The sequence below is a fragment of the Mustela lutreola genome, chromosome X, assembly GCF_030435805.1.
Source record: "Mustela lutreola isolate mMusLut2 chromosome X, mMusLut2.pri, whole genome shotgun sequence".
NCBI lineage: Eukaryota > Metazoa > Chordata > Mammalia > Carnivora > Mustelidae > Mustela > Mustela lutreola.
This window is the reverse complement of record NC_081308.1, coordinates 95,728,081-96,853,727: the sequence shown is the minus strand read 5'-3', so window position 1 is coordinate 96,853,727 and position 1,125,647 is coordinate 95,728,081. Positions and strand designations below refer to the sequence as shown.

The following is a 1,125,647-nucleotide window of genomic DNA, read 5'->3' as shown; positions in this document are numbered from 1 at the left end:
GACCTGTGGAGGACAGGACTTAGTTTCCAAAAAGGAAATGACACCAAAATTTCATACCACGCCACAAATACTCAGATGCACCAGCTGGCCAAATCCAAGGTATTTATTTAGGCTCCCGTGGGTTTTTTGCTTGCTGAATACCTCTAATCAATGGTTTCAGGCACGTATGAGTTGTGGAATCTCACTGCAGATTAGATGTTGCCATTATGTAAAAGGCCCCAGAGTTTGAAAAAAAAAAAAAAAAAAAGAACAAAAACATAGCCCATGGTTCTAATTTACTAGAGAAAATGACACATATGCATGCGCATACCTACATTTACAATTCTTTCTGGCATATGAAATGAAAAAAGTTTGAACAAGATTCAGAACTAGTGCAAAGGACAGAATGATTGCTGGGATGGCACAGAGTATGTGTGTAGGGGCCGGGAGGTCTAAGGCGGGGGGGGGCGGTTTGAAGGATGTACTGGCATTAACCTGGTGAACTAGGGAATGGGGATGAACATTCCATGCAGAAGGAATAGCATGTGCAAAGGCAATGTTACTTTGTTGGACCTGTGATCAAAAGAAGACCACTGTTTCCAAGATGAAAGGCCTGAGAGAACTACGAATTCTAACACCTCTCAATGGAAATTTACAAGCTTCCCGGATTAGGTGGTAGAATGTAGTGAACTGGTCCAGTAGTTGAAATAACATGGGTGTCTAGTCCTAAATCTGCAGCTAAACAGTTGTTTACCTTTGGGTAAGTCCCTTAACAGGATCAGAGAGGTTTATCAGTAAAATGGGGATAAATACTCGTTTTTGTGGACCCCATGGAGAGGAAGTAAGAGAGCTTCATAAAATGAGAACATAAAAAGGTACTAGTCAGAAACAATGGGATGAATTTATAAGGATGAGGTTTCTGTAACGTCTATTAAGGAAAAATTCAAACATACATAGAACAGAATAAGACAAGGCCACTCCATGTGTCCATTACTGGGCTTTAGCATTATCAATGTGTAGTGAATCTTGCTTCATTTATCATCCGTGCCCATCAGCCCCATATTATTTGGAAGCACATCCCAGACATCCTAGTGTGCATCCATAAATATTTCAGTATTCATAAAAATGAAACTTTTAATAATGAAAAGTGTAAAGTGCTACTCCTGGAACCCAAACAAGATGACAGCCCGTCTGTGCTTTGCCATTGACAAAGCTTCTTTGTTTGATCTCACAACTCCTGCCTTAAACAGAAACCTACTTTCTCAAAAATAGAGGGGTTCATTCTCCCATAATCCGAATATCAAAGGGGAATATATTTTCTTTAAAGGCTCCCCAGTGCAGCTTCTAAGCTATTATTTCTCCTCCACTCATATAAAAAGCTCCAGCTTCTTTAAAGTCCCTGTCCTCCACCTGTTCTTTATTTATCTTCATCTACTGATTAGGGCACTATCCCAAGCTCAGATGATTTTGGCCCCTAAGTCACAGTTGTCCTCTCCAGGCCCAAACTACCCAATCAGCATCCTGCACTATTAGCTCACTGTCCTTTCCAACTCTACTGACCTCCACATCCACTCTGCCTCAGCCTGCTGTGCTCACGGCTAACACAGACCTGATCACCAGGGAGAACTGAACAGCCACGGAAATCACATACAGCAGTACCCCACACTCTGTCCACAGGCTCCCATCCTTCCAGTTCTTCTAGTCTGACTTTATCTGCCCTTTGACTTCCAGGAGACCTGAAATCCTTTGATGTCCCCCTTTTCTTCCTAGGGTTTAGCCCCAACCTACTTAATCTGGACATCATGCTCAATCACCTGAAATCATACATAACCCTTCAAATCTCAACCATTCTTTGAAAACCAGAATCTCATGGGTCATCCTTGACACCTCTCTCTTCCTCATAGCTGATATCCAATCCACCATCAATCCTAACAAAATGAAAACAATTCATCCACTATTTAATTATAGTCAACAACCTATTTTAAGCTACCATTATCTTTCACCTAGCTTAGTTCTTCTCTTCTTTTAAATTTATTGATTGATTTGAGAGAGAGAGAGAGAGATTGATTTGAAAGAGAGAGAGAGAAAGAGAGAGAGAGAGAATGGGCCAGGGGTGGAGGGAGAGGGAGAAGCAGACTCCCTACTGAGCAGGGAGCCCGATTCCGGGCTGGTCCCAGAACCCTGGGATCATGACCTGAGCTGAAGATAGACCCTTAACAGACTGAGCCATCCAGGCACCTCTTGCCTAGCCCATTTCAATAGCATATTAACTTATTGGCCATGTCCACTTTTGTTCTACTATACATATACATACATATGCATACTACATATACATATATGTGTTCCATATATACATATGTATATATACATATATAGAACATATATTCTACTTATAGAACATATATACAAATATATATTTATATTTACTCAGCAGCAAATATAAATCATATTGTGTTATTCTCCTGCTTAAAATCTTTTGAAAGCTTCTCATTGCAAAGTGAATAAAATGGGGCCACAAAAGGTAAAACAACTAACCGAAAGTTTTACTGTTGATGGATTTAAGACTAAAAACCCAGATATCTCAGACTTTTATTCCAGCAGGATCATCATCATGCTTTGTTTTGAATATCTTTTGTTCTCATGCTTATAGGACACTACTGCTATGATGTCATTATCTTCTCTGATGTTAACTTAAAACAGTACTTCTTGCAGTCATCTCCAAGCCATCTGTCTTGGAATCACCTCAAGTGTTTATTTATTGCACACCCCATGATATTCCCCCCAGAACAGTTTACCCTGTTGTTCCAGGGCAAGCCTCTGGAATTTGCACTGTAACAAGCTTCCTGGGAGATTTTGATGTAGCTCCTCCTGACAGCACATACTTGGACAAATACTGGCTGAGAATTTCCGGGCATTTATCTTATTTCCCTTCCACTCTTCCACCCTTCCACCCTGCTACATAACTGACACCCAAGTGCACATAGTTAAGTGAATAAATCCAGTTTGGACATTAGCTATTAACATACCCTTACTTCAATAGGCAGCCATTTTATTTTCTTCATTCACCCTTAGTACTGATGGCAAAATGGTTGTCTTTTCTTTTCAGATATGATCTTAAGTGTGTGGATTTACTGCTCTGATCAAACAAGACATGTCGTTGGTTACTTTTGTTATTGGTTTACATGGTTTATAGTCTTTGAAACAACCACAACCATATTTATCATCTTAGCCAGCTCATTTAGCCCCAGTGACCGTTCTGTAATATGAAGTCACAGGATTATGATCTCTAATATCCCTTCTGGCTCTTTCATTCCTTGATTCCACGAGACTAAATACTACCTCTGAGGTCATAAATTCTTTCACATGCATCCAAAATTGACTATGCAGCACAGATAAAAGACATTTTAAAATCTGAATAGACTGAAAGTATTCTACAGGCCTAAGATCTGTTCATCAAGCTTCAGTTCTTTTCCCCACTGGTTGTGCCCACACTTGATTTTTTATTTGGTCTTGGCTATACCTACTCTATTCTCCTATTAGGCCTGTCATTTTCCAACGAAGACATGTGCACAAGAATAAATTTCCCAGGAAAATCTGAGATCAAAACAGGAGGAAAGCAGGGTAGTTTACATTTCTTTTAAACCATGAGTCCATGGTAATTTGCATTTATCCGGTTGTAAGGGACTGGGTGGCTCAAACAAGGGAGAGTACAAGGGAAATAGTCAAGACATGTGTCATGTTGCAGTGGATGGCCAAGTAAATGATGACAGTTGCTGGGCCACCACTACACCCAAGGAACTAAGTGAAGCTGGGGAAAGGGGAAAGGGAAATAACTTTTTTTGGTAACCTGTTAGCTGTTAGAAACTAGTTGTGCAAAAAACACATGCAATAAATATTCTTCAGGGGCACCTGGGTGGCTCAGTGGTTGAGTGTCTGCCTTGGGCTCAGGTCATAATCTCAGGGTCCTAAGATAGAGCCCCGCATCAGGCTCCCCGCTCAGGGGGAGTCTGCTTTTTCCTCTGCCCCCTGTCCCCCTGGGGCTTGTGCCCTCTCTGGCTGTCTCTCTTTCAAATAAATAAACAAACAAACAAACAAACTAAAAAACATGTATTCTTCCCAATGACCAAAGTTAAAAGATCCAAAAAATTAAAAGCATGTATTTTTAAAAACTCTTTTCTTTCTCTCATGCCCAGGGGGAGAGCCACATCTTGTTATTCTTGAAGTTTAGACAATTTGGAAGACCCTCTTAATAAAAAAGACCTTAAAATGTTATGCATACACGAGATTCTAAAGTATTTATTTAGAATGAGAAATCACAGCTAATTATAATTTTTGAAAGCTGACAAATATCACAAACATGATAATAAATAAGAAAAAACACATTTTTTAAAAAGTTCTGATTTAAATTCCAGTTAGTTAATAGAGTATAATATTAGTTACAGGTATAGAATTTAGTGATTCAACACTTCCATACAACACCCAAAGGTCATCACAACAAGTGTGGTCCTTTATACCTATCGCATATTCACCTCCTCTCCCCCGGTAACCATCAGTTTGTTCCCTAGTTAAGAATCTGTTTCTTGGATTGCCTTTCTTTCCCCCTATGATCATTTTTTTTTTGTTTATTAAATTCCACATATAAGTGAAATCATATGGTATTTGTCTTTCTCTGAATTATTTTGCTTGGCATAATACTCTCCAGCTACATCCATGTCATTGCAGATGGCAAGAGGTCATTCCTTTTTATGGCTGAGTAATATTCCATCACATATACTACATCTTTATCTGTTCATCAGTCAATGGACACTATGGTTGATTTAATAATCTGGTTATTGCATATAATGTTGCAATAGACACGGGGGTGCATGTATCCCTTTGAATTAGTATTTTTGGAGGTTAAATAGCTAGTAGCTCTATTGCTGGATCATGGGGGTAGTTCTAGTTTTAACTTTTTGAGGAAACTCCATACTGTTTTGCACAGTGGCTGTGCCAGTTTGCATTCCAACCAACAGTGCAAGAGAGTTCTCCTTTCTCCACATCCTCTCCAATACCTGTTATTTCTTGTGATGTTGATTTTCACCATTATGACAGGTGTGAGGTGTTATCAACACATTATTTTTTATTAACTGTCCAACACACCTCGATAGTACTATTTTCCTATACTTTTGGCTTCATATTTTGTGTTTGCTTCTTCATATGCTAATGGTTTTACAATATCATTTTCTGTCAAGAGAACAGGAAGATAATTTAGTCTTTTCAATAGCATGGTTGATGAAAATGTATTGTTATTATCAATAGTTGACAAGCTAATGCACACAACTTTACACATTTGAAGCAGAACTGATGCTTATGGAACTGACCCAGGTTTGTACTCTACAAACATAAGAATTCTGATAAATTGTATTGCATGCAATTCCCATCACAGAATGAACAAAAGTATTATGCATAGCTGTATACACTACATTATTGAGTGTATTCCTAACAGAAGAAAACTTCCTCTTTCTTTATACATTAGTGAGAACTGAATACTCTGCATCCCATTTTGCAAATCAGGTGATCAAGGGCATTTTCTGTGGATCAGATTTTGGATCTATACATTTCAAACCTCACTTCAGTACCCACATATTTTCAGTGTCAAGGAACAAAAGACCCATTCATATAGTGATAAGACCTCTGGTTTTGAACCTTTCTACTACCGTGCTAGAGAAGTCAGCAGAGTGAGCAATTGGGGTATTTCTGGAAGCTATTCTTTTACCAGGATGTTTTAGCAATGATTTATCTATACACAGGACTGACTGCAAACCACACAAATACATGTCACTGAACACAAACTAAATCTATCTCCAACTGAACTTCCCCTTTCTTAGATCTCAAAAATGAGAGAGGATGTACTGTATGGGAGTCAGAGTGGAAAGAGACAGCAGTTATATTGGGGTTCTCCAGAGAAATGACAAGAGTATAAATGTATGTATATGTACTTGTATATGTATATGGAGAGAGAGATAGAGAGAGAGAGAGAGAGAGAGAGAGAGAGAGAAACTGGCAAGTCCAAAATATTGAGGCAGAATTGCTTTTACTCTGGAAAATTTCAGTATGTGCTGTTAAGTCCTTCAACTAATTGGGTGGAGCCCACCCATATTATGAAGCATAAATGGCTTTATACAGTCTATTGATTTAAATGTTAATTGCATCTAAGAAATATCTTCGTAGCAACACCTCCAGTGGTATTTGCCAAACAACTGGACCCAATAGCCTAGTAAAGTTGGCACACACAGTTACCGATCACTGCAGAGACCCTCCCACAGCATTGGAATGGGCCCATGAGATTCACATCCCATATCCAATCCATCAGCAAATCTCATTAGTTCCACCTTCAAAATATACCCAGAATCTGATCTTCCCACTGAGTTCTGCTAGTTTAATGTTCTGTTGCATCACCATCTCTTCCAGTTTCTTCATGTCTGCTTTGTGTTGTCAGCGAGTTGGTTACCTCACTAATTTTAAGGAGCAACATTTGCATACAATTTTCATCTACTCAGAGGTATAATTTTTATGGTGTTTTGTTTTTGTTGCACTTTTCCACTTTTTCTTCTTTTTTTTTAAAGGTTTTATTTATTTATTTGACAGACAGAGATCACAAGTAGGCAGAGAGGTAGACAGAAAGAGAGAGGGGGGAAGCAGGCTCACCGCCGAGCAGAGAGCCCGATGTGGGGCTCGATCCCAGAACCCTGGGATCACGACCTGAGCCGAAGGCAGAGGCTTTAACCCACTAAGCCACCCAGGTGCCCTGCACTTTTCCACTTTTTAAAAGATAGTATACTTTTGTCAGTACTGTGTCAGTTCCGTTTTTATTACTCATCCTTGAATGACTTGGATTATCTGGTCTCGGCTATTTGCAGAAGATTCTGGCTATGGAAAATGGGCCAGAGTAGCCTTCCATGCTTTACTATCCAAAAGCTCTATCCCCTACAGGCAAAAAGGCGGATATCTTACTGCAAATGTGGCTCCTCTGGGTGGTTCTTTGGCTTGTCCCTTGTCATCAGTCTCTCTGAGCTAAACCTAGTTCAGGAAGGCATCTACCCCTGCTCTATCCATCCCGATGCCTGGACATGTTGCTGCAAACTAGAGACAAAGCTTTTATAACTCAGGATGTACCAGTCAGTTACAGGAAGTATTTTTTTTTTAAGATTTTATTTATTTATTTGACAGAGAGAAATCACAAGTAGATGGAGAGGCAGGCAGAGAGAGAGAGAGGGAAGCAGGCTCCCTGCCGAGCAGAGAGCCCGATGTGGGCCTCGATCCCAGGACCCTGAGATCATGACCTGAGCCGAAGGCAGCAGCTTAACCCACTGAGCCACCCAGGTGCCCAGAAAGTATGTTTTTGTTGAAGCTTCCTAAGATCAGCTATACCCTTGCTGCACTCTCAGTTCTTCACTTCCCATCCCTTCTTCCCATTCCTCTCTTATCTCAGATACTTTTGGAAGATGCAATTTTATTTTTGAGTCTGTATATATCTGTCTTAGTGGATAGATGAAGCTCGTAAGTTTCTTTTGTTCTCCTTGTTACTTTTGCATGATTTCCCAGAGAGTGAATGGGGGAAATGCGCTGTTATGATATTGCAATACACTCCTTTGATATTGTAAATGACCTTATTTTTGCTCATTATTATATCCTTAGAGTATAGAATAGTGCCTCATTAAAAAGTAAGTGGGTGACTCAGTTGGTTGAGTGACTCTTGATCTCAGGATCCTGAGTTTGAACCACCCCACCCTCTGCCCCACGTTGGAAGTAAAGCCTACTTAATTTAAAAAAAAAAAAAGTAACTGCTTATTAACTCTTTTTTTTCAGTCCAGCAAACAATATTCTCCACTCCTGTAACTAAGTTACTGTAGTTTCTGGAGAAAGATGAAGAAACTGGTGCCACTACACATTTAGAGACCCCAGTTTCAGCTGGGAACTTCTGTATTTGCCCTAGGCCAGTTTCTTGTTCCTTTCAGAATGTATTCCACACATTTTTAACAATATTTGTTCTTTCAATCCATGAGTATGGAATTTTTTTTCCATTTATTTGTGTCTTCCTCAATTTCTTTCATAAGTGTTCTATAATTTTCAGAGTACAGATCCTTTACCTCTTTGGTTAGGATGATTCCTTGGTATCCCTTGGTTTCTGGTGCAGTTGTAAATGGGATCAATTCCTTTATTTCCCTTTCTTCTGTCTCATTGTTAGTATATGGAAATGCAACTTATTTATATGTATTGATTCTATATCCTGCCACTTTGCTCAATTCGTGTCTGAGTTCTAAAAATTTTGAGGTGGACTCTTTTGAGTTTTCAACAAAGAGTAAGTATCAAGTTATCCAGAGAAAATCTACACATTCAAAGCAATCCCTCTCAAAATACCGTCAGCATTTTTCACAGAGCTGGAATAAATAATCCTAAAATTTGTATGGAACAAGAAAAGACCCTGAATAGCAAAGGAATGTTGTAAAGGAAAACCAAAGCCAGCGGCGTCATGATTCAGGACTCCAAGCTCTATTACAAAGATGTCATCATTAAGACAGCATGGTACTGGCACCAAAACAGACACATAGATCAATGGAACAGAACAGAGAACCAAGAAATGGATCCTGACTCCATGGTCAACTAATCTTCAACAAAGCAGGAAAGGATGTCCAATGGAAAAAAAGACAGTCTCTTCAACAAATGGTGTTGGGAAAATTGGGTAGCCACACGCAGAAGAATGAAACTGAACCATTTTCTTACACCTTACACAAAGATAGACTAAAAAATGGATGAAAGACCTAAATGTGAGACAGGAATCCATCAAAATCCTTGAGGAGAACACAGATAGCAACCTCTTTGACCTTGGTCACAGCAACTTCTTGCTAGACACATCTTCAAAGGCAGAAGAACTAAGAGAACAAGGAGAGTGCCCTAATGTGGGAAGAGGGGTGGACAGTGATTGGAATGTGGAAGAGAGGAGACTAAGAGTGGCCCCTTGAGCACCTCGTACCTCAAGCTTCACTTGCTCGGGAAATGGGCTAGGCTCAGTCCTTGGCATAGATCAGTAGGCCAACCTGTGGGGAGCTGGGACAGGCAGAGGCAGAGACAGGGAAGCTGAAGAGGGGATGGCTGAAGAGGATAGTTGCCTTTGAATATTTGAAGGGCTGTCAAATGAAAAGGAAGATTTACATTCTGTGCCCTAAGGGCTAGGTCTAGGAGTGAGGAGTGGTAGCAAAAATGAGGAAGATTTACGCAAGGTTAAGAAAAATTTTCCGTCAGAACTATCTGAAAATGGAATGAGCTGCTTTAGAGGATGATTAGATCCTCATCATTGGAATAGTACAGTCCAGAGGCCAAATGATCACTTAACAGGCATTCATCAAACTGCATAATTATTCATAAGGCTCCTTCAGGGCAGGGACATATAAGATTTATGTCTGTATTCTCAGCATTTGGTACAATGCCTGGTTCAATGCCTGCTACATAGTAGGTGCTCAATCAGTGTTAATTACTAATGATAAAAATAATAGTGAGTTCTTAATGTCTCATAAAATGAGTGTATTGTAATAGAATGAAAATAAGCATCACAAGGATGAAGAGACAACATGACCTTCCCTAAAATGCTATTCTGGTGCTTGTCATAAAAATGGAATAAAATAATATATGTGAAAGCACTTTGAAAGCTCTTAAGTATTATACTAACATTTAAGCATTTTTAGGGATTTCATCCTCTTGGCCCCACCCTGACTAAACCTTATGGGCAATTCAATGATATAAAAACTCAGGTCCCTGATTTTGAGAAGCTGACAATCCAAGGAGGCTGAATAAATGTATGTGAGATAATAGGAGAAGACTTCAGTACTAAATGTGTGGTGCTGTCTACATAACAGCACCTCTGGGGCTCAGGGAGCCAGTGTGTCCCTATTACTTTATTGATGATTACTGACATTCCTTAAGACTCCAGTACTGTCTCTACCAGTACCTTGGTTTGTGATCTTGGACACTGTCATAGCTCATTTGCATCTTTATCCTCATCTATCAAATGGGAACAATAACTCCTGGTTAACTTTGAGGACCAAATGGGGTAATGGGCAAAAATGCATTTAGTCAAAGTAAGCCATGCTCTACAGATGCAACTGTAATCATCATTGTACAAGCATTTCACATCCTTGCTCTTGTGCTACATAGCTAGTATTCTTTTTTTTTTTTTAACTTAACATGCTGATGATCACTGATACCCAATTTATCCAACTTCCCTTACTCCTTCTCCTTGGAGGGAGGAAAACTGAGCTGTAGGGACCATAAATCTACTGTCTGGAGTAACTGTTGAAATGTGGGTTACAGTAGGCACTCCATGGCAGAGCATACACATCCAACCATTGAAGATGGAAACAGGGTTGCTTTGGGGTTGGAGGATGGGAGTTCGGGAGTGCTGATTGGCCCTTTGGGAGCTGACTTTTCCTTTGTCTGTGGTGTGCTGCTTTTTCCTGGGTTGGTCTTTCCAGAAGCTGTTTGCAAGCTGGGCTAAGTGTCTGTTTGCTGTCTTCCCACATTGCCTTCTTGCTATTGACTGATTTGTGGCCCCCCCAGAATTCATATGGTGAAGCCCTCACCCCCAGTGTGACTGTAGTTGGAGATGGGGCTAAAAGGAAGTAATTGTGGTAGAATGAAGTCATAAGGGTGGAGTTCTAACCTGATGGGATTTGTGGTTTTGCAAGAAGAGGAAAAGAGATCTCTCTCCATGAGCACCAGCACGCCAAGGAGGAAAAGCCATGCAAAACACAAAAAAAAGAAGATGGCTGTCTGCAAGCCAGGATGTCAGAGGCCAAACCCTGGCAGACCTTGATTTTAGACTTCCCAGCCTCCAGAATATGAGAAAATAAGTATCTGTCGTTTAAGCCAGGCAGTTGACAGTATTTGTATGAGCCGACAAAGACAGATCTCATCACACTTTGGGCACATGCAGACTTATAACACAGAAGCAGGGGAAGAAAAGGCTACAAATCAAGAGGAATGGAAACTCCACCCTGATCTGAGGTCCCTAAACATGGGGAGCAGTGGTGTGTGGTGTGTGAATGAGTGGTGCCATTATTCCCAGACAAGTATCACTGAAAGTCAGTGGTAGGTTTGTGGAATCAACAACTGTTTTCCAGCAGGGGGTCATTTGTGTTTTAAACTAATGCCACATTTCTGAGCAAATTGCTGAAACCTTCTGTAGTAAGGCTGGCTCGATGGAACCATGAGAAGCTGAGTTGCTGAAGCAAGAAACAGTCTGTTTCTTTTTTTAGTGGTCAAGTTCTGTAGAGGCATTCTGTAGCAGATGGGATTATTTCTGTACCTTCTTCTGCTATGGTTTTTTCCTGTTTCTTTAGAACTAAAAGTAAATTCAAAATTGAAGTCCATGTAGAAAGTAAACTATTTTTCTTTTTCTTTTGTTTTGTTTTTAAAGTATTGCTATTGCTGCTTCTGATTCTGTGCTCAGATCTATTTATTTCCAGGTATCCAAAGCCAACAGTGGCTCCTTCAGACTGTATCATCTTAGCAGTCAATGCATCAAGATGAAACAAAAAACAAAACAAACAAACAAACCCACAGGTTTGAGGATTGCTTCCTGTACAGGCTGTATGAAGTTTACTTCACCAAGATGCATTTCTTTAAGATTTTATTTATTTATTTATTTATTTATTTATTTATTTATTTATTTGATGGGATGGTGGAAAGAAGAGAGATCCCAAGGAGGGGGAGCTGGGGGCAGAGGGAGAGGGAGAAGCAGACTCCCCACTGAGCAGAAAGCCTGATGCAGGGCTCCATCCCAAGACCTCTGGATCATTATCTAAGTCAATGAAAGATGCTTAACTGACCGAGCCACCCAGATTACCTTAGAGCCCATAGTCTGAACTGCTATACTATATTGCCTTTCCACAAAGTGGTAATACAGTTAATGTGACATTAACAACAAGAGACCTGGAGTTAAGAGCACACAACCTAGAGTCAGAATGCCTGGGTTTAAATTTGCTCTACAGCTTTCAAGCTGTTGTGAACGTGAATCATTGGTTTCAATTATAAAATGAGGATGCTAGTGGTAACCTATCTCATAGAGCTGTGATCAGGATTAAATACATTAATATAAGAAAATACTCAGAAGAACATCTGTTACATAATGAGCACCACATAAGTATTGTCTGTAACTAGCATTATTCTCTGACAAGAAGTCGCCACCAGCCATTTCAGTATGAGCGTCTATGAAATGTTAGCTAGCTTGTCAGCCAGCAAAGCTCAGATAAGCTGTACTATCAGATTTGAAAGGGATAGAGGTGGCATGGAGAAGGGTATCCCAGGCAAAGGCATGAAGGTCAGAAATAGCATGGTGTGTTTGGGACTGAGGACGACCAGGTTTTCAAGATAACTGGTCAAGGGCGTATTTGACGTAGAGTGTCCAAACGGAAGTCACATTATATAAAGTCTCACATGCCACACTCAAGGATTTAGACTTGACCTTAAGCAGGAAAGGGACATGACCAGTTTTGCATTTGGAAGATCATCACTCCGGCAGCACTCTGGTGGATGGATTGAAAGGGGACAGTCTCGAGACACATTGTTCCTATAGCTTTCTCCCCCCCTTTTTCTATAGGTAATAATTAATGCTTGAACTAGGGCAACCAGAAACAATGAGAATGGAGAAGAGGAATGGATGTCAGAGATAATTAGGAGGTGGCATTTACAGGACATAGTGAGTGCTTGAATGTGGTAGGGGAAGGTAGAGAGAGGAATTTAAGATAGCTCCCAGGTTTCTGGCCTGGGTATCTTGGTGAATAGTGGGGCGATTCACTAAGAGTATACAGGAAGAGAAGAAGGTTTGACAGGAGGGAGTACAGACAGATGATTTAGTTTGGGACATGTTGAATTTGAGATGCTTTTGGGACATCTGAGATGAGATGACCAGTAGACAGATGAATATATGGGTCTGAAGCTCAGGAGAGAGATATAGATTAAAGATGAAGACTTTAGAATCATCAATTTGTATGTTGGAACGGCTGAGATTGTGTAGGAAGGGTATACAGAGTGCAAAAAGAAAGGGGCATGAAGAGAACCCTGGCTTACAGTGACATATAAGGGGTGAACACAAGAAGAGTGGTTAGTAATGGATCCTGGGGTAGAACAGCCAGAGAGGAAAGAAGAGAACAAAGAGGGAAGATTTCTGTTGGGATCTGGGCTGAAATTTTACGAGTTTGTCCACAGATGACATGGGCAAGTTCAAATCCTTCACTGCCAATCAAGTCTTTGTTCTTATGAGATTCCTTAGGGAAAGATTTGCAAAGAACAGTATCCCAATGGGGGACAAAGTATCACTTAATAGAAAAGCTAAAAACTTGTTGCATGGCTCTTTAGGAAAGTTGGGTTGGTGTACATAGCTTAGGTCACAGGCCTAAATAGGGCTTCCACCTTCTAGAGCCTATCACTTTCTGGGTAGTTCTGGAGGAAGCTGTAAGAACAACAGAGCCAAGGGCAAATTCTATTATCCCTTGTCTACCCAGGTGCCTGAAAGAGTGGCAATTTGAGAGAGAGAACCCAAGTTTAATCAAAGAGAGAAAATAGATGAGAGCAGAAGAGGAGACAGAGAAACAAAAGCAGAAGAGGAGCCAGAGAAACAAAGAGTAAAAAAGTTAGAGAGGGAAGAGAAAAATCCCAGAGTGGTCACTTACGTGAAAAGCCACCAGAGAAGTCACATAGCTAAGGCAGCAGAAGAAATTGATGGGCTTCTCTCCTGATTTTCGTTTCCAGTCCATACCCCTGAACACTGCGGCACCTGCAGTAGAACAGACTATCATAACGAGCTTAATTGTCTTTTGCTTGCACTCTTGGTTTGCAAAGCTGGTGCAGTGTGGGGCTCTGACTTACAACCAGAACAGGCTCATCACATGTTGGAAGCTGTAGAGGAGGAGTTCGTAAACTGGTAGTTGGCAAATATGATTTATTTGACCTGAGCAGTGTTTGCCAACATAAAAACTCAAGAAAGGTCACCTAAAAATCTGGATTTCTGTCCTCTCTTGGAAAAATAAGAAAAGCTGGCAAAGCTGAGCCTGCACCATGAATGGTCCCAAGTCATGGTTGTCATCTTTAGATAGAGATGTGCTCCTTATTTTGCCACTTCCTTCCCTATTGCTTTATATCCAGGCTGCTTCCCTCATCTGTGTCAACAGACTGACACTCTCCAAGTACAAGACTCCAGGAGAATGCTAGCAATCAATAGATGAGCATGTGCTGGAAGAGGGGTTGGCAAACTTTTTCTGTAAAGGGACAGATAGTAAATACTATTTGCCTTGTGGGACATGTAGTCTGTGAATCACCTCCTGAGCTCTGGCATGGTATTGGAGAAGCAGACATAGACATATTTGTAAATGAATGGGCTTGGCATAAAACTTTATATATGGGAATGTCATATAATTTCCATGGTCATGACAAATTATTCTTTTCATTTTTAAACATTAAAAAAAAGTAAAAACTGAAAACATTCTTGGCTCATAGGCCGCCCCAGGTAGGCGGCTTGAGCAGATTTGAGAGATAGGCTCTCATTGGCCAATTCTTGGCCTAGAGAATTCATATGTTTAATGTGGTAGGTAACATGTAGATCAGAGGCTCCCTTCCCCCAGTTAGGACATATGATCATGTGTATAAGTTGGGAAAAAATATGGTTATGACTATAATAAAGACAGGACTGGCTTGAGGATAAAATTTTGCTTGGATATAGGTAGGATACGACATAGATCTGGCTTTATAAACAGCCTCCACCCTCCATGCAAGTCCCAAAGACAAGGCAAGAATAAAGAACTCAGGAAAAAATACCCATCGAAACTAATCAGGCAGAAGAGAGCTGGTGCCAAATAGTGGTGCATATTGTGCAGACTGTCTCATTAGCCTCTTTGGATTTTGTCCTTCTGATGTATGGTATGACTATTCCCCAGGTCTTAGGGGACTTCAAGTAGGCAAGCTTCTGAAAGAGAAACCAGCCAACTTTTATGGAGACAATACCAAGAATGAAAAAAGCTGTTAAAATGATCAAGTAGTCAACCTGACCGATCTGAATTAGAATGGGTCTGAAACATTGGGGAGGGTATGTGATTTGGTGTGTGCTGTGAAGTGTGTAAACCTGGTGATTCACAGACCTGTACCCCTGGGGATAAAAATATATGTTTATAAAAAATAAAAATTTAAAAAAAAAAAAAAAAAAAAAAAAAAAGAATGGGTCTGAAAGATAGTTGTTTCTGGAGCTAGGGATGAGGAGAAAAAAGCTTTCTGAGGAAGGTATAGTTCAAGCTGGGCTGGAGTTTATGAAAAGGGTACATGACAGAACATATCTTATGGCCAGCAATGCATCCTGGGGAACTTGGCAGCATCCACTAGGGTACCAGGTTGGGGAAGGTATGAGGAAGTACCGAAAGATGTCCCCTTACCTCCATGTGGAGACGAAAAGAAGAATCTTTTCTGCCATAGACTGAATGCTCCTATCCCCCGCTCTCTGCCCAATTCATATGTTGAAATCCTAACCCCTAAGATGGTTGCATGAGGAGGTGAAGATTTTGTGAGGTGATTAGGTCATGAGGGTGGACCCTTCATGAACGGGGTTCCTGACTTATAAAAGAGGCCCCAAAGGGATTCCTCATCCCCTCCATTATGTGAGGACACGGAGAAAAGGTGCTGTCTGTGAACTGGGAAGTGGGCTTCCTCATACACTGACATCTGCTGATTCTTTGATCTTGGACTTCCCATCCTCCAGAACGGTGAGAAATAGATTTCTGTTGTTTATCCAATCTATGGTATTTTGTGAGAGCCACTCAGATAGACGGCACTTTCCTTTTGGCTAACTTAAAAAAAAAAAAAATCTTGGTCCCAATTATCAAAACAATACAAGTTGGTGTGGAAATGTAATAAGCATAGTATAGGAAGGTGTAAAACAGCAGAAAAAAGCGTTCCTTCTTACTCTCCACCTAGACGCAGTCACTGTTTCTGCTTTGGTCTGCTTTCCTTCCAGCGCCTTTAAAACACCTCTATGGAGGTGAGAATTGTGTATATTATTTTTAGCTCACTTGCCCCCTCCAACTTGATCTTAAAATTTTCCCCATATCATAAAAAAGTTTTGCAAACATGCACACTACACCCCAGCTGTGTTGAGCATAGAAGCATTCTCAAAGGTTTTGCTATTAGAAACACCGTTTCACCCGATCATTTTATTCATAAATTTCTACATTTAAAATGATTTTTTTTAGGAAAATAAAGCTAAAAGTGGAGCTACAGGATCAAATGCTATGATATTTTTAATCTCTTGGTATATCTTTTTGTTGACAGAATAGACAAAATTTGTGCTACATATTTTAAGATCTACATGAAGATCTTCATGAGGATTTTCATTATCTTCAAAATTTTCATAATCTTCATTATTAGTCATTTAACATTTACTACCACTTATTGTATGTCAAGACTCAGGTGGATACAAAGTATTTAAAGATACCAACTGTGCTCTTTGGAGCTTGCTGTCTATCCATAAAGCAAGACCCAAACACATAAACGTTACCAAATTCTACTGGTAAGAATTTCCCCTACAGGCAGACTTGCTAAGGCTCACCAGGAAGTTTGAAGAAATACTCAGTGCAACTTTTATAATAATAAAACAAGCCAAACCACATGCACAAACTAACAAAAACCACAATGAAAAACCTGGAAATTACCCAAATGTTCACCAGTAGGGGACTTAAGAAATAAATAAGTAAATAGGTAAATATTGGTACAGCCATACATTGGAATGTTAGGGGATAGCCTTGAAAAGAATAAGTTAGAGGTGCCGGGGTGGCTCAGTCGTTAAGCATCTGCCTTTGGCTCAGGTCATAATCCCTGGGTCCTGGGATCCACCCCCATATTGGGCTCCCTACTCAGCAGGGAGCTTGCTTCTCCCTCTCCTACTCCTCTTGCTTGTGTTCTCTCTCTCTCTCTCTGTCAAATAAATAAATAAAATCTTTAAATTAAAAAGAAAAGATTAAGTTAGAACTGTACAGGCTGATACAAAAACATATCTAATAGATGTTTTTCAGGGGAAAGAGAAGCAAGGGTAGAACTGTGGGTATTGTATGGGTATAGTGTGCATGCATGTGAGAGACAGAGAGAGAGAAAGAAAGAAAGAAAGAGAACATTAATATAAAGAAATCCCCTACCTACTTTTCCCTAATCTCAAAAGCTCTGAAAACAGAACAATTCCCATCCCCCCCAAATTTGGCCTAGATTCATTTGGGGAAAAACTTGGTATTAACTGACACATGGCTATTTGTAATCTTCGTTTATCCCAAGCAGTGTGAATTTTCACTTGGCTCCATAAATGTTAATGTGCTTGATTAATACTGAACATATATAATTTATGTCTTTGCTGTCCCAAACCCTGCTGAGGGAGTGACATACTAAATGTCAAAGGCACTGCATCATCATCTTAAATCTTAAAATCTTAAAAACATTGAATTCTAGCATATTTCTGCCCTCAAGGGTTTAGGATAAGCAATTATGCCCTGAATACAGATACACATATATGTTAATATATGTTACTTTCTTTTCTTTCCTGGAGGATGCCACACGAAATATTTTATAGTGATCTTTGAGAAAGGGACTTGGGATGGCTGGGAAAATCTTTTGCTCTTCATTTGTTACCTTTCCATAGTTTGAATTTGCTCCCCTTTAAATGTGTTATTACTTTAATGTATTAAAAAAAAAAAAAAAACCTCAACAGGAGGGAGAAAATTATGGCTCATTTTCATTTCCTTCTTTGTACCTTTCCATATGAAAACTAATATGAAAGTAAGTAAATTTTTAAAAGAAATGCATTTACGACAATAAAAATAAAAATATCCCAAATGGGAGAGCCGTCTGTGATCAAGAATTAGGAGGTGCACATCCCACACAACTTTGGAAGCGTGAATGATCCCTGTAGCGCGAGAGAGCTACAGAGAGCTTGCATGGGGGTCCTGGGACTTACACTAGACTCTACACACACGTTGGATTTGGTTGGTAGAACTGATAGAGAGTTCGGATGGGGAAATCTGTTCCTATAGAGGCCAGAAAGTGCACATGAGCTCCTGAAATCTGGGAACTTGGGAGGCCAAGTCAAGTGAGGGATACCACCTACCCAGTAGCTGCAAAGGACAGAAGAGTGAGGATGGCTCCATTTTCCACTTACATTTGACCCTGAGTGTTTTCCCACCAAACCGGACGGTATGATGTTACAGTTTGTCTCCTGCTCCTAGCCACCTCCAACCCCATTTATTTCCTTTTCCTCACTCCCTTCACAGGCTTTTCATTAAACAGCCTCTTTTTAAAATTCTCAGGATCCCGGTTGATGCTCTAGAAACAGTTACCAATGACACTTCTGTGCATGTTGAAGATATACACAAAATCTTGTGGGGGAGAGAAGAGCCCTTGGAAATCCGCGAGTCCACACCTGTTATATACTAGAAAGGGAATGTGAGATCAGGAGAGGTGAAGCATCTTGCTAACTTGCATAGCTCTGACGCAGAGCTGCAAGTAAAACCATCTTCCTCCTCACAGACCTGTTTCAGCCTCTTCTTCCTTTTGTATTTACTGGTGGTGTGATTGTTTCCCAGACTCGTCTGTGATCTGCTAAGACTCCAGCATGTTATTGATGTCCAGAAAAGAAGAAACAAACATAAAAGCTATGGAACTGGGTGGTCACTGGAGAAGCATCATGCCTGTGTGGATTGGAGCCTGATTACTAGTGAGTTGCCATGGCAACATTTGGGCATGCATTTCAGGCTCCAGGGAGAAGATAGAATTCTTACATACTGCCTGGCCTCTCATTCCTGTCAAGATGGGATTCATCACTCAAAGAGCCTGGACCGCCAACTGTCAAGGGGAGGGGGGCAGGAAGAGGGTGATGGGAAGGTGGACACTCTTTTCTTCCTGTTTGCAATGTCCTCATTTTTGAAGGTGAAGGGAGGGAGGGAAGGAAGGAAGAGACAGAGGGAGGGAGGTTTAGAGGGAGGTGTTTTGCTTGCAATATAAAACACTGCGCTGCCATTAACCCTTTCTAGCCTGGATAAAAATTGTTCTAGCTGAATGTCCTTCCTTGGAAATCCAGCTCTCCTTAACTCTTTTCTCTTGATTTCATATGCTGCAATAGGATTCCACCAACGGCACACAGATGAGAGATGCCCACGTTTTTGTGACAAAAATAAATATTTTTCTTAAAGGACTGTCTCCACCTGGAGCAAAACCCAAGGGTCAAGGTCAGCAGTGAAACAAGAAATTTAAATGAAGACTGGTCTGGGAGTGTGGCAAAGTTCTGTCTCCGATTTCAAGTGCTCTGAGATCCTAAGGTAGGGAATGGATCAATTTTAGCTCAAACCTCACGAGCCTCACTCTCCTGACCCAGCCCAAGCACCTTGCAGAATCTCCATGGGGTGCTAGGAAGGAAACTGAGGGTGTGCCAAATGGCCATTTTGGGGGGAGCCCAGAGGGATGATCTAGAAGGCATGATGATCTTAAGTGGATAGAGTAGGGCAGGAAAGCAAAAGTTTGCTGCAGGATCGGAGTGCTGAGTGCTGCTATTCTGCTAACAAGGCTCAGTTGTTCTAGCATGCTGTTCTCGTGCTGTTCTATCCATGAGGTTTGTGTTAGTCTTTTCTCCATCACTGACCTCAGGACAGTGTACGCCCTTACTCCACGCACACTAGGTTCATTTTTCACCTCCCATTTCCATGGTTTCCTCTACTTCCATTTCCCCCTCCTCTTCCCTTCTGCTTGGCCAAATTCTAGTATGTGATTCAAAATCAAAGTTCGGTTTTCTCCCTAGAGCATTTCTTTCTTGCCCCAGCCCACGATAAGTACCCCTTAGGCAAAGCTTACTTTGATTTTTCATTACATAGTTATTTAATCTCTCTGTGCCTTGATGGGGTAGATGAAGAAAACAACAGCATCCACCTTTTAGGTTTCCAGTGAGTATTCAATGAAAAATGCACTTTAGGAGCATTTAACAGGGAAGGTCCCAAAACAGAGTGAGTGCTCAAGAAGTCCTATCTGCTATTGTTATCATAGTGGGGCAGTGCATGGTCCCTAGTTAAAACCCCACATACTGCTCTAGGTAGTACATAGTAATAGCACTGAACGCAGCAGGTAAGCTATCCACTTGTGCTATGGATATGTGAGAGAATGTTTCCAGAATAGGCAAAAAAAAAAAAAAGTGTCCACTGAGTGCTAACTACAAGCCCGGCCAAGTTCAGGGCTATCATTCTTATCTCCCGTCTACTGAGGAGGAAAGAGGCCCAGAGAGGTTGGGTCACTGGCTACAGGCCACACAATCTAGCTAGCGAGCGGTAGTGGAGCTGGATACGAACCTAGACAGTGTGGCTCCAGAGCCTGGACTCTTCACCACTATGTTATGCCTTTGCAAATTCGAAGCAGAAACCCTGGGAGAGCCTCTGGGGAGTGAGGAGGCTATTTAGCCAAGTGAAGGGGATATAGCTGGAAAGTGTCCAGACCCTTAAGAGAACACAGGTTGGGGGGTGACCCCTATCTGTGGGGCATGACTCATTGAACTCTGTCCCGGAGGGGTTTCGGCTGCACTCGGGGAGTCCGGCCTGGGAGTCTGTGGTTGTCGTAAGGACTCACCGTGAGGAAGGGATGGGAGAAATGAGGAAAAGAAGAGTAGCATTCCAAGGCCGCGGGCACCAGAAGACCCTCAGCAAACTCCCGGGTGGCAGCCGCCAAGCTGGAAGGGAGGAATCTGCCCACTGCTGTCTGGCCACTGAAGGATAGGAGCAGCTTTCAGAAACTCAACTTCATAAATCAAGCCTCGAGGTCTTATCTCTTACTTCTTTCTTGGCTCCTTCTTGGCCACAGTCCTGTTGTTTATCTGGAAGGAATTTCAAGTGTTACACAAAGCTGCGAGGGAACATAAATACTTGGTTTCGATGAAATAGTGCTCAGAGGGGGATTGGAAAGCTCCTCAGAGCCAGCGCTGGGTGGGAGCTTTTGAAGGAAGGGAAACTGTTACAGCTCCTAGACCTTGAACCACAGGAGCTGGGTGGTTAGGAATCCTGACCTACCTCAAAGTTCCCAACTCTACTGTAAGCTTTTTGTCACTTGCTTTGCTTTAGGCTATTCTCAAATCTCTGGTGACTTCACAAATACTTGGAATATTAGGTTCCACTGAAGGAACTCCTACAGTGCCACAGGTCTTACCGTTTTTTCAGTCATAGAGAATATTAGAGAGAGCCTCCTCCCTAAAATCCTAGCTGCCACCATACCTGTCATCTTACTATTGGCATTTAAAGTGTTCGAGGCTTGGAGTTTTTTCTCCCCACCTTCAGGAATGCCCGTCTAAAAACTGGAAGGGTGTCTGAGATGCATCTGATCCAACCCAGCTAATCTCTATTAAAGTGCGAACACTCTTTGATGCAGGTAGTATATAAATTAATCTGAGGATTGTGGGTTCTCTGAATTACCTGCAGTTGTGTGCAAAGTTTCATGTGCCTGCGCACAGGTGCATTTTTCCAAGTTTTTACCCATTGTGAAGCTCTTGTTGGGCCGGAACATAGGCCTTTGTGTTAAAACTTGAGAGTTAGTGTGGTGTGGCGAAAGGAATAGGCTTTGGAGCCAGAAAGACCTAGCTTTGAATTGTGGCTACCCACTGTATAGCTATGTGATCTTGAACAGTGTATGTCACCACTCTGAGTATCATCTATCTATAAACTCGGGAAAATAATAGTGCCTAACTTGAGTTGGTATTGTGAGGTTGCAATGAAATGAGACAGATCTGATGCAGAACATAGTGCCTGGCACAAAGGTGCTTACTAAATATTCGTTTCTCCAGGGGCACCTGGGTGGCTCAGTCAGTTAAGCATCTGCCTTCGGTTCAGGTCTCAGGTCATGATGCCCGGGTTCCTGGGATCCAGCCCCGCCTCAGATTCCTTGCTCAGTCGGGAGTCTTTTATTCCCTCTGCCACTCCCCCTGCCTGTGCTGTCTCTGTGTCTCTCTGTCTCTCTCTTCCTCCCTTTCTCTAATAAATAAATAAATCTTTAAAAAGTGTTCATTTACTCATTCAACAAATATTTATTGAATGCTCACTCTGGATCAATCATCCTTCTGTGTTCCAGAACTACAATACTGAACAAAAGTCCTTGTTCTCATGGGGCTTATGTTAAAAAAAAAAAAAAGTCAAATAAGTAAAACAGCTAACAAGAGGATAGGTGCCAAAGGAAGGAAACAGTAGGGACTGAGAAGAAAAATAATGGCAGTGGCGAGAGGAGACTCATTTAGAGTAGGATGGTCAGCACCAGACCCTCTGACGTGGTGACATTTCAGTTGATATCCACAAGTTTTGGAGGAGATAATCATGAAAAGGGAAGGATGGTGTGTTAGTGCTTTATCGCTGTTAGAAGAAACTACCACAAACTTAGTCAATGAAAGCAACACTGATTTACTGTCTCACAGTTTCCATGGGTCAGTGGTCCTGGCACAGTGTGGCTCAGCTAGGTTCTCGGCTCAAGGTCTCCCGAGGCCAAAATTAAGGGGTAGGCCGGACTGCATTCCTTAGTGGAGACTCTGAGAAAGAATCCACTTCTGAGCTCTTCTCCTTTTCATGTTTTCCATGTGGCCCCTTTCATCTTTAAGCCAGGAAGAGTCACTCAAGTCCTTCTCATGCCTCCAGTCTCTCTGACTTCCTTTTTTCTTCATCTCAGCTTCTGCGGGGCTTCCTCTCAGCTTTCTGGGCCTACCTGGATCATCCAGGATAACCTTTCGGTCTTAAGGGGAGCTTTGCCAGTAGTCAGAATTACGTTTGAATAATTCCTTTTGCCGTATAATGTTATATAGCAATGAGTGTGACCCCAGGGGTGAAGGTCATGGGGTCCCAAATTCTGTCTTACCACACATCGAAAGGATATTCTATGCAAAGGGAACAACATGAACAAGTACAAGAAGATGGACTCCAACTTGCCATATCTGAGGAACTGAAAAAACCAACTTAGCCAGGACATTGTGAACAAGGTGGACAGTGGGGCAAGATGAGGATGGAGAGGTGGGCAGGAGACAGCTCACGCTGGGCTCGGAGGCCATGGTCAGGAGTCCGTGTTTTAGTCTGAGGCCGATGAGTAGCCAGGAAAGAGGTTAAAGCTGGGAAATGACATGATCTGGTGGCATGTGAGAAAGATCATTCTTGCCACTGTGTGGAGAATGAACAAACAAAGTAAAAATAAAAGGGAGAAAATCGTCATGCAGGATAAAGATTATGATCCCAGTCCTTGATTCTGGCACTTTTAATCCTGTTTCAGTGACAGCACTGGAAATCACAGCGCTCTTTGCTCAGTTTCATGAAATATTCATACTTGAACCATAAAATTTCTCTCTGTTTAATTCTGTGATAACTCAGACGCTAACTTTTATGTTCTAGTATGGGCCCTTGGAAGCAGGAAGTCCGCAGAATTTACGGGAATACTCAATCCATCGATGTTTTGCTTTCTTTGAAAAATTTTGGGGGAAAGACCGCCATTTCATTTCAAGTTCAGTTTGTTCCATTTTTAGTGAGCAAATACTCTTTTGTTTGCTTGTCTGGCTTTCAGAGGACACGGCCTTCTCTCAGAGGACAGTCTGAAAAACATTTAAGAGCAGAGCAGTTTCCTGGGGCATAGATACTGATATGAGCTAGACGCAAGAGCGGGCCCTCCCTGTGTCCCTTGGCCTCTTCTGGTGCTCTTGGCCAGGAGTTTTGGGTCTCCATTTGAAATGCGTTATTACAATGGGAAGAAATGCAAGGTGCAAAGGAAAAGAGAGCTAAGAAGAGTCCAGTTTTACAGTCTAGCTTGACTCCTCAGCGGGAAGCAAGATCCTTTCAGCCTCATTTCTCGGTGGGTCCTTTGGTCCCAGGTGGAAACAGCTCTAAATCTACCTGGAAGCCTGATTGTCCAGGCTCCCATGGCCTCGTGTCCTGTCGCCCTTTGAGCACAAAGCGCCCAGCTGAAGGCAGTTTCCCACCCAGGCTCCTCCTCTCCTGCTCCCTGGCTTTCAAGAATTCTCTTGATCTGTGCTCCTTGCAGACACTCAGACTTCTTTCTCCTACTTTCTCATGCTGTCCGTCCATTTACACACCTCTCACTGAGTCCTTCAAATGTCCCATTTTTCTAAATAACCCCTGTGTTTCCTTTCATCCTGTCCCGGTCCTCTCTTCCCAGCGTCGCACATCTGGGGCTCTGATGGCACTTGTCCATTCCTGCCTCTCACATCGACTTTGTTCAGCTCACCCATGCTCAGAACATACATTTGCATGTCTAAAGTCCCATTAACATTATGATTATGCCTTCCCCATTCATCCTGCGGTTTTCTCAACATCACATACATTGAGAAGAGGGAAAGCATTTCTATAGGAGCCAGGATGCAGGTGTCAGACTTGTGAGTGAGGCCTTAAAGGTGGCACTGTTGGATTCCTGAGAGCCTGGGCTGAAGTAGCTAGGAGTGGATTGAAGAGGCGCTGGAATGTCCACTTGAGGATTTGTGGGAGATTCTAGGATCTGAGAAACAAAAGCAATATTGTCATCCCTTTTGGACAAGTCTACCCCGCTTCAAATGAAGCGAGGCCTGTGTACCGCCACATCTTTATATCTGTTTAGAGCACTGGGGGCTTCTTTGGTGATGGCAGGGGAGGAGGGGTGAGGCTGAGAGCACAAGAGAGCGTGAGAGAGCTGGGGAGGGCACTAAGGCGAGAAAGACACTGATAAAAGAAAAACCTTCTCAGGATTTTGAGAAAGCCTTTCCAAGAGCCTGGAGGGTATGGGCTATTGTGGTTCTGGCAATCACGCTGAACGAAACAAGACGCTTCTGCAAAATATGGCTCGGGTGGCACCTGTTTTGGTACCAACTTATTAGAGTAATGTCAAACACTTGTGAAGTGCCTACAAATGGGTTTTGGGTCCAGGGCCAGGCCTTTTACTTGTCCTAACCCATTTAATTCTCACGGTTACATGAAAGAAGTTTGAGTTAGATTTACACTACCTGTGAGGAAAGAGAGGCACAGAAGTTGGAAGCAACTAGTTCAAGGACACACATCTGGTACATGGCAGAATCAGGATTCAAGCCCAGGTCTGGCTACCTTTGGTGCCCATATCCCAATGACTATACTCTACTGGCGTCCTAGGCCACTTGGGGAATCCATGCAGAGGCCAGGAAGCCCATCCTCATCCTGCTCACCTAGGTTCTGAATCCTTCTCTCCTCCTCTGCTCCCAACCCTAGTGCTTCCAGTTCTTTCTGAGAGGCCCAAAGCTTGGGTAATGGGAAAGACTTGGAGAAAGAGTATAGTCAGTTCATAGCAGAAACACCCTTTAGTGTCTGGGCTCAGGCAAGCATCGGTGACTCAAGAAATCACAAACTATCTTCATGTAAGCCAAAGGCTTCTTTTGTATTTTGTTTCACGGAGGAAATGAAAATCTGTATACCCTTCCCTGTCTGCTCCAGGGTCAAGCATCTGCTGGTTGTGTTTAAAGCCCAAGACTCCCATCTGGATTTCTTCAATTCTCTGTTCTTCACCCTGCCTTCCTCCCCTCTGCCTCCCGGCTCTGTCTCCTGCCTCTCTGTTCCTTTATCGGATTTTGTCTCCCACTTCTCTGACTCCCTTTTCATCTTTGCTGGCTAAGCCATAGCCAGAAAAGAGAGTTGTATTTTCTTCTCTCCAGGGTGATTTCCTGGCTGGTCACATTCTCCTCTACTCACTGCCTCTGATCATTGCATCCTCTCCTAGCCACCCATGTATAGGTTTAAGGTTTAGGAAGTAAAGGGGGTTGGGGGGCTGTTCCTGTTCAGTGTGGACAAAGATGAAATCTCGTCTCTTCATTGAAAAAATGGTGTGACATACCAATAAAAAACAATAGTGTCACTTTGCAAAAAGGCTGCTTTCACCATCTCAGAATGCTTTTTCAGTCTTTGATATTACAAGGCATAGTCATTACATGGTCTGTGGAACCAACTATAGAACTCTGTATTTGTATGACTCACTCTCTTTTAGGGTATAGCCCTGGGAGGCAGACTGGACAAGTGTGATTAACCCTCATATACCGACAGGCAAGTGACTTGCCCATGGTTATATTGTGAGAGAGAAACAAAGCTAGAGGTGGAACATCGTTATCTCGTCTTTAGCTCTGGAGAACTTTCCACAGTTCCATACCTAGTAGATATGCTCCTTCCCCGACGCGATCTGGATTTTAGGAGGGTGCAGCTGGAAGAAGCTCCCGGATGGTGCACTTGAGGGACAGGAGACATACAACAATAGCCCTAACATTTTCTAGAAGCTTTTTTGTGTCTCACAAAATCTGATGTGATAGGTACTATTATTGCCCCATTTTATAGATGAGAAAACAATTACAGAGAGTTTGGGGATTTCAGTACTTAGTGGAAGCATTCCCTGACCAGGTCAGAGTGACATTACTGAGTCTAGGATGCCTAATGCGGGGGCGGGGGGTGTCACTTGCTTCAGTTATAACTTTGGAATTTGGGTCGTGGCATCAAATGCCCTTCTCTGAACTCCCACTCTCCAGACAGAAGTATCTCCTGTCCTCATCTCTCAGAGTTCATTAAGAATACCCTATTCCGATTGCATCTCTTCTCCAGACAAAATATGGAAATGATGACGTGTACAATTTAGTGACAATACCCCAGATCTTAACCTTGTATGATCTAGGAGTTAAAAATTCTGAAGTCAGTCAGAGCTGGATTCAAATTCCTCTAATTAATGACTCTTTGACATTAACAAGTCGAACCTCAGTATAATCCAGTTTTCTCACCTATAAAGGGGGACAATAAGAATAACAATCATGCTGAGTTTTGTGGGAATCAAAGGAGATTGCAGGTCAAGCACAAGAAAGCTTCTAGAAAATGTTAGTGCCATTGTTACTGTGCTTTGTACCATGTTTTCTTCTGTTACTTCTTTTGGAAGTCTCACTACTCGTTCTGTGAGGTAGAAGCTGGGACGGAGAGCTAAGTGACTTCCTCAGGACCGCTCAGAATCCGGTCTCTCCACCTGGAAGGGTGGTGTTGGCTCTGGCCGCAACACGAGCTCCACTTTAGGGGCTCCAGCTCCCAGCTGCCTGTGTACGTTTTAAAGGGACTCCATTGAAAACACATGTGCTTTGGTCACCACCCCCACCCCCCACCGCCGACCGTTTTCTTTTCCTTTTTTTTTTTCCTTCGGGGAAGAGAAATGAAACCAGATGCTCTAAGACCTGGGGGGGGGGGGCGGGGGGGGAAATCCCAGGAAAGTCTTGTTTTCAGTTAATTTTGTATATTTTACTGGCATAGTTTCTCTTCAACCCCTCTGCACCCCCATTACCTTCACCCGTACTTGATATGGCCCCAGGTGAATAGAACAGTGCAGTCTAAAGGCAGTGGGGGAGGGAGGTCTCCTCTGGGTCTCCACGTCTGGACTGGGATAAATTCCGTGTCCTTGGAGAGCAGCTTCCTTTTCTGCAGGCTTGGAAATACTTGAGTCTCTTGGGCTTCACACAGTTTCAGGTTCTTTCCTTCAGATTCTCTGGGCCTCTCTTGGGAGCAAGGAATAGGCTGTCCCTGCCTGCCACCCCCCTCCCTGCTCTGGTCCCCTCTCCCTCTCCTCCAACACCTTCTTCCTTTATGGCAGCTGCAGCTGCTGGGTCAGCCTGGGGGCCCCAACCTCCTCCCCACACCCATTTACCCCAGGTAAAAATAAATAAAATGTCAGTGAGCTGATTGCTTTTTGGATTGCACCTCACCTCTTTCTTCCTGTTTTGAGCTTTCTTGGTTTCTTAGTGGGAACTACAAACCTTGCCTTGACTCTGGTGTGGGTGTGATTTCCTTCTTCTTGGCTCCTGGCCCACTTTCCCCCTACTCCCTCCTTTCCTGGCTTGATTCTCTTATCTTTCTAATTGGGACTTCTCACCAGCAAAGCGTCTCCATCTTCTCCCAAATTAGTAAGTCTGGAAAGGACAGTGAAACAAAGTTTTCAGGAACCCTGCACCCGGAGCTGAGAAGTAGAAACTTTTGCCTTTTACCTGAGACTTACTAGGTGACCATGAGCCATTCTCACGGACACTGTCATTTGGCTTGGGGAGGAGGATCTTAGTCACCCTTGAGTTACCCCAAATAGGCTTGCAAAAAGTGTGCTTACTTGCTCTACAAACGCGCTTTAAAGGCAAACCCCTTACTCCTCTGCAGCCTCCTCAAGCCCCTTCCCACATAAATACAGAGGATGAACACAATGTTTGGGGACAGATGCCCGTATAGACATTCTGGAGCTACTGCTCGCCATTCACTTCATAGGCTGCTGCCTTTTTCAAGACTGCTAAACAATACCAACTTTTACCATCTTTGAAATGGATGGCGATGTTTGTCGAATTTAGCTGGTGTGTATAGTTCCCAGATTGTAGCCTGGACGTATCAATCAGAATAGCAGCCTCTGTGGTGCATTTGCAGTTCTGTTGGTAATCACTGTAAAACTATACTCAATAAAACAGTTAATGAATGTTGACTGAAATCCTTATGTAGTGTAGAACCGTATTCTATTTATCAGAAGTGTACTCGGGTTCCTCAGGTAGATCTGGAATGTATTAAAGGCAATGAGGCAGTGTGAATGAGAAAAGCAGCAGTGGGAGACAGACTTAGAGATGTAAAATACTTAGAAATGTTTTAGGGCAATGGGACTGAGTACAGGGGCAAGTGAGGGAGCAGAGGCAAAGTGCTTGTTGTTTAAGCAGAGTTGAGGGCTGGCCACCAGCATCCGTAGGTCCTCTTGGGATCACATCAGAAAGAGAGATTGTGGGTCTGATTTTTGGATGGAGGCAAAAGTAATTTCTCTCCTAGAGGGGTTCCTTTCCTCTGAGGAGTCAGAATAAGAAGAGAATACTTGGAGGTATAATGGTTAAGAGTATGGTCCTGGTGCCAGGCCACATGAATTCAACTAGATTTCCTGCTAACCAGCCAGCCATGTGACCTTGGGCAAGTCATTTCCCTCTCTGAGTCACTGTATCCCCATTTGGAATGCAGAGGCAGTAATTATACGTATGTCATGAGGATGATGAAATGAGTTCATGCAGGTGTAGTATTTGGCGCAGACTGAAAGCTCAAACAATGTTAGCCACTATGAATTCAGTACTTATGATGTACCAGGCTCTGGGCTATGTGTTTGTGTGTCTCTCCTTTACTTACTACAACTACTTTGTGAAGTAGAAGTTATGGTAATCTTCCATTTTCCAGATGAGAAAGCTGAGGCCCAGAGAAGTTAAAATAATGATTATAATTGAGTGTAGAAGATGCTATAACAGATTCAACAGAATTACAAAGATGGACATGTCCAGTCCTGCCTTGGGAGATTTAGGGAAGGCATCACAGAGGGCAGCCCATCTGCGGTGGTCCATCAAGAGGGGTGAAAGTATGCAAAGGCGAATGCATGGTAGTTGGGGATAGCTGAACTACATACATGAGCAGGGTTATGTATTGCCAGGAAATAGACTTGGAGATTGGCCAAGACCCGTTGGTGTACGCCAAGCTAAGAATTTTGGATTTTACCCTCTAGAGAATCATCAAGGACATGAAAATGCTGCATACAGGGAGAGAGTTCAAGCCAGCAATGGTGATGGTCTGCACTAACATGGCAGCCATGCCAATGGTGAGATAAGCCCAATTGCTATGTAGCCTCTACTCTAACCTCAAGGAGCTGACAACACAGTGCAGAAGACAGAACCCAAATCAAAGGCAAACCTACAGTTAAAATGCAATGTGGTACATTCGGTGAGACACACACACATAAGGTGTTGGAGAAGCACAGAGAAAGAACATTGCTCTGGGGGCAGGGGGTTCAGGAAAGACTTCTCACAAGGGGACCTCTGAATTGAAGTCTTGAGGGGGTAAAAAGAGTTATCCAAGCAAAGAAAAGGTCAGAATAGGGTTGTTACTCTAGTTTCAGGAATAACACAAGCAAAGATGCAGAGGTAGGCAACAGCATGGAATGTTCACACTTATGATGAGGGCCTTGACTAAGGCCAGGCAGCAGTGACAGAGAGGAGGGGAGTGATGGGGGAGTTAGGGGATAAAGGTGGCAGGACTTGGTGAGTGGTTTGATATGCTGGTTGAAGGGAAAAGAGTTGAGAAAGATTCCCAGATTTATGGGCTAAATGAGGAGTGAACTTGGGTTTTGCCAGCCAAGACAAAGAATAGGGAATAGAATCTGGAATAAAATGATGAATTTAGCTTTGGTCCTCTTGAGTTTCAGGTGGTTTGGAGGCATCCAAGTGGAGATGATCACTGGACATTTTTCAGTATATGAGTCTAGAGCTCTAGGGAGATGTCAAGATGGAAGATTGAGATTTGGAAAGCATCAGCAGATGGATGATGGTAAAAGTCACCAAGAGAGGATGAGATCACCTAGAGAGAAGACATACAGTGAGAACAGAGGAGGGCCAAAGGTAAAAACTTGGAAGATTATCACCATTTGAGGGGAAGACAGAGGGGAGGGTCCAGGAAATGTTGGTACTTGTCTGGACTGTATATTTTAGGGACTGTGGGATTAAGTAAGAAACCCCAATATAGTAACCTCAATCTTTCCTTCTTGGAACTTTGTAAAACTTTTGTAGCTTATATAATTGAGGATATTAACAAACTTTAGGATGGCATATTTTCAGTTTCTAATACAGTACCTTTTTCTGAATATTGTTGCAGATTGCTTTGTGACAGTGTTCAGGATAAAGTTTTTTGAGCTCCTTACCCGAAAGCCTCTCTAAGCAGAAAATTGGATGTACTTTCTTTGTTTCATTGACCTAAAATACTTTGAAATGTCACGTCACTTTTGACCCAGTTAAAGTTTCCTCCTCTTAGTTTTAACCTATGTAAAATATTCAGCACCCGACCCAGTGCTTAGGAGCACAAGTGGCCAACACAGCTCATTACCTGAATTTACCATTTACCTTTATATGCTCACTCTGCCCTGTAGCTACAGACAAACATGCAAGTAAGTTAGGTCTTTCTGAAGTAGTGATGGCTGAATTTAAATCTTGCCTTACAGGGGCACCTGGGTGGCTCAGTCAGTTAAGCATCTGACTCCTGGTTTCAGCTCAGGTCATGATCTCAGGGTCCTGGGATCAAGTCCTGCATCAGGCTCCCTGCTCCGAATGGAATCTACTTGAGACTCTCTCTCTCTCCCTCTCCCTCTGCCCGCACCCTCTGCTTGTGGTCTTCATTTCTGTATCTTTCTCTAAAATAAATAAAATCTTAAAAAAAATCTTGCCTTTCAGGTTTTTGTTTTAATTTTTTGGTACTGAAAGGCAAATTAGTAAAAGAACAACAACAGCAACAACAAAAATGGTATAGATTCCAAGGGCTGTTTCCATTTAGATTATTACAGCATGTTAAAAATTGATCACAGTTGATATACAGCAGCTTGCCTGAGTCTATGCAACACGCCTCAAATGCAAAAATCCTTGGTGATGGACGACTGTGGGTAAAAACATACATGTATCAGATTTCTTCTCTGATAGCTTCCAGACCCCATTTTAGTGGGTTTGGCTCTCAAGGCAAACTCCATTCGACAGCACAGGAGTAGCACTCTGTCATTTCCACCACACTTGGCCTCCATTCAGCAGGCGGGCCTGACTAGCTGCTTACATCCTCTCCCTCCTAAGGGAGAAGGGAAGTTAGAGAACTCCCCGGTGAGTACTGAGTTGCCATCTGTGCATAGGGTTTTATAGGAGAGAACCAAACTACTCTGCTTTCTTTCAACATAATTGTAATAAATCTCTGAAGGTACTCTCTGGTCGGATTATGAGAGAGAGAGAGAGAGAGAGAGAGCGAGAGAGCGAGAGAGAGAAAGGGGGAGAGAGAAGAAAACAAAGAGAGGAAAGGGAAGGGGTAGGAGGAGGAGAGGGAGAGAGAAAAGGGGAAGGAATGAAGGGCGAGAGACAGGGAGACAGAGAGGAAAGACGCAGAGAGAGAAATTAAGAAACAGAAGGGAAGAGGAGGACGGAAGGGGAGACAGAAAGGAGGGAATATGCATTGCCCCTGACATGCGCTATTTTTCTCCGTGTGATTTGTACTTGCAATGGTTAATACCAGATGTGCCCTAAATCCCACAAAACTACTTCCTTCCCAATGACTAGTAGTAACAATCCAATCCAAATGTAACCCTGGATTCTTTTCATGAGAAGACGTTGGAATCCTTTGTTTCCTACATACCTTTTTTTTTTTCTTTTAGTACGGTTTTGAGTTTTAGAAGAAAAACAACTCTAGTCAATGTTCCAGCAGCCTACACCTCCCTGTCTCCCCTACAAAACTGCTGTTCTCTGCTCCTCCACAGGTCAGCTGTGCTCTCATCCAAGGTAAGACTTGCATTGATCAGTCGAAGTGGGTTTGCTAATCCCTTGCCAGGCTACAGCTACTACACCCAACACATCAGCCTTCACATCACCACATCCTTGTCACTGCTGTCACTCTATTGACCCCTGTCTCCAGGAGACGAGAGGAAGAGAGGTGTTTTTGCAGCCTTTGTTACAAAAAGGAAAGGCAAGGCAAGGTAAGATGAAGAAAGGAAAGAACAGGAAAGGAGAACGGAGTGAAAAGAAAGGAAATGAAAAAAGACCAAAGCTCTGAAACAACGGTTTCTCAGGCTTCACACCTAGCTCGTGTGGCTGTCCCTGCTTCTCTGCTCAGCACTTCATTACACAAAGAATATTTCTTTGAGCTATAGCTTTTTCAGTCTCTACTGTGGGGTTAAGCAAAGTATATGATATAGTGGAGGGAGGAAAGGCACAGGAATCAGATTGTCCTGGGTTCTCATTCCAGGACCTAGCACAGTGTCTGACTCAAATTCCCTTTCTTAAGAAGGTTCTATTGGATCTATTACGAAGTTCTATTTCTCTCACACCTCCTGCAGCATTGCCAACACTACTGGGATGTAGAGTTTTTTTCTATCATTGTGGGGTGCCAGTAATCTTTCACTGGGAATCCACTTTTCTCACCTGTGTTTGGCTATGAGGAAACCAGATTTCAACTGACAGACAAAGTAGGGAGTGGCTTAATGCATACACGGGAACATATACTTGTACCCACACAGTGTGTACATGGTAAACAATCCAAGCTTAACAAAAGGTATACAGCAAAAGCTCTACTCTTTGCACAGCAACCCTCGGTTCATCTTGCAAATGCAACCACTGCCAAAGTACTGTTAACTTGTCCAGTAAGTAAACGGCACTGTGGAGAGGAAGTTGGTCCAAAGTGCTCATGGTTTGCACAGGTGCTGAAATAGAGGGCCTTCGGGCCTTGGACTCTCATGCTGGGTAATAGTCCTGAAAATAGGTGAGACAGGAAGATAGGAAAAATCACCTGTTTATAATCCAGCCTCCCTTGAGGTGTGACTCTTAGACCACAGAATGAAAAAGTCCCATCAGAAGAGAATCTGAAGTCTGGTCCAAGAAAGAAAAGGCCAGCTCAAAGTCAGTCTCTCTCTCTCTCTTTCTCTCTCTCTCTCTCTCTCTCTCACACACACACACACACACACACAGCCATTTAGAGGCAGATTCATGATGTTAGCCCCCAGGCTTCCAACTCTCTAGGACAGTGTTTTTTCCTCAATTCCCCAGCACACCCACCAGTGGAACAAACCAGGCTAGGACCTCTGCTTCTGGCACCTTCCAGGGAGACTCTATTCCCTGTGTCTGGATTCTTGAGCTTTACAGATCTCCTGGGTCCCTAAAAGGGAGTTTTTTGCTCCTCTTTTCTCCTTTTATTGGAGACATGATAGTTTTGGTGCCCAGAGAGATAGCTTTCAAACTCCAAAGTGATATGGTTCACCTGAGCTGATTATTAAACATGTCAGTCTTTCCCAGATGTTACTGGATTTCAATGAACCCTCTACCTCCTTGAGAAAGGAATTTTTTGTGTTTACACTATCACTTTCTGTCCAATGCAGCTTTAAATCTAGATGAAAAACAGTCTTGTTTTTTTCTTTTTATCATAATATTTGTTTGATTATAACATTAATGCACATGGGTTGGCAAAAATGACTATTATGGAAGAATATTAGGAAAATAAATATAAGCCAACAGATGCTATTCTTAAAACCTTTTTGTGAGCTGACAAGGAAATCCCCATTCTAGACACAAGAGGGAGCTTTTAGCTAAAATGAAAATAAAGGTGATTTAATGTACGCTCTGTTATCTTTATTTTCTTTCTACTAAAAATTGAACTTGGTTATCTTTGAAAACATACTAGTTAACTGATCTTGGAATTGTAAAGTGGTAGAGCGGATAGACTCCTTAATCATGCTGACCTCTCTCCAGTTGTTGCTATGGTTATAAATGTTCTTCTTCCTTTGCTGCTGAGACACCACTCTATGCCTGGCTCTGCTTGTAACTTTTAGACCATTTCTCATCCTTTGCTCTTCCCTTCAGATGGGTGCTTTCTGGAGCCCCTCAGCCATCTTCTGTCATTCTGTCATATATACATTCTTTCCTTGGATGAACCTACTCATTCTCAAGGTTTCAACTACAATTCTATGCTGACGAATAAGTCACCTTGCATATCTCCTGCTATAAATCTAGTCTATGCTGAGGTACAGGTATAAACATTCGCTTAGTTACTGGAAAGCCCAAGAATACAAAGAATACAGGTCAGAACAGGTCGGTTAAGGGAGTCTCTGGGTTTTCAGGATCTACAGGGTATCACCTTGAAAGAACCTATGAACTGTGATAGTGTTGAAACAGAAGTAAAAACAAAGCAATACAAAAAAAAAAAAAAAACCTCTACACACTACAGCATAATAAAGAGAGCAACTTAGAGCATTTGCTAGTCACGAGTGGCTTCTGAACACCTGAGATGTGTCTGGTTTGAACTGAGATGTAAGCAGACATTAAATGCATATCAGATTTAAAAGAAAGCCAATATGTCATCAGTATTTTTATGTTGATTCCAGAATAGCTCCTCATCCATATGATGTGTTTAATACGTGTTAGATGCTACTATTATTAGACACTCAAGTGAGGTCATTCCAAATTTCTTGATGTTACTAAAACTGACCAGACACTTTGTTTCTTCTCGAGCTTTGTGAGGGCTGTTTCTCCTGCTTAGGGTGCTCTACCTTAAGTTCTTCACCTATTAAACTCCTCTTCATCCTTTAGGACCTAGGCTAAATATCATTTGCTGTTTGAAGCCTTCCTTATTACCAGGAGTCATTTTCTCTTCCATGGCACTGTGTACATATTATTGTTATTATTACACAAATTGTAGTATAATTACACTTGTAGCATACTTCATCTGTCTGTTTCCTCCATTAGACTCTTAAAGTCAATAGGGATAGGGGCTTGTCTGCTTCTTCTTCGTATCCCCAGAGTCTAGCACAACATTTGCCACATAATAGGCACTCAATAAATGTTTTCCGGACTGGAAACAATTTTCTAATCAAACGAGCCAATGACATTGAGGCTCAGGGAATTGATGGCACTTTTGGACAAGATCACACTTTGGATCTCAGTAGACCATTTTTTTTCCTCTTGAAAAGAACAGGCAAAAAGTGACCCCAGAATTCTACTATTAATTGAAGTACAACTTTTTAAAATTAACATATAATGTATTAGTAGCCCCAGGGGTAGAGGTCTGTGAATCGCCAGGTTTACACACTTCACAGCACTCACCATAGCACATACCCTCCCCAATGTCCATAACCCAACCATCATCTCCATACCTCCCTCCCCCCAGCAACCCTCAGTTTGTTTTGTGAGATTAAGAGTCTCTAATGGTTTGTCTCCCTCCCGATCCCATCTTGTTTCATTTATTCTTTTCCTACCCCCCCAAACCCCCCATGTTGCTTCTCGACTTCCTCATATCAGGGAGATCATATGATAGTTCTCTTTCTCGGATTGACTTATTTTGCTAAGCATAATACCCTCTAGTTCCATCCACATAATCACAAATGGCAAGATTTCATTTCTTTTGGTGGCTGCATAGTATTCCATTGTATAAATACACCATATCTTCTCTATCCATTCATCTGTTGATGGTATCTAGGTTCTTTCCATAGTTTGGCTATTGTGGACATTGCTGCTATAAACATTCGGGTGCATATGCCCCTTTGGATCACTACATTTGCATCTTTAGGGTAAATCCCGAGTAGTCCCAGTAGTGCTCTTGCTGGGTCAGAGGGTAGCTCTATTTTCTACAATTTGAGGAAACTCCATACTGTTTTCCAGAGTGGCTGTCCCAGCTTGTATTCCCACCAACAGTGTAGGACGATTCCCCTTTCTTCACATCTTCGTTAATACCTGTCATTTCCTGACTTGTTAATTTTAGCTATTCTAACTGGTGTCAGGTGGTATCTCACTGTGGTTTTGATCTATATTTCTCTGATGGTGAGTGACGAGCAATTTTTCAAGTGTCTGTTGGCCATTTGGATGTCTTCTTTGCAGAAATGTCTGTTCATGTCCTCTGCCCATTTCTTGATTGGATTATTTGTTCTTTGGGTGTTGAGTTTGCTAAGTTCTTTATGGATTTTGGATACTAGCCCTTAATTTGATATGTCATTTGCAAATATCTTCTCCCATTCTGTCAGTTGTCTTTTGGTTTTGTTAACTGTTGGAAGTACAACTTAGATTACACCAAATCCTTCAGTTTTTCCACCCTGTGTGAAAATGTCATGAGAGTAAATTCCCAACCTGGTACTGAATTAAACACATAACTGTATCAAAACTCCCAATAATTTCTGATCTCAAGAGTTAGTCAATTTTTTAAAAAATTATTATCCTTCTTTGGCTGGGAGACAGCAGGATCTACAAGTCTAATTGACCTCTGGAATCAGATTACCCTAGGTCTTCACTCCTAGACCTAGCATAGTGTCTGACTCAAATCAACTCTCTTTCTTAAGAAGTTCTTTTCCAAGAATGGGGGGAGGAGTCAAGATGGCGGAGAAGTAGCAAGCTGAGACTGCTTCAGCTAGCCGGAGATCAGCTAGATAGCTTATCTAAAGATTGCAAACACCTGAAAATCCATCGGCAGATCGAAGAGAAGAAGAACAGCAATTCTGGAAACAGAAAAACAACCACTTTCTGAAAGGTAGGACCGGCGGAGAAGTGAATCCAAAGCGACGGGAAGATAGACCCCGGGGGGAGGGGCCGGCTCCCGGCAAGCGGCGGAGCAACCGCGCACAAAATCAGGACTTTTAAAAGTCTGTTCCGCTGAGGGACATCGCTCCAGAGGCTAAACCGGGGCGAAGCCCATGCGGGGTCAGCGTGGCCTCAGGTCCCGCAGGGTCACAGAAGGATCGGGGGTGTCTGAGTGTCGCAGAGCTTGCGGGTATTGGAACGGGAAAGCCGGCTACAGAGACAGGGCCGACAGTAAGCTCGCAGCTCCGTGTTACCTTGAACCGGTCGCAGGCTCGGTGAGCTCGGAGCGCGGCCGGAGGTCAGGCAGACGGGAGTAACTGGGCGCTGTTCTCTGAGGGCGCACTGAGGAGTGGGGCCCTGGGCTCTCGGCTCCTCCGGGCCGGAGACCAGGAGGCCGCCATTTGTATTCCCGTCCTCTGGAACTCTACGGAAAGCGCTCAGGGAACAAAAGCTCCTGAAAGCAAACCCGAGCGGATTACTCACCCCGGCCCCGGGTAAGGGCGGTGTAATTCCGCCTGGGGCAAAGACACTTGAGAATCACTACAACAGGCCCCTCCCCCAGAAGATCAACAAGAAATCCAGCCGAGACCAAGTTCACCTACCAAGGAGTGCGGTTTCAATACCAAGGAGAGCAGCAGAATTCCAGAGGAGGAGAAAGCCAAGCACGGAACTCATGGCTTTTTTCATGTGATTTTTTTTAGTCTTGCAGTTAATTTAATTTTTTCTTTTTCATTTTTTTTTTTCTCGCCTTCGGGTAAAATTTTTTTTTTTTTTAACTGTTACCTTTTTCTTTTTTAACGATTTTTTACTAGTTTATCTAATATATATATATATTTTTTTACATTTTTCTTAGGTGTTTTCTTTTTTAAAAAAAATTCTTTTCTTTTCTTTTTTTTTTTTCTTTTTTCTTTCTTCCTTTTTGAACCTCTTTTTATCCCCTTTCTCCCCACTCACGATTTTGGATCTCTTCTAATTTGGCTAAAGCATATTTTCCTGGGGTTGTTGCCACCCTTTTAGTATTTTACTTGCCCCTTCATTTACTCTTATCTGGACAAAATGACAAGACGTAAAAATTCACCACAAAAAAAAGAACAAGAGGCAGTACCGAAGGCTAGGGACCTAATCAATACAGACATCGGTAATATGTCAGATCTAGAGTTCAGAATGAAAATTCTCAAGGTTCTAGCCGGGCTCGAAAAAGGCATGGAAGATATTAGAGAAACCCTCTCGAGAGATATAAAAGCCCTTTCTGGAGAAATAAAAGAACTAAAATCTAACCAAGTTGAAATCAAAAAAGCTATTAATGAGGTGCAATCAAAAATGGAGGCTCTCACTGCTAGGATAAATGAGGCAGAAGAAAGAATTAGTGATATAGAAGACCAAATGACAGAGAATAAAGAAGCTGATCAAAAGAGGGACAAACAGCTACTGGACCACGAGGGGAGAATTCGAGAAATAAGTGACACCATAAGACGAAACAACATTAGAATAATTGGGATTCCAGAAGAAGAAGAAAGTGAGAGGGGAGCAGAAGGTATACTGGAGAGAATTATTGGGGAGAATTTCCCCAATATGGCAAAGGGAACAAGCATCAAAATTCAGGAGGTTCAGAGAATGCCCCTCAAAATAAATAAGAATAGGCCCACACCCCGTCACATAATAGTAAAATTTACAAGTCTCAATGACAAAGAGAAAATCCTGAAAGCAGCCCGGGAAAAGAAGTCTGTAACATACAATGGTAAAAATATTAGATTGGCAGCTGACTTATCCACAGAGACCTGGCAGGCCAGAAAGAGCTGGCATGATATTTTCAGAGCACTAAACGAGAAAAACATGCAGCCAAGAATACTATATCCAGCTAGGCTATCATTGAAAATAGAAGGAGAGATTAAAAGCTTCCAGGACAAACAACAACTGAAAGAATTTGCAAATACCAAACCAGCTCTACAGGAAATATTGAAAGGGGTCCTCTAAGCAAAGAGAGAGCCTACAAGTGGTAGATCAGAAAGGAACAGAGACCATATACAGTAACAGTCACCTTACAGGCAATACAATGGCACTAAATTCATATCTCTCAATAGTTACCCTGAATGTGAATGGGCTAAATGCCCCTGTCAAAAGACACAGGGTATCAGAATGGATAAAAAAACAAAACCCATCTATATGTTGCCTCCAAGAAACACATTTTAAGCCCGAAGACACCTCCAGATTTAAAGTGAGGGGGTGGAAAAGAATTTACCATGCTAATGGACATCAGAGGAAAGCAGGAGTGGCAATCCTTATATCAGATCAATTAGATTTTAAGCCAAAGACTGTAATAAGAGATGAGGAAGGACACTATATCATACTCAAAGGGTCTGTCCAACAAGAAGATTTAACAATTTTAAATATCTATGCCCCCAACGTGGGAGCAGCCAACTATATAAACCAATTAATAACAAAATCAAAGAAACACATAAACAACAATACAATAATAGTAGGGGACTTTAACATTCCCCTCACTGAAATGGACAGGTCATCCAAGCAAAAGATCAGCAAGGAAATAAAGGCCTTAAATGACACACTGGACCAGATGGACATCACAGATATATTCAGAATATTTCATCCCAAAGCAACAGAATACACATTCTTCTCTAGTGCACATGGAACATTCTCCAGAATAGATCACATCCTCGGTCCTAAATCAGGACTCAACCGGTATCAAAAGATTGGGATCATTCCCTGCATATTTTCAGACCACAATGCTCTAAAGCTAGAACTCAACCACAAAAGGAAGTTTGGAAAGAACCCAAATACATGGAGACTAAACAGTATCCTTCTAAAGAATGAATGGGTCAACCGGGAAATTAAAGAAGAATTGAAAAAAATCATGGAAACAAATGATAATGAAAATACAACAGTTCAAAATCTGTGGGACACAACAAAGGCAGTCCTGAGAGGAAAATATATAGCGGTACAAGCCTTTCTCAAGAAACAAGAAAGGTCTCAGGTACACAACCTAACCCTACACCTAAAGGAGCTGGAGAAAGAACAAGAAAGAAACCCTAAGCCCAGCAGGAGAAGAGAAATCATAAAGATCAGAGCAGAAATCAATGAAATAGAAACCAAAAAAACAATAGAACAAATCAACGAAACTAGGAGCTGGTTCTTTGAAAGAATTAATAAAATTGATAAACCCCTGGCCCGACTTATCAAAAAGAAAAGAGAAAGGACCCAAATAAATAAAATCATGAATGAAAGAGGAGAGATCACAACTAACACCAAGGAAATACAAACTATTATAAGAACATACTATGAGCAACTCTACGGCAATAAATTTGACAATCTGGAAGAAATGGATGCATTCCTAGAAACATATAAACTACCACAACTGAACCATGAAGAAATAGAAAGCCTGAACAGACCCATAACCAGTAAGGAGATTGAAACAGTCATTAAAAATCTCCAAACAAACAAAAGCCCAGGGCCAGACGGCTTCCCGGGGGAATTCTACCAAACATTTAAAGAAGAACTAATTCCTATTCTCCTGAAACTGTTCCAAAAAATAGAAATGGAAGGAAAACTTCCAAACTCATTTTATGAGGCCAGCATCACCTTGATCCCAAAACCAGACAAGGATCCCACCAAAAAAGAGAGCTATAGACCGATATCCTTGATGAACACAGATGCGAAAATACTCAACAAAATACTAGCCAATCGGATTCAACAGTACATTAAAAAGATTATTCACCACGACCAAGTGGGATTTATTCCAGGGCTGCAAGGTTGGTTCAACATCCGCAAATCAGTCAATGTGATACAACACATCAATAAAAGTAAGAACAAGAACCATATGATACTCTCAATAGATGCTGAAAAAGCATTTGACAAAGTACAACATCCCTTCCTGATCAAAACTCTTCAAAGTGTAGGGATAGAGGGCACATACCTCAATATCATCAAAGCCATCTATGAAAAACCCACCGCAAATATCATTCTCAATGGAGAAAAACTGAAAGCTTTTCCGCTAAGGTCAGGAACACGGCAGGGATGTCCATTATCACCACTGCTATTCAACATAGTACTAGAGGTCCTAGCCTCAGCAATCAGACAACAAAAGGAAATTAAAGGCATCCAAATCGGCAAAGAAGAAGTCAAATTATCACTCTTCGCAGATGATATGATACTCTATGTGGAAAACCCAAAAGACTCCACTCCAAAACTGCTAGAACTTATACAGGAATTCAGTAAAGTGTCAGGATATAAAATCAATGCACAGAAATCAGTTGCATTTCTCTACACCAACAGCAAGACAGAAGAAAGAGATATTAAGGAGTCAATCCCATTTACAATTGCATCCAAAACCATAAGATACCTAGGAATAAACCTAACCAAAGAGACACAGAATCTATACTCAGAAAACTATAAAGTACTCATGAAAGAAATTGAGGAAGACACAAAGAAATGGAAAAATGTTCCATGCTCCTGGATTGGAAGAATAAATATTGTGAAAATGTCTATGCTACCTAAAGCAATCTACACATTTAATGCAATTCCTATCAAAGTACCATCCATCTTTTTCAAAGAAATGGAACAAATAATTCTAAAATTTATATGGAACCAGAAAAGACCTCGAATAGCCAAAGGGATATTGAAAAAGAAAGCCAACGTTGGTGGCATCACAATTCCGGACTTCAAGCTCTATTACAAAGCTGTCATCATCAAGACAGCATGGTACTGGCACAAAAACAGACACATAGATCAATGGAACAGAATAGAGAGCCCAGAAATAGACCCTCAACTCTATGGTCAACTAATCTTCGACAAAGCAGGAAAGAATGTCCAATGGAAAAAAGACAGCCTTTTCAATAAATGGTGCTGGGAAAATTGGACAGCCACATGCAGAAAAATGAAATTGGACCATTTCCTTACACCACACACAAAAATAGACTCAAAATGGATGAAGGACCTCAATGTACGAAAGGAATCCATCAAAATCCTTGAGGAGAACACGGGCAGCAACCTCTTCGACCTCTGCCGCAGCAACATCTTCCTAGGAACAACGCAAAAGGCAAGGGAAGCAAGGGAAAAAATGAACTACTGGGATTTCATCAAGATCAAAAGCTTTTGCACAGCAAAGGAAACAGTTAACAAAATCAAAAGACAACTGACAGAATGGGAGAAGATATTTGCAAACGACATATCAGATAAAGGACTAGTGTCCAGAATCTATAAAGAACTTAGCAAACTCAACACCCAAAGAACAAATAATCCAATCAAGAAATGGGCAGAAGACATGAACAGACATTTCTGCAAAGAAGACATCCAGATGGCGAACAGACACATGAAAAAGTGCTCCATATCACTCGGCATCAGGGAAATACAAATCAAAACCACAATGAGATATCACCTCACACCAGTCAGAATGGCTAAAATCAACAAGTCAGGAAATGACAGATGCTGGCGAGGATGCGGAGAAAGGGGAACCCTCCTACACTGTTGGTGGGAATGCAAGCTGGTGCAGCCACTCTGGAAAACAGCATGGAGGTTCCTCAAAATGTTGAAAATAGAACTGCCCTATGACCCAGCAATTGCACTATTGGGTATTTACCCTAAAGATACAAATGTAGTGATCCAAAGGGACACATGCACCCGAATGTTTATAGCAGCAATGTCCACAATAGCCAAACTATGGAAAGAACCTAGATGTCCATCAACAGATGAATGGATCAAGAAGATGTGGTATATATACACAATGGAATACTATGCAGCCATCAAAAGAAATGAAATCTTGCCATTTGCAACAACATGGATGGAACTAGAGCGTATCATGCTTAGCGAAATAAGTCAAGCAGAGAAAGACAACTATCATATGATCTCCCTGATATGAGGAAGTGGTGATGCAACATGGAGGCTTAAGTGGGTAGAAGAATAAATGAAACAAGATGGGATTGGGAGGGAGACAAACCATAAGTGACTCTTAATCTCACAAAACAAACTGAGGGTTGCCGGGGGGAGGGGGTTGGGGAGAAGGGGGTGGGATTATGGACATTGGGGAGGGTATGTGATTTGGTGAGTGCTGTGAAGTGTGTAAACCTGGTGATTCACAGACCTGGGGATAAAAATATATGTATATAAAAAATATATGTTTATAAAAAATAAAAAATTAAAAAAAAAAAAAAAGAAGTTCTTTTCCAAGAGGGTAAAATACTGATGTGCCCTTGGTGGCAAGAATATGGAGTCAAATGCCCCATATGCTAATTCTAATTCTGATGCTAACTCTTCATTAAGTTTCCTAAACTTTCAGCAACTATTTTCACCTCTATATGATCCAATGATCTCCAATGTCTAAGGAACTTGCCTGTGACTGTGACTATGACAGGATCCCTCATAGACGATGAGACTCTTAATTTTAGAGCTTTCTGGAGAACTCATGCATTTCCTTTAGGAATACCTTTAGCTTTCTTACATCTCTGAGGTCAGCAAATCATCATGGAAATGATTGGAATAGTGTTTGTAGAATACACATTATTTTCACATGCAATATTTCAGTTTGTAATACCTTTTAGAGAGGGAGGGGGATCTTAAGAGAATCTTAAGCTGGCTCCATGCCCAGCATGGAGCCCAATGTAGGGCTCAATCTCATGACCCTGAGACCATGAACTGAGCAGAAATCAAATTCAGAGATTAGTTGAATGAGCTACACAGGTGCCCCTGTAATACATTTTTAAGGAAAGCAGTCTGGTTGTTATACCAACTCCGCAAAAAAATGGTAATGATGGTGATATTGATAAGAGCTGATATTTTATTGAATGTGCCATATATTGTTCTTAGAATCCTGCTTGCATTACATTTTGAGTTATTCTAGATGAGGATTCTAAAGTTTCATAAGATAAACAGACCACATTTGTAATGACAGAACCAGGATTTGGATCCAAACTGGCTCTAACTTCTGTGTCCATATCAATTACTCATCTTCCTGCATAGACTGTTCCACTTGTTTTGTGCACCATTGAAGTAAAGAATGAATAAACACCATTTTTTTAAATGATAGCCTTTCACCACTGTAGAAGCCTCTGTTCTTTATCCTTTTAACTTGGTCTTCTCTTCTGGATGGATTATATTTTTGGTCACAGAACTGGAGCCAGCTCACACCATTTTATCAGAACTAATTCTGTGTAACTCTTACTTCACTGATTTAATGATTCAGTGATATCACCTTGCTACTTGATATAAACCATAGCTGGACCACTGAAATATGTAGATGCTACAAATCAAGACTCCTTTGCCCCTAGAAAGCTAGTTGTTACACATTTATCAATACGTATGAAGTTCCGGATGAAAAAGAGAAATGCCTGGTACCTTGTTCAGGAGTCTATTGAGTAAAGTGGTCATTTGTATTTGAGCAAACATAGCAGTGTAGACCACAGCATCTTTCTTAACCTGGAAAAAGAGAGGAGTTACTCCTTCTTTGAGATGCCTTTGCTAATCTGCAGGTACACCTAGACTTGAAGAGGGCCTATAAAGCCAAGAATTTATCGATCCAAATTGCTACTATTCTCCTTTCTGCGGGATCCTGAAAACTGAAAATGTCCAGACTCTGATCCATCATTGGCAAAGATTTTTAGGTAACCTGCTTCAAGCAACTTATACTGGCTTAAGGTAACAACCTAATGAATGGAATTGCCTGGTGTTCTGATGACTGGTTCATAGCTCTTGTCACCCATCAATGTACCTATAAAAGGTATTATTTGGAAATATTTGCAATATATATTGATTGTCAGTGGTATATAAACAAACTTACATCTAATAAATAATCACTCTGAGCATGTTTACTAGGTGTTCACACTGAACAACCATCAGAATCCCTGCAGATTCTGCTATTACACATGTTCACATTTAAGGAGAACCTTGTGCCCCTTCTAATATTTTGGAGCTTCTAATATTTTGGAACAATTTCTGTCATTCTCTTGAGGAAAGAAATGGTAGAGGGTCTGATATGATAGCACACAGCATTGACCACATGAGCACCTCATAAATTCCAGCTGACAGAGTTATGTTCATTTTAGTGAAGTGGACTTCAGATTCCTTTAAAAAAAAAAAAACTAGTCTATACCTACTCCCCAGGAAATGAAAGCTCTGGATCGACCCGAGGTAGCCTCAATTCCAAAACCTCTGACTGGCACTAAGTCCTTATGCCACAAGACGTGCCCTACTTTTTGCTTCATGAAAATACCATCACTGTACACACTGGGAATGGGACTATTTTGCTAAAACTGTTCATCATTATTTATAAATTTCATTAGGGTAGTATTTTTAAGAAGCTATTTTATGGTCTGGATGAGTGGGCAGAGCTCTTAAGCTGGACTGATAGGGAACTGAGGAAAAGCTGAAGAAAGTCACTAGAGCTCAGGCTTCAGGCATGACTCTTTTCAGCAGCTCCTCCTGAGGAGTTGTGTCCATGGCCCACTCCCCCGTACCTGCATGTCTAGCCACATATGTGTTCTGAGGAGCGGGCTGGGTGCATGCTAGAAGCAGGGCAGACAGTATCCATAAGACCCCTTGCTCCAAACCAGCCCTCTGTTGCCATTGCTACAGCCCCTGAGATAATTCACTTCGGGGCCTTGTCTGGGCACCAGGCTCTGAAGGAGAGGCCAGACAAATTGGACTATGGGACAAGGAAAAGACTGAGCAAGAGTGCCTGTGAGTGGTAGAGGAAAATATCACGGGTGGGCTCAGAACATGATTGATTAAAAGAGAGCTGAGTAGCACTCCTTCCCAAGGAATTTCTGTAAGGGCAGAGATCCGAAGACACACCATTCCGGAAGAAGCAAATTGTGGGCTGTGAGGTCAGATGTGTTTGGTTGAGGAACTGCCGCACTAACCTCCCCCTCCCCTGGGTATTTCCCTGAAGGTGGAAGAATGAGGAAAGAACTTTCTGGAAAGAGCTATATGATAAAAGGCAGAGCTTAGGAGACGCTGTTTTTGGATAGGGAGACTGATCATCATATATGATCATGAGTCTCAAGATTCTAAATAGACAGTGGACCAACTGCTTTTATTATGTGTATTTTCTTCCTTTTATCAAAGCTGGCACTCTTTAGCTCTTTCTAATTGTAAGTCACATTATGGGACCAACTTCTTTGTATTATCTTGATCTCCTTCTGCCCCTCCTTTCTCCTTCGTTATATCTTTAAACATGGACTCTGGCTATCCAAGTGAGTGTATCAGCCTTAGACACTCCTTAAACCATATAGACGAATTATTTAGAGGTGCCAAGTTGGAGATATCTTTCACTCTTATGGGGAAGAAAAGTGACATACAGTGCCAAATAAAGTGAAAACAATAGGAAGGGTACTAGAAAAAGGGCAAGACTTGAGGTTGGGACTGGGCAAAGAAGCTGACAAAACCGAGGGGGGACATCTTGGGCTCTAGGTGAACACTGAAATAAATTCCACTGCTATTTGAGGCTGGCTAGGATAGTTGCGGGGTCTGGAGAATGCATTTAAATGCTTATCAGAAGGAGGAGGGGTTAAAAAAGTCATTGACAAAATAACATCCAGCAATGTTTGTTTCTTTACTATGTTGTCTGGTCCACATAAGTAAATATTTATTTGAAGGAGGAGGGGCAAAACTGTCACCACCAAAATCAATCCAAATGACATAGGATTCTGGATAAATTAGTCATGGGGTCTAATCCAGGTAAGTAACCCCTTCTCTGAAGAGGGAGAAAGAAGAAAGCCACTCCCCAAATTATATGAAGCGATGTTTTTTTTCTAGACTCTATGTGTTGTCTAATCATTTTAAGTAAATGCTTATATGAAAGAGGAGGGGAAAAATGCTAATAGCGAAAAGGGTTCCAGTGATCTAGAATCCTGGGCAAATTAGTCAAAGTAGGGCCTGATCAATATAAGTAAATGCTGATTTGAAGAAAGGAGAGAAAAAGTGGCATCTCAAGTTAATTGCAGTGATGTTTGATTCTGGACTAGTTATTAGTTTTGCCTGATGCATACAAGTAAATCTTGCCTGAAGAACGAGAGGGACAAAAGAAGTGATCACCAAATACATGGCCAGATAAGTTAAATTATATGCCACTTGTTTATTGAAAAGATGTGAGTGGCACTGGTTTTTATCCCAGCAATTTTGCTGAAGAAAAATAGGTAGGAGCATGAAAGAGTCTCCTGGTAAGAAGAAAACACCAGAACATGGTAGAGGCAATCTATGATAGAAAGAAGTGTTAGAAGTCTTATCTCAGAGTGGGCAGGGAACTCTAGAATAGTGGCAACATTGTCCTGGGTCATGGTAGAAAAGGAAGTGGACATCTAACACGGGCAGGAAACTCCAGCTACCTGGCAGCCAATGAGAAATCTGTCAATGGACAGGAAATTCCAACTACAATGGAAAGCAAATCTGCTTTCTTAGTGGAAAGGAAAGTGGGCAACCACATTGCCAGGGAATCCTGATTGTGAATGAAGAGCCAGAAAGAAATCTTACAGTGAAAAGGAACATGGGCAAAGAGAAGAGGACAGAGAATCCTAGGTAGTCAGGAATCATTGATCAAATCTTGAAGTGGACAGAGATGTATGCCAGATAGTGGCCAATCAACCATGATCTGCTAGGTCAGCAGTATGGAAGCAGAGGTCTTGGAGACTGGACTGCTGGACTTTTGAGGAGCTCCAGTAAGTTGTTGAACCCTCCACCCCCACTCACAGTTAAGAGCAGCTGTAAAAGGATCAGAATTGAAATAGAAAACTGAAGCCTAAAAAAAAAAAAAAAGAAAGAAAAGAAAAGAAAACTGAAGCCTTTCTCTACATGGGTAAGATATCAAAAGGTAAATTGAGTTTTATTATAATGATTTTAGTGAGTCTTTGAAGGGGTTAGGAGTTGTGCCTCATTGCTCTGAGCAGCATGGTCCGAAGACATGGCAGTTGCAATGTGCTAAAGGACAGCACTAGAATGTGTTCGGTCATGCCACATTCTAGGCTTTCCTCGTGGTGGTAGGAGGAAAGGTTTGGAGCACTAATAATCTCAATTAATGGTGAACAAGCATTTTCAATCCAGAGATTACTTTTCCTATCAAGAAGTGTTATTCACGTTCAATATTTTTCTAGAAATGACAATGCTAACCATATTTTATCATTTCCAGAGGTTAAGATCAGGGTAAAAATTTGGCTCTGAGATTTATCTGAAGCAGAATCTTGCTTTAATGTACTTCTTATTTATTTCCACATACTTCTTCATTGAGTATTGCATTATATAGCCAGGCAATGGTTTTCCAGCTCATTAGAGAAAAGTATCTCTTTGTATTTCCAAAATTATGCTAGGAAAAAAGTCTCAGGAACAGCAGTTCCTCAGAATACCAGTGATTGTATATTTAGCTAAAACTTTTATTTAAAATATTCTTTAAATTGTTAATATATCCTAACCTAATTTTTCTTGAAGCATTTTTCAACTAGAGTTAACTCATTGGAAAGAGCTCTTAAGCATTGTTTTCTAACTCCATAGAAAGATAACACTACTCAAAACCAATTTGTTAAACACATAGAAATATAGAACTTCAAGGAAATTTTGGTATCACTCATCCTGTGAGGTGACAGGCTCAACATTTTAAGTGATTTCATCTAGAGCATAGCTGCGGCTAGCCCAAACCTTGCTTCCAGGTAAATTCTCCTTTGGTTATTCATATGGAGGGATTGAACTTTAAAGTACAACCTTTATAGTGCAAACTTAAAATTTAATAAGGTATTACAAAATGTCCAGAAAAAGTTGTTGAATGTGTTGGCTTCAATCTTCCATAAGCACTGGTGTTAACAGGCAGCATAATTACAACTGTCAAGTGGGAAATCTTAACTTTAGCAGAATATTAGTTTTCTAGGGCTTTTGTTGGCCTTGATCTTCTGTAGGCAATGGCATCAATTGCCAACATTTGATTAAGTCTTTGTGCATAACTGTTCTCTTAAACAATTCTCTTTTACTTTGTTGAAAGCACGAGGAAACACCACTTATAATAGAAATAATGGAAGTGATGATACTTCTCATGGACAAAAGCAGAGGAATGTATCTCATGATGTGTATCTTCTCTCCCTCCCTCCCTTTTCCTCTTCCCTTCCTCCCCTCCCCCTCCTCCTCCTCCTCCTCCTCCTTCTTCTTCTTCATCATCTTCTTCTGCTGCTACTACTACTACTACTACTACTTTTTCACTGCAAGAATCTGAATAAGCCCTGAGTTGTTCTTTATTTCCTAAGCTACTAGACCATTCCAGACTTGCCCTGTTTTGGGTATATTTTGTATATTTTGGGTTGGGTCTTAATACCTCACTGCTATAAAATAGAAGAATAAGCTATACAAAAGAACATATAGTGTTTTCTTTAAAAAAAAATACTGTTTTGGGGCACCTGCGTGACTGTCATTTAAGAGCCTGCCTTCGGCTCAGGTCAGGATCCCAGGGTCCTGGGATCAAGCCCCCGCATCGGGCTCTCTGCTCGGCAGGGAGCCTGCTTCCTCCTCTCTCTGCCTGCTTCCCTGCTTACTTGTGATTTCTGTATGTCAAATAAATGAATAAAATCTTTTTAAAAATACTGTTTTATTGTAAAATCTAACAGAAATAAGAACCCCCTTAAAACGAATGTATAGTGTAATTGGTTTTTATGAGGCAAATAGTTTTATAGCCACAATGTAGGCTAAAAGGTAGAATTTTGCAACCCATTTATCCTAATCACAAGGCCTTCTCTCTCCTCAAAAGTAATCACAGTTATGACCTTCATGGTAGTGCATTTTTAATTTTCTTTATAAATTTATCACTCAAATGTTCCTTCCTAAGCACTAGTTTAGCTATCCTTTCTCCTTTCCCATAAGTTTCTTTTAAGCTGGAGACTGTCCTGCTTGTCTTTGTGATTTATTTGTTGAAGAAATGTACCTTGAACTCTAGAGTTTCCCACAGTCGTGATTTTACTCGATGTTATACTCTGTTGCAGTTTAATATGTTGCTCTGTCCTGAATTTCCTAAAGATGGGTAGCTGGTTCTACAGACTGGACCAGATTTTTTTTTTCCTTTGACTTCATAGCATAGTAGTATTTTTTTTTTTTGCTATTAATGATCAATGCCAACAGTCTTTAGGTTGATGAAATTTCTCCAGGTGTTTTAGTTGTTAGAAGCTCATTCTCTAAAATAAGGAGGGACTTGTGGGAACAATGGTCCCTGAATTCTCAGATGTTGACAGATTTGTTTGTGGCTTTTTATGTGAAAATTAGCCTGAGTATAAAATTTTTGGTTCACATACTCTTTCCTTGAGTATTTTAAATATGTTATTCCATTTTCTGATGGCATAATGATTTGTTGTAACAGTCTGATGACAGTCTACTTTCCTCTCATTTATGAGTGATTTTGGTCCTTTTACTAAATTTTTTCTCTTTAAAGTCTACTAAGTTTACCAGAATATATCTCAGTGTTGGTTGCTTTGGCTAGGTCAATTTCCTTTTTTGATATGTAGCTTTAAATCCTATTTCAGGGACATTTTCATGAATTATACTTTTTAAAAGTTGTTGTTCTCTTCCTTTGATTTTCTTCTTTGAGGATTGAGAGCCTATGAAAAGTGAAATCATTTTGAACAGCTGTTTGAGGGGCATCAACATAGGGATGAATAAGGAATTGTCAATCAGTAATTAACTCTGAACTGAGATTAAATGGCATACATTTGTAGTGAAGCGAACTTTCTATTGCAGAATTCAGCAGATACAAAACAGATGTTTGGGTATGGTGTCAGGGTAAAGAGCTGGGAAAAGTGAGGAATTGAGGGATTCTAGGATGCTTGCTGAATATAGCTGAAATAGTTAGCAACATATTAATTGCACAAGTAAGTAAAAAGTACACACGGGTATTTCTGGAACAGTTCCAATTTTTTACTATTTAATTTAATTTATTTTATTATTTTTATTGACATATAATGTATTATTTGCCCCAGAGGTACAGGTCTGTGACTCCTCAGGCTGACACACTTTACAGCACTCACCATAGCACATACCCTCCTCAATGTCCATAACCCAACCACCCTCTCCCTACCTTCCTCCCCCCAGCAACCCTCAGTTTGTTTTGTGAGATTAAGAGTCTTTTATGGTGGGCACCTGGGTGGCTCAGTGGATTAAGCCTCTGCCTTCAGCTCAGGTCATGATCTCAGGGTCCTGGGATTGAGCCCCACATCAGGCTCTCTGCTCAGCAGGGAGCCTGCTTCCCCACCCCTTCTGCCTACTTGTGATCTCTCTCTCTCTGTTAAATGAATAAATAAAATCTTTTTTTTTTTTTAAAAAAAGAGTCTCTTATGGTTTGTCTCCTTCCCAATCCCATCTTGTTTCATTTTTTTCCTTCCCTACTCCCCAAACCCCCTCTCTGCCTCTCGAATTCCTCCTATCAGGGAGATCATATGATAATTGTCTTTCTCTGATTGACTTATTCCGGTTGGCATAATACCCTGTAGTGCAATCCATGTCATTGCAAATGGCAAGGTTTCATTTCTTTTGATGGCTGCATAGTTTTCCATTGTATATATATACCACATCTTCTTTATCCATTCATCTGTTGATGGCATCGAGGTTCTTTCCATAGTTTGGCTATTGTGGACATTGCTGCTATAAATATTCGGCACAAGCACCTTCAGATCACTACATTTGTATCTTTAGGGTAAATACTACTATTTAATTTTAAATAAAGAAGATGTAAATGTGTGACTAAATGTGATTTAATGCTTATTCACCTGCAGGAATGTTCTTAATACATTAGCAAATCAGAGAAGAAATTTTTGAAAAACCATTTGCCCCAATTTTTGGTTTAAAAAAATGTATTCCCTATCTGTATGTCATCATCCAGTCCATAAAAATAGTTACACATGGATTTCTGTTATGCAGTAATAATGTCAATTAAAACTTCCTGGGAGTAAAGACACTTTAATTGGAAACTACTTTTTATGGGTCATATTGGCAGGTTTCAGAGGTCTCAGTAACATGATTTCTGCTACATTTTAGGCCTGTGGAGCTGAAGGTACCGCCCACATAGAAAAGCTGATGTTTGTTTGCACACTTCCTTTCTGAAATGGAAATCCTTCAGTTTTGGGTATTTTTTATATTTACACTAAGCTTAAGGTAATACTAGATAAAATTGTATTGTTAAAAAAAGTATAAAGTTTTATTGCTCTTTATCTCATTCAAGTGGTAAATGTCCATGTTGGTCAAATCCTCTGTACTCTACTTGAATTTCCCACTATTCCTCTTGTCACATCAGACACCATTGATGCTGGTTTCCTTTACCACTTTCTCCTAGGTTCCTAATGTTAAGCAGGGTCAGTGCAAAGAGCTAAGTACTGATGTTAGCCTAGAAAAATGTTTTGTGTCCACATGGCCTTGTCTTGAATGGAGAAGGAGGGAGGGAGAAACTAGACACACATCAGATCTCATCCATAAAACTGAAGGAATTCTGTAGTCACCTTTGAGAATCTCATAGGAGTTTTATTCTTCTTACTTTTATTTTTGTTACTACAAAATCCATGCTTTTTTTAGCCTCCTTCCTTGCCATTGTCCAGTCAGTAGCCTTGACTAAGATAGTGAAATGGCGTTGGAAAGCACTGGGATTGGCCAAATAGAATCTGAACATAAGCTTCTTGATTAATTTAACCAGCTTACAGCCCTTGCAATAATCTCCTTCTAAAGAATCTCAGCCAATTTCTGTCCCTATCTACAATTATGATGTCTCTTGCTGCTACTCTCCACAGATGACTTCAGGATGCTGAGGCTTCACCAGAAACACTAATGCCTAAACTCTTTGTTGGACCAAGGCAACATTACTGATGCTGAATCCCTCCTTGTGACAATGCTGCAGATGCCTGCATTTAGAGTACTAACACTGCCTCAAAGATAGTACATTCTATTACTGCCAAAGCTGTTGGCACCAATGCTGCTGATTCTTTGGCTTTGGTGTCTTATGGAGATTTACTCTGTTTACTGCATCCTCTTTGCTAAGGGATTCAGACTTAAGTGTCTGAGGCCTGGCCTAAAATACATTCTGATCTACCATGCTATACTTAAATTCTACTTCCCCACTGTCTTCAAACACTTGTCTATTTCTGTTGAATCAAATTTGTTCACCTTGGTTCTTCCCATACGATTCTTTCCCAGAAGAATCCTTAGATCCTAGTATAATATCCTTCTTAGCTCCACCAAGTCTCCTGATAAGAATAATAATATGCCCTACTATATTCTTCCCCACCCCATTACCCTCAGTAAAAAGTTTGTTGTCTTATTAAGAATCTACCCCCATAAAATAATTAGGCTAAGTAATGGCTACTTCTTCAAGTGAGACCTTTTTTCAATATCAAAGCATTGGGAAGAGGGAAAGTTGGAGCCATCTTGTTCTTATCTATTCATTCACACAAGTTGCCTCATTGCCTTGTTGCTACTGTCCCTGTCTGATGACTCATTCAACCCAGCACAGAGCTGCTGTTCAATGCCTGCTCGGGACAAAGCAATTTTGCTATGGCTTCTCTTCCACATTTGGGACACTGATATATTTTATGAGGTTTCTTTTTGTCCTCTCTTAGATACACATCCCATAGTACTTTCTTTCTGGAGTCATGAGACCTCACACAACCACACTGCCAAAAACCAGGATACAGGACTTTGTTTTTGTTATCTGCATACGTCTTTCTTTCCATTTCCACTGTCTCTTACCTAAAGCAATATTCAGACTGTGGGAAACCCCTTAATCTCCCCACCAGTCACTGTCCCTATGAATTAATTTAATTCAACATACTTGTACCCTATAGCTCAACTGGAGTGGGGGTGGGGTGAGGTTCACAGGAACAGTTTAAATATGCTAGAAAGCCTTAGAGTGGGTGTCTAGCAGCTGTTTGATGCTTTTTTTAAGGATGTGTATGTGTGGCAAGGTAGTTCACTCTTACTATCTTCAGCTTTGGGATTTTTAACTGAAACTGTGACAAAAGTGTCCCACTTAAAAGTCTGCAAATCTTCATCAATAAATGTCAAAATAAATGAGGAAAATAAAATAAGGGGGTGTTTTAGTTATCGTTTAACAAGACGAATCAAGGCTATGTGCTTAAATTTCTCTTATGAACGTAGTCACCAGTTAGTGTAAATAAGTCAGACGTTTGCATAGAATTACAGGGGAGAAAGCAAGCTCCTGTGGCCCAGGGATAAAAAAAAACACCTTGATCTTGATAAGTATAGGTGAAAAGGGGCAGGAAACTGGCACTGTGAAGAACATAGGCAATAGAATGCTTGGAGAGTAGCCGGTTACCTTGCTCACTATAAGGCCAAGTTACTTGATAGAGACAATACTCGGTTCAACTTTCAGATGCTCTGAAGCACAAAGTTCATAGGAAATGTGGGAATTTAAAGATATGAAATGTATGGGACAGACTTTATAGGTAAGCTCCAGTGATTGGGGGCATTTGTTTATGTGGCATACTGCATATTTTTGAAGTTTTGCAAGAAGACAGGAGTGTCTGAAATACCACTCAGAGAGCAGGGAGTTCACAGAGTTGTATTTTTTCCAGTGTATGGTGACCATACCATTTTTCTTTCTTTATATATTTCTTTTCTTTTCTTTCTTTCTTTCTTTCTTTCTTTCTTTCTTTCTTTCTTTCTTTCCTCTTTGTGTAAACTTTTCTTTTTCCTAACACCATCTGAAGTCATGATTCCCTAACCAATGTCCACTTGTGATATAGCATTTTAATGAAAGTGTCCTGTGGTTCTTGGGCCCAGTTGTCTGATTCTACATTGGACAGCCTCCTCAGTTTTTTGTGCAAAGCCAGAGGGGTACAAAGTCCCAGGGTCTCAAGGGAGCATTTTGGGTACCATTCAGCTGGGAAACCCACACCTCCAGATGCCACACAATGTGATAATAGTCACACTACTCAGGGCAAGGCCAAGGCCCTGACAGTAGAATTTTTCGACTGTGCTGATTCCCAGATGCTGGACTCTGGACAATAGAAACTGATGGGTTGTCACCTAAGTTCAAACTTAGTAAAGAATAAACCTTAGATAATTTCAGTTGGAATCATTTAACTACAGAGGTTCTGACAGAGCTAACAGCTGGATCAACTGTCCTTTTTCACAATATATTTGATATATTTCACAATATATTAAATAAAGTCTAAATGAATTGTATGACAATAAAAGGAAACATCATTAGAATGTAGAATGGGGAGTTGGCAGAAGGAGCTCCAATGAGGTACCACACACAGTGAATAGTAGAACCAACAGGAAGAGACTTACATTCTAATTGGATACTGCTTTACTATGGGACCAGGAGGAAGAAAAATTTCTCCCACCTCCAGCAAAATCCCAGCCAATGAGAGACAGGTATAGCTCAGCCAATGAGAAGCCACTATATCTCCAGCTCTCAGTTTACCCCAACAGACTTTTTGTTTACAAGAGCCCCTTCCCAACTCTTCCCTTTTCACTGTAAGAAGAGTGTTCCTTTCTGGGAGGGTATGTGCTATGGTGAGTGCTGTGAAGTGTGTAAACCTGGCGATTCACAGACCTGTACCCCTGGGAATAAAAATATATTATATGTTTATAAAAAATAAAAAAAAAAAGAAGAGCATTCCTTTCCTTTGTTCTTTGTTCTTATCTGACCATTTTCTCTTTCATTCCAGATCACACCTGAAAATTTTCTATGTTCTATGCTGGTAACAGTAGCCTAGATTATAAAATCTGTATTGGATATGGGGCACATTACCTTTGCTTGGGAAGTGTTTCCTGTGGGAGAGTAGGTACCTAAATTAGGCTATTGTTGTGGTCACATTGGTTATGATTGTGTTTGCTCTCTTTTGTGGGTATAAGCACAGACATTGCTATCTCCTAATGTTTAGTTGCAGCTTCTGAAATGGAACTGTGAGAGATTTGATGTGGCAGTAACTCAACATCAGACCTGGTTTAAAAGGCTCATGAGCTTACCATAGACTTCAACATGTTACTATCCCTCATCCTTCTGGGACAATGGGTTCAGTAGAAAATGGTAGAGGATGACCATTCTTACACATTTCTTAGAAGGTATTCAGTTTGCTTTAGTAATTTATTTATTTACTTACTTAGTCAATTAGTTGTGCATTTTGATTATTAAGTTGACTTATCTTTGGGGAGGTTATGTTTTTAAATTAACATATAATATATTATTGGTTTCAGGAGTACAGCAGTGAAGCTCTGTGATTCATAAGTCTTACTCAGTTCACAGTGCTCATCATAGCACATACACTCCTCAACGTCCATCACCCAGGTACCCCATCCCTCCCATGTCCATCCACTCCAGCAACCCTCAGTTTGTTTCCTGAGATTAAGAGTCTCTCATGGTTTGTCTGGGGAGATTAATTTTGTTAGAGCTTTAAATTTCAAACAAAAGGTTGAGTTGACAAAAGGATAGACTTTGTAATCTTACATTTTACAGAAAAGTTAAAGTTTGAAGTAGCAAATGTCTGGCAATGTGTGTGTTTCTTGCACACGTTAAACACAGTACTCTGATAAGTCTGGACGACATAACTATGTATGATTTAAAATAGGAAATAGAATTGGGTTTGAGGTTAATTATTTCTTGTAGCTTCTAGAGGCAATAAAGTAATAGAAATATATGTATTCAGTAAAGTCCAATTGAGTTGAATCTAGGATTAATTATTCATTTTCCAGGTCGTCCTTTCAACACATTTGTTGAGCATGTGCTATGGGCCGGGCCTCTTGAGATCCATCTGTGAACAAAGGACAAACATTTCTGTTCTTGAGACATTTATATTCCAGGTTCTAGCAAGATACATAGAGCAAAAGCAAAGACTGCAAATTCAGCTTCAAAGTATACACAGGATTTTGATAATCCACTGTTCTCTCCTTGTTAGGAACAGCAACACCACTGTTTGAACATTGGATTGCTTATTGAGGCCTAAGATGTCAAGAAAGAAAATAAGAGATTTATTATGCTCCACAAATAAGTGAAACCATATGATAATTGACTCTCTCTGCTTGACTTATTTCACTCAGCATAATCTCTTCCAGTCCCGTCCATGTTGCTACATGTATTTTAAAAAATAAAAAAATTTTAAAAAAAAAGAAAACAAGATATTTAGAACAAATACCAGTTATATTCTCTAACCCCTGGAAGAAAATGTGGGGGGTGTCTCAGGGCCTAAACATTTTCCTTTGGCTGTCCCCTTAATGAATAAGAACTAAGTGCAAAATAATAGAATTCTTAAGGATAAAGTACCCAACTACAGAGTAGATGGTGGTATACGGAAAAAAGTTTGAAAAGGTTAAGATGCCTCCATTTAGTTCTCTTCAAATATCTTGGATCATCTAATTTAAGAGTAGTGAAGCAAGGTGACCTAGGGCTTTCTCTTGCTTCATAAGTGGAGTTTAAGGGATCAAAGCTGTGTGGTAGGCTGCTTGAGTGAAAGGAGCCCAGGCAAACATACACCCTTGTCCTTATAGGAGAAGGTGAGAATTAAAATTCTAATTCATAATAAAGTGCATGTCCTTCAAGTTTCTTCTGTGTATGCACCCTTTGTTACTTTCACATGTCAAATATGGATGGTAAGGACAATGGCAAAGTGGAAGATATGCATGATGCATGACAAACCACACCTGTAGGTCACGTTCAGCTCAAGGGACCGACAGGCCATGGCCCTTGTGGACACCTTTATACTACGATCTCGTTTATCCTCATCACAACTTGTAAAGTCGCCATTATAGCTACCTTTTACAGATGAGGGTGCTGGGGTTTAGAGGTGCTAAGTGCCTTGGGCTACCTGCTTTTGTGTGTCCAGATTGGGGGATTAAGCCTAGACCAGTGTCTAGGGGACCTTGTTCCTTGGAGATGCAGAAAATTCCCTTTTATTTTATAATAGCTGATAAGTGGAGGAAGGTCAAAGGGAAAGACTCAGTAAGACTAAGACTGTGGATAAATGTTATTTTGTTTTGCCATGTTCTGAATACACACCTCTGATTTTTTATTTAAGATATTAGAACAGAAAAAAAAATCTTTAAGACTTTTCAGTTCCATAATCTGTAAAATATCAGTCACCATCCTTACAGGACTGTAAAGTTGGTTTCATGAGTTACAACAAGTAATATTTTTTAAAATGGTAAATAGAACAAAAACTATCATAGACCCTCACCCACAAGTAATGGTAGGTACTAGTCAGTAATAAATGTTTAGTTCTCTACACACACACAAAAATCTGATCTCCTTGTAAAATCAATTTCTTTTGTGTAAGTCATACTCAGCAAAATTTAAGTCAATTCTCCAATCTAGGATCTTCACTGATGAGGAAACTAGGTGGGACAGTGACCTGCCCAAGTTTACACCATTAGTCATATTAAACAAATTAAGGTACAGAATATTTAGTCAGTAGGAGGGAATCTTTAAAATGAGAACTCATAAAGGCACATGCTTTAACTAACTACAAGACATTATTCATTAAAGATAGAAATTCATTATTGTCACTAAAAAAGGAAGGAAAAACAGGCAAGCAATCAAAGAAAAGCTTCCTCTTCATTTATACCTTCATTTGATGAACATTTTATTTAGTCCTCTAAGATCATGATTATTTTCTTTCTCTCAAAGTAGGGTATTTATAATTAGGAAGCCCAAGGTGTGAAGGTTGCACCTTCTACCTTGGACACACCAAGAAACACTTGTGGGGGCACACTAATTTCACTGTTTCTTCCCCTTGGTATGAAATTGATGGCCCACACGCTTTCTGCCTGGGAACTGGACAAAGAGTCTGAATCTAGTGCATGGCAGATAGTGTAAAATGGTGAACAGTGTATAATTGTCCAGTAAAAGGAGACTCTTGTCATTGAAATAAACCTAAGAAGGCCGAATTCATTCAGATCCAGCACCAGAGAGTGAGATTTGAGCAAGAAAAATAGGTCTTAAATGGAGGAATGAAGGTCGCTGGCCTTCTAAGAGCATACCTTGGTCCCAGACAACCTGTCCCCCCAGTGCATTTGTGTGTTTACCTTCACATCTAGCACACAGACATGGAGCATACGGGGTTTCCTAACATGAGGTATGATTATTCTGTCCCTTCTCATGGCCCAGGTGCCTCTTCCCCCAAGGACCATCCTTTTTTTTTTTTTAAATAAAGATTTTATTTATTCATTCGAAATGGATAGAGAGAGCATGAGCAGGGGAAGAGGCAGAGGGAGAGTGAGAGGGACAAGCAGACTTCCTGCTGAGTCAGGAGCCCAATGAGTGACTTGATCCCAGGACCCTGGGATCATGACCTGAGTTGAAGGCAGAGGCTTAACCATCTGAGTCACCCAGGTGCCCCAAGGTTCATCCTTTTCTACCCCTGTTAGGGATCAATTCCCTTCTAATTCTCCCACCTGTCTCTGCTGGGTCCATGAGAAAGGTGGGCCGCCTTAGTCAAAGAAGTGGGGCTCCAGGTCCCTGAGAGACACATCTCAGCAACACTGCCACTGGCTGCCTTTCCTGTGAGAACTGGTCCTCTTGACACATCATCTATCTCTGTATCAGGCTCTGCCACACTCTTGGGCATGCATGTCTTGGTGGCCAGCAGCCTCGCACATTTGATGTGACTCTTCAAACAAGATGGGGCTTCTTTAAGACCAGTACACAAGTCCTGCTGCCTTTTGAAGGATACCTCCCTCCTGTGTAGGCTTTCATCTCAGATCTGGTCACAGGGAGGGTCTGATCTGCTCATCCTTAATGAGGAGCTACTACACATTTGAGGAATGCAAGTGGAAGCAGCAGTGCATCTCTTAAAGGCCCAGAGAGGCTCCAGGTTCTGTTTCAGTTCAGAGGCAGCCAAGGGCTGGGCTTTGAACATTAGCATGTGTGTGGCACCTATAGACAGTCCTGGTGTGGGTTTTCTTGGTCAAATGGCACCCAGAGGGCCTCCTCTTGAGGCTCTGGGATTGTGCTCCCTTAGTCTTCCTCCAAAACCTGAGGAGTCTGTCCAGAGAAAGGTCAGTCAGCTGGACCAAAAGGCTGAAGTGCACAGTTATTAAAATATTGCAGCCCAGGTAGACATTGATTAAGGGGTCTCCACATGATGTCAAATGATTGTAGATAAAAGTCTACCAAGGAAAGCAAATCTAGTAGATCAATTTTTTAAATACTTCAACATACTACAGACCACCCTCAGTCATTTATAGGAGTTTTAGGAGGCTAGAGGCAGGTGGGGATGGCAAAGAAAGGGGTAAGGCAAAAAGCTCACATTTTGTGAATAGAAAACGGAAATGCTAACAACCTTCTGCAAAGATAGGTTTCCAGTTAAGAGGGTCTATAAATTTGACTCATGGTTTTGGGAGGCAGTGTTCTCAGATTAAATCATTTAAGGATGCAAAATTTGAATCCATCTGAAAAATGAATGCTTCCTATTTTTTCTACTTAACTGAAAAGTTATATTCTTCTTCTTTTTTTCTTTTATGAGAATTCCTTGCTTTTACCATTAAAAGGGTGCCATAAGGCACCAGCCCAGTAATTTATACTTCCTAAGGAAGGGTCACCACTGCTTGACCCAGAGAGCCAACATACACTTCTGTTAGAGGATATCTGTAAATAAATAAGCTAGGGGGAATAAAACAATCTCTCATTTTAAAAGAAAACAAGCATAACAAGAGGGGAAATGTTTGGGATTTATGACAGTCAGACTTGCCTGTCATTTTTACGACCATCTTAATGAATATTTGTTTTATTTGAAGATCTCTTAATGTTTTTGGGAAAAGCTTGAAATAAAAGCCTGGTATTGAGAAGAGAAAAAGTAAGAAGGTCTTGAGATACAGGAAGGTCAGTTTTGCTAGACTGAAGATGAGAGCATATGCTGTGGTTTAAGGATTATAGAAAATGGAGTTACCAGTGAGAATATTTCTAAAAAAGCAACAAAGAATAAAATGAATTTACAATGAAATAAAGCCAATAACCTCCCCCAACAACTATACATTTCACACGGAGGAGAAAACACCCTAAAGGGCTCTCAAATCAGTCCTTATATAGGGCATGTGAAAGACTTACAAATTTCTTGAGAACACATTGTGTGTGTGTGTGTGTGTGTGTGTGTGTGTGTGTGTACGTACACATGTATGCGTGCTTCTTTTGACATAAAGCTGCAAGCAGGATCCAAGAAGACAGCAAGAGAAATAGGAAGGAAAAAGAGAGGAGCCCATTGGCTAAAGGCTTACTCTGGAGACACTGAGTACAACCAATCATTGTTAATTAATTATGGAACTTCAAGACATTGGACCAGGACTCTTCAAGCTGATGTGATGACCACTCATTTTTTACCTTGGCTGACTACAAGACTTAGGGAGTTATTGTCTACATAAGAAAAAACAAACACAAATTTCCAAAAGTGAAGACAACCATGAAGTATTCCTTTAATGGATAATGCTTGAGAACCACCACTCTTTGCTTTGGTGCCAGGATATTTAACAGAATATTTTTTGGTTCAAGTAACTCAAGGAAGAAAGCCTTGTGGGTTCTTCAGGATTACGGATTCCTGTGGCAGTTGGTGAGAATGTAAGAAAGGTCAGTCAAGTAACTGGTTTCTAGTGACTCACCATGACTAATGCAAAGGGCTTTTTGGGAAGGCAAGCTCCCTGCTTAAGGGGTCCATTGACTTGACCCAAGGTCAAGGGAACAGTGAGCTCTGATTTAAGAAAGGGCAGAATAGGTACCCATGTTTTTCTCTAGCTAATTACCAGGAGTTATCCTCCATTAAAAGATACAAATTATTCCTTCTCGCCAGGAAAATAAGACTAAAATGAAAGTAAAGAAAAACAGGAGAGTACCACATCCAGCCTTATCAGTCATAGCTTCTTTCATTGACTGTTATAATTTCTGGAGGCTAAATTGATTTTTAGTTTTGTTCAAAAAGGGCAAAGCTCAGGGTAAGGTGCTGGCAATAGACAAACCCAAAAGGGATAAGGCTGGCCAGAGCAAGGTCAGCTTACACAGTGAACCACACTGAACAACTGCAGCATTTATATTGCAAAGAAAAAAATAAACAACAACAGAAGTAAACATAAAATAAATACAAAAGACAGAAAGAAGAAAACATCTAAAAATATACTCTAAAAGTTTTTTTTTCAGGCTGTGCAAAATAGTAGATGTCATTGAGAAGGATAACACATGAAGTGCACCAACCATGGGTGTGGTGAGGTGCCAGGGCATGCATTTATGGCTCAAGTGATTTAGAAGGCCTTGAAACAGGGTGTCAGTCAATATCACAAAGTTTCACACACCAGGTAGATGGGGAGCACATGGCATCTCCTAGCATGATGTATGAATATTCTTTCCTTTCTCCTTGCCTCCTGGGCTCCCTTCCTCGATGATTATTTTCTTCTGTATTTTTCAGCTATCATTCCTCCTCAAAATTCCACATTAGACAACGGCAGATTAGTTAGACCTGATTTGTATGAGTAAAATCAAGAAGATTATTATGTATCTGCTTCCTTCTATCAGAGGGTAAAAGGAAGTCAATAGTGAAGGGTGGGGGTGGAGTGCTTCCAAATCAGTTCTGACTGACCATACTTATGTCACATTCTTCCAGCAACTTGGAACCTAATAACTTCCCTGCCAAAGAGGTAGGGATTTCTTCACCAATCAGTGTTGCCCTAGCAAACTCCAGGCCTCCCTCTCAGGTTCCTCTCGGCCTGTGCTCAAGGAGAGGGACCTGATTTCCCATCTTCTGATAAAGGCTAGAGACTACTTCCTTTGAGATCTAGGGCTGGTGGAGGAAAGCCAGTACAAATTGCCACTGAAGTTCACAACCACCTCCTCTCTAATACATTAAACTGACCTTGGTCTTCCAAAGCACTCTTACTGCAGCCTGGTCCTCAAGTACGCCTCTTCTCAGCATCTCAACTGATAAACTGTGGCCATGGTTCCTCAAAGCTCCTTGTATACTAACTACCAAGGGCTTGCATGTCCATCCACATGTGTGCCCAGATGGAAGTAGTATCCAGAAACACTCAGAAGGCTGGATATAGGGGGTAGTAATGTGTTATTATTTAAAGGTAAAAGAACAGATAGACATTGACAAATGAGAAACTTTTAGAACAAATAGGGTTTCACCTTGACCAACCACATGACTGGGGTCCTGCTGTTGAAAGAGAAGTTAAAAGAACTATATATCTCAAAAAATATAGTAACTATTAGTGGTATTCCTTTGTGGGATAACACCTGAAGACTACCATTTCTTTGTGTGGTGTTAAGACATTTAGAATAAGATTTTAAGGCTTAACTGGATAATGGACTGAGAATACTGATTTTTATGGCTGGGCAAGGCAAGAGGGCTGTCAAAGGTCTGGCTTCTAGTCAATAATAATAGTTTTAAAAAGCCAAAATGTGGAGAACCTCCTGGAATGGCAAACCCCTAGTTTTGATCGTCTACCAGCTACACATGAAGGTAGGGTTCAAGAGGGAGAAGAATGCTCCGATTAAAACACTTAGGGTTCCAGAATATACAGTTGTCCACGAGGCAATCTCTAGGCCTTCATGAGGAAATCATTCATTCTAATGCATTCTGCACATTTGCTGTAATTAACTACATGGTACTATTCTTTTTATTAAAGATAAGAAATCCATTCTTTTGCCAAAAAGGGAAAAAATGAGAAAAGGGATGTCTACCACATTGAACTCTCCCAGTTGTTCATATTTTAAATTACAAAGCCCAAGGGTACCAAGTTTGCCCCAAGGAGAGTGTCTTGGTCTGGCCTGAGGTGGAGTGTGCTATTACTTAAAGATTGAAGAATAGATAGACACTGGTGAGAATGTCTTTAAGTTTTTAGGATCCACAGGAGTTAGTCTTGGCTGATGAAACAAGGGAGATTTTTTTTTTGAATAATAGAAGAACATAAACATTTTCAAAACCAACCAACCAAACAAAAAGCAACAAAAAGCATTGATTCTAGGGAACACACATGAAGGCCTCCAGTCATTTGTGTGATGCCAGATCTGTAAAAGAAAACTTTATGGCTTGAGTGTCTTACACGGTGAGGCCTGATGAGTCTCTCAGGATTCTTATGTGTATGTGGGGGTGGGGGTAGGGGATAAAAATTCAAGACACAGAAGGCCTCCTGGTAAGGCCAACTCCTATTAGAGGGTCTGTTTGCTAGACCCAAGGACAGAGTGAGCAGCAGACCCAGAATGGACAATCATTGGTGAGGAAATCTCTTAACCTTTCTGATCTGTCCTGAATGATTGCTTTAGCAAAGCCAAAGTGCTCATCTTCTATTAAAATATTATAATAGCTTCCTCTTGGTAAATAAGGAAAATAAAATAATTGAGAAAGAATGAGAAAAAAAATGCACACCAGTAAAAATTCACTAAAGTGGAAGCTACCGCACTGAAACCTACCAAGATGTTTTCATTTCCTGATGATGTATTTTGTTTGTTTGTCCCTTGTGGTAGGGGTACCAATAGTTTATTTTCAGTGATAGAATGTTTTTATTAAGGGCTTCCTTTATTCTGTAGGGGAAACACTAGAAAGCATTTTTCCTACCTTTGCCCAAAGGAAGAAAACAAAATAAATGACAGTAAGAAAAACTAGGGGGGAAACCAAGGGCTTAGACACAAGTGGTTCAATAAAACAATTTTAAAGCCAATTTTTATAGAAATTGTAGAAGAAAAAGCACCTAGAGATGGGACATTTGGGAATCCCACAAAGGGGAAAATCAGGTTATATGCATCAAGGATTAGCTGCCCTTTTAGGAAAGAAGAAAACAAACTGGTGCAACCTCAGTTAAAGGTACAGTCCATTTTTAAGTCAAAAATTTGATTGTCATTTCTTATTCTGGGCCAAAATGGAAGCTCAGAAGAGGCAGCTGTTGCTTTGAGTAACAACCCGCATTTTAATGATTTCTAGCCAAGCTCAGACCATATGACCTTCAGGACAATCAGCCCATTAATCAGCAGAATGCCTCATGATTATTTGATGTGATTCAGCTCTCTATTTTCACACAAAACTCTATTATTAGCCTTATTTCTATCAAAGAGCCACAGGCACAAAGCCAGCTATGGACAACCTGAATATTTGCATTTACAGGAAGATGGTGTTCTGCAAAGGTTGGAAGTCAGTGAGAACTGAAACTGGCTATGGTATGGGAAGGTGAAAATGGGAATGTGTGCCATTGGTAAAGTCATAGCTGCAGTGGCTAGAGTGTCTTCCCTGCAGGCATTGCTTTCAGAGATTGCTTTGAAAGGTCCCACTCAGTAGAAAGGTCCAAGAGTAGCTTTGGAACCCAAGCATACAGATAAGGACAAGGTTCACTTTAAAAGCAGACTTTTACGTTAGTTTAGAAAACCTGACTTGCACAGAAGTTGATTATAGATCTAGCATGAATCCTCATTTTATTCTTTCTCTTTTCTGACTTCACAGAAAAGACTTCAAAGGCCTCCATCAGCCTTGACCACAGCCAAGTCTGGATTTTAAGGTCACAGAACACTCTTGGCAAAAGACAAGATGAAGGAGGTTTAAAAGGTTAGAGTTCTTTAAGCTCCATTCCATTTCAGTGGGAGGCAATATCAGAGACCCTTAGAAAAGGATTCGAGTTGTTGAATCATTAACTCTTTGGTCAGAGGTGGTTACATAAAAGCAATGGAAGATTTTAAAGAAGTGGCCTCATGAATGTTTAGGCAAGAGTGTCGGATATTATACAGACCTTCTTCTCTGAGGGGGCCAGCTACATCCCTGGATGACCAAAGAACTTGCTCATTAGTCCACCCGATTTATAGGAAAAATAATAAAACATCCTAGTAGCATACACCTAACTTCTAGAAGGAACTCAAGGCACCCTCTCTCACTCCAGAGGGGGGAAGTATGAAACATCTTGAAAAGAGGCCATATAATATTGAGAACTAAAAGTAAGGACTGTGATGCAAACAGTAAATAAAAAAGAGCAGGGGTGGCTATACTAATATCTGATAAGATAAACTCTAAGTCAGAAACTGTTACAAGAGACAAAGAAGGGCATCATATAGTGAAAAAAGGGTCAGTTCACCAAGAAGATATAGTGGTTATAAATATTTATGCACCAAACCTCAGAGCTCCTAAATAAATAAGGCAAACTTTGACAGAACTCAGGGTAGAAAAGGGCAGCAACACAATAATAGTAGGAGATTTCAATACCCCACTTTCAAAAATTTATAGAAAAATCAGACAAAAGTTGAATAAGGAAATAGATGACTTGAACAACATCTCAAACCATTTGGGTCCAATAGACATATATAGAATACTTCACCCAACAATACCAGAATACACATTCTTCTTAAGCATACATGAAGCATTCTCCAAGACAGACCATATGTTAGGTCATGAAATAGGTCTTAACAACCAAGAAGCTTGAAATCATACAAAGTATCTTTTCTGATAACAATAGAATGAAATTAGAAATCAATAACAAAAGGAAAACTAGAAAAGCCACAAATATGTGGAAATTAAACAACACATTTTTAAACAACCAATGGATCAAAGAATAAGTCACAGGAAAATTAGGAAACACCTTGAGATAAATGAAATGGAAACACAACACACTAAAGCTTATGTGATGCAATGAAAGCAGGGAATTTTAAAGATCTGTGTGTGAAAAAAAAAAGAAAGAAAGAAAAAGGAAAAGAAAAAAGTAAAAAGATCTCAAATCAACAAAATAATTTTGCACAACAAGAAATTAGGGAAAGAAAAACAAATGAAACCCAAAGCTAATAGAAAGAAGAAAATAATAAAGATTAGAACAGAGGTAAATGAAACAGAAAATAGAAAAATATTGGGAAAAAGGTCAACAAAATGAAGGCATTGTTTTTGAAAATATCAACAACGTTGGCAAACCCTTGTCTAGATTAACTAAGAAAGAAAGAGAGAAGATTCAAAAACTAAAATCAGAAATGAAAAAGGGAAAACTATAAGTGATGCCAAAGAAATAATAAGGCTTGTAAGAGAATAATGTGAAATACTAAGTACCAAAAAATTAGCAAACATAGAAGAAATGAATAAATTCCTAGAAACATACAACCTATCAAGACTGAATCATGAAGAAGTAGAAAATTTTAACATGCCAATAACAAGTAAGGATGTGGAATCAGTAATGAAAAATTTCCTATCAAATTAAAGCTAGGACCAGACAACTTCAAGGCAGAATTCTACCAAAGATTTGAATAACAACACCCAGGCACCTGGGTTAAGCATCTGCCTTCAGCTCAGGTCCTGATTCCAGAGGCCTGGAATTGAGTCCCAAACCAGGTTCCCACTCAGCAGGGAGTCTGCTTCTTCCTCTCTCTCTGTCTCTCCCTCACTCATGCTCTCTTTCTCTCTCTCAAATAAATAAATAAAATATTTTTAAAAAACAATTAACATCAATCTTCCTGAAACTCTTCCAAAAAAATTGAAGAGAAAGGAACATTTCTAAGCTCATTCTGTGAGGCTAGGATACACTGATACGAAATGATGAATATTGATGCAGGAATTCTCAACAAAATAACAGCAAACTGAATTCAACAGCATGTTAAAAGGATTATACACCATAGTCAGGTGAAATATATTCCTAGAATATAAGGATGGTTCAACATAGACAAATCAACAAATGTAATATATCACATTAGCATTATAAGGGACAAAACTCACATGTTATTTCAAAGGACGCAGAAAAAAGCATTCAACAAAAATCAACACTCCTTTATAATAAAAACCCTCAACAACCCAGGAATAGAAGTAAACTACCCCAACATAATAAAAGTCGTATTCAAAAAGCTTATCACTAATGTTATAGTCAATGGTGAAAAATTGAAAGCTTTTACTCTAAGATCAGGAACAAGGTAAAGATGTCCACTCTCACTACTTCTACCTGACATAGTACTGAAAATCCTAGCCACAGCAATTAATCAATAAAAAAATAAAGACATCTAAATTAGAAGAAAAGTAAAATTATTCCTCTTTGCAGATGAAATGATTGTATACATAGTAAACCCAAAAGATTCCATACGAACTATCAAAACTAATAAATCCAGCAAAGTTTCAGGATACAAAAGCAAGAAGCAAAAATATATATTGCATTTCTATATGCTAACAAAATATCTGAAAAGGAAATTTAAAAAAAATTTCATTTGCATTAGCATCAAAATGAATAAAATACTTAATAAACTTTAGAGATGAAAGACCTACATACTGGGGGCCTGGATGGCTCAGTTGGTTGGGCAACTGCCTTCAGCTCAGGTCATGATCCTGGAGTCCCAGGATTGGGTCCTGCATCGGGCTACCTGCTCAGCGGGGAGTCTGCTTTTTCCTCTGACCCTCTCCCCTTTCATGCTCTCTCTCTCATTCTCTCTCAAATAAATAAATAGAATCTTTAAAAAAAAAAAAGAAAAACCTATATACTGAAAACAACAAAACATTGGTAAAAGAAATTTAAAATGGCAAAAATAAATGGGAAGATATGTGTGTTCATGAATTAGAAAACAATCATTGAGATTTCCATACTACTCAAAGCAACCTACAGATTTGATGAAATATCTTTCAAAATCCTAACAGCATTTATTTTCAGAAAAAGGATATCTTTTCTTAGATATATGACTTGCAAATATTTTCTCTCATTTTATAGGTTGCCTTTTCAGACCATTGATGTGTCCTTTGATGTACAACAATTGTTAAGTTTGATGTTAAGTTTGATGTTCCAATTTTCTATTTTTGCACTAAAAATTACCCTAAATTCATGTGGGATTTCAGGGGGTCCCACATAGCCAAAGCAATTTTGAAAAAGAAGAACAAAGTTGGAGGCCTCACACTTCCTGATTTCAAAATATATTACAAAGTTACAGCTATCAAAGTGGTGTGTTACTGGCATAAAGACAGGCATATATACAAATGGAGTAGAATAAAGAGCCTAGAAATAAATCATCACGTGTATGGTGAAATTATCTTTGAGAAGGGTACCAAGACTACTCCATGGGGAAAGAATAAACTCTTCAACAAGCTGTATTAGGAAAATTTGATATCCATATACAAAAGAATGAAGTTGGACCCTTATCTTACACTATACACAAAAATTAATTCAAAATGAATTAAAGACCTAAATACAAACCCTAAACTCTGAAACTCCTAGAATAAAACACAGGGGAAAATCATGACATTGCATGTGGTGGTGATATTTTGGAAATGACACTAAGAGCACAGACAATAAAATAAAAAATAGTGAACTGGGACTACATCAAACTTAACAGCTTTCTTTTTTACATCAAAGGACACAGTCAACATACCCATAATATATAATGAACTCCCACAACTCAACAACAAAAAAGTCAACCCAACTAAAAATGGGCAAAGGACCTGATGATGTTCCTCTAATGATGAGCTACAAATGGCCAACAAGCATATAAAAAGATGTTCAACATCTCTAATTTTCAAAGAAATGAAAATTAAATCACAGTGAGATATTACATCACACTTACTAGCATGACTACCATAAAAATAAAAACACAAAATAACAAGTGCTGGTGAAGATGTGGAGAAATATAAACCCTTGTTCACAGTTGGGGTTATAAAATGGTCCAACCCACTAAGAAAACATTATGAAGTTTCCTCAAAAAATTAAAAATAGAACTATCACAGTATTTAACCATCTCACTTTTGGGTATATATACAAAAGAATTAAAAGCAGAATCTTGAAGAGATATTTCTATACCCATGTCGATAGCACAGTTTGTAGCTAGGAGGTGTAAACAACCCAAATGTTTATTGACAGATAAATGGATACACAAATGTAGTATATACATTGTTACAGACTGAATGTTTCTGTCCCCTCAAAATTCATATGTTGGGGTGCCTGGGAGGTTCAGTTGGTTAAGCATCCAACTCTTGATTTTGGCTCAGGTTATAATCTCAAGGTCTTGAGATTAAGCCTGTGTCAGGTTTCATCCTGAGCAGGGAGTTAGCTGGAGATTCTCTCTTTCTTTCCCTCTCCCACTGCGCATCCCCCAGCTCTCTCTCTCTCTCTCTAAAATAAATAAGTAAATCTACTAACTCCCAACGTGATGGTATTTGGAGGTGGAGCTTTAAGAGGTGATTAAATCATGAGGGTGGAACCATTATGAATGGTATTGGGTCCTTATAAAAGAAAGCCTAAAGAATTTCCTTGACCTTTCTGCTGTGTGAGGATACATCAAGAAAATGGCCATCTGTGAACCAGAAAGAAGGCCCTGAGTTTGAGACTAAGTCTGGCAACACCTTAATCTCAGACTTCCGAGCCTCCAGAACTGTGAGAAATAAATTTCTGTTGTTTCAGCCACCCAGTCTATGGTATTTTGTCATAGCTGCCTGAACAGACTAAGACATGCATACAAGTGGAATATTACTCAGCCATTAGAAAAAAATCAGGAAATCCTATCACATGCTAAAACATGGATGAACCTTGAGGACATTATGTCATGTGAAATAAGCCAGTTACAAAAAAAGACAATTACTGTGTGATTCCACTTATACACGGTATCTAAAACTAGTCAATTCCTAGGAACAGAAAGTAGAGTGATGGTTAACAGGTGCTAGGTAGAGGAGGAAAAGGAAATTTTTGCGTAATTGGTATAGGACTTCAATTTTGTGAGATGAAAAGTTCTGGAGATGTCTTGCACACCAATGTGTGTATAATTAACACTGCCAAACTATACACCTAAAAATGGTTAAGGTGGTAAATTTTATGTGTTTTTTTAACCACAATAAAAAAAGTTTTAGAGAAACAAGGGATCTGAGATCTGATTGACTTGAAAGTGACCATTGCCTTCAGTATATTTATGAGCTAAGAGTTCTAGGACAAGCTTGTTATAGTTACGTTTCAATTCTTCTAATTACAAAAATAGGATGATAACATAGTACCGATTACACAGAGTTGTTGTCAGGCTCAAATGAAATAATTTATGTAAAAACACTTACCACAGTTCTTGCTACTTGGTAAGTGTTTAGTATTTATTAGCATGATTGCTAGCTAAGGACACCTTTAGGCTATAATTCTAGAGTAAAATTTTTCATACAATGAGGGAAACAAAGCTTGAACTCTGATGACCAACCAATTCTTCCTCTTTTTTCTCACAGTCCTCAGGTGGGTCAGAGAAGCAGCATCACGGAGGTGTATAGCCAGGACATTTCTGATGGCCTATTTATTTTAGTGTAGCCAGCTACATCCCTAATTGATCAAAGCTTTGTCTATTTAGACCACTAAATTTGCCGGAGAAAGAATAAAAACTGTAGAACCATACCCCTAACTCCAATAAGGATCTCAGAGCTTCCTTAACTCCACAGAAGAGGAGCACTCATGGGGGCCAAGGGGACAGAATAGTATAATGTGGAGCTCAAGAGCAAGTTTAGATTGACAGAACTTGGGTATGCCTTCTTATTACCTGGTAAGTCTTAGACAGGGTTTTTTTTTTTAAGATTTTATTTATTTTAGAGAGAAGGAAGAGAGAATGAGTGAGCAGGGGTAGAGCAGAGAAGGAGAGAGAGAATTTCAAGCAGACTCCATGCTGAGTGTGAGCCCAGTGTGCAGCTCAATCTCATGACCTGAGTTCATGACCTAACTGAAATCAAGAGTCAGCTACTTAACTAATTGAGCCACCCAAGGGCCCCTTAGACAAGGTTTTGACACAGAGGTACGTCAATTTTCTCAGTTGTAGAATTGGGGATACAAATGTGAAAAATCCTCACTGGGTTGTTGTGTGGATCAAATGAGATAATCAACAAAATCTCACCTAGCATAATGCCTGGCACAGAGTAATCATTTAATAAAATGTAATTGTTAAGGTTAGCCAAGGTGATCCTTGGGGTATAGTTTTGAAGGGTAGAGCTTTTGTTGTCATGCAAGGAGCCATTAAACCTTCATGTCCTTGGAACACACTTATTATATCTTCTCTCCATTGTTCCTTTGATTCAGTTGGTGTCTCTGGAGTCTTTCGTGGGGCTTGAGAGGAAGCTCCCACCCTGAAAAGGACAAGGGAAAGTAATTAGATTACCTCTGTTCTAGATACAGAGACAAATATCCTCGGTCTCCCCTACAGTTCTATGCTCTTTGATTTTAGAGTGCTAATTTTTGAAAGGAAAGAAAAAGCCTTTGGCCTAGCACAAAGAGGCCAAGGAACCTACTCAATGTATATATTTAGCATTATGAAACTTAGAACTGCATGGGGCCTTAGGAGGATGATATCCTTAGACAATTTACAACTCTTCCCCTTCTATCACTTTCTCTCACTATTCTTGGATAATATTAGCATGTTTTGTGAAAACATCTTTACCTAGATATAACTCAGATACCATTCATTCATCCATTTAAATTTATTCTTAGTATAATCAGAGTTGTGAAACCTTCACCATTATCTAGTTTCAGAATATTTTCATTACCCCAAAAGGGCATTTATTTCTTCATTTCCTCCCCAGAGCCCTTAGCAACCACTAAACTACTTTTAACCTCTATAAATTTACCTATTTTGCACATTTCATATAAATTAAATCATATAATATAGGATCATTTGTGTCAGGCTTGTTTCACTTAACATAATGTTTTCAAGATTCATTCATGATGTAGAATATGTCAGAATTTCCTTCCTTTGGATAAGGTGAAAGATAGCAGAATATGAGGACCCTAAGCTCACCTCATCTTACAGATAAAATTAGATCATACTCTCATTAGTGTAAATAACCCAGAAAATCACCTGAACACTGACAAACTCCACAATTAGAGGTAGAGAAAAGTCCTCACTGAAGAAAGTGGGAAGGGCAGAGACTGGATGGGAACTAAATGTACATGCAAGACAGTACTTGAGGGAGGGACCTAAGGCATAGAGGGGAAAGAGGGGAAAGAAACAGACCATCACACCAGGGATCCTGCATGGGGAAAATGAATTCCCATAATATTTGGCTTTGAAAACCAGAGGGACCAAGTTTTGTGAGTTTTTATACCAGCAGGATTAAAAACCAGGAATTTAAAAAATCAGTGTGCTTGGCTCTGGGAGAGTTGGGAGGGTGAGAGGAAACTGAGTCCCTGCCGTTTAGGGGGCAGCACAAAAAGCAGCCTGCAGAGATACAGCATAAAAGCAGTAGTTTGAACTACACCTGGGACATACAGGAGGGAGAGTTGTTTATTTATCTCAGAGCACGTCCCGGAGGGACAGAGACCACTGGGACACTCCTCCAGGAACAAAAGAGCTGGCAGGCTCCATTTCCTTTCCCTACCTGCCCCCCAGCATAAACACATGTCCACCTGCAGGAACCAGCACACCACTGACTCTCCCTACTGGACATGCTAACACCACTGTTCCACCCACCTCCCTCTGTGCTTTGGTAGATCGACCCCCTCCAGGTGGTACTGCCTCAGTCCTGTTACTGCAGGTATCCCCCTGCATAGGACCAGGATAAACCTTGCCAACACCATAACTCCTGCCCCCTGTGTACTTTGCAGGCACACCCCCTCCAACTTGGCCAGCCTCAGTTCTGTGGCAGGTCACCTCTCACAGAAAACTGGTGCACAAACCATGCAAACATTGCATCATCCTCTCCTGGTGCATATTGTAGATCTACCCCCTCCAATATGCTCTTAGCCATATCCCATCCAAAGCAATACCACAAGCCTTCCAGCGCTCAACCAGCCCTAACAAGGGCCAACACCATTCCAAAAAGACAGCTGCCCCAGGGAGAAAGAAAGTTAACCACATACACCAGTTAGACAGTGGCCTTAGCAGTGGGCTGGAGGAAGACAGCTGTTATAATTGTAGGCTCTCTTCACCAATGAAAGCTTCTCAGAGCACAATACAAGGAAAGTGCCTTATAGTTGGTGCTATTGCATGTTGCGAAAATAAGGTCTGACATAAATCAAGCCCAAAGTGGCCCTAGACTGTCCCACTAATAACACAGGGATGAAACACTGCCATAAAGAGACAAGGAAAGACACTGCAGATGACTGGACTGAAGGGAAAAGTGGCTCAGCCACAACAGTATGGCACACTCAACACACATAGGAGACATCCACAAAATGCCACATCCTGATGAACAGGGACATTATACTGCAAGGCACTACAAGACTTCTTCTTAATAAGGCCACTACTTTTAGGAATAGGAGATGTAACTGACTATCATAATACACAGAAACAAGAACAGAGAGACAAAATGAGGAGACAGAATGTGTCTCAAATGAAAGATCAGGACAAAATTATAATAAGATACCTAAGTGAAATGGAGATAAGTAATATGACTATTAGAGAATTTGAAATAATGATCATAAAGATACCCATTAGACTTGAGAAAAGAGCACAGGGCATCCGTGAGACCTTTAAGAAAGAGATAAAAAGAAGCCAATCAGAGATGAAGAAGACAATAAATGAAATTAAAAATACACTAGATGAAATAAATAGAAGAGAGGAATCAGAAGAATGAACCAGCGAGCTGAAGAACAGAGTAATGCCAAATAATCAAGCTGAGCATGTGGGAGAAAGAAAAGTTATACAAAATGAGAATAGACTTAGGGAACTCAACAATTCCATCAAGTATAATAAAATTCACATTATAGGGATCCCAGAAGGAGAAGAGGGAGAAAGGGGGATAGGAAATTTATTTGAAGAAATTATAGCTGAAAAATTCCTGAATCTGGGGAGGGAAACAGAAATCCAGATCCAGGAGGCACAGAAATCCCCCAGCAAAATCAATGCAATTAAGTCCACACCAAGACATGTAGTAATTAAAATGGAAAAAAGTAGTGTTAAAGAGAGTATTTTAAAAGCAGCAAGAGAGAGACACCCACCTGGCTTAGTCAGTTGAGTTGTTTAAGGCTTAGGTCATGATTGTGGGGTCCTGGAATTGAGCCCTGTATTGAGCTCTGTGCTCAGTGTGGAACGTGCTTGTCCATCTCCCTCTGCTCTTTCCCCAGCTCACTCGCTCTTTCTCTGTCTCTCTCTCTTTCTGGAATAAATAAATAAAATATATATTTTTTTTAAAAAGCAGCAAAAGAAGAGAAAGCCATTTCATACAAGGGTAACCCTATAAGGCTATCAGGTGATTTTCCAGAAGAATTTGGCAGGCCAGAAGAGAGTAACATAATATATTGAAAAAAAATGAAATGGAAAAAACCTGCAGCCAAGAATATGCTACCCAGCAATGCTGACATTCAGAAGAGAAGGAGAGATAAAAAGTTTCCTGGATGAAAAAAGTTACAGGAACATGACCACTAAACCAGCCTTACAAAAACTGCTAAAGGAGACTTTCTAACTGGAAAAGGAAGAGTAAGAAAAGTAGGAAGCACAAAAACAGCAAAAAAATAAGTACATCTGTAAAATCAGTCAAGAGACACACAAAATAAAAGGGCGCAAGGTAATGACTCTATGTACCTAAAATGTGAGGGGGAGAGGACTAAGAATGGGTTCAAAATTAGGGGTACCTGAGTGGCTCAGTTGGTTAAGCATCTACCTTCAGATCAGGTCATGATCCGGGAGACCTGAGATTGAGTCCCATGTTGGGCTCCCTGCTCAGTGATGAGCCTGCTTCTCTCTCTCTCTCTCTCTGACCCTCCCCACCCCTGCTCATCCTTTCTCTCCCTTTTTCTTTCTCTCTCTCTCTCAAATTAATAAATAAAAATCTTTAAAAAAAAAGAGTGGGTTCAAAATTAAGCTACCATCAACTTAATGTAGAGTACTATATGCAGAAAATGTTTTATATAAACCAAATGGTAACCATATATCAAAAACCAGTAATAGATATGTAAAATATAAAGAGAAAGGAATCCAAGTATATCACTAAAGAAAGCCAATTAATTCATCATGAGAAAGCAGAGCAAAGGAAGAAAGGAACAGAACTACAAAAACAACCATAAAACAAGTAACAAAGTGGCAATAAATATATATACTTACAAATAATTACTTTGAATGTAAATGGACTAAATGTTCCAATCAAAAGATATATGATAATGGAATGGATAAAAATAAAAGACCTAAGACACCTAGGTGGCTCAGTCAGCTTAGTGTTCAACTCTAGATTTTGGCTCAGGTTATGATCTCAGGGTTGTGAGATCAAGCCCCACAATGGGTTCCGTGCTGGTCATAAAGCCTGTTTGGGATTCTCTCTCTTCCTCTCCCTATACCCATTTCCCCCACTCTCTCTCGATCTCTCTCTTAAAAAACCAAACAACAAAAGAAAACAAGAAAACAAGATCCATTTATTCTATATGTTACCTATAAGAGACTCATTTCAGAACTAAAAGACACATGCAGATTGAAAGTGAAAAAATGGAAAAGCATGTACTGTGCAAATGAATGTGAAAAGAAATCTGGTATAATAATACTTACATCAGGCAAAATGCACTTTAAAACAAAAACTGAAACAGGACACAAAGGACAATATATAATTGTAAACTGAATAATCCAACAAGAAGACACAACAATTGTAAATATTTATGCATCCAGTATGAGAACACCTAAATATGTAAAGCACTTAATTACAAACAAAAAGTAGCTAATTGATATTAGTAAAAATAATATTAGTAGACATTAACATCATATTTATTTCAGTAGACATAATCAGCCAAACAAAAAAATTAATAAGGAAACAGTGGCTTTGAATGATATATTGGACAGATGGATTTAACAGATATATCCAGAACATCTCATCCTAAAACAGCAGAATAGGGGTGTCTGGGTGGCTCAGTTGGTTAAGGATCAGACTCTTGATTTCAGCTCAGCTCATGATCTCAAGATCATGGGATTGAGCCCCATGTTGGGTTCCATGCTCAGTGGGGAGTCTGCTTGAGATTCTCTCTCTCCCTCTCCCTCTGGCCTTCCATGCTGCTATTCTCTCTCTCTAAAAAAATAATAAATTAGTAAATCTTTAAAAAAATAAAACAGCAGAATACACATTCTTTTCAAGTGCGTATGGAACATTCTCCAACATAGATCACATATTGGCACACAAAACAAGTCTCCATAAATTCAAAAACAATACCATGCATTGTTTTTGATCACAGCACTGTGAAATAAGAAATCAACCACAAGAAAAAACCTGGAAACAGCACAAATATATGGAGGTTAAATAACATGCTACTAAACAATGAAAGGATCAACCAAGAAATCAAAGAGGAAATACAACAAACACATAGAGACAAATGAAAATGAAAACACAGCAGTCTAAAATATTTGGGATGCAGCAAAAGAGCTTCTAAGAGGGAAGTTTGTAACAATACGGGTGTACTTCAAGAAGCAAGAAAAATCTCAAATAAACAACTTAACTTTTCACTTAAATGAGCTAGAAAAAAAAAAAGAACAGACAAAACCCAGAACCAATAAAAGGAAGGGAATAATAAAGATTAGAGTAAAATAAACAAAATAGAATTAAAATAGGAGCACCTGAGTGGCTCAGTGGGTTAAAGCCTCTGCCTTTGGCACCGGTCATGATCTCAGGGTCCTGGGATCAAACCCCTCATCAGGCTTTCTGCTCAGCAAGGAGCCTGCATTCCCCCTGCCTCTCTGCATACTTGTGATCTCTCTCTCTGTCAAATAAATAAATAAAATCATTAAAAACAGAAAAACAAAAAAAATAGAACAGGGACGCCTGGGTGGCTCAGTTGGTTAAGCAGCTGCCTTCGGCTCAGGTCATGATCCCAGCGTCCTGGGATCGAGTCCCACATCGGGCTTCTTGCTCCGCAGGGAGCCTGCTTCTCCCTCTGACTCTGCCTTCCACTCTGTCTGCCTGCGCTCGCTCTCGCTCGCTCTCTCTCTGACAAATAAATAAATAAAATCTTTAAAAAAATAAAAATAGAACAGATAGATGAAATGAAGGGCTTGTTCTTTGAAAAAAAAAATCCATAAAATTGCTAAACCTTTAGCCAGACTCAACAAAAACAAAAACAAAAAAAAGGAGAAAGGACTCAAATAGACAAACTTACAAATGAAAGATGAAAAATGACAATCCAAACCACAGAAATACAAACAACTATGAGAATATTATGAAAAACTATACATCAAAAAATTGCACAACCTAGAAGTAAAGGGTAAATTCCTAGAAGCATATAAACCACGAAAACTGAAATAGGAGGAAATAAAAAATATGAACAGAGTGGTAACCAGCAAAGAAATTGAGTCAGTAATAAAAAAACTGCCAACAAACAAAAGTCCAGGACTAGATGGTTTTACGGATGAATTCTATCAAACATTTGAAAAAGACTTAATACATATTCTCAAACTATTCTATGAAAAAGAAAAGAAAGGAAAACTTCTAAATTCATTCCATGACACCAGCATTACCCTGAAACCAAAACCAGACAGAGACAGGACATAATAAAAGAGAATTACAGACTAATATCTCTCATGAAAATAGATGCAAAAATCCTCAAAGTAACATAACTAACCTGAATCCAACAATGCATTTAAAAAAATCATTCACCACAATCAAGTGGGATTTATTCCTGGATTGTAAAGATTGTTCAATATTTGCAAATAAATCAATGTGATACAACACATTTAAAAAAAAAAAAGAAAGGGTAAGAATCATAATTATTTCAATAGATGCAGCATTTGAAAAAGTACAACGTGCATTCATGACAAAACCCTCAGCAAAGTAGCTTTAGAATGAACACACCTCAACATAATAAAGGCCATTTATGAAAAACTCATAGTTAACATAACATGCAATGGTAAAACACTGAGAGTTTTTTCCCCAAGATCAAGAACAAGGCAAGGATGTCTACTCTTACCATTTTTATTTGACATAGTACTGGAAGTCCTAGACACAACAATCAGATAAGAAAAATAAAAGTCATCCACATTGTTAAGGGGGTAATGAAACTTTCACTATTTGCAGATGGTTTGATACTGTATACAGAAAAACCAAAAGACTCCACCAGAAAACTGCTAGAACTGGCAAATGAATTCGATTAGGTTGCAAGATACAAAATCTCTGTGCAGAAATCCATTGCATTTCTTTACTGTCTTTTTTCTAAGTTTTATTTATTTATTTATTTATTTGAGAGAAAGACTGAGTGCAAGTGAAAAAGAGAAGGGCAGAAGAAGAGGGAGAGGGAGATAATCTCAAGCAGACTCTCTCCTGAGTGTGGAACCTGATGTGGGCTTGATCCCATAACCCTGAGATCATGACCTGAGCCAAAATCAAGAATTGAATGCTTAACTGACTGAGCCACCCAGACAGCCTCATTACATTTTCATACACAAGTAATGAGGAAGCAGAAAGAGAAATTAAGAAAACAATCTCATTTCCAATTTCATCAAAAAATAATAAAATACCTACAAATAAGCTTAACTTAAGAAAAGACCTATATTCTGAGAACTAGAAAATATCAATGAAAGAAATTGAAGATGACACAAATAAATGAAAGGATATTCTATCCTCATGAATTGGAAGAACAATTATTGTTAAAATGTCCAATCCACCTTAAGTTATCTACAGATTTAATGCATTCCCTATCAAAATCCCAATAGCATTTTTCACAGAAATAGGACAAACATTTCTAAAATATATGTGGAAGCGAAAAAGACCCTGAATAGTCAAAGCAATCTTGAACAAGAAAAACAGAGCTGGAGGTATGACAATTCCAGATTTCAATTTATACTACAAAGTTGTAGCAATCAAAACAATATGGTACTGGCACAAAAATAGACGCATAGAACAATGGAACAGAATAGAAAACCTGAAATAAACCCAGAATTATATAGTCACTTAATCTTTGACAAAGGAGGCAAGAATATGCAACGGGAAAAAGATAGTTTCTTCAACAAATGGTGTTGGAGAACTGGACGGCTACATGCAACAGAGTGAAACTAGACCACTTTCTTACACCACATACAGAAATAAAATCCAAATGGGTTAAGGACCAAAATGTGAGACCTGAAACTATAAAAATCCTAGAGGAGAGCACAAGCAGTATTTTTTCTGACATTTTCTGTATCTACATATTTCTAAATATGTCTCCTGAGCAAAGGGAAACAAAACCAAAAATAAGCTATTGGGACTACATCAAAATAGAAAGCTCCTGCAGAGCAAAGAAAACTATCAACAAAACTAAAAGACAACCTACAGAATGGGAAAAGATATTTTCAAATGACCTATCCAATAAAGGGTTCATATCCAAAATATATAAAGAACTTATTGAACTCAACAGTCAAAAAATAAATAACCCAATTAAAAAATGGGCAAAAGGTATGAAAAGGCATTTCTCCAAAGAGGACATCCAGATGGCCAACAGACACATGAAAATATGCTAAAGATCACACTCATCATCAGGAAAATGCAAATTAAAACAGTGTAATATTATTCAACCATAACAAAGAATGAAATCTTGGAATTTGCAACAACATGGGTGGATCTAGAAAGTATAATGCTAAGGGTTTTTCCTCAGTCAGAGGAAGACAAATACCATATGATTTCATTCATATATGAAATTTAATAAACAAACAACAGAGTCTTAACTATTGAGAACTCTCAGATGGTTACTAGAGGCTAAGTGGGTGGGAGGATTGGAGAACTAGGTGAAGGGATGTGAGAGTAAACTTATCTTGATGATCACTGAATAATACATAAAATTGTTGAATCAGTATATTGTATACCTATAACTAATTTAACACTGTGTATCAATTAATTGGAGTTAAAATGAAAATATAAAATTAAAGTTAAAAGAAAAGAAAATTTACTTCTTTTTATGGATAACTAATAGTTCATTGTATGGATATGCCACAATTTATCTATTCATCCATTGATGGATATTTAAGTATTCTCAACCATTTGGCAATTGTGAAACATGCTGCTTTTGATATTCAAGCACAAATTTTTGTTTGAGTACCTGTTTTCAGGGGGTTATTTTTGGTATGTACCTAGGAGTAGAATTGCTGGATCATATGGTAACTATATGTTAACCTTTTCCAGGAACTGCCACGCTGCTTTTAATGGCAGTTGCATGATTTTACATTCCCACCAGCAAAACACAAGGGTTCCAAATTTTCCACTTCCTCTCCAACCTTAATATTTTCCATGTTTGTTATTGTCATTATTAATATTATAGCCATCCTACTAAATGCAAGATGGTTTTGCATTGTGGTTTTGGTTTGCAATTTCCTAATTACTACTTATGTTGAGCATCTTTCACATACTTATTGTCCATTTACATAACTTTGAAGAAATAGTTACTCAAATCCTTTGCTCATTTTAAAATTGGGTTGCTTGACTTTTTGTTTTTGAGTTGTAAGTATTTTTTTTAAAGATTTATTTATTTATCTTAGAGAGAGAGAAGAAGAGAGAGCATGGATGGATGGAGTAGGGAGAGAGGGAGAGAATTTCAAGCAGGCTCTCTGCTGAGCATGGAGCCTGATGTAGGGCTCCATCTCATGTCCCTGAGATCATGACCTGAGCTGAAACCAAGAGTTGGACACTTAACCAACTGAACAACTCAGGCACCCCTGAGTCATTCTTGCATATTCTGGATACTAGGTCCTTATCAGATATATAATTTCAGATTATCAGATATATAATTATCAACTCCCCCCATTCTGTAAGTTGTTTTTCACTCTCTTGATAGTATTGTTTGATACACAAATGTTTTTAATTTCAGTGAAGTCCAATTTATTGATTTCTATTTTGTTGCTTTTGCTTTTGGTATTGTATCTAAAACACTTTGCTGAATCCAAGGTCATGAAGATTTATGCTTGGATATTTTTCCATCAGTTTTACGGTTTTATCTCTTGTATTTAGGTATTTGATCCATTTGGTGTTCATTTTTGTATATGGTATGAGATGAGGTAGCAGTTCAGCTTCTCTTTTGCATGTGAACATCCAGTTGTCCTTAGTCTGGATTTAGTTTCTTATACACTCCATTCATTTTTAAGACTTGAGAACTCTTAATTTTATTTCTTCTGCCTGGAGGTTTCTTATCTTGGCTTTATGCATGGTTGGCTTCTGATCTTTCAGTTCTCACGTCAGATATCACCTCAGACTTTTCCTAACTACCCTATCTAATCTAAAGTTGCTTTTATTCCCATCCTAACATCTTATCTTACAACCAAATTTTATTTTGTTCTAGAATTCATTACTCTATTTTATTAGTTGCTCACTTGTTTATTGGCTTTCTTCCTTACAAGAATGTGAGTTGTGTGAGAGCAGGGAACTGGTTTATCTTGTTTTATCACTGTATCTTCAGTGCCTGACACATAATAGGCAGTTAACGAACATTGTAGAATGAACATAGAAGTCCCATCAGTAGTATAACACTGACAACAATGTCCTCCAAGTCATTTTTCAACTTAATGTATGATATGTCACCACACTATATAAGAATAGTTTTAAATTTTCTAAAATTTTTCTCTGGATAAGAAAATTAAGTTCTGGGAAGGGTAAAAGTGACTCTAAGGTCAAACAGGAAGACTTTAACTTGTGGAGTGATTCCCACGACATTAATTTAGCTTGTGGCATCCCACAAGAGTAAAGGAGAAAGACACCGGAGACTGTTCAAGGTCAAATCCAAGGAGCTTGAACCTGCTTTCAGCTTCCCTGCCCTTCCTTGAAATTTCTTTAAATTCAGGAAAGAAAACCAGGTAGTACTAGTGTTGACAGTACTTTGCCAACTGTAGCAAACATCATTTACTGAGTAGTCCTTTAAAATAGATTAAAAATGAAAGAGACTTGTTAAATAAGCTGGAAGTACAATTACATTTCTGAGTAAGACTGGTTTTTCACAGCTCATTCTTGGTTACCTCTGGACAATGGTTGATCGATAAAGCACTTAACACTGAAGGATTTTAAACCACTCTGCCCCCCTCAACCTTCATGTTCCCACATCCTTCCTGAGCCAATTCTTCCTGAGCCAGCTCTTATTCTTAAGAGGCTGTGGTGTGTGGGAAACGGGATGGCAAAAGGAGGACTGAGCAATCTTAGTCTCCTTCAAAGATCCTTGTCCCTTTTAACCTTTTAACCTGAACTTTTTGGTACTGAATATCTCACTGTGATGGTAAATTGGTTAAAAAAAATTATCTATATAAAAAAATGAACCAGAATAGTGAGAACAAATTAAAAATAAAACTTGTATCTATGAAAAAAAAAAAAAAAAAATCCTTGTCCCTTTACCTATCTTTTAAATGTGGATGTTCATAAGGGTTTTTTTTTTTCTTTCTGTCTTTGGTTCACATATTTGATAAGCACCTTGGTCACATCTTCTACTCTTAGGGCTTCTGACTTTCACATTGATCTTCCAGCCCAGAATTTTCCTCCAGACCCACATAACTATGTCTGTACTATACACTAGGATGTGCCAAAGATGCTTCTCACCTAATAACCAAGATGAAAACAATTATTTACTGCTCTTCAATGTCTGCCATTAAAGAGAAGGAGTGTGGGGACATCACACTACAATGTGCCTTTATTCTTATCTTAATGAAGCATATCTCCATGAATGGCGGTTCTTGAAGCAGAAATGTAGGAATCATACCAACATCTCTCCCTCTTCCTCAAACTCCTTTTGGCCCCACCCACTCTGTTTCCCATCCAGCCTGTCTTCTGTCTTCAAGTCCTTTTCTGAATCCATCATTTACTAGACCCATAAGCACTATGGCTTTGGGAAAGTCATATAACTTTTCTAAGTCTCAGTTTCTGCCCAGAAAATTGAGGTAATGCCTATTTCATAAGGTTGTTGTGAGGACCAAATTTACTATTCAAACTTAAGGGACAGTTACTTGGTAAAAGCAAGTCTTGCTAGCAAAATTTAAGCTATAAATATAAGTTCACAATTTCCAGAACATATCCATGATGACAGCCTCCTGCTCAGGTCTTCTAGACCGAAGGCATTTTAGAATCATTGATGGGTTTACTGTCACAAGAAAGTAGAATTATATCCCAGAAAGCAAGAGAACAAAGTTCTTTGGCTGTCAGTTGTATTTGACTCACAGCTGTCAAGAAAACATGGTGCATACTGCAGGTCATTAGGCACATGCCCAAATATGCCCTGGGGTGGTCTTGCCCCAGCACCCAAATACCCAGAGAACAAAGCTGAGGTTCATAGAACAGGGCCTTTCCTATTGTGTGATCCTTGCTTCCTGCAGCTGTTCCTTCATGGTATTTTGTGGGCGAGTAGTCTGGCTCATAGCACTGTCTCCACTGGCTAGCCACTGGCCCTATCAGATTGCGCCTGTGGAAAATGCTGTTGTATATTTCCTGAGCCTTACATCTCATTTCCTGAGCATATTTTGATTATCATATAATCCTCACATTTCCCTCAGCCTCTTAGCCAATAACAGAATGGCGAGAGACACAATCATCCTTTCAGCTCCTTTAATGTCCTTCTGCAGTGTAGTTGCTCAGGTCTTTTGGAGGAGCAGGACAGGCTACACCATTCAGCAAAGCCAGTAAAATGTAGTAATGCTGCAATAACCAACTGGATGCTTAGAAACCAGTCTTTGTGAATGAGGTTCCAAAACTGACAAATCTCCATGTCTTGCTTCAGGAAGCAGAAGCAAGGATAATAAGGATTTTTTGGTTCTGGAATGTTGCTTCTCTTGTTTCATGGAAACTCTTCGAACCCTCTAGGAAACGAATTAGGGTGGTTTAGAAAATTAGTTAGGCCACCAGTGGTCATTCTTCCAAATTGTTTGGCCGGCTGCAAAGACAGGGGTGTTAGTGCTAGAAAAGCTTCAAAAGACACTGAGGACTTTGTGGTGGGAGAGGAGGAATGGGGAAGAATGACAGAGGAAGTACTATTTTTTAAAAAGATTTTCTTTATTTATTTGACAGACGGAGATCACAAGTAGTCAGAGAGGCAGGCAGAGAGGGGGCGGGGTGGGGGGGAGGCAGGCTCCCCGCTGAGCAGAGAGCCTGACACGGGGCTCAATCCCAGGACCCTGGGATCATGACCTGAGCCGAAGGCAGATGTTCAGCTCACTGAGCCACCCAGGCGCCCCCAGAGGAGATACTACTGGGATACTTGGGACGAGACTGTTCTTTCAGCTGTCTGGACCATCATTTAGGACACTGCACTATGAATACAATTCTAGTCAAACCTTAGTTAACTTCTCTGTTCTTAGGCAAAGCATTCTCATAATTAGTTCAGCATCAGGGCATCTTGAATGCAGATGCTAAAAGGGAAAAGAAAAGTGAAGTTTGGAGGTTATAAATGGAAGGTAATTCCTGAAAGAATAAGAAAGATTTGAGAATAATGTGGGACCTGGAAATACCAATGTTACAAATTTCTATATTTTACGAGAAGGTAATTTTCAAATATGAAGCAAATAATGCTTTAAACCAGGCAGTGGCTTCCTATTGCTGTGACTTAGGCTGGACCAGAATGTAAACTTATAAGGGTAGTGACACTGTCTATCTTCTTAATTCTTGTGCTTCCAGTAACTAACACGGTGCCTGGTACATGTTGGTGATTTGTAATTGTTGGCAGGTTGTCTTTCTCCAATAGGGCAACAATCAGCATGGGTAATGAATCCTCCTCATCTGGTATATCAGACTTTTTAAGAGTTTCATTTAACGTCTTGATGAAAATGTTCTCTATTCTTTTTCAGAAGTTTATTCATACTCAATATAAATATGTTCACAGAAAGATATTCATAGTTGTTAATATAACGCAATTTAGCTTAACTTACACTGAAAGTATACTGAAAATTGGTAAATAACAAGGTAAAAAAAGGGTTTATTTTTCATCTTTTATATATAAACCTGGTTTATTTTTCATCTTTTATAAATATAATAAAAAACCTGTCTCAAAAGTTGTTAAAGCAGGCAGCAATGAATCTTTTAGGACACTGCCCTAGAAATGAATTCTAGTCATTCTATATCACAAGTAATTTATCTTTGGTTTACTTCTGTATAATACACAAATTATACTCTAAAAGCTTAAAAGTTGGTACAGCAAAAAAAAAAAAAAAAAAAAAAAAAGGAATATTTTAGTGCCAGCTAACAGTGTAGAGTGCGTAGACATCTATGTGTAACATACGAAACAACTATGAAAACTACCCTATTTTGGTTCATATTGTATGTAATTTTTAAAGATATACAAACTAAGACTGAAATAATTCTTTAAATCTGAGCTACAGCAATGTGATGGAACTGGCTTGTACCAGCTCAAGACAGTAGATTGCATGTATATTTTCCCAACTTCACTTTTATTGACTTCAAGTTGATAGCTTGCAGTTGGCCATGGTGGGAATATTTCCACCACGGAAATAAGCAAATGCTACAAATTAGGCCTTTCTTGGTCTCCTGCCAACTGAATCCAGTTACTAAATATTTATGAGCACATACATCGTTAGCTAACACTATCAGCTGATCTTCTGAGGACAATTAAAAAAAAACTCAACAAAATAGTTGTCAGTTTTGTTTTTTATAGAAACGTAAATATAAGTTTCATCTCTAGGTTTTCAGTCTAGAACTGATACTACAGCATAGGCAAGGTATACCTTCCGTATTCAATCTGACAGGCCATGGAGTATGCAGGGTTTCTTTTTATTGTGTTATGTTAGTCAGCATAAAATACATCATTAGTTTTTTTTTAATTAAATTTATTTATTTTCAGCATAACAGTATTCATTGTTTTTGCACCACACCCAGTGCTCCATGCAATCTGTGCCCTCTATTATACCCACCACCTGGTACCCCAACCTCCCACCGCCCCCCCCCCGCCACTTCAAATCCCTCAGATTGTTTTTCAGAGTCCATAGTCTCTCATGATTCACCTCCCCTTCCAATTTCCCCCAATTCCCTTCTCCTCTCTAACTCCCCATGTCCTCCATGCTATTTGTTAAGCTCCACATCATTAGTTTTTGATGTAGTGTTGCAGGATTCATTGTTTATTGCAAGCCCTTTTATGCAAACTCTCCAAAGTTCAAGGGTAATGGTGTTCTATAAATGCCTCTATAAAGAAATGGCCCTTTCTTATAGACTAGGAAAGAATACGCACCCCATAGTAAAAAGAAACTTTTTTGTTTAAAAAAAAACCAAGTAGAGGCACCTGGGTGGCTCAGTGATTAAGCCTCTGTGGGGATAAAAATATATGTTTATAAAAAATTAAAAAAAAATAAATAAAAATAAAGAGAAAAAAAAAAAGCCTCTGTCTTCGGCTCAGGTCATGATCTCAAGGTCCTGGAATGGAGCCCCCGCACTGGGTGCTCTGCTCAGCGGGGAGCCGGCTCCCCCCACCCTCTGCCTCCCTCTCTGCCTACTCATGATCTCTTTCTCTGTCAAATAAATAAATTGAATCTTAAAACAAAACAAAACAAAACCCAAGTAACCCCCCAAAAAGAAGCAACTCTGACAAAAGGGCAAAAATAAAGTATATGCTGATGAGTTGGGGTTAAGGAAAAAAATCTAGAATTAGATTGTAGTGATGGGTTGCACAATTTGGGGAACATACTTAAAAAACTGAATTCCACACTTTAAAAGGGTAAATCTTTTGGTATGTGACTTAGGACTCAATGAAGTTGTCAGTAAAAAAATAGTTAAGGTATATTGGCTAACGACATAAACACAGGTTCAAAGGATAGTTAACAGAGAAATACATTTTCATGAGCTTAAAGAATATTTAGCTTATACTGATCTGTAGTATATGGTTAACTTCAAGGATTCTAAAAACCTGGTGAGGGTTGATTGGCACCTTAACAAAGATGAAAGCAAGCAGCATTTAAAAAAAAAAAATTCCCTCCATTCCCCTTCTTTTTCAACCCCTTTCACTTAACAATTGACATAATGTCTCTATCAGCGTGGATTTAACCAGGGGTCAGCATCATTTTTTTTTTTTCTGTTAAGAGTCAGATAGTAAACATTCTAGACTTCGTGGACCATAAGATCCTTGTAACAACTATTTAAATCTACAATTGTAGCATGAAAACAGCCATAGATGATACATAAATGAGTAAGTTGTGGCTGTGTGACAATAAAACTATAAAACAGGCAGTCTATTGGATTTGGTGCATAACACAGCCTCTAGTTTGCTGACCTTTTGTCTAGACTGCAAAATGTTGTAGGGTGTTGATTTTGTTTGAGAAATTCTATTGCATAGAGCAATGGTTTACAAACTAGGGATAGGGGTAGGATATGTATCAGAATCATCTATCACTATACCTTATCTTAGCAGGAACTCTTATTCCACACTCACCAAAGGCAAAATTTAGGTGTTCCTTGGGTCCCTGACCAATATCCATTTTTACGTTATTAAAAATATTATGTACCATCCTATCCTCTAATAAATTACAAGATGTGTGCCCCTCTTAATCTTTCCCCCATGATCTTAGAAAAGTAGGGCTAAATAGCATATTTCACTTATTTTTAAAATTTTTATCCACCCCATTCCTCTACCTCCCTCCCCTCCAGCAACCCTCGGTTTGTTTCCTGTGATTAAGAGTTTCTTATGGTTTGTCTCCCTCTCTGATTTCGTGAAAAGCACATTTTAAATGAAAAATTATCTAGAGTCACAGGATACAATCATTTTTTTCCCCTGAGAGAATTATCAACTGTTAAACTAAGAACAGGAAACAGGCCTCTATCCAATAAATTAGATCATTATTTAGTAGACATTTAAGTTTTCATATTATTCCACTTAAGGGAACTAGGAACATAAGGAAAAAAGGATAAAAAGAGCTAAGTAAAAATGATCTCTACTTAGAGTTACAAATGATCAGTTCTCCAAATGATAGGTGTACCATTAAGCAAGGGGCAATATTTATTGATGCCTAGAGTGGAATAAACTATTTTTCTTATGTCAAAATTTTTAGCTCTTATACAGTTATTACATGTATGCTAATATTGACTTATTTTTAATGACAGAGGGTCTAACATTTCCCTTAATACAGCCCTGCATCTGAAGCAGTGATTCTTAAAGGGACACCACCTGGGAAATTTTAAAACTTATCTTAGGACTCACACTGCCAAAAATCTGACATTTCACCTACTAGGTCATCTGTCACTCCCCCAGAGACTGCCTTGTAAGACATTGTTACAGACAGGAATGTGGTTTATCAATGTGTTAGGGCAGGAAAAAAATGATAAAAAACTGCTGATGAAAAGTAAAAAGATAGACAAATGCATACATGAATATAAGGTTGTATCACTGATAAAAGACAGGATGCCCACTTGTATCCACAGCAGGCAGGAAAAACTTTCAACTTCGTTAAATAATTGGGGTACAATTAATCTGTCAAACTGCTAGTTCATTTATTCTCCTCTTTTAAATTGTTGTCACAAAATGCCAGAAAATAGGTCTGATAACCTTTATAGCATTCTAGGTGGGCAAATAGGACATAGAAGTAAAGACACTTTGGACCAGTCTAGTAGGCTCTATTAAGTTAGACTGGTTACCATTCTTCCTTCCAACTCATTTTGTTTAGCAAAGTTCCCTATTCACAAGGCATCCTGGAGGGGAAATGAAACATATGCGAAAAACTAACACAAGGTATAAGGTGATAAGTTTCTCAAAATAAATATGGAGTGCCAGGGACATTCACAGGTGGGAGAGATGACATCAGGTTGGAGCAAAGCATCTGGCCAAACTCCATTAATCTCCAGACTTCTCAGTTATCTCTCTAAGCACAAAAGCAGTTTTTGGTGCTTTGGGATAAGTTAGACACTGACTTTTGGTAGTGCTGTTATTTTCAAAGAGGCATTTTTAAGCTTTTTCAATGTGTGATTTCAAGTTTCTTAAATGTAAAGTCATTACATCTTGGAGCCATTGATTGCACTGTTGGAGCATCAGACAATGGAAATCAGTTGGAGAAAAAAGTCTATTCTGTCTTAGTTCATTCAGGCATGTGTTTTTTGTCATTTCCAGTCACTTAGGTCTGCTGCCTAATGTATATGGTGGAGATTATTTAGGGCTTTTTAGGAAAGTTAGGGAGAATCTCTATTCCTCCATAGACACGCGAGCAGCAGATGAGGAAGTGAGACAGAGATAAGTTGTAACATGGGAGCGTACGTGTGCGTACACACACACACACACACACACACACACACAGCTGAGTTGGCAGCTGTGAGGATGGAGGTGGGGAACTCTGTGCCAGCCAAGCTACTCAAGTGTCTGCATGTCTGAGGCTGGATTTCAAGCCTCCAGCGTGTTTGGAGTTAATTCCCATTAGGTTGGACTCCGCCCCTCTCTCCCAAAGGTAAAGCAAGGTTTTCAGGCATCACTGCAAAGAGCAGCTGGGATTCCCATCCCCTTCTGACAAGCTGTAAGGAGAAGTTGTTTCTCAGATCTGAGTCTGAAGAGAGGGAACAAGTCAATCGGCGTGGTCAGAAGGTAAATTTGCAACTTGAGCCAAATGCAATGGAAACAGCTGGATAAGAAACTGCTTTTGCTCTCCCCTCGCTCAGCCCCTCTTCTCCCTTTCCTTTCTCAGGCTTCCTGTACTTTCATCTCATAGCTCAGAGAAGCTGTTTTCTTCCCAAAGAGGGCCTTGTGCATTTTTACTCCCTCATAGCCTGTTGTTTGCATAGAGGGTATGAGGAATCTGGGCTGGATTCCTATTTCCTATTGACAGGGGTTGAGGACCTAAGGGTTAACTGTCAGCTGATTTTCCCAGGAGAGTTGGTAACTTGAGGAGAGGAAGTGCATGTCTCTGGGAGCAGAGGAAAGGATTTTGCTTGGGACAGCTATAGAAAGAAGAGAGGATCCGGTTTGCTGGTGCGCTGGGTTGGTCTCTTAGAATTGCCTAAATTGGGATTACGGGACCAAAATGGGGTGATGGGGTTAAACTGAAATGCAGATGTTGAAGTCATTCAGTTGGGCTGGAAACAAAAGATTGTATTCACTCCATAAATATTTATGAGTTCCTACTATGTGCCAAGCATGATGATTTACAGAAAAACCTGAAAGAGTTTGACTATAAATCCATTCTCGAAAAGAACATTGGGCTCAATAGTTCCATTTTGTGGTGATGTTCGGCTTCTTGGGAAACTTCAAGTCTTCTCTATTACTTATGGTGGAATGGAATCTTTTCCAGTAGAGGGAAGAATAATGAGCACCCAGCCTAGTGTTAGGTGTACCACAGATGTCATTTCACTTGAACTATGTTTAATCATCTCCATTTTATAGATGAAACTGAGACCATGAGGTTTTAAGTGATCCTCTCAAGTTCATGTAACCTGTAAAGGGAAGACTTCAGGACCCCATCTCAGATCTGAATCCAAAACCTGGATATTTTTCCACTAAAATGATATTTCTCAATCATCAGTTTCCAGTCAATTGAGAAATTTTTTAAATATGCAAATCTCATGAATTGTGATTCAGTGACTCTGAGAAGGAGAGTCATAGTGTGCATTTTAAACAGCACTGAGGGTGCTTCTATTGCAGAGGGGTTGGGGCCATTATTTTGAGAAATGCTCTTAATATACCACACTGCTTCTCATGTCTGCCAAAGTGGTTGGTGAAGTATCTAGCCCACCTTCTTCCTATACTGTCCAGGTTCACTGAATGGAGGTGGTTAGCTGTGGTGGCATTCTATTCCCTATTAAGGCAACAGGTAGAGGTTCTACTGGGCAACAGCAGCAAGGATGGGACCATGAAACTAAGGGTGTAGAGAGATACAGTACGAGTTAGCCCACTGTTGACAAGACTTAACAGTGTCTTGCCAGAGCAGGCTGGTAGGAATGGTTTCTAACTGATGAATGCGACTCCGAGCTGACCAACTGATCACTGATGGTAGTGGCATCTGTCTAGTCAGAATAAGAACTGGGACAAAGAGTTCTAATTGGCACCTCATCAAAACAGAAGACAAATGGGAAGCTCAGTAAGCACAACTTTTTTTGCAGGAAAGGGAGGTGTTCATATGAAATTTAGGGAAATCATTCCAATTCCCACCCTTTCAACCTCCAGCTCTAGAGAAAGGGAATAGCCCAGGACCTGACATGGAGGATCTTTGTAAGGTTCTCTCTCTGCATGGCCAAATTGATTATTCAGTAATAGCCTTCCAGGTTGTCAGTGATTCAGTTGGTTTTCTGTCTCCACGAACTCTCTAACTTCCTGCCTTCAACTGCCTTGCCTGTTTGTGAACATCTCAGATGAAAGTAAACAAATAAACCAAATAGTTAGTTTTGCTAATCTTTTTATTTCCAGAATAAAAGAGGAGGGAAGAAGAGAGAAGGCTTAGAAAGAGATCAGCAAGCATGACAGCTGAGGAATTTGAAAGATAAGGCTTAGGTCAAAAGGGAGACATTAAAAGCAGAGTAGAATAGTGGTGCCAGGGACTGGTGGGAGGGGGGAATAGGGACTTGTTGCTCAATGTGTGTCAAGTTTCAGATGCTAGATGAGTAAATTCTAGAGATCTTCCATATATCTTTGTGCCTGAAGTTAACAGTACAGTGTTGTGCGCACTTTGAAATAAATAAAGAGGATAGATCTCACCTTGTATTCTTTACAAAGACAAACCAATACAAGGAATTTTTGAAGGTTATGAGTATGTTTTATTAACTTGATTGTGATGATGGTGTTAAAAATATTAACATATGTCCAAACTCATTGAGATGTATGTGCTAAATGTGCGCATTTTTTTTTGATATATCAATTACACAAATGGGAAATAAAGCCCTTATAGTAACTGCATCATGTGATGCTTTCAGGCATAGGAGAACTTGGAGTCACTCCCATTGCAGAGATATACAGAGGAGGAATAATTCCTGAAGGACTCAGGTGGCAGGAAATAAGGAGAGAAATGCTTGGGGCTGTCTAAAGTAGAAAGATCTAGAATGTTCAGGTTCAGGGTACTTATATATACAACTCTATACAAAGAACTATGTTGGGCAAAGACATGACTCTAGAGTGTAGCCCTATTTACCACCAGAAGCATTTGCTGTGTATTGCTCATTTCCTACAAAAGTCTCAACGCTGCATATGATGTGTTTGTAACAGGGTTGGCAGGTAGGCAATGCACACCATCTGGGGGGCATGAGGAGAAAGGCCTGTTCATATTCCTTTGCCAACACCAGTGCCAACAAACCCACTCCTTACAGACCAGTCTGAAACCAATAGTCTTGCAACCATGTTTTCTTTAGCAGCTGCAAGTCAGAAACGCCCTTTCTGACCACTTCATATTCTGGTCATTAACTCACTGGGTGTTTTGCCTGGACCCTGTTACCTTTGGTAAGGTAGTGCTTTCCTTAACTCAAAAGTTGTATGACAAGCTCAAATGGGGACAAAAGTATTTGAGTCTTTGTCTATGAGGACTGGGGAGAAAATGAGGTCAAGGAAAGACTTGGTTTCTTTTCCTCCACCCAAAAAATAACAAGAGTTTTTCCAATTTCATTTGATAGTAAGTGCCTATGTATGAGTACATACACATGAGAGTGAAAAGGTGAAAATAAATAATCAAAGACATGACAACGAGACACCACAGAGAGAGGTAGAATGCTCATTTTAGGGGGAAGAGGGCTAAAGGTAAGCTCCCAGCAATCTGAGTTGATTAAGGGCTCTCATCTGGAAGACCAGCCAAGCTCTTCTCCATTCTCTCTGAGGATGCAACCAAAGAAATTATCCTTATGTTACAGCACAGAAGGTTTCAAATGAGACAAAATGAATGATTTATTGACAGGGAGAGTTGTTAACATACTGAGAAAAATCAGAGTTCCCTTCTCTGGAGTTCTTTAAAAGCAATATAGATAACCATTTGACATGTATGGCTTAGGTGGTTTTCCTGCCTCAAAATGTTGAAGTGATTCCTACCCATGAGTCTGAATTAGAATGATGAGCATCTCATCTCTCTAAAGATTAGTGAACATTAGCCTTCAGTAAGGACAGTAAATACAGAACACACTTCATGCTTCCACCCTGGTTGTCACAAATTTCTGGCCACATTCACTGCATTTCATACAGCTACTCTCAGAAACAGGCACATGACCCATTTAGGAGATGAAGAAACTAAGGGATGAGGGACCATGTGACACCTAAAGAGAGAGGATCAATAAGAATCCTATCAATATCTTGTTACTGGACAAATTAGCAGGAACACCAGGGTTGAGTTCTTGTTTTCTGAACTCCAGTGTAACTGTGTGGTTAGAATTCCAGGACAGGGAAACACAGCCATTGCATACGTGACATATACAGAAAGAATAAAGATAGAATGAAGTATAGCACTGTGCATGATTTTTATTTATGTGAGTGCAAAGAGACTTGGCTAGTTCCTGGGATTGAACTTGGATTGCTTTGGAAGAGTGTCATGGGTGGACATCCATTGCAAGCCATACAGGAACTAAAAGCGTTTTCCTGAATGTACCTCCTTGTCTGGCACATGTGAACATGTAGCAGTGTGCTTGCATAGACTCCACACGGCCCAATGCCTCCCTGAACAGCCACAGGTGAAGCTGGGTTGGGGCTTATTCTATGCTCAGAAAACATTGAGCAATTGGATCTCTGAGTTCTCTTCCTTGACTTCATGAGGTCACATCTATGATTCAGAGAGGTTTACATTCAGAATACATAGGCTTCATCTCTCCATTGTTTAATGCCATGGTCACTTTTAACTTCATATTGAGTCCTGGGAAGAGAACATTAGAGAATTATCTGTGGCAGTGATTCTCAGCTTGTTGTCCTCGAACAGTGCTGGCTCACCACACCTTTAGTCCTAAAGAGGGTGATTAACTTTCCTAGTTTTGTCACTGTGTAAGTCCCACATCCCAGGAAATCCTTTGGTTCCAGGAGAACTGGCATGATTGGTTGTCCTAGTCCTCAGTGAAATAAGGACAATGGGTCTTTCCTGAAATTAAAAGTATTTAAATTCTGAAAGCTGATGAGTTTCTCTAAAGCTAAGCATACGTAATTTAAACTGGATTTTGTGATTCTGCCTTCTTTCAACTTGGCTTCAAAATTCCATTTTAAAAATAAAATTATAGTGACAGTGGTTGGTAGTATTGTAGTTTTTTTAAAAACATCCTTATTTGTTACAGATTATGATCATCTTTTTTTAACAATTAAAAAAATAAATAAAAGATTTTATTTATTGGAGCATCCAGATGACTCAGTTGGTTAAGCATTTAACTTCTGGTTTCAGCTCAGGTCATGATCTCTATGTCGTGGGATCAAGCTCTGCATCCAGCTCCACACTCAGTGTGTAGTCTGCTTGAGATTCTCTCTCTCCCTTTTCCTCTGTATTAGAATGACGACCATATCTCTGAAGAGATATGGTCAGCCCCTCCTCGCCATGCCTGCACACTGTCCTCTCTCTCAAAATAATGATTTTATTTATTTACTTATTTGTGAGAGAGAGAACCTGCGTGTGCGCCTGTGCACACATGAGTTGGGGAAGGATAGGGGTGGGGAGAGAGAGAGAGAACCTCCAGCAGACTCTGCACTGAGCATGGAGCTGGGTACAGGGCTTGACCTCACAATCCTGAGATCATGACCTGAGCCAAAATCAAGAGTCAGACACTTAGCCGACTGAGCCACCTGGGTGCCCCCAGATGATGATAATCTAATGTCAGACCCCCACCTTTTATTTCTAGTATAGCCTAGGTACCACTCAGTGATAAAGTTTCTTTCTCCACCTTAAATTATCTGCCCTTCTACTGGTTGTCATACCGAGACTTTTGATCTCAAAGTGATGACGTTTATGGGCAACATATGGGGTTGGTTCTGACTAGAGTTGCTGAGCTTGAAACGGCTAATGCTCTTATTCTACTGGTTTACACACTGCTTAGAGAAAGTGGCCTTCCTCCTACCTTCCCAGTTTGCATTTCTAATTCTTTCCCCATTCTTAAACATTTTTTTCAAGTTCTGGTTGGGAAACCACAGAGGCTTTTAATTGTAATACTATTGGGGTGATAAAGGAGAACATGGGGGAAAGGTGGTGGGTGAATGAGAAGTGCGAAGTAATGGCTGTTCCATTAAATTACTGTGCAACCTTGGGCAAGTCACTTAGCTTTCTGACCCTCACTGTGCTCATTTGTAAATTGGAGGTGACTTTTTATTTTATTTTATTTTTTACCAAACAGAGAGGGTTGTTGAGCAGAGTTCATGAAATAATGACCTTTGTAAGGGGGTATGTTGATGCAGCCCTAAGTGTTTGTCAGCTGGTTTCCTCTCATCCTCCCGCCTGGGCTTCTTCACTGGGAAGTGAGACCATAATAGAGGGCTGCTTGCATTTCTCATAATATTACAAACTCTAAAATAACAAGCATAAGCATTATCTCATTGTGGCCAAGTGTACCTGTTTTCTAACAGCAATTACTTAAAACTAGTTCCTCTTCTCCCATTGGCTTTCAATCCCTCATCACATCTTCTCACCCTGCCCGCCTTGGGTACAAAACCTCATTCCCAGGGGCCCAGCTCAGGGCGCTTTCTTCCCAGGCCCTGGCATTCCAAAGTAAGCACCTGCAATTTATGATCCCTTCTCTCTTCCTGCACAAAACACATAGCAGACAATACATATGTTTCAGGAGGGGAATTGTGGTAGACTGAAAACAGAGCATTATGCTAAGAATCAAATAACTGGGCTCCAGTCTGGCCAGTGTACTCATAGCCCTTTACCCTTGGGTAAATCATTTCCTCTTTGGATTCCAGTCTGCAAAGTGTTGGGGGAGGGGTGTTAGTACTATGTAGTAGATAAGTACTCGCCCAGGAATCTGCAGATTAGGTTTCTTATTCCGGTTTTGCTGCTTGCTGACTTTTTCTATGACTTGGGGGAAATGATTTCCCCCTTTACTGGGCCATGTGCCCCATATGTAAAACAAGAAGGTTGAATTAGGTGATTCATTACAGTCCTTACCAGCCTGGAAATTGGCTGCTTCTATGAAATGGGTTTCATTAGACAAACATGAGTTGGAGTGTCTGCTCTGTGCCAGACGTGTTTGTGAAAATGTCCACAGCTGGGCACAGTCCCCAAGACCCTGAGTATAACTGCTGCTTGTTCCTGACAATGTCTTAGACGGGCAGTATGGTAGCCCCATACACCCAGTGCCTGTATTCCCCCTTACCTTGTGTCCCCACTGCTGAACCTTTCTCCCACCACCTGTAGCTTTAAGCAACGGTGATGAATCATGGAGAAGTTTCTGAAATATACTCCACCATCTGCCTGCTGGAGACATTCACGGTGCTGTCATCAAGCTGCAGTGTGGTCTCTGCCCTAATTGAGGCCAGAAAGCAATGGCAGATTAATGGAGTTGGGAGGGAAGTGGTTGATTTTTAACAGAGGGGTCTGTGAAAGCCATTTGTGAGCTGGGCTGAGATTAGATCTGAAAAAACTCAGCATCTTGAATCTGAGATTACTTGTTCCAGAAGGCACCTTGAAATGTCCTTACAGTTACAGATGTATGTTCCTACTGCCAGGCAGGGGGTACTTGATCCATTTCAGAGAGAGGAGAAGCTTTCCTGACTATATCGAGTAAAGGATGAGGCAGGTTTTCTTAGTAGCCCATCTAGAGTTAAACAACCCTCACTGCTTAGAAAGTTGCATCCCATATTGTTTTTGGGGAAAAAGTGACTGAACAGTGCTCACTCAGTGACAACGATGGGGTGTGAGACAGACACCCCTTGTTTTATTCTAAATGTTACAACCCTGTGAACAGTTCATACTGATGCACTACTGGATATCCTACATAGGTCCCATGGGCACATCCTTTAACTCCATAGTGAGCTCTCTTTCCCTCTTCTGTCTTGTAGGAGGGGCAGCCCTGTAAGTTGTCTTCCATCTTCTTCCTTCCTTCTTCCTTTATTCTCTGAAAACAACTTGGTTTCTGACCCCCTTGAGATACCATCTTCTTCCAGGTTCCCAGGACAGCAAGGCCATTCCACTGGAAGCTGACGATTCTCTGGGCTGCCTTGGTTTCATTCCAGTTTCAGCTCCTACCACTCATTTCATGCTAGGTAGATGTCAAGAGTTAGTTGAAAGCTCACTAATTAGGCTGCATTTGAGTTGGCCGAAGAGTCACTAATTCAGTTCTATGGTTCTTCTATTGCAGCCTAGAGACCCTAGAACTCTGAATCAGGTGGGAGGAAGGGAAGATGGGAAAAGTGCTGGAAAGCAGAATCCCAGAAGGACCTAAATGGGCCTCGAAAGAATGATCTTATCCAAAGGCAAAGACCAAGTTGTCTATAAACAAGTCCTAGGACTGGCTAGCCAGATGAAAAATAGGCCAATGGAGCCTACATGCTAACTTTCTGCATTTGGTGCTATGACCCAACTCATCTCCCCATCCCTGCAGAGAAACCTGGGACCATGAGGAGCAGCCTGACACTGGTGGGGACCCTCTGGGCCTTCCTGTCCCTTGTTACTGCTGTGGCCAGTTCTACCAGTTACTTCCTGCCTTACTGGCTCTTTGGATCCCAGCTGGGGAAGCCAGTGTCATTCAGCACATTCCGGAGGTGCAACTACCCTGTGCGGGGAGAGGGGCACAGTCTGATCATGGTGGAAGAGTGTGGGCGCTATGCCAGCTTCAGTGCCATCCCAAGCCTGGCCTGGCAGATGTGCACGGTGGTGACAGGTGCCGGCTGTGCTCTGCTGCTCCTCGTGGCACTGGCTGCTGTCCTGGGCTGCTGCATGGAGGAGCTCATCTCCAGAATGATGGGACGTTGCATGGGAGCAGCACAGTTCGTGGGAGGTAAGACTGTTGTGGGGCTTGGGTAGGTTGTGGAGCTTGGCAGTGGGGGTAGGGGTGGGAAGTGTTTATTTATGGAGAAATCCACTCTCAGCCCCTCCCCTTTACCCAACCCAAAGGCTATGAATGGGAACTCCTTTGAAACACCCAGCCTAGGACTCCCTAAACTGCCATTTACACCAAGACTTCATTCGCAGCAAAATTGACTAGCAGCAGAGTTGATATCTGGTTTGTTCACCCTCCATTTCATCACCTTCTTCTGCCTGAATAGTGCCCATTTAATGATATTATCCAGATCCACTTTTCAGGGATAACAATGTGTACTCTAAATATACTTGGTATCTAAAAGCCTTGATCTCTGATAGTTATCTCAGAGGACAGTGATCTGATAAACATGTAGACACAAGTGCTAATTACTAACAAGTTTGATGTATGATCCTCACCAAAGAAATACAGCTCTAAAAGTGAAATGCTAGATACCAGACAGACTGTAGTGACTGCTTATTTGGCCTATATCTCTCTATGGCTAGCCCTGTCTGGTAGCCTTTAGCACTCTACCACCCTGAGCCCTTTTCTGATTTGAGAGTGGCAACTTAGCTTCATTTGAATTTCTAGCAGAGAGTGAGGAGGGACTAACTGGCAGAAATCAGAAGGCCAGTAGCAACAGCTTCCATCAGACTCCAACCATTAACAGTGGCTTCTGTTCCCAGCTTGCTTGGGCTTGACTGAGACATTTATGAAACCCTTGCCATTCTCCATAGGATACATTTTAGTTTGTCCCACTTCCTAGGTCAGGAAAATCAAAGAAAATTCTTGAGGAGGTATGTGGGTAGGTCATGGAGCTTTAGATACTCATAGACTGAGTGGGGAGGTACTTTGGCTGAGTGATAGGTGTCATACAGAGGAAGTAAAAACATCAGCACCCTTTACATCTCATATGTTTCCCCTTATAGAATGATTCCCCATTGACTCGTGCTCATAGGAACATGGCCACAGTATTTACACTTAGAGGAGGGATTTTAAAGTTCAAGAATAAAACGCCATTTGACAGTAGTCATGGAAGGAGTCAACACCCAAGGCATGGTAGTACAAGGTTTATCCCTGGATATGTGAATGATATTGGGCAGGTTGCTAAATTCTAACAGCTTCCCCATCTGTAACATCAGCCAAATGAGTGTCATTCCTACTACCTTTTTAGAAACTCGTGCCTGTCACGTTTTTATCAGACGTAGGGAAATGGTGAAGACTGCTTGGACGTATCATATTTTCTAGAAGCCCCTTGGCACATGATCATATAACCCAAGGGTCTTCAAAGACTTTGGATCTGACCTCTTACAGATACACTCTGCCAGTGTCAGGAAGCTAAACCTGTTGAACAGCATGTTTAGCACCATGGATAAAAGACACAAGAGAAGGAACTGTGGGGGTTAAGTTTAAGCTTGTTCAGCTAAGGGGAATTGATTTTGTTGCTCCAGGTCTGGCAGCTTCTCGGCAGCTAGTGCATTAACTGAAATACATTAGTGGGTGGAGCCAATTTGTTTTAGGTCTGGTTTATCTCTGCCAGACCCCAAACCACTGAAGAGATGGAGTATCCATTAAGAACAACCTCCTCCCCCTCCTGACTCTTGTTCCCCAGTTTGGCAGCTGCCCACAGAGATGAACGGTGGGAAGTGAGAGAGACAGGAAGAAATAAAGAGCTGCTGGCCTGAGTCAGACTTAGCAAGGTGACCTGATGGGGCCCTTGGGTCCCATTTGCTCCACCTGCAGCTGATCCAGCTGGACAAGCCTAGGGTCCAGAGAGCCTTCCACTGGGACCTTCATGCCCTGCTCCAACCGGTGAAGGAAACATCTGGCCAGGAGATTATTTCAACCTTGGGGATGCTGAGGTTTCCAACCAGCTGGCCCCTAGTCCCTGAGAACAAGGTCATTATTCACATTCCCCTGTGTATACATATGCAAGATGCTTGTGAATTGTTCTCTATCTTCGGTAAGAGCTAAACAAAGAAGAAATAGTTGAGAAGTAAATATAAGGAACTTCTTGGCAGGAAAAAGTGTAAGATCTTGGATTGAGTTACTTGAGGGAGGCCAAGAAACTTTCTAGAGCATGGAATGTATCAGGATCACCTGGAGCGCTTAAAAAATGTGGACTCCCCATCTCTCCCATCCTCTTTCCCATTCTGATATACATAGGAACAGGTGGAAGTCTGGTGTTTTGAAAAATCTCCCCAGTGACTCTGATGTGTACACTGTGTTCCCTTTCTTCAACTCAAGTGAGAAACATCACCCTGGACATTTTTTTTTTCTTTAAGGAGATAGAATTCAACATACCCAGACAGGCACCAGTGTTTTTTTTTTTTTTCCATGCACGGTCCTAATGCTATATGCTTCAAGCTCAATGAAAATTGCCACTGGAGACAGATCACTGAGGACCTGAATCAAGGAAAGGGAACTATTTTTCTAAAAACCATTATCTTCTCTGGAAACCATGCATTTCCTGGACAATCCTTCAAAGTTTCACTGGCATCATTTCATTTATCCTTACCATGCTAAACAAGGATAAAAGTGGCTTTCTGTTTAGGAAAATAGTATTTAAAGTAGTAAATAGTATTTAAGTAGCAAATATTTGTGTAGCAAATTGGAACAGAGCAGAGAATATGGGTCAGGGCTCCTGAATCTCAGCCCAGAGCTTTATGCACTGGTACTATTGATTTTTCCTTACCCCCTTGAAGACGAAATGCTATCACAATGTTTTTCAGAGTGGTCCATGAAACACCTGTGTAAGAATTACCTGGGTGCTTGTTAGTGCCACTCTAAGCCTACTGAATCAGAACTGATGTCTTCCACTCTGTATTTTACACAGCCTTTCAGACTGATTTATTTTTTACAATATAGTATAAAATAGTTCAGAGGTATGTACCACTCAGCTTAAGAATATTACCAATACAGTTATAGTCGCCTTCATATCCTGATCACGGTCCCTTGTTCCTAGAGCAAAGGTAACTACTGTCTTTGATTTGTTATCATTCTCCAGCATGATTCCAGTACATGCTAAAATTTGAGAGCCTCTGCTCAGTTTCATTCACAGTGTTGCTTTTTTCTAGAATTCCCTTTTCTTCCATCTCTGTCTGTAAACATCTGCCTATTTCTCAAAGTTCATGTCAAATGCAGCCTCTGTGTGAAGACTCCCCTGATCTACTTCAAATATAGCTCACAGAAGTAAATTGTCTTGTAACTCCGAGAGAATATGGGGTCCAATGAAAGGGAGAGTGAATGGGGAGCTCCCTGGGCAAGAAAAGCCGAGATTATAGCTGGAGGGCAGACTTAAAAATTTTCTACTGTGTTTGAGTTGAAGTGCTCTAAGAGCAATAAATTGAGCAAATTAATAACAAATAAACCCATACTAGACTTTTGCTCAGGTAGTAAATTCAGACTACCTAATAATCATATTTAGACAGATATTTGGTGGAGAGTATAACAATGATTGCACACTCAGTATTTGTACTTATGAATGGCTGGCAGGGGGGGAAGTGAAGGGGGTCGATAGCACCCAGGGAGAGGGCTTTCTCTGCCCAGAGACAAAGATTTGTCATCTACCTAATGGAGAATGTGCAGTTTGGAGGAGTTTATACAACTGTTGGGATGTGGTGAAGTAGTTAATTGTGGCATCAGGGGAAGGTTGACTGTAGCTGAGAAGTAGCTTCAAAGAGGGTTCTGAGTTCATCCAAGAAGGTGAGTGTGAAGGTTTGAGCCGAAACAGAGTAAAGTGCTTAACTCCAGTCCTCTGCTTGGTCAGAGAAGTGAATACTAGCCATAGCAACCATGTTTGGGGAGGACATTTGGTACATTTTGCAATAGGGGATTCTTGTAGAAAGAAAACTTGAGGAAGGGAAGCAAGATGTCAGTCCAACTGGTCACTGTATAGTAGAGAAATAAGGATAATAAAATACCCTTTCTAGAAGCAGATGAGAATAAGAAAGTTCCTAGCGGAACCAGGGGACATATGTGGTTGGAGAGGTAATAAGTCCAGGAGTTAGCAACAGCACCTAGAGAGGTGGGAGTCAGGGCTATAGGTCATATGTGGCAGGGCTGGGATTTAAACTAGTTTTCTCTGCCATCAGAGCTGCTGTTCTTCATATTTTTAGTGGTGTTTATCTTAAGTGTTGGTACCAGAACCAGATGCATCAGCATCACTAGGGTGCTTTTGAAATGCATATTCCTAGGCTACAGTTGTTGAATCAAATATCTACGGCTGAGGCCCAAGAATCAACATTTTTTAATAATCCCCACTCTTCCAGAAGATGGCAAGGCCTGGCACTGGCAAATGACTTCTGCATTTCTATTTGAAGCTCATCTTCAGAATCCCAAATTGATGAGAACTTTTGGAAACAAACATAACTGAGGATAAATTACCTTGTGAGTTCATTTTTAGAATATGTCTCCCAGGACACATCTTTCTCCAGCTATGAGCAAATGTGATGGAATCAGCTATCAGTTACAAGTCAAACATCTCCATGAAGCCTGTGTACAAGCTACTGCACTCATCTATCCAAAAGGCAGGAGGGAGGATAGGGAATGGGAAGAGTAGGAGGCCTGGTTGGATAGAGCTTGGGGCCACACGCACTGGGGCAGAACACATGCCTGGCCAAGATTTCTAGTCTCTGGCTTGATGCCTGCAAAAAATTGCAAGATAACAACTCCAGCCAGGAAGCTTTTGAATCGAGCCCTGCTGAGCATTTGACTTTTCAGCTGTATTTTTTATGAGGACAAAGAGTTGAGGAAGAAATTAGCACGGAGAAAATAGGTGGAAAGTGAGAGAGGAGTCATAGGGAGAGGCTGCTGTTTAATGAAAATAATTTTTTTGTCGAACACTTTCTATATGCCAAGCACTTTCTAAGTATTATTTCTTGAAACAGCCCTATAAGATGGAGTACTATATTCTCATTTTAAAGTCAAGATAAATGAGGCACAGAGAGATTAAGTGACTTGCCAAAAGTCACATACAGACTCTAGGTGGCAGAATTGGAATTTGAACTTAAATCTAGACTGACTACAGAACCTGTTCTCTCTTTTTTCCCATCTTATTAAAATGTAATTGACATACAACACCCTGTAAGTCTAAGGTGTACAATGGGATAATTGGATACACATATATATTGTGAAATGATTACCATAATAAAGTTGGATGACACATCCATCACCTCACATCATGTTTGTGTATGTGTGTGGTGAGAACATTAAAGATCTATTCTTTTAATGACTTTCAAGTATAGAATACGATATTGTTCTCTGAAGTCATTGTGTTGTGTTGTCTCTCTGGATGGAACACCTATAAGATTCCTAGTGCTTGCTAGAGATATTGTTGTCAAAAAGTAGTCATTTCTGGATACCCATCTCCGGAACAGCAGAGCTTGTAAGGGTTGATGATCACTCTGATTAGTGGGAAAAACTGTTGTCAGTAACTGGCAATGTGACCATAGGTAAATCTCTTTCCCTCTCTGAGTCTCAATATCCACATCTGTAATGGGGACAAATTGGAGTAGGTAAACTCCAGAGGCCTTTCTCTCTTTAAGATTCTATGTCTGTATCTGGTGTCTAGGATGATCTCCCATCCCTGCTATGAAGATACCTTCAGAAGGCTTCCCCCTTGGGTAGCATGGGCAAAGGAAGCTGTCTGTCAGGTACACATAATATACTCTGAAACAGATGCATTTATTGGACACTTATTACATACCAGGTGCCAAGTGTTCCTCCCTTCCAGGAACACACACGTTAGTGAGGGAAGCAGACCTCAGTCAGTTGTAAAGCATATATATCTCGGGATATTTAAATCACAGGATTAAGCACAGGGTGCTATGGGAACAAAAAGAAGGAATATGTAACTTAGTCTGGAGGTGGGACCTTGAGGCTGGTGAGAAAGGCTTCCTGGAGGAGGTAATTCCTGACCTGAGCTCCTCAACCTGGTAAGGTCCGAGGAACAAGAGAGGGCTGAGGAAAGTAGAAGGTTCCCCTTGCCATGTTGAGGCAGACACTTAGCCAGCAGGAATACCTGCTTGAGAAATCAGAGTTCATGCCAGTGTCCCAGGGTTCTGAATGTGGAGGTTGGAAAGCAGAACTGCTGTACTTTTATGAACTTATGTTCTTTTCTTCCTAGTTTGTGTGGAAAAGCTCACTTTTTAGTAACTCTTCCCTCAAAGGATATATATACTAGAAGCAGGAAAAGGCTTAGATTTCATTTCCAATTTTGTCCTTAACCCACTGTGCATACTCTGGGTTCCATATTCTGGCTCATACCTCCTCATCTCTCAGGATTTCAGTTTATCTGTGGTACAAACAAGCAAACAAAGGAAGCCCTAAACAAATAGGAGTGCTGTTCCATTGTCAATGGATAAATTCCAGAGCCTAGAAAAGTCTTTGAGTGACCAGCTTCATTTCCTTTAAGACTATGAGACAGATAAGAATGCCTTCTAATTTTAAGCATTCCACTGAAGGGAATTTCTAGCCTTAATTGGTCATTCTTTTAGTTTCTAAACCCTCTCTCACTGTCAGAAAGTTATCACTATTATCCTATTTAAACCTTTCTTTTTTTAAAAAACATTTTTATTTATTTATTTGAGAGAGCGGGGAAGAGAGCACAAGCAGGGGGAGGGGCAGAGGGAGAGAGAGAAGCAGACTTCCTGTTCAGATGCAGGGCTCAATCCCAGGACCCTGGGAACATGACCTGAGCTAAAGGCAGACACTTAACTGACTGAGCCACACAGGCACCCCTAGATAAGCCTTTCTTGCTATTTCTTAAGGCCCTCATCTTTTTCTCTGGACTCATGGAATAGTGAGAAAAGCTGGTTGCCATGTTGCAGACAAGCTTAGAGTACTTTGTGATCTTCTTCCAAAAGGATTCATCTTAAGACAAAGAGGGCTTATTAGCTTCTCAGAGTGTATATGGAATCTTCCTCAGTGGGGAAAGAGAGGTGGAGGGGAGGCCAGCAGTCTCTGGAATATTCTGCCTTTCACTGTCCAGCTGAGCCCCAGAGCTCTAGAACCTCTAAATATGCCGTTCATTCATCATTGATCAAACACCTTCTCTGTGGAGGTTCTGTGTTATGTGCTAGTTTCTGCATTTATATTCGTGGCACATCACTTTCCCATAACCTTTGGTATAGCACCTGAGTATAGTGTTCTTGTTATTAGGCTCTCTTTGTTGCTAGTAGGAGAGGCTCACTTGAGTTCTTTCACTAAAAGGGAGTTTATTATAACACAAGGAAAGTGAAACTGGAAAGCCATTGGGAAGGACTGGATTTTCTGTAGCTCTTTCAGGGGGAGTATGGAGTTTTTCATCACGGTGTATCTGCTTCATACTACTGTATCCCTTTTCTCTAGCAATCAGTTCACTCAGCTTCCCCAGAATTGACATCTGTCCATAACTTTGAATTGAACTTGGCTTCAGCTTGACACAGACTTGATTCTACCTCTTGGTGTTTTTCCTCTAACTTCTACTCTATCTGCTAACTAGCTCAGCATTTCTGTTTCTTGATTAAAATTTCCAGAAAGAAGAATCTGGCCCAACTCTTCTCTTCATGCCAGGTTATGATGTCAGCTTTCACTGGCCAGCCAATGAATTTTGTCACTTTTTTTTTTTAAAGATTTTTAAATTTATTTATTTGGCAGACAGAGATCACAAGTGGGCAGAGAGGCAGGCAGAGAGAGAGAGAGAGAGGAGGAAGCAGGCTCCCCGCTGAGCAGAAAGCCTGATGTGGGGCTTGATCCCAGGACCCTGGGATCATGACCTGAGCTGAAGGCAGAGGCTTTAACCCACTGAGCCACCCAGGTGCCCCAATTTTGTCACTTTTGTTTCCAGGGTCAATGCTTAGTCCAACTCACTGTCACCAAAGGCATGGGGCAGGATTGGGGGTGTTGTAGGTTATAAAAGGTAAACCTAGGCAGTAAGCAAGAGCTGGGGATGACGCACTTGCCCTTGGAAGGCACTGTCAGCAAGCAGACCCAGACTTGTACCTTTTGTTGGAAGAGTAAGGTTATCACCAAGATCCCACAGTTTCTCTGCAGTGACCAAATAACCTAAACAAAATGGACAGGAAGACAAGGGGTATAGTGAAAAGCATTAGAATCCAAATAAAGGAGAAATGCTTAGCATAAAGCTGGAATGATTTCTCAGAATAAGAAATTATTTCTGGAAGAGGGAGTGTGGTGCCTTGCTCACCAGGAGAAGCCTACCCAATTTGTATGTTTTCTCTAGATCTCAGTCTGGCAGCTGAGATAGAAGTGATTCCAATTGATAGAAATCATGACGTACCTTCAACTAAGAGGGACCTATTTGACTCTTAGAAAAAGCTGAATTTTAGGAAAGAGTAGCAGTCTCTACATTGTTATTCTTTGAATATCAGACCAAGATAGAAGAGGAGTCGGACTGGGAAGTTCAACTTAGTGTTATAAGTTATTGTCAAGAACATTTGGGTTGTAAAAAGTACACTGGCCTGTCTCAATTCCCAACACTGCCCTTCCTTTATAAGTTGTGCCCTCTACTATCTACTTCAACTCACTGCTTATGGCATGGCAAAGAAATTCTGTTAAGTTGGTAGTGTCATAGACATTTAGTGTTAAAGGGGAAAGATAAACTTTGAACAGAAGAGGCAGAAGTTGAGCCAAGCTAATCCAGAGAGAAATTTTGGGTGACGGAAAATCTGTTATATTTTTTCTACCTATTTGTATGCTTTTCTTTCCAGGACTGCTGATAAGCTCGGGCTGTGCATTATACCCCTTAGGATGGAATAGCCCGGAGATAATGCAAACATGTGGGAATGTCTCCAATCAATTTCGGTTAGGTAAGGTGGCCTGGGCAGGATGGTAGTGATGGTTCTTTTGGGAATCTAGTTTTCAAAGTGCTTTACCTCTTGAAGGGGACTCTGCTGGCTAGTGGTGCTTATCTGAGTCTCTGTCATTATGTTGGCTTGTGGGAAGTGTTGGCTTGGCCAGATTCATTTGGCCTCACTAACTCACAAAGGACTTAAACTCCTCTTTTAAAATTATATCTCCCCACATTCTTTATGCACTTTCACCCAGAGTCCTGTGACCAGTTTGGGTAAACTCTATCTACAGGGGGATTTCAAATGCTTAGAGACTGATGATTTGTCATTCTCTGAAAAACTCCTAGTTCCTATTATTGTTTCTTTCCCAGGCACTGTTTTCCAACTATAAATCAATAGTATCTCTTCTCACTCTCTACCAAGGATGTAACATGAGGTCATTTGGTTTACACCAAGCATTATGAACTAGATTAAATATGGAGAATTGTTACTGGCATTGTTACATTGTTACTGGTATATTAATGGCCAGAGCTGTCAAGTATTAGAATGGACGACAGAAGTACCTCTGGACTCTTTTATGGTTGCCAGTCCTCACTGAGAATGGCTTAAGTTCACTAATGTGAACTGGGAATAGATTAGTCTCTAACTGAAAGTCTTAAAAATATTTTCCCAATCTACTGTGATGGAAGGGAGTAGAAGGGAGTAGAAGTAGAAATACAATTGATTATTCTCAATTGTAGGAGAGGATTTTGGAACAATGAGGACAACTATTCCTTATAGCTTATGCTCCAATACTTTCCTTTCTCTCTGTTGCCTCAGACTTTTTTGGGTCTCACATGACTCATTTTTGGAGAAAGGGGTTGTTCACTATACAAATATAACATGAGGGAAGGGCTCTATATAAGATGTGACAAATGTGGACCCCTGGAATGTCCAGTGTTACTGGATCAAGCCATAGCTCTCTGGCACCTTCTGCCATAGGTGAAGGAATCAGTAAATATTTGGGGGCAGGTTCTGAAGAAGAAGGAAGCAGACTACTGATCCAGCCAGTCAGGATAGATAAAATTGAAACTTAGCACATTTCTCCTACATGGTTGTTAGACACATAATTCTCCTCTTTAAAATAATAGCTTTATTGATACACAATTCATATACCATAAAATCTGCCCCTTTAAAGGCTATAATTAGTGGTTTTCAGTACAATCACAAAGTTGTGCAATCATCACTACTATGTAATCCCAGATTATTCCAGAGGAAAATTAATACCCATAAGCAGTCACTCCCCATTCCCCCCTATATCCCAGCAGCCACTGCCAATATAGATTTGCCTATTCTAGAAATTTCACATAAATGGAATCAAATAATATGTGGTTTTTAGGTCTGCTTCTTTTACTTAGCATATTGTTTTCAATGTTCATCCATTTGTACCATGTATCAATACTTCTGCTTTTTATGGCTGAATAGTATTCCATTGTATGGCTATAACACATTTTGTTTATCTGCTCACTAGTTGATGGATACTTGGGTTTTTCTACTTTTAGGCTATTATGAATAATACTGCTATGAATATTTGTGTACACATTCTTAGATGCACATATATTTTCATTTTTCTTGGGTGGATTTCTAGAAGCAGGATTGCTAGGTCAAGTGTGAATCTATGTTTAAGTCTTTTGAGGAACTGCCAGGCTGTCTTCCAATGTGACTGCATCATTTTAAATTTCAACCAGCAATGTGCAAGGGTTCCAATTTCCCAACATCTTCACCAATACTTATTTTTCATTTTTTAAAATTATAGCCATCCCCATGGGTATGAAGTGGCCTCTCAATGTGATTTTAACTTGCATTTCTCCGATAACTGATGATGTTGAACTTCTTTTCATTTACTTATTGGATATAACCTTCCTATATCTTCCTTGGAGAAATATATATTCAAATTCTTTACCTATTTTTAACTGGGTTATTTACCTTTTTTGTTATGGTTGTTGAGTTGAAAGAGTTCTTAATGTATTCTGGATACTAGACTCTTTTCAGATATATGATTTGCAAGTAGTTTTTTTTCCTATTTTGTGGGTCATATTTTACTTTCTTGATGATATCCCTTGAAATACTAAGTTATTTCATCTTGATGAAATCCAGTTTTGCTTATTTTGCTTTTGTTTCTTGTGCTTTTGGTGTCATATCTAAGACTATATTGCCAAACCCAAGGTCATGAAGACTGTTTTGGCTATCTCTTGCATTTCCATGTAAATTTTAGGTTCAACTTGTCAATTTCTGCACAAAAGCCAGCTGGGATTTTGATAGAGATTGTGTTGAATCTGTATATAAGTTTGGAAAGTATTGCTACTTTCACAATATTAAGTTTTCTAATCCAAGAACACAAGATGACATTCCACTGAGTTGGATTGACTTTAATTTCTTTCAATGATATTTTGTAGTTTTCGGTATATGAGTCTTACACTTCTTTTGTGAAATATCTTCCAAAGTATTGTTTTTTTAAGATTTATATATTTATGAGAGGGAGTGGAGGAGGGGCAGAGGGAGAAAATCTTCAAGCAGACTCTCCACTGATCATGGAGCCCAGTGTGGGTCTCAATCCCACAACCCATGAGATCATGACCTGAACCAAAATCAAGAGTCAGATGCTTAAATGACTGAGCCACCCAGGCCTCTGTATTGTTTTTTTATAGTATTATAAATGGAATTGTTTTCTTAATTTTATATTTTGATTGTTCATTGTTAGTGTATAGAAATACAAGTGTTTTTTCTATATTGACCTTGTATCCTGCAAACTTGCAGAACTCCTTTATTAATTCTAATGATACTTTGGAATAGATTAAGATTTTCCATATACAAGGTCATGTTATCTGAGAATAGAGAGTTTTACTTCTTCATTTTCAATTCAGGTATCTTTTATTTCTTTTTATTATCTCATTGCCTTGGCTAGAGCCTTCACAACAATGTTGACTAGAACTGGTGAGAGCAAACATCCTTATCTTATCCCTGATCTAAGGAGTAAAGAATCCAGTTTTTCACCATTAAGTATTGATGTTAATAATTTTTTTAAATGTGTGGCTTTCATTAGGTTGAGAATGTTCCTTTTTATCTCTTTCTAGTGTGTTAAGTGCATTCATTATGAAAGGGTGATGGGTTTTGTCAAATCCTTTTTCTTCACCTACTGAGATGATCACATGCATTTTATTGATTGCTCTTCATATGTTAAACCAATCTTGCATCTCAGAGATAAATCATAGTTGGCCATGGTATATAATCCACTTTATATGTTGCTTGGTTTGGTTTGTTAGCATTTTATTAAGGATTTCTGTATCTATATTAATTAGGAATATTGGCCTATAAATTTCTTTCTTATGATATGTTTGTTGGATTTTGGTATGCAGGCAACATTGGTCTCATAGAATGAGTTGCTATTTTGGTTAATATAAAATGCCAAAGTAAAAAATTGCAGGCATGATTTGTACATAGTCATTTGGCAGTTTTCTGCACTAGTCACCACCACCCCCCAAGGGACTAGTTCACAAATGGGCAATTTTGTGTGCAACTATCTTTGTTTCAAGTTGATGGTCATCAATCACATTTGCCATAGGATCATTATTTTTCTCTTTTCACTCAATATTTTTTATCGTTTCTTTCTCCATTACATTCTCCTCCCTGCACCATGTCTTCCCAAGGGCTCTGGCTCCCCTCTCTTCAGTGCCCTGAATACTGTTCTGTTAATCCTTAGGGATGAAGGGTTTGCTGAATCCTGCTTGAGTCAAACCCTCCCAGTTCCTTTTTTGAACTATTCTTTCAAATTCTTCCAACTGCATAAGCGTGTCTCATTCATGAGTCACATTTCCTGCCCATATTCTTCAATTACAGGCCTCCGTATTAGCACTTTTCTGGTTAATGCTGAAAAGAAGAGACATCCTGTGCCATCCTTGATCCTTTTCCAGTCAGCTGCCCAAACATACATGATAGTGCCAACCATATTAGCAGCTATTCCTTGTAATATAGAGGTGCCAGGAGCAGCAACAAAACATGTAATAAAATTTTAAAAAATAAATTTTATGAAATGTTGTGAACAGCAATATGAAATATTTGATTACTCTGCTGGAGGGACCAAATGGAAAGTCCCAGAGATGTTTGGAAATAGAGAAAGGCCCAGCTGAGTCCAAACTTTCAGCCATCCCTTCTAAAGCACCAGACGTGTGAGTAAAGCAGTCCTAGGCCCTCCGTTCAAGCCATCTGAATATCACTGAATGACTCTAGTTAAAGCCAATTGCAATGGAGCTAGCGCTCAGCTGAGTCCTGACTAAATTGTGACCAGCAGATTCATGAGATATGATAAAATGGATGTTGTTTTAAGCTACTATGTCCTGGAGTTAGTTTGTTTTACAATAATGGTTGTATAATAGATTAACCAAAAAATGCCAAATCGTATACATTTAAATTTATTATTTTTAATCAAAAGTAATTTTTGTATGTGATAAAATAGTACATAAATGTATAAAATGCAAAGTCAAAGTCTTTTTCCTAAACCTGACTCCCTTCCCCAAAGGGACCATTGAGTTTTTTTGTATCTCTCCAAAATTTTTAATAAATATAAAAATATGAGCATATCTTTATTTTATTCAATCAAGACCATATTATATATCTATCTATCTATATAACTAACTATACCATTCTGAACCTTGCATTTTTCATTCACCAGTATCTCTCGGAGAGCTATTAATGTTTATAGATCTCCCTTCTACATTTTAGGCATGCCATATTTTCCCATTGTAGGGATAGCATAAACTCTATGAAGGCAGGGATTTCTTTTTTTTTTTCTGTGAGATTAAGTAACTTGCCTAAGGACTCTCAGCTGATAAACTGGCACAGCTGGGATTCAAATTCTAGAAGTCTGGTTCTAGCTAGCACCATCCAATAGCAGTTCCTGCAATGATGGAAAATTTTTGCGTCTTGCTATCCAATGTGTTAGCCTTTAGCCACATGTTGTTATTGAACAATTGAAATGTTAGGTTGATGGGACTGAATGTATAATTTAATTTAATAAATATTTAATCATGTTAATTTAATTTAATTTATTAATTTAAATATAATAGCCACAGTGTGACTAGTGGTTACCATATTGGAAAGCACAGCCTGAAAATCTGGGTCCTTATCTGCTATGCTCCTCCACAAAGAAAGAGCCTACTAAGGAGACTCAGAAAGAAAAGCCAGAAAAGAAAAATAAGAATGCAGGGTCACAACATCCAAGAGAAAGAGGGTACATTGAAAAAGAGGGTGTAACCAATTGTGTTTAATGTTGATTCAAGTTGCTAGATGAGGATGGAGAAGTGACCATTGGAGTCAGCCAGACTCTAATGATGTCCTAGAGGAGCAGTTTTGCAGTTATAGATACTGGAGTCATTGTGAGGTGAAAAATGAAAACAGCATGTATAAACAATTCTTTCAAAAAGTTTTGCTACAGGGGAAAGCTGTGAAACTGAGCAGTAGCTGGAGGAGAATATAGGATTAAGAGAGGCTTTTTCTGGGGTGCTTGGGTGGGTCAATGGGTTAAAGCCTCTGCCTTCAGCTCAGGTCATCCTCGGGTCCTGCGATCAAGCCCCGAATCCGCATCCAGCTCTCTGCTCAGTGGGGAGCCTGCTTCCCCTCCTCTGCCTGCCTCTCTGCCTACTTGTGATCTCTCTCTTTCTGTCAAATAAATAAATAAAATCTTTAAAAAAAAAACAGAGGCTTTTTCTAAATTGGCCAAATACTTGACTCATGATGATAATGATTCTGTAATGGAGAGAGATTGATGCAGAAAAGCAATGTCCTTGAGAATGTGAAGGTACAATGAAAGGGAACCTTGAATGGAGACTTCATTTCAGCTGGGTTCCAAATACATATATTTTAGCTTCACTGTGATTTTCAAAATCCTCTCAGATCCACAAAACTACTAGGGAATTCCTTCATACCCAATGGCCTATCACCCAGATAAGCCCCACTGAAGATTTCAAGAAGCTAAATACTTTTAATGCGACATAGTTGTTTTCAGGCTAGCTTACAAAACTACTGTTATCAGTAGCACTTAATTCTAAGGTAAGGGCTATACCTTCTATCAAAGGATCACATTTACAACATGTTCTCATGAGTATTATTTAATCTGATTTTCAAAAGTGCATGGATAGCAGATGGTAATATGCCCATTTTATAATGAGGAAACCTGAAGGTAGGAATAGTAAAGTGATTTGTGTAAGGTCGTAGATCAAGTGAAAGGCAGAACTGTGATTGGTGCTTATCTCCTAATTCACCATTCTGTGTGTAAGTAACTACAATGACTTTTCCCCCTCTCCATTGGTGAGGGTGTGTGTCAAGTCATTTGTGAATTCTCCTCAAGATAAAATTTATCTCTATTGTTTCTCAACAAATGTCTGAAACATCATGGAAAGTACTGAGTTTTACATCTTGCTTCCTTCACTTCCAGCCTCAGTCTAAGTCCCCTGTTGATCTTTTAGTGTAACCAGGGTACAAATACAGAAGGGGGCAGCTAAACCTGATGGGATTCTGGAAGAGATTGTAAGTGGAATGGACATGTGTAGGAAATTATAAAGTGCCTCTAGATTTGACTTGCATTAATAAAGACACCTACACTGTTTTGCTAAACTTGGTCATAGGAGAAAGATATACAAAATTCTTGTTTCATATGCTCTTAGATCATATACAATCTTCCAGGGCCACTCTGGTTTTCTAGCATATCTACTCCCTACTGTACTACTTATCTTAGTCGCTCTTCTTGAAAGAAAGAGATTGGGTGGGGCAAGAAAGAAGAATAAAAGAACAGAGGGCGCTCTCCAGAAAAAAGCACAACTGTAAAAGGAATCCCCATACTCTGGCGCCCCAAAAGTTTGACTATCACCAGCAAGACCCCAACACCTTGCCTTTACTGCCTACCTGCTTGTATTCACAGACCTTTGTCCCGCATTTTCCTTGGGCTCTGCTTTCCAGCTTCTCTCCTAACTCAGGCAAATGGGAAGTGAAACTGTGCCTGGAGCAATAGTGGCTGCCCTGAAAAGATCTCCAGCCACCCCAACCATCAAGACCAGTTTTAAAATAGCCCCTGACTCCCATCTGCACAGATGGACCATAGCTTGACCTCTAGAATGAGAGATTAACTACCTTTATTATAATGCTAAAATCTCCACCCAAGGTGGAGACTCAGCCTCATTTACATAACACTCAATATATGTATAGGCATGGTTCCTTAAGGCACATTTGTGACCTTATGCCTGTCTCTACATCTAATAACAAGGCTTCCCTATCTAAATATTCATCCTCACCCTAAATAAAAGGAACCCATCCACCCTTGTTTGGGGACTCATGGCTTTGAAAGCTACTTCCCGTAGCCTCCTTATTTGCTGCAAATAAAGTTTACTTTGTGCAACAACTCAACCTAGTGCAGTTGCTGACTCACCAAGGAGCCAACGCAGGTTGGTTTGGTTACGTGACCACCTTCCTTCCACTGCCTCTCCTGTTTCTAGGCTCTTCTCTCATGTCTTGCAGACTGCTGTCCCTATCCTCCCTCAGTGCCTGCTCTAACACCCTGGAAACACACCTGGCTCTGACCCAGGAGAGTCATTAGTTGAGCCGTTTAAGGAATTGACTGCTTTTTTTCTTTTTTACCATTTAAAGAAGAAATCAACTTGTAAGATACCGTAAGAGACCCCTGAATAGTCAAAACAGTCCCGAGAAAGAACAAACCTGAAAGTATCTTGTGTCCTGATTTCAAATTATAATGTAAGTCTATAGTAGTCAAAACAGTATGGTATTGACATAAAAGCAGGCAAGTGGAATAATAGAACAGACTAGAGAGCTCAGAAATAAACCCACACAAATATGTCAATTAATTTGGGGGCACCTGGGTGCCTCAGTTGGTTAAAGCCTCTGCCTTCGGCTCAGGTCATGATCTCAGGGTCCTGGGATTGAGTCCCTCATTGGGCTCTCTGCTCAGCAGGGCACCTGTTTCCCTCTCTCTCTCTCTCTCTCTCTGCCTGCCTCTGCCTGTTTGTGATCTTTCTCTCTGCCAAATAAGTAAATAAAATCTTTTAAAAAATATGTCAATTAATCTATGACAAAGGAACCGAGAATATACAATAGGAAAAGGAAAGTCTTTTCAATAAATGGTGTTGAGAAAACTGAACAATCATATGCAAAAGAATGAGGCTGGACCACTATCTTATACCATACACAAAAATTTACTCAAAATGGATTAAAGACTTAAACATAAGGCTTGAAACCAAACAACTCCTAGAAGAAAATATAGGAAGTATGGAAGTAGCTCCTTTACATAGGTCTTGCCAATCACTTTTTGAATTTGACACCAAAAGCAAAGGCAACACAAGCAAAAATAAACAAGTGGGTCTGTGTAAAACTAAAAGCTTCTGCACAGCAAAGAAAACCAACAACAAAATGCAAAGGCAAACTACCAAATTGGAAAAAGTATATGCAAATCATATATTTGGTAAAGGGTTAATCTCCAAAGTATATAAAGAACATATACAACTCAATATCAAGCCCCCCCAAAACAATCCAATTTAAAAAATGGGCAGAGGATCTAAAGAGGCATTTTTTTCAAAGAAGACATACAGATGATCAACAAGTACATGAAAAGGTGCTCAATACCACCAATCACCAGGGAAATGCAAATCAAAATCACAACGAGACATTACCTCACACTTGTTAGAATGGACACTATCACAAAGACAACAAGTGAGGATGTGGCAAAAAGGGAACTCCTGTACTTTTGTTGGTGGGAGTGCACTATGTAAAACACTGTGGAAGTTCCTCAAAAAATTAAAAGCTGTATGATTCAGGAATTTCATTACTTGGTATTTATCTGAAGACAATGAAAACACTATCTCAAAAAGATATATTCACTTCCCTATTGATTGCAGCAGTATTTACAGTAACCAAGATGCAGAAGCAAACTATGTATTCATTAATGGATGAATGGATTTAAAAAATGTGGAATATGTACACAATGGAATATTACTCAAGCATAAAAAAAACCTTGATATTTTCAACAACATGGATGGACCTTGAGGATATTCTGCTCTGTGAAATAAGTCAGATAAAGACAAATACTCTATGACCTATAAAGCTAACCAAACCAACCAACCAACCTAACAACCCACCAAAGTCATGGATGTAGAGAACTGACTGGTTATTACCAGAGACAGGGGGTGGATGAAATAGATGAAGAGGGTCAAAAAGCTCAAATTTCCAATTATAAAATTAGTAAATCTTGGGGATATAATGTACAGCATGGTGACTATAATTAATAATAGTGTATTATATATTTGAAAGCTGCTGAGTAGATTTTAAATGTTTTCATAAAAATATTATAAATATATATGGTTATGGATGTTAACTAGGGTTATTTTGATGATTATTTCACAATATATGCAAATATTGAACCATTATGTAGTATGCTTGAAATGAATATAATATTATATGTCAATTATATCTCAATAAAAATAAAATAAGAAATTACAATCAGGTATATAAAACAGGGGGGAAAAACCCCAAACACTAATCAGGAGCTTGCACTGAAACCTACAATAGGCAGGACCTTGCAGATTAATCACTGGGGCTATTTATAGTTAGTGAGACTAATAGGGGTAGGTGACTTTTTCAAGGCCCACAATAAGGGACTTGGAACTAGCTTCCTGACTCTCAGGCATATTGTAGGTGCTGCTCAATGGCAACCCCATACCTGTTTGTTGAATGAATAATTCAATCAGTAATAAGGGGAAAGTCAGACAAAGTCTCCTAGCAACAGTCCTGTTAAGTGCAAACTTTCCCACACTTTAATTTGATTACGTAAATGAAAGATTTAAGCTGAGAAAGGTGTTTTTATGGTTGTTAATTAAACTCTGGCCATCAAATAGAGATTTCAACAACTTGATCCCACATAAATGAATCCTGAGTCCAACAGTAAATTAATGCATTTCACTCCACCTCCTAGTTGTCCTTCATCAAGCCTCTAATTGGCATCAAAGCAGTGGGAACCATGGTAGAAACCCAAGGGAAGATCGCCTAGTGTTAAGAGTGGGCTTTAGCACAGCTGCATCCTTAGCTCTGTGACCTTGGGCCAGTTTTCAGCATGTGGGAGCTTATTGCTACCTCATGGGGCTGCTGTAAGGATTAAATGAGATCACACATGCAAAACACGTAGTACAGTGTTTGGTATACAGTTACCTGTCAACAGTTGTTGTCCAGTTCCAGTATCATCATTGCCATTATAATAATACCAATTGTTGAAATGGAAATGTTCCCAGCACTTTTCAGTAGTTTTCAGAAAAGGGACCTATTACAGCAAGGAGCCATTATTTATTGCATGATGGCTTAAAAACACAGGTTAGCAGCAGAAATCTGAGCCCTGGCCACTTACTGGTTGTGCATCTTGGGGCATGCTGCTTAATCTCACTGTGTCTCCCTTAATAGGGATTGAAAAAATAGTTTTCCCTGTAAGGTTATTGAGAAAATTAAAGGAAGTAATACATGCATACAAAGCATTTAGCCCAATAGGCTGCACTAAATGTCACCTATGTTAGTAGGTAGTCAGCCCAGTTGTCAAGAGCCTCCTTAGTTAGGGAGGATGCCCCAGGTTTGGCTTCTGGGAAGGACCGAGAAACTCATTCCATCTGACAAAGGCCTGCAACAGAGGCTACCCAAAGGCCTTGTGTGTGCTCCCTGTGTTTCCTCTCTCAAAGGCCCATTTCCTTTGCTCTCTCATCATTTCCTCTCATTCTTGCCAGTTCAAAGCCTTTTACGGTGACTCGGGGTTTGGACTTTATGGGTTCAGTTTCCAGGCATTTCCTGTTACCTTTCCTCTCTATCAGTTTCCTTCTTTGTGGACCGTGTGTTTTCTTGTGCTCACGAGAACACACTGAAGCAGCTTAATATATTCTCATGTCCACAGAGGGGCAGCAGAGTGTGGTAGAAACAGTTTTGGCCTGGGTATCAGGACAGCTGTGTTTTAATTTTCTGAAATTTGCTTGGGCATGTCACTTCCCCACCTTGAGATTTGGTTTCCCTGTTATAGCAGAGAGAGCATTGAACTAGACTGATGAGCAATGGAGGCCCCAGATACCTACCTAGATCCCTGATGTTACCTGAGGTCTTTGACTAAATCTCATATTTATCTACTGTATTCTTAAAAAACCAGAAGGGTACGGGTGACTGGGTGGCTCAGTTGGTTAAATGTCTGCCTTTAGCGCAGGTCATGATCGCAGGGTCCTGGGATTAAACCCAAAGTTATCGGACTCCCTGCTCAGCTGGGAGTCTGCTTTTCCCATGCCCCTCCCTGTCCCACTCATACGCAGTCTCTATTTCTCTCTCCTTCTCAAGTAAACAAATACAAATTTAAAAAATTTAAAAAACCCCAGAAAGATAAACCTTAAGTATAAGGCAGCCATCCTAGAGGAGAGGAGGCTTTTAGTATCATTCACCCATGGGAGTGAGGGCCAGGGATTGACCCAGGGGATTGGGAAAAGCAACTCATTTGTTGGGCACCAACAGCTAGAATGTCCTGGGGAGACTGTCTTTCTGGAAAACTCATGGCTCAGGTGTTGCTTAAGATTTTTCAGTTGTCCTCCTGGCTCACACAAAGAGGAGTTCCCATCCAGAGAAGCTGGGATAGCTAAGCTGGAAAAGGCAGGAGGGAAACAGTGAGTGAGTCAGGGTGCAACGTAATTCAACAGCATATCCCTGGTGCCTGGCACATGCTTGGCGCTCTCTAAATGTTGCACTGAGTAGGTGGCTCTGTTGCTGTCTTACTGTGTGACCATACCCAAGTCATTTCAGATCCTTATATTTTTGTGGTTTTTACTGAAATATATTTGACCTATAACATTGTGTAATTTAAGGTATACAACATGTTAAAATGATACAGTTCTATATTGTAATGTGATTGCCATTATAATAATTATTGGCACCTTTGTCATATTACATCATTATTTCTTTGTAGTGTTTGGAATAATTAAGTTCTAGTCTCTTAGCAAGTTTAACGATTATAATACAATATTACTGTCTATACTCACTGTACTTTGCATTAGGCCCCTAGGGCTTATTGACTACCTATTGCACGTTTGTACCTTTAAACAACATCTGTCCTATCTCCCCACCTGCCTCCATCTCCTGGTAACCACCATTTGCTCTCTATTTTAGACCACTTTGGCTCCTTCAGATTTCTCATATACATTTCACTTTTTTAAGCCTATCTCCCAGCAACTACAGTGAGGATGATTTTATCTACCCTTAGGGATTGTTATGGCCATGAAATGACAAAGTGCATGTGAATGTGATTTATGAAAACAATGCCCTACAGGTTTAAGGAGTAGAAGTTGAGAAAGCATATCTACTGATTCCTCCTATCATTTTAATGACTAAACTTCAGTGCCAGTTTTCTCACTGACCATCCTCTATTAAAAATAGTCAAGAACTTCAAGTAATGAGACTCTATACATCCCATGGGATGCTAAGCTAGTTTCATTTTGATAGAAAAAAAAATGATGGTGCTTATAAACATTTCTGCCTTTCCTGAAAATAGCCTGCCTGAGAAAAAGGGTGTTTACTCCTGGAATAGTCAATCCTTAAGGTGACTTCCAGGATAGTGACTCCAGAGGACCTAGAAAAGACCGCAAAGGGCAGGTTCTCTGTTTTACTTGACCATATTTCCCCCACTTAGGGACTTGCAGAGGGTCTAGCAGGCTCTCTGTCTCTGTCCCTGTGACTGAAACAGTGAGCTGATTGTCTGTCCACCAGACCACCACCAGATGGCGGTAAAGTCAGGTGAATTCATTCTGTTCCTCTGCTACTTTCTGTCCCGCCTCTGATCTCTTGCTTCATCACCTACTTCTGTATCCTCCACTCAAATTTCCTTCTATAAACCTCAATAAAAGTCTTCTTTATCCCCCTCACTTTTAGTGAGTGTCTTTCCTTGGCTACTCTGGATGAGACAGTATCCTAAATTTTTGTTGAAAAACAGAAACCCATTTTAAATAGGGGTGTTAGTACCATGGTACCCATTTCACCGTAGTCTTGTGAGGATGGAATGAAGTGACATACTTAAAACTTCATACAGGGCCTGAACTGAATAAATGTCATAAAAACTGTCATTATTATTATTGCTGTTTTTATAGGTTAGACTGACCCATGTTATTTAATAAGTGAAATAGATTTCAAAGGCAAGAACCAAGAGGAAAACCAGGGACAGTTCTTGCACACCCTCAGGGAAATTCCCTGGCAAAGTCAGAATCACATATTAGGGGTTAACCTATATGTACATCTGCTATGATGCATGACTTTTTAAAATCTGAGTTTCACCCAGGTGAGTTGGGAGAAATTGCCTACAATGTATCTTTCAAGAGAAAGCCCATAGCATTGCATCAAGTTGACTGTAGGTTCTTTTTTTTTTTTAAATTAACATTCTTAAAATGTCTATGCTGCCCAGAGCAATCTATACTTTCAATGCTATCTCAATCAAAATACCAATGGCATTTTCAAAGCGCTGGAGCAAACAATCCTAAAATATGTATGGAACCAGAAAAGACCCTGAATCACCAAGGAAATGTTGAAAAATAAAAAGCAACGCTGGGGCATCAGGTTGCCTGATTTCAAGGTATATTACAAAGCTGTGATCACCAAGACAGCATGTTACTAGCACAGAAACAGACACATAGACCAATGGAACAGAATAGAGAGCCCAAATATGGATCCCTCAACTCTATGGTCAAATAATCTTTGACAAAGTAGGAAAAAATATCCATTGGAAGAAAGACAGTCTCTTTAATAAATGGTGCTGGAAAAATTGGGCAGCTATATACAGAAGAATGAAAGTCGACCATTCTCTTACACCATACACAAAGATAAACTCTAAATGGATGAAAGACCTCAATGTGAGACAGGAATCTATCAAAATCCCAGAGGACAACATAGGCAGTAACCTTTCAACATCAACCACAGCAGTGTTGAATACAGTATCTTCTTTCAAAACACATCTACAAAGGCAAAGGAGAAGATATTTGCAAATGACACTACAGATAAAGGGCTGATATCCAAGATCTCTAAAGAACTCCTCAAACTCAACACATGTAAAAGAGTTAATGATGTCAAAAAATGGGCAGAAGACATAAACAGACACTTCTCCAAAGAAGACATACAAATGGCTAACAGACACACGAAAAAATGTTAAAACATCATTAACCATCAGGGAAATTCAAATCAAAATCTCCTTGAGATACCACCTTACACCAGTTAGAATGGCAAAAATTGACAAGGCAAGAAACAACAAATGTTGGAGAGGCTGTGGAGAAAGGGGAACCCTCTTACACTGTTGGGAACACAAGCTGGTACAGCCACCTTGGAAAACAGTGTGGAGTTTCCTCAAAAAGTTAAAAATAGAGCTACCCTATGACCCAGCAATTGCATTACTGTGTATTTACCCAAAGACACATATGTAGTGAAAAGAAGGGCCATATGCACCCCTAGGTTCATAACAGCAATGTCCACAATAGCCAAACTATGGAAAGAGCTGAAATGCCCTTCAACAGACAGATGAATAAGAAGATGTTGTCCACATATACGATGGAATATTACTCAGTGATCAGAAAACATGAATACCCAACATTGGCATCAACATGAGTGAAGCTGGAGGAGATTATGTTAAGTGAAACAAGTCAAACAGAGAAAGTCAATTATCATTTGGTTTCATTTACTTGTGGGGCATAAAGAGTAACATGGAGGTCATTAGGAAAAGGAAAGGAAAAGTGAATTGGGGAAAATTGGAGAAGGAGATGAACCACGAAAGATTGTGGACTCTGAGAAAAAAAAAACTGAGGGTTTTGGAAGGGAGTGGGGTGATGGGTGAGCCTGGTGGTGGGTATTAAGGAGGGCATGTATTGCATGGAACACTGGGTGTGGTGCATAAGCAATGAATCTTGGAACACTGAAAAAGTAAAATTAAATTAAAAAATAGATTTCAAAAAAATTATCCTGACTGATACAATGGAAATATTTAAAATTTACATTGATAATGCTAAGTGAAATAAGTCAAGCAGAGAAAGACAATTATCATATGGTTTCACTTATTTGTGTAACATAAGGAATAGTATGGAGGACATTAGGAGAAGGAAAGGAAAAGTGAAGGGGGGTGGAGAATCAAAGGGGGAGACAAACCATGAGAGACTATGGACTCTGGGAATCAAACTGAGGGTTTTAGAGGGTAGGGAGTAGGGGGATGGGTGAGCCCGGTGATGGGTATTAAGGAGGGCACATATTGCATGGATCACTGGGTGTTATATGCAAACAATGAATCATGGAACACTACATCAAAAACTAATGATGTACTGTAGGGTGACTAACATAACATAATAAAAAATTATTTTAAAAAAACTATAAAAAAGAAAGATTTATTTATTTATTTATTTATTTATTTGAGAGAGAGAGAGCATAGAAGGCAGGGGCAGAGGGAAGAGAATCCTAAACAAATTCCACAATGAGTGCAGAGTCCTATGTGAGCTGGATCTCAAGACCACAACCTGAGCTGAAACCAATAGCTGGTCACTTAACCAACTGAGCCACCTAGGGCCCCTCTCCTTATAGGTTCTTAATTCAAGTTTGACTTTTCGTCTAAAGGCTGGATGAGTTTGAACTAATGATATGGTCTCATTCAGGTGATTCCCCACTGGACTGTGCGTTGCAATCATCTGGGCCCTCTCCCCAGAAATCACAGTTCTATGTATCTCTACCAGGGACTAGAAATCTGTATGCTAAAGCTTTCTCCAGACATTTTTTTCAAATTTCTTTTCAGCATAACAGAATTCATTGTTTATGCACTGCACCCAGTGCTCCATGCAATCCGTGCCCTCTCTAATGCCCACCACCTGGCTCCCCCAACCTCCCACCCCCCACCCCTTCAAAACCCTCAGATTGTTTTTCATAGCCCATAGTCTCTCATGGCTCATTTGTGGAAACTAGTGGATTAGCTGAAAAGTGTTTAGCTGAGAGGAGAATGGGCCCAGAGTACTGATCATTTTGGGTACTGTGCTGAGTGCTTTATATGTGTCATATCATTTGACCTTCACCACTGCTCTATGGTGTCACTTCCATTGTACCCATGGGAGAGTTGAAACTCAGAAATGTTAAATGACTTGCACATAGGTTCAGTTTGTAAATGACAGGTCATGGTTGCAAATAGCATTCTCTGTCATTCTCACTTAGGACCTTGTTTGTGTACCACATGATTTCTTGAGCACGTATGGGCCTGAGCTGGATTCTACTCTCTGGCTAAGTGGCAAACTTGATCAAATACTTATCTGTCTGCTCCATGGCTTTCTCTCTAATGACATTCCTGCCTCTACCTGGGACTTGATGAATGAATAAAACAAATACAAGAGGATTAAATGAAATAATGAATAGGAAAAGTGCCTTGTGAATTGTAAAGTGTTATACACATGTTCGATGGTATTATTTGTGGCATTGGTTGTTTCCCAGAGATACTGGGTCCAAGGAGAGCCTTTAGGGTCTATATCTATTGGCCAATTGAGCATGGATAGAAATAGCTGATGTTCAAACCTAACCTTGCAGGTATGGGGCTAAGTCAATGGCTGGAATGAGGGAGCACTTGCTTCTGAGTCCTGAGCTTTGTCGGCTTTCCTGTTCTGGCATTCTAGAATTCATAAGTGTTTGAAGATTCTGTCAAAAGTACATAACAGTAGAGCAGTGATGTGGCTTGCTGAGGGTGGTGAGGATGTATGTACCATTGCTCCTTCCTCTTTCTGGACTCCGTCTTTGGGGTAGAGGCTGCAGTGGCTACTGTTCAGTTTTGCTGGAGAGCATCACTGTAGAAGATCAAGTCTTGATCCTGGCAGGCACAGCCCTAGAGGATGAGGCTATCCTGGGTCAGCGTAGAGTGGAGGCTCTGATCGTCCCAGAAGTAGCCAGCCTCATGCTTGGAGGTAAAGTCCATGGTTCCTGCCCACTTTTGGCAAGAAGAAGGGCCTCAATGCCAACTCTTAAATCCATTGTAATCCTGGCTTTCCCCAATAAAGCCACTTAGTCCCATCAGAAAAAAAATAAGTATGTAACAGTCAATCAGTAAGCATATGATGGACACTTACTGTATATGAGATATCGAATGAGACCCTACATAATTTTAAAAGAATTCAAGAACATAGTCTTCAAGAAGCTTTGAGGAGACATTTTATATATGTCTATTTATCAAATACAACCATAATAATATCAATCCCAAATCATAATGATATCAGTCATCAGGAGGAATAAATGCTGCAATACTGCTAAGGCACATGAGAACTCTAGAACCTACCTTCTTTCTCTTAGCCTCAATTTTCATCTATATTATAGAAAACAACCTGCTAAGGCACATGAGAACTCTAGAACCAACCTTCTTTCTCTTAGCCTCAATTTTCATCTATATTATAGAAAACAACCCATGACTCTAGACTCTCTCTATATTCTTGAAGATACTGCACGCCATTCTCTTAGTATGTCTTTCATTCTGTGGCTAAAGTGATATTTCAAAAATGCAAATCTGACGTCATTCCCATTCTTTAACAATAGTTCCCCATTGCCTGCAGGAAAAAAATTCCTTAAGCATAGCCTGCAGGGACCTTGGCCATCATTTCCATCAGCACTCAAGTTCCTCCTCCTGCCCAGCCACACTGAAATACCATGTTCTTTCAAACCTTTACAACCTTGCATGTGTTCTTCCCATAGTTAGGAATACCCTTCTCCCCTTCCTCAGCTAGTTAACTCCCTACTTTTTATTGAAAACTCCCTGCCCTCTTTCATTTGCACTTGATGCCCCACATCTATATCGTCCTATTGCTCTATGTCATAGCACCTGTCACACTAATAGTCTGTTTACTTGTTCCATTTCAGTCTCTGGCTCCCTTTCACCCAGTCTAGCTTGTTGATCTTACCTATGCAAGAACAACGTATTTAAAGAGCTTACCACAGTGCCTTTATTAGCTGAAAAAGTTCAAGTGGATGCAATCAGAAATCTATCAAGCAGATGCTAGAGGACAGGGGCCAATTTCTTAGAGGCCAAGTATCTTACAGAGCTCATGCTGAGTCAGGCTGGTCCAGTACTTGGTTTTTGACTAGTCCTTTGGGGAGAGTACCTATCTTAGTCTATTTGGACAGCTGTGAAAGATGCTCAAGACCGGATGGCTTACAAAAAACAGAACTATATTTCTCAGAGTTCTGGAGGCTAAGAAGTCCAAGATCAGGGCGGCAGCAGATTTAGTGTCTGGTGAATTTTTTCTTCCTGATTCATATTTGTCAGTCTTCTCACTGTGTCCTCACATGGAAGAAGGGGGTAAGGGAGCTCATTGGGGTCCCTTTTATAAGGGCACTACTCCCATTTATTAAGGCTTCACCCTTGTGACCCAATCGTCTCTTAAAAGCTCCACCTCCAAATACCAATATATTGCATGTTAGAAGTTAACATGAGTTTTGGGGGACATGAATATTCAGTCTACAGCAATTCCCAAAGCTCTTCTGAAATGTTTCTTCAAGTCTAGTCTGATGGGCTATATAAAAAACAACACAGAGTGACATGAAAGTTTATTCAGGGGTAGGTGGGGGCCAATCTTGAGAAAGACACAGAAGCCCAATCTAAGCTGACCTGAGACTTAATTACTCCCTTTTATTACCCACTGAAGAAAAAGATGATCAGAGTAGTTAAACTCAGGATAGCTATGCAGGAAATAACATAAATAGGAAAAACTGGTTGGTAACATACAAGGTTGGGTCAGAAGCAAATGCTTACTTGTATCAGGAAAGATTTCAATGGAAGGACTCAATGTTTTTGGCAGAAGTGTATGAGAAAAAAAAAATTCAACCCTATCAGGGCATCTCTGTCACCATGAGGATTTGATTCTTGACTGAGTGCTACCTTGACTTTCTAGGAAGTGGCTAGAAATAGTGGCTACTAACAAAAAACACGTTTACCTAAATTGAATTACATTTCCAAAGGATTTTTTGTTTTGCCTTTTTATCTGGCAAGGGAGCCTGACAGGCTTATGGAATCTTTAATAGGTTCTGGGCCTCCAATCCGGGCTGCTGTTGAAATTCATGCCCAGCCTGGAGAGTGAGAAGAAAGCTGTCCTCATGGCTTTGGCTATCTTTTTGTTGGGGGCTATAGTGGGGTAGGGGATGGATAGGGTGTTTTGCAATTGCCCTTGAATTCATTGGCTTTGCTTTATTTTTTACAATTATTCATCTGTGCTGGACCTAGCAGAGAAAGTTCTCTCCTCATTTAGCTTGGCTGCATTGAAAATATTTTTATGCTGCTACCTATGGAGACCCTATAGTTAGCAGTATCTCTCTGAACAGATGGGACCACCAGCTTCTTCCAAACTCTTGCTGCCTGCTTAACACAAAATGCAGATCCCCATGGCAAAAATATGTTGAATAAGCAAATAACAACCCTATACTTCCCCCCACCATACACACCAAACAGCAGTTTGGGAGGTGGGTTGCAGTCCTGGTTTCATAAGCTCAGATGGTGCTGCAGTGATGGGAAGAGCAGCTGATTTTCCTGAGCTGGGTCTACTCTGGAAAAACCCCACCTTTATTAGGAAGAGGTCTGTTGAAGACCTCAGTCTCTCCACTCAGTCCTTATGTAACAGGTTCTCGGTGTTCTAATCTTATACTAATGTTTTCTAAATGAACTCCACCTGCCTTTCTTTTCTTCTTCTACCTACCCCCATTGACTCTCTTTTAGACTCTTTTCTTTGATCTCTCTCTAGATCTTCCCCTTTCCTTCCATAGAATTCTAAAGGAACTTAGGCATCTCTCTGTAGCTGAGGTGATTGCTCTGCAGGGCAAGTGCAGGCAACCTGGTCTGATATGACAAAGGCTGGGAAGGTCCCCCAGGTGGATCCTAGATGGACATCTCTGCATATCTATTCTATCTACTCTGGAAGGTGAGTTTGAGGGCAATATGCTGCTTCCCAATGCAGGTCCTCCTCCATCCTTGGAGTCACTTTCCCCTTTATTATGCCTATAAGACTAGAGCAGTATCTCTCAAGTTCCCTGGATATTAGAGTATATTAGATGATAAATATATTATTTTGTTAGATGATAAAACTGATGACAATATTGTTCCCTTGCGTTGTAACTTCTATACATTTACACAAATATATATTGACATGTATCCACCATCATACTATCATGCAGAGTATTTTCACTGCTCTACCAACCTCCATGCCCTGCCTATTCATCCCTTCCCAAACCTACCAACTCATGGCAACCATTGATTCTTTTATCCTCTCCATAGTTTTTTTTTTTCCTTTTTCAGATGTCATATAGTCAGAATCCTATAATATGCAGCCTTTTCAGATTGGCTTTTCACTTAGTAATATATATTTAAATTTTCTCCATGTTTTTCATGGCTTGATAGCTCACTTCTTTTTAGTGTTTAATAGTATTCCATTGTCTGGTTGTACTATTGTTAATTTATCCATACACCTATTGAAGGATATCTTGGTTGATTCCAAGTTTTGGCAATTATGAATAAAGTTGTTATAAACATCACTATGTAGGTTTTTGTGTGGACCTAAGTTTTCAACTCCTTTGAGTAAATACTAAAGAGCATGATTGCTGGATCATATGGTATATGTATCTTAAGTCTTATAAGAAATTGTCAAACTGTCTTCCAAAGTGGGTTTACTCTCTTTATGCCTTATCCCTCTTTCTCTAAGCAGGAATTCTTTCTTTGGATTAGTTCTCTAGCATTGTTGGCTTCTAAGCTGGCATTCTGCAAAGAGAGCATCTCTGTTAGACTCTTCCCTACTATGATTCCCAATCCTGATATCCACACCAGTACTAGACCCGACCAAAAACATCAGCCTGTGGCTTACGCCTTCCAGTAGTTCATAATGATCCATTTACAGATGGCCAGACACCAATATATTTGTCCCTAAGGACATAGGGCTGGTGCTCTATGGAGAGGGGGGTCAGTTTAAGTAGCAGCCAGTGACAATTTGTTCTCTAAACAGCGGAGATGTAATAATATAACTTAATGCTGAATCAAAGGAAATAGAGTCAAGCTCCAAACCATTTTGATTTGCAACTTGGAATAAAAGCAACATGTCTTGATTTAAATGTCAGGCCCACTGCTGAGTGATGATTTAATAACTTTTATGAGGGATCTTGTCACAGCAAATTCAGCACTGGAATAGAATGACTCACAGATAGAGTGTTAGAAATTATACAGAAGAGCACAAAAAGGAATAAGCTTCTCTTAGGGCTCCTCTAGAAATTTTTGCATGAAGCTAATTTGTAGTTAGGACCTCTTTTCTCCCCTTATCCTACTGCCCAGTCTTTCTCTTCACAGATACCTATGCATGTATGTAGAGACAATCCCCAGCTGTGATGTTAGCTCACTGAATTATTTTCTGAGGACATGAGAACAATTCTAGCATGGAGGCTCAGAACTGGTTCAGTCAGTCTGAAAGGTGAGGCAGAATTGAGCCTGGTTATTTCTGAAAGGGACCTCAAGAACACATCTGGTCTTTATTGCTTTGTCTTTAGACAGATACTTAACTACTTTCTCCCATTTTAAAGGTGAGATAGCTGAAGTCCTGTGGGGTTAAGAGATTTCTTCAAAGACTCCTATCTCCTGATTCTCAGGGAATCAGTACTTTCTCCTGAATATCTTGTGAGATCTCTCTCCTTGACCTTCCCCAGCATCCCTGGGCAAGCATACTAGAATGCTCAAAGCCGACCCTGTCTCAGTTCCAGTCAGCTTCCCAAGTCAATAGGAAACCATGCACAGCTGTTCTTTAAGAAAAAGATTCTTTTCCGTTGGCCTAATTGTTCAGTTATCAAGATTCATTTTGGAGGTAATTCAAACTGTAAATATCTGGTGTTTGCCTAGATGAAGGTTTCCTAACCTCAAAAATACTGACATTTTTGGCCAGTTTTTTTTTTTTTTTTGTTCTCTAGCATTATGTATTTTTGGATTATGTATTGTTGGATGTGTACTAGCATCCTTGTCTTCTGGTTAACTGGTCTCTTCCTACAGTATACAACTGTTTCCAATCCCTTTCATACAAAGATTTTAAGCTAACCTTCCCAAACTCTACCTCTAGCTCAGTCTTTCCTAATGGGAAGCAAGCCACTCCACTCCCATCCCCATGGATACTTGATAATATCTGTCAATATTTTCAGTTTCCACACTCAGGAGGGAGGGATAAGGTGCAGACATCTAGTAGGTAGAGGCCAGTGTGTTACAATGCACAAGACAAACCTCCCCCTCCACTCCCATACAACAAAGATTTTTTTGGCCCAAAATATCTTTAGTGCCAAGGCTGAGGAACCTTGTTCTATCATTTCATCCTCTGGTCAGAAAATTTCCATTGTTCCCCATTGTTTGTGGGAAAGATGCCAGATTTCACGAGTCCTCCTGGTCTATATTCAGCTTATTATTTGCCAACTACAGCTCCTTTTCTGAAGCAACTCTGAATGGGGTACTGTTTTTGAAATGTGTTGTCAGCTTTCTCGCTTACATAACTTTGGTCACACCAACCACTCCAACTGCATAGAATGCCCACTTCCCACTGCTAAAGTCAAGTTGAAATGCTTTCTTCTCTATGAAACACTACACCAAGCCTAAATTCTCTCAGATACAAATAATTCTTTTCCTAGATGTTCCTGTAGTATTTCCATGTTCTTAAGGCATTTATCATGTTCATAGTAGAATGGAAATTTTGAGTTGGAAGGGGCTTTTAAAAATCTGTCCAGCAATGGGGCACTTGGGTGGCTCAGTCAGTTAGACATTTGCCTTTGGCTCAGGTCACGATCTCAGGACCCTGGGATTGAGCCCCACATTGGACTCCCTGCTCAGTGTGGAGTTTGCTTCTACCTCTCCCTCTCTCCCTCTGCATTCTCTCTCTCTTTCTCTCTATATCCTCATTCTCTCTTAAGTAAATAAATAAATCTTTTTAAAAAATCTGTCCAGAAAAATTCCCTTCACTTAAAGAAAAGGAAACTGAGACCCAGAGAGCTGAAGTGATCAGTTGAAGGCATACTTTCCCATAAGTCTTGGACCATAGTAACTTGTATCCTTGGCTCCACTCTACTAGCATGGCTGAAATAGATGACCATGGACTTTCAGTCTTGGCACTCACATCTGAATTCTGACACTTGTAAGTCAACAGAGTGACTTTCCTTTCTGAGATTCTGTTTTCTCAGCTGTTAATGAAAATTAACTGTTGTGAGAATTGAATGAGATGGTGTATTCAAAATATCTGGCACGTGGTAGGTACTTAATAAAATATTTGTTACATGAATAGAATAATAAACAGTGCTTTAGGGAGTGGGACTTAGGGATTGGTGATGGTCCATGGGACTTCACTAAAAGGTGACTGGAGGTAAAGTGTGGTATCTCATTATCACTGCTCTCTATTTTGTACCTTTCCATTCGAAACACAAATTCCTCTGTAGGCCATCATACCAGTATCCACGCTTTCTGTGGAGTATGTGAATACTGACAGTTCCTTTCAACTTGAAGACATAGTTCTGGAAAATTTTGCTTTGTTCTACCCCTTTGCAATGCTACTGGTATAACCTCTCTATTCCCTCAAGCAAATAACAGGTAGGGTTGTGGGGAAGGGTTGGATAGAAGATATGTTTCCTCCATTTCTCTTTGGTTGCCTCTGTGGCAGTAGCCTGGAGCTTAGGTGCTGTTCAGTGGACTAATAGGAGTCTCTGTGAGAAGAAACTGATTGCATTTGGTATGGTCATGGAAGCATTTTGGTGCTGGCTCCTAACTCTGTGATACCTAGTTCTGACATGACTTCAATAAGATTGATTGAAGCCCTTCTAGCCAGCTCTTCACTCTGGAGCTACCCACTCTGTCAGCTTTCTTCCTGTCTGGGGCTTTGGGGTAATGTCATGCTATACATTTATTCCTTTCATTTACAGAAACAAGTCTTTCCCTGGTCCTAGGTTGCATGTATCTAATAAAAATATCCCTGCTACTCTAATAGGGGGATGACTTGACAAGTAACTGAAGAAACAGAGTGAGACTTCTGATACCTTGTCTAGATTAGACTGGGAGCATGCCAGAGAAAAGGAAATTGCCTGACAGTGGGTCCACTCCAGGGCTGGCTCCTTCTACTCTATCATGTGAGCACAGGAGATTTTGGTTAGGAGGGCTATGGGAGAAGCTCAGGTAAATGTATTACTAATTAACTTAGGAACCCCCTCTTTAGGGTTTATAGGTCAAGGGTCCTCTAAGAGGAAAAAATGGCTTTTGGGAGGGTGAGGAAACCAGTAGAGAGGACAGAGTACCACTTTGAGAGTAAAGAGATTTGGTCTGGATCCCTGCCTCTACCTCTCTGCTTCTGAGAGAGTTCCTAGGGCTATGAACTAAGCATCACATTCATATCTGTGAACTGGGTAAAATACAACCTTCAAGCTTCTTCCTGAGGATGGTGGAAGTTGAAGGTTTGCCCATATGTAGAGTTTTCACCTTGTGAAACTGAAAGCATTATATAAAATTCCCTTTTTTTAGTGAATAAGTATGTGTGTATGTTTAAAAGGAGGTGTGACAAGGTAGACAGAGGATACAAATTTATTGGCTGATTACCTCAGTATGGTATTCTTCAGTTTACCTTTTCCAGAGGCCCACCATTATTGTTCATGTTGAGGCCACTTTGTGGATAGTTGAATTATTTTCTCTAAGAAGGGTTCACTTTCAAATTCACTCTAAGGATTGCATTGTTTCCATATCTACTATAGTTTGGCTCTCAGTATAATTTTGGGTGGGACCATGGGATTTCAAGAGTTATATGACTGCCTCCATCTATTGGTAAAATATTGTCTCTTCTGAAGAACTAAACTTTGACATTATCATGGCAGGGGATAAGGGATTCAAGTACAGAAGGAAGTATACAGAGTACTAACAAGAACCTTTGATGAAGGAATCTGACTTAGGAGGTCAGTTATTAATGATTGGGCTGAGCTTTGAAGAATGACTGAAAACTGACTAGGCAAAGAGAGTGGTAGGAAGTATTTGTGCACATGTCCATATGCAGTAAGCAATTTAAGCAAGAAAGTAGGCATAGGTCTTATGATGGGAAGAGCTGTAGCACATTCCAGAAACAAATAGAATAATACTACAGCTGGTTTCATAACTTTAATAAAAAATTTAAGCCATAGATTTGTATGTTGAGGATTAAAAATGCAAGTGTATCCATATTTGGAGTATTGTTAGGCTAACACATGCACAGTAAGCACTCACTACTAATAGAGCTTAGGAGATACTATCAAGAAAAAAACAAATACATCTGCACTGTCGAGTCAACAGTCTAGAAGTGGGTAAAGGGCAGATGAAAAATATGTCACATGCAAAGTTTCCTCCCAACATTTTATCCAACAGGTACACCCATGTAAGGGATATAGATCAACTCCTAGAGGGCTACTTGGTTGAGGTGACTTGAGCCCACTGGGATTAATCTGGAAAAGTTTCCTGGAAGTCCTGGATAGTGTCCTGAGGAAGATATGAATTGATGAATAAGAGGGAAGAAGCTATTTCTGGCAGGAGAGACATTATGGATAATACCTTGGTGGTGGTAGGAACACTATTTCTGAGGTGAGAAATTTGGGATAAATTAGGCTGGCCTGAATGGAAGAGCGAAGAGCTTAGCTTGAGGCCATGCTATATTCTTTATGTGACATGCCAAATAGTCAATTAAAAGAAGGAAAATTAAAGCACCATGTGAACAAAAGCAATTGGTTATTAAAAAGTAAGTTATCGGGCACCTGGGTGGATCAGTGGGTTAAGCCTCTGGCTTCAGCTCAGGTCATGATCTCAGGGTCCAGGGATCCAGCCCTGCATGGGGCTCTCTGCTCAGTGGGGAGCCTGCTTTCCTGTTCTCTTTCTGCCTGTCTCTCTGCATACTTGTGATCCCTCTCTCTCTGTCAAATAAATAAATAAAATCTTTTAAAAAAGTAAGTTATCAACATCAGTCTTGACATCTCCAGGTAACTGACAATGGTCAGGACTAGCTTTCTGTAGGACTGTGAGGTAGGTGAAGGTCACTGTCTACCTCTTTTCTCAAGGCCCTTCTACAATTTTCTATCACTGCATCTTCTCCAGTTTCTGGCGTCTTGTTTGCTTAGACACTTTAACAATTAGTTGTTACTCTATTCCCTTATAAATTAATAGCTCTCCTTTCTTTGGGCATTGACATTTTCTGAGGGAAAATTCTCTGAGAAAACATAAATACTTCAAAGGACAGAATCTACCTCTGATAGAAAGGCAGGTGGTGGAGTGGATGTTTTTGATCAGGTGACCTTCCCTATTACCCTTTAAATTGAAACTACTGCTTTACAAGCTTGACCTTGATTCTAATATATTTCTTCCTTGGATACTGAAAGGGTAGGTTAAGATAGAGGCATGTAACAAGGGGAAATGGATTTTTATTTATTTTTGTGCCTGTCAAATCTCCTGATGGTGTAGAATACAATTCTTTGGAAATAAACTGTGCACGGCTGTACATCGATGTTGTGAAAAAGGTAAAGCTTTAGAGTCAAGATTAACCAGAGTTTATATTCTGACTCTATTGCTGTCTAGCTCTCTGATTTTTCACAATTAACTTAATCTGTGCCTCAGTTACCTCATCTTATATAAAACAGAGATAATAAGAGTGCATTTCTCATATAGTTACTGTAATGGTCAATGAGATGTATGTCTCAGGAGTTTAGCATAATTCTTGACACTTGATCAAATTGTTCTTGTCATCAGTTTCATTATGGCACCATCACCGCTACCACCCATACCACCTCCAGATTCCTACTATAACAGAACAAAATTCTATAACTTCTTGGTAAAGCAAATACCAACCATCAGCAAAAGAGGAAAGAGGGAAACAGGAGGCCCAGTTGCACTCACTGTTTCATATTCTCACATTAACTTTAATACCCCAAGGAAAATGTATGAGAAGACAACCCAACCCTCATGTCTCTGTCCCTATTTCTACAGGTACCTGTCGGCTTGGCTGGGCCTATTACTGTGCTGGAGGTGGAGCAGCTGCAGCCATGTTGATCTGCACTTGGCTCTCTTGCTTTGCTGGAAGAAACCCCAAGCCTGTCATGTTGGCAGAAAACATCATGAGGAACACCAATTCTTATGCCATGGAGCTTGACCATTGCCTCAAATCTTGAGGTGTGGCAGAAGATTGGAGAGGGTGGGAAAAAGAAAGGAAGATGGCCTTGAGAAGAGGCACTAAGACTGGGCCACTTGCTAACCACCTGCTAGTAGTGTAGCCTCATGTTTGCATGCTTTTTAAGTCACCAGTCACTCAATTTCACTTTCCCTTAAGCCAGTGGGTCAGTGCTTATTTACAAAATTCATCAAGAACAATGATTCTCTCAAATGTTTGCCTAACTGGTGAGTACCCACTAGCCCTCAAGTCCCAAAGTGTTCCTTTGTGCAAAATAAGGAGAAAACCTCACCTGGAAGGTAACTTCATGATCAAGCAGATCTTTAGAGTTCTACAGATCCTGTCTATCACTTAAAGGTTGTGTAAGAGCACATGTGCAGGGAAGGACCAGGAGATGAACAGGGCTGGCTCCTACCACTCCATGCATATGGCTCTCCCCCTGGTTTTTACTGCCATATCCAAACATCTATGGAGTGCCACTGCTCAATTTTTTGTGACTTTCTCTGGACTGTACCTTGACTCTTCCTACTCTCTCCTGCTTCTCTTCCTTTCCAGTTGTGGGGAAGCTTGTGGGGGAGGAGTACTCCCATTGGGGAAAATACTAATCAAGGATGACTGCATGTAGTCTAAGACCCCTTCCTTATTATGCTTTAGAATATTCATAAGAGTTCATTTTGTGTTCTGGCTGGGTGACTGGCAATAATTTAGTGGCAAGTATTGCCTAGTCCCTTATAGATACAGAGATGATGTTCATCCAATGTTCGGAGCAGAGACTAGCATTTGTTGTACATTCAATAAACATGAATTCACAATGATGATAAGGATATTTCTGCTGGCTCCTTATTAAAATTTCTATTAGAGTTCATTTTTATTGACTAAGAAATTCACAGTGGCCTTTTGTTCCAATAGTCATTCCTAACATAATATAAGTTTCTCTGCCTATTTCAGAGTCTGGTCATCAAATTCTTTCCCCTCCATCTGGGGTGAATTAGACATGAAAGAACACAGCTTTGGTGTTACCTCGGGTGGATGTATTTTTAGGGCTGGCCTCCATTCCATCTGTGCTCAAGTCTGATGGATGGTGTAGATGAACCTGGTGTCTCCCAGGAACAAAATTCGTCTATCTCACTCCAGTTAGTTCAGGCCAGCTCTATTGTTCCATAACTATAGCTTTAGGGATTAGGGAGAGCTAGGGCTCAAAACACCAACTCATCTCTTTCTATCCTTGATCACTCCAGAGTGGTTTGGGTACAGCCCCACATGGAAGGGAAGAAATGGCAAAAACTGGCCTCATTAGTTACATGCCATTTCAAGAAGGGTCAGGGTCCTGATATTGACCTTACATAGGTAAGTGACTTCAAGCATATATTTCATTCATGAGCTCATTCATTAATCTAGTAACTCATTCAGGACACATCTCTTGAGTATACTCCTAGATGCTGCATTCTGTGCTAATTGCTGTGGGTGAAGGAAGAAGAAACACTTTCTCACCCTAAAAGAGAGAGTGGTAGGCATTGACAGACATATAAATAAATAATGGCCAGTGTGTTAAGTGCTAGTAAGTGAAGAAGAGGGGGCTAAAGGATCATGCAGAGAAGTTATTAAATCAACTTGGAGTGAAGGGATTCATGAGAAAATTTTATAGAAAAGATGATGCTTAAAATAAGTCTGAGAGCTGAATAGGGGCAGTTAGCAAAAGCAAGAGTGTAGTAGAAAAAGGAGCAGGGGCATGAAGACATCAAAGAATATGGCATCATCATGAAAGCAATGAACAGGGTTGTAAAATGGGTGGTGACAAAAAAATGAAGCTGAAAAGGGAGATACTACCCAGATTCCATGAGGCTTTCTAGACCAGGATAAAGAATTTGGATTTTATCCTAAAGGAGCACCACAGAAAGGGAAGCAATATGAACATATTTGTGTTTTTTCAAAGATCAGTTTGATGACAGTAAGGAGAAAGAGAGCAGGGAGAAACTGGAGATATTTCAGTAACCCAAGCGTAAAATATCCAGTCCTGACTAAGGTAGTAACTGTGGGGCTTGAGCAGGTGGATGAATTTGAAAGAAGCTATATTAGGTTAGGTCCCATAGCACTTAGTCTAATGGATATGTATAGGTGAGGGTGCAAGTGAAAGTTTGGGATGACCACTTTGGGATACTGGTGGTTCTTATTACCAAGTTGAGGAATACTAGAGGAATAACGTAATAAGGAACTGATGATTAAATTCACATCGAAAATTATCTTCCTTGGGGCACCTGGGTGGCTCAGTGGGTTGAGCCTCTGCCTTTGACTCATGATCTCAGGGTCCTGGGATGGAGCCCCGCATTCAGGCTCTCTGCTTGGTGGGGAGCCTGCTTCCTCCTCTCTCTCTGCCTGTCTCTTGGCCAACTTGTGATCTCTGTCTGTTAAATACATAAATAAAATCTTTAAAAAAATTATCTTCCTCATGGAACTAGATTGTTTAAGATAAGGCAATTTGAACACACCTCATTGGAAGGGAAACATTGTTGTAGTTGGTTTTGCACGTATAAGAAAGATGACCAAGAAGACGACTAAGAACAGATAAAACAAAAATGGAACCAGTTCAAGCCTCATTTTTATTATATAGACAAAGTAATGCAACTTTAATTTAGGAAACCCCAAGATATGGATAAGAGCTCAAGTATCTGAGAAAAGGCAAACCACTCTCCTTAGAAAAGACAGATCAGGTGATATGTCTTCTTAGGATAGGGAACCTCCTGGAATTCTGTGGGATGGAATTTGTGGAAGTGTTATAAGTCTTTAAGCTACGGTTTTGGTGAGAAACAGATGGCATACTCAGTAAGGTATACTTAACTGGGATGAGCTTAATGCAAGGGCCATTTGTGGTGGTATGTGCAGGATTAAAGGAAACTGCCAGTGCTTGTGGGACATAAAAATACTATGAACAGTGGGGAGCTGTTATCACCTGTAAGCCTGAAAGGGTAAGGGGAAGAAACTGTTATTGGAACCCAGAAAGAGCTATACAGGTGCAAGAGCGGGGCTGGCTGATAAGAGCTTTGGTTTAGGTAGCACAATGTGGACTCAGCTTAAATGCAACACATCTGGGAGGGAGACGGGGGCATAAACTCTGCATATCTCACTCTCTTACCACTCTGATCTCCTGTCAGTGTCCACCATTATCCAGACCCAGCCAGATGCCAGCTGCTAAGGAAGCCTGTTGCTACAGTCCACTGAAGTCAGCTTTGGCACAGAACATGGCAGAGAAGGGTAGAGAATAGACCTGGGGGGGGGTGTGAAGGGCAAATGGAAAATAACAGTGCAGGGAGTGTACTTGGCCCTTGACAATGTCATTCCCTTACACAGTGCTCCCCAGGAAGCCTTTCCTTTGTTGCCCTCCATGGCACAGACACCCAAACACACTGCGAAGTAGTTATACCCTAGAGAGGAGACTGGTCAGGAAGGAGTTAATTCCAAAGAACCATTTTAAATGACTTTCACCTCTTATAAGGTACTAGTTAGTTGGAATGTTTCCTCTCCTTTTCCAGAGAAAGGAGATAGGATTTAAAAGGGATTTCTTTTTTTCCTGTAAGGAAGCTAGGCCTACAGGGTCTTCTACTTAAAAGGGATCCAGCCCCTTGTTCAATTTGAATTTCAATTCCTTTCTGTCTGTGTATGGTTTCTTTGCTGTCAAGCCTTGTTATTGTGTAGATGTCTGACTAGCCTGTTCCCCATCCCCACCCCCACTGTGGCCTGGAATAGGCTCTTGAAAGCTAAGCCTGCCTCCTCTGGCTGTTGTTGAACAGAGAGGAAGGAGAAATGACTCAAGTGAGAGACTGTGGCAGTGATGCTCCTTACCTGTGTACACAGGTGACTCCTGGAAACACAGAGATCTTCCTGAGAGGGGTGACAGGAGGGAGGCTATTCACCTAGACAAGCTCACAATCCACTGAGTATTTCATAAGAGCCCATTAGCAGGACTTTCTTTCAGGAAAAAATGCCAGATTGACAGTAACTGCCCCCATTCACATGCCTTCATGTCTGTAGAGTTACAGTTTCTCCACCTGGGTTGGCCCTTGGTATACTGCAAATGTTAAGTCACTCAGGTGTGTCTTAGGTGATCTTGTCCCTCATTATTCCTGGTCCCAGTGGAGTAGCTGCCTCCATTCACTTGCAGCTACTTGTGGTCCGGCACTGATATCCTGCCTTGCCGAGGTGGAAAGGAAATGAAGACGAAAAGACTCTGACCTCTGAGTAAGGGGTTTCTGGTTTCTGCAAGAATTGGTGACCATATGGGGTTTTTGCTAGATGAGGGGAAACCCTGAGAAGATGAGGGCATGAGGAAGCTCCTGAGAAGCACAGGCTTCAAGAATTGTCAAACAAGGTGCACAAAGAGGGAGGGCCTGGCCCCTTCATATGTGATAAAGACACTTTCTTTGGTCTGGCTTTCACTTTTGGTAGAAATACTAATGTGGAGAAACTTCAGGATGGTATTTGGTCCCAAGGCAGCCTGTTGGTGGGAAGGGGGGAGGAAGTTTCAAGAAGATAGTGAATGCGTTTTGTAAAAGATGGAAGGCATCCCCCTTGGTGGTTTGAAGGGAAAGGTGTGCTATTTCTAGAATGCATTATCAACCTCTTACCAGGCCCAGTAAATTTTCTTAGCAGACAGGAAGCAGGACCCTTTCAAGGACTCATCTCCACTCCATGCCCTTGGTTTAAAAGCATGAGCTTAAGATATTTATTACTGGCCTCTTTTTCAGATGTAGAGATATGTATTTTCAGCTTCAATTTTCATTTTGTCTACTTATGAGATTAGGCTCTCGCAGGGTTGATCTCTCCTCTGAATGCATTGAACCCCCACTGAGTCCTCAAAGCTAAAAGCAAAATAAACAGTTGCTATGTGTGCACACAAATGATTTAGATTTTCATTATACAGAGCTGCTGATATGTCAGGAGGCAGAAGTAGGGGGAGACAAAATGCTTGGTTTTGACTGCAGCACTGTATCCTATTCCTTCCTTCCTCTCTAGAAAGGAGGACCTAGAGAACAGTACTTGGGAAAGGGAGACATTGGAGTCAGCTGGCATCCATGAGGGCAGCCCACAATGCTGTCTTCTTTTGATGTACAGCCCCCACTTCCTGGAGAGATGGTGGCAACAACAGAAAGGAAACAAAGTTGGTAGAAAGGTCAAAGGGAATAAAAGGAGAATAGATAAATAGGTAAATATTGGAATTATTCCAGAGACATGTTGCTTCTTCCCAATGTGGCCTATTAGAATCTCACTTGGTGGCGGTGCCTGGGTGACTTAGTCATTTAAATGTCTGTCCTCTGCTCAGGTTATGATCCCAGAGTCCTGGGACCAAGCCCTGCATTGGAGTCCCTTCTCAATGGTGAGTCTGCTTCTTTCTGCCTGCCACTCCCCCTGCTTGTGCGAGATCTCTCTCTCTCTCTCTCTCTTTCTGTCAAATAAATAAATTCTTTTTTTTAAAAAAAGAATCTCATTTGGGGAATTTTGCAATTTTGCGCTTCTTTCCAAGACATCTCTTTGTACCTTCTGAGCTAAAATACTGACCCCTAGACAACATGGTAGAGTGAAGACTGTCCAGGTTTTGGAGTCAAGCAGCTCAAGGTTTCAATTCCAGCCCAAACATTTCCAAGCTTTGACAACTTGGGCAAGTTACTTAACTTCTCTTTGTTTACTAAACTTTCTAAGACACCATCTCCTATTTGTTGTTGGCCTTCACATTCCCAGGAGTTATGCTAGACATTTACCATTCAGTAGCTCCATACCTTCCACTTCTCATTGATGATTCTAACACAGTAATTTGTAATTCTGGTTCACATTAGAATCCTCTAAGAAGCTTTGAAAAAAGTTTGATGGCTAGGTACCACCCCAATTTAACTGAGTCACAACCTCTAGGGGCCACTAGACCATCCCATCCCATTTTCATTGTTAATATCGTCTGCTGGCTTCCCATTCATCTCTCATTTATTGAGTACTTCAGCACGTCACTTACTTCATGTCTACCATCCTTTCAGAAATTTCAACATTCATGTGAATTTCTGTGCCAATTTCTTGACCTCCAGGTTCTTTGGCTTCCATACCTCCAATTATATCTTCTTGTACCTAATCTCTGCTGTTCCCACTCTAGAAATCAGCAAGAAATGCAACCAGCACCAAAATCTTGGTTTTAAGCCTCCTATTCCTGATCAACACCTCTTATCCTTTTAGTTCACCCTCTTAATGTCTCCACTCTGTCAACTCTTTGATCTCATCTTACTAATCTAGAGTCCATAGTTCATTAATATAATCACCTCTTGGGTAAATGTTCCACTCTTTTGCTCCTGTCATATATTTTTTCCCACAAAGCCTTAATTCTGTTTAAATTTAGTAATCTTCCTGGCCTGTGCTTGTACCAATTTCCTAACCATTGAGAGAAAAAAAACCAGTAACTGTTCTTGCACCTTTATTCTGTCTATACCCACTCCCTTGATGAGTTCATCTAACCTCATGGCTTTAAATATCCTTACACTTGCTACTCAAAATTTGAGCTGTAGTTCAAAAACATAGGAGTGCATTAGAAATTTAGAATTTCAGGCACCACCCCAGACCTAATGAATCATGATCTGCATTTTAGCTAGATTCCAGGTGCATGAAAGACAATGATCTATACCAGTGGTTCTCAGCTCTGGTTGCAAACTGGAATCACATGGAGAGTTAAACCTCTATTGCCAGGTCCACTTTCAAAGGTTCTAATTTAAGTGGTCTAGGGTAGAGCCTGTACAAGCATAAATTTTATAAATCATTGTTATTTTTAATGTGCAGCCATGATTGAAAACCACTGACTTAAATATAGATATCTCTCAAATTAGTATCTTCCAGACCAAACTTCTCCCATGATTTCCAGGCTGGTAAGTCCAACTACATACTCCACATATCTACTTGGATGTCTAATAGGCTTTACAAATTATACACACCCACAACCAAGATCCATACCTTCATCCCTAAACCTGCTTTTTTATAACTATCCCCATCTTAGTAAGTAAGTGACACCTTACTTATTTGGTTACCCCCCTACCTCCTTTGGTGGCCCTTCTCATCCTTTACTGGCTCTCCTGTTTCTGTTCTACCTCTTAATGTTGAAATACTATAGGGCACATTGTTTCTCTCAAGATGAAGAATCTCCCTAGATGATCTTATCTATATGGTGATGATTTAAACATGATTAGGTTCTTCAAATCTAACATATGCAAAATAAAATTACTAGTTTTCTTTATCCCTTCTCTAACCATTGTTTCTGCCAAAAATTTAGAAGTAATCTCTGATTCCTTTGGTCCCTACATTCAATCCATGTGCAAGTTCTATCAATTATACCTACAAACAACATTCCTTATCTATTTACTTCCCATATCTTCACTGTACCATCCTAAGACATTAACGATAAAAAGTATTAGCAAACTGGTACTAAAAGTAGGGTATCCTAACCTGATAACAGATATTAAGCTTTCAACAAAAATCATACCAAATAGTGAATTTTAGAAACATTCTAATTTAAGTCAAGAAAAAGTCAACAAAAAATATTTCAGTCCACAACAGCAACCAAAAATAAAATGTACTTAAGACTAAACCTAACAGGAAATGCAGAGGAAGTTATAAAACATTACTAATGGACACAGGAAAAGACTAAAAGGAGAGATAAATATGTTTCATGAATTTAAAAAACTTGGTATTTCAGTTTGTCAGTTCTTTCTAAATGAATCTGTAAATTCTATGCATTCCAATAAATATTCCATCTGAGTTTTTTTTTTTTTTAGTGTAACTTTACTTGCTGAGTTTTACATTTGGATTCAAATATCAAGACTTCATGCAAAGCTATAATGATAAGTGTAATGTCGACACAGGGATCAACAAATAGACTGATGGAACAGAATAGAGAAATAGCTGTAGAGGAATAGAGGTTTGCTATAGACTGAACCGTGTTCCCCCCAAATTCATATGTCCAAGCTCTAACTGACAATATGGCAGTGTTTGGAGATGGAACTTTGGGAGGTAATTAGGTTTTGATGATGTAATGAAGGTAGGGCCCTCATGATAGGATTAGTGCTCTTATAAGAAAAGATACCAGAGAGTTTGCTCTTTCTGTCTCTCTCTGTCTTGTGAGAACACATCATGTTCCCTGAGATTACCCTGTCAGTGTCAGCCTCAGAGTGAAAAGGCATGGAGAAAAGCTGCCCCAGCTGGTACACAGACCAGGGCAGCAAGAGAAGCAAGCTTGTTGTATGATAGTAGATTTGATATACAGCAAAAAGTTAAAGGTACAATATTGTTTATGTACATATATAACATATATGTTATATATACACAATATGTTAGTGTGAACCCAGAGGAGGCAGACCCCAAAGAGTGTTGCTTCATCCAACATACATATACATTATATAAATACATATGCATATACATATATACACTATACATATCATCAAGTTTATGTATATATATAATAAGTGTGTATGTATAATAAAAACAGGAATAATAAACACTATGTTTAAGAGAGTGGTTATTTTCCAGGATAAGAACAAGGGATCCTATTTTCCTATATTCTGCTTCATTTTCCCTAATAGCATATGTTTGTTAATCATTTCCCTCTCCCTTCCATTAAAATGTAAATTCCACAAAGCAACTAACTTTTCTTACTTGTTGAATGTTGTGATCCAAGCATCCAGTGTATTGCCTAGCACACGGTAGGAACTCCATAAACACTTGTTGAAAAAATAGAGCTGTTTAAACATCCATAAGTAAGGACAATACTACTGGCCTTGCAGAGTTGTTAACTCTGGTTAAAGGGTGTGGGTCTCTGAGCATATGTAGTGTTGAGCCTATCATCAAGGTACTCGGTTACATCAATCTCCTTTCTTGTTCTATTCTGAATCTGCAGTTTTTCTGTTGAACTATCTCAATAATGTACTTAGCATTCAAGGTGTGGGTTCCACTTCTTCTTAGCTGTTCAGTCTTAAGTTGTTAACCACTCCATGTCATGGTTTTCTGATCTACAGAGTGGGGACAGTAATACCTACCTTGTAGGTTGCTTGGGAGTATTAAATTATATAAAGACATTAAACACTTAGCACAAGACATGACACACAGTAAATGTTCAGTAAATATCAGCTGTTTTACCACCACCACAACCACCACCACCTCTACTACAATATAGGCAATTGCTTGTGTGGTATAAGTTCAAGAGTATTTGGAATGTTTCCTTACTAAAATAATATCTTCTACAGCAGCCTGCCATTTAGATATTAAATTTCACCATATAGAATTATTTTTTTGGTTTATATTTTGTCCATTCCAGCTACCTCTTATAAACTTCATTGGAAATATGCTGCCAACAGTTTTGCATCATTAGCTTTATGTGATAGCTGGTTTTCCTCCGTTCCTGGGAAGATGGGGAACATGAGGGACTTGAGTACAAGCTTGGGAAGAGAAGTAAAAGGACAAATTCCAAAGGAAACCTTGGGTTAGTTGCACCTCCTTTTTAGGAATGGTCTTATTCAAAATTGCTCTAGTCATCATATTCTTTCTCAGCAAGAACCTACTCTCTAGTGTCTGTTACTTATAATGTGGGTGAGAGGTTGGAAATCTGTGAGGCATGTTTATTCTGTTAAGGTTTCCAAGTGTTCCATGTTCTGAAGACTATTGCTAGCTGTTTTATGCCCTATCATATCTTTAACTATTGTAGACCTGCCAACAGAAACCAACTCTAAACTCACTACACACGTGCTATTGGCCTGACTTCTTCCTGGTCCTGCGAATATTATCCTTAGCTCTTCTGATTATAAGGATACATTATTTTGCTCATATCTTATTTCATGTACATGTGATTAGGACTCTTTGAAGTGAATTCTGGAATTATTATAATTGGTGTGCAAATATTTGTGACGTTTTGTGCAAATACCTATACTTAGTTGACCTCTTTTTTAAAACAATCTTATTATTAATTTAAGCATCACAAAATTCTCCTGATTTAAGTATATGATTCAGCTATCCTTATTACATTTCTAAAGTTCTGCAACCATCACTATAATCCAATTTTAGAATATTTATGGTTGCCTTCTGGATGTATTCCTTGTACCATTACTTAGTATTCTTGATGGGAATCTTAAAGATATTTAAGCTTTAGCTACATTATTTTATGGAATAGATGTCTTCCAACGAAGTGGTACAAAACAGGTTTCTATAAATACAGTTTTAAGTGACCAAAATCTTTTATACTTATCATACAAGTAAAAATGTATTTAGTGACATGTGTGGGAAAAATATGGAAATCATGCAGAAGACTGATTTGGATATTTGTATGAGGGTAGGATTGCATTAGGACTAGTAATCAGTAATTGCCTCAAAAGACAAATGAAAATTGCAGTATCTCAATACAGCAAAAGTTTATTTCACCAGGTCTAATGCAAGTTGCTGGGGATTTTCCTCCAAGCAATGACTTAGGATTTAGGTTCCACCCATTTGTGACATCACCATCTCAACACATAGCTTGTGAGATCATAAGAGCAGAAGAAAAAGATGGAGAGAAACACTAGATCTTAATCCCGTGGACCTACAAGTGGTACATAGGACTTCTGTTTAGAGCCCATTTGTCAGAATTAGTTGCATGGCCCCAACCTGAGTGCAAAGGAGTTTAGGAAAGTAGGTTAAAATTTATATAATTATGTGATCAAGCTATAGTGCCCAACACTTTGGTGTTTTTTTTTCCTTCTCCTTCTGCCCCTTCCTCAAGCCCTCAGGATGGCTGATATTTCACAGACTTCTGAGACCACATTTTTTGCTTTGAGAAATTAGATTCACTCTTGGTCATTTAAACTGTGCAGTTCCATCTGGATTGCAATACGATCTTCACTAAGAAGTAGCACAAATGAACATACCTGTCTTCAGCCTGCAAAAGCCTCCTCTAAGATTGTCAGTTCTGTACAACAAACTGTTTTACTTCATCAATTCAGCAAGATTAATTCTTTGTAAAATTCATACATCTGTACCAATAAATATTCATGTTTTTATGAATCCTTATTTCCATAAGGATTTTTTATTGAGATTTGATTGAAAAATAAATATTGCACATATTTAGGTAATACATTTTAAGGTGTACTACGTGATGATTTAATATAAATATACATTATGAAATTATTATCACTATAAAGTTAATTAACACATCCATCACTTTACATTATTACCATTGTGTGTGTCTGTGTGTATTTAAGAACCTTTAGATTGCGCGCACCTGGGTGGGTCAGTCAGTGAAGTGACTGCCTTTGCCTCAGGTCATGATCCTGGAGTCCCAGGATGAAGTCTGGCATTGGGCTCCCTGCTCAGCAGGGAGTTTGCTTCTTCCTCTGACCCTACCCCCTCTCATGCTCTCTCTCTCTCCCATTGTCTTTCTCTCAAATAAATAAATAAAATCTTTAAAAAAAAATCTTTAGAGTACATCTATTACCTAACCAGCTCAAAAATCATCAATGATTTTGGTCACTGATTATACTTATTTAGTGTTTATGATAAATGTCATGAAGGGATTTCTTTCCGTATCTTTTAATTTCTGTTTCTACAATCCTTGTCATACTCAGTAACATCGTACAATGATGTACTCAAGGTCTGGAGCCTAAAAATGAAAGCTGCCAAAAAGGCCAGGAGACAGGGTATCTAGCTCTGGCTCCTGCTACTAATTAACTATACGACTTTGGGTGAGTCTCTTAACTTCTCTGAGTTGTCTTCCTTATATGAAAAAAAATTATAAGATCTGCCAATGATCAGTAACTTGTCAGGGTGACCTCCCAAAAAAGCAGCCTTGAAGTTGCTGTTGCTAGCTAATTCTCCCTGATTGCATTCTAGAGGTTTCTTCATCTCTGAGACCCTTGCTCCTGGAGTCCCAGTCCTTCTCTCACTTTTTGTGGTGCTTTTCTCCAATTATTATAGATTGAAATATAAATTGTGTTTTTATAGTTTTTGTTAAATTTCCTTATACTTCTATACTCCCAGTATAATGTCACATTTCTGTCTCAGCTCCCTCACTCCCCCAAAATGCAAAATCCTTTTTGACTGAACTTTATACACTTCATCTCTCCTTTCTAGGTCAGACATGCTCTCATTATTCATACAAAATTCTGACTCAGTAGCATTCCAGGATCCAGAACCAAACTCCAAACTCTTTGGCATACAACCTAGGAAAAATGACCTTTCTCATTGTTCTGCAAGTTTTCCCCTTCTCTAACACTACACATCCTACAGATCTCTAAGCTCCTTCACACTTCTGCTCTAGCAGCCAGGACCAGAACATCTCCAGACCATATTTTAAGGTCTGCGTCAAGGGTAATGTAGGACATTAATTCACTAACAACAAAATTGTTTTCAATTAGCAAATTGGGAGAGGGAGCGATTTTTCTGCCCCCCCTTTTTTTGCAGAGCCATTCTGTATACAGGGTAGTTGGGAAGTTCAAAGGAATCCATGTAAGTAGAAATGGCATATATTTATACAATTAGTATGGGGCAAACTCAGATACAGGGTGGAGGTATATGTGGGGACCATCCTCTATAATTTATCTTTCCCTGGTTGCTTTTAGAATGAAAAAATCTAGAATCTCCATACATCTTAAGTTTAAAGAACTTTTATTATTTGTTTGGCTAGCATACTACCATTCAAATATAATCATATCTATTTTTCATCCCTATTGGGTTCTGAAGAATAATACATATCTCTTTCCTTCTGTAAATCATAGCAATGCACGGACATTAACCTCTACCCAACCTGATTCCCAGTTGCAGCACTGACTGAAATATATCCTGCTTTCGTGTCCTCACTTATGCACTATTCTGTTTTTCAATTTATATTTTAGACTATCATATGTGACAGTAGTCAGAAACCTATTTAAATGATAAAATGATCATGAACATTCAGATAAATTTATGTATTTTAAAAACCAGCAGCTCAAAGACATTTAGGGTTCCATTATGAAATGTAAATGGCTACCATTCATTGCTGTTTACTATCTGAGCACTTTTATAAATTCAACAAAAAATGGTTTCCATTCTTCTGGACAACCATGAGGGAGAATTTTTTCTCAAAATGGTGTTCTATCACAACTGTAAGTTCATTCACTCTTTGTGGTAGAAACCCAAAGCTTACACTGGTATCTGAAATGATGAAAAGAGTAGGTTCTGTTTTATTTCCAGAATCATGACAAGAAGAAGAGAGGTTGGGAGAAAAGTCTGAGTATTGCTACCTCCTGGATGTATATTGATTTATGGACTCACAGCTCTGCAAACTTGTGCATGGGGAAGAAGGAGGGATAAAGAGTGTATGTGGGCATACACTTCAATAAAAGTGTCCTTTTATTGTTGTAGCGGGAAGAATTCTAAAAAATGCATCCTCCCTTCCTAACCAGGTTGCATCCCCTAACGTGATGATCACTGCTATATCATATTGTTATATGGCACAGTTGACCTTTAGAGAGGGAGATTATCTCAGTGGACATAATTTAGCCATATGAGTTCTTAAAGACAGAAAATTTTTTCTGGCTGGTGGCAGAAGGGAAAGGTAGAAAGGGAAGTCAGATTCAAAGCATGAGAAGGATGTGAAGTGCTACTGCAGATTAAAATATGGAGAGGACCATGTCAGAAAGAATGCAAGTGGCCGCTGGGAGCAGCTGGCCTCTGACTGCAGAATGTATGCCTGGCTATAGTCAGCAAACAGAGGTCCCCAGACCTTAGTCCTATAACGGCAAGGAGCTGAATTCTACCACAACCACATGATCTTGGAAGTGAGTCCTAGGCTTCCAGATGTGAACGCAGCTCAGCTGACAACTTGTTTTCAGGCTTGTAAGACCCTAGACAGAGATTCCAGTCACATCCGTCCTGTACTTTTGGCCTACAGAACAATGAACTAATAAATGGGTATTATTTTAAGCCACAAAGTTCATAGTAATTTGTTAGGCAGCAATCAAAAAATAATATATTACTGAATTAATCTTGTCCCAGGACCATGGAGCTCCTGAAGGCATGGATCATATCATCTCTACAGAAAAGCACACTACCCCTAATGCAGTCCTCTGTCCAGTGCATACTCCAGAACTAGAAAGCTCACTGGGCCAAGTACAATTGCTCAACGTGCTCATTGCACTTGGAGTGTCATTGAGCTGCTTCTGTGGTTCACTGCTACTATTAAGCTGCTGGCTGGAAAACAAGGGCAAGAGAGCCAAAGGGTTCAGCTTAGGTTCTCTCTTCTTGTACAACAGATTGGAAGGGTCCCTCAGGCACACACGAGTTTAACAGCAACATCGTGTGGTCTTAAATAAGCCAGACTGGGCTCCCTCTGGGACCAGGGAGATGATATCAGGGATAAAAATAAACCACTAGGCACTTGCTGCCCTCGTTCTTGGGCTGGTGAGCCAGATGATGAAGTTGCACTTTTAACGTGATCATGAGAATGGAAAGGGGCTCACTCCTCTTTGGTTTTCTTAGAGCCTCTGTCCAGAGAAAGGCTATATTTACATGTGCTTTGCAAATGTAATTCCCCTCCTTTTCTCAGCAGGGAGGGCAGAAGTGGCCATGGTAAAGTTGGCTTGCTTTCCCTTCTGCCTCCATCTCTTCTTTTTCTTCCTCCTTTCTTCCCTTCCCCTGCCCCCAATTTCTAATTTCATTTTCTTCCTATTGAGCTGTTTGGTTGGGAGAGTGAGAGCCCCAGAGCACTGGCAGAAAAAAACCTTAGCCTCTCTAAGTGAGATAAATGCCCTTTATTCTTATTTGAGTTTCTCACAGCCTAGAGTGTAAGGGTAGAAAATAGAACAGTTTAACAGAAGCAGAGAGCAAGACCTTTTCCATGGTGTTTGGAAAAGATTAAAATAGGGGGCAGAAAGGAAGATGAGGTGACCCTCTTCCTGTCTCTTAGCAGTTACTCAGTCAACATTTCTGGAGTGCAATGACATTTACTGTCATTTCATGTCATGTCACAAAATAGGGTACAAAGTGGTTTCAGTACAAGTCCCCACTGTGTGCCAAAACAGTTGCTGTCTGTTCTAGGTCTTCAAAGGAAACAGAAGATTTGGTCCCTGCTCTTAAGAACTAATAAGGTTGCCATGGAGCAGAGAGCCCATATATGAAAAAGACAGGCAGTCCCAGGATCATGCAGAAGAACAGAGGTGACAGGCTATTGCAGAGCTAGAGGAGAAGAGTGGAAGGAATATAACTTAGTAAAAGCAACAGTCATGGTTTTCAAGATGCAGAGAACGTTTCTTTGCAGTATGTGGTTAGGAAGGATAATTGAAATATAGTTTCATGGATGCAGGGTGAAGCAGGAATGAACATTATTGTGCCCAGTTGTCACAGAGTTTTCATATTGTTATGAGCTGAAGTGTGTCCCCCTAAAATTCCGCTGTTGAAGCCTTGACTGTTAATATGACTATATTTGGAGAAGGATCTTTAGAGAGGTAATTAAGGATAAATGAGGTCATAAGTTTGGGAAGTTAACCCAAAAGAACTAGTGTCCTTATAGTAACAAGAAGAGATACCAGGGATGTGTGTGCACAGAGGAAAAGGCCATGTAGGACATGGAAAGTTGGTAGCCATCCACCTGCTAAGGAGAAAAGTGTCAGGAGAAACTAATTCTGCTGCCACCTTGATCTTGGACTGTCAGCCTCTAGAAAGTATGAGAAAATAAGTTTTTTATTGTTTTAGCCACCTAATTTGTGGTATTTTGTGATGGTAACCCTAGCAGATTAACACATATGTGAAGGAGGATTGTTCTTAAGCCTCAAGCCCTGGTTCTCAATGCTAGATGAGGATCACCCTAAAGTCACTTTCTCTCATGTTGAAAGGTTTATGTGGGCTAACAGTGGTGGGTGTATCAGCACTAGAGGATACAGGAAGGTTCTGGCATCACTTTCAGCTAGTGACCTTTTGTAGATCATGTTACTTATCTGGGGCATTTTTTCCTCTTCAGTGAATTAGGAGATTAATAAGAATAACTTTCTAATGCATGAATATAAAGTTCAAGGTGAGGATCATAATAACCTTGGCATATTTTTCAAAACACTAATGTTTCACTACTTTGTTTCCTGTTCCTATTGAGAGTCCCCAGTGTTGATATTACAGATCATTTTGGGTCAGAAAGGTCTGCAGTCTTATAAACCCACTTCTTGCTCTTGATAAGACTTCTAGTCCTTAAAGAATCAGCACCTTCTGCCAAGAGGTAGAGGCAAGAATATAACTCAACCTATGGTACCATGATTAGGTGCTAAGTAAGAGGAAAATGCCTTCTCTGAGGTCAAAGTTGATGGGAACCATGAGACAGGTAAGTAAGGGCTCCTGGATCTCTTGGCTATCAGATCGCTCAATAGATGAGTCTCAATTTAGGAAACATTAATGTCTCCTCCTTTTGCTTTGTGTTCACTCTTAGAAAAAGTGCCCCCAGCTCTGGAGGAGGTGTGTGGAGTAGTATGATTTCTCATTGCCAAAGAGGACCCCCCATCTTAACTTCCTTTGCTTTTCATTAACTAGGCATATTTGGCTATAATTTTCCATTCAGACAGCCTGAATACAGGTCTGCTCATAGAGACTAGGGGCCTGTGTACAAGAATGGAATTTTGAGCTCGTGGACACAGACTTCCTGATCACCCTCTGATGTTAAGTCTAGTTACTTCTCCCAACCTCCCAACTTCCACTATGCAAAAGCACTCACCACCCACCTGAAATGGAGAGGCCAAGAACCCCAGAAGCCCATACTAGAAATTCTGAGTACATCTGAGTAAGTGGCAGGATGATTGAGCATCTCTTCCTTTGGCTTTGATGAGCTTCTAACCCAGGCAGGAGATTTATTTCTGTTGACAGTGTTATTTTAAGGTTCAGGGAGTAGTTGTCTACCTGGTTCTTCAGCCAATCATAGGCAATGGTAAAGAGAGGGTTGGCAGGCAACAAGGTCCCCTGGGGATAGTGCAGGTTATTTTGAGCTTATCTTATTGTTAGCCAACAGCCTGGGGCATTGGTGTCTGCACATGATTCAGTTTTGCCTGGTGGTGGTAGCAGCAGGACAGTTTTCTTCAGGTGCTTAGCATTCAGAATCATAGAAATGAATTATGGGAAAAGCAGTTTCCTGATGCCAGCTCAGTCTCCCAGTAGACCTGGAGGGTCAGGAGGAAGATTTCATGTAGGCAGCTTGCTATGTAAGCAGATGCAGATGCCAATGCCCACAGGGGAGCCTGGGACTTAAAAAAAAAAAACAAAAACAATCAACCCCAAACCATAACATGTCTGGTCTGATTTAGAGTTCTGAGAAACTAAGGCCTCCATTATTCTGATGTGACAAGACTGGCAAGGGACAGGGCAATGGGAGAGGGTCTGGTAAAATGCATTAGGGAACGGATGTCTTATTTTTTGTGCCCCTCCCTTAGAGATCAGCAAAGGAGAGCCAACACCTGCACCTTTAACGGGTTACACACTAGGGGAATAGTTAACTTAGGTTTCCAGAAAACCCTTCCCCATTGTCTCTACACTTTCAAATCCTTGGTGTGGAGAATTCTTTAATAATTCTGTTTTCTAACTTCCCAGAGAAGTGTTTAACACAGTGCTGACCACACTGTAAGTATTCATTAAGTGTTGAATTAATGGTCTACATTGGTGGCTTTCATACTTTAAAAAAATCAGCGGAACACTTTCTTTCAAACGTAATCTTACTCTGTATAACATTTTCTTTCAAATGTAATCTTACTCTAAATAGATAGAGGAAGAACCACTCTGATTACACGGTTTTCCAGGAGGATGGGAGTAGAAGAGCTGTGTCTCTCAGCTCTCCTTCACTATATCCTATGGGAAAGGTTTAACAATGTTAAGATTCCCTCAGCAAGGATTCATTAAATGTCTATGGTTTGCCCATTCCCATAAGCATTCTGAAGGGTTTCATAGGACTAGAAAACTTTATCATCAAGAGGACAGAGCTTAAGATGGACAATAAAATATATATATTAAATATATATGAGAGAACCAGGGAACCATGAGGAAAGAAAATACCACAATGGGCTGGATTCCACAGGAAAGGTTGGATTTAAGCTAGGTCTTAAAATAAATTCAAGATTTCAGTTTACAAAGAGTGGAAAGTGCTCCAATTTGAGGCTACAGCGTAAGCAAACACACAGAAGTAGAAATGAGCATAGCAGTTGGCACCAGCATGGAAGAAGGGGAGTGGTAGTGGAGCAGCCTGGCTATGAAAGTAGAAGAGGATGTGTGTGTGTGTGTGTGTGTGTGTGTGCGCGCGCGCGTGCGCGAGCACGCGCGCATGTTGGGAGGGGTGGGATTTACAAAGCACCAAGTTGGAGTCAGACAATGGTACTCTGCCAGAAGAATTTAGGAGCTGATATGCTGTGACCTAGAGAACACACATATGAAAATGATGAGAGTCTGAGTAAGAAGTTACTGCATTAATCCAGGTCAAGGAAGGGAAGAAACTAAAGATCCTGGAAAGGATTAACTCAGAGGATACCAGTTCCAGAATCATATATGTGAAATTACCTCTGTGCTATCTCCCTTGCTGGAGGGTGGGGTATGGAAATTTAAAGGTTTCAGCTCACCTTCTTACTGAGTGATTTTACCTTCACTGAGAGAAGAAAATCCTGTTCCAGGTCCATAGCACTTTTCATCCAACTCAAATTCTCTGTCGTAGGGAAGCAATTATGAGTTTCAAAACAAACCGAGTACTACGTGTTCCCTCTCTAGACAATTGGCTCACTTTTTTCCTCTACTTGAGGAAATCGTTATATGAATTTTGAATAATAAAACTTCTCTGTAACTCTTTAGACTGTGATTTATTAAATCTCAGATTTCCCATTAGATTATCAAGTAATTATTGATGTTTATCTCTAGTAATACTGTTCTTATGAAAAGAAAGGATGCTTTTCCCAGTGTATTAGGCTGCTATGATGTGTCCTCTAAGGTTGTTATAGTAAAACAAATGGATTATGTCAGTAAAAAAAAGAAAAGAAAAAACTACTTCTTTTTTTAAATTTTTTAGCAGTGAATTGATATTTTTTCTCTTTTTAAAAAAAAATTAATTTATTTATTTATTTTCAGCATAACAGTATTCATTGTTTTTGCACCACACCCAGTGCTCCATGCAATCCGTGCCCTCTCTAATACCCACCAGCTGGTTCCCCCAACCTCCCACCCCCCCGCCGCTTCAAACACCTCAGATTGTTTTTCAGAAAAACTACTTCTTAATGTGACTCAGGCCTTGTTGATTTGGACTAGGCCAAACCAATCTGGAAAATTACTATTTGCACTTTCTTGCAGGCTGTATGGCCTGTAACACTACAAGCAAGTTTCATTGTTAGTCTACAGGAACATAAGCCATCTGACTACCCCAGGCAGTCCAATGCACTTCCAATAAAGACAAACAGCCCAGGGAAGGCAGGTTCTAACTGAGTACTGGCTTGAGCCAGTACCGACCTGTTTAGAAGGAATCAGTTTAGTGTGACATCATGTTTGGTGGTGCTCAGATTGGATTATGCAATGAGGATTTGTTTTAAATATCGGAAGAAAATTATACAATACAATTGGATTATAAGGATCCCGGGAACATTTGCTAGAATTAAAAGCTTTAAACAAGAAATTTATTTTTATTTTTTAAAATCTTTTATTTATTTATTTAACAGACAGAGATCACAAGTAGGCAGAGAGGCAGGCAGAGAGAGAGGAGGAAGCAGGCTCCCCGCTGAGCAGAGAGCCTGATGCGGGGCTTGATCCTAGGACCTGGGATCATGACCTGAGCTGAAGGCAGAGGCTTTAACCCACTGAGCCACCCAGGTGCCCCTAAACAAGAAATTTAAGCAGCCTGGTCTGCATAAGCAGTGAGGCATTTGCCTCAAGAAATGTTGTCAAATCTGAAGTTAGTGCACGTATTCCTTCTTATATCTGTAGTGCTACAGGCAGCCTTTGCCAATTCACAAGCTGACCATGATTCAAATACCTCCATGGGGGGTCCAAATTTAGGTTTCCTCTCTAGGTTAGGATGTTAGACTGAAGAAGAGGGAGTGGTGGAAATCAAGGGGTCGCAAGTTTAGGCAAAGGAAGTTCAGAGAGAAGAACAGAGAAGAAAACATCAGTATAGGCAAATGTGACCACGTAAGAATGTTCTCTGTACCTTGGAGATATGATGGCTGTCATTATCATGAATGAATATAACTCTTTATGAGAGAAATAAGAAAGAATAAAACCGGGGATGGGAGGCTAGGGTGGGGCCTCCATGTGTCACTGTGAAAGCCATCTATTGAGAGGTATTTAATAAGAAACTTAAAACAACTAACTCTACATATTAAATATATTTTTAAATAAATGAAGTTGTAGGAACTAAAGAACTACAAGTGAATTGAAATATGTGCCCTTATGGAGTTTACATCCCAGTGTGGAGTAGGAGACAGGAAGAAACAAAAGAAACAGATTCTTTCCTTGAATGATATCATCCAGCTCCATGGCTCTATTTACCATTTTTATTCTAACTCATAAATTTAAATATCTTGTCCTGAGGTCTCCCTAGGACTCCAGACTCATTTATCCAATTACCAGTTTAATGACTCCACTTAGGTCTTATGGGACCTTCAAATTGAACATGACTAAGAGAGAATCCTTGATATTTTTTCTCAAAATCTGTTCCTCCTACAATGTATCCTATCTTGATAAATGGCCTCACCACTCCTCCAGTTGCTCAAATGAAGACCTAAGAGTCATCCTTGGTTCCTTTCTTTTCTTTACCCTCCTATCTCCAATCTGTCAGCAAATCTTGTCAATACTACCATCAAAATACCTGCTAGATCTGACCATCCTCACCACCTCCATGGCTATCGTCCCAATCTGCCTGTTATCATCTCTCACCTGAACAACTGCAAGAGACTCCTAAGAGATATCCCTGCCCCCACATTTTTACCATCTAATCCATTTTCCACAAAGCAGTCAAAATTATCTTACATACTATGAATTAGATCATATCACTCTTTCACTTAAAAACATGACTTCCCATGACCCTAAGAATTAAACGGGAACACTTTTTCAAGGCTTTCCACAAAGTCGGGTCAAGATCTGGCCATAGCTTATTTCTACAATCTCATCTATCAGCCTTTCTCTCTCTTCTGCTCACTAAGCCCAAGGCACACTGGTCTCCTCCCTATTGATTACACCTCCAGCCCAAGCCCTTTCCCTTGGCTTTGCCCTCTGCCTGTTGCTATTTTTCTCTGGATCCTCACATGGCTTGGTCCTTCCTAACTTACCAGATAACCACCTCAGAGCAACCTTCCCTGGCTATCTAAATTAGACGTAACTCTATTTTTCTGGCATGGCACCCTATTTGGGTTTTTTTATCATACTTTTGCAACTTAAAATTACTTCACCTGTGTGTGTGTGTGTGTGTGTTTGTGTGTGTGTGTGTTTCTGTGTGTGTCTGTGTGTGCACGCATTTATGGCTCTCCTGTTAGGCTGCAAGATCCAGGAATGCAGGGTCAATGACCATCTATTGTCCATGTCCAATTTAGTAAAAAAATGCTTTAAATGAACAAATGAGTGAAGAAAGATTCTGGAATATAGGCATCATGAAGATCTAGAGAGACTAAAAACTATGGGTTCTCTAGGCCTCAGGCCAAGGCCCCACCAAGGTCTGTTCAGGTTAGGTATAAACTTTCAGGGTAAGATCAGAACCAGAGATTACTATGGCCAGGGCACATGGTATGGAAGCCAGAGCAGTAATTTAATCTGTATTAGGTCAAAGAGAAAAGACTGAAACAATAAATTCAAGTCTAGCATGAAGTTGGCCCTGATAACAAATCACCAGGGAACACAGCACTTTTCTTTTATTGCAAGCAGAATACTACTTAACAGAAAGAAATAAATGTTTTAGCATTAGGAAGATCTTGGTTTGAATACCAGCTTTGCCACTGACAAGTTGAGGGACTTTGTGCAATTCATTTAGCCTATCTAAAAGCATCACTTTTCTCATCAGTAAAGTAGTTACAATGATACATCTACTGCATAGGGCTATTGCAAGAACTGATGAGGGTAAAATGTAAAACAGAATCTAGCACATAATACAAAGAGTTAATAAGAAGAATAAGAATGAGAAAGAGAAAAAGGAGAAATGACTTCTTACAAGTTTATCACAGTCCTTGGATTCTCTCTATATCATTACCTTGGTGTGGGTTCTCAAGAAGGTGACTGTGATGGCCTGTGACCACACCAAAACCCAGTCAGTTCATCAAGAAAAAAATAGAATCATTCAAGCTAATTAGGTGTTCCAAGACTCAGATCATGGGTCATCAGCTTACTAGTCCAGCAGTTCTATGCCACCAATATCCATGCGGGTCACTTGATACTAACTCCTCCTCATATTTTGAGGTGGAAATGTATTGGTGTAGCACAGAATCACAGATTGCCATGGAGTCAGGAGAAGCTTCAATATGGCTTCCTTCAAAAAATAATACAAATGCAGTACAGTCAAAAGAAGTCACTTAGCTCCAGAATGAGGGCATAAATTCTGAGAAGTAATCATACCTATAGTTGTTCTTGATGCACAAATAGAAGCAGCAATGAATTATCAATCCTAAAATTAGAAAGGAGTATTTTCTTTTTTTTATTTTCTTTTTATTTTTTTAAAGATTTTATTTATTTATTAGACATACAGAGAGAGATCACAAGTAGGCAGAGAGGTAGACAGAAAGAGAGGGGGAAGCAGACCCCCTGCTGAGCAGAGAGTCCGATGCCCTGCTCGATCCCAGGATCCTGAGATCATGACCTGAGCCAAAGGCAGAGGCTTAACCCATTGAGCCACCCAAGTACCCCTAGAAAGTAATATTTTCTATGAAAGTTGTAGTTCATTATTGACTTTTGAGGCTCATTAAACAAGTAAAATATGGAATTTTATGATTACTTTGTATAATTATATATAGACAAAGAGAGCCAAACTCCCTCTAAAACCAGTGGAAGATATGCATGAAGGATGAGAGATAAAACTGGCCTCTATGTATTTTTCAATTTTGCCTGATGTAGAATTCAATATTTCAAAATGACAAAAGACTCATCTTGTTTTCAAATAGACTATAAAGCATGATAATAATAATTTATTTACATAGCTGTGTCCTGGGAGCTCACAGTATTTTGCAGCTGTTCTCTTAGCTATTTTCATATTGGAACAGGTAAGAATTTTTATTCCCTGCTTTTTTTCCAGCTGTGGAAACTGAGGCACTGAGTGGTCAAGACATTTATTAACAATAGTGCAATACACTGTTAATACATTTGTCTTTTAAAATGAGATTAATAAGAATGTCTGCCTTATCTCAAACTGTTGCTATAAGGGCATGTGTGACTTCAAACTGTCTTAACCTTACCTCCCATTCTCACCACTACTGCATTGTTTATTTTCCTGAAGACTACTAACCTGACATTGCTTCCTCTTGGACCCAATATTGCTAGCTCTTGCTCCCTACCCTGTGGTTTTGAGGACATCTAGGATTTAGATGCCCTTGGGGCCAGCGTTTACCAATGGGAGCTAGAGCTAATGGATAAATGCTTCCCACATTTTCCCTCTGGTCTGTAATTTTAAGATGTACTCTTTTATACCTCAACTTCCCAACTACCCACAGAGATACCAAACTCAAGAAGGTCTGCTTGTATTATCTTTTCTATCCTTCCCTGTTTCACTTCCCCATCTTTCTCCCTGGAATAACTCCCCAAATATATTACCTGTACCCAAGCCACTCGCATGGCCTCTGCTTTCAGGATAACTAAGGCCAAGAAAGGATGACATGAAATAACATAAATGAGAAATTGAAACCCCAAAAATGATATGTAATATAAGCTATTAATATTACTTATGTAACATTAGCAGTATTCATACCAATTATAACCATCATAATTAATGCTCACATTGAAGCTATTGAAGGACTGAAACAAAAATTGACAGGTATTTTTACAACTCTGGAATCACCATAAATCTTCCAGAAGAACACAACAATTTCAAGAGGTATGTAGGCAAAGCGTTAAGGGAATCAATTTCCAGTGTCATCTCAACTTCTGTATGTATAATTCATAAAACTGATCTGCTTGAGAACATTCCTACAGTCAAGGTGTCCTACCAAGGCTTCTCTTTCTTATCTCTCCTTTCACAATCATACTTCTCTCCCTACACAAATGAGAAAACAGAAAATTCATCTTTACTCTTACCATAATGGATGCCATCTTCAGGAATATGAGAATCCTAAGAGAGTAAAGAGAGCACTGACAAAAAATACTTACATGAACCCCTCACTTCCTAATGGTCCTGTAGCGTCTCTTCAGAGAAGAGAACTGCTATTAACTTAAACACATAGATTAAAAATGCTTTCATAAAAGCAGAACATGTACCTATGTATAAGTGTAGGACAAAATGTTTCTAAAATGTTTTCTAGAATGTGATGCCCGAACTTTAGGAAACCAGTTTCATTTAATTAGGAAAAAAATCTTTCTCTGTAGCTGATACACTTTACTGATTTGGTAAGTGAATAATTATAAGCAACAATTTTCAGCAATAAAATTAAATTACTAATCTACCCGTATGTAATGATTCTTAGCATCTTCCTTTCTGTGTACTCTGACTTTTAAGGGCACTTTTAGAAAATTTAGATTAGAAAACTGAAATATAGCATATAACGTATGTATATGCATATATACATATGGGTGTGTGTTTATGTGTTTATAGCCCATGAAGCAAATTCTAAAATGCACAATTTCCAATTTTTTAGTTTGTTCATAACTTCTTATTTTGAAATTGTTTTGGATTTTGCTATTGTAATAAATGTATATCTTGGGGAAGATACTTTCAGACTGTGTGAATGTCCTGGTTCTCTGTAAAATTTGCTGGCTATATTTAGCATCTCTTCATGGATTTTATCTGCTACAATTTTTACTGTGATGTACTAATACTGTGGTGTTCCAGTTCCCTCATTTTTTCTACATTTGTTAATTGGAATTCTAATGGAATAGCTACCCCTTCTCTATTCATTCATTCATTCAATTATGTATTATATCAATATGGACTCATGGATATTTCTTGTATCTTGATGGGATATAATCCTGTGCTGTTGTTATTTATTTCATTTCTCAAATTATTCCAGCTTTGAAATTGGTATCTTTAATAATTTGGAAAGAAACTCCATTGCAAGTCAGATGGTTTAAATTATTGACTTTCAACAAAATGGAGGGACTAGTTGAATTATCAACTGATTGATCATTAAAAACAATGTCAGTGAGAGAACTCTGTAACTTTTTATATGTCATCCAGAAGATGCTAAAAAAATTAACTGACGTTGTAATAAGAAAACTTCAATTGCCATATGCTTATTTAGGTGGACAAGATTTTTTTCTTATTTAAATTTAATTAGCCAACATATAGTACACCATTAGTTTTTGATGTCGGGTTCAATGATTCATTAGTTGCATATAACACCCAAAGCTCATTACATCATGTACCCTCCTTAATACTTATTCTATAAAAAGCAAATATTAAAAGAAAGAAATTGAATCAGTATTAAAGTACCTAAATCTACAGTATATCCATAACATTTTCCTTTTTCATATTTAGCAATTTTTAAAAATGTGTAATATATTCATATAGCTTTATCAATTATGTACTACCCATAATTTTAATAATTACTCATAATTACTCCAAAAGAAAAAAAATAGTTATTATCGACTATGGTAACAAAAAAGATTTAAAAAATTAATACAGAGAAATCAAAGTATGTCAGGGTAATCAATAAAATGCTTTTAAGTATATTACTATAATATTCTGTAAGGTAAGTAGAAAAGAGGCACATGTTCAAGGAGAAAATGTGTTCTCATATTTTAAAACGGACAAGGTTGGGTATCAAACCTCTATGGTATTTTGATAACATTGGATATATTTATAGGGATAACATAACACTTTGTTTAACAAGTCAATATTTATAATATGCTAGAAAATATATCTTTTCTAACTGTTAAACTTATGATACAAGCTATATGTTAGTCTAAACATGTACCAGGAAGTACATGTTTTTCAAAAGTCTTTTGGGAGTTACATAAGAAAAAGGGAAAGAAAAAAACTGGTAGAAATGATTGGCAAAAGTTTGGCAACATTTTAACAAAGTGGTAAAATTGCTAATTATTGACCTAATACTAAACCTAAGTTCAGTAACATGTTTTGGACAGACTTGGGTTGTAAAAGTTCCCAGGAGCCACTGTGGTTACTTGGTGGTGGGCTTTCTGGACTACGTGGCTTTCTTGGGACAGGTGTCCAAGGAGCCATGCCCTTCAGCAGAAGGAAATTTTGCTGTAAGGTATGGGTAGCTTTGCAGGCTACAACCCTCTTCCTAGGACCTTTCCTTTCTCACTCCCTTCTCTCAACTACCTTTAGCTAAAAGCTGCTCAGGGAAGAGGAGCTGTATTCTTTTTTGCTAGTGTATAAAGGCCCATGAGTGGTCCTTGTCAGGGAGAGCTCATTTAAGATAGAGAAAGGACAGGGCTCTGCCCTCTAGGAAAGCAAGAGTTGACCTTAGCAAGAGTAAGTTGGGGAGATAGGTGGTAGAGCCTTTCTAAAAAGCAAAAAGCTGACCCCGCAATCTCCCAGCAGTTCTGCCTTACCTTCTACTTGAGAGGTCTGGTATTTTGGGGAAGGGACTAAGTGGATACATTTTGCAAGATTTGCTTTTCACTACAGCCAGTCTGCATATTAACCTGATCATCCAAACATGCAATGGCCATCCTTGCCCACTGTGCCAAGTTGTTACCAGCAAGGTTACCCAAATAACTGTCCAGAAAGGGATCTTAGATTTAAGGTTAAGTATGAAGTTCTGGATCAAGATGGTGGGGAAGTAAGAGACCCTGTTTCAACCAGTCCCCTAAAGTGAGCTAAATATCTGCCAGAACACTCTGAACAACCATGAATTCAGCCAGAGATGTAGGATTATACACTTCTGGATCTCTATGGAGGCAGAAGATACCAGTGGAGAGGTAAAGTGGAGTGGGAACACTCAGACTGATATCTGAGGATAAACAGAAGGGAGAGGGAGCCATCAGAAGTGACCTATTGGAAAGTAATACCCCACTAGGAAAGTGTCCTGTGATTGGGGACCAGCATTATCTTGGAGTCTGGTTAAAAGCACTCAAAAAAAGCAAAATGTCTTAAGGGACAACTGGTAGAATCAGGCGGTCATGGGCACAGGCCTAAGCCCATGGACCCAGGATGGCCACTGCCCGGCAACCACCCATGTCAGAGAGAGTGCTGCAGAGCCTCCAGTTCCTGATCCCTGAGCCCCTGGGGTTGCATGGCCTGCACCAATGCTTGGCTGGGGCACTCCTGCCCCCACATGAAGGAGTCTGGAGGACGCTTTCTAGAACCACAGCCTTTTGCACTCTGCACACTGCACAACCAGGTTCTGAACCACACTCCCCACCTGCACCTGAGAGAGATCATGCGGGTGCTAGTGGTGGTCTCTAGGACCAGCCAAGGGTTTGGAAGCTCCCAGCCTGTGCCTGAAGGAAAAGATCCCTCAGGGGTGGTGACCTGTGAAGCCTTGAGGTCTGGACCCCAGACAACAGTCCCAGCAAAGGCAGCCACTGGAAGCAGGCTCCCTGTGATGAAGTTCTAGAACCTAGGTAAGGTTCATTGGGCTGAGGTCCGGAGCCCATGACCAAGAAAGAATTCTTGAGACATCTTTGTTGCAAAATGGTGGTTTATTAAAGCATGGGGACAGGATCCGTGGGCAGGAAGAGCTGCTGCCCTGGGTTGTGAGGGATGGCAGGTTATGTACCCTGCAGTTGGGGGAAGGTGAGGGAAAGGGAGGTTTCAACGGAGTTTTCATATGCTAAAGAGGGCCTACAAGGTGCTGGAAGAGCAATCTTGTCTTTTAGCAAGCCATTAACATCAAGATAGTTGGGATCCCGATTCCTGTCTTGCAGGATTGTGATCTCTGCAAGTTAACTATTTGTTTCTCGCTTATGGCGTCAGGGGTGCCTGAGGAATGTTACACATATTACCGAGGGGACTGGGTGGAGAGGAGGTGCAGGTGCCAGCTTTTGCTTTGTCTTCAGCCGGGCTCCTGCTCCCTCATCACCTGCACCAATATCACTTGTGGCTTTAGTGGCAGAGACAAGCGGGTGCTTTGGGCAACCCCTGAGACAGTGGCTGGGGGCTTGCACTGCTTGTGGGAGGTTGCACAGTTCAGCAGAGTTTTCAGAGGGGGAGTCTGTGTGTTCTGGACCACCCAGAGGGGAGCAGACTGAGGCTTCTCTCTGAGGCAGAGGTCTGGTACAGTTCCCTTTCCACTAAACCTCCAAAAATCCACCAAAGAACAAAAACCTCCAGAGAACAAAAGCTTGAAAAACCAGTTTCCACAGAGCCCAGACCCTCAATAGGGGGCAGGAGGACTCAACCCAAGTAAGACTGACTGAAAAACAATGCAGCAGGCCCCTTCCCCAGAATGCAAGCCAAAAGAATGAGAGGACAACTACCTCAGGGTCCCCATAAAACTGAAAAACCCCAAGACCAGGGGAAAACAATATATTAAGCTCCCAGTATTGCCCTAAAACCTGTATATTTCATAGATACAACTTTTATTTTTAATTTGTTCTCATTATTCTTGTTCTTTTTAAAATTTTTAGCCTACTTACCATTACAACTAGAAGTTTAATACAACATATTCTATAATAACCTTTTAACTCGAGCAAAAATTTTTTCATACATATAGCGTTTTTCTTTTTCTTTTCTATTTTTTTTAATATATATATAGATACAAACTTCAAGGTAATCCTCTTTCCTTAATGAATACTACCCCTATATATATAAACCAGTTTTATTCTCCCTTTATCTCTGGAAAGTTGAGTCCTTTAACAAAGATATCAAGATACACTCAGGAAGAATCAAAATAGACTTCCTCGCCCACAACGAGGATTTATAACCACCCTCCCATCTCTTTCTTAGTGTTTCTGTGTATTTGTTTTTGTTCTGGTATTATATAAATCTTATCCTTGGGGTTCATTTTGGCTGGGTTCTTTTTTTTTTTCTTGGCATTTACTTTTGTTGGTCTTTTTGTTTGACCGTTCTTGTCTGTATACCTTACAAATCTTACTTTTGGGGCTCATTCTGACTGGGTCTTCTGTTGGCTTTTTTTTTCTCTCTCTCTTTTTCTTTTCTCTTTCTTTTTGGTGGTGACTTCTTATTGCTCTCAAGCCTTCCAGGGTGCACCTTGCCTGGATCATGGTTGATATATTCAGCTCTACATCCCCTCAACCACCTCTCACCAAAATGACTAGGAGGAGGAACACCCAACAGAGGAAAAATTCAGAGACTGGGCCCTTTCCATCAGAACTATTGGATATGGACATAAGCAGCATGTCAGAAAGGGAATTCAGGGTAGCAATAATCCAGGCAATGGCTAGGTTGGAGAAAACATGGAATCGATTGGGGTGGAAGTGAAAGCCACCCAGGAAGAAGTTAAAAATGCTATCAATGAGATCCAATCTAATCTAAATTCTCTAACAGCTAGGATAACCGAGGCAGAAGATAGAATTAGTGATCTAGAGGACAAACTGATAGAGAAAAAGGATCAGGAGGAAGCCTGGAAAAAATAGCATAGAAGCTATGAAAACAGAATTAGGGAAATAAATGAAGCCATGAAACGTTCCAACATTAGAATTATTGGAATTCCTGAGGGGATAAAAAAAGACAGAAGACTAGAAGATATATTTGAACAACTTCTCGTTGAAAATTTTCTCAGTCTTGGGAATGGAAGCAGTGTTCATGTCCTCGAGGCAGGAAGAACACCCCCCAAGATGAATGAATCTAGAAAGACCTAGAGACACTTCGCTATTAGACAGATGAATCATAATTTTAGACAAGAGCTTCTGAGGGCAACTAGGGGGAAGAGATTCCATATGTATAGAGGAAGGTCCATCAGAATAAAGTCAGACCTGTCCACAAAAACCTGGCAAGACAGAAAAGTCTGGCAAGACATCTGCAGTGCACTAAAGGAGAAGAACATGCAGCCAAGAATACTTTATCCAGCAAGGCTATAATGAACTCCTCAAACTCAACACACACAAAACAGATAATCCTATCAAAAAATGGGCAGAAGATATGGACAGACACTTCTCCAATAAAGACATACAAATGGCTATCAGACACATGAAAAAATGTTCATCATCACTAGCCATCAGGGAGATTCAAATTAAAACTACATTGAGATATCACCTTACACCAGTTAGAATGGCCAAAATTAGCAAGACAGGAAATAACATGTGTTGGAGGGGATGTGGAGAAAGGGGAACCCTCTTCCACTGTTGGTGGGAATGCAAGTTGGTGCAGCCTCTTTGGAGAACAGTGTTCTGTTCTCAGTGTTTAATTTCCTCAAGAAGAGTGTTTAATTTCCTCAAGAAATTAAAAATAGAACTTCCTTATGACCCTGCCATTGCACTCCTGGGTATTTACCCCAAAGATACAGATGTAGTGAAAAGAAGGGCCATCTGTATCTCAATGTTTATAGCAGCAAGGCTGACATTCAAAATGGATGGAGAGATAAAGAGCTTTCATGACTGGCAAGATTTAAAAGAGTATGTGACCTCCAAGCCAGCACTACAAGAAATATTAAGGGGGGGGGGTTCTACAGAAGAAGAAAGAACCCAAGGTGACATAGAACAGAAATTTACGGAGACATATATAGGAACAAGGACTCCATAGGCAACATAAAAACATCTTTCAATAATCACTTTCAATGTGAAAGGCCTAAATGCTTCCAGAAAACAGCACAGGGTTGCAGACTGGATAAAACAACAGGACCTATCCATATGCTGTCTACAAGAGACACATTTGGAACTTAAAGATACATCCAGATTGAACATGAATGGATGGAGAACCATCTTTCATGCCAAAGGGCCTCAAAAGAAAGCTAGGTAGTGATTCTCATATCTGATAAATTAGATTGTAAGCTAAAGACTGTAGTCAGAGATACAGAAGGACACTACATCATTCTTTTTTTTTTCCTTTTATTTGACAGACAGGATCATAAGCAGGCAGAGAGGCAAGCAGAGAGAAAGGGGGAAGCAGGCTCCCCACTGAGCAGAGAGCCCGATGCCGGGCTCAATCCCAGGATCCTGAGATCATGACCTGAGCCGAAGGCAGAGGCTTAACCCACTGAGCAACCCAGGTGCCCCCACTACATCATTCTTAAAGAGTCTATCCACTAAGAAGATCTAACAATTATAAGTATTAATGCCCCCAATACGGGAGCAGCCAACTACATCAAACAACTGTTAATCAAGATAAGGAGTGATATTGAAATGAATACATTAATAGTAGGGAATCTTAACATGCCACCCTCAGTAATAGATAGATCATCCAAGCAGAAAATCAATAAAGAAAGAAGAGCATTGAATGACACATTGGACCAGATGGACCTCATAGATATATACAGAACATTTCACCCTAAAACAACAGAATAGTCATTCTTCTTGAGCACACATGGAAATTTCTCCAGAATAGACCACATACTAGGTCACAAATCAGGGCTCAACTGATACCGAAAGACTGAGATTATTCCCTGCATATTCTCAGGCTACAATGCTTTGAAACTGGAACTCAACCACAAGAAAAAGTTTGGAAGGAATTCAAACACTTAGAAGGTAAAGACCGCCCTGCTTAAGAATGTTTGGATCAACTAGGAAATCAAAGAAGAACTTAAACAGTTCATGGAAACCAATGAAAATGAAGACACATTGGTCCAAAACCTATGGGATAGGACAAAGGTGATTCTAAGGAGGAAAAACATAACCATCCAAGCCTCACTCAAAAAAATTGAAAATCACAGAATACACCAGCTCTCTTTACACCTTAAAGAACTGGAAAATCAGCTATGTGTAGAAGAATGAAGCTCGACCATTCTCTTATACTGTACACAAAGATAAACTCGAAATGGAGAAAAGACCTCAACGTGAGACAGGAATCCATCAGAATCCTAGAGGAGACATAGGCAGTAACCTCTTCGATTTCAGCCACAGCAACTTCTTTCAAGATATGTCTCCAAAAGCAAAGGAAACAAAAGCAAAAATGAACTTTTGGGACTTCATCAAGATCAAAAGCTTCTGCACAGCAAAGGAAACAATCAACAACACAAAGAGGCAACCCAAGGAATGGGAGAAGATATTTGCAAATGACAGTACAGACAAAAGGTTGATATCCAGGATCTATAAAGAACTTCTCAAACTCAACACTCACAAAACAGATAATCATATAAAAAATGGGCAGAAGATATGAACAGACACTTCTCCAATGAAGACATACAAATGGCTATCAGTCACATGAAAAAATGTTCATCATCGCTAGCCATCAGGGAGATTCAAATTAAAACCACATTGAGATACCACCTTACACCAGTTAGAATGGCCAAAATTAACAAGACAGTAAACAACAAGTGTTGGAGAGGATGTGGAGAAAGGGGAACCCTCTTATACTGTTGGTGGGAATGCAAGTTGGTGCAGCCATTTTGGAAAACAGTATGGAGATTCCTTAAGAAATTAAAAATAGAGCTACCCTATGACTTAGCAATTACACTACTGGGTATTTGCCCCATAGATACTGATGTAGTGAAAAAAAGGGCCATCTGTACCCCAATGTTCATAGCAGCAATGGACACAGTCACCAAACTGTGGAAAGAGCCAAGACGCCCTTCAACAGACGAATGGATAAAGATACAGTCCACATATACAATGGAGTATTATGCCTCCATCAGAAAGGATGAATACCCAACTTTTGTATCAACATGGATGGGACCAGAAGAGATTATGCTGAGTGAAATAAGTCAAGCCGAAAGAGTCAATTATCATATGGTTTCACTTACTGGTGGAACATAAGGAATAGATGGAGGATATTAGGAGAAGGAAAAGAAGAATGAATTGAGGTAAATGGCGGGGGGAGCAAGCCATGAGAGACTGTGGATACTGAGAAACAAACTGAGTTTTTTGAAGGGAAAGGGGGTGGGGGTTTGGGTGAGTCTGGTGATGGTTACTATGGAGGGCACGTGTTGCATGGAGCACTGGGTGTGGTGCATAAACAATGAATCTTGGAACACTGAAAAAAGTTTAAAAATGCAACACACACACACACACACACACACACACACACACTTCTGGGTAAGAGAAACTCAGGCGAAACAAAATATATGCCATTTTCAGTTTCATAAAGATGTAAGTTTTCTCTCAACTAAATTTTAGTTTTAATGTAAAAAAAAAAAGGAAGAAATAAACCCTGTAGAAATCTTCCAAAGCAAAACAAAACAAAACAAAACAAAACAAGTTAAGTATGTTTCTCAGATGAGAGAAGGATATCCTCTGGAAAGTATAAACACTTATACAGAGTAATTCATTCCACAAATATTATGTAATGGTCATGCTCTATGCACTTGGGATATATCAGGGGAAAAGGAAGCCAAGATCCCTGCTTTCTTAAACTTTATATTCACTTTGATAATCATAGCTAATAAATATATGGTATCTGTATTAGTGCATTTGGGCTGCTATAACAAAATACTAAAAACCTAGTGCATTCTAAACAACAGAAATTATTTCTCACAGTTTTGGGGAGTGAAAGTCTGAGTTGGATACCAGCATGGCAATATGGCTGTATGAAGGCCCTCTCCTGGGTCTCAGAATTTTTGTTATATCCTCACTTGGTAGAAGAGGCTAAGGAACTCCCTGGACCCCATTTATAAGGCATTAATCCCATCATGGGAGTTCCATCCTCATGATTTAAGCATCTCCCAAATGCCCCACCTGCTAATACTGTCACTCTTGGAGGTAAGGATTTCAGCATATGAATTTTGGGGAGATGCAAATATTCAGACCATAGTAGCATCTCTGTACCAGACCCTGTTTCTAATGCTTACCACATTCCTGTGAGGTAGGAGACTTTATCATCTTCATTTTATGGAGGAGAAAAACTGAGACCTAGAAATCTTTAGTAATCTACTCAAGAATTTGTACAGAGACATTATTTTTTTAAAATATTTTATTTATTCATGGTGGGGGGGGATGAAGAAGCAGGCTCACTGCTGCGGGACTGGATCCCAGGACCCTGGGATCATGACCTGAGCCAAAGGCAGATGCTTAACTGACTAAGCCACTCAGGAGTTCGTATACAGACAATAACATTAGTAAAATATATTTTATCTATCCAATCATGCTATCTCTCTTAGACAGAGTCCAGGAAACTGAGTAACTGTTTTGTTTTCTTTTTTAATGTGGCCAAGTGCTCTGTGAGGATTTCTTTTGTATATCAGCTTGACTAGGCTATGGAGTGTCCAGATACTTGATCAAACATTATTCTAGGTGTGTCTGTGAAGGTGTTTTTGGATGAAATTAACATTTAAATACTTAGGCTGAGAAAAGCAGATTGCTTCCCTAACGTGTGTGGGCTTCATCCATCATTTGAAGACTCGAATAGAACAAAAAGAGGAGATTCACTTTTTACTTTATTACTTTTTAATTAAAAAGTAATTTGTGCTCATTATAATAAGTAATAAATCAAACAAAACAGACATTTATCTATCATCTACCGAGAGATTACACTTCCATTATTCTTCCAATACAATTAACCAGCTTGATACTGAAAGTAGGGTTTGAACTGTTGTGTTTTGTGTGGCATTAATCCTATCATTAGTGATATTTTTAATGGGCTTCTTAGTTATATACAACTTCTCTTGGGTCACTAACCTATTTCTCTTTTGCCCAGTTTTTCATCTGACTTGTTTTGGGCAGGACATTTTTATGTCCCATATATAAATCCTATATGTATCCTTTATATGTTGAACATTTTTTCTCAGTTGATTTTCTGATTTCAGAAAATCAGAAAAACCGATTTTTTCAGTTTATTTCCCACATCCTTTTGTTTTTATTGAGGCACAGTTTATATAAAGTGGAAAAATCCTAGGATGAGTTTTGAAAAGTGTGTACATCTCTGTAACCACTTCCTCAATCAGCTTCCAGCACCCTAGGATTTTCGTTTGGGGTTTTTCGCAGCCAATACTGCCTGCAAGGTGGCTCTCTAAATTGATTTTAACATGTCCTTGAATTTCTTACAAAAGGAATCATTGAGTGTGTACCCTTTGTGTGACTTCTTTTTTAAAGATTTTTAAATATGTTTATTTGAGAGAGAGAGAGAGAACACAAAAGGGGGGAAGAGACACAGGGGGAGGGAAAAGCAGACTCCCTGCTGAGCAAGGAGCCCAATGTGGAGCTCAATCTCAGGACCCCAAGATCATGACGGGACCTGAAGTGAGTGAGATGCTTAGCCAACTGAGCCAGCCAGGTCTCCCTTGTATGACTTATTTTACTTAACATAATGTTTTTGACATTCGTCAGTGTGTTGGGGGTGTATCAGCAGTTTGTTCTTAAAAACATACTGAGTTGTATTCCATCTTATGAATACACTATAATTTCATTATCTATTCTACTATTCATGAATATTTGGGTTGTTTATAGTTTTTGGCTCCTATGAATAAAATGACTGTTAACATTTGCTGCAAGTCTTTGGATATATACATGTGCTCCTTTATCTGAGATAAATACTAAGGACCAGACAGCTGAACCACAGGATAGGCATACATTAAGTTTTAACAGATAATACCAAGTTGTTTTCCAAAGTGGTTGAAGCAATTTATACTTCCAACAGCAACATATGATAATTTCATGTGTTCTACATCCTCCTCATCACTTAGTTTCATTAGTCCTCTTGATTTTAGCCATTTGGCAGGTGAATAGTGTTATCTCATTGTACTTTCAATTAATTTTAATTAATCTTTTGACTTTACATTTGTAGTTTCTCTTGTGGAATCATCACATTTTGGAGTTAGTGTCATTTTCCCCTTCCAAGGAAAACCAGGCTGTGAGAAACTTGGATAATGTAAATATGGATCCAGAGGAAGGAGGTCAGGAAGTTTACTCCCATGTTTAATAAACTGCATCATGGAATATATAACCACCAGTTATTAAGAGTTAGAATTGGGTCACAATTCTTGAATCCATATAGGGCACAAGACAGTCCGAGTTTTCTAAATCCAGACCTCTTACTGGGATTTTGACAGTGGGGTGGCTTCTACATGTAGATAAGTTATGTAACTTAGCTGAAAATTCTTTATACTGGCTTTGAAAGCAGAAAGTCAGCATGCAGACACACAAGGCTTCTTGGTAAGAGTTGGTTCAATGTACAGCAGAAATCCAGACTAGTAGATCCACGAGCTCATACATTTTGTTTGGCTTTCACAATGTGTTAGCTTTAATGGAAGCCAACATTTAAAGATTCAGGAAGTTCACATCAAAATCATTTACATTTATTTACAATCAGCTGGATCTGAGTAACAGCCAGCTCCCCTCAATTGATGACATGTTCTCCAGGTTGTCACTGTCTTCACCACTTCCCATCGCTCTATGACAGGCTGAGTGTGAAGTTTACTTATGCCAGTCCCACATTACTCATTTATGTTATTTATCATGTTCCTATAGGTAATTGAGTTTGTAACTTGATATAAAAATACCACGGAGAAAAGACAACAAAGTATAAATTTTAAAGACTAGCATTTATTAATAACGTACATGAGTGGGGACTGAGAGAGAATAAAGGGAATGAGAGAGAGAGACAGAGAGGGAGAGCAAAAGAGAGAGACAGAATAAAATCCTCAGATGGACTGCTTTACTTACACATCTCCTTAGTACCTTGAAGTTACAATGTCCTTCTATACAACTTTACGTAGAGCAAGTATACAGAATTATCTTTAGAAGCTTCAGTAAGTTGCTAAGAGACCCTTTTCTAATTAATTTTCTTCGGAATTGGTATTTTGACACAGAATTTTGAACAAGGATTTCTTGTAACATAGGGAGACTGTGGATGCTTCTGGCAGGGAAGAAGTGAGTACAGTCTTTTTTTTTTTTAAGTGCCTGGGGGGGCACCTGGGTGGCTCATTGGGTTAAGGCCTCTGCCTTCAGTTCGGGTCTTGATCCCGGAGTCCTGGGATCCAGCCCCGCATCAGGCTCTATGCTCAGTGGGGAGCCTGCTTCTCCTTCTCTCTCTGCCTGCATCTCTGCCTACATGTGATCTCTGTCTGTAAAATAAATAAATAAATAAATCTTAAAAAAAAAAAAGTGCCTGGGTTTTACTCTTGGGGGCCAACTCTCAAAGAGTTTCATTCCTTTCTTGACCCAGCTGAAAGTGGCTCACTTTCCCAGTTAACAGAGCAGTTGGCTGGGAGAGGCAGTAGCAGTGACTAAGCTGGTTAGTTTCTTAAGTATAGATCAGGGGATCAGTAGTTCAGTGCACCAGAAGCACGTGGAGGGCATATTATATCCAAGATAGAGGGGCCTCACTCCCAGTTTCCATTCAATAGGTCTGGGGAGGAGCCCAGATAATTTTCACCAACCATGCTGATGCTGCTGGTGAAACCTTAACCTCTGGTGAAGAGGGATAACTCACAGGAGACTGTATTAATGATTTATGCTTAGGAGGCTTAGACATAAAAATTATAATCCAGCTGATTTAATTGCATGTTCTTAATGCATGCTTTCTGTTACTAATTGCCCAGATTTTTTTTCTGCAAATAGTTCAAGAATTAGAAGTATTTAATTAGATGGGATTTTAATTGAGACACAAATGCAATCAATGGGAAATTGCCTCAGTTGAACCTGAGCTCTAAGTCCTTCATTTTTTCCCTATGGAGTCACTCTAATAGTCAGCAAAACATACTCTGCCTTGTGTTTTTTTGGTTTTTTGCTTTTGTTTTTGTTTTGGCTAAAGCTTGGGAAGTTTCTGTTGATCAGGAAGTGTTGGGCTCATGTGGCATCAGAAGAGACCAGTGTAAAACAAAAAGATCAGGCAAGCTCTAAAACTAGAATGGGGATGCTTGGTAAGTGACAAAGGTATTATTTTCTCCCTTGATGGGTTTAAGGGTAATATCTTAATGCTCCCTAGAACTAGTCAAAAGTCTTCCTGCTAAATTGCACTCTGTGTCTGTCTCTTATCTTTACTGCAGCCAACCATTCCAAGGTCAGCAATTCATATCTTTTTGATTGTATGTATTCTTGCAAAATCTATATAGGTTTTTAATTTACATAAACATCATTCTAAACCTCACTGCTGCTTTTCCCACTCAGCTCTAATATTTTATGATTCATCTATGTTGCCAGGTACACTTCTAACTTCAGCAAAAACCAAAATAATCAGGCGAGAGGTGCCTGGGTAGCTCGGTTAAGCATCTGCCTTTGGCTCAGTTCACGATCCTGGAGTCCCAGGATTGAGCCCTACATCGGGATTCCTGCTCAACAGGGAGTCTGCTTCTCCCTCTGCTCCTCACCCTGCTTATGTTCTCTCTCTCTCTTTATTCTTCTGTCTCTCTCTCAAATAAATAAATAAATAAAATCTTTAAAAAATCATCAAGGGAAGCTGTTAAAAATATCAATTTCTGGGTTCTACTCTAAGAGACTCTTGTTCAGTAGATATGAAGTGGTACCTAGAAATCTACATTTTAAACAACGTTATCAAGATACAGTTTATATATAATAAAACTCACTTGTTTTAAGTATACAACTTAAGGATCTTTAGTAAATTTGTGGAGTTGTGCAACAAAAACCAAGAATGGTTTTTGTGACTCTAATAACTCTGTCTCTTCTTACTAGATCTTTTCATGGCCCTCACCTGTCTCATGCTTTTATCCTTATCACTCATCAGGGCCCTCCATGGTTTCCTTTTATATGATAGGAGCTGTACTTTTTTTTTTAGATTTTTTAAAATTTATTTTATTTGACAGAGAGAGAGATCACAAGTAGGCAGAGAGGCAGACAGAGACAGAGGGGGAAGCAGGCTCCCTGCTGAGCAGAGAGCCCCATGTGGGGCTCGATCCCAGGACACTGAGATCATGACCTGAGCCAAAGGCAGTGGCTTAACCCACTGAGCCACCCAGGCGCCCCAGGAGCTGTGCTTATGGCAACCATGCCTCTCATTTATCTTTGCTCTTGCCCTTCTCACACATGTATCAATATTTTCCTGTTAGATGACCTCATCTGAAATGTGTATGCTAACTCAGGTAGTTGCCTATTCTTTCATTCATGTGGCTCTTATAACTCACTTAAATATAATCTTTTGAGCTGTGGATAGGGAGACTATATGAAGCTCATAGGGGCTTCGTGTCACAACAAAGCATATCAATCTGCCAATAAAAGTGATGTCGCTTAGTTTCTTCATGTGAAAAAATAAAACTGACCCAAGGAAAGTAGAGTAAGAAGCCAGCTATGGATCATAGTCCCCAACCATCTGTAGGGCTATGAGAACAATAGGATCAATAATTGTAATCTTATTAGTTCATGTGTAAAGTGCTGCTTTTCAAGACACAAACAACAGTACCTCAAGGTCTGTCAGCAGTCTTAATTGGGAACAAAACCCAAACATTGCTGCTTCTGGCTTTCAGGTAGATCCTGGGGATTGATATCCTTACAGGTGTATCAGACACAGGGTTTACATACAAAACCCAAAATTCTATATGATTATAAAATGGATTAGCAAACTACTAAAAATTATCTACAGTTTTCTATTCAAGTAAAAGTATTTATTGAGCAACTCTGATGTGCCAGGCACTTTAGTTTCTGTGTCACTGGTGTACTTAATTAAATTAACCAGTGAAGATGGAAAAAGATAGATATTTTGATCTTTGTCCTGAAGCTCTGATTCAGTAAATTTGAGGTAAGGCTACAGGCCTTGCTAAGGAGGAATAGGGTTGAAACTCATGGCTGTAGAGAAGGGTTTTCCAATCTTTTGTTTCTTCAATGTCAAAACCACAGTGCAGAAATGCTGTTGTTATTCACAGCTTAAACTTAATTCATGCCTGTAAAAACAGTAACCCAGGAAGCTGTTTTTATGCCTTTTCTTTCAAAACCTCTGTCATGGCATTACCACCACCCTACTCCCTAGAAGTAGATGCTGTCTGATTAGAATTCAGTATTCTGATATATATGAAGCCCCCAGAGGCTTCCTATAGGTTACATTGTTTTGGGTTCACTATTGTAATGTAAAACCGCAATACAAAACTGAGAGTATCTGTTTTTCAAAAAGATGTTGTTTCAGTGCTGTATGTGGAACTTTGTCTAAAAAATTAAAAAAAAATAGAAATTTAAAAAATGGTGATACATATGCCTAATATGGTAGGCAGAATTCTAAAGTGGTCCCTGTAGTGGGCTGAATTGTGTTCCCCCACAATTCATATGTTGAAGTCTCAACCTCTAGTCCCTCAGAATATAACAGTAGTTGGACATAAGATCTTTAAAAAGATCATTAAAATTAGGATGTTAGAGTAGGTCCCTAATCTAACAAGAGTGCTATCTTTGTAAGATAGTGCTTTGTAAGACAGTGCTATCTTACAAAAATAGCACTCAGGTTAGACACCAGGGATAGGTACACACACAAAAAATCTATATGAAGAGGCACCAAGAAGGGAGTCATCTGCAAGCCAAGGAGAGGGTCTTAGAGGAAATCAAACCTACTGACAACTTAATCCCTGGACTTCCAGGCTCCACAACTGTGAGAAAATAAGAATTTGTTGTTTAAGACATGTAATCTATAGCATTTTGTTATGGCAGGACTAAGAAAGTAATACAAGCCCTGAAGACTTCCATCCCCTGGTTTATACATACCTTCTCCCAATTATTCAATCAAACAGAAATCTAGATACTGTCATGATTTTGCTGATGTAATTAAAATCCCCAATCAGTTATCTTTAAGAACGAGATTATTCTCTGTGAGCCTGACCTTATCAGTGAGACTTTTAAAAGGACTGGGTACTTCCTGGCAAAAGCAATTTCAAGTGCAAGAAGGACTCAACATGAGGGAGATTATTGCTGAATGTGGTCATGCAGCAAGGAATGTGGGTGACCTGTAGTAGTTAAGAGCAGCCTCCAGCTAATAGCCAGCAAGAAAATGGGGGCTTCAGTCCTACAATCACTGAATTTTGGCACAATTACATAAACTTGGAAGAGGGCCTTACGGCCCAGATGAGGAAGCAGCCCACCTTGGTTTTGGTCTTGTGAAACCTTGAGCAGAAAACCCAATCACACCATGCCTAGACTTCTCATCTACAGAAATGTGAGCTAATAAATGGGTGTTGTTTTAAGCTGCTCAGTTTGTGGTAATTTGTTATGCAGCAATAAAATGTGAATTTACATTTTTATGAACAAAACCTACTAGGTAGTGTTTCTCAATCTCAAGTATGTATCAGAATCACCTGGAAGGTGATATTCTTGGGCTCCATCCCCAAAGAGTTTGATACAGTGTATCTGGGATGAGTCCCAGAAATCAGTCTCTTTAACAAACTCTTCAGGTGAAACCGATATGTTGGGTTGAAAAACATTTGAGAAACAAATGGATCCATTGGTTTTCTTGTACTGTTGAGATGTCTCATGGATTGCTTAGAGGCAGAAGAGATATTGTGGGGGAGGGATATTGTTAATAGAGCAGAGTTCTTGAACGTACTTCAAGATCAATCAGAAAAGTTCTCTTTATTTTGTTTTTTAGATTACTTTTTACATTCTTTCCCTACCCCCTTTCATTTATTTGCTATTTTAGGCTTACATGAAAGATACTATTTTAAAAAAAATTAGTGGGAGGGGGCCTTTCAGATTAAACCATGTCATTTGTTTACTAAGAGCTATCTTTGTGCCAGGTACTGTATTAGGTGATAAGTACTAAGGCACACGGATATGGGAAATGCCTCTTATCTTTCTTGCTTACCATTGTGTTCCCAGTACCTAGCATATAATAGGTGCTCAATAAATACTTCTGAACACATGAATCAACAAGTGAATGAATAATACTAGTTATACTGTGTTGTAATTATTCATTTATTTATTTGCTTTTTTACTGTTGGGTCCATGGTCAAAGGAATGAGACTGATACAAAGTGAAGGTCAAGCAAAGCTTTATTTCGCACCAAGCATCGAGAATCAAACCGACATGCTGGGGCCGTCTCTTACAAAGAGGTGACCCCTCCCTGCCTTACAGACTAACTTTTATAGAGCAAAGGCCATGTGGTTGAGCCTGGCCACACACAGGTGGCCAATGAGATTGTAACACACAGAGAAAGCTGCACAGTCATGCTAGGTCACACACGGGTGGCCAATTGAATTACAATTCACCCCATAGTAGCTATTTGAACTAGCCTATAACCTTGGTCAGAATTGGCACCCAAAAGGCGGGGCCCACACTGCTTGGTAGCTAGGGAGACCGTATGTGTGCCCCACTGATTGGATATCTCCACCTGGCCTGACTCATCCCTGCATCTGGGCTCTGTTATCTCTACCTGACCTGACCCACCCTCGTATTTGGACTCTGTTATCTGGGACTGGTCGACCATACTTTACTGGTTTCCTGGACTTCCTTTTAAGTAGGTTCCCCTGGAGGGGTGGGCAGGGTCAGTTTAAGTTTTACTGCTGCAATGCAACATAGATTAGGTATAATAGACCCAGAAGACAGAACTCAAAACATTGGGTTCCCTGTATGAAAAAATGAGACATTTTGTGTGCTTTGGAGCTAAGCTAGAGTGATAAGTTATAGCAGCTACCGTAAACAGTGACGTCATCTTTGCCTGTTCTGCCTCTTCAGCAGAATGGATTGCCAGGTCTCTAGAGGAATGTGCTGGGCTGCTGTTTCCTCCCTAGCAAGCAGTCAGATTAGCTGGATTGTAGCTGGAAACTGGAAGGGACACTGAAAATGCCCCATGGCTTCTTTCCAAATGCAAATAGCTCTGGGAGGGTGAAGGCTCAAATATCTATTTCCCCACTTGCAGTGAGTAACTTCACTTAGATAATCAGGACCCTTTCATCTGCTACCTGACTTTAACTTGCTTTCATTGGAGATCTGGGCTTGAACAAAAGGACACTGTGAATCTGTCACTTACCACAGTGGTAGATGGACAAGCAGAAGACGATAGGCAATGAGCAGAGTAAGGGTCCAGAGACAGTATGGATTTAGCAGAGGTTAGCATAAAAGGTGTTAGTCCTGAATTCAAGCTTAACATTTTATCAAGAATCTACTTGGACTACATCAATGAATCAACATGCCAGATTTGTCATCCAAGTTTTTACTGCCCCAGATTGGAACTACCATGTAGCTCCAATGTAGTAAAGCAAGGCTTTACTAAACATGTACTTTCTCATTTTCACCTACAGGGGATTTCTTCACTCTTCCCAGGTTTTTATGAATTTTGTGTCTAGCCCAGGAATCAATGAGCTAAACATTGTACTGAGTTGGCTCTGCTAAATTTATGCTGATTATTGGGTACAGTAGAGATGACCACATGTCTTAAATAATAAGGACAGCAAAACAGTTCAATTGGGAAAAGCACAAGACTTAAAAACAGGAATCTCAGTTCTACCACTTACTAGCTTTGGGAAAAAACCTCTTTTGACCTCAGTTTTCTCAACTGTTAATAGCACCTGCTGTACCTACCTTATAAAATTGTTTTAAATGTTAAGAAAAAAAAAGGAAAATAAAGCCTACTGAAAATTATAATGAGCTATAAATATGCACAGTGGTTATCTTTAAAGTAATGGACTCAGTAGAATGAACATACAATTTACCCTCTAAATCAAGACAAATTTGAAGTGAAATAATTATTAACTGTTGTTAATCTACAACAGGGATACAATGGGACTGTCCTCAGAAATTCAGGTTGTGGTCACCCTAACAGTGACCTTTATTTCATTCTGTCCAACCTGCCCACTTTTTTGCTTGGCTTCTTTCCCACTCCTCCACTCTAAAACATTCTGCTTCATCTTCTAGCCCAAGTTTCCTCTTCAGGAGGAGCAAGAAAATGTATGTGTATGAGAGTATGTGTATTCTTTGAAATATGTGACCTAGAAAAAAGCTGGGCCATGAATAATGTTGCTATTACAATCTAAAAATTCCCAAATAAATAGCTGCAATGCTGAGCTTTGACTGATGATTGATTACTCAAATGGGCCCCAGTTCTCCCCTGGGCTCTTTTTGTTTCCTCCCCTCTAATATTATAGTCTTCTTTTTGCCTCTGATATGTTACTTAGTGCAAGGCAGACCCACCAGGTCTGGTCTGGATAGCCTCCCCAGCTGAGCAGCCAGATATAATAACTTGAGGTACATGTCGGGTAGGTACCCAATGGAGTAACTGAGAAGTGGCTGACTTTGGTTCCTGCAACAGAATAAGCAGGTGGACAGCTTTGTTCAGGTTCTTTGCTTCGGAGGTGGCCTTGGCCTTATCACTTATCACTCTGTAACTTATCACTCTGGCTTAGTCCCAAACTGATGGAGTTTACCCCAAAATTTCTACCTAGAACAAAGGAGGGAACTCACCTCCCTTTTGGGAATTGAAAAGGCTACTCTCAAAAGAAAAAAAAAAAAGAAAGAAAAAGAAAAATAAAAGAAAAGCCTACACTCAAATGGAAATTGATGAGAAATGATAAAGCCAAAGGCCAAGTGGCTGGCCTAGTTTCTCTACTTTTCCTTTCTCATCATAATGAATGCCAAATTCAGAAGGTTGAATGAGAACTCATTAATAAAATTCAATGGCTAAAGTAAAATAAGATTATAGCATAATTAATCTGACACATATTTAATAGTAAATAGTAAATATTATGTAATAGTAAAAGACCAAAATGCTGCTGTTCCATCTATATATGTATGCATATTAAGCCATTCATGCAAATGAACATAATTGGAATTTCTTTTAGACAATAATATAAGTATTTTTGAGCTCTGTCATGAACATCTGTCCCTTATTTTTTTTTTATTAAAAAAAAAAACACCCATACTACATTAGTTTGGCACCATATTATGGCATACCTAACCTAGTGTAACAACTACCTAACTGGTCTCTCCATTGTCCCCATCTTCCATGGTATCTAAATCAGTCAAAGATTATGAATGGCTTCCTTTGCCTTCTAAAATATGACTCCAACTAATGTTTCCACCTGATCTCTTGCTATCCTCTTACTGATATTCTTTCGTCTAGCCACATAGATTACTATCTGATGAGCAATTTTTAAATTTTATGCCAAATTTTCTATGGTATATCTGTCCCTTCATCTAGAGTCTCAAACTGCACATACAAAATCCTTCGTATAAACTGGAAAGATTCCTGGGTCAGGACATAGTAGGTCTGGATATTGGTTGTGACTCTGCCATTAATTTTTCAGGTGAAGAATGTAAGCAAGCCATTTCACTCCTCTGAGTGTCCTCTTTTTAAATCTCTAAGGTTCTTTCCAATTTGAATAAGACAGAAAGGAAGGAAGGAAGGAAGGAAGGAAGGAAGGAAGGAAGGGGAAGTGCTTTTTTGCCCTCATGATTATAAGATGGCTTCTTTAGCTCCAGTCTCACTAATCCTGCCAAAAGAATGAAAGAGTAAAGTTTTCATGTCAGGATTCCTAGTAAAGTCCTGAGATTTGCTCTGATTATGCCAATCACCAAATCACTAACTGTGGTTGGGGCAATGTCATATACTTCTTGGCTAGGGTCACATGTTTTACCATCTAAGTTTAAGCATGGACTACATTTGGGAAGGACAGTTCAAATCTGTTACCTTGGGGAGGTAAATGCCCACAATATTTTCCCAATGCATTTGGTCTACACTGCATTGTACAGTGGTTATTTGCATGCATGCCTTATTATCTCATTCATTCATTCAAAACATATTTTTAAACAGTTACTCTGTACCAGGCAGAGTGCTGATTGATGAGGACTCAATGGTGAACACCATTCAGTGCCTACTCTCATGATATTTATATTATAGTAGAGAAGACAAACAAGATAAATAAATAAATGAAACATATAAATTGTAATAAGTTTTTGAAGAAAACAAACAAGTAAGGGAGATAATTACTTTAGGTAGAATCATCAGGGAAGATCCTTTTGAGCTGGTGATTATCAAGAGGAGCCATTTAGGGAAAGATTGGTATTGACGGCATTCTAGGCAATGGGAAGGGAAAACGCAAAGTCACTAGAACGCAGCTTAATGTATTCAATGAACAGAAAAAGTGGGAGTACCTGCTTCATAGTGAGAAAGCTAGTCCAAAATGAATTGGAAGAGGCAAACCAGATAATGTAGAGCCTTAAGAACCATGGGAAGTCTACTTTTCTGAAAACTTCTTGAGAAGAATATGACATTTATCTCTGTTGCTCCAACCACTTTTAAAGTGGTTGACATATATAAATGCTTTCTTAAATGCTTATTTTTTTTTAATATTTTATTTATTTATTTGTCAGAGAGAGAGGGAGAGAGAGCGAGCACAGGCGGACAGAATGGCAGACAGAGGCAGAGGGAGAAGCAGGCTCCCTGCCAAGCAAGGAGCCCGATGTGGGACTCGATCCCAGGACGCTGGGATCATGACCTGAGCTGAAGGCAGCGGCTTAACCCACTGAGCCACCCAGGTGTCCCTCTTAAATGCTTATTAAAGAATGGAATGAATGTTGTATTGTGGGATTTTTTTCTGTGTGTGGTTTATAGTAGGGCTTTTTAGATCCCACTATAATATCTTCAGGCAAAAAATGCTTCCAGTGGTTTATCTTGACTATTGCCTTGAAGGAAGCTGCTTTCCAGTCTACATCTCTATCATGGCCTCCATGCTCTTGGCTCTTCCAAAGACCTTCCTAGACAAGAAATTCCATTTCTGGGGATTCTGCTTTTCTCCTGGGCTGCATTTAAGATCTTTAATTATAAAAGTCTTTGCTAAAAACATGTATCATTGGCCTTTGGATGTTAAGAAGTAGCCAATGACACTATCAGACAAAAAATAATTTAGTAATTTAAAAAACACCAAGTAAAAATTTAAAGCAGAACATAAACTAATGTGTAGAGTTGGGTAGGCTTGAGAAAACAGGCTTGAACAAACTCCTACTAGCTTGAGTAGTGAGAGTGGCAGGGGTCCTTTTGTTCCAGTCCATCAGAAAAGTATACAAAATGCAGATAAGACCACATAATCAAAAAAGGCAAATTGATCTATACCCAGGGAAGTTTAGCTCTGGTTAGTACACATGGAAACAGGCAGGACAATTACTTACCATAGCTTTTGGTTGGTACCTAAATGAAATCAGGAAATTGAATTCCACAGTTTTTCAGGCACAGCCTAACTTATATTGTCTTCTATATCACTTCAAATTTAACTCTCTTTACCACCTCTTGCTGAGGCTATTTTATAATCTTTGTTAGGTGGAAAACACAGGATTTCCCCTTAACCTGGAAGTTAGATGTTGGCACATTTCTCCATGTTGTCATTCACACATTGGTAATTCTTTTTTAAAAGATTTTGTTTATCTATTTATTTATTTATTTGAGAACAAGAGTGAGAGAGAGAGAGAGAGCATGATCAAGGGGGAGGGGCAGAAGAAGAGGGAGAAGAAGACTCCCCACTGAGGAGGAAGCCCAATCCAGGGTCTATCCCAGGACCCTGAGATCATGACCTGAGCTGAAAGCAGACATTTAACTGACTGAGTCACCCAGGAGCCCCTACATTGGTAGTTCTAAAAAGAAGTTATTGGGTTTTGAGTGTTGAGTTTGATAAGTTCTTTATAGATTTTGGATACTAGCCCTTTATCTGATATGTCATCTGCAAATATCTTCTCCCATTCTGTCAGTTGTCTTTCGGTTTTGTTAACTCTTTCCTTTGCTGTGCAGAAGATTTTGATGATGAAGTCCCAATAGTTACTTTTTGCCCTTGCTTCCCTTGCCTTTGGCATTGTTTCTAGGAAGAATTTGCTGTGGCTGAGGTCAAAAAGGTTGCAGCATGTGTTCTCCTCAAAGATTTTGGTTGCTTCCATTCTCACATTGAATTCTTTCATTCATTTAGTGCCTACTTTCATGTGTGGTTTAAGGAAAAGGTCCAGTTTCATTCTTTGTAGGGTAGCTCTATTTTCAACTTTTTGAGGAACTTCCATAGTGTTTTCCAGAGTGGCTGCCCCATCTTGCATTCTCACTAACAGTGTAGGAGGGTTCCCCTTTCTCCACATCCTCACTGACTCCTGTCATTTCCTGACTTGTTAATTTTAGCCATCCTGACTGGTGTGAGTTGGTATCTCATTGTGGTTTTTATTTGTATTTCCCTGATGCCAAGTGATGTTGAGCACTTTTTCATGTCTCTATTGGCCATTTGGATGTCTTCCTTACAGAAATGTCTGTTCAGGTCTTCTGTCCATTTCTTGATCAGATTACTGGGAATTTATCCTAACGATACAAATGTAATGATCTGAAAGGGCACATGTAGCCAAATGCTTATAGCAGTAATGTCCACAGTAGCCAAACTATGGAAAGAACCTATATGTCCATCAACAGATGAATGGATAGAGAAGATGTGGCATATATCTATGATGGAATACTATACAGCCATCAAAAAGAAAAAACTGAAATCTTGCTTTTTGCAAGGATGTGGTTGGAACTAGAAAGTATTATGCTAGGTGAAACAAGTCAATCAGAGAATGACAATTACTACACAATCTCTCTGATATGAGGAATTTGAGAGGCAGAGTGGAGGTTCTTGTGTGGTAGGGAGAGAAAATATGAAAAAAGATGGGACCAGAGAGGGAGACAAACCATAAAATACTCTTAATCTCAGGAAACAAACTGAAGGCTGGGGGATGGGGAGGGAGGAATAGGGTGGCTGGGTTATGGACATTGGAGAGGGCATGTCCTATGGTGAGTGCTGTGAATTGTGTAAGACTGATGACTCAGAGACCTGTATCCCCAAAGCAAATAATATATTACATGTTAATTAAAAAAGCTATCCTCTTAATATTCAGGAGTCCAGCATTATCTGCAATAGCCAATTTATGGGAAGAACCCAAATGTCTATTGACTGGTGAGTGGATAAAGAAGTTGTGGTATATATACAATGCAATAATACTCATCAATCAAAAAATGAAATCTTGTCATTTGCAATGATGTTGGTGGAGCTAGTATTATACTAAGTGAAATAAGTCAGTCAGAGAAAGACAAATACCATATGATTTCATTCATATGTGGAATTTAAGAAAGAAAACAAGTGAGCAAAGGGAGAAGAGAGAGAGATGCAAATCAAGAATCACAGATTCTTAATGATAGAAAACAAATTTATAGTTACCAGAGGTGGGGGTGGTGGTGGAAGGATGAGTTAAGTAGGTGATGGGGATTAAGGAGTACACTTGTGATGAGCACCAGATGTTATATGCAAGTGCTGAATCACTAAATTGGATACCTGAAACTAATATTACACTATATGTTAACTAATTGGAATTTAAATAAAAATGTTAAAAAAAGAAAAATATATACAATACAAGAATCCCTACAACTTACACTGACCTTCTCTTGAATTGCAATCTGTTGGCTGTGCTCCCAAAACAGGAATCTGAAAATGTGGTATTTGTGATTTGTGGGTTTTTGGGGAAGGGAGAAATAAAGGTGGCAAGAGGGAGTTCATAGGAAGAGTTCCATTCTCTAGTCCCTTCTGCCACCTACATGTTCCTGAGGAGAAAGTATACAGCAAATGATGAAGTGGGGTGGAGGTTCCTTCTGAACATCTCCTCCAATCATCAAATGTTCACTCAGTGCCTACTCTGGGGTATCCATCTGAAAAGATAGAGGAGATTTGTATCAGCAGAGGGAAATATTTACCTATTGTGAGAAATCTGGCAATGTCAAGTGGGTAGTGTAGCTAAATAAAATGTGACACTCCAGCAATTGTGGTGATGAGCACTAAGTGATGTATGGAATCATTGAATCACTATATTGTGCCCCTGAAATTATTATTACACTGTATATTAACTAACTGGAATTAAAAAAATCTTTTTAAAAATCACAAACAGAAATTAGGAAAGGGTTCATTTTCAATAATAAAGAAAAGTGGCACTCCATTTGATTTAACTTAGAAGGTTCCTGTTTGTGATATATCCTTGACAGAGAATTCTCTCACCAGGTCATTCTGGAGTTACTGCTAGCCTTATTTCCACATTTACCATGCATCCATCCAGCTGTTCAAATACACTGTAATATTTCAGAAGGATTGCCAGTATACATGGGCCTCTATACTAAGCTCCACTCTAAGGGATTCCACCAGCCATGCATGTAATCATAGGTTGATGGGTACTAAAGACCCAGATGAAGTCAGGTGGACAAGGCTTTATCCAAAGCTCTGGAGATAGAGCTCTTCTAAGATTTGCAGTGTATCTGCTGTGGTAGGAATATAACCACAGCCAGCTACAGGAAGGTGGTAGCTTGACTGCATTATCTCATTCATTCATTGCACATTGATTACCTATTTTAAGCCAAGCACTGATCTAAATGCTAGGAACAGAGAGATAAATAAGACATACTACCAATCCCTGTCCTTGCAAAACTTGCAGATGCGCTTGGGGGAAGTGGTCACTTAAACATATTGCAACGAAATAGATCAAAAGTTCAATGTACAGTGACAAAAAGAGTGAGGAAAAGACACAAAGACAAGAGACCCTGGAAAATTAACTGATCATGTATGGTAGTAAATTGGCTTTGTGAGGAAAGAAAACAGTCCAGTTCTGTTTTATGTGCCATTGCATCTCTAACATTTTTCAGGAATGATGTTGGACTCCTCTGTAATTCATTCATTCATGCATTCATCTATCCATCTAGCATATTCTGTGCCAAACACTGTGCAAGGTACTGTTGATATAAAGTCAAATACAATATGCCCTATGCCCTTAAAGAACTCACAATATATTGAGAGAGAAAAACAAGTGAATAAATATTTAGATAGATCATTGAGGCAGTATTGTGGACAATGGACTAAAGGAATACCTCCTCCTGATATGATTGCAACAGATGAAAGATGTTAATGGTCTAAACTGAGGCAGTAATAGCAAGAATGAGTATAAGGAAAAGATAAACAAGATATTTAGAACACAGAGTTGATGAGATACAGCAAGTGATTAGAGTGGTGGTAGGAAATGGTGAGAAGGAAAAATAAAAATTGAGGTTGAATGAATCCTAGGTTTCTAGTTTAGGTAAATGGAGCCTGTCATTAATATATAGAGAAAATTTGAAAGGAAAAAAAAAAACCGATTTAGGGCAAGAGTTAGGAAAAAATATTGAGTTCGATTACTGAGATGTTGAGTTTGATGTTTTTGTAGGTATCTAGGTGCAATTGACCAATAAACTTTTAGATATTTGAATCCAGTGTTGAAGAAAAACATCTGAACTTGTGATAAAGATTTAGGAATCTCTACCCTACTTGTCACAGTTAAAGCTGTTGGAGTAAATGAGATCACCCAAGAAGACTATGTAGCATGAAAAGAAAACCTGAGGAAATAGCAATATATGAGTATTGAGGAGAAGGAAAGGGAGAATCAGTGGAAGACACTAAGAAATTCTCTATAGTCAGTATTCTTTGCAAAATGTTCTTCCACTCAGGAGGAAGAGATAGGGTAGTAGCTAGTGGGAGTCAGTGATTCTGTGAACAAATTAGAATCCAGCAATCTCTGTTCATTGGCAATTCATGGCTCAGACTACACCTCAATATTTCAGTCCTACCCTATAGATCTTCCACAATTGACCCTGATTCCCAGTATGTGTGAATATTTTGGGGAGACTGGTTGAACCCAGGGGACAACCCTGAGAAGATTTCTGATTAAAAGTCTTTTCTCTGTCATGAAAATTGTTTTCTTCTGGAAAAGAAGTCTCAAAAGTGAGAGAATGGGAAGAGAGAACCATTATGGTGGATTATGGTAGAAGAGGGATAGGGGTGGGTGGAACCATCTGGATATCTAGGGAAAAAACATTTCAATCATGCAAAGACTTAGTTACACAGATTTTAGTAACAAAACCTCTAGTGAACACGTAAACAATCAGATATTATACAATCACTTCATGCATTGTCATTCTCTCCTCTGAATAGTTCCTCTTTAGCAATATTGGGCCTTATCCAAGTCAAAAATTTTCATTAGAATTTCAGGAGAACATGGTTATGTTCACATCCTGTCCTTCACCAAAAAAGTACTATTGATTAAGGCAAATCATTTGAATAGTTGTTTTACCTTATTGAGGTATCATGTATACACAATAAAATGAACAGCCCTTAAATTTTAAGCTCCATGAATTTTGAAAGCTCTGTACTCTCAGGTCAGGTCAAGTTTACAAGCTGCTCCCGTTTCCCCCTGGGTATGTTTACACAGGGCTCTGGAGACCATTTCCACTGATTAAGGGCTTCCCTGTGGCTCAAGGCTTTGACTCAACTCTGCAAAATATGGAGGTCAGGGTGTTCCTGGTATTTGACTCACCCTCTTCTGTTCTGGATGCCTGGATTCCCTAATCCTGATGGACTCAGTGGTCAGTCTTGTCCCACTACAGCCTTTTCATTCTGCCCACAGCAACCAGAATTTTTTTTTAAAAAAGTATGTGGCTGACATATTTCTATCATCACTCTTCCATATAAACTATTTAGCCCTTCCTTTTTCTCTTTCACATCACCCTTGCTCTTTTCTTCATAGTACTTAACATGAGCTATAATTATATAATTTATCTTTGCAACTCCAAACACATTAACTCAATAACTATTTCACTAACAAGTTGATCTATCTACATTGAGTCTCGCCCTCCTCCATTTCATTCTTGACCCTGCAGTCAGAGTGATATTTGAAAAATGTGTAGTTGATCCCGTTACTCATCCTGTCAAAAATCCTTCAGTAGTTTTATGTTTGAATAAGATCCAAATTTCTTAATGTTACTGCTTTACTCTGGATAGGCTGTTGCACTGCGGTAAGAAGTTAATCCCCAAATCTCAACAGTAATTTATCTATGGATCACTATGTGTTTATGATGTAGATGGGAGAGAAGCAGAAGTAAGGGGAGTCTTCAGACTCAGGTCTGGCAGCTGGTGGACCCATCTTGTAGGTGAACTATCTACAGTGTAAATACATCATATTTCAGATGCTTTGTTCCTCACAAACTGTCTCTCTACAAGTAATCTTTAGCAACCACGAGAAAACTAAGCCCTAATGCCCTAAGGCACCATCGTATGTAATTCATTAACTTCTCTCCTATGAATCTATAATGGTATTATTTACGTATCATCTTTGGGAGGACTGAAAAAATAGTCATGAAAATCATTTTCAGTGGTTCAGATGAGGAACCTTTGTTGAAAAAGTCTGCAAGTCTGGCAGGCTTCCTGACACATAGTAGGTGGAGGATCTATGTCTATCTTTTAAAAATAGGAAACCTATAAATGTTAAGTCTAGAAGAGATCTTGTAAATCATCTAATCTAATGTTTTTCAACCCTGGCTATGCACCATAATCTCTTGAGGAACTTCTTAAGAATTTGGATTTTTCATTCCTCTTCTAGAAATTCTGATTCAATATATCTGGAAGGGGAGCCAGAAATGTGTATTTTTTTAAGATTTTATTTATTTATTTGACAGACAGAGACCATAAGTAGGCAGAGAGGCAGGCAGAGAGAGAGAGGAGGGAGCAGGATCCCTGCAGAGCAGAGAGCCCGACCTGGGGCTCGATATCAGGACCCTGGGATCATGACCTGAGCCGAAGGCAGAGGCTTTAACCCACTGAGCCACCCAGGCGCCCCAGAAATGTGTATTTTTAAATAAGACTCTCTGTGATTGTGACACAGCCATTTAATTACCACTTTGGGTTAATGAGCAGGCATTTGAGAATCATGTTTTATTTTCACAGTTGGAGAAATCTTTGTCCCTTTGGTGCAGAACACAATTCAGAGGAGGAAGTTCGTTCCCCCCCCACCCCCGCAATGCCAGCACTCTTATCCTTAAGTTTAAAAAAAAAAACAAAACGGTTTTTCCTTGGATTAAATTGAGCAATAGCAAGGCTAGATGCTTTTCAAGGTCTTCAGCTCTAATATTCTGGGAGATTTTACTCTTAAGACAGAACATCTCTTCTGGTGGGGAAAAGTAATTGGGGCACTTACTCTTAGGAATGAAACCCTCTTCTCAATAAGATGGGAATAAGAGTAAGAGTAAAGCCAGAAGTGTTGGAAAACACTGTATGATTTTGTTTGTTTGCAATCTCAGATGAGTCAAGAGTCCTGGTTCTGAAGAGCCCCTTTAGAAGTCTACAAAGACAGCATATACCTGTGCCTATCTTGTCAGTGTGGCAAAATCAACTGGAAAATTCTAGGGTTTTAGGGCTACATTACTTGGCCTAACACTGGTGTCTTTTTCATGGTTATGTCTTTCAAAACACATCAAGTCCAGAACCTTAGCTGTGCTATGAAGTTTTCTGGGCTATTTGATTGAATAATGGAGCATAAACTATAGTTGCTTAGGGGCTGCACACAGGGCTTGGAAAGCATGCTGAAGTAGTTAGGTGCCAGCTCAATGGAGGGTTTAAATGTTTGGCTCACTTTCTTAAACTTCACTCCATTTCATCAGTAGTGAGGGGAGGAAGGCTTTTCCTTGTTATTGGAAATAAAACATGTGTTTCTGACACATTTCCAGTGGGAAATTTCTTTCACCATTCCCAGCGAACCACAGCCTAGAAAAGTTTTATGTGTACTTGGTGAAATCTTTTCCCTTTGTGGTTTTCAAGACTGAAGACCTATGTTTTAATATAATAAATTTATAAAGCACATTTTATATAGTTCATTGACCAATATTTCACAAACTATATTCTGACATACTGTAGTTCCTTAAGACACTCTGAGAAAAATGAATTCCATCAAAAAATATATTCAGTAAGGCTGTGTATTTCAAATCTCATTATGTATATTTACTGTGAAAATAAAGGGTTACAGAATGTCAGTGTTCATTACTATAAGCATACTGGCCCTTTTAATAATGAAATGTCTGCTTTTCCTTTTAACCTAGGGAATGACAGAAATGGTTACTACTACACAATCCAAATAACCCCTAAATACAGGTTTGGCATTGCACTGGATGACTTTCAGAGGCCTCTTGACTAATATTTCTCAATATTTGAGAGCATTTTCCAAATAGTGATCCACAGTATATCATAAAATAATCTTTAGGAGAAGGTATCTGCTTATATGACTGGGATCTGATGGGTGTAACGAAGATAAACAGGTTTTATAACTGCAGCACTTAATAAAATTGTATGCATAGTAAATGTACAAAATGAGAATTGTGGGGAATCTCAGAAGGCTCCCTACCACAATTGTCCTACACTGGGTATGCTGAGAATTCCAGGATTTGGGGTTCTCTTCTTAGAATATCCCAATCTTAGGGTAATTTCTGCTTATTGTCTCATCTTTCACCAGGAATTTCCTCTTTAGGTCAATAATGTGACAACTTAATTCATCCCATCCTCAGATGTCTCTGACTCTTAAATCTGGCAGAATTATTTGTTCTTCTTTCCACAGCTTTTATTTTCTGGACTCCATTTCCCTCACAGGAGCCTTTATTCCCACTTTTGATTAGCTGCTCTCTGAGAATGTCCTTATTCCCTTACTATTTTTTTTTTATCCCTGTATGGCATGTATGTTCTTTGAAATAACCCAGATTCGTGTTATTGTTGTTTAACCACTAAGGGACATGGAATATAAAGTTTCCTTCATAGCTTCTAATCCCTTTTTCTTGATTAAAGAGAAAACATAAACCATCAGTCATCACACTGAGGAATTTTATGTCATTTATTCCAATTTCCTGCACTAGAGGTAGATATACTTTCTATTCTTTAATCATAACAGAATCACTGTTCTACCAGCCAGTGAAAAAACAATCTCCAAAGGGTAACATGACCATTCGACATGAGATGGGCCTAGCTTTGCATTTAATTAAGCCAAATTAAGTCTGTTTCCACAGGAAAGGAAGCATTTCTAGCATTCTGCAGGATTGATTTTATATCCACCATAAAGTAGACAATCAACTAATATTTACTAGACCCGGAACTATTTTAGGTTCTTAAAGTATCTAGAAGAGAAACATAAGACTTGGTGTTTGCCATAAAAGACCAGATAGTCTGTGGTTCCCCCAAAATAGCTCTCCTTTGGATTGGATGAGACATATGACACAAATTCCAACAATCTCATGGAAATCTGTGGAAATGTACCTTAGAATATGGAGAGGATTTCATCAGCAGAGGGAAGAAGGAGGAGAGAATAGTGTGAATGCAGATTTAGAACCAACCAAGGTGTTAAATAATGTTTTCATTTTCATTGTTTTTATCTTCATTAATGTCTTCCCATTAAAAAAAAACCCACAAACTTCTCAATAGTGGGTTACACTAGCAGCTTGAGTTTTCTTGTGATTCTTACTGATAAGGTCAGGCCACTTTTAAGTCATATGCTGTCCAAAGCTGCAGCCTACTTGTCCATATGCTTTTTTTGTTGCCATTTCCTCTAGTCTACCACCACTTTTGTCTGCTTCAGCTCAATTGCTGATACTTGGTATAGATTTAAAAGTTGCCCTTCACTTCCTCTTCTGTTCCTCATCTTTCTGCCAGTATTTTCTGCCAGTACTCTTATTCTTATAAGCATTTATAAAGTGCTTCCTCTAAACCAAGCCTTGTGATATGTGCTACAAGTAAATAACAGAGATGAATAGCATATGCTCCTACACTCAAGGAGTTCATAGTTCAGTGGAATATGGGAACAGATAAGATGACACCAATAACTCTCAATCAAAACAAACTGGCCAGTGCCATTGGGAACGCTAAAGCATATTATTAAGAGGAATGTGAATTCTGTCTTTCTCAGTTGGGCATAGAGTATTTGTTTCCACCTACGCAGTTGGTAGACCTCAATTATGCCACATTTTGCTATAAGAAAGTATATGTTTATATGTGTGGGTGCATGTGTGTTATCCCTGGCTGGTTATTACATGGTCTCCTTTCTGTTCTACCAGCAGCCAATTGATCTCTGGAATGGCTGAAAAGTCATTTTATAATGAGCTGAAGCTATGCACTCTGATCTATTATCCTTCAATGGAACGGCTTCTGGTGGTGCTGGGGGAGGAGAAGGAGGAAGCTAAGACAAAGCTGTTCTTGGCCAGGCAGCAACCCTTTGACATAACACTTGGGATTGGTGGGAAGAAATAGCAAATAAATTGAGTCACTGGCACTAGTGTTTAGTAAGGCACTCCCATGAAAAGACATTCCTTTCATACTTGCAGAACTGAGGAGAATTAGTCTCATCAAAACAGTTTCTTAATCCATCTGAAAGTAGGCTCTTCAATGCTGACTTTTGGTTTATAATGAAAATGTGAGAAGACAGCAGGCAGAAGATAGAGTCTGGCTGTACTGGCCTGATAACAGCCTGGGACAGTGGATGGTGTATGGCTTTGGAACAGAAGACCTGTAAACACAGCCCACATGACTTGATGGCAATAGGGAAACTTTCAGAATATATTGTATCAAGAAAACTGAGCCAAGTCTCTAAGTAGTAAGTGCCTACTAAGACTTTAGGAATAGCCATGATGAAAGAAATGGCCACAAAGGTGCAGAGGTTATAGAGTTGCTTATTATTTGTAAAAACTGAGAGAAGAACCTGTGGGACCAAGAAGGAAAAGGGCTGTATGGGTTGCAGTGACTCTGCTGAGTCAGTGTAGAGACAATAGACACATTTCATAATGACCTATCCTTCTGTTCTATTTGCAGGTTGAAGCTCTGTGATAGTAGTCCTCAATATGAAGGTAAAGGAGATCAGAATAGGCCATCCCAAAATATGCTACTTTGACGTAAAGATTATCTTGAGCCAAAGGTAATTAAGAAACAGCAAACAAAAGAAGAGCTCTTTACTCTCCCCATCTGCCTAAAAGAAAGATATAAATTTCCCATTGTGAAAATGTTTCTCATCCCCTCTTCCATACTATGAGACCAACACTTACAACTAAAGATAGGAAGTTGGCAGAAGATGGGTCTGCACAAAAGACATTACCAGTTTCTTCCACGTATTTATTTTCCTACAATTCACCAAACCTATAAACCCAACCCTTTTCCTTCTTGTTGTCTGTCATTTCTCCACAATTTGAAGTCTCCAGGTACAGAACCTGAAAGAATAGAGTGAAAATATCTTTCCTTCCCTATAGGGACAGAAAGTGGTATTGGAAATACTTGAGATGCTTTTTGAAAAAGTCACTCACCCCTGACTTCCAACCCATTGAGAATCATTGCTCTAGGAAAAACCCAGACCTTGAGACCAAGGTGAATGAAGTCAACATGACTCTGCCTGATGATTTACCCTGATTCTGCCCCAGTACTAGTGAACAAGGCACTTTTATTTCTCTTCGAGTAGTTCTCCACTCCATACTCCTGTTTGAATAACAAGGTTCTTCTGCAGTCCCTGACATAAGCTCTTAAAAAAACAGCTTCCCTAGAACCCACATTCTTCTAAATGAGTGGTCCTCTAATTTTAGAGTACACTGGAATTAGTTGTACTCTACCAGGTAAATAGAGGCTGCCTCATTAAATTTGAATTTCAGATAAACAGCAAATAATATTTAGTATAAATATGATGAATGCAATATTTGGATTGTCCAAATAGGGGAAATATTTGGATTGTCCAAATAGGGGCATATTTGTAATAAAAATAATTGTCAGAGTAAATTATGCTTGACAGTTCTTGCAAGCAAACAGGTTTGTCCCCATCAAAAAACTGGAGGTAGGATTATCAATTAACTAGAATCAAGCCTTATTCTATTAAACTGACCTATATGTATCTCCTCTTTGGTCCCTGAAAACAGTCCCTGACTCAGAGGAAACCTGCCCCGGTAGATGCAGAATTCTGGGTAGAATATTTCCTGTCTGTGTCCTAATTAATACCTCAATCCAGCTGAGTGTAATTGGCCTAGAATACAGAGGTGTGTTCGGTGTCTCTTGGGCTGGTTGCACAATAAGAGTTCAACTGAAGCTACAGAAGAACGTGTCAGTAGCCAGCTGAGACCCTAAGAAATGAAGTTATTCATGAAGAGTCGGGGAGCATTAGAATGTTTTTGGTAGAGACAGAGCAACAGGAAAAATAAATTGGTAAATCTAGCTAGCAGGTTTGTTTTTTGTTTTTATTTTTCTTGGCTTTGTTTTTTTTTGTTTGTTTGTTTTGTTTTGTTTTTTCTTTTTGGGTTTCTGTCTATGAGGAGAGAGCATTAGAAATGATTCATTTACTTATTCAGCCATTTATTCAGTCAACCATTCCTTCAACATTTAATGTGGGTCTACTATGTATCAACTACTATTTAAGGAGCTAGTGAAACAAAACAGGAAAAGGAAAAAAAGTTCCAGCTTTTATGAAGCTTATGTTCTAGGGAGGAAAGATCCAGTGCAGAAGTCTATAATGTGGATCAAGACCATGTCCTATTAACTCACTGAGGTCACTACAAACAATGAGTCTAGGGTCACTAGCAGCCAAAAGTCAAAACTAGAAGGCAGAGTTAAATTAAGTATTGCCATTTGGGTGTTCTCCTTCATTGCTTCTGGTTCAAAACCTACTTGTCCCTTAATCTCCCTTCTGTTCCACCATTCATAAAGCCTTTCCAACAACTTCCCATAATAAAATCTCCTTCGCTCATTATCTATGTCTATAGTCTTGCACTTAGTTATGCAGGGTCTCATTTCCTAGCCATTTTTACATCTGTTCTTACCTTGCTGGTGGTAGGGGTTAGCACAAGGGTCTGTAGCTAATAGAATAAAGGGTGAGTCTGATTCTTCCCTACAGAAATCCAGTATCCTTCAATATCTGGCTCTGTCAAATATGACAATACATCAACATCAAAGGAACTATGAAGACAATTCACACTTACAAAATATTTGGGAATTTCTCAGCCAATCTTGTTTCTTTTATGAGAATAGGAAGTGCCAACCTATGTAGTCCTGGAGGCTGGGTTATAAGGGTGGAGTCAATGTGTATCAATAAGATTTTTAGTTGTAAAGAATCAAAACCCAAATCTGTCTAGTTTTAGGCAGAAATAAACTATTTGAGGCTTGTTAGAAGCTGATACAATTGCTGAGAAAGCCAGAGAACCAACTTGAAGGCAAGGCAGTAAAGATAATACTCAAAATTGCAAAGCAAAAGTAGAGACACCACTGACACTACTGCTGGACACGAAGACCATAGCTTGAGCTATAAGAAAGATAAAAGCAGACCCTGACATGAAGGAGCTGGCCTGATGCTATCACCTAAGACTTGGTGTTGTTAGGAGTTAGTCTGGCACTCTGAGGTAGGCCTTAGCTGTTCTTCTGTTGAACATAAACATTTTCACAAAACAGCAACATCAGACAGGGTTACTCTGTAATGTGACACGTCAAGTCATTAATGCAAATGTTGTTTATATCATTAAAAAATGACCAGACATCCCCTTACCCTGGCTAATATGAATGACTACTGTTTCTTTACCGATTACAACTTCAGTTTGGGGTTAGCTACCCCTCTCCTAGATAAGATTTATTGAGATATCCTATCATAGCATTACCACTGCTTCCTGACAATGTACAATCCAGAACGAAGCTCCATTTCCTTAAACCCTCCACCAAATCACCTAACACAAGTCCAAATCCTATAATAAGTCCTCTCTAATATTCTGCCCGTGGTTTTCATTTTCCCTTATAGCAATGAGTGACAAATCCAACTTGTTCACCCACAAGATGTTTTCCTAATGGTCTTTGGCTAGACAGCACTGACAACTGCCAATGCCATTTTGTGTGGGCACCAGACAGTGCCCCTAGAAACTTTGCAACTACTTCCTCTAAAAATTAAATGGAACTTCCCCTGTTCTTGGCCAGAATGAAGTCCATATAATATGTGCTCTTCTGCATCATTAGATTCTGATTCCAGGTCTGAGTATGTACATGTGATTGAAGGAGCATAGGTCACGTATCTGTAACAGCAAAGAGGCTTCAAAAACAAATATCTGGTTTCTTTGAGGAGTCTGGGACTTCTAAAGTGAGGAATTCTCAAAATATAGGAATGATATTCAAAAGAACAGACTAGGGGCGCCTGCATGGCTCAGTTGGTTAAGCAGCTGCCTTCGGCTCAGGCCATGGTTCCAGGGTCCTGGGATCGAGCCCCACATCGGGCTTCCTGCTCAGCAGAGAGCCTGCTTCTCTTTCTCCCTCTGCCTGTTGCTCTGCTTACTTGTGCTCTCTATCTCTCTGTCAAATAAATAAATAAAATCTTAAAAAAAAAAAAAAAAAGAACAGACTAGTTGTTGATCCCAGATCCTCAGTGATCCCTTTTACTGGTCTGGTCTATTCATCCCTCAGTGGCTGTGAATACTGCTGCTAAAGGCTTACATCTATAACCTTCTCTGTAAGACTGCCTTTGAGCAACTGAAGCCACCTCATCTGAGGGTTAAATCTTCCTTCCGAGGCTGACCACAGCCAATGACTGATTGGGGTAGTAGTCCCAAATCTCCATCCTTCTGCCTCAAAACATAAAAGACTCTTTAGAGCCATTTGTATATGAGAGTTACCTATAGAATCAGGTTAAGGCAGATTTCATCTGAAAACACATCTTTGTTTAGCTTCTCCCCCTTCCCTATCTTGTTTTCCATACAGATTTCCCCTGAGAACATTCTCCGAATAAAACACTTACACAAGAATCCATTCTGGGGAACTAATTCTAAAACAAAGTCTAATGTCCATATCTTTAGCTGACCATTATCAACATATATCCTTTTTCCATACTTAAGCTTCACAACAAGAAATACCTCCATATAATATAAAGTAACTTTTCCTGATATAAATGAAAACATGCAAAATGGTGGCATCTCAAATTCTGATAAGTTACTATATCTAGCTCTCAGTCCAGGATCTTTGGGTGATGTGCATTTATCCTCTGGTTCCACCACAATTCCATATTGAACTAGAAACTACATATAAAGTTACCTATATATAAAATAGTAGAATGAAAGGGGAAATGGAATATGTCATAGCAAGGAAGAAATTATGCGTAGCTATTATAGTCTGTTCTACAATTTTCCCCCTACTACTCAGTCAATATTTCTTTTGGATCTTCCTTATATTCATATTTCTTTACTTCAGACATAACCTAACCCTTCACTCCTGAAGTGTCATGGTCCTTGGTGTCCCTGCTTATCTGTGATTGTCTGAATCTTCCCTTTTAATATTCACCACTGGAAAGGCAGCAGAAGGAGGTGCTTTGAAGGATCCTCTGGGTCCCAGATACAGTCTTCCCCTATTCACTCTACAGTGGCAACCCTGTCACATCATCCAGCTTTGAAATTCCTATTTTGGCTGTTGTTCTGGTGGCGTGAATAACCCAAAATAGCCAGGTAACTCTATTATCCTCTAGGTTGCAGATAAATTGTTGTATGTCTGTCCAGAAAAAGTATATCTCCCTTGAATACTGAAATTTCTAAATGAGTAGAACCATACCATTTTTGAGTGGGCTATTAGATATAATATTAAGAAAGGACACTTCAACTTCTACCCCTTGGTTACTGGAATACTGGTTATAACAGAAACAGCACTGTATGTTGGCCACTAGTTCAGAGCATGTGCCATGTCCTACAGGATAGCACCTCCAATTTCCTGATCTTGGTTCCTGGAGATTCCATGGTTGAGTTTTTAGTAGATGATTGCACTGCTCTGCCAGGATAACTGCTAGATAACTGGATAGCCCCATGATGTCTATGGTAAGATCAGTGGGTTTAGTGAGTATTAATCCATCACTTTCTTTCTTTCTAAAATAAGCTTCTTGTGAGGGATACAAGGCAGTGGAAGAGATATTCATTAAATTTATGGATGGTGGTGCTTGCAGAAGCAATGCAAGCTGGAAAAGCAAACCTATATCAGAGTAAATGTAATTCCCAGTGAGGACAAATGGGTTCCTCTTCCACAGTGGAGGGCATCCAAAGTAATCAATCTACTACCTGGTCACTATAGAGAATGAGGCCCTATTAGCAGCTTAGTATGCGCCTCTGGTGTTGGCATGTGGGCACCCAGCAGAGACAGTAGCCAAATCAGCCTGGTAAAGGGGAGTCCATGTGGTCGATGTCGTGCATATCCTCTGTTTCTGCCCCTCCCCTCCAAGGACACTTTATGTGTAAGTTCATTGAGTAAGCACTTGGAGAACTGGGAAAAGAGGCTATCTGACATCTATAACAGAGACATTTTGTTCACTTGAGAGTCCTCCAGAGTGGTGACCCTTTGGTGATCCATTATATAAGACAAAATATTCTCATGAAATGGTACGAATACTAGTCCTGTAAAGCTGAGATGATGTTGGGGGTCAGGTGGTGCAGAATGAAACAGTAAAGGAGCTACCACCAAATCAATTTTATTTTATTTTATTTCTTTTCAGTGGTCCAGCATTCATTATTAATTCAGCACACCCAGTGTTCCATGCAATATGTGCCCTCCATAATAACCACCACCAGGCTCACCCAACCCCCGACTCCCCATCCCCTCCAAAATCCTCATTTGTTTCTCAGTATCCACAATCTCTCATGGTTTGTCTCCCCCTCCAATCCCCCCCCACTTTTCCTTTCCATCTCCCAATATCTTCCATGTTATTCCTTATGCTCCACAATTACGTGAAACCATATGATAATTGACTCTCTCTGCTTGACTTATTTCACTCAGCATAATCTCTTCCAGTCCTGTCCATGTTGATACGAAAGTTGGGTATTCAACCTTTCTGATGGAGGAATAATACTCCACTGTATATATGGACCATATCTTCTTTTTTCATTCATTCGTTGAAGGGCATCTTGGTTCTTTCCTCAGTTTGGCGACTGTGGTCATTGCCGCTATGAACATTGGCAGGACAGATGGCCCTTCTTTTCACTACATCTGTATCTTTGGGGTAAATACCCACTAGTGCAATTGGAGGGTCCTAGAGTAGCTCTATTTTTAATTTATTAAGGAATCTCCACACTGTTTTCCAAAATGGCTGCACCAACTTGCATTCCCACCAACAGTGTAAGAGGGTTCCCATTTCTCCACATCCTCTCCAACACTTTTTGTTTACTGTCTTGTTAATTTTGGCCATTCTAACTGGTGTAAGCTGGTATCTCAATGTGGTTTTGACTTGAATCTCCCTGAGGGCTAATGATGATGAACATTTTTTCATGCGTCTATTAGCCATTTGTATGTCTTCTTTGGAGAAGTGTCTGTTCATGTCTTCTGCCCATTTTTTGACATGATTATCTCTTTTGTGGGTGTTGAATTTAAGAAGTTCTTTATAGATTTTGGATATCATCCCTTTGTCTGTAGTGTCATTTGCGAATATCTTCTCCCATTCTGTGGGTTGTCTTTTTGTTTTGTCGACTGTTTCCCTTGCTGTGCAGAAGCTTTTGATCTTGATGAAGTCCCAAAAGTTCATTTTTGCTTTTGTTTCCTTTGTCGCTGGAGACGTGTCTTGAAATAAGTTGCTGTGGCTGATGTTGAAGAGGTTACTACCTATGTTTTTCTCTAAGATTTTTAAAATATGGCTCAAATATCTATGCTCAACCTCTTGAGAATGGCCAAGCCAGAAAGTGTGTGAGTGGTGATTAAGGTTTGGCATCCAACCAATGAGGTTAGGCCTCTGAAGAGAGGAAGCTCTGAGAGGAATCTCATTGATAAAGAGGTAGATAGAGCCTTAGACTTAGAATCTGAAATCCTGAATATGACTTTCAGCACTGTCTTTTATGAGCTTTGTGAACATGAGAAACATGCTTTGTCTCTCTTGGTTTTATTTTCCTTATCCATAAAATAGGGTTAACAATATTATCTTTGCCGACCTCATGGAATTTGAAGGTCTAAAATGAAATAGTGCATTTGGGAGCACTTAATAAAGTTTGAAGTGTCATACAAATATAAAATGAATTATTGCCATAAATGAAAGAATTCCATGAACTCTCTTTAACTTGGTGGTGGTGGGGGGAGACCAGGTCAGATGCCATGACTTCCTTGGGGGTATGGTCTAGGTTGGTGGTCAGGGCCCATAATTTCAAATTATTTTAGCTCTCAGCTTTACACCAAGCAGCCCATGGACCTGGCAGAAGTGCCATGATCTGAAAGAGTCTAACAGAAATAAGGTTTGAAGTCTATTTCTGGATGTACCATTTAAATCTGTCTCAATTAATGGAGAAACCAACATGTGAGCACATGTTCTAGACTAATAACTCCCTGGATGGGTGACTCTGAAAACCATGGGAACAGATAATGAGGAAGCCACAGAGGGTTTTTATTGGCATTAGAGCCAAAGGAATTACTTTTATGAAAATGCAATGTTTTAAAACAACTCCCTTTTAATCCCTATCTCAAATATTAGAATATGTCTTATGACTACAGAGTGAGATGGATAAGTAATGAGTCTGCTTCTTTGGACTGTTGGGATGATCAGTTTAAATAACTCAGAAAAAGAGTCAACTCTAAGGTTGTGTGTGTGTGTGTGCATGTGTGTGCATGTGTGTGCATGTGTGCATGTGTGTGTTGTGTGTAATCTATCCATCCTTTGTCCCCCCTGCAAAATTTTTGAAAAGCACTGTGATGTCTTTATAGTGCAACATTAATAGGTAAATGAGAAAGCAGAAGACTCTGGAGAACAGTGAAAATGGATGATTCTGGAGAAGAAGGGAGGCTTGATCTGAGTTGTATAGACCATGGGATAAAATAAGGGATAAAATTACCTTTGGGTAAGACTTCAGGGATTCTATTACGCTGATTGCTATAGGTAATCTTCTTAATTAGGCAACATTACAAAGGTAAGAGGGAATACACTTGTTTTGGCTTTCTCAAGATCTTGGCTCCCTAGTAGCAGCACCTTACAGTGAGAACAGCAAGTGATATTACTACATCTCTGATAACCATGGGCCAACGCATTAGGGCTCTTGAGCAAAAGTCCTCTATGTTCCTAACTTCAACATCTGATTCTTTGCTTCTTCTTTCCAAAGAAAAAGGCCACATAGTTATCAAGTGGCAGAGCAAGGATTCACACGTAGGCTGTCTAGTTCCAGAGCCTGAGACTGAATTTAGATGATGGCACAATTTCTGCTTGCTGGGATTGGTGACCACTGTGTGGGTTGGCAGCCTCCTCCATTTTGCAAACCTCCACTCAAGCTTAATAAAAAAACAAAAACAAAAAACAAAAAAACAAAACAAAACAAAACAAAAAACCCTTGCAGGTTATTTTCCTAAAATAGATCATTCCCTATTACCCACTCCCTACCAACCCATTCCTCCCTACCCTATATACCTAAATCCTGAGGTGTTTCTATCATTTTTAGACCTTTCCTGAAATTACGTTGCAGGAAACCAGTATGAAGTACATCCTGCAAAGGGCCATTGGAGTCTAGCCCTGCAGGTTTTGTGTGCAGAAGATTGAATTCTCAATTACATTCTCTCTGCTTCTGTGCCCTCTGTCCTGGAGAATCATGAGGCACAGACCATGAAGCAAGCCACAGAGCTCCTGGGGATTTGGTCATTAGTTGTCAGGGCTGAAAGCTTTAATGTGGCTCTCTGTAGAGCAATGGGAGATGGTGAGGACATTAAGTTATTTTAAAATACACCAAAGAATCTTTCTGACTGTCCTTTGTCCTGAGGTTCATGTACAATTTCAATCCACAAGAATTTCTTCAGCAAATATGCTGTGCCCAGCACTGTGCCAGATGTTATGAGAGATTCAAAGCCCAAGAAAGGGTTTCTGCCTCTAGGAGTTTTCAATCTAGTTGAAAAGACACAATACACACCCAACAGATTAGCAGAAAGCACTTCATAGCTATGTAAGAAATTACATGTAAACTAGTACCAGTATAAAAGGTGCTATGGAAAGTCAGAAGAGAGAAATAATCACTAATAGTAATAATAATAAGACTTAGTGTTTATTGAGCACTGAATATGTGCCAGGTATTGTCAGTATTAACTTCTTTAATTCTCTCAACACTATTGAGTGTGGTACCAGTTTTACTCCACTTTTAAAGATAAGGAAATTGAGGCACAGAGCAGTCAGGGAACTCCCCCAAGGTCGAACATGTGGTGAGTGAAAGCACTTAGATTTAGACTTTGTCAGTGCAGAGCAACTATTGCCTAGCACTCTATTCTGCTTCCATTTCAGTGAATTAGTTGGAGGAGCCTTCATAAATGATGTAAGACTGTCTTCCAGCTCTGAAGTCTAAACTATGACAAGGCTTGAAAAATAGTGTAGGTTTAGAGGATCAGGAATATATTGCACTTTTAAAAATAGTAGAATCACATTGGTTATAACTAGCTATCTTTTTATTGAGCCCCTACTAAGCAGTTTTCTTTTGCAATGCAATGGATTGTTTGCATGTTAGATTGAAACAATATGATATGTAATAAGAAGAACCTGGGTTTTAGAGTCAGACAAATCTATGTTTAGTTTCTAGATCTGTCCTTAACTTGGTTCATGACTATGGTTTAGTTACTTAATCTGTCAGAGTTAAATACAAAAGCACATTGAGTATCAGCTCTCTCTCTCTCTCTTTTAAAGATTTTATTTATTTGACAGAGATCACAAGTAGGCAGAGAGGCAGGCAGAGAGAGAGAGGAGGAAGCAGGCTCCCTGCTGAGCAGAGAGCTCAGTGCAGGGCTCCATGCCAGGACCCTGGGATCATGACCTGAGCTGAAGGCAGAGGCTTTAACCAACTGAGCCACCCAGGCACCCCAATCAGCTCTTTTTTTATTGCACACTTGGTAGGTGCCATGATATTTACCTGAATTATCTCATTTAATGCTCATGGCAACTCTTGAGCTAGGAATTATTATTCTGATTTTACAGATGAGAAAACTGTCCAAAATAAAATGATTAGTAAGTAGTAGCATAGGGATTCTATGCTTGGTTTGTGAGTATGTTCTGCTACTGCCTCATATTCCCACTCAGCCACTACCAGACTGGGGGGCCATGATTTTAGCCAGATAGACAGAGTTAAGCCTCAGTTTAAATGTGCAGAATATTGAAAAAGATTCTTATCTGATGCCAAATGTTTGCCATTTGACTGCAATTTCACACAAATTAAAAGAGTAACAAAAAGAGGGGCACCCAGGTGGCTCAGTCAGTTAAGCATCTGACTCTTGACCTTGGCTCAGGTCATGATCAGGGGTCCTGAGATAGATCCCTGAGTAGAGCTCTGTGCTGGGTGTAGAGCTAAGACTCTCTCCCTCTCCCTCTGCCCCTCCCTCAATAAAGAATTTTATATTTATTAATGATTATGGACTCTGAGAAACAAACTGAGGGTTTTGGAGGGATGGGTGAGGGGGTTAGGAGGGCCTGGTAGTTGGTATTAAGGAGGGCACGTAATTCATGGAGCACTGGATGTGGTACATAAACAGTGAGTCTTGGAACACTAAAAAAAAAATTTTAAAAAGATTACTATGGTTAACGATTAACCTAAATTATTTATTTAGTTTATCGAATAACTTTATTTAATTATCAATTTACAAGAATAAACAAACAATGATACATTGATGGGGAAGAGAAGAAGAATGAGAAGGGACCAGTTCTGCCAGATATTAAGACAGATATTGTAAGGTGACAAGAGTTCAAACATGGTGGTATGTGAAAGAATAAAGCAAATCAACAACAACAAAAATTCATAGCACTCGATAGGTCCTTGCATAAAAATTACTAGATACATGATAAAAGATGCATGCTGAAGAGTAGAATAACAAAAATCCAACCAAATAAAATTTAAAGATGTAATTGGCTTTTTAAATTAATTCATGTATTGGGCAGCTTTCCATCTAGCAAGTAGCGAGGAGTTCCAAAGGGCTATGAAAAAGGAAAAAATTTTAAAGTAGAAAAGGAGTCAAAAAAAGGAAATTATTCGTAAAGAATCCATTGCTTTAAACAAGGTTGTACGCCTAAGGGGAATGGAAGGGGTCTATCAGTAAAATTCCTAGTGCTAAACAGGAAATTCCATGGTAACCAGTTAAAGGTTACATTCTGGGAGGCTGAAACAGCAGTTAGGTTATGTATTAAGTATTAGCTTACCGACATGGGGCCTGAACCTTAATGACGCCATACAGGGCCTGCAGTTTTCTTTTTAACATAGGAGAATTTCCTTTTATGTGCTGAGCATCTTTATATATGTTATTACCCATAAACTTTACAACAGTCCTATGAAGTAGACATTATTCACTTTCATGATGTGGATGAGGAAATAGAAGCCAAGAGAGATTAAGAAAGTAGGTCAAAATTGATATAGCTCATGAGTGAAACATCAAGACCTAAACACAGGTTATCTGACCCCACAGACCGTTTACCTCCTATTACATCACACTGTTTTAGCATGACAGCAACATACAATACAGTGCATAGCAAAATAAAGCAGCAGGAAGGACACAGTAAATTAGTGGTAGTGTTTGTGTTAGGAAGTTACCTTATGGATTTTAAGTTTTGGCTTTTCGGTATTGCCTATGTATATAATTTAAAAATCCCCTATTGTATACAAAATAATAATGAAGAGTGGAGAGAGTATAAGCTATAAAGAGAAAACCAAGGTGACAGAGAACACTTTCCCTCTAAGAGGAAAGTTCTAAGGGACCAAGACCATGCTTGATTAAGCAGCTATGTTAAGCTTCATTGGAATCTCAGTCTTACCTGAAATGGCAAAAGGGCTTGAATTACATACACTAAGTTCTTTCCAGAAAGAAATCTGGTATGTGCTTAAGGGAGCCTAACCTTACATGCCTGGGTTAGTTTGTCAATTGTCCAGAATGGAGTCTCTGAATCTTACTCAGAGACTAGAAGGCGAGACTATGTACCACAGCCAGCAGCCAGGGTATCTGGGAGCTAGTGAAGCCATTCTTTTCGACCATCCCATCAGATACACATTTAACAATGCCTCTTGACTATAATCCCTCCGAGGCAACCCCGAGAGATAACTTATCCTATATATGCACTCCAAAAGTTAGTTCAGGATTAATATGTGCTCATTTTGCATGGTAGAATAGTAGTCTAGTTGAAATGATAGACTTGTTGGTAATTCTCAGTATAAGACTGAGACAGTCCTTCTTCAAAGCAAGTTGTCTTAAAGCCATCATCATCAGCAGCAGCATTAACACTTGTTAATGTATACCAGGCCCTGTACTAATTGATTTACATGTCATTTAAGCTTCACAATAAATCTTGTCAAGTAGATACTATTATTATCATCCCACTGTACAGAAGAGGAAGTTAAAAGACTAACTTGCTCAAGAGAACATAACTGCCTAGTCAGGGTAGAGAAATTCCCTCTCCTGCCTTAACCACTGATTGAGATTGTTACCTCATTGCATTTGAATTATACTTAGGGGGAGGACACAAGCACAGGGTAATTTTCCTCCCCTTCCCTCCCCAATCCTCTGCTAGTAGGACTATGTTTTGTCTGCAAAGTGATGGCAGCAAAAAGTGTGAGGTTTTAGGATTTAGGCTGTTGAGCGCTAATTGGCCTCTCTTGTCTGATCCATGTCTGCACTGAAAATACCTGTGTACTCCCTGCTTGCCTCCCAGAGATGTTTTCCCACAAGTGGCTTTCTGTGTATATAGGAATCTATTTCATATGTTGGAAGATAAACCGTCAATCACAATTCCTGCCCTTGCGACACCTACCATCTAGACAAATGGTAATGTTTGTGGATAGCATAGCTGTTTGCATGGTGGAAAAAAATGTGGAAGAAGGACACAGATGCAAACCTAAATCCATTGAAGCAAAGAAAAAACATTTTGCATAAATTGAAGGCTTGTGGAGAGTGACTATGAAGGGGGTTTACCCGTTGGAAAAGACCGTACCCAAGGAGATTTTGCACTAAGTTTTGACTGTATGAAAGTCAATTGCAGAAGCCATTTGAAGAACAGGAAAGGATGGCATAAACATGACACAAAAAGGTGTGAGAGAAAATTCTGGTATTGACTATGTTGAGAGAAGGCTTGAAAAAAATTGGAAAGCCTGAGTATGAGAGAATTGAGGGGAGAATACATATAGCTCTGAATTCACTGGATAAGCAAGAACGTGTTCTTATGCAGGAGAGAATGTACATGGAAAGTGAGAGATAGTTAAGAAAGTTTTCCAACTCAGGTTGGGAGGAAAATGTGGATGTTAGATATTTTATGATAGAAGGAAACTAATGTGTCTCTCTGGACTCAATTGATCTGTTGGATTATGGCCTCTGAGTCCCTCTCCCTGCAGGTAAAGGCCAACTTCTTGCAGAGAAAAGAACTGACATTTACTGCCTACTTTCCATGTGCCAGAATCTGGCTTAGTCCTTCACATATATTGTATCATCTGCAAAACAATTCCACAAAGTACAATCCCTAACAAATGGGAGAATTGAGGTCTGTGAAGATTAAGTGACAAGTTCAAGCTCACACAGACTGTAAGTGGCTGAGCTCAGGGCTGTTTGACTCCAAAGCATTCATCTTGGGTAATGTACCAGTCTTTCTGTTCTTTACAATATGTGACAGACCTCAAAAAACTAGTATGACCAGCAGGCAGGCTAGTAGCTCTCTGGTGGGTCTTCTTGTATAGGATGTACACAATCATTAATGATTCCACCTGCCTTTATTATTGGAATTCACACATCATGTAAGGTAATCATAGTGTTGTCCTTAAGTCTTTGCAGTTAAATTTCTTACCAGGATAACCCATAAGGAACAATAGTGATCAGTTTTTGCTCATTGGTTCTCTTGGTTGAAGAACATCTGAGCATATCAGTCAACACATAGGAAACAGGAGGGAAGAGGAAGGGAAATAAAAGAGGCTTTTCAGCCATTAAAGCTCCAGTAGGCGGTTCACACATAAATTCACCCATAGCTTCTCATTAGTTACACAAAAATATAAACGTATATCAAGAAAATTCTGGGTACTGCCTGGTCCCAGGTGACATCAACAATATGGGGTGAGACAAGAAACTCTTATTCTGAAAGACTAGGCCACAAGGTTTTCTATAAATATCTTTTTTTTTTTTGTAGGAAACTCTAGTAGAGCCAGAATCCCTAAGATTCCAACCATGATTCTATTTATATATATTTCTCCTATTTTATTGTAATTTAATTTTTAAAATATTTTATTTATTCATCTGACAGAGAGAGAGAGCGAGAGAGAGTGAGCACACCAGCAGGGGGAGGGGCAGGCAGAGGGAGAGGGAGAAGCAGGCTGCCAGTTAAGCAAGGAGCTCAGAGTGGAACCCATGCAGGGCTAGATCCCAGGACTCTGGGATCATGAGCTGAGTCAAAGGCAGATATTTAACTGACTGAATCACCCAGGTGCCCCACCTATTTTTAAATTTTAAAGTATTCTAAATTATTTTAATTGTGGTAAAAAATACATGATATGAAATTTACCATCTTAACCATTTTAAGTGTACAGTTCAGTGTGTTAAGTATAGTCACATTGTTGTGCAACAGATCTCTAGAACTGTCTCATTTTGCAAAACTGAAACTCTATACCCACTAAACAACAACTTCCCATTTCTCCCCTCCCCCATCCCCATTCTTTTTTTGTTTTATTTGCTTTTGTTTTTGTTTTTCCTATTAGTTGGAGTACTTTAGATACTTTAGATAAGAGAATCATAAGGTTTTTGCCCTTTTGTGACTGGCTTATTTCATGTAGCATAACATCCTTAAGAACTCATTTAGATCTTATTTTTAAATCACTTAAAGTCCCTCTTTGTAGGTATAAGTGAGAGTTATGACTTTTTTTATGTATGGAAAAACACAATAACATAAAATTTACCATTAGTGACATTTAGTACATTGACAATGTAGTATAACCATCACACTCTCTACTTCCAGAACATTTTCGTTATTCCCAAAAGAAACCCCATATCCATTAATTAGCCAGTCTTCATTTCTCCCTCACTCTAGCCCCTGGTAACCAATAACAGTTTTCCGTCTCGATTCATCTCTTCAGTGTATTTCATATAAATGAAATCAAATAAATGCAGCCTTTGGGGATCTGGCTTCTTTCACTTGGTGTAAGTTTATCCATGTTGCAGGATGTGTCAGAATTTCATTCCTTTTATGGTTAAATAATATTTCATTGTATGGATATGCCACATTTTGTGTATCCACTCATTATTTGATGGACATCTATGTTGTTTCCACATGTTGGATATTTTGAATGGTGTTGCTATGAACATTTATATATATGTTTTTGTTTGCATATTTTTTCCAATTCTTTGGGCTATATACCTAAGAGTTAGGACATTTTATTAAGGGGAATTTTTCCTGTCTGCCTTGTCAGGAAGCTTTATAATGTTCTGCATCCTATCACCTTTGAGAAAGTTGCTACTGTCCCCCAGTAGGACATTCCAGCACACTGTTTTTAAGAGGTAAATCTATAAACCACAATCTAGAGAAACATTAAAACTGTGATTATCAATACCTACTACCTTCTTTAAAAAAAAAAACACTTTATTTATTTATTTAGTTAGTTAGTTAGTTAAAAGCAAGAGAATGAGATGGGAGAGGGACCAAAGGAGAGGGAGAAGCAGACCCCCTACTGAGCAGGGAGATTGACATGGGGCTCTATCCCAGGATCCTGAGATCCTGACCAGAGCTGAAGGCAGATGCTTAACTGACTGAGCCACCCAGGTACCCCAATACCTACTACCTTCTAAATAATAGTCTAGTCTACCAATTCCATGAATCCTCCTCTCATAATATTAACATAACTGTATATTCTTATCCCTAAACATAATGTATCATATTTTTATTTGAATATAACATACGTGGATGCCTAGCTTCTCAATTAGGAGCCAATTAATTTCTTCCAGGACCAGAACTATCTTCTCTCTTAGATGCTCTCAGATGCACATAAACTAGTGTCTGCACAAAATATTGGTAAGAAAATTAGTTCTAGTCCTGGTTTTATCACTTAGCAGCTGTGTGATCTTGGACAAGTTTTTTTGCTTAGCTTGTCTCGGTCTTGGCTTTTTCATCTATAAACTGAGGATAATAGTGGCACTTATCTGCAACTGGGTTTTGCGAGGATAATGACTTTAATGCATATGTGAGGTACTTAGAATAATACCTAGAACCTGGTATGTGCTCAGCAAATATTAGCTAGTAGTGGTAGTATTTAGGGTCAGGTAGATCTGAGTTCAAATTCCAGTTCCGTCAATGATTAAATATATATGTATGCTATGTCACTGTGAGCTTATTGCTTATAGTACACACACACACACACATACACACACACACACACACATGCACACACACACATGAGCAGGCCCCTTTGTTACAACTCTGTGACAGAGACGGGTGAAATTTTTACTACCAACTTCCATCTGTGTTCCCTCCTTTGGCATCCAATAAAACTGGACTTGTCCTCCTCTTCTGCTCCCTTTGTATGCTGGTTGGATGCAGAGGTTCTAGTAGAGAACATCAAGGCTCTAGAAGAAGATGGGAGGAGACTGGAACCTAGAAATACATTGTGGAAGGCAGCCTGTCTAACACCTTATGGTATGAAGAGGGTATGGAATGAGTGAGAAATAAACCTTTTATTATGACAAGTCCCTAAGATATCAGATTTTTTTGTCATAGCAATTAACCTTTAAGACTAATATAATAATTTGCTAATCTGGTATGCTCAATATTCAATTAGATTTAAATTATAGCAACCTCAACTGAAATACACAAATTCAGGTGTAAAATTCATTTCTAACCTAGGGCCTTTTGCTGCAGTTCTGTACAAACTGATCTATCCAAGCAGGGCTGGGACAATGGTCAGAGAGGTGAGGTGCCTGAAGGCTCTTCAGTAACTCCCTGTGTACATGAACTGCTTGGCTTCTTGTTCTTCTGGTCATCTCCTGGCATCTGAGTGTGCTAGGACACATATGTCCACAGATCCTTTAAATGGGTTATGGCCATATGTCAAAATAAACTTCATTTAGAAATGCAAGCCATTTTCAGGCCTGGCCCTTACTTGCTAAGCAGATAAGGGAAGACTGCATATACTCCTTCTCCAGCAGCTGTTTTCCTGTGCTGAGCTGGTTGACCTGCCCCAACCTCTCCATAAAGATTGTCTGCTCTGCCATGATTCCTTGGGGAATTAACTTGCCCTTTGCTTTGGCTTACTGGCTGTCTCTATCTCAGGGACATCTGTTCAATAGCCATATTTGGCCTTGGAATGGGCTCCAGATCCAGCATTTTGGGGCTGGTGATGAAGCAAACATAGGGAGCTCTACCAGTCCAGCACTCTCCACCCACAACATGGCCCCAACGCACACACCTACATACATGCTTAGTGTGCCTGTTGCTAAAATATAACCCTCTGAGGATTCCAGTAGAGGTAGCTCCTAGGCTGACTGTTTCAAATCTCCCACTGCATATTAGTAGTCTAGGGGATTGGGCTCCCTTCCATTTTAATTTTGAATAAGAGAAATTGGAAGAGGAATGGAAATATGGAGGATGGAGATGCTTTGCTGTTAAAAATAATGCTAACAGAGAGAGGGAGAGAAGAGGGAGGAGGAAAAGGAAGGGGAGGAAAGGGGAAGAGAAAAGAAGAGACAGAGAGATGCCAGGAGAGAGGAAATCAGAAATAGAAAGGAGTGGGGAATGCTATAGGGCATGGGAATAGAAATAAAGAAAAGAAAAGAAAATGAAAAAGAAAAAGAAGAAAAACCAGAAAAGAAAAAAAATCAGGACACAAAAAGAAGGAAAAATAGAGATGTGAGAAGGAAACACTTAAGACAGAGAAGTAGCAGTAGGGGAGAGAGAACGCCGGAGCCACTGAATAGGGGAAGGGGAAGTGGTGGCAGGGCTTGTGCCTCAGACATCTCAGATAGTGCTAAAGGAAAAAGGACAACCCTACTGTGGCAAGCCTTAAGGTAAGCCCACTAGATTGTGAGCCTTCTGTAAGGTTCTGTGGACTCACCTAGGACCATTTCCAGAAAGTTCTCAGATATCTTAAATGCCTCATCACAAAGTTGCTGCAGTTTTATCTCATTTGGTGTCTGTTATAAACACTATATCAAATGGGGAAATAAAGGTAACTGTCCCTGACCACTGCTTTGTCACAGCTTTTGTTTCAGAATCCTAGATTTAGGCTCTGTTCTCAGAACAATGATGAAGGAAAGAAAGGAACTATGACAAAAACTAATAGGTAGGTAAGAAGTATTGGGTCAAATTACCGTGTATCTCAAAGTCACCCTTGTTTCTCCAAGGGAAGCAGATAGTTGTCATCATTTGGGGAAAGTAGGAGCATGAAAGGAAGAGGAAAGGTAGAGCTGGGTTACCATGGGAAGCCATGTTGTTAAATACTTCTGGACCTCCTCTCGATGTTGGCAGCAAAAAGGAAGTACATGACAATTTGACAAGCCTGAGAGACCCACTCCTTCCTTAGCCTCCCAGACTTAATGAAAATCCTTCAGGGCATAAGGACCTCTCAGGGACATGAAGCCTGACTGAGCTTGATAATCCTACTCTTGGGGTGACTATATAGGTTGCTAGGGTTAATGAAGAGTTGTTGGAGGCCAAAGGTGAGTGGGGAATTTTGTATTTTAAATAATTCCTTCTCCTGGGGCACCTGGGTGGTTCAGTGGGTTAAAGCCTCTGCCTTCAGCTCAGGTCATGATCCCAGGGTCCTGGGATCAAGCCCCGCATTGGGCTCTCTGCTCAGCTGGGAGCCTGCTTCCCCCTCTCTCTCTCTGCCTGCCTCTCTGCCTACTTGTGATCTCTCTCTGTCAAGTAAAAAAAAAATAATAATAATTCCTCCTCTTAAATCTTCCCAATTCTCCAACATGACCTCTGTCTCTTTCCCTATTCCTCTCCTCCTCTTCTCTCTCCTCTCTTTTTTGCATCTGGTATACACAGTTGGATTATTTACATATTTATATGCATGATATAAATATGCCATGGTATCTAACATATATATTATGTCATAATATATATTATATCATTTATTGTTAGATATCATGATATATCGCCATCATTGGCCCACACATGGATTGATTGATTGATAAAGACAAAATGATGAACACTTGTGAACCTACTGCCCAGTGGAAAAAATACTAAGATATCAACCTAGAAACTTATATCTGCCTATGTGTTCCCAGTCTATCTTATTTCTTTGTTCCCTTTGTTGCCACCAGATAACAACTATATTGTATTCAGTGTTTATGGTTTTTGTGATTTACTTCCCATTTTATCACATTTGTATGTATACACTGGCACTTTGGCCACTCAGCCATTTACCTGTGTGACCAAAGGCAAATTTCTCACTGTTTTTAAGTCTTAGTTTCCTCTAAAAGAAAAAAATGACAATAATGCCTGCCTCAGAGAGTTTTTGTGACAATTCTGTGCCTTAATGTATATAAAGCACGTAGACAACAGCTTTGCAGATGAATATGGATAGTAATAGTAGTAGTAATAGTAATGTGCTGAGGTTGCCTGAACTGCCCTTTTCTCCCTTTGCTAACTCATGTGCCTTTTCCTCCAGGAAGACTAACCTGACTTCCTTGGTTGAAACAAGTTGTTTATTTTCCCTATATTCCCATGGAACCTGTTCACAACTTGATTCTGGCCCATGTTTCATACTAGGGCTAATAACAAGTCTGTTTTCCTTTAAAGCAGTAGTTCTTAATATTACCAGCACATGAAAATCATCTGGGACCTTTAAGAGTCCTGATCCAAGCCCTATGACAGAACAGTTAAATGAGAATCTTTAGGAGTGAGACTCAGACAACAGCATTTGTTACAGCTTTTCCAAGTGATTGTAATGTACAGCCAAGGTTAAAAACCATGTCTTAGAAGACAAGTTGGCAAATTCTGACCCACAAGCCAACTCTCACCCACTGCCTATTTTTGTAAATAAAATTCTATTGATCCATTTATTTATGCATTTTATATGACTCATTTCATACTATAATGGCAGAGTTGAGTAGTTGTAAGATACTACTGGGTCCCCAAAGTCTAAATCATTCACTATCTGAATCATTACATAAAATATTGACCTCTGCCTTAGGAAATAATTTGAGTATAGGGACCAAGTCTTACTCATCTCTACCTTTTCTAAATATAGCTAACACAATACTTTGCCCATAGTTGCTTTATAAGTGATTGTTCAAAGAGTGGCCAGAAATGAGGTGGAAGGTCCTGTCTGCCAAATTCAAATCTGAAGTTTACTTTTCTAGAAGTGCTGACGTCAGCCAGTATTTTGAAGTATGTGAATTCCAGTCTCCTTGTTGGTTGGGAGAAGCTAACCTAGACAGACTACTGGAAACAGAAAGTTAGGAAAGCTACCTTGCCTTGCTCCCTTGCATCAATTCTCAGAGCATAGTGTTGACCTCACCACTGCCATCCAGTGTTCTTTTAGGATCACTAACTGGCTTCCATCTCCCCCCAAGTCCTTCCAGTCTGGGAAATATTTGAGTCTGTGACTTTTGGAGTTCTCTTTCAGATTTATCTTATGGGCCATCTTATGGCTTAGTTATTTGTATTACAGTGGTTAAAAATTGATGTTGTTGAGTCAGGCAAACCCAGGGGTGAATTTTGGTTTTGTGACCCTTGTCTCATGGCTTGATGGCTCTACGTGTGTTTCTGAATCTGCAAAATGGACATAGTGGTGCATATACCTCATAGGGTTCTCGGAGTAAATGAGAAAATGTCTGTAAAACGCTAAGCAGATTAGTGGGAAAACAATAGCACTCAGTTCAATGTCACTCTGACCTTCATTATACCTATCATCACCATCAAAGGCCTCATAAACCCTGCCATGGTTGTAAACCCCGTAAAGGCAGAAAATTTGTCATAGACATTTCTGCCTCCCAGCCATAGTGGGCTCTCAGTGTGCACTAATTGCTTGAGTTGTAACCTGTTACCACAAATAAAGCTCATGGCAGAAATGCAGATGTCAGGCTCCACCTCACCTCTCACTTTCCACAGTCTGCATCCCTAGGCATCTGGGTGTTAATCAAGTCCATATATCAAAAATAGGCACTGACATATGTGGTAATTTTACCAGCCTTGGGCTGTCAAAAATTAATTTGTCTACATTTTCCAAATGAACAGTAAGTCTATTAAAATTCCCACCTGTGACAAATACATAGCACATTAATTTTTCCTGGGAAAGGAACTTCCACTGAGGTGGTATTTCTAAAACATTTTTCACGAGTCTAAATTACAAAGATAGTGCTTAGAGTCAAATCTAGAGGACATATAAAAGGCCAGGCTCCCAGTCTTTGCCAAGAAAATTATATATATAAGAGGCATTCTAAGGCTACTAACCATTACTCCTGCTTTAGCACTGAATTGGGCTCAGGGACTGCTATGCTAGCCTGGGAGTAATGCACTGTATTTTGGAAATCTAATCATTTGTAATAATAAAATGCTACTGTACAGAGGCTCCCAGGTCAGCATGTCTGGACTTAGCCACTTGCACTGATTTACTTAACACTGTCCTCAGGAGAATAAACGGGGTAAACACCTCAGCCAGTGAAAGATCACTATAAAGCAGTGTCAAAATCCTTGTCAGTTCAATAGCAATCAGTACAAGATTAAAGATCAGGTCTCCAACTACTTAAAGCCAATATAAAACCCCCCAGACGGGGAAGTATACTTTCCCTAGCTCTTGTTTCCTCTTTCTGTGCCCTTTGCCAGAAAGAAAAGAACTATCAACCATAAGTCCCACATCCAGGAGAAAATATCCTTCAGGAATTAAGCTGGGAATTTCTGTATTAGAGGGTTAAACATGGGGCACACTGCATAAGATTGCCCAATACCTTATCAATGCAATGTAAGAACTTTTCCCTTCTCTTGGTAGGCATTGATTACTCAAATTGATATATTAAGCTAAAATAGTTTAGTTTCAGTAGGTGAAATCATTTTGTCATGACTCTGGGATTCAAAACACAGAAAACCCTACCTAATGTACATCTATAAAAAGATTTTATTAGCTCACATGGCTAAACACCTTCAGGCACAGCTAGATTCAGTGATTCAAAAAACCATCATCAAGATTTTGTTTCTCCCTACCTCTCAGTTCTGCTTCCTCAGAATGTCTGTATTGTGTTTGTTTTTTGTTTGTTTGTTTAGAGGGAGATGGAGAGAGAGAGAGAGCAGGGAAAGGGCAGAGGGGACATGGAGAGAGAGAGAGAATATTAAACAGGCTCCATGCCCAGTGCACAGCCAACGTGGAGTTTGAACTCACGACCTTGAGATTATGACCAGAGCCAAAGTCAGAGTTGGACACTTAACTGAGTTACTCAGGAGCCCCCAGAATGTCTGTTTTCTTAAATGGGCTCTCCTCTTACTCAGAGATGGCTGTCAGCGGTAATTCAGATTATCTTTCCATATCCCATTCCACTAGGAAAAAATGAAAATACTTCTCCAGCATTTCCAAGAAAAACCATAAAATCTACTCTGAATTGATAAGTTTAGGACACAAGTCCACACCTGGAGTCACAGTGGCCAGACAAATGCTGTGTGACCATTGAGTTACACCTGGGTCTCAGGGCTGGAGGTGGAATTCCAACCAGGAAGGTGGACTAAAGTGGGAAAGAAGTTGGGTCTCTATATGAAAATTAGGGTCCATTAGGGTCCATTGGCAAAAGTAGAATGCTTGCTGGGAGGCGAACAGCAAATGGTCCCCACAACCACACCTAGATAATCTTTTGGAGTTGTCTGACACAGAAAGTTTGCATGTTGATAAAAGGGCACCAATGGAATTTATTTATTTAGATTACCCAAAGCATCCTATGCAAGCCTCTACAAAATCTCATTTTTTTTAAGTTTAAAAAAAATATTTCATTTATTTATTCCAGAGATGGAGAAATACACACACACACACACACACACACACACACATATATATATATATATATATATATATAGAGAGAGAGAGAGAGAGAGAGTTGGGGGAGAAGCAGAGGGAGAAGGACAAGCAGATTCCACACTGAGCACGGAGCCCTATGCAGGGAGGGATCCCACAACCCCAAGATCATGACTCCAGCCAAAATCCAAAGTCAGACACTCAACCAACTGAGCCACTCAGGCACCCCCCAAATCCCATTGTTTTATCATGAATATGGGATTAATTTAGAAGTGAGAAACAAAAAACTAGGGATAAATAGGACATTTGAAAGGAGATATAAATAAATGGTGAGATGCCCCAAAGGCCAGTCTAATTTAATACTTTAATATGTTGTGGATCAGGGATCAGGAAACCTTTTCTGTAAAGGACCAGATAATAAGTAATTTTGGTTTGATGGGCCATACACATACTAGCATGAAAGCACCCATGGACAATTTGTAAATAAATACACTTGGCTGGGTGCCAACAAAATTTTATTTTTAAAATGGACAGTAGGCTGGATTTGGCCTATAGGTGGTAGTTTGTTGAATCCTGTTAGAGATGAATAGGAATATACTATGTGGGAATATGGGCTCTGTTATTAGATGTATCTGGATTTGAGTCTTACCTCATACTCACTAGTTCTGTGTCTACGGATAATTTTCTTAACTACTTTAAACTTTGATTTCCTCATCTGCATAATAGAAATAATAACGAAAGATATATAAAGGACTCATTGTGAGAATTGAAGAGGAAAATACACAGAAATCAGAGTATAATAATGCCTGACATGTGTATAGTAAGTGGTCAGTAAATTGTAGCCATTATTATTATTAATATCATTGGGGGAAAACTGTAGGAAAACTGTAGGAAAATCTTGTGAGAGGGAAGAAAGATAAACTTCAGTGTTGTTTTAAGGATACATATTTATTAAAACATTCCAGCTATATTTTTAGAGTGGTGGGTTTTGTGTCATCAAATACAACTTAAGAAAGAGAAGTACAGCTTTCAGGGGAGAGTCCACAATGACTCTTCTCTCAAGATACTGATGAAATCCAAAAATTCCCCAGAATTACTGCATGCCATTTTAAAATCATCATTAATTTCAAAAAAAGTTATCTTGTTCAAATTTATTTTGAGTCCACACCTAGAATTCTGCATACATTTGTAATGATTGTCCTTCACTAAATACAGAGTAGAGCTGGAGAAGATTTAGAAAGGACATGCTGAAGAATGGGGTGAATGCATGAGGGCCCACTATCTTAAAATCAAATTTATAACACTGACCTTATAAGGGTGTGGTGAGCACTAAATGCCAGAAATGGATATTCTATTTTTAGTAATGTGAACTTAAGTGAGTATCATTAACAAATTAAAGCACTTAACACTGGGCCTGGCATAAAGTAGGCATTTACCAACTGTTTGTTCCCTTTCTTTAGATGTGCACAAAACTAGACTTTATGCCCAAAGGGATGAGTCTTCCATTCATAGGGAAAACAAATTTTACAAGGTTCTCTATTGGGTTACTATGAAGCAAATGGGGTTGATGAAATACAGTTACAACTAGGCTTTTCGCTGAACTGGACCAACAAGAGAACTACTGCCATGTTATATATGTACTAGAAATCAGTGTGCAGGAAGCAGGTTCAAGTAAACTCAAGAATCAAAACCAATACCAGGAAGTGGTACAGATAATTTAATACATAAATGCTCAAAGTTATAGTGGCAAACAATGGCTGGACAGCATGGTCTAGGCACCAAGATCTTTCTACTGACTCTACTAAATAGTGTAACTCACTTCTGGGACTTTTGTTTTTAAAATGTGATTAGTGAATCTTTCATGAAGATGATATTGAGGATCCATGACACTATAATCCTTTGAAGGTATTTCCATTCTCTTGGCTAAGTGAGACCTGAAATTTCATAGGGAGGCAATGAAACATACTCACCAATGTAGAAGGCTTTATGGATATGACTTAAGCTCCCAGAGCTTTCTCAAGGGCATGTGTGTTAGATTTTGCAAAAATGCTGGTATATCCTAAATGCTCTATTTTGTTTCAGGAATGACTAATGTGGTCATAGGCTCGCTAGTGCTGGGTAGAAAAGATTTTCCATCCATAAAGGGGTGATATCTGTTTTCCCATCCTGGATGGAGATAAAGGCAGTGACAGCATGGGCCCTATGTGCTGCCATCTGGAAGAGAAATGGTGAAATTTAGGACAATTATATACTCCTCCCTCTTTAGAGGTGCTTGTCCGGGGTTCAGGTCTATAATCATGTGTTATGCCTTCATCCACGATGATATATTCTAATGGTTTGACCGAACTGTGTAGTATTGTAAGTAATTAATTAGGGTTAACTTGGTGGTATTTCCTTGGTGTTACCCCAATGTTCACAGCAGCAATGTCCACAACAGCCAAACTGTGGAAAGAGCTGAAATGCCCCTCAACAGACAGATAAAGAAGATGTGGTCCATATATACAATGGTATATTACCAGCCATCAGAAAGGATGAATACCTAACTTTTGTGTCAACATGGGTGGGACTGGAGGAGATTACGCTGAGTGAAATAAGTTGAGCAGAGAAAGTCAATTATCCTATGGTTTCAATTACTTGTGGAACATAAGGAATAACATGGAGGACTTTAGGAGAAGGAAAGGAAAAATGAAGGGCAGAAATCAGAGGGGGAGACAGACCATGAGAGACAGCGGACTCTGAGAAACAAACTGAGGATTTTAGAGGGGAGAGGGGTGGGGGGATGGGTGAGCCTGGTGCTGGGTATTAGGGAGGGCATATATTGCATGGAGCACTGGTTGTTATACATAAAAAATGAATCTTGGAACACTACATCAAAAACTATTGATGTATATTGTATGGTGACTAACATAACACAATAAAAATTTAAAAAAGTAAGTAATTACTTATGGCAGGTACCATGGCTCTGGGTATGAACAGAGTTAACTGCAGTAGTTAAAAACCATAGACATTTTGGAATTTTATTACAGCTGTAGACAAATGAGGGAGATTTAAAAAAGGAGGATGACTGTTGATGTAAGGCTCCCAGAGAAGCCAATCTTCTGTGGACTCACTGTGGTTTACACTGTGGTACTGACTTTGCATCATGAGAATCTTCCCCCCCCCACCCAGGGCACTCATCAGTGATTGGGATCTGGAGGATTGATCCTATTAAAACCCACAAAAAAGTAATGTATAAGTCAAAACCAATTTATTTATTTATAATGAGAATTAACTGATAAATAGGCTAGAATATTCAGGTCAGCTGACTAACAAATTTTCTCCTCATAACAAAGTTTTTATGGGAATATAATTACAATCAAATTACTTCTCAGCACATAGGGTCACAGCAAGGGGAGTTAGGTGGCAATCTGAATGGCTAATAACATAAGTTGGGATGGCCTGGTGCCTCGACCCCACTGTATATAGACCTGCCAAATCATATATTGGTCAACATCCCCTCTCTGAGTCTGGAGAGATTACCCTATGGCTTTTTAATTGCCCCCTTTTCTAGACTCCCTAAAGACTATTTTCTTGTTAACAATTCCTTCTTCAGACTTAAAAAATGATTAGACCTTATCTTGCTGGATGGTCATCAATCATGTAGCAGATCTGCCTTCCTAAAACTACAATTTTGACTGGACTTGGGGACTCCCCAAGCCTTTGTAGTTGCAGACTACATGACCAAGTAGGTTACATCTCATCTGTTCTCAGTAGATTTTAGTTTCACTCTCAGAGAAGTTCACTTAGGTATAAGATCTGATATCTGTGTAGCTCTCTTTATGCTAAATAATGAGTTTGTTCTAGATGAAGTGGATGGCGTCATTATAACAAAAATTTTAAGTGATAAACACAATTCTGGCTAGCTAGTAGACAGTAAAGCATTATCTCAGTACCCTATCCCTATGCTCAGTATGATTGTTGGATTGTATCACATAGAACACAAGAATTCCTTGACTGGGAATTCCTCAACAAGGAGCTTCTAGAAATGGGAAGTTTAGTAGCCCAGAATTAATTATCTGTTCCAAGAGGCTATCAAATCTGAAGATTTCTTGGAGAAAAAGGTGATGTTGCTGCAGAGGGAAGGCCCAAACAGGAAATAAGGTGATGCATCTTTGTGAGAGAGCACATAATGACAAATTATGTCCCCAAGGTAAGGAAAGATTGGTGATGAAACATTCCAAGACCATACTGGAGTCAGTAAGGAAAGTGACTGAAGGCTGTTGGGTTACTCTCTTGTTACAGAATTGAGGGTGCTAGATCAGGATACCTCCAGGTAATCCCAGAGACATTTAAAGTTTAAATAAATCTACTTGTTAGAGGCTTTCCTACAATCCCAGTACTACAGTGAGAATTTCTTGGCATAAATGGAATATGAACATTCCAGTCTCCTTGTTGTGAGAACATATGGAGTAAGGTGGATGTATAGCAAGCCGTTAATAAAGGAGACCCCTTGTAAATGCAAATTAAAATTGGCACAGTGGTTAGTGAGGCACTGATGGGAAAAATGATCTACTTGTTAGTTATAGGATGAAAGTGGTAAGGTCCTAGGTGGGTTTAAGTATTGTCAAAGTTAGCATAATTCTTCAGGAACAAGGCCAAAGTACAATAACACTTCATGTTCTGAGAGGTCTCGATGGCTGCTAGGGAATATGGAGTTACTGATCTTTCTTCAGGAAATCAATTATTTATAGGGACATACATCAGCACCAAGAAACAAGGAACAGAGGACTGAATATTACTAGCAAGCATCAATTGTTACTGGATATCTTTAATAGTTTAGAAAATTGTGTCTCTCCAGCATGACACTACTTTTGTTCAGAAGCATTAGGAATCCATACAGAGCTGATGTGTGTGCCTGTGTGCGAAGAGCATAACACAAGCAATCAAACCCCTTCTTCTTAAGATTTATTTGTCAATGGTGTTGATGTCCATGCCCCAGGATTTTTCAGATGGGATGGTTCAGAAAGTTGTTTGTCATTATTTGCTTTTCAAGATTCTCAACTAAATGAGGATCCCCAGAGGTGATCCATAAGGGTACAGAGCTCAATATCAATGGTAGTGATCCTAAATGGTGACCACATTGAGACCTCTAGGGTCATAAACTACTACAAAACCTGACCCTAAGTCTTCAGTAGAGATTTATTTAACCAGGTTCCCTTACCTGCCAGGTAAGACAGCAAAGACATGCTGTAGACATAATAATTATGGTGAAGATTCCTTCCCCAACTTTCGTTAATATTTTTCAGAGGTCATTATCCTAGACCATTTAAACTTGGCCATTAGACATGCTATAACCTGAAGTAGGTTGTTGGGAAAGAGGAGAGTAATTTGGAATTAGTTGGGCTTGGCTAAAAACATGTATGTGCCTGAAGGGCTAGTTCTCAAGGAAATAGACCAACAATTCCAATCAGTCTTCAAATGGCCAAGCCATCTGCTTTGTCAGTAGTTAAGAGATCCAGGGTATTTTTCTTTTCTTTTCTTTTCTTTTCTTTTCTCTTCTTTTTTTTCTTTTCTTTTCCTTCTCTTTTCATTTCTTCTTTCTGTCTTTCTTTTCTTTTCTTTTTCTTTTTCTAGCAAGTAGAGGTCTTTAAATGGCAACAAAATACACAGCTGTATGAAATAGTAGTGGAGCTGTGTTTCCATGAAGATTGGTTTGTATTGAAGCTGGACTCTAGTCAATAGGTAGGAGCAGGTATCAGCTCCCAGTAGAAAAATGTTGGTAGGATATGGAATGCAATCAGGAATTCAAGGGTCCTAAACCAACAGGGAACTATAATACAGATGGATGAGGGTTAGGGTGAAAGTCTTGGGCCCAATCTTAGGCACAGAAGACTTAAGCCAACAAACTCAACCTAGATCTCACCCATTGGAAGGAATGGGGTTCTTAGTGCACGTCCAGGGTTGTTTTCATTTGTCTCAGACTGGCTAGACTTTCATCTACAGACTTTCAGTACTCTTGGGGAATTGGTTCCAATTGAAGAAAGTGCCTGTGATAAATCCCACTTGGTCGTGGTGAATAATCCTTTTAATGTACTGTTGAATCCTATTGGCTAGTATTTTGTTGAGTATTTTCGCATCTGTGTTCATCAAGGATATCTATGGAAAGAACCTAGATGTCCATCAACAGATGAATGGATCAAGAAGATGTGGTATATATACACAATGGAATACTATGCAGCCATCAAAAGAAATGAAATCTTGCCATTTGCAACAAAATGGATGGAACTAGAGCGTATCATGCTTAGCGAAATAAGTCAAGCAGAGAAAGACAACTATCATATGATCTCCCTGATATGAGGAAGTGGTGATACAACATGGAAGCTTAAGTGGGTAGAAGAAGAATAAATGAAACAAGATGGGATTGGGAGGGAGACAAACCATAAGTGACTCTTAATCTCACAAAACAAACTGAGGGTTGCCGGGGGGAGGGGGTTTGGGAGAAGGGGGTGGGATTATGGACATTGGGGAGGGTATGTGATTTGGTGAGTGCTGTGAAGTGTGTAAACCTGGTGATTCACAGACCTGTACCCCTGGGGATAAAAATATATGTTTATAAAAAATAAAAAATTAAAAAAAAAAAAGTGCCTGTGAGTTGTTTTCATCATTGTTGGGTTGGGTTTGGTTTGGTGATGGGTGACCAAATGAACAAAATCTAGTTATTTAAATTTCCAAAAGCACATGAGTTCATGACAGTCTATGAAGTGGTATCACAGTTCCTCACCTGTATTTTAAATGTTAGTGCAGGATATATATTTTTAAGGCTGGAGGTAAGAGGGAGATAAGTTTACAATGTGACCTGCTCTCTTACTGGTGAGTTGGGTTGTTTATCCTTGCTGGGGCTCGAGAACGTTTGGCAAGGCAATCTCTTGTGAAGTGACCAGCCTGGCTGCAGTAGAGGCACAACTGAGCTTCTTGCTGGCGGGCTCTTTTGGCCGGAGTGAGTGGTGGCTGGCTTCCACGCAACTGTATAGGTTCTTCCTTGGGTGGCAGATCTGTGGGGATGGAAAAGGCTTGATGGTGGATCATGCAATCCAACACTGGGAGCTGTGTCTCTGACTGAAGAAGCTCTGGCCTGTCACTACGTTTCTTGTCCAACTTAATACACTGAGTGATCAGGTCTGGAAGGTTATCCATCATATCTGTGCCACTCAAATCGTCCTGGATGGAGTCAGCTATTCCTTCTTGGAAGTGATCACTCTGACTGGTTTCATTATAGCTCATATTTTGAGCAAGGTGCTCGAAAGTAGAAGCATCTTTCTGAGAGGAGTTGTCCTCCTTGTTCAGAGTGTCTATTTCCTGTTTTGTAGGCACACCAAGTGATTGCTGGAATGCAAAAACAAAGTTCTCATATTGTTTCTGCTGAGAGCTCTGGTCAGGCCCAAATATGACTCCACAACTTTCCATCTGCTGAGATAGGTAGTCAAAAAAGAACTTGACTTGGATATCATCTGCAGGACTGGGGAACTTGAGAGTTGTCAACTGTGCAAGAAATATTGAGAGGTTGGCAGGGTCATGGTGAAACTGAGAGAGATGTTCAAGTGAGCGGGGTACAGACATCATCACGGTAGCCAGGGTAGGCATGACTTGGCCCCTCAGATCAGAGCCCTCTTCATTTAGACGCTGTATTTGTGGCTGTAGAATCAGATTCTCAGTCTGAAGGGAGGAATGCTCTACTTGCAAGGTAGGTGGTGATTCTGTGTACTTCTCCATTGGCTCTTCTGAAATCAAGTGAGACTAAGTAGAATTGAGTGGCAGTACTGGAAACCAATGGGCAGACAGTAGGTTTCCTCTGTTATCAGAAAAATAGTGTCATGAGCAAGTAGCCAAAACTGCTACTTATGAAGCAGTCACAAGGGGACACTAAGAGATGAATTGGAGAGATGCCAAAATTGTTGCCCACTATTCAATGTTGACTCTTCTCATGGAGAATGCCAATGTTCTGCACATTCAGAAGTGATAAATTACCCTAGGACACATAGAGAATTAGAATTAAGAAGACAAATGCAAAAGTAACATATTTCTCTCCCCATTCCCTTTCCATGTAATATAGGGGGAAATTTACCATCAAACTAAGCCTTTGATTCTAAAGTATCTCTTTTTTATCAGAGATTATTATTATTATTAAAAATTACCCAGGCCAAATTCATAATTTCATGAATGAGGAAACAGAGACCCAGAAAGGTAAAGATGTTTGCCCAAGGTCACACAACTACTTAATATCAGAGCTGGCATGCTCACCAGTACTACTGTCAGAAACAGCACTTCCTCCAAGACCACAAATATGTTAATTTGTACATGCTACTTGGGCATGATGATGGTTCATGGCCCTTGCTACTTAAAATGTAATCTGAGAGCCAGCACCATAAGCATCACCAGGGAGACTGTTAGAAATGCGGACTCTCAGGTCCCAACCCAGACCTACTGAATTAGTATTCCACTTAAACAGATTTGCCAGGTGATTCAAATGTGCACTGAAATTTGAGAAAAGCTTTTTTAGAGAGCAAGTAGCTTAACTGGAATAATCACTGGTTGGACTTGAACCTCAATGCCCCAACCCTAGCCTGCATTTCTGTAGTGATCTGATTACTATGGTGGTAGTTAATCCATGTTTTTTTAGATTCCTAGTCCTTATCTAAGGATACATTTGGCTGTAATGGAGGCTTAACATACCACCGGCAAGATGAAGAGGTGAAGTTGGGAACTTAGTAAACAAGAACAGAATATTCTTTAAAGTATAAAGATCAAAATGTTTAGTAATCATCCCTACATTGATAACGAGAGTAAAGGAATCTGTAAGTTAAAAAACAAATCCCAAACATACAGCATATCAGTTGAACTATTCTGCAGTATAATTCCTCTCATTGCTCTTTCCTTGTGTAGCATACCATTTAATTGTATATAAATTGGTCACTATTGGGCAAAAATGTGCATCATTGAGTGTAGGACTTGATTCTCTAGGTTTTGTTTGATGGCTCCTCCTCTCTGGACCTATGGAAGAGATTACTGGAGGATTGAAACTGTACAAGATTAGAGGCCAGAAACTTACCCAAACATGGCATTAATCAGTTGGATGACATTAAAGAACTCATTTGGGTCTCAATTTTCTCTCTTTTTTTTTTTTTTAAGATTTTATGTATTTATTTGACAGAGAAAAATCACAAGTAGATGGAGAGGCAAGCAGAGAGAGATTGGGAAGCAGGCTCCCTGCTGAGCAGAGAGCCTGATGCGGGACCCAATCCCAGGACCCTGAGATCATGACCTGAGCCGAAGGCAGCGGCTCAACCCACTGAGCCACCCAGGCGCCCCTCAATTTCCTCTTTAATGAGGTTGACTAACTTGTCCACATCAGAGGGCTGTGGTATCAATGAGATAGTAGATAGATGCTCTAAGTGGCAGAGAGATGCTCTCAAGATTGTTCCAGTGCAGCTAACAATATCACTGGTGAGGCTCTTTCGTTGTTGCATATTGCCAAAGAAGGCAGATATTGTCATACTCTTTCTTCCTTCCTTCCCATATCTCACCATTCTAGTTAGTCTACCTTTTCATTTTCCAGGTGGCCATTCACGAATTTATTTCTCTCAATCCAGCTAGGTGTCACTGAAAAGTAAGATGTTAATTAATTAATGTGGTTTAATGATTGGCCTTTCTCAAGTCATTTACCTTTTCCTCAGACTTTAATGTGCATAAGAAACAACTTGGTCCCAATCTCCAACAATTCCAATTCAATAGGTCTGGGTGGATGCCAGAAATCTGTACTTCTAGCAAGCTGCCCAGAGGATTTCTGATGTTGGTGGTCCCTGTGAAAAAGCCATCCAGATGAACCTCAAAGAATAAAGCCATATTATAACATCACAAGAAGTAAGAATGGGGAAGGGGACATATTTGGAAGTAGGAGGCCCTCAAATGACATTGAATAATAGGTGGCATATACTTCTGCATAAAGTCCACATAGAGCTCACACTGTTTTTCAGAACTGTTCTTCTCTCCCAGACAGTGGCGTATAAGAATTTAGCCTGTAGGTTCTACAGTCAGACTGACCTGGGTCCAAATCTTGGCTTGGCCAAAAGTCATGTGACTCTAGAAAGTTACTTAATCTCTCCAAGAACCAGTTTTCAACCTTTAAAATGGAGGTGATTTTAATACCTTCCTCATAGTGTTGTTGTGAGTATTAAATGAAATGACAAGAGATTAACACAGCTTCATGTAGATGGCAGATGATTCATAAATGTTAGCTATCATTTTTCTAGGTCCACAATCTGTTATCTGTGTTTTAGAATTCAGTTTTTTTTTTAAATTTTTGAAAGGTAACACAGAGTTTGTACAGTTTATTATATAACACTCCCAGTTGTTCCGGGAAAATATCCCATAATTGAGCCATTAATTATTCAGGAAAAATGTAGGAAAAAAAATGTCAGAATATTCATTCTAAAAGAGACAAAGACTAAGTTCATGTCAGTTTAGGTCAGATTTGATATCAAATTAATGAAAAAATACCTCTGCTATAGAGAGCTCTTTGATTTCAGAATCGAAAATAAGAGGTATAGACCTCTCTACCAAATTCTTCTTTTGGTTGGAAGAGTGTGATTATAACTTTTCTTTCTTTGTTCCTGCCTTCTGTCCTTTCCCTCCACTCTCAGCAATTCCAGAATATCTGTAGAGGTCTTCTGTTTCTTTATAGAATTGTATATTCAAGGTTGCAGAGCATTTAATTTTTCTAATTATGTAGCATTGGTGAAACATTTGCCAAAATTATAAGCATTTGCCCAAATGCAAATCATACAATGGCACTCTTGTCAATGGTAATTTCTCAATCTCTCAAAGAAAATCTATCTCACCTTATTGTTTTGGAAATTACTCTCCTTTTAGAAGTCAATGGCCTTTATCAGATTGTCCCAGAAGATCCTAGTGTAGAGCATGCCAGTCTGGAGGAGTTCCAGACCTCAGTCTTGAGGAGATAAAGCAGAAACTAAGCTGGAACCTCAAATGCACAGGTTTGGGGAATCAGACTAGTGAGCGTGGACAAGGTCTAACATAAAACTGCATATGTTAAGTTTTTACTTGATTGCCATGTGCTCAATTATAAAAACAACAAGGCAAAAATAAAATTTAGTAAACTCTTAAAGGCCATTTTGGTGTTTATGTTCAGTTTGACTTAAAGCCAAGATTGATAGTTTCCCTGCATGAAACTACTCCATGCTGGAGTCCTCAGAAACTCCATTTGGTGAAGGGCCTGAAGTACACTTCTGCTTATAAGAGAGCTTTATGACTTTACACTACTTTATTTCTGAACTGTTCTTCACTAAACTTTGGAGAAGTTTTCAACTACTGTCATCCAACTACCCAGAGCACTTGCATTTTTGCTCTTGAGCTCCAGACATTCTAAGGGTAGCTCTGGCCATGAAAGCTAAACTGAGACATAATCAACCCTCAAGAAGTAACCACAGGGGCATACCATTTAGATTTGTTTGGAGATTTGGGTATAACCCTAGCTCTGCCATCATCTGGACTGACAACATTGGGCAAGTTACTTCCTCTATCTTATCTGTATGATGAAGGGAGAGGGTTTCTCAAATTTTATCACATCTAAGAAATTATGATTCAGGAAAGCCAGAAGACCCAGAAATCTGAATTTTTTAATAGACACTCCAAATGATTCTGTGGTAAGAGGTCTTCAGATTTTACCTTAGGAATATTGGGCAACTGACCACACAGAGGTATGACATTTGTCAGAGGTTCTTAAGTTTCAGGGTACATAAGAATCTCTTGGAAGTTTAATATGCAGATTCTTGGGCTTGACCCCTAGAAGGTGAAACTCATTGGATCTGGGGTGGGACCAGATAATCTGCATTTTAATCAAGCTCTGCAGATGATGCTGATGCGGAAGTTTCTCTGACAGTATTTGAGAAACTCTAGGTTGAATACTCTAAAAAAATGGGCAGAAGACATGGACAGACATTTCTCCAAAGAAGACATACAAATGGCTAACAGACGCATGAAAAAATGTTCGTCATCATTAGCCATCAGGGAGATTCAAATCAAAACCACATTGAGATACCAGCTTACTTACACCAGTTAGAATGGCCAAAATTAACAAGACAGTATCCAATAAGTGTTGGAGAGGGTGTGGAGAAAGGAGAACTTTCTTACACTGTTGATGGGAATGCAAGTTGGTGCAGCCACTTTGGAAAACAGTGTGGAGATGCCTTAAGAAATTAAAAATAGAACTACCCTATGATCCTGCAATTGCACTAGTGGGTATTTACGCCAAAGATACAGATGTAGTGAAAAGAAGGGCCATCTGTACCTCCAATGTTCATAGCAGCAATGGCCACAGTCACCAAACTGTGGAAAGAACCAAGATGCCATTCAACGGACGAATGGATAAAGAAGATATGGTCCATATATATAGTGGAGTATTATGCCTTCATCAGAAAGGATGAATACCCAACTTTTGTATCAACATGAATGGGACTGGAAGAGATAATGATGAGTGAAATAAGTCAAGCAGAGAGAGTCAATTATCATATGGTCACTTACTTGTGGAGCATGAGGAATAACACGAAGGACATGGGGAGATGGAGTGGAGAAGTGAGTTGAGGGAAATTGGAGGGGGAGATAAACCATGAGAGACTGTGGACTCTGAGAAACAAACTGAGGGTTTTGGAGGGGAGGGGATAGAAGGTTGGGTGAGCCTGGTGGTGGGTATTATGGAGGGCTCGTATTGCATGGAGCACTGGGTGTGGTGCATAAACAATGAATCTTGGAACACTGAAAGGAAATAATAAAAGAAAAGAAAAGGAAATGGGGGGAAAAAGAATCTTTCTGCTTTAGCACTATCTATGTTTTTGAAAGTAGAAAATATTTGGCCCCTAAAGTGGCCTGTGAAGCATGTGATATGTGGATTGCTTCCTTCCGAGGCTCTGCCTGAGACTGTATGGTCATGTCTAAACAGTGGTCTAGTGCAGGCCTGGCTCAGGAATGTGAAATGTAGCTGGCTTGGGAATAACAGAGAGGGTGAAAATTGAGCTGACCCTGCTCTCAGGCTCTATGGTTCCTGTTGGGAGGTTTGTACTGCTCTTCTCTGCCTGTGAGTGAGGCAGAAATATCCCTATATTAGAGATAGAACAGCAGCAGCCCAGCTGGGGTCAATCTGGCTACCAGTATGATTCAGACTTCATACCTTCCTTTAACCTTCAACCTTTCTTCTGGCTCAGCTGGCCATGGCCAAGTGGCTTATGAAGTTAAACATGTCATGAACACTCTCTACAAGTGTTCCCTGACAGTTTCCCGGTTGACCTTTCTAATGTGCATAACATTAGTGGAGCCACACTTGCTCCATCAGCCTTCCTGTTCCATGCGCCTATTTAACATTCTAAGGTTGTATTTCCCTGTCTCCTCCTTCCCCTGCCTTCTCCCCCTTGCCTGCTGTCCCTGCTGGCAGCCATAACAAATGCCTGGATGTTCTTGCTCCTTCACCACCCGGAACCATGATTGATAACATTGTCCCAGCACTGCATGACCCATTTGCAGCTTTCTTTTCTCTGTCCTGCAGAGAAGTAGAATTGAAGGAATGGGTGAGTTTTTAGAGGAAGGCAAGAATCTGGAGTCTGGGCAGAGGGTAATACTGGCCACTGGGCAGGAATCATAACACAATAACAGAGTATTATGAATAAAATAGAGTCAATATATAAAAGAGCTCCATAGAATCAAAGAAAAACCCCAAAGACAAATTCCATTTTGTCTCTTCACTACACTTGCCTGCTTGGTTCAGTCCCTGAGGGGTACCAACATTATATGGGTGGTGAAATGATAATTTTAGTGGAAGTAGCTGTGTTCTGGAGGTTTGAAAACTCCTGAAGATCAAGGGTGCTAGTACTTAAAGCTTACAGGAGATATTACAACATATGGCAGATAAGCTCTGTAGCAGGATCAAGCCCAAGTCTCATTTCAATCCTGCAAGTGTTGAGGACATGGTGGGCCTCTGACACACTGGAAATGTAGAGGTTTGCATCTGTATTTGGTAAGAGTGGAATAGACAAGTTATTTTTGTCCAGTAATATCAGACATTGTGTGGGTCTTTGACGTAATAACACTTACGATTTCTTGAATGCCTAATTTATGTCAGTTTATACACTCTGATACTAGCTGTCTGGAGCCTTATTTAAAAGTATTCTGTACCTGCAGCTTGCCTCACTGATAGAATGCAGTGGAGAACTGTCAGTGTCTGCCACAGACTGGAGGAATAAATGCAATATGTGAAACATACCTCTGCCACCTCTCTACCAGACCACATAATCCTTTTAGCAGTCCTATGAAGTAGGTATAACGATTTGCATTTTACACATAAGGAAATCAAGCCCCTGCCTCCACTTCCAAACATGTAATCATGCCCACTTCTGCTTTTAATCTCTCTCTCCCCTCATCTGAAAGCCCATTTCTTTTCTCTTCCTATGCCCAGCTCACATTCAGCCTCTTTGATGCAACCTTCTCTGACTACTCAATTACTAATATCTCCATCCCCTGAGTTATGGAAGGACACGTGATTGTATGAGCTCTCCAGGGGGAAAACTCTTTTCTTTAAACCCACATAATACTTTGCACAGGGCTGGTCCCATAAGCTTTATATAAATCTGTGTTGACAGATAGGGCTAGCGGAAAGACAAACAAAAGAATCCCTGCTAGTAGTCTGACATTAAAATTATGATAAGAAAAAGAAGACCTGGAATCTAGTCATGAAAATCTTGTCAAAACAGGAGGAAGCTTATTAAGCAAGCAGGGAATAGAGTCTTAGTAGAAATGGCTGGGACTTGAGAAGGGCCAGCAAGCATTTGTATCACCAGTTCTTAGCTTTTCATTCCTTTATTTTTCCCTTCTTCCTTAAGCCTCATACATTCGATGATCTTGTTTTTTGCAATCAAAAACAAATGATGGGGTCTGATAAAGACTTCTGTATCACTTCTAGGTTCAAGAAAATAGTCTGAGGTGAAATAGGTGATGGAATTTAAGGAGTGCAATTTTTGTGATGAGCACTGGGTGATGTATAGAATTTTTGAATCACTATATGGTACGCCTGAAACTAATACAGCATTTTATGTTAACTATACTGGAATTAAAACTAAAAAATGAACATGTGTTTGCAGTGGTTCAGATTACTAAATATCACAAATATCACATAATATAGGAATAAAGCTGCCAGGAGTTCTGAAACTGAAATGCAGAAACATAGATATAACTTAAAAGTTAAGAAAAAAACGAAGTAGTCTGAGGGGATGTTTTGCATAACTGAATGTGCTCTTTGCTGTGTTTTACAAGAACAATGCAATGAAATATTTTAAATTGGGACCATCTCAGTGAAGCTGGGTTGAGCTATTGCCATAACAATCTAAGCACCATCTAATCAATATGTGAAGATATTAAAAAAGCAACCAAAAAGAAAAAATGAGTTTCCCACACCACTGAGCTTCACTGTCTATGTGAACACAGATTCAGATATCTTAAAAATCACTTTAATATGCATTACTTCATTTAATCCTAATTACAATTTTGCCATTTTCTAGGCCAGAAAACCAGGGCACTGAGATATTAAGTTAAATCAAGGGGCAAGGAGGAAGTGTGATACATGTATAACTGTCTCTGAAGGACTCATGCAGAATACTTGCTCTCAGGGCCAAGGGAAGAACTAACTGAAGATACCTTTGGGAAGGTGGGGTGGAAATGGGATGAGTATTTCCGCCAAGTCAACTATGAGTTCCACATCGTTGGAAAAATGTAAGCAAAGTTAGGATTACCACCTGGCAAGGACTTAGAGTAGGGACTCCCAAGAGTCAGGTAAGAAAGTATCATAAGGATGATCTAGTCCTTCCAAAACTATAGATTCTATAACTTGCTTGAGAACACAGGTGAAATGTGGGTGCTGACACTGACTGGGAGTTGTATGCAATTTGGAATCTGATCTTCAGATCCACAACGAATGTAACCTATCTTGTTCATGTACCTGCAAACCCCTATTTCTGTAGAGGACTCATTGGCTAAGATACAGCAGGCCTTGTTTATCAGTTTGAGGGCTTAGCTTGGCTTCTCCATCCGTTCCCAATGCTCCCAACGTTTCAAACAGTATATGCTGTTTTGAGTAAACAATTAGGGGAAGAGTGGAAAAATTCTGATCTGCAGATCTCAAATAGTCATAAAATTAGCCCTTTAAGTTTGAAATGAAAGGTCTTCTCCTGCATTCGGGCTCCCTGCTGTCTCTTTCATCTTTAATTCATTAAGTGCAATTCACTTAGTGCTGAATACCACTTACAACTGATGAGCTGACGGAGTTTAAACCACTTAGATTTAAACTTTTTTCATTTTCAGGTCCCTGTGGTGTGTGTACAAACTGTGGCCCTATTCAAGTTGGATAAAACTTAATATAAGCAACTTAGTATGTATCATGTTTTTCAATTACAAGAAGACTTGTTGTAGTCACAGTTTAGAGATGAAAAATTTGAGGCTCGAGAAATGGAAAATGATTTGGGTCATGTTTATGACTTTCTTTGCTAAGTTCCAATTCCAAACCCTTTCTTGTCAGCCCTTCTTTCCCCTCCCACCCTTGACTATGAGTAAACAAGCAATACAGGGATTATAGAGTATAGTGCAGAAGTAACCTTTTAACGTCATTCAATAATTGGTAACATCCCACAGGTATGCAGAGCATTTTATGTGATCTAAGTATTCTCCTCCCGTCTCATCATCATTTTGACAAACTATGAAGTATGCCAGGTACTCAACACTCCCTCCAACAGATAAAGAGTTGTCTAAGGACATATTACTGTTTAGTATTAGATCTTGGACTAGAATACTTAACTCTTGTTCATAACACTATGTCCTGGAAATAGTTTGAAGCAGTATCTGGCAAACTTGGAAAAAAAAACAAATGTGAAATAATCCACATAAGAGTTGTTTAAAGATATGGCATTTTCAACTTCTCTCAAGTGAAAACAGGAGAATTACTTAACCTCTTATGTGTTATGCTCCAAACAGAATCAGTCACAGTAGATTCTGGGAGATATGAAAAGATGAAATGAGAAGAGTTGGGATTCTTTAGTACCCCAAGCAGCAGCAGTAACCCTAATTCTGTGCTCTTATTGATAAAGTGCTCTATTTTCACTGGCTGACATTCTCCAACCCTTTGACACTGGGACAGACACAGAGTGGTATAGAGTTTTGGGCGCTGCCAGTTGAGAGTTGTGTAAACTTAGGCAAACTAATCTCTTTGAGTTTCATTTTCTTTTTTTTTTCTTTTGAACTTCATTTTCTTTATCATAAGATGGGACCAATAATATCTACCACAGAGGGCTATTCATTTACTCATATGATAAATTTTATTGAATGTCTATTATATGCCAGGCACTGTGTTGGGAACTGGGAAATAGTAATAAGCCCACATAGACTCATGGGCATTCTAGAATTACTAAAGTAATGTGTGCAAACTGCTTGTCACAGTACCTTCTCATAACAGCAATTTAGATCAATGATAGCTATTATTTTAATAGTATAAGACAGAAGGTTTTGGCAGTTAAGAGCCCAGACCTAGGTAGTAGTTACAGTTCAGACTATTAGCTCCATAGATTAGTTATTAGTACTTGGGCAAGTTTTTGAACCTCACATACCTCAATTTTCTCACCTGTAAAATAACTAATAATGATTGTAACTGTTTTTATAAGTTTGGGAAGATCAGATGAGGATGAATGAGAAAATTACAGCAAGTCTTCCTCCATCTAAAAGTTAATGACTCAAGACTGAAACAAGTCTAGTTGGATCAAAAATAAAAAGCCTTTCAAAGAGAGTGTTTCTTGAGCTGCTTGAAATTTGTCTAGAGCAAAAAGAAAAGTGAACGGAAAAACTATTGTTAGAAGGGCTGATAACTCTGATGACATTCTAAGTACAGATATGACAGGGAAATAGCTTATAGTTGACACACAAACAGTTCCCTTCCTCACATCCATCACAGGTGAGAAAATGCTGTCATTATATGTGTGGTCTTTGCTTTTAATATGCTCAAAATACCCCCTTTGCAAAGCCCTTCTGTCTTGAGCCCCAGATTTCAGCAAAGCCAAGGCTTCTTCTCTCATCTTGCTTGTAGATCATATTTCCAGTAAGGTTTAGTTTTTTCTACCTACTTGTGTTTCTGTGTTCTTGATGACCTATGTATCTAGGATGGTGCTGCCATTAGCATTTGGAGTCCCCAAAGGATAACTGGGGATACAAAGGGACCAAAAGCAACATGACCTTGCAAGAAGCTAGCCCCTGTCTGGCTTTTAAAAAAAAAATCTGTGGAAATATTGGGAGTATAACTTATACAAAATAAAATTCAATTTAAAATATACAGATTATGAGTTTTGATAAATATATACATATGTGTAACCACTCCTGTATTTGGCTTATAGAATATTTCCATAACCTCCAAAATTATGTCATGTTTCTTTGTAGTCAGTTCCCACGTCCCTGGTCCCAGGGAACTATGAATCTACTTTCTGCTTTTATAGATTTGTCTTTTCTGGACATTTCACATAAATGTGATCATACAATATGTGGTCTTTTGTGATGGGCTTCTTTCACTTAGCATAATTCTGAGGTTCATCCATGTCATGGATATATCAGAACTTCATATTTTTTTATTGCCAGAAAGAGTCTATTATGTTTTTACATTACATCTTGTTTCACCTTGTTGATGAACATCTGAGTTGTTTCCAGATTGGGGACATTACAAATAAAGCTGCTATGAACAATAGTGTAGAAGTCTGTGTGCATACATATATTTTAATTTTTTCTTGGGTTAAATACCTAGGAGTAAGTCATGTGGTAAGACTGTTTAACTTTATAAGATACTGAAAATTATTTCCTAAAGTGACTATACCATTTTGCATTCTCACCAGCAATATACGAGTATTCCCATCATACACTCTTGCTAACACTTGGCATTGTCAGTTTTTTACATTTTATTATTGTGTGTTTTTTTTATAACATTTTCTTTTCACTAGCTCACTTTATTGCAAGAATACAGTATAAAATATAGAAAATATGTTAGTTGACTATTTATGTTATTAATAAAGTTCTGGTCAACAGTAGACTGTTAGTAGTTACATTTTTGGGGAGTCAGAAATTATATGTGGATTTTTAAGCTAATGCTTATATTGTTCAAGGGTCAACTGTCTATCAATTTACACAATGTGCATTTCCAACATTTTTTTTCTTTTTTTTAATTAATTTTTTATTTTTTATAAACATATATTTTTATCCTCAGGGGTACAGGTCTGTGAATCACCAGGTTTACAAACCATAAGTGACTCTTAATCTCACAAAACAAACTGAGGGTTGCTGGGGGGAGGGGGTTTGGGAGAAGGGGGTGGGATTATGGACATTGGGGAGGGTATGTGCTTTGGTGAGTATTGTGTGTTTTTATAAAAGACCCTGAAGGGTCAGGGCACCTGGGTGGCTCAGTTTGTTAAGCATCTGCCTTTGGCTCAGGTCATGATCCCAGGGTCCTGGGATCAAGCCTTGCATCAGGCTCCTTGCTCAGAGGGGAACCTCCTTCTCCCTCTCCCTCTGCCTGCAACTCCCCCTGCTTGTGCTCTCGCTCTGTCAAACAAATAAACAAAATCTTAAAAAAAAAAAAAAAAAAGGGAGAGAGAGAGAAGATGCTGTAAGGCCATGAGTCATTTGTTTTTTCTCCTATTGGCTGTTCATTATTATCCCTATCCTTACATCCTTCAAAGAATATCGTATGAAATGGGAGAAGATGCATTAAGGGTAGGACATCAGGAAAGCTGCCTTTACCTATCCAAAGAGTCTTCATGGGGACAAGGAAGCAATCTAGGTCTATGAAGAAAAAATATCAATTGTATGGAAGCTACAAAGAGGCAGATTTGGGATTCCTACAGCATAGAACTTTCTAAAGTTTACAACTATCTAACAATAAAGTACACTTCATTAAGAAAGGGGTTTTCTATCACTGGAGGTATTTAAGTAATAATTGGATGAATACTTTAGGGGATTTTCTGAAATACATAAAGGTTGAATGAACATCCTCAAATGTTTCTATGAGCGTGTGAAGTAAACAATATTGAAATTTTGTGACTTCGGACTCTCTGTTCTCTGCTTTTTCACCTGGACTTCTGGCTAGCCCATAGTCCTTAAAGCCCTGAATGTCTGGAAATCAATCCTCACTAGAGTAAGCTGAAGGTCTCCCTTTTCCAGTATCTGAGTTATAGTACATTCCTCAAATAAGAAATTCTAATGGTAGAATTTCAGGCAAACTAACAACCAGTGAGTAATATATTTTGGCTAGAGTCTCTTACCTGTCACCACTCACATTAGACATAGCACCTCTGGATCATTATGCAGTATATCTACAGGCTAATAATGTGAGACTTGAAAGAAGTAAAAAAGAAAGGAAACAAAACTCCCAAATACGATTTTCAAAGCAGGGCAATGGATGAGGACTAACAAACTCGTTCTCAGCTTGGTTTTCACATCCGCATAGACCTATCCAAAATTGTCCATGTGCCAACTCTTTTTTTATTTCCAACACCCTCTTGCGCTGATATGGTACTGTATGTTTTTAGAATAGTGCTTACATCGACTGACAGCATACACACACACACACACACACACGCACACACCCATCAGGAATCATGTATCTTTTATTCATCTTCACACTTTAAATGTCTGTCAGACTGTTAAGTCATCCTCTCTTCTGTAAGGGTGTATCACTGTAAAGGAAACTGGTTGTGACTTGCCACCAGGCCTCAGGGATTCAGTCTGCAGGGAGACCTTGAAAATCTGTGCCAGAGTAAAATGTCACCAAGCCACATGATCCCCTTCTTCATAAAATAAACCAAGAAAGAAATAGGATGGAATTGCATCAAGGAAATGTTTATTTAGATCTGGAGATGAACTTGTGTACATGAGTAAACAAAAAATGGAATCAGTATACTCAGGGATGGCTAAAGCACCAGCTATGAAATGGATTTGTGTTGACTTATAGTGGAGGCAGGGCACTGCTCTAGGTGGCCTCAAGTGTATTTGTCATAGTGGCAGTGATATAGAGGACCCTTTGTGTTCCTCTTCCTTTCATTTTTTTTTCTGCCTATATGGCTTTTAATTGTTCTCATATGAAAATATCACTTAAAAGTGTATTGGCAGATTATTTTTCAAAATCCTGAGAGAAGCATCTATGGGTAGCATCATCTTGAAATATGAAATCCCCTCATCTAGGTCATTTCAGGAAGATAATGGAGACACAGAGAGGGAATATGATTGACTCTCAGTGATTGTAGGTGAAAGAAATGGAACTCTTAATTTTTTATCATATTCAACCCCATGCCCCAGAGTACTGAAAGTCTATGTATCGACAGTGGTGGAAGCCATGGTTTTGATTAATTCAGTCAACTTTGGCCATCTTTACAGAAGATAAATGAATGCTGAAAATTGGCCATTAACTTCACCATGGATGTAGAGTGTTTTAGACACAAGATTGCACACCAGCTCTCCATATCCCTATCTTTGATTTGGTGATGTAAATGAGGGGTTAATCTGCTCTAAGCCCTTATGAATCAGTGTGAGTTGAGGCCTACCAGTGAAGACTCTGAGGAGATAGAGCTATGAAAAACTAGGGAAAGCTAATAGTTTTACTTCCTGATTCTGGGTTCTCTATGGGCATTAGCTTCCCCAGTTATTATTAAATTAAAACTTGGTAGCTTCCATGATCTCCCAAGTGACTGAACTTTGCTGGGTTCAGAACCCACACTTCACACCACAGGTTTTACTACTTAATGGAGGAAGAGCAACATGAAACACAAACTCATTTTAATTGAACAGCTTCTCTGGCTTTATCAGCAGATTAGTTTGGAAAGAATCTTTGTTCAAAGTTCTGGGTAGTTAGTATGACAACTAGCTAATCCTGGCTTAAAATAAATATATTTATTGAATCTCTGGGAAATCCACAGGATCCAGGGTCATGAACCCAAGTACTTGTGTTCATAAAGATGAGTAAGAACCTTACAAAAACAAAAATCATCTTCGGGAAAAAAAAAAAAAAAAAAACAACAACAGGTGTTCAGTTCTGCAGACCCATAATCTTTTATACCAGCTTACACAATGGGCACTGGGCCCATCCCCAACAGCATTAAAAGAATCTAAACACCCGATGTATATGGGTTCCAATGAAAGACAACAAATAAACTCCATAACGACCACAACCACCACTTACAGAATACTTACCTGGGGACAAACACTGCATTCTCTTTATATCAGTAATTTAATTTAACCATAAAAATAAACTAATGAAGGCATTCTTAGCCTCATTTGAAGAAATTGAACCTGAAAGATTGGTTACTTGCCTGGTTCCACAGTAAGTTGAAGAGCTGAGATTCAGACCTAAGTCTATCTGACACAAAAGCCAATATTTTTAACTTATTATGCTGAACTGCTTGGTAGAGATGATCTGGTAACATATACACTGACTTTGAGATTAAGAATCAATTTTTAAGTTGGTGGAAGCCCTTGAGTTCCTAATTTGTTCTCTCTGCATCCTTCTATTCATTATCTACCATTCTACTGTTCCCTTGTTCTTTCCCCAGGAAAAGATACAGAAATTTGGGATGACTGAGATAGGAAAGCAGGCAGGAGCCAATGGTCAACATAGATATGGAGGAATTTTTGTGGAATTTGTTCATAATTTTCATGTATTATAATAATCTGAAAGACACTGATTATTTCTGCTTTATAGATGCTGAATCCAGAGGATAGAGTGTATACTATGGGACCCAAATGCCCTCAACACTAGTCCACATTTCTTTTTTTTATAATTTAAAAAAATTTTTTATAAACATATAATGTATTATTAGCCCCAGGGGTAAAGGTCTGTGAATCGCCAAGTTTACACACTTCGCAGCACTCACCATAACACATACCCTCCCCAATGTCCATAACCCCACCACCCTCTCCCTTCCCCCCTCCCCCCAGCAATCCTCAGTTTGTTTTGTGAGATTAAGAGTCTCATGGTTTGTCTCCCTCCGGATGCCATCTTGTTTCTTATTTAATAGGCTATCCTGTGACTGTCTTCCGGGTTTCCTGTTGACTGATGTGTTTTTCTCAGTGATGAGGAAAACCCATGTAGTACAATTAGTGTTTGGAGCCTCTTTTTGCTAGCGTAAAGGGACAGAATGAAAGTTATACTGAACAACAGAGGTTCACAGGTTTTATGTCTCACATATAGGGTGCTAGAGAAGCCAGGGGAAATTTACTCTGGCAGGTACATAATGGAAAAATATTCCTCCTTTCACAATTGAAGGAAAAGTGATTTAACAGGGGCCACAAAGGAATCCTCTGGGTATTCCATATCTCTGATCGATCTCTATAAATACAGATATAGAACAGAGAAACAAATCATATTTGCTTTCAGAAACACTGTTCTGTGTTCATAAGGAGACTGGTAATTTTATGAGACCTATTGATTTTTCCTAAAATAGTATGATTTAGTCTTGAACTCCCATGCTCACAGCTGAGGAGATGAGTGGTTGGCACTTTCAATTATGAAGATTTTTTTTTTTTCATTGAGAGACCCAGAGGAACTTTTTTTTTTTTTTTTTAATATCTATGACTTCTCCACTCAATCTTCACAATTCCTCATTAAATATCCACAGCAAATCAGCTTTGATACAGAGAAAATGAGCAAAGTCAATTGGAAGAAGAAAACTCTAGTATGGTATTTATAATAAAATAACAAAACTACAAAAAGATTTTTCACAGATATTAAATTTATTATGTAATTCAAAGCAAACATATATTTTAAATTAAGTTAGTATTTTCAAGAATTGGATGAGATGGCATTAAAAGTTTAAACTTGACCATTTGATAAATATCTTCCCTAAAGGGGTAAAGAGAGAAATATGGTGGGTATCTTTGGATTTAATAATCTAATACATTATCATATCCTTAAGAAATAAAGGGAGGTTGGGGGGAATGGATTAAACAGGTGGGGTATTAAGGAAGGCACTGTTGTGATGAGCACCAGGTGTTGCATGTAAGTGATGAATCACTAAATTCTACACCTGAAACTAATATTGCACTGTATGTTAATGCTGGAATTTAAGTAAAAACTTGGAAAAAAGAAAAGGTTTAAAAAAGAAATTTTCAAAATCTTTCTTTATGCTTTGTCAATAGTTCTCAAGACAACATTGCTTGGCTCATTTTAGATTCTTTCTAGCTTCCTCCTCACACTGGGTTTTCTTCAGCCTCCTCTCTGGCACCTCCTAAATCTTCTGCTTTCCTTCCACCTCCATCTTTCCTACCATAAATGAGCTCAAATCCAAAGGAAGCCAATTACTGGAGATGTGTCATGAGTGCATGGAGGGCTTGTTAGCAATCACTTCTTTCAAAATTGTTTCCTTTATGAACTATAATTTCCAAAAATGAAAAAAAAAATCTCGCAAAAGACTGTAATGTTATTTCATAAAACTCTCAAGGAGATCAGAATAGTAACTGCATAAAAGTTGGGCCATAAATTATAAACAATCACAGACGTGCCAAACACATGAAACTGTCTCCTTCAGAAAAAAGCAAATGGATACATAGCTGATATTCAAATCTGAGTATGCTTTGAAGAATAATTCAAACATGTATAAGAGACTATGAGTATTTCGAATGCTTGGTAGTGTTGATGGAGGATGAGTATTGGTGTGGCTTTACTTATGGATTCAGCTGGTAGAGAAGATACATGGTGGGCCTGGAGAGTCCAAAAGCCAACAGTAATTTTGTACCTAAAATTTCCAGCTTTACATTGTTTCTAGTCTGGCATTTAAGGAGTTTAGAAGTTGCCACTCTATTTTAACAACAAGTAAAAAGCTGAACAAACTAAAAAAAAAAAATATGATTAACTCTTCTTAGTTCTGGCAAAGAAGTGAGGTCATAGGGCAAACCACTGCCCCCCAAGATGAGAGATACATGGAGGATGCAGAGAATCAGCTTACTGGAGTAAAAACCTCCATGGGAATCACTACTGGGTAAAAAAATTTGGATTATAATTGAAAAATCGCTGGAAACTCAATGTAGATAACTGTAAGAGTTAAAAATTCCAGGGAAACCAACCATAGGAGAGCCCACATTTTTATGAGTTTTACCTCCAGAAGTTCAATTTGACTCTCACAGTGGATGAAGGAGGAAAATTCCCTTGTGCTTCTATCTGGAGAGGAAAAGAAATGACTATGAAATATGCCAGAGCATTCTATTCTTCTTAACAAGTCTTGCCCTCAGGAGAAACTATTTCACCAGATCCTAACCTCCTGGGGTTTTATCGAGATCTAACTTACCTGGGGAAAGTGAAATAACCAGTGTTACTCCCCTCTAGTTTTCCACACAGGGTAAAGGAAATATACAACTGCAGTCCCCTCCAGCCATCCCGTCCCACTTAAGGGGAGAAGAAAAGTCCTGGGAAGCACTGGAGAATTTCCCAGTCCAGAAGCATAGGTCTTCAAAAGACTGAAGCTTAATTATAGGACTATAGAACACTTCCTCTCTCCTGACAGTTTGCCACTACGTTATTAAAATCCTATTTACTGCAGTTTCTTTTAAGTAGTATAACATGTTTACCTCTAAACAAAAATTATGAAGCATACTAAAAGGTAAAAAAAAAAAAAAAAAAAACCAGTTTGAAGACACTGAACAAGCATCAGAACTAAAGTCAGATATGGCAGTAATGTTAAAGTTATCAGGACAAGAATTTTAAAAAAAAAGTCTATGGTCAATATGCTAAAGACTTTGATGGAAAATGTAGATAACATGCAAAAAATGGGTAATGTAGGCAGAGAAACAGAAATTCCAAGAGAGAATCAAATAGAAATGTTAGAGCTCAAAAGTACTGTAACAGAAATAAAGAATCCTTTTGATAGCCTCATTAATAGAGGAAATAGAGCTATGGGAGAATCTCTGAGATGGAGATCAAGGGATGACAATAGGGACTTTCAAACTTCCAAAACTGAAAAACAAAGAAAAAAACCTGAAAAAAACCCCGAACAGAATGTTCAAGAACTGTGTGACATTACAAACGGTGTAATTTATACACATTAATGGGAATACCAGAAGAAAGAAAGGAAAAGAACCAATATTTGTTGCAATAATGACTTAGGATTTACCCCAAATTAATGACACCAAACTAAAGATCCAGAAAGCTCAACAAACACTAATCAAGGTGAACACAATGCCTTGCACCAAAATGCCACACCTAGACATATCATTTTCAAATTTCAGAAGTCAAAGACAAAATATTTTGAAAGAAGCCAGAGGAAAAAACACTTTACCTATAGAGGAACAAGGATAAGAATTATGTCTGACTTCCCAGAAACCATGCAAACAACAAAAGAATAGAGTAAAATATTGAAGTATTGAAAGGAAAAAAAAAAAAACTTAGAATTTTGTATCCCATGAAATTATCCTCTAAAAGTAAAGGAGAAATAAAGACTTTTTCTAAGAAAAATTGAGGGAATTTATTGCCAGTAGAAATGCCTCGAAAGAATTTCTTTAAATAAGAGAATGATATAGGCAGAAACTGAGATCTGTATAAGGAAAGAATATGAAAGAATGAAGGCAAAATGAAAATTTTATTTTTTTATCTTTAATTGTTTTTAAAAAATAAGTTTGTTCAAAATAATAGCAACAATGTATTCAATTTTTTATGCTTATGTACATATATTTGCTTATGTATTATATATATATATAAGTGAAATGAATGACAACAATAATACAAGGGATGGGAGGAATGAATTGGGAATATATTTTTTTAAGGTACTTGTACTACCAATGAACTGGTATAGTTTTATTTGAAAGTGGACTTGGATTTATTATAACAGTATATTGTAAACTTTAGGACAACCACTAAATAAAGTTAAAAAAAATCTACAGTTGATATACTAAGGAAGAATAGAAAAGGGAGTCATATATAATATCCAAAACTGCGAAAGGCAGAAAAAGTGTGGAAAAAATAGTAGGAACAAAAAAAAGGGAAACAAGTAGAAAACAATAACAAATATGGTAGATATTAATCCAATGGTATCAATCAACACCTTAAATATCAATGGTCTAAATGTACCAATTGAAAGACAGAGAAGGTCATGGTGGATTAAAGAACAAGGCCCAACTATATGTTGTTTACAAGAAACCCAATTTAAATATAAAGACTCATAGATTAAAGGTAAATGGCTGTGAAGCAAATAATAACATTATATGTTTATAAAAAAAAAAAAAACCCACACACTTCATCCAGCCCCTAGGGGGGGAAAAAAGTAAATGGCTGGAGAAAGGTATACATGCTAACCTTAATCAAAAGAAAGTAGAAATAGCAATATATATTTCAAACAAAGCAGAAAATAATCAAGGATAAAAAGGGACATTATATAATGATAAAGAGGTTGATTCTCCAAGAAGACATGATAATACTTAACATGTATGTATCTAAAAAGTGAGCCAGCAAAAACTGTGAGGCAAAAACTGATAGAAATTTAAGAAAAAGCAGATTAATCGACTACAAAGTTTGAAGAGTTCAATGCCCCTCTGCTGGGCAGATCCAGTAGACAGACAGATCCAGAAGACAGAAAATCAAAAAGTCAGGATAGATCCAGCAGACAGAAAATCAAAAAGTCAGGATAACTCAACCATACTATCAGTCAAGTGGATATAATGGACATATATAAATTACTTTATTCAAAAACAGCCATGTACACATTCTTAAATGCACATGAAACATTAAACAAGATAGACCACATCCTGGGCAATAAAACACTAGCAAATCTAAAACTCAAACAATGTCTTCTTTCAGACCACACTGAAATTAAATAGAAATCAATAATAAAAAGATGGCTAGAAAATTCCCCAAGTACTTGGAAATTAAGGAACACACTTCTAAATAACACACAGATTAAATTTTAAAAATCTTAACTGAAGTTTAGACATATTTTTAAAAGATTTATTATCTATTTATTTATTTATTTGGCAGAGAGAACATGGCAGAGAGAAGCATAGAGAGAGGGAGAGAGAAACTTTAGCAAACTTCCATGCTGAGCATGGGGCCTGATGCAGGGCTTAATCCCAGCACCTGAGCCTAAACCAAGAGTTTGACACTTAAGTGAATACACAACCCAGGTGCCCCTATGAATATTTTTAATTGAGTGAAAATGAAAACACAATTTATCAAAATTTGTGGGATGCAGCAAAAGCAGCTCTTAGAGAGAAACTTACAACATTGAATGTATACATCAGAAAAGAAACATCTAAAATTAATCATCTAAGCTTCTGGTTTAGACAAATAGAAAAAGAAGAGCAAATTAAATCCAAAATGAGCAGGAGAAAAATAAGAAGTAGAAGAACAGAAATCAATAATATTAAAAACATGAAGTCAATACAAAAAATAAGTAAAAACAAAAGTTTTTTTGACAAGATTTGAAAACTGAATAACCCTTGAGGTAGGCTAACTAAGAAAAAAGATAGCAAATACTAACAGAAATAAAAGGAGAAATAAACAGAGATACAATAATAACTGGATACTTAAACACACTATTCAACAGTGGATAAGTCATCCAGACAGAAAATCAATGAGGAAACAGTGGATTTGAACAATACCATAGACCAAATGAACCTAACATATATACAGAACATTCCATTCAATAGAAGCTGAATACACATTATTTCCAAGTACGCATGGAACATTTTCCAGGTTAGAACATGTTGGCCAACAGAACAAATGTTAGCAAATTAGAGAGGGTTGAAATCATACCAGTTATCTTTTCTGACCACAATGATATAAAATTAGAAATTAATAACAGGAGTAAAATTTACATAGCAGTTAAACAACACACTCCTGAAACATCAATGAATCAAAGGAAAAAAAAAAAAAAGAAAATTTAAGAATACCTTGAGACAAACAAAAATGCAAATATAATATGCCAAAACTTAAGGGACATAGCAAAAGCAGTTCTAAGAAGGACTCTTATAGCAATAAATGCATATGTCAACAAAATAAAAAGATCTCAAATAAACAACCTGACTTTAAACCTTAAGGAACTAGAAGAAAAGGAGAAACTAAAGCTAAAGTTAGCAGAAGGAATGAAATAATAAAGATTAGAGCAAAATTGGATGAAACAGAGAACAACACAATAGAAAAGATTAATAAAACTAAAAATTGTTTTTTGAATAAATAAACAAAATTGACAAAACTTTAGCTAGACTAACTAAGGAAAAAAAGAGAACGGACACAAATAAATAACATTATAAATGAAAGAAGAAACACTACAACTGATAACACAGAAATAAACAAAGGATCTTAAGAGACTACTATGAACTATACATCAACAAATTGGACAACCTAGAAAACAGAATAGGTCCTAGAATCATATCACCTACCAAGATTAAAACAGCGATCAGACAACAAAAAGAAATAAATTATGAAGAAATAGAAAATCTTAACAGACCAATTATGAGTAAGGAGATTGAATTGGTAATCAAAAATCTCCCAGCAAAGAAAACCCCAAGGCCAGATGGTTTCACTCAAATTTTACCAAACATTTAGAGGATAATTAATGCCAACCCTCCTCAAACTCTTTTTAAAATTTGAAGAATTCATTTTACAAGGAGCATTACCCTGATACTAAAGGCAGATGAGGGCACTAGAAGAAAATTACAAAGCAATATCAGTGATAAGTATAGACAAAAAAATTCTTAACAGAATACCAGCAAAATGAATTCACATTAAAAAGACCATACACCACAATCAAGCAGGATTCAACACTAGGATGCAAGGATGATTCAAAATATGCAAATCAATAAATGTGGTACATCACATTGATAGAATGAAAGATAAAAATTATATCATCTCAATAGGTGCAGAGAAAGCATTTGACAAAATTCAACATCCTTTCATAATAAAAAAATCAACAAATTGAATATAGAAGAAACAAACCTGAAAGGAATAAAGGTCATAAGTAACAATCCCAAAGCTAATATTAGACTTCATAGTAAAAGACTAAAGGTTTTTCTTCTAAGATCAGAAGCCAAACAATGATGCCCACTCACACAGCTCCTATCCAACAGAATACTGGAAGTACTACCACAGAAATTAGGCAGAAAAAGGAAATAAACTGAATCAGAACAGAAAGAGGTGAAATTATTTGTAGGTGATATGATTTTAGATGCAGAAAATCCTAAAGACTCTACCTAAAAACTGTTAGATCTAATTTAAAAAATCAGTTATATTTCAGGATATAAAATGAATGTACAAAAATTAGTTACATTTCTATACTCTAACAATGAACTATTCTAAAAGAAAATTTTTAAAAATCCCATTTATAATAGTATGGAAAACAATAATATACTTAGGAATAAATCTAATCAACAAAGTTAGAGATCTGTATACTGAAAACTATACAATATTGATGAAAAAATTGAAGAAGACAAATAAATGAAAATATATCTTATGTTAATGGGCTGGATGAATTAATATTTCATAATGTCCATAATGATCAAACCCAACCTAGACTCAATGCAATCTCCATCAAGAATACAATGGCATTTTTTACATAAATAGAGGAAAAAAATCCTAAAATTGGTTTAGAACCACAAAAGATCCTGAAAAGTGAAATCAATCCTGAGGAAGAAAAACAAAACTGGAAGCATCGCATTTTTCGATTTCAAACTATATTACAAAGCTATAGTAATAAAATAGTATGGTACTCACATAAAAACACATGTAGACCAATGGAACAAAATTAAGAGGCCAAAAATAAACCCATACAAATATGGTCAACTAATATTTGACCATATTTGGGAGCCAAGAATGGGGAAAGGATAGTCTTTTCAATAAGTGCTGCTTGGAAAATTGGCATGTACATGCAAAAGAATGAAATTGGATCCCTATCTTATACCACTAACAAAACTTTACTCAAAATGGATTTAAAAATTAAATGTAGGGCCTGAAACCATAAAACTCCTAAAAGAAAATTTAGGGAAAAGAAACTTATTGACATTGGTCTTAGCAATAACATTTTGGATATGACCCCAAATGCACAGACAACAAAAGCAGAAATCAACAAGCAGAACTACATAAAGTTAGAAAGCTTCTGAACACCCCAATGTTTATTAGCAGCAATGTCCATAATTGCCAAAATATGAAAAAGTCTAGATGTCCATCAACAGATGGATAAAGAAGATGTGATAAAGAAGAAATGGATAAAGAAATGTGATAAAGAAATGGATAAGGAAGATATGTATGTATTATATAACATATTGTATATATACCATTTGTATGCATGTGTATACACATACATATACACATACCTATGTATGTATACATATATGTACATACATACATGAATACACACATACATACATGAATATTACTTGGCCATCAAAAAGAATGAACTCTTTCCATTTGCAATGGAGTGGATGGAACTAGTGGGCATTATGTTAAACAAAATAAGCCAGTCAGAGAAAGACAAATACTATATGACTTCACTCATATGTGGAATTTAAGAAAAAAAATAGATGAACATAGGGGAAGGGAAGGAAAAAAAAATAGGAGGGAAACAGAGGGAGGCAAACCACAAGAGACTCTTAACTATAGCAAAAAGACTGAAAGTTGCTGGAGGGGAAGATGGTGGGGGATGGGATAACTGTGTGATGGGCATTAAGGAGGGCACTTGAAGTAATGAGCTCGGTGCTGTATGCAACTGATTAATCACTGAATTCTACCTCTGAAACTAATAATAGAGTATATGTTAATTAAATTGAATTTAAATAAAAAAATTTTAAGAAGCTTCTGCACAGTAAAATAAGTTATACATAAATAATGAATCTTGGAACACTGAAAAAATAAAACTAAATTAAAAATAATAAAATTTTAAAAAAGAAGTTATCAACTAAATGAAAAGGCAACCTATGGAATGGGGGAAATATTTGCAAACCACATGTCTGATAAGTGGTTAATATCCAATATATAAAGAACTAATGTAACACAAGAACAAAAAAAACCAAATCATCCAAATAAAAAATGGACTAAGGATCTGCATAGACATTTTTCCAAAGAAGATATTCAAATAGCTAACAGGAATGTGAAAAGGTGATCCACATAATTAATCATCAATGAAATGCAAATCAAAATCACAATGCAATATCACTTCACACTTGTTACAATGGCTGTTCTCAAATAGATATAGATAAATGCTGAGGTTATGGAGGAGAGGAAACACTGGTGCACTGTTGGTGGAAATATAAATTGGTATAATCATTATGGAAAGCAGTAGAGTTTCCTCAAAAAAGTAAAACTAGAAGTGCCATATGTTCCAAATATCCTTCTTTTGGGACTATATCCAAATAAGATGAATTTATTAGCTCAATGAGATATCTGTGCTCCAATGTTCATTGCAGCATTATTCCAATAGCCAAGACATAGAAACAACATAAGCATCCATGACAGATGAATGGATAAAGAAGATGTGGTATGTATACCATAGATTATTATTCACCCATAAAACAGAAGGAAATCCCTGCCATTTGCAAAAACATGAATGGCCCTATGGGGCATTATTCTAAGTGAAATATATAAGACAAATAAAATCAAATGCTGTATGCACTCACTTATACGTGGAAACTAAAAACATCAAACTTATAGAAACAGAGAAAAATGGATGTTACTAGGGGCTTAGGGGTAGGAAAAATGGGAAGATGTTGTTTATAGGGTACAGACATTTAGTTATAAGTTCCAGGGATCTAATTTATAATGTTGCGTATCCTTATCAAAACTGTATTGCATACTTAGAAGTTTCTATGAATGTAGTTCTTTAATGTGCTCACCACCACCACCACCACAACAACAAAATGATAATTATGTGATGTAATGGATGTATTAACTAACTTTATTATGATAAATGTTTCACAATATATACATATATCAAATCATCACATCTTAAACTCGTACTGTGGGTTATATGTCAAGTATATCTCAATAAAACTGGAAGAATTTTGCATCCCAAAATGAAATAGGTATATATTTTATAAAATATGTGCAAGATATATGTGAAGAAAACCAGAAAACCCTGATGAACGATATCAAGAAATAAATAAATGGAAGTCATCCCATGTTCAAGGATAGGGAGACTAAATATTTTCAAGTTATCAGTTTTTCATATATATATATATATCCCAAATAAAATTCCAGCAAGTTATTTTGTGTATATTGACAAACTGATTCTAAAGCTTATATGGAGAGACAAAAGATCCAAAATAACCAACTAAATATTGAAAGAATAGAACAAAGTTGAAGTACTGGCACTATTCAACTACAAAACTTACTATAAAGCTACAGTAATCAAGATAGTGTGATATCAGTGAAAGAACAAACATATCAATGGAACAGAATAGAAAGCCCAAAAGTAGACACACATAACTATAGTCAACTGATCCCTGACAACAAGCAAAGACAATACAATGGAGCAGAGTCAGCCTCTTCATCAAATAGTGCTGGAATAACTAGACATCCATATCTAAAACAAATTAATATAAATACAGATATTTTACCCCTTACAAAATTTAACTTCAAATGGATCATAGACCTGAACATAAAACACAAAACCAGAAGACTCCTGGAAGATATCATAGGAGGAAAACTTAAATGACTTTGGGTACAGTGATGGTTTTTCAGATACAACACCAAAGGCATAAACCATTAAGGAAATAACTGATAAACTGGACTTTATTTAAACTAGAAATTTCTGCTCTTTGAAAGGCAATGTCAAGACAGTAAGAAGATGAACCTCAGATTGGGGAAAATATTTACAAAACACACATCTTATAAAGGATTCTTAACTAAAATATACAAAGAAACCTTAAGCTCAATAGTGAGAACACAAACATCATTTTTAAAAAGGCCGAAAGAGGGACGCCTGGGTGGCTCAGTTGGTTGGACGACTGCCTTTGGCTCAGGTCATGATCCCGGAGTCCCGGGATCGAGTCCCGCATTTTGGGCTCCCAGCTGTATGGGGAGTCTGCTTCTCCCTCTGACCTTCTCCTCGCTCATGCTCTCTCTCACTGTCTCTCTCTCTCAAATAAATAAATAAAATCTTAAAAAAAAAAAAAGGCTGAAAGACCTGAACAGGTATCTCCCTAGTGAAACCATATATGTGGCAAATAAGCATGAAAACATGTTCAACATCATACATTAGGGAATTATGAATCAAAACAAAAATTAGATACCACTCAGACACTTATCAGAATGGCCCAAAATCCAAAACACTGACAACACCAAGTCTTGGCAAGAATGTAGAGCAACAGAAATTTTCATTCATTGCTGATGGGAATGCCAAACGGTACACTTTGGAAAAGAGTTTGGCAAGTTCTTACAAAACTAAACATTATCTTACCATACAACCAAGCAAACATGCTGGTTGGTATTTACTCAAGTGAATTGAAAATTTATGTCCATAAAAAACTATACATGGATGTTTATAGCAGCTTTATTTATAATTCCCCAAACTTAGAAGTAACAAAGATATCCTTCAGTGGGTGAATGGATAAATAAACTGTGGTAAATCAGACAATTGAATATTACTCAGCACTAAAAGGAAATGACCTATCAAGCCAAGGAAAGACACAGAAGCAGCTTTAATGCATATTATTCAGAAAAAAAAGTCAATCTGTGGGGTGCCTGGGTGGCTCAGTTGGTTAAGCTTCCAACTCTTGATCTTGGCTCAGGTAATGATCCCAGGGTTGTGAGATCAAGCTCTGTCTCGGACTCCACACTGAGCATGAAGACTGCTTATGATTCTCTTTCTCTCTCTTCTCCCTCTGCCCCCACCCTGCTTGTGTGTGCATGCATTCTCTCTCTCTAAAAAAAAAAAAAAAAAACCAAAAAAACAGACAATCTGAAAAGGCAGCATATTATATGGTTGTAGCCATATGGAAAAAGGAAAACTATGGAGACAGTAAAAAGATTAGTGATCTCCAGGGGTTAAGAGGGCAAGAGAACTAAATAGGCAGAGTACAGTTATTTTTAAGACAGTGAAATTATTCTTTATGATACTCTAATGATGGGTACATGTCACTGTACATTTGTTACAACCCACAGAATGTATAACACCAAGAGTAATCTCTGATGTAAACTATGGACTTTGGGTGACAATAATGTATCAAGATATACTAGTCTGGTATTTGGTAGTGAAAGATGCCGTGTGTGTGTGTGTGTGTGTGTGTAGTGACAGGGGTTGTATGAAAAATTTCTGTATATCCCATTAAATTTTGTTTCAAACCTAAAGTTGCCCTAAAAATAAAGTTTATTGATTAAAAAGTCAGTAATATTTTTTTAATGACCAGCTTTGTTTTTTTTTTTTTTTCCCCTATCTGCCCCATACATAAGGGGAAAAAAACCAAGGCTGGTGAGAAGCTCTTCCCCAGATAGACATGATGACATTAATGCTTTTAAATGGTTTTTCATATTGGGCCATTTTATTCAATTGCTACCTTGCTTGCTTTGAACTGGTTGCAACCATAGCAATCGTGCACATGGAAGATCTGTGTCCTGGGCACTGATTCAGAAAGGTCATTAACTGCAAGCCCAAATGCAGCAGTTGCCAAAAGATTTATTTTCAACCTTCTCACACAATGGTAATCAACCTTTATGTTTTCAATGAGTGTTTTGCAATGCCTGTGAACTTTTCTATAACTCAAAGTGCAGAAGATAAATCAGATTGTGTGTAGCTAGACCAAAGATAATTTCTAAATGGAAATAATTCTGTCAAAGCCAGACTCTCCAAGGATATTAACCAAGTCTATGTATCTGCTGCCTTGTAAATAGTGCATTTATTAAATATTTTTTCAACACACTTCATAGCATGTCTTAGTGCTGTTATTAATGTACTTGAGCTAATTTGGGTATTTTCATTTACATAATTTACATTAAATCTTGAGATATCAAGACCCAACTGGAAAGAACTCTCCTTTTGGATTTACATGTCTGATTCTCCATAATCCATAAGTGTTCTTTGCAAAATCATACATTATGTTCATGAGCTAAAGACAGGTTTCAGCAATGGGTACCAAGCATCCATATTTGAAAAAGGAACCTGGGCAAAGAGAGAAAAGATGGGAAAGTCAAAGGCACATAAGTCAAGTCCTGGTTTTAGGTTTTAAGACATTTGTTAAGGGGAATATTAGATAACCCCACCCCAAGAGCCTGGACAGAGTATCAGTTAATGATTATACTAGTCTAAATCAAATAGGGATCTGAAGCCAAAGAAGGTAAACCATGTACTATATTTTTCCAAATTTTGTATTAATTAATTAATTCATTCATTCATAGCAAGACAGTTTTTAGAAAGATTTTATTTATTTATTGAAGAGAGAGCACGAGTCAGGGGAGGGGCAGAGAGCCAAGCAGACTCCTCACTGAGGAGGTAGCCCAACCTGGGGCTCGATCCCAGGACCCTGAGAGTATGACTAAGCCAGGTCAGATGCTTAACCAACTGAGCCACGCAGGCACCCTGTAAGATAGTTAAAAGCATATAAAGAAGCCCCTGAAGCATCCCTGTGCAGAACTAGGAAACTAAAAACTACAGTTTGAAAACCACTGGGTTAGATGACCAAGGCACTTTTGAGAGGTGGTGTTGAGCAGTAAATTCTAAGAATCTCTGCTTCTTTTTCTATCAAAGATTGAACACGTTTGAGCTAAAGACTTGGGCCAGTCAGTAAGTTGCTTTGTTTTTCTGTAAGTCCATGATTCACATCCATTGACCAAGTTCTAACCAATACAGACGCATGGCTGAGGAACAAGTCAAACCATTCTGTCACTTATGAAAATGGAGGTTTTAGCAAACAAGTAAGAGAAACAGCCTCCCTCACATGCACACATACAGCAAATGAAACAAGACAAAAACATGTTTGTAAAACTTTTACGCCGTCTATTTTTCTAAATATTCTTTTGAGTCAAATCCAGTCCTCTCCAACAATGTGAGGCAAAACACTTGAGGAATAATGATATAAAATGAAAGAATCAAAAAGAGGAAATGAATGGTTTAACACTTTCACAATAAGCCATTTGGTAGATAAGGCAGGTGTTACTATTTCCATTTTACAGATGGGGAAACTGAGGCTGAGGGAGGAAAACCCTAACTAAGGACGCAGAAGCAGGACTAGAAGCCAGGTCATCTTATTTATACTTCAGTGCTTTTAACTACATCTCAGCTTGCTCTATATGGGAAGGAACTAAAACTAAATGAGCATTTTGCAAGCAGAATCTAAACTCTTAGGGCTCTATATTTGACATCATATTCCTAAAGCTTTTGAGGGTTGGGATAGACAAGTAGGAAGGATTGGTCTTGATCATTAAGCTCCTCCTGAAGGTACCTCATGCCTAGCAAATTTATTTCTTTATCAAAAAAAAAAAAATGGTTGCTGATGGGTGAGGGTTGACTAAAGCAGCAGTGAAAGATAAAACCAGGGAAGGAAGCCTTCATTGCTTAGTACCACTGGGTTCTAAAGACATACTCATTATTAGTGTTTGCTGTGTATGACACCTGCTATCTCTCAGTTTGCAAATAATCTGTATACTCTGGGGCCTAGATGAAAAATAGGCTTCATTTCACATGCCAAATCAAATTGATTGGTAGTGACCATCTGCAGTGCTGTATCAAGAATGATTCTGAGGTTGGTTCCAGACAAGAAAGAGTTCTGTGGTTTATTTATAATATGTGCCATGGACATAGGAATGGGAAGGGCAGCATATGTGCTAAGCATTTGCAAGTTTTTCAGGAGCATGAGCCAATGCAAAAAGATCACATAATAAGGCAGTATTACAGAAGAGCCAACCCATTCATACTGTCAGGCTGAACTAAAAAAAATGGGGTTAAGAAAGAGTTCAATGCTATCACCTTAAAATGGCCCCTTTACCTCTAAGTAAAGCTCTCATTGCAATAATCATACAAATTTGTTTTATCAGTCCCATTCTAAACAACTACATATTGTGTTTTCTTGACTTCTTGTTTTGGTCATTTAAAAAATTCTTGCTTCAGGGGACTCATGTTTTTCTATAAAGTTATTCCCTTCAGTTCCATATAAAGACCCATCCTCTCTCTGTCTATCACATTCATAGAAAAATGCTTTCTGAGTGTGAGGCTGTTGCTTTGAATCCAATGTGTCATTTAAACTTCGAATTACTTTTTGTTAGCCAAGATGTTATTTATTATTCTGTTTATTTCACTGTGAGCTAGTAATGTTTTTCTCTTGACAAATTTTTTTCTAGATGCGAGGGCTATAAAGAGTCTTCTCAAACAGTTCTGTCTAGTTCCTCATATGGTAGAAGTTTCTTGCAAGTTCATTGACTCAGTCTTTTTGGTGGAGACTCATCTTCCATCAACTACTAGCTGTGTGATTTTGGGCAAACAAATTCATCTAAGCCTCAGTTTTTTCACCTATAAAATGGAAGTAATGACCATACTTCTTCTACAGGGCTGCTGAGAGAATTAAATAAGAGAATACACGGAAACCACTTACAATTATGCTTTTCTTATAGTAGTTGTTCTGTAAGTATTATTTTTTACTATCTTATTTTCTAGGAATAATATTTTTCACTAATTTTTTATTTGACAGCTAAACACCAGAGTATTTGTGTTTACTCAGATTTGCCATTTTGAGAGAAAGAGTACATGAGAGCACTTCATAAATGACAAATAATTATAAAAGTACTCCCAGTAATAAAATGTTTCTGTTACTACTGTACTTGATAAAACTGGTTCTGAGATTAATCCATCTATGTATTTAACATTTTTGTTGAGTCTAAAACTGTCTTAAAATTTATTTATTTTATGTACTAGCTTCTTTACATATTTTCTTACATTCAGTTAAGTTCAACATGATTTACAAGAATTCTCAATGCTTCCAGCAACTATGCTAAGCACTATTGTGGATAACATATAAATAGATCAAGTCCCTGAACTCAGAGAGCTTATGGAATCAAAGGCAAGATCAGACTCATGAATGAAAAATGAATGAGTGTATGGCAGCAAATCCCAAACTGAAGAACATCATCAAATATGTGTATTACAGACAGGAATTGCAGTATATGCTCTAGAAGGATCACCCTTGTGTCATTCAAAACATCACATCAGCCTTTATGTGGATGCCAATGGTAGTTAGGCTGTTAATTTTCCCACTCTTTCTTTTGTACATCAAAGATCCATTTCTCCAGAGTGGTTAGAGATTGTGGTATCTTGGTCTAATAAAACTATCTTCCCAGTTATATAAGAGAACTACAATTATGTTGTCCATAAATTCTCAAACACTATAGAATCAGAACACATCTTTTATAAAAGTTAGTGATAACTCAGGAGGCACTTCATGACCTGGAAATGCAGAATAATTCTCTTTATTTAAACTCTCCAGTTTGAATTCTGGATAATCAATTTGTATAAAACTTCACGTTTTTTGTACTTTCATGTATGTTTGTGCACTATTTCCTCATTATAATCTATATGAAATAGATGGAATAGATATTCATAAGCTCCTTCACAGACTCAGTTCTAGTCAATGAACTTTAATGACTACCTACTATGTGCCAGTTACTGCACAGGTGGTATACAAATATATACATTAAAGCCCTTGTTCTCACAAGGTCATAGGGATTACTAAAACATTCAAAGTTGTTGAAATGTCTGCATGGCACCTAACCCATGGAAATAGAAAATTTAATGGGAATACAAAGAAAGCAAGTGTTGATTCTGCCTAGATTAAAGGAAAGGGAAAACTTCATAAAAGTGGTGGAACACTGGGTCCTGATGGGAAAGTAAGATTTTTAACTGGGTAGACAAGAAAGAAATGTCATTCTAGGCCAAAAAATTAGCATGTGCAAAGAAGGGAAAATGTAAACATGTATGATGAAATCTGGGATCGCTGAACACTCTTGTGGTCCTTTGTGGCCAAACATGAAGGTATGTGGCAAAGAGTGATGGAAAATGAAGTTAGAAATATAGACTTGGGTTAAATTGGGAAGGAATTTGAATGCCATGCTGAAAAGCATATCATAATAACCACTTTTAATTTTAGCATTTCCCATGTGCCAGGTAATGTGTTACATGCCTTAAGTATACAAACTCATTTTCTCTCATAAGGCTTGAACATGACCAGTATTGTTCTCATCCTATTTTATATTTAGCTCAGAATATAAGTGGCAGAGCCAGGGTATAAATCAGGTGTTTCTGACACCATAGCCTATGCCCTTAACCACTCTGCAACACTGCCTGACATACTTATTTCTCTGTTATCAAGACACTCCTCCCTTCCAGTCAAATCCCAGGAATACTTCCACCTTATTCCCCATCTGTCATCTCCCTCCTTTGACTCTTTCATATTAAAATATCTCTTGACAACAAATTGAGTTAGAATGTGCTGCTGGAGGCTATTTCCTTAGTCTACCAGTTCCAACTACAAGAATATTTGGGGACATATTAGAGGTCAGCTAGTCCTTCAAACTTGGATAGGGATCTTGCCTTTGGTTCATCAGGGTGACCCATCAATTGCTACATTGGCAAAATGCTCCTGCTTATCCCATATCCACTGGGTGAATTATTGAAAGTTATCTGGACAGCTCTGTGTGTGGAGTGGGGGGAAGATATAACAGGGTTAATAAATTTTTAAATCTTTCTTAGAATTTTATGGAGAGTCATAAAGAACTTCAGAAGAAGAAAAAAAAAGTCACAGCCACCTACCCACTTTCCTAATGACAGCTTAGCTCTTCCCAGAGAAGAAATTTCCCATTTCTGGGTGTGAATAGAATTTTCTCTGCTTTGGAGCCATACCCTGTAATCTAAGGAAGTTGACATTTTCGATTCTGTAATAGGGTGAAGACATTGGTTTGACGATTTTTCTTTGCCAGAAGATCTTTTTCTTTTACGGCATACGGCGGCCCAAGCTGCATCTGTTCTGATTGCCCAGAGTTTCACCATCTTCTGGGGAATCTTTACAAAGACAATGGGTCTAAAATTTTAAAACCATCCTGAAGACCCTCTCTTATTACAACAAGAATCTCAGCCCCTTTAGCCTTCTTGTGGAAGTAAGCATGTCACCTGTTTAAAATCACTGATTTATATACACAAACATGCCTTACATTATATGTAATTTTGTATTCTTCCAAGTAGCTTCATTCTTTTCTTTAATGTGGTCTTATGTGGTAAAGCAAGCAGGGTAAATACCACTGTACTTCAATGTTTAAGGAAACTAAAGCCTAGAAAAATTTAGTATTCTTTAAAGGGAATTCAATTTGGAGTGGAAGTAAAAATTAGAATTCAAGTCTCCATACTGTCATCATTGTTAAGACTCTACTTCTATCTCATTGCCTGAATAAGGCACAACTAGGTTGACCCCACATCCTTAGGTACTTTAGTATTTGTATATTATATTTTCCATTATCACTTAAGAATCTCTGAGGCTCTTGAAGCTCTCGCTGAGGATCTGTAGCTACCTAGAACCAACTAGACGTTTGGAGAGGCTCCAGGAAAAGCTGCTCCAGGGTTCAGCATATTGGGTAGGTGTATAGTTTCAGTGTTGTTAGGCTAAGTGTTGGTAAGACTTTTCTGTGCCACAGTAGCCAATAATGCCTAATATTTATTTATTGTTTTCCACATACCAAGCAGAGTAATACATGCTTTGAAGGGAGTACCACATTTACTCCTCCTAACAACCCTATGAAGTATGTGTTATTTTTAATTCTTATTTTTCATGCTTTTAGACACAAGTCTGCTGCCACCCTAATATTGCAGTATTACAGACCTTCTAAAACTGATGACAAAGACTAGAATTGAGAAGTTAATTTATCATGTGTGTTCCTCTAATTCTCATCTGATTTATATTTTTAACAGCTTTATTGAGCTATAAGTCATACCATATAATTCAGCCATTTAATGTGTACGATTCAATGCTTTTTTAAAGTATATTCACAAAGTTTCACAACTGTCACCACAATTAATTTTAAAGTATTTCCATCACCTCCAATAGAACTGATCTCTCAATTTTGGTGATGCTTTGTCTTACTTTATCTTAATTCAGTAGAGAATTGAATGTGGTCTGATTCTAAATCTATCCTGGCCAAAGACCTAGCACAAACTTGAAGGTTACAGGAAACAAGAAGATAACATCAAAGAAGGACCCTGCATCAATACTGGAGGGGAGTATGGCAGATCAGGAGGAGCCTGCCTTCTAAAAGGGAGCAACTGCAAACTGAGTCATTTTGAAATGTGGACTCAATTACTTTGCAAAAAAAAGCCAGAAATATGGAATTTTATATAATAATCTCCAATTTGTTTTTGCATTACAGCAACTGAAATTTAAAAAAAAAAACAACTATGTAGGCAAAACAAAGAATACCTGTGGGCTGTATTTAAAACCTGAGTTACTGGTTTGTGATCTCTGCAATCTAGAAACAATGAAACTCTCCCCAAATTCAGTTTTCTTGACACTATCTTCCCCTACCACTTGCCCATTTATCAAACTGAAATTGGAGTTCTCTGGCCCTAAGGCTTTGATTTAGGTGCAGTTTTGCCCTAACATAAGGATATTGTACTAGAGAACTTCTTGAGATGCCACAACAATAATGCTGCCTTCGTATTGTTCCATCTTAGATCTGTGCTCATATCTCTGAAAAGAGACCTGCATAGTATATCACTTGTTATACTCAAGAAAGACAAATTTACTCTACTGGGGATCCAAGCCTGATGACCATACTCAAGATGTCCCCAGGAGTCATTCTGAAGTGAAGTGCTTCTGGTTCTCTCATCCTCTGATTATACCCCTAACATCAGGACAATCTGGTTTCCTACAGAGCATCCAGCACTGATACATGTCCTCCTTCTCTGGATCACACTGTCTACCAGGTACTATTGCCTGCCTTTCACTATCAGGGCTAATTCTAAATGTCGCACTTGTATGAATATCTACTTAAAGTTTGTGTTAAGAATTAGAAATAATGTGTACTAAATCCCTGGGATAGTGGGTAGCCCATGGCAGGTGCTCATTAAAAAACACAAGTACTGATTATGATTCTGCTGGGGTTTAAGAGCAAACAAGGATTGCTGGTGAGAGGGGAAAAACAGCAATTCTTGGCCAGCCCTTCTTGCCAACAATAGAAATGCAAGGTTTCTTAGATGTTGGAGCCCATCTGCAGAAATAAGTACGTAGGCATAGTCTTCCCTCAACCTAGGCCTCACCTTGACCATATTCCCTTTTTCCTAATGCACATAAGAATACATGGCACCAGTCAGAATACTATGTATTCTGTAGTACTATGGATGTTTATTTGGATTACCAAGCCCACCAGTAAAGGAAACATCAACCTGACACTGAACACTGCCAACCACTGCATCCATCCTCCTGGAAAGTCATATACAAGTGCAGTTCCTGAAGGTTCACACCTCACAGGCATCAGCTCTACAGTCATAAGAACTGTAATTTTAAACAACAACATCGTACCTTTTTATCCACTATGTTCAATGTTGAATGGCTTGAAATAAGACAAGAAGGAAGTTGTTGTGGGTTAAATTGTGTCCCCCCAAAAGATATATTGAAGTCATAACCTCTGATATCTATGAATGCAACCTTATTTTGAAATAGAGTCTTTGCAAATGTAATCAAGTTAAAATGAGGTCATATTGCACTGGGGTGGGCTCTTAATCCAATAAGACTGGTGTCCTTGTAAGAAAAGGAGGAAAGACACAGATACAGACACACACACAGGAGACTGCCATGTGACCAAATGGGCAGACACTGGTGTTATGCAACTGCAAGCCAAGAAATGTCAAAGACTTCCAGTAACAATCAGAAGCCAAGAGACGGAGCTTGGCCTTGCCAATGCCCTGATTTTGGACTTCTAACTTCCTGAACTGTAAGAGAATAAATTTCTGTTGTTTTAAATCATGCAGTTGTGGTGATTTGTTATGACGGCACTAGGAAACTAATATAAGGCATACTGCAAAAGGAGCATGCTCTTGGAAGCCAGACAAACATGAGTTCAAACCCTGGCCCTGCCATTTTCTAACTGGTTTTGGGAAGATTAACATCTCCATAAGTAGTTCTATCTATTCATCAATAGAAAATAATAACGCTAACTACTTCCTGGGTTATTATGAGCATTAAAAAAATCTGAAGTTGAAATCATTTATCAATTAACAAGAGGATTGTTTCCCATCATTATAAACACATTTCTGCAAAGCAACTTTGTACAAAGATACATAAAAGCTTCACATGTGTATACTCTATGATCCACTATTTTCAAAGGTAGATTCATAACAGTAATTTCTAAGGTATAAACCTACTTCTAAGTATATACCTAGCTGAAGTGAATATACTACAGTGTTTGTAGTAGTAGCATTCATAATGAGAAAAAAGTCATAAGCCCATTGAAAATAAAATAAATAAATAAATTATGGTATAGTCATACAATGAAATACTATATAGCAATTAAAATGAATGCCCTATATGGAGTGTCTGGATGGCTCAGTCCATTAAGAGTCAGACTTTGGCTCAGGTCATGATCCTGGAACGTTGGGATCAAGCCCTGCATTGGGCTCCCTGCTCAGCAGGGAGCCTGCTTCCCGCTCTCCTTCTGCATATCCCCTTGCTCATGCTCTCTCACTCTCACAACTAAATAAATAAAACCTTAAGAAAAGAATGCTTCAATTACAAATATTGTAAATGTGTTAAATGAGAGAGGTCAAAACAAAATAACTATATACTCTGTGATTTCAAACATATACAAAATTCAAAAATCTGGCTAAACTAGTATATACTATTTGAAGTCCTGATAGTGCTTACCCTTGGAAGTTGTGATTGTATGAGGTTTGAGGGCAGCTTCTGAGATACTGGAAACATCCTGTTTCTAGATACGAGTTCGTTATATGCGTGTGTTCACTTTGCGAAAATTTTTCAAGCTGTGCATTTATGTGCATTTTTCTGTACATAGAGTATATTTTAATAAAAACATTAAAAACTTCATACCATTTGACCTAGTAACTCCACATTTAAAAAGATGTCCTAAGAAGGTGCCTGGGTAGCTCAGTTGGTTAAGTGACTGCCTTTGGCTCAGGCCATGATCCCCAAGGCATGGGATTGAGTCCTGCATCGGGCTCCCAGCTCCATGGGGAGTCTGCTTCTCTGTCTGATCTTCTTCCCTCTCATGCTGTCTCTCATACTCACTCTCTCAAATAAATAAATAAAATCTTTAAAAAAAGATGTCCTAAGAGAAAACCAAATATATGTCTGAGAATAGTCATCATAGTAATATTTCTAATCGATAATACAAAGAAATGTATGCAAATATCCAACAGGAGAGACATGGTTTAAACATTTATGATATACTCATATAATAGAGTATTCGGTGACAAATGTTTTTTTATATCCAGTCTGTCAAATAGTGAGTTCTTGGTTTTTTAAACAACTCTAATAGACTGTTTGTTAAAGGGATCTTAGAGATAAGTGTAACCTCTTACTTTGTGCTTCTGTTCTGTTTGTTTTCATTTATAAGGAGGGAAAGTAACTTGCCTAAGAAATGTGTCTGTCCAAGTCAACTTGTATTCATATCAAAACCAGAAGAAAATGAAGGAGAAATGAATTGGGATTAGGCCACACGTTGTTTTAACTTGAAGAATAGTTAAACATCAAGTTATCTGAGAGATAAAAAGGGTTTTAATTAACATATAATATTCAATATATAGTGCTGAAATAACAGGCTAACCATTGGGAAGAGAAATAAAAGTAGATCACCATTTTATTTCTTACACCAGAATAAAGCCCAGATGAACAAAAGAGGGTAACTGCAAAAGCAGCAAAAGAGAACATGGGAGAATTTTTAAAGAAACAATTTTGGAATGTGGAAGTTTGCTCTAAATGATACTCAAACCCTTGAAACCCAAATACAAAAGACTGATAAATAGGACTGTAAAACATTGAAAAATTTTTCAGGGGAAAATTAATTTATGAGAAAAATTCATAGAAAAATTGAAAGCTGAAAGAAACGTCTTCAAAATATCGTAAAGGACAAATTTCCTTAATAGATAAAGAGCTTTCACCAAAAAAAAAAAAAAAAAAAAAAAAAAAAAGGAAAAACAAAACAAAACCCCACAACTCAACCAAAATAGAAAATGAAGAATGGAAATGTATGAGAAATTCACAGAAAAATACAAATGGCACATGAAAATAGCTGAACTTTTTTAGTACTTATAATGGGCCAAGTACTGTTCCAAATAATCTACATATTGTTTCTCTCAGCAACCCAAAAAGTAGGTACTGACAGGATTTTCATAGCTAAAGAAACTGAGACAGAGAGGTTAAGTGAACTGTCAAAGGCCATAGAATTGATAAATAATGGTGCTAGAGTTTTAACTTGTATTTCATTGTATATACCTTGTACTATTTGTATATTTTCACCACGTGCATATATATATATATATATATATATATATATATATATATATATTATTTTTGAAATAAAAATAATGCTAACTTTTAAATACAGAGATGGCCAGAGAGGGAGTGAGTGGGTGAGTGGATGGGTGAAATAGGTGAATGGGATTAACAGTACACTTATTGTGAAGAACACTGAGTAGTATATAGAACTGTTGAATCACTATATTGCACACCTGAAGCTAGCACAGCACTATTTTAATTGCACTAAAATTTGAAAAGTCAAAAATTTAAAAAATAATGCCAACGACAAAAATAATTACATGGAATGTTGAAATGTTCAATACAGACTGAATGAATGTGTCCAGATTCAGATTCAACTAATATTTATTAGGGCTTAATATGAACCAGATTTTATTCTAAACGCCATCACAAACATTTCTTCTATGAACCACTGGATAAACTGGGAAGACCGAGACTCAGTAAAGTGAATTTTTTTTGTTTTTTTCCTCAAGAACTATAGTAGAAAGCCCGCACTTACTCTCTTACCTGCTATTAGACTGCAGATGAGTAGGTGATAGTTTTGGCTGTTGACATAAACCTCTGTTTCTTTACTTTTCCTCAACAATTATAACTACCATTTATTAAGTTACTATTATTTATCAAATGCTGCAATTTATAATTCCTATTTCATTTCATACTAACAACCCTATGAAGTAGACACTATTCTAACTTTCACACATAGAAGAGGGGTCTAAACCTAAGAGAAATTAAATAACTTACTCAAGATTAAGTTACTTACGTAACTTACAGCCCGGGTCTGTTTGTCTATAAAGCTCTGATCATAACTAGTATATGATTTTACCTTCCTAATTTTAGGAAAAATAAATAGCTACCATTTAATGGGAATTTACTGTGTTCCTGGAAAGGCATTAAGCCTGTTACATGAATTATTGCATTTAATGCTCATTAGCATCCCTTGACGTAACTTAACAATTATTATTCCTTTTGAAGAATGAGTAAATTGATAGTGGGGGGGGGGTGGTATTTAACATGGCTAAGATTATTCAGCTAATAAGTGAAATAGTCAGAACTTGAACAGGGTTATCTCCATGGCTTCAGAGCCTTTGTTCTTTATTCTAAATCATACAGCCTAATAGAGTGGTTGAGTGAATTAAAAAAATATAAGGCCAAAATGTATGCTGCCTAAGGGACATTTCAGCTTCAAGGACTCACATAGGTTCAAAGTGAAGGCATGGAAAAAGACATTCCATGCATATGGAAACCAAAGAGAGCAAAGGTAGCTATACTTATATCAGACAAAATAGAATTTAAGTAAAAAACTCTAACAAGAAAAAAATTCTTAAAAGAGATAAAGGAGATCATTATGTAATAATAAAATGGTAAATTAATCAATAAGACATAATAATTATGAATATATATGCACCCAACATCGCAGAACTTAATATATTCAGCAAATAATAACAGATCTGCCAGGAGTAACAGACAACAATATAACATTAGGAGACTTCAATACCCCACTTTTAACAATGAATAGATTATCTAGACAGAAGATTAATATGAAACATTTGGACTTGAACTATATTTAAGCCAAATGGACCTAACAGATATAGAGAACATTCTATCCAATAATAGCAGAACACATTCTTCTCAAATGCATGTAGAACTTCTCAAGGAGAAACCAAATGTTAGTGACAATACAAATCTCAGCAAATTTAAGATAACTGAAATTATATCAAGTATCTTTTTCAACCATAATGTTATGAAACTAAAAATCAATAATAGGACAACTGAAAAATTCATAATTATGTATTAAACAACACACTTCTGAACAAGCAATAGGTCAAAAAGAAATCACAAGAGAATTTTTTAAAATATATTGCAATAAACAAAAATGGAAATATACCAAAACTCATGGGTTTCAGCAAAAGTAGTGCTAAGAAGGAAGTTTAAACAAATAAAAAGAGAAAAAAAGAAAGATTTCAAATTAATAACCTAACCTTACACCTCAAAGAACTAGCAAAATAAGGACAAACTAAGCCCACAGCTAGCAGAAGAAAAGAGATAACAAACATCAGAGCAGAAATAAATGAAATAGAAAAACAATGTAAAAGATCAGGAAAACTAAGAGTTGGGACTTTTTGAGATGAAAAACAAAACTGGCAAACCTCTAGCTAAACTCCCAATAAAGAAGGAAAGAGGACGCAAATAAAATAATAAATGAAAAAAAAAAAAACCATTACAGCTGGTATCACAGAAATACAAAAGATCATAAGGGACTACTATGAGCAGTTGTAAGCGAACAAATGGGACAAGCTAAAAGAAATGGGTAAATTCCTAGGAATATACAACCTACCAAGTGAGTGATGAAGAAATAGAAAATCTGAATTCACCAGTAACAAGGAAAAGAGTTTGAATCAGTAATCAAAATCCTCCCAACAAAGGAAAGATGAGGATCAGATGGCTTCATGGGTGAATGCTAACATTTAAAGAATTGATATAAAATCTACTGAAATTTTCCAAAAATATTGAAGAGGAGGGAATATCCCTAAACTCATTTTTATGAGGCCAGCATTACCCTGATACCAAAGATAAAGATAGTACAAGAAAATAAAACTACAAGCAAATATTCGTGATGGATATAGATTAAAAAATTCTCAACAAAATACCAGCAAACCAAATTCAATGACACGTTAAAAGGGTCATGTACCATGGTTAAGTGGAATTTATTCCTAGGATGCAAGGATTGTTCAACATATGTAAACCAATAAATGTGATACACAATAGAATGGATGACAAAAATCACATAATTATTTCCATAGATGTGGAAAGAGATGTGACAAAATTCAAAGTCCTTTCATGATAAAAACTCAACAAATTTGGTATAGAAGTAATGTACCTCAACATAATAGGAAGTATATATGACAAACCCATAGCTAACATAATACTCAATAGTAAAAGGCTGGAAGTGTTTTCTCTAAAATCAGAAACAAGAAAAGGGTGCCAATCTCACCAAACCTATTCAACATAGTACTGGAAGTCCTAGTCAGAGCAATTAGAAAAGAATAAAGAAAGAAGGAAGAAAGGAAGAGAGAGAGAAGGAAGGAAGGAAGGAAGGAAGGAAGGAAGGAAGGAAGGAAGAGGGGGAGAAAGAGAGGAATAAAGAAAGAGAGAGAGAAGGAGAGAGGAAGGAAGGGAGGAAGGAAAGAAGGAGGGAAGGAATGAAGGAAAGGAGGAAGGGAGGAAGGGAGGAAGGAAGGAAGGAAGGGGGAAGAGAGGTCATCCAAATAAAAAAAAAGTGGTTGTAAAATTTTCTGTTGGCTGATGGCATCATCTTATATGTAAGAAATCCTAGGCTCCACCCAAAAATTGTTAGATCTAATTAATGAATTCAGTACAGTTTCGGATACAAATGCAACATAACAAAAATCAGTTGCATTTCCATATACTAAGAATGAACTCTCTGAAAATGAAATAAAGTAATCCCATTTATAATAACATCAAAAATAATAAAATAATTAGAAATAGATTTAACTAAAGGCATCTCAGTGGCTCAGTCAGTTAAGCATCTGCCTCCAGCTCAGGTCATGATCCCAGGGGGTCCTAGGATCAAGTCCCATGCCAGGCTCCCTGCTCTGCAGGGAGTCTGTTTTACCCTCTTGCCCTCCCTCCACTTGTACTCTCAATCTCTCTTTTTCTCAGTCTCTTCTCAAAAAAATAAGTAAAATCTTTTTTAAAAAGTGGAAGAGCTATACACTGAAAACTAAAACATTGAAAAAAGAAATTGAAGAGGACACAAATAAATGGAAAGATATTTTGTGTTCAACAATCAGAAGAGTTAATATTGCTAAAATGTGTATACTACCAAGTCATATATACATTGAATGCAATTCCTACCAACGTTCCAATGGCATTTTAAAAAATTTTATTAACATATGTTATTTCCTTCAGCGGTACAAGTCTGTGAATCATCAGTCTTAGACAATTCACAGCACTCACCATAGCACATACCCTCTCCAATGTCCCAAACCCAGCCACCCCATCCCTCCCACCCTCTACCCCTCCAGCAACCCTTAGTTTATTTCCTGAGATTAATAGTCTTTTATTATTTGTCTCCCTCCCTGGTCCCATATTGTTTCAATTTTTCTCTCCCTTCCCCCTACAGCCCCCCACCCTGTCTCTCAAATTCCTCATATCAGAGAGATCATATGATAATTGTCTTTCTCTGACTGACTTATTTTGCTTAGCATAATACCCTCTACATCTATATCATTGTAAATGGCAAGATTGGGGGGGGTTATGGCTTCATAGTATTCCATTGTATATCTATACCACATCTTCTTTATCCATTCATCTGTTGATAAGACATCTAGGTTCTTTCCATAGTTTGGCTATTGTGGATATTGCTGCTATAAACATTGGGGTGTACTTGCCCCTTTGGATCACTACATTTTTATCTTTAGGGTAAATACCCAGTAGTGTGATTGCTGAGTTGTAGGGTAGCTCTATTTTCAACTTTGTGAGGAGCCTCCATACTGTTTTCCAGAGTGGCTGCACCATCCAATGGCATTTTTATCGAAATAGAAAAAATAATCCTAAAATTTGTATGAAATTACAAAAGACCATGAATAGCTAAAGCAGTCCTAAAAAAGAACAGAACCGGAGGCATCACACTACATTACAAAGCTATAGTAATCAAAATAATATAGTAATGACATAAAACAGACAGACCAATGAAACAGAATCAATAACCCAGAAATAAATCCAAGCATATACGGCTAATATTCAACAAGGAAGCCAAGTATATTCAATGGGGAAAGGATAGTGTCATCAATAAATGGGTATCCATATACAAAAGAATGACCCCTATTTTATACCACTTATGAAAATTTACTCAAAACGGATTAAGGACTTAAGCATAAGACCTGAAAACATGAAACTCCTAAAAGAAAACAGGGTGGAGTGGAGCCTGGGTGGCTCATTTGGTTAAGTATCTGACTCTTGGTTCCAGCTCAGGTCATGATGTCTGGGTTAGGAGATCAAGTCCCAAATCAGGCTCTGTGCTCAGCATGAAGCCTGCTTATCCCTCTCCCTCTGCTTCTCCTCTCTCTTTCTCTCAAAAAAAAATAAATAAATAAAATATTTTTTTTTAAAAAAAGAAAAGAAAACATAAGGTGGAAAATATCCTTTGTATTTGTCTTGGAAATCAATTTTTGGGTATGACACCAATTTTTGGGTATTGTAAAGTCACAATCAACAAAAGCCAAAAGTCAGTAAGTGGGACTACATTAAACTAAAAAGCTTTTGCACAGCAAAAGAAACTGTCAATATGATGAAAAGGCAACCTATGGAATGGAAGAAGATAAGGAACTCATAAAACTGAATAGTAAAAAAAACAAATAATCCAATTAAAAATGCGCAAAGGATGTGAATAAACATTTTCCCAAAGAAGATATTCACATGGCCAAGAGGTACATGAAAAGGTGCTCCACGTTACTAATCATCAGAGAAATGCAAATCAAAATCACAATGAGATATCACCTGACATCTGTTTGTGGGAATATAAATTAAAACCTGCAGTGTTTGTGGGAATATAAATTAATATAGCCACTATGGAAAACAGTATGGAGTATCCTCAAAAAATTAAAAATAGAAGTACCATATACTCCAGCAATCACACTTCTGAGTATATTGTCAAAGAAGTTGCAATCACTATCACAGAGATATCTGTGCTTGTGTGTTCATTGCAGTATTATTCATGATAGCCAAGACATGGACACAACCTAAGTGTTCACTGATAGAAGAATGCATGAAGAAAATGTGATGCACACATACATGTGTGTATAGATACATGATGTATATATATGCATATATGTGTGTATGTGTGTGTGTATATATATATATACATATACAGATATATGTATATATTTTTATAGCTGAATATTCCAGTGTGAATATTATAGTGTGTCCACACATATACATGTGTATGTATATACATATATATGTAGACATGTATATGTACATATTTATACACACACACACACACACACACATACACATGCTGGAATATTATTCAGCTGTAAAATAAAAGAAAGTCCTGCCATTTACAATAGCATGGGTAGATCTTGAGGGCATTATACTAAGTGAAATAAGTCAGAGAAAGACAAATATTGTCTATGATCTTACTTATATGTAAAAACTAAAAACATCAAATTCAGAAACAGAAAATAGAATAAAGGTTGCTGGAGCTGAGTGGTGGGGGAATGGGAAGATATTACTCATAGGGTACAAATGTTCAGTTATAGGATGAATAAGTTCTAAGGATTTAAAGCACAGTACATTGAGAATAGTTATGAATAGTGTATTGTATACTTGAAAGTTGTTATGAGAATAGAGCTTTAATTTTCTCATCATAAGAACAAAAGTAATGGGGGTGGAGTCAAGATGGCAGAGAAGTAGCAGGCTGAGACTACTTCAGGTAGCAGATCAGCTAGATAGCTTATCTAAAGATTGCAAACACCTACAAATCCAACGGCAGATCGAAGAGAAAAAGAAGAGCAATTCTAGAAACAGAAAATCAACCACTTTCTGAAAGGTAGGACTGGTGGAGAAGTGAATCCAAAATGTCAGGAAGACAGACTGTGGGGGGAGGGGCCGGCTCCCGGCAAGCCGCGGAGCAACGGAGCACAAAATCAGGACTTTTAAAAGTCTGTTCCGATGAGGGACATTGCTCCAGAGGCTAAACATGGGTGAAGCCCATGTGGGGTCAGCGTGGCCTCAGGTCTCACAGGGTCACAGAAGGATGGGGGGTGTTTGAGTCTCGTAGAGCTTGCAGGTATTAGAACGGGGAAGCCGGCTACAGAGACAGAGCCGAGGAGTGAGCTCTCAGCTCGGGGTTACCTTGAACCGGTCAAAGGCTCGGTGAGCTCAGAGCGCGACTGGAGGCCAGGGAGACGGGAGTAATTGGGTGCAATTCTCTGAGGGTGCACTGAGGAGTGGGGCCCCGAGCTCTCAGCTCCTACGGCCAGAGACTGGGAGGCCGCCATTTTCATTCGTGTCCTCCAGAACTCTACGGAAAGCGCTCAGGGAACAAAAGCTCCCGAAAGCAAACCCGAGTGGATGACTCAGCCCAGCTCCTGGTAAGGGCGGTGCAATTCCGCCTGGGGCAAAGACACTTGAGAATCACTACAACAGGCCCCTCCCACAGAAGATCAACAAGAAATCCAGCTAGGACCAAGTTCACCTACCAAGGAGTGCAGTTTCAATACCAAGGAGAGCAGCGGAATTCCAGAGGAGGAGAAAGCAAAGCATGGAACTCATGGCTTTCTTCTCATGATTCTTTAGTCTGGCAGTTAATTGAATTTTTTTTTCTTTTTCAATTTTTTTTTCTTCTTCTGCTAATTTTTTTTTAACTTTTACCCTTTTCTTTTTAAACGTTTTTAAGTAGTTTATCTAATATATATATATTTTTTCTTTCTCTTTTATATTTTTTCTTTATGTGTTTTCTTTTTTAATTGTTTCTTTTTTTTTCTGAACCTCTTTTTATCCCCTTCTCCCCCCCCCCCACGATTTGGGATCTCTTCTAATTTGGTTAAAGCTTATTTTCCTGTGGTCTTTGCCACCCTTTTAGTATTTTACTTGCTCCTTCATATACTCCTATCTGGACAAAATGACAAGGCAGAAAAATTCACCACAAAAAAAAGAACAAGAGGCAGTACTGAAGGTTAGGGACCTAATCAATACAGACATTGGTAATATATAAGATCTAGAGTTCAAAATGATGATTCTCAAGGTTCTAGCTGGGCTTGAAAAAGGCATGGAAGATATTAGAGAAACCCTCTTGGGAGATATAAAAGCCCTTTCTGGAGAAATAAAAGAACTAAAATATAACCAAGTTGAAATCAAAAAAGCTAGTAATGAGGTGCAATAAAAAATGGAGGCTCTCACTGCTAGGATAAATGAGGCAGAAGAAAGAATTAGCGATATAGAAGACCAAATGACAGAGAATAAAGAAGCTGAGCAAAAGAGAGACAAACAGCTACTGGACCACGATGGGAGAATTCGAGAGATAAGTGACACCATAAAACAAAACAACATTAGAATAATTGGGATTCCAGAAGAAGAAGAAAGAGAGAGGGGAGCAGAAGGTATATTGGAGAGAATTATTGGAGAGAATTTCCCTAATATAGCAAAGGGAACAAGCATCAAAATCCAGGAGGTACAGAGAACCCCCCTCAAAAACAATAAGAATAGGTCCACACCCCATCACCTAATAGTAAAATTTAGAAGTCTTAGTGACAAAGAGAAAATCCTAAAAGCAGCCCAGGAAAAGAAGTCTGTAACATGCAATGGTAAAAATATTAGATTGGCAGCAGACTTATCCACAGAGACCTGGAAGGCCAGAAGAGCTGGAATGATATATTCAGAGCACTAAACAAGAAAAACATGCAGCCAAGAATACTATATCCAGCTAGGCTATCATTGAAAATAGAAGGAGAGATTAAAAGCTTCCAGGACAATCAAAAACTGAAAGAATTTGCAAACACCAAACCAGCTCAACAGGAAATATGGAAAGGGATCCTCTAAGCAAAGAGAGAGCCTAAAAGTAGTAGATCAGAAAGGAACAGAGACAATAGACAGTAACGGTCACTTTACAGGCAATACAATGGCACTAAATTCATATCTTTGAACAGTTACCCTGAATGTTAATGGGCTAAATGCCCCAATCAAAAGACACAGGGTATCAGAATGGATAAAAAAATAAAACCCATCTATATGTTGCCTACAAGAAACTCATTTTTAACCCAAAGACAACTCCAGATTTAAAGTGAGGGGGTGGAAAGCAATTTACCATGCTAATGGACATCAGAAGAAAGCAGGAGTGGCAATCCTTATATCAGATCAATTAGATTGTAAGCCAAAGACTATAATAAGAGATGAAGAAGGACACTATATCATACTCAAAGGATCTCTCCAATAAGAAGATCTAACAATTTAAATATCTATGCCCCTAACGTGGGAGCAGCCAACTATATAAACCAATTAATAACAAAATCAAAGAAACACATCAACAATAATACAAAAATAGTAGGGGACTTTAACACTCCCCTCACTGAAATGGACAGATCATCCAAGCAAAGGATCAAAAAGGAAATAAAGGCCTTAAATGAAACACTGGACCAGATGGACATCACAGATATATTTAGAACATTTCATCCCAAAGCAACAGAATACACATTCTTCTCTAGTGCACATGGAACATTCTCCAGAATAGATCACATCCTGGGTCCTAAATCAGGTCTCAACTGGTATCAAAAGATTGGGATCATTCCCTGCATATTTTCATACCACAATGCTCTGAAGCCAGAACTCAATCACAAGAGGAAATTTAGAAAGAACCCAAATACATGGAGACTAAACAGCATCCTATTAAAGAATGAATGGGTCAACCAGGAAATTAAAGAAGAATTGAAAAAATTCATAGAAACAAATGATAATGAAAACACAACGGTTCAAAATCTGTGGGACACAATAAAGACAGTCCTGAGAGGAAAATATATAGTGGTACAACCCTTTCTCAAGAAACAAGAAAGGTCTCAGGTACACAACCTAACCCTACACCTAAAGGAGCTGGAGAAAGAACAAGAAAGAAACCCTAAACCCAGCAAGAGAAGAGAAATCATAAAGATCAGAACAGAAATCAGTGAAATAGAAAAAAAAAAAAACAACAAAAAAAACACAATAGAACAAATCAACAAAACTAAGAGCTGGTTCTTTGAAAGAATTAAAAAGATTGATAAACCCCTGGCCAGACTTATCAAAAAGAAAAGAGAAAGGACCCAAATAAATAAAATCATGAATGAAAGAGGAGAGATCACAACTAACACCAAAGAAATAAAGATAATTATAAGAACATACTATGAGCAACTCGACGCCAACAAATTTGACAATCTGGAAGAAATGGATGCATTCCTAGAGACATATAAATTACAACTGAACCAGGAAGAAATAGAAAACTTGAACAGACCCAGAACCAGTAAGGAGATTGAAACAGTCATCAAAAAATCTCCAAACAAAAAAAGCCCAGGGCCAGATGGCTTCCTGGGGGAATTCTACCAAGCATTTAAAGAAGAACTAATTCCTTTTCTCCTGAAACTGTTCCGAAAAATAGAAATGGAAGGAAAACTTCCAAACTCATTTGATGAGGCCTGCGTCACCTTGATCCCAAAGCCAGACAAGGATTCAAAAAAGGGAACTACAGACCAATATCCTTGATGAACACAGATGTGAAAATTCTCACCAAAATACTAGCCAATAGGATTCAACATTACATTAAAAGGATCATTCACCACCACCAAGTGGGATTTATTCCAGGGCTGCAAGGTTGGTTCAACATCTGCAAATCAATCAATGTGATACAACACATTAATAAAAGAAAGAACAAGAACCATAGGATACTCTCAATAGATGCTGAAAAAGCATTCGACAAAGTACAGCATCCCTTCCTGATCAAAACTCTTCAAAGTGTAAGAATAGAGGGCACATACCTCAATATTATCAAAGACATCTATGAAAAACCCACCGCAAATATCATTCTCAATGGAGAAAAACTGAAAGCTTTTCTGCTAAGGTCAGGAACACGGCAGGGATGTCCATTATCACCACTGCTATTCAACATAGTACTAGAAGTCTTAGCCTCAGCAATCAGACAACAAAAGGAAATTAAAGGCATCCAAATCGGCAAAGAAGAAGTCAAACTATCACTCTTCACAGATGACATGATACTATATGTGGAAAACCCAAAAGACTCCACTCCAAAACTGCTAGAACTTCTACAGGAATTCAGTAAAGTGTCAGGATATAAAATCAATGCACAGAAATCAGTTGCATTTCTCTACACCAACAACAAGACAGAAGAAAGAGAAATTAAGGAGTCAATCCCATTTACAATTGCACCCCAAACCATAAGATACCTAGGAATAAACCTAACCAAAGAGGCACAGAATCTATACTCAGAAAACTATAAAGTACTCATGAAAGAAATTGAGGAAGACACAAAGAAATGGAAAAATGTTCCATGCTCCTGGATTGGAAGAATAAATATTGTGAAAATGTCTATGCTACCTACACATTTAATGCAATTCCTATCAAAATACCATCCATTTTTTCAAAGAAATGGAACAAATAATTCTAAAATTTATATGGAACCAGAAAAGACCTCGAATAGTCAAAGGAATATTGAAAAAGAAATCCAAAGTTGGTGGCATCACAATTCCAGACCTCAAGCTCTATTACAAAGCTGTCATCATCAAAAGAGCATGGTACTGGCACAAAAACAGACACATAGATCAATGGAACAGAATAGAGAGCCCAGAAATAGACCCTCAACTCTATGGTCAACTAATCTTTGACAAAACAGGAAAGAATGTCTAATGGAAAAAAGACAGCCTGTTCAATAAATGGTGTTGGGAAAATTGGACAGCCACATGCAGAAAAATGAAATTGGACCATTTCCTTACACCACACACAAAAATAGACTCAAAATGGATGAAGGACCTCAATGTACGAAAGGAATCCATCAAAATCCTTGAGGAGAATGCAGGAAGCAACCTCTTCGACCTAAGCCACAGCAACATCTTCCTAGGAACATTGCCAAAGGCAAGGGAAGCAAGAGCAAAAAACTCTTGGGATTTCATCAAGATCAGAAGCTTTTGCACAGCAAAGGAAACAGTTAACAAAACCAAAAGAACTTAAAGAATGGGAGAAGATATTTCAAATGACATATCAGATAAAGGGCTAGGGTCCAAAATCTATAAAGAACTTAGCAAACTCAACACCCAAAGAACAAATATCTAATCAAGAAATGGGCAGAAGACATGAACAGACATTTCTGCAAAGAAGACATCCAGATGGCCAACAGACACATGAAAAAGTGCTCCATATCACTTGGCATCAGGGAAATACAAATCAAAACCACAATGAGATATCACCTCACACCAGTCAGAATGGCTAAAATCAACAAGTCAGGAAATGACAGATGCTGGCGAGGATGCGGAGAAAGGGGAACCCTCCTACACTGTTGGTGGGAATGCAAGCTGGTGCAACCACTCTGGAAAACAGCGTGGAGGTTCCTCAAAATGTTGAAAATAGAACTGCCCTGTGACCCAGCAATTGCACTACTGGGTATTTACCCTAAAGATACAAACGTAGTGATCCAAAGGGGCATGTGCACCCGAGTTTTTATAGCAGCAATGTCCACAATAGCCAAACTATGGAAAGAACCTAGATGTCCATCAACAGATGAATGGATCAAGAAGAAGTGGTATATATACACAATGGAATACTATGCAGCCATCAAAAGAAATGAAATCTTGCCATTTGCGACAACATGGATGGAACTAGAGTGTATCATGCTTAGCGAAATAAGTCAAGCAGAGAAAGAAAACTATCATATGATCTCCCTGATATGAGGAAGTGGTGGTGCAACATGGGGGCTTAAGTGGGTAGGAGAAGAATAAATGAAACAAGATGGGATTGGGAGGGAGACAAACCATAAGTGACTCTTAATCTCACAAAACAAACTGAGGGTTGCTGGGGGGAGGGGGGTTGGGAGAAGGGGGGTGGGGTTATGGACATTGGGGACGGTATGTGCTTTGGTGAGTGCTGTGAAGTGTGTAAACCTGGCGATTCACAGACCTGTACCCCTGGGGATAAAAATATATTATACGTTTATAAAAAATTTAAAAAAAGAAACAAAAGAAAAAAAGTAATAAAATGGTAATTATAGAGGTAATGGATGTGTTGACCAACCTTTCTCATCAGCATTTTGCAATATATATGTGTATCAAATTATCACACTGTACCCCTTAAACTTACACAATGTTACATGTTAATTATATCTCAATAAAGCTAGAAAAAATATATAGGCTATAGTTCAAGAGGAGGCCCTTTCAAACCAAATACTATTTTTCAACAAGATCTTTCCCAGTCCAGTGTTTGCACCTATAGGAAACAGAAGAAAAGAATAAGAGTTACTAGTCAATGAACCAGGTAAGGGGGCAGGATAAACACTCCATTGACAAAGCAATCCTACACAGTATGAACTGAATGCTTGAAAGGACTTCAGGGGACAGAGAGTGAGACCATCTCCAGCTTGTGTACTCCTTGGGTTGTCCACTACTTTGGAAAATAGTGTTGTAGGTGAGGGTCAGCAGTTTTTTTCTGTAAAAAAAGCCATATAGTGTCTTCGACTTTGTATGCTATATAGTCCTATCAAAAATACTTAAGTTTGTCATTGTAGTGCAAAAGCAGCCATGGATAATATGTAAACAAGTGGACATGGCTGCTATAATAAAACTATTTATAAAAACAAGTAGCAGGCTGGTTTGGCCTGTAGACTATAGTTTGCTACAGGCTATTAGCTGTGTTATTCCTCTGTGTCTTTTTTTTTTTTTTTTTTTTGTACTGAGAATTCATTTCTGCTATGACACTCCATTAGGGGGTGTATATTTTCCCAAGGCCCTAACCATGATCATGACTATGAGCCTTAAGAAGTGTCAGTTGAGACTGGGAATTGTAGTCCAAACACTGGTCCTAGCCCACTACACATCCATTTTGTTTCCCCTTCTTGACATCCCTCCTCTTTCTATAATCCTGTCCTAGATATTTGGATGCAAAGTCAAATAGACCAAAAAGCTGGTATAGCTCCTGGAGTTATTTCTTGAGTTTGAGCTAAAGAGAAATAACCATTTTTTTTATCCTACTGAAAATAATGGTTTTTTCACCTCTAAATATACCTATTTTCCTATAGTACAGATGTAATTACTAGAGGACAAGAGTCAATGAAGAAGAAAAATGAAAGGAATGATGGAATTTGTAATCACCATTTTAGAGCTTAACACATATTTTATAGAATATTGGTGAGATGCTGTTCTATTGTTTTCAATGAAGACTTTGCAATGGTTTCACTCTTAACCAAGAGAAATTTAAGATAAGCACTGACACTGAAAAAGTACAACAGTAGGCTCTTGGAAAGATGGGATCACTTATGTTCTTTGGTCTGGTGAGATCAAGAAACTCTCATCTCCAAAATGGACTACCTTCTTAGAGTCAAAGAGATCTTAGAATTTATTAATCCAGCTTCTTCCCTGTGGAAGAAATCACTTTGTCAACATCCATGACAGAAGTCTTTTAATATCTTCTATGATGAGGGACTCAAAACTTCATTAGGTATCCCATACTACTCTTCTCACAAAATTTTTCTTGCTTACCTTGAGCCAGAATATGCCTCCTGTAACCTCTCTACCCTCTGACAATTTGACCTGATTTTTTCTCATAGAACCACACAGACTAAGCAGACTAAGCATAATTCCTTTTCTTCAAGGAAAAAAGTGTCTTCAAAAAATTGTGTCATATCTTTCTTATTTTCTCTCCTCCAAAGCAAAGATTATATTTCTTCAATAATTCCTCATATGGAGTGGGTTTTAGTTTCTTTCCATCCCTGGCTGTGTTCACATTTGTTAGTGTCCCTCTTATGACTTGGTATATAGAATTAGTTATTGTATTTGAGATGGAATTAAATTACCAATAGCTGATATTTTTTGAGTGTTACTATGTGTCTGATATAGTGCTAAGCCCTATAAATGCATTATTTGATTTAATCTTCCAGCATTTCTATGTGACAGGTGCTGTTAGTATCTAACTTTACACATGAAGAAACTGAGGCCCAGAAGAAAAGTGAATTACCTATGATTACACAACTGGTAAATGCTACAACTGGGATGTGTACTCAAGTCCAGCTCCAAAGTCCATGCTCCACATCATAAATCTATGCATAACTGCTGTAGCCAGTGATGGGTTTTGCCCAGCCACATACTGTAATTAGCTCATACTAAGTTTGTAGGCAACTAATTAAAAAAATTAAATAAATCCAGAACTTTCGTCAACTGAACTGTTGGCAAGTTAGTTCTCCTTCATTCCTTATTTGAGTATAGTTTAATATAAATATTCAAATTTACATTTATCCTTATTAAGTTTCATTTTGTTAGCTTTGAGCAATCATTTTCACCTGTTATATTTTATACTAACTAGTCCTCCTTTGAAATTTCTACATTTGCCAAAAGTTCTTTCTATGGCATCAAAGAGATTTCATAAAAATATTGGTAACAACAGAGTTCCGTACATCTACAAAGGAAATAGCATGGAGCAGATATCTGGAGAACTTGGTTTTAGGACAGCACTTACCAGTTAGAGCCTGTGTACTAACAACTTAAGTTCTATGAGCTCAGTTTCTATTTTTCAAAAAGTGGTAATAATCTTTGTTCTATGCACTTAAAATCATTAAACATATTAGATAATAGATATGAGGATATACTACAAAGGATAAACTGCTATACAAATTAAAAATGAAAGTATGTGTGGAGGGTAAATGGCAATACCATCCTGTCTCTAGGCTGTTGTGAAGGAAACAGTCTATGGTCTCATAAGCACTATAAAAATATGTGGTAGCAGTTTGCCAAGAAGGACTCCAAGGAGTATATCCTATGACTATCATAGTTCAAATCCCTCTGCCACTAATTAGCTCCAAGAGCATAAGCAAATCATTTAACTCTTCTGAACATTAGTATTTTCATCTTTAAAATGGAGATAATAATATCCAGGGATCATTCTGTGTAATTTTTAAAGTATTCTAAGATCCTTGCATTGTCTGTTAAAAAAGAGAAGAGCTAATTAATATTAGATTTTGATAAGTCAAGAAAAAATGTAATTTCTAGGTGAACCATTAAAAAAATAACAGAGCTAGAGGGGAAAAAGAAGGAAAGAAGGGAACACAACAACTACAAAAAAAAAAAAAAGGTGCCTTGAAACAGATTAGACATAAGAAAGAAAACATGAGGTAATAGATTTATATCTAAATAATTATACCAAATATAAATAGACTAATTGGTTCACTAAAATAGAATAATCAAAATGGACTTGAAGGAAAACAACAAGTGTAACTTTCTTACAAGAAACCCATTGGAATAATACTGATACAGAAAGGTTTGAAGTTAAATGATAGAATAAGCTATAGCTTGCAAAATTAGCCAAACAAAAGTTGTTTAGCATATTAATGTTACAAAAATAAACTTTAAGGAAATAAAAATTATTAGAGATGTAGCTTCATTTCAAAATTATAGAAGGTTAATAAAAACTAATTTCACAATTAGAGTGAGTTTTAACACATCTCTCTTATAAAATGATAGAACAAGCAAAAAATCAGCAAAGATATGGAATATATTTTTTAAAATGAGCAAGACAGAAAGGGAGGTGGGTCGGGGAATAGAATAGCTCAGTACTGGGCATTAAGGAGGGCACATGATGTGATTAACACTGTGTGTTATATGCATCTAATGAATCATTGAACATTTTATCAAAAACGAATGATGTACTATATGTTGGTTAATTGAATTTAAGTAAAAATAAAATAAAAATCAGCGAAGATGTGGAATATTTGAATACCATTAATCAAACTAATCTAACTGACATTTATAGATGATTACCCAACAACTGCAGAATACACATTCTTTTCAAGTCCATGTGGACCATCTATCATGTGTTGGACCAAAAACCAAGTCTCGAATATTTCAAAGATTGAAATCATACAGGATAGGGTCTGACCACACTAGAAATAAGTAAGGAATAACAAAAAGATAACTAGAATCTCCCCATATGGTTAAGAAGTTAAAAATACACTTCTAAATAACCCATACATCAAAGAAAACATAGCAATGAAAATAAGAAAATATTTTGAAATGAATTTGAAAATTCTACATATCATAACTTCTGGGATATAGGTAAATTTATTTTTATAGGAAATTCTTAGCATCTTTAAAAAGGGGAAAGGTTGAGGGATGCCTGGGTGGCTCAATCAGTTAAGTGGCTGCCTTTGGCTTGGGTCATGATCCCAAGGTCCTGGGATCGAGTCCCTCATCAGACACCTTGCTCAGTGAGGAGCTCTTCTCCCTCTGCCTCTGCCTGCCACTCTGCCTTCTTGTGCTCTCTCTCTTTCTAACAAATAAATGAATAAAATCTTTTAAAAAATAAGAAGAGGAAAGGTTGAGAATCAGTGATCTAATTATTCTTGTCAGGAAGGTATAGACAGAATAGTTAATTAAGCCAAAGAAAAAAAGAAGGAAATAATAAAAATAAAAGCAGGTTAAGTGAATTAAAAATGTATAATTAAAAAGATAGATAACGCTGAAACTCGGTGGTATGCATTGGTAATACTGATCAAGAGAAAAGAGGGAATCCACAAATTACTAGGGTGATCAGATGTCCGGGCTTAGCATACACCTTCATTCTAAAAAAAAAAATTTGGCTCTAGATGATAAATTATGACCATCCTTCAAATCCTCAAACTCAGAAATCAAAACGTACATCACTATAGATCATCTTTCACAATGCCTTCTCCTTCCATCCCCATCTTTCACCAAGACATGCTAATTTTTTCTCTCCTTTGCTCTGTCTCCACCGCTACAACCTCAGCTCTGCTTATCAACTATGTCATCTGAATCAGTGCAATCCAACCTTACAAAAGGTTTCCTTGTTCTCTACTTGCAACCAAAGTGATCTTTTTTAAAATGACAGGGTTGTCAGGTTTAACAAATAAAAATACAGAATTTCCAGTTGAATTTGGATTTCACATAAACAATGAATAATGTTTTAGTATGTGTAGGCCCAAGCAACATTTGGGACATATTTATATTAAAATTATGTTGTTTTCTGAAATCCAAATATAACTGGTTGCATTTTATCTGGCTACCCTACCTTTTAACAAAAATTTATTTGAAAAATGCATTATTATTGACTATATATATATATATATATATATAATATTGTACAATATTAATATACAGTGTTCATCTGAACAAGTGCCCTCCTTAATGCCCATTACTCATTTAACTCACCTCCCTCCCTGCCACCCACCTCCCCTCTAACAACTCTCAGCTGGTTTTCTATAGTTAAGAGTCTGTTTTTAAATTTTTCTTCTCTCTTTTTTCCCTATATATTCATCTGTTTTGTTTCTTAAATTGCACATATGAGTGAAGTCATATGGTATTTGTCTTTCTCTGACTGACATATTTCTCTTAGCCTAATACACTCTAGCCTCATTCATGTTGTTGTAAATGGCAAGATTTCATTCTTTTCAATGGTTGAGTAATATTCCATTATATATACACACATATCACAACTTCTTTATCCATTCATCAGTCAATGGACATTTGGGCTCTTTCTATAATTCGGCTACTGTTGCTAGTGCACATATCCCTTTCAATCAGTATTTTTGTACCGTTTGAGTAAATACCTGGTAGTGCAACTGCTGGATCATAGAGTAGAATTGTTTCTTTATTTATTTCTGAGAGAGAGAGAGAGAGAGAGCGAGCTGGCGGGGAGGGGTACGGGGAAAGGGAGAAAGAGAATCTTAAGCTGGTTTCACACCCAGCATGGATCCTGGCATGGGGCTTTATTTCACAACCCTAAGATCATGACCTGAGCTGAAATCAAGAGTCTGAAGCTTAACTGTCTGAGCCACCCAGGCACCCAAGGGTAGTTTTATTTTTAACTTTTTGAGAAACCTCCATACTGATTTCCATAGTGGTGGCACCATTTTGCATTACCACAACATTGTGTAAATGTTCCAATTTCTCCACATCCTTGCCAACAGTTGTTCTTTCTTTCTTTCTTTTCTATCCTTCTTTTTTTTTTTTTTTTTTATAATGACCATCCTGATAGGTGTGAGGTGATATCTCATCGTGGCTTTGAGTTGAATTTTCCCAACAATTAGTGACATTAACCTTTTTTCATATTTTTGCCACTTATATGTTTTCTTTGAGAAATGTCTCTCCAAGTCCTTTCCACATTTTAAAATCGGCTATTAGTTTTCTTGCTATTGAGTTTTATTAGTTTCTTAAACATTTTAGAGATTAATCCCTCATTATTTATATGGTTTACAAATATTTTCTCCCATTTGTAGAGTACATTTTTACTCTGTTGATTATCTACTTTGCTGCACTGATTATTTTTCTTTTATTTGATGTTTTCCTTTGCAGAAGCTTTTTAGTTTGAGGTAGTCACAATGCTTTCATTTTTGTTTTTGCTGCCTGTGTTTTTGCTGTCATACCTGTAAAATCATTACCAAGACCAATATCATGAATATCTTTCCCTATGTTTTCTTGTAGGAGTTTTACAGTTCTGTCTTACATCTAAGTCTTTCACCCTTTTGGGTTGATTTTTATGTATGATATAAAGTAGTTGTCCACTTTTTTTTTTTTTTTGCTTATGGATACCCAGTTTTCATAACATCATGTGCTGAAGAAACTATCTTTTCCCCATTGTATATTCTTGGAACTCTTGTCAAAGACCAGTTGACCAAATATGCATGAATTTATTTCTAGGCTTTGTATTCTATTCCATTGGTCTTTGTATCTGTTTTTATGCCAGTACCATACTGTTCTTATTAGTAATGTTTTATAATATAGCTTGAAATAAAAAAAAGTATGATGTCTCTAGCTTTGTTCTGTTTCCTCAGGATTGATTTGGCTATTCATGGTCTTTTGTGGCAGATTTAGGTGAATTCAAACATTTTGCCTTCAAAAAATACCAGTATAGTACTTCCCTGTTTTACTATGGAAGTTTAAATCTGCTACCTTGTTTTTTTCTGTTGCAGGTGCCCAATGAACTCCACCAACTCTTCTATGCAGAACATAGGGGCTTAAGAAGTGACAAAGAAGAAATGTAGAGGTTTCTGAAATGAACACCTTTCATAAATGAGGACTATAATGACAATATATTCAACTTAGAACAGGGCTTAGAAACACAAAGCCCAACAGAATGTTAGTAAATTGGATGGGACAAATAAAACGCTTGGCTTTTTTGGTTTGATACGTTCTCTTATTTTGATAGAGATACAGATATAAAAATCTGCCTTTTAAATCTGGTACAGGAACAAAAGCAGTGCAAATGTGATAATAAATAGTAACTGACATTCAACCTCAGTACTATAGGAAGTGATGGGGATGCAGTAAATTGGGGAGTCAGTGCCACACATAAAGAGTAAATCAACAAAACAGACATGATAAAAAATGGCAACTACTCTTGGCCTCAGTGCCAGGGAGACAAAGGGAAAAAAGAATGAGGTGATGATAAATTGGAGAGCCCAGTTTAAAAGGGGATGTCACTTTTTCATGCCAGATTGTTGATCCCTTGTGGAAATGAGGACCTCTTGTTTCCTGATATTATGATTTTAAAAAGATTTATTTATTTATTTTAGAAAGAGACAGAAGGATCATACATGAGCAGGGGGAGGGCCAGAGGAAGAGAATCTTCCAGCAGACTACCTGTTGAGCGTGGAGCCCGATGCAGGGCTTGATCTGACACATGAGATCATGACCTCAGCTGAAACCAAGAGTCAGATGCTTAACTGACTGAGGCACCTGGATGCCCCTATTTTGATTTTTTTAAGAGAAGATAGAGCTCTAGATATGTGAGATCTCGTGACTTTTAAATGCTGATAATTAATTCAATTTTTCAAAACCCACAATTCAGAAAAACAAACAAAAAAAAATAAACACTGTGCTAGTTAGAGAGGTAAAATTATAAGCTGGATTGGCCCTTGAACTAACTATGTGAGGCCTCTAAATCTAGTTACATTTAACATATTTCTAACTTTCACCTTTCAAAAGAGACATAATAAACAAACAAACGATTCAGGAAAGAAAACTAAGGATTCATTAAGGAGATGAGAGAAGATTATTTCTCAGAATCCAAGAATGGATGGAGCACCAAGGAAAAGACTGTATCAGAAGCACTCATGCAACAGAGCAGTCACATATATGTCAAACATCATCCCTGAATTGTACCTCAGAACTTGTATAGTTTAACACCTTAATTTAACAGATGAGACAGCTAAAACACAGAGGTTAAGAGGGTTGCTCAAACTCAAACAGCCATTTAATATCTTGGTCTCATGATTCTTACTTAGTCCAGAACTCTTTCTACCAGACCACGCTCTCACTAGAGGGTCGGTCAGTGAACCTGTTAATAAAGCAGTCTTGGGAAAAAATGATAAATGTTTCCCACCAATTCAAATGGCATGCTTTTGTTTATTTTCCTCCTTGTAGATAGTAGTGAAATACCTGATTGTGACTAAAACTTTGTGGTTCCTGTGCACAACAGACAGCTATATGGATTGTAGTCTGTTTACTATATCCAACTTGGTGGGGCAAGTAAAAAAAAAAGTCAATAAAAGCAAGACTCTGAGCATTTAATTTTGGTAGAGAAAGGGGTAGGGATTGTGAAGGGGTGGTATGCATTTATTCCAACCACATCTATATGAAACCAAGAAGCTGAGTTGCTTCCACTTCAGTACTTTAGAAGCCCAGGAATGAGTTATGAGTTGAACAGGGCAAAGTGTGATTTCTGAAGTCTTAAAATACTGTTCATGCCGCATACTAAGTTACTCAAAACAAATTCAAGATGTTTGCTTCTGTGAAATTATTTCACAGTACGCTGCTTCCTTTCCCTTATTTAGCACACTTTTATTTCCAAGAAAGTCTGCTTTAAAACTCTTTTTTCCCACCCTTCCTTAAAGCTCTCTGGTTCTGCAGGTCCTTACCATTATCTGACTGCTTATGCTAGAGATACCATGACAGAATTTTGTCATCTTCTTTTTCCCCCCTAATACTGGATGTTTTTTCTTAAGCCATCAAGGTCTAGAGCTTTGAGCTTTTCTCACCCTCTTTGTCACAGTGATTCACTCACAGATTTCCCAAGAAAGAGCTGCCAAATTCACTAAGGAAAGGATGATATGATGCAAACACAGCTTCTGCCATCCAGACAGATCTGCATTCCAAAGTCCCAGCTCAGAGTCACTAATCAAGACTTGCTTCTGAAAACTTAGAGATGGACTGTGGTTAGAAAGTACATGCAGATGTCAATATATACACATGAGTTCAAACTGTCTTAGGAACCAGAATGTCTACACACACACACACAGATAACTTAAGAATGACATGAGCTAAACCTGAGATGAATAGCTTTTAATCAATCAATGAGGATTTCTTGATAAATATCATATGCTTGGACGATACCAAGAAAAGGAAAAAACATGGTTTGTTTCCAAGGATCTTAAGTTCTGTATGAGGAGACAAAATATTACCAGACATGAACTAATCAGATATTTGGCAGTTAGACTTTGAGATGTACTGAAGATGTACAATAAGGAACATACAAAGTAAAGAGATTGGTGTGTTCTGAAGCAATCGTCAAAAGGCTTCATGGAGTAAGAGGGTCTTGGGCTGGGTCTTGAGGGATAGTTGGGACTTGGCTGGATAGAAGAGAGCTTATACCAAGCTAGAAGGACTTTAGGAAAATGAGCAGGAACAGGAAGATGAAGAATAGAGAAAAGGTCATCCAGAATAAGTTTGAGAATTAATATCTGTGAGTTGTGATACATAAGAGTGTATTATAGAGATGGGATAAGTATTTTAAAAGTCAAGCAGAAGAGTTGTTATTTAATGAGGCAGGAAACAGAGAGCTATTCCAAGTTTTATACAGAGATATGAGTTGATCTAGCTGTAATGTCCAATAGGGTTATATGGAAGAAAGGAAGCTTGTTAGGAAACTATGGCATTAATGCAGATATGAGGTGAAGGCAGCTAGCTTTCAGAAAAAAGGCAGGCATGATAATGAAAGTTTAATGTTTTTGTTTTAAAAAAAGTTTACTTATTTATTTGAAAGAGAGGGCAGAAGCCAGGGGGCAGGGTAGAGGGAGGAGAAGCAGACTCCCTGCTGAAGGCTCAATCCCAGGACCTTGTGTGGGCCTTGATTTCAGGACCCCGAGATCATAACCTGAGCCAAAGGCAGAGGCTTAACCAACTGAGCCACCCAGGCATTCCAAAAGTTTAATATTTTTTAATCATATATACCTAGAGTAAAAAATATTAAAGCTAGGAAAAAAATAGAAATCATCTAATAAAGCTTCTTCACTTTATATAGGAAGAATTGAAGCTAAGAAAATGTAAGCAATTTTTCTAAGGTTACCTAGTTAAGTAGTTAGTGACAAAGCAGAGGCCAGATTCTAGGACTTTTGACACCTTAACAAGTGCGTTTTATAAAACGTTAAGCTGTGGAATATGAAATGGGAGAAAGATATCCATGTTAGATTCCCTGAAGGGAGCAGTAAGTATGGTACAGACATTCAAGTGAATGAATACTTAAGATTCTATTGGAAGGGAAGGTACCTGGACCCACAATCATAAATGAACTCTGAGACAAGAACAAAGATACTCAGATTAAAGGGTGAGTGAAAGAAGAGTAGTTTCAAAAAAAAATAAAAATAAAAATAAAAAATTGGAGGATAATCAAGTGGAAATCATATCACAGTAACCAAGAAAAAGTAAACTTTCAAAAATAAAGGATGGAAAACACACTTTTGGCCTACATGGAACAGCAGGAATTAGATATACTCTCCTTACTGAAACAACTAAAACAGTTGGAACAAGTATATAAAAAAATAGTTTTCCCAAAATATTAGATATTAGTCAATCTCCCTGAGAGATTGATAACAACCAAAGTGAGTTCTATGATTGCCCCCAGATTAATGCCTTTGGAGTGCTTCTACAGCACAAAATGTAGGAACCCAGGAAAACTTGGTAGTCTCCTTGATCTGAAGACACAAAGCTGTGGATCTGGGGACAACAAGGCAACCTAGGTTTTTAGGACAGAATACCAAAAAGGAGAGAGCTACATGAAAAGAGAATCATGCTGATCTGTAGAGGGTCTCCTCAAGTATTCAGCTGAGTACTGATCAACATATGTGTGTGCTATACCATCTGAAGTGATTAGACATAAGAGTATTCAGTGCTTACATAGGCTGGGAATTGTGCTTATTCCCACTAGTCAGACTACAAAAACTCAGTATTCACAGATCACTGGGTAGAGTGCACTAAAGAGTCTTACCTCCAAAATAAAAATAATTCCTCCTAGACTAAGCACCACCACAATCCCACCCATCAAATCTTCAAAGCAAACACAAAGTGATTAGTATGTTTTGAAGTACATGTCCCAAAAAAAGAGCTCAAGAATATTTATAGGAATACAAAAATATCCAGCACCTAGTAAAGTGAAATTTATAATACCTGTCTTCTAAACAAAAATTACCAGGCATGCAAAGAAGCAGTTAAATATAACCCTTAATGAAGGGGGGGGATCAATTAATCAAAATTACCACAGAAGAATACAGATAACAAAATCAGCAGACTAGGACATTTAAAGTTAACATAATTTTATTCCATATGTTCAAGAAACTAGAAGAAAAAGGGAACACGTTAAGAAGAGATCTAAAAAATAAGAAAGAAAAAATGAAGTTCTAGATGTGAAAACTGCAATGTCTAAGAAAAAACACTGTATAGGATTAATGACAAAGTAGACATTACAAAGGAAAAGATTAGTGAACTTGAACATAATACAATAGAAATAATAAAAGATGAAACATAAATAGAAAAAATACTGGAAAAAATAGAACATGAGAGACAGCTGTGGGACAGCTTCAAATATTCCCATATACATATAATTGGGGTCCTTGAAGGAGAAGAGAAAGGGGATGAACAAAAAATATATTTGAAGAAGTACTTTTTTCCAAATTTTTCCAAATTTGATGAAAACTATAAATTCATAGCTCTGGAGAAGTTCAAAACCTGTAAAAACAATAAGTATGAAGACAACTATATCAAGGCATATCAGAATTAACCTGCTTAAAACAAATGATAAAGATAAAATTTTACAAGCAGAAAAATAAGGAACACATCAGCTATAGAAGAACAAAGATGAGAATGACAGCAGATAGCTCCTCAAAAGAAAAAAGAAGAACACGGTGAAGTAAAATGTTTTTAATATTGGGGAAAAAAGCTGTCAAACTAAACTACTTTACCCAAAGAAAATATCCTTTAAAAACAAAGGAGAAATTGAGACTTTTTCAAACATGCAGAAGCTGAAAGAATTAATATCCAACAGACCTATACCACAAGAAGTGCAAGTTGGTCTTTGTTCAGGAGACACTAGATAACACTAGAAGGAAATATAAATTTACAAAAATTAATGAAGAGCTCCAAGAATAGTAACAATATGAATAAATAGAAAGACTTTTCCTATAAATTTAAAGCAACTATTAGAAGTAAAAATAAAAAACACGTGTTTTGGAGTTTATAACATATGAAGAAGTAAGATATATGATGAAAACAGCACAAACATTGAGAAGGAAAAAATAAAAGGATACTGTTTTAAGATTTCTGTATATACTATGTGTGAAGTAGTATTATAGCACTTGAAGTGAGACTGATAAGTTAAAATGTATATTATAAACAGAAAACGGCACAACAAAGAGCTATAGCTAGTAAAACAAGAAGGATATGAAACAGAATCATAAAAATTATCCAATTCATTGAAGGTAGAAAAAGTGGAAAGCAGATGGAGAAAATAGAAAATAAATAGATAATAGATTAAAACTCAAACATATCAATAACCACATTAGATGTTAATGGTCTAAACACCCAGAATAAAAAGCACAGATTATCAGATATGATTGTAAAAGGCAAAATCCAACTATATGTTGCCTACAATAAACCAACTTTAAGTATAAAGACACAAAATAAAAATAAAAGTATGGGAATAAACAGAATATGCAACACTAGTCAAAAGAAAGCTGGAGTGTCTATATCAGACAGTATATTTTAGCATAAAGAGTATAATCTGGGGTAAAGAGTGTAATTTAATGATGATAAAGGGTCAATGCATCAACAGAACATAAGAATCCTAAATGTTTATGCCTCCAGTAACAGAGCTTCAGAATACATAAAGAAAAAAACTGATAGCCTTTCAGGTAGAACAAACAAATCCACACTTATATCCAGAGGTTTCAACACACTTTCATCAATAATTGATAGAACAAGTAGACAGAAAATCAGTAAAGACTTGAATTACACTATTAACCAACTTTGCTAAATTAGCATTTATAAAAGACCCAACAACAGTAGAAGACACATTCATTCTGAGTGCTCATGGAATATTTACCAAAATAGACTATATTCAGGCTCATAAAGCAAGCTTCAAACATTTTAAAAGATTGAAGCCATACAAAGTATGCCACATGACCATAATGGAATTAAAATGAAAACCAATAACAAAAAGATCTCTGGGAATATGCAAATATTTGGAAACTAAATTTAAAAATTCTTCTTCTTTTTTTTTTAAATGTTTATATACTTAACTTAGAGCACACAGAAGCAGGGAGAGGGAGAAAGGAGAAGCAGAGAGAATCTTCAGCAGAATCTCCACTGAGGACAGAGCCCATTGTGGGGCTTGATCTCACAACACCAAGATCATGACCTGAGCCAAAAACAAGAGTCAGACACTTAACAAACTGTGTCACTCAGATGCATCTGAATTTAAAAATTCTAAAAAAAAAATAGGTTAAAAAATGACAATAGAAAGTATTTTGAGCTGAATGAAAATGAATACACAGTATATTAAAATTCAGGAATACAGCTAAAGTAGTACCTAGAAAAAAATTGTAGCATTAAAACACTTATATTAAAGAAGAAAGGAATCAAATCAATAATCTCAGTTTATATGATGTGATTTCACTTATGTGGAATCTAAAAAAACAAAACAATTGAATAAACAAACATAAAGCAGAATCAGACCTATAAACACAGAGAACAAACTAATGGTTGCCAGAGAGGAGGGTGGTGGGGAAAGAGAAATTGGGTGAAGGGAAGTAGGAGATACAGGTTTCCAGTTATGGAATAAGTAAGTCAGGGTAATAAAAGGTACATCATAGGGAATATAGACAATGATATTATAACAGCATTGCTTAGAGACAGATGCTCACTACAATTGTGGTGAGCATAATATAACATATAGAGTTGTTGAATCACTATGTTGTACACCAGAAACTAATGTTAACATTGTGTCAACTATACTTAATTAATGCATACATACATACATACATACATACTAGAAAATGAGCAAATGCAACCTAAAGCATAAAGAAAGGAAATCAAAGAGATCAGAGCAGACATCAATTAAATAGAAAACAGGAAAGACAATATTTATAAAGCCAAAAGCTTGTTAATTATAAATATAAATAAAATTGATAAATCTTTAACCAGACTCCTGAGAATTTTAGATAAAATGAGAAAGGGAAGGAGGAATAAAGGAAGGATAGGAAGGAGGAAGTGAGTGTGCACAGGAGAACACATATCAGAAATGAGAGGTGACATCACTAAAGATTCTATAGATATTAAAAAAAATAGTAAGGGAATATAATTAACAATTTAAGCCAAGAAATTAAAAAAACTTAGATTAAATGGGCAAATTCCTTGAAAGAAACCATTAAGGTTCAATGAAGACATAGAAAATCTGAACAGAATTACATCTTTTAAAGATATTATACAACTTTCCTCAAATAAATCTCCTGGTCCAAATGGCTTCATCAGGGAATTCTGCCAAATATTTAAAGAAGAAATAATATCTATTTTACAAAAACTTTTCTAGAAATGTTAAAAAAAATCATTCCCTGGGGCACCTGGGTGGCTCAGTGGGTTAAGCCGCTGCCTTCGGCTCAGGTCATGATCTCAGGGTCCTGGGATCGAGTCCCACATCGGGCTCTCTGCTCAGCAGGGGGCCTGCTTCCCTTCCTGCCTCTCTGCCTACTTGTGATTTCTCTCTGTCAAATAAATAAATAAAATCTTTAAAAAAAAAAAAAAAGAATCATTCCCTAATTAAAAACAAAGGCATCACAAGGTAAAAAATACAGACGATACTCTCATGAACATAGATGCAAAAGATTTTTAAACTTTTAGTAAATCTGATACAACAATATGTAAAAAGGACAATACAATGTGACAGAAGAGATTTGTCCCAAGAATAAAAGGTTGGTTTAAAATTCAAAAAGCAAACAATGTAATTCATCATCCTACTTAATTAAAAAGAGCAAAACTACATGACCATCTCAATAGATATATAAAAGACATTTGATAAAATCCAATATCTATTCCTAATAAAAAGTTCTAAGCAAACTAGGAGTTGAAGGAAATTTCCTCAAACTTAAAAAGATCATCTACAATAAAACTATAGCTAACATCATACTTTGGCAAAAGACTAAAGGATTTCCCCCTAAGATTACCCTAACAAGGTAAGGATGTCCACTCTCATCACTCCTCTTCAGCATCATATTGAAGACCTAGGGTTGCAATGTGGGTGGGCAGGGTGGGGAATGAATATAACTTACCTAGATTAGAAAGAAAGAAAGAAATCTGTTCCTATTAGCAGACAATATTATTTCCCATGTTAAAAAAATCCTAAGGAATCTATAAAAACCTACTATAAGTAAATTTAGCAAAGTTATAGAATATATGGTTCATGAGACAAAATTCATGGAAGACTTAAGTATAAACTTCCCCAAATATGTGCAAGATCTGTATGCTGAAAAACTATAAAACACTGACAAAGGATGCAATGAAGACTAAAATAAGTGGAGACATATTCTAATGTTTTCATGGATTGGAAGACTCAATACTTTTAAGATGTCAATTCTTCCCTAACTGATCTATAAATTCAAGTTGGCTTAGATCAAACTTTGTTTTTATACCCCTCCCACCCCCACCTCACCGCCATGGCTACCATATGTGGTAGCTTGTGGGAATGGCCAAGCTAGAATTATACTAAATTAAATTACTCCATTGCAAAAAATTATGTAATATGGAAAGGTACAGGAGCTATAGCCAAAACAACTTTGAAAAAGAATAAAGTAGATGGAATCAGTCTATCCAATAACATGACTTACTATCTAGCTACAATAATCAGGACTGTGGAGCATTAGTAGAAGAATAGACACATCAATCAAATGGACACAACAGCGTATCTAGAAATAGATCTACAATATATAGTCAATCAACTTGGACAGAAATGGAAAGGTAAATTAATGGAGAATGGATGGTCTTTCAACAAATGTTGCTGAAACTACTGAACTCAAGTAATACAAAAATATGATTGCAAAACAAAAAACCTTTTAGCATAACTTGAACTTTATAGAATGACTAATTTAAATGGATCAGAGACCTAAATGTAAAATCCAAAACCATTAAAACTTCTAGAAGAAAACATACAATAAAATCCTGGGGATCATGTATTAGACAACGATTCGTTAGACATATGCGAAGTGCATGATTCTTAAAAAAACAGATAAATTAGATTTGAGAGACAAGGTGGCGGGGGAGTAGGGGGAGGCACCGTTTCAACCTGTACTGTAAAGTGAGCTGATTACCTACCCAAGAACTCTGATCACCCATGAAATCAGCCTGAGATCAGAATTATACACATCTGGATCTCTACAAGGGTAGAAGATGCCAGTGGGCAGGTAAAGCAGAGTGGGAACGTTGGACTGATATTGAAAGATAAACAAAACAGGGAGGGATCCACCAGAGGCGACCGATTGGAAAGTAATACCCCAATACGAGAGTGCCCTGTGCCTTGGGACCAGCATTAACTTGGAGTTTGGTTGAAAGCACTCAAAAAGAGCAAAGGATCGTGGGGGGAAATTGTGGGAATTGGGGCAGTAGGGACAGGGGCTTAAGTCCCCAGACCCAGGATAGCCACCCCTGGTGCTGAACTAGAGAGAGTGCGGTGGAGAAACAAGGTCTTGGTCCCTGAGCCACCAGCGTGCCGAGAACGCGTGGGATCCAGCTCCCGTGAGGAGCTGGGAGCCTTGCCAGATGGCAGAACGCCTCGACTTGCTATCAGAGCCTGAGATGCGCACACCCTACACCCTCCCCTGGGAAAGGTGCCAGCCTGGTGCTCTCAGACTCAGAAAGACCAGGCACTCCTAGCCCTGGACAGTGGGAAAATCTCAGTGCTTGGAACTGCTTGGAACCTCTCTGGTGGTCTAGAGCTGCCCAGATAGACGCCGCTGCCGTGGCTTTGGGTAAAAGCAGGAGATCCTGCATCCCCAGGGACCGCGACTCGGAACCTGTTCTGCCAGCAGCTGAGGGGGAACTTATGTGCCCTGCGGCACCCACAGGGGAGCAGACTGAGGCTTTTCTCTGAGAGGGAGGTCGGGGTGCAGTTTGCTTTCCTCCAAATCTCCCAAAACCATCAAAAGCTGTCAAGGCGAGAGAAAACAAATGAAAAACATAAAAACCTCCAGAGAACAAAAGCCTGAAAAACCTGTTTCCTCAGAGTCCACCCCCTTGAGAGGGGCGGGAGGACTTAACTCAGGGAACATCATTGACTGAAAACCCAGAGGGCAGGCACCTCCCCCAGAAAACCAACCAGGAAAAAAAAAAAAAAAAAGGAAAAAAAAAAGACAACAAGAGAACAACCACCACTACTTCATAGATACAACTTTTATTTTTAACTCATTCTCACTATTCTGGTTCATCATTTTGCTTTATATAGATAATTTTTAAACCTATTTACCATCACAGGAGATGTACATCCAGTACATCAAATTCCATAATAACCTTTTAACCTGAACTTTTTGATACATATACCCGTGTTTTTCTTTTGCTTTTCTATTTTTTAATTTTTTTTAATTTTAGTTTAGTTTAGTCTAGTTTATTCTTTTTATTTTTATTTTCTAATATTCATATAGAGTTAAACTTCAAGGTAATCCTCTTTCCCCCAATGAATGCTACCCGTATAGGTAAACGAATTTTTAATCCCCTTTTATCTTAGGAAAGTTGAGTCCTTTAACAAAGATATCAAGATACATCCAGGAAGAATCAAAATAACCTTCCTCGTCCACACTGAGAACTTATAACCACTCTCCCATCTTTTTCTTCCACCAGTATTTCTGTGTATTTGTGTTGGTCCTGATAGTATATAAATCTTATACTTGGGGTTCTTTTTCATGAGGTTCTTCCTTTTTTTGCATATATATATATAATATATATAATATATATAATATTTATTGTATATATTTTATAATAATTTTTAAATATATATAATATATTTATTATATATTTTTATAAATATATATATTATATATATTTTATAAATATAAATATATATATAAAGATATATATATATACATCTTTATATATATCCTTCTCTTGTCATATATTTTTATCAGTCTTTTTCTTTGTCTGTTTTTGTTTGTACACTTCATAAATCTTACCTTGGGGCCCATTTGGGCTGAGCCTTCTCTTTTATCTTCCCTTTTTTTCCTTTCTCTCTCTCTCTCTCTTTTTATTTTCTTTTCTTTTTTCTCTCATTTGGGTGGGGAATCTTGATTGCTCAGAAGCGTTCCAGGGTGCACCTTGACTGCACCATGCTCGATACATCCAGCTACATCCTTTCAGTCATCTCTCACCAAAGTTATTAGGAGGAGGAATGCCCAACAGAAGAAAAATTCAGAGGATGGGCCTTTTGCAACAGAGCTAATGGCTATTGACATAGACAATATGTCAGAAAGGGAATTCAGGCTAACACTTATCCAGGCAATAGCTAGGTTGCAGAAAGCCATGGATGATGAAACGGAATAGATTAGGGCAGAACTGAAAGCCACCAGGGATGATGTTGAAAATGCTCTCAATGAGTTCCAATCTAATCTAAATTCTCTCAAAGTTAGGGTAACTGAGACAGAAGATAGAATTAGTGATCTGGAGGACAAACAGATAGAGAGAAAGTATCAGGAGGAAGCCTGAAACACACAGCTTAGAAGCCACAAAAACATAATCAGAGAAATAAATGATGCCATGAAACATTCCAATGTCAGAATTATTGGAATCCCTGAAGGGGAGGAGAAAGAAAGAAGTCCAGAAGATATAGTGGAATAAGTTCTCCATGAAAATTTTCCCACTCTCACCATTGGAACCAGCATTCATGTACTAGAGGCAGAATGGTCTCCCCCCAACATTATAGATTCTCGAAAGTCCTCGAGACACCTAATAGTAAGAATGAGGAATTATTATTGTAGGCTGACTCTCTTGAAAGCAGCTAGGACAAAGAAGCTCCTAACGTACAGAGGAAAGCCCATCAGAATAATGTCAGATCTGTCCACAGAGACCTGGCAAGCCAGAAAGGGCTGGCAAGATATATTCAGGGCACTAAATGAGAAGAACATGCAGCCAAGAATATTTTATCCAGCAAGACTGACATTCAAAATGGATAAAGAGATAAAGAGTTTCCAAGACTAGCAAGGCTTAAAAAACTATGCAACCACCAAACTGACACTGCAGGAAATATTAAGGGGGGTTCTATAGAAGAGAAAAAATCCAAGAATATCACAGAACAGAAATATAGAGACAATCTACAGAAAGACTTCAAAGGTAACACGATGTCACTAAAAACATATCTATCAATAATCATTCAACATGAATGGCCTAAATGTGCCCCCAAAATGACACAGGGTTGCAGATTGGATAAAAACGACAGGACCCATCCATATGTGGTCTATAAGAGACCCATTTTGAACCTAAAGATATACCCAGACTGAAAGTGAAGGGACGGAGAAACATCTTCCATGCCAATGGACCTCAAAAGAAGGCCAGGGTAGCGATTCTCATATCAGATAAATTAGATTTTAAACTAAAGACTGTAGTCAGAGATAGAGAAGGACACCACATAATTCTTAAAGGGACTATCCACCAAGATAATCTAACAATTGTAAATATCTACGCCCCCAAGATGGGAGCAGCCAATTGCATAAGAAAACTATTAATCAAAATAGAGAGTCATATCAATATGAATACATTAATAGTAGGAGATCTTAACACACCTTTCTCAGTAATAGATCATCAAAGCAGAAATGCAATAAAGAAACAAGAGCATTGAAGGCACATTGGACCAGATGGACCTCATATATATATATAGAACATTCCACCCTAAAACAACAGAATACTCATTCTTCTCAAGTGCACATGGAACCTTCTCCAGAATAGACCACATACTGGGTCACAAATCAGGACTCAACCAGGAGATCAAAGAAGAACTGAAACAATTCATGGAAACCAAGGAGAATGAAGACATTTCAGTCCAAAACCTATGGGATACAGCAAAGGTGGTCCTAAGAGGGAAATACATAGCCATCCAAGCCTCCCTCAAAAAAATGGAAAAATCCAGAATATACCAGCTGTATCTACACCTTAAAGAACTAGAGAATCAATAACAAATCAAACCAACTCACATAAGAAGGGAAATAATCAAGATTAGAGCAGAGATCAATGAGGTAGAATCCAGAGATACAGTAGAATGTGAAACTAGAAGATGGTTTTTTGAAAGAATCAATAAGATCGATAAACCATTGGCCACACTAATCCAAAGAAAAGAGAGAAAGCTCAAATTAATAAAATTATGAATGAAAAGGGAGAGATCACAACGAACACCAAGGAAGTAGAAACAATCATCAGAAGCTATTATCAACAGTTATATGCCAATAAGCTAAGCAACCTAGATGAAATGGATGCATTCCTGGAAAACTATAAATTCCCAAAATTGAACCAGGAAGAAATTGACTACCTGACTAGACTGATATCTAGTAACAAGATTGAAGCAGTGATCAAAAACCTCCCAAAAAACAAGAGCCCAGGACCTGACACGTTCCCTGTGGAATTCTACCAAACTTTCAAAAAAGAAATAACACCTATTCTCCTGAAGCTGCTTTAAAAAAAATGAAGCAAAAGGAAAACTTCCAGACTATTTTTATGAAGCCAGCATTACCCTGATCCCCAAACCAGGCAAAGACCCTACCAAAAAGGAGAATTTCAGACCAATATCACTAATAAATATGGATGCTAAGATTCTCAACAAGATCCTAGCCAACAGAATCCAACAGCATATTAAAAAGATTATCCACCATGACCAGGTGGGATTCATCCCTGGGTTACAAGGATGGTTCAACATTCACAAATCAATCAATGTGATAGAACAAATCAGTAAGGGAAGAGAGAAGAACCACATGGTCCTCTCAGTTGATGCAGAAAAAGCATTTGACAAAATCCAGCATCCTTTCCTGATTAAAATACTTCAAAGTTTAGGTATAGAGGGAACATTCCTGAACTTAATAAAATCTATCTATGAAAGACCCACAGCAAATATCATCCTCAATGAGAAAAACCTTGCAGCCTTCCCATTGAGATCAGGAACACGACAAGAATGCCCACTCTCACTGCTCTTTTTCAACATAGTATTAGAAGTCCTAGCAACAGCAATCAGACAACAAAGAGAAATAAAAGGTATCCAAATTGGCAGTGAAGAAGTCAAACTCTCTCTCTTTGCAGATGACATGATTCTTTATATGGAAAACTCAAAAGGCTCCACCCCCAAACTACTAGAACTCATACAGCAATTCAGTAAGGTGGCAGGATATAAAGTCAATGTACAGAAATCAGTGGCTTTCTTATACACTAACAATGAAAATACAGAAAGGGAAATTAGAGAATCGATTCCATTTAGTATAGCACCAAGAACCATAAGATACTGGGAATAAACCTAACCAAAGAGGTAAAGGAGCTGTACTCGAGGAACTACAGAACACTCATGAAAGAAACTGAAGAAGACACAAAAATATGGAAGACCATTCCAAGCTTTTGGATTGGAAGTATAAACATTGTTAAAATGTCTATACTGCCTAGAGCAATCTATACTCTTAATGCCATTCTGATCAAAATTCCAGCGGTATTTTTCAAAGAGCTGGAGCAAATAATCCTAAGATTTGTATGGAATCAGAAAAGACCCCGAATTGCTAAAGAAATGTTGAAAAACAAAAAATAAAACTGGCGGCATCACATTACCTGACTTCAAGCTTTACTACAAAGCTGTGATCACCAAGACAGCATGGTGCTGGCATAAAAACAGACACATAGAACATTGGAGCAGAGTAGGGAGCCCAGATATGGACCCTCAACTCTATGGGCAAATAATCTTCGACAAAGCATGAAAAAAATATGCAGTGGAAAAAAGACAGTCTCTTCAATAAATGGTGCTGGGAAAATTGGACAGCTATATGTAGAAGAATGAAGCTTGACCATTCTCTTACACCGTACACAAAGATAAACTCAAAATGGATAAAAGACCTCAACATGAGACAGGAATCCATCAGAATCCTAGAGGAGAACATAGGCAGTAACCTCTTCGATATCAGCCACAGCAACTTCTTTCAAGATATGTCTCCAAAGGCAAAGGATACAAAAGCGAAAATGAACTTTTGGGATTTCCTCAAGATCAAAAGCTTCTGCACAGCACAGGAAACAGTCAACAAAACAAAGAGCCAACCCATGGAATGGAAGAAGATATTTGCAAATGACAGTACAGACAAAAGATTGATATCCAGGAACTATAAAGAACTCCTCAAACTCAACACACACAAAACACATAATCATATCAAAAAATGGGCAGAAGATATGAACAGACACTTCTCCAATGAAGACATACAAATGGCTATCAGACACATGAAAAAATGTTCATCATCACTAGCCATCAGGGAGATTCAAATTAAAACCACATTGAGATACCACCTTACACCAGTTAGAATGGCCAAAATTAGCAAGGCAGGAAACAACGTGTGTTGGAGAGGATGTGGAGAAAGGGGAACCCTCTTACATGTTGGTGGGAATGCAAGTTGGTGCAGCCACTTTGGAGAACAGAGTGGAGATTCCTCAAGAAATTAAAAATAGAGCTTCCCTATGACCCTGCAATTGTACTACTGGGTATTGACCCAAAGATACAGATGTAGTGAAAAGAAGGGCCATCTGTACCCCAATGTTTATAGCAGCAATGGCCATGGTCACCAAACTGTGGAAAGAACCAAGATGCCCTTCAATGGACAAATGGATGAGGAAGATGTGGTCCATATACACTATGGAGTATTATGCCTCCATCATAAAGGACGAATACCCAACTTTTGTAGCAACATGGACAGGACTGGAAGAGATTATGCTGAGTGAAATAAGTCAAGCAGAGAGAGTCAAGTATCATATGGTTTCACTTATTTGTGGAGCATAACAAATAACATGGAGGACATGGGGAGATGGAGAGGAGAAGGAGTTGAAGGAAATTGGAAGGGGAGGTGAATCATGAGAGACTATGGACTCTGAAAAACAGTCTGAGGGTTTTGAAGGGGCGGGGGTGGGAGGTTGGGGGAACCAGGTGGTGGGTATTAAGGAGGGCACGTATTGCATGGAGCACTGGGTGCGGTGCAAAAACAATGAATACTGTTACACTGAAAAGAAATTTTAAAAAAAGAAAAGAAAAAAAGCAAAGAGAACTTATTAAAAAAATAGATAAATTATATTTCATCAAACATGAAAGTGTCTGTTCTGTGAAAGTTACTTCAAATAATGAAGTCACAGACTGAGAAAAAAAATATTCGCAAAACACATCCCTGCATATCTGACAAAGGACTTGTTTCCAGAATAAATAGAAACTGTCAAAATTCAGTAATAAGAAAACAAACAATTCAATTAAAAAGGGGGGGATATTTGAAAGACTGCTTTACCAAAGGAAATATATGAATTGCAAAAAGCACATGAATAGATAATCGCATCATTAGACATTGAGGAAATGCAAAGTAAGCCTGTAATGAGTTAATACTATGTATATTATAATAGCTAAAATAAAAAAATACTAACAATACCAAATGCTGACAAAGATGTGGAGAAACTAGAACTTTCATATGCTGATCGAAGAGATATAAACTCTCTCAGCCACATTGAAATAGTTTGGATATTTCTTATAAAGTTTATCATATCCTACCAGGTGACCCAGTAATCTCCCTTCAAAACATTCATGCAAATGACATAAAACATATGTCTATATAAAAACCCCATATAAAAATATTTAGAGTGCTTTTATTAATAATCACCCAAAACTGGAAATAATCCACACTTCTTTCAGTGACTATCTGGATAAACAAACTGCAGTTCATCCTTACAATGGAATACCAGTCTCAGATAAAAAACAAAAACTATTCCAGACATGGATGAATCTCGAATCCACTGCACTTCATGAAAGGATTCAGGTTCAAATGACTACATACTTTATGATTCCATTTATATGATATTCTAAAAAAGGCAAATATACAGGGACCAAGAACAGATCAATAATTGCCAGAGGTTGGGATTCAGTGAAGAGTTTAGTACAAAGAGGAGCATGAGGAACTATATTCCAAAATAGTAAAATTTACTGTATGTAAAGTAAAAGCTAGAATAAAAATAAACTCCTCTCTACTAAAAAAATCAGTCACATTAATAAAGTGTATAAAGAAAAAAAGCTTATGATCATATAAAAATGCATTAAAAGTGTTTGATAAGAGTCAACAAAAAGAATTATTAGAAAACTATAAGTAAAATGAAATGTTCTTGTTCTGATTAAAATATATACAAATTTAATTAAAATAGAAGCAAAACATGAATAGCAGGTATCATACTGAATGGTTACATGTTATAGCTTTCCTTTTGAGATTCCAAATAAGACAAAGATGCTTGCTATTATTACCTCTATTAAACGCTGTATTTGGATGTCCTATTCAGTAAAATTAGGCAAGGAAAAGCTAAAAAAGCAGAAGAATTGAAAAGGAACATATAAAAATGTCACTATTCATAAACTATAGACCTTGTATGTAGAAAATAGAAAAAAGAGCTCTAGAGAAACTACTAAAATTAATAGTGAATTTGGCAATGCTGATAGATACAAAGTCAATATACAAAAGTGAAATGCACTTATTTAAACCACCAACAGATATCTGTAGAATTAAAAAAAAATTAAATAACATCTTAGATCAATTTCCCTGATCAGCTTTGATGAGTGGGACTTCATTTTGCTTTAGCACATGCCTCCAACTCTGTCACCTTGAATATTCTATTTATGTTCTCATGTGCTAGTACTGGAGTTGTCAAAAATAGAGGTTAGGCAATGTAAACTGGCCAAATAATCCCGTTGACCTAGTTGTTAGTGCCTCTTCCGTGGCCAATAACTCCAATGGGCTTTAACATGCAATTTAAAGATCTTCATACCTAGGTGTCCTATCCTATAGGTCTATCCACACTCTCTAAGTCTATCACATGCCTCTTTCCCAGAACTTCTTTTTCCTTATCTTTCAATCTTTCACCATCATCCGTTCTCAAAATATTCTCAACTTAGACCACTTATTTTTCCACACAAATTAAATGACCAAGTGTATTCACTAAAGACCTGCCCACTGGGAGAATTTCCCCTCAAAGCTCTCTTTCAGACAGAATGTAAATGTTTAGGATCAGTTCTTTTCTGAGTAGGGCTGTAGTGGACCAGAAGTCCACTCTGGGTTTTGCACCTACATAATGAACTGACATGATAATGAACCACTCTTGGTCTTTTCCCTCATTCTTAAGCCAGTCATAAGAGATACCCCTGCACCACCACCATCACTCATGTGGCCATAAGTGTGAACTAAGAGAAAGGTACAAATATAATAGTGATGGATGATGTGAAAATCTGGTACATCTACTCATGCAGCTTTCTTGTGCCCTTTGGCCTTGCTCATGACTGACTCCAAATATATCATTTCCATCTTATAGTGAACTGCTGCTAAGTCCACTAAATCTTATAACTCAGTCCACAATCTCTTACAGCCCAACTCATGACAAGTAGTTCTGGCCACATAGCCACCTATTCTATATGATAAGTCTCTCTCCTATAATTTATAGCATGTCAGGGACTGGTTTTGAAATTTTATGTAACTTTCCACTGAAAGGGGCTTGGATTTGCTTCAGAACACATTGGTCTATACTGTAATCTTCCTATTGAAACTTGTGATAAATTCCATACGGCATCTTTTTTTATGCCCAATACCTTGAATACCATAAGGTTTGCTGAGTCATATGACCCAAGAAACAGGGCTACTTAAATGGCAGCCTGGACCTGCTATAGAGCTTTTTCGTATTCTGGGCCCTACTAACAGCTGTCAGCCTTTCATGTCATCAGGTAATATATTGAAATAATATTCCAAAATGTGGAATATGCTACCTCCAGCATTCCTATCAAATACTGTTCTCTCTTTTTAGTGAGGAGAGGTATGATTATTTATCCTTTGCTTTGAAGGGGTTATTTTGGAATACCCCAGATCTATCCCAAAATTTTTAATAATGTCATGAGCTTCTGAATCTTTACAGGCTTCTGATGCTCACATTTCTTACTAATGCCTTCAATTACTTCTTTTTCATCTTGTCTGGTTCACATGACATCATTGATGTAATGCACCAATATATGCTATGTGGAATGTTTAGAAAATTAACTATTTTTGGTGCTATTTAGAGAGAATAGTTGAATTAACAGTGCTAGTGACAAGAATATATAGGTGGTCTGTTATGCATTCCAAGTAAATGCAAACTGCTCCTGATCTTTCTTCTTGATAGGGATGGAAAAGAACTCATCTACCAGATCAATGACCACTTACCAACTATACGGGGCCTTGTTAATCAGCTCTAGCAAAGATAAATGTCTGTTGCAGCAGGTGCTATCAAGGCTACTGTTATCCTGCACTAAATGTGTAGTTTTTATAAGAACAAGACTGGTAAATTAGATGGAAATAGGATGGGTACCACTAGTCTTAAGATTTTCAGGAGGAAACTATTCAGTGCCATTTTACTTGGGTAGTAATATTACTTTTTTAAATTTACAATCTTAGCCTGGGATTTGGTGGGGGGGGGCAGTTCGAGAGGCTTCCACTGGGCCTTTCCCTATTATGATAGCTCATACCCTATAGGCCTAATAACCAGAGTGGAGTTCTGACAATTATGCATTCCAATTAGACATCTGAAGACTTGGGAAATAACTATGGGTTTGAACTATGGATTCCCTGTAAATTGATTTTGGGTGAGGACTCCATTTATCCCATACTTCCTGATTCAGAAGGGGCAGTCAGTGGTGATGATTCCAGTCCTTGAATATTAATGTCAACTCAAACTCAATAGTTTCTTAAATATTTGAGTATTTTCCCCCAGTATATAGTTATCAGAGTAAATGACCATAGGTAACTTTAGGGCAGCGTTTCTTAACCTTACACTATTAAAGTTTAGGGCTGGATAATTCTTTGTTGTACATCAGGTCCTGTGCATCATAAGATGTTTGGCAGCATTCTTGGCTTGTACTCACTAGATGAAAGTAGTATCCTCCCAAAATGACAATCAAAAATGTCTCCAAGTATTGCTAAATATACCCTAGAGGACAAAAGTCACTCCTAGTTGAGTCAGTGCTGCAGGAAAAGACTGAGGAAAAACATATATATACATTTGTTGTGGTGTTGCAAGTATTTGAGGCCTAAAATCTGATACATGTCCAGTCTCGAAATTGGGCAAGGTATTGTGAATCTTTATTGATGTAGTTGGGTTTAGCCTCCTGATTATCCATCTTTAATTTGTCTTGGTTATGTAAGTCTGAGGTTAGCAAATTTTTTATTCAAATATTGTACACTTGCAAGTCAGCTTGTCCATGTCACAACCACCCAGTTCTGTTACTGTAGAGTGAAAACAACCATAGACAATATGAAAATAATTAGGCATGACTGTATTACAATAAAAAACTTTATTTATAAAAAAAGGACTATTAGGCCATAGGTTATAGTTTATTGATTGTGGTATAGATTGGGAAATACCTTTTTGTTTCTTTTGTCTACAAATTTGTCTTGCCTCTAAGGATGCAATGTATTATTAATCATGTTTTCTGATAATAAAGTACCATTAGCTGACCCCCACTATATCAGGATTCTCGCCTCCCTCTGGCTATCAGTGACCCTAGTTTTGTAATAGCATTTTCAGCCATAATCTCTAGCCCAAAGACATCCCATCCTAAACTTTTCAACAATGCTAGTCCTCCTCCTCACCAGCACATTCCTTATTGCTTTGAGTGCCTCTGAGTCATCTCATAGTACATAATCAGTGAGTTTCCCAGCCTTATATAGTACACCCACTCTAACATACTCACTTCTCTGAGACTTATGATCTCTTCTTTCACTGGCACCTATGACAGTTCTTGTATGTCTACTTCACTTAGTGAAACCCATCATTTTCCCTAAGTTTGTAAGAGCCATCCTAGCAGCTTACTAGCACTGGTTCTCAAGGTCCTTTTCAGGGTGGTAAAGCCTGGATCAATGGAGAATCCTTCCACATCAATATACTATTTTTATTCAATCTTCTATTTCTCCTTCCCTTCCACCTTGATCCAATACCTTCATTAAACATTCCCACACATAACTTTCCTTTCTTCACCAGGTCCTTTATCTGTTTTGGGATATAGTTACTTTTCTTCTTCAGCAGCTTGTTTATGTTGTGACTTGGCACTAATTTCTAGTCTTGTGCTAGGAGAGGAGATAGGAGTAGACTATGAAGGAATTGCATGTTGCTCTGTAAGGCAGCGTCCTCTGCATCATCTTCAAATAAAGGAGGAATGTTCATCTTTAACAGGGAGAAGTAGACCACTTCCACAGGCCTAGAGGGCTCAAGGGAAGCTGGTGTCCCCAGGGTTTTTAGTTGTTGACCCTGTTGTCCTTGTTTCGGCTCCCAGGACTCCTACATAATTGGGCATCAAAATTTGACATAGATTTTCTGTGGCTGAGAAATCAACCTTCTCTGGCGCATGGCTACTTATATGGGTAAGTCCTGAGTCTGATCCTCAGTTTTTACCTTTCCATTGCAGGAGGTAATAGTGTTTTTATATGTCACCAAATATACCCTTCGACTTTCACACTTTATCTTTAGTTGGTGTTTAATCACTCTCAGCCATTCATTGTCCTTCTTCAATGCACTGATAGCTTTCAAGAAGAGCTATCTGATTCCATTTTCTTTAGAATTAGTATTTCTCTCAAAACTTAAAACTCGAAACTCTCTCAAAAAAAAAAAAAACTCTCAAAAAGCTTGAAATTATAACCACCAGTAACCACTGCACTCTCTTCAACTAGCATCCATCATTGTTCACCACATATGAAAGTTTTAAGCATTTCACAACTAGAAAATGGCTAAGAGCTCTACCAAGTACTAGTGTTGGGGTTCTTTTTATTTTTTCTGAGTTTAAGATGTTATTTACTTATTTTTTCTCACCATAGCACATACCCTCCCCAATGTCCATCACCCAGCCACCCCATCCTTCCCACCTCCGTCCACTCCAGCAACCTTCAGTTTGTTTCCTGAGATTAAGAGTCTCCTATGGTTTATCTCCCTCCTTGGTTTCATATTGTTTCATTTTCCCCTCCCTTCCCTATGATCCTCTGTTTGTTTCTCAAATTCCTCATATCAGTAAGATCATTTGATAATTGTCTTTCTCTGATTGACTTGTTTGACTTAGCATAATACCCTCTAGTTCCATGTATGTCATTGCAAATGGCAAAATTTAAAGCTTTTTTGATGACTGCATAGTATTCCATTGTATGTATATATATATATATATATATATATATATATATATATATATACCATATCTTCTTTATAGTGATGGGGTTCTAACTGCCAGATGCCAGTGGGTGATTCAGACCCAAATTCTATTTTTAGTCTGCATCCTCTGACCACCCCTGGTACTAATCAGCTTGGATAATAGATCCTGAAACAAAGATTTGTATGCTGTAAGATTATTAAAGTGTACATTTAGCATCAACACTTGTGGGGGAATGGAAGAAGTAGATTTATGCAAAGGAAGGAGTTGAAGTGCAATGCAATAGCAACACAGCCTCATTCAAAGCCATAGAACAAAGCACAGAGTTCTTGCATAGAACTCATAGAACAAAGCCATAGAACTAGAGCCTGGGTGGCTCATTTGGTTGGGTGTCTGCCTTTGGCTCAAGTCATGGTCTTGGGATCAAGGATTGCATTGGGGTCCCTGCTTCAGCCCCTCCCCCAGCTCATGCTCTCTCTTGCTACCTCTCTCTCAAATAAAGAATAAATAAAATCATTAGGAAAAAATAAACCAAAGGACTCTCTAAAACTGGAATGGAACTTCATTATCTACTCTTGAGTATTATTGACAGAATTACTTAAAAACAAAACAGGAATAAAACAAAATGAAAAATAAGCTGCTAAGTTAAATTTGAATTTTGGATAAAGAAGAGATGATTTTTAATATAGGTATGTTTAAACATTAATACAAGAATTCTCATTTATCCAAAATTCAAATTTAACTGGGTATCTGGTATTTTATTTGGCAATCCTACTGTTGTGTCAAAAAAACAAGGTATTTTAACTATTTTCCTATATCAACCAGTTACTAGGGGGCAGTGAGACTTATGGTGAAGGATTTCTTTTCAGCTGAGGGAAATTCATGGGGAAAGACTCAGCCAAAAGCCTTCAATCCTCAAGACTCCCAACAGCATTTGACTAGAGTGTTCTTTATTTCTGAAAGAGAAGATATGGGTAGTACACCACAGTTTACACTTCAGCTAGAAATAAATCTAGCAGAAAATATGAAAGTTGTCTATGTAGAAAATTTCAGAAAAATTTGGAGATAAAATCCAAACAACTTAGTAAATGGAGATATATACCATGTTTGTGGGTTGGAAAGCTCATTCTGTAAAAATATCAGCCATTCCCAAATTATAAGTCAATGAAAAGTACAGCAATATTTTGGGGGGAAAAATGACAAGCTAATTATAAAATGTATATAGAAGTACAAAGAATCAAGAACAACCAAGAAAATCTCAAAGAAGAACCAAATTGGATGACTTATTAACCTGATTTCAAAATTCACTATAAAACTATACTAACGAAGGCAGTGTGGTACTAATATAAAGATTGACAAACATATTTTAATAAAAGAAATTTCAGGGTGCTTGTAAAGAAGATTGGAGGCAGGCCAGGAGACTGAGAAACAAACTGAGGGTTGGGGGGGGGGTTGGGTAAGCCTGGTGGTGGGTATTAAGGAGGGTATGTACTCATGGAGCACTGGGTGTGTTGCATAAACAATGAATCTTGGAACACTGAAAAAATTAAATTAAATTTTAAAAAGAAAGAAAGAGCTTCCATGACTTGTTGGCTCAGTATGTGATTAGCTGCTTCTTGACAGGTTGAGTCTCAGTTGCTCCCCAGCATTCATCTTACCAGGAAGTGAGGATTAAGCCGATGTTGTGGAGCAACAAAAACTTTCTTCCTTAAGGTCCAGGCAAAAATTCATTGCTTTTAGAGCAGGAGTAGAAGAAATCATCTGCCTCTGGGAAGAGTAGAAAACCCTCTTACTCTCAAGACACAAGTGTAGTAGCATTGTTTATATAGCCCCAAACTGGAAACAACTCTAACATCCATCAGCAGTAGAAATTATTAATAAATTAGGTTATGTTCATGCAGTAGACTATTACATGGCAATGAAAATAATTGGATACTGCCACACTAAACAACATGGATGAACCTCTCAAAATTAACATTGAATAAAAGAAACCAGGCACACTAAAATATATGCTGTATAATTCAAATTAAAGAAATTTAAAAAAAGACAAATCTATGCTCTTAGGAGAGTGTTTACCTATATAGAAGAATGACACAGTGATTAGAAAGCTCAAGGACTCCTCCATAGTGGTGGAAATACTTTTAGTTTTTGACTGCTTACATAAGTCTATTTGCAATAATTTATAAAGATGTACATTTATTGTTTGCATACTTTGTGTATGTATTTCATCAACAAAAGCAATTTATTTATAAAATAATAAACATATTAGTTATATATGTAACTCCTTCACTTGTCTATGGACTTGAAAGTAGATAAAACTGGAGAAGAAAAAAATCATAAAATTTAAAAGTGCACATATTATGTTTTTTTTCCCATAGGCTGTGAATTAAGATCTAAATGTTTAATGCTAAATTTCAATTTCTAACATAGGTGGCTTCAAAGTGCCTTAAATCGTGTGACAGATGAATAGAGACATGGACATTTGAGAATTATTATACATAGATAGGTCAATAATTTCATTTCATGGTTGAAAACAATTTGACAGAAATAGCACATATCTCAGAGGGAGAAGTTAACCCTAATGAAATGACAGTGATATTCTAATGTTCTAGTTATAACTAGAATATATATATACATACATTAGAATATATATATACATATATATGTATATATATATTCAGTTTAGGGGCGTCTGGGTGGCTCGGTCATTAAGCGTCTGCCTTAGGCTCGGGTTATGATCCCAGAGTCCTGGGATTGAGCCCCACATCAGGCTCCCTGCTCAGCAGAAAGCTTGCTTCTCCCTCTCTCACTCACCCTGCTTGTGTTCCCTCTCTCGCTGTGTCTTTCTCTGTCAAATAAATAAATAAAATCTTTAAAAAATATTTCAGCTTAATGTACTTTGTAGAAATTAACAGCAAGAAGAAGATGCTGTATTTGGCTAATAGTAAATACAGAATTTATGAAAGACATTTCATACTAAGTTACTTTGTTTATATTACTCTGACTAGGCACTCTGTCCAGAATATTGCATTCTTTAGTCAGAGGATGGACTACATCATAATAATTCAGGATGGATGAGAGGTATACCTTTCTTTTGTAGAGCAGGAAAAGGGCTTGGAAAGAAGAGGTTCAAAGGAGAATTAACCTGGCAGTCCAATTACAGTCTATTTTTCAATTATTTATTTATTCATTGGAGAGAAAGAGCAAGGAAGAGGGGCAGAGGGAGAGGTAGAGAAAGAACCTTAAGCAGATGTCATGATGAATGCCAACATGGGGCTCACTCTCAGGTCCCTGAGTTCACACATAAGCCAAAACCAAGAGTCAAATGCTTAATGAACTGATCTGCCCAGGTGCCCTTACAGGTCTATTTCTTTAAATACACATAAAAATTGGGAATCTGGCCATTGATTTTCTTAAAACTGTGTCTAGGTGTCCTTTAGAAAGTCTTCATGCTCCCGCAAAGTCTGTACATATTGTTATAAGACTTTTATATTAGCATGTGTGCTTCTGCACCAAGAGTCTTTCTCTGAGAATTATCATTGTCACCAGAGCCATAAAACGTAAAAATGAAGATTGATTTACTCTGGTTATGATGTGAAATATCTGTTAGCAGTTTCAAGGAAATTAGGACCAATTCTGGGAGCAGTCCTATCTGAGAGGCAGAGCAGGGAACATGGTGACCTTGGAACAATGCTTTAGCCATTTACTGATTCTCTTTTTCCTGTTCCTCCTTTAGAAATCAACACTCCCATCTTTGACTCTGCAAACAAGAGTTAAGAGGAGCAAGGTGCCCTCAAAAGCAAGAGAAATATCTTTTAATATGATGACAAATACTGCAGAACAGCACTGGGAGTGACTCTTCTTCCTAAAGTAATATCTACTATGTGAGACTTTCGGTCTGTAAATAACAAACTGAAGATATGGGGAGCAAGGCAAAGGCTTGCTCTTCTCAGAATTCTGGACAATGGTGCCTTCCCTTCCCTTAAGTAAAGCAAAACAACAGGTGGCAGCTTGCATTTCAAACTGTTTTTCAAAATATTTGCATATGAATTATACCAGTAAGAATGGATTCTTATTCAGCTAAGATTAATAATCACTATATTAGCCAGGAGGAAATGATAAATATTTATGACCAAGTAACCTCTTGAGGTTTAAATATCACACAGAAAATATAGTTGTTGTTGCCATGAGCAGAATGCACAATAGGACACGGGCTAGAGAGTTAAGGTTCTAAAGACCCAAACCCTTTTCTCAAGGCTGATGGGGGCAGGTTAGTTGCTGCAATGCTTACTGCACAAAAAGCAGACAGGCAGAATTAGTCCTTGCTCAAGCTATAAACATCTATTATTACTAGATCCAGATATTGTTTGTTTCCTCTCTATCGCTACACCTTTTCTTGATACTCTAATCCAGTCTCATGGCTTTTATATCTTCATCCCACACCCTTCTCCAAACTTGATTATACAACCAATTGCCTTCCTGACATCTTTACTTGGCTGTTTCATTTGCATCTCAAATTTACTAGGTCCAGCACTGAATCTCAATCCATGTACACTACTCCTTATCACAACTGACAACTACATCCTTCTTATTGCTCAGGTTCAAAACTTTGGAGTCATCCTGAAGTCCTCTCTTCTCTTACAGCGACATCCAATTCATTAGGAAACCTTATTGGTTTTGCCTTCAGAATATATCCAGAATCCACCTATTTCTTACCACATTCACTGCAGCCCTGCTGGTTTTGCTTGCTTCTGATTGTTGCAAAAGACTTCTAGGTGGTCTTCCAGCTTCTAGCCAGAGGGATTATATTAAAGCATAAGTCAGTGTTTTAGTCTATTTGGACTGCTATGACAGAAATACCATAGACTAGAAACAGAAATTTATTTCTCACAGATCTGGAGCTTTAAAAGTCCAAGATGAAGGGCCCAGCAGATTCAGTGTCTGGTGAAAGCCTACATCTTGGTTCATAGCGAGTTGACTTTTTGCTGTATCCTAACATGGTAGAAGAGATTAGGGAGTTTTCTGGGGCTTCTTTAATAAGGGCACTAATCTCATTCATGAGGGCTCCATTCTCACAATCCAAACATTACCCAAAGACCCCACCTCTTAATACCATCAAATTGGGGATTAGGTTTCCACATACGAAATTTTTGTGAGGGTGGGGGACACAAAAGTCAGTCTATAAACATCAGATTTGAAAATTTCTAAGTACTTTGGACAGTGTTGCCACTTGGTGGGCACTCAGTAAATATTTATTAATAAAAAGTGGATTTGTCTTTCTCCTTTTTCCCTTGCAAGGAACTCAGGAGTTCTTCTTTGCTGCCCAAAATGCAAGGACCTCATTTATTCATTCAACAAGTATTTATTTATTGAATGCCTACTATGTGTTGTGAAGGCCTGATGTAAATACTCCATTACCTACATCTCTGTGGAAGACTCTGAATGGGAGCTCCATAGCCTTACATAGATGGCCTGAGTTACACTACCTTTCTATGAGGAAGCCCCTGAATAGTCCCGGCCTGACAGTGGGAGACATGCCTTCAGGAAGGGTGTCTCTTAACACAGAATGGGGGAAGAGCACCTGCTATCACATTTGGCCTAAAGTCAAAATCTTATAAAATATCTTGGCCTGGGTATAGGGCACAGGTTGCTTAGTAGGTTAAAAATCTGCCTTCGGCTTGGGTCATGATCCCAGGGTCCTGAGATTGAGTCCCGCATTGGGCTCCCTGCTCAGCTGGGAGTCAGCTTCGCCCTCTTCCTCTGGTGCTGCCCCTGCTTCTGCTCTCTCGCTCATGCTCTCTCTCAAATACATAAATAAATAAAGTCTTAAAAAAATATCTTGGTCTGGGGTAGATACTCTGTAGGGGCTCTGCTAGTGGTCCCACACATACGGCCTAATGCTGCACAAATAGCTCTTCTGGTCCCAAGGACAATTCTAGGAGATTCACAGTTTGGGCAGGAGCTACTGCAGCCCCATCATTTCTTTCTTGTTCCTTTGTCCTAAAGTGCAAGTTGGTATACTGCATGTTCAACAAAAAGAACATGGGTAAGAGGCCCTCTGGGTCTCTAAAAGATTAGAATAAGTTTGCAGGTACACACTAAGTGCCATGTGCACATATACTCTAAGTACTTGTAGCACATGATTCACCCCAAAACTCTTGGAAATTGGCTTAGGTTATTGAGACCACATTCACCAATGTCTGGTTATTAACAGTCCAATAATTTTAGTGATGCCTCATTTATCCAGCTGGTCCACAAAAGAGACTCTTCCAGGACACTAAAGTTGATCCCTTAAAGTATCAAAATAAGCATAACCAGTTTAGCTTGTAAACTCATAAGCTTTGGATAGACCTCTGAGTTTAATCCAAGTCCTTTATATTGTCTAGCCCAGGGTTTCACAACTTTGGCACTGTTGACTTTTTGAACATAACTCTTTGTTGAGGGGAAAGGCTCTCCTGTGCATTGTAGGATCTTTAGCAGTATCTTTAGCCTTTACCCACTAAACATCAGTAACACCCCTTCCCCTGAATGTGACAAGTGAAGTATGTCCAGACATTGCCAAATGTACCCTGGGTAAGAGACAAAGTCTCCCTTTTTGAGAATCAAAGATCTCAAAAAGATCTTTTTAGATCATTTTACAAATGAGGAAACTGAAATTTATTTAAAACCTAGTGTGTAGCAAAGTAAAGACTACTAAATGGAATGGCCTAGCCACCATCTTCCCTGTGGCACATGCTAGAAAATTCGGCATTATCCTTGATTCCTTTCTCTCTCTCATCAGGCATTCACAGTGTCCTATCAATGCCATTTCCAAATCTCTATCAAATCCATGTTCTCTCCATTGATATGGCCACTGTCTTAAACCCGGCTTTCATTTTCTTTCACCTGTGTCGCTAAAACAGCTTCCCAACTCTACTCCCTGTCTTCCATCTTGCTTCCTCCAATCTACTACCCACAGTGTAGCTAAGGTAAACCTTTAAAAATCTTTAAATTTATTCATGTAAAGTAACTTAAAACTCTTGGTATGGTGCATAAAAATGAATCTTGGAACACAGAAAAAATAAAATTAAAACAAAACAGAACAAAACTCTTCAGTGGCTTCCCATTGTTTTCATGAAAAATGTCAAACATCTAAACTTGTTATCTGTCACTCATATGACTTTCCCTCCCCTACTGAACTACTTGTATTTCCACAAATATGTTCCTTCTACATAGAACTACTCACCCTCACTTATTTTTGTCTGGTTAACTTATTAACTATGACATCATATTCTCCGGGAAACCTTCACTGAATGCTCATATCCAGTATTGCTGCTGTATGGTCTCTTAGCACCCTATTAATCCCCTTCTCACCCTGCATGTTAATCACTTGTTCCTTTGTTTCTCCCACTAGAATGTGATCTCCAAGGTGGCATGGGCAATATATCATTTACCATTCTATCCCGTGTCTGGCACATAGCAGAGTGCTCAATTCATATTTCACAAGTGAAAGAGTCAATGGGATTCTTTCAGTGCTTTTTTTCATTACAACATTCTTTAAAATTACACACAGAGGACTGTGCTTACTTAAAGACAAGATATCTAATATAATTTAGAGGTTTCTTTTCTTCCTAATGAGTCATTAAGCATTGTGGGGTGCTTTCATGTAATGATGCCTTTAGGGACTGTGAGGACAGTTGTTATTATTTGCATTGCCACTCAAAGATCCCACACAGCTGAAGTTTTCCATTCTTGGGTCTTTTTAGTTATCAGTTTCTACTCCTGTGTCATTTCTTGAAGTTATCAACATGACTGACACTAATAACCGAGCAATAGGAATGGGGGAGTTCTATGCTTTGTTCCCTTTCTATTTTGATGTTTCTAATCTACTATAGCCAGAAAGGAAATGGCCAATTATACTAGAGATGTATACAAAATAAAACTATTGGTATAGGGTGAGGATGAAGGGATTTTCTACCTGTATAAAAGATATGAATGTTAGGATATCTAGTAGCTATTTTGACTATTAGTAGTCCTTTGTACACCTTCCTTGAGTCTCAGCTTTGCTCCAGGCAGGACAGCTTGCCTAAAAGGTAACCACCTAGTCATCTCCATTACCCCCACAGCTGGGAGCCCATACTCTATTTATTGGAGTCAGAATGAGCCTCTCAGTATTCCATTTCAGAGTTGGTCAAAGCTGCCTCAGACCAGATCTCCAGCCTTACCAGTTGGCACTTTGGTTCCTTAACTAAGAAAGAAAAAGTTGTCATTTTTATTCTGTCCTTATCAAGTACACAGAGAAAAAATTATATATTATTTGTGAATACTACAAATATAAACATTTGAAGTTTGCACAAATTTATGGATTGTGAATACAAAAAAAAAAAAAAAGGGTTAGGGGGAGGGCTGTCTCCAGAAGAAGAATTTGGCAGGCATGCGTGCATGCGTGAAGAATGTATGTCAGACAGCCTAGGAAGGCAGCCTAACATATTGGTGAAATAAGCCCCTGAATAAACAGATACTTAACTCTGGATTGCAGAACAGTTATCCGGATAGAGAAACTTAGTTCCATGAACACACATCTTGCCATTATTCCAAAATCACACCTCATCTTTCCCTAGAGGCAGCTGCTGGGTGAGAAGGGCAGTGTGGTGTGTTTACACTTTGTGAGAAGTCATTTGCCAATGCATACACCTGAGTGTGTCATCTATGTAGCATATGTCAGGCCTGCATATGATGATGATGGTGGTGGTGATGGTGATTATACTAATTATTATTACTTTACCTTTTTCGAATATTCTACTCTTCAGAGCACTGTCACATCCATTATCACCTCTTTTTCAAAAGAAAACCAAGACACAGCAAAAACAAACAAACAAACAAACAAAAAAACTTACTCAAGATCCCACAGCCACAGCAGAACAGAGCTGAACTAAAACTCCAGTCTGCTGATGTTCATGTACTTTCTACCTAATTATATTTTCTCCACTGTCATAACATACTGGTATTGTCTAACAGCTGAACAAGCAAAGCCTCTCTCTCTCCTTGGGGTAGTTGAAAATGTCTGTGGTTTCCTGCAAGCCACAGCTCAAGCTGAATCTAAGTTTCCAGGAGGCCATCAGAAGTGAAAGAAAGAAGGAAGGTCTTGAAGTCAGTAAGTGCTCTACACGAGAGGAGATAGAGGCCTCCTGAACAACCAGACAAGCTTAGCCAGGAGTATAGGCTGGGATCAGAATATATCTAGCTTGAATAATCAGGGATGGAAGAATTTAACTTGGGTTCAGAGGCAGCCATGACTGAGAAGGCAGAGGAAGACCTTTTCCCAAGTTGGATAAAACTGGGCCTATGGCCTACGTGATTGTAGCTTGTACCTTCCTAATATCCTTACACTTAGGCAGTTAGCACAGGGTTACAGAAAGAGCACAGAAGTGAAAGACAGACTATCTAGGCTAATAGTCATGGAAATCCAAGATCCAGATCTCAACATCAACATTAAACATTAAACTCCATGGGTAGCTCTTTCTACCTTGGTCAAGTGACCATCCCAGGGAGTCTACAAACTTCTTATGAAGTAAGTCAAACAGGCAACAAAAAGAATTTCACATTGGTGATTTGACAGTCTTAATCTATGAAGATTAAGCTATGAAGATTAAACCCTTACATAGCTGAGTGTTTCCTAACCAGAGGAATGACAACCAGCAGAAATAAGCTGCAACTGTTTAATCCTGGTATAATAGCCTAAAAGTATTTTAAGTTGTTTATAGTTATTTAAAAGTATTTTCCTCTAAGAAGTCTTCCCCAACTCTACCTAAGGTGCCAACCCTGGATTAGGCACCTCCTCCATGTTCCTTTACATTGTCTTATATCCTATACATGGTTTGTAACTGCAGGTAATCTCTACCAGACTGTAGAGATTCTACCCATACCTAGCACAGTGTGTGATATACAATAAGTATATCACAATAAGTATATAAGGGGCTCTGTCACAGCTATATACCCATACCTAGCACAGTATGTGATATACAATAAGGATGTAGTAAATACTTCTTAAATTGAATTAATATTAGCAATAATTTGACCTCAGAAAATGCATCATTTCATAAAGCATCCATGACAATATGATACTAGTCTATACCAATAAATCCCAGACTTGGTTTAACCTAGTTCATTTTCTTTTATCCATTTGATTATTTATATTTCTTCTTGCTCTTACCTGTTTTTTTTTTTTTTTAACACTTTCTGCTCTGGTCCCATAGCAGCTCAGAGATGCATGCCTTTGTTATTCTTCCTGCCCTACCCAGGTATGATCCATTATCTGGAACTGTTCTTTATGCTTTATATTCCCACCGGCATTGCCCCGTCATCAAAAAAGATCTATTTTCCCAAGATCTCAGTGAGATTTTGTACTGGAATGCAATTCAAAGTTATAAAGTCATGTCAAGATGCTGATGCCCATAAAAACAGACACATAGAACATTGGAGCAGAGTAGGGAGCCCAGATATGGACCCTCAACTCTATGGGCAAATAATTTTCGACAAAGCAGGAAAAAAATATGCAGTGGAAAAAAGACAGTCTCTTCAATAAATGGTGCTGGGAAAATTGGACAGCTATATGTAGAAGAATGAAGCTCGACCATTCTCTTACACCGTACACAAAGATAAACTCAAAATGGATAAAAGACCTCAACATGAGACAGGAATCCATCAGAATCCTAGAGGAGAACATAGGCAGTAACCTCTTCGATATCAGCCACAGCAACTTCTTTCAAGATATGTCTCCAAAGGCAAAGGATACAAAAGTGAAAACGAACTTTTGGGACTTCCTCAAGATCAAAAGCTTCTGCACAGCACAGGAAACAGTCAACAAAACAAAGAGCCAACCCATGGAATGGGAGAAGATATTTGTAAATGACAGTACAGACAAAAGATTGATATCCAGGAACTATAAAGAACTCCTCAAACTCAACACACACAAAACACATAATCATATCAAAAAATGGGCAGAAGATATGAACAGACACTTCTCCAATGAAGACATACAAATGGCTATCAGACACATGAAAAAATGTTCATCATCACTAGCCATCAGGGAGATTCAAATTAAAACCACATTGAGATACCACCTTACACCAGTTAGAATGGCCAAAATTAGCAAGGCAGGAAACAACATGTGTTGGAGAGGATGTGGAGAAAGGGGAACCCTCTTACACTGTTGGTGGGAATGCAAGTTGGTGCAGCCACTTTGGAGAACAGAGTGGAGATTCCTCAAGAAATTAAAAATAGAGCTTCCTTATGACCCTGCAATTGTACTACTGGGTATTGACCCCAAAGATACAGATGTAGTGAAAAGAAGGGCCATCTGTACCCCAACGTTTATAGCAGCAATGACCACGGTCGCCAAACTGTGGAAAGAACCAAGATACCCTTCAATGGACAAATGGATAAGGAAGATGTGGTCCATATACACTATGGCGTATTATGCCTCCATCAGAAAGGATGAATACCCAACTTTTGTAGCAACATGGATGGAACTGGAAGAGATTATGCTGGTGAAATAAGTCAAGCAGAGAGAGTCAAGTATCATATGGTTTCACTTATTTGTGGAGCATAACAAATAACATGGAGGACAAGGGGAGATGGAGAGGAGAAGGGAGTTGAGGGAAATTGGAAGGGGAGGTCAACCATGAGAGACTATGGACTCTGAAAAACAACCTGATGGTTTTGAAGGGGCAGGGGTGGGAGGTTGGGGGTACCAGGTGGTGGGTATTAGAGAGGGAATGTATTGCATGGAGCACTGGGTGTGGTGCAAAAAACAATGAATTCTGTTATGCTGAAAAGAAATAAAAAAAAAAATTCTGATACCCAACCCAACAATTGCTTTAAGTCCTGCAAGTTCCAAAATTATTATGCATCAACAGCCCATTTCTGAAACCCCAGTGCTTTAAAGCCAAAGAAATAAATCTGTCATTTTGGAATTTCAGTTGGGCTTAATATTTGTGAATGGTTCCTAGTGAGGTTTGGTGGGTGTGTTTGGGAGGTGGTGCCCTCCAGACCACACAGTGGCCTAAGCAATAGTCTACATGATCTCACTGTGATTACAGTCTTGTGTTGGAGAAACCATGGAAGACAAAATCCAAGTCAATCACATTTACTTCTTTGGAAGGAAATTGGAAGATCTGTCAAAATTAACTTCGCAACTTTTAGATAAAGTAGATTGTTATTACTCATATTGTTCCTGTTCACATTCAACTCAACAAATCCTATGGAATGCCTGCCTGTAATATGCATGGTACTGAGGCTGTGGACGCTAGTGCTTCTAAACCAAAAATTACTCATGCTTCTATAATGGTTAGCTAAAGCAAAACCCCTTAATAATCAGAAATTATTTTGTTTCCCCTCCCTCTTCATCCATCTCCCCCAAAATATCCTCCATTAGTGCTTCTGGCTCCCCAGCTAACTGTGCATTTCACTGTGTTCACCTCTTGTATGTCCTGCTTGTGGGTCAGTCCTCAAACGGCTGAACAATTTGTCTTTAATATGGAGAGTACGTCTTATTTATGTCAATGGTGCTGAAGGTTAATGGTGCTTCAGATAATGAGATTTTATTTTTAAAAAAAGACAATAGCAAAAATAAGAGCATCTGAAATTAAAGGGCACTTCACAAAGTGCAACTGAACAAGAGCAGGTGTCTATTTCTGCAGTAAAATGGTGATTCAACTTCTCTCTCTTGTTTATCTACCAAATAGTTACACTTAAGATGCAAATATCAGAAACCTGTAACTAATTGGTCTGACTTTGGCTTAAGTGTGTGTGTAGGGCTCCCTGAATCTATTGGCAGTTTGCAAACTGCTGTGGACTCCTGGAGATGACACCAACAATAAGCAAGGAGTTTATATCACAGGTGACCCCATCATTTTCTAATGCATTTCCCTCTTGCCCTTGATTTAAAAGCAGTTGTCCTCTTGGGACTAATTTCAATGCAGATAGCACCTTGCCCTGGAGACTGTCCAAGCATTTAATGATGATGCATTTCTTGGTTTCCCTGCAGATAGGAAGGGCCACAAAACCTTGCAGAGCTGATCTATTTCCAAGTCATGCTTTCTGGCATCAAGTGGGCCTTTGCTGCCAACCTGCAAATCTTTTACTGTTTTTACTGACTTCCAAGTGTTCCCATCACAAAGTCTGTTTCAGAACTGATCTCTCAAGTCTCAAACTCACCTCTCTCCCACCTCCCCCCTTCCCTGAACAGATTAGTTTGCCTTCTCCCAGAGAAGAGAATAGGGGAGCTGAGGTTTGAGATAAAAGAAGGGAGATAAAGTAGGTTTCAGAGTACAATTTGCAAACTTAGGAGACATACAGCTCAGGCCTTGGAATGCTATTTGGACATATTAGAGACAAGGAATCTAAGATGTTACAGGATAACTATCCTGGTTTGCCTGGGACTAAGGGGGTTTCCTACAACTTGGACTTACAGTTTTAAATCAAGACAGTCCCAGGAAAATGAGGATCATTTGTTACCTCAGATGTAGTTAAGGGGCTGAGAGAGTCTACTGGGGAGGGCACTGTAAAAGTAAACCTTCTCTGTGTAGACCTTTAAGCCATGTGTATTATAGTAAATCTTTCCCAAAACTTTCTTTATCAGAAGCTTCCCTGTCTATCTTTATGATCTCATTTCTTACCATGCTGCCTTTGCTCATTCTGATCCCGCTACATTGATCTTTCTGCTTTTTAAACACTCTAAACTGAGTTCATGCTGGAGCTGTTCTCTGTACCTGAAAATGCTTTCTCTTTACTTGTTTTTTTTTCCCCTTCTCATCTTTCAAGTCTTAACTCAAATTTCACATCATCAAAGAGACCTTCCCTAACCATTCACTATAAAATGGCCCCTTCTCTCTGCCTAGTCTCTTGCATATTATTCTCTTTTTTTCATAGTGCTTAGCACTATTGCAAATTATTTTATCAATATTTTCACTTGTTTATTATGTGTCTCTCAATGAAATGTGTCACTAAATGAAAACCCCATGATGGCAAGAACTATGCTCTTTTTGTTCCATGCTCTACCACCAGCACCCAGGTGCTCATGCACTGCCATATGCACATCACTGATGGAGATGTTACAGAAGTAATAGCCAAGAGATAGCTTTATTTTCACAATCATATCTGAGTAACTTCTTAGAGGGACATTTATACAAAAGGGATCTGAATATGTATGTGTCTTACAAATATTCCCTGGATCTTTGGTAGTAGAAAATGAGGATTAAAAAAGGAATCTATAGTTACTTGCGAATGGCATACATTATTGAAAGAAGGTGGCTATCAAAGTTGGGAAATAGAGAAAGAGAATTTAACCTCCTTGGAGTCAATGACTCAGCAAAATTTTTGGCCCTACAGTTAGAATTAGCTGTTGTGATGAAAAAGTGTAAATTCACCAGAATTAAGGACAGAGCCTCTTGATAAAAAAAATTTTCATTAACCGAAGTGAGAATATAATTAAAGGAGAGAGAAGGGGAAGGGAGAGGGAAAGAGAGAAGGAAGGAAAGGGAAAGAAGAGGGAGGAGAGAAAGGAGGTTTAGGAAGGGAAGACAAAGGAAGGGAAGGGAAGGGAAGGGAAGAGAGATCAGGGACTTAACAGGAATATTTAGCACATTTATGAGGCCAGGACTGTTCTCATGAAAGATAGTCCATGAGACTGCCCAGACATAGCAGAAGAATCTCTCCCCTGTATGAAGAAGGTAGAGCATAAAGATCAGATTATAGGATAAAATAAGGAGTTTGTTTAATAAAAACTTTTAGAGTTTTCTTTGAAGAGGGAAGCTATCTGATCAAAATCACAAATAATGCAGCCCTAACACTCAGTCTTGAACAAAAAGAATAAAAAGCAAATTCTAAAGTTGTATTTTGAGCTTTTTGGAGATTGAAGTCAATAAGTAAATTCTAGGGGCACCTGGCTGGCTCAGTCAGTTAAGCATTCAACTCTTGACTTCCACTCAGGTCAAAATCTCAGGATCCTGAGATGGAGCCCTGCTTGGGGTTCCACACTGAGCATGGAGACTGTGTAAGATTCTCTCTCTCCCTCTTCCTTTGCCCCTCCCTTTCCTCCCTTTCTCTCTGAAAAAAAAAAGTAAATTGCAAAAGTTACCTATCACCATAGGGAAATGGCAGTGGGGGTGGGGGGAGGGGGGAGAGAGAAAGAAGCATGCAATGGCTAAAAACAGAGACCCTAGGGACAAGAATAGGAGCGTGGACAGTGTTGATTTTCTAAAACTATACACTAAAACCATTGCCAATGTGTGTGTGTGTGTGTGTGTGTGTGTGTGTGTGTGTGTGTGTGTTTGTGCGTGAGAGAGAGAGAGAGAGAGAGAGAGATACCATGCGTGACCTTTTTTTTCCAGTTGGAATAACAATTTATCTGGGGAAGAATTTTTTTCCCTAAAAAAAGAGCACTGCAATAGGGAAAATAGGCTTTCAGGCAAACTTTGGAGTGGTTTTGTGTGTGAAATTATGTGTGTACAATTCACCTCTGAACAACGTGGGAATTGACCCCCCCCCACTGTACAGGCAGAAACAGATATAACTTTTGACTCCTGCCAAACTTAACTACTAGTAGCTTACTCTTAACTGCAAGGCTTGCCAATAACATAAATAGCCAATTAACACAAATTTTCTATGTTACATGTATTATATGTTGTATAAAGGGAGCTAGAGAAAAGAAAATGTTATTAAGAAATCATAAAGAAGAGAAAATACACTTACAGTACTGTATGCTATTTATTGAAAAAAATCCATGAATAAACCCATGTTGTTCAAGGGTCAACTGTATGCATTTAAGTGACATGAATATTTTATTCCTTGTTACATGGTGGCTAATTCAAAGTTAATTCGATTTAGAACAACTAAAGCTTTTCTTCCTTTCTTTTTTTTTTTTTTTTTTCTGTTTCTCCTCTGGAATACAAAGAGTACTCTGCTTCCCTAGGCCATAAATAACTGCAGGGACATTGGAATAAGTCATACTATTATGAATTGGGTTTCGTAACTATCTTAAATGACTCATTGTGCCTATCAGGTTTAATGAAATGCGTCTTCTCCATTTTTTAATAAGCACAGAGTAGGGAAAATGACACAAAATTACCAAGAGAGGAATGGAATGAAGTAACTCACTTACCATAATATTTTTGTGAACAAAAGGCCAAAGACAAATGTTGAAATGTGTTTCGTAAAGGGAACCAAAGAACAGAAGGCAGACATATATAGTAACATAGTATGAGGATGGAGGAAGAAGGACTAAAATTTCAAAGACCTGTCAAATTAATACATATGAGAGTCAAAATAAATATTTAAACTGGGTATTTTATACCCTGAAAGAGTTCCTCTTGGCTTAGATCAGAATAGTTTCTGATCTAGGTCTTTTGGTAAGCAACAACAACAACAAAATGGTTGATTGGAGTCTGCATTGTTGTGGAATTTCTAATGTTTCTTCTCTGTATTCTATTATCTTACACCAGAATTTGATTTAAAATGGACCTGGAAGAAGGTGAGGTGAAGTCAGTATTAGAAGAGGCCAAAGGATAAAGAGGATCAGTATAAGAATTTTATCTGTCAAAAAATGAGCGGTGAGTAAGGGGTGAGAAATATGAAAGAAGAAAATAAATACTGTTCAGTGAGTGAGGCCCAGACAGAATAGACTTAATGCATACAACTCTTGTGAAAAAAAGGCTAAGACAGGATGCTTACATAACAAATATTTTTTACTTGCAATTGCTATTATTATGGTTATTTTGTGTTAGATGTGTAAGAACCTCTGGGTTTTTCCATGTTCCTGCAAGAATTTCACTCTGATCTAGTAAATTGCTGCCGCATCTAAAAAAATGTAGCTTTCAAAATGTGCATTAGTTCTGGTTACGGAGAGCTTATATTGCCTGCATCAGGAAACTGTACAGTTTTGTGGCATCTAGGGAAGCAGCTTCAGAAAACTACAAAACATGTTTCATTTAAAGAGCCTGACTTTCAATGCCAGTCATAATGGCCCTCAGTGTTAGCCAAGAGAGAACTGTCAGAACCACCAATTGCATAAAAACAGACTCTTGCTTATCTTTTTCTTTTGTCTCAGTAAACAGGGTTTGAAAGAATCAAAGTACAGGAGTTTAAGAGCCATTAGGAATAGAGGAAGAAAGATCGCCCTGCTTCCTTACTATAGATCCTTGAGCTAACTGAAAAGCTATACACTCTTCCCAGTAATCATTATGGGGCAAGAAAAGGAGTCCTTTTTTTAAAGAGTTTATTTATCAGAAAGAGAGAGAGAGAGAGCATAAGCAGGGGGAGGGGCAGGCAGAGGGAGAAGCAGGCTCCCTGCAGAGCAGAGAGCCCAATGTAGGACTTCATCCCAGAACGCTGGGATCATGCCCTGAGCTGAAGGCAGAAGTTTAATGTACTGGGCCATCCAAGCATCTCAAGAAAAGGAGTCTTAATAGAGTCATATGGAGTAAACAAATAAAACTATTTCCTTTTAAAACTCTTCAAGTTCCGGTTATTATTTATTAACTAACTGGTCATAGAATCTAATTATCTTCATAGAAAAATAATGCATTTCTGATATTTAACTAAATGGTATGGTTTTTTGGTTTGATGGATTGCAGACTTAATATTTTCATTCTAAACATTGACACTTGTTGTTTGTCTCTCCAGCAGCCATGCTTCTCTTTCAGCAATGATGTACTGATTGTCCCTTGAAGAATTCATTCTTCCTTGACTTTCAGTCATTATGGTTTGGATGGGGTGGATTCCATCCCCTAAATCCAGAGATGGGCACTGACTGGTCCAAACAAATAAGCAAATCTCATCCTCTGGCCAAAGTGATTAGTTCAAGGATGAATATTAGACTTAATTTATGCTAATTATGGAGAATGAATAAGACTAGTGCAGGAACTACTGCAAGAAATTCTATCTTCCCATATATCGTATAGGGAGAGTGAGAGGTCTGGAATTACAGCCATTGGTAGCAGCCATTTTGTTGCCATGAGGTGGGAAAGGTTACAACTGCCAAATATCTACCATGAGGATGAAGTCAGGACTGCAGAAATCAGAGTAGAAAGATATACAGAAGCTGGGTTGTCAGTGACACTGTTTGAGTTGTTGGATCAAGCTTTATTTAACTTCAGGATTTTAAGTTATATGAGTCTCCTCTACACATTCCCTTTATTATATAAATTACTTTGAGTTGGTTTTTAGTCACTTAAAACATAAAAAATTCTAACAGATAAACTAGTTTTATCTCGGTTTCTTCCTACAAAATGGGCCAGTTGGCTTTGACCATGTTTTATCTGCCACGTAAGTGTGATCAGCTGTTTCACAGATGCATCCTAGAATTGGTTGAAAGTGAGTTAAAAAAAAAAAAGAAAGTGAGTTTGGATGATTCAGTGGAAACTCATTCCTATGACTACAAAGAAAAATTTAAAGCACAAGGCACATGCTCAGGACATATGAATAATATTGGTAGTATAACAAAAGACCCTATTACTATCTATCATTTTGGGGCTCAGGACATAAGGGTCAGTTCATGTTTAAATACTTGTCCTAGAGTCTTTCAGTTGGTTGCTATCTGAGCACTTGAAGTTAAGTTGTATGTTTAAAAGGTTCTTGGCAAGCTTATCTAGTACAACTACTTTAATTTGTACATGGGTAAGCTGAGGTTCAGAGGGACAGTGACAAGTCCAGAGAATTAGTAGCCAAACAAACCTTGATTATATCAGTGTTGTTTATATTTGGACTTACAACCTCAATGTTATTTGTATAGCCTCATATAAGCTTCTTGCATATACAGATGGTTTCCTAAGAAAGTTGCCATCCATGCAGCATGCTTGATATTTTAACCTACATGCTGCCCTTGAAGCCAGGTGGCTATTGATTTGAGATGTGTTTAGATGAGATTAAGGGCATTGTCTTAATCCTCTATGTGCCAATGAGGTGGACATCAGTAATTTTTACTTGTCCAGCATCCATTTTTTCTAGTTAAGGAACCCACCCTTTCCTTTTGGCTTAATCACCCCTTCCAGATTTAAAAAGAGGCAAATGACTCAAGAACAGCCAATAAAAGGCCAATATCATCCTGGCTTGAGAGTGAGCAGATATCCAAACCAGTTGAATTAGAGAAAATGTCAGACACTTGTAGATATTATTGGAGATGAGGAGCTTATGAATTTTTTGTTTTGTTTTGTTTTATTTTTTATGTTTGTTTGTTTTTTTGCTTGTTTGTTTTTGGCCAAGGTTGTTACACCAGTAGAATATAAGTTTAGTGATGCTGACTTCATCACCTTGTTGTGGATAACTTCCAACACAAAGGAAAGGGGAGTAGAAAGGTGATAGAGACTTCTAAACATATCATTTGAATTCTCCACTATAGTCAGCCTTATTGATAAAACTTTCAGATATGTGACTTGGTATATTCTCTTTCATTTATGAAACCAGTTTGAACTGTGCTTTCTGTCACCAAAAGAGTCCCAAGGCAGATGTTTATTCCTCTGAAATCCACAGGTGGCATGTGTAGAAGATATGAGTTGTCACTTAGCCAAAGCCTCCCTATTTGAACTTGTCCACCTAATTTTAGCCTCTGATGAAAGGATAGGGGTCATGTTTTGGACTGGGGTGAACATCTGACCCTGAAGTTACCAATCCATAAACTATGCTGCTATCATTATTTGGCCATGGTACCTAAAGGAATTAGCTATAAGGTATTTTTCTAGTTCGGCCAGAGTTGGTGCCATGGCAACACAAAGTGATTTACAAACCATAGTTATGGAGTTATGGGAAAACAGATAACCATGAATAAATAGGGAAAGCTAATCTGTAAAGAGAGAACAGCAGTAAAAAGCACATAAAAACAAAGAGACCATGTAGCACCAAGTAAAAGAAGATATAGTTGCTTAGTGATTTTCTATACAAAACACAATGTTTCCTTCTCTTCATTCCTTCAAGAGCCATGCCTTACCTTCATCCTTCTAATGCAACTTCCCTTTGTAATTTAAACTAGCCCAGGTGGGCTTCTATTCTTTACAATCTGCTTCCCCTTTCACCCACAGATCCCAACACTATGCCAAAGGAGGAAAATTCATTACAAACCTACCTGGACTAGAGGAAATAGAGCTAATCGCAGAAGACGATGGAATGTCTGTAGCATGAATTTTGAACATAAAGGAGACCAACTGTTAAGCCTCAATTTCTTGACTCAATTTAAAGCCTAAAAATCTGTGGACTGGCTTCCTTGTCCATGGAAACTAGAGAAGATCTCCCCCACAAGTGTTTATAACAATGTTTATATTATCATCTTAATTACTTTCTGCATACACATCAATGAGCATTGTGCATATCAATAAATGAACTCTGTGTATTCAGAAGGCTACCGTGGTAACATCAAAATCTAGATACAGTTCACATTTGATGGGCACCCTCCCAGCTAGTTTTAAATGGTTTAAGGGATTATGTCTGAGATTTAAGGGAGGACAGATGATTCTCATTGTCCTACATGAGGTAAATTAAAACACTTTGAAAATGAGTGCCTTAAAACATGATATTATTCTGTTCCTGGTCTGTTCTATTGCTATACAGAAAAAGCAGGGCAAAATGTCCTGGGAAGAAAAAAAGTTCCAGAGTTGCTTCACAGGATGGGATCACATGGCCAAAGCAAGTGAACACCTTCTGTGGAATTCAGGTTCTCCCAGCTAACTTAAGGTCATCTTCCAGACTGTCAACCAATCCTTAGGATCCCACGCTGGGGTAGGGAAAATGAAACATAATGTAGCCCTGGTCCCATCTTGGCCAGTATCCCTCTTAAATTCTTCCCTGAAGTGGCTCGTGGGGCCAGTGAGAGATTTTTTAGAAGTAATGAAATGGTTTCATATATATAGGGTTTCCTGGAAGCTCAACTCTTGGAGAAGTAGCAAGGACCTTAAAACCGTAACTTTGGTTCGTATGAAAAGTCTAGTTTTTCTCTATGATTCCAGAGATTAATCAAAGACTCTCTTTTTAACTTCTTATTTTTTCCTAACTTAAAGTGAGGGGAGAAAAAGGGAAAGAGAGAAGAAGAGGGATCCTAGATATTGGTGATATTTTAAGCCTGTGATTCAAATGATTTGGGCAGAGTTGTTTTCCCTTCCTTAACACTCTTTCCTCCCTCCTTTTCTTTATTTTCTCTCTCTCCCTTTTTTAAGGCGGATGCTTTTTGTATCATTAAAATGAGCTTACTATTAAAAATGCCTAGCCTACCAAAGTTACATAAGGAATTAATAAACCAAAGCATTGTTAAAACAATTTGGAAACAGAGAAGGGGGAAGTGAATACTTCTTCCACATTGTCAGAAAAATTAAACCCAACTTGATTTCTCCTTGTGAAGTCTTAGTCTTTTCCTCCTAGCTGAGGAAAGGGAATAAACCAGTAATCAGAGACTCAAAGGCAGAAACAGCAGTACCAAACAGCATTTACATGAAATAATGCACATGAAGCATTAGCACAGTTCCTGGTACACTGTGAGGACTCAGTAAGTGTTAATTATTCATGTTAGTGTTATTGTTGCTATTACTATTTTATCATTAGTTTTAAATATTCACATTTGTTGTTCAAGATACCCTTAGAAACTGGCCATCCCAAAGATTCAACCTCAAAAATTTTAGCATCAGAATTTCAGGGTCTCTTCACATTAAAGTGCTTTCACATTTAAGACCTCACTTTTGTTCTGATAAAAGTTTGCATGTGTAACTGGAAGTTTTTTTTAAAGACAGTTTTCTAGCTAGAACAGTTGCTAGAGTAAAAGCCTACTATATTCAAGTCATCATTACCATTTCAGAAAGAAAATGCTGAGAGAGTGGGGGTTTCTCTTCATAAAAGCACTAAATAGCTTCATTTGCAATGTTGAAGACAGACAAAGATTTTCACTTTTATCACTGCATAAAGACAACTTTTTAAGTACTAAATAAAAATGAAGTAATAAACAGGTATGGAAACCAACTTTATGGGGCTCTATATATGAATAAACACTCTCATGGTGCTAGCAGTCATATAATAGTTTTATAAATATTAATCTAGTTGTCTTCATAATAAGCCAAAGCGGTAAGTTAGGTACCATTATGTGGCTATCACCATTTTACTTTTGAGAAACTCGGGGCAAAGTAGAACTAGCCAATAGCCCACCATCATGCAGCCAGTATGTAGTGGAGCCTGGATTCTCACTCCAGTCTGTGCTCCATACCATAATACTGCATTGCCTCCCTCTGCAAGTACATTCCCTTGAAAGACTATGGACTAATGCTTTCCCAGGTAATTCTCCTCTCAGTACCACCTTCTCAGCATCTGCAGACTTCTGAAAAGAAAGCTTCTGGCAGCAAAATTATGCATACCTTAGTCCACCACTCTATCTAGGGGATAAAACTACTGGCCAGAGAGAGGCATGGAATAATTGCAAAGTTGCACATGGGTACTGTAAAGGTAGTAGCCAGAACCATGCAAAAACTCTAGCTCTAACTCTAAGGCAGTATCTTCTATTCCTTTAACTGATGATTTAAAAAGAATCACTTGCTTTCTCTTTCTGGGAGATTCGCCCCACAATACACCAAACCTCTCTTTAAGTAGCCACATACTTTCTTGGCTTGAATAAAAGGAGGGGCGGAGCTCTTTTCTTTCTAAAGGCCATAATCTCTATTTTAATTGGTTAGACCACTTGATAACAAATCCTGAAGCAGAGAGAGGGCATCCCTCTGGAGTCAGAGGGAAGCAAGGATAACATCAGGCACAAAGAACAGATGGAGTCACACTCCTCTAAAGAGGGAAAATGACAAGTTGTTATCAGAACCCATTATGCATCCTTTATAGTTCATTGTATATAAATGTTTAAACCGAATGCAATTCCTTTTCTTAAAAATAGTATAGTATTTATACTCTGGATCCAGACTTCTTGTGTTCAAATCTAATTTCTTTAATTAATCTGTGTGTTACCTGTGTGTTGCCCAGCTGTTACCTTGGGCAAGTCACCTAACTACTTTGTGCCTCTGTCTCCTCATTTCTAAAATGGGGATAATAATAGGATTTACTAATAGAATTGTGAGGACGAGACAAGCAAATATATATAAAGGTATTATAAAAATGTCTGGTAAGCATTATATGTATCAGATAATACAGGGAGCTCTTATCTCCCCTTGTATCCTCAAATTTTCTACCATACTATTTACTCAGGCCACTGACTTCATTTCAATTCTAATCATCTTTAACCACTTTTTCCTTGGTTTCTGTCCATGATCAAACAGAAAAAAGGCAACAGCACATACAGTCAGGTTTTGGCACATGCGCAGACAGGAATTTGCCATATGGGACCTACTTTAAGACACAGTCTCTAGGAACACAGTACTGTACATTCAAATGCCGGGTCTGTCTGAAAAGTAGACAAGTGCCACTTTCTGATGGCAACAATCCAGTCATGTTAGGTTTATGTTACTATCAGGAGAGATACAGCTATGTGATCTGTTCTTTTTCTGTGTCTTTTTGGTTGTCTGCTTATTTGTTTGTTGAGTTTTGCTTTTTATCTTGTGTAGAGAGAGAGAGAGAGAAACTAAAAGAACAGCAAGGACACCCTAACTAATCTGGAACACTAAAAGCACAAGCGCAAGTTATCCCTTTAGTTAATTTTAACAATTAAAATGCAGTGATCATATTATTCATCAAAGAGAGAGGAAGAAAGGCCTTAACTACTTATAAAGGAATTGATCAGGAACCAGCCTAACAAAATCCTAGCACCTGAAGTAATTCTGGGACCATGTCCAATCACAAATGGAACATCTTAATAAAAACAAAAGACCAGGACTTTAAAAATACTGCTTAATTTCAACTAGTGAGATATATACAAAGTGTCCCTAGGTATTGACTATTTACACCTGCTCTGTAAGATTATATTTAGAATGCAGAAAAGTTATATCTTGTGAAAATGCAAAGATCTCAAAACATTTCCTGGTTCTTATCTGTATATTGCATAAAATATGGCTTGGAATTCAGTTCATGAAACCATATGAATCAATCGACATACTGCAAAAGTACTTTAGCTATAGGGAAATAATTAGGCAAGAAGGAGTCTTGGATGCTAAACTGGTAAACTCAAAAGTATAAAGTCATGACAGATAGTACAGCCATGATTTATACTTGAAGAAATAATTTGAAGATTGGTTAAGGGGCTTTCCAAAAAGTTCCACAGCTGGTCAGCAGAAAAAGTAGGAAACAGACCAGCCCTGTTACCTACCCTTCCATTAGGTAGGAAACCACTCAATGGAGGGCAGATTCTATGGCTTTTTATTTGGTGGGTAATGAACCATTCAGTTACATGGCACAGAATTTTACTTTCAGTCCTGCCTAAATAGTCTTATTGGTCCTAGAGATAATTTCCAGTTAAATGAATAGAATATCTCAGAATTCCTATTCCCCATCTTACCTCAGCTACAGATTTGCTTTGGGTTTTTCCTTGACTGTGTCTAGTTCTATCAGGAATGATATGATCTGCTTTTCTCCAGACTTGGACCTTGAAATAATTAGGGAGTAGGTGAAGTTTGACTTCTACCCTGTCTGTGTATCTTCTCTTTTCCCTACCTGGCCAAATCTTAACTTTTCAAGATAAGTTGCATCTTCCTGGTGAAGAGTCTTTTGACCATTCTGGAAGAAAGAAGTAATCTCTCACTACTTGCAACTCCTATAGCATATAATGTATTTGCCACCCTTTTGACAGTTAATGTACATCTTAATGATGATGGTGATAGTGGTGGTGGTTGTGGTAGCCAAAATTTGTTAAATGCATCTTTGTACTAGAAGATTTTTATGAATTATCTCGCCCTTCACCACTGCCCTCTGAGGTGGGTTGTCATCTCTATTTGAAGATGAAGCAACAGACTCAGAGTGTTTAGGTAGCTTGACCATGGTCACATAGCTAGTAAATGGCAGGGTCAGAATTCAAACACCTTTTTTTTTTATCTCTCTCCATATTCCAGGCTCTTAATCACTGTATTATAGTTTTTAGGGTGCAATCCATAGACAAAAGGCATCCAAATCACCCAACATAGGTTGTTAAGTTTTGCCTTAAATTTTCTGAAGGATGATTTCTGAAAAGGAAATCTGGGAACCTTAATGTTCTCTAGCCCCTTGAAGTTTAGCTATCTGTTGAAGTTTGTGACAACCACTACACTAAAAACTCTACTGATAGCAACGCCCTTGACTTTATATAGGTTTTCATGCTCACAGAGCTTGATATCCATTATTTCTTGCCAGCTAATTAATTAATTAATTAATTTTAAAGATTTTATTTATTTATTTGACAGACAGAGATCACAAGTAGGCAGAGAATCAGGCAGAGAGAGTTGGGGGTGCAGGCTCCCTGCTGAGCAGAGAGCTTGATGTGGGGCTCGATCCCAGGACCCTGAGATCATGACCTGAGCCGAAGGCAGAGGCTTAACCCCCTGAGCCACCCAGACTCCCCTGACATATTTTTTTAATATGGAATAATACTGTACACAAGATTTTGGATCTTGACTTTTATCATATCAATAATAAATGAACATTTTTTCCTATTTCATTAAATACCCTTATACAAAATATGATGTTTGAAAAGTTTGTAAAGTGGTTAAATTAAGTTCCTGTTTTGTTTTTTTAAAAAGTCTAATAGCTGCCATGTCTGCAACAAGGATACTTGAAAAATAAGACAAGCAAAGAAGGACCAGAAGTAGGGGCCAAGTTGGACCATTGGGCCTGTGTCTAATAATCTAACTAGAGTCTCACTGGGACTTGGTTCACACACCAAAGTAAGTCATAGGATGAAGCTGGGAACAGTATCCAAGGAATCAGGAGAGACAGAAAGAACAAAAGCAAAGTTTCAGATTATAATATGTAAGCTGAGAGTAATACTTAGAGAGGTCCAGATTAATTTGAGGCATAGCAGAGGTAGAGTCATAGGTCATGGATCAATGCTGAGAAGGTTAAATGTAAGCAGGAGGGCAGTGCAGAGTCTGAGTGTACAAACATAGGTGTGGATTAGGTATTCAAGATAGAGATAAACAACCAGTTGGGAAATTCAGGGGGACCAAGCACAAGAACTTAGGATCTTTGTCAGAAGCTATCAACACAACTGTGTGACAACCAGGTGTTGGAGAAGGGCTGTCTGCATATTAGCAGTCTTGGTGAAGGTATATAAGAGTTCAGTAAGAACTATACATAGTTCAGGGGTTGTACCCATGGAATTGTAGTCCAGAGTGCCATTACAGTTGCAACAGCAACCACCATAGAAACTCTACTTGTTGATTAAAGGCAAGAGGATTCAAATCATTGCTGGGACTGTCAGCAATCACTACCCAGCAATGGACATAGAGAAGGGTAGAAAGCTGGACTGACAATACAGAACATCTTCACAGGGGAACTTTCTAAAAACCATATGAAAATGGAAATTGCCATTTTTGTGCTAAAAAATGATCAAATACCACTTTTATACAGTTCAAATCACATAAATCCTTGCCAAACATGATGAGTATCAGGTTGAGGGGACATGAGGTTGGTGGAGTGCTGGAATATGGATTAACTGAAGAGTTTGGTCATGTGGACTACAAAGTCACATAGTTTGTTGTAAAAAAAAAAAAAAGCTAACTTTCAAGTCTGGCATATAGTAGATGTTCAGTAAGTATCAATTAATTTAAAAATTCTTCAGGGGAGCACCAGGGTAGTCACAGTGGTACATAAGACAGAAGAATGTACCACGTGTTCTAAAAGAGCTTATTCCTGGGCACCTGGGTGGCTCAGTGGGTTAAGCCACTGCCTTCGGCTCAGGTCATGATCTCGGGGTCCCAGGATCGAGTCCCGCATCGGGCTTCTCTGCTCAGCAGAGAGCCTGCTTCCTCCTCTCTCTCTCTCTGCCTGCCTCTCTGCCTACTTGAGATTTCTCTCTGTCCAATAAATTTTAAAAAATAATAAATAAAATTAAAAATTAAAAAAAAATAAAAGAGCTTATTCCTTTTGGAAGAAAAACAAAACAGAGAGGAAAAGATACTCATTTTCTTAGTGTGTAGAACTAGAGTACCATAGCCAGCGAATGTGTAGGAATTCAAAGAAGAGAAGCTGGAGATCATTATTTGCAAGAAAGACTGAAGAAGGTTTCCAGGTGGTGGGAAAAATAAAAACTAAGAAAGGTTTGGAAAAGCAAAGGGACAAGCTATTTCTCATCACCAAGTTTCCTACCAGTTCTAACCATGCTTTCCAAACTATTGTTCCTCAACCTAGATTACGATGATGACCAGTTTCTCCTACCTAAAGAATGTTCTGCAATACACTAGTCCAGAGATGCTTCATTTTCAAAGATTTTCATAGTCAAAATTGGGAAGTGCTGCAATTTCCCCTTGGAGATTCACAATGCGTATTAGCACAATAAACTCTCTGAAAAGTCCTGCAATAAATAAATAAGTCATTTATAATATTCTCATCCAATATTTCTGAAAACAATTTGATTAAGGAAATTTTTGTTTGAATAAATACTTATGAACACTCCATGCTGCTAGTGTACTACAGAACACACTGTAGAAGACACCACTACAGAAAAGTAAACAATTCAAAATTTTTTATCAAAACCCCCCAAAATGAGGGATAATAAACAGAGAAAACAGAGTAAGGGTCTTAGAAGTTAAATACCAATTTGCTGTCACTAAAGAGGGCAGGGGAGAAGAAATAGACACAAAACATTTTAAAAGCTCGTTCATCCACAGAGTCATGATTGGAAAACAGAGTTCTAAACCAGCACCCATTTCTAATTCCTTTAGCCTAGACTAAGATGCATATGGCATCTGAGTTTGTTAGATTTGATGAACAAATAACCATTTCAGCTTCAGGTTAGAGTAAGAGTAACATGAGTACTTATAAGAGTAAGAAGACATGAAAGCAACTTTTTTGTTGAACCTCCTGATGCTAAGTATCTCTCTCTGTTTCTCTTTCTCATCTATTTGTCTTTATCTCTAACTTTGTCTATCTCTAGCTCTGTCTGATAACTATGCTCTTTTGTTTTGTTTTGTTTTAAACTTGGTTCAGTCCCAGTTACTGAGAATTGGAGCATGTCATTGGCCTTAGAAAATAGAGACATTCCCATAGTTTCTCCTTCTTCCTAGTAGAGTGTCTTGGCTATAGCTGATGAGGAAATCATGTTAAGAAATGGAGGGCTTCCTGGAGGCATCCTTTCCCTGGAGATACACAAGCAGAATGTAGTAATCACTTGGCAAGACTGTCAGGAAATAGAGATTAGTCTTTATAACTTCCAAACCTAAGAATTTAGAATTAGGTTGATGGTTCTCAAATCTCTCTGCACATTAAAATCTCATGGGGAGCTTTTTGAAAATGCCAATGCCTATCTTTCCCTCCAGATGAATAAAATCAGAATCTGAAAGGTGGGTCCTTGGCATCTTATTGCTTAAAGGCCCAAAAGTGATTCTAATATGCATCTAAAGTTGAGAATAGCTGGCTTAGACATTTTTAATTCTTCATTAAAAGTGGTAATCCTAGTATGATAGATCTTGTGATTTCATTATTCCATGCCAGATTTCTATTCCGTCAGAGTAGGTTTCTGCCAACATGGGATGATTTGGGAGGGCACTGGGTAAATTTACCCTTCTTGAGTCCCTGGATTCTCTTTAGCCTAACCACTGTGCTAGAAATTCTCCCTATTCTCCCTATTCTCAATGTGCTCTTTTATGTTAGCCCCCCAGAGACCCCTCTTAAAATGCAAATACCCTTTGGAGACAGAGAACACTAAAGCTATGATTAGTCACTAGCAGGCACCATGTCATTTAATGGATCAGCCTGTCACCTAACAAGGTCAGAAAGGAGTAGGAAGAGTAGTAGTGAAAAACATTACTTATTCAGAGATAATGCCAAGAATTGCATCAAAAGTTTACTGCTTCCTTCTCTGCACTCCTCCATTGCCCTCCCTTTTCAGTTTTAAGATTACTCATCTGACCCCTCTACATTTGCTGCCTGTGAACTAACTGTGAGTCATTTTTATCTATTTTGTCCTGTCGGTGATAACATATTTGGTATCCTCTAAAGAACTGGGATAAGGGAGCTACTTTTTGATGTTAAGAATTTCTTTGTGTCTTTTCCTCTAAACAATATAGTCAGAATAGCAAGTAATGCAGGTTGTATCCATATAGGCCACTAAATTGATTTCAATCTGGTGAGCCAATTTAATAAAATTTTCCTCATGAATTTCAGCAAAAGCAACAACAAAAAAGTGATTTGACTCCCCAGCCCCACCGGGGACCAGTTGTTCTAGAGACTTAACAAAACTGACCTGAAGTCCTGCTACCATGTTGTCAATTTCACTGACATCTCCTCAACCCATCACTTGGCCACTGACTAAATCATTGGATTGGGATTCAACATTCTAACTTCTTAGTAGACACTTGTAGGTTTCCAATGGATACAGGTTAGATATAAGTGATCAATAAACCCCTTTTATTGCCAGAGTCTACTGTGTCACCCCTAACTCTCTTAGCCATACTTGGCTGTCATTGGGCGACTGAATATTTTTACAGATTCACATCTCAACGATAGTATCTCTTTCTGCTCTCTAAATACCTACATTTGCCCTTATCAAATATTTTTAAAAAATCAGTGTGCTTTTTGGTTCAATTCATGTAAGACAACACTCAATTAGTGCCATTTAAAATGCTCTTATTTGCTTTTTTACTAATGTCTTAAAAGTTCCATCTCCCTCTGATGAGGGAGCAGGAGGCTGGCTAAAGACAAAGCAAAAGCTGGCACCTTGCACCCCCTCTCCACCCGCTCCCCTCGGTCATGTGTGTGACATTCCTCAGGCACCCCTGACTGCCATAAGCTAGCAACAAATAGTTAACTTGCAGAGATCACATCCTGCAAGATAGAGTCTCCCTTGGTTTACAAATGTCCTAGAGAGCCACAAACAAAGAAGTTACCTTATCGATAGCACAATTTCCAGAGGCCAATAACTCAGTTCCTCAAGCCCTAAATAAAGTTAAATTTCTAAACCCAAATCTCACTAACAAAGACGCTTGATAGCAGAAAGCTGAATGGCCTGCCAAAAGACAACATTGATCAAGCCGCAAGGCCTCTGGTATCCCGGCACCTGGTAGGCCCTCTTTAGCATATAAAAGTTCCTTTGAAACCTCCCTTCCTCTCCCCTTCCCCCAACCGCAAGGTACATAACCTGCCATCCCTCACAACCCGGGGCAGCAGCAATTCCTGCCCACTGGTCCTGTCCCCGTGCTTTAATAAACCACCATTTTGCACCAAAGGTGTCTCAAGAATCCCTTCTTGGTCATCGTCTCCGGACCTCAGCCCACCGAACCTCACCTAGGTTCTAGAACTTCATCACCTCTAACAATATAGCATTACTATTCTCTTTGGTCTTCGTTTCAAAGGTGCTCTTAGCTTCTCAGATATTTCATTCACCTCCTCTGGCTAATTTTTGGTACCTGATAATCCCTCAGCATACAGATTCACTTGGTTTGTAGTCATGTCTATATAATCCTCACTGGAATCATAATTCAAGTTAGTGAAAATTTCAGTTACACTGATTATATGGTATCTGTTGAAGGGACTGAGTTAATTATTTGTTTTTATTCATTTTGGTCCCCTTTGTATGTGTACAGGCACAACTTTTTGGAAGACTAGGACTGTGTTTATGAACAGAAAGCAAAGGAAAGGAGCAACTGGATAATACAGGTAAAAATACTTCGTCTTCAATTATTTGTCTCTTTTAAACTGCTAAAGATGGATTTTTGCCCAAATTATCCAGACAATTATAACTAGTTAACATTTTTTTTTGAGATTCTCTCTCTCTCTCTCTCTCTCTCTCTCTCTCTCAGTATATATTGAGATCTCTTCTATTTTAAACCTAGCTAGAGTAAGGCCTGAAGTACTGTAATTGTCATTTAACCAGTCTCTCTACCTATAGTTTAGGCACTGGGAAATCTGGCCCACAGACCATTTACTTTTTGTAAATGAAATCTTATTAACACACAGTGACACTCATTTGTTTATATATTAGCAAAGGTTGATTTTATACTACAATGGTTGAGTTGAATGTTGCAACAGAGAACATATGGTCTAAAATACATACTACCTGTTTACAAAAAAACATTTGCTGGCCTTTGCTCTTATCTCATCCTCATTGATCCTCCAAATCAAACACTAATTTCATCCTGTCACTCTCCTGCACAAAAAATCTTGAAAGTATACATGATATTCAGCGGTATGCACTGTTATAGCCTTACTCTTTTAATTGTTAGTGCTCATGCCATGCTGGTTGTCAAGTATTTTGAAAATCATCTTTGCTTAAATATTTTTTATTTTCATGGAATAAAATAAAGCTCCTTAGCTTAGCATTCCAGGCCCTTTCAAGTCTTCTTTCTTACTTGTTCCCTGTAAGAATCATTTTTGCTTTGTCCAAAACACACCCAGCTCATCTTTAATGTTGCCTTTTCTTTAAACCATTTCCTTGTTTTGAAATGTCCTAAACTCTTCATTCTCTTTATGAATATAGAAATCATTTATCTACATTTACTTTAGACAATCTCAGTTTACAACTGTTATCCTGATGTAACAATATGATGTCTCCTTTCCCTCTCAAACATATCCTAGATTGGACAATAAATTATATGGTTATCTTAGCTATGAATCATATTGTTCCTTTGAGGATCACTTCCAACTCTATTGTTCCCATGAAAATTTTGATATTTTTTACCTACAGAGTTCTTTCCCTCTTTCTCAGTTTTCCCATCTGTTGAAGAAATAAGGTTGGATTGGATGACTTCTAAAAGCTAATATTCTATTATATTCAAAAAATAAATTAATCAACAGGTCATTAGTACAACATGGATTAGGATAAGTAATATATTCCCTAGAACTACCTGAATTCACCCTCAATTAAACTATCGACCTCAAACTGACTCTCTGCTAGCCATTTTCAGTTGAATTGCTCCAAACTGTTCTTCAAACTGAGAAAAAAATTTATTTACAGTGTGTGTGACTGTGTAAAATAAACACACATGTCCTGATAATGAAATGACCTTGTTAATTAAATTTTAGGAGAGAAAGATTCTGGGAACATGGTGAACTAAATATATAGCACCTTTCCCCTCAAATCCTAACTACAAACTATTTGCTTCTCCTGAGCGAACTGGGAACTAGTCCCCATGGCAACTGGAAACAAGTAAGACCTGGAGTTTTGTCAGGTCCTAGTGAGAAAATTGAGATTTTCCTCCTTTCTCCTTTCTCCTTTCCTGTATACTGTGTAAGTGTTTGAAAACCAGCATCAGCGATCTTCTAAGGTAAAGACTGTAAATTACTAGATCCTGACTTTTACAGACCCATGAGTCCTCATGAAGAGGGTTGATATTGGTCTTACGTGAGATTTCCAGGTCACACTGCCTCCTAAAATGTTCAAGAAGAAATGACAGAAGTGATTCAAATCCTTTCTTTCTAAAGATTTTATTTATTTATTTGACAGACAGAGATCACAAGTAGGCAGAGAGGCAGGCAGAGAGTGAGAGAGAGGAGGAAGCAGGCTCCCCACGGAGCAGAGAGCCCGATGTGGGGCTCGATCCTAGGACCCTGGGATCATGACCTGAGCCGAAGGCAGAGGCTTTAACCCACTGAGCCACCCAGGCGCCCCAAATCCTTTCTTTCTGAATCATAAAGAGTACAAGGAAAATAAGAGGTCAAGGAGACTTCTTTTAAGTGCCATAATAAGAAACTAGTACTCTAGCTACTTCTGTACTCTTGGTTTACAGGGATAAAAAGCACTTTGTATTTACCATAAGACATACATTTACTACATGACACATATGACATGCATACCAGACCTGAATCCCAAAGAGATGACAGTGGAAGGTACCCAGCAGCTAAAAAGAGAAAGATCAAGCAAAACAAACTGAATACATGCTCAGTGAAATAGAGCTGCGGGAAGAAACATATGAAACAGATGAAAACTTAAATAAAAAAATAAGAGTACTGAATGAGGTTCAAGTGCAGTAAGAAAAACATTTTTCTAGAATAATAAAACAATAATTTTCATCTATTTTGTTCTACAAATAAGTTGAAACAGAAGATGGTCATTATTAAGATGTGAATTCGTATACATACATTAGGATACATGGACTGGGAATCTGTTTAAAATGTTTGATAAGTACTTAACCAATAAGGGACATACTTTAAGAGAAACTCTATAACAGTCTAGAGCAGTGTCTAGCAAACTACAGCCCACTGATCAGATCTGATTTGCTGCCTATTTTTGTATGACTTGTGAGCTAAGAATGCTTTCTACATTCTTAAACTATTGAAAATACTTTTAAAAGAATATTTCATGATGTGTGCAAATTATATGAAATTAAAGTTTTAGTATTCATAAATAAAGTTTTGTTGGAACACAGCTATACTCATTCCTCTATGTATTATCCCTGATATATGCACAAAACAGAAATGTGTAGCTGCAAAAAAAGGCAATAAGGTCTGCAAGCCTAGCATGTTTATTATCTTGCCTTTTATGGAAATTTTGTCAATTCCTGGTTTAGAGAAGTGTTGTCAATAGAACTTTCTGTGATGATAGAAATGTTCCATAAATGTGCTGTCTAAAGCAATAGTCATTAGCTATGTGTAGCTACTGAGCATTTGATATGTGACAACAAATGAGTTATTGAATGCTGATTTTTATTTATTTTTAACTGTGGCAAATTTAAATAGTCATATGTAGTTTGTGGCCAGTGGCTATATATTAGGCAACACAAGTTTAAAAAAGAAAGTATTAATTTATGCAAAATCTAGGCATTATGGTGATAGTGGTGGTTGTGAGAAAATAAAAAAGCAGAACTGGAAATCATGATATCAGACAAAGTAAATTTAAGGTTTAATGCACAAATCATAATAAGAAGGATATTAAAATAATGGTAAAAATCACACACACGTATATACAAAACTACATAAAATAATAACTTTTATAAATAAAATAAAAACAAAATGAAAAGTATAGTGAGAGATCCTATGTACCATTCTGAGATCAGACTGCCCTAGTAAACAAAAAACAATATAAAGGAATAGAAGAAAACAATCAAACTTGATTTACTAACTATATATAGGAACTTATATCCTTCAAACGAAGAACATACATTCTTTGGTATGACCATGGAACATTAACAAAATTGATCAGATATTTGGCCACAAGGAAAACCATAAAATAATGAAAAAAAACTTTACTAGTTGAAGTCTTTGATCATAATCTAACAATACTGAAGGTGGAAAGTTGAACATAAAAATCTTAATGACTTGGAAACTAAATTAAAAAATATTTCTGGAAAACCCTTGGATCAAAGAGGATATAAAAGGAAATTATAAAATATCTAGATGGTATGGGAAAAAGAACACTTTATATTAAAATCTATAAGAAAATGAAAACTGTAGTCAGATGAAAATATGTAGCCTTGTCTTCAACATAGAGGAAGAATGAAACTAAAGAAATTTCCTCATTTTCAAAAAGTAGAAAAATAACAAAATAAAGCTTAAAAATAAAGATAAAAGCTAAAACTTAATGCAACAACAACAACAACAACAACAACAAAATGAAAAGGCAAATAAATCCCAAACTGATTTTTTTGAGGAAAATAAACTTCAAATGTTCTTGTTTCAGAAAGAGAAAAAGACAGTCAGAGAATGCCAAAATAGTTGCATAGGAATAAGAAACAAACATAATCATGAAAAGAGAAATAATGAAACTCCATGACAATAACATTGAAAATCTTTCCAAAATTAACCCAAAAAGAAGTGAAGAACTTGACTACGCCAAATATCAAAGGGAGAGATTGAAAAGATAAATGTGTTACCATTGAAAAAAACTTCATCTGAGACACAGGAGTTACCATCAAATTTTATATTACATTTAAAGATTAAATATTATTATGATATATAAATAATTCCAGGCCATAGAAAATAATGGGAGGCTCTCAGTACATTTTACATCTGCAAAACTCCTACTTTAAATTTGATAAAAATAAGATTTGAAAAGATTTTACATACAATTGAACCTAAGTTGACATTAATCCAAACAAGACTGTTAATGAATTACAATGTTAACTGGGGAGTCTCTAAAAAAATAATTCGAGAAATAGACTAAAATAAATGATAAGGGAATTAAAGTGATATATTTGAATATATCTATTCAACACAAAATAGGGCATTCATGGTGGTATGTAAAGACAAAAAATACACAAGCCATATAGAGAACAAATAATAAGGGATGCTTGGGTGGCTGAGTGAGCTGATGACCTCAGGGTGGTAAGATCAAGCCCGCAGTCTAAAATTCTAAGAATTCTCTCTCTCTCCCTCTGCTCCTCCCCCTGCTCACATACTTTCTCTTTCTCCAAAATATAAAATAAAATAATAAAATAAAATAAAATTTTTTAAAAAAAGAAAATAAATGAAAAAATTGCAAATATAAATCCTGCTTTATCAGCAATTATATCAAATGTTAATGATTAAACACTTCAACTGGAGGCAGAAATTAGGAGAATAAATAAAAATATGATCCAGCTATATGCTATCACAAGAGATACTTTAAATTCTAGGGCACAAATAGTTTGCAAATAGAAGGATGGATAAAAAGATATACCATTGAAACAGTAACCGAAAGAGAGGGAAAGGAGCTATACTAATATCAGACAAATAGACTTTAAGGCAGAATTTGTTACTATAGACAAAGAAGGACATTTTATAATGATAACGGGATTAATCCATCTAAAAGACATCACAATTTTAAACATACACATCTAACAGAGCACCAAAATGAATGTAGCAAAAGCTGACAGACTTGAAGGAAGAAATAAACAATTGAGCAATAACAGTTGGATTCTTCAATACCCCACTTTCAACAATGGACAGAACAACTAGATGGAATATCAACAAGGAAATAGAATATTAAACAACACAATAAACTAACTAGAATTAACAGACATCAGACATCTACAGAACACTCTACCTAACAACAACAGAATTCACCATCTTCTCAAGTGCACATGGAACATTCTCCAATATGGACCAAATGTTAAACAATGAAACAAACCTCAATAATTTAAAAGGATTGAAATTACACAAAGTATAAAGGCACCTGGGTGGTGCAGTCAGTTGAGTCCACCTCTTGGTTTTGGCTCAAGTCGTGATCTTAGGGTTGTGGAATTGAGCCCTGCATCAGGTTCCCCACTCAGCACAGAGGCTGCTTCTCTCTCCCTCTCTCTCTGCCCCTCCCAACTGATTTCTCTCTCTCTTTGTCTCAAATAAATAAATAATATCTTTTAGTAAAAGAAATTATACAAAGTACATTTTCTGACCACAATATGAGAAACACAAGAAAATCAGCAATTAATTTAAGATGAATGAAAATGAAAACACAACATACCAAAACTCTTGGGATGGAACTTAAAGTGTTCAGAGAGCTTCGCAGATGACACAATACTTTATATAGAAAAGCCAAAAGACTCCACACACAAAGTACTAGAACTCATACAGCAATTCAGTAATGTATCAGGATACAAAATCAATGGACAGAAATCAATTGCTTTCTTACACACTAGCAATGAAAATACAGAAAGGGAAATTAGAGAATTGAATCCATTTACTATAGCACCAAGAACCATAAGACACCTTGGAGTAAACCTAACCAAAGAGGTAAAAATTCTATACTTGAGTAACTATAGAACGCTCATGAAAGCAATTGAAGAAGACACAAAAAGATGGAAAAGCATTCCATGCTCGTGGATCATAAGAATAAACATTATTAAAATGTCTATATAGCAATCTATCTATCTATCTATCTATATAATATATTATATATATGCTGATATATATTATTATATATTATATAATATATATCTAATATATATTGTATAATATATTATATATTTTTATTTTATTTTAATTATATATATTATATATTATATATATATTATATATATAATATATATATAATCTTTCACTGCCATCCCAATCAAAATTCTACCAACATTCTTCAAAGTGCTGGAACAAACAATCCTAAAATTTGAATGGAACCAGAAAAGACCCTGACTCACTAAGGAAATGTTGAAAAAGGATAAACAAAGCTGGAAGCATCACATTGCCTGATTTCAAACTTTACTACAAAGCAGTGATCACCAAGACAGCATGGTACTGGCACAAAAACAGACGCAGACCAGTGGAACAGAGTAGAGAGCCCAGATATGGACCTGCAACTCTATGGTCAACTAATCTTCGACAAAACAGGAAAAAATATACAGTGGAAAAAAGACAGTCTCTTCAATAAATGGTGCTGGGAAAATTAGACAGCTATGTGTAGAAGAATGGAACTTGACCATTCTTTCACACTGTACAAAAAGATTAAATTGAAATGGATGAAAGACCTCAATGTGAGGCAGGAATCAAATACTAGAGGAGAACATAAGCAGTAACCTCTTTGACATCAGCCACAGCAACTTCTTTCAAGACATGTCTCCAAAGACAAAGGAAATAAAGGCAAAAATGAACTTTTCAGACTTTATCAAGATCAAAAGCTTCTACACAGCAAAGGAAACAGTCAACAAAACAAAGAGGCAACTCACAGAATGGGAGAAGATACTCACAAATGACAATACCGACAAAGGGCTGATATCCAAAATCTATAAAGAACTCCTCAAACTCAACACCCAAAAAAACAAATAATCATGTCAAAAAATGGGCAGAAGACATGAACAGACACTTCTCCAAAGAAGGCATACAAATGGCTAACTGACACATGAAAAAATGTTCATCATCACTAGCCATCAGGGAAATTCAAATCAAAATCACATTGAGATATCACCTTACACCAGTTAGAATGGTCAAAATCAATAGGAAGGGAAACAAGTGTTAGAAAGGATGTAAAGAAAGGGGACCACTCAATGCAAGTTGGTGCAGCCACTTTGGAAAACAGTGTGGAGATTTCTCAAAAAGTTAAAAATAGAGCTACCCTATGACCCTCTAATTGCACTACTGAGTATTTACCTCAAAGATACAGATGTGGTGAAAAGAAGGACCGGATACATGTAATTAGTAAATGCACTCCTACAAATGTAGTGATCCTAAGGGGCACATGCACCCCAATGTTCATAGCAGCAAAGGCTACAATCGCCAAACCATGGAAAGGCTGAGATGCCCTTCAACAGTTGAATGGATAAAGAAGATATGGTCCATATATACAATGGAATATTAAGCAGTCCTTAGAAAAGATGAATATCCAACGTTTGCATCAACATGGACAAGACTGGAGGATATTATGCTGAGTGAAATAAGTCAAGCAGAGAGAGTCAATTATCATATGGTTTCATTTACTTGTGGAACATAAGGAATAAAATGGAGGATATTAGGAGAAGGAAAGGAAAGTGAATTGGGGTAAATTGGAGGGAGAGACAAAAGATGAGAGACTGTGGATTCTGAGAAACAAAATGAGGGTTATGGAGGTAAGGGAGATGGGGGGAATGTGTGAGCCTGGTGGTGAGTATTAAGGAGGGCACATAATACATGGAGCACTGGATGTGGTGCATAAACAATGAATCTTTGAACACTGAAAGTAATAAAATAAAATTAAGATGTTACAAATAAAAGTGTTCAGAAGGAAATTTATAGCTATTGAGGCTTAACATTTAAAAAAAAATAAGACCACAAATCAATAACCTAATCCTCCATCTTAGAAGACTAAGAAAATAAAAACAAATTAAACCCAAGGCAAGCAGAAGGAAGTAAATAAAAAACAATAAGCAATGCATAAATAAGAAATAGAAAATAGAAACACAATAGAGAAAACCAACAGTTGTTTCCTTTAAAAGTTGAAAAATCGAAAAACTTTCAGCTAGACTGACTCAAAAAGAGAGAAGACTCAGACTAAATAGAAGACATGACTACCAACCTTGCAGGAATAAAAGAATTATGAGGAAAATCAATGAACAACTGTACGACAAAAAATTAGATAACCTCGATGAAATTAACAAATACCTAGAGACACAAACTACTGAAACTGTCGAAAGAAGAAATGGAATATATGAATAATCAATAATATGTAAAGAGATAGAAATAATAATCAATAACTTCCCCACAAAATACAGCCCAGGGCTGATGGCATTACTTTTAAATTTTACCAAAAATTTAAAGAATTAAAACAAGCTCTTTTTAAAAATAGAAGACAAAAAAATGACACATTCCAATATATTCTATGAGGCCAGACTTGCTCCAAAACACCATAACCAAGTAGGAGTTATCTCACGTATGCAAGCTTGGTCCAACATATGAAAATCAATGTAATACATCCTCTTATTACAATAAAGAAAAAATAACATAATCATAGAAAGACACTTGAAAAAATCCAACATCTTTTCATGATAGTAACATTCAACAATAGGAATAAGGAATAGAAGGGAACTCAACCTAAAAAAAGGCCATCTATAAAAAAACTATAGCTAACATCATACTTAATGGTTTAAGATTGAATACTTTGCCCAAGATGAGTACCAAAGCAAGGATGTCCACTTTCATGACTTCTGTTCTATCTTGTACTGGAGGATCTAGTCATGGTAATCAGACAAGTAAAAGAAACAAAGTGTATCTAGGTTGGAGATAAGTGAAATTATTCCTATCTGCAGATGATATTATCTTGTATATATAAAATTCTAAGGAATCACCAAAAATAATATTAAAGCTAATAATGAGTTCAGCAAAACTGTAACATATAAGACAATGAACAAAAATCAATTGTCTTTTTATGCACTAGAAATAGACAACCTGGAAATGAAATTAAGAAAAATAATTCCATTTAAAATGATATCAAATGTAATAAAATGTTCAGTAATAAATTTATCTAAAGAAGTACAAGATGTGTACACTGAAAATTACAAAACCTTAATCAATGAAATTTAATAAGATGTAAGTAAATGGAAAAATATCCCATGTTCATGGCTTGGAAGACTTACTATTAATAAGATAGCAATACTTTTGTACCAAATTTATCTAAAGATTTAACTCAATCTGTTTCAAAGATTTTTGGTTGTTTTTACAGAAATTCACAACTGATCCTAAAATTCATATGGAACCCAGAATAGCCACAGCAATATTGAAAAAGGACAAAGTTGTAGGACTCACTACAAAGCACATGTGTCTTTCCAAAACTTACTACAAAACTATAGTGATTACAACTGCACGTTTTGACATAGGATAGACACATAAGTGAATGCAATCTACTCAAAAGTCCAGAAATAAACCGTAACATTTAGCATCAGTTGATTTTTGGCATGAGTGCTAACACTGTTGAATGGGATAATAGTAGTTTTTTCAATAAACGGTGCTGAAACAACAAGATATCCACATATAACAGAATAAAGTTATAATAAACTACTATGCACCATTTATGAAAATTAACTGAAAATGCTTTAAAGACTTAAATGCAAATGCTATAATGATCAAACTCTTAGAGAAGAAAACATAGGTATAAATCTTTGTCACTTTGGATTTGGCAATGGTTTCTTTGATATGACACCTAAAGCGTGCAACAAAAGAAACAATAGATAAATTGGACTTCATCAAAATTAAAATTTCTGAAATTCAAAGAATGCTGTCAAAAAAGTGAAAAGAAAACCTACAGTACGGGAGAAGATAGTTGCAAATCATATATCCAGTAAGATTCTAGTATCCAGAATATATAAAGAACTCTTAAAATTGAATAGTAAAAAGAAAACATAAAAATGCCAACAGCAGTATTAAAAAAAAAATGCCAACAGGTACATGAAAAGGTACTCAACATCACTAGTCATCAGGAAAATGCAAAGCAAAACCACAATGAGGTATCACCTCATACCTGACAGAATGGCTGTCATCAAAAAGACAAGAATCAACAAGTGCTGGTGAAGATGTGAAGGTGAGAACGTTTTTACACTATTGGTGGGATCGTAAATTGGTGCAGCCACTATGGAAAACAATATGGAGATTTTTTAAGAAATTGAACATAGAACTACTATATGATTCAGCAATTCCACTTCTGGGTATATTTCTTTAAAAAAAAATGAAAACAAGATATCAAAGAGATATCTTCACTCCCGTGTTCATATAGCCAAGACATTGGAAATAACCTTAGTGCCCATCAATTGATGAATGGATAAAGGATATGTGGTATATTTATACAATGGTATATTATTTAACCATGGGAAAGAAGAAAATCCATTTACAACAACAGGGATAGACCTTGAAGGCATTATGTAAGTGAAATAAACCAGATAGAGAATGAAAAATATTATATGGTTTCAATTATATGTAGAATCTAAAAAAAAAAAAAAAAATTCAAGTTCATAGATACAGAATACAAAAGTGGTTGCCTGAGGCTAGGGAGTGTCAGGGAAAACAGCTCAATAATGAAAAGACAACAGAATTTTAAAATGATGAAAGAATTTCAATGGACAATTATACAAAAATATATAAAAATGGTTGATAAACACATCAAAAGATGCTCAACATCTTTTGTCATCAGGGAAATGCAAATCTAAATCACAGTGAGATACCACCTCACATCTACTAAGTGTGCTTGTCAAGAAGACAGAAAATAACAAGTGTCAGCAAGGATGTGGAAAAATTGGAATCCTCATACCCTACTGGTAGGTGGTAATGTACAAGGGTCCAGCTGATTTGGAAAAGTTTGGCAGTTCCTCAAACTGTTAACCATAGAGTTACCATATGGCCTAGCAATTTTACTTTTAGGTATATACTCAAAAGGACTGAAAACATATGTTCACAGAAAAACTTGTATACATATATTCATAGGAGCATTGTTCATAATAGCCAAAAATTAGATATAACACAAATATCCATCAGCTGATGAATGGATTAACAAATCCACACAGTGGAATATTAATTCACCCATAAGAAGGAATAAAGTATTGATAAACGCTACAATGTGGATAAACTTTGAAAACATTTTGTATGTACAGCTTAAAGGATGGAATTTTATATGTGAATTATATATCAATACAGTAGTAATAATATAATGAATATCTTCTGAGAAAGCCAGGGTACTACATGGTACAATCTAGAGAGTATACGAGAGATCTAGGAAAGCTAGAATCTTTAAGATCAAAAGACAGACATATTTGATCATTTGAAATTAAAAATTTCTATATGATAAAATACATCATACACAAAAATATTTAAACAAAAATTCATAATGCTGATGAAAGATTACTATCCATAAACAAAGAACTCTTTTAAACTGGGGTGAAAATGACAAATCACTCAATAGAAAAATGGGTAAAGGTAATGAAAAATCAATTCATAGAAGAGTAAAGACAAAAAGATTCACCAGCAGTCAGGGAAATGCAAAGCAAAGTAAAAATGAGGTAATACTTTAAACCCATCGTCCTGGCAAAGTTTAAAGACCAATAATACCCACATATTGCTGGTGTAAATGTGATGTATTACAGCCATTTTGGAAAGCAGTCTGGAAACATCTATTAAAATAAAATATTAATTTGCTTCTTAAGTCAGTAGTCCCATTTATTCTATTGTAATAAAGGCATATGTACAAGGATGTTTATTGCAGCATTGCTTGTACTGACAAACTGACAAAAGCAAAAGCAAATTAGAGAATAGGGAAGACTGAATAAATTATTGTTATCTACTCCATAGAATGTTACATAATGATTAAAATTAATGTAGTAATGCTACCTCAGATGACTAGGAGAGATTTCCAAAAGGTATCCTTGATTTAGAAAAACAATATGCAAAAGAATGTATAATATAATCCCAATAAATAATAACAAAATCCTATATACGTGTGTATATGAGCATGAGAAAATATGGAAGGATGCATCCTAAGAGTAACATGGGTTACTTGATGGAAAGAAATAAAACAGAAGAGAGAGCAAGCAAAAAGAAAAGGTAAAAGCAAACTTGCAGATTATGATCACAACTGTATAAAATTATATAGGCATCTATATATTTTTGTTTTAAATATTTGTTAATGTAAATCTTACTAAAATCTTTAAATATATCCTCCTGCCTTACTAAGCATTCAATATGTTTGGGTGCTATAATCCATCTCCCTGGTTTCAAATCCGAGCATTGCCACTTATTTGCCCTGTGATCATAATTAAGTTACCTATTCGCTCTGTGCTTTAGTTTTCACCTATAAAATAAGAAAGAGAACAGTACCTACATTATAGAATTGTTTGAGAATTAAACCTGATATTACACATAAATTACTAGGAAAAAGTGCATATAGTGAGCTCTCAATACACATTAGCTATCATCTACATAGACTTCATTTCGATGTGTGGCAGGAGAACTATACCAAAAGACTGATAATCAGGAAACCTGGCTGTTAGCTTGGACAAGCCACATATTTACCACAGCAGGCTTACGGGAAGGGTCAAGTGAGAAAACCGATGTGAATATACTTTGCTTTGTGAACTGAAAAGATCATAATTTTTTAAAAAAAAATTTTTATTATATAAGACTGTAAGACTCTAGTATTATAAAATGAGGAGACATATGCAATCATTCTAAGAAACCTCCTACAACAAAAAACTGAAAACAGCTTAACTTCAAGCAAGTCATTAGTAAAAATGCTATGTCCTTATTTTACTTTGATGTTATATGATATTGGAATTGGTTGGGGAGGAATGGTTTTGATTAGATGGGATTATAGAGATAATAAGAAGCTTCATATAGAACTTACCTAGCAAGTTTATACTTATTTAAGTCACTGCAATTGCTCCAAAGCTATTAGGTGGGAAAAGTTACAACTTTCAATATTTTGATTTCAAGGTGCTTGGCAGTCCCTCATAATTCTGAATATATCTATAAAATTAGAGTTGGAATAAGTATTATAGTCTATAGCCTGGAAGAAAAAACATGGTTGGATTAAATAGTCATTGAAAATGTAATTATTAATTTTCTGATTGTGCCTGGGAGTTTTTACTCATTTAAATAATGTTTTAAATGTTCAATCTATTGAGACAAATTGCTTAACACCAGAGTGTATAGGAAAGACAATGTCTGGGATTTAGACTCAAAATGCCTGGGTTCACTCCCAGGTCTGATATTACTTAGAGGTTTGATTTTGAGCAAGTTACTAATCTCTCTGTCCATGAGTTTCCTCATTCAAAAATGAGTTTAATGGTATCTTCTAGGGTTATTAGAGAATTAAATGAGATGACATATTTAAAGCAGTCAGCCCAATACCTTTGTCTTTGTAGGCATTCAAAAAGTGTTAGTTTCCTTTGATATTTTAATAAAAATGTTATAATGGAATCAGGAGGTTCAGAAGAGTCAGATGAGTTGCAAAGCATACTGATCATTTTTTTAAAATATACTTAAGGAAGCTTCCCTATTTAATTTGTGAGTCCATATCCCCAGAAAATACTATCCAGCAAATGGTCACCATGGGACACAGATGTGTTACACTCATGCCACTACTTCCCACCCTCTTTCAAAACAAAGCTACACTCTTTCCTCACAATTAAATACTTGGAGATGTTTAAAGACAAGCTAAACTACTACATGTGAGAAGATTTGACTTTTTGTTGATGCTAGGTTAAGAGGCAGGTAACTGGAATTTAAGACAATTGTGTAATTGTGAATTTGATGCCATAAACTGAAGTTTATAGTTAGTAAGTTTATTAGCTACAGTTAGAGTCAAGAAGATATTATTTCGAACTCCAGATACATTCCAACTAACAGCTTTGGGTAGCTTCTAACCCTCTAATCACTTCACTCTTTCTTTTTCTCAACTCCTACCATTAATCATACATGCTTTGTCTAAGATACCATTTTGTTACTCACAAAGCAAATTACTTAATGGTTTCCCTAAGGTTTTGTTGCCTGACCTTTATCGCCATGGAGAATGTTCTATACATAGAATATAGGACAGAGTGAACAAATATTTTAGTATGTCCATCAACCTTGTCTATGTCGTCAGTATGTGTGTGCTATTGAAAGTTTGAATGGGGGAGAGCCTGGGTGGCTCAGGCAGCCTTAGGCTCAGGTCATGATCCCACAGTCCTGGGATCAAGGCCCATGTCAGGTTCCTGGCTCGGCAGGGGTGTTTGCTTCTCCCTCTCTGTCTGCCTCTGCCCCTGCTCCTGCTTTCTTTCTCACTCTCAAATAAATAAATAAAATCTTAAAGAGAGTTTGAATGATCTTTCAATTGATGAATATAAGTAAGGGAAAAGGAAGAAAGGTAGGGAAGAAAGGAATCTATTACCTAAGTAGCAGGTACCTGCATTATGTATGAAGAGAGAACTAGACTTTATAAATTCTAAGGCTTTCATTATTTCTCACTCTTCATGGGGCCAGAAGAGACATACAAAGATTAAGTATCTTTATAATAAACTGTTAGTCTGCAAAGATTGGATCTGGCTGTAAAAGATGAATTTTGGATCCTTCCTTTCCCAGAAAAGCCCCACACATAATGCATGCCCAACTCCCTTCAAGCCCAGAGTAACTCTTTATTCAGCTCCCATGTAGAGGATCTCAGTGTTGGTCCATAGCCCTGACCTTTGGAAGAATTAGGAAGACTTTAGAATGTTCTCTCCCTCTCTCTTTCCTCTTACTTTTTGCTCTTAGGCTGACTATAGGCATATTAAGTTCATTCAGTTCCCTATTTATAGATTGTTATGAAATCTGGCTGTCAGTAATCAATAACCCAGGGTTTGAAACTCCTGAAAAAAAAGTATCTTTTGTAGATATTAAAAGGTGTGCTTTTTATAAAGAGTAATTAGGCACAGTGTCTGAATTTGGCGGGAGGGAGTGTGATGAGATCTCATCATCTATAATGAGTACACCATGTAATTCAAGTGTCTTACTTATAGAAGCTGGTAAAAGAGGAGCCATATAAAGAGTAAGAAGAAGCTAGAGTATAGGTATTTCAGTAAGGAAAAAAATAGCTCTTTAAAAAAAGCTATCTGACAGTATTACTAATGTGATATAATAACCCAATCACATATATTTTGTTTCACTCATTAGAATGATGATGGCTCATGTAATCTCCTTCAACTAGGAAAATTATTTGCTCATTCATTCAACAAACATTAAACATCTGTTATGTGTCAGGGATTGTTCTAGGTAGCTGGGAATATGTGTTGAACAAAATAGACATTGTACAAATCTGATGATGACAAGTGAAATGGGGAAAAATAAAGAAGAGTAGAAAAGAGGGGTTAACAGAGACTTCTATATTGGATTGAATGGCTAAGGAAAGCCTCTCTGATGAAGTAACATTTGGCCTGAAGGGAAGAATGTTTCAGAAGCTGGAAGAGAAAGTTCTAAGAACTGGAAAAGATTGTGACAGGTTCTGGTTGGTATACATGGCAGAAAGCCACCTGGGGGGACAGGGGCAAAATGAAAGCCAAGTCATAAAGGTATTTGTAAGTTAAGGTTGTTTGTACAAGTTTTGTTGGTGGTGTTTTGCTTGACATACATAGGTGCTTAAGAAATATTTGTAAAATAAGTGCTGTGTATAATTACAATAGGCAACAATTTCAGGTACAAGAGCTCTCACTTTTTATCAACTTTCTATGTCATTGTTGAAGCAATATCCACAAATATAGTTATTAGAAATTATTCAAGACTGTCATTAGAGGAAGAACACAGTGTTGGAAAGAGCATAAACTTTAGAGTCAGACAAATCTGAGTTTCAGTCCCATCTCTATCATGTACTTCCTAGCTGTGCAACTGTTAGCAAGTTATTTAACGTCTGCCCCAAACTCCTCATTTATAACATGAACATTAAAGTGACTTTCTCATACGTTTGCAAAGATTATAAGGGATGGGGCATGTGAAATGCCAAGCACTTCCATGGGGCACCTGGGTGGCTCAGTAGGTTAAACCTCTGCCTTCGGCTCAGGTCCTGATCTCAGGGTCCTGGGATTGAGCCCTGCATCAGGCTCTCTGCTCAGTGGGGAGCTTGCTTCCTCCTCTCTCTCTACCTGCCCCTCTGCCGACTTGTGATCTCCGTCTGTCCAATAAATAAATAAAAATCTTGAAAAAAAAATGCCAAGCACCACGTCTAACATATACTTAAATAGTAGCTCCTCCCCATTCCTTGTACATACCTGATGCCTTAAAACTAAGACCTTGAAGAGCTCTGTGAGATTATCTAGTCCAATCTTCCATTATAGAGGAGGAAATGGAGACGAAGTGAAGGAAGCAACTTTCCCAAGATCACACAGCAACCAACTGTGCTCCCCTAAATGATATGTGCCTAACTCAGGGAGCAGGTACTGGTGTGTGAGGGGAACCAGAAACAAAAAGATTAACTTGACCTTTCTTGACACATCAGCTTCCACAGGGATTAGTCATCTAATATAAACATGAATCAATAAACTAAATAAAACTAAATGAACAATTTTACCATCATTGCATTTAATTTACACAACACCTGGGGGGGGGGGCAGGCAGTGTCACAGTGAGGAGCATGGACTGCAAACATTCAAAAATATTCAAGGGAAGGGACAGCCCATGGTCAAGTGAGATGGGGGAGGGATGCCTTGCTCTATTTAAGTCCTGTTTACTGGACAAAGAGTATTCGTCAGTCCTATTTGGAAAGGTTTGAGGGTAGTATTAATGAAATCACTGATAATGATTCCTTGCGGATTTTTTTAAAATTTTTAAATTAACACATAATGTTTTATTAGCCCCAGGGGTACAGGTCTGTGAATCGCCAGGTTTACACACTTCACAGCACTCACCATAGCACCTACCTTCCCCAATGTCCATAACCCAACCATCCTCTCCTTACCCCCCAACCCCCGGCAATCCTCAGTTTGTTTTGTGAGATTAAGAGTCTCTTATGGTTTATCTCCCTCCCAATTCCATCTTGTTTCATTTATTCTTCTCCTACCCCCCAGTCCTCCCACGTTGCCTCTCAACTTCCTCATATCAGGGAGATCATATGGTAATTGTCTTTCTCTGATTGACTTATTTCGCTAAGCATAATACCTTCTAGTTCCATCCACGTCATCGCAAAGATTCCTTGGGGATTTTTAAGAGAGCTTTTAGTTATGCCACATGTACGAGATTGAACCATATGAACTTTCTGATATTTGGTTTTTGCCTACAAAAATTGCAATTTCACATAGTTCAACATAATAAATCATGACTGATTTTAAGGGACTTTAAAAAGTTTTCTTGCTTGCTTATTTTCTTTCCTAATGGCCTAAATGAGGGAAGGCTTAGAAATTACTTGTTCTTCCCTGTTCCCCTGCAAAATAAGGGCATAAATAATGCTTATTTGGTGCCAAGAATGATGAGTACCATGTGACTGTCAAATGATAATGTCATATTATTAGCCCTTTGTGCATTTCATATTTACAGCAGCATGTGGTTGAACTCAAGCTTGTCTTTTATCTTCCTCTTGTTCTGACTGGGGACAGCCAAGTTTGATAGGTCTGTAATTTAAACAAATGCTGTGAGGGAGACTAAAGAACAGCAGGAACAAATTGGTGCCATTCTGTTCACATGCTAGAGAGAGAGTGTAAAGAGGCAGTTTACTTCCCTGGTTGGGAGAAGTGGGAGGGAAAGATATGGACTGTTAGCAGAGAGTAAATTGCTACTATATAGAAAAATGAACTGAATGGATTTTTTCGATTGAGGGAGTGTTTCACACAGAAGGGCTAGTTAGCACAGTGTTTGATAGTGCAAGATGACATAATTGAATCACAAAATGTTAGACCTTGAAGAGCTCTGTGAGATTATCTAGTCCAATCTTCCATTATAGAGGAGGAAACGGAGACGAAGTGAAGGAAGCAACTTTCCCAAGATCACACAGCAACCAACTGTGCTCCCCTAAATGATATGTGCCTAACTCAGGGAGCAGGTACTGGTGTGTGAGGGGAACCAGAAACAAAAAGATTAACTTGACCTTTCTTGACACATCAGCTTCCACAGGGATTAGTCATCTAATATAAACATGAATCATTCATAATTGGAGATATGCAAATTAAAATATTCACTGGACTATCGCTTCACACTTCTCAGACTGATGAAAAACAGAAATTTGGATATTGCTAAGGATTGGAAGGGATGAGGGTAAAAAGGAACGAACTCTCCTTCACTGCTGGTGGGAGTCAAAGCTGGTGCAGTCATTCTGGAGAGCAATCTGGCACAACTTAATCTAATGATAAAAACACATATTTTATAGCCCAGCAATTCTCTTCCTGGTATATACTCCACATGAATTTTCACATGGGTCCATATGGGGACATGCACAAAGATGTTCCCTGCATCTATGCCCGGGGAGGGAGGGAACTGGCAGCTATCTGAATGTTCATTCCTGGGAAAGTAGAGAGGTAAAATATGATGGATGTATATTCTGGAGTGTAATGTCCTAGTGAGTAGCATCAGGTTAGAGGCATACGAAGAGCATGGATGGCTCTTACATACAAAATCTTAAGAGAAGAAAAAGTATAATAATGAAAAGAAGATATATAATAAATATCATTTACATAAATTAAAATGCATGCATGTAAAACAATACATTTGGAATAGTACATTCAAATAAAGAGATACCCAAAAACACATGAGTATGGTTACATATGTTGGGGGAAGAAAATGTGAAGGGGGGTAGGAGGCTAAAGGGGAATAAAATTAAAATGAAATAAACAAGACATAGAATGCCAGATTCACATAAATTTTAAAAGAAAACAGTAGATTTCAAATACATGTTCTATTTGAGACTCACTTTGGACTTAGTCTCCAATCTTATGGAACATAATGTTGGGGGTGGCATGGGGGAGGTTATTGGTTCTACCTATAGGGTTCCTTTGGGGGAAGAATTTGAGAGCCCTGAACCACTCATGGTAACCACGGGCTTCACTTATGGATCAAACTCTTCCACCTTGATCCCTTCACTAAAAACCTCCATTCAGCACTCCCTGAGGAGATGTCTAGGCCAAAGGAGCCTGCTGGACCTACTTTCTATCATTCCCACTTGAAATTCTGTCATTTGGTGCCTGAAAGGAGAGCTTTCTGCCCTAATCACCTCTGTTCCCACACTTGTTCCAATTTCTGGAATTTTCTCTCCTCAGTAGAATGAAGGCTTCTTCAGCTTCCTATTGGTTTCTCCCAGGAGGGTTTGCTATAATGGCTGCCACTCTGTATTCACTTCCCCGGCAACAGGATAATATTAATTACAGCTAATAATGGTCCATGATTATTTTACAATTTCCCACTTTTACAATAAAAAGGTAGGTTATTAAAGTTGCCAAGCCAGAATTTGGGGTTATGGAATTAAGAGTCTGAAGCTGCACAAAGAAGACAGAAGAAATAGGGATTTCTCTCCTTCAAGATCCTCCAAATGAGCTTGGTCAGATGTGGAGCATGCATGGAAAGGGAGAACTTGGTAAGGCCTAAAAATCTGTAGAAGAACTGGGACAGTGAGACATGTTCTTTAGTAATAATGTCCTGTATTTAGAAAGAGCACATTGATGAGGAAATCAACAGAACAATCTGTGAAGCTCTAATGAAGGAGCAGATGTGGGAATAGTGTAAAGTTCCAAGTTAATTGTATCATTTAAGTATTTTCATATTTACAATCTGTCTAGTCGCCAAAGCTCACAAAATTTCCCACAGGCATTGTATACCATTTTCTCAAAAATCCTTTATATACCCTTCATCTGTTTACCTCCCTCATCACTAATGAATCATCTACTTTCTCAGCCTTTTTGCTCATTTTATAGGGGTCCACATCTCTGTCATTCCATAATATTTATCCTAACCTCCAACAAAACAGTAAGGGAAATGAGTTCCTGTCAACCAGGGCCAAAAAATTCCCATCACTAGGATCACACTTGGTATTAGGGAGTTGTATGTGACTTCAGGAAAACTAGCACCAGGAATTGCTTGAATCCTATTTTCTAAACTTTAAAACTTCAGTAGATATTGAAAACTGGGTTCTAGATCCATTTAGACTTCGGTTCAAGGCTTGGCTCTGCCATATGTATGCCATACAGTAATAAGTAATCTCTCTGGGTCTCTCTGAATGTCAGTTTCTTCACACTAGCAAGTACTTGGCATGTAACTTTACAGATGGGGCCATGACTTAACTGGGCTTCAGACATTTTTATGTCTGAAGAATTGAATGAAAATCTATAAAATAATGATGAACATAGCTTTTTTGTAGGATTGTGAGATAAGCAATATGTGGATAAACTATTAGTAGAGTTGAAGTTTTATTTCTATATATTATAGTGTTTGAGGTATGGAGGCATTCAAACCTGGACTGCCTTCCTTTTTGTATCTCTCTTCCCTCTAAATTCCATGTTGAGGATACACGTCTACTCTACCTCTCTGCCCATTCTCTTTGGTATCCTTAAATTTCCCGTTGGCATCTATCTGGTTTTTGGCAGGGAGAAATGATTAAAAAGACAAATTCAGTACAGTGCTTATTTCTGAGATGGCAGCAGGGTTATATAGGGGCTTCAAAGCTATTGTTAATGTTTTATTTCTTACACTCGGTAGCAAGTACATAAATGGTTATAGAGTAGCATCCATCTTTATGATTTTGTCATTTGGACAAGTTTTGCTATTTCCTATGTTCCTTAATCACTCTCTTTCTTCCATTCTTTCCAGAGCAATGTTATCTTCAAGCTCTATAACTGTTTGGCCTTCATATAGCCATACCAATTTTCAGTCTACTTCTCTCAGATTGGACTGTACTTTCTAAAGCAGGAGGAGGAGAGGAAGAAGGGGAGGTGAGTAAAGGGAAGGGGGAGAAGGGAAGGAGAAAAGGGGAGGAGGAGAAGGGAAAGGAGTAGGAAAAGGGGGAGGGAAGGGGGGATGAAGAAGGGAGAGAGAGGGAGAAAAACTATATGGGCACCTTTGCTTTATTCCTCTTGTCACTCTGGAATTATACATCTCTGAGACCAAGCCACAAGTTCATCCCTTCTAAACTTAGTGATATTAGATAGCAGACTTCATTTCCAGAAGTCTTAGTTTCCTCACTTGCAGAATGGAGTTAACTACACCCACCTTACAGGGCATCAGGAGGACTGAATGAGATCATATGTAAGGTTGGAAGCACATCAGAGATTTCCAAACTTCTTACCATCTTATTATCTTCTTGTGAAGATAAATCTTATTATCTTCTGATTATAAAACCCATCTTAATATTTTCCCCAGCCACCATAACTCTGGAACCTAGGTTTTGAGATTTTTCTTTTTTTGGGGACTGAACTATATAAGGTAAATATGCTTTCCTAAAAAACATAAATACCTACCAACCAGAACAGTTCTAAAGGTCAGTATTCCATATCTGAATTGCTAAATTCCTATCCAAAAGAGAAAAAAAGTACTTTTTAGTCTGAGAAGCCATATTTTTAATAAATATTAATTTCAATAGACTTAAATTGTTCCAAATCTAGAAGCCATTAAATGAGAAGTGTTCACAATCTACCACCCAAACTATACTTCCCTCTGCACTCCCCATACAAATGCTTACACTCCCTAACTATGGTCAAGCCATTAAGAGCATGTTCTCAGCTCTTCTTTTTGATTCAGAAGTTTAGGTAAAAGAAAATATACAACAAAGAACTGATCTAGGGAAGAGGGGTGGGGGAGAACAGAAAGACAAGTGTCTCCGTGGGCTTCATTTGGGAGAAAGATTTAGGGAGTTAGAGCTGAGGAGAAATAAGACCTGGGGGCAGCTGTGGTGTGTGGAAAATGCAAGAGCAGGAAATGGCCAAAGAGATTTTGAAGAACTCTCTCTGTTCCTTATCAATGTACTCTGTTCTGGGCACTTTGACTTTAGAAAGAGCTTGCTGTGAAGATATCAACTGCTCTTTGATTAGTTTGATGTGAGACTTGTTTTCCTTTGATTATAACACTGGGAGAGATGGTACCATGACTCAACTGGGCTTTACTTAAATTATGCAGCAAGATCTCTTAAACCAAGTCAAATTATTTTCTAAACATATTGCCTCATTCCATAAGGAAAAGAACACAGTATTTAACTATGAAATCTTTTCAAAGTTCTCCCAGGAGTCCTGATGTTTTTTTCCAAAATGCATTAACTTTTTCTCTAGCTAGAAGTTAATCTCTGCTCTTTATTTGGCAGGATCTATATCATTTACAACCCAAATTTTAGATTTTAATGACAAGCTGTCATTTATTGAACACTTACTCTGTTAGCACTTTACAGATACCATTTTATTTAGTTCTTAGAATAACACTATTACATGGTAATTATTGTCCTTATTTTACAAAGATCGAGAGTTAAAGTGATTTTTCCAAGGTCACCCAACAGAGCCATGAATCAAACCCAAATCTGTCCAGTCCCATGACTTGTGCTTTCAATTACTACACTTTGCTGCCTGGAAAGAAACTAACCGGTTATTTATCTCAAGAATATAAACATTTTAATTATATACCCAAGGAATGACTCTGTACCAAGTTAACAACAGAGATGTTTTTGAGTATAGGACTATTTCTAGCAGAAACCATGAGCAAATCTCATCTCCCTGAGCCTTGATTTCATCAACTCTAAAATAAGAATATCAATACCTGACATAAAAGGTTGTTTGAATGATTGAATATGAAAAGAAATGTAATACCATAGGTGCTCAATGAATGGTGGCTGTCCTTGCTACTATTAATATTATTGCTAAGAGAATGAATCAATTTTTATTTATTTAATTTTATTTTTAATTGGTTTTTATGAAGGAAGGAGTTCATTCATAAACTAACGTAATATTTGTTGTGGACAAGGTACCATATATCTAGTTTTAATTATTTTTAGTGAATGAAACTTATAAGAAACTGGTTTGGGTTGGGAAGGTCACAGTAAACACTCTGAGGTGAGCAAGAAGTCTTCTTAAATGTACAGGGGTACTAAAGGGGAAGGTGTCTATGAAAGTACCAAAAGGGAGCTAAAGGACAGAAAGGAAGTGAATGTGAAAACGGGACAAATTAAGGAAGTAGAATGAGTTAGGAGACAGGCCAGAGTACCTACAAGGAAGATTTTAAAGCAAAACTCAGGAAATCCTATACACTAATGGATGGAGAAAGTTGTACTTAATTATGACTTACATGGTATAAAGGAAGGAATGTGAGCTCATTACATATTGCTTTCTAAATATGGAGGGGAGGAAGAAAAACTTCCCATGACGTTGACCACATGTGCCTTGTAGAAGGTTTAAACAAGGTTACTGAATCAGAATTCTTGTCCAATGCTTCCCATTCCTACTGTCAGAAACAAAAACTGTTGGGATCCAGTGATCAACCTATTTCCCTAAAACTCATCTGAGGACATCTTAGAAGTACAGCTAATAGTCTATGTTTCCATCAGGAAGTCAGCTGGGAAAGAGGTCACAGGAAGGCTAGCCTTCCCCTCAACAAACTAAAACTGAGGAAGAGGATCATCAAGGCACCCAGCTTCTCAGTTCTCAGTTCTGCCCCTTCCTTTTCTTCAGTGCTTTCCTGTTCTCAGCCTTATCACACTCATTTCTATTTCTTTAATTCACATGCACACATAGCCTACTCCTAATAACTTTGCAGACCTTAAGTCTTCTTCAGGGCACAACTTCAAGTGGTGCCATTCAGACCGGAGCAGCTTATGCATCCTTGGCAGTGCTTCCTAAACATCACTTTGATTACCCCTGGGCAGAGGAAAAAGAAAAAATATCCACAATGGGCAATGTCATAGCCCAAAGTGATATGTTTCAAGACTGAAATTATTTTGTTATCTCTGATTTTATTATAAAACAGAGGAAGTTATATAAATTTCAGTCTTTTCTACTAGATATTGCTATAGACTGAATAGCACCCCCCACAGAATTCATATGTTGAAGCCCTCATCCCCAATATGATAGTATTTGGAGATGGGTTTGAAGGGTTCTAAAGGCAGGAAGAAGTTTTGGTTTGCTAGAATCATACTAAACCTCCTGCATTTCCATACCACATGAAATGATTTACTCTACCTAGGGTTTGGGTGTACTGGCCCCAATGAGTCCCTGGTAAAAACAGCATAGCTAGCACATTGAATGATGAATCCAGAACAAGCAATCAACATACAACTGCTGCCCAAATCTGCTCATTCACTTAAACAACCACTGTTTACCAAATGTCTAGTATGTGTGAAGCAGTAGGCACATTGCACAGATATTGAACATACAGAGAGAATTTAAAGACCATCTGATATGGGAAAATCAGACCAGGAAGGTGTGATTGGTATCCAGGAAAAAAAGAAAGATGCTCTTTTTCCCTTATGCTCAACCTGTCCTCAAACTTCCTACTTACTAGCCCTTTATCCAGAGAACTAGAATAGTTACTTATAAAATATTGTGAAGCTATGTACTGAGGAAAAGTGGGACCTTGCCCACAATATAGCTCATTTTTCACAACATCAGTTTGTATATACTGTTAGTTATGTATTTGCCTTCAATATCCGCATTCATTATGGTATTGGGAATATCCAACCAAGGAATAAGAAGATCATTTAAAAAAAGTTACCAAGTCTTATCCTAACTTTGTCTCAGAGTAGCAGCTGATTTACTTTGCTATATTTGAATAATGTTCAAGTATCAAATTTACCTTCTCCCCATTAAATAGCAGATTTGAGATCTTTTAGAGGCTTCTAAACCAGCTCAGCCCATTCAAATCCTGGAGTTTTAGCAAAAAATGGTGTGATTTTAAGTCAAAATGTATTTTAGAGGCCCCTGCAGATCTCAGTCACTCCCCAAACCTACTTTCGCTTGTAGCTAAGAGTACTAGGGAAAACCTTCCACTGGAGGGGGAGACTATGATCACAAGGAAATATGGAACAAATGAATCCACCTCTGTGTGGCAATGAGGAAATAGAGAAGCCAGTAAGAGAATTGTAAGGGAAGATGGCATGCAGTTCTTGTTGATAGAACAATGATGAAAGAGCAACAGAAAAAATATCAGGGCAAGATTAAGAGACTTTTAACAGTTCTCAAAGTTTAAACTAACCAAGTTAGGGCACAGTGGGGATCATGTATGAATGTAAACTCAGGAGGCAGCTAGAAAAATGTGCTGAATTTGGGTGACATGAATTGAAGAGAGAAATGGAAAAGTGAGAGAATACTTTAAAAAAAGTCCTGAGGAATCTTAAATTGTGTGTATCCTATAGGGTCTGTGCAATAGAACAAAGACATTGAAAGGAGATTATTTGCAGTGTGATCCCCCTGTAAAGAAAAAATGTGTCATGAAGTTACTTCCTCAGATGGGAAAGCAACATCCAACCAGGAAGACTGGGGATGTAGGCTATTAACATGCTATTTCTGACGTAATATGGACTAGTGGACATCCATGAGCATGGATTTTTGTGTTACAAAAACCTGGGTGTGAGTTTTTCTCAGCAACTTACCAGTTGGGTGACTGACCTTAAACAAGTAAAACTCTGAACTTCAGCATCCTTCCTGTCAAGTGGACACAATATAAGTGCCTGCCAACAGGCTTGAATGACTTAAATGAGATACTGCATGTAAATGCTTGGAACAGAGCCCCACACATAGAAAATAATTAATAAATGTTGGCTATTATCAGGATCAGATTTCAACTGGAGGATGAGGATGAATAGATCCGGAGCACTGGAAACTGTTGAGTATGGCACTTTGAGGATGGTAGTGCCAATATGAAGGGACCTGGGATCCCAGAGGTGGTATATGCACACAAGATTTCTAATAGATGCTGAGGAAAGAAAGAAAAGGACCTTGAAAGGAGCACAAGTTCCTCATCTTTCAGGATTTAGCTCTTGGTCAGTTATGTGTACAGATAGTACTGCGACAAGCCTCCTGATGTGGCCACTGCAGAAGCCTTTCCACTTTTCTCCATCAGCCTCCCTGGGAGTACAGTTTCCAACAGAGGTAGAAGGGAGTGCTAAATGTTGTAGGGAGACTGGTCTTCACTGCATCCAATGCCTCTACACAAAGTTAGCATAAGACAGAAAATATTTGCCAAACCCAGGGCTCACCCAACCTAGGAAAGTGGTTCTGCTTCCCTTCTTCCATCCTTCCCTTCTTCGTAACTGATTATTTTCCAGGCCACCTGTTTTATCTAGTTAAAAGAAAAACATGCTAGTTAAGAGCTCTGTGATCGGTCTGGTAATGTTTAAAAGCTGCTCCTCCAATAACTTGTATGACCTTGGGAAAGTCATGGAATCTCTCCAAAGCTTAGTTTTCTAAGCTTTGTAATGTAAGATAAGAATAATTAGAATTGACTTTCCTTACAGGATTGTCGTGAGGCTTGAGTGAGATAATGCATGTTAGGTTCTTCTCCTGGAGCCCTGACTATGTCTAAGTTCTAGATAAGTGATTGCTATGGTTATTTAATTGTCACACATTGTTCTCTTGACTAGCACACTCCCAGAATGTAAATGAGAACTGAACAAATGTGCTTCAAATTCAAATATTCATTGAGCAGAACATTGTTGTAGTTTGGGGGAGGGTGAAAAGTATCAAGATGGACACACAAACACCCACCCACAATCAGCTCTCACTTACAAATCTATCTTTCTCTTCCTTCCCAAAGACATTTGGCCAGGGGCTTTTGAAAACCAGCAATAGGTTTTGAAGGGAAGTATCTCTGCTACATCCCCTACCTCTCTTCACCCAAAGCCACCACCAAGGGGGCAGCAATTTCGTCAGAGCAATCACAGAATTTCAGACCAGGAAGGGAAAGGCCACTCCAGGTCATCTAATGCAACCTTCTCTAAGGCCCAGATAAGCCAAGTGGCTTGTTTGAGTTCTCACAGCAAATATATGGCTGAGCTGGCAGTGGAAACCAAACTCCCTAATTCTTGTGCCGCTTTCCAAAGGAGGCCGCACGTGACAAAATCTGAAAATTGCACAATGTCCCTCTGAAAGTACAGCACTGGCTGTACAATGGCATATATTATACAGGGAATAACAATTGTGTTTCTTCTTCCCCTGCTGAGTTGTATTTGGCAAGTTGTTGGTACTGAAAAAGGTGTAGCTATAATTCACTATGTCTACTCCTCATCCCCTCTATGAACATGCCATGTGTTCAGCCATTTGCTTGCATATAGATTATTTATGTTATGCAGAATCTGTATATCCAGCCAACCCAGATATAGGATCTACTAACAGCTCTTGAGGGGAAGGGTATTTTTTTTTCACCTTTTGACAGCCCTTGGCATTGTTCCTGATACAAAAAATATTCTTGAAATGCTTTTGGTGACAGTCAAATTCCTTAGTAATGTGTCAGTGTGTGTGGAAGGGAAGTGAGGAGAGAGAGGCAAGGAGATTTGGAAGAGCATGAGGAGAGAGTGGGTGGAAGTAAGACAATAATGGGCAGATCAGGAAGTTTAACAGTTATTATATCTCATTCTAGAAAGACAAAGGACAGTGTTTCTAAAGCGTGTTGTGGGATATTGCTCAATGGGCTGCCACACAGGTGATAATTCTGTGAATCAAAATTATGTGGGAGAATTCTTGTAAGCAAAGAGTAATCAGGTTTCTTTACTGCAGGACGACTTGGGGTCTTTCATATGTTGACCACATCTCCATAAGATACTGTGTACAGTGTTTCGCCATACTTCTTTAACTAGGGGACATGTTTCTGGTCCTTTCATCAGGAATAGGTTCCTTTAAAACATTTTTAATCAGTAGTAAAACTAGAATTGTGGTCTACATCTATCCACTCAGGTGCTTATCAATGCCTTCCAAAACAATCACAGAACTTTACAGTACCCCAGGAGCTAACATCCTTATAAACACACACACACACACAGAGACAGAGAGAGAGAGAGAGAGAACAGGCTGGTAACTTGAAGAAGGACATCTCGGTCACCTTTCCATGTGAAGTTTCCTTCACCATTGCTAAATACCGTTGGCTCTGGGCATTGCTGTCTTCCTAGCACAGCCTCAGTGCCACAAAAATATATAGCCAGAGTTGTAAACATTATCTTTAGGCAGCCTTCCTTGGACATCAGCCATAACAAGGTCCAGATCCCTCACTTTGAGGACTAGGCTCCACACCAAACTGCATAACCATACTCAAATAAAAAAGAGAAAGAGAGCAGCATTAGCTTCTGTAAAGATCATAAATGTAATTCTGAGGTCAGTAGTTGGTGGAGGGTAGTAGGTAACAATTACTACTTTCTCAGCATTAGTTAGTGGGTGGAGGCAACATTGTAGTGGTGGTTGTAGTACAGATACCCCTGCATATTAAAATGTAAAACATTATTCAGACCATGTTATATAGTGAATTAACATTAAGTGCCACTTTATATTTCATTGCTTTGAATGAGAAAATAACAATACATTCCCAATTCATCCAAAGCACCAACCAATATTAAATATTTCTAAAACACTCCTAATTATTTACTTAAACACTCTTAAATAACCATATATTAATTCACAAATTATTTGTTAATAATATAAAGCATTTAAAATGTCAATATCTAACTAGGTAACACTTTATAAGCTCAATAAGTATTTTTATGTTTGGTATACAATAATTTACAATTATACAATGGTATAATTATACAGTGGTATAATTATACAATGGTATACAATAATTTACAATCTCAGAAACAAATTATATTTCCTTTTTAAGCTGCAATGAACATATACTGTAATTCAAATAAACAATGAAATGATATGTTCAAGACTATCAAGATGCTTCCCCATGGGCCCTGGTTGATAGTATCCTCCAGCACCTTACATAAGCAAATACTGGAACTCACAGAGGGGTAAATGGGAAAAATGTGGGGGAAATGATAGTGATATCTTTCATATAATGCTTTACATCAGTTGAAACACAAGATGCCATCTTATTCAGAGAGGGGTACATTCTATGTCCTTCAGATGGGACTTCCATATGGCTCAAATGTTTCATTTGAGGGCTTTCAATATGAATAGAGAATTTTAGGTAAACATTTTTGTAACTTGTTATAGTGATTGTCCGGATAGTGAAAGGTCAGATAGCAAGGAATATCTATATAGTAGTAGTAATGGTAGGCTCTCATTTACTGAAAACTTAAGAGAAACTTCCCCATTTGTCTCATTCAGCAATGTAGTCCCAGTGTCTAAGCACAAAGCTCAGCGCATCACAAATGCTTGACAAATATTTGTTCCATGAATGACTTGAGCATAAACTGAATAGCAGGCACTGAGCAATTTGCCTGTCTTATCTCAATGAATCTTAATATTAACAACCCTATGAGGTAGACAGTGTCATTAATCCCATTTTCAGATGAGGAAACTGAGGCCTACAATTAAAGAGGAACTTGGCCAACATCGCATGATTCATGTGTCAGAGCAGGGACTTGAACCTTCCTGAGTCCAAAGCCAATGTTTTCAACTACCATCCTATACATGATTCTCTTCTTTCATTTAAAACTTTGCCAGCTGTTATACACAACTAATGAATTGTTGAACACTACATCAAAAACTAATGATGTAGTATATGTTGGCTAATTGGAAAAAAAAAAAAAAAAACCCGAACTTCAGATAACTGTTTGGGTTCCATAGGCTATAGTGTTTTCTGACACCTCATGCCAGAGACCTTGGAAAACTATCTGCTTCTGAAAATTATGCACGTCCTGCACATGATTTCATCAATACTGTTAGGCCAAGCCTTTAAATGTTATGACGTATTTTTTACTAGAATCAATAATAATTATATCTACCAAATGTTGGACCTTCATTATGTGCCAATCAGGCACTGTGCTATATAGTATTATATTGTTGAAAAGAAAACCAAAGGCACAAAATGGTGTCACTTAAGTCAAATCATCAAACCAAAGCTTAAAACCCAATTAATTGTAGTTTCAACCTCTCCCAGAAATATAGTCTTAACCAGGTAGCCAGGAATTTTTTGATCCCTTCCAGTGAAATAATCTGCCAGATGGGCTCTCTCCATCCTCCAAAGAAAGATGAGGTAATCTGCATGATAAGACCTCCTGTTCTTCCTTCTAAGGGAAGTGACTTTGCCTGGGACAAACCTTTTCTTTTACTAATAACTTTCTTACTCCCCCCCCCCCACATCCTTCCTATTAAAAAAACTACCATTTTATACAACTTGGAGTTCCCCTCTACTTGCTAGATGGGATGCTGCCTGATTCATGATGGATTAACAAAGCCAATAAGATCTTCAAATTTACTTGTTTTCGGGGCACCTGGGTGGCTCAGTGGGTTAAGCCTCTGCTTTCAGCTCAGGTCATGATCCCGGGGTCCTGGGATAGAGCCCCGCATTAGGCTCTCTGCTTCAGCAGGGAGCCTGCTTCCTCATCTCTCTCTCTGCCTGCATCTCTCCTACTTATGATCTCTTTCTGTCAAATAAATAAAATCTTTAAAAAAATTTACTTGTTTTAATTTTGTTTTGTTTTGTTTTTTAAATATTTTATTTATTCATTTGACAGACAGAGATCACAAGCAGGCAGAGAAGCAGGCAGAGGGAGGGAGAGGAGGAAGCAGGCTCCCTGCTGAGCAGAGAGCCCAATGTGGGGCTCCATCCCAGGACCCTGGGATCATGACCTGAGCCAAAGGCAGAGGCTTTAACCCACTGAGCCACCCAGGTGCCCTAATTTTGTTTTGTTTTGTTTTGTTTTTTAAAGAATATTTATTTGAGAGACAGAGAGAGAGAGAGAGAATGTGAAGGAGTAGGGGAAGGGGCAGAGTTGGAGGGAGACAATCTCCAGCAGATGCCCTACTGAGCACAAAACCTGACACAAGGCTCTATCCCAAGACCCTCAGATCATGACCTGAGCCAAAATCAAGAGTAGAATACTCACCCAACTGAGGCACCCTGGCATTCTGAATTTTGGTTCTTATCAATATCTATCATTTCAATTAACCTTCACAGTGACCTGAGGAAGTATGCACTGTTATAATTCCCATTGTCCCGTGGACAAGGAAACTAAGAGCTGGAAAGGTTAACTATCTTACCTTGGCAAATATCCAGTAAATGATAGAGCTGAAATTTGAACTCAAGTGTGTCAGATTACAGAGTACATGATCTCAGTCACTTACCACACCACTGATGACTAGCTAATAAACCAGTCCATATGACAAAACAGTAGATCCTACTGCTGCTGCCTTATCAACTGTTGTCAGGACTTGAATAAGTCCTACCCTCCTCCTGTTGGCTTTTGTATAAATCCTACTGTTTTTCTTACTCAGCCCAATTTACTTAACTCCTTGAAGCTTTAGCCAACTTTTGTTTTACTCCTCAATGACTGTTCTCCCTGCTAGGTCCCCCTCAGCACTGTATGTGTGAGTTCTCAAAGAGCTGTCACTTCCTGCTTCCCCTGCACTGGTCTCTGGCTTCTCTGGTGTGGATGCCTTTTGTTCTCTCACTGCTTGGACTGGGAGCTCACATAGTGCAAAACCCAGGTTCATTGTGAGGGGGAGCAGAATATGCCACCACCACATATGCCTCTTTAGTGTAAGGATTATCTTGAGGTAATTATTTTTAAGAAACAGCAGTCACAGGAAAAGCTCTGAAAACTGAGGAAAAAAGTTGCTCTTTTGTAAGGGACATTTATATTAATTTTTAAAATCTCCCCCTTGTAAGGGTGTCTCTCTTTCTGTACCAGAAGGAGGAAGATGACCAAATCTCTAGAAACTCTTATCAGTGGGGAAAGCAATGAGTTAAATGTGCATAATAACCTTATCCTTGTTTACAGTGCTTTTCCTGGTAACCTCCCATAACCAGCTCTCCACTCCCTTCCTCAACATCTTTTGTCTTTGGCTGCAGATGGTATTTAAGGTGGTGGCTTGGGTCATTTGGCGAAGTTTTTCAGCTTTTCTGGGTCTCTTCTGTATGTAGGAGGTATACATGCTATTAAACTTCTGCTTGTTTTTCTCCTGTTAATCTTTTATTACAGGAGGGTCTCAGCCAAGAATCTGGAAGGGTAGAGGGAAAATTATTTTTCCTCCCCTACAGCTGGTTCTGGCTATCTATTTCTTCACCATAAGTAGAGTGACATGAGTACAGTAGGGACAGGAGAGTGTGGCTGCAGTACCACAGGGTACCGGTGAATCTTTTGTTGTTGTTACGAAGCAGTATACATCTAGTGTTAAGAACTTAGAAAATATGCTTATGCAAAATGGAGAAAAATACTTGAAACTCTGTCACTAACTACCTAGAAAGAACCTCTGTTAAGAGCTTAACAGTTTAGTGCACATTCTTTCATACCTGTTTTATGCATGCATGCTCATAGATTTTACACAGCACAGTAAAAACTATTCAAACTAACTTGTAACTTATTATTCCAGTAAAAAGACATAGTGAATACTTTGCCATGGCATTGAATGTGCTTTACATCCTCTTTAATAGACTACATCATACTATAGCATACATAAAGTTGAGTTAATGTATTTTCTAAATATTGAACATGTTTCAAATTCTTTGTTACTCAAACAAACTGGAAGCAACCTAAATGTTACTGCTGGAGGATTAATTAAATAAAATGGCACAACCATTCAGTGAAATACTATTCAGCTGCTACAAAGCCTGATGTAGAATACTGAGTGATGATATGGAGTGATTACCAAGATATGTTATTAAGTAAAAAGAGAAAACTGCAAGATCGCGTGTGTAAAATGGACTGTACCTTAGGTACATGGTTTTAATGTGCAGAGATTTTTCTGGAAAGACGTATAGATACAAAAAACACAACATTGTTATCAGTAGTTCTACCTGGGGAGGCATAGGACTAGAAATGGGCGGAAAGAGGCTTTTTTTTTCCCTTTAATTTTATACTCTTAAAAAAGATTGACTATTTTATCTTGTGCTATATATTATATATATATATATATATATATATATATATATATATCATATATATACCATCCTGCGTGTGTATGTATATATATACCATACTCTGTGTGTGTGTGTGTGTGTGTGTGTGTGTGTATACACACACCATACTGTATATATATGGTACATGGTAATGAAAAACCGTTTCACTAAATATTTATACATATTTATGATATGGATTTTTCTACATGTTGGGGAGGGAAAGGCAGGGATGAGTTATATTGGCACTGAGTGCTCAAGGAGGCTGATAGAGTACACACTGTCAGGAAGAGTAAACATGTCCACTGGGAAGGCACAGGAACCACTCTGCTCCATTGCAGAGTTGCTAAAGGCAGTCTTCCCGGATTGACCCACTATTGCAAACACCAGAGCCCAAAGGGAAAATGAGGCTTCCAATTCTTGCTCTAAAGCAATGCTTTCTCAGCTGTGTTCCCTGAAGTCCTCTGAGGGTGCTGAAAGAGATGCCAATTTTTCACTACCTGGCTGCCATATTGCTCAAAGCAGATTCACCTTTTAAAGAATTTTAAATTGTGGTAAAATGCACATAACATAAAATTTACCGTCTTAAATATTTTTAAGCTTGCAGTTCAGTGGTATTAAGAAAGGAGATTCACTTTTAACCTGATTCATACATTGCAGCTCCATAGTTAAAAGACATTTGATAACTATTTGTTATGCTCCACAAATAAGTGAAACCATATGATAATTGACTCTCTCTGCTTGACTTATTTCACTAAGCATAATCTCTTCCAGTCCCGTCCATGTTGCTACAAAAGTTGGGTATTCATCCTTTCTGATGGAGGCATAATACTCCATAGTGTATATGGAAAAAAAAAAGACATTTGATAACTAATGCTCTAAACACAATACTTCCTGGTTTTTCCAGGCCATGGCACAGGTGAAAAATGATACAGTTTGTATGCTGCATCTAAGTAGAATGGTAAGTTTGTTTATAACCAGAGGCAAAATCTACTGATGGACTCTGACTGCTTCGGTATCTACCAGACCACTTGGAAGGATGAATAGCTCAGCACACCTATAACTCACTCAGAGCATATTAGTATGCCTCAATTTACCAGTTGAAAAAGTAGTGTTTAAAGGACTGAGGGAAACAACTCTCAAAATCTGAAGTTAAAAAGCCGGTGGTGAGAGCCCTGCCTTGAATGTCCTGTGATTAGCAAGAACAGTCTGCAAAAAGGGAAAGGGCACAAAAGTACTGGGAATGCAGTGACTCAAAGACAGCTGAGCCCACTTACATGACTCAAAAAGACCAGAGTATCATGGGCATCAGCGAGTTCATTTCATAGAGGATTGGTTAATGCTGCCATCAGCTGAAGGTGTATTAAAGAGCTTCTTCTACTATTAGTACCATGCAGGAAGCTCAAATTGCTTCTGGGATCTAGCACAGTAAAGGGTTCCTGAAGAACCCTACTTCTCATTGAGTTGGGGTTTGCAGTCAGTCATGGGGGCTGCAGCAGTCATGCTCATCCAAGTCAGGCAAAGTCTGGGATCAAGAACACTAAGCCAGCCATTATGTAGAGGAACAATTATTGAGTCCCAGACCACAAATCCATCCATACAAACATTGCTTCCAGTTCCTGGGGTATAAAGAATATAGGAAGATCCTGTAGAAAGAAAACTCTTAAGAATAAGAACCTAAGACCTTAAAGTAAGTTGCCCAGATGATAAGGAATCCTGAGAAAAGGGGGCCTAATTTATAAAAATAGGAGAGGTAGAGCCAGGCTGAAACTCTAATGCTCTTCAGGCTGTGTTTTAGAGGTAGAACATCATAGCTGTGCCCAGGTTGTCTTTCTTTCATAATAAGTAACACTTATGAGCATTTTCTATATGCTACACAGTTTATATGCTTTATTCCATTTCATCCTCACAGGGAAGATTAGTCTATTTAATCCCCAGAAGGAGGATTAAATGAGTTAATCCATGTAAAGCAATGAGGACAGTGTCTAGTATATAGACACTCAATAAATGTGAGCTAAAACAAACAAAAAATAGTCGAAGGTGGATATAATATTATCCATGCTTAAAGTTTGGGGTAACTCATGCCCAGAGAAGTAAGATTATTTGCCCAAAGTCATGTGGAAAGTAAATGGCAAAGCTGAGATGCAAGCAGTTTGATTTTAAAGCACTATACTGTCTTATTTCATCTACCCAACCAGCCAACCAATCAACATGTTTCTAGACACCTACTCAATCTCACATAGTTCAGATACAGATGTGATAAAGTCTTGGGCCCAGTCCTCAAAAAATCCTACATCTAATATAGCATTTCCCAGCCAGGTCACAGTTATGAGAGAGATAGAGTTATAGCTAGAGTTGTCCTGACAGGAGTGTTCCAGAACCCACAGCTCATCTTTTCTATATTGTTTAAATGGAGTATGTACATGAAAAATCTAGGGTAGATGAACATATGTATTACATTTAAAAAAAAAAAAAAAAGCTTGAGATCCTCTGTCTGGTGCAAGACAGACCTAGAAACCAATAACTATAGTATGGTCTCTGTACCGCGCTATAGGCACACACAAGAGAAAACCATTAATTCCACCTGGGACTGAGGAAAGATAGAAAATAGGTGGTGGGTATTAAGGAGGGCACATATTGCACAGAAGACTGGGTGTGGTACATAATGAATCTTGGCACACTGGAGTAAAAACAAAATAAAATTAATATGTTAAATAAATAAAAACTAAAAAAATGGAAAATGGGTAACATGGAGGATATTATATTCTCTTCTAGAATTCTTATGACAGTGACAGTTCACTGGAATGCAAGACAAGGCAGTCAGCACTAGAAAAGGAACAAAGATGGACAAAATCAGTCTTTCCATTTCTTCAAATCCTGTTTTTTTAACCTAAGGATAACTTAGGGAGAAGAAAAGCTGAGGAAGAAAAGGCAAAGAAAAGGGATTCTTAAGCGGGGGAAACCCAGAAAGGAGAAGAAAGCAAGAAAATAGGGAAGGATACTCTGAGTTCATATTGAAAGCTGAGGGGAGGGGTAGGAGGAGTTCATAGTATCTCTAAAAGGTAAGAGGGGTAGTGAAATACAAAATGGAATAAAGCTAAAAGGGACTTATTTGATTCTGCCATAACTCCTGAGATGCAATGCACCCAGGAATTCTAGAGTGGAACCAAATTTCAAGCTGAGTCTTAAAATACACATAACTATTAACCTAGTAAAGGGGAAATGGGCCAGTAGCATGAATTAAGGCACTAAGGCAACTCAGGGAATAATAGGATTGGTGAACTTCAGGACCTTTGGTGTGGCCAGTTTTAGGGTACACAGGGAAGTGATGGAAGATGAGGCTGGATGGAAAGGAAGGCCAAAGGGTAAGATAGTCTTATACTATAAGGCAGGCCTTGGCAGCTGCCCCCACAGGGCCTTGACTTCTCTGAAGGAAAAGCACTTTTCATCCTCTACCCCTCTGCAGTGTGATAAAGGCTAAGCAAGGAAATAGCCACATAGTTCAGTCCAGTATAAAGAATATATTTCAGCAACATTTTTCAGTAATATATTCAGCAATGTAAAATTCAACGGATTATTGTCGCTTACCTGATTTCAGAATTGGGGCATTTGGGTACAATCTTTGTGTACTTCAATATAAAACACTCCATACAAATAACACGGTGATCCCAATGCGGGGAGGGGGAAGAAGGCAAATTTAATGGGCTATACTCTGAGTGCCTGATGAACTTGGCATTATAGACAATGAAGGCAGGAATGGAAATAGATCCATTAAACTCACTTTTTCTGGGATGCTGCCCATTAGTCACAGCTGAAAATGACTGGCCGTAAAACCTCAGAAGCTCAAGGTACTGACTTTGTCTCTGAGGCTTGGAGTTGTGGAAGGACAAGAGGAGAATGGGTACGATCTGTTGGGTGCCACTGGCATGGATGGACTGTCCCTGTGGCCCTTGATAGTCCTGTGTCCTGCCCGTAGAAGGCAGGCTTCTGCAGTAAGGTCAAAGATGCACTTGGTTTGACCCTTTGAAGATTAGGGCTTACTGAAACCATTTAAGAGCAACAGGTTGAAGAGAAGAGAAGCTGAGTGTCTATATTTCAAGTGGGCATGAAGAAAGGAACCTCTTGGGAAATACCAAAAATCATAATGCCCTGGAAGCCAGAGAGAAGATGGGAAGTTAGTAGGATGAAGAAGGCAACAATACCAAATGGAGAGCTTAAAGTCTCAGTAGTGGGATTGTATAAAAGTGAGATGAAAGAGCTCATCAGCTCTTGCCTCGAGAGGTTTACTTCAAAGTTTCTGTGAGCTCCCCAAATCATTTTGGATGAACTTAAAAATAATGAAGTAACTTTTGAGGAGCAAATAGCTCTTGTGTTGCTTCCATAAAATCTTCTATAGTGAAACATAGGCATACTGAAACTCATGGACATACTAAGATTTGAATGCCCTTAGCTTTAAGGTAGCGCTTAAAGACAAAAGAAAGTATGTTGTAAAGTTAAATTATAAAAAAGTATTTGTAGCAATATCTAATCACAGTAGATGAAACTTGTTCCGCTAGCAGACTGGCTGGTACACTGCTGGATATACTAGAATGTATATGAGCTCTCTCTAAAAGAGGTTCATCTAGTATTCAGCAGTCAGACCAGGTATTGAGCTTGCTAATACTAATTAATTGAACTTCCTAGGATGTTAGCCATGTAAAACACACCAGGGAAGCTACAATTAACATGGTATATATTCTCAGAAGACTAAGACTGAGTCAAAGTATCAGGGTTAAAAGTAGCATAAGATGTCAAACTATGTGACAGATATGCAAATTTCTGAGGGACAAACGGTTATTTTTGAGAAACCCTAGAACACACTGCAAATATTTGATCCACTGCCCTCTTTTCCCAAAGCTCTATTTTGTGGGTCCCAAGCCTGCTTGGGCTTATGTCATTAGTATAAGATTAATTAAACCAGCTCTCATAAGATTTGTGTACCCACCATAATTATCTACAAAATGTGTGCATATAGGTATTTCTCTGGAGAGAATTAGTAACTTTTACGTCATTCCCAAAGTGGTCAAAGACCCACCCACTGCTGAAACAAAGACTCACTTCTAAATTTATTTTATTTAGGAAGAACTATCCCAGTAAGCCTTCTTGAGTGTTAGTACTTGCTATTTGATACCTATCCATTAGTCCTAGACACTTAACCAATGGGGCAGCACATACGGAAACTGATTCTGGAATTTCTGCTCAAAACTAATAGAGTTAGGGAATTTGGCCAAGTCATTATTTACCTCACGTCTTAAATTCTGAACAACCACCAAGTCCCTGTGGGCACTATTTCCATGTCCAGAAACTGGGAAGCTGTTTTAAAAACAATATAACCATACAAACACTTCTATGACCAGCAAATATTATAGATTAGAAACTGGTATACTCTTAATTAATAAGATTGCTTTTAGCACCAGAAAGAAAATTAATTTTTACCAAGAACCATTTTGGTTCCACTCCAAGGTAGGCATAATTCCACCAAACACCTGCTGTTCACGTGACTGCATGGAGACTGTCACCTCATTCTTACTGATTAAGATTATAAAAGTTATGAGCAGATAGTATGCAGGTAATATTGGCAGGTAACCATATCATCCCTGAAATCTCACGAAAGTATATGATTCATTTTAACAAATTGAACAGATAATGGATGCCCCATTCTTTAGAGTTGGAAACTAAAGGGCAAGCATAAAGCAAAAGTTGGGGAAGATGAGGAACATGTCTATTAGTGGAATGCATGTTTTCAGAATTAGGTATATGACTATAGTTGGGGACCGTTAATGGAGACCCTCTGTGACTCCTATGGAAGGAAGATGAAAGCCCTCCTAACAGAAGACCAGCTTGTCATATCTATCTCTTTAGCCATCCTGCCCTCATAGACAATGACCATCCCTGACATTTCCTTTGAGTCACGGAAAACAAGAGTTATAAGAAGAAGAAAATCAGAGAGCTGCCAGAGGTCCAGACTGGCTTGTCCTTTGATTCTCTGCAGGCTGCCTGTGTTGCCATTAGCAATTCTTAGGAAAGAAGCTTTCACAAGCAGAGTAGGAAGAGCAAAGGTTCCCTCTTTACACTGTAGATGTGTTCTTGGGAAGTCAGATATAACTTGAGGACTGAAAGTCAGTGAGTTACTGAACAGTTGGTTCTGTTGAAAGAATGTTTGGCTTTCTAGTAAGGTTTTATTTTAAAAATTATATACATAATGCATATTAATATATTATGCATTTATTATATATTAATATATTATGTATATATTGATATATAATATATATTATAAAATTATATATTTAACTATATATACACACACACACACAGACATACACACACATATATCTAAATTATATAACATATATTCAGATTTTTTTTTCTTATTGAATGAACATATATTCTGGTTTGAGCTGTTTTGCTCCATATATTTCGGGGTAAAATCTTGAGGTCGGCTCATCGTCAAACAAAACGAAATACTGAGATGTAGTTTGATTTTGAGTTTAACAAACTAGCATTTTCCAAAATTTTCATTTTATGGAATTTTAATATAGTTGGTTTTATAAACTAGATCCTGTATAAATGCCCATTTAAAGGAAACCTCTGAGCAAGGAATCATCTTTTGATAATTGTGATGCTAAGCACCCACATTTCATAGTACTGTGCATTCAGATTTTTACTTATTGGGTGCTATTAGAAATGGAGATGCATGGGTATTCAATGTGGGGAAGAGGCTTCAGAGGCCCTTGCGTTGCTAGTTATTATCCAGAAAAATTGTCAGTTCTCCTAATTTTGGGAGAAGGAGTTATAGAGAGATACCAGATCACAGGTAGTTTTTCCTTCTCAAATAGAAAGAACAGGAAAAAAAAAAAAAAAAAGCAAAGGACAGCTAAAGGTCTTCTGTCTTATATCCCTTTCATTGGCCAAGAAAATAATTATGGTCTGGGCTCCTGGCTGGCTTTCAGTCTGGATGGGGTGGAAGCATCAGAAGCAAACACATCTGAATATTTTCAGAGACTTGAACAGAGGCAAGAAGCGTGGAGAATACAGAAAATGCACATTCACTCCTGAGGTTATTGACAAGATTAATTACCTCATAACTGCTTTAATAAAATGACTCCAAGCATATTGCAACTATAATTATCCATAAAAATCCTAATGAATTCAATTTCTCCAGAAATCACTCTGCTGCAACTGGTGAGTGTAGGAGAAGTAGGGGGAGGAGGCTGTCCAGCTCCTAGGGAGATAAAGCAGGAGTGAAAAGATAGAAAGAGGTGGTTGGTGAAACTAGTAGGTGTCTGATTAGGTCAAGTACTTTCTGGTGAATGGTGTTTATTCTGGCTTTTGCCTTATAATGTTTTGTAATGATCTATGGACCCCATTTTTACATGCCAATATTTCTGTTGAAAACAATCCCAAACATCACTCTTTCCTTTTTCTCCCTACCAGCTCACCATTTTGTGTTTGTCTATGTGTGTGTATGTGTGCATGTGTGCGCCATATACACATATTTATATTCATGAATTTGTCTCAAATCCTTTTTGCAAATGCACACTATAAAAGTGAGTGAACTCTCATCCTGGTCAAAATGAAAGGAAAGAAATTTGCTCAGTGGCATTCTCCACATTTTCTACATCCTGCAACCTGCTTGGGTACCTATCCCACCTCTTGGACCCTCATGCTGCCTCTGTACTACTTAGGGCCCTTTTCTGATACCCTTCTCCCATGCAAAGACCCACTCATAGCTGGTTTCACCCCACTCTTCCTCTTGTAAAATGTTGCTATCTTGGGTCCTCTTCCCATAAAATGGTGCTGTCACCCAGCTGTCTTACTGAAAATGTAATGAAAAAGAAATGTATTTTAGACGAGAAGTCAGAATTACCCTATACCACTAACTGGTCATGTAGTTTGTGGTTGAAATCACTTAATTTCTTTCTCTGAAAAAAATGGTTCAAAAATGAAACTTGCACTGCCTATTTGATAGGTCAGCTAAGTGCCAAGTCTATCCAGCTAGTATGTGACAGCAGAGGTATATGGGAATAGATTCACAGACTCTCAGTCCAGTGCTCTTTCTACCACACACTACTGAATGAAACAAACAGGAATGTGCAATACTCTTTAAAAAGTATTAATGCCACTGTCCTCATTTTATGATTGCATTACCAAATTTTAATGTGACTTCTTAAGATAATCCTTCCTCTTCATTCAAGACTATTTGTCATTGTCATCACCTCTCCATATGCCATGCCTTGGCTCATTTTTCTTTTTTTCTTTTTTAAGATTTATTTACTTTAGAGCAAGAGAAAGAGCAAGAGAGTACGCAGTGGGGAGGGGCAGAGGGAAAGAATCTCAAGCAAACTCCCTGTCAAGTGTGGAGCCCAGCATGGGCTCATCTCATGACCCTGAGATCATGACCTGAGCCAAAATCAAGAATTGGATGCTCAACAGACTGAGCCACCCAGGTACCCCGCTAGCTTGTTTTTCTATCTGAAAAATTCAAATCTTCAGATTCTACCTCTTTTATGAAGACCTCCCTCATAATTTGACTCTGTACTGACAGCTTCCTTTTTAAAAAAAAAAAAATTTGATTTATTATTTATTTTGACAGAGAGAGATCACAAGTAGGCAGAGAGGCAGGCAGAGAGAGGGGGAAGCAGGCTTCCCGCAGAGCAGAAAGCCCGATGCGGGGCTGGATCCCAGGACCCATAGACCATGACCCAAGCCAAAGACAGAGGCTTTAACCCACTGAGCCACCCAGGCACCCCACACACCTTCCTTTTTTGAAGACCCTAAAACCCCATCTCTGCCAAGAAATATAGCAGTTGTTTATAACTACTCTCAAATTGTTCTCTAGTTACTCATTACAATAATAGCTTGCATATTTTACTCTTCACTGAATTCTAAGACAATAACTTTAGTAATCATAGTATTTCTAATACTCCACCATATTTCCTGACCTAACTTCCAGTTCTATAGCCTACTATTCTCTGACATATACACTTATGCCATGTATAGTCTTAACTAGTAACTATTGTCTGCATGTTCCATGCTTACTTACAGCATAGTGTTGTGATTGAGAGTACAGCCCCGAAGATCATGATCAGGCTACCAGTTTAAAAGTGAGTTCCCACTTACTAGCTGTATATGTTGGGTGAGCTACATAATTTCTCTGTGCCTCAGCTTTCTCACTTATAAATGGAGATAAAAATAGTACCCATTTCACTTACCTCACAAAGTTGTGGTAAAGATTAAAGGAGTATATATATATCAGGTATCTATATAATATTCTTGGAATGAATATTGGAAGTGTGTATGTGTGTAGATATATACAAAGCATTTAGAACTGTATAATCACATAGTAAGTGTTCAGTAAATATTAGCTATTATTTCTTGTCTGCTAAATATGTGCTAGGCTGCGACATACATTATCCCATTTTATATGCACAACAACTCTGTGACACAGGCTCTGTTATCATCTATTTCACAGATGAGTGAAAAAAAACTTACAAAGGTTAAAACCTTTGTCCTAATCATACAAAACAAAGTAATAAATCCAAGTTTCAAACCCAGATTGATCTGGTTTTAAGTCAATGTTCTTTCCATTACACAGTACTTGTTTTTTTGTTTTTGTTTTTGTTTTTTTTTTTTTACTGTTTATGCTTTGTCTTTCCAGTAGGACTATGAACTTCCAAGGGCAAAATCTATGTTTCACAATACTTTTAGATCCACAGTATCTCCACTGTAATCCTCAGTTTTTGTTTGCCACAATGTTGGCTTTCAACTTTCAATGTTGGCTTTCACTTACTGACTTGGAGGACAATTTTTGAGTCAAGCCTAGAAACTGTAATCTTTCAGGCACATGAGTAGCACTTCCCTTATTGCCAAACTCATGAAAGGGTTTTCCTGCCTAGGACTTATCAACCTCCCTGATCATTCACTACCAATCCAGCTAGTTTCTTATACCTCTTTCCTTTTGTACTTTCAGGCTAGATAATCCCTATTTCAAGAGATGAAATGAGGAGATGCTAGGAATTTGAAAGGCCTCACAGGTTCAGGATTAAGTTCTAATCATTCATTCAATTATGTGTGCCAATTATGTGCCAGGTAACTTTCTAGGTAGCAGGGATATAGGCAAGACTGTCCAGACGAACTTCCAGACTCTACAGTAGTGTTCATTAACATAAGGATCACCTCCCGGCTGAAGTATAATACTTCCTTCTCCCTTGAAGTCAGGGCTTGGACATTTGTCTTGTTTGGGCAATGTAATGAGACATACGTCACTTCTGAGCAGAAGTTTTAAGACATACGGCATGCTATTTTCCCTTTGTAGCAATGAGCAGCAACATTATAGATGACGGCTATTCAATTAGCCTGGGTCCCAGAATAAGGATGGCATAGAGAAGAGCCCCAGCCAATTCACAAGGAGTGAGAAATAAACGTCTGCCAGTTCAAGCCATTGTAATTTTTCAGGTTACTTCTAGCTGCAGCATAATCTAGCATATCCTGTTTGATAGAGTTAAAGGAGGAAAATAAAGAAAACAGCAACTCACTCCCGTTTGCGTCCATTGCTATGGATTTACTAATAGCTGTCTAATTGACTGATGGGGTTTGGAAGGATGAATATGAGCACATTTGAGAGTAAACAATGCTCAGTATCAATCATAGCTACAGCAGTATCCTCAACAAAGTAGGTAGCACCGTCTTTAGAGATTGTCAGTAAAAATAGACACCAGTATAAAGAAATTATATACATGTATCTGCATAGACCCAGGAGAGCTAAGCTTGAGTGCTTCTTTCACTAGCAATCTGGTAATCAATTTTTTATATTGCACTATTTCTTTTGGTTGTCTTCCATAAAAGTTGACTTCTAACGTTATCCCTGGGAATCTATTCACTGTACATTTTCCAAGTAAATATTTGTGGTCTACCTACATCATCATAACTCCGTAGTGGGCTTTGGCAGCCATAACATGGAATCTACAATAAGCATAATTGACCAAGGACCCTAGGTGCTGCCCCCCAAAATCTATCACAGCATTTGTCCCAAGTCACACTCCCTACAGGCTACTCCCAACTAAGTATGGCAAGGAAATTAAGGCAGGTCCATCCCTGGGAGATACAGGACCCCTCTGATAGTTGACTCCCCAAGGCCTCATCAACCCTTCTTTAGAATGCTCAGAAGTCTAGGATACTGCATGGACTTTTCTTTCCCTGTCCCCTTTACTCAGGGTCAGACTTAAGTTGTGATCTAACAGCTCTCCTAGCCTTTAGTGGCCTTCTCCCCATTTTCTCTCACAGGTGATTTCCCCTAATGAAATCCTTGGACATTAAATAACATCTTGGTATCTGTTTCTCAAAGAACCTTGACAACTGTATGGGCCAATTTGTTGCCAGTCCTTAAGATGTCACACTTGGGACCTGCACCTGAAAGAAAGAAATCATGTCCACTTATACCATGCATATCTCTCAAATGAATGTCCTCACTGGTATGCAGGCCCCTTGAGAGTAGGGATTGTGAAACAATATTGATTCCACAAAGCCTAGCCTAGTGCCTAGTACAGAGTAGGTACTTAATATATTTTTATGAAATCAACAAGTCATTAATCCCTAGATTAATGGATTGTCAGTTATACTTCTCAGAATCCTATACTCCTAGAAGGGAGTTTAGAAACCATTTAGTCTGTGTAGGAACAAATCTATTTTGTACTAGTACCTGGAAATCTCTTGTTTGCTGACTGTAAGAAATGTGATATTACTACTCTTTGACTTATTCTAGGATTTAAGAATATTTTGGTCAAGATTTTTTTTATGTGTAATCTCATTCTTTGTCAGTACTCTAAATCACGTATTGAAGATTGTCAGCATTCTCTTTATAATCTTTTTTGCCCACTCATGTATTCTTTTCTCAAACACTGAGTATACTCGATAAGCCCGTTTCTGTGCTAGACACTAGAGATACAAGGTCAGACTTAGTCCTTGCATTCCACCTAGGCCTTTAGCTTAGTGAGGTAAACAAACATTAAATAAATAATCCAATGATTAGATATGTATCCACAATTTGTGATAAGGTTGTGAAGGAAAATGACAGGAACTATGCGAGGATGAAATGGGATTAACATAACTGAGGTTGAGAGAGGAGTTAGACATGGTCATTCTATGTAGTGGTATTTAATCTTAGATGCTATTTTTCAATTAGTTTCCTTGAGAAATAGTCTATGTTTTAATTGATCCTACTATACATTTTATTTCATTTTACATGCTTCTCTCTGCCAGGAATGCTCTTCTTCCCAGTCTTCACCTGAGGAGAATCAACAGACACTAACAATAGATTATACGTAGAGGTAAAGTAAAAGAAAAAAGTCAAGGGGGCGCCTGGGTGGCTCAGTGGGTTAAGCCACTGCCTTCGGCTCAGGTCATGATCTCAGGATCCTGGGATGGAGTCCTGCATCGGGCTCTCTGCTCAGCAGGGAGCCTGCTTCCCTCTCTCTCTCTCTCTGCCTGCCTCTCCATCTACTTGTGATCTCTGTCAAATAAATAAATAAAATCTTTAAAAAAAAAAAAGAAAAAAGTCAAGAATAAACCCTAGTTTACTGGCTTGCAGACTGCAAGGATGAAAGTGGTGCCATTCCCTTAGATAGGCAAGTCCATTGGCTCTACCTACAAAATGCAGAGTGTTTTTAAACACTTCTTACTATAGCCACTGCTATGGCTTTAATCTAAGCCACCATCATCTCTCCCTTGGACTTCCACAATAGCATCCTGACTGGACTCCCTGCTTCCACTCTGGCCCCCTACAGTCTATTCTCCCCACAGTGGGCTAGAGATCGTTCCAAAATCCAGATCAACTTATGCCTTAAAACTCTACAATGACTTTTTATCACACTTGGAATGAAAATCAAATTCTTTTTTTTTTAAAAGATTTTATTTATTTATTTGACAGAGAGATTACAAGTAGGCAGAGAGGCAGGCAGAGAGAGAGAGGAGGAAGCAGGATCCCTGCTGAGCAGAGAGCCCGATGCGGGACTTGATCCCAGGACCCTGAGATCATGACCTGAGCCGAAGGCAGCGGCTTAACCCACTGAGCCACCCAGGCGCCCCAAAAATCAAATTCTTTTTATCATGGCCTACAAGCCCATATATGATCAGGCTCCTGGCTACCTCTCTGATAGTTCTCACAACTATTCTTTTGGCTTCTTACTCCAGCTGTTGTGCTTTTTCTCAAACAAACCAAGTATATCCACATTCAGGGCATTTGCACTTCTGATTCATGTGAATATTCTCCCAGATATCTGCATGGTTTATTCCTTCTTTTTGTTCAAGTTTTTCTTAATTAACATCTTCTTCAAAATAAAACTTCTTCAAGAGACTTTCCTTGACATCCTATTAAGTACAGTATGCTCACCATCACTCTATATCTCCTTAGCCCACTTTGCTTCAATATACTTAATGTACACTTTATATATTTAAAAAAAAATTGGACTTACTTATTTCTTTGTGTTTTTGTTATCATTCCCTATCAATAAAATGTAAACCTCAGAAGTCAGAAACCTGTTTACTGTTATATCTCTGATACCTAATATTGTGTTTGTTACCTAATATGTAGGAACAGAGATGGGAGAAGACAATGAGTTTAGTTTGGGATGTGTTGATTTAGAAATGATTTGGAGACATTCAAGCTGGGCTGTTCAAGTAGGCAGTTGCATAGTAGAGTCTGGAGCTCAGATCAACTTAGAGATAGAAATTTGAGATCCATGAGCTTAAAATGGTATTTAAAGCCATGAGAATGGACGATGAGGTCAACTAGAAAGGACTGTACTGTGAAAAGAGGAGAGGACCCAGGACTGGGCCATGGCAATCAATAATATTAAAGACCAGTGTGATGGCTATCATTCTTCCTTAATCTTCTTCCTTCAGTCTCTCCCAATTCTTCCTTGGCTCTTAAATGTCTATTTCCAGAAGGTTTGTCCTAATTTGGCAGAATGCTGGGTTAAAAAGAGACAACTACTCCTACACATACAAAATAAAACCCACCCTCAGAGACTAGCATTTTGCTGGATCTTCTAAGGGATGAGCCAAATTTAGGAAAGATCCATCCATTGAAAATATGCCTGAACAATGTTTATTATGGTTTGTGGTTTAGAGTTACTTAAGTAATCTGTGAAGACACTATTATTAGGAATTCTATTAATATTAAAACCTAGGCATATATCACTGTAACTACTAGATCGTCCTTGGCCTTCATCTAATCTACTTTCTGTGCTTGTCCCTCCTTCTTTTTAACTATAGCCCATTTGAATAGTTTAGGAGAAGCTATACCAATATTCATTCTTCAGTGTCAGGAACCCAAGAGGAAGCAGGTACATAGTTATAAGCTCCCCAAAACGGATTTTCAATTTTGATAAGCAAATACATTGTGACCACTGGGCATGCACACTGAGACTTTGTTTTTAGAGAAACGAAAGCATCAATATTTGTCATTTAGCTTGTTGGGCTTAGGTTGGAGAAAAAAATGAAAAATCAGGAGACTTCAACTCCGTTGGATGCTTTAAGAAAATGTCCTTTAAATTATTCAAGGTCCATTTGTCTCCATCTAAGAGTGCACAAAGTGTCAGATTAATTTTCAGCAGTTAAGAATTAAGGCTCTGGAGTGACTCTGTGATCAGAGTAGACAACTGAAATATGCTAAATTGATGACGCCTGGGACAACATTTCTTTTTTGTGTCAGAGGCACAATAAGCAGTCAAGAATTAAGCAGTGTAAGCAGAGAAGTCATACAAGGCTGGATACCAGGTGTTAGTGAGTCATACCCTAAAGGAAAAAAAGAAGTGTGGCACCTTGCCATTAAATAATGATTACAGCCAGACCCAGGCAAAGATTCCTTTGGGCTACATACACAACCACTCAAGGCACTTTGGCCTCTCATAGTTTAGAGAACCTTGTCTGTTCACCCCTAAATTTGGCATGGGCAGAGGACAGAAGTTTTGTTGAAGGCTATGACCTTCTCACCTGAGATGCTAGGGTGAGAAGGTTCAAGGAGAATGTAAAAATAATGTTCCCTTACCTTTGGATCCTTCTTTTTCATAATATATATTGCATGATACAGTTGGTGAAAATGAGGCTCAGAGAGGGCTAAATAGCTTACCCATAATTAGATAATCACAATCAGTAAGTGAAAAAAACTGGGATTTGAGTCCAAGTAATATTTTTCCATATATTAGACATTTGCTTTTTAAAATTTAATTAAATTTAATTAAAACTTTTAAAGATGAACTTTTCATGCTGAAAAGTCATATATGGGCATTATATATTACATGTGTATATGTAAATATGTGTATATACGTGTGTGTGTGTGTGTGTGTGTGTGTGTGTGTATCTGATCCAGTTGAAAGAGAATGAAGCCTGGAGTTCTACGAACTAAACCTTAATTTTGCCTCCCACCTCACACCCCAGCCACTCTTTGGATCCTGAAACATCACTATGAACCTCTCGGATTTTCAAAAATATAAAAAACAAAATTTAAAAAATGGAATTGTTTCCATTGAGTATCTACTCATCCTTTTGAGATATATACTAGATTGGCAGAGAATTAAGATTAGAGATGAAGGCCAACTTCTGGAAAAGATATGGTCAGAGGAGCAGGTTATAAAATATCTGCTGGGCAGGGTGATGACAAGAAGATGAGCAATTGGGTCCCAGAACAAAAGCACAGTGGGAGAAAGGAATAAAGAAGCACAGAAAAACTAATTTGATGTAAAGCAAAAGGAAGATTTTATTTACTCAACTTGGAGCTAAGTTGTGGTCTGGAGAGCTCTGCTGTGGAGTGGAGCCTATATGATCTTAAAGGGCAGTAGGCTTGCTAGAGGAACTTCGTGTTTTTATTTTCAACAGCTATCCTTACCTATTCAAGAAGCTTCTGATCCTGTTGGGAATACTGCACCTCTAAGGGAAGGTTTGGGTCTCCTCTGAACATCTAAGATTCCATTCCAACTTAAAATGGACTATCCACAGGTATTCTTTGTTGCACCTTCATCAGTCTTTGTCTCAGAGAGTTCTAGATCTCCCTGGCATTGGAATCAAGGTTCTGGAAGAGAAGACTATTGACCCACTAGATGATAGTAGACATAACTTCTCTTAACATATCCATTTGAAAGCTGAGGAAACTAATGTCCAAAAAAAGGTGAATGGCTTGTTCATGCCATGGTACAGCATACAGTGGCAGAAGAGATATTCAGTAGTCTTTTCTTCCTAAGTGCTCATTATCTAAGAAAATGCTGCCTCAAAACATTTTTTTTTCACATATGATAAAAACCAAATGAAGCATTCCAGGAGCCAAAATAGATTTTATGAAAGACAAAACCATTTCTACAATGGTTCTTTTGAATTAAGCTCATGAACTAGAATCTCTTATCAAAATGTAAGCTTCAAAGCTGAAACCAAGTACTTAATTTTCCAAACTCTAGTATTGTTTCTAGAATTATGACCCAAACAAAATGATTATTCATTTCTTTAATCTTTTTAAAATTTTTTAAATCAGAGTTACACATGCACCCATTATAATAAATCAATGAATTCTACAAGGTTTGTTTGGCCAAACAACAGTCCCTATTCCCCTTCCCTTGTTCCTTTTTCCCTTCCCACTAAGAAACCACTTTCAAATACTTTCATTGATTCTTTTGATGCATATCTCAATATCTCTAAATTTACATGCTTGTATTGCTAGCTCCTGAGTTTTCTATATTAGGCTTATCTATTGATTTGCATGTTCAGAAGATGAAAATTTGCTATTTTTTCTTTTCTCTACCAACCACAAACACATCTCCCATCTCTCTGAACTCCCAATATAATTATATTTAGTTTAGATCAGTGTTTACATTACAACAAAATAATAACCTTTGTCTATTTTTATTTTGTTGCACAACTTCTTATTTTTCCCTAGTATTAATAATTGTCTGAGGTTTCTAAGTTAGAATTTTTTTTCTTCAGATTTTTTAAATGCATGGCTCCACTATCTTCTGGCTTGCTGTTTGGCCATTAAAAAGTCCAAGATCATTCTTGATGCGTTGTCTGTGACTTTCCTCTATCCCATCCCCAAAGCTGTGGAATCTTCTTTTTTTCGCCTAATAGTCTGAAATTTCACAATTAGGTGTCGTGCTGTGGGCTCATGTTTATTCATTGTCCTGGATACTAATTGAACCCTTTAAATAGGGAAATTCATGGTCTTCACTATGGGAAATTTTTCTTATATTATTTCACAGATGATTTCTTCTTTTCCATTTTCTCTGTTGTCACATCTGTCTCTTTCTGCATTTCCTATTATTTAGATGTTGGGCCTCTTTGGTCCTCGATTTTCTTAACCTCTCTCCTATAACCCACTTCTTGTTTGTTTTGCTCTACTTTCTTTTCTTTCTTTTTTTTTTTTGTGTGTGTGTGTGTTTCATTAATTTTTTATTTTTTATAAACATATATTTTTATCCCAGGGGTACAGGTCTGTGAATCACCAGGTTTACACACTTCACAGCACTCACCAAAGCACATACCCTCCCCAATGTCCATAATCCCACCCCCTTCTCCCAAACCCCCTCCCCTCAGCAACCCTCAGTTTGTTTTGTGAGATTAAGAGTCACTTATGGTTTGTCTCCCTCCCAATCCAATCTTGTTTCATTGATTCTTCTCCTACCCACTTAAGCCCCCATGTTGCATCACCACTTTCTATGAGATTTTCATACCTTATCATCTACCCTTTCCATTTATTTTTGTTTGTTTTTATTATTATGTTTTAAATTTCCAAGGTGTGTGTGTGTGTGTGTGTGTGTGTGTTCTCTGAATGTTCCTTTTCCTTTCTTTTTACATAACCCTCTTCTTATTTAATAAATTTCATACAAATTTTAGCTCTCTGATGATATTTATGGTAGTGTTTTCTGGGAACAAGGGATTTTATTCTCCCTGTATGTTTTCCATTTCTTTCCTGTTGCCTTTAACTACTTTTCTGTTTTGATCTTTATCTTTCAAAGTTAGAGGCTTTCATCAAATCATTGTAATGCTTGGCTCTCTGCTCATTTACTGATAGACAAAAGAGCTGACTGGAAATTTGGAGAGCATGAGTGAGATTGTTGACCAAGAACTTCACTATAAGTAGTATAAGTGATACATCCTGGTATCACCAGGAGAGTCCCAGGTTATGTCTGCTGCCCCAGGATAATTATTAATGAAGCCTCCTTTTACTCGCAAAAATGTCTTACTTTGTATAATAAAATAAGTGGTCATTGTAAACACAAGGTGATCTCCCTGGGCCATTTGTTGGGAAACTGAATGTTAGTAGATTTTTAGGTTTTCCTCTTTGTGGTTGGTCAAATTTCCCAAGAAATACTCTCATTTTCCTACCTAGAGCTGAAAGTCTGCCTGCCAACATTCAAGAAACTGCCAAAATAAAATGTTTTAAAAAATTAAAAACAAGGGTGCCTGGGTGGCTCAGTGAGGTTAAACGTTTGCCTTCAGCTCAGGTCATGATCCCAAGGTTAAGGGATCAAGTCCAGAATCTGGCTCCCTGCTCAGTGGGGAGCCTGCTTCTCCCTCTCCCTCTGCTGCTCTGCCTGCTTGTGCTCTCTCACACTCTCTGTCAAATAAATAAATAAAATTTTTTAAAAAATTAAAAACAAGATTTTCACACAAGTCTAGGGTCAGGCAGGTTCTAAGAACATTTTGAGGAACTAGACATGACCTTTAGTCATTTAAGAAACAATTTTAGAATAAGATTGCTTAATTAGGTATTCTAGTTAATGTCCAACAAGGCAATACAAACTATAACCTTTGAAGTTACCTTCTCTATTGCAAAAATTATTTGCACCCTGCAAGTTAACTTATAACTTCCCAGAGTCTGAGTCCTTAGTATAAAAATCAAAGTCAAATAAAGATATATTTCCCTATATAGGTAAATCATCCTTGGGTGGGCTTGTTAAACAGTGTTCCATATCACATCAAAATGACATGCTGTACTCTTTTAACCTTATTTCTAACTTTTGGATAATTTTTCCAAATAGCTCTAGAGACAGGAAAAGCCTGGGGTTTTAGCTTTCGGATTCATTTTACATAATCATGTGTTCTTTATTATATGCAAGCTGTGAGCTTGTCAAGGTATCTCACAGCTAGAGATCCTATGACTTACCATCTCTAGTTTTCTCCTGAGGTTGAGATGGGGCAGTATCCTAGAAGTGTGGAGTTGAGGGAAAACATCCAGGGACCTATTTCTTAAACAGCTTTCCATGAATCCTCCTCTAATAGCTTCCCCTTTATGCCCAGTTCAAGAGGTACATGGTACCTCTACCTGTGATCTTTTGATGATACTGCAGGGTAAACCAGGTTGGCTCTCAGCTTCCCCCACTGCTAGGCTAAAGAAATTCATGTTTCTCAGATTTGCTAATTTTGTTAACCTTGGGATGTCTAGGTGGCTCAGCTGGTTAAGCCTTCAGCTCAGGTCTTGATCCCAGGGTCCTGGGATAGAGTCCCCAGGTCCACACATGGAGCTCCTGGCTCAGTGGGAAGACTGTTTCTCTCTCTGCCTGCTGCTTCCCTTGCTTGCCCTCTCTCTTTCTCTCTCCTTTTCTTTCTGGCAAATAAATAAATAAAACCTTTTTAAAAATTCTGTTGACCTTGATCTATTTGCTTTCCATCTCCCAAAATATTGTTGTCTTTCCCCCATTTCTATTTGTGGGCTTTATGTCTTTAAAACAGAATCATTTTAATACAGTTTAGAGGCACTTCAGGAGGTTTGGTGAACTCTCTGATGTCAGAGATCTCTCTGATCTTTATTCCAAAACTGGTAAGATTTCCTAGCAAGATTCCAAGCTACCTGCAGAGTAAAGATCTGGCTGCCAGCATTTTAAGAGTTGAGTAGGGGAAGAAAATAAGAGGTTTCTGATTTCAGTATGCATAGATTCACTCACTTTCCCTGGTCTTACTTACAACACTCTTACCTTTTCCGGATTATACTCAAAGCTTTCACTGGACCTGAGAAATGAGGAGAACTCATGGAGTAAAATCAGATGCATGTATTCAATCTACCAGCAGGTTAATTTTTGTCTATTTCTTTCGTTTTTATTAAAATCTACAGAGATAACTATAAATAAAAAAATTAGCTACTCGAGTCATTAACCTAGGACAAAGCCAAGTGTGTATTTTGTGAACTGAACCTTTTATTCATTTCCCCACCACATACGCACAACTAAGGCTCTGTTGAGTATACATAAGAAGTGTAGAACAGTGCCTGGAACTCAAGAAGTATTATTTGTTACTATTATCTGAAAACAAATGACAAATTTAATAGGTAAATTTTAATGAACTGACAAGCTGTATCAACAGCCACATATCCCATGTGTTAATGCAACCATCTATTTCCTTTGCTTTTTCCTGTACATTTTATATTAATTCAATAAGCTATATGGTTCAAGCATCCTACCTTAGTCTGTAAGCCTTTCTGCTTAGTGACCTATAGGGTGGTCTGCTGGTACCGTACTTTGAGATGACCATTTCATGAAGATAATTTACCACTCCAAGAGGTTCTGAGGTCAAAATAATTTGTAAGTGTTGGGTAAGTCAGAGTTAAACTGATTTTCTTCCTGTAAAATTATTTAAAGTTTGTAATAGACTAGCATACAGTATGGCTTTCTAAAAAGGAAGTACAGTATGCTCTATTTCTCAAACTTTTTGACAAAATAACCCTTTTTTTTCCCCCTAGGAGGACCTCATGAGGCTAATGTTCCACAGACCATACTTTGAGAAAGACCTCATTAAGAAAATAGGTACTGCCATCTTGGTGCCTTTTCAACATCAATCTCGTGTTCATGTTTCCTTTCACTTCTGCCCCTGAGCAAAATGATTGGATTTACTGACACATTTTAGCAAAGAATATGGTTGAGGCTGTTGAAAGGTTGACTGCTTTGAATAAATGTCCACTTTAAATTGAAAGCCAAATGGAGGGGAAAGAAAATCCATAGAGACAAATGAATGAAAACCTTGGAGACCTTCTAAAAGATGACAGGAAAAGGAAAGAATGACTGGTGAATCAGACTCAGAAATGAACTACTGAGGCTCCCAAAAGCTCCGTGGAGAGAATAACAGTCAAATGAACTGAGTTCTAACTCTGCACTACTTTCTTTTCAAACTGATTATTTCATTTTTCTTTCCAACCATCCTGTGGGATTGGTCCTGGTTTTCTCACAATTTTTCCAGTGTTATCAATGCACAGAAAACTTACATAATTTACACAAGGTCACATGGTTAGCAAATTCCAGAGCCTGCATTTGAACCCATTTGGATGCCTCTAGAGGTGGTGCTTTTAAATATCATGTTAAATTCTCTCATTGAGGGGCACCTGGGTGGCTCAGTTGGTTAAGTGTCTGACTCTATTTCAGCACAGGTCATGATTGCAGGGTCGTGAGATTTAGCCCCACGTCAAGTACCACATTTAGTGAAGTCTGCTGGAGGTTCTCTCTCTCTCTCTGCCCTCCCCAACCCCTCCCCGCATACATGCTCTCTCTCTCTCTCTAAAATAAATAAATATTTGAAAAAAATCTCTCATTGGATAAGCTGTTAAAAGAATCTATTATGATAATTTCAGCAAAAGGACCACAGTTAACTCTGAAGCTAGTCCAGGTTGGCCTAACTGGCACACTCCCACATTTAACCACACCAACACTTCTTCCCCTGGAGGGAGGCATGGAACTTTATTTAGCTCTATGGCTGGTCCTACATATGATTTTGGTGGCTTCAAGATTTTTTCTACCCAGCTATTGGACAGCTATCATACTGGAAAAAAGCAGAAAAACTAGACCTAACTAATGTGTTAATAACAGATAATGTCCCAATAAAGCAGTATAATGTGATGTATAACATACAGATGCTGATGTCAGACTACTAGGGTTTGAATCTTGGCTCTGCCATTTATAAGCTGTATGATTTTCATAAATTCCTTGGTTTTTCTATGCCTCAGTTTTCTCATCTACAAAATGGGAATAATAATAAGATCTTTCTTTCCTTTTTATGGTTCTTTCTTTCTTTTTTTGTGTGGTTTTGGTTTTGGGTTTTTTGTTTTTTTTTTTTTTTTTTAGCATAACAGTATTCCTTGTTTTTGCATCATACCCAGTGCTCCATGCAATCTGTGCCCTCTCTAATACCCACCACCTGGTTCCCCCAACCTCCCACCCCCCGCCGCTTCAAAACCCTCAGATTGTTTTTCTCTCATGATTCACTTCCCCTTTCAATTTCCCCCAACTCCTGTCTCCTCTCCAACTCCCCTTGTCCTCCATGTTATTTGTTATGCTCCACAAATAAGTGAAACCATATGATAATTGCCTCTCTCTGCTTGACTTATTTCACTCAGCATAATATCTTCCAGTCCCGTCCATGTTGCTACAAAAGTTGGATATTCATTTTTTCTGATGGAGGCATAATACTCCATAGTGTATATGGACCACATCTTCCTTATCCATTCGTCCATTGAAGGGCATCTTAGTTCTTTCCACAGTTTGGCGACTGTGGCCATTGTTTCTATAAACATTGGGGTACATATGGCCCTTCTTTTCACTACATCTGTATCTTTGGGGTAAATACCTAGTAGTGCAATTGCAGGGTCATAGGGAAGCTCTATTTTTAATTTCTTGAGGAATCTCCACTCTGTTCTCCAAAGTGGCTGCACCAACTTGCATTCCCACCAACAGTGTAAGAGGATTCTCCTTTCTCCACATCCCCTCCAACACATGGTGTTTCCTGTCTTGCTAATTTTGGCCATTCTAACTGGTGTAAAGTGATATCTCAATGTAGTTTTAATTTGAATCTCCCTGATGGCTAGTGATGATGAACATTTTTTCATGTGTCTGACAGCCATGTGTATGTCTTCATTGGAGAAGTGTCCATATCTTCTGCCCATTTTTTGATATGATTATCTGTTTTGTGTGTGTTGAGTTTGAGGAGTTCTTTTTAGATCCTGGATATCAACCTTTTGTCTGTACTGTCATTTGCAAATATCTTTTCCCATTCCGTGGGTTGCCTCTTTGTTTTCTTGACTGTTTCCTTTGATCCCTACATCTTTCTTTTTAAAAAATATTTTATTTATTTATTTGACAGACAGAGATCACAAGTAGGCAGAGAGGCAGGCAGAGAGAGATGGGGAGGCAGGCTCCCCACCGAGCAGAGAGCACGATGTGGGGCTCAACCACAGGACCCTGAGATCACAACCCAAGCTGAAGGCAGAGGCTTTAACCCACTGAGCCACCCAGGCACCCCTAATAAGATCTTTCTTATAAGGCTGTTGTGAGGATTAAACGAGTTTGTATATGTAAAGCATGTAAAACAGGGTCTAGCTCATGATATGCATTCTATTTGCTCTAGTTATGGTTATAATCTCACTATTAGGACTATTACTATTTTATTATGGGAAGGTTTCTGGAGCTAAAGAAAGAAATCTCAAAAAGTAGAATTTCAGATTGCTTCCTGTTGGATATTGTATTTGTTTGGCATGATTGTCCTTTCTCAGTCAGGAGGTTTGCTCTTCATTTTACAACTTCTTCTCACTAGCTTTTTGCCCTTTAAAGAAGTTTGTGTTATTACTATTTTAAAATACTGCTGAAGTTTTCTAATTAAGCTCTGCAAATCCCCTGAAGTGTTTACAGCACAGACTAAGAACAGACGACTGACTTCTAAAGGAAACACATCTTTCCACCGAGAATAGAAGATATTCTCCTCTGAAAGTCCCCTCCAGCCTCATAACTTCAATATATCTGACATCAAATTTGCCTCTCCCTCCTTCCCTTCCCTCACCCCTTCCTTTCCATCAGCCCCTGGTGTACCACACCTAAACACCCCTTCTATGATAAGCAAGTCCTACCATGGAAAAGTGGCTCAGAGGCTTTGGAGTCAGACAGACCTGGATTTGAGTTATTTGTTACTGGTGTGACCTTAGACACACTAGTGTCTAAGACACATTACTAACTAGAATATATCTGAGATTAAATTCAAATTCAATTCAAATTCATTTTCTATGAAAGGAGGATAATAATATCTACCCCTCATAAGGCATCTAAGGAACAGATGAGAAAATCATGTAAAACCATCAGTCTAGTGCCTGACATGTAATAACAGCCAACACCTACTGAGGTTTTCTATGTGCCATGCAGTGTTCTAGCACTTTTTACTTGTATTTACTCATATAACCTTCATAATGCAATGCCATAATTACCATTATTATCCTTTTTTTGCAGACAAGAAGATTCAGGCATAGAAAGGTTAAGTTATTTGCTCAAGGTCACAAGGTGGAACTGGTATTGGGGTCAAGGCAGGTTAGCTCCAGAAGTCATACTTTTATCTTAACTACCCACTCTTCCACCTTCTATGCAGTATGCACTCAAAACTCTCACTATTTTCAATAAATGATGACACTTACTGAATGCTGAATGCTATATGCCAGAGACCACGCTGAAAGGTTTGCATACACGATGTTAATTAATCCTAAACTCTACGAAGTATGAACACTTCTCTCCATTCTATAGATAAAGAAACTGAAGTTCAGAGAGGCAAAAACACTTATGTAAGTGTCCCGAGTAGGAAGTGACAGAATTGGAGTCCAATCAGCCCAGAGCTATATGACTTTAAAAACCCATGCTTCTAGGCACTGAAAGTTCTTTCCTCATATGATGGGTGGGGGGAATGTTCCTGTTTTTAAGGTCACTGTGAAGTTGCTATAACCAGATGAGGACTGTCCATAGGCATTGCAAATCACTTTGTTAAATGGAAGAACTCTTTTGTCATGAGATTTCACCTGAGTATAGAACTGTTAAGGTGGCACACCTAGGGCAGGGAGAGTGTCACGCTTATTGCCTTCAACTGTGAATATTAATTTTAGGCTCTAAATGGCCACATGGACCTGGAAGACAAAAAAATCTAGAAAACAACCCTAAACACTTTACTTTTCCTTACTCTTATTTGTTTCAACTGAAAATGTAGTCTTTTCAAAGGCCCTGTGGTGTGTGTAATGGACATGCTATATATACTGTTAAGAGACCAATAAAAGTGATCATACCATTCTTCTACCCAAAAGCCCTATAGAATTAAAATCTGCACATTCAGGTTGACATTCGAGAGCCTTCACTTACTTCCTTAACATGAAACCTATATTCCAGTCAAACCTTTCTATTCACTGCTACCAAGTACACCTTTTGCATTTCCTGCCTCTGCATCTATCCCTATTGCTTTTCCCCTCCTCCATAACCATCCACGCAGTGGCCAGCTGAGGATTCACCTCCCAGATGATGAATCCTAACTCCCAATGACCCCTTTGCTTCTAAATTTACAATTCAATCCATTTCCTTGGAGAAAATAATATGAGACATGCTCATTCAGGGCCAACATACCAAAATGATAATTTAAGTCATGAAATTTTTAGTTTCTTCAATTTTTTCAAGAAAATTTCTGTGTCACCATGATTTTTAAATCGTATAATGACTGAAAATCTTGTCTCCAAATCAAAATCACAAACTCCTTGAGAGGAAGAAACATGCATGTCTTCATTTCTTTTTTTTTTTTAAGTGTTCCTAACTTCTACCCCAGTTTCAGGTGCATAAGGGTTTTTATTAAATAAAATGAATGAAACAGAGTAATGCAATATGCAAACGTCTAGAAAGCACAGACAGCAGCAATTAATTATATGGATGAGTATATCACAGAACAACCAGAATAAATTAAGCAGTTGGCTTGGGGGAAATTTGGTCTATACTGATTCCTGCCAACCCTTCAACATGTTCAAACTGTCAAGGATATATATATATATATATATATATATATATATATATATACATATATATGTATATATTTTATCTTACTCCTTTCAAAAGATTGATCTCAAAACGGTTCTGGCTTTCTGCTATTTCTGAGTCATTACTAATCTCATGCTCCCTTTTATATGTGAATCATTCAATTCTCCCGCTGCCACATCCTTTTGTCTCTGAAAGCCATGATTGTTCTCCTTAATTCTATCAGAGAGTATCAATTTAGTTCTCATTGTGATGTTTTTATCTCTTTCCTCCAAACCCAAACAGATGTGGACTACTGTTGTTCCCTTCCATTTTTTTCCTCTCTTTAGGACCAAATCTTTCACAGCACTTCATAGATTAAAGTGGGTGCCTCATCGATTCTTGACTGTGCTTTTTACCCCTGTGGGGCTATGATCGCTAATAGGCACAGCAGGCCTACATACATGGGTTACCTCTGTGTTACTGAAGGGCCTTTAAAAAAAAGTCCACCAGCCTTCAAATACTCCTTTACAGACGGTGATACAGTAAAGAAGTGGCATTTCACATTACTTCTCAGGGTTAAGACTCAAGAGAGCTTCCTTCTCTTCAGGTATACCCTCTTTCCTCCAAGCAGAAGGCATTTCTAAGCACCAATCATCATCCTGCCACCTCTTAATTGCCAATCCATTTCCCCTTTCAGTGAATGGTACAGGCCTATCTGCTAACTATCTAGAAAAGAAGGACCTAATCCTAGAAAGACAGAAAAAAAGAATGATATAATAGCCTAATTCAGTTATAGCAATTGAAACCAATGCCCAAACTCCATAACCTCTCCTCTTCTCACCAAAGTTTACCTGTTCTTTGCCTCCCTCCCTAGGAATTTTGCTGGGTAATGCCACTGAGAAAAGGCATTAATAAAGAGTATTGTCTTAAAATATCTTACTCCTATGTCAATCAAAACGGTTGTTACCAACAGAACTGGAAACCCAGAACTCCAGATATGTGACTACATTTCTAAACTAGTAAATGTTTCACAGTTCTACAGTGTTACAGAAATTGCTTTAACTAATGAATCGTTGAACACTAAAAGAGAGAGAGAGAGAGAAAGAGAGAGAGAGAGAGAAAGAAATAGCTTTAATTCATCATTGGTAATTTTTAAAAAATCATCCAAACCCAGTTGAGGCACCTGAGGAGATTCCAAGTGCCCAGTAAACAGGTTGATTGTTTTACCTTCCAACGGGTAGATGTGACCCTAATGGATATGATTAAACTTTCTCACCTAAAGGTAGGCTTTACCAACAGAATTATTCCAGGGGTCAGAGAAAAGGCACTGAATTATAGTTGAAGAGGGAAGGGAATGGGCCCTTTCTGAGGATGCTGCCAATACTCTGATTTGAATGATGTTATAAATGGTCTTACCTAAAATTCTAATTATCCTTCTACATAATTAATCCTGGTCATGCCACAAAGCTCTGCACAATTATGTTTTTCCCTGAAGGGAACACCGTACTTCAAGATTACTACAATATGTGGCTTGAAGTGAATTGGACAATAAGAGGAAAGGAAAAGTGAGTTCTGGTATTCAAATGATTATATATAATGGTTAGATGATTGGTTCAGTGCTCTTAGCTTGAAAATGAATTATTTTGTAACTTGGGACTGAAAAAATGCACCTAAGTGAAAAATCACAGGGACAAGTTCTACATCTTGATCTGGGGAACAGGCTTTCAAGGCAAAGGGACCTGGGATCAAGCCCAGTCTTATTAAGCATATGATCCTACATTTTTTATTTAACTTGGTTGAATCTCAGCTTCTTCAGCTATAAAACAGGCATCCCTTTCTTACCGAATTGTCGTAAGTATTAAGCTGCATAATGGGCATAATGAGTTTGGTACATGGGAGGTACTTAATAAGTGCTAGTTCCCCTCTCTTCTTTTTTCCTGATGTGAAGTGTGTGTTTGAGCAAAAGGCTTGGAACCCTGCACTGTCAGAGCAAGAGGAAGCTGAGAGTTCATCTTTTTGAATTACCTCTTCTTTATAGACAAGGAAACAAAAGTTCACAAGCGTTGGATGTGCCTTAGTGGACTTTTTATAAAATAGGAATGGGGCTACTGATCTAATCTCAACACTCTGGGGAAGTTTATAATTTGCTCTGCATTATTCATTCCTAGCCAGGTTCAGAACATGAATAGGAGGTGCTCTTCTCTAATCTTTTCATAGGGTTTCTACTTAAGTTAGCTTTGTAGTTTAAATGGACAATTACCCACCTGCATCCCACAACTTCCATGGCAATTTGCTGAGGGAATTTCCTAAGCAGCTCTCAAAATTATTTAGAACATGATTATAGTCAAGTGGATACAATGGGGCTCTAGGATTCCAGAGAAAAGAAATGACATGGAGATGGAACTGACAGAACCTGACAATCTGCATGAAAGTGGAAGAAGGTATGGGGAAAAGATATCTAAAGTTTGGAGCTTGGATAACTGGAAAAATGGTGATTTTATTAACAGACATTTGGAAGTCAAGAATAGGAATAGATTCACAGTGGTGATGGAAAAGAGATGAGTTCATTTTTGACATGTTGTGTTTGAGTTTCCAGTAGAATATTCAGTGATGCCCAGGAGGCAGAGGTACAGCTAGCGTTTTTGGAGTTTTTGTGTCAGTAGTTAACAGGATGCTTTCTCCAGGTAGCTAGCCCCAAGCATAAGACTTCGTCAGAGAACAGACAGCTATCACATTCCTGAGAAAAAATTGCCACCCCTTTATCCAGTCTGCATGGTGTAGCCTGATTCAGGGCTTGGTGAGCACCAGCCAGATTACAGCCCATCTATTTCCTCCAGGACCAGCTGCAGTTGCTCTGCCAGTAACCAGCTAGAATTAGGTAAGAGATGAAACTTCCCAAAGAGAGTTTATAGAAAGACATAGAAGAAGGGCTTTATTGGGCTTAGGTGTTATGAGGGTTTCAAGGGGTTGTTTATCATTTATTCATGGTTTTCATTCTTTTCATTCACTGAGAGAACAAGCTATATATGTATACATGGGAAAAAAATCCTTCCAGGCAGAGGTAACAGCAAGGAAAAAGGCCCTTAAGCAGGAATATGACTAGCATATTCTAGAAAGAGCCAGGAGACTACTATGGTAGAGCAAAGTAAGTGAAAGGGGAGAGTGGTTGGAGATCATCATCACAGGATGGGGATCCATGTCTGATTAGAGAGGATCTTGCAGGCCATTGTAAGGACTTTAATTTTCCTCTAAGTGAAATAGGAACAATGAGGGCTCTAAATAGAAGACTGACATAACTCACATTTCAAAAGGTCCACTCATGGCTCTGTGTGGAAATATAATGTAGGGGTATAGAGCAGAAACAGGGAGTCTAGTTAGAATTGGCTGAATCCTGGATACATTTTGAAGGTAATACCAACATGATTTCCTTACAAATTAGATGGACAGGGGGAGAAAGATTAAGAGAGAGAAAGAGGAAATTCAAGGATAGAATTGCCATTTCCCTAGATAAGAGAGAATATGGGGCAAGTAGGTTTGGAGGTGAAGATCAAGGATTTCATTTTGGAAGTAGGAGCCTACAAGTTAGAGAAGTCCATACTGGGAATAACAAATTGGGGGTCATCATTGTATAGTTAGTATTTAAAGCTATGAGGGGCACCTTAGTGGCTCAGTCAGTTAAGCAACCAACTCTTGATTTTGGCACAGGTCATTATCTCAGGGTCATGAGATAGAGCCCAGCCTTAACCCTGCATCTGCCTCCCTGATCTGGGGGGGGGGGTCTGCTTAAGATTCTCTCTCTCACTCTCCTGCTATCCCTCCCAGCCCTGGCTTGCGCTATCTCCCTCTCTTAAAAAAAAAAAAAAAAAAAAAAAGTATTTAAAGCCATGAGTCTGAAAAAAAAAAAAAAAGCCATGAGTCTGAATGAGAACACCAAGGGAATGAGTACAGATAACAACAAAAAAGTGTTGTGAGATGGAACCCCAGGGATCACAGAGATCAGAGAACACAGAGAGGAATCAGCAAAGGAAACCGAGGAGCAGCTAGTGAGGTAGGAGGACAACCAGAAGAGGGTCAAGTCCTGGAAACCAAGTGAAGAAAGTATTTTAGGAAGTATTATTAGTTGTGTTAATTGCTGCTGATAAGTCTAGCAAGATAAGGAATAAGAACTGAACACTTTACTAACAAAATGGAGGTCATTGGTGACTTTTACACAGAATGATTTTGGTGGAGTGATGGAGGAAGAAACCTGACTGGAGTGAGCACAAAAGACAACTGGGGACAGCAAGTAGAGACAAAGTTCTTTAAAGATTTATTTGTTTTAAAGAAAGAGCAAGAGAGACAGGACAAGCAGGGGGAGAGGCAGAATGAGAGAGAGAGAGAGAGAATCTCAAGCAGACTTTCCACTGAGCATGGAGCCCAATACTGGGCTCAATCATACAATCCTAAGATCATTACGTGAGCCAAAATCAAGAGTCAGATGCTTAACCAACTGAGTCACCCAGCCTCCCTGCAAGTAGAGACAATTTTTTGGAGAAGTTTTGCTAAGAAAATGAGCTGAGAACTGAAGCCATAGACAGAGCGCAGGTGGAGTTAAGAGGATTTTTTTTTAAATGTTAGCAGTTAACAGTATGTCTATATAGCAGTAGGAATGAACTACTAAAGAGTGAAAATCACAAATTCAGGAGATCAAGGGGAGAATTGCTGAAGTGATAGCCTTGAGCAACCTAGAGGTGTTGGGATATAGTGCACATAGGGAGGAGTTGGCCTCCGATAAGAGCAGAGATGGCTCTTTCACAGTAACAAGAGAGAAGAGAAAGAATATGGGTATATTTGCAGTGTAGATGTGAGAATCTGTGGAACTTCTATTCTGATTGCTTTAGAAGGTCAGCAGTTGTAAAGGGTCATGAGGGAGGAGGTGTTGAGGGTTTGAGGAAGAAAGAAAAGTATAGTAAGAGAGTGCATGAATGGACCAAGGAAAGGGAGTGGGAGGCAGCACCAAGGGTCCAGCTGAGATTAATGGTCATGAAAATAGTGAGAGTTAATGCAAGGCTTCATCTGTATTCCCTCCAGCTCCCTAGCCTTCACCCCTGCTCCTTTCTGTTCAGTTGCACATGAAAGGGTGTCTGGATTATGTCCTCAACTTCAAACCATCTCCCTTTTTGCCTCTGAGATGATCTCTTCTGCATAACTCAAGCTGCAGGAGAAGAAGCCAATTCAAAGTGGGAAGTTAGATTCTGGAAGGGTAAATCTGGGACATCTATAGGACTTCTGAATGGTTTCAGATCTAGGGCTTGGGTCAGAGTTGTGGGCTGTAGGCACAGATTTCAGAGTTGGTTCTCATGGCCAAGAGAATGGATGGTGTTATGCAAGGGAGGTAGGAAAGATAAAAGAAGGAGGAAGGTTCAGGATAGAGCTGTGGAGTCTGACTACACTGCCAGAGCAGGCAAGGGTAACAGAAGATTTGCTAGGGAAGCAGAGGGCGCGCCACCTGCATTTCACCTAACCACTGTTAGGCAATTTTGAAAATTCGCAAGTATGAACCCTGCCATATTTCATCTGTTTTTCACTATGCTATGAGCTGGTTGCTGCCTCACTGCTTTACAAATTCTCCTGTCCCTGAGGATCTCAAAGGACAGAGTGTTCCAATGCTGTACCACTTTGAATCACGGATGTTAGTTAAAAAGGGGGAAAACAAATTAAAACCCCCATATGTCCAGGTTACTCAGGGACTCTCCCTTCCTCTCTTCTTCTGAGTCAAGCCCTGGCCCTGGGAGCTAACATCCCTTCACATCTGTACACTTTTTACTTTGCAAAGAGCTTTTATGACTGTCAGCCAAACTGGATCCTTACAGAACCTTTATGAATTGTGTAGAGAAAGGATTGCAACCTTCGCTTCACAGGTGAGGACGCTAAAGCCCAGGCAAGCAGAGATTTGCAGTCACCTGGCTGGTTAGTGGCAGAGCTGCATGTGGAATGCAGGTCCTCAGGCTCCAGGCCCAGTGCCCCATCCCCAGCTGGGCACTGCCAAAAGTTCTGTTACTGGGTGGCTGCTCTTTGTGTTCCTGAGAACCTGCCAGTCATGGCTCCAACACTGGATCCTTAGCGCCTCAACCTTAGAGCTTATTTAGAGCCTGACACATGTCCACTACCATGCCAGTGCTTATGGGGACCTCAAACAAGGTAGAGCATGGCCCCTGTCCTCAAAGAAATGATGACTACTGTGTTCACCTCTCTCTTACCCCAGCCCTGGGTGGAGTGATAAGTATTGAGGACTAATTATGAAGGGTGGGAAGATGGGGAAAGAGAGGACAACCAGAGTTGCCATTAAGTGTCAGGCATGGTGTGGTGTACATAGGTTATATGTAGGAGTACAAAGGCTATATGTCATCTGTATGATGTTTGTAATACATATGTCTACACACATACATGCACACACACAATCAATTTCCATGGATTAACTTACTTAGCTAACTCTAATCCATATAAAGAGCTTAAAACAGTGTCTGGCACTTAGTAAACACTGAGTGGATGTTAACTATTCTTCCTCCTCTCCATCATTGTAATCAGCAGATTTATTTCAAAGTTTGCAGACCTGCATTGTGTATGAAGCTATTTACAGAGGAAAGTGGGAAGGCTCCAAACAGGAATTTCATTGACCTCAATAACCCATTAGAGGCCTGGAGCTAAAGAAACTGCTGACCTTGCTTGGCCATGGTGCATCTCTCTCCACACTAGCCTAAAAATACCCAACTGTTAGGGTTATTGAATTTCCAAATATCTACTAGTAGTAGTAGTAATAGTAGTAGTAGTCATCACCTTTGTTTTTTCCTATATTCTCTCCTGGACACCATGATTTCTGCCATACACCTAACTGTTCTAAATCTTATTCTGCCACCTCTCCCTTCACAGACTACATATGCTCAAGCCTCTTGCTTCACTGAGAAAAATCAAGGTCATCAAGGGAGACCTTCCTATCTAGCAACCACTCCCACTGTTGACTCCTTTTCTGCAGTCTCAAAGAGAAAGCTATCACTCCTATCCAAGGCCACCTTACCCACTTGGCTCCTATTGCCCGCTCTGTTCTCAGGGACACTAGTGTATAAGGCATCCCCTCCCTCTCATCCATAACCTCATTCCCTCCTGCTGACTCTTTTTCCACAGCATACTGACATGCTCAAGGCTCTTTCACATTAAACAAAATTCAAAACACTTCTTAACCTGCAACCCTTTCTAGCTAGTATCCTCTTGCTTTACTCTTTTCCCAGCAAAGCTCTTTGACATGATAGTTCATGCTTACCATTTTAACATTCTGATTTCTCATTAATATCTCAACTTATTGTAAATTTGCTTCATCCCTCACAATACCACTAACAGTGGTCTCCCTGAAGTCACCAATGATCTTCATAATTCCAAATTCAACTGATACTCGTCTGTCATTTTCTTAATTGATCTCTCTGTTCCATTTGACATTATTGTCTACTCCTTCAACGTCTCTCTCCTCTTCTGATTTCTTGAAACCGTTCTCTCATTGTCTCCTAGTCTCTCTCCCTTGCTGGCCATTTATCTTTGGTCTTCCATTCTAGATTCTCTTGCCCCACTCAAACCTAAAACATTGTTGTGCTCTAAGACTTCCACCTTAGCCTCCCTGAGTGATCAACTCTGAACCTGAGGCTTCAGAACCCTACGCTTCTCCCTACCACTGCACTTAGCCCCTTGTTTCATAATTGTCTTCCCATTTGTCTACAATCTCCTTGAGATCAGAGCCCATGCCTGGTGTTCATTCTTATATTGTCGGTGCTACACACAGTGCCTGTTATATTATGCACATTCCATCAATTTGTTTCACAAAGACTTCAAGCTAAGGTTTGGCCTTAGTTAGGCTTTACCAAATTGTGAATCCCCCGGAATCAATTGCTGGGTTTACAATTTATCAAGTAACCATTCAGTGTTCTAAATAAGGCTAGATAAGCCCCTTACTTTGCCTATGCCTCAAGGCAAAGTTGCTTCTTTAAAAGTAGATTTTCATGGGCTTCCTTATGATCCTGAGGTCCAAATCTGCATAAACTCTCTGCAATTGTGCTTAGACTTAGTATAATATAAGTAAGGTGATGAATATGTCTAGCTGGATTGAGGTAAGAAAGATGGGACTTAAATGAACGGGAAAAGAGAAGCCTGATGTCTATATGATCATTTACCTCATTCTTGCAGAGGGTCATTTGCCTGGCTATGTGGAAGACAGTAACACTGATAACAGGATATTAGAAGGATGGTGATTGTGTTAATTTGGCCATTTGTATATTCAAGTTTGTGTTTAAAAAATTTGCCTTTAGAAGACCTTCCCTTTGAGACCCATTATCAATACCCTGTTCTAACAGTTCCCCAATATAATACCCCCACCTACAGACATTCAAGGCCTTCCCCTTTGAAAACTTAGCCAGCTAACACAAGTCTTTCCTTCCGAATTAATTGCACATTACTGCCATCTTTTTCTTCTGTGCTTACTTCTCAAATGCAGAATCAAAGGCCTCCATGAGCTAACAGAGAAGAACTCTAAAGGGCAATGGGACTTCCTTGGACCTCCAAATATTAAGATGGACCAGTCTTTAAAGTTGTACTTGCTTCCAAGACCCAGATCCATTTCCTTCAGGGTCTCCTGTGACTTGGTGCTGATAAGCATAAATGAGTTAAATATTGCAGCCAACAGCCCTAGATAAATTGTTCTTCTTTCCAGCCAGCTAAGATTCTGTGCCCTACCATTAAAAATATCCTGGAGTTTTCCATCCAGGGGAGTCAGAAGATAGAATTGTCTCTACCTCAAATTTCAAAAATTGGCTTATCAGGATCGAAGCTCAGATCATGAGGAGTAACTGAAATAAGTCTTCCAAAGCAGAAGCATCTGTCTAGCCCACCAAAATTTCTTTTATAATAATCCAGGGCTAACCACCTTAGAAAATGTTTTCCAATCATAGCTAGAAATTCCACATTACTATCTTCTCAGAAATCAGGAAAGTCGTTGGTGGGACTGGAGAAAATATGAAATATTTTAGAAATATTATAGAAAATAAAATTATGGGGGTGCCTGGGTGGTTCAGTGGGTTAAGCCTCTGCCTTTGGCTCAGGTCATGATCTCAGGGTCCTTGGATCAAGCCACACATCAGGCTCTCTGCTCAACAGTGAGCCTGCATCCCCCTCTCTTTTTGCCTGCCTCTTTGCCTACTTGTGATCTCTCTGTCAAATAAATAAATAGACTCTTTTAAAAAAAAAGTACTTAAAAAAAGAAAAGAAAATTATGATCTGGTTAAGTACTCAGAACAGAAAGAAACAGAGGAAAGAGCTCCTGGGAACTGCCCTAGTTGGTGATGGTTAAACAATGAGTCATTCTCTCTTGACTACCACTTCTTGAAATGGAGATTGGAATTGCTAGCCCCATGTTCCAATGGGGATTCTAAAGCATACAGAGTCTAGATATTAGGGTGAAAAGACAAATATCTGGATGGCACTGTATTGTATACTCTTGGTAGGTTCATTACATAATGTCCAAGAATAAATTCTCCAATAATTATGAAATGGTTATTAGGTGCCAGGCACTGTGCCAAGTGCTTTAATACATTATTTCCTTCAATCCCTGAAACAGCCCTGGGAAGTAATAGTTATGATTACCATCATCAGTTTATAAATGAGGAAACCATTAACTTTCATATTATTAGAAACCTTAATGGAAGTAAAGATGCTATTTAGAAGAGGGCCAAACAAAAACACATAATATTTCTATGAAGAGAACTTTAAAGTATCATTGAGAGGTATAAAAGAAAACTTGCACATATAGAAAGATATACTACTCTTGAATGTGAAAGCTCAATATTGTAAGATAACAATTCACTTTTTATTAGTCTAAAATTTAGTCTATTCACTTGTGATCCAAATGAAAATACTAACAGTACTTTTTGGATTTAAACATGCAGCTATTAAGTTCATGGGGAAAAATAGACATGTAAGAATAGCCAGAAAAGTTTTAGAAAATAGACTATAAAGCTATGGTCATTAAAACACTTTATGACTGGCTAATAAGAAAACAAACTGGTCAGTGGAACAGAAAAAAGTATCCAATAGAGCACCTATAAAGAAAGGAGTTTTACACTGTATAGATGGTATTTAAAATCTGTCAGGAAATATTCAATAACTCATGTTATTGAATTGATTACTGATTGATAACTGGTGTTATCAATTGTTATTAAATTGGCTAATTCCCTAACCAAAAATACATCCCAGATAACAAAAGACTTAAACATAAAAATAAAATGATAAAAATGCTAAATGAAAGTATGACAGGACATTTATAAATTAATTTAATATTGAGGAAAGCCTTTCTAAGCAATATGCAAAACCTAAGAGTCATCCAGGAAAAGACTGATAAATTTCAATACAGAAATGATTTTAATTTCTAACTGCAAAAATTATTCTAAACATTTAAAGAAAAATGAAACAATATTTATAGCACAGGGTAATGACCTAATTTCATTTATATATAAATAGTTCTTAAAAACCTATAATAAATACTAAAAATTCAAATGAGAATGGATAAACAAGGACATGCAGTTCACAGAATAATTTTAAATAGCTTTTAAATTTATAGTTAACTTCACCCATAATTAAATGTATATTTTTAATTAATAGATTTCATTTCTAGAGCAGTTTTAAGGATCACAACAAAATTGAATGGAAGGTACAGAAAGTTCCTATATACCCCCTGTCTCCACATATGCACAGCATCCCCCATTATTGATATCCCTCCAAAGTGGTACATTTGTTACAATCAGTGAGACTACATGGACACATCATAATTATTCAAAGTTCAAAGTTTATGTTAGGGTTCACTCTTCGCTTGTACAACCTATGGATTTGGGCAAATATATCATGATATGTATCCATCATTATGTCACCATAGAGAGTATTTTCACTGCCCTAAAAATACTCTGTGCTCATTCTTTTCATCCTGTCTCCCCACCACCCAACTCCTGGCAAAGACTGATCTTTTTACTGTCTCTATACCTTTGTCTTTTCATTATACATATGCTTTTGCATTATACAGATGTGTAATGACATATACCCACCATTGTAATTAAATGAATTTTTTAGTGAGAATATTTTTAACCATCAAAAGAGAAGACTACAAAGCGCTTTACGCTAATTAAACTTAGGGAAAATTTCCTCCAAACCAACCCACAGAGAAACAGAAAACCAGAAAAACCCTACAATTATTGTTGAAAAATTGAATAAATAGTTAAAAATCTCCCTCAACCAAATTTCAAAAAACAAACTTTCAAAGAACATATAATATCTAATTTATATGAATATTCTAGAAAAAAATATTCAATTCTTTAATGAGTCTAGTTTTGTTTTGACATCAAAAGAGAAAAGGATAAAACAAAAATGAACAATTATAGGCCAAGCTCAATTATGAACATAAACACTAAAACACTAAATAAAATATCACAAAACCAATCCATCTATATATCATTTCATGACCAAGTTTGGCATCTGAAGATTACAATGATGGTTTAGCATTCAAGGGAAAAAAATATGTCTTTTAACATTATAAGATCAAACAGAAAAATAATTTGATGAAATGCAAGAAAAGTTTTTGATAAATATATACACCTTTTTCTGGATAAAAACTGAGAATAAAGTAAAATTTCTAGGGGCATCTGGGTGGCTCAGTCTGTTAAGCATCCAATTCCTGGTTTCAGCTCGGGTCATGATTTCTTGGTTGTGGGAACCAGCCCCGCATCAGGCTCCACGCTCAGTGTAGAATCTGCTTCAGATACTCTCTCCCTCTCTCTACCCCTCTACCTCCTTGCTCATGCTCTCCCTCTCTTTTTCTCTATCTCAAATAAATGAATTAATTAATTTTTAAAAAGTTAATTTTCTAAAAGGCAGAACCATGGAGACAGTGAAAAAAAAATTAGTGATTGCTAGTGTGCGTGTGGGTGATCTGAGAGGAAATGAATAGGCAGAGCACAGAGATTTTGAGGGGCAATGAAAATACACTGATATTATAATGATAGATATATGTCACTCGCTAAACATGTGTCCACAGCCATAGAATGTACAACACCAAGAGTGAATCCCAAGGTAAACTATGGACTTGAGTGATTATGATGTCTCTGTAGGGTCATCCTTTGTAAAAAGCTCTACCAGTCTGGTGAGGAATGTTAATAATGGGGGAGATTATGCAAGTGTGGATGCAGGGGTTATATCAGAAATCACTGTATCTCTCTCTCAATTCTGTTGTCAACCCAGGACTACTCTAAAACAACAAAGTCTGTTTAAAAAGTTGATGTCCTGGGGTGCCTTGGTGGCTAAGTCGGTTAAGGAGCTGTTCTGGTCATGATCCCAGGGTCCTAGGATAGAGCCCCACATTTGGCTCCTTGCTCAGCAGGGAGTTTGATTCTCCCCCCACAACCCTCGCCCCACTCGTTTGCTCCCCCTCCTCTTAAATAAATAAATAAAATCTCTTTTTAGAAGTTGATGTCTTTACCTTAATAAAGGCTACCTACTGGAAAATGTATAACAACTGTAACTGCTGATAAGGTTGAAATATATTATTTAAAGTCAAGAACACATGAAGAATGCCTACTGTCATTGTTTTTAGTCAGTATTATACTGCGAAATCTGGTCAATACAACTGAACAAGAAAATGAAATCAAATATTTCAATATGGGAAAGAAAAAAATAAAATTGACAATATTTGGACAATGTTTGTCTACACATAAAACCTAAGAAAAACTATAAGCTTTTAAAACTAATATATCATTGGATATACAGTTAATGTATAAAGACTGTTCTTATACACCAGCAATAAATAATTTAAAAGTAAAATAAATACCAAGTATAGATGTTATTTACAATAGAAAAAATACTATAAGTAGTAAAAAATAAATCTAATAACAGAAGTATAACACTTTTATGGAGAAAATTATAAAATATTATTAAAAGTATGAAAGAAGGGATGCCTGGGTGGCTCAGTTGGTTAGGCAGCTGCCTTCGGCTCAGGTCATGATCCCAGTGTCCTGGGATCGAGTCCCACATGGGGCTCCTTGCTCGGCAGGGAGCCTGCTTCTCCCTCTACCTCTGCCTGCCATTCTGTCTGCCTGTGCTCGCTCTCTCTCCCTCTCTCTCTCTGATAAATAAATAAAATCTTTTAAAAAAAAGAATGAAAGAAGATATAAATATATAAAGAAACATCAATGTTCGTGGGCCATATTCATGGATAGGAAAATCAGTAAGTATCACAAAGATTATAATTTCTTCCAAGTTATTTCATAAATCCAATACAATTCCGACAAAATTTTTCCGTCAAAAGCTGATCGTAGAATTTATACTAAAGAATAAAAGGCCAAGAGTATCCAGGAAAACACCAAATAATTAATAATAATAATAATAATAATAAATGCAGGATTCACCCTTCATGAAACCATGACTTATAAAACTATAATCATTTTCATTTTTTAAAAAAGATTTATTTGTTTATTTTAAAAAGAGAGTATGTGCATGTAAGTGGGAAGAGGAGCAGAAGGAGAGAATCTTCAAGCAGACTCCACTGAATACAGAACCCAACTTGGGCTCAATATCATCCATGAGATCATGGCCTAAGCTGAAATCAGTAGTCAGATGCTTAACCAACTAAGCCACCCAAGAGTCTTATTTTAAATTCTTTATTAAATAAATTTGACATAATATTGTATAAACTTATTTTTTATTTTATTTATATACTTTATTTCATTTTAAATCTCAGTGTAACTAACATGCAGTGTTATATTAGTTTCAGGTGTACCAAATAGTGACTCAGCAATTTCATATATCACCAGTGTTCATCACAAGTGCACTCCTTAATCCCCATCACCTATTTTCCCTATCCCTCACCTACCTTCCCCCTGATCACCATCAGTTTGTTCTCTATATTTAAGAGTCTATTTACTCATTTGTCTCTCTCTCTTTTCTCTTTGCTCATTTTTTTAAAAGATTTTTTTTTTAATTTGACAGAGAGAGAGAGAGATCACAAGTAGGCAGAGAGGCAGACAGAGGGGGAGGGGAAAGCAGGCTCCCCGATGAGCAGAGAACCCGATGTGGGGCTCCATCCCAGGACCCTGGGATCATGACCTGAGCCGAAGGCAGATGCTTAACCCACTGAGCCACCCAGGTGCCCCCTTTGCTCATTTTAAAAATTTCTTAAATTCCATATATGAATGAAATAACATATATGGTATTTGTCTCTGACTGACTTAAGTTGTTTAGCATTTTACTCTCTAGCTTCATCCATGTCATTGCGAAAGGCAAGATCTCATTCTTTTTAACAGTTGAATAATATTCCATTGCAAATTTTACACACACACACACAATACTTCTTACTTATCTATTCATCTATCAATGGACATTTGGGTTGTTTCCATAATTTGTTTATTGTGAATAATCCTGCAATAAACATAGGGGTTCACATATCCTTTCAAATTAATGTTTTTTGTGTTTGGGGGGTAAATACCCAGTAGTGTAATTACTGGTTCTCAGGGTAGTTCTATTTTTAACTTTTTGAGGAACCTCCATACTATTTTCCACAGTGGCTGCTCCAGTTTGCATTCCCACCAACAGCGGACAAGGGTTTTTTTTTTTCTCCACATCCTTACCAACATTTGTTTCTTGTGTTGTTAATCTTAGCCATTTTGACAAGTGTGAGGTGATATAGCTCACTTGGCTTTCCCTGATGAGTAATGTTGAGCATCTTTTCATGTGTCTCTTGGCTGACTGGATGTCTTCTTTGGAGTAATGTTTGTTCATTTCTTCTGTTCATTTTTAATTGGATTATTTGTTTTTTGGGGGGTTGTATCAGTTCTTTATGTATTTTGGATACGCCCTTTATTTGACATGTCATTTACAAATATATTCTCCCATTAATTAGGCTGCCTTTTAGTTTTGTTGATTGTTTCCTTCGATATATAAATTTAAAGTGCACAATTATTACTTTGATATATGTGTATATTATATTATGAGTGCTGTTATGGCATTATTTATCACATTACATAATTATAGTACAATATGGTTGTCTATATTCTTTGTACTATGCATTAGATCTCTTTGGCTTATTTGCCACTCTTTGCAAGTTTGTGCCTTTAAACAACACTAGTCCTATTCTCCTATCTCCTAATAACTATCATTTTACCCTTTATTTAGACTTTTTTTTTCTAAAGAGGACATCAAAATGGCCAAGAGGTATATGAAAAGATGATCAACATGACTAATCATCAGGAAAATGCAAATCAAACCATAATGAGATATCACCTGACATCTGTCAGAATTGCTCTGATCAAGAAGATAAGAGACAACAGGTGCTGGTGAGGATGTGGTGAAAGGGGACTTTTATACACTGTTAGTGAGAATGCACATTGCTCCAACCACTCTAAAAAATGACATGGATATGCCTCAAAAAGTGAAAAATAAGTCTACCACGTTATCCAACAATTCCACTTTGTCCTATACACCTGGAAATGAAAACAGGATTTTGAAGAGATATCTATACCCCCATAATTATTACTATATTATTTACAATAGACATAAATACAGAAACAACCTAAATACCCATCAACAGATGAACAGATACAAAAGATGTGGTATATATACACAATGGGATATTATTCGGCCATGAGGAAGCTATCATTTTTTGTGTATTATTAGTATAAGAATAGACAAATAGAACACTAGAATGCAATAGAAAACTCAGAAAAACACCCATTTTCATTTCTGAACTTTGTATAGTATGTAGGTTCCATTATAAATTGATTTTTAAAATATGGGATAAACTAGCCAATAAATTTTGTTGAGAAACCAGCTATCAGTATGAAAAAAGATGAAATTAGATTCCCGTTTTATCTTGCTGAATTAAAGGATTAAATATGAAAAGCAAAACCTCAAAATTTTTAAAAGGAAAGAAAGAAGAGCTTGGATATTGGGGTACAGAAAATATTTTAAAACTCACTGAAAAATGCAAGTCATAAATGAAAAGGTAGTCAAATAAACTTGACTATATTGAAATTAAAATTTTCTACATAACAAAAGATACCATAAACAAAATGAAGAGGCCAGACATAAACTGGGAGAAGATATTTGTAATGAATATAGCCAAAAAGTTTTTTTTAATGCAGAATATATAAATAGGTTCAATAAATTAATATAGAGAAGGCAAAGCACCCTAAAGAAAATAGCTAAAGGATATGTACATGTACTTCACAGAAGAAACTAGATGATTAGTAAATGTGGGAAAACAGACTTGATCGCACTAACAATCAGGCAAATGCAAATTAGGATAATGAAGGACCGTTTTATATTCTTCAGAATGACAAAAAGGCATAAATTTAATTAACATCTAGTGGGATTGGGACTAGGGAGAGGTAACTAAGGCACTCTACTCAGGCAGAAAATATAAAGGAGTACCAAAAAACTTACTAGTCAAGATAAACAACATTCTACAAACTCAAGTTAATGCAAAAAAAAAAAAAAAAAAGTAATGAACAAAGTATCAAACTTTTAAATAGACAGGATCTGACCATGTTCTTGCATGACATCTCATTTGCCTTAACCCTAATGTTGGTCTAGTGGATCAAAAGACTGCTAAGGATTTGGGAAAACTGGATATTTTATGTATTTCTGGTAGGAACATAAATTTGAACAGCTAATTTGGAGAATACTTTGATAATATGTAGATGCCAGACCCTACATCATAGTAATTCCAGTTCTAAGATTCTATCTTAAAGAAACTGACTCTAGTGTACAAGGGTATGCTGTACCACACTGTTAAAGAAAGGAAAAAATGGCAATCATTGAAAAGATTCTCTCCTTGGCCCAACTCTACTCAAGCTCCTCTGAGCCCCTTCTTGACTAGGCCTATAAGGACTAGAATAAAAACATTAACATGGTTTCTAACAGCTCAAAGCTACATGGCTAGGATGACCTAGCTCTTTCCCCCACCCTTAAAGTGCCTTCCTGAGAAAAACTCAAGTCTGCCCAAACAAAGAATTGACTGTTCCAGCCAATATCTGAAGATAGGGCCCCATCTCCCAGTCTCTATGGGAAGATAAGAGCCTAACTTCAGTAAGGGCCAGTAAGCAAATCCAGATGAATTTCACATGGACAAACCCCCATCCTACTTTTTAATCTTTCACCATCCTGACTCTTCTGAGTCTTTATACCCATCCTTCTTCCCTCATTCTTCTTTTAAAAATCTGTCATTTACATATAAATCCAAGTTGAGTTCACACTATTCTCTTTTTCCTGTGGTAATAGTACATTACTGATTATAATCCATCCCTACAAGTTTAATTAGTGTCCATCTTTGTTAATCTTTGACAACATCTAACTATTGCACAGGAAAAAAATGGATAAACTATGCTTTCTTCATACAAGGGAATACTCCATTACAGCTAAAATGAACTAGATGTGCATATATCCACAGAAACCTCAAACACAATTGTGAATAAATAAAAGGTACATAGGGGTGCCTGGGTGGCTCAGTGGGTTAAAGCCTCTGCTTCTGCTCGGGTCATGGTCCCAGGGTCCTGGAATTGAGCCCCACATCAGGCTCTCTGCTCAGCAGGGAGCTGCTTCCGCCTCTCTCTCTGCCTGCCTCTCTACCTACTTGTGATCTCTGTCAAATAAATAAATAAAATCTTTAAAAAAACGTGCATAAACCACAAAAATAATTTTGAACTAAAAAAACAAGTTGCAAACAATTTACTACTATATAAAGCTTAAAAACACACAGAGATACTACATATTAATGTGAGTGTATATATCATAAGTATGCATATATAAACATAAATAGAATGATATATATTATAAATTTGTTAAATATATTATTATAGATCATTAACCCATATGTATTTGTGATGTATATTATATATCGCTATATAATATATATATTATAATATATATGGGTAGTGATATATAATCAACTGGTTATCTCTGAGGATGAAGGGAGAGGAAAAGGATCAGAAGAGGGATTCTAGCTCAATCTCTTTAAAAAGAAAGAAGAGGGAGAGATGTGTAGCAAAGAAGTTAAAATAATAACATCTATTTAATTGTTATAATACTATTTCCTGTATTTTTGTGTTTGAATTTTTTAAAAATTAAAATAAAAATGGGTGATCACCTAGTTTTCACCTTCTAGATTAGCAGAAATGAAAATTTAATAATGCACAGCATTGAGAGGGTATGAAGAAGTAGGCAATATCTGTCACACATTGGGAGGTAAGAGCACAGATTAATGCAACCTTTTGAGATGGCAATTATATGATATCAGTTTAATTAAGAATGTCTGCTCTCTTTTACATGGCCAATACAATTTAGAATATATTTACAGACCAGCGCACAGAGAAAAAGTTTTCTCGCTGAAATATTGTTGCAGCATTGATTATAATAACAAAAGATCGTCAACCTAGAAGAACATAAAACAGGGGTCCCATTAAAGAATTTATAACTTACCCATGTGATAGACTAGTACACAACTATGAAAATAGGCCAGTTTGATTTGTATGTACCAAGGGTTGGCAAACTACAGCCCACAGAACATATCTGGCCTCGCATTGGTTTTTGTAAATAAAATGTTATTGGCACAGAGTCAAGCCTATTTGTTTTCATATTGTCTGTCTATGGCTGCTTTCATGCTACAGCAACAGGACTGAATAGTTGTGAGAGACCATATGGACTGTAATCTTAAAACAGTTACTATCTGGTCCTTTATAGAAAGTTTGTTGATCCTTGGAACATACTGATATGGAAAATTTTCAAATACATTGTTCAGCATTCATGGATATTTCTAGAGCCTCCAGTATGTGTCAGACATTTTTCTAGGTGCTAAAAAAAACAAACAAAAATCCCGCTTTCCTACAGCTTACATTCTACTGGAATTATTACATATAAAGGACAAAGTGCAGACAAGCATATATAGTATGATATCATTTGTATTTTTAGTTGTACATTTGCTTGTATAGAAATAGAATTTTTTGAAGGGATTCACAAGGAAATGGGAACAGTGAGTCCTTCAGGGTAAGGGTTATAAGACTGTATCAGTGGAGGGAAATTTACTGGTCACTGTTATAAAATGTTGTGATACTCGGATGAATATATACCACACACACACACACACACACACACTCGAAAGCTAGTCTGAAGCAACCAAAGCAAAACTTAGTAGGCAAAATGAAATCCTGTGTATAAGTTGAAATTGCCATTGTGTATGTTCTGAATGAAGGGAAATTCATTTAAAGAACTCATGCGAAAAATACTCGGGCACTTTCATTAGCCATAGGCTAAAAATAAACCAATCATATGACATGGTTGCCAAAAAGGCTAATATGATTTTAGGCAATAAAATACTTTTATTGTCCATATCAAGAGAACTGATTGTTCCACTTTACAGTATATTCTCTTAACCATACCTAGAGTATTATGCTCATTTCATCTTTGTATGCTGTAAGTCAGGAGAGATACTCCCTTCATCTAGGGGACAGTATCCAGGAGAGAGAGAAAAAAACTATGAAAGAGTTTCAATGATTAGTTTCAAAAAGGAGGACTTAAAGAAAATAATAGATCTATCTTTAAATATTAGAAGAAAAGAGAGAAGTCTTATTTTATATGTCCATATATATCCAAATAGCACTACTAGGACCTCCACAATCACACGAGTTAAGGGAAGCAAGTTTTGGCTCAATATGAAAATGTTCTAACAATTTGGTTGCAGAGTGAGAGCAGAGGGGAAAGAAATTAATAGTTGCTGTCTACAACATGCATACATAATACTAACCTTCACAACAATCTTCCAAGGAAGGTATTATTATCCATTTTCCAGAAAAGAAAATGGAATTTCAGAAATGTGGAACACAGACCATAAAAGTCCTCAGTGGTAAACCATTTGGGACCCCTCTCACTCTGGAAAGCTCTTTTTCTATCCTTTCTGTTCTTATCTTCACTTAACAAACTTTCATTTCACTTAAAAAAAAAAAAAGAAATGTTGAGTAACTTCATCTAAGACTCTACCGCTAGTAGCAGCAATGGAAGGATTTGAGTCCAGCTTACAACACACTCTTAACTTGGTCCATACATTTCATCTTGTTCCTCCAATAACAATGCAGCCAGAATGCTCTGTTTATTTTTTTTTTATTGTGTTATGTTAGTCACCATAAAATACATCATTAGTTTTTGATGCTGTGTTCCAAGATTCATTGTTTATGTACGACACCCAGTGCTCCATGCAATCCACCTCCAGGCTTATCCATCCTCCCACTACTCTCCCCTCTAAAACCCTCAGTTTGTTTCTCAGAGTCCACAGTCTCTCGTGGTTCACCACCCCTTCTTATATCCTCCCTTCACTTTCCCTTTCCTTCTCCCAATGTCCTCCATGTTATTCCTTATGTTCCACAAGTAAGTGAAACCATATGATAATTGATTTTATCTGCTTGACTTATTTCACTCAGCATAATCTCTTCCAGTTCCATCCATGTTGATGCGAAATTTGGGTGTTCATAATTTATGATGGCTGAGTAATATGAGATGCCCTTCAACAGATGAATGGATAAAGAAGATGTGGTCCATATATACAGAACGCTCTCTTTAAAACATAGATCTGATCATGTTACTTTCCTGCTGAAATTTCTTGGCCTAACTTAAAAAGCCCTTCATGATCTGGCCCTTGCTTACCACACTCTAATCACTTACTTCTTGGAAATGTACTTTAGCTGCAAAGAATATCTTTGAATTACTCAAACACACAGAGAAAAAAAAATGTATTTTAATGGAAAACTATGCATCCTCTGCAGTACACTTTTCTGGGCTACCAGATTCTATCCCTGTTCTTTGTCTTTGAGCCATTTTGCAAGTCATTCCAAGTTGCAGATAACTGAGAGACCTGTAAGTTATATCCTACCCCATAGTGATTTAGTTGACTATTCCCCACCCCTGTGAAAAAGCCAGTATTGTGTTTATTTGCGGTCCATCTCAATATTCCTTTACTCCATATAAATCTGTGCTGTTTTGACACCAGTTACAACATCTGCCTGGTTTGCTCATATCATTTAGTAAAATAAATTCTTTAATACATATTCTTTTTATATGTCTATAAGCATCATGATTTTACCTTTCTCTGAAAATTATTTTTGAATACATGCTGCTCTCTCCTTTCTTGCCTATTTCTTGCCTCATGGCCTTCACATAGTCTATTCCCTCTATCTAGAACAGATTCCTTATCCCATTTTCTCCTGTTGCTGGCAAAGGGTTCATAAAATATCTGTTGGATGGAAGCAACAAGAAGGTTAGAACAAAGAAACCAGCCAGCCACCTTGGCTGACTATCTGACCCCAAAGTTGTTTTTTCCAATAGGATGCTGCCTTTCACATCTTGCACATCATCTAAATAGTCCACCTCAAAGTAATGAACTCCTGTCCCTGGAAGTATTCAGCTTGAGCCTGAGTTATCACCTCATTAGGGATGCAGTATGGTGGAATTCTGGAACTGAGAATGTTAAGTAAGAAAATATTCTGACCCTTGTGAAAACAGAAAGGAAGACTTTATTCAAAGAATATTGCAATAGAGTTACTGCTCTGGGTTAGAATTCTGGCCACAGCAAAGACAGCGGGGTATTTATAGCCAATGGGCAGGGTGAGGGGATCAATGGATAGAAAATTACTGAGAAGAAATATCAATGGGTGGGAAGGGGTTCTTATGAAATTGGCCTAACAGGATTCTTTCTAAAGGCCGGTCAAGGGCTTAGACAGCAAGAATGAGGGATGAGGAAGTTGATCAGATAAGAAGGGTAATTAGATATCAGGAGTGGGGAGATTAGTTACGTAGCAGGATTCTTTTTTTTTTTTTTAAAGATTTTATTTATTTGACAGACAGAGATCACAAGTAGGCAGAGAGGCAGGCAGATAGAGAGTGAGAGAAGGAAGCAGGCTCCCTGCTGAGCAGAGAGCCCGATGCGGGACTCGATCCCAGGACCCTGAGATCATGACCTGAGCCGAAGGCAGCGGCCTAACCCACTGAGCCACCCAGGCGCCCCCCGTAGCAGGATTCTTTGCTAAGAATAAGCTAAGCAGGCCAAAGACAGGGTAGGGGCCAAAATCAAGGCCTAGTCAAGAAGGGGACTTATAGGATCCTTATTATGTATGTAACATCTTAGAGTCCAAACCTTATACAATATGCCTGTTGGACACTTCAAGAGACAGCAAGCCTAGGGCAAAAAGAATTCCACCTCTGTGAGTTTCTCATGGGACTCTGATACTAGCCTACATGGCCTTTTGGTTTTTGGTCTATTAAGTTCTTAGCAGAATCTAGCAAGGAAAGCATAAAGATGACTGTGATTTCTGAAATGTTTCTGGATAGCTTCCCACTGTAGAATTCTTAGGGAACAGCCCCTTACATTTTTTTCTTTAAGTGGAGCTGTTTTTTTTCTATTTATGTGGCAAGTCATATCAGTACTTTGCAAAAGAAAATGGAAATGAGCTCTATGAAAAGGTGAAAACACTTTGTAATAGACTCACCTCTTGCCTAGAAGCCACTTCTTTGACATCCATCAGAGAAGGTACCAGAGGTAGTTTCTGTGGCACACAGCGCAGGTGTAGCCAGCTAGGATGATATGCTCACTTAGCACAGGGCCCATGCTTTGCACAAGAGACAGAAGCCAATCAGTAGCAGAGAAGAAGGAATGACTTCCCTTTAAAAGCCTCAACATGGCTCCAAACCTTTTCATATCTATTATTCCACATCACGCATGAAGTAATTTCACTGTTATAGTCTCCTTTTGGCGGAAGCATTAACTCCAGAGGCTTATGTAACCAGCTGTATGACTTTGGTTGTTTCTGGGCTCTAGAACCATCAAGGTAAAAAATGAGGGTTTAAACCAAATCTCATCGAGCTCTGATTTTCTTTTCTTTTTTAAAAAATTTTTAACTTTTTTATTAACATATAATGTATTATTAGCCCCAGGGGTACAGGTCTGTGAATCACCAGGTTTACACACTTCACAGCACTCACCATAGTACATACCCTCCCCAATGTCCATAACCCAACCACCCTCTCCCTAACCCCCTCCCCCCCCCACCCCCCCACAACCCTCAGTTTGTTTTGTGAGATTAAGAGTCTCTCATGGTTTGGGACGCCTGGGTGGCTCAGTTGGTTAAGCAGCTGCCTTCGGCTCAGGTCATGATCCCAGCATCCTGGGATCGAGTCCCACATCGGGCTCCTTGCTCGGCAGGGAGCCTGCTTCTCCCTCTGTCTCTGCCTGCCATTCTGTCTGCCTGTGCTTGCTCTCGCTCCCTCTCTCTCTCTGACAAGTAAATAAAATCTTTAAAAAAAAAAAAAGAAAAAGAAAAAGTCTCTCATGGTTTGTCTCCCTCCCGATCCCATCTTGTTTCATTTATTCCTTTCCTACCCCCCAAACCCCCCACATTGCCTCTCAACTTCCTCATATCAGGGAGATCATATGATAATTGTCTTTTTTGATTGACTTATTTCCAAGCTCTGATTTTCTATGCTCTTATGTTTCTTTAGCTCAGGAGGGTACTTATTATCAACTAGAAAGAGATATCTAATTAAGAGAGTTCAGAATAGGTAAGTTGTGATAGAAGACAGGGAGAGAGAAATTTGCAAAGTGAGGACACTGCATGGAGCCAAGTCTGGCAGAGGCACTAGCCAGAGAACTCAGGCAGCAGGAAAATCTGGGCACCCACAGTTGCTGGAGCCTAGTGTATAATTTTGCAATGCACAGGCTCCATCCACTCTCCATGTTCACACACAGATCCATGCATGCACACAGTCTCTCTCTTATAGTCTCTGCCTCTCCAAATATAATAGTTTACAATAGATACTACCTTTTATTTCAGTAATCAACCTGACATTGGATGTTGTACAGCAAATACCTCCCAAGCTCATGTTATCAGAGCAGTACTTGTCATAAGATTGAGTGTAAAGATTAATGAGCTCACAGCTTAGGCGTAAGCTTTTTTTTAATTGCTTTTCCTTTTATTTAATAACATGGCTCTTTGTAGGATGCCTTGAATAATTTGGGCCAGGTAAAATGGTATGAAACAGTTTATTTTAAACCCAGTTCATTTTAGGTAGATTTCATGGCACCTAGCAATGTTGTTTATCTTTCATGACAAAGAGGGAAGCAGCTGATAGTATGGAAAAAGTTCCACTTAAATCATCTCCCAGAGCTCAGACGACAGAGAGCTCAGAGACTGATCTGTCTCTCTGGGTGTCCTTTGGTTGTTCCTCACTTTCCATGCTTCAGTGTATCTCATTTTCATAACCTTCAAAGACACATTTTTTTTTAAGAATGCTTACAACTTCACCAAGTAAATCCTTTGAAATCAAAGTGTACCTGTTTTTCTCTTAGGCACTGGGGCACTTTTTAAAATAAAGCTGTATATCTGCTGTAAAATGAAAAGCTATTTCACCCTAGCTTATTACTACCAGGTCTTTGAGGGATAGAGACTGAGAATTATGACTATAAATCTTTGAGAAGTGAATGCCAGCCTGCAAGGTCAATATGGAGTCATTTCTAATATTTTATCCTTGATTCTAACACATACACCCACACACACATTATATATGATTTATGTGAGTGTGCAAAATAGTCAAAGATGGTCAAAACTAACCTTATATAAAACTTGGTTGGATCAAGACTTAATTTGTTTACTTTAAACATTGTGAATATTGGAAAATTCCCTTAATAATCCAGAAGTTTTCAAATGGTCTGATGTGCAGTACTGTCTTTTGCAGGATATAAACAGGGCGCATGTCACAAAGAATGTCTTTCATCTTTCTACACATGGCCACTGAAGAAGGAAGAAGAAGAGCAGGAGGAAAGAAAAGGTAGGAATGAGCAGAGAGGAGGAGGCCAGGTCGGAAAAGAAGAAAGAGCTTGATGTTGGTCAAAGCACCAAGAAACAAATATCTAACACACTGACATTTTGAGGAAAACAACATGTACAATCCTTTATATTTTAACAGTAAGTAAAAATGGACAGAATTTAGTTTCTATTTAAAGTGCAGTGGGGCAGGCACTTCTAAAATACATCCTTTTTCTCATTCAAGGAGCATCCATAAGTGAAGCTCTGTGGCTAAAAGTAGTCTTTTTGAGGATTGAATGAGTTGTTATATGGTAAAGTGCCTAGAACAGTACCAGTAGAAATGTTGGGGTTCAGAGCAAATGGTCAAGAAAGAATTCTTGAGACGTCTTTGGTGAAAGAAGGTGGTTTCATTAAAGCAGGGGGCAGGACCCATGGGCAGAAAGACCTGCACTAGAATTGTAATGGATGACTGTTTATATACTTTCAAGCTGGGATAACGTAAGTCTCTAAGGAATTTTGGAAGCAAGGTTTCCAGGACCTTGAGGGGACTAGCTGTTGTTACGATAAGGTCATTTATTACCATCTAGTAAAATCTTAGTCATGAGACCCTTCAGATGTATATCAATGGTCCTTATGCTTGGAGGATGATTGCTAACACTTATTTGGGGAGGGGACAGTAGAGATAAAGAAAGATTCCAAAGGAATTTTTATATGTTAAAGTAGAATCACAGGATCCTGGAGGGTCAGGATAATGTTAAGATTGCCTTTTGCTTTTAACAAAGTATTAACATCGAGGCAGTGAGTTCCTAGAGGAAGGTCACTGCATATTTCAAGGACTTGTCAATGGGCTGGAAGTAGTAGGGAAATTTAATTTTTTCTTTTACCTTTCCCACATTGAGTTAAAAAATATTTTATATACAGTAGCTACTATTACTACATCATCATAGTCAACATCACAGTTATCATCATCATTATTGTTACATTTTGCCCAGATAAAGATCTTAAATGGGAAACCATTCCTCTCATTGTTTTTTAAATAAATCCACAAAATACTTAAAACATTATGTTTGTGTTCCCAGCTACACACGTAAATAGGACAGTCTTCAAGAGTATGATCTGTGGGCTAAATATAAAATAAGCTGCCAATGTGATCTTTCCTCTCAGGGGGCTAAATGTTCCCCACTACTGATAACAACCAAACATTTGATGATTAACTGCAATTTTCCTTTGCAGCTTTAAATATGGCTTGCCATGTAGCCATAACAAAGCTTTTGTTTAATCTTTTTTCTCCTGAGAGATCTGCATATAGAGAGTAAATAATATTTTATTATCACTTAACTCCACTGAAGCCCCTATATGCATGTGACGTTAGCCTAGCTGCTGTAAACACAATAAAACAATGCAATCTCTGCACTGTGAACATTTAAAGCAGTGACACCCACAAACATAAAGGATGCACAGTCTGGGTCTACATAACATTTCCACTCATCTGTTGGCCAGTCAATTCAGCCAGAAGAGCTGATTCTAGTCCTGTGCAGTTATAGCAACATACAAGCAAGCACAAGGCTAAATAAGTCAACAACCACACAACTTCAATTCTCAAAATCTTAAGCCCACACATGGGTCTCTGTGATTATATGAAAGAAGGCAGTCGTGGATTTAAGTAGAAGACAATTATTTCTTCCTCTCACAGGAGCAGTGCAAGAACATTTCACTCTATTATTCCAAGAAGTTCACTTGGAGGGAGAATTGGACTGATCAAGAGACAAACAATGGGAATTTTGGTAGTGTGTTAGGGCACCCCAGAGAAACAGAAATAGAATGTGTATGTGTGCGTGGGTATGTGTGTGTGTGTGTGTGTATGAGAGAGAGAGAGAGAGAGAGATCACAAAAATTGGCTCACATGATTATGGATGTTGAGAAGTCCAGACCCAGGTGTCTGAAGGCAGGAAAAGACCAACATCCTGCTTGAACACAAAAAGGCAGAGAGGAAGTATTTTTTCTTACTTAGTCTACCAACATTAGGAGGGGCAATCTGCTTTACTTGGTCTACCAATTCAAGTGTTAATCTCATCAAAAACACCCTGATAGACACAACCAGGAATAAGGTTTAACCAAATATCTAAGCACCCATAGTTCAGTCAAGTTGACACAAAATTAACCATCACAGAATCTAAGGGTTGCTCAAGATGAATGGCCAAATAAACTAGCAAGGTGTTCACATGCCCATATATTGGCCTTCACTTGCCATCCCCCCAAATCTTTATTCATTGGCAACAGTATCACCCAAGGTTTGTCACCCATCAGCACTTTCTGTTTATCCCAGCAAGAGCCCATAAAGGGATTATTTGAGTTAAGGAGAATAACCCAAGACTGTTTCCTTAACCCACTCACTAACCTCACTCTGGCCACATTGAAAACACTTGAATATCCCACCTTTGTTTGTCTCCCCAGTCACTTTACAGTGCTGGGCTCTGGTTGACTCAGTAAAGACAGAGCAATCCCCTAGGAAGGATGTCCCCAGGACTTTAAATTAAGCTTGTACTAGCAATACGCTATCACTCAGGATAAGCTGGACTGCTTGTATCTCGTTTTTCAGGACCATTCTATTGCTATCTTATTGCTAACCTACGTTCTCATTCATGATTCTACCTCCAATATTAGATCTGCATAGCTAAACATACCCTCCTGACCCCCAAAGGATTGTTTTGAAGAGAAAATAATCACCCAATGAGTACTCCTTGGTTTTTGACCTTTAAACTCTGTGCTTGAATCGGATCTGGCTTTGACTACACCTAAACCCATTTTTGACTTGGTATCACTCCCCACATTAAAAGGGTGGACCACAATGGGATATTTATCCTGCTATAGAAGAGAAACTTCCTAGAAATATATTGAGAACTCCTGTTCTACCTTTTTACTTCCTCTTCTTTTTCTCAATGCCGTAATTCCTTCTCCAAACAGCCTGGCTCCTCCAGGAGCTATAAGAATGATAGGGTGCATGAGACACTGTGTTCAAAATAGGCACTCTCTAACAGATGGTGCAGAATGGTGAGTTAAAGAGAGAAAGCCATTGTTAGGCAACATTTCAAACAACAAAACTAAGTTGTGGGGGCTTGGGGAGGCAATTGTGTTTTGGTTCAAAACAGCAAATTACCTGGATGCCTTACAGTATCTGACAATCTAAGAATATCAAATTATCCACTGAAAATCTGGCTACTTAAGCTGCTTTTCCCAACTGCACATTATTTGCTCAACAAATTTTCTGCTTGCAAGTCTCTGAGAGGAAATTTCAAAATGCTCTTTTCACCAGTAAAGAAAAATAGATATTTTTAAAAGAGACTATAGAAAGAATCTACAGAATGAAACACCAAATTTCCCTAAAACTTTCCAGTTTCCCCTGGAAATAATTATAGCTCTCTGTAGCAAATTATGCCTTCCACTTACATTAATTAAGCATGATAGCCTAGATAAATTGCCACCAACTACAATATAAAATAAATATATATTCCTTTCATCTAAAACCTCAAATGTTTGAAGATGCTTAACCTCTTTGTCATAGATGAGGAAGAATATTCACCAATTGACATGAAAGCAGAATTGGTCACAAATGAAAGATGTGGGAGGCCCAGTTCTGCAAGACCAGCTTTCATGGTTGGAGAAAACCAGTCCTTTCTGTTCTCAAGGGGACCAAGTCAAGCCAAGGCCAACAGAATCCTCCAATGTTGTTACTATGGCCAAATAATAATCATCACTAGTCATCAGGCAAATTCCAAGTTATCTTCTGAAACAGGTCTACTTTGTCTTAAATGGAGAAGTGGCATTGCATAGGGGAACAAACATGAGCTTTGGTATCAAACCTGGGCTTAATACCTGGCTCAGCCATTTACTAGCTCAAAGACATTGAGCAAATAATTTAACCTTTGAGTTTCATTTTCCTCATCTATAATCAAGATGATCTTATTTGCTAATTTCAAAGGATTTTTTTGAAGAGCAAACAAAATAAAGCACCTCAATGAGCCCATAATTGTACCTGGTACCATGTTTTGTACCCAATTAAGTGAGAAATTTAAAAAATGAAGGGCCATGCTACAACATGGAGGAACTTTGAAAACATAGTGTGAAGTAAAAGTAGCCAGTCACAAAAGACCATACATTGTATGATTCCATTTATGTGAAATGTCCAGAATAAGCAAATCTGTAGAGACAGAAAATCAATTAGTGGTTGCCTAAGGCTAGGAATGGGGAGTGGGGCATTGGTAATGACTGTTAATGGGTACCAGTTTCTTTCTGAGGTGATGACAATCTCAGTCATTTAAATGATATATTTAGACCACTATAAGTATTCATATGTCTGCTATTTTATTATCTGTATTCTATTTGTTTTATTTCTTATTCCTCTGTTTCCCTTTAAAAGCCTTCTTTTGGGTCACTTGAACATTGAATAGAAATCCATTTTGATTTATGTTTAGTGTAATTAAATTCTACAATTTATAATGTATTTATATATGTTTTTGTTGGTTGCTCTTCGTATTACAACCTCTAGGAGGTTGCTCTAGATAAACATATATATATATATTTCATATATATATCAATTAAAATATTATATAGACTAAACATAATAAGGCTACTTGGACTAATATTTTACAACTTCAAATGAAATAAGGAAACCTTATGTCCATTTAAGTCCCTTTACAATATGCTCACTTTTTAAAATATAAATCTCTGAAGTATTTTCTCATCATGCATTGGGCAGGTAATATTATAATTTTAAAATTATTTATTTATTATTTATTATTCATTTATTTAATTTATATTTATTTTTATTTTTATTATAATTTTTATTTATTTTTTAAATTTCTTTTCAGTGTTCCAGAATTCATTGTTTATGCACCACACCCAGTGCTCCATGCAATACGTGCCCTCCATAATACGCACCACCAGGCTCACCCAACCTCCCACCCACCTCCCCTCCAAAACCCTCAGTGTTTTTTCTCAGAATCCGCAGTCTCTCATGGTTTGTCTCCCCTTCCAACTTCCCCCAACTCACTTCTATCTCCCCATGTCCTCCATGTTATTCCTTATGCTCTACAAAAAAGTGAAACCATATGATAATTGACTTTCTCTGCTTGACTTATTTCATTCAGCATAATCTCTTCCAGTCCTGTCCATGTTGATACAAAATTTGGGTATTCATCCTTTCTTATGGAGGCATAATACTCCATAGTATATATGGACCGTATCTTCTTTTTTTTTTTTTTTTAAGATTTTATTTATTTATTTGACAGAGAGAAATCACAAGTAGATGGAGAGGCAGGCAGAGAGAGAGAGAGGGAAGCAGGCTCTCTGCTGAGCAGAGAGCCCGATGCGGGACTCGATCCCAGGACTCTGAGATCATGACCTGAGCCGAAGGCAGCGGCTTAACCCACTGAGCCACCCAGGCGCCCGGACCGTATCTTCTTTATCCATTTGTCTGTTGAAGGGCATCCTCATTCTTTCCACAGTTTGGTGACTGTGGCCATTGCAGCTACCAACAGACCATTCAAAATCTGATGAAGAGACCAGTCTGTTGTATTTACCCATTACATTGTGGTTTGGGGGTCTTTGTGGTTGTTTGTTGTTTTATTTTTTTACTTTCTGAAATCACAACCTTCTGCTCTGATCATTTTATTTCTCTTTAGGAAACTTCCTTTAGCTGTTCTTTAAGGGTAGGTCTGCTGGTAACAAATTCTCTTAGTTTTGTTTTTCTTTTTCTTTTCTTTTTTTTTTTTTTTAAATTTGAGACTGTTTTCCTTATCCTTTCATGACAGAAAGATATTTTTGCTGCATATAGTATTTGGTGTCAACAGTTCTTTCAGTGCCACTTCCTTCTGGCTTCAATGACTTCAGATGATAAATTCACTGACATTTGAATCACTGGGCCCCTATAGGTAACTTATTGTTTCTCTTTAGCCTCTTTCAAGATTTTTTCTTGTCTTTCGTTTTCAATGTTTTGATTATTATGAGATCTTGACATGGGTTTATTTGGATTTATCCTTCCTGTGATTTACTTAGCTTCTTGAATCAGGAGGTTTGTGGTTTTTGCCAAATTTGTGAAGTCTTTAGCTACTATTTCTTCAAGTATTTTTTTTTCAATCCACAGTATTTCTTCTCTCCTTCCAGGACTCTGATAACACAAATATTAGACCTTTTGTTATTGCTCACTGGCACTGATGCTTTTCTCATAGCTTTTTTGGCCTATTATCTCTCTGTTGTTCAGATTAGGTAATTTCCATTGACATTTCTTCAAGTTCACTGATTCTTTTCTCTGTTATCTCCAATCTACTATTGAGCCAGTCTGGGAAGTTTCTTTTTTTTTCCCCCTTAGTTTCTTAGTTTCAGTTATTATGTTTTTCAATTCTATAACATTCTTTTGGTTTTTTAAATATTTTTAAAATTTCTTTATTATTTAATTTTTCCTTTCTTTCAAGAGTGTTTTTTATTGCCCAATGAAGCGTTTTTATGATTGCTACTTTATTTATTTTATTTTTTTGCTGCTTTAAAATCATTGTCAGATAACTCTAAAATCTGAGTCCTCACATTGTTGATTATCTTTTCTCATTTGAGTTCTGGTTTTCCTGATCCTTGATTTTCAAATATATCTTAGAAAATGTAGCTGTTATGTTGTGAGACTCTGGACCACTTTAACCTTCTTTATAGCAGGCAATCACCATATTTAAGCATAATACGTAGGTATGAGTGGAGTTGATGTTCAGCATCTGTGTGGACCTGTTAATAGCACCTTAACAAAAGTAGAAGCTAAATCAAACCACCTCACTGTGAATGGTGAGGTGAAAGTTCAGCTCCCCTCGTCACCCTACTCATACCTTTTCAGGGAATATGGGGCATAAACCCACATCAAGAGTGTGTGTAAGTTCAGCACACCTGTGGGCTAGCTAATGCCAGTCATAGAGGAGGAGACATAGACACTTTGCACAACCATGTTCTGCCTCGTTGCTGCCATGTGTGAGTGGAAGATCAGCTACCCTGTGGCCCAAGCTGACACCAAGAAGGGGAAAAACAGAATGTTCATTTGCCCAGCCCTATACAACATCATTCAGTTTCATTGTTGTGTGAATAGCAACTCAGCTCCCCACTGATCTCTCTACTAGACCCTGATAACATAATCTTGCTCCTCCTCATCCTACCTTGTTGATGTTGGGCGGGGTGGAATCTCACTTCCCACTGGGCCCCGCTGTCTCTGCCAGGTGTAGGGATGGAAAGTTAAATCCTTCCTGTTCAGCTCTACCAACACCACTCCAGAGAGAGAATCAGAATATCATCTACTTCCACAGAGCAAGATGGGGTGAAGGGATGAGAATAGATCAGCTCCCTACTCTGTACATTGATGCCACCTAGGTGGGGAACTCAGATGTTTTCAACTGTTTTCCAGGTGGGAATATGGCAGAAGCTGTGCTTCCCAGCAGGAGAATTGGAGCATAGCCACTTCTTTTTGCAAGATGGGAGGGTGGGGTGGAAAGTTAGCTTCTGTTTGGCCAACTGAAACTACAGGGGAGGATGGGATATAGTTTTTTCATTGGTGTTTAGTTGGAGTAGGACAGGTATTGCCAAAAAATTTCTTGTTAGGTCACCCTTTCCCTAGTGCTTTGGCTGGGAGTGACAAGCTTTTCTTGGAGATTTTTTTGGCTGTGCCTGTTGGTTCCAGGTTAGAGGCTACTTCAGTATGCTATCTGGGATATATGGAAGGTAAAAAGGGAACACAGCAAAATCACGGCTGTGTTGTTTCTTAAGTCCTGGAGTCCCTAAGGCAGTCTGCATTTTTTTCTCCTTTTGGAGACTTCTTGTTTGTTTGATGTGTTAAGTCTATGATTTATTGGTAAGAGAGAGAATACGAAAGGAATGAGACTGCTCCACCTTGTCTGCAAAAAGTACATTCTAGTGCTCTTCGTATAGCACTAAGAGTGAAAACATCCTAGTTGTCCATCAGGAGGGAAATAGAATAATTACATCTGATGTACTTTTTTAATGTAAATTCAGTTAGCCAACATACAGTAGATCATTAGTTTCAAATGTAGAGTCCAATTAATCATCAGTTGTATATAACACTCAATGCTCATCACATCACATGTCCTCCTTAAATCCTATCACCCTGTTACCCCATCCCCCCCACCTCCCCTCCAGCAACTCTCAGTTTGTTTCTTAGAGTTAAGAGTCTCTCAAGGAATCATAGGGGAAGAGAAGGAAAACATAATAGGAAGAAATCAAAGAGGGAGACATATGGTGTAGCCTTAAGGCAAACTACTACAGCAATTATAAGGCATTGCCTAGAACTCTATATATCATCATGGACATATCTTAGAAAACAATGATGACCTAAAAAAGTAATAATGGAATAATAAATAAAATATGATGCCAATTATATAAGTAAAATATTATATACATAAAAACAATATCCACTGTTTATGGTGATACACATAAGAGTATAAAATTTATTATACTGTTTATCTCTAATGTGAAGAGAAATGAGACTGGGGTGCTGGTTAAAGGGGACTTTAGCTTACTTTTAATGTCTTAGTGCCTAAAACAGACTAGAAGGAAGTAGGACAAAATGCTCAGAGTTAATTATAGTGCTGGGGGGATATGGGTGTTATTATTCTTTATAATTTTCTGTACTTTACATCTCAGTGGAAGTCAAAAGACACATTTGCTTTGTAGTAGGAGCCATGTTAGTGAAATCTTCTCTGAAGAAATGGTCATTATGCAGTCTCTAGTGAGCTACCTTTTTAATTCTAGAAAAGGATGACATGTTCCTTTAGTAGATCATGGTTTTTCGCTTTCTTCATGTACCAATGTTATTAAGACTCACTCAGCATTTGACTCTCAGAACAAACTGCTCCTCATTCATCCACAAAGAATGTATAGTAAGTGCACTGTCTCCATGCTCAGTGCTGAGCATATATTGGTGAATAAGACACAGGCAATATTTAGTAATAAAATGTATCATACAGATATACTGTGGATTGTATGAGTGAAACAGCTATATGGTAAACCATAGGCCGATGTCTAACTGTCCCACTTCCTCAATGAACTGTGCAAGTCTTCCCTCTATTATTCTAATGTGTATTTTTATGAGCAATTCAGCGCTTTATGATGCCCCTAAAATAAAACCATCCTGGCAGCTGACCTAGCACTACATAATGTTAGTCCTGATGAAGAAAAGAGGCAACTTGCCTGAAATCTTGGATTATTTACTAAAGACCACTTAATTCTAGGGCTCTTTGGTTCTTTTCTGAAACCTCTATGGGAGAAAACTTTTCCTTGCTTTTCCAGCTTTTTGGAGCTGCTCATTTCTCTTGGATTATCACATCCTTCCATCTTCAAAGCCAGCAATGGCACCACTCGAACCTCTGCTTCTGTTGTTATATTGTCTTCTGCCTTTGACCCTCTGGCTCACTCTTACTGGGACCCCTGCAATTACACTGGCCCCACCCAGATAATCCAGGATAATCTCCCCAATCTAAAAATCCTTAATTTAATCACATGCGCAAGGCCCCCTTTGCTATGTAAGGTAACATATTTACAAAGTCTAGAGATCAGGATGCGGGCATCTTTGGCTGGGGTGAGGCATTATTCTACTTTGCTGTTTTATCCACCTCATAGTCTCAGCTCCTGATCCAATACTTGTCTCTGGTGTCTCTACTAATTCTTGGTATTAACCCTGGTTTGAGTCTAGACAGGATGCATTTCTCTACCTTTTGGTTATTCTGACAGGATAATGTATTTAGGAGTGTACCTAGAGAGTGAAGAGCAGGCATTGCCCCATGAATAGGAGAAGAAAAGGACATTTAATCCTTACAGTGAACTTGTGAGGTAGATACTATTATCCTTCTTTTGTAAATGGGTAAACCGAAGCTCATAGAGTCACATCACTTATTTAGATCACAAAGACAGGAAGGGGCAAACCATAGTTGAGAGAATGCTGTTGTGATAGTGGGTTCTCAGAACCAATTCATCAAAAGTAGATAAAAATAACCAGAGAGGTGAATTGCTAGGTTCATTCAAACCATTCATTTCCCCTCCTTGGCACTTGGGCCAGCCTTGCAGTCTAAATTATTTCACATTTTCTCTTCCCTTTCATCATTTTCCCACCCAACCTCCAAAGCAATGACTTTCTCTATTGCCAAAAACATTTGGTGCAGTCTGGGGTGCATGACTCTATATGAGTACTTGTAAGAAGCTATTTCCACAAACATTTACAGCTCTAAAATGGATCATTTCCTCAGCCTTACTTGTGAGTAGACACTTGGAAGCTGAGATTTCCCTATATGCTGGTTGTAATATTTCCCAGATTTAAACAGCCAAGGACAGAGTGGGAGCAAGTCAGAATCCTTGCTCAGGAATGGCTTCTTCCTTGATGCATCAGTAAAGGCAGTCCACTGACCTTCTGAGAAGGGTGCTAGGTCCAACTTCTAAATAAAACCTTGACTATCCGTTAAAGAGTTCTAAATTGCCTTGGCGTTTTTATTGGCTACAACTAATATTTACATTTTTGCTTATGTCACAATAACTAAAATGATCATGCCCAATAACTTGGGTAGAAATATTTTAGAGTTCTGGGAGGGGCTCAATTCTATGCCAGGCCATATGGTCAAACCCTGCCTTCACTAAGACACAATCAGGTACACTGCTTCTAAGGCAAACAACAGCCCTGGCATTGAAGCCAATTATGGGGGTTGCTTTGGGCCCAAATCAAAGGAATATAGCTGTTATGAAGCACTAAGGCATTCTGGGAACTTATCAGAGTCATTCTACAGCTTTAGACCTATAGGCTGAAATCCACTCAGCTTTAGACCTATAGGCTGCAGGCTCAGGTTTGACTCACATTTAGGATGTGTTCATGTCAGTTGCTGCTAAGGAGACTGTATTCTAGTCTAGGATAGCTATTTGTCATTTGTCCTTGACTGAGGCCACTAATATAAGTTGGCTGTGGTAAGTGGTAGGTTGTAAAGAAGCTAAAACAGAAATGTCTATTCATTTGAGTTTGATATTATCTGTGGCAAATAATTCTATGAGCAGGCCTTGATAATATCTCTTAGTTTTGTTGTCAGAAACAACTGGAACTTAAAAAATAAAAAAGGCAATGTACCTGAATCCTGAAAACAGCCAAGTCTGAATCATAAGTTCCAAGAGCAGAATCCCTGAACACATCTAAAAAGCCAAGCCTACCCTCCCACTTGATACATATTAGCCAAACCTCAAAGCCAGGGTGAATATAAGCAGTCACCAGACCAATATCATAAAGCTCTACTGCACACTCCCTCTCTTTTTTGCTCTATTAAACATAATGTGTTCATAATGATATTGTTTGAGAGAGATAAATTAAGTCACACAGGTTTGCATTTTACTGGGTAGAGTCATGTTGATCCCACTTGCCTGAAGTAGAAATTCAAAATCAGCTTTTACAGAGTACAAAAAGGAACCCATCAACCTGGCTCCTCTTCAGCCACTAATTTCTCTGGCAAAGGCAGAGGAAAAGGAGGAAGGAGGACAGGTGGATAGGTGGGACTCAAAGGTCTTACAGCCTCAATGGCTTACAGCCCTTGACCCAAGTGCAGCCTGTGGAAATCACAGATCTTTGCAAGTTAACCACTAGTCCTGGAGCTGATCATAATTATGGAGATAGAACTCCTATATTTAAATTAAAAACCTAGAGGGTTCCCTGTCCCCACTGCAGTGGAGGGCCCCAGGAAATTCAATTATTTCACATGAATCCAAGTTAGATTTTTATACCTGCTGGTTCCATTTTTCCATGGTTATGTCCTACTTGTTAGGGATGGTGACCCAACAGAAGGAACAAAGGGATAAGACTACATAAGGTGATACTCTGGCCCTTAAGTTCCAGAAGAGACAGGACTGGTTAACAAGTCAACCATTTACTATTTGTGGCAGAAAGTTTTTGGTTTTGTTTTTAAGGCAAATCAATATCCATGTCATCTTGCCAAATAATGTCAAAACAGTAGGGGCCAGGGAATTGGTACTTGTTGACCATGTCTTCTATGGCAGGGCACTATGCTGGTGGCTTTACAGTCTCTCACTTAATCCTCACTACATCTCTGTGAGGAGTATATTATTAATCCTAGGCGCCCGGCTAGCTCAGTCGGTAGAGCATGAGACTCTTAATCCTGTTGGATGGGGAAAAACAACACTGTAGCTCAGAAAGATAAGGTGAGTTGCCTGATGTCACACAGCCAGTAAGGGACCTAGCTAACTTTAAAACCAAAATCAATATATCATTGTTGAGAAAAATCTTCCAGTAAGTAAAAGCAAAGCTCTAGAGTGATAATGGAACAATTTAGATAGTCCAACAACATTCCTTTTGCTGTTAATTTTTCAGTAACAAATGGTTGACTCTCATTTCTAGATATTTCTAAAAGCAACTGTTAGGTCCATTCAGGTCACTTAATCACCAGGAGTCAGATACGATCAGGGGGTACCTATGCCATACGAATACATATAGAAAATGGATCTAATTACTCCAAAAATGAGTTTAATAGAAATGAAAACATTTCAATAGCACTTTGATATCTATTATTTTCTTTTACCCTCATAATACCTCTGTCAGATAGAGCAGAGACTGTAATTTGGATCATACTGATGGAAAAGCTGAGGATCACAGAGATCTAACTTGCTTACTATTACCCCAGGAGGAGATGGTAAGGCTCAAAGTAGGCTTGAAATTACCTGCTTTCTATTGCTTGTAACATTTCTGTCATTGCACTGGTCCACCTGAATTACAATACCTGCCTATTTCAAGTTCATCTACCTGGGCTTCTAGTTCTAGTTTGCCCTGTTGTATTACTAGTGATATGCCTTTTTGACCTCTTTGCTCTCATGTAATAATCAAAGATTGATTTCACAAAAAGGAAAATAGCAGTTAAAAGCATGTGCTCTGGAGTCTGACTCCCAGGGTTTAAATCCTGTCCCTACCACTTTTTCCTCATATGGCCTCAGGCAAGTCACATAATTTCTCTCAGCTTCCTGATCTCTAAAATGTGAATATTAATAATATTTACCATATAGGGATTTTATATCACATGACAGAAGGCAAAGTCTTTATCACGGTAATATACATGATTGAGCAAAAATGTTGAATCTTGAACTAGAAAAAAAAAAAACGGGCTTAAAGTCATACTTCTACCACTTGTGGCCATTAGAAAGTTGCTGAACCTCTCTGCACACCAATTTGTTCATCTGCAGGATAGGGATGATAATAGTTATCTACACTTACCTGTGTAGAGTTGTTGGAAGGATTTAAGTGAAAATACATCTAAAGTATCTGGTACATATTTAATAATCAATCCATAGTAACTACAATAATTATATTTTTAGCCTCAATGCTTGGCATGGTACCTGGCACATAATAAATGCTCAGTAAATATTTATGGAGTGGAAATGAACAGCCTAACACCTGCAGCAAGGACGAACCCTTCAAAAGACTGGATGGGAGTAGACAAGATAATTAGTGGGCTGAATGAGTATTAATAATGTCAAATCCTTGTGGAGGTACTTTTTTTCCCTAGAGGGGACACCTTTTTTTGGAATAAATGTCAAGCTTCACTCATCTCATAGAGGGTTTGAGTATCTGGCATTTTGTTTTTATCAGGGAGTCAGTGAGGGAAGACTGGAAGCAGTTGCTTCATTTTAATAAACTGATTTGAAATTTTCTTCTGAGATAATTCCCAGCTAATCAGATCCTATTGAAACAAAATTAGAATTTTATGGAGGAAAAAAACCCTCACAGATTTCACTGTTACAGTTAAAATAAGAATAATTTGAGGCACCTGGGTGGCTCAATCGGTTGAGTGTCCAACTTTTAATTTCAGCTCAGGTCATGGTCTCAGGGTCATGAGATCAAGCCCTGCATTGTGCTCCATGCTGGGCATGCAGCCTTCTTGAGATTCTCTTCTTCTCTTTCTGCCCCTCTCCCCAACTGCTCACCCTCTCTCTCTCAAATAAACAAATAAATCTTTTTAAAAAAGTAAAAGAAATAGTTTCTTTGAACTTGTGGCTATGGCAGAAGAGAAATCAAAGCAGAGTCTATCATGTTTCTGGGGCCCTGTCCTCACCACCTACCACTATGGCACTTCCAAGAAATGTAATCAGCACTTATTTCCCTTATTTAAATCCTTACTTCTGACTCAGTGATATCCTCACAATCCCTGCATCCACAAGCGGGAGATCAAGCACTGAAAAAGGCTGTTGAAATACAGCTCTGCAACCCTCTAGTCCCTGGGCTGTCAGCAAGTGCATACAAGTATGTCCAAATATTGTCACACCATTATCTGCTGCTTCTCAGTGCAGACCAACAGCAAGCGAAGTCACTTGCTGCTTGGCAATTCAGGGAGCTGCTCTGAACCTGGGCCTCAGAATCAGCCTGAGGCAAAATGGTAAAGTCTGGAAAGTTTGTCTCCTGAGCCACCCAGTTCCCATTTCTGAACAGCCAAGTTTATTTAAATATACTCTAATATTCTCCCCCTTCTCACATGCTACTATTCAAGTGCTCTATTAACCCCTACCCAGTTCTGATACCTAGGCAGCCCATCCTGGCCACAGCATTAAGCCTCATCTGCCTGAAACTCAATGAGCATTACCAAATGCTTGGTGAAAGCCACTTCATTCATTTCTGCATGGGTGTTAACAGCAGCTAGTGGCTCTACTCACAATGATCACATATTGAAAGCAGCCTTCAATAATAACTGAGTTTACAAAAGAGCATTCCAGAAAGACTTTAGGTATCACAGAGTTATGTAGAGTTGGTTAATCTCCAGCACAAAAGCCCAGCAGCAAGCATCCTGGAGGATCCGGGCCTAGGCTTCTGAACTCTAGACACATCTGGCTCTCTCCAACCTGTAGGCCAAAGGCTGAGTTGATGGACTGGTATTTGTTGTTTTTTTGAAAACCTCTTCATCACTTCATCAGCCCACTGAGGCTGGTTGCCACTCAAGCCCACCACAGTGCATGGGAAGCGAGTTTTGTTACATTGGAACTTTAGTATATAGCCAGGTAATACATCTCAATTCCAACTTTATCTCTTCTGATTTACTCGTAGCCCTGGAAATCACAAACAACATGAGGGAGGAGGGGCAAATGGATATCAGGCAAGTCAGCCATTTAAGGCCATAGCTCCTGCATGGGTCAGGAGCCCTGACCAAGCCATGGGGCGAGGCTGAAAGTGACCAAAGGCAAACTCAAATCCTGCTTTTCTGTTGGGTAGGTAGGAGAAAGGCATTCAAGGTTGGTAAAGGAGAACTGTGCTTATAGATGGTGACTTTGATATCAAATAATTCAAGATGCAAAGCCATGGATGACATTTGTCAGCATAGGGCAAATGCATGAATAATAATAACCACCATTTATAAGTTCCTGGCACTTCCCATAAGTTACTATTAATCTTTATTTACAATGATCCCACGGGGTTGCTCTTATTCCCACTTTACATCTCTGAAACCAAGGCTTAAAAAGATAACTACTTCTCTACACAGATGATCAATAGTGGACTTGGGGTTTGAGTCATGTATGTCTGGCTCTGAAATCCGTGCTCTTATCACTGTATTCCATTGATTTCATTGCTATCCTGTTTTAAGCAGATTGGCTCTGCTTAGAGCAGGCCTCTGGCAACAATGACTTTCCATAACCAATCCCATACTAATGAGAGTGGGGAAATGATACAGGGAAGGCTTCAAGGAGGAGGATGCTGCTGAGGCAAGTGCTGGAAGATGGGCAGAATTTTCACAGAGAGAGCTAGAGGGAAAGTATCTTCCAGAAACTAGCAGCATAGTGTGAACAAAGGGATAGACAATATAGGGATTAAAGGCGTGGGTTTGGGAGTGAGAAAGGGTTGGGTTTAAATCCCAGCTCTGTCACCTACTCCCCGCATTCGATGTCCTTCCCCTTCCTATGTGACTGCCAACTTCCCACGCACACCCTCTCATATTCACCCCTTCAAGTGTGCAGGTGCCAGTTTGTACAGGCTTGCAAGAATCAACTGTGCATGTGGCTTCCCAACTCAGAGTTCAAGGACCTCACATATGTAGCTGGAAATAAATCTTGGTGGAAATATGTACCCCACTAAATTGGCAAATGCTATACATCAGATTTTTTTTTTCTTTTAGAGACATGGTACTAGCATACCACCACGCAAACCCTCCAAAGGTGGAACCAGGCTACCTGTGTTCTTTTAAAACCTCCACATTAATTCTGCAGACAGGCCATTCACAAAGCTTCTTGGGGCAGCAATCTCAAACTTCTTGTATAAGAATCGCTGGAGGGGAGCCTGCTAATATGTGTGCTAATATGTGTTATTCCTGGATCTCTCTTGGAGGTGATCTAGGGTATTTGGTCTCATCTCAAGTATACAGGCACTGCAGGCAATGCAGGCAGAGCAAAATGCAGGGCTCTCAGTTCACACCAATCACGGACATCTGAGAAATTTAAAAAGAAATCACTCAAACTTCTCACCAGGTTTTCTGTTTTTAGCTTTGGGAAAGCAATTGATTAAGCATCTAGAAAGAAATCTTTCCTCATAATTAAGTTGGCAAAAAAAAAAAGAAAAAAAAAAAAAAAAAAAGCATGTGGGTTGCCTGGGTGGCTCAGCTGGTTAAGTGTTTGCCTTCACCTTCCGGGCATGATCTCAGGGTGCTGGGATCCAGCCCCACGTCGGGCTCCCTGCTCAGCAGAGACTCTGTTTCTCCCTCTCCTTGTGCCCCTCAACCCCACTCATTCTCTCTCTCTCTCTCTCTCTCTCTCTCTCAGATAAATAAATAAAATCTTAAACAAAAACACAAGAGCAAAATGCACAAAGTGAAGAAAAGCTTACCATTTAGGCATGGCGATTCTCCCAGACATCTCTCTGCCCAAATCATGCACTACATACTTGTATAATGTACTAGAGAAAATTACTGGAAAAATGAATTTAGGAGAGCCCAATGTCTAGTCTTGGAAAAAAGGTAGACTTGGAGGGTGGGATGGAGAAAAGAGTAAAAAAGGCAGAGAAGTATTGTAGATAAGCAGGCGGCTTTTGAAATCAGACTGCCTAGCTTTTCAATCTTCGGACTGCCCCTCATCGGCGGTATGACTTCAGACAAGTTATTTATTAACTCTGTGTCACATATTCCTTATCTGTAAAATAAGGGTGTTATGAGTAACTACCTCGTGTGACTGTCATGGAGATTGCATGACTTAATATTTGTGAAGTACTTAAAATAGTGCCTGGCACATCAGAAGCCCTATATGTGTTTGTTACATAAACAAATAAATGGTCAGTTAGAAGCAAAAGCATTCCTGAGGGCTGTGGGCCAGACATTGTGTTCATGGCTGAATTAGAGTCTGACCACTTGTTTAATGAAAATCAAATTGGTGGGGAATGCAGCATGGATCCCCTCCAGTAAACTCTCACCTGTGTGGGAATGAAACCACTATGATTGTTTTATGTGACCAATGGGAGAACTTTTCTGCCATTAAGGTGACATATGAGCGAGTGGGAAGTGAAAACTTACCTGCCCGTGGGTGGCTGGACTATTTTTCTGAAAGAACCTGGAAGGTTTGTAATTATTTTTATTTTTCATAGTACAAATAATGCAATTAAGCTCATTTGCAGAGTTGCACTATTCACTCTGTGGGCCGTGTCTTTTCTGGCATGAGTCTCCATCAGACTGCCTATCCCTAACTGCCCAAGCAGTCCCAAGCTGAACCTATTCTGGCTATACCCATAGGGAGCAATTCTGGGCTCCAGTAATTCAGAACACATGGAAAATCAGGTAAGGGCCAGGGTGAACAGATATTCAGAACTGAGGCCTAAAAGGGAAAAATGAAGGAAATAGAAAAGTTTTACCAGGGAAGACCAAGGAGTGAGTTGACTGTGATTTCCAGGAACAGCTTTACCAGGGAAGACCAAGGAGTGAGTTGTCTGTGATTTCCAGGAATTCTAATGCATCACTACATAAATCTCCATTAAGGAAAAATGAGCACTGGGATATTCTATCAGTAACTTAGGTTAGATATAAAGAAGAACTTCCTGAGAAAAAAGGGGAATAGACACTCCTGTGGATTGTTGGACAGGGCAGAGAGAGGCTGAAGGTCCTCATTCAAGTGGAGTTTTGAACTTGCAACAAGTCCTTCGGGAATAGTCCCAATGTAATTCCTTGTAGAGGGAGGGAAATGAACTAAAAAGTCACCTCAAGATCTCTTCCTATGAGTATAGTAACTGGAAACATTCATGGCAATAGCCTGAAGGAAGCGAAAATGTCCCTAGGGACAGGAAGATGCAGAACAGAGGGCTGGGGCCCTTTCATTGACCCAGATTACCCAGAAGATGCTGTCTCACAGGAGAGGCAAAGGCAGCAAGCACCTTACCCCATCCCCAGCTTATTCTTTGTCTTTAAACTATCTGTCTCATTTAAGATAGTCAGGTCCAAGTTAGATTAGATTACAGCAAGGAAATAGGATTCTTTTAAGTAGATAATATAAAACATGTCTAAGGAAACTCAATGATAATTGCATTATCTCTGGCATGCTGTCAGGGAATTATCTGTATTGTATTAGGTGCTGGAAAGATGCCAAAAAAGCTATTTAAAATGCAAACCCAGTTGTGCTAGTCAATCAGTCATTGGTTACAAATGAATTAAAAAGCTGGAAATTTTCATATTCATAATTCCAGTCACCCTCCTATACCGACAGTGATGAGAGCTGAATACAATTAACAAGTGACAGCTTGAACAGGCAGAAAAAAAAGCTTGTGATGTTAATCTCATCTCCTGACCCTCTCCCTTTCCTGCACCCAGTTCAGGCTGCTTGCAAAATGTCAGCCAGAGCAGTGTTCAACATCCCATGCACGCCTCGGTCACTGCTGGGAATTGCCAATAGTTCTCTTTTCATGATACATTAACACTTGTATCATAATACATTCAATCTGTACTAAATAAGGGTGAAAACATTGGTAATGATTTCCTCCGTCCAACCCCCACTTTTTTCACTGGTGACTGGAAGGAAAGTACAAGACAGTTGTCAGCGGTAAGCCAGGGCCAAGGGACATTCTTGCCAATTACATGGCATCATCCCCATTCAGTATTTCTTTCACTGGATCCTAATGAATGACAGAAAGATCTTTTCTGTTAAAAACAATACAAAAAGAGTGCTTCACTGGCTGGCTGTAGCTATGAAAGGCAGGCCTATTTCTGATTCTAGAAATCTGCAGTCCTAGTCATTCTTCCAGGCTTTAGAATGCATTTCCTGTCCCAAGTGATAAGAGGACTCACTGTAATGGACAGGGTGGGAGGAGAGAGTGGAATTTCTGGAGACAACATACGGAGAGTGTTGTCTTCCCATCATGTCCCCCCCCCCCCCCCCGGCCATGACTACAGATCTTACAGATCTGGTGAGCCTCCATATATGCAAGATAATCATTTAAGATATTGACTTCTTAAGATACTATACAGTTACAGTGCTATCTTAAAACTGACTCTCCATTCTAAGAAATGAGCTCTTTTTAGAGTGAACGAATAAGGAGCGCAGAAGGAATACAAGACGAGCTCAAGATTTTTATTGTTTCATACTCATTATTTCTCTTGTCTAGGACACAATGAAAACAATTGAAGTGAGGCCATATTTTCAATAAAAGCTCAGAATCTCACAGGAAACAGATCCATCTTGAACAATGAAAGCAACTGAGCAATCCCAAATAAGTTCCATTCAGCCCAAGGGATGCCGTAATAAGGAAGTTCAATCTTTGCTTTTGATAGTCCATTACTCCTTCCTTTGGTAATACCCTGAATTTCCTTTGGAAAACAACTCTTGATGTGATTTGGATGAGACTAACCTCATGACTTCACAGAAGAGCAGGTGACCCAGGCCTGGTCAGTAAGAGTAAACCTCAAGATATTAACTTAAATTACTGGAAAAGAGGGTTGTCTTGCTAGAGTTCCTAAGCTGGTAGGATGTAAGTCTAGAGCTTTAGTGCCCATCTTTCTCAGCATTTGGGAAAACTTGGCTGAGACCAACAACATACAAAAAAGCAGAACAAAAAGATAGAAACATATTCCTTATGACCTGGCTGGAATACCTTGATCAAGCCATGCCTGATGTCAAGTACCTCCACTGGACTGTTTGGTTACATGAATCAATTTTTCGTTCAGAACCACTTTAGGTTTTTTTCTTATACAGCTGAAAAAATACTGATAGTTATATGACCAAATAATTATATCTGTTATTTAGAGAGTACTTTGCTGTTCTTTTCAATCCAATTAATCGAATGATTACTGGCTATACTGCTAATAGTGTCACTAATGCCTCAATTTTACCATTGCTTCAACTTGACTAGAGTTTTTTGAAAAATATTATGAGCCCACAAAAAACGAGCAATTTCCAATTTATCAAATACAATCAATCTAGATTAGCAAAACAATTTGACATTATTCTTAGTTTAAGAAGTCATTATTTTGCCATATACTTAACATCTTTAAGAATTAAGGAATTTATTTTCCCCATTTTTTCATGCCTTTATCTTTATTCATACATAGGCAATATATAATTGTATAAATGCTTTGCATTGCTGCAATCACTGAAATTCTGCTTATTTATTTCACTTATTAATAATGTTCCACGGGTGCCTGGGTAGCTCAGTTGTTAAGAGTCTGCCTTTGGCTCAGGTCATGATCCCAGGGTCCTGGGATTGAGCCCTGCATCAGGCTTCTTTCTCAGCAGGACCCTGCTTCTCCTTCTCCCACCCTTCCTGCCTGTGTTCCCTTTCTCTCCGTCTCTCTTTCTATCAAATAAACAAATTAAAAATCCTTTTTTAAAAAAAAAAGTTCCTTGTTTCTACCTGTTAAAAAAAGATAAATCCCTGTTTCATAAGTTTATTTAAAAATACAATTATGTTCTAGAAGAGGGCAGAGTCCCTTTGAGGAAAAATAGTAGTGTCAAGAGTCAGCTATAAAACTGCTATGAGAAGTTTTTAATGAGTAAACATAACTGAGAATATAGAGAGGGAACTACTGGTTTGACAGTGCAGATGGAGGCAGGGATAAAAATATTAGGATGATTTGAATCTAAGAGACGGGGGAAACAAACAGAGAAGGAGGAAGTAGAATAAAGGCTGAGAAATACAGGGAGAATGTATGGAAGAAGAAGGATTTTTCTATCCTAAGCAATCCTATTCTATCCTAAGCAATGAAGTCACCAATAGTCACCAATAGTCTAACCAGAGCTATACACAGCATAAGAGCAGATCATGTTCCACATTACAAAATATTCTGGAAAACATCTCCAAATATATGTAAAACTATTTATCTATAAATGATGTACATAATCTATCATGAGTCACTAATACCTCAAGGCAAATATATATTTGGGATGAGATATGATCATTAATGATAATATAAATAGGGATTTTTTTTCAAATAATCTTCTCAATAATTTTGTTTTGTTCTGCTTTTGGAAAACTGTTTTTCCAAAATAATTAGCTCACCACTCTCTTTACCTCATAAACCAATAGCTGATGACAATCTCATGCCACAAATAGGAGAGGTGCCAGCTCTGCCATCTTATTGTTGTTCATTTGTGCTTACCTTATGAGTATGATCTTGAATCCACAGTTTTCTTGAAAAAATATTTTTGAAGACATATATCCATTTTATGTTAGTTTAAAATCAGATAATATAATTCATAAATTCACTGAGGTAGACATACAAAAACTGCAATGAGGTTCAATGTTCTGAAAGCAAATCAATGAGTTTCTGCCTTCCTTCAGTACATCTTTTAAATCTTAGATGGAATGAGTCCCTCTTAACATAGGTAATGAATAAGGGTACCAATGACAATTTGAGTTTTAAATATAAGCACATTCTTTCATATAATTAAAGTTAATAAATCAGTAGAATTTCTAATTATTTCCTTCAAGCACACCATTCTGGAGACCACTAATCTATAACTCTCCTCAGCACAACACATAGACAGGCATCTTCCTAAAAGGCCTAAGTCATGCTTCATTTATTATCCACCTGATCAGTTTAATGAGATATTAGGATCTCCTCTGCCTACTTCTTTATTTTTATTGAAGTATAATTGACATACAATATTATATTAGTTTCAGGTGTACATTTGACATTTATATATCTTATAAGATGATCACAATAAGTCTAGTTACCATCTATCATCATACAAAGTAATAATAATATTCCTGACCATAGTCCCTAGGCTCTACTATACATCTATACATCCTTGTGACTTACTTTTTGTTATAACTGGAATTTTGTTCTTCTTAATCCTCTTCACCTATTTTGCCCATCTTCCACCCCTCCTCCCTCTGGCAATGACCAATTTGTCTTATATTTATCAGTACGTTTCTGTTTTGTTTTATTTGCTCATTTGTTTTTTAGATTTCACATGTGAAGTCATATGGTATTTGTCTTTCTCTGTCTGATTTATTTCACTTAGCATAACACCCTCTATGTCCATTCATGTTATTGCAAATGGCAAGACTGTGTTGTTTTTATTGCTCAGTAATATTCCATTAGATTCTTTATCCATTCATCTATCAATGGATACCTGGGTTGTTTCCACATCTTGGCCATTCTAAATAATGCTGTAATAAACAAAGGAGTTCTTATATCTTTTCAAAATAGCATTTTAATCTACTTTGGATAAATACCCAGAAGAGGAATTACTGCATCATATGGAAGTTTTATTTTTAATTTTCTAAAGAACCTTTATAATGTTTTCCATAATATCTACAACAAATTACATTTTGTCCAACAGTGCACAGTGTTGGACACTGTGTTGGAATATGTTTCTCCACATATTCACCTGCACTTGTTTCTTATCTTTTTTGATAATAGCCAGTCAGACAGGTATAAGGTGATAGCTCATTGTGGTTTTGATTTGCATTTCCTTGATGATTACTGATTGCTCCTAATTCTTAAAGCCAAAATTATCTTGTAGAGGAGCAAGATGGTAGAGGAGTCAGAGATCTAAATTTTGTCTGGTCCCAGGAATTCAGCTAGAGAGTTATCAAACCATTCTGAACATCTACTATCTCAATGAGACATCAAAGAAAAGAATAGCAGTAGTTCTATGAAAAGAAAGGCAACCACTTTCTGGAAGGTAGGACATGTGGAGAAGTGAATCCAAAGCAATATATGGGAAGATAGCCACAAAGGAATGGGGAGGGAGCCTCCTTCAGCAAGCTCCCAGCAAGTGATAGAGCACCAGAGCACAAAATCAGAACTTTTAGAAGTCTTCTCCTCTGAGGGATGTTGCTCCAGTGGCTAAATCAGGGGTGGGACACTTGCTGGGACAGTGTGGTTTCAGGACCCTCAGAGTCACAGAAGGACTGAGGGTGCCTGAGTGTGGTAGAGCTCCCAAGTATTGGAGTGGGGAGGCCAGTTGCAGAGACGGAGCTGAGGGGTGGGTTCTCAGCTCCCGGGTGCCATAAACCATGATCCCTGGCACGGTCTGGCCACTGCTCTTCAAGTAGTGACCCCACAAGTGGCAGATCTGGGGAGACCTCCCCCTTTCTCCATTGGAAGGACCAGTGCAGGAGTGTACTGCAGGAATCTGCTGGGTTTGGAGACTCCAAAAGGGGTCATGTGCCAGACATAGAAACACTCGGTCACAGGCTGGGTGAGCATGGGGTGTGCCCAGAGACCAGGGATAGAGTGATTGACTGCTTTTCTTTGAGGGTTCACTGAGGAGTGGGGCCCTGAGCTCTCAGGTCCTATGGGCCAGAGATAGGGAGGTCTTTTCATTCTCATCCTCCAAAGCTATACAGAAAACTTTTAGGGAACAAAAGCAACCGAGAGCAAACCCAAGTAGGTTTCTTAGTCTGGCCTCTGGCAAGGGCAGTGCAATTCCATCTGGGACAAAGACATTTGAGAATTACTGCAACAGGCCCCTCCCCAAGAAGATCAGAAAGAACATCCAGCCAAGACCAAGTTTACCGATTAATGAGAGCTGCAAAACTCCAGTGCTAGGGGAAATAGAGCACATAGAACTCATGGCTTTTTTTCCCCATGATTCTTTGGTCTTTCAAATTTAAATTTTTAAAATTTCTTTATTTTTTCCATTTTCATTATTTTTTTAAAATTTTCCTCTTTCTTATTTAAACCAACGTCTTAACAATACCTTTTTAAAAAATCTTTTTTCATTTTCATTTTTATAGTCATAGTCTATCCCTTCATTGTATTAACATTATTTTTTTTTTGTATATATATATGTTTTTCTTTCTTTAAAATTTTGGGATACAGTTTCTTCTAACAGACCAAAATATACCCTAAATCTAGTGTATGGCTTTGTTCTAGTGTCCCACCTGATTACATTCTTTCTTTTTTTTAAATTTTTTTTCTTTTTTCAACCAACATCTTATCAGTTTTTTAAAATTTTTTTTCATTTTCATTATTATAGTCATATTCCTTCCCTTCACCATATTCACCTTTATTTTTGTGTATATATGTTTTTCTTTCTTTAAAACTTTGGAAGGCAGTTTCTTCTAACAGACCAAAATATACCCAAAATCTAATGTGTAGCTTGTCCTTTTCACCAGCCTAATCATATATATATTTTTTTTATTCTCTTTCTCCCCTTGACCCTGGTTGCAGGTCTCTTCTGATTAATTTAGTGTATATTTTTCTGGGGTCATTGTTACCCTTTTAGCACTTTGTTCTCTCATTCCACTATTCTTCTCTGGACAAAATGACAAGGTAGGAAAACTCACCTCAAAAAAAAAAAAAAAAGAAAAAGAAAGAAAGAAAGAAAAAAGAACAAGAGGCAGTACCGACTGCCAGGGACCTAATCAATACAGACATTAGTAAGATGTTGGAACTATAGTTCAGAATTATGGTTATAAAAATATTAGCTGGGCTTGGAAAAAAGTATAAAACATACTAGAGACTCCCTTTCTGGAGAAATAAAAGAACTAAAATCTAACCAAGTTGAAACAAACAAACAAAAAGCTATTAATGAGGTGCAATAAAAAATGGAGGGCTCTTACTGCTAAGATAAGTGAGGCAGAAGAGAGAATTAGTGATACAGAAGACCAAATGATGGAAAATAAAAGAGCTGAGAAAAACAGAGATAAACAACTACTGGATCATGAGGGGAGAACTCGAGAGATAAGTGATACCATAAGAAGAAACAATATTAGAATAATTGGGATCCCAGGAGAGGAGGAAAGAGAGAGGGGGGCAGAAGTATATTGGAGCAAATTATAGCAGAGAACTTCCCTCATTTGGGGAAGGAAACAGGCATCAAAATCCAGGAGGCACAGAGAACCTCCCTCAAAATCAATAAAAATAGGTCAACACTCTATCTTCTTACAAGTCTCAGAGACAGAGAAAATCCTGAAAGTAACTCAGGACTGCAGGGTTGGTTCAGCATTTACAAATCAATCAATGTGATATAGTACATTAATTAAATAACAAGAATGATATGATACTCTCAATAGATGCTGAAAAAGCATTTGACAAAGTACACTATTCTTTCTTGATTTAAACTCTTCACAGGTAGGGATAGAGGGTACCTACCTCAATATCATAAAAGCCATCTATGAAAAACCCACAGCAAATATCATCCTCAATGGGGAAAAACTAAGAGCTTTTTCCCTAAGGTCAGGAACATGGCAAGGCTGTCCATTATCACCACTGTTATTCAACATACTGCTAGAAGTCCTAGTCTTGGCAACCAGACAACAAAAAGAAATTTAAAAAAAGAATCGGAATCTGCAAAGAAGAAGTCAAACTCTCACTCTTTATAGATAGTATGATACTTTTTGTGGATAACCCAAAAGACTCCACTCTGAAACTGCTAGAACTCATACAGGAACTCATTAAAGTGTCAGGATATAAAATCAATGTGCCGAAATCAGTTGCATTTCTATACACTAACAACAAGAGAGAAGAAGGAGAAATTAAGGAGCTGATCCCATTTATAATTGCACCCAAAACTATAAGATACCTAGGAATAAACCTAACCAAAGAGGCAAAGAATCTATACTCAGAAAACTATAAAGTGCTCATGAAAGAAATTGAGGAAGACACAAAGAAATGGGAAAATATGCCATGCTTATGGATTGGAAGAACAAATATTGTGAAAATGTCTATGCTACCTAGAGTGATCTAGACATTGAACACAATCCCTATCAAAATATCATCAACTTTTTTCAAAGAAATGTAACAAATAATTCTAAAATTTATATGGAACCAGAAAATACCCTGAATAGCCAGAGGAATGTTGAAAAAGAAAACCAAAGCTGGTGGCATCATAATTCGGGACTTCAAATTCTATTACAAAGCTGTGATCATCAAGACAGTATGGTACTGGCTCAGAAACAGACATATAGATCAACGCAACAGAAGGGAGAGCCCAGAAATGGAGCCTCAACTCTATGGTCAGCTAATCTTTGACAAAGCAAGAAAGAATGTCCAATGGAAAAAAGACAGTCTCTTCAACAAATGGTGTTGGGAAAATTGGACAGCCACATGAAGACAAATGAAACTGAACCATTTCCTTACACCACACACAAAAATAGACTCAAAATGGATGAAAGACCTCAGTTTGAGATAGGAATCCAACCCTTCAGCAACCTCTTCAACCTCAGCTGCAACAACTTCTTCCTAAAAACATCGCCAAAGACAAGGGAAGCAATGGCAAAAATGAACTATTGGGACTTCATCAAGATCAAAAGCTTTTGCACAGCAAAGGAAACAGTCAACAAGACCAAAAGACAACCAACAGAATGGGAGAAGATATTTGCAAGTGACATATTATATAAAGGGCTAGTATCCAAGATCTATAAAGAATTCATCAATTTCAACACCCAAAGAACAACTGATTCAATCAAGAAATGGGCAGAAGACATGAACAGACATTTATGCAACGAAGACATCCAAATGGCCAATGGACACATGAAAAAGTGCTCAACATCACTTGCCATCAGGGAAATACAAATCAAAACCACAGTGAGATAACACCTTACAGTCAAATTGGCTAAAATTAACAAGTCAGGAAATGAAAGGTGTTGAGGATGCAGAGAAAGGGGAACGCTTCTACACTGCTGGTGGAAATGCAAGCTGGTGCAGCCACCCTGGAAAACAGTATGGAGATTCCTCAAAAAGTTGAAAATAGAGCTGCCTTATGACCCAGCAATTGCACTATTGGGTATTTACCCCAAAGATACAAATGTAGTGATCAGAAGGAGCACATGCACCCCGATGTTTATAGTAGCAATGTCCACAATACCCAAACTGTGGAAAGAGTCTAGATGTCCATCAACAGATGAATGGATAAAGAAGATGTGGTATATATATACAATGTAATATTATACACCCATCAAAAAAATGAAATCTTGCCATTTGCAATGGCATAGGTGGAACTAGAGGGTATTATGCTAAGTGAAATAAGTCAATCAGAGAAAGGCCATTACTATGTTATGTCACTGATTTGATGAACTAGAGGGTATTATGCTAAGTGAAATAAGTCAATCAGAGAAAGGCAATTACTATGTTATGTTACTGATTTGATGAATTTGTGAAATAAGACAGAGGATCATATGGGAAGGGAGGGAAAAATTAAAGAAGACAAAACCAGAGAGGGAGACAGACCATAAGAGACTCTTAATCTTAGGAAACAAACTGAGGATTGCTGGAGTGGAGGGGAGTGGGAGGGATGGGGTGGCAGGGTGATGGACATTGGGTAGGGTGTGTGCTATGGTGAGTGCTGTGAATTGTGTAAGACTGATGAATCACAGACCTGTACCCCTGAAACGAATAATACACTATATTTTAATTTTAAAAAATAAAAAGAAATGTAGTCATTAATTTTTTAAAAACAAAAAAATTATCTTGTAGTCTTTGTGACTGCTAAAAATAAATTTTAAAATGCAAATGTTTTTCTTTGCTTATTTGTTGATAAATGAATTAAAATGCAAATGATGGTAGAAGCAAAATAATTTCAGACACCACCAACCATAGTCTACCATGACTATGGTTACTTCCTGGAACTCAAATCATTTATACCATAGTTGATAACCAAGCAGTACTAATGTCTACAAAGTGGTAGTTGCTTTAATTGCAGGAAGAATATCTAATCAGAATTGTCAAGAATGAATCATTAATTCTTCATACAGCTAGTGAAAACTGCTAGACTAAATTTCTCACTAGGTATACAGAGGCCAAAGACTTTTGAATGAGCAATAAGATGCTCTCAACTTATGGATGGATGTTGATAGGGTACTCCACTGCTACTGGGAGAAATGAGCCAAATTCTTATCCTACAGATGCTGAAAAGGATTTCTTACCCCTTTGTACTAAAATAAACGTACTTGGGGCACCTGGGTGGCTCAGTGGATTAAGCATCAGACTAGATTTTGGCTCAGGTTTGTGAGATCCAGCCCTATGTGGGGCTCTGTGCTGGGTGTGGAGCCTGCTTAAGAATCTTAAGAATCATGGGGTGCCTGGGTGGCTCAGTGAGTTAAGCCTCTGCCTTCGGCTCAGGTCATGATCTCAGGGTCCTGGGATCGAGCCCCACATCAGGTTCTCTGCTCAGCAGGGGTCCTGCTTCCCTCTCCCCCTCTACCTGCCTCTCTGCCTACTTATGATCTGTCAAATAAATAAATAAAATCTTAACAAAAAAGAATCTTAAGAATCTCTCTCCTTGTCTCTCTGCATGTCCCCTCATGCATGTGTGCTCACTCTCTCAAAATAAATAAACAAAATCTTTAAACATACTCAAGGAGACCATTGTATTCCAAGTCTTTCTAAGCCAATCACACTTTTCATATTTACAGGTCCATTAAAAATAGATGCCACCCATCATTGTAGGAAAACTGTTCATGAAAAGGGAAATAAAATAGGGGAAAGGGAGAAAACAGACCCCAATTTTAACCCAGAATTTTCAGATAGGTTTCTTACAAGTTCCTATAACCAAGTTCCTATAACCAGAACATATCAACAAAATAAGTAATGGGATGGGTTAGAGCAGACAAAATATCCCTCCAGTACCCAAATATTAAACCCTAAAAATTCTTCCTTTAGGGATAGGTTCATTATTGGGGGTTTAAGGCTATGACATCTATCAAAATAAATATATCCTATAGTTAGATATAGGGTCATTATAAAGTCATATATTCTAAAACATTCACTTAAACCACTCTTTTTGCTTAATTGCAGCATTAGTGCCTAATATGGTAGAATATTTGATTAGGATTAAGTAAATTCAAAGAGGCCTTCTATTTCAAACTTTCACTTGCTTCACCAATCTTCTCTGAAATGTCCCTGACAGGTAGGGCTTCAAAAGCTGACTGGGAACTCTTTTTCTTTTTCCTAAAGCAGCTCACTTAATGTAGGTGTCTCAAATTGAGTCCAGATTGACTTCCCTAGAATGTCTACTTGGATTTGGCACTGCTCCCTAGACCTTTGTTGTGGAATCTAAACAAGTAACACTGCCTCTCCCCAGCCCTTGATATAAAGGAAAAGAATGTTGACAAATGTGAAATGTTCTGTTCTTCATGCGTTGGAAATTAGTCTGAAAGTTTTTAAATATACTCAGTTACCTTTATGCATTACTGATAGGAATATGAGATGGCACAGTCACTGTGGACAACAATATGGTAGTTCCTCAAAAACTTAGCATAGAATTTCCATTTGACCCAGCAATTCTACCTGTGGGTATATACCCAAAATAATTTAAAGCAGGGGTTCAAACAAATACTTGTTACCTATGTTCCTAGCAACATTATCCACAGCAGCCAAAAAGTAGAAATAATCCAAGTGTTCATCAACAGATGAATGGATAAACAAAATGTGGTATAACCATACAATGGAATATCTATTAGTCTTAAAAAGGAAAGAAATTCTAACACATGCTACAACATGGATGAACTTTGAAAACATTAAGCTAAATGCAGTAAACTTGATTAAAAAAACCAATTGTTTTATTATTCCACTTACATGGGGGTAGCTAGTGTAATCAAATACAAAAAAATAGATACAAAAAGCAGAATTGTGGTTGCCAGGGGTTGTGGGAAAGGGGAATAGAGAGAGATTTTTCGTTATGTATATTTTACCACTCTTTTTAAGAAAACTCATTAAATCTGAATAAAATGTAGAGCTTAAATAATATTAAAAAAACAAACAAACAAACAGGAGTGCCTGAGTGGCAAAGTTGGTTGAACATCCAACTCTTGGTTTTGGTTCAGGTCGTGATCTCAGGGTTGTGAGATTGAGTCTTGCATTGGGCTCCACACTCAGCACAGAATATCTCACTGCCCATTCTGCCTTAGGCCCACCCTGCAAATATGTTTGCACTTCAAATTTGCTACTAGCAACCCTCTCTCAGAACCTCAGCTAGGTCCTCTCTCAGTGCTAGTTTCGTGGATAATGGAGATAGTACTCAAAACCCCAGCCTTGGTGTCTGGGAAGAAGAAAAGCAAAAGAACAAGAGATCAGGAAAGTGTTTTAGAAAAATGGCCAAAGGACCCAGGATGTTTAGTTTGAAAAAGAAAAGGTTTAGTGCCACAAGGCCTTGTTCATAATAGAAAGGCAGTAGTTATAGTTGTACTCAGTGCTAAAAACTGACCTAAGAACTGCAGAGGCATCACATCTTTTAATTTCCACAAAAACCTAATAAAGAACGTACTGCTGTTTTCCTTAGATTACAGGTGAGATAATTTTAGGCTAAGAGAGGGTAAGTTGGCAAAGTAAGTAAGTAATAAAGTTGCATACTACCTGATTACACATTCCCCATTCACTCCATCACCAAACCCTATTTGTTTCTTCCATAGAAATTCCTACAATTTGTACTTATTTTATTTTTTGTTCATTCCTTAACTAGACTATAAATTCTAAAAGGGCAAGTTCTTTTTTTTTTTTTTTAATTTATTTTTTATAAACATATATTTTTATCCCCAGGGGTACAGGTCTGTGAATCACCAGGTTTACACACTTCACAGCACTCACCAAATCACATACCCTCCCCAATGTCCATAATCCCACCCCCTTCTCCCAAACCCCCTCCCCCCGGCAACCCTCAGTTTGTTTCGTGAGATTAAGAGTCACTTATGGTTTGTCTCCCTCCCAATCCCATCTTGTTTCATTTATTCTTCTTCTACCCACTTAAGCCTCCATGTTGTATCACCACTTCCTCATATCAGGGAGATCATATGATAGTTGTCTTTCTCTGCTTGACTTATTTCGCTAAGCATGATACGCTCTAGTTCCATCCATGTTGTTGCAAATGGCAAGATTTCATTTCTTTTGATGGCTGCATAGTATTCCATTGTGTATATATACCACATCTTCTTGATCCATTCATCTGTTGATGGACATCTAGGTTCTTTCCATAGTTTGGCTATTGTGGACATTGCTGCTATAAACATTCGGGTGCACGTGCCCCTTTGGATCACTACATTTGTATCTTTAGGGTAAATACCCAATAGTGCAATTGCTGGGTCATAGGGCAGTTCTATTTTCAACATTTTGAGGAACCTCCATGCTGTTTTCCAGAGTGGCTGCACCAGCTTGCATTCCCACCAACAGTGTAGGAGGGTTCCCCTAAAAGGGCAAGTTCTATAGCTAGTATTGTTCCACATTTTATCTCCACTGCCTAGCGCAATGCTGGTATATTATTTAGCACTCAATAAATACTTATGGGATGGAAGGAAGCAGAGAAGAAGGGAGAAACTAAAACCCAGGTAGATCTAATGTCAGAACCTATGCTCTTATCCACTGAATTACACTGCTGAATTGTTACAGGCTGCCAGCATGAAATTTTGGCCAACACTCTGATTTAGTCATCTACTAAAGTTCACAACAAATCCAGATCCATGTGCTGTGTCAAAGCAGCCAAATCAACAGCAGGCAGAACTCCTAAGGCAGTCTATTAAATGCTGTCTTACTCTGTGTGCCACCCCCATGGTCCAATTCTAGGCAGCACTGTTCTTACTGGAATACACATTCTAATAAAGCATCCTACCACGCGGGGCTGGTCTGGGGTGTGGCTCACACAAGCAGACCCACAATTTTCTTGGGAAGCAAATATGCCAAAGCACTTTTCCTGCATTCCAGTGGCCTTGGTACAAGAATCATGTATTTCACCTTCTGTCCCTCTGTTTTAATTAGTCGTCTAAGTTCCTCAGTGGCTTTGCTATAAAAAAAAATTGTTAAAATTAAAAGAACATTTTCCTGATTAAATTCTCTCCTTGCACTTGCAAACCTTCAGTTGTCTATTTATGACTGTGAGCTTCATTTTACTAAGTTCTATTTCTAGGCCACTAATATCATCTCATGCAGAGAAAGATGTATTCAGCATTCCATGTGGTGTCATTTTCTGAAGGGGGTGAAGTCTTATCTCCAATGCCTTATTATTCTTTTTTTTTACAGAGAGTTTTAGAACACACAAACCAACTGTTTTTGAACGAATAGCTCCCTTATGTCCTTGCCATTCCTATTACTGGATTTTAACGGTGAGGAATGAATGCATATGCCCATGACATAGTAGAGACAATTCTCAAGGAAAAATAGCTCTCCTTCAGGAAAACATGATGTTCTCTAGGACTTGATGAAATCCAAGCTAAAATGCAAACTTTTAGTCTCAAGTTCACAAAGAAGCTGAAAAATCTAAGACGTGATACCATGAGCCTTTTCCTCCTTGGATATGATGCCCTGAAGCCCATCTGAAAATTTCAGTTGAAACTTTAATGAATTCAAATCAACTGACTATGTCAATGGTTTGTGTTGCACTCTTTTTGGAGTCCCCACTGACTCTAGAGAGCTCAGCTTGAATCTGGGATGAAAAGATACAGAGATTTCTGACCTTTGGGAAAGTAATAAACATGAATTTTGGATAAGATATAATGAAAATGTAGCAATGTACAAGAAATGAAAAGATTATCTCTGTATGTCAGTATCTTCAATGTTCTAAGTTATTATTGTTGAAATAAGTCATATAGAAATGAACATGTCATAACTATACATTATCATATAATCTGTTACATCATATTCTATAGCTTAAAAACATAATGAAATCTATCATCAAATAAGCACTTAATATGTGCCAGTTACTGCGTTATGTGCACATTTATTCAATTATTAAATTTTCACAAGGTAACCCTATGACATAGCTACTATTACTATTCTCATTTTACACATGGGGAAGCAGAAGTACAGAGAAATAAATAACTTGCCGCATGATCACAAAGCTCTTAAGTGATAAAGCTGAAATTATAACACAGGTCTGACTCTAAACATCACATTCTTAGCTACTGTCTTATAATGACTCTCAGATAAGACAAGGAGTAATGGTTTAAGAGGGCTAGGTGAAAAAATATATATACATAAAGCATGAAAAGATCATACATAGTTGAGCTGTTTTTACAGTAAAGCAAACTCTAAATATTCTAAGCCAGCTTTGAAACAAAACTGAAAACTATCCCAACATCTAAGAAAACACCTTTCGAAAAAAGAATGGAGTTAACAAGAGGAAAATTTCCAGAATAGGCAATCTATAAAGAGAGAAGTGGCTGGGGGTAGGGAGGATTAACTGCTAATAAGTATGGGATAATGAAAATGCTCTGGATTAGTTATGATGATTGCACAACTCTGTGAATATACTAAAAATCATTGACTTGCCTGCTTTAAAAAACAGTGTGGAGATTCCTTAAGAAATTAAAAATAGAGCCACCCTATGACCCTGAAATTGTACTACTGGGCATTGACCCTAAAGACACAGATGTAGTGAAAATAAGGACCATCTGTACCCCAATGTTCATAGCAGCAATGGCCACAGTCGCCAAAGTGTGGAAAGAACAAGGATGCCCTTCAACAGACAAATGGATAAAGGATATGGTCCATATATACAATGGAGTATTATGCCTCCATCAGAAAGAGCGAATACTCAACTTTTGTATCAACATGGATGGGACTGGAAGAGATTATGCTGAGTGAAATAAGTCTAGCAGAAAGAGTCAGTTATCATATGGTTTCACTTACTTGTGGAGCATAAGGAATAACACGGAGGACATGGGGAGATAGAGAGAAGTGAGTTGGGGAAGTTGGAAGGGGAGACGAACCATGAGAGACTGTGGATTCTGAGAAACAAACTGAGGCTTTTGGAGGGGAGGGGAGTGGGGAGGTGGGTGAGCCTGGTGGTGGGTATTAAGGAGGTAAGAATAAATCAGAAGTATACCATGGCAGAAACTTGCTTCAGAAATAAAGATCTAAAAGGGTTAGAAGTTCAAGGTCCTGAAACACCAGGAGCCCTATTCACAAGGTTTCCAGAACACCTGGGAGACTGCAGCACTGCCTGCCCACACTACAGGACATCCTTCTGGGCATTTGCATACACAGTAGTAGAAGTGGATGGAGAAGGAATAGTTACATAGGACCTTCTTTCTTAGGTGCATTTTGCTAAATAAGTTGATCTTGCTTCTAACCCAGTCCTGTTTATAGAGAGCTGATTGGTGCATCAATCTGAAGGTCTTTGTTGTTATCACTAGGAGCCCAAGAAGAGTTCACTGTGAACTGATAAAAGGATTTAAAGTCTAGATAGAACACAGTACAGCTCTTCAGCCTGTGATATCACATTGGGGGTTTGCTACATATCATACCTGGAAGGTTCTTAAGAGGCTCAAAAATAGCCCTTTCCCCAGGGACTTCCAGAAGCAGTTGAACTGTGCTCCTCAGGTCAATTTCTTATCTAAACACAGGATAGAGTATCTATGGTTATGTCTTTACATACACACTAAGACTTTCTGATAATATAACCTATTTTTAAGCAGCTTAAAAAGATCTCCTTATCTAGCAAGACAGATAATGAAACACTTTCTCCTTTGATTAGAATGGCGGCTTAATTGAGGCCATCAGTACATGCGGACTGTATTGACTTTTTCAGTCTCTCTAAATGAACTTTACTATTATTGTACATCATCCTAGCTCCTGGAAACAATTTTAGTGAAGAACTCAAGGATCTTATTTTTCTGATCAATTACTGAAAGAATATAGATAAACTGTTGCCATGTCAACCTCTTGGCCTCAGAACTACTATTATAAGGACATGATCCTGCAAACAGAACAATTTCTGGGTTTGATTAGTGATAGTGAGGACTCTCAGATCAAGTATGTTTACTGAACTGGCCATTCCCACTATTTCCCAACACTGCAGAGGTCCTATTTCCCAACACATTGGAAACCATAATTTGTATTGGCACCACTGATTTATAAAGAAACAAGAGGAACATGAACATCTTCTCTACACAAGCAATTACTCTGTGACATTTTGAGCTGAACTCCTCTTCAACTAACAGTAATTTGGAATCATCTGTTAATCTCCAGGGTAATTTCCCCTGCAATGACAATAGGTGCTCTGATTTAATCTTGGACTTCAGTACCATAAGTTCCTGTTCTTAGCAAAATGAACAGTGCCCTGGTCTAATAATGTCTAAATGGGACATATTTTCAGGCCATGGAATTCAATGGGACCAATCTGTATAAGGTCTCTGATTTCCATTAGTACTGCTAAATATATGTTTAGAATAAACATAAGCTAGAGAAGTAGGACCCAGTGTTGTGACCCTGAAGTCAATTCTATTAAATATCTAATTCAATGGTTCAAGCCATATTTTAGAGCCCCAGGATTCTATGCTGGGTCTTAGGGGTTTCTAAAGAAGCTTTAACAGGCAGGCACAGGATCCCAACCTATCTTATGCTTCCCCAGAGCATTTCCATTTATCTGTTTGATTTATTGGGGTTCCACAGAAAATTTCATTTGAAAACAGTGTACCCCTTTTTAAAAAATATTATTTTATAAGCCACTACTGAAATTAATTCAGACATGATTGACCATTAACATGGATGGGATTTACAAGAAATGAAATTGGAGTGTCAAGAATAGCCCCATCCATTAATTTATCACATCCACTTTGAAGCAATGTTTTCAGTCTAAATCACAGTCAAGTACTTCCAGATAGCCAGGGGTATAAAGAAGAAAATACAACAGGGTGATGGGCTAGCATGATCAGAGTGGTAGACAATGGAACTATGTTAGGATGAGAGAGAAGACCCTCAGGAGGTGACACTGGGATGAGATGATAGGAAGAGAAAAACAAAACTTTGAGCTTGTACTCAGTGAACCAGTACAATATATGCAATAACTCAAGTTGAAGTCAGAGAAATAGTTCATGCAGCCACCAAATGAGTTTAAGCATGGATTGATTAACATTGCAAGATGTTGTTAGTCCTGGGGCTAGTTGTGGAAGAGGACAAGAGAGGAATTGAGAAAACATTAAGAAGACTGTTGTAATAGTTCAGTTGAACAAAGATGGTGATTAATTACTAATGGTAACAAGGGAAATGAAGAAAAGTAGATTTATGTGGCATATAATTTTAGAGGTAAATTTGAGAGCACTTGTTGAATCGAATGTGATTTGTGAGAGAAAAAGAGAAATCAAGGATGATTCTTGTTTTAACAGTGTTAAGCATTTGGATGAATGATATAGTAACACTAAGGAAGATTTAAAAAATACTATGTAAAGAACAATAGGTTTAACCACTTCAGAGGAGGGAAGTGAATTATGTTTTGAGCACATTATGTTTGTAATATCTATTAGACATCCAAGAGATATCAAGAAGCCAGTTGGCTATAGGTATCCAAAGTACTAGGAAGATATAAATTTGGGATTTTTCAGCATAGAAATTATATAAAAGCAATAAAACTAAATGACATTGCCTACATAATGAGTATAGATAGAGAAGGAAGGACACAATGAAGCACTGAGGAACCCCCAATTTTAGAAGATAGAGAAAGGGATTTCCAATAAAGTAGCAGAGAAAAAGCAGTCTACCAGGTAGGAGGAAAACTAGGACCATGTGGTGTCCTGAAAGTTTGGAGAGAAGAGTATTTAAGAAAGGAGGGTGTGGCCACATTTGTCAAAAGTTTCTGAGATATACAATAAGGTAAAGACAGGGTGGTAGTGTTATTTCAGGATTTGCCAATGAGTAGGAAGACTGGGGGGAAAGGGCAAGTCATTACAGTCTTCCCACCTTTTGTGAGATCCTATCACTTCACTGGCCCCCAATTTCAGTGGTATAAGAATAGCTGTAGTCAGTAGAGACCTTTATGAAAGAACTAGAGAGAAGGTTATAAAGAGAAAGCATTGTAAATAAACATGTTCTTGTCAATTGTTCCTTAAAACTATTGCTAGGAGAGAGATGTGGCCTCCTAGATTTTAACAGATCAAGTCTTTGATTTACAGGGGGCTAAAGGCCATAACATGACCAGGGACGTGCCTAGAGAAAAGTGTACTTCCTCTTCCCCCCCCGCAGAAAAGAGCATTATTAAATGAGAGATTCAAAATGTACACAGAGAACTTCCAATATTAACCCTGTGCAAATGACATGTAAGTAATCTCAGCAAAAAGCTGTGTAGGCAATTTGAAACCACAATCTATATCTAAAGAAGATATCCTAGAAATCCCAGCCCCTTATGAGTATTGCAACATATAATCAACATACCCTCTTCTGATGCACTGTATACTTTGCTTGCCCATGTCTAGCCAGCTCTTTGCCCACTGACTTGTTTTTTCCCCCAGTATATACATCTTAACATATGGTAGAGACAAGTCTTCTGATCCAGACTGGTGAAATAGAATCATAATTACCACTGGGCATTCAATACTGGCTAGCTCAAAAATAAAAGATTTATCTGTAGCAGTTTATTTAAGTCCCTCATATTAAAATTAATACAGATCAATTAACTCTTTGCAGTGTGGAAGTGTCTGCATGTGTGTATGTATGCACATATGCATGTACGAATCAAGAGACACTGTACATTTGAGAAATGATCTGTTCAGGGTGATCAACTCAATTGTATTTACCTCCACTACCAGAACAAGAATTTGATTGACTTTATTTTGTAGAGACATATCATAAATTATTTGGTATGTGCTCCTTTTTAAGGCAAAATATCTTTATATAATTCCAGCATTTTTTCCTTGACTTAAGTCTATTCAGAACCTCATTTTATGATTCTTAGGTCATTAATGACCTCTTAATGACCTCTAAGGTCATCACAAATCTCAATTATACAGGATATTTTAGGGGAGTATGATCTATATGCTTCTTTGCCAATGGGCCACAGAACCCTGTATATTTGGAGTATATATATTTACCTAATTATATCCTTCCACTCTTCATGTCAGTTTTCCATATTGTACTGCTGTAAGTGCATCTGCCTGAGGCAATCACTCTCTCCTAATTAGTAGCCATCCTGGAAGTCAGGCTCAGATGAAGGAGCAGGAGGCTGGCTGAGGACAAAGCAAAAGCTGGCGCCTTGCACCCCCCCTTCACCCGCTCCCCTCCATATGTGTAGCATTCCTCAGGCACCCCTGACTGCCATAAAATGATAAATAGTTAACTTGCAGAAATCACAGTCCTGCAGGGTAGGAGTCTCCCTTGGTTTGCAAATGTCCTTGAGATTTACAACAAAGAAGTTACCTTACGTTTGATAGCAGGAATGTAACATTTCACCAGGAGACTCCCCAATTGTCTTTATGTTAGTGCCTCATTAGAGGGAAAGTGGCCTTGGCTTGATAGTAACCAGGCCTTCAATATCCTGATAGTGCTTTTTTTCTCATGCGTGGGCTAACCGGCCAGTTCTGCTTCTGTAAGATTGCTTTGTCTGCTTTCGCGCGCGGGTCCCCTGATCTACTCCACTGACGCCAAGTATGCCTGTTCAAACTATCAATCAGCTCAGCCCCACCCGAAACTTGTTTGTATCTGTCTATAAAAATCCTGCACCGACCCAGCTCCAGACCTCTCGGCGTTATCGGCAACGAGCGGCGCAGAGGTCCAGCTTCGAACCTGCAATAAACGACCTTTGCTGCTTGGCTTTGACTCACATCTCTGGTGGTCTTTTAAGGTGGGGGTAATATTCAGTTGGCATTACACAGAAAGTTGTTAAAACTATGAGAGGAGTGAAACTAAATATCTACACGGTTGTAGCATACACAGAGCAACTCAGAAAAATGCATAATTTTATATACTGACAATGAACACATGGAAACTAAAATTGTAAACATAATGCCATTTACAATTGACCCAGTAAAATTAAGGTATACACTTAAGAAAATGTGTATAGCATCTGCATACTAAATAATATAAAATGTGGCAAAAGAAATCAATGAAAACTTAAATAAATGGAAAGATATATTGTGTTCATGAATTGGAAGACTCAACATAATAGAGAATTTCCCCAAACTGATTTAACATAAATTTAAGCAATTTGTATCAAAATCCTAGCAAAATTATTTTAGAAATTAGACAAGCTTTTTCTAAAATTTATATGGAAAGGCACAGGCCCTAGAAAAGCTAGAACAACCTTTATAAAGAAGAATAAAGTGATAGAAATCATTCTACCTGATATTAAGTCTTACTATACAGCTAAATTAATGAAGATAGTATTGTTCTGATAGAGGCATAGACACATAGATCAGTGGAGCATAGATATGTTTCTAGAACATAGAAATAGCCAGAAATAGACCCACACAAATATGTCCAACTGATTTTTGACAAAGATACAAAAGAAATTCAATGAAGAAAGGATAACATTTTCAACAAATCATGCTGCAGCACTTGGACTATCATGGGCATAAAAAATGAACCTTGGCCTGAGCTTCATATTTTATATAGGAAATGCCAATTTCCTATATAAATGGATCATGGACTTTAATATTCAAACTATAATTTTTTAAGAAAAAAAGGAGAAAATATTTAAGCTATAAGAAGGAAAATTTGATAAACTGGACTTCCTCAAAATTTAAATCCTTTGTTTATTCTTCTACCCACATAAGTGACTCTTAATCTCACAAAACAAACTGAGGGTTGCCGGGGGGAGGGGGTTGGGGAGAAGGGGGTGGGATTATGGACATTGGGGAGGGTATGTGATTTGGTGAGTGCTGTGAAGTGTGTAAACCTGGTGATTCACAGACCTGGGGATAAAAATATATGTATATAAAAAATATATGTTTATAAAAAAAAAAAAAAAAAAAAAAAATTTAAATCCTTTGTTCCACTGATAGACCATGTTATGAGAATGAAAAGACAAGTTACAGATGAAAAGGAAATATTTGTAACCCATATAACTAATAAAGTGCTACTATCTAGAATGTATAAAGAATCTCAAAAGTCATCAGTAAAATAAAAACAACAATTCAAATATAAAATAAGCAAAAGACATGAAGATAAATTTCAATGAAGAGAATATACAGATAGCGAATAAGTACGCGAATAAGTTCAACATGATGAACCATCAGAGAGATGCAAATTAAAACCCCAATGACATATTACTATACACCTACCAGAATGGCTAAAACAAAAAATAGTGACCACACCAAATGCTGGGAAGTATGTGAGAGGAACAAGATTACTCATATATTGCCATTTGAAATTTAAATGGTATGGCCACTGTGGAAAACAGTTTGGCAGGTTTTTTTTGTTTTTTGTTTCTTTTTTTTTTTTCTTTTTCTTTTTTTTTTTTTACAGAACTAAACATGCAACTATCATACAACCCAGAAATTTCATTATTGTTTATTTATCTCAAAGAACTAAAACTTCATGTGCAACCAAAAACATGTACAGATATCAACAGCAGTTTTATTCACAGTAGCCAAAAACTATATAGAAACCAGATGTTATTTAACAATAAATGATTAAACAAACAGTGGTACATCCCTACCATGGAATACTACTCAGCAGTAAAAAGGAACAAACTATTGATAGAAACAATGACTTGGGTGAATCTCTAGAGATATATGTAGGGTAAGAAAAAAAACAATCATAACATATTGCATGATTCCATATATATAAGTTTTTTAAAGATGTGTAAGGGGAATTTTCCCCCCAAACTGTATATTTTTGTTAAAGTATAATTAACAGTGTTATATTAATTTCAGGTGTACAATATAATGATTCAATAATACTATGCATTTCTCAGTGCTCATCAAGATTAGTATACTCTTAATCCATTTTATCTATTTCACCTACTCTCCCATTCACCTTCCCTCTGGCAGCTACCAGTTTGTTTTTGTATTTAAGAGTCTGTCTTTTCATTTATATTAGGGATTTTTGTTTGTTTATTTCTGAAGTTCCACATATGAGTGAAATTATATGGAATTTATCTTTCCCTTACTGGCTTATTTTACTTAGCATTATACCTTTGCTGTCCATCCTACTGAATGGGAGAAGATATTTGCAAATGATAGATTTGATAAGGGGTCAATAGCTAAAATATATAAAAAATTTATACAACTCAACACCAAATAAATAAATAAATAAATAGATAGATAAATAGATAAAAAATAACAATTTAAAAAAACCCCAAACAAGTAATCTGATTGAAAATGAGCAGAGACCTGAATAGACAATTTTCCAAAGAAGACATATAGCTGGCCAATAGACACATGAACAAAAAGCTCAGCATCACTAATTATCAGGGAAATGAAATCATCAGGAAATTCAAAACCACAGTGAAATATCACATTTTACCTGTCACAATAGCTAAATCAAAAACAGAATAAATAACAAATGTTGGTGAGGATGTGGAGAGAAATGAACCCTTATACCCTTGGATGGAAATGCAAATTGGTGCAACCTCTGTGGGAAAACAATATGGAGGTTCCCCAAAAAAATTAAAAATAGAATTGGGGCACCTGGGTGGCTCAGTGGATTAACCTTTGGCTCAGGTCATGATCTCAGTGTCCTGGGATCTAGCCCCGCATCGGGCTCTCTGCTCAGCAGGGAGCCTGCTTCCCCCTCTGTCTCTGCCTGTCTCTCTGCCTACTTGTAATCTCTCTCTGTCAAATAAAATAAATAAAATCTTTAAAAAAAATAAAAATAGAATTACCATCCAATAATGTCACTACTGGGTATTTACCCAAAGAAAACAAAAACACTAATTCAAAAAGAATATTACTCAGCCATAGAAAAGAATAAGATATTGTATTTTGCAACAACTTGGGTGGACCTAGAAGGTATACTGTTAAGTGAAGTAAGTCAGAGAAAGACAAATAGCACTTTTATAACTTTTTTAAATGACACAATTATAGAAATGGGTTTGTGATTGCCAGGGGTTAAGGATAGGGTTAGGTGTGCTATAGAAAGATGAGTTTGGTTATACAAGGGCAGCATTTGACTATGTTGGTGGTAGTCACACAAATCTGCTCCTGTGATAAGACTGTATAGAAGTAGACACACACACACACCCAACATACCCAACAAATAAAAATGTGGGTATCTAAATATGATCCTTGAGTTATATCAATATTAATTTTCTGGTGTGATATGTTCTATAGTTATGCATAATATCATCATTGGGGGAAATGAGGTAGTGTGCTCTTGGATACCTCTGCATTATTACTTATAACTGCTTATAGAAAAATTACTTCAAAACAAAACATTTAAAAAATCAATCCACATAAAATAGGTACATACATGTAAAAATCAATGTCTTAAATGCATTTCTCATGCAGTAGGAGGTTCTCTGGCAGGCTCTTGATTGAGTCTAATTTGATTTTTCACAGGCTCTTTTTTCCCTTATTACCTGGTTCACAACTTTGTTCCCCATGGGTCAGATATGTTCAGTTTTCTCTCTTTCCTTCTGTGTATTACTTGCATTTCTCTGGTTCTTGATAGGTTTCAAGTGCGTTATAACCACTGATGAAAGATAATCACGCTCTTAAATATGCCTTTAAATGCAGGCAAGTTAGAAGAAAATTCTCCTTGAGTAATCTTGGACTGAATGTAAACTATTGATACAACAAAGTAGAAATAGTAGAATGATAGAACAAGGAGGGGTTAAGATTCAAATAATAGTAATAAAACAGGCCTTTCAAAGGAAGTATGTGTTCAAACCATAAGAGCCTCATGAATTATATTCTCAACCTTTACCTGTTGGCTTTTGACTAACGATCACCCCATCAACATTGGTACTCAAATTAGTCCTACTCAGATTTGGATGTTCTGGGTAATTTATCCCACATCTGAGCTTGTACTTCTCCCCAATTCTAAATTCACTAACTGGATTCTGAAGTCTGTTGCTTTTTGTCATTTTTGGCCCCTTTGTATTTTGGCACTAGCAACCCATGATGGTTTGGCTCACTATAGAGCCAAATAGTTGAGTGCCCAATCCCCAAAATTACACATCCTAAGTTTGAATTGTTAGATCCTCACTTACAATCTGGGAGACCTTGAACAGAAACTTATTCCTCTAGGTTTCAATTTCATCTGTGAAATGGGTATAATAATAATTCCTACCTTTAGGTTGTGATGGAGATTCAATGAATTATATAAAGCACTTAGAAGAGTGCCTGGCACATAATAAATGAAATAATGCGTGGAAAGCCATTGCTAATGTACCTGCTACATTTAAATGCTCCATAAATTTTAACTATGATTATACTACGATAATACTACTCTTCTTATAATTAGGAAAGGAAATTGTTTAAAATCTGAAAAAAAAAAAAAAGATGATCTGAAGCAGAACTTTGTTGTGCAACGTGATTAACAGCTACTTCTGGGAAGAATCCAGGATTACTTATGAAAAGTTTGAGCATTTTTTGGTAGAGTTTGATGAGCTCAAGTGCCCTTCTGGGAACTTAGATTCATCCAAATGGTCGAATAAGGAGCAACCTACACAGCAGTCGGTTCTATGACAAGCCCTGTAACTTTTAACCAGATATTCCTTTCTTGATTCTAATGTAACAGTGTTATTTACTACTATTTCATCCTATGAAAAGTCTCCAAAAAGGAAATACAAAAACAGACGGGGGAATTAGAAGATTAATGGAGCCTCTCACACATATCATTCAACCCATTCTTCCTCAAGTAGCTTATAGGAAAAATAAAATGTGCACATATTTGGTCTCTTCACACTTTTACGGACTCACATGTACCTATCTCCCTCTTGAATCTTATCTCACACCCCTCTGCCCTTACTTAGCTCACTAAACTCCCCCCTAAACAGGTCATTCTTTCTCCTAACATATGTACAGCTCCTTTAATGCCTCAGGGCCTTTGCATCTGTTGCTTCCTCTGCTGGTAACTGCGGACCCACTTCTGCCCTTACCTTAACCCCAGTGCCCTTACCTAGTTTCAGCACCGAGTATTACTTAATCCCTTAGTTTAGAAGTTATATATAGTTATATACTCCACGGTATTCCATAGTTCTCCAGAGTAATAATCTGCACAACTTCAATCACTTGCTTTACCTCTGACACAAATTTTTGTGTATCTTGAAGTCCCTGTCACACAGTCAGTATTCAAGAAATGTTAGACTCATAAGTAAATTCTATCAAATACTTAAAGAAGAGTTAATACCTATCTTTTTTTCCTCAAACAGTTCCAAAGAATAGAAAAGAAAAGAAAGCTTCCAAAATCATTTTATGAGGACAGCACTACCCTGATACCAAAACCAGATAAAGACACTGCAAAAGGAAAGAAAAATATGGGCCAGTATCTCTAATAAGCATAGATGCCAAAATCTTGAACAAAATATTAGCAAACCAAATCCAACATTTTAAAAAAATATTTCACTATGATCAAGTAGGATTTATTCCAAGGATGCAGGGGTGGTTCAATATTTACAGACCAATCAGCATGATGTATCATGTTAACAAGAGAAAGGAGAAATGCCATGTGATCATCTCAAAAGATACAGAAAAATCATTTGACAATGTACAACATCCATTCATAATAAAACCTCTCAACAAAGTAGGCTTAGAGGGAATACACCTCAACATAATAAAACCCATAGAATAAAAGCCCACAGCTAACATCATAGTCAATGATGCAAAATTGAGAGCTTTTCCTCTAAGATAATGGACAAAGATATCCACCCTCACCATTTTTATTCAACATTGTACTGGAAGTCCTAACCACAGAAGTTAGACAAAAAGAAATAAAAGGCATCTAAATCGGTAAGGAAGAAATAAAACTTTTCACTATTGTACATAACATGGTATTATATATACCAAAAAACTACTAGAAATAATAAATTAATTCAGTCAAGTCACAAGATAGAAAATTAATATATGGGAAACTGTTGCAGTTCTATACATTAATAATGAAGTAGCAGAAAGAGAAATTAAGAAAACAATCCCATTGATAATTATACCAAAAATAATAAAATACTTGGGAAAAAGGACACTTGGGTGGCTCAGTCAGTTAAGCATCAGACTCTTAATTTCAGCTCAGGTCATAATCTCCAGGTCGTGAGATCAAGCCCCACATTGGGCTCTGCATTGGTCATGGAGCCTGCTTAAGATTCTCTCTCCCCCTCTCCTTTTGCCCTTCCCTCCCACCCACCCTTTCCCTGCTCATGCACGGGCTCTTTCTCTCTCCTTCTCAAAAATAAAATAAAAGATACTTAAGAATAAACTTAACCAAGGAGCTGAAAAACTTGTACTCTGACAACTATAAAACAATGATGAAGGAAATTGAAGATGGCACAAACAAATGGAAAGATATTTCATGGTCATGATTTGGAAGAACCAATATAATGAAAATATCCATACTACACAAATAATCTACAGATTTAATCCAATCCCTATCAAAATATCCAAACCCTATCAAAATACTAACAATATTTTTCAGAGAACTAAAACAAATAGTAATAAAACTTGTATGGACTCACAAAAGACCTCAAATAGCAAAAACAATCCTGAGAAAGAACAAAGCTTGTAGGTATCACAATCCCAGATTTCAAGATATACTACAAAGTTGTAGTAAACAAAACAATATGGTACTGGCACAAAAATAGACACATAGGTCAAAGACACAGAAAAGAGAACCCAGAAATAAGCCCATGTTTATATGGTCAGTTAATCTATGACAAAGGAGGCAGGAATATGCAATGCGGAAAAAGACAGTCTCTTCAACAAATGGTGGTGGGGAAACTGGACAGCTACATACAAAAGAAGAAAACCGAACCACTTTGTTACATACATAAAAATAAACTCAAGCTGGACCAAAGAATTAAACGTGAAGCCTGAAGCCATAAAACTCTTAGAAGAAAATATAGGCAGTAATTTCCTTGACATCAGTGATAGAAACATTTTTCTAGATGTATTTCCTCAGGCAAAGGAAACAAAATCAAAAATAAACAATCAGGGGGCACCTAGGTGGCTCAGTGGGTTAAGTCGCTGCCTTCAGCTCAGGTCATGATCTCAGGGTCCTGGGATCGAGTCCCACATGGGGCTCTCTGCTCGGTGGAGAGCCTGCTTCCCTCTCTCTCTCTGCCTGCCTCTCTGTCTACTGTGATCTCTCTCTCTGTCAAATAAAATCTTTAAAAAACATTTTAAAAAATTAACTCTCAGGAGTAAACCACAATAAAAATCTTCTACACAGCAAAGGAAACAATCAGCAAAACTAAAAGCCTACTGAATGAGAGAAGATATGTGCAAATGATTCATCTGATAAGGGGTTAATATCCAAAATATATAAAGACTTGGTACAACTGAACACCAAAACCCCAAAAATAATCCAATTAAAAATGAGCAGAGAAAAAAAAATGAGCAGAGGACCTGAATAGACATTTTTCCAAACAAGATATACAAATGGCCAACAGACACATGAAAAGTTGCTCAACACCACTCATCATCAGTGAAATGCAAATCAAAACCACAATGAGATATCCCCTCACAACCATCAGAATGGTTAAAATCAAAGATATAAGAAATTATAATAGTTGTCAAGTATGTGGAGAAAAAGGAACCCTTATGCACTGTTAGTGGGAATGCGAACTGAGGAAGCCACCATGGAAAACATTATGGAGGCTCTTCAAAAAATTAAAATTAGAACTACCATATGATTCAATAATTCTACTACTGGGTATTTACATAAAGAAAACAAAACACAAATTCAAAAAGACATATTCACCCCTATGATTATTGTAGTATTATTGACAATAGTGAAGACACGGAACCAACCTCAGTGTCCACTGATAGATGAATAGATGAATGGATAAAGAAAATGTGATATATATTTCATACTGGAATATTACTCAGCCATAAACAAAATAAGCTCTTGCCATTTGCAACAACATGAATGAATCTGGAGGGTATAACGTTAAGTGAAATGAGTCAGTCAGAGAAAGACAAATAATTGAATTCATATATGAAATTTAAGAAACAAAACAAATGAACAAAGAAAAAAAGAGAAGGGGGAAAAAAAACAGACTCTTAAATCCGGAACACAAACTGGTGGTTTTCAGAGGGGAGATGAATGGAAGAAGGGTTAAAATAAATAAAGGGGACCAAGAAACAAAAAGAGGAAAAAAGAAAAAAAAATAAGAAATGTTGGATGGTTGGATTGGTAGATGGAAGGATAGGTAGAAGCATAAATGAGTTGATGGCTAAGTAAATGGAAGAGTAAACTCAGGAATGGAAATCATAAATAGGTTATAAGAAAAATACAAATATTCACAGAAGTATAAATATTCACAGAACTATTGAATAAGGGAGGACAAAAGAACCTAAATTACCTTTCAGTGTAATCCTTACCTTTCATAACCTCAGAAACTGAGCCTAGGGAAAGGATCATGGCTTGGTTCAGATCTCTAGTTAGGGAAAAGTCAGGAACAGAATCTAGGTCTCCCAATATCTATGTCATTCATTCACATTTATTTATTCAATGAATATTTATTGGGAGCCTACTACATACCAGACACCATTCTAGGTTCTGAGGATACATGTAAGCAATCCAGGTGAAAATCCCTACCCTCATGGAGCCTGTATACTAGTGAGAAGAAAAATACCATAAACAGGTTATTAAGTAAATTATGGGTTAGAGAGTGGCAAATCTGGGGCACCAGGGTGGCTCAGTTGATTAAGCATCTGCCTTCAGCTCAGGTCATGATCCCAGGGTCCTAGGATCCAGCCTCACATCAGACTCCCTGCTCATCAGGAAGCCTGCTTCTTCATCTCCCTCTACCTGCAGCTCCCCCTGCTTGTGTTCTCTCTCTCTCTCTGTATGTGTGTGTGTGTGTGTGTGTGTGTGTGTGAAATAAATAAATAAATAAATAATCTTTTTTTTAAAGGGTGGCAAATCCATCTCTCTTTCTTGAACATATGCCAAACTCATTTTCAATCTTAAGAATAAAAAAAAAAAGGAGTCACTTATGGTTTGTCTCCCTTAATCTCACAAAACAAAGGGTTGCTGGGGGGAGGGGATTTGGGAGAAGGGGGTGGGATTATGGACATTGGGGAGGGTATGTGCTTTGGTGAGTGCTGTGAAGTGTGTAAACCTGGTGATTCACAGACCTGTACCCCTGGGGATAAAAATATATATTTATAAAAAATAAAAAATTAAATTAAAAAAAAAGAGGATATGAAGGATGCAAAATAAACTTCAAGTCTCTCAAAAAAAAAAAAAAAAAAAAAAAGGAGGCACCTGAGTGGCACAGTTAAGCATCTGACTTCATTTCAGCTCAGGTCCTGATGTCAAGGTCATGAGATCAAGCCCTGTGTAAGGCTCCATGGTCAATGCAGAGTTTGCTTGAGACTCTCCCTCTCCCTTCTTCCCTCAAATAAATAAAAAAAATATTGTTTAAAAAAATTTAAAAATAGCATACCCAAGTTTCTTTCCTTCTGCCCCATTTGTCCACTCATACACATATCTCTTAAGAGCATGCTGGCCTCCCAATGGACCATCAAAACCCTAGATCTCTTTAGTATTCTATTTTCTGCCCAGTTGCATTTTTTGCTGAGTCCTAATCCCTCAGCACGTGCTCAGTATCAGACACTCAAATGAGGCCTTCTGCTCTGAACTCTTCTTTTGTTTCTCTGTACCTTGGGAAAGAAGTCAGGGATTGGCTATTTATGAGTCTGTGAAAAGAAGCCAGTCATAAAAGTGACATCTACAGAAACTAATTTAGGACTTCTGCTTCCAGAAATGTGGTCGACATACTTTTCCCTATTTCTCCCAGGAAGTACAACTGAAATCCCTAAAATTACATAAAAAGCAAATATAAGAAGATTCTGGAGGGTGAAGACAAGAAGTACAGCAGCTAAATACCTCAGGACCAGAAAACAACATGGAGACATGGTCCTTGGGTTTTTATTTTGCTCATATATCTCAAACTTGTAGTGGAAGAAGCCAATAATCTGGTAGTGCCAATGGATGCAATCCAAAAAATTGCCAGCAAAAGTCTGCTTTTTCTAGCCAGAGAATCAGGAAAGAAGAAGCCTAATGAGAGAGAAAATTTTTAAACAATATTGCAGTGAAATACTGCAATGCTACTGTATTCCAGCTACATACCACAGAAAAATTTCAAACCAGAAGAATAGACAGCTTAGACTTCCAAATTCACAAGGTTGCAACAAGGCAGCCTAACTTCCATGCTAGGGTGGTACCAAGCATGAAGCTGACACTTTCATCACCGTATGACCAGAATGAGCTTTCCCCTCCACATTGTCAGTGGAGGTCAAGTGGGGCAACTAGACTTCCATCCATCTCTAGCATTAACAGGGCTCCATTCCTGAGCCACCCCGGTGCCCCTAAGGAACACATTTCTAAATAATACATGACTGAAAGAAGAACTCTTAATGGACACTTTTTAAATATGTGGAAATGAATGACAAGGTAAATACAACATCAAAATTTGTAAGACACAGATAAAGCTGTGCTGAGAAAGAAATTTATAACAATAAATACATACATTAGAAAAGAGGAAAGTCTCAAAACAATAATCTAAGCACTTACATCAAGAACCAAATTAAAGATCAAAATAAATCCAAAACAAACATACGGAAAAAAATAATAAAGAACAAAAATCCGGGGCGCCTGGGTGGCTCAGTGGGTTAAGAACAAAAATCCGTGAAATTGAAAACATAAACAATAGGAAAAAATCAATAAAACAAAGAGCTAATACTTTAAAGAAATCAATAAAATTGACAACCCTCTAGAAGGACTGAGGACGAAAAAAAGAGAGAAGTCACAAATTACCATAGGGAAACTCAAACAACTCTTATCACTCCAAATCCTGCATATATCACAAGGATATCTGAGAAACAAACTGAGGGGAGGGGGAGGGGAGGGGGGTCGGGGTTGGGTGAGCCTGGTGGTGGGTATTAAGGAGGGCACGAATTGCATGGAACACTGGGTGTGGTGCATAAACAATGAATTTTGGAACACACACCAAAAATAAAATTAATTTTTTAAAAAAAAGGAATATTATTATTTTTAAAAAGTCTACACACAAAAACTTGAGAACTTAGATGAAATGAACTAATTCCTCAAAAAACAAAATTTACCATAATTTATCTAATATGAAATAGATAATATGAACAGGTCTATCACTATTAAGGAAATTAAAGTTGTAATTTTAAAACTGCTCAAAAATTATCTCTAAGTGCAGGTGGTTTCACTAGAGAATTCTACCCAAACACTTAAAGTATAAATATGAACTCTACGCAATCACATCCAAAAAAGAGAGGAGGGGGGAACACCCCTCAATTCATTTTGTGAAGCTAGTATTATCCTGATACTACAAACACAAAGAAAGAAATTTTCAGACCAATGAACATAGGCACAATAATCCTTCACAACATATTAGCAATTAAAATTCAGCAATATATGAAATGAATTATAAGTGATGACCTGGTGTGGTTTATTCCAAGGATGCAACATTGGTTCAATATTCAAAAAGCATTCATTATAATTCACTGCATTTACAGGTTAAATAAATCCCAAGGAATTTACAACATCTATAAAACTTTGCCTGGGACTATTAAAGGAATTCAGCAAGATTGCAGGATATAAGATAAACATGGAAAAACAATTGTATTTCTATATAGTAGTGATAAAAGTGTACACATTAAAATTAAAAATACAATTTATTTAAAATATGAACTACTTAGGTTTAACAAACCATGTGTAAGGCTTGTGTGCTGAAAACTATATACTGATGAAGGAAGTCAAAGAACATCTAAACAAATGTAGAGACATACTGTGTTCATGGATTGGAAGAACAATAGTTCAGTACAGTAATGATGATAATTCTTCTCAGATTGATACATGGGCTTAATTCCTATCAAATTTCTATCAAAATGTCAGCAAAATGTTTTGTAGCTATAGACAGGTTTATTCTAAAATTTTATGGAAAAGCAAAGGAACTAGACTAACTAAAGTAATATTGAGAAAAAGAGCAACGTGGAAAGAATCAGAGACAAGTGATAAAAATCAGTCTACTTGAATTCAAGAACTATTACATAGTTTTAATAATCAAGACAGCATGGTTATCAATAGAGAGACACACATAGATCAAGAGAACAAAATAGAGAATCCGGAAATAGATCAACACAAATATGCCCAAATGATTTTTTAATTTTTATTTTAATTTTATTAACATATAATGTATTATTTGCCCCCATAGGTACAGACCTGTGAATCCTCAGGCTTACACATTTCACAGCACTCACCATAGTACATACCCTCCCCAATGTCCATAACCCAGCCAACCAAATCCATCCCCTACCGCCCAGCAACCCTCAGTTTGTTTCATGAGATTAAGAGTCTCTTATGGTTTGTCTCCTTTAACAATGATGCAAAAGCAATTCAGTGAAGGAAAGACCGCTTTTTCAAAAATGGTGGTGAGCACTTTGACATTTATGAGGGAAAAGAACAAAACCTTGACCTGAACCTCACACATACAAATTATACCCCCCAAAATTTCAAAGTGGTCACTACATTAAAAATAAAATCTAAAATGATGAGGAAAAAAAAGATAAAAACATCAGGATCTAGGGGTAGGCAAAAAGCTCTTAGACTTGACACCAAAGACATGATCCATAAAAGGAAATAGCAATATATTTTAACTTAGGGGAGCTTGGGAAGATAGCAGAGTAGGAAGAATTTAAGCTCACTCTGTCCCACGTTTACAGTTAGATATCACTCATACCTTTGTAAATAAACTGGAGAGGTATCCACAGACAGGCAGAACAAACTGCACAACTAAATGTAGAGAAGTCACATCTGAGAACTTAGGAAGGGCAGAAAGATTGGTCGGGAAGGAACGTGGGGAAGGAAAAGCACCAGGGAGCTCACACAAATACCCGTAAAGTCTGGCTTTGAATACCAGAGGGGCTGAATTTCCTGAGTTTGTATAACTAGCAGGGAGTTGGAGCTGGGGTCTTTAAAAGTTGACTCAGCCCTGGTGAGCCTGGAGGATGAGTGATAGCTGGGTCACCACCATTAAAGAAACAGCAGCTCATGGGGAGGCAACATAGAAGCCACAGCTTGCATAACAGGAGGGAGATCTGTCTATACTGATTTCAGAGCTTTTTGTGGGGACTTCTCTGGGAACAAATGATCTAGCAGGTGCCATTTTTCTCCCCCACCCTTGGCATAAACAGAGCCACCTGTGGGAGGCAGCACTGCACAGACACTTGTTACCTAACCTGCTAGCAGTGTACCCTCCTCACATGTTCTTCTGAGTACTTGTCACTCCAAGCCTGCAGGTCTCAGCCCTGGGCTCAGGGCAAATTGGTTAGTGTTGTGGGTGTGCACCCTGTGCAGCTTCCACACAGATATTGTGCATCTCCTGCAACCACCACTTCCACTGTGAACTGTGCCCTAAGCTGCTGCCACCTCTTCATACTATAACCCCTGGCTGCTGCTACCACCTTCATGCATGAGGCCCCGGTGGCCACCATGCTTCAGGGGATCTGGCCTAAAACTAGCAGCTTAGCCCAAATTTTGTTTACACCACTTCCCTACCCCCAAGCCCTCCTGCAGTCATGCCGCCTCAGAACTGGTGTGCCCGGGTCTTACTAATACCTCAGAGAGCAAGCACAGCCCACAACAGGCAGAGCGTCAGTGCAGACATCGGGACCAAAAGAAAAAGTGACTCAGACAAAACAACAGGATGCAAGAAACACACATGGAAGACTCCCCTGAAATGCCGGGTTCTGGTGAACAAGGAACACCACACTGCAGAGTACTACAGGCCTTCTTTTTCACAAAGTTACTACTTTCAAGGGCAGAAGATGTAGCTGACTTTCCTAATACACAGAAACAGGCACAGAGAGGTAGACAAAATAAGACAGGAATATGTCCCAAATGAAAGAACAAATCAAAATCACAGCAGGAGATCTAAATGAAACAGAAATAAGTAATATGCATGATAGAGAATTTGATGTTTTAAGAATGTGTTATTTTTAAGTAATCTCCACACCCAGTGTGGGGTTCTAACCCACAACCTCAAGATCAAAAGTCACATGCTCCACTGACTGAGCCACCCAGATTCCCCATGCCTGTTAGAGAATTAAAAGTAATGATCAAAAAAAAAAGTACTGATTGTAAAGATATTCATTGGACTTCATAAAAGAGTGGAGAACATCAGTGAAACTCTTGACAAAGAGATAAAAAAAAATACCAGAGATGAAAGTCTTAATAAGTAAAATTAAAAATACAATAGATGGAACCTATGGAATGAGAGAAGATATTTGCAAATGACATTATAAGTAAAGATCTGATATCTAAGATCTATACAGAACTTCTCAATCTCTACACTCAAAAAACAAATAATCCAGTCAAAAAAATGGGCAGAAGACATGAATAGATGCTTCTCCAAAGAAGACATACGAATGGCTAACAGATATAGGAAAAAGTGCTCAACATCACTATCCATCAGGGAAATACACATCAAAACCACAATGAGATACCACCTTATACCAGTTAGAATGGCAAAAAGTAACAAAACAGGAAACAACAAATGTAGGCAAGGATGTGGAGAAAGATGAACTGTCTTACACTGTTGGTAGGAATGCAAGCTGGTACAACCACTCTGGAAAACAATATAGAGTTTCCTCATGATCTTAAAAATAGAGCTACCATAAGACCCAGCCATTGCACCTCTAGGGATTTATCCCAAAGATACAGATGTAGTGAAAAGAAGAGGCACCTGCACCCCAATGTTCATAGCAGTAATGTCCACAGTAGTCAAACTCTAGAAGGAGTTGAGATGCCCTTCAACAAATGAATGGATGAAGAAGATGTGGGATATATATATATATATATATATATATATATATATATATATATTTCAGCCATCAGAAAGGATGATTACCCACTATTTGCACCAACATGGATGGAACTGGAGGAGATTATGCTAAGTGAAGTAAGTCAAGCAGAGAAAGACAATTATCATACAGTTTCACTCATATGTGGAACATAAGCAATAACACAGAGGATCATAGGGGAGGGGAGGGAAATCTGAAGGGGGAGAAATTAGAGAGGAAGATGAACCATGAGAGACTATGGACCCTGGGAAACAAACTGAGGGTTTGGGGGTGGGGGATTAATCGGGTGATGGATATTAAGGAGGGCATGTGTTGTGATGAGCACTGGGTGGTATATGTACTAATGAAACATTGAACACTACATCAAAAACTCATGATGTATTAAAGTGGCTAACTGAACATAATAAAATAAACAAATTTTAAAAATATAATAGATGGAATAAATAGTAGACTACAGGAAGCAGAGGAACATATCAGTGACCTGGGGAATAGAATAACAGAAAGCAATCAACCTGAACATAAGAGAAATAAATATTGCTTAATGAAAATAGACTTAGAGAACACAGTGACACCATCAAGCAAAATATCATTTTCATTAAAAGGATTCCAGAAGGAAAACAGAGAGAAGGCGTGTGTGTGTGTGCAGAAAATGTATTTGACAAAATAAAGCTGAAAACTTCTTAAATCTAGAAAAAGTAACAGAGACCCAGATTCAGAAGGCACAGAGATACCACAACAAACTCAACCTAAGAAGGTACACACTAAGACACATAGCAATTAAAATACCAAAAAAAAAAAAAAAATAGTGATAAAATTTTTTAAGGATTTTTTTTAAAGATTTTATTTTTTGAAAATTTTTTGAAATTTTTTTAATTAAGTTTATTTATTTTAAGCATAACAGTATTCATTATTTTTTCACCACATCCAGTGCTCCATGCAATCCGTGCCCTCTATAATACCCACCACCTGGTACCCCAACCTCCCACCCCCCCTTTAAGGATTTTTAAGGATTATGGGAGAAAAGAAGAGAACTACATACAAAGGAAACCCCAAAGGCTATCAACTAATTTTTCAGCAAAAATACTGCAGGCCAGAAGTGGCATGATACATTCAAAATGTTGAAAGGGAAAAATCTACAGCCAAGAATACACGATCAAGGAAGTTTTCATTCAGTATACAAGGAGAAATAAAGAGTTTCCAGAAAACCATAAGTTAAAAGAATTCATGACAACTAAACCAGCTCTACCAGAAATTTTAAGGGGGGCTCTGAGAGTAGAAAACAATAACAACAACAACAAACCAAAAATAAGAGGAAGAAAAATAAGAAGGACAAAAGAAAAAGACTAAGTATACCAGTAAAAATCAGTCAAGGGAAGAACAAAAGAAAATGATGTAAAATATTACACCAAATCTCTGAACCATGCAGGGGAGAGAATCAGTTCCAAATCAAGTGACCATCAGCTTAATACAGACTGCAACATGCAGAAGACGTTACATATAAAATGAACGGTAGGCACAAATCAAAAACAGTAATAGGTGTACAAAAAGTAAAGAGAAAGGAATCCAAGTATATTATTAGGAAAACAAAAACAAAAAATTAGAGAAAGAAAGAGGAGAAAAGATCAAAGAAAATGTTCAAAAACAACCAAAACTCAAGTAACAAAATGGCAATAAATGCCTATCTATCAATAATTGCTTTGAGTGTAAATGGACTAAAGATTCCAATCAAAAAACATAGGGTGACAAATGGATTAAAAAAAAACAACAACAACAAAATGCATGTATATGCTGCTTGCAAGAGATTCATTTTAGATCCAAAGACACCTGCAGATTGAAAAGTAAGGGGATGGAGAAATATTTATCATGCAAATGGATGTCAAAAGAAAGCCAGAGTGGCAATACTTAATAACAGAAAAACTAGGCTTTAAAACACAGACCCTAACAAGAGACAAAGAAGGACACTATATAATCATAAACGGGGACAAACGAACAAAAAGATATAACAATCATAAATATTTATGCACCCAACATAGGGGCACCCAAGTACATGAAACAATTAATAACAAACATAAGGGGGAAAAAAACATAAGGGAACTAACTGATAATAATACAATAATAGTAGGGGGACATCTGGGTGGTTCAGTTGGTTAAGAATCTGGAAACAATAGCTTTAAATGATACAGTGGACCAGATGGATTTAACAAATATATTCAGATCATTCCATCCTAAGAGAGCAGAATACACTTTTCCTTTCAAGTGCACTCAGAACATTCTCCAGGAGAGATCACATATTAAGGCATAAAACAAGCCCCAACAAATACTGGAAGATTATTGTATTTTCTGACAATAATGCTATGAAACTAGAAGTCAACCACAGAAAAAAAATTAGGAAAGGTGAAAAATACATGGATGTTGAAAAACAGGTTACTAAACAATGAATGAGTCAACCAGGAAATAAAAGAAAAAATTAAAAATTACATGGAAATAAATGAAAATGGGAACACAACAGTTCAAAACCTGTGAGATGCAGCAAAAACAGTTTAAAGAGGATAGTTTATTGTAATACAGGCCTATGGTAGGAAGGAGGAAAAGTCACAAATAAACAACATAACCTTTACACCTAAAGGAGCTAGAGAGAACAAGAAACACAACCTAAAACCAGCAGAAGAATGAAATAATAAAGACTGGAATACAAACAAATAATGTAGAAACTAAATAAAAAACAAAAACAAAACCAAAACAAACAAACAAGAACAATAGAGCAGATCAAACCAAGGAAACTAGGAGCTGGTTCTTTGAAAAAAAAATCAATAAAATTGATAAACCTCTAGACAGACTTACCAAGAAAAACAACAATGACTCAAATAAATAAAATTACAAATGAGAGAGGAAAGATAATGACCAATACCACAGAAATACAAGTAATTATAAGAACATATTATCAAAAACTATATTCCAACACATTAGACAACTTAGAAGAAATGGGTAAATTTTTAGAAACATATATCCTACCCATACTAATTATCAGCAAGGAGATTGAATCAGTATTAAAAAATTCCCAACAAACAAAAGTCCAGGCCCAGATAGCTTCATAGGAGAGTTCTATGGAACATTTTTTTTTAAAAAGTTAACATGTTTTCTTCTTAAACTATTCCAAAAAATAGAAAAGGAAGTAAAAGTTCCAAATTCATTCTATGAGGCCAATGTCACCTTGATCCAGATAAAGACACCACCAAAAAAAGAAGACTACATATCAATATTTCTAATGAGCATCGCTGCAAAAATTCTCAACAAAATAGTACCAAAATAAATCCAATAATACATCAAAAAATTATTCACCACGATCAAGTGGAATTTGTTCCCAGGATGCAAGGATGGTTCAATACCTGCAAATCAACCAATGAGATGCATCACATCAATAAAAAAAGAATAAAAGCTATATGATCATTTCAATATGTGTAGAAAAAGCATTTGACAAAATACAACATCCATTCATGATAAAACCTCTCCAGAAAGTTTTTTTTTTAAAGATTTATTTATTTTAGAGAGAGAGAAATGGAGCACATTAGTGAGTGTGTGGAGGGGCAGAGGGAGAGAATCTTTAAGGAGGCTACACCTCAGTACAGAGCCAGGTGGAGGGGTTCAATCTCACCACCCATGAGATTATGATCTGCATCAAAATCAAGAGTTGGATGCTTAAATGACTGAGCCACCCAGGCACCCCAACAAAGTATGTTTAGAAGGAACATAACTTGGGGCACCTAGGTGGTTGTGTCATTAAGCATCTGCCTTTGGCTTGGGTCATAATACTGGGGTCCTGGCATAGAGCCCCACATCTGGCTCCCTGCTTGGCAGGAAGCCTGCTTATCCTGCTTGTGCTCCCTCTTTTGTTGTGTCTCTCTCTGTCAAATAAATAAAATAAAATCTCTCTGTCAAATAAATAAAATAAAATCTTTAAAAAAAGAAGGAACATACCGCAATGTAATAAAGGCCATATGTGAAAAACCCACAATGAACATCATACTCAATGGGGAAAAACTGATAATTTTTCCTGTAAGGTCAAAAACAAGATCAGGGAGGGAGACAAACCATAAGTGACTCTTAATCTCACAAAACAAACTGAGGGTTGCTGGGGGGAGGGGGGTAGGGAGAAGGGGGGTGGGGTTATGGACATTGGGGAGGGTATGTTCTTTGGGGAGGGTATGTGCTTTTGTGAGTGCTGTGAAGTGTGTAAACCTGGCGATTCACAGACCTGTACCCCTGGGGATAAAAATATATGTTTATAAAAAATTAAAAATTAAAAAAAAAAAGAACAAGATCAGGAGATCCATTCTCACCACTTCTATTCAACATAGCACTGGAAATCCTAGTCACAGCAATCAGACAACAAAAAGAAATAAAAGGTATCTAAATCGGTAAGAGAGAAGTAAAACACCATTTGCAGATGACATGGTACTATATGTAGAAAACCTGAAAGATTCTACAAAAAAAAAAAAAAAAAACCCTGCTAGAACTGATAAACAAATTCAGTAAAGTTGCAGGATATAAAATGAATGTAAAGAAATCTGGTGCACTTCTATACCCTAATAATGAAGCAGCAGAGAGAAATTAAGAAAAAAAAAATCCCATTTCAATTACACCAAAAACAGTAAGATACCTAGGAATAAACCTAACCAAAGAGGTGAAAGGCCTGTACTTGGAAAACTAGAAAACACTGGTAAAATAAATTGAAGATGACACAAAGAAATGGAAAGACATTTTATGCTCATGGTTTAGAAGATCAAATATTGTTAAAATGTCTATACTACCTAAAGCAATCTATACATTTAATGCAATCTCTATCAAAATAGCAACAGAATTTTTCACAGAACTGGAACAAATGATCCTAAAATTTGTGTAGAATCACAAAAGACCCCAAATAGCCAAAACAACCTTGAAAAAGAAAACCTGGAAGTGTCACAATTCCAGATTTTAATTTTTACAAGAAAGCGGTAGTAAACAAAATAGTATGGTATTGGCACACACATAAACGAATAGAATAGAAAAGAAAACCCAGAAATAAACCAATTCTGTAGTCAACTAGCCTTCATCAAAACAGGAAAGAGGATCTAAAGGGAGAAAGACAGTCTCTTCAACAAACGGTGTTGCAAAAACTGGATGGCTATATGAAAAAGAATGAAACTGAACCACTTTCTTAAACCATACAAAAAAGTAAAATCAAAATGGATTAAATACCTAGATGTGAGACCTGAAACCATAAACATCCTAGAAGAGAACACAGGCGGTAACTTCTTTGACATCAACCACAGAAATATCTTTCTAGATATGTCTCCCAAGGCAAGGGAAATAAAAGCAAAAATAAGTTATTGGGACTGCATCAAAATAAAAAGCTTCCATACAGTGAAGGGAACAATCAACAAAACTAAAGGGTCACCTACAGTATGGGAGAGGATATTTGAAAATGACACATCCAATAAAGTCTTAGTATCCAAAATATATAAAGAACTGATATAACTCAATGCCCAAGAAACAAATAATCTGATTAAAAATGAGCAGAACACATGAACAGATGTTTATTTCTTCAAAGAAGACATCTAGATGACCAACAGATCCATGAAAAAATGCTCATCACTCATCATCAGGGAAATACAAATCAAAATTAAATGAGATCACTTAACACCTATCAGAATGGCTAAAATCAACAACACAAGAAACAATTAGTGTTGGCAAGGATGTGGAGAAAAAGGAACAGTTATGCACAGTTGGCATAAATGCAAACTGGTGCAGCCACTGGAAAACAATATGGAGGTTCCTCAAAAAGTTAAAAATAGAGCTACCCTACAATCCAGCAATTGCACTACTGGGTATTTACCCCCAAAATATAAAAGCACTAAATCAAAGGAATACAATGCACTTCTATGTTTATTGAAACATTATTTACAATAGCCAAACTATGGCAGCAGCCCAAGTGTTCATCAGTTGATGAATGGATAAAGACGTGGTATATATAAACAATATATTACTTAGACATTAAAAAGAATGAAATCTTGCCATTTGCAACAGTATGGATGGAGCTGGAGAGTATATTACTAAGTGAAATAAGTCAGAAAAGGACAAATACCATATGATTTCACTCCTAGGTGGAATTTAAGAAACAAAACAAATGAGCAAAGGAAAGAAAGAGAGAGAAAAACCAAGAAATAGCGCCTTAACTATAGAGACAAACTGATACTTATCAGAGGGGAAGTGGGTGGGGCGATGGGTGAAATAGGCAATAAAGATCAAAAAGTACACAGTGTTGTGATGAGCACTGGGTGATGTATGGATTTGTTGAGTCACTATATACATCTGAAACTAATATAAAACTCTATTTTAACTATACTGGAATTAAAATTTTTAAAATATATTGGAACTCAAGGAAGGATAGAAGGAAGGAAAAAAAGAAGGAAGGAAGGAAGGAAGGAAGGAAGGAAGGAAGGAAGGAAGGAAAAGAGAGAAAGGAAGGAAGAAATTACTTCGAGCTCATAAAAACTAAAAACTTCTACTCTGTTAAAGATGCTGTTAAGAGCATAAAGAGATATCACCTCACACCTGTTAGAATGGCTAAAATTAAGAACACAAAACACAACAGGTGTTGGCAAAGATAAGGAGAAAGAGGAACCCTCTTGAACTTCTGACAGAATGCAAACTGGTGCAGCCACTCTGGAAACAGTATGAAGTTTCTTCAGAAAGTTAAAAATAGAACTACCCTATAATTTAGCAATTATACCACTAGGTATTTCCACAAAGGATACAAAAATACTGATTCAAAGAGGTATATGCACCCTGATCTTTATAGCAGCATTATCAACAATACCCAAACTATGGAAAGAGCCCAAATGTCTATCAACTGATGAATGGGTAGAGAAGATGTGACATATATAAACAATGGAATATTACTTGGCCACCAAAAAGAAGGAAACCTTGCCATTTGCAATGAGGTGGATGGAGCTAGACTGTATTATGCTAAGCAATATAAGCAAGTCAGAGAAAGACAAATACTATATGATATCACTCATATGTGGAATTCAAGGAAAAAAACAGATGAGCATATGATGAGGGAGAGAAAAAAGAGAGGGAAACAAACCATATAGAGAACAAACTGAGGATTGATGGAGGGAGGTGGGTGGGGGATAGGCTAGATGGGCGATGGGTATTAAGGAAGGTAATTGTTATGATGAGCACTGGCTGTTGTGTGTAAGTGATGAATCACTGAATTCTACACCTGAAACCAATATTGCACTGTATGTTAACTAACTAGAATTTTTAAAAAAATATATTGAATGTGGATGAAAAAACAAACTACAAATGGGCAGACTGTATTTGTAGTATACATGTCTGACAAAGAAGTAGCATCTAGAATATATAAAGAAATCCTCAAACTCAATAGCAAAAAATAAATAAGCAAGCCAGTTAGAACATGGATAAAAGATGTGAAGAGACATTTCACTGTAGAGGATATATGGATGGCAATTAAGCACATAAAACAATAAGTATAAATTGAGGTTGATGAGCACACCATGCTTAAAGATATAATTTGTGACAATAACAGCATTTATGGAATAGAAAACAGAGCTACAGAGAAAACTTTTGTATGCTATTGAAATTAACTTGGTATTAATTTGAAATAAATTGTTGCAATTAAGATGATATTGGCAATTCCCAGTTCAACCACTAACAAAATGGCACAAAAGTATGCAGCAATATAAATGACAAGGGAATGAAACTGGTACATCAGAAAATATCTATTTAATACACCAAAAAAAAAAAAAAAAGGAGTACTGGAATAACTGAGGAACAACAACAACAAAAAGACATAAAATACATAGCAAACAAATAGCAAAGTATCAGACATAAATCTGCCTTATCAGTAGTTACATTAAATGTAAATGATGTTAAAACAATTTGGGAATGAATGGAAAGCTGGGAAAACTGGATATCTACATGCAAAGAAACATGAAGTTTGACTCCTACCTCACACTATTTACAAAAACTAATTTAAAGTGTTAAGTTAGTTAACATTAACTTATTATTAATCTAAATATAAGAGCTAAAACCAAAAAACATGTAGAAGGAAGCATGGGCATAAATTTTCCTGACCTTGCATTAATAATGGTGTCTTGGATATGAAACCAAGAGCACAAGTTAAAAATAAACTGTACTTCATAAAAATTTAAAACTTCTGCGCTTCAAAGAACATTATAAAGAAAATGAAAAAAAAAAATCCAAAGAATGGGAGAGAAGATATTAGCCAATAATGTATCTGGTTAGGTTCTAGTCTCCAGAATATATAAAGCATACTTGCAACTCAATATTAAAAAGACAACCCTAGGGGCACCTGGGTGGCTCAGTGGGTTAAAGCCTCTGCCTTCGGCTCAGGTCATGATCCCAGGGTCCTGGGATCAAGCCCCACATCAGGCTCTCTTCTCTGCAGGGAGCCTGCTTCCTCCTCTCTCTCTCTCTGCCTGCCTCTCTACCTACTTGTGATCTCTGTCTGTCAAATAAATAAATAAAATCTTAAAAAATTAAAAAGACAACCCAATTTTTAAAATGGACAAAAGATTTGAATAGACGCTTCTAATAAAATATACATATGGCCAAGACATACATGAAAAGATGCTTCCAAATCTTGGGTAGCTCAGTTGGTTAAGTGTCTGCCTTCAGCTCAGGTCATGATCCCAAGGTCCTGGAATCAAGTACCACATCCTGTTTCTTGTGCAACAGGGAGCCCGCTCTTCCCTCTCCCTGCCACTCCCCTTGCTCATGTGTACTTTCACTCTCTCTCTCTCTCTCTCTCTCTTATAAATAAATAAATAAATAAATAAATCTTAACCCAAAAAAGAAAAAATGTTTAACAATATTAGTTGTTAGGAAAATGCAAATCAAATGACAATGAAATGCAATTTCAATACCCACCAGGTACACTATAATCAGAAAGATAGAAAATAACGAGTCCTGGTAAGAATGTGAAGAAATTGGAACGCTCATACATTGCTGTTGGGAATGTAAAATGCTGCAACCACTATGGAAAATAGTTTTGTGGTTCTTCAAAGAGTTAAACATAGAACTATCATAAGACTCAACAACTCCACTCTTAAGTAGCTACTGAAAATAATTAAATATATATATATTTAAACAAATGTATTCATACAAATGTTCATATCAGGACTGATCGCTCTAGCCAAGATAAAAACAACCCAAATATCTATCAATGATGAATAAACAAAATGGAATGTTATTTGGCCATAAAAATAGAGTATTGATACTTGCCACAACATGGGTGAACCTTGAAAACATTATGCTAAGTGAAAGAAGCCAGACACAAAAAACCACATTTTATGTATTTTCACTTATATGAAACATTGAGAACAGATAAATCCATTGGGATAGAAAGCAGACTATGGTTTTCCAGGGCCTGGGGGCAGAGGAGAATTGTGGCAGGACTGCTGAATAGGTATAGAATTTCTCTTGGGGGATGATAAATATATTCTGGAACTAGATAGTAGTGATGATTGTGCAACATTGTGAGCATACTGAAAAGCACCAAATTGTATAACTTAAAATGGTGCATTTTATGTGTGTGAATTCTATGTGAATTTAAAGAGAAAGAAAAAAATCTATGTTATCCCTACTTAGTGGCTTTATAATCTTTACCAATTATTTTAAACTTATTATTTCAACTTTTAAATTATTTTAAACTAAAAATCCAGCCTGGTTCCTTAAGTGTAAAAGTGATAGTAGCACTAGTTACCTCATAGGATTGTTTTTAAGAATAAATGAGAATATAGATATAATACCCCTAGCATAATGTGTGGCTCATAGTGATCATTCAAAATATTACTATTATCATAACAATAATTATTATTATTTGCTAGCAGAATGGGGATAAGTTATACCCAACCAGGTTTAAAGTGTTAGTCTGTTTGGCCTACCTTGATGAGTACTTTTTTCTCTTCTTTTTCTCCCTGAAGGACATGTTTATAGTTTTCTAACACCCTGTATTTTCATATCCACAGATTAGACTGTGATTAGTGCCACCTTGAACTCTTCTTATCAATTTATGCTGAATATTTGGGAAGACACACACAGAGCTAAATAATAACCTTAGTGTCAAAATCTTTGGAGCAGTTAGCCCTACCTGACATTTTCTTTTTTTTTTAATTTTCTATTTAATTTCATTTTAGTTAATATATAGTGTATTATTAATTTCAGGGTTAGAATTTAGTGATTTATCAGTTTCATATAACACCCAGTGCTCTTACATCAAGTGCCCTGCTTAATGCCCATCACCTAGTTACCCTATGCCCCCTACCATCCAGAAACCCTCAGTTTTTCCCATAGTTAAGAGTCTCATGGTTTGTCTCCCTCTCTGTTTTTATCTTATTTCATTTCATCTGACAGACCCTCTGCCACAGGATGCCAAACATCGTTCAAAAATTATTTGATGAGATCACTGAGGGTAACATGTCTGAATTGGGGTGTCAAGGTCACATTTGCAAGCTTATCCCTCCCATTGCTCTTTCAAAATGCCTATGTCCTTGTTCTTTGGTAACAGGAGAAAGGAGCTGAACTGGAAGGAGATCCTGAAAATCTCATGAGGGGAGTTTGCATTACAAAATGTAGCGAAAGTTCCACTTTGATTTGTGCTTAAGATAACTTAATGCCTAGTCCCACGGTGACGGCAGACGTAAAATCATCAAAGTTTCTCAAAATTTTTTTCAAGCAAAACCAGTCTAGGCTTTTCTCTATGACACCTTAGGATGTCAGGATGTGAAGGGGAAGGCAAGAAATGGATTTTCAATAGCCATGTAATTTATCAGTATTTAAAGTTAATGAAGAATTTAGATATTCTGAATCCAAGTCTATTGCTGTTTCCATGGCATACATATGCTTTCTAATGGGACTATGTCAGAGATCAAGATTATTTTGATAGAAAGGAAGTATTATGTAAAGGGCACATGCAATCTTCCCAGAGAATAAGCCAAGATGAGGCGCTTGGAGAAATAGAGTTTACAAGAAAGAAGAAATGGCAACCAGTACAGTATGAAGGCCACACTTCACTTATTATTATTTTTTTAACCCACTGGTTCATCATCATGTATCATCCCTACCTTCCATGATACCCCCCCCTGCCCAATTCAGGGACTGGGAATTATGGTATTTTGCTCAGCATGCTCCAGGTGGCTTCATTGATGTATTTTTATTTTAGAGTATAGGGAACGGGATTTCCCTATTGGTAGAAGGTAAGTTGTGACACTCTAGCTCAGAAGTCTGGCCTGAATGCAATACATGGACACTAGCCACAGCACTAAATTACCCATCATTTGTTACCATATTAGGAACTAAACATATGCAGAAATTTGACCTCAAAAGGGAAAACAGGTCCTCCCATGAGATACAGCTATTTCATTTCCAATGTCTCTGGAAGTGTTTTTTAACCACTCTCAGACCTGCAAGCCCCAGGCAGAGAAAAACAAACTAATGTCATAGGTAATTATGAATCTTAAGGAGACAAGACAGAGAAATTGAATTGTAGAGTATTAATAACATTCATAAATTTCCCACATGAAGGGAAACGCAGGAGAGGCTCCCATAGCATATAAGCTATGAGATGAGTTCCCAATAAGACTTCACTAACTCTTCGCTCTCAAAGAAAGAAATGGAATCAGGCTTTGTCAGGAAGTTTGTTTCCTGAGGAGTTTTTATAAGAATTAGGATTAGACAAAATTCTAGGCTTCTTTGATAGGCATTTTGCTAAGTGAATAAATTCAGCTGGCTTTTCCACTGGACCAATATGAAATTAAAATGGGAAATATGGTTCTAAACTAAGCCAATACCCCAAACCTGAAAGATCTGTTCTGTTCCAACTAAGGTCAACTGGGAAAAAAAATCAGCATTCACAAAGAACCCACCACATGCCAAGTACCTTTCAGAATTTCCTAGGTACAAAGAACATATAGAACAGGTCACTGTGTTCAAGAGCCTACACACTAGTTGTGAAAAATAAACCATGAGTAGATAATAAAAAGAAACAGGAAAGGGCAATGGACCAGGAGGCCAGAAAATCTGGGCTCTAGTCTTGGCTTTCACATTCACTTACTATGAGACCTTAGACAGGTCCTTTCTACTTTATGGAACTCAGTTTTCCTATGTGTAAGCTAAAGAGGTTGAAATAAATTCTTAAGGGGCTTTTTAATTCAGACATTTACTTAAAAATAATGATTGAATAAAAGTGGGAAGAAAATAACTGAACATCCATGCTAACAAGGGTTTCAATTTTTGGAAGATGAATGTCTTTTCTATTCCAAGAGCATGATGTATCATCCCAATGTTTTGGGGTCACTGGAAGCTGAGGGCCATAGAAGTACAATGCCAGGGATAGATAACATATCCATCCAAGAATCAGTAAATGCAGTCTGGAAAGTTGGTGATTCACTCCAAGACCTCCTCAGGGTAATTGTAGAGGGCAACTCCAAAGTCAGCTTCAAAGTTTCCAGATTCTTCTTTCTCATCATCTGCTGTCCAAATGCAGGAGGATTGAAAGAAGATACATATCAGGGCCATTACTTTGGCAAAAAGTCAAGTATCTGTCTGAGAATAAAGTTGGTGTTTGGTGCTCATAAATAAGGATGGCAAATTGGTACCCTTTGTATTATAGCTGAGGAGAAAATGCCAACTTCAAGACACCCATAGGTACACTGGAAGTGGGGAGAAGACAATGGAATGGGAATGGGATGATCTATTATGGAGAATATAAGCACAGGGTTTGGAGCCATCCAATCTTAGGCTCAACTTTAGCTCTAGTATTTTGAGCAAAGTGTTTAACTGTTTATTGAGCCTCAGTTACTTCATGCATAAAATGAAGGTAATAATCATATTGACAATGTAAGTATTATTGTAAAGATTAAAGAATATATTGTTTATAAAAGGAGGGGCATTCACCTGACACCTAGTAGGTGCTCAATAAATTGCAACTGCTAACACCATCATCATCACCAATTTCTCTCCATTCTGAGAGTAAAGATATTTCCACATCATTCACATAACAAATGACTTATCAAAGGTCATTGACATCAAATGTTAAAAATCATCAATGTCTCCTATTTGCTAGGGTTTCAGATCCAAACCCCTTTTTTTAGTACTTAATGCTTTCTACAATTTGGCTACATGCAGCCTCTCTCACTTCATTAGACTTTGAAGCCATTTCCTTGCAATCCCAGGCCTGCTCAATAGCCCTACAAATCCTAACCATGACTAAGAGTGTATTGGGAACTTTATCTCTTCCAGTGACTAGGTTTGGTCTTAGTTGTTCTTCCCCATACATGGTGTCCAGTGAGCCTGGAGTGACCCCAGGAATCATGTCCCTGTGGCTTTTCTGTTCCTTAACCCATGGTGATTCAGTCTGTATGATTGAGCTTCTACCTCAGTTTCTTGGTACAAATGAGGACTATGTTGTCTGTCTCCCTATATCTAACAAGTTCTTTCACAGGAAGTTGGGTTCTGCATTATGGAACCTCAGATATGGTCAGGGTTCTTATTGAAACAGACTAATAATTGAGAACCAGGATGCCACCCCACATCAGGCTTTGAGTGTTGTTTGTCACCTAGACACTTTTGCTTTCATGCTTCAGAAACCCCAGTACATTCCTCTGAGTACTTGATTGAACTGATATTTTAGTCAGGGTCACAGGAGGAAACACATGTCATACTTTAAGTGGTTAATTTAGGAGAGTTTAATGAAGGGGTTATTTAAGTGGTGTAGCAAATGGTAAGAGAATCCAACAAAGGGTGGTGAAGCATCCTTAAGCTAGCAATAGCAGAGAAGCCTATACAACCTCTAGGCCTGAAGGGACAAGTTGGGGGGAGCAGTTACTAGGACACAGAGAGAGACCTATAGCTGAGACATAGGAGATTGAACATTTTTCCTCGAGAACTCGTAGTCTTTATTTACATTGTTAGTGTGTAAGAAAGCAACTGATTTCTGTACATTGATTTTGTATCCTGCCACATTACTGAATTGCTGCATGAGTTTTAGTAGTTTGGGGGTGGAGCCTTTTGAGTTTTCCATATAAAGTATCATGTCATCTGCAAAGAGGGAGAGTTTGACTTCATCTTTGCCAATTTGAATACCTTTTTTTTTCGTTTTTATTTTTTTTAATTTTAATTTTTTTAATAAACATATAATGTATTTTTATCCCCAGGGGTGAATACCTTTTATTTCTTTTTGTTGTCTGATTGCTGTTGCTAGGACTTCTATGCTGAACAACAGTGGTGAGAGTGGACATCCTTGTCCTGTTCCTGATCTCAAAGCGAAGGCTGTCAGCTTTTCCCCATTGAGAATGATGATATTCACTGTGGGTTTTTCATTGATAGATTGTATGAATTTGAAGAATGTTCCTTCTATCCCTATACTTTGAAGCGTTTTAATCAGGAACGGATGCTGTGTCTTGTCAAATGCTTTCTCTGCATCAATTGAGAGGACCATGTAGTTCTTCTCTCTTCTCTTAATGATTTGTTCTATAACATTGATTAATTTGCAAGTTTATCCCTTGCATCCCAGGGATAAATCCCACTTGATCATGGTGGATAATCATTTTTAATGTACTGTTCGATCCTATTAGCTAGGATCTTGTTGAGAATCTTGGCATCCATATTCATCAGGGATATTGGTCTGAAATTCTCCTTTTTGATGGGGTCTTTGCCTGGTTTGGGAATCAGGGTAATGCTGGCTTCATAGAAAGAGTCTGGAAGTTTTCCTTCTGTTTCTATTTTTTGAAACAGCTTCAGGAGAATAGTTATTATCTCTTCTTTGAATGTTTGGTAGAATTCTCCAGGGAATCCATCAGGTCCTGGGCCCTTGTTTTTTGGGAGGTTTTTGATCACTGCTTCAATCTCGTTACTTAGTATTGGTCTATTCAGGTTGTCATTTTCTTCCTGATTCAGTTTTGGAAGTTTATAGGTTTTCAGGAATGCATCCATATAACTTATTGGCATATAACTGTTAATAATTTCTGATGATTATTTCTATTTCCTTGGTGTTAGTCATGAGCTCTCCTTTTTCATTCATAATTTTATTAATTTGGGTCCTCTCTCTTTTCTTTTGGATTACTTTGACCATTGGTTTATTGAACTTATTGATTCTTTAAAAAAAACTGAGCTTCTAGTTTTGTTGATGTTCTACTCTATCTCTAGTTTCTATCTCATTGATCTCTGCTCTAATGTTGATTATTTCCCTTTTTCTGCATGGGGTTGGCTTAATTTGCTGTTGATTTTCCAGTTCTTTAAGGTGTAAAGAGTACCGGTGTACCCAAAAGACTCCACCCTCAAACTACTAGAACTCATATAGCAATTCAGTAATGTGGCAGGATACAAAATCAGTGTACAGAAATCAGTTGCTTTCTTATACACTAACAATGAAAATATAGAAAGGGAAGTTAGAGAATTGATTCCATTTACTATAGCACCAAAACTCATAAGATACCTGCGAATAAAACCTAAGCAAAGAGGTAAAGGCTCTATACTCGAGGAACTATAGAACACTCATGAAAGAAATTGAAGAAGACACAAAAGGATGGAAAAGCATTACATGCTCATGGATTGGAAGAAAAAACATTGTTAGAATATCTATATTGCCTAGAGCAATCTTAACTTTCAATGCCATCCTGATCAAGATTTCACCATCATTTTTCAAAGAGCTGGAACAAATAATCCTAAAATTTTTATGGAACCAGAAGAGACCCTGAATTACTACAGAAATGTTGAAAAAGAAAAAACAAAATTGGGGGCATCATGTTGCCTGATTTCAAGCTTTACTACAAAGCTGTGATCACCAAGTCAGCATTGTAGTGGCACAAAAACAGACACATAGACCAGTGGAACATAGTAGAGAGCCCAGATATGGACCCACAACTCTATGGTCAACTAATCTTCAACAAAGCAGGAAAAAATATACAGTGCAAAAAAGACAGTCTCTTCAATAAATGGTGCTGGGAAAATTGGACAGCTATGTATAGAAGAATGAAACTTGACCACTCTCTTATACCACACACAAAGATAAACTCAAAATGGATAAAAGACCTCAACATGAAGCGGGAATCCATTAGAATCCTAGAGAACATGGGTAGTAACCTCTTTGACATCGGCTACAGCAACTTATTTCAATACATGTTTCCAGAGGCAAAGGAAACAAAAGCAAAAATGAACTTTTCGGACTTCATCAAGATCAAAAGCTTCTGCACAGCAAAGGAAACAGTCAACAAAACAAAGAAGCAACCCCTGGCATGGGAGAGGATACTCACAAATGACACTACAGACAAACAGGTGATATCCAAGATCTATAAAGAACTCCTCAAACTCAACACACAGAAAACAGATAATCACGTCAAAAAATGGACAGAAGACATGAACAGACACCTCTCCAAAGAAGACATACAAATGGCAAACCGACACATGAAATAAATGTTCATCATCATTAGCCATCAGGGAGATTCAAATCAAAACCACATTGAGATATCACCTTACACCAGTTAGAATGGCCAAAATTAACAAGACAGTAAACAATAAGAGTTGGAGAGGATGTGGGGAAAAGAGAACCCTCTTATACTGTTGGTGGGAATGCAAGTTGGTGCAGCCACTTTGGAAAACAGTGTGGAGATTCCTTAAGAATTTAAAATAGAGCTACTCTATGACCCTGCCATTGCACTACTGGGTATTTACCCCAAAGATACAGATGTAGTGAAAATAAGGGTCATCTGTACCCCAATGTTCATAGCACCAATGGCCACAGTCAGCAAACGGTGGAAAGAGCCAAGAGGCCTTTCAACAGATGAATGGATAAAGAAGGTATGGTCCATATATACAAAAGAATATTATGCCTCCATCAGAAAGGATGAATACCCAACTTTTGTATCAAAATGGACAGGACTGGAGGAGATTATGCTGAGTGAAATAAGTCAAGCAGAGAGAGTCAATTATCATATGGTTTCACTTACTTCTGGAGCATGAGAATAACACAGATGACATTGGGAGTTGGAGAGCAGAAGGGAGTTGGGGGAAATCGGAGGGGGAGATAAACTATGAGAGATTGTGGACTCTGAAAAACAAACTGAGGGTTTTGGAGGGAGGAGGAGGCAGTTGGGTGAGCCTGGCGGTGGGTATTAAATAAGGCACATATTGCATGGAACACTGGGTGTGATGTATAAACAATAAACCTTGGAACACTGACAAAAATTAAATTTAATTAAAAAAAAAAAAGAAAGAAATCGTGGTCTTTGAGGGAGGAATTCAGCAACTGAGAACTAACAGGAACCTGAGGGAATAATTGTCCTGACCTTCATCTCCTCCCATCTTCTGGTGCTGTCTTACATTGGCTGCACATAACTGAAAAGGCAAAAGGCAAAATATCTTATTTGGTACATCTGTAAAGGTCAGCTTCCTGGAGCACAAGAATGCAGAAGAGTAAGGACCGAGTCTAGAAAAACAAATGGAAAATGCTCAGCACAGATGAATATTTCTGTTGGAGACTACATCAACAGGTGGACCAGTTCTGCTATCACCAGTCCTTCTCTGATCAAACTTCCTTGTGCTGCTGAAGTACTTACCATCTCAATGTCCAATTCCCACCCTTTAACTGCAAGGTAGGCCAAAGACTAGATCTTATGCATTTGTTTGTATTCCATATACCATCTAAAATACTTGCTGACAGATTGTTTTGCAAGAGTTACAATTTGGAGCATTGTCTTCTTTATGTCTTGCCTGCCTTTCTACTCATTCAACAAGTATTTCGTGAGTTTCCATCATATGTTAGCCACTGTGCTAGGTGGAGAGATACAATGGTACATAAAAACATACATATTCTCTCTTCTCATGAGAAGAAAAGTAGAAGAGAAAAAGCAATCTAGTAGAAGAGAAAAGCACTAATTAAAGAACCACACTAGCAAGTATAAGAACTAATGTCTAGTAAATGCTTACAGTATACTGGGCACAGTGTGGTGGCTTTGTATTATGCCAAATTACTTATTATCTAGAGCTATGTTTCTCAGAATTATTTCCCCTGTACGGCTCCAAGTTACGGTTAGCTACAAGAGAAGTTTGCACAAGATCTGAATGGTGAAAGTGAAGGAGCTACCACTATGACACTGAAGGTCCTTATGGGGTCAGATTTCAGTTCATATAGCCCCTCTAGCTCCCTCAAGATGTCCTTCTTTAGCTGCTCTAACTTTGTACCAGGTACATATTCAGTTCTATGGTGAAGGATACCAGCTTTTCCTGGAGGTTACCCACATCATCAAGGCTGAAGGTGATGAAAGATAATAGGTTCCAGATTGTCCTTGTGGAATCCAGTTTGTCCTCTTAAGCACCTCTCCCCCACTTCCCCAGTTGATTTAGGCCCAACGCCAAATACTAAAATGAGCCATGCTACAGCTCCCACAATTGCATAATATCTAATCCTTATAATAACATATCTTTTTATCTATCACATATACTGGTTCTGCTTCTCTGACTGATCTTTTTAACTGAGACTGAAGTGGGTACTATTAGTATCCCCATTTTTAAAGATGTGAATACTAAGGCACAGAGGAGTTAAGCTAATTGTCCAAAGTTAAGCAGAAAACAAATGGGGGGAGCCAAGTTTTGAACCCAAGTAGTTTGGCTTGTGTGTGTGTGTATGTGTGTGTGTGTGTGATCACACACACATTCGTTTGCCTCTTAAACCTCAGTTTGAAGCTATGCACACAGAAGTAAATACATACAATGAGAAAAAACACACAATTCTGTAACAGCACAGCATGTAACAAAGAAGCATAAATGAGATTATATATCCATCTCTCTGTTTACTTATCAATCCTATCTACATGCTTAGAAAAAAATGTATATTTAACAAAATAGCTGATGCAAGAAGAAAAGCCTAACCTTATTAAAATAGGGCAAAGGTGAATAAAATCAAGAGCACTTCCCCTCTCCTGAATCACTGTTGGGATACAGTGGCTGTCTACTCCACAACAAAGAAACAAGCATAGTAAGTGCATAACTATGCATAAGTTGTTTGCAGTGCTGAACATTAATGAGAGGTTAGTGTTAAGTACACTAGATTGGGAATCAAGAAAACTGCCTTTATAATCCTAACTTTATCATTGATTAGTTGTGTAACTCTGCAAGTGACTTTCCTTCTCTGAACCTCAGTTTCCCCCTTCTAAGATTATATGGTTGGATTCCATAATCTCTAAGACTCATTCTAGTTCTGGGACTCCATAACCAGTAGACTATGAAATTCGAGTCTGTCCAGGCTTTTTTTTTTTTTTCCCTTTTTTTTTTTTTTAATTTTTTATTTTTTATAAACATATATTTTTATCCCCAGGGGTACAGGTCTGTGAATCACCAGGTTTACACACTTCACAGCACTCACCAAATCACATACCCTCCCCAATGTCCATAATCCCACCCCCTTCTCCCAAACCCCCTCCCCCCGGCAACCCTCAGTTTGTTTCGTGAGATTAAGAGTCACTTATGGTTTGTCTCCCTCCCAATCCCATCTTGTTTCATTTATTCTTCTTCTACCCACTTAAGCCTCCATGTTGCATCACCACTTCCTCATATCAGGGAGATCATATGATAGTTGTCTTTCTCTGCTTGACTTATTTCGCTAAGCATGATACGCTCTAGTTCCATCCATGTTGTTGCAAATGGCAAGATTTCATTTCTTTTGATGGCTGCATAGTATTCCATTGTGTATATATACCACATCTTCTTGATCCATTCATCTGTTGATGGACATCTAGGTTCTTTCCATAGTTTGGCTATTGTGGACATTGCTCCTATAAACATTCGGGTGCATGTGTCCCTTTGGATCACTACATTTGTATCTTTAGGGTAAATACCCAATAGTGCAATTGCTGGGTCATAGGGCAGTTCTATTTTCAACATTTTGAGGAACCTCCATGCTGTTTTCCAGAGTGGCTGCACCAGCTTGCATTCCCACCAACAGTGTAGGAGGGTTCCCCTTTCTCCGCATCCTCGCCAGCATCTGTCATTTCCTGACTTGTTGATTTTAGCCATTCTGACTGGTGTGAGGTGATATCTCATTGTGGTTTTGATTTGTATTTCCCTGATGCCGAGTGATATGGAGCACTTTTTCATGTGTCTGTTCGCCATCTGGATGTCTTCTTTGCAGAAATGTCTGTTCATGTCTTCTGCCCATTTCTTGATTGGATTATTTGTTCTTTGGGTGTTGAGTTTGCTAAGTTCTTTATAGATTCTGGACACTAGTCCTTTATCTGATATGTCGTTTGCAAATATCTTCTCCCATTCTGTCAGTTGTCTTTTGATTTTGTTAACTGTTTCCTTTGCTGTGCAAAAGCTTTTGATCTTGATGAAATCCCAGTAGTTCATTTTTTCCCTTGCTTCCCTTGCCTTTTGCGTTGTTCCTAGGAAGATGTTGCTGCGGCAGAGGTCGAAGAGGTTGCTGCCCGTGTTCTCCTCAAGGATTTTGATGGATTCCTTTCGTACATTGAGATCCTTCATCCATTTTGAGTCTATTTTTGTGTGTGGTGTAAGGAAATGGTCCAATTTCATTTTTCTGCATGTGGCTGTCCAATTTTCCCAGCACCATTTATTGAAAAGGCTGTCTTTTTTCCATTGGACATTCTTTCCTGCTTTGTCGAAGATTAGTTGTCCAGGCTTTTAGCTCCGTTAAGAAAACACTTGGGTAATGAGCTGGGGACTCCTTGGAGATTATTTGCAGACTCTTAATAGAAAACCAGAGAGGTAACATTTAGATAATTTTGCTGGAGCTCCTGAAGAGAATGAAGGGATGGCTGCTCGTTTACCTGGTCATAAACCAGTCTTACAGTCACTGGCTATAGCTTATAATCCATTTCTCTGACCAAGATCTCAAATGAGTTCTTGTGTTATAATAAAAGAGATGAACACATTCATTTTGGAGAGGTGATCTCTTCATTCAAGAAGTCTCCACAGGGACTTTTATCAAATAGCAGAATGTGAAAGCAAAGCATGATTCAAGGAAACCACATGACCTTCTGCCCAGAGAATGATGAATACTTTCTGCCTTGGTCAGGAAGGAAAACATGAACTAGAATTGATTTGCTCTCTTCTTTTGGGAGAGAGTGGGAGTGAGGGTATTAGAAATTCCATTTCAGAAAATCTAGATTCACATCTTTATAATTTTTGATAAGTGGGAGTTAAGAGAAATAAAATACTTGTTCTGTTCAATTATGTTTGTTGTTCTGCAGATTGAACTCAATACATTTTTCTAATTACATTTTAAAATGACAGAGTTTTTAAGTAAGTGAGCAGTTCAGGTATAATAGCTAAGGATATAATTCAAGCAGCCACCTCTTAACTGAAGAAAGGAAGATAACAGGTACAGATTTAGCATCATATCCTGAAGCATCTGAATCAGATAACTGAAACACTAGGTGTGTGGAGGGGAGTCTTCCTTTTATCTTTAAAGAGCAGGAGGTGATTTAAAGAGATTATTCTTAGGTCCATGAAGACCAAGGTCCTGAACTTTTATGGATGCAGCAAGATCACATTACTTTGACCTACAAGTCCATAAGGTACACAAAGTAGTTCTTTAAGTAAGAGAAATGAATGACCTCATTTAATTAGCATGGACTAGTTTTTAAGTGGAAAAAAAGAAGTTTAATTAACTGCTTGTAAATGACCCTATTCCAGAAGATGCAAAATCCGCAGGGGGAGTTTATGTTTGGAAAAAAGCTGATATCATACGAAGCCATTTTTATCTCCTTCTTTTGCTTCTAGTTGCTCCTTTGCTGTGGCATTTGTTCAATTCACTCATTCTTTCAAATATCTATTAAGCATGGATTTTATGTCAAGTACTGTGCTAGATACTATATTTCTTGGGCTTTTAAGAAATATGCTTAGATGTTAAGATTCTGGAGCTAAAAGTTCAATGTCAATTTTAAGATTTTTCACTTTGCTTTGGAATTTCCTCCCTTTCTGGTTTTCCTCCAACCCACCCCTTTAATCTAGGTTGTAGACTATCAGGAAAATGGAAAGGGGATGTGGCATACAAGATAGCATAAATGCAAGCCTCGGTGGGGATATAAGGGAAGGTCTGAAAATGTCAAGACTATTTGGTGACCGTATATAGCAAAATTTGCCTCCGTTCATTGGACTCCTTCAGGATTCTGACAGTACCTATGGACAGAAGTCTGCTACTTCAGGATTCTGACAGTACCTATGGACAGAAGTCTGCTACATCCAGCAAAGAATAAACCAAAGTACAGAGCAAATGCTTCTGCCCTAGCATTAGTGTTTGTCTTTAGTTTCTCTTGTTCACAAGTGTTGACTTGCTGCTATATTGGATTTCTTTAGCTTCTAAATCATGATCACCTGGTTTGGGGACAGCACCCCCAACTCTCATCATCACTATCTATTCCCTTGTCCTGCTTTTTTATTCCATAGAACTTAACACCTCCTAACATATTATACATTTTCCATTTACAATCTATATAAACCCCATGAAGACAATTTTGTCTGTTTTGTTCACTCAGTGCCTAAAAGAGTGTCCAATATATAATTAAGCACTCAAAGAAAATATGTTAAATAAACTAATGAATGAATGATACCTGTCTGTTCCATTTTGCCTTAGCAAACTCTTTGGGCTTCAATCTCCATGTCCCAGCTCTGAAGCATTAACCTCATCTTCCTGTTCTTAGGGCATCAATCTTTCGCTTGCCCTACCTGACATAACCAGATTCTGATTAACGAACTTGACCCACATATAACCCAGGAACAAAAATAACTAAATCAACATTATTTTTGCATACAAAATGGTCCACCCACAAAGCTATTCATTTGTTTATTCATTTTTCTTTAAAGCTATTTCCATGTGACTGTATATGTGAGTACATAAAATGGTTTTTACCTAAATATATGAGGCACAAGAATAACAACCCACCACAGCCCCCTTATGAATGAATCATACTTCATTTAGGTTCTGGTTAAGCAGGTTCTGGTTAGCCTTACTGGACTTATTCCCCATTCTAGGCAATGTTTGCATTTTAATGGGGAACACTTTAACGCCCTAGGCCTAAATCACAGGAGTGAAGAACTATGGGCCACATTAATTAGGGGGTAGCAGAAATTGGAGACCTTTTTAACCTCTAGTCAAGTCAGTTTAACTGGCCCCCTCATCTACCAGCCTATTTGGTAGGCCACCCTTAGAAAAAAGTTTATTTATTTATTTTTTTTTTTTAGAAAATATTAAATACTAGGAATCTGTTCCTCAGGGAGGGCTCAATCTAACCAAACACTTTTTCTTTAACAATTAACTATTTTAACTTGTGCCACTGGGCGAAGAACCCAAGAGGACTCCTTACTGACAATTCAAAAGACTCTTCACACTTTCTTTGCTCCCAGTGTGTGTTAAGAAATTATTTTCTAAGTATGTAATTAGAGGAGAGAAATATAATGAGAATTGTGTTTCCATCTACTTCAGAAGTGTCCTTGGTATATGTTATGTCATACCAAGGAATTAATGAGGAAACTGTGGTGGGAGTGGGGAGGCTTGCATTTTTCACATGTTATCATAAATGAGATTGCCATATCACCTACCAATAAAATGGGATGGGTGAGGCTGGGAGATCAGTTAAGCAGGCAAGTTTATTTTTTAATAAACTATGCATTTTGGAATAATTTCGATTTACAGAAAAGTTGCACAGAGAGTTCCCATATACCCTTCGCTCTGTTTCCTCTAATGGTAACATCTTTATATAACCATGGTAAATTTATCAAAAGAAATTAACATTAGTGCATTCCTATTAACTAAATTACTTAATTTCACTAGTTTTTCCACTAATGTCCTTTTACTCTTTCAGGGTCCAATCTAGGATCTCACATTGCATTTAACAGATTTTGGTAGAATGTGAGATCTAATCAGGAGGCCAAACCAAGGCCGAGCTCATTAGGGGAAAGCTGCTCACTCGGGACTCCTTTTTTCTGATTGCAAGTCCTGGTTAGTCTGCACTGCCTGGTGCAGCCAAGAGCAGTTTGGCTAAACAGCAAAATCAAAAAGGACATTGCAAGGGGAATGACATCTTTCAGATAATAGAAAAAGCATGAGAGAAAAGAAAAAGAACACCATCAGGTGCGAAGAAGAGATTAGGTGTACAAAAAAGAATTTGATGACCATTTGCCCAAAGCCTCCAAAGTCACTAATCAGAGTTTCTGCAAATGCATCAAGGAGAAGACACCACCATGAATTCAACAGGACTCCATAATAAACACAGTGGCAGAGGTGTGCTCAGGCATGAAAAGGTATAATGTTCAGGCATCCAGGCTGATACAGTGAACGAATTCCTCACCTCTGACTTTATCAATAATGCAAACCTAAAAAAAGAAATTAAAAGAATGCAAACCTATATTATCAGGTAGGCATGCTGGAGTTACTAAACCAAGGTGTGAGAAACACATGGAATGTTCTAGACCAGGGGTGTGCAAACTACAGTCCTGCAGACCAAAACTTGCTTGCTGCCTATTCTTGTAAATAAAGTTTTATTGGAACATTTAACCATTTCCATTTGCTTACATATGGACTATGGCTGCTTTTGCACTACAAAGACAGTTGATGAGTTGCAACAGAGACCCTTTGGCCCATTAAGCCTAATATTTACTAATATTTACTAAAATATTTACTGTGTGGCCCTTTATAGGAAAAGTGATCAAGATTTAGTCAAGAGATAGAGAAATAAGAGCCTGGATCTCTACCAAGTGGAAGCTGTGTAACTGTCAGTCAGAGGTCTAGTGCATGTCTAGTGGCATACCCAGTAGTAGGTGAGGCTTCCCTGGAGACTCTGGGAACATCAGACTGCTGATCCTGGCTTCTACCCCAGGCCCCAGGTGCTGGAATCTCTAATTAAGAGTCTATCACTGAACCACAGAAAATCTGGAAATGCTTGCTTGTTGGAAGGGGGAAGTCAATACTGACCTGTGCTCTGAGAGACTGATAATATTAAAAAACAAAAATAAAGGAAACCCATGGGTATAAACTGTTAAAATATTTTGTTGCCTTTCTTTGACAGAATTGCATCTCTAGGATGACTTTAATCAGATAATATTTTTATCATTAAAATCTTTATTGAACACTTAGTACATGGCCCTATGGGATTACAAAGAGGTGTTGAACCATTATGATTTTAGTGAGGAAGAAAAGACATGCTCCAAACCACCTATAATAAAAATACAATAGAGAAAATATCAAAATGTCTAAATGTCCCCATTTAATCCCAATTCACTCTCACTCCTAGGATTGCTCTGTACTTCCTTTACCTATATCATCCTTCTAGACTTTTCCACTGGGCTCTCTGGAACCAGAACCTCAAGGTAAGCAAACTCTCTGACATGGTCAACTTCACATAACACTCCTTTGCTTAGCTGAAACCTGGCTCGGCTAAAAGCCTCCTCTTTCTCCTCAAGCTCCCTCAAGAGCGGGCTGCTCATTTCCTTATGTCTCAGAAGTCATACAACCATAATTGCCTTTATTGTCCCCATTTTAGATATGAGAAAACTGAGGCTCAGAGAGGCCAAGTAACTTGCCCCAGATCACACAGCCGGTAAGAGGCATTGGAACTGAGCTAGGACTGATTAGAGTATTACACACTTTGTCACCACACTAGACAACCTTTCAAATCTTCTATAATCCTCCATCATCTCATTGTTTGTTGCTAATAGTGAAACATCAGAAAAATAATACACTTTAACAATTATTTTAGAATCAGGTACTTTCCTAGAGTACCTGATGCAAGTGTGTCATGTTTCTGTAGGGGCAGCAGGGATTACTCAGGCTCATTTTATGTTCTAGCAGCACCTGTTACACACCCACTCTGTTTTCTTGGAACCAAATTTTGTCATCAGCCATCTAATTACAGTCTGGAGGCCAATTTTTGTCTGATAGAATATCTGCCAGAAGCCATGTGGAAGCTGGAACCAGGAGAGGTCAAAAGAGACATAACCAGGAGAGCTATATGAGCAGAGCCTGGGACAATGCTGTTAACTAGCAGCGTTCCTTAGTCTGTCCCAGCACTCCAGTGTGCTGCAATTGAGCTACAGGTTTGCCAATATATTGATGATATATGGATCCCTTAGTCTCAAAGTCCCAATGCTAACTGCCTCTGGATGCTAGAACTCTCATTTTTTTAAAGACTTTATTTATTTATTTGACAGAGAGAGAGATCACAAGTAGGCAGAGAGGCAGGCAGAGAGAGAGGGAGAAGCAGGCTCCCCGCTAGGCAGAGCCCGATTCGGGGCGTGATCCCAGGATCCTGCGATCATGACCTGAGCTGAAGGCAGAGGCTTTAACCCACTGAGCCACCCAGGTGCCTCACAACTCTCATTTTTTACACCAAGATTCCACAGAAATATATTTTTACTTATGCCACAGTTACAGTACAGATGTTTGGAAAGCCCTGAGCTTGAAGATGGCTAAACTGACAGTCTGATTGCCAAAGATTTTGTGCCTTATATTCAATGTATAACCCCTTCTTTTCTCCTGGTCTGCTATATCAGCTCCTCAGGCTGCCTTTCAGAGAGTCTGAGAGAGTCAGGCATGAGAAATGTGGAAGAGAAGCATAATCCACCACAGTGAAGTATAGTGATGGAACCCAAGGGGACCTCGTGTCCAGCTTTTTAGAACCATTTCAGCTCTCTTGATAAATATTTTGTTCAGCATGCAAGAGAGATGCATGAGCAAAAATGGACTTATGGACAAATAGACGAACCTTTCTAAAATACATGTGTCAGTCAGATCAGCCCTGATCAGATAGGGCCTGAGATCTTAGAGATTACCCAAACACAAATGAAGTGATAAAGAAATATATATATATATATATATATATATAATATATATATATACATATATATATTATATATATAGGGAAACAGTTTTGGAAGGCTACATATCAAAATGTTAACAGTAATATTTTCATGTTTTTAAAATTTCTTCAGGTCGGGGCACCTAGGTGGAAGGCTCAGTTGGTTAAGCATCCAATTGGTGATTCTAGCTCAGGTCATGATCTCAGGGTTGTAAGATGGAGCCCTGCATGGGCCCCACACTCAGTGGGGAGTCTGCTTGAGATTCTCTCCCTCTGCCCTTCCTTCCACGTACTCTTGCACATATGCACTCTCCCTTAAATCAATAAATAAATCTCAAATCAAATAAATAAAGTACAGAAAAGCCTGAAAATTTTTTAAATAAAATTTCTTCAGGCTTTTCTCTACTTTTTCATTTACTTTAACATTGAGTATTCATTTTCCTACAATAAAAAATAATAGCAGTAAAGCTATTTCTATTTTGAAGAATGCCACAACAAATAAAATATTACATGACTTGGGTACATTCAAACCTCACTTAAACTCAGTTTTCTTATAAAATAAGGATAATACCAGTGCCTTACAGATTGTTATAAAGATCAAAAGAAATAGTAGCAGATACATAGCAGGAACTCAAAAAATTTTTTCTTTAAGCCAACAAAGAACCCCCTCTGAAAGAAGAGTGTCAGTAACATAAATATGAGATTGTTTCTGCAAAAAAATAAAAACAATGGAAGTCCCTGAATTCAGGGTCAAACTGCTAAGGTTTTGTGCCTCTAGAGGTCAGGAAAAAGCAGTAGATGAAGGAACATAGGTAGAATGAGGAACCTTATTCTGAAGGAAGAAAGTTACCTAAATTCTATTAAAACATTTTGCCATGCCATTGTTCACTCCTGTGTTGCTTTAACTCCTCTGTTTTCCGTTTTCCTGGAGATATAGAAGACTGAATAGACCTAACGGAGTCCTCAGGTATGTCAATGGAAGATCCACCTTGTGAGATGTAAATCTAACACACAGGTGGGCATCTGCCCTTTTTGGTACTGACCATAATGATCCATGATTCTCTAAGTACACACAGAATTTGGTTCAAACCAATCTGACCTATTCACCTGAAAACTCATGATCTGTGGTATATTTTTTTGCTCAAAGGAAGTTTGCCTTATCTCATTATTTCTTGTCAGGTACACAAAGATAGAGACTTTCCATGTATTTACCTTTAAACAAAAGAAATCAAGTAAGACAACAGAGTAGGGAATGCCTGTCAATCCAAATTCAGAAGATAAGCAACCACAGCAGAAGACAAATGGACTCAGAAAGTCATCATAAAACAAAAAAGATAATGTTACTTATGTATAGGAATTACTGTGTATCAAGTCCTGCTCATACTTAACATACACCAACTCATTTAGTCTTCACACAACTTCATGGGGTAGGTACTTTTACTATCCCATTTTACAGATAAAGAAACTGAAGCATAGACTCACTCAGGTAATCCAGGTAATAAGTGGTAGAATCAGACAGCCTAACTGCTAGGTTCTCCTTATAAAGCACAGCACTATATCACCTTTCTAGGGCACAAAACACTTTCAAGCACACGCTGAAGTTAATCTGAATAAAAGAGTCATGGGAATAAAAGGCACAGCATAAGGGATACAGTCAGTGGTACTTTAATAGCATCATATGGTGACAGATGGTAGCTACACTTGTGGTGAGCACAGCAATTATGTTGTACACCTGAAACTGATGTAACATTGTGTGTCTGACATACTCCAGTAAGAAGAGACAGAGAAAGAGAGAGAAAGAAACCCCTGATGTGTTCCTTCTGAATTTATCCAAGAAGTTTTTCTTTCAAATGCCCATCTTTATCCCTACTTACTTACCTCTTTTTACTTACCCATAATTACTGACACTTAGGAACTCAAAACAAAACAAAACAAATTTCAGCAGAACATAGCCTCCAGCAGGTTCTGAAAACTAACCTCTTACTTCTTCCCTGCCTTCTCATTTACCTGCACTCACTGGATCTTGTGCCCTGGGTAGTTTGCCAATACACACACAAAAAATGTCCTGTGTGTACTACTCTTGCTCCTCCTGCCAATTCAGTCCATTCAAGAACATGGTGTTTTATAGGAAGTGAGAAAAAGAACTGAAAGAATTAAATACCCAAAAAATATACTGTACTCTATCTTTCCATTCCCAGTTAGTGGACTCAGAGGCTACACTGGCACTTGGAGTGTTTTTAGTGAGTAGCACCTCTGAAAGACATTGCTGAGTAATATAGATTGGTAAACCATTATTAATCAATGCTTTTGTCAAGAACATTATATTAATTATTCATTAGAGCTTTTAAGAAAGGGCTGATCCGGGGTACCTGGGTGGCTCAGTGGGTTAAAGCCTCTGCCTGTGGCTTAAGGCATGATCCCACCATCCTGGGATTGAGCCTTGCATCGGGCTCTCTGTTCAGTAGGGAGCCTGCTTCCCTCTCTCTCTCTCTCTGCCTGCCTCTCTGCCTACTTGGGATCTCTGTCAAAAAAATAAATAAAATCTTTTAAAAAAAAAAAAAAAGGAAGAGCTGATCCTTTGGATGGAGGAGGTATCCACAAGTCAATTATTCCTCAGGTTGCAAATCTCCTTAATCTCCTTCCTCCTGAAAAGTGCTGCATTTTTCTATATGAATTGATTTTAGTGAACGTATGTTCCATGTTTAAAGAATATGTTCTCCATTAATGGTATTAGAGTGGAAGGCAAAGTGCTGGCATTCCTTGACAATAAGAAACAAACAAACAAACAAACCTTAGGAGGTCCCTGACATTACACTGCAAGATCCAACCATCTGGGAGCTGGAAGAGCACCTAAAGACAGAGAAAGGATCATTCAGTGTTTTCCAAAAGGACTTCCCTGGCTGTTGCCTGACTGAGCAGAAGTAATAGAAAGCTAAAGTAATAGAAATGTGATAGAAATAAAAACACAAAGTAATGAAAACTACAGCAAATGAACTAGAACCAACAATATTAAAAAAATAAAAGACAGCAGATTTAAGCCAGTGGGCTCTGTCAGTAGGGAATGGGATTTCATATTGGGAGTGGCCCAGCAGGAGACAGATGATTTAAGTTGAGTGGGTTCAATCAATCCAATTCCCTAAGGACTTGCTGGGGTCCATCTATGTACCTAGCTTTACTTCCAGAGCCAGGGAGGAGGGAAGACTGGAGGTGGGATATGAAGAGAGGATTAGAGAAGAAGAAACAAGGAGAAAAAAAGTCCTTTCCTTCAATCAATGGACCATTTAGTTGCAAGAAAGAAGACACACTGACAGTAGACAAAGGATAAGTTCATGCCAATCTATAAACAAGTGTTGGATAAGATGGTGCGAACTACTGTATTTTCTCAAGACTAAGACCTGTGTATTTCTTCTGCCTTTTCAATGCTTCTGAAAAAGAAGGCTATCTTTGAGTTACTATGTGCATTTCATACAGTGTTTCATTTTTTTTTGTCTGAAAAACTATTTTTAAAAGCAATGGTGCATCTTAGAATGACAGAAATATGGTATTTGTGCTCTGATTCCTTGAAATGGGAACAATCTAGTATGAGGGATAGTATCTGGTCAGGTACCTGAAAAATGAACACATTAGAATGAGGCAAAGAAGGCACTGCTGTTGTGGATAATGGGAAGGGACAGACACACAACCTGAACAATGCCAGAGACAGGAAGAAATGTGGTCTCACATAGGAAGGGGAGCCCAGCTGGAAATGAAGTTGTTTACAAGACTAACAGGAGATCAAGCAGAAGAAACAGGTGGGCCTTGCTCTTTTTAGGAGACCTACATTATGAGGTATCCTATAACCAAACTGCCATGTTCAGGAAATGAGCTAATTGAGGAAGGCACCCTGAGGTCAGTCAGGAGGGTGAGCATTTGAGAGGCAGTTAGTTGTAAGGAAACAGGAACAGGAAGTGAGGAACCAGACCAGAGTCAGAAAGGAGGGGGACTATCCCAACAGGAAAGGGTAGGCTGGAAGCAGATTATAGACAGATTTTTAGATTTAGATAAAGATAGTGGGACTCAGTCCCCTCTGGACAACAGGCATAACCAACAGCTACCAGAGTGACATGTCCTCTCTATGCCCTGCTGGTCATCTGTAAGCTGTCAAAGGCTAGCAAGTATAAGGGGAAGACAGAGAGAAACAGGACTTACTTATCCCATTATTATATGGTCATAGCAACTGACTGGAGTGGAGAGCTTTGACTTACCTAATACTTTCTTCCAGAAAAGAGTTTGTTTTTTTCCCCAGCCAAAAAGCTTAACAGCCATTGGGAACGTCAGCAGGATGGTTATGGAGGCAAGGACAGCTAAGGTCAAACCACCATTTCCAGGAAGGACCCTAAGTAGAGGTCAGAACTGGAGGTCAGGGACTTGGATGCCTGCAAGGAGGGTCTCCCACACACCCCTCTTCCCATCAGCTGCCTCAAGAAGTATCATGAACTCTAGCCACATGAGGCTACTTGCAATCAGTGGAAATCACACAGGCTTTGGGATAGACTGCCTGGTTTCATTCCAGCTCCACCACTTATTAATTGGCTTCCCATAGACAAATCACTCCACCCCCCCCATCCCTGCACCTGAGTTTCCTTAATTATAAAACTTAGACCGATTTTACCAATGAGATGACTGAGGTTTCAAAAGGATGCATGTTAATTTTATATCCTTCACCAAACTATCTCCCATGACTGCAGAGAGAGTAAACTAGTTGCCCCATTCCCAAAGTCTGGCATGGAGTTTGCTTCTCTCTCTCTCTCTCATTCTCTCTGCCCCTCCCCCCACTCATGTGCTTGCTCGCTCTCTCTCAAAAAAAAAAAAATTAAAAAAATTAAATAAATTAAAAGGCAGCTTTAAGATTAGGTATTATTATTCATCTCCAACCTACAGTTGAAGAAATTGAGGCTCAGAGAGCTTATATGTCTTTTCCAAGATCACACAGTTAGTACTTTACTTGAGTGGATCTGACTCCAGAGTTCACGCACACAATTTCTGCTCCAAATGTGTCCATCATTAGAAGCAGTATCTGGTTGTGCTATGAAAGGCTTTGTCCTCAAGGAAAAGAAACGAAGATCTCAAGGGTTCCTCGGTAGAATGGTGGGGGGTACTTTGTAAAATGAGGAAGATGCTGCCCACTCTACCTATGGTAAGTGTGCTGCCCCTTGCCACAGTACTCAGAAAACAGGTTTGCAAAAATCTGACCCAAGGAATAATACATTGGAACCTCATGTCAACCCTCTAAGGTACATAGGACTGCCATTATTATTCCCATTTCACAGAGTTAATGATGGTGGATCTCGGGAAAGTTAAGTGATTTGCTCAAGGTCACAAAGACAAGAATTTGACAGAGCCAATGTTCAAATGCAGGATTTCTGGCTGGAGTCTACACATTTGTGTTCTTTCTACAATTTCATGCTGTGCTTTGTACAGTTCCCCATGTGCTGTGGATGCTCAACAAATAATCAATGACATCTACTGCCTGGCTCCTGACCAAGAGTAGAACACAGTGAAACTGTGCTCCATGCATCTTAAAACATGGGAATATAAAGAACATATAAATGAAGAGAAGTGTAAAGTGTGTGCCAGGTGCTTAGTATTCATCATTTAGCATCAGCAGCGGGCGTCAACGTTGAGGCAATTCTATTTTCAGATGCCGCTAAATAAATTCATCTCCTTTCCCTGGTATGACAATAACAGTAATAAATTCTTCTGACTTTTCAAGATGAAACTCTGTCTCCTTACACTCCTCTGAAGCAGAAAATACTAAGCAAAATTGGAGCAAAATCAGCAGGAGAAATTCTTGAATAAACTACATTTAGGGGAGGCTTGTCTACTTCAGATGGCAAAGGACATGAAATGAATCCATGCATTTCTGAGATGGAATCAAAGACAATTAACCATAATAAAGGTCTCCTAGTAGATGAGTACTAAAGTCACTTTTTGCCCTGAGGTTTACCCTTTCCCATAAATTTTTTTAAAATATTTATTCATTTGAGAGAGAGAGAAAAAGAGAGAGAGAGAGAGAGAGAGAGCATGAGCAGGAGGGGCAGAGGGAAAGGGAGAATCTCAAGCAGACTCATGTTGAGCATGGAGCCTGACACGGGGCTCAATCTCACAACCCTGAGATGACAACCCTGGGGTCACAACCCTGAGATCATGACCCAAGTGGAAACCAAGTGTCAGAGGCCCAGCCAATTGTGTCACCCAGGCGCTCCATCTCTCCCATATAATTTTAACTAAAGGACTATTTCAGTTTAACCAGGACAGGTTAGGCCTCCTAGAAAATAGTGGTAGTAGAAAGTACTGTGGGCAGGAGTTTCTAAACCAAATTCTATCACTAAAAATATCAGGCAAATCATTTCTCCTCTCCTAAATGGGAAATGTTGCCAGGTTAATGTTTTTTTTCAATTGGAAAATGATTGACAGTTTTTATCAGTTTTAGAACCAATCATGCAAACACTGTCCCTATGATATCCATCCCCAAAACTAATCCACTAATGAGAAGAGTGGGAAAAAATAGAAAGGAGAATTTTCCTAGATGCTATGAGCAGAAAACCTGCCTCCTTGGAGGAAAGTTTGTTGCCCCACAGTGATTTTCTTCAGTCAGGATTGATACAAAGTGAAATAATTGAAATAATTTTTCATACAGTTGTAATTGTTGTTTTAAGTTTTTACTTGAATTCCAGTTAGTGAACATACAGTGTAATATTATTATTGTTTTGTTATTATTGTTAAACCAGATTGATTTGGTTAATTACAGATCATATACCTGTGATATAATTGTCTAAAATTTCTTTTCAAAAGCTTTTCTTTTTTAAAATTTTTTGTTATGTTATGTTAGTCACCATACAGTACATTATTAGTTTCTGATGTAGTGTTCCATGAATCATTGTTTGTGTCTAACACCCAGTGCTCCATGTAATTTGTGCCCTCCTCAATACCCATCACCGGGCCAACCCATCCCCCCCTTTAAATCCCTTTAAAACCTTCAGTTGGTTTCCCAGAGTCCAAAATCTCTCATGATTCATCTCCCCTTCTCATTCCCCCCCCCCCGCTTCATTTTTCCTTTCCTTCTCCTAATGTCCTCCATGCTATTCCTTATGTTCTAGAAATAAGTGAAACCATAAGATAATTGACTTTCTCTTCTTGACTTATTTCACTTAGCATAATCTCCAGCTATTTCTAAAACTCTATCCTGTTGAAGCTAATTATAAAAGTTGCTGGTTATAAGGAAATGACCCTAGCAAGTCATGTTTGCAAGTGGAAGAAAAAGTGTTAGTCAGAAAGGTGAGGGGGATATTCAAATGGATTTGAAAGAAAGAAAGGAAGGAGGGAGGGAGACAGAGAGACAGGGAGGGAGGGAAGGAAGGAAGGAAGGAAGGAATGGAGGGAGGGAACAGCAACTTGGCAGAGTAATCCTGGCAAGCACGAGGCCTTATGGTCCTCTGAACCACATCAAACCAGGTTGTCTTCTTTGGTCCATAGAAAGGAAGGAAATAAAAGGTTAAATGTGAGGGCATGCATTTGACAACAAGCTGTGTAATGTTTTTTTTTTTTTTTTTATGTTTTTTTTCCTGTTTCTTTTTTTAAATTGATTTATTTATTTTCAGAAAAACAGTATTCATTATTTTTTCACCATGTTTAATGATTTTTTAGGCAGAAATACTCTAGTTGGTTTTTGCAACTCCACTGTTAAGAAATTCCAGCACTAAAGTTCCAAGAGTCTTTCATATGAATTAGCTTGAAGATAGGATTCAGCATAGATTCTAAATTTCACTGATGTCTGGGGCAAATTTCAGGGTAATTAAGCTATAACTTATAATGGTTAAGGATTAATAAGGAATCATATTGTATCTCCATGTTTAGTACTTGCTCTGAATAATTAAACTATCTGTGCTATGTTTAGTTGTTTTAAAGACCTATAACTAGAGATAAGACATAGACACAGATATTGTAAAGGAAAGCTGTAAAAAATAATAGCTGTAACTGGACCTCAAAGAACATATGCCTGTTCAAATACTCTAGACCAAAGAATCAAGGTATATACTACCTACCTAATGTCAGAAGAGCAGGATCAGGTATAGAGGGATGGATAACGTTTTTAATACTCGCATTTTCAAGCTTTAGGTCACAACAGAAATGTCACATTCACAATTTATATTTAGTCTCTAAATTGAAAATGTAAAGATCAATTAAACTGATTGAAATATTGTACTAAAATCCATTAACAAGATTTAAAATGATTGAAAGTGAGGAACTTGTCTTCTGCTTATTGTGTTTCCCCCAGTAGTGACAAGCATGATCTTGGGCTCATGGTAGGCATCAATTACATAACTAGTAAGTGATTGGGTATAGTAGAGGAGAGTCTTAGATTCGCTAGTTGGCTGTTTGGTTTCTCTTTAGAAGCTGCTCTCTCTCCATGAAAATTATCAAATTAACATTAAGAGGAGACCATGAATTTGCAATTAAGAGTGAAGAGACCAGGCAAGAATACAGCTTGCCAAATGAAGCAAGAATGTTAATTTTAGTTTCTCTTGGGGCTTACATAAAGAGAATCAGAGAGTGGAGGGTAATCTTTGCCTCTTGGATCCAGTCTACTGGGCACATCTCACTGTTTTTTGTAGCTCAACATACCAAGTCATATCATTCTCTCACCACACAAAAATCACCTTCCCTTAGATATCTATCTCTGCCATTGATATTCCATTCTCCTAGTCCTCCAGGCTGAAAACCATGGTAAACATAAAATTTGTCTTCCAAATCAGGACACTTAAGAGCAAAAGGGGGAGCTGTTAAAAATAATGCCAAGATAACTGGTTTAAACCAGAGCCTAGGGTCACCCTTTTCACATGACTCTTCCTCATCCTTTTCCAGATAGTAAATCATGTCACTTTTTCCTTCCACATTTATTAGACTAATGCTCTCTGACTCCAGACTAATTCAACCTTAATTCATTGTACCAGCTTGATATTCCTTAAAGCACCTTTTCAGCATGTTATTTCTCTGTTGAAGTCATCAAGGTCTAACACATTTACTGTCAGAAATACAAAGTCTGAAGGTCCATGGATAGTTTTCTTTCCCTCTCCCCCCATTTTTTTTACTGAGGCATAATTGACATATACCACAATATTAGTCTCAAGTGTACAGTATAATTCTTCAATACACATACATATTGCAAAATGATCACCACAAAAAGTCTAATTACCACCCATCACTGTACATAGTTACACAATTTTTTTGTTGTCATGAGAACTTTTAAGTTTTACTCTCTTAGCAAGCTTCAAATATTCAATACAGTTTTTAACCATAGTATCCATGCTATATATTACACCCCCCCATGACATCGATTTTGTAACTAGAAATTTGTCCTTTTTGACCCTCTTCACCCATTTTACCCACTCCCATCCCCCATCTCTGGCAACCATCAATCTGTTCTCTGTATCTATGAGCTTGTTTGTGTTACTGTTTTTGTTGTTGCTTTTTAGATTCCATATAGAGGTAAGATCACACAGGTGTGCTTGGGTGTCTCAGCTGGATTAGCGTCAGACTTTTTTTTTATTTTAGCTCTAATCATGATCTCAGGGTCCTGGTGGTGAACCCTGTGTCAGGGTCCATGATCAGCAAGGAGTCTGCCTCAGGATTCTTTCTCTGTCTGTCACTCGCCCTGCTCACTGTCCCTCTCTCTATAAGTAAATAAGTAAATAAATAAATATATATTTTTTAAGTGAGATCATACAGCAATTGTCTTTCTCTGTCTGAATTATTTCACTTAGCATGATGCCCTCAAGGTCCACCCATGTTGTTGCCAATGATAAAATTTCATTCTCTTTATGGCTAAGTGATGTTCCATTGTATATGTATACCATACTTTCCTTATCCATTCATCCATCAATGAACACTTAGTTTGCTTCCATATCTCAGCTATTATGAACAATGCTTCAATGAACATGGGGGTGTATATATCTTTTGAGTTAATTTTCATCAGATAAATACTCACAAGTGGGATTGTCAGATCATATGGAGGTTCTATTTTTCATTTTTTGAGAAACCTCCATAGTGTTTTCCACAATAGCTACACCGATTTACCTTCCTACCATGGTGATGTAGATTCCCTTTCTCCATGTCCTTCCCAATACTTGTTATTTCTTTTCTTTTTGCTAATAGCCATTCTAACAGGTGTGATGTGATCTCGTTGTTTTGATTTGCATTTCCCTGCTAATTAGTGATGTTGAGCACCTCTTCAGGTACCTGTTGGACATGTGTATGTCTTCTTCGAAAATATGTGTATTCAGATCCTCTGCCTCTTTTTATTTTTTTAAATTTTTAAAAATTTTTTATAAACATATAATGTATTTTTAGACCCAGGGGTACAGGTCTGTGAATCGCCAGGTTTACACACTTCACAGCACTCATCATAGCACATACCCTCCCCAATGTCCATAACCCCACCCCCCTTCTCCCAACCCCTCTCCCCCCAGCAACCCTAAGTAAGTCAATCGGAGAAAGACAACTATCATATGATCTCCCTGATATGAGGAAGTGGAGAAGCAACATGGGGTGTTAAGGGGGTAGGAGAAGAATAAATGAAACAAGATGGGTTTGGGAGGGAGACAAACCATAAGTGACTCTTAATCTCACAAAACAAACTGAGGGTTGCCGGGGGGAGGGGGATTGGGAGAAGGGGGTGGGATTATGGACATTGGGGAGGGTATGTGCTATGGTGAGTGCTGTGAAGTGTGTAAACCTGGCGATTCACAGACCTGTACCCCTGGGGATAAAAATATATGTTTATAAAAAATAAAAGATTTTAAAAAATAAAAATAAAATTAAATTAAAAAAATAATAATCTCCCCAAAGTCTCTCTCCTCTTTCCCAGTCTAAATCTACACAGTTTCACAGCGCCAGTCCCCCCATGAACTCCTTTCCCTCTGTCCTTCTAGAAAAGGAAAGTAAAGTAGGTTTCATCTTCCACACCAGCCTAATTAGCTGTTATTGACTGCAGATATATGTTGAGAAGGATTCTTAATCTGAGTCTAGGCTTTAAGGGAATGAACAAAGTGATAGTCTATCCACATCTAGTGATGGGCATGAGAGAGTGGAGTGGAGACATACAAACCACAGGTTTAATATCCCTACTCTAGATTCTTTCTACTATTTCATATGGCCTAATCTCTCCCGTTAGGACTATAAGCTTCTATAGGGCCTAACACTGTTCGGGGACAGAGTAGAAGCTCAGTAGCACTGGCTGATGAAAGGTCTACAGAATAAATGAGTGCAAATTTCAATTTGACCTCCCTGTCAGGAACATTTTGGGGGAATATAATGTTATTGTTGTTAAAAACATGGGCTTTGAAAGCAGGGAGTTCTGTATTCTAATCCTGGATTGGCACCTTCATAGGTATGTGCCCTGAGCAAATGATTCAACCTTTCTACATGCCCAAGTTTCTTCAACTGGAAGATGAGAATAATGTTCATATCCACTCTGCACTGTGTGTGTGTGTGTGTGTGTGTGTGTGTGTGTTTGTGTTTGTAGTGTTTAAAATACAAGATCAGGTATATGTACTTAGCAGAGTTCCTGGCACATAGTTGGTGCTTCAACAAATTAGTTGCTGTTGTCTGAGTTTGTGTATTTGAGCAAATACCTGTCCATAATTACTCCTATGGCAGGGAAAGCTCTATATTCCCGCCCTCCAGGGCTCCTTCCCCTCATGTTGTTCTTTGCCACCCCTCAAGAAAAAGCGAAATTAAATCTTCCATTCACACTGAAAGGTAAGGGGCCTAATGTGTTTGCTACAGCAGAGGTCTTCCTATTTTGAAAGAAGGATGATGGAGAGAGGGGAGGGCTTTTCTCCAAAGAATGAATCCCTGTTAACATGTTAAGAACTGACATACTAAAAAGTTGGAGAGAAATTTTTGAGGTGGGCTTAGGGACCACATATTTTTCACTGAAGCAACAATAAGGACATTGCAACTGCAAGATTTCATAGTTTACCAAGCTCCTTTACATACACACACCACACAGGCGCTTATAAGAGGCAGTTCCCCTTGTATTTAAATTTTTTAAAAAGAACATGCTTTTTTATTCACTCCTACTTAACATTTCCTTTCTCATTCTACACAGTTAATGTTGCAAAACTTTATCTCTTTCCTCAAATTCCTTAGCATAGCATTCAAAGCCCTTTGTAATCCATTTCTAACCTATCTCTCATAGCTCTCCTACTCTCCCACTTCCTCCCAAAATATACACACAAGACACACATAGACACCTACCCTCAGCTCTGTAACATATTCTGATCAGTTATGCTTTTTCTCCCCCTCTATCTGCTACATCTATAACATACCCACTTGTAATGTGCACCTTCCTCAAAACCCTCCCTTAAATTCCCCATGTCCCACCACTCTCCAAGCTGAAAGCATTTAAATAGATAGCGCTTGCTGCCTGATAAGCCCTTTAGCGTGACTTTCCATTCCATTTCCATAGCACTCTGCACATGTTTTCACTATTGCACTTACCACATTGTATTATAAGGAGCTGCGCACATATATGCTTTCGGAGGGCAGAACCCAATACCATGCATCTGTTTATACCCCAGGCCAAGCACATTTCCTGACACATAAAGGCTTGTAGAAGGAATGAAACGCCCAAGGTAAACTATTAAGTCTTTGTCAGAGACAGGTTTAGAGCCTAGGTCTACCTTTCCCAAGGGACCATGACTTCCTTAAAGGCACAAACTTTTCAGCACTTAGTAAATAGAGGCACGCAGTAAGTGCTTAATATATATTTCACTGAAATGGTAGACTCCACAAATACCAATGAACACCTACCAGCTTATAAGCCTCTGCCCCAGGTTATCCCATACCAACAGACAAAATGTACTCGGGTTCTGTCCCAACCCTCAAGACAAAACCACATGAAGTCCTAAGACATAGGACAGCGCTGGAAAGACTAAAGTAACAGAGTGTGTAGTCAGACTTTAAGATATGTGAGAGGGAAAGGATCTATAAAAACTGAGATACAGAGGCTCACTTGGAGGAAGAGTATTGCAGATGTGGAGAACAGTACCATCACAGGGATTGCTACAGAGAGGGACACACTTAGGATCACTGAGGAGACCAATTTGAATGGAGTACATTTGGCACAATGGAGAGAAAACAGCACGTGGCTACACAGAAGCAGATTACTGAGGGTCTTGAATGACAAGCTGGGGGTCTGAACATACCTGGGGACAGTGGAGAGCCCCCAGAGGTTTGTGTGACAATGAATAACGTGACAAATGAAGAAAGCGACAAAATGTTTATCTTACCCAGTCAATTATTAAATAGCCTATATAAAACTGAGATTTTGGACTTACTTGAATCTAAATACATTGGCATGAAGAGAGGTATTTTCACTATTTCCCCTCTGAATCTCTTTGGAATAGTAGATTAATAATTTAACATAAAAGTATTTGGGAAGATGGGTGTCACATCTTAGATCAGCCATGGAAGTTCACAATGGTACTGGGTAAGCCACTGAACTTCTCTGGGACTTATTTTCAGGCTCTCAAATATGTCTACCCTGCCTCTGGCTCCATTGGAAACTTATACTGGTGCTGAAATAAAAAATGAGCAAAATATTCTACTCCTGCAATAACTAAAATTATCTATGATGGCTGCAGTGAAGCCACTTCATATCTCTACCTTAAAAAAATCTCATTATAAGATGCTACAAATCAATGTGACAAAGACAAACACACTAATAGAAAAATGAGCAAAGGACACAAAAAGGCAAAACACAGAAAAAAAAGAAATACAAATGGTCAATAAACAGAATGTAAATGAAAGCAAGGAAAAATACCATTTTTTCTAACAGATAGTTAAAGATTTATAAGACAAAAAATAAATAAATAAAGATTTGTGAGACAGATAATACCCAGTGTGACAAGAGTTCCCAGAAGCAGGCTTTCTCTTGTATGCAAGTTGGTGTGTATATTTGTGCAAATATTCTGAAAATCATTCTGGCTATGCATCTCAAAGACCTTCAAAATGCATATTCTTTGACCCAATATTTTCATTCCTAGGAACTGAGCCTCAGAAAATTATCAGAGAATAACACAAAGATTTAGCCACACAGATTAATTACATAATTATTTCTAATAGTCAAAACAAATGCAAATAATTTGTATGTCCAACAATTGAAGAATGGTTAAATTATATCTTAGTATGTGTACAGTAGGTATTACACAGTCATTAAAAATGTCATAGAAGAAATATGGAAAGATGGCCATCATATATCATTGAATGGGAAAACATACAGAATCCAGTCACATTTGGTAAAAAAAATCTACTTGTGTGTGGTTGTATGTACATATATGTATGTGTGTGCGTATATATGTGTGTGGGGGTGTGTGTGTATACTTAATGATTTTCATAGTATGTGAAGAGAGAGAGAAGACCAAAAAGGTTAGACACCAACATGTTAGTAGTCATCTCTCAGTGGTGGGACTGCAAGTCCTTATTACCTTCTTTTTGCTTTTCTGTATTCTATATTTTATGTAATAAATATTACTGTATTTTCTAAAGTTCTATTATAAAAATCACATTAGATGTCTAATAAATATTTCTTTTAAAATGGCTTGTTTTTTAAGAGACATGAGCTCATTTAGAACCATTTCTGGTCTAGGCTGAGATTATGAGGACTTCTTGTTTTATCAAAGGCAGGCAGTTTCCTTTCAACATTGGATGCTGGGGCCCAATTCTATTCAAGTTGCCTTTCAAGACAGCCACCTAGGAAGCAGTGGGTCAAGGCAGGTAAGGTCAGGCCAGCGTGGTAAAATCAAGAGAAGTCACAGAGTCATTGGGCCACAGGGAAGCAAGGGGCAGGTTCAGGGCAGTCAAGAGGGTACCAAGGATCTAGAAGGAATGAATAAAAGTCAAGATCTCAGCATCTCAGCAGGGAAGCCTGGCAAAGATCAGTTTTTACAGCACTAGACTGTGCTAAAGCATAAGGGTGGGAGCAGAGTCTGCATTTAAGGGGAGGGCCAGACAGAGGCTTCAAATCAGGCAAAAAGGAATAAATGATGAAGAGAGACTCCTCAGAAAGAACGAGGGGCAGCAGCTCAAGAAGCAGTAGAGGAGGGCATGAGTGCTGAGGTTTTCATGTTGGATTTAAGTAGCCCTCCCGGCATGGTGTGATTGTTTCACTAGGGCATTTACAGAAGTAGAATTATAGGTGTTGGGTGTTGAAGACCTTCTAATGAAATAGCATCTCCTTTCCTCACTCAGGTTATCACTCAAGAGATTTTTGGCTTTTTCATTTTAAAAATAAGGAAAAAATAAGAAAGATATTAAAAAATAAAGCTGACACTAGGGAACGTGTTTATTATCAGCCAGGTATACTTTCTCTTTCTAAAACCAGATTTACCCCCACTTAAGTCACAAGCAACATTAAACAGTAAAACTTACATCTCAGAGAAGTACAGGAAGACAGGTGCTTAACCTCATCCTCGCCTCCTAAGAGGAAGGAAAGGTGGAAGGGCTGGGCTTCACTGACTCAGTCCTGCTTCCAAACTCACCAATAAAAATCAATCACTTCTCTCCCCTGGAGAGGAGTGAGTGAAGGAGCAGAGACAGGCCAAAAGTGCTGTACTAATGGGACTCTCTTGGAGTGAAAGGAGATATCCAAAATGAGGAGGAAGCATGCCTTCCCTAACAGCAAGATCATACGATCTAAACATCTCCAGTTTGACTGGACCTTGGCAAATCATTCATTAAAAATATCTGTGCCAATTTGCGTTCCCTTAGTACCATTTTTTTCACATTCACAACAACATTTGGAATCCTTGGACTTTTAAAAATTTGCCAATGTATAGGTAAAAAGTGGTGTCTGATCATTTTTATTTGCATTTCCCTCCTAACTACTGAAGATAGGCATGGTTCTTTTTTTTTTTTTTTTTGTAGTTTTTATTTAAATTCTAGTCTGTTCAAAAAAAACATGGGTGCCTAGATGGCTCAGTCAGCTAAGCAACTGACTCTTGATTTCTGCTCAGGTCATGATCTCAGTACCATGAGATCAAGCCCTGCATCAGGCTCCACAATGGGCATGGAGTCTTCTTAAGATTCTCTCCCTCTCCCTCTCCACACCCCATTCATCCATGCTATTAATTAATTTGTTAGTTAATTAATTCTAGTTAGTTAACATACAGTTTAATATTGGTTTCAGGAGTAGAATTTAGCAGTGATTCATAAGCATTCAGATTTTCTATTCTGTGAATTGCATGCTTATACATTTTTTATTTTAATTCTTCTAATCAAGTCATTAGTCTTTTTTTTTTAAATATGTGTGTATATGTTCCTAAAATGTTCTGGATCACTTGCCAGCTAAATGCTCTGCAAACATCTTACATTCTGTGAGGTATCTTTTGATGCACAGAAGAATTGATTTTAATGCATTCATCAATAGCTTCATTTATGGTTTGTCCTTCTTATGTCATGTTTATGAAATTCTTCCCAGCTCTGAGATTATATATTTGGCTATACAAAAATTATAGTTTTGCTTCTTCTACTAAAGTTTTTGTGATATCAAGTCTTCTGGTTACTAAAATGGAGTATCCTTATCTTTTTCTTCAGGACTATTTTTCTTTCTTTTATTAAATGTTTTATAATTTTACAGTGTCTGTTACTTTTGTGAATGTATTTCTTTCCATCACATTTTTCTAAATTTAATTACTAGCGTGTAAGTATTCCCTTGATTGTTTTTAAGAGAGGAGGTGGGGAGGGTCAGAGGGAAGGAGAGAGAGAATCTCAAGGAATCTCAAGGCTCCATGCTCAATCTCGCCACCCTGAGACCATGACCTGAGCTAGAATCAAGAATCAAACACTGAACTGACTGAGCCACCCAGGCACCCCTCCCTTGATTTTTAAATATTTTTCTTGTATCTAGATCACTTATTGAACTTTCTTATTAATCCAGTCTGATGGGTCTTTTCTTATAAAAATTTTGTTTAATTTATATTCCTTGTGATTAATTATTTTTTTACCTGCTTTTGGAATTTTTTTTTTTTTGCATTTTACCAAACTTTGTAATTTGGCTTTTGTGTTTGTCCATTTCTACTTTTTATTATATTATGTTAGTCACCATACAGTACATCATTAGTTGTTTTTTTTTTTAATATAATTTTTTATTTTTATAAACATATATTTTTATCCCCAGGGGTACAGGTCTGTGAATCACCAGGTTTACACACTTCACAGCACTCACCAAAGCACATACCCTCCCCAATGTCCATAATCCCACCCCCTTCTCCCAAACCCCCTCCCCCCAGCAACCCTCAGTTTGTTTTGTGAGATTAAGAGTCACTTATGGTTTGTCTCCCTCCCAATCCCATTTTCTTTTTCTTTTTTTTTTTTTTATTTTTTAGTAAATTTTTTTTTTAATAATTTTTTTATTTTTTATAAACATATATTTTTATCCCCAGGGGTACAGGTCTGTGAATCACCAGGTTTACACACTTCACAGCACTCACCAAATCACATGCCCTCCCCAATGTCCATAATCCCAACCCCATCTCCCAAACCCCCTCCCCTCGGCAACCCTCAGTTTGTTTTGTGAGATTAAGAGTCACTTATGGTTTGTCTCCCTCCCAATCCCATCTTGTTTCATTTATTCTTCTTCTACCCACTTAAGCCTCCATGTTGCATCACCACTTCCTCATATCAGGGAGATCATATGATAGTTGTCTTTCTCCGCTTGACTTATTTCGCTAAGCATGATACGCTCTAGTTCCATCCATGTTGTTGCAAATGGCAAGATTTCATTTCTTTTGATGGCTGCATAGTATTCCATTGTGTATATATACCATATCTTCTTGATCCATTCATCTGTTGATGGACATCTAGGTTCTTTCCATAGTTTGGCTATTGTGGACATTGCTCCTATAAACATTCGGGTGCATGTGTCCCTTTGGATCACTACATTTGTATCTTTAGGGTAAATACCCAATAGTGCAATTGCTGGGTCATAGGGCAGTTCTATTTTCAACATTTTGAGGAACCTCCATGCTGTTTTCCAGAGTGGCTGCACCAGCTTGCATTCCCACCAACAGTGTAGGAGGGTTCCCCTTTCTCCGCATCCTCGCCAGCATCTGTCATTTCCTGACTTGTTGATTTTAGCCATTCTGACTGGTGTGAGGTGATATCTCATTGTGGTTTTGATTTGTATTTCCCTGATGCCGAGTGATATGGAGCACTTTTTCATGTGTCTGTTCGCCATCTGGATGTCTTCTTTGCAGAAATGTCTGTTCATGTCCTCTGCCCATTTCTTGATTGGATTATTTGTTCTTTGGGTGTTGAGTTTGCTAAGTTCTTTATAGATTCTGGACACTAGTCCTTTATCTGATATGTCGTTTGCAAATATCTTCTCCCATTCTGTCAGTTGTCTTTTGATTTTGTTAACTGTTTCCTTTGCTGTGCAAAAGCTTTTGATCTTGATGAAATCCCAGTAGTTCATTTTTTCCCTTGCTTCCCTTGCCTTTTGCGTTGTTCCTAGGAAGATGTTGCTGCGGCAGAGGTCGAAGAGGTTGCTGCCCGTGTTCTCCTCAAGGATTTTGATGGATTCCTTTCGTACATTGAGGTCCTTCATCCATTTTGAGTCTATTTTTGTGTGTGGTGTAAGGAAATGGTCCAATTTCATTTTTCTGCATGTGGCTGTCCAATTTTCCCAGCACCATTTATTGAAAAGGCTGTCTTTTTTCCATTGGACATTCTTTCCTGCTTTGTCGAAGATTAGTTGACCATAGATTTGAGGGTCTATTTCTGGGCTCTCTATTCTGTTCCATTGATCTATGTGTCTGTTTTTGTGCCAGTACCATGCTGTCTTGATGATGACAGCTTTGTAATAGAGCCTGAAGTCCGGAATTGTGATGCCACCAACGTTGGCTTTCTTTTTCAAAATCCCTTTGGCTATTCGAGGTCTTTTCTGGTTCCATATAAATTTTAGCATTATTTGTTCCATTTCTTTGAAAAAGATGGATGGTACTTTGATAGGAATTGCATTAAATGTGTAAATTGCTTTAGGTAGCATAGACATTTTCACAATATTTATTCTTCCAATCCAGGAGCATGGCACATTTTTCCATTTCTTTGTGTCTTCCTCAATTTCTTTCATGAGTACTTTATAGTTTTCTGAGTATAGATTCTGTGTCTCTTTGGTTAGGTTTATTCCTAGGTATCTTATGGTTTTGGATGCAATTGTAAATGGGATTGACTCCTTAATATCTCTTTCTTCTGTCTTGCTGTTGGTGTAGAGAAATGCAACTGATTTCTGTGCATTGATTTTATATCCTGACACTTTACTGAATTCCTGTATAAGTTCAAGCAGTTTTGGAGTGGAGTCTTTTGGGTTTTCCACATATAGTATCATATCATCTGCGAAGAGTGATAATTTGACTTCTTCTTTGCCGATTGGATGATACAACAACTGAAAGAATTTGCAAATACCAAACCAGCTCTACAGGAAATATTGAAAGGGGTCCTCTAAGCAAAGAGAGAGCCTACAAGTGGTAGATCAGAAAGGAACAGAGACCATATACAGTAACAGTCACCTTACAGGCAATACAATGGCACTAAATTCATATCTCTCAATACTTACCCTGAATGTGAATGGGCTAAATGCCCCTGTCAAAAGACACAGGGTATCAGAATGGATAAAAAAACAAAGCCCATCTATATGTTGCCTCCAAGAAACACATTTTAAGCCCGAAGACACCTCCAGATTTAAAGTGAGGGGGTGGAAAAGAATTTACCATGCTAATGGACATCAAAAGAAAGCAGGAGTGGCAATCCTTATATCAGATCAATTAGATTTTAAGCCAAAGACTATAATAAGAGATGAGGAAGGACACTATATCATACTCAAAGGGTCTGTCCAACAAGAAGATTTAACAATTTTAAATATCTATGCCCCCAATGTGGGAGCAGCCAACTATATAAACCAATTAATAACAAAATCAAAGAAACACATCATCATTAGTTTTTGATGTAGTGTTCCATGATTCATTGTTTGTATATAACACCCAGTGCTCCATGCAATATGTTCCCTTCATAATACCCATCACTGGGCTAAACTATCCCCCATTCCCCTCCCCTCTAAAATCCTCAGTTTGTTCCCCAGAGTCCATAGTCTCTCATGATTCATCTCCCTCTCTGATTTGCCCCCCTTCATTTTTCCCTTCCTTCTCCTAATGTCCTCCATGCTATTCCTTATGTTCCACAAGTAAGTGAAACCATATAATTGACTTTCTCCACTTGACTTATTTCACTCAGCATAATCTCCTCCAGTTCCAACCATGTTGATGCAAAGGTTGGGTATTCATCCTTTCTGATGGCTGAGTAATATTCCATTGTATATATGGACTACATCTTGTTTATCCATTCATCTGTTGAAGGGCATCTCGGCTTTTTCCACAGTTTGGCAATTTTGGACATTGCTGTTATGAACTATGGGATGCATGTAGCCCTTTTCACTACATCTGTATCTTTGGGGTAAATACCTAGTAGCACAATGGCTGGGTCATAGGGTAGTTCTATTTTTAACTTTTAACTATTTTTAACTCCACACTATTTTTCCAAAGTGGCTGTACCAACTTGCATTCCCACCAACAGTGTAAAAGTATTCCCCTTTCTCCACATCCTTCCCAAAATTTGTTGTTTCCTGTCTTGTTAATTTTTTTTCCATTCTAACTGATGTAAGGTGGTATCTCAATGGAGTTTTAATTTGAATTTTCCTGATGGCTAATTTTTCATGTGCCTGTTAGCCATTTGTATGTCTTCTTCGGAGAAGTGTTTGTTCATGTCTTCTGCCCATTTTTTGACTTGATTATTTCTCATTTGGATGTTGAGTTTGAGAAGTTCTTTTTAGATCTTGGATATCAGCCCTTTATATGTAGTGTCATTTGCAAATATCTTCTCCCATTCTGTGGGTTGTTTCTTTGTTGACTGTTTCCTTTGCTGTGCAGAAGCTTTTGATCTTGATGAAGTCCCAAAAGTTCATTTTCGCTTTTGTTCCTCTTGCCTTTGGAGACGTGTTCTGAAAGAAGTTGTTGTGGTCAATGTCAAAGAGGTTACTGCCTATGTTCTCCTCTAGGATTTTGATAGATTTCTGTCTCATATAGAGGTCTTTCATCCATTTAAAGTTTATCTTTGTGTATAGTGTAAGAGAATGGTTGAGTTTCATTCTTCTAGACATAGCTGTCCAATTTTCCCTGCACCACTTATTATCCATTCCTACTTTTTGTTGAGTTTCTTTCTTTAATTTTCCTCCTGCTGGTTGGAAATTATAGCATGTATTTTTTAGTGAGTAACTTTACATCATTGTTGCCTGTACCCTACTCCTTCCTTTTGGGTTCACTTTCTGTTTGTCAAAATATAATCATAAGTAATATTATATGCCAACTACACATCAATTAAAAATTCTTTTAAATGTAAATAAAGTAGTTCTCTTTTTTGTATTTTAAGACTATATTTTTAGAACAGTTTTTGGTTCACAGAAAAATTGAGAAGAAGGTACACAGATATCCCATATAGCCCCAGACCCCACACATGCAACCTCCCTCATTATCAACATCCTCCTCCAGAGTGGGATACCTGTTACAAACGATGAACCTACATTGACACATCCTTATCACTCAAAGTCCATATCTTACATTAGGGTTCACTTTAGTGTTCATTCTATGGGTTTGGACAAATGTATAATGAAATGTACCTGTGATTATGGTATCACACAGAGTATTTTCAATGCCCTAGAAATCTGTTTGTCTTCATCCCTCCCTCCCCACTAACTCCTAGCAACCAATGATCTTTTTACTGTCTTTATAGTTTTGCCTTTTCCAGAATGTCACATACATGGAATTATATGAAGTGTAACTTTTTCAGATTGGCTTCTTTCACTTAGTAAAATGCACTGGGTGTTCTTTGTGTCTTTCACATCTTGATAACTCAATTATTTTTAGTGCTAAATAATATTCCATTGTTTGGATATACTATAGCTCATATATTCACTCACCTACTAAAGGATGTCTTGGTTGCTTCCAAGTTTTAGCAATCATAAATAAAGCTGCTATAAACATTTGTGTTCAAGTTCATATGTGCATGTAAGTTTCAACTCATTTGGATAAATACCAAGGAGTGTAATGATAGCTGGATCGTGTTAGAGCATGTCTAGTTTTGCAAGAAACCACCAAAACATCTTCTAAAGTAGCTATATCATTTTGCAATACCACAAATAATGAATGGAAGTTCCTGTTGCCCCACATCTTCAACAGCATTTGGTATTGTCAGTATTCTTGATTTTTGCCATTCTAATGGGTATCTAGTGATATCCCATTGGGTTTTTAAAAAACATCCCATTGTTTTAACTTGCATTTCCCTGATGATATATGATGAGGCACATGTATTCATATGTTCATTTACCATCTATATATCTTCTTTGATGCGGTCTTTGTTAAGGTCATGGACCCATTCTTCAATTTTTTTTTATTGCTGAATGTTAAGCATTCTTTATGTATTTTGGATAACAGTCCTTTTATCAGACAGGTCTTTTGTAAATATTTTCTTCTAGTCTGTGTCTTGTCTTTTTATTCTTATGATAGTGTCTTTTGCAGAACAAAAATTTTTTATTTTAATGAGGTCCAGTTTATCAATTATTTATTTCATCAAAACACTGTACTATTGGCAAAAGAATAAACAAATAGATCAATAGAACAAAACAGGGAACCCAGAAATAAACCCATATAAATATAGTCAACTGAACTTTCACAAAGGATTAACAGCAATAGAATAAAGCAAAGATAGTTTTTTCCAAAAAATGGTACTGGGACAACAGAACATTGACATGCAAAAAACTGAATCTGGACACGGACCATACCCTCTTCACAAAAAATTACTCAAAATTGATCACAGAACTAAATGTAAAATTCAAAACAATTAAATTCCTAAAGATAACATAGGAGAAAACTTAGATAACCTTGGGTTTGGTAATGGCTTTTTATATACAACACCAAAACAAATTGAATCCAACAATGAGAAAATTCAGTTTGTCCAAAGGAACCAACTGAAGAACCATAATTAGATACCACCTCATACCTGTCACAATGGCTACAGTGAGTAATTCAGGGAAAAACAGATGCTGCTGAGGATGCAGAGAAAGGAGAACCCTCTTACACTCTTGGGGGGAATGCAAACTGGTGCAGCTAATCTAGAAAACAGTATGGAGGTTCCTCAAAAAATTAAAAATTGAACTACCTTATGACCCAACAATTGCACTATGTGGTATTTATTCAAAGTATTCAAACTTAGTGATTTGAAGGGGTACATTCACTTCAATGTTTATAACAGCAATGTCTACAATAGCCAAAATATGGAAAGAGCCCAACTGTTCACTGACAGTTGACTGGATAAAAAAGATGTGGTATACATATACAATGGAATATTAATCAGCCATCTAAAAGAACAAAATCTTGCCATTTACAACAACATGGATGGAACTAGGGGATATTATGCTGAGCGAAATAAGTCAGCCATTTATTTTTAATCTTTATGCCTTATGCTTAAAGTGGGGCTTTTTGTAGATAACATGTAGTTGGGTGTGTTTTTTTAAATCCACTCTTACAGTCTCTGACTTTTGATTGGTGAATTTAGACCACTGACATTCAAAATGATTATTGATATAGTTCAATTTATTATCATATTTATATTATTGTTTTCAATTTTTTGCCTTTGTTCTTATTTTTCTTTCACTCTTTTTTTACATCTTGTGGTTTTAATTGAACATGTTATATAATTCCATTCTATCACCCCTCTTAAAATCTGTTATATTTATTTATTTTCAATTTTTTTTAGTGTTTACTTAGTGTTTTCAATATACATTTACAACGAATCCAAGTCCACTTTCAAATAATGCTGTACTGCTTCACTACTAGTGTGAACACTTTATAATAACAAAATAACCCCAATTTCTTCTTCTCTTTCCTTTTATCATTGCTTTCAATCATTTCACTTATATATAATTATAAATTAGCATATATATACACATATACATATATAAAACATATTCATAGGAATACATAAATAATAACCTGTTGCTATTTGATGTTTTTGTTAGATCAATTAAGAACAAAAATAAAAATTTTTGTTTTACCTTCATTTATTCCTTCCTTAATATTATTCCTTTTTAATGTATATCAGAGTTTCTGACTTAATATTATTTTCTTCTCTCTAAAGAACTTCTTTTACTTTTATTTTTATTTTTTTAAGAACTTCTTTTAACATATCTTACAAAACAGACTTCCTGGCTACAAAACTCTCAATTTTTGTCAGAGAAAAAATTTTTTTCAATTTTAAAGGGTAATTTCACAGAATACAAATCATAGGTTGCTAGGGTTTTTTCTCTCACCAATTTAAATATTTCATTCCACTCATACTTATATGGTTTCTGATTAAGTGGTTCTTTCTAAAAGGTCTTGTAAGTGGTAAATTCTTTTAGGCTTCTTTATATCTCAAAGTGCCTTTATGTATCCCTCACTTTTGAATGGTAGTTTATCTGGTTATAGTACTCTAAACTGATACTTTTTTTAGCACATTGAGTGAAAATCTGCCTTCTACTACTCTCTGTGGCCTAGAATTTATTTAGCTTTTTCTTAAGTTTAAATTTCTGTATTTTTATATTTCTAAGATTTCTGTGTGTATTTTTTGTTTAATTTATTCCTGGATTATTTTTTAATGGATGTCTTTATGTATATTTGAGTATTTTAAACAAGCATATTTTAATATCATCTTCTGATTATGATATTTTCATTGGAAATCAATTCATTTACTGGTTGGTTATCTTCCTTAGGTTTATTTTTTCTCAATTTTGTAATGTTAATTTGCAGGCTCAACTTGAGGATGATTAGCCAATCTTTCTCTTTCATCAATACTCTGTATAGTATGTTTTTAGTTGCCACTACTCACAAAACCCCCACCCCCCTCTGTAGTTCAGAACCAGGTATCTTAGGTCCCATATTTTGATATGATATTGGTGATATTGTAGATACAATTGTTGAGCTAGTCAGAGATTTTGCTTAAATTCCAAATGCTAGCATAGGTCTGCTTCTTCCCACGTCCTTGGTATACAGCTTTACACAAGTCATAATCCCAAGCAATGAAGAACCTGTTTTCAACCTTCTCTCAATGCTGAGAAGTCTGACCTTCAGCCCCAATGCAGTAAAGACTAATATCAGTCCCTACTTCTGAGTAAAAAGCCTAGCTCTAATTCTTAATCCTCCTATAAAGCACTTTAAGTTCTGCTATTCCAAAATAGTTGATCATCCATCTACCTGTGTTTGCATCTAGAGTAGGATTGAAATAGACATATGATATTAACCTTACCTTCAGGAGAGAGTTTTGTGTGTGTATGTGTTTCTGTTTAGTTTCCCATCCATGGAAATTTTTACCTTATTTGGGGAACAGCTGTGTTTTCTACATCTCCTCCATCTATATTTTATCCATCATTGTTGTGTGTTATGAAAGGAAGAATTCTCCATGAACTAACCATGCCATTTTGATCAAATGACTTTTGAAGTGTCTTTCATTTACTTTTATTTATACTTTACTGTATACTTTTATTTACTTGGTTTTTTAAATAATTTAGCTCTATGACCTCTAAGGCACAGGTGATACAGGAAATAACTCAAAGAAAAAAGTACTCCTGGAGTTTTTATTAGAGAAGAGGACACTGTTGTCATTCTCTTCAGGAAAGATGAAACAGAACGAAAAGAAAGTCACAAATAAAACAGCAGAAGCCACTCTGCCTCTCTATCTGCCCTTCCCCTCCCTGCTGTTCCCTCCTCTCAAGGCTGCAGCTTACAGCTGGGCACTGCACAACTCAACGGACCATCAGTCACATGATTCAATGGAACTGGGGCCTGTAGAATTGGGCCATGTGGTGGGAAAAAAGGCCCTAGATCTTTTAACCTTCACTCTTATCTCCATGCCCCTACTCTCTGGAAGGAAAAAGACATTGGAAAACTCTGGTTTTATTTTTTCCTTTCCTTTCCTTTCCTTTTCTTCTTCTTCTTTTTTTTCCCCAAAGGTTTACTTTCAATGTCTGAGCTATGGCTCTAACCCCTAAACCTCATTTTACAGCTATAGCACAATGATAGTCTGAGAAGATGTGTGTGTATGCATGTGCGCACCTGTGTGTATATTTTGGGGAGGGGTGTTTATTTTTAGTACCCCATTTTGGGGTTCTATAATGTAGTATGGGTATGCAAACATGGTACCTTCTCAAGTGTAGTTCTTTCAAATATAGTCAATGCCAGAAAAAAAATGAGATGCACATATTGAGGTTTTAAAAGTTCCAGTATAATTCTTAAGGATCTAAAAGGCCATACAAATGGGTAAGACAATGTCCTTCCCCTGTAAAAAAAAAAAAAAAAAAAAAAAAAAAAACAACTTTAAAAAGCCCCAATCTCTCATCTTTGTCTTATCTTGAGGCTCCTGCAAATAAGAGATAAAGGGCAAGACCTTATATACTTTATAAGTTGGAGGGCTAACAGCATGCCCCAACAATCACACAAGGACCCTCTGCAATGATTAAAAGACAGTTTGGTTCAAATAATTTAAGGAAATCACTGTTCAATCATTAGCTGACCACTAAGATAACTAATCAGAAACTTCAGTGACCATGCATGAAAAAGAATAGAGACTATACAGAATTAGTACATGAAAGTCACTAAATAAACAAACAAAACCGGTATGCTAACAATAATAACCAATGACAACAATAAACACTGGGCAGTGGGAATCCAATTTACAGACTTGGCACATTATATTATTGAAAACATCCACTTTTCAACAAAAACTTACAATACATGCAAAGAAATAAGAAATTACGACTTATAGATATAAAAAGAAACACTCAATAGAAATTATCCCTGATAATTTCTAATAAATCCAACATCTGAGCCTTAACTGAGAAGGCTCAGATGTTGGATTTATTAGATGAAGATTTAAATGAGCTACTTTAAATACCTCTTTAAAACACTATGTCTAGAGAACTAAAGGAAAGTATGAGAAGGATGCCTTATCAAACAGAGAACATCAATAAAGAAATAGGAATTACAAAAAGAACCAAACAGAAAATTTGAAATTTGGAAGTACAGTAACTGAAATGAGATTTTCACGAGAGGGGCTCACCATCAATCTGAGAAGGCAGAAAGAGTCAGCAAATTCATAAAAAGGTCAATTGAGATTATCCAGTATGAGAACAGAAATGGAAAAGAATACAGAAAAATGAATAGACCCTAAGAGACCTAAGGACACCATTGAACACTAAAATATACCTAATGAGTTTTAGAAGAGGAGAAAGAAAGGAGGACAGAAGAAATTATTTGAAGAAACAACGGCTAAAGCTACTAATTTGATGAGAAATCTTAATCTACAAGAAACTGAACAAATTCTAGGTAGGATAAACTCAAGAATATTTATACCTAAATACTGCTAAAACACAAAATGGAGACCAGACTTGAAAATTCCCTGAACAAACAAAACCATTTAAGTCATATAAATGAAGCTTAATTAAGCTTGTTCTGCTAAACAAGCAAAACTTAACTTGGGCTGCTCTTGCAAATGCCTCTTAAAATCATGAAAGAAACTTAAAATGGTACAAGGTAATTGCTACAATGGCACAAGGTAATTGCTTTTAATCTGGAAACACCCATTGTAATAACCAATCATAATACAGATTAAGCAAACTCCTCATTTTTCCTTTATATGCCATTTTGTAACATCATGTCCCTAGCTTCATATCAGTCTTTGAATCTGAAAGCTCTCAATTTATGAAATGTTCTTATATGCACAATAAATTCTGGCTAAATACTCTACTGATTTGGAGATTTTCATTTTGCTTTACCTAGAATTTTGACAACACATTATAATCAAACTGTTTGAAAGTCAAAGAAAAAATCTTGAAAGTATTGCATGTAGTTGTTTCTACATTTTTTATTCTAAAATGTTTGTTTTAGGGTGAGAGATGGTAGCTACACTTGTGGTAAGCATAGGATAAAATAGAGAGAAGTTGAATCACTATACTGTACATCTGAAACTAATGTAACATTATGTCAATCATACTCAAATAAAAAAGTAATGAAATGTATGATTTAGGACTATTTATGTCATCTCATATTCAAGTAGCCAAACACAAGCATTAGAGTTTCATTTTTTTTTAGATTTTTTTAATTTATTTACTTGACAGACAGAGGTCACAAGTAGGCAGAGAGGCAGGCAGAGAGAGAGAGGAGGAAGCAGGCTCCCCGCGGAGAAGAAAGCCCGATATGGGGCTCAATCCCAGGACCCTGGGATCATGACCTGAGCTGAAGGCAGAGGCTTTAACCCACTGAGCCACCCAGGTGCCCCTACAGTTTCATTTTTATGGAAATGAATACCTATATGGAAAATTGTACTTATTTCGCTGTTACATTAGCTTACAGAAAGACTGATTTCTGAGTCTTGAATCCATAATCAAAATGCTTACAGGCATATTATTTCAGAGGAAAAAAAACTTGATTATTAAATAAATCAAAATATAAAAAGCTATTACAGAAATATCTCAACAATCAACTTTCATTTAGTCAGTATGATTGGGAAATGGCGTATTTCTTCATTGATCACTCTGGGCAACTAAAACTTATCAGCCCTTTTTATTTTCTACATAAATTGCCATTTTTTTCAATTAATCAAGATAACATGAAAAACAGAAAATCTACTCTACAGAGAATGACCATTTTTTCTTCAGTGATTGAACCTTGTTTATAGCTTTAATGTTCCCATGGAGATTATGATGCTCATTATCCAGTACTAGAAATATGACTGGTTTTAGAAACTTGAGTTGAATATGTACCAAGTCCTAACCAGTCCTTGGATGTTGCTTTTTAAAAAATCAATTCCTTATGTCAGTTTGCTTATTCTTTCTCATCAAAGCAGTGGGTAGAAAATACCAAAGAAATCTGCTTATTTGACCTTTGTATGGGCTAGACTTCAGATACATAAACAATTGTTTTACCTGGTTGTAAATGAAGTACTTTGAAAGCTATTGAGCACTTTTTAATGACTGGGGAAATGTTCAGTAGACTTCTTCATAGGCTTTTTAAGGTCCTCTAGGGACATGGTAAGTTCACCCAATTTTCTAAGAAACCTTTCTTAAAGCCAGTGAGACTTTGCCGTAACAGAAGAATCTGCTTCAACAGTTTGAAAGGTCTGTGAGCTTGATTGAAGAAAAAGCCTATAAAGACCCAAAGTCTTATTTTTCTTGAGTCTAACTCTCTAGAGGATATAAGAGTAGTACAAATATGTTGGGGAACAATTTCAGAAAGTTTACTGGACATGGAAGAGGGCAGAGACCACTTCTTCTAACCTTCTTTAACAGGACTGCTACATAGCTAGGTTAATCTTCAGAGCAATAACTTTCTTTCCTAAAGGCCTGTGTGGCTGGGCAGGAGAGAATACAAAGTCAAGTCACTACCAGGGTGGTAAGTCATTCATTCATTCATTCATTCATTCATTCAACAAGTATGTAACAGAAAGCTACCATGAACCAGGCACTGTACTAGGCCCTAGAGATACTACAGTGATCGTTAACAGACACAGATTGCATTGTTATGGAGGTTACAGTCTAATGAAGAATAATTATTCTCCAAGTTTCCAATTATAAAAACTTTCATTAAGGGTTTCCTAAATGTCTTTCAAAATCCACTCCAAATTTATGTTAGCCATCAACCACTGAAACTTGGAGTCAATAATGAAGTGATTTTTTTTTTCAGCATTTTCCAAATTGCAGAGCACTGAGAAAAAATTAGAAACCTCCACCCCTACTCCAGCCCCATTTATATCCCTCAAGACCATAGTACTATATCCTGTGAAGCTGTTAGGGGCAACTATGGCCATTTAGGTTGCATTTGTTTCTCTTTGGCCCAGTCTGAAAATAGTACTCTTGATTCACCTAAAGAAAAAAATAGGGGCAGTTGGGGGCTCAGTCGGTTAAGTGACTGACTCTTGGTTTCAGCTCAGGTCATGATCTCAGGGCATGAGATCAAGCCCCACATTGGGCTCTGTGCTCTGCAGGGAGTCTGCTTGAGATTCTCTCCCTCTACCCCTCTCCCACTCGTGCTTTCTCTCAAATAAATAAATAAATCTTTTTTAAGAAAAGAAGAAAGTACCCTGGGCAGGATACTATAACTTTATTCCCTTGTTTCTGTTTTGTCCTTAAAAGTCTAGAAATCTATAGGAAGAACCACTTCCTCCCAAATGGTGTTTTGTTTTATGGATTTGGTTAAATGCTCAATAAGCACATTAAAATATGTCTTGACCTACAGTTGCTCTCTCCTTCTCCTCTGTTTCCCTCTAACATTCCATTTGTAAACCTGCATGAACATTAACATGGAGATTTTGTGATCAGAGGAGTTATGAGGTCAGGGCTTGGAACTAAATTGCTGCAAAGTAGTTTGATTAGTCATTGCTTTGAATGGAGTAAAGCAGCATGAACACCTGCCTTGCTGAGAGGGACAAAAGGTGAGACTGTAGAAACAAATTAAACTCATTTTGTTTCCAGGGGAACATATAGACCATACTGAACATCATCCAATCTGTTTCTTTCCTGGTGGCTAATGAAAAGAAATTATGAAAAGGCGTTCATCATTGACATGAAATCATCACACTTCTCACTAACTTCAGTGCTGGAGAAGTAGCATAAATGGCTTCATTACTGATATTTCTCTACATAATGCAGAGGAGATAAAGGCAAACTTTCATAATGAGCCAGGATAACTGAACGGTCAGTCCACACCAGGTTGTGAGGTGGCACTGGAGAAAGTGGTGAAGAAGCAAGGAGAACAAGCATCTCCAAATAATTACCACTTATCAGTCTCCAGCTCTATAAGTGCTTCATAATTACATTTGGCTCAACGCTGAGCTTTTTCCATTGAATATGTGCTGAGAGGCTTAAAAATCATGCACAAAAAAGGGAAGCTTCCAGAACAAACAAACAAATAAAAAACAAACCAAACCAAACAAAACAAAACAAAACAAAAAACCCATTCCCAATGGGTCAAATCTCTGTGCGACCATGCACTGACATCAGCATTCACAGCCAGTCAGAGGCTCTCTTGTATGCCTGAACCTGGTCAAAAATAACATCCTTCCTTTTGGAAGAATTAAAAAATGAAAGATTTAGCTTTCTTGATGTATCGTGATGATTTTTTTTTTCTTGACTTCATTCCAGACAATGTGGTCAGATCCCTTTCCCACAGGAGGGTGAGAAAACAGGGGCTTCCTCAGAAGTCCCTGCCTGACGTCCCTCTGAATTCCATGTGTAAACCAGATGGTCAGCACTGAGAAGAGTGGAAAGAGAGTGCTTTTCAGAGTCCAGAGAAAATGGGTAGGTGGGAAAATAACTTCAATTAATGTTATCAGAGAAATAGTTTCCAATTGTTTCTTCCCATAGTCTTCCATATTCCATACTTGCCTTTATTAAAGCAAAAACCCAGGTTGATCTCTTAGTACAGTTATTTAACCTGAATTTAACCTGAATTCCAGGTTCCTCTGGAACCAGCATCCATGAATAGGCCTAAGAGGGTCCATTAACTTATGGAAATAGGCAGAAATTCACAATCGTGTGTCTATACAACTTGAAAAACATATTTCATAGCTATTATCAGATTCTCAATGGAATCTACATATTTCTTAGCTATTATCAGATTCTCAATGGAATCCTTTACTCTAAAAAGGTTAAACACCACTATTGTGGATCCTGCCACTATTGAACCATTTTCTGTCTTCACTCTTGAATTTCAGTATTTTAGAGCAGGGGATAGAGATATAAAGGGAAAGTGGCTATATATGCTCAGATGGTGGGGGGCAATTTGTTTCAGTCAGGAGCAATTTATTGGAATTGGAAAAGCATCTCCACTGCCTAGGTTTCTGCCATATCCTTTAACCTCTTCAAGATTACCTGCCTTCTCCATTTTTATCTGCTCCTTCCGGAAGTGACAAACCATCAAACTCCAACTTGAAAAACACAGACTAATAAATCTATTTTAAGAACCTCATCTGTTTTAAGAGCCTGGCCCCAAGATTCTTTTACGTATACATGGAAATACTGTCCACACTTGGAATTCTTCCCATCTCATAGTCTTTATATTCTTTTTCATGTACCAAATTGAAATTTTTGTTTCTAAGAAAAGCTACCAAGTTATATCTTGACAACTTCTAAAACACAGATAACTTAATTAGTGCTGGCCTAACATCATTCTAGCTTCCTGGGCAGTGCACATATCCTTCGCTTCATAGGGACAGTAGAATTGGCCTGCCAAGTTTTAGAGATAGCAATTTTTTCAAGGTTCACCAACATTTCCTTCAGATGAATAAAAAGCAAATTCCTTGCAATGGACTACAAAGTTGAACGTCCCCCTTCCCCAGTCACTCTCACTACTTTTCTGACCTCATCTTCTTCCATATTTTCTTCCTCTCTCATGTTGCTCCTTGCATATTGGCCTCCTCACTGTTCCTTGTACACACAAGCACACTCTAGCTTCATATCTTGTGTACTAGTTGTTCCCTCTATCTAGAAAGGATTTCCTACCAGAAAATCGAATATTTGGTTCCCATGCTTGCTTCAGGTCTCTACTTCAATATCACCTTACCAGAAAGACCTTTCCTAACCACCGTATTTCAAGTAGTGAGTAACTGCCACCCCAGGTTTCTCCTTATCCTTTACCTTCTTTTATTTTTCTTTTTAGTATTTTTCACCACCTAACGTATATTTATATTCTCCCCTCACTAGGCTATAAGCTCTATAAAGGCAGGAACTCTATCTACCATGTTTCCCACACTTTTTCCCAACACCTAATGCAATGCCTAGCATATTATAGGTACTCAAATATTTGTTGAATGAACAATGAACAGAGAGCTCAGAATAAAAGCTCTCAAATTGGGCTTCTCATTGGCAATTTAGGGGAAAAGAAAAAGTATCTCTATTAACCATGCACTTCATTTCTATTCAAAAGTGAGATGAGACCTTGAAGTATAAGTTTCACTGTAACACACTCCAATCTAAATTAAAACTCTCATTATTCTTTGTCAAAGCTCCTTGCCCTTTTATTTCATAGCACTATTCAACATGTGCAATTGTCATGTATTTATTTTTAAAAGATGTTCAACATGTTCTCCTTCTTATTAGAATGAAAGCTAATGAGGGGTCAGGGACACAATCTGCCTTGTTCACTACTTGTATTGCTAGTGCCCAAGTCATGGATGGGGACTTGCAGGACTCTCAATAAATGAGTTGAAAGAGTAAAGGAATAAATGAAAAGAACTTTATAGAAGTTAAATCCTCTTTTTTCTTAGCTAGACTGTTCCAATGCCAATGAAAAGGATACAGTTTAAAAAATGGATAATACCCTCAAAATCAGTGTTTAAATATTTGGTGTTAAAGTAGGGACATATAGGAAAGTAAGCCTCCAATTAATATGAATATTTTACTTTCCATTTTTGACCTATTTATGTGGAGCCTGGCTACAAATTTTGGGAAAAACAAAAAAGAACCTGGTCAAATAGGAGGACGTGGGAGAAGGATGTTTTCTCATATTTGGTTTGGTAAAGAAAACATAAGCACAACATATTGTTAATGTTTTATTCTCCAATTCTAGGAATGAAGATGACATGTAGTACAGTCACAGACTTGTTTTAAATTTGGCAATTCCGTTTACTGTCTTGACTTCAAATCACTCAAAGCTCACTGAAACTTTATTTTCATAGATAGAGCAGATGCATGAGAACAAGCATAAAACTTCTTTCATTGTTTCTTTTGGAGCCACAATCAAGTAAAACCCTACATTTGCATAACTATCCACAGCTGAACAGTTTAACCTATATAAATTATTTCATTTAATGCTCACTACTCTGCCTGATGGTTACTAATGATATCACCATTTTCCACATGAATCAGCTATGACCTAGCAAGGAGTAAGGAAATTACCCAAGTCACATGGCTGATAGATGACAGAGCCATGATTTTAAAGATTTTATGTATTTATTTGAGAGAGAGAGAGCATGAGAGAGAGCATGGGGGGGGGGGAGGGGCAGAAGGAGAGGCAGATACCTTGCTCAGCAGAGAGCCTGACCCCAGGTTTGATCTCAGGACCCTGGGATCACGACCCGAGCTGAAGGCAGATGCTTAACTGACTGAGCTGCCCAGGCACCTCAAGAGTAAAGACTTTAATCTAGATTTTTTAGCTCCAAGTTCAGTGCTCCTTCTATGACATCCTTCTGTTTCCATATTTTCCCCATATGGAAGCTTTGTTTTCTAGGGTGACAAATTTGTCCTGGTTTGCCCAGGCCTTTCCGCTTTAACACTGGAAGTCCTGTGTCCTAGGAACCCTCCCAGTCCCAGGTAAACCAGGATGGTTCATCACCCTAGTTGTCATTCAGACTGTATCTACAAATTTACCCTCTCTCGACCTTACATTGCCCATAACTATAACCCAAATTTGATGTCACCGAACTTGATATTTATTTTATCCCTGTGCTCTTATTTGTCATATGTTTATCCTTTGCATATATAAAATGAAGATTTAGAGAAAACAGCTCTATGTACTTTTTGCTTCAAGTTTAGTATAAACAGGCACTTAATAAAATCTGTTTAATAATCTTGTGATGGGCATCATGATTCATGTTTAGGAAGGAGCAATGAAGACTAGATCTAAGGTATGGGTCTACTCTTTGTTTATGCACAAGACCCTTCCCCTCTTCTGGATCTCAGTTTCATCACCTGAAAATAAACATAATAATCCCTGCCTTGCTCACCTCATAATGATGAAATAAGATGTGTGAAAATAATCTAAAAAGGACTAAGTATACTAGCAATGTTGTATTAGAAAAGCAGGAGGCAATTGATGAACTTTGCATCATGGATAGTGTATATGTGGAATAGCCTGGTTCATGTCAGCCATTTTTTTACTCAGCACTGCTCTGGACAGCAAGCAGTGTGGATCATTAAGGCAGTGGAAATCAACAGATTAGCTCTGCCGCATTCATATTATTCTGCCTGCAGAGACATAACCTTAGCTTTGCCCTTATTATGGGCACCTGATGGCTGAGAACATAGCACACTTTCATCCTTCTTGGAGCCTGTTTACCTATTTACTGAATTTGCCAAATATGTTCCCTGCCTCTGGGTGCAATTAGCAATAGGCTGGATGTCACATCCTGCCATTAGTACCTAGACCACTTTTCAGATGACAGGAAACTTAGAAATAGCCCCATGTTCGTATTTCTAGATATTCAAAGTAAATATAGTTTTAAAAAGTGGACAATAACAAATGCTTGAAACTTGGAGAGCTTGTACTGCACAATCTCTTCATCCAAAGAAGAAATGACATACGCCACAAACTTCCCAGATCTCTCAACACCCAGTTGTTTTTACTAAAGAACTTGGTGATGAATACATGGCAAAAGTCTGAGATTAAATCTGAGGGGGGGAAATGATGCAAAAAAGACACAGTAGGGAAGAGGCATTTGCAGTTTGGCATTTCACCATATGTTTGAGCCTTTTTACAGAGCCAGAGTGAGACCCAAGATGAGGCTTTTGTCACAGTGACCATCACAGCTGAGCTGAGGCAACATCTTAAGGTTGGTGAGACTCTCCCCCTACACCTACTATCAGGAAAAACCAGATAACAGCAAAATTGTTAAATCAGTTGGTGCTTTAATACACTGCTACCTTTCTTTATGCTCTCCAGCTACATCCTCAAGTGCTGATTGTTTCATCAGACTGACTGACAGTCCAGTCTCCTCCTCTCAAGAAAACTTTTTCTTTCTACCACCTTCTTTGCTGATGACTATGGGTAAAACAAATGGTAACCTCCCAAAGTAATATTCTACCCCTACTTTTTGCCTCCACCAATGTCTAATCTTCACACAGTAACCAGAGATATCCTTCTAAATTCTCCATAGATCCCTATCTCATGCTGAGTAAAAGGCAAAGTACTTAACTATTACCTATAAGATTCTCACCATCTACCTTCCAACTCCCCAGTTACCTCTCAGGTCTCTTATTTATTATTTATTTAAGAGAGAGCAAGCAAGCCCATGAGTGGAGGGAGAGACAGAGGACAGAGGGAGAGGGAGAGAGAGAATCCCAAAGAGACTCCCCCACTGAGGGTGGAGCTCAACACAGAGCTCAGTCTCCATGAGATCATGACCTGAGATCATGACCTGAGTCAAAACCAAAAGTTGGACACTCAACCAACTGAGCCACCCAGGTGCCCCTCTCTGGCCCAATTTTTTACTGCTGTTTTTGTTCATTCAACTCCGGCCACGCTGGCCCCTTTGCTACTCTGTATATGCATTAGCCATTCTTGTGCTTGAGGATCTTTGAACTTGTCCTGTACCCTCTGCATAGAATTCTCCTTCCCATATTATTTGTACTTCTTCAGCCCTTTACTCAAATGTCACCTTTTCAGTGATCCATTCCCTCATCTCCCCATCCCAAACTGAAACTTTCACTTAAGATACTCTCAATACTTTCTATCACATTTTCCTGATTTATTTTTCTCCCTGGTACTTAGCACTGTCTAAAATACAGTGGCATATTCTACTAACCATTTTATTGATCGTCACCCTCAGAAATATTTTAAGTTCTAAAAAAGTGAGGACTTATGTCTGTCTTTTATCCCTAGTACCTATAAAAGGGCCTCACTCATAGCAGGCATTTATTAAATATCTCTAAAGGAATTAAATGAGTGAATGAGTGAACAAGATTAATCCTATAGGATAAATTGCTAATGTAATCATCAGTTGAGGCTTTTTCTTTCCAGGAGAAAAGAATTATTGAACAGCTTAAACAGTGAAAATACATGTCTCCATTTGCAGATAGATGAAGGATATACTGAGATACTTAAGGGCAAGGAGACTGCCTTCCCTACCTGGCCTCAGAGGTGCCATCATCACCCACTGCTTACCTAAGATGCTTAGCAGACAAGATTCATTAATACAATAAGATGCAGAGACTACTTGTGGCATAGGTAAAACTAGTTTGATTTTTTAAGGTACTCTAAATTTGGAATTTACTATATCCATACCCTTTATATAACCATCAAACTCCTCACACAAACTTATCAAAGTATACATCATTATTCTTATTTTTATAAGATTGTATTTATTTATTTATTTGAGAGAAACAGAGAGAGCAGGAGGAGGGGCAGAGGGAGTGAGAGAGGGAGAGAATTTCAAGCAGACTCCCCAGCAACTGTGGAGCCCCATGCGGGACTCAACCTCAAGACCCTGAAATAATGACCTGAGCTGAAGCCAAGAGTCAGACACTTAACCAACACACACAGGCACTCCATTGTCCCTATCTTATAGAAAAGAAACTAAGAGATATTGAGTGGCTTACTGAATGTAACGTGACCAAAAATATAGAGAACTGGGTTTCAAACCCAGGTCAGTAGTGCACAGAGACTCCGTTCTTTCTGTTCTACCATATTTCTGTAGTTGAAGGGAGGACATGTACCCTTATCCAAGATTTTCATATGAACAATATGTCAAAATCTTCAGACTTGGCATTACTTAGCAACTGCAGAGAATATTTTCCATTCTCAGCTACAGACAGCCTTTGCACTGGCACAAATTATTTGTTGCCCTGCCCCACCCCCTGAAGCACATGACAACAAATGTCAATCTTGCAGGCTGTTGATGTATTTGCCTGTATGTCCCTCACTATATTTCATTTCTATTAGCAGAGCTGATGCTGGAAGACCAAAACCAGAATTTCACACTTCAAGTGTCACATAGCAGTCTGATCACATTGGGAGAAGTAGAACACATGTACTCCTTCTTGTTTATAATATGCTTATAGGCACTAAGGAATTCCAAGCCTATATGACTGTACAGTGCCAGTTTCCAGAAACAAAATGTTCCAATGCACACCAAATGAGCGGAAGGCACTAGTCTCCCTTGAGGTCTGCCAAATGATTTTCCTTCCCTTCTTACAGCCACCCTCTCCCAAAAAGGAAAGTCTGCTATTCATTCAGTGTGTGTTAGATGAACATAAAGGTCGGGCCCTGTGCTAAGTGCCAGGATGAATGTGATTTCATCTACTAGAGGAGACAGACATAATCAGATCATAAATGACATCCGAGCATGGCAAAGACTATAATGGGGGTAGAAAGAGGATCCAGAGAGTACATAAAGAGAAGAAAGTCTGACTTTTTCTAGAGGATATAGGGAAAATTTTTCTAAAGAATTGTGAAATAACTACTCAATTCTTTTTCAATTAACCATTTTTGGAACACCCAAGTTTTCAAGTTATGATGTTAAGCCCTATTCATCTAGATGTTTACCTCAAATGGAGACAGTGAAGAGCTTACATTATAGTCAGTTCATTGAAGAGCAAGTGGTCCTGATTTCACCCCACATGTATTGATGGGTCTGTGGTATGTGGCCCAGAGGTACGGAAGAATTTCCTAACATTGACCAACAACCCTGTAATACCAACCCTTGGTCACAAGAAGGGCAAGTGAAAATCTAAATCTAAATTCTAGAGGACACAGAATCTAATCAATTGAGTGGTTTGGAAAACACAGGGCAGAGAGCAGGGGTGGAGGGTGGTGAGTAGAAGCCCAGAATATGGGTTACTGACCTTATACTAAAGTTCAAAATAGTGCAACTCTGTGATTTTTTTATACTGGGTTTCTGCATCTGCTTTTGCTTTAGATGAGCATCCTGTTGCTGAAAAAAATTGAGTAAAATGACCAGAACTTAAATAAAATTTTAGAGAAAAAAAAACTAATCTACTCACTCATTTTACAGATAAGGGAAACTGAGGCTCAAAGTAGGGAAATAATTTGCCCAGATGCCACTGCAACATGGAGCAAATGATTTTACCTCTAGGAGCTACAGTTCCCCCTCTGTGAAATGGGAATTATAATAGTGTATTCCTCATCATTGTTTTGGTAATACATAGAGCTAATGTATTCAAACATGTAGGTCAGTGCCTGAAACAAAATAGATAGGGGGAAAATTGATTACTACCAGTATGATAATGATGATGGTGATGATGGTGATTATGATGATGATGCAATTAGTTCCAGCTAATTATTTAAAATTCAAGTTTCCTGCTTGCAAACCAGCATTCTATTCTCTATATCAAATTGGCTCAGGACAATCCTCTCAGCAGCACTGGTCAGCATGATTTGACACAGTTGATCACTCCTTCCTCCTGGATTTACTTTTTACATTTGGATTTCTGGGATAGGCCCTCACTGAGTTTTTCCTCCTATCTCACTGGCTGCTCCTTCTTAATCTCCTCCACATCCTCCTCATTTCCCCCGACTGTTAACCACAGGGCTCAGGCTTCAGATCTCTCCTCTCTTCTACACTCATCCCCTGGGACATCTTATTTAGGCTCGTAGCTTTAAATTCCCTCTATATGTTTGAAGACTCAAAAATGTATATCACCAGTTCAGACCTCTCTCTCTCCTGAACTCCAGATTCATATCAACTGATACTAACCAACCATTTCAGTATAGACATCTCAAAGTAAATATGACTAAAATAGAATTCCTGAGTTTTCTCCCAAATTTGCTCTTCCTCCCACTGTTACCCATTTCAATAAATACCCACAACATCATCCCAGTTGTTCAAACCAAAAACCCAGGTACTTTTCTCTTTTCCTCTCATTCCATAGCCAGTCCATCAGCAATTCACATTGGCTATGCCTGTAAAATTCATGATATTCATGATAATCACAGATTTATTCATTTCTCATTATTGCATTGTTAAAGTCTTAGGCTCAGCCACCTCTACCCTAATCACCCTGTATTTACTCTTGTCATCTTATAGACCATTCTCTGTGTAGTAGCCAAAGTGATCATTTTTAAATCGTTATCCAGAAAATGTGCTTTTGCAATGACTTCTCATTGGCCATCCTTAGGTATAGCAGCATAGCCTTGCCCTCACTCACAACGCACTCTTTCTCACTATCTCACTTCTTTCCTTCATAGTATTTACCACTATTTGAAAACTTATGTACCTACATATGTAATATTTTTACTTGTTTACATTTTTAAATGTCTTCTACGTACACACTGGTCAATGGAATGTCATTGCCATGAAGAAGGAACTTTAACTTCTCCATTGCTATAGTCCCAGAATTTATAACAGTGTCTGGCACAGTAGACTTTCAGCAAATAATTTTTAAGCACATGAATGAATATAGAAAACTGAACTAGAGACCTGACTTCATTGGGTTCCAACATTCCCTGCCTGTCTCTGTGAAGCTCCCTTCCCAAATGGAGTCCACATTCTAGGTAAGACCACAGGAAGTTTGGGAAGAAACTGCATTCCACCTCATCTCAACTCTGACAGACAAATTAGACACCAATACAGCTCTCAGAGAGTTCTTTTTGTAGCAAAACTGTGGTTTCTCCAGTCTACAAATGATTTTAATGAGAAAGGATCCATCATGATCAAAAGTACTATTCCTAACTATGCTCATGATGAATGTGCAATAATTAAGATATTCCAACTAGTGTCACTTGCTTGGCACATTCCAATTATGGAGGATGCTAGAAATAAAAAGATGAAAAACATCACCTGTTGCAAACATTGTATAGAGAAGAGCACCTGCACAGAATCCTTCAGATAATACCTCTGATGATGAATCGCTTATTGCAACAGAAAGAAATTGACTTGTAAAACTATAGACATGGGGAAGGAGGAGAAGATCATGCTGATGTGCAGGTCACTCCAAGCCAGCATCAGGATCCTTGAAAACAGATCAAAGTTGGGGTTAAAAAGCAGTAGTGTCCCTAGGCTACAATGCGCAATGTATAATTCAGGAATCTGTCCAGTGGAGGAAGTGATAAGTGCAAGGGTTTTTCAACATCTCCAGTCAATATTCAGTTACATGGGAAATAAGTGAAAGAATAGAAGGAAATTTGGCCTGGAGTTTATAGCATGGTAGGTTACAACACTGAATTCACATTAGAATCACCTTTGTATATGAAAAGCCACTCACCCCTAGGATTAACTCCCAGTGATTCTGATTTAATTAACCTAGAGCAAGTCCCAGGCACTACTATGCTGTTTAAGTTTATCAAGGGGATTCCAATCTGCAGTCAGGTTTGAGAACAATTTTTAGCTGATACAAATCTTCAGAAGGCATCCTGTTTCTTTAATTTTGGTTCTCAAAGTTGGTCCCCAGATCTGCAGCAACAGTATCACTCAGGAATATGTTAGAAATGCAGATCATGGGGTCTCAACTCAGATCTGCTGAATCAGAAACTCTGGGGACAGGGCCCAGTGAACTGTGGTTTAACAAGCCCTCCAGGTGATAAAGCACCCCTAAGCCGGAGAACCACTTCTTTAACCAGAAGTAACAGATTAAACAAAGTGAATATATCCCTCTAACTAATAGACTTAAACAGCTGAGGTGCAAGGAGCAGCTAGAGGCATTTTGACTACAAACTGGACTGAAGCTCTGCAGCTGGAACTGGGTTTTTGTGGGGCTCCCACTTCTAGAGAAAATGTTAGTGAGTTAAGAGTGAACACTGAACCAAAATGTAAATCAAAGTTTAGATTAAATCTAATTATTTAAATTAAATCAAAATTTAGATGATACCTGGAAATATTTAGGAATTAACAACAAAGGTACTGGTTCATAAAGGAAGACTTTTCTTTAAAAAATATTAGTTCTATAGAAGTGCTTTAAAAAAAAATTAGTGTGCTACAGAATAGGCAGCTTGTTAAAAATATAGATTCCTGGGTTCCACACCCAGTGATTCTCATTTACTTTTTAAAGATTTATTTTATTTATTTGAAAGAGAGAGAGCACAGGGAGGGGCAGAGGGAGAGAGAGACAAGCAGACTCCCCACCAAGTAGGGAGACCAGCACAGGCTGATTCTGGAAGCCTGAGATCATGACCTGGGCTGAAATCAAGAGTTGGACACTCAAACGACTGTGCCACCCAGGCACCCCAAAGAGATTCTGATTTAGGAGGTCTGGAGTGAGACCCATAAATTTACATTTTCAGTGAATTTTTTAGGTGATTCTTTAGTAGGTGGTCTTCTTACCAAACTTTAAGAAATGCTGTACTGTATGAACTTGGTTTTATCAATGGGCTGATCTGGGGCGCCTGGGTGGCTCAGTGGGTTAAAGCCTCTGCCTTCAGCTCAGGCCATGATCCCAGGGTTCTGAGATCCAGTCCCACATCAGGCTCTCTGCTCAGCAGGGAGCCCGTTTCCACCTCTCTCTCTGCCTGCCTCTCTGTCTACTTGTGATCTCTGTCTGTCAAATAAATAAAATCTTATCAATGGGCTGATCAAAATGAATTCTGATTGAATCCCAGTGTCAGTGGTCTAGATGGCAGATGAAATGTGTCCCTTGTAGAATTAATCATATGACCTTGCAAATAAACATACCTATTGACATCATTCTGGTGGCTATATACTAACTGGGAAGAAAATAACTACAGAATTCAATGGCCTCTTGAATGCTGAATCTACCTGCCCAGAATTGCAGAATAAGAACAATAATGCCAAAAACAAGACCCATAAAGTGGACATGTGGAAGCTGACTGCAGCTTATTTTATATTTTCAATTTAATTCTTGTTTGGGACCTACTTATTTTGACTGTATGATCTAATTTCCTAAGTTCATCTCATAATAATTTTAGGATGCCTTAGAATACCTGTCTTGGCATGTGAAGTAATGAAGAGGTCACAGCTTTGTGACTGACCTATCCTATACCAGCCCAACACCATACATCTCTAGTCACAATCCATAAATATTCAGTGATAGTAATGGCATCTAAAATTTCTCCTCTATTTCCAGACTATGAAAGGACATATGCTTATAATAGCCATAAATGGCAGATGAAGTAGTCTACTATTCAGCTTAAAACAACATATACTGTGCATGCACAAATTATATACATACACATACAGAAACACATTCATATCACAGGACTTTCAAACTCCACCTAGCTTTTTAGTCTCCTACCCCATCGTCTGGTTGAACTTATTAGAACAAAGACTACTCATTTATTGCATAGACCAAAGACGTTGTTTAGTCTCCCCAGGCCCCTGCCTTGGGTATGACTAGTCCACGCAATTGTGCAGGCCCTGATCTTTGACAGAAGTATCTATCTTCAGTAATAGGAAATAATTAGTTCCAGATTGAACATAAATCTAGTTTTGCCTAACAAACCTAAAAGTAAGAACTGAACATATTGTTCTCTTTCTAAGTGGTGTCACTATGCTCCAGAACAAAACTCAAGAATATTTATAGAATACCAAAAAAAAAAAATATATATATATATATATATATATATATATATATATATATATAGAGAGAGAGAGAGAGAGAGAGAGAGAGCCAACTCCAACAAAGTAACAAGACCCACAATATCAGATATCAAATAAAAAATTACCAGGCATGCAAAGTTGCAGTAAAAGATGAGCCATGATGTGAAAATAAATCAACCCCCAAAACTGGTCCACTATTGACATAGATATTACTATAAGCAGAAAAGGATACTTAAAATATATTATAACTGTATTCTACTACATTAAAAGTTAAAGATATGGAATATATAAAAAAGACCTAAATAAAATTTGTGGAGATGAAAACTATAATGTATGAGATGGAAAATGCTACTAGAAATAATTAATAACAGATTAGATATGGAATTTAAAAAGGTCAATACACCTAAATCCACAAAAATAGCTAGTATCCAAAACAAAAGACAAAAAGTAAAAAGGAGAAGGAAGAGAAGAAAAATATTTGAAGATGATGGACAAAAATTTTCACATTTGATGAAAATATAAAACACAGACCCAAGAAGATGAAGAAAACTCAAATCAGAAAAAGGAAGAAAAGAAGAAAACCACACCAATTTACATCATAATCAAATTTCAGGAAAACTAGTGATAAAAAGAAAATCTTAAAAGTAGTCAGAGAAAAAAGATACCTATGTAGAGTAAGAATGATAGATTTTTTTCATTGGAAACAATGCAAGTGAGAGGACAGTGAAGTATTATATCCAAAACACCAAAAGAAAAAAACTGTCAAGAGAAAATATATTCCATCAGAAAGGATGAATACCCAACTTTTGAATCAACATGGATGGAGCTGGAGGAGATTATGCTGAGAGATATAAGTCAAACAGAGAAAGTCAATTATCATATGGTTTCACTTACTTGTGGAGCATAAGGAATAACATGGAGGACATTAGGAGAAGGAAAGGAAAAGTGAAGGTGGGGGAAGTCAGAGGGGGTGATGAACCATGAGAGACTATAGACTCCAAGAAACAAACTGAAGGTTTTAGAGGGCAGGGCGGTGGGGAAATGGGTGAGCCTGGTGGTGGGTATTATGGAGGGCATGGATTGCATGGAGTACTGGGTGTTAAACTTAAACAATGAATCTTGGAACACTACATCAAAAACTAATGATGTATTGTATGGTGACTAACACAACACAGTAAAAAAAGAGAGAGAGAGAGAGAGAGAGAGAGAGAAAATGTCTTCTGAAAATAAAGGGGGCATACCTCTATACTTTTGAGTATATACCCAAAAGAAGTAAAAGCAAGAACTTGAACAAGTATTTGTACACCCATGTTCAAAGCAACACTATTTGCCATAGTTAAAAGATGTCCATCAACTGATGAATGGATAAACAAAATGTGATATATACATAAAGTAGAATATTACTCAGCCTTAAAAATGAAGGTAACTGACACATACTACAACATGGCTGAACACTGAGGACTTTATACTAAGTGAAATAAACCACTCACCAAAAGACAAAAAAAGTGTGTGATTTCACTTATATGAAGTACCCAAAGTAGTCAGATTCAGAGACAGAAAGGAGAAGGTGTGGGGCAGATAGCAGGGGAGTGGAGAGTTAGTATCTGATGGGTATAGAGTTTCAGTTAAGAAAGATGAAGAAGTTCTGAATATGCATGCCAGTGATGGTTATACAACAATGTGAACATACTCAGCGTCACTAAACTGAATAATTTAAAATGATTAAAATGGTAAATTTTATGTTATATATATTTTACCACAATAAAAAAAAAAACTTTAAAACTGATGGGAAATTAAAGATGTTTTCAGACACAGAAAAGCTGATACAACTCATCATCAGCAAACCCATGCTTCAAGTTAGTCTCTTAGAAGAAAAATTATACTAGATAGATACATAGATCTACAAAAAGAAATAAAGAACACCAAAATGGCAAACATAAAAGTAATATAAGAGAATTTGCTCTTATAATTTTAATACCATAAGAGATAATTGACTGTTTAAAAAATAAAAACAATTTATTGTGATATTTGTTGCATGAATAAAAGCAAAATGCATAACAACTGTAGTACAAAGGCTTAGAGGAGAGAAGTGGAATTATACTCATGTAAGGCTCCCATACTATATGGTAAGTAGTATAATATCACTTAAAAATAGATTGTGACTAAAGATGTATATTATAAGCAACCCCCAAATACTAATAAAATTAGAAAACAAAGACTTAACATTAATAAGACAGTGAAGGAGATTAAATAGAATTAAAAATTTCAGTTAATCCAAAATAAAGCAAAAAACAAAAAAGACAGGAAAGGGAACAAAGAACACATATGACAAATGAGAAAAAAATAACAGGACGAGAGGATTAAAGTTAACCATATCAACAATTACATTAAATGTAGATGGTCTAAACACCAGAAATGAATCAATTGTCCATCCACATATGAATGGATAAACAAAATGGTATATCCATACAACAGAATACTGCTCATAAATAAAAAGAAATAAATTGTTGATATACAACATTTAGATGTATATCAAAATAATTACATTGAGTTTTAAAAGCCAGACCAAAATAAGGATTTAGACTATATAGTTCCATTTATATAAAAATCCAAGAAATGTAAACTATTATACTGTGACCAAAAACAGTTTTCTGGGGTTGAGGGGATTCTCAAAAGGCCTGTTAAAACTTTGGGAGATAATGGATATATTCACTATCTTTATGGTAATAATGGTTTCATGGCTCTACACATATGTGAAAAAATTAAATTATATACTTTAAATATATAGTTTATGTATGCCAGTTATACCTCCATAAAGCTGTCATGGTTATTTTTTTAATGTACTGTGGGAGTTCTGAGCAGATAGACTCAAAATGGATCACAGTAGTAGGGCACGGAAGCTACATTTCTCATCTCATGAGTGTTAAGAATGATCTCTAGGGGTAAATTATTCTTTTCTAGGATCTGTATTTTCCTTGTAATGATGGGAGTATGGAAAAATCTCAAATTGTATGCCCAAGTCTGAAATGAATTAGTTCCACAGAACACAAGATATAGAAGTGTCGTAGAGGTCCAGAGGTTTCAAACATTGCTCCACAGAGCACTGGAGTACTTCTGAGTTCTCCAGAGTGTGTGAAGAGGGTGGTGTTGCAGAAGCTGAGAAGAGGTAATTCTTACTCTTCCATCCTGACTCAATCAGAGTAGCTCTACTCTTACATGTTTTACATACTGAATTGCAGAGTAGTATTTTTTTTCATTTTTTTTTTAATTTTTGAGAGGAGGAAGGGGCAGAGGAAGAGAGAGAATCTTAAGTAGGCTCCACACCCAGCATGGAGCCCAATGTGGGGCTCAATCTCACAATCCTGAGATCATGACCTGAGCTGAAATCAAGAGTGGGAGGCTTAACCAACTGAGCTACCCAGGCGCCCTGAGTAATAGTTTATTTAAAAAAAATAAAAACACCCCATGACTAAAAAGATAAAAATGAGAAATCACAGGTATAGCTCAAAAAATGTGCTATATGACTAATAATTTACTACATCCATTTATTGTACTTATTGTAGTGTAGCTAAAATGTTAAAGAGACTGGGAGATCCTGCCCACTATGCTAGTTTCTCTAGTTATAGCATAACATAGGAAGGAAGAAGTTATTGAGAAAGAAAGCACAATGGGAAAGCTAGATGACTTAATTTTTCATGAGCCAAGTCTTTGTTTAAAATGATACAGATAAGGGGCACCTGGGTGGCTCAGTAGGTTAAGCCTCTGCCTTCGGCTCTGGTCATGATCCCAGGGTCCTGGGATCGAGCCCCGCATCGGGCTCTCTGCTCAGTGGGGAGCCTGCTTCCCTTCCCCTCTCTCTACCTGCCTCTCTGCCTGCTTGTGATCTCTGTCAAATAAATAAATAAAATCTTTAAAAAAATAAAATGATACAGATAAATACTAATAACTAATAACAGATAAATAACTAATATCCACTCACTGGATAATCACTTTGCATGCATTAAGTTCCTAAATCTTCCCAACAACCTTATGGAATAAGAGCTATTTATCATCCTCAGTTGTCAGATGTGGAAATTGAGGCATAGAGGGATTAATTAGCTGAAAAGCATAGAGCTGTTAAGTGGTGAGGAAGTCAGGAACAGAACCCATATATGCATGACTCTAAAGCACATTCTCAACCATTACATGCAATTGCTCTCTGGGTCAAGTATTTTCAAACTATATGAAATTCATTCATGGATGTGCTGGTGGTATAGAGAGAGAATGAGAAGGGGGGAGGGAATCTGACTCTTTGCCATTACTATCATCACTTTGTGATCATAGTAACTCTACTTCCAATTGTTTATGTAAGATTTCCACTGAACACACATTTTCAATACTAAAAAAATTTAAAGAGGTTTAAAAAGCACTGACAATAGTAGGATCCCTTCATGTTACAAATGAAAATACTGAGGACACAAGGGGAATGTGCTCTACCTTTGGTAACAATAACATAGCAAGTTAGTGGCAGGTCTTGACTCTGTCCAGCATTATTTTCTCATATGCCATTATTTCACCATGAACCCCAACAAGGTCTTATCAAAATTTTAGTGGAATACATGAGTTTTGAAAAATCAAAATTGAAAGTAAGCAATATCTAAAGAGAAGACCTTATTCTGAAATTCAGAGTGAGCTGTACTCCAGGAAGTGACAGCCATCTCTATCATCCAGTACTCTAAGCAAAATATTTTTCCTTGACCACTAGTGGGTACTGAAGTGCACAAATAATTTAATGCTATAATGGAACTTTCTTAATGCATATCAGGTACGAGTCTGGGTAGGAATTTAAACTTGAGCTTCATGCATAAGCTTTTCCTAAGGATATGCCATAAAACAGAAGAGAAGATAACCACAGCCAACCTTGCATTTGAAAATGACTCAACCAAGTTCTGGCAGAGCCAAGTTCTAGGCTTGGTGCTCATCCTCCATCTCAGATTTCAGGGCCATTTTTTCAGTTCCAAACCCTAAGACCTTTATCTCAGATATAAACCTCAGAACTTTGAGGGGGCCTACAAAATTCCTGAATCCTTCCACAAAATTTTGCATGTATGTGCATATTTCTAGAGAGTGAATACTTAATTTTCTTTAGAATCTCAAAGGAGTTCATAATGCCTAAAAGGTTAAGAAATGCTAGTTTAGACTGAGTTTCTATGAGTGCACTGGGCATTATGCCCTTTGTGAGATCAGAGGGAGGTAAGCTAGCTTTTTTGACCTGAAAGCTCCAGCAATAGTAAAAACTGAAGCTGGAATTTTATGTTTCTCCCTGCCTGCCTGCTTAATCTCCTTTGTGGGGAGTATGAAGAGAGGTAATAAAGAGAAACAAAAGCTAGATTATTTCTCTGTGTTCTTTTATACGATGCCAGATAACCTATTTAGCATAAACTCTTGCCTTTTAACATGTTGTTTCAGTGTCATGCAGAGCTAGTTTGACACAGTGGAGGAAAGTATAGGCTTTAGAGACAAACAGACGCTGATTCAAATCAAGACTCCACCACTTTGCGACAATTTACTTAACTTCTTTAGGCCTCTGTTTTCTAATTTATAAAATGGGAATTAAAGGAACTACTTCTTTTTTTAAATTTTTTATTTTTTATAAACATATAATATATTTTTATCCCCAGGGGTACAGGTCTGTGAATCGCCAGGTTTACACACTTCACAGCACTCACCAAAGCACATAAAGGAACTACTTCTTAATGCTGTAAGGTTAAATGGTATAAGGCAAAGAGCCTAGTAAATTGAAAGAGCATAATAAATAGTAGAAAATTTTTAATTAGAATTCAGTATTACCACCATAGGCACAATCTTTCTACTCCAGTTTGTTGTTGTTGTTGTTGTTGTTGTTGTTTTGTTGTTGTTGTTGTTGTTGTTGTTTAAGTTCCTTCTACGTATTTCTCTCTGTTCTGCTAAATCTGTTTCCTGGTTGGCCCCTTTCTTCCATCTTCCTTGCTTCCCCTCTTTCTTTCCCAGTATCTTTCTACCTTCCTCTCTTTAATCTCTCTCCTTCTCTCACTATACATCTGTCTTCCCTTTTATTTACCTATCAGGAAAGAGAGAAATATGAAGCAACTTAGAATTAAGACATGAATAGTCAAGGGAAAATAAAAGCCAAATTTCAAGGATATCAGGTCTCATTACTGAAATTCTGCATCTTCACCTGAAATCTCATCTATAAATACGTAATTACCTCTAAACTTACCATGTCCCCTTGAATGTCTCAATCTCAGCCTAAATCAATATCAGGTTTCCTGTTGTACTCTGAGCTGAAAATAAGTCCCAGGGGTGCCATGGAGATTTGAAGTTCTCCCTGAGCTCTTGCGCTTTTACTTAATTGAAAAGCCAAACATCTGAGAAATATTTACCCAAGAACTTGTTTGCTACATTAATTAATTAAAATATGATGCGAGCACACTTACCAATGCCGTAGAGACAGATAGAGGGTTGACTAATTTAAAAACCTCTTTTAAAAGAGAAAATAGTAAAAGAAAGGATACATAAATGCCTTATTTTATTTTAACTTAAAACATAAATGTACCTTCCTTTCCCAATATTCTGATGTAGGACCAAGGCCAGCATTATAATTTTTCTTGTATAAAACTCATCCATAAGTGTCATTAATGATTTCTAGTTTCAGTTCATTTGACATGGAGTAAGAATCTATAGGTACTTGTAAAGCATACTGAGTGAAGAATCCTATATTGTGTAATCTTATTCCCAATTATTTATCGATGTAGTAATCCCATCTGACCTGATAGTCCCATTTTTAGTGACATGGATTTACTGAAGTTTTCCAAATCAGTTTAGCATTTTGTTTTTATTATTAAATGTATCATATAAAAATAACTTATAATGGGAGATTAAGAGTCACTTATGGTTTGTCTCCCTCCCAATCCCATCTTGTTGTATTGGGCTCCACACTCAGTAGGGAGTCTATTTCTCTCTCCCCCTCCTTCAATCCCTCCCCCTGCTCAGGCTCTCTCTTAAATAAATAAATAAATAAATAAATAAATAAATCTTAACTCCCCCCCCAACACATGGTCTGAAAAACATCTACCTGAACCTGCCATTCTTGGAACCTGTTTTAATAAATTTTCTTTAAAGTTCAAAAAAAAAAAAATAACTTATAATGGGAATGTAAAATGTAAAGAATAAACATTAAATGGAGATCCACATACTCACAACCTAGCTTAAGAAATATATCATCGAGGTGCCTGGGTGGCTCAATGGGTTAAAGCCTCTGCTTTCAGCTCAGGTCATAATCCCAGGGTCCTGGGATCAAGCCTCACATTGCATCGGGCTCTCTGCTCAGCAGGGAGCCTGCTTCCTCCTTTCTCTCTGCCTGCTTCTCTGACTACTTGTGATCTCTGTCTGTCAAATAAGTAAATAAAATCTTGAAAAAAAAAAAGAAATGTATTATCACAGGCTCTACAACTGGGGATGCTTGCTACTCTTGGCGCCAGGCCCAGCTTCCTTCAAAATGTCTACTGTTCACAAAATTCTCTGCAAGCTCAGCTTGGAGGGTGATCACTCCATGCCCCCTAGTGCATATGGGTTGGTCAAAGCATATACCAATTTTGATGCTGAGCATGATGCTCTGAACATTGAAACGTCCATCAAGACCAAAGGTGTGGATGAGGTCACCTTTGTCAACATTTTGACCAAACGCAGCAATGAACAGAGACAGGATATTGCCTTCACCTACCAGAGAAGGACCAAAAAGGAACTTGTATTAATGCTGAAGTCAGCCTTGTCTGGCCACCTGGAGACAGTGATTTGGGGCCTATTAAAAACACCTGGTCAGTATGATGCTTCTGAGCTGAAAGCCTCCATGAAGGGACTGGAGACTGATGAGGACTCCCTCATTGAGATCATCTGCTCAAGGACCAAGAGCTTCAGGAAACTAACAGAATCCACAAGGAAATGTATAAGACTGATCTGGAGAAGGACATCGTTTCTGACACATCTGGTGACTTCCACAAGCTGATGGTTGCCCTTGCAAAGGGTAGAAGAGCAGAGGATGGCTCTGTCATTGATTATGAACTGATTGACCAAGATGCCCAGGATCTCTATGATGTCAGAGTGAAGAGGAAAGGAACTGATGTACCCAAGTGGATCAGCATCATGACTGAGCGGAGTGTGTGTCACCTCCAGAAAGTATTTGATAGGTACAAGAGCTACAGCCTTTATGACATGTTGGAGAGCATCAAGAAGGTCAAAGGAGACCTAGAAAATGCTAAACCTGGCCCAGTGCATTCAGAATAAGCCCCTGTATTTTGCTGGCCAACTGTATGACTCCATGAAGGGCAAGGAGATTCATGATAAAGTTCTGATAAGAATCATGGTCTCTCACAGTGAAGTGGACGTGTTGAAAATTAGGTCTGAATTCAAGAGAAAGTATGGCAAGTCCTGTATTACTACATCGAGCAAGACACGAAGGGGGACTACCAGAAAGCGCTGCTGTACCTGTGTGGTGGGGATCACTGAGGCCCAAGACGGTTGAGCATCCAGGATGCTCCTTTGTTTCCGGCTAACAATTCTAGAAAATAGGTTGTGACTAATAGTCCCCTTGGGCCCATCCCTGCAGGGATGGCATTAGTATCACCTGCTCCCCCTTCTTATTGCAGTTGCCTAAGCATTGCCTGCCTCTTATGTCTACTCTCTCCTTTTAACCAAAGAAATGAGCATTCCAGGAGTTGGAAGTGAAATCTATGGTGTGAAACACTTTGCCTCTTGTGTACTGTGTCATAAACAGATGAATAAACTGAATTTTTACTTTATAAAAAAAAGAAATATATCATCACAAATAACATTGAAGGCTCTATGTCAAGAACTGTCAACTGTCCGAGATTTTACCTTACTTATAAACTGACAAGGTGGCCTGCCACAGTTTCACAGATGTCGGTAAAAATCAATCTAGTTGTTTTTCTTTATGCCAATTCTACACTGTCATGATACTGTAGTATTATATTAAGACTTGAAAGTCAGCTGGTACAAGTCCTCCAAATTTTTTCTTTTTTAAATTTGTTTTAGCTAATTTAGGTTCTTTATATTTCCATGTAAATTTGAGAACTATCTTTTCAATTTCAAAAAAAAGCATGCCAGTATTTTAATTGGGATTGAGTTAAATCTGTAGATAAAATTGTAAATAATTAACATTTTAATAATATCAATCTTTGTTCTGATTCATGAAAACAATATATGTCTCTACTTATTTAGGTCTTCTCTGATTTTTCTCAGTTTTACATATCTTTTCTCAGATTAATCCATAAGTATTTAACATATCTTGATGCTATTGTTAATGGCATTTTTTCCATTGTAATTTTTGATTGTTGCTAATATATAAAAATACAACAAATATTTATTGATGTACAGTTGACATGCAATGTTACATTACTTTCAAGTGTACAACATAGTGATTCAACAACTCTATATGCTATGTTCACCACAAGTATAGGTACCATCTGTCACCATACAACACTATTACAATACCATTAGTTATATTCCCTATGGTATAACTTTCATTCTTGTGACTTACTCATTTTACAATTGGAATACTGTACCTCCCACTCCCTTTCACCCATTTTGCCCATCTGCCACCACACTCTCCTCTGGCAACTGTCAGTTAGTTTTCTGTATTTATGGATCTGTTTCTGTTTGTTTTAACTCTTGGATTCTACATATAAGTGAAATAATAAGAGATTTGTCATTCTGCCAGACTCATTTCACTTAGCATAGTACCCTCTAGGTCCATCCATGTTGTTCGCAAATCCAAGATCTCATTCTTTTTTATGCCTGATTAATATTCCATTATATATATTTTCATCCATTCATCTATCCCTGGACTTTTAGGTTGTTTCCATAACTTGGCTACTGTAAATAATGCTGCAATAAACATAAAGATGCATACATCTTTTCAAATTAATGTTTTCATTTTCTTTGGGTAAAAACCCAGTAATGGAAATATTGGACCATATGGTACTTCTATTTTTAACTTTTTGAGGGACCTCCATACTGTTTTCTACAGTTGTTGCACCGATTTTCATTCCCACCAACAGTGTGTTTGGAGGATTACTTTTTCTCCATACCAACATTTGCTATTTCTTGTCTTTTTGATTCAAGACATTCTAACAGGTATAAGGTAATATATCATTATGGCTTTGATTTACATTTTCCTAATAATTAGTGATGTTGAGCATATTTTCATGTGTCTATTAGCCATCAGCATGTATTCTAAGAAAAATGTCTATTTAGGTCCAATTAAGTGGTATTTATCCCACGGATATGAGGATGTTTCAACATGCACAAATCAATGTGATATATCACATTAACAAAATGAAGTATAAACAACATATGATTATCTCAATAGATGCAGAAGAAGAATTTGACAAAATTTAACATCTACTCATGATAAAAAAAAACTTCCAACAATATGGGTTTAGATGGGGCATACTTCAACGTAATGAAGGCCATATATGGCAAGCCCACAGCTAACATCATACTCAATGGCGAAAAGCTAAAATCTTTTCTTCTACAATCAGGAACAAGACAAAGATGGCCACTCTCATCACTTTTATTCAACATAGTACTAGAAATCCTAGCCACAGCAATCAGAAAAAAAAAGAAATAAAAGACGTTCAAATTGGTAAGGAAGAAGTAAAACTGTCACTGTTGCAGAAGACATGACATTATACACAGAAAACCCTACAGACTCCAGCAATAAACTACTAGAACTAATACACAAATTTAGTAAAGTGCAGGATACAAAATAAATACACAGAAATATGTTGTGTTTTTTGTACATTAATAATGAGGTTGCAGGAAAAGAAATTAAGAAAATACTCTCATTTATAATTTCATCAAAAAGAATAGAATTCCTAGGAATAAACTTAACCAAGGAGGTGAAAGACCTGTGCTCTGAAAACTATAGAATACCAATGAAATAAATTGAAGATGACATAAAAGTGGAAAGATATACCATGCTCATGGATTGAAACAATATTGTTGAAATGTCCATATTACCGAAAGTAATCTACAGATTCAGTACAACCCCCATCAAAAAACTAATAGTATCTTTCTTTCACTGAACTAGAGCAAATAATTCTAAAATTTGTATGGAACTGCAAAGACCCCTAATAGCCAATGCACTTTTGAGAAAGCAGAACAAGGCTAGAGGTTTCATAATCCCAGATTTAAAGATATACTACAAAACTATAGTAACTAAAACAGTATGGTACTTACACAAAAATAGACACACGGATAAATGGAAGAGGATAGAGAGCCCAGATACAAAAGCATGCTTATATTGTCAATTAACTTCTCACAAAAGAGGCATGAATATACAATGGAGAAGACAAGCTCTTCAAGAAACATTGCTTGGAAAACCAGATAGTTGCATGCAAAAAAATAAAAGTGAACCACTTTCTTACACCATACACAAAAATAAACTCAAAATGGATTATAGACTCAAACATGAGACCTGAAACCACAAAAAACCCTTAAAGAAAACATAATCAGTAATCCCTTAGACATCAGCCTTAGGAACATTTTCTAGATATGTTTCCTCAGGCAAAAATAATTGAGACTACATAAAAAAAAAATTTTTGTACAGGAAACCACCAACAAAATAAAAAGGCAGCCTACTGAATGGGAGAAGATATTTGCAAAGAATATATCTAATAGTGGGTTAATATCCAAAATATATAAAGAACTTATACAACTCAACACCACAATAAACCAAATAATCTGATTTTTGTATGTTGATCTTCTATCCTGAACCTCTGCTAAATTCACCCAGTTTCAGTAGCTTTTTTTTTTTTAATAGATTCCAACAGATTTTATACATAGAAGATCATATAGTCTTAAAATCATGGCAGTTTTAGTTTTAGTTTTTCCTTTCCTATCTGGATTTCTCTTTCTTGCCATATAGCAATAGACAGAACTGCCAGTCTACTGTTGAATATAAGTGGTAAAAGATGACTTCCTTGCATCGTTTCATGATCTCAGGGCAGAAACATACTTTCACCTTTGCTTACAATGTTAGCTATAGTTTTCTGCCTGGCACACTTTATCAGGTTAAGATTTCCTTCTATTCCTAGTTTGCTGAGAATTTTTTTTTTTAATCAAAAATGGAAGGTGGATTTTGTCAAATGTTTTATCTGTGTCTATTATGATCATACAGCTTTTCTGTTTTCATCTGTTAATTACATTCATCTTTGAGAATGAGTGTGTCAGTTTCCAACAACAACAACAAAGATACCATACTCTGCCTCATGAACCCTAATTATCCTTGCCTCCCCAGACTCTCGGCTTCCTCTCCTCTAATTACAGTTTAATGGGCTCAGCCTTGGTTTCTCTCCCTGTGCCATGATCTAAATACTCTCTCTAGACAATAATCTAGGGCTCACCTTATTTTTTTCCCTGTTTCTCAGGTATTAACCATCCTTCCTTCATTGATAACCAATGTCTTGGAAATTAATATTTTGTATGCTTTGCCCAGATTTTTAAAGTTGTTTTAGGCAGAAGGGCAAATAAATTTCCTATTATTCCATCTTGGTTGCAGGCAGAACTCTGTGGGTACTGAATTTTGTCAAATGATTTGCAGCATCTATTTGAGAAGAATCTAAGATTTCCTCCCTAGTGTCTATCAATGTTGTGAACTACATTGCTTGATTTTCAAATAGGAAATCAAACTTTCAATATAGGGATGAAAATAAACCATGAGTTAGTATCTTTTTTGTATATTGCTAGGTTCTATTTGCTAATGTTTTGTTATGGATTTTTGTTCATGAGGTATATTGATCTATAGTTTCCTTGTCTTTTATTTTTCTGATCTTCATATCAGGGAAATTCTGGCCTTATAAAATGTGCCATGAAATGTTCCCTCTTCCTCTATTTTCTAAATGACTTTGTGTACAGTAGATATTATTTCTTAAATATTTGGTAGAATCTACCAATCAAGGCATTTGGGATTGGTGTTTCCTCTGTACAGAGGTTTTTCATTATAAATTCAATTTTAAAAAATTGATGTAAAGGTATTTAGATTTTCTACATCTTCTGTAGTCAGTTTTCATCTACCGAATCTTAAACTTAAGTTACAGTATTTTTATATTTCTAGAAATTCTATTTCATTACAATTCAAATCTGCTGGTTTATTTTTATACTTTCTTGTTCTCTAGAGATATTTTCACTTTATCTCATACTTTTTTAAACATAGAAGACATACTTTATAAACAGTTTAAAGAAATAATTTGTAACTTATAAGACCAACATCTGAAGACTTTTGGGGATACTACTGTTTTTTTTTTTTTTTTTTCCTTGCTGGAGCTCATTCATGGTGCCTTGATATATTTTGTGTGTAGTAATTTTTTTTCAAAGATTTCTTATTTATTTGAGAGAGAGAGAGAGAAAGCATGAGGTGGGGAGGGAGGGTCAGAGGGAGAAGCAGGCTCCCCACTGAGCAGGGAGCCTGATGTGGGACTAGATCCTGGGACACCAAGATCACAACCTGAGCCACAGGCAGTCGCTTAACCAACTGAGCCACCAAGGCATCCTGTGCATAGTAATTTTGACAGTAGGTTACTAAGTATTCTTGGAAAATTGTTTTGGGACATTCTTTTTATTTTTTTATTGAGGTGAAAATCACATAAGAATAATCATCTTGAAGTGAAGAATTTAGTGATATTTACTACATTCACAATGTTATACAATCACCATATCAATCTAGTTCATAAATATTTTTGTCAGCCCAAAATTAAGACTCATGTCCACAAAGCAGTTGATCCCCTGGCAAACATTAACCTAACTTTTAATCCATTAACCTGATGGATTTATCTATCCTGGAAATTTTACACTAATAGAACCACACAATATGTGGTCTTTTGTGTCTGGGTTCTTTCACTTAACATGTTTTCAAGCTTCATCCACGTTATAACATGTATCACAATTTCATTAATTTTTATGGCTGAGTAATACTCCCTTGGGGGGATGTACCATAATTGGCTCACCTACTCATTTATTAATGAGTATTTGGATCATTTCTACTTTTTGACTATTGTAAATACTGCTGCTATGAACATTCAGTTGCAAGTAGTTGTTTGAATACCAGTGTTTAATTATCTTGGGTATATAAAAAAAAAGTGAAACTCCTGGATTGTCTGGCAATTATATGTTTAACTACTGAGTCACTTTCAATAGTTTATATTTTTCTAGAAGTCTATTTCTTCTAATCTTTTAACAGTATTAGTATGAAGTGCTTTATAATATTCTTATTAATCTCTGCTATATCACTACTTAAATCCTTTATTTTATTCCTAATATTGCTCATTCAACTGGTTTTCACAAAAATAACATTTTACTTTTGTAGTCATGTTTCATTTATTGTCATAATATTAAAATTAAATTATGGAATTACAATAGTAAGTTCAATTGGCATAAACAGGTTTGGGAAAAAAAATACAACCCTATCTTGTCTCTTTTACCTCTCCATTGGTGGCAGGAAGACTATTATAACTTAATAGAGAGGAGTTTATTAGCTGCAAGCATTTAGTAAGCCCTGGGCATCAGTCAATATGTTTTACTGGAATGTAGAGATACAATTTTTAGTGTATATCAAATTCTCTCTATGCAGGGTGAAAAGATGTATGTTTCAATTTGCTGAAAAGCATTTAAAAAATTTGAGTATAGTTGACAGTGTTACATTAGTTTCAGGTGTACGATACAGTGAATTAACAAATTTATACATTATGCTATGCTCACCACAAATATAGCTACCAAATATGCTTTTCAATCCCTATAATCAGGTATGTAGTGTTTTTCATGTTCCCTGGTAATACAAAATTTTGGGTAGTTTTTGTTTTTGTTTTCGTTTTTTCAGAAAATGAGAAATTGCTAAGTTTGAGGGCTTCTCTTATATATTAATGAGCTTACAAGTTCTTAAAATTCTATTTTTTATACCCATGTGCAAATGCTTGACCTATGTAATGAAGATTTTCAAATTAAAAATAATTCAGGCAACCTACATAAAATAACCTTGCAAAAATTATATTTTTATGCCCATGCTATTAAAATTCTTTTATTTGTGTATTTTTAAATTCCAGTATAATTAACATATGTTATATTAGTTTCATGTGTACAATATAGTGATTCAACAATTCTATACATTACTCAGGGCTCATCACAATAAGTGTACTCTTAATCCCCTTCACCTATTTCACTCATCCTCTTATCCACCTCCCCTCTGGCAACCACTAGTTTGTTTTATGTATAAAAAAGTCTGTTTTTTTGTTTCTCTTTTGTTCTTTGTTTTCTTAAAGTCCACATATGAGTGAAATCATATGTTACTTCTCTTTCTCTTACCGACCTATTTCATTTAACATTATAACCTCTAGATCCATCTGTGTTATTGTAAATGGCAAGATTTTGTATTTTATGGCTGAGTAATAATGTGTGTGTGTGTGTGTGTGTGTGTGTGAGTGTGTGTGTGTGAGCTCTAGCCATCCTTCTACAGATGAACACCTATGTTCCATATCTTGGCTATAATAAATAATGCTGCAATAAACATAGGGGTGCATATATCTTTTTGAATTAGTGTTTTTGTTTTCGTCAGCAAGGAAAACCAAAGCAAAATTAAACTATTGGCACTACACCAAAATACAAATCTTTTGACAATGAAGGAAACCATCCACAAAACAAAAAGACAACGCACTGAATGGGAGAAAATATTTGCAAATGATATATCCAATAAAGTGTTAAAACCCAAAGTAAATAAAGAACTTATACAACTCAATGCCAAAAAAAATCCAATTAAAAATGTTTCATGACCAATTTGAAAAGAAGATCAAAATTTTGCTTGTGGTTTGGACCCAAGTGGGAACAGTCATCCTAAAACTGAAGTTAACTAGATCATTCACTTTCTATAAACGTAATTCAAGAAAGCTGACTTGGCAAGCAGTAAGGAGAAATGCTGTGAAAACATCTTATATTAGCTCACCATTTTTAAAAGATTTTATTTGGGGCACCTGGGTGGCTCAGTGGGTTAAGCCTCTGCCTTCGGCTCAGGCTATGATCTCAGGGTCCTGGGACCGAGCCCCGCAGCAGGCTCTCTACTCAGCAGGGAGCCTGCTTCCCCCTCTCTCTCTGCCTACTTCTCTGCCTACTTGTAATCTCTGTCTGTCTGTCAAATAAATAAATAAAATCTTTAAAAAAAATAAAAGATTTTATTTATTTGGGAGAGAGAAAGAGAGCATGAGCGGGGGGGAGGGGCAGAGGGAGAAGGGGAGAGATGAGCATTCTTACTGCTGAGTGGGGAGCCCAATGCAGGGCTCCATCCCACCCTGAGATCATGACCTGAGCCAAGGTCAGACACTTAACCGACTGAGCCACCCCAGTGCCCCAACACATCATCATCATTATTATTATTTTTATTTTTTATAGATTATATCTATTGATTTGGCACAGAGAGAGAGAATGAGAAAGGGAATATAAGCAGGGGGAGTGGGAGAGGGAGAAGCAGTCTTCCTACTGAGCAGGGAGCCCAATGCAGGGCTCAATCCCAGGACCCTGGGATCATGACCTGAGCCAGAGACAGATGCTTAAAGACTGAGCCACCTAGGCGCCCCTCATCATCATCATCATCTTTAAAGAGATATCAACCACACCAGAGGCTGGCCAATAACAGGCACAGCATAATAGGAAATATGTATTTGTTCTCTTCCCTCTGCTTCTGAAACAGAGCTCCAAACTGTGGAAGGGGCCAAGATGCCCTTCAACAGATGAATGGATAAAGATGTGGTTCATATATAAAATGGGATATTACTCAGCCATCAGAAAAGATGAATATCCACCATTTGCATTGACACGGATGAAACTGGAGGGAATTATGCTAAGTGAAATAAGTCAAGCAGAGAAAGACAATTATCATATCGTTTCACTCATATGTGGAACATAAGGAATAGCACAGAGGACCACAGGGGAAGGGAGGAAAAACTGAATGGGAAGAAATCAGAGATGGAGACAAACCATGAGAGACTCTGGACTCTGGAAACCACACTGAGGGTTACAGAAGGGAACGGGGTGGTAACCAGGTGATGGGTATTAAGAAGGGCACATGTGGTGATAAGCACTGGGTGTTATATGTAACTAATGAATTGTTGACCACTACATCAAAAATTAATGATGCTGGCTAATTGAACATAAGAAAAAAAATACTTAAAAAAAAAAAGGAAAAAGAAACAGAGCTCCTAGAATTCTTATAATTTCCTGAGTGACAGGTGTGCTGGGAGCACTGTTATCTCTAATATTTGGTCTTTCACCATGGTTCCTGACACAGAATTCCCAATTCTTATAATTCCTGAATGATGGAGGTGATAGGAGCAACTTAACACAGAGCTCCTAAATTCCTTAGAATTTTAAGGGTAATGGGAGCACCTTTTATTCTAATGAGGAGACTCTTGGTGTACTCCTAGATAGCTTCAGAAGGAAGACTGATACCAGAAAGGCGAAGCCATGATTAGAAGCTTGAAAATTTTACTTCCATTACCATCCCATGTGGAGGGAAGAGGGTCTGGAGATTTCATTAATATCTGATCATGCTTACATGACGAAGCCTTTATAAAAATCCCTAAATTATGGAGCTTAGAGAGCATCTGGCTTGGTGAACGCATCCATGTGCCAGGAGTGTGGTACAGCCCAATTCCATGGAGACAGAAGCTCTAGCACTCAGGACCTTTCCAGAACTCATTGTGTGTACCTCTTCATTGGGCTGTTCACTGTATCCTTTATAATGTTTATAATAAACCAGTAAGTGTAAGTAGATGTTCCTCTAAGTTTTGCAAGTTTTTTCAACAAATTATCAAATCTGAGGAGGTTCACGTGGGGACCCCTAACTTTGTAGCCACGACAGAGATGTGTGGATACCCTAAGGAGCCACTATTTGCCAATGGCATCAAAAGTTAGGGCAATCTTGTGAAATTGAACATTTAAACATGTGAAGGCTGACACTAAATCTGAATAATTAATGTCAGAATTTAGTTAAATTATAAGACATCCAGTAAGAGTTCAGAGTTGGAAAATTGGTTGGTGCGAGGAAGAAAAGCTATATATTTGGTATTAGAAGTGTTGTGAGTAGAGGGTAGTAAGTAGTTTTAGTTTTTAAGTGAATAGTTTCCTTTAACATGAAAGGTAGCAAGTACTGTAGTTAATCAACAGATGAGCATTATTACACATTAGAGCTAATAACACTGTTCTTTGAGTTTAAAGATGACATAAGAGAAACACAGATATTATCATCTGGGCTCTCAAGATTTCTATATAATACTTTCTCTGGTTGGCAAACTTTCCCATTCCTAACAACTGCTGTTTTAAGCTTGCACAAATTGCTCCCATCATAGCCAGACTCAACAGAATGTCTTGCTTCCTTTATCGGGGGTGGGGGGGGGAAGTATCATTAAGTGTGAAATCCATCAAATTTCCTTCCTTAACACTCTAATACTTCTAATAATAGCAACCATATTTTCCTCCTCTCATATTTCAGAGGCCCATGTTTCCCCCACTAAAATTAAAGGCTGTCATGGCCAAAGCTAATGCATCCTTTCCAAGACTCACACATTTCCACATCCAATGCCAGCTCTTTCACATATATATTTTTTCATTATCACTCCTATGATTAGGACAATGGCCACCTCTACACTGGAGTGCACTTCCTTCCATATTCACCAGAACTCCATTAATGGTCCCTTCTCTCTCCTGTGCCACCCTGTCTCCCATTGATTTCTTTAATAAAATGGATTGATTGGTTGCTGATTTCATTGAAAATCAATAATTGTGGCCACTATAAAAAATTGGAAAACAGACAAAAAAGAAAAAATATACTTTAAAGATATCCATAATCCTAACACGCAGAGAGAGATAGTCTTGATACTTTGATGTCTTTTTCCTCCCCATCTTCATACACACAAACATATCCATATTTGCTGTGGTAGTGAGCCTCGAAGATGATCCCCAATGATCCCCACCTCCTTGTATTCACACCCTTGTGTAGTTCTTTCCCACATTGTAACAGGGTTTGTCTGTCTGACAAATATCAGATGACAGAAATGATAGTATAGCATTTCTGAGATTAGGTTAAAGAAGACTGTGGGTTTTTTTTTTTTTTTTGTCTCTGTCTCTATGCTCTTTTGGATCACTCACTCTAGGAGAAGTGAGCTGACATGCCATGGAAACACTCCAGCAGCTATTGGTTTTCCTATACAGTAAGGAAAAGATGCCTCTGACCAATAGCAGTGGAGGAACCAAGAGATGACAACAACCATGTGAGTGAATTTGGAAGTGGATTCTACAAGCCATATCAAGCCTTGATATAACCACAGTCAAGCCTTGATATGACCATAGTCCTAGCCAACAACTTTTCAGGAAATATGTGAGGGACTCTGAGCCAGAGCCACTCAGGTAAGCAATTCTCATATTCTTGACCCTTGAAAACTATGATACCACAAATGGTTTTTGTTTGAAACTATTGAGTTTTGGTATAATTTGTTATGTAGCAATAGACAATTATCACCATAGTGTTCAGGAACCAGCTTCTTGCAAGAATATATTTCCATGTACATAAATCTGTTGCATTTCTATACACTAATAATGAAGCAACAGAAAAATAAATTGAAGAAAGAAATCCCATTTATAAATGCACCAAAAATAATAAAATACCTGGGAATAAACTTAACCAAGGAGATGAAAGACCTGTACTTTGAAAACTACAAAACACTGATGAAAGAAATTGAAGACAACACAAATGGAAAGATATTCCATGCTCATGGACTTGAAGAACAAATATCATGAAAATGTCCATACTACCCAAAGCAGCCTACAGATTTAATGCAAGCCCTATCAAACTACATTTTTTTTTAAAGAACTAGAACAAATGATCCTAAAATTTGGATGGAACCACAAAAGGTCCAGAATAGCCAAAACAAACTTGGAGAAAAAAAGCTAAAGGTATCACGATTTCAGATTTTAAATTATACTACAAAGTTATAATAATCAAAACAATATGGTATTGACACAAAAACAAACACATAGATCAATGGAACAGGATAGAAAATACAGAGGCAAACTCACAATTACATGGTCAATTAGTCTTTCACAAAAGAGGCAAGAATAAGCAATGGGAAAGTCTCTTCAACAAATGGTGTTGGGAAACATGTCAGCTTCATGCAAAAGAATGAAAGTGGACTTCTTTCTCACACGATACACAAAAATAAACTCAGAATTGATCAAGGACCTACGTGTGAGACCCCAAACCATAAGAATCCTTGAAAAGCACACAGACAGTAATTTCTCTGACATGGACCATAGCAACAGTTTTCTAGATATGTCTCCTGAGGCAAAGGAAGTAAAAGCAAAAATAAACTATTGGGACTGCATCAAATAAAAAACTTCTGTACAGCAAAGCCAGAATCAACAAAACTGAAAGACAACCTACTGAATGGGAGAAAATATTTGCAACTGACATATCTGATTAAAAGTTAGTATTCAAAATATACAAAGAACTGATACAACTCAACACCCCAAAACCAAATAATCCAATTTAAAAGTGGGTAGAAAGGGGTGCCTGGGTGGCTCAGTGGGTTAAAGGCTCTGCCTTCAGCTCAGGTCATGATCTCAGGGTCCTGGGATCGAGCCCCGCATCAGGCTCTCTTCTCAGCAGGGAGCCTGCTTCCTCCTCTCTCTCTGCCTGCTTCTCTGCCTACTTGTGATTTCTCTGTCAAATAAATAAATAAAATCTTTAAAAAAAAAAGTGGGTAGAAAACATGAACAGATATTTCTCCAAGGAAGACATCCAGATGGCCAACAGACACATGAGAAGATGCTCAACATCACTCATCATCAAGGAAATGCAAATCAAAACAAAATGAGATATCACCTTATACCTGTCAAAAACACAAGAAAGAACAAATGTTGGCAAGGATATGGAGAGAAAGGAACTCTCTCACACTGTTGGTGAAAATGAAAACTGATGCAGCCACTCTGGAAAACAGTATGGAGGTTCTTCAAAAAATTAAAATTAGAATGACTCTATGATCCAGTAATCACACTACTGCGTATTTACCTAAAGAATACAGAAACACCAACTCAAAAAGGTACATGCACCCTATGTTTATAGCAGCCTTATTTACAATAACCAAATTATGGAAGCAACCCAAAAGTCCATCGATAGTTGAATGGATAAAGAAGATGTGGTATGTATATATACACATATATACATATGTACATATATATGTGTATATATATAAATACACATATATACTATATAAGAAAACAGTTAAATTGTCTCTATTTGCAAATCACATTATATATATTATCTGTATAATATATATATAATGGAATATTACTCTGTCATAAAAAAGAATTAAATCTTGCCATGTGCCACAATGTGATGGAGCTAGAGAGAATAATGTTAAGCAAAATAAGTCAGTCAGAGAAAGACAAATACTGTATGATCTCATTCATGTGGAATTTAAGAAACAAAACAAATGAACAAAGGAAAAAGAGAGAGAGAGACAAGCCAGGAAACAGGTTCTGAACTGTAGAGAACAAATTGATGGTTACCAGAGGGGAAGAGGGTGGGGAGGGATGGATGAAATAAGTGATGGGGATTAAAGTATACAGTTATCATGATAACACTGAGTAATGTATAGAATTGTTGAATCACTATTCTACACCTAAAACTAATATAACACTGTATGTTAACTGCACTGGAAGTAAAATTAAAAACTTAATGAAAATGAGAAAACAAAGTAAAACAACAGGAATGTTTCCATATATGGCAATCCCATAGCTAACACCATATTCAATGGTGAAAAGCTGAAGGCTTTTCATCGAAGATCAGGAAAAAGACAAGGGTACTCAGTCTCACCACTCCTACTCAACATAGTACTGGAAGTCCTGGCTGGAGAAAGTAGATAAGAAATAGAAATAAAAAGCACCCAAACTGGAAAGAAAACAGTTAATTGTCTCTATTTGCAAATGACATAATATTATTATAGAAAAACTTAAAGACTCCATTAAAAAACTGTTAGAATTAATAAACAAATTCAGTAATACTGCAGGATACAAAATTAGTATACAAAAATAAGTTATGTTTCTATATATTAACAATGAACTATCAAAAAAATTAAGAAAACAATCCCATTTATAATAGTAACAAAAAAAATAAATGCTTAGGAATAAATTTAACCAAGGAAGTGAAAGATCTATACACTGAAAACTATAAGACATTGATGAAAAAAATTGAAGACACAAAAAAAGAAAGCTATCCCATGTTCCTGGATTGGAAGAATTAATACTGTAAAAATGTCCATACTACCTAAAGCAATATACAGAGTCAATGCAATTTCCATCAAAATTCCATGGTGTTTTTTTTCACGGAAAAAAAAAATTCTAAAATTTGTGTAGAATCACAAAAGATCCCAAATAGACAAGGCAATCTCGAGAAAGAACAAAGCTAGAAGCATCATCACACTTCCTTATTTGAAGTTCTATTACAAAGCTATAGTAATAAAAACAGAATAGTACAAACATAAAAACAGACACAGACCAATGGGACAGAATAGAGGACCCAGAAATAAACCCACATGTATATGATGAACTAATCTTTGACAAGAATACACAGTAGGGAAAGGACAGTCTCTTTAATAAATGGTGCTGGGAAAACTGGAAATCCACATAGAAAAGAGTGACTTTTTACTCTTACACTGTACACACAGATTAACTGGACATGGATTAAAGACATAACTATTAGACCTGATACCATAAAAATTCTAGAAGAAAACATAGGGGAACAACTCCTTTTCATTGGTTTTGGCAATGAATTTTTGGGTATGACACCAAAAGCATAGACAACAAAAGCAAAAATAGGCAAGTGAGACTACATCAAACTAAAACACTTCTGTGCAGAAAAAGAAACTATTAATACAATGAATAGGTAGCCTATAGAATAGAAGAAAATATTTACAAACCAGATATCTGATAAGGGGTTAATATCCAAAACATGTAAGGAATTCACACAACTCAAAGCAAAAAAAAAAAAAAAAAAAAAAAAAAAAAAAAACCCTGAATAAAAAATGGCAAATGACTAAATAGACAATTTTCCCTCAAAAAGACATACAAATGTCCAACAGGTATATGAAGTGGTACTTAACATCTGTAATCACCAGGGAAATGCAAATCAAAACTTCAGTGAAATATCATCTCATACCTTAAGATGCCTATTATAAAAAAAATATGTTGGTGAGATTGCGGAGAAGAGAGAACCCTTGTATACTCTTGGTGGGAATGTAAATTGGTACAGTTGTGGAAAACAGTATGGATGTTCCTTTAAAGTTGAAAAACAGAGCTACCATATGATCCAGCAATATCACTTCTGGGCATGTATCCAAAAGATATGAAGTCAATATATCAAAGATATAGCTGCCCTCCCATGTTCATGGTAGCATTATTCACAATAACTAAGATATAGAACCACTTAAATGTCATAAAACAATGGATAAAGAAAATGTGATATACATACACATGATGTTATATTATTTGGCCATAAAAAAGAAGGGAGTCCTGCCATTTGCAAAAATGTGAATAAACCTGGAGGATATTATGTTAACTAAAATAAGCCAGAAACAAAAAGACAAATATTGTATGATCTCAATTATATGTAGAATCTAAAAAAGTAAATCTCATAAAACCAGAGAGTAGAACACTGGTTTCCAGGGGTTATAGGGGTGGCAGGGGAGGGAGAGATATTGGTGAAAGTATACAAACTTTCAGTTATAAGATGAATAAGTTCTGGATGTCTAATATACACTATGGTAATTATTATTAATAATATTTTATTACAATAAAATGACTTAAAATTTGTTAAGAGTAGATTTTAAATGTTCTCCCCACACACACAAAAATGGTAACTATATGAAGTGGTTGATGTGTTAATTTACTCAATTATAACAATTAAGTAAATAATTATAATAATTGAGTAATATTTGTAATAATTTCACTATATATATAAAATCATCACTTGTACACCTTGAAAATCATGCTGTACAACCTAAATATATATAATTTTTATTTGTCAATCATACCTCAAAAAAGCTGGGAAAAATGAAAAAGAACATATTTCCAGTTCTATAACTAAGAGCTTAATATTATTATATTTAATGCCTGTGTTATATTTTATTTTAAAGGTAAACCATAATTTTCCCAGTTGATCCCCTATCATTTCATGCTTAGGTTGCTTCCAAATTACAAACAATATTATGAATATAATTAATGTATCTATACATTAAATATTATAGATAAATAGCATTATTTCCTTAGATTAAATTACTGAAAGTAGAACTGCTCATTTAAAGTCTAAAAATGAGCAGTTCCACTTTCAGTAATTTAATCTAAGGAAATAATGCTATTTATCTATAATATTTAATGTATAGTGTTTTTAAACTTTTAGAGTACATAATTAAATTCCCTCCACAAATTTTTTTTAAAGTTTGAAAGAACTCACCCATGAAACTCTGTGTAGTATTATTTCTCTTTGTTTTTATTTTGTTTTGTTGTTTGGTTTGTGGTAATATATATATATATATATTATAACTATATATATATGTGTCTATATATATAGCTATTTGACAACATTTTTGTGGTAAAAAATTTATATATATATATATATATATATATATGTGTGTGTGTGTGTGTGTATAATAACTATATATATATGTGTGTATATATATATATATATATATATAGGTATTTGACAACATTTTCCATAGTTTCTAACTTTCTACCTTTCTTGGGTCAATTTGTATAACTTTCCTCAAGATTCAAGATTTTAAATATATAACATCCTCTCTCTCTCTCTCTCTCTCTCTCCAATAATGTCTACACTATGTCTGAGAAGATGTTAATTGTATGATTTAGACCCCAGGCCCTGAAATCAATCTACGTAGGTTTGAATCCTTTAACTTAGGCAAATTACTTACACTCTCAATATTTTCATTTGTAAAATAGCACCTGCTTCAGTGCCTTCCCCAGGTGTTGTATGAATGAAATTAGTTAATATATGCAAGCATGTGGAACACTTAGAACAGTCCCTATAATATATTTAGCCCTCAGTTTTTTAAGCTGATATATATATTCCCCCCCCCCCTGGGGCTGCCATTACAAAATACCACAAACTGGATGACTTAAAACAACTGAAATTTATTCTCTTACAGTTTTGGAAGCTAGAGTCTAAAATCAATTTTCTGTAAGACGCTATTTTCTCCAAAGTTTCTAAAGGGAGAATCTTTTCTTGCTTCCTTCAACTCCTGGGGGCTCCTGATATTCCTTGGCTTGTATCAGCATAACTCCAGTTTCTGCCTCCATCTTCACGTGGCCCCTTTCCCTGTGTCTCTCTGTGTTTTTCTGTGTGTCCACCAATCACTGTGTGTGTCATTCTGTCTGCCCCCTCTTCTGGGTGCTCACCAGCCATTGGATTTAGGGCTCATGATCATTCAGTATGACTTCACTTTAATTACATCTGCAAAGACTGTATTTTCAGTAAGGTCGCACTTTGACATTGTGAATGAACTTGAATTTTGAGGGCACACTATTGGACAACTACATAATATTTCTAATGTTGTGCCTTCTTCTTTATTTCCTCTTATATTCTTGATTACTCTTGATTTCAAGAGTAAATCAGGATTTTTCAACTTATGCGGCATTTCAACATTTGATGCTTACTCTTACTTATCAGTTTTTCTGGGTTTCTATTTTCTTCTTTTCATCTATAATAATTACTCATGCCTTCCTAATTTTCTTTTTCCTTTTCTAGCTTTGTGATTTATCTTTCTCCTTTGACAAAAGAAAGTATGTGGATTTTTCTTTGAATAAAACATTAAGAATGTTCTCTAAGTTGTTACTATGTTGTACTCATCATTATTACATAAATAATATGTAACTGAAGTTTTGATTTTATCTTTGATCCAAAAATTATTTATTAGAGAAAGTTTCCTAAATGTTCTGCCTGCTTTGATTTTGTTTATGTATTTACTTTTGGATTTTAATAACTAAGCACATTGACTTGTGATTGGAGAATGTGAGATTATGACCTAAACTACCTCTGCTTTTTGTAATATATTTAAGTTTCTTTTGTGGTCTTTTAAATATGAAAACATTATTGTAAAAGTTTCATGAGCATTTAGTAAAAATGTGTGTTCTGTGTAGTACGCCAAGTTGTAGATATATAATATGTATAAAGTTGAACTTACTAATTTCTTCTTTGTCTAGTTGATCTGTCAATGACTAAGACAATTATAATGCACAGACTGCTACTTGTCAACCCAACAACCATTCTTTAATTTCTTCGTGATAGCAGAGGCCTGTCTGACTTTAAGCTGGGCATAATGTCACCCAAATAAAAGACCATATTTTCCAGCTTCCCTTGCAGCTCCCAACTGACTACTTTCTGGCTACTGTGATGTAAGTGATGTAAGTGTGTGTGGCAGGGAAAGCTCCTCTTCAACTTTCTCCTACATGGAATGTAGCTATGATAGCTGAAGTTCAAGCAAAAATTTTGGACTATAAGGCAATACACTAATGATGGTTGAACAGCAAGACATAAAGCCCTGGAATATCTATACCAAGAATTCTTCCCATAAGGGAGAAATAAGACTTTATCCAGTTTGAGCCCCTGCTATTGTAGTTTTTTCCTTACACGCAGCCAAAAGTAATTCTGATTAATACAGGTAGGTCAGTATCTTTCGCTATGATCATTATTTTGTCAATTATTCCTTTAATAGTTTTTTTTTTTATAAACTGTCATGCTACACTAGGTGGTGCATAAAAGTTCATGCCTCATGTTTATTGCAGATATTAGCTTTTGTTAAGAAAAAATAATGCTTTTTTCCCCAACTAATTTATTATGCCTTGCTTTTTTAATTCATTTGGTATTAATTTTACTCTTTTTATTATTTGACAATCTCTTTGTTTTTAACTTTTCTCATTTAAACTTCAAACCAATATTCCCACCACTGAACTGAAATCCCTCTTGTTAATGTCTCTTTATTCCCGAATTCCCTTGGTCTGCTTTCAATCTTCACTATACTTTATCTTTCTAGAACACTTCACACTTGTTTTTTAAGATACTGTGTTTTGTTTAGTTTGGTTTGCTTTGCTTTGGTTTTCTTTCTGAAACCCAGAGCCACATTTCCGACCACCTAGATGAATCTCCCACAGCTGTCTCAAAATTGAATTCATCTTAATCCCATTTAAGCCTGTTTCCTTCAATATACCTCATTTTGGTTAATATAGACACAACCAACCTTAGCATGATCCTTCACTCTTCTTTGGGCTTTACGTGTATTTCCAATTAGTTATCAAATCTTACCAATTTGACCTCAAAAGTTTTTCTTCCATCCTTTCTATCAGAGTTATTGCTTTAGTTCAGATGTTCATTGTCCTTTATTTGAACTATGGAAACAGTTCCCTGACCCCATTCACCTCTAGTCTCTCCTTCATCCTCCATAAAGCTATCAATCCCATTCTCTGAAAAATAAAACCAAAAATATTTGATTACATATCCACCTTGCTTTGAAAACATCTTTGTTGATTCTGCACTGCCCAATTCCTTGGCAATCTGACACACTCCCTCTTCCATTTCATCCCCTCCCACACCTTCCCCACACACTTCCTATGCTCCAGCTATAGTAGAGTTCTCACATGACTAGAAAATGTGCTTTCGGTAAATCCTTTCACGGCTTCTTATTTTTGTACATGTCGTTCCCTCTGCAGAGAATATCTTCTCTCTATTCTTTCTTCAGCACACTCTCATTAATCTTTCAATCTCCAGTTAAAATAGCACCTATTCCATGAAGCCTTCCCAGACTCCCACAGAGTTAGTGATTAGTCGTTCTTTCTCCTCTATACATATCCCACCACTTTGCCCACACCACTGATACAGCACTAATCATGTTGTGATTATCTTTTGCAGTGTTTATTTCTCTCCTACAGATTTAAACCTTCTTGAAACCAAGAACTGTCTTACTCCTAAATCTAGAATCTAACACGATGTCTGGCTTAAAAAAGGAACCCATATGCAGCCATCAAAAGAAATGAAATCTTGCCATTTGCAACAACATGGATGGAACTAGAGCGTATCATGCTTAGCGAAATAAGTCAAGCAGAGAAAGACAACTATCATATGATCTCCCTGATATGAGGAAGTGGTGATGCAACATGGAGGCTTAAGTGGGTAGAAGAATAAATGAAACAAGATGGGATTGGGAGGGAGACAAACCATAAGTGACTCTTAATCTCACAAAACAAACTGAGGGTTGCCGGGGGGAGGGGGTTGGGGAGAAGGGGGTGGGATTATGGACATTGGGGAGGGTATGTGATTTGGTGAGTGCTGTGAAGTGTGTAAACCTGGTGATTCACAGACCTGGGGATAAAAATATATGTATATAAAAAATATATGTTTATAAAAAATAAAAAATAAAAAAAAAAAAAATAATAATAAATAAAAAAAAAAAAAAAAAAAAAAAAAAAAAAAAAAAAAAAAAAGGAACCCATAGCCATGGCCAGAATGAAGATTCCTGGTCTTCACGTCACCTACACCCTCCCAGCCCATTAATGTCTAAAATTCTACCTTTCCACCTCTGACTTAAGGCACTCACTACTGTGGAGATGTGTCTCCGAGATGGGCCAGAAGTGCTCATAGTTATTTTACCAGACCTTTTCTAAAGAACACATTTAGAGACGCATAAAAACTGCATTTTCAGGGGCGCCTGGGTGGCTCAGTGGGTTAAAGACTCTGCCTTCGGCTCAGGTCATGATCACAGGGTCCTGGGATTGAGCCCCACATCGGGCTCTCTGCTCAGCGGGGAGCCTGCTCCCCCACCCACCCCTCTGCTTGCCTCTCTGTCTACTTGTGATCTCTGTCTGTCAAATAAATAAATAAAAATCTTTTTAAAAAACTGCATTTTCAGTACTAGGTACTTATTGGGGAAATGGGAGAAAAATCAGCATGCTTTGTTGGCATGTTGTTTTTCTTTCAATATAGTCCTGTGTCATCTTGGTAGAAAAAAAGGAAGTAACTCAACACTTTTAGAATAAATAACCATGATTATTTTTGTCAAATACACTGCTATGTATTCTTTTCTACCTTTCCCTCCTGGAAATTGCATAAGAGCAGGAATCTTTGCTTTGTTTACTGATATATCCCAATCAATAACTATTTGTTAAATGAAAGTACAAGTGTATAGGAGAGTAGGGGTAGGGATGGTTGTATTATTTGGATTCAGAGTTCCCACCCTCCTCCAACTATTCAAGAAATCATAATCCACTGAGCCTGTTATATAACATTTATCATTAATGCACACCTCAATTCTAAGGCCTTTTCCACATCTGAACCTGTGATTCTATTAGAATCATCTGATATTGGCATATCTGGGTGGGATGGGGGAAACTAGAGAATAAATGCTTGCTTTGGACATGCATTAAAATGTCAAATCATGATGATATATCCTCCAGCTTTACCCTCTAGGACTACTAAGTATTTATAGGGATATGTAACTGTCTCTGACAGAGGATTTCCCTGGGAATGGCTTTACCCTCTCATCGTCCCACTCGACATTGCTTTCCTGTGCAGTGTGAGGCTCTTATACTGTGGGTCTTGCTGGTTGGTTTCTAGTTCCCAAATAGGAAAACGTTTATTTGTAGTGGTTACACCACATTATTTAATGTGGCTTCGAAGGCACTGATGAAGCTCCTGTCAGGTCACTCTGCTTATAAGTCTAATGACATTCATTACCAAAACAACATTAAGGACACAACTGATATATTCCCCATCAGCCTCTTGCTAAACAAAGTGGGCTTCAGAAAACATGGCCTCCCTGTTGATGACCTGGTTAAATCTGATGACCTCATTGCTGAACATAGCCTTGGTAAGAGTGGGTCACAGATGATAAAAATAAAACCACTCAGGCTGACAAATGGGATGTCTATAGGTGGTTGAGATCCTATATCTGAAAATAATCAGAGATGAGTACCCAGCCTTATGTAAAGAAAGATACTACATAAAAATATAACTACAGGGCAGATGCTATTTTAAATATTCTTCGGCTTTTAACTTATTTGATCTCTTAACATACCTATGTGGTAGGTAATATTATCATTCCCACCTTACAAATAAAAAAAAACTGAGGCACAGAGATTATGTAACTTCACAATCATCACTCTGTGGTGGGATCAGAATTTAAGCTCAGGCAGTCTCACTCCAGATTCTATATAATCCCTGATACTTTAAAACTCATACCATTCTGCTAAATAGACTTCTAACATTCTTATTATACACCAAATTCCCAGTCACTTTATCACCACCATCCCCACCCTCTTCCATTCACTGAAAATTTTGGATTTTCAACTTTGTCTACACACCAACTCCTGCCATCACCCTTAGTGACATCCATGGCTGTATGGATGATCCAACCAACAGCCTAATCCTTCAGTTCTATTTCCAGTTATCTTCTCCTCCTTCACTGTACCTCAGCCATCCACTCTCACAGCCACACCGTTGACTTTGTCAGGCTAGAAACCACTCCTTCTCTAAAATTAATTTCTGACCCCACTCTCTTACCACAAGTCTCTCTATCCTTCTGCTGTGTGCACTTCATTCTCAAGACAATGAAGTTCTTCAACCTCACTGGGACCACCTGTTCATTGAGCCCTCTATTTTAACCACAACCATAGCCTCCACTTGCCTTTACTTCTCTCTGCATGGAGCTTGGATTCAACCATCCATCACATCCCCCACTCATTGGATCCACAATAATTCTATCACACCCACTTAGCAAAATCCTGAATAATTTAACCATCTCCCTTCTCTGCATCTGCACTCAGTCTGCTGAGCAGGGTTAGAAGAAAACCAATTTGCTCTCAACAGTGCCTGGTGGTTCTAATTTACACACTTAGTGGATCTCCCATTCTCAAAATTATTTTCTACATGCTCCTTAAACCTCCATACCCTTACACCTTGAGCCCTTCCTCTCAATAAATGGTCTCATTTCCCAGTACTCCACAGAAAACATAAAAAGGTCAGAAGGAAACTATCCCACCTTTGTACCATGAAATCTACAAACTTATCTTAATTCACACTGATGCTTTTTCCTCCTTCATTTATATTACAGTAGAAAAGATGCCCCCCTCCTCTCTAAAGCTAATTCTGTACCCTTTGGGGACTCCACTATATTGATTATCTCATTTCTTCTTCCCTCCTTTTTTATTGGATTCTTCCTATCATGATTTAAACATCTCAAAGGCTCTCTCATCTTAAAAATCAACAAAGAAAACCAACCTCACTTGACTCCATATGCCCCAACTAATCCCTCTTTCTTTTCCTCTTTTCTGCCAACTCTCTTGAATTCCCTCTTGAAATATTTATCCTTTGGCTACCACCCTCAACTGTTATTGGAATATCACACTATTCTGATTTTCCTCCTATCTCTCTAGTATTTTCAGTCTCTTTTGTGGCCTTTACTTCACTGTTTGATCTATAAATGTTGGAGGACTACACCAACTTAGCCCTCTGCCCTCTTCTATTTATACTCTCTCCTTAGGTGATATTAAATCACATGGCTTTAGATACTATACACATGCTGACAATTTCAAATCTTGTCACCGACCTTGACATCTTTTTGGAGATCCAGATTTATATGATCAACTCTGTAACATCTCCTCTTGGATGTCTCACAGGCATCTTAATTTCTTCCTATCCTGCCTGAACCCACATTCTTCCTCTCAAATATGTCTATCAGTTTTCCCACTTCAGTAAAATGGTATCACTATTCACCTACTTGCTCAAGCCAGAAGCTTGGAAATGGTCTTTGACACATTCTTCTTCCTCACCCATTACAGTCAATTCATCACTAATAACTATCTGATGACTCTGTCCTCTTCTCTACAACCTGACTGTGACTGCCTTTTTCTAGGCCACCATTACTTCTTTCCTATATTATTTCAGCACCCTCATAGCTAATCCTCCTGCCTCTATTGTTCTTCTCCTCTAATCCATTCTATCGAAACAGAGTGATCATTTTAACATGGATTCCTGGTCACATAACTCTCCTCTTCAATGGCTTTTCATTTTTCTTGGGATAAATTTCAAAGTCTCTAGCATGACAAGTCATCACATGATTTTATATAATTGTATAAGCTAGCCTCTGAATATTCTGTTTTTATTTTCTTTCTCTTCCTAAAACATATCATGTTTTGCCCAGAAATCCTCACATACTATGACCTTTGTCTGGAATTTTTCCCTCAAATCCAAGTGACAAGGAGAAATTGCCAATAGATGTTAATGATTTTATGGAAGTGGAGGCCCAAGGGAGAGGGAAGAATCCACAAAAAACTTAAGTCGGAAGGACCAGAATAATAAAAATTCCTGATTATATTTTACTTATTAAAATAAAATGGGTTTTCTGGGGGAAAGTAGTCCATTTCAGAACTGAGTTTGAACTGATGGTTGAACATTTAAGTAGATAAGTATGGCTATAAGAAGTAGAAACCAGAGAAGTTTATTTGCATGCCTATGAAAGAAGATGAGAAAGTAGGTATAGAGGCAAGTGAGGGTTTTCTATTTCATAGTTATTGCATAAATATATGAAGAACAGATTATTAATTTTCCCATAATGGTCATTTACCATACAGAATGCCAAAGCAGAAAGGGAAATTAAACAAAAAATAATGTATAAATGGAGGAATTAGGAAACAAAAGAGATAGATAGAAAAAGAATAGTAACATGGCAATAAAAAGTTCTTCCTTATCAGTAATTACTTTAAATGTGAATGGATTAAAGTCTAAAATTAAAAGGCAGAGATTGGTAGAATAGGTTTAACAAAAAACATAATGCAAGAATAGTCTGCATTTAAGAGACTCACTTTAGAGCCAAAATACAAAGATTTTGAAAGTGAAAGAATAGAATGGAAAGATATTCTATGCAAATAGCTACCAAAAGAAAGCTGGAGTGACTATACTAATTACAGAAAAAATAGACTTTAAGTCAAAAATTTTTGTAAGCGACAAAGAAAAATACTATATACTGATAAAAGGTTCAATTCATCAAGAAGATCTAACAATATAAATATACATACACCAAACAACAGAGACCCAATATATATGATTCAAGAATTAAGGGAGAAATAGTTTTAAAATAATAGCTGGAGACTTCAGTACCCCATTTTCAATAATGGATAGAAAAATGAGACCAAAAAAAATTAATAATAAAATAGAAGATTTGAATAATACTATAAGCCAACTAGATGGAACAGATATTTGCAGAATACTCCACCCAACAAATGTTTAGACCACAAAACAAATCTCAACAAATTTTAAAATATTGAAATCATAGAAAGTATCTTCACCAATCACAATGGAGTAAAGCTAGAAATAGAAATCAATAAGACAAGGAAAACAGGAAATCTCACAAACATAGAATTTAAATAGCAAACTCTCAAACAACAAAAGTATCAAAGAATAAATCATAAGCAAAAATTTAAAAATACGTTAAGAATAAAAATGAAAATATAACACACCAAATCTCATGTGATATAATGAAAGCAGTGTTCCAAGGGACACTTACATTGCAAACATCTGTGTTAAAAAAAAGAACTCAAGGCGCCTGGGTGGTTCAGTCATTAAGTGTCTGCCTTCCGCTCAGGTCATGATTCCAGGGTCCTGGGATCGAGCCCCATGTCAGACTCCCTGCTCAGCAGGAAGCCTGCTTCTCCCTCTCCCTCTCCCACTCCTGCTGCTTGTGTTCCCTCTCTCGCTGTCTCTTTCTCTGTGTCAAATAAATAAATAGAATCTTTAAAAAAAGTAACTCAAATCAACAATCTAACTTTACACTTTAAGGAACTAAAAAAAAAATTAAACCCAAAGTTAGTGGAAGGAAGGAAATAATAAAGATTAAAGAAGAGATAAAGCAGAGAATAGAAAAAGAAATAGAGGAAATCAACAAAGCAAAGTGTAGTTCTTTAAAAATATCAACAAAATTAATAATATTTCATTAGACAGGTTAAGAAAAGGGGGAAGATTCAAATTACTAAAACCAGAAATGAAAGTGGGGACATTTTACTCTCAATCGTACAAACATAAAACAGGTATAAGAAAAAAATTAAATAGTTGTATACAAAGAAATTAGATAACTGGAAATAAAATGGAAACATTTCTAGAAATATGAACTATCAAAACTGAAGAAGAAATAGAAATCCTGAAAAGATCTGTAAAAAGCAAAGGTATTCAGTCAGTAATCAAAAATGTTCCATAATCAAAATTGTTTCAAAGAAAAGCTCAGCACCATATGGCTTCACTTGTGAATTCTATCAATTCTATCAATAAATTCTATCAATAAAGAATTCTATCAATAAAGAAGAATTAAACCTAATCATTGTTAAACTCTTCCAAAAGATAGGAGAGAATACTTCCTAACTCATGCTATGAGACCAGCATTATTCTGATACCAAAGTAAGACCAAGACCTTAAAAGGCAAAACTATAGTCCAGTATCCTTTATGAATACAGATGTAAAAATCCTCAATAATATACTATAACCTGAACTCGGCAGTATATTAGTAGGATTGCATACTATAATTGAATGGGAATTAACCTAAGAATGTAAGGTTGAATCAAGAAAATCAGTCAATTTAATATATACCACATTAATAGAATGAAGGGAAAAATTACATGATCATTTCTACTAATGAAAAAAAAGGAACATCTGATAAAACTCAACACCCTTTCATGATAAAAACCCTAAAAAATTAGGAACATAAAGCAATTTTGTCCACTTGATAAAGGGCATTTATGAAATACTCACAGATAACTTTATACTCAATTACAAAAAAATTGAAATCTTTTCCTCTAAAATCAGAAATAAGACAAGAATACCCACTTTTTCACTTCTATTCCATATTGGAACAAAAGTTCTAGCCAGGGCAATTAGTCAAGAAAAAGAAATAAAAAGAATCCAAATTGGAAAGGAAGAAATAAAACTATCTCTACTTACAGACAGTATGAACTTATACACAGAAAACATCGTAAAGAATAAACAAACCAACTATTAGAGCTAATGGACAAATTAGACGAAGTGACAGGCTATACAAGATCAATGTGCACAAATCACTTATGTTTCTGTACATTAGGAATAAACAATTCATAAAGGAAATTAAGGAAACAATTTAATTTTTCAATAGCATCAAAAAGAGTAAAATACTTGGGAATAAACTTAACCAAGGAGGAACAAGAGTTACACACTGAAAACTATAAAGTACTCCTGAAAGAAATTAAAGAAAACCTAAATAAGTGGAATGATTGTGTGTCATACTTGGAGGACATTATTGTTAAGATGGAAGTACTCTTCAAAGTGATCTACAGATTCAGTATAATCACAATTAAAATCCTAATGGCCTTTTCTGATGAAATGGAAATGCTGATGCTCAAATTTATACGGAGGTGGGAGTCCCTGGACACCCAGATCAATCTTGAAAAAAGAAGAACAATTTTGGAGGTCTCACACTTAGTTATTTCAAAACTCAATACAAAGCTACAGTAATTAGGAGTGCAATACTGGAACATAGATAGACAAATTAACCCACCTGGGATAGAACTAAGGCTCCAGGGCAAACTAGGTGGCTCAGTCCGTTAAGTGGCTGGCTCTTGATTTCAGCTCAGGTCATGATTTCAGAGTTCTGGGATGGAGCCCCACACTGGGCTCCAGGCTCAATGAGGAGTCTGCTTGAGGATTCTCTTTCTCTCTCCCCCTCTGATCCTCCCCCACTCTCATGCATGTGCTCTCTCCCTCTCAAATAAATAAATAAATATATATATTTTTAAACGAATTGAGGGTCCAGAAATAAACCCATGTATCTATGGGCAAAATGACTTTTGACAAGGTGCCAAGACTGTCTAATGGAGAAGGAATCATTTTTCTCAACAGCTGATTCTGAGACCAGATATCCAGATGCAAAAAAAAAAAAAAGAAAGAAAAAAGAAAATGACCCCCAATCTCACATCACAAACAAAAATTAACTCAAAATTAATCAAAGACCTAAATATAAGAAATAAAAGCATAAAATATTCATACAAAATCATCAAACTTGATCAAAATTATAGCTTTTTTTCTTTTACAACTAATAAGACATGGAGCTGGAATTAAAACCAAAGTCTGTTGACTCCAAAGCTTACATATTCTTATAGGACCCACTCTCCAAGAGACTTTCATAGCTAGTTCCTCACTACTCTGCCCATTAAGGATGTGTGTCATTGATCAAGAATAAAGCACAGCTCACCAGATACTCCTTCACACCAACCAATCCTCCAGAGAAAAATACTCAAATTAAAAATTTCATTTTTGTACCAAGCCCTTCCTGAAAAAGAAAATAGCCTATTCTTGAAAAGGCAAGAGAAACAAACTTTCTCTGTCCTACCCAGTCCTCCACATATTTACAAAGCCTGACCTGCAACTAGGGCGCTTTTAGATCTCTCAGGAAGTCTTTGTATGAAAAAAAAAAAAATACCATGCCCTCATGCTTTCACTTTCCTTACTAAGTTGATAGAGGCTTTACTTCTTGACAACAAGGAAAAAAAAAAAAAAGGCTGAAGACAGAGCTATTCCTGAGAGTGAGAACATTCTGGTATTTTGATGAGGGCAGATCATATCATTCCGTGAGGGCAGGTTTTTAATAAGCTAAGGGGATGGGGGCAAGCAGAATAAAGATTAAACCTGCCCTTGCTGAGACCACACACAGAGTCAGTCACAAGGCAGCAAGACTTGACTGGGGTCTTGTCTCTGTCACTATCAAGGAAACTTAGGCAAGGCCCAGTGTTTCCTAGATGTTCTGTGATGTAGTAATTCCACTTTATAAATTTGCCCAGGGCTAGCTGCATTTGCATTCCTATTAATGGTAGGCACAGCAAAGCCCTTACCTAATCCATGAAGTACAATTCTGTTTGCACTTCTTTTATTAAGATGAATCACTATTTGAGGCCATATGCTGTGATTACAGGGAACCTCTTATGATATAAGAATTTGAACACCCTTTTGAAACGTGAAATATGTTTTCAATTACTTACAGCCATTCATGGTTCCAATTCAGGCAAAACTTTCACTTAAACAAAGAATTAGCCTTGGCCAGAGAATAGTAATTCACAAATATATAAAGTTCAAATGTCCCGATTGGTAGTGCCTGTGTTGGATTTTCACAAGTGACATATTGCCATCTATATCTGCACTGTGTTGACCTAGGACTTATTCAAAGCAAGTGACCCTGGTATAGGTCTGGCTCACCAGAAACTCCTTTTCAAAGTCAGGCACTCACTCAGCTGATTTTGTACAGATACTCCCACTTCCTCCTCTCTTTTCCTTTGTTGAAATCCTGAGCAGGATCCTACAACTCACATTAGTGTTCTTTGGCTTCCTGGGGCAACAAGAGACAGAGACAGCTGAGTTAAAACCTACAATCAACACTCCACAGAATTTTAAGAATCCTCTCTTTTTCCATTCCATTCCTGTCCTTTGTCTTTGCCACTGCTGAGTATTTCTCTACTGTGCAGGTGACTAGAAGCCCTTTCCTTTGTAAATAAAAGCCTGCCTTTCAAACTGTTCAATTTGTTAAAGGCTTTGTGATGCTGTGGTAATGCCAATGCTGGATACATTGTTATGGTGTCCTGTGTGTCACAGAAAGAGAAGTCACAAAAAATTAAACTTAGAGCTATGGTGCTTAGCAAGACAAAGAGCAATCTCCCTAAGGCAGAACCTTAAAGAGTAAGTCACTGTTTGAGGACAAAGGAAAATAAAAGGAGGAGAAATCTGGGTTGGATTCAATCCAGGAACGGGTTATCCATGAAAATCTGTAACCCTTTCCCTTTAGGGCCATAAAGGTCAATAGTTTCTTAGTATATTGAAGGCTGGAATTGTGCCTTTACAGGTCTTTGCTATAATCGACACCCTACTTATAGTGAGTACTCAACAGAAGTTCCATGTTGAATATAACAATGAATATAACAATGAATGTAATCATTTGTCAACGTTTTTCAATTTGTCAGAATTCTCTGTTATGCTGTTTCCTCACAAGCTATTCCATACTTTCGGAGATTCTGTTCAATACAAGATCTGGACAGGCTGTGTGGGGAGAATTAAGGTAAAATACCATCTTTGAGGTAGGACACTACTTTAAATGGCAGTGGTTCTCAGTGGGGAGGCCAATTCTGCCCCCTAGGGGACATGTGACAATGTCTGGAGATATTTTGGGTTGTCAAAAGGTGGGGAGTGTTACTGGCATCTAGTGGACAGAGGCTAGACATGCTGCTAAGCAGTGTATAATGCCAGGACAGCCCTTCACAATAAGGAACCACATGGCCCCATAAGGTCAGTACTGCCTACATTGAGAAATCCTGCTTAAGGGGGAAAAGATTTTAAATGCCTTTACTCTCTGGGTCTCTCACATCAATCTCACTGTGTCTCTGATACTACACCAAACTCTGATCTACCTGTTCCACTTACCACTCTAGTCCAGGCTGTGAGAAGAGTAAAGACAGCGCCCATGAGTGTTGAAGTCTCAATTGCATTACGAAGTCATATCCAGATGGTGTTTGAATAGGCCAGGACATTAGGCAGCTAACCTCCCCTAAAAGCCAGGTAGACTTAGCCTCCATTACTCATACTCACTTCCACTTTTGGTTTTGAACCACTTCTGCAGTTGTAGCCTTTGGTTGCAAACTGCCCTAGGATAGTTCAATCAGACACACATTCTCAGCTACCAAGTAGAAAACTTGAATATTTCGGGGCGCCTGGGTGGCTCAGTGGATTAAGCCGCTGCCTTCGGCTCAGGTCATGATCTCAGGGTCCTGGGATGGAGTCCCGCATCGGGCTCTCTGCTCAGCAGGGAGCCTGCTTCCCTCTCTCTCTATCTGCCTCTCTGCCTACTTCTGATCTCTATCTGTCAAATAAATAAATAAAATCTTAAAAAAAAAAAAAAGAAAAGAAAACTTGAATATTTCCATATTCACAGAGAAGATGAGCACCCCCGCTCTAAGGCTGACAAGCAACTGAAGCAAGCTTAGGTTCCTGCCCAAGTCAGCGTACTGCATTAAGAGACCCTCCAGTGAGTTTGACCTAGAAGTTACATGGTGGTGCCTGACATTTGCTTGGTGTTTTTAACTTTGGAAGAGATTATATATCCTTGATCTCCTGAAGAGGTTAGCAGGGTAGAGTGAGTACAAGAAGAAAATTTGGGGTCTTATCCACAATCCACTGGAAAAGCATCAAAATTCAAAAAAACCCATAATCCCACTATCAATTGCACTGTATATAAGGCCTTTGAAGGAGCAGGCTCACAAGAATAGGGTTCTCCTTCTCTTCCTGGGCACTGCTTCTTGTTGCATCTTAGGCTTGGGTGGAATGCTCAGCTAGACCACACTTTGGTCAGAGAAAAAGAGACACCCCACTTGTCCAAGGTCTTGTCCAGAGCCACTTCTCTTACTGACCCCTCATGCCAAAAGAGGAACCAGATTAATCACAACATTGACCTCGCTTGTTTGGGAAGCTCTGCACTTGAGGATTTTGGCCACAGTAAAACTGCCTTTGAATGGGAGAAAGGCAGAAAGGTTTCCAGAATCAAGTGATTTTTTTTTCTTGTATATCATTGCCCAATGTTTAGAAACACTTCCTGAAGTGTTTAAACCCTATGGGGGGGTCCATCTTCACCATCCCCCAAACACACACACAGACACAAACTCTTCATCCCCCAAGGCAATACTTTTCTCAGATGACCTGCTCCCACACAGAGCTTAATATTCTCCAGAATACTGGGCCACCTCAGGCTGAAGAGGACTGAGGACAACAGAAAAACGTTTCTTGCTTGGTGCCCTGAGGGACTTTCCCAGGGTAGCCTAGGAGAGTTGCTAGGGCTCCCACTAAACATAAGGATGCCAAGCTTCAATGACAAGGCAATGGAACACTCGGCTACTTAGGGCAGAAGGTTCTGGCTCCTTCTAGAGCTCAACTCAAGCTCACAGTGTGCGCGCAGGCAACACCTGGAAGAACAGTGGAGCATTCTCTGAACTCCAGATTACTCTGAGAATGGGTAGGGAAAAGGGTTTCAAGTACCAGTGCAGCGTTCAAAAGGCAGAGAGCCTCGCACCCCCGCCTTTCTGAAGAGAGGAAATGAGGGAGATAAAAGACAAAGCCGCCGAGCTTTGGGGCTGTGAGGTCGGGCTACAAGACGCTGCCAGCTAGCTAGTGGACCTAAGTGCCTGCAGGTTGCAGGTAGTAATCTCAGGCTTGGGGGCGGGAGGGGGGGTGGCGGCGTGGAGCCATTCAGTTGTCCCCAGGAAGCTTCAAGGGGATCTGCATTTGGGGTGTAAGAGTATGGGGGGAGGGCTCATGGGACACAGAGGTACAAAAATCAGCGAGTCTCCCAAGTGTCCGGTGACACTGCCCTCCCCACATAGACGCCACTGCCACCACGAAGCAACTTACTCCCACATCCTACAATAGCACACTATCCGTCCCCACTCCCCACCTCCTTTCAATCTAGGCTGGTCTTGGGAGACCGACCCTGAGGGTGAGAAGGACACAGTGTGAGATTCTGGCTAGTTCCCGGGCTGCCTGCACTGGGTTACACTAAATCCGTCAGGGATTAAAACCAGACCAGATGACCCCAGGTCAGCCCCTGGCGACTCAGGGTCCCACTGTCCCGCTGTCCGGCTGTCCACCAGCCGCTAGCCTACGCTCTCATTGGCTCAACTCCCCTTCCCCCGGGATGACTGGTGGCTGCCAGTGCAGCCCCACCACCGCCAGCACAGAGCCTGGGCTGTGAGGGGTGGGGGTGGGGGTGTCACTGTCCAAAGCAGGGGGTACTCAAGCCAAGGGGCAAAAAGAGAGTCTGCAAGCCAACCGCCCCGAGGCATTCCGGTCCCCTCTACCCGCACCCGCGCTCAGCCCCCCAGTCTCTGCCACCACCCAGGGGAGGGGGAGGCCCAGAGAGAGCATACGAACGAAACAGAAAATTCCGTACCGAGGGGGGAGAGATGAGGCGGTGGGACAGGGCAGCGGGGGGTGACTTGGGGTTGCGGCTGCGGCTTCCTTCCACCCCTGGCCACCGAGCTGCAGAGACGGCAGTAGCTGCTGCCCCTGCAGGCTGCCCCGTCCTCCCTCTTTCCCTCCCCCTTCCCCGCCTCCCCCGCCCCGCCCCGCCCGCCCCTGCCGGGAGCTGGGGGTGTGTGAGGCCTCGGCTGGGGCTGGGGGAGGTGAGAGGTGCTTTCGCCATCCGCAGCTTTCTCCCCCCCACCCCCATACACAGCACACACACACACACACATACACACACCCCTCAACCGCGACGGGTTCTCCGCAGCTCGCAGACACCCGAAGGGAGGGAGAAAGGGAGAAGAGGAGCAGAGGGAAGCCGGGAGCAGATAGAAGGGAAAAGAGCTCAGGGTTGGACATTTTTGGAGCTAGGGGTGGGGAGGAGAAAAGGAGCGCACCTCCTCGATTTTCCCCTCCCCACCCCTCTTTGCTTTTCTCTCCCCTTCGTTGTACAGCATTTTCCAGAAGCGGCAGCAGAAGGGGACAGAAACCTCTAGTCGAGAAAGATTTGGAGGGGTGGCGGGGTCTCCCGCCAGCCGCTACCTGGCAGCTGGAGCTTGAGTGTGCGTTTGTGCATGTGAGAGTGTAAATGCGGTTCTCTCTCTGTGGCTCTCTCTCCCTGTCTCTCTCTCCCCGTCTCTTCTCTCTCTCCCCGCTCACAGTCCCGCGTCGGCCGCCCCTGTCAGTTTGCCCGTGTCAGTTTCTTCCCTGGCTCTTATTGTGTGGCTGGCTGCGCTAAGAGAGTGCGTGTGTTTGAAGCGGCCCAGGCTGGGTCATACAAGCCCGGAGAAGCGAGAGAACAGGCAGGGGGCGGGTGGAGTGAAGAGTTTCGGGGCGCTGACGGAGGCGAAAGGTGAGGAGGACCGGCCAGCTACTGGGAAGTTTAGGGATAACTGAAGAGCGGAGGGAAAAAACCAAGGTAGGAGCCCGCACTCGCGCCTCTCACCACACCCCGCCCCTTTCCCTGTGCTCCGCTGCCCACAGCCCGGCAGCCTCCAGGCCCGCGGCTGTCCCAGGCGGCTGCTCTTTGCGCGCCGCCCGAAGACCGAATCCCGCGAGGCGGCCGCACCGCGCGCCCTGGTTCGCCGACACCAGAGCACGCAGATCCGGACAAACCACTTGGCCCCGGGGTAAGTCGACAGGAGGCCCTGTGCCCTCAGCTTCGCTGCTCAAGCGCTGGAGCGCAGCCGTCTGGGATGGCGAGGTGCGGGTTAAGTGAGGGTGCTTGGGATGCTGAGGACTGGGAGGCGCTGGCTGTCGGGCTGTAGGCTGAGGTAGTGGGGTGCAGAGCAAAGCCAGCAACAGATTGTTTTTTGGACACAGGGAGAGAGATGAGATGGGGTAAAGCTCTAGGGGTGTCAGGAAAGGTGGCTCTTGTCAATCTCCAAAAGAATCCTTTCTTTCCGGATGTTGTCCTGCACCAGAGCTTTGCCCTACCCTAGTCAGTGATCTGCTCCATCCCTGGGTAGGTATCAGGCAGGTAAGAAGCTGCTCCCAGGCTTCCTCAAAAACCACCTGGGAGGTAGACGGGCATGGGAATTAGGACACTGGCCTTGTTGCCAAACCCACTTTAAGATGCAGAGACCTGAGGTGAACTCATGAGAGTCCATTTACCCTTCTTTCTGTTTTGTATCTTTCAAACTTAAGAAATGACCAGATTTGTTTTCCTGGCTTCCTTAAATGAACTAGGAAATTCAAATGGGGGGACCTCAGTCAGATCTCTGCTCTAAAGTAGACACCCCCTCCCTCCAAACACATATACTGACTTGGACATTATCATACCCCCCCCCCACACACACACAGGGGTACTGAGCTGTATTTGCAGATACTGGTATTTCTCCATGGACTCTAAGAATGTGACTATGAGAAGAGCTTCTTCCCCATTGCCAAACTGGGTTTCTGGCCATAGTCAGATATGCTGTGATGCCTGAGTGGCTAGCAAGGTTATCACTCCTTCATGAAAAGCCTGAAGCCAAGAAACCAGCTTGGAAGACAGAATCTGTGAACTTTACCCGAGTTTATTATATGAGTAAGAGAGACACAGACGAATCAATAATGCTCCCTTTAGAGATTGTGCATGTGTGTCAGCCCTACTTCAAATGAGAAATTACTACATTGATATGGTACCCAGACCTACTTGTCTATTGCCATATAATTTATCTTCGTGGCATTTAGCAAATATGACAAGTTTGTATATCAGCATTCAATATTGTCTTTTGTCTGTCTCAGACTGGATTTGGGGGGGGGGTTGGTGTTTTACAGATGATTTATATCATGTCTCCTTTCCCATAGATTCTTACAAAGCTGAGATATAAATGGTGCCAAATAGTACCTTTCACTCACTCTTTAAAATCTGCTTATTGTAACTCAAAAGGCATGAAAATACATTCACATAGTAGCAAGTGGTTTCAAAGCAAATATTTAGCCTGAAATAAAGGAAACCCACAGGGTCAAGAGGAGCTGCTCTTTCTCTGTTTGCAAGATTGAAGGAAAACTCAATGCCACTTGAAATCTATGTTTTGATTCCTTGGAGATGCTGCTCTCATGGATGGATATATATATATACACACATATATATATATGTGTATATATATATATATATATATATATATCTCACATGGGGTGTGTGTGTGTGTGTGTGCACGCGCGTGTGTATATTTTTTTCAAGGACTCAGATCAACCCCATACAATACAGGCTCTGTGCTGCTGTAGCAGAGAGGGGAATGTTTGAATTTGTGCTTCCAAATCACCCAGGCTCTTGTGTTAAACTTTCTATTTATTACTATGTTACCGGAATATAATGAATTACCTCCTTCCAACTCAGCAAATGAGAGAAACAGATTCTACATTAAGTGAAACTGTTTATGTTGTATTGGGCAATTTGTTCTAATGCTCACTGCTTAGAGACAGAACAGAATGAGGATTACTCAAGTAGGATCTGAAAATGCGCCCATTCTGTTACTTTTTTTAGGCAATCATAAGCAAATATCTTCTTAGATGGGTTAAAATTATACTTACCCATAAATAGCAAAGATCGGGTTGCAGACAGGTAGGGAAGAACTGGCAATTTCATAATGGGGAAAAACTGAAAGCATCCACAAAGATGGAGACTAAGGAAGGCATAGGTCTCTGCTCTGTTCTTGGTGATGTGAGCATCTGGCTGCCACGGTGGGTCCTGATCCACAGTTACTCAGGGAACAAGGAGGTACGTAGTGAAGGGATATAGAGCCAATACAGTCCTCAAATGTGTTGTCACAGGTTCCTCTGGCTTCAGTATATGCTCCAACATAGAAACTTGCACCAAATATCTCTCATCTCTGCCAACTATATGAGCCACAGTCCTAAGATTCCATTCTTTCTAGAATTCACAACCAGAATGACACACAAAGCCATACAGGCTTGGAGAAGGATGGGCCAGAAAATTAAAGATATGAAGGAAGAGGAGAGGGACAGAAGAGAACCCAAAGATGTTTTGAAACATGTGGAAAGAAATCCATCCAAGTGTTTGCTTTCTTTTGCTTAGCTGAGGAGAGAATTAGTCCAGATAATTGATTCTGATGTGAAGCATGCTAAAATTGCATACGATTTGTCTTGTAAACCCTGAGTAAACAATAATGGAACTCCTTAGAACCAGAGAATTAGGAGCAATGGAGTACATTTTCTCTTTTGCCATTTCATTTCACTCCTTAGCATATTAAATTTCAATCTCTGAGCCATTCAGTTACTTAATTATCGAATGGATATTTCAAATGTGTCATGCTATTTCTTTCCAGCCTACTTTCAAATATTCTAATTTGTCTTTTGCCATGGCTCTATCACTGAAGGAGAGGCACCAAAGGATCTCTACCTGCTTTATTCCTGCCAAACATGCTTGTTTTTAGCTAAGTACACTAAGCTGTTCAGAAGCCTCCTGTTAGCTGGAATATGAGGGACAGGACCTTTCTCCCCAAAGCACCCTGCAGCCTAAGGTGCCACCAACCTAACCTGGCCTGGTCATTTTCCAGGTTTTCATAGAGGGGCATGACAAAGTTTGCATCCTATAGGCAGAAAGGATGCCTCATTCTAGGCAGAAATTGCAGTCATCTGTTCTAGATCAGGGCAAAGCTGAGGCTAGCCAGTGAGCCCAGAGCTTAGTAGCTGAGATTTTCATAATGTCATTCTTTCTAAAACTCCATAGCTTCCCTTCTGTTGATGGGTCTCTCAAGTCCTCTGAGCCATAAGACCAACTGACCCATCCTGATCATAAAGAAGGAGTCCTGAGTGATTCAACTGTGGTCTCATACACAACATGTGCATCATGCTTGATTGAGCAACAAAAGATGATTTCTAAAAGAAATAAAAGCTGGTAGGACAGAGCAAAAAATTGCAGGTTCCCTAGGTTGGGTTCTCCATTACTCACTGTGGGGTTAGCACTTAGACGCTGGTAGCCAATGCAATTGCCCTAGCTTTTTGCAAGGAAGAGTTGATGGTGGGAATCAAGCAGGGATCAGGGCAGGGCCCAATGCCCTCATTTTACCTACACAGAAGTTGAGGCCCAGAGAGTAAATATGACTTTCCAAAGTCATACAACTATGTAGCAAGAGAATCAAAGCCAGAACCCAAGACTGCCTGCTAGTACTGAACACATTTCCTAAAGCTCTCCAGAGATCTTTCCAGGAAGTCAAGAGGAAACTAAAACCACATTTGCCAAGATTACAACCCTCTACTTCCTTGTCATGTTTATATTTACCATCTTTACTGCCATATCCTTGTGACTTGCCTTCTCACCCTCTACCTGTCCCCAATACACACACACACACACACACACACACACACACACACACACACACACTTCTATACTGGCAGCTAAGAAAACGTAGCATATGCCCAGCTAGCATATTCAGGTGGAGGGCAGAATTAAACATGACAAAGATTTAACTACTCACACTTATCTGATCTAGCTCACACCACCAAAAGCAAGACATCTAGAAAATCCAGACTGTGCTGCACTCTGTTATTTTGGAGAATGGAAACCGATGGATTCCAGTGACTATGGTTCTGGCCTTGTATAGCCATTCTCAGAACCAGCACCCATAAATGCACACACACACGCATTCACACACTTACTGAAAAATTAAGACAAAAGAAGCAGAAAAGACAGGCAGATGGTTTTCACAGTAGAGTCTGAGAAGGAAGGTTTGTAGGGGAGGGGGGAAGAGGAGTGTTATTTCCTGCCTCCATTCTTTAGCCTTGATACCTGGTTTCAATTATTCCCACACTAGATTTTTTTTTTTTAAGGATCTGAGAAAATAGGCTGATGCAAGCACATCTCTTATAACCCAGTAGGGAAGATAATATGAAGAACTTCTATATAATAGTGAGGATATCACAAGGTTAGGAAAGAGAGGCTAGGATGGAGAGGGTTTGGGTCTTGCTACTCCCCACTGTTGTCCCCACAGCAGTAGCCGCACCATGCCCTGGGAGCTATTTATAAGTGTAGACTCTTAAACTCCTTCTCGGACCTAGTGAATTGGAATCTGATTTTTAAGATTCCCCAATGATTTGTTTGCATACTGAAGTCTGAGAGGCAATGGACTAGAGTTTATCCCAAAAAGCATCTGAAAGTCATTTGAAAATAAGCAATTATCCCCAGGGCATGCAGGGACAGTTCAAGTGGTTTATCACTTAAAAAAAATTAAAATATAAACTTTCCCCATGTCCACTTCTTCCATTATCCAGTGTAAAAGCCTTAAATGTGGGCAAGAGAGTTGATGTAAAAGGAGTCAGACCATAGGACTGTTTTGACTACCAGGAGGACCTGGACTTGGGGGATGCACACAGACCTGAGTTCAAATCCAGATCCTGTCCACAAGTAACTGTGTAAACTTGTACGAGGTACTTTGTCTCTCAGCCTCAGATTCCTCATCAGTATGATGGGATTAATAATAACATCTCCTGAGACTGAATTGTTATATGAGACACTATAAGACACTGACATACTGTGAACAATCAATACATGGAAGACATTATTATAATTAATATGTTTTGGTCATTAATTTTAGTTTGTTAGAAAACTAGTCATTGGATGTGATGTAATAGGGCATCTAGCACCTATTTCTAATTCGTGTGAATCACATTAGGCTTTCCACAAATAGAACATTAAGAAAAACATACAAAAGCAAAATATATTTCAATAGAATGGGGGTCCCAAAACAAATATTATTCAGAAAGAATTAAAGGTGGTCCTGATGAAATCATTTCATAGAATAAGACTAAAGTCAGAAGTGGCCCTATTCAGGGCATCTGGGTGGTTCAGTTGGCAAAGTGTGTGACCCTTGGTTTCGGCTCAGGTCATGATCTCAGGGTTGTGAGATCAAGCTCCATGTCAGGCTCCACACCTAGAGGTGGAACCTGTTTGAGATTCTTTCTCCATTTCCCTCTGCTCCTCTCCGCCACTCACATGCACACACATGCTTTCTTCCTCTCCCTAAGCACACACACACATACACACATACACAAGAATGGCCTATTATATGACATGTCTCAAAATTACCGTTAGAAAGTTAGTAGTGAGGCTCTTTCTGCATGTTGCACATATGTGCAGTAGGCACACACATGTACACACACACACACCCTTCAGTGGAGCAACTGTGAAAAAAATCAAGGCTAAAATAGCATTCCAGGGGCAGAATTAAATATTACTGATTTCTGGCCTGATAACAACCTGTAAAATGGGTGAATAATAACCCCTACTTCATAGGGTAGATGTGAAATGATGCAGGTAAAAAAAATGATGATGGTAAAAGCAGAACAGAGAAAATCAAAAGATATATTTTTTAACCTGAACTCACAAAAGGAAATAAGACATTATACATGAAGATACAGTGATTTTTCCCCTAGGAAGTCATGATTTATTATTAGATAAGAAATACTTTTCCTTATCAACACATCTTCCAAAGGACAACTCAACAACAGTTAACACTTAGAGAGTGTGAAGTTATGTGCTAAGCGTTTTACATGCAACCTTTCACGTAAACCCTCAGGACAAGTCCATAAAATAGGTACATTATCCTCTTTATTGTACAGACAATACTAAAGCTCAAAGGAACTACGTAACTTGCTCATTGTAGACTTTAATGACTTAGGTAAACACCATACCTATCATTATTTTACAGGTGAAAGAAATGGGAAACTCTTACCTTCACCCAGATCTCTACCTGTTCAATTTTCCCACCCATAAAAGATGATAGGTATATCATGAATTTCAATATTTCTATGAATTCCAATAATTCTATGAATTTTAATAAATTTTATGCATTCCGATAAAATCAATAAGCACTTGATTCTCCAAAACTTCTTGGTTGGCATATGGAGTCTGGGGCAGCCTCAATACAAAGACACAGAAACAGGTGCCAAAGCCTCTGGGGTCCCAGTCCTTTGGCATGTTTGCACCCTCCAGCTCTGAGGCACTGAGGTTACCCAACAACCATTGATTTTCAAGAGGATCCAGATTAGTGGGGCATCAATAATCTTATAATAGATAATAGTGATCACTGATTTCTAAGATTTCTGTGATCACCCCAAATTAACAATAGCAATTGCTATCAATTATTGAACATCTTCGTATTAGTTCTCCATTGTGTCCACAACAACCATAAATTTAGCAGTTTCAAACGATGCACATTTATTATTGTTATAGCTGTGTGTGTCAGAAATGGAGATCACTGGGCTAAAAATCAAGATGTCAGCAGGGCTGCATTTGCTTCTGGAGGCCCTAGGGAAGAATCTTTTTTTTTTTTTTTTTTTTTTTTTTTTGCTCATTCAGGTTCTTGGCATAATTCACTTCCTTGCAGTTGTGGGACTGAAGTCCCAATTTCTTTGCTGGTTGTCAGCTGGAGGTTTCTGGGAGCCCCCCACATTTCTTGGTCTGCTGCCCCATTCTTCCAACTTCAAAGTCAGTCAGGACAGGTAAGTCCCTTCACAGTCTGAATCTCTCCTGCCTCTTCTTCCTTTGCATCTCTTTCTCTGACCCTGCAGCTTTCTTCTGCTGCTTTTGAGAGCCCATGTATGGACATCAGGCCCACCTGGATAATCCGGGATAGTCTCCCTATTTGAAGGTCATCTAATTATCAACCTTAATTCCATAAATAAAAAACAAACAAACAAACAAACAAACAAAAAACCTTTTGCCAAGTAACCTAACACATTCCCAGGTTCTGGAGATGTGCTGACATATTTAGAAGGCCATTATCCTGCCTACCACAATCTTCTTTGTGTTGAGTGCTACAAATATGTTAACTTAAATAACCTTCACTACAGCCTCTATGTAATAGGTATTATTATTCTCATTTAACAGCTGAGGAGAAAAGATCATGCAAGCTAACTGGTATACCTGATACTGCACAGGTAGTAAAGAGTGGAGGCAGGATTGGAAAATAGGTCTCTCTTCCTCCAAATCGCATTTCCCACTTGGCCTACATTATGCTGCCTCTTCATTGTCAGAAAGCTCTCTTTGGTTGTTATTTTTTGTTGTCCTTGTTTTTTCTTTGTGCATTCTCTTTTTTATTAAATTTTTGAATAGGTATTTTATATCCATTGCTCAAAATCGGAATAAAAGGATATGCAGTAAAAAAAAAAAAAAAAAAAAAAAAAAAAAAAAACAACTTATTCCCACTCTGTTTACTATCTATCTACTTGGTTGCCACCATCCTTTCCTTATTTTACTTTATTTTTTCATCTAGAACTTCTGAATGCAAATGCAAGAAACTATGAATTGATGTTCAGAAAGATCTTTATATCATAACAAAATCTCTGAAACAATAGCTCAAATCTGTCTTGTCCTTTTGCTGTGTTCTTACTACAGTGTAACTTTAGAAGAACTAACATCTGTATTAAGGGACAGAATTTTGAGCTAATCAGTTATCCGAGCAACTGGTGACTACACTCAGCTTTTAAGACTGTACAGTCCCTTTGGCCCCATGATGCTTACCTGAATACCCTGTACACTATATTACCCTAATGCCTCAATATTATTATATACCCCACACTGGGGGAAAAAACAACCATAACAAATTCATGAAACATAGCTAATATTATTCCATATATAATAAGATGACCATATTTTCAAATAAATAAGCACAATATCTTATTTATGAATAATCTTTGAAAAATTGCCATAGCTTTCTACCTAACTTGCAAAAGAATGTGGAATTCTTACATAATTGTAAACATTGAAAGAGACTACCATATAGTTGGGTAGCATGCTATGCAGTGACAGGCACACACACACACACACACACACACACACAAAACCACGAAAAATTACATTTAAACAAGGAATTGTGCAAAGCTGATAACAAAATCAATATGCTACAGTTAATTATTTTTGTTATCCCTGCTGTGGGCATTGGTCGTTAGCTGTGATTTAAGAACTGACCCCTCCCAGCGTTATCAGTTGCATGCAATATATGCTTGAACTCTAGTAGCACAAAACAGAACATCTTATCATCTCTTTTTGTTCCATCCTTTAAACCAGTGTTTTTCAAAATGTGGGCTATGATTCAAAGTACTTTGAAATCAGTTTAGCAGATTATCACCACTATTTTAAATTAAATCAATTAAAAGAGAAAAATGTGAATCATGTGTAGTAAGGGTAAACATTGTTTAATGACACTTTTGTTCAGTAATGCGTGTGTGCGTGTGTGTGTGTGTGTGTGTGTGTGTGTGTATATATGTCTGCAAAGGTGAAGGCTTCTTAAGATTTTCTCTCTCCCTCTCCTTCTGCCCCTCCCCCCATGTTCACTCTCCCTCTCTCAAAAAAAAAAAAAAAAAAAAAAGAATCTCTGCTTAAACATAAAAACCATAAACTTCTGAACTATAAAGGCATTCCATGCTGTACCTTGACATTGTGGTCCCTAATCTGTGGCAATACTCAGAAAGCAGCAAGGATCTAAAACACAAACGAACAAAATTTTTAAGAATCCAATAAAAACAGAAATGCTTTCTCTCTGGGATATAGAACATCTGGAGATTTATAATACCTGCATTTGGAACTAACCTTCCTAGTGGTCACTTCCTTTGCCATCTCTTAGATAACAATCACTCAGGGGCCCTGACCAGTGCTGAAACTAACATGAATGTCTGCAGTTTACGTAAAATATTTTACCTCAAGATTCACCAAAGAACTTTGTGCTGTAGACTGTGTTGTCATCTTCACACAGTGGTCATCTCCAGAAACTTTTTCTAGATGAGTAAAATTTAGTTTAATGGTAACTACCAAGCAATGAAGAAAGATTGACATGGAGGTATGTTTGGGAATAAACTGAGGAAAAAATTGGTGACATGATGATGCACAGGTAAAGGTTTTCCTAGGATGTTGATATCTCAGAAGAGAGGATTTTTACATTTTTTGTATGGTAATTATGCCAGGGAATGGAAAAATGAGAGGACTCATGGGAAGAGAGAAATAGGAAGAGTGTTAAGGAACAATTAAACAATCCAATCTCCAAGTGGTAACTCAGCTCCTACAATCAAGCTCTTGACATATACTCACTAAGTATAGACTAGATGGAAGACACTGTAGGGTGCAAGCATGCATCCCCATCCTTTTCCCTCTAGGAACTCACAACAGGGTAAGGAGTGAGTGGATGATAGGAGCAAACGTGAAATGAAGTCTTGATATGGCTTAGTAGAACATTGTGGTTTAATTCATTCATGGATTAAATCCATGCTTCCAAGGGACAGAGCTGGAAAAAGTTGGGTTGTGATAAGATTGTGGAAGATTTTATCTATTAGGCTGTGGCTAGATTTAATTTAGTGGATAAAAGGGAGATAGAAATTGATTTGGAGATGAGAAATGAAATAATGGTAGCTATGTTTGGGGATGATTATTTTGGAAATGGTATGTAGGAACGACCAGTGGAGGAGCAAGAAATCACAGGCATATCAGTTAGGAAGAAATTATAGAAATCTAGGGATGACGAATAAGTAACACTGTGGTTAAGTAAGGAATCTAAGTCCAAACCCATTCTGGTGTGATTCTAGCTCTGCCACTCTGAGCCTTAGTTTTCTCACCTATGAAAAAAAAAAAATACTTAGAATACCTACCTCATAATGCTATGAAGTAAATATAAATTTAAAATACTTAGCCTGGTACTTAGCCACAGCAAACACTCATACACATTAACTATTACAGTTATCACTATTGTTGTTGTTACTATAGTAGTGGACCTGAAAAGGATGGTGCATAAAGGACACATAAAGGAACAGTAGATATACGATTGTGAATGACTATATATTTGTGGTGAAGGTAGTCAAAGATGACTGTAAATTTTATCCAGTGACAGAAAATGGTGATGCCTTAAGCAAAGATGAAGGTGGGGTGAGAAGGGAAGATGATGAGTTAAGATTTCAATATCATGTTAAGTTAGACCTCAGGCAAGACATCCTCAAGAAAACGTCCATCAAAAAATTTGAGATACAGCCATTCTGACTGGTGTGAGGTGATATCTCATTGTGGTTTTGATTTGTATTTCCCTGATGCCGAGTGAACTAGCGCGTATCATGCTTAGCGAAATAAGTCAAGCAGAGAAAGACAACTATCATATGATCTCCCTGATATGAGGAAGTGGTGATGCAACATGGGGGCTTAAGTGGGTAGGAGAAGAATCAATGAAACAAGATGGGATTGGGAGGGAGACAAACCATAAGCGACTCTTAATCTTACAAAACAAACTGAGGGTTGCTGAGGGGAGGGGGGTTGGGAGAAGGGGGGCTGGGGTTATGGACATTGGGGAGGGTATGTGCTTTGGTGAGTGCTGTGAAGTGTGTAAACCTGTCGATTCACAGACCTGTACCCCTGGGGATAAAAATACATGTTTATAAAAAAAATAAATAAAAAATAAAAAATTTAAAAATTTAAAAAAAATTTGAGATACAGGAATGCAGCTCATGAGAGAACTTAGGAAATGAGATGAAAATTTGGGAAGTCACAGGTATAGGTATAAAAAATTATCTCTAAAAAATAGATTGAAAAATCTCCAAGGAAGAAAGTCAGAAAAAGGATAATAGTGAATAAAGTAGAATTTTTTGGTCCATGCTTATTGGAGGGAAAGGAGACAGAGAAAAAAATGATTGAAGGCAAAAGGAGACCTGTGTGAAACACTATGGAGAATTCACAAAAGAGAACATTCTATGCTCTGTGGACACAAGATGTTTATAATCCAGTTGAAACAAATTGACTTATAGACTTGTGATGGAAATCTTTATAAAGCATGAAATATGTAATAAATTCAATTTAAACATAGAAGCTCTCAGTTCTAAACTATACCTCATCTTGTTGACTAGAGAAGTCAAGATGATTTCATGAGTGTTTTAGCTCTTGAATGGCATTTGTTTGGAGATATGGGGGGGTGCCTTTTAGATGAGAGGAATTGTGTGATCAAAGGTGAGAAGTTAGAAATGGGCACATCAAGTATAAAGCATAGAGAGATCATTCTGACAGGAGTGAAGGGGAGAAGATTAATAAAGGGAAGAGAGGAAAAATTTTCAAATCAATCACATAGCTAATCTCAAGTTCCAGTGGAGGGGAATTTAAAATGTTCAGTCTCTTCTTGGTTTTAAAGCTGGATGTTTCATGTCACTTGTTTCTCACATGAAACTGGACTCCCAGCTTTCTTAGTTAAGTGACTGAGTGTACAGCCTTGCTGTTAACAAGAATAATAATGTATGGAAGAAAATAACATTAGGGTGAGGGGATGTGGGGGTGGGAGAGAGATGATGTACTGGGTTTGGAACACGTTGAAGTCAAGATGCCAGTGGGACATCTAAATACAGATGATGTTAAATAAGCAGTTAGATATATGGGTCTAGGACTCAAAGGAGAAGAAGTCTGAGCTAGAGATACAGATTAGGAAGTAAATATCTGATAATAGTAGCACAAAAATAACATAATGAAAATGAATCTTTTATTAAACATATATTAACAACATGGTTCCAAGTGTTTTCCAAATAATAAATCATTTAACCTTCACAAGAACCCTATGAGGTCACATAAGTAGTATTTATTGGAGCCAGGATTTAAACCTAAGCAAGGAAACTCAAAAGCCCATGCTCTGAGTTACTACATTAACAGTAGGTGTTAGCCATGAAAGTAGAATCAATTACTCTAGGAGAGTAAACAAAGAAATAAGTCAACTATTGATCCTGGGAAATACCAACATTTGAGAGGTAGATAGAAAAAAAGAGCTTTCAGAAGAAGACTAATGGATCATAAAGGTAGAAGGAAAGCTGGAAATGAGTGTTGCCATCAAAATCATGGGAGGAGAAAAGAGTGGGGGTATATCATCAGCATTAAGAAGTTATCCACTGAGGGGAAAAAAAAGAAGTTATCTATTGGATTTGAGAATGTGAGGAGCCCTGGAAATTTTAATGTTTAGAGCAGGGGCCAGCAAACCACAACCATTGGCCAAATCCAGGCCATTGCCTGTTTTTATGTGGAGTGCAAGCTAAAAATGGTCCTCATGGGTTTTTTAATTTTGTTTTTTATTTTATTTTTGAGGGAGAGTGTGTGTGCAAGCTGGGGTGGGGTGAGATGGGTCAGAGGAAGAGGGAGAGAGAGAATCTTAAGCAGGTTCCATGCCCAGCACAGAACCTGCAACAGAGCTCAATCTAATAACCCCGAAATCATGACCTGAGCAGAAATCAAGCACTGGTCACCTAACTGACTGCACCACCCAGATGCAACAGTCTTCACATTTTTAAATGCCTGAAAGAAACTCAGAAGAAGAAGCATAGTTCATAGCATGTCAAACTTATGACATTCAACTTCAATGTCCATAAGTAAGTTTTATTGAAACACAGTCACTTTCATCCATTTATTTATATTATCTATGTCTGCTTTCACACAAGAGCAGAGCTGCACAGTAATACCAGTGATCATCTGGCATGTAAAGCCTGAAACCTTCACTATCTAGGCCTTTAAAGAACAAGTCTGTGGGTAACTGAGTTAAAGTATGGGCTCTTATGTCAAATTACCTCTGTTCAAATCCCAGTTCTACTATTCATGGGACTATGTGACCTCAAATAAGTTGCTCAAAGACTATCTTGTCTATTAAATGGAGATTATTGTAGTATTTAGGTCAGAGGGTTGTTGTGAGGATCAAATATGACTATTGCTATAATGTGCCCAACACAATGATCTGGTTCATCATAATAACCTAGTAGATACTAGTTGCTTTTAATGTTCTGATGTTGTAGAAATGAGTCATGGAGACAGAAGATCAACTATAATAGGTGGCGAAAGGAATTGGAGATGAAAACTATACAAATGAAAGCTATGCTCCTGAGAATTTTCACAGTGCAGTTGAGGATGTTGGCAGAAGTAGCTTGAATGGGAATTTGTATTTTGGATGATGAGATTCAAACACATTCAAGGGCTTAGAAGGAGAGAATTGAGTGAAGAGGACTGAGCATCTGGGAAAAAATATGGTGCAACATACAGCAGAATTAGGAGGTAGAGGATCAAGAGCAGGGGTACAGAGATTAGCCTTAGAAAGGAATAGGAACGCCTCAAAAAGTAAAGTCAAATTGGATACAGATAGAAGATTTGCCATGGAGGGAGGAAGGCAGGCTTTTTTCTGTGAAGTAGGAGACAAGGCAAGGTACAGGGTAACAGGATGGATCCCTGTCAGTGGGACTTTCAAAAGAAAGTCAACCCAAGAAATAAAAAAAATAAAAAATAAAAAAATAAAAAAGAAGTATGTATATAATAGCGCCATGAGGTTGACAGAGCTTAGAAAATCAGAACTTGGTGACACCAGTGTGCACAGCCAAGGTGACTTTCTCTTCAGGTACTCAAAAGCCTGAGAGAAGAAATCTAGGAAATAAAGGTTTGAGTGGACTTGGGACTTGAAAAGTGTTGAAAGTCTTGGAAAATGCAATGTTAACCCCGGCCCACTTGAACCCACACCAGCCTGTCCTTGGAACCACCAACTTGTCAGCAGACTCTGAACCATGCTCATCTTTATCCTGTCTGGTGTGGTACATGTGCATGATGTGTGTACATGTGCATGATGGCACAGCCTCCCAAACATTCCTGGATTTATTTCCCTGAGGTCTCTTTGTAACATGGGAACAGAGACAGTGCACTGGAAAGGTCTGAGGAGGAACATAAACTGTGGCTTTTATGGAGAGAGAATGATACTGCTAATGGGAACTAGTGCCTGAAGTGGCTTGAGCACCTAGCAAAACTCCCATGAGCCCGACAATAAAACCCTTTTAATTTACGAGATGCAAGACACAGGTTTCATGCTGTCCCAGCACATATCCAAATAAAATGCTACAACAGCTAGTTTATTAGGTTTGGTTCCCTCGAGACCCCAAAGGTAAAGAGAAGGCTAACAGGCCAACTCCTGGCTGGGCAAACCAAAGGCAGAGCAGGGATGGGAGAAAGGGACGTGTCTCCTTTGCTGCTGGAAGAGGCTAGCGATGGAAGAAATGAATGCTTTGGCTAAGAGTCAGAGTGGCAGTGAAAAAATGGAACAATGGGTGCTCCCAAAGAGGTGCTCACTTAGCTCCCTTTGTGATGTGCAGTTCAGCTGACACAACAGGGTAGATCTGAGGATTCTGGACACATTCCCTTCCTGCTGGTGAAAGAGCTTCTCCTATAGGCATTTCTTCATCTTGCCTGACCTTTTGACGTGGGGCCCAGACAAGTGTGTTTTCCCCTTGGAGGCTGCCAGGCTCATTTGGTGGACCTATTAAAATGATGTCGAGAAGTTTGCAGTCATGTAGCATGGCACAGGACATTTCCCAAAGCACTCTCTCATTTAGCATTTTAAGCAGATGGGTGCGGTATCAAGAGCACTGACCCAGAAGTCAAAAGAGTGCTAGATTTAAGCACTATATCTGCTACTTTCTAGTGGTGTAATCTTAAGAAAGACATTCAACCATTCTGGGCCTCAGCTTTTAGCATTTCTAAAATGAGGATAAGAGTATTGTCCTTGTAGATATGTTGTGGTGATTATCACAGAGTCTGGATTATGATAAGCATTCATTGGCTGCCATCATTGTCATCATCATTTTCATTTATCATATAAAGACCCTGAAGCATGACTTCCAACAAAATTGGGCTTAAATCGGACCTGCCACATAACCTTCCTGAGCTGGTTTCCTTATCCTAAATTTAAATCAGACTTCCTGATCAAACAAGATACTTTGTGTGCAAAGGTACACACTACTATTCAAATGCTCATTTTTCTGTTTGAGAGAGCTCCTCCTCGTTTTATAGACAGAAAAAGGGACCTGAGTGGTAAACAACAAACCTGGAATGAGAACCCAAGGTCCTCTACTCTTAACCCATGGCTCTTCCCACTTGTATTCTCTGGGAGCAGTTGGTTCTGTATCAGAATAAAGGGTCCCCACTCATGTCAGCAGTGGAGGCTCTGCTATGATGCTGACAGAGGCTCTTTCAGGCAGATGTCAGGAGCAAGGACTTAACACACTTCTTTGCCCTGGTTGCAACTGAATAGTATTTAAAAATACAGAGCTCTAACTACCATCTCTCTCAAAATACTTTCCTTTCCCCACTACCACCTGACCTTGGTGTCTGAATTTCCATCAGGTGAGCTCCTGATGGAAGCTCAAAAGATGAACTCCCTAGAATCTGCATACAATGCTTGTTACTTAGGATCAGTCATCAGTTCAATAGTAGCAATCAAATCTTCAGCTCTTTTTCTCTCTGGGAAGGGGAAAAAAAGAAAATCTAAGATATAGGACACTATTCAGGCCTCCCATACAGCTAAAGGATTCTAGAGATAACAGGGGAAATATTATAAATGGAGAGAGAGGCACATGAAGGGTAGGCTGTTAAAGCGGCCTATCTGTACCCTTTCTGGGAATGGAGGGACAGGAAGGTCCAAAAAGACATCCCTGGAATGTGGAAAAGAGTATGGACTTGGAATGGAAAGGCCAGGGTTCCCATATTACAAGCACATTTCTTAATCTCTCTAACCATGGTTTTTTCACCTGTAAAATGAAATGATAATTCTATCTACTTCATCAGATTGTTTAAAAAGTAAGAGGAAAACTCTTTGTGTAAACATGCTTATAAATCCCTGCCCAGGTATAAAGGATTATTAAGATGCTGGCAACTAAAGGAACCTAGAAAACTTCTCAAAAGAGGTTCAAGGTTGCAGGGACCTTGACAACTAATAGCCAGATGAGATGCACGAGTGTTCCTCCCAGCCTCTCTGCCATTCAGTGGAGTGTCTCATGTACCTGCTTCACCTCTGAGTTCGTCTCCCTCCCTACCTCTGGCAAAGGGGAGGACTTCACCAGCTTTCCCTAGGGCTGGAACTAGGTCTCAGGAGCTTTGCAGAATGGACAATGGGCAGAAGGCAAGGTGCTTGAGACTGTATGCTTTTCCCCTGGCCAGCCACAGCCTCCAGACAGACACAAAGCCTCTGGCACCAAGCTGAAGAGGCAGAAACAATTAGGATGACCTCTCAGGGACACGGCCCTAGAGTCATTAAAGCAGTGACATAACTGGCCTGCCAAATCTGAGACAGCAGACACACGTTCTAGCAATATGGCAAAACAGTTGTCTCAACAAATAAATAAAGCAATATAAAAATAATTACCAAGACTATTAGCAATGTCTTCATCTCTCCTTTCCCCCTCCCTGACCCTGCTGGGCTCAGAGGCCCCGGAAAGGTGGGAGCCAGAGGAAGAGTGGCAGCAAAGGAAAGAATGGCTGGGGCCAAGGATCCTATTCGGCCCGAGATTGTCAAAAGCCCTGTGAAATGTCTGCCTGCGAGTCCCAGGGATCCTCACAGTCTTCTTCTGTGAGGACAGCTGGTAGAGATAGGCTGAGAGCCACTCCCAAAGGTGGATGGAAGAGAGATGAGACTGGTAATAAGACAGAGAAGTACTTAAGGCCCACTCATCAGGGCCCTAGGAATCAGCCCTTGCCATGCAGGTGACAGACCCTGAGCAAGGCTGAGGCGCCCGGTGTGTGAAGTAGTTAAGTAGAGGGAATGGCAGGATGCTGGGCTTCACACTCCACTGTCAAGTGGATTCCTCACCATGCCTTCCTCTTTTTTTTTTTTTTCCCTAAATAAGCTCTGAACCTAAAGTGACAGGCAAGCATAATGAAAGGTCATTATGAGAGGTAAAATAAGAAGTGTTAAGGCAGAAACAAGGCTAGCCCCATTATCCTTTAAACCAAGCAATTTAGGTTTCTTTGTGCTCTGCACTAGATGTCATTTAATTTATTTTATTAAATATTTGTTATTTGTCAGACACTAAGTGTTTTACAAATATTCATATAATCCAAAAAATAGCTCTATAAGATAAAGACTATAATAATGCCTCTTTTACAGATAAGGAAAGCAAAACACAGAGACATTAGGTAAATTGCCTAAAACAACACAACCAATAAATGATGAAACCAGTATTCAAACCCAGGCTAGCCCAATTCTAGAGAAGAGATTATGCTCTTTGCCTGTATGTTATGCTGTCTGACAATGTAAATTCAAACTATACACCTACCATGTTCCCCATTGGAATTCTGCATTTATTTTTGGATGTCCTCACCATCCTAAGCATTGATCATAGGCCCCATGAGAGCCAGAGACAGGCCTTGCTGGTGTAGCACCAAAAACCCAGGACTTATATAGGTGCTGAATGATTGAATATTTTTATTAATGAATTACAGATTCAGTGAGTATTCTCTGAAAACCAACTAAGTACCAAATACTATGCAAAGTATGTAGGATGGTAAGGAGAGTAGAGAAGACCCATCTCCTTACCCCCAAGCTTATTTTATTTGTGAAAAACAAATAATGGCAATACTTTGTGACAGCGGCTATTTTCCGTATATTTACAGAACTATCGACAACTCTGGGACCATGGGATCAGAAAAGCAGCAACTTTGGGTTCTAAATATAGCACTTAGCAAGAGCTATGAGGAGGGGAAGTAACATTTAAGCTGCAACTTAAAGAAGTAGGTATTCACAAGCAGAGCACAGGTTATCAGGTGAAGGCATCCCAAGCCAAGACGAAGGCATAAGGAATGTCAGAGGTGTGCCAGAGACAGATAGCAGTATGCTGTTGCTGGGGTCCAGGATACTTGAGTAGGCATACCAAAAGGTACCTTTGGAAAGCCAGGTAGAGGCCTACTGATCAAACTTGATCCTGTAGCCAGAATGAAACCATCAGCAAGCTTTTAAGTAGAGAAGAGATGTGATTGGATTTGTGCTATGGAAATCTCATAATCTAAGTAAAAGATTGAAGAGAACATGAAGTCAGGAAGACCATGAAACAGTAAGGTGCAATGGCAAATCCAGATGGCAAAGTCCTGAACCCAGACAACAAGAATGGGAATGAAGAGAAGGGAATGGGAAGTAGAGGTTTTAGAGGCTGTACTGATACCTCTTGGGGTTAGGGTGTGGGAGAGTCATAGAAAAGTGGGATTCAAGAATGACTTCTAATTTCCTAGCCTGGGAAACAAGATAGATGGTATCACCAAAAACAGATATGAAATATGTGAGGTAGGTTAAGATAGGGGTGATGATGAATTTGGTATTAGACTTGTTGAATTTGAAGTATGTGTGGAAGGATTACATTCCATTGACAGTGCTCAGTATTCAGTTTGACACATAGATCTTAAGTTCAGGAAAGAGAAGTAGAAGGAGATGGAATTGATATTCATTGCTGTATAAATCAGTCATTGAAACTATGTGCATGGGTGAGATTGGTCTTTGTTTAAATCACCTAGACCATGACTTGATTCATCCTCAATAAGGAGACTGTTCCCCATACAACAGTTCTGGATGCTTAGGAAAGTCCATCTGTTGCAAAGGACAAAAGAGTTCGTTCCCATTCTGAGGGCTTGAACCAAAGACCCTGAGTGCTTCCTTCCTGTTTCTTAAGTTAGCTGCCAGAAGTGTGTGGGGCTGCTACAGTGAACAGCAGTTACATGATCTTTACATTGCAGGAGGGAATTGATCTATTTTCCAGTTGTCTCTTTTCCCTGTTGACTGATATACTATTGAGACCTAGAGCAAAGCTTGGCAATAACCTTTCCTTTACAGAGGAAAATAAGGAAGAAAGAGAAGAAGGAAATGAGGAAAGGACAGAAGTGGAGGAAAAGAAGGAGGAGGTGAAAGAGGAGGAGAAAGAGAAAGGGCATTGATGCTATAATGCTTGGTGACCTTGAATGAGTAATGTCTTCTCTGTGTAACTTGGGAAATAATGATATCTACCTGATCTACCTCATAAGAGAGCTGTGAGAATCAAATGAACTATGGAATATGAAAATGTTCTTGAAAATAAATGGTAAATGAGGGGCACCTGGCTGGCTCAGTAAGAAAGCATGTGACTCTTGATCTTACGGTCATAAGTTTGAGCCCCATGTTGGGTGTGGAGATTACTTAAATAGATAAATGAAAACTTTTTTTAAAAAATACACTATAAATGAAATATGGTATAATTCCAAGCACCAAGATCCATGAGATCCACTTTCCAATTTATCATTGTTCCAATAAAAAATGTTACTTACACCCATTTACTTTCCTATATATGATAGAAGTGACCATGGAACTTTGTTATTTTGGAGTGTGCATACATTTGGGTGTGCTGAGGAATATGCTGGCTTGTAGACAAACTATTAGAAATGGTTTGGGAATAAGTAAATGTTTAAAACATTAAGTTTTTATATACTACCTGACATTATTCTTTTAATCTTTCATATATTTTCCTTCAGTATCTCTTTTGCTTCAAGGAATTCATTCAAGCATACACTATTGAACCCAATCCCCTGTGAGGAAAGGATAAACAGTGTTCCTGTGCCTCTTAGTCTGCTTTTCAGGCAAAGGGGTTCCTTTATTTAAACTGATAAAATAAAAATAAAGGCATCATTAGTTTTCTAGGGCTGGTGTCTTCAGTTGCATAAAAAAGCAGCAAGCATCAATCCCTGAGATGTCTGGTAGTTCTCAAAGTCTGAAAATGAGCATGAAGACGTGTGCTAATATCAAGCAGAAAGACAGTGCTGCACAAGGGAGTAAGGAGGAAGACACCTCAATGAATAAAAGCTATTCAGCCCCTACTGAGTACCAAAAAAGGTAAGTCCAGATAGAACCAGCAAAGATGAATCAGGACACAATGGAAATGATCTGTCATAACTTCAGTTGGCCCTGCCTATAGTCCAGACTTCAAACATGTCAGTCTAGAATATCTAGGATTCTTCCAGAGTCCCAAGATACAATACAAAAGTCCCAAGATACAATACAAAATGGACTTAAACAGACAATAAAAATAGCTCCCCGAGTCTCGTGTTTTTCTAGCCTAACACAGTTTAAACAAGTTCTAAGCAGAGAAAACATTTCTGGTAATGCTTCTGTTCTTCAGTCTTGTGGACTAGAAGCCTGAGTCATCTTACTGTCCACTTTTCTTTGCCCCATATATGAAATTAAGTCATTAAGTCCTGCTCATTCATCTTTAACATGTTGTTTACTCTATATTTTACTACATTTCCCACTGCTACTACTGTAGTTACAGTCCTTATTACTTAACTGTCCATACCACTCTAGTAGCCCCCTAGCTAGCTAGCCCAACTGCCTCCAGTCTCTCCCTGTCAATCCATCCTGCACAGTATCACCAGATGCATCCTCCCTTGATATAATTCTTTTCTCAAAACCTTCAGTTGTTCTGTACTACCTACAGGATAAGGCTCATACTCCTTTGCCATGCTCCCTAGGCCTTCCATCATCTGGCACCAGACACATTTTCAATGTGATTTCCTTTCATAAACACTTTATTCTAGAAAAACTACTACTGTAGTATCCCCAGCACAATCTATGCCTCCCCCACATTTGCCTATATTATATATATTATCAAGAATATTGTTCCTTGGGCGCCTGGGTGGCTCAGTTGGTTAAGCAACTGCCTTCGGCTCGGCTCACGGTCCCGGAGTCCTGGGATCGAGTCCCACATCGGGCTCCCAGCTCCATGGGGAGTCTGCTTCTCCCTCTGACCTTCTCGCCTCTCATGCTCTCTCTCACTGTCTTCTCTCAAATAAATAAATAAAATCTTAAAAAAAAAAGAATATTGTTCCTCCAATAAACTACCCATCCTTCAAGAAGTTATTACCTGTCCTTCAAGATCTATCTCAAATTCTATTTCAGCCAACAAATACATTTATTCCATGTCTACTATGTACGAGGCATTCTAAAGACTGCTAGTCTTCTAAGTCTTTGGTAATTGTTCTCTCCTCTGACTTCATAAGATAGTATCTGAATTTCACAAGTGACCCTTTTAAATGATTCCCATTTTATTATTCTTAGCCATAGTTTTCTGTCTAAACATTTTCTCTTCCCAAGTAGACTCAGCTCCTTGAGAGCAGGGACTCCATTCTGTATTTTTTCCTATCCGATCCTCACTCCACACCCTGAAAATTACACATTGCCTTGCATATGATAGGAAGTCAATAAATATTTTTTCAATTATTTTTTGTAATAGCATATTTACAATCAGAAATCTTATTGCTTTAGGAGAGTTGTCAGACAGCATCAAAACAGTCTAAGTGAAGCACAGCAAAAGTAAAGTAAGTTAGCTGTCTCTGTCACAACACAAATTCCAAGTCCAGATGGAAAACAGATCTTGCTGATTAAACAGAATGGCCTAGAGATACAAAAAATGCCTATATCATATAGGAGAAATAAAAATATGACTATAACTCACAAAGGAAAATCAAACCATTATATTATTAGAATAAACTATTCCTGGTTTTAGGCAAGAGAACTAATTCAAAATTCTCGGTAACTTCCAGTTAGGAATTCACTTTAGGCTTCCTTACAGATCGTGGATTACTGTAAAAAAAAAAAAAAAAAAGAAAAAAAGAGCAGAGAGGTGAACCAGCACCAGAAGAACCTGCTTCTGGACTTCTTCCTTTACTCTCTTTCCCTCCCTGTCTTACACTATTTCCTCCCTGCTGTGTCCACAACTGCTCCTAGGGCCCCTACACTCTCTCTCTCTCTCTCTCTCTCTCTCTCTCTCTCACACACACACACACACACACACACACACACACACACATTCAAATGTGAGTGTGGAGGAGGGGGAGAGAGAGAGAAAGGGAGGGAGGGAGAGAGAGAGAGAGAGAACAAGAGAGAGGGAGAACTGGGAAAGAGAAGCAGGAGGGAGAGAAAGCTAGCTTCCTTAGTAAAGGTTGCACTTCTCTGCCTCCTTGGATTACTCAGATTCAGCCCCAAACCAAATGCCGGAGACTCTCAGGGGGCTTGCTTCCTGACCTACTCTGCCTTTAAGCAGCTCCTCTTCTCTTGCTTCAGCTCTGATTTCAGGCCCCACACTCATCTCAGATCTGAAGACTTCTAATATGGTCTTGTTTTCCCCTGCAGCATTCCTCCTCAGACAAGGTTTGCATTCTCCCTTAGCCTCAACTTGTGTCTGGCCTCCCAATGAAACAAACCTGTTTTAATATCCAGGAAGTTCCAAGTATGCCCTAGAGACTTGTACACCACAGGGAATATAACAGGGTTGAGTGCTGGTGTTCAGCACGAGATGATGGACACCTTCTGTCAACTTTCTTTTTCTTGTTTTGCCACCTGCCCTGTAGCCTTCAGCTCAGATTTGATCAAAACTGAACTTGGCTATAGAGTAGCAGAGTCTGGTACAGCCCAAGAAACCCTGTGGGAGTTTAATTAACAAGCAGTTGCTGCGCAGTTTCAATTGCCTATACACTGAATCAGACACAAATCAGAATGGAGCCAACCCAGGAATTTTTTCCTTAGCATTGGAGGAAAGTTTCTAAAGAAAAAACGGATTTAGGTCCAGGAAATGGCCAATTGTTGAGAGAGTCGAAGGGAAAGCCAAAATTAAGCCATCAGGCATTTTCATCTAGGAGTCCACAAAATAAGAAAATCAAGAAAGAGGTTTTATCTTCCCCACTTCACAGAGGATCTCTAGAGGCATGAGTTTAAGGAGAAAGCAAATTGCACCTAACAAACCAACCCTTTCTTGGGAAGACTTTCAAAATAGGCTCTGTCAGTAGTTTTCAACCATTTTTTTGTTTTGTTTCTACAACATTCATACAAACAACATACTCCAATTAGCAACATATTTCATGTACAGAGTGTTTTACTGTGTGAGCTTCCCTTGGGAAGCTCTGATATGTTTATGTGTTCCCCCAGAGTAGAACCACTGAGCTAAATTAGGGTGATCAATGCAACCAAACACGGGAATCAGAAAGCACCAATGTCTTTGACACAGGACTCAGATAAGGTTATTTTCAATTTGTTAATATCTAAGTAATAATGCTAATATATTATACTGATAAGAACACCCTCAATGTGCATCAATATTGGAAAATGTTAGATCCTAAATGCTTTAAAAAACATATTACTAGTATTAGTATTTGCAACCTCACCTGAATTTATAAGAGTAATATTTTCATTCTCTTTTGTTTCAAGTTCTGGACAGTTGTATATGGCCCTGGGTGGCCACCCCTCCTTCAGAGTATATAATTTCATCATTCTGAGGTAGTTTGGCAGAGGTTGCTAATTTAAATGTCTTCAGGAGCCAGATTAAATAACATAAATGTGTAAAATGATTGGATACAAGACAATTGGGAGTGGTGAGAACTATGGTAATCAGGAGAGGACATGCCCACCAAAAGATTTAAATTCAAAAGTTTATGTTCAATTAGCCAACATATAGTACATTATTCATTTTTGATGTAGTGTTCAATGACTCATTAGTTGCTTATAACACCCAGTGGTCATCACAACACGTGCCCTCCTTAATACCTATCAACCACCTACCCCATACCCCAACCCCTCCCTTCTGTAACCCTCAGTTTGTTTCCTGGCGTGCAGAGTCTCTCATGGTTTGTCTCCCTCTCTGATTTCGTCCCACCACATGCCTGCCAAACACATATTTCTGAGTTTGGACTCTGAACTTTGGGCACCTCCTTTTCTGCCCTTGGTTAGAACTGCAAGGGAAGTGGGATGGGCTCAGTAAGTCTTCAGCATCTTTCAGATGGATTTGGTTATTTTGTATTTAACATTGCAAATCAATCAATCTGATCCTTAAGGATCAGATTCTAAGTGAGTTTTTGTAAAAATCAATTTTCTTATATTAAATACCACTCCCCGTATTCTATCCCCCAAAACAAAGTTTTGCATGATTCTCCTTTGACTTAAACATCTCCATAAAGTTTCTTACATTTACCATCAACATTGTCCCTAATTATTCCTTGTGGGAGCTACTTGGCATTTTCAAGAGTATGGATCTGATGCCCTATCTTGGCCCTGAGGCCAAAATGGATGAAAACACTGAGAAACAGACACTCTAAGGCAAATTTATGATGATAAGGATGGGCTTGGCGCTCTTGAGTTAGCAGACCACTACTGGCTTGGTGATTGGACTCTGTTTTCTACATCTTCATAACCTTCGATCCCTAAACTCTAACATAACTCAGAAGCTCTAGAGAGCTACCTTGTCCACTAAGTGTCTACCCTGAACCATGCTCCTTGAATGGATTTAACATAATCTGAAGAGTTCTAGAAATGGAACTGCATCATGTGACAGAGACTTCAGCAACCAAAATAGCAGTATGCAATGAGAAACTCTGCTGACCATGACAGCTACAGAAATGCTTTAGATGTAAATTTTCTTAGAGGGCAGAGATCGTTCCATATGTTGTGAATAGAATAGCACCAAATACATTTTAGTGACGGTGAACAGCCACCTAGAAAGGCAGAATGGACTTGGAGAGATGGTAGTCTATGAGTAGTCATGCAAAGTGTAGTTGGTGTGTTGGGATTCTCATTTCACCATTGTTGGAATTCTTCAAACTTCAGTGAAGCTAATCAAGAATTACTATTGTTATAATCAGAACCCAATGTGGGTCTTTGAACAAGGAACTGATGAGATGGAATAGTTTGATGAAGATTATTTTGGTGATCCTGCCCCTGCCAGACTCTCTGGCCTCTGATCACAACTCTAAGGCTATCTGTGAGGTCATGGGCAGTTTGCTGAACTTTTCTGTGCCTAGTTCCTTCATCTGTAAAATGAGGTTGATAGTAATATTTACCCTACAGTGTTGCGTTGGTATTAAATATGAAGCACATGGAACTGACATGTAATACTGACATGTGCTGACATGTAATACTCAAATAGATAAGTTGAGGGACGCCTGGGTGGAACGGACATGTAATACTGACATGTGCGGACATGTAATACACAAATAGATAAGTTGAGGGGCGCCTGGGTGGCTCAGTGGGTTGAAGCCTTTGTCTTTGGCTCAGGTCATGATCCCAGGGTCCTGGGATCGAGCCCCTCATTGGGCTGTCTGCTCAGCAGGGTGCCGCCCCCCCCAACCTGCCTCTCTGCCTGCTTGTCAACTCTCTCTGTCAAATAAATAAATAAAATCTTTTTTTTTTTTTTTTTTAAAGAGTAAGAACTGAAATCGGTGCTAAATATTTAAAGGTTTAAAGAGACCTTAGCAAGTCACATCCCTTCTCTGGGTCTTAGTTTACCCATCTGTAAAATGAGATGATGGAAAATATCTTACTTTTCCAAGAATTTTTTGGTAGTACAACATTTATTCAAGATTGGTTGATGTTTCTTTTTAAAAATTTATACCTTAGTATAAGGGAATGATATTCTGCATATTTCGATCCTCTTAGTCCCTGAAACTAAGAGTGGTCCTATCTACTCTGCCTTAACTCTGATATCAGAATTGGGAAATTATAGGCTCCTGCTCCCAGCTCACATGCTCACCTCAGCTGCTGGGGAATAGTAGAGATCATCCTTTAGCAGAGAAAGCTACAGCAAACATTTGACAATATTTTGTTCCTTTTTTTCCCTATCAACCTAACACTGGTCAATGGAATTACACAGACCAGCTGGTAAATAAAAAGACTAAGATTAGCACATTGACTTTCTTCTCCTCCTGACCTATTGTCATGCTGAATGGCAGAGTAAGACTGCTCTAAAAAGTCCAGCCTAGGAGATGAGCATCTATCTAGGAGAGGATACTTCACTGGGTGGGGGTCTGGAGAAGTCACTTCACCTCTCTGAACCTGGAGAAAACAAGAGTTTGCAATCACTGTCCCTCCTCTCACAAAAACACTGCATGGGGAGCAGAAACAAGATCAAATGGGGTCAAAAGGTACAAACTTCCAGTTATAAAATAAATGTCATGGGGATATAATGTATACCATGGTGACTCTAGTTAATACCATTGTGTTGTGTATTTGAAAGTCGCTGAGAGTAAACTTAAAAGTCCTCATTACACGCACATATAACTATGTAAAGTGACAGATGTTAACTGATCATTTCACAATACATACAAATAATGAATCATTATGTTGTATACCTAAAACTTAATATAATGTCATATACCAATTATACCTCAATTAAAACTAAAATGCTGATGAGCTGGTACAAAACATCCCCAAACTCCTCAGATCCATGGTTACAAAGCAAAAATATTAACCAGTGTGTTTCATGGCTTGCCTGGAGTCAGTGCCCTACACATACACTTTCTTAATTCATCAGAGCAGCTCAGGCTGATCCTAAGCCTGCTGTAGTTACCCCACAGAACTACTCCCAAGACTATGGTAACACATAAGGTGGACAGAGTCTTTGCTGTCACAACATTAACCCATTGTGTGGCTTTAGTCTTACCAGTTTTTATCTCTAGGTTCGTTTTCTAATCTAGAAAGCAGTAACTTGGACTGGAAACAAAGAGGCCAGAGGCTAGAGAAATGACAAGTAGTAACTGGCTTTAGTGGTTTCTCTCCATTACTGTCTTTTAAGGAAGTTGTTCCTCTAATGGTGGACCACTGGTTACCTACAATGAAATCTTCTGGAGTGCTTGTAAAAATGTTACATTCCTAGGCACTATTTAGACCCACTGGCTCTGAATCTGTGGTAGTAGGGCCCAGGAATTTGTTTTAGTAAGCTCCCCAAGTGATTCATTTGTTCATTGAGAAAGTTGCTTATGAACCAATCACTGCATTGATTTAACCAATCACCGGTCTGACCAATCATCAGTTTCCCGAATCCAGTTGTAGCTGAAAAGAATTATATTGGGGAAAAGATTTTCCAGCAAGGTAAGTCAGGCAAGCACATAGGAATGTGGAACCAACAATAGCTGTGGAAACTCATAGTACATATTTCTGTTTTTAAAACGAGGTGACTAGGTTTGTTCATTCAGGAAAAATCCTGAACTATATAAAGCCTGAACTACCTTAAGGGAGGTTTGTATTTCTGTCTCCAGAAAGAATAATGAAAAAATAATGGAAAAAAAGTCTTTGGTTATGCTCTATGCATTTCTTGAGGTTAATGAAAACATATGAACTTATTTTACAATGGAAGAAACTAAGGCTTAGAGATGGGTAGTCATTTCTCCAAGGCCACATAGCTAGTTAATGGGTTGTATGTCTTTATTAAATCCGTCATTAACAGGAAGACCAAACTTACTTGGTTTAATTGCCGATCTGCCTACATTTCCCTCTCCTCCCTCAAATCTGAGAAGAAAACATCATTTATTGCTTATTGGCTGAAGCAGAAAACTCTTCTGAGATTTTGGGCAGAGCATCGAAAGGAGATCTAATGACACTTTGTGACCAAAAATGAAAAGATTCCAAGAACACTGTTCACAGATCTTCAGCTGCTCCGATCAAGCCTTCAAATTGCTGATGCTAAATCTTTGGTTTCACAGCTATCTACGGGAGCAGCCGGGAAAGAAACGGTTTGTTTTTGTTTTTGTTTTTGTTTTAATAATTTCCAAGACATACGAAGGACGACCCAACAATTGTATTATGCCACTCTATGGTTGGCTGTAAATGCTGCCCATGATGCTACCCCAATTTAGAGATGCTTGCAAGACACTGGCAAGAGGAAAACAGTGTAATTAATGGTAAAAAATGGCCCCTCTCTAAAAAGCAGAGTTAGAGTGAACATATGCCTTCAACCCTCTCAGGAAAATGAGCCAAATTCAGCCAGTAAAATGTAGCTGCACAGGCTGCCTGGCAGAGAATTTTCATACATCGCTAAGCAGTAAAATGCACTAAACATACGGTACTATGTCTGGAAAGGATCTTCCAGATCATCTTGTTCAACTCTTTTCATTTTAGAACAGAAGAAACAGGCTCAGAGAGGGAAGGTGAGTAACCCAGGGTCCTCCAGCAAGATTACTGGTTATAGACATTCCCTAAATCAGACTTATTGGTGGGAAGGCAAGTTTCGTGAAATGAAATGTCAGAAATATATATATCTATATTTGATAAATAGATAGATAGATGTATATATATATACACACACATATATATCAGAATTATATATTTTTAAAATTATATTTAAAATGCTTCTCTCTTAAGAATTTTACAGTTTATAGAATAGGGGCGCCTGGGTGGCTCAGTGGGTTAAGCCGCTGCCTTTGGCTCGGGTCATGATCTCAGGGTCCTGGGATCGAGCCCCGCATCGGGCTCTCTGCTCAGCGGGGAGTCTGCTTCCTCCTCTCTCTCTGCCTGCCTCTCTGCCTACTTGTGATCTCTCTCTGTCAAATAAATAAATAAAATCTTTAAAAAAAAGAATTTTACAGTTTATAGAATAAATAAGTAAACATGTTATTGTATAGACCGATAGTTTATAAATCTGACTGGTCGTCAGAATCACTTAGGAAGGCTTTTAAAGTGGATATGCCATTTATTAAGTATTCTCACAGGGCCACTGTATACAGTTGTTCAGGTTATGTACTGCACAATAGTGATGGGAGTAAATGGGGGCTCAGCTTGAGCCGGTCGACAGACAGACCAAGCTATGGACTCTGGTGTGAAGCTGCATCTGCTTGAAGGAAGGTGAACCTTTTTCTAGCTTGTACAAAGGCACAGTATGGATGAACAGCAGCTTTAATATCCATGACTCCCATCTCTTACAGGTATCATTGCTACTCCCTGCTCTACTTTCCTGTGATACACTAATACTCTTTTAACCTGTGATCTTAAAATACTAAAATACCAATCTTAAAAACGCTTAATTTGGTAGTTGCCCCTACCTTGTCTCTGAAAATAAAAAGCCCTTTCAGTGGATGGTACCCTTTCCCTTTCCTTCTCATTGTAAATATGCAGTTGCTTAGTACAAAGCTTTTCAAGTTTTTTTTATTTCTCTGCTATTAAGAGAAGTCTGATATATATAGATAGATAGATACACACACACACAAACTACCATACTGTATACATTACAAAACAAACACAAAAAAGAAATTTGAAAGTATACAATTTAAACATATTTAACTTCATATAAGGTGAAATTAACTATATTTTGAAATAATTTATAAATATATTAACAGTTCCAAATCCTCTTTGTTTTCACTAAAACAGTTAGTATTAAAATAATATCTTTAGAGAGAGTAATCTTTTTAAAATCTTAGTTTAATCATTCATTATTTAGCAATCTGAAGCTCCAATTCTAAGTTCAGTACTTTCAATTTCTGGTCTTAAAGGTTGTCAAACACCCCCTCACCAAAAAGAAAAAAAGATATTTCACAAAGACCTCTAGATAATTTTTGTAGCACACTTAATAATAGTTTATTAATTGGATTGTTGCTGGTTTTATTTGGTAATATGACTGACAATGAGCTCATTCTAGGAGTAGAAACTTCTAGATTTAAAATGGCATTGGCTCTGCCATTTTCTCTTGTGCTTACACTAAGTTTCTGTAATTGCACATAAGCAGGCACACACAAACTGCAATGTGTTTCAATTATGTGGAGAGTGAGTGAGGATGACATCATGAACTTTCCCTTGTCCTGTAACTTCCATGCTCCCTTCAAATGCTTCCCTTATTCATGATGTGCAACTGGCTGAATTCCTCCAATTCCCCTATGAACTCTAGTCCTATGGTTTTCTTGTATCCTCTCCCAAAGTAATCACAGGAGAGATCACAGCAGTCGGGAGAGAGAGACACGGACCAGGTTAGCCTCCTGAGGGGTGGCTACATCTGAGCTGGGTCTTGAGTAATGGGCAGAATTTTCAAGATAGAAAAGGAATCCCAGGAAGAGGAAGCAATATGAGAACTTTCAAAAAGAGCAGGTGGTTTTGCTTGTATATATTGAAGGACAGTCAGGTTTTGGGGTTCTGATCCCTGGTTCTGGCCATGGTCCTCACCTCTGTCACATGTCACCATTGATTCTCTTTGCCCACCTATCTCATACCCACCTGTATTGACACCTGAATTTTTTAAGCCAGGTTTGGGAACCATCAAAGTATACCATAGCCACAGTCATCGTTATAGTCTTTTTTTTTTTTTAAGATTTTATTTATTTACTTAACAGAAAGAGAGAGAGAGTGAGAGAAAGAACACAACCAGGGGGAGTGGGGGAGTGGGAAAGGGAGGGTCGGGCTTCCCAGTGAGGAGGGAGCCCGATGCAGGGCTTGATCCCCTGGATCATGACCTGAGCCAAAGGCAGACACTTAACAACTGAGCCACCCAGGCACACCAGTTACAGTCTTTTAACTCACATCCTGTCACTCCGTATTGCAGTATTTCATAGTGGTTCCCTATCGTCTATGCAACTAAATCCAAGCATCTTAGTCCAGCCTCCAGCATCTTCACCTCAACCACCTCATCTCTGTGTACCGATTTCTTGAGACCTTCATCCACAAAAAACTTTGTCCCTCTATTATTAAATATATGACGTTCTTCTCCCTTGACAATTCACTCCCCTTTGCTACCAATCTACATCACTCTCTTCAAGGCTCAGCTCAGAACATACTGCTTCCAGGAGATATTTCCCATATTCATCTACCCCACCCTCATTACTTTATAGTACTATATCACCTCAAGTTGTTGGTAATTTTGTACCACAGTCAAACCTCAACTAGTTTAAATTGGTTGAACATTCCAATATATGAAGAAAAAGATCAAATCCGAGGAATGTGGAGCTCATAATACTTTTTAAATGCATGTATCCACCTAAACTGGTGACTCTCAAAATATTACCACATAGCAGCTTTGCCAGGTCTGCTTTATTAAGACTTGTGTAAAATTATGACACAACAACTGGAATCATGTAAGCTAGATACATGTGAGCTAATTTGATACATGTAAGCTAACAGGTTACTTAAAAACAGTTTTAAGTACATTAGGGACTGTTATATATGGAAAGACTGATACCTGGTGCCATGTACCCTCCCCTTGGACAAAGGAGATGTTGGACATGATGTCCAACATCTCCTTTGTCCAACCTCAGGGAAAGTATACACTTGCAGTGCGGTCCATTTTCCTATACTTCGTTATCACACCAGGAAATTGTTTCATGCACATGCACACTTTCTTCTACCGCCTTCCGATATTTCCTCTTTAGGCTAACTCTTGATCTGTTGTACCAGAATAACTCTCTACCAGTTTCCCATAAAGCTCCACTTGTCATTCCTCTATTAATTTTAAATAGCAGGGTATAGGGATGGTGCTATTGATGTACCAGCGTCAGAAGTGGTGTCATTAATCTCCAAGGCCCTTTAAAGGTGAGGGAACAGCATTTGTTAAGCACTTACTATGGTAGGTGTTGTGGCACACAGAATTTCATTTAGTTCTCACTCCAATCCTGAAAACATTGGTACTGCTTACCACCATTTTATAAATGAGGAAACTGAAGCTCAAAGAATCTAAGTCATACAGGCAAAAAGTAGCAGACTTGGATTATCCGATCTAAAAGTCCTTCCCTTACCATTCTTATCCACAGTTTGTCAAAGTTTCTTCAGATTCTCCAAGTCTTCACCATTCTCCTCTCTGATTTCTCGAATTAAATTTGCTTTTACTTCAGGACTAGCTTTTAAAATACATCAAACAAATTGTGATCTCCATTCGTTGTCTTTCAAAGAACAAAATGGTCTATATTGTACAACAGAAACTAATATAATACTGTATAGTAACTATAGTAGAACTAAAATTAAAACTTAAAAAAAGAACAAAATGGTATTCAAGCCTACCATATTTTTTATTAGCAATAGCTACTATTTCAAACATATTCTGGGTTAAATAGTCTTTTATGATTCCGCTTTAGAAGGAAGGCACCACATATAACCATATATATAAATGCAAACCAAGTTCCCAAAGTTCCATGGACATCTGGGCTCTTTCCATATTTTGGTTATTTTAATTTTTAGTTAATTTTAATTAATTTCTTAAATTAATTAATTATTTTTTATTTCTTAAGGTTTTATTTATTCATTTGATAGAGAGAGAGCACAAGCAGGAGGAAAGGCAGAGGGAAAAGGAGGCTCAGGCTCCCCACTTAGCAGAGAGCCCAATGTGGGGTTCGATCCCAGGACCCTGGGGATCATGAACTGAGCCAAAGGCAGACACTTAACAAACCAAACCACCAAAGAGCCCCTGGCTATTGTAGACTCCACATATAAGTGCATTCATTTGGTATTTGTCTTTCCCTGTCTGACATATTTCACTTATAATAAATACTTTGTAGTTCTATCCATGTTGTTGCAAATGACAAGATCTCACTTTTTTAAATTCTGTAATCTCTCCTTAATTTTTTTTTCATCGCGGTATGTGTACTCGTTAATCTAAATCACCTTTTTCACCCATTCTCCCACCCACCTCCCAGCTGGTAACCATTAGTTTGTTCTCTATAGCTAAGAGTCTGTTTCTTGGATTATCTCTTCTTTCCTTTTGTTAATTTAATTCCTTAAATTACACATATGCATGAAATCATATTGTATTTTTCTTTCTTTGCGTGTTTTTTGTTTTGTTTTGTTTTGTTTGTTTTTGCTTAGCATTATATGCTCTAGCTACATCCATGTTGTTGCAAATGGCAAGATTTCCTTCTTTGTTACGGCTGAAAAATATTCCATATTATTAATATGTATATACAACACATGTTCTTTATTCATTCATCTATTGATAGACACTTGGGTTGCTTCCATAGTTTGGCTATTGTAAATAATATCGCAATAAACATTGAGGTACATATATCCTTTAGAGTTAGTGTTTTTGTATTTTTTGGATAAATAACCAATAGATCATAGAGTAGTTCTATTTTTAATTTTTTGAGGAATCTACATACCGTCTTCCAGAGTGGCTGTACCAGTTTGCATTCCTACCAATAGTGCATGAGTGTTCCTTTTTCTCCACTTCCTTGCCAACACCTGCTGTTTCTTGTGTTGATTTTAGCCATTCTCACAGGTGTGAGGTAATGTCTCATTTATTTTGAATTTGCATTCTGTGCTGATGAATGATATTGAGCATCTTTTCATGTGTCTGTTGGCCATCTAGATGTCTTCTTTGGAGAAATACCTGTTCATGTCTTCTGCCCATTTTTTAATTGGATTATTTGACTTTTGGGTGTTAAGTATCAGTTCTTTATATATGGATACTACCTCTTTATTGGATATGTCATTTGCAAATATCTTCTCTCATTCCATATTTTTTTATTTTAGTTTCATTGATTATTTATTTGTTCATTTATTTATTTAGTTTATTTATTTAGTAAGTTAGTTAGTTTCATTGATTATTTGATTTGTTTTACTGTGCAGAAGTTTTCTATTTTGATACAGTTTATTTTTGCTTTTTTAATTTATAATTTAAATTTTAATTTAATTTTAATTTAATTTAGCTAATTTAATTTAATTTTAATTTTACTATTTATATTTGCTTTGGCTAAGGAGACATACCTAGAAAAATTGCTATGGCCAATGTCAGAGAAATTACTGCCTGTCCTCTGTTCTAGGACTTTTATGGTTTCAAGTCTCCCATTTAAGGCTTTAATCCATTTTGAGTTTATTGTTGGTATGGTCTAAGAAAGTGGTCCACTTTCTTTCTTTTACATGTTGCTGCCCAGTTTTCCCAACACCATTTGAGGAAGAGACTATTTCCCATTGCATATTTTTGCCTCCTTTGTTGAAGATTGTCTATGTAATCATTGGTTTATTTCTGGGCTTTCTATCCTATTCCATTTATCTTTGTGTCTATTTTTGTGCCAGTACCATACTGTTTTAATTAGTACACATTTGCACTGTAACTTGAATCTGGACTTGTGATGCCTCCAGCTTTGTCTTTTTCAAGATTGTTTTAGCTATCTGGGGTCTTCTGTGGTTCCATAAATTTCAGGATCATTTTTTCTAGTTCTGTGAAAAATGCTGTTAGTATTTTGATAGAGATTGTTTTAAATCTGTAGATTGTTTTGGGTAGTATAGAAATTTTAACAATACTTATTCTTCTAATTCATGAGCATGGGATATCTTTTAATTTGTTTGAGTTGTCTTTAATTTCTTTCGTCAATGTTTTATACTTTTCAGAGTATAGGGTTTTCACCTCCTTGGTGAAATTTATTCTCAAGTATTTTGTTATTTTTTATATAATTGTAAATTGGATTGTTTTCTTAATTTCTTTTTCTGTTGCTTCATTAATATTATATAGAAATGCAACAGATTTCTGTACATTGATTTTATATCCTGTGGCCTTATTGAATTCATTTATCAGTTCTAGTAATTTTTTGGTGCACTCCTTAGGGCTTTCTATATATAGTATCATGTCATCTGCAAATAATGAAAGTTCTACTTCTTCCTTACCAATCTGGATGCCTTCTGTTGAAGGTTTTTATCATGAATGGATATTGTACTTTGCCAAATTCTTTTTCTGTACCTATTGAAATGATCATATGGTTTTTATCCTTTCTCTTATTGACATTATGTGTCACATTGACTGATATGCAAATATTGAACCACCTTACATCCCAGGAATAAATCCTATTTGATCATGGTGAATGATTTTTTTAATATATTGTTGAATTCAATTTGCTAATGTTTTGCTGAGGATTTTTGCACCTGTGTTCATCAGACATATTGTCCTTTAGTTCTCTTTTTTTGTATCACCATTATCTGGTTTTGGTATCAGGGTAATGCTGGCCTCCCATAATGAATTTGGAAGTTTTCCTTCCTTTTCTATTTTTTGGAATACTTTGAGAATAATAGGTAATAGCTCTTCTTTAAATGTTTAGTAGAATTCACCTGTGAAGCCATCTGGTCTTGAACTTTTGTTTGTTGGAGTTTTTTTTAGATTAATGATTCAATTTCATTGCTGGTAATTGTTCTGTTCAAATTTTCTATTTCTCCCTCCTTCAATTTTAGGAGGTTATATGTTTCTAGGAATTTATCCGTGTCTTCTAAGTTGTTCAGTTTGCTGGTATGTAATTTTTCTATAATATTCTCTTATAATCCTTTGTATATCTGTGGTGTTGGTTGTTATGTCTCTTCTTTCATTTCTGATTTTATTTGAGCCTTCTCTCTCTTTTTTTGATAATTCTGGGTAAGGTTTTCAATTTTGTTGGTCTTTTCAAAGAATGAGTTCCTGCTTTCATTGATCTGTTCTGTTGGTTTTTTTTGTTTGTTTGTTTTTTCTTTTTTAGTTTTTATTTTGTCTATTTCTTCTCTAATATTTATTATTTCCTTCCTTCGACTGTTTTTGCTTATTGTTCTTTCTTATGGCTCCATTACATATAAGGTTAGGTTGTTTATTTGATATTTTTCTTGATTCTTGAAGTAGGCCTGTATTGCTATAAAATTCCCTCTAGAACCACTTTTGCTGCATCCCAAAGATTTTAGACCATTGTGTCTTCATTTTCACTTGTCTCCATTTATTTTGCATTTCTTTTTTGATTTCTTGGTTGACCCACTGATTGTTTAGTAGAACATTATGTAAATTCCATGTATTTGTGTTCATTCTAGGTTTTTTCTTATGGATGATTTCTAGTTTCATAGAGTTGCGGTCAGAAAAGATGCATGGAATGACTGATCATTTTCAATTTGTTGAGACTTGTTTTGTGGCCTAATATGTAATCTATTCTAGAGACTGTTTCATGTGCACTTGAAGAGAATGTGTATTCTGTTGTTTTAGAATGGAATGTTCTGAATATACCTGTTAAATCCATCTGGTTCAATATATCATTCAAAACCATTGTTTCTTTGATTTTCTGTTTGGATAATCTGCCCATTGATGTAAGTGGGGTGTTAAAGTCTCCCACTATTATTATGTTAGTACCAATTACTTCCTTTGTATTTGTTATTAACTGCTTTAAGTATTTGAGTGCTCCTATTTCAGGTTCATAAATATTTGCCATTTTTTTATCTTCTTGTTGGGTTTTCCCTTTAATAATTACAGAGTGTCCTTCTTTGTCTCTTGTTATAGTTTTTTAAAGTCTATTTTATCTGATAGAAGTATTGCTACACTGGCTTTCTTTTTTATCCATGTGTATGATAAATGCTCCTCCATCCCTTTACTCAAGATCTATTTTTTTTTATGGTTGAGTCATATTCCATTGTGTGTGTGTGTGTGTGTGTGTGTGTGTGTGTGTATTCTCACATCTTCTTTATCCATTCATCTATCAGCAGACATTTGGGTTGCTTTCATATCTTGATCTTTGTAAATAAGGTTGCAATAAACATAGAAGTTCATATATCTTTTTGAATTAAGGTTTTTGTCTTCTCCAAGTAAATACCCTAGATATGAGACATAAAACCATAAAACTCTTAGAGGAAAATAGGCAGAAATTTCTTTGATATCAGCCGTAACATTTTTCTAGATATATTTACTCAGGCAAGAGAAACAAACACAAAAATAAACTAGTGGAACTATACCAAAATAAAAATCTTTTGCACATATGGTTAGTGTTGTGAATTGTATAAGACTGATGATTCACAGACCTGTACCCCTGAAGCAAATAATACATTATATGTCAAATAAATAAATAAATAAATAAATAAAATCTTTGCACAGCAAAGGAAACAAAACAAAAAGGCAACCTACTGGATGTGAGAAGATATTTTCAAATGATATATCTGGTAAGGGGTTAATATTCAAAAAATATAAAGATCTTATACAACTCAACAACAAAAAACCCATAAATAATCTAAAAAAAATGGGCAGAGGATCTGAATAGACATTTTTCCAAAGAAAACATACAGATGGACAAAAGACATATGAAAAGATGCCCAACATCACTCATCATCAGGGAAAATCAAATCAAAATTATATTAGGTATCACCTTACACTTGTCAGAGTGGCTAGAAAAATAACAAGTGTTGGCAAGATATAGGGGAATGGTGGAAATGTAAATTGGTATAGACACTATGGAAAACAGAATGGAGGTTCCTCAGAAAATTAAAGATAGAAATTCCATATGATTCAATAATTCTACTACTAGATATTTACCTTTATTATTTTATTGGTTTTGATAGTATTATAAACTGGAGCAATTATTTGTTTTTCAGAAATTTTGTTGATAATATATAGAAATTCTACTGGTTTTTATATGTTTATTTTGTATCATGTGACTTTACTGAATTTATTGACTAGATCTCACAGTATTTTTATTCTGAGTCTTTAACATTTTCCATATATAAACCCATGTTATCTGCAAATAGATACATTTTACTTCTTATTTTCCAACTCAGATACTTTTATTTTCTTTTGTACCTGATTGATCTATTTAGTCCTTCCAGTACTATGTTACATAGGATTGATGAGAGTAGGCACCCTTGTCTTGTTCCTGAGCTTAGAGGAAAAGCTTTCAATCCATTCACCATTGAGTATAACATTAGCTGTGGGTTTGTCATTTATGGTCTTTATTTTGTTGAGATATATTCTTTCCATGCCTAATTTGTTAAGAGTTTATATAATAAATGGATGTTGAACTTTGTCTCGTGCTTTTTCTGAATCTACTGAGATGATCATATAATTCTTTTCTCTCATTATATTAATGTAATGTATCACATTGGTTGATTTATGTATATTGAACCATCCTTGTATTCCATTGATAAATCTCACTTGGTCTTGGTGAATGATCCTTTTAATGTGATAGTAATCAGTTTACTTGCATTTTATTGAAAGCTTTTGCATTTATATTCATCAGGGATACTGACCTGTAGTTTTATTTTCTAGTACAGTCTTTTTCTTATTTGGTATTAGAATAATGCTGGTTTTATAAAATGAGTTTGTCAGTGTTTCCTCTGCTTCAATTTTTTGGAAGATTTAGAGAAGTATCAATGTTAATTCTTCTTTAAATGTTTGGTAAAATTCACCAGTGAAGCCTGAGTTTTTCTTCATTAGGAGATTTTCAATCACTAATTTCATGTCCCTACTAGTTATTGGTCTATTCAGATTTTGTTTGTTCCTGGTAAGCCCTGGTAAGTTGTACATCTCTAAGATTTTTCCATTTCTTCTAGATTGTCCAGTTTGTTTCATATGGTTGTTCATATTAGCTTCTTGATCATTTGAATTTCAGTGGTATCAGTTTTAATGTCCCCTTTTTCAATCATAATTTTATTGATTTGGGTCTTTTCTCGTCTTGCCTTGTTTAGTCTCGCTAATGGTTTGTCAATTTTGTTTATATTTTCAAAGAACCAACTCTTAGTTAATCTTTTCTATTGTTTTCTGTTCTCAATTTCATTTATTTCTGCTTTAATATTTGTTATTATTTTTTTTCTTCTGCTAACTTTGGGTGCAGTTTTTTCTTCTTTCCTGTGTTCCTCAAGGTATAGAGTTAGGTTGCTTATTTGGGATCTTTCTTGCTTCTAAACATAGGCTTTTATTGCTATAAACTTCCCTCTTAGAACTGCTTTTGCTGCATTCCCATAAGTTCTGGTATGTTGTGTTTCCATTATTGTTTGTCTCAAGAAATTTTTTTATTTCCCCTTTAATTTCTTCTTTGTTCAGGAGACTGTTGTTCAATTTCCATGTGCTCATGAATTTTCCAGTTTTCCTCCTGTTATTGATTTCTAGTTTCATGACATTGTGGCCAGAGAAGATACTTGGTATTATTTCAATCTTCTTGAATTTGCTGAGACTTCTTTTGTGGTCTAGCATAAGGTCTATTTTAGAAAATGTTCCATGTGTATTTGAGAAGAATGTATATTTTGCTGTGGTTGGATAGACCATTCATTTGATCTATACAGTGTTGTTCAATTTTGCTGTTTCCAAATTGATTCTCTAGATGATCTATCAGCTGTTGAGAGTGTGGTATTAAAGTCCCCTACAATTATTGTAGTACTGTTTATTCATCCTTTAGTTCGGTTTTTGCTTTATATATCTAGGTGCTTTGATGTTTTGGATACATAAATATTTATAATTGTTATATCTTCTTGATTTATTGACCCTTTTATCATTATATAATGACTTTATCTCTTTTTACCATTTTTGAAGTCTATTTTGTCTGATATAAAATAACCATTCCTACTTTTTTTGTTGCTGTTGCTATTTGCTTACAATGTCTTTTTCATATGACTCTCATCTATATGTGCCTTTAAGGCTACAGTGATTCTCTTGTAGGCAACGTATTCTTGGATATCATTTTTTTTTTAATTCATTCAGTCATTGTTCCTTTTGGAGAATTTAATCCCTTTACATTTTAAGTAATTTTGATAGGTAAGGACTTACTATTACCATTTTGTTAAATATTTTATATATTTTTGTACCTCCATTGTTCTTTTGTTATCCTGATGTATTTTTTGTGTTTTAACATTTTTTGGAATCGGTATGCTTTGGCTTCCTTATCGTGTTCTTTTGTGTAATTACTACAAGATTTTTCCTTGTGTTTACCTTAAGGTAACACAAACTTATAATAACACAAACACAAACTCATAATACCCTATGTTCAACTGATAATAAATGAACTTCAATATAATGCATATATTTTATCCTTTTACTTCTTCCCTCACATTTTAAGTTATTTCTGTTACAATTTACTTGTTTTTTATATTGTATAACAGGTTATTGTATTTATGATTATTTTGCTACATTTTTTAACTTTTAAACTAGAGTTGTGAGTTATTCACTACTATTACCATTGTAGAATGTAATTAAGACCATATATTTACTAATACCAATGAGACATATACTATGCTTTTATGATGTTAACTAGTGTTCTTTTATTTCCCTTCAAAGAGCTTCCTGTAGAATTTTTCGTAAGATAGGTATAAATCCTACAGCTTTTGTTTGCTTGGGAAAGTCTTTATTCTTCCTTTGTTTATGAAGAACAGCATTGCTGGGTATGGAATTCATGATTGACAGTTATTTCCTTTCAATATTTTGAATATGTCGTCTCGTTTTCTCCTGATCTGAAAAGTTCCTGGTACGAAATCAGTTTATTGTCTTATGGGAGTTCCCTTATGTATAACTCCTCTCTTTTCTCTTGCTGAACTCAAAATTATTTATCTTTGACTTTTGACAATTTAATTATAATGTGTGTCAATGTACCCCTATTCAGGTTCAATCCATTTGGGATTTTTTGGGCCTCATGGATATGCATGTTCATTTCTCTCCCCAGGGTCAGGAAGTTTTTGGCCCTTATTGCTTTAAATATATATTCTGTATCTTTCTCTTCTCTTCTTTTTCTGGAATTCTAATAATGCTAATTTTGTTTCTTTTCATTGTGTCCATAATTCCCATAGGATTTATTCATTCTTTTTTTCTATTTTCTCTTTATTCCTCTGACTGGGTAATTTCCAATGTCCTAATCTTTCAAATTGCTAATTCTTTCTTTTTCATGATCAAGTCTACTTTTGAAATTCTCTACTTAATTCTTCAGTTACTGTATTTTTCAACTCTAGGATTGTTGTGTGTGTGTGTGTGTGTGTGTGTGTGTGTGTATTTGATGGCTGCTATTTCTTGCCAAATTTATGTTTTGTTTATACATCTTTTTCCTAATTTCATTTAGTTGTCTGTGTTTTCTTTACCTTACTAGATTTTCTTAAAAGAATTACTCTGAATTTTTTGACAGTTCACAGATGTGTATTTCCTTAGGGTCAGCTTTTTGGAGCTTTATTCATTTTTTTTTATTTTGTTTTGTTTTGTTTTAATTTTTTATTTTTTATAAACATATATTTTTATCCCCAGGGGTACAGGTCTGTGAATCACCAGGTTTACACACTTCACAGCACTCACCAAAGCACATACCCTCCCCAATGTCCATAATCCCACCCCCTTCTCCCAAACCCCCTCCCCCCAGCAACCCTCAGTCCATTTTGTGAGATTAAGAGTCACTTATGGTTTGTCTCCCTCCCAATCCCATCTTGTTTCATTTATTCTTCTCCTACCCACTTAAGCCCCCATGTTGCATCACCACTTCCTCATATCAGGGAGATCATATGATAGTTGTCTTTATCTGCTTGACTTATTTCGCTAAGCATGATATGCTCTAGTTCCATCCATGTTGTCACAAATGGCAAGATTTCATTTCTTTTGATGGCTGCATAGTATTCCATTGTGTATATATACCACTTCTTCTTGATCCATTCATCTGTTGATGGACATCTAGGTTCTTTCCATAGTTTGGCTATTGTAGACATTGCTGCTATAAACATTTGAGTGCACGTGCCCCTTTGGATCACTACGTTTGTATCTTTAGGGTAAATACCCAATAGTGCAATTGCTGGGTCATAGGGCAGTTCTATTTTCAACATTTTGAGGAACCTCCATGCTGTTTTCCAGAGGTTTTTTTGTTTTGTTGTTTTGTTTTGTTTTTGGTGCTGTCTTATTTACCTCATTTTTTTTATTATTCTTGATTCTTTATGTTGGTATTTGTGCATTTGAGTATGGGGCTCTTCTTTCAGACTTTATAGATCCACTTTGGCAGAGATAGTTCTTCACCAGTCATTGCAGTTTGGTTTTCTGTGTATGTCTGCTAGTAATGTCTTTGGATAGGTGGGTCCTGTTTTTATGGTCTATTTTGGGGTGAGGCAACTATTTGAGCTCCAAGAATAGGGATAGGGGTATACCACTGACTGAAAACAGTTGGATAAGACTACTGACTTGGTTCCCTGCCCAATGATGGGCTTTACAATTGCCTGAATTCCCTGATCAGGTTTATTAGATAAACAGGACTGGATATTATACTCAGTCATAGAGGGAGTCAGGATTTAACTTCACTGCAATGGAAGGGCAGCAGGCCAGAGCCCAGGGCCTATATAGCTCATTTGGAAGTCCAAATCGGGCCTGAGTTTACACTCTATTTTCTGGTCAGGTGAGAGCACCAATTTTGCTCTGCAGAGAGGGAAAGACATGAGCTGTGCTCTAGTTTCAAGTGCCATGGTACATAGGGCTGTTGTATGGTGTTTGTACCTTCCTGTGTGTTCTGGTTAGGTTCTCTGGACAGGTTAAAGGATGTATCAGTGACAAGTAGGGCTATGAATTGAATTCTGTACTTGGGCACAGCAGGAAAAGCAGCTTTAAAACTGGTAAAGCTATTTGTTGTCTTAATTTACGCTGACCTATACCCCAAGTTCCTGGCCAAACTGGGCTACTGATTTTGCACCACAAACTATTGGCTCTGTCTGTCCTTCTCTAAGCTCAGGTACCCCAGGGACACAGAGCCCCCAGGAGTTGTCACCAGCCCTTCTGGTCAGATGGAGTGGGAAGATACTTTCCACAGTGGGAAAGGGTGCTATGACTCAGCACCTTGCCTGTGTATGGACACCCCAGGTTCTAGGCCTGGCAAAATTTTTGTCTGGGAATCTGAATCATGTAGATCTGCACCCTGCTGAGTGCACCCCTGACTTTGTTCTATAGAAGAGCAAAAGCCACTGGTTAGGATTACTACTTGGGCACAGCAGGTATGAACTCAGTCTGCCAAGATCTGTGTGCTGGTTGTTGCAAGCCATTCTCCTCTTTTCTATTATAGTCATATTCTTGGTGGCTGGGCCCTGCAGATTAACCTGCAGTCCTTGTTGTCCAAGATCAGAATATGGGCTCCCAAAAAGTGACACACAGTGCTAAGGTAGGCTGGTTCTCCCTCCTGAATTCTCTTTCCCACTGAAAGAACAGGCAAATCAGTACTGCACTGTCCTGGGGGAGGGGCATTGTGGTCAACATATAGCCATTTCTCTTACCCTTCTAAGATAGTCTCTCTTGGACTCTGAGATGCAGTGGGCCACTTCAGCCTTGCCCCCATGTTCTAGGATTCTCTCAGTGGTGTTTCATTCTTAAATATTTGTTTTTCAGGGAAGGGGTGGAAAAGTCAGGAATAACCTATGCTGCCATTTTGGTGATGTCACTCCCCTCAACCCTTCAACCCCAGTTATTATTTTTGCTTTTTGTCAAAGCAATATTGCCATCCATGAGAATGGGAACCAGTATGTTAATTATTACTTTGTCTTCTACATTACACTATGTAGGAGACCAACTATCCTATCCCTGAGATAATCATCTAAGGCATTTTTTTGTCCATTTTACAGATGAAAAACAGCAAGTCTATGTATACTTTTAAGTTTACTCAGCAGAGCCAGGACTCAAAATCATATCTAGACATTTCAAATCCAGTGCTTCTTTTAATACCTTGCAATGATCCAAACTCAATAGGTACTTGGTATTAAGCATTCCACTGTTGGGATAGGAGTCAGGGTTGAGGATTTGCTCTTGTTCTTGATTAACCTCCAAGAAGAAAGGAATAAGCATGGTATCTTTAAAGAGGTTCCCTTTTATTGCAAACACTAACTATACTCATTACAAAAGGTCAGCAACTGCAAATAAGCAAAAAGAAGAAAAAAAATACCAATAAACACCCATAACTATCTATACAGAAAAAAACTACTCTTGACACCTCAGTGTATAATGTTTCAAACCCTTTTCTGTGTATATTAGACTCTATTATGCATTTTCTTTCATATGCTTGTGATTTGGAATAAGACCGTGTCTTCCAATGGATGTTCACAGTTGATGTGGTAGTGCTTCCCACACAAATATGGTTAGGGTTATCATATAGATGATGTGTCTTAAAATCATGGCATCTTAGAGTCAATTAGAAATCTTTTTTTTTCCAAAATCATGTCAGATTGCTGTTTTGGAACCTGCTTTTATCATCTCTCATATTTCTTGGCATCATTACATGTCAATAGATATATTTCTATAAAAATATATTTCGTAGATGCAAAACTGTCCACTGACTGTACCATATTTTTTTAGTCAAACACCTATTGCCTGTCATTTAAATAATTCACAACTATAAAAAATAAATAATTAAATTGTTTACGACTATAAACAGCACTAATCAACAGATATCGATCAAGTAATTGAGGTCTTACCAGATGCCAAACATAGTACTGCATGTTAGAGATAGGGCAATGAACAAAATAGGTATGGACACAACCTTCCAGGGACTAGTATAGTAGGGATAGCAAGCATTAAATCAGTAAACACATTAATAAATATTCACAGAGGTTTATAAAATATCAAACACTATGAATGATAAGAACAATCTTTCTTTGGATTAGGCAAGCATGAAAGTCTTCTGTAAGGAAGGGACAACTAAGCTGAGATCTGAAGGATAAGAAATAGACAGTGAAGGGAAGACTGTACCAAAGTCGACTCCCACAAGTCAAGCATGAAATACCTACTTTCTTACCATTATGGAATAGTCTCCTTTTTTTTTTTTTTTTAAACTGCTCTGCTGGGGAAGAAGACTCATTTTTTAAATTAGCATTTTAAGAAATATTGGTAAAGTTGAGCATTTATTTTTACTTCATGCTGTTTCCTCTCCACCAGAAGAGCTAATCAATAGCACTGTTGTTCTCAGCTGTGACAAGCTGTGTCTACTATACAAAACCATAGCATAAACTTCAGGCAGTGGTTCCCCAAAGTATGCTGCCTCTGGGCACTTTAGAGTACACTGGAATCACCTAAGAACTTGTCAGAAATGTGAATTCTCAAGCCCCACTGAATCAGAAACTCTGTGGGTGGGGCCCAGCAATCAGTGTTTGAACAAGCCCTCTCCATGATTCTGCTGTCTCATTAAGTTTGAAGACCACTTTCAAAGGGATACTCAGTGGATATTTGTGGATGGATGTCAGTCATCTGACCAAAAGAATCACCGAAAACAAACCAGAATATGGGCCTCAGGTGCAACAATGACAGAAAAAAAAAGACTTGAGAATTCATTCATTCATTCTCCAACAAATATTTGAGCACCTACTATGCAGCAGATACTGCACAAAGTGCTGAAGATTGAAGAAGTAAGACAAGGGTCCCTACCCTCATGAAGTTCATTGTCTGGTGGAGAAGTTCCTTGTTAAATGAATTAAGTGGCCAAGAAAAGTTCTAGCTTGTACATTCTTTTTAACTCTTGGAGAGCAGGAAAAGTGGGGCAAAAATAATATGGTCAAGATAAGGTAGACAAAAATAGAAGGAGAGAAGTGGACACAGTTGGTCCTTCTGACTTGGTCCTGCTGAATCTCCTTTACAGACTTCCTTCACAACCAAGGTAGATTCCAGTTGGGAAAGATGCCAAGGTTCTATACTTCTACACAGTTCTCATTATCCATGTTCTTTCTCTAAATTGCATGCATCTTTTTCCTTTTCTAGGCAGTATAGCTATGGCTTCCCTTGATTCCTAAAATGTGCCCCCAAGGATTTACAGTTCTGTGTTAATGTGATACATAAAATAGAGTCACCTTGACTTTGCATTTATCTGGCTTATGTAAGCTCTAACCTTTTACTGCAGTGCAACAGAAATGCCAGATCCACTTTGTCTAGGCATGTAAACAAACATTCTCATTCTAAATAATATATTGGGGGCCCTGGTGACTGTAAGAGCATGACAACCTGCAGGGGGTTGTGAATGAAGCCACTGATCCAAGAACTGGTATAGAGGGAAACTCCAGGCTCTGGCTCAGCTCATCCTCCCAGGAGAGCTGTTCATTGCAATGAGAACTTTGGAAAGAACGCCAAATCTTCTCCTTCCACTGGCTGTAAGCCAACAAAGCCATCCAGATGAGGGTTCTAATAAGCTCACCATCCCACCAACTCCCAAAGTATTGAATGAACTTTTTAAAAATATTCTTTTCTAATCCAGAAGAAGTAAATTTTTAAAAAACACAGGGGACAGGTTAGTCTGCTACTAGTGTTCTTTCTCCCCAGAGCAGGATTTCTCAACCTCAGCACTCTTGATATTTTAAGCCAGATAATGATTTGTTGTGGGGCCATCCTCTGCACTGTAAGATGCATAACAACATCCCTGGCCTCCACCCACTAGCTGTTAAAAGCTCCCTCCCTCCCAAATCCAAATCGTGACAACCAAAAATGTATTGAATTACCACTGATGTTCCTTGCCTCCAGTTGAGAACTACTGTCCTAGAAATAAGTTCAGTTAGAGATCCTGGACATTAACCCTTGGGGAACCACACAGACTGTATTTTCTAAGCCTGATGGATCAAAGTGGTCTACATATAGAGGATACCACTTCAGGTTTCACATAAATAATTTGGATATTTAATTCTCTCCCATATATAATATTTTTTCAATTGCCTCTCTTGACTTTAAACAACCCAGCATTATTGGAGCACTATTTGTACTCTCTAAAGATGAATTCCTGAAGGCCAATGTTTAGGGGCTCCAAATCAAGTTATGATGACTGCTCCTTACAAATGTATGGCACTTTATATTTTTCACATCTGTAACAGATTTGAGTTCAGTGTAACATTCATTGGTTATATTTTATGCACCAGGAGCCTATAATCCTCATACCACCTTTATTAGTTTCCTGTGGTGGCTATTATGAATCACCACATATTTGGTGGCTGAAAACCACAGAAATGCACTCTCTCACAGTTCAGGAGACTACAAGTCTGAAATCAGCATTACTGGGCAAAAATCAAGGTTGGCAGGCCCACACAGTCTCCAGAGGTTCTAGGGGAGAATCTTCTGTCCCTTAACTCTTGCAGCTTCTGGTGGCTACCAGAAACCCTTGGCATGTAGCCACAACACTCTAATCTCTGACTCTGTAGTCAGGTTACCTCCCCCTCTTCTCTGTGCTGTCAAATTTCCTTCTGCCTCCCTTATAAAGATGCATGTCATGGGGCACCTGGGTGGCTCAGTGGGTTAAGCCTCGCCTTCTGCTTGGGCCATGATCTCAGGGTCCTGGGATCAAGCCCCACGTTGGGATCTCTGCACAGCAAGGAGCTTGCTTCCCTCTCTCTCTCTGCCTGTCTCTCTGCCTACTTGTGATCTCTGTCTGTCAAATAAATAAAATTTTTTTAAAAATCTTTTTTAAAAAGATCCATATCATTGAATTTAGGGTTTCCCAAATAATCCAGGAATAATTTCCTCATTTTAAAATTCTTAATTTAATCACATCTGCAAAGACATTATTATGCCATATGAGGTAACATTCACAGGTTTCAGAATTTAGGACATGGATATGTTTTGGGGGGGTTATTGTCAGCCTACCACACTACCCTTGTGAAACAGGTAAAATGAAAAGATTATAACTTCTGTTTATAGGTGAGGAAATATTGGCATAAAGAAGTTAAATGACTTGAGGTGCCTGGGTGTCTCAGTCAGTTAAACATCTGCCTTTGGCTTGGGTCATGATCCCAGGGTCCTGGGATTGAGACCTACATTAACCTCCTTGCTCAGTGGAGAGCCTGCTTCTCCCTCTCCCTCTGTCTGCTTCTCCCTTTCCCTCTGCTTGCTACTCCACCTTCTTGTGCTCACTCTCTCTCTCTCTCTCTCTCTCTCTCTCTCTCGGTTGCATAAATAAATAAATTTTTTTAAAAAGAAGTTAAATGACTTATAAGAGGTTGCATAATGAGAGACTGGCAGAGATGGGGCAAAAATCCAGGGCTCCTAATTCCTCTTTTTAATTAACTATTGGCCCAGAGGGATAGTCATTTTTCCTTTTCCTTCAGAAAACATAGTTAAAAGCACTGTGGAGTTTGTACAATCAAGAGGGATTAAGAAGTGGAATATTCTAGGCTAGGGAAAATTCTGGCAAACGTCATATCATGCTGAGGGGCTTAGGGGTGGGCAGCCACACAGAATCTCCCAAGATATTGGAACAGCACAGGGGAACCAAAGTAGATTTAACCTTGTATTGGAGGAAGGTGAACTGTAGCATTTTAATATTCATTGAGCCCATGACAGCATGTTGTTTCATTTCCTATTCAACATTTACATTGGCAACACAGAATAGGCATATGGTATACACAATCTTACAAAACTTTTCCACACAATAGTCTCTGGTTGGATTCTCAAAACACCTCTCTCTGTATGTAAGGGCAATCATTATCATTATCCCATTTTATGGATGAGGAAACTGAGGTTTGGGAAGTTACATGACTTTCCCAAGCTGGAATAAAATCCAAGCTTTCTTCCTCTTATCACAATTTTCTCTTCCAAATGCTATCTCTCACTTAAGAGTGAAATATACAGATGTCTCATAAAATTATCAAGATGTCAGTATAGGTGGCAAATGCCACATTATATATGTGGTTATGTAGTTCAACCCTCAAGAGACTCAAATACCCTTCAGGCACTTTTCATGTAATTCGGATACATGAACAACAGGTGGCAGTAAGTTCCTTGGGTAAGTGGTTTGAGTGATGAAATTTAAACCATTGTGTGTGTGCTTACCTTAGATCACAACAAAAATGGTGGATTTCTAGGACTTTACATTTTATAAAGAATATTGTATTTTGCTGGTCTATCTTACTTTAGGCAATATGATCAGACATGCTTAAAGATCAGGCACATAAAATCATTTATAGAAAAATACACATATATTTGGTGTCTTTCTAAATAATCCTTTATCAACTATAGTTTAAAGCATGCTCTCATCCTCACATTATAATTATGGTGCTGTATTCTACTTCAATTTGAATCTTTATTTTTAAATCAAATTCCTTTCTGACTAGTACATGGCTTCAAGATTTCTATTAGCCTTACCAACAAAAGAACCATGGGTTCTTTTTCTTAGGTGGACAAGTTTTTATTCTTAACTAGTTTCTATCTAAGACTTCATGGAAGAGGCTTCTAGAATGAGTAAAGACTAGTTCAGAAGTTTCTCCTTTTGATTTTCCTGTCTATCTTTTCTGCCTCTTTTCAGCAGAGAAACTATAAAACAGCTATGTGTTAATTACTGAAAGCAAAGAGCCCCATAGCTTTCCTCACTATAAGAATAAGGTAAATTTTTATTCTATCCCTAAAAGATAGTACCTTAGTTCATCAGGGCTGCTATAATAAAATACCATAGATGAGGGCTTGTAAAAAAACCAAACAAACATTTATTTCTTACACTTCTGGAAGCTGGGAAGTCCAAAATCAAGATGCCAGTAGATTTGGTGTCTGGTGAAGACCCACTTCTTGGTTCATAGACATCTATTTTTTCACTGTATCATCACATGATAGGAAGGGTTAGGGAGCTCTATGGGGTCTCTTTTTAGGAACACTAATCCCATTCACAAGGACTTCACTAGCATGACCTAATTACTTCCCCAAATTTCCACCTCCTAATAGTGTCACACATGGCATTAGCTTCTAACATATGAATTTGGGGTGGACACAAGTATTTACTCTATAGCAGATCAGAACATTCATCCGCCTAATAGTTATTTCCAAAAGTAAGGGCTGTCTTAGTGTAACTTGAAATTTACATGTGATGAGTTTCCTTAGCAAATTGCTAACTACCTACAACATCCCCATTGTATCTTCTGCCACAGGTAGGTTCTTTTTTCTTTGCAGGCTATGAAGTCAACCCAAGCTCACACTAAAACTAAATTGAAGAACCTACACATTTAAGCACTTTTTATATGTATGTGTTTGATGGCTGTATCAAAGATACACTGGCACATTGTAGTTAACAATGTCTAGTCTGTCACCAACCTTAAAAGTGAGACTATCTAGGCTTGGCATTCTGTAAAGAACTGTGAAAACTCAGAAGAAATATACATCACAGTTCCGGTCTCAAGAGGTTTACAATCCAGTTAAGGAGATGAGATTCTTTTTTTTTTTTTTTTAAGATTTTATTTATTTATTTATTTGAGAGAGAGAGTGTGTGGGGGCAAGTGCACAGAGGGAGAGAGAGAACCAGACTCCCCACTGAGCAGGGAGCCCAATGCAGGGCTCAACGCCAGGATGCTAAAACCATGATCCAAGCTGAAGGCAGACACTTACCTGACTGAGCCACCCAGGTGCCCCCAAGGAGATAATATTCTTAAGTGAAGCATTTCTATAATATAAATAAAGTGCATACATAAGTACTTATCAAGAAGAATGATTGCAAATAGTATGAAGTATAGTATGTTATAGAGAAAGAATGGTTTTGTGGAGGGGAGCACTGGAGAGAATTCACATGAGCATATATAAGAGGCAAGAATAGTTCAGGTAGAGGGACTAAGGCTCACAAAATCAGAGAGGTGAGAACAAACTTGTTAGGCTTGCAGACCAGAATAGGGATTTACCTGAATGAAAACTGGGATGGAGAAATATAGTCAAGTTTTACCATATATGGCTTTAAAGGCAGAGACTTTGGAAAAGATGATCAGCCTATTAATACTTTTTGTCTGCCCAGTGTGGAGACTGGGCTTTAGTAGTGGGAATAAAGACTCAGGTGGGACAAACTCTATAGTTAGTTCGGATTAGTGATAGAGGAGAAGCCAGGTGTGGGGTTTGAAGAGGACCAATCCATGAGAAGCAAAGAGAGGGACAATTACCTTCAGGAAGTAAGCCAAGGAAAAGGAGCAGAAAGCCATCAGCACTAATAGAAGCCCAAAAAGAGTCAGAGAAGGGATATGAGTTGTGTTTGGAATGGTTAGTCTCAGAGGGTGATAAGTATACACACAGAAGAGACCATCGAAGATCGTTGACTCAGATAGAGGAAGAGAATTAAAGGAAAAACATTCCTGCTTCTTGGAGCAACTGAGCACATCCCATCAATAACATCAGAGGAGTCCTTGTGTCCAATATGGCACCTTCTATTTTTCCTCCAAATGTACATCATCATTTATCTTCCCTTCCCACAGATCATACATTTAATTGTTGTCACGTCACTCAGAAAACTTGATTACAACACTGTGATTTCATGGACATCAGTTAGAAGGTTTATACCAAAGTCTTTGCAGAAGACAGTTTTCAGGTAAGATATGCACTTGTCATATCTGCATTGAGCATCTGGCAGCTTCATCACAGGCTACAAATAGAGAATTAGTCTCTAATCCTCAACACTACAGCTTCCCCATGCTGCTTTTCTGGAGTGGATTGAGACATGCAAATAAAGCTTGGTTTGTTTGATTTGCATTTGAGTAACCGTCCCACTGTCCATAAGGTGACAGGTAAAACAAAAAATATTTTCCAAATTGACCAGCTTGCTAAAACCATTGAGTATGAGAAAAAAGAGTCAAGTTATAAAATATATTTCCTCAATAAGGGGAGCCACGTTCATAAAACATGTTGATTTCTTTCCCATTACAGAGCTATATGCAATATAACCTGTAAAAAGTATATCAGAGATCCCTGTCATTTTCAAGGCACTGGTCCAAAAACCAGCAAAGGAAACCTCAGCAAGATATCTTCAATCCTCTGTACCAGCTGAAATGAGGCCGTTGATAATAAAGGAAACATTAAAGACACAGAATCTTCAAGGTCACCAAAGATGCAGTTCCACCCCTTACCCCCAAGGTTTTTAAGTAGAATATAGTGATCTTAACAGTGTGGGATGGCTTGTTTAAATGCCAGGGTTCAAACCCCAGGTCTGCCCCTTATTAGCTCTATGACCCTGAGCAAGTTATGTTAGCTTTCTGAACTTCAGTCTTAGGGAGATGGAGATAATTGTAGTATTTAGCTCATAAAGAGGAGTAAATGGGTCAATGTATTTAAAATACATATCATGGTATCTGACACACAGCAAGTATTTAATAGATGGTATACTCATTATTTCAGTTTCTTTTCAACTATATGGAAAGTCATCAGGTTCATGGGTATTAGCAGACAACTATAATTCTAATGCTTATCTCTATTAAAAACTTTTATTTATACAAAAATGCCCTTGTACTGAATGTAGCAGATGCTATATGCCCATACCTCTTCATACTCACCACTTCAAAGCATGTTACCCCAGCTTCCTACTGCCAGCATTTTCATTTCTTTTCCTGAGGACTTCTAGATGTCAAAACTTGTTTTGCCAACCTGTGTGACAGGTTGGATATGTCACAGCATTAATGTTCCTAAACAAAACTGACAGGAGTTAGTATCACCTCACCTCTCGGGTGAGATAATCCTGAAGCAAATGACTGACACTGCCTCTCAGACTTTCCCCTGAAGGCTAAGGCACCAGTCACTCTCTGTGGTAGCTACTTTGATAAAGCTCCCTTTAAAGCCAGCTTTCTTCCCTTCCTTATTTTACTACCCCATTCTTCTGTCAGCATCCCTTCAATTCTAAAACTACTTACACTTAAATCCTTGTCTTAGTTTAGGAAACCCAAAGATCTTCTTACAAACCTGTGAGATAGGTAGAGGTAAACATAATTTTGCAGTAAGTAGAGTTATGGGTCATGTGAGTATTTAATGGAAGAGTTGGCCCTAAAATGCAAGTCTCGTGACCACCTACATTCTTTTTCTGTTACCAAAATATGTACATTGTAGCTTTTTCCAGCAGCACACAGATTAATTTTAGTAATTCCCCCATATCTTCCTCCTTATTGTGTATCAGTTGATCTCCCAGAAGTATGTCTGCACAAGACAGGAAAGGGTCATACTCCAACTGACTCCTCATATCATTGAACTTTTCCATGTGTGACATGCATAATTATCAGTTTGTTCTTTAAGGGTATAAACTTAACTAGCCATCTACCTAATGAAAACTAAATTATCTGTCAGAGTCTGGAAATTGATTGTTCTAAGTTCATCAAAAAGTCTAGCTAGTAGAGAAGTTCTGAATTAGCTAAAACATTTTTAAAGTGACATTTGGCATGGTGGTTACACTGAATACAAATTAAGGTCCTATTGGTGATTTGGAAGGAAATTGGGGACCTAGAAGGCCTAAGGGTCATGTGCATACATATCAATTCTCATTACATTGGGAGACATACAAAAGAGCTGGGTGCTGATGGTTCCCCAACACACTACTGGGTAATAAGGATTTACCTATGTGAGGCACCATCTTTTCTAAGCTGTCTCTATGTTCTGTATGTTCTACCCAAAAGGAAAGTACCCCATAACCCTGGGTACCAAAACTGAAGCTCATTAGACTGAACATCTGTAAGATGTAGAGCACAAGAAGGTTCTGTATACTGGGGTCTCTTATTTGGAGAACCTCCTTAATTAATGGCCATCTGGTCCCGCATGAAGGACTGTAATTAGGGAAGCAATGTATGAACAGATACATCAGTGAAAAACTTGTTTGTGCTTGCCTTCCCTCCAAGACATTCAGTACTCAGGTGAATGCCAAGGTCACATTGGGCTATTTTTATTCTTCATAAAAAATGATTTGGGTCTAGAGGTTGGGATAAAATAAATCATTGATTGAATTAAGTGACAGACACAAAACTTACTTACATCGGAATGCTCCTCACTGAACCTGATTCAGCACAGATCTGCTGTTTTCCTTGTCCCTGTTTTTTCCAGTTGATTTTGGGCTCTGGAAGATAGTAACAGAGGCTCCCTGCAGCTCTGGATACATAAAAGAACCAAACAAGACACTTAGCTTTGTCAAAAAGATCTGCAAATGTCTTTTTCACTACAAACATGAGTGAAAAACTCCTAATAGTTATTACTTAAGAGAATAATCAAAGGAGCTTTTCATTTAAGCCCTCAAAGAACATTTTCCCAGGAAGAAATCATCTCTGTTGCAATATTCAAACCGAGGAATGTGATCAAACCAGACGCTTCTATTTTCATGCAAAAATAAAAATAAAAAATAGAAAGGGGCTTTACCCTGACCCTTGCTGTCTATCTCATCTCTCCCATCTACAGGACCTATAAGTGAAAGTCTTTAGAGTCCTCAGCTTTAAGTATAAGATGCTGATGAGATCCTAAATTGAGGTTGCAGCAAAGAGGCACAACCCACTGGTATGCTTAAATTATGGCCCTCAGCTATGGCTTAATGTATTTCTCTGAAAGGTGAAGTAATAAGGGTGTCATTTTAGAACATGAAGTACATTGTCAACTAACTTCTGGCTTTACAATAACTTGAAAGTTACTGTAAAAAGCAACCTTCCACCTTTCCCAACCTCACCTTTTAACTTCACAATATCACTTAACTGTCATGTAGCTAAGAACCAGCAACAATGCAAAGAGGGTATCTGAGCACTGCATTCATGCATTTTAACACATGAGCTTCTCTCAAGGTGAGCTGTGATAGGACTTGATTCAGGATCCCTATACTTGTATTTTATGCACAATTATAACCAAGTTTAGCTATTTTATTTTTAATCCTACAAAAGATTAGGAACATCACGATATAGTGGATGTTAAAACAAAGATAGGAGAACACTTATAGAAAAGGGAGAGAGGGAAAAAAAAAAACTAGGAAAAAGCTGACAAAATAACTCTCTGCAGTCTGGGAACATTTAGTGTTGGAGCAAACATTCTTATAGCCTGTAATAGGCCCTGAGGGTATCACTGGATACAGCACATTGAGGAACTAAAAATCACAGCATGGACCCTGAGTCATCAAGAAAAGATGAAATTATATTCAATATACTCTACTTAAGGAGGCAAGGAAGTATGCAATACACGTTAGAAAACATTCTAGCCAAAATGATTAAATTTAAAATCATCAAAATGCAAAGAGGTAAATTTGAACTCCAGAAAATTCTATTATCCAGAAAAATTCCTTTTTCAAGAACTCCATGTGTTGTTGTGGCTTCATTCCACATCATTCTGACTTCATATTTTATAGCATTGGTCAACTCTTAGTGAAAGAAAGTGATGATTTTGCATCTGGTACTCCTTTTTGCAGTGGAAAAATATGTGCACCTGGTTTTGCCAAGCTTTTCAACTCTTAGAAGAAGGGGGAATCTTTATTTTTAATTTCATATTTTTAAATGCTTCTAAGGGGTCACAAAATGTCCTGAATCTTATATCAGCTGTGAATTTCCAATTAAAATCCAGTACAAATATAGATAGCCCCCCAAACTAGAAGAAAATTACCCACAGTGCATCTTTGCTGTAGAATGTTGGTCCAATTAGATTACAAGGCAATTATTGTGATTTCTCATCTGTACACTCAAGCACTTAGTCTCCATTTCACCTATAGCAACTGCAGCTTTGAAAATTTGTCTGACAGTACCATAACTTACATTTTCTGAAAATGCCAAAGAAATGGAAACTACCTGTTTGTAAGGTACAGGGCAGAGATTTTGGGAAAAGGTAAGAATAAATGGATCCCTAGCAGAGAGAGAGAAAGAGAGAGAGAAAAACTGAGATGAAGAGGAAATTGTATGGCTTAGTTCTAAGAGCTACTACTAAGGGCTAAAAAAGCTACCTATCATAGAGGGCAATGCTGCAAAAAAGATTTAGGAGGAGAAAAAAGGTAAAGTCAAGATGGCAAAAGAAAATTGTCATGAATTTCCCAATAAGTAAAAGGGTTAGGTTCCAGAGTAAATAGCCAGTGTAATCTAGATAGGGCAAATCTGATTAATGTATTATTTTGCCTGACCTTTGGTGGCAGTAGTAGGAGGGAAATTAAAGAAAAATCTGGAGCAGACTTTGAGTGGATCTGAGCCTTCTATGTTAAGGAGTCCAGACTAGGAATGGTAGATGAACTGCAAAAATTGCCAAGTGTAGACTAAGAGAAGAGGACTGATCAGGTAAACCTAGATAGCAGAGAAATATCCCAACATGGTGGGTATGTAATACTATTTCAGAGGTATGTTTAACAAAAGAATATGTCTTCCACTGGACAAAGGGATTTACAATTGATGGAGAAAGAAAGGAGAAGTAACAAAGAACAACCCAAGAGGATACTATATGCACCAATGAAAGCCATTTGTGGGGACATATTTTGAGGGAAGACTGGAATACGGCCACTTGACTGAAATATTGCTTGACTTCTCTTCCCATTGCCTTAATAATTAACAGAGTCTTTTCCCATCATCCATCAACATTCAAATACTTGTGGGTATCCTCAAGACCTAACTATAAGACTATGTGGGGTAGGCATATGGAGACCAGGGTTCCTTTTAAGTGTCACTGTAAAGAAGTATCTGTGGTGGGCAAATGTAATAGTCTTCTCAAGCCAAGCCTTCCAGAACAAGCCCTGGACTCAATAGCCCAGATAAAACTTTGTTGGTGAGAGTGGTATCAGGAAAATATCAGAGTAGGTAGATCCAAACTCCCATCCCTCCCTAGAAACATTGATAAACAGCAGAAACTGGCATCATCTATTTTGTCAGGATTATGGAAAATAGTCAAAGATTTATAGAAACCAAGAAAATGCTGAATCCAGAAGAAAAGTAACTCCCACACTCTAGGAATGCTTTATGGCATTTTCACTTGCCCTTTTACCCCTCCCCAGCTCAGCAGCAGTCTTGAAGAAAACAAACTCCATTCCTTGTATAAGACCATGGTTTCTGGCTCTAGAGGGAGTAGAGTAGATCTTATCTGATTATTATTATGTTTATCTCTTCTAAACTGTCTGGAAACTCCCTGATGAACTGATGTAAGGCACTCATCTTTGTTTCACTTAACTCAGAAATCACTCAGGGCAGAAAAATAGTGGAGTTTGCACAAAAACATTGTTCAGGCAAATAAAAAAACTGCACCCACCTGGGGTAAAAGATTATGGTTCAGAAAAATAATAGACTGCTTAAAGACTGGAAGATTATCTGGGAAAAGAGTTTTTTTGGGAAAGGAAGACATTCAAAATTACCCATGTATACTAGGGAAATTAGAAAGCCACACATATTCCCAGGGCAGGATAATTCATAAAAGACCTAAGAAGATCCTAAGTTTTCACCTCTGGTTGATCTCCAGGCTCAGTATAAACAGGAAGTGAAGGCCATGCCAGAGCTATAAACAGTCTGGCTAAGTGTTGAAATGGAACTGTCCCAACACAGAACTAATCTGCAAAGACTGGGGTATGTGGGCTTTTTGGGTTTGTGTTTTGGTGTTGGAGGCTGTGTGTGTGTGCGTGTGTGTGTGTGTGTGTGTGTGTGTATGTGTGTGTATTCTGGAGATCAAAGAAATCAAAATACTATTTAAATTAGTCGGTCAGAGAAAGACAAATACCGTATGATTTCACTAATATGTGGAATTTAAGAAAACAAAACAAACAAGCATAGGGAAAAAGAGAAAGAGGTGGAAAAATGAAGATACAGGCTCTTAACTATGAAGAATAAGCTGATGGTTACCAGAAAGGAGGTGGGTGGGAGGATGGGGGAAATAGGTGATGGGGGTTAAGTAGTGCACTTGTGACTAGCACCTGGCAATGCACAGAAGTGTTGAATCACTATATCATACACCTGAAACAAATATTACACTGTATGCTAGCTAACTGGAATTTAAATAAAAATGTAAAAAATAATAATAATAAATAGAAACAACAACAAAAAAACTACACTGGTTAAAAAAATATTAGTTAAACACAACTAAAGAAAAAGTGACTTCACTGAATACACATGACAATGAATACAGTCTATGCAAAAACAGTTTGAATTTTAAAGACCTCTATGATCAAAAGTAGTGAACTCTGTACTGGAATTAAAGTAAAAATTTTCCAAAAAAAAAAAAAAAAGCAAACTCTTTAGAAGTTTGATTTCTAGAGCTATACAACATATTTTATTCAATATCAAGTTTTCAAGAAAGAATCACAAGGCATACATAGAAACAGGGAAGTATGGCCCAGTCACCAGAAAAAAAGAAGCCAATAGAAGTTACCTCCGGGGGAGTTCATTGTTAAGAAATAAATATAGAGTTGTAAGCTCCTATACTCCAAAGAAGAAAATTATCAAATCGGGGCACCTGGGTGGCTCAGTTGTTAAGCAGCTGCCTTCGGCTCAGGTCATGATCCCGGGGTCCTGGGATAGAGCCCTGCATCAGGCTCCCTGCTCAGCAGGAAGCCTGCTTCTCCCTCTCCTGCTCCCCCTGCTTGTGTTCCCTCTTTTGCTGTCTCTCTCTGTCAAAAAAAAAATTATCAAATCAATAACATAACTTTATACCTTAAAGAATTAGAAACAGGAGCAAAATAAATACAAAGCTATCAGAGGAAAGGAAATAATGATCAGAGTAGAGCTAAACAAAATAGAGAACAGAAAACTAATACAGAGGATAAAAGAAACCAATAGCTGATTCTTCCAGAAGAGCAACAATATCGACAAACCTTTGGGTAAAACAAGAAGAGAGAAGATGTAAATAACTTAAGTCAGAAATGAAAATGCAAACATTACCAGCCTTACAGAAATAACAGGAATTATAACAAAATACTATGAACAGTTCTATGACAGCAAATTAGATGACCTAGAAAAAAATGGGCAAATTACTAAACACAAATTAACCAAAACTAAAGAAGAAATATAAATTCTGAGAGATTAAATTAGTAAAAAGTGAACAAAAAATTCCCTCTCAATAACGAAAAGTTCACTGGTGATTTCTGCCATATATTTGAAGATTAACTAACACCAATCATTCAAATTTTTTGAAAAGATAGGAGAGAAAATTTCCTACATCATTGTAAGGTAAAATAAAGACATCACAAGTAAACTACAGAACAATATACCTTATGAATACAGATGTAGAAATTCTCAACAAAATACTAGCACATTGAATCCAACACCATAGTAAAGGATTATATACCATGAGCAGATGGGATTTAACCCAGAAATGCAAGGTGGTTCAATATCAGAAAATCCATCAGTGTAAAACATTATATTAAAAGAAATAAGATGAAATACCACATCATCTTCTTAATTGATACATAAAGACATATGCATTAAAGGACATTATCAAGAAACTGAAAAGATAAACCATAGAATCATAGAAATGTTTTATAAGTTAGATATCTAATAAGGGCCTAGTATCCAGAAAATATAAGGAACTTTTGCAATTCAACAACAGAAAGATAAGAACCCAATTAAAAATGAGCAAAAATTTTAAGTATGTACTTCTGCAAAGAAAATACACAAATGGTTGACAAACACATAAAAAGATGCTTAACATCATTAGTCATTGGGGAAATAAAAATCAAAACCACAATGAAGAACTTTACAGCCATTAGGATAGTTTATAATTAAAAGAAAAATGACAGGGCTGCCTGTGTGGCTCGGAGGGTTAAACGTCTGACTTGATTTCTGCTCAGGTCATGATCTCAGTGTTGTGAGACTGAGTTTTATGTTGGGTTCTACACTCAGTGGGGAGTCTGCTTCTCTCTACCTTTTTTGCCTTCTCCCTCTGCCCATCCCCATCTCATGAACTTGTGTACTCTCTCTCTCTAAAATTTATAAAGAAAAAAGACAATAATAAGTGCTGGCCAAGATGTGAAGAAATTAGAACTTGTACATTGCTGATGAGAATGTAAAATGGTTCAGCTATTTTGAAAAGCAGTTTGGTGTTTCCTCAAAAAGTTAAACAAAGACTAGAATTGTAATATGCACCTGCATTCCACTTTTTTGTTATATACCCCAAATAATTAAAAACAGGTCCTCAAGCAAATATATGTACACACATGTTCATAGCAGCACCATTTACCACAGCCAAAAAGTAGAAATGGCCAAAATGTCCACCAGTGAATTTATGGACAAAGAAATTGCAATATATATAGGGAATGGAATATTACTCAGCCATAAAAACAACGAAGTCCCAATAAATGTTACAATATGGATGAACTTTGAAAACACTATATGAAGTGAAAGATTCCAAACAAAAAATGTCATATATTATATTATTCCATTTAAATGAAATATCTAGAATAGATAAATCCATAGAGACAAAATGCAAATTAGTGGTTGCTAGGGGCTGGGATAGAGTTGGGGATGGAGGTACAAATGAGGAAGAACTGTTTCATGAGTTAGGGATTTTACTGTCTTGATGGAAATGTTTCAGAACTAGATAGAGGTGACAGTTGCCCAACATTGTAAATGTGTTGATTGCCAATGAATTTTTCACTTTCAAATGGTTTTATATTATGTTAATTTTATCTAAATAAATTATTGTTTTTTTAAAAAACTTGGTTGGTATTCAGTGCATGTTTTAAATGTTAATATTTTAAATAGCTTGCCCTATTAACATAATTAAGAATACACAAGCTTCATCAAACTGAAAACAAAATTAGCCAGTTAGCAGGTGCAGGAATTGGAAACAGGAGGTTGGAAGAAATGCTAGCAGTTAAAATGACAATAAAAACACTGTCTGACTTTCATAGTCCATCTTTGGTTTGACTAGAGGCAAGAGAGACATACTTAGACCTTTCATCCATGCAGACAGGAGAAAACAGAAAGTAAACTTTTAATTCCACATCTGAAGGAGCTGTGCTTCCGGCCCTTTTTCTTTCTGGGAAAGATGGTAGATGATGTTCATTCAGCTCCAGAGAAAACTCCAGAGAGGGGGAGCCAGAATTTAAGACAATTAAACAAGACTGAGATTTCTCAGTTTATCTAGACTCTTATAAAAAGCAGTAACCATGTTTTAAATGAAAGTTGAGTAGAATAGTGGAATAGACCTTGGATTTTGGAGTAAAAAAAAAAAAAAAAAAAAAACCTGGGTTCGAATCCTAACTCTGCCTTTTGAACTCACACTATTTACCTAGCCTTCTCAAACTCTGGTTTCCCCTTCTCTCAAATGTAGACATATAACTCTGAAAGATTGTTGTGAGGATTGAGTTAGATACAATATGCCCATCACAATCCCTGGCACAGGTAAATACTTGATGCTAGTTATTTTTCTTCCATCAAATTACAAATGCCTTCTCCTCTCACTTCACTTCCCCTTCAAAAAAAGTAATTAGAATTGGTTGATGAGAAAGGACCAATAAACCAAAACTTCAATTACAAAATATACAAAGACAATTTATCAAGTGATGAAGCAGAGTATCTAAAGCAATACCTTTTTTTACCTAGTAAAACATCCTGCATGAGGCTGACTAAAGCATATTCCTCCAAGAGAGATCAGCAGAATGAGAGAAAGATGAAGCTGATGGACAATTTAACCCCAGAATCCTTGTCTTTTCTAATGACTCTGTAAGAAACCAAAAGTATCCACATCCCATAAACAAAGGGAAATACAGCTAATGAATGAATCACAATGAAATCATTTGAGTAGGAAGAGGAATGGTTTCCTTATCCTTCGCAGAGCATGCCAGGATTCTGAATGCTATAGTAGCTAACAAGAATGTGTGTGCAGATTCAGAGAGATCCTGCTTCAATTCCCAGATTTCCTGCTCACCACCCATAAACTTAGGCCACTCATTTTCCTTTTCTGAGGTTTGGACTGCTTTCTAAATTATGAGTAAATACTTACCGTGTAGGTTTGTTGTGTGTATTACACAGGATAATATATGTAAAGTGCTGAGCACATCTCAATAACCCATTAATATTCATTCCTTTCCTCATCCTATTACATAAAATTCTACCATATCTTACAGAAAGGGACTACTTTTTAAAGATGAAGCGGCCATGAAAATGAAATCATCTCTACCTTTCTTTTCATTCAAATGATCACTTCAGGGACCCCACATTAGGCTATGTACATCCCTGCTGGCTCACTTTAGAAGTTGAGAGATGAGAAGTTTTATCAGTAAGGAGTACAACACACTGCTAAATTTAGCACTAACTTTTCTACTAACTAGCACACCATCTCTCTGGCCCTATGTTTACAAACATTGAATGAGGAGCTTGGACTCAGGTATCCCTTCTAGTCTCAAACTTACATGAAACTGATCACTAAAGCTGATAGTGAATGACAAGTCACAACTTCTAACAGCAAGAAGAAAAGAGTAATGGACCTATGGTTATTTGTAGGACCTCAGAAGTTCAACTCGTTTATTTAATTTAAGCCCAACACCTAGGATGGAGACCATAAATATTCCCTTGTTGGCTTTTTTTGAAGTTTATTCTCTCTGAAAGTAAGCCTCTGTACTTTACATGCATAAAATGATGAGTACACAAATAACATGGGTATGTAATAGTCACTATGTTAATGCAATGAATCAACATATTTTCAGGCACATGATGACAAGTTCTTTGGTCTAAAATGGTTTTGAGAAAATGATAAAAGGGTACCTAGAAAAGATAATTTTGTTATTTGATCTAAAATATCAACATAGCCTACTTTCAGATCTGAAGACATTTTTTCCTAACATCAAACTTACATAGTTAAGCTTTGACCCCTGTACTTCAAAAGATAAAACATAACAGGACTTATAAAACTTCATAAATATGCACAAACATATGCATACACACACACATACATACACATACGTTCTTCTTCTCCAAAAAGAGGTAGAGTCTGTCTCTCAAATTATAGAATTAGATGGGACTCCAAGGAGACTTGAATAATTTTTACCCAGTAAGTCAAGCAGTCTACCAATGCTACCAAGTGTAGAGGTCCTAAGAAGATAAAACTTAGATAAGTTTACTAAAGGGCAAATTCAAAGAATCAAGGTCAAGGTCAGAATGTGGTAACTATTGCCTCTATCTCCTTAATCTAGGAAAAAAGCAAAAACTTCTTCCAACTATTGAACAGAAGACTAAATTTTTACTCCAAGGGAGCTCACCCTTTTTGTTGTCCCACATATCTTAAGGTAGTATCTTCTCTCCACAGACAATATATAATTTAGAAATCCAATGTCATACACAATCACTGCCCTTTAGAAACTTGTAATCCAGCCAAAACTGGATTGCAAATATTCACAAAGAGTATAGACTACAGAGGCTAGAAAGAGTCTTTAGAGATCATCTCGTTCAGTGGCTTTCACACTCTCTCATGGAGCTTTTAGGATTCCACAGAAGGACCTCAAATGAGTATTAAGAAGGGTCTAAGTTTTTTATTTTGGTTTGACTTTATTAGTTTGGTTTGGTTTGGTTTGGTACCCAGAAGACTCTCAGTCCATAGCCTTGTTTTTAAAAAGAAATCCCCTTTTTTGTCCCTGTATTGTGTATTGGAGCTCTACAGATTTTGTTGCAAGAAGGGTTCCATGACCAAAAAAAAAAAAAAAACTGAAAACCACAGCTCTGATCCAAATTCTTCACTTCAAAGATCTTAGAGATGGAGGTCCAGAAAAGTCTGGCAGTCTGTCCAAGATTTTGCTGCAAGTGTTTAGCCAAGCCATGAAGTGTTGGAGAGGAGAATATATACTGCCTTGTGGTATCTGTGCTACCACCAAGTGCCAAATTAGTGCTGGACACAAATCATGTGGGTAGACAGAATTGCACACAGGGCTCTAGCGGGCAAGGACTGCTTCCTAGGGGAGACTGAACTTAATCTGGGCTATGGCCTGTGGGGAGGGCTTCAACAACTGGAAAGAGAGGGTATCCTGATAGAGGTATAATCTGAGTAGAGGTACAGGGGTGCTGATGCATCCAAAATGGTCTTCTGGGCATTCTTTGTGGAAATGGTGTAGTTACCTATGTCTCCTGCTCTCAAAATTTTTTGATTCCTATTTTGACAAAATCTGTTTCTATTGACCCTTGTAGAATGGTGTCAGTAATGGAGGAATCTATAAAATAAGCTTTAGTATGATCCATAATAGGTTGCAGTTTTGACGACTGGCATGTTCACCAATTGCTGTTTTTATCTCCAACAACAAACTTGGAAATAAAGTATCAAATCCTATCCCATAAACTGAAATACCATAATTCATAGGGCTTTTTGATTATATGTGGCTAGACTTTTTAAATAATATCTGGACACCTATTTCCTACACATAATTTTGTTGAATTGTTGCAACTATACACACACAAAATTCTTTCTGGAAGACACTATACCTCTACTTCTATTTAAAATACACAAAAGAAAGTGAGTGCTTCATATTGCCCTTAGTATAAATAGCATCTAGGAGAATTATAACATATTGTTCTTGGTTAAAAGGGAAAAAATATTGGGAGTTGATATTATTGCTCATTGACAATAATTAAGTTACTTGACTTTTTTTTAATTTATTTTTTTAATTTATTTTCAGTGTACCAGAATCCATTGTTTATGCATCACACCCAGTGCTCCATGCAATACATGCCCTCCATAATACCAATCACCAGGCTCACCCAACCTGTGACACCCCGCCCCTTCAAAACCCTCATATAGTTTTTCAGAGTCCGTATTCTCTCATGGTTCATCTCTCCCTCCAATCTCCCCCAAATCCCTTCTCCTCTCCATCTCCCCATGTCCTCCATGGTGTTACTTGACTTTTTAATAGCATATTTATGTCAGAGTATATGGTGAACATTCATTACAGTCATTCTTCTCACTATAAAATGGAAGTAATACAGGGGAGATGACTTACCAAAATCATGCCACAAGTAAATTGAGTCAGGGTTACAATTTTGATCTCTTGATTCTGAAACAAAGCTTCCTTCCTCCAAATTTACCCTAACTTGAAATATTTTCTCAAGAATAGTAAGATTTCCAGGACACCTGTGTGACTCATTCAGTTAAGCATATGATTCTTGATCTCAGCTCAGGTCTTGATCTCAAGGTTGTGAGTTTGAGCACCGCATTGGGCTCCCAAACTGGGAGTCCACCCAACAAAAATGTATAATAAGATTTCTTAGAATTTTGTCTTATCTGTTATTCTCCATGGAGCAGTCAATGTATAAGGAAATATAAATTGGGAAGGATTCTCCAGAGAAACAAACACAATAACATGAGAGAGATTGGTTGATTGATTGATTGATTATAAGAAATTGGCTTACATGACTATGGAGGTTGTCAAGTCCCAAGATCTGCAGGATGAGTCAGTGAGCTGAGAACTTAGGAGAACCAGTGGTATAGTTCCAATCCAAGTACAAAGGCCTGACATCCAGGAGACCAATGATGTAAGTCCTAGGCCCAAAACCAGGCAAGTCTGAGACACAAGAAGAACAAATGTTTCAGTTTAAGTATGAAAGCAAGAAAAGACCAGTGTTCAGCTCAAGCAGTTGGGCAGGAGGAGTTCTGTCTTAATCAGGGGCCAGGGTTTTTATTCTATTTAGGCCTTCAACTGATTAGATGAGTGCCATTAACATTAGGGAGGGAAATATGTTTTACTTAGTTTATCAATTCAAATGTTAATCTCATCCAAAATACCCTCACAGGCACATTCAGAATAATGTTTAACCAAATATTGGGGCACAAATAGTGCCCAGTCAAGTTAACACATAAAATTAACAATCACAGCAAGGATGAAAGAAACTTTTTTCTTCTTGTCTGAGGAAACAGGGCTTGGGTAAGCATTAGTCGTCTCTATTTCGGCTCAGAGATGGACCATCATCACTAAGAAGGTAAAGTTCATTTTTAAGATGACTTAGATAGAATGAAGCTTCCAGGACCAGAATTCCTACAGAAAAGATGAGAACACCATGTCCCTGCCTATATAAATAGAGGAAAGGTGTAAAATTACTGGTTGAAACTGCCTTCACTGCTTTCACAAATTTTATTTTATTTTGACTGGTCCCACCTTGCATTTTCCCGTAAGTACTTAGGAAGTACTTAGAACATCAAGAATATGAGGATATCAGGCAAAGGCACTGAGCTACATAAAAATTTGGAATTATAGCTCTATATAAATGTAGATTATAGAATCAGAATATAGAAACATATCAAAAAAAAATAGTCCAGCTCCAGGGAATTCATGAAAACTGTAGGTCAGAACAAAATGACAAATCAGAGCCAAGAGAAGACTCCAGAAGCTAGATGGCAAGACAAATGCAAGGAAATAGAATAGTAGAGACTGTCACAAGGATCCATAGAGAAGAAGACTTGGAAACCAGATAAACCTATATCTAACAGGAAGCCTCTTAGGCTTTTTCACAGGAGCCTGAGACCTGCTTGCCAAGATCTGGCCATTCCAGGACCAGCATGTCCACAGGTCACAGAATCAGGATTTTTGGCAAAAGGATCTTCTAAGGACTGTGAGAAACTACCAGAGGCTGGTGGTTGGGAACAGATTTCAGTGGCAAGTGGGAAGATTGCAAAGAGAAGGCCAAGAAGGAAGAAGACAATGAAGAATTTTAAAGTCCTGTTTGTAATAAATCTTCCCCAATCCCCAAGGATGGGTTTAATAGAGAACCTCATAGTATTGGAATTGGTATACAGAAATGTTAAACAATAAGAATATAGAAAGTGTTAGTCTTGCTGTCAATAACTCCATATCAGTAAATCCTGCTCCAGTAAAAAAAAAAAATAAAATAAATATTTCCAGTAAATCCCATGGTGATTAACACATATTTTTTCTCTTTTCCTAAGCTTATTCCAAGTTGGAAAGACTTCCCAACTTAATTTTCTTTTTGTGGTTGTAATTTTGGAACTACAAGGCCTTTTCTAGATTCCATACTCTCGTTCTGTGACAATTAAACTAAAAAGCAATATATAGGGCACCTGGGTGGCTTAGTGGGTTAAGCCACTGCCTTCGGCTCAGGTCATGATCTCAGGGTCCTGGGATCGAGTCCCGCATCAGGCTCTCTGAGAGCCTGCTTCCCTTCCTTTCTCTCTGCCTGCCTCTCTGCCTACTTGTGATCTCTGTCAAATAAATAAATAAAATCTTTAAAAAAAATTTAAAAAAAAATTAAAAAAAAAATAAAAAGCAATATATAGATATTGGTTACAAGGTCCTATCCCGAACAATGAATGAGCACTGACTCATCCATTCAATGCATGTATTGTGTCAGGGATTTTTCTAGGCACTAGAGATACAGCAGTGAAACACACACACACACACGCACGCACACACAGCCCCTCACATAAAGCTTGTGTTCCCGTGAATTGTGCTTGTGTGGGGGCTGGTAACTAGGACTTTTGACCTATCCTGGGACACACACAATGAATCTGAGGCTCTTTCCTCCCTGACTGTTCTTTAATGATTTAGTGGAGTATCTGAGTCCTAGAAAAGTACTCCCATTTCCTAGCAAATATGACAGGATTGGGGTAAATGGAAATCTGAATGTGGCTTAGAATATCCAATTCTTACAGCATAAAGACAGCAACTTCTTCCACTAATTCCTTGTTTACTTATCTTCTCTAAAATGTACACCTAAGCTCTGCTTACTGAGCTCCTGGGCTTCTTAAGCCAGACCCCTTAGAGTCATCATTCAGAATCTACAACTTTTACTGAAAACCCATTAAGTACCAGGTGTTTTGCTAGAAGTGCTCACATAATTATTCCATTTATTCCTCACAACAACCCTGTGGGAGATGCAGAATGGGTATTCTTCAGCAACCTAGACTTTGTGTTTCCCAGCAAGATGTGTCAATAATTTACCCAAGATCATAAGCTAGTAAGTAGTTCATTTGGAATATAAAAAAATATTCTTTTGAATCCATGGCTCTTGCTCCCTAGTGTCCTTATGGAAGCACTCTTTTTCCCTATTAGTCCCCCTATGTGCATGAAACATGGCCACAAACACAAAGCACACAGCAGCCTTAGTCCTTGGAGGAGGTAAATTCAATCATCTTGATAGTTCAGTAGCTATTATTCCCTTTAGAGTTTACATTCACATGGGGACACGAAGAAAGGACAGGGAGGTAGTGGTGGTAATAAAAGATTCATTCATCAGAATGTGACTGAAAGTCTGCACTTCTATTCCTATTCAGTTTGGGATTAGAAAATTAGAGGTTACCACAGTTTCACAATAGAGGTTAACACAAAAACAGAAGAGGAGCTTCAGCTATCAGTATAAATGGTGAAATTTATGGATACTCTTTTTCATCATTGGTTGGTGGAGGAAACCTTTTTTTTTTGAGTTGGCTGCAAAGAGGTAATTAAATGTTTGCACCTATACTGATCACCTGGAGGCTTTTCTGTAATGTTTTTTGTTTGTTCTCTTCTTGTTTTTTAACTGCCTATCACACTTACTCTGTGGGTTGGCAGAGTGGACACCATTTAATACTGCAAACCCAGAGAGTTTCCTGGATCACTAAGTCAGTTCCTGGTTATATGTAAGGATGGGGCAGACAGGGAAGCCAGAGAAAGGAATAGGTGACAGTTAATTCCCCATAGCCTAGTAGAATCAATAGTGTGTTTCTAAGGGAGTTGAGGAAAATTGGAAGGGGAGGTGAACCATGAGAGACTATGGACTCTGAAAAACAATCTGAGGGCTTTGAAGGGGTGGGGGGTGGGAGGTTGGGAGAACCAGGTGGTGGGTATTAAAGAGGGCAGGGATTGCATGGAGCACTGGGTGTGGTGCAAAATCAATGAATACTGTTACGCTGAAAATAAATAAAAAAATTTAAAAAAATAGTCAACTCTATGGTCAAATAATCTTCGACAAAACGGGAAAAAATATACAGTGGAAAAAAGATAGTCTCTTCAATAAATGGTGCTGGGAAAACTGGACAGCTATATGTAGAAGAATGAAACTCGACCATTCCCTTACATCGTACACAAAGATAAATTCAAAATGGATAAAAGACCTCAACGTGAGACAGGAATCCATCAGAATCCTAGAGGAGAACATAGGCAGTAACCTCTTCGATATCAACCACAGCAACTTCTTTCAAGTTATGTTTCCAAAGGCAAAGGAAACAAAAGTGAAGATGAATTTTTAGGACTTCATCAAGATCAAAAGCTTCTGCACAGCAAAGGAAACAGTCAACAAAACAAAGAGCCAACCCATGGAATGGGAGAAGATATTTGCAAATGACTGTACAGACAAAAGGTTGATATTCAGGATCTATAAAGAACTCCTCAAACTCAACACACACAAAACAGATAATCATATCAAAAAATGGGCAGAAGATATGGACAGACATTTCTCCAATGAAGACATACAAATGGCTATCAGACACATGAAAAAATGTTCATCATCACTAGCCCTCAGGGAGATTCAAATTAAAACCACGTTGAGATATCACCTTACACCAGTTAGAATGGCCAAAATTAGCAAGATAGGAAACAACATGTGTTGGAGAGGATGTGGAGAAAGGGGAACCCTCTTACACTGTTGGTGGGAATGCAAGTTGGTGCAGCCACTTTGGAAAACAGTGTGGAGATTCCTCAAGAAATTAAAAATAGAGCTTCCCTATGACCCTGCAATTGCACTACTGGGTACTGACCCCAAAGATACAGATGTAGTGAAAAGAAGGGCCATCTGTACCCCAATGTTTATAGCAGCAATGGCCACGGTCGCCAAACTGTGGAAAGAACCAAGATGCCCTTCAACGGACAAATGGATAAGGAAGATGTGGTCTGTATACTCTATGGAGTATTATGCCTCCATCAGAAAGCATGAATACCCAACTTTTGTAGCAACATGGACGGGACTGGAAGAGATTATGCTGAGTGAAATAAGTCAAGCAGGGAGAGTCAATAATCCTATGGTTTCACTTATTTGTGGAGCATAACAAATAGCATGTAGGACAAGGGGAGTTAGAGAGGAGAAGGGAATTGGGGTAAATTGGAAGGGGAGGTGAACCATGAGAGACTATGGACTCTGAAAAACAATCTGAGGGGTTTGAAGTGGCGGGGGTGGGGTGGGAAGTTGGGGGAACCAGGTGGGGGTATTAGAGAGGGCATGGATTGCATGGAGCACTAGGTGTGGTGCAAAAACAATGAATACTGTTACGCTGAAAAGAAATTAAAAAAAAAAAAATAGTGTGCTTCTACGCCCAGCTTCTCCCAGACCTTTCCTTAAAGCTTCAAACAACAAGAATGTGAACTGATTTTCTTCCAGTACCTTCTATCCTCTTGTGACGCTGTGGTGGAGGTGGTAATAAGGAGAGTAAAGACCCCAAAGGCCGGAAGCAAATTGAAGTCATCAAACAGGTAGCCTGAAGCATCAGGCAACTAGATAAACATCCCCGGAAGAATTAAGAATTGACTGCAGTCGTGAGGGGGAAAAGTCAGCTGCCATCAAGCTATTGATTATTTTGCAGTAGAAAAATTATTCTCGGTGCCTAACCCCCTGGAAACAGGAACAATGAGAAGAAAACATTTTCAGTGAATTATCTAAGCTGATCTGACAGGGATCTGAAACAGGCCTCAGCCTAAATCCAAAGGTAAAGAACACAGAAGGCAGCTGTCTTTAAATTCAGTCATGCCTGGCAGACCCTGGAGATTCCATTTTTATTTTTTTCTCTGTCTCTGCAAAAAATAATACTTGCTCATCTCCTCACATTGATAACGTACTGTCAGCACTGGAGGAACAACCATATGTGTGCATTTTTAAACTTTGGGCCTAAGAATGTCACTCAGGTTAATGTTCTTCTGAGACCCCAGGGAGTTATGTTCTCTTCAGAGTTCCTCATCAGATCTTTTTGGAGGAGTCAGAGCAAGAGGACTTTGGGACTCAAAGGTTATTTCCATCCGAACTATCAAGACTCCCAGCCTGCACTTGCCAGGTCCTCTAAGTCCCTGCCCTTAAAATCCTGTCCTCAAATAATTCCATCACTGTAGTTTGTCCTGACCGAGACATAAAGCCACTTCTTCTTCCAAGATCCTCATCATTTAGAGCCTCTCTAAAAAATGAGATGGCTCAGTGGGTTAAGCCTCTGCCTTCAGCTCAGGTCATGATCTCAGGGTCCTGGGATGGAGCCCTGCATTGGGCTTTCTGCTCAGCGGGGAGCCTGCGTCCCCCTCTCTCTCTCTGCCTGCCTCTCTCTGCCTGCTTGTGATGTGTGTGTGTGTGTGTGTGTCAAATAAATAAATAAAATCTTTTAAAAAAATAAAGAAAAACACTCTGCTGAAAAATGGGAAATTCAGCACAATTCATGACCTAACGTTCAGTACATTCAGGGTTAGATGTGAAAGAGGATGTACTCAATGTTCTGAACAAAGTCTGTATTTGTAAAACTCAAAGAATAAAAGTGTTTTGGGGCTGTAAGTTGTTTCAAAATAAGGTAGTCATGGGAAAAGTGAGAAAGTTAGTTTGGATGAGAGATTTTAATCTCACCAGATTTCAAATGCTCCATCCACCAACTCTTCCAGCTCTCAATAGATTCTACAGAGGGAACATGAGGTGGCTGCTCCCTGGGCCTCCATTTCCACATATGTAAAATGGGAGAGTTATTTTATATCAGCTTTCACATGCCTTCTAATCCTCACATTTCCTTATTTCAGAGTTCCCTCCACAAGTCCTTTGGCCACTTCCTAAATGGGCTTTCTCAGGCTCTGAAAAAATTGGCTCTATCTGTAGACTCAGTTTCTGCTCATAATTTCATTCTCACTGAAGCAATGGAAGACCTCATCTGAGGTCCTGTGGTAGGCAGATTCTAAGATGGGCCACCAAGATTCCCATTCACTGGTGCATACACATGTTCTGTCAGTTATTCAATAAAACATTAATCAAGGTACTGCAATGAAAGTGTTTGCAAATGTAATTAAGGTCCCAAATCGGTTGATTTAGGTGATTATCTGGGTGGGACTGACGTAACTACATGAGTTCTTTAAAAGAAGGGTACCTGGGCTGCTCAGTGGGTTAAGCCTCTGCTTTTGGCTCAGGTCATGATCTCAGGGTCCTGGGATCAAGCCCCATGCCAGGCTCTCTGCTCGGCAAGAAGCCTGCTTCCCCCTCTCTCTCTGCCTGCCTCTCTTCCTGCCTCTCTGCCTACTTGTGATCTCTCTCTGTATCAAATGAATAAATAAAATATATTTTTTTTAAAGCAAGGAGAGTTCTCTGGCTGATGAGAGAGAGGAAGTCAGATAGACATACGCTAGTTGGATTGGAAGAAAGCAAACATTGATCTTGTGAACTGCCTTTGGAGGCCACATGGTAAGGAACAGTGGGTAGCCTCTAGGAACTGAGAGCAGTCTCCAGCCAATAACAACTACAAGAAAATCAAATTCTTCCAACAATCTGAATAAAATTTGAAGAGGCCCTCAGCCCCAATGGGAATTGTAGCCCAGACCAAACACCTTGATTTCAGTTCAGTGAGACCCTGAGCAGAGAATCCAGGAATGCTGTGCCCAGATTTTTGACCCACAGAGACTGTGAGATAATAAACTTAAGTTCTTTTAAACCATTATGTTTCTAGTAAATTTTTATGTAGCAATAGAAAACTTTTATAATTCCGTTTAACAAGTTCTTTTAAAAAAGATTGATTTATTTGAGAAAGAGAGAAAAATCGTGAGAGGGAGCACAAGTGAGAGGAATTGCAGGACCCTGGGATCATGACTTAAGCCAAAGGCAGATGTTTAACTAACTGAGCCACCCAGGCATCCCTATTACAGTTCCTCTTAGCCACAAAGTCCTGGGTCCTGTTGTCACCTCTGCTTTTTCTCTTTGAGATATTTTTTATTAAGTTTTTAATTCTAATTCCCATATAGTTAGTGTACAGTGTTATATTAGTTTTGGGTGTACAATATAGTGATTCAATAATTCTATACATCATTACTCAGTGCTCATCATGCTAAGTTTTTACTTTAAATTTTCCTCATTTGGAGAATTATTTCCTCCTCTTCACATCACATCTCTGAACAGACAAGGGTTTACAGATTATAAATCTGTAAGTGGAACAATGTAACATCACTTAGTCACAGCTACAACTTCCTGTCATTAGTGAAATTAAAGACATGACACCCAGTAATATGTATGAAGTACCTTGTCACCCAGAAGATGGAATAAATCCAAAATGATTCCATGTGCCTTCCAGCCAAAGTTCCACGGTTCAATGCAAGCCCAGATATAAGATTAATTCCTTCATTCAGTTATTCAGAAATACTTAGGGAGCGCTATTCTGTGGCAGGCAGCAGAGACACCACGGTAAAGAAAACAGACAAAGTATCTGCCCTCATGTAGCTGACTGCACAGTGCAACAGAAATATAACAGCCACACTGGTCATCTTAAATTTTTAACGATCCACCTTCAGAAAAGTCAGTAAAAACAGATGAAATTAACTACAATATATTTTATCTAACTGAACATACTCAAAATATAATTTCACCATGTAATCAATATACAGAATCATTAATGAGGTATTTTACATTCTTTTTTTCATACTAAGTTTTCAAATTCTGGTATGTATGTTACATTCACAATGTATCTTATTTCAGACTAGCCACATTTCAAGTGTGGTTGGTTCATGGCTACTGTAGCAGAGGGACAAGTGTACTTGATACTACAACACACTGCAATCTTTTGTTATGCTATGAGAATTACTGGGGACTGTGGGAACATTAACCAAAGCATTAAACTCAGTCCTAAGGAAGGAGTTGGGGAGAAGGAAGGCTTAATAAATGTTAACCAGGTAAGTGGTGAGTACAAGGGTGAGTACTGGGATGAAGGAATAGCATACGCAAAGAACTGGCCATATGAAAAATGATGAGTATGTTCAAAAGCCATAGGAAGGAAAGCAGAGCATTGTCAGAGAGCCTCAGATATTTCAGATACTGCTGTATTGTGAATGGGGAAGGACAAAGTAAGGCCCAACACCCATTCCCCTCTGTTACCCACCATGAAATTAGCCTTACTGCCAGCTAATGCACTCAGCCACCTCTGCCTCTTCCTACTTATGGTCCCTATAAGCAAAGCCTGTCCAGTCTTTTCCCTGCTTGGAAACATTACTCTCTAAACCCCTCCTACCAAGACTCTGTTAAATAGCTTAATTTGCCCACAATGTTAATGGCAATCACCCAAGGCAAAGCCTATCCAGAGGGCCCAAAATAGTGGTTTTACAGTTCCCCCCAATATTTATGTAGCCACTACTATGGGCTTCTCTGCCTGCTCCAGAAGTCTCTCTCTTCCTCCATGAAAGTAAAGATAATGATAACAACAGCTCACATGTATTAAGTCTTTATAATGTGCCAAGCTGACTGCTTCACATGGATTATCTCTTTAAGTCTCACAATGGGCCTCTATATTAGGCTCTTTGTTTATCCCTTGTTTAAAGACAAGAACAGAAGCATAGAGTGGTAAAATGATTTATTCCAGGTAATTTAGCTAATAGGTGGTATGGGTGGAATTTAAACCTAAGGAATCTGAATTTGCATAGTTACCATTAAGCTATAGTGCATCTTCATGTCCTTCTGCACATGCAAACACAACAAAAGTCTATCCCTGAGAAATACATGGTTAGGTTGGACCAAGCTCTCAAGGAAGTGAGCTGGTAGTCATTCTGAGGGAGGGCCCCAGAAGGATGGAGAGCATCCTATTCCTCATGGTCTGAAGGTAGTAGAATGTGGGACCAGGAACAGAACAGGGATCAAGACTGACCTACCAACACTGCTTTCTGAGTACCTCTAGCTAGGCTAACATTTATGCCAGATCATCCCTATTCTGGGCTGCACCAAAGATAAATTAGTAAGAAAGACTCAATATTTAATAAAATAGGTGTTGTACACACACACACGCGCGCGCGCACACACACACACCCCGATCTCCCAGAGGTGCTTCTCTTTAAGGTGTAATGTAATTCATTGGTGTCTCAGGGCTGGACTCATTTACCACCTCTGTTCTTGTCTCTGATCCATGATGGTATATGCAAGAGATACACTGTCAGTCATTCCAAGCCAATGGAAAGACTGACCAATTCCTTTCCAACCTTATCAACCCTATCTAGCTATCCTCCCCAACATCACCATCTTTGTAGAGAATAATTAAGCTTGCGAGCACTGAGCACTGTTAGCTAGAGCCAACTGTAATATTCAAAAACAACCCAAAACATTCTTCTTTCTGATCTGTTGCCCTGGATTAAGAATGGCTTTGATTCATTTTGTTCTTTCTAGGTACCTGTGATCTCTAATTTGCCCTTGCATTTTAAGAATAAACCCACTCGTGGGGCATCTGGGTGGCTCAGTCAGTTAAGCATTTGCCTTTGGCTCAGGTCATGATCTCAAGGTCCTGGGATCGAGACCCTCATCGGGCTTTCTGCTCCATGTGGAGCCTGTTTCTCCCTCTCCCTCTGCCTGCTTCTCTGCCTACTTGTGCTCTCTCTCTCTCTCTCTGTCAAATAAATAAATAAAATCTTTTAAAAAATGAATAAACCCGGTCCTCCTTAAATGGTAAAAGAGGGGCACCTGGGTGACTCAGTCCATTGAGTGTCCAACTCTTGGTTTGGGCTCAGGTCATGATCCTGGTGTTGGTGTCGCAAGATCAAGCCCCGCATTGGTTCCACACTCAGCAGGGAGTCTGCCTGGAATTCTTCTTCTCCTTTTCTATCTGCCCTTCTCCCCCAATGCATCCCCTCTTTCTCTTTCTCTCAAATAAATAAATCCTTAAAAAAATAGATGGTAGAAGAAAGTTCTAACCATGGCAGGTGGAAATGAAGCGCAAGCCGTACAGAGACTGAATCAAGATAAACAACCTCATGATTTAACTCTTTCCTCAGCCACTGGCTGCCTTCCATTACACAGGAGAATATTTCCTTAGTCCTCCAAATGCAGTCCATTTGCTTTCACTTGTCTTTGCAAATGGACAATTGACAACTTTGAGACTGCTCTCCCCACCACACCTCTGTGAGTGTAAACACCCTTACGGTGCTCAAAATTTGCCTTGGTGTTTGAGGGTAAAAAAAAAAAAAATCACTCATTATTACTGTCTTTTAAAAGAGTACTCGATGAAGAGAATTGTGCCCCTTCCCTTAACAACTGTGGTTTGCAAAGTATGGTCCCTAAACCAGCAGCATCCACATACCACATGGGGAGCTTGGTAGAAATCCAGATTCTCGGGCCCCATTGCAGTGCTACTAAATCAGAAACTTTGAGGGTGAAGTCGGAAGTCTTTATGATGCAGGTGACTTGAAGCATGCTAACATTTCAGAATGCAGTGTGGTAACGCACTGCATTACCCTTCTATAGCAAAACCCACAGTTGGAGAGACTCTGCTTAAAAAGCCAAGAAGACAGAGTAAAGGGAAAAGTGGCTTTGGTTTTAACAGTAGTTCTCAAACTTGGATGAGCATTAGAATCATCTGGAGAGCTCTAAAAATACTAATGCCCAAAGGTTCAGACTCAGATGATCTGACATGGGACATAGGCATTAGAATTTTTTAAAAGTTACTCAGGTCCCAGGTGTTCTAATGTGCAACCAGGTTTGAGGATCACCATTTTTAGAAATAAAAGGTCAGGTGTCATCTGGAGGGCTTTCCCCTTTCGGTTATCACATGATAAACAAAGCAGGGGAATGCCAGGATGGCTCCTGAATAATAGGAATGTATTACCAGTTTGAGAAAGGGAAGGCAAGGGAGCTAATGCACCTCAAGTGCTTGCTATGCACCAAGTGCTCTGAGAGGCACTAGGCCCACACAGGCCTGGGCAGGTAGATTTCCTGGGAGCAATCATTGTAGAGCATCCAAGGAGAGGTATTAAGATAAAAAGATGATTAGTTCACAGGACCAAGCAGAGGAGATGCTCATCATAATCATTCAAGGCATAAATGAACAAAAAAGGTAGAAGGAGCCAAGCATATATTTGGAATGGGTCAGGTACATCACAGCATAGATGAAGGTGGCTAGACTAAATGACCTAGTAAGTCTCCCTGATTTCTTCTAGAATGCTATGGAAAAGCATAAGGACAGATGATTTGGAAACTATTTCAACACATTCAAAATGATAGAGAAAAGTGAGGTAATGTGTCCAAAACCATTCTCATCTAAAAGTTTGAGATGATTCAGGCAACCTTAGGTAGGAACAAGGTCAAATATCATGATACCCGTTTTGTAGACTCAGACAGTAATTCTTAATGTGTTCCCTTGAACTTGATAGAAATGCAAATTCTCAGGTCCACCCCAGTCCTACAAGTTGGAAATTCTGGGGGTGGGCCCCCACAATTTGATTTTTAAAAGTTATCTAGGTAACCCTGGTGCATGCTCAATTTTGAGAACTACACCTCTAGTGAGTTCATTCAATGGATTCTCAAAGAAGTCTTTGATTTTTCCTTTTTTCACATCAGTAAGTATTTACCAAGGACCCTGACTATTGAGCCCCTGATCACAAGCTCCTCAGAACCACACTGGAAAACGCTGACAGAGGTACAGGCCTCTGAACCCTGATACATGCTCATAGCATGACCCTAGAATGGTAACCAAACATCTCTGACTGAGAATCTGGCACACAGCAGGTTCTCAGTAAATATTTGTTATCTGAGGGACACCTGAGTGGCTCAGTCAGTTACGCGTCCAACTCTTGGTTTTGGCTCAGGTCATGATCTCAGGGTTGTGAGATCAAGGTCCAGGTCAGGCTCCATACTCAGCGGGAAGTCTGCTTGAGATTCTCTCTCTCCCTCTCCCTCTGCCCCACCCACTGTTCCAGCTCTCGCTCTCACTCTCTTTCTCTCCCAAATAGATAAATAAAATCTTTTAAAAAATATTTGTTATCTGAGTACCTTGTAAACCAAGGATAATGGTGCTGAAGGAGGCAGGGTATAGTGAAGGGAACAGGAATGAAATATATCTGAATTTGGGTACTGGCTTTGCCTTTATTTTTATTTTATTTTATTTTTTCAGTGTTCCAAGATTCATTGTTTATGCATCACACCCAGTGCTCCATGCTGCCCTTAAACCCATTTTTTGTTTTTTACCTAGTGCAAGGTATTTTCCCTTTCAGCCTTAGTTTTCAGAGCTATAAAATGGAAGAGAGATACTCTGATTGCAAGACCACCAATCATTCTACTGACATCTAAATTGCTGTTTAAAGATCTGTCCAGGGATACTGAGAGAGTTTAGTGACCCAGACAGTTTTACAAAGATAGGGCCATATAAACACAAAATCTTTCAGCCTCAGAATATGTTCTATATACATCATCAATAGCCAGCACCCAATGAATGATTTTTACTACTACTATAGGTGGTGGTTTAATCATTATGTGTCACAACCTGCAACCACCTGATCAAACACTGCATCAAACCATTTAATAATTAGAGCTTTCTATTGTCTGAGTAGCACACAAGAGTTCATGTAGGAAGCTGTATGGAGTAGCTAACACTTTGCACAAATGAAGGCAAGCTGCTGGGCTCATTAGGGTTGTAGGACTGGGTGACTCCCTCAACTGCCCTTAAACAGTAGAAGGTGAAAATATAACAAAAGATCAAGGAAAACCTCAATACAAATAAAGAGGGAATGCAATAGGAAGGGATGCCAGAGACCAGCCCTGGGTGCAAATTCCTGCTCCACAGTAGCTGTGTAGAAGCTTAGACTTGTCCTTTAATAGTTCTAGGTATTTTCAACTAAACATCTTTGCTATAGGCATCTTTGCTGCAAGCATTTCACTGCAAACATTTGTGCCACATACCTAATTGGCCATAGGCCTTTCTGCCATAAAAGATAAAATAACTGGTTGACAGTTTGGTTTCATTTCTCCATTGACAAAGTTCCAATTCTTGTATTATATAAATCTTAGCCCTCATAATGGTCTGTATAATTCTTAGCTAGCCCTCATAATGGTCTATACAATGGCAAGTAGACATGGTAGTCTTAAAAAAGTGGATAGCAACTATGTATATTGACTTGATAGGAAATATGGTGATAAAATTTACTGGAAGTGTGAAGAGTATAAAGCCAGGTTGCGTATGGCATACCCTGGAAAATCATAACATATCAGTGACTGGTAACAAAGCTCAGTTAGAAATGCATTACAGAGCTAGCATTTCCTCTAGAACCTTGGAATGTCTATCAAAAGTCTGCCAAGAACAAACAACAATGCAAAAGGTTTTCACAACACAGCACAAAGCTCAATTATAAATATGTCTGCTAGTATTTGGAAATTGATACCTCTCTTGATGAAAGAAGAAACTTAAGCAAAAAAATTCAAAGTGTGAGGCCAAACAAGGAACTGATGAATCAACAGGCAAAAAGAAAAAAAAAGTATAATACTCTGAACAAAATAACTGAAGACAAGGGCTTAGGTATAATCCACAAAACAAAATCAGTTATTTGCACAGTATTGCCATAAATCTATACACATTTTTAATGTATTCAAATATTTTGTATATTACAGTGATGTCTTTTAAATTTGTTATTCCTTTTTAGTGTTTCTTGTGTCCTTTTTAATGAATGTCCCTCTTTAATTTTTCATGGTTTTATCTTTTACAGCAAAATTGCCTTATGGCCAATTTGTTATGCAGTGAAAATGTTCACAGCAAAAAGCTTGCAGTGATGCTGTCTACAGCAAAGATCCATATGGTAAAAAGATTGGACACACCATTTAACATCTCTGAGCCACATACTCATCTGTGGAAATAAGAAAATAACACCTGCTTCATAAGGTTTTTCTCAGGATTAAATAGCACAATGGACTCTGTAAATGGCCCAGTATAGAACCTAGTGCAGTCTTAAATGGTCAGTCAATGAGGGGATGTTATTACCCTAAATGACCCTTGCATGTGAAAGCAAAGGGAATTGTGAGATCCTGGTTACCCACAATTTAATCAAACAGAAATAGATTTGACAAGTACCTGCTACATACTGAGCTCTATGTAAGTTACTGAGAGGCATAGCCAAGAAATGGCAGGCAGAATCACACAAAATTGCAACACTCAACCATTTTTCTGATCTCACCAATGTTATATGAGCCTGCAACTCATTTCACATGAAGTCTGAAACCACGGAGGAATGACTGATGTGCAGGAAAACAATATCAATCCTCAAATGTTTAACCAAGTGCTGAATTGGATACAATGCAAAATGTACAGTGCATGGAGGCAGTTAGTGGGCCTAGGGACAGTCAATGAGCTATCTTTATTGGCTGAGTAACCTACTGAGATATCCGCACTTTCTGAATCATTGTTTTTTTGTTTGTTTTTGTTTTTGTTTTCTTAAATACCTTCTTTTCCACCACCCATCTAGCCCCATTCCCTTCCTTCCTGTTAGCTCATACATATGAGGGCAGTGGAGAACTCAGCTTCCGCTGGAGAAGCCCTGGCAAGCTCAGCACAGCCAAAGTGAGATTGAGCTGGGTAACAGGTTTTTTCCCCCTGCGTTTCCACAAGCCTCCAGCCTCCACCAAGAAGAGGAAGCAGCAACAGATGACTCTTTCCAAGTCACAGTCATGATAATGCCTGTAATTATTTTCATTATAAAAATATACGCATATCCCCACAGACCTCTGCCATTTCCACCTTCCTTGGGTGGCTGCTGGGTTTCACACCCACCAGATTAGATACATTCTGACTTGTTCAGGCACTGCCAATTTAGCTCCCTTGGTCCTGGAAGCAATAAAATCAGCCAAGGGGAGTAAGGCCCACTAAATCTAAGGAGAAATTGGAGCTCCTTTCCCAGGCAGGGGTTTCCCAAAGGCAGCTGCATCTCTCAGCTGATGATGGAATCATATTCATCCTTTTCTCTACACTACCTCCTTAAGCTTAACCTATCTTACCTTTGTCAAATTGGGGACAACAGCACTTCCTTCTGTTGAGGACTAAGACTACTCTGTTTCCAGCCTGGACATTCCTCGTGCTCTCCCCTGCCTGAGTGGGGTGTTGTCTGGCCAGCTCTCTCTGAAGCAGGAAATTTGGCTGCCAGTCATCTCTGTCCCCACATTTATTTCACAAATATTTATGTAAGCCTTACCATGTGCCCGGTGCTGTTCTAGACACTATACACATAGTAACTCACTGATTATTCCCATAACAACTCTGTGCAATATGAACAGTTATTAAGCCCATTTTGCAGATGAGGAACCTGAGGCACAGAAAGATGAAACAATCTGCCCAAGGTTACAGAGCCGGTAAGTAGGAGAGCTGGGATTTAACCGGGTAGACTGGCTCTAGAGCCTATTCTCTGAGCGACTAGACTATCCCACCTCTTTTTTTTTTTTTTTTAGATTTTATTTATTTGACAGAGAGAGATTACAAGTAGGCAGAGAGGCAAGCAGAGAGAGAGAGAGGAGGAAACAGGCTTCCTGCTGAGCAGAGAGTCAGATGTGGGACTCAATCCCAGAACCCTGAGATCATGACCTGAGCCGAAGGCAGAGGCTTTAACCCACTGAGCCACCCAGGTGCCCCACTATCCCACCTCTTGAAGTAAGGTTTTTCTAAGGGGTAAATGGGCCAGAGGGAAGGCCAGAGGTCATACTCAGAGGTATTATCTCCTCCTTGCCCTGCTGAGTCACAGTTCATTCTCTGATCCTCCTCTGAGGCATCCAAAGCCCTTCCTGAATTGTGAATAAAATTTGGCAGGGATGGGGTGCCTGGGTGGTTCAGTCATTAAGTATCTGCCTTCGGCTCAGGTCATGATTCTGGGGTCCTGGGATTGAGCCCCATGTAAGTAAATAAAAATCTTAAAAAAAAAAAACTTGGAGGGGTAATACAGGCATCATTGATTATCAACACTCAGGTGCAAAGTGTGTTATCATACTCAAAGCCAAGCAGGGTATTGAGAATACCCATCCCCAACAGGCAAGTTGTAAAGACAAGGAAGGGAGTTGAGGGAAGGTATATGGCTGGAAGTATTGCCTGGGAGCGAGAGGCCTGAGAATGACCACAATGAGGAGTCCTGAGTATTTAGGGATTTCATGTGAGCATACTGGGTACCCGAGGCACAAGACCATGCCCAAACTCAAAGCTGCCTTCATCATAGCTGTGACACTCCTCAATCAAGCCTGCCCCCAGCTCACCCACCTTATGGCAGCATTTGCGAGAATGAAGTGACAGCAAAACATTCAGATCAGAAGGCATAAGAAAGCCCTTTAATGGTCTGAATAAGCCAGGGTTGTTGACTGTGGCAATGACAGGCAGATCCCCTAGAACAACTTGCAACCTGGACTTGCAGCTTTTGGTGGCTGCACAGCCCACACGCCCAAACCACACAGCTTCTCTCATTATGATTCAGATTATGATAAATCTCCCCTTTATCAAACATCTGATATGTGCCAGACACTGTTGTGTTTTAAGGGCATTAATTCATTTAGTCTTCACAGTAACTTTATTAAGTAATTATTATTATGTATAAGAAAACCAAAGCCCTGGGAAATAATTAGTAAAAAATCACATGGCTAGTAAGTAGCAAACGGGGACTTTCTGCCTGTCCCCACATCTGGCTTCTCTGTTTCTAAAATACAGTCAAGTCCATGCAAAAGTTGGCTTCTGCATAAAGTTCTGCTAATCTTCTATCTCTCACATGGATGTATAAAAGATTCTGAGTTCTATGGCAGACCAAGGACCCCATAGATTGGGCAGCAGGGAAGAAGTGGGTCAGTGCCACTCACATCATCCACTAAGGCACCCCTCTCCTCAATTAGGTCCAACCCAGGCTCTCTTCACTAGGACAATTAACACATGAGCATGTGTTTGGTGCTTTTCACCTTGGATGGAGGGCCTACTTTCTTTGTAGGGTACCTTTGGAGTACAGGCAGACACTTTGAGACAGGAGATTAGCAGGGAATAAATAAGATGTGAAATAAATAAGATGTGGAGCAACAATTCCTCTCCCCTATCACCCAAATGGTTAGGCCACATTAAGTGGACTCCTCCATTTTGGTTCTTTAATATGGAGCTGCCCAAGCACTGGTTGACAAGCACACCTGCCCTGCTGCACTGGGACTGAAAACACTCTGATTCCTTTGGTTCAAACTGTTCATTCATCAGAGTGATCTGTTTGGAGAACAAGTCTACCTACTGTAGGGCCACTCAAAGGCTTTCATCTTGGACTGGGATGGCCCAGAATGCCTCTGTGTCCTAATAAGCAGATTAGGGCCAAGGACATGTTGAGAACATAGGGGAGGTTGTAAGTCATGGCTAAGCCAGAGACCAAGTCACTTATGAGACAGCAACTGATATGAATTAATAACATTCAGACTCATCTAAACATCAAGCACACAGGTGAAACTGCATAGATTTCCAAAACAAATTTATCAATTTCTTTCTCAAATAATCTCCCTTTCCTGATTCTTCCATTCTGTCATCCAGACTTGATCTCAGAGTTTTCACTGAATATGGGAGGTGAAAGAGAGAGGAATATTCATGAAATCTCATGGATTCTAATTTCCCGATGTGACTTGCATCCATCCTTTTCTTTCTAGCCCAGACCACAACAACCACCTGAGTCCCAGAATTTGTCCATACTCCAGCCCCTCCTCCTCTCAATACCTTCCAGACTGTCTTTCTTTATCCAGAGCTGGCTTCATGGACATGCTATCTATGTACTCTCACAGGGACTCACACACAGTTGGTTTAACACTCTGCTGTTACTACCATGAAATTCTAAATAATTTTTTGACAAAGAACCTTGCATTTTCATTTTGCAATTGGCCTTGCAAATTATGTAACAGTCCTGTCTGTCTCTCCCCATCTGGACCCATCTTACACATATTTATTGCCAGAGTGTTTTTTGGGTTTTTGTTTTTCCTAATGCCAATAATGTCTCTAATAGCTCTCCAGTGCCTCTAGAATCAAACCCAAATCCTACATCCTGGCTTCTTTCTAATCTTCCATCCATCTCATACAAACTCAATCCAGTCCAAAATTGGGGATTGTTTTTATCATGAACTAACTGCAGCAGAATGGTTAATGGCTCACATTTTGGAGTCAGAAAAACCTGGCTTAGGGTCCTAACATTATACTTCCTGGTTGTGTAACTCTGGGCAAATGCCTTAACCTCTCTGAACCCACACTTCCTCATCTGTAAAAAAAGGATACCAATAAAGCCTATCTCATAAGGTCAGTATAGGAATTAAATAATAGAATAGAAACAAATCTCTAAGCACGGTGCCTGCCTCCTAGTAAACTTTCAATGAATATTACCTCCTAATATTGTTGTTTGTTGTGATGGTTTCAGAGCTGAGTGGTTCTAGAAGTCACCATGTCTTCAATCCAGTCTAATCGGCCACATTATTAGCTGGACTTCAGGTATCTCATGGTGACCTGCCATGTTCCTCTACTTCTCTCTCATGTACACCTCAACTACCTTCCTCTAGTTTTAGATCATCATAATTTGCATGTTGTTGAACTCTCTTCTCCCTCTGCTAGTGTGAAATCAACCTGATGGGTCAGCAGAAGCTGCAGAGGCAAGCATGGAGAAGAAGTATATTTGCCAGTGAGGACTTCCATGGGAAGGAGCTCTGGGAACTGATATTCAGGCTTTGAGGACCACTGCTCCTCCCTGCCAAGGCCTATTCACCTCTCTGGCAAATCCTGTGGTGGACCTTGGGAGAAACATAGAGATTTTGGATGAGCTTTGTCCAAGCATCTGCATGAAATGGCTCTGGAAATTCCCCTAAATCAGATCAACTCCAACTTTGCAGCACAGATTGATCCTGAGCTTCTGAAGTCATTCACAAAGTAATCAGGGAGTTGGCTGTAAGAGCCTAGCTTGGGCCTTCTGCATGGGTCCTTTGCAATAGCCCAGCTGTGGTGAGAACAGCTTCCAGCTGTGTCACTCCCTGTTCTTTCCCATCCTCTTACAGATGTGTTTTATCCTTGTCTTGGAACAGAGGTCTTCAACCCTGCCAAACTTGAGAATCACCTGTAAAATTCCTGAAACATAACAATGTTGGGCCACCTCAAGGCCAGTTATATCTGAAGGTCTGGCAGAGTGGCTGTTGCTGATGATGATGAGTTTTCCCTGTGAGTCTAATGTGCAGCCAGGGCAAAGAACCACTGAACTAGACAAGATTAGCAGCCTCTTTTTAAGTTATCTCTGTGCCCTATGTGGGGCTCAAACTCACTGCCCTGAGATCAAAAGTCACAAGTTCTACTGACTGAGTCAGCCAGGTGCCCCCCCGCCCCGATTAGCAGCTTCTTAATCAATCTCCTGGATTCGATGTTTTTCTCCTCCTTGAACAACTCTGTGCCAGCTATTGTTTAAAATATAAAGTCATAGAGCCCCTGAATATGACCATTATTTGCTTTCCTGTGACTTCTACCCATGTACTTTATCCATTAGCCACATCTTGTTCTTTACAGTTCAGAGGTACCACCTAGATCAATCCCATTGAAATTTTGTTCACATTGTTTCCTTGACCTAGAATGCCTCCCCTTCTTTGCTTAAACTAATGGTTCTCAAACATGAGTGCTTATTACAACACAGATTGCTGGGTTCCACTTAAAAATTCCTGATTCTCTTAGGTCCAAGGGGGACCTGAGATTTGAATTAGTGACATTCACAAGTGATTCCAAGGCTACTGGTCTAAAGACTACATTCTGAGAACCACTGACATAGAAAAATTTACCTTTTAGGTCAGGCCAGTTCAAATGTTACAAAAAACTTCTTTTCCCACCCTCACGTCCCAGGTGAAAATGAGCATTTCTGCTCTGTACTCCCATGGTGTTTTATCTGTGCCTCTGTTCATTATATTTGGTTGCATTTCTGTCTCCTCCATTAGATCATAAAGCCACTGAAGGTGACTGTATATATTTTGGGCATGCTTGCTTCCTCTTTAATGCCTAATGATACATTCATTCTGAAAGAGCCCTGTAAATATGTCTTGAATGAAACCATATACTCTTAACAACTAGAGGAAGCCTAGCTGTGTGGGTAGTATCTGCAAACAAAACTTAAGTCACATGGGATAACACCATTCTCCTCTAAATGCATAGTGTAAGCCCAAAAGACTTTAGCTTGCCCCTAAAACTCAGTAAAAATTGCTCTCCCCTTCCATAATTTCCAGAAGGCCTCTTTCAAATGGACACTGCATTACCAGGGAAGAAATGACTCTAGTAGGATTTGCCCTTTGGCACACATTATAGGAACAAATTTGTCTTCAGCCTCTTTCCATCTCTCTTTAGTGTCTTCCTATCCCAACCCTGGTATCCCAAGCACCCAGAGTTTTTATGCTGGTCACTAGCTCTTCAAAATGCTCCATAGCAAAAGGTCTTATGCTTCATCCAGACTTTTCTGTCCTCTTCACATGTCCTTTGGTCTCTGTGCTCTGCTAAGATGTTCTCTTGATAATACAGCATCTAGATACAACACCATGGTTAAGAGAATGGGCCCTGGGCCTGAACAGTCCTTATGGACTTCTGGATCTACCATTTATTTTCTAACACTGGGAAAGTCACTAAACTCCAATGCAACATTGTCTCATCTGTAATATAGGTATAACAGGCATACTTTGTACTGTTACCACAGGAATAAAATAAAATAATTTGTGTAGAGAACATACCACACGTTTGGTACATAAGTATTCAGTAAGTAGTTGCTCTTACAAATGCACTAATATGCTACTATTAATATCTGATGAGAGCTTGTCAAGTTATCCCCTTTACCACCACCCTGATCCTCAGACAGCCTTTGCATTCTATCAACAACCTAGGAAGGGTCTCTGGGGAATACCTCTATTTTTTTTTTTTTTTTTTTTACATTGCAGCCATTTAAGGTACTTTCTCCTCTTTAATTTCAAGAATATTTCTGAATTGGATCTTCACCTCCTACCTTCAATATTTGGACAGTGATCCTTCTGGCCTTCCTTTACTTTTTATTTTAAAAATAGACTTTATTTGTTAAGGCCAGTGTTAGGTTTACAGAAAAATTGAGTGGAAGGTATAGAGACTTCCCATATATCCCTATTCAGGCATAGCCTTTCCCATTATCCCTTTCCAGAGTGGTACATTTTTATCATTAATGAACCTGCACTGACACATCATAACAACCCAAAGTCCAAAGTTCACATTAGGGTTTACTCTCTGTGTTATACATTTTGTAGGTTTGGACAAATAAATAATGACACCTATCCACCATTACATTAGCATACAGCATAGTTGCACTGCCCAAAAAGTATCCCCCGTGCTCCATTGATTCATTCCTCCCTCCCTACTAACCTCTGGCAACCACTGATCTCTTTATAGTCTTCATAGTTTTGCCTTTCCCAAAGTGTCATATAGTTGGAATTAAACAGAATGTAACCTCTTTAGATTGGTTTCTTTCATTTACCAATATGCATTTACAAAAAGACCTTTCCAGAATATAAATTTTGTCAATTTCTTCTTCTGCTTAAACTGTTTCCTGTTATTTCTCCTTTGCTTGTAAGACAAAGCTCTAAATTCAGCAGTTCTTAACTGGGGGCTGTTTAGGGACTTCTTGGTTGTCATAAATGCCAGGGGAACAGTTTGACATTTAGTGGGCAGAGACCAAAGGGCTAAACTTTTTGCAACTTTGTATATACGAACTGGCACTCCCCACCCCCGCGTACAATTGTAGTATTCCAAAGTCAGTGGCACTCCCATTGAAAAACACCCCCACTGAATTCTCCAGCTTCATCTCCCACCACTCCCTTGCTGTCTGGACCCGTCACACTGACCTTGTTTCTAGTGCTCTACAGCACTTTTGACCTGCTGTTCTTTCTACTTAGAACACGTTTTTCTTTTCAGTCATTTTAACTCCTACTAACCCTTCAAATCTTGGTTTAATCAATATTTCTTCAGGAAAGTCTCATTAACTCCCCATTATAGTGTACACTTCCTTAGAACTCTGTTGCTTTATTTAAGAATATTTCACTCAGTTTATAATTAAATACTCATTTGTGTAATTATTTAATTAATGTCTATCTTACCTATGAGATCAGAAGCTCCAAGAAAGCAGGCATCACATCTGTTTTTGCTCACCACTGTATACCCAACACCTAGCACAATGCTTGGCTACAAGTAGGCACTCACTCTCTCTGAAATGAATATCTACATAATTACCCCTAGCCTCACTCAAGTCCTAAGAGAGAGAGAGTGGTTAGCTAGATTCCATGTTTCAGTGGTCTCAGAACAACTGGCTTGCACTGAACTCTCTGAGGAGGAGGAGGAACTGGAAAGAGTAGAAGGAGTTTTCTTTTTAGCTATTCTGCTTGCATTCAAACTTATTAGAATGGAGTCACAATGGCTATGTTTCCAATTTCTTCCTGATTCCAAAATGCTACACATAGACATTCTGATTGATTGCCTGCTCCCAAACCTAATTATATTAAAACAAATGAAGGAGTATTTAAAGCATGTTGTTTACTCACTCTTTTGATACTTTCAAGATGTGCAGGGTACCTGTCCAATTTTTGGAAAATCTGGAAAACACTCTGTCAAGGGTCTAACGGTCTTGAAGCATGGTACTATAAGAGGCGGAGCCACATACACCTCAGTTCTCTAGTGAGCTCTACATTGAAAATCAAGGCAACAGACTGCTTCATCTCTATGTGGTTTCAAGGTGGTTTGTCTTTTTAATTTGATAGTCTAGGCAATCAGAAAGAAAAAGAGTGATAGGTACATACAGGTTTGTAATGGGAGAGGAGCTGCTGAGAAGAGAAAAAACATACTTCTTAAGCATTGGAGCCAAGGAATAGTGGTGCCAGTCAGTGGAGAAAGTGGTATCACAGGGCACAGCAGGTCTAATCCTGACAGTCTTGCTGGGTGCAGGGGAGGCTGCATCTGCATTATGCTGTCATTATTGGGATGTCTGTTATTTGAGGACACCTCCTGGACCTCTAAGAAGTAGCACACAGCTGAGGTCAGGATTAGGATAGTCAGCTTCTACTTGCTGATCCCTTCCTTACCCCCAAGACTGAGTTTTAGATGACTGCTTTGTCCTTCTTTCCCAGTTTTTAGGTTCCGTTTTGGGCTAGAACCAAAGAAGCTGGAGTGAAGATCACTTGGATAGCCTAGTGCTACTTCCCGACTGTCAGCCAGTATGTCCAAAACATACAAAATGGCTCAGAGAATTCTGGTGGATTTGTGCTTTGTAAAAGCGGAGAGCTTCCCCTCCCCCCCCAAAAAAGATCACTGTGACTCATCTGATTATATGGATTTAACACAGATGGGAAAACCAGAGTCATCCTAATTTTTAAATCCCCTCCACTTTAGAACATAAATTCAAAGCCCCAAGCAAAGATCTGTGAATTAAACATTTTATATGAGGTGGCAAGTACACAAACCTAAATAATCCAAGCTTTACTAACCTTGTCTAGAGCTTTTACATTTTTTTATTTTCCTATACTTGCCCACTATAAAAGTTTTTTGGAGGTAGAATGTTATCAATTTTTTTTAAATAGGAAGAATTATCATCAGAAAAAAACAGAATAGAGAAGATGTTTTTATTTTAAAAATGTAACTCTTGGGGCACCTGGGTTGCTCAGTGGGTTAAGCTGCTGCCTTCAGCTGGGGTCATGATCTCGGGGTCCTGGGATCGAGTCCCGCATCGGCCTCTCTGCTCGGCGGGGAGCCTGCTTCCCTCTCTCTCTATCTGCCTGCCTCTCTGCCTACTTGTGATCTCTCTCTGTCAAATAAATAAATATAATCTTTTAAAAAAATTTTTAAAAATGTAACTCTTGCTCCACATTAGAAAGATTAATAACATAGAATTAAGTAAAAATAAAAGCTACTTTTCCCTTCCCTTGTTTCTATTTTCCTCTGCCATGAACCCACCCCACCCCGAAAAAAAAAAAAAAACAAAACAGAATTCCCAGAAGACACTGTTAAAAGTTTGAGTCTTTTGAAAGATGTTATATTATGGAACTAAAAGAACAAACTTTTCAGAATGATTTTTAAATGCAGCCACAGGGAGCTGGTCCTCAGTATTCAGCACCTCAGACTGGGAACATTTTGACCAGACCCATACCATGGAGAGGTCACTGTCCCTCCAAATTGTCATCCCCAAGGGCTTTTGTAAATGTTTCCCCCATAAACCCCAGTTGTCCTATATTTTGCTTACCAAACTGGTTTTGTAAAGGAAAAATTCATTTTCCTTCTCTCCAATAATCCAAGTCGAATATAGTTGTATATATAAAGGAAGTTTTCATAGAATATAAGATGCTCCTTAGAATAAGAAGATGCTAATGAGGGACATTGCTTTTTCTTTCTTTCTTTCTTTTTTCAAATTTGTACTTAAATTCTAGTTAGTTAACATATGGTGCAATATTGGTTTCAGGTGTAGAATTCAGTGATTCGTCAATTACATACAACACCCAGTGCCCATTATAAAGTGCCCTCCTTGATTCACATCACCCAGCTAGCTCATCTCCCACCCATCTCCCTCCATCAGTCGCCTGTTTGTTCTCTATATTTGAGTCTCTTATGGTGGTTTCCCTCTTTCTTTATTTTCTTTCCCCCTCTCATACATTCATATGTATTGTTTCTTAAATGCCACTCATATGTGAAATCATACAGTATTTGTCTTTCTCTGTCTGACTTATTTCACTTAGCATAATACACTCTAGCTCCATCCATGTTGTTGCAAATGGCAAGATTTCATTTTCGACAGCTGAGTAATATTCCATTGTGGATATATACACACCACATCTTTATCCATTCATCAGTCAAAGGACATTTGGGCTCTTTCCACATTTTGGTTATTATTGATAATGCTGCTATGAATATCAGGGTGCATGTGGTCCTTCAAATATCTATTATTATGTACTTTTGGTAAATACCTAGTAGTGCAATTGCTGGATTGTAGAGTAGCTCTATTTTCAACTTTTTGAGGAACCTCCATACTGTTTTCCAGAGTAGCTGCACCAGTTTGCATTCCCACCAATAGTGTAAGAGAGTTCCCCTTTCTCCACACCCTTGACAATACCTGATGTTTCTTGTATTGTTAATTTTAGTCATTGTGACAGGTGTGAGGTCTCATCATGGTTTTGATTTGTATTTCCCTGATGATGAGTGATGTCGAGTACCTTTTCATGTGTCTGCTAGCCATCTGAATGTCTTCTTCAGAAAAATGTCTATTCATGTGTTCTGGAGGGACATTATTCTTTAATATCATATATTCATTCAGCAAATAATTACTGAGAAACCAAAATATTCCATACACCATTCCAGGTGCTAGGGATACAGCAGTGAACAAAATTACCAAAGTGCCTTCCCTGGGGGAGATGACATTTTGGTGAGGTCAGAGAGATCATAAATAACAAAAATATAACAGATATATCAGGTGGTGGTAAATTCTATGGAGACAACTAAAACGGAGGAAGGTGGTGAGGGAACACTGGAAGTTGGGATGCTGTTTTATATAGGATGATCAGGAACAGTCTCTCTAATGGCAATATTTAAGTAGAGATCTGAAGAAAATAAGGAAGTGAATGTAGAACACTCTTAGAAAAAGGTACAGCAAGTGTAAGGATCCTGGGGCAGGACTGTGTGCATGGTATAGTAAAGAAATACTGTTCTATTTCAGTGTGAGTGAAGCACAATAAGCAAAGGGGAAAGTAATAGAAGAAGAGAACAAAGAGGTAAATAAAATCAGATCAGATACGATTTTTTATTTTAGATCAGATACCAATTTTGCCCTTTCCTATGAATTAGCTGGGGATTACAGGAGGGTTTGAGCAAAGGAGCAGTGTGATTTAAGCTAGGCTTAAAAAGAACCAGTCGTCTGTATGGAAGTGTTGAATCACTACATTGTATACCTGGAACTAATATTACACTGTATGTTAACTAACTGGAATTTAATCAAAAACTTTTTTAAAAAATGAGTTAACAAAGAAAAAGGATCAATCACCTTAAGTGCAATTTAAAGAAACGATTCTGGACGAGGAGAGAGGAGGCCAGTTTCTGGGGAGCATAGACAGTGGCGGTAAAAGAAAGACCAAGGCCAGTTAGGATGATATTGTAATCATTCTGATGAAAGGAGATAGAGGCTATTGACCAGATGGTAGCAGAGAAAACAGGGAAAAGTGGTCCATTCTAGATATATTTTGAAAATAGAACTGATGGGTTGAATATGATGGTTGAAAGAGAGGAACTAAAGATTCGTTCATTTATTCAGCAAATATGAGCACCTTCTACAGGTAGCAGGTACTGTTCTGCATGCTTGGGACACAACAAACAAAAATCCTTACCTTCATGGAGTTTGTTTCCTAACGGATAATAATATCTCACATTTATTAAGCCCTTCCTATGCTCTAAACTCCATTTTCTTAACTAATTTAATCCTCACCACAAGCCAATAAGGTATGTATGGCACATGATGTGATGATCACTGGGTGTTATATGCAACTGATAAATTATTGAACACTACATCTGAAACTAATGATGTACTATATGTTAACTAATTGAATTAAAATTAAAAATGTATATATGTATGCATGCATGCTATCTTCTCTGTCCATTTAGCCTCACACAGAGAGAGTGATGAAGTTTTTTGAAATCTCACAGCTGGTAGGGAGCAAAGCTTTTCTTCAAAATCAGGAAGTTCTGCTCAAGAGTCTGACTTCCAAGCACTATACTCCAATGCATCTTTACCAGGCCAGTATACCCACACTAAGGGTCAAATCTGGACCACCCAGGTGCAAACCATGATCCTAACTGCTAGATGACTCCAAGTATTTGGGCCTAAAAAAATGCAAGAATGCACTTGCTATTTACATAATTATGAACAGAAAATACTAACCCATGGATTGAATTGTGTACTCCCACAATTCATATATTGAAACCCTAATCCCCAATGTGATGCTATTTGGAGATGGGGCAGTTGTGAAGTAATTAGGGTTGAATGAGTTCATGAGGGTGGAGCCTTCCTGATGGCAATAGTGCCCTTAAGAGAAGAGACCTCACACCCTCCCTCCCTCTCTCACATGATCTTTCACTGTGTGTGTATGTGTGTGTGTGTGTGTGAGTGTGTGACTTTCTGTGTGTGTCTCTCCCTCCCTACCATATGATAACACAGTGAGAAGGGTGTTGTGTTCAAACGAGGAATGGAATTAGCAAGCAACTAGACTTCCAGTCTTCAATAGTATGAGAAATAAATTCAGGTTGCCCACAATATTTTGTTATGGAAGTCTATGCTGACTAATAATATACCTGGGCACAGAAATAGCTGGACTAGTGAATCATCTCTCTTAAATGTCCTGTAGTATTTGATACAGAATATTATGTCATAGTATCATGGAAGTGTTAGCTCTAATTATCCAGTAGAATGGCTAAGTGGAAATCAAAATGGCAGAGGTCATCAGGCCTCTGAGAACCTGACATACTGCCAAACAAATCAGGAGGCTTTGGTCAATGAAACTGCCCTGAGATTCTTCTGTGGAAATCTCCCATCAATCTGGTAGAAAGAAACATGTGGGAACAAAAGTGAAAAGAACCCTGAAATTTGGAGATATAATATAGAAATTGCCCTCATTTTTGTTGAATTCTTACTATGTTGTAGGCTCTGTGTTAAGGGCTACAAATGCATTACTTCATCTAATCATCACAAAACCATCAGAAGATGTTAGTATCTCTATGTATGAGACTAGGATTCAGAAAGGCTCAGCGACTTACCCACTTTTTCCCAACTAATAAGTGGCAGGGATGGGACTCAAACCCTCATCTGTTTGACTGCCAACCACCACTGTTCCCCAGTAAGCCCTGCCAAATCATCCACTCACTAGTCCTTTTATGGCTTCCATTACTTAAACCAGGACCTCTTTGTATATTTCCATACATGCTCTGGCACAATCTCATTCATACATGTGTCCCATCTCTCCTATTCATTTAATCAGCTCACTGAGGTCAGGGGCTCTGATTTGCATATCTTTTTACTTACCAGCAATTTCAGTTATGGGGATCTGCCCACTAGTGAGTGTCTAATAAAGGTAGCTGACTGGAATCAATAAACTGCTTTAGGAATCTCCTGGGGATTCTGTATGCTTTCACCCAAGACAAGGTTAATATCACACTTGCAGGTAAAATAATAACATATTTCTTTAAGGCTTAATTAGTGCTCTATGCTGTGCTAAGTGCTTTCCATACATTCTCTTATTTAACCCTAAAAGTATGAATTAGGTGCTTTCATTTCAATCTGTAATTTTCAGATGGGAAACTGAGACTCAGTGAGGTTTTAAAAAGCAAAAAAAAAAACTTCCCAAAGTCACTAAACTAATAAATGATATGGGCACACATCCATCCAACCCCAAAACACATTTTATTAACCACTGGGGTTAATTTCTGGAAATTATGAGCTTCAAGAATTTGTCTCAGAAGGAGGAGCAAGATGGCAGAGGAGGAGACCTAACATTGCCAGGTCCCAGAAGTTCAACTAGATAGTTATCAAACCATTCTGAACACCTACATACTCAACAGGAGATCAGAAAGAAAAGCAGCAATTCTAGGAACAGAAAAGTGACCACTTTCCAGAAGGTAGGACATGAGGAGAAGTGAATCCAAGGTGATATATGGGAAGATAAACCACAAGGGGAAGGGCCAGCTCCCAGCAAGTAGTAGAGCAGCAGAGCACAAAAGCACAACTTTTAGAAGTCTGCTCCACTGAAGGGCATCACTCCAGAGGCTAAGCATGGGGTGGAGCCCTCACGGGGACTATGTGGTCTCAGGACCCGCAGAGACACAAAAATACCAGGGGTGTCTGAGTGTGGCAGAGCTCCCAGGTATTGGAGCAGGGAAGCCAGCTGCAGAGATGGAGCTGAGAAGTGGGCTCTCAGCTTGGGGTTACCTTAAACCATGATCTGAGGCACAGATGGCCACTGCTCTTCAAGCAGTGACTCCACAGGCAGCAGATTTGGGGAGACTTACCTTCCTCCTCTGGGAGGAATGGCACAGGAGTGTGCTGCAAGAATCTGCTGGGTTTGGAGACTCCAAACAGGGCCATGCACCGAGACAGAAATGCTTGGTCACAAGCCACATGAGCAAAGAGCGCGGCTAAAGGCTAAGAAGACAGGAGGGATTGATGGCTTTTCTCTGAGGGCACACTGAGCAGTGGGGCCCTGAGCTCTCAGCTCCTATGGGACCAGAGGTTGGGAGGCCACCATCTTCACTCCCATCCTCCAAAGCTATACAGAAAGTGTTCAGGGAACAAAAACTACCAAGAGAAAACCCAAGCAGATTACTTAGGCTGGCCCCTGGCAAGGGTGGTGCAATTCTGCATCAAAGAAAGACATTTGAGGGGCACCTGGGTGGCTCAGTGGGTTAAAGACTCTGCCTTCAAATCAGATCATGATCTCAGGGTCCTGGGATCGAGTCCCCCATTGGGCTCTCTGCTCAGCGGGGAACCTGCTTCTCCCTCTCTCTCTGCCTGCCTCTCTGCCTACTTGTGATCTCTGTCTGTCAAATAAATAAAGTCTTAAAAAAAAAAAAAAGCCAGAAAGACATTTGAGCATCACTGAAACAGTCCCCTCCCCAAGAGGATCAACAAGACCATCCAGCTAAGACCACATTCACCGATCAATGAGAACTTCAAAATCTCAGAAATATGGGAATACAGCATATGGAATTCATGGCTTTTTACCATAATTCTTTAGTCTTTCAAAGTTAAATTTTTTTAATTTTATTTTTTTCTTATTCTATTTTTTAAAATTTTCCTCTTTCCTATTCTAATTTTTTAACTATTTTATCTTATCAATACCTTAAGAATCTTTTTAATTTTCATTGTTGTAGTCATATTCTATACCTTCATTGTATTTAGCCTTATTTTTTGTATACATATAAGTTTTTCTTTCTTTAAAATTTTGGGATACAGTTTCTTCTAACAGATCAAAATATACCCTAAATCTAATGCATGGCTTTGCTCTAGCCTCCAGCATAATCACATTCTTTCTTTTTTTTTTTTTTCTTTTTTCAACCAACTTCTTCTCAGTTCGTTTTTTAGAACTTTTTTTGATTTTCATCTTTACAGTCTTATTTCATCCCTTCATCAAGTTTACCCTTATTTCTTGTGTGTATATATGTTTTTCTTTCTTTAATATTTTGGGAAACAGTTTATTCTAACAGACCAAAATACACCCCAAACCAAGTGTCTGGCTTTGTTCTATTCACCAGCTATATATATCTATATCTGTATATCTATCTATATCTATATCTATCTATCTATCTATCTATATCTATCTCCTGGTTTCAGCCCTCTTCTGACTTGGTTAGTGTATATTTTTCTGGGGTCATTGCTACCCTTTTAGTATTTTGTTCTCTCATTCATCTCTTCTTATTCGGATAAAATGACAAGGTGGAAAAACTCACCTCAAAAAAAAGACCAAGAGGCAGTGCCAACAGCTAGGAATCTAATCAGTATGGACATTAGTAAGATGTCAGATAGAGTTCAGAATGACGATTACAAGGTACTAGCTGGTCTAGAAAAAAGCATGGAAGATACTAGAGAATCTCTTTCTGGAGAAATAAAATCCCTTTCTGGAGAAATGAACTAAAATCTAACCATGTTGAAATAAAATAAGCTATTAATGAGGTGCAATAAAAAATGGAGGCTCTTACTGCTAGGATAAATGAGGCTGAAGAGAGAATTAGTGATATAGAAGACCAAATGATGGAGAATGAAGAAGCTGAGAAAAAGATAAACAACTCCCTGTCATGAGGGGAGAATTTGAGAGATAAGTGATACCATAAGACAAAACCATATTAGAATAATTGGGATCTCAGAAGAAAAAGAAAGAGAGAAAGGGGCAGAGCAAATTATATCAGAGAATTTCCTTAATTTGGTGAAGGGAACAAGCATCAAAATCCAGGAAGCACAGAAAACCCCCCTCAAAATCAATAAAAAATAGTAAAACTTACAAGTCTCAGTGACAAAGAGAAAATCCTGAAAGCAGCTTGGGACAAGAGGTTTGTGACATACAAGCATAGAAATATTAGATTGGCAGCAGACCTATCCACAGAGACCTGGCAGGCCAGAAAGGACTGGCATGATATATTCAAAGCACTAAATGAGAAAAATATGCAGCCGAGAAAACTATATCCAGCGAGGCTGTCACTGAAAATAGGAGAGATAAAATCTTCCAGGACAAACAAAAACTAAAAAAATTTGAAAGCACCAAACCAACCCTATAGGAAATATTGAAAAGGGTCTTCTAAGCAAAGAGAGAGCCTAAAAGTAACAGACCAGAAAGGAACAGATACAATATACAGTAACAGTCTTCTTATAGGCAATACAATGGCACTAAATTCATATATTTCAATAGTTACCCTGAATGTAAATGGGCTAAATGCCCCAATCAAAAGACACAGGGTATCAGAATGGATAAAAAGCAAGACTCACTGATATGCTGTCTACGAGGAACTCATTGTAGACCCAAAGACACCTCCAGATTTAAAGTGAGGAGAGTGAGGAGATGGAAAACAATTTACCATGCTAAAGGACATTTAAAAAACGTCAGGGTGGCAATCCTTATATCAGATAAATTAGATTTTAAGCCAAAGACCATCATGAGCGATGAGGAAAGACACTATATCATACTTAAAAGGTGTGTCCAACAAGGAGATCTAGCAATTTTAAATATCTATGCCCCTAACATGGGCGCAGCAATTATATAAATCAATTAATAGCAAAACCAAAGAAACACATCAACAATAATACAATAATAGTAGAGGGCTTTAACACCCCCTCACTGAAATGGACAGATCATCTAAGCAAAAGATCAACAAGCAAATACAGGCTTTATTTTTTTTAAGGTTTTATTTATTTATTTGACAGACAGCGATCACAGATAGGCAGAAAGGCAGAGAGAGAGGAAGGGAAGCAGGCTCCCTGCTGAGGAGACAGCCTGATGCAGGGCTCAATCCCAGGACCTGATGATCCAGGACCTAATGATCACGACCTGAGCTGAAAGCAGAGGCTTTAATCCACTGAGCCACCCAAGTGCCCCTCAACCAGGAAATTAAGGAATAATTTTAAAAATTCATGGAAACAAATGAAAATGAAAACACAACTCTTCAAACACCTTTGGTACACAGCAAAAGTGGCCCTAAAAGGAAAGTATATAGCAATACAAGCCTTTGTCAAGAAACAAGAAAGGTCAAGTACACAACATAACCCTATACCTAAAGGGGCTGGAGAAAAAAACAGCAAAGAAAGCCTAAACCCAGCAGGAGAAGAGAAAGAATAAACATCAGAACAGGAATCAATGAACTAGAAACCAAAAGAACAGTAAAAAAATCAATGAAACTAGGAGCTGGTTCTTCAAAAGAATTAATAAGATTGATAAACCCGTGGCCAGACTTATCAAAAAGAAAAGAGAAAGGACTCAATAAAATCACGAGTGAAAGAGGAGCACTCACAACCAACACCAAAGAAATATAAGCAATTTCAAGAACATATTATGAACAACTATACACCAGCAAATTTGACAATCTGGAAGAAATGGATGCATTCCTAGAGACATAAACTACCAAAACTGAACCAGGAAGACATAGAAAACCTAAACAGACCCATAATCAGTAAGAAGATTGAAGCAGTCATCAAAAATCTCCCAACAAACAGGAGCCCAGGGCCAGACAGCTGCCCAGGAGAATTCTACTGAACATTTAAAGAAGAATTAAATACCTGTTCTCCAATCCTATTCAACATGGTACTAGAACTCCTAGCCTCAGCAATCAGGCAACAAAAAGAAAAAGAAATAAAAGGCATCCAAATTGACAAAAGAAATCAAACTCTCACTCTTTGCTAATGATATGGTACTTTATCTGGAAAACCCAAAAGACTCCACTCCAAAACTGCTAGAACTCATACAAGAATTCAGTAAAGTGTCGGGATATAAAATCAATGTGCAGAAATAAGTTGCATTTCTATACACCAACAGCAAGACAGAAGAAAGAGAAATTAAGGAGTCGATCCCATTTACAATTGCACCCAAAACCATAAGATACCTAGGAATAAACATAACTAAGGAGGCAAAGAATCTATACTCAGAAATCTATGGAATACTCATGAAAGAAATCGAGGAAGACACAAACAAATGGAAAAACACTCCGTGCTTATGGATTGGAAGAAAAAATATTGTGAAAATATCTTTGCTACCTAAAGCAATCTACACATTTAATGCAATCCCTATCAAAATATCATCAATGTTTTTCAAAGAAATGGAAGAAATAATCCTAAAATTTATATGGAGCCAGAAAAGACCCTGAATAGCCAGTGGAATGTTGAAAAAGAAAACCAAAGTTGGCAGCATCACAACTCGGGACTTCAAGCTCTATTACAATGCTGTGATCATCAAGACAGTATGGTACTGGCACAAAAACAGACACATATATCAATGGAACTGAATATAGAGCCCAGAAATGGACCCTCAACTCTATGGTCAACTAATCTTCGACAAAGCAGGGAAGAATGTCCAAAAGAAAAAAGACAGTCTCTTCAACAAATGGTGTTGGGAAAATTGGACAGCCACATGCAGTTGAATGAAATTGGACCATTTCCTTACACCACACAAAAATAGACTCAAAATGGATGAAAGACCTCAATGTGAGAAAGGAAGCCATCACAATCCTTGAGGAGAACACAGGCAGCAACCTCTTTGACCTCAGCCGCAGCATCATCTTCCTAGGAACAACGCCAAAGGCAAGGGTAGCAAAAGCAAAAATGAACTACTGGGACTTCATCAAGATCAAAAGCTTTTGCACAGCAAAAGAAACAGTCAACAAAACCAAAAGATGACTGACAGAATGGAAGAAGGTATTTGCAAGTGACATATCAGATAAAGGGCTAGTATCCAAAATCTTGGACTTATCAATCTCAGCACCCAAAGAACAAATAATCCAATCAAGAAATGGGCAGAAGACATGAACAGACATTTCTGCAAAGACTTCCAAATGGCCAACAGACACATGAAAATGTTCTCAACATCACTTGGCATCAGAAAAATACAAATAAAAACCACAATGAGATAACACCTCACACCAGTCAGTGGCTAAAATTAACAAATGAAGAAACGACAGATGTTGGCAAGGATGCAGAGAAAGGGGAACACTCCTACGCTGTTGGTGGGAATGCGAACTGGTGCAGCCACTCTGGAAAACAGTATGGAGGTTCCTCAAAACATTGAAAATATAGCTACCCTATGACCTAGCAATCACACTACTGGATATTTACCTTAAAGATACAAATGTAGTGATCCAAAGGGGCACGTGCACCCGAATATTTATAGCAGCAATGTCCACAATAGCCAAACTATGGAAAGAACCTAGATGTCCATCAAAAGATGAATGGATAAAGAAGATGTTATACACACACACACACACACACAAACACACACACACAGGAATACTATGCAGCCATAAAAAAAAAAAAAACCCCAAAGTCTTGCCATTTGCAATGACGTGGATGGAACTAGAGGATATTATGCTAAGTGAAATAAGTCAATCAGAGAAAGACAAGTAGAATATGATCTCTCTGATATGAGGAACTGAGAAGTAGGGTGGGAGGTCGTTGGGGGTAGGGAGGGAAAAAATGAAACAAGAAGGGACTGGGGAGGAAGACAAACCATAAGAGACTCTTAATCCCAGGAAATAAACTGAGGGTTTCTGGGGGGTTGGGAGGGAAAGGATAGGGTGGCTGGGCTATGGACATTGGGGAGGCTGTATGCTATGGTGACTGCTGTGAATTGTGTGAGACTGATGATTCACAGACCTATACCCTGGGGCAAATAATACATTATATGTTAATAAAATAATTTGTCTCAATGATAGAATGCAAATTCTTTTAAATGTATACCTTCAAATTATTTTTAACAGCTTTATTGAGGTATAATTGAAATACAATAAGCTCCACATATTTAAATTGTATAACTTGATTAGTTTTGACATATGCATACACATATGAAACCATCACCACAATCAAGATAATGAGCATATCCATCACCTCAAATGTTTTCATGCTTTTTTTGCAAACCCTTATTCCACTCCTTTTCCTCTCTCCACCCTGTCTCCAAGCACATATTATTTTTTGAATATGCAATGCGGTAACTTATCAGATATTCTGCTTGCCAATGATCATATCAGCGTTGTCCCTAATAACTGGGTTCATTTGATTTGTGTCATAGTTTACTGATCTATAACTTGGAATTCTCAGTGCTCTGCTTCAGCTTCAGGCTGACATCCAAACTAACTACAGTAAGAAAAATGATGATAAATTCTCTCTGAGTTTGAAATCTAATCTAAAAAGTCAGCTGGGCTGATTGATTTCTTTTTAGAAACAAAAGATGCGGATTATTTATCAGATAGACTGAAACCTTAAGGATCATTTTGGGCTTCTGTGTATTGGGGAAAATGGGTTTGCTATTTATAAGCTTTTGAAAAATCTCTGATTTACCCAGTAGACAGTTTCTCAGGTTATGACAAAGGTAGCTGAGCCAGTCAACATCTAATTTCATTTTTTAATAAAACCTACGCAACACATTTATTTGATGAATGGACCTAGAAGTGATAGATTACTGCCTAGTTCTTACAAAAATAATGCATAGGGGCCCTAAAGGCCTTTTCTCTATCAAATTTATGTATCTATCAACTTTGTTCATTTGCTCAGCTGTATTCTCCAACCACACATTGACCTAACATTTTCACTCTAAATGGTGAGAAAAAAACTGGGAGTAAAAAAGGATCCTATGAACATTGGGGCCCCAACAGACCACTGCCCTTGGCCACTGTCACCCATGATCCAATTCCAAGCCCTTTTAATGAAATAGAATGACAGGGAAAGAAGATGAACATCGTTTAAATGATGAGAGAATTCAAAGAAGTATAAGGATTAATCTATATGGTACGGATGATATGCCATAGTGAACAGGGATGAAAGGTCACTGTGCAATGAGGTGCTCAGGGAAGGCTTTGTGAAAGAGAGCTGGACATAAGCCCAGAAGAGAAGGGGGTAATATTCCAAATCTATCTAGCCACTGGGATAACTACTGAGTTAGAGGCTGGAATAAGTGTGCAGTGGTATAGAGGGAAAGAAAGAATTCCCAGTGTTCAGGGCTGAAGGTACCTTAACAGCCCTGCATCACTGTCCTAGAAGGGATAGAACCACAAGAAAGGAAAAAGGAAAGAGGCAGACAGTTGGTGGGGGTGAGAGAGTTGCCAATTGGTTCTTACATCTTTTTACCACAATAAGTAACAATCAGATGTCTGTATTTTTTAAACTTCAGACAAGCCCTTGTCTACTCATCAAAGACAAAGCAATTCTGCTTAAAGCAGCTTCTATTAGCAGCAGCAGTTAACATAAAAGAAAAAGTAAGCAGGGGAAGAAAAGTCTACAGGGAAAACATCTTCCCTTGATATTCATGTCGAAAGATAGAAGTATTCAATGGTGGAAAATATCCAAGATAATTTTACCTCTCTGTAGTAAGCCATCTTGTAGCCAAGCCCTTCTGATCTCCAACTCCTACACTGAAGTCAGGACATAGTTCATGCAGAAGCCTAGAAAGCAATCAGTCATATAACAGAGCTTAGTTTGTCAGTGTTGGAACAGATCTTAAAGGTGGTCTGCTCTGATCTCCCTGGGGAGAATTTAGCCAAAGTGAGCTAAGTGAGACTGTTGCAAACTTCCATTACTGAATTCTTTCTTTTATCTTACAGCACTAAAATTTTAGAGCTCAAAGGGACCTTAGGGAGTACCTAATCTAATGTTTTCCCTTTTTTTAATATCGAGAAATTTATTTTTAAAATTTAGAAAATGAAAAGAAATTTTATTTTTAATTCAGGACAGAACATTACAAATAAGTCTGATGGACCTCTCACAATCTGGGACACCCCCTTGTGCCCTTCCATTCCCCTCGGATGTAAGAATTATTATTAGTTTGCTGATTTTCTTTTGGATCATATTTGATAATTCTATATACATATAAACATGTAGTAGTATTTTTGTGTTTTGTTTCAAATTTATCATACAGTACATATCTCATTTTCTTCACTCAGCATTGTTTTGAGATCTAGGCCAATCCGTATTTTATTTTATTTTATTTTATCTTATAGAGAGTGTGTGTGAGTAGGGAGGGGGAGGAGCAGAATAGTGGGGAGAGGGACAAGCAGACTCTGCACTGAGCATGGAGTCCAGTGGGGGGCTCAATCCCAGGATCCTGAGATCATGACCTAAGCCAAAACCAAGTTGGACACAACCAATTGAGCCACCCATGTGCCCCTCGACCATTCCTCTTAACTGCAGTTCAACATTCCATTGTATAAAGCACCTTTATCCTCTTCCACCTTGATGGAAATTTACAAATCTTTATGGAGAGAGAATTGCATCTCAGAGAAACTACAGGATTGGCCTAAGTTACATTTTAGCATAGTTGGAACTAGAATTCACATCTTAGATGAGAGGTAGATGAGTTTCTCAAAAACTTGGCTGTCCAGGCTCATTCATGGAGGTCTTACTTGGTTTAACATGATGTTGGTGCATCAGATTGGAGAGTATGAAAATTCTAAGCATTCAGATCTCCCAGAGCTGGTAAGCCAGATTCTCCCAACCCATGGCCTTATGTGCTGAAGAGCCTCAGAGCTCATAAACATTTCCTCTACCATTGCTCATGGGGTTCTGAAAAACCTTCCTTTCAGACTTTATAGCTTTTGATCTTGAAGGGTCTTCCATCCATAGAAGTTCCCTAGACCCACTTTGAGAGTTAAATTAAGGTAATGTTGGCCATCAACATGGTTGATAATTTGGTTTATCAGTTCACATGCTAGAAAAAGTCATTATGGAAAATGGTCTCAGGACAGCTTACAGGTTGGGGGGTGGGATGGAGCAAGGAGGAGAAAGGAAAAACTTGGACATATATTGATTGCTTGCTATGTGCCAAGCAATGTACTAGGTACTTTACATGTATATTATCACAATAAGATTACTAATGCTACTTTCCATATTAGGAAAGAAGAGCTGAGAAAGATGGACTTTCCCAAAGTCCATTTGTTTCTTCACTCATTTGTCCACTCAACAAAATTTTGACAAGATACTACTGCTATGTGCCAGATGCTACACTAGGTGAGGAAATATATTGATGAATGTGACGGACCCAATTTTTGTTCTCATGAATTTGAATCCGTAAGAAGTTGTTTACCATTAAAATGCAAGGTAACTAAGCATGGTCAGGCACATTGGTTTAGGAACTATGAATATAGATAGTAGGCAAATCATAAGCACCATGTGGTCTCATTTATTGCTTCAGTGACAATATAGTGAGTGCCTGCTATATGGAGCAATGTGCTAGGCACTTTGGGGGGAATATAAAGATAAATAATATAACGCATACTCCTAAGAGTGTTCAGGACATAGTAGATGTTCACTTGATATTTGAATACCAGCCTAGAAACTTTAAGTTCAAGAGTAAGTGACAACCTCATGTTTCCAAGCTACTTGTCATTTCAGGTATAAGGGAAATTTTGCATCCAGATGAAGAACAAGAGAGGGTAGAAAACGACATAGTATCAGCTACCATCCCATGAAACTGTAGGGATATGTAAAATGTTTCAATCAACAGAACTAGGGAAAACAAAGTAGTTTTCATCACCATCTGACTGACAGGAAGATAGCACCTTTTTGACATAAAGATTAGCAAGTTCTTATTCTCTGACTAGAAGCAAAATGGCAAAGGAATTTCCAGTGTGTCTTGATGTGGGTTGTTTTTTTATTCCTAAGATGCATAGGAGAAAAGTATCTGCCTTAGAGGTAGAAATCCTGCCACATAGGAAACTTGAAATGGTATATTCCTATTTTTTTCCATCCCAGCATTGGTGCTATTGCTGTCAAAGGTTTTACTTTTTGTTATAAACTCCACAATACACAGTTAAAATCATTGATAAAATAGTCCATTACATTCAAGGAGACTTAAATAAAAAAAAAATATCTTGTATATTTACCCACGCAGCTTCCAATTTTAGTGCTCATCATTCTTTGTATAGATCCATTTTTCTTTCTTACATTATTTTCCTTTTGCCTGAAGGTCTTCCTTTAATATTTCTCATGGTGTGGGTCTGCTGGTAATGACTTATTTCAAATTTTGCAGTCTGAAAAACTCTTTATTTCATTTTTCTTTCTTAAGATTTTTTTTTACAGGTGAAAGATTTGTCTTTTTTCTTTCACTACTTTGAAGATGTTTCCCCACTTCCCTCTAGCTCATATTGTTTCTGAAGAGAAATTTGCTGTCAATCTTATCTTTGTTCCTCTGAATACAAGGTGTTTTTTGTCCTCTGATAACTTTTAAGATTTTTTCTTTCATCAATAATTTTGAGCAATTTGATTAAGATGTCTCTTGGCATAGTTCCCTTTATGTTTCTTATACTTGAGGTTCTTGGATGTATAGGTATATATTTCATCAAATTTGAAAAGTATCTTAGTTATTATTTTTCAAATCCCTTATTGGCCATCTCCTCTCTCTTCTCCCATGGGAACTCCAGTTACACATATGATGAAATTGTTCCATAGCTCACTAATACTCTGTTTTGTTTCCTTTTGTGTTTCTGTGCCTCATTTTGGATAGTTTTATTGCTGTGTATTAAAGTTAGCTAATGTTTTCTTCTTCATCATCTAATCTCTTCTTCTTCACCATTAATCCCATTCAGTGTACTATTTACCTCAGATACTATACTTCTTATCTCTAGAAATTCAATTTGGATTTTTTGTATCTTCATTGTCTCTAATTTATATCTTAAAATAATTTTATTGATAGATAATTCATATACAGTTTGTGTATAAATAATGACTTAAAATATATAATTCACTGTTTTTTAGTATAGTATATTCACAGATATGCACAGCCATCACTATAGTAGAAAGCAACCACAAACCCTAGAACCAAGTCCCCCATCTCTCAGCAATGACTTATGTATCTTCTGGCTCTATAGATTTGCTTATTCTGAACATTTCATAAAAATGAATCATATATTATGTGGCCTCTTTGAGTTCTTTAACTTAGCATAATGTTTCCAAGGTTCATCAACACTGATGTATGTATCAGACTTCATTCTTTTTATAGCCAAATCTTTCATAGTATGGATATAACCATATTTTATTTATTTACTCATCAGTTGATGGACATGTAAGTGGTTTCCACCTTTTGTATATGATGAATAATGCTGCTATAAACATTTATGTGTAAGTTTTGTGTGAACATACACTCCCATTTCTTTTGGATATATACCTAGAAGTGGAATTGCAGGATTATATAGTAACTCTATTTATAACCATCTGACAAACTGTCAGACTGTTCCAAAGTGGCTGCTCCATTTTACATTCCCAGCAGCAGTGCATGAAGGTTCTGACTTTCCCACATTGCCATCAATGCTTGTTATTATCTGACTTTTTTATTATAGCCTTTATGATGGACATGAAGTGGTATCTCATTGTTTTGATTTACATTTGTGTGATTCATGATGAGCATCTATTCATGTCCTTATTGACCATTTTTATATTTTCTTTGGAGAAATATATAGGTCCTTTGCATAGTTTTAATTGGGTTATTTGTCTTTTTATTATTGTGTTATGAGAGTTCTGCATATGCTAGGTACAAACCCTTTATCAGACACATGATTTGCAAACATTTCTCCCATTCAGTAGGTTATTACTTCACTTTTCTGGTAGCATCTTTTGAAGCACAAAAGTCTTCAACTTTAACAAGGTCTAATTTATCTATATTTGCTGATGATGCCTGGACAGCAAACCTTTGCCAAATCCAAGATGTGAGGCTGTATGAGCCATCTACAGCACACTAATGCCTCTGTCTCAGGATATTAGAATCACTGTGGAAGCATCATTATAATATGTATGCGAACAGCAGAATTCTTCTACCTAGGGACATGTGTGTGTGTTCCCTGCCCACTAAGGGTGTTGGGCTACCCTAACAAATTCATAAAGCACTTGGCTACCTTTTTCTCTCCACAAGAAAAATAGTTACCATGAAAATTCCATTAAAAATTCATTATTATGGGTCTTAAAGTATTTTTTATTTCCAAGAATCCCCTTTTTAAATGGCAATGTATTTTCCTGTGAGCAGTAATATTTTCAGCCTTTTAATCAGCTAACACCTTTATGGATATTGGACAGCTAAGCGACAAAAAGGTCCTGTTTCATTGGCCTGTATAGGCTCTATGCTTGGTGCAGGCAGTAGATATGGAAAGGAAATAAAAAAGGAAAAGTAGAAATATGTCCAAAAACTGCCTTTTTCATAGTCTTTCAGAAGATCAGCTCTATTGTATTCGCATGTGGGATTGTGTTTTTAGATATTGAGAGAATAGCTGGTGTTATTCTATCTTGGCCTTTGTATCCACTAATAGGGAAAGCTGCTGACCATTTTGTCTTGCCCATCCTCTCAAGACCATTCTTACATTGGGAAAAAAATTGAAAGAAGAAAAAGACAACAAGACCATCCATAAATGTCAAAGGTATAAAATACCCTTCCAACAGCATCCATGTCAAAGTACCAAAAAAATCTAGGAATGTTCAACAGTTCATGTAAGTAAAGGAATACAATAATGAGCAACCAGAGAAAAATGAGGAAGGAGAAGTTGCTATATAAAACTGGGTTTGTGATGAAACTGTCATTTTGACTTAAGTTCAAAATAATAGTTTTGCTCAAAGTATAAACCAAAATTACAAATGGATGATGTATAATAATATGATAAATATGTATAATGTATGTAACATTTTTAATACCTTAGAGTAAGAAGAGTGTTAAGAGCCAGATCAAGCCCCTCAAATCATAAATTATCAATTCCTATACAAAGCTGTAGGCCAATCCACTGAGCAGGCAACATAAATTCCTGGTGTGCTACACTGAGATTCAAGGGGTAGAATACTACTGACTCCCTCCCCTAGTTAAAAAAAAAGTCATTAACAAAGCTCCATCAGTTCCTTCTAACTCCAAATCCAGGGCAACTTCTCAATGCCTACTATCAGTGGATTCTGTTCATTTAAATGTATCCCCTCAAAACAAAATAGGTATAATCAATCTATCCCATATATACACACAACTGTTAGAATGTTGTTGATACCTTTTTTTAATAAGATTGATTTATTTGAGAGAGAGAACATGGGGAGGAAGGGCAGAAGGAGAGAGAAAGAGATTCTTTTCTTTGTTGTTGTTAATTTTTAAAATTTTATTATGGTATGTTAGTCACCATACATTAAATCATTAGTTCTTGATGTAGTGTGCCATGATTCACGGAGGGTGAGAGATTCTTAAGCTGACTCCATGCTGAACATAGAGCGAGATGCAGGGCTTGATCCCACAACCCTGAGATCAAGACCTGAGCTGAAGCCAAGAGTCAAATGCTTGACTGATTTACCCACCCAGATACAACCAGTGATACCTTCCTTAAACTTTTTAATTTTTCCAAGGTAAGAAGAAGCCTAGAGCAGATGTCTTAGTCTGCTCAGGCTGCCATAACAAATAACAACAGACTCGGTGGCTTAAACAACAGAAATTTATTTCTCAAAGTTCTGGAAGCTGGGAAGTCCAAAATTAAGGTGGTAGCTGATTTGGTTCCTGGCAAGAGCTCTCTTGGCTGCAGGTATTCTGTCCCCACATGGTGGAAAGAGTGACTGAGTTCCCTGTTGCCTCTTCTTATAAGGGCACTAATCCTATCAGAGCCCTACCCTCATGACTTCATTTAATCTTAATTACTTCCTTAATCTAAATACAATCACACTGGACATTAGGGCTTCAATGTCTGAATTGATGGGGAGGGCATATAGTTTAGTCCTGATATGTGAGGAAAGTTTCTGTCACTTAAAATGATTTATAAGCATAGTTCAACTTGCTAAAGGATGTAAGGGCAGAATCTTCTTTGTATCTCAGCAGAAACATGGTAACTATCTTCAAATACAACGCGCAGTCCTGGGATCACTGCAGAGGTCAAATAACACAAAGGTTTTTGTTTAGATTGCTGTGTTTCATAGGGTATTCCTCACTTTTCCATTTTACACTGAATGGACCAGATGGGAAAGCCTAGAACATATTAGACTTGGGTATTACAGACTTATAATTCTAACTCTGCCACCTACTAGTCCCTGGATGGTATAGCAAACTCTTAATTTCTGTGATGCTGAAAATATTCATGTACAGTAGACTCTTGAACAACATGGGCTTAAACTGTACAGGTCCACATATATATGGATTTTTTTCAATATAGTACAGTAATATAAATAGATTCTCTCTTCTTTATGATTTTCATAGCATTTCCTTTTTTATTTTACTGTACAGTACAACATTAGTTTTGATGTAGTGTTCCATAGCATTTTCTTAAACTTAATTTACTGTGAGAACACATGCAAAATATGTGTTAATTGTTTATGTTACTGGTAAGGCTACTGGTCAACAGTAGGCTATTAGTAGTTGAGATGTGGGGGAGTCAAAAGTTACACATGGATTTTTGACTGCACAGATGGTCAGTACCCATAACGCCTGCATTGTTCAAGGGTCAACTGCATTTTAAAAAGTAAATGATAGGGTGCCTGGGTAGCTCAGATGGTTAAGCATCTGCCTTCAGCTCAGGTCATGATCTCAGAATTCTGGGATCGAGTCCCACATTGGGTTCCTTTCTTAGTGGGGAGTCTGCATCTCCCTCTGCCTGCCCCTACCCTTGTTTGTGTTCTTTATCTCTCTCTGACAAACAAAATCTTTCAAAACAAACAAACAAAAGTAAATGATAGCAACTCAGTGAGGTAGACAAAGATATGTAAAATAACTTGATGAGATGGTATATATAAAAGAACATTGTAATCATAAAGCCCTTGATAAATATTAGGGACCATTAAACTAAAGAGCAAGCTCAAAAGCCTCCTGACTTGAGACATAGGTCTTCTGGGAGAGACAAGACCCAAGAGGAATATTTTTAATAAATACTAGTATCGTAAGATGCTAGTATTTGAGAAAATTTGAGAGTTAATAAAATTCCCATATCATACAGTAAGCTGTAAACATAACTTACAGAACTGCTTACTATTAAGTAGTAGTACAGGATGACTAATTATATAAATAACACTCCAAATGTTCTGATCAATTGGTATTCATCAGATTACAGGTCCACAAATCACTGGTGCTCTTCAGGTTGAATCAAAGTATTCCACCACCAAAATCAATCTGTGGAAGTCATTTCTTAATTTGCAAACATAATTTTAGTTCATGGGGAGAATTTTCTCCATTTCAGGTTTTCAGTCCAGATTCCTCTTAAATCCTTTAGTGACTGAAGCAGACAGCAAAACAATGAACATGTAGCAGAAGAACACCTAGGACAACCACACCAGGTGTCACCAATGACTTGCTATTATTCATTTGTGGTCACATATCTGTGTCTTCACTTTAAACTGCTAATAAAAATACCCTGTAGTCATATGACAGTATGAAACATACTGTCTCAATCTCACTTGTAAGAGCCACTTGCTCGCAAAGGAAAATAGTAGGGGGGAAACACAGGAGATACAAGCAGTTGAAACCTGAGGCAGTTCTAATGGCAAAAAAAGTCTTAAAAGAGCTGAAGTTTGAAGCCAAGAATACAATTTACATCAGCATTTAATCCAGAGAGCAAGGTATAGATAGAACAGGTAGCTGGGTGGACAGGGTTGAATTGAGTTAAGAACTGAAAAATTTGCTGAACAGAGCTTTTGTATGCATTAGTATGCCCCTCTGTTTACATGGTGCTCAGTGCATATTGAGGTAGTAGATGCAAATACTTAAAGAAATTGGAATACATTTATAGCAATATTTTATAGTGTCCACAGAGAACATTCTGACCTCCAGGTGATCTGCTATCCAGATTTCAGAAGCTGTAATGTTAAGTTGTGGATAACACAGCCATAATTTTTGGAAGGGGCATAGTGGAGTAAAACCCTCCTTGGAGTCTCTATTAGAGGAAAGATCTTGGGCTGTTTACCCTATGATAAAATTACTAGGACTCTTTAAGATGGCTTGGAGAAGTATGACTGCTATTTCTGGGAGTCAGCACTCAAAAAGCTATAGGCACAGACCTCAGAAAATCAGAGCAACATACCTTTGGGTCTTATTCTATTCTACTTTAGGAGAACTAGCATATACTGTTGGATTGACCCCAGAGCCAAAGGGAATGGTTATTCAATCTGAATTATTTAGTTTATTTCATCTATAAAAACAATATAAACCAGTAACTGAGTCTCAAATTTCATGTCTTTTAGCCTGAATCATCCTATTTTCCTATCTTTATGGAGTGAACATATTCGTGCTGTACCTAACACAGTGGTCTCTAAGTATCATAAATGTTGCTAAAGCTGTGCAACATAGATGATTTTAGGGCTGGCATTGACCTTAGCAGTCATCTTTTTTTATCTTTCTCATTTCACTGGAAAAGAAACAGAAATAAAGAAGAGATAAATGTGACTTGTTCAAGTTCATACTTCAACTAGCAGAAGAGCTGAGACTAGAATCCAGGTCTCCTAATTCTCTGGGCACTATACTTTAAACTGCACCATTTCACATATATAGGTATGTACCATTATTTACAGGGAAGTCCCCTGAGAAATTTTTAACTCTTGTTTTGAAACTGTACTATTGTAACAATTCAAGTTCTAATCTTAAATTTTGGGTCAGGAAAGGAGGTGGAGATCTATCCAACTTTGCAGAAAATGTGTCCTTTCACAAAAGTAAAACTCTCTCAGTAACAAGGGTGATCTGGTTTTAAAGATCCCAATATGCAAAATGAGAAGGTTACAAAACAGTCACACTGAAGGAGAATGCATTAGAAGAGAATACTCAGCAGAACTTCTTGAGTGCATCTACGCATTTATGATTATTACTTGGCAGAACTCTCTGGGCCAGAGAAACAAAGTTAAAATGCTAAGAGCCACTGCCAGATGAAGACCAAGAAGAAGGCAAAATAAGCATCTTTGAAGTAAAATGGAGGTTATGAAGAAATGGAGTCTGACATAAATTCAGTTTCCTCTGAAAGTATCAGGGCCCCAGTAACCAGCCTAGCAAAGAGCCTTTCTCAATCATGTGGATAGTGGCACTACCAGTCCTATAGTCACTCAGCCTTGAACTTGAATATCATCTTGAGGTTCTCTCTATACCTCATCCCCTATATTATATCCATTACCAAGCCCTGCTTTTCTCTTTCTTTGAAATAACTCTTAGTCTTCCCTTCTCCATTCTGACAGCCAGCATTGGAGATAGGATTCCATTATCTTATGGAAAAAATCCTATTCTCTCCTACTCTGATTTACCACTGGCACAGCCATAGGAGTCATCTTATACAGCTTTCTTGATCATGTCCTGTTTAAGAACCTAGAGTGATTCCCCAATGCCTATAAGATCAAGAACTATTTTCTCAACCAAATGCTCAGTATCTCCCAACTAATGGACCCAGCTTAGCTACCCCTACATGCTTCCCTCTCTTCAAACACTGCAATACCCAAGACAGTGCTAATTTGAACCTTTGACTTCCATCCCCTTCCCACATAGAAGAGAGGTGGTTTCCCAACTCCCACATCTGCCTATCTAAATCCCACACAGCCTTTTCAGATCCAGCTCAGGTTTACCTCTTCCACATACTTTTCCTAACCACCTCCCCAAAACTCCAGCCAGTATTGATCTTTTAATTAATTTTAATTTTAGTTAATACCAGCTATGCTCAAGGCACTGATCTTTTTGCTTCTTCCTGTGTACCCCTAACTCATATTCCTAAACATTAGCATAAATAAACATTTATTTATTTATTTATTACTATCTTGAGGTCTTTTATTTTTCTTTTTTTATACTTATCATGGCATGAATTCATAGAGAATGAGTTCCAGAAGCTCAGGCTCCTTTCCATTGGTTCTCAAGAAGTTTGCTTCTCTAGGTGGAGCAGGCTGGTGCTTCAGTTGAACCCAAGTAATTTTGTTTGACTTCCTTCTTTTTATGATCATTTTCCTTCACATGCTTCAGAAAGTTATCTCAGCCCTTTGAGTGCTTAATTTGCTCAATACATACATTAATTCTCTTGGCAAGAATCTCACCTTGTTTGCTTAGCAATGTCAATGGCATGCTGGGTAATACTGTAGACTCTTCCAGTTTTGCTGTGATAATATTTATGGGGCATTCCATTTTGAACAGTGCCCATTCCCTTAATGTCCACAATATCACCTTTCTTGTGGATTTGCATATATGTGACCAAAGGAAGAACTCCATGTTTTTTAAAAAGCCTAGAGAACATGTAACAGATACTTCTTCTCTTTCCCTTTGTGTTGGTCATTTTGGTGAATCACTGGAAGATGGCAATTCCTGCTGAAAGTGATAAATAAACTTTTAAAGAAGTCCTTCTGCCCCTTTTAAGATCATTTGGCCAATAAGCTCCTATGTGAACACTGTCACTTTAGATTCCAATGTGATTGGGTAACAGAAAAGAGACACTCATTTCTCATGGCCTGTGGAATCTGGGATGAAAGCCAGTCCCAAGACTAACAATCAAAACAAGACTTTTAACCAATTACACTGCCTATTATTTACAGTAATCAGTATCATCCCGTTCTGCCTTTCCCTTGACTACTTTGAGGAACATCATGCAGACAAAGTGATAATGAGTGCTGAGCAACTGATTTTAAACTTCCCGATTCAGATGAGTGACTTGAGTGAGGCAAATATATACTTTCTGTTCATGCCTTCCCTCTGATGAAATGAAAAGCATAGATTTAATCCAGCTGCCAACAGTTCTACATAACTCCCCTGGACATCAAAGAGAAAGGAATAAAAACTTGAGGACCTTACAGAAATAAAAACACCACACGTCCATAGCCATGCAAATGCATTATGGAAATGAAAGTACCCACACTTCAGCACAGATACTATATATTTCTACTCTGCATTTGAAAAAGTCCTCTGTATCATAGACATTGTTGAGGTAGAAGAGACATCTAGGTCATCTAGCACTGTCCAGTCAGACTTCTGATAATGATGAAAATGTTCTGTTTATGCTATTCACTATGGTAGTCATGGGTCACCTGTGGTTATTAAGTATTGAAATGTGGTATAATGCAGAACTGAATTTTTTATTTCATCCCATTTTAATTCATTTAAATTTGCATAGCTACATGTGGCTAGCAGCTACTATAATGGACAGTGAAGATCTAGACCTTCCTCTATTCTGAAGAGAAATTTCTTCTCCAGTTTCCCTGATCTCTTTGCATTCTCACTGAGGATCATATCCATGACCAACAGCTCCAGTAACCTTATAATGATGGTACTTAAACTTGGCTGTGTATTATATTCACCTGGAGTACTATTCTTAACCAGCAGTGTGTGGTGGGGGGTATTATGACCCAATCACGGATATTTTTTAAAAGGTCCTCAGGCGATTCTAATGTGCAGTCAGATTTGAGAACCTTTGATCAATATGCTGATGACTCCCAACTCTGTATCACTAGATCTCAGTGCTGTGCTACACATGCTGACTGGATCTTTACTTCCTGATTCCCCTCCAGTACCCCCGCCCCCCCTAAAAACCCCTCAAACACCAATATATCTAAATGGAATAACATTATGTAGTATTGCCCTCACCCAAATCCTTCAAACTTTAGTTACTAGACTTATTTCTGCCATTTTGCTATTTATTTTTTATACGTCTTAGGTATTTCTCATTTCTCAATTTCTTCATTACAGCCTTCTTTTGTGTTTGTTTTTTTAGTAACTTATCATTCTGATTCACTTCTCATTTCCTATTCTATATATTTTTTAAGTAAACTCTACCCCCAACATGGGACTTGAACTCATGACCCCAAGATCAAGAGACTCATGCTCTACTGATTGAGCCAGCTAGGTACACCAAGAGGGGGTCTTTTCTAAATGTTTTTAATTATTTTTTTAGTGGTTATTCAGGGGATTAAAATAAAAATCAAAATCTTCAATGTATAGCCAGCTAGTTTCAATTAATTACTTAGTTGCCATAGTATAAAAACTCTGTTCCTATGCAGCTCCCTTCTTCCCCCTCTGTGTTGTTATTGTCACAAGTTACATCTTTATAGGCTATGTGGTCATTAACATAGATTTATAATTTTTGTTCTATGCATTTGTCTTTTGAATCATATATAGAGGGGCACCTGGGTGTCTCAGTGGGTTAAGCATCTGCCTTTGGCTCAGATCATGATCTCAGGGTCCTCGATTGAGCCCCACATCAGGATCTCTGCTCAGCAGGGAGTCTGCTTCTCCCTTGCTTGTGCTCTCGCTCTCTCTCTATGTCAAATAAATAAACAAAATCTTTAAGAATAAATAATTTATAACTGGAATCAGACCACTAGAATGATCATAATTCTAGAGAAGGGGAGACTCAGAGTTGAGAAAGACATGAGAGCTGAAATCGAACATTTAAAGGGTTGTCATGCAGAAGAAAGAGTTTTGCTCAGTGTTGCTCTAGAGAAAAGAACTAGGGCAATGGAATAGAAGTTGTAGGCAGGTGATTTCAGCTCATCATAGAAAAGCATTTGCTGAAAGTCAGCATTCACTGCAGAGGTAAGAAAGCAGTGAGTTCCCCATTGGTGGAAATTTTCATTAACTGAATAATAACAAAGATATTGTCAAGAGACTTTTTCATTGGGCAGGGGATTATTCTAGATGACCTCTGAGATCCCCTGAAGAAGGTTCAAGATCTGGTCCTTTCTGGGAAAGATCAGTATCACTACATTAATATTAGACAGTTCTCAAAGTGGTACTATGGAAGGAGCCAAAATGCTCTCAAAACCATTACCCCACCAAATGCACATACATGCACACCCACACACACACACACACAGTCTTGCTCTCACCAGCCTACTCCTGTGCCTTTGTACATAAAATTTCACTTTAGTAACTTTTTGGATTGGGCATTTAAGGTTCTTCTTCAAATGTAGTTGTTTTCCTAGAAGAGGTGAAGCTTTAAGCCACCCAGCCATTTTCATCAGCTTCTATCACAATGCCTGATACATAGTCATTAAATCTGCTCATTATCCACCATTTACACTTGAGATTGTACAAGTTTATCAGATTAAATCTGCTTGACTTAAAGGGTTCTGAAAAGATGCAGAAGTGGATAGGTAAGCATGGATAAGGGTGAGAGGTCACAAGGGTTTCACTATTCAAGCTCAATCCTCATGGCACAGAGTGCAAGCCATGCACAGATACCACATCCCACTAAAAGCACATTTTTTTTTAGTTAGGTGGAAAGCAAGGCTTTCCTCCTCACAGACAAGGTCCAGGGCTGGGCAGTTATCTGGGCTGGGATTTGCACTCTGGCTTTCTGCCCAGCCCATTGATTTAGCTCTTTAAATCGCATCATTTAAGCCTACAAATGTCACAGATCCCATTAGACACTCTCCTCTGGCTAGCAGCACAGAAAAGAGAGAACACAATAAGCCCCCTGAGGCAGCCTGTTAGACCATTCCTAATGTTCCTTACGTGGTGGACTACATTGGGAGTGAGGCTCACTTGCAGAAATGGCATAAAGTGCTGGCTGGTTTTGTTTTGTTTAGTTAAGAAAACACCTCAAGCCCAGTGCATAATGATGGGAAAGCCAACCTCATCTCTTGGCTTATGTTAATGGCAAATGAGTACAATCTGCCAAGTATAAAGGTAAAGAGTGACGGGAAGAAACCTTCTCAATAATACATCCTCAAGAGATGCCAGAAACTCTGTCATTACCTATTTGTTCCCAGAATAATGGCAGAATAGGACTAAGAGCATATGAAGAAAGCATTGTTCTCAGCCTGGTAGAAGGCTGAGGCTAGAGCTGTAAGTAAGGGTCAACTGGCACCAGCTGTGGGGAATGGAAGAGTGGAAGGCATTAAGCAAGTCATCAATGTCTACATAAGCCTACATGTAAACAGAGAGTGCGGGGAATCCATTTTACATCATTGTCAATGAGTAATGTCAAGGTGGGCATGGATACATAAGAGAGATTCCCAAGCTCCCAAGGCCACAGCAAATTTCCTCCTCAAGGAATCCATCTTAAGGTGTTAACAGCTATTAGTCACATGATTTTTTAATTCCTTCCAGGGGTAGTTTTAGAGATGTAGTGCCTTAAAACAAAGGACTGATTCCCTCATAGTACACTCTCAGGCAAACCTCTCGAGGAGATATTTTTCTCTAGGAGGGATTCTATGAGGCTTCTCATAGCACAGTTCACTGGAAATGCAACAGACCAGATCAATTTCAAATGCAAGAGATGAAAAGTAAATCTAAACTCTGAATTAACCTTATATAATCCAATTATACTTACTTCAAGTCTAAAATTACCGTGATTTTACTGTCTTCTCTCTTCACTACTATAGCCCACACATCTGGCACATAGCGAAAGTTCAATGAATGGTACTGCTTGTCGACTTCATTATTACTACAATTAGCACAGGAAGCAGTAGTAGTAATAGTGCTGCCCTGGCACAGTGCCTGGCACATATTAAATATTAAAACTCTACTAATTATTGCACCAGCTCCTGGCAAAGTGCCTGGCATATAACAGGGCACCAGTTTAGTTAGTTCCCTTCCTTCTCATCTTGCACTAGAATACATTTGTCTTCAGTTTATCACACAGCCTTGCCTTACAGAAATGGAGAAGATCTTCCTGCTGCACAGTGCCTAGCACAGCACCACCCGTGACACCATCTGAAAAGACATCTAACCTTTTTTCCCATGGTAACCTCTTAAGTGGCAAATGGGCAGCCAGTATTTAAGATCATTTTTCTGATGGGAAAACTGAGGTTATGAGCTCTTGCATTGAAATTTTAGCTCGCCTCTAATCCTTTTATCTTATTGTAGCCTGAAAACTATACCCCACCCCCCACTAAGCCACGGTCAATCTAACCACTGTTGTTCTTATGCTCTATGGTGCCTGGAATACCCTCACATTTTCATATTTAATTCATCTTCCAAAGACTAGCTTAAGAACTACCTCCTCCATGAAACCTTTTCTGAGATCTCCAGCCCTCACCAAGCCCTTTCTGAAATTCCAAAGCATCAGATCAATGCCACACAATTTAATACTTAATTCTGTGAGCAAGCCAACCCTCCTCAGCTAGTTTGTATTTGTCAAACTTTAGTTTGTCGAGCACCCATCATGTTCCTGATCCTGTGTGACTCCTCAGAAGGCAGGAATCAAGGTACTCCTACCCTAGCGGCAGAAAGACAAGCACACAGTTAGATGACATTGGAGAAATGTCATCCAAGTACCAGTGGAGAACTCAGAGGGAGATTGGCTAACTTTATGAAGGTGTTGGGGGAAAAGGTCACAGAGAAGTAACACTATGAGCAAGGTGGTGAAGCCGAGAAGGAATTTGATAGGAGGAGAGTGTGGGATGAAGCTATGTATAAAAACATAGTCATAAAAAGGCAACTTAGAGAGCACCACTTAGTATGGGTAGAACTTAGGGTGGGATGGAGAGAAAACCATGGAAGCTTTACTCATTCATTCTTCAACTATATATCAGGCATCCAGGCATGCCAAGAACTTGGCTAGGTACAGGTGTTATAAAAACAGGACAGATGCAATCTCTGAACTTGAGCTTTAAACCAAATTGGACAAAAGAGATGATTATCCAGTAAGACAAATATGTAACTACTAATTGTGATAAGCATTAAGAAGGAAAAGAATACAATGGAGAAAAGAGTATGAAGGAACTACTTTAGACAAGGTGACTAGTGAGAGCTTCTCTGAGGAGGTGACTTTTTGTTGAGGCATAAGAGATGAAGACAGCTGGAGAAGAGCATTCCAGGAGGTAATCAAAACAGTTGAGGTGCCAAAAAAGTTTGGCACACTGGGAGAATCAAAAGAAATTTCATGAGGCTAAAGAATAGTGGATGAGGGTGAGAATTTGGAAAGGTAAATACAAACCCAGACCTAGGAGACCTCAAAAAGGAAAGCTGATTTCATCACAAGAGCCGCAAGAAACTAATCAAGGAGGAGTAAAATGGAATCAGATGTGTGTTTCGTGAGATAAGTTGGGGGTGGTGATAAGTTGCAGGAGACCACAAAGAGGGAAGAGAATGGTCTGGATGACCAACCATAAGGTGGTGGAATGGTTTAGGCATGAGATGATGAACGCATGGACCTATTCTTTCATACCCTCCCAAAGTGACTAGTGTAGTGTGAGGCACACTGCAGGCTTCCAGTGTGCTCACATTGATTAACTAAATAAATATAAACTGAATCGGATTGTTGATTCTCTCTTCAGGAGATCATACTATCTCTTCTTCCTCCTCCCTGTTTGTTTATAATGTAGAAGGGGAGACAGGGAGGCAGTCTACAGTTAGTATTATTTAAGTCATTTGCTGTTTCGTGACAAATGCTTACTCTAAGTGCCACTTCCCTTTAGTCACTGCTGAGTTACTGGAAAGTAGCACAGGAAATATCAGTGCTTCTTGATATAGCCAAGCAGTACCCTGTTCTCCTGAGACTTAGATGCAGAGAAAAATTTGTCATTTGGGCCTGTTCAGAACAAGAGGTGACACTCACCTTCAAATACCAACTTCCCAGAAGATCACAAGCACATGAATTGCAAATGTCACTTGGTATAATATATGCTTCTTCCTTTGCCAAAGCGGGGATGTCATTACCTGGAAAAGTGAGGCAAATTTTTGTGGAAGCTTCATGTCTTCATCATCTCTTCCATCCAAGAGATGAGACAAGTGGCCCTTTATCACATTTCCATTTCCTTTTGCTGGGAAAACAGTTTGGTAATGAGACACTTAAATCGGTCCAGCCCAACTCAGCCTCCAGAGGATCTTAGAGGTCCCAGGGATGAGAGGGAAAGGAGAACCAATCACCTTATGGATCTGAGCCTCATCTTCTCCCCTGGGGAGGATAACCATTCCTATCTCACAGGGCTAGTATAAGGAGTCAGTAAGGATCATGCATGAATTTGATCTGTAAACTATGAGGCAAGAACTCTATACTGTTATTCATTCTATACAATTGAAGGCAAAGACTGTCTTTTACTTCTTGGTTTCCCAGAGAAAGTTAAACACATTGTAGGAATTCAATAATAGGTTTTACTTTAAAATAAATTCCATTAAAATCTGATTTTAGATGTGGGGCTTATAAAATAGACCATTCACTTCTCAGAACTGAATCAAACAGATTATCAGATCCATTAGCTTCTTGGTTTCAAGTAGTAGAGGAAAAAATCATGAATAGGCAGAGGGGATATTTGACTTTGGCCTATTGGAGCCAAGAACTGTTCCCCAGTGAGCAGCAGCTCACTGCTGGGTTTCAGTTAGCATGAAAACCAGATTTCAATCCAGAATCTACACCTGGGACAGCTTCAAATGTAACCCTGAAAATTAGCTCAGGCTCATGGGCCCAGGGCCTAAAGGAAATTGGCCAAAGGTAACTCCAACTTTGAATCATAAATCAGAAGTATTATCATGAGTATCTTTAGGCAGCAGAAGGGAAAGAAGGAATTAATTTGTGCCATGTTTTAGGAGGTTTACACTGTGCCAGTTGCTTTGATAATATATTTTCTCATCTGACTCTCACAAGAGCTTTATGAAGAAGGAATTAACATTTAGCACAGGGCCTGGTACACAGTAAGTACTAAGTGATAACTGCTATTGATGTTATTAATATTGATAACCTTAATAATAATAAATAAAAATGCAGTGGGATTGAATAACTTATCCAAGATCACAAAGCTGATAAAGTAAGGATTTGAACCCAGTTCTTTCTCACCCAAAAGCCTGGGCTTTTTCTGCTATACCCTTTTGCAAGTAGAGAAAGATCGTGGTATGAAGACGGTTGATTTTCCAACCCCTTAGCCAGACCTCCCCCATAAACTGGACACTTGAGAACTTCAGGCATCTAAGACTATCTTTGGTTTCTCTCTCTCCCACTCAGGTTGCTAAATGCTATGAACCATGGCCCAACTATACTACAAAAAAGTCAACTATTCGCCATACAGAGATCGTATCCCCCTGCAGATTGTGAGGGCTGAGACCGAGCTCTCTGCAGAAGAGAAGGCTTTCCTCAATGCTGTAGAGAAGGGGGACTATGCCACAGTGAAGCAGGCCCTACAGGAGGCTGAGATTTACTACAATGTCAACATCAACTGCATGGATCCTCTGGGCCGGAGTGCCCTGCTTATTGCCATTGAGAATGAGAATTTGGAAATTATGGAGCTTCTACTGAACCACAGCGTATATGTAGGTGATGCATTGCTCTACGCCATCCGCAAGGAAGTGGTGGGCGCTGTGGAGCTTCTGCTCAGCTACCGGCGGCCAAGTGGAGAGAAGCAGGTAAGAGAAATCCCTATGGTCTGGGGAAACAGCTAGGAACAATAAGGCCCCAGGATCAGAAGCCTGAAAACTAAGGAAGGTTAGATAGGTTGGAGTTAAGGAACCCTATCTTGGGGGCACCTGGGTGGCTCAGTGGGTTAAAGCCTCTGCCTTCAACTCAGGTCATGATCCCAGGGTCCTGGGATCGAACCCCACATCGGGCTCTCTGCTTAGCAGGGAGCCTGCTTCTTCCTCTCTCTCTCTGCCTGCCTCTCTGCCTACTTGTGATCTCTGTCTCTGTCAAATAAATAAACAAATTTTTTTAAAAAGAAACCCTATCTTGACAACCCTTTGCTCTTAGAAATAGCATCAGTGATCTCAGGTGGTATCCTAGAGCTACCCTGTTTTTTCTACCTAGAGCTACCACACGGTTTTACTCATTTGCCTTTTCCTTGTGAGCATTCGCCCATTTACATTCAATACTTAGCAACCTAAGGCTGCCTGGGTGGCTTGGTCAGTTAAGCCTCTGCCTTCAGCTCTGGTCATGATCCCAGGGTCCTAGGATCAAGCCCCACATTGGGCTCCCTGCTCAGTAGGGAGCCTGTATCTCCCTCTCTCTCTGTCCCTCTCCCCACTCATTTCTTCTCTCTCTCTCTCAAATAAATAAAATCTTTAAAAAATACTTAGCAACCCAAAAGTATACATTCCAATTCCAAAATATCCAAGGTCATTTGACCCTTCCTACCTTCTGCTCTCTAGTTTCATTTTCTTCCTCTACTCAAAGGTTACATTTTAGAAAGGAAGAGACCAAATATAGATGTGGGATTTGTCCTCACTAGCCTCTCTCCTGGAGAATGGCAAAAGGCCTTTAAATGTGAATGCCTCGGTATAGATGCAGACACATACAGAGGATCATGTATTTTCCCAGTACCTGTGATGCAACTGCATTCCACTCCTACGTGTTTAGTGTTTTGCCTCTGTGACTCTCCTACACTCCAAGGAACTTAAGCTTAATACTCTGGAATCACCTTTGAGTCCTTCCTTTTCCTGACCTTTGTGTCCAATCCCCAAGCCCTATGGTTTCTTCCTCCCCAATCTCTTTCATACTTTCTTTCCTCCTACCACTCTGCCTGTGCTCCTCATCATCTCTCTCCTAAATAGGTGATTCTCAAAGTGTGGTTCCCAGACCAGCATCATTAGTTAGCATCACCAGTGGGACCTGTTAGAAATGCAAATTCTCAGGTCCCACCACAGATTGATGGAATCAAAAACTCTGGGGATGAGGTCCAGTACACTGTGCTTTGACTAGCCCCTCCAGAAGGCTCTGATGCACACTCAGGTTTAAGAATCACTATCCTAGACTAACATGAAAATCTTCTAACTAGATTCCCTGACTAAAGAACACTTCCTTTATCACAAGCCATCCTGAGAAACAATGCTAATTTATTCTCCCCAGCACAACAATCCTGTCATTGCTGTCAATGCTTTCAGTAATTACAAGGTCTCATTACAAGAGAAACCAACACATGAAGTCTAACACTCTGTACCCTTCAGCAATGGTCTTTTCCAGTCCTGTCTCCCACAGGTTTCTCCTAAACCTCCCAAGTCAGACAGGTTTCTTCGCTGCCTTTCTTTGGAGCATAGTATGGACAAAGAAAATACAGAGTCATCAACTCTGGAATACCATAATACACTAAAGAGCAAAATAGTACAAATAAAACTCCAAATTGCAAAGTACTCCATTAAGGAAAACACTTGACATCAAACCTTATAAGATACAACCAAAACTTGTTTTAAGGGAATTCATAGCTTTACTACTTGCCTGCCCAGTTAAACTGAAAGGAACAGAAGTAAGCTAAGTGATAACTCATAGACTAAGCATTGGAATGGAGAGAGCAGAAAAACAGACAGTAGATTAAAAGTTCTTTGAGTAAAGGTCCTGAATGTCCCATCCGCCATCAGCACTTAATACAGTGCAGCTGTATCCCCACACTAGGAAAGTGCCTGTAATATCACACGGACTCAATAAATACTTATCTTAAGAACAAGTAGTTCATAACAGTTCATTTGCAGTCAGCACTGTGCTGAGAATGTTACACCACTGAGTTCATTTAATCCCCTCAGCAACTCTTTTAAGTAGACACTACTATGACTACCCCTCTGAAAAATCGAGTAATAGTTGAATCAGTTGTCCAAGATCACAGTGTCAGAGCCAGGATTCGAACCCAGGCAACTGAACTCCTAAACCTACCCAATTAATCACTTGATTATACTGCTTTCCAAGCAATCGAAGTCTTGGGATTTCCAACACAGGAGTTCTAAGACTAGGGTTGATCAGTGAAGGATGGAGAGCTCTCTGGAAAGGACAGGCCAGAATTTGGATGAATAGCAAAACAGATAGGTTTAAACATGTTCCCTACTCAGTCTGTGTACCAATTCCCATCAAAACTGATTTGTTCTGTGCCCTATTTTCCCATAGTCCTGGAAGGTCCTGGGTGATTTACTGTGTTACTCTGAACTAAGGCTTATCCAGATACCCTGCTCTATGATGACCTTGCTCACCTCTGAGATCGTGTAGCCATTAGCTCTAACCTTCCATTGACACCAATTATGTGCTACCATGTATTATTGGCCAGCAGTTGACATCAATTGCATGCTACTATGTATTACTGGCCAGCCTTGCCTAAATGTCTTATCTCTGTAACTAGATTGTTTCTTTTTCTTTTTTTTTTTTTTAAGATTTAATTTATTTGTCAGAGAGAGAGAGAGCACAAGCAGGGGAAGGGGCAGAGGGAAAGGGAGAAGCACTCTCCCTGCCGAGCAAGAAGCCCGATGTGGGACTCCATCTCAGGACCCTAGGATCATGCCCTGAGCCAAAGGCAGATGCTTAATCAACTGAGCTACCCAGCTACCCTAGATTGTTTCTTAAATGTCAGACATAGTCTAATGCCTAACCATTTCCATGTTTCCCCCAATAGTACCTAACCCAGTTCCTAGTACATAATGGGTGATATATAAATATTTGCTGATAGATAAGAAGGAATTACATTTATCCCTCAGAAAAGTATATGCCTAGCTGATTGAACAAGACATCCTGGACTTTCATATTCAATCCCATTTATCCTCATAACTGTGGTGAAAGATAGGAGAGCACAGGGGAGTTTCCAAAGAGGAGGCTAGCAATACTAACCCTGAGTTTTGAAAGTAGGCTATGTCCTTATTTGATGGCCCCCTTGTCCCCAATCTTTCCCGTCCTCTGGAAAACTCTGAAGAAGAAAGGCACCAGTAAACTTACTCTAAAGTACAATCTAAGGCATGACCTCCCTCAAGAAAAGCAGTGCTTAACTCACAGGAATGAACCACTAATGGTGAAATGTCAGGCATATGGAACAGGGGTGAAACTGTTTGGGACAGTCTGTCTATTCCCAAGATCCTTTCAGACATGCTGTCAATGTAAGACCTCCTTTGTCCATACTCCAGTATCACACCATATGTACAAACGCACAAAGCCATCAGGCCATCCCCAAGTCTTTTCTGAAAGCTTTCTCCTCCCACTCTCCTCTCTCCCCCAACCCCCACCACCAGCCTCTGCTAAATTTTATTTTCTCCCATTGCTCTGACAGTCACTACAATAAGTCATATGTCAGTAACTATAACAACAGGCTGCCACAGTGCTGGAGTTCTGCCTTTCTGGGATATAGAAACAGGATTTGTTTACCTGGAAGCAATCAGGAATGTGAGCAAACGTAGGCCTCCTGAATGTCCATGGGTCCAGCTGGGTAGCCTACTCTCAGAAAGGCACACCTCCCACACACAGATTCCAAACACCTGGCCTTTTTCCTGGGTCCTCCATCTCGCCAAGGGATGGGCACAGCTGACCTCCATCTGTATTGGGTATATAAACGAGTGTCCTTTTTGGCTTTATTGGGCAAAGAGTTTGGTCTCAGGCTAGCAGCAAGAAACCCTCTGCTCAGCCCACCATGCTCTTCCCTGTCTTCTAGCCTATCAAATGTCCTCTCAGATAAAGATCAGATGCCAGGGATAAATGGCTGACACTGGCTTTGAGGATCAACACTCCCTTGGAAATCTGCATTTTTAATAGGAACCAAAACTCAAAGTAAAAATGGCGGAGCTTTTTCAGAATTTCCTGCACCAGACAAGTATAAGACTCGTGTGTGTGTGTGTGTGTGTGTGTGTGTGTGTGTGTGTGTGTGTGTGTGTGTGTTTGGTGTTAGTCTTTTGTCTTCTTGTGTGTGTGTTTTCTGAGGTCTTGCTGCTCTGGAAATCTGACCCCCTTGGCAGCATCCACTCCCTGACCACTACAGCCTATTTCCTCAGTGGCAGATTTTGTGATTCCTTGGGATAAACATTCTTAAATAACTCACAGAATTCAAGAGGTTTGTATCACAGAACATTTAACACTCCCCTCTTTCTTGTATATAAAGCCCACTGAGTCCAGGAACCACTAGAGGAACATCAGCAGCCTGAGGAGCCAAAGCAACTACAATCCAGAGCAGTCTTATACTTGCGTCTGGTCAAAACCAGCTCAAAGATTAATCATTGTGCATACAGAGAATTTGTCAAAATACAGATGCCTGACCCCTACAAAATCGGAATCTTGGGGTTTGAGCCTGGGACCAACATTTAAATAGGCCCACCCTCGCCCATTTCTAGGTAAGAGGCCTATGACCCTCTCTGTATTTGTTTCCTAGGACTACCATAATAAATTTCCACAAACTGGGAGGCTTAAAATAGAAGAAATGCATTCTCTCCTCGTTCAGAAGGTCAGAGGTCTGAAATGAAGGTACAAACAGGGCTGGCTCCTTCTGGAGGCCGTAGGAGAGAATCTGTTCCATGCCTTGGCTTATAACTGCATCAATCTCTGCCTCCATCATCACACACAGTTCTCCTCTGTGTCTTTTCCCTGTGTCTTTCAGTCTTGATCTCCATCTCTTTTCTCTTATAAAATACCAGCCATTGATTTAGGGCCCAACCTAATGCAGGATGACCTCATTTTAACATGACATCTGCAGACCCTTTTTCTAAATAAGGTCACATTCACAGGTACTGTGGGTTAAGACTTGACAGTATCTTTTGACGGGATACCTTTCAATCCACTATACTCTCTATGAGGAATATAAGTCACGTAAGTGGTTTTCAAACATTTTCAGAAACAGAGCCTTTAAATAAAGGAAATCCTGCCCAGATGTAAAACAGACAGACCCACACAGAGCTGGCCTGGTTTATGAGCATATCAGGGCTCAAAGCCCTACTTGTTCACACACACACACACACACAATCCTATACCTCCTTGGCCCCTAAGGAGCAAGCATAGCTGGAAAACCACTCATCTCAAAGACAGAATGACAGACTCGAATTCAGAGTTTGAGGTGCTAACCAACTTGCAGCAAACAGGATGACCTTGGGCAAGGTACAAGATCTTTTACACATGTCCAGTTACAGAATCACCCTATGGCTTAGTTTCCTCATATATAAAGCAAAGCTGATGATACCAGTCCCTACCTAATCTGGGGTAGGAAGAAAGAAAGAAAAAAAGATACATTGAAGTCTTTTGGAAAAAAATGTAAATGCTAGACAGAGGTCAAGGACTGTTACTCTTGGCTTCATTCCATCAGTTTGACTTAGCCTGTCATATTGTGTGGAGAGACCATCTGGCAAGTGGCACACATCACAACGAAGCACTAGTACAATGAGAGAGAGAGAGACTGGTGAGCAATCTGGCCCAGTTCACAGATTATCTCCTTCTGCCTGGCATTGATGACAATGGTCTTCCTTTTGCTGTTAAGCAAGCTGTATAACCTTGAAGTCATCCCTTCCTGTTCATTCGTGTCTTTAAGGATTGAAGCAACAGGGAGGTAGAGCTGCTGGCCTCTCCATCAACAGCTTACCCAAAAAATTTTCTTTCTTGGTCATTTGCGTCAGTGCAGGCAGGCGGAAAGAGACTAAGCCAACCTTCTCCCCAAGGCCCACCCCTCTGGGTTCTGCCATAATTACTCATTTGTCTGTGGCAGATGGCTCCAAATTAAAACTGGTTTCACAGATGAGCTAGTGAGATTAAGTTTCAACAACACTGATAAGTGTTTATGTTAAGATTGTAGAAAATCAGCAATAAGACTTTCCATTTACTCCCTTCTATCTGACTTATGGTCTCAGGGAGAGATTGCACAGTGTGGAGGGGAACACTGAGGGCCTGGGCAAAGGTGGCTAGAGCCCAGAGAGGGGAACTAAAGAGCCTAACCTCTAAGTCTCAAACATTCAATAAGAGAGCAGAAAGTAAAGGGAAGAATGGCAGAAGTTACCCTGCTATTCATAGACAACCTAAAGTGGTAGAAAGAAAATAAGCTTTGCAGCCAGCCACTTATTAGATGCGTTTCCTTGGACATATCAGTTAAACATATCAGTTTAGAAACCTTAGTTTCTTCATCTGTAAATGGGAACAACCGTGGAGTCTACTTCATAGAGGTAAAGTGAGATTAAATGGAATAATGCACACATATTACTTAGAACAGTGCCTGACACATAGCCAATACTCGGAAAGGGTAGTTAGTACTATTCCTACCCCTATTAGTTTGAAACCCTGCTGATATCAGCTTCTGGTGATAATCTCATGTAACCATTTTTTTTCAAAAATGTGGTAAGAACCCACTTGCAAGAGTTCAGACTGAGTGACTTTAACAAAGTTATTTACAGTTATTGAGCATCAGTTTCCTTATCTATAGAGTGGGGATAATGATACTGTCTATGTCACAGATTGTTGCAAGATTTAAATGAGAATTATTTTTTTAACATTTGGCATAATTTGTGGTACCTAACATTCAATATGTGATACTTATATTCTTAGCATTAATATAAAAGTCTTATTATGAACTCTGTTACCTGAATTGCCCAATGTAATGGAAAGTATTTAATCTTTGTCATAATCTGAGGAACAGCTTTAGTTCTCTGATTTTCATTCTAAAATCAAAGTTCTAGACCCAAAAAATGGGTTGTGCCAATCAACTCAAGATAATAAATCAACCACTTCTTGGGAGGAGAAGGTCATAATGAGTGCATCATATCATAGCAGACAAACTGCTGTAGAGTCCAGCTTCTTTCTTTCAACCCACTTCAGTCTTCTCCGCCCCAACTTCCAGTCAGATGCCCAGTAACAACCAGCTAGATGATGGTGACTATTCACCAAGGTCTCAACTAAGGAGTGGCTCAACCAGTGACCACAGACTAATTCCCCTTTACTCCCAACTAGGATCAGAGAAGACAAGAGGGAGGGTAGATAGATGGGCATGGGAACCCAACAATTGCCACTTATAAGACTCAGGATGCACCGGGCCCAGTGCCCTGAGTCTTGGTGAGGTATTATTTATTCATTTCCCTCTGACCAGCATGCCATCCTCTTCTTTCTTCCTTTCCAGGTCAAAGCCTATTTTCTAAAATGTTCTCCCCTTGAAACCTCTGTGTCTACTTGTGTCTGGAGTGTCTTCCTATATTGTCCACATCACACATTTTGGATGATGTAGCATACATTTGCTTGCACTGTTCTATTTCTGCCCCCTGGTTTTTGTTGGCATATGGAAAGGAACAGGGTTGTGTTTGGTGCACTGGGATAGGACAGCTGGGAAGGGAGATAGAAGGAGACCTCTGGATTTTGCACCAATTTTTCACACTTGAATTGAATTTGCAACAAGAGCTATAAGCTAGAAAAACAAATAGCAATGAAGAACCTAGGGTAAAAAGGAGACAGAAATGGCTGCCTTTTATACAATCAGTGTGAGGCACAGGAGGAGTGGATGATATCACAGGCAGATGAGTTATACCTGCCCTGGGACAGAGGAGAATAGAAAACTTCCTAGCTGGACATGTGTATGTTGGTTAGGGCTATGCTCAACCATGAGCACAAAGCTCTTGAAAGGAAGCTTGAGTTGATGGTAGCTCTGGGAAGCTAAAAACTCACATGTGTTTTTATTTGGTGATTGCCTTTTTATATTATATTTATATGTATATTATATTTATATATTTATATTTGTATTATATAGATAGATAGATATTTGTATTTCTTCTTTGTGAGGTATAATGCAGTCAGCTATCTTGGTTTTCTTGAAACCAAGTTTAAGTAACTGCGTTTTTTGGTTTTTGGTTTTGGTTTTTTTTTTTCAGAGAGGTGAATATCTTAAATCTTTTGTGGCTCTTGGATCACAAAAGGCCATGCTCACTAAGAGGGGAGGGGGCTGGAGGGACAGCATGTGCATGTTTGTTCTCCACACAATACCATACATTTCTTGAGGGCACTCACTGTATCTTTCAATTTTATTGTGAGGCATATAATTAGCAGTCAAAAATACTTAGACAACTGAATAGAACTGAAGTGAATTAATCATTTGCTGAAACTCTATCATCAATGAGTTGTTCCAGAGAGACACTACTTGGAGCTGCTTTGCTTATTTTCAGCTTTGTTGTAATCGTTAGTGCTTCTGATGGTCCCTCCGTGGCAGAGTGGAATAATAGAGTAGCTTGGGAGACCGGAAGCTTTGTGCCAGTTCAGACTGAGCTGAGTGATCTTGGACATGTTACTTCAGGCCAATTAATCTCTAAACTCTCTACAGTTGTGCTTTGAGAATACAATAGGCCTTGTCCACTGAAAGTCAGCACAAACACAAGAGGAAGTAACTCAGTGTATCACTTTGTCTGCTATGATATGATGCACTCATTATGACCTTCTCCTCCCAAGAAGTGGTTGATTTATTATCTTGAGTTGATTGGCACAACCCATTTTTGGGGTCTAGGACTTTGATATTAGAATGAAAACCAGAGAATTAAAGCTGCTCTTCAGATTATGACAAGATTAAATATTTTCTGTTAGATTGGGCAATTCAGGTAACAGAGTTCATAATAACCCAGGAGACTGGTTGAACAGCAGTATCCCTCAGCAAGTGTTTGTGAGGAGCTGGCCATGTTGATCCTTAACTCCTTCCCCTTCCATCTACCTACTTCCCCAAATGACATTCTCTTCTGCCTCTCTTCCAATCCCTCCCCATATACACAGTTTCAATGTTGGTGTCCCACTGTAATCTCATTGGTTTGCAACTCTCTTGGCTTCCACGATATCATGCCTACCTGGAGCCTCATCTCCCTCTGACCACTGCCTTTTAGTCTTTTCTTCAGAGTCCTTATCTTTTTTCCCCTTCAATACTGGTGCTACACGGAGCTCTATCATTTCTACATTTTTGGTTCAGTATCTATCATGAGGTCCATAATTTCTTTTCCAAAGTTCAGCTATATATATACACACCTAGATGTACCCTAGACCCTTACAATTTACTATGTCTAATAATAAAAATAGTAAACACTAATTTGCACTTACTATGTGTCAGGCACCATTCTAAGTACATAATATACATTAACTTGTTTGAGCCTCACAACCGTCCTATGATGAGGGATAATACTCATTCTTACAAATGGAGGCATTAAGCACAAAGAGGTTAAGTAACTTTCCCAAGATTATAGAGCTGGTCAGTAGACTAGCTGGGATTTAAACCTAGGCAGTCTGGCTGCAGAGTCTGTGTTCTTGCCTGTACTAACCTCAGTTTGCCCTCCATGTCCTCTTCTTCATCCAGTGTATCCTCTCCAAGGTGATGGCATCCTCATCCCTCCAGGTTTCCTTCCAGTGTTCTAGATCTGAAACCTTGCAGTGGTCTTCACCTTCACCCTCTCCTTCAGCCACCCACACCAAGTTGGTTACCAAGTCCCTTTAAATAACTGAGGTGAGGAGGCAAAGATATAATCAATTAGTCAAAATATAAGTGCTGTTAGAGATAAGAAAGGACTGTATTTTGAGGAGCATAGGTATCTGATCATGTCACTCAAATGGTTAGGGCTGCTTCTTATTTCCTGTAGAATAAAGTTCAAAATACATGTGCATTATTGATAGTTTGAAGAAAGAGGCCTGGCAATTCATGTCGAATTGTCACTGATAAATCCAGCCCTAAACTTAGATGGATAGTGAGTTCCGTTGGACAAGACAGTGTAAGGGAAGTGGTTTCTTCTTCTGTCCTCTCCAGAGTCAGGACAGCTATCTTAGTGAGGGGCATCCTGGATTCAGGAACCTCCTGGTAAATGTACACTTAATCTGGTAGTTATTCTCTATTCTAAAATGTATGTCAGGGGTACCTCAGTAGCTCAGTGGGGTAAGCCTCTGCCTTCAGCTCAGGTCATGATCTCAGGGTCCTGGGGTCGAGCCCGCATCGGGCTCTCTGCTCAGCGGCGAGCCTGCTTCCTCCTCTCTCTCTGTCTGCCTCTCTGCCTCCTTGTGATCTCTGCCTGTCAAATAAATAAATAAAATCTTATAAAAAAATTTTTTAAAAGTATGTCACCCCTCTGAAGTCCTCCACAGAAGGAAGGTAATCAGCATATTATTACTAAGATCTTGAATGAGGGAGTTTCCTGTTTCACCATACTATCAGTGGATTGTTATTGCTGGTCCATTAGTTTAAAAAAAAAAAAAAAAAAAAAAGGCTGTGAGCCAGATAAGGAAAAGGCACTGAAAGAACTTTCCAAAGAAATACAAATCAGAGAAGGAAGAGGAACATGGTCACAACTGCAAATCTCCTGCATGTCTACCACCTTTACCTCCTTATCTGGAAAAGGGATATGATGACCTACAGCAAACACTTCTGAAACTGGAGAGTGGAATTTATAAATCCCCCTCTGCACTTCAAGGACAGCCTGGAGTGATTTGATGTTTGTGGCCACCATCAGCTCCATTATTCATATGAGAATTGCAGATAGAACTTTTGAGCTGCAAATGACCTCTAGAGATCCTCCAATCCATCCCCTCCTCAAATAGCCAGGTAGATCTCCCCACCTACCAGTGGGCCTACATAAGGAAGGCTTCAATCCCTACTGAGACAGCCAGAATTTAGAGCAGTTTGGGCTTTGTCTACCCAACCAAAATGAAGATGTGTCATATTTACTCAAGCAATTTTCCCCCTTTTCCCTCCCCATTATTTCTTAACTCTCAAACTGAGGTTATTCAAGTATCAGGAACCCAGATTGCCACTGCCCTTCTCCACCGCCATGTTTACTTGGGAGCTTTGGTTTTAAAGATAATACATGTTATTACTACTCTCAAAACCCACTCCCTGGAAGTCATCATTATGAACAATATAGGTGTGTCCTCCTATGTATTTTGTATGCATAATCAAACAGAAACATATACACACAAATACACAGACTTCTTTTCACAAATGTTCAACAACTTGTTTCTTTTTCCTTAACAATATATTGGAGACATCTTTCCCTAGGAAGATATTTATCTTTACCATATTCTTTTTTTTTTATAAAGATTTTATTTATTTATTTGACAGACATAGATCACAGGTAGGCAGAGAGGCAGGCAGAGAGAGAGAGGAAAGCAAGGCTCCCTGCTGAGCAGAGAGCCCAATGTGGGGTTCGATCCCAGGACCCTGAGATCATGACCTGAGCTGAAGGCAGAGGCTTTAACCCACTGAGCCACCCAGGTGCCCCTACCATATTCTTTTTAATAACAATATTACATTATATCATACAGATTGCCATATTTATTTAGCCAGTCCTCTATTAATGAACATTTATTTCAAGAATATCTAGGTTGTTGGATTTTGCTTTCCTAAACAATGCTGTGATGAATATCAGTGGGTTTGCGTATATGTGTGTGTCTTTGAAAAGTTGTGTGATTATATCTGTAAGGCAAATTCTTAGTAATGAGATTATGGAATCACAGGGTATGTGCATTATTTAATTGCAATAGCTATTGCCAAATTGCTCTCCTACCAACAGTGTGTGAGAATGCTTGTTTCTCACATCCTTGGAATCAAGATTGCAAAAAATTTAATGATTTGGGGAAATTTTTGTCAACCCGACAGTTAAATATGCTATCTCATTATTGTTTTACAGTTAAATTTTTAATTTCCTATCATTTAATATTGTATTGTAAGCAATGTGTTTTATTCTTCTGTGAATCATCTGTTAATTTTTTTAACCCATCTTCCTAATAGTCTTCATCTTTTTCTTACTGATTTGTCTAAACTCTTTGTATATTAAAGTAATTAACACTTTATTCATTCTTGAAAATGTTTCACTCTGATTTATTAGAGAATAGTTATTTGCTCAGAGTTTTATAGCAAGTCTAGAGGAAAGAGCAAAGCTAAATGTATTCTAGATCTTTTAAGTTTTTTGCATAAAAGTATACAATTGTTTTAAGTGATGCTTAAAATGTCTTAGTGTCTCTCTGGGATAAGAAAACCAGGGTGAAAGACTTATTGATGTTTAATCACTTTTTTATTTTTAAGTTGCCAGTTTAGTGCTTAAGTACCTTTGTCCAAAGGAAAGAAGGCCATATGGTTGTTAAGGCTAGAGTTTACCAAGTTGAAGGCATAGAAAGGACAAGATGGGCCTATGCATCAAGTGCATGGGAAGTAGAAATGACACAGAAACAGAAAAAAGGGTGGGTCTTTAGCCGAGGAATGAGTTCTAACACCCAAGCAATGACAAAAATCCATTTAATACATTCTTTGCCCTGGCTTCATTGGCAGCAGAATTGCTACTCCAGGAAAAAAAAAAATAAAGTATCAAATATTACAGGAAAACATTTTCCTGAATTTCCTCAATAGGAAGGAAACGTATGAGAGAGGAAATACAACATGACAAGGCTATACTGTTTCTGGTCTAAACTCTTCAAATTGTCTACAAGGATCCGATAAATAGGATAGATTCCAAATTCTTACTTTACTTGATGACATACTGATACAATCATCTAGATTAAGAACGTGTTTGGGACACTGACAGAGTAGACGAATACTTGTGTCAAAAATAGGATGATCGGACAACCCTAACTGATACGCTAGAGAGATTCTTGATAATGTAGAAGCTTTTAGTGTCTTCTTGTCCTGCAGTCAATAAAATGTCATTTAACCCTGGAATAGAACAACCTTAACAAGCTCAGAAGAGGAAAAACCTCTCTAGACTGATGGTACCAACAACCTCCACTGTCTGTTACTCAGCGTATTTTTTCCCTACTTTGATTTGAGATGAGCTAGGAACTTAGGGAATTCACAAAAGGGATAAGCAAAAAAATTATTGTGTTTGAACTATGTGAATTGCAATTATAGACTTTTGATATCTGAAAGGGGCACAAAGAATAGAGGAAATCATGAGATTTCCATGACAAGCCTTGAATCATTCCAGACCATCCTAGATATGACCATATCTCACCACCCCCTACCACCTCACAATAGTCCAAGCCACCATTACCTCTTAACTGGATGATTATCAAGGTCTCTAACTAATCTCCTTGCTTTCCCTCTCAGTCCCCAAATAATCTAGTCTTTTTCCAGCTACAATCAGTCATACTTTTAAGACGTAAATCAGACCTTTTAACCCTGGTCAAAGCCCTCCCAAGCCCTTTCCAATGCCTTCAAGGCCCTGCATGATCTGGCCCTCTGCTCTTTGCTCTCATCTCCTATCACTCTCCCTCACTTGATCTGCTCTAGCCATAGTCACCTCTTAAAAGAATAGTCTAGCCTCAGTGCCTTTGCCTGAAATGTTCCTCATCCAAGTAGCTGTATGGCTGGCTTCCTTCTTTTGTTTAGATATTTACTCCAGTGCTACCTAATTGGGCAGGCCTTCCTTGATCTCCCTATATAGAAATAACAACATCATCCATTTCCCCCAGCTCCCACCCTGGCAACCACCAACCTATTCCCTGTATTGATGAGTTTGGTTGTTTGCTTTTAAAGATTCCATGTATAAGTGAGGTTATATAGTATTTGTCTTTCTCTGGTTTATTCACTTGGCATAATAGCCTCACATCCAGTCCTATCATCACACATAAGTAGTTATTGAATGAGTGAAAGAAGAGAATGTCAGACCTAGAAAGATTGTCTAGTCCACCTCCTCCCACCTTATTGATGGGGACAGTGAGACTCACAGAGAGAAAGTGATTTCTCCAGGCTCAAAGGACTGACTCATATAGAAAAGCCAAGATGCATAACTTCTGACTTTCCACTGAGTGTTGCTCCCAGTACATTAAGTACAGTACTGTCTTGAAAGCTACCCAGAGTAAATTCTATGACATTCCATAGCCACCCATTCTGGAGTCTATCTTCCTTGCCTCTAACCTAAATCCTTCATCTTATAGGCTCAACAATTTTCTCTACTTCAGCTCTTGGTAAAGAGGAAAGACATTCTAAAGATATACAAACCTTCTTTTAATCAAGTATTTCTTATTTCAGGAAGCTGATATTTGCTACAAACAAAATCCAAGGCAACGTTTCTGATGTCCATGGTGACCCAAAAGACTTATATCAATCCATGAACCAAGTATCTCTTGTTACATGACAGGGATCTAGAGACCCAAGGAAATAAGATCACATAAATGTCTAAGTGACCATATCTTTGACTCTAGACTAGGTTAGTGCAGTTAGTGCAGGAGAACATTAAAATATCTTCTCTAAAACTAAAACATATTTGTATCTAAAAACCAAACCTAATAACCCTAATGTTGTATCCGAAACATTCATCTGTGATATAGATGTGGTCAAATTTCACAACTTTTGCCAACCAAACAGCCTTCCCTTCAACTACTAAGGGGGCTACAACACAGTGGTGAGCCCTCGCTCATCTTTGATGCAGTTATTTTTCTGCCTTCCTTGTTGAGAGCTTGATTTCTTTCTTCCAATGTTAGAGTCTCCCACATTTTAATCAGAGATTGACATGATTTCTAAATTGGCTGATCCCATTTGTAAACCGGAAGCAGGAAAAGGTAGGCTCCTATATCCTGCAGTCAGTGCTAAGTTTTTCTGGGTAATAGCTTGTCTGATCAAAATGGGAACTGTTCTCTGGATCCTAGGACTGACTCGAGAGAAAATGCTATAGATCTCCTTTGGGGAAAGTGACTTAAAGGAGTTAGGTTATTTTTACCTGGAAATCATTCTTTGGCCATCCCCACTATTTTTCATTCAAACTGAGAGGAATCCTGAATTCATAATTTCAACCAAATGATTCAACTAGTAATGTCAATTCCATCCCCCTTGATCTTCAGGATTGGAGAACACAACCCAATAGTCAGACAGAACAGTATGGCCTGATAAGAACACTAGGCTGACGCTTTCAGTCTGGAGCTCTTTCTCTGGAACCAGGCTAAAATATTTCCTAAAAGACCCTTGAACCCAGCATCCATAAATTTATCAGATGAGCAAGAAGCCACCTTGTACCTTTAGGGAATGAACTAGCTATAAGATAGAAAATCTTGTTTGTTTTTTTGTTTTCTGTTTTTTAAGCAGGGTCGACTAGACCAAATGGCTTTATTCCCAAATCCTTACAAAAATCAGTATTGCAAAGCACTTAAGAGTTAACATTGGTGAACTTCTTGCCATTGGTGTATATAATACTGATGAAGCCACAGTACCACATCCACTGCAAATGCAGCCCATCATCATCTCCTCCTCCTCTATTTACTCTTCCTTTTCTTCCTTTTGGGTTACTCTGAGAGTCTGGCTTCTCACTTTCCCAGCACAGGCCAGGGTACTTCCCCTCCAAACATATAGTCAGCTAGTTTTGGAGGACATGGCCAGGACCTCTATCCGACACTAACCAAGAGTAGCCTCAACCTTTAGAGATGTGTCTGCTAGAAATACCACTTGATCTTCCAGAGTGATGCCCTTCCGTGAGGTTCCATGAGCCTTGATCCAGGCAACTGTCTCCTGGCCAGTCACCTTGAAGATGTGTAGCTCCTGGGCATGGACAAAGAACTACATGTTGTCTACTGAACCAACCACAGCCATAACTGCCCCTACCATGAAGTTAAAGTCAAAAAATAGGAAGGAATACATCCTCACCATCTGTTGCATGTCATGTCACTACTCAAGGAAGCATTCTTAATAGAAGGTTCCATGCTAGTACCCCAGAGTGAAAGATGTCAGTGAAGCCATAAAGCATGTCCAGTTACATGTGTCCTTCAGAGAGAAGGAAATGTTTTGCAAATGACTGAAAGGTCATCCTTACATTTGAAATGTCTTTTGTCTTTCCATGCTTCAGATTTGGGGCATGTTTGACTTTAGGGACAAGGCAGCTGATGTCTTCCTAATTTGGCAGCGATCAGCACCTAGCTTACCTTTCTCTGGGAAGACAGCAACCTGCTTCTGTAGCCTGGGATTGAATGGGAGAAAGACAGGCATGAGACAGGAAAGACAATAGCCCTGGGGTTAAAAGCCCAAAGTAGCTCTCCCTTCTCCCATCTTCAACCAGAGGCAGCCAAGCTCCTGCCCCTTTCCTTTAATACTTGGTCGGTTCTGACATGAATAAAACTCATTCTGCTTGAGAAGGCCCTATTGACCATGCAGCTGTCAGTCCAAAGGAATAAAATTAAAAGTAATGTCAGAGAGAGGAAGAAATTATGGTGTGGGGCGGGGTGGGGGGGAGGGCGACATTTATCTTGAGTTTTTTCTCTCAAAATTCAATAGAGGGAAAATATGAGTAAATGCAGTACATTATATGGATATTAGTAAACATTTGCTTGTCAAAGACTGTGTTTGGAAAAAATTTGCTTGTGACTGATGGTGTCAATATGATGGGCATTAAGTTCAATCATACAAAGACCTAAGCAGATCTTCCTACCAACCAAAAGTTACATACTTTTTAGAATATGACCCATTTATTATTATGACCCCATAATTTAATTCTGGCCATTGTATACCTAAAAATCAGCTATTTCTCATGATGTATCCTGCTATAGCCATCTGACTCTCTTTTAAAAGATTTTATTTATTTATTTATTTATTTGAGAGAGAGAGGGTGCATGAGTGGGGGGAGGGGCAGAGGGAGAGGGAGAAGAAGTCTCCACAGAAAGTAGGGAGCCTAATGCCTAATGCCCACACAGGTCTCAATCCCAGAACCCTAGGATCATGACCTGAGCTGAAGGCAGCCTACTGAGCTGCCCAGGTGCCCCACCATCAGAGATTTTGAATCCTGTGGTTCTGCTAAAGAAGAAAAAATATTCTTAAGAATTTTTTTTTTAATTGGGACACTTGGGTGGCTCAGTCAGTTAAGCATCTGCCTTCAGCTCAGTTAGTGATCCCGGAGTCCTGGGATGGAGTCCCGAATCTGGCTCCCCTCTCAGCAGGGAGTTGGCTTCTCCCTCTGCCTCTGCTCTTTCCCCTGCTCATGCTCTTTCTCACTCTGTGTCTCTCAAATAAATAAAATCTTTTTAAAAAAGAATTTATTTTTATTTTTAAAGATTTTATTTATTTGAGAAAAAGAGCACAAGTTAGGGGAGGGCAGAGGGAGGGGAGGGGAAGAGGGAGGGAAGGAGCAGAAGGAGAGGGAGAAGCAGACTTTCTGCTGAACAGGGAGCCTGACAAAGAGCTTGATCCCAGGATCCCAGGACCATGACCTGGGCGGAAGGCAGAGGCTTAACTGACTGAGACACACAGAAGCAAAAAAAATAATAAAATAAAATAAAAATAAAAAAATAAATAAAATTATTTATTTACTTTTTTGAAATGATTTTTGCCAAGATTCTTGTTCTAGATAGACCTAAGCTTCTTGGCATTATCCAGGCTCAAGCTTCAAACTTCTTTTCTTAAAACTTCCCAACCTCAGCCAAGTCCTGCTACAGAGTGAGGGACTCCTTATTGCATGGGTGTTTCTGAGAGAACCCACTTGGAAATCCCAGGTCAGAAATTCAAGAAGAAAGACCCTAACTACAAAATTCCACAGGTGCCTCCAACAATGCCAACCATAAAACATGTTTCCTGCCATGAATGGCAATCATTGTAGATTTGTCTCATGTTTGCCTGGAATATCCATAACTCATGGAGTTTCCATTTGGATAATAACCAAGGGCCCTGACTATGCTGGTACCATGAGATGTGTAGGTCCTGACTCCTTTTCAGTGCTGCTAAGGATAGTAGAATTATAATATTGTGCCATGAGAAGATAATCTCCATTATGAGCTGCCTAGTTCTGTGCCACTGTAGCCCTTGGGTACCACCACCTCTAGATAAAGATACTTCATTCCCATGGGTTGATTCTTCCAGTCCAGACTCTGGGATTTGTCTTATTCCCATTGATGGGACTCTTAGATCTGGAGGCCAACAGCACAGCAACTCAGCATCCAGTCAGCCAAGCTGCTGATCCCCTCTGAGTCTTGCATTTTGGTAGCTATACCTATGTCCTTGCCTTCTTGTCACTTAACCAAGGCTCTGCTTTTAATCTCTGCTTTCCTAAATTGCAGGCAATTTTGTGTCACATGGAGGGATATTTGGCAATGTCTCGAAATGTTTTTGGCTGTCACACTTGGAGAGGAGGTGCTACTTGTATCAAAGGGGTAGAGGCCAGGAATGCTTCTAAATATCCCACAAAGAAAAGAAGAGCCCCCCACAACAATAAAAAAATCATCTGGATCAAAATGTAAAGAGTGCCAAGGTTGAGATACCCTGGACTAACTCCAGTAACTGAGTCTCTATCTTATATCCTGCCCAGCACTTCCAATTCATGTTCCCAGACTGCTACAATACCAAGCACCTGCCTCCTAGACCTCTGTGTACAACCACACTCTCCAGATACACTGTTCTGCCCACATATTAAGAAAGCTTTCTTAGGGATACCTGGGTGGCTCAGTCAGTTAATCCTCTGCCTTCAGCTCAGGTCATGGTTCCAGGGTCCTGGAATCAAGCATCACATCAGGTTCCCTGTTCAGTGGAGAGTATGCTTCTCTCTCTTGTTCTGCCCCTCCCCTGCTCATGCTTGCTCTCTCTCTCTCCTCTCTCTCTCTCTCTCTCTCTCTCTCAAATAAATAAAATCTTTTTTTTTTTTTTAAGAAAGTTCTCTTATCCACAACTAACATGTCTGGGCTACTTCTGATGCCAGACACCCATCATTCTACTACCCTGAGTCCATATCACATGCCTGTTAACAATCCAAGCTCTGGATCGAAACTGCTTGGATTTAAGTCCTGGCTCCTCCATTTGAGGAGGAGCTATGTAGCCTTACACAAGTCACTTTACCTTTCTGAGCCTCAGTTTTCTTCTCTATAAAATATAAATAATGACTGTTCTGACATCATAAATGAGATAATACATATCAAGTGCTTAGAAAAATTTCTAGCACATCTTTAAAAATTTACTAAGTGGGGGCATTTGGGTGGTACAATCAGTTGAACATCCAACTCTTGGTTTCAGCTCAGTTCCTGATCTCATGGTCAAGCCCTGTGCTGGGTTCTGTGTTCAGCACGGGAGTCTGCTTGTGACTCTCTCTCTTTTTCCCTCTGCCCCTCCCCACAAAAATAGAAATAAGTAAATCTTTTTAAAAAAGAAGCATATGGTAAATATTTGTTATTAACCATTGTTAAGGCATTTCTAGACTGCTTCAGCAGGTCTCTCTTATCCAGTGACTATCAACTCTCCAGAGCAGTGCTGTCCAGTAGAACTTTCTACCATGACAGAAATGTTTTTTATCTATGCTGTCAAATAAGGTAGCCATAATATGGCTGTTGGGTAGTTGAAATGTAGATATTGTGACTGAGGAACTAAAATTTTTAAATATTACACAAAAAATAAAAATGAGGGGTGCCTCGGTGGCTCAGTGGGTTAAGCCGCTGCCTTCGGCTCAGGTCATGATCTCAGGGTCCTGGGATCAAGTCCTGCATCGGGCTCTCTGCTCAGCAGGGAGCCTGCTTCCCTCTCTCTCTCTGCCTGCCTCTCCATCTACTTGTGATTTCTCTCTGTCAAATAAATACATAAAATCTTTCAAAAAAATAATAATAAAAATAAAATATTACTTAATTTTAGTTAATTTAAATAGCCAGGTATGGATAGTGGTCATCATAATGCACAACACACTTCTAGAGATTTTAAAACCTAATATACTACTGAAAATAAAATTCCAATAAACTCTCCAGGGGATAGGAGTGGCATTCCCACTCCCTGTCCTTCCAGCCCTGGATAATTATTGGCTTAGCAAACCACTGTACTGATGGGATTGTGTTGCAATCCTCAGGTGGATTAGGATAGATGAGCCTAAAATTGGCATGATTAATTCTAGTTAGTTCTGCTTCTCCTGCTCCAGTCAGCCCACTGCCAAACAGGCCTCATACCCTAGAGCAGTATTTCCCAACTGGGATGATTTTGTCTCCTAGGGGATACTTGGCAATGTCCAGAGATATTTTTGGTTGTGAAATCTGGGGAAAGGGAGAGCTAATGGTGGTGTCTAGTAGGAAAAGACCAGGGATACTGCTAAATACCCTACAATGCACAGGATGATCCCCCACAACAAAGAACTCTCTGGCCCTGAATTTTAAGAAACTCTGCCCTGTATGGTGAGGGGAGTCTAAAACAACCTCAGACAAGAAAGCATCTATTGTGCTCTTAAAGGTCTCCAAGGACAAGGACACCTGGGTGGTCCAGTCAATTGAGCATCTCACTCTTGATATCAGATCAGTGTCTTAATCTCAGGTTCAGGAGTTAGGTCCACAGTTAGACTCCATGCTGGGTGTGGAGCCTACTTAAAAAAAAAAAAAAAGTCTCCAAGGATGGAGATCTCTAACATTCCTGAAGAATCTAGTGCAATGTTCATACAAACCCCTGTTTACTCTCTTCAAATTACCTGCAAGGAAATTGTTCCTTTCCATATTAGGGACTGAGTTTCAAAAACCAATTTTTCAATCTGAATTGCAAAGAAATTTTTAAGATGATGGAACCTATAGCAAAGAAAACTGGATCTAGTTTGCCAGTGAATAAGATATGGGAAGAAAGAGAGCCTTTGAACGTGCCAAAGCTTTAGGATGAATGACACATTATGATTTCCACAGTATGTAATAAAACAGCTGACCACATTACCCCAAAAGGTGATATGGTATAAAAGAGTAAAGACAGTCTCAAAAGTTGTTGGATTTCCCTATGTTTACAGCTTCTGAAATCATAAGGGACTATTTGGAGAAGCCTGAAATATTAGGGCCATGCCTCTTCGAAATTGATAGCATGGAAGGTATTCATCCTGTGCCTCAGAGACAGAAATTTGGGGTATAAGGCCCATGAGCCTGAGACAGTCATTGGTATAGATCTTGTGCTTTAGGTCTTCTGAATTTCTCCATGCTGCAGTTTAGGTACATTTTCTCACATATTATCTTCAGGGAAGAAGTTGAAAAGCCTCTACGTTCATTTTAGAAAGCCAAACTGGATAATTCAGGCTATCAACCCATTCTTCTTCTAACTCTGAGCTTGGGAAAACTCTAAACTATGCTATGTAATGGTCTCTTACCCTGCACTTCACTTTGTCTAGCTATACATCAAATGCCTCCATGTAACAGCAATCCTCAGGGCCAGATTTGCAAAATTGAACCCTGACAATGTTTTACCACTAGATGGAAAAGAATTGATGACCTTATAATGTTGCCTTTGCTAAAAAGATTGAGGAAAATGATCTCCTCACCTCCTCAGGACCTCTGCCCACACTTAAAGTAGCTCTTGAGCATTAGTATTCTACCTCTGGAGACTAAGGCCAGCAGTTCCCTAGCTTGTCTTAGGTGTGGATAGCCAACAAAAGTAGGAATGTGGGATCCATAATTGCTTCACAAATGTGACACAATCTCTTCTCTCAAGCCTTGTCCTTCAATTATATAACCCTTCAGTCTGATGCCTGCATATCAACTGAGCAACTTTAAAACAAAACACCATTTGGCACCTGTATGGAGCATGAGATGAAAATCATTATTGGCAGAGAGAATACTTTTGGTAATATTTAACACAAATTTGGCCCCTAGATTTCCAGCCTCATTTTCTTTATACCATTTTAAAAGGTCTCTTACATATCACAAACCCACATAAGGCCCTTTTCTTTATCCAGCCTTATTCCACACTGTTTTTGAGAGTAATAGTGAGAATTACCCTTTTATAACTTTGTTATCTAGTCTGAGAACCAGCTGAGCCTAACTTTAATCACGCAAGCTCTTCTAGGCCTAAATTGACACTCCTGGTCATACCTACCAATTTTCAATTGCATGGCAATGAACATACTTTTTGAGTGTATGGCTGTGAGCTACTTAAAAAGAAATAGAGGTTGTTGGCTCTGTTTTTTGTTTTTTGTGTTTTTTGTTTTCACAAAAGACTTTCTTTTGGTTCATTCTGATTTTGTTTTGCTGGTAAATGTGTTCCTATCAAGATCAGTACCCATGGTCAGTACCTGGGTGGCTCAGTCAGTCAAGTGTCTGACTCTTAATTTCAGCTCAGGGTTGTGAGATCTAGCCCCACGTTGGAATCCATCCTGGGTGTGTAGCCTGCTTAAGATTCTCTCTCTCCCTCTGTCCCTCCCCACTTCTAAAAAAATTAAAAATCAATTTTTTAGAGATTTTATTTATTTATGTGACAGAGAGAGCAAGAGAGCACAAGCAGGGGGAACAGCAGAGGAAAAGAGAGAGCAGGCTTGCCCCTGGGCTGGGAGACTGATGCGGGGCTTGATCTCAGGACCCCAGGATTATGACTTGAGCCATAGACAGACACTTAACCCACTGAGCCATCCAGGTGCCCCTAAAAAAATTTTTTTAAAAGATCAGTACCCATTGGAAAATTTGGAAAATAATCAATGTCAATATGTATCGAATTCTATGATATAGATGATGCCAGTCTAGTTTCCCTCACATGGTCCTCTGCCTTGGTTGGATCACTAAGGTTTCTGTAACCAGGTTCTCAGCACTGTTCAGAAACCATTACCATGCTACCCAAACTCACACTGGTCATGTGATAAGCAATGACATGGAAAATTCTGAATCAGCTTGGTAGTATCCTTTTCCCAGCAAAGCAAACTACAAGAAAAATTTAATTTAAAAATTACTTGGTAACCTATAAAAAAATGAATCAAGAACAATGGCTTTCCTAAAGAGATATTTGTATCAAGTTCCACCATAGGACTATCTGCCAAGCTAACTACACTCACATTGGCAGATTGGGGCTCCATTCCTCTGGGTGGTCTTAGAGACACAATAATCAGCCCCTTCACTTCTGACCTTTTTCCCACCTCCATAATAACTTACATCTTCTGATTTACTTATTTTTGACTCACTGCATCATTTTTCACTATTTTCCTGGGAAGTGTCATATCTTAACAGTGCACAGAATGCCTTCACAGAGGGCTAGCTCCCCCAAAGCCACCCACAGCATATGCCCTTCCTATCTTGGCTTCTTTTCCTCCTCCTTCATTTCTAATATCTATCCAAAGGTGTACCTTACTTTTGGAGTTGATGACCTCCATCATTTGATATACCTGTATTTTGAAAAGGAAAGTGTATGGAATAATTCATTTATAGTTTGTGACCACCTAGATTTGAGAAGAATATCTTTCTAGGTTTCCTCCACCTAGAAACCTAAAATTATAAACTTTCACCGCCTATGGAGTTAGCTATATTTATTTTCTCATAGACTTAGCTCTTGTCTTTTTGAAAAATTAAGAGCTCCCATTTGCTGAGAAATTGAGAATGGATTTATAGCCTTCCAAACCTTGAGCAATGTTATATAATGTTTATCTGGGTTTAAAGTAGAACATTAGCTGATGAGATCAATTAGTACCCAATAAAACCTATATTATATACTTATATCTGAATATTCAAAGTGAGGATTGTTATAGATTTGTTTATTGATGTAATAAAATCAAATATTTGGTCTTTTGGTGGTTGGAGGTGAAGTAGTATAGTGGTTAACAGTATAGACTTCGGAGCCAAACTGCCTAGGTTCAAGTGCTGGTGACTACTTCCTAGCTATATGACCTTGGACAAGGCACTTAACTTCTCTAAGGCTGAGTTTCCCCGGGTGTAACTGGGAATAATTACCATGTCTATAGCATAGAACCATGGTAAGGACTAAATGAGATGCTCCAGCATGGTGCCTGGTGATATGGAAATGTTGGGGTTCAGAGCAAAGAGTCAAGAAAGAATTCCTGAGATGTCTTCAGTGTAAAAAGGTGGTTTTTTTTTTTTTTAAGATTTTATTTATTTATTTGACAGAGAGAGATCACAAGCAGGCAGAGAGAGAGGAGGAAGCAGGCTCCCCGCCGAGCAGAGAGCCCGATGCGAGGCTCCATCCCAGGACCCAGGATCATGACCTGAGCTGAAGGCAGCGGCTTAACCCACTGAGCCACCCAGGCGCCCCTAAAAAGGTGGTTTTCTTAAAGCACAGGGACAAAATCTGTGGGCAGAAAGAGCTGCACTGGGGTTGTGCCGGGTGACTGACTATATGCTTGCAAGTTCAGCGGGGGTTAGGGACAGCACAACCCTCCAAGGTATTTTGGAAACAAGATTTCCTAGATCCTAAGGGGGCTAGTTATGGTTGGCAAAAGGTCATTTATTACTGTTTAATAAAATCTCTGTCATGAGACCCTTCAGATACACAACAGTGGGCCATCTGCTTGGAGGAGGATGCCACCATACATTTTGGAGGTCAGAGATAAAGGAAGGAATGTCTATATGTTTCGAACAGACACACAGGATCCTGGCAGTTTGGGACAATGTTAAGCCAAGATTGCATTTTACTCTTAGCAGAGTGTCAATATCCAGGCAGCTGAGTTCCCAGGGGAAGGTCACTCTGACTATTTCAAGGCCTTGTCAACGGTCTGTAAGTAGTAAGGAAATTTAATTTTTCTTTTGCCTTTGCTTCCCACATCACCGGATATATATGGAAAGCATTCAATAACCAGTAGCCATTAGTATTATTTTTATCCTATGTTAATCAAGTAATGCTATCCATTGTTATACACATGATTGATTTTTACATATCAATACTGACCTTTTTTTTAAGGTTTTCTTTATTTGAGAGAGAGAATGAGAGATAGCATGAGAGGGGAGAAGGTCAGAGGGAGAAGTAGACTCCCCGTGGAGCTGGGAGCCCGACGCAGGACTGGATCCCGGGACTCTGAGATCATGACCTGAGCTGAAGGCAGCCGGTCAACCAACTGAGCCACCCAGGCGCCCCCAATACTGACTTTTTAAAAATACCACGTGGGTTCTGTAACATTATCCCCATATAGGTTTGTCTTCCAATCTGGATTATAAATACTTTGGCCTTGATATCAGCGGAGATGATCTAGCAAATCTTAATTCTAATGGTTCTGTTTTTATCAGACTCTGGGAAACAGATTATTTCCCATCTGATGCAAATGGCTGCTCCAAAGTAGCTCATGTATTGTTACCCCTACTGGCTAACTGACCTTACAGGTAAGGCAGAGTAGGCCACTGGTAATATGACGTGATTAGATGCCCGTGTTCTCCATTTTTTGAGTAATACAGAGAAACGAAATTTCATTTCCAGCACTGCTGAAAAAGATTGAACATTGATTTCATCTGGCATGTTAGGGACAGGAGAGGAGGAGATCCTATAGGTAACAAAAGAAGTATTGCAGTTTCACTAAATCCAGGCACAAGATGGGAGATTTTTTTCCAACATGATATTATCAGGCCAGCTGCATGAGGAAGCACCAATTGGAGAGGTTTGGCCTATGACCAGATGACATTGTGGGTACAAATGAGGTAGCTGCTGATAAGGGTCTGCCCATTAATTACAAATTTCAGAAGCTTGTGATAAATTCCAGCAAGGGTGGCTGCCTAAGGATATTAACAATAGGGTTCAGAAAAATTCCTATTAGCAGATTATGTCCAGTAATGAGTTAATGAAAATGAAATGTATCATTTGGGCCCCTTGACTACAATAACTTTGTAAAAACCTCAGCCAGTCCTGAGAGTGGGGAAGGTGGAGTATTGTCTATTCCTCTGTATCCTCTGGCAATGGAAGTTAGGTGAAAATATAAAGAAGCTGATTTTAGTTCATTCTGTTCACTCTACTGAATTTTATGAGATGAGCTCTGAGCCTAACGACTCTGTTCTGTGCTCATTAATCCAAAAGGATCCGGGATTATAATGCTCTCTTTTCAACAGGAGACCTAGGGCAGATCCAGGTGCAAACTCATTAGTGTCTGAATGCAAAGCCCCAGGGAGAGGTGGACAAGGTAACATCTTTAGTGGCCTTGCCCTAAACCCACAACATTGCAAATTTTAGAACTCATTCAAGTCCGTTTATGCACCAGGTTTCTTTAGAAAGAGAGCAGTAGATAATGTGAAAAGAAATCTAATTTCTTGGTGTGTTGATTTCATTCCCCTCCCCCCTTTTCCTTTTAAAAATCGTAATTCTTAATGGGAAGCGCAGTATCATTCAGTATAATTTTGGAGTTCAAAGAGAAGACAAAACTTGGTAAGAAAAGAATGAAATTGAATTTTCCACCTTACCTCAATCTGAACACAAAATGGCTGTTTGAAGGATAATTAAAAAAAAAAAAAAGTTTAAACCATGATCCTTATACAAATTTAAAGTAAACACGTGTTGAAGTATTTATTTAATTTATTAATTACTGAGGGATGCAGGAGTCCAGGGGTCTGTAAACTATGGACTACAAGCCAAATTCTGCCTACCACCCGTTTTCGTAAATGAAATGCTATGGTGTACAGCCACACCCATTCATTTCCATATTGCCCATGGCTGTTTTCCTGCCACAAGGGCAGAGTTGTTTGGCTCACAAAGCTTAACCTATTTCCCATCTGGCCTTTTACAGAAAATGTTTACTGACCCCTGATATAGGCCATCAGGAATGCTGAAAAAAAATTTACAAATAGATGCAAAGATATTTACAAGCAGATGTTTAAGGCAATGATCAATTGCATCTCACCAAACAAGAAATATTTACATGACAATTTACAGCCTTGTAAAATAGCTCAAAGACAATGAAAACAAGGATAATCTAGAAAATATACCAGACCTGGAGTATTAAACCAGTTACATGAAACTCAGATTAAGATCCAGAGAGAAATCTTATTTGACAAATGAGGGCACAAGTGGGGAAGAAGCTGGGATTCAGAAACTAACAGAACAAGAATGTCCTGGTTGGAATTTGGGATGGAGGAGGCTGAGACTGGCTACTTGAGCACACCCTACCTCAAGCTTTACTTGCTCTGGAAATGGGCTGAGTCCAGTCTTTGGGGTAGATCAGCAGGCAGAGCTGCCAGACAGCTGGAGCAGGCTGAGGCTGATCCTGTTTACTCCCTTGGTTTCAACTACTCTTAAAGGCAGAAGACTCTCACACTTGTATTTTCAGCCTTGACCTTTCATTCAGATTCATACCAGAGTTATACAATTTCTTGTCACTGTTCTGGCAGGTACTTCAAATTCAACATGTCCAAAATTGAACTCGTTTTAATGTCAAACCTGCTCTTCCTCCTGTATCAGCTATCTCAATTAATGACACCACTATTCAACCAAGCATGCAACATTCTTGATTTCTTCTCCTTCCAATACTACCTGACACATCCAGTGAATGTCTTAAATCTACTCTCTATCTCTAGAATTACTGTCTAATTTAAGATCCCACCATCTCTTCACCTGAACTAATGAGATCTTTTTGTAAGGGCCTATTTAGCCAGAGTGATTCCATCTTGGATTAAACAGTGATTTTGAGCCTGTGAGGTGGCTCCATAGCTCAGGGGTTAGAGCACTGGTCTTGTAAACAGTGATTTTGTTGTTTGTGCAATAAAACTTAAAGTGACCCTACCCGCCCCCCACCAAGGGACTTACTTAAAAACAAGTCCTGGAAACCAGTCCCAGGTAACAAAGCCCGAATACAAGGATGGGTCAGGCCAGGTGGAGGTATCCAATCAGTGGGGGTGCATACTGTCTCCCTAGCTACCAACGAGTATGGGCCCCGCATTTTGGGCGCCAATTCTGACCAAGGTGATAGGCTAGTTCAAATATCTACTATAGGATAAATTGTAATTCAATTGGTCACTTATGTGTGACCTAGCATGACTGCGTAGCTTTCTCTGTGTGTTACAATCTCATTGGCCACCTGTGCGTGGTCAGGCCCAACCACATGGCCTTTGCCCTTAAAAGCTAGTCTATAAGGCAGAGAGAGGTCCCCTCTTTGTAAGAGACGGCCCTGGCCAGTCATTTTAATTCTCGATGCTTGGCGCGAAATAAAGCTTTGCTTGACCTTCGTTTCGTATCAGTCTCATTCCTTTGACCATGGACCCAACATTTCAACTAGTCTTATCTTTCTGAAAATCATCCAGTGATAAGCTAGAGCTGGCTTACACTGGGTGGTGAGAGCTACTTGTACATACTGCTTCCCAACTCGGGGTTCTATGTTGTCAAATTGGTAGCTTGAAATCGGCCACAATGGGAATACTTAAACCACAGAAACTGGAAAACACTACAAATCAAGATTTTTTTTTTAATGGAGAGATTCTTATTAAACATTTACCAGCATATTTAACTGCCCAGTCTTGGGCCAAACTGATCTTTGTGAAACACTTATTCAACTATGCCACTCTCCTTGATAAAAATTCTTCAGTTAGGGGCCCCTGAGTGTCTCAGTCGGTTAAGCATCCAACTCTTGGTTTCAGCTCAGGTCATGATCTCAGGGTTGTGAAACCAAGTCCATGTCAGGCTCTTAGCTGGTCATGGAGCCTACTTAAGAGTCTCTTCTCTCTCTCTCTCTATCTCCCCATTTTCCCCCTCTCCCCCTCACTCTCTAAAAAAAGGAAAGAGAAAAACAACTCTTCAGCAGCTCCCCATGGCCAAGAGATAACATTAAATTCCCTAACATAACATATTAGACCTTTCATCATCTGGTACCTGCCTAAATGTCCAGCTTCCTCTCCTACCCCTCCTTCATCTCATAAGTTAAATGTTAGCTCAAAGGTCATAAACTGGTTCACTCAAGCCTAAATTGCCTCGTATATGTATCTTGTTGGAACTGCATACTATCTTTAAGCTTTTTTAGCCAGCATTTAAAACTTTAAGAAATTCTCCTCTGAAGGGGATTAAGAGGTATAAACTTCCAGTTAGAAAACAAAGCATGGGAATGTAATGTACAGCATAGGGAATACAGTCCACAATATGGTAATAACTTTCAATGGTGACAGATGGTAACTATACTTATCGTGGGGATCATTTTTATCACGTTTCAAAATATCAAATCACTATGACATACACCAGAAACTAATAAGATATTGTCTGCCCATTATACTTCAAGTTAAAAAAAGATGTTATTCAATAACGAAATAAGAAATTCTACTACAAAATCCATTATTTCTGACTTCTCTTAAGCACAACGCTGAGCCCTTACACATGCTTATAACAACAATTTTATAACGACAAGGAGCACCGCAGCAAATACCCCCCTTTCAGAGGGCAGGTGCTCTACAGTTCACTAGTTCCTATCACACATTCATTCAAATTATGCATATGTACCCACATGTAGCCTTCATTTCTGTTACCTACTGTTGTAGACCATATCACAAAGTCTTGAGTATTATCAGAATTCTCTCACCCTCATTATAGAATCTCTCTACCATAGCTGGCCTGATGATAACTCATGGTGCCTTCCCTAGGAAGGCAGCAGGATGAGAAAAGAAGCAGAGAACGGAAGAGCAATATAAATCTGTGGACTTTGGGTCAGAGTCTCCACATTAAAACACCATAATAGAGAAAATGGCAGGCAGGGACTATCCCTAGGTCAAGATATTCCCTATAAAGCCCATTTGCTAACCCTCCTTAGTCTTGGAATGTCTACTGCTTTCTCAGATGGACATGAGAAGGAAAGACCCAAGGAGATTATCTCACATTGATTCAGATCATGAGAGCCAGCCAGGTTTATAAATGAGTCAATTTCTTAATTTGAGAACAGAAACACCCCCTCCCTTTTTTTTTTTTTTTTTGGCCCAGTGCATATTGTGTGTCTAGCACTGTACTAGATGCTAGAAGGAAAACAAAAGCAGTCTAAGACAGAACTGTCTTAGATTCACAACCTTACTGATGAAGCAAGAAATGTGTATTTGAAGTAATTAAAGAAAAATACAAGGGGGCAGCATAAGAAAAGTGAGATCTTTGATGTATCCTAGTGCCCACAACATCTGGGTGGTCAGTAAGAGGTAGGATCAAGTTAAGACGAGGAGCTATTGAAGAAGCCTCACAATGGCCCTTCACTGGCAGAGAAATGGGGAGATCCCTACACACACGGGGGTTCCCACAATGCTATATACCCAGAGAGCAATGAGTGAGATGGGTGTGGCAACTTGTGAATAATAAGGTTGACTGGAGGGTGGGAAGACATATCTGGTCATTGTAGACCAGTTTTCTTTTTTTTTTAATCTTTTTTTAAAATTTTTTTTCAGCGTAACAGTATTCATTGTTTTTGCACCACACCCAGTGCTCCATGCAATCCATGCCCTCTCTAATACCCACCACCTGGTTAGACCAGTTTTCTTTTAAAAAGATTTCCTCTCGGGTGCCTAGGTAGCTGGCTCAGTTGTTAAGCATCTGCCTTCAGCTCAGGTCATAATCCCAGAGTTCTGGGATCGAGTCCCGCATCAGGCTCCCTGCTCCATCGGGAGTCTGCTTCTCCTTCTGACCTTCTCCGGTCTCATGCTCTCTCTTACTGTCTCTCTCTCAAATAAATAAGTAAAATATTAAAAAAAAAAAGATTTCCTCTCTTGTGTCACATACTCAGTAAGTCAAAGAGAGAATCAGAGACTCCTTGTTGAGCACTACGTCAAAGACAATGGAATCAGATTGCTCTAGAAAGCATTTCAGCTTTTAGCATAGACAGCAACCTTTCAGTTCCATGACACAAGTGGTGCTAAGTAATAGTTACACGTACTATTGTCTTTCTTGGACAGCCTTGTCACCACTGGCATAGAGAGACAGAAAGAAGAAAGAGAAAGAGTAAGAAAAGAGCAAAGAAGTAGGGGGAGAAAGATGACAGGAAGAGCACCACGGCAGGGAGGAATTCCTCCAATACAACCCAGGGAATCCTGTGCTACAGGCTATCCTCCCTCCACCTGCCGCCTCCTGCCTCTGGATCATAGCAGAGATTGAGAAACGCTTCTGTCCACAGGAAAGGGGCAGATTTCCAGAACTGAGCTCCTTTCTTCTGAGTGGACTGTGACACATTGTTCACTTACCGTCTCCCCCAACTCAAGGCTTTATGTTGGTTGTGTTTACATTTATTAATGGGCCCACTCAGACCTACTTCTTCCTTAGCCTGTAGGCTTGTGTTCATTTTGGAGATTATTCTTTCCTGTGTCCAATTTACTTTATGAGACAGTTGCTCACTTCCTGCTGTCTTGTTTGTAGCTGCTTCCTCTAAATGTTTAACAACACCCAGCTCTCATCTATTCAGAGGCTGATGCAACCACTCCATGAAAGAAACAGATTTCTTGCAAACTCCTCCCCCTTCTTCTTCTCCACCCCTCTCCCACTCCCTGTTTTCTGATCACTTTCCTGTTTGTGAATCCTTCATCCAAGGTGAGAAGGAGGCAAAGAACACATCCTTTTGTCTGTTCATCAGGAACTTCAATGTTCTAAAAAGGGTTTTTTAAGAGTAAAGAGAAACTATTGAGTAAAACAGTGTTTGTCTATTCCATGAGAATCTCAATTATCCATGTTTTGTTCTCCCCAATTCAAATGAGTATTTGGAAGTGTTTCCTTTGAAGTATATTAAGATCAATATTTCACAATTTCCTGGAATCCCATTCATGCTTTCAATACTCAAATCCACCCCTCCATGAAGCCTCCTCTGACTATTCCAGTGCTCCTTATTCCATTGCTCTAGATCCTAACACACTGAGACTCTTCTGTGAGTACAGAGCTGCCCCCATTTCCCTAATACACTGAGAACAGACTGGGTCCCAAAACACACATTTTAAAGCCAAAAGTTTTTTTATTCATTGATCGGATTCTGCAAACTCACCTAAAAATTCTCCTGAATACCCAAAGGACCCTAAATCTTCCTCCAATCGCTGCTATTAACACCAAGCATTACATCATAGTCAGAACGCATATGCTATCAAATGTCCCTTTTGCTATCGGTAACCCCTCACCCAAGCCAAGAGGTCTTCATTTACAGAGCACTTCTTTCTGACAATAACAGATTCTTTCTACCTTGCTGGGACCTACAAGAAGTTGGTCTTTGGTCCCCTGAAGTCTTATACACACATAAAGTCAATTGGAACCACTTGAAATTGTCTTTTCTTCAACATCTGGTGCTCGATTTAGTGGCATGGTCTTTAAAATTACTGGTTGTCATTAGACTTTCAAATATTCCTGCAGTCTCTACTGCTTGTTTGGAACTGAACACATGCTACTATGTACTCCTACTTACCAATTTTATGTAAGTCTGATCCATCCAAATAAGCGCCAGAAAGAGAAAATATTCCTTACTTTTCTATATCCCCCATCATGTCTCAGACAGAACTGGGCATATTGTGGTTGCATAAATTTCAGAACAAACCTCTAGAGTCCTACTGCCTGGGTCTGAATCTTGGCTCAGTTACTAAAAGGTATGTAACCTTGGGTATGTTCTTTAACTTGTGTGTCTCAGCTTCTTGATTTGGGGAGAATATTTACCTCACAAGGTCATGGGGATTAAATGAGTAAATACACATAAAGTGTTGTGTGCCTGGCATATGGCAGGTATTCCACAAAAACTTATGGCAATGAGGGGAATTGATAAGAGAATGGTGACTCCCAATTCCTGAATCACTAACATTGGATGGACCCCATGCTCCCTCTCTCTCCCAGACTTAATCATGCCCTTTATGATTTTGTTTTATTGTACCTAGGTCCCCACGCTGATGATGGATACCCAGTTCTCTGAGTTCACACCAGACATCACTCCCATCATGCTGGCTGCCCACACCAACAACTACGAGATCATCAAATTGCTTGTCCAAAAACGAGTCACAATCCCACGGCCCCACCAGATCCGCTGTAACTGTGTGGAGTGTGTGTCCAGTTCAGAGGTGGACAGCCTGCGCCATTCCCGCTCCCGGCTGAACATCTATAAAGCGTTAGCAAGCCCCTCACTCATTGCCTTGTCAAGTGAGGACCCTATCCTAACTGCCTTCCGTCTGGGCTGGGAGCTCAAGGAGCTCAGCAAGGTGGAGAATGAATTCAAGGCCGAGTATGAGGAGCTCTCCCAACAGTGCAAACTCTTTGCCAAAGACCTGTTGGACCAAGCTCGGAGCTCCCGGGAACTAGAAATCATCCTCAACCATCGAGATGACCACAGTGAAGAGCTTGACCCTCAGAAGTACCATGACCTGGCCAAGCTGAAGGTGGCAATCAAATACCACCAGAAAGAGGTAAGCTGAGCTTTTCTCTGCTTTCAGGAAAGCTTAAGCCCTCCAAAGTCCAGTGCAGAAGAGTGAGAGTCAACATTGTTTCTACCATTTAGTCCTCATAATTGAATGGTTCAACAGGACTCAAGAAAACAGGGAGGCTCATTTATCCAAGATACATACAGCCTCCACATATTTTCTTTATAGAGAGATAAGTAGGGAAAAATGCTGAATATCTGATTTGTTGATAGGAAAGTACTCATAGTTTCAAAAAATGCTTATTCAGCACTGTTCTAGGTGTTTGGAATACAAAAAAAAAAAAAAAAAAACAAAACAGGCACTTACCCTGCCTTCATGAAGCTTACAAGTTAGTTGTGGACATTACATAAATGATCACATTAGTGAATATGTAATTACAAGAAACATAAGTGATCTGAAGAACTTCTATAAGAACACATAACAAATGAGCCCACCCTACATACTGGGGCCATGGTGGTCAGTAATTATGGAGGGCTCATGGTATGGATGCTTTTGGAAATGAATTATTATTGTTAATAGCATCTTTGATTAAAGGAATCTGAAACACTAGGAATATGGAATATTCAAAGGAATATGAAACACAGGTCATGTTTCATAACTGTGACTCCCTGTCTACTTTACATGAATACTTATGTTAATCTCAGAAATCCCTCAAGATGCTTTCAGCATATTACTAAGGCTTTTAAGATGAAATTGTGAGGGGTAGAGAATTCAGTGGTTTTCCTTACCTTGCTAAAGTGAAGTTCTATCCTTCAGAGGTATAATGGAGATCACCTCCAAAGATTCTTTATTACCCTGAAGAGATGTGACATTTAAGACTGATGGATAGTTGTATCTGTCAATACAAATAACTCCCAAATAACTGAAGAACTAGGGGTTTTTTTAATTTTTTTTTAATGTTCTGTTGGTTGGTGGGTTAGTTGGTTGGCTAACTGGCTTGTGAGCTAAGGGATATACAGGCAGAAGAAAAACAAGTTTTAAATATGGACTGGAGAAATAGGGTCCTTGAAAAAATAAATACAAACCCAATACAATGGCTCAATACCTCTAGTCTATTGAAATAAGGCTATCAATACAATAACACAATAGCTGGGGTACCTGGGTGGCTTAATTGGTTAAGCATCTGCCTTTTGTTCCAGTCATGATCCCAGGGTCCTGGGATAAGGTCCTGTGTCAGGCTCCCTGCTCAGCGGGCAGTCTACTTCTCTCTCTCCCTCTGCCCACCCCCACCCCACTTGTGCTCACTCTCTCTCACTTGCTCTCTCGCTCTCAAATAAATAAATAAAATCCTTTTTAAAAAAAGAATACAACAGTCAAGTTTGATGTAAAAAAAATCATTGTAAAAATCTAGTTGGGTAATAGTGGGTTAATAGTGTTCAGAATTACATAACCCCTCAGGAACAAAATCTTAGCCTGAAATGGAATATAATTTACTGTTTCCTGGAGGTCTTTTTCATTGTTGATTTTTCCTCATTATCATTCCTATTTGCACTGGAATAGACTCCCAAAAAGAGTCTACGTGGTTAAAAAGAGAGAGAGAGCCCAGAAGAATGAAACAAAAGGTGATTCCAAACTATAATTTTTACATGCAGTTAAGTAAGAAAGCCTTAACTCTCAGAAAACAGGTATAAAACTACTAGATAATCTTTACATGTTGCATAGACTCTTGGGATTTATCACATGGACATTTTTCAGATATTTCTAAAAAGTCCTGATTTCATATACTGTTCCATTGTCAAATATACCATACCAAAGTCTTTGAAAACTTTATCACTGTATTTCATCCTTATTACCATTGAAGGTAGGGAGAAAAACTATTTTAACTCATTTTACAAATAAAAAAGGACTATATTTCAGAGCTTTGTTCAGGATCATAGGACAAAGCCAGAAGTAGAACTTTCAACTCCTGGTACAATACTGTCTCTGAGTGTACTCCGTCTTCTGCCATGTGGGATTCTTTTATGCTCATTTGGGACCTCCAAATTCACCACCAGGTAATTTAAATGAACACAAGTTCTTTGATTTATGAATGAAAGTTTATTAGTTAAAATATGTTAAAGCACATAGCAATAAAACAGTGTGGATCAGTAACAAAGATGATATTCAATTCTAATTTAATGACTGGCATTAATCATCACATAAGGATACAATTACATAGTTGCAACCTCTCATGCAAGTTAGCCAAAACACGCAAGGATGAAAACTAATGCCTCCCAGTTCATTGCCATCTCCAACCTATCTCCCTTGGTTTTCACATTCTCAAGCTTGACTCAGAATGATGAGCCTGTCTCCCTCTCTATCCCTCCACGCCATTCAAGAATTGGCTTTGGTGTCAGTCTCAAGAAGATTCAGAAAAAGGCTAGTTTAAATAAAGGACCAGCCATTCTCTCCACTCTCCTGGAGGAGAAATCCAGGATTCCAATCAGAGGTATTCAAAGGTGGACTGCCAAATTAAGTAATATATCTCCTTCTAATTGAGATTTTAAGTGCATGACCTGTGTCCATCGATCACCAATCAACTATTTCTATCACTATCAATGACTTAGGGTTGGCTGATTTGCATATGATAAAAACAGGGCTTTGTTCATAAACCTGCTTAGGAACTAACTCATACCATGGCTTTCCCCCCTAAATAGCTGCATGACTATTCTATGTAACTTACTGCTTTTCTTCTCTCAAAAATACTTCCTTATAAGCTCTTATTCTTAACTATGTTGTTATTGCCTACACTTAACACTTAACTTCTTATCACTCTTTTCTGAAAATACTACCTTACTAGCTCTTATTCCTAAGTATTTTATTATTGCCTACACTTACTTCTTATCACTTTCTCATAAAAATACTTCCTTACTAGCTCTTATTCCTAAGTACTTTATTATTGCCTACACTTACTTCTTATCACTATCAACTCTAATCATACTTAATACAACAACCCACTGTTTGGAGTGGGTTTACATCTTAACAGTTCTTAAACACATGTAATCACACAATCAAAGCAAACCGCAATATATTTTATCTAATTCTGAGGAGCTACTGTAGTACAATCTTTCCACATGACTCATCCAGCCAGAAGGCTAGCCAGCTTCACATACTACGAGTTTGCAGCATCTTCCAGCTTTGATATATAAGGACCATGTTGAGTATTAGTTGCATATTAGGCTGGTTCAAGCTTTATCTTGTTTCAAAGTCTGGAGTAGTCCCACAGATTTCTCTTTTTTTTTTTTTTTTAAGATTTTATTTATTTATTTGACAGAGAGAAATTACAAGTACACTGAGAGGCAGGCAGAAAGAGAGAGAGAAGGAAGCAGGCTCCCTGCTGAGCAGAGAGCCCGATGCGGGACTCGATCCCAGGACCCTGAGATCATGACCTGAGCCGAAGGCAGCGGCTTAAACCACTGAGCCACCCAGGCGCCCAACACAGATTTCTCTTGATGTATTTTGATGGTCACCTGTAGTTAGTATACTTGCTTGAATTCTCTAATAGCAACAGATTTAATGAACTCATACTAATCCATTGTGGAATTGTTATAAAGTATATATTCCAGAGTTCTACATAGAGGAATAGCTACCGTTGGTATCAATCGTATTTGAGGAGCACCAGAACTGTCCATCTACAGTGAAATTACTTGCTGAATAGAATTTGTAGCAGATTGATGGTCTGTCCTTGGATGTTTCCTGATCTTGCCCAAGTACTCCTGCCCTGGGTTTTATTCTGACACAAAATTAAAGCCAATTTCCTAGAGTCCAAATTCCTAGTGGAGAGTATATATCTTTCCCAGCTGTTTCCAAACTTTTAATTAAAGCATATATTCTGTTAACTTCTATCCAATTCCTCTGTGATTCTTCTTGGTTGCTACATGTACAGATTTCCTTGTTTAACTGTGGTCACTAGTCCTTCTTATAAAACTGCTCCAAGTGGAATGGTGGGATAAACCATTTCTTCTTGCTTTCCCAGTGCTATATTTTAGTTAATTTCACATAGTGCCTTTGCACCGCATCTCTTATTTGCCATTTTGGACATACCACAACAGGTAGAGTCCCCTACCCTAGGAAAGTAAGGCTTGATTTGTCCAATTAGTACAGCAGTAAAGTCCCTTAACCTGCTATCTGGTCTGGCTTGTAATTACCCACAGTAATTTCCTGGTGATAGAAATTTTATTTCTCCTCTTTGTGTCTTTGGGCACTGGTCTAAGTGTCCTGGATCCTCATCTACTCCATGTAGCAGTCTATTGTGGAACAGAATCATAACATGTTTGAGTATCTCCCTTAAGTTCCTCTCATTTTCAAAAAGATATGTGGTAGTTTTTTTTTTTTTAATACAGCAGTCTTTTTCTTTAATTTGTTATGTATACTCAACCTGAAATTCAGTGACAAAACTAACTTATGTTTCTCTTGCTACTGCTTATCCACATTGGATCTCTAACTTCCCCCACATTTACCTTTAAAAGTAGCTAATTATCCCTGTATGTAGACCTCACTTAGGATTAGATGCAGCATCTGTCATGTTGGTTAGTTCTGAAGCTATCTGTATTCAGTATATTTTTAATCTTTTTGCTAATAATATGCCTTAGGACTCTATACAAATTGGGTATAGTCTGGTTTTCACCAGAGTGGATTAACTTCTACTTATCATTTCTTCACAATATGAATGCACCAATCTATCGTAACTACTACTATGCCTTACCTAGTTGTTGCCCATGTTGTAAGATGCAAAGGCCATTCTCTAGGAAGGAGGACCATCGTGTCCATGGGCTTGTCTAAATGGAAGCAAGATTACTATATGGCATGGAATTAGTAAGAGCAGTGAACTTCCCACACATTTATTGGGTCTCTTTCTATTTTAATATGGGTAGAGGAGTCCTCCAACTATTGCATTTTAGACTTCTGGTATTTGTAGAATTATTAGGGCTAAATACCAATCCATATTTTATTCAAATTCATTATTGCTGCCATTTGTCAATAGTTAAGATTTTTATGTCAAGGTGGCAGCAGGTTCACTATAATAAGCCTATCAGCTATTCTTTATAAATCTAGCTATACCCAAGAAGACATACTTTATCCACTTCTATTTGTGGACTGTCATGTCTGAGCCTATGCCACAAAGGGTTTGACTGCATTGGTGAACAGTCTTCCTGGGGCTTTGTTTAGACCTGCTAGTATTAGTACCACCCTCATTGTTATTTGATATAATTTCTCCTTTCCATTTGTGGAACAATACTGAAGACTAGTTGTAGTGTGGGTCATCATTTGAGGGAATAGTCCTGCATTGGAACTTCTTCACCTCAGCTTTCTCAAAGGTTTCCCTGGCAAAAGTTATCCAAAAAACAGTTGTATTATCTGATAGATGGTGCTTTTTCAAAATTGCTTCCCCTAAAATCCTTTGGTTGACAAATCTTCTCCCTAAAGGCCTAGTGAGGAGTTCTGTCTTTTCAAGTAAAAGTGTCCCAATGCTGTCCTGTCAACATGATGTATTCATTATAATACCATCTTGGGGAATATCCCCCTTTTGGTTTCCACTTGCAGAACAATGACATTGGGTTCCAACTCCTGATAGAGTCCATGAGGTCTTAACTCCGTTGTTAGGTGAGGAGTTTCTTTTTTTGGTATCATTTGCTTCTGTTATTAGAAAACCCAACAGAAGAACAAGAACAGGTAGAGAAAGGCTAAAGTCGCAGCTTTTAAAAGAAATATAAAGAAGAAAAGAGACCAGCTTCTACTGGAAGTAAATCTAGTATTAACTTGTTCTATAAGGTGTTAGTAAGGAAAATGTACAGAACTAAAAGCTTTTAAAAGAAATACAAAGAAGAAAAGAGACTAGCTTCTACTAGAAGTAAATCTAGTATTAACTTGTTCTATAAGGTGTTAGTAAGGAAAATGTACAGAACTAGGAGAAAACATTGTTAACACTCAGAAAAATCAGAATCTATTTAAAACAGAAAAACTATCAGTTTTCACATGCTGCTGGGGGCAAATTTGGTCTTAACCACTTCTTAGGTCATCATTTATACTGGAGAGTACATCTTCATATAAGTCTTCTATGTCTACCATCGCTTGATCTATGTCAAGGACTAGGTCTTCGTCTTCTCTTGGTAGAAGTATCGACTCTAAGTCTGAGAAATCAGCAAGGTCTGGGAGCGAAGCCTCCTCAGGAGAAGATGCATCCACTTCTATCTCTTCTGCTCTATCATTCTGCTCTGCACAAGGAACTTGTTCCTGTGAAATCAGCTGTAAAAGCTCTTCAGCTATTCTTATTAACTGGGCTACACAATCAACAAGTCCAGCAACCAACATGGGGATTGATGTGGACTCCATGCCTCAGTGATCTCCTGAGTAGATAAATATTACTGAAAGCTGTAGCAAATGGGCTCTAGGTGATAATGGATCCTGTGAGCTGGTAATGGTTCTAAGGTTGGTTTGGTTGAGAAATGAGGCTGTTAATACGATCAAGTACAGAATAAGACCAGTAGTCCTAATATGGTGCTCTTGTTTTTGTTGGCAGTAAACTGCAATTATAATGACCACCAGAGAGACTGCCACCGCCAAAAGAAAACAGCAAAGCAGATCTAATAATAGAAAAGAGAAATATAAAGATTAGTATTCTTGAGTCTTTATCCATCCTACAGGATCTGGCTATAGGATAAGGCTGAAAGAGTATCCCTAGCTATGGATCCTCCTTTTTGATGGCCTTATGAGGATCTACTATTCATACTCTCTTTCCTTCATACTTCTCATTGTGATCTCTTCTTACAAGATTTAAGAACAAAGTAAGCGTAGATTTTTTTAAATTTATTTTTTTAATTTATTTTTTATTTTCAGAATAACAGTTTCATTATTTTTGTACCACACCCAGTGCTCCATGCAATCCGTGCACTCTATAATACCCACCAACTGGTACCCCGACCTCCCACCCCCAGCCCCTTCAAAACCCTCAGATTGTTTTTCAGAGATCATAGATTTTTTTTGCCCATCTTTCTTGAACATCTCTGTTGAAGAAGTTACACTCACTCAGAGTCTCTCAATTAATTCTGTCTTTTTTAGCACCTTTACTGCATTGCCATTTATATCTGGTGCTGTTAAATTCTTTGTGTTTTTAGTCTTCAATTCTTAAGGTTTCCAATTGGCCCTGCAGCCTGGGGAATTTGTGAAATCAAAGTTCCACAGTCTATGTCTTTTGCCAAATTTGGGACAACATCTGTTGTAAAATTAGTTCCTTGGTCATTTCCTATTACTGCCAATACTGCATATCTAGCAACCAGTTCCTTCAATTTTGTCTAAAGGCATGAACATACTATTCTCTTCTGCATGCCTGGTATGCTCTGCAAACCCTCTTCCCGAGGAAATTTATACTTCTATAAGGCAAGGAAATTTATACTTCTATAAGGCAATATTCTTTGTTTAAACATCTAAAGTTTGGCCCAGTATCATCTACTTCATACACTGGTCTGGTTAAACATGCCCCACTCCTCTTAAAAATGAGTTTGTTGGGACCCCTGGGTGGCTCAGTCAGTTAAGCGTCTGCCTTTGGCTCAGGTCATGATCCCAGGGTCCTGGGACTGAGTCCTGCATTGCTGGGGGGGGGGTGTCCTTGCTCAGCGGGGAGCCTGCCTCGCCCTTTGCCTGCTTCTCCCCTGCTTGTGTACTCTCACTCTCTGACAAATAGATAAAATCTTTTAAAAAAAGAAAAAAATGAGTATGTTAGTAATATGACATGTCTCATATTGCTTACTCACTTGTTTGTTTGCTTCATACATTTTCCCCCCTACTCTTCCCCCTCTGCTTATCTAGGACATTCATGTCCAAATGCCAGGAGGCTTCATGGGCCCATTCTGTGACCTTAAATTGAACTGACAAGGGAGGTGAGTTGGGACTTGGGAGTCCCCAGGACTGCAGAGTCCACATTAGTTTTAGGGGTCAGATTGTCTCCTCTTTTACTCTAAACAGATTATTGCATCTTCCTGTTCTGATGTGTTGGTACATGTCCTATATGAATTGCTGAAATTCTTTCATCAATTTCTTTTCTTATCTCCCTTTACCAGATTATTTTTCCTGCCAACAGTCCAGTCTGTAATGTTCCATTTATTATGGCATACATCTTCAGTTCATGGCTGATCAGTTTAGCTATATATACCTTTGACCAATTGTTTCCTTAGGTATGTATACACATTGAATTTCTAGCCACTAGTCCTACAAATGGGGCTGGTTTTATTTCTCTAGCCTCAGTCAAGCTTTTCCTAGTGGAAAGTATTAGGAAGCAACCATCCACCTCACTCCTTTAGGATATTGCCAAATTTATCAATGCCCTATTTCCAGCAGTTCTGACCAGAGTGGGGCCCAGCAAACCAAAGGCACTATCATATCTAACTAACTGTACTCCTTAGACATTTATTGGAGTACAGAAACATTGCCCAGATGGTCTGTGATTTTTCACATGGAACTTGCTGGTCTTCACAGGACCTGCTTTGACCCATGCAGTTATATACTATCTTCACTTAACATAAGTTCTTTTAGAACCACACTTTTTTTTTTTTTTGGTCCAAAATCCTGACGGTAGATGTGAAGTTTGCCCCAAGAAGAGTCACAACCATGATGACCAGAAGGCATGATTATGGTTGGAGGTAACTTTTGATCTGAAATGTAGGAGAATGGGCAGTGGAGGTTATTTTATTAGCTTAAAAAATCTCTGCATTTTGACTAGAGGAAAAAGCAGTCTGGTGGAAAGAAATAATGAAAAGAAATTATGAGAGGAATTTGGTATTAATGTAGAGTGTGGATCAGAAAGGAAACAGAAGAAAAGTGTGTGTTATATATTACTAGAGAGTACCATCACATTTTTCAAAGGAAGCAATAGTCTACTATGGTACCCACTGCCCAAGGGCACAAGAGAAATACGCTCACACAAAACTGATTTAACTTCTGGCTTCTCCTTCACTCAGGTGTTTTGTTTTGTTTTGTTTTGTTTTGTGTTCTCAGCATCTCTACCTCCCTCAAGGACTCTGTTATTCCTCTTCTTGCTCAATAGACATCCATTTATTCACCTATGTGTTTCATTTTATTTGACTTTCTCTGTATCTCCATCTTCCACTATCCCTTCCTGCCATCTTTTCTTCTCTCTCTCCCTAAACTGGGAAAATTTTCAAAAATAAATTATATTCCACTTATTGAATTGATACTGTATTGAAAAAGTTTTAAATTATACAATCTGAATGTACAAAGCAGAGAGGTGGAACATTTCATAGTTTGCTGTTTTATAAAGATAACTGTAATTGCTTTTTACTTATGCAAACTTCGATTTATTTCTTCCATCACTTGGTCACCTTTGAGGGAAAAAAATACCCGACTTAGCCTTAACCCTGTTGACCATTGTGTTAACTAATCCAAAATCCCTAGCTTCAAAGCATCTTGGAACCTAGGACCTGGGGTATTGGGGAAGACAAGAAGGGTGTTAAAAGAAAGAGTAAGACTATAGCATCAGCTTATTCCAGTTTTGATAATTTTTTAAAGCAAGTAACCTCTGATACCTTAGTTTGCCTAAAAGGTGTATGCAGGATAGTTTGTGCCTACCCCCAACTTATGTTAAGGGCCATTTAAAAAAAATATCTCTTAAGTCTTTTTGTTTTTATTTTTATTTCTTTTTTATCAGTATATAGCATTAAATTAGTTTCAGGTATATGACATAATAATTTGATATTTGCATATGTTACAAAGTGATAACCACAATAAATCTAGTTGCCCTTCATCACCATACAGCTAACCCCCTTCACCCTTTTTGCCCACAACACAATCCTCTTCTTCTCTGATAACCACCAACCTGTTCTCTTTATCTATGAGTTTCGTTTTGTTTTCTTTATTCATTTGGTTTGTTGTTTAGGTCTCACATATAAATGAAATCATATAGTATTTGTCTTTCTCTGCCCAACTTATTTCACTTAGCATAATACCCTCTCTAGATTCATCCATATTGTTGCAAATGGCAAGATATCTCTTTTTAGGGCTGAGTAATATTCTGCTGTGTATATAAACCACATCTTCTTTTCCATTCACCCACTGACAGACACATAAATTGCTTCCATACCTTGGCTATTACATAATGAACATGGGGTATGTGTATCTTTTCAAATTAGTGGTTTTTTCTTCAGATAAATACTCAGATGTAGAATCACTATATTATATGGTAGATCTATATTTTATTTTTTGAGGAAGCTCCATACTGTTTTCCATAGTGGCTACACCAATTTATATTTCCACCCACAGTGTTTAAGGATTCATTAAGGGCACTTCTATTAGCTGTTCCTTCTACCTGGGATCCCTTTTCCCAGGGGGAAAAAAATTGCTTCTTGTCATTCTGGTCTCAGTTTAAATATCATCTCTGATTTCTCACCCTCCAACCTAAAACAGCTCCCCTAACCATCCTTTCTTGTTACGCATGCAGTGCATTTTTGCATTATGATACCTGTAGGCTAGAGGAAGTTGGGACAACTTTCAGTTTTTTCGTTCAGAAAATATTATCAGGTTGCAGCTGTGAATAGGCATAGCATGGAGTACAAAGCTAAGCCAATTCATCAAAACCATGGTAAATAAAATGAGCAGCAATCCACAAACCAAGAGAAAACATTCACAAAACATATATCTGACAAAGAACTTGTAACCAGAATATACAAAGAGCCTTTACTGGGAGGTGGGAAGTGGGTGAATGGAGTCAGAACGTACAAACTTTCTATTATAAAATAAGTAAGTTATGGGGATGTAACATACAGCATGGGGACTATAGTGAATAATACTGTACTGCATATTTGAAAGTTACTAAGAGAGTAAATCTCAAAACTTATCATAGCAAGAAAAAATGTTTTCTAACTATGTATGTTGATGGATGTTAATGACATTTATTGTTGTGATCATTTTGCAATATATACAAAGATAAATCATTCTGTCATATACCTTAAACTAATATACTGTTATATGTCAATGACACCTCAATTAAAAAATAGTGCCCCTACACCTCAGTAATAAAAAGATAAACCAATTAAAAATAGGCAGAAGATCTGGACGGTCATTTCACAAAGGAAGAAAAATAGTTAATAAGCACATGAAAACATATTCAACATCATTAGTCATCAAAGAAATACAAATTAACATCACAATAAGACACCACAACATACTAACTAAACTAGTTAAAATTAAAGACTGACAACACCAGATGTTGACAAAGCTGTGGAGAAACCAGAATTCTCACACATTGCTGGTGGGATATAAAATGGTACAACCCTTTGAAAATGTCTGGCAGTTTCTTACAAAACTAAGAAAGCACCTACCTTGATTACCAGCAATTTCATTCTGAGGTATTTAACCAAGAGAAATGAAATTCACATAAAGACTTTTAGAAGAATGGTTATAGCACCTTTATGCATAACAGGAAAAAAAAAGAAAAAGAAAAAGCCCAGTTCAATCAAAAGGAGAATAGATAAAGAAAATGTGGTATATTCATACAATGTAATACTAATCAGCAAGAAAAAGAAAGCCACTACTGATAGGGACCACAGTATGAATGAATATCAAAAACATTATACTTAAAGAAAGAAGCCAGACAGGAGAGAATACGTACTGTAGGATTCCATTCATAAGCAATTCTAGAAAATGCAAAATGACCTATGACGGAAAATAAATCAGAAAAGTGGTTGCATCTAGGGGAGAACTGATTGGGAAAAGACATAAGAGAACTTTCTTTTATAATATATATGGTACATATATAGAATATTCATATATATATGATATAAGTTTCTTACATAATATATGATATATAATAATATAATGATTATATTTTAGGTAGAATTTTGGGTTATAAGGGAATATGAATACATATTTGTCAAAACTCATTAAATAGTACTCATTAAGATGTGTACATCTCATTGCATGTAAATTTTACTCCTTCCAAAACTGTAACCAAGCATAATCCCAATCTCAAGAACCACATATGAGATGAGATGACATGCCCATTAATAATTATTCTAATAAACACTCACATGTGTAGACCTATTATGTCTCTGGGAAATCCACTTGTCTTACATTAGGACGTCTATTCCTCACAGTTAACCTATGAAGTTATAGATGGAAGAACTGAGAATCAGAGAAATTTACAAACTTGCCCAGTCACGTGGTCAAGTAAAGATGCAGAACCAAAAGTCAACCCAAGTCTGACTCCTAAAGTCCTATGCCAGAGGGCACCAATTCAGGTACCTACATAGAGCAAAATTTGCCTTGTTAAGACCAGGGCCAACATCTCATTCTAAGCAGGGATAGAACTGAGAATGTTAGTCCCATCTGCCTTCCCTGGAAACTGGCTTAATTCCAAGTTGACTGTGAGCCCTAAGGCGGAGGGATGGAGACAACCTGATCAGTGCCCTCAGGGATCCTCATCATCTGCGAAAGAAATGCTGTGGCCATTTTAAATGCCCTTCCACTGACCTACTGAGTTGGCCCAAATGCTCAAACTACTCACCTGTGATAGAGCTGAGATGGATGAGAAAGTCAAGGTTCCAACCCGTGAATATTTTCTGGACTTTCACTTTCAAGCGGGAATGTGAACACTCCTGTCACAAACTAAAAAACAAAAAGAAGGATAAACTGCAAAATCAATATGTAAAGATATTCCTGATCTGTGAAACAAGATGAATGAAAATTTCTGACAGCACAGAGCCTTTCCTAAGTGAGCTGGTCATCCTAAGCTTTTTTCATGAAACATTTGCTCATTCCGGGCACAAGCTGAAGATGAAGTTTGGTGCCAAGACAGAAGGATGCTACTGTGGAAAAGGGGAAATCTCCGTAACATTTGAGGTTGGTGTAATGGATTGGAAATTTGAGAACCCTGAAATTCAGGATTAGTTTTCTTCACCTGAAGTCAGCTGAGCTCAAGGCTCCTTACTAAGCATGGAAAAACTGGGTGAAATTTCCCACAGTCTTATGGTATTCCAAGACAAATTCTCATTAGAGGGAAGGGAACTGCCACAAACATACTACCAGTCCTTCCTTCAAAATGGTACCTAGATTTTGAAGCTGGGAGGCTGTGGGGTTGCTAATGAGTTAAAAAACTCAAAACTATCCCCAAAGGGCACTTTGGACAAAGTGATTCTAAAGCATACAAGGGTTTTCAAAGGGCTTAGTATGGCCAAAACATCTTGAAAAACAAAACTGGGAGACATATATTGCCAGATATGAAGGCGAGCTATGTAATTTAGAGCTATGTAATTTTGACAGCGTGGTACAGGCACAAGGACAAACAAATCAGCAGAACCATGACCTTATCTCATATCACATACCAAAATTAATAATAATTGTAAATGGGTTATAGACCTAATATGAATGATAAAACAATAAATCTCCAACAGCAAACCATAGGCAAATATCTTCTTGACCTTCTTTTTTGATACAAAAAATATTAACTATGAAAGAAGATTGATAAACTGGACTTCATAAAAATAAATAATTTCCATTTATTAAAAGACCACTTAAGAGGGTGAAAAGGCCAACCACAGACTAGAAAAAAATATTCACAGTATGTATGTGTATATCTAACAAAGGACTTGTATCCAGTATATACATAATTTATAGTCTTTCAAATCAATAAGAAAAAGAGAATTTAATTTTTAAAAAAACAAAAAAAAAGTTTACAAGAATTAAATGGCACTTCACAAATGAGAACATCCAAATGGCCTACAAGCATATGAGTAGGTTTCATTACTGCACATCAGAAAAATGCAAATTAAAACCACCATAAGACAAACAAAACCCCACCAAAGAATAGCTAAAATGGAAAAAAACCTGACAGTACCAAGGGTGGAGAAGAACACGGAGAAACTGGAACTCTCATACATTGTTGGTAAAGTGTTAACTGGTATAAGTACTTTAGAAAACCGTTTGACAGGGATGCCTGGGTGGCTCAGTTGGTTAAGCATCTGCCTTAGACTCAGGTCATGATCCCAGGGTCCTGGGATGGAATCCTGCAGCAGGCTCGTTGCTCAGCAGGGAGCCTGCTTCTCTTTCTGACTGCTACTCCCTCTGCATGTGCACACACTCTAAGTATCTCTCTGATGGACAAATAAATATCTTTTTAAAAAGGAAACCTTCTGACAGTATCTACTAAAACCAAACACACTTCTATCCCATGACCCTGCCATTCTATTCCTAAGTATCCAAAAGAAAAATGTACAAATGTCCCTCCCAAAAAAACATGTACAAGAATGTTCAAAGAAACCAGATACATAAAAGCACATATTGTATAATTCCATTTACATGAAATTTTAAAACAAGTAAACAAGTCTATGGAATGGAAGTGAATGAAGTGGTTACCTTTGGGTAGGGGTTATTGACTGGCAAGGGATATGAAAAAGCTGTCTGGGGTGCTAGAAAGCTTCTACATCATAATATGATTACATATGTGTTAAAAAAAATTCAGTTGTACCCTTAAAATTTGTGTGCTTCACTGTATGTGTGTTATATCTCAAAAGAAATGTTTCACTTTTAACTTTGGGTCTCTATCCTGTAAAACTAGTAAGGACAGCAAGACAGTGATGAGAGTCTTGCCAGTGTTTAGCAAACCAGTCATCAAAGCCAATGACAATGGAATGACATCTGAAGGTGCAGAGCAGAGTCCATTTGGCTCATGTGCTAAGTAAAGCAAGAGAGCCTTATAGCTAGATATAGTTATACCCTGACACAAGATAAGATGACTCACATCTTATAAGTAGCTCAGAAACACAGCTGGCGCAGAGAGCAAGCTGGCCATCTCATAACTAGGGTCTTTAACCCCATAGGTTTTTATTAATCTCACTCTTAGGACATTTTTATCAGTACAACTAATCAAGAGTCATCGTTTTTCTTTTAGCTGATAGTCCTACCCCTCTATTTTGTGATGCTTATAACTAGCAAACTGGCAATAAGTGTCTAACAGTAGGATGGAAAAGGAGCAAAGGAATCCAAATCCTCTGGGTCTATGTTTATAGTCAATAAGCTTCTCTGCATCAGGCAAGGTAAATTAGTTCATATCCAAGGGGAACAGAGGCACTTATGTGGGAGAGATTAAAATGCACCTTTGGTGAGTAGAGGTGCCAGGTTCCTATCTACAAACAGTAAATTTTTTCATAATGCTCTCTTCTCCGGTGCTGCAGTACCATTTAGATACATGCATTCAATACAGATTTAAAAAAAAAAAAAAAAACACCCAGACATTACTTTTCATTGCTGTCCCCAGCCCTGAGGAAAACATCAAGAGGTCCTTGTTCCCAAAGGGCAAATCTTACAATTCTTAAAAAGATTATTTATTTATTTATTTATTTATTTATTTGACAGAGCAGGAGCTAGGAAAGGAACAGAGGAAGAGGGACAAGCAGGCTCCATGCCCGGTGCATAGCTTGAAACAGGGCTCGATCTCATGACCCTAAGACCATGACCTGAGCCGAAATCTAGAGTCAGACGCTTCACTGATTGAGCCACCCAGGCACCCTGACAAATTTTATAATTTTGACATAGCTGGTGCTGTCTGGGGGGTTACAATGAGCACAACAGTGTTTACCCTTTAAACTCTTTTTTTAAAGTGACAAACCTTTGCCTTTAAAAAAAAAAAAAGCTGTGTGCAATAAGGCATTTGCCTGTTATAGGATCTGACATTTAAAATCCCCATGAACCATCTTTAATTTATCAAGAGAGAAAGGAAAGAATTGTGCAGCTGAAGAGCTAAACATGGTCCCTTCTTGAAAATATATGAAAAATTCAAAACAGAAACTGGAAAGAGAGGGAGTAGGAAATGTCCTTATGGTCAATTTAAACTGAATTGTACTGAATTTCTTTCCTCCTCCTCCAAATTTGCTCACTGCTGCAGAGAGAATCACAAATTCTTGCTTACCCTTCTGAAAACCAACTTAGTCACTGGAGAAAAACAACCACTTTTGAAAATGTATCTCTTGGTTATTTTCCTAGACAGACAAAGAATTTCCTCAAAAACTATTCAAACTGGAGAACAGCTCCCCATCTTGACTTGGTGGGACCTAGCATGGAATTGTCCCTAAATCTTGGCTTCAGAGCTATACTACTTCTAGAAAGATTCTTGGCTTTTAAATATTACCAGTGCAGAGGACAGGGTCTAAAATAAGGGAAATAAGAACAAAAGTTGGAAGTAACAGGAAAAGAGATTCTATTTTCACATCTTCTCTCAGCTTTCTGAGAAGGAAAAAGGCAAGTCGCCATTGTTTGTATATTTTCTTTGGGAGAAACAGTCACATGATGCTAGTGGTTGTAAGGGTAGGCTCCGTGTCAAAGAGATCTGTGTTTGAATCTCAACTTTTCCACTTACTACCTTCCAGGTAGAAGGTAGGGTACTAGAGTACTGCCTTACTATGGTAGTAAGGCTACTCTGCCTCAGTTTCTCGTCTGCAAAATGAAGGTAATAACAGTAGTGAGAACAACATGAGTTAATATACACAATGAGTTTAAAAAGAAGCTCTTAATAAATTCTAGCTAATGTAGTTGCTCTGGAGAAATTCTGGGATCTGCAAAATGGTGTGTGGTGCATCCCAGGTACTGACTAGTGACCCCCTGAAGGCAGAAGATCTGCAGCTGCAGATACTACAGAAACTGGAAGGAAGGACCAGAGATAACAATTTATCTCACAGAACTAACATGACTCTGAGCTTGGATAAAGGTATGAGGGAGCAGGACTGTCTTGTGACTCTTGCTCACAGGTCACCCATTCAGAAGACCTGAGACCAATCAGGTAAGGCTCCTTGAGGATTAGTGGATCTTCCAAGCCTAACTCCTTGCTTTTGAAGCACACACTCACTTTGGCTCCTAGTTCTGGCAGGGAGAAGCTGGCTACACGTCAAGAATGCTCATTGGCTATTCCTCCAGTAGCACCAGCTGTGTGGAAAGGGCCCTCTGCTTGGTCTTATGACAATGGATCTTTCAAAGCATTAACTATCTTATTCCTTGGAAACATTTACTTGGAAAGTAATTGGCAAAGTCATTAAGGCAAGATAATGAAGGCCATTATCCTGTGTCTAGCATTACTTCACCTGAACGAGCCCAGACTTCAAGATCTTCCTACATGAATTGTTTGGGTAAGAAAAGGAGCATTATACATAGATCTTTCTATACTTTTTATTCTCCACCATCCTAGCCTGGATTTCATCCTGAGTTTTGAGAATACATCTCAGAAATTTGACAAGAGCAAGACTGAGCACCAGTCGTGGCCTCCTCTCTGTTTCTGTGGCAAATGCCAGCTTGCCAGGAGAGAACCAGTTTGTTTCTTTTTCCACCTGGAACAAAGATCAGAGGCCATATAGTTCTTCCTTCTGTCTGCAAATGTACTTACTACTTATCCACCAAAGGAGAAGTGCTTCTGTTTTTAATGATCTCAAAATAAGATTCCATACCCTCCCTTAGTAGTTCATCTGTATTTCATTGTTTCTGTCCTCTGCTAATTATATCCTCAAGTACCTTCATATACATTAACTTATTTATACTGATAACATCCTGTGAAAAATGATCATTCCTTTTTTATGATGGAGGAAGTGAAGACCCAACACAGATAAGGCTCTTGCTGGGACTACACAGCTGGTTAGTAGCAGAGCAAGAGTGAGAATCTGATTCTTTGGCCTCTCCACCCTCTGTGCTGTCCCTTACACTGTGGTCCCCTAGTAATATTCTGGGCCACTCCTAATCACCAACAGAATAAAAAACTGATAGGATGGCATTGAGAAAAGCATATGGCCATGGTATGTGTCTTACCAAGTGACTCATAGGCCATAAGTCTCCTTGAGGATAACCATCTCATTGTCCTCATCCTGTTGTTCCCAGAGTATACCTATAGTCGGAACATTCTAGGAAGAAGGAAAGATACCAAAAACCTATATGAACATTAAAATCACCCAAAGACTATATGTTGCTCCATGGAAATAAAAAATAAGACTTCTCCATTTTTGACCTCTGAGATAAATACAATCAGAATAAACTGGAAGAAGGTAGGCAGAGAAAACATTTCTTAATATCCTATACAGAAAAATGCTTTGCCCTTGGGCATGAATTTATAGTTTCCTTTCCCTCTGAAGATTTCATTCCTCTACCTCTCAAGGTTCATAAAGGGGCCAAAGGTTAGCAATTTAAACATGGGTGAAGAGCTCATCCCATTAACTATATGCTTGGGGCTCAGAAAAGCACATCAAGGCAGGGCCCCAGTTCTTTGGTCTGGCAAGAGCCCTCAAATGGATGGAGTTGTCCTTTCAAGATTGAAGATTCAGGATTCTTCAGTTTTCTTTTTTAAATATTAGCTAGAGGCAGGGGAATCTCAAGACAGTTTTGTTCGATGAGAACAAAATCTCTCTACCTCATAACTGATATTACCAGGTTAAACATTTCTGTTCTAAAACACATACTTTTGGGGCATGGGTGGATCAGTCGGTTAAGCATCTGCCTTCAGCTCAGGTCATGAACCCAGGGTCCTGGGATCAGGCCCCACATCGGACTCCCTGCTCAGCAGGGAAGTTTGCTTCTCCTTCTCCCTCTGCCCCCTGCCTGCTCATGTGCTTTCTCTCCTGCTCACTCTCTCTCTCAAATAAAATCTTTAAAAACAGATAAAACACACACTTTTAATGAAATGTAATGGCGACTCCACTTAAGTACCCTTGCCCAAGTCCCCAGTGGCCTCCACACTTGACATGGTTGATCACTCCCCAGGTCCTCCTCTGTTCCACCTATAATTACTTCCTTAGTGATCTTCTGCAGGCTGAAAATAATGCCTATAACACAGATGACTCCCTAGTTTATTTAGCTAGTTCAGACCTTCCTCCAGAGTTTCACCCTTGCTTATCTAATTGCCTTCATGCTGACCTGTGATATCTGAAACTCAGTATATCCCAAACTGGATCCTTGGTCTACCCTCCAAAACTTACTCTACCTATACCCTTCTCCAGCTCGGTAGATGACAACTCTATCTTTCTCACTACTCAGGCAAAAAAAATCTTGAGTTTATCTTTGACTCTTTTCTTTTCACAATCCACAGCCAATATCCTTTTGGCTCTGCCTTCAAAATACATTCAAAACTTATAACTTGTCATTGTGAGCCCCCAGCATCTACCTCTCACCCTGATTATTTCAACAGCCTCCTCACAGGATTCCCTTTGCATCACCCCAGTGTCTTTTCAATACAATGGCCCAAGTGAGCCCTTTAAAATGTAAGTCAGAATTAAGAATTGATTTCGGCCCAGGGTCATAAGATTGAACCCTGAGTTGGGCTCTGCACTGGGTGTGGAGCCTACTTAAATTTCTCTCTCTCCTTCTCCCTCTGCTCCCCCTGCAAGCGCTCTCTCTCAAAAATAAAATAATAAAATAAAATAACATGTAAGTCAGACCATATCTCCTCCTCTAATAGTTCTGCATGCCCTTCAGAGTAAAGCCCAGATCCTCATAATGGCCTACATGGCCCTCCACAATATAGTCTCTAACTTCATTTCTACTTCTTTACCCCTCCCTCCATTCCAGCCACTCTGGCCACTTTGCCATTCCCCAAACTCACCAGGAACACTTCCTCTGTACGCCCTTTACACTGGCTATTACTTCTGCCTGGAATGTTCTTTGCTCAATATCTGAATGGCTAAACTCCTCACCTCCTTCAAACTCTTTGCTTACATCTCTCCTTCTCAATGAGAGCTACACGTACCATCCTTTTAAAAACTTAACTTCCCCCTCCCCACCTGGCACTCCTGAGCCTTCCTTATTCCTTATCTATTCTGCTCTACCTTTTCCTTTTTCTTAGAACTGGTCACCTTCTATATATATTGTATAGTTTACTTATTTATTATGTTTATTATTTGTGTTATGGCTCCCCCCTTCAGAAGGTAAACAACAAGATAGTGATCTCTGTTTCATTTAAGCATGCACAATGGGTACTCAATAACTATTTGTTGAATGAATAATAGAACTAATAATTCCTCACATTTTTTTATAAGACTTTATACTTTTTCTACTGTTTTCACATTGTATCTCATTTGATCTTCACAGTTACCATATACTGTGGACACGGCAACACAGAGTTCATTTACATCATCTTCATCTTACATTTAGGAAAACTGACACCCAGAGAGGCAAAATGATCTATCCAGAGTTACATAGCTGGAATGTGGTAGAACCAGAAGACTAGTTCTGTGCTCTTTTTCCATAGCCCCCGACATTGTACAGCAAGGCCCCCAGGCCTCAAGCCAAGGCCTTCCATATCTTTTGTTAGGACAGAGATATGGTCTGCTTAAGCCATTAACCCAATGCCTTGAAGCTGAATGTTCTTCACCAGCTCATGGAAATACAAACACATGAAGTCATCTAAAGCTTATGCAGGGAGTCACCATGTGCATGTCAGAGAAAATAATGTTATTCCCACATGGCGTCCTCTCCAAGAAAGAAAGCAACGCTTGAATCTACCAGCTGCTCAGTGGAATAAATCATTCGCCTCTTCCCAACCAGCTCTGTCTTCCTCTTGTATTACACAGTGAACCAAACAGTTCCCCCAAAGCAACCTAACAGCAAAAAGCAGGAAATTGCAGTCCAAGAAGGCACTACCTAAAGTGCATCCTAATGGTCTCCTCCACTGTGCCACCACTTGAGCCACTGATCATCCATGCTGTAAGCTCTCCCCCTCTATCACTGCCATATGAGCAGAGTGGAGGCTGTCCCTTTAAATGTACCACAGAAGAGGAAGCTGGTGTTTATTTGGCAGGGGTAAGGGGAACAGGATACTTCATGCTTGGCACATTGCTACCATTGGCATCCAATCCAGAAGCTGCTACATTCTGCAGGGGTGGCAACTATTTTATCCTCGGGATAACATAGTGGAAGATATAGCTATATTTACATACAGGCTTTTTAACAGAGACACCTGTCACCCCTGGTAAGCTTACAGGAGGCAAAAGAAATGGCACAGCCAGGAAAAGGCAAGCCAAGTTCTCAGTGCCTTCTGGCAATGGAATCCAAAGTAACAGAGAGGGAGGCCTGATTTCTTTCCCTGGTCCCCAAAATGTCATTATAACATGGATGTATCCAGTAACTCTCCCGAGAATTCCTAAGGAGATCAGGTTTGTCTTCAATGTCTTCATCCTTTGATCACAGAAAATCAAGTGGTTGAGGTTTGACTCTAGTATCAAGTCAGCTCTGCTGCCAGGCTCAACAAACTTCCCCTAATCAGACAACAAGCATCAGGCCAGTAGATAAACCTCAGGCTGCAAACAGAAGTTTCAACACCAGTGCAGTCTACCAAATGCCTAATGGACTTCAGATAACGTATGCATGGAAACAGCTCTGAAATCTACAGACACAGAAATAGTCTCAGCTACACAGACGTGTACTGAAGTATATGACACTGAGCAAGTAGGCAAGATGGAGGGAAGAGATTCTCTTTAAAGGGGAAAAATAAGGGATTTGGAGACAAAGAAACCTGAGTTTAGGTTGAAAAGTTTTCTTACCTTCAGCAGGTCGCTTAAGTATGCCGTAACACTTTTCCTGGTCTGAAAATAGGGTGATGGTAAGACCTTGAGCAAGTATTACTTATGTAATTTCGACAACTTTTAATTGTGGAAAGAGGCCCCTTTACTGTAGCTTAAAAAATAATGGCATGGCTTTTGAATTCAAACATTGTGAATTTTGGTTTAAACTCTACCTTTGACACTGACCATATGGCATTAAGGAAGGCACTTCTCTCTAAACCTGAGTTTATGCATCTGCACATCAGGGAGGATGGTAACACGTATCTCAAATAGATATAATAATCCAATGAAATAATGTTGAAAATGTGTTTCATAAACTATAAATGAAACTATAGACTATAAGTGTGCTTTTTAAGCTCCAAGGCAAAGAAAAGTTTTCTTTAAAAGGCCTTGACTAGAGTGTCTAGTCAGTCTGGTTTGCCAGGGACCAAGGGATTCTCCAGGACCCAGAACTTTCAGTGCTAAATATGGAAAGTCTTGGGCAAACTAGAATAAGCTGGTTAGCCTAGTCTTGACTAGCCCTTAACAAAGTGAAGGGCCTAAACAGGCCTTAACAGGATGATGAAGCTTTAACTAGATGTGAGGACTTAACTAGATGTAAGGCCCTGGTTTCACCTTAACTAGGTTTTAACCAGGCATTAACTGGTATTAGGCTCTGGCTAGGACTTAACTATGCTCTGACTAGGGCATAACTAAGTTTAGCCCCTTCTGGGCCTTAATTGGGCTACATAGACCTTAAACAGACTCGGGTCCTTGTTACACCTTATATGAGACTCTGGCTATCTATGCCTTCTCTAGACCTAGGGTCCTGGCTAGGCTTAGTCCATGGTTAGACTTTAACTGGGATTCAAATAGACCTTAACTAGTCTTAGGCCCTGACCAGGACTCAGCTGAGCTTATTAGGCTTTAACTGGGTTGATTAAGTCTTAACTGGGCTTAGAACCCTGATATCCCCTAACTAGATTCTGACTATGGGTTCTCTAGATTTAGGCTACAGCTAGGACTTATTGAGACTCCAACTATACCTTAACTACATTTTGACCCTGGCTAGGGCTTAAATGGGTTCTAGCTAGGCCCAAACTATGTTTAGACCCTGGTTAGACCTTACATGAACTAGATAATCTTTAACCAGTCTCAGGCTCTGACTAGGCCTGAACTGAACTCTGACTAAGCCTCAGCTGAGCCCTGACTATGCCTTAACTGGGCTGATGAAGCCTTAACAGGGCTTTGGCCCTAGCTGGGTCTTAAATTAACTAACTAGGTCTTAATTGGACAAACTATCCCTTAACTAGTCTCAGGCCCTTGCTATACATTAACTAGACTCTTAGGTTCTGGCTAGACTTCCACTAGGCTCTGACTAGGCCTAAACTAGGCTTTACACCCAGTTAGGCCTCAGTTGGGCTGACTAGCTTTTAACTAGGTTAAGATTCTGGGAATACCTTAACAAGACTCTAGCCAAGCCTTAACTAGGTTCTGACTAGCTTTGAATAAGCTTAGGCCCTGGACCCTAACCCTAACCCTGATGAGATCTAAACCATGTTGGTTAGCTTTTAACCAGTCTAGGCCCTAGCCATACCTTAACGAGATATTGGTCAGAGCTTAACCAGACTCTGACTAGAATTTAACAAGCTTAGGTCCTAGACCTACCTCAAGTAGTTCAGTCAAGTTTCTGACTGAAACTTAAGTAGATTTTGGCCCTAACTGGTCTCTGATTAAACATAAACTAGGCTTATGACTTGGCTAGTCCTTAAAATACTCTGATGAGATTTTAACCATGTTGGTTAGCTTTTAAATAGGCATAGGCCTTGAAATGTTTTAGCAAGACTCTGGCTAGGCCTTAACTGGGCTCTGACTAGGTTTTATAAGTATAGGTCGTGCATCCACCTTAAATAGTTTCTGACTAAAACTTAAGGAGATTTTGGCCTTAACTGGTCTCTAACTAAACATACACTAAGCTTAGGACCTGGCGGAACCTTAAGAAAACTCTGATAGATGCTACACCTGCTTTGGCTGAAACTAACTGTACTCTGACTAGTCATTAACTACATTTAGGGCCCTGGATACATCTTAACCTGACTCTGACTAGACCTTAACTATGTTTAGGCCCTGGCAAGGCCTTAACTGTGTTATCTAGACTTTAACTGGGCAACTAAGCCATAAGTAGGCTTAGGCTCTGGTTACATCTTAACTGGGCTGACTAGCCCTCAACAGGGATGACTAGGCCTTAACTAGGCCTTGAACCTGGCTGTGCCCTGGCCAGGCCTAATTATGCCAGGGCCATGGCTTCATTGGGTTTCAGCACCAGCTAGGCCTTATCTAGACTGTGCTCCTGGATAGACCCTGGGTTTGCCTTAATTAACCACTGCTTAGGCCTTGGCTAAATTGCAGTTAATAGGACTGTATACGCCTAAGGCTTCTTTACTAAGAGTAACCTCAATCAAAAACTCTTTTAGCCCTCACCTCCCCTAGTTTACATGTGCTATTACCTCAGTTACCCTGCAGTTTCAGGCAGCCCTCTGGGTCATAAAAAGGAATGGACATAATCCCACCTTATCCAACTGCAACAGGAAATAAGCTACGTCTAGCCTCACTGCTTCCAGGACACCTGCATTTTGTAACAAGTTTATAACAGAACTAGAAGAATAGCTTCCCAAGGGCTTTTGCCCATAATGTAGAATTGGGAATTAAAAAGAAAGATAGCAGGGTGCCTGGGTGGCTCAGTCAGTTAAGTGTCTGGCTCTTGATTTTGGCTGAGGTCATGGTTGCAGGGCTGTGAGACATAGCCCCACACTGGCTGTCCCTAACCCACTCCTGCCCCCCCCCCCCATCAGAAGAAGGAGGAGGAGGTGATAAAGGAGGAGGAGGAGGAGAAAGGAAGGAGGAGGTGGTGGTAAAGGAGGGGGAGGGGAGGAGGGGGAGGGGAGGAGGGGGAGGGGAGGAAAGGAAGAAGAAGAAGAAAGATAGCTAACATACCATAACTGCAGTAAAAGGAGTATAAGCTTCATAAGGTTGAACCCAGAGCATTTGTCTATTTTGGATCCACTAATCATTTTCATCATCCTTATCAACTTAAATAAGCCTGTAGAGTCCTATTAACCCCTTCAAGTACAGGATGAATCAGGATCAACCCTGAATGAACTGATTGAAATTTGTGGGTACTTTTCTGGGCAAAGTGGGCCAATAGGAGGGATTTTTTTTTTTTTAAATAAATGAAGCATATCCTTCAGTGATTGACCTGCATGCAGCAGTATCAACCATCACCTAACCAAAAGAGCTTTTTACTAAGGACCGTGTCAGGGTATTGTGCTTGGTTTGCACATGTGGCAAATAGCCCTCCTCAAAGGATAGTGCCTGAATAGGGCCTGTTCTTGTATGATATAATCATTTCTTACATTAGGCTGTGTGTAGTAGCAGGTCAAAGGAACTGATCTGGGCACCAGATCAGGAAATCTGTACATTCATTCATTCATTCATCCCATTAAAATGTATTGTTCACCTGCTTTGTTCCAAATATGGTCCTAGGGCCTGGCGATATGATGGTAAGCACAAATAACCACAGCTCTGGCCCTCCTGGGGTTTTCATTCTACAGACAAAACCAAGGGAAGGTCTGCACAGCCTTTAGTTGAAGCCTAAATTAAAACAATCTACAGGGATGCCTGGATGGCTCAATTGGTTAAGCATCTGCCTTTGGCTCAGGTCACGATTCCAGGGTCCTGAGATTGAGCACCATGTCCGACTTCCTGCTCATAGGAGAGAGTCTGCTTCTCCCTCCTCTCTGCCTGCTGCTCTACCTAACGGTGCGCTCTCTCACTCTCTCTCTCTCTGTGTCAAGTAAATATATAAAATCTTTTAAAAATTTTTAAAATAAAACAATCTACAAAATCACAGGGCAAAGTCAAAAGCAATGGGCACAACTCAAAATGAAAGAATAGGTGTAGGAATTCAGGGGCAAATGGCCAGCTGCTCAGAAAAACAGCAGCAACAAATGAATATCATCCTCACTTTAAAAAGAAAGAAACAGAGATTTGCTAAAGATCACCTGGCTGTAAGCGGCAGAGACAGGATTCCAGCCCAGAACTGACCTACTCCAGAGCCGAAGAGCTTTCCAGGGTCACCACACTCCAGGACTGATGTTTGGCCTTAGAAATCTCAGGAAACAAAGGAAAGAGGCTTAAGGATCTTCAAATTCCTCTATTAAAGCCGCTCATCACCAGCCTAGTCCTTCTTCAGTTCTGCCTGCTTCTGGATGATGGGGCAGGCAGGGATATGGTTTTTATGGGAAGGGGGCAGTGAAAATCTGGTGATAAGCCTCAAGGGGTGTGGCATGGACAATGGCCGAAAATAAAATGATGGTTACAATTGTATAAAATCTCTGGGCTATGACCACAGAGGGGAGGTCAGAGGCAAACAAATGAAAAGGGATACTTTATGAAGATTTGTAAGTTACTGAGAAAGGGTAGGAATAACCAGAAGGCCTGTGACTATTGAATGTAACAAAAATCTCTGAGGGATTTACAGTAATTCCTAGGGTTTTTAGAAATGATAATGCTAAATAGCCCACATTCTGCCAACAAAACAGATCATTCTTGCATGTAAATATGCTATCTATATCAAACAAAAATAAAATTAAGTCTCTTGGAAACAAGAGACCAGTCCCATCCCTCTGATTTATTCACCTTGACCTGATGATGAAAGGGAGTTTATTGCACAAGGGAATTCCAGCTGACAATAGGAAGACAACCTGCTTCAGGGTCAAGGACTTCCCAAGGTTATTCTAGACTTGGAAGCATCACTCAGTTAAATCCTGGAAGATGCCAATTGGTTCTGCATTTCTCCTCCTTCTTGGTCCTCTAAGTGACTCAGAAGCAACTTAATAATGTTATAGAAAACTTCTTTTGTGGCAGCCAGATTCTCTAGACCAGCTCCCTGGTCAAAGTGTGTAGTATATATTCTTTCAATATTTTCTTCTATTTTATATATTCAATATATTCTTCAATCTTCCTGGGAGATCCTGAAGGGATACAATGTACTCCCCACTCAAAGCCTATTGGCAGGCTAACTATAGCTAATGACCTCCAATATCTTTGGGAAAGAAAATGGCTCCATCATCTGATTTGTCAGTATCACAGAATTCAGAAATTCAATAACACACAATTAACTGCAGACTTGTTTTTCTAGTCCTTTCACTGTTGCCTAGAATGAGAGGTGTCTTGTCTTCTAAACTAGAAATAATGCAGTAAGGGAAAAAAGCTCACACAATAAAAGGAAGAAAATGTGTTTTCTAGCTTCTTCCACTCCTACCCCTATCATCACCACCAGCATCACCATGTCATCCTGGGCAATTCATTTATAATTTCTGGTCCACGGTTCTTCCTTTCATAAAATGGAATAGCTTACTCATTTGGAAAAAAAAAAAAAAAAAAAAAGGACAAGAAGCGGACCAGATAAATGAATCCCATTAGCATAGTGGATAAAAATATAAACTTTGGAGTTATATAGAATGGGCTGGAATCACAACTCTACAACTTTGTAGCCATATGCCTTTGGCATGAAAAGAGGCCAGATACTAATAATACCTATTCCACAGAGCTGTCGTGGGGCTAAAATCCAAGAATATACAGAAAATTCTTAGTTCAATAAATTAACATGCTCCATTAAGAACCAGGAAGAAAGAGCTACGCGTTGTGCAACCTTACTCCTTTTATCCACATCACTTTTTGGTATCTTAAGGGTATTTATCATGCACCCAATAAAGGTGTCCTGACTGGCTTATTAGACTTTGCCATAGAGCAGCAGTAGGAGGATTCACAGGGCACTACCAAGGAACCTCAGAAGTCTGGAAGATGGTGGTAGAACAAGGCAAGATATCAGAGTGGTTTTTTTATTCTCACCCACAGCCCAGCTCAACCCAATGAAATGTCTTTTAGGAACCACAAGCCCCACTGGGATGATACATGAAAACGTCAGGAAGAGGGGTGCCTGGGTGGCTCAATTAGTTAAGCATCTGACTCTTGATTTCAGATCAGGTCATGATCTCAGGGTCTTAAGATTGAGCCAAGCATCAGGTTTCATGCTGAATGTGGAGTCTGCTTTGGATTCTCTCTCTCCTTCTCCCTCTGCCTCTCTCTCAAATAAATATAGTGTTTTTTTAAAAATGTCAGGAAGACACTTCAGGTTTAACCTAAAGAATGAGAGCCCAGAACTCCTGGGTTCTCCGCTCTGCTCAGGCACTGGAATGTTCTGTACATCTATTTCATACATTTTCTCTTTCTCCAATTTCCCCACCCTCTGGCCAATCTCTGAGGAGGGTACCAACAGAGTTATAATATAATATTTGAAAGATACTTTGAAAAGAAAAGCATTATTAACTACTAGTTACACTTTGTGAAAAATTAATAAATGCTTTCCTTAAAGTTGTAGAAACATTACAAACCACTGCCGTAATTAGATGTCTCTGTGGCTCTGCTTTGGTATTCGGGATCATAAGGGTTGGCATCATTTCAGCACTTTGTGTTTAAGTGCAAGTACTGAGGCATTAACGCACTCCAGGGAGAGGGAGAGAAAGAAATGAGTATAAGGGTCTCAGAACTGAAAGCAAGTAACCAGGGAAGGTTATACATCCCTTTCTGAAGGCTGTGAACTGGACACCCATGTTTCTCAATGGGAAATGGCTTTGGACTGCCCCTGCTGATGGACAAGGGGGCAACTAAGCTAGGCTCCAGTCACCTAGGCAGTGGGTGTCAACTAAGTTGATTCCTGTGCCTGCATGTGTGCATGTGTGTGTGTGCGCACACGCATGCGTGCGTGCACACACACACGGGAAAACATTTGGTAATGTCTAGGAATATTTTCAGTTGTCACAACTATAGGAGGGTGATAGGGAAGTGCCACTGGCAACTAGTGGGCAGAGGCCAGGAATACGACCGAACACCAAACAGTGCCCAGGATAGTCTCCCAAAACAAAGACTTATCCAGCCCCAAATGCGAACACTGTGGAAGTTGAGAAAATGTGAATTGGAGAAACTTTCCATCCTTCCCATCCTAACAACAAGCAAATATTCTTGAAGGCCTTTCTTGTTGGCACAATGGTAGATCTAAGCTGTGGTCTCTCTGCCCCTCAGGAAGCTTAGAGTTTAATAGGAAGACCAAACAAGCACACTAGAAGTTACCAGAAAATAAAGAAGTATATCACACATAGCTAATATGCTTTTCCTACAGAGCCCCTCGTGCTGTAAGATCTTTGAAAAGGGGTAGAACAGCAGGCATGGCAATTGTTCAGGGAACCTTAAGAAGAGCTGAGCCTTGAGCTGGTATTTAAAGGAGAAAACTACTCTTTCTTTTCCCCTCATTGTGAAAGAAAGATGAATCTCTGCTACCCATACTTCCTTTCTTTTCTTTTGCTATTTCACCAGCATCTTATAATCTGATTTCAGGATGCCACAGACTCTAGGATGCCACAGAAAATGTTCTCTTGTAGGTGGTCAGTGACATATTAATTACCTGAGCCAACTGCCTATCCTCAATATTAATCTTCCTAACCCACATGCTTCTGAAATTCTCTTCCTCCTTTGACTTTGTTGACACTGTCATCTGTTCTGGCTCTCTTTTCTCCTCTTGTGGCTCAGTCTTGGATTTCTTTCCACAGCCCACCTGTATAGGTAGGTGTGCCTCAAAATGTGGCTTGCTGTCTCGTTCTCAGTCACTTCTTACTCTTCGTTAATTATTTGATTCATTCATTCACATTCACAAGGATCTAGAGTTCCACAGGGGATAAGAGGTAGGTATAATCTCATGCCGTGTGTTCTCCCTTAGATATCCTACCCAATCCTGTGGGCTCACCCATTTTCTGTTACAAACAACTTCCCAAACTATACCTCTGACTCTGGTGTCCTTTCTAATGCCACTCGCACATGCCCAACCACCTCCTGGACATTGTCTGCAAACACCTCAAATCCAACGTGTCCTAAACTTAGTGCAATGAACTTGTCCTGGTCTGCCCAGGACTTAGTTGGTTTTATTTCTGAGAGTCCCATGTTCCGACATTCCCTTGATAGCAGACAAAGCTAGACTGCAAGTCACCATACCTAACATGAACTCATCAGTATCTGTCCCAAACCCAGTCCTCAGCATGTTCCATTGTCTCATGTAATAGCAGAGGTATCCTCGGCTCCCCTTTACTTTCCACCCTTTCATGCAATCCATCCCCAAATACTGTCAGCTCCACCTCCAAAATATCTCCATTACCGCAGTCTCATTTCTACTCTCATTGCTCTAACTCAGCCCTGTTACCTCTTACTTGGAAAGTTACAATGGACTCCTAATCAACCCCTCATCTCCAGCCACTCCCCTTTGCCAATTCACCCTCCACACAGCCATGATTCATCATTCTGTAACACACATCTGAGCACACATAGGTAATCATCTCAGCAATCTGGAAGTCTCATGGAACTGAATCGTAAGACCAATATTCAACCAAAGCTCCCGGGTATTCGAGCATGATGACTACACAGTGTGATACCAGTAATAATATGAGCTGTAATGAAAGGGAAAAGCAAAACAAAACCAACCACCATATGCTTGAAAAACTGGGAATTCTGAGTCTGTTGTTTACAGTTTTGCATCTCATTTCTTCAGAAGAGTACATGACAACCACAGTTAAGGCAAGTAAACATTCCTAGGGAAGTCCCAGGTAGTATAGACCAGTTATGGCCTTGACCCTCATCTGACACAGAATCATCTGGAAATTATAGTATGCAGAAGCTAAGATAGTTTGAGAGAGAATCCACTTGTTCCCATAGGCTGTTGGGTCTTTTTTTTTTTTAAATATTTTATTTATTTATTTATTTGACAGAGTAGGCAGAGCAGCAAGTAGAGCGGCAGACAGAGGGAGAGGGAGAAACAGGCTCTCCACTGATCAGGGAGCCCAATGTGGGGCTCAATTCCATGACCCTGGGATCATGACCTGAGCTAAAAGCAGCCACCTAACCGACTGAGCCACCTGGGTGCCCCAGGCTGTTGGGTCTTAACTGCTCCAAATTATAGTTGCAGAGCCACTGGCTTTCCACCCTGGACTGGCAAGAGAAAAGGGAACTGGCTTGAAAGATGTTTATATCAGTGATAGGAAATATGTGTTCTATTTGAATAATAGACATGGGACTCCAAATATAGATTATGAGAAGTGAAAACTGACATCCAAAGAAGAAGGGCAGGGGCTTCCCCCAGAGGGGAAAGAGAGCTCATCCCTTCCTCCTTTGGTAAAACGTATCTATGTTCCATGTCCTCTCTGCCACTTGCAAGTGGTGAATTGTTTATGAAGGAACTCACTTTGGGAGTGAAGGGTTGACCTTCACAGAGACATCAGAAAAAGATGGCTCTCAGAAATAGAAAGGCCATCACCCAACAGCTTACCTGTCAAATGTAGGAATTTCTATCATTTGAAGGTAACTTCTTTCATCCGTATAATTGAGAGATGGTAGCCACCCAGCAGAAGGTCCCCTGGTGTGGTTACTGACCTTTTTTTCCCCCCCGAATTCATGTTCTAGTTCTGTTGCTTAAGAGGATACTGAAATATTGAAACATTTCACTTATCTTCCAATGACCTTTGCTTCTGAAACTCATTTTCCTTTCTCTATCAGAGACCTCTCCGGTCAGAAACACACATACACACACACACACCCCGCAAACACATCCTTTCATTGTTTAATAGTAGCAATCCACTCCTTCTCCTTGAACCTGGAAGATAGAGCCCATGGTATCTGCCCTACAGGAGTTAGGAGTCTAATCAGGGAGACCAACCAAGCATAACTGAGAACAGAATGTATCCCAAAGTAGTTTTTTTTAATAGTTGCTACAGGAACTTGGAGATGGGGAGGTTAGCACATACACTGGAATCTTGAAGAAAATTGCAAAATTTTCAGAGAATGGAATCAGTCACTCAAGTGTAACACAGAGAGGGATTTTGAGGATGTGAGAAAAAAAACCCACAGAATTGGAGGTGTAATCCCTCTATCTCTTGTTCTCTCTCTCTCTCTCACACACACACACACACACACACACACACACACTTTGGTCACATAATACAGTTCATGCTTATTCAGGCTTAAAGCATTAAACCGCTTATTCCAGAGTAAATCCTCTGCTGTCAACCAACCTCTAGGCCAAAACCACTGTGTTCACTGCCCTGCACTACTGCTCCCCACATCTCTACCTTCAGCCCCAAACTTCAGTGTTTTATTCAGCAACCAAAGGCCCTAGAAAAGACAAGAATAGGAACAAAACAAATGCAGAGATTTGATATTGAAGTGACACTCACTCATTACTACTCCAAATAATTTAACTCCTGTTTTCTTAAAGATTTTACTGATTTATCTGATAGAGAGAGAGAGAGCGCAAACATGAGCAGGGAGAGGGGTAGAGAGAGAGGGAGAAGCAAACTCCCCACTGAGTAGGGAGCCCAACAGGGAGTAAATTCCAGGACCCCAAAATCATGACCTGAGCCAAAGTCAGATGTTAAACGATCAAGCCACCCAGGTGCCATTTTTTAAGAGTTTACCCTGTGCTAGGTATCGAGACACTGTGCTGAGAAACTTCCATGCATAGCACCTCACAACAATCCTGACTACAATCCTAGAAGATAGGTAATATTATTATTCCCATTTTACAGATAAGGAAACTGAGGCACATAGACTTAGAAGGACTTGTCCAAGGGCATATACTGTTCATAAATGGCAAAGCCAAAGTTTGACCTCAGCTCTAACTCTAAAGTCTACATACTAGAAACTGTGTATTACAGTGGGGAGAGCCAGGGCTCAGCAAGTTTGTCTGTTTTTTTTTTTTTGGGGGGGGGGGGGTTGTTGGTGGTGGTGGTTTTTTTTTTTTTTTAATAGAGGGCCAACTAGTGAATATTTTAGGCATCATGGGTCCTAGGGTCTCTGTTGCACTCAACTCTGCCACTGTAACACAGAAGCAGCCACAGCTAATGTGTAAACCAATTAGTATGGCCAGATCCCAGGTAAACTTTATGTACACGAACAGGTCACTAGCTGGATGTGGCGCCCAGGCTATAGTTCGATGAGCCCTGGGTCAGAGTATCTGGAGTGTACTTGGATGGACCAGGCTTCAAGACCTGGCTCTCACCACTTACTAGGCAGGTTTTTTCATCTCTCTGTGTTTCATTTCTTCCTCTGTAAAATGGTGATGATACCTCCCCTGTCAAGTCATTGTGAGAATTCAGAGTTAAAGGAATGGAGCCTAGTAAAATACTCAATAAGTTAATAATAAAAGCCCACACTTAGGCTGGTCCCTGGAAGGAAGAAAAAAGGTCAGGGGTTAGGATAGGTACTGCTGTCTTTAAAGTTGAGCCACCAAGGCTCCAATGGCCTTGATACTCAGCAGCAATAAATAACTCACTCAGGATTCCAGCTATTTCTCCTGCCCTTCAGCTCCATAAACCTTGTTATTTTAGGAGTATATGTTCCTGTTAGAGTCATTAGTGAGAAAGTCTCCCAGTCTCATTTCAGCACTTGTCAGGCCCCAGAAACCCCATCATGGGAGGGCAGGAACAGGATTTTGTCTTTATTTGTTAGGTGTTTCCTGCAAGGATGAGATTCTCGCTGCCGGAGTCATGCCTGTGTCCCGAGGACCCAGCACAGGGCCTGGCGCAGAGTAAGGGGCTCAGGAAATGCTGCTGGTTTAATTGAACTGGCTTTAGAGTAACCCTGCCAGGAAGCAGAAAGAAAGTGACTTCGTAGAAGCCCTCCAAGCACTAAGGATCCCTGTTTTCTCCAAGAGAGGGAGAGAGAACATGTGTGTGTAGGGGGAAGGGTAGAGGAGTGTGAGGGATGGTTGAGAGGACAGAGAAGTGCAGAATATCCTGTCCTTGGATGACATTAAGCCACCCTGCAATGGTCTCTCTGAGCCATTCTCCTGAATTTCAATCACCCAGTGCAAGCCACCCAGAGTAAGTTTTTGGCTTGGACCCAAAACCATACTTATGGAATCTTCCATCTTGGCTTTAAAGAACCCCCTGAGATGCCTCAGCTTATCACTTGCCAGTCTTCCCCCCAAAAGTCATGCTTCCTGCAATCCTGCCTTGCCAATCTTTCTCAAAGAGAAATTCCCTCCTTTATCTATGGAGTTGTCTCCCTTCCTCTGAAGTGTGTCTTGTGTAATAATCCAGTTTTTCATTCTGGAATTTGTTCTAGTCATTTATGGGATCTGACTATACAACAAGGACCGTACTAACTACAGTTGGATGTACTGTCTAGGTGAGGTCTGTGTTGAGTCTCATACAGAGTCCCTTTGAGTCTATCCAAGAATAAATGATTCTCCATCTCATAATAATGAGAGCCATAATGATGAAAAAAACATTTGGGACACCTGGGTGGCTCAGTCAGTTAAGCATCTGCCTTTTAGCTCAGGTTATGATACGAGGGTTCTGGGATTGGGTCCTACATCAGGCTCCCTGCTCAGTGGGGAGCTTGCTTCTCCCTCTACCTCTGCCACTCTCCCTGCTTATGCACTCACACTCTTTCTCAAATAAACAAAATATTTTAAAAAATAGTTAGCATTTATTAAAATTATTTGGTCTATTTCCCACAATAATCCACAATGAGAATGACAATAATAATATCTCTTTCCTTGTTGCCAGGCACCGAGTTAACCCTCTTAGTCTTTAGAATGACCCTATGAAAAAAAATAAAAAATAAAAAATTTAAAAATTTAAAAAATTTTTTTAAAAAATGACCCTATAACATGGGTTACTAGTATAATCCTCATTTTTCAGATGGGGAAACTGAGGGTCAGAGAGATTAAGCAACTTGCACAAGGTCACCCAGCCAGGAAGTTATGGAGCTGCAATTTGAACCTCAGATCTGTCTGCCTGACTACAGAGACCATGCTACCACTCTACCTTATTAGAAATGTCTTCATGTATAAAGCCTACATAACACTGATAAGCTAATGAACATGTATGAGGAACACCATCTTCCTTTTGTTTGGTGTTGAGAATGTTTCAAAGTATTTTCCCACCCTCATGATCCATCTGATTGTCAGGGAAGTCCTATGAGGAAGGCCAGGTGGGTGGTGACCACCAATTGCACGGATAAAGACCCAAACACAAAGACACATTCCAAGTCCCACCACAAATCACAGGCCAAGAGAGAGTCAGAGTTCAAGATACATGTTTCCAAAAAGTGTTCTTTCAAGGGTTAAGTTTCCTCCATTCCCTTTATTCTGATTTCATGCTGAAGATTTCAAAGTGGGCTGCTCACAGCAGGTCATGAAACCTCCAGCCAAGCCTTCTTATAAATGTGAAAATTTTTTGGGTGCACCTGACTTAGTCTCCATTTTTGCCCCAATGTTTCAGGATCTGCCATACCTGCACAAGTCTTGTAACCTGAGAAAAAAGAAGGACCCAGGCCCTTAAGAACTGGATACCCTGCAGGCATGAACACATCTCACCACAGATTTTTACATTGCTTTCTTTTATTAATTGGAGCGTTACAAGTCCACAATTCTAAAATCTACCAAGTCCTGAAAACAAAAAAAAATTTTTATAAATTTCCTATCAAAACTCCTATGATGACAAAACATGAGATGAACTGATGTGGGGCAATTTACTGTCTTTGTTTATTCCACTGAGTCTAAGCATTCACAGGTTACGCTGCTGTGATATTAATGTGTTTGACTATAGTAGCATTTTTAGATAAAATACCGGACATCTGTTTACATGTGAATTCCAGATCAACAGTGAATCATGCTTTAGTATAAGTATGTCCCAAGTATTATAAAGGGATACACTTATACTAAAATATGATTTACTGTTGATCTGAAATTCAAATGTAACTAAACTTCTTGCATTTTTATTTGCTAAATTTGGCAACCCTAATTATGAATGCTGCCTTAAATCCCACTGGGAGTGTTACCTAATATATGGTACAGATGGTCTATTATTGTTCTGAAATCTGACAGATTTAGAATTCCATAACACATCTGGCCACAACGGTTTTGGAGTAAGTACTGTGGATCTGTGAACCTGTAGCATCCTCCCAGCAGTAGGCTTGGAAATGCCCAGGACACCCAGCTCTCAAAAGACTAAATGCCGTCAGAATTGGTTGCCTCTTTGGCTTTCATTATATTTTGCCATTGTTCTAGTCCATGGGCCATTAGCTGACCTGATCACACCCCGTCTGACTTTTTATTTGGCTTTAGTGAGTTTCCAGGCTCTCCTCTTCAATTTGCCTGACATGCTGGTTCACTTGCTCCCTCCCAGATGAGTTTTCCAAGACAGCCTCCTCTTTCCTTCTAGAATTCCCCTCTTGCAAGTAGGAAGCGCCTTCCCACTGCTCTCTGCTGCCATCCCATGGCTAAAATAAGCCACCGCACTGGACTTAATTTCGCAGCACTAAACGCTTCCAGAGCCGATCACCTCCAACAAGGGAGGATTATAACATCTACTGGGAAACCCCATTAAGGAAATTCCCACTGGTGTATATATATACAAGCGAATGGGAAACTATATTTTTTAAATATGTATTTAAAACCGAGTTTTCAGCATCTAGCCTCACCTTTCTTCAGTTAGTTCAAGTTAGTAAGCCTTGGCTCAAATTTGAAATTAGAGGTATGACTGCCAGTTGACTTATTTTATGACTCCGAACTTCTGTTGCCGTTGATATAGGTAGACTAGTTCAGGTACCAAGTGTACCAGATAACTGCAGCAACAGCCAGATGAGTACAAAATGTCTCAGTAATAATCCTTAGGTAAGCAATGCATCCCCTTCTTTCAAAAAAAATTCACTGTGGATTATGTTCTGAGTAAGTAAGTATCAAAGTGTTTTAGACAGAGACAACATGTAAAATGTAGAGGCCACTTTGAATTATGACCTGGGCCTAAGCTACTTGCCAAAAACCTGTTCTTTGTCTCAAATTTCTCCTGCTGTGGTAAAAAGCTGAACCACTTCATAACAGTACGGCCTAGCAAGCTCATTGTAATGGCAGTGATGGAAGGGGTTTTGCACATTTTTCCCCTCTTTGGAAAATTTTGTCTTGCCCTTGATTTCCTTTCTGAGCATTTTTCTCCTCAGCAAAGCCCAGTTTGATTGGCAATTACAAAACAAGCCAACAAAACCTGTTCTATCTCAGATCATTTTTGCTGGCTGGCTTTTAAAATACACCCTTACACACAACTGGACTCTTTTGAAGAACTGACATCTGAGGCAATGAAAGTTGGGTCTATTCTATTGTGTAGCTACTCACTGAGGGAACAGAGGAAGGTTCTAGAAAGATCAGTAGACTTTTATTTTTTTCCAACCTCCCAGAAAGACTCTTGGCTCAGAGTCTGCCATAGCTGGGAACTCAAGTTTTCTTCCACATCCTTACCTTCTCCCCTAGGGGATGTGGGGGGGGGGGGGATTCTTACCTTTCAGATTTTCTTTTCCTCCAAGTGTACTAAAGGAAAAAGTGTTTACAGTATAAGGCCCCCAGCTTGAAGTCAGATGCTGTTTTAGAAAACGCACAAAGGTAACTCAGTGCCAACTACTTCAGGGAACAACAGGCCTGAGCTGCTTAACAAAGCTCTGAATGTTAAACATAGGTCAAGGTGATCTTTCTTCTAGTCTCATCTACTGTACTTTATACATACCCAACAGTCTAAAATCATGTGCAAATCACCAGTGAGGTGACTCAATGTGGGATTGACTTGTTATATACTGACCTTTCTCTTGCTAACAGATTCCATGGCACAGAAGAGAGTGGATTGTGGGAGTTAGGAAAGATTTTTCTCCTCTGACCTCACTGCCTGTCCCTAGAGGAGCCACTGAAAACTCACTGCTACTGGCTTTTTTTCTCTGCCTCACACCCCTGGTTTCCTTTTCAAGAGCCCACCCTTCACCCTCTGCTCCAACCAAGGGATTTTGCCCATTTTCCACTGTCTCACCAGAGACAGGTTCTTGGTCACTAACCAGGGAAGTGTATCCCGGGCTCCCTACTCTCAAATGAGCACTCACTATAGGCCTTGACACACAGTGAGCATTCAAATGTTCATTGTTGCAGTTATCATTAGTATTTAACCTCTCTGGGCATCAATTTTTCTCATCTATAAAATAGGTATATATCCTGGGTTGGTTCATACATATAAAGTGCTTTTAAAAGTATCCAAAACACAGGAAATTGTATGGATATTTAATCTATGACTATTATGACTAGTACTAAAGAAATACCTTGTGGGTACAGAGAATATGAGGTGAAAGAGAAGTGTGGGGGGGGGGGCTTTGGGGGAGAAAGTTCCATGTGGAACTTTGGAATTTGGAATTTGAAATGCCCACTAGATAGTGAATATTCAGCACTGAAGTTTAGCAGGAAAGCAGAGAAGAGAACTTTCTCACTTTAACAAGTACAGTAAATGTCTGCAAAGCCCTATGGGCTATGAAATGTCATACAACATACAAAATTGTCCCTCCTCCTCAGAAGCTTACTGGGGTAAGAAAGCCAAGTCACAGGCTCTACATAAAAGTAAGTATAACACAGGTCAGGCTCTAAGGGGTACCTTAAGGAAGAAGCAAAGTGGTCCAGGCTTGAGGAGGAGGGATCACCTCTGGCCTGGGCAATCAGGGAAGGCTCCGAGAAGGAAGTGAGATTCTCTGACTTAAGGATTCTCTGTAGCCTTTCCTTCTGACTCTAGTGCCTGCTGATTCATCCCTTCTCTGAATGCCCTGAGTTCCTACGTTGCTGTGCCTCATAACTATTTAGTCAATTTTCCCTAATGCTAAGTGGAACCAGTTTGAATGTATTTTATTCTGATCTTTCTTCTTATGAAGTGGTGCTAACAGAAGAATCAAAGGGGTGTGGGTTTGTTGTTGTTGTTGTTGTTAATCACATCCTTACTTAGCAAAATCTCCTGATTGGAAGGGAGTAGCCTTTACCAGTCTGTGGCCACTACCCAGCTGAGAACCTGACATTCTTTGCCTGCCTGCACAGGTATCTGAACACAAACATGGCTGTCCTATTACTCGTTTCATGTGAGTTTTACTGGTCTGTCAGTGAGATCCTACAGGCCAGAATAACTGTTCTCTCTTGTTGTGACCCACTCTCCATGAATCCCACAGAACTGGACACAGAGCGGGTGTACAGAAATACTTGTTGAAATGCCGGAATTGAAGCACATTGATCTTGCTTTCCCTTAGCCACGAGAAAGTCAAATTCTGTTCTGTTTTGGGTTCGGCATGTGAATCAAGCCCTAAAGGCACGTGATTATTTAGAGAGCTATAGGAACAAGAGTTCACATATGATGTACCAGTGGGGAGTTCGGGAGGTAATTCTCCTCACTGAATGAATGAAGTCAAAGCTCTTCCCAGGTGAAATAGAAACAGTTTTGCTAGTGGTTTAGGGGAGATTCTGGCTCTTTCCAGTAGAACCTGACATTATTTCTATCAAGAATTACTCTTTCAGAGGTGCCTGGGTGGCTCAGTCATTAATCGACTGCCTTCGGCTCAGGTCATCATCCCAGTGTCCTGGAACTGAGCCCCGAATCAGGCTCCCTAGTCAGCAGGAAGCCTGCTTCTCCCTCTCCCACTCTTCATTCTTGTGTTCCCTCTCTCGTTGTGTCTTTCTGTCAAATAAATAAATAAAGTCTTTAAAAAAAATAGAATTATTCTATCGAGGGGTAAAGAGCTATTGAGCCCCTCCACTTACAATGCAGCTTTATAGCAAAGGAAAAAAGCCACAGCTTTTTCAAAAGTCCTATACAGTAAGGAAAAAATTCATTTTCAGCTATTGCCCAAGAGCATTGGAGAAATGAAGAATCGTAGATTTTTAAAAACAGAAAGAACTGCATGGATGGCCCTAGTAGGTCTGTGAAGAAAAGATCTGGACAGTTGTCAAGGGAGGTCCTATACAGCTAAATCAAGAAACTAAGATCTTCAGCATCTCCTCCTCCTAACCCTTCTCCTGTGTCCTTTAGCTCTGCATCTTCCCTCCTGCCTTTCCTAGCTGCCTCTCAGGAGTCCAGACCTGGCCTTCTGACCATTGCTCTTCAGCTTTGGTGGTGTGCAGACTCCTTATCTAGCTAGGTAACTGGCTAATATGATACACTCACTTTAATCTCTTATTTAGTTAATAGCATTATATGTTACCACATCCTAAAAACATGGATATAATTTCTTTTAAAAAAAAATTTTATTTGAGAAAGAGAGAGAGAGGATTAGCAGGAAGAGGAACACAGGGAGAAGGAGAAACAGACTGCCTGCTCAGCAGAGAGCCTGATGTAGGGCTTGGTCCCTGGACCCCCAAATCATGACCCGAGCTGAAAGTAGATGCATAACTGGCTGAACCACCTAGGTGCCCTATAAAAACATGAATATAATTTCAACACCTTGATCCAAAGCAATAAATGACAGGAGCATTTCAATCACTGTGGCCAGGCCAGTAGGGACAATACTGGGAAATTCAGCTTTCTGCCAGCCTCAGCTCACACCATCCATGACTGCCCAAGTGCAGTGTTGAAAGGGCTTGTTCGATAGCATCAGCCAAAACAGGGCTCCAGTCCTAGCCCCACCACGTACCACAAATGTGATCGTGGGCTCAGTTCCATCATCTGTGAAGGGAGTTTAATGCTAATACCTGCCTTTAAGATTGTTGTTAGGTGATGTATGTGAACATCTGATACAGGGACACCTGGGTGGCTCAGTTTGTTAGATGTCTGGGATCGAATTCCGCATCAGGCTCCTTGCTCAGCAGAGAGCCTACTTCCTCTTCTCCTTCTGCCTGCTGCTCCCCTGCTTGTTCGTTCATTCTCTCTCTCTCTCTCTCTCTCTCTCTCTTTCTGACAAATAAGCAAATAAAATCTTAAAAAAAAAAAAGAAAGAAAATCTGTTATAATGTTTGGTACACTGTAAGAGCTCAATGTATGGGAGTTAGTTTATGTTAAGAGTAGTTCCCCATTTCAACTTCCAGGAGGCTTGTCTTCACTACCACACATCACCCCCTATATACACTAAGGAAAGAAAGCTTTGGAAAGAGCATTCCACCAAGGTTCATCCATCATATACCTAGTTACTCAATCACTCATTTAACAAATATTTATTCAGTGCTTACCTTGTGCCAGGCATTTAGCAAAATACTGGGAATATAATGGAAACTAAGACATGCTCTTAGTTTATGACATGCTCTTAGTTTATTAGTTTAGGCAGCCCTTTGGCTTTTATTTTTTTTTTTTAAGCCTCCTGAAGAGGAAATTGGGAAAGGGCTCTATCCTTTGCACTAAGCCACAATCCAACAATCCCAATACAATATCACTTCCCATGAAAAGTAAAATAGTCACAAAGGGAAAACACTTCCAGAATGGTGGAGTAGGGACTTCTGAAAATCCACTCCTTCAAAAACACAACAAGGCATAGGAAAAATATTCCAAATAAACATTTTCACAATTCTGAAAATTAACCAAAGATTTGCAACAACCAGAGGAGCATGTATTCAAGAAAAACAGCGGAATCTTGGTAAGAGTAGCAAGTTTTGTGATATTTTAACTTGCCTATTCCTCTCCCCCTTTACCCAGCCCCATAGCAGTCTTGAAAACCAACAGCCTTGGAACCACAGCAACTGTGAAAACCAACAGCTTGGCAGCTTCTCCACTGGAAAGGAGAAGACTGGGTTTGGAGCTCCCCCAAAAGACCCATCCCAAAAGAAAATCGTCATTATATGACCTGTCTGGCAACTCCCTAGGAAAGCTCTATTTACAGAGCTTGTGTTTATGTGATCTTATTCAAGACCAACAGCCCTTTCCCCTAAGGGCATTTGTTGAAAAATTCAGCAGCAACTGTTTCATATCACAGCTGCCTGAAACAGTGGATAGCAGTTGAGGCAAACAATAGGCTTATCAAAAAAATAATCTGGATCCATAAATATATAAAAAAGATTGTAGATGAAGACCCGGTGGAATTCATCCCAGTAGTGTAGGAGTGATTCACATAACAAAATCAATGTATTACATTATATTCATAGAAGGAAGGGAGAAAAACATACATAATCTTTCAACTGACGTAAGAGAAGTACTTGACATAATCCAACACCTTTCCATGATAAAAAAAAAAAGACACTCAGAAAATAGATAAGAACTTCCTTTAACGTGATGAAAGCCATCTATGAAAAAGCCATAGCTAATATCACACTTAATGAAGATCAACTGAAAGCCTTTTCCCTAAAATCAGGAACAGAACAAGGATAGACTTATTGATAAATGGAATAGAATTAAGAGTCCAAAGTAAACCCTTACGTTCATCATTAGTTGATTTTCAACAAGGATCCAAAAACAATTTAATGGGGAAATAACAGCTTTTTCAAAAAATAATACTGGGACAAGTGGATATCCACATGCAAATGAATGAATTTGGACCCCTTTCTCACACAATATGCAAAAGATAATTCAAAATGGATCAAAGACCTAAATATAAGAGCTAAAGCTATAAAATCCAGAGAAGAAAACCTAGGTACAAATCTTTGTGACCTTGGATAAGGTGATGGTTTCTTAGATATGACAGCAACAGCACAAGCAACAAATTTAAACATAAATTGGACCCCACCAAAATTAAAAACTACAGCTCTAGTCTCTACAGTTTGGCTCTTAGTGCAATGAAGCATACAATGAATACACACTCTGCTGTTTTTCCTGCAATCTCTCCTTCTGAAGCATTCTTAAAATCGAGTAGAGATTGATTAAATAACCCATCAAATTTGAACTTCGTTATGCAAACAGGAATCAGGATTGTGCTTTCAAGGTTCACAGATGTTTTGGCCTTCAATACTACATGGTATCTTAACAAAAACTTCCTTTATAATATTCTAATTGCAGTTTGTTCTGCCAGAATCCACACCACCCTACACTATGCTTATCAGATGTAAAAACAGAAACTAAAAACCTGTCCAAACTGTAAAATCACCATCTTCAGCCAAATCAAAAATCAGAGCAGAGGCAGTGAAGACAGAGGCTGGATGGTAATATCCTATGTTAAAAGAAGCTTCGCCTCTGTACTTTATGCCTAAAGGAAAGTGAATTCTTTTTTTTTAAAAGATTGTATTTATTTATTTGACAGATAGAGATCACAAGTAGGCAGAGAGGCAGGCTCCCTTCTGGGCAGAGAGCCCGATGTGGGGCTCAATCCCAGGACCCTGGGATCATGACCTGAGCCAAAGGCAGAAGCTTTAACCCACTGAGCCACCCAGGTGCCAAGGAACGTGATTTCTGGGGTCAGAGTTCTTGGAGATACATGACAGGAAGTCCCAGGTGGTCATAAAGACCAATGCTGACATGGTCCAAATATTTGGTCCTAGCAGCAGTAGGGAGCAACATCATAGTACAGGGATTGGCAAACTACAACTAAAGTGTTAATTGGCACGGGGCACCTGGGTGGCTCAGTTAGTTGAGCATCTGACTCTTGATTTCAGCTCAGGGCATGATCTCAGTGTCATGAGATCAAGCCCTGCATTAGGCTCCACACTCAGCAGGGAGTCTGCTTGAGATATTCATGCTCTCTCGCTCTCTCTCTCTGCCCCTCCCCTGCCTCTCCCCCAAATAAACAAATAAATAAATCTTAAAAAATTTAAAAATAAAAATAAAGTGTTACTGGTGCACATACAGCCACACCTATTCATTTACACATTTACATATTGTTTATTGCTGAATTTCTACCAAAAGAGTTGAGTAGTTAATACAGGAACTATATGGACTTCAAAGCCCCACTTATTAACTATCTAGCCTTTTGCAGAAAAAGTTTGTCAACCTTTGCTGCAGACATCAGTACATCAGTCCTGATATCTCCATTCAGCATTGCACATCTCCGTAAACCTGTTCCAGCTTCAGTGTTCCCACTCTCAGCTGATGACATTAATAGCTACCAATTCTCCCAAGAGAAGTCCCTCTCCCCTTTACACTCAATCCCCATCTACTCCTTCACTCCCCATCCCTCACTACATCCTGTCACTTCCTTCCTCCTCCTCAGCATTTTGCATCTGAGCATGGCTTTCCATTTCCACTGCCATAACCTTAGTCCAAGTCACAATCATATGCCAGATTCCTAACCAGTCTTCCTACCTCAAGTTTTGTCCACTTTCTGCCTCCCATTCATCTCTCACTTGATCCCCAGAAGGATCTTTCTAAAGTCTAAGTCTGATCCTATCATATGCATAATCATATCAGCAGCTAAGACTGAATGAGCCCTAACTATGTGCTAGGCATAATTCTGAGTGTTTTGTATGTAGTAAGTGATTGTTTTCTTTTTTCAAGAGTTATTTATTTTTTTAAAAAGATTTTATCACCTTATTTGAAAGAGAGAAAGCAACACACAGAGCATGAGTGGAGGGGAAGGGACAGGAGAGGGAGAAGCAGACTCCCCACTGAGCAGGGAGCCTGATGCAGGGCTCAATCCCAGGACCCTGGGATCATGACCCGAGCTTAAGACAGAAGCTTAACCAACTGAGCCACCCAGGCAAACCTATTTATTTATTTGAGAGAGACAGAGCATGCATGCATGAGGGGAGGGGGAGAGGGAAAGAGAGAATCTCAAGCAGACTCCCCACCCCAAACACAGAGTCCATCCAGTACAGGGCTCAGTCCCACAACCCTGAGATCAGGATCCAAGCCAAAAATCAAGAGTTGGATGCTCAACTGACTAAGCCAAGCAGGGGCCTGATAAGTGATATTCTTTTTTTTAAACAATGAAACAACACACTCTGATAAGTAATCTTAAGTGTCACACCAACCCTAGCTGGTAGATCCTGTTTTTATCTCCATTCTTCAGATGAAAACACTGAAGAACAAAGAGAACCGATGCAATCTAGCTCCAGATTCTACAGTGGAGGGTCATAACTACTCTATTATTCTAAACACATACAAATACACACACTCACACTTGCACATACTCACACACATAAAAAACATATTGCTTATGGCTCCCTATCTCTCTTAAAAAGAGCCATACTATTTACAGTAGCCAAAGGTTATCATTTTCACCTTCTGTAACCCTTCTCTACTTCTCCAACCACATCTCCTGCCATTCACAGCTTTGCCATTCCAGCTGTAACCACCCCAGATGGCTCTAGTTCCTCATACAGGTCATGCCTTTAGTCATGTCATCTCCACTACTTTTGCTCTTCACTCCCTACTACTTTTCCCTCCCTACACTTAACCAGCTTCTACATATCATGTAATGCTCCACTCAGGTATCACCTCCACCAGGGAGCCTTGGCTGAGCAGTCCAGATTTGCTCTCCTTTGTGATCCCATTATGTTTTGTTCATATCCACTTTAATTTTAAGCCCTTACTATACTGTTTTAAAACTGCTTATTTATATATCTGTCTCCCTCACTAGACTGTGCACTCCCAGTGCCCTCCCCACAGCATCTAAACATCTTGCTTTACCCTTCTACTTTTCTGTACTTTTTTAAGAACTTTTTCATCCCAGCCTCTAGCATAGGTTATAATGCCAAAAAAAATCATAAGAGACTATAGGATTGTGTCTTTCTGTGTGATACAGGACATGTTGGGGATCATAAGCATCTTTGAACAAGATGAGATCACATAATAAAAAAATCTTAGAGGTTATTTTTGGTAGTTTCGTAATAGTAAAGTGCTTTAGGGTAGTCTAGACTTCCAAATATATAATGGCTCAAACATACTAAAATACTCTCAGGCATGTAACAATTCAAGGCAGATATCGGCAAGGTAGTTCTCCTCTATATGGTCACTGACAGACATGAGCTGACAGAAACTCATAGGTTATGCTGGTTACCATATCCTAGTCAATGAGAAGCAGAAGAAAACATGGTGGAACACACGTAAGACCTCTATAAGCCAGGCCTGGAAGTACCCCATCATTTCTCAGCAATCCCGTTATTAAGAACTTAATCATGTGGCCACATCTCACTGCAAGGGAGACTGGAAGGTGTAGTCCGGCTGTGTGCTTAAGGAAGAGCAGAATGGTTGTAGTGGGAAGCTAGTGACCTTCACAGATAAGCCAACAGTAAAGTTGGGCTAGTCTACCTTGGGTGTTCGGTAATTGATGCAAGAATTTGATTTCCTTTGCCCTAGTAAGCTATATAGTACAGCTCTGTTTAAACTTTCCCATGGGAAGCCTGGAAATATGGGCAGTCTTTAAAATCACGGCTGACGGCTGAACTCCCTATTGAGTTGCTTACCAGGAAGTGGCAGTTTGATGATGACTTGCAATGCTGACGATTCCTTAACTATTAATCACTGACACTTTGGAGATTGCCATTAAGTAAAATCCCAGCTGGGTTAGTACACAGTGCTGCAATTTGGGCCCCTGAATACTGTTCCCTCTTCTGCATGTCTAGACTTGAAAGAGTGTTAATAGATGGCAAAGCAGCAAGCTGATTCACTGCTAGCCAACCAAAAGGTGCTCGAAACCAAAGTGGGAAAGAGATAAAATCAAGCAGGGAACTCATTTCCATTCTAAACCACAGCCACAGACATGAGCTTATTCTCTGCCAGTTTGTGTTTTCCCAAACATAGTGCATGTTTGTTGATGACATCACGTAAGCTCAGGGAATGAGTAAAAGTGAACCAATTTGAAACAAAATGTCCCCATGATTCTCTGCTAAGAGACATGGATATTCCCAGAAAAACTATGTAAAACAGCTGCCCAGGCTCTACTCCCAAGGGATGCTCATTTAGTCAATCTTTGGTGTGACCTGGGAAACTGAATCTTTTCATGTTCACTGGATGATTCTGATGGAAAGCCAAAGTTTGGGAACCATTTCTCTAAGATGATGGGAACAAGAATAGGGAAGCATGACAAAGCACAAACCCAACAGAGTGATTTTGCCTAATATGTGAAACAAATAACCCTATGGAAAATCCAGTCTCATAGCTTGACATGTAGAGACATCTCTGGGATTAGATCCATTCATGGAAACCTGGAAAATAAGCTTCTTCTGGGGATTAGCCATGCAGCTTCCTGTAAACTAGGAGAGGTATTATGAATGTATACTTCCACCTGGACATCCAAGATGCCTAACTTGTTCTCTTTCTTTCCCAGTTTGTTGCTCAGCCTAATTGCCAACAGTTACTTGCCACCCTGTGGTATGATGGCTTCCCTGGATGGCGACGGAAACACTGGGTAGTCAAGCTGCTTACCTGCATGACCATTGGGTTCCTGTTTCCCATGCTGTCTATAGCTTACCTCATCTCCCCCAGAAGCAACCTTGGGCTGTTCATCAAGAAACCCTTTATCAAGTTTATCTGCCACACAGCATCATATCTGACCTTCCTCTTCATGCTTCTCCTGGCTTCTCAGCACATCGTTAGGACAGACCTTCATGTTCAGGGGCCTCCCCCAACTGTCGTGGAATGGATGATATTGCCTTGGGTTCTCGGTGAGTCAAAGAAACCAGGAGCTATGGCTAGATTGCCTGCTGCTCCTGTTTAAAGACAGTAAGTACTGGAACAGGCAAATGGACCAGCCCTGAATTAGGACATCTTTTCTTTGTGCCATAGGGAAACCTTTTGTTGGGAGTCTCAGAAATGTAGTTCCTTCTTCCCCAGACCCCAGTCTCTTAGTATTACCTGGCCCACAGTGAAACTGACAGTGAACCCAGGGCTTAATTCTGCTAACCTAACATCTTCAATGACAGGAAATTAATCTGTCAGTTGGTGTGGAAGAAAAACCAAGTATCAGTCAGAATGGGTTTCAGCTAAGCTAGGCAGAGCAAGTGTTAATCAGTCTATTCAATGCCCTTCCTATAACTCAAGAGCAGTTGAACCTGTTGCTTTCTTGAGGCTACCCCACAGAATCCCAGTGCTTATTCAGGGTCCACATCCTATATGGGTAATGATTCCACAATCGGGAGGGGAACCTGAGAAATTCACACAATTCATGGTAAAAGTAACTTTACCAGTAGTCTCTAAGCATGGCTAGATTGCACTGGACCCTCCAATGCATTACTATCCTCCAAATCCTTGCTACTCAAACTGTAATTCCCAAATCAACAATGTCAGCATCACCACTTGGGAACTTGTTAGACATACAGAATCTCAAGTCCCACCCTGTATATAGGGAATCAGAATCTGAATTTCAACATCATCCCCAGGTGATTGACATGCACTTTAAAGTCTGAGAAGCACTGCCTTAGACCACAGCCACTCCTTTTACTGGTTTCTCAATTCCAAAACTCAAGAAACATCTACATCATCAGGCAGAATTCCAGAACCCCCCCCACACACACACACACAATCAGAGGAGAAAGGAGAAAAGAGTATTCTAAATTATTTTGGGCCCCATTGCCTAGTGTCAGCCTCAACATCCAGTAATTCAGTTGGCAGTTAGCTAGTTCATCTCAAAACTTACTAAGTTTTCCCTCCAGCACATGGTGGAAACTAAGGACTACAGGATAATATTGACCTCACTAGTTTATTAACATAATTAGTGTATTTCCTACTTCAAAATGGGAATAGGTTGGAATCAAGCACCCAAAATTGCAGCAGCATTCCAGTAACTATAATAGCAACGCTAAGAATGAGTAGCATCCAGAAAAATGTAACATATGAGCATCTTCAGGTAAAGCCTATCAAGTTTGGTGAGTCCACAACTGAGAAGTGATGCAGGAAAGAAAAAGAGGCACATTATTATTATCATCTCTGGGGGCTTCACTCCAGTGATCTCAATTCATTCATTGTTTTTGCCTGTCTTTATTCAGGGGAATCCTACTCTGATGACTATGATGACTCTTTTGACCCTGTCTAGAAATAAACCTCTTGCCTCCATTTTTTAGGTTTCATTTGGGGGGAGATTAAGGAAATGTGGGATGGTGGATTTACTGAATATATCCATGACTGGTGGAACCTGATGGATTTTGCAATGAACTCACTCTACCTGGCAACTATTTCATTGAAGATTGTGGCCTATGTCAAGGTAAATTGGAATGTTTGCCATTTTTCTTATGCAATGATTTGTGTTACATTAAGCTTTATCATGGGGGGGAAAGTGCCTTTGACAGTCCACTCCATGCAGGAAAGTACCATATAAATAGACATTCTTTCAATAGTTTGTAAGTAGTTTCCACTTAAGAATAGAGCAATTTGCAAATGAATCTTTAGCTTCTTAAACTGACAGTAGAAGGATCTTCAGCCACACACCCACCCACTCAGTTAGTGTTTGAATCCTTTCTACAGTATCCTTGCCAAGATGATCCACCGATGTTTCCATAGGTCAGGGGACAGAAAACACACTGAATTCACAATCTTGGAAAACCTCCATCAACACTTGCCACTTCATTAAAAAGTGCTATTTTATGTTTTTCTAATATTATTTTCCCTGTGACACATCCATTAATAATCTTTCTTCCCTGTGGGGTCAAACAGAACAAAGCTGTTCCTTTTTCTGAATAGTGCTTGCAGTGTGAAGCCATCTCTCCCTAACTTGCTGATTTGACTCTTCTCAAAGCTAAGTATTCACACTTCCCTCAAGTGTTCCTCATATGACGGGTAGGGGAACCCTAGAAACTTCACTGCGGGAGATAGAGATCTTTAATCATCTCTCCCTCCCTTATTATTTCCAGCTCCAGGATGATCATTCAAGCTGTTATAAATCCAGCTTTTTGAGTATCACTCAGCCTATGCCTCTCTACCAATTCAGATATTGAATACGTGCACATGCGCACACACACACACACACACACACACACACACACAGGTTATCTTAATGCTTTTCCCACATAATGTACAACCTAAATTATCCTGAAAAATAACTCATGTCCAACATCTCATATTGGTTAGTCCCAGGCTCTAGGTTCAGATTTGGTGCTCATTAGATGATAGAATAGCTGGCTCCTTCTACCCTGAGTTGAACTCCTCCAGCATGAGGAAAAGCTGACAATTCAGTCTCCAAGATTGTCTAGTCAGTCATGCTTTTTGGCACTAACTCCCACATTAAGGAGTTTTAGAATGGGAATATGGCTGTCCCCCAAATCTCCAACAACTTATTTTTATATCCTTAATATGCATATTGTATAAATTTGAGGACCCTGGGAGCTAGTTATGTGGAACATGAATATTGAATGCAGTCATGAAACATTTTTGAAAAAAGCCAAAGAGTATGCCTTATACTTGTGGTGATCATTTAACACATACTTACAACTTTCTTACAAGAAAAAGCTGGTGAGGAAAATGTCTGAATCTCTCTGGTTAATGTGCCTGGATGAAATCCATGTGATTTTGGCACTCTGCTGACTAAGTAACACTGTTCGCCTTGGGAAAAAACAAAACTCTTCCTTTGGAAGTGGTAGTTATTTACAGGAAGGACAACAGATTATCAATCTAGAAACTGGTGGGTTTTGCTTAAACAGGGGAATTTAGAATAAATGATCAAGAAAAGGATTTACTCTTGGGATATAAACATGTGTCTATAGATTCCCAACATTGGCTAATTTTATAACCTATTCAATTTCACTGGCAGGGATTTCAAGGAGCTAGAAATTCCCCTATCACATAGTGGAAAGATAAATCAACTATACTAAGCTGAATAAATGCCTCGCAACTGATAAATACTTAACCCAAAGAAAACAATTGCCACAAAATTGGAGTTCTTCTCAAAAAAAAAAAAAAAAAAAAGAGGAGAATTTATGAAGCAAGGCATGCCACATGCAGATTTGGATTTGCAATGAGAAACTGCAAATGGTCAGTCTGGTCTACTCATCCATAGAGGCATACTAGTCTGAGATGAACTTCTCCAAGTAGGCTGAGACAACCTCTATGAGGTAAAGCCACAAAAGCTGGTACCCATGCCCCTTGAACCATTTCTGGTCACTGTTGTACTAAGGTGGTACAGAAATACCATGGGATAAGCTGTTCTTAGAGAAGATCCTTTATTAGAGCAAAAACAATAGTCAACGAGATTATATATATATATATATATATATATATATATATATATATATATTCCACTGCAAGTGGTCTGCAACAACAGAAACCAAAAGGCAAGGCACATACCAAAGTACTCAAAAGGAACAAATACACATAACATTGGCCCTCAGTGGCCCCCAGATAATCCTACAAATGGAGAATAATTATCCTTGTGTCTTCTAGGATAGTACCACCTAGATTTATCCCAAGACCACCTTATCTGAACTTTGATACCCATTGAGTTATGGCCCTTTCTTCATCCAGTACGTGGCTGAAGACACAATCTCCCACTCCGTCCTTATTATTATTAAGGCCCTACCTTAGGCTGGCCCTCATCATATTTGGCTTCTGAAATGATAGACTCCAATTTATACCCCTTTGAAAGACATGGATGCCAATTTTCAATCTGGATTCTATCTCAAAGAATATAAGAAAAAATTTCTTGCCTCCTAGTATCACTAAGTAAAGAATCAGGAAACCTGAATGTAATCCTTGTTCTGATACAATCTAGATTACCATAGGTCATCCTTCTACCTCCTTGAGCCTAAGATTCTGCCTCTGCAAAATAAGCAGATTGGACTAGATCAGTGGCTGTCAGCCTTTTAACTGTTTCCATGAAACCATATCTTGAAGTTAAAACTTATTCAAAACTTCAATATATGAGAGAGCTCAAAGATTGGATTTGGATTGAGGAATCAATCTTCCAAGCCTTTTCTTTGGCTCCCAGAGCGGCTACAAAATGCTTCTACTAAACCCTCAGGCTTCAAGGAACACAATTTGCAAACCACTTGTGTTAGATCAGGGGCCATCAAACTATGGTCTGCAAATCAAATTTGGTCGGCTGCCATATCCATATGTTCACTTATTCCCTATTATTTCTACAACGAGGAGTTGAGTAGCTGTAAAAGGGACCATATAATGCACTAATCAAAAATTTCTGCTATCTGACCCTTGACAGAAAAAGTTTCGCTGACCTTGACGCTAAAAGATCTCCAAGTTTATTCCTTGCTTTCATATTCTATAATATCTTCCTCCAAAGGTAAAGATGTAAAACACAGATTTGCCGTAAGAAGCCTTTTTCATACTTCTGAATGTTCTACAAATCCAGATTCACTGTCCCCCGGGCACCAGACTTCCCTGTGCTTACAGCTGTGATTATAGAGGGAGGAAAATCCTGAATTAAGAGCTGTGCAGGTTCTAGTTGATAATTTCTAGTTCTAAAATATAGGTCTGTTTCATTATTAATATCTCCATGTCTCAGAGCTCAGAACTTCTAAAGACCCATCTAACATATATGCTGTGATATCAACTATCATTTGAGTGAATATTTAATAGAGATAATACTAGACCAAGTGTGTTGAGATCACAACTTTAGGCCTGGCTCTGCCACCAGCTTGCTGTGTGATGAGAAGCAAGTCACTCTGCTACCTGGATTTCAGTTCTCCCACTTGTAAAATAGGCCTGAAGATACCCACCCCTCACAGCGATGCAGCCAATGTGGGGTATTTTTGGTGCTGTTATTTTGGGAAGGAAAAATGCAGGGATATAAGATTTGGCCAAGAGTATATAAAACAGATTATCTACCTAAAGTTCATCTGAAACGGAAGCACAAGGGTGGCAAGGTTTCTCTCAACTCTTCTAACAGAGAAGAATATTGGATACACACAAATGATTTTAACAACACCAGTTTTGTCAGTTGTTGGAACTGAACCACAGTTTAGAAATGCTAACAATATAATTTGGCCCCCAATGCAACATTTTCTCAGAAAAGTTGTTTACATTTAGTCCTGAGAAATTGTGATATTTAGATGAGAGCTCAAGGCAATATGCTTTGGATTGAATTCCAGGCAAAATCTACTTCTGTCTTGGGGAAGGTAATAAGCAAGTTCTTATATTTCTATAACATCTCTCCTTATGGAGTACACACTCTCTCACATATGGACACATAATCACAAACCTGTGCAGTGGACAGGAGTAGATACTATCCTCATTTTACGGTGAAATGGAGAGATACAGGCAGTTTTAAGTTAACAGAGCCCAAATCGGTTATAAGGCCTCACAGTGAAGCTATCTTTCTATAAAGCTGCTCCTAATGTTCCAGGAGCTGGAAGTCCAGAATGGGGCTGAAAAATGGGTAACCAACCCCAGAAACACTGGCTCTTCCTCTCCTTCAACTTCCTGGCTCTTCATTTGTACTAGAAGGACATGTGGACTTGTAGGGCTGTCAAAGGAACTATAAAATACATGCCTACACCACCATGTGGAGCAGTACTAAATTCACTACCTGGAAGGCTTACATGCTATTTGTAATTGAATGAAATACATTACAGACTGCTAAACTCCAACAGAAAACTGAGCAATGGCCCTCTAAGGTTGCTCTAGCAGCCCCAAACTGTGAGTCAGCAAGGAGGGCAGGATGAACACTGCACACCGAGGAGGCAGAACCTATCCCTCATCCTTCAGTAACTACAAGTTGTCTGTGGTACTCAGAAGGAAATGGGGGCCTGGGGAGGTAAATCTAAACAATTTTGGTAGGAATCTGAAATCTCATTAGGAAACAGAGTAATTTGTCCCCACTACCTTGGGCATACCGATGGCTCTGTTCCAGTGACTCTCCCCAACAATCTGGTAAACTCAGAGTTAGAAAATGTCTGTGGATAAACCACAGGTGGTTGCTCCAGATGATTGCTTCAAAATTCATTTTTCTCTGTGTAGATGCAGGGAATATATTTGGGTGAGAGTGGGAGGAAAAGAGTTATTAACATCATATATTGATTGGATGGGGAAGGGAGACAAACAGTGCCATGCACACGGCCTGTTGTATAAATGAATGCTTGATGCTTACTTTAGTGGCTTTGTTTGGGTACTAGACAGGAGAAAAGAAGAAAAAATTTTATAAATGCTCACTGTACCTCTCACCTTGTGTACTTGTTTCTTGCAGTATAACGGTTCTCGTCCAAGGGAAGAATGGGAAATGTGGCACCCGACCCTGATTGCAGAAGCGCTCTTTGCAATATCCAACATTTTAAGTTCGTTGCGTCTCATATCCCTGTTCACAGCCAACTCCCACTTAGGACCTCTGCAGATCTCTTTGGGGCGCATGCTGCTCGATATCCTCAAATTCCTCTTTATCTACTGCCTAGTACTGCTGGCTTTTGCCAATGGATTGAACCAGCTTTACTTTTATTATGAGACCAGAGCGATCGATGAGCCAAACAACTGCAAGGGAATCCGATGTGAGAAACAGAATAATGCCTTCTCCACGTAAGACCCTCCCCCCTCCCTGGCCTTTTTCTGCTTTCTCTTTCTTTGCTCTATTTTCAGTCCATAGCTTTATCACTGTTTTTTGACAGTCCACACAAAGCTTACTTATGGATCAACCCAAAGGATTTCTCGCTATAGAAACCTTCTCGCTATAGAAGACTAAGAGAGGAAGCAGTTAGGTGAGAGAAGAAAGAGACACATACATGGGCTCCCAGGAACTCCTCTAAAGAGCTAGTTCTAAATAATTTTGGTAGGAATCTTTGAAAAGGGGGTAAATAATTCCTCACTCCTAAAAGCATCACTAACCAAGGAAATGAAAGAGCAAGGCTATTCCTCTGAACGAGTGATTACCAAAGCTAAATTACGTATTCTGAATCAAGAACAAAGAAAAAGGAGGGATGCAAGACTATCTTAATGTAGACTGGGATATTGTGATGTATGATAAGAAATGTGTATTTGGCCTTCCTGTTTCTGGCACAGAGCTCCTAAAAGCCTTGGAATTTCCTAAGGGCCAAGACTGACAAAGGTGTCTTTTGGTGTGTTAAGAAGGTGACTTTAGGAAAACAACCTAAGGATGGAGGCTGGTTGCCAGGAGAATCAACCTTAAGTGACTAAAGGGTTGAAACATTCAGTCCCACCCCTCAAGCACCAGGGAAGGGAGAGTTGCTGAAGACTGAGTTTAATTAAACCAGTGGCCAATGAATCTAATCAATCATGACTATTCAATGAAGCCTCCACAAAAACCTTAAAGGACAGGTTTTGGAGAGCTTATAGATTGGTGAGCACATGGGGATTTGGGGACAATAGGGTGTCTGGAGAAGGCATGGAAGCTCACAGATTTGGGTCAGTCTGAGTTTGGACCACTAGACTCAAAGTCACCCCTCAAGGTAAAAATTGTAGAGGACAACAGAAGGTCCCTCTAAGACCTCTGGTCACCAAGAAGGTGGTCAGTGTGGAGCACAGCAAAATTAAGAAACTACTGAAACCAGAGAATTCAGTATGAAGGAATTGTTTTCATTTTGTGGATATCATCAGCTTCCTGAAGACCCATTAGTAAAACAGATTATGAGAGTAACCAATTTAGGAGCTGTGCCTTTAATTTTGAATACTGTACAGTGGAAGGGCATGTTTGGGTTGATACAGGACCCATAGCTCATGACTAAACAATCACAGATGACTATATGTGATCCAGATACAAAGGAGGCTATTCCCAAGGGAATGACCAGCCCAGTTAACTGGATAAAAGCCCCTGTAGGGCGTGTTTACCCTGAGAGGGGGGACTTCTCAATTCCCCCTATAAATGCCAAGTGGAATACCCCAGATGAAGCCGCTGACATGCTTCCTATACAAGATACATGGAAATGACTTCAAGATGACTGAGAAATCTGCCTGCTGAATATGCCCCCATTACTCAGGTCATAGTAAATGCTGTGGTTAAGGAGCCTCTTTCACACAGGCACCCCATATAACCTTACGGCTGCAAAACCAAAAAACACTCTGGGAAACCTTTGCAATTTGATGTCTCAGCTTTCTCTCATGGGTCTTAATAAAAAAATTAGGTTAATTAACAGTAGAATAGGAAAAGGCCACAAAGTGGAAGCTTTTAAACAGTTATTAAGGAATAAGGTGAATAAAGCAAATATTGAAAGGAGCAAAACAAAGAGGAAACAGAGAAGAGTCCCAGGACTCATCCCACAGGATGGAAATCTTTAGGTGGTTATTAAGAACGGAGATGAATAAAACAGACTTTGACAGGGTTAAAGTAAAGACTTTAACACAACACTCCCGAAGGTTTGGATGGCCAAAGGGACTCCATACTGGTCCCCCAACATTAAAGGGCCCAAAACAAGTCTACTTTATTTATCCCAGTTTGGAGAATTTTAAAAAGCCAGCAGGCAAAAATTACAATGAGAAACCTAACCAGCAATCATTTGGGGCAGTGTTTGGACAAAATAAGTTAAAGACTGACAAAAAGGCCAGGGTTCCTTGGCTCAAACTCTAGCTGGGAACCCAAAGTCTTCTGTACAACAGTAAGTAAAATGGTTAGAGGGTGGAAAAGAGAAGTTTCTGGACTCATTCATACAGAACTCCTCTTAACTGTAATACCAAAACCCCTTGGTGATGCCCTGACTCAGGCTGTAGTTAGATTGAGAAAATATAAAAATGTAAGGATAGGGACACCTGGCTGGCTCAATATATAAAGCATGTGACTCTTGATCTCAAGATCATGAGTTCAAGCCCCATGCTGGGTATAGAGCTTACTTAAAAAGAAGTAAAAAATTAAAAATGTAAGCATCAGGGCACCTGAGTGGCTCAGTTGGTTAAGCGACTACCTTCAGCTCAGGTCATGATCCTGGAGTCCTGGGATCAAGTCCCACAACGAGCTCCCTGCTCAGCGGGGAATCTGCTTCTCCCTCTGACTTTTCCCCTCTTGTGTACACTCACTCTCACTCTCTCTCTCTCTCTCTCACTCTCTCTCATTCTCTCCCTCTTAAATAAATGAATAAAATCTTATTTAAAAAATGTTAAGTGTCAATAGGATCATAAAAGTTAGAATGTTTGAACAGGCTTTATGTAAAAACCCTGTGTCTCCTTTACCCAAATGTTTTTATGGGAATGGATTATTATGTCTGGCTGAGGAAAACCTCCCCTATCTAGTATTACAAAACCAACGCCTGTCAGTGAAATCCTAATAGAGACTGGAGGTAAGACCATAGGAGTTGATGGAATTAAGGTAAAAGTTTATAGGAGAACTGGTATGTTTGAACAGGCCTTATGCAAAGTGGTTGCATCCCTTTTTCCTGATTGCACTGTGGGGATGGACATTACATCCTACTGGGGAGCATTTCTATTCCAAAACAGAACACATGCAAATCCACCCTTCAAGCAATATTGATGGGGAATGCTTCATAAGAACCAGTATGACTGCCTGAGTCCACACAGTGTGGAACAGAAGATGGAATGCTGGGAGGGACAAATTCTCTGGGCCATAGGCCAAAGCAGAGCATAGACAGGGCTTAGAATAAAAGCTCATGAGCACCTCCCAGTGACATCTATATGTCCTTTCATAGGAGTAAGCTAGAGATGGGACAGGCTGAAGGCAAGATTTGAATCAGTTCACCTTCTGGGATTAGTTTAGCTCCCCTAGCATGGATCAGAAATGTCTCCCTTTTCCCATTTGAGACACAAGGAGGCAGCTCATGAAGCTGTCCATGAGTCCACTGCTGCCAGACACATGGAGTTTGTGTACCTTTTCTTTGTAAACTCAACGTCTCCTTCCTTAGGACCTTCAAGCCTCCAAGATGGCTGTTATTTTCCGACAAATCACTGTTAGGGGAAACAAACAAGAAGAAAATAAGCACACGATAGGAAATTTGTTAGAATTCAAGAGACGTCCTGGGCTTACGCTAGACTCAGTGTCCTGTAACATGTCCATCTCAACCCCCCCAGTTCTGGAAAGTGCCACTCAACACTGGTATTTACAGTAATGACCCCAAGCTCATGAGAGGGTTTTAGTCATTAAACTAAACTACATTTTTTCCCCTTAATCCTATAAACTAAGGCAGTTCAGTGCCACACAATTCAGATGTCCTAGAAATGTGTTCAGTAACAAAGACCAGAGGAAAAAATGAGTTTCTGCTCACCCCCAAGTTTCACCAAAAAAAAGGGGAAAAAACAATGCTATGTAGCCTACCCCTATTATTTGTTTCTAGCAGCATTTCCTAAAATGGGTTATAAATAACCACAGTTCATGGGGATGTTAAGACACGTAAATATGATGAATTGACTTTTGGAAATGCTAGGACAAATTTTAAAGGATTTCTTAACTGCGGGTCTTCTTAGGTACTTCATTGTGAATCCACGATGTAAGAAAAGATTACCCCAAATGCATTGGCCAGGATGATGTACCAATGAACAGAGTTTGAAAAATGCTGACTCATTCCACTGTGCATTTTCAGTCCCCACCCCCTCCACTAGGCCACACCCCCTGCCTCTTTTCCCAGTACTCAAGGGAAAATCTTGCATGGGGAAACGGCACTCATGTGAAAGGAAAAAAAAAAGAAGTCAAATGAGTTGATGAGAAGAGAGTGGGATTTTTGGTTAAGCCAGCCAGGAATGTATAACGGCAACGGGTCACCCTGCTAGTGCCTCTTGGCTAGGCCCTGCTTTCTCTCCTGTATTACTCTAGAGGCAGAACTCCTCTATCAACCTGTTTTCAATATGAAGAGCAATGCTGTGGTAGTTTGAGCACCAAGAGGCTGCATTTGTTCACATCAAAGTGTGCAATAGGACTGAACACCTGAAAGTGAGGTGCCTTCCAGGAGGCCAGGTCCCCCTGTCAAATTGCTCTTCCATGTAAACTCTGTTGAAGAAGTTTATGAAATGCCTTCTTGCGAATTTGTATAGTCATTATTAATACCCCTGTTGCCAACTTACATTCTGCTCCCATCACTTGCCCAGCAGGGACAATAAACAAGAATGTGGACCTGGCACACTCAAAATTATACCTTGGGGCATCAGGTATAAAGAAGCGTTGTCATGCTGGAGCCAAATCAGCAGTAATACCACCTCAACTTTTCTTCTAGGTGTTGATTTTTTTTCCTCCATGGAAGTCTGGCTCAGCTTAACATTTTCCTTTAAACACCTCAACTCCGGCATTTATAATACCTGCTAAAATATACACTATTTCGTCAGAGCATCAGGAAAACTCATCTTTTAAGACAAAGAGAAAGCAAGCTCATTTATATATCTGACATAAACTGTGCCATCGGCTTATTGTCATCCGTTTCCTTCCGATTCTCCAGAGACGCCTTTGCTATTCTTTGGCTTTAAAAAAAAAAAAAGAATAGAAAAAAGAAAAAAAAAAGAATAGAAAAAAGAAAAAAAAAAGATTTTTTTTCCCAGGCACACAATTCAGGAAGACCTCACCATCCTTACTGACAACCACATGACCATACTATCGGCAGTTTTAAGTCTAGTACTCCATCCTGGGGACACCTCGCCTTCATCTACTATTGAGAGAAGTAACCGGGAAAGCATCAGCATTCTGAGGGCATAGAACCTGCGATAGAAAAACTGTGGAAGTGGCAAGAAGCTAACTTGCCTATCTTATGTCTCTTTCTGAGGTTCCAGCCCTCAATTCCAGATACCTCCCGAACGCACATGGCTGTGCCCCGGCGTTCCAAGCACAAAATGTCGACAGCTAAATTCCGTTATCTCCATATCCCCACCCCAAATCTATTTCCCCTTCACTTCATCTTATTAAATGCCACCAGCCAGAACCCTAGAAGTCATTTATGACTCTTACCCTCTTCCGTCCGCAACTCGTCCAGTCTCTCACCAAGTCGTGCAGCTGAACTCGGTAAATCTCTCCTGAATATAGCCTTTAACGCATATGCGCGCTCATGAGTGCACGTGGGTGCGCGCGCGTGCACGTGTGCGTGCGTGGGTGCGCACACGTACACACATGCGCACATATCCCTACCCCCATCCTTTACCCCCCACCCCCCCACCCATCAACCGGTCTCCCTGCTTCCAGTAGTCTTTCTCCTCCAAACATTTTCCCACCTGCCTCACAGAAGTTTCTTCCTAAACACCAGTCTTATCCTTTTACCACCCAGCTTCATGCCTGCCAGGTATTGAAATCTTCCCCAGTGTAAAATCCACTTCTTTACCATAACACACAGGACCTTGATAATCTGGACCCCACATTTCCAGCTTCTCACTCCTCTTCCCCATAGGTAACACCTTGTTCTTCCCAACTACAGGAAAGCATCTTGGCCTATGGGCCTTTGCACATCCCACACCATTCCCTCTGCCTGGCTGGAATGCCCATCCCCACCTGGCCAGCCTGGAAAACTCTAACCCATCTTTCAAGCCTCTGCTGAAAAATAACCTGCTCTTCTAAGTCTCTTCTTACCCATTCTAACCCTACTCTCAGTTACAGTCTCCTCCTGTGTTTGTTTCCTATGGCATTCTAAGCACATCTCTGTGACAATATAACTTGTATGTTAGTCGTTGTTCACTCTTTCACCCACCAGACTGAGATTACCCCACTTTAGAAGCCTGGTACCTACCACAGAGGCCTAAGACGTAATGATGTTCGATATGCCCATCCTATCTTCAATCTAGATTTACGTCTGCACTGTCCCTACTCATATGGCTGAAGTATCTGGCCATACTGAAGATCTGAGAATCAAATATTAACACATGCAAAGCACTTAGCACAGTATCACTCTGCTGTTCCACTTTTAGCTTGCTGTCAGAGAAAATACTTGGCATTTCTCCTACATCCGTCATCCTGAATTTGGGCACTTGGCCCAAGAACAAAGCTTTACATTGATCCCTATTAAATTTCCTCTTGTTAGTTCCAGCCCATTGCTCCATGATTTTGAAACCTTTCTGAATCTTGGTCTTGTCATCCCATCTATTAGTTATCACTCCCAGTCTTGTATCATCTGAAGATCTTAGAAGCTTGCCATCTATTCTTATCAAAAGCATTGATAAAAATGTCAAGACAGGCGTGATATTCACTGGGTGGAATATTGGGCAGCTATTAAAATGATACACATGCAGATTCTATATATACACAAAAAGTAACATACCCTAAATGTGTAACTCTTAAAAACACAAAAATTGTACACACTATGGTTGCAGCTATGTATAACTAGATATCCAAATGAATGACAATCTATAAAGACAATAAAGAAATGTAAAGGTTGACAATAATCATGAAAGCATCTAATATTTACTGAATGTTATGTCTAGACACTAGTACAAATGAGCTTTACATGAATTAACTCATTTAATCCTCATAACCATGCTATAGGTAGGCATTATTATTATTACCCATTTTACAGATAGAGAAATTAGGGTACAAAGCAGTTACACAGGTTGTCTCCAGTCACACAGATTGTAAGTGGCAGAGTCAGGATTTCAATCCAGGCATACAAGCTGCAGTCTGTTCTTTTATCCAGGGATGCAGGTGTAAGACTTGTTTGGTGAAGTTACACAAAATTTGTGGAAACTTGAAATAATCACGAATACATACCAAGCCATCGCAGGTCGTAGCAGTGACAGAGCAGTTCACTTGGGACCTCCTTGTAGACCAACTCCATTCATTTGTGGTTATTCCTACTTAATCAGTAGAGATTTTTCTAGCTAGCATTCAGCCCATATTGTCCCATCTTATTGCATGGATACAAACTCAGTCCCCATCAAGGGTTCTTTATGTTTCTGGCCAGGTTTTAAATATTGTTGTTGATTGTCTCCTGCTTTTCCCCCTATTTTAAGTTCATAGCCTTCCTGCTACTCTTATCACAGGAGGGTGCCAATTATTTGTACTTTCCTTAATACTTCTCCCATGGGTACTTCTCCCATCATCTTTTTTTTTTTTTTTTTTTTTTTTTCTGGGAAGCTGTAGGTTGTCAGGGACGCTTTATAGTCCAAGATGAGGCTCCTACTCATCTAGCTTGAGCAGTTAGCAGCCACTTTTTAGTTGTTTAGTTGGCCCTGCTCTCTCTCTCCCACATCTCCCATCATCTTTAACAGATTTATTCAACAAACATGTATTCAGCAACTGCTATGTGCCAGCCAATGAGGGTGTCCTTATCCTCAAGAAGTTCATAGTCTAATGAAGAATATGAGTAAACAATTAGAATAGCTGCCATTTTTTACTAACATGGAATGAAGTATTTGTTTCAGCAAAACAGTTGCCATTTTTAAAGCCTATGCCAAACACTGTGCCTAGTGCACCATATATGGTATCTTATGTAATGGGGAAAAGTGGTTAAGCATGTGGGCTCCAGGACCAAAAGAGCCTGGTGCAAATCCTACCTATGCCACTTCCTACCAGTGTGCCCACTCTTCGCTTTAGTTTCTCATCTTAAAAAAAAAAAAATAGTAGCTATTTCATAGGGTTATTCCAAGAATCAAACATTACAAGACAAGCAAAGCACTTAGCATAGTGGCTGACACATAATAAGGGCACAGTAAATGTTAGTAATTAGTATTTATCCTTCTGATAAACTATGGTGTGGTGTGTGTAAACAATAAATCTTGGAACACTGAGAAAATAAAATTAAATTTTACAAAACCATTTTAGAGATGAGGAAACTTGAAGTTTGAAGGTATTTAAGTTTTCCAATCAAATAGTTGATAAGGGCAGGAGTCTGAAAGTTTGCTCTTAGCCACTCTCCTATACTGTCACTGTGATATATGCCTTTGTGGAATCAGGCTAAGGTACTGTGGGAGAACAAAAGAGGGACATCTAACCCAGCCTCATAAGGAAGGAGGCAGGGCAGGACAAAGAAGAGGTGGGCAAAGAAAGAGACAGGATGAAAGTGGAAGCTAGAAGTTTGGGAGGATGGCAGGAGCATTCCATCCAGAGTTAGAAGCTTAGGAAATGCATGATAGAATAAGAAATTGCAAGCCTGGGGAACTGCAGAATGGGCATGTGAAATCCAGGATGACATGACTGCTCGATCCCTGGACCCTGGAGTTATGACCTGAGTTGAAGGCATACACTAAACCACTTGAGCCACCCAGGCACCCCTTACTGAATGTTTCTATGCTCGAGGTCATTCAGCTTCCAGAGACCCTGGTTTTTCAAACTACCTTTCCAATTTTCTGCAATTCCTTTCTGTTTTTCTGAAACACACCCACCCTGGCTTCTGCTCTCCAGCTACCAGCTAGCTGCTTGTGCTATTGCTGGCCTCCCACCTGTCCTGATTTCAGGTGGCCCCTGGCACATCCTGGTTGTGCCATCTTAGTAGAACCAGACTCCTGAGCCCCTTATCTTTCCCATTTTTAATATGCTGCCTGGCTCTGTAATGCACTGCATTTGCTGGCCCTGACTTTTAGTCTCTCCTAGAAATTCGGACCCTGTGCTAAGTCTGACTTGCCATATTCTGGTTCTTGTGCCAACTGGCCCCCTGAACTCCAGTCTCTCATCTTACTTTTGATTCCTCAAATGCTTCACAAGCCAGCACTTATCTTCATCAGATAAAAAACAAATTTCTTCCTTCTAGGCTAGCCAGGTGATGCTGGAAAAATCATGGAAGTTACCTATGATGATAAAGAGAAAAGCCATGCAACTGGTTGAAAAGGGCCATGTGCATGTTGCCCAGACAGCCCTGAAAGAGGCTCCATGAGAGTCAGGCCAGTGCAGACAGAGCACAGCCTTCATCAAAATGACTAACCCCATGGTGCTGCCGACTGGCTGGGCAGTTGTCAATGGGACTTGGAGTCTTCTAGACTTTAATCCACTGAGAACAGTAATAGTAATAGCTAATAAGTATTCATTCATTTATTCAACAAGTATGATTCAGTGCCTATCGTGCCAGGTACAGAGTAGCTGTATGTCTCTGCCCTCCTAGAGTTTACATTCTAGTGAGGATGTATTTCATTTAAATAAACATTTAAATGAAAAATTACTTCTTATAATTTTAGGGAGTTTTAAATGTTACAAAGAAAGTTAAATGAGACGGGATGCCTGGGTGACTCAGTCGGTTAAGCATCTATCTGCCTTCAACTCAGGTCATCATCCCAGGGTCCTGGGATTGAGTCCTGCATCAGGCTCCCTGCTCAGTGGGGAGCCTGCTTCTCCCTCTCCCTCTGCCTCTTCCTCTGCTCCTGATCTCTCACTCTATCTCTCTCAGTAAATAAAAATCTTTTTTAAAAAGACAAAGAAAAAAACTGGTGGAGCTACTTTTGGTAGCATGACCGAGGAAAGCTTCTTTGAGGAAGTGACATCTGAGCTGAGACTCCAGTTACGTTAGGGAGATGGTCATGCAGAGATATGGGGAAGACCACTTCCAGATAGAGGGAATCGTTAAAACACTTCCCACATACCCTCTAAGTGAACCCAAGAACAAATGCCTAAGCCTCTCAAAATATATTGTACCCCCAAAGCAACACATTTGGAGGACACATGGGTGGTTCAGTCAGTTGGGCATCTGACTCTTAACTTCAGCTCAGGTCATGATCTCAGGGTCGTGAAATTGAGCCCCGCATCAGGCTCTGTGCTCAGCAGGGAGTCTGCCTCTCTTTCTCTCTCTGTCTCTCTCTCTCTCTCCTTCTTCCTCTTCCCCACCCCCTGCTCATGCTCTCTTTCTCTAAAAAAGTTTATTTAAATGAATAAATTTTTTAAAAAAATTAAAACAACATATTTTGAGCAATAGAAAAAGGGCATCAAATCTTAAAAGTAGCATTTCTTATGTTCTGCTCCTCATCTGTGTGCGTGAGAAATTGTTGATTTCTGCTGTTGGCTGCCTTTTATTGCTACCAGCACAGACTTCAGAATATGAGGCCAAAGAAATCCTAGACACTGAAAACATATCACTGCAAACTTACATATTTGGAGACTAGAAGAGGAAACAATAATATGTGAAGCCATCTAATATAAAATAATGCAGTGGTTTGGGGAGGTCAGATGGAATTGAATTTGAATTTTGGCTCAGCACTTACAGCTGAGTGACCACTGAATCTTTGTTTCCTCAGCCACAACAATAAAGTTTTATAAGGATATTAATGATCATGTACGGAAAAGTGCTTAACATGTTTATAGATAGTAAGTTCTCGGTAATTGTTGGTTAACGTAGTGTTTAAAATAATCTACACAGTGTGTTAGTTCAAGGATCCCTAAGCTCCTCCACTGAGCTTAGCACCCCCCTGGGCACTGTCAGAAGCATGAAAGAAGTATCAGAAATGGTAACTTGTTCACATTCACTTGACTAGCAAATGACAGAGCTGAGATTTTAACCTAGAACAATCTAACCCAAGCCACATATTCTTAACTACTCATTTACTGCCATTATGTAATTAGGAAGGTGATAAATCACATGGTCTCAAGATGAAAGAGAAAGTTTGGCAAAGGAAGGAGCCCTGGAAAGAACTCTTAGAAAAGCATAGGCTCTGTGTAGACTGAGAAGATTGAAAGAAGGTATTCCAGGTGGAAGGGGAAAACCTAGGAGACAGAAAGGGTACCAAACAAATGAACCCACCTGATTGCATTGTCTATGGAAAGAGACCAAAATAGTGTGACATCATCAGTCTCCTTGTTGGGACATAAATCTGACAGGCCCCTTATTAAGCAGATTCCTTCACATTTTCTATCTCTTTTTCTTGCCCTTCCTAGAGAATTAACTAACCTGCTCTTCTACCTCTTTCAGGCTCTTCGAAACCCTCCAGTCACTCTTCTGGTCTGTCTTTGGCCTTTTAAATCTCTATGTCACCAATGTAAAAGCCAGACACGAGTTCACAGAGTTTGTGGGAGCTACCATGTTTGGGACATACAACGTCATCTCCCTAGTTGTGCTGCTGAACATGCTGATTGCCATGATGAACAACTCCTACCAGCTTATTGCCGTGAGTACCTTTGCTTTACAGGGGGATTGCTTCATTGCAGGAGTGGTCACATTGGCCCCAGAGCCCACTGGAAGCTCAACGAAGCAGTGTGTCTGCGTTGAGTATTATCTATTAGCTTTCCCAGTTGTTAGAGTGAACTGTTTCTCTCGAAGGCAGCTCGGTTTGGAATCTGAGTCCATTGAATCCCAGTCATCTAGAAGAGGATGCTCTAGTTAATAGGACTTTCTGGTAGCCTCTTAAAAATATGTTTAAAACTCTGAATCCATTTTCTTGCCTTAGAAAGGAGAGCTCGGGAGGTATGGGCACAGTCTGGCGCCACTAATCTCCAGAGTGGATTGAGCTGATTGGATCCTTTGGCAGAAGGGTCTTCTTTCCCTCTTGCAAACTTGTTCCTTACAAAACTGAGCATTCCATTGCCAAAGACAAACTTCTCAGACAGAGAGTGACTATTTTTTGATCAAGTATAGATGAGTAATTACAATCCACCATGTGACCCACTTTAGTAGAGTCAATCACTGAATCTTTTTTTGACCATGGTACTACCATTTAGATCAGCAATATTACCCTAAACGAGAAATAGTGAAGGCATACAAGGGATCAGTCCAGGCCCTGCTCTGGTTTTTGATGCCAAAGTAAGTATCAAACCTTAGTGTATTTTCTTATGATTTGCCTATCTTATTTAGAAATGGAGTATTAGTAAAGGAGTTCTGGCTATCTGAGATCCTGTTTAGTTGAGAATCAGTGGATTTGGATGCTTAGTTCATATTAAGATATTAGATCAACCCCATGGGTCTATCTGTTGCTAAAAGTTTTTGCTCTAGCATGGAAGACAGATGAAAAGACCTGACTCCTCTCTTCCTTCATTGATATCATTTCTCAGATTTGGTCTGCCACTGAGGAATCATCTAGCCTACAAAAAAACAGCTTAAATTATTGGTTATATAAATATAAGCATGCATATAAATATATACATAAATATACATGGATTTTTACACACATAGGTACACACACATATTGTCCATATTTCTTACATATTCCTGGTGATAGTGAACATCTGTGATCCATTTTAATTAAGGACAGACCAAAGAGAAGTGGGTTTATGTTGTAGCAGGTGGCTTTTGAGTTATATATTAGGAGAAATTTCCTAATCATAAATAGCAATGACATAGTCTTCTAGATGGGTTTGTAGAATATCTCTCACTGGACAGTTTAAAGAAATCAGAACATGAAAGTACCCATTAGGATGGTTTAGATTTTAGGTGCTTAGGTGCTGGTGTATAGTGAAAAAAGATATTAGGAGTTAGAAGACCAGGAACTCTAGTCCTAGTCCTGTTATTTACAACTTTGACCTTGAATAACTTACTTGCCCTTTGTGGGCCTCATTTTCTTCATCCAAAAAGTGAGAGGGTTGAAATGGATTGTCTTTATTGAGATATAATTGACATATGGCATTGGGTAGGTTTAAGGTGTTCAATGTGATAATTTGATACATATATATTGTGAAATGTTCATCATAATAACATTAGTGAACACATCCATAACGTCACATAAATGACCTTTTTTGGTGAGAACATTAAAGATAGCAACTTTCTTAGCAACTTTCAAGTGTACAATACAATATTGTTAACTAGAGTCACCATATAAGACATTAAGTTCCCAGAACTTATTCAGCTTCTAACTATAAATTCATACCCTTTGACCAATATTCACCATTTCCTCCAACCCTCTCAGCCCCTAGCAACCTCCTTCTACTCTCTCTCTGCATTTGACTTTTTCAGATTCCACATAGAAGTGAGATCAGATGACACTGGTTTTCTTCTGCTTTAGTATTGGTCTTAGTATAATGCCCTCCAGTTTCCATCCCTCCAGGACTGTCTCCTTTCTCATGGTTGAGGAATATTCTGTTGTATATAGACACAGCATATTTTCTTTATCCATTTGTCTGTCAAGAGACAATTAGATTGTTTCCATGTCTGGTCTGTTGTGAACAATGCCACAGTGAACATGGGAGTGCAGATATTTCTTCAAGATGATGGTTGCATCTTCTTTGGTTATATACCCAGAAGTGGGACTGCTGGAACATGTGGCATTTCTATTTTTAATTGTTTTGAGGAACCTCCATTCTGTTTTCCACAGGGGCTGCACCAATTTCCATTCCCACCGATAGTGCACTGAGGTTCCCTTTTCTTCACATTTGCACCACACTTGTTATCTCTTATCTTTTTGATAATAGCTCTTCTCTAACAGCTGTGACATGATAGCTCATGGTGGTTTTGACTTACATTTATTTCCCTGATGATTACTGATGTTGAACACCTTTTCATGCACCAGCTGGTCAAGTCTGATGCAGTGGTCTTTAATATCCCTGTTGTCTCTGCCATCTTGTGAGTCTGGATGTCTAGATGAACAGGCTAAACTCACAAGGTCCCTTCTAACTCTGAAATGCTGTTCATCTGCTGCTTTTGAAATGGGATATCACTCCATTTTATACTTCTCTCTCTCAGTAGTTTGAACCCAACCAGACTAAGAACTCTGGAATGATCTATGCTCACTCCAAGTCTGTCTGTATAAAGGGGACAGGCCTAAAATCTTAGGGGGTTATTTTTCCACCCTCATGCCTAGTATCCTGTTACCCTGCCAAAGATGGCAATATTCATGCTGAGGCACTTGTCATTTTCTCCCTGGGTGTCTTGCAGCCGATCACTCCTAATGCAGTGGAAAACAAAAGAGATTTTCTTGTCACCTAATACAGGTCTGTGTTGTCTCCCACTGAGCTCAGTGACATTTTGCTAGGAAGGGTGGAAATAATCAACTCTGCTCCCTTGTCACCACCTGCTGGTAGCAAGTTGTGTTTTAATGTAACTGACTGTTGTACCTGAGGAAAACACCTTAACTTGAAGAGAGCTTGGGGGTGTAGGGGTGAGGGTTTGCTGGAAGATGGCCTGAATCGGGTCTATACTATCTCATACCTATGGACTCATGGCCACCCCTTCTGAATACTGCCTCCTACTTTGGGATCTTCTGGTAATGTGTCTTTATCATTTGGAACTGGATCCAGGGGGGTCCTGATATTGAACAAACTGATTACAAAAACATCGGGATCTGTCTGAGCAGTAAAGACAAGCAAGCAGGTTTGATTCCACTTGCAACATCTCCACTTCTGTAGTCAACATAGTGTGTAGAAGGGCCCTGATATGGAGGAAATGTCATAGGAAGGGAAGCCACTGAAGATAAGTCTCTCCTACTTCAAAAGGGATCAATAAGCTGACTCGGTCTAAGGGGAGACTCAGTTGTTGACATGCTTTTACTGGGAATATATCTTGTGTACATCATAAGAGGGGGGCTCAGGAGCACCGTTTAATAGCAATCCCTTGGAAGGTCAAGCTCCTTCTTGATGCTCTGCGCAGGGTACAGAGCTGCTGGTGGAATAAAGACATGGCTCTTAAGAACTTCATATATCTAAGCCAGAGGAGGCTCCAAAGCAGTCATAGGTAGTCAGCTTCAAGATACAGGGAAGCAAGGATCACTCCAGGCCTGTGCTCTGTGGTCCCAGCCAGCATCATCAGGCAAAAAGCAGGCCATATTTTATATTATTATTGTTTGTGATTAGCATTGATTTCCTCTTCTCTCTTTAGGCTTTTCTCTTCCTTAAGCTGCTTATTTCTCTCTGTAACACTTCTCTAAATACACCCACCTTGTCCCTGCTGTTCCTCATGTGTATGTGCCCAGTTCCATCAAGTGAAGCTGCCCTTGAGACCATTTTCATCAAATTCTCCCTTAGGAAAACACAAGGTCAGAGGGACAGACAAGCCCCACGACATTCACTTACCTTAGGCCCTATTCCTACCTCCAACTCACCTATAAAGGGGAATCTCTTTTGCCTGAGGCTGGTCCTCACAAAACATGAGGCTTATAATGATCTGTGCGATATAGCCTCGTGTGGCAAGTTACTAAGAACCCTCAGTTTCTCTGGCTACCGTTCACTCTGAAGCTTAGATTAAGTAAATAGCAGTTGCCTCACTCAGCCACATCTGCTGTGAGGCTTGGGGAGAGCCCAAATACATAGAATTGATTATCTCCCCCAGGGGGCCAGCATTTGGAGTCTGAGATAATGGATGAAGTTTCCAACAGCAAAAGACAGCTATGCCCGTGAAGACATTCATCAAAACAATCCCAGCATGGCAAAGGCAATAAACAAGGCTGGAAAGGGCCATCGCACACCCGGGAGTGCCAAGGGGGGCAGTTGCTCTTCCTGCCCACCCGGGACCAACCTCAGACTTTCAAAGCACAGAGAAGAGGAAAACTAGCACACTACACAGTGATTTGTAACCCTCTAACCAGGCAGATAACCAACTACTAATCACTGATAGGGCAACAAGTTGGGAAGACATTGAAATAGTCTCATGTCTGTTGGTAAATAGCTGCCACTCCAGCTGTTCCCTCTGGGATGCCCCTAGATCACCTCACAATCCAGCAGGTGAAAGGTGATCCTGGAACAGCAGGTGTTTTGCACATTTCTGTTCCACTGCTATTGCTGACATACATTCTGATTGGTCGGTTTCTTTTTTTTATTGTTTTATTTATTGATTTGAGAAAGAGAGAGGGAGTACGAGCACAGCAGTGGGGAGAGGGAGAAGCAGGCTCCCTGAGGAGCAGGGAGCTGGACATGGGGCTCGATGCCAGTACCCTGGGATCATGACCTGAGCTGAAGGCAGCTGCTTAACTGACTGAGCCACCCAGGAGCCCCTGATTGGTCGGTTTCTTAAACAGTCTGAATCTCACTGTAGTAGGCAGAATCCTAAAATGTTCCCCTAAGATTTCCTGCCCTAATCATCAGAGGACAATGAATATGATGAGATGGCACATTTGTAATTACGTTGCATACGTGGCAAAAGAGATTTTACAGATGTAATTAAGGTTACTAATCAGGGAGATTATCCAGATGGGCCTAATCTAATCATATAAGCCCTTTAATAGCAGAGTTTTCTCCAGGTGGTAACAATAGACGATGTCAGAGATTCGAAGTGTGAGGAGGGTTTCCTGTGCCATTGCTGGCTTGATGATGGAGGGAAACATGGGAAGAAATGCAGGTGGCCTCTTGGAAATGAGAGCAGCCCCCAGCTGACATCCTGCAACAAAGTGGTGACCTCAGTCCTACAACCATGAGGAAGTGAGTTCCGCCAACCACCTAAATGAACTTGGAAGCAGATTTTTCTCCAGAGCCTTGAGATAAGAGCTCAGCCATGCTGACTCTCTGATTTCAGCCTTGGGAAGGTCAGTGTGACTGGAGTGGAGTATACAGGTCAGAGAGAAATAGGAGATGATTTCAGAGTGGTATTAAGAGTCAACAACAAAGTTGGGTCTGGGAGACCTTTGTAAAGACTTTGGCTTCTACCCTGAGTGAAGTATGGAGCCATGCAAGGGTTTTGAGCAGAGGAAGTATATGATCTGACTTACACTTGAATAAGAATATACTGACTGAGAGGCACCTGGGTGGCTCAGTCAGACTAGCATCTGCCTTTGGCTCAGGTCATGATCCCATGGTTCTGGGATCGAGCCCTGTGTTGGGCTCCCTGCAGGGAGCCTGCTTCTCCCTCTGCCTGCCACTCCCCTGCTTGTGCGTGCTCTCTCTCTCTCTCTCTCAAATAAATAAGTAAAATATCTTTTTAAAGGATATGCTGATTGAGAAAAGACAGAAATGGTGTAGCAACCAAGACAGAGATACCAATTATGAGATCACTGCATTAACCAAAATAAGAGCTGATGGTGGGAAGTCGCCAGATTCTAGGTATATTTCAAAGCTACATCGAATTCTGATGGACCAGATGTGGGGTATGAGCAAAACAGAGGAGTCCTGGATGATATCAAGACTTTGGGCTTGAGTAACTGGAAGGGTAGGGTATTCCCTTACTGCAATGGGGAAGAGTAGTAAAGGAGAAGGCTTAAGCCTGGGACAGAGATCCAGAGTTAGGTTTTAGACATGTGGAGTTGGAAATGCCTGTTAGACATCTGAGTGGAGATGTCAGGTAGACAGTGGTCTACATGTCTAGCAGAGAGGTCCAGACTGGAAAGAAGAGATTTGAGAGTCACTATGTGAGAGTCACATTGAAAGCCATGGGACTCAGAACAATCACTAAGGGAGTGAGTGTGGATACAAAAGAGAAGAGATCCAAATGTGAGGAACTCCAGTGCGTAGAAGTTGAAAAGATAGGATAGTCACCCAAGGTGATTGAGAAAGAACCACCAGAGAGGTAGGAGAAAATAAAGATAGTACACTATATTATAATACTCTATTATCCCCAGGAGATGGATAACATATGCTAAAGAGTGGTAGAAGCTGGATTTGAATTGAGGTAGTCTGACCCCAGCACTCATTCATGGAAGGAACTGCTACCCCATCACACAGACCTTGAGGACAGGAAGCACCTGAACTTCACTTTCACTGCCAAGTCCCCAGCACACTTTTTCTCATCTTCCCTAGTTACATGGCAACCCTGAACCACCAATCTACTTGTCCTATCAGTTCCAGTGACCAAAGATTTCATGAGCATCAGAAAAATGGATACTTCATCTAACATACCTGTATCCCTCATCTTGCTCTCAAGAACTGCTTCTTAAGAAAACAGAACAAAACATAACCCTGCTAGCTTTCAGTCCCACAAAACAATCCAAACTATGGAAGCTCTAAGTCCAAGGGTCCAAGGGATAGTAGAGCCTCTTTCCAGGTGAAGGAGCTGCTCAATTCAACCTGTAGAAATTTGATGACATTGGAGCAGAGCCATTTCAAATTTTAATAACTGTCTCTTTCCTTTGGGATACCCTCAAGCAACCTAGACATAGATTTTTCTCATTGTAGCTTGTGCTTTTCCCTATTGCCAAATGATTCTCTGGAACCCGATCTTGGATTGCTAACTTTCACTAGCAAGAAAGCAGACATTCAGAACGACCGAGGATGTTTTAATAGTGCCCCCACTTTGGGTGATATGGAAACTATGAAGACCTGCTAATAATCCCAGATCAGTGAACAACTTACATTTCTTGGTAGGTTCTGAAAAATACACAAGGACTTGGTGCTCTAAGTGATATAAAGGTAGACAGAGTTGATGTGTTTGGGGAGCTTAAAGTCTAGTTCAGAGAGAGAGATCTGACGGGTAAAATAATAATTGTAGTATTATCATGATTGTATAGTAACAGTGATTACAGAGAAAATGGGCATAGAAGTCAGACTGCCTGAATTTGAAACCTGGACTAAGTGTGGTTTGAGGCAACTTGACCTCTTTCAGCCTCATATGACTTCTCTGTAAAAGGATGATAATTAAGGTTTTTTTCTCTCCTTCTGACTCTCAGACCCATTCTGTTCATTTTCTTCTCTGCTTTGTATCAGCCTGCCCTTTGGCTTCTGGGTAGGTTTGACCAACCCAAAGGTAAAAAAAGAAAAAAATAAGGGAGGAGCTTGGATATTTCTTCTGCATCCCAAGCCCCACTTTTTGTGGTACGACCAGCAGCAGCTGTATTTCCCATGGGGCTCACGTCCAACTAGCACCAAGTATCCCCTTTCTCCTTGGCCCCAACTTTTGCAAGACATCCGCATCTTCACTCTAGCTCCCACCAGATACCCCATCTCTGGGCTCTGGTAATACCACTTACCACCTCTTCCAGTTGTCCTTCCAACTCTAGGGATAAGATGGGATTCTTATTGCTGCTGAGTTGATAACTCTCTGAGCTGTCTCACTGTCCTGTTTGGCTTCTTATTTCTTCCGTCATCGATATATACTAATCCCTGTTTTAAATTTTCTGCTTGAAAGACCTAGAGTGATTTCCACTTGTCTGGCTATAACCCAACCTATCTGTACCTCTCTGATCAGGTGATTGTGGGGCTGGTTTATGAAAGACAGATGGGGCTGAGTCTTGACGGTCAAATTTGGAAAGACAGAAAAAGGCAGATAACCCTCAGATCTCATTTCTAACAGGGAAATAGTTTGCACATCAGCAAGGATAGGCCTGGTATTGATTGAAAGCAACAAGGGTATAGGAGATGACTTCTTTCTTTTCTGCCTCCTCTTCTTTGATTTCCCATGAAAATATCTTCAAATGGGGGGCACCTGTGTGGCTCAGTTGGTTAAACGTCTGCCTTCAGCTGAGGTCATGATTCCAGGGTCCTGGGATCAAGCCCCAGGTCTGGCTTTCTGTTCAATGGGGAGCCTACTTCTCCCTCCCCCTCTGCATGCTGCTCCCCATGCTTGTGTTCTCTCTCTCTTTCTCAAATAAATAAATAAAATCTTAAAAAGTTAAAGAAAATATCTTCAAATGGGAATAATGTCCTCCCTGTGAAAATAGGGACTATGCCCCAGCAATGAGGAGAAGCATGTAGGGGAAATCGTACCTCTAGGAGCTGGATGACCAAGTTCAGAGCCTGCCTTTAGGAAAATAATTTTAAAAGATGAGGTCTGTTCTTATGGCTTCTCACATCCCCACTCTGAGTCTTTATACTGCCCTCCACCTGACTCAGCATAGCACCCCAGGCTAATTACCTTGCCTTATGTGGACCTCACCTCGGACAAGCCCTTTGACTCCAACCTCTAGGCCTGAGCCGAGCTCTTTCTCAGTGCCATAAGGCTTGGAGAAGTCAGTGATAAGTATGCAATGAATATCTAGGATACCAACAGACTTTATTAATCTGATAGGCATTCAACTGTTTCCAATCTATTATCATTATAGCTACCATCAATAATAACTACCATTTATGTAGCACTTAGTATATGCCAGACACAATACAAAGCACGTTTCATACATATTTTCTCATCAAATTTTTACAACAACCTTGTGAGACGGGTACTATTATTAACTCAATATTATAGGTGAGGAAACTGAGGCCCAGAGCACAAAGTGACTTACCCAAGGGCACACTTTTAATAATGGCACTGGCAGGTGTCTCTAATCCAAAGTTATCACAATACTATACCCACCCCTTTCCCTGCCTGCATTTCAACCCCCCAGACCTGGATGCACACTCCTCACCCCCAACCTTGGACTCCCTCAGCTTTATCCTTCTACTTGATTCACTGATAAAGAGGATCTCCTGACTTCTAATCAGAGGGCTAGACTCTAAAGAGTCTTTCCCTTGTTTCTAGAGACTCGGGGCCTTCCATTTCTCTGAGCTGAGATTCCCTGCCCTTCTCCCCCTCCCCCGAAACACACACACGCACACGCACAAACACACACACGTGCACGCGTGTGCCCTGGCTCTCTTTTTCTCCTTCAGTGTGCCTGTGTGCACTTCGAACTTCCAGTTTCTTCCTAGCTCTGCCCTGAATACCACCTGCCTCCTCGGTGAACAATCACGCAACCCATGTGAGATAATCACACCCACAAAGGGTAAAAAGTTCAGCGCTCTCAAGCTCATTTGCATGACAAGAATTCCTCCTTCAGCTTACACAAACTGCCTTGGCACCTCTCACGCTGTCGCTTCTCCTTCCCAAAAGCCTCTCTTGAAAGTCTGTCCTCACAAGCGAGCGGGCTTCTGGAAGTCTCAAGAAGAGGAGCATTCTCTCTGCTGATGCTGCAGGGGGCACCAAAGGCCGACTTTTCTGATCTCTGCATCTCGCCTGGGCCTGGCCTTCCCCCTGCTGGTCTAACACAGAGACGGATTCCTCTGTCGCTCCGCATCAAGGCACACTCCTCGTTTTGTCGGCCAGCTGTCTGAGAGCCCGCATCTGCTGAGGACAAGAGCTTTCCACCTCAAAATGCTGAAGGTCTACTTCCAACAGCCGCAGCAGCCTTTGATGCCTGCTGCTACCTAGTTATGATCTTGGTCACAGACAAAGAGGAGATGGGGGCAAAAGGGAAGAAGGCAATGAAGGGAAGTAGCTTTCCTTCCTCATGCTAAAAGACAACCGGACAGGGCAGACGGCCACACTGCTCCTCTGCATCCCAGATTCTCCTGTCCTGGATGCTCAGCAAGAACATCCGTAGTTGTTGTGGTGACTCTTACCTTGGTGACTTAAACCAAGCAAGACCAACTATGCAAGTGACAGGAAGGGCTTCATGCCCCAAGAATTCCTCTGTCCATCTGTGGGATGATGTCCTTGGCTCTTTCACCCATTCATTTAACAAAAAAAAAAAAAAAATCTCTCCTGGATGGATAAATGAATACATTTCACAAATATTTTTTGAGAGACTATACTGTACTATACTACATTCTTGTTACTGGGGGCGCATTAGGTGACAGGTGAACAGGACAGACCCCTCTTCTCATGGGGTCTACAATCACAGAACCACAGTTTCAGACTTCTCTTGCAATTTCATTTCTTCCTCGAAGAATGCCTTTAACCTTTTTAGGGTCATGGATTGCTTTGATCATCCGCTGAACATGGACAAGAAAAGAACAAAGGTGATCAAATTTAGCATAAAATCTCAGAGGATTCACAAACCTCCTCCTGCTGTCATCCAGAAATCCCTCACCTAAGGACCTGTCCCCAGTTAGCATGCAAATATGTGTTAAGCTATTAGGAGGTCACTTGTGACTCAGTGTAAATAAATCTGATCCCTTACTGAGATCAGGTTTGCACAGGGGGCCAAGCGAGTGAGAAAGACCATGAGGGAATAGTGCCCAAAGACTGTGGAAGGGACACCAATAAGGAAAAGAGATTAGAGGCACTAAAGGAAAATGTCATCATCATCACAGCTTTGCAAAGGATCAGGTCTTGCAACAGTCCCTAAGCCAAAGGTGACTTCAGCCACTCTAAAATAACAACTATCAACGGATGATCCATGTCCATAAAAATGACCATGTTTGTATTTCCAGCGATTTCAGTGCTTAACCTTGGGAAGAATTGCTCCTTGTGGAAGACCTCACCTCCCTACGGACTGGTCAAAGACCCATGGCCAAAGGGCATTGTTGGGAAATAGGGTTGTTCTTGGATTCTGCTTGTTCCCATTACCATTGTTTTGGGCACCAAGAGTCAGTTGACTGGAAAGCTAAGTGGTACGAATAATCTGTGATTTCTAGAGCAAGTGAGGTTTAGAAAACAAACACGAGCTCGGAGTCATCACTATTAATAAGGCCTCTCTCTTCCGTGGTCATCGGCGCCCTGTGTTGTAGCCCAAATCCATGTAAGAGACAGCACAGGCCAGGAGGTGTCCTTTAGCTACAACACAGAAGTCACAATACCCAGAAGGAGGTAACAACCCGCTGCATTACTCTTTCTTTCACTTGAGGTCTGACAGCGAAGTTATATTACATCAGCTGTCAAAGTAAATTTGTTTTTGTTTGAAAGAGAAAAACAGAGGAGTTTTGGGAGTAAAACTTAAGAGAAAAAGTCATTGTATTTCTTTCTTATCCTTCTTTCTTCTGTCACAGGATTCTGCTTTTTCCTGTTTTCTTTCCCAGTTTCCCCTGGGGATTTGGCCTTATATAGAAGTTCCATAAAATTCTGATTTCATCACAAAAGCTTTCTGACAAATATTTATCTCTTAGTTGCTCTTAATAAATGTGGCATTTCTGGAAGCTCCCAGAGTTAAAGAAAAGAAAGTATTCTGGATCCCCTAATTCATTAGAAAATCAACATTATTAAAGAAGGTTCGAACTATTAGAATCCTCTCAACTAACTCCACCAAAATTCCCATTGGCCTTGCCCTGAAGATTCCTGGAGGTACAAAGAAGTTTCTAGCACCCAATAAATCTTCTGGGAGATTTTGCTATAGGGTTTTTCTCTTAATATCTCATCTCATACAGGAAATCTAACTAATGCAAGATACGCGATGCTGGAGTTCCTCTATCCTTAACCAGGATATGGGTGTCTGACACATAGTAGGCTCTCACTTAATATCTATTGAATAAATGAGCAAATTCATGAATTCCTAATGCATGTGGCAAAATATTTTAATGTGTGGGGACAGAGCAACTGACAAAGCTGACCAAAGCTAAGCTCCTTGTCCTTGAGTTCAGGGGTTGGCCAAATTTTTTCTAAAAAAGGACAAACAGTGCATATTTTGGGCTTTGTGGACTTTAAGATCTCTGTCACCACTATCCAATTCTGCTATTATAACACAAAAGAAGCATAAGAAATACAAAAACAAATGGGCATGACTGTGTGCCAATAAAACTTTACTTATGGGTGCAGAAATTTGAAATTCATAAAGTTTTTATGTAAAAAAAATTACTCTTCTTTTGATCTCTTTTCAATCTCTTAGAAATGTAACAACCCCTCTTAGTTCTCAAGCTGTTCTAAACCACGTGGCAGGCCAGATTAGGCCTGCAGGCCATCGTTTGCTTACTGCTCTTCTAGTTGTTTCCATATGTATCACTCTTCTACCTTTGTAGACTGAGGCTCTATGAAGACAGGGGCTCTGCTTTAGGTCTTCTTTATATTCCCCTGCTGCTTAGTAACATGGAACCCATCTCAACTTTGTCACTGATTGACAGGGCGAAGCTTGAGGACATTCCTGATCTATAGTTTGTCAACCATGTTAAAAAATGCATAATGCGGATTTATATCCATTGCAAGGGTTTGGTGTTTGGAGATGAATACATTTCTATGGCAATGGGTGGAAGCATTAACTGACTGAAAAGAAATCTGCCTACATGATGGATTTCATAATTATAGTAACATCGCGCTTTATACTTCCCAAAGCATATTTGCATATATTGTCTTATTTGATCCTCATGAGCACTTTTGAGTGTAGGCAATATTATCTGCATGTTATGGATGAGGAAATAGGCTTCCAAAGGTTGCGACTTGACCGGGGCTACATGGCAAGCCCTTTCTTTCTTCCTTCTTTCTTTCCTTCCTACCTTCCTTTCTTCCTTTCTCTCTTTCTTTCTACAAGGACTTGAGAGGCTGCCGTCTGCAAGCAATTAGGTTAAGGTGAATGCAGGGCCCATGACTCCTCAGGTGATGTTAAGAAGCAATGCAGAAAATAGAAGTGTGCCCTGGCACCTGGGTGGCTCAGTGGATTAAGCATCTGCCTGAGGCACAGGTCATGATCCTGGCGTCCTGGGATTGAGCCCCATGTCCAGCTTCCTACTCAGCGGGGTAGGGGGGAGGCTGCTTCTCCCTCTGCTCCTCCCCAACCCACTCATACTTTTTCACTCAAATGAATAAATTATATCCTCAAAAAAAAAAAAAAAAAAAAGCAGGGTGGTCTAGAGAGTTCTGTAAGTCCTGTAAAGAACTGGTAACGTCCTGATAAGTGAGGCAGACGGAGACAGACAAGTAGATTTCCCACGCCCACATGATCAGGTACACCTCTCTCTTCTGCCCAGGCTCAGAAATGGAAGGCCTGACTGAATTAGTCCTGGTTATTTCTGAAAACTGCAGGGTGAGCTCAGCCAACCGTAGTTCTCGCCACCATCTGATTGCTTCTGTCCTGTGAAAGGAAAAGGTGCCCGTATTCACCAAATGAAAGATACAGGCAGGCAGAACAACCTGTGCCTCCTTTCACTTTACATTTCTGGGGACCCCCAGAAAAAGTGACAGCTCAGTGAGCTTCTGGACCACCACATCTGCTGTGAACGGTGCTGCCAAAATTGTGCAGTGTACAACCTACATGGCTGAATGCAAGAGCTCTGCAAAGGGCTCTTCAGAAGCAGAAAAAGCTGAAGGAAACAAGTGGAAAAGAAACTTGGGTTGACAGAGGTCTGGCCAGGAATGTGGTGGGGTCTGTTTTCAAAATCTCTGAGCTTGATCAGCAGGCTCTGTCTCTGCACTTTTTGCAGATACCTTTCTTACACACAGGAATAAACTTGCTGCTTATTGCAAAATCTCAATTGGTGCACTTCCCAAAGAGATGGTACACCTTAGCATCTTGGTGGTTAGGAGCTTGGGTGCTAGGGGTTTCTGGGTGGTTCAGTCAGTTAAGCCTCTGCTTTCAGCTCAGGTCATGATCTTGGGGTCCTGGGATTAAGCCCCACATCACTGGACTCCTTCCTCAGTGGGGAGTCTGTTTCTCCCTCTCCCTCTGCTCCCCCCCACCCACTTGTGTGTGTACACGCGCGTGCTCTCTCTCTCTCTCTCTCTGTCTCCAAATAAATATTTTTTTTTAAAAAAGAGCGTGGGTCCTAGCATCAACCCAACCCAGATTGGAATTATGGTCCACCAGTTTCTAGTAGTATGTCCTTAAACATGTTTCTTGACTCTGGTGAGGCTTATTTATAAGGAAATAGTAATAAAACCTACCTCAGTAGGGTACAGTGAAACCAATAAGATGATATGCTTGAAAAACCTTACTGATGCTACCTTCACTGACATATCTGCCTTTGATTTCCAGCAAATTCCTTCTACAAAAAGCTGTCATAAGGGCACCTGGGTGGCTCAGTCAGTTAAGCGTTCAACTGTTGGTTTGGGCTCAAGTTACAATCTCATGGTTGTGAGATTGAGTCCCACATAGGGCTCCATGCTGGGTGTGGAGTCTGCTTAATATTCTGTCTTTCTCCCTCTCCCTCTGCCCTCCTCCAGCTGCTTACAGGTTCTCTCTCTCTCTCTCTCAAAACAACAACAACAATCTGTTGTAACCCAATCTGTGCCAGACTCTAGCGCTGCAATAATGAATAAGACAAAAGTCTTTAACCTTAGTGAACTTTTCTTCTAGTGGAAAGCCTAAGGATAATTAAATGGGGACAAGTCTGTTAAAGTGAGTTGTGATTGTTGGTGTGAGAGAGCAGAGCAAGGTGCTGTGAAGAGAAGCCCAGTCTAAATTGCTTGTTCAGGGCAAGTGTCCTTGATGAAGTGATATTTAAGCTGAGAACTGACAGATAAGAATAAGTCAGCCCTATTTTCCTGACTAGGAAAAAATACAATTAAAACATAAACAGAAAAAAGATTTTCCCCAAATCCCTCCTCTTTTACCCTGGTCATTATACCTTCAGTCATTCTGTGGAGACTCCTGGAGAAGTAAAGCCTTGAGTTGCCAATTTAATTAGGGATGTGAGAGAGGGTCTAAGGAGCCCACTGGGTATTGGTGACCCCACACTCAAGGCTCAGGAGGGCTAGCAGGAGGGGCACCTGGGTGGCTCAGTTAGTTAAGCACCTGCCTTCAGCTCAGGTCATGATCCCAGGGTCCTTGGCTCAAAACCCACATCGGGCTCACTGTTCAGTAGGGAGTCTGCTTCTCCCTCTGTCCCTTCCCACCCCCACTCATGCTTGTATGCAGACTCTCTCTCAAAAAAAATTTTTTTTTAAATCTTAAAAAAAAAGGTGGAGGGCTTAGCAGGAGAGTGAGGAGCAGGGAATGAGGACACAAGAAAGTCACGCTACCAGGAGCTTCTGATGTGGATTGGGTATGGCCAGATGTTACGGACGTTTCCAGACATTATGCAACTGAATCCTTTTTGAACACTATCCCCATAGATAGTAAGTGAACCAAGTAAGTGGCCGATCTGAGTGGAAGCACAGGGTCAGAAGACTCAGATTCTAGATGTGCTTTACCACTAACTAGACATGTGACCCCCAAGAAGTAATTTCTCCTTTCAGACCTCATTCGCCACACACAGAATAACAACCAGTGCACCACCAACTGCATGGGGTGGGTCTGAGAATCAAATGAGAAAATATGAAAAGTGCTTAGAAAAGCATGAAGCTCTAGATAGGTGGGAAGTTCTGGCGGTCTGATGTCCCTTTCCCAGGGGGAAGCTAAAACACTTAGCATTTTATTTTCTGGCCCATTGTGTTTGAAACTGGCCAGAAATCACTTACATAGAGAAGACAGTGGCTCCAGAAAGCACTCACAGAGTCCCCATGCCAGGACAGCCAGCACCCCTTGTCAGGATGGAGGGCGGGACAATTCTTCCAGCAATGGAGCTTAGTAGGATCTGAGAGTCCAATTAGAGCTTATTTTCTTTGAGGACCACTGGAGATATCACAAGAATAGTTGGGTTTGTTGTTGTTGTTGTTGTTTTGCAGTGATAAACTGGAGGCCTAGAGAAAGAAACATGGTTTGTTTCCATATGAGCTACATATTTTATATTACCCAAAGGCTTGTAGTGCTATTCCTCAACCAAAACTTACCTATGCTGGGGTGTCTGAGTGGCTCAGTGGGTTGAGCATCTTGATCTCAGCCCAGGTCTTGAGCTCAGGGTGGGGAGTTCCTCGGAGTGTAGAGCCTACCAGAAACAAACAAAACAGAGAAACCCAGCAACAAAGCAACAACAACAACAACAAACTTATCTATGCTTTGTGCTACTCTACTATAGCCCCACCTTCCTCACATAACAACAGATAGTGGTCAGTGGGGTCCACTAGGAAAGAAACACATCCTTAATTTCCAGCATCCAGTTACCCTGAGCCCCATCTTGTTTCCCACCACCACCACCATTTCACACCCCCCCACCTTACGGTAGGACAGAGAGGACAAGAAGAGGAAGATAATTGAAACTGTCAAGATGACAGCAGAGGAGGTAGTAAGGGATTGCTATCCCACTGGTTGATTTCACAAGAATGTAGGAACTTACAACTGCCCAAATGTCATTCTGAATCTCTGGAGGTAGATGATTTCTTTGAAGGCAGCAGAGTGGGTCAGAGGTGGATCACAGAGGAGGGATTTCCAGTGACCCAGTGCTGTTACCAATTTGTTTGCCTCTTTCCCTGCCATATGCCTTGGAATCAAAGAGAGAAACAGAATGACAGTCCACTGATTAGGACCTATCTTGTTCTACGAGTGTGCTTGTGTTCCATCCATTAAAGGATCTTTAAATAAACCCCTGTGATGCTTGTGAGAACCTTGCAGTACCATTCTAAAGGTGGAAAGTGGATCCTTCTGCAGTCTCAGGGATCTAGGACACCAGATCAATTTGCAATTGTCTTTTTTTTCCTCCCAGTTTTATTGTCCTCAGTACAGGAAGAATTTCCCTCCCTACATCCTGACAAGGGATGCTGGCCATCTTGGCATGGGGACTCTCTAATGCCTTCCTATGAGATAGGCAACATACATGGACCTGGAGGGCATTATGCCAAGTGAAATAAGTCAGGAAGAGAAAGACAAATATCGTCTGATCTAATTTATATGTGGAATCTTAAAAAAATAAAACTCAGAAAGAAAGCCTCATAGAAAGCCTAATAGAAAAAGAGATCAGATTTGTCTTCACTGGAGAGGATATTGGAGGAAGGTGGTCAAAAGGCACCAACTTCCAGTTCTAAAATAAAGAAGTACTGGGGATGTAATGTGCAACATGAGGACTAGAGTTAACACTACTGGTATATATTGGCCTGTGTGTGTGTATGGTATGTGTGTGTGTGTATATATATATACATTGAAAATTGCTAAGACTGTAGATGTAGCAATTTCTTATCATGAGGAAGAATTTTTTTGTATCTATATGCAGATATTAATTATACTTACTGTGGTAAACGTATGTAGGTCAAGTCATCATGTTGTACACCTTAAATTCATAGGTGCTATGTGTCAATTATATCACAATAAAACCAAGAGAAAAAAATTATAACTCCTCAGTGTTAAACATTATCAGCCTCCCTCACCCCTGCCCAAAAGAAAACCCAGAGAGTACCAAGCCTCAGGGACCACCAGATATCCTCTCCAGCACCTTTCAGCTCTTTGGCTATATTGTGCACACATTAAGAAAGGCTAGGGGACACCTGGGTGGCAAAGTCAGTTTAGGGTCTTGCCTTGGACTCAGGTCATGATCCCGGGGTCCTGGGACTGAGCCCAGCATTAGGCTCCTTTCTCAGTGGGGAGCCTGCTTCTCCCTCTGCCTTCTGCTCCCCTGCTTGTGCACTCTCTCGTTTCTCTGACAAAGAAATAAATAAAGTCTTTAAAAAAAATAAAGCGTAGGGAGCTGCCTTTGTCCCTCGTCTCCCCCCCCCACACACCCTGTATTCCTTCCATAGTAGCCTGATAAGTCAGCTTTGCTCATTTTGCAGGGTGGCCTCATCACATTTATCTTTGGGGTGTAAAGTTCCCCCTGTCCCGTCAATACAGGGATGGAAGGAGGGGTGGCCATGACAGTTATCTTTGGGGTGTACAAACTTCCCGCTGTCCTGTCAAGAGAGGGATGGAAGGAGGGGTGGCCATAGGCAGATAGGGAGGAGGCAGAGCTTCGGACTGCTGAGTACACCTGAACTAGCAGGTAGAATCCCAGAACCAGTGTTACCAAAAGTGCGGTCAACCACCACCTGCATCCAAATCAGCCAAAGAAGCTTGCTAACAATGTAAATTCCGGCTCCTCCCATCCCCGCAGCATCTTCAGTGTTTGTAGGTCTGAAGGGGGGGCCCAGGAATCTGCATTTTGGCAAGCACCCCAGCCAAGTCTAATATTCAATGATGTTTGAGAACCATTTCTGTCAACAAATCCCAAGTAACTCATTTTACTTCAATGGCCACACTCAATAGCTCTACTATTCCTCACTTTTCATAGTGTTGCCCTTTTCTGGAAAGTTCTTTCCCTCCACCTCTGCCTGCAGAAATCCTGCCAATCTCTCAAGGCTCCACTTAAATATATCCTCTTTTGTAGCGCCTTCCCTGCTTTCTGGCCCCCATTTGCAAACAGCTGGGACCACTCTGGAAGCCCTGAGACAAGATAGTGTTTGCTGTCAGTAGTGGAATGTGAGGGGAGTTAAGAGCAGGAGACTGAAGCCAGAGCATGGGTGCTGAGGTTGAGCAGCTGAATTTGTGCTGGAAGCTAGGTAACCAGGAAAAGAGGAACACGCACCGAGCCCCTGAGTCATCAGAGCAGTAGTCATTCCAACCACTTAGCAACAGAATGGAGGAGAGGGATTCACAGCGGTTTCGTGCCTGGGGAGAGGCTGAAGGAGGGGTGGGGAGGCACAGACACAATGGCCACCCACCAGACAACTGCATATGTTCAGTTGGGAGAAGAACCTGTTTGTAACATCCAATGAGGAGGATCTTGCAGTTTGAGAAGGGTTAATTGGACTACTGAGGAGGCACCAGTCCTCGGGTCCGAGGGACACTGGGGACAATGGTTGGCAGTGAGCTGGCGCTGTAGAAAGGACTCTGATATTTTGCTGCTGAGTTTGTGCCCTTGAACTGAGGTCGCTACGAGGGCTCTAAAGTAGAGAAACTGATATCAAAGTCACTGCCAGCAGGCCCCAGAGTAATGGGAACAGGGCATTCTACCCACCCAGCCACCTTGGGGAAGAGAGGAAGACAGCCGATTCTTTAGAGATGGGAACTGGCACCCCTCCGGACCACCACACATGCGTAGTAAGCCAGAGGTCAGGATATGGAAGGGAATGACTATACTCACTGAGGGGACTTTCTCCACTCAGGACTTCCAAGAGACCTAGACTACTTCCATATTCTGAAGATTCCTGTATGTTTTTTTTAACTGAATACAAACAAAAATGGAGTTACAAAAACCATGATATATTTTAAATACTTACATCTTTTTTAAAATGGCATTTTTAGCCCAGAGGCAAAACCACAATACAACGGATAGCATTGGGTGAGGTCCAGAAATCTGCATTTTTAACAAATGCCACATATGCACACCAACCTTTGAGAAGCATGCCCTGAATTCTACCAGAAAAAGAAAGCACTCCAAGCGAGATAGGCTTCCCCTGAAATGCCAGGGAAGTGAATTCTCTCACTTCAGTTTGGGGTGTGTTACTCTCCCCTTGCAGAGAAACAGAGCTGGGCTTCTGCCCAAATGATGTAAGCAGCTACTAGTTAATGTGAAAAAATGCCAAAATTTTCTTGAACTCTGAGTTACATGCCAAAAAGTCATGTAAAGATGTTTCGTAAAATAATATTTTAATAATCTATCATCTGACAACTTGATTAGGTTTGCTTTATATTTTATCAAAAGCAAGGAATTAAAAACCATATGACTTAGGAAAGGATTTGTTACTCAAGATTATAGTCATTCAGTCTCTCAGTTTCTGGGAAGTAAGCCTGCCTCCATGTTACAAGCCTTCCTATGGAGTAGACCATGTGGCTAGGAAATGAGGAAGTTCTTCAGGCAATAGCCAGAAAGGGACTAAGATCCTCAGTCCAACAGTGACAGATTTCACTTCATTGAAAGTAATGTAGTTTCCTCTATGAAAGACCTTAATGAGTGTATGAAAAGACAAGATGCAGACAGGAAAAAAAACATTTGCAAGCCACATTCCTGACAAAGAGCTTGTATCCAGAATATAGGTATACCTTGTGTTTTTTTTAAATGAGATTTTATTTATTTATTTGACAGAGAGAGAGAGCACAAGAAGGGGGAGCAGCAGAGAGAGAAGGAGAAGCAGACTATCTATCCACTGAGCAGGGAGCCTGAGGTGGGACTCCATCCCAGGACCCTGGGATCATGACCTGAGCTAAAGGCTTAACCAACTGAGCCACCCAGCCACCCCAGGCAAACCTCATTTTATTGTGCTTCACACATACTGTGTGTTTTTTTTTTTTAACAAATTAAAGTTTTGTGGCCACCCTGCATCAAGCAAGTCCATCAGCACCATTTTTCCAACAACATTTGCTCACTTTTTGCCTCTGTCTCACATTTTGGTAATTCCTGCAATATTTCAAACGTATTCATTATTATTCTATTTGTTATGGTGATCTGTGATCAGGGATTATGACTTGCTGAAAGCTCAGATGATGGTTACCATTTTCTGGCAATGAAGTATTTTCTAATTGGGGTGCCTGGGTGGCTCAGTCAGTTAAGCATCCAGCTCTTGATTTTGGCTCAGGTCATGGTCGCGGGGTAGTGAGATCGAGTCCTGAGTGTGGCTCTACGTTTAGCACAGTATCCGTTTAAGAATTCTCCCCCTCCTTCTCCCTCTGCTGCCCCCAACTCCTTCTCTCTAAAATAAATAAATCTTGAAGGTATTTTCTAATTAAAGTGTTCACATTTTTTTTTTAAGATTTTATTTATTTATTTGACAGAGAGAGATCACAGGTAGGCAGAGAGGCTGGCAGAGAGAGAGAGAGAGAGAGAGAGAGAGGGAAGCAGGCTCCCCGCCGAGCAGAGAGCCTGATGTGGGACTTGATCCCAGGACCCTGAGATCATGACCTGAGCCGAAGGTAGCGGCCTAACCCACTGAGTCACCCAGGCACCCCGTGCACATTGTTTTTTGAACATAATGCTATTTCACACTCAACAGACAGCAGTATATTGTAAATGTAACTTTTATATGCACTACAACAAAATTCATTTGACTTGCTTTGTTGTGATATTTGCTCTACTGTGATGGGTCTGGAACAGAGACCACAATATCTCCAAGGTATGCTATATATATATATATATATATATATATATATATATATATATGAATTCACCTATAAGAAAACAATGCAATAAAAATTGGGTAAAGGATCTGAACAGACACTTCACCTGGGTGGCTCATCAGTTGAGCATCCGACTCTTGGTTTTGGCTCAGGTCATGATCTTATGGGTCTTGGGATGGAGCATCCCCCTTCCTCCATCCCCGCCCCGTTGGGCTCCACACTCAGCTGGGAGTCTGCTTGGGGGTTCTCTCCCTTTGCCCCTTCTCTCTCTTTGAAATGAATCAATAAATCTTAAAAAAGCCTGCCCACACCAATTCCATTCCTTAAAAATAACTGCTGTTGACAGTTTGGTATGTACCTGTCTAGAACATGTAAGCATGTCCTATAAAGGGTGCTTCAGGTGCATAAATGGCATCATTGTACACAATAGAGGCTTTATGTTGCTTTTTTCACTTCCAGGTCTTGGCGCTCTTACAGATATTTGGATCAGCGCATATGCACATACATATGTTCTATCTATAAAATGGTGATAGATCTACTATATTTGTAATAGCTATATTGCAAGCCATTTTGTGGACATAACATCATTTACTCAAGCAAGCTCCCACTGTTGGATATTTAGGTCACTGCTAGCTTTTTTGCTGACAAGCTATGGTGCTAACAGCGAAAGACCCTGTGCATACCTCTTTTTGCAAGTATAATGATCAGATAAACCACTCAAAGAAGGATTACTGGGTCCTGGGGTATGTGTAACTTGAATTTTTATACCTACTGATAGATTGCCCTCTAAAGAAGCAAGCCGAACTTTGAGAAGGAGCATGGGTGCATTTTGCAGTTTCCCATTCCAAAGTCTTGAACTTCCCTTTCACAGGATCATGCCGATATTGAGTGGAAGTTTGCAAGGACAAAGCTCTGGATGAGTTACTTTGATGAAGGTGGCACCTTGCCACCTCCTTTCAACATCATCCCCAGTCCCAAGTCATTTCTCTACCTTGGTAACTGGTTTAACAACACCTTCTGCCCCAAAAGAGACCCTGATGGTAGACGGAGAAGGCACAACTTGAGAAGCTTCACGGTAAGGCTTTTTAAAATTCCATTTCTTTAAAAAATTTTTTTCTAGCTTCCTCCCTGACTGCCCCCCCTTCATGACAGTCCCTATATTAAACAGCATAAAATCACTCCAACCTACAGAGGTGTGGGGGGTTGTCAGGCAGGAACTCCTGTGTTGTCCTCCAGTCCTAATATTTAGAAATATATTCGAGTGGATGGGCTGCTGGGAGACAACTGATGTGAGCTCTCTGTCCTTTGTCAATTACAGGAACGCCATGCTGACAGCCTGATACAGAATCAACATTATCAGGTAAAGCTCATCCCAGGGACTAAACAAAATTGTTCTTGGTCAGTGGTGTGACCTTGGACAAGTCAATTAACCTTGCTGAGCCCCGGTTTCATCATCTGTTAAACAGGGGTGATATAACTTCACTCACAGGGTTGCGAGAATTGAATGATGAACATGTACGCATAATAGTGTGTGGGCATGTGGGCGTGTGTGTCCTGGTATGTTTAGCGGTAGCTATCATCTTCACCCTTACTGACACAAAGTAGAGTGACCACGTGTGTGCCATTCCCAGGAGGCTAAGTAAAAAGAGGCCATCCTGAGATGGCCTGGGTGGCTCAGTCGCGCTTCTGACTCTTGATTCAGGCTCAGGTCACGATGTCAGGGTCATGGGATCATGCCCCATGCACCTGCACCAAGCTCTGTGATCAGTGGTGTGCCAGATTAATTTTGTCCCTCTCCCTCTGCCCCTCCCCCACTCTCCCTCTAAAATAAATAAAATCTTTTTTTTAAAAAAAGAGAGCATACCTGTAAAGGAGAAGTATGCATTGACTTTAAGAAAAATATCTGGATTATGTAATTAATAGACACTGAAATCAGCAGACTTTGTGACACCAAAGAGTGACTTTATCAATTCTACAAGAGAGAAGAACAACTCTCATCTCAGTGGGAGGTCTGTAGTTTAGTGTAGCCCCAAAGGGAGGGTATTAGCCATGACTTTCCAAGGATATTCCACTCTCATTATTCTATAAATGTGAATATGTGTTTGCCTTCTTTGTGGGCTGAAAGGTTTCTTGTTGGGTGAATTTGATTTTGCTGGCCTACTCTGCCAACACATTTGGACGCACAGTCACTCTTTGTTTAGCCAGTGCACTTAACTGGATTTTTGCAGAAAATGACTGGATCCCAGGAGGATTTCCTATTGCAAAGACAGTCTAAGCATGTTTTATTTCTTGACAGTGTTTCTTCCTTTCCTGAGAGCCTGAGAAGAAAACTTAATGCCCCCCCCTTTTTTAATTTCCAGGAAGTCATCAGGAATTTAGTCAAAAGATATGTGGCTGCTATGATAAGAAATTCCAAAACAAACGAGGGATTAACAGAAGAAAATTTTAAGGTAATTGAATCAGGAAGTGGTTTAATTTCTCACTTCACATTTCTTAAGCATTATGTAATCTTCACAGCGTTTGAGGTTTCTGGTGATCATTTGACTGCCTATAATACAGCAAAACCAGTTTTGATTTTTATCTTCTCTTAGAATGATCTGTCACTGGGGCACCTGGGTGGCTCAGTTGGTTAAGCGTCCAACTTTTGATTTCACCTCAGGTCATGGTCCCAGGGTAGTGAGATGGAGTCCTGAGTCAGGCTCTATGCTCAGCACAGACTCTGCTTGTCCCTCTCCTTCTGCCCCTCCCCCTGCCTGCTCATGTTCTCTCTTTCAAAAATAAAATAAAATAAAGTAAGAATAGTCTCTCATTCAGTCAATGGAGAGATTTCATCAATGTCTGTCATCACAATCAGCTTTATGAACAAAAGAAATTTGCCTTATGCATCCTTTTAATATTCTGGGTGTCTCCCAGTATGGGAATTGAGGGCTCTAAGTGTTGTGACAAGGATGTGGGGTGAGGGGCAAGAAAGCAAAAGGAAGATGCCTGTAGATGTAAAGGCCTTCTTTACTTCAGAGATATAAGATGAAAACCAACTAATCCATTATTAAATCTAAGATTTAATAAACCCTACCACGAAACAAAATCCTCCTGATACTAGCATTAGCCTAAAATTATGGTTCTCCATCAGGGGTACTTTTGTTCCCTAGGACACATGTGGCAATGTCTGGAGACATTTTTCGTTGTCACACTGGATGTGGGTGCTAGTGGCATCTAGTGGGTGGAGACCAAAATTGCTACTGAACATCCTACAATGCACAGGACAGCCCCCCACAACTGAGATTATCCAGCTAACATGTCAAGTGATTGAGAAGCCCTACCTTAGAACACATTCATATTTTCTTTTTTTAAAAGATTTTATTTATATATTTGTCAGAGAGAGAGTGAGCACAAGCGGCGTATGGGGGGGGGTGGCAACAAGCAGAGCTGGCAGAGGGAGAAACAGGCTCTCGGCTGTGCAGGGAGCCCAATGCTGGACTCAATCCTAGGACCCTGGGATGGTGACCTGAGCAGGTGAGGAAGATGCTTAACCAACTGAGCCACCCACGTGTCCACACATGCATATTTTCTAAGGAACATAAAAAGGTTATCCAGGGCACCTGGGTGGTACAGTTGGTTGAGGCTCTGATTCGTGGTTTTGGCTCAGGTCATGATCTCAGGGTCATGGGATCGAGCCCCGTGTCAGTCTCCACATTCAGTACAGTCTCTTGGGTTTCTCTCTTTCTTTCCCTCTGCCCCTCCCTACTCCTCTCTCTCTCCCTCAAAAAATATATATAAATCTTTTTTTTAATAAAAGCCATTATCCTAAGCCATAGATGTAACTCATCCATTAAGGGCTTGCTATGTGCCAAGCACTCTACTGGGTGCTGGGGTACAGTGATGAGCAAGATATCACCAGCCCCCACTCTCGTGGAGTGACACACAGTAATAAGAGAAGGTGACAAATGACTGAGTATTGTGACAGGATAAACACAGGGTGCTGTGGGACAGAGAGGAGGGACACTCAACTAGGATCTGGAGAGTCAGGGCAGTTTTTCAGAAGAAGCTGTGTTTAAGCTGAGGCTTGCGGGAGGAGCCAGATAAAGGAGTTGCAGATGAGTGTTCTAAACAGAGAGAACAGCACGGGCAAAGGTCCAGAGGCATGAGAGAATACGTCCATGCAGGTGGACAGTAAAGAGCCCGAGGAAAGAGTGGGAAGAGCTCACATGGGCCCTTGAAAGACCTTGTAGTCCTTGGAATAGCATTTCTACTTTTACCCAAGGCCAGTGACAAGTTACTAAAGAGTTTTAAGCAGGGGAGCAATAGGATCCAACTTAAGCTTTTAAAAGGTGGTTTTTAAAGGAGCAATCTAGCATCTGGGCAGCCAGCTAAAGATAGAAGACATTTCCTGGGGATGCCTGGGTCAGTCAGTTAAGCGTCTGCCTTAACTGGCTCAGTTAACTGGCTCAGTCAGTTAAGTGTCTGCCTTCTGCTCAGGGTCCCGCATCAGCCTCCTTGCTCAGGTGGGGAGCCTGCTTCTCTCTCTGCCTGCTACTGCCCCCTGCTTGTACCCCCCGCCCCCCGCCCGCTGACAAATAAATAAAATCTACACCGACATTTCCTGGGAACTTCAGTCAAAGAGCAGTCTCTAACCTGACATGTTCCACTTCCCTACTTTTATTCCTTAGGGTCCTAAAAGCTTTTCTGTCTTCCATAGTCTTCCTATATGCAGATATGCCTATGAGAGCTAGTACCTTATTTACTGGTTAGCACTTTAGCAGGGACAAGTCTGTTGGTGTCCTCCTGATGAGGGGCATCTGAAATCAACTTTGCCAACTGCACAATTTTTCCAATGGCCAGCCCTGCCCACAAAATTATTAGTATGTTTTTCTTGTGCTGGAATAATGTGAGATTTTTCTGGTAGTCTGTGTACTTTGTGATTTGCCATTAGGCAAAACCTGGGACATTCTGAAGGACACCCAATGAGCCTATTTTGAACTAAAGATCAAGCTTCTTAATGTGTCTTCTCTCTTGCCCTAGGAATTAAAGCAGGACATTTCCAGCTTTCGATATGAAGTACTTGACCTCTTAGGAAACAGGAAACACTCAAGGAGAAGCTTTTCCGCGAGCAGCACTGAACTCTCTCAGAGGGATGATGCCAATGATGGCAGTGGTGGGGCTCGGGCCAAATCCAAGAGTGTCTCTTTCAACTTGGGCTGCAAGAAAAAGGCCTGCCACGGGCCACCTCTCATCAGAACCATGCCAAGAGCTGGGGGTGCCCAAGGGAAGTCAAAAGCTGAGTCATCAAGTAAACGGTCCTTCATGGGTCCTTCTCTCAAGAAACTTGGTCTCTTGTTCTCCAAATTTAATGGTCATATGTCTGAACCCAGTTCAGAGCCAATGTACACCATTTCGGATGGCATCGCTCAGCAGCACTATATGTGGCAGGACATCAGATATTCTCAGATGGAGAAAGGGAAAGCAGGGGCCTGTTCTCAAAGTGAAATTAACCTCAGTGAGGTAGAATTAGGTGACGCCCGGGGTGCTGCTGAGAGCAGTGAATGCCCCCTAGCCTGTTCTAGCTCTCTCCACTGTGCATCCAGCATCTGCTCCTCAAATTCTAAACTTTTAGACTCCTCAGAGGATGTATTTGAAACTTGGGGAGAGGCTTGCGACCTGCTCATGCACAAATGGGGTGATGGACAGGAAGAACAAGTTACAACGCGGCTCTAAGTCTAAGCCCCTATCCCCTGTTGTGGAACACAAGAGAAAATTTGTAATTTCCTTGCTCTCAGAGGTGACATAGCATCTGATTCCTTCATTGCCCTCCGCCCCCACCAGAAAGGAGAGTGAAACTCCCAGTATCTTCACTGTCTTTTATAGCCACATTTTCCATTTTTTTTTGTTCTTGTTAGTATGATTATTATTGCTATTGTTTGCCTTTTAATGCCTATTAACATGAAGTCCATCTCACAACCAGCTGCAGGGGTGTTTGCCCCGAATCAGCAGAGGTGCAGTCGGGTGCTTTACCCTTTGGCTTTGCTTTTCTTCCCCTTGCTTCCTTGAAGCTCCAGGTGCCACTTTGCTACTGTTGCTGCCGCGCAGAGTCCTGACCTTTCACAGGATCTCATGCCATTTCCCCACGGGGCTGAGGGAGGTGTTCGGCAGTCCCCACCAGCTATCAGATGAGGCAAGCCAACCTTCCTATCGATGTCTGTCGCCCATTCCAGTTCAACAAACAGCATCAAAGGGAGACTGAACAGACTCCAAAGAATTGTCAGCTTGTGGTTTCGGGGTAGAACTGGCCTTTCTCGTTGTTTTTGTTTTTAAACACAATGATTTCTCCTTATCGTGGGGGCTGTTGAGTGTTTCGTTTCTAAAAGATGTGTTAGTTTCCCCACGTGTGCCAGTAAATATTTACCACGTAGTATGTGTCCTATCTAATTAGTTAGTGAATTCCTTTCCTGTGTTTGTGTGTTTCAGTTGACTTACTACCTTTTAAAATGTGATAGTATTGAGATTAGTATTTAGGACGTGTGCTGTTTTTAAGACCCTCTGCTGTACTCTAACCAGTAGTCGCTACATCTCATACATTGGCCAAAAAAAAAAAATAATAATAATAATTAGCTGGTACATTTATAGGGATCTATCTACTGTCGATAGTTTTAGTCATCATTGCTATCAAAAGCATTTCTAAGGTGAAAGTCTGGGTTTGAAAATATTTTTTTATCAGAAAAATTACATCTTGCTGAGGTGTCAGAATCCAAAAAGAGCATCTTCATTTGAATTCATTGCATTCTGATGAAAAAACAATTTTAGGTCTAGATAACCTAATTCAGGTTGCAGTTTTAATATTCATTGCAGACAGCAGAATTGCATGTGTCAACTTATGTTAGATACATAACATAACCCTACTAACTTCATGGAACCATAAACGTGATCCAAATTCTGTCTTCAAAGAAAGCAGAATTTATAGATACAAATTCTTTTCCACAGATATAGATACAAATTCTTTTCCACATTTTGAAGAGTACCTCATCAAAATCTGAACGTTCAGGCTAAAAAAATGAAGTCTATGATGCATATGGTCATCATTTTGACCCAATAACCACTGAGTGATAACCTGCACACCAAGGGTGGGATTGATTTTGGGTTTTTTTTTTTTTTGCCTCTGATTTTTGTGGTTTTGTTTTTATTATTTTTTACCAACATTAGCACAGAGTTGTCCCCAATTCACCCTCTAACATATGACCTGATCAGCCCTAGGTGTGGGTCCGAGAGAAGTAAATTAATAGTGCATAGCTCAGAAAAGTAAGAAAGTTAAGTGTTTTTCTGTTCTTGTAAATGTTAACAGTAACAGAAATCCATCTAAATTCATGTGTGTACTTTCTGGTACAAGTAAAATGAAGCATTTTCAAAGAATGCATATATGCCTCTAAAATAGCTTGGGACAGTGTAGTTTCTGGGTTATTTGAATTGATTCCTATTTCCAGCTCTAGCTTGGTACCTGATGGTCAAAACATTGCACATGAAGAGACAAATTGGTGGGGAGGGGGGAATCCAAGGGGGTGTTGAATAAAGCTTGGATCCAAGGAAAAGTGATCAAGAGAACAAGTTGCATCAAAACCCATCTGATGAGAGATTGTCCCCAGATAATTCTTTGATCATAGCTGAAGTGATTATTTACTCAACTCCAACTTCTCGCCTGCTTGCCTAAGCGGGACAATCATAAATGACCTTGTTATCAATAACAGGTGGTTTTCCAGAAGGAAGGTTTCTGAATTTACGGATTCGAATTTTCCAATTGTTAAATTTACTTTTGGTAATAAATAGCACTCAGGCTACCTTCCTAATTCATACTGATAGCACCAAAAACCAATACATGGCCCTATGTCATCAAAAGAAAATGATACCTCTTTCTCACAAATACATGTACTTGTGATAATCTAAGTATAATTGTTCTGGCAGTCACTGTATCAATTTGTCAGAAAACAAGGGTAGCCATAGAACCATGCTCCAATATAGTCTTTTCTCAGTTACGTTCTGAGGAGAAAATATGTATAAATGATAGCAGCCAATCTCGACGACTAAAAGAAACCAGTGTCATATTTTATGAGCAGTACATTCCTTTTCAGATCTTCTCAGGGTTATTGTCTTTATGACTTGGGCTTACAACTGCACTAGGTACCTTGAGGCCTGGTTATGATAGGGATTGAGGCCAGTGAGCTGTTAAAGCTGGACAGCTATCGCCTGCCATAACTTCCACGTTGGTGACATAAATATTTTTATTCACTTTAACTCAGAAAAGTAGGAACTCTTAACATATAAATAGAAAGGAAAACAGATTTGTGTTCACCTCTGGACCTCTATAGACCCATCGGACCAGCTACTATCAAGAAAGGTATTTCAAATACAGTACTTAAATGTCATCTGACCCCAGAGAATGTATAAGCCGATGTGAGAGTGAATTTATGAGCAGAGAAAATTGGAGCTAAGAGAGTACCTTAGAGAAAAACCACTCTATCCCAACCTCTATTCCAACCTCTTATTTTACAAACAGGAAAAAAAAAAAAAAAAGGCCCAGAGAAGAATGACTTGCTCAAGGTCACAGAGCCAGCCAATAAATCCAAATCTACTAAGTCATACAGAAGCAAGACATTTATTATTAAGCATATATATGATATAGTATGTATAGGAGATGTGAAAATGAAATGGCCGCTATACATATATTTTTGTCCATTTGCTCCAAAACTTAAGGCTGATATATTTAAATGTAAAGTGAAAAATGTACCCCGAAGTCAAATATAGTGATACATGGTATAAGAATCATTTACTACTTGTACAAATATCTATACCATGGTTTACCTCCATTATAGCTGGCTTTCTTGTAACTTCTAGATACCTGTATTCATTTGTTTGATTCCACCACAATTCCATCAGGGTGTCCCTGATAGTAAGGGTAGATCCCACAAAGAAAATGTCTGAATTATATTAGAAAATGACCACTGCTGAAGAATCCCTTCCACTTCCAACTTTAAGTCCAGTGGAGTACAAAGACAAAGGAAAGATTTCTAATTCAAAGTCACTGTTTCTTGAAGATGCCAAATTTTACAAGGGTATAAATGCTCCAAGTTATATTTTTGTCCATTTACATCAGAATATTACAGATTTCTCTCTGCCTCCCATAGTCATTTTTTATTCTGCTCTGACCTAATTTAGGCTATTTCAGCTAGGCTCAAAACATCTAAACATTTGCCTGCAATTTGATTAAAGAACTGGGAAAAAAGTAGGGCCTCTACCTACAAATACTTTTTCAATAAGAACTTTATAGTTGTTATGGCAGTCCAAAAGCTCTCCTGCAAATTTCATTGAATTTCAGTGATAAATATGAGCTGATACCTTAACCAGAAAATACCAATGACCATTTGATGTTCCTATTTATTAGGTCTTGTGAGTGAGACTCAAGTGGTGTTTTGACTAACAGTTTAAGTGGCCCAGACCTTGCTTGGTTTATTAAATCATCAGATAAAAAGTACTTGAAGTTAGACAGTCATTCTTTCCTGTTTAAATGTACTTAAGAAAAATTGACCATATTATTCTGGTAATCGAGTTTTCAAAACAGTGCTAACAAACAGATTGCTTGTATAGACATAGCCAATGTAAGTTGATGTAATTGTTCAGATCACTTAAATAACTTCTTCATACCTATCTGTCAGCTCCCTCTAACCACTGTGGCTTTGCCTAAAATCTATGGGCATTTTAGATTGTTTCTCTGGCTTATCTAGATAATTGTTCCAAATATCCACTTTGCTGGTGAAGAATTAGCCACTGGGAACCGAGTACCGCAATCCAATGCGACCATTACTTTAGGAAAGACAAATGCTATTTCTACTGGATTTCCAGCGACCTTTTCCAACACTTTGTATCTAACAGATCTGAGTTTTGGCTTGCATTGCTTTTAGGGGGATGTTTGTAAAAGCGAGATCCTTATCTGTGTTACACACACATGCACATGCCCACAACGAAAATTAATAGCATTTGATCGTTCTGGTCTTGGCCCTTCATCTTTTTGGGTAATTATTTAATCATTTTGAAGGGAGGGGGAACAGGAATAACTTCAATGGAAAGAAACTTCCTGAGATATGGTGAGGAATTTCTAAAATAAATTGCCATGACAGTATCTGCTGTAGCACAACTGTTAAGACTGAAAGCTCTTGGAATTTTGGGTTTCTTTATTTTTTGAAGAAAAAATAAAGCACTTAGGTCAGATGAAAAGGCCCTACCTGCAAAAATAAAAATGCATTTTGGTGAATAAAATTAAATCTGCTTACCTTGGATTTATTGCATACTTGAGATATTATTATTCATACGCTGGTATGTGGTCTATGATTTCCACCTCTAATAGGCTGCATGGTGGTCCAGAGAAGATTCCAGTAGGTGGTTTTGAGAGCTTTATTTTTAGAAAATGAAATAAATTTTCAGTAAGAAACAAAGGAGGTAATTGCTTGGGACAATACAGGCAGCAGGCCAGGCTGCTTGCTCTAGCATTTTTCAGCTCTGTATTTGTTTTATTCCTACTCTAGAGTGGACTTGTATCTTGTACGTGTTAGTATATTGGATCTGAGTTGTGGTCTTTCATTTTTTAGACATACCATCAGTGCTTGTGGTATTTGAGAGACATGCACATATCAAGAATGATCATGTTTAAATATAAAATTAAGCAGAATGCCCTTAATGCCAAAGCTAGCTTTCTTATCTGGTGTGAAAAGTTGTGAAGTTGTGCAGGGACTTCCTGTTACTACACAATGAAAGGCAATTTTTGTAGTAAATGGGATGATCCCATCACTTTCGACCATCGTAGTCAACCTTCATAAATCCGTAACTGTAACACACACCTACCCTACCCTCATTCTTCACCCTCAAAAAGAACAGCCTTTTTTACAACCATCCAAATGACTTGATAGAACCAAAAGAGGTTAAATGAAGAAGTAGGTAAAAAGGGCCTGCAGTGTGAAGGTCATTTTCACCAATTTGCTGCCTATTTTGCCCAAATAACTTTAGGTCCATATTTGGTAAAAAGGTGGGTGATCAAGTGAAGTTCTACTTTTTCTGGCGCAAGGCTAAGACCTAATAGGCACTTTAATAGGCACAAATATAAAACAAAATGTTTTCTTGTGTGATTTGTAAAGTGACCTGAAACTGCTCTTTGAAAACCAGTTAATTTTTTTTATCAACTTTATTGAGGAATGACCGGTATACAATTACCTGCATCCCCTTAAAATGTACAATTCGGTGAGTTTTTGCAGTTTTATTTAGCCCTGGAACGACCACCAACATAAAGATACAAAAATTTCCACCACACCCAGCTTCCCCCTTCCTCTTTGCAGTCTGAAATCTAGTCGTAAACCTGCTGACAACAGTGAGTGGCAGCCTTACTGAAATAAGTGCATACAAAGCCTCCCAAGGAGGAAACATTAAAGAGCACCATATTTAGTATAAAACCTCTATTGATTTGGCAACAACCATGAATTAACCCTTGAAACATTTGTGTTTAATTGTAAAACACATCCTAAGCGCCAATCGCTTGTCACGAACAAATTCAGAATTGGCTTCCCAAACCTTATTTGAGCCATAAGAAATGACAGTTTATGATGCAGACGTTCTGACAACTAAGCTGCTAGCAGGAAGAAGCCATAATAAAGAAAAGCCCCAGCCTTCGTAGAAAAATGGAGGGCGGTTAGGGTTGGACCCAGGAAGAGCTCTGGTAGCAGAACTAGGAGGTGGCTGTAAAGGGAGGATGGCAGCAGTGAGATGAATGTTCAAGTCATTTTAAAGTCACATGTATTTCCTGTGTATGGTCTAGTTACAATTTAAGGTAAGGTTTTGTCCTTACCTTTTGACCTGGTGGTCACGCCTTGCAGGACTTCTTTTATGACAGATATTCAGTGATCAGTTTAAATAACCAAAGCAATGTAGCCTGTAGTCCAACAAGCAAAGTGATAACTGTACTTAGTATACATGGACAGGAGAAGCAGAAATCTCAAGTACCTAACAGGATCATTAGAACCAATGACACTAAAATGAATGTCCTGTGAGCTCATGAGGAAACCTCTAAACCCAAAGGGGTTAACACATTAGTCTCTGGCTTTCTTAATGTTAAAGGGAATCCAATTTGTTAAATTATTAGCTTTAAAATTTTTAACTGTTGAAAATGCTCCTGTAACAAAGCAAAAGTAAACCCATGTGTTTTCTTATTTCAACTGTAAAGGGGAAGACTTTCTCAAGGACATTTCAGTTAAGTATAAACAAACACATCCTTCTCAAGTGAAAACATTTTGTCTTTTGCTTCTTGTAACACAGGAATGCACACCAGTGGCAGTATTCAAGAAAATACCAATATTTAAACCTTTCACACAATTATGTTTCAAGATTTCTCAAAAACGAGGTTGAAACTGAGGATGAAACAATGAATGCAGTTGGAACTCATATTTGACACAAGACAAAGAATAGTAAAACACACAGGTGGTGTTTAATTCACTTTCTTAACCTAGTTTGACAGCCCTGATCACACATCACCTTACAGAAAATGTTTGCATCAAACTTAAGGTTAAAATTAGATCTCCTGATCTAATTTTTCTCATGAAAAAGGGAAAAATCCAAATGTGTTTGTGTAAATGGCATTTTGGCTTTGCAGACTACAATTTTAAAAGCTAAAACCTCCTTGAGGAACTTTACTTTCATTTGAATACTTTCTGTAAAAAGTGCAAAGTTGATGTCATCTTTCAATGTGTTAAAAATATTGTACAATAAAATAATTTTGTGTATTTTTAGCTTCAGTATGAAGAAAAATAAAGCACTGAGTTTCTTCCCCCTGAAGTGTCTGGCTACTCAGAATCAAGGTGTTTTGTTTCTCTGTTTTCCCATCATTTATAGCTAGCTATTATTAATGAATGTCAATGAACAATGGACTTTACACTAGAATTTAACCACCATACATTTAAGGGAGACCTCTGCAGTCCCACCCCATATATTCTGAAAAGCAGATGACTGAGAATAAACATTAATATCATCCTTTTACCATCAGAGCTGTGACTATCAAATATTTAAAAACTGAATGAGCATTCATAAAGAACTTTGAGATAATGACATAAAGGGACCAAGACAGTTATAAAGCTCGAGTTTACACACTGAGCAACATTACAGGCCTTATCCTGAAAATGTCTTACTCTTTATGGAGTACCCAAAGTGTAATACGTGTTGTGCAAAACAGTTTGAATCTGCGGGCCAGCGAAAAAAGACATAAGCTGAGGTTAAGCTGGTTGTTATTAAACTAGTACAAGTACATTTGGGCAATATTTCCTCACGTATCAGTTGATATTGTAAGTTTTGTTTTTTTGTTTTTTGTAATGGGGCACCTGGGTGGCTCAGTTGGTTAAGCCTCTGACTCTTGATTTAGGCTCAGGTCATGACCTCAGGATTGTGAGCTCAAGCCCTATACAGGCTCCAGACTGGGCATGGAGCCTGCTTAAGATTCTTCCTCTCCCTTTGCCCCACCCCACTCATGCTTGCAAGCGTATTCTCGCTCTCAAAACAAAAACAAAAACAAAAAAACCTTTTTTAATAATAGACTTTTCAGCAATTACCTTGTCCCTAATTAATTCAGGTTCGAAGTTTTATTGTTTTTACTAACACTAACTTTAGGCCACCAGAGAACTGGCTAGCATACCAGAATAGCTTAACTTTCAGCCAAATAACTTGCTTGCAAGTCCTGGCCTAATTATTTAAAGTATGATTGGCTGTGTAACATCTACACATTAGTTAGGTGAGTAAGGACAATTAAATAGGTAGTAACATAGTTGAAAAACTGTCATATGCAATAAACTCCTCCAACTCAATAACAAAAACACAACAAATTTCAACATATCTCAAAAAGGAATAAGTACAACTGGCAAATAAGCACATGACAAACTGCTCAACATCATCTGGGAAATGCAAAGTAAGATGACGAGATAAAACTTGTTACACACCTACCTCAATGGCTAAAATTATAAAGATTGATGCTACCAAATGCTGACAGGGCTGAAAAACAAGTGGAACTCTCATACATTGCTGATGGGAGTGTAAAATGTATACTCAACTTCGGAAAAATGTCCTGCAGTTCCATACAAAACTAAACATACACCTAAACTATAACCCAGCAATTCTATTCCAGAAAGAATGAAAACAAATGTTCAGAGGCTTCTACAAAAATGTTCACAGCAGCTTTATTCCTATCTAAAACCTGGGAATAGCTGAGGTGTCCATAGATAGAATGGATTAACAAATGATAGCACATCCATACAATGAAATGCTGCTCAGCAATAAACATGAACTACTGGCACAAACAACATGAATGAATCCCCAATATATGTGCTGAAAGAAGTCTTACACAAGGGAGTGCATCCCCTAATATATATATGTATATTTTGAAAAACTAATTTATGGGGGAAAAATCAGAAGGAACAGTGGTTGCCTATGGGACAGTCTGGGGTGACAGAGATTGACTAAGAAGGAGCATGAGGGAATTTCCTGGGGTGATGTTATCTTGAAAAGGGCTTCAGTTTCACAGATGCAGGATTTATCAAAGTTCACTGCATCAAACATAAGATGTGTGCATTTCATTGCCTGCAAATATTATGTCAAAAGAGAAGAAAGTGAACCTTTAACAAATACTCAATTCTAGTTAACAATATGCATGCTGAAATGTTTAGTAGGAGTTAAGTGTCCTGGAGTCTGCAATTTTTTTGTAATGCATTAAAAAACAAAGATTTATAGATGGATGTGGGAAAAGCCAAGTAGATAAAACATTAATTGCAAAATCTAGATGGTGGATAAACAGATGCTCACTACGCAATTATTTCAACGTCTCTGTATGTTTAAAATTTTTCATAATAAAATGTTGGAAAAAAATAAGCAGTGAGTAAAGGAAAATAACTAAGTTAACCAAAGTCAAATCTATACTGAGCTTCAAAACTAGGAGGGGGAAAACTTCTTAGGTAGTTGAAGCTATTTTGGCAGAGCGAAAGGAATGAAAGAAAATTAAAATTCAACTGCTGAAGCAGGCAAAACAAGTATAAAATTGTGGAGGGGGGGCTTGTTTCTGTGGGGAGGGGTGCTTGGTACAGCCACCCATATGGTAGAACTTTTCTATTTTATTGTGGTAAGAACACTTACCATGAGAGTTACCCTCTTAAAAGGCTTTTAAGTGTGCAATACAGAAGTGTTATCTATTAGCCATAATGTTGTAGAGAAGACCTCCAGAACTTCATCTTGCATAAATGAAATTTATCCAGATAAAAGCTCACTTTGATCTGGCTAATGTACCAGTAAGGAAAGAAAACATTAGTTTTTTTAAGTCTAGAACTTTAGTACCCTAGTACTAGGGTAGAATTTTTTTTCTGTAATTCTGCAAATGATCTGAAAAACCTGTATTGTATAGTTTGGAAAAAGCCAAATAAAGGTTTGCCAAAAAAGATCCACTACTTGATTAGGTGAAGGGACTGACTGCCTACAAACACCAATAAACCAATACTATTAACCAGCAATGTTTGCTAAGATAGATCTTAACATTTTTATTCATGAACTAGCCCAAATTTTCACAGGAAATGATGCAGTTTAGCCTCAATACTGCTGAATCACTTCTCTCAGCTCCCTTTCACAAAAAATCTTGCCAGTGGCGAGGACCACCCACCAGAAAACCCCAAAATACAACAGCTGTTCAACAGTAAAGGAATTCCTGATTTCCAAGCTCCCCTCTGGCAGCCATAAGCAGTGAATTCAAGAAGTGTAATTAGGGAAACAGTGAAACAGTAAAACCTGAAATAGTTCACTTACCTTGATTAGTTTCGACTATAAATGTGTATCACGGTTTAACAAAATTTAGTTTTACAGGTAGCTAGTGAATACTCTTGAGAATTAGACTTTGAAGAATCTGTTGCCAATACTATAGGCTTCTCCCAATCCCCAGATGTACCTTCTTATGTACCTATCTATGGACCTTATGTGATGGCTTCTCTAAAATTGTTTTTCAGCAATTAAGACAAAATTCTTTAAAACCTCAACTCTAATTTTGTAAACATTTATTCTCTATATTGCCAGTTGCCAAGGCAGGTTTTTTTTTTTAAGTATTAGGAAAATCTTCAAACACTAAAGTAGAGGGAATAACATAATGAACCCAAGCTTCAACAAATATTCAACAATTAACACACAGCTCATCTTTTGTCTATAAACCCTGCCTCCCAGATTTTGAGGTGATCCCCAGATTTATCACTCTGAAGTGGTTTTAGTCCCACTGTAGTTACAAAAATTCAGGCCCATCCTTTCCTGAACCTGTTATCACCTCATGCACAGTGACCCCACACACAGCCCTGCAACTGCCTTTGATAACTGAAACATTACACAAGTGTTCTAATCAAGCTGCTCCAATTGAAACTTAACATTCTAGGTGACATGAGGGAAACAAGAGGTTGTCTTTTGTTGTAGTAATTCTCCTAAATTTAGTTTTTATGACAAATGGAAATAAAAATGGCTTCAAAGGTTTCATGCAAAGTGAACATTTGTCCCAGATTTAGAAAAAGTCTGTATTAAGTTGATGTACAGCCCTCCCTCAATGGGATATATATTTCATTATTCATAGAGATTTATGTCTAAATTAAGTTCTGAAAGTCTGGTGTTCACCTAAGAAATGATTTGTTCCTATTTTTATTTTGAAAGCAAATTAAAAGGTTATACCTTGATTATAGGTTCCAAAGGAAATTAAAGATGTTTGAAAAATTCCTAAGTCTTGAATTTCAATAGTAAAGCAGATCTAATATTTTCATTTGTTCTTAAACCAAGGCAGAAAACTGCAATTAATTTTGAAAATAAGTGTACACAGCATAAAAAAGAATTCTAATTATTTTCCTTACTATGGAAATGATCCATCTTTCTACCTTTGCTTTGGTGTAATCAGATCTGTCTCAGGAAGAGAGTAGAAGTAAAGAGTCAAGAAGGAACCATAGTTCCTTTGCAGAAGAAAGACAGGAAGTTTTTTTGTAACATTAAAGGCCCTAAAGAGGTAATATGTTGGGGAAAAAAAGGTTGATTAAACACATTAAGTCTTAGGACTTTGTAATTACCAGAAAAACCACTTCCTTTTTACCTAGAAACTACTTTCAAGAACAGCAGTACAGGTTACCCTCACCCTCTCAAACCCCAAAACAACAGGAGGGTCAGGGTACATGCCTGATTATTTCTTTGAGAAGAATGATTATAATACATCAACAAGCAGACTATACTTGTACGATTTTAACAGACCATAATACCAATTTCCACACTGGTGACAGTTAACAATTAGGTTGATCTAGTTATAAACTACTGATCTCTGGTTTTCTGGTTTTAAATCACTTAAATCTCTGGTTTTAAATCACTTAAATTAGTAATGGAAATCAAAGGAAAGCAGCAACCCAAAAGTTTAAAATAAAAACAAATCAACTGGAAGCCCAAGGCAAACATGCTTGTCTCAAAACCACACAATTTCCAGAACCACATTCTCAAGATAGACTATAACCTTCTAAAACAATCCTTACGAGCTAATTAGTAAACCTTTGAGAGTTTAAGATACAGGAAAATCACTTGCTGTGAGTTACATATATTCCAGAAATGTCAGCATATTTGAAAAATTCTGGACAGGTTGCTCCATGTTTTAAGCTTGACCAAAATAAACCTTTACATAAAACATCAAACAATTTGTAGGCTGCACACACTGAGGATCCAGGAGGTCAGGAGAAAAGAAGCTAAAACAGTAATACAGAGAGTCAGGTTGTTACAAAGATCAGCACACTGTTGTCCTATCTTTCTTTCCTAAAGTCTGATGTCAATTTGTACAGTAAGGACTTCTCAAGATAAAGGATTTAAAAACAAAACACAACCAGTTCCCTAACTATTAAGAAAGAGGAGTCTTAACTAGTACATGGATTTAGAATTCATTAGTATCAATTATCTTGAGAACAGTACATTTAAGATAGGATATCTTTTTTTTTTTTTTTTTTTTTGACAGAGAGAAATCACAAGTAGGCAGAGAGGCAGGCAGAGAGAGAGAGAGGAGGAAGCAGGCTCCCTGCTGAGCAGAGAGCCCGATGCGGGACTCGATCCCAGGACCCTGAGATCACGACCTGAGCCGAAGGCAGTGGCTTAACCACTGAGCCACCCAGGCACCCGATAGGATATCTTTTTTAAAATGGATTCTCCTCTAGTACTTTAGGCTGCTAAGGCACCTGGAGCCTGGAGGTTCTCAATGGTTCTTTTTGCCAGGGTATAGCTGAAGGTGGGAAAAATGGACTAATTCAAAAACATAAATCACCTTTAAAGATGGCAATATAAATAAGTTTTGTGGCAACCAAAGAATACTTTTTCAATAGCTGTTTGTCAGGTGAGATACAGCAAAGCATTCATTATGAATAACCCCTTACAGGAGAACTGATAAATACAAAGAATCTTGTGGTCTTTGGGTAGATAAAAGGGAAAAGATGAAATAGGTCTCACAGAAAGTCAGAGAAAAGGCAAGGCAGGCCTACAGAGATGTAAGGTAAGTCTAAAAATAAAAACTAAAAGACACAACTATTGAAAGTATAGGACAATGAGAAAGTAAGTCTAGATTAAAGTTCCATAAGGGAGTTAAGATTAAAAGAACCCCCACAAGCTAAAAAGGGACATATTCAAGGGAAAAGAACTAGAGCTGGTACTATGCATAACAACATCTTGAGACTGAATAATGTTTCAATGGGGACCCACCAGTTCATGTCATAAAATCACATTTTTTTTGCCACCAAAATAGCACGAGAAAACATCAGAACAATCAAGTATCTGGTACTCTTTGTTGCCATGAAAAAGAAAAGAAAACCCCACTCATTTTAGCAATTTTAAATGCTTATTTTTATTTACTGCTAACTGTGCAAAGGACACCAATTCAATACTGTGCAGTAAAACAGTTACATAAATCCAATATCAAAGAGCATATGGAATAAATCTAAAGCAGAGCACCATGTGCCTTCAAAACTGATTAATATCACAGAACATAACTGAGTTCAGACAATTCTTAAGAAACCCGAAAAACTCTCTCATTTAATATTTAGTTATCCAGAAGCAAATGTTCATATTTTTATTTTCTAGAAAAAAGTCAAGTTATTCCAAATTTGCATGGTTTAATATGATGTGTGACATTTGAACCAAGGAAATAGTTTGTAGGATTTATTCCTTTTATCAACTGGAACCATCAGCTAATACAAAGTTGACAAGCTGGCTGACAGGAAAAGAGCTGATGAAATATGTTCAATATGGGGCTAGCCTGTACATCCATCTCAATTTCTTTATCCACAACCCAAAGTAATATTCCTTTATTTAAAGTAGTATTTTAAATCAAAAGATAAAATAATCTTAAAGACAGATAAGATACAACAGTAATCACCCTAACCACCTAAATCACTTAAACACTAACATAAAACACTTTTTAAAAACCAAAACAGCAAAAAATGGCAGTGCAAGAGTAACTTCATACTGCTCAGGCTTACATATTCTGAGGTAGGTAATGAGAGGTTGAGGGAGGTGAAGCAATATAGCCAACTGGCCCAGGATTCATAGCACCATGAATTTGAGAAGAACCACCATATGCTGCACCAACTGGATGCCAAGGGGCAACATAGGGATAATCTGGCACAACAGGAAGACAGGAATCAAAACCTGGCAAAGGTGGTGGCCCATAGGGATCTGACATCATTGGATAATAGACGGCTCCGTGAGGGACAGATGCAGGGTCAGCATTTGGAAAAGTACCTGAAACAAAGAATGCATAATATAGTACACTTTACATACAAAGATTTACTAAAACATAACATAAATGGATGTTCAGGTAAAAGTGAAACTTAGCACTAACTATAGGAAAGATCTGCAGCAAATGTGGCAAGAAAACTTTTTTTAAAAATTAATTAATTAATTAGAGAGGGAAAAGAGGTGGGGAAGGAGCAGAGACAGAGGGGAAGAACCTCAAGCAGGCTCCATGCCTAGCAAGGAGCCCAACGCAGGGCTCGATCTCTTTGACCCTGAGATCATGACCTGAGCAGAAATCAAGAGCTGGAAGCTTAGCCGGCTGAGCCATCCAGGCATCCCAGAGCACCTTTGATATGAACATTAATAACTAAAGCAGGCTGCTAGAAGATTATATGAAAATTTTCTAATTATAAAAATTTAAATATATGTGTGCGTATAATGGGTCAAATGTAGTCTACCTAGAGATAGCTATCTTTCTGGTATGATTTAGGTACCTACAGACTAAATACATACAAAAACATTCTCTAGAGTCCTTCTAGTCACTTAAGTTCTCATAAGGGTAATTCCCAATTAAGTCATCCAATAGTTTCTCCACTGTGACACATATTTTCCAAATAACCATTATGTATTACTTTAGCAATTAAAAACTCTGGTGTGTATACAATCTGGTCTATACTTGAAGGTTCTGAAGAGCATCCTAAAGACCAAACATTTAATGCTGAATGTCATTAAGATCCTGGCATTGCTTTAATTTTACACCACTTTTGCTACCATGAGTCAGTTTTAGTGAAAACAGATGTAGTTCGGTCCTTGCTATAGTGACTATGTAAATAATAAAAAGGAGTCCTTCATTACCTGGGATTATGTAGATGAGCAAACTCTGTGGAATGAAGACTGCCACTGTCTCATGGTTTACAATTAAAAATAGTTCTATGGGGCGGCTGGGTGGCTCAGAGGGTTAAGCCTCTGCCTTCAGCTCAGGTCATGATCTCAGGGTCCTGGGATCGAGCCCCGCATCGGGCTCTCTGCTCAGCAGGGAGCCTGCTCCCTGCCCTCTCTCTGCCTGTCTCTCTGCCTACCTGTGATCTGTCAAATAAATATTTTTTTTTAAACTCCCATATTACTTTAAAAAAATAATTCTATAAAAGGTACATGGTACAAAAATGCAATGAAGGTTGACACTTTAATTTTTATTACAATGGGCCATGAACACTAGGTGAACAGTAGGGCTAAGATCTGTAGTACTAATATTTCCAAACCATTAATAGGCTTTAAAGAAAGGGAGAAACAGAAGAAGGTTCACATTTTTCACATGCACCAGGCACAGTATACTTCTACATACGTATAATTTATCTCATTTAGTTCTTATAGCAACCCTGGCAAGTCAGATATTTCCCATTTTATAGGAAATCAGGCTTAGGGAGGTAAAGTAACTAGCCGAGATCATAAGCATTAAGCAGCAATACTGGAATGTGAGCCAGATGTGGTTTGATTAGTCTAAATAATTTTTTTCTACCTCCTGCCGATTCCTTCCAAGAAGGGCAGTCAAGATCCCATTCTAAACCCTTTAAAAATGCCTCTATCTATACTATATTGTTAAACTCATACAGCAACCACCTTTATGGTCTGGCACAGTGGGTCTCAAACTTTTTGGTTTCAAGATCTCTTTACACTCTTAAAAATTAAGGATCTCAAACAACTTTTGTTTATGTGAGTTATTTCAATACTTACTGTATTAGGAAATAAACTGAGAAAGTTAAATTTATTAATTCCTATAAAAATAAGTTTATATTCCAAAACAAAAATATTGTGAGATAAGTGTCATTGTTTTATATTTGTGCAAATCTTGAATGTATGGCTTAATAGAAGACAATCGGATTCTCACATCTGCTTCTGTACTTAACCAATAGTGATATGTTGTTTTGAAGTATATGATGAAAATATGGCCTCATACAGATATGCAGCTGGAAGACAGAAATCTTTTAATAATCAGTCTTTTCAGATAATTAGATATTCTTGGATGCTACACCAAAACTAGGTAAGTGGTAGTTGCCAAAGGTAAGTAGCAATTTGGACTTTTCATACTCTCTCAACATTGAAATCCACAGTTTACCTTATGCTTTGCCCCAAGAACGTTTTTGATTAAAACCAAAAGTTACTGATATCTTCATATCATGACTATATATGGTAGTGAAGGCACTGTTTAGTGATCCTCCCTTGATTTGTGCTTGGGTGGCAGCAGTTTTACTACTAATGATTTTTGAATCCCCAATGCAAAATGTGACAGTGAAGAGACAAATAAAATTTCTAAGATATGTGTAATATATGATGAATACTTTTGGCTTCATGGATCCCATAAAAAGGTCTCAAGAACTTCAAGGGTCCATACCATGCTTTAAAAAAACATGAGCCTAGTGGAGCCTGAGTGGCGCCTGAGTGGCTCAGTCAGTTTAAGTGTCCGACTCTTGAATTCGGCTCACGTCATCATCTCAGGGTCGTGATATTGAGCCCTGCATCAGGGTCTGCACTAAGCGCAGAGCCTGTTTAGGATTCTCTACCTCCCTCTGTCCCTCCATCCCTGCTCATACTCACTCTCTAAGACAAACAAGAAAACATGGGTCTAGAATATGGACCAAATGAGATATCTGAAGGTTATTATTAAATTACACATAATAAAGTCCAATTGTCCTTCTTGCAGGCACTCTCATTACATACTCACCATTTGTTGTTGCTTCCACCTGTGTGCCTTCTTGTCTCCCCACCTCACCATACAACTGAGGAACTGTCTGCTCTACCAGAGGAGATGGCTCAGAATAGACTGGATAATTCTCTACATGAAGATGTTGCTGCTGCTGCATCTGTGGCACATAGACCATGGAGTGCCAGTAGTTGTGGTGATAGCACTTGGGTGAGAAAGAAAGAAACACTTTACTATCTCTTTTCTTAAAGTAGTACAGAGTTCCTCACTTTAAAAAAAAAAAAAAAAAGTTGGGCTATAATTTTCAGGTAGCGTAGCATTTTTGACCTAAAAGAACATTTGGAAAATCTTCTCTACTACAACTTTAAGACCATTTGCAGCATCTGTATCTCCTATTTGAATACATATATTCTTTTAAGAAGGCATCCTAAGTAAATTACAGATATACAAAATGATCTGTATACCAAGATGTCTTTTCTAGCATTATTTTAAAAAACAAAATAGAGTGGAATATGTTACAGGGATGAAAGGTACAGCATAAGACATATATAACCCATGGTACTGTAATAGCATTGTATGGTGACAGATGCCTACATATGTGATAAGCACAGCATAGCTTACAGACTTATTAAATCACTACACTGTACACCTGAAACTAATGTAACATTGTATGTTAACTAAAAAAATAAGAGTCAACCACCCAAATATTCAACAGTAGGGAACTGGATGAATTATGACATACCCGTGATGGGATACAATACAGGAAATTAAAGAAATTATGTTGTTAAATATTTAAGGAAAAAATGTTCATATTGTTAACTTAAAAAAATTACAGAGCCTATCAAATATTTTGTAAAAGAGATAAATAAGCTATAAGGAAATATCAGTGTATAGTGGTTGTACATATGATTTCGATTTTCTTTATACTTTAGTTCACAAGTACTATAATGAATGCTATTACTTTTAATATAAAATGCCTTATACATCTAATATGACTTACAATGTTTCCACATGTAATTGTAATAAACTAACATAACTGAAGGTGCAAGTAGTTTATATTTTCAATTCTTGAAACTGCATTTGGGAAATAGTCTCAAAGAACAAAAGACCTATTCACTATTCTTAATTTATAAATGTGTGCCAGCTGGAGAAGATAGTTTTCTGGAAATGAAATGCCCAACATTTTAGTGAAGTAAGTGTCTGGGAATACGAACTAATCTAAGCATTATCCAGGAGTCTGTCTAGTTTACTAATATCTGCCAAATCTTAAAATCCATCATTGCATTTTAGGAAATATGCCATCTTGTTATATCAGAAGTCAGGTGTATTTCGGGGGGAAATGACGTCTGTAAGAGTAAAATAAAAGAGCTCTTACCTGAAATCAGAGACACTTTTCAGGGTATTAAGATATTTGTCAGTACCCCACCCTTCTACATTTCAGGGGAGTGGTGAAAATCAATGTTTGGTAAATATCTATGAACACATAACTGCTTTAAAAATAATAGAGCCCTTTAAGTATCTTTGAATCAGTCCAATTACTTTTCATATAACATGTAGAAACAACCATAAAAATGTTTCAGGCAAGACAAATGATCCATTCATTACTGAAACAGAAAAACACAGTGAAGGGTTGGCATATATATGATGCTAAATATGGAGGTCAATAAATGCTTAAGTTGTGTTGCTTAGAGCCCCCACTTGCCATAATTTAACAATTATTTTATAAGAGGAAAAGAAGCACTGGGAGGGTCAAGTACAAAACTAATTTATATCATCTTCAGAATTCTTATAAAGACAACTTTTAGGGGCGCCTGGGTGGCTCAGTGGGTTAAGCCTCTGCCTTCAGCTCAGGTCATGATCCCAGGGTCCTGGGATCGAGCCCCACATTGGGCTCTCTGCTAGGTGGGGAGCCTGCTTCCTCCTCTCTCTCTGCCTGTCTCTCTGCCTACTTGTGACCTATCTGTCAAATAAATAAAATCTTAAAAAAAATAGACAAACCAGCTTACATTTTTAATCTAGAGTTTGTCAAAGCAGTTTTATCATGACTTACCTGCAATCCCAGATTGAAATAGTACTGCAAAACTTTTGTATCTAAAATTAAAAATCTTAATTTTAAAAACTAGAAGACATAAGCAATTAGAACTACCACTTAAGAGCCTTTTTGAGTAATAGTTATAAATGTAGTCTTCCTGCATCAACATCACCCTCAATTCTACCTTATAGTAAATGACCACTTACCTGCCACTACAGGTAAGATCATTTTCTGATGCAAGGTTTAATTACCAAATACATATTTCATTTCTAGTCTTAATATTGGGCAGAAATACTACTCTGCTAATATTTAGAAAGAATCCAGTAAAGCCATTTTCTTGCTCCTCTCAAGAGTAAAATCAAGACTTTATTCTTGAGACAAGCAATTTAGTACATAACCAATCATAATGGTCTTCTGTTAATGGAGCTACTACACAGTACAAACTCATGCTCTACTAATGCCATGATTAATGTTGCCTAATAATATAACTCGCACTGTATGAAACAAGTCACCTCGCTTTTACTTAACATGACTAACATACCATACCACTAGAACTCCAAAAAGAGGAGGCAGTTAAGAAAGGTAACTCAAAATAGTTTATATCCTAAGGTGATAAAAACTTCTCCATAGAACTTAACTATTTCACAATAAAAACTAGATGTATGGGAGAAGAGGGAATAATTGTAGCATTCTAATTGTATCTCTAAATGTGTTTTTATTGATTGGCTGGGATCTATACATTCTTCTAAGTAACTTGAGTCCCACTAACAAACTTCAAGTAAACCCCTCTTTCTTAAATTGGAGACCTCTGATATGTAGAAACAGATTTACTACTATTTTAAAACAATCAACTTTTATATTTTGAACCATTATGTGGGAGTATAAAGACTCCACAGTAAATAGGAGTATAGGGGTATAAAGGCTAAACTAAAGAATATCAAAAGATAATAGCAGGAAGCAAATTCACAAATGGCACAGTATTCCATTCCTTGGTGTGTGTATGTATGTTCACACAGAATTTGTACACAAATGGCCATAGCAGTGTTATTCATAGCAGCAAAAAGGAGAAAACATCCCACATGTGCATCAACTAATAGATAATAAAATGTGACATACCTATACAATGGAATATTATTCAGCTATAAGAAAGAAGTACGGATACATGCTATAACATGGATGAACCTTGAAAATATCATGCCAAGTGAAAGAAGCCAGTCACAAAAGACCACATATTGCATGATTCATACATGTCAAATGTCCAGAATAGCTAAATCTTTAGACACACAAAGCAGAAGAGTGGTAGCCCAGGGGAATGAGAAATGACTGCTAATGGGTACAGGGTTTCTTTCTGGGGTGATGAAAATGTTCTAGGAATAGTGGTGATGATTGCACATATTTGTGGATATACGAAAAACCACTGAATTGTATACTTCAAATGGGTGGCTTTTATAGTATGTGAATTAGATCTCAAGCTGTTTTTAAAAAGGAGCACAGAAAGGGACTACAAAAACTCAAAAACATCACTTTGAAATATAATGGAGGGTATCATGAAAATAACCAGATTTTAACAGAAAGATGGGAGACTGGAGGGGGAAGAATTTGAGTAGATCACATGTCAGAAAATGTTTAGAAGTAAAATAATCAGGTGCAGAATTCTTACAAAACTAGAAAGAGATAAGGGGCACCTGGGTGGCTCAGTCCGTTAAACATCTACCTTCGACTCAGGTCATGATTGCAGGGTCCTTGGATCAAGCCCTGCACTGCGCTCCCTGCTCATCAGGGAGTCTACTTCTCCCTCTGTCCTCCCTGTGCTTATACTCTCTCTTTCTCAAATAAATAAAATCTTTTTTAAAAAGCAGAAAAAGATTTAACTTTGGAAAAATGACCAGCAGTTCCTTGTACAACTAAACACACACCTTTCTATGACCCATAAATTCCACTCCTAAGTACTGCCCAAAGATAATGAAAACATAGGTTCATAAAGACTTTTTCTAAGAATATTCACAGCCTTATTCACAAAAGCCCCAAAATGTAAATACCCCAGATATCTATCAACAAAAGAATGAACAGGAATTTTTAAAGATTTTTTTTAATTTGGGGAGTGCATGGGTGGCTGAGTCAGTAAGTGTCTGCCTTCGGATCAGGTCATGACCCCAGGGTCCTGGGATCGAGCCCTGCCTCAGGTTCCCTGCTCAGCAGGAAGACTGCTTCTCCCTCTCCCACTCCCCCAACTTGTGTTCCCTCTATCTCTGTGTCTATCAAATAAATAAATAAAAATAAAATCTTTTTAAGTTTTTTTTTTCTTTTTAATTTGAGAGGGCAATAGAGAGCATGAGCTGGGGGAGAGACAGAGGCAGGCTCCCCACTGAGCAAGGAGCCCAACATAGAGCAGGACCCTGGGATCATGACCTGAGCCAAAGGCAGACGCTTAATGGACTGAGCCACTCAGGTGCCCCTAAATGGGAATTTTTATACAATGAAATACTGAGCAATAACAGCTAATGACTACTGATACATGCAATGATATGGAAGAATACCAAAAATATGAGGCTGAGTTTAAAAAGCCTACCATAGCAAGTATATACTGTATATTTATATGAAATTTAAAAACAAGTGAAACTGACAAAAAAAATCAAACAGTGAATACCTCTTGAGGGTAAGTAGAGGCGGGGGTAGAAAAAGACTGGGAAGGGGCATGAGTTAACAGTGAGATAATGCTATTATTTTATATTTTGATGGGGATTTGGGTTACGCAAAGGTGCATCTACCCATTTCTCAAAACGCAGCAAGTATACATTTAAGATTTGTACATTATAGCTTTACATCAAAAGAAAAAAATAAACTCCAAACTCTAGTTAATGATATGTATTCTGAAGGGTTTTTAAAAATTATTTTTCTATTAACATATAATGTATTATTTGCCCCAGGCGTACAGGTCTGTGCATCATCAGGCTTACACATTTCATAGCACTCACTGGTGAACAAACAGCACATACCCTCCCCAAAGTCCATAACCCAGTCAACCTATCCCTAACCCCCACCTCCCAACAACCCTGTTTGTTCGTGAGATTGTCTCTTATGGTTTGTCTCCCTCCCAACCCCATCTCATTTCATTTTTTCCCTCCTTAACCCCCATGACTCCCCCACCCTGCCTCTCAAATTCCTCATATTGGAAAGGTCATATGGTATATGCTGAAGTTTTTATGGTGAAGAATGCTGATGTCTGCAATTTACTTTGGAATGCACCAAAATTGAAATGGATGACTTGATGGACAAGGAGATGGATGGAAGGAAAGACAGGCAGATCTGTGATAAAGCTAGTACAGTTAATGAATAGAATCTAAGTGGTGAATACATGAATATTCATATTGAAATTCAAGTTTCATGTATAGTATATTTGAGCATTTTCTTTTCTTTTTTTTTATAAAAGAATTTATTTATTTATTTGAGAGAGAGAGAGAGAGACAGGTAGTGAGAGAGCACGACGAGCACAGAAGAGAGGGAGAAGCAGGCTCCCCACTTAGCTGGAAACCTGACATGGGGCTCCATCCTAGGACCCCAGGATCATGACCTGAACCAAAAGCAGATGTTTAACCTACTGAACCACCCAGGTGCCCCTGGTTTTTTCAAAATGAAATGCTGGGAAATGCAAAATCACCATTATGTCCTCACAGAGTAGATCCTGGGCTGGGATAGGTAAGTGAGAGAAGAGTGAAGGGATTAGGGTTTAGATACTGGGTAAATCAAGCGGAAATGAAGCAGTATTAACAAAATAGAAAGCCAAGGAGTCAGTGTTTTGCCCGGCCTGGAAAGAAGAAAGGGAGATAAAAGATGAGGAATTTCATTAAAGACAGAGTTTGAAATGAAAGAAAAAAAGCCAAGTGAAAATGTCTACAAAGTAGCTAGGGGTAAGTAACTAATTTCAGAGGCCAGGACCAGATAGATTTATGAATCATGTATATAAAGATGATAATGAAGTTGTAAGGTAGAGAAAAAGAACAGCATGGAATTAAAGATTTTGGTTACTATGCAGGAGTTAAAAAGTAAAAATAGAGAAGCAGCTAGAAAAATCAGAGAATTTTACAGCAAAGAAGTATAAACAAGCTACAAACAACTTTGAACTACAATTCTCTTGAGAGAGACTGCCAAACTGAGGAGTAACAAAGAACTTTCAATGGAAAGCTACTTCTTAGTTTAATTAAAATATACCACGATTAAAATCTGAAGCAAATCAGATCCCCAATTCCTCAAAAAAAAAAAAAAAAAAAACACAAAACTTCTCAAACTTCAAAATTCACTTGGAATCCTAAATATCAAAGGCTATAACAATTTCATACACTTATGGTAGGAATTTAAGAAATGGAGAAATTTTGGTATCAATTCCTGCTTTTCAAAAAAAAAAGAAGTAGTTGAGAACAAAGAGAAAATGTTCCAGACAGACCAGTAGCTATCCAAAAAAACATCCACTTCTTGACTATGGAGAAGTTTTTATCAGCTTTCAGTTCCTTCTTTTTTTTAGTCATTTACCTGGCATTATGCTCTCAGGTCAATATCCATTTGGGCCCTACCCCTAGTAGACAATGAGAAAGAGATATGCTCTAAAAAAAAAAAAAAAAAAAAAAACTTCAGACTAAATAACCCTCACACAAGTCTCAGAATCTCCTTACCTTGAGGCAGATCACTGCCACTTGGATCACAGGAATAAGGTGGAGGTGGTGGTGGTAAGTTTGAAGCCTCTCCCACCTCAAGAGGAGGAGGTGGAGGTGGAGGTGGTAAAGAACCAGCAGCAGCAGGAATAGGAGCAGAAAGGTATGGATAAGATGGTGAAGCAATCACTAAAAAAAAAAAAAAAAAGAAAACAACAAAGTAGCAAATGCACAACTGTAACACCTTATAAGCAGTAGTTCATCTTCTACTTTTGTGTCCCCAAATGGTCAAACAATTCTAATTCTTATGGTTTGACTTAAAAATTTGGAAGGTGAATTGCCTACGTTCTTAGACATGCCAGTTGAAACTGGGAGCTCATTACAGATTATTTTGAGTTAAAGTAATTACTTGAAATTAAAAGGAAAAAACTGGAAGTTGCACTTTTTTTAAAGTCTTGATGGTCAAAACATCAGCTAACAAGCACATAAATGAAATACCATTAAAGTAAAATTTTTACTTAGCTTAACACAAAGTTAAGGATGTTTTCAGCCATCTGCCATCCTTAGTCAAATCACAATATGTAGAAGCTAATAAGACTAAGTTACACAGATCGCAGATTTAAGTAATCCTTGAAGCTTTCTACTTCATAGTATCACTGGAATATTGGGCATTCTAAACCATGACAGTTCCAATTCTAAGGACACACAGAATCTAACACAGGCTAGATGAAATATCTTGTCCCTTTGACTTTCTATACCTGTGACTATAGCAAAAACAATATTCATTCAGGAGTTTCAATTTTTGACGTAAGAAATTCAAATATAATTATGTTTAAATATGAATACATTCTTCCTCTATGAAGATAAAGGAAATGAAACAGTTCCAACATAGTAAAAATAAGTATCTCCTATACACATACCAGATAAATTTGTTAGATTTGATGATACAACCATTCAATTCAATCATTTTAGCCAACTTAGACATTTAAGTACTGAATTTATTGTGTTACCTGCACTATAATTTTAACCCTGAGAAGTAGAGAAACCTTAGTCTCATTGTTCAATAAAGATTTAAGTTCAGAGTTTTAGAACACTTAAGTTTAGTACAGGAACAGCGTACATAAGCTGAATTTGTTATTCTGATAATTTAGCAAGGAGAATTTAAGGTCAAGTATTAGAAATAATCCTTGTTTTTATTCACCAACATAAATACTTACAATATACTTACTATAGCCTTTATACAGTTACAGGCTAACAGTGATAGTGGATGTCTTAGGGTGATTTAAAACTTGGATAAACAACTCTACACCTTGTCCAGTCTCAGAAATGGGCACCAAAAAATGATTCTTACTGTATCTAAATTAAACAGCAAAATTTTAAAACATGCTCAACTGTTTTTGGAGTTTTGTCATGTATGTAGAAATCTCCACTTTCACAGATTTAGAAGAGGCATTTAATTTTTAGAATTTATCTCTAAGTATTCAGAAGGCTTTATAAATTTGTTTTCTATAAAGTAATGGCTTTTTCAACAAAGCTCCACTTATATTCCTTTTAAACTAGAATTCAAATCACACCATTTAAAAAAAATAAAAAACTACTACTAGACATGGATAGCTAAGTAAGTTCTCATGGGCCTGAGAGAATCCAGAGCAGAAGAAATTTGGAGATTATTTTATCTGAACTCATCTTCCCTGAAAATGAATATTATAGTACATCCCCAAAGAAAAAGCTTTTATAATTTCCAAATATTCTAGACATTACATGAGCATCTCATTTATAAACTTAACAGGGCTCTATGGGTTTAACAGAATTTAAGGGGTAGCTCCAAAACAATACAAACTTTCCTAAAATATTAATGGAAACAAACGTAGTACATTCAAAATGCTTATTTCCCCTGTTTACGAACCTACAGTCTGTTTCAAGACGTTTGAAGAGCATATGAATATACAAAGTAAGGTGTGACTTCTCTACAGATCAAAGGGCTGGGTGGGGACTTAGGTGCAGTGAGGTGCAAAATTCAAGGGGCCACCAAAATAAAACCTCCAAAAAATCCATTATGAGTAAAATATCAAAGTTCTAAATGAAGACAGGATCCAAGCCTGCACTTGCATGATCCAAAGAGTTCCTCACTCAACTCACCCTAAGCCTGGCCCACAGACCCTGTCTTTATTTAAAATTTTGATCCTTTGTTCACCATGGAATTTTTGGGGGGGGATTACTCTTGGTTTTTAAAAAATTACATTAGAGGCACCTGGTTAAGCATCCAACTCTTTTTAAGATTTTATTTATTTATTTCAGAAAGAGAGAGCTTGCACACACATGCAGGGGGAGGAGCAGAGGGAGATGCAGACTCCCTGCTTAGCAGGGAGCCCACTATGGGGCTCAGTGCCAGGACTTCAGGATCATGACTTGAGCCAAAGGCAGACAGTGGACAGAGCCACCCAGGCAACCCAAGCATCCAACTCTTGATATCCCTCAGGTGATCTCAGGGTTGTGAGATCGAGCCCCTCATTGGGCTCTGTGTTGGGCATGGAGACTGCTCAAAATTTTCTTTCTCCTTCTCCCTCTGTCCCCCTACTCCCTGACCTGGCTCCTATGTATATACATGTTCTAAAAAAAAAAAATAAAGTACATTAAAGTTTTATTTACCTTGATTACTGTGGTTTTTTGGCACTCTTAAATTTTCACTAGTCTTGACCCTGACAAAAGCCTTGGGAACAGTTACCAAAGCTCAGTTAACAGTATTTAATGCCTATGAGGAGATTCATATTAAAGGCAATCATCACATCTAATCACCTGGCAGGTAAGTGACTTCATAATGGAGGATGGGTTGGGGCTGCCAGAGAGACACATGAATAACACAATGGGAAACATGAGCTGTTTCATCTAGAGGAGTGAAAGGAATGTTAAAGACCGATTAACTAGCAGCCATGACCTAATAGAGTTACAGCTGAGGTTGATAAGCGACTCAAAGAACAAGAAGTAAAATACATTTTTAGAAGTATCTACACAGAACACAACCTGGCATTTAAATGGTAAGCTTTCAAGGACTACATAAATGAGGTACTCCAATGCTTGATTCACCTGTCATTTCTTCTTATGCTCAGTAGTCTCCAAAGCAGACATGTAATACTTTTCCTTGCAATTAGCACAAAGTAGTAAAACCAGGGTCTACAATAACACTTTCAGTGCAAACTTTCTATGCTCATTAATGAACATATATTGAATGTTTTTATTCCAGGAACTAGGCTAAGAACTTAATTTTTAAATTATAAGTGAATCAGATACAGAGAGCAAATCACAACAAATTGTTTTAAGGTGGACACTATCCAGGCCAAGAAATAAAACTCTGCCAGTCACTCCAGAAAACATGTTTGTGTCTTATCCCAATTACAACCCTCCTTCCCACCGTAATTTAACCATTACCTTGACTTTCATAGTAATCACTCATTTGGGGTTTTAAGAGTTTTGACCTCCAAATGTGCATCCCTAGGTAGCTTTTAAAAGTTGACGTCTTGAATCTCTTTTACTATTGGTCTTTTCTCCATCTCTGTCATCTCCTTTCAGTTTTTCTTTTGAAAAATGTGGGCCTTTTGACCTATTGATTTTTCCACAGTCTTTAATTTTCCTGATGATATAGTCACGGTGTTTCAGTATGTTCTGTTATTTCCTGCAAATAGGCAGCTAGATCCAGGAGACTGATCAGACTCAGGACTGATTTAACACATCTATAGATAATGTTTCTGCAATCTTCACAGCTAACTGCTATTTAATACCTATTCAGTAAGGACTGCAAAATAATTATCTTCACTGATTAGAACACTAATATACAGAAACTTCCCTTCATCTATTTGGTTACCCAGTGGTACAGTTCATATAAGGTAGGCAGGACAAAGGCTTTATTCTTTCACTTTATTTTCCAGTTAGGATAATGAACTGGCTTATTTCTCCTAAGGTGACCAATTTTTTTTAATTTTTATAAACATATTTTTATCCCCAGGGGTACAGGTCTGTGAATCACCAGGTTTACACACTTCACAGCACTCACCAAAGCACATACCCTCCCCAATGTCCATAACCCCACTCCCCTTCTCCCAATCCCCCTCCCCCCAGCAACCCTCAGTTTGTTTTGTGAGATTAAGAGTCACTTATGGTTTGTCTCCCTCCCAATCCCATCTTGTTTCAAATATCATTAAGAACTTTTAAATCCAATGTATTTGATATGTTCCAGTCTGCTGTAATTATCATTGTTGAGACTCAAACTGCTCTATCTTTGGCCAATGGGAACCTCTTCAAGATGGCTCCTGAGTTCTTTTGACATGGCTCCAGGAGTCTAATAGCTTCTTCACTCTCTGGTATGAGAAAATGATATAGGCTCATCTTGAACATTTCCTGCCCAGACCTGGAATCAGCAGCCATTTCTCCACAAAGCTGCTTGGTTTTAAAATGAGAAATGTATTTCAAGACCACAAAATGAGTGCTAAGAATATTCATTGTTTCTAGGTCTTTTCAGTGGGAGCTGGGAGCTGGGAAACATACACATATATTTAAAGATAAAACACCGGAAGTTATACTGATACTTCCAATTCAAATTTGAGACCATAAAAGCTTTTCTTTAGCCTTATTATATCCATATTACCTTTCTTCCATAGTTAGACTCCTGGTTTGCAAGGGCACAAGGAGATAAAATTAAGAATATCCTATACTCATTTGTTTTAGGCGACATTACACAGTCTCAGAATAACAATCTGATTATCTAGATAAAAGAATCTCATGTAATTACTGAAATGATTAAAAAAATTCTTGGCACATGGTCTCTCAACTATATTTCAAAGAATAGCCATACAATATCTACATTGTCCAAATGTAAGGTTATTGCTATTATACAGTGTATTCTCCACCTCTTAACCCTCATTGTCTTAACTCTTAAGGTAATTATACATTTAAAACTTACCATTAGGTCTTATGTTGATGTCTTTGTCTTGGTAATCTAAAAATCAACTCATTCTCTGGTACACTGATGTCCATCTAATACAACTTCCCGTGATAGAAGAAATATTCCATATCTGTGCTGTCCAAGACACTAGCCACTGGCCACATGTGGCTTTAAGCACCTAGCATGTGGCTGGTGCAAGTGAGCAACTGAAGATTTTATTTAACTGTAATTAATTAAAACTTAAATTGTCACATGTGGCTAGTGATTACCTTATTTGACAGCACAGTTTTAGTAGATTCTTCAGGAAGGGCTCAGGCAAGTAATATTCTCTGAATTCTTACTGCCTTTTAGGCTTGAAAATCACTTTTGGTTGGATATAAAATCTTTTACACATTCCGTATTTTAAATGTTATTTCATTTTCTTCTAGCATGAAGCACTGTTGTCAAAGTTTGATGATTATCATTTTATTTGTTTTATACTCCATACGTTCTTTTATCTAGATAATCAAAGGACCTTCTTTTTCTTTGAAGTCTGATCATTTTACTAGAATTATCTTGGTGTTGGCTGTTCTGGGTCAATATACTCAGGTATTCAGATTGTTGTTCCAATATATAGTTTAAAAGTTTTTCAATTGCAGGAAAAGTTTTCTGAATTATAGTTTTCAATATTTGTTCTTTTTCCTTACTTTGGTTTTCTTCTTCAGAGACTTCTATGAATGTTTGATCTCCTTTGCCTAACTTTAACAAGTCACTTTTGAATCTTTATCTTCCTTTTCTTCGTTTTAGATTCCCCCTCCTTCTTACATCTTTCTTTTAAAGCATTATCTGTTGTGTATATTTGGTCACATTCTTTATAGTTTAGTCTTAGTACCTGAAATCACTTTCTGCCATTTTTAATGCTTTTCTGAGTTCTGTCACTTCATTTGAGTTTTTCTAATTCTGACTTGTTATTCTTTTTAAGATTTTTAATTCCAATTATTCGTTTTATATTATTTATATCTTTAGCTCATTCTGAAATAGTTATTAGTTTGTTTCACTGGCATATTTCTGACATGCTTTTATGGTCTATAGGGGTATTATTCTTTTTTTGTTCTTAAAATATCTTTGTATAGGGTTTCATTTTAGTGCTTTTCCTTTGTTACGTGAAATTATTTTTCATGAACTTTAGGATGAGGTAGATACAGGGTAATTTTGTTTTTGTGTAGCGTTCAAAAACATGGCTGCTTTCTGGGATTCCATGGTTCTATTCTCCTCTGCTTTGGTCTGGACAGATCCTTTTTCCCAATTCCAGTCAATTCTGATTCCACTCCCGGCAGTTTCTCTATCCTATCAGGGAGCCCTGGCAGGTCACTTTTGAGGGTTCTTAGGGGCTGGATTGCTCTAAGCCCTTCAAGTCCCTTTACCATGTCCCTCAAACACTCACCTAGTACTGGCGAGGTCAAATCCCCTCCCAGTCTTAGCTGCTCCTTCCAAACTGGCCACCCCACTTTCCAGTGAGTTCTTACTAGCTTTTGGGGTTCTTCTGTTGTCAGGCCCTTCAGACAACCTCCCCGATGCTTCCATCTTCTTGCTCCCACACAGACCCTGATAGCATGCAGGTCTTGTGACTGGTGATTTGTCCCTCCCTGCTTAAGTTTTGGAGTTTGTGGGGACACCTTGTCACCTAGTTTATTGTAAATGTTGCCCATAGGTTTTGGATTTGCTATTTCCATTTTTATTTGAGGACTCAGATTAAATAGCTATGCTGTTGTTGCCATCAGCTTTCCAGAATTCTGAGAATTCTAAATTATGTTAATTCACTGGAATTTCATGACCACTTCATAAATTGGTACTACCAGTAACCCCAAGCTCATAAGTGAGAAAGGCTCAGTAACTTGTCCAAAATTACAGAGGTAGTGAGTTGTAAAACCAAAATTCTAACCTAAGTTTCTTAAATTCTAGAGCCATATTCTTTCTTACAACATTCATGGGAAAATGATGTACATGGCAATGTATTTCACAGCAAACTTTTCAGGAATTACTTCCGTGAAGCATGAAACACCTCAACTTTAATCCCTGTATAATAAACTTAACTCAGTTTAACTAGTAAAGTCCTCTAAATTTTCAATAGGGTAGCAAAACAATAGCTACAAAATCATCTCAAAGCCAAATTTGCAAGAAAAAAATTAGAAACCCTGGCTCTTAAATCTCATGGATTCCTTAAATACAGAACATAATTTATTAAGTAGGTTAAAACAAATTTAATACTACAAATTAAAGTAACCCTATCTAATCACTAGAATTGTTGCATGTGCATGTTCATGAACAGGAGTTTTCCCAAACTAAGCAACCACTAATAACCTACCTGGCCTGCCCTGCATAGGTGGAGAAACAAATAGAGGCTGCATAACATTCTGTGAGGAAACTGAAGTGGTACTACTAGCTTGATTAGCCACTGCACAGTTAGGTAAAACTGAAGCTGGAACATTATTGGCACAGGAAGCTGCAACTGCTGAAGAATTTACCATCACCTGTAAGTGCAGAAGAAAAATTTAGGGAAGTTTAGTTATTTCTCAAACACTGTTTCTTATCTGAACCTAAGTTTCAAGATACAGTATTTAGATAACTACAACACTGAGAAATCAATCTTTATGTAAAACCTATATAAGGTTATTTCCTTCAAAGACTACAATTAACTTCAAGATCTTAATTTTTAAATGTATTTTTCTGAAAAAATAACACATTAATATGATTCAAAGATCAATTATAAAACTGTATACAATGAAATGTTTCCTTCCAATCCATATCTCTTCCCTCTGCCTAGTTCCTCTCCCCTCTCCCCAAACAGGTAACCTCTGAATTTCCTACATATTATCCAGAGATTTGTATGTTTGTTTCTACATGTGTATACATTTCCCCACACTAACACACACTTTTTTTTTTTTTAACAGAAAAGATGCTTTGCTTTTTTATGTGTAAACTTCACGGGACTGCAATTTGTTTTTCACATGAGGCCATAGCACCCAATACAGCACCGGGCACAGAGAGATGTTCACTACATAGTAACAGACACTTATTGAACATGCTCTTCTCAATGCAATCTCCATTTTCTTACCACCCACTGCTGTGTGGCTGCTACCCATTCCAGTCCTCAGAAACTGCATTCAGTCACCAGTGGTCTTCATGGCAACAATTCCCAAAACTCTCTTGCTAGTCCTTTTGGTACTTGACCTCTTGGTAGCAACTGACACTTGACTACCCCTTGAAACATGCTCTTCCTGAGGTTCCCACAGTATTATATTCTCCTACTTTTCCTCTCTCCTTAACTATTCCTTCTCTAACCCTTTGCTAAAATTTGGTGATCTACAGGATCTGTTCTGGATGCCCTTCTCAATCTCCTCCTTTCCCAGGATTATCTTATTCACTTCCATGGTTTCAGCAACTTTTCTGACACTAGCTCCCTATTCTTTACATTTCAGTTTCAGTAAATGAAAGAGACTTGACCAGTAATTTATTTTATTTCACTCGTTACATAAGAGGTTCAGAACAGAAGGACTATCAGTAATCAAACACCAGCACACAGACCAGTGTCTGGAACACAGTAGATAATCAATTTGTTGAATTTTACTAATCACTGTGCCAGGCACCACAAAGCACAATAATACTTAAATATGATGAAGGACAAGGACAATAAAAAGAAAAAAAAAGTCAGTCCCCCCATTTGATTGCTTGGTAACACTATTAAGATTACCTTCTGGGGGTAGCTGTATGAGGTAACTGTGTCCTGAGGAGATATAGAACATGGTCTTCTGTCCTGAAGAGACTTTAATGAATATAGAAGTACAGTTAAATAAAGATAAATCAAGAAACGTGCTTTGTTTCAACATCTTCTAGAATTAAGTGAAAAGTGATCTGTCCTGAAAGTACTCAGATTTGGAAGCAACTACTGAGATAATGTTCCAAAAGGTATCACCCCAGTGCCTGATTTAGGTGACTGTGCTATTTCCCATCCACAGAGAACCTGATCATATCCAATTCTAGTCCAATGTAGATACTAAAATCAAGTGGAGGATATAATTTGAACACTTTTTCAGTGGCCTTTCTTGCCTTAAAAGCTTCAAAATCAGTAGGACCAACAACAGTTTTACTAACTAAACAAAAGCATTCCATCTAAAAATGTAGCTTGGGACAAGAGTGAATATCTGGTTATTCAGATATATCCTATCTAAACAGGATGGAGTATAATCTGAACACTATGCCCTTCTGGCTCAAGGTCTTTGTGAAAGTAAAAATGATTTTAAAAGGCGCAGTTATAGGGCACCTCAACCCCCTCAGTGGGTTGAGCCTCTGCCTTCGGCTTGGGTCGTGATCTCAGGGTCCTGGGATAGAGCCCCACATCGGGCTCTCTGCTCAGCGGGGAGCCTGCTTCCCCCTCTCTCTCTGCCTACTTGTGATCTCTTTTTCTCTGTCAAATAAATAATTTTTTTTTGAATTAAAGAAAAAACTTATTTAAAGGGTCAATTATTCTTGACAAATTGTCATGACAACAAAAACAAAACACCTAGCAACAGAAATTGGTTTAACAATGATAAGAGCACAGAGGGAATCAAGGGAAGTGATCACAGAAAACAAGAGGAATCATATGGATGATGAACCCAACTTACCATGGATTGCACTTTTCTAAAGTCAGTTTTCAAGTACAACCAAAGCACCTGCTAAAAAGTAAACTTTGGCTTTGATTCAGAGGGCCCAATGTGAATGCTGAACAATTCTACAGAAAGATTTAGTTGAGAGTTGGGCAGAGAAATGAACAGCAATAAATATTTGCGGGTTTTTTTTAGGAGGCTCTGTGCCTAGACATTTATAAGTCCTGCATGGTCCTTTCCCCACAGCATGCTGTGAAGAAAAAATTACTTAGAAACTTGCTATAGACTTGGTGACTAGGGAGTGGGGAGTGGAGCACATCCTGAAGAGATTGGAAGCCAGTTAGGATGTATGATAAAGTTAAGTTCAAAACAAAAAGGAACATGTGACAAATGAAATTAAAGGGATAGAAAGAAATTAAGTATCAAAAAAAGAAAGAAGGAATTAAATATCTATTCTTGTCATCCTTAATGGTGAGATTTTTACTTTTTTTTTTCCACTGGGGTGGCTATTTAAGAAGCATACGACATGAGAATACTAATGGCACAGTGAGAAGAAAAACTATTCTTCTAGAAGGGGTTAGGAAAGGGAAGGAGAAATAAGGGGAAGAGAGTAATGTATCATAGTTTTCATTCCTAAGATGTACTGCCCAAACAGTGAAAACGAAAATTTAGTATGTAAGATTAAGATTAACATAATTAGAGAACAGAGGATTGTTATTCAAGCTTTTACAAATATTCCAGTTCTCCTGGGTACATGGTAACTTGTTCTTCCTGGCCCCAACTAAAGTTAGGTGTGGGCATATGACTTACTTGGTCACTATGAGCAGAAATATTAAAAGCCAGTGTTCAATCACCCTATCTCTGTTCCTGAAAAGTGACTGAAAGTACACATGTCCATCGGCCTGGATGCCCCGAGTAACTATGATGAATAAAAACCTGCTACCAACCTACATCAGACACAGAACATGAGCAAGAACAACTGTCCTGTGTTAAGCAGCTAAGGTTGGGGGGACGGGTGTTACTGCAGCATAACAGCTTGACTGGAACAGTAATTTGGTAATTAGAAGTGGAATGCTACTCTAACAAAAACCTAACTTGAAAAGGAGATAATGATTTGTGTTTCTTAGGGAAGGTTTGGAAAACAATGTTAATTTTGTGTTTTGATTACTGTTGGCAGAGTTTAGCAACATTTTTTAAGACAAGATGTGTGTAGAAAAGGAGTTTGTAGGCAAGAACGAAAAGGAATAGAGAATCCGTGAAATATAGGGACTTACAAGGTTGAAGACACAGCTGCTTCAACCAAAGCTGTAAAATATAAAATGAGTAAGTACTTTGAACAATGAAGAGCAGTTAAAACTTGGCTTTGAAGCAAAAACCAAGTTGTTAAAATCTGACTGCATGAAGATATTTCAAAGCAAAACTCCAACTAAGAATGCAACACCCACTGAATCCTTCCAACTGGAAAAAATGGCTCATGGAAAAGCCTCCACCAAAAGTATGGCTCCTCCATCCCTGATAAGCTCAAGGTACTTGCAATCAAATAGAGACACAGGGATAAGAAGGCAAATTATAGCAAATCTAAGTAGTTTATCTATAAAGAAAAAATTGTCAGTATGGCTACTGGCATATGAAACTAAGAGGAATCATACAGAGAAGCAGAATAAATTAATCACGCAGCCAAAGAAACTATGAGCAGAACTAAAACTATCCAAGTGAGATAAAATGACCCCTGGGCTCCCAATTTTCTCCAAGTAAGAAGCAGGCTGAGAAAGCTGCTCAGCTGCCAAGAAGGATTTTTCCCCAATGCCTGCTTCAAATATGACCAAGGAAAGAAGGGATTGCAGCAACCAACAGCCCCAGAAAACAATGAATCAGAGAGCCCCTCCAGAGAACAATCCCCATGCCTAGGCTGGGGGCCCCCACAGTGGCTGTCCATGATGTCAGGATTGCTACGGCCATTAACTTTTTCTCCCATTCCCCCACCCCTTTCTGAATGGGAATTTTTACTGCCATTTTTCAGTCCCTGCTCCACGATTATAAACTGGGTATCTAGTGGTTAAACAACTCTGTGTCTTTGGTTTTAGTGAGCCACATTTGGACCCAATGCACAGAGTACTACACATTTCCCAGAAACTTTGGCCTTTAAGTTTAATTACACTGAATGAGATTTTTGGATTGTCTCCCTTGAGGTGGAAGCAAGTATTTTGCTTGTGGGAGGGAGTCTGAGTTCAATGTCATGGTCCTTAGTGCTGTTAAAATATTTCCAACTTTTTGACTTTCAGGCAACAGAAGTTAGATACTTCAGTGGAACATACTCTGGCTAATGAAAAAGAAAGTGACAGGTGTTATCTCCAGGTGGAAGCTCTAAGAGCCAGGGCGCCATTCACTACCTTTTGGTTCCTCCCTTGGCAACCATGAATGGAGCTTCTATCAGCCTGAGTCCCTGAGCAGAGCCCTCCTGTAGACCTCCACTGGACACAAAGCATAACCAAGAAACAAACTTTTGTTATATGAAGCAATGACTTATGGCCCATCCTTACCAAAATATCATAATAAAATCCTCTTAAAAATCATCGCTGCCAATGTCTGAATTTCCTCTTCTATCAACACATTAGGAGTATCATTAAATAGATTAATTTCAGGGTCTTAATTTATTCATCTACAAAATGGGAACGAAGCCCTAACTACCTCATAAGATTATTCTAATTTAAATACATTTATATATATCATTCTTAGAACAGTGCCCTAGTACACAGAAGGAGATAGAAGTGCTTGCCATTTTTATTAAATACCTACCAAGTTTGCTGTAGATTCAGTTGTGCTATAAACACCTGAAGTTTCATAGTCTGGTTCTAGGGAATATAGCCAAAGTGAAGTAAAAAATGAGCATTATTTTATAATTTAAAATTGTATAAACAATGATGAATGTCAGATTATATCTAGATCTCACTGACCTGAAGGATAAATATATTCTTCATGATATCTCCCTATAAAAAAAAGACAGAAGAAGTGTTTATGTAGGGCTTTTTAGCTCAGCAGAGCCAGATGGCCAGCACTTGCTTTTTCTCAAGTTTTATGGATATATATTCAGAACTAAAATGTATACGTCCTTGAAACAAGTGATCTGAACTTTCATACTAGTGATTAACAGATATTGAAGCCAGATACTGACTGTGAACAGGACAAATTTCTCCTCTGAAAATTCCCTCAGCTCTTAAGAGTTCAGGCAGAAGTGAAAAACCAGCTGTATCCATTTTTTCCAGTCAAGCAGTAGAGTATGGTGATTAAATTCACAGGTTCTGGAGTTACGGATGTCTACATTTGAATCCTGATTAATTTACACCACTTTAAGTGGGTTATTTATCTTTGTGCCTCAATTTCTGCCCTATAAATTAGGGATAATAATACCAAGATCATTGGGGGGGGGTGAAAAGAACAAAGTATGGTGCTTGATATTTAGTAAATGGTGTCTATAAAGTAATTGAGTATAACCCATACTATGCTTAGGTGGACATTAAAGGAGTATATCCTGCCTCATCCATTTCTCAGCCTGTTTTTAAGTAAATAACATTTTAAAATTGGTATGTTCTCAGGAGAGCTCAGTGGTCTAAAGTATTTTTATCTAATACTACTATACCATTGAAATGTAGAGAAAGTTAATCATCAACTGGACAGCTTTCCACCAAATAAACCCCACAGGTCAAAACTGGATTTGATTCTTACACATGTCACTTATCAAACACATACATGCAACCACTTCAGACAGCAGGATTTAAGGTGAGAACAAAGATTTGGTTACTTTGAATACGGCACTACAGGTGAGCAGTACATCTGAAGGTACCCACCAAGCTAAAGGGAAAAGACAAAAGGGTCATGCTGAGTAAAAGAGCAGAAAATACACATCCTTGAGCACATGCATGCACATGCATGGGGACAAAGTCTTCACAGATCTTTCTTGTGCTGGATGTTTTGTCTTCAGTAAATTCCTAGAAATATCTATTTTCTTCTACATATGTAAAAAGAAAAACATCACAAGAAAATAAAGAACCTGATTGTTACATCAAGCCAGTGAGACTGCCTCATACCTCCTTAATCTACCCAATTCCTCCAGAACTGCTTCAGTAGAACTGTCACTCATACATCATTTTACAGTAAAATGGTAAAAATAAGCACACCCCATGGTAAGGGGCAGTACAGCAATTGTTAAGGACATACACACAGGCAAACCAAATTCAAAATTGATCTCTGCCAATCACAAAGGACCATATATTGCATGATTCCACTTAAATGAAATGTCTACAATAGGCAAATCCATTAAGGTAGAAAACAGACTTGTGGTTGCCTAGGGCTGGGGGGAGGGATGGAGAGTGGCTACTACTGAGTACAGAGTTGCCTTTTGGGGTGATAAAAATGTTCTAAAATTGATTGTGGTGAGAGTCATGCAACTCTGACTATATTAAAATCACTGTACAGTACCCTTTTTAAACAGGTTAATTATACCATTATGTGGATTATATCTAAACAAAGCTGTTACAAAAAAGTTAAATCTCTGCCACTTACCAAAGGGTATGACTTTGACCATGTCATTTGCCCTTTGAGCCTCAATTTCCTCATATATGAACAAGGATTCCTCATATATAATTTCCTCATATATAAACAAAGACTCCTTAGAAGGATGCAAAATATTAAAATTATAATATAGTTATTTAGTCCAGTGGATGACCAATAGGATACAATAAAGAGTAACGTCCTAAGTCTTCTTTGGACATCTTTCTTGGGTAGACTTCTTTGGACAATGAAATTATCTTATAGCAGTCTCATAAAATAGCAGCTAGTCACGGAAAAGTCCAAAATAGTTCCATAAACAAATGGTCCTCACCATAACACAAGTAGTGTCTTCCTAATAAGGAATAGGTATTTTCCATACTAAAATCTCAACAAATCAAAACTCACTAGAAGACCTATGCAGAGAGCAGGAAGTAAGCTGTGACAATGTGGTGGCCTATAGAAATAGAAGTCTGTCCTGAGAAACTTCAAACATCTTGAAGAAATATCTTCAAACACCTAGAAAGCTCTGAAACAAGAACTGATAACTCATTCAAAATGAGCTACCAGAACACTATGAGACCCCCTCAAACCAAAACTTTAAATCTTACTTCACAGCCCTGATGTACTAATTCCACAAGAATCATCTTTTAAAGAAACATTTAACTGTAACTGACTCACCACTGTCAGTCTGGCCACTGCCCTCCTCTGAATTCAAAGTCTGTTTGCTGGAGCTATGTCCTCGCCTTGCAACACAGTATCTTGAAGCAGCAGGAACCATTGTAGTGGGCCCTCCATGATTCTGTACCAAACATACACACATATACATGCAGTTCAGGGGAAAAAAGCTAAAATATATCTTAATGTACTTTAGAATCAAGAAATGTGAGAAAATGATGAACAGAAAATATTAGTTCATACTATGTAAGGCAAGATTATTGGTCCACCTCTACCCGTTTTCTCTAGAAATAGCTTTAAAAAAGTTCTCCTCTTCCATCGTTAAAAGCTCCTAAGATAAAAATTCATGTCTTCCAGAAGTGCTTGATTTGGTGGTTTGTCAAAAAGCTAAAATGTATTCACACTGCCTTTACTTTAAAGAAAAAGAGAAAGCCAACAGCTTTTGAATAGAATTTTACCTACTTACAGGTAAAGGTGGATAAGCAGTTTCATCCCCTTCTTCAACTTCATAAAAGGTAATGGTTTCTTCCAAGCCCCTGGGCATCTGTCCACTCTCTGGGGCAAAGCTATACTGGCACTCCTTATTCATACAATGCATCTGGCGGTGACTACGTCTGAAGGAACTTAAGTATCAAGTAGTTCAGAGAAAAGGAGAAAAATGATAAAATTTGGTGGTAACTTATTTGTAATTTCTAAGTAACAGTTCAAACATCTCAATGTTAACACTTTTTTTCAAAAGATTATATTTATTTATTGATTGATTGATGCAGGGCTTGATCCCAAGACCCTGAGATCATGACCTGAGCCAAAGGCAGAGGCTTAACCCATGGAGCCACCCAGGTGCCCCAATGCTGACACCTTTAAAAAACTTAATCCATGTATTTGTTGTTCAGCAGTAAAGCCAAATTCACCCATTTTATGATTTTCAACACTTAAAATTCACTTACCGAGATCTGTAAGAGAAGTTATCATAGCTCTGGCAACATCTTTTACCTGGGCCAGGGTAAAAACCAACTTTAGGGCCCTCCATGTTATGCCTGTTTATAAAGCGAGATGAATCCCTAAGAATGAAGGGAAAGGAAAACAAAACTCTTTATTCACTAGTGCTTACGTCGTCAATTCTTACACTTAAATAGAATTAACACACCTTTCTAGAAATGTCCTAATAGAAAGAGCTATGCTCTCCTCACTACTGGCATTAGGCCTATCCATTATGTATGGATACAGAACCATATACATGGCACTCAACTTGATAGCCCTAGCATGTCTGCATGTCTCCAACCATTCCATATTTCCTTAGACAGTGAGAATACAAATCTCCCAATAAATTCATTTGATAAAAATTTAAGTATACATTAGTTCCATACTCTATGCAGACATTACAAAAGGGAGCTAACCTGCTAAGATATTTCTAAATTGTACTGTAATTCTCTCTAGGAATTATTCACAAACAGAGATGTACATTATCTTGAAAGTCAGTTAAGCCTTACCTGGGCATCCCATATCCCCGACCTTGTCTCTGAGACGCATGCTGAGGATGAAAATGTTCATTAGACATAATACTGCCAGCTGTCTGTGGGTAGTGCATTGGAGGGTCATGCCCATAATGCATACTGTGCTGAAGCCTGGGTGGGAGGAGGGTGTCTCCCCTGCTGTAAGCCATTGTCATATAAACCTCTTTTCCTCTAACTTTTTTGAACATCTTCTTCCGTTGTTTCATGTCCATCTCTGACACAGCTTCCAGAGAAACAAAGAAGTAGCCAAATAAGCTTCATAACCAAAGCAAAAGATCCAGTCCTCCCCTCCCCCAAATGCCCAGATCTTTTTTTTTTTTTAAGAGAACAAACCAAATTTCTGTATTCTTTAAGGATGTACTACTAGATCTTCCACTTGGAAGGGCAAAACCAGCAGGTAATTTCCATATCAACGGACATCTCAGCACTATCTTTAATACAGGGGGCTCTGATCATCAAAACATAGTCATTTAGTCACCTACATTAGTTATTTTCCAAAAAATTATGCCTAATGATGTCACTGGTTGCTTCGGTGAGGTGTATTCCTAGTTTTTGGAGAAATCTTTTCGCTTGCAGTTTTAGAGTCTAAAATCCAACCCCCCTCACCTTGAGGCACCTTTGGCAATGTCTAGAGACATTTCTGGTTGTGGCAACTGCGGGAAGGATGCTACTGGCAATTAGTGAATAGAGGCCAGGGATGCTAATCAACCTACAATGCACAAAATGCACAGGACAGCTCGCCACAACAAAGTTACTATCCATCCCAAAATGTCAGTAATGCCTAAGTTGAGAAACTCTAACTGAGAACAAGATTTATCTATGTTGTCTTTCTTTTTTTCTTTTTGAAGATATAATGTAAGTACAAGAAGAAGGATATAATAAAAACCTCCAGCATACAAACCCATTTCTGGGACATAGCCCCCGGAAACTTTCTGGTAACCTCTTCCTTTCCGACTGGGCATAGCATTCCAGGCAGGAACAGGCGTGACTTGAGTAACTGGTTTTAAGTTAGCCAGCGGAACCATGTGCCTTTAAGTTAAAGATACCACCATAAAGCCACTGCAGCGCAGACTTAATTCTCACTGGATATACATACCCTCACCCATCCCGCTTCATTTTCAAGTGTACTCTACTTAAACTTGTTGACACTAGCTATTCAAGAAAACTTAAGAGTAGTTTTAACAATTTCAAAGCCACTTGTAGCACATACCATGTTCCAGAGAAAATACTGTGACAGACTAGTCTACAAATATTTATTGCCTTTCCTTAGAAGAGGATTATATTTTCCTACCCCATTGACTTCAGGCTCAGCTATGTAGTGCACTTTGGCCAATGAAACATAAGCAGATGCTTTAAGAACCAGCAAATGGTTAGTCATGTTCATTTCTTCCCTATGATCATGGAAAACTGTCTAGATAAAGCCTTTGTTGGCCTGGGTCTCCCCTTTGTTTATGCACTATGAAATGCTAGAGGAGCAAAAACGAACTTTATTATTTTAAGCAACTGAGATTGTTTTTGGTTATAAGGGCAGCATAACAAAGTTTAATGGTTCTTCAAGTGGACCAACAGCATCAGTATCACCTCAAAACTTGTCAGAAGTTCAAATTCTAATTCTTAGGCCCTACCACAGACATACTGAAATCAGAAACTCTGGGGATAGAACTCATCAATCTGTTTTAACAAGCTCTCCATATAATTCTGGGGGATGTTAAAGTTTGAGAATGACTAGATTAGTTTATCTTGGTATAGGCAGAGGCTCAGTTAGCATGCTAGCTTTCCAATTAGTATGAACAGTTTTATACGAGAATTCTATTCTATTTAATATCTCTAGTAAGTTGGCTAGGGCCTAGGGATTTGAAAACTTTTCATGTATGGGTGTACTGAGATTTCATACTTCAGCATGTGCTTTTAATATTTGAGGTAAGTCATCTTAAGCTGGTACCAAATGTAACTGGATTTCTTACTAGCATCCTGGTAATTCTTAATTTAATACTACAAAAAGGTATCAAGAGCCAAAGATTTTAGTAATTTAACAAACTATTGTATTCTTACTTTTCTGCCAATTCCTCAATGAAGACTGTTACAGAATTATTCTCATTTCCAACTTCCTGAATATGAGCATTGTAGTATCTTCCACCTGATTCCAAGCGAACCTGAAAGAAGGTAGGAGACAGTAAAAATACATCTCATCTTGAATCTATTGGCAGATATGTCTTTTACCAAACAAAAATACAACTTCTCCCCAAAAGGAATTCAGTATCTACTTATTAAAGTGGTTGATAATCAACACTGCCACCCAGTCTGATTTAAGAGGTGGCACATACTAGAAGATTTTTACATCTTTTTTTTTAAAGACCCTTACATCTTCTCACAGAGGTAATTAAAATTTAAAACAAACATTAAAAATTTTTTTAGCATTATGTAAATGAGCTTTATTAAACTTATATTAATGACTAAAACCACAACCTTAGAAAACAAATTACTGAGTTTTTAAAAGACAAACTAACCTGACACTTGTCTCCCAGATAGTAATGTCTCCCAGCATACTCCATGTAATCAGACTTTTGAAGTTCTATTAAAAGAAAATGAAGATTAAAGCTCATCCGAACTGATTCTTTTCCCACTTTACATCATTTAGTTTTCTAATTTACTTTTACCAGTGTTTTTGAAAATGCCACTACTATAACGTAAAATTGGGGTCAGGGGGGTTCCTAAAGGGTCATTCTCTTACACTTGATAAGGACATTTCTGTAGTCAATTTAAGGAGACCTACCCAAAATAGTTTTCTGCTATAAAACACAGATAGAAACTGAGAGGCTATAATCTTAGTTGGTCAAGCACCAGTAAGATACAATTTGAAGTAACACACCTCAATTAAAAAGAAAAAAGAAAAAAAACACTACACAGCTACTTCAAAGCAGACTGTTATTTTTAACAACTTATTGTGTTCCACAGGGTTTTAACCTCATTATAGATTGTTAGATTGTTAACTATATCTAAGTTCACCAAGGTTCAAGAAGTTGAGTATGAAAAATTAAAGGCTATCTTGAAAAGAGAGCTTTAAGGGCTAATTTCATCAACTTCTCTTAGAAGGAGGTAACAATTACCTATTTCAAAAGTTGGCAAACTTTCTCTGTAAGGAGCAAGACAGTAAGTATTTCAACCTTTGTGGGCCATATGGACCCTGTCACAACTACTCAACTGCGCCATATATCTATTTATGAACAGTAAATTTGAATTTCATATAATTTTCACACGTCACAATACACTGTTCTACATTTTTTCTGCCATTTAAAAATATAAAACCATTTTTAGCTCACAGGCTCATACAAAAACAGATAACAGGCTAGCTTTAGTCTGTGGGCCATAGTTTGCAGACACCTGACCTATTCATTTATCAATGAGGAGAGTCTTAACATTTTAAATTTAAGATAAGATTATTTGCAGTTACAAGTTTCAAGTACTCTTAAAGTTATCTAAAAGTTATTTCCACATAGTCTTTACAAAACTGAAAGTCATGGATCAACATCAGATTCTGAAAGATCGCTTCCCACTTCTAAACCTATTTCTTTCCTTTTTTAGATTTAAAATCATGAGGATATATGGGGTGCCTAGGTGGCTCAGTTAAGCAGCTGCCTTTGGATCAGGTCATGATTTCAGGGTCCTGAGATCCAACCCGGAATATGGCTCCCCTCCCTGCTCAGCAGGGAGCCTGCTTCTCTGTCTCCCTCTGCCCCTGCCCCCCACCCCGCTCATGTTCTCTCTCTCAAATAAAATCTGTTAAAAAAATAAAATAATGTATCAAGTAAGCTAAAAAGTACCAGGCAACTTTTTTTAAATAATAGTACATTAAGAACATCTCATCAGAAGCAATATACAAAATTATTCCCCTGGATCTGTCAGGATTCAAAAAAGTACACTGTCGGTATTTCATTACCTTTTCTGCTGTCCAACCAAACATCAAATTCTACATTACGATAGATTTCTGGATCCAGGGCTTTGAGCACCTTATAGGGAAAGAGCATCTTTGATGGGCCTTCTGGAGACTAAAACAAAAATAATCATGCTACAGATTCACCATCCTTAGCTTTAATGTTTCTTCTACGAAAAAAGAAAGTTCTTTTTTGAACTACATACATATGCCTCCTTTTTTATTAAAAATCTAAGTGCCGTTAAGTTTTATCGTGTATCTTAAAAATCAAGAGATTAAAGAAGCAATACGCAAATAATCTAAAAGGTTTTAGATGGAGGAAGGGAAATATTGCCTAAAGCAGCCAGCAACTCAGGATACAGCTCATATAAATCAGTGCAACACAGACCAATTAAAGATTAAATCAGGCTATTCAATAAATCTCATCTTGATATATACAATACAGAGCTGCAAGTGTTTCTATATCTTAAAATCATCTGCAAAAATCTGAAATTTTCCTTTCATTTTGGTCAGAATCTACTACAACTTCCAAAGAAAATTACCTTGTTCTTCTGCTTTCCTAGAATTTCACCATTCCAATACTGTTACTCTTCCCAAATTACCAGCAACTGAGGCATACATAAAAAGTACTGTAATAGTATTTATTTAGCAAGCCTCAACCTAAAGGTCTGCTTGATTTTAGGACTATGAAGATAGTAAACATTTTTCTTGTTTTTCTAAACAGGATTATTACTTATTTTCTTTGAATAGAATAGGACAAGCATATTCTTTAATGGCAAATAGAAACCTTAGCATCAGAAGACTGATTACAAACTAAGTATCTACTGGATTTGTAACTTTATTTGACTTTAACTTGAAAAACAGAAGTTTCTGAAAATTCTAAAGTGTTCAGAGTTTGCCTGCAAATAATCTATACAATTCCATTAAGAATAAAAATACAGAGAACATTAAGCACCTGTTTTACATTTTCGAATTAAAACTTCCACAAAGGCAAACCTGAACTCCTCCCTCACACCATACAACTAGAATGGACCACCTGACCTTAATTTGTTTAAGTTATGATGCTACAAGCCAAGACTATGATAATTCTTTGCCCTAGAAAATCTCAAACCTTTGCTTCTTCTGTTCCTTGATTGTACCCCTCTGGGATATTTTCAGCGTTGCAGCAGGCACCCAGCTCTTCAGTCCTAATTGAAAAGATTTATTAAAAAAGAGCTTTATATAAATGCAGTAGTTAAATTTTAAGTCTAATGACTACATCACCACCTAGTGGTCAAGTAGCTCAGGTCTAAAAATGGGCAAATACTTTTTTACCCCAACAGTTACATTTATGCTTCCTTTTTCTAAGTATGTGCTACAATATACTTAGCAGATTATCTCCTATATTTCATACCTCCATCTCTTAAGATGGTCCTTATGATTCTTACCTCCTGGAGTGCACATCAATGTATGATTCCCCTAACTCAAGTTTGCTTCTAACCAATAGATAGGCTATATGTTATTATAGAGCCTAATAATGTAGTGCCTGCACTGCTGGCCTCTCTCTTGCTGACTATAAAGCAGCAAACTATCATGTTCACTAAGCCCATGTGGCAAGGAGCTGAGGGTTAGTTACCTCTGGCTGACAGCCACATAAAAAAAAATAATAATAAATTCTCAGTCCTATAGCTGCAAAGAACTAAATGCTGCCAAGAACTATGTGAGCAGAAAAATGGATCCTTCTTCAGTCAAAACTCAAAATACGAACTCAATCCTGGCCAATAACTTCACTGAAGTTCTGTTGATATCCTAAGCAGAAGACCCAATTAAACTATGTCCAGATTCCTAACCCATACAATTTTGAGATAAGTGTGTTAAATTGCAAAATCTATGGTAACACAGTTACGCAGCAATTCAGTAACTAATACATCTCACCTTTTTACTACTATAGTTTCCATAAAGCCTAAAGTCCTTAGGACAAGTCATCAGTAAAGAATGAAGCAACTTCTACCCCTGCATTCCCAAGTAAGTTTTAAAAACCTCTCCTCTACCAAAAAAAGTACAAGCCACAAACATCCAAGGAATAAAATTGCAAGCAAGACCAAAAAAGACAAGGTGACACCTGACTGGCCCCAAGCCTATCTGAATTTCCTAGACAGAAGTAGGAATCAAGAAGAAATATAAGACAACACCTATTTTATTATCTCTAACACAAAATTTTTGACCAAATCTGTTAACAGCAATTTCCTCAGAGGCCACAAACTACCTTCCTAGTGAGTACCAAAGGCAGACACTTTGAAAACTCCTAAGACTTCCCTTAACCTGAGAGATTCTTTTCTCTTAGTTGGATGTGTGTGTGTCAAGTAACCACTGTGAACCTCAGTTACCACAAAAATGATGGTACTAGTTTAGAATCAGTTTTTTCTTAAAGTATGGTCCACAGCCTACCTACATCAGAACACTTGGGGTGTACTTGTTTTTTTCTTAAAGCAGATTCCTAAGCCCCACTGTGATTTGAAGCCCCTCAAATTTTGTGAAAGTTAGCCTAAGAATCTGCCTTTCTAATAAGCACTATGAAGTATACCTTTGTATTAGAACTGAAGTTTGAGAATCATGGGGTTAGGTAGCTCTAAAATCACTTCCAGCAATTAAAAAAACTGATTCTGACTTGGATCAAACCTCCAAAGCCTGAACATCTCAAAATACAACATGTCTTCTTGATAAAGTTTCTCTTCCCCCATCAAAAAATGTTTATCTAGATACATATGTGTGCATAGTGTAAGTCATAAGCTTGTCAAGGCCCTTCTACTTTCAAATGGTGATGCACAGAAACATTAAATGTGGTCATGTAAATGACACCCCCTTTCCCTGTATTACCTATCCTGAGTTGAACTCTTGTAGTCAATATTGACATCTTCACTGCCAGTCAGAGCATTGTTTCTGTTCTTTTTGGAACCACTTCGAAACAATTCAACTGCAGTCTTCAACTCTTCTTCATCCACAACAAACACATCTTTATAGAGAATTTCATACAATACAGCTAAAGGAAAAAAATAGCCAAAACTCCAATTGTCAAAGTAGTATCTCTTTTTAACAATGTGAAAATAGCCATAAACCAGTATACAATTTCAATAGGTGCCAACAAAGTCTTAAAAGAGCTGTTTATGATGGGTCCCTCAATTTACAAATGGGCAGAAAAACAAAAACCATCTGAAATACAGCTAAGCATTTACAAAGCCTTCACATACCCTGACAAACAGCTGCACTTGACTGAAATTGTTTTGAGTATACTGAATCATAATGGCCATTACTTGAATAGCAGAGTAGAATCTGAAGAAAAGAAAAAGACACAGAACAATAAAGTGAATGTTACATCTTACAACCATGAAATACTCGGAATTAAATTGCTAACCAGAAACTGATGAACTGTTTTTAAAAACATGTTTTTAGATTCCACAGATTAAGTGTTATCATACAGTACTTGTCTCTGACTCATTTCACTTAACATAATGCATCAACTGTATCTCAATAAAGCTGAGGCAAAGTGATCTTTAAAATTTAAATACAGGTAAGTGCAAGCTAGAACTCAAACGGATTTTCTTAAAACTGACTTTTAAATGCCAAGATTAAAATCACTACAAAGGAAACAATGTGAGCCTAAACACATTCCCACTAATATACCAAATACTGATCTATAAATTAACAAAAAATGGAAACTTTTACAAACTGAGTAAATCAAGTCAAAAGACCAGCTTACCTTCAAAAAACGGCTGGAGAAATTAGGTCAAATACCCAAATATTCTAAACTCAGACTATAGGGGGAGAGACTTAGTCTACTCAAAATGTTATCCCCCGTACCAAGTAGCAATATATGAATACACCATGTAGGAGCCATACTGCTAAAGAGACTTCCTTAATGAATCAAGGCACTAAGATGGCTACAAAATGAGTTAATTTCTTTGATCTTTAATCTCTAGTTTTCCTAAACAATAATGCAAAGCCATGCTTACTAACCAAATTTATTTTAGTAAAAATGCTTGCAAGCTCTATATAATGAAATGTGTTTGAATAGCACCCAAAACTTAAAATTTTTGTTCAAAAATTCATCTTGTGTAAAGAATTAATACCTAGCAACTAAGTCTATTTTATTTTGAAGCTACCTCTGGTACCAGGAACCTAAGGTACCAAAGATGATTCTCTGTGTTCTATGGGACGACGTTCCACCAAGCTTCTTCGGCAGAAAACTATAAGCACCCTGTTTGCTGCCTTCCTACCTACTCTGGGCTAACTCCTTCTAATAATAAAGTTCTCTATCTCGGGTCTGTTATTCTTCCCCAGATTTTTTTTGGAAATCACAATTCCAACTCCATCAGTATAATTCATTTCAGAGTACTGAAGGCAAGCGTGAAGTTAAAGTAACACACACTAAAGTTTAGGTTATGAAGTTTCACATGCCCCAAGGGTTATTTGCCTTTAAGAGTTTATTAATCCGAAAGAACAGTACACAAGATTTTGAGCAGAGAAGCCCTTTGTACCTCAGACTAGAAAAACTTGAAACTCCAACTAAGAAAGGTTAATAACTAGAGACAGCTGTTAAGGAGTAAAGGAATCCAGCTAACTAGAACTGAATAAACAAGGAGGAAAAAACCCCAGAGATAATGATGTAATTTATTCATGTGGCGAGAAGTTCCACTTTGAGTGTAAGAGGTAAAACTAGACATGATGGCTTTTATGTTCCTGGTAGTATCTCAACATAAAATAATAGTTCTCTGATATATATTTATAGGTAAGTAGGTGGGATGTATGGCATTTACCTATGGAAAAAATGAGGTAGATCTGTAGTACTGATGAGGATAAGTGAAAAGAACAAGGAACAATATATTTAGTATGAGCCCATCTACATTAAAAAAAATGCAAAGAGAATGATATAGGATACCCACTCAATAGTTATTTTGAAGCACAGGAGAATGAAAAGTAAAAATGGGGGCTTTTTATTCTACCTTTAAGTTTTATCTTTAATAGAAGTATATCGATTCTTTCTAGGTAAAGAGGCTAAGTGAAGTCATTTTTGAAAACTCAAATAATTCAGATATAAATCCTTAGAAGCCTGAACTGAGATACAGTAACCAAGTTTTAGAGAAAGCAAGGTGTCACACAAGTACCCTGCTGCCAACTGGCTTTTTCATAATTAAATTTCAAGATAAACAAACATACTTTATACATTTGCAAATCATACATATATACACTATCCTGTGCATGCAAATGCCCAACTACTGGTATTGTATTTGTGTGTATGTACAGATTAGAATTATACGTGATATTCTCATGGCTGCAAACACTCTAATTTGTATTCTTATGGTTCCCAATGCGTAAGGTTTTCCCCTTAGTTAGTGCATAGAATATCTCTGTAAAATATACAGGACTCACTTAAAAATGGAGCTATATAATTGTAGGAACTAGGTGATAGGGATTATGGATGTTCACTATACAAGTCTTTTAATTTTTCTCTGTATGAAAATTTTCACAGAATAAAATGTCAGGGGAAAAAACTGAAGTGCAGGCTTAGAGTCCTGGTAAAGATCTAAATGTCTAGATCTCCTCTCTGGCAATGCTGTATATAATTGCTAAAATAACAGAAGCTACCATTCCTCCTTCTTCAAAGAATTTTGATTATGTCACACCCTTGCTTAAAAACTTTGAATGAGTGTTTAGGAGCAATTGTACAGAATGTCTGAAATTTACTCCAAAATACACCAAAAATTAAGATGGACTGATGAATGAATAGATAGGTGAAAAAATAAGGATACTAAAAAGGTGGGAATTAGAATGCTCATTATAAAATTCTTTTAGCTTTTCTGTATTTTGTTAAATCTTTATAACAAAATATTGGGGAGAAAACTAAAACTATTCCAAAAAGCTAAATTCTTGGAATGGACTGCTCATTATGTAACTCTAACCTATCTTCACACCACTGGCCTCTCCCCCACCCAACTACTGGAGTCCGAAAGCATCTGCTGCTTCCATGTCTTTGCAGAAGTCCTCTGAATAGATTGCCCTTCATACTTGTTGGATCCATTGTTTGATATTCCACTTAAATACCTCTACCACCATGAAACTTTCTAAACTCTCTGAAGCAGAGCAAAGGACTTTTTCTTCTATGCTCTTCGTACATACTTCTATTTTAACACTTATCACTTCACTGTAAAATTAACTATTTGCATGTCTGCTTTCACAGTCCGTGAGGCCCTTAGAGAACAGGTATATTGTTTTCATTTTGGAGTCCCCAAAGCCCAGTGAGCTTCCTGGTACATTACAAGAGCTTAATGTTGCCAAACAAATTAGACGGCAGTACCACTAATAAAACAAGGTGCCCCAATTTATACTTATTTTCTAAGTTATCTCTTGCATTCTACTCTATTCCTAATGCCAGTTGCCTGGTTCAGGTCTTTTGTCCAGATTACTTTAATATCCTAACAGTTCTCCCAGTGTCTAGTCTTGTCCTACTATCATCAAAACATTGCCCCAATTATAGTCTATGGTATGAAGCAAGACTTGCAAAATGCAATTACTATATAGTCTATACTCACTAATCAAATAATTGGGATAAAAGGCTTTTCTTAAAAGCTTTTTGGAAGAAAACTTACATGCTGAAGAACAATCTATATAACTGCCGAGAATTCTCACCAAACAAAACAACCTCCTATTATTTTCCAAGTACCCTACTAGCCAGTAATAGCACACTGTCCTACACTCAAGAAACTTTCAGAATAATGAGAACAGACATGAAAACAAATACAGTGTGATAAATACTGTAAATACTTGGGTGATGCCAGAGGAACACAGAGGAAATAACTCCAGGGGAGTTAGGAAAGTTTCAAAGGAACATTTGAGATACAAAGGATAAGAAAAGAAAAGAAAAAAAAGTTATACTTTTTATAACTTTTTATAAACTTTTAAAGGAAAATTAAAAAAAAGTTATACTTATTGGACTATCTGGAATCATAGTATACAAGGTTGTAGGACAGTGAAGATGAAAAGAAAGTTTGGGACCCCTTAGGGGACACTAAATGCCTAACTTCTGAGTTTGAACCTTACCTTCTAGTCAACAAGAAGCCAGTTAGGGTTTGGGTGGGCTTTTTTTGGAGGGGGTTAACCGATTTCAGGAGTGGTAAGATCAGGTCTGTTCAGAGGATGGCTAACAGAGAATGGAAAGGAAAAGGCTGGCGGTAGAGAAGCTTGGCATTTAGACTATGCTTTTCCCCCATTAATTTGGTAACAAAGGATCATTTCTCACTATTTTGATAAGCCAGCAGCATCTATTTCTTTTATTTTAGTAAACATTCACTCATCTTCTTACCTTGTCTTCATAGCCATTATCTGTGACGTAAGTTGGAGGCTTTCCGGGATAGCGATAAAGAATGAAATCCCGACTACACGGGAAGAGAATATAAGTGGTTGAATAGAGATAATTTAATATATGCAGAGATAGTTGTAAGAACAAGTATTTGGGCTTTTAAAGTGTCCACCTTATTCATACAAAATAATCAAATGTTTAAGAGGCTAAATAATGTTAATTCAAAGTAGACCACTAACTGCCACTAAATTTCTATGGATTTTTAAAATGAACCTTAATGGGGGGTGCTGGGTGGCTCAGTGGGTTAAGCCTCTGCCTTCAGCTCAGGTCATGATCTCAGGGTCCTGGGATTGAGCTCCGCATAGGGCTCTCTGCTCAGCAGGGAACCTGTTTCCTGTCACCCCCCAACTCTCTAACTGCCTCTCTGCCTACTTGTGATCTCTGTCAAATAAATGAAGAAAATCCTTTAAAAAATGAACCTTGGGGCGCTTGGGTGGCTCAGTGGGTTAAGCCGCTGCCTTCGGCTCAGGTCATGATCTCAGGGTCCTGGGATCGAGTTCCGCATCGGGCTCTCTGCTCGGCAGGGAGCTTGCTTCCTTTCCTCTCTCTCTACCTGCCTCTCTGTCTACTTGTGATCTCTATCAAATAAATAAATAAAATTGTTTAAAAAAATGAACCTTAATTTGGGGAAAGGAGGAGTAAAGAAGATAGACTACCAAATGTATGCATGTTAGTTGAGTGTTGGGGGCTCCCACTTATTTAAAGCATTGGCCGGCAAATTTTACTTGGTTTAAGACCAGATAATAAGCATTTCAGCTTCTGTAGGCCATATGGTTTACTCTGACTTTGTAGCATGAAAGCAGCCACAGACCCTGATAAATAAGTACACATTACTGTTCCAATAAAAATTTACTTATGGACATAGAAATGAGTTTCATATAATTTTCACAGGCCATGAAACATTATTCTACTTTTGATTTAACAATTTTAAAACTTTTTATAAAAATTCCTAGCTCGAGGGCAATACATAAACAGAAAGAAGGCCAATTTAAAAAGCTAGCCCTTGGGGCGCCTGGGTGGTTCAGTGGGTTAAAGCCTCTGCCTTCGGCTCAGGTCATGATCCCAGGGTTCTGGGATTGAGCCCCGCTGTCAGGCTCTCTGCTCAGCAGGGGGCCTGCTTCCCTTCCTCTCTGCCTGCCTCTCTGCCTACTTGTGATCTGTCAAATAAATAAATAAAATCTTAAAAAACAAATTAAAAAAAATAAAAGCTGGCCCCTGACTTAAAAGCAACTGATTGGCTACCTGCCCAACACCTTTTCTGTATGACTTCTTGATAGATTTAGTGAGAACTGAGCAGGCTGCAAAACACTAACTTGAATGAGTACCATAATGAGAGGGTTTGGACTCTACCGCATATGCCAGCTCACCATCCTAAAAACTGTGAAGGAGTCTTATGTATAGAAATCAACTTCTTCAAATGAACAAGTTTCCCATGAGCCTCTAACCTACATTATAAAACTATTTTTCAAAACTGCACAGCTTCCAGAAATAGCCACTTCTGCTGTTTTTTTAAAGATTTTATTTATTTGACAGAGAGAGAGAGACAGAAAAGGAGCACAAGCAGGGGGGAGTGTGAGAGGGAGAAGCAGGCTTCAGGCCAAGCAGGAAGCCCAATGCAGGGGTCAATCCCAGGACCCTGGGATCGTGACCTCAGCCGAAGGCAGACACTCAATTACCAAGCCAACCAGGCACCCCAACTTTTGCAGTTTTAAAGACCAAAGTTATGGAGCAATGTTTCTCAAAATGTTCAATTATTATGTCCTTAAAGAGTCTTCTTTTCATAATTTCCTTCTGAAATTTTAATACCACAGATAGACTGTATATCTGTTTAGGTACTGTAACCCTTTGAACACCCACAAAGCACTGCAGTATCTAATAACTTTTTGTCTTGAAGAACCAATTTCTACCCTCTTAGAAGCTATATTGCCCCAGTGAAGACACATGCAAGAGGCACGAAGTTAAATACACAAGAATTCTAAGAAACACATTCTGATTTCCTATAGGAACACCAGCAGTTCTTAAAGTCCTTTATTTCATTCAAATGGACATAAATGCTAGAGGCTCTCCACCTAAAAATTAACACCAATTAACTGTGCTTAGACCTCTTCATTCTACATATCATTACATTAAATCCAAACTTCCCAAATCCCAGAGAGACTTGAATAGAAACTTTACACACAAATCACATACACACTCAGTCTTAAAAAAAAAAAAAAGATTTAACTTACTTATAAATTAGAGAAAGAGCTCTTATTTCCAGCTGGCCAGCACTTTCCTAAACATAAACAGTACATAAATGTTTTAAAAACACTCTGTAGCTATGATATAAAAGTTTCTGCAAGTTCAGTATTTGTTATTTTAGATGCTTAGCCTTGTTTTAGATGAAGAATTGCAGAACACATTATAACTTGCTGTGAGGTTTGGGAATATTGTTATTCATTAACATAAACTTATTTTGAAAAAAGGAGTCCTAAAGACCTTCTCAGTTAGCTATTAAGTAACAAGGACAGTTAATATAAGAGATTTAAAAGGCACAATAAAAACAGAATTAATGATAGGAATATGAAGTTAGCAGTGTACTTAGTAAGTGCTAAGTCCAGAACTATGGAATTAGTCATATAAATTATTTTTAATTAAATATGTGTCTATAGAGCTTACTTCTACCTAAAAGGATTAATACAAATCAGGGGAACTTTTTAATAAAAAAATAATGACCTCCTTGTAACATTCATTACTATCCCTCCTCCCCCATTAAAGTGAAAAGGCTTAGGCTTGTTCTGTTTGCAAACAGTTCATGGACAATAAATTGTTGACACACAATTCTCAATACTCAACACAAAACAACTTATCAATTGCCAGCCTCTAAACTTTTCCAAGAACTATTTGATTCAACACAGCTGGCTACTTAAGAATATAGGTTGCGTCTAGCTAAAGTGACACCGCTGAATGAATATTTAGATTTACTATTCCAAATACTCTGAAAAGATTAAACCCCCATATTTGATCTTACCTTGGGATCTCCCAACCGTTCCAGGTATTTCTCAAAAGATCCCTCCACATACTTCAAAAATAAAACAAACTTGACTTAACCAAATACATAGCATTACTAAAAATCTGATTATATTCTGCAATATTATCCTCCAATGGGTTTTTATTCAGCTCAATAATTATGGTATTAAATTAATATTCTGCACAGCACCTCAAGAAGATTTGCACATACATAAAAGTTATGAGTGGAGAAAAGCTGGACTGTAAAACTATTTTAGGAAATGGTCCTGGCTTATCCAGATACGAGTGCATTTCATCAAATATAACACCTTTGAGTTTCTTTTGAAATGCCAATTTAATTTGACAATTTTCAAAAATCATGCAAGCCCAATAATTTCAAGGATTTTAAATCTGATAGAAGACATGCATTTGCAAAGCCAAACTGAGGAACTTTAAAGGGAATTTTATTAGTTTCAGAAAAGCCCAGGGCACAAGCGAACTTCTTGGGGTAACAGAAATCTTCTGTATCTTTATTGTAGTGGCAGTTGCATGACTATATATTGCCGAAACTGAAAGTGCTGAACTTAAAATGGTTAATTTTATTGTCTGTAAAATATACCTCAATAAAAATAAAATTAAACCTGGGTAACAGAATATATTTCTAGTTCCATGTACATATATCACTAGATAAAAGTTTTTAAAATTTTTCTTAATAGCCTTTCAAACAGCTTGAGGTATAACTGGCATAGAGCAAGCTGCTCATATTTAAACGGCACACATACATTTCGACATACGTATGCACCCAAGAAACCATCATGACAATTTTGACAGTGAATAGATCCATCACCCCCTTAAGTTTCCTTGTGTCCCTTTGTAACTCCACTGACTGACCCCCACACAACCACTGATCTACTTTCTATCACTAGAAACCGGCTTGCATTCTTCTAGAGTTTTATAAAAATGAAATAATACAGTATGTACTTTGAGGGAGGGGCTACCTTCTTTGGCATAATAATTTTGAGATTTATCCATCTAAGTTTTAAAATTTTACACAAATCTTTGTTACTCAAAATGTGGTTACTATTACTCGATCATGAACAAGGCAAGCATCACTTGGGAGCTTTGTTAAAATGCAGAAATCTTGGGCCCCAGCTCAGACCTACTGAATCAGAATCTGCACTTTAACAAGGTCCCCAGGTGATTTGTATGCACAAAAATACTTGAGATGCACTGTTTCACACCACGGTCTTGCATTTGAAGTAATTTCATGTATAATCCTTTCCCCAGATGTAGTAAAGACTGTAATTAACTCCTAGGTAATAAGCTTTAAAGTCAAGAAGCCTTCGCAAAGTTTTAAAATTCACTGAAATCTGTTGAGAAAATTAAGAGTAAACCTTGAACAGCAGGCAAATACCCACAATATAGTCAGAAAAAAAAAATAGTACTGGAAGGGCTAAGAATTTTTTTTTAAGCCACACAAAAGGGCACACTACAAATCAGATCTTGATAAAACCTCATTCTGTTAACAAGAATTCAAATATTTCAAAACATTCAAAGATGTCTTCTACAAGTTGTTTTAAAGCCAATCATTAGTGGCAGAGCACCAATTACCAGTTTGTCACATAAAGAAATGTTTAGAACCTAATTTGTTTCCTTATAATTGGATTTTATAAGATTCTTCATATTGAGTGATGATTACTGTGTACATAATTAAGAGTACAGAGGGGTTTTCCCATTTATACATACTTGGGAATACACATTTAAAAACATTAACATAGCCAAACTTTCTGTGAACTATGATTACTTGTTCCAGAAAACAGTGGTATGGATAATACAGAACAGTAGTCAAAATGTAACTTTTTAGGGCTTGCAAGATTATGGAGGGTATATGGGGAATAGAGAGTGGGAGAGTAGAGAGTGGGAAGGACACAGATGAATTGTTTTTTAACTTTATGATTAGAGTACACAACAGTCTAATTCTGGAGGTAGTCCAGAAGCATGCTAGCTAGGAGGAAGGCAGCTGAAAATTAAATATTTGCCACTGAGAGGAGATTGCATGACATAATTTTCATTATGTAGATGGCTCAAAATTCACTTCCCATTTGCTACACACTCTACTAACATCTCTACCTTAGGTTATGTATTCTACTTACAGACTCAAAAGTATGTTGGTTTTCTCTCATATACGAGACACAAGCCTTCCTGATTTCCAAATGATGGACCTGGCTGCAAAACAACTAAAAAGAAGAGAAAGACCAGCTGTCAACAGTCATTGGAAATAGCTTTTAAATTAAAATGATGACCGGGCACTAAGTCCCCCTTATTCAAAACATATGTAGGAAATTAACAAATTAAGTCCTAACATTTCTAAATTCTTTTTGCCACCTTTGGTGGGGTTGGGAGAGAATGGATGTCTTACCACCCCCACCCTTTCTTTTAGTTCTTATGGGTATAAACCTATAAATTTTTCCTTAGGCACTAAATTTAGAAAAGTAGGGATTGCTTCTAAAGGATCAAGATTCATTTCAGTTTTCTAAAATTCCATTCTTACATTCTAAACTGGCATTTAGAAAATAGAAAAAGACAGCAAAGGCAAAGCAATATATTTGGACTCATCAACAAAGGCATACACCAAGCTACTAAGTGGCAGACAGGCCTGGATGTCTTTACTAGCAAAGAGAAAAGGCATTATTTTTTCTTTCCGTGTACTACAGGTCTTCTAGCTCCAGTACCATGCCACATGTCAAACCCTGAAAACTCAGTATAGGGAAGATATATTTGTTTTCCTTTTACCTGCTCCGAAATAGCCCGAAAGAGGCAAGAGGCATCCTTGGCAGTCAGCTTTCGAAACAGCCCTAAGCTGCCTAAATATTCATCCATTGATGCCTCATTCAGAGACTTCTGGCCGCAGTACTTTTTCCATCCTTTATGCATTTTGGCAGAGGTGGAGGTGGGGAGGGGGAGAAAGGAACACAAACGTGGCAAGAAAGAAAAAGCAGGATGCAGGTAGAAATGGGTAGCAGTGACAAGGGCTTGCTTATGCAGGTATCCGGAAAGCAGCCCAAAGTCTAGGGATGAGAAGGCAGTTGGAGTCAGCGCTGCAGAATCTTGGCACTTCTCAGGAGCAGAAGCAAAGGGCTGGCTTGCCCAGGACAAGTCGGGATCCTGTGAAAAGAAGAGGAAGAGCCGATGCTCCTAGGAATAGAGAACTGGACTTGAGAAGACAAGGGAGAAGGCACTTGGGGAGCTACCTTGCTGGGGAAGGATGGGATTAACGCAATCAGCCCAAGGGTGAGAGAAGTATGCACAAGCAGCTGAGCTTTGGGACCAAAAAGAAGCGGAGCTTGCAGCTTAACTCAGGGCAACTGCTGCAGGAGGCTCCAACAGAACTGCAACAAGACTCAGGTGTATATGATACAGCCTGGCCCACATTATATTGCTTTAAAATTTCTGCTGCAAATTTTCAAATACAGTCTCTGCCCAAGTTCCCTGCTCCCCTCAATGGAGATGAGAGAAAAAAAGTTATAAACCTAATTAACTAGTAAACTTCTGTATTAACATCTCCAAAAACTAAAAAAGTCCAGGGCCCAGGGCATCCTTGATCTATAGGGACAAAGATCACAGTTTAAAATAAAGTGCCAAAACAGTTTTCCGGTTTTCAAGTAATTTCATTTGGTTCTCCTAGATAATAATAACCCTCTGCTACGATCACAGAAACTAATTAACTATACTAGGAAACAGATACAGTTCTTAACTAATATCCCCAAATTATTGTATAGCATTAACAAAAAGAGAAAATGCAAGAAGTGTTTCTTAAAAACTGGAAAAAATTGAAGTTTAAACTGAAGCAGCATGAAAGAAAATGTCTTACCCACAAACTTTCTAACAGACTGCATTTAAAATGCTGTGGCACAGCATTAGAGGTGTTGAACATGATATTTCCATGTATTAGGACAATTTTCTGGAAAAACTACTCTGGATTCTAAGAAAGCCAAAGAAAATACAGCTGTATTTTTAAGGTTCAAAAACAGGACTGATCACTTGCATTACTTGATGCCACTGTCAACGGTCTCCTTCTTATTTAAATGCCACAAGCATGTTGAAACAGATCAAAAGATGGCTTTGGAGAAGATGCAAAATTAACCTGCTTTGAAAACTGTTTTTCTTTTATCTGTGAATCCAGTAGTTATCATGACTGCCCTGCCTATAAGAAATGGATCAATAATCTAATAATTTAGGAATGAAATAAAAGCACGGTAAAAAATAAAAGAAAATCTTGACTTCCTTTAGCATATTAATTTGAAATTACCTTTTCTTAAAAAGAAACCAGAACACCAGGGAAATTAGGCCTTTTGAAAAAGTCCTGAAACATGGTTTGGGAAGAGGGATCACCATCTTTTTCTAAGGCCACAAATTCACTGAGAAAAATTAAAGGTTATAATGAAAAGGTTAACTCATTTTGGGCAGTTTTTTTGAGATAAGAAATGCCGATTCTTCGTATTTATTGCTACTGAAACTAAAAATAAGCTACATAAAACTTAAATTAATACTAATCCACATACTTCATTTTGATGAAGGAAATAAAAGGGAAAACTGGGAGAGGAAAAAAGAATGAGAAAAGTAATACAAGAAAGAACAGGAAAAAAAAGTCAGAAACAAAAAGAGGAAAGAAACAGAAGAAAAGACAGAAAAACAGAGAAAATAGACACAGAAAAACCAACACAAATATGGTTAATGGATTATTGACAAAGGTTCAAGAGCAGTACAACAGAGAAAAGACAGTATTTTCATCAAATGGTGCTGTACAATCACACTCACACATAAAAAATTACCTTTGCCCTATACTTCACATCTTATACTACTAGAATTAAAATGGATCAAAGGCCTAAATGTAGACAAAAATTTCAAAACTCTGGAAGAATGCATAGGAGAAAAATCTTCAAGATCTTGAGTTAGGCAAAGAGTTCTTAGAAATGATATAATAAAAAGAAAATGGGTAATTGGACTTTATTTAAAAAACAACAACTTTCACTCTGCAAATGGCACCGTTAGAAAATGAAAATGCAAGCCATAAACTGGAAGGAAATATTAATATAGCCCACATCTGACTAAAAAGTTCTTCTTAAAGATTTATTTGAGAGACAGAGCATGGTGGGGGAGGAAGAAGTAGACTCCCTGCTGACCAGGGAGACAGATATGGGACTTGATCCCAGGTCCCTGGGATCATGACCTCAGATGGAGGCAGCTGCTTAACTGACTGAGCCACCCAGGCCTGATTAAAAGCTTTGTATAAAAAATTAAAAAATAATTTTAAAAAACACAACTAAAAATGCCTAAATGATTTGACTACACATTTTACCAAAGATATAGGAATGGCTAATCAACTAAAAAGATGTTCAACTTCACTAGTCATTAGAAAGGTGAAATATCAATACATACCGACTAGAATGGCTATAATAAATACAGACCGTATCAAGTGTCAACAAGGATGTAGAGAAACTGAAACCTAAGTAAAAGCAGCTAGGTCAAAAAGGAGTTTGATTCAAAAAGATGTAAGAATCCATTTAAATGAAATATACCAAAAAGGCAAATCTACAGAGATAGAAAGCAGATAAATAGCTGCCTGGGGTTGGGGTATGAATACATATTAACTGCAAACAAGCACAAAGTATCATTTTTGGTGATAAAAAATGTTCTAAAACTGTGATGTTTGCACGTTTCTATATATTCACTAAAAATTATTAAGCACTCAGGGCACCTGGGTGGCTCAGTGGGTTAAAGCCTCTGCCTTCGGCTCAGGTCATGATCCCATGGTCCTTTGATCAAGCCCCGCATTGGGCTCTCTGCTCAGCAGGGAGCCTGCTTCCTTCTCTCTGCCTACTTGTGATCTCTGTCAAATAAATAAATAAAATCTTTAAAAAAATTATTAAGCACTTAAAAGTGGTGATTTTTAACAGCTTTTTAAGTTCATATACCATACAATTCAAAGTGATACATTTCAATAATTTTTAGTACATTTACAGAGCTGGTACCCATTGGAAATCAATTTCAGAATATTATTACATTCAAATGAAACCAAACCCCATAACCACCAATCTCCAATCCCCCATGCCCATCAACTCCAGGTAACCAACAATGTTGTCTCTCTATACTTGCCTATTCTAGACATTTCAATAAATGCAATCATACAATATATGGTCCTGTGTAGCTAGCTTCTTTCATTTAGCAGGCTTTAAAAGTTCACCCATGGGCAGCTCTTTCTGCCAATGGGTCCTCTCCCTGTACTTAAATAAAGCCACCTTTTTGCACTGAAAACAGAATTTAAAAAGGTTCACCCATGTTGTTGTAGCATGTATCAATAATTCAATCCAACAATTAAACTATATTTTATTTACCCATCCATCAATTAGTAGACATTTAAGTCCTTCCCACTTTTTTTGGCTTTTTATGACTGATGCTGTTATAAACATTCATGTGCAAATTTTTGTTTGGACAAAAATTCTTTTTTGTCTTTCTATTCTTTTGGATAATACCTAGGAATGGAGTTGCTGGATCTATGTTTAACTATTTGAGCAACTGACAAGACTATCTTCCACAATAGCTGCACCATTTTACAATCTCATCAGTAGTATATGAGGGTTCCCATTTTGCTATATCCTATCCATAATTACTGTCCATCTCTTGACTATAGCCATCATAGTGGGTATCAAATGGTACCTCATTGTGGTTTTGTTTTGCATTTTCTTACTAACAATGCTGAAAACCTTTCCTGTATCTAATGGCCATCTGTGTATCTTTAATGAGATACCATAATATACATCTTAGAATCACTACGTTTAAAAAAAAAAAACTTGTAATAACAAGTGTTGCCAAGGACTTGGAGCAACTGGAACTCTCACATGTTGCTTGTATGAATAAAATAGTACAGCCACTCCAAAAAAATTTGTTTAGTGGTGTCTATAAACAGAGTTGCCACATAACCCAGCAATCCCACTTCTAGTTATCTACCCAAAAGAAATGAAAACTTCAGCTCACACAAAAACCTGTGCATGAACGTTTATAGCACCTTTATTCATTTTCATGACACCCTGAACTGGAAACAATTCAAACATCCTTCAATTGGTAAATGAACTGGCACATCCATACAACAGAATACACCTCAGTAATAAAAAATGAGATATAAATACATGAAAGAACATACATGAATCTCAAAGGAATTGTATTCAGTGAAGATTCAAAAGGCTACATACTATATGACTACATTTATGACAAATTGGAAAAAGAGTAAAACAGATTAGTTGCTACCAGTGGCTAGGATTGTAGGAAAAAGTTGACTACAAAGAGTTGGAAGAAAGGGGATGTATGGGGATGATGTAAGTAATTTTTATCTTCACTGTGGAAGTGGTTACACAATTATACGTTTGTCAAGTTTTATAGTACTATACAAGAAAAAGGCTCATTTTGCTGTATTTAAATTGAAAAAAATCAAAGAAAAAGCAGCAGAAAGAATTTAGAGTTGAGGAACTCACAGAACGGACAAGATTGAAGAGAAAAAAGAAAGAAAATCAGAGGATCACTACTGGATGGCCAACATCTAACACAAGAGGCCCCCAAAAAGATCAAGTGGAGGGGAAGAAATGATAATGATAATGCTGAAAATTCTAGGGGTGCATGCGTGGCTCAACTGGTTAAGCAGCTGCCTTCGCTCAATCCCATGGGTCCTGGGATGGAGCCACGCATTGGGCTCCCTGCTCAGCTGGGAGCCTTTCTCTCTCTGCCCCTCACCCCTGCCCATACTCGCTCTCTCACATGTGCGCTCTCTAACTGCAACAAATAAATAAAATCTTTAAAAAAGAAAATTCTAGAACTGCAGAATTGGAGTACCTATACTTAGCTTGAAAAGGTCCATGAAGTACCAGAAAAATAAAAGCAAAAAAGATGATCAGCAATGCACATACTATTTCTGAAATCAGGGATCAAGATTCTAAAACTTTCAGAGATGAAAACTGGGTCATATACAAAAGATCACACATATGATAACAATAAACTTCTCAATGAAAGAACTAAAAGCTAGGAAAAAAGTTCATTATGTGAGGAAAACTATTTCCAACCTTGAACTCCATATCAAGCTATCAAACATGAAAGATTAAAAAAATTACCATCCTTTCTCAGAAAGCTATGAAGGGTATTTGAAACCAAAATAAAGTGGTTAAACCACAAAAGGGGGGGCAGAGAGTCCTAGAAACAGAGATTCAATGCAAGAGAGAAGCAAAAGGAACTTCTAGGGTCAGGGTGAAGGGGAAATCCCAGGAGGGCAGACATTTGGCAGGACTACAGAATGAATGACCAGTTTACCTAAAAGGATAGGAGAACTCCAGCACAGACATTTCAAAAATAAATTATAAAGTTACAGATACCTTATTTAAACATACTAGAAAAGATGTATACCTCTTTTGGAGAGTTTGGGAGTATTTTTCTAGAAAATCGACCAAATGAAAGCGCCTGGGTGGCTCAGTGGGTTAAGCCGCTGCCTTCGGCTCGGGTCATCATCTCAGGGTCCTGGGATCGAGTCCCACATCGGGCTCTCTGCTCAGCAGGGAGCCTGCTTCCTCCTCTCTCTCTCTCTCTGCCTGCCTCTCTGCCTACTTGTGATCTCTCTCTGTCAAATAAATAAAATAAAAAATAAAAAATCTAAAAAAAAAAAATGATGTAAATAGGTGGCTCAGCGGGTTAAGTCTCTGCCTTCGGCTCAGGCCATGCTCTCAGGGTCCTGAGATCCAGCCCCAGGGCTCTCTGCTCAGCAAAGAGCCTGCTTCCCTCTCTCTCTCTGCCTGTCTCTACTTGTGATCTCTCCCTCTGTCAAATAAATAAAATCTAAAAAAATTTTAAAAAATAAAAATGATGTAAGTAAAAAAAAGGAATGTAATCAACACACACTGACTATAGGACTCAGATGTGAATATTGTACTTAAGTAATTATGTCAACACTGTAAACAAATCTCACAAGAACTAAAATAAATTATTTTCTCTATTTAAAATCATCCATTAAAAAATAAATAAAATCATCCACAGAATCCCTACTGTGAAAGAGGAATATAAAGTGTCCTCCTCCATACTAGCACATCTAAAGATGCTATTTAAATTAAATAAATGAAAACAAGTTTGAACATATTCACTTACAAAACTTAAAATGTATTATGGCAAACCACAGAAAGCTTATTAGAGATGGGAAGAAGTGGGACACAGAACTGTTATACACACTGTAGAACTAGTTAATATTTTATACTATTTATGTATATTATCTTAAATAATTTTTTTAAAAAATATTAAGTGAAGAAACAATAGCATAATAAACTGGGAAAATGACAGAATTTTAGATTAGAGCTACAAGGGATCTATTTTACAAATGAAGAAACAAGTTTCAAATGACTATGAAATGTGTCCAAGTTTTCACATCCTATCAATAATAGTACAAGAACTATATATTGTCTGATTCTTACACAATTATTACAAAGAAGAATCACATACCAAAAAAGAAAAGATGAACAAAGGCTCAGGTGTTAAGTGCAAGTTATATTCCCCAAATCAGTACAATAGACTTTTCAAAAAAGACCTGAAGGACAATAGTAGACTCCATCCCGTGTATAATAGCTATTTCATATTATTTAATACTGTCCTTCGAAGTATCTATTGCACTTGAAATCCCAATTGGCTTACTATTCTTCTAAAGCAAATTAATCGTGTAAACCTCTAGAACAGTGAAAGGGCTCCATAAAACAAATTACCCTATGCCCAGAGATTCTGATTCAGCAGGTCTGGGGTGTGTCCTCAGACTGTGTATTTCTAACAAGTTCTCCGGTGATGCTGATGCTGCTGGACCACGCTTTGGGAACTAGCATCCTCGAATGATGTTGTTTCACAAGTTATTAATAAGTGTCTCTAAAAAGAGTTCTGAGATGAAAATTTCAGCAAATACTGCACACTATAATCCAATCTTTGAGGTTCACAATGCCCATTAGCAATATTAAAGGCTCTAAGGAACCCTAAAATCACCTGCTTAACTTTGAACTGGCCTTTTCATGGGGGCCTTTTCTGATTTGGGAAAAGCCAGATTCAAAGTCAAGCAGGTAACTGAGCATTCAAGTTAATAAGCTGCTAATGCACAATAGCTTTTCCTTCTCAATTGTTTCAGTTTGAAAAATGATGCTGTACTAACTTTTTCATCATCTATACCTAAGGCTGCTGGAATAATTAGGTAAGATACCAAATGTTAAGTGTATAGTACAAAAGTGTACATATTGATTGCTTTTAGGGGCTACCTGACAAAACAATTCACTAAGAAATTCATTGGTTTAAAAAAAAGGTAAGAACTAGAACAATTTCACCTAAATTCTGGAAATCAAGCCGAAGTTCAAATATAGCTCTGCAGAGGAGCTTTCCCCAACCCTGATAAGGCTTCTTGCACTTCTGAAAATGATAGAAAGAAAAATAATCGCCTTAAAAACTTTTAGGCACTGTACTCTGGGTACCAGTTCAAAAAAAACAGATTGAAGAAAATAAAATTAATTAACATTTGACTTACTATGAAATCAAAATGCTTTAATTTGATTACTACATTTTATATTAAAATTTAACCTGCAAATGTGACTTGTTTTAATTGCTAGAATTGTCTCATTTCTTCACTGATCACATAGAAAAATTCTCTGTAGTACAACACATGAATACTATTGGTTTAAGTTCTGAGTTAACACTCCATGCTTTAACTAATTAAATGAGGTATATGCCTCAAATTTTTTTTTAAAGCATACAGTATCTGTGACATAGGTTTAGTTGTCAATGTATATAGGACAGGACAGGAGTTATTAGTTTGAGAGGCAACATGGTACCATGAAAAGAATATTATGAACTTGATTATTCTACTTTCTGAGTCTGTTTCCTCATCTATGAAAGGAGATATGCTGCATTTTTAAGCTCTTTCAGGTCTAAAGAACTATGACTCAATGGTAGATAACATATTTGCCCTCCCTTTAGATGGTCAAATTTGTGATCAACATTTAAGCATAAAAACAGTATCTAGGGGGATTAACTTATTATCCTGGCAAATTGTGGGGTTGACTGACCCACATAAAGATGAGTAAATCTTACCTTAGAAATGAAATACAGACCTAGATTTTTAAAGGCAACAAGATTTATAACGATGTGTGGTGATAGATATTAACTGTGGTAATCATTTTGCAATATATACATGTATTCAATAATATGTCATATACATTAAACTTTTACAGTTATTATCAATTTTATCCAAAACTGGAAAAAATAAAAATGACAATCACATGTATGTAAAGACTTGTGGGAAACTGGTAAAAGGCAATCAGTATTAAAAAAAACTTCGCACACAGGGGCGCCTAGCTTCCTTTGGCTCAGGTCATGATTCCAGTAGGATTGAGCCCCACCTGTGCTCCCTGCTCAGCAGGAAGCCTGATTCTCTCTCTCCCACTCCCCCTGCTTGTGTTCCCTCCCTCACTGTGTCTCTCTCCATCAAATAAACTCTCTTAAAATACCCTAACATTAAATCATTTATTTCACTTATTTTTAGTACCAAAATAACATGGGACCAATTGGGGTAAAGAACTCAACCCTACAGGACCTCTTTTTAAGGTTTTTCATTTCTAAAAAATGTGATGGTAAACCTTTTGAAAAATGTTTTAAAAACATTTTTAACAGCACACTGGCAACAGAACCTGTTGCCTTTCTTCATAGTAGACATTTAAACAAAATGAACAAAGCAGGATTCATGAGGGAAGGGAACACAATGGTTCCAAAACAAAATCTGGCCATTCGATCCTATTCACCCTCCCTCCTCAAGCTTTAGTAAAGAGACAATAAAGAATTGATTTCCCAGAGCAGTGATCCTTCAGATATGCAAAGTAAAAGAAACGCTACCAAGACCCACTTGCTTTCATTTCCTACTCTTCCCACTTCATCTGAAGCACTCTGATATAGATTAAAAAAAAAAAAAGTAATGCTTTGTTTAAAAATGTATCCTAATGGCACAGAAATACTAGGGGTTGGTTTATTATTCAAAATACAGTTTCTGAACAGTCTATCAACAAACAGGGGATTGAAGGAAAGGAGAATATAAACCAGAACACTCTTGTTTTGATGCACTTAAAATTCTAAATAATCTTTAATTCTCTAACTATAACCCCAGCTAGAGACGGACAATGAATTTGAATATGAAATTCAAGGAAGGCTTTGCTTTCTGTATCACTTAGTAGTATATACTGTGAATTCCAGGGAAATCTAAATCTACTCCTACTTCCTTTTTTTAAGATTTTATTTATTTGACAGAGATACAGTGAGAACAGGAACACAAGGAAGGAGACTGGGAGAGAGAAAAGCAGGCCTTCTGCAGAGCAGGGAGCCCAATGTGGGTCTCAGATCACCCAAGCCAAAGGCAGCCGCTTAAAGACTGAGCCACCCAGGTGCCCCTCTACTCCTACTTCTTAAAACAAAAAACTCAAACCGAGAAAATGCACTATTTCAGTGACATTCTTTTAATTTTCAAACATGTCACATAATTGGTCTTGTGTCTTAGAAATCACCTATGAAGGAAATTATAAGCTTTACTAATTCACAAATGTGAAAACGAAGATTCAGAAAATCACTTAGGCCAAGGATTTAAGAATGTTTTTCACTCCTAAATTTGGGAAGTGTACTATCCACCCACTGCACACTGGCAGTGGAGAAACAACCAGTATGTTCTATACAAAAAAAGAAATGAACAGTAAAGAAGATGCAATATATGGCCTCACAGACATCATTCCAACAGTGACTATCAGTTCAGCAAAATCATTAGAAACACACTTGACAGTTAACAAGGTACAGAACTGTACTGCTTTTCCAAATAGCCTCACCTAGTATATCCTAGAATTAGTACAAATGAAAAAAATTCCATTTAGTTCCATTTATCAATTAGAAATAGTGCTACATAAGACATTATGGGTTATAGACAGTTAATAAATATTAAAATTTATTTCAAATTGTGTTTGGCAGGTGTTAAACTTGTTAAGTTTCTAATTTGTTATGTGATAAAACTGGGAATTGCTAAATTTATATGTATTTAATCAGAGGACTTCCTTATCACCAGAGTACTAATAAACAATGAATGAGGAATGAAAATACTTAAATTAACCATTCTGGAGATTCTTAACCTGGTGCCTGGGTACCTGGTAAAAACTCCCTGAAATTCACTGCAAAATGTGTGTCGGTGAGAGAGAGGCAAGTTTTAGAAATTTTGAAGGGTTCTAAGACCCAAAGAGGGTTTGCCTTAAATAGGAGGACTATATAGCCATCAAAATAAAATGACAGTGTCAGTCAAAATAAGTTTGGTCTGGCTGTGGTAAAAAATTAATTAACACAGTAAAAAGCTAGAAGTAAAATACCAAAATAGAGGGGTAGCTGGGTGGCTCAGTGGTTTAAGCCTCTGCCTTCGGCTCAGGTCCTGATCTCCGGGTCCTGGGATACAGCCCCACATTGGGCTCTCTGCTCAGCAGGGAGCCTGCTTCCTCCTCTCTCCACCTGCCTCTCTGCCTACTTGTGATGCCTGTCTGTCAAATAAATAAAAATAAAATCTTTTTTAAAAATCTTTAAAAAATACCACAATAGATGGTATTTAATGATATAAAAGACCCTGAATATATTCTGAGAATCAATATTATCAGTCAAGGAGCACATATTCTTTAGGAAATTCCTGTTTGAAGCAAGCTAGGTTTGCTCACCTTCTATATAGCCACCTACAAAAATTATAATTTAAAGAACTATTCAGCATAAAGACTGTGCTAGAATATTCACATAAGGAATAAACCATTTAAGAAGGAATTAAATTGTTGTTTGGTAGTTATCTTAAAAATCTTTCTCCATGTAATCTTTTACTGGAAAACACTATAGCTACTGCTTTTAACAAACCTCTTGATTTTTAACATGTTTTACCAAAAATCCCCAATAGGTTCCCTTATTTGACAGACACTTAAATAGCATTAGGATATTACATACAATCAGTATTACTGTTTTAATGACAGTCCTATGAACATTTAAGCCTACAAATTTCACCATACAATGTGATGGTCACATCTTTCTTCTGAACAAGAGACATACTAGACTCTATATAATGACTGTGTGCAAGATGACAGTGCTTCCTAAAGACCTAATCCCAATCAAGAAAATGAGAAAAAGTACATTTATCATTTATGGAAAGCCTACTGTGCTATGGGCAGAGGATTCAATGAGTAAGACAGTTCCTCCTCAACTAGACTGTTCATCCGGAGCAGGAATCGATGTCTTGAGTGCTGATACAAAAAGTAGATGCTTATTACACATTTATGTTACAAGACTAAGTGAGCAAATAAATGGGCTCAAGATATTCAGAAAGTAAAGCTAAGAGAACCTGGTGATTGATCAGATATAATGGGTTAAAGATATAAGCCTAGAGGACTAAATGATAATATCATCAACACAGGCAAGGATTTCAGAAGGATGGAAGGAGAAATAGATTTTAGTTCAGGTAACTGGAAATACATTCAGGAGCTCAAATCGAAGAGTCAGGGAATATAGATAGGAGCATCAATGGTATCTCTGAGAGTAATGAAAATGATAAGAAAAAAATATATATAAAGAGAACAGGACCAAAAATAGAACCCAAAATATTTAGAGAAAAAAGAGACAGTAAGTAAGTTGCAACCAGGCAAACCATTTGGGAGTTTCTCCACATGGATTTTGATTAGCATTCAGTATGCTTTTAAAAATAACAATGTAAAGACTGAAATATATCTGTGGTTATCAATCAAAATTTCTTGGAATAGTCTTGACTTTAAATATTGTCCTGTCACCAATAAATGATGGAAGAAACACAGTGGAAATCAGCATTCTAGCAATTAAAATTCCCAGTCCATCGGACACTTAAGTTACATAAAACTTCCTTTTTGCATGATGCTGAGCTCAGTTTCCTCATCCACAAAATGGAAGAATAGTAACTACTTCATAAAGTTATTGTAAAAATTAAGTAACTTCGTACCTGTAAACTTTTTTTTAATATTTTTTATTTATTCAAGAGAGCAAGTGAGAATGAGCACAAGCAGTGGGTAAGGGAGAGGGAAAGGTAGAGCAGACTCCCGGCTGAACAGGGAGCCAGACATGGGGCTCAATTTCAGGGCTCTGAGATCATGACCTGAGCCGAAGGTAGACCCTTAAATGACTGAGCCACCCAGAAACTCCTAAACTGCTTTAAATAGTATGAGAGATACTAAGCAAGTAACAAGTGTTAATTATTTTTCATTTCCCACTCCCCCACAAAAACATAGTATTGTACAGCAAAAAAACAGATTAGTATACAACTATATGGACCATCCATTCCAAACCTTTTCCCCAAATCAGTTTCAAATAGTCTGCCCATACACTTCACTTCTTACACTGTATGCAGATTTTTGGTCTGAAAATTTTGCAATTTGAGTGAAATCAGACTGATTAACTGCTTATACCATAATAAAGGGCCAAGAAAAATGAATACATTACATGTAGTAATTAGACTTTTTTTTAGTCTTAGAAAACTCTTCCTCGATCTATCAAAGTGGTGGTACACATTTTTATATTGCCCTTTTTATCTACATGATTTACCTTTAAAAGCAGAGTAGTACTCTCAAACGTCTAAAATCAGACACTTGGCAGTACTTTCAAATAATGACTAGCTGACCCTTGAACAACACGGATTTGAACTGTGCAGGTCTACCTAAACAGACTGTTTTTATAATATAGTAAAGTACTGTAACTGTATCTTCCTTGATTTTCTTTACATTTCCTTTTCTCCATACTTTATTAAGATTATAGTATATAATACACATAATATACAAAATATGTGTTAATTGACAGTCTGTGATCAGTAAGGTTTCTAGTCAACAGCAGGATATTAGTCCCATCTTTTGGGAGTCAAAATGTTTATGTGGATTTTCAACTGTGCACAGGTCTTGCACCACTAACCCTCCACATTGTTCAAGACTCAACTATACCTTTTAAGGTTCCAAAATCCCACATCAAGTTCATCAGTTGCACTATCTTACCTCCCACCAAATCCTTCCAGCTTTTTCCTCACAAATCATAAGCAGTCATCTGAACTCCCTACTTCCCAAGGTCATCCTATAACCCCACATCACTTTTAATGTACTCCAGAATCAACTTTCTACTATTACTTGTCCAACTTTGAACCTATCCATGATACCACAATTTCTCAAAATACTCTTTTGCTTGATTATCCCTGGAAATTTAAGTAACTCCAACAGAAAACTGCTAAATAAACTAAATTCCACTTACCCACTGACTTCAAGAACCTGAAGCCCTGCCATGCAATGAAACCAAATAAACTTCATTCAGAGCGAATATTCCAAATAGAATCTTGATTACCATTAATTTTTCCTAAGACCATTAGCAGGTAAATTTGGCAATTAATTTATCTTAGCCTTCTTCCTCATCTATAAAAAAATGGTTTGTACTAATTATGTTTAAAATTGTCTTCCAACTCCAAAAATCTACAATTCAGTCTTAAAGTCTTCCTTTATTCAATCTAGTATCAATCCTACCCATGGAATTTTGCTAGATTCCAAAAACTGAGGAATCACAGGTTTCTAAGTCTAAGATAAGTTTATCAAACACCAAAGAAAAACCCAATTAAGTGTGAAATTCCTACTAAAGTAAACAACTTCTAATAAATGAACAAAACTCTCCCTGGAAGGAAGTAACTAAATACTAGACAAACAATTATGAAGAATCAAAAAGCTTACAATATATATTATGGTGTGGTAGAGAGTATAAGACCAGGAGTCAAGAAGCTGCTTCTCCAGTGGCAGCTCTCTGTCAGAGGCTGATAGACAACTGCAAACCTCTGGCCTTCTTCATCTATGAAATGATGGGATTGCATGAGATGATCCCAAGAATTCCTGTCAAATCAAATTGAGTCTGAGAGATCCCTGGTTTTTTAAGCTGAACAACTGATAAAAATATTTCAGAGGTATATAGTTAAGGGGTATCACTACACACAATACCATTGACTTAAGTCTCTGCTAAATGAAATAATGGAGTCAGGGCTATATACTCTTGTGAGAAAGAAAACAGAGGATTTGCGGTCTCATACCACTTCACAGTTGCCTGATGTTTAAGCAGACCCTTTGTTTCTGATTCTGTGGTTAGTCCTTCATGACTTAAAAACCAAGTGATCAAAATACATTTTAAGCCACAATTTTTCTCAAATTAGAACATGTAAGTGAGCCCAGTATATTCTCTCCATATATTGGAAAAGGGCCTTTCCTATATAATATTAGCAATTAGACTAATGTACATTTAGGATTCCGGTGCTGTGAATTCTCAACTAAGCAGATGTTAATTACTCACTTGTTAGATTAGTCTCAGCAAAATTTTAATCCAAGCTGGCTTCCTCCTGCTACCCAGAGTATTTCTCAGCCACCACCTTCTACTACTAGTTAATAATTTAATATTAACCTAAGTAAAACACAATCAGGAAAATAAATCTATAGAAACATTATATAAAGCATCTCAAGTAAAATGCTTAGAATAGCCAACATTTTGGAATATTATGGAAAGTATATCTGAAGAGTGAAAACTAATTTTATAAGTACATAAATTATAAATTACTGTTACAATAAATGTTTCAGCACTGCTATGAGAAGGGGCCCTTAAAAATAACATCAAGTCCTATTAGCCTAAGTCCTTTTTGACTTCTTTTCAAACCAATAAAACTTTGATATAGAACAAGATTATTTTGTCATTTTCTATTTGCATTTGAGGAAAGAGAACAAATCTACTCCACTAAAATTTCTCCAAGTACCATAATCAATGGACTTGATATTTAATCTTATTAACCTTTAATTAACCTTTTTAAGGTAATTATTTAATGTTTTATTTCACAGAACATAACTCATCATTTCTGCTTTTTAAAAAACTGGTTCTTTAAACTGTACAGCTAATGATCTTGACTCTCAAATGCCTTTACAAATTTGTTACTGCTTCATTTTTCTTATTCTAAGGAACACCAAACTAATAACTACGTTTGAGGTTCTTGTCAAAGTTTCCAGATTTAACTCATCTTTTTTTTGTGATTTCTAAATCAATTTGGGATTCTAGAATAAAACCTGTGAATGCTCACTACATATTTTAACTAAACTATAAAGTAAAAATCTACTGAATTTACTAAATTGCAGTAAGGATTTGGACCCAAAAGCTAACATTCACACCATTAAAATTTTCTGTACATTCTATAGATGTGTAAGTTTATTAATTTATATCTGTAAATATATACTATATATTTAACTTGATTTAACCACATTCCATAGGTTGGATTTGGGGGGTGTTTTTAAAGTGTTCAGAGATTAGTGTTTATTTTTGTAATCCAACAACTTTATCCAAAAATGCAGAAAATTTTTCTGGCTGGCCAGGAGGAAAACATTTCAGTGTTGATAAGTCCATTGACTGTAACAGCCCAGGAAGCGTGCTAAAACAAAAGAAGAAAAATATTAGGTAACAAGGGAGAAAATCCTGTAATTCATCTGCTGCCCACTTGATGACTGAATCTAACTTCCAAAAATATTGTGATGCTTCTCAAACTGTACATATGAATTTTAATATAACTTTATTTTAGGTATAGTTGACCCTTGAACAAGGTGGAGTTAATGAAACCAATCATCTGCGCAATTGAAAATTCATATACAACTTGCAAGGGCACCTGGGTGGCTCAGTAGGTTAAGCATCTATCTTCGGCTCAGGTCATGATCTCAGGGTCCTGGGATGGAGCCCCATGTTGGGCTCCAGCTTAGCAGGGATTCGGCGTCTCCTTCTCCCTCTACCCCTCCCTCCCACTTGTGCTCTCTCTCTCAAATAAATAAAAAATCTTAAAAGAAAGAAAATCTATATACAACTTCTGACTCCCCCACACCTTAACTACAAATAGCCTACTATTGCACAGAAGCCTTACTGTTCACATAGAGTCAATTAACATACATTTTGTACATTATGTTATGCATTGTAATTCTTAATACAGTAAGCTGGAGAAAAAACATTATTATGAAAATCATAAAGAAAGCACATTTACAGTACTGTACTGAAAAAACATCCGCATATAAATGAACCCATGTCATTCAAATCTGTGTTGTTCGAGGGTCAACCATACGTACAAAGATTAAAGCACTATGAATAGCACTATGTAGTACATATCAATACCAATTCAACACATACTATATATCATGTCAACTGAAATATTACAGAAATACTATTTCATGAAAGATGTGATCACATGGCTCTTGAACATTTCTCAGGACTGAGCAGATATAAACCAAAGCAAAATTAATTTATAAAAACAGAATAAATAAAAACAAAAGTAACAGCTGCCAGACAAGAACAGTAAGCTGGGGAGACTACTGGACCATGCATGAAGGTAGTAAATTACTGGCAAAGAAAAGTTATTTCACAATCATAAATCATAAATCCATATATAATTAAGCAATATACAATCACCATGCATGTTGGAAGTAGATTCCAAACCATGACATAAAAGTATTACTTCAGAAATTTAAGTAAAGCAGCCACTTAAATTAGAACAAGATATACAGCTACCTAGCCTAGATTTGGGGGAATAAATAACATACCTAAAATGAAAATACAACCAATTACTGATCTTTACAGCATTCATGTGTGTGACTTTCTTGAAATTAATATTAAGAAAAAGACTTCTAAAACTGTAAAAAGTAAATTGGGAGACTTGTAGAGCTTCCTTTTCACCTTGAGTAAAGAATCAGGATGTTTCTGATATCAGTGCTTTCTCCTTTTAAATGTACTGACATAAAATCAAAGCTGAATTAACATGTAGAATAAAAATACTCATTAAAAGTGTCTGGAAAAATTGACTTGTGTGCCCCCTTTAGGAGGAGGAGTTTATTCTTCATTTAAAAATGTTAAACCCTATCAGTCTCAACTATCCAAGGACAGTTATACCCATTATCTGAAGCCTACATAATGTTTACTACCAAGCTTCTCCAGATTCACAATACTTTTAATAATGGCTTCGGTGTTGCACTGCCACCCTGATATTTTCTCTCCTCCAATCTCATACAGGGATTAGGACATCAATAATTGTCCCTGAAGCAATCAATGAACTTGCCTCCCCGCTCAATGAGAACAGGAATTGTTGGTTTTGTTCACCAATACATGACAAGTACCTAGAATAATGCCTGGCACATCGCAGATGCTCAATAAATATTTAATGAAAGAAAAAGTATTTACTGAGTGCATAAGAGACACGCAGTGAAGTTAAAAGACAAACTTTTTATGTTCTAGCCAGTTTAAGGTTTTTCACTTTAAAATTAATTTCAATTATTAAAACATAAAAATAAGTACTTTATAATACTTCTATGAGGTCTTTACTTTTTAAAACATCAAACTAGGATAGCTTTTTAAGTCAAATAATTGGGAATTACTGACCTGACCCTTTTGCAAGCTTCTAATGTCTCAAGAAGAATAGAAAACCAACCAGCAATTTTCTTCATCCTTCTACAGTGATGTTGATCAGTTCTTGTTGAATTTGAATATACTTCTAGAAAATAATACTCCTTACCATTGTAATTCCTCTGGCTTAAAAATACTTTAATGGCTTCTCACTAAACACAGAATAAAATCACAACTCTTATGTGAACTATCTCCACCCAGTCTCATCTTATACTATCTTCTCCCTTGCTTGCCATACTCCTGCCACACTTAACCTTCCCTCTGCTCCTCAAACAAAACAAACTCCAAGCTCGTTCCTAACCTAGGACCTTTGTAGTTGCTGCTGTTCCTTCTTCCTCTAGAGCTTCACATGATTAGCTCTTGTCTTTTAGGTCTCAGCTCAAATGTCATTACTCAGTCATGCTTTCCCTGACCAATCTAATTAATCTTCACTTCCAGCTATCATATCACCCTGCCTTATTTCCTTCATAACACATTTCACCACATGAAATTATCTTCCATCACTTATTTATGAGCAGTATTCTATCTCCCACCACTGGAATCTAAGTATCATGAAAGCAGGGGCTTTACCTCATGTTTATCACTTTATCTATAGCATTTAAAAACAATGCATATGACATATTAGGTGTAGTTTAATTAATGAGTGAGTAAATTTCACTTAGGGATCCAAATGGATTTACTAAAGGCAAAACCTTAATTATAAAAAATAATCAAATACCCTCTTCAAATAATGAAAATCTAATGAACTCAAAAATTTTATTCTCACAGACTTGCACACCAGACGGAACTTACATACATGCGTACACACAGAGATATTCACATGAAATGAAGCAGGCACAGACACAGAAAGAAATAGAACAGAGATCCCACTCACAGTGGAAGACAAATAAGAGAGCTTCACAGGTGAGAAAAATCAAAGTATATTTGATAAGCAGAAGGTAAGAGGTTCAAAAGACAGACAGGTTAGGTAAGTGGGTAAGAACAGCTAAGGAGGATTTAAGGTAAGAAGTCAAATTATCAGTCTGTAGTATACCTGCAGGTACAGTAGAAGAGATGCCCGTCTTTGTGCAGCTGCTTTGCCAATTCCAACTGATGATTGTTCATCAACTTTTCGTTTACAACCACTACAAGGGGCTTTCTTTTTTCCAGCGTCTCCAAACAGCTTCCTGCACCTAGGTCAAAATTGTTTAATAGTTTAAAAAAAAAAAAAAAAGACCTAAAGTCCTCCACCAAGCTTTATAGGTAGAAATGAAGATGATGAACTTAGCTGGCAGAACTACAAACCCGGCCTTTTAATTACACATTCAAATGACAGAAAAATGTAGTGATCAGTTGCTCTATGTGTTATAAACTTGACTTGAAAAATACATTCTTTACCACTGCCCACAATATTACGACCTACGATTCAGTGCTTTGCCACTTGCCCTCCACTAGTATGCCCTGGGCATGAGCCTTGAATTCAATTAAGATTTAAGTTCAAGGGTGCCTGAGTGGCTCAGTGGGTTGAGCCAGGCGCAGGTCATGATCTCAGGGTCCTGGGACTGAGCCCCGCACTAGGCTCTCTGCTCAGCAGGGAGCCTGCTTCCCCCTCTCTGCTTGCCTCTCTGCCTACTTGGATCTCTCTCTGTCAAACAAGTAAGTAAAATCTTTAAAATTCTGACGATCCTTAAAAGTCTGCCTGTGAGGTACCATCCCCAAAATGTCAAGAATTAATCTCCATAAATGTGCATATATACAACATTTGGGTCAATTCAACTCTGAAATCTAAAACTCTTTAGGTATTTTAAATGGGAGTGACCAGGGCACCTAGGTCACTCAGTCAGTTAAGGGGCTGCCTTTGGCTTGTCTCAAGGCACAATCTCGGGGTCTAGGGATGGAGCCCTGCTTAGGGCTGCCTGGGCTCCCTACTCGGTGGGAAGTCTGCTTCTCCTTCTCTCCCTTTCCTCCTGCTCATGCTCTGTCTCAAATAAAATCTTAATAAACAATAAAAAACTTAAAAAAGTAAATGGGAGTGAGGAGATGGATAAGTAGACAAAGGATTTTAGGTTGACTACTTTAGACTCCAACGCCAGACTTTTATCTACTAACTTGATTGGACAAGTTACAGTTAATCTGTGTCTGTTTCCTCATCTGTATAACAGGAATACTAATAATACTCAGCTCGTAAGTCTGGGAGGATTCAATAACTTATACACACAAAGCACAAAGAATGGTACCAAGAACTGTTAAATATTACCCTATATGCTACTAATCACTAATGTGTTAGTAATGTTTATTTCTAATAACTTCTCCCCCTTCAAACTACACTCTTAAGAACCAGGAAGCTTCCTCCCTCACTTACCCAGCAATCGAAATTGCAAAGCTCCCCAAAAACAGTTCTTGTGAAGGTACTGGTAGTCTAACTAGATCAGGATGGTTTTTGAAGAACAGGCAATGGTTTCCACAACATCTGGTTAAAGAATACTTTTGACTGCATTCATTTCATACATTAAAAATATAAAAAAAAATCTTTCCAAGCCAATTTCTCCATGTCCAATCCAACCAATTAGCTGGCAGAACATTCCTGCAATTTTAAGCCCAAATACTAATTTCAAATTTGACAACTCTTTACGCACAACGGTGGGTAAATTATTTTGCCCGTGTTTGGAGTTTCTTACTTTAAATGTGGTCTATGTTGTTAATTTTCTTTCCTTGTATCACCCAGAAATAATAAACTCTCTAATAATGTTCTCAATAGGTACGTTCCAATAAGTATTATACTCAAAAGGGCTACAGTGCCTTACCCTAGCAATTTTACTTTACCTCAGAAAATTTCAAGTTTCTGTTTTTACTATCAAAACCCAAACCGTGGTACTCTAAGGCACTTTACCTGCGTGACTAATAACAAGATCCGCTTTCTGAAGATCTTCTTTCAATGAATCCTTGTACCTGTAAACATCCAGAGCAAATGACTCAGTACTGAATGGTTCAGGTACCACCTTTCCTCTACCTATCTGAAGGACAAGTCGGTTGTAGCCCAGGCTCTTGAAGATCTGAAAGGGGGGGGGGGAGAAAGAAAGAAAAAGCGGGACTTTTAAACAAGCTACTGTAAAAACAACCCTAAAGTCGGTGTTCAGACCGGAGCGCGGGCCGCAGAATCTACCTGCAGCCAATCTTACTTTTCCAGAACGACGCTCTGCCCCCGTACCGGGCCCCAACAAGGTACCTCACAAGTCCTATCGGTTAAGATTTACGCGACCCTGCTCACCAAGCCGTTGAGAGGACTGGCCACGCCACAGGCAGAAGACCAGGCGAGACCCTGAAAAAGGCGTCAGAGACTAGAGGGGAGACGAAGAAACGGCCCCAATTTGCCTCAGGTCTGAAGCTGCGCGAACCACTGGCCAGGAAGAGCCGCCGCAGCCGGAGGACGCCCGCCTCGAGAGCCCCTGAGGAGACCGCGAGGCGCGGCGGGCTCGCCGGAGCGCGGCGAGTGTAGAGCGGCGACGGCGCGCTGACTGGGACCGGCCGGACTGAGCCGAGCCAAGCCCGGCTGGGATAGGCGGGGCCGAGCGCGCGAAGGTGCCCGACACCGACCACGCGACCCCGAACCGGACGGAGGAACAGCTGGAGGGTGGCCCGGACCGGAGAAGCCCCACTTGAAGAGGCGGAGCAGCGGGAAGGAGGGGCGAAGCCCGAGGCAGGAGAGGCGGAGAGTCGGGAGGGAAAAGCCGGGGAAAGGAGGAGCCGGAGAAAGGACGGGGAGGAGCCGCCTAGAGGGCGGCGGGAAAGCGGAAAGAGGAGGCGGAAGACGCTGAGGAGAGGGAGAGCAGGAGGAGGGCCCAGCCGAGCGCAGGGCGGAGCCTGAAAAGGGGCGGCGGCACCTGAGGTAGAGCTGTGGGGCTTCTTCCCGAGAGCTGCGGTCAGGCAAGGTTACCGAGGCTAGTGGTAGGGCTAGCGGCGGCGAGCGGCGAAGGAAGCCGCCACGCGCCCGCACGCCCACCTCCCCCACTCACTTGCAGAGTGTCGTGCGCCGAGACACGCGCAATGAGGTCGTCAAAGCTGGTGGTCCCTACAGTGACAAATACGCACTTCATCGCGCGGGTTCCCAGCCCCGACTCGCAAGGGCCGGATGTGACGTAGCGGGGGCCACGTGGGCGGCAGCGGCCGCGCTCAGTGGGGAAGACGGAAGTCGACCAAGGCGCCAGAGGGCGGTGGGAACTGGGGGGTGTGGCGCGGGGGCGGGGGTGGGGCTGAAGAGTACCAATGGCCTACGTGTCACAAACTTGATGCGTGGATGAGTTCAGCGGGCCATTACAACAGTAAGGTGGCAGTTGACAGATTTACTTTTTTTCCAAAGGTAGTTAAGAAAAACGTTGAAGCCTCACACCTAAACCTGTGCTGGCGTCATTGCTTGAGTACCAGAAATCTTTCAGGAGTTCGGGACTCTTTATTTGCTACCCTGTTTTGCCAATATTCGTTTGAGCTATGGTTTTACCTAGAGTCTGTAGAGAGCATGTGGGGAAAAAAAAAAAGGCCTTTTCAAGATCGCTCATTAGCATAGGCTCTTCAAACTTGTTCTCAGGAAGCCAGAGCCCTACAGGGTCCCTTGGAAGCTGCAAGAAGTCGGTCGCCTTCATTAGCAAGCATTGTGTGTAAAATAGAGGCACTAGGGCCTGAAGCCTGCATCTATAATTCATTGAACCCATCCATTGAGCCCTTTAAAATGTAAAATTATGATAAATTTAAATTATGATGAAATGTAAAGTTATATATTAGCATGAATAAATACTACAGATACATTATACTGAGTAGTCAAGTATCCTGGAGGTAATTTCTCAAGACTCCCCTTTTTTCTCCTACCATTACTAAGATGATTTATTTCATTCTGTTTTCTGTATTTCCTACTTAAAAATCTCACTTTCGTTCATATTTGTTTTCCCCTGCCTGATTATATACAGAAGGGAAGTTGTGAGAAGAAAATAAAGAGGAAAAGGATTAGAGGTGAATTAGGCCTAGAACTTAAGCTGAAGAAAAAACCTTTAAATCTTGTAGCCTGAGTAATTGTCTTTTTGAGGAGCGATATGCTGCTATGCCTTTCTTGATAACGATTTTCATGAATTAATAATATGGTGAAACGAACTAGTCTCAGAATAACAAATGTAGAAAGGTCATGCACGGTTAAATAATAAAACATAAGCATAATCAAATTTTCTGCCCAATAAAAGAAATAAACTATGAATATTTATTGAAATATGAAGAGAAAATATTCCAAAACATTCTGTAATTCAGAAAGACCTTTACCTTTTGTTGTATCTGTGAAGTCTTTTCTATATCTAGAAGATATTAAATTAAAGGAGCACTGTTCTGATTAGCAGAGAGAAAATAAGCACACATATAAACTGAATATTCTTAAATTCCCAGAAAATTGAATTTCTAATATTTTAAGTGTGCTGGACTTTAGTAAAGCATCTTCTTGCATAAACTAATCCAGAAATGCTTTAAGGACCCAAGGTTACATAATTAATGTAAAATTTTGGCAAGTGAATCTTTTCTGTTTTGTCAGTGTTAAGTATAATACAAGAATGCATTTTATCTTACTTGACTATGTTTTTCCTAAACGTACACAGGCTTACTGATCAAATAAGTTAACATTACCTGTAAAAACGTTTACAGTTATGAAAAATGTAAGTGTTTTCAGCTACATTAAGTCAGTATTCTGACAGACTTTATTTAAGCTGCAAATATGCTTTGTGGTATGCCAGCTTGAAGATAATTTTCAAGATCTTTAAACAACTCAAAATCGTGGACTGATATTAAATTGAGTTAATGAATGCATAATCATTGCACCACTAGATGCTCTTGAAGTAAAATAGAATATTGAAACATTGGTTTGAACTAAGCATAATTCCAGTATAATTTTTTATGTAATTTTGCATCTTATTTTGAAATGCTATAGGGAAGCTATATTTTGGAATTGTATAATGTATTCACTTTTGCCACTTTGGGAAGTTATAAAAAGGATTTGTGTGGCTGTGGGAAGTTTTGTCACATGTATTCTTAAGCCCTGCTAGTCTGTAAAAATGTTTGTATATGCCATATAGTTCTGTTTTCCACCCTTCACTTTTCTCTTAAAATAGAAGTTAGTTTCTTTGGTCCAAAGCTATAATTAATATGGAGGCTCTCCAAAGAGTAGCAGTGACAATTATAATACTATATGGCTTTCCTTTTTCAAGGAAAAAGAATAGTTTTTGCCTAAAGTAGCTTTTTCATTTTCAGACCCTTTTATTTTTTTTTTTAAGATGTTATTTATTTATTTGACAGAGAGAGAGGGAATACAAGCAGGGGGAATGGAGAGGGAGGAGCAGGCTTCCTGTCAAGCAGGGAGCCCGCTGATGGGGGTCTTGATTCTTGGACCCTGGGACCATTACCTGAGCCAAAGGCAGACGCTTAACGACTGAGCCCCCCAGGCGCCCCTTCAGACCCTTTTATATACTATAAAAAATTACCAAGAACCTTGAAGAGCTTTTGTTTATGTGGATTATAATGTGCATTAAACTATTGATGTTTACCATATTCAGGATAAAAATGAGAAAATTTAAAAATATTTGTTGATTCACTGGAAAGTAGCTATGATGAGCACATTGCATGTTAACGTAAATGACTTTTTTTTTTTATGAAAATAGTTTTTTCCCCCAAAAAAATATTTTCATGGAAGTAATAGCATTGTTTACTATCTGGGCTAATGACAGAAAGCCAGATCTTCAGATCTTTGTATCTACTTCTGCATTTAAACCACTGCATTGTACACATTATATAGCCTCTGGAAAACTCCACTGTATATTCATGAGAGGAAGAGAGTTAAAAAGACAAATAATATCTTAGTATTGTTATGGAAATCATTTCAACCTCACAGATTATCTAAAAGAATATGAGAGTACTAAAAAAAAAAAGACAGAACTAAGAAAGTGAATTTTATTTGCTTTGGCTTACAATACCTGAGTCCGAAATGCGGCTATGAAATATATTCAAATGTTTACATTATCCCCTCAGTTTAGATGATCCTGCTTTCCTCATTTAGTAATTAATTCCTCTACCTACAATACAAAAGGTTATTCTTTACATGAAGTCTGCCTAGATAGCAGAGATTCTGTGTCTCACAAGAATAATCTTGTATTATTTAAGTTACCTTTATTAGGTACTTGATTATTTAAAGGGGGGAAACCCCACTTAAACAATAAACACTTAAACAATAGTGTTATCTTCTGTGTTTGTTTTCAAATGCTTTATTTGTACAGGAACACCCCCCGCCTTATGAGCTGTTTCTCTTTCCACGATTTCAGTTACCCGACTCAATCTTCAGTCCAGAAACAGAAAATCTTCCTTCTGACTTCTTTCTTATCTTCAGAAAGTCAACAGTAGCCTAACGCTGCATCACAATGCCTACCTAGGTCAGTCACCTAGCTTCGTCTCATCACATAGGTATTTTATCATCTCACATCATCACAAGTGTGGGTACAGTATGATATTTTGAAAGAGAGAGAGAGAGACCACATTCACATAACTTTTATTACAGTATACTGTTTAATTATATTTTATTATTAGTTATAATAATCTCTTGTGCCTAATTTATAAATTAAAGTTTATCATATGTGTCTATAGGTATGAAAAACAGTATATATATAGGGTTTGGTACTATCTGCAGCTTCAGGCAGCCACTTGGGGGTCTTAGAATGCATTCCCTGTGAATAAGGGGAGGCTTCTGTGCTTTGATTAAATAGGTAAATATTGTTTTTTAGTCACTCATGATCCAGTCAAATGCACAGATCTCTTGTGACAACTCTTGGTTTTGCTTTCCCAAAATCAGTTCCTGAATTTCAAACAAATAATATTTTCAAAATATATTTTGTACCTAAACTTTTAGGTGTAAAATGACTAAGATTTCTCAGAGGGCCTTTGGAATCACAAGGATTTGCTCTGTCACCTTATAAAGAAAGATGCTGGAAATAGCTAGGTTTGTTTAACATGTTCCTACTATAAAGTTGCATGGGAAGAGTTGTTAGGGCAGAAAGTACACAGCTGTCCCTAAATTAAGATTTTCTGGTAAATATTATTAATATAAATATTTTAGAAATTGTATGATTTCTGGGAAGTCCCTGGTGATTTGTCAGTGCCCTTTCTGCCTATAATACTGTTTTACCTTCAGGGATAACCCTCATCAAAACTCTGAAGAAATAATTATATGCTGTACTCTAGTACAGAGTTTTGTCTCTCTCTTTTGAGGATTGGCAATATATAGAATTGGCAATAGTAATAAATTGACCACAGCCGTTAAATCTCTTAATGTTCTTGTTTTACTCTAAATCTTATCTGAACGTTCTACTGTAATCTACAGGCCAGAATTTACATCTTCAACAAAGAACAATCTCAGAACCTCATGGAAAGAGACCATACCAGGTGCATCACATGATTGCCATTCCGAAGAATATACTTCAGGGTTCAGGCTCCTGAGCTGACATCATTTTGATAACTTTCAGACTATACCAGTGGACTGAGGCAAGATTTCCAGGGCTCATTTTAATCCAATGAAAGGCACAGATAGCATAGCATCAGATAACCAGGAAGGATATGCTAAACAATACCTAGTCTCCTATCAGATGCCTAGTAACCCTTTTTTTTTTCTTTTTTTTCTCTTTCAAAATATTTCAGAATTTTTCATCACATGAAACCCAGATATCCTGACATGGATTTTAGAAAAAAAAAATCATATATCCCTTCCCAGAGAAAAAACAAACAAACAAACAAACAAACGTGGAACTGTTGTTGAGAATCTAAAGGAAATATGGAAAATAAGGTAGCATTAGTTACCTCATGATAAGTGTGGTCTCTTAATTATTTTATATAATGAAGAGCTATTTGATTTTTTAAGTAATTCAGGAATTATAATGAATGTATGCCATATCATTTTATTCATATTCTTTTTATATGTTTTGTTTCTGCTCTTGCTATTTTCTCTGCCTCTCCATCATTATGGAAAACTAATCCTTCAAGATTCAGCAGAGGTGTGATTTCCTCCAGGAAGCCTTTCTCTGAAGCCTTTCTCCGACCCTTGTAAGTTATGTCCATTATGTAAAATACTACTTGGCCTACCTCAGTCATAATTCTTGATGTTTAAATTACCTATATACTTTTTACTTCCTCTGGACTATAAAATCCTAAAAGGTAGAGACCACGTCTACCTCATCTCTGAATTCCCAGGATTCAGTGCTATTCCTAGAACTTAGACGATGCTCAATAAATGTTTATTCAATTAAAGTTAAGTTATTAGGTACCATGCTAGGTCCTGTGGGTATTAGAGGTAATTAAAACATAATTCCTCTTCTGTTCCAATAATAGAGTATTTGTTTTATTCATTGGCTGACAAATGGTTTGTGGACTTTTAGAATTAAGAAACCATGGAATCCATTCTTTTTATCTTATGGACAAGAAACGGAGGTTCAAATAGATTGTAATTTTTTCCAGTATTGTAATAGCAGAGTAAAGGGTTAAACCCAACCTTCCAGATGTCTGCTAAGTGCTCTTCTATACTATATGCTCAGTTATCCTTTAATGATGAGCCGACAACAATGAGATATGCATTATGATATAAAGCAATAACAGCAATATAATTTTTAAAGGAAGATAAATCAGAAGTCTTTCTTCTTAACCCTTTCAAACACAGCCCAGCATAGAATCTTTGAGCTGGCTAACTTGTGTTTAGATTTCTTTAATTTTTCATCATTCCTGAAAGGTTTGCGTCTACCTTTTCTTTATTATTATGGTAAATATCTTATCAAAGCTGAGAAGTCACATGTTATAAAACATTTGTTTTTAATCTCTGCTTTGTGGATCCATTGTATTCTTGAAAAGTTGCCAAAACTTGACTCTCCCTTTCTTCTTGTCCTTCCAAAATGTTATTGACACAACTGTCTTACTTTTAGGGGTACCAAAATAACCATTTCTTGGCTACACTGGTAAAACCTTGGATTAAAATTATACTATAATACAGTCAATTTTTGGAGAACCATAAAGAAATGGCTTAATTTTAAAGAGTAGGAGACCACGCCACCCCAAAAAATGTACTTTGACATAAGAATTATTTCAGATTGATGGCAACTGAAAAGCAGACAGCAGAGAGAATAAAATGGAATAACCATTGCTAAAAGAGTTATTTAAAATGGAGCTGGGAGGACATTTAGATGGGGCTTATGCATATCTTCTGTCTCAAATTCTTGGAATTTTTGCTGAACTCAGCTAAAAGCCAAGGCATCTGCTATATGTTAAAATGGACATAATGGGACTTTCTGCCTAACACCAGCCTTAGCAACCAATCACATACAGATTAGTGTACTTGTAGAGAAACCAGCACCAATCACCTTTTCTTCAAAACAACTTATGTAAATCCCCTGTTTCCTCTTTAAAAACTCTAACCTCCTTTGTCTTTCTGGAGCATGCTTTCAATTTCAGGCAAATCTGTCTCCCAGACTGCAATTTCTAAAACCCCAAATAAACACACATATTTTATTTTGCATCTTGCAGTTTTGTCTTTTGCTGACTGACAGAGCAGAGAAAAGAAAAAGTCTCTGCCTTCCCGTTTATGCCTAAAAGTAACTGTACAGGCGTCCTCCCCTTTGTACCAGGAAGGACAGAAATTAACCACCAGAGACAATTTTACACTTTTATAAACCTGGAGTCAGCACTATAGGATCTACACAACAAACTGCTAATTCACCCTTATGGTGTATTAGTTCCCCTATATCTTTAACCTTCCTACAGTTTGCCACCCAGGAAACAAGTCTTTTTTCCTTTGTCTTGTCACTTCTATAAAAAGTGTCCTTTTGTTAAGATGCTATGTAAACTCAAGTTCTAACTACCCCTTTCGGTTACTCCTCATTGAGTACTCCCATGTGCTATACATGATGTATATATTAGTAAACTTCTGTTAGTTTTTCTCTTGCTAAACTGTGTTTTGCCAGTCTAATTTATAAGGCCCAAGGTAGAGACTCTAGAAGGGGAGAGTACAAAAAAGATCTTTTTCCTCTTCTATGGTTTATTAATCAATATTTTTATCTTAACAGTGTTTAAAAAATTCAGACTAGGGCGCCTGGGTGGCTCAGTTGGTTAAGCGACTGCCTTCGGCTCAGGTCATGATCCCGGAGTCCTGGGATCGAGTCCCCGCATTGGGCTCCCAGCTCCATGGGGAGTCTGCTTGTCCCTCTGACCTTCTCCCCTCTCATGCTCGCTCTCTCTCTCACTCTCTCTCTCTCAAATAAATAAATAAATAAATCTTAAAAAAAAATCAGACTAGGCTGCCTAGTTTCTTCAAGATCCTAGTGAGTAAAAGAAAGGACTTCATTTACCCAAGGGAGTACAAGGCAGCTGATAAAATCAGGATTCAATAATATATTTAAAAAGATACGAAAGAAAATAGGAAGAAACAGAAACAGTGAGTTCAGATAAATCAGATCGAAGTCTTAGGCTAAGGTTAAAAAAACCCTCTATGAGTATAAAATTGGGGTTTTAGTGAACTGTAATGAATGATTGGCTGATCACTACTTGAATTATCAGTCAGAAGAAAAAAAAAACCCTAATTTTTATTGAATATTCCTAATGTGCCAAGCACTGTGGTAGACATATGACATGTCTGATCTCTTTATATTAGGCTTACATAGTAAGATTTTTTTACAAATCTGATCTGTACATGAAATTACTACTCATAGAAATTATACTAGAAATCATATGAAAGCTACACTATTACTGGAATAATTAAAATGAACCTTTGTGAATTTCACCTCACATTCCTTCCCAGACTACAAAGAAAAAGATCAAAAACCATGAAATTCTCTCTTTAAGTAAAATCAAATTGAGTATGGAACAAGTCACCTAAATGAAGCATTTAATTTTATTACAGTGACTACAAGACTAAGTTATACATCTCATTACCACGTATTTTCAGAAGAAGGAAAAGACATTTATGTGATCCTGATTATATGGGTATGTGCCTCCTGTGTGGATCAGTGATGTTAATTAACCCCTTGTTGTATAAAATTATCATAATCAGCTTAAGTACAAATGATATAATGCTTGATTAAAGGAGACTGTACTGAGTAAAATGTAATTCCAGACATTGCTTAGAATCCATTGTATAAGAGGAGGCCAGCGTTTAGATGAACCAAAAGTGTTAAGGTTTTAATGTTTTTCAAGGACTCGGGTTTTGGGTGCCTGTGTGGCTTAGTGGGTTAAGCGTCTACCTTTGGCTCAGGTCATGATCCCAGAGTCCTGTAATTGAGTCCCGTGTTGGGCTCCTTGCTCAGTGGGGAGGCTGTTTCTCTGCTTCTCCCCTAGCTCATGCTCTCTCTCTCTCTCTCTCTCTCGCTCACTCTGTCTCTCCTCAAATAAAGAAAATCTTAAAAGAAATCAAGTTTTCAAAAGGTCTAAATTATATTCGTTTTTATTTAATCTCTTTATCTAGTTATTGCTAACATATAGCAAAAACTACAGAACATAACATGCCATTGTTTATAAATGTCAGAGATATGGATATATCACTTAATAAGAAATTCATTAAAAAATATTTATATAGGGGCGCCTGGGTGGCTCAGTCAGTTAAGTGCCTGCCTTTGGCTCAGGTCATGATCCCAAGATCCTGGGATTGAGTCCAGCATCGAGGGTTCTTTCTCAGTGGGGGGACCTGCTTTCCCTCTGCCTGATGCTCCCTCTGCTTGTGGAAAGAGAGTACTCTCTCTGACAAATAAATAAATAAAATCTTTTTTAAAATATTTATTGAACACTTACTATGTCCAAGTCCCTCTGCTACACACAGCTACACTAGACAGCTTAGAGGTTAGTGAAAACACACAAACATGCATACAGATATGTTTTTACAAATTGTGGTAAAACACAATAAAAAACAGAGCAAGGCATGAGAGAATAACAGGAAGACTGGGGGTGGAGACCTCCTTTAAATTCAATGGTCAGAGAAAGTGTCTGCAGAAGTGACATTTAAGCTGAGACTTGAAAGATAAGGAGCTAACCAGGAAAAGATTGAGGGAATAACCTTCCAAGCAAAATTAATTGATTGTGGGCAGGTCATCAGAAAGGGTGCTTGTTTGAACAAAGAAATGAAAAAGGACAGTGTAATGTAGAGTGAAATAAACAAAGGAACCATTGGCATGCAGTGAGATTAGAGAGTTCAAATACCCTTGTAGGTTGTGGTAAAGATTTTTTTTTAACATTTTCTTTATTGAGTGAGAGAGAGCATGAGAAGGGAGGTCAGAGGGAGAAGCCGACTCCCCATGGAGCTGGGAGCCTGATGCAGGACTAGATCCCTGGACTCCCGGATCATGATCTGAGCCAAAGGCAGTTGCCTAACCAACTGAGCCACCCAGGCACCCAGTGGTGAGGATTTTTATTTGTGTTCCTCGAGAACTGAGTAAGTGACAAATGCGCCACCGTATATATAAGAGGATTTTTACCTGTCTTAAGAATTGTGATTTTTCAATTAGAACATGTACACAATGTATCTCAGAAGAATTAAGTTAAGCCCCAAAATGCATTGTTCATAAGAATAACATCTTTAAACTAAATGTTTAATTTTACTAAATTTATATCTTGTACAGATTTTTTTAAAAATAGCACAGCAAAAAAACAACAGCCCTCTATCCTATCCCTCTCCATTCCTGATTCCCACTCTTGAAGAGCAATAAAACAGTTTTAGCTGTTCCCTATAATATTTACTACCACGTTTTTATGTAATATTACTATTTCTTGACTTTTCAGCTTTTCAGATAATATCTACTAACTATTATGAAAGGTGGAAGTTTGTCTTTTATGCACCCACAAATACATACTTCCCCTCCTTCCAAAAATGTTGGTGAAATCCATATTCAGTGATGATGTTTCTATGACTTTGTAAACATTATTCAAAGTTTAACCAAGTATTGAGTATGTTGTTACATTTCCTTTCCTCTAAAAATTTTGTTTTGACAAATTAATTTTTATTTGTGTAGGATTTTTTTATGCTTCTATCACCTACTCATCCTCAAATAGGTTTGTCCAAGAAATCTCCACATCTCCTTTCTCTGTGTTCAAATACATCAAGTTATCTATAACTTTCATTTTTAAAAAATTAAAGATGTCTGTGTTGGGGCTTTTTGTCCTTCTGTTCCAATGTGAACTGGTTTAGTCTTTCTGAATAGCTGCCTTCCTGGCTTATCCCCACACCTTTATCCTGAAAATTCCTTTTGCCTTTCTCTTGTGTTGGACCCCATTTTATGGACTCTATGTTTCCCTCACTTTTGCTTTAACTCCCTCATTTTCATGGACAGATACCCTCCAGTAATTTCTTGAGAAACACGGTACATTTTTGGAGAGCTTGAATGTCTGAAAACACTTTGTTCTAATCTATTATCTGATTGTTAGTTCAAGTGATAGAGTTCTAGGTTGATGTGTTAGGTGTTCTATTGCTGCTGTAGTCAATTATCCCAAACTCAGTGGCTGAAAACACAAATTTATTTTCTTTGGATTAGAAATCTGAATTCAGTTTCAGTGGGCTAAAGTCAAGGTATTGGCAAGGTTGGTTCCTTCTAGAGGCTATAGAGGGGAATCTTTTTCTTTGTCTTTTCCAGTTTCTACAGGCCACCTTCATTCCTTGATTCGTAGTCCTTCCTGTATCTTCTAAGCATATTATTCCAACCTCTGTTTCAGTTTTCACATCTCTTTTTCTTACTTTGATTTTCCTGACCCCTTTTTATAAGGACCTTTTTTATTATATTGGGCCTACCCAGAATCTGGGAAAATCACCCCATCTCAAGATCTTTAACTTAATCACATTTGCAAAATTCCTTTACCATGTTTTACCATGTAAGGTAACAAAGTCACAGGTCCAAGAATTAGAATTAAGACATGTTTGTGGGAAGGCATTATTTATGCTACCACAGTTGGAAATTATTTTCCCTGAAAACTTATCTTCTTGATTCTGGGGTTACAGTTTAGAATTTTGTTCCTAATCTTATTTGTGATCCTTTGTATATGACCCGTCCCTCCCGCCGGAAATTTTAAAATCTTATCTTTATTCCATCTTCTGAAATTCCACTGTAATGTACATTACTGAAAATCATTTTCTCATTCACTGTTCCGGAAACTTGGTAGACCTTTTTAATCTGGACATTTATATATTGTGGTACTAAGAGTTTCTCTTGTATTATTCCTTTAGTAATTTCTTCCCTTCTCCTTTTTTGTATCGTCTTTCTGGAATTTCTGTTGGTCTAATTTGACCCTCCATTACTGAATCCTTGAATTGTCTCATCTTTATTCTATTTTCCACTTCTTTTTCTTTCTATTCTACTCTCTAGGAGAGCTCCTGAATTTTAAATTTTTATTCTTAGAATGATTTTAAAATCACTACAATAATATTTTAATTTCTAAAAGTTCTTTCTCATTCCTTGAAAGGTCCATTTTACAGCATACTGTTCTTATATCTCAAATGTAGTACTGTTCTTATATCTCAAATATCTTCTCATATCTCTGAAAAATATTGATTATAGTCTTTTTGTTTCTTTTTGCCTTGACTTTTGTTACTTTTGTAGTTTTGGTTTCTGTGTTTAATTTTAAAATTTTATTTAAAATCAATTAATTAGAAGCACCTGGGTGGCTCAGTTGGTTAGGTGTCTGCCTTTGACTCAGGTCATGATCCTCGAGTCTCAGGATTGAGCCCCTCATCAGGCGCCCTGCTCAGTGGGGAGTCTGCTTCTCCCTCTGCTCCTCCTCTATACCCCCCACTCATGTTCTCTCTTTCTCTCACAAATAAATAAATAAAAATCTTTAAAAAATAAAAAATAAAATCAGTTAACATAGAGTGTATTATTAGTTTAGTGATTCATCAGTCTTATGTAACACCCAGTGTTCATTCCATCAAGTGCCCTCCTTAATGCCTATCACCCTGATACCCCATTCCCCCATCCAGCTCCCCTCCAGCAACCCTCAGTTTGTTTCCTATTGTTAAGAGTCTTTTATGGTTTGTCTGTGTTTCATTTTAGAAACTTTCCTCAAATATTTAGGGATTTGACTGCCCATAAAAATTTAAGAGTGAGGCACAAAAAAGTTCTGTCTCCATTGTTGGGACTTTTGAATTCTTGAGTTTCAATGGGGAGTAAGTGGGCAGCCTTTTCAATGGGAGAATCCCAGATGTCAGTGTCTATAGGGCTTTATACTAGTGCTTAGTCAGCTTCTCCAGAATGCTCAGCTGACAATATCCCAAAAAAAAAAAAAAAAAAAACAAGCAGCAGAAAGGTGACAGGGTCCAGAGGAGTTACTATTTAGTACATAGAGACTCCATCCTCATTTTCATTAAAGTTCACACCCCCGCCTTCAGCTATGCCTATTGTTTCCTAGACTAGAGCTTTTTTTCCCTAGAAAGCTGTCTCAATTACTCCAGAAAATAAAACTTGAATCTCTTGTTGGAATAGGTAAGGGGCTTTGAGAATCTATTTTTTTTCCCCTAATATCTACTTTTGGTCAATTGTTAAGTTTCCCTTTTAAAATCCTCCCTTCATCCTGTACCTAAGTACTGAACCCATCACTACCAGCCTTAGGTTTCAGATTTCTCTAGTTTCTTAAATTAGCTTAGCACTCATTTCATCTAATACTTTCCAACTTCCACAATTCTGTTGACTCCATCTATCTGCTGTCATCTCCTCTCCTCTTCTCTTTGCCCTTCTCTATTAATACCCTTAAAAAATTCCTTTCTGTCATTTTAGTGGTGCTTCATGATGCCACAGAGATAAAGGCATGTGTCTCATCTGCCTTGTTTAACTGAAAGTCTTATAGCACACACCGTATCGACAAATAAGACATTCCAAAGTTAATAACATTGAGGTTGGGAGATTAAGAGGCCCACTTTTGCAACAAAAAGATAAAAATCTGTTTTGCAGAAACTGAAATAAGCAGTTCTATGATATGTAAGCCAAATATATGACTATTCACTGCACTGTGAAAAAGTAAGTTGTTACTACAAAAAATTGAATTATATCAACTTGCAAACACAACTATAGATAATTTAAGATAACACAGAAATATAAGACACACAGGCTTGTCTAGACAAATCAAAACCACAATGAGATACTACCTCACACCAGTCAGAATGGCTAAAATTAACAACTTGGGAAACAATAGATGTTGGCAAGGACGCAGAAAAAGGGGAACCCTCTAACACTGTTGGTGGGAAAGCAAGCTGGTGCAGCCACTCTGGAAAACAGTATGGAGGTTCCTCAAAAAGTTAGGACCCAGCAATTGTACTACTAGGTTATTATCCAAAGGATACAAAAATAGAGATTAGAAGTGCCACGTGTGCCCCAGTGTTTATAGCAGCAACATCCACAGTAGCCAAAGTATGGAAAGAGCCCAGATATCCATTGATCTTTATTTATCCATTCATCTGTCAATGGATATCCGGGCCCTTTCTATATATATAATGGAATATTATATATATATATATATATATATATATATATATATATATAATGGAATGTTATAATATATATATATAATGGAATATTACTTAGCCATCAAAAGAATGAAATCTTGCCATTTGCAATGATGTGGAACCAGAGAGTATTATGCTAAGTGAAGTAAGTCAGTCAGAGAAAGACAAATGCCATATGATTTCACTCATATGTGGCATTTAAGAAACCAAACAGATGAACACAGGGGAAAGGAAGGGAAAATAAATTAAGATAAAAACACAGGGGAAGGCAAACCATAAGAGACTCTTAAATATAGAAAACAAACAGGGTTGCTGGAGGGGAGGTGGGTGGGGGGATGGGATAATTGGGTGATAGGCATTAAGGAGGGCACTTGATATAATAAACACTAGGTATTATATGCCACTGGATGAATCACCAAATTCTACCCCTGAAACTAATGATACACTGTATATCAATTAAATTTAAAAATTAAAAATAAATAAATAAATGGGAAAAAAGATATATTGGCTTGTCTAGTGTTTTTTGGATGCAGAATCCCTTTTAATAAAAAACTACCTTTAGATATTAACTGTCCTCATTAAGGAACTTCAAGAAGCATGCCATTTACTGACTAGAAGGACCAACTCCTGACTGGCGTTTAATGTTGTGGATTTCATGAAATGGGTGATTTCAAGACACAATTTAAAAAAAAATTATTCAGATAAATCTTAAGTATTAAAAAAAAAGTCCCCCATTGGGCTCAAGCATGGAGCCTGCTTGTCCCTCTGCTTGTTTTGCCTGCTTTGCCTGTTGCCTCCCCTGCATGGGCTTGCTCTCTTTCTCTGACAAATAAATTTTAAAAAAAAATCTTTAAAAAGTCTGCATGATCCTTCTCTATCCCAGCCCAGACCACACATCCTAGCTGTATGTAAATTTGGGAAAGGAGGTCATGGTAAAGGAAAAGATGGGGGGATTGCACACAATAATAATAATCACTAAGATTAATTTACTTTTACTAAGTGCTTACTATGTAATGGCAACCACAGTAAACACTTTTCATGAATAATCTTTTTTTAAAAAATATATTTATTTGAGAGAGAGAGAACATGAGCGGGGATGGGGGAGGAGCAGAGGGAAAGGGAGAAGGACAAGCAGACTCCCCACTGAGTGGGGAGCCCAACACAGGGCTCAATCCCAGAACCCTGAGATTATGACCTAAACTGAAATCAGATGGCTAACCAACTGAGCCACCCAGGTGCCCCTCATGAATTATCTCTTAGTAAATTGTTAGTGATTATTTGACAAATGAATTTAAACAGTTAAAAAGGAAGGAGAGGGGTGCCTAGGTGGCTCGGTCATTAAGTATCTGTCTTCAGCTCAGGTCATGATCACAGGGTGCTGGGATCGAACCCCGCATCGCATCGGGCTCCCTGCTCTGCAGGAAGCCTAGTTCTCCCTCTTCCACTCCCCCTGCTTGTGTTCCCTCTCTGGCTGTCTCTCTCTGTCAAATAAATGAATGGAATTTTTTTAAAAAAAGGAAGGACAAATGAATGAGAAGGAGGATGAGGGAAGAATGCCACCAAAAATTCCATAATGTTCTCATTTCCTATTTCTCCCCCATTCCTCCCTTTCTCACATATGCTCTAGACTGACTTATATTCATAGCATAATTTTGTATACTATCCCTACCTTTGGTGTTTTTTCAGTATGTTAATATTAAATAGTTTATCTTAGATACTCGAATTTGAAGGTTAATGATTTAGAACTTCAAGCAGGAGTTCTGGTTTAAATAGTTCACTGCTTTGCAAAATGTACCAGGAAATATTTTTTAAGAGAAGATATGGAATAAAACAAGACAAGAAGAAAGAGTAACCTGCCAAGGCATTGCTATAACTTTTAAATCTGTTTTTATAAGTAATATAGTTGATGTTTCCAAGTGACCAAATTTTTAGAAAACTTCTTGATAATAGGAACCTGTAGTGATTTAATGTATATTCAGTCAAATTACCAAGAATGCATCGGTCTGAACATGTATAAAAGTGGCATAGATCAAAGGAAATAATCTAGATAGAGGAAATGAGAATTTAAATAATAATTCTCCCAAAGTGGCTGACTGGCTCAGTAGAGCATGCAACCCTTGAGATCAAGGTGGTGAGTTCAAGCCCCACACTGGGCATAGAGCTTAGTTTAAAAAAATAATTCTCCCAAAGACTAATAAGATATATTTGAGCCTGCAGATTATTTAAAATTAAAAATCTTGCATTTTTAAGATTTTTTTTAAAAGAATCTCTACACCTAAAGCAGGATCTGAACCCACAACCCCAAGATCAAGAGTCACATGCTCCCACTGACTGAGCCAGTCAGGCATCCTGAAAGTTTTGCATTTTTTATTGTAAAAGAACAAAATAGATTTGTTTTTTACTTAATTGGTATGTACGGTACCTACTCTGTATATAAGTTATATTATGGAAGAGAAGATATAAGAACGTCTTGTTTTATCAAGAAGGTCATAATTTAGTGTTCAAGATAAGGCATATGCAAAATTACTACATATGGCATTATGTGACAAATGCCACTTGAATGACTAAAAGTATTTTGATTTTTTGTTTTGCCAAATTGCAATATAAATGGAATGAATTATGTAGTGAACTCCAAATACGTTTCTTTGTATAATATTTATACGTGGTGACCTTTGATGACAGTTGTAAAACATCATTAAAACCAGTTCAATTTATATGGAACCAGAAAAGACCTCGAATAGCCAAAGGGATATTGAAAAAGAAAGCCAACGTTGGTGGCATCACAATTCCGGACTTCAGGCTCTATTACAAAGCTGTCATCATCAAGACAGCATGGTACTGGCACAAAAACAGACACATAGATCAATGGAACAGAATAGAGAGCCCAGAAATAGACCCTCAAATCTATGGTCAACTAATCTTCGACAAAGCAGGAAAGAATGTCCAATGGAAAAAAGACAGCCTTTTCAATAAATGGTGCTGGGAAAATTGGACAGCCACATGCAGAAAAATGAAATTGGACCATTTCCTTACACCACACACAAAAATAGACTCAAAATGGATGAAGGACCTCAATGTACGAAAGGAATCCATCAAAATCCTTGAGGAGAACACGGGCAGCAACCTCTTCGACCTCTGCCGCAGCAACATCTTCCTAGGAACAACGCAAAAGGCAAGGGAAGCAAGGGAAAAAATGAACTACGGGGATTTCATCAAGATCAAAAGCTTTTGCACAGCAAAGGAAACAGTTAACAAAATCAAAAGACAACTGACAGAATGGGAGAAGATATTTGCAAACGACATATCAGATAAAGGACTAGTGTCCAGAATCTATAAAGAACTTAGCAAACTCAACACCCAAAGAACAAATAATCCAATCAAGAAATGGGCAGAGGACATGAACAGACATTTCTGCAAAGAAGACATCCAGATGGCGAACAGACACATGAAAAAGTGCTCCATATCACTCGGCATCAGGGAAATACAAATCAAAACCACAATGAGATATCACCTCACACCAGTCAGAATGGCTAAAATCAACAAGTCAGGAAATGACAGATGCTGGCGAGGATGCGGAGAAAGGGGAACCCTCCTACACTGTTGGTGGGAATGCAAGCTGGTGCAGCCACTCTGGAAAACAGCATGGAGGTTCCTCAAAATGTTGAAAATAGAACTGCCCTATGACCCAGCAATTGCACTATTGGGTATTTACCCTAAAGATACAAATGTAGTGATCCAAAGGGGCACATGCACCCGAATGTTTATAGCAGCAATGTCCACAATAGCCAAACTATGGAAAGAACCTAGATGCCCATCAACAGATGAATGGATCAAGAAGATGTGGTATATATACACAATGGAATACTATGCAGCCATCAAAAGAAATGAAATCTTGCCATTTGCAACAACATGGATGGAACTAGAGCGTATCATGCTTAGCGAAATAAGTCAAGCAGAGAAAGACAACTATCATATGATCTCCCTGATATGAGGAAGTGGTGATGCAACATGGAGGCTTAAGTGGGTAGAAGAAGAATAAATGAAACAAGATGGGATTGGGAGGGAGAGAAACCATAAGTGACTCTTAATCTCACAAAACAAACTGAGGGTTGCCGAGGGGAGGGGGTTTGGGAGAAGGGGTTGGGATTATGGACATTGGGGAGGGCATGTGATTTGGTGAGTGCTGTGAAGTGTGTAAACCTGGTGATTCACAGACCTGTACCCCTGGGGATAAAAATATATGTTTATAAAAAATAAAAAAATTATATAAAAAAAAAAAACAGTTCAGGTAGGGCTCTGGGGTGGTTAGGTCAGTTGAGCATCTAACTTCAGCTGAGGTCATGATCTCAGAGTCCTGGGGAGCCCAGCAGTGAGCCCAGGGCAAGCTCCATATCTGCTTGTCCCTTTTCCTCTGCCTGTCCCTCTCTTAGTGCTCTCTCTCTCTTTCTCTCAAATAAATAAATAAAATCTAGAAAAAATTAAAAAAAAAAAAAACAGGTCAGGTACAAGTCCAGAAAAAGAGCTCCCAGCTATGGTACACTACGAGAAAAAAAAAAAAAATACTGGATTTAAAGAGATACATATGTGTGTTTCTTTTAATGGAATATATATCCTATTGATTATTTACTAGATTCCATTAAACCAAGTGCATTAAATATATATATTTCATTTACTTTTCACAATAGGTCAGTACTATTTTTATCCTGTTTTTCAAAAGAAGAAATAGGCTCAGAGAAACTAAGTAACTTGTCCAAAGTTAAGTAGCTCCTAAATGATGGAGTCAGGAGTTGAATCCAATCTGTTTCACTCCTAATCTGCACTCTTTTTTTTTTTTTTAAAGATTTTATTTATTTATTTGACAGAGAGAGATCACAAGTAGGCAGAGAGGCAGGCAGAGAGAGAGAGGAGGAAGCAGGCTCCCCGCTGAGCAGAGAGCCCGACGCAGGACTCTATCCCAGGACCCTGAGACCATGACCCGAGTCGAAGGCAGCGGCTTAACCCACTGAGCCACCCAGGCGCCCCCTAATCTGCACTCTTAACCATTTGTCTCTGCTTTCTCTCTTAAGGAACATGCCATTGGAGATACCTGGGAAATACTTAGATGTATTAAGAGGCTAGAGATACAGATCTCACAGTCATCAGCATGTGTTACATTCTCAAATATAAGGAGATCTCAGTAAGAAAAAACGAAAAAGATTTTCTTGTCAGGGCACCTGGGTGGCTCAGTCTGTTAAGCGTCTGCCTTTGGTTCAGGTCATGATCTCAGGGTCCTGGGACCAAGCCCCACGTTGCACTCCCTGCTTAGCAGGAACTTGGCTTCTCCCTCTTCCTTGCCCCCCCCTACCCCCCATGCATTCTCTGTCTCTCTCTCTCTAATAAATAAAATATTTTTAAAAAATTTTTCTTGTCAACCAGATTATAACAAGCTTTAGAGATACAGATGAATGAGTCAAATATCTACTTGTAGCACTTAAAATTTCCCTTCAGTGAAATAACTATAGCTATATTATAAAAAATGTTAATTTGGCTTTATTGATTTTTCTCCTCATATTTCATGAACTAACTAATTTTCCAGATGCATTTTCAACATTAGTGTCTGCATCATTACTAGAGTCTATTCTTGCCATCTGTTTTCCAGAGCTCAGTGTCCTCACTTCTAACATTTGAATCTATTTGCATCATCTTACCATGAAGGAAATTTTATCCCAAGTCATAAATACACATTCACATAACATCACATTTGCAATTGTGATGTCATAGTCTCAGTACTAACCATTACATTTGAACTAATATTTCTATTAAATTTGTATTGATTTTTTTAAAGATTTTATTTATTTATTTGACAGAGAGAGATCACAAGTAGGCTGAGAGGCAGGTGGAGAGAGAGAGGGAGGAGGAAGCAGGCTCCCCAGCAAGCAGAGAGCCTCGATCCCAGGATCCTGGGATCATGACCTGAGCCAAAGGCAGAGGCTTTAACCCACTGAGCCACCTAGGCACCCATTTGTATTGATGTTTTTATGTATATATGAACATATGTATTTGCTTGCTCATTTATTTTATTATTATTATTTTTTTTAAGATTTTATTTATTTGACAGAGAGAGATCACAGGTAGGCAGAGAGGCAGGCAGAGAGAGAGGAAGGGAAGCACAGGCCCCCCGCTGAGCAGAGAGCCCGATGCGGGACTCGATCCCAGGACCCTGAGATCATGACCTGAGCCAAAGGCAGTGGCTTAACCCACTGAGCCACCTAGGCGCCCATTTGTATTGATATTTTTATGTATATATGAACATATGTATTTGCTTGCTCATTTATTTTTTAAAGTTTTTCTTAAGACTGTATTCATTTATTTGACAGAGGAAGAGAGCACAAGTAGGGGGAGCAGCACAGGGGAGGGAAAAGCAGATTCCCTGCTGAGCAAGGCCCCGATGGATGTGGGGCACGATCCCAGAACCCTGGGAGCATGACCTGAACCGAAGGCAGACACTTAACTGACTGAGCCACCCAGGTGCCCCTGTCTTTTTTCTTAATGTAGGCATTTTTTGCTATACTTTCCTCTCAGGATTGCTTTTGCTGCATCCCATAAGTTTTGGTATGTTCTGGTTTTGTTTTATCACTTTCTGATTTCCCTTTTGATATCTTCTTTAACGCATTGGTTTTTCAGGAAAGAGTATGTTGTGTAATCACTACATATTTAATTTTTCTGTTTCTTCCTGTTATGGATTTCTAGTTTTATATCTTTGTAGTTAGAAAAGATACTTGATATGGTTTCAATCTTCTTAAATTTGTTAAGGCTTGCTTTGTGACCCAACATATGATCTGTGCTTGAGAATGTTCTGTGTAAGCTTGAGAAGAATGTGTATTCTGGTGCTGGTGGATAGAATGTTTAGTATAAGTCTGGTAGGCCCATTAGTCTCTTGGTTATTCAAGTCCACTGTTTATTTTCTCCTAGATGATCTGCCCAATGTTGAAAGTGACATACTGAAGTCCCCTACTATTATTGTAATGCTGTTTATTTCTGAGCTTATCTCTTCATCACTATATAGTGACCTTCTTATTATCTCTTGTGACTCCCTTTGACTGAAAGTCTTATTTTATATGATAAAAGTATAGTCCCACTTGCTCTCTTTTGGTTATCATTTGCATGGAGTATCTTTCTCCATCCCATATCTATTACTTTAAAATTTTTTTAAAATTTTCCTAAAGATTTTGTTTATTTATTTGACAGAGAGAGAGGCAGCAACAGAGGGAACACAAGGAGAGGGAGCAGGGAGAGGGAGCAGCAGGCTTCCCGCTGAGCAGGGAGCCCAATGCGGGACTCAACGCAGGACTCGATGGGGGACTTGATCCCAGGACCCGAAGGCAGACCCTTAACAACTGAGCCACCCAGGCTCCCCTCTGTTACCTTTTATTTATTTTTTAATTTTTAAAAAAGATTTTATTTATTCATTTGATAGAGATCACAAGTAGGCAGAGAGGCACACAGAGAGAGAGAGGAAGGGAAGGAGGCTTTCTGCTGAGCAGAGAGCCACCCAGGCACCCCTTTTATTTTATTTTTTTTTAAGATTTTTATTTATTTACCTTTTAAATGCAAAGCTTTATTGTACTTCCTTTCCTGGCATTTTTTTACTCATACATAAGGTACAAAAACAGGTATCCATTCAGCACAAATCATAAAATAGACATCTAATAAATGCTTGCTAAAAGTAGCGTAATTTACCGACCTAGAATAGGATTGTTCTATGTATACCTACAAATGTTAGCTTTTAGTTAGAGAATATCCACCAGATGGCAACCTCATCTGCATGTGAAACATGATGTACACTCCTCTGCAACCCATTACAAGTCCCTTGAGCCAAATATTCCCAGATTAATGGCTGATTTCTATAGTGATCCCAGTAAATGAATACTAGGTAGTCACTTGGCAGTGGGGGATGTGCAGAGTTGCATAGAGCATCCCAACTGTGAAATACTTCTAGTGACATTCTTTTATCGTTAATATTGAAAACAAAAATAATAGTAGCTATTTCCATGTTGCCTTCTAAACATATTTCTAATTTGAAGCTAAAGGGAACCATATTTATTTCTCTAACCTACAAAGCTGCAGACAGGATTATTTCTTCCTGAATCGCAATTTATTCTAGTTGGATTCCTTGTACTTAATGGCAGTCTGTAGCTAGCTGGTTTATTGTTTGATATGCAAACTGTCTTCCTTCTTTCTAAACCTGATAGTATGCAGAGAGTACTGCTGGGGATATTTAATATGTCCCTTATTGTTTTCTGTTTATCAACAACCTGCCCTGAGGTACTAATTAGATGGAAGATACTGCATAGACTTAGCAAATACTGTTGTGTTTTTCCATACAAATAAATCTGTGACCAAGGTGAAAGTTGTTGATGTGTTGGTTACATGTGCTGCAAATCTCTGGAAATATGCGTGATGGTAGATACAGTAGAAAACGGGAAAAAAACTGATTCGTTGAAAGTTTTAGTCCTGAGTAGCTGGAATTCTAATTGCAAATGACATTTCATTAATAAATCCTTTTCAAAAGCGGCATATTTCACCTACATTAAAGTACAGCAGTATAAGACATCTGTTTGAATTAAATATCTATACCACCTAACAGATTGCCTTTTTCTTATGGCTATAATTTACTTTATTTTGCATTTGTGTATTTCCAAAGTACATATTTGAAAAATATGCTTTTTTCTCAGTCTTCTGGGTACTTTTAATAACTTTATTGAGGCATATTTTACATATAATATAGCTCGCCCAGCTCAAGTGTACAATTCTATGATTTTTAGTAAATTTTAAGTTTCCTGTGTATTTTTCCCCTGTGCATTTTTGAAATAGCATAGCTGTACCTAGATGCAGCTCCTCATTACATGACAAAGTATGCTGCATTTTGGCAGCTCAGCTATCTTTGGTTTCTAATATGCCTGCTTTTAGATATTGTTTACTTAAATGAAGTTCAGAAAATCTGGGGCGCCTGGGTGTCTCAGTCATTAAGCGTCTGCCTTCAGTTCAGGTCATAATCCCAGGGTCCTGGGATCAAGCCCCACATTGGGTTCCCTGCTCGGCGGGAAGCCTGGTCTCCCTCTCCCACTCCCCCTACTTGTGTTCCCTCTCTCTCGCGCATGCTCGATTGCTCTCTCTCTCTCTCCCTCTCTCTGTCAAATGAATAAATAAAATCTTTTAAAAAAAGAAAATCTGACTCTTGTGTCTGAAGTTTTGTTAGTATCAGTGTCTCAGTCCCCCATCTTCTAGAAGGTAGGAACATATTTACATCACATTACAGATGAATTTTGAAATTTTGACTTCATTGTCATATAATACTAACAAATATATCCTTCAGTATGACCCAGACCACTGGAGCTAGTGACTATTATTTTAATTTAATACATGTGTAATACATAATAGTAACACATTTTACAGCACATAGAAAACTATTCTTGCTCTTAAAGGACTTTTTTTTAAGATTCTTTTTTTAAAGGTTCTATTTACTTATTTGACACAGACAGTGAGAGAGCACAAGCAGGGGGAGCGGCAGAGGGAGAAGGAGAAGCAGGCTCCCTGCTTGATCTTGTAACTTAGCCGAAGGCAGCTGCCCAACTGACTGAACCACCCAGACACCCCTTCTCTTAAAGGATTTAAAAGTAGTTAAAAAATTGATCTAGGTATAAAGAGCCCTCTGGAAAGATCATTAAGACCTCATTCATATTTTCACTTTCTTTCCTAATTCTTCTTTCTCATCCCTCAGACATATGACTTTCTGTTCTCTTATTCTGCCATCTAGATTTGCCCACATGGCTCCAAGTTCAAATCACATCAGTGAAGAGTACATAAAAGCTGATGTCCATCTTCTATTAAATATTAGTTCCCTTCTTCATATGTTTGGGTTAAAGGCTATATTATGAAACGATAGAAAAAGCTCCAGGTCAATATTACTATTGTTTCTTGCATAGATGGTCACCAAGAACTGATGTCTCCCTCAGTTAGAAGAGTTTATTTAACCTTAATGGAAGAAATTTTCCCATATTTGAATAATTTGAATAATTGAATAATTCCTGACTTTGAGGAATTTATGCCAATGTACATAGTAACTAAAAAGCTGAACAAATTATAAAAAAAAAACAGCCATTTCAACACTGAAAATTGACCCAAAGATACAACAAAGTGAGAAATTCTGAACTTTGGGATGCCTGAGTGGCTCAGTGGGTTAAGCCTCTGCCTTTGGCTCAGGTCATGATCTCAGGGTCCTGGGATTGAGCCCCACATCAGGCTCTCTGCTCGGTGGAGAGCCTACTTCACCCCCTTTCTCTGCCTGCCTCTCTGCCTACTTGTGATCTCTCTCTCTCTGTGTTAAATAAATAAATAAAACCTTAAAAAAAAAGAAATTCTGAACTTTGAGTAAGAAGAGAGCAAGTCTATATGGTATTCTTAGCCTTTGAATCAATAAATTGAATAAAGAAGGTCACTAAGATCACCCTCACCAGTATAGGTAGACATCATCCAATCCACTGGATGGAGGGCCCAAAAGGCAGAAGAGCAAATTTGCTCAGCTTGAGCTGGAACTTTCGTCTTCATCCCTCAGACATTGGCATTCCCAGTAGTTGGTCCTTCAGACTAAAACTTGGATTTACATCATTGTTTCCCAGGATTTGGGGTTTGGATTAGAGCTATGCCATTTTTTTTCCAGGACCTCCATCTTGCAGACAGCAGATTGTGGGACTTCGTAGCCTCCATAATTATGTGAGTAACCCTTCATAATACATCACTTTCTATATATCTTTCTATATACCTTATTTGTTCTGTTTCTCTGGAGAATCCTGACTAATATACTGGGCTTACTTCAATTTCCTACTCACCAACACCAACCCCTGCTATTGGCACAGTAGTTGAACCAAGGTAAGGCAGGCTGTAAAATAAAACCCAGCAACTTCACTGCTGCTGCTGCTGCTGCTGTAAAGAACTCACTTGATTTAGAGCAACAATGGTTCAAGTAGTGATCTCAGTGGCAAGCAGGTAAGAAGGCCTGAGACCCTGAGATTACTGGACTGTTCAGGGCAGGCAATGGACTACCAGTGGACATAATAGGGAATTCCAGGAAGTGAGACAGCCATAGTGGACTTGATAAGGTATCCACATATCCTGTGTGCATGCCCACAGATCCCTGGAATTCGGCACCTTTGTGAATATACAGAGGAAAAGCAAGTGAGACCAACAGAAGGTAAAAGCTGGAGCCAACGTGGGGCGCCTGGGTGGCTTAGTCATGGGTGTCTGCCTTCAGCGTGGGTCATGATCCCAGGGTCCTGGGATGGAGCTCCGCATCAGGCTCCCTGCTTGGCCAGGAGCCTGCTTCCCCCTCTCCCTCTGTTACTCCCCCTACTTGTTGTCTCTCTGTCAAATAAATAAAATCATTTTTTTAAAAAAAGCTGGAGCAGATGTGACAGCAATTTAAAGTATGCGTATGCTCCCCAATCAGATAATGGCTACATAGTGGCTAGAGTTGTTTGAAGCAACCTCTAGCTAAACATTGTGCAAGGTATACATGCACTCCTAGGGAGCTAGTTTTTGAAAATAAAACAAAGGGAAAAAATCTGAACAGAGACCTCAGTAGCCACACACTGTAGTAGAGACAGAGATCATAAACTTAGTTCAGGTAAGTTAGTAAAGAAACAAGCAAACAATAAAAATAACAAACATCAGGAGTCAAATCAATTCAGAGCTGTTAAAATATATTATCTAAAATGTCTGATATTTTAAGACATGTAAATTGACAAAAAAGTATAGAAATTGATTCAGCAATTTAAATTCTCCCCCCCTTCAAAAGAAAGCGCAGGCCCATGTGGCTTCTGTGGTATATTTGATCAAATATTTAAAGAAAAAAACTCACACCAATCCTTTACAGACACTTTCAAAAGCAGAAGAGGGAATGCTTCCCAACTTCTACAAGGCCAGCATTACTCTGATACCAAAGACATCAGAAGAAAAGAAAACTATAGACTGATACCCTTTGTGAATACACATGCAAAAATTCTTAATAAGTATTAACATACTAAATTCAGGACCATATTAAAAAGATTTATAAGCATGGCAAAGTGAGATTTGTTCTAGAAATGCAAGTTGGCATAATAATAAAAAAATTAAATGCACCATGTTAATAGAATAAAGGACAAAAGCACATAATTATAGACACAGAAAAAGCATTTCACAAAAGTTAACACCCTATCATGATAAAAACACTCAACAAAGTAGGATTAGAAAGGAACTTTCTTAACTTGTTAAAGAGGATCTCTGAAAAACGTTTAGCAAATATCTTATGTAATCATGAAAAACTGAATAATTTTCCTCTAAGATCAGAAACAAGACAAGACTATCACCACTTATATTCGGTGTTGTACTGCCGATTCTAGCCAGTGCAACAACAACAACAATAAAATTAAAGCCATTCAGATTAGAAAGGAAGTCACAAAAACTGTCTAAGTTTGCTGGTGACACAATCTTATATTAAGAAAATTCTAAGGAATGGGGCACCTGGGTGGCTCAGTGGGTTAAAGCCTCTGCCTTCAGCTCAGGTCATGATCCCAGAGTCCTGGGATCCAGCCCCACATCGGACTTTCTGCTCAGCAGGGAGCCTGCTTACCTTCTTCTCTCTCTGCCTGCCCCTCTGCCTACTTGTGATCTCTATCAAATAAATAAATAAAATTAAAAAAAGAAAATTCTGAGGAATACACACAGATACACAACTAGTAAAATTAATAAATGGATTTAGCAATGTCACAAGACACCAGATCCATATACAAAAATTAATGGTATTTCTATACACTAGCAGTGAACAATCAAAAAATGCAATGAAGGGGGCGCCTGGGTGGCTCAGTGGGTTAAAGCCTCTGCCTTCAGCTCTCTCGGGGTCCTGGGATCGACCTCGCATCGGGCTCTCTGCTCAGCAGGGAGCCTGCTTCCTCCCCTCTCTCTGCCTGCCTCTCTGCCTACTTGTGATCTCTGTCAAATAAATAAAATCTTTTTAAAAAATGCAATGAAGGAGGCACCTGGCTAGCTCTGTCAGAAAAGTATGTAACTCTTGGTCTCAGGGTCATGAGTTCAAGCCCCATGTTAGGTGTCGAGACTACTTAAAAATAAAATCTTAAAAAAATGCAATGAAGAAAACGATTAGGAAAACATTTCTAATAACATTGAAGATAATAAAATACTTAGGAACGAATTTAACAAAAGAATTACAAAGTGTGTGCACTGAAAACTACAAAACATTGCTAAGATAAATTTTAAAAGGTCTAGATAAATGGGAGAAACATCCTTTTTCTTAAAACAAAAGTATTTATTTATTTGAGAGACAGTAAGGGAGAGAGAACACATGAGCAGGTGCAGAGGGAGAGGGAGAAGCAGACTCCCCACTGAGCAGGGAGCCTGACATAGAGCAGGACCCTGGGCTCTCCACCTGAGCTGAAGGCAGACACTTAACAGACTGAGCCACCCAGGCACCCCTATGTTAATGGATTGTAAATCTCAATATTTTTTTATTCAAGTATAATTAACATACAGTTTCATATTAGTTTCAATATAAATGATACATAATGATTCAACAATTCTATACATTACATCATGATAAATGTACTCTTAATCCTCTTTATTTCACCCATATCCCCACCTACCTCCCCTCTGTCAACCACCAGTTTGTTCTCTATATTTAATTTTAGTTTATGTGCCGACAAAGTGAGCACTGTTCTCTATGTTTAAGAGTCTGGTTTTTTGTTTGTCTTTTTTCATTGTTCATTTGTTTTGTTTCTTATGTTCTTCATATGAGTGAAATCATATGGTGGTTGGTATTTGTCTTTCTCTAACTGGCTTATTTCACTTAGCATTTTACCCTCTAGATCCATCAGTGTTGTTGAAATTGGCAAGATTTCATTTTTTTTAGTGGTTGAGGAATATTCCATTGTATATACCACATCTTTTTACATTCATCCATCAATAACTTGGGTTGCTTCCATGCCTTGGCTGTTGTAAATAATGTTGCAATAAACATATGGGTGCATATTTTTTTTTGAATTAGTGTTTTTTTCTTTGGGTAAATAGCCAGTTGTTTTCCTCTATAAGGTTTTTCACAGTGGCTATAGCAGTTTGCATTCCCACCAATAGTGCATAAAGTTTCCTTTTCCTCCAAATCCTTGCCAACACTTGCTATTTCTTGTGTTTTTTATTTTAGCCATTCTGATGGGTGTGAAGTATCTCATCATTATTTTGATTTGAATTTCCCTAATGATTAGGGATGTTTAGCATATTATCATGTGTCTGTTAGCCATGTGTATATCCTCTTTGGAAAAATGTCCCATCAACAAAATAAAAAACTTTTGTGTTTCAAAGAAACACAAAGTTTCCTAAGTCTTTTCACTTAGGAAAGTGAAAAGACAACCCACAGAATGGAAGACAATATTGCAAATCATTTAAACATTAAGAGACTTAATCTAGAAAATAAAAACTCTTACAACTCAATAATAAAACTACAAATTTAAAAATGGCCAAAGTGTCTGAATAGACATTTCTCCATAAAAACCCCATACAAATGGCCAATGAGCCCACAAAAAAAATGCTCAACAGAATTAATAATCAGAGAGATGCATATTAAAAACATAGTAAGATACTACCTTACACATACTAGAATGGCTATATTAAAAAAGAAAAACCAAGCCAATAACAGTGCTGGGGAGGATATGGAAAAACAAGATTTTTCATGCATTGTTTGTGGGAAGGTAAAATAGTATGGTCCCTTTGGAAAGCAATTCAGCAGTTTCATAAAAAGTTGCAATAAACTTACTATATGATCCAAAAGAACCTCTACATGATCCAGTGATTTAGCCCTTAGGAATCAACCCAAGAGAAAAGAAAATATGTCACATGAAGACTTGCATGCAAGAATTCATAGCAGCATTATTCATAATAGCCAAAAACTGGAAGCAATTCAACTGTGCAGTGTTGGTGAATAAACACAATTTGGTATATTCATACAATGGAATATTGTTGAACTATAAAAAGAGTGAAATAATGATGTATGCTATAACATGAATGAACTTCAAAAACATGCTAAGGCAAAGAATCCAGATACAAAAGGCCTCATACTGAATGATTCTATTGATACAAAATTTCTAGAAAAGGCCATTTATAAAGTCAGAAAGCAGATCAGTGGTTGCCTGGACTTGGGGATGGGAGTGGAAATTCACTGCCAGAGAACCCAAGAACATTTTTGGGTGTGATGGAAATATTCAAACACTAGTATTTGTGATAGTTGTGCAATTCCATAAAAGAACTAGAAATCTTTGAGTCATACACTTAAAATGGGTTGATATTATAGCTTATAAGTGATAACTCAGTAAATCAGAAAAAAGTAATGCCCACCATATTTCAAGGAAATAACTAGTAAGATTCCCTCATCAGTTCATTCATGCCTGTGTCATTAATTCTTGTTCCACTTGTGTCCACTGCATCATGGATATGCAGTTTGCCTTCATGAAATACATCTATTTCTGGACTATAGAGTAGAAACTCTGACTCACTCTATTCATTCAGTCTAAAACTCATCTAAGCAAAGTCAGCTCAGATGCCCGTAGCCAAGAGTATATTCTTTTTTTTTTTTTAAGATTTTATTTATTTATTTGACAGACAGATCACAAGTAGGCAGAGAGGCAGGCAGAGAGAGAGAAGAGGAAGCAGGCTCCCTGCTGAGCAGAGAGCCCGATGCGATGCAGGGCTCGATCCCAGGACCCTGAGATCATGACCTGAGCCAAAGGCAGAGGCTTAACCCACTGAGCCACCCAGGCGCCCCGCCAAGAGTATATTCTTAAAGAAGCAATAGTCCACAGTATCTGGTAAGGTCTCATCCCCAAGTCTCAGCAACAGTCCTCCTTTGTTGTAGACACAAATTCCAGCCAGTACTTTATAGCAAAGATTTCAGACATGCATCAGGAAATAGAAATCTGTTTGATGAGAGACTAACAGGCTATGGTTAATTTATTATAGCCACCAGTAATAAAAGAATGGAGCAGAGTAAAATTCTCTGTTTACACATAGTACAAAACGATTTCATAAGAGTTGATCAATGTTTTGGGGCATCTGGGTGGCTCAGAGGGTTAAGCCTCTGCCTTCAGCTGAGGTCATAGTCTCAAGGGTTCTGGGAGTGAGCCCCGCATCAGGCTCTCTGCTTGGCGGGGAGCCTGCTTTCCCCCCTCTCTCTACCTGCCTCTCTGCTTACTTATGATCTCTCTGTGTCAAATAAATAAATAAATAAAATCTTTTTTTAAAAAAGGTAAAGTTTAAAAAAGAAAGAGTTGATCAAGGTTTTGCCTAGGTATAAGAACATATTTAACAGCAAAAGACACTGACAAATCTCTAATGCCTTTACAAAATTGTACAATTTCTGAAATATTTTCATGGGTACCTGAGAAACAACACTTGGCTATCAATTTAATCAAAATGATAATATAATGTTCTAAAATAACCATAGTGCAAGGTAACATGCTTATAGGAAAACTTAGTTTTTCTGCCTTTGTTCTTTGCACTTTGGAGTACTTTTTTTTATATCAAGAACATGAAAAAGGCAATAAAATGCAGACAAAATTATTCTTGTGATATGTGAAATCTCTGCTATTGGGCAGATTACACGGAAGGTAAATATAACCTCTCATTGCCTTTTGATAAGAGCATGGGACCAAATTATCATCTTTTAATGTTTTTACTTTGTTCTTTTTCTTTTTCTTTAAATATTTTTATTTTTATTTATTTGACACAGAGAGACAGCAAGAGAGGAAATACAAGCAGGGGGCATGGGAGAGGAAGAAGCAGGCTTCCCATCTAGCAGGGAACTCAGATGCACCCGTTCCCAGGACCCTGAGATCATGACCTGAGCCGAAAGGCTGGTTCCCAGTGACTGAGCTACGCAGGCATCCCAATGTTTTTACTTCAAAATAATTATAGATTCATAGGAGGCTGCAAATATAGAGGGAAGTTCTGTGTATTCTACCACCAGCTTGATAATTCAGTTGTAACATTGCGTTAATGATTGAGGTGGTGGTTACATAAGGCTAAACATGAGATAAAACTGCAAACACACACACACACACACACAAGTGCACACAAGTGCATGTCTCATTACCATGAGACTTCTTCATGTTACTCATTTATTTCATACCAGTATCATCTACCTCTAATTACTGGCAACCATGAAAATCTTCTCCATCTTTATAATTATATCATTTCAGTTACATAAATAGAATCATGCAGTATATGAACTTTTAATATGGCTTTTTTCCCCCACTCAGGATAATGTCCTTGAGATCCATTCAGGTTATTACATGTATCAATAACTCATCCTCTTTTACTGCTGAATAGTATGTCATGGTATGGATGTACCACAGTTTATTTAACCATTCATCCAAAGAAGGCCATTTGAGTAGTTTCCAGTGTTTAACTATCACAAATAAAACCGCTTTGAACATTCATGTTCAAATTCCTACATGAAAATAAACCTTCATTTCTCTGGGATAAATGCTCAGAGTCCAGTTGCTGGATCATATGTTAGTCCATTTTTATGTTTGAAAGGAACTGTAAAACTATTTTCCAGAGTAGCTATATCATTTTACATTCCTACCAGCAATCTATGAGTGATCCAGTGTCTGTACATCCTCACCAGCATTTGGTGTTATTATTACTTTTTATTTTGGTCATTCTGATAGGTATATGGTGATATTTCATTGTAGTTTTAATTTGCATTTTTCTAATGGCTAATGATGTTGAGCATCCTTTCTTGTGTTCATTTGCCATCTCTAATATTCTCTTGGGTGAAATATCTGCTCATGTCATCTGTCCATTTTCTAATTGAATTGCTTTTTTTTTGTAATGTTGAATTTTGGGAGTTCTTTATATATTCTATATGTTTTATTTTATTTTATTTTATTTCACTTTTTAAAAAGATTTTATTTATTTATTTGACAGACAGAGATCACAAGTAGTCAGAGAGGCAGGCAGAGAGAGAAGAGGAAGCAGGCTTCCTGAAGAGCAGAGAGCCCCATGCGGAGCTCAATCCCAGGACCCTGGGATCACGACCTGAGCCAAAGGCAGAGGCCTTAACCCACTGAGCCACCCAGATGCCCCTATTCTATATATTTTAGATGTAAGGTCTATGTACATATCAGATATGTAATTGCAAATATTTTCTCCCAGACTGGAATTTGTCTGTTCATGCTCTTAAAAGAATCTTCCAAAGAGCAAAAGTTTTTTGAATTTGATGAGGTCCAATTTATCAATTTTTCATTTTACCAATTGTTCTATTTGATGTCAAGTCTTAGCAGTGAACCTACTCCTATGTAGATCCCAAAGATATTCTCTCATGTTCTTTTCTATAAGTTTTAGAGTTTTGTATTTGACATTTATGCCCATTATCCATTTTGAGTTAATTCTCATATAAAGTTAACTTCAAGGTGAAATTTGTTTTTGTTTTTGTTGCCAATGGATACCAATTTCTCCACCATTTATTGAATAGGCTATTCTTGGGGCACCTAGTTGGCTCAGTTGGTTAAACATCTGCCTTCGGATCAGGTCACAATTCCAGGGTCCTGAGCAAGAAGCCTGCTTTTCCCTCTCCCTCTGCTTGTCCCCCCTTTGTGCTCTCTCTCTCTCTCTCTCAAATAAATGACTAAAATCTTTTAAAAAAACTTTCAAAAACATTAAAGAAAAGGCTGTTCTTCTTCCTCTGAATTGCTTTTGCTTTTTTGTCAAAAATTATTGGGCATATTTGTGAGGAGTTATTTCTGGGTTCTATATTCTATTCTTTTGATCTATGTGTCTATCCCTCTACAATTTGTCATTTTAACAGAAAGAAAATTGAGATCCAGTTTTGCATTAATATAACATTGGTAAAAAATTTCAGAAGTTTTTGTTTTTTCCGTATGAACAAACCCATCAAAACTAATCCAAACCTTCTCAAAATTTCAACACATTTTATTGCTGTTTTTCATATTCAATATATAAATCAAGGTCAAAAAAATTCCCTTCCTGAAAATCTTCTACAACTTTGTACAGCCATTAAGGCTTTGTCTTTATTCTTTCTTTCACATTCTGAAATAATCAGATATTTTAGAGAGAAAAACCTAGTCTCTTTATACATTGATAAGCAAAAACGAAAGCATTACCTGATGTACTCAAGTTTATTTCTTTATTACTGTTGTTCCTAGTATATGCATATTGTAGCTTTTAACCAAAATAACCAACTTATATTTCACAGAAAACTCTGGGAGGTAAGTAACTGAAACCTGTTATACACTAAAATTAAGTGGAATAGCAAAGCTTATAAGTACATAGCTTTTTATAGCTTCACATATACACCTTAAAGTTTCAAAAAGGAGCATGTCTGTTCACATGACCATGACCAAAGACATAGCCTATAGCACATATAAAAATATGCAAATGTACATTAGCTTGAAATTATGCTCAGTAATAATTTTTTCAGTATTCCATTTTACTTAGAAATTATCTAGCAATCAAAGATTATTTGTTAGTTTGATTTGATATTAATCCAATGACTCAATTTACTTAAGGATCTTGAAAATTATGTTCAAGCTACAAGACATAATTACAGCTGATGTTAAAAGTTTATCAAAATAATTATAAAATTTAGTAAATGACAAATTTACATTTTTCACATTCTTAAAAATTATGCAGGAGTTATATTAATTTGATTGGTAAACCAAAATAAGAAGCTTAAGAAATTCACATTAAGTACTCTTTATAAAAGACAAAATTTTTATAAAAATAAAACATAAATTTTATTATACTTAATATACGTTTGAGAAAAAGACCAGGGGTTGTTTTCTTTTCTTTTTAAAAAATATTTTATTCTTTTATTTGAGAGAGAGAGAGAATGAGCAGGGAGGAGGGGCAGAGGAAGAGAGAGAGGAAAGCAGACTCTCCACTGAACAGGGAGCCTGATCACAGGACCTGGAGATCATGACTTGAGCCGAAGTCAGACATTCCATCTGAGCCACCCAAACATCTCTCTTCTCTTCTCTTTTTTCTTTCTTTCTTTCTTTCTTTTTCTCTCTTTCTAGATTTTATTTATTTGAAAGAAAGAGAGAGAGAGAGCACAGAGGGAGAGTGAGAGGGAGAAGTAGACTCCCTCCTGAGCAGAGAGCCCAATGCCAGGCTCCAGGGCTCGATCCCAAGACCCTGGGATCATGCATGACCTGAGCTAAAGGCAGACGCTTAACTCATTGAACCACCCATGCCTCCTCTATTTCTTAAGCCTAAATTATCAAACCAATCAAAATTGTCCAAGGATTCTTAATAATGTAAACATGATTTATTAAAATGTTTCTCAGCCATTTCTGTAAGGATTTCATAAATGTATAATACATTTGAAGTATCTCAAGTTCATTTTTTCATTAACAGAAATACTAGATTTATACAGCTGCTTATTTACTATAAGTAGATTATAGTTGACCTATTTTCCCCTAAGATTTATTTATTTTAGAGAGTGACAGCAAGAGAAAGAGCAAGAGCATGCTCGTGTGGTGGGGGGGAGGGGCAGAGAGAGGGAGAGAGAATCTCAAGCAGACTCCCCACTGAGCACAGAGCCTGATGCAGGGCTTGAACTCAGGATCCTGAGACCCTGACCTGAACTGAAATCAGGAGTCAGAGGCTTAACTGATGCCCCACAGTTCATCTTAAAGAAATGTTACAACCTTACTTCTTATTACCCATCATAGGTAGGAAATTATTTCACACCCACATGAGAGAGGGAAGATTCTTAGATTTATAGAAACAGATATAGGGAGAGTTTACTGCTTCTGCCACAGATTGAGAGTAAACACATAAACACAAAACACAAAAAACATAAACACATAAACACAAAACTCATAGGTCTGGATATGAAAGAGCTATTCTCTTTCCCAATGGGCACAAAAGTTTATTGATTTTAATTCACAAATAGATAACAGAAAGCCCAAACAAACTGGATTCTCTGTTTCTCAACCAATAGAGAATAGCTCTCCACCATCCATCCAATAGAAGTCACCAAATGATCAGACAATAAACACAAATCTCCAATCATTGCTACCACCAAGGGAGCTTTTTTGTCACATGCAAACAAGAAACAAAAACATAAAAATATCTAGAGGGGAGAAAATAAAAACAGAATAAACATAATTCAAGTTCTATTGCTGCTTGGAATTCATGCTGACAGCCAAGAAAAATGTACCTGGGCTCAAACAGGCTTTGAGGTGCATTTCTACCAAAATGCCCTTTACTCATCTCCATCAGGTGGGTCAATTTGAGCATCTTAAGGTACCTCCTCCAAAACTGTCAAGGTACAATTTTCTCTTTTTTTTTTCAAGGTACAATTTTCAAATGAGTAAAATCATAACACTCATATGTCAGATTTTATTTAACTCATTAATTAATAAAGGAACCATTAAGATGCACTGAAAGGGACAAAGACCATTTTGAAACAGAGTATTACTAGGAAGAAAAGATTGCTGGATTAGATAGGAACTGGGTAATGTCCAACAGAGCTATAAAACTTGGGAGTTATCTGTCCACAAACGAAAATTATTTGCATTTGGGGCATCTGGATGGCTCAGTGGGTTAAAGCCTCTGCCTTCAGCTCGGGTCATGATCCCAGGGTCCTGGGATTGAGCCCCGGGCTCTCTACTCTGTAGGGAACCTGCTTCCTCCTCTCTCTCTCTGCCTGACTCTCTGCCTACTTGTGATCTCTGTCTGTCAAATAAATAAATAAAATCTTGAAAATAATTATCTTTAAAAAATTAATAATTATCTTTAAAAAATCTTTTAAAAATTATTTGCATTTAGAATAGACAAAATCTACAAGTGAACATGAAACTTTACTAAATTTGAAACCTTAAATAAATAGTCAACAGTAAGTTGAATGAGTTATTATCCTAGGTCCCCTAGACCAGGGATTGGCAAATTACTTGTGGGCCAAATCTGGCCACTCTCATTTGTTTACATATGACATATGACTGCTTTCCTGCTGCAACAGCAGAGTTGAGTATTTGGCCCACAGAACCCAAAATATTTACTCCGTAGACATTGACAGAAAGCATTTTCTGAGACCAAGCGTTCCCCTAGACCATCCTTGGGTGGCCTTCACTTTCTTATGACATTGAAAATTCATGGCCCCACTCTTTTTGCATTATTCCTAAGTTCCAGATAAATTTTTAAAAGATGCTATTCATTTATTTGAGAGAGAGAAAGTGAGAGAGAGAGAGAAAGAGACCACAAGTGGGGGTAGTGGCAGAGGGAGAAGCAGACTCCCTGCTGAGCAAGGCCCACTGCCCCACAATGCAGAGTTCTATCCCAAGTCGCTGGGATCAAGACCTGAGCCAAAAACAGATGCTTAAGTGACTGAGCCACCCAGGCACACCTAAGTTTCAATTTTTCTGAAACTGCTTTGATTCTGCCATGGTGGAAGTGTCCTTTTGTGTTCACATATTTATTTGCATCTCTTATAATATTATACTATGGTATTGTGATCTTTACTAGATTTAAGATTATTGAGAACATCTTATTCATCTTTGTATCTGCACTTATCACAGTGCCTTGCTAAGAGTAGATATTCAATGCATTTTTGTGAAGATGAATTGAATCAAGACTAAAATGTGGGAGAGGAGTCAAGATGGCGGAGAAGTAGCAGGCTGAGACTACATCAGGTAGCAGGAGATCAGCTAGATAGCTTATCTAAAGATTTCAAACACCTACAAATCCAACGGGAGATTGAAGAGAAGAACAGCAATTCTAGAAACAGAAAATCAACCACTTTCTGAAAGGTAGGACTGGCGGGGAAGTGAATCCAAAGCGATGGGAAGATAGACCACGGGGGAAGGGGCTGGCGCCCGGCAAGCAGTGGACCAACGGAGCACTAAATCAGGACTTTTAAAAGTCTGTTCCGCTGAGGGACATCACTCCAGAGGCTAAACCAGGGTGAAGCCCACGTGGGGTCAGCGTGGCCTCAGGTCCCACAGGGTCACAGAAGGATCAGGGGTGTCTGAGTATCACAGAGCTTGCAGGTATTAGAATGGGGAAGCCGGCTACAGAGACAGAGCCGAGGAGTGAGCTCTCAGCTCAGGGTTACCTTGAACCGGTCACAGGCTCGGTGAGCTTGGAGTATGGCTGGAGGCCAGAGAGACGGGAGTAATTGGGCGCTACTCTCTGAGGGCGCACTGAGAAGAGGGGCCATGAGCTCTCGGCTACTCCAGGCCAGAGACTGGGAGGTCACCATGTTCATTCCCGTCCTCCGGAACTCTATGGAAAGTGCTCAGGAAAGAAAAGCTCCCGAAAGCAAACCCGAGCTGATTACTCAGCCTGGCCGCTGGTAAGGGTGGTGCAATTCCGCCTGGGGCAAAGACACTTAAGAATCACTACAACAGGCCCTGCCCCAGAAGATCAACAAGAAATCCAGCCAGGACCAAGTTCACCTACCAAGGAGTGCAGGTTCAATACCAAGGATAGCTCCGGAATTCCAGAGGAGGAGAAAGCAAAGCAAGGAACTCATGGCTTTCTCCCCATGATTCTTTAGTCTTGCAGTTAATTTAATTTTTTTTCAATTTTTTTTCTTTTTCTTCTTCTGCTAAATTTTTTAACCTTTACCCTTTTCTATTTTAACATTTCTTAACTAGTTTATCTAATATATATATTTTTTCTTTTTTATATTTTTTCTTTATTTGTTTCCTTTTTTTAATTGTTTTTTTTTTCTGAACCTCTTTTTATCCTTTTTCTCCCCCCCATGATTTGGGATCTCTTCTAATTTGGTTAAAGCATATTTTCCTGGGGTCTTTGCCACTCCATCATATACTCTTATCTGGATAAAATGACAAGGCAGAAAAATCACCACAAAAAAAAGAAAAAGAACAAGAGGCAGTACCGAAGGCTAGGGACCTAATCAATACAGACATTGGTAATATGTCAGATCTAGAATTCAAAATAATGATTCTCAAGGTTCTAGCCGGGCTCGAAAAAGGCATGGAAGATATTAGAGAAACCTTCTCAGGAGATATAAAAGCCCTTTCTGGAAAAATAAAAGAACTAAAATCTAACCAAGTTGAAATAAAAAAAAGCTATTAATGAGGTGTAATAAAAAATGGAGGCTCTCACTGCTAGGATAAATGAGGCAGCAGAAAGAATTAGTGATATAGAAGACCAAATGACAGAGAATAAAGAAACTGAGCAAAAGAGGGACAAACAGCTACTGGACCACGAGGGAAGAATTCGAGAGATAAGTGACACCATAAGACAAAATAACATTAGAATAATTGGGATCCCAGAAGAAGAAGAAAGAGAGAGAGGAGCAGAAGGTATATTGGAGGGAATTATTGGAGATAATTTCCCTAATATGGCAAAGGGAACAAGTATCAAAATCCAGGAGGTGTAGACAACCCCCCTCAAGATCAATAAGAACAGGTCCACACCCTGTCACCTAATAGTAAAATTTACAAGTCTTAGTGACAAAAAGAAAATCCTGAAAGCAGCCCGGGAAAAGAAGTCTGTAACATACAATGGTAAAAATATTAGATTGGCAGCTGACTTATCCACAGAGACCTGGCAGGCCAGAAAGAGCTGGCATGATATATTCAGAGCACTAAACGAGAAAAACATGCAGCCAAGAATACTATATCCAGCTAGGCCATCATTGAAAATAGAAGGAGAGATAAAAAGCTTCCAGGACAAACAAAAACTAAAAGAATTTGCAAACATCAAACCAGCTCTACAGGAAATATTGAAAGGGGTCCTCTAAGCAAAGAGAAAGCCTTAAAGTAGTAGATCAGAAAGGAACAGAGACAATATACAGTAACAGTCACCTTACAGGCAATAAAATGGCACTAAATTCATATCCCTCAATAGTTACCCTGAATGTTAATGGGCTAAATGCCCCAATCAAAAGACACAGGGTACAGAATGGATAAAAAAACAAAACCCATCTATATGTTGCCTACAAGAAACTAATTTTAGACCTGAAGACACCTCCAGATTTAAAGTGAGGGGATGGAAAATAATTTACCATGCTAATGGACATCAGAAGAAAGCAGAGGTGGCAATCCTTATATCAGATCAATTAGATTTTAAGCCAAAGACTATAATAAGAGATGAGGAAGGACAATATATCATACTCAAAGGGTCTTTCCAACAAGAAGATCTAACAATTTTAATTATCTATGCCCCTAACGTGGGAGCAGCCAACTATATGAACCAATTAATAACAAAATCAAAGAAACACATCAACAATCATACAATAATAGTAGGGGACTTTAACACTCCCCTCACTGAAATGGACAGATCATCCAAGCAAAAGATCAACAAGGAAATAAAGGCCTTAAATGACACACTGGACCAGATGGACATCACAGATATATTCAGAACATTTCATCCCAAAGCAACAGAATACACATTCTTCTCTAGTGCACATGGAACATTCTCCAGAATAGATCACATCCTGGGTCATAAATCAGGTCTCAACCGGTGTCAAAAGATTGGGATCATTCCCTGCATATTTTCGGACCACAATGTTCTGAAGCTAGAATTCAATCACAAGAGGAAATTTGGAAAGAACCCAAATACACGGAGACTAAACAGCGTCCTTCTAAAGAATGAATGGGTCAACCGGGAAATTAAAGAAGAATTGAAAAAATTCATGCAAACAAATGATAATGAAAACACAACCATTCAAAATCTGTGGGACACAGCAAAGGCAGTCCTGAGAGGAAAATATATAGTGGTACAAGCCTTTCTCAAGAAAAAAGAAAGGTCTCAGGTACACAACCTAACCCTACACCTAAAGGAGCTGGAGAAAGAACAAGAAAGAAACCCTAAACCCAGCAGGAGAAGAGAAATCATAAAGATCAGAGCAGAAATCAATGAAATAGAAACCAAAAAACAATAGAGCAAATCAATGAAATTAGGAGCTGGTTCTTTGAAAGAATTAATAAGATTGATAACCCCCTGGCCAGACTTATCAAAAAGAAAAGAGAAAGGACCCAAATAAATAAAATCATGAATGAAAGAGGGGAGATCACAACTGACACCAAAGAAATACAAACAATTATAAGAACATACTATGAGCAACTCTACGCAAACAAATTTGACAATCTGGAAGAAGTGGATGCATTCCTAGAGACATATAAACTACCACAACTGAAGCAGAAAGAAATAGAAAACCTGAACAGACCCATAACCAGAAAGGAGATTGAAACAATCATCAAAAATCTCCAAACAAACAAAAGCCCAGGGCCGGATGTCTTCCCAGGGGAATTCTACCAAACATTTAAAGAAGAACTAATTCCTATTCTACAAAAAATAGAAATGGAAGGAAAACTTCCAAATTCATTTTATGAGGCCAGCATCACCTTGATCCCAAAACCAGACAAGGATCCCATTAATAAAGAGAACTACAGACCAATATCCTTGATGAACACAGAAGCGAAAATTCTCACCAAGATACTAGCCAATAGGATTCAGTAGTACATGAAAAGGATTATTCACCACGATCAAGTGGGATTTATTCCAGAGCTGCAGGTTTGATTCAACATCCGCAAATCAATCAGTGTGATACAACACATTAATAAAAGAAAGAACAAGAACCATATGATACTCTCAATAGATGCTAAAAAAGCATTTGACAAAGTACAGCATCCCTTCCTGATCAAAACTCTTCAAAGTGTAGGCATAGAGGGCACATACCTCAATATTATCAAAGCCTGGATATGAAAAACCCACCGCAAATATCATTCTCAATGGAGAAAAACTGAAAACTTTTCCGCTAAGGTCAGGAACACAGCAGGGATGTCCATTATCACCACTGCTATTCAACATAGTACTAGAAGTCCTAGCCTCAGCAATCAGACAACAAAAGGAAATTAAAGGCATCCAAATTGGCAAAGAAGTCAAACTATCACTCTTCACCAATGATATGATACTATAAGTGGAAAACCCAAAAGACTCCACTCCAAAACTGCTAGAACTTGTACAGGAATTCAGTAAAGTGTCAGGATATAAAATCAATGCACAGAAATCAGTTGCATTTCTCTACACCAACAACAAGACAGAAGAAAGAGAAATTAAGGAGTCAATCCCATTTACAATTGCACCCAAAACTATAAGATACCTAGGAATAAACATAACCAAAGAGGCTAAGAATCTGTACTCAGAAAACTATAAAGTACTCATGAAAGAAATTGAGGAAGACACAAAGAAATGGAAAAATGTTCCATGCTCCTGGATTGGAAGAATAAATATTGTGAAAATGTCTATGCTACCTAAAGCAGTCTACACATTTAATGCAATTCCTATCAAAATACCATCCATATTTTTCAAAGAAATGGAACAAATAATCCTAAAATTTATATGGAACCAGAAAAGACCTCAAATAGCCAAAGGAGTATTGAAAAAGAAAGCCAAAGTTGGTGGCATCACAATTCCGGACTTCAAGCTCTATTGCACAGCTGTCATCATCAAGATAGCATGATACTGGCACAAAAACAGACACATAGATCAATGGAACATAATAGAAAGCCCAGAAATAGACCCTCAACTCTATGGCCAACTAATCTTCGACAAAGCAGGAAAGAATGTCCAATGGAACAAAGACAGCCTCTTCAATAAATGGTGTTGGGAAAATTGGACAGCCACATGCAGAAAAATGAAATCAGATCATTTCCTTACACCACACACAAAAACAGACTCAAAATGAATGAAGGACCTCAATGTGTGAAAGGAATCCATCAGAATCCTTGAGGAGAACACAGGCAGCAACCTCTTCGACCTCAGCTGCAGCAACATCTTCCTAGGAACATCACCAAAGGCAGGGGAAGCAAGGGCAAAAATGAACTATTGGGATTTCATCAAGATCAGAAGCTTTTGCACAGCAAAGGAAACAGTTAACAAAACCAAAAGACAACTGACAGAATGGGAGAAGATATTTGCAAAGGACATATCAGATAAAGGGCTAGTGTCCAAAATCTGTAAAGAACTTAGCAAACTCAACACCCAAAGAACAAATAATCCAATCAAGAAATGGACAGAAGACAGGAACAGACATTTCTGCAAAGAAGACATCCAGATGGCCAACAGACACATGAAAAAGTGCTCCACATCACTCGGCATCAGGGAAATACAAATCAAAACCACAATGAGATACCACCTCATACCAGTCAGAATGGCTAAAATTAACAAGTCAGGAAATGACAGGTGCTGGCGAGGATGTGGAGAAAGGAGAACCCTCCTACACTGTTGGTGGGAATGCAAGCTTGTGCAACCACTCTGGAAAACAGCATGGAGGTTCCTCAAAATGTTGAAAATAGAACTGCCCTATGACCCAGCAATTGCACTATTGGGTATTTACCCTAAAGATACAAACGTAGTGATCCAAGGGGGCACGTGCACCCGCATGTTTATAGCAGCAATGTCCACAATAGCCGAACTATGGAAAGATCCTAGATGTCCATCAAAATATGAATGGATAAAGAAGATGTGGTATATATACACAATGGAATACTATGCAGCAATCAAAAGAAATGAAATCTTGCCATTTGCGACGACGTGGATGGAGCTAGAGGGTATCATGCTTAGTGAAATAAGTCAGTCGGAGAAAGACAACTATCATATGATCTCCCTGATATGAGGAAGTGGAGATGCAACATGGGGGGTTAAGGGGGTAGGAGAAGAATAAATAAAACAAGATGGGATTGGGAGGGAGACAAACCATAAGTGACTCTTAATCTCACAAAACAAACTGAGGGTTGCTAGGGGGAGCGGGGTTGGGAGAGGGGGGTGGGGTTATGGACATTGGGGCGGGTATGTGCTATGGTGAGTGCTGTGAAGTGTGTAAACCTGGTGATTCACAGACCTCTACCCCTGGGGATAAAAATATATGTTTATAAAATATAAAAAATTTTAAAAAAATTAATAAAAAAAGACTAAGATGTGACTGTGAAGCTCCGGGAAGCCTGGAGCCTGGGATTGCTTAGGGAGAACCACAAGGAAGGGTAACTGACAAGTGAATGAAGTCCTATGTAAACTTATATAAATGCAAAATATTATAAATTCTTCTGCTGAATTTATTATCTTGAAAAATACAATCTCTTATCTATAATGTACCATAGTGTCTTCCTCTATGTGATATGAATAGTATTTGCCACTCACTTGATTATTTGGAACCTAGGATAAATAGCTTGCATTTTATTAGCACTTATTTTTGCTAGAAATCAACACATAGTAAACATTTGGCAAAAGGAGGTTTTGTTACTTTCATGTATAACACGTAGTCTAGAAGATATAGTTTAGATCATGAAATTTCAGGTTTTCCAGGATGTTTAGATGGTTTATGCAGATAAGCAGACTGAATGTTACCTTATTGTTCTAAAAATTTCAGGTTACCATGAAAATTGTACTCTACTCAATAAATACCATCTGAATTAATTTGAAATATGGTTTTATTTTATCATGGGAGATTAGGAGATAGGTTGGGAGCATATGCTATTATTTTTATTTTATATATGAAAAGGTCAAGTATAATCTTGGTCTTGACCCTGGCTTTTCTGACATTAGGCTAAATCTTTCTGCTGAGAAACCCTAAAAATATGGAACATACCATTTCATCTTGAGATATTTGTAAAATGTGTGATTTTCTAAAAGAAAGTAAATTAAAGTATACTCAAAATATTGTACTGCCTCTCCAACTTTAACTGAGCCTATATTTTCATCTGAAGTGTTTTAAAACTTTATGTCCTAAGAGATTGTTCAGTTAATGTCAGATGGCTAGCTTTTTTATATTTTAGTCCAGCATCATCGGCACCCTATTTTAAAAATAATCTCTACACCCAGCATGGGACTCAAACTCATGTCCTTGAGAGCAAGAGTCACATGCTCTACCAACTGAGCCAACCAGGCTCCCCATGACTAGTGCTTTTAAAAAAGCAATTAAAAACACCAGCTATTTCAGATACTTAAGTGAGAATATGATTTAGTTGATTTCACAGTTAACAACTTAACTTCAGTAAAAAGTGACTCCCAGTTTTCTCCATGGGCTTGTCTAACACAAATGAGTACCAATTAAAGTATGATCTTTCCACTGGGGTTTAAACTATCATTTTTCTAATTATGGTATAAATTCCTCAATGGAGAAAAAAAAAAAAAAACCTCTTCATCTGTAAAGAAGTAATTCCCACCAGAAATCTTATATATTATAGAACACTAATTATTATGCACGTCTCAATACCTTTGCCAAAGGAGTCATGTACCAGTCAGTGCATTAAAATAAAGGAGGTTAAAGGAAAGATAACTACATTGGGAATAAGTAAAAAGCATTAAGCATACAAAATAACTCATTTAGTTTTATATAATCTTGATTTTGCTTCACTAAATTTGAAGTGTTTTTAAATCTGTTTTCTGCTATTGGGAAAGTTGAATGAACTTTCTCTATTTCATAAAATACATTGTACTCTTGCTCACTCTCCTTTAGTTTGATGTCTGTAAGAAATGGATTTATCACCCATAGTATAATTTGGGTGGTGATGTAATCTAAGCCCCTAAACTATTGGCTAAGGATACACATTATGATTTAACCAGACATTAATGAAGCCATTTCATTCATACTGATCACAATAGCTTAATTATTTGTGAGGTGATGTAAAAATTAGTTAAGTTGGCTCAAATGAATTGACCTTCATGCTGTAATCCATTCATCTCATTCTCTTAGACATGGAATATTATTTCCTCAATTACAATGAAAGCATGTCACATTTATTTTGTGGAATCTACTTTGAATAAGTACAAATACAATTGCTACTCTAAATACAGTGTCTATTCTGAATATAATATGTACAAATAAAATTCAATGATTATTATATAAATGACAATTATAAGCTCCTAAAGTAGTAATCATCATGTATCACTTTAAGTCAATGTTTATCATGTTACCATGGTAGAAAGTTATTAATTCCACTTACACATGTTGCTGTACTAGGTATTATTCAGAGGCTGTAAGACAAAATGGTTTATGACCCTAGACATTTATTAGCTATGAAAATCATCACTGAAAGAGACCTAAATGCTTCTTTACATCAGTGTCATCATAATGTCTCAGAACTGGAAGGGAAGTCATCTAGTCCAATTTCTTACTCATTGCAGAAATCTCACATGTAATTTGACTGATAGGTAGTGTCACATGGAAAACAATGGGCTTCAGAGTCAGACTTGAATTCAAATTCTAGCTTTATCATTCCTGAGCTGTATGACCTTGTCCCTGTTCCTTATCATGACCCTTCATCTCCTAATCTGTAGAATCAAAATGATGATGTTTACTGTGGCTGCTAATTACTGAAGCAATCACTATAAGGTAACACATATTAGTCACATTTTCTCATCTCTCATATTTAGGGTTTCCTAAGTTACATGTGTGAGTTATCTGGCATAAGCTAAAATGCTTTGTATTTATCAGACACAGTTCAGTAGGAGAGTGACTAAAAAATATAAGGTTGGGGGTGCCTGGGTGGCTCAGTGCGTTAAGCCGCTGCCTTCAGCTCAGGTCATGATCTCAGGGTCCTGGGATCAAGTCCCACATCGGGCTCTCTGCACAGCAGGGAGCCTGCTTCCCTCTCTCTCTCTCTGCCTGCCTCTCTGCCTGCTTGTGATCTCTCTCTGTCAAATAAATAAATAAAATCTTTTTAAAAAAATATAAGGTTGAAGTTTGTCTTTAGCACCCTCAGTTTCCCCTTCTTGGAAAGAGTGAACAGGCAGGAGGGAAAAATAATAATTTTGGCTTAATGCAGCACTCTCTGGAGTTTTCATTGCAGGTCCCTAGCAGTGAAAATACTTGGAGTACTCCCCCAAATTTAGTTATAATTAATGTGCAATTATTGTACTGTTATGTTCATTATAAAACCTATTAAAAAATGAAACATTGTAAAACAAGATAAAAATAAATATAAATACAAGGGACTGGTATCAGAATGCATAAAGAACTCTTACCACCTAACAGTAAAAAGACAACCCAATATTAAAATGGGCAAAGGATCCAAATAGATAGTCCTTCAAAGAAGATTTTAAAAAATAGCCCATAAATACAATAAAAGCTGCCAAATATTGTCAGTCATCAGGGAAACGAAAATTAAAACCACGATGTGATACCACTGCACACTGACTAGGTGACTATAGTCAAATAAATAAAAATAACAAGTGTTGATGAGAATGTGGAGAAAATGGAACCTTTATACATTGCTGGTAGAAACGTGAAATGGTACAGTTGCTATGGAAAACAGTCTGGTGGTTTCTCAGAATGTCGAGCGTGGAGTTACCATATGATCCACAATTTCACTACTAGGTACATAATCAAGAGAATTGAAAACTTGTGTCCACATGAATAGCAGCATTATTCATATTAACCCCAAAGTGGAAACAATCCAAATTTATATCAGCAGATGAATGGATAAATACAATGGGACATATCCATACAATGGACTATTTTTTGGCTTTTTAAATTTAATTATTATTTTTTTTTATTTTTTTAAAGATTTTATTTATTTGACAGAGAGAGAGATCACAAGTTGACAGAGAGGCAGGCAGAGAGAGGGGGGAAGCAGGCTCCCCACTGAGCAGAGAGCCCAATGCGGGGCTCGATCCCAGGACCCTGGGACCATGACCTGAGCCGAAGGCAGCGGCTTAACCCACTGAGCCACCCAGGCGCCCCAATTATTTTTTATTTTTTGGCTTTAAAAACAATGAAGTGTTGATACATGCTATAATATGGATGAACCTTAAAAACTGCATGCTAAGTGAAAGAGCCACCTATTGTATGATTCCATTTATGTGAGGAAAATCTATAGAGACAGTAGATTAGTGGTTTCCTGGAAATGGGGTGAAGACGTTATGGGGGTGACTGCTAATGGGTATGTGGTTTCTTTTTGGAATACTGAAAGTGTTCTAAAATAAGATTCTGGCAATATTTGCACAAATTTGAATGTACTAAAAACCACTGTTTAACACTTTAAACAGGTGAATTTTATGGTATGTAAATTATGTCTCAATGAAACTATTTAAAAAGTAAAATAAATACAAATTTGAAATAAAAGTTCCGGTTTTCCTTTCCATGCCCCATAAATCATTTTGTACATATTTACTTTGGAAACTGCTGGTCTAATAGCACTTCTCAGTGATCCTGAAAATTGTATTGTATTCATTGCCAAAATCGCAGGTACTTAAAATGTAATCTCTTCCCTTAATGATTGAGAGCCCAATAGTAAATGGTTGAGGGAGGAAAAACATCAGTTTAACAATTCTCCCAAAATACTGATTTGGACTTCAACTGACCATCATTTCATTCCCTCTTGTGCCTATTTTCCCAAAATAAGGGTTTTTTTTTTAAGAATATTTTTTAAACTAAGGATATCATTGTAATCAATTCTATTCTGGTCAATGGTATTGAATGTGACCTGAGGCATAGTAAATCCATGACCATACTTTTGACTTATGATTTCTCTAGCGGTTACTCAAAATATTCAGAGACTTTAAATGACTCTGATTCCTATACCAAACTCACATACATCACTTTTAGTAATAGTCCTTATCAAGGTTGACGTTGAATTTTGTCATTCATCTCAAAGTATCTCTTTCTATTACTAATTTTCTTTTGGGTCTGTTCCCACTACAGTGTTTTTATACTGAATTTTTCTCATTGGCATGAATAGGACCTTGCAAAATTGCCAAATGAATCTAAGTATATTTATATAACATTGCTGAAAGCTGGTAGAAGATATATTTTAAAAACATCTACTCAAAGTTCCTATAAATCCTAGCAAAATGGTCAAGTATATAATTATATGTAAATTCTAATTATGTCATAATCATAATTATGAAATTATGTCATTAAAAACATAATTTCAGGAGCACCTGGGTAGCTCAGCCAGTTAAGTGTCTGCTTTTGACTCAGGTCATGATCCCTGCATCCTGGAATTGAGCCCTACATCAGGATCCCTGCTCAGTGGGGAGTCTAATTCTCCTTCTGCACACATCCCCCAACTCATGCTCGCTTGCTTTCTCTCAAATAAATACAATCTTTAAAATTAAAAAAAAATAATTTCATTTGAGAGAAATATTGTGAAATTAATGAATTTCTTTGAACAGAGAGCTATGCCAATCTCACTTATGCAGAGAAATAATCATTTTAAGTGTATGTGTGTCAGACATTAAATTTGTAACCATAAAGAAAATAACTGCTATCCAGGAGAATTATGCTCAACCACCTGTATCCTGATCAATGTCTAGGTGCCTGGAGCTTTTTTCCTTTCAGTTTGAAGCTTCCTGGAGTTAGAAAACCCAAAATTATCCCCTTAGCCTAGGTCATACCGAACTTCAGTTTGAGCACATAAACTATGAAGGTGTTATTACATATATACACCACTGGCATTTTGACCCTGGACAAGTTTCTTAGGGTTGACTTTGCAATTCTGGCTCATACTAATCCCAGCTATTATAAGGCTTAAATTCAACAATAATACCGTTTCATTTACTCTCATGAATATTTTTAGATACATGTAATATATTTTAATGTTTTTATAACTTACAATTATGCACTGAATTTCATTTATTTTATTTTTATTTTTTATCTTTTTATGCACTGAACATCTCTTCTTTTTTTTTTTTTTAGATTTTATTTACTTACTTGACACAGAGAGAGAGATCACAAGTAGGCAGAGAGGCAGGCAGAGGAGGGGAAGCTGACTCCCCACTGAGCATGGAGCCAGAGGCAGGGCTCCATCTTAGGACCCTGAGATCATGAGCCCAAGGCAGACGCTTAATGACTGAGCCACCCAGGCGCCCCCTTATGCACTGAATTTCTAGCTGTAAATGCATGTAAGCAAATTTTCCAGAAGGTAAAAAGTTGAGGAAAAGCTAAATTATTGAAATATACCTTTTATCCTTTGATACTCTATCTCAGAAGGGTCTAAGATTCATTTTTTAAGGACCTGCCTTCCAAAAGTTGCTAACTTCTCTTTCTCATACATTTTTAAAGAGTGACTGCATTCTTTATTGAAGATCTACTAATAGGTATTTATTCTCACATATTGTATAGAATGCTAACAAAATTATGAGGAAGACTTTACTATCACTATTATATAAATGAAGAAAATGGTTCAAAGAGGCTAAATAATTGTAACAAAATAGTAAAAAAAGATAAGAGAAAACATAATTCGTGTGAAATCAAATCTAGTTGTCTTTGTATATCAAGGAGTGAGATAAAAATGGCTGTCCAATAGATAACTTCAACTGTGCATTAAGGGGGGTGGGGGAGTGAGGAAAGGAGTGCAAAAACATAAGGGAATTTTCCTACCCAGAAACAGAAAATCAGAAACTAACTGAGTGCATGTTATAGGGATAGGGTTATATAACAGGGGATCAAAATACTAGAAGGAATAGAGCAAGAACTTCCCATTGAGAAGCAAATGGAATGGAAGTCACTGTAGTGTTTATAAGTGTTAGAGCAAAGATTAAACTCAAGACCTTCCTTTTTTCCTCCAGGCTTATACAAACCTTTTAAAATATTTTTCCTTATTTCTAGAATATTATTTCCCTCTGAATTTTCTTGCAAAATTTTTGCCAATCCATCAAGTGCCATCCCTAATGCAACCAAAAGCATTTCATGACCCATTTTCTTTTCCTAGGAGATGGGATCTCTCTCTCTCTCTTTTTTTTTTTGGCTGTGGGCTGTGATATTAAAAGGCATCAGTCCTGGGTTGCAGGTGAGTATTAGGGTACTGAATGGGATTGGAGTTGCTTTGGACATCTTTGGCCAGCTGTCTTGATCAGCTTTTCTGAGACAATAACATCATGGTCCAGAATACTTGCATTGACCCTAGTCTCAGCTGGCAGAACCAAGAGAGAGTTGGGCAAATGTCATCTGTGCAGTTAACCATCAGGGACCAATGCAATAGTTTATATCTCTTACTATGTCTTGCTGAATGTAGATATTTCTCTACTTGGAGAAAAAAATCAAAGGCTACAGTTGATCTGCATAGTTCAGCTTCATGCTTGGATGTTATTAAGGTCTATGCTCAATTCACTTAGATTTCAGAATACTAATCTCATTTAACAAAGACTTAGCTGAAAGAAGAAATGAAAAGATGAAGAAAGGAAATATCTCCAAGACTCAGCCAGATGCTCCTTTATGGCTCCTACATGCAAGGGTTAGTCCTGCACTATCCATCATGATAGCCAACAGCTAAACGTGGCTAGCAAATACAGTGAAATGTGGCTAGCACAAATTGAGATGTGCTTTAAGTATACACACTGATTTCAAAGATATGATATGAAAAAAGGAAAGTAAAATGTTATCCATTTTCATATTATATTTTTGATATTTTGGGTTGTGAAGTTATTAAAATTAATTTCACCTCTTTATTTTTACATTTTAATGTAGTCACTAGATTTTAAAATTATATATGAGCCTCACATTTGTAGCTTAGATAGTATTTCTATTGTACAGTGCTGGTTTAAACCCTTGTTATCAAAGTGTTGTCCAAGGACCATAATTGTTAGCATCAGCTGGGAGCTAGTTAAGGTTTACCCAGAAATACTGAATCAGAATCTGCATATAACATGATCCACAGGTGATTCCTTTGTGAATTAAAGCTTGAGAAGCACTGCTCTGGACACTTCAACAAAGAGACTGATTCTTGCCCCAGCTGTAAGCATATGAAAAAGTTGTGGGCTGTATGATGGTTCATTTTATGTAGCAACATAACTAGGCTATGGTACACCACTATTTGGTTAAAGATCAGTCAAGATGTTGCTGTGAAGGTGTTTGTTTTTTGTGAAGGTTTTATTTATGCATGTATTTATTTAAGAGAGAGAGTGAGCATGAGCAGGAGGAGGATCAGAGTGGGAGGGAAAGAGATGGCAAAGAAATCTCAAACAGACTCCAAGCTGAGCATGGAGCCAGATTCAGGGCTCAATCTCACAACCCTGAGATCATGACCTGAGCTAAAGCCAAGAGTTGGATGCTTAACCAACTGAGCCACCCAGGTGTCCCTTCTGTTAGGTATTTTTTAGGTATGATTAACATTTACAATTGGTAGACTTTGAGCAAAGCAAATTACTCTGTATAATGTGAGTAGTCCTCATTTAATCGACTGACGACCTTAAGAGCCAGACTGAGGTCTTCCAAAGAAGCCATTCTGCATTAAGACTGTAGCACAGGGGCGCCTGGGTGGCTCAGTGGGTTGGGCCGCTGCCTTCGGCTTGGGTCATGATCTCAGGGTCCTGGGATTGAGTCCCGCATCGGGCTCTCTGCTCAGCGGGGAGCCTGCTTCCTCCTCTCTCTCTCTCTGCCTGCCTCTCTGCCTACTTGTGATCTCTCTCTGTCAAATAAATAAATAAAATCTTTAAAAAAAAAGAAAAAAGACTGTAGCACAGAAGAAACTTTGTAGAGTTTCCTGCCTGCTGGCCTGCATTGCAGATTTCAGACTCAAGACTGCAATATCAACTGCCACCTGCATTTTCAGTCTTCTTGCTCACCCTACAAATTTCAGCCTTGCCAGGCCCCACAATCATGTGAGTCAAATAACTCTATTTCTGTTTGCCTGGAAAACCTTAATACAGCCTGCTTTGTTTATCATGGTCCTAGGTACCTAATTTCAAATATGTTCTTTTTCTTCACCCTTTAGTTCCGGCGTATTACTCATGTAGATTTTCAACCAAGTCTCATGTATTTTACTTGTTCCATCCTAGGGTTGACTCAACTCCCCAAAAGATCATCAGTGTTAAAGGATAACTTCAAAAGTAAAATCGCAATTTATACAAATACAAAATAACACCCATCAAAGGTTTTAGGTAAGGGATGCCTTGGTGGCTCAGTCAGTCAAGTGCCTGCCTTCTACTTGGTTCATCATCCCAGGGTCCTGGGATCAAGTCCTCCATTGGGCTCTCTGCTCAGCAGAGAGACTGCTTCTCTCTCTGCCTGCTGCTCCCCTTGCTTGTACACTGGCTCTCTCTCTCTCTCTCTCCCTTTGACAAATAAATAAATAAAATATTTTAAAAATGCTGTAAAAGTTTTATTTAATTCATTCAATAATTGAACAAGAGAGAAGTAAATAATAGTTCAAAGGAGAATCCAAAGAACAGAGACATATATAATCATATGAATTCTCTAACCATTACAAAACTGATCAACACTCACTGGGAAGTAAAAATGTAATCTGTGGAATCATCTCAATTGCATCCCCAACCAGAAAAAACCAAGATTTTCTTGCATCTCTATGGATAAAAATAGTTTGCATTATTATCAATTTTCTGTTATATACAGAATAGTAAGATAGACCAAAGAGAATGAAAAGCATAGCTCTTAATAGTATCAGAAGATCCCTAATAGTGTTAGATAAATCCCTGTCTGCTAGATAACACCTAACATTTCATTGAAATGACAACTAGTGATATTTTTCCCATTTTTGTTAGTGTTTCACATTTTTTATTTAACAACCTCTTGCTACGTTTATTAGACTTACTATGGCATAAGAGAAAAACACCATGCCAGTCTTAGTATTGTCCCAAGATGGAGAAATTAAGGAAGGCCCTTAGAGGCCTTAGAGCCTGGAAAGGATGATTTTAAGGTAATTTTGAAGGCATGAATCTGCTATAGATTGGGCAGAGTTTATGACAAGATAGTTTGGGGTTGATGAGGATCTTGAAATGAATCTTGATGATCAAGCTATTTAAGTTGGCTTATCTTCTAAGAAAAACTATTTCTTATAGTAAGAAGCTAAGTTTTTATGCCAGGTTCCAGTTTAAGGAGAGGAAAGTATGTTTGGTGTCAGTATACTTTAACAGAGGGACTAGAAAATATGCCTGCTCTTAGAGTTGTTTAATAAATGGATGGGGAATTACACTGGTTTCTGTTCTCTCTAGTGTATGATAACCAGTGTGCCTTGCCCAGTTATTTGTATACACTCTTGCTCTGTTTCCCTGTTTTAAAGCAAAGATACACGGCCTGACTTTAAGTAGTTGAACACAGTCCATTCAAAAATGGCTTCTTACTGTGTGTAGGACATACTTGGAACCCCATAGTTGGTATAAAGATTACTTTGAGCTGAAGACATTTGAAATTCAGCAGATACAGAAAGAAGCCTGCCTTCTCAGAACTTCCCTTACTTGCTTCCCTTAAAAACAGAAATTTCTGAGAAATGAAGACTGCCATAAATTCCCTTTTGGGGGAAGCTTCTACTGCCAAGAGGGAGATCAATAATAAACCTACATAAATCTCCTCTCGGGATGAGTTTCTTGGCCATGAAGAAGACAGAAGGACCACTCACAGCTGCATAAACAAAATTATCACAGACATTTTTCTCTAGTATTTGTTCTTTTAGAAACTCATTTATCTTTCCTAAAGAAACCTATTTGTTCTTCCCATAGAAGCCTGTCCCCCATTCCCTTTCCTCTACTAAGTTAAGTATATAAGCCCCAAATTATAACTACCCTTTCGAGTTACTCATCACTAAGTACTCCCTTGTATATGTACATTGCATGCGTACTGTTTTTTCTCTTGCAGATCTGTCTTTTGTCAGTTTAATTCACATATCCCTAGAAGCAGAACCTGAGAGGTTAGAGGAAAAGCTTTTCTTCCCCTACACTTGCAAATTGAAACATGGTGTTACCAACTATTGTATATAGCTGCCTCTTTTTCTTAAAATACTTTTTTTTTTTTTTTTTAGATTTTATTTGTTTATTTGACGCAGGGAGAGAGAACACAGGTTGGGTGAGCTGGAGAAGAAGTGGGCCAAGGAGGCCGTTGTGGTGCTCCATCCCAGGACCTTGTGATCATGTCCTGAGCCAAAGGCAGATGCTTAACTGCTTAAGCCATCCAAGCACCCCTTTCTTTTTTTTTTTTTTTTTAAGATTTTATTTATTTATTTGACAGATAGAGATCCCAAGCAGGCAGAGAGAGAGAGGAGGAAGCAGGCTCCCTGCTGAGCAGAGAGCCCGATGTGGGGCTCGATCCCAGGACCCTGGGATCATGACCTGAGCCGAAAGCAGAGGCTTCAACCCACTGAGCCACCCAGGCGCCCCACCCCTTTCTTAAAATCCTAAGAATCATTTTTGGGTAAATATGTATTCTGTGAATTCTTATTCTTACTAAGAAATAAATTAAAATAAAACAATTTTGAACTTTTTTCTTGTTACCCTTTCTCATACTGTAGGTATAAGTTAGCCTGTCTAACTTATAGGTATAACTTAACTTATAAGTATAACCTATAAGTATAACTTATAGGTATAACTATAAGTTATAGTTAAGCCTGTCTACAGATTTTTTAAACAATTAATTTGCAATTGCTTCTCAGTTCTGTGGTGATCTAGGAAGCAAGTCTGCCTTAGCTTCACCTTTAGGTCAAATAAATCAGTAGTATCTAAATATAACCGGAGGAATTGGCAGAAAGTACAAATTCTTGTGTCTCCCCTCTTGTATTTGTGACTCACTAAGCAAGAGTGTAAAGGTTTGTAACAAGCACTGCAGGTATGAAATTTAAGCTTGCTATATTTTATTTTATTTATTTATTTTTAAAAGGATTGATTGATTTATTTATTTGACAGAGAGATCACAAGGAGGCAGAGAGGCAGGCAGAGAGAGAGGGGGAAGCAGGCTCCCCACTGAGCAGAGAGCTTGATGCCAGTTGGATCCCAGGACCCTGAGATCATGACCTGAGCCAAAGGCAGAGGTTTAATCCACTGAGCCACCCAGGTGCCCCAGCTTGCTACATTTTAGAAGGGGAGTCTGAAAACCAAAATTACTTAGACGAAATATATCTAAATAAGACATTCAGAAAATAGGGGCGCCTGGGTGGCTCAGTTGGTTAAGTGACTGTCTTGGGCTCAGGTCATGATCCCAGGGTCCTGGAATCCAACGTAGCATTGGGCTCCCTGCTCAGTGGGGAGCCTGCTCTCCTTCTCTCTCTGCTGCTCTCCCTGCTTGTGCTCTCCTGCTTTCTCTCTGTCATATAAATGAATAAAATCCTTAAAAAAAGACATTCAGAAATAAAGTCATTTTCTTTTTAAATCTCAATGTTCTTTCAAATACTGGGGAAATTTGTAATATGGTTGTTATCTTGAGAATAAAAATATTAAAGTAAAAAAGTCAACACTGGTTATATTAACATTAACATATTTTTGTCAACTAAAGTAGCTATGGCTAGTGCTGGTTTGGAATACATGCCTATTTAATTCTTTTTAAAAAATATTTTACTTATTTCAGGGGTGCCTGGGTGGCTCAGTGGGTTAAAAATATTTTATTTATTTATTTGTTTGTTTGTTTGTTTATTTATTTATTTGAGAGAGAGCAGAGAGTACAAGTGGGAGCAGGAGGGAGAGGCAGAGGGAAAGGGAGAAGGGGACTCCCCATGGAGCAAGGAGTCCCACACTGGGCTCCATTCCAGGACCCTGGGATCATGACATGAGCGGAAGGCAGATGCTTCATAGTTGAGACACTCAGGTGGCCTGATACCTATTTAATTCTCTATTCAAGACGTAAAAGCATCTTGCTTATGGACCTGCTGAAGTGAGAAAGCAAATCCATCAACCCCTTTCAAGGGGCTAATGGAAACATGTATTTTTTGTAATGCCAATGGGAGAAAATGTACATTTTTTTTGTTGTGATGTAAAAGTCAGTGTTACGTACATTTTACTTAAGCTGTTCCCTCTGACAGAAATGCCCCTTCCCTCTTCCCTCCTTGATAATTCTTTTACCCTCCCCAAAAGCTGCCTTTTCCCATTTTTATTTATTTATTTATGTGTTTGTTTGTTTTTATTTTTATTTTTTTAAATGCAGGTACTTTTTAAAATTTTTTTAATTTTTAATTAAATTTATTTATTTTCAGCATAACAGTATTCATTATTTTTTCACCACACCCAGTGCTCCATGCAATCCGTGCCCTCTATAATACCCACTACCTGGTACCCCAACCTCCCACCCCCCCACCACTTCAAAACCCTCAGGTTGTTTTTCAGAGTCCATAGTCTCTCATGGTTCACCTCCCCTTCCAATTTCCCCCAACTCCCTTCTCCTCTCTAACACCCCATGTCCTCCATGCTATTTGTTATGCTCCACAAATAAGTGAAACCATATGATAATTGACTCTCTCTGCTTGACTTATTTCACTCAGCATAATCTCTTCCAGTCCCATCCATGTTGCTACAAAATTTGGGTATTCGTCCTTTCTGATGGAGGCATAATACTCCACAGTGTATGTATATGGACTACATTTCCCTTATCCATTCGTCTGTTGAAGGGCATCTTGGTTCTTTCCATAGTTCGGCGACCGTGGCTATTGCTGCTATAAACATTGGGGTACAGATGGCCCTTCTTTTCACTACATCTGTATCTTTGGGGTAAATACCCAGGAGTGCAATAGCAGGGTCATAGGGAAATTCTATTTTTAATTTCTTGAGGAATCTCCACACTGTTCTCCAAAGAGGCTGCACCAACCTGCATTCCCACCAACAGTGTAAGAGGGTTCCCCTTTCTCCACATCCCCTCCAACACATGTTGTTTCCTGTCTTGTTAATTTTGGCCATTCTAACTGGTGTAAGGTGATATCTCAATGTGGTTTTAATTTGAATCTCCCTGAGGGCAAAGGAAACAAAAGCGAAAATAAACTTTTGGGACTTCATCCAAATCAAAAGCTTCTGCACAGCAAAGGAAACAGTCAAAAAAACAAAGTGGCAACCCACAGAATGGGAGAAGATATTTGCAAATGACAGTACAGACAAAAGGTTGATATCCAGAATCTATAATGAACTCCTCAAACTCAACACACACAAAACAACAGGCAATCATATAAAAAAATGGGCAGAAGATATGAACAGAGACTTCTCCAATGAAGACATACAAATGGCTATCAGACACATGCCTTTTCCCATTTTTATTATCCCTCTATTTCATCATAATCACTCACTCTGTTTTTTCCACAGCACTTCGTGTATGTCCACATTATGTGTTTTGTATGGTAATTAATTTCTTATATGTCTGTCTTGCCTGGTAGGCTGTAATCTTCTGCAGAGTGGAAGACATGGTGTGATTACTTTTTGTGACCTCAGTCCTTAACTTATTAATCAAGTATTTGTTATCTATACACTTAAGCATCTCTATCCACAGGACACCAAACCAGCTTTATGAATATAATCTAAGACCTCATCAGGCATTTCCCCTAACAGTGATAAACTAAAGATATATGCATTCTAACAATTTTTGTTAATGACTGGATAAGAGATGGCTTTCAAAGCATTGCTAGACATCTTTGAAAATTGATGAAATCTAAGAGATAATTAAGTTCCCTCTTTTAGGTTGTAAGTATTAATGAAGACAGAAAACAAAACAAAAAGCCTTATATAACAATTACGTAGGATAAAGGGATGATTGGCTGAATCTTTTGTGTTCTTAGTCTTATTAGGTGGAGTTCAACAATATGGCATTTCTGTCACCTTAAATTTTCTCAATGCTGCTTTGATTCTGCTGGCTAATGGCAGTGTTCATAAATTAGGCAGTGTTGTTGTTGCTAGGGAACATAGTTATTACCTACTACTCCAATCAATTTCGAGAAAATAATCCAATGTTAAATTTTACTTGTGAGTGCATGCTGCACACATTTTAAGCTGAATAAAATCATAATAAGTGCTTTGTAAAACATTATGATTGTGACTAGTATATGTCAAGGATGTGTGAGTCTGTATTACTCAGATGCCACTCCAATTTACTGCTACATTATGCTGTGACAGAGGTCAGCCAGGAAATGGGCCAGGGCCTTTTAAAAATCTCAGTGTTCAGCCAATTCTATTAGTTCCAAGTGCTTTGCTCTTTTCCTCTGCAGGGATACATCAACTTAGCATAATAGCTCCAATTTCCAAAAAGCTGCATTTGATTTATTTCTTTTGGAAATTAAGCTTTCAGTATATATATATATATATATATATATATATATATATATATAGCCAGATTCCCTATACCATACCAATTCCCCATACCAAAACTGGTAGATGGAATTATGGAATCAGAAAAGACTGGTTATTGAAGCACATTTTAAATAATGAACTGTGAAGGAGAATTAACATTTATCCCCTTTATCCTAATGTGAAGAAGTAAGCTATAGAATCTTAGGGGAACAAATTCTCTGATTTCTTAAAAGCTTGCCTTCCAGGTTTTAATGCAATCATTCCTTTACCAACATGACTTTACTTCAAGTATTCATGATTCAAAAATTAAAAACAAAGAGAGGCAGTTTTTAAATATATTGAGCAAGGAAGCAGCAAAATACTTGCCACTAAACAGATAATCAGCATCACAAAAGCTGGCTCAGGACCTGAACAGAAATCCTGTGCTATGGCTAATTATCATTGCTGAAACTGAATATTTTTAAAAATTCTTTGGAACTTGAAAGGTCGGTAGTATTAAAGCCTATTTTTTAGAAATCATGATGATCATACAAATGTAAAATGAATACGTGTCAAAGATCTTATTTAACTCATTATCCAATGAAAGTGCCAGAAAGATGTTATTAGTTCAAGGCTAATTCAAAGAACAGGGACAGCTTATGAAATGAATTTACAAATAGATTCAAAACTGGCTTTGTCCACAGAGGGAGAGGGAAATCAATTGTCTTTCCACTAATAGATTTCATTTGCATATGGAAAAATTATTCGTAGTGCTTTCAGTATCCCACAACTTAGAATTATAAAACAATTGAAAGACAATGAAAGGTGCAGATAACCCTGATGAATAAACTGAACAAGACACCAACTAATACATTATTGTTCCTTTTGATCTTTTATAATTTTTCATGACAATGGAATTTGTATATACAAGAAATGGTTAATTTCATTTAAAGGATTTAAGACTTCTCTTCTTCAAACATAGTCCTATATTGCTATTGTAATTCATAATTTTATTGTTAATTTTGTGTGTGCAGTTAATTTACAGAACACACTTCACTTCTTCTTATGAGTGAACTGAAAGATAATTGGGAGAGCTTATAATCCTTTAAAGAACCCTTCTGTGGTAGGTGAAATTCTACGGTAGCCCCTAAGATTCCCATCCTCTGGTATATACACCCCTTGTAATAACCTCCCCTTAATTGTGGGTGGGCTCTATGAATACAATGGCAAAGGAATTTTGCAGATGTTGCTTTTGAGTTGGTCAAAATGGAAATTATACTGGGTAGGCCTGACTTCATCAAGTTAGCCCTTAAAGGAGAGAAAAACAAACAACAGTTGTGCTCCTTGAGCTGGCCTTGAAGACAGTCACCATGAGTTCAGCAGCTGGAAGGAAACCAAGTCTTCTGACACCACGGGATCTTGGAGAAAGCCTACAGCCTCAGGTGAGCCGTCAGCCCTCGCCAAATACCTTGATTGCACCCTAACAAGATGATGATGTGAGAAACCAGCTACTCTGTGCCCAGAATCCTGATCCATTGAAATAACAGTATTTTTTTAAGCTGCTAAATTTGTAGTATTTTGGTACGCAGCAAAAGAAAACTAGTACACTTTCCCTTTCTTCTAAGAATTGCCCCCTCCTCTGATGAATATAGATATAAATAAATAAATAAACAAGCAAGCAAAAACAAAACAAAATAAAACAAAAACAAAAATAAGAAAAAAACCCCACAAGAATAACTTGAGATCTTGGTTAAGATAACTGCATGTTGGGGGCACCTGGGTGGCTTAGTGGTTTAAGCCTCGGCCTTCAGCTCAGGTCATGATCTCAGGGTCCTGGGATCCAGCCCCACATCGGGCTCTCTGCTCAGCAGGGAGCCTGCTTCCCCCTCTCTCTCTGGCTGCCTCTCTGCCTACTTGTGATCTCTCTCTGTCTATCAAGTAAATAAATAAAAATCTTAAAAAAAAGATAACTGCATGTTCTTTTTTTTTTTAAGATTTTATTAATTTATTTGACAGAGAGAGAGATCACAAGCAGGCAGGCAGAGAGAGAGGAGGAAGCAGGCTCCCTGCTGAGCAGAGAGCCTGATGTGGGGCTTGGTCCCAGGACCCTGAGATCATGACTTGAGCTGAAGGCAGAGGCTTAGCCCTCTGAGCCACCCAGGTGCCCCATAACTGCATGTTCTGAATGACAGCTGAGCCTCTTCCAATCAAATAAAAATAATCTCTAGAGAAAACAGTTATGTTAGTCCTCTTATTTTTTATTTTTTTAATGACTACATGAAAGGAATATATGTTCATTTTAGAAAATTTGAAAACCACAGAAAGACACATTGCATTTTGGAGGCTTTTGTATCAGCTGTGTTTGTATGCATCTTTTTCATATACCATGATCACCCATGCCTGTCACTGATCACGAGTTCCTAGAATAGTGCCTGGTACATAGTGGATTCTAAGACAATATTTATCGAGTATAGAAAACATAGGATGAACAAACAAGTTCTTTTGTTACTACTTAGGGCCATTTTATAGTCCTAATTCCTGTGATTCTCTCTATATCACACATAGTGAATATAACTCGTGAAACAATAAGCAGTAATCTGTACTGAGTGCGGTAGAATTTCCTGAGAGCAACTCACACAAGCCTGTGGCCTCAGTTTTCTGCTCATTGCTACCTCCCTTCCCTTTCTGGTAAACAGACATTTTTCATGCTTTTTTTTTTTTTTTTTTAAGATTTTATTTATTTATTTATTTATTTGTCAGAGAGAGAGAGAGAGAGCGAAAGCACACAAACAGGGGGAGGAGCAGGCACAGGGAGAAGCAGGTTCCCTGCTGAACAGAGAGCCCATTGCGGGACTTGTTCCCAAGACCCTGGGATCATAACCTGAGCTGAAGACAGATGCTTAGCTGACTGAGCCACCCAGGCATCCCCGTTACAACTTTAAAAAACAGCTTTATTGAGATATAAGTCATATAAACCTTCAATTCACCTATTTAAAGTTACAATTCGGTGGCTTTAGTATATTCACAGGGTTGTGCAACCATCACTATAATCTGTTGTATTTTTCATTTCTTTTTTTGCTTTTCATTTTTTAAAATTCCATTATAGTGGATATACAATGTTATATTAGTTTCAGGTATACAATACAGTGATCACACAATGTTACGCATTCCTCCGTGCTCATCATGGTAAGTGTATTCTTTAATCCATATCACCTATTTCACCCCCCCACTCACCTCACCTCTGGTAGCCATCAGTTTGTTCTCTATACTTAATAGTCTGTTTTTCGGTTTTGTCTCCTTTTTTTTTTTTGTTATTTTTTTTAGTGAAAAAAGAGTATATTTTATCACCAGCATTAATGTGATTAGGCTCCTGGTATCCTTGTGAATCCACTGTCTTGACTGGGAACTGCTGATTTTTTTTCCTGAAGAATTTGACTTTTTTTTTTGTAGCATTAGTGTATCTAATATAAGTTGAAAGCATTTTCCTTAAAATTACATGGTGTTTACAGTAAAATATCATTAGGCACTAAAAAGGACTAAAGTACAGATACATGCTATAACATGGGTGAACTTTGAAAACATCATGATAAGTGAAAGAAACCAGCCACAAAAGACCAAATGCATAATTCCATCTGTCTATTTATATGAAATGTTCAGATAAGCAAATCCATAGACACAGAAAGTACATTAGTGTTTGTCAGAAAATGGGGAGGGGTATGTAAGGAGTGACTGCTAAAATGTATAGGGTTTTTTCTGAGGGTGGTAAAAATGTTCAGAGCGGCATCTGGATGGCTAAGTTGGTTAAGCATCTGGATCTTGATTTTAACTCAGGTCATGCTCTCAGGGTTATGAGACTGAGCCCCATGTTGGGCTCTTCCGGGGCATGGAGCCTGCTTAAGATTCTCTCTCTCCCTTTCCCTTTGCCCCCTCTCACCCCCGCTTCCATACCCTCTCTCTAAAAAGAAATTAAGTAAAATTAGATTGTGGTTATGATTGTACAACTCTGAATATATTAAAAAGCACCAAATTATATAAACAGGTGAATTTTATGCACTCTCTCTCTCTCTCTCTATATATATATATATATCCTATCTAGATACACTTACTAAAAATATATTGAGTGGACAGGAGTTTCATTCTGTCTGATTGAATACAGTGAAAACTAATGATCCTAAAGGACAAACTTTGGAAAAGTTATGGCTATATGTAAACATTAACCAAATCACAAAAAGCCATTATGTTTTTCTCTTATATTTGTTTATGTTAAAAATATTTATATGAAAAAATTATGATTACTGGTGAATTCCATTAAACATTTAAGGAAGAAATAATATGCATTCTACAAAACTCTCCCCCAAAATGGAGGGAAAGTTCTATGAGGCCAGCATTACTCTGATCCCAAAACCAGACAAAGACATTACAAACAAAAAACTACTGATCAGGGGGCACCTTGGTGGCTCATTCCATTAAGCAGCCAACTCTTGATTTCCACTTAGGTCATGATCTCAGAGTTGTGAGATCAAGCCCAAAGCTGAACTCCACGCTGGGTATTGAACTGCTTAAGAAGATCTCTCTTCTTCTTGCTTTGCCCCTCCCCCAAGCTCACTTGCTCACTCTCTCTAAAACAAGACAAAACAAAAAACTACTGATCAATATTCCTATGAACCTAGAGACAAACATTTTAAACAAAACTTTATAAAATTGAATCCATAAAAAGGGTAATACATCACAACAAAATTGGGCTTATCCCAGGAATATGGAGTTGATTTAACCCTCAAAAGCAATCAGTGCAACTCATCATACTAACGAATTAATACATACACAAACATATTGTGATTTCAGTGATTGCAGAAAAGTCATTTTACACAAATCAACATCCATTTCTCATTAAGACTCTCAGCAATAAAGGAATCAAAGGAAAATTTCTCAATCACCTTAAGAGCAACAATGAAAACATATAGGTAGCATCATATTTAAAGGTGAAAGACTCAATGATTTCCTCCTAAGACCAAGACTAAATCAAGAGGATTTACTCTCATTACTTATTTTCAACATTGTACTAGATCTTCTGGCCAGTGCAATAAGGCCAAATAAATAAATAAGCAAAAGACATCTATGTTGGAAAGGAAAAAGTAAAACTGTCTTTATTCATAGACAACATGAAAGTCTGTATAGAAAATCTGATGAAATGCACAAAAAAAGCTACTAGAACTAATGCATGAATTTATCAGGTTTCAGGTTATAAGATCAATATGCAAAAATCAATTTGCATTTGTATATATTAGCAGTGAACAATCAGGAATTGAAACTTCAATTACAAACTGTTATATGTGATAGCACTTAGGGCTCAAAAACACTTAAGGATGGTTAGGGATGAATACTTAGGGAGGGATAAAGAAGACAAAAGGTGTGTGAGATGAGACTATAAAACATTGCTGAGACAAATAAAAGATATCATTTAATTAATAGAACCTGTGCATAGGTTGGAGTATTCAATTTGTTGGTAGGCTAGTTTTCCCCAAGTTGTTCTATAGATCCAATGCAATTTCAATTAAAATCTAGGTTTCTTTTTTGCAGAAATTGACATGTTGATTCTAAAATGATTATGAAATTCAGAGGACCTATCATAGCTAAAGTCACTCAAGAATAACAAAGTTGGGGGTTAATGCTCTCTGATTTTAAGTCTTATGAAACTACAGTACTCAAAACAATGTGGTCTTGGCATCAAGCTAGATAAACAGATCAGTGGAACAGAACAGAGTCCCAAAACAAAGCCATATATCTAGGGGCATCTGGGTGGGTCAGTCGGTTGAGCATCAGACTCTTGGTTTTGGCTCAGGTCATGATCTCATGGACTGTGAGATCGAGCCCTGCATCAGGCTTCTGGCTCAACAGGGAGACTGCTTGGAAGATTCTTTCTCTCTCCCTCTGCCTCTCCCCCCTCTCACTTGTTTGTTTTTTTTCTCTCTCTCTCAAATAAATAAATCTTTTTAAAAAAGCCACGTATATGGAGAGCTAATTTTAGACAAAGTACAAAGACAATTCAATAAGAAAGATTGAAACAAGTGACTATACATATGCAAAAAAAACCCTTCAATCTAAACCTGATACAATACAAAAATTTAACTCAAAATGGACCATGGAACCTAAATATAAGCCCTAAAACTACAAAGATTTTAGAAGAAAACATAGGAGAAAATCACTGTGACCTTTGGTTAGAGAACAGTCTTTTAGATGCAACATCATAAGCTCAACTCATTAAAAAATGATCAAAGACTTCATGGAAAATAATTTTTGCTCTTCAAAAGATAATATTAGGAGACTGAAAAGCTACAAACTGAGATAAGATATTTGCAAAGATATCTTTCATAAAAGGCTTGTATCCAGGATATATAATGAATATTCAAAGCTTAACAAAAAACAAACAATCCAATAAAAATAAAAGACAAAGATTTAAGCAGACATTTCATCAAAGAAGATACATGGATTACAAATATTCACATGAAAAGATGGTTAACATCATTAGTCATTAAGGGTATTGCAAGTTGAAACCACAATGAAATACCAGGTATACACCTCTCAAAATGTATGTATTGACAAGAATATGAAGGAACTGGAATTCTCATAACCCTTCTGGTGGGAATGTAAAATGATACAACCATGAGTTGGGCAGTTTCTTAAAAACTTAAAATGCACAACTACCATCTGATCCACCCTTTCCATCTCTAGATATATACCCAAGAAAAAAGATGTCCATACAAAAATTTGTACATGAATATTAAAGAAACTCTCTGTGTAGTAGCCAGAAAGTGGAAACAACCAGATATCCACCCAACAAGTGAGTGGGTAAACAAATGGTGCATGCCTATACCATGGAATACTACTCATTAATAAAAAGGAATGAACTGTTGATACAGTAATATGGATGAACATGAAAACAATTTAGGTAGATGAAGGGAGCCAGCCCCCAAAGAGCACCTTCTCATGATTCTATTTATACAGATCTTACGAAAATTCAAACTAGCCTGTATTGACAGGAAGCAGATCAGTGGTTGCTTGAAGAAGGAGAGTAAAGAAGAATAAGAAAAGGATGACCAAGGGATAAGAGAAAACTTTGAGAGTTATGGATATGTTCACCATCCTGATTGTGGGGATGGTTTCATATGTGTATACATATGTCAGCAACTAACAAATTGTGTACTTTCAAGATATAGGGTTCATTTTATGTTATTTTGTTCAATTAAGCTGTTCTTTTTAAAAAGATTTATTTATTTATTTTCAGAGCGAGAGTGAGAGAAAGCATGGAAAGGAGGGTCAGAGGGAGAGGGAGCAAGAGGATCTTTTTTTTTTTTTTTTAAGATTTTATGTATTTATTCAGCAGAGAGAGATCACAAGTAGGCAGAGAAACAGGCAGAGAGAGAGAGAGAGAGAGAGGAGGAAGTAGGCTCCCCGCCAGGGAGAGAGCCCAATGTGGGGCTCGATCCCAGGACCCTGGGATCATGACCTGTGCCGAAGGCAGAGGCTTTAACCCTCTGAGCCACCCAGGCGCCCCGGAGCAAGAGAATCTTAAGCAGAATTCTCACTGAGCCTGGAGTTGGACACTGGGCTCAATCTCATGACATGAGATCACGACCTGAGCTGAAACCAAGAGTCAGACACTTGACCTACTGAGCCACCCAGGCACCCCACTAAAGCTGTTCTTAAAAACCTCATTGAGCAAATAAATGTGATTATCTTCATTCTTACTGGCATCTGCAGCAATAATAATCATATTTTAAATGATCTATTGATCACAAGCAAAAATTATTTTCTCCCTTCCTTGGAATAGCTGAATATATAGAAGAATCAATAAATTAAGGGCTTTTAAATATACAACCATAAAGAATTTTTAGCCAGAATATCTCATGTGTTTAATGGTGATATTAATGCAGTTAAATCAAGCAAAACATTCCTAATCCTGAAAGTTTAAAATCAGAGTTTTTTTCAGAATACACATATACAATGTCAATGCAATCCTTACCTTAGCCCCCAATTGTGAAGTTATTTTGACATATATCAATCTGTTTTCCCCACTTAGTCATTTTAAGTAAACCTTCTAGGTGTGAAAAAGTTATGCCTTTCCTCTAAGGTGAAGGGAAGCTATTTTATGGGTAGGTTTCTTACTAGCAAAGAAAAGAATTGTTATAACAAATGGATAACTCAGAAAATCTGTTTTATCCAACAAAAGGATATCATATTAGTAGGGCTTAACATGTATGCTTATCTTTGATTTTTTTTCTTTCTGATTCTGACATTGTCAATATCAGGTTTTAGCATTTTAGTCATGATTCTACTTCTGGCTGGTTATCTAGGTTACAGAGTTCATGATTTATTGTCCCATCAATTATTGCACTGTGCTAGAAGTGATTATTTTGCAGAAGCAACCCATCACACAGCCCTTGCAGTATTCAGTAGCTTCCAATGTGGTGGGCAGGGGGATTTCTAATTTCTTAGGTAGGGAATATTTACAAGTAACTTGTTTCTGGGAGCCCTGAAATATGGTGCTTTGGAAAGGTGGGGTTAAATGGTCTCAGATTTTGAATTATATTTTCCTATATATATGAAGTTATAGGAAGAAATTACCCATAATTAAAATCCATAAAATATGAGATTAGAAGGCTATTTTTTCATTTTATTTTATTTCTTTTCATTGTAGAAGTCTATTGATATGATCACATACTTAGGAATTTCTCAATATACTTAAATCTTTTATGTACTTTTTGTACCCAAATATATTCACTAAAAGGTTTGTTCTTAAAGGTCAGAAAACTTGGACCAAGATAGAAGAAAATAACTCCTTGCATATTTCCCCAATTACACGTTGTATCCTCAAAACACAAGGTTTATGGGGAAATCTTACTTTGTTCCAAAATATAAACACCAGGACTGTGCTATTATCATAGCACTGATAAATCAAGAGAATTCCTATTTTTATCTGCACTCTGACTATCTCAGGCAAAATCAGAGTTTTCTCTTTATTCAAATTTTCAAGAAAAAGTTAGCTACACAGACCTGTCCAGATTTCTGTGGGCTGAAAAGTTAATATAGATTTTATTTTCTATAAATTTGATATTGAAGTAAAGGAGAGAAGGAAAGCAAAAACCTTGATGGGAATGTCTAGGTGAGGACAGACTGAGGATAGAGAGAAAGTAGATAGTGGAGGGGTGATTAAAAATAGATTGAACAACAGTTGATGGAGTCAGCTACTGAAAAATTCAAGTAGTAGGATCAGAATTGCACTTTGAAAAGAAATAGAAACATCCCTTCTTCTGAGAAGAGAAGAAAAGATCAGTTGAGACAGACACTATAGAGTGGCTCACCCAACGTACTTCTTGCTGAAATCTTTATTTCTCATCCTTGGAGCTAGAGTTTTTCTCGGAGTATAAACCAAGTGTTAACCAAGGCTGTAGCATTAAGAATAATAGTGGGGGGCATGCGCCTGAGTGGCTCAATCAGTTGGGTATCTGACTCCTGATTCCCACTTGGGTCATGATCTCGGGGTGGTGGAGTCCAGCACTGAGTCAGAGCTGGAGTCTGCTTTGTATTCTCCTTCTCACTCTACTGCTCCTCATTCTCAAATAAATAAATAAATAAAATCTTAAAAAAAAAAGAAAGAAAAATGGTAGGAAATTTCAGAAGTTGGCATGTACTGGCCCCTTCTTTTGGCTTTGTGAAAAGCTTCATACGAAAGTGATGAATTCTGGCTGCAGAAATGGAAGGAACAATAAATGTACTTAAGAGAGATGTTTTCAGCCTTCAGCTTTTAATTTAGGTTTGGTAGTCAGAGTAGTGGTCTAGAGCAGAGAATACAAGATGCTTATGCTATATCCATTTCCCTTTCTTTTTTTCACTAACAGAACACTAACTTTTGGGAAACACTTTCCAATATCCCTGGCAGGAACAACTGTATTTCACACTTCTCGTCAAAGATATGATGGAGAAATTGTTGGTTATAACTTAAAAGAGGTAGGTGAGATGACCAAAGCCATACACTAAGGATGGCAGTAAGCCATGCCAGTCCTGGATTGCCCACCTCTGGACTTCTAAATGAGAAAACAAAACAAAACACCAATTTGTTTGAGCCATGGTTTTCCATGTTCTGTAACTATCAGCCAAATGTAAATTCCTAATTGTTATGCTAGATAAGACATGAGTAACTGTACCCCCTATTTACTTTGTGAAACTTAGTAATCTATGTTCACTATTTACTCAGTAAAGTAGATGTCCAGGTCTGTCTGTTGAGAATGATATTATTCAAATAAATTCAGTAAGAATGATATTGGGGGTGCCTGGGTGGCTCAGTGGGTTAAAGCCTCTGCCTTTGGCTCAGGTCATGATCCCAGAGTCCTGGGATTGAGCCCCGCATCTGGCTCTCTGCTCACTGGGGAGCCTGCTTCCTCCTCTCTCTCTGCCTGCCTCTCTGCCTACTTGTGATCTGTCAAATAAATAAATTTAAAAAAAAAAACCTAACTAACTAAATAAAATCTTTTTAAAAAAAGGCACATTAAAAAAATTAGAATGATATTGAATGGCTAGTGTGTGCTTGGCACTAATATTTATTGAAATAAATCTTTACTGATAATACCATAACCCTTATATTATACTTCTTCTTTCTGGGATAATTTTGAAGGTCTGCACCCTGGAATTCATCTCCTTTCCTGCTCTGCCCAGTGGTCTGAACTTTGGAGGAAATTTTACAGCTGCAGACTGAAAACTTGCCAGGTTGACAACCCAAATCCTGCATTTTTACACCTCAAAATCAAGCACTTTATACTCCTAAGACAACACATTATATTTAACTTACATTATGCATCATCATATACTGAGCTAAAATACACATGTTTTTCATTACAAATAAGATTTATTTCATAAGTTGTCTGCAGCCACTTGCTCTCATGAGTATTTCTCGATGGCCTGCCCAGCGTTCATTTCCTCCCTTTCTGTTTATAAGGGTATCCAGATTTCGGACCAGGTAGCTGTCCCTCTTCCATGCAACTAATATATGCATACACAAATTTGCACATATGCGCACATATTTGTGCTTTCCCTCATATATGAGCCTATGTCTGTGAAATGATTTCTCTCTTTATACAATTAAAAGGGCTTTGTAGATAGTAAATAAAGAGGCTGCATATGGGAAAGCATTTGTGTGAAAAACAGATGACTAACAGAATGGTAAGGAATAGTTCTGGTGGGTGATAGTAGGCTCCCCTCCAAATGCTAATTATCTGGTGTTGAATTCTCTGACAACAGAACCATGCAAAAAAAGGACAGGTCCCAAGAGTGCTTGGCTGCCCTTACCTGGACTGACTGTGGCAGGCAGTTAATAAGAGAGGATCGTGAGGCCTGGCCAGAAAGGATAGATCCCAGGAAATCATTCTGAGCAACCAGAAGGAAGAGAGAGAAGGAGAGCAGGGATCCAGGAGACAAAGTAGAGCAGAGGGTAAAGAAGCAGTAACACCAGGGTATCAAAGAAGTGGTAATAGGAGGCTGAAAAGTTCAAGGTGAGCATTAATGAAACAGGCTGGGATAGAGCTTGGTGGGTGTGTGCAGGATAAGGGTCATTCAGAAACTCATCTCAAAGAAGTGGGAATGTAGTTTCATTCCCCTTATTTGAATGTTCTGGCTGCTCCCATCAACAGGGGGGAGTCTTAAAGGAGCAGATTACAACCAAATAGTATTTCGTTGAAAATAAACATCGTGGCAGAATGGATTACCTACGCTCTTGTTTTTAACTCCATGACCTTATCATATAGCAATAAATTCACCAAGACTACCTTTTGGGGCCACCAGATGCCAGGCACTACTAAGAAAATTTAGCACGAATTATCTCAGCGGACTTTTAGAATAGCTTTAAGAGATAAGTACTGTAACTGTTCCCATTTTGAAAATGAGAAAACAGGGTTCAGAAATGGTAAGCCATTTGCCCGAAATCATCCAGGTAATAAGTAGCACAGCTGGACTGCAAGCCCAAATGTATCATATTCCAGAAAGTATGTGCTCATGAGTGCATGTTATCCTGCCTGCCTGATACTTCCATTGCTGTTTTCAGAGAAAAAGGCCTTCTGATCTTTCTCATTAATAGTTTGCTTAGCAGTAGGGGCACCTGGGTGGCTCAGTGGGTCAGACTTCAGCTCAGGTCATGATCTCAGGATCCTGGAATTGGGCTCTGTGCTCCGCAGGAGTCTGCTTAATCCCTTTGCCCCTCCCCCTGCCCATGCTCCTGCACACGTGCGTCTGCATGCATTCTGCCTGCCTTCTCGCCCTCCCCAATGTGTGCACGCATGCGCACATGTGCACATGTGTACATGCACACGTGCATGAGCTCTTTTTTCTCTCAAATAAATAAAATCTTTAAAAAATTAGTTTGCTTACCATGTAGATGAAGGTGCCACTTCATCCATTTAGCAGTGGCGAAGAAATACATGGGGAATAACAGAATGAAAAAGACTCAAGAAAACAGGAAATAGCTGAGCTATGCATAGAAGTTCCCTCCATTTCATAAGATTCACCTGGAAATGATGAGCAAATGGAAACTTCAGTGAATTGCATGCCACCAGGAAGCTATGCTATAATAAATCAAAGATCCTCTTTTTTTTTTTTCGTTGAAGAAATGTATTTTTGCTGATGTGGTCTTTTGGAATGTCTCTTTTTTAGGAGGCTCCCAGGGATATGGTAGATCAGCACTTGAAATTCTCCGCACAGCTCACGGTCTGATGCAGGATGTTCTTGGCAAACTCTGAAGAAGCTTTGAACTCCTCCTCACAAAGTTCAAGTGGCTTTCCTTCCCATGCTTTTGTGAACTTCTCAAGACTCTAAAAAGTAAAAATGGTTTATAGCAACACCAACTTGCAGTGATTATTCCATAAGCAGTACCATTTCAGAAGGCTTATCAGTTAAGTCTTTCAAAATGAGGAAAGAGGCGAATTCGACTGCAGTCTGAGGCAACATAATCCATAAAACAAAAAGATCCCACATAGCCAAAGCAATCTTGAGAATTAAGAACAAACCTGGAGGTATCACAATTCTAGATTTCAAGATACACTACAAACTATAGAAACCAAAGCAGTACTGGCCCCAAAAAAGACACATAGATTAGTGACACAGAATAGAGATCCCAGAAAGAAACCCATGCTTTATATGATCAATTAATCTATGACAAAAGAGGCAAGAACACATAATGTGGAAAAGACACTCTCTTCAATAAATGGTGCTGGAGAAATGGACAGCTACATGCAAAAGAATGAAACTGAACCACCTCCTAACACCATATACAAAAATAAACTCAAAATGGATTAAAGACCTAGATGTGAGACCTGAAATCATAAAAATCTTAGAAGAGAACATAAGTAGTAATTTTCTTGACATCACTTGTAGCCACATTTTCCTAGATATGTCTCTTCAAGCAAGGGAAACAGAAGCAAAAACAAACTATTGGGACTTCATCAAAACAAAAAGTTTTTGCACAGTGAAGGCAACCATCAACAAAACAAAAAGGCAGCCTACTGAATGGGAAGAGATGTTTGCAAATGACATATCCAATAAGGGGTTAATATCCAAAATACATAAAGAACTTATACAACTCAACCTACACACACAAAAACAATCTAATTATAAAATGGGCAGAGGACCTGAATAGATATTTTTCCAGAGGACGCATACACATGGCCAACAGACAGAAAAGATGCTCAAAATCACTAATCATGAGGGAAATGTAGATCAAAGTCGCCATGAAATATCACTTTACATTTGTCAGAATGGCTAGAATTAAAAAAAAAAAAAAGGAAAGAAAAAGCAAGAAATAACAAGCATTGGTGAGGATTTAGAGGAAAAGGAATCCTTGTGCACTGTTGGTGGGAATATGAGTTGGTACAGCCACTGTGGAAAAAATACAGGGTTTCCTTCAAAAAATTAAAAATAGAAATATTAAATGATCCAATATCTCCACTACTGGGTATTTACCCAAAGAAAACAAAAACACTAACTTGAAAAGATAAAAGCACACTTATGTGTATTGCAGCATTATTTACAATAGGCAAAATATGGAAGCAACCCAAGTGTTCCTTTGACAGTTAAATGGGTAAAGAAGATGTGGTATACATATACACAATGGAATATTACTCAGCCATAAGAAAGAATGAGATCTTGCCACTTGTGACAACATAGATCTAGGGGGTATTTTGCTATATAAAATAAGTCAGACTGAGAAGGACAAAAACTGTATGATTTCACTCATATGTGGAGTCTAAAAAACAAAGCACACCAATATGTAAACAAAAAGCAGAATCAGACCTATAAATACAGAGAACAAACTGAGGGTTGCAAGAAGGAAGAGGGTGAGTGAAACGGGTGAAAAGAAGTGGGAGATATAGGCCTCCAGTTATGGAATGAATGTCATGGGAATAAAAGGTACAACATAGGAATATAGTCAATGGTATTATAATAGTGTTGTGTGGTGACGAATGGTAGCCAGTGTGTGACATATAGCAGATAGTGTGACATATAGAGATGCTGAATCACTATGTTGTAGACCTGAAACTAATGTAATATTGTATGGCAACTATACTCAAATAAAAAAATTAAATTTTATAAAGAAACAGTAGCTGGAGCAAACAGCAGAGATCAAGATGGCTGCTCCAAATGGAACCAGCAGCCTGGGTCAGCCATTTTCATAAGCACCACTGAGGTGCAGTGGGGATAGCAAAGCTGCTAACCCCAGTCATTCCTCTTTTTCAGGAAGGGAGAAGCAGGCGTTTACTCCTTAAACATGTTCTTGATGGTCTTGTGCTCTTTTGTGGCTTTTCCGCAGTCACTGCCACTGAATTTCTCAATGCTCACACTCCACACAGCATCCTTAGCCAGGCAGTATGGAATGATTCCAAAGCCTCCAGGGTTTGATGGGGGAGTGTAAATCTCTGAATGCCATATCTCTTACGGAAGGTGTGCTGTGCTTTGTGCTTGCTGAGTGTGTATGTGGTTGTGCCCTCAGCTTCCTTCAGGAGCTTGAAACGAGAAGCCAGTACCACGAAGGGTGTATTCCGCTTTTTTGCAGATGCTGCAGTAGTGAAGACGTGCAAGTCTTCTGAGGCCTAAAGTTTAAAGTGAACTGCTCCATAGTGGCAGCTTCCTATGTGGCTCACCAGGGCCTGGTACTCCAAGGTGGTACCCTCAATGATGAACCTCTGCAGCTTCTGGAACGCCTCTCAGACTCCCACCAATCACTCAGGTACAGCTTGGCCACCAAGGACATCAGAGTTTCTGGAGATGGCAGAGGTGGTGGCAGTGGGAGTAGCATGAGATCTGACAGTGGTGGCTCACCCGCCCTTGGCTGAGGGCTGCCTTGCTGTGGCCTGGCTCTCACCCCTGGCCTTGCCTGAGAAACATGGAGTGGGGCCTTGGTGACTGGGCAGGAGTGAGGCCACTGAACTTCCCTGGGCTGCTTCTGTCCATGTGGCTTGGTAGTCACACTGTTTCTCACACACCACATTGTTCTGTACAATTTTTTTTTATAGTACCGTAATGTATTTTCTCTCCCTTACAAATTTTTTGATAACATTTTCTTTTCTCTAACTTACTTTATTATAATAATACTGTGTCTGATACATGTAACATCTCAAATATGTGTTAAGCGACCACTGATGTTATTGGATGGCATCTAGTCAATAGTAGGCTATCAGTAGTTAAGTTTTGAAGAGCTAAGAGTTACATGCAGATTTTCAGCTGGGGTGGGAAATCAGCAGCCCTCACCTTAACCCTGTTGTTCAAGGCTCAACTGTAGTACTAAAAATAATAGCAGATAATATTTATGTAGAACAAATATTTTACTTGTGAAAATTAATCAAGGGAAACCTCATTTAGAATGTGGTTGGGGAGCCAGCGGTGGGAGGCCTCATACCCTACCACTAGTGGTCAATAGCAAACTAAAATAGAGAGAGACATACCTTGCAAATTAATACTACTTTAGCTACTACCTTACTACCCCAGCAGGAGAAAAAAGTTTTCCTTTTCCCTGGCAACAGCCCAGCCAATGAAAGACTGTCACAACACAGCCAATGAAAAGCCACTATACTTCCAATTTCCAGTTTACTCCAATGGATTATTTGTTTTATAACAGTCCTTGCCAACTCCTCCCTTTCTTTCATAAGAGAGGGATCGTTTACTTTGTCCTCTGGGCTTGTCTATGATTTTGCCGTAGCTTACTTGTCCAAATCACAATGTTTTATTCCCTAATAAACTTATTTTCACTGGTAAACTAACTGGCAGTTTTATTTTTAAAGGTTAACATACTTAATCCTTACCACTATTAATATCTCTATTTTACAGATGAAGAAAGCGAGAGACAGAGAGGTTAAGACTATTAACCAGAGTCATATGGCTAATAACTGGTAGAGCTGTGGAGCTGGGAATATGAGCTCAGGCAGTCTGGTTCTAAAGTTCATGCTCTAATTTAAAAGAAAAATTGGGGGGCAGGGGTAAGGATGCCTGCATTTTTCAGTTGGTTAAGCATTCAACTCTTGGTCTCAGCTCAGGTCTTGATCTCAGGGTCATAAGTTCAAGCCCCATGTTGGGCTCCACACTGAGCATGGAGCCTACTTAAATTTTTAAAATTGAAATATAATTGACATATTATATTGGTTTCAGGTGTACAACATTACCATTTGATATATGCATACATTATAAAATGATTACCACATAAGTCTAGTTATCATCTATCACCATACAAAGTTAACTTCTAAGATTTCCAGAGTACGTGCTCTTAACTACACATCTAGGAGTCAGAAGAAATCCATGATAAAGAAAAGCAAGAAGAGCACATGATAAAATAGCAGTCTAAGGTCTAGAAAAGATTCAGACTGATAAAATGTAGTTCAGACGTAGCTTAGCGCAAAGAAAGAGAGCAAGATTACAGAATCCTCAGGGAGCAAAAGAAACCCTATACAAAGAACAGACTGGGATCAGGGCACTGACTGAAGGAACTCTGTATGTATTGTCACTTAAAATGAACAAGATTGAACTTTGTATGTATTCTATTGATCTGTAATTATCCAAATGTTCTAGTTTATTATTTGGCACTACCTACGGAAGTATAGAATTTTGTCATTGATTATAGCTACTATTTTTTTGGTAATGTAAAAAAAAATGTTGTTAAGTGAGGGGGATACCTTTATAGTCTTAGCCATTCCAACTATTAATAGATCAGCATGCCCCCTGGAAAAATCATTAAATCCCTCTAGGACTTAATTTCTTTCTTTATAAAATGAAGGGTTATCAGAGACTATGATTTATATAACATTCAGCTTAAAAACCTTGCCTGGAGCACTTGGGTGACTCCATCTGCTGGGTGTCTGAATCGTGGTTTCCACTAAGGTCATGATCTTGTGGGTCGAGAGATGGAGCCCTGCATTGGCCTCCCTGCTCAGTGGAGAGTCGGCCCCTCCCCTCACCAGGCACACGCTTACACTCTCTCTCTCTACAGTAAGTAAATACATCTTTAAAAAAAAATTCTTGCCTACTTTTAATATGCTAAGCACATTATAGCAAGTAAATCAATATGCATATTGAAAAACCCATAATGTAACTTAGAGAAAAATATAAATTCAAATGACGAAACGAGGAAAGAAAAGGAAGGGCACAGACTTATCAGTACTATTCATTTGGCAATTATCATGCATCATTTTGTGACATTACCTCTACCATTACTTGAATCATGTATTAAGTAATTTTATTATGCTCATTTGATTAATTTGAACAAATAATTATCTAGCACTTACTGGTGCCAGAAACTGTTCTAAGCTCAGTGTATACATTGGTTAAAAATCAAGTCTGGTTTTGTCAAAGAAATTAAGATTATTTTTAGGATAAAGACTGCCATAGGTATTTCATATTTGCATTCAAGGATGCTTAGCTCTGGGTATATTCTCATTTAATTGTTTTGATGCAGTTTTAGCTTTCTGCGTAGACAAAACATAATCTTTGTACTAGAGACTAATTTTTACTAAAAATAAGCAGGTCAGTCTTTTTTTTTAATTGAAAACACTGCAAAAGGGTTGCCTGGGTGGCTCATTCATTAAGTGCCTGTCTTCAGATCAGGTCATGGTCCCAGGGTCCTGGGATAGAGCCCCTTGTTGGGCTCCCTGCTTGGTGGGAAGCCTGCTTCTCCCTGTCCCACTCCCCTTGTTTCTGTTCCCTCTCTTGCTATCTCCCTCTTTCTCTTTCTCTGTCAAATAAATAGTCTTTAAAAAATAAAAGAAAACACTGTAAAGAATATGGTGAAATTCTAGAAATGCCCCACTCTGGCACTCTGCTCTTATCATCATAATAAGTTTATTGATTGTCAAAAATGTCCTGACCACCAAATATATACAGCGTGATGTAGGAACTGTAAAGAAGAATAAAGAGCGCTTGGGTGGCTCAGTCATTCAAGTGTCTGCCTTGGGCTCAGGTCATGATCCCTGGGTGCTGGGATTGAGCCAGGAATCTCCCTGTTCAGCAGGGAGTCTGCTTCTCCCTCACCCTACTATTCGTGCTCTCTCTCCCTCTCTCTCTTAAATAAATAAATAAAACCTTAAAAAATAAGAACAAAATATCTTCATTCTTTGGGCACCTGTGTGGCTCAGTCAGATAAGCATCTGCCTTCAGCTCAGGTCATGATCCCAGGGTCCTGGGATCTAGCCCTGCATGTCCCTGCTCAGCAGGGAGCCAGCTTCTCCCTCTCCCTCTGCCAACCCCCTGCTTGTGCTGTCTCTTTCTCTCTTTCTGTCAAATAAATAAATAAAACCTTTAAAAAGTATCTTTATCCCTGATTCACTTATCACAAAATTAAACAGATCTAATTAAAAGTGGCTAAACAATAAAGAAACACATTTATTTCATCTTACGTAACAGGAAATCTGGAAGGTAGGGCAGTTTCAGGAGTGATTGCTTGACTCCATAGTGTTACTAGGACTCAGGTTCATTGTATTTTTCCAATCTGTTTCCTTAGTAAGTTGGTTACTTCCCACGTAGTCACAAGATGAATGCAGCAGCCTCACATGTCTCCTAGTCACCAAAAATACCTACAGACTGGAAGAGAGCAAAACAGTGCTCTGTTCTCTATGTCCTTTTATAGCTATAAACATAAAATAAATAACTTCTCCATATCTCATTGTCCAGAACTGCCTCACTAACCTCTGCTTAGTTCTGGCAAGGGGAATGACATTAGCATGACTGATTTATACCACTGAATATTAAAACTTTAAAACCAGAACCCACAGTAAGAAAATAATTTACACATTACATAACACACACATGCACACACACATGCACAAACATGCACATGCCTGTACACACTTCACAAAATAACTCTTATCCATAATTCACACAATATGTCTTGATGTTATTTATGATATTCTATTTCTTTAATTTAAAAATGTTGATGGTAACCCTTCCAAAAAAAAACTGAAGAAGCGGGAACAGCTACAAACTTATTTGTTGAGGCCAGCATTAGGCTGATGCCAAAGCTAGACAAACATACTAAAAGAAAACTATAGATCAATATCCCTGATGGATATCAATGCAAAAATCCTCGCTAAACAAATTCAAAAGCACATTAAAAGGATCATAGCTCATGACCAGGTGGGATTTATCCCTGTGATACAAGGATGGTTCGACATATGAAAATTAATCAATATAATTCACTACATTAACAGAACAAAAGATAAAAATCAAATGTTAATCTCAAATGATGCAGAAAAAGCACTTGACAAAAGTCAGCACACTTTGATGATAAAAGCTCAACAAACCAGGAATGGAAGGAAACTACCTTATCAAAATAAAGGCCATAAAAAAAGATTACAGCTAAGATCCCACTCAATGGTAAACAACTGAAAGCTTTTCCTTTTTTTTTTTTTTAAAGATTTTAATTTATTTGACAGAGAGAAAGAGAGGGATCACAAGTAGGCAGAGAGGCAGGCAGAGAGAGGGGGAAGCAGTCTCCCCACTGAGCAGAGAGGCTGATGTGGGGCTTAATCCCAGGACCCTGAGATCATGACCTGAGTTGAGGGCAAAGGCTTAACCCACTGAGCCACCCAGGTGCTCCAGCTTTTCCTTTTTTAATGATAAAGAACAAGGGAAGGATGACCACCTTTGCCCCTTCTATTAAAGTATTGAAAATCGTAACTAGAGCAACTAGGCAAGAAAAAAAAATAAAAGCCATCCAAATTGGAAAGGAGAGAAGTTAAAATTATTTCTGTTCACAGATTATATAATCTTATATGTAGAAAAATCGAACTTTTACAAGGACACCAAGGTTACAAAATGGGAAAATAGTCTCTTCAATAAGTGGTCCTGGGAAACGTAGATATCCACATGCAAATGAATGAAGTTGGATCTTTATCTTATGCCATATACAAAAATTAATTCAAAATAGATTAAAGACCTAAATCTGAAATCTGAAACTATAAAACTCCCATAAGAAAACATGGTGGAAAACCTTCATGGCATTGAATTTGGCAATAATTTCTTGGAAATCACACCAAAAACATGGGCAGCAAAAGCAAAAATATTCAAATGGGGCTACATCAAACTTATAGACTTCTGTGCAACAAAGGAAACAATGAACAGGGTGAAAAGGCAATATATGAAAGGGAGAAAATACTTGCAAATTGTGTATCTGAAAATGGGTTATCATCTAGAATATATAAAGAACTCCTATACCTGCCTGGGTGGCTCAGTCAGTTAAGTATCTGTTTTTAGCTCAGGTCATGATCCCAGGGTCCTGGGATTGAGTTCCACATCAGGCTCCTTGCTCAGCAGGGACCCTGCTTTTCTCTCTGCCTGCTGCTCCCCCTGCTTATGTGTGTGTGTGCTCTCTCTCTCTCTCTGACAAATAAATGAATAAAATCTTAAAAAAAAACAACTACATCTCCATAATGAAAACAAACAAAATGACTTTGAAAATGGGCAAAAAACTTGAATAGACATTGCTTCAAAGAAGATATATACAAAGCCAACAAATATATTGAAAAAATGCACAACTTCAGTAATCGTCAGGGAAATACAAATCAAAAACATAATTAGCTATCTATCCCTTCCTACCCATTAGGATGGCCACTATAAAAAATAAATAAATTTTAAAAAATAACGGAAAATAACAAAGTTGGTAATAATGTAGAGAAATTAGGACACTTTCACACTGTTGATGAGAATGTAAAACGGTGTAACCACTGTGGAAAACAGTATGAAGTTCCCTCAAAAAGATTGAAAACAGAATTCCATATCATCAGCAATATCACTTCTGGATATACATACCAAAGAAGTGAAAATTGGATCTCAAAGAGGTATTTCTGCACCCATGACTATTGTATTACAACAGCCAAAAGTTAGAAGCCTCAATGAGCATCAGAGGATGAATGGAAAAAGATAATGTGGTATATACACACAATAAAATATTATTCAGTCTTAAAAAAGAAGACAGTCCTATTATATACTACAACATGGATGAACCTTGAGGATATTATGGTAAATGAAAGAAAACAGTTACAAAAAGACAAATATGGGGCACTGGGGCGGTTCAGTTGGTTAGACATCTGACTCTTGATGTCGGCTCAGGTCATGATCTCGAGGTTGAGAGATCAAGTCCTGCATCCAGCTCTGCATTCAACACAGTCTCCTTGAGATTCCCTCTCTCTCTCTGCCCCTCCCTCAACTCTCTCTCTCAAATAAATAAATAAAATATTTTAAAAAGACAAATACTGCATGATTCCACTGATATAAAATTATCTAGTCAAATTCATGGAAATAGAAGTTACAATGATGGTTGCCAGGGGGTGGAGGAAGGGGGAAAATGGAGAGTTATTGTTTAATAGATTTTCAGTGTCATAAGATGAAAAAGTTCTAGACATCTGTTGCATAAAAATGGTTAAAATGCTTAATTTTGTATTATGTGCTTTTTTACCAAAATAAGAAACATTTTGACTGTGACCTACTAAATTGGTTTCATGACTCGCTAATGGATTCCAGCCTGGTTTTGAGAAATCCTAGTTTGGATTAATTAAGATTGACCATCGGGTGATGTGACCTACCTTGACGTATAAGCCTGTCTTATACATGATCAAAATCAGGGTTCTGTTAGCAAACAAAAGATAGAGGGAAATGGAATATTGTTTAGCAATAAAAAAGAATGAAACACTAATATATACTATACCTTGGGTGGACCTTAAAAACATGAAGGCAGGGGTGACTGGGTGGTTCAGTGGGTTAAGCCTCTGCCTTCGGCTCAGGTCATGATCTCAGGGTCCTGGGTTCGAGCCCCGCATCAGGCTCTCTGCTCAGTGGGGAGCCTGCTTCCCCCTCCTTCTCTGTCTGCCTCTCTGCCTACTTCTGATCTCTGTCAAATAAATAAATAAAATCTTTAAAAAAAACATGAAGGCAGTCACAGAAGACTGGATATTGTATTATTCTATATGAAATTTCCAGAATTGGCAAATCTGTAGAGACAAAAAGTAGAGTAGTGGTTGCCTAGGGTTGGGGTGAGGGGTTGGGGGAAATGGGGAATGACTGCTAATGGGTACAGGTTTTCTTTTTGGGAAAACAAACATGTTCTGAAGATAGATTCTAGTGTGGTTATACAACCTTCTAAATATACCCAAAACATTGAATTATACACTTATTTTATGGCTACAATGTATGTTATGTGAATTTTAGTCCAATTAAGCTGTTAAAACAGGGAGGAAATTGGCAGAGAGTTTATATCTAATGAAATAAGAACAATAATTCAACATAGCAAAAGTGTGTAAAAACAAATGCAAACAGCTTTAAAATACTAATCATATATGTGCCTATGTAACAATTTTGAAATGGGGAAATCAATGTCAGAATTATAGAGAAATAGGAAGAACTCTTTACCCATGGCATTGTAAATTCATTATATAATGGCAATCTGTAACAAGAAGTGTCATACTCAGTTTTGAACTAGTAAAAAGAAAAGTCGGAAAGAAAAGCTGATGAGTTAGCAAACAACAGTGTCTGCACAGGAGATACTTTATTTAGAAACTTCCTGAGTTCTACATTTTTAGTTTAGCCTCAGAAAGTAGCCCTTCCTAGCTCAAGTATTTTTCTACCTGATTCAGAAAAATCTGGATTCTTTTCCTATGAACGTTATTTCTCCTAATAGGCCATGTTTGAATGCAATTGTTTTAGTTAGCCCTCTGGTAATCTTTTTTGGTCTTCCATATTAGATAATGAATTTTTTGAGTCTAAGGACTATAATTTCCAGGAGTGGCAGTGTATTAAGAAATTAACCTGGGAAGATGGACACACCAGCAAAATTTGACCACTGTCACTTATGGATTGGAAGACTTTTTATTGTCTTGAACTGAAACTCTGTATGATGGGAATCATAATGTATTTCAAGGTGGTGTTGCAAGAACTAAATGGGATGAAGTTATATGAAGTTTCTATCATGGAGCCTGGTATATGGTAGATTTTCAGTTAACATTAATTTCATTCACCTCTCTTTAGCCCTCTGCTCTGCTGTCTCAGTTCAGGTGAAATTTTCCCTAATTCTCCTCATTACATGAGCCCAAAGACATTGCTAATTCTAAAACTTAGAGGGATCTTACCAAGCTTCTGATTTTTACTTCTCATATGGTCCTTACTATTTCCTTCATTTTATTCACTTTTATCCTTTCCTTGTGTATGCCAAGATCTATATTGATTGTGTCATTTCCTCTCTCTGAGTAGGTAGTGGATATCATGACAATGTTACATTAACAAACAATGAAATTTACATAAAACATTCACAAAAGATTTCTTGGCTACTATGAAAAGGGGGCGGGGGACATGTGCTACATCTACCTGGAAATTGAGCTATTGATCAGAAGGTAGTGCTAAAATTGAGAAAACAGTGGTTATGGCTTTAAACTTAGTAATTAAGATAGAGTTACCCATCATGTGCCCTTAACATCTAGCCCAGTCATCAATTTGTTATGTAAGCAGAGATTCAGGAATCTATAACAGAGTTCAAAGAAGCTTCTGAATATCCTCTGTACGGATTAAATTACCTGATATATCTTAATAATATTGAGATTAAATGCAAAGTTTTGAAAAGTATGTGCTGAGGAAAGTGGGGAAAGGAACTAGTATAAAAAGCACAAAATGGGGGTGTTTTTGGTTTATTCAGACCTTGGAGCTGATATCACACAATCAGTTACATCAATGCCCTCCAGCCAAGGCCCACCAGCAGCATACTTGTAATCGAATAATTTGTGTTTATTGCTTGTAGCAGGGAGGGAGAATGCCCACCATGGGGATCCATGGGACATCTCATTAAGAGTGTTCAGAAAGGGCTTAGTATATAGGATTTGGGTCCATGTTAGGTGATTTGGGGAAGTATTGAAGGAAGTAGTCTTTTCTCTGGATATGCAGCCATCCATATAGGATGCTGTCAGGAATTGGGGGTAATCCCATGATTAGGTATTTTAATATATCTTACTTACAAGAAGGGAAGACTAGCCCAAGGGTGAGCTGTAATTGGCACAGTAGCATCAGTCACTAATATCAGCTAGGATAGGGGAATGTTTAATCATTTGCATGGCTTGAACAGTGTCCTTTTTTTAAAAAGATTTTATTTATTTATTTGACAGACAGAGATCACAAGTAGGCAGAGAGGCAGGAAGAGACAGAGAGGGGAAGTAGGCTCCTCACTGAGCAGAGAGCCTGACGCGGGGCTCTATCCCAGGACCCTGGGATCATGACCTGAGCCGAAGGCAGACGCTTAACACACTGAGCCACCCAGGTGCCCCCCCACTTTTTAAAAGATTTTATTTATTTGACACAGAGAGAGTGAGAGCACACAAGAAGGGGAGAGGCAGAGGGAGAGGAAGAAGCAGGCTCCCTGCTGAGCAGGGAGCCTGACCTGGGATGAGATCCCAGGACTCTAGGATCATGACCTGAACCAAAGGTAGATGCCCAACTGATGCCACCCCGGTGACCCTTGGAGAGTGTGCCACCCAGGTGCCCCTTGGAGAGTGTTCTCATTTAGTTTAGGTTCAAATATGATTACACAGCAGTCTTTTTTTTTTTTGGCCTTGATATACTGTAATCACAGAATGGCCTTTTTGATGTTTATGATCTGTAAGACTGTTTATGTTCAGTAGGAGAACACCAAGATCTAGTTGTCCTTGGTGGCCAGGGACCTGGATGTCAGGGCTTTCTTTCCTCTCTCTCAGAAACATTTTCTGGTCCTACCCCATTTTCTCTGTTTCCTTATTGACTTTTCACGGTAAAATCAGACATTTCTAAGATTATTGCTATAAAAGGGAAGGGAAGGGAAACTAACATTTATTGAGTACTTACATATTAGGCACTATTGTACATATAATGACACATCTCATTTAAAAATAATAACAACCCTTGGGCGGATGAGCATTTACAATTTACAGAGGAAGAAGCCAGCCCAGAGAGGATAGGTAACTTGCTCAAAGATAATGGCATCTGATTTTGAATCCAGATTTGTCTCCTAAGCTGTATTTTCTTTTTTGCTCTACCATTGTTTTGAAGGAATTTTAAGAATACAACCTATTCTTTATGTCTGTCTGTACTATTTACTTAAGAAAAATACTGGGGTGACTGGCTGGCTCACTCAGTGAAGCATGTGACTCTTGATCTCAGGGTTGTGAGTTCGAGCCCTGTGTTGGGTGTAGAGATCACTTAAAAATCTCTTACATTGTTGGTGGGAATGCAAGTTGGTAGAGCCACTTTGGGAAACAGTGTGGAGGTTCCTCAAAATGTTAAAAATAGAGCTACCCTATGACCTGGCAACTGAACTACTGGATATTTAACCCAAAGACACAGATGTAGCGAAAAGAAGGGCGATATGCACCCCAGTGTTATAACAGCAATGCCCACAATAGCCAAACTGTGGAAAGAGCCGAGATGCCCTTCAACAGACCGATGGACAAAGAAGATGTGGTCCATATATTCAATAGAATATTATTCAACCATCAGAAAAGAATAATACCCAACTTTTGCATCAACGTGGATGAGACTGGAGGAGATTATGCTACGTCAAATAAGTCAAGCAGAGAAAGTCAATTATCATACGGTTTCACTTACTTGAGGAACATAAGGAATAATATGGAGGACATTAGGAGAAGGAAAAGTGAAAGGGGAGAAGAAATAGGAGGGGGAGATGAACCATGAGAGACTGTGGACTCCGGGAAACCAACTGAGGGTTTTACAGGGGAGGAGAGTGGGGAGATTGGTGAGCCTGGGGATGGGTATTAAGGAGGGCACACATTACATGGAGCACTGGGTGTTATACGGAAACAATGATTCTTGGAACACTGCATCAAAAACTAATCACGTAGTGTATGGTGACTAATATAACATAATAAAAAAAGAAAATAAATCTTTTAAAAATCTTTAAAAAAGAAAAATGCTATATTTAGAATTGAAATATGAAGTAATAATTCCTTGAATTTATAGTTTTATTGACTATTTTTAGATTAGATTATACAGGTCAGATGGCAGAACCTTCTGGGAAGTTCTTTTCCACCAGACACTGCAAATACCTTGGGGGTGTGTGTGGGGTGGGGACAAAGCAAGAAAGAATTAAAGTGTTGGAAGCCACATGTGTAAATTCTCCATCATAGGGGAAGTTTAGGAACTGGCCATCTAGAGAAAAAGTGTTCCTAGAGGAGAAAAAGTGTTCCTAGAGGTGAGCTTCTAGGTTCCAGTTTAGCTCCTATAACCTCTGTCACGTGCCCAGACATGCTGGCTCAACTTTGCCCCAGTCTCTAGGAACAATCTGGTTGTCAGGGGGGAAAAGTAAAGAACCCTCACATCTCGGTCAGTCACTCAGCATAAAACTCGTCTTCCTACCATGTCCCTTTCTTTCTTTTTTTTTTTTTTAAAGATTTTATCCATTTATTTGACAGAGAGAGATCAAAAGTAGACAGAGAGGCAGGCAGAGAGAGAGAGAGGAGGAAGCAGGTTCCCTGCTGAGCAGAGAGCCTGATGTGGGACTCGATCCTAGGACCCTGAGATCATGACCTGAGCTGACGGCAGCGGCTCAACCACTGAGCCACCCAGGCACCCCTACCATGTCCCTTTCTGACCTGATAGCCTAGTCTAGTGAATGGGCTCTCACCTTTCTCCTTATGAATACATTTCTACTTTATACTCCAGTTCCAGTAAAATAGTCTCCTCAGGGGAAGTCCTCACAAATAGTTCTTTCACCACAACAGTGGGTGAAGAACTCAAGTTTCAACAGGCACATTCTTCTTTTCATATTGAGCTAAATTGCTTCAAGGATTTTCATCTAAGTGGTAGCTGACCATTCCCCTTATGGACTTCTATTAATATTCAAACCTGGAAATTGGAATCAGATAGACTTAGTTTGAACTCCTGCTCTTCTACTAAACTACCTTGGGCAAAACACTCAACCTCAGCTTCCTCATCCTGAAAACGGAAATTAGAATGTTTGTCTCACAGGATTGTTGAGAGAGTGAGCTGCTGTATGATAAGGTCAAGCAAAGTGCCAGAAGTATGTTTCAGGAATGGGTGGTCTTTTTTTTTTTTTCCAATTCAGGTCAAGTTCACAAAGAATTAACCATTTGGAAGTGTACAATCCAGTGACATTTAGTACATCCACTATGTTATGCAACCATCTCCTCTTTCTAGTTCTAAAACATTTTCATGGTGGCCAAAGGAGATCCGGAGTGGTAACTCATTTATAGCTCAAAAATGCTTTGAACCCTGTGGGTGGTAAGGCGAATGCATCACAATGTGAACATTAAGATCACAATCTAAGGCTAAGTACAGCACTCTAGTCATTGTTCTCTGATTTCTGGTGTGATGCTATCGGGGAAAGCTCAACAAAAGAGAGATATAATTCCTAGTCTACTTGCTTTATAGTCACTTGCAGAAATTTTCATCTCACATAAAATCAACCTGCAGGGTATTTATAGCTTGGTTGCCCTTTCCGCCCACCATAATACCGTAAAGGTACGCTAAAGCACATTACTCAGCTAGGTTCTATGCCAACTTCTTGTCACACAATTTATCATCGACCCAGACTAAGTGTTTGCTAATTCACTTGGAATTAATTGTGCATTTTAATACTTTTCCTTGAATCAGTTCTCATGTCTGTAGCTTTTGTAAGTACTGGCTGCATACTAATTAAAAATTTCCCATCAGTTGTATATGAGGTATGGCTATAAATTTTCTTTTTAGTTTTCCTTCTCTGACTCAAAAACTGGCTCAGAAGCAATTTCAAAAAGAAGTAAAATGTTTGCAGGTGATATGGCATCCATAGAATAAATGTTCTTTTTTTCCCACTTAGAAGAACACACAAATGTGTATATTCTTATTTGTTAAAATGGTCTTGTTAGGGGTGTCTGGATGGCTTAGTTGGTTAAGGATCTGCCTTCAGCTCAGGTCATGATTCCAGGGTCCTGGGATGAGCCCCTCATCAGGTTCCATGCTCAGTGGGGAATCCGCTTCTCTCCTTGGCCTGTGCTTGCCTCTCTGGCTGCTTCTTCACTCAGTCTCTCTTTAAAAAAAAATAAAATGTTCTTGTTATACTGTTGCCACAATTAATACTTTCCATTTCCACATTGATCTTAAACTCCTCATTTTCTATGAGAATTTTTAGCACCTTTTTGATTTTTAGAGTATGATAAAATGTAGACTTTTTTACTTCTGATTTTTTTAAAAAACAATTTTTAATGAGACAGTCATGTGTTGCAACAGGGAAAATATTCTTCACAAATGGATACTGAGAAGAGCAACTTAGTGTCATTGTTGAGTCCATGGTCAAATGAACAAGACTGATACAAAGTGAAGGTCATGCAAAACTTTATTTCGTGCCAAGCATCGAGAATCAAACTGACCATCCAGGGCCGTCTCTTGCAAAGAGGTGGCCTCTTTCTGCCTTACAGACTAGGTTTTAAGGGCAAAGGCCATGTGGTTGGGCCTGGCCACGCACAGGTGGCCAGTGAGATTGTAACACACAGAGAAAGCTGCACAGTCCTGCTAGGTCACACATAAGTGACCAATTGAATTACAATTACCCTATAGTAGATATTTGAGCTAGCCTATCACCTTGGTCAGAATTGGCACCCAAAAGGACACCCAAAGGGCGGGGCCCATACTCGTAGCTAGGGAGACAGCATGCACCCCCACTGACTGGATACCTCCACCTGGCCTGACCCACCCTTGTATTTGGGCTTTGTTACCTGGGACTAGTTTCCAGGACTTGTTTTAAGTAAGTCCCCTGGGGGCAGGGCGAGCAGGGACACTTTAAGTTTTACTGCATAAACAACAAAATCACTGTTTAACCAGATGGCATCACTCTGGCTAAATAGGCCCTTACACCATTCATAACCCGTGTCAGTTACTTGAATGAGGGAACATGAAACAGGATGTCTGTTGGAAGCATGGCTTCTAGTCGTTAGCCTTAAATGAAATAGCTCTGTAGTTGGAGGCAAGTACAACCTGACCCAGGGACCACATTTTTCTTGATTTGTCACATCATCATATCTCTCCTATCTATGTCATCAGGATGCTGTAAAGACAAACTCAACATGTCCCAAGATTAACTGATTACAGCCACCATCTCTTCGCCCAACTCTCCTTCCCACAAATCTTGTCCCTTATGCTCCAAATTATCTCACAAGTCTTTCTACTTAATTCCATTTTCATTAGCTCAGATCAGATCCAATTTATCTGTTTTCTGAACAGTTGCAATAAATTAGCCAGCCTCCCCTCCTTCTTGCCCTCTTCCAAACCATCCTGCCCTTTACCAGAGTTATATACTGAAAACACAATTGGTGCCAGTCCCTGGCTTAACACTTGAAATGGCTCCCTCCTGCAAAATGATAAAGTTTACTTATCATTTAGTTACTTACTTAAGCTTCATTATACTTTATTAACCATGAGCCCCCGTGTAAGATGATTCGTATCATTCAAATCATCAGTAATTGCATGGTGGCTGGTGCTTCTGGTCCACCATGCCAGATTGCTGGATCCATCTGATTTTAGCTCAGCAAGGTAAAAGCTTGCTGTTTCACTGCCAATTTCCTGCACCAGGCACGAGCCATAGCATTTCTCTACTATTGCTTTCTTGGAAGCTGCGGAAGGCTTCTAAACTGTACAGGTGAAACCTAAAAGTATGTGGAGTTAATGTCCCAGGGATGGAGGACAACGCTCAAACAAAGGAGGGCAAAAGTCAATGGATAAATGTCCCAGTTTCTCTGTTCTGTGATGAGCCCATTTTAGGCCTGCTCTGTTGAAGCTTCTCAGAGAGTTGCTAACAGGATTGAGCTCTAGGTGTCCACAGTGGTTGCACTCTGTTTCTTTGGAAGTGATTCTTGGGACAACTTCCCAGATAAACTACCCACACTGAGTCCTGCTTTAAAGTCTGCTTTATGGGTAATCCAACTTAAGCGACCTTATTTTTGTCTGCTTGGTTTTTTGATCACTAATATACACAAGGTGAAGTCGCTTAGCACGAGAGTGATTTCTCCTTAAGTTTCTACTACAGTTCACCCCTCTTTTATTAGATGCCTAAATGTTCATGATTATTCTATCTTTTTGGTGGATAAAACTACCATGATGTATCCCTCTTTATTCCATTAAGTTTATTCACCTTGGATTCTATTTTATATGGCATTAATATTGATACATCTGCTTTATTTTCATAATTTTTGCCTTGCATAAGTTTTTTAATTTTTAATTTTTATTTTATTTCAAGAGAACAAAAAATAAGTGTATAGATGGATTAAAATCTCCAGTCTCATGGTGAAAATAAAAAGTATGTGAATACCTGCTATTAGTAAGGCTGTGGGGAAACAGTCACTATCAGACACTGTTGGTGGGACTACAAAGTAGTACAATCATTTTGTAGAGATGTTTGGAAATATCTAACAAAACTACATGTGTATTTGTCTTTCAACAAAACAATCCTGTCCCCAGGAGTTTACCCTGAGAATAGACCTACAACAACATAAAATATATGCACACAAGGTTATTCATTATAGCATTGTGATTTCAAATTACTGGAAACAACTTAAATATTCATGCAAGAAAGTGCTTGAATAAAGTAAGGTACATCACAAAATAGAACACTGTGCAGATACAAAAAAGAACAAGGAAGATCTTTATGAACTGACATGTTATAATTGACATTATATTCCAGAATATAATGTTAAGGGGAAAAAGCAAAGTGCAAAAGACTATGCTACCTTTCACATAAGAAATAAAGGGGGAGATAGGAAAATATACATGTATCAGCTTATTTGTGCAGAAAAAAACGGGAAAAGAAATTAGAAACTAATGAGATTGATTACCTACAATGGTTGGGCAGTAATAAAGTAGAAAGTAGGGGATATGGAAAAAGAGTAGAAGAAATATGAATGAGTTATATTTCTCTGAATGTACATTTTGTCTATTCTGACTTTAGGAACCATATTAATGTTTCACATACATAAAAATAAATAAAATCAACAAGGATGGGCAAGACAAAAATGGAATAGAAATAGAAACAAATGAACCTAACTTTATTTCAAATGAATAACATGACCACATCAAAGTATTCGTGTGTTTTTATGGGCATCTAAGACTTAATTAACATAAGTAACTGAAATGACAGTATTTTGATGATACACTACATGAAGACTATGGGAAAAATTTTGGCCTCCCAATGACGCATAATTTCCAGCCAACAACCTCTAAGGTTCATTTTCTACCTGTGTCTGTCACCTCCTGCAGGATTCTGAAAAGATTTGCCCCTTAACACCCACATATCCCATAAGGTCATGCATCTTCTGCCTGTCTTTTCTAAATCTTGTGCCACTAGGACTTTCTTTTTATAAAATGCCTGTGTGGAGTGCTATTCATTCTCTCTCAGTTCTGAACTTTTTCCCATACATCCATCTACCCCACCTTTTGCCTTGGAGCTTCCTTACCTTTTTGAACGAGACAGTTTCATTTTATTCATACTAAAAGGCTACCATCATAGGTTTCACCATTTGAACCTTACCTTGGGAGGGAACTTTCCCATGACACAGTGAGGTTACTATGCTTGCTATAACTTAAGGAAAAGTAGAATTGGAAACAAATATTGTACTCTTGTTGGTAGATTTGATTTTTACAGGAGAATGGGTTAGCCATTCTGCATTTGGGGACTGAGCAAGTAAGTGAATATATTGTCAATAATGAGAAGCAATAAGTGGAAACAATCCAAATGTCCATAAACTAATGGAAGGGACAAAAATGGTATAGCTACTAAAACAGAATATTATTTACCTATGAAAAAGAATAAAGTCCTGATGTTATTTCTGACACTGATGAACCTTGAAAATACTATCTTAAGTGAAAGAAGTCATATATGTGATCCCATTAATATGAATGTCTTGAATAGACAAATCCACGGAGACTAAAAGTAGATTAGTAGTTGCTTAGAGTTGGGAAGGAGGTTTTGAAGAGAAATGGGGAGTGGCTACCAATGAGTATGGGGAAGACTTTTATTCGAGTACACAAAACCATTCTGGGGGCACCTGGGTGGCTCAGTGGGTTGAGGCCTCTGTCTTCGGCTCGGGTCATGATCTCAGGGTCCTGGGATCGAGCCCCACATCGGGCTCTCTACTCAGTGGGGAGCCTGCTTCCTCCCCTCTCTCTGTCTGCCTCTTTGCCTACTCGTGATCTCTCTCCCTCTGTCAAATAAATGAATAGAATCTTAAAAAAAAAACAAAAAACAAAAACCATTCTGGAATTAGATGGTTGCACAATCTTGTATATATGCTAAAAAAACATTGAGTTACACATATTAAAAGGTGAACTTCATAGTGTATGAATTATATTTCAAGAAAGTTTAAAAAATTATGTCACTGGATGCCTGGGTGGCTCAGTCAGTGAAGCATTGAAATCTTTACTTTGGCTCACATCATGATCTCAGGGTTGTGAGATCATGAGGATCGTGGGACTGAGCCCCAAGTTGGGCTCGGCACTGGCTGTGGAACATGCTGAATACTCTCTCTCTCCTCTTCCACCTACCCCGTCTAAAAAATTATGCTACTTTTTGAAGCTTGTACTTCCATTATAATAATTTATTCTTCATTTTTGGTTGAAAAAATCATGGGCAATAATTAACAAAATAATAATGTAAAATGCATTTTCTTTTTAAAAAAAATGTAGTTGGTTCATAGCTTTGCAACAACTGTTCTCATATGAAAAAGATTCCATTTTTGGTTGAAATGATTCTATTATTAGTGATAGTTGTTAATCAAGTAAGCCAGAAAAATGCCCAAGTTTTCCATTCCTCCATTCTTTTTCTAGAGGACTTTTCTATCACACTGCACTGTGATAGTTGATAATCTCTCTCCTTTAGGAGACAAATCAAGTCTTATTATTTTTGTTTCCTTAGGGCCTAGCTTAATGCCTGAAGCATCACAGCAATTCATTAAACATCTGTTGAAAGATCGAATGAATAAGGGATGAATTATAAGCTCTAACTCAAACAGTCAGTGAAAAATTTGCAAATATATCAATTCTCTTTTCTTTTTCAGGAACAGCAATCACTGATACTTCCTAATTCAAAAGTGCTCTGCCAGTCATCTAAAAGTCAGAGCCACATAAGGATAGGCAATTTTTGGAGAAAATAGTCTATTGGAATATACTCCAGTCTGCCTAAAATGCCTTGGAATTACAAATAGGAAATATTAGTCCTCTAAACATCAGAAAGTTGAAGTTTCCTTTCTTTCCTTATTTTTCAAAATGCAAACCTCATCTAGTGTAAATTGTTACGATGTTAACATTGCTGAATGAACAATTTGGAAGCTGTGATCACAGCGTCTATGATAAGAAAAGCTGCATCCCATTGGGATTCTAATTTCAACCCATGGGGATTTCTTTTGGGCTAGGCTACCTGGTTTTCTTAAAACACGATCAGAGATAAGCCAGGATCCATGCCCTAAACGGGTTTACAGCCCAGTCAACTGGGGACAATCTCTTCTTTCAGTATCTATTGAAACCTACTATGCTAGGCTCTGTTCTAGCACCTGGGGATACAGCGGCGAACAAGAACAGCCCCAAAGTCTCTGCCTCACAGAGCTTTAATACCCCGCTGCATATCATGGTTTCCTTCCTCCACCTAACTTGCATTAAACGTTTTTTTTTTTTTTTCTGTGTCTCTAGCCAGAAGGCTTCTAAGTAGTGCCCTGACTATTAATCCCTTCAATGATCAGGAACCGGTAAGAACCCATGTGAAAAGACAGAGTTATCCTTTTAAAACAAGACCCCTTTTTCTCTTGATGGTACAAACGTAGAATTGGATAATTTGTCAACTGAATAGTAAGGAATGAGCATTTGCTTAAGCAACCTTGTCTTTCTTCATTATCCTCTCCCTCCTGAGAAGTATGGTTCATCTCTCACCACAGATGGTGAACTCTACCATTGCACTACTCTGATGGACTGACAACCTTAACTCTGAATTTCTATAAAGGGTGGTGACACAGAGCTTCCAGCACACGCTCTTCTGATTGTTCTTGTGGCTGCTCTCCTTAAACCAGGGAAGTGGGTATAAATGAAGGTGATTAAGGAATACCATCTCCACGATCTCTTCCAGTCTAATGTGCTAAATTAGAGATACAATAGAGGAATATGTGGGAAATGTATAGAAGGTGCTTCAAGTTGGTTAGCATGTCAGGTAATACACACCACACACACACACACACACACACACCCCTATATTTTATAGTCGGAGTGGGACTGTGATGCTGTTGTCATTTACTACACAGAACTGAGGATTTTTCTTATTTCCAAGATTTTATGATGAATATGTTCAAGGATACAGAAAAGGTAGAAGTATTTGACAGTGAACCCCCATTTTCCCACCACCCACATTCTATGATTAACATTTTCTTTTACTTGCCTTATCACCTGTTCATCTACCTATCCATCCCTCCCTCTGTCCATGAATCAATTTAGAACTGAGGGTTTAAAGTACTGTTCACAGGCTTAGACAAGGGATCAGACTCACGAATAGACTTCCCGATTGCGGGACCCTTGCCCTATCCTCTGCCTTGAATTTACTCTCTTTCATTTGTCAAATTGAATTTAGTTTTCAAATACTAATAGCTCTGTAAAGACTAATCTTTTCTATTAAGCTTTTGTCTAATTAAAGGGGATTAACCTGGGTGGAAGCTTCTAATGATTTATTTAAGCATTCTCGTAATTGCTCAGTATGTGTTCAGAAACTCAGATAAAACACGAATTTCATTCATCTTAATAAGATATGCTTACAATAATTCTATTAAATGTCATTTCTAATCCCCGGACTGTCTTGATTTAATCCAGGAAGTTTCTATTGCTGCCAGCATCTCTTTGTGCACTGTACATGTTAAATTAATTATAAGATTTAAAACATGATTATCTCTACTCATATTTGAATTGATCTTTGTCCTTTTCACCCTTTAAATTTTCTTTTGTAAAGTCAGTTCTTTTCTTTTTTTAAAGAATTTATTTAATTGACAGACAGAGAATGAGAGAAGGAGAGAGAGCACAAGCAGGGAGAGAAGCAGAGGAAGAGGGGGAAGAAGACTGCTTGCTTAGCAGGGATCCCAATGTGGGACTGGATCCCAGGACCCTAAGATCATGACCTGAGCTGAAGGCAGAGGCTTAACCTACTGAGCCACCCAGGCGCCCCTGTACAGTCAATTTCTATCACCTCAGTGATATCACTGAGTGTGAAAGGTGTAATGGAGAGGATTAAACATGGAAAACTTGCAAAGATTATCAACTACACATCCTTAGGATTTTTAACACATTGAATGAACTTAAAATTTAAGTGGAGAAGTAGTCATGGAAATCATTTGGGGTTGGAGCATCTCTTGCTCCCTTAAGTAATTACTATGGTTTTTTTTTGGGGGGGGGGGAAACAAATAGGTGAGCAAATGGATTGACCCAAAAACTTTTCCCAGGAGAATTTAGACCTTTAGTTGTGGTATTTTGTTTTGTTCCCTGTTGTAATAAAACTACAATATTCCATAGCAAAGCTAACTGTTCAGTTGCATGAGAAAAATAATAAAAAGTCATTTCGCTCGAAGTGTCTCAGATTAACCAAAGTGCTCCTTGAGAGCAGGAACCCAATCTTGTTCACTATTGTCCACCCAGCAGCTATCACCTGGAGGTAATATAGTAGGTACTCAGTAAATATTGTTTTAAATAAACAAAAATGTGACCCTTCATATTTAAGTTTTTATATGTGGACCATATTTAGTCACAGTGACCCTATAGCTCTAAATAAAGGGTCTGTAAACTATGGAGCATGAGTTAAAAAATCTGGCCCACTCCCTGTTTCTGTAAATAAAGTTCTGTTGGAACATAGGTAGGCTCATTTGTCTACAGATTGTCTCTGCCTGCTTTCATGCTACAGCAGCAGAGTTGAGGAGTTGTGAATGAGACTGTGGCCCAGCAAGCCTAAAATATTTACTGTCAGCCTTTTACTGGGAGAGTTTTTCAAGTTTGCTCTAGGAGATATGCTTAGGCAAAACTAAAGGGGACATTTGGGGGAAAACAAATAGAAACCACAGTGAGATACCACTTTACAACTTCTAGGAGGGCTACAATTTTTTTAAATGAAAACAACAGAGCGCTTGGGTGGCTCAGTCCGTTAACTGTCTGCCTTTGGCTCAGGTCATGATCCCAGGGTCCTGGAATCAAGTCCCACATAGAGCTTCCTGCTCATCTGGGAGTCCACTTCTTCCTCTACCTCTCTCCCCTGCTCAGGCTCACTTTCTCTCTCTCAAATAAAGAAATAAAATGAAAATAACAAATGTTGTCCAGAATGTGGAGAAATTGGAACCCTAGTATGTTGCTGGTGGGACTGTGAAATGGTCAAGTGCTATGGAAAACTGTTTGGTGGTTCCACAAAAAACTAAATGCAGAATTACCAATATAAGCCAGCAATTCAGTGTCAAGGTATATACCCAAAGGGACTGAAAGCAGGGACCTCAAAGATCTGTAGGCAGCATTATTTACAATAGCCAAGAGGTGGAAACAAAGTGTGATATTGTGATTTATAAGAAGAAACCTATGTTTGGTCTTCCTCACGGTTTTGAGAGACACAGGGCTCCTAAAATCTTTAGAATTTCCTAAGCAATGAGAATAACAAAGGTGTCTTTTGTTACGTTAATGTGTGACTTTTGGACTGCCACTTAAGCTTAGAGGCTGATGGCCAAGACAACCAACTCCTGTGATTGCAGGGTTGGAAATTTCAGCCCCTCTCCCCCACCTCTGGGAGAAAGAGGGGCTGGAGGTTGAATGAATTGCTATTGGCCAATGATTTAATCCATCATGCCTCTGTACTGACAGGATTCAGAGAGCTTCCAGGTTGGTGAATACGTTGAGGTTCTGGTAGAGTGGCCGCCCCAGTAGCTTCCACACCCCTTCCCACAGGCCTTGCTCTACACATCTCTCCCGTCTGGCTGTTCCTTTTTTTTTTTTTTTTTTTTTTTTAAGATTTTACTTATTTGACAGAGATCACAAGTAGGCAGAGAGGCAGGCAGAGAGAGGAGGAAGCAGGCTCCCCACGGAGCAGAGAGCCCGATGCGGAGCCGGATCCCAGGACCCTGAGATCATGACCTAAGCCGAAGGCAGAGGCTTTAACCCACTGAGCCACCCAGGCACCCCAAGGCTGTTCATCTTTATCATAACCTTTAAGAAACTGGCAGACATAAGTGTTCCCTGGGTTCTGTGGGCTGCATTAGTAAATGAATCAAACCCCAGGTGGGAGTCCTGAGAACCTCTCCTCTGGAGCCAAAATGGACAGAAGTTGAGGGTAACCTGGAGACCTACCACTTGTAATAGGAGGGGTGGGAGCAGTCTTGCGAGATGGGGCCCTTGAATTTGGGATCCAACACTATCTCCAGGTAGATAGTGTCAGAATTGAGTTGAATTGTAGGACCCCCAACTGGTATAGGAAACCCAGCTGGGGTGGGTGGAAAAACCCACACACATTTGGTGACCTGAAGTGTCATAAGTGAAGTATTCTGTGTGAGTAGCAAAGGAGACACATGGGAGAGAAACACAGGTAATGGAAGACTGAGCTTTTTCCTTTATGTAATCCAAGTGTGCATCCACAAATGAATGAAGAAACAAAATGTGGAATATTAATCATCCATAAAGAAGAAAAAACATTCTGACACATGCTACGACATGGATAAATCTTGAAAATATTATGCCAAGTGAGAGAAGTCAGACTCAAAAAGACAAATGTGTGATCCCACTTGTATGAAATATCTGGATTAGGCATATTGATAGAAATCAAAAGTAGATTAGAGATTATGGTGGCTGGGGCAAAGGGAGATTGGAGAGCTACTGCTTAATGGTTGTAGAATTTCTTCTGCGGGTAATAAAAAAGTGAGAGGCAAGCCAAGAAACAGACTCTTTTTTGTTCTTGCCCCCACATTTTTTTAAGAAACAGACTTTTTCATTTTCTATTTTTAAAGATTTTTGTTTGTTTATTTGATACAGAGAGAGAGAGAGCATGAGCACAAGCAGGGGGAGTGGCAGGCAGACAGAGAGGGAGAAGCAGGCTCTCCACTGAGCAAGGAGCCTGATGCAGGGCTCAATCCCAGGATCCTGAGATCATGAACTGAGGTGAAGGCAGATGCCTAATTGACTGAGCCACGCAGGTACCCCTCTTTTCTTTTCTTCTTCTTCTTCTTCTTCTTCTTCTTCTTCTTCTTCTTCTTCTTCTTCTTCTTCTTTTTTTTTGTTTAAAGATTTCTTTATTTTAGGAGTACCTGGGTGGCTCAGTTGGTTGTGTCTGCCTTTGGCTCAGGTCATGATCCTGGGGTCCTGGGATTAAGCCCCATGTCCATCTGCTCCCTACTCAGCAAGAAGCCTGCTTCTCCCTCTCCCTCTGCCCTTCCCCCTCACTTGTGTGCTCTCTTTCTCTCTCAAAATAAATAAATAAAATCATTTAAGAAAATAAATAAAAATCTTTAATTTAGAGATGGGGGAGGGGCAGAGAGAGAGAGAGAGTCATAAGCAGACTCTCAGCTGAGCACAGAATTGTGAGATCTTGACCTGAGCTAAAACCAAGAGTTGGATGCTTAATTGACTGTGCCACCCAGGCACCCCAAGACTCTTAACTATAAAGAACAAATTCATGATTACCAGAGGGAATGGGGTGGGGTGGGAGGGATGGGGAAATAGGTGATGGGGATTAAGGAGAGCTCTTATTGTGATGAGCACAGAGTGATGTATGGAAGTGTTGAATCACTCTACTGCACACCTGACACTTATATTACACTGTATGTTAAATAAATGGAATTAAAATAAAAATAAAAAATAAAAAGTTTTGGAAACAGTGATGATTGCACAGCATGTGAATGTGATTAATACCACTGAATTGTGCAATTAAAATGGTTAAAATAGCAAATTGTGCTATACATTTTACCACGACTTTTAAAAAGTTGATGTAATATACCAATAAATATTGAGTTGTACACACTACATGGACGAATTGTAATGGTATGAGTTATATCTCAAATAAGGCTGTTTAAAAAATAAGCTGGGGCACCTGGCTCAGTCTATTGAGTGTTTGTCTTTGGCTCAGGTTATGACCCCAGAGTCTAGGGATTGAGCGGTCACATCGGGCTCCCTGCTCAGTGGGGAGCCCACTTCTTCCTCTCCATCTGCCTCTCCCCACTCATGTGCTCTCTCTCTCTCTCTCTCACTCAAATAAATAAATAATGTCTTAAAAAAAAAAAAAAACTACAGTGTGCGAGAATAATGAATACTTGGGCTCCTAAAAACTTGGTAAGTCTGAGATCACTCAAATCACATAATTTATTCAATCAATTTGACGTTTACAGTAAGATGTTAGGGGAGAGAAATGGATTATGTTAACACACTTAGGATAGGATGCCAGCGAGCTGAACCACACCCGGGTTATGCAATGTTTGTATGTCCTATTTCTCTCATCCCTTAGCCTCGTGCGCTGATGGTGTGATTATGAAAACCAGCGGTGAGGTTGAGCAAAGAGGCTCTGTGAATGAAAGAAGCGTGAAGCCAATTAGGCACAAATTCTCTCTTGGAGAGTTGTAGGGCCGAGTGTGCCTGTCCACAGCTGAAACTTGCCATAGACCCATGGGCAGTTAGGGACTTTATTTTTTTGTTTCCTTGCCAAAGGATACACTGGCACAGAATAGATGTCCCTCGTGGGTGGCTGATTTACGTCCTCATGAATACTCAGTGCCTCATATATTTAGTGTGTTGTGAATATTTGGTGTCTCAGGGGCCTGATGTATATTTACTGCATCATGAATATTAGGTGCCTTCCGTGCTTCATGAATATTTAGTGCCTACTTAGTTTTTCTATCCCTTCTGATTTATGTTTTGTACACATACATCCTACCTTACATCTAAACTGTCTCATGGGCTACTAACCTCATTGTCTCATCCTAACATACATATGAATTTCATTTCTCCCATTTGTTTTCTTGTTTACTATGGCGGCATTAAATATTCTCGGTCAATATGACATATTCCTATTATAGTTAGTTTGCCGTATCCCCATTTTACAAATAAAGAAATTGTACAGAGTAGCTAACTAACTTGTGGGACTTGCCAAGGTCACAAGTGGAATTAGGATTCAGATTCTGGTAGCCTGAATCCAGAGTTCATACTTTTACTCCATTTGATGTGATTTTTTTATTATGTTTTTAATTTTATTTATTCATTCATTCATTTATTTATTTTATTATTTTATTATTTATTTATTTGATTTTATTTATTCCAGTCTAGTTAACATTGTGCTATATTAGTTTCAGCTGTACAATTCAACAACTCCATGCATCACCCTGCGCTCATCACAATGAATACACTCCTTAATCCTCACCTGCAATTTCCCTACCCCCCACCACACCTCCCCTCTGGTAACCATCAGTTTATTCTCTACAGTTAAGAGCCAGCTTCTCAGGGCGCCTAGGTGACTCAGTCAGTTATGCATCTGACTCTCAGTATCAGCTCAGGTCTTGATTGCAGGGCTGTGAGTTCAAGCACCACCCAGCATGGAGCCTGCATAGAAAAAGTCTGTTTCTTGGTTTGTTTCTTGTTCGCATGCTTTTTTTTTTTTTTTCCTTTGCAGAGCTCATGCTTTTAACGGACTATGCCTTATTACTAACTCTGAGGATCAGTGTGAGCTAAGGTACTATAAGGGCTTAAGGTGAGCATCATAAAAGAAGTCCTCAATGCAATAGAAGCTCACAGGAGAGAGCTGTGTAGAAAGATTTTACGGAACAATCATCTGAGATGACCTAGGAAGAAGGAAGGGATAACCACAAGTAGAAATCAGAGCACAACTGTTAGGTTACTTGTGAGTTAAAACACTTCAGCCTAACTTTAACAGTGTGACATTGTTTGTGTGTATTAGTTGATGTTACTAACCCAGATGCAAGTAGTGTTCTACTTGGAAGTTCATAGTCCGGAGAGCCAGATCTTTTTAATGAGGAGTTATCTACCCCTAAAGTTGCTCCTACAAGTGCTTCCTTTATTTAGAGCAACGCTATCTATAACAACACCAGGTGTTTTACTAATTAGCAATTGTGACTATTGGAAGCTGGTTTTTATTGGGGAAATGTAAGGCTTGTTAGTTATGGCATTTTTTTCTTTAAGTTTCAATATTGTAACAAAAAGTATTTTCTGGGGCTCATCAATGCAAACGTTTCATGGCACTTTTCTTTAAATAAATTTCAATATTGTGTGGCTTGTTAATTAGCCTAATGAATGTTAGAAATGAGTTCTCATTGATGAAATTAAAGATATTCAAAATACATGGATTGGCTAAAATATATTGAAGACACACTTCATTCTGGTATGAGTAGGGTAAAAAAAAAAATTCTGAACTGAAATTTCATTGGGGTCCAGTGTCCAGCCTTTGGTTTGGAGAATTTCTTGTTGCCAGAAACACACTATAAGGCTCACAGAATTCTGTCTCTGGAATGTAATCACATCTTGTATTTGTAGTATATTTTGTCAATTGAGAAAACATTTCTGTGCATACGGATTCCAGAATCTCTCCTCCCATTGCTTCTTAGGGTCCCAGGGGTCCAGAGTCTACAACTTGGAAACCACTGTTGTATGTATGCGGAGAGGGGCAGTTTCACATAATTGGAGCTTCATTTTATTTTATTTTTTTAAGATTTTTTTCTCTTGACTTCTTTTTTTTTTAAGATTTTATTTACTTATCTGACACACACAGAGAGAGATCACAAGTAGGCAGAGAGGCAGGCAGAGAGAGAAAGAGGAGGAAGCAGGCTCCCTGCTGAGCAGAGAGCCCGATGCGGGGCTCGATTCCAGGACCCCGGGATCATGACCTGAGCCGAAGACAGAGGCTTTAACCCACTGAGCCACCCAGGTGCCCCTGGAGCTTCATTTTAGAAAGATTAATTTGATTTTGGGTGGGGTGAATTGAATGGGGGGTGGAGAATCCTCCAGATGAAAAGTAGTAAGAGCATGTGAGAACAGAGCAGAGAGGCTGGGTTGGAGAGGCATGGTAGAGAAAACATATGCATGGCTCAACACCTAAATAAAGATAGGGAGCAAAGGGAGGAGGGATGGTATTTATAATAATCACATATTTGGGGCTTACTGTGCAAGGCATATTTTGCGGGAAGGAGAACAACCACATATATACGTATGTACTGGTCAGACATTCTGTTTTCTTTTTTTCTTTCTTTTCTTTTTATCCTTTCAGTTTTATTGAGATATAATCGACGTATAGCACTGTGTAAGTTTTGTTGGCTTGATTTTAAGATTTTATTTATTTTGGGGTGGGAGAGAGAGTATGAGCAAGGGGGAGGGGGTAGAGGGAGAGGGAGAAGCAGACCCCTGCTGAGTAGGGAGCCTGACGTGGGACTCGATCCTAGGACCCTGGGATCATAACCTGATCTGAAGCTAGCCACTTAATGACTGAGCCACTTAGGTGCTCCAAGACTTATGAAAGTTTAAGGTGTACATCATGACTTGACATACATATGCTGTGAAATGATCACTACAGTATGTATAGTTAACATCTGTTTCCTCATATAGTTACAATAATTTTTTTCCTTGTGATGAAAACTGTTAATATTTACTCTCTTAACCACTATCAAATGTACTGTACAACATTGTTAACTGTAGTTATCAGGTTGTACATTATACCCCCAGTACTTTATCCCCAACATGTATTTTATAGCTGAGAGTTTGTACCTTTTAACCACCGCCATCAGATTCTCCCACCCGCACTCCTGGTAACCCAAAATCTGACATCATCTTCTATGAGGTTTTTTTTGTTTGTTTTTGTTTTTGTTTTTTTTTTAAGATTTCACATATAAGTGACAACATGCAGGATTTTTCTTTCTCTTAGCATAATGCCCTCAAGGCCTGTCTTTGTTGTGGTGAATGGCAGAATTTCTTTCTTCTTTTGTGACTGAGTAGTATTTCTGTGTGTGTGTATACATCACATTTTCTTTATTCAGTTCAAATATTCTAAATGTAGTAAAACTAAAAATTCTGGAATTCAAAAGTGTCATGAATGGGTAACTATTATTAATACTATTGACTCACAGAAAGCTTACCTCATTAAAAAAAAAAAGATTTTAATTTTATTTATTTGACCGAGAGACACAGTGAGAGAACACAATTTGGGAGAGTGGGATAGGGAGAAGCAGGCTTCCTGCTGAGTGGAGAACCCAATCCAGGACTCAATCCAAGGACTTGATCTCAGGACCGCGGGATGATGACCTGAGCCAAAGGCAGACACTTAACAACTGAGCCACCCAGGCGCCCTGAAAGCTTACCTTAAAGGAACCATTAAAATATGACATAAGAAATTTTTTGAGCTGAAGGCAGAGTTAAGAAGCAGTAAACACTGAAAAAGCTCCTCCTTTTCAGCTTAAAGGTAGGATATAAATTCTCCTTTTACTGGAGACAGATTCTAATCATCCCAGAGAGCAACAGAGAAATCCGTATAGAAGAAATTTGTTAAACTAACTGTTATCTTCCTAGTTACTTCTTCACCATTAACGACCCTAGCCCAAACCCTTTTGTCTTATCAACTCTTCACAAATTTCTTTGTCTAAAATGTATAAAAGCGTCCTGTTCCAACCACTTCTTTGGGTCTTCATTCTCTTGTGAAGGCTCCTACGTACAGGTAAAAATTAATAAAACCTAAATGCTTTTTTGTTCATCTTACCTTTTCTCCTGTTAATCTTTCCCTGTCAGTTTAATTTCCAGACTCAGCCAGAGACCCTAAGCGGGTGGAGGAAAACTTTTACCTCCCACCGCAGAAGCAAGCCACTGAAGCTAAGAAATGAAGGACAACATAGCCTTTATGTTCTTAGAAGCCCTTTGACTTATCACAATGAGTCTTAATCATGTTGACTTTTTCTCTGATTTATTCCCTTCCCCCATAACTAGGCTGTGATTTCCTTGACAGCAAGAATCTTGTCTTACTCATTTCTTTTTTTTTAAATTTTTTTTTAATTTTTAAAAAGTTTTGTTTATTTTATTTATTCATTTGAGAGAGAAAGCATGAGCAGGGTGAGTGGCAGAGGGAGAGGGAGAAGCAGGCTCCCCGCTGAGCAGGGAATCTTATGAAGGCCTTGACCCCAATTTTTGACGTATAATTGTTCACAGTAGTCTCTTACGATTCTATGCATTTCTGTAATATCAGTTTTTTTTTAAAAAGATTTTATTTTATTTTACAGAGAGATAGAGAACACAAGTAAGCAGAGCGGCAGGCAGAGAGCGAGAGAAAAGCAGGCTCTCTCATGAGCAGGGAGTCCAATGCAGGGCTCGATCCCAGGACCCTGAGATCACGAGCTGAAGGCAGACGCTTAACCGACTTAGCTACCTGGGCGCTGCTTGCCTTACTCATTTCTTACCTTACAGCACACATTGCATCTCATGATGCTCATTGGTGCTCAGATATTTTTTTTTTGAACTGGAAAGAACTTGAATGAAAAGAAAATTTAAATTACTACATCAAGGCCTATTTCTCCTAGACTAAACTTCTGTTACTATTTGAAAGGGCTTAGTTACAATATATTAATTTGATAATAATGGCATGATGGCACTAAAATTAAGAATGTTCCTGGGACGCCTGGGTGGCTCAGTTGGTTAAGCAGCTGCCTTTGGCTCAGGTCATGATCCCAGCGTCCTGGGATCAAGTCCTACATCAGGCTCCTTGCTCTGCCTGCCATTCCGTCTGCCTGTGCTCGCTCTCTCCCTCTCTCTCTCTCTGATAAATAAATAAAATCTTAAAAAAAAAAAAGAATGTTCCCTACCCTGATTATTTTCTAACTGTAGTGATAAATTAATATGGCTAAAGAGGAGTTTCATTCTTGCCAAATCAGCACTTTATCCCTCATAGATAGACATTTAAATAATTAGGTCAACCATAGTCACACAATTTCAGGAAACAGGATTCATATGGAGTTGGCAATTTTTTTTTTTGTAAAGTAAGTATTTTTGGCTTTCCTGACTATAGGGTCTCTATTGCAACCAGTCAACTCTGGAACTGTAGTGGAGAATGTGATCACAGGCAGAATGTAAAAGAATGAGTATGGCAGTGTTCCAATAAAACTTTATTAACATAAAAAATGGCTATAATCTGTATTTACCTCCCACTCCACCCAGGCCATAGATTTCTAAACCCTGACAGAGAATACAGTGTAAATGGTGTCTCCTGTACTTATACAGTGTGGTAGCTGTGTACATAATTTATATGGACTAAATCAACTCAGGAATTTTTTATTTTTCTAGAAAAGACCTTAGGGACTATCTACTTTCTACACATTTTACAGATGAGAAAGCAGACTGAGAGGTTAAGAGAGGCATGCTTAAAGTAATATAGCATGTCAGTGTCAAATCTCGACATGAAACCCAGGTATCCTGATTCCTGAGCCAATGCTCTTTCTATTATATCAGTTCATCAGGACCTAATATTAAATTATTTCTTATACAGTCATAGATTAACATGTATTTTATTGTATTCTAATTCTTTGCAAATCTATAACCCATGTTAGAAGTAATTTGTAACTCATACCACACAGCAATTACTATAAAATGGCAAAGTAAAAAAAAAATTATATATGTGTATATATATGTGATATATGCTATATATATCTCATATATATATTAGTGAGAGGAATCCCTTACCCCACTGTTAAGTATTATAATTTATTAACAGTAATTAAGACAGCATGGTACTTGCAGAAAGATAGACATATAAATCAGTGGAACAGAATAAAAACCCAGAAAGAGATCCATGCAAGTATACCCAATTAATTTTTTTACAAATGAGCAAAATCAATTCAATGGAGGAAGGATTGCCCTTTTAACAAATGGTGCTGAAGCAGTTGGACATCCACAGGCAAAAAGAAAATGATTCTTCACCTACATTTTACACCATATCCCCAAATCTGGTCAAAATGGATTACAGATTTAAACGTAAAATGTAAAAACTGTAAGACTTGTAGAAAAAACATGATAAGAAACCTTTGGGGATCAGCGCTGAGCAGAGTTCTTAGACTTGAAACCAAAAGCATGATCTATAAAGGTAAAAAATTAAAAAAGGATAAATTGGCCCCTTAAAGTCGAAAACTTTTGGTCTGCAAAGGACCCTGTTAAGAGATGAAAAAAACTACAGAATGGAAGAAAATATTTGCAAACCACACATTTGACAAAGAGGTGGTTATCTAGAATATATAAAGAACTTTCAAAACTCAACAGTTAAGGGGCGCCTGGGTGGCTCAGTTGGTTAAATGTCTGTCTTCAGATCAGGTCGTGATCCCAGGATCCTGGGAGAGAGTGCCCCTCTCCGCCATAACTTTGGGCTCCCTACTTAGTGGGGATTCTGCTTCTCTCTCTCCCTCTGCATCTCCTGCCCCCACCCCTGCTTCTGCTCTCTCGCGCTCACGCTCTCTCTCTCTCAAATAAATAAATAAATAAATAAATAAATAAATCTTTAAAAAAATTCAACAATTAAAACCTGGGAAAAACATAGGAAGAGACATTTCACTGGAGAAGAGATATGCAGGTAGAAAATAAGCACACGAATAGATATTTCATATTACCCATTAGAGAATACAAATTAGAACCACAGTGAAATACCACTACACAACTGGGGTGCCTGCGTGGCTCAGTCCGTTAAGCGTCTGCCTGCAGCTCAGGTCATGATCCCAGGGTCCTGAGATCAAGTCCCATATGGGAGCTCCCTGCTCGATGGGGAGCCTGCTTCTCTGTCTCCTCCCTGCTCATGCTTTCTTTAGCTAACTCTCTTGCTATCTCTGTCTCTCAAATAAATAAAAATAAAATCTTACTAGAAAAAAGGAAATATCACTACACAATTATCAGAATAGCCAAATGAAAAAAATGTATATATAATGGGACGATGTAGAGAAATTGGATCTCATATACATTGCCAGTGGAAAGGTAAAATGGTACAGCCATTCGGGAAACAGTATGGCTGTTTCTAACAAAACTAAACACGAAACTTACAACCTAGTAATTACACTGCTGGGCATCTATCCCAGAGAAATGAAGACATTTTCACATAAAAACCTTTGTATGAATGCTTGTAGCAGCTTTATTTATAACAGCCAAAAACTTGAAACAGCACAAATGTCCTTCCAAGGGTGAATAGTTAAACACACTGTGGTATATATATGCAAGCCATGGAATACTACTCAGCACTTCAGAAAAATGGATTATTGAATCACACAATTTGGATGAACCTGAAGAAAATTATGCTGAGTGGAAAAAAGCCAGTCTCAAAAAGATAGTGCATAATTGCATTTATTTAACATTCATGAGGTAGCATAATTATAGAGGTAGAGAACTAGCAGTAGTAGCCAGGTGTTGGGGATGGGGAGGAGGGAAACAAGTGGGGCTATAATGGGGTAAAGTGAGGAAGTCTTGTAGTAATGACACAGTTGAGTATTTCAATTGTCGTTGTGGCTACACAAGGCTGCACATGTGATAATATTTCACAGAATTCCCTCAACCCCCTACATACATACACAAATTAGCGCATGTATAACCATTGAAATTTGAAAAAGCTCAGTGGATTGTGCCAAAGTTGTTTTTCTGGGGTTTTGATCATGTATTATAGTGATATAATATGTTAGCTTTGGAGGAGGCTGGGGAAAGGGTACATGGAGCTTCCCCTTGCATTTTTTTTGCAAACTCCTATGGGTCTATAATTATTTCCAAATAAAATTGGATATATTAAAATACAAAATATATTTATTCAAAATAAAAGCATATATATGTATATACAGAGATATATTATGACAGAGAGCATGAGAGAGAGAGATGTGAGTGAGTGTTATCTTCAATTTTACAATAATTTATTGCATGCCTTCTATGGCCAAGGTTCTGGTTAATACAAAGTTGAATAAATACATTTTCAAAGATCATCCATTCCATTAAAGAGAATATTCTTGAAATGTTCCAATCAAAATGCCCTTAATCTTTCAAAGGAAAACTTACAGAAACATAAAGTAACTGAAATCTATTAGGCTTCCTTTGAAATAGATTAATTATGAGGACTAGTAATTTATTCTTCCTTCCACCGCTCTACTAAACCATTTTTTTCTGAAATTACCCAGGATGTTCTAATTTACAGAATGCAAGCCCTAGCTGACCTCTAGGCAACATTTGTCCTCGTTAACCAATTGCTTCTTTTTTTAACATGTTCTACTTTTCCAGTCTTTGTGACATCACTTTCTTTCCTAGTTCTTTTCCTATCTCTCCAGACCTTTTTATAGTTTTTTCCCCTCATTTTTATGTTATCCCATAGCTTCAGTAATAAACTCCATGCTAATGGTTCTCACATTTCTCCCCAATATCAATGTCTTCTATGAATTTCAGAGCCTTATCAACTACTCATTAATTGTATCCACTTGAATGTCCTCCAGGAAATTCTCATTTAACATAACCCCTCCCACCATTGTAGTCTTTCTCTTTACATGTGCCCCACATATAGTAGCTGCTCAATAAATTTTCAAATTAAAAAATAGAAGTATTCCTGATCTGTTTTTTCCAATGATTTTATTTTTTAAGTAATCTCTTTACCCAACATGAAGCTCAAACTTATAACCCTGAGATCAAGAGTCATATGTTCTACTGAGCCAGTCAGCTGTCCCAAAGTAATTTTGATCTTTTTTTTTTTAAAGATTTTATTTATTTGTCAAAGAGAGAGAGAGAGCACGCACAAGCAGGCAGAGTGGCAGGCAGAGGCAGAGAGAGAAGCAGGCTCCCTGCCGAGCAAGGAGCCCGATGCGGGTCTCAATTCCAGGATCCTGGGATCATGACCTGAGCCAAAGGCAGCGGCTTAACTGACTGAGCCACCCAGGTGTCCCTAATCTTGATCATTTGAATGACATACGATTCTACCATTCTTGAAAATTAGAAACCTCAGTGCAATTCTTGGCTTACCCCCCTCACCCTTAAATCTAGTTAACCCAAAAATGCTATGGATTTTATCTTAATTTTTTTAAAAACATTCTCTCCCTCTTTTTCTATAGCAGTTGCATTAGTCAGAGTCCTCACCATTGCTCACCTGGATTATTGACATAGGTTCTAAACTGGTCCTTTCAGATTCATGTCTACAAATAAATAACTAAAGATAAGTATGTGAGTGAGAGAGATATATGAAAAGCTAATCATGATATGAAATCACAGTCCCCCAACTGTGCAGCTTGAGTTCCAAAAAACACCTTTGGAAAGGCAATTTCTGGTTGCAGAACCAAAGACCTCGTGAGAAATATCAAGCTAAGGAAATTGAGCTTATAAAAGATTTGATGAACGTTCTTGTTATAAACATCGGCTCCCTAAATATTACCAAACTGCTTGATGAGACAAGGCTAAGCTTGTTCTCTCCATAGTAAGGGGAACACCACCTCAACACAGACTTGATATCATCTATAAGTGGAGAAGGTGAAGTCAGGAGATTGATGAGGTTTTTGAAATTCATTATAAGGCAGGCCTTTCAATTGGGGAAGCGGCTTGGTTATGACTAAGAATCATGATACAATAGTTTAAGATTTGTGGACACAGCAGTCCACCATTGAACTTTCAGGATTCAGTATCTACAAGTTGAAGACTATAGATCTTGATGTGCCCAGCTTTGCTACCACACTGCATATAACGATGAATGAACTTCTAAACTGAGTTACCCCCCACACATATTTATTACTAAGCAGGCACAAGAAAGTCTTACAACCTGTTAAAATAAACTTGGGAAAGACACTGCTCCCTCTTCTTGAGCACTTTAACAAGCATCTTGCATGGAAATTTCAATCCAAAGCAAATGTTCTCATAGTAGGCTTAGCTAATCTATTTGGGTCATGGAACAAAATCCCTTTTTATTAGTCTATGTGTGTGTCTGTGTGTGTGTGTAGGGGGAGTACATAAAGGAAAGGAGTTTCAGATGTAAGTTGTGAAAGACAGAATGTACCAGACAATTATAGAAATTATTTTATTCAGGCTATTGTGATAGGGAGAATATTTATACATAAGGAACATCTCAAACAAAAGGAATGGAACCTGAGGTTTTATACTGGCAAGTAAACAAGGGAGCTATCCAAGAGGCATATGGGAGTTACAAAGGAGTAGTAGATGGGTCATACCTGGAAATACATGAGAAGAGAATGGTCCTTTGATGTTAGTTGAAATATAAAGGCGTTTATTAACTGAGGAGTTGCTACTGAAGGAGTTCAGAACACACTACAACAAAATATTGCACCTTGGCATATTAAATATTTTAAGTTGAAGGGATTCGAGAAATAGTAGGTCAGGAAAGACTCTCTGACCTTTCCTTGAAGTAGGTCATAAGACCCTCATGTGAAAGGTGCCTATTCACCATATACCCAAAGGAAAGCAGGATCCTTATCTTTGAAGATAGAGAGAATCTGACCAAAGAGACCTTGCTAAAATTTCTCCCAGTTAGCTACCTTTGGCTTTGTGAAAATTAATAAAAGGAAATGTAATTTAAAATGGAGTCAGGAGGCTAGAAGGGGGAGGTCTCACAACCTACCAAGAGCTGTCAATTGCAGACCCCAAAAGGAAGAGATGTACCTCTCATTCCCCCAGGAAAGAGTCTATACTTCACTACCCCAGCAGGAGAAAGAGATTTTCTTCTTGTCCAGCAACAGCCCAGCTGATGAGAGAATGCCACAACTCAGCCAGTGAAAAACCACTACATTTTGAACTCCCAGTTTACTCCAACAGACATTTTGTTTATAACAGCTCCTCTCAACTCCCTGCTTTCTTCTATTAAAGAGTGTTTCTTTTCTTTGCTCTTCAGACTTGCCCATTGTTTTGCCATAGCTTGCCTGTCCTGGATTGTAATTCTTTGCTAATCATGAGTAAACTAATTTTGCTAGTGAAATAAATGACAATTTTATTTTTTATTTTTTAAAATTTAATTTAATATTAAAAGTATTTTATTTATTTGTTTGTTTGTTTGTTTATTGATTGATTAATTGATTGATTGTTGGGGGGGGAGCGGAGGGAGCAAGAGAGAGAATGTCCAGCAGACTCCCCACTGAGAGAAGAGCCCAATGCAGGGCTCAATCTGACGACCCTGAGATCATGACCTGAGCTGAAATCAAGAGTCAAATACTTAACCAACTGTACCACTCACGTGCCCCTTAATTTAAATTTTTCAGTAATCTTACATCCAACATGGGGCTTGAACTTACAACCCTGAGATCAAGAGTCACATACAACACTGAGTCAGCCAGACACCCCTGTCAATTTTATTTTTAAAGTTAACCCTTTTATCTTATCATATTTCCCCATGACTTTTCATTCTTCATCAAGCCTAATATAAAAACACTCAGGTTTAAGTGTTTTTTTGGGGGGGGGGGGATGTCTTAATTTCCTTATGAAGTCTCCCATGTTATGTAAAACTTAAATGTGCTTGCTTTTCTCTTATTAATTTGTCTTTTGTTGTAGAAATCCAGCCAAGAACTTGGCAGGGTTGAAGGAAAAATATTTTTTCCCCTACATTGACTTCCAGAAAAACAGTTCAGATAAATTTCAGCGTTGTCATAGGTACTCCTTATGTGTTAGGCTGTTGGGTTCACATGGGCTTTTTTTTTTTTTTTTTTTTTTTATAAACATATATTTTTTATATACATATATTTTTATCCCCAGGTCTGTGAATCACCAGGTTTACACACTTCACAGCACTCACCAAATCACATACCCTCCCCAATGTCCATAATCCCACCCCCTTCTCCCCAACCCCCTCCCCCCGGCAACCCTCAGTTTGTTTTGTGAGATTAAGAGTCACTTATGGTTTGTCTCCCTCCCAATCCCATCTTGTTTCATTTATTCTTCTACCCACTTAAGCCTCCATGTTGCATCACCACTTCCTCATATCAGGGAGATCATATGATAGTTGTCTTTCTCTGCTTGACTTATTTCGCTAAGCATGATACGCTCTAGTTCCATCCATGTTGTTGCAAATGGCAAGATTTCATTTCTTTTTTTTTTTTTTTTTTTTTTTTTTTTTTTTTTTTTTTTTAAAGATTTTATTTATTTATTTGACAGAGAGAAATCACAAGTAGTTGGAGAGGCAGGCAGAGAGAGAGAGAGGGAAGCAGGCTCCCTGCTGCACAGAGAGCCCGATGCGGGACTCGATCCCAGGACCCTGAGATCATGACCTGAGCCGAAGGCAGCGGCCCAACCCACTGAGCCACCCAGGCGCCCCAAGATTTCATTTCTTTTGATGGCTGCATAGTATTCCATTGTGTATATATACCACATCTTCTTGATCCATTCATCTGTTGATGGACATCTAGGTTCTTTCCATAGTTTGGCTATTGTGGACATTGCTGCTATAAACATTCGGGTGCATGTGTCCCTTTGGATCACTACATTTGTATCTTTAGGGTAAATACCCAATAGTGCAATTGCTGGGTCATAGGGCAGTTCTATTTTCAACATTTTGAGGAACCTCCATGCTGTTTTCCAGAGTGGCTGCACCAGCTTGCATTCCCACCAACAGTGTAGGAGGGTTCCCCTTTCTCCGCATCCTCGCCAGCATCTGTCATTTCCTGACTTGTTGATTTTAGCCATTCTGACTGGTGTGAGGTGATATCTCATTGTGGTTTTGATTTGTATTTCCCTGATGCCGAGTGATATGGAGCACTTTTTCATGTGTCTGTTGGCCATCTGGATGTCTTCTTTGCAGAAATGTCTGTTCATGTCTTCTGCCCATTTCTTGATTGGATTATTTGTTCTTTGGGTGTTGAGTTTGCTAAGTTCTTTATAGATTCTGGACACTAGTCCTTTATCTGATATGTCGTTTGCAAATATCTTCTCCCATTCTGTCAGTTGTCTTTTGATTTTGTTAACTGTTTCCTTTGCTGTGCAAAAGCTTTTGATCTTGATGAAATCCCAGTAGTTCATTTTTTCCCTTGCTTCCCTTGCCTTTTGCGTTGTTCCTAGGAAGATGTTGCTGCGGCAGAGGTCGAAGAGGTTGCTGCCCGTGTTCTCCTCAAGGATTTTGATGGATTCCTTTCGTACATTGAGGTCCTTCATCCATTTTGAGTCTATTTTTGTGTGTGGTGTAAGGAAATGGTCCAATTTCATTTTTCTGCATGTGGCTGTCCAATTTTCCCAGCACCATTTATTGAAAAGGCTGTCTTTTTTCCATTGGACATTCTTTCCTGCTTTGTCGAAGATCACATGGGCTTTATACGCCTTTTTATGCAAAGGTAGAACTTCCTGTAGAATATTTCTAGTCTGTACATATTTTTTGAACATCAATGATTAGAACCAATGGTTTCAAGAAGAGTATTTTAGATAGCAACCAGGAGAGATCTGTTTGAGGAAGTCATTTTGGAACAGAGATCTGAATTCATGAAGTAAACAGCCCATGTGAAGTGGAAAAAATATTCCAGGCAGAAGGTACAGAAAGTGCCAAGACCTTGAGGCAAAGATGAACATATGGACATAAATGAGACCACCCAAATGAGAAAAGCAAAGGGCTACTCAAAGGTTACTAGAGCAAGGGAGAGAGCTACCGTTACTTGTGTTTCACAGAGATTTAAAAGCAGGTAAGGAGTAGGAAAGCTTTATTGTGGGAGAAAAGGATAGCGTCAGGTATCCTCTGATTGGAGACTATTCACATGGGGAAGTTAGAAGTACATATTCACTGTCTCCGATTGGTCCTACATTGGTTGCCAGGACGAAAATTAGGAAAGCTGTCATTTATACATCAAGTCCTGGCTGTGTTGTGCTGATTGTTACAGACTATGGTTTTGCTTCCTGGACTAGATGCCTACCAGTCTAGCTTACAGAAAATAAGTTGGGTTCTTGGGCTGGTTTTTGCAGATTGTCAGGCAGATTTCTATTTTTTTATTATTTATTATGGAGGTATAACTGACATACAATGTTATATTAATTTCAGGTGTACAACATGTTAATTCAACAATTCTATACATTACTCAGTGCTCATGATGACAAGTATAGTCATCTTCTGTAACTATAAAACATTATTATATTACTGACTATTTGCTCTGTTGTAATTGCCATCTCTGTGACTTCTTTATTTTATAACTAGAAGTTTGTACCTTTTAATCCTTCTTATCTATATGCTCTGTCCTCCCACCCATCTCCCCTCTAGCAGCCACCAGTTTTTTCTCTGTATTTAAAGTCTATTTGGGGGCTCCTTGGTGGCTCAGTTGGTTAAGCATCCAACTCTTGGTTTTTAGCTCAGATCATGATCATAGGATCATGAGTTTGAGACCTAGGTCAGGCTCTGTGCTCACCATGGAGTCTGCTTGAAGGTTCTTTCCCTCTGCCCATCCTTGCCTCAATCAATCAATCAATCAATCACTCAATCTTTTTAAAGAGTCCTTTTTATTTGTTCATTTGTGGGTTTTTTAAGATTGCACATATAAGTGAATCATATGGTATTTGTCTTTCTCTGACTGACTTATTTCACCTTAATATAATATCCTCTGAGTCCATCCATGTTATCACAAATAGCAAGATCCCATTCTTTTTTATGGCTGAGTAGTATTCCTGTGTGTGTGTGTGTGTGTGTGTGTGTGTGTGTTTGTGTGTGACTTCCTTATCCACTCATTTATTAATGGACACACAGATTGTCCTGTATCCTTTCTATGGTAAATAATGTTGCAATAAATGTAGGGGTGCTTTTTGAATTAGTGTTTTTGTTTCTTTTTTATTTCTTTTCAGTGTTGCAGAACTCGTTGTTTATGCACCACACCCAGTGTTCCATGCAATACATGGAACTCTCTTAAGCAATCAGGGTATGCTAAGTCATGTCAGTCAAGGTTTTGGTCATGTATCTAACTACCTATTAGGTTAAAATCTATTGCTAATGGACTTTTTTTTTTTTTTTTTTTTTTTTTTTTTTTTTTTTTGCTGACATCTGGGAGCTTAGGTGTTAGCTGCCCTTTGCCTATGATATTGACAAGTGCTTTTGCGGTTACTTGTCTTATTTTAGGACATTGTGCAGAAGTCATTTCTGCAAAGGCTGCAAAGCAGAATGTTAGGGCTCATTTATGTTAGCTGTCCTGACTCCATATTTTCTTGTTGGGGGCACCAGCCCTGACTACCCATCTGTCCAACTAACTCCTAACATTACTGATGAAGAAAAAGTTTGTGAATGTTCCCTCATGAAATCTTGTCTACCTATGCAGATGACATATGCTGCTTGAGGATAAAAGTGGCACTTAGTCAAGTTTTCCTTCCACTGTGCTTACCAGAGGATTATATATCCAGGGCAAACTTAAAGGAATATTTCTGACTGATTCTGCTAAATAAATTGAAAAAAAAGTTTTTGATGCTAGGTCACCAGGCAGTTTCTAATTGAAGTGCCTCTGTTCTATTACTTCCTGCCCCTTCTTGCTACTTGAGTGTGAGAAATGCTGAACACTTAGCAAATCTACATTTTCCTTCAGGGGATAAAATGACCCGTTTATTGATGTCATTCTAGGCAAATTGGCCAGATATCATCACTGGATGCAGATATTTACATTCATCTGAATCTAGAGTTAAAAAAGTACTTTGCACATTTTGCTCCTGGAGAAAAGGACAGAAATCAATACCCACCAGAGAATTGTCATTGAATTGTAGATTAGATACAAATCTGTTGGTTACGGTCTCATCCTAAACTATTTGCTAATTACCTGTAGGAAAGATCTGGTATAATTTAAATCTGGAGTTTGTGGCTTCTTGTCAATTTGCAGATGTAACACAGGGACCTTTTCTCCCGTTATTCTATCATGCTCTTCCTATTAGTTACAATGCTATATGGAGATACAAGGGAACAGTAATGTTCTGTTAGTGATGGGATTTACATATGAAAAGCAAGTGATACATATTCAATTGTCCCTGATTCCGAATCTCATCATTATTGCATTAGTCAGTGCTGTGTAACTACCTTGTTCAGATTGATTATATACATGAATCCAATATAAATGAGCTCCTTCCATTACATTCTGAAGAAACAGTTATCAGTATATTTAAACTGCTTTTTAAACATTTCCCATGGTTCTTTCCCTAATTATCACATGTATCTGAATGGCAGCAAGTTTTCCTTTGTTATGTCCACTGTCATTTCTTCTACCTTCAAATTTGTGCTACAGGGCTAAATTTATGACAGCACCACTATTCCCATCACAACCTGCTATGATAGCAATAGCACACATATAATTTAATAATGATCAAGCAAAATGAAAACTCTGATTAAAAATAAATGGAGGGACACCTGGGTGGCTCAGTCAGTTGAGCGTCCAAATGTTGATTTTGCCTCAGGTCATGATGTTAGGGTCCTGGGATTGAGGCCTGCATCGGCCTCCGAGAGGTACAGACTCAGCAAGGAGTCTGCTTGATATTCTCTCTCCCTCTGTGCCTCCCCCAAAGCATGTGTGCATGCTTTCTCTTTCTCTCAGGATAAATACATAAATACGTAAATCTTTAAAAAAAATAAATGGAGACATTCAAACCTGAATTCCTACTAACAAATGAAAAAGATTATAAAGCGGTCCTAGGATATATGCTAGAAGAAAACATTTGTTTTATTCCAAAATTATTATGATTATCCTTATTTTCCTCAGGTAAAGTAAAATCTTCCTAACTTAGGTTCTATCAAATCAGAAATTTTCAGAATTCAACAACTGCGAAGAACAATGAGGAAAAACTTTGGTAAATAATGAATACATAAAAAACAATGTTACTGTCACATTTAGGCTTGGAAGTGAACAACTTGTTTATTAAAGCAGCCTCCCAACTGTTAAAGGAGCCTACCCTCTCTGTAATGACAACTAAAATGTTCACAGTATGTATCAGTCTTTGATGTCTTTTAGCATCCAGTTGGGGGTAACCAGGATGAACTGCTTCTGGTTGGAACAGAGTAGGCGAGCCAGGTTATGGAATTAGATCTGCCCCCTGAGCAAATTCAGCTAGAGACCCCAGAGGAAATGCAGTATGAGAGTCAACATATGGTATTTAGCCATGCAGTCAGCTATCCAGTATGACTGGACATCTGCTAGGCACCAGGTTCTGTGGCAGTCACTGAGAATGTAAAGATTAATGTCTTCCATCAAGAGGCTCACGTCTATGTAAATGAATAGATTGCAGTGCAGTGATTAAATGCAAGAATATAAGGGGTGCCTGGGTGACTCAGTGGGTTAAATGCAAGAATATAAGCAATTATAACCATCGAGTCACACAGAAGCAATAGACCTTGATATTGGGGACAAACCAAGCTATTTTGATGAATGAATGGCAGTACATTAAAGGTACAGACGTGGAAGGGGTTTTCCAGATGGAGGGAGCAGAATGTGATCTGGAATGTATCATGAAAGAGAAAGTAATGGCTTGTTTTTCACTCTCTTACCATTGTCTTTTAAAGAGCCAAAGTTTTGCGGACACCTGGGTGGCTCAGTAGGTTAAGTGTCTGCTTTCGGCTCTGGTCATGATCCCAGGGTCCTGGGACTGAGTCCCACATGGAGCTCTTTGCTCAGCGTGCAGCCTGCTTCTCCCTCTTCCTCTGCCCTTCCACCCCACTCATTCTCTCTCTGGAAAATAAATAAATAAAAATCTAAAAAAAAATAAAGAGATGAAATTAGATGAAATCCAATTTATCATTCTCTTCTGTTACGGACTGTGCTCTTGCTGTCAAACCTAAGAAATCTTTGCCTAACCCAAGGTCGCAAATATTCTCTCCTATATTTGCCTTTAGGAGTTTTAGGTTTGTACATCTAGGTGCAAGATCCATTTTGAGTTAATTTTTTATATGGTGCAAGATATGGATCAGAGGTGTGTTTTTGCTTATGGATATTCACTGTCATTTATCAAAAAGGCTTTTCTTTATCTACTGCTTTGACTTTGCACTTGTCAAAAATTAGTTGTCTGCAGATGTCTTGGTTTATGTTTGGACTCTGTTTTGTTCCGTTGATCTATTTGTTTACCTTTGTGCCAATAACATACTGTCTTGATTCCTATAGTTTCGTAATAAGTCTTGGAATCAGATGTTATCCCCTAACTTTATTCTGTTCAGAATGATTTTGGCTATTCTAGGTCTTTTGCATTTCCATATTGTAGGGGCCCAGGGCAGCCTACCCTCAAATACACCACAATAGCATACTGATTACTTTGAATTGAAGCTACTCAGGAAAAAGCCAGTGCAAGGACACTCAGATCCCCTCTCTGTCTCCCTGAAAGCAGAAAATAAATCACCCATATGAAAAATACCCTCCCCATATTAAGAAAGAAAAAAAACATTCTTACCACCTGAGATAGGGACTTTAAAGTTGAGAAAGATGTAGAAATAAGCCTTGTTACTTTTTACTAATCTACTCCCTCAGCCCAAATTCTGCTTAGAATTTCTTACTAATTAAAACTCCCAGGGCGCCTGGCTGGATCCGTTGGTGGAGTGTGCAACTCTTGATCTCAGGGCTGTGAGTTTGAGCCCTGCACTGCGTGTAGAGATTAAGTAAAAATAAAGTCTTTAAAACAAAACAAAACAAAACAAAACAAAACAAAACAAAAAACAGGACTCCCAAAACCCCTGTTTTCCTTATCCTGTAAATTCCTCATACATCTATTGTCTCTCTGAAATGTATATACACCGCCTGTCTTAGTCATTTCTTTAGGTTCCATTTTCATTATTGGGCCTCCGTGCATATGTAATAAAACTTTGATTTTTTACGTCCTGTTAATCTGTCTCCTGTCGATTGAATTCATAGTCCAGCAGGAAAACGTTGAGGGCATGAGGGTAGGAAGGATTCTCCCTTTCCAACAACATGAACTTTAGAACCTCCCCATCAATTTCTTTAAAAAAAAAAAAAAAGCTTAGGGGCGCCTGGGTGGCTCAGTGGGTTAAGCCGCTGACTTCGGCTCAGGTCATGATCTCAGGTCCTGGGATCGAGTCCCACATCGGGCTCTCTGCTCGGCAGGGAGCCTGCTTCCTCCTCTCTCTCTGCCTGCCTCTCTGCCTACTTGTGATCTCTCTCTGTCAAATAAATAAATAAAATCTTTAGAAAAAAAAAAAAGCTTACTACAATTTTGATTGATATTGTTTTGAATTTATCAATCATTTTGGGGGAGTTCACATCGTAACAATATAGAGTTCTCCAAATCATGTACAGGAAACATCTTTCTATTTATTTTAGTTTTCTATAATTTCTTTCAGCAATTTTAGTGTGCAGGTCATTCACATCATTGGTTATATTTAGTCCAATAGCTTGTTACTAGTATACAAAAATGCAACAGATCTATATTAATCTTATATCCTGCCATTTTGCTAAACTCCCTTATACATCTTAGCAGCTTTTTTTTTGGTACGTTCTGTTGGATTTTCTACATAGACCACCATGTTATCAGAAAATAGTCTTATTTCTTCCTTTCCACACTGGAGGCCATTTATGTATTTATTTTTTCTTTCTGGATTGCACTGATCAGAGTGTTGAATAGAAGTGGCAAAGCAGACATTCCTATCTTGTTCCTCACCTTTGGAGTGAGGCATGAAGTTTTTCACCATCAAATATGGGATTAGTGGTAAGGTTTTGGACATGACCCTTAATGGGTTGAGGAGGTTCCCTTCTATTCTTAGTCTGTCAAGTGTTTTTACCATGAATAAATTTTGTCAAATACTTTTTCTGTGTCTATTAAGATGATCATATTTTTCTCTTTTTAGTTTGCTAATATGATGAATTATATTGGTTTGTGAATGTAAATCTAACCTTGTGCTTGTGGGATAAAACCCACTTGATAATGATGGGCTATATTTTTTATACCTTGCTAGATTCATTTCCTAAAATATATTATAAATTTTTATGTGTATGTTTATGAGGTTATTAGTTTATAATTTGCTTCTCTTGTAATGTCCTTGTGTGGTTTCCATATCAGGGTAATGATGAGTTCAAGTATTCCTTTTCTTAAATTTTTTGGAAGAATTTATATAAAATTGTTATTATTTTTTTTAAAGCTATGATTGAATTCATCAGTAAAGTCAGAAGGGCTGGGGTTTTCTTTGTAGGAGGATTTTTACCTGTAATATATATATTACAGTTTATCTTATGTGATTATTCTGCTTTATCTTGTGTGAACTTTGGTAATTTGTGTCTTTCAGTGAATTTGTTCATTTTGCCTAATTCATCAAATTTATGGGAATAGAGTTAAATTATTCCCTTATCACGTCTTTTACTATCTGTAGAATCTGTCATGATATCCCCTCTCTCATTCCAGCTATTTCCAGTTTGCATCTTCTCTCTTTTTTCCTGATTAATCTCACTAGTTGTTTTCCAATTTTATTGGTCTTCTCAAAGAACCAGATTTTGGTTTCACTGATTTTTCTCTGTTGTTTTTCTGTTTTCTATTTCATAAATTTCTGCTTTGATTCTCATTATTTCCTTTCTTTTGCTTACCTTAGGCTTAATTTTTTCTTTTTCTAGTTTCTTTTTTTTTTAACTTTTTAAAAAAATTTATTTATTTGACAGACAGAGATCACAAATAGGCAGAGAGGCAGGCAAAGAGAGAGAGGAAGAGAAGCAGGCTTCCCGTTGAGCAGAGAGCCTGATGCGGGGCTCGATCCCAGGATCCTGGGATCATGATCTGAGCCAAAGGCAGAGGCTTTAACCCACTGAGCCACCCAGGCGCCCCCTTTTTCTAGTTTCTTAAGGTGCACAATGACATTACTTTGAACCCATCTTTCTTTTTTAATAGAGGCATCTTGTGCTATAAATTTTCCCTAAGCATAGTTTTAGTAGCATCCTGTAATTTTTGATAAGTTGTGCTTAAATTACATTTAGTTAAAATTATTAATTAATTTTACTTTTAATTTCTTATTTGATACATGCCTTATTTAGAAATATTATTTCATTTGTAAATATTATAAGAATTTCCAAGGATCATTTTGTTACTGATTTCTGATTTAACTCCATTGTGGTCAAAGGACAAACTTTGAATGACTTGAATCCTTCTGAATTTATTGACATTTATTTTATGGCTCAGAATATGGTTTGTCTTGGTAAATATTCCCTGAGCATTTGAGAAGAAACTGCATTCTGGTGTTGTTGGATTATGTGTTCTATACATGGCAATCAGGTCAGGCTAGTTGATAGTGGTGTTTAAGTCTACTGTATCTTTGCTAATTTTCTACCCACTTGTTTTACCCATTATTAGAAGGAGCATAGGGACTCCTAGATTATAATTGTGGGTTTATCTGATTTTCCCTGCAGTGCTATCAACTTTTGATTCATGAATTTTAAAGCCCGGTAATTTAGTGCATAAACATTTAGGATTGTTGTGTCTTCTTGATTAATTGACCCCATTGTCATTACAAAATTAAATATTTAATCCCTAGTAATATTCTGTTCTGAAATTGACTTTGATATTACTATAGCCACTCCAATTTTCTTTGTATTTTTTTAAAAAGATTTTATCTATTTGAGGGATAGAGAGCGCGAGCATGAGCAGGGGGCAGGGGCAGAGGGAGAAGCTCTGAGCAGGGAGCCAGATGTGGGGCTTGATCTCAGGATCCTGAGAATATGACCTGAGCAGAAGTCAGACACTTAACCAAATGAGTCACCCAGGTGCCCCATGACCTTACCCCCACTTTCTTTTATTTATTGTTCTCATGCTATATTTTTTCTATTCTTTTACTTGGGACCTATTTGTATTTTTTAATATTTAAAGTGTTTTTCCTGCCAGTAGCATATCATTGAGTCTTAACTTTTTATTCTTTTTAAAAAAATTTTAAAAATATCTTTTTAAAAATAATTTGAAAAAAAATATTTGACAGAGAGAGAATAAGTTGGTGGGTCAGAGGGGGAGAAAGAGAGAATCTCAAGCAGACTCCCTGCTGAGAATGGAGCCCTACATGGGGCTTGATCTCACGACCATGAAATCATGACCTAAGCCAAAACCAAGAGTCAGACACTTAACCGACTGTGCTACCCAGGCATCCCTTCAGTTTTTTATTCTATGTGACAAATTTAGATCTTTAGATCATTTGCATTCATATGATTATTGATATGGATCTCATTTTATCTCATTTGTTGGATATACTTAAGGGCAGTCCTCTGCTGGTCTCTGGGGTCCTGCTTCTTTCTTATTAACTTTTGTTGCATTGGTGTCTCCAGACTCAGCCATATCAATAGAGAAAGTCCACTGGCCTTTGCCTCAATACCCTATGCTATGGTTTTGAAAATCTCTTAAAGCTAAGGCCATTGTAGGAGTCATTTCATTTGCTACTCATATCTACAAACAACTATCCTTAACTGCCTGATAACCAGTGTCTTGAAAACCACTGTTTCATGTGTTTAACTTATAAAATTATCCACGTGTATAATTTTATTCATCGTTTTTTAATGGACATTTTCAAACATAACCAAAAAATTGAAAGCACTGTACAGTATGCAAATGTATACCCACCACTTATATTCTAAAATGAACACTTTGCAATATTTTCATCATACAACTTCCTATTTATGCATCCCTTTATCCATCCCTCAAATATTCTTAGTTTTTGATGCATTTCAAAATAAATTGAAAATAGCAATATAATTCACCCTAAACAGTTTAGCATGCATACCATTAATTAGAGCTTAAAAGTCTAAATTTTGACAAATTAAAAACCTGTGTAATGCTAACCTCCATCAATCCGTAAAACATACCTATCACCATAAGAAGTTTCTTCTTGACTTTCTCTGTTGATACCCACCCCCATCTCACCAAAAAAACTACTGTTTAGACTTTTTTCACCATAGGTAAGATTTGCTTCTTTTGAATAGCACTCTCAGATAGAAAAATAATGTGAGTCAAAATTGTAACCCACATGTGCAATTTTTTTTAAAGATTTTATTTATTTATTTGACAGACAGAGATCACAAGTAGGCAGAGAGGCAGGCAGAGAGAGAGGAGGAAGCAAGCTCCCCGCTGAGCAGAGAGCCCGATGCGGGGCTCGATCTCAGGACCCTGGGATCATGACCTGAGCCGAAGGCAGAGGCTTTAACCCACTGAGCCACCCAGGCGCCCCCCAACATGTGCAATTTTAAGTTTTCTATAAACCATGTTACTAAAAGTAAAAAGAAACAGATGACTAAGTTAAATAATGTGTTTTATTTAATCCAAAATTTCCAGAATGTTCCCATTTTCAACATCTAATCAGCATAAAAATCATGAATGAGATATTTTACATCCTTATTTTCATGGTGTGTCTTTAAAATTCAGTGTGCAATTTACAGTTATAGTACATCTTAACTTAGAGTAATTACATATCAGAAGCCCCATGTAGCTTAGTAACTCCCTGTGCTCAGTAGCCCCACATAGCCAGTAACTATTGGATTGGATAGCACAGTTCTAGAAATTAATATAAATGTGATCATAAAATACCTACCATTTGTCTAAGGCTTTTTTTACTCAAGATGTTTCAAGAATTTTAATATTTGTTCACATATCACTTTAATAAAAATGAGAAATAAAAACTGAAATGATGGAAATAAGATGTTTAAAAAGAGTATTATAGAAGATGAGAGAAAAGAAATTATACTGAAAAATTCTACTGCTCATTGTATTATGAAAGAGACTAAACATGCTGATGAACTTTACCCTTTACACTAAGTAAAATATCTTAATGTTGTAAGGTGAATCACTAAAAAATAGAAATAAAATACCTAATTTCCAAATTAGTAGAGAGAACAGAAAACAATAAAAAATTAAGCTACTGAATGAAATATGGGAAGGGGGAAGCAAATAAAAGCCAAGAGAAATAATACAATGATAATGATTAGTCAAAATATATTGGTAATCCCAGTAAATATAAATGGGCTGAACTCACCGGTTAAAACACACAGCTTTTAGATGCAATAAGAAAGCTAAATCTAACTAATATTGTACTTGTAAGGTACAAAGCTAAAAAAAAAAAAAGATACAAAGTTAAAAAAAGAACACATACTATAGGTAAAAGTATGTGAAAATATACCTGGCAAATACTAACCACAAGAAAGCTGTTGTACTTGTATAATACTACAGTAAACACTCATCAAGGAAAGTGGATAAAGCAAGTGTGATACAGTAGTTTCCCCTTCTCCATGGGGAATACATACTAAGAGCCTTAGTGCATGCCTAAAATCAAGGGTAGTACTGAACCCGTATGTACTGTCTTTTCCTATATGTGTATACCTGTGATAATGTTTAACCTATAAAAATAGGCATAGTAAGAGATTAACAACAATAACAATGAAATAGAAAAATCATAACAATATATTGTGATAAAAGCCATGTAAATGTGGTCTCTACATGATGAGATAAAGTGAGGTGAATGATTAGGCATTGTGATGTAGTGTTAGGCTACTATTGACCTTCTGACTGTACATCAAAAGGAAGATCATCTGCTTCTGGACCACAGTTGACCATGGGTAAATGAAACTGCAGAAAGCAAACTGTGGGGGGGGGGGTGCTGCTGTATATTTATACAATGGAACACAAGAGTGAAAATTAATGATAAATATCAGAAACCTAATAAGCATCATCATCATCATAAGTTGCAGAAGGATATGTACATTATAGTATATTCATATGAAGTTTAAAGGCATGCATTTTAATATGATATTACATATCATATGGACACATACCTATGTAGGAAACAAATTAAATCATGCACTGTAATAATGAATACCAATTTGAGAATAATGTGTCAAATGCTGGCTTCTCAAATGGCATAAAAACAACTTGTGGAGTTTATTTGGGGATAATACCACCTTCCCGAAGCTTTGGTAGTATCTCAGAGGGAGAAAGGAAAGGTCAGAATTTATTGAGAATTGGAAGTTTTGTTCAATGTGGGTCTTATAGTGTGGGATCTTGATTAGGACTGGATAAGGACCATGATGTAACAGTGCAGGACTGGTGACAACAGCAATGGGAGGATTTTGGGAGGTAGTCAAAGAATCTTAGGGCAAAACCTGTCATTGAGGGACGCCTGGGTGGCTCAGTGGGTTGAAGCCTCTGCCCTTGGCTCTGGTCATGATCCCAGGGTCCTGGGATTGAACCTTGCATCAGGCTCTCCGCTCAGCGGGGAACCTGTTTCCTCCTCTCTCTCTGCCTCTCCGCCTGCTTGTGATCTCTGTCTGTCTAATAAATAAATAAAAACCTAAAAACAAACAAACAAACTGCCATTGTAACTTTCTATTGAAAAGTTGGTGAGTCTTTTAGGAAGTTGCTAATAACAAACAATCAAGCCATTTGCTTGGACAAGAATCTCCTGAAAGAGTCATCATATTAATGTCAAGAATAAGGCATTTGTGGGGTGGGGGGGTAAGTCATTTCAGTCCTCAGTGTCCAAAGAGAGTACGGGTGATGACTTCAGTTCTCAGTAGTTAGCTCTAGGGCAGAGGAATAGAATTAAGTGGGAGAGTGCAGAAACATCAATTCTGCCTATAATATTTTATTTCTCTTAAAAAAGCTGAAGCTAAAAAAAACCCAAAAAGCTGAAGCTAGTATATTGCAAAGAGTTAAGACTTGCCAAGGTGTAGTAATGGATTTACAAGTAAAATGCGATATCTTTTCTAGTATTTCTTTGCACATTTCTGTAGGCTTAAAATTTTGAGTAAATTTTTCTTACAGTAAGTTCTATGCCCAATGTGGAGCTTGAACTCACAACCCTGAGATCAAGAGTTGCATGCCCCACTGACTGAGGCAGCCAAGTACTATTGTGGGGTGCATGGTTGGTTCAGTCAGTAGAGCATGTGACTCTTGATCTCAGAGTCATGAGTTCAAGCCCCACACTGGGAGTAGAAAGTACTAAAAACAAACAAACAAAACTTTTAAAAAGGTACTATTGTTTCATAAACAATGACCAATTCTTTATGTCCTTTTTTTCAGATGCCATATAGATCTTTATTTTTCTGATTCAACATCACAGATGGTCCAGTTATATTACAATTGAAGTAGTTGATGTTTCAGTACATTCTAATCATGGTTCTCAGGCCATCTAGTTCTACCTTGGTCAACTTCATAGGAACTCATCACTTCCCATGTCTTGTCAACCAAAATTTTACAACCTCCTCTCAATTTGTATCAATGTCAATTTATGTTGATTTTTTTTCTATTGAGAAGGTCATCTTGTATTCATATTTTCCATGGATTAAAGAGTGTCTTTTATGTAGAGATGTACACACACACACACACAGCTCATATGTTGTATGTACATATTTATACACATGCACACATATAGAATCTTACAATTAGAATTCTCCCAGGCCATCTTCTTAGCCAGTATATGAATTGCTCCTATAGAATTAAGTAGGAAGTAGAGGATAATGGTAGCAAATGGCTTCTGGAGTCATTTGGCGATGGGTTAGAATGTCAGTTCTGTGTCATTTATTAGCTGCATGACCTAGGGCAAGTTATTTAACCTTTGTAAGCCTCAATATTCTTCTAGGTAAAATGAGGATAATGGATTTTGTTGTTTAATGTGTATTTTGTTGTTTAAGTAAGAATGGATTTTGTTGGATTTTGTTGTTTAAATAAGAATGCATGTAGAATATTAAGCATATAGCTTAATATATAATGAGTCTTCAAAATATGTTAGTGATTTTTATTATCATTATCTCATAATGGTCATTAGCCTTCTTGACCTGTTTCAACAATAGCCTATTCTACAAAAAACAAACAAACAACAAACAAAAACCTGCTGTATTTTGGGGAATCTTCATTACTAGAAACATAATAAGCTAAAAGTCTTTGTCTGTAAACCCTACTCCCTTTATTTATTTTATTTTACTTTTCCAACTCCACTCCCTTTAAATTACAAACATAGGGTTCTCTGCTCTGCTGAGAGCCTGCATCCCCCCTCTCTCTCTGCCTGCCTCTCTGCCTATTTGTGATCTCTCTCTCTGTCAAATAAATAAATAAAATCTTTAAAAAAAATAGCTAGCAGATTTCAGCATCACCTGCATATTTATTAGACTGGTAAACAAGTATTGGATATTCTGGTAGTCTGAAATGTTAACATTTAAAGGGCTTGATTTAGGTGTGTAATTAACCTGTTTCTAGGCATCTAATGAGTTTTAGTATCTAAGGTTTGGGGTAAAAGAAAGTCTTTTATTTCTTTTATTAACCTTTGTGTCCAAGTTTCGGCTTTTGCCAAACTCACCATTTTTGCTCTGTTTTGCCTTCTGTGTTTGTAGTCCATCTTCTGTCCCTTCGTTTACCAAAGTACTGATATTTCCAGGCAGCATGAGTTGCAGACTTTAATGGAGGTTTGGGGGGGGGGTACTGAGGAGGGTTATATTTTAGGCTATCACAGCAAAAGGCTTAAAATTGAACATTAACCATTGCTGTTCTTCAAAGTTCTTCTAAGGGAGAATCTTCATTGGTTCTCCCTCTTGCTTGGTCCCTAGCCTCCTGCCATGTTGCTAGGTCCCCTTGTCTACTTTGTACTTTTTTTTACCTGTCATGTCTAGTTCATGCCCAACAATCCTTCAAACGCATGTTCATTTCTTACGTTACAGTTTATCCATCTATTTCTTGCTTCTAGCTCAAACCAGCTATACTCTGAGTGTTATCTTTCCACAACTGAAATGGCCTATTAATACGTGTTCTTCCAGATAAGGACAGTTTTCTTCCTGAGAGGAATTCTGCTTTTAGCTAGCTCTTACAGTAACACTCTACCCATGCTACACAGACATGGTATAAGGAAATATACCAATGTCCATAACAAAAGATCTATGGCATGTATGTTTCCACTAGCCTTTCTGCCACAGAAGACATGAATCAGCCACAACATGCTTTTCCAAAAATGGCTCAAAATCTTTCTCCTTCATGGTTGTAGCTCCTGCCGAAGATCCCTTTCCATTAAGGGTCCCGGATTCTACCAGATATCCCCTTCTGTGGTCCCATGATTTTGGGAACCAAAGAAGGTCCCAGCTGCTGAGCTCTGATGATATTACCTCTTCCCATGACTTCTTAAGCTCTAGGATTGGTGGTGCCTTTCTGCTTCTGCTCATCTGTAGGTTGTTTCACTCTTCCCAGTTTTCTTCTATCATATGTATCAAGTCTTTGTATTAAATTCCCTCCATTGGAAAGCTAGAGTGGTTTTGGTTTTTCTGATTGGACTGAATGATATAACTACTTTTAAAGCCAGTAGTATGCTTTATAGCTTTTTGGTAAAATCTTACTCAGGAAACCGCTAGTCAGATCTTTAAGCCATCCCAGTATGGCTACTTACTTCTGTGCTGGAGATTCCCTGTCTTCCCCACGTGCATGTGCATAAAACTTCTCCACTCTGCTCTTTGTTTAGGAGGCTGACCTCTACAAACTGCATTACCTAGGCTTGTTTGCCCTGTGGCATCCAGGTAGATTCTGTCTGCAATAGCAGAATGGAAGGTGGAGGACAAAGTGGGATATTTAATTCTTCAACCCCCTACTGGCTTTGTCTCTTTATCTAAGGCCATAGGTTTTTGGTTTCTTCCTCATGGCTACATGTCAGGCCAGATTCCAATCATGATTCCCTCCCCTTGCCCCCTTCAAGCCCAGGAGTGGTCATAGAAGCTTTCTGTTGCTGCTAGTCCTTAGGTGCTCTGCCATCTGTTGTTAGCCCTTAATCTTACCAACCCCTTTGTAAATCCTCCTTTCCTTAAAGTTTCTTTACTCTCCCTTTTTGATAATGCCACCTGCTTTCAGCTGGAGCCATGATCCACACAATCACATTCTTGTGTCTGCCAACCCACGCTTTGTCACTGCAGACTCTTGGGATCCTCTTTATATTATTCTATACCTGTACCTACACTGCCCCTTTAGTTTCTGGCTTCTGATTATTGGCTCTATTCCCGTCTTATTTCTGGTCCTGCTCTGAACCTTTGTACTTATTGTTTGATTTTGGTCTCCGCAGGCTGAAGTCCTCCCTCTCCCCAAAGGACTTTCTATTTCTGCTCCCAAGCTTCTCTGGGCAATCTTAGTTTGAAAACCCTTAAGCCTAATCTTCTTTCCAACCTGCTTGATAAGTCCCTAATCATCCCCAAACAGGGAGGAGCATATTTGGACTTATTCTGTATTACATTATTGTCCTTTCTTCAGTCTACTCTACAGCCTCCTCCCTGGGCAACCACATCCACGAACACCTCTGATGTACATATTCATGTGAGCTCTAGACCTGTATATTCAATGGTCTATTCAACACTGCATATAGATGCCTCAGAGGTACATTAAGTTGAACATATCTGAAACCAAATTCACATCTCCTTTGATCCAGTTTTCCTCCAGTGTTCTGTGTCTCAGTGAATAAAGCCACCATTCTTGTTCAAACCAGTCATTCTAGACTCCTTCTTCTTACTTACCCCACTTACTGCTTATCTAATTCACCACCAAGTAATGCTGATTTTATCTTCCAAGTCTATCTCCAAGCTACCCACTTCTCTTTATCCCTACCTACTACCACTTGGTGGCAAGTCTAAGGTATTACTAACCTTTTGAACCACTGCCATGGTCTGTCAAGTGGTCACCCTACATCTACTCTTGCCACTCTTCAATCTGTCCTCCATAGTCCTGCAAGAGTTCTCTTCCTCTTTGTACTAAAAATAAAACAAAAAAAACCCTATAGCATGGTCCACAATAGAAGGTTTTCCCCCTTCTCTCCTTTTATACACCTGTTAGATTTTAGTTTAGATAGTATCTCCTCAGTCAAGTCTTTCCTGACACTCTAGGCCTGGAAGGGCAGCATCCCTGCCATTTTATTTGTACCCAAGCACTCTATGCCTTGTCTTTAGAACACAGTATCCCCGTTACAATCTGATTGGTGTTGTCTATCCCAGTATGCTATAACCTTCACCAGGGCATAGGCTGTGCCTTGTGTTCACTGGCTAGCAGTGCTAGGAGGTGCTGAATAAATGTTGAATAAGAGAATAAATGAATGAATGAATTTAGGTACTCATTATCTTTGCCAGATTGCAAACTTGCCCACTGCAGATTAGATCTGCAGAACCTAGTTTAGTATACTGTACAATCTGTTTCTTTTATTCTCCTCTGTGTCCATACTTGATGTCCTCAATAATTACTGGATGTGAAAATGAATCAGAATACCTAGAATTGCTCAAGTTATCTTTCAAAATCTCCTCACTTATATTTAATAGGTGTACTTCCTTGTCCTGCCGTACCTATGTTCCATATTTTTGTCTCCTTTTCCTACAGGTACAACAATTCATTCTTTGTGGCTGGAGGACCCTCTTTTTGCCAACAATTCTCTCCCTTTTAATGTCATTGCATCTATTATAAAGCACAAATAGAACTGTTGTTTACATGTAGAACACTACACAGTTTTTTAAAAGTGCACTATTTTTACCTAAGAGGGGGGGGGTTCTCTTTTCTAGGGGTGAGACGGGAGATAATCATGCATATGATGAGGGATTGGCATTGACTGTGGGCGTTAAGTCAACTGATCAGAGGATTGGGATTTGCATTGTGGGTGATAATCCATCCATATTTCTGCCTCTTCCCTTCATTCATGTAAATTAAAGCTGCAGGATCTGCCTTTGTGTAAACTTCCCTACAGTCTGTTAATATGCATTGCTCTGGCTATAAAATTGAAGAGATGGAGGAATTCTGCCTATTTGTTTTGAATTTGGGCACAGGGAGTTAATCATCTAGAGAGCTCAATTGTTGCTGGCAGAACTTGGAGTATTCCAGCATGGAAAGCTTTGAAATATCTATTCAGTGCTCAGAAAGCAAAGCATGGTGGGATGAGTACTAAACTAGGAGTTCAAAGACTGACAGTGTCCCCTTGACTCAGCCTGTGTGTAACCATGAATGCCTCCCTCACCTCTGTGTTCACGTAACACAGACTATAATATCTCCACCCAGTTACTCACAGGGTGGCTGTGAGGATCAAATAAAGAAAGCACAGGGAAAGGTACATTAAGAATGATAACCTATGAGGGGAGGGAAATGTTGAAAGACTGATATTTTAGATGCCTTATCTCACTCTTTGATCACTTTCACTGGAAGCTGGCATTCATTATCTATTTTTCACATCTTACTACTATAGAAACAAGTGCATCAATAACTTTGCAAATCAGAAGAAAATAAAGGCTGGGAAATTGGGGAATAAGAAGAAATAACGACATCTCAAAATTATGAATCCCAAAGGGTGTCTCAGTCAGTTAAGTGTATGACTCTTGATTTGGGCTCGGGTCATGATCTCCAGGTCATGAGATCAAGCCCTGAATCAGGCAATGTGCTGAGTGCGCACGTTCTCACTCTCTCTCAAAAATAAAAATAAAAATTTACAAACTCCACAAATTGGCAGCTGTTCCAATTTATATCAGAGTGAAGAGACTAATGTTCTTTACATTCTTCAGACAATAGATATGTGTTATCAGCAAACCAAGAAGTTTATTTTCCAGGGATCAAAAATGACATGCTAAATAATAATTGAAATATTAGGTTTGTTTTTATACCATATGAATCTATCTGAAATATTGACAACTTCAAACAAAAGAAACCAAATTTTTTTTTTACACAGTTCTTCATTTTGTTAAAAAAAGTTCCTTTACTACAAATGCAGGTGAATAAATGTATTACTAAATATAGCCATTTCATTGAATCAAGTGGACCTCTCTGACCTACGTAGTAAGTACAGTGGGGTCAAAGTCACTTATGAGTCCAAAACTTCAGATTTGGCATGGATAGAAAGGTTAGGCTGGATGAACCCATCTTTACTTGATTAACCTTAATATTTCCTGCCTGATCCATAATACACACATCTTTTTACAATATACCTTGTTTTATACAACCCATGATTCTGAAATGTATTCAAAGTACATTTTTAGAAATTGAATTACTTTTAAACGTATTAGGAGAGTGTACCATTTAGAAAGTTCATATGTGAGTCTTCTTTTTATTAAGTTGAATTATATGAAATTGTGGAGAGTTGAGCACTTTTGACCTATGGAAATGACAATTTCCTATGGGCCCGCATAATAAAAAGTAAAGAATCACTCTTTCACCTTAAAACAGAGTACATCTACACATAAATAACCTGTTTATATACATTTAGGTTATCATGCAACTTTTGGAGAGTGGGGATGGGGGAGGGAGTTGCCAAGTCAGCATTTTGGATAGATGGATAAATTCAAATTATGCCCACTGATTGCTCTAGCTGCCTCTTTGAGTAGTAATATATGTTAATTAATATATCGAGGGATAGAATAAAATTAATACAAATGGAAAAATAATTGTCTTTACAGTAATTTTGCTATGATGAAAACATTCGGTTTATTTTCCTAAAGATTAAGTACCATGTGAGTCACCATAATGACACATCTGCTTAGATGCAGCTCCATTTATGTTATCACTAGAAATTGCGTGGGGGGGCGTTGGTTAGGTCACCATTTTAGTGCAACTGTGCTGTGGGTTTTGGTTAATGCTCAGTGAAGATCTGGATCCCATGGGGAAGTTGTGATGAAAGAGGGTGGTTGTTTTCCAGGTGAGTAACCTAATCATAAATCAGGACTCTTCATCCAAGTCAGTGATTAAAGAGCAGTTTTAAGCTCCAGAAATTAGGGTTCAGGAGGTCAGGTGAACAGGAATGAATTTGTAGCCTGTCTCTTCATCAGCTCTGGGAACAAGATATTGAATATCTTGCTAGTCACTGCTGTTGAAAGTCTCATCAGTTCCCTCATGTTATCCAGCCACTGACTTCCTAACCGTAAAGTGCATTCAAATACTGCAAGCGCAAAAGAGAGAGCCTGGAGCAAGGGGATATTTATGTCCTTAAGAAATTGTGGGAAACATTGCCAGCCCTCGATGAAGTCCATGTAAGGCTGCTAAGAACTAAAATGTTGAAGGGTATGTGGAGTCTGGCTTTGAAGGCAGACACAACTTGAACTACCAAATGTAATAATATAAGCGTCACTATGCGTTTTGGAAAACTTAATGCCTAAAGGGAAGTACATGCCCTATTGGAGTCTTAGCCTGCCTGCCGATCTCTTCTGAATGGCGCAGAAATCAGCTGCCAATTCTCAAGGTCCGCTTATTGTAACAAGTGAGCCAGAGGCACCAGACTTGCTGCTAAGTTTAGCTCTGCATGTGGGGATTTCACACTTTGCAGCCCCTTGGAGAGAAGAGTATTGGCAAATGACTCTGTATAAAAGTAGAAAGCACTTGGGAATTTCACCACCAAGCTAGATTTAGATCAGAGTAAAGGGGCCAATCTAAATTGGTAACAGACTAGAGAGAGCTGTGTGTGTCTGGCGGAGGGCGCATTAACCCAGTCCAGACCATTTCTCCCTCACCACACCCGCAGTTCCCGAGGGAGCACCCTGTGACATTTGATGACCCTCCTTTAGGTGCCAGAGAGAACTGACTATTTTTTAAGGCGGGTAGAATTATTTTAAGCAGGTAGAAATTGACAATGTGCATGTTCGTTTTTTGGCGGCAAGTAGATGACCCGCCTTCTCATTTCTAATTTGTAAACAGGACTCATCTCCTTTGGTTCCCTTTTGGAACATTCGTTTTTTAAAAAAATCAAATTCTGTACTATTGGCATACTAGGCTACTTATGGGAGTGGAATTTCTTAAAAATATATTTCTCTTATAGGTAATAAGCAAAACACTTCCTCTTTTGGCAGGGATCAGGAAGGGAAATGCCTTTTCCAGGAAAGACAAATGTGACATTTGAGGACATTGATCTTAATAAGGATTTGCAGGAGGGTGGTGTTTAGTCTTTTCCTCCTTTGTCTTTTTCTTACACTCAGATCTAAAAGGAGCCCTGTGACTAAATAGCTCTCTGATCATTTTTCAGAAAAAACAAAACAAAACAAAACAAAAAAAACCCTGGCACCCAGAGGCTTGAATGTTTTGTCCAAAGCCACAATCATACAGTGACAGAATACCAAGATTATTTCATTTCTGCTTTAAAGTCTAGTTGGGTCTTTTTTGCCAGGGCCATCTTTAAACAAAATTCATATTTTGGTGCAACTCAATCCTGGAATGTGACAGGGAGGGAGGAAAAAGGTAAAGAAACTGCACGTATAATGGAGGTTTCGTTGTCATGACCACATTTGGACTTACTTTTCACTTGGTTTGGGGGAAGCTCATGATTCCGGATTTTTGTAATACATCTGCCATTATCTAAGTTTTTGAAAGTCTAGTAATAGTAATAACACAGATATAAAATGCACATTTTCCCTCTCTAAATGAATTTGTTGACTAGCAGCTTCTTTCTGCAAACTTGCTCTTTAAACATCAACAGTTTCTTTAAATCTCTTCTTTGGTTTGGGACAAACCCAATGGCCTTGGATGATAAAATCATAGTTTCTTTGGGAAAAGGGTTTGTGGTCCCTTCTATTAACCTCTGACATGAATTAGCTTCATGTCAGCAGAGGCCAGTCTTTAGGGTCCAAGTGCTCAATTAAAGCTTGTCCTTTTCTCAGGGGTACTCTCTTTGAACCATTAACCCCCGTGAAAGCAGATCTTTCTTGTTCTCGGAACTTCCAGGGATCCTGTGTTTTTTACAATAGCTGCATATGAATTTCTGTGGTCTGAGGTTTGCTCAGGGCCCAGGCTCTCTTTGGTTACTATGGCAACCTGCCCTCCCAACCAGCTGCCATTTCCTTTATTCCTGGCACAGAATGAGTCTTAAGCCTTTTAGATATCCCACAAGCAGAATCAAGATAAAGAACAACACGCGCACACACACACACACACACACACACACACACAAACCATGAACAGCTTATTCAATAAACAACTTGTTGATTTCCCTACACGAGAAGCCACGTGCAACAAAATAAACTTTCCCCGACATCAACATCCAAGGGTTTACTGAGATCCACTAAAGCCTGTCGTCAGCCTGGCTTTACGGAGTGGGGATTCGACTCTGCATTTCTACATCTGTGAACTGAGGGACACTTTCGGTGCTCTCAGAAGTGATGGGTGAGATGACATGTTTGAGCCGAAGGAGCATCGTGAAGAGCAGGATGAGGAGAATGGCCAGGAGGCTCAGGAATAAGCCCACATACATGTAGAGGTTGGAATACTTATCTGAGGTGGTGTCGACCTCTGTTGCCAGGGTGGGGAAATGGGCCCGGCCAGTGAGATTTCCATGGTACCTGAAATGCACCTCCGTCATCACTCAAGACTTCTGTGGGTATCTGTTTCTCTTTGCCTTCTATTGCCCTCAAGGCATTCCACAGTCACTCAGACCGTCTCTGAATACACTGGAGGTGTTCTAATAATCTTACACAAAGCAGTTACGACTTGAACCAAGTCAGTGGTGCACAAGCAGGAAAATGGTGATGTTCTAATTTGGCAATGGCCACACTCTGTCCAGCACCCCTATCCCTCAATAGGTTTTGTCAGAAATTCTTAATCATTAAAAATATATATATATATATATAAATAACTCTTATTTTCCACAGTCCTACTCTCATACTGATTAAAACAAATAATGGTGAAACTGCTCTATAATACTGGTATGGGCACAAGAGATCACAGAGTGTGATATCAGGCTTTTACTCTACTTTGATGGTAGGAGAAAGGTTCTCTCTTTTACCTACGGTTCATCTAAGTGTGCACACTAATCACGTGGATTTAACTGGGTTCTTCTGTGAGGAGACTTTCTAAAGGATTTTGTGTATTTCAGGCTAAGCATATCTGAATTTTCACCCTTCTTATCTCTCAGAGTCTCCCCTCAGGATGGAGCAGGTAAGGTTCCTGCCCAGCTGCCACGGCTTGAGGGCTGTAAGTCGAGAGAACGTGTGTTGACGTCCCTCACTGTAGGCTGCAGGGAACGTGTTGGGTAATTCTCAGAAGGAGGAGACCTCAGAGATGCCCGCAGCACTCTGTCCAGGCTCAGAAGATTTGACTCTTAAGATTCTTCAACAGATTTATACTCCTGAAAATCAAAAACAAAAACAGAAGATTTAGGTATCTAAGAGAAACAGATGTCAATTTCTTTTGGGATACAAATTAAGGGACATGTTGCAAAAATGTTTGTTAAGGGCAAAGTAGTTTTAAAATGATATCCTGAGTTTTCAATTTGCATGCCTTTTGCTAAGTGGTAAATGGTTATTAAAGAAAGGAAAAATTCAGATCACTGTACAGCAACTAATAGCTAGGTTAGATTAGGATGGTATTTTCCAAACTAATTGGTCATAAGATTTACCCAAGGTACTTAATAAAATAAAGACCAAGGGCCCCAAAGTAGAATTCCTAAATCATAACCTCCATAGTAGGGGCCTGGAAACCACTCTAGAGAGTCAGATTTTATTGGTCTGGGGTGGGGTCCAAATACTGGTATTTTTTAAGAGCTCCCAAGTGACTCTCACATTGCAGCCAAGATGAGAACTGCTGCTCTGGCTTAACCAGGAGATTTTAGCGCTGAAATAAAGAAGACCTAGGGGTGCCTGGTAGAGCATGTGACTGTTGATCTCAGGGTTATGAGATCAAGCCACACGTTGGGCATGGAGCTTACTTAAAAAAATAAAATAAAGAAGACCCAAATCTAAGGCTTCATTTTTCAAACTCCAGGACCCCTGCCATGATTCACTTTAATGAATCATAGAATTTTTAGGAACGCAGGCTTCCCCCAACTTTGTTTTTGTGTTTTTTCTCTCTCATTTAGGTCTGTGGAGTGGGGATGTACTTTTTTAAATAGATTTTATTTTTATTTATTTGAGAGAGAAATAGCAAGAGGGAGCAGAGCAGGAGGGAGGGGCAGAGGGAGAGGGAGACACAGGCTTCCCACTGAGCTGGGAACCTGATGCAGGGCTCAATCTTGGGACCCTGGGATCATGACCTGAGCCAAGGACAGATGTTTAACTAACTGAGCCATCCAGGTGCCCCAAGAATGTACTTTCTTTCCCCAGTATTTGTAGATCAGAAGGAATTGAGAGGGTATGTCTGTTCCAAACAAATAACTATACCTTCCATTATTGGTAAAGACAGAGCCTTGTCTTTATTGGTAAAAACATTGCAGTGTGTGATTGGGGTCAACTACTTAATGTTGACATCTTCCAAAATGATTTAGCTTGTCATGCTGAACATGAATTTTGAATATGGATGACTAAAATAACCAATATAAACCCCCATCACCCATCAAGCTTCTCTGTGTAGTAGTAGGAGAGAGCTGACAATGTAGCCTAGTTCTGTCTCTTGTTAACATACCAGAAGAGAGTTCATAGAAATAGCTCCCACGATCATACTACTCTTACAATAATCTGAAATTGTGCCCCTAGCCTGGGAGCACTTAAAATTTGTATTCACTTGTCCATACTATACTTTCTGTAATCAGCATTCTTAGTCTACCAATCTACTGCTCTGTCTAGCAGAGCCATCTGGTTCATAAGGAACAAGGGTGAAAAGACAGGCTATCTTCTCACTGTCTTTGGACCAAAGGTCTAGGAAACATTTTTCCACTACTTAAAGCTACATTTATCTTGATTTCTGTTTCACTAGCAAGTAGAAAAGACAATCACAGTAGATATCCTTTAATTCCCTAGAAACACCATCTCTCAAAGGCAATGGTTCATCAGAGCAGCTTGTTACCAATGCAGATTTCAGGTCTGTTCTTGGGAGCTGCTCCTCCACAAATGACTTGGTCCTTGACCTTGCTTGTTCTCTTAAATCCAGTTTTTCTCAAGGGCGTGATACATGGCTCAAGTCCCCCATGTCATTTGAAATGTAGATTTCTAGGCCTCTCCTTGGGCCTCCTGAATTCTAATAGCTTGGATCATGGCCCAGGAATATGCATCCTAAGCCCAAGTTTTTCAAGTGGTTCTTCGTACACCGAGTTTTCAAAGGTAACTGTAGGTTTTTCTCTCTAGATATCCCAGCCAAAGAACATAGCTAATCGGTCTTATCAGTGGATTGGGGCCCTAATTAAAAAAAAAAAACAACTATTTAAAACAGCGTTCTGGGTTGAATTGTGTTTCTCCAAAACATATGCTGAAGTCCTAACACCTTAAACTGGTGAATGTGACCTCACTTTAAAATAGGCTCTTTGAAGATGCAATCAAGTTAAAATGAGGTCATTAGCTTAGCCCTCATCCAATTTGACTTGTGTCCTTATAAGAAGGGAAGACAGAGACAGAGATTGGAGTGATGTATCTGCAAGCTGAGGAATGCTGTGGGTTGCCAGCAAACCATAGAAACTAGAAGAGCCAAGGGAGGATTCTACCCTACAGACTGCAGAGAGAACATGGCCCTGCTGATGCCTTGATTTCAGACTTCTGGCCTCCAGACCTAGGAGAATAAATTTCTGTTGTTTTAAGCCACCCTTTATGTGGTACTTTGTTTATGGCAGCCCTAGGAAACGAATACACAGAGTCATCACCCGGAGTCCCTAGTGTTTTGGAACCCCTGGGGCAGTGTTTCTCGATGTGGTCCCAGGAAGTCCCTTCATCAGAATCACTGGGAGATGCTTAGGACATGCAGACTGCAAGGTCCTCTTCCTTGTTTTTTAGATCAGAATCTCTGGGGCTAGGACCCTGAAATCTACATTTGTGATAAGGTAACCACTTCGAATTTCGAAGCACACTCTGCAAGGAATGGTTTCTAGTCCCTGCTGCCCTCAGGATCCCTTAGGAAGAGGTTTGAAAATGTGTGCACCAGGTCCTTCCCCTAGAGGCTCGGATTCAGTAGGTCTGTGTGGGGCATGAATGTCTGTAATACTTAAAGCCCCACAGGTGACCTTGATCTGTAGCCGGGGCTGAGCAACACCCCTCTCCAAATACAGGAGAGTGCTTCAGATTCAGGACTCTGATGGTCCTGGGCAGCCCACATAGAGGAGAGAAGTGGAAGGAAAATAAACACTCACTGTTGGTGTCAGCCAAGGGGAGATGCCTCTTTAACGTTGGAGTATCTTTTTAGTCTACTGCAGACCTCAACCACACAGATTTGCATACTTCATAACATGCATGGAAAAAAAATAACACTCATGGACAAACATCTGTGATCAAACACCCACCAACTTTCAGATTGACAATGATTAATAATTTCCATAGATATCTACCTAAGCTCTTCCCCATCTTGTCCTACTGCTTACTGCTCCCCCCAAAATAATCAATACTCCAAATTTTGTGAATCATTACCTTGCTTGTATTTGCACACACACACACACACACACACACACACCTATGCCTAAATAATATGTTGTTTAGTTTTGTTTTTAACTTCATAAAAAAAGTATCGAGCTCTTTTTATTCTGCATTCTATTACCATATGATTTCTCTACAACTTATCAAATAGGGTGACAAAGGAGTCAAGTTTTGGAGGCCCACATATTGTTTTTGTGGATTGTTATTGCCTTTGGACTTCACACCATTCTCCTTAGCTTGGCATTCAAAACTGACAATGCCCTGGTCCTGGCTGACTTATATCCTTCCACTACCTTCTGTTCTCAACAAGCTGGAATGTTCACTATCACCTACATCCCTGCCTTCCTTTTTTATTTGACCAGTTCCTTTCATCTTTACATATCTCTGTTTGGGGAAATGCTACCATTCTTCATGGTTTGGCTCATGAAACTGACCTTAATTTCCCACCTAAATCCTAATTTCCACATGTTCTGTATCACTCTAAGAGAATTTACATGTCTAATATTGTAAATATCTATTTTATGTGTTTCCCCCCAAGTGGTAATATATAAACCCCTTGAGGATCTTTTTTCAACATTCTATCCCTTAACCTTGCTCGCAGTAGCTGTTTGATAATTATTGAATAAATGCATGGGTACAAAGAAATGTACCTGCACTGACAATTTGAAGAGAAGCATAGTTTTATTTTTGTTCTGACTGCTCATATACCTTGGAGAACAGCTGGAAATTCCCTTTTCTTTTCATTGCTCTTTCCCATCTCTTACTGTGCAAAGGAAACTAGATTCCTGATTATAATCTGGAATTAAGGAATAATCACTGTTAGAAACTCTGCTCTTGAATTACTACTATCCATTATATAATTTTAAGGAACAACATGGGATGGGTTTATAGACTTACATTTTAGGAAGTTTAATTGTGTCTATAGATGCTTTTCAGTAACAACTGATAATACGTTGTTGCACATTTGACCCTGAATCTTCTTCAGGTCTGAATATTTATTAAATATTTATTAGAATTCTCTAAAGCTTGGAGAAGTCGTGTAGAACAGTGATCTCATGTCCAGTTGTCAATCTCTTTACACATTCCATTTGAGGGTTTGGAAAACTAATCACATATTTCTTAAAACCTCTATAGTTTTGCAGGAGACCAAACACCCTGGTGAATTCAGAGAGGTCTATTGATTTAATTTCTGAAATCCATTAAGGACTTTGAGATGAGTAAACGAAAAGTGAGGTACTGGGGAATCCCCTTTGTTACTCTGGTCCTGTACCTGTGACAGCTTCTTGTCAGCTTTCCAAACAGGATTGCCATAGCTCCCATTGCTAACTAATTAATGGGTTGCACAGATAATGTGATTGCTCTGTTCAAAGCTATGCACTATTCGTGAAGAAAAAGCACAGCGCAATTTCAAAAGGAATTGACATTCTATTGCTTCTGAAGGATTTGATTTTCATGGAAAGACCCTTACACAATTTTAGTATCCTGCAGTCTTTACTTAGAAGCTTATAAAATAATCACCAGACTCCAGTCTTTGTAAAAGTGATTGAAAGCTGTGGAGGGATAAGGAGGGGAGTGCGGAATAGGAAAAAGGGTAAGGAATTAGGGGGGGAGGGGAAATGGAGAGAAAGTGGGAGAAGGGAAGAAAGGAAATGTGAGGAGTAAGATGATGAGGGATGTATGAATAAGAGGTGGGAGAGAATGATTGACTATGAAGCAGAGATCGAGGTAGGGATGCAGGAAAACATTGGGAAAGGAGAGAGGAGGAAAAAAAGGGGGAGGGAAGTTTGGGGGAATCACAAAGGCAAAGAGATTAATTTAAATAATGGTCCAATGTCCACCATTAACTTGAACATTTGGTTCTCTTCACGTTTCTAATGTAAATCAAAATACCCACAAGGGATGTGAATGCACCTTTGGTTTTCTGATTGCATGTTTTGTCATTAACTTGGTAAATAAAACTCTTGGTAACCAAAAAAGAAAAAAAAAAAGAATTATTGTGTTTTGGTCTAAACATCATAATGCTAAGTCTTTGGCAATGTTCCAGATCAACATAGTATACGTAACCTCACAGAGGTAAAATAATGTGCCCACCCAGATCATGAAGGGAATGTGGAGCTTTCTCCATCCATCTCTGAAAGGGATCCCTTGGGTAAAGCTTGTTCCTAATAAGAGCAACAAAGTTCTGCCTGGACCACCTAAATCAGTTCCATATTTATTCAGCAAAGCTTTGGGTACCCACCACCTACCAGGCACTTGGCTAAGTGCTCAGGATATAGAGAAAAATGGACCCGGACCCCACTGTTGGTCCTGAAGGAGCTCCTAGTAGTTACTTTTGCTTTGTTATTTAACATGATAACGTTCTGAAAACAATTCACCTGGTAACTTTGCATTTTTCTGCAATTCCCAGAGATAGGTAAGGAAAATGATCAGTGAAACAATTCAGACAAGAGAGCCCAAATGATCAATTGCAACAGCTTGCAGGAGTGAATGCAGGCATTCCATTTCGTATTTACCTGCCCAGTGTGAGTGTGAGAAAACTGAGGGAGAAGCTGTTAAGAGTATCTAGTTTCACATGAGCCCCATGGAAAACAAAACAAAACAAAACAAAACAAAACAAAACAAAACAAAAAAAACAACAACAATTCCAGCAGCAAGTGCTTCTTCAATGGCTAGAGCCATTAAGTAATAAGCTTTCTCAAGTGGGAGTTGCTATATCTTCTGCTGCAGATGGTGCCTATTTGTCACACCTGCCGATAAATAAGATAATGCCGCTCGTTTCACCGTGAATAACATCATAATATTTCCAAATCTCTCTTACCTTTCCTGGTTTACGGGATGAATGGGGTTGGCCATTTAAGTATCTCTTTTGAAGCTTGCACCGACAGGCAACTTGTTCGGGAACACCTCTGGCATATCTGGAAAATAAAATGCAAGCCTCATTTTGCCAGAGAAGCAGGACAATGTTCGTGCAAAGTATGCTTTCTCTCTCAGTCTCCTCAAGAGTCAGACCTTTCCAGCGCAAACCCAGAAAAGCACCTTGCATTAGTTACTTAAAATGCCAGTTGCCACTTATGGCTTCAGAGGGCAGTTTCAGATGCCTGCTCCTTATAAACCCCAAAGAGCCAAGAGGGGTGCCTGTGTGGATGTGCACATACCGTCTGGAACACTTGAATGCAAGCAGTCTGAGCACTTAAGTCCCCAGGTCCTCTTTCTGCAGGCAACAGTTTAGAGTATGCAGGAAAGGTAGTGAATCAGCTTTGCTCTGCCTTCGCAGTGTGTGCCTGTGTGCCGCGGAGAGGGAGGAGATAAGAGAGAAGCTGAGAGGCAAAGTTTGTATAAGCCTTCCACTTTAACCCTTTCGAGTCTCCCTCACACAGCTGTAGGATTAGCAAAAACTCCCTGTCTTTGTCAAAGCTTCTCCATGTGTCATTTAATAGATCAGAGGTCTTGCTCAAATCAGGAGGCTTTTCATCCAAGGTCTGATAGTAATAGATGCTTAGAACTGAAACCAAGCATGCTGGCATGTAGTGGGATTTACATGATTTCATCTTTGCAAACAGAGTGGATGCAGAGGTGTGTTCCCAGGTTCGGGAAACCTTTTTCTTTCTTTCTTTCTTTCTTTCTTTCTTTCTTTCTTTCTTTCTTTCTTTCTTTCTTTCTTTCTTTCTTTTGTTCTTTTTCTTTCTTTCTTTCTTTCTTTCTTTTTTTTTTGGCACCTACTGAATACTTTTATTTTGAATTCTTATGGAAATGTAACATCAGTTTTGGAATCTAGGTCTGAGTTTCTCGTTGGACGTCTAAGCAAGTGCAGAATATCTTTATCGAAAGTGTATGTGTCCCGGGTATGCGTTCTATTATAAATGGCATGTCCACCTGTACTTGAAATGGTTCTACTGTGTTATAGATACTGTGGTAGGAGGAAGGGGATTAACATTTCTTGGGTGCCTACTCTTTTCAAGTGATTCATGTAGAGAACTTCACTGAACCCTCACAACAGCCCTATGACCTGGGTATTATTATCCTCACTTTACAAATTAGGAAACTGAGGCTCAAGGAGGTAGTATCTTGTGCAATTTAGTAAGCTTGGAGCAAGTATTCAACAACAAGGCAGCATGATCTCAAATTGTCTGCTCTTTAAGCAGTGGTTCTTAAACCCTTGTGGGTCTTGGATTCCTCTGAGAACCTAATCAAAGCTGTGGGCCTTCCCCCCCTCAAAAATAGGCATAGAATTTCCATGCTCCATGGCCCATGGGTTAAGAGCAGCTGAATGGACCTCATGTCACTTTTCCAATATTATAACATTAGTGCATTGTTCATTCAACAACTCATGGTCATCAGCAATTTTTACTACAAAATTGGTAATAATAGTATACAATAATAATAGTATAATAATGGTAGTATATAATAATAGTGTTATGCCAGTATTTAAGAAATTCCCCTTAATCCCCAAATTCTAACAAGCCTTGCATCTTCTGTATTTTCCTCATTCTGGGAGTTATGGTGGGTGGAGTCTCCCCTTCAAATCCTTTTTTTTTTTGGTTTTTTTTGGTTTTTTTTTTTTTTAAAGATTTTATTTATTTATTTGACAGAGAGAGATCACAAGTAGTCAGAGAGGCAGGCAGAGAGAGAGGCAGAGAGAGAGGAGGAAGCAGGCTCCCTGCTGAGCAGAGAGCCCGATGCGGGACTCGATCCCAGGACCCTGAGATCATGACCTGAGCCGAAGGCAGCGGCTTAACCCACTGAGCCACCCAGGCGCCCCTTTTTTTTGTTTTTTTTTAAGAATTTTATTTATTTGTCAGAGAGAGAAAAAGAGAGCATCAGGCAGAGGGACAAACACGCTCCCCACTGAGCAAGGAACCTGACCTAGGGCTCCATCCCAGGACTCTGGGATCATGACCTGAGCTGAAGGCAGATGCTTAACCAACTGAGCCACGCAGGCATCCCTCCCCCTCAAATCCTTAACATTTTGTTGGCATAATCTAATACCGTATGGACTCTGCTGGGGTTGCTCAAACTGGAGTGGTATGCTCAAGATTCATGAAATTACAGGGTAAACATAATGCATTTTTCTGGAGGATTAGTTTTACTTGAAACTTCAGCAGGGAGGACCTAGGTAATTTGAGCGATAATTTGCAATACAGTTTCTATGAAAAACACATATTGTAGAACAAAATACACATTTGATAAGCATTTTTACAATCAAGTGTGAGACTTAAGAGAAATTTTGCACTTAGGGCGGGACCTTTTCAGGCCACCCATCTTCTCTGTGGAAGCATGTTCATTCTATTCTGCCATCTGGGGTATTTCAGTGGAGAAATTCGAAGGTTATAGTGTAACAAATACACCATGGATTTTGAAGTCAGATGGACCTGGATTTCAGCCTCAACCTTCATCTGTATTTTCAGGGCTACCTTGAAAAAGCCAATAAATTTCTTTGAGACTAAGTTCTCTCATGTGTAAAGGTAGGAAAGACTCTCATCACGAGAATGATATGAGGAAATATCTCTGAAGCAAGCCCTACATGTTAGATGCTCCGAAGAGAATAGGGCTACTTATATCAGGTTTCACCAAGTCTAATTTTTTCTTTCCTAATTAGAACAAAATAAGCCCTAGGTAACATGATATTATTGAAAGTCAAGTTTCCAGGGAGACATAAAAGGTTCCCCTATCTCAGATTATCATATACAGAATTTATAGAGAAAATGTTCCAGAACAGATTCCAAGAAATAAAAAGAAGCCTGATTGTGGAGGAAAGTGGGAAGGAAAACTCGTGAAAACATTTCTTTCGAGAGATCTGTTGCCAGGCTAAGGCTTCACACCACCTTCCACAGGAGTGCTTGGATACATGACATGTTACCTCCTTCACTTCAACCCTAGTGAGAGGGTGTTTCACTGGACCATGCAGAGAGCTTGACATTTGTTCCCTGCAGTAAAGGCAGAGGATTAGGGCTGTCCTCCACTCTGAGAAAGCTAATGTGGCCCTTGGCAGGAGGACAGGGTTTGCTGTGTTGGGATTGGCTGACATTCCCAGGATTTGTCGGGGCAAGGGATGTTTGAGTGTTTCCTGGAAAACAAATGGGGGTCATTCAAAAGAAAGAGCCAAGCTGGGGTCACCCTGGACCCTGTCTAATAGAACCACCTAGAGGGGTGGAGAAACCCCAGCAAAAAATAGCTGGAGATAACAGTCACATTCTCAGGGGCTGAAGAAGGAGTTGTAATCTATGAACCTGAATAGAGATGCATCAACCCAGGGCTCCCAAATTGTACAGGAGGAATCCGCAGGGATGGGGGCCTTTAAAGAAGCCAAAGAAGAGCCAAAGACCCAGAAAGTGGGAAGCCATTCATTCTACCAAGGAAGAATTGACTAATACCTTTACTGTCTTCTCTATTCCTGCTCTGCCCTGGTGAGGGTCCAAATAGGAGTTGATAAGTGGAGAGAAAAAGAAGAAAACCCAACAGCCTCTCCTTCTCCAAAGGCAGGTGGCCATGACCTATAGGCCTTGGCATGGAGTAGGAAGGGGAACCTTATTTCTCAGTGAGCCTGAATAATTTGATTCATATCTCGGACTGAATATGCCCTGATTACTGAACCAAGTTCGTGTTTTGTGACTTTGAGTGATCTGATGACTGTTGATTCTCGAAGAAATGAACAGAAAAGTCATGTGGTCTGCCCAAATTTCTATCCAAGGGAAAAATTTACCCTAATGGAGTACATTTTCTTTGCACATCGGGAGACAAAATAACATCGTTTCTTGAACTTATCATAAGTTACACTTTAAAAAATATTGATTGGATTAGTTAATTCATTCTTTCATTCAATGAACATCTGAGTGCATATTATGTGGCAGGCATTGGGTTAGAAATAGGAAACACAGTGAAATGAAAATTAGTCTTCACCTTCAGACTGCTAGTCTATGGCAGGGGTCAGCAAATTTTTCTGCGAAGAGCCAGATAGTAAATATTTTAGGCTTTATGGGACACTAAAGATCCTATTGTATATTCCTCTTTTTTGAACCAATTCTGTAAAAAATGCCAGAATCATTCTTGAAGGCTATACAAAAAGAGGTCATGGATCAGAGTTTGCACATAAGCCCTAGTCTGCTGGTTCCTCATGTGTGTAAGAAACAAATTTTTTAAAATTTCCAATTACCATATGTATGTTATAATTGAAGTTGTGTTTCATGAACTTGGGGAAGAGATGCAGAAGAGCATTGCCTGACTCTGATTGGGGAATTGGGGCTTTCCGAAAGTGGCAACATCAATTTGGGACCTGAAGGATGAGTAGTATTTAGGGTAAAAGGAGGTAAGTGGTATTCTAAGCAGAGGGAGCTGTCTATATAGAAACACCAAAGCTTGACAGAGTTTGGTTTGCTTTAGAAACTACAGAAAGGAATAATGAAGCTTGCAGAGGTTAAGCAGTTTGATCAAGGTCTCACAACTAGTAAGTGATGGAGCCTAATCTCTTAGCCTAGCTGTGTCTGACCCTAAACCCATGCTCTTAGCCACTGTAGTATACTCTTGCCCTGGTATGAAAGCTATGCCTAAGGCCCCTTCCTAATTTCCAAATCAGCAGCTCTGTCTGGCTCACTTCTGATTCCCCTGGGGGTGAAGATGTCAAAGTTCCAAAAGGATTTATTATAGGTCTTAAAAATAAGACAGTTTGTGAATAATGTCAGGTTGTCTTGATTAGAACCCTAGTGCTCCCCTTTAAAAATAACACTTCCGCCTAATCAAACCGAGTACATTGCTCAAATTCAGAGTTTGCTCATTTTATCCTTACGGGAATGTGTTTTTGTTGTTGTTGTTGTTTTGTTTGTTTTTGTTTTTGTTCTTTTTCTGGTAACTAAGCTTTAGCACAATGATAATATAATTTCTTACCTTCTTGTTACATATTTAGGCATTTAGAAGGGATAGTACTATCCGGCTTGGACTACATATGGAGACTGGTGCAAGTACTGCTCCTACCTTTATCGCTCACATGGATGACCTCGGACATGTGAATTTTCTGAGCACAGATTAAATCTGTTAATTTCGTGTTAATTGCTTGGTGGGTTTTTATTGAGGTAGCCATGCAGCAACTATTCTCTGAAAATGCTCACCTTAGAGCCTCCCATGTCACCCAACAGTTAGCAATAATAGGGTTTAGAACCGGGAGGAATGACAATGGGTAAGGCTCAGCCTTGCTGTTGTGGGCATTTCAGTGGTCAGTGGTTATTAACCAGGGCTATGCTTTATTACCTAGGGGGATCTTCCAAAATATAGAATGTTGGCTCTATCCCAGATCTTCTGCATGACTGAGAACTGAGAATATGTATTTTTTAAAGATTTATTTACTTATTTGAGAGAGAGAGAGAGAGAGAGAGATAAATGGAGCATGAGCAGGGGGAGGGGCAGAGGGAGAGGGAGAGAGGAAGCAGATTCCCTACGGAGCAGGGAGCCCAACTCATTTGGGGCTCAATCTTGTGACCCTGAGATCATGATCTGAGCCAAAACCAAGAGTGGGATGCTGAACTGACTGAGACACCCAGGCGCCCTGAGAATATGTATTTTTAACAAGCTCCTCAGGTTAAGAAACACTGCCCTGGGGGTAAAAGACAGGTAGTTGTCTAATGAACTGACTGTACTAAAACTTTATCAGACACCTTGGTCTATACATAGAAAATCTGCTTATTTTTTTAAAAAGATTTTATTTATTTATTTGAGAAAGAGTAAGGAAGAGAGAGAGCACAAGCAGGGGCAGAGGGAGAGGGACAAGCAGACTCCCCACTGAGCAGGAATCTTGATGCAGGGCTCCATCCCAGGACCTTGGGATCATGACCTGAGCTGAAGGCAGAGGCTTAACTGACTGAGCCACCTACGTGCCCCAAATCTGCTTATTTTTTTACAGAAATAGAAAAAAATCCTAAAATTCATATAGAACCACAAAATACCATGACGAACCCAAACGATCTTGAGAAACAAGAACAAAGCAGGACGTATCACTCTTCCTGATTTCAAACTATATTACAAAGCTATAGTAACTAAAACAGTACAGTACTGTCATAAAAACAGACAACATAGACCAATGGAACATAACCAAGAGCTTAGAAAAGAATTCATATATATATATATATATATATATATATATATATATAACCATATATATATATATATATATGGTTAACTTATATTTGACATGGGAGCCAAGAATACTCAATGGAGGAAAGATAGCCTCTTCAATAAATGGGGTTGGGAAAATGAAATTCATACACAAAAGAATGAAATGTCCATATACCATTCACAAAAAGTAACTTGAAATGGACTAAACACTTAAATGTAAGACCTGAAAACTCTAGAAGAAAACATAAAGAAAAAGCTCCTTGACATTGGTCTTGGCAAAGTCTTTTTGGATATGACACAAAATGCCCAAGCAACAAAATAAAAGCAGAAATAAACAAGTGGGACAACATCAAACTAAAAAGCTTCTGCACAGAAAAATAAATGACTAACAGAATGGAAAGGCAACCTAAGGATAGGAGAAAATATTTTGCAGGCTGTGTATCTTATAGGGGGTTAATATCTGAAATATATACGTGGCTTACACAACTCACGGGAAAAACAAACAAGTTATCCAATTAAAAATGGGCAAAGGACCTGAAGGGACATTTTTCCACAGAAGATATAGAAATGACCAACAGACATATGAAAATGTGCCCCACATCACTCATCATCAGGGAAATGCAAATCAAAACAACAATGAGCTATCACCCCACACCTATTAGAATGGCTATTATCAAAAGGACAAAAGAAAAGTGATAGTGAGGACGTGGAGACAAGGAAACGCTCTTGCACTTTTGGTGGGAATCTAAACTGTGTAGCCTCCACAGAAAACAGTACATCAGGTTCCTCCAACAACTAAAGATACAAGTACCATATGATTCAGCCATTCCATTTCTGGGTATATATTCAAACAAAAAGAAATTACTGTATTGATTTGCACCCCCAGGTTTTTTGCATCATTATTTACAACAATGGAGAAATGAAAATGATATGTGTTGACAGATGAATGTATATCTATATCTATATATGAAATGGAATATTGTTCAGCCATAAAAAGGAGAGAATCTTGCCGTTTGCAAAAACATAGTGGCCTTCAGGCCATTATACTAAGTGAAATTAATCAGAGAAAGACAAATACTGTACGTTATCACTTATACATAGAATCTTTAAAAAAAAAATGAAACCATAGAAACATAGATGGCTGGGTGGCTGTCAATGTGGGCCAGTGAGGAAAGTGAGTGAAAGTGGTCAAAGGGCACAAATTTCCAGGTGGAAGATGAATTAGTCCTGGGGATGTAATGTATAGCATGGTGACTATAATGAGCGACATTGTATGTATATACTTAAGAGCTGCTAAGAATGCATCTTAAAAGTTCTCACCAGATGGGGCGCCTGGGTGGCTCAGTGGGTTAAGCCGCTGCCTTCGGCTCAGGTCATGATCTCAGGGTCCTGGGATCGAGTCCCGCATCGGGCTCTCTGCTCAGCAGGGAGCCTGCTTCCCCCTCTCTCTCTGCCTGCCTCTGCCTACTTGTGATCTCTGTCTGTCAAATAAATAAATAAATAAATAATCTTAAAAAAAAAAAAAAGTTCTCACCAGCAAACTATGTGAGGTCATAACTACATAAAGTAACGGACATGTTAACTAACATTATGCTGGTGATCATTTTGCAATATATATACCTATCAAGTCATCATGTTGTACACCTTAAACTTACACATGTTATATGTCAATTATATCTTAAAGGAGCTAGAAAAGAAAAGAAAACTCTGCTTAAGAAAGGAGTATATAGAAGTTTACTGTTGTAGTGTTTCAGGATCCTGTATCATGGGTTTTTGGTACTAAATCAGGTGGATGCCAACCCAGCACCGAGTATGATGCTCTTGAGTGCTTCCAGAAGAAATGAGATGAATAGCACAGTGAGAGCTCAGATTGTAATGAAAGCAAGTTTATGTATTTTAATAAGTTAAAGATGGCAGACAGATGACATGCATATGTTGCCTGTTCATCCCAAAGCAACAAAGGAATACAAAAGATGTAATTTCACAATGATGAAGAGATTGGGTGAAAAAGGCCATCAGTGGATAAAAGATGGATGAATGTTGGGAAACAGATGGAGGAGTGGTGACAGATGAAGCCACAGCTTAGGATACTTGCAAAGTGGTGGGATGGTGAAAGAGAAAGGTTTTCTTTCCTGCATAAATGCTGGGTTTGAAGAAGAGAATGAGTGAGGTAAGAAGCAGCAGTGGGGAGAATAAATTAAGTCATTTTTTAAAATAGAGCTGATTTTCCCTATCCCCTCCCCACTCTGGTGGGCAGAATGCCTTCCTCCATGACCTCTCAAAGACGAGAATATTGTTCTTTAAAGATATTGGGAGGTCCAAGAGAAAAGTATTCAACATTTAAAAAAAAGATTTTATTTGTTTATTTGACAGAGAGAGATCACAAGTAGGCAGAGAGGCAGGCAGAGAGAAAGAGAGGAGGAACAGGCTCCCTGCTGAGCAGAGAGCCCAATGCAGGACTCGATCCCAGGACCCTGAGATCATGACATGAGCCGAAGGCAGAGGCTTAACCCACTGAGCCACCCAGGCGCCCAGTATTAAACATTTTTGCACTTAGGAATCCTCCCAACAAAATAGTTAGCTCTGTATTCATGTATATGAAGCTTTCAATCACTTTTTCATTGCCTCATTTCTTTCATGTGAACAACAACAACAAAAAATCAATGACCACCAGATATTTGAGGAAAGCTTTCAAAGTTAAATTTGATAAACAAATAGGAAAAAAATAATACAGAATCCTTGAGAGAGAGAGAAAAAAAACAGAGAGGCAAACACTCTAATTACTATAGTAAGAGAGTTTTAAGAAAACATTTCGTTTATATAAGAGGAATAGAATATTTGAAAATAAATGATCAGAGAAAAGGAAAGTTCTCTTGAAATAAAAATATCATTTTTGAGATAAAATTCAAGGGAAGAGCTGGAAGAGAGATTTGAGGAAATATCAAAGAAAGTAACACAAAAAAGACTTAAAAAAGTAAAATGAGCTAGGGAAAAAAATGATCCATAGAGGGTAAACCTGGGAGATCCAACATTTGACTAAAAGGAATTCAAGAGAGAATAAAACAGAATGATCAAAGAAATAAAACAAGAGAATTTTTTCAGAGTATATTTTTGTGGAATTTCAGCATGCAAAGTATAGAGACATTCTCAAACCTTTCACAAAAACAGGTAACCTAGGAAGAAATGAGAATGATATTGACATGGGATTTCTTTTTTTAAAAAATTATTTATTTAGTTTGGACAAAGAGTGCATGTTGGGGAGGAGCATAGGGGGAGGGAGAAGAAGGGGGAAAGAATCTCAAGTATGCTGAACATGAACCCTGGAACCTGGAGCCAAATGTGGGATTCAGTCCCTCTTCCCAGAGATCATGACCTGAGGTGAAACCAAGAATTGGATGCTCAACTGACTGAGACACCCAGGCACCCCAACATAGGATTTTTTATCAGAAATTTCACAGATGAGACAACGTAGGTGCAAAGCCTTCAAATTCTAAAGAAAATGACTTTCAGGGTGCCTGGCTGGCTCAGTCAGGAGAGCATATGACTCTTGATCTCAGGGTTGTGAGTTCAAGTCCCACATTGGGTGTAGTGATTACTTAAAAATAAAATCTTTTAAAAAAAGAAAATAAAAAGAAAATGATTTTCTTAGGCACAGCATGCTATAACCAGTTAAATAATCAATCAAGTGTGAGTAGAATAAAAGCATTTTCAGATACAGATGTCTTCTGGAATTAATCTGCAGCAAATATTTTCAAAGGAAATTGAGGGTTTAGTCCAGGAAAAAAAAAAAGGAAATAAACCAAGAGGGAGGAAGACATCAACTCTTGAAGAGTGGCTCTGACCCATTAAGCAATGAAGTTCCAGGATGATAGCTGTGAAGTAAGTCTAGAGAGAAAATGGCCCACAGTGGAGTCTGTAGCTGAAGGCCTGTGGCAAGAAAGTTTCCAGAAAAAAGTTTCCATTTATTGGTTATGATGGAGACTTTGAAAAGAAATCAACAACCAAACTGAAAATGTAATACAGGCAGATAAAATAAGGTGGGGATAAAAAGCTACTAGAAACTCCAGAAAAAATAAAAAAGCTCGCTAAGAAAGAAAATATAACGTACTTCTTGGCTCTGAGGTAAATGCTATGTCCACAGTCATGATAAAGTACACACTGATGACTGACTTTAAATTTCAGATTAACCTACAGACAAAGCACAGAAGACTTAATTATAATTATAGAAAGAGTGCAAAAGAAACATACAGGCAGGGGCACCTGGGTGGCTCAGTCAGTTGAGTGCCTGCCTTCAGCTCAGGTCATGATCCCAGGGTCCTGGGATAAGCCTTACATTGGGGAGAGGGGAGGTCCCTGCTCAGGAGGGAACCTGCTTCTCCCTCTCCCTCTATGTGCTGCTCCCTCTGCTTGTGCTCTCTCTCTCTCTGTCAAATAAATAAATAAATAAAATCTTAAAAAAGAAATATATAGGCATACCTTATTTTATTGTGCTTTGCAAAGATTGCTTTTTTTTTTTTTTTTAAATTGAAGGTTTGTGGCAACCTTGTGATGAACAGTTCTATTGGCACCATTTTTCCAATAGTATTTGTTCACTTCTCATCCCTATGTCACAGTTTGGTACTTCTCACAGTATTTTTTGATACCAAATAAAACTATATTTTAGTAAAATAATAACTTTAAACAAAATTGAATTGATGACAATCATTAGAAAAACTTTAATCCAAACAAATATCCATAATTCCATTTCAATTATTTTTATCTTTCAGACTTGGGATGATGGTTTAAGAAAGATTGCTCAAGCATGGACAACAAGTGCAAATTTGAACACAACACCTATTTAGAAAAATCATATGAATGCCATCCAACTTTTCAATATGTTGGAGAAAATATATGGTTATATGGATTTAGCATATGTGCACTGAAATTCTCACAATATTTTATTTTATTTTTTTTAAGTAGGCTCCACTCCCAGTGTGGAGCCCAACATGGGACTTGAACTCACAGCATTGAGATTGGGACCTGAGCCAAGATCAACAGTCACATGCTTAACCAGCTGAGCCACCGAGGCTCCCCCTCATAATATTTTAAACATTTTCTTTATTATCATATTTGTTATGGTGATCTGTGATCAGTGATCTTTGATGTTACAGTTATAACTGGTTTGGGCCACCCTGAACTGTGCCCATTTAAGACAGGGAACTTAACTGATAAATGTTGTGTGTGTTCTGACTGCTCCACTGACTGGCTGTTCCCCAGTCTCTCTCTCCTTGGGCCTCTCTATTCTCTGAGACACAATAATATTGAAATTAAGCCAACTGATAACACTACAATGGCCTCTAAGTGTCCAACTGAAAGGAAGAGTCAATAGGTGCAACAAATTATATTGTTGTCTTATTTTAGGAAATAGCCATGGTCATCCCAACCTTTAGCAACCACCACCTTGATCAGTCAGCAGCTGTCAGCATCGAGGAAAGACTCTCCACCAGCAAAATAATGATGACTCTCTGAAAGTGTCAATGATGGGACGCCTGGGTGACTCAGTCGGTTAAACATCTAACTTGATGTTGGCTCAGGTGCTGATCTCAAGGTCATGAGCTTGAGACCCACATCAGCTCCACATTGGACACAGAGCCTGCTTAAGATTCTCCTTCTCAGGGTGCCTGGGTGGTTCAGTGGGTTAAAGCCTCTGCCTTCGGCTCAGGTCATGATCCCAGGGTCCTGGGATCAAGCCCCACATCGGGCTCTCTGCTCAGCAGGGAGCCTGCTCCCCCCCCATCTGCTTCTCTGCCTACTTATGATCTCTGTCTGTCAAATAAATAAATAAAATATTAAAAAAAAAGGAAAGGAAAGAAAGCTCCAATGACAGCACTTTTTAGCACCAATGTATTTTTAAAATTAAGGTATGTATATTTTTTCTAGGCATAATGCTATTGCACACTTGGTAGACAATTGTATACCTTAAATATAACTTTCACATGCACTGGGAAGCCAAAAATTTATCTCTCTTTATTGTGCCTTTTGCTTTCTTGCCATGGCCTGGAACTGAACTTGCTATGTCTCTGAGCGACGCTTGTAACAGACGAGCACATTAGGAATGTAAAAGGAAGAGAATGGAAGAAACATATAATAAAGACATTGCACCCATAATATGTGAGATTCAAAGCAACTTAGAGAGGAATCAAAATAATTATGTAACTCTATTATATGAATGGGGGATTAAAGAGAATGATATAAATGAGACCGGTGGTAGAGGCATTTTATGTAGGGGTAGGAAGAGGTAAATACAAAACAGCAGAATGGGTAAATGAGGTTATCCTGGAGGGCATGACTAAGGGATGTGGCATGGTGGACCAGAAGCCTGTTGCTTTAAAAATTAAAAAAAAAAAAAAAAAAAAAAAAAAAAAAAAAGAAGCCTGTTGCTTTGCATCAGAGACCCTCCTGTCTTCTCTTAGGTTTTAACCCTGCTTGTGTATTACCTTGATAAATACCTGTTATGTAAGAAATTATCCTATCTTTTTTTCAGGTTTTTGTTTAGTGAAGATGGTCACCATGGAGAGTGGGATTTAGATCAGGGGAAAAAACCAATTAACAAGCATCTATGGAACAATTATGATGGGCCCAGCGACCTGCTGGGTGCTGGAAGGAGCTCTAAGAATACTGAAGACACAGTCTCTGTCCAGAAGAAACTTCTCGTCTGGTGGGACAAAACAATCAGTTCATAAAACAATCAGGGAATGAAAATACATAGTAAAATGCTGAATTGTTGTGATGCTAAATTATGCCCACTAGTAGGGCAAGGGGAAGATGAAAGTAGTTTAGACTGAAATTAGCGAAGGCTTCAGGTAGTACTGGGGCTTGTTTCTGGCCTTGAATAATAGAAAAGATATCAATCGATCTAGAAGGGAAGGTCTTAGAGGAGGCCATGTGAACAATGGCTTGGAGCAGATTTTTTTTGTCCTGCTTAGTTATGTATTCTTAGGTAGAAATTTTTATCCTTTCTAATATCACCAAAAAGCTCTTTCTCTTTAAATCTCCCTAATACAACAACTTTCTTTGAGTGGATTATTTTTTTCTTGCTGACAGGGCAGTAAATTTTCTGTCGCTTTGCAGAATGGGAAGTGCCATTTACTAAATGAGCTCTTCTCTATTCTGTCCTCCTTTGGTGCCAAGTCTTAATAAAGACAGATGGGTTTCCCCCATCGTGCTGCCGCTTCCCATCTCGGGCTGATGAATATGAGACTGAGAGCCTGACCCCATCATTGTCAAGCAATATAAAAAGCTCTGTCCTTATTTATTGCCATGCTTTAATTACTGGGAGAAAAGTATCAATTAAGAAACAAAGGATTTGAAGTCGTTTCCACAAAACCAGGATGTCTGAGCAAATGAAAACCTTTTTTCTTTTCCGTTTTCTCTCCCTTGGTGGGGGAGAGTGAAGGTGGTGGGGGTGATTAGAGTTGTTTCAGTTAAATTTAATTAATAGGAACTCATGGCAGAATATTCTATGAAGGGCGCCTGGGTGGCTCAGTGGGTTAAGCCATTGCCTTCAGCTCAGGTCATGATCTCAGGGTCCTGGGATGCAGTCCTGCATTGGACACTCTGCTCAGCAGGGAGCCTGCTTCCCTCTGTCTCTCTGCCTGCCTCTCTGCCTACTTGTGATCTCTCTGTGTCAAATAAATAAATAAAATCTTTTTTTAAAAAAAGAATATTCTGTGAAGCCTGAAAATATAAAAAAAATCATGTTATTCTAGAGCTATCACTTCAAATATTTGGGTTCTTATTTTCGCTGAGTTATTAGAGTTCACTGGTCGTCCTGGAAGCCTTTCCATTGACGTAACTGCAGTCTGTACATCAGACTTGAGAGTGGTTTCCCGATAGGAACCCTAGAGAGAAGTTTTACAATACAGTCACTGGCTTCCTGAGCTCTTTGGGAGAAGATTTTATCTGTTCTCCATGTGCTGTGATGCAATGTGGGAACACCAGGAGCACTCCTTGCCTTCAATTCACCCGAAACGCTTCCCCTCTTCTTTCTACTGACTCAAATCTATGCCATCCATTCATTCCTTGGTGGTAGGATTTCAAATCTCTAGAGACCGGCAGCTAAATTGCATCTGCCCCCAGGTCAGACTTTTATGGCTCCACTCAGCTTCTAAACCTTCAATGTGAATGAGTTAATTTGTGTATCTGTGTGTAATGGCTTTTTTCAGGATAACATAGATGCATTTTTTCCCCTTCTGCTTAAATTTTTGATTATTAAATCTCTCCTCTAATTTCCATGCATGAAGTCTGCCCTATATATAAGAAAAGTAGATATAACATATGCATAGTGTTTAAGTAGTAATTATAAAATGAGCATCCGTCCACCCAGCATCCAGCCTAAGAAATACGATATAACCCAAATCTTTGAAGTACCTTGGGTAATCCTTCCTCCTTTCTAGCGTTAACCATGATTCTGAATTTTGTGTTTGCCATCCCCTTGCTCCTCTTTATATATCTCTAAACAATGTTATTTGGGTTGTATGCATGTTTTGGATCTTTACATACATAGGCTCATGCTAGGTGTATTTTTCTGAAGCTTTTTTTTTTTTTTTTTTTTTTTTTGCTCAATATTATGTTTGTGAGATTCACCCACATTGAATCATTTTACTGCTTAAGTATTTTTTTAATAGATACACCAGCATGTATCTATTCTACTGTCAAATTGCTTACTTTGGATGAAAAACTTTTTTTGTAAGACAATACATGCTAATGATTTTAAAAGAATCTTAAGCGATATATAAATATAAAAAGTGTAAGTCCTCTTCACTCTTCCCCCTCACCTTTACAGAACTAACCATTGTTAACACTTTATTTAGTTTCTCTATCTCTCGAGTTTTTCTATTCATGTGTGAATATGTGTCTCTGTGTATATACACATATAAGGAATGAGATTACACACACGTTGTTCTGCAGTTGGTTTTCATTTGACTATATAATGTGGACAGCATTCCATGTCATTAGTTACATATTCACCTTGTTCTTTTTTCCCTAAGATGTATTTATTTGAGAGAGAGTGTGTGCACGTGCATGGTGGTGAGGCAGAGGGAGGCTTGATCTCATGACGGATGAGATTATGGCCTTAGCCAAAACAGTCAGACATTTAACCAATTGAGCTACTCTGGCGCCCTTCACCTTGTTCTTTTAAAATCTTTTATCCCTTAGTATGTAACTTAAATTATTTAGCCAATATCCTATTGATGAACACTGGGGTATGTTCAAAGTTTTGCTGTTAAAACAACACTGCAATGATTGTCCTTATATGTACATATCTGGGCACAGAAAAGATGAACGGTTGGGTTGAAGAAATTTAAACTTAAACGTTTTATTGATACAGCTAATTGCCTTCCAAAAGGAGTCCCCAATTTACATTCCCACAAATACTGTATTGGTACAACCCTTCTCTACACACTACCTCTGGTGATGGCCAGGAGGTAATAATGATTGTCTCTTCTGATTACAAAAGACTAGATTTCATTTGTAGATAAAGTTGGAAAAGAGACAAGAGCATTAAGAAAAAGTGAAGCTCTCCTTCATGCCTTTAAGTCAAGAAGAATCACCATTACCTACTTGGTGCAGTTAATTTCTACTCTTCCTTCCTTTCTTACATTGGTAACTTTTCCATTCAAGAGAAATATGTCCTGAGACATTGACAACTCGCCTAAAGTCTTGAATTCCTCTATGACATATTTCACTCCCAAAGCACAATTTTTGCAGTGACTGTAGTCCACTTACTGGAATAGTCTTCTAATTACTTTTATTTATTTTCATATATATCATACAGTGAACTTGTTTCTATCAAAGTTCTACACCACCATCAAATTTAAACAGCTCTACTACACCGTTACCTATTTAAAATTTTAATTTCCTGGCTCAGCATTATCTTACATGGTTTTAGTCCAACCTCACTAGCAATTGGATTAGGCTTTTCTTTTTAGGCCACCTTAAAGAAATTTAAAGCAATGCCTGTTGGCTTTCATATTATTATTCTTCTCATTCTATTCATTTCCTCTTTGAGCGTTTATGTGTTTTGGTATAATAGGACACTGTAATTCTACATTATTCCAGATTGCCCTATTCTTTCATGTACTAGGATACATTTTTCAAAATGCTTAGGCCTGAGGAAGTAATGGCTATTAATGACCTATCTGAATGTATGGATCATCCTTGTGTGACCCAGTAGAAAACTGCATTTTTAAAAGGATTTTATTTATTTATCTGAGAGAAAGAGAGAGCATGGGTGGGGTGGGGGAAGGTGTGGGTGAGGCAGGGTGGATAGGGAGGGCTGAGAGAGAGAAGGAGAAGCAGACTTCCCACTGAACAGGGAGCCCAACATGAGGCTCCATCCCAGGACCCTGAGATCATGACCTGAGTAGAAATCAGTTGCTAACCGACTGAGCCACCCAGGCACCCCTTTATAACCCTTTTAATAGCTGAAGTAGCTCAAGATGCTTTGATAAACAAACACTGGAATTTAGCTTTCTAATACCTCTAGAATGTAAGGGAACTTGCTTCTCCCTCTCCCTCTGCCTGCCTCTCCCCCTGCTTGTTCTCCTTCTCTGTGTCAAATAAATAAATAAAAATCTATTTAAAAAATAAACAATAAAAGGGTTATAAAAATATGAAGTACTTGTCCCAGTAATCCATAGATGTCTTCTTGGCTCGTTTGCAGGTGCTGGGTTATATTAGCATCTCTTAATTAATGTTGAGCAAACAAGGTTTCTGTAGGCCCATTTAATAGGTACATGTACAGCGTCTTCTGCCATCTGAGGTAGTGCATTTCTGAGATAAGATTCTCAATATTGTTTGCCTCATGCTTTCAGTCAAGCGGCAATTAAGGAAGCGGGAACGTGTGCCTTCCAGGACCTTGCGCTCATCTGTCACTTTTAAAATAGTTTCAAGGCGATTTGTTAGGTAGCGCTGGCTGAATGATTGGTTTTTTTGTGATAACTGCCAGTGTAGTTCCTATAAGGCCTGAAGGGGGAAAGGGAGAAGATTAGGGGGAAACATTCTGGGCTTATTTATTCCTTATCGTCTTCTTAGATCAGGTCTTTGGGAGTTCTCGGCTTCAGAATACCACAAAAGAATAGCAATGGATCAGCCATACTGTTGTGACATAACCAAAGACCGAGAAGCTGCCTTTGAGCTTACCTATTTGACAGAGGCTGAACTTTGGAAAGGCCTGTCTGAGGCCCAAGCCAGCAGGTAGTCTTCATGGGAAGTGGTCAGATTCCCCACCGGAAGTGGTCAAGTTCTCCATGGAAAGAGGCCAGGTGGTGTAGTAGAAGCCAAGATTTAGGGACCCTGAATTGAGGTCCTATTTCTGCTGAGTGACTATGAAACCTTAGCTTTTTTCATTTGTTAGATGTGGTTCATGCTTCTACTTGGAGGGCCAGTGTAAGATAGTTGTCAAGAGCGCAGGCCACAGAACCAAAGTGTTTGGTTAGGTTGGTATCTTGGCTTATTTGTCATTTCTTTGCAGTGTGGTCTTGGGCAAATAACTTAACTCTCTGAACCACACTTTGTTAATCGGTCAAATGGGGTTAATGATGGCACTGCCATTTAAGGGTTGTTGGAGGATTGTTATGAGGGACTTCATGTGAAGTGCTTAGAACTATATCCCGTGCATTTTGCCATTGACGGCTACTTGATGTCAGCTGCTATCATATATGTTGCTTAAAATCACAGGCTTAAGGTCTAGTTGCCATCCAAATTCTGGCTCTGCCAATAAAAAACCTTGCAAAATTACTTAACCACTCCATATCTCAGTATTTCCGTCTGCAACATGGGGACAGTAATGATATGACCTTCAAGGGTTATTGCAAGGATTACATGAAACCTTCCATGCAAAGGGCTTCAAGCAGTGCCTAACACATAGCTGGTGTTCAGTAATTAAATATTCTTATTTTTATTCCAGAATCTTGAGATAGGCCATGGTTATATCCCCTACTCTCTGGTGTTAGCCATCTTCTAGGGTCTAGAATCTTTATCATTGTTTCATCTTTATCAAAAGCTGCTTTCAGGCCCTTTGAAAATGCTGCCTAAAAGTTTAGTTGTCCTTGAGGCTTTGCAATTTAGCTGGAACTAAAGGACATTTCAGATCTCAGATTGAAGCTAATAGGGCCTACTTAGTATTTAGTATTGCATAGTTATTGTGAGAAAAATGTGAGCTGTGAATACATGAAAAAAATCCCCAAAATACTGTGCGCCAATGGAAGTGAGTGCGTGTTACCCTTCAGCTTTTGTTGACGACTCAGAAGCACAGATTGTAGGCATTACTAAATGAATGCTTTCTGGGTGCCGGGCCCTACATTATCTCAGTTATGCATTCTACTAATCCTATGCGGTAAGCATTAACTCCATTTTACTGCTTAAAAAATAGTATGTCCTTCAAAAAATTTAAGTGCTTTATCCCAGATTCACATAGTTCCTAAGGGATGGAGCCAGGACTTAAGCCCAGGTTTATCTAATTTCAAATCCCCTGCCCTTTCTAACTCTACAATGTTTACAAAGTGTTTGTTCTCAGAACACAGTGTCACTGAGCACAAATCACTTTGGGGATTCAGAGGTTTGTCTGGTAGCCTGGCTGAAGAAGCAAAGAGACTGCTGAACATTTTTCTGATTCCTGCACCTCCCTAGCTAATCTCTTGCCCTATCCAGCCAAGAGGATGGCAGGGGCAAAAACCCTGACATGCATTTTGAAATGCATGTTCCCAGAGTTCAGACTGGGCCCAGACTATAGACTAAACTGTGATTCAAAGTGCTGACTTTAGAGGTTTGGTATTTGCACAAACGTGTCTGCAATAATGAAAGCAGAAAGGCCAAGTGATGAGTGGGTAAGATGGTTCCTCCCTTGAACGTACCACTAAACTAGAATAAGAGCCAGATCAGCATTGAACTCCTCCCAACATCTGTGGGTTGGAAATATGCAGCTTCTCATCTAACTTCACCACTGGGATTGAGACTAGATCACAGTTGATGGTGAAGCTGGCTGATAGATAGGGACAGTTATGCTTTGTTCATTTTTTTAAAAAATTCTTTTCCATGGAGACAGCAAGAACAGATGTCGAGGAATAGGTAATAGACACAGACATAAATTTTAGTGGTGTTTGGCTCATGGTTTCCAAAGAGTACTCCGGAGACTTCCCAGAATACTCTGCAGGTTGGATTTTAGGGGTGCATCTTAAAAAGGATTTGCTGAGCTTGCCCTACAAATACTCCTCTGGATGGAGCACAAGATGGTCCTTTGTTAAATATAATACTGGTTCATAGCAGATTATGTCTTGAGAGAACTTTATGACTCTGTTTCAATGCAGGCTTCATTGGTAGTGAATAAAAGAAAGAATGACTGTTTATTTTTTCTTCCCAAATAATATCACGGGATGATGACCACTTTGAATGAAGAGCCATGGGGACCAAGAGATTCCGTATCATGAGCAAAGATGAACTAACCTCAGCTCCCAGATCATCAGTTGCTCACAATTTAGTGGAAGAGAAAAACATGTCGATACATTTAATACAAGGTAGAATAAAGTGCATGCCAGGCAGAATTACCAGCACTAACTAAAGAGACTTGAAAGTATGGAGGAAGGTTAAATTAATTCTGCTTAAGGAGATTAGGGATGGCTTTGCCAAAGAGTTAGCCCTTGAATGGGCCATGCAATATGAGTTGAGATTTCATAAAGAAGATGCAGGAAAGGATATTTCAGGCTGAGGAAATCCTGTGATCAAAGGCAGAAACACGTGAAGGTAAACAACATGTTTTGTTTCTCTCCTTTTGACTATAGTGAGTTGTATCACTGTGTAGTCCGAGTACATCTCGGTGTGTGTAGTAGCCATCTCTGGTAGCTGGTCAGTCTGAGTCTGAAAGTGGGAGCCAAGCAATGAACTGCAGTGACATTCATCACTCTGTTCCTGGACTTGGCTTTGGAGGCTAATGGGGAAGAATGTGATGAAGAGTTGGCAGCCCTTTTATTATGGACTGAAAGTTTGTGTCCCCCCGCCCCCACATCCAAACTCATATGTTGAAATCCTAACCCCTGCAACCCCTGCACTGATGATACTAAGAGGTGGGGCCTTTGAAAGCTAATGAGGTCATGGGGATAGAGCCCTCATGGATGCCCTGAGTCCATGAGGGCATGGACTTCTAGGAACATGAGAGAGCTTCCTTCCTGACTCTGTTCTCCCTCTTGGGAAAGCACAATGAAAAGTTGTAATTTGATACAGCAGCCCAAGCTGATTGAGACACTTCCTGTTCCTAGAACTGGTTCTCACACTTGGAAAAGCTGAGGATTGGGGAGCCAGCAGCCATCCTACAGAACACAGTAGAGTTTTGCTGTAAACCAACTCTTTTTTTAAAAAAAAAAAAGATTTTATTTATTTATTTGACACAGAGAGAGATCACAAGTAGGCAGAGAGAGGCAGAGAGAGAAAGAGGAAGCAAGCTCCCCGCCTAGCAGAGAGCCCAATGTGGAGCTCCATCCCAGGACCCTGGGATCACAACCTGAGCTGAAGGCAGAGGCTTTAACCCACTGAGCCACCCAGGTGCCCCTGCTGTAAACTAACTCTTGGTCATAGCAAATCATGAGTAAATAGCATATATAAATAGCTCTATAACGACATTTTGTCTCTTTATTTCAAACTCTTTCCTTACCTGACTTCTCTGTAACTTCTTTTAAACTTCTTGTTTGTTTCCCTTTTTTTAATACTGCACAATCCTACCCCTTTCAAGTGGTGGCTCAGAGAGGAAACAAGGATTCTGGAAACCCACAAACTGGATATGATGGTTTGCTGATATATTCAAGGGGATAAGGTGTAGCACCAGTATGTACCTGTGTCAGACCAGAACCATGGCTCAATAGTGTATCTCTGAGAACCTTCTAGAGACTTTAGGAAACACGATCATATTACTTGTACATGACTTGTTTGCAAGATACTTTAAATGTAGATTGTTGGTATAAAAATTGATGTTAGATTTGTTACTAAAACTAAAGTGTTCCTCAGAAGGACTGACTGCTTTCATTAGTGTCAACCATTAATATTTAGGTGTTACAAAAGTATGTTGTTTATGAAGGGGTTACTTATTTATAGCAGTATAGTAGTAGTTTGAAGGAAAGTCTATGGCAAATTTGTTTACATTGTTTTTCTTTTATTTTTTTAAAAGATTTTATTTTTAAGTAATCTCTACACCCAATGTGGGGCTTGAATTTAACAACCTTGAGATCAAGAGTCTCCAGCTCTATGGATTGAGCCAGCCAGGATCCCCTACATGTTGTTTTTCAAACATGCTAATATAATTGGAAAGAATATGACCAAAAGAGCAATGAATAAGAGTTTAGACAATTTTTTTTCTGAAAACAGTCACAGTGGAATCCTATCTTACTCAGGGGGTAGGTTTTTAATTCATTAGATAGGAAAAAAATCAGTGAAAAAGACTACTAATTGCCTATCCAATATCCACTTTCCCTTTCCTCCTTAGTTAAAGGGATTTTCCCTGGATGGTAATGTGCTTCTTAAAAACTGGATTTCTGAACTTCCATTTCACCTAGGGGTGGCTAATGAGATCAATGTGGACCTTATTAGGAGGAACTTGCAGGAAAGCCATTTAAAATTGGACAGACTGCTGGTGAATGCTCATACTAACCTTTACTTCTCATACTTCCTTCCTGGTATGTGGACTTGATGCCTGGAACTTCAGTAGCCATTTTGAACCATGAAGTAACCTTTAGGAAAGAAGTTGGCACTAAGGATGATGGAGCAGAAAGACAGAGGAGTCTGAGTCCCTGAAGACACTTGAGTCCATTATATCTTCTCAACTCCCTATCTCTAGACTACCTCCATATGAGGAGGTAATTTCTTGTATTTAAAATGTTGTAGTTGAGTCTCTGTTATTAGAGGCTGTGTGTGCTTACTGTGAAATTGTGTATAACCAAAATTACCTTCAAAAATAAGGTAGGGAAGGTGCTGTGCTCTAGACCAACATATCTTCCAACAAGCCTGTTTACCTCCAGCACTAGAACACGTTACCATATCCGCAGTTGAGCACTGGATTTACACATAACATTGTGAAATTGTCAAACTATAAAAGTTACATGATATTTGAAAAGGCTTAAAGAAAGGAGAGTCACTTTTTTATGCCTCATGCCCTCTGGGTGCAGGGTCACTGAAAGAGATGGGAGAACAAATAAAATAAAAGAGGAAGCCCAGTTAAATTTGAATATTAGATTATATGAATATGTCCCAGGTAATAGTTACACTATAATTTCTTTTTGTTTGTCTGAAATTCAAATGCAATTTGGTGTCCTGTATTTTATTTGATAATTTTAGATGGGGAAGAGAATTGCTAACAGTATTTAAATGATCATTCTTCTAATATTCCTACTATTTCTTTTTTCTTCTTTCCTTTTCCTATTATACAGTTGAATTTGTGTAAGTTATAAAAGTATCTAAGGCTCATTCAATGAGAGAAAAGAAATGCAGAAGAATACAAACTGTATGATTTTTTTAAAAATAGGCTCCATGCTCAATGTGGAGCACAATGCAGGGCTTGAACTCATGACCCTGAGATCAAGACATGAGCTGAAATCAACAATCATTTGCTTAACCAACTGGGTCATCTATTCATACCTGATTCCTTTTTATGTAAGTATTAAAATACAAATTAAGCAATGCATTTTTAAGAGACCCATACATTATGTGGCAAAATTACAAAAAAAAGCAAGAAAATAACATAAGACCCAGGATTGGGGTCACCTCACCCTCCGGGTGTGGGGAGGTGTTATAGAGCATACACTAAGAGCTTCTGAGGTATTGATAATGTACTATATTTTAATCTGAGTGGTAGATACAAGAGGACTTGTTTTATTTTTTAATTTTATTTACTTTTTCACCCCCTTAGTTAAGTTTATTTCTAGGTATTTTATTTTTGGTGCAATTATAAATGGAATTGTTTTCTTAATTTCTCTTTCTGCTACTTCATTATTTGTGCGCAGAAATGTAATAGATTTCTGTCTGTTAATTTTGTATCCTGTGACTTTACTGAATTCATTTATTAGTTCTAGTAGTTTTTTGGTGGGTTCCTTGAGATTTTCTATATGTGGTATCATGTCATCTGCCAATAGTGAAAATTTTACTTCTTTACCAATTTAGATGTCTTTTCTTTCTTTTTCTTGTCTAATTGCTGTAGCTAAAACTTCCACTAGTATGTTGAATAAAAGTGGTTAGAGTGGACACCCTTTTCTTGTTATGGATCTTAGGGGAAAAGCTCTGAGTTTTTCACCATTGAATATGATGTTAACTGTGAGTTTTTCATACATGGCCTTTATTATGTTGAGATACGTTCCCTCTAAATATACTTTGTTAAGAGTTTTTATCATGATGTTGTACTTTGTCAAATGGTTTTTCTGCATCCATTGAGATGATCATTTGGCTTTTATTCTTGCGCTTGTTAATGTGATATGTCATGTATATTGATTTGCAAATATTGAACCACACTTGCATCCTTGGAATTAATCCCACTTGATAGTGATGAGTGATTTTTTTAGTGAATTGTTGGATCTGGGTTGCTAATATTTTGTTGAGGATTTTTGCATCTATGTTCCTCAGAGATATTGGCCTATTTTTTTTTTTTTTGTAGTGTCTTTGGTTTGGTATCAGGTGATGCTGGCCTCATAGAATGGATCCTGGAAGCTTTCCTTCCTCTTCTATTTTTTTTTTAAGTTTTATTTATCCATTTGAGAGAGAATGAGTGAGAGAGAACATGAGAGAGGAGAAGGTCAGAGGCAGAAGCAGACTCCCCAAGGAGCTGGGAGCCCGATGCGGGACTCGATCCTGGAAGTCCAGGATTATGACCTGAGCCAAAGGCAGCTGCTCAACCAACTGAGCCACCCAGGCGCCCCCTCTTCTATTCTTTGAACTATTTTGAGAAGAATAGGTATTCACTGTTCTTCAAATGTTTGGTAGAATTCACCTGTGAAGCCATCTGGCCCTGCACTTCCTTTTGTTGGGAGTTTATTATTTTATTATTGATTCCCTATGATTGCTAGTACTTGATCTGTTCAAAGTTTCTGTCTTTCTGATTAAGTTTTGGAAGGATATATGTTTCTAGGAATTATCCATTTCTTCTAGGTTGTCCAAAATTGTTGGCATATAATTTTTCATAATATTCTCCTATAATCCTTTGTATTTCTGTGGTATCAGTGGTTATTTCTCCTCTTTAATTTCTGATTTTTGAGTTATCTTTCTTTTTTTCTTTGATGAGTCTGGCTAACGATTTACCAATTTTGTTTCACTTTTTTAAGAATCAGCACCTGCTTTCATTGATCTGTTCCATTGGGTATTTTATAGTGTCTGTTTTGTTTATTTCTGCTCTAATTTCACTATTTGCTTCCTTCAACTGGCTTTAGGCTTTGTTTGTTCTTTTTCTAGCTCCCTTAGGTGTAAGGTTAGGTCATTTACTTGAAATTTTTCTTGTTTCTTGAGGCAGGCCTGTATTGCTATAATCTTCCCTCTTAGAACAGCTTTTGCTGTATCCCAAAGATTTTGGACCAGTGTATTTTCATTTTTCTCCATATTTTTTTAAAGATTTTATTTATTTATTTTCCAGAAAGAGAGAGAGAGAAAGCACACAAGTAGGCAGAGAGGCAGGCAGAGGCAGAGAAAGAGGCAGACTCCCTGCTGAGCAAGAAGCCCCATGCGGGACTCGATCCCAGGACCCCGGGATCATGACCCAAGTCGAAGGCAGTGGCTTAACCCAGTGAGCCATCCAGGCGTCCCATTTTTCTCCATATTTTTAAAATGTTCTCTTTAATTTCTTGGTTGACCCATTCATTGGTTATTTTATATTTTATTATTAATCATTAAACCATAGGCATGTTTAATCTATTTTGGGTGACTAGCATATTTCTATCATATGATAATGGTTATTCTCTGTTTATAGACTATCTGCCTAAGTTCAGTCTTTGACTAAGACATGCTTTTTTCTAACTTAAGGAAAATGATAGATTTTAATTATCCTTGTTGCCCTTTAATGTTTAAATCAAACTTTTGTCTTCTTGTTCAGCTGTGTCTGCCAATCTGCAGATGGGCCAGTGTCTACAAATAGATGTTCTTGTTTTACATAAAGCATCAATATAAATCACCTAACTGTGCCTTTTATTTTAACACATAATAGCGGCATGACTGGCACCAACTGGATAGATGCCATTCTTTAAGTGGTTGTAATGTGTATCAATCTCTGCTGCTAAATCAGAGGTGGCTTATGCAAAATTGCATTTGTACCATTCAACCTTGAAATTGGCCATAAGGCACAGACTCCTACAGGAAATAATATGTCAAACTTCAGAAATTACATCACATTGTCCCGCAGTCATAGCAGATTAAGTCCTTGACTTGATTTTTACATGCACAATGTCCCGCAGTCATAGCAGATTAAGTCCTTGACTTGATTTTTTTTTTTGTTTTGTTTTTGAGGATCAAATGCAATGCCCTTTGCTTTATGCTGAAGCCTTGGGAAGCATAGTCTAGAAACATAATAAAGATAGCTTTTATGTGGGCAGATGGCTTGTCTGTTCTAAACCCCACTTTCCTCCTCTCCAAATATAAATGATAACTAAAGTCATGTTTGTCAGCATGTTTTTATTTCATAATTTGAGTAACACTCTCCATTTAACAAAGTATCTTTGCATGCATTATTCCCAACAACTTTCTGAGGTAGTTAAGACAAAATATTGTCATCCCCTGTTTAAAGATGAGGCAAGCAATGCCCAGAGAGCACGGTGACTCCAAGGTATGCAATTCAATTCAGACAAACTAACTAATGAGACAGAGCAGAGATCCCAGACACAGACCAACACTTACCCTGAAAGTGTTATCTAACACTTGATATATAGCAGAAATAGCATTATAAAATAGGGAAGCAAACTTGGACTATTTAATAAATAGTGCTGAAACAAATGATTCTCCATATGGAAAAAAATGAAATTGGATCTCTACTTCACACTATACACAACAATAACAATCAATTCCAGATGGTTTAGGGACTTATGTGTAAAAGATAAAACTTTAGAATAAAATATAGGAGAATGTATTTGTGACCTTGTGGCAGGGAAGGATTTCCTCAACAAGACAAATGATGTAAACCCTCTAAAGGAAAATATTAAATTTGACTACATTAAAATAAAATAAAACCCAAGGAGATGGCTTAAGAAATCAAGGCTTTTGTGTATTATTTAAATTTTGAAGTTCACTTATATAAAAGCTAAAACTAAAGACTACAACAGAAATTTCAAGGAAGACAGGAGAGGTAGGATTAATGAGTTAGATTCTTGGCTGCATCAAGAGAGAAGATGAGAGAGCCAAACTCATCATCTTTCTTAGTGGGTAGCCTCAATAGATACAGATTGAAGTTGGTAAATCAAAAAATAGAATAATGGAATTAACACCAAAAGTACCAAACACAGAAAAGTCAAAAGTCTGAAGGGATTTTCCTGGAACAAGGGACAGAGAGGGAACACTTTATTTATCATTGTACTGCTCAGTATTGCTTGAATTTTTATTTCATGTTCATGTATTTTCCTATATAATTAAAAAAAAAACACCTTAATTAAATGAACAGGGCAAATGAATGTGACTAAGTTGAAGGCTTTGACCTCATTTTCTAACCAGAACTTTCTATGTTACACAAGAGCATCAAGTTGGCAGGTCAGATCTTAAGCATTGCATCTGTTAAGTCTCTGGACAGTTGATTGCATTTTTGAAATAAGGCAGAACCAGGTTGGAAAGTGTTTAAATCCTTCTCTCAAGTCTTCTCTGTTTACATGATTCATAGGGAACAGATGGCCCAGCTGTCTGTATTTAAGAGAAGAGGGTGGTTCCTGGTTTGCAATCAATGAAGCAATAATTACTACAATTTTGAGTAAACTGGACCCCATAAAATGTTGTTTTAATTTGTGAATGAGATGGAGGCACAAAGAGAAGTTATGCTGATTGGACTCTAATCTGCAACATATTCAGGAAAGGGTCTTTAAAGTGGAAGCAGCTACAAACCTCCCTAGCCCTCCCTCTCCTATATTGGGAAAATGAACTTTCTCCTTGAGTGCTCTTGGACACCCAACCAAACCCATGTATCAGAGAGGCTGTCATTTTGTTCGAAGTATTCCCTTCTCATCAAGGCCCAGGAAACATTACTGCTGCTTAGAGTTGGCTGACCTTGAGAGTAGGGAGAAGAGAGATCTTTATTTCTGCCTCCCAATACCCTTAGCATGTTGAAATGCTTGTTATTTGGATACTGTTAACCCACTCCCTCCTGAGAATGCCTTTTTGTGCCTGCTCTCAAATGAGTGTTGAATAAGTGTGGAAAAGGAAAAAGTTGCAAGGGTTAAAAGCAATGATGAAAATAAGTCATGGTCACTTTGTGGGGCTTTGGAAACTAGGAATGTATTTGCACCATTCTTAAGGTCCCTTTTATTTATTGTTTCAGATGTCTTATCAGCATGTTAATAGTGGTTTTGGAGGGAGGATTCCCAGTTGGTAATGCATACTGAAAGACCCACTTTTTTCCATATGGAGCTGCATATTTCAGCTGTGTCTATGATTATAGCTGATTTGTTCACTTGACTCGACCATGGTTTGGTAGGATGGTCAGTGTTCTGCAGAATGGGCAATGGCAGGAAATAGAAATATGGAAGTCATCTAATTTTTCTGGACTTTCTGTCTCAGGCTGATCTTGGGATATTATGAGAAGGCCCTCTCTAGAGAGAGAGACCAGTTTTTTCCAAGGGAAATGTCTTGGTCCTTGAACTGTAGAGCAGAGGACTGCCTGCTGGATAACATGTAAACATCTTAGCCTGCCACTTCCTGCTGCCCCTTCCATACACCCTGTGCTCTAGCCACCCTGGACTATCAGGGTTTCTCAGTGAGCCTGTTAACACCTTCTTACGGGTGTTTGGAAATGTGTAGTAGTGATTTTGGTTGTCATAGAGTCTGGGAACCAGAGAGTTTAAGTATCTTGTAATGCAATACATAGAACCGACCTGCTCAATGGAGTGCTCCATTGAAACATACGGGGCCAGTTCCCAAGAAGGTAATGTGTTTAAAAAGATCTTTAAAAAACGATTTATTTATTTACTTTAGAGGGAGGGAGGAAGAGAGAGAGATAAAGACGGAGAGTGAATACCTAAGCAGACCCACTACTGAGCAGGAGCCCAATGCAGGGCTCAATCTCAGGACCCTGAGATCATGACCTGAGCCAAAATCAAGAGTCAAACGCTCAACCAACTTGTTTAAATAAAAAAGACTTTAGGGGCACCTGGGTGGTTCAGTTGGTTAAGTGGCTGCCTTTGCTTCAGGTTATGATTTCAGGCTCCTGAGATCGAGCCCCATGTGGGGCTCCATGGTCAGCAGAGAGCCTGCTTCTCTCTCTCCCTCTGTCCCTCCCCCTCTCCTCCTGCTGTGTCTCTCTCACTCTCTCTCTCAAATAAATAAAATCTTTTAAAAAATTAAAAAGGACTTTATTCACATGTAATTCACATACTCTACAATTCACTCATTTAAAATATAGAATTCCAAAAAAATAAAATACAGAATTTAATGGTTTTTTGTAAAGGCTATTTTTTTTATACCTCTAGATCTCTGTTCAACTACTTTGTAGGATTTTTCTGCTTGTAATATTTTCTCCTCCTTACCCACCCAAAAATGTAAGGTGAATTCTAACAGTTCCAGCTTACATGCCATCTCTTTGATGCTTTTTTACTTTTCTCCAAACAGACTTTGTTTCTCTAATGCAGGGATGCTCAGCTTTTTTTTTTTTTTTTTTTTTTAAAGATCCAGGTAGTAAATATTTTGGGCTTTGCAAACATGGCCTCTATTGCAACAGCTCTGCCACTGTAGCATAAAAGTAGCCATACACAATAAGTAAATGAATGTGAGTGTCTGTGTGCTGGTTAACATTTTGTTCACAAAAATGGGTGGTGGGCAGTTTGCAAGCCTCTGTGCTAAATCACTCTTTTCATTTCACTCAACACAAAGCAATGCATTTAGTAGTGTATGCATTTGCCTTCTCTACGACACAGAGGTATCTTTTTCACCATGGTAGCCATGATTGTTAGTACAGCATCTAGAACATAGTAGGTGATAAATCCACACTGGTCTATTGGATGAAAACACTGGGAGTAATACTTCTAGGCTGTTAAAAATATAACCCAATCTTTAGAATGCAACATTTTGAATGCAAATGATCTTGTATAAAAATATTAGAGCAAATTCTGGGATTTGGCATCAAGTCTAAAGTCCTTGGATTTGGCCAGTTCTGGAGGAATTTTATAATATCGGCTCATGGAAACAAATCACAATCAGGACACTGCTTGACACATAGAAGCCATTCAATCAACGTGTGTGGAATTGTATTTCACTAACAGAAATTATCCTTGTTGAGACCTTTGCTTTGGACAAATAAAATATATAACAAGCTATGTTTAACTGTCTTCTTGTCCTCCCCTTCCCACTGTTTCTGGGAGAAGAGAGAGGGAAGGAAGAAAGGAAGGAAGGTAGAAGAAAGGATGGGAGAAAGAGAGGAAGGGAGGGAGGGGAAAAAAGAAGGGAAAGATTGAGACTTTAGCCTGGGAAATAGCAATCTTTTCTTAGCATTAAACAAAGGTACTAGTTCATAAGAAATAGAGTCCTAGTTATGTCTTTTTTTTTTTTTTTGCTTTAGATTTTATCTATTTATTTGAGAGAGAGAGAGAGAGAGAGAGAGAGAGAATGAGCTGGAGGAGGGGCAAAGGAAGAGGGAGAAGCACACTCCTGCTGAGCACAGAGCCTAACATGGCACTTGATCCCAAGACCCTGAAATCATGACCTGAGCCAAAGTCAGAAGTTTAACTGAATGAGCCACCCAGGTGCCCCCAGAGTCTTAGTTATATTCTAGAGGAAAGTGAGATTCTCATAACAAGAAGTATCTATTTAACCACCAACTTTTGGGGAGTGAACAAACCTACAGACTTGAGTAAAAAAAATTCCTTTGTGATCAATATTCACCTCTAAGACGGCTGACCTTGGCCTCTGCAGACCAACAGAAACTGAGGAAAGGAGAAAATATGTTGACTTCCAGTGCATCTTCTGAGGCCGCACAATTTGCAATTCAGAGGGAGGCTTGAATATTGTTGTTGGGAAAAGTGACTGAGAGAAGGGGTAAGCTGGTGGCTTGGCAGGTGGCTTGGCAGTTTGAGACAAAAAGACAAAGGGTTGGGGGCTGTGGGGAAGGAGAGGGGAGGGGGAAAGCTGGACAAGGAGGTAAGTTCATGTGGAAAACTCTCCAGGGTCTCAGAGATCATGTGGTTAGGAGCGCTCTACTCCACTTCCCAGACCTTGACAATAAGGTTCATCCCCTATGAGGTATGAGACACCGAAGTAGCCAGCCCAAGATCATAGTGTCTAGTTTCAGACCCTGACACACCAACTTCAGATGGCTTTGAACCAAGAACTGCTTCAGCCTTCTCTGGGTCCATTGAATAGTTGCTCCAGGGAAAGGCAGGGAAGGTAGCATCTCCTTCCTTCTTGGCCGGATATGGTAACAGGAGCCTCCTCTTTATGGACCACCAGGCAGAGGGGATTATCTAGACCCAGGCAACAACTAGCTGGAGAACACTGGTAGCTGGAAACATGTGCTGTGTGGGACAAGAAAACCAACAAACTACCACAAGAGTTTTGCTGGTAGTTTGATAGGTTTCTAAAAAGTACAACATTGACTAGAACGATATCCTTGACTTGGAGAAGCTCACAGTATGACTGGGGAGATAGACCTGCACACAGGATGTTTCACCACAGTGTGGTAGGCATGGTAACAAAGGTATACTTCAAAGGGTGCTAGAGTAGGTGACACTCAGTTCAAGCAGGATCATAAAGGGTGAGGAATTACCTCTCTAGGAAGAGAAAAGGGCATTCTAGGCAGAGGGAACAAAAAGCCATAAAGGTCTAAAAGTATGAATTGGGGCCCTTCCAAAAACATTACATGGCTAGAGCATGGAGTAAGGGGGAACGGGTAGGAGGAGGAAGACGAGAAGCAGCAGAGGAACCTGGAAATAGGACTGGGGCCAAGTCATGATAAAGAGCTCTGCTGAGTGGTTTGGCTTTTCTTCTGTAAACCAAACATGGAGAGAAGCAGCATGAGTATTTGTTATATGAGCAAAGTGTTGTTTTTTTTTTAAATTCAACTTTGAATATTTTGTTGCCTTTAAGTAGGGTTTGCACTCTCAATTGACTGCTGAATTTACCACTCAAAATTGTCTTGCAACTCACAACTTCACATTTTTGTATGACCATGTCTTGCCTCTCAAGGCAGTTAAGTTTGTGATTTCCTGCAGAGAATGGGGAACCACTAAAGCAAATAGGTACTTACACAAAATATTTCTAATAGCAATGGGAAGAGTAGAGGAGATAATGTAGATAGGAACACTGGTTAGAATGTTATTTCAGGGGCGCCTGGGTGGTTCAGTCAGTTAAGCATCTGTTTTTGGCTCAGGTCATGATCTCAGTGTCCTGGGATCAAGTCCCACATTGGGCTCTCTGCTCAGTGGGGAGTCTGCTTCTCCCTCTCCCTCTGCTTCTCCCCCTACTTGTACTTTCTTTCTCCCTCTCTTGTTCTGTCAAATAAACAAATAAAGAATTTTTTTAAAAAAGAATGCTATTTCAGTAGTTCAAATAAGATATAAGGAGTCTATCACTAATGAATGCACAGATTGTGGTATATCCATATAATGATTCAGTCAGAAAAAAGAATATAACACTCATTCATGTTGCAACATGGTTGAGCCTTGAAAACCTCATGCTGCATAAAAAAAATATCCATTACAAAAGACCACATATTGTATGACTCCATTAATATGAAATGTCCAGAAGAGGTAAATTCATAGAGGCAGAAAGTAGATTAGTGGTAGCCAAAGTTTCAGGGAGGGGAGGTTGAGGACTGATGGCCAATGGGATCCCAGGACCCTGGGATCATGATCTGAGCCAAAGGCAGCTGCTTAGGCAACTGAGCCCCCCAGGTGTCCCACTTAGAGACATGAAAATGAAGTAGGCACAGTACTACAATTCAAATAAAGGCACTCTAAAAGAGTCAGAAGATAGCCAGAAGTACAGCAGTAAAGGTGCTTGGCATATAATAAGTAATCAAGATATATTAACTGTTAATGTTACTCTTCTCACCTATAACTGGAGTGCTCGCCAGAACTTTCTGGACCTGATGCTGGTTTTCATCTTTACCATATCAAGCGGGTTAGAAACTGGACTTCAAATTAGGAAATTTGATTTTTAATCTTGATTTATTACATTGTGTCACTTTGGAAAGTTGATTTACTTCTCTGGACTCTAATTTCCTAATCAGAGTTGACTAGAACTGTGTTTTTTGAATTGTGCTGTGCAGCTGCCTCAAGGTCCAAAAAGATGGATCTTTTCTTGCTCTACCAAGGTTCCACTGATATTTATTTTATACATTGGGATTCTGAACTGAAGTTTGCTTGGAGAAAGTGTTCTGTGGTTAGAAAAAATTAAAAAAAAAAAACACTGGAACAAATAAGATCTCTAAAATTCCTTCCAGGAGGGACCTGGGTGGCTCAGTCAGTTAAGCATCTGACTCTTGGTTTAACTCAGGTCGTGATCTCAGGGATGTAAAATTAAGCCCCAGGTCGGGCTCAGCACTGAACATGCAGCCTGCTTGGGGTTCTCTCTCCCTCACCCTCTCCCCCGGCCCCTCCCCTGGTCTCTCTCTTTCTCACATGAAAAAACTCCTTCCATAAAAAAGCCTTTCATGATTTGTAGCATTGAAGTACCTATACACACATGTACATATAACCCATACATGTGCAAATAGTTATAATATACATTCACAAAAGATGAATGAAGGGACACTGATCCAAACACAAATATAAGTGAGTGGAATGACCCTGTAATGAGCAAAGCCAATAACTGGAATGACTCAATGATTTTAGAAACTATTAAGAATAACCTCTCGATACCACCAAAGAAGGAGAGTATTTGATTGTGGCTTGAGATCAATAACATAATAGGATAGTGTTAATAAATATAAGGACAATATAGAATTGCTTGGTTTCCATCTTTTCTGTTAAGGAAAATGATGGTTGGAATTAAAAGAGTGGACAAACATCAGTATGATAGAATTAGAAATCAAGAAAGAGATAGAAACTACTAGAGATTGTAGCTACTCTAAAGATCAAGACATCTGGTTTTAAAAAGGTCAATATCAGAGTAGTGAGACAAATTATGCACAGCTCATTAGTGTAACAGAGTGGAAAGATCATGTTCTTTTGTGCATGGGCCTGGCTTTGAATCTTAGTTTAGCGCATTTCTCTTTCTGTAACCTTGGCCAATCATGAAACTTTCATGAATTTCGGTTTCCTTGTCTATAAAATGGAGGCAATCATACATACGTTGCAATGTTGTTATAAAGATAAGATTAGCCCAGGTGAAGCTAAGGTAGTGGTCTGAAACCTTGGTGGTGCCTCAAAAACACCTGGAGAACTTGCTTTTGAATGTGAATATTCGTGCCCCATTTCCAAAGACTCTTATTTGGTAGCTATTGGGTGGGACGAGGTCATCTAGATTTTTAAAAAATTTTTACTTACTTATTTATTTGAGAGAGAGAGAGAGAGAGAGAGCACGAGTGAGGGGAGGAACAGAGAGAGGGACAAGCTGACTCCATGCTGAGCATGGAGTGGAGCTGGATCCTATAACCCCAAGATCATGATGCCAGCTGAAATCAAGAGTTGGACGCTTAATGGACTGCACCACCCAGGTCCCTCCATCTAGATTAAAAACAAACAAACAAACAACATTTCTTTCATAGTTCTGATTCACAATCATAATTGAGAACCAATGGGCAGGGTGTTTTGGACAGGTAAAGGAGCAGGGTAGGTGTCAATGAAGAGATTTTAAAAAGCAATTATTAATAAAAAATAAATATCACTGCTTCTATGAAAGATATCAAGGAGCTAAATCTATCAGCATTAAAGATCTTTCAAGGTTTTCGGGTAGCCTGCTTTGAAAGTTATCCAATCTTTTAGCTCATTAACTTTCCCTTTCTCTGGGTTCTTGTTTGGCTGTTCTGTTATTCAGAGTGATGGTGATACTTTACTGTGTTAACTGTACAGTTAACACCCTTGCAAACTGCAGAGTGTGTCTCTGGAGGTGGAAGCAGGGGAGGAGTGTGGTACCAATGATTAGAATGGAAACTCCAAGTGAAAATGCTTACAGTAGAGTGTGTTTCCAAAGCTGGAACCCAGTCATGCACCTGACAATCAGTTAGAGGCCAGCCGGGTGGAACCTCACTGAAGAATCTGTCACCTGTAGTCTGTAGCGAGTTGGCCTGCTGCTGCTGAGCAATGCATGCCCTTATCACAACTATGTGTGTCAATCCAATGCTGAGTTTCACCAGCCATCAAATTGAGAGGGCAATAAGGATGCCATCTTCCCAGTTGGCTGAGGCTAATGTATACACCAAGCGGTTCTCTCTCTTCCCCCCTGAGTTTAGAGCATCTCAAAATCTAAACGCCACCTTGATGCTTATTTTCTCCTTTGTCTCTTACCTATTGCCCTCTCAGCAAGGAAACTCCATGATAGGGTAATCATTAGCCTTGGCCAGACTGCTCTGTAGATGTGAAACAGAGAGGAGGCTTCCAACAGGGAGACACCATCTGGGAAGTTTTACAGGGACTCAATAAGCAACTTCCAAAGCTCTGATTCTCACTTCCCTTTAAAATCTAATGCTTCAGGGACTTATGCTTCTGAGTCAGTGGGCTTTTTGAGGTTGTGACCACATTCCCTGCCATGGATGAGTTTGCAATTTGAATGTAATCAACACAGTGTGGGCAGAGTCCTGTGTGATCTGAAGGGCACCAAGAATTCCCTTTAGAAAAATTCATCAAAACACTTAGTTTCAAATGTTTTCAGGATCAGAAATTAATTTGGATGAAGCTGATCTTTTAAAATGCAGTCCTGAGATCATTCAAAAGCTTTCAACCATCTCCACCTTAGCTTGAATACATTCAATCAGATTTCTCTCTACCTTATATTTAGCTGGATCTGCACTATAAAGCTAGTGAATTGTAATGATGAGCAGGAAGAATGGAAGCCTAATTTGTAAACATGGGGAAATGGAAGCACTTTTTGGTGGCAAGGAATGAAAACAGGGGCCAAATAGAAAACAGAATTTGGGAGAAGAGACCAAGGGGGTTGAGAGCACCATCCTAGGTTTCAAAAGAGATGAATGCAACCCTTCTCAGGGCTCACATTAAGCTCTCGCCAGTACTTATCAGCTTTTCACTCCATAAAGTGCTTTTAATTATTGTTAGCAGTAAACAGAGGAAATCATTTCATCAGAATGTCTCAAATATTTGTAAGAGCCTTCTTCTGAAGTTGGATTACAAGGCTCCTGCTGGTTTTCCTATTGCTTCCACATGGCTATGCCCACATCCAATACCCAGGTTGTTCTGCTAAGCAACACTTGGCCGGCACAAGGGATCTGTTTATTTGGGTTTTCCTCCCCTGCCTTTTGTCTCTTAGGTTTTCCATGCTGGGGAATTGAGGGATTTGAGGTGGGAAGATTTCCTATGTCATCCTTCTCTCCTCAGTTGAGAAATGGATTAAGTAGCAGACAGTGCAGGGCTGGGGACCATACATCAGTCTGTTCTGAATGAATTTACTCTAGGCCTTCCTAGAAGCTAAGGAATAAACTAGGATACAGAGGGCCTGTCTAGGGTCCCTACAAGCCCCTTGGTCTTCTGGTTCTATGAGAAATTTCTCTGTTTCTTTTTCATGCTCTTGTTATGGCATTGGATGCCCTGATTTCCAGTATGCTCCAGACTACAACAATTTCAAAAATGATTTCCCTGAGCTCAGCCTTCAAGAAGACTGGTAGCAGGCAGAATGCTTTCCCAGCAATCAATCTAATGCAACCTCCCTAGAACCACATGCCATCAGAGATCAGACTGTGTCTAAGGACATAGAGATAGGCACAGCATGGATGTACATCTATAGCTCTGACTCTCTCCCCTAGCTGTTTCTAATAAGCTAAACTTAGAAGCAGAGGAAAATAGACTCCTGAGAAAGAAAACGATGCCATGTCATTGCACTGGTTTTCCATGAAACCATTATCCCAAGCAATCTGCATATTTTCTGCTTAACTAAGACTAGGGCTTTACTTTGCACAATGTCAAATGCATTTTAAAAGCCATTATTTATTCGTATATCCACCCAGGGAAATTGGAGACTCCAGCTTGCTTTGTGAGAATTTCCATTCCAGTCTAGTTTACAAAGGGTAGTTACTCCAGCTCCAAGCAAATGTTTGACTTACTCAAATGGTGCAAACCAAGGAATGGGAGTCAGTGTCATAAGCATCTGGCTGTAAATGCCACTTGGTATAGGGCCTTAAAGTACTTCTATATGATGCTGGAATGATGGTTGACATTTATTGAATCCTATGTGTCAGGCACACTTCCAAGCACTTTAGATGAATTAATTCATGCAATATTTACAAGAACTCTATGAAGTAGGTACTATTATTATCCCCATTTTACCAATGAGAAGACTGAGTACCAGAAAAGCATGTAACTTGTCTAAGGTCAATTGGGGTGATACACTGTGAATTGAAAACATGTCATCTGGCTCTAGAACTTGCTCCTACCATGGAGCCTATTAAGCACCAACCACATAATAGGCACTTTGTAAATAGAAAATGTGGCTGTAAAGAAATTGAACTGGCTTTAAGATGACCGTGAACTCATGTTTTTAGTGTTCCTCAAAGTTATCACATCCAGAAGTTATACTGATTCCTATAATGCTGTCATAAATAATCCATCTAAGAAGAATGTTCTCATTTTCACAAAAACCCTGTGAGATAGAATGACTTTTATTACTTCCGTTTGAGAAATAAAGCAGGTGAGGTCCAGGGAGGTTAAATGACTTACATCCCATGTTTATAGATTGGAAGACTTAATAAGGTCAAGACAGCAATACTCCTTGAATTGATTTACAGATTTAACGCAGTCTTTATCAAAATCCTCATTGTCTTTTTTTCCCCCCAAAGGTTAACAGGCTTATTGTAAAATTCATATGGAAATGTAAGAGAACAAGAAGAGCCAAAATGGTCTTGAAAGAAAAAAAAGAAAAAAGAAAGTTGGAACACTGACACTTTTTGATTTCAAAATGTACTGCAATGTAACAGTAATTAAGACAGTGTGATCTGGCCTAGAATATAGTTATCAACACATAGATCAATGAAACAGAATTGAGAATCTAGAAATAAAGCCTTATATTTATGGCTAACTGATTTTTGGCAAGGTGCCAAGATAATTCATTGGAAAAGAATGGTTTTTTGATTGTTTGTTTGTTTTGTTTTGTTTTGTTTTTAGTCTTTTCAAAAAATGGTTCTGGGACAATTTGATATCCACATGCAAAAGAATGAAGTTGGACCCCTACCTCACATCATATAAAAACGAATTTAAAATGGCTTGCAGACCTAAGTGTAAGAGCTAAAACTATAAAATTCTTAGAAGAAAACAGAGATGCAAACCTTCAAAACCCTGGATTAGAAGTTTCATAGATATAACACCAAAAACACAAGAAGCCCAGGGAAAAAATAGATAAATTGGATTTCATCAAAATTAAAAACATTTGTGCTTCAAAGAATACCATCAAGAAAGTGAAAGGACAGAATGGGAGAAAATATTTGCAAATCATATATTTGATATGGGATTTGTATCCTGAATGTATAAAGAACAATTACAATTCAACAATAAAAAGATATATAACTTAATCTTAAAATGGGCAAAGAATATGATTAGAAATTTCACCAAAGAAGCTGTACAAATAGCCAATAAGCACATGAAGAAATGCTCAACAACATTAGTCATTAGGGAAATGCAAATCAAAGCCACAAGAGACCATTTCACAACCAGTAGAATAGCTCTAATTTTAAAAGCCCAGAAAATGGCAAGTGTTGGTGAGGACTTCGAGAAATTTGAACTCTCACACATTGCTGGTGGGAATTTAAAATGGTAGAATAACTGGAAAACAGTTCATCAGCTCCTGAAAAAGTTAAACATTAGAGTTCCCATGTGCCCCAGCAATTCTACTCCCAGGTAAATAGCCAAGATAATTGAAAACATGTTCACTGGGTATGTGGCTGGTTCAGTTGGTTAAGCATCTGACTCTTGACCTTGGCTCAGGCCTAGATCTCATGGTCATGGGTTCGAGTCTGACATTGAGCTCCATGCTGGATATGGCTTTAAAAAAAAAAAAAAAGAAAACATATGTTTACAAAAAATAATTGTACATGAGTGGTCATAGCAACATAATTCTTAATAGTAAAAAAAGGGGAAGAATTCAAATAGGCATTAACTGATGAATGGATAAGGAAAATGAGTAGATTCACACACTGGAATATTATTCAACAATAAAAAGGATTGATAGATGCTACAGCATGGGCAAATCTCCAAAACATTATGCCAGGTGAAGGAAGCCAGTCATCGGATGCCTGGGTGGCTCAGTCGGTTAAGTGTCTGCCTTTGGCTCAGGTCATGAGCCTGCTTCTCCCTCTACCTCTGCCTGCTGCTCCCCCTTCCTGTACTCTCTTGCTCTCTCTCTCTCTCTCTCTGGCAAATACATAAATAAAATCTTAAAAAGAAAGAAAGAAAGAAGCCAGTCACAAAAACACATATTGTATGATTCCTTTTATGTGAAATGTCCAGAATAGGCAATTCCATACAGATAGAAAGTACCTTAGTGTTTGCCAAGGGCTGGCAGAATTGGGAGAAAATGGGGAGCTGCTACTAATGGGCATGGGACATTTTTTTAGTAGTAAAATATTCTGGAATTGGTGGTGATGATTTGATACTGTGAGTATGTTAAACATTGAATTTTGCACTTTAAAAAGTGATTTTTGTGGTATGTGAATTATATCCCAATAAAGTTGTTATTAAGCAACATGCCAAAAGTCATAGAGTTGATGCATAAGAGAGCTGAGATTTTCATCCAGTACAGCTCTCTCTAACCTGTATTTTTTTTTGTGTGTGTGTATGACTATTTTTTTTTTATTATTTTTTTTTATACTTTTTTTATTTTTTATAAACATATATTTTTATCCCCAGGGGTACAGGTCTGTGAATCACCAGGTTTACACACTTCACAGCACTCACCAAATCACATGCCCTCCCCAATGTCCATAATCCCAACCCCTTCTCCCAAACCCCCTCCCCCCAGCAACCCTCAGTTTGTTTTGTGAGATTAAGAGTCACTTATGGTTTGTCTCCCTCCCAATCCCATCTTGTTTCATTTATTCTTCTTCTACCCACTTAAGCCTCCATGTTGCATCACCACTTCCTCATATCAGGGAGATCATATGATAGTTGTCTTTCTCTGCTTGACTTATTTCGCTAAGCATGATACGCTCTAGTTCCATCCATGTTGTTGCAAATGGCAAGATTTCATTTCTTTTGATGGCTGCATAGTATTCCATTGTGTATATATACCACATCTTCTTGATCCATTCATCTGTTGATGGACATCTAGGTTCTTTCCATAGTTTGGCTATTGTGGACATTGCTGCTATAAACATTCGGGTGCATTTGCTCCTTTGGATCACTACATTTGTATCTTTAGGGTAAATACCCAATAGTGCAATTGCTGGGTCATAGGGCAGTTCTATTTTCAACATTTTGAGGAACCTCCATGCTGTTTTCCAGAGTGGCTGCACCAGCTTGCATTCCCACCAACAGTGTAGGAGGGTTCCCCTTTCTCCGCATCCTCGCCAGCATCTGTCATTTCCTGACTTGTTGATTTTAGCCATTCTGACTGGTGTGAGGTGATATCTCATTGTGGTTTTGATTTGTATTTCCCTGATGCCGAGTGATATGGAGCACTTTTTCATGTGTCTGTTCGCCATCTGGATGTCTTCTTTGCAGAAATGTCTGTTCATGTCCTCTGCCCATTTCTTGATTGGATTATTTGTTCTTTGGGTGTTGAGTTTGCTAAGTTCTTTATAGATTCTGGACACTAGACCTTTATCTGATATGTCGTTTGCAAATATCTTCTCCCATTCTGTCAGTTGTCTTTTGATTTTGTACTGTTTCCTTTGCTGTGCAAAAGCTTTTGGTCTTGATGAAATCCCAGTAGTTCATTTTTGCCCTTGCTTCCCTTGCCTTTTGCGTTGTTCCTAGGAAGATGTTGCTGCGGCAGAGGTCGAAGAGGTTGCTGCCCGTGTTCTCCTCAAGGATTTTGATGGATTCCTTTCGTACATTGAGGTCCTTCATCCATTTTGAGTCTATTTTTGTGTGTGGTGTAAGGAAATGGTCCAATTTCATTTTTCTGCATGTGGCTGTCCAATTTTCCCAGCACCATTTATTGAAAAGGCTGTCTTTTTTCCATTGGACATTCTTTCCTGCTTTGTCGAAGATTAGTTGACCATAGATTTGAGGGTCTATTTCTGGGCTCTCTATTCTGTTCCATTGATCTATGTGTCTGTTTTTGTGCCAGTACCATGCTGTCTTGATGATGACAGCTTTGTAATAGAGCCTGAAGTCCGGAATTGTGATGCCACCAACGTTGGCTTTCTTTTTCAATATCCCTTTGGCTATTCGAGGTCTTTTCTGGTTCCATATAAATTTTAGCATTATTTGTTCCATTTCTTTGAAAAAGATGGATGGTACTTTGATAGGAATTGCATTAAATGTGTAAATTGCTTTAGGTAGCATAGACATTTTCACAATATTTATTCTTCCAATCCAGGAGCATGGCACATTTTTCCATTTCTTTGTGTCTTCCTCAATTTCTTTCATGAGTACTTTATAGTTTTCTGAGTATAGATTCTGTGTCTCTTTGGTTAGGTTTATTCCTAGGTATCTTATGGTTTTGGATGCAATTGTAAATGGGATTGACTCCTTAATATCTCTTTCTTCTGTCTTGTTGTTGGTGTAGAGAAATGCAACTGATTTCTGTGCATTGATTTTATATCCTGACACTTTACTGAATTCCTGTATAAGTTCTAGCAGTTTTGGAGTGGAGTCTTTTGGGTTTTCCACATAGAGTATCATATCATCTGCGAAGAGTGATAATTTGACTTCTTCTTTGCCGATTTGGATGCCTTTAATTTCCTTTTGTTGTCTGATTGCTGAGGCTAGGACCTCTAGTACGATGTTGAATAGCAGTGGTGATAATGGACATCCCTGCCGTGTTCCTGACCTTAGCGGAAAAGCTTTCAGTTTTTCTCCATTGAGAATGATATTTGCGGTGGGTTTTTCATAGATGGCTTTGATGATATTGAGGTATGCGCCCTCTATCCCTACACTTTGAAGAGTTTTGATCAGGAAGGGATGTTGTACTTTGTCAAATGCTTTTTCAGCATCTATTGAGAGTATCATATGGTTCTTGTTCTTTCTTTTATTGATGTGTTGTATCACATTGACTGATTTGCGGATGTTGAACCAACCTTGCAGCCCTGGAATAAATCCCACTTGGTCGTGGTGAATAATCCTTTTAATGTACTGTTGAATCCTATTGGCTAGTATTTTGTTGAGTATTTTCGCATCTGTGTTCATCAAGGATATCGGTCTATAGCTCTCTTTTTTGGTGGGATCCTTGTCTGGTTTTGGGATCAAGGTGATGCTGGCCTCATAAAATGAGTTTGGAAGTTTTCCTTCCATTTCTATTTTTTGGAACAGTTTCAGGAGAATAGGAATTAGTTCTTCTTTAAATGTTTGGTAGAATTCCCCCGGGAAGCCGTCTGGCCCTGGGCTTTTGTTTGTTTGGAGATTTTTAATAACTGTTTCAATCTCTTTACTGGTTATGGGTCTGTTCAGGCTTTCTATTTCTTCCTGGCTCAGTTGTGGTAGTTTATATGTTTCTAGGAATGCATCCATTTCTTCCAGATTGTCAAATTTATTGCCGTAGAGTTGCTCATAGTATGTTCTTATAATAGTTTGTATTTCTTTGGTGTTAGTTGTGATCTCTCCTCTTTCATTCATGATTTTATTTATTTGGGTCCTTTCTCTTTTCTTTTTGATAAGTCGGGCCAGGGGTTTATCAATTTTATTAATTCTTTCAAAGAACCAGCTCCTAGTTTCGTTGATTTGTTCTATTGTTTTTTTGGTTTCTATTTCATTGATTTCTGCTCTGATCTTTATGATTTCTCTTCTCCTGCTGGGCTTAGGGTTTCTTTCTTGTTCTTTCTCCAGCTCCTTTAGGTGTAGGGTTAGGTTGTGTACCTGAGACTTTTCTTGTTTCTTTTTTTTTTTTTTTTTTTTTAAAGATTTTATTTATTTATTTGACAGAGAGAAATTACAAGTAAGCAGAGAGGCAGGCAGAGAGAGGAGGAAGCAGGCTCCCTGCTGAGCAGAGAGCCCGATGCGGGACTCGATCCCAGGACCCTGAGATCATGACCTGAGCCGAAGGCAGCGGCTTAACCCACTGAGCCACCCAGGCGCCCCTTTTCTTGTTTCTTGAGAAAGGCTTGTACCGCTATATATTTTCCTCTCAGGACTGCCTTTGTTGTGTCCCACAGATTTTGAACCGTTGTATTTTCATTATCATTTGTTTCCATGATTTTTTTCAATTCTTCTTTAATTTCCCGGTTGACCCATTCATTCTTTAGAAGGATACTGTTTAGTCTCCATGTATTTGGGTTCTTTCCAAACTTCCTTTTGTGGTTGAGTTCTAGCTTTAGAGCATTGTGGTCTGAAAATATGCAGGGAATGATCCCAATCTTTTGATACCGGTTGAGTCCTGATTTAGGACCGAGGATGTGATCTATTCTGGAGAATGTTCCATGTGCACTAGAGAAGAATGTGTATTCTGTTGCTTTGGGATGAAATTCTAACCTGTATTTTTAACAAAGATTTTATTTATTTATTTGACAGAGAGAGAGGGAGAGCGCACAAGCAAGGGAGTGGCATGCATAGGAAAAAGCAGACTCTCCACTGAGCAAGGAGCCCAATGTGGGGCTCGATCGCATGACTCTGGGATCATGACCTGAGCTGAACACAGACACTTAACCAATGGAGCCGCCCAGGTAATCCTCTAACTTGTATCTTGAATCTTCATTAGTTATTCCAAAAATTCAACTTTTGTGCTGGTCTTCCTCTGATCAAAATCCTCTGGGGGCTTTCTCATCAAAAAGAAAATCCTCATCATGACACTCAGCCTTGTTTTACATAGCAATCTTAATTTGCACTAATAATTCATACCTTAAACATTAACTGGATCCCTACCACGGATACCTCCACTTGCTAGGACCGAGAGCGGAACGTTTGGGTACCTGTCCTTAAGGATTTAAAGTGGTAGTTGGGTTTCTAAACCCCACTCAAATAACTACAATTAGTTATTTAGGCTACATTTAAAATAAAGCGACAATTAGAGTTGTGGCAAAGGAAGAGAACTTTTGGCTAGCACTCGGGTGTATTTGTGGGTGGATGGGGTGGGATTAGGGATGGTTTTGTGAAAGCGTTTGCTTTGGGTCTTAACAAGGAAAGTTCTCACCAGCCAGCAAAAAGCATAGACAAAAAGGTACAAGAATCTAGGCCAGTTTTGGGAAGCAGCAAGTGGTCTGGTTAGGAATAGAATGGGTAAAAAGAGGAGTGGTGTAGTAGAGGACGGCAAGATAAGACAGAGCCAGATCGTGGAAGGCCTAGATGACAAACCCAAGGTATCTGGCCTATAGACGGAGGTGGTATGGAGTGAAAAGACTGGCTTTTGGACACAAACCCAAGTTCAAATCTTGGCTGCATCACTAAACAGGCCAGTGACCTTCAGTAAATTACTGTTCCTAATTTTCAAAAAGGGAATGAGAATAGCTACCTCACCTGGGTTGTAAAGAGTAAATGCAATAAGAGTAACTGTGATGTGTTAGGAGAACCAGTGCTAGATCTGGGGCGTGCATTGGGGGAAGGATGGAGGGGGTGATTAAAGCTGTGCTTTAGAAAAGGTTCATCCATCAGCAGAGGGAAGAGGAAAGAGCTGGACTCTAGTTGAAGTGAGAGATTATAGACAGTGATGTCAATATGGCAGTTGCCAAAGGATCCCTTACACTGATGAGATCCCAAAGAAGGATGGTGATATCTTTCCACAAATGGAATTCACAAGGCATTTGAGGAACCACGTGTAGCGAGGGAAAAAGACATGAAAGAGGACCCTGGGCTTTTGAACTTAACTGCATAAGAATTATATTGCTATTAACCAAGCCTGAAAAATCAGAAGCAGACAGGTTTAGCATAAGAGTAGAGGAGCTAGGTTTGGGACTTCTGAGAGTAAAGAGTCATTTCATGGAGATTGAGGGAGAAGAGGAGATTTGGGAGCCATGAGGGAGACTGGAGAAGACACTAAGACAGTTTTAGGGAGCTGTCAAGTTGGGGGCTTAGTGTAGCCTCAAAGGCACAGAGGCCCTGCCTTGGAAAGGTGCAGAAAGGAGGGTGAAGGTTTTTCAAAAACAATTCGGCATGTTTGAAAATTTACCTCAAGCAGGCCAGGACTGCTCCCAAGAGAGAAGTGGGGGTTTGAAGAGAACGACTTCTTCTGGGCTCTTCGCTTCTCTGTATTACATGGCCCCCAGCAACTAATCCAGAATTAGAATATAAAACTCCAAATACTATTCCAGTATCATAGCTCAGCTACACTGCAGGATTTAATACGGTTTTTATGGGCTGGATGGGAACCTGAGAATTAGTGTATAACCTTAATTCTAGAGGAAAAATGTGTTTGGAGTTCCAAACCATTAAACCTCTGGAACACATTTCATTTGTAAGGTAGGGACTGTGTGTATTAAAATCATAGCTATAAGCCTGTTTCACTGGATTCAGCCTTTCTAAAAAGCTCTATGGTCTTTAAAGCATATAGGAACAGATCTGTCCTCCATGTGGGGGCCCCAGTATCAGCTTCATCTGCTGGTGGGCGGCTTGTCCATCTGCTCTTGCTTAACAGAGTTGGTCAGCCCCAGCTCTTGAAGGACTATGCTGATTCGCTTTGTAACAGGTGTCAGCTGCTTCAGTCTTAGCCTCAAGGCTCCCATCTAGGAAGAGGACCGTGGGTCCATAATTCCCTCTCATACCCTTCTCCTAGAAAAAGTTAGTTGGTAGAGGGCTATTTTGGTTTAGTTGCCATTCTGCAGGCCTTGGAACATGGCAGTCATTGAGGACTAATCGACAAGTAACAGATGCTGGGGATCGCACTACTGCTAAAGGAGGAAGCAACATCAGTCCCTGTGGCTGAACCAGGACCCTCCCTCTTGTAGAGTAGCCATTCTTCTTCTGAGGGGAGTGAGTCAGAAGAGAAACACAGGATGTAGGATACTTCTCAGACACATTCTATCTAGACATACTTAAGTCTAGTGACCCATTTTCTTCTGCTAGTTCCACACTTCAAAATACTTTTCCAGGGAGGCAAGATGGTGTCAGATTGGAAGCAAGATTGCGTTGACTGTACATGTGAAAATTTCAAGGACAGGGGTGCCTGGGTAGCTCAGTCAGTTAAGCGTCTGACTCTCGATTTCAGCTCAGGTCAAAATCTCAGGGTCATGAGATCAAGCACAGCTTTAGGCTCTGTGCTCAGCAGGAAGTCCGCTTGAAATTGCTCTCTCCCTTTCCCCTTGCCCCATCCTCACCAGCATGCTCACGTGTGCTCTCTCTCTTTCTCCCCCCACTACTAAATAAGTAAATAAATCCTTAAAAAAAAATTCAAGGACAACGATAGAAATCCCATTAAAATTAAATTATAATTAAGGAGACAGATAGATCCAACTGATCAAGCATCATGGGGACTCTTTGGGATTCCTATGCTTCCTTCCTAGAGGCAGTAAACAAAAACATATGAGCCAGATCACTATCCAGCACCAAGCAGAACTGATTGCTCCTTCCTCCATTAAACCAGAGTAATTTGTAGCATTGAATGATAGTTATTCTATAACTACATATTCTGAAACAAATCTCCTCTACTCTACTACTATTTTGAGCATTGAGCATAGGTACAGCCACGAAAAGGTACTTAGTTCTGTTCAGCAGAACTGGTATCTATGACCATATATTAGAGACTCTACTAAACACTGGGGGATGAATTAGACATGGTCTCTGTCCTCAAGTTTACTGGCAAAAGTAGAAAGGAAAATGGATTTCAATATAACGTGTTAGCAACACACACGAGGTATCTTGGGTGCACATTAGAGGTGCACTTAGACCAACCTGGAGAGTCAAGGAAGATTGCCTGAGGGAGAGGACACATGAGCGGACCCTTGAAGTAATACTTAGGACTCTGGAGGGGAAAAAAAAAGATGGGAGATGCTTTCTAGGCAGAGCCAGTGGTGTAATCAAAGGTATTAAGCATCATGAAGTATGTGAGTAAGTAGAAGTCTGAATTACTGAAGTATAATACACAGTTGCAGACATCAGGGGCAAAACATAGAGCTCAGAAGGTCTGCTAAAGAATTGGAGTTTTCTCCTGTAATTATGGAGGAGATTTTTAAGAATTGAAAGCCATAGAGGCGCCTGGGTGGCTCAGTCAGCTGAGCACCTGCCTCTGGCTCAGGTCATGATCTCAGGGTCCTGGGATTGAGCCCCACATTCAGCTCCCTCCTCAGCAGGGGAGTCTGCTCCTCCCTCTCCCTCTGCCCTACCCTGCTGCTTGTGTGCTCACTCGCTGACTCTCTCAAATAAATAAATAAATAAATAATCTTTAAAACAAAACAAAAAAGTATTGAAAACCATGGTTTATTTGTTATTCAGAGTCTACATATGAATTTGATAGAAAATTATCCAGAGATCTAATCTGAATGACAGTTTATTGGGGGTATGGAAAGCAAATATATTTACATATGCACACACACATAAGTGCTGCCTTGTGGAAAGATCAGGAATGTGGATAAAGACTTGTGCAAAGATATTGATACAGCATTATTTATAAATGGTGAAAAATTAGAAACCATTTAAATGCCCAGTGATAAGAGAATGATGAAATGAACTGAGATACAGTCACAAGGTAGAGAATTAGGTTAGCATTAAAAAGTCATACTTTGGGGTGCCTGGGTGGCTCAGTTGGTTAAGTGACTGCCTTTGGCTCAGGTCATGATCCCAGGGTCCTGGGATCGAATTTCACATTGGGCTCCCTTTACTCTGTGGGGAGCCTGCTTCTCCTTCTCCTTCTGTCTGCCACTCTCCCTGCTTATGCTCTTTCTGTGTCAAATAAATAATTACATAACATCTTTTTTTTTTAAAGTCATACTTTGGATGGGGGTGCCTAGGTGACTTAGTTGGTTAAGTGTCTAACCCTTACCTCAGGTCTTGATCTCAGGGATGAGTTCAAGCCCTACATTGGGCTCCATACTGGTGTGGAGCCTATTAAAAAAAAAAAAAGTTATACTTTGGAAGAGTAGATAACGATATAGAAAATATCAGTGAAATACAACCTGAAGAAAGCAAGATACGAACAACAAATATAGTGTGATCTCAATTTGAGTAAACACGCATGTATGTGTGCACACAAACGAAATCCATATGACCTGGTGGTCTGATGATAGGAGATTGTTGTTCCTTCTTTTTGTTCTATTTTTTTAAACATGTTCTACTTTGGACATGTACTACATGTGTTCTGTGAAAATAACACCAAATAACATTCTTCAAAAGATCAGAGATATAAACAGTGGGAATGGGGAAAAGCTTCCTGCAGACTCCTTTTCTCATTCTCCTGAATTTTCTTTTTTGTTTTGGTCATAGTCACTCAATTCACGAGAGACGTGGATGATTTGGAGAGGCTTTTATGAAGATTAACAGAGTCGATTAAAAGGTTGGTGCACAGAGCTTGTTAGAGATGTTTCAAAGAACAAGGACCGTGGGGAAGAAAACCCACAGAGATGGCATATGACCAGTTAGCAACTGGAAGATGTTCAATGGGAAGACTAAAACTAAAGAACAGATTAACTTGCAGCTGGAGGGATTTAGCTAGAGCTATTGCAAACACTCTTGGTAGCGCAAATTGTTAAACCCCGAAGAGGGTCACCAAAAAGGAAGAGATGCTCAGTGGTGTGGGGTGATTTTCAGTCCAGATGTATTTAAAGGTAGGGGGATATGAAACGACCATGCAATCATTTTTCAGCCAAAAAATGATTTGCATTTATGCAATCATTTTTCAGCCACCAAATCATTTCGTGTTGGAGCAGGAGACAGTGGTGGTTAACCTCCTTTTAAAGGGAGAATGGGCAGTTAGAAGTGAACCAGTTATGTTTGCATTCAAATTTTCTGCCATGTACATTAGTAAAAGATCTGGGTATAATCAGGACACCATCAAGTATTATCTATCATCATGTATAATGATGGTAAGTGGAGATTTCTTTTTTTCACCATGGTCCCATGAATAAACCTCCAAAGCAACTTTTCAGATCAGTCCTTTACTGGCTCTTAAAATACACCAATCCCTGAGGACTTCTGAGTAACAGAATCCTGCAAATGGTGAGTCTTGGAACTGGAGCCCTGGGAGGCTGGCTCAGGCCCAGGGACCCATTTAGGTGACGATATGTTCTGAAATCACCCTGATTATAAAGCAGAGTTTCTAAGCACTGGATCTCACGCCAGCTCAATGACTCGACTCTGCAAAGTTACCAGGAACTTGGAAAGCCTGTTGCGGCCACTGTGAGTTATTGCTGTCGTTCAGCTGGGGAATTGTTACTGTGAGTTACGGGTCTCTGGGTCTCAGATGAAAACACAGAGCCCAAAGGGAGTGCTGATCTATGAGCCTATGAGCCGGGGGTGGGGGGAGGTGGGGGAAGGGTAAATACCCCAAAAGCGCCTGTGGATGAGGGCCTTTCCAGGTGTAAGCTCACCAGCAGGGAGAAACGCCCCTCGCACCCTTATTTCTGAGGGATTCCTAGTAAAGATGAACGGAGACCGGAAATCTCTTTAACATGCATGGAAAAGGGCACTCTTTAATTCTGCAGCCAGATCTAGAAATTGCTTTGCAAACACTCTTGGGAGAAGGAACAAGGTGATGGCATAACTCAGCTGGTCAGAGGTGAAGGTGCAGGCAGGGAGCTCTGATGGGTAGTCCTTGTGGTAGAGGCTCTACTTTCTCTTTGTAGATGGGGATTCAACACAGAAGCAGGAAGAAGCACTGGGAGAGCCTGGGGGATGCATCCTCCCTTCGAACCTTGGCCCCAGGACAGTACATTGGCACAAGTGCATGGGTGTCTGTGCATGGGCGCCCCTGCGTGGGTGCACATGGCCATGGACTCTTTATATTGCAAGACTGATGAGATAACACTTGCCGAGCACCAAGTCCTTATAAAGTGTTTATTTTTCCCCATGGTGAGAAAACTGTGGCTGGGAGAGATTAAATGGCTGGTTCCTGGTTTTAGGATGTAAAGGAATCTGCGAGTAACACCAGGTTGGGGCAGGGGTGTGGCCTGGGCTTGCAACTTGGAATCAGCACCTCCAGATGAGATCAGAGAAATAGTAGTCCAGTTCGTGGGTACATTAAAAGCATTAATTGGTTAAACATAATCATCTCAAATAATTTACACATTTGGCAGCTTGTTCTGTTCTGTTGCTTTTATTAGACCAAGGGTGTTAGTGAAATGAACCTAACTGAGCCTCCCTGGCCCTCTGATATCTGGCTACCACCTGGCCTACGTATGATTTCTTTAGAACACAGATCACTTTAATTAAATAAGTGAATTACTGGGGCTCCTGGGTGGCTCAATCGGTTGGACATCTGCCTTCCACTGGGGTCATGATCTTGGAGTCCTGGGATTGAGCCCCAACTCCAGATCCCTGCTCAGCGGGGAGCTTGCTTCTCCCTCTCACTCTGTCCTCCGCCCCCCACCCGTCTTGTGCTCTCTCTCTAATGAATAAAATAAAATAAACCTTAAAATAAATAAATAGGTGAACCACTTATTTAAACTTCTTCAATGGCTAATTTCTTCCATTTAAAGACCACATTCTTCAGCTTGGTCTTTAATTATCTCCACTCACCTGACCTGCCTTTTCACATCTCCTGCTCCTTTACTTTACATATCTTCTGAGACCCCAGTGGAAGGAACCTCGGACAGGCTGTTCCCCCGTGGTGGGTTCTGCTTTTTGGTAACTCCTCTGTCTGACATTTTGGTCCTTCTGCCTGGAATCTCTCTTCCTACTTCTCCACCTGGATAACTGACACTCCTTGTCTAAAATTGCTGGTTAAGGTGTCAGGATGAGATAGGGATGGAGATGGGAAATTTAGTCTAAAGGCAGCAATATCAGGTTTAACTGCATATAGTCAAAACTGCCCTTGAAAATTTACTGAATCGTCTGAAAGCACATGATGCATGGTTTGTGTATACAGTCTGGGACATAAATAAGTATGTGAAAACTATGTATCATTAAATCCCGGGATCACATTTAGAGCATTGCAGTAAAATGCTAAAGCCATGAGAAGTGGAGAAGGGAGATCCCATTAGGGAATCCCAAATGTATTTCTATCTTCTCATGATCACCAAACTCTGGGATGTGCTGAGTCTTCCTGGTAGACTGCATTATTAAAATTTTCTCTCTCTTTCTGTCTGCCTCTCTCTCTCTTTTTTTTTTTTAACATGGAGTCACTGTTGTAAATGCTATCTCACTATAGCCAAAGAGTCTGTGAATCTTTTCCTGACTCCCTTAGACAGTATCAGCCTCATAGAATCCTTTAAAAAAAAATTCCAGTGTAATTAACATAGAGTGCTGTATTAGTTTCAGGGGTGCAATACAGTGATAAAGCTTCATAAGTTTCTATTCATATCTCTACCATCACACCTATCAGGTCATACTTATCGAGGTATCTGTTCTATCCAATGGACTGAGAATTCCTCCAGACATGACCCATATCATTGTCACTCTATCCATAGTACCCAGGACAGTTCTTTTCTTCTTTTTTTAAGATTTTTTTTTTTTGTTTTTTTTGTTTTAGAGAGGGGAAGAGAGAGAGAGAGAGAGAGAAAGCAGGGAGAAGGGACAGTGGGAGAGGGAGAAGCAGACTCCCCGCTGAGCAGATAGCCTGATGCAGGGCTTGATCCTAGGACCTGGGATCATGACCTGAGCTGAAGGCAGACACTTAACAGACTGAGCCACCCAGACGCCCCATCCAGGACAGTTCTTAGCAAACACATGACCAGTGTTTCCCGAAGCATATTCCATTGACAAACATCAGACTTACCTAGGGGACCTCTTAAAATGCAAATTCGTGAAAGAAAAGCAACAACTTAAATTTAATCTTCAAGTTTCTGATTCAGCATTCCTTGGGTTGGATTCAGGAAGCCCTAGTTTCAAGGCACTTCCCAGGTGATATTGACACAACTGTAAGTGTGGCCTCTTTTCTCATGCCTTCTCTGTCTACACACGTGCCCCAGAGGTGTGACCTCCCCTATTGACTTAAGGTAAGACATGGGGGCGGGCAATGGAACTAAGATGTAGGGGAGTGTTGCTGGCACTGGGACGGGAGTGCTGGGGAGGAGTTGGAAGGAGGGCTTGAATTTTGCACAGAGGTTTTGCACCCTGGTCTGTGCCCTTGAGTCGGGATTTTTGCAGACATCGTATAGTATTGCCATAATGATCATTGTGGCTCATTCTTCGCTACTCATTTCATCTCTTTTCCGTTGAATTGCAGCTAGGCAAGTTGGGAAATTGCTCTCAACTCAAGGTGCAAACCCAATGGGTATGAGGATAAACTTATCCCTTTTGCCTGTTATGGTTCAGACACTTCAACCTGCCTGAAATTCAAGTAAAGGGTTATTGGAGTCTTTTAGGAAACGTCCTTGCTTTCAAGAGCTAGGTTGTAAGCCGGAAAATACATGGCTCCGAATGCTGCTGACAATTTTCTAATGATCTGTGAGGAGCATGTAGCCTTATAATAATAGTAACTGGTTTCATCTTGTTTCATATTTTCTTCTCTTCCTCTATGATCCTCTGTCCTGTTTATCCAATTCCTCATATCAGTGAGATCATATGATGATTGTCTTTCTCTAAAACCAGAGAGGGAGACAAACCATAAGAGACTGTTGATCTCAGGAAACAAACTGAGGGTTGCTGGAGGGGAGGGGCATGGAAGGGATAAGGTGGCTGGGTGATAAACACTGGGGAAGGTATGTGTTATGGGGAGTGGTGTGAATTGGTAAGACTAATGATTCACAGACCTGTACCCCTGAAACAAACATTATGATATATGTTAATAAAAATTTTTTGAGTACAGTTAAAAAAAAATAATAATAGCAGCTGATCTCTGGGTAACAGACCACAGTGATACAGAGAACCTGGGTCACTGTCACCGGTGACATTTTGAAAAATTGTGGTAAAACACACAGAACATAAAATTTACCATCTTCACACCTTTTTTCAGTGTACAGTTCAGTGTTGTTCTGTCTGTTCTTACTGTTGTGCAACCACAACACTATCCCTCTCCAGGACTTTTTCCTCTTCCTCAACTGAAATTCTGTACTCATTAAACACAAACTCCCTATTCTCCCTCCCTGCCCAGCCCTTGACAAGCACCATTTTACTTTCTGTATCTATGAATTTGATTGCTCTAGGAACCTCATCTAAGAGGAGTCATAAATATTTGTCCTTTAAAAAAAGATTTTATTAATTTATTCATGAGGGACTGAGAGAGAAAGACAGTGAGATGGAGGCAGAGGGAGAAGCGGGCTTTCTGTGGAGCAGGGAGCCCAGTGTGGGACTCAATCCCAGGACCCTGGGATTGCCACCTGAGCTGAAGGTAGACACAACCCACTGTGCCACCCAGGCACCCTATATATGTCCTTTTATGACTGGTTTATTCCACTTAGATTAATGTCTTCAAGGATCAAACACATTGTAACAGGTGTAAAAACGTCCTCCCTTTTTAATGCTGAATAAAATGTCTATTGTCTGTTGATACCACATTTTGTTTATGCATTATCTGTCTATGGATGCTTGGATTATTTCCAACTTTTGGTTATTGTGAATAATGTTGCTATGTACACAGGTGTATAAAATATCTGTTTGAGTCCCTGCTTTCAGTTCTTTTGAGTATATACCCAGATGTGGAATTGCTGGATTATATGGTAAGTTTACATTCAGCTTTTTGATGGATCGCCATACCAATTTTTCTAGCAGCTGCACCATTTTACATTCCCACCAGCAAAGGATGAGGGTTCTATGTTCTCCACTTCCTCACTAGCACTGGTTATTTTGTTTGTTTATTTTTCTTTGCAATAGTATTCATACTAGTGGATGTAAAGTGCTTTCACACCGTGGTTTAAATTTGCATTTCCCTAATGGCTAGACATTTAAGCATCTTTTCATGTACTTATTGGCCATTTGTATATCTTCTTTGGATAAACGTCCATTCCAGTCCTTTGCCCCTTTTTAAATTAGTCCCTTTGTCTTTTTTTTTTTTTTTTATTGTTGGGCTGTCCTTGATGACATTTTAAACTGCTGACTAAACCAGACTTGAAGCCTGCTCTGAATTTGTGTTCCTGGCTTTGTAATGTAGTGAACTACCCATGGTTGACAGAATAATGGCCCATCAGAGATGTCCATGTCCTCATCCCTGGAATCTGTGAATATGTTCCCTTATGAGGCAAAAGGGACTCTGCACATATGGTTAAGATAAGGATCTTGAGATGAGAAGATGATGATGGATTATTCAGGTGAACCCAATATAATCATCAGACTCCTTATGATAGGGAGGCAGCAAGGTCAGAGTCAGAGAAGGAAGAATGGAAGCAAAGGTCCGAGTGACGCTGGGCCATGAGCCAGAAGATGTGGGCAGCCTCCAGAAGATGAAAAAGTTGAGGAATGAATTTCCCCTTAGATCCTTAGAAATGTAGCTCTGCCAACACCCTGATGTTAGTTCTGCAAGGCTCACTTCAGACTTCTGACCTCCAGAACTATAAGATAATAAATTTGTGTTGTTCTAAGCTCCTGAGTTTGTGGCAATTTGTTATAGCAGCAATAGAAAACTAATACACTACCTGACTGTTTAAGTCAGAGCAGGCTTTAGGGTGGGTTGATTCAGCAGTTGAAAGGTATCATCCACTATAACTCAACACCCAAAAATCCAAATCACCTGATTTAAAAAGAGGACAAAGTTTTCTGTTTTTTTGTTTGTTTGTTTGTTTTTTTAATAGCCAAGAGCATCTTAACTGGTAAATCAGGTAACCAACCATAAAACAGCCAATCCCAGACTTCTAGTGAATTCTAACTGCATAGCAACCATGCTTAGGGAGGTTGATAATAGGCAGTCATTTCATAATAAGGGAGTGGCTAGGAAAAGAAATTCTGATGTACATTATGGTTAGAGAAAAACCAGAATCACACTCAAGTGCTTGATTAATGAATGAATGAGATATTTTTGCTTAATTTGATTATGGGTATTTGTAATTTCCTCCTTGGTTTAGTGATTCTGTCTTACTGACCTGTGGGTGCTGTATATTCCTCACCAGACTCTGGGTTGGCATGTGTATTTGAGAGTGAATATGCATAGAAGTTGACTATTGCCCCAGAGACTTGTCTTATAAATTCAGACTCTGTTCCAAATGCTATCTTGCTTCCCTCGGGGACCTTCTCCTTCCCTGTTATTTGTTATTAAATCACTAGGCTGAGCTCAGTACCCAAACAACAGATCTTTCTCATCAGGTCCCAGAGGAAAGAGGTCTAGTCCACTCACCTTGGACCCCAAGTCCCCAGATCACTAATGAAACATACACTGTGTAAGCTCCCTAGGCCCAGGTTCTGATTTCACCTTGGATGGACAAAAGTCCTCGTCTTAAGCCAAACCAAAAAGCCAAAACAGACAAGCTTGTGTCCCTTCCTCTTCTGATGTCTAGAATTCATGTTAAAATTGGGTTTCCTGCCTGTATGCTCAGGTGAGAGTGAGGGGAATTACCAAGCAGTGCTAAAAAGTTTGTAAAAGACCCTCCAGCTGACTTTAAAGGTAGAAGACCACTTTCTGGAAAACATAAGTCATCCCCGTGCCTAGAAGTGAAACCATTTCCTGGAAGAAAATTTTCCTTTAATCAGGTATCTGTCTTCCCATGATGAGCTCCCAACAAATGGAGACACAATCATTTTTTTTTTTCCCTAGGCTAACCAGTGATCTGAGTTGTGGATCCTTCCCACCCCTGGTGTCTCCCCGAGCTCCCCATGTTGCCAGGTCTGTGGACACTTCATAGCAGGCCAGTCACTAAAGCTAACATATTGTCCCTGACAACTGTCACTCACATCTCAAGAATCATAAGAAATTGTGTATTTCTGTGAAAACAGGTCTCCAGTGAAGCCCTTAACTCCAAACTCCAGGGCTCAAGAGGTGAAGCAGTCAGATCCACCCCCTCACATGCCCTTCAAAATTAACTTCATACAGAACTTTACTGTCAGCTTGGGCTTTGAAGGAAGACGGGCATGGGTTCAAGGCTTGATTCTCTCCCAATACCTCCCAATACTGGCTGGAAGTCATTTTGAGGTCATGTCACCATTCCAAACCTTGATGTCATTATCCGTTAAATGGGGATAACAGTACTTACTTCACAGGGTTGTTGGGAGCATTCCGTGAGATCACATGTGTATACATGCTCAGTAAAGGTGAAGGGAGTTGCAGAAATGTTTGTTGGGGTTGCTTGGGGGAAATCGTTATTTCTGACTGCAACTTTACAATAAACTCTTGATGAGCAGCTCTGGAACTCCAGCTCAAATTCTCTAACCAGAGAGCACAGGCTTATAGTATTTTACCATTTCATTTGTTTTCGAGTTCTGCTAACTGTGAATTCACGGATTATTTTAGGGAGAAAGCAGCTTGTCTGCAACAAAGTCTGTATTAACTCTTAACAGGTATCCGGTTACTACTGAGCCTAGAGGATCCTACTGCTCAATGTGGCCAAACAGTATTCCATTCCAATTGCATCATCTCTCTCCCCAGTGATCCCCAGGGCTAGCTTGACCAGGCTGGCTGAACAGGTGGCCCTTTCCTCTCTCACGGCTCCATGTGTTATTTCATATCACCTTCTTCTCATGGGAATATTCAGGTTCAAGGGGAATGTGAATCTATCTCTATTTGAACTACAGACTATAGAAGATCAAGGTCTGTTTCCTTCTACCTCCCAGATGGTACCTTAATATTACATTCCTGATCCAAGAGAGGCAAGTGGGGTCATCCAAATGACCACAACAACCTTTAAGAGGGCCTAATGTACACCGCAGAAGTGAGTGTCTTGTCACTCAATCAGAGGGTATAATAGACCTTAAATCAATGGCAGATCTTAGCACCTGTGACTTTCTAGCATCACTTCTCCTTAACATGGTAGTTAGAAGGGAATACATACATATACATATACATATACATATACATATACATATACATATATATTTGATTCCTCTGAGCTGAATGTATATATATGTACTCGGCTCAGGGGAATCCAAAAATAGCAAAGAGATAAACCCACAAAACCCTCCCATTTGAGATATTGTTTCAGCTATTTGTAACAGAGACCCAGACCAATGTGGCTTAAGCAAATAGAAGTTTCTTTCTCACGCTGGAGGGTGGCATTCCGAGCTGCATGGTGACTCTGCTGCATGAGTTTGTCTCAGGATCCAGACTCTCACTATCCTGTGGTTCAGCCAATCCTTGAAGCCATGGTCACATGGCTCACTAAGGCTGGTCTGTCCACATGAGATTCTTCCAATTGTAAAATCCTTAAAATCCTCCCCTACTGTCCGACAAGTAGCTAATGTTCTAAAACCCCTACTTATACATAACCCTGGCGGGCCCATCCTCCGGGCCTTCACTATATTCCCCAACATACAGCAACTAACGGGTTAAGGCCTGGTCCAGGTCCAGGGCTAAGCCATAGTTCATTCTAATTGGTTACAGAAGGCCAATCCAGGTGCTAACCTTTTTTGACACCCACCCTACACTAAAGATGAAGGGATGCTCCAGCAGGAAGTTTCCTCAGGATTATTCCATCACTTGATCATATATACCTGAGACCTAGGATTAGTAAGTATCCCACAGACCTGGTCATGCTAGACACTGCGTCATTTCTCTCTAAAACCTGAGAGAGTAATTATAATTAAGCCGGAAGTTGGCAAGGAAGGAAACTGGTGACATCATTAATCAGCTATGAAGAGACAGAGAGGGATGACATCCTGACCTGAGTCAAAGGGAAATTAAAGAAAGACTGTTCTAAAAAGGGAACTTGGAGAAGCCATTGAATGAGATTTTTTAAAAAGATGTTATTTATTTGACAGAGAGAGAGAGAGAGAATACAAGTAGAGGAGCAGCAGGCAGAGGGAGAAGGGGAAGCAGGCTCCCCACTGAGAAGGGAGCCTGAATGGGGGTGGGAGGGCCCTGATCCAAGGACTGCAAGATCATGACCTGAGCCCAAAGCAGAGCCACCCAACAACTGAGCCACAAGACACCCCCACTGAATGAGATTTTTAAGGGCAAGGTCTGGGGCTAGGGCTGCCAGAAGAAAGAGAGACAGAGACAGAGAGATAGAGACAGATGAGAGAGAGAGAGAGAGAGAGACATTTTTCCTCAAGAAAATGTAATGAAAAAGAGAGTAGGCCAGATGGTTTCTAAGTGACAATATTGGTGTCTTACAAGACAGAATTATAAATGAGCACATTCCCCTCATCCAGGCAGAGAGAGGCCTGCTGATTGGCCTCCTCTCTGTTATTTCCCAGAGGAACACCAAACATGCAGTGTGTGTGGAGACTCAAAATAATGTCATAAAGCTAATCATGGCCTGATGCGCACTTTGCCCTTCAATATTCTAACTTGCCTTCACATTCCCAAGGAAGCAAAACAAGAAAACCAGGCTCAGACAGGTTCCTCAGCCTTCCTGAGCTTTGGTGATGTTCATCTGTACAACCAGGATGATTGTAGCTAACTTTCATGGTGGTTTTGAGGTTTATTTTTAAAAATATTTTATTTGTTTATTTGAGAAAGAGAGAGAGCACAAGCAGGGGTAGCAGCCAAGGGAGAGGGAGAAGCAGACTCCCTGCTGAGCAGGGAGCCAGAATGTGGGGCTTGATCCCAGGATACAGAGGTCATGACCTGAGCCACCAAGGCAACCCATGTTTTGAGGACTAAATGAGAAGGTGCCCCTATGTGTCCTTTGGCCTTGGTGAATGGTAAGGGCCCAGAAATTTTCAGGTCCCCCTTCCTCAGTCCCTGGACATTTTTAGGTCACTGGCTATTACCCAAAATAAGAATTCAAGCTTGGCACAGACCTCCTACCTGACTTCTCATTCTCAGTATCTCTAAAAGTCTGCATTAAAATTAGACAAGCTTCTGCCCTATAAAACCCAAGCCTGGATAATGCCACCCCATCTGTCATCCCTGCTCCTTTCCTAGAACAGCAGAGCTCTGCTGGATTTAATTGCACCAGCAAGTTCCTTGGTGCTGCAAGATCTACAACTGAACCCTCAGCCTGGGACCACCCTTCGATCTGTCCCACCTCCTAGGCAGTCTCTGGCCCCACACTCTCTCAACCCCTTAAACTCTGCCTCACTGCCAGCCTCTCTCCATCACAGACCACCTCTTCTCTGAGTCAGTAAGGAAACAGATACTGCCTATAAGTTTATCTGTATCTGCACTCTTCCTTTATCTCTTTGCAACCAGGTTTGGTGGAAGATGAGTCCTGCCTCTTGCCCAAACTTGATCATCCCGCTTGTACGTGGATCCCTCCAATTTCATACTCTGAGTACCATGTCCCCATTTTTGACTCCCTTTCCCTCTTGTAGTTTCAACCATTCCCTCTCTACGAGCTCCTTCTCATAGGCATTTTAAACATATTCAAATACCTAGTCTGTTTTAAAAAAAATGGCAATTCAATTGACATATGAAATTATATTAGTTTCAGGTGTACCGCAGAATGATTTGGTATTCATGTATAATTACAAAACGAACATCACGATGTCTAGTCAACATCCATCACCCCTCAGAGTTACAATATTTTTTCCTTGTGATGAGCGCTTTTAACATCTACTTTCTTTGCAATGTTTGACTATGCAATATGGTATTATTGACTATAGTGTCCATGCTGCATGTTGCCTCCCCATGACTTATTTATTTTAAAGCCAGAAGTTTGTACCTTTTGGGGCCCCTCCCCATTTTGCCCACCCCTCAGCTATCACCTCAGGCAACCATCAATCTGTTCTCTGTATCCAAAGGCTGTTTGTTTTTTTAGATCCCACATATACGTGAGATCATACTGTATTCATCTTGCTCTGACTGACTTATTTCACTTGGCATTATATCCTCAAGGTCCATCCATGTCTTTGCAAATGGCAGGATTGCCTTCTTTTCTATTATCTTTAAAAAGAACAACAAACTTCACAATTGATGCTTTGTCCCACTCTAGCCCCTACCTTTTCTTTATAGCTAGGATTCCTGAAAGAAGCTCCACTTCATTCCTCAGCCGGTTTCTCTTCTGCTCCCAATATTCCACTTTCCAAAGTCACCAATGGCTTCCTTGTGTTTGATCGAAAAGACAATTTTATTTACTTACTTATTCTTTCTCTGCTTGTGATGAAGAAAAGGAATAGAAAAGTAGCTATTATTATGATCCTTATTTTATGGATGAAGAAATTAAGGCTTAGCAAGTTTAAGAAACTCACTGAGGTATCCAAGGTAACACTGGGATTTGAACCTAGGTCTATGGCCTGACTTTCCTACATCTCATGGGTTACTACTATTCTCAGTCTCATTTAGTGGTTTCTCTTCATCACTGGAGTGTCCCTCACCTCAATCCTTACCCTATGTCTATCTATACTCAGTCCGTGAGTGATTTATTCCAATTGCATGACTTCAAATATTTTATATAGATGGCCAACAATGCCTCCCATTATGGTATATGCATGTCATTCCACCTCTGAGGAGGTGGATTCTATTTCTCCTCCTTGAATCTGGGCTGGCCTGGTAACTTGCATTGACCCCTAGAATGGGGTGAAATTTGTCTTTCACGTCTAAACCCATGTTAATATCTTCTTCTTGTAAGACCCAAATTGATCTGCCTATCATGTGCCCCATTGAAGGGTCATGGAGATACTGCCAGGATCACTGGACCAAAGGAAGCTTGGAGGTTGGACAAGGCCACTGAGGGTGAGAACCACTTGCATGCAGTGTATGTAAGTCCAGAAAGAATACCAGACCAGTCATCCTGCAGCAAAGACAAGCAGAGACAAGCAGAGAGGGATGGCACTGTCAATTGGCTTTCCATATTCCAATTTCTAGAAGGATCTGTAAACTTTCCCCTATACCACCTGTGTCCCACTGAGGTGGAGAGCTCCTGGATAAGATTAGACCAACTACAGAAAATACAGAGAACTTATTTTATATATATGTATGTGTAGTATAATAATTATTCACCATACAGAAAAGAGGCCATGCACTCATTACTTTTCACAAAACCATCCAAACCTCTTTATAGTCTTTGGGTCAACTTTCAAGCCAGTGCATTGAAACAGATGAGTTGAAAGCTCTGGCTTTAGTCTTATCTTTGCTTTTCACTAGCTTTGTGTGCCTGGAAAACTTGCTGGCGTCAGAGCTTATCTCCTCATCCATAAAATAGCACAATCTATTTCCTGTGCACATCACATGATTACGGTGAGGAAGATCAAATATTTCAACACCCATATGTAAATTTAATTTTTCAATTTACAAAATATTATACAAGTATGAGATTATTTTTTAAAGATCCATTATGGCCTGAAAAGGCTGATTGACTCTTCAGACTGTTCGTTTTTTTTAATCCTGAGTCTACCTTTTATATAATGATGCCCTCTGCTGTTCTCTTAGATATCTTTTCTTTTTAATGGAAGTATAATTGACATATAACATGTTAGTTTGAGGCGTGCTTTAATACTTGTATACACAGTGAAATGATCACTGGAAGTCTAGTTTCCCCCGTCACCGTATAAATTTATTACCATAGTCACCATGCTGTACATTACATTCCCATGACTTACTTATTTTATGCCTAGACATTTGCATCTCTTGATTTCCTTTTCCCATACTCCCACCCCTCAAACCCCTCCCTTACGATGACCACCAGTTTGTTTTCTGCATCTATGGGTTTGGTTTTGTTTGCTCATTTTGGTTTTTAGGTTTCATCTATAAGAGAAATCATGTGGTATCTGTCTTTGCCTGATTTATTCTACTTAGCATAATACACTCTAGTTTCATCCATATCAATGCAAATGGAAAAATTTCATTATCTTTTATAGCTGAATAGTATTTCACTGTGCGTGTCACACACACAACACTTCGTCCTGTCGTTCATCGATGGATACTTTGGTTGCCTCCATATCTTGGCTATGGTAAATGATGCTACAATGAACACAAGGTGCATATCTATTTTTGAATTAGTGTTTTATTTTTCTTCACATAGATACCCAGAAGTGAAATTGCTGGATCATATGGTAGTTCTCTTTTTAATTTTTTTGAGGAACCTCTTTCCTGTTTACCACAGTGGTTGCACCAGTTTGCATTCCTACTAACTGTGTCCAAGAGGTTCCTTTTCTCCACATCTTTACCAATACTTGTTATTTCTTTTCTTTTTGATGATGGCCATTTTGACAGGTGTGAGATGGTATCTCATGGTGGTTTTGACTTTTCCTGATGATGAGTGATATTATGCATCTTTTCATGGACCCGTTGGCCATCTCTATGTACTCTTTGGAAAAATGTCTATTCAGATCTTCTGCCCAGTTTTTAATCAAAGTTTTTGTTTGTTAATTGAGTTGTGTGAGTGTCTTTATATATTTTGGATATTAGCCACTTATCAGAAAGATATAAGATTTGCAAATTTCTTCTTCCATTCAATATGTTGTCTTTTTATTTGTTTATGGTTTCCTTAGCTGTGCAGAAACTTTTAGTTTGATGTGGTCCTATTTATTTTATTGTTGATTTGCCATTGCCTTTGGAGTCAGATAAAAAAGATATTGCTGAGTTATGTCAAGGTTCTTACTGCTATGTTTTCTTCTAGAATTGTTACAGTTTCCGGTCGCCCATTTAAGTCTTTAATCCATCCTTTTTGAGTTGATTTTTGCATATGGTGTAAGATAATGACCCATATTCATTGCTCTGCATGAACTGGCCAGTTCATGTATCTTTCCAATAAAAATTTTTTTTAAGCAATCGTTATAGCTTATATGGGGCTCAAACTCAGGACCCTGAAATGAGATCAGGAGTTGTGCCCTTTACTTCAGATTATACAATAGATTTGGTCTGTACCATCATTCTGTCCAAGACTATTAGAGTGGGAATGATAGATGGAGATCACTTAGTCTCATTTGTGAGGCAACAAAGCACAGATAATGGTGAAGTACCTAAATCAGTCAAACTGGGGCCAGAACTCTGGCACTAGACTCCAGATTCAGTGTTGTTTAGTCAGAATGGCAATATGGAAGTAAAAAAAAAAAAACAAAAAAAACCCCACAGTGTGTTTGACTTAAATATCCAAACAGACTCTATTATCTTGCCCTAATACTCTTCTCCCTCCTAAAATCATAACCAACATTAAAAGAGTTATTGGTGTGACGCCTGGGGGGCACAGTCAGTTAAGAGTCTGATGCTTGGTTTTGGCTCAGGTCTTGATCTCAAGGTTGTGAGGTCGAGTCCCACTCCCCCACTGGGGTCTGGTTCTGCACTCAGTAGGAGTCTGCTTGAGATTCTCTCTCTCCCTCTCTTCCTGCCCCTCCCCATCTCTCTTTCTCTCTAAAGATAAATAAATTTTTTTAAAAATTTAAAAAATAATAAAAGAGTTATTGGTGGGTGACATCTACCCAGACACTCAAGACAGAAACTCAAAGTCGGTTTTAATTATGACCTCTCCTTTATCCACCCATAAAATATGTCATGTGGTCTCATGGTCTGTCTTCTCAATGTGTTTCACTCTCTTCTCCGTTTGGACTGCCCTCATGTAAAACTCAATCTTTTTTAGCAGCCTCTTATTTTTTGCTTACCCTTTTGCTTACCTTTTGCTCAAAAGCCTTTTGCTTACCCTTCCTTTCTCCATTCACTGGAATAAAATACTTTGTTAAATGCTGGCATATCCCAGGCAGTATGCTAGATACAGAGAATTAAGAGACATGGTCCATGTATTATAGAATTAAAGATCTAGTAGAAAGAGGCATATCTGTAAACAAATGTGGAATTCTGGTTCCTCCAGAATATCCCAAAACAATCTGCTGATGAGACAAACCTGAGTGTATGTTCTCCACAGTGAAGGGGAGAACTAGCTCATAGACTTAGTACCATCTATAAGCTGTGAAGGTGAAGTCAGGATATTTATGAGATTTTGAAGTCTTGTTTGCGGTACATCTTTCAGTGGAGAAGGGTCTTGGTTATGATTGGATAAGAATCATGATAAAACAGCTTAAGATTGGTAGACCTTGCAGGTGAGGATTTGGAGGAGGGGGTCCAATGAGTCTTTGGGTATAAACACTAGGTTGTTTTCTGTTGAGGAGTATGTGGTTCTCTCACTAAGTTCCTGGAATGTACAATGAGGTTTATTTGCAACTTTAATCTTTTCAGGCAAGAATTTCCTGGAATGGTAATGTTGATGTAGGTAACAGTGTGGTGGTAGATAAGTTCATTTCTCATGAGGAAATGCATAATAGACACATGTGTGAGGTACTGTGAGAACATGAAGAAGGGAGTGTTCAGTGATCCCTGGAGTCAGACTAGGCAAGAATTGAATAAGGTTTTTTGAACTTGAACTATCTTTTAAAAGATGAATAATATCCATTTATGGATGTACCACATTTTATTACTCATTTACCAGTTGATAGACTTTTGGGTTGTTTTGATTTTTTGGCTATTATGAGTAATGCTGCTATGAACATTTCTGTACACATATTTTTGTGAACATACATTTTCATTTCTCTTGGGCATATATCCAGGAGTGAAATTGTTGGATCATATGGTAATTCTATGTTTAATATTTTGAGGAACTGCCATACTGTTTTCCAAAGAGGGTGTACCATTTTATATTTCTACCAGCAATGTATAAGTGTTCAAATTCCTCCATATTATTTCCAACACTTGCTATTTTTTCCATTTTTTTAATTATAGCCATCTTAGTGGTATAAAGCAGTATCTCATTGTAGCTTTGATTTGCATTTTCCTAATAAACTAGTGATGTTGAGCACTTTTTCTTTTTTTTTTTTAACATCTTAATTTTATTTTTTTTCAGCATTCCAAGATTCATTGTTTATGCACCACATGGCATTTTTTCTTGTTAGCCATTTCTAGATCTTCTTTGGGGAAATTTCTTTTCAAATCCTTTGCTCCTTGAGTTTTTAATTGGGTTATTTGTCTTTTAATTGTTGAGTTGTAAAAGTTAATTACTCAGGATACAAGTCTTTGATCAGATATATGATTTGTAAATATTTTCTCCAAAATCATGGGTTGTTTTTTTACTTTTTTGTTGGTATCTTCTGAAGCACAGAAGTTTTAAATTTTTTATATTGATATGAAAATCACATAACATAAAATTAACTATTTTAAAGTGAGCAACTCAGGAACATTTGGTACATTTAATTTCTTTTCTTGACTAATTGACCAGACATGAACTTCAACATTTTGAATAGCAGTAGTGAAAGCAGTCATCTTGTTCCTGATCTTAGGAAAATAGTTTCAGTCCTTCATGATTACACTATTAGCTGCAAGCTTTTATAAATGCCCATTAGCATGCTAAGAAAGTTCCCTTCTATTCTTATTTTGTTGAAAATTTTTATCAAGACAGAGTAGTTGGATTCTATCAGTTGCTTCTTCTGCCTTAATTAAAGTAATTATGTGTTTTTAATCATTCTTTCTGTTAATGTGATATATTACATTGATTAGCTTTCTTATGCTAAACAATCCTTGCTTTGCTGGGTTGAATCCTACTTGCTCTGGTCCTTTTAATATGCTGATAGATTCAGTCTGCTAGTATTTTGTTGGGAACCTTTGAATCTACATTCCTACAGGACGTTTGTCTGTAGTTTTGTTTTCCTGTGATGCCTTTGTGTGGCTTTTGTATTGGGGTATAACTGTCCTTGTAGAATGAGTTAGAGTATGTTGCTTCTTCTTCTATATTTGGAAAGGGTTTGAGAAGGATTGGTGTTTATTTTTCTTTAAATGTTTGGTAGAATTCACCAGTGAAGGCATCTGGTCCTAGACTTTTCTTTGTTGATAGAATTTTTTAAAGTTACTAATTCAATCTTCCTGTTATAGATCTGTTCAGATTTTCCATTTACCCTTTAGTCAGTTTTGGTAATTTGTGGATTTCTAGGAATTCACCCATTTGATCTAGGTTATCTAATTCTTTGGCATACAAAAGTTTTAAATATTTATGAAGTTCAATTTTTCTACTCTTTTTTACTTATGGTTTTTTCATATTTGCAGGATTTTTGCCTAATTCAAGGCAATGAAAATTTATCCCTATGTTTTCTTCTAAGACTTTTATAGTTTCAGTCCATGATCATTATTAATTTTTGTGTATGGTATGAGATAATCATTAATGCTTATTTATTTCTGCATGTGGGTATCCAGTTGTTACTGCGACCATTTTTGAAACAAATAGGATTTTGTTGCCCATTGGCCTTGTGTCCATTGGTCTCCCAAACTTGATGTAGACTTTAGCATCAGAGTAAGGATGTTGCAGGAAGTTTTAGTTTGGTGTCAGGTTGAAAGAGAGGGGAGCACATTCCTCAGAGAAAAGCTCTACTCGTTGGGCCATTGAGAACAAGGAAGAACATATGGACATCTTTCTCAGGCCTCGGCCCTAAGCCGGTGCTGAAGGCTGGCACTTGGCTAACACTTATCTAACATATCTCGGGCCTGAAGCTGAGGCCTTGACAGCTTGTGGCCCCAAGCATAGGGCTTTTTCTTCTCTCTCATTCTCTCAAGATTCTACCCTTGGCCTCCTGAAGTGGTTCCAAGTAACCTGGGAGATCAACTAAGATTCCATTGGTGGTGGTGATGGTGTTGGTAGGAACTGTTGTAGTAGTAGGACAAGGAGGAGAAGGAGGAAGAGTCAGGGAAGAGAGACTACTCAAAGGCATTAATATAAAGTAAACAAAATTTTAAAAGCCAACTCTCAGCTCATGGGAAAGAACATTTAAAAATTCTGAACATAGGTGAGTAACATTGTTCATACTCTCCTGGGGTCTGATCTCTATCTCTTGGACCTACTAGAAGACCAAAGCAGCCTGATAATCTTGGCTCAGTGTAAAGGCTGAGAAAGTATAATTTGCCTTTGCCCAGATAACATGCAATTAATTAGACACTGTGATAGGCCTGAGAAAGATAATCCCAGAAGAGGGTGCATGTCCGTTGCACCATTGAAATTGCACTCTGGGGGGCAGTGTGGTAGAGCCGAAAGATCTCAAGTGTTGTGGCCAGACAGACAAGGGTCCAAATCTTGTCTCTACCACTTCACTTCCTGTGTGCCTTTGGACAAGTTACCTAACCTCTCTGAGCCTTGATTTTTCTCTCCCCAAAACGCAGTTTTGTCTGTACCTCCAGAGTTTTGTGATAATGAAATGAGAGAATCTTGGCCAAGCACCTAGCACAGTGTCTGGTGTGTGTACTACGAGGGGCCAAGTATGTGCAAGTTCCTTGCCGCAGTCTTTTCTCCCCATTCCAGGCACAAACTGTAGCTGTCTGCTGTTTCCAAAGGATTCCATCCCATCATACTCCTTCTGATATTCAATCATGAAGAAACCCCGCCAGGAAACAGAAAACATCTTTCAGCCAAGGATGTTCATTGTGTTTGTTAGTATGAAAAACGAACAAAAGAACAAGCAAAACTCTGAATACCCCAAATCTCTCACAGTAAAGGAGTGTTATTATTAAAAATGACATCCACAAAGAGTTTCAATGACATAATGAAGTGCTTACATTATAGTATTAGGGGAACAAAATCTTCATATACAATTCTATACTCAAGTATGTTGAACCCATGAAACAACACTGATGGATGAAATGAAATACTAAAAAATATTAACAATGGTTGCCTTGGGGTGGAGGATTATAAGTAACTTTTCCAAAAACTGTTCTACCTTGCCCGTGACATTGTTTTGCTCCTGAAAACCACAAAATTGATCTTAATTACAGAATGATTTTTAAATGGCCCTTGAGGAGTGTTTCACGGCAACGAGAATAAGTCACAACTACATGTGACAACATGGATAAATTTCACAAGCATACTTTTGAGCAAAGGAAGCCAGCTGCCAAAGGGTACATAGTGCATAATTTGCTTTGTGTAAAGTACAAAATCAAGCAAAACTAGTCTATGCCAGTGGTAATTGGGATAACAGAAACCACTGGAGGAAGAGAAGGTAGTAATTGCACATGGCTCCTTTTGCTTGGACATTACATTTGTGAAATCCATTGTCTGTGGGAGGGAAGTGACTGGAAAGGGGGCTTCTGGGATCTGATAATGTTCTCTTTCATGATCTGGTGCTAGGTGGGCCCAGTTTGTGAAAATTCACCCTTATGAATAGTGTACTTTAATAAAGAAGAAAAAAAGGATGGATGGATGGATGGATGGATGGATGGATGGACGGATAGGTAGGTAGGTAGAAATGTACTTAGTGAATGCAAATATCATTGGTGCCTTATCTCAAGGAGAGTCATCTTTAGAACAAAAAGAAAACCTGAAGTTGGCCACAAGATGGCGTTATTAGTTGCTTGGAAATCAAATTCCAAGGTGCTCTTCAGCAGAGTTTCAAAACCGAATATTTGGGTGTATTGTCTGAAAAGAAGAAAAGTTAGAAATTTTACAGTTTGGCCTTCTCTAATTTTCCAGGTGAAAGAAATAAAGGTGTAGAAGGATGACTTGCCCAAGATCACACTGCCGGTCAGAAGACCTGGGCTGGAAACCCAGGTATCTGGGCAATCAGCTTGTTCTGCCATGCTCAAAAACCCCTATTTTCAGCTCTGTTCCCTTCTTACCGTGGCCTGGAATAAGACATTTATGGAGAAGAAGTGCCTTTTTTTTTTTTTTATAACTCCAGAAAACAGAAGTTTCAAACGGAATAGAAAATTCCTGACTAGAATTGGCAGAATTGACAGGCTGCAGTGTGAAATTTCCATATATGGACATTTGAAAGCATCATATGGCTGATCCTGCCTGAGCTGGCTTAGGTTTCTACTTCCTTAGATGTGAAGGAGAGACCAGATATCCTCTGATATTTTTTTTCTCTCTCTCTGCTTGTCTTTGTTTCTTTCAGTCCACCCTCCCCTCCCTCCTTTCTCTCCCTTCTTTCCTTCCTCCCTGGTTTCTTATCTTTAAACCACAGGAGCCACCAATGCCTCTCAGAATCTAAAGGTCAAAACCAATGCAATGGCTTTATTAAACAGACCAGACCTTGGCTCCCTCTGTTGTGATTCCTTTGTCATTATTGCAGAGGACTCGTAGGAGAAAAGTCCATGTGGCAAATGAAAGTGTCAAGCTGAGAGGAAAGATTTGTGCCCTCCTATCCTGGACCTACAAAGAGGTCCCTTCATGGATGAGGACAAGCCCATCCAGCAGAGGAACAAGACTGTCAGCTGGCTCCAAGGTGTGCACTGCAATCTTTTCTGATAACCTCTAACTAAAAGGTGGGCTCTTTATACGGGGACCAAATGGACCTATTTATACATAAGTCATATATATATGTATATACACACACACACACACACACACACACACAACACAGATACATAAACACATACACATACAAACGCATATACATACATATACATATACAATGCATGTAATACAGGGCAGCCCCCAAAACAAAGAACTATCTAGCTCCAAATGTCAGGAATTCTGAGGTTAAGGAACCTTACTCTAGGGGCACCTGTGTGGCTCAGTTAGTTAAGCATCTGACTCTTGATTTCGGTGATTTCAGCTCAGGTCATGATCTTAGGGTAGTGATATTAAGCCCCGTGTCCGGCTCCATGTTGTGGGTGGAGCCTGATTAAGATTCTCTCTCTCCCTCTCTTGCTGCTCCTGCCCTGCCTTCCCTCTCTCTCTTTAAAAAAAAAAAAAAAGGAAGAAAGAAACTCTGATCTCTGAGGTGCCTGGCTGGCTCAGTTGGTAGAGCATGACCCTTTTGATCTTGGGGTCATAAGTTCAAAGCCCCGTGTTGAATATAGGGCTTACTTTAATTTTTTTAGAAGATTTTATTTATTTGGCAGTGAGAGAGCACAAGCAGGGTGAGAGGCAGGCAGAGGGAGAAGCAGGCTCCCTGCTGAGTAAGGAACCTAATGTGGGACTTGATCCAAGGAACCTGGGATCATGACCTGAGCTGAAGACAGACACTTAACCAACTGACCCACCCAGGCATCCCTAGAGCTTACTTTAAAAAGTAAATAAAACAAATAAAGTTTAGGTAGACCCTAAAAAAATAAAAAAAACACCCCTGCTCAGTATAAAATTAGATCCTACTGAAATAATGTGGCTTATTTAGAAGGTCTTTCTGTTTTCTCATGTAAGCCAGATAACAAAAGAAGGAGGAGGAGGAAGAGGAAGAGGGGGGAAAAACCCCCAAATAAATTAGGCAGTATCGAACTCCAGTATCTGTCTCCTAAAGGCAAATGATGCAGCTAGATTAGAGCTAATCCACATTTTATTACATATTTTTCTTTTTAATTTCTTCTTAGATCAGAAGCATTCAAGTCAGTTCTTAAAACACTAAGTGCCTGTACAAACAAGGAAGGTGCAGTACTGGTTCACCAAGGGGATGCCAGAAGGTCTAAGCTATTTCCTCTCCTTGGTTCTCTTTCTAAAATGGGGATGGAGGAATTTGAATCTAAACCTTTGAAAGAGGTTCAATGTTTCCTACCCATCACTCCTATCTCATATATTACTTGGGGTCATTCCTGACCCCTAACAGGAAAGGATTGTCATCCCACTCTGTGGCCCATAGGGTACAGACTCCAGCTTTCCCTGGTCCTACCTCTTTCCCCCATGCTTGCTTCTGGTGAGCGTAAAAGACACAAGCAGAAGAGCTTATCAGAGAAAGAAGCCTCAGGATACCAGAACTCTTGGTGGTTGAGAGAAGGCTTCTAGCCTATTTACTTTTCTGGGTAAGTATAGGATAACCAGAAAGGATGTTGCTTTGATCCTCGTGGCTGAAAATATTTCTCATAGGCATGTCTCTTTTTCTATGTTAGGAGGTGAGAGCACCTGGAGGACAAGGTTGAGGCAGATATTTTCACAGCTTTAGTCATTGTTTTCCTTATTAGTGACCACTGCCTAGGCCTGGAGATAGTACTTAGGATCTAAGAACTTTAGAAGTAGTCCTGCTCCTCATTTTAGAAATGAAGAAACTGAGTTCCAGAGAGAAAAGTGAATGATCTAAGGTCACGAGGGTCACAGAACTGAAAAGGCAGAGAACCATCTTCAGTGTGAGCTTATAGTTTCTAAAATTGGGAAGGAAAATAATCTTGCTTCAGTCAAAGCTCCTGGCTAGCATAAACAGAAGGCATAAGTTCCCTGTTCTTCATCCACTTCTTCTCTAAGTACCAGCCAGAACTCAACTGACAAAGTAAAGGATTGAAGCAATTTTCTGAATCATTTGGACTGAAACCCCACTGCATAGCTTTAGCCTTTAAATATATGTGGTGTGGCTATAAAGCAATGTGACCAGTTTCCACAAACCACACAAGAAAACTGGGCACACTATTATATATTCATACTTCATGCTCTGGATTTTCCATGAATACAGGGGACAGGAAATCCAGAAATAACCCCCAAACTTGTTTTTAAGCCAGTTTCTACCTCCACCTTCAACAAATCTTCTGCAAAAAGCCACTATGGAGAAGCAAAATTGACTTAGCTAGCCATGCTGTCGCCTCTCTTCTTTTCTCTTGGTGCTTGTTGCTTTCATTTTCTCCTGGTGCTGATACCAAGGCATGCAGCCAGAAGGTCAAAAAGGAAGGGGAATCATAAGGAGATGGCAAAGGAAAGTCTACTCATGGAGCAAAAGACACGAATAACACAACACTGGCCATGACCCCCACATTTCAAGAAGAGGAGGATTTGTTGGCCTCTCCTAAGGATTATGCTCAAGGTGGGATCCAAGGATCAGCAGCATTGACATCACTTGAGAACTTGTTACAGGTTAAGAATCTATCCCAGGCCTCCCTGGCATATCTCATGTTATAAAGACCCTTAAGTGATTTGCGTGCATGTTAATATTTGTGAGGCATTGATGAGAATAACTGGTGAGAATAACTCTGGGTTAGAACTTGGAAAACCAGGTTTCTCTTCCTGCTTTCTTCTACTTACAGGCTTAATAAATAGATCTGAATTGCTTCCCCTTTCTGAGCTTCAGTTTTCTCGTGGGTGCAATGAGCAAAATAGACTAGAAGACCTCTGAGTGTCTTTATGCCCCCAGATTCTAGAATTCCAGTTAACAGTGGACACCTTGCCTTGGACACTACCTTATGGACACCTCAACATCCATCAGATTGTCAAAGGTTATGATTGAAAATCCAGATGGTAAGACATTGGTTCCCTTGGCCATTTCTATGGCCTCCTTTTAGTTTGTTCTCACCTCCCTGGCCCTTCCAAGGATTCTGAGATGAGATGTCATGCTTATTAACATTCCCAGTTTTTCATAGTGAATCCACATGAATTGATAAGAGAAGGCAGCTGTGCTGATGGTGGGAAGGAACCAAAATCTGGAGCCATCTCCCTGGAAGCTGGAGCAGACAGAGGGAAATTCTCAGGATAAGGAGATACTGCGACAGTTTCCGAAGTGATCCTTCTCTACCTGGCGCTTCTTTCTTACAAAATCACTTAAGAAGCATTGATTTTTTCCCCAATGTTTATATTTTTCTCTTTCTTCTTTTCCATCTCTTGGACCAGGTCAGGTGAGCCATATCACCATATAGTGTTTGGCCATGGCTTTATTTTTGAAAATGGACTAAAATGGGGTGGAACAGCAGCATCACCACAAAGCCAGGGGTATGTTCCACAGAAAGAGATTTGAGTGGGGTATCTTGGGTCTCTCAAACCTCAACTAACCATCTGGAGACCCTAACTAAGTACTTGCACCAGTAACAATTGCTCAATAATAAACTGCCCTTAGCTTAGGGACGCAGCAGCAATTTTATTATGCTGTGGTTCAGGAATTCAAGCAGAGCTTGGCGGAGTGATTCTTTTACTCCTGGAGGTATCAACTGAGGTTACTTGAGATATGTAGGTGATAGATGGGATAGTTGGGAGGATCCAAGATGGCTTCACTTCTGTGTCCAGTGCCTTTGTGGGAATGGCTGGAAGACTGGATCAGCAGAACCTATTGCCTGGAGTACCCACATGTGGCCTCTCCAGCATGGTAGTCTCAGAGTTTTTGAACATGGGGCAGCTAGCTTCCCTCAGAGGGATTATCCTAAAAGGACCAGGTGGAAGTGGCATGGCTTCTTATAGACTGATATTAAAATTAATATAGTGTCCCTTCTGACATATTGCATTGGTTGAAGCAGTCACAAGGCCACCTTGATTCAAGGAGAGGGAATGTAGACTCCACACCTGGATAGGAGGAGTTTTGGTGAATTTGTGGCCATTTTCAAAAACCTCAACTGCACCAGGGGATAAAATGCCACTGAGAAAACACTCTATTCAATCCTGGAAAGGACCATGTGTGCTTGCAAAGGCTCCTTTTTCCCATCCAGCACGGCGCCCATACGAGAGGGTGAGCTCAACAGGATGCCAAGGATTCTCTCTGGTCCTTCTCTCCATGACCCACACCCTACCTTTCTTCACTGGATCTGACAGCTTGACCAAAAAGAGGAAGTCATTGAGGACAAAGGAAAAAGTATTCTTTCCTTCCCCTTCTTTTTCACTGTTCCCTGTCTTTTTATTTTTTTTTTTTTAAATAAGACCTTGATGGGCTAAGCCTCCCACTTTCTGTCTCCTTTCTCCTGGGCTGCACCTTGATCCTGCTCAAATTACCAAAAGCTGGGGAAGGGTGTCTTACTGCCTGAGCCTTCTGGGATCTGAAAGAATAAAAAGAGCAAATTATGCAGAAAAAGGGCTCCCAGAGAGCCAAAAGAAAGCAAGGGTTTGTTTGCCTTAGGCCAGTTCTATTTATATTTCCTATACTCCACCCTAGCCGGGTGGTCTAATTATGTGGCTCTGTGGACTCCAGAACTCCATTTTCTTCTTGATCAGCACCAAAGCTTTACTCGGAGTAGGAGGCAGCAATTTTAATCCCCCCCACCCACTTCTCTTCCCAAGAGTGGCAGCGTGTACCCCTTAGCTCTTGTGGGTCACTTACCCCGTCATTGTGCCAGGTAAATCAACCATCGTCAGCCCTACCACACCAGCCATCGAGGACAAATACTTTGCTCTGATTTCCCAAGCTTTCTATATCTTTATCTGGCCCCATCCTAATCTCCCTTGTGTTAGTTCAGTCAATGCTCCTTTCCTACCCGGACAATCTCTAGTGCTTATACCAGCCACACTACTGTGTAATGGCATCCTTATAACAGGCAACACATTATTTCATGTATCAGCTTTGACTTTTCCACTATATTGTGCTCATTAGATTTATAATGAGAAAACTATATTTGATTTTTGTTCCTGTTTCTGGCACAGAGCCCCTAAAGCCCTCAGAAGGTCCCAAGCAAGGAAAATGAGAAACGTGTCTTTTGTTATGTTAATGAGGCTGCTTTTGGACATCCCCCACCCCAGTTGACAGAAGAATCCAGTTTGTGATTAGTGACTTGGAACTTTTAGTGCCACCCCTCTGACCTCTGGGGAGGAGAGAAAGGCTGAGGGTTGAATCCATCACTAGTGGCCAATGGTTTAATCTACCATGCCAATGGAATGAAATTTCCACAAAAATCCAACAGGACAGGCTTCCCAGAGCTTCTGAGTAGGTGCACAAGTAGAGATTTGGGAAGAGTGGTGCATGTAGCAGCCATTCTTATTATAGGGGGTTACGTTTGGCTTTGCCTCTTAAATGTCACTGTTCTTTTCCCATCTTCGTATCCATCTTATTCTTCCCTGTCCCTTCTAAAAAAAATTTGTTCTGTGTCCCATCCCCACAAAGTTTGATCAATTTGGGGGCAGTGGTAATGAGAGTGACTACTCTTGGATGGGTTCTGTCTCCAAACCCACAGCTGCAGATCAATCAAGCTATGTTCCTTTCCCTCCTTTGTCCACAATCAAAGATACTCTTGATTTATGATCTCTTATTTCTTCAACCCTGTGGTTCCTGTGTGAAATGTGAGAATTAGTCATGAGAAACCTCACTAAAATGGAGTCAGGAAGTTTTGGCAGGGGAAGCTCTCATGCTCTATAACTCTTAGTCAACTGCAGATCCAACAAGAAGAGATGTCTTTGACCTTACACGGACTTGACCTTGCATGTAGATATACTACTCTACTTCTCCAGAAGGATGAAGAAACACTTTCCTCAGCCTCTGCCCTGGGCAACAGCTCAGCCAATGAAAATCTACCATATTTCAGACTCCCAGTTTACTCCAGGGGACTTTTAGTTCATAACAGCCTTCCCAACTTTCCCCTTTACTCCTTAAGAAAAACATACCTCTCCTTTGTTCTCAGGACTTTCCTGCAGATTTGCCGCAGCTTCTTGTCCCAGACTGCAATTCTCTTCTATTGCTGAAGAAACCCATCTTTTGCTGGTAAAAATAACTAGCAGTTTAACCTTTAAGGTTAACAGAAATAACATTGGCTGCCACACTGGAGGACTGGGAGACTGGGGCAATGGAACATAAATCAGGTCCAGGAGGATAGAAGAGCTGTACTTTTCCCTCTTCTTCCCACTAAGTCCTGGTAAAAGGCCTGGAACATTACATATAAAACAAACGGGCAAAAATTCTAAAAGGTAAAGCAAAGAAGGCAGACTGGTCTAGGACCTCAAGACCCAGAGAATGACATACTGGTGAGTTCCCTGAGTTTTCTTTTTATCTCCTATTTCCCAAAGTTGAAGCTGAAGGAAGCCAGCAACCTGGGAACCTCAATAGCTATGGAAAAAAACAGAAAAACTCAACACAAGCCTGCTCTCTCTAGGCAAAGAACCAAGAAAGGGACAGATTAACATATTAGAAAATATTCATAAAATAATTGTGCTACTCCAGCCAAACACCAGAAAAATCCACGACCTTACCTCCACCCACACCAGCAAAGGTTTAGTGGGAAGTATAAACTTTCACTCTTGTGAGTCTGTGTAGAACATGCTCTCCAGAAAATGTCAGTGTTGAGGGCTGAGATTTTCAGCTGCACCACGCAGTAATTAGCTCTCCTTCCACTGTAATGTTGGGGAGACCATCTGAGGTTGGGGGGCTGGACTTCTATGCTCAAGCTGCAGTAGCAAAATGTCCCTCACATTCTGTACTGGGGTAATGTCAAAGGTAGCCAGGTCAAGAGTGATGAATCCATGCCTCACATTATGTCAGTTGGAGCTGTGTGGAGAACTAGAAGTCCCATCCTCACACAGCAAAAAGGAGGAGCTCCTCCTTCATGGGGTATAGCAGAGGCCAAGTGGAGAACTTGTACTTCTAACTCC

At 38.6% G+C, this 1,125,647-nt stretch overlaps 6 protein-coding genes, 1 long non-coding RNA gene and 3 pseudogenes across 11 annotated transcripts; 4 read left to right on the top strand and 6 right to left on the bottom strand.

Moving 5' to 3' along the window:
* The first annotated feature begins 32,234 nt into the window (after positions 1-32,234).
* Positions 32,235-135,694, top strand: LHFPL1 (LHFPL tetraspan subfamily member 1). 2 transcript variants are annotated; one of them, XM_059158381.1, is made up of 4 exons: positions 32,235-32,359; positions 98,245-98,640; positions 107,373-107,471; positions 134,518-135,694. In XM_059158381.1, exons 2-4 carry the CDS (start codon positions 98,259-98,261, stop codon positions 134,697-134,699), a joined length of 663 nt encoding a protein of 220 aa, XP_059014364.1. In that variant the 5' UTR covers positions 32,235-32,359; positions 98,245-98,258; the 3' UTR covers positions 134,700-135,694. The 2 variants fall into 2 exon arrangements, with proteins under 2 accessions (XP_059014364.1, XP_059014362.1); XM_059158379.1 differs by lacking the exon at positions 32,235-32,359 and adding an exon at positions 90,232-90,355.
* An 86,317-nt stretch (positions 135,695-222,011) lies between these two features.
* RTL4 (retrotransposon Gag like 4) lies at positions 222,012-584,491 on the bottom strand. Of its 3 annotated transcripts, none has more exons than XM_059157622.1 (2): positions 584,379-584,491; positions 222,012-223,392 (listed from the first exon to the last, which is right to left on the bottom strand). In XM_059157622.1, the coding sequence occupies exon 2, from the start codon at positions 223,134-223,136 to the stop codon at positions 222,231-222,233; it is 906 nt and encodes a 301-aa protein (XP_059013605.1). In that variant the 5' UTR covers positions 223,137-223,392; positions 584,379-584,491; the 3' UTR covers positions 222,012-222,230. The 3 variants fall into 3 exon arrangements, with proteins under 3 accessions (XP_059013605.1, XP_059013607.1, XP_059013608.1); XM_059157624.1 differs by lacking the exon at positions 584,379-584,491 and adding an exon at positions 225,087-225,217; XM_059157625.1 differs by lacking the exon at positions 584,379-584,491 and adding an exon at positions 224,965-225,036.
* LOC131821485 (annexin A2-like) lies at positions 550,755-551,758 on the top strand (annotated as a pseudogene).
* Positions 584,492-584,648: 157 nt separating the features above from the next.
* On the top strand, positions 584,649-834,746 carry TRPC5 (transient receptor potential cation channel subfamily C member 5). The gene is made up of 11 exons (XM_059158051.1): positions 584,649-585,579; positions 705,629-706,026; positions 738,704-739,225; positions 785,800-786,136; positions 787,532-787,671; positions 792,601-792,923; positions 804,095-804,290; positions 826,351-826,554; positions 826,798-826,839; positions 827,840-827,929; positions 830,499-834,746. The coding sequence occupies exons 2-11, from the start codon at positions 705,649-705,651 to the stop codon at positions 831,189-831,191; spliced, it is 2,925 nt and encodes a 974-aa protein (XP_059014034.1). The 5' UTR covers positions 584,649-585,579; positions 705,629-705,648; the 3' UTR covers positions 831,192-834,746.
* LOC131821031 (large ribosomal subunit protein eL21-like) lies at positions 697,557-698,029 on the bottom strand (annotated as a pseudogene).
* TRPC5OS (TRPC5 opposite strand) lies at positions 741,290-764,983 on the bottom strand. 2 transcript variants are annotated; one of them, XM_059158050.1, is made up of 3 exons: positions 764,793-764,983; positions 751,734-751,834; positions 741,290-745,803 (listed from the first exon to the last, which is right to left on the bottom strand). In XM_059158050.1, exon 3 carries the CDS (start codon positions 745,550-745,552, stop codon positions 745,220-745,222), a length of 333 nt encoding a protein of 110 aa, XP_059014033.1. In that variant the 5' UTR covers positions 745,553-745,803; positions 751,734-751,834; positions 764,793-764,983; the 3' UTR covers positions 741,290-745,219. The 2 variants fall into 2 exon arrangements, with proteins under 2 accessions (XP_059014033.1, XP_059014031.1); XM_059158048.1 differs by having other exon boundaries at positions 764,836-764,983.
* Positions 834,747-844,385: 9,639 nt separating the features above from the next.
* Positions 844,386-909,975, bottom strand: ALG13 (ALG13 UDP-N-acetylglucosaminyltransferase subunit). The gene is given in 29 exon segments (XM_059158711.1): positions 844,386-845,306; positions 848,020-848,203; positions 850,049-850,089; positions 854,698-854,865; positions 861,957-862,122; positions 863,343-863,414; positions 866,628-866,708; positions 867,034-867,089; positions 867,192-867,224; positions 869,464-869,584; positions 869,927-870,083; positions 870,408-870,521; positions 870,951-871,197; positions 871,876-872,003; positions 873,027-873,127; positions 873,482-873,546; positions 874,912-875,020; positions 876,017-876,092; positions 877,762-877,924; positions 878,133-878,214; positions 882,242-882,314; positions 884,527-884,573; positions 885,309-885,359; positions 887,440-887,523; positions 888,080-888,423; positions 888,426-888,451; positions 906,879-907,017; positions 908,715-908,877; positions 909,838-909,975. Coding segments are annotated over 29 exon segments (3,438 nt in total). The 5' UTR covers positions 909,919-909,975; the 3' UTR covers positions 844,386-845,040.
* Positions 909,976-913,163: 3,188 nt separating this feature from the next.
* On the top strand, positions 913,164-934,094 carry LOC131821870 (uncharacterized). Its single transcript, XR_009350002.1, has 5 exons — positions 913,164-913,272; positions 914,531-914,675; positions 914,873-914,932; positions 917,772-917,854; positions 934,042-934,094. It is a non-coding gene; the product is annotated as an uncharacterized LOC131821870 (long non-coding RNA).
* Positions 934,095-982,115: 48,021 nt separating this feature from the next.
* LOC131821029 (centromere protein V-like) lies at positions 982,116-982,848 on the bottom strand (annotated as a pseudogene).
* Positions 982,849-1,042,737: 59,889 nt separating this feature from the next.
* Positions 1,042,738-1,043,010, bottom strand: SERTM2 (serine rich and transmembrane domain containing 2). Its single transcript, XM_059157919.1, has one exon. The coding sequence runs from the start codon at positions 1,043,008-1,043,010 to the stop codon at positions 1,042,738-1,042,740; it is 273 nt and encodes a 90-aa protein (XP_059013902.1).
* Positions 1,043,011-1,125,647: the final 82,637 nt, after the last annotated feature.

Bases quoted from the DNA above. Each gene is read 5' to 3' on its own strand.
- LHFPL1 (XM_059158381.1), top strand. From the start codon at position 98,259: ATGAGGAGCAGCCTGACACTGGTGGGGACCCTCTGGGCCTTCCTGTCC. The intron at 98,641-107,372 runs GTAAGACTGTTG...TTTTCTTTCCAG, and splicing joins AGCAGCACAGTTCGTGGGAG to GACTGCTGATAAGCTCGGGC. The intron at 107,472-134,517 runs GTAAGGTGGCCT...CTATTTCTACAG, and splicing joins CTCCAATCAATTTCGGTTAG to GTACCTGTCGGCTTGGCTGG.
- SERTM2 (XM_059157919.1), bottom strand. From the start codon at position 1,043,010: ATGACGGAGGTGCATTTCAGGTACCATGGAAATCTCACTGGCCGGGCC.
- TRPC5OS (XM_059158050.1), bottom strand. From the start codon at position 745,552: ATGGAGTCCACATCAATCCCCATGTTGGTTGCTGGACTTGTTGATTGT.
- TRPC5 (XM_059158051.1), top strand. From the start codon at position 705,649: ATGGCCCAACTATACTACAAAAAAGTCAACTATTCGCCATACAGAGAT. The intron at 787,672-792,600 runs GTAAATTGGAAT...TGTTTCTTGCAG, and splicing joins AGATTGTGGCCTATGTCAAG to TATAACGGTTCTCGTCCAAG. The intron at 826,840-827,839 runs GTAAAGCTCATC...TTTAATTTCCAG, and splicing joins TACAGAATCAACATTATCAG to GAAGTCATCAGGAATTTAGT.
- RTL4 (XM_059157622.1), bottom strand. From the start codon at position 223,136: ATGGAGAAGTACACAGAATCACCACCTACCTTGCAAGTAGAGCATTCC.